Raw genomic sequence first — 1067005 nt, forward strand, 5'->3', positions numbered from 1 at the left:
TAACAGTACCTAGTCCCAGAAATCTAAAATTTGAATTATTCAAGTGACCTGCATTCCCTGACCTGCACCAATAAACAGCTACTAAACGCTCGAAAGTAGTAGTAAAGATAGTATAGAGTTAGATCAATAAAAGTCTGCAGCGATTTTAATAGCATAACGCAGTGCAAGTGTTATTTTAAACGTCAAACTTCTATAAAATCATGACGTATAAATGAACTTGCACTGCATGTGCTATCAAAATGGTTGCAGACTTTTCTTGGTCTAACTCTAGTAACTGTCAGTATTCATTGCACTCATTATTCTATACCAATTTTCGAGGCTAGCTCTCCATCTAATACGAGATCTCGATCGCGGGCGTGTCGAACGGACGTAGCGTTTACGCCACACGCCACACGCCGAACGCCACACGCCACGCCGCCACGCCATCTTGATAGCATTGACACTTGTAGATGGTTGTGGAATTTAATTAGATCTGACGTTAATAAATGGACAGATTTGATCTGTCGGACAGATAATTAATTTTGGTGCGTAATGTTGGTATAGTTAGTAATAATCTAAGTACAGTCAGCATCTATATGAGCGTATGAAACAACGCGCCAAAAGTCTGGCATCCTTGAATACTTCTCCAAATACTTAGGGCCACTTGCGCCATTCACTAACCCGGGGTTAACGGGTTAAACCTGGAGTTACCATGGTTACCAGTACAATTTGACACTGAGTTGACGGTTAAACCGCTTAACCCCGGGTTAGTGGGATGGTGCAAGTGGGCCTTAGAGGTATATATCTAGACAGTTTATGGTCAAAGTTACCTAGCCTCCTGAGTTCTATTTTAATTCAAAATTCCATTTGGACTCAGGAGACTCAGGGACTCAGGAGGCTAGAATAGTTTTATTTTTCTACATATATTATCAATATCTGGAAGACCGAGTTTTGCTCGGAAAACATATAATAACTCAAAAAATGCGCGTTTTCCCAGAGATAAGACCTAGCTAGATCGATTTCCGTCCCTGCTAGGCTTCAAAGTGGCGCTTTTCTTGCCTGCTAGGAGGGATTAAAGTAACATTTTTCTGTTCTAGGACGTTGCGTTGAGGATCTCGGAAACGGCTCTAACGATTTCGATGAAATTTGCTATATGGGTGTTTTCGGGGGCGATAAATTGATTTAGCTAGATCTTATAATCATAATCATAATCATTTATTTATTTCTTGAATGCGGTACAATAAAGATGTAAAATACAATTTCTGAACAGCACATCCTGCCTGAATAGGCATAGAAATATTGAATATTACCTAAAACTATGACTAGATTCTTATGACCTACCATGCAGCATGCAAAAATAATACAGTCACGATATTTAAATACTACATTATACTATAAAATATGCGGCATATAGTCTAAATATTCTTTCAATGAGTAAAAATCTCTCTGGGAAATCTCTAGTTATCTCTGGGAAAACGCGCATTTTTGAGTTTTTTTTATGTTTAGAGCCGTTTCCGAGATCCTTGTTCGATAATGTTTTTTTTTTGACATGACGCACGAAGATTTATGCAAATATTTTTATATGTGTATATAGTGGGTATTAGTGGCTACTCATGCATATTTTTTTTGTAGGTGTACCTCCGCGAATAGTATAAAAAATAATGAGAAGAAAAATAAAATGTTTTTTTTTTATAATGAAGTATAAGGACATGATGCAGGTTAAACATATTCATTTTTTAGTCTATTTTATTGTTGACAAATATAATTTTGTTTGGTTAATCTAACTTGAACGGTTTACAAAATATGACGCTTTCAATGATACACTGATGATTTTACATTATCCTGAATAACTCGAAAACAAAAGACGATCGAGGACTGATATTAAGCATAGAGAGTTCTTAGGACCTGCCAGTACACCGCCTGAAAGAATGGCCAAATCCGTCGTTGGGGGCACTTCTTGTTCGCTTAGCCTGCTAGACCCTTTATATAAGTATGCCTTAAAATAATAATAATACTTCATTATACATATTATTACGTGTACCCATTAAACAAAGCCTTAATTTGTGCTTAATATATAATCCGATGCAGATTAACGTAGTTTACATCAATTTAATCCCGATAATTAATATTAGTAATCTACGTATTTAAATACTTTGAAGCCACAACATACCTAAAATCGATTTCACGATAACAACAAGTGGCGAATTTTTTTTAAATACTACCGGAGGTAGTGATTAAAATCTACACGAGTTGCGAATTATCTATTCGCACGTGTATCGTTCTTATTTATATCACACTTAAAGGTGAGTGAGAGATGAGATGCCTATTTTATGAGTGACACGACTCAAGGTGTTACCAAAATAAAATGAAGCTTTTATCAAATAACCAAAGCAGAAGCCTCAAAGCGATATCAAAATAAAATCGGTCCATAAATCAAAAAATCAAAATCAAAATATACTTTATTCATGTAGGCCTAGCAACAAGCTCTTATGAATCGTAATTAATCTTAATCTAATTATCAGAGCAATTTATTGATGTTAATATTATTCCATAATAAAATTGGATTATTATACATGTCAAATTTAACACTAAGAATTTCACAAAAGGATCGTCAAACATTAAAAAAAAAATTGTATAAAAAAAATACTAGTCTAGAATTTCTAGAATAAAATCTAAATGTCAAAAAAAGCATAAGTAACAAACAAGTAGATACAAACAAACAAGTACATAAAAAATATATCTACCTACCATGGGCCTTATTCGACATGTACATACAGTCATCAGCAATAGTATCTTACACAACTAGGGCCGCAAAAATATGTGTGACACCTTGTTATTTGGAGCGCAATAAGAGCGCGTCATATATTTTTGCGGCCCTAGTTGTCTAAGATACTATTGCTGATGACTGTACAACTGTCGAATTTCGCGTCAACTTCAATTCAGTAGTTGAAGTTCATCAAGTGCGGATAGTTCATTCGGTACAACCAATAATTTAACAAAAAACAACTTTGTTTTATTATAACTTAGGTTTGTAATGGTTTGGTTTGGTTGTCACCTAACTGTGGATTGCTAATGTCAAATTTTGACAAGTAATGATTCGATTCAACGGAAGTTCAACATGCGACGTCAAAAGTGGCATGTCGAATAAGGCCCTAGAGTATATTATGTCACTCCTTACAATGCTATAATCCCCTAGAACGAGTCTAACGTAATAGGATTTATTGGAGAAAAAATAACACGTGTTTTTTATATTAAATATTAAGAAAGCTTTTGATCCTAACATGGAAATGTTTGAAATGGAAAAGATTGGCACAAACTGACTGCTCTTTAAATAATATTAGTGACTGCCGATAGTCATCAATAAAATAAAAAAAATAATGTAGTAAATATCAGAAACGGCCAAGCCACATATTTTGACTAAGGTGTAGAGTTTGTGAAGTTAGGGCTTGTAGAGTTAGAAGCTTGGCTCTACAAGAGATCTGATAACTTTTTGACTAAGCGAGCCTTATGGTGTCGTCTTGGCGTTTACATGAAAATGTTTTTGGTGGTTTTTAATTTCGCGCCTTTTTCTACTGACAAATTTGTTTGACCGGCTATATCTTTTAGGATCTTAACACATTGAGTATTGAGATAGTTGAGAACGCTCTAGGCGGGTTCTCTGTTCATAGTCGCTTCCCTCTACGAAGCGGGAAAATGGTGGGATGGGAAAAACTGTCATTTTTGTTTGAACAAACGTCACATTTGACACTGACATATCTAATCCATATCTTATCTAGCTGAAATATTTGACGAATCTTAAAGTTCGAATCAACTCATGCTCTAGCATGGTCAGGTAGGGTGAGAGGGAGAGAACTGAGTGAGAGGTAATTCAGGTTCTATTAGAAGCGTCAGCAGGAGTTGTTTGCCTTTGTGCTAATTCACCGATCGCCGAGGGTTCCGCAGCTTATTCAGATGAAGATGGTTTAAAAAGGAAAGGTAAGTAATAATACTATTTAATACCTAAATTGAAAACCACTGACATAACTTACGATCATAGACTAGAAATCCTCTAGACCGAGTTTAGAGCAATTACTTCATGCAACCGATGATGCCAAAATGCGGGGGTGCGCGGGACGAGGTGAGCGAACTCCCTTGCCGTGATTGGTCCGTTCAAAGTTGGTCCGTTCAAAGACACGGACGTCACACAAGGACACTTTCGACTCGAACATGGAGTAAAATTACCGTATGCGTGGCAGAGGGGGTAGCGCGACTATGCTCAGTCTGGAGGATGTTTTGTCTGTGCTTACGATAAACACAAAAGGCCTGCAGCGGTATCATGGTCACCTGTCACCTGTCATATCATGCGTCACTTTCGCGCTTACATACCTGTTAGAACGTGACAGGCGTGATGACAAATGATAAAGAGACGGCTGTCTTAGCCCTGATCTGGTCTAGATTAGATGATTTTCTTTATTTTTTGTATACCACGTCGGTGGCAAACAAGCATACGGCTCGCCTGATGGTAAGCAGTCACCGTAGCCGATGGACGCCTGCGACACCAGAGGTGGTAGGTACATGCGCGTTGCCGACCTTTTAATAACCTGTAGGTAACACTTCTTTTTTGAAGACCCCCAACCCCATACTGTAGACCCTTGGAAAAACCTCGGACGGGAGTTCACTGTGAAAATTTCAACTGCCTAGCTGTCAAGGTTCATGAGGTACAGCCTGGTGGCAGACAGACGGACAGATCGGAACCCTCAAAACTACAATTTTGCGTTATAATCCTCTTAATGCTGTCTAAAGGGGCCCACTGATTTAGTTTCCACCAGGACCAGTTCGCCGGACGATATCAGCCTGTCAGTTAAACGCATAATTTGACAGCTCCGAACAACTGACAGGCCGATAACGACACGGTCCGGCGAACTGTAAGGCTAAATGGGCGATTTTTTATCATCTGACATCATGCCTGTCAGTTTCTAACAAATAAGTAAGTGCGAAAGTGACACATGACATGACAAATGATAAAAAATGCGACCATGTTACCGCCGCTGGTAATCTGTGGGCCCCTTATGGCTCCTCTACACGATGGGCCAGCGCCGGCCACTCCAAGGGACGCAGCCATTGCGGTAGAATGAGATAACAATATCACTTGCTCCCTCTAACTGTGTCCCTTGGAGTGGCTGGCGTTGGCCCATCGTGTAGAGGAGCCATTAAAAGTGAACTAGCGTCCCATATACTCTATAGCCGACCCAGCGCGCTGAGGCGCGAGACGATAGCGAAAAACCCGTGAACTGCTGCGTCAGCCGCTGATAAACGAAAACAATTCAAAAGGATTTATTTCCTGGCCTAATTACGCTGTAAAATTGTGGCCAGGTTTGCGGAACTTTGTGTTTTTTACGGACCTTAATTAATATCAAAGCTCGGGAAGAATAGATTGCCACAGAGCAGCAACGTCATTTGTAGGGTTCCGTACCCAAAGGGTAAAAACTGTATAGTCGCACCAATAAAAGTCTGCAGCGGATTTGATAGCCCACGCAGCGTAAGTGTTATTTATACGTCATAATTTCATGGAAGTTTGACGCTTAAAATGACACTTGCACTGCGTGGGCTATCAAAATCGCTACAGACTTTTTACGGTCTGACTGTATAGTCAGCGTCATATCAGTAGGTAGCATCCAAAGTATTAAATAGTTCGGTTCACCATGTAATGTATGGCGTACCGAACTATTTGAATACTTTGGATGCTACTTACTATATGACGCTGACTGTACGTCTGTCTATCACCAGGCTGTATCTCATGAACCGTGATAGCTAGACAGTTAAAATTTTCACAGATGATGTATTTCTGTTGCCGCTATAACAACGGCAGCGGTGGGCGAGTCCGATTCGCACTTGTCCGGTTTTTGCGTCTAAAAACTCAACAATCATCATCATCTCTTAATATAAAAACAGCGATATAATTTTGCATTTAGCGTCACGCTACTTATCTCTCCGATACATTTCAGATTGCGTTATTGCCTCACTCTGTTATTGCCCAATCATAATCCTTATTTCAAAGGCATAAGGTTCATGTTTATTCATTTTAGAGTGTTGCTGTTAAAGCATAATGTTTTAAGAGTCTCACGAACCTAGTCGTCGCCATACAATCCACGTTACGGCATGGCCACGACATGGCACTGGTTTCGGCTAAGGTGAAAACTATAGGTGGGAGCGAAAGGTCGGATCGCTGTGTCTCGCTCCAACCTATGGTTGTCGCCATAGCCGAAGCCAGTCGCGCTATGTTGTGGGGAGGCCAAAACGACATTATCTATGTCTGATACAGTCAAAGAATTTAATTTCCGTACCATTTCGTACCTTGTCACAGTGATAATAGTCCCTATGTGGTACAGTGATAATGAGGTGCCTAGCGACTTTCATATTGATTGTCACTGTGACAAGGTACGAAATGCTACGGAAATTAAATTCTTTGACTACTAGAAATTGTATATACCGGGTGTGGCCTGTAACATGAGCAAATAATTAAAACATATATTTTACTCCGCAAACGGTGACACTTTTGTTCAACAACTTTTAAAAATTATGTAATATTTAGTCTCCCTATTTTTCATACAAAATTAATATTATTTTCAATGGACGCCATCGCCATGCCATATCATTGTGATTGACGTTGTTGTCACGCCTTAAACATAACAAAATTTGCAATACATTGCGTCTTAGAATAAACATTAAAGTGTATTATAAATCAAACCACAAGTTATTTTTAAAAGTCGCTGAACAAATGTTGGTCAGTATGAGGAGTACAGCCTACAGTTTAATTTTTTGCTCATATTACAGGCCATACACGGTATATTAATATATGTTGTAAAATGTTCATCTTTCATTGTTCAAGTATATTGGCGGCGAATTCGTGTGACTCTTAAGTACAATTTTTATTTTACGCTCGTCTTTATAGAGGGCGCGCTATATAAAACGTGACCTCGCAATAAATATCGATAAAATACTGAAAAATATGAATAGTATTCTAGATTTTATCGCTCTTACTATGTCCGCTGTTCGTTGTTTGTCACTTCGCGAGGAAAGTTGCTTGTAAAAATGGTGATACAATAAAAGTTGGGTTTGGGAGGATAGGTAATAATGTCGTTTTACCGGTGTAAGGTGTAAAATGTAACTACAATACTGCCGTATTCGAACTTCAAGATATTCACAAGTGACGACACGTACTAGATCCATTCTAGATACGTTATAGTTTAGATATCAACTAGTTCTCTTTTGCAGCGCAATTCGGGCAACCAATGCCACTTTTACGTTAGATAGAGTAAGATATCTATTAGATGTGAATTGGATCTCTAAGTCATATCCTGTGGAAATCGTTCAAGAGTATCTCCAGAATCGCGCAAATGTCAAATTTGACAGGTTAGATCTTAAACATATCGTTATCGTATCTTGGTGATGTCTAAAAGATATCTAATAGATGTCTATTTCAAAATCCGAATCGGGCCCATATGCTTGGGGCCGTATGCTTGTCCCCCGATGTAGTACTTGTATAAAAAAATATTTCCACGAATCCGAAACTTAAGCATGTTTCAGCGAAAATGAAGCTATAAATTCCAAATTTAATTTACTTTCCCCGAATCAGTGACGTAATCCAGGCAAAGCCGTGGGCAGTTTTTGTTGTCCCATTATGTCCGCTGGACAGATTTCCCCCGGGCCTAGGTTTACGAGACGGGGTGATTCGGGGAAGGTCGTGTTGTCGGCTTATCTGTGGAAATGGAAATTTAAAAGAAATAATGGGAAGAATAATAGAGCGTAGGTGCTGGTACTAGTGCTCGACATGCTAATGCCCAATAGATGACAGCCTGCTGTCACCTCTACTGACAATGACTTTTTAAGATGACATGTAGGTACTGGATTGCGGTGCAATCAATCAATTAATCAAAGCATTTATTTTCAGGCTACTAAGGCCCATAGATACATACCTTACAAACTAACATATACAATAATAAAAATCTTAAATACTAAAAAATCATTTTCGTGACGCAGTTTTCTGTTGCGGAGTCACTTGCTCTGGTGTAGGATTCGGTAGATTCCCACGGAACCGCCGAAATATCACACCCTTCGGCCAGAAGTCCGTGCTCGCGATGGCTTCCAGCAGCGGCCGCGGCACGCGCACCACAAACGAGCTGAAGTGCACGTAATGACGCGATCGCAGCTGGAACACTTTCAACTCGTAACGGGTCTTCTTGCGAAGATATTCCACCACATCGTCAGCCATCAATGTCAGTTAGCAATGGTCCAAGGATGTGGGTTCGAGTCCCACGTTGGCTAGAGTTGATCATCGTTGATTTTTTCATTGTGATTGACATCTTTATTTACAATTTTTAGATACTATAAACTGTTAACATGATAGTAAATTCTATTCTAGGCTTCCGCACTATTACAAACAAATGTTAAGACTTAATTCTACAATGTATATATATATACATGTAATGACAAACGTTCAGTTTGTTCGCGGCACTTAAATTTATCGCGCGAATTAATTCTTAATGAGTTCCTCTCGCGTTGCGCTGACTAAGCCTACGGAGCGTTTCCATTGACACACGTCTCCACGACACTCTAGGAACACAACACTATAAGTACAAAGTGATGTGTTCCTGCCAGTGAGTTAGTGTTAGAACTCTCTACTGTCGGTTTATAAACGCATAGCATAAGGGCTCATTTAGACGGTACGAGAACTCGCATGCGACTTTCATTACATTGTGTTATTTGATCGGTCAGCTGAGTTGATGCAACCTCAATGGTTCGCAATGTAACTAAAATTGCATGCGAGTTCGAGTGCCGTCTAAATGAGCCCTTATTCTTACCTACCTCTCAATCTGTAGATTCTAAACGCCGAAGCAAGACACAATGGCAGCCGGGTTACATATGATTACTCATAGAACGTAGAGCCTAGAGAGCGGGCCTAGCGACATCTAGTTCAAAAGGTTTAAAACAGGAACTTCTCTCTGATCTTAACTCACAATCTGTCAATGTGTCGTGTGACAATGGACAACTGTCACTTGTCTTATCGCTCCAGTCTCTCGAGATACTAAACGGCACGATCACAACAACACAACTTACATTACGTCTCAACTCATAATGTTGTCATTATTACAATTGTGGGGTAGTTTGAAGTTTGACGTCAGTGGTGGCGGTTTGCATCGCTTTTTAATTGGAACTGACAAACATGATATTAACCCATTGTAGATCTGTTACTATTATTGTTATGATTGTTATTAGAGTCAGACCAAAAATAGTATGCAGCGGATTTGATAGCCCACGCAGTGAAATTGTTATTTTAAACGTCAAACTTCTATGAAATTATGACGTATAAATGCCACTTGCACTGCGTGGGCTATCAAATCCGCTGCAGACTATTTTTGGTCTGACTCTACTGTGTGATGCGTTTAATATCCATGTCGTAGTCAGATCGTATAATCCGCCATATTACATTACGGCTAGCCGTTTTCAAAAACAGGGGCGTTTTGAAATGCGGCGGTTCGACGATTAGCCGGATTGTCACTGCGATACGTTCTTCAATAAGGCGGCCCACGTTTAGCCACATCGTACATTGTAGAGTGACCAGTTCTTTCGGTCGCCTACGTAACCGGAGTTTGACAATGTTTGCAATTTAATTTATTTCTACCATGGTTCCACCGCACTACATGTGTTTCTTTTCCAAAACATTTCCTTCACAACTTAAATAGACGGAGCCCCGCAAGCGGGGCTCCTATTTCTGGGCGGTTTGCCATTCGGGCATCTGAAGTTACCTAACGAACCTAACCTAATTACCTACCTACGCTTTTTTCCCCAAAGTGTAATGTTTTCACGGACGTCTCACTTATTCAATAGGTAGGTAGGTTAGGTTCGTTAGGTAGCTTCAGATGCCCGAAGGGCAAACCGCTCAGAAATAGGAGCCCCGCGTTCGCGGGGCTCCGTCTAGTTAAGTTGCGAAGGAAATTTTTTTTTGAAAAGAAACAGTCCGACAAACTCCAGATTTGATGGACACCCCAGCGTTTGTCAGGCAGCGCCACGAGTGTTAAAAATGGGAACTAAAAACTGTCAAAGCGGCGGCTAATGACTCGCTGTATTACATTACGGCTAGCCGTGTTGAAGAACGTATGGCGCCGAATACATTCCGGCGGATTCTCATTCAGCCGCATTCAATACGGCTAATCGTTAAACCGCCGCATTTCAAAACGCCCCTGTTTTTGAAAACGACTAGCCGTAATGTAATACGGCGGATTATACGATCCGACTGCGACATCCATACCGGCCGAGTTGGGATGTATGTGCATCTGCTCCGCAGCATCGCAAAAGTACGCAGCGGTAGTGAATTAGACAATAAATATTTTTTTTGCACGCTTGAACGGTCTGTAGCCGTCATTCTTTGGTTGTCTGTCGTGAACTGAAGCGGTATCATGGTTGTCATGTCGAATTTGAATTTATAATGTCCATCGTTCCAAATATGTAAGTTAATCTGCCAGTCAGTCTAGTAATTACCGAATTTCCACATTTAATAATGTAGATATCACTATGTATTTTCACATGTCAAGCCAGTAAATACTATTAAGCACAATCTCCCCAAACTTGTAAAACCGCGTTAGAACTAAGCTAACTCCAGTTCATAACTCCCTCCGCGAATCTAACAGCACACGAATGTCTGAATGATGCATGCCTGTCGTGGCGGTGACGATAATTAGCCGCACTATGAATAGCAAACAAGATGGAGGTGTGCTGTAAGTTACAAGCGACTTCGATTTTTAACGAAAGGTTTACATGACATGACATAAATTTATTAATTTTCCCTATATAAAGATTGTCTGGAAGGGATCGTTTTAGTGATATGACCGCCGTTTGAGCCTCTTCTTGAGTTTTTGTATTCATTGTATCGTTTTCTGTATTGAGATGTGCATTGTGCAATATGTATAAAGTATTTGCACGCGAGAGGTATTTTATAGTGTCTAAAGTCTATGCGCACGAAATGTCTGAATCTAACGGCACACGAATGTCGGAATTATGCGTGCTTACCGTGGCAGTGACGATAATTAGCCGCACTATGACTAGTAAATAAGATGGAAGTTTGGCTGCAAGTTATAAATGAGAAATGTTGGGAGGCGGCGGAGTGGACGCACGTTACCGGCGCTTTTTCGCTCCGTGCATGACTGTCAGTGTCAGGCCAAGTCGAACGTGCACAGACATCAAACCGATATTAGAATGATATTGGAATCATATCAAGCTCTGGTGGCCTAGCGGTAAGAGCGTGCGACTTGCAATCTGGAGGTCGCGGGTTCAAACTCCGGCTCGTACCAAAGAGTTTTTCGGAACTTATGTATGTACGAAATATCATTTGATATTTACCAGTCGCTTTTCGGTGAAGGAAAAAATCGTGAGGAAACCGGACTAATCCCAATAAGACCTAGTGTGGAGTGTAGACTGTAACTTTTCGTGATGAGGGGTTCGTTGGGTGAAGCGTAGAAACTCGCCGCTGGAACGCGCTGGCCGTCGTGCTGTCTCGAAGTCCGCTATACCTCCATTTACCGGAATATGTGTTGTGTGAAATAAAAACACATATGTCTGAGTTTATTTACTGGAGAGTGTTCAGGCAAGTGATAGAGTTAAGCTCTCTGAGTTCTCTGAATATGCTACAAATGGCGCGGGTTTATATAGGAATGGCCGGGCGATTTGTATCTCTGAACTAGTGGGCATTATATGCAGAGTGAGTTTTATTTACTTATTTCTGTCAATCTCGTTAATTATAAGCACGTATGAAAGGAGCACGAATCCTAGACTTATAAATAGGTACAATATTAAGCACGTATGAAAGGAGCATGAATCCTAGACTTATAACTAGATATAAAACATTCCACGCAATTCATTTGACATAATATGTGAGCACAAAGTAAAACATGATATAAAAAAGTAAAAATAGTAACCTAAACGTAAAGACTAATCTAACACATGCATGACCCTAATAGCTATTTACGACAGTCTCCCCCACGTGTGCTAACACCGTCTTCATGCTCGGAGTAAATGGGGATGAGTCTGGAAACTGGGCGGCGGACGTCACCTGCGCGTGTGCGAACAATGGCCACTCTCACATGACCATCTGGGCCAGGAAATAGCTGGGCGATTACGCCTCTGGGCCACGTTCCTCGTGGCATGGAGCTATCCGCAATAATGACTACGTCACCTTCATGCAGTCTCTTCACGTTTTGATGAGCACCGGGCCTGGGGAGGAGGCTGGGTCGGTATTCCCGCTGCCAGCGCCTCCAAAATTGGTCGGCTAGCGTTTGCGCTGTTCTCCACGAGGAGAGCGACATAGTTGCGTCTGTGAAGACACCCAGTGGCGACATAGCACTTGATCGACCGATTAGAAAGTGGTTCGGCGTCAAGGCTTCAATGTCTAAATCTGGATTCACTGGTGTCAGCGGTCTGGAATTGACTATGTGCTCTGATTCTAGCAGTAAAGTATGTAGAACCTCTTCGTGGGGTGCTCTTTCTTTCAGTACTACTTTTAATGCCGTTTTAACGCTGCCTACGAGCCGTTCCCAGGCACCGCCAGCGGAGGGGTTGCCGGGTGGAATTTTTTTCCATTTTATGGCTCGCTCAGTCAAGAAGGGCTTGAGACTGTCGGGCAGCGTGTTTTTGGCCTCTGCCAGTTCTCTTTCAGCGCCGCAGAAGTTGGTGGCGTTGTCTGAATAGAGAACTGTAGGCGTGCCGCGTCGCGCTATCATTCGGCGTAGCGACAGTATCATGGAGGATGCCGAAAGTGAGGCGGCAAGCTCCAGATGTACAGCGCGAGTCGTGAGGCATGTGTATAGTACACCCCACCTTTTCTCGCGGCGGCGGCCTATAGTTATGTGCATGGGGCCAAACAGGTCTACGGCTGCAGCGGTAAACGGCGGCTGATTCGCTTTTAGCCTTTCTGGCGGCAAGTCACCTATGGGTACTTTGATTGGCATTCCCCTATAGGTTCTGCACCATTGGCATTTATTCGTTATGTAGCGAATGCTACCGCGCAGCCCGATAATGTAGTACCTTTGTTTCAACTCGTTGATGACGGTCGCGTGGTTGCCGTGATTGTAGAGTGCATGAAAATGCTGTATCAACAACTTGACGAAATCTTCTTTTGCGTGTAAAACAGGCATGTGCGTGTTTTTATCAATTCTGGCATTCAGCACGATGATTCCGTTTTTGTCAAGTTGTACAGCGATTTTGTATAGCGGAGATTTCTTCAGGAGTGGCCGCCCAGTTTCCAGAAGCTTCATTTCTTCCGGAAATGCAGCATGTTGACTCCTTCGGATTAGCAACATCTCGGCTAAATCTACATGCCCCTTGTTAATCTCTGTATCTGTTTTCTTAGCGAACAATGCGGCTTTGAAAACCTCGGCGGCAACTAGAATACTAGCGGTGGCGCGAACTAATCGCACGAATTTCGAGAACCTACAGACCTCCGGCAGGTACTCAAACCTATTCTCCGCAACGCCTACCGAACATACAAGTTTATTGACGCGTTCCTCGCCCGTATCGGCGACGGGCGTAGGCACTTTTTCGATCGGCCAATGCTCCCTAGATTTACGTATAAAATCGGGCCCTACGAACCATCGGTGGTTCACTCCAAATTGCGCAGGTATTCCGCGGGTCGCGTCGTCCGCCACGTTAGCCGCACTAGGCACCCAGCGCCAGTTGGCGGGGGTGGTAGTGTTCTCGATTTCTGCTAACCTATGTGCTACGAACGTTTTATACCTACGTGGGTCCGCACGTATCCACGTGAGCGCCGTTTTAGAGTCAGACCAAAAAAACCTTTCCTTTATTACGTAATCTGACTCCTTGACGATGGTTTCCGCTAATCTAGTAGCTAGTACGCAGCTCTGTAATTCCATTCTCGGAATGCTAACTACCCGGAGAGGCGAAACGCGGGCCTTAGCGGCCACTAACGCGGAGGTTCTAGTCCCCTCGGGGTTGACGCTAACTAAATACACGGCCGCGGCATATATTTTTTCGCTCGCGTCGCAAAAAACATGCATATATGCCTCCCTATTAAATGCGGGCACGTGTCGCGGAATTTCCAAGTCTCGTAATTGTTGTACGTTATCAATGAACGATCGCCACGCGGGTGCGAGTGAGACGGGTATAGGCGAGTCCCAATCAATTCCTGTCCTCCATATCTCTTGCATTAACGCCTTACCTAAGACGGATATGGGGCTCACATAACCGATTGGATCAAATATCGACATCGCGCTACTTGTTACCTGTCGTTTCGTTGGTAATTTCTGACCGTTAAGTACGTCTTCGGGCGTATTACGAAAGTTTACGTTAAAACCTAAGGTGTCACGTTTGTGATTCCATTTCAAACCTAAGGTACGCTCGCTCTCGTTCGCGCCTAACAGCGACGTTTCCTGATTGCTATTAACTACGTCAGCAATTACCGCAGGATGGTTCGATGCGAACCCGCGAAGTTCGAATGACGCGCGCATATTTAGCTCGTAAACTTCGTTTACTACGCGTCTCGCGTCCTCTTCAGACGTATCGAGGGCGATCAACATGTCGTCCATGTACGTATTCTTTATCGTTTTTTCCGCTGCGATCGGAAATTCTTTACTATGCGATTTTGCGTTTTCGTTTTTGACGTATAGCGCGGTTGTCGGCGACGCTGCCGAACCAAATATAAGCCGCTTCATCCTATATTCTTGCGGTTGGGAGGTACGGTCCTCTCCCCTCCAAACGAAACGTAACGCATCGCGGTCTTGCTCAATTATTTCGATCTGTAAAAACATCTCTTTGACGTCCGCTATTACCGCGATTTTACCCTCGCGGAAACGCACTAACACGCCGAAAAGTGATTCTAACAGGTCGGGGCCAGCCAACAGCGCGCTATTGAGCGAACGTCCGTAAGCTGTGGCGGCCGCGTCCCAAACTAATCGCATTTTCCCGCGTTGCGGGTGGAAAGTTGGGAAGTGGGCTAGATACCACGTCCGGGGTGCCTCGGGGGGCGGTCGCGAGTCCATTTTCTCCGCGTAACCTTTGTCGAGCAAGTTGTTCATATGCTTCGCATATTCGGCCTTAAGTTTCGCATCGCGGTCTAGCTTTCGTTCTAGACTGTACAGCCGTTTCAATGCTTGCTCTCGGTTATCGGGGAGTTTCTCGTCATCTGACCGCCAAAGTAAGCCCGAGCGATACCTTTGCTCCCCCGGTATCTTTTCGCAGGTGGCTTCTAACAAATCTAGCGCACGTTGGTCGGGATCGGCCCGAGGTAATTTTTGCGAAACGCCTAATGACTCTATATCAAAATGTCGTTTCATCAATTGTAAGGCCTCGTCATCCGCGGTATTAGGCCTTGCGTGCCCAACAAATTGTACCGCGGCGCGACGCGTACGGTCTGGTCCATGCAAAACCCATCCTAGCCTGGTTAAACTCGCGACTGGGAGGTTGGGCGGACCGTCTATAATTTGCCGACTAATGATGAGATGCCAGTTATCTTGGCCTATCACGATAGTAGGTACTGCGGGGGGGTAACTTAATTCGTCCGCGATTTTAGATAAATGATCGCATTTATCTACCAAGTCTCGCGGTACGCCCTGCGCTCCTAAACCTATATCGCAAACCGTGTAAGTCTCCATCAATTCCATATGTCGGCTACAAAAACCCCGTATTGCGACTCGTAACGCATACGAATCTGGGTCCCGTACTACACCGCCTATGCCTTCTATCTCTAATGTTTCACCGCGCACACGAGGTGCGATTCTATCCGCAGTTTCATGTAACATCAACGTCATTGCCGTGCCCTCATCGAGTAGCGCGAGGGTTTGGACGGTACCTAACGGTCCCGATACCTCTACTGGCATGATTTTGAGATACGTCTGCGGCAGTTTAACATTGAGTACTGCTTTGCGTGCTGCCGGCGCACTATTACCGTTCGCGGACCCGGCCGCGCTTAAACCGTGTAATAGCCTATTATGCCCGGCTTCGCACTGATTCATGCCACACGCGACATATTTACATCCAAAAAATTTACGGTGATTCGCGCCTAGACACCTAAAGCACAATTTAGCTCCCTTTGCCAAGTCCCAGCGCTCAGATACAGTCGCGGCTAGAAATTTCGAACACTCCTTAACTTCGTGTTCTTTGCCGTTGTTGCATATGGCGCACGCTTCGCGCGAGAAAGAGACAGACGATATCTGTCGCTTGGGCTTAGCTCCGGTGGACGCTGGCTTTTTCTTTAAATTGCCATCGCGGTGCTTTACTTGAGCTACGGTCGATTTATTAGAACGCGATCTATTTCCCGTATCACGTGTGTATGACTCGTGGTAATCTGATTCCGATTCCGAACTATAGTCGCGAAGGGACGCGGGGGCGCGGGGGCCAGCGAGAGCGCGGCTCGATCGACTGGGCTCACGCACAGAGGAAACCGCATTTCGTTCATTTCGCGAACTATCATACGTATCACGGTAGAACGCGGGGTCGCGAGACCTAGAGAGAGCTTGGCTCGATCTTTCGGGTTCGCGCGCAGAGGAAACCGCGTTCACTGCATTCCGTGATCGGTTGGACGGCTTAAGTCGGTTTATGCGCTTGGCCGCAGTGCTAATTTCGTTTAGAAACTCTGAAATCGCAACTAACCCGGGTGATTCTACGTTAGACTGCCTGTATTTGGCCCATTCATAGCGCACTATCAGATTCAATTTATCCACGATTTTATTCACGAGCTCAGGCGCGTGCAAGTATTTCTCTTGACGCAAGGATCTAATGGTGGCGACGGCATTCGCTACATGCGCGGCGAATGAGGTTATATTCGAATTGTCTTCGGATAAACGCGGCATGCGTTTAACGTTATGAATTTCCGTAAGAACAATCTCCTCAGGGTCGCCGAACTGCCGCTCCAACGCTTCCATTATCTCGTACGGATCCTGAACCGTGTACATTATTGATTTTACGGCCGTCCGAGCTTCGCCCTTAAGTGCGCGCCTAATCCGACTGACGTTATTGACGGCACTAAACATGGGCGACGTATCTTCGAACTCTGCCCTAAATGATATCCATTCGGAGATATCTCCGCCGAATGCAGGTAATTCCGGCGGTTTATGGTACATTGGCGCGTAGGTACCGTGCGGTACCTCTAAAGTGCGCGGGGTTGGTTTGCTAGTACGTTCGACGGCTGCCCGCGGCGGCGGTGGCGCGGTCTGTTTCGGCGGCGGGATTTTAACGTTTTCCTGTGCGATCTCGTGCTGTAACCTCGCTTGTCGTTCTACCCAACTTCTAGTACGTTCTTCGACGGTCGCGTCACTGCTGCCGTCAGACTGCGCCTTCAGTTGCGCAACCTGCAGCCGTAAATTTGCAGTGTCGGACTCTGTCTTAGCAACGACCAGACGGGCTTTATGAACCTCGAGCTCGGCCATTAGCACGGCCAATTGTTTATCGCGTTCCCTAACCGATTTGCGACTTTTATGTGAATCGCGATTAGACGGCGCCCGCGACGGCGACGGCGGCGCATCGGCGTCTTTATTCACTAGCGTACCTGACCTACTACGATTTACTACCGTGGCATCTAACGTTTCCGAGTGTACCGACTCGTTTCCACCGGTAGTATTCGGGTTGCCACTGGTGCCCTTGCTCCACGTATTTGTCTCGCCGGACGTAGTCTTACCGGACGAGGGGGTAGGGGTGTCCATGCTGGCTGCGGGCGCAGGCGGGCCCTTGGTGCGTGGTCGTAGGCTCCTTGCTTCCTTTTCGGACATCTTTCTGGCTGGAACCACTTCACTTCACTTAACACACGCGGGGGTCCCTAACTTGACCTGCCTATATCTATGACTGACCGTTACTGAGCGTAACGTCAGGCCCTAAGCGTAGCGTGGATCCCTCGTGGCACTGAATCTCCCGCAATGGCAAAGTGCAATGCCTAGAACGTTCGAAAGCAGTGTGTGGGTATCAACCATGTGACACATGCAACGAAAGTTGCCAGGACACGTGAGCGGAGGACGACCTACACGCTGCACGGTCCGACCGGCAAGCCGGTAAATGGGTACGGAAAGGTATTGGGGTTGGGTCTGAGCCGAAGCGAACCTCTAGGCCCAGCGCGTTCTTTATTCAGTCTTGCCGTCTGAGTCAAGCAATGTCGCTTAAAACTCAGCGCGTACTTGTTTCTTTTTTGCCGTCTGAGTTAAGCAATGTCGCTTGAAACTCAGCGCGTACGTGTTTCTTTCTTGATTCTGAATTAAGCTATGTCGCTTGAAACTCAGCGCGTACGTTTTTCTATCTTCATCCGGCTTCAAAAGGACCAAACTGTGGAGTGTAGACTGTAACTTTTCGTGATGAGGGGTTCGTTGGGTGAAGCGTAGAAACTCGCCGCTGGAACGCGCTGGCCGTCGTGCTGTCTCGAAGTCCGCTATACCTCCATTTACCGGAATATGTGTTGTGTGAAATAAAAACACATATGTCTGAGTTTATTTACTGGAGAGTGTTCAGGCAAGTGATAGAGTTAAGCTCTCTGAGTTCTCTGAATATGCTACAAATGGCGCGGGTTTATATAGGAATGGCCGGGCGATTTGTATCTCTGAACTAGTGGGCATTATATGCAGAGTGAGTTTTATTTATTTCTGTCAATCTCGTTAATTATAAGCACGTATGAAAGGAGCACGAATCCTAGACTTATAAATAGGTACAATATTAAGCACGTATGAAAGGAGCATGAATCCTAGACTTATAACTAGATAGAGTCTGGCTAGCCAAAAATTGTTGACAGATATTTCGTTGTTGTATCACCAATTGTCTATGATTTGAAAAAAAGCTAAAAGTCAGTTGTCGATTTATGTCATTCATTCAAATTGTTTGCGGTTTTTATGGGGTTTATTTTAAATAATATTAATAATTTCTATGCTGAGTGAGGTTCACAAACTATTATTTAAGCTCGTAAATAATTACGACAATGTGCGAAGTCGACGTGTAGCGTTGTATAATGAAAAAGTGCAATGTTTACAACTTCTAACCAAATGTAAACAAAATACGAGGTTGGTGCTCTATAAATATTTTGATACTTTAAGTACTAGTTCTAACATTTGCCGATTACTTTGATTAAGTACGTGAATTTATTAATGCCTGAATCTCATAAATAGGACAAGTGTATAAAGAAACGGATAAATTAAAAGTTCTGAAAAATATCTATAAAATCTAAATATTGGAACGTAAACATGTGTGTTTGTCGTTGACTGTACTTTAAATAGTGGTAGAAATTATGTGAGCTGACTTTGAGTGCACTTAAACGTTTATTTAGCTTATTTCCTTAGGTACCTTATTTGTGCACAGAATATCAAAGATATTGTCTAGTATCAAAACTATAATTCCTACTACACAAAGTGTGACCAGCCCAAGATTTTTTGAATTTCCCGCCAATAATTTAGGTAAAATTTCAGTAGCCAGACTCTATAAAACATTCCACGCAATTCATTTGACATAATATGTGAGCACAAAGTAAAACATGATATAAAAAAGTAAAAATAGTAACCTAAACGTAAAGACTAATCTAACACATGCATGACCCTAATAGCTATTTACGACACCTAGTTTACCCTCTGGGTTGGAAGGTCAGATGGCAGTCGCTTTCGTTAAAACTAGTGCCTACGTCAAATCATGGGATTAGTTGTCAAGCGGACCCCAGGCTATCATGAGCCGTGGCGAAATGCCGGGATAACGCGAGGAAGAAGAAGATTGGAATCATATCAATTAACTGTCAGCGCGTTCATTTTGCTCAGACTTGTCCACACATTATATGATTCCAATATCATTACTTATATCGGTTTAATGTCAGAAGCGATATCATGGTCGAATTTTTATCACCTGTCATGCCATGCGTCACTTTCACGCCTACATTTATCTTTATCTTTATCTTTATTTTATATCATCGCGTTGTCGTCGCTTATTTTCCCCACCAAGCTCAGTACGCTTTATATAGTTTTGTGTAGCATGGTTACATTTTACCGCCCTTTAATACTCATATTTATCAAATTATCACCCACATTGTAGTTACGAATCCATTGACACCTCACATCCAATCAGGTTCTTGTATCCACACCTCTATTCTCTTGTCCCTTGAACCAAGCTTCATTAAAAATGATGATGTTTACCGCGGCCCCTCGCGAGATGTCGCCACCGTTAATATGGAAATTGAACCATCTCTTTTAGATTGAATCAAACTTTCTGCTTTACAATATGCGTAGAAATTGTAGAATGTGGCTAATTTAAAACTAATAATGATGATTTTTTTCGCTGTAAACTTATTGAGACATAGTCATCTTTAAAAAATACTAGCTAGAATACATGGCTTTTACCCAGGAGGCTCTGGTTCGATTCCCGGTACATACATTATTATACTTTGAGTGCAAAAATAACCTATTATAAATTATTTCATACAAACCAAATTTTAGCAAAATTCTGCTCTTACTGATTTATTAAAATTACACTTAGGCCCACTTGCACCATTCCACTAACCCGGGGTTAAGCGGTTAAACTATTAACCTAGTGTCAAATTGTATGGCTAACCATGGCAACTCCTGGTCTAACCGGTTAACCCCGGGTTAGTGGAATGGTGCATGTGGGCCTTACGGTATTATATTACTCAGGGGTTAACCGTGCATGACACAAGTATTAAACAATAGCAAAACGTTATAAATTATTCTCACATACGTGGGGCCCGATTCGGATTTTGAAATAGACATCTATTAGATATCTTTTAGACATCACCAAGATATGATAACGATATGTTTAAGATCTAACCTGTCAAATTTGACATTTGCGCGATTCTGGAGATACTCTTGAACAATATCCACAGGATATGACTTAGAATCCAATTCAGACCTAATAGATATCTTAATCTATCTAACGTAAAAGTGACATTGGTTGCCCGAATTGCGGTGCAAAAGAGAACTAGTTGATATCTAAACTATAACGTATCTATAGTTCGTTTTTTTAGCATTAGAAATAAGGTAAACATTCTTGATGTGTCTTTTAATTGAAAAACACATTTTAAAAATATGTTACGGCCAATATGTAACAATTATGAATCTAATACAATCATTTATATTCTTCTGCCTTCATAAGTAATAAGTAGTTACTGATTTTTAAAAAGCGCTTTTCAATTAAAAGATATGTCAAGATCGCTTACCTTCTTTCAAGTTCTTTCTAATGCTAAAAAAAACGAACAATAGAATGGATCTAGTACGTGTCGTCTCTTGTGAATATCTTGAAGTTCGGATACGGCAGGTCTCAACTAATAAAACTGCAATATGTTTGTATAAATCCTAGGGGCGGTGAGGTGAGGGCAAACTTGCAATAACTTGAGTGATTCAACCCCGATGCTGTGATGGCAAAAGACTGCAACTGAGTTTTTAAGTAAAATGAAATATTTTTTATGCAAATTCAGCATTGCGATACAATGAGGAAATGCCGCCAGCATCAGCATCCTTTGCACGATGCTTTAAGGGCCTATCTTATATTTAAACTAGTTATTAATTCAGTTTAGTATTTGTATTGTATTGCCAGACACAGGATCGGAAACAGATCTGCGGAGAAATTGGAGGCTTTTGCCCAGCGGTGAGACACGTAAGTCCAAATAATAATAATACTCATTTGTATTGTAGTACATGTGTATATTTGATTATGTAAATAAATGTGTTTTTCTCAAAACGAAGTTTTATATATTGCTTGGTGGAATGTGGACACCACAGCCTATAGAATAGGCGATATATCATTTTAAAAGTCCATCGGCGTTATAATTTTTTCTTAGTATTCACTTTGTTGACAGGTAGTTTTTCTTGCAGGCAACATACCGACCTAAGTTTTCGGGAGCTTTGGTAGCCATAGGGAATACAAACCAACAAATATCTGTAAGACAACACTACGTAAGTAGCAGTGTTATTATTAATGTTGTTCCGTTGTAAGAGGTGTTCCAGATTCCGTCGAGAAGACATTTCGTTGGTAATTAAATATGTCACTCACTAGTCACTTGTCCAGGCGTGCACGCTTAACAAACCTAATGCCTTGCACATACATTAAGTATATAAACTTTACTTTTATACCTGTGGATATACAGGGTGGCTAAAATTAACTGCATTCCCGTTGCCAGGGAGATTTTGGGATTATACTGAGCAACTATACTGTGGGACCAACCCCGAAATCGTGAAAAAAAAGACGCTGTTTTATACATATTGCTGGTCCATTTTCTATGGGAGGGTAAATGTTGCTGACTATGCTTCTATTATGTATTTAGTTACTTTGAAACCCATTACTTGTGTTAATAAATAACACATAACTCTAAACTCGTTTTTCACAAAATGTTCGTTTTATAGTTACAGTCTTATGCCTTCTGGCAGGCAACTCATCTCCTAGCTACTTTATGAATGAGTAAAATATGTTTTGCTATGATGAATTTGTTTGATGTCCCCATCTCAGTTGGGTTTAGATTTTAGATAGACTTCTGATGAAACTAACTCAATTTTAATATTTATAGTGCTTCAATTTAATTTTATTAATTTGTGCGGTATATTTCAGAGCCTTTGACAGCAGTATTTTTATATTATGTTTTCAATTTTAGTTTTACGTGATTTAGAACTAATTATGTAGTTGATGGAATCTATTAGAGCTTTTATTGACGATATAATATTAAATTATTGGATATTAAGATAAATAAAAGATAAATAAATAGAAGAAATTTATTATTTATAATTATTGATTATTACATAAATAAAAGTAAATAAATAGAAGAGCGTACCTTAACCGCCACTATATGATGTCGCTGTACAGTCAGCAGCAGAAGTTGCTAAGCGGGCGAGTTGTTCAAAATAATCTTGACGCCACTTTATTGTTAAGAGAATAAGAGCGTGTCAAGGTAATTTTGATCACCTCGCCCGCTTAGCAACTTCTGCTGCTGACTGTACATGTTGTATTGACTTGTGAAAGAGCCTTTTAAGGGCCACTTGCACCATCCCACTACCTCAGGGTTAACCGGTTAAACCTGGAGTTACCATGGTTACCAGTACAAACCGGTTAACCACGGGTTAGTGGGATGGTGCAAGGGGCGCTAAGCCTATTCACATTTTTTTTTGTATAATTTTAAGTGAATAATTTAATAATCTAACGGTCATTTATTTTTACAAGTGGATAATAAGTACAACATTAATCTCGGAAACGTTCGTATTTGTCATGCCAACTTCTATCAACCTCAGTATTTTTCGTATCGAGACTGACTGCAATAATAGCAAGACACGTTCGTACGTTTCCGTGAAAATACGAAGGAATAATAATGCACTACTACATCTGTAGTGAAGATGGCCGACAGGGTTGAAAAGTGCTCGAATAGAGACCAAGGACTAGCAAGCGCAGCGTAGGACGTCCACCCACAAGATGGACAGACGACCTTGTTAAGGCCGCCGGAAGACGCTGGATGCGGGTCGCTTCCAACCGGCACGTATGGAGATCCAAGGGGGTGGCCTATGTTCAGCAGTGGACGTCGTATGGCTGAGATGATGATGATGATGATGATGACGACATCTGTACATAAGTATAAACAGCATGCCACACATAACATCTCGTCTTCAGCTAAGCCAGATCGCGTGTAACAATCCATTAATAATGCGGCTCATTTTACCCAACTTTGTTTGCGTATGAATATTAAAAGGTCACAGGGTCTCCTCTCATGGCATTACTAAATAACCAACTAGTTTGGTGACCAGTAACACCTCTAGTTGAATCTTCTTTATACAGGCGGGCGATTTTTGAAATTCGAGCGCTCGATTTCGTCACCTGAAAATCGGTGGAAACAACGAAATGTTAATTTTTGAAATACGAGCGATAGAATTGGGAATCGAGTGGTATTGACCACTCGTTTTCAATTCTATTAGTAGAATTTAAATGCCGGGTACTGGAGATATTATTGAACGAAATACACGAAATCGAGTGGTCGAATTTCAAAAATCGGCCCCCTGTATGTAAACTTAATAAAACCATTTACTCAACCCCGTTAATAAATAGGTCACACTGAGCAACTTTTACTATGGCACCATCCCCGAAATCGCGAAAAAGAAATTGATTCTCCCATAGAAAATTTTAAGCAAAATATATGAAACAACCAAATTTTTTTTCGCAATTTCGGGGTTGGTGCCCTAATAAAAGTTGCTCAGTATGATCTACACATTAACGGGTTTGAGTAAATGGTTTTAGTAAGTTTACATACTGTATGTTTAAAATACAAAAACAGTTTCTATTAGATCTAGTAAATAAGATGACAAGATGCTTAAGAAAAAGCAACTTTTTCTCACTGAGCGCAGTGAGCAAAATGAAGAATTTTTGAAAAATGCCGTTCGTTTTACGCAGCTTTGTTTGCGTATGAATATTAAATGGCGGAGGGACAGATCACATCATCTCGTGGCGTTACTAAATATCCAAATAGGTGGCAAATGTCATTTCTAGATAAATCTCCTTTATATTGACTTATCTTTTTAAAAATGACAAGATGATTTTTCTTAATGAGCGCAGTGAGCAAAGTGACATTTTGTTTTCTCACAGCTACATACATACACTTGCTTGCTGCTGAGGTAAAATAGTTGCTACTAAATTTAATTTTCAGCATTTGAAAAAACGTAATTAATGGACGTGACCCCTAATCTCGTGAGAAACCGCCTCATTTCTCTTTAATTACTTTTCTATCGGTCCGATGATTGATTGCGAAGAGTTTGATACTTCAATTGTTTATTTTTGACAAGTGCTTGACGCATTCAATCGGCGTTATACTGGAGTCAGTTACGGATCGCTGCCATATATGACCCAACATTTTTTTATTAAGCTATGAGCTTCATCACATATGATCTCTGAGTAATTCTAAGCATTTCTAGCCTCGGAGGCGATAAGAAGCGTGCGTCTAGTCGAGGAGGGCGGAGTACAAAGATGGCCGCCACCCGTCATCATTAAAAAAAATCTGTTCTGGTCTTGGTGGCTACTAGGGCAAGTTTGGTATCATTTTCGTATAAACCAAAGACGTGGAATTCATTGCTGATATTTGTTTTTTTCAGTTTCATAGTAATTTTGCAAGAAAAACGTAAAAAGATAAAAATTTGGGATGGAGGTTTTTGCTTTGAGAGCTAATAACTTTTGTATAGTGGCCAAAAGTATCATACAAAAAATATTATAATAAAGCGCAATTCATGCAGCTTCTAAACATATACATGTTTAGTAATATCCTACTGCAAAAAGATGGTGAAAAAATTATTAAATGACCGCAGCGCGGGTAGTTGGACTCTCGCTAGGCGGCGTTTATCTTACAAAATGGTCGAGTACGAGTATCTATATCTACGTAGGTAACTATGCTTACTTTGCTAGATTTTATGATGACGAATAAAATGCTTTCTGTATATTTAATGTCCGCAGTTGCCAGTACACAGACATAATTCTGGTACAGGTATCCTCTTTAGACATGGGGATACCTCCCATGTCTAAAGAGGAGGGCGGCTCGCTTAACAAATAAGATCATGTACAACTGCAATTTCAGGTTGGGTTAGGTTAGGTTCGTTAGTTACCTTTTATCCCTCAGAGCAGAAAATAGAAGCCCCGCGACGCGGGGCTTCGTTGGTTTGTCACCAAGTCATACTTGCATAACCTATATTAGTATGACAAATATACATAGCTGTTATGATTTCTAAATGTAAGCTCTCCGCATAATAGTTATTTGTTTTACAAGGGGGCACAGTTGTTGTTTAACCGCTCGTGTTAATACTGATACCCGACCAAGCGAAAGATTTCAAAATTGAACCACGAGCGTAGTGAGTGGTTCGAAAAACGGAATCTTGAGCGTTGTAAGGGTTTCAAAGAACGAGGGTTAAACAAAATTTGCCGCCGAGTGAAACACAGAATTTTTCACCACACCAACCTGAAGCAAATATTAAATGTAAAATATCAAACAAAATCAAATCCAAATGAATGTTATGTGCAGGTTGAAGTTATTTATTAAAAACAACAAGTAAGTACCTATAAAATTACTTAAAGTGAGTTATAGCATGAAAATTATCGTGAAAATAAATATTTTGCCTCTTCCTAAGTAGTACAATTTCTCTCATAAATAGTGTTTTAATATTATCAGCCAAAATAAGAGCGCTATTTTATTAGAATAATTTCATTATAATAGTTATTTCTCGGACCCAATTTTGGACCCGGGTATATCCTTAAACTACGTTCAAAAGAGAGGTATGGGCACTGTGAATGTCATCTCGCTTTGTGTGGTAGGGCATAGCACAGCGGATGTCATTCCAGATCTATCCGAGCAGAGCCCAACTGGGGAAGTACGTACTTACCTCCACCTTACAGAAAACACCGGTCAAATAACACTAGGCCCCACTCAAATCGTTGCAAGTGCATTAAAATTAAAGTGCATAAAATTATGTCTGTATGATGAATTATGTTTGGATGAAAGTATTTTAATCGTCATCATAAAATCTAGCAAAGTAAGCATACCTACGTAGATACTCGTACTCGATCATTTTGTAAGATAAACGACGGTCCGCAAGATAAACGAAAGTCCAACTACCCGCGCTGCGGTCATTTAATAATTTTTTCACCATCTTTTTGCAGTAGGATACTACCCAACGTGTATATGTTTAGAATCTGCATGAATTACGCTTTATTATAGTATTTTTTATATGATATTTTTGGCCCCTATACAAAAGTTAGTAGCTCTCAAAGCAAAAACCTCCATCCTAAATTTTCATCTTTTTACGTTTTTCTTGTAAAATTACTATGAAGCTGAAAAAAACAAATATCAGCAATGAATTCTACGTCTCCGGTTTATACGAAAATGATACCAAATTGCCCTAGTAGCCACCAGGACCAGAACAGATTTTTTTGAATGATGACGGGTGGCGGCCATCTTTGTACCCTCCCTCCCCTTATTGCCTCCCAGGCTTGAAATGCTTAGAATTACTCAAAGATCATATGTGATGAAGCTCATAGCTTAATAAATATTTTTTGGGTCAACTTCATAACTGACTCCGCTATTAGGTAGAATTTCAATTTTATTTATTTATTTTATTTTATTAAGGTTCACCAACAATTGTTGACATCGAAACATTTAAAACGTACAAGCTATACATGAAGGGAGTGATGTCACAATCACTTACAGGTAAACACCGCATTCAAAACATATATAAGTAAACAACTAAAGAAATATCTAAATTAAACTTATTTTCTAATTATTTATGTTTAAGGAAATATTTTCGGACAGATGTTATAAATTTATTTAGTGGGTCATAGTGCATATCCGCCTTGTCACAGCAACCATTAGCAATTTTACATAACCTGCATATTGGAGAGTTAGTGCCTAAAACTGATCTTCTAAGCGGGGCGTAAAGAGGGGTGATAGCATTACGGGGGAAACGAGACGGAGCACGAAAGTTCAGCAATGTCAGTAGTTGTGGACAATCTATTTTGTGGTTCACTAACTTGTACAAAAAAGTTGCATCCAAGAGCGCCCGTCGGTCTTCTAGGGAATCCATCTTGAAATATTGCAGTTTCCTTTGATAGGATATTGATCTTTTAGCCATAACACGTGCCTGAAAAGCTAAGTGACGAGTGAACCTTTTTTGAATAGGGTTTTCAATAGGGTATTTTACTTAACTATAGTCAATAGGGAATATTACGCAAAACTCTAAGTAGGGGGCGCTACGACCACTATCCATCACAATCTGGGGGTCTACCCAAAACAATAAAATCAAAATTTCGATGTGTAACTTCTCTATCACTCTTGTATATTCGAGTGATAGAAAGGCAGTTACCTAACTAAATTTTGACTTTGAAGAAACACCGCCTTGATGCATCAATGTCATATTTTATTGTTTGTTACAACTTGTCAACAGTTTAAGGCACAGTATGTATAAGTTACTCTATGGTTTACTAGCTAGCTTTGTGCTGCACTCTGTCGACAGAACATTGCAGTAATATCCCCTGTACCAGCGGTTCTCAATCTTTTTCTTTGACGGAACCCTTTTGGAAAGCGAAATACTTGATGTAACTCTACAATAAAACAATAGTTTTTAGAAGTGTTTTTTTTATCGCTCACAAGTAGGTATCGGCGGTGACCGGCATAGTAAAAGTTTTCGAGGCGACTAAAGCATGGTGTTCTAAATTCTTGCGGAACCCCTGCAGGGGAGTCGCGGAACCCTAGGGTTCCGCGAAACATACTTAGAGTATGGCTGCCCTATACAAAATAATTGCCTATTTTCGCGGCTACGTTCGTGTTTGTCATGCTACTTCAGTTGACCTCAGTACTTATTGTACCTACCGAGACTGACTGAAATGGCAAGACACGTTCGTACGTTTTCGTCAATATACGAAGGAAAATAATTTTCTGTACTAAGTACCGACTTGGTATTTTTAGTATTTATCCCTTTATCCTTCAACTTCTCTCTTCTAACTCTTCTTCTTCTTCTTTTTTTTTTTTTTACTTTACAAGCTTCAATTGGTTAATTTATGTATTATCCCCTTCTAACATATAACCATAGATTGTACTCCTCAAACGGTAACACTTTTGTTCAACAACTATTAAAAATTATGAAGTATTTAGACTATTTTTCATACAAAATAAATATTATATTCAATGGACGCCATCGCCACGCCATATCATTAATTGTGATTGACGTTGCTTGTCACGCCTTAAACATAACAAAATTCGCAATACATTGCGTCTTAGAATAAACTTTAAAGTGTATTAAAAATCAAACCACAAGTTATTTTTAAAAGTCGCTGAACAAATGTTGGTCAGTATGAGGAGTACCGCCTACAGTTAAATGTTTTGTTCATATTACAGGCCACACCCGGTATAAGTCAAAATGACAGGTTAAGACAAACGGTTAATAGCTAATTGAGACTTGTAGTACGTTTATGAATAACGCCATTATTATGTACATAATAGTACTTACTTATCTTTGATGTTACTAATCTCGAGCTTCAATTACTAGACTAGCAAAATACGTTATATCCTAAAGCCTTAAGGGAATACTTTAAAATAAATACAGTTACAAACTTAAGCGACAGTAGTAGACAAAGAGCTGGCCCTGGAAAATGGTACACGATAATTAAGAAACGAAACTAAAATAGGTAGTTAGTTTAACTGTATTAGTAGATCCTGGCGTCTGGCAACTGATTGTCAGTGGAAGTCAGTGTGAAAGGCCTGCGAAACGTTTCAGGTTGATAACATAATAATAATACCAAAGTACGTAGGTAAGTAGGTGCTAACGAAGAAGTGTCATTGTAGAGTGTTATATAGGTACAGGATGATTTCGGGGTCGTGGAGCAAGAGAGCCAGACATCATACAGAATCCAAAGATGAGCCTAATGATGTTGTTAATTATTGTTTATCACCAATAATGATGATTATTTTCCAGATGACAAGTAGGAAAAAAACATTTTTGCATACAATTTGGTGACACTACTCAATGTGACGTCTTGTCGCTTTCCATACAGGCGTATGTCAAAAGTCATAGGGTGACCATAATTACTTAGTATAACATTAATTTTAATTGAAAAATAAGAATAATTAAAGTAATTATCTTTTAACCAAATACTACCATATGATAATGTGGATCATTTACAGACGGCTCGATTCTGAAAATGTATTAGATCTCTACTAGACCTCAACAAGTTACGATATGGATAATTTAAAGATATTTGTAAGAGAGATATGTCAAATTTGACGTTTCCGCGATTCTGGAGGTCCTCTTGAACGATTTCGACAAGTTATAACTTAGATATCCAAGTCACATTTAGTCGATATCTAATGTAAATCTAGTTGATCTCTATATCGTTTCTAGATCTTGTGATTATCTCGTTTCCCGAATCCGCGTGAGAGTCAGAAAAAGTGGTTCTGGATCACGACCCAGAAATCACCCTGTATATAAAATTCTATGTAATAACCAGACATCGTACATTTTCCAGCATTTTTGGTGCAGCGGATTGGTGTTAACGGAATTGGTAGAAATAATTTCAACCCTAATGATTAATTAGCGTCAATTACGTTAATATTAACCTTAATTTACCATTTCAGTTGAAATTATCTATACCAATTCCGTTAACACTACTGCTGCACCAAAAATGCTGGAAAATGTACGATGTCTGGTAATAACTTAAAGGGTAATGTGATATGCAATAAAGTTAATATGAGTATGAGTCTCATTATCATACTACCTTTTTCGAGACTAGCTCTCCGTCTATACTAACAACGTATCTAAGATCTCGAAGACAATAAACGTTATCACTTCGACTTTGACTTTCACTTTGATATTCATGCCACGAAAATTGAGGCAATTTGAGATAGGTTTCAGATAAATACCAGTACCAGTGTTAACCGCTGAAAGTTTGTCTGGAAAAACAATTTTGATGATAGACAGGGTGACTTTAGTTACGTTATCTAAAATAAAATTATAAGTGCGGGAAAAACAAACCTATTACTTATAGTACATTAATGTTTAAACATTTTTATTTTTAGGGTTCCGTATCAAAAAGATAAAACGGAACTGTCCATTTGTGTGTCTGTCACATCTCTTAATAGAAAAACATTTTACAGTAAAAAAAGTTATGGAGGAAAATGTACAAAAAAGGAAACGCGTCCGACTCATATTTAATTGACCTTTAGTTCTTAGGATTAAAAAGTTATGCTTATAATTTGCATATTTTAAGTAAAATAATCAAAGATTCCAATTTGCCAAAACACTAAAGTTTAATAAATCGAAATGAAACATAATTCTCAATTTTAATCCTTTCCTAAGGAGAAAGTAGCTGGTATTAAGAATAAAGAGCCCATCAACGTGCACACTAGCGCCACAGCTAAATAATCGTGATTATTTCAATTTAACAAAAGATTCGTCACTGTATTGTCAATATTATACGTAATATTTTTCAATGTATCTTTTTAGGGTTCCGTACCCAAAGGGTAAATCGGGACCCTATTACTAAGACTTCGCTGTCCGTCCGTCTGTCTATCACCAGGCTGTATCTCACGAACCGTGATACCTAGACAGTTGAAATTTTGACAGATGATGTATTTCTGTTGCCGCTATAACAACAAATACTAAAAACAGAATAAAATAAAGGTTTAAAAGTGGGGCTCCCATACAGCAAACGTGATTTTTGACCAAAGTTAAGCAACGTTGGGCGTGGTCAGTACTTGGATGGGTGACCGTTTTCTTTTTGCATTTTTTCCGTTTTTTTTTGCTTTATGGTACGGAACCCTTCGTGCGCGAGTCCGACTCGCACTTGCCCGGTTTTTTTTGTAATGAAGAGAAAAATAAAGAGAGAAAAAAAAAGATATTGAAAAAAGGGGCCGCTACGAGCTGTATTGTGTATTGAAGTACCTTTTGAATACATCAAACTAGTTCTTATGTTGCTGGTTTCGTTGATCTAGGAACTCAAAACAAAAACGGCTGTTTTAACTTTGGACGCATAGATTGACGAATCCAGCAACATAAAAACTAGTCTGATGTATTCAAAAGGTATTTAAATACACAATACAGTACGTAGCGGCTCCCTTTTTTCAATATCTTTCGTTAAATTTAAATATAATAATAAATAAATATTATTGGATATTTTTTACACAAATTGACTAAGCCCCACGGTAAGCTCAAGAAAGCTTGTGTTGTGGGTGCTCAGAAAACTATATATATAATATATAATTACTTAAATACGTAGAAAACAACCATGACTCAGGAACAAATATATTCATGATACAAATAAATGCCCTTACCAGGATTCGAACCCGGGACCATCGGCTTCATAGGCAGGGTCACTACCCACTAGGCCAGACCGGTCGTCAAATTAGCGCCACTGCTAAATAATTACGATTATTTAGCAGTGGCGCTGGTGTGCACGTTGATGGGCTCTTTTTGATAACAATCCATTATCTATAGGTAGGTATATGTAGATAGATCAAGGGGCTTCTAAAATAATTTGAATAATGGATATTAAAATCAGTCTTAGTATTAAGAATTAGGGTAATTAATTAATAATAAGCGATAGCAATAAAGTTATTGTGAATATTCACTTTCATGCTAATATTTTGCATAATTTATGCTAGCAAAATATTTTGGCAACCGAATCTGAAGGGCACCTCATTCATATATTTACCTTCTATAAAACTCCATGTCTAGACTAGATTACAGAGGATCTATAAAACTTATATTATAGGATTAAGGATTTTGTGATTATGTGTGTACCTACATAATTGTAAGTTGTCCGATGTCGAGATGTTACTAATAGTTTGTTTTATTAGCATTATAGCATTAGAAAAAAGGTAAACAATCTTGACGTGTCTTTTATTGAAAAACACTTTCGAAAACTAAGTTACGGCACTTACGGCAAATATTTAACAATTATGAATCATATACGATTCTTTACATTCTTTTGCTTTCGCAAGGTTATAGTTAGGTACTGATTTTTAAAAAGCGTTGTTCAATTAAGGGGCCCACTGATTAATAGTTCGCCGGACGGTATGGGCCTGTCAGTTAGAACAAAATGTTGACAGTTCCGAACAACTGACAGGCCGATACCGTCCGGCGGACTGGTAATCAGTGGGCCCCTTTAAAAGACGCGTCAAGACCGCGTAGTTTCTTTCTAATGATAAAAACAAATTAACTCTATGTATCATTATCACACTGCTTATTTTGCTTCAAAACTAAGTAAGTAAATACACTTTATTGCACCACAAAGAAAAATACAATAACAGATTTACAGTGTAAATAATGGTAGCAACAGGCGGTCTTATCGCTGTAAGCGATCTCTTCCAGACAACCTTGGGGTAGCAGGATATAAAGAATAGAAAACTAATAACTAACTAATTTGTGTAGGATCGTTCCTTTTTTTTATTAACTAATTTCTCTACATATTATACAGTTACTTGCCCCAGAGTATACTTCCAAACTTGAAACAATACAACATTAAACCGGCGATATTACATACCGTTCCCAACTCCAGAACTGTAATAAAGCTATCTCAATTACATAAACCCGTGCAAAATACTTCAAATTCGCTATTCAAACAATCCCTGCTTCAGTGGACCGGTTGGTAAATGGGACAATCTCGGTAAGGCATAGGTGACAATGTGGCATTAGGCGGCACGAGTGTAGGGATGTGCTATTACCGGGAATTTCTTTTTTTTTATGAATAAGGGAGCAGTAAACGGCATTTAATCATCAAAAATGTAAAATTTTTAAAAAAATAAACAGAATAAGCAACAACAAAAACATGGCGCTAGTGCAGAGTGGAGGTAGACGGGTTAGGTAGGGCTGCACGCTGCACCGTCATTGAGACCGAAGAAATGTTGGATGGGTTTGAATTTGTGCCGTGTCCCACGGAGGGTCAATTTCAACAGTACTAGTTTTTTGTGTCATTCCGGTGTAATTCTTTATTTACGTTTCTTCGATGTTTCTTTTAATGTCAATCGACACCTCAGACTGTTCTTTGATAAGCCTCTTACAGAGCACTTGATATCTTAAGCCTTTTGAGAATAATCGGAGATCAAAAAAATTGACTCGCACGTGAATGATAAGTATACACAGGAATGATATAACACTCCACCTGAATGACATTTTTCCACCGGAATGAAAAAAATGACTCGCACGTGAATGATAAGTATGCAAAGGAATGATATAACACTCCACCTGAATGACATTTTTCTCAACGGAATGAAAAAAATAAACACAGGAATGATATCTATACACTAAAATGAGAAAAATGCTAAGAACTGCCTAAATCAGCCAAGTTCAATAATTAACCGAAAATATATTTCGAATGCCCATGTTCAATCTATATCGAGTATTTCTTTAAAAAGTGCCACTTTTACTAAATTATGGGCACAATTTATGGTACTTCTACTCGAGATTAATTAAATATAAGTCTTTTACAGTGGCATTCAGTAATCTTTTTTGTTTTTTTACCCCTGCTTTGGTCCCAGTATCCTTTTTTCCTGGGCAGATAGTTGAGTTTTCATCATCTTCATAAAATTTCAGAACTATGGTTTGAATTTTTTTATGCTTGTGATCTGTATTACTCTTGATAGGTGAACACGAATCATTTTTTTTTTATTATGAATGGGCTTACTCATGGCCACAGACTAGCCGAGGCGTAGACGTGGCCTACGATGGAGCGAGCTCGCCCAGAAGGTGCCTGTTCACTCTTGATTTGAAGGTTGCCGGGTTATAAGAACACGGAAATATAGACGCCGGCAAGGAATTCCATTCCTTTCCATTCCATTCCATTCCATTTTTTGAACAAGGGGCATAGTTTTAGGAGAATGTTTTACTAATTGGCTTAGTCTTTTATACCTTTTTTTATACATTTCATTCTCTTTAGCAATTTTGGCCACCTTCTTCCTCAAATCAGTAACTTGCTTTGACTTCAATCTTTGATATTTTCTTAATTTAGCCTGGAAATCTCGTTTTGATTCTGAAGACGCTGTTGAGGCAGGACGGCTTGGATAAGGTTCAACTGAATGTATACTACTTATACTTGGCGTGCCACAAGGTGATCTTGGTGCGGAGTGCTGCAGACTGCTTGATCGCAGAAAAAACGTCGATTTTCAGACTCCACATCGGCGACAGAAACATTTAACCGCATTGATCGTAGAACCCGATCACTTGACATTGATGTATTGATTTGCAAGTCAGGCTGGGATCCGCTTAATGCTTGTTGATCAACTTCACGGTTGAAATGTCTTGTCTCTCCTCTTAGCTGTTGCGTTTCACCATTATCAGAGTTTTCCCTTTCAATTAAATTTTGTGGAGCTAATGGAACGTTATCGTTTGAGGGATCAATACGTTTTGCAGCGGCCTTTGCTTTTTTTCTCCTATAATAAGCTTTAGCATTAATTCTTTTTTTGTTTCGTAAAATTTGAAGACTGCGGGGGTCCAGGCCGCGTAGCCAAGATGCCAATCGCTAACGCTCCGTAGCGATCGAAACGCAACTGTCACTGTCACACTAATGGGGAAGAGTGATAGAGATACATAATGCTTTTCGTTGTCGAAGCGATAGCGATTGTAACCTTGGCTAGGGGGCCAGTTTACTTCTTGGAAGCAACCCTTCTCTTTTTCTTCTTGCATATCTCTCCCTTTCTTTCTGCCGGTATCGTTCACGTAATATAGGGTCATTTCTTATCTTTTCTTTACGTCCCCTTTCATACTCATTCTTTTTTGTTCTTTGCTCTTCATTCGTGATTTTTTTTATTCGTGGCATTCTAAAAGCAAATAAATCTCACATCAAAGTTGGTCGAAATCGCGATATTTCAACTACGGACTCTTAAAAAAATTATAATAAATAAATGAAGTAACATTTGAAAAAAAAGAATGGTACTATAAACATCACTGAAGTGTTTTTCGAAAAATAGTTTTGATTAATAATTACCTACTTTGAGTAATTTTGTCAAAATTTGCCAAAGACAGGTGTTTACCAGTTTACCGAGAAACACCCAATTGATGTTAATGCCTATTTTGTAACCACAAATTCAGGGGTCTAGCTTTACCCATCATAAAACGACATGAGGTTTATTGGCTTGTAGAAAAAGATGGTTGTTCGGTATTAAAACCTTATTTTATTGTTTTTCTACATTTTAAAAATGACATGCATCAAGAAGATGACTTTTCGTATTCGATTTGTACCATGAACACGTATTTTATATAAAAATAAAGAACCAGTGCGAAATATGTGTTTAATTCAATATATATAACCACCAAAAACATAAATGTAAAAAAGGAGAGCCAAGTTCAATACAAAAATTATGCTTGGCTGTGGGGCTCGCCGCAAAAAGAATGGAGATCTAAATGAGTGCCACTGCCAAGTTCTATGCAAAATCCAAATATGTATTTATAGGAACAAAATAACATTATAAACAAGTATTAAACTCTATTTCTTTGCTTTATTGGATACCTATAACAATTGCTGTTATTTAAAAAAATGTGAGATCTTAAAGTAGGTTAGATTTGACTTGGCCAGTTTTCATTATATCAATCATTTTATATATATTGTAATTCTGATAAAACCTGGCCAAGCCAAATCTAACCTACTTTAAGATCTCACATTTTTTTAAATAACAGCAATTGTTATAGGTATCCAATAAAGCAAAGAAATAGAGTTTAATACTTGTTTATAATGTTATTTTGTTCCTATAAATACATATTTGGATTTTGCATAGAACTTGGCAGTGGCACTCATTTAGATCTCCATTCTTTTTGCGGCGAGCCCCACAGCCAAGCATAATTTTTGTATTGAACTTGGCTCTCCTTTTTTACATTTATGTTTTTGGTGGGATATCAATACTTTTTGTAAAGAAAACTAGGCAGGTATTGAGATTTAATGTTTTTTCTTGTGTTTCCGCTGTATGGTTTTTACTTCTGTTCTTTGTATAATTATGTGGTACCGCGCGCCGCCGACGACACACCGTTGGCCGGTTGTTTAGAGCGTATTAAAAGTTTTTTGTATGGGGACACCACTTATTTTTTGACTAAACTTTATTTTAATATAGCAAATATAATAATACATATATTGGGGTAGTTTCAAATATCTGCTTGTAACGGTTCCAACGCTACAATAAAAAAATATTTTTTTGTATGGGGACCCCCCCCTATTTTTTAACTTTTTTTTATTTTTAGATTTTTTCCTACGCTTACACACAATAACCGAGCTGGATTCCAAATTTCATCCTTCTAGGTCATCTGGAAGTAGGTTAGGTTTAGGTACTTATACCAGTCCCAATAAAAAATGGTTTCTTTGTATGGGGACCCCCCCTATTTTAAAACTTTTTTTTGTTTTTAGATTTTTTCCTACGGTTACACACAATAACCGAGCTGGATTCCAAATTTCATCCTTCTAGGTCATCTGGAAGTAGGTTAGGTTTAGGTACTTATATGTCAGTCCCAATAAAAAGTGGTTTTTTTGTATGGGGACCCCCCCTATTTATTAACTTTATTTTATTTTTAGATTTTTTCCTACGGTTACACACAATAACCAAGCTGGATTCCAAATTTCATCCTTCTAGGTCATCTGGAAGTAGGTTAGGTTTAGGTACTTATACCAGTCCCAATAAAAAATGGTTTTTTGTATGGGGACCCCCCCTATTTTTAAACTTTTTTTTGTTTTTAGATTTTTTCCTACGGTTACACACAATAACCGAGCTGGGTTCCAAATTTCATCCTTCTAGGTTATCTGGAAGTAGGTTAGGTTTAGGTACTTATATGTCAGTCCCAATAAAAAGTGGTTTTTTTGTATGGGGACCCCCCCTATTTTTTAACTTTATTTTATTTTTAGATTTTTTCCTACGGTTACACACAATAACCAAGCTGGATTCCAAATTTCATCCTTCTAGGTCATCTGGAAGTAGGTTAGGTTTAGGTACTATAAGTCATAAGTCAGTCTTAAAATTTACGACTTTTTGACCTTCATACCTTTATAACCGTTTGAGCTAGCTTCATGAAATTTGGGCTTCTAGATATCCTTATGGATATAATTAAACACACGTAGTTTTATGTGTTTACGTCAAAGATGTTTTGAGTTATAGAAGGGTCAAAAGTGGCACCAAGTGGTTCGTGTAATATTACACTCGGCGCTGGCTAGCCGGTTCCTTTGCTTGAACTTGGCTTGACACGCTGCCGCGTGTCTAGATACATAATCCACTTCAATGGTACAGCCGGAATCTTATTTTGTCGGACTTGACGGGGGCATGGCAGTGCCCCCAAATAATACTTAAACACAAAAGTGAAGCTACTTTTGATATCATTCCGGTGTTATTTTCATTCTGGTGGGTATTAAAGCCATTTTACTACACCGAAATCACCGGAATGAAATTGGTGGAATGATAAACCGAGGTGAAATAAAATTATAAAAAAATAATTCGGCTTGGAGTCCGCGTTTGTGCTCCACACAGGTGCCCCTGCGGCAGTGAAGTCGACGAATTAGGACACCACGGGCTATCCTGCCAAAAAAGTGCTGGCCGCCTCTCAAGACACGCCGCACTGAATGACATAATCCGCCGGTCTCTTGCATCCGTCAATGTGCCAGCTCTACTGGAGCCAACTGGCATAGCGAGAGACGACGGCAAGAGACCGGACGGCATGTCCCTGGTTCCTTGGGGTTTGGGAAGGGTGCTAGTGTGGGACGCTACCTGCGTAGACACTCTGGCCCCTTCCCACCTGACGGGAACCAGTAACCAAGCAGGTGCGGCGGCTAAAGCGGCCGAAAAGCTAAAATCCCAGAAGTACAGGGGTCTCGGCCCCGAGTATATTTTTATGCCATTTGGGGTTGAGACCCTTGGCCCGTGGGGTCCTAATGCTGTACAGCTTTTTAAAGAGCTCACAAAAAGGCTTAAAGACTTCACTGGTGACCGAAGAGCTGGCAGCTTTCTCGCTCAACGTATTAGCTTAGCAATACAGCGAGGAAATGCTGCCAGCGTCCTCGGCACCATGCCAAAGGGGCCCAATTTCCTAGACATTTTTTAATTATATTTTATTTTATTTAGTTTTAGTTTTTAGTTTTAATTTAGGTTTATTTTATAGATAAGTTAGTTTATTTTTATTTTTAACGTTTGTATCTGCCTTATAAATAAATAAGTATATAAAAAATGTTAGTTGGGGGTACAGTTTTCAATTAATTATGAACATGTTCATCACATTTGTGATTGATTAGTTGTTGTCAATAGTTGAATGTAGGTACCGAAAGTCTTCCGTATATATATAAGTACGAGTAGCGTGATAAATAAAACTCCTAAAAAATAACTAAATCCCACATTCTTTAACTATAGCGACATTTAAACTCACAAGTACAAAATACACGATCTGTAATTATTTGAAAAATAACAAATATGAAACAAAAAACATATAGCAAACTCCGGAATGATATTTTTTTTGTCCCCGTAACATCGAAATGACATGACTCACGCGTGTAGCGGATCTATTCGGTATCACGTCGACGTCTTCTTGCGGTGAGAGCCGCGGCAAAACCAACTCTCAAAGTGCGCAGGAGGCGAGGGGGCATACGAAGTCAAACTTAGCCAATAAACGTCGATGAAATTTGTCCGCGGTAATAAGGATTATTTTGCCGGACAAATTTCTTTACGCATAAAAAAGGGGTTTTTTAAAGAGTTAGTAAGCAAGTAATATTTTAAAGGGTTCTTTATTGATATGGTATTATAATGAACTAAAAACTAATTTGATATCTTGTATAGTTTTAGAGTTATGCGGCATTAAACAAGAATAACTGGGTTCCGGACAACCCACCTGAATGAAAAATTGAGCCTTTATATTTTTTTTTCAATGATTAAATTATTTAATATTTTAATATTATTTATTGCCCAAGGTCGATAGCTAAGAGATGTTTCCAAAAAAAATAGTATATGACTATTTTGACTTTCTGCACCAGTGTTTTCAGTCTTGCCATCAAATTTTATTGCTTGGGATATTCACCCTACATTACTGGTGTCTCGTATTATTTTTTCTTTATCTAAGTAAATCAAGGAATATCCTTGATAATAAAACCTCGTTTTACCGTCGAAACATTGGACCATGCGGTAACGCGTAGGATAATGTTGAACGGTAGCTGGGTGTAGTTTAAATATCAAACATATTTTAATAAAACAGTCCCTGCTTCAGTGGACCAGTTGGTAAATGGGACAATCTCGGTAAGGCATAGGTGACAATGTGGCATTAGGCGGCACGAGTGTAGGGATGTGCTATTACCGGGAACTTCTTTATCTAAGTAGATATTCCTTGATAATAAAAACTAGTTTTACCGTAGGAAATTTGGACCATGCGGTAAGGCGTAGGATAATGTTGAACGGTAGCTGGGTGTAGTTTAAATATCAAACATATATATTAATAAAACAATCCCTGTTTCAGTGGACCAGTTGGTAAATGAGACAAATCTGGGTAAGGCATAGGTGACAATGTGGCATTGGGTGACGAGTGTAGGGATGTGCTGTTACCGGCAAAAACATTTTATTTTTTGAATTTTCTTACTTTTCCTTAATTTAAAAAGCTTAAACTCATTGAACCATCCCTATTTAATTAAAAATTGTATATTATATCTCCAAAAATAAATACTTACAGCCGTATTCATAAACAGTTAGAGCATTGATCATCAGTTGCTGATAACCGGATGTCACAAAACGTGATTCATAAACACTTTTTAGCGCTAAACAGTTGATCATCTCTTTATTAAATCCTCGGAAAGTTACGGAGCCGAGGACCCTTCTTTATCTGTTTATTATCTGCTATTTTACAAGATGGCGGTCACGAAACAGCTGATTTTGGCAAGAGTGACAAGAGCAAGAGCAAATAGTACGTTTTGGTTAAAATCCCAAATGTGAATGGAAAACAACTTTAATATGTGCAATTACGTATTACATACCTGGATATAGTGCGAAAATGGCGCGAAACCTAAATATCCCGCTTTTTATAAGTTGTTTATGTGATTTTGTGTATGGTGATTTTCGTTTAACCAAAATATCGAAGAAGGCAACAGAATTCTATGATCGCGTAGTCGGAAAAATGCATCATAAACGGAGCGAGTTCCTCCCTCACAGCTATTAGGCGTTTGGAGAAATAGGTAAACCGCCAGATTCACTTAAATCTATGCGGGCCAGCTTCATTGCTCGCCATACAATCGCATTTTCGAAACCAAGTTTGGCTTGGCAAGTAATATTAGAGCGTTCCATGTTCCTAATTAAAAATATTTGGAGGAGTCGCCATCGTCGGACACGGCGAGGACTTACTTATATTTGTGCGTAAACCCTTTAGTTATTCGTTATTACCACTTGCCAGAAACGTTGTTTTTAATTTAAGATCAGGGTGTTCGCATTTCGCAAACTTAAATTTAATTGCATTTCTTGCGCACATTATACCTACCTATATAATATTATAGACCCTGTAAGAGTACATCAATCTCGTTCATAGTTTGCAATTGAATAACTAACCATTATACCTAATGAGATTATAATATTTACCATAAGTTAACTTGTTTTATAGACATATTTAACCGACTGTGTTTAATAAAAAATATCACAGGTAAGTAGGCACTACTTAAAAGTATCAACTTATTTACAGGTAAAAGAAGTGTGCACTCTTGTCAGTCTGGTAAAGTGATGAAAAATCTGAAAAAGTCACGGGTATATGCAGTCATTGCATAGGCAGTTTGCTCAATATTGGCTTTGAGCATAACAATTTGGCCTCCAGGTAAAAATATTGCAAGCTGAACTTTATAGAATGAAAGTTTCATTTATGTCAACTAATTATTCAGTATGGTCATCCAGGTTGGATTCTATACCTACCTGTTCTTGACGCTAAGGTTTCCAGTGCTCCCAAAAATGCACTGTCAGCTATTTGTAACTCCGCTAGTTGCCTGTAGGCTGCAGTGCTTAATATCAGATGGGCAGCACTAAACTTGTCCTTGTCATTGTCTGGTATTCAAAAATACCTTTTAATTTTATTCTACATAAGAACCATTAATTACCAATATTATTTTTGAACTTCTTTGAACTAGGTACATAGCATGAACTTACCTATGAATATCTACTTTACTTTATATAAATTGTACACTTTCATCAGAACAATATTGCAAACACATGAATATCATAAATATGTGCAAAATAGGGTCCTACTTTCCTTTTTAGAACTCTCAAAATGATTTGCTATTATGGTATTTATATGAAAATTTATTTTCTAATAATAATCTGGTGCTTTATTTTATACATGGTATGGTGTGACATAATTTATTTTAAGTACAGGAAACATCCCTATTAGACTGCTAGATACATTTAAGATTTTATTGCATTGTAATTAGAAAAATGGAATTTTGAGTATTTCAATATGGGTACAGTCGCCTGCAATAATATGTTACTCTTCGAAGGCTGCAAAAATGTGCAATGCTCTTATGGGCCTTTGTTGTGTAACATATTATTGCAGGTGACTGTACATCATTAATAAAAATTGTACAAACCTTAACAAGTCAAAAAATATATTTAATTAGTAAAATAAAACACCAATTAAATTAGAACAATTTTATTACTTCAACCTAAATCAAGCTAGGTTTTCATTTTGATGTTTTTTTTCTTTTAGGTTTCTTGCTGATTTCCTGCTGGGACTTGCAGTGTACGGAGTCAGTTACATTTCTCTGACCAATATTCACAGCTGTTCACAGGCCACAGCTTTTCTTCCAAAGCCTGGAGTTATTCAACAATAACAGTGGCTAATGATGGTACTTTCAGGATCTGAAAAGATGCAATAATTTGAATAAAAGTATTTTTGTATTCAACAATTTTCTTTAATTTTTAGCTTATGATATAATGGATGTACTTAAGTTAGGGTCACATGATTCAATATAGTTATGGTAACTAAGTATCATTTTAAGCTATAGACAGAGATCAATATGACTTCATTTATTATTCATTACCTATTAGGTACTATAATATGATATCATTGTACATTGACCTTGCAAACTCTCTGGAATAGATGTCCAAACTGTCTGATGAGATATAGATTAGCCAACTTAATTATAACCAACTGTACGCAGAAAACATCTTATTTTTAATCAGCAGGTACACAGTATCTATACACACACCTGTACACTGGTATTTAAATACTGCCTAATTTGTGAACCATCCTTCCTGGTAGTAAGTAGGTTGGCTAGGTGATCGAGTATAATAACCATCGCATTGTTCCATGCATAAAATAAATACCATTACAAAATTATTACTAATGACACGATGACAAGAAGTAAACTCGCGACACAACGGCTTGTTACAATAAAACATCACTTGTACATATAATTATCATTTGGTTCCATTGTATGGTTAAGAAATATAATACCTATAATAGGTAGGTACCTATGCATAATTTTAAACAAATACACCAAGCTCCACAAAGCACGGATAAATTTACCAAATTTATAAGTGTTATAACCTTTAAATAATGTCAAAGCCGTCAATGCAAGTGTCAATCTTAACATGTTCAGATACTACATTTTATGTTACGTACCTATGTCTATAATATATTATAAATAGATGGTCATGCCCAAAATTTGAACTGTACCTAGAGTTATCATCAAAATCGCTGCAGACTTTTCTTTGTCTAACTCTAAACACTGCAGGTATGTAAGGTAAACAAGAAAGTATAGGACATTGTTCATACCTGATTTAGTGAGTCTGAATGGACTTCGTTTTGTTGACCCGTTGTGAATTTCTGCCGCAACCAGAATAAATTAGTGTGAACTCATGAACCATTATTCAATGGTTCTTCTTGCGGAGGCGAGTGGGGTCTGGTACGGTATCTGGCTTCGACTTCTTCTCTTCGCTAATTATGCACTTCTCGGTTAGTTTGAAAGAACCCCACTTCTTTCGACTCCATTCCACATAATATTGAAACTAAAAGCAATAAGATATAGGTATATCAACATTGCAGTGAACTCATATTATTACTTGTTGCTGTATAAGATACTTGTCTGTAAACGTAGTTACTCACCAAGTTTTATAAAATTTCCGGCCATGCAGCAATCTTTAATTATTTTTGTGGCACAGAAGCTATTTTAATAAGAGATAATTCCGAAAATTAGTCAAAATAGTAAATCAACTTCTTCATGATATTACGATTGGCCGCTAGTGCTGCTGTCAAACTTTTTTTTTAATTTAATGTTCAGCCATATTTTAGTCTATGATGCGCCAAGATGCCAACATAACGCGTCTAATCTGCTTATTAGTTAAGAAGCCCCTAATAAACGTTTATAAATCATGGTTCTTATCAACGGCTTATTAAGCCTAAACAGCGGATTAGCTAATAAGCTGATCATTCCTCATTTAAGGATTTTTTATGAATACGGCTGTTAGTCTTTATTAGGCGGGCCGTACATAAGCTTGTTTGCTACCTATGTGGTATAAAAAAAATCTTAGTCGTTGTTGCCACATATTATTACATGTAATTAATTTCTATGTCTTATGCCCGTGAACATTGGATTAAAATTTGAAGTCAAATTGTACGTACATACTAATTATTTATTTCTATTGAATTAATTGATAAAAATGATTCATAAATAAAAATACAGATTGAATTCTGAAATTACTAAATAATTATTAATTAAACTAAGTGTCTTAACAAATCGATAAAAAAAAAAACAATTATATAGAGCAATGAAACACTACACTATGCACGTTCGATGTAATCAACTTTCTTTTACCCCTTAACTACGTTTGTTATATTACTCAAATAGAAATAATTTTCCGAACGGAGAAATAAACGTAAAAACATTATACAATCCCCCGGAAATACAATCGGGGAAATTCCCAAGGCACATCACTGGCCGCGAGCCGAGAGTTGACCCGCCGTGACGTAATTTCTTCCCGCAACCCTTATTACTGAACACGATTTTCAAAAGGTTAAATCTATAATTAAAAGTCGTTATGCTTTCTGCGTTTGACATATTTTTTAAGTCTCGGAAATAACATCCGGTTAATATAAAAATTAAAAATTTACCTAGTACTTGAAAGGGATTTTCAGCGCGGGGCGGGCGGGGGACCTGCGCGGTGGATCCGGCAGTAAGCGCCTACCGCCCGTTCTGAGCGCACGTCGCGAGTGTGTCCCGCAGCCTACTCTCCCGTACAATACAGCCGTGCAAAGTGCAGTGATAGTGCGTTTTGGATGCCATGTGATAAAAACAAACAGTTCTAACTGTGTGACTAGGAGTTTGCGTGATTGGGAACCAATTAGGTTGGTATTATTAGGGCCCTGTTTGTAGGGTCGGTGACTGGTACCGGACCCGGGGCGCCGGAAGTGGCTCGAGATGTCACGTGAGATTAACACTTAAGTGTGCCTGTTTTATAGGTTTTCTGCGAGCTGCATATCTTTATGCGTTAAGGGTTTTGGAAAATTTGCGTGTGACGTTTTTAACCCCCTGAGACCCAGAAGCAATTGTTTCGTTTTTGAATTTGGAACCCGTAGTTCCACAATAAAAGTTCAAAATAGGTTTTGGAATATGTACAAAAATTGTACGCAGGGACTTAGGAGGTTAAGTAAAAGTTGCCTGCTTTGCTTCGAAATTTTATTTAAATTTTAAAGGTATATTGTGGTAAGTACCTATATATATGTGGTGATATAATGCATATGCCGATTTAAATTAGATGATGACAAGGTATTATATATTGTAACACTATATGTTAGGGTGGTTAAAAAAAAATTTTTTTTTATTTTCCGACGGGCCATCCCCTTATTTTGTTACACTTATTATGCTGATAAAATACATCAAGTTTCGTAATTTTATCTCAACTACAAGGGGGTGCTCAACCACTTTGAAAATTTTGTATGTTGTATGAAAACCAAAAAACAGAAGTATTTATTATTCAGATTTTTATTTAAGTACATATCTGTTTTCACATTATTTGCACATGTGATTTATAAGTTTTTAAGTAGAAAAACAGTTTTATTTCTATTTTTTATAATTTTTCGAAAAGTAAGATTTTTAGAATTTCACCTAAAAAATCATAAAAAATAGAAATAAAAATGGTTTTTCATCAAATAACTTTTAAATCACACTTTAAAATAATGTGAAAACTACTACTTACATAAAACTGAAAAAAATAATAACTTGTTTCTTTTGGATTTCATACAACTTTGAAAAATTTCAAAGTGTTTGAGCATCCCCTTGTAGTTGATATAAGATTACAAAACTTGGCATATTTAGTCAACAGAACACGTGTAATAAAATGAGAGGGTGCCGCTTTTTCTAGCTGGAGTTTGAATTTTTCCCATACAAACGTGAACCACCCTACTATATGTGGTAGTGATACAGTTTTTCATATACATAAGTATAAAAATTGTTGGAGCACAATTATCCCGTGGCGAGCAAATTAGGCACAGTTTACGGTAATTAAAAAAACCGGGCAAGTGCGAGTCGGACTCGCGCACGAAGGGTTCCGTACCATAATGCAAAAAAAACAAAAAAAAGCAAAAAAAAAAAACGGTCACCCATCCAAGTACTGACCACTCCCGACGTTGCTTAACTTTGGTCAAAAATCACGTTTGTTGTATGGGAGCCCCATTTAAATCTTTATTTTATTCTGTTTTTAGTATTTGTTGTTATAGCGGCAACAGAAATACATCATCTGTGAAAATTTAAACTGTCTAGCTATCACGGTTCGTGAGATACAGCCTGGTGACAGACAGACGGACGGACGGACGGACGGACAGCGAAGTCTTAGTAATAGGGTCCCGTTTTACCCTTTGGGTACGGAACCCTAAAAATGGAGGGTAGTCAATAAAATGCTATTGTCATAAAATCATTTAGGAATCGATCATTATATAACAATTATAATGCGGTACTTTTCAAAAGTTAAGTTGCATGAAAACGTCACATGTGTGAAACATTTTCAGGATATTGTTTATTATTTCAGGACTTATGTCACTATGTGATTTTGTCGTGACGTGATATACTGATATTTAAGTGTGTCGATACGTAATAATAAAATTGCTAGCGCTGGTGGCTTAGCGTTAAGAGCGTGCGACTTACAATCCGGAGGTCGCGGGTTCAAACCAGTGTAGTTTTCGGAACTTATGTACAAAATATCATTTGATATTTACCAGTTGCTTTTCGGTGCAGGAAAACATCGTGAGGAAACCGGACTAATCCCAATAAGGCCTAGTTTCCCTACTGGGTTGTAAGGTCAGATGGCTTTAATAAAAACTAGTGCCTACGCCAATTCTTAGGATTAGTTGTCAAGCGGACCCCAGGCTCCCATGAGCCGTGGCAAAATGCCGGGATAACGCGAGGAAGAAGTAGAAATTAACTAAGGTACGACAGAAAGGAATTCATATAGTTAATTATCAAATTTGTGTATGAAACTATGCAATATGCATCAACACTAAACTTGTCATTTATCCACGCCATGGTTTTATTATGTATATTTGCCTTAATTAACATTTATGCCAAAACTAAGATGAGTAGTGTACAATTATGGAATCATCGCATAATAATTGAATGTCATAATGTAATGTTACGCATAAATTTTTTCGCATATTTATTCTCCAGCTGAAACAGAAAGTATTTTCGAAAATATTTTGCATAGGTTGTGTAGAAAGAAGAAATGAAATGTTAATATTTCCAGCACAATAACAATTATGCGAAATGAGTTTTATACGTAACATTACATTAGGACAATCAATTATTATGCGACCCAATATGGACCCCTTCTTTTAAGAATTCGACGAATTCTTTTTAAGATTCGAAAAATAGATATTAATTTAATTGTAATGCGTTTTAACCTGGAAATTGCATTAGATCAGGCCTCGCGGGAGACCATGGTTTACCATATGGTGTCATACTTTAACTTACAGGCCGATTCAAACTTATACTGACATGAGAGTGATTTGTCTCTCGTATTTGGGCCCGATTCGGATTTTGAAATAGACATCTATTAGATATCTTTTAGACATCACCAAGATACGATAACGATATGTTTAAGATCTAACCTGTCAAATTTGATATTTGCGCGTTCCTGGAGATACTCTTGAGCGATTTCCACAGGATACGACTTACGGCTCGATTCTGAAAATGAATTAGATCTCTACTAGACCTTAACAAGTTATACGATATGGATAATTTAAAGATAGATATGTCAAATTTGACGTTTCCGCGATTCTGTAGGTCCTCTTGAACGATTTCGACAAGTTATGACTTAGATATCCAAGTCACATCTAGTCGATATCTAATGTAAATCTAGTTGATCTCTATATCGTCTCTAGATTTTGTGATTATCTCGTTTCCCGAATACGCGTGTGTGACATCCAATTCACATCTAATAGATATCTTACTCTATCTAACGTAAAAGTGACATTGGTTGCCCGAATTGCGCTGCAAAAGAGAACTAGTTGATAACTAAACTATAACGTATCTCGAATGGATTTAGTACGTGTCGTCTCTTGTGAATATCTTGAAGTTCGAATACGGCAGCTTGTCGCTACATGTTTTTTCGGGCGAGCCGCGCGATAACTAAAATTTTCACCAAACGAACATATTTCATGATTTCTTGGAACTTCTCTTGTCTCGACAAATTGCCGTATTCGAACTTCAAGATATTCACAAGAGACGACACGTACTAGATCCATTCTAGATACGTTATAGTTTAGATATCAACTAGTTCTCTTTTGCAGCGCAATTCGGGCAACCAATATCACTTTTAAGTTAGATAGAGTAAGATATAATCTTTATTTTTATAGCAACATTGTTATGACCGACGTTACAAATATAAGATTAAGATATATATTAGATGTGAATTGGATCTCTAAGGGCCCCCCCACATCTAGCGTCTTTCGAGCGTCGGCGTCTACAACTCTATGGCCGCTGCTCGACGCAACGTCGACGCAACTGCGCAGCGACGTCATTTTCCATAGAGCTGACCAGACGCCGACGCTGGAAAGACGCTAGATGTGGGGGGGGGGGGGCTTAAACATATCGTTTCCGTATCTTGGTGATGTGATGTCTAAAAGATATCTAATAGATGTCTATTTCAAAATTCAAATTGGGCCCTAAGTCATATCCTGTGGAAATCGTTCAAGAGTATCTCCAGAATCGCTCAAATGTCAAATTTGACAGGTTAGATCTTAAACATATCGTTATCGTATCTTGGTGATGTCTAAAAACTGTCTATTTCATAATCCGAATCGGGCCCAAATACAAATATTGTGTCAATATCGTTATCCCTAGTGTAAATTTCATTCGATAACGTGATGTCACGTACGCGTTTGTATGGGATTTTGAACAGCGCGCCCAGCGGGACGTTTTGGAAACACAAAATCCCATAACGCAAACGTGTAGATACTTACGCCACGTCACGCTATCGAATGAAATTTACTTACACTAGAGGTACTCAGCCGTATTCGAACAATGAGATACGTCAAATACTAGATATTGAAACGATATGGATTAGATATGTCAGTGTCAAACAAGTGTCAAAATTGACATTTCTTCAAACAAAAACGTCACTTTTGACACTGATATATCTATTCAATATCTAGTGTTTGACGTATCTCATTGTTCGAATACGGCTGACTGAATGATTTTTCGCTCGTATTTACCGGTACATAACAGAACAGAATAACAGAAAAAGTAAGGGCAAATCGCCTAGCGTGGTACGGGCATGTCATACGGAGGGATGAAAGTCATGTGACGAGAAAGGTTTTACGAATGAATGTGGAGGGAAGTACGAGGAAAGGAAATCCGAGGAAAAGGTGGATGGACTGTGTGAGAGATGATATGAAACGAACGCGAGTGAATGATGAGATCTGATGACGGTCGACAGAGAGGTGTGGAAGAGAAAGACATGCTGCGCCGACCCCAAGTGAATGAGAACAGGGCAAGAGAATGATGATTTACCGGTACATATTTTATTGCGGGCAAGCGCGATAACTAAATAACAATAATTCAATTATAATTCTGATATCAGTGTACGTTCGAATTGGCCTGTTAATACTGCTTGTAACGCATTTTACACTAGACAAACAAAGCTTTCATGATTTCTTGGAACTTGCCTCGTCTCAACAAACATGTATTGTGTTAACATCAAACAATACCAAGCTATAGATATTATAATATGTCTACCATTAATAAGCACAAAGATACAATAATACAATAACCTAAATGTGGAAAACATTAATATATAAATACCCATTTTCCTCAAGTACCTATATGAAAGAAGGTATATTATTATACCGTTATTAATTATTAACTACGAGTGTAATTAAATTGCTATCAACTTTTTTTATTTATGAGCTAAAAAAAGTAAGTAGGTAGTAACAGTTTAGTAACAGTTTAAACGTCCATAAGTTATAATTATAAATATCGGCGCGATTCGGGAAATGAATTAGAGATTCACTAGATATGAAATAGTAAAGATATGTGACGTTCCACAGCAAAGGGTACCTTATGGCGGTTGGCGCTTACGCTATTATTAACGCCGCTCCAATATTATTGCGGCTGCCATAAGGTATCTTTTGCCGTGGAACGTCACATATCTTTATTATTTTTATATCTAGTGAATCTCTAATTCATTTCCCGAATCGTGCCGTATATATGGATACATGTATATGAATTTCATATATATGTGCTTTCAACATAATATGTATACCTACAAATTACAGAATAAGTCGCAGGGGGTTCCAAAATACACTACATAACAACAGTTATGTATGTTTTGATATATTTGACATATGTGTCTCTTTTATTCAACTTTTTTTAGTGTGATATGTCATATAATTGATTTATTTGAAATAAAATCATATCAATACAGTACAAAACGTCAATAAAATTATATATATATAGCCTAGTTTTAGCTTCTTAACTGGGTTATCTATGTATTATTTATTAAGTATTCATATTATTGCCCATATCATCGTGTTTGAAAGAAAAATCAATATACCGAAGGCTGTCTTTACGTTGCACGTATTGCAATAAGACACGTCCTTTCTCCTTTGTATCATTTTTGATTAATGATATCAACAGCGCCTGCTTTCAGCTTTTATTTAACTTGCAATATTCGTATTAATGTAAATATTTTATTTGAGTAAGTAATTTTGCCAATATGTGGGGCATTATCTATGAAAAGGGACTTTATTATCGATGGCGCTTACGCCGCACAGCGTCGCGCGGCATCGTATTTCTAACAGATCATCGTTAATAATGGCGTAAGCGCCATCGACAATAAGGTCCCTTTTTATAGATAACGTCACATATGAACGAACAAGTACAGCAGCAGAAGTTGCTAAGCGGGCCAGGTGTTCAAAATGATCTTGACGCGACTGTATCGTTGAGAGAATAAGAGCGTGTCAAAGTAATTTTGAACACCTCGCCCGCTTAGCAACTTCTGCTGCTGACTGTACGAGCGAATAGCACGCGCGAATGATAGCTAAATGTCATAATTTATGTACTTATCAAATTTACGGTGTTTGAATTGGCCTCCTAATATAATGATCTAGATTGATCAGCGTTATAAACTTATATATTAAAAATAAAACTTATTGAGTGAATATTTAAATTTATAAAGATTATATAAACTTCATAGATTTAACAATATTTTTTTATAACACAACCGTATTAAATTTCAAAACTGTACCTCTCTTTAACAAAAACACTGTACATACACATACATATTGAATATACAGTGAAACCTGGTTAATTGGCACCTGGATAAATGGAAAACCTCAATAATTGCAACCAAAAGTCCGGTCCCGGTCCCTTGAGACCAAAAGGCCTCTATAATCGAAATTTTGGAACCTCTATAATTGCAATTTAGATTTTAGTGCTTTTCGTAATTTTGCCTCTGTAATTGACCACATCGCAACTAAGACCTCTATAATTGACACTGTGCTAAAAAAATCCCTTATTTTTGCTCTTGTTTTTACCTCTATTATTGAAACGAGTCTCACTTATTACCTCTGTAATTGAAATAATGTAGTTGTAGACAGCAGAAACAATATTTTAATAGCGATGATCATTATATTTATATCTCCATCCAGAATTAAATTTATAGACTAGAAACCCAGAACGTAAGCGTGTAAATCTCCTAGTGAGTATTATATTCTTTGGTGTAAATCTACTTTCAATGGTTATTTGCACCTCTATAAAAGAAATTTGTCAGAACGCAACCTCTGTTAATGAAAACCTCTATAATTGACACAACGATTTTTTGAACCTCGTTAATTGACACGACCTGCTTAAATGAAAAACCTGGTTAATTGACAAAAAATGGCCGGTCCCTTGAGATTGCAATTATCCAGGTTCCACTGTAATATAATAATAACTAACATTCTGTCACGTTCGCCTTAGGAATATGTAATAGAAGCTGAATTAAATTAATTACGCAACCAAGATGAGCAGATATGATTATAAACGTAATTTACTCAAACTATCACTACAATATACATCTTATTATCAGGAGAGTAAGGTCGAGATTCAAAGTGTCATTATTAATAAAGCTAAATAATTTTAAACACGCATGGTACGATTAGTTTAGCTTTCGTCACTATAATTATTAGAGGCAACCATGATTAATAAATATGATTAAGCGATATAAGGTATGTCTTCATGTGCCTACGTCATTAATAATTAAACCAACTGATACATTTCATAATTTAAAATATTGTATCGAGTGGCCTGGGCGTCCGTGACATCGCCAACAAAATGTATGGCCACGTTAGAAAGAGACCACCAGACAACGTCGGAAATTTAGCACTAGGACTTTCCATCCCCGGTAAAAGCGGCAGAGGTAAACCAAAAACAAGATGGAAGGACATAGTGCTAAAAGATACGATTGAGTGCAAAGTGTCCGAAAACGACGTCGAGGATAGAGCGAAGTGGAAGCAAATAACACGGAAAGCTGACCCCATCACTATGTGGGATATATAGCTCGGAAGAGACAGAGAGAGAGAGAGAGTATCGAGTGGAACAGAATGAGTTACTTTTATGCAAACGGGGAATTGTTTAGGTTACGTACTTAGGTTTTAACTTATTAATCACGTTAACATTTCTAACCGTTTTTGAGATACAGTTTCTTAAATAATTTATTTACAAATAAGATATACAATACAGTGGTATTACTAAAAGAAATTAATAACTAGCTAAAGTCTAAAATAGGCCCTTGGGGCATTGTACCAAGGATGCTGGCGGCATTTCCTCGCTGTATCGCAATGCTGATGCGTTGTGCGTGGTAGCCGATTTGTTAAACATTAGTGCAATAATCTGTATGTTATCTGTTCACTATCAAGTAGATCCGATGAATAACATTACATGTCATGTGTCAATTTAAAATGTACTTAACTTTGTAGGGTTGTCACTGATATATAACGATTTTGTTTTAGTTTTTAATCCAACTTTACGATTATAATAACATGATTGTAGATCTCTTAGATAACACTATCCTTTAAGCTCAGTCTCTAGAAATATTCCAACCTTTATAATATAAATCCGCATGTTAAGCGGTCTTCACGCATATACAATTCGAGTCCAGGAGCGCAGTATATAGTTTTATTTACAATGTTTAATTATTTAACGTGATGTTATTTACAAATTTTTACAGAGTTTTTGATCTAAAAATGTCAAGTCTTCTTCTTCCTCGCGCTATCCCGGCATTTTGCCAGCGCTCATGGGAGCCTGGGGTCTGCTTTACATAAGCACTAGTTTTTACGAAAGCGGCTGCCATCTGACATTCCAACCCAGAGAAAACTAGGCCTTATTGGGATTAGTCCGGTTCCCTCACGATGTTTTCCTTCACCGAAAAGCGACTGGCAAATATCGAATGATATTTCGTACATAAGTTCTGAAAAACTCATTGATATGAGCCGGGGTTTGAACCCGGCTCTTACCACTAGGCCATCAGCGCTTTTTTCTGCAAATGTCAAGTTCTGCGAATCTGAAAATGTCAAGGGTCTCTTTAAAATAAAGTTCTATATTCAATACCTCCAATTTCAGGAAATATTGGCAGCGGGAACTTAACGAATCGGATCGAGAATTTCCAAACATTTTCATAAAGTTAACGACAAGTTCCTGCCGCCTACAGAATAATTCAATTAGGGGCTTTGAGTGACAATGAGTGGAACTTTCCAGTTCACCTTTAAGATAGACAGATAAAACGATTTCGAGCGAATTATTTACAAGCTATTGCTTTTAAGAATGCGCTGAGAGGTATTTTTTTGATCCAGGAAGTGTTATAAAAAAGTTTGGATAATTTCTGATATCCAATATAAAGATCTTCTTAACATTTTAGCTTAGAGCCAAGTCAAGGAAGCATTATAATTTCTTTAGACTGTTCACTCACTACAGTACCATACATTTCATTCCATAGCGTGACATGACGTACGGGTTTGCCTTTAATCTCATTTTGTATGGGATTTTGTATTTCAAAAACGTCCCGATTGGCACGTTGTTCAATATCCCATACAAAAATAGACATAATGCAAACGTGAACGCACGTCACGCTATCGAATGATGGCTCCTCTACACGATGGGCCAACGCCTGTCACTCCAAGGGACGCATTTATGCGTTAGAGGGAGCAGCTGATATTGCTATCTCATTCTACCGCATGGCTGCGTCCCTTGGAGTGGCCGGCGTTGGCCCATCATGTAGAGGAGTCATGTACGCACCCCTATACGGCTACCATCAGTTTGGCATTGACATAAACGCTATTGTGAACTATGCATCTCGCTCGTACTGACAAATTAGTGCGAAAGAAAATAAATTACGTTCACGATAGCGTTTATGTCAATGCCAAACTGATGGTAGCCGTACAGGGGTGCGGTACTTACTACCATTAGTATTGAAGCATTTCACTTGACAACTGCGGGCGCAGCACGGTTCCATTTTTATCGACTATCACTATGCGCGTCCCTTTCGCACTGACATACTTGTTAGAACGTGACAGGCATGGTGACAAGGGATAAAAACGCGACCGTGCTACGCCGCCTGGTTTATTTATTTATTAGAAATTTAAAAATATTTTTCATCACACTTGCTCGGAAAAGATGTATTTACACGTAGGGCTTGCGGGCGGGAAATTGAAATTTTCGCCCTAGGGCGGAAAAAATCTTTTCCGAGCAAGTGTGATGAAAAACACTTATTTACACGTAGGGCTTGCGGGCGGGAAATTGAAATTTCCGCCCTAGGGCGGAAAAGTGTTTTATACAGAAGTTTGTTTTTATTAATTCTCCTTTTTTTCCTTACAAGTGTGATGAAAAACATTGTGTGTGCCACGGGCGGTAAAGAAATTCCGAACTCGTGAACATTTTAAGCCCTCGCTTCGCGTCGGACTTAAAATTGACACTCGTTCGTAATTTCTTATTTCCCGCCCTTAATACACAATGTACTATTTCATCACACTTGCTCGGAAAAGATGTATTTACACGTAGGGCTTGCGGGCGGGAAATTGAAATTTTCGCCCTAGGGCGGAAAAAATCTTTTCCGAGCAAGTGTGATGAAAAACACTTATTTACACGTAGGGCTTGCGGGCGGGAAATTGAAATTTCCGCCCTAGGGCGGAAAAGTGTTTTATACAGAAGTTTGTTTTTATTAATTCTCCTTTTTTTCCTTACAAGTGTGATGAAAAACATTGTGTGTGCCACGGGCGGTAAAGAAATTCCGAACTCGTGAACATTTTAAGCCCTCGCTTCGCGTCGGGCTTAAAATTGACACTCGTTCGTAATTTCTTATTTCCCGCCCTTAATACACAATGTACTATTACAGTCTATATGGTGCTACTTTCTCGGACTATAGTTCGTTTTTATTAGCATTAGAAATAAGGTAAACAATCTTGATGTGTCTTTTAATTGAAAAACACATTTTAAAAATAAGTTATGGCAAATATGTAACAATTATGAATCTACCTTCTTTCAAGTTCTTTCTAATGCTAAAAACGAACAGTGCGGGAAAGAGCACTTTCCGTGCGTATGTCGAAAGTTTAAAGGGCCATATGTAACCTACTGTAAAACGTTGTACGATACACGTGCGAATAGGTAATTCGCAACTCGTGTCGATGTAAGCACTCCCTTCGGTCGTGTTTTAATTTAACGCCACTCGTTTCGATTTTCCTCTTCTCCGCACATGTATCGTAAATAACTATTCCACAATTTTTCGACATTCCATTTCCAGACTATTACAAACACTACTAGAGCGGAAAATCGCATCAAAAGAACAAAAGTCAACTAAAAACCCGCGCAGTTAATTAATTCGTTCTAAAATCTCACAGACAAAACATCCTCCAGACTGAGCATAGTCGCGCTACCCCCTCTGCCACGCATACGGTAATTTTACTCCATGTTCGAGTCGAAAGTGTCTTTGTGTGACGTCCGTGTCTTTGAACGGACCAATCAAGGCACGGGACTTCGCTCACCTCGGCCCGCGCACCCCTGCATTTTTGGCATCATCGGTTGCATGAAATAATTGCTCTAAACTCGGTCTAGAGGATTCCTAGTCTATGTAAAATCTCTACAACTGTTCTGACAGGTGTCTAAATATACACCGGCCCGGTGGCTGACAGCTGACAGTGTCGAGTCAGTGACAAGTTGGAGTTAGTCGGTCAACCTGTTTGTAAATAATGAGTTATGAGGGGATTTCTGGTTCAGCTTCCAAATGGCGAAGTCGTCTCAAAAATATTTTTTCTACGGTTTAGACTCACTTGTTTTAAGTCACTCGCGCGACATGTTTCGGAGAGCCTAGGTCTCCTTTCTCAATCACTAACAGTAACAAGAGAGTCTAAACCGTAAAATTATTCAATGTTAGCATGTCTCACAACAGTTTAAATACGAATATTTTTTCTGTTTTGTTTATGGAGAAGGGACAACTTTTAGTGATGTTTCAGATAAGGTCAGTCATATGAACAATTTTTCGAAATCAAATATAGGCTGAGAGCTTCATCTATATAAGTACCTATAATCCCGTAACATTTATTTCAGAAAAGACAGTAAAAAGACAAATAAATAACTTATGAACTATGTAAATATATCTACGAATAAAACTAAATTAAAACTAACAACCCTAAATATATCTAAAATAAAACAAGGAATATAATAACTACTGGAAGAGTCTACTTAAGTATTTACTTATCCCTGCGCTACTTAAATAAATAAATAAATATTGGGGACATCTTACACAGATCGACCTAGACCCAAACTAAGCAAAGCTTGTACTATGGGTGCTAGGCGACGATATTCACATAGGTACTTATATAGATAAATACATACTTATATACATAGAAATCACCCATGACTCAGGAACAAATATTTGTGTTCATCACACAAATAAGTAAATGCCCTTACTGGGATTCGAGCCCAGGACCATCGGCTTCGCAGGCAGGGTAACTACCCACTAAGCCAGACCGGTCGTCAACTTATTTCGTAACTGGTTTCCATCAATACAGTTCGAACGTTTTCAAGAGCTATATTTAAATGGTATATACAAATTAACAAATTATGCTCGTTTAATAGAAGGATTAAGTCGAGTGGCCAGTAATTGAGCAACTAAACGACTCCAGACACATTTAGTAGCGTAATTAATCTCTCCACTAAAATCCTAATTAGTTTCGAACAGGCACTCGCGAGTGAAAATTGGTTTTGCTGAAACGTACCTGTTTATGATATGATTTCATGGAAGCTAGCAACATTTTGCATTTTTTTTAATTTGGCGCACGTATCACCATTCACTATTACCAAACTAGATGAAAAAAAAACCGGGCAAGTGCGAGTCGGACTCGCGCACGAAGGGTTCCGTACCATAATGCAAAAAAAAACAAAAAAAAACGGTCACCCATCCAAGTACTGACCACTCCCGACGTTGCTTAACTTTGGTCAAAAATCACGTTTGTTGTATGGGAGCCCCATTTAAATCTTTATTTTATTCTGTTTTTAGTATTTGTTGTTATAGCGGCAACAGAAATACACCATCTGTGAAAATTTCAACTGTCTAGCTATCACGGTTCGTGAGATAGAGCCTGGTGACAGACGGACGGACGGACGGATGGACGGACGGACGGACGGACGGACGGACGGACGGACGGACGGACGGACGGACAGCGAAGTCTTAGTAATAGGGTCCCGTTTTACCCTTTGGGTACGGAACCCTAATTATTGTATAAGACAACATCATTATGGTCTTATTCTATCCAACGCCAACGTTACATAGCAAATAGAATAGATAGTATAGAGGGCTATTGCCAAAGTGAATTTTGTAGTCACGGTACATTTACTGCCATCTATCGACACACGATTAAAACTTAAAATAAAATTGAAAATGTATAAATTAATCAAAATATGTTTACGGATAAATAGTTTTTAATTTTTATTGTTCCATACTGACCCATGTTCTTTCACTGATATGTGTTAAAATTGTTAAATATCAATCGGTGTCGTCAACGCCATCTAGCCGAGAATAGGCCAAAGGTATGGCGCCATCTATTCGAGAATGACTTTTTCTTGATTTCCGAGGCACGTTTTTAGGGTTCCGTACCCAAAGGGTAAAACGGGACCCTATTACTAAGACTTCGCTGTCCGTCCGTCCGTCCGTCCGTCTGTCCGTCTGTCACCAGGCTGTATCTCACGAACCGTGATAGCTAGACAGTTGAAATTTTCACAGATGATGTATTTCTGTTGCCGCTATAACAACAAATACTAAAAACAGAATAAAATAAAGATTTAAATGGGGCTCCCATACAACAAACGTGATTTTTGACCAAAGTTAAGCAACGTCGAGAGTGGTCAGTACTTGTGGGTGACCGTTTTTTTTTTTACTTTTTTTTGTTTTTTTTTGCATTATGGTACGGAACCCTTCGTGCGCGAGTCCAACTCGCACTTGCCCGGTTTTTTTCTTAGACTTTATTTATCTTATACGGAGTTATATATATCTCTGCTTATAGTCTGTATCTTTAGGTATTTAAATGAAAGTAAACAAATAATTTGTACATTTTCGGGTAGTTATAATGAAACGTTTATATGTAATGCAGGTTTTCCAGCGGCAAATTCTCGATTCCGAAATTGATTAAAAAAACTAAAACCTGTGAACCAAAACTTTTTTTTATAAAAAGAAGATGAATGTAAATTTTGTTTTTAAGTTACATTTTCTAAGGGCCCTCCCACATCTGGCGTCTTTCGAGCGTCGGCGTCTACAATTCTATGGCCGTCGTCGACGCAACGTCGACGCAGCGTCGACGCAACTGCGCAGGGACGTCATTTTCCATAGCGCTGGACCGACGCCGACAGACGCCGACGCTCGAAAGACGCCAGATGTGGGGGAGGCCTAAATGTCGACCTTAGGGCCCCCCCCACATCGTTGCGTTGACGTCGGCCATAGAATTGTAGACGCCGACGCTCGAAAGACGCCAGATGTGGGGGGGGGGGGCTTAGTTTGTCAATAAAACTTATACCTCTACTCAATAACATACTATTATTCTATTCTACTGCACAATGCTCTGCGTCAGCGATCATTTGCTCGCCATTTACTCGAGAGTAGGATGGAGGTTATGGCGCCATTGCTCGAAAAGATTGCACGATACCTTTGGCCTATAGTCGAGTAGATGGCGTTAATATTAATATTTAACAAGTTACACATATCAGTGAAAGAATAATGATCAAAGTCAAATGGCGTTCTAACAGTTTTAATCTTCTTTCGAAAGATGGCAGTGAATTAACAGTGGCTACATAATCTTTGACAATCCGCCTCTATACACTCTATTCTCTTTGGTATATATAATAGGGGAGACCGAGGTGAGTTGTGACAGAGAAGAGTTGTAACATCGTCGATTTTTTTGGAATCTATTAACTAGAAACTAGGTCGCAATAGCGCGCATTTGCTAGTTACGAGCTAACAAACGCACCTAGTTTCAACGATGTCACAACTCTCCTCTGTCACAACTCACCTCGGTCTCCCCTAAAGTCAATCGATTAAAGCCTTGTAAACTCGTAAACATCCATTTAAATTACACCCTTACAAACTAAACTTATTACAAACTCCAGCCTTACCACCGTTTATCTTCAAGCCGGGATCAATCAAACTATCCAAATATACCAAGTAGTTACTCGCGTGATTACACCCTTAATGGGACCCTGTTGTAAATGTAAACCTTAAGTTGAGGCAGTAGGGGGTATATTCCAATGGTTTTGTCCGGTTGAATGGTTGTGCGTAATAGCTGAAGAAGGTATGACAGAATGTATCTGGGTGTACAGTCGCGTCAAAGATATGTATACACTTTTTGCCTTATTACAAAGGAGTAAGGTGCAAAAGTGTAAACATATTTTTGACGTCGTCAGTTTACATACACCGTGGGTTTGAGTAACCCGACAGATTTTACCCACGCATTCCTGAGGTCATAAAGAGCAAAAAATGTTATATTACTTTTTGTCAAATTCGGCAAAAAGTTTTTTTTGTGTGTGTTTGTGTTTTTTGCACACGACAAAATATTTCTATTTACATCTTTCAATCCGGAGGTCGCGGGTTCAAATCCTGGCTATTACCGATGAGTATTTCGGAACTTATGTACGAAATATCATTTGATTTTTACCACTAGCTTTTCGGTGAAGGAAAACATCGTGAGGAAACCTGCATACATCTGCGAAGAAATCCAAAAACCCGCATTGGGCTAGCGTGGGGATTAAAGCCCAAGTTCTCTTGTGCTTGAGAGGAGGCCTGTGCCCAGCAGTGGGACGCATATGTGACGTTCCACGGCAAAAGGTACCTTATGGCGGCTGGCGCTTACGTCGCATAGCGCCGCAATAATATTGGAGCGGCGTTAATAACAGCGTAAGCGCCAACCGCCATAACCCAAGTAGCATTGCAAGCTGTATATAAGCTGTATTGAAGTTTATTTGTATACTATAAGCTGTACAGTTAGGCTGTACAAAGGCTGTATAAGCGCTTATACAGCCCTTATAAGTTAAAAAAGGGCCCAAATTATACAGCCTTTCGCGTTATTAGAGCTGTAGAGTAGCTGTATAAGCAAAACATAAGCTGCATAATAGCTGCATTACAGCTATATTTCGGTGTAACAGGAAACCTTAACACTACAGATAATCTATTATAAGTACGATATAAGAATATGAGTTTTAATTGAGTTTTTAAAAATGATTACAAGAGAATAATAATCATTTAGGAAACTAAAATGTCTTAATCTTGTTCATTCGTAATATAGTAATGGCGACAATAAAGTGTTATAGTGGATGGTAAAAGTAAATATTATAGAGGACTTAAGTGGAATATTATACTATTTGTAAGTGCCGATTATTATTTATTGTGAACCTATGTATCTTTTCTGGCAAAATATTCACGCGCCTGCAAAATAACAAAGAGAAACCATAAGGAAAATATCAAAAATCGGGAAAGTTAGTGTTTGTTTTTAAGGTTAGAATATCAAAAAGTTTTATAAATATTAATTCTAAGGCTAAAGTTAATTTATTTTAGCTGGTAATCATAACACGATGTTAGTCTGCTTAATATTTGCAAGTATTTCCTTAATTATATTTACAAATACTTTTTTGTTTCATTGTAAAATAGCGACAATTTTTAAACAGCTTACAGGATAGTTGGAGAGCATTATAATCTTAGTAGCTGTGCTGTGTAATAAATGGAGTGTCATTTACAGCTTTTGTAATTAAAACAGCTTTAGAATAGAAGACTTGTATTCATTTGGCTGTATTTCGGTTCTCCGTACATAAGTTATAAGTCTCTTTAGAGATCCGTATAACAAATAAAAAAACCCTTAGGTCCAAACGTATTTGGTCTATTCTTCGTTCCATTTCATAATTTTCTAAATTATTAATCTTGTTCATTACAATTTTTTATTTTCTTGATCGAAATATATACTTATACGAGTGTAAAATTACGCCGAAATAAGCGACTCTGTCAGTAATACAGAAAAAAACTGTACTATAGCTGCCATTTATTCGTTTAGTTTTATAATACCCTTACAGACAGAAGTTATACAACTACTATTCTTATAGGAGAGTAAAATTACGCCATAAGAAATAGCTTTAAAACGGGGTTGACAGATACATTTGTACAGCTACAAGTGCCAAGTGATACTACAATACAGCCTGTATACAGCTCTTACCATAAAATTAGCTTGTAGTGTTTCACAACACTTAAAGTTTTAAAACGGAGTTGACAGATACTTTTATACAGCTAAAAGTGCCAAGTGTTACTACAATACAGCCTGTATACAGCTTTTACGATAAAATTAGCTTGTAGTGTTTCACAACACTTAAAGTTTTAAAACGGAGTTGACAGATACTTTTATACAGCTAAAAGTGCCAAGTGTTACTACAATACAGCCTGTATACAGCTTTTACGATAGAATTAGCTTGTAGTGTTTCACAACACTTTTAGTTTTATAGTAGATTTTCTATATTCTGATAAAGCACCCCATGATTCCGCAGAATCCTTTATAATGATTTTATACAGCTTGAGCTGTATAATGTCGGTAAAATACCTTTTATACAGCTTAAATCTTTTCTGACACTCTTATACGTCTCTTAAATCACTCTAAGTTCTAAATTGGCTGGTATATTGATGTTGCCGACACTTCCATGCTACTTGGGAAGGTACCTTTCCAGTGGGACGTCACATATAGTCTCAATTATTATAATTATATTATATTATAAGTGCGCGTGTCACTAAACGTCTGTGATTCGAGTATCGTTTACCTAATCGGTGACAGTTCGGGTGATTTCCATAAGTACCCTGAGGGTCTACCGCGAACCACGTTCGCCGTGTTGCCTCCCTGTCACACTTGTAAATTCGTACGTAAGTGTGACGGGGAGGCAACACATCAAACGCGCTGGTTATATTTACGTCATTATGTTAGTTTTGTATTGTTGTGGTTATTAGCTTGTATTGTAGAAGCCATTACGTATTCGTCGATAAGGGAATGATTAATGTTTCTTGTGATCGTTATGCTTTTGTCCTTGTATTCAAACTTACATGAAAGTAATAATATAATTATGTTAATTAAGATGACGCATAAATACTTAATATTTTTATTGCTAATAAGGAAGAATCCATGCAATAGTGGATACACAGTATACAAATTTATAAAACACATCATAAATTCTACAATTAATAATAAAAGTCTAAAAATTAAAATAACATTAGTGTGATAATGGGCCTGATTCGGATTTTGAAATAGACATCTATTAGATATCTTTTAGACATCACCAAGATACGATAACGATATGTTTAAGATCTAAACTGTCAAATTTGACATATGCGTGATTCTGGAGATACTCTTGAACGATTTCCACAGGATAAGAGTTAGAGATCCAATTCACATCTATAGATATCTTATTCTATCTAACGTAAAAGTGACATTGATTGCCCGATTGCGCTGCATAAGAGACCTAGTTGATATCTTAACTATAACGTATCTAGAATGGATCTAGTACGTGCCGTCTCTTGTGAATATCTCGAAGTTCGAATACGGCGGAATGTCTCTTTTGAATGTAGAACAATTACATGTGACACATAATTTATCTCTTATAGTTGGAAAAGTATTCTAGGGTGGCATATTCTTTTGCTGCGTTTTTTAGGGTTCCGTACCTCAAAAGGAAAAAACGGAACCCTTATAAGATCACTCGTGCGTGTGTGTGTCTGTCCGTCTGTCGCAGCCAATTTTCTCGGAAAGTACTGGACCAATTAAGTTGAAATTTGGTACACATATGTAAATTAGTGACCCAAACATGGACATGTTTTTTTATATATTTAAAATACATAGGTTCAAAGTTACTTAAGAAAGCCCTTTATCTCTGAAACTACTGGTTCTAAAATATTGAAAAACATACACAAAATAGTCCTTTACCTATAGATGACAGGAAAACCTATTAGAAATGTGCAGTCAAGCGTGAGTCGGACTTATGTACGGAACCCTAGAAACGCGAGTCCGACTCGCACTTGGCCGGTTTTTATCCGCTACTATTGGTGCCTACTGTACACCAGCAGTAGGTCTGCATAATTTAGTTACGCGAGTGGAATTACGAGCTTTACGACCTACTGCGCTTTCTCCACTGCGCCACTGAAGTGAAATTGTTGTTAAACTTTTATTTTTACGACTACACAAAGCATTGATTCAATGAGTTCTTTGGTATTAAATATCTTAAGAACGGGTCACTCACGTATTTTAAGTCGAAAAACGCTCGACATGTTTCACTCCGTACCGAGGAGTGTCATCAGGAGCTTGCGTTTACGGTGACGGACCGATATTTAATATGTCTGTGTCTCACGGGGAGTTCTTTGGTCTTTTAAATAACTTCAGTTTTTTTAAACGTGGGCAACTTTAATTTCAATTTTGGTGGTTGCTTCAATATTAACCGAAACGTATTATAGGAAAAATGGTCTTGACAAACAGACGAAGAACTGTCTCTATAAGTTTCTATTCGATGTACTTACTGCCATACTAATAATTCTTAAAATAAAAGCATTTAATATTAGCGAAAACAAAATGAGAAACTACAGGGTGGCCAAATAAGAGGTATACACTTTATTTTTGAAATTTTATTCTATAAAACATAAAAAATATTAAGTATTCCTTGTTAAATATAATATGTAGGGCCAGCAATTACACATGGAAAATAATGTCAGACAAATGTTCACCTCTAGCAGCATGGCAGATGCGAACCCTTTTCATCACTTTTTCACACATTTCTGGCGTTATTTCAGCGACAGTGTTTAGAATATTTTGTTTTAATTGCTGAAGGTTCGTTGGCCTATTAGCATAGACACGTCCCTTTAGATAGCCCCACAGAAAAAAGTCAGGAGCTGTTAAATCAGGCGATCTTGGGGGCCAGTCAATGTCACCGTTTCACGAAATTAATCGACCGGGAAACGTTATTTTTAATGTTTCTATTGTGGCTCGTGGCACGTGACACGTGTCCCCGTCTTGTAAACGCTCCATAACAAATTTGCCGTATCTACACAAAGTAATTTTCATGCAACAACTGTCATATTTGCCGCCAAAACAAAATGGCGGCAAAAAAAAGTTGTATACCTCCAAGTTGGCCACCCTGTATTTTAACACGACAATTTGTCAAAGTAGTTTGAATACGAAATACGTCAAGTCAAAGTTCGTTGACCTTCATTTATAAATGAACATTTCACACCTGAACACAACACTTTCGCTAGTTCACAATAAATAAATCCAACTATTCTTATAACAATGTAAATTAAACGCTATTCTAACTGCGTTACGATTCATTTCACTTCGCATTAAATCAGCAATGGAATTCTCGTAGCGTGCGTAGAACTCCTTCGTATGATGGAGTCACGCTATATGGAACTCTATGTATAAAGTTATAAGGTGCTATTTATTACGTCAAGGCTTCGTAGCGTGCGCGTAGGGGCTCGTAGCACGGTCGTTGCTACGGCGTAGCAAAGCTACGGAGGTTATTGACGTGTCACAAGTCACATTGACTGTAACGGATCAATTCGAATAATGCTTATAAGATATCACAGGCGATACGATTTTTTGTGACCTGTAGAGGACAATTCAAACTTTCAATGTGACATCAAAATGATGTCCAGACAAGTTATAAGCAAAATTCACGCTCAACTTGAATTGGCCTTAAGGCCCAGTAAGTTCGTGTTCTTCTCTCACTCTCACTGAGCGTAAGCGTGAGTGAGATGGATGTGCGTGTTGGGGACCGCGATATCATGTTTTGGGATTATAACGTTTTGTGTATTTTGAATACTTTTTTTCTACCGAGAGATCTATATATATATTTGGTAACAGTAGGTATTGTGTTCTAAAAAAGCGCTACGAGTTTTCAAAAACTCCGTTCTCTGAGCCTACTGCACCTACAACTAAAGGATGACTCACGCTAGACCGGGCCAGGGCCGGAAGCTTCCGGCGCTTCGTTTTCTATGGAGAGCACCGCACGTGATCGCTCGGTCACTGATTACTGATGTCGGATACCTCGGCCCGGGCACGGCCCGGTCTAGCGGGAGTCATCCTTCACTGTTCCAAAAATCGAGATTAAAAAACAAACGGCGCCTCGCATGAGCTCAAAATAAAATACGGCACCGTATCCGAATCCGGCCATTGAATATGCAGAATTTGCGGACTTGGCCCATTTTTCACGGGCAGGAAATTAAATCTCTTCATTGTTTTAAGCGGAGGTTTATGCAAAGGTTTTTGGTAATTCTAATGATATTAAAATGCTGGGATTCATGCTAGATTTCATTTTCAGTTGTTATAAAAACCAGACAAGTGCGAGTCGGACTCGCGCACGAATGGTTCCGTACCATTACCGTAAACCGGGGATACTTTGATCAATTTTAGAGTTTGGCATCATTTTTTGACGATCCTAATATACTTAAAAATATGAAATAAAAATATAATAATCGGTTTTTTCTCTTCTTTCCGCCTGCCAAATAAAAAAATATTAGGACTTATAATTTTTTCAGAAAAAAATAAAAACCATGCGATCAAAGTTATATTGAGAATGGGGTTACTTTGAAACTACTTAGTTTTTTGCTGACAATCTAAAGTAGACCCGCTAAAAAGCACGTAAAAAATAAAAAAATAAAAATCGGTTAAGTACTTTTTAAGTTATTTATATTTTTAAGGTGTGGGGTTACTTTGATATCAAACGAAAAAAATTAAGCGCTTATTTACTATAAATAACGTAGGAATTTAACTTATCATCGCACTTAGCAACAGATTTTTGAATTGCAAGGTTTTCCGTTTCAGTAAATTTGGTCTGTTTTTTGATAGGTTTTGTTACCTTTATACCTACTTATTGTATAAAGTTCTATAAAAAATATTGTGTGCTTTCGATGCGGCACGAATAGATTTTGTGCCAATGTTTGCGAATGCATCATTAAGTTGTTCTTCTTGGTATTTTTGTAGTCTTGTTACCCGATATATTTTTTTGTAATCTATGGCATTATTTCTATAAAAAAACAATGCATATTTATTTATTGTAGAATTAATGCCCTGGTGGGCTGGTGGCCTTACGCACGTACCTATAATAAAACACCTAAAGCAAAGCCGCAGGATAAAATATAGCCAAATTCCACCCAGAAACTTAATGCCATACGACAACGGTATGGAAGAAACAGGTAAAAGAATATTTATAATCAGATAAGCAGTTCCAGAGATCAACTCCTAGATACAAATTTATAATTCTACAACCTCTAACTCTTCCACTGACTCAAACGATGCCTATTTATTACATTACTATTGAAAAAATACATAAAAAAATCGTAAGCTGCCAAAATAATTCTTTAATCTTTTGATCAATTTCACCACGTATAAATGATCAAAGACACCCCGACCCAGGGATTCCCCGGCTACGGGCGCATGTGGAGGTTGTCGAATTCAGGTATTTTTTTATAAACTCGCGAATTAACACTGATTAACGTAAGACACTATAAAATTACATGTATTAATTATTGACACAAATACAGTCAAAGTTTTTCAACCAATAAAATCAGGAAGAAAAGCGTACCCGCCATTAATTTTTTTTTTCTAGACGAAATAATAACATAACACTCGCATCCGCTTACTGCGCGGTGAAATAACTATCAGTGTTGCCAATAAAGAAAAAAATACTGCGAAATTTTTGTTCAACACGTTAAAACAAGGACTTTAGCAGCGGAGAGAAGTTGCTATCAAAGTCGACCCGCAAATCAAAGTAACCCCGGTTTACGGTACGCAAAAAACGGCAAAAACACGTTTGTTGTATGGGAGCCCCACTTAAATATTTATTTTATTGATTTTTGTATTAGTTTTTATAGAGGCAACAGAAATACTTCTTCTGTCAAAATTTCAACTGTCTAGCTATCACGGTTCATAAGATACAGCCTGGTGACAGACGGACAAACATTCGGACAAAGGAGTCTTTGTAATAGGTTCACGAAGTTGGGATTTTACTCTGTAAAATCCCAACTTCGTGAACTAAAAAAAACCAATATGTTAGTACATAACAGTGGCGGCGCGTCAAACATATCCATCGGCAAGCCGGAGCTAATTTGGCTTACATATTTTTTTTACAACTCTGCTCAAACGTCCAAAAACAGGCAAGCCGGTGGGAATCGACTTTTATGGACGCGCCGCCACTGGTACATAATAATGTACTTCGGTACTTTAAAATATTTTGCGTATAGGTAGTGCGCATTCGACTTCCCAGTCGTAACTAGGTATTACCGTTACCGTTAACGTTACTGGTAACGGTAACGGTATACCTAGTTGTTACCGTTACCGGTAACGGTAATATACATTCGCATTCGACTTCCCAGTCGCAACTAGGTATATATTTGGTTTTATGAGTATAGGCTATAGTCTAAGTTAATCAAAACGAGTTCATATCAATTCACGAAACAATCGGAATAAGTAAACATCGCAAACTGTAAATGTGAACATTCCCTGAAATTACACTTTTTCCGATGCACCTGCTCCCAAAACCTACATGAACGTTCATTAAACGCACGATACCCGGAAAAGTGTACATTTCTGGCCTGTCTGGTAAATGTTTCATTTCCCGCTTAGTCTTGAAACAATGTGAATAATAGGTACAGTGTGTTCGACAAGAGCGTGACCGGTGTACATGTATATTTTAAGGATGTGGCATAGAAAAAAAAGTACTGGCTGAATAGAATGTTCTTTTGCCTACAATGCTTCGTAAAAAATAATAAAAAACTGACAGTATCCCACCTAAACTTCAATAAAAAAAGAATGTCGCTTACGATTCACGTTAATGAGGCAGTAAGTTCTTCTGTACGTACCCGAAAGGGCCCAAAATGTCATGAAACCAAGCTGATTGCATATAAATAAATCGAAGGCGTTTGTAATTAAGTGAATGAAGCATTATATGGAGTATAAAAATGTTTACGACTTACCAGAACGCGGGAAATATTAAAAAAGACCTCCTCCATATAGGATTTAAAACGGGTCTTGCATATGTTTTCAAAAAATCAGAAGGCGTTTGAATGAAAATGGTTTAAAATATGGCAATACAAGTTTTACCGGTCACGCTCTTATCGTACATAGTGTAAGTACGTTTATGAAACTTGTGAAACAATCAAGGTGGAACAATTATTAACTTACGGGCAGTAAGTAGTGGTACAATTCCTCTACTCGATGATAGATGTCGACTGCGAAAATAATAGTCGTTTTGGTATGAAAACTGATATATGGAGTGAGCACTCTATTTTTACTATTTTGGTATCAAACATCAGTTTTGGAGTGAACACTCTATTATTGTAATACTATTTCTCTATACTTTAAGTCAGCGGTCGGCAACCTTTTAGCAGCCAAGGGCCACATATAGTTAACGAAGTTGACACGGGCCGCACTTTGGAAATATTTGTGACTTTGACGTTTGTCAATATTACGTACAAAATAGCCGCTTGTTACCGACCGCTGCTTTAAGTGATCGGCCAATATTAAAAATTACAATACATTTCTTTTATTATGATGAAGCACTCATAATTTAAGCGCCCCTAATCCTGGCCCCATAAAAGCGGTTAAAACCATAACAATTATCTGTTCAACCGCCACTAAATTACACAATACAATAAATCATACAATACATCCACGGGGACGTTAATTGCCGGCCGCTGTTCAGTAATACGCAAGATATCTTATATTGCACGAAATGAGGGCAATAGATTGAAACAGAAAATATGTTCTAAATTTAGAGCTTTTTGGGATGAAACAGAGTGGGAGGTCCCTAAAAAGGCGGTTATTCCGCGGTTTTTAGCAGCAAACTGCTAGATGAGTCCAATAAATGAAAATAAAAATATTTTTATAATATTAAGATTACAAATATTACAATTACTATAGGATTAACTTTGGTACCCGCACTAGGTACACATGTATCGCAGGGAAACGTTTTTGTTTAGAAAATAACAAGTTTATTTTATTGATTTATAATACGGGGCTCCTAAAATCTGTTCAGCACATGCTGGGGTCACGTCATCTCCTTTTTAGCGAACTACATTAAATCCGCTCAGTAAACTTTGCTGAGATCACACCTGCATTTCCGTGACTCTGTATCTTTAATTATATAAAAGTAAACAAAATCTACCCTCGAATGGCTCCTTAAGCCAGGTGAGGGTAGACGAAAACATTACATGATCAAATAACGTAGGTTAAAGTCAGGTCGTTCAGTGACAGATCCAGGCGGTTTTGTATTTGGTTAGTTTACCAATGAATGTTATAACTACCCGAAAATGTACAAATTGTTTGTTTACTTTTATTTAAATGCCTAAATTTACAGAATATACATACATTAATTTTACCTGACATCGGCTAAAAACTCTCGTATAACGTAATCCAGTCTTAACATCACAAAGCCAACATTTAATGAGAATAATTCACCAATCAGCAAGCCATAAAATATTTCGTGACTTTTATTCTAATTGTGACGGCTGTAAACTCGGGCCAGGATTTTACGGCAATAGTAAATCATAAGAGCGGTAAAGGAATTTTTACGGCTCGGGCACGACATTGCGAGACCGGCGGCGGCGGCGGCGGCAACCATGCTGTTCTGCCGCTGTTTGATGCCACTGTGCGTTCGCGTCCCTACTTTAAATAATGAAATCAGTACCCCTATAGTGTAAATTTTATTTGATAGCGTGGCATGACGTACGATTTGTATAGGATTTTGAGTTCCTAAAACGACCCGATTGGCGCGTCGTTCAAACCCATACAAAAATTTACATAACGCAAACGCGAACGCTCGTCACTCTATCAAATGAAATTCTGATTATGGGCCCGATTCGGATTTTGAAATAGACATCTATTAGACATCTTTTAGACATCACCAAGATACGATAACGATCACGCGTATTCGGGAAACGAGATAATCACAAGATCTAGAAACGATATAGAGATCAACTAAATTTACATTAGATATCGACTAGATGTGACTTGGATATCTAACTCATAACTTGTCGAAATCGTTCAAGAGGGCCTCCAGAATCGCGGAAACGTCAAATTTGACATATCTATCTTACATATATCTTTAAATTATCCATATCGTAACTTGTTGAGGTCTAGTAGAGATCTAATACATTTTCAGAATCGAGCCGGATATGTTTAAGATCTAAACTGTCAAATTTGACATTTGCGCGATTCTGGAGATACTCTTGAACGATTTCCACAGGATATAACACTTAGAAATCTAATTCACATCTAATAGATATCTTATACTGTCTAACGTAAAAGTGACATTGGTTGCCAGAATTGCGCTGCAAAAGAGAACTAGTTGATATCTAAACTATAACGTATCTAGAATGGATCTAGAATGTGTCGTCTCTTGTGAATATCTTGAAGTTCGAATATGGCAGTAAAACGTCCCGATCGGCGCGTTGTTCAAACCCATACAAAAATTGACATAACGCAAACGCGAACGCTCGTCACGCTATCGAATTAAATTCTGATTATGTACTTATGTACCTGATTGCAATTCCGGTTACTGTAGCAACCATTCATTGCCAGTGCTACAGGTTACGCTCATAGCGCGTAGCCACGGTTTCGCTGTATGAAGCGCTTAGTCGCTACTATCGCTGTACCCGATAGTCGGGTTCTTAGCGCTAAATGTGTTAACCGCCGGGCTCCTTTAAGGTGCTACCAAAAGTATTAGGAATATAAATCAACTTGAACAAATATCAAAGCGGCTTAAGATCTGAATCCGGAAAGGGTTTACGCGGTTCACTGGACCCGGGAAGTGGATTTGGTTTTCTTTCACTATTGTACGTGTTACATTTATTTATTATCTGGGATGTGAATATTATATTATGTATTAGCTTCTGTACACACTTCTGCGTAGAACCAGGGGTGCGAAACTCCTGACTTCGGCCAAATTCAGTTCCGCTCGGCTCAGCATTGCTCCGAGCAATTATTAGGGTTGACACAAATACGTTCCTTTGCGTCGACGACCACTAATAAGATAATGGCTTGAATTTCGACAACCCTAAATAGCCGAAAGGGATAGTGCCATATATTAGAAAGGAACAGCATGATTCGACCCTCAACCGCTCAAACTTCGGTCTTGTAGGAAGTTTCATTTCTGTACGGCAGTACTATTATTTATTCTGTGGTAGAACGTTGATCTCAGGAAAAATAACAAGTTTTTGTCAAAATGTAATTATTGGTACAAGCTTTTAAGCATTGTCCTTTTTCGAAAACACTCTGTTTTTACACGTGCGCTCTGATTTCCCTATACCACCCCGTCTGACCTCAATCTCACTTCAGTGAAACCTTAAAAAGAGGCCTCATAGTCTAGCCAGGATATTATTCTGCTTTCCCAGGCCTCCCTATTCAGGCACTGTTTTAAAAATTCAGACGCTATTTAACCTAGCGAACCTGACAAACGCCTGATTCGAACTTTAAGATACGTCGAAAATCTGCTACAGTTAGGATATGGATCGGATATTTCAGAGACAAAAGTGAAGTTTTTCTCGACATTCTAATGAAAATTATAAGTAAGTTTTTATTAAAAATTTGGTACAGATCTACTTAGAATCACAAGCTCTTTCGATCTTAGTATGAGAAAAAAAGTGTCCCATGATTTCGATGCTCGTTTTCCACCGATATCCTAAAAACAGACTGCCGTATTCGAACTTCAAGATATTCACAAGAGACGACACGTACTAGATCCATTCTAGATACGTTATAGTTTAGATATCAACTAGTTCTCTTTTGCAGTGCAATTCGGGCAATCAATGTCACTTTTACGTTAGATAGAGTAAGATATCTATTAGATATGAATTAGATCTCTAATGTGGAAATCGTTCAAGAGTATCTCCAGAATCGCGCAAATGTCAAATTTGACAGGTTAGACCTTAAACATATCGTTATCGTATCTTGGTGATGTCTAATAGAAGTCTATTTCATAATCCGAATCGGGCCCATAGACAGTTATTTAGATCTCTCTATTTTCTCATGAAATTGAAACCTCGTTTTTATAAACTGCAAAATTCACGGGCATGTTTGTAAAAGCAATATTCCTTTTAAAACTTCACAGCCCAAATTTAATTTACCTTTTTTATATTTTTCAGTTCAGTTTTCAGGCACTGTTTCAGCGCTCGTCCACTTTATTTTCCTTTCAGGATATAGAATAACAAGTTTTCTCTTGCCAACTTAAAAGAAGCTGGGAGGCTTATTCAAAAATATAATATTTTCTTGATTCTATATTGCAATTCAACGGAAAATAACAATTTGGTACAAGTTTGGCAAGAATGCCTTGTCAGTGGAGCCCTAGGCCTTAGAAGGAGGGAACCATTGTCTTTTTCTTGTGCTACTCGTAGTATTATAACCCCAATAAGAGAGATAAGTATATTTTTTTATTCTACTGTTACCAATAAAATTGGTTTTCAAACAAATATGTTTCAAATTTTCACATAAAAAATTTCAAAACTGGTTCTTTCTTACAAGAAACCTGTATAACTAGTTTCGCCATGTCTTTCTGTCGGTCTTTCTATCCTAGTCTTTTTAGTATGTGGTAGATATCAATTTAGCCGACATAGTCTTAAAATAATACCTAGTATCAGCGCAGTAACAGAATCGAAGATAATTTTAATATAAAATCTACATCATGCGCTCCATCTGTTATTTCAGCATCGAGGCAGGCCAATTCGAATTCACATTTCCATATCAAAATGATATAATTCTGATGATGATGAAAATGATGTCGTCTGGCTCACGAAATTACATATAAGAACAAGTATGAGTGAGATGCAAGCGCGTTTGATAACAAAATTACATCATTTTGCCATCGGAATGTATGTTCGATTTGGCCTCCCGGAACTCCGAATAAAGTATGAGTTCAGTAAGATCTGAAATTCAGATCCGTTCAGGGGTGCGTATAATTGACGAGGAGTCAAAAAGGGTGCACGGGAAAGTTATTAATTTTTTTGTCACGTTTAAGTTAAAGAATTGTGTAAGTTAAAGTAATATAAGCGCTGTTGGCCTAGCGGTAAGAGCGTGCGACTTGCAATCTGGAGGTCGCGGGTTCAAACCCCGGCTCGTACCAATGAGATTTTCGGAACTTATGTACGAAATATCATTTGATATTTACCAATCGCTTTTCGGTGAAGGAAATAATCGTGAGGAAACCGGACTAATCCCAATAAGGCCTAGTTTACCCTTCTGGGTTTGAAGGTCAGATGGCAGTCGCTTTCGTAAAAACTAGTGCCTATGTCAAATCATGGGATTCATTGTCAAGCGGACCCCAGGCTCTCATGAGCCGCGGCGAAATGCCGGGATAACGCGAGGAAGAAGAAAGTATATGTTAAAGTATTCTAAACGACTATTATTTAATCAAAGAGTTAGGATATCGGTGTTCGTTTTTTAAAAATCGATTGGGTCGTCATTGTTAAAGCGTTTGCTGTTACATCTGCGTTAAGCGCGCGTAGTACAGTCGCCATCAGATATATCGGAGCGGCCAAGGTGTTCACAATATCTAAACACGCACTTTAACGCCTTCAAAATAGAGGCGTGCTAAGATATTTGTGAGCACCTTGGCCGCTCCGATATATGTGATGGCGACTGTGCCTGTAGTAGCTAATTGTTTCTTTATTTCGTTCGATATCATAACAAACCGATTTCACTTTTGATTTCAAATTTAATTTTTGTGTGGTACCGTGAGCATTAATATCCTTGCTACTTGCGTTTAGATGATATTTATTGTATGAACTCGAATTAACAGGCGTGGCTCACTCCGCGATTTCGTCGCGTCGCTACAAGTATATGCGCCCACACCAATTTTAGTGTCTAGCCATATCAGTTGCCGCGCATCGCTACGGAACGGACGCTTGCACGCGCTTGCTATCTGTCGTAATAGACGCGTTTTGTCAGAGAGTGAACCTTCCTAGTACTATTATTACACGACAGCCAAAAAAGAAAGAGTGTATTGTTTTTAGCGTTCATGTTTGTATGTACAGTGAAACCTGGTTAAGTGGGACCTGGATAAGTGAGAAACCTCTATAGCTGGAACTCATGGTGCGGTCCCGACACTTTAGCACTGAATTACCTCTGTTACTGAGAAAAAACGAACCTCTATAACAGGAATTCGTTATTGTGATTTTATAGTCACATTTACCTCTATAACTGAGACAGAGAGTGTATTTTACCTCTTTTACTGAGACTATATTATTAAGATTACATTTTCCTAATTGTTTTTTGGAATTTTATAGGGAATTGACTTCTGTATCTGAGATAACGTCAATCTATGACCTCTCTAACTTGGACTTAATTGAACAATTTCCGTATTCTTACTAACTCTTAGTCAATCCACAAATTCCGCATTTGCCTAATTGTGTCTAAACAACTTCAAGTTTGATTTAGTTAATTTATGTAAGTAGTTAAAACTATCGAAACGAAAGCTGAAATTTTGATAAGTAACACGAAAAAATAAATTTTCATTTATTAAATTTCTAATACGCACTGAAGTCCATATCAAATTTAATTTAATTTTGAAATATCTATCTATCCTTTGGAGAATCATTCAAAATTAATTCAAAGAAATATTTAAACAGACTAAAAAAATATTTAGGGACAAGGATTATTTTACCTTATTTATTTTTAAAGATAATTACTAAATACCCTATTAACCACCTCTATAACTGAAATATACTCTATTCTCACCTCTATTCATGGAACCCTCTGTAAATGAGACAGAAATTTATTTGTACCTAGCTAACTGGGAGCCTGGGTAAGTGGAAAACCTCTTTAAGTGAGACAAATTTGCTCGCCCCTTGAGATCTCACTTATCCAGGTTTCACTGTATATATTTATTTATTTATTTATTCGGTGACATTAACCAATGTGTAAACAGGCATCATTATGAAGGTTAGTAAAGTTCCACTTATCCCACACTTAACCGTATTGACCTTACTTGTTTTTCTCAATAAAGTAACAATAAGTGTAGAAAAGTAATGTTTATTCCTTACCCACGCATTTCTAGAAGCAAACACATTCAGGAACAAGATACGTATACTGATAGTGATGGAAAGTGTATTGTCATTCTTATTTTTCGTAATTTGATATGTATTGACACTATTGACGGATTGGTGTCGAATATCGAATAGCAATATCGGTAAAGTGTGAAGGCATATATTGTTTGGACCTTTGTTGTCTATGTATACTTTATATTTTATTTTATTTTTTGTTTGTTTGGTATATATAATTGACGACCGGTCTGGCCTAGTGGGAAGTGACCCTGCCTATGAAGCCGATGGTCCCGGGTTCGAATCCTGGTAAGGGCATTTATTTGTATGATGATACAGATATTTGTTCCTGAGTCATGGTTGTTTTCTATGTATTTAAGTATTTATATATTACATATATCGTTGTCTGAGTACCCACAGGCCACAACACAAGCCTTCTTGAGCTTACCGTGAGGCTTAGTCAATTTGTGTAAAAATCGTATAATATCCCACTTCTGATAAGGAGGAGTAGATAAATTAATGGTAATCCATGAACGGCACAGCTGAAACGATAGAATTCATAAAATATTAATTGTAGGAATGCAGCGAGGTTGACTGCGACACTTTTCCAATTCAATCTGACTGACGGTTCCACTCAGGATGTCATCTCATTTCGGGCTGTCCTCAGAATCAGCCAGGAACCAATCCATTAAAGAAGCTGTTCGGGTCATTCATATAAAAGTCACTGTATCGCAGTCAAACACACTCAAGCATAGACTATTTCAATACTTGACATTCCATCAAACGCAGCCGTCATACATTCATTATGACGGTCTGCGACATATTTATATCGTATAATATTTATAATATTTTATCTAAAAAGCCAAATTACCCTTAAGTATTTTTTTCCAATAAATCTCGGAAAAGTTAAGATAGCTTTTGTAGGACTAAATAGTCTAAATACACTAAATGTGGCGTTGTATATGCAAGTAACTCAACAAAACAGGAATCAATTTTAATTTTCACTGATTAATTTTCTAAACCAAGCTTGTAGATGAGGGACTTAAATGTGTCTTTATTAAAAAAAACTTGCGAAATCGACTTGTTTAAAAAACATTTTACAATTCGTTAAAGTGTAAACTTTATCAACTGAACACAATAAATCGTCGGGCCTTTATTTATACAAAGTAAAATTAAAATGTAAAAAATGTGCCCAAAAACTGATCCCTGTGGGACTCCATTGCAGAAGTAGCTCCCGTCACTGGTATTCCAATATTCTACTGATAGTGCCTCCCCACCCCGTTTAATAAATATCATACACAATGCCAATGTGTCTGTATATCGGAAAAGTAGGCATTTTTCCCGGCATTTTCATGCGGAAATATATTATACATATTTGTCAATAAGGTTCATTTTTAAACGCACGTGACATTTGTAAATGCCTGTTATTATCCGTGGGGAGCCAAGCTATTTTCGTACCTAGCGCATTCGGATTATTTCCCGTTTCGTGGTATTCATTATGGCAAATAAACTATCTCAAGCGATATATTTCTTTTTTGTATATAGGCTGATATTTCAATTATGTACATAATTTATTGTTGTATGAATATTTACCATCTATCGGGCACGTTTCTTCATAGGCCTTTAACCTTTGTTAATAAATCATCCATTGAGTTTGTTGAATAAATTGGGCTTACATTTTTAATTGTATACAAAGCTCGGAGGCTCTTTATCTACACACGAGTGTTTACCATTTATATTTTACGTACCATTTTATATGAAATGTTTATATAATGCATTACATATTCCAGCATTTTTCAATTTTGTATCTCAATAATACTCTTAGATTCATATTTTACTCTCTTTCTCACTTTCTTTAGTGATTTACTGTATTGTTAAATTTATACAATAAACTTTTTCTTTTCTGTTTTTCTCTGGCTTCTGTCGTTCGGAGAGTTTTTGAGCAAATTGTAATTGCAATAACCATATTTCCTTAAATAAGGCGAAATCAATACCCCTTATATTTAACAGCTAATACAAATTTTATAATATAGGTAATCATAGCGGTAGTAGAAGACACCACACTTAATCCTTCATTAACCTTGATAGGAGATATCAATCCATTGTTCATATGAATTCCGTGTAAAGGCTTAGGTATCCGAAGCCTACTTGACACGAGGACAAGGGTATCTTAGTTACAAATTACTGCCTACGCCCTAATTTATCGATACCTTTGAATATATTGGCACATAGTACCAAAAGGTATATAAGGCTATACATAGTAACAACGGTATAAACCTGTGTGAATGTAGTTTTGATAAACTTTGTCCCGCAGTTCAGTGTCAAATATAAAGTCGTGGCCAAAATGATGAATGATACGGGCCAATTTCTACTTTGTTTTTATTTCTGTTGTGTGTTGTATGGCCAATTTCTACTTTGTTTTTATTTCTGTTGTGTGTTGTATTTTTCATATCAATATTTATACCAACAACAACAACAAGGAAATAAAAATTGGGTGTATTTTATTGACGTGTTCTTGTTGTGGATGGTGTCACTTATGGAAATGACAAAAAATGTTTCAACTTAATCTTTTGTATTGTTTTCGCGGGCATATTTATGTTCTCAGAATCTTATAATGAAGTAATAACATTATTTTGTTCTTACATTTTTCTCCCTTTAAAAACAATAACCATTCCTTCTAACAAGAAAATGAAACGTATTTCCGAAACAAGAACACTACAAAAAACAATCAACAAACCCAATTCCCATACTGGTACCAACGTAAAGTTCCAATTCCCTTACAAAACTGTTTTCCCTCATTAGGGGTAAATGGAATACCCGCTGTGTGCGGGAGGGGGCACCTGGGTAATAAAAAGCGGGGAAAAACTCGCTTTGTGTGGCCTCTATGAATACTATATGAGACCCCATGTGCGGGATGGATGTACACTTTACTTTGTGAGGTGAACAGATAGGGCTGGCAAAAGTTGGGATTTTCTGGATGTCAGAAAGTTAAATTGTTTGTGAGGTGGCAGCGAAAGAATTCAAGATGTCGAAGTTATTTGATGAAAATATGGAAAATATCCATTTTTATTGTACAAATTTGTTGTTTTTTAAGTGATTCTTGTTGTCTCCCTTAACCACTTTGATCATGAAACAGGAACTTGGTGTATTTAAGTAAGATTTAGATACTCCCTTCTGGTTTTTGGCTAGCGGTTGTCAAGTTATCAGCTGACTGTTTTCCACCGCGACATAGCTGGCCGAAGATATTAGTAAGTCACAATAGCATCTAAACTAGGACAAAATTTCATCGGGATGCGGTGACTAAATATATTTATCTACGTGTTTTGGTGGCTGCCGTTCCTGGACCCACCAACGGACTGGTAACTGACGTCCACGAGGGTTCATTACACGTCTCCCTTAATGACTTTATGAGTTGCGTATGAGCGTCCGGGATGCTATTAGTCACGGAAACCTGTTTCTGCCTTTTCTCTACATCACGCTTTCAAGAATACGACTACTACCATCATATGCGTGCTAGTAATTCTGTGAACAATTATGTGAAGTATTTTGCCCGTCTGAATTATTTGATAAAACGGTCACTAGCGGCTCGTTTCGGGAATATTTATTTGTACAACAAGAGATCAAAGTTTGATATTTCTTCGAGTGCTAATTTTGAGCCCCGTGCAAGCGAAATATTCTATAATCTAATTTAGAATCTTGAGCGTAGTAAGGGATTCAAAAGCGCACGAGATGTAAATAACTTTGATCTCGTGTAGTACACAAAATTTTTCACCCTAAGCAGTGAGAACATACCTAGAGGGAGAAAGATAATAGAACCCAAGTATATCGAACTTGTATTAGACCCCGCATGTTGAAATGACATTTGACTATAAAGGTCACTTGAATGACATTTTGTCTCACTCAGTGAGCAAAATGCGATTTTGCTCACTCATTTTGTCTCACTCAGTGAGCAAAATGCGATTTTGCTCACTGGGTAAGACAAAATGACTCAGTGAGCAAATTCGCATTTTGCTCACTGTTTTTAAGAGGCATAGTACCCTTGTTCGAGCTGCTGAGGTGAAAATGAATTAGAGATACACTAGATATGAAATAGTAAAGATATGTGACGTTCCACGGCAAAAGGTACCATTGCCCCGGCTGAATAGTTATTAGCGGCGTGAATAATAGCGTAAGCGCCAGCCGCCATAAGGTTTTGCTGTGGAACGTGACATATCTTTACTATTTCATATCTAGTGAATCTGTAATTCACTTCCCGAATCGCGCCGTAGATCTTTAGGAAAAGAAAACATAGGTCGCATATGAATCACTGTTCCTTTTTGCATATTTTTTATTTCAAACTTTATTTTCATATCATGTCATCTCATCTCCACCGCTGCTATTTTTGCCGCACTCTTCCTTACAATCATTATTAACTAGCACCATTAATAACGTGCTTTTGTTTTGCACAACCACGCAATTACCAACTTTATTAACAGCCCAATAAGGTCGCCATCACATTGTACATTAATTTTCATTGCGTTAAAATAGCGTTTCATTTTCAGCTTTATGGCTTTAGTATAAGGTCGGAAGTGGTTGAGTTTTTTCGAGTGTATTCCGGTGCTCTGTTTGCGGTTGCTTTAATGAGAACAATCAAAACTTGTGCTGCATCTCTCTGCAGCAACGCGGCGATTGGCTACATTGTGTGCATAAAACTGCTTCATCATTTGACGTTTAACATTCGCATTATTTCGCTAAAGAGACATTAAAACTTATGGTGGATGCAATGACCGTAATGCTCGGCGCTGTGCTCAGGCAAAGTGCTTTATTGTCCGAAATGTTGGATCATTACTTTTATATACATGTAATTTAGAAAACATTGCTATAACGTGGTTAAAAATCTTAAAGGGGAGAATTTTCGTTGGCGCTCCGTGGTCGCGTCTCTTGAGACTGAGAAGGGTTTTTTCAACCTTTTCGTCTCAGCGGCCATCTATTTTATGTGCTTTGTCTGGGGGACATTGACTAGCTGAGCTATGTCTATGACCTTGAAATTCGCTACTCTGTTTATCTTTATGTTTGTCACAGATACGAGCCCAACTAAGTATGTACTATAAATAGTATTTTGTGCGCCTAATACACAATTTATTATTATTACAGCTTTATTTCAGCGAATTTTATACAATTTAGGTGCAATGTAGTAATTTTGATAAATATAATTTTACTAATACCGATTTTGAATCAAATGAAGTACTCTAAAAGCGTGCTAGTTGCCTGTAGGTTTAAGGGACTACCTGTTAAAACATTATATCGAGAATGAAGCGATGAAATATAATAAATAATAGTACTAAGGTACAGAAGACTCACTCTCGAATAAAACGCGTCTGTCACGATCAGCACAGATATGGCCGCTAGTTGGCGACAGCGCCACGCGCGGCTTATGGCAAACCCCAAAATTGGGGTCGAGCGGATGTACTTTTAGCTACCTGTAGCAAAGCGACGAAATCGCGGAGTGAGCCACGCCTGGTATTACTTCATTATTTATTTATTTCACTAATCCCTATTGGGTAAAATCCTCCTTGAGTCCCTTCCATTGTTCTCTATTTGTAGCTAGTTTCATCCATATTTTTCCTGTTATTTCAACTAGGTACTTGAACTATGTCATCTGACCACCGGTTTTTGTACTTTCATCGTGATATCTTTTTCCTGGTGGTCCTGTACAGTCGCCATCAGATATATCGGAGCGGCCAAGGTGCTCACAAATATCTAAATACGCCTCTATTGTTGAGGCGTCAGAGTGCGCGTTCAGATATTTTTGAGCACCTTGGCCGCTCCGATATATCTGATGGCGACTGTACATTCATTCACAATAATTTATAGTTCACCTTTTGTCAGTATATCTTGTCACAACATGGCCAGCCCAGCTAATATATAATAAGGGTGTTTAAAAATCATGTTTTGTAAATACAGGTCCGAATTTTTTTAGCCATATTTATGTACCGTTGCGTTGTACATAAAAAAAATAAGGCAATCACAAAGTTAAAATACACCTCCTTATTAAATATAATAAACAAAGAAATCTCCTTAAAGATGTCACAGTCTATAAACCTAAAATCGGCTTTCTCTTTCAAGTGCCTGAAGCCTGAAGGCATTTCAGCGTAGTACTTCATTAGCCGACGACGTGACAACAGTACTTTATTTTTTACAGTACAAACAGAGTAGATTAATAAAGAGTAGTCTCCCATACAACCATTTCCAGTCGCCGTTACGACGCGGTGTAGACACATCTTGTGTCGACACCGTCTGTTTCGGTCACAATTCCAGTCGCAGAGTCGTCGCCGTGTCGACACAGTTACCAGAAATGGGGAAGGGTCGACACATGACACAAAGTGACATAAAGTGTGGTCGCCGTGTGCACACATTGTTTCGAGTTTGCGACTACTTTATGCCAATATCATTCCTTCATTCGTTCATTTTGTTCCTGTCAAATGGAAACTGTCAGATGGAAAAATAGTTAAATAAAAATAAGTGACATTAATACGCCATCTCTAAAACGGATTACAAGACGTAATTATATATTGTTTGCATTTATATTACAATAGGACTTAAATTATAATGGGGAATTAAACTGCTCGAGTGATTTGATAAACTAAGTGTAATATAATCAACGCGCCACCACATTGTTTTAGTTTAGCCGGAAATGAAATTGTTTACTTCTCAGTGCCTGTGTTCATAAATATATTATTTGATGCATTTTTAGTACTTCGATGCGTATACTATACTTAAATAACAGAAATAACGCTTTACATACTACGAAACTTGTTAATTATGATGTATAAATATGGTTTAAGGCTGAGAAATATTGCAGTCACAAAGTAGTCGCAAATGTTTCGACTTTGTGTCGACTCTGTGTAGACACATGACACGCGCTGTCAAAAGTAATAACAAAGTTACTGGATTTGCAAAATGGCTCCTTGTGTTCATTTGTTTTCAGATATTCTCAAAGTGTAAAAATGCCGTGGTCAGAGATGGGACTTAATAGATTAACTGTTTATTCGACTAATTAATGGAATAAAAAAGTTAATCCTCAAATTTTAATCGCGATTAGTTTAGTCGACCTAACATATATTGAAATTGAATTAATCTGAATATTAATCGAATAAATTATCGATTAAATCTCGGTTGGAAGTTGACAGGGGGCCATTTTTGTACGTAAAAATAATAGAAATGTCTTGCATGCAGATGGTAGCCAAACAGTTTGTCATAAAAGTCGAGATAGGTGTCGATTTATAGGTTTTAGGGAGTGCCGATTTCGAAAATGATGACCATTTTGGAATCCAAAATGGCGACCATGCACTGTGTCATAAAAGTCGTCATGGATGTCGTTTTATACGTTTTAGGGGGCCCCAATTTTGAAAATGATGACCATTTTGGAATCCAAAATGGCGGCCATGCACTATGTCATAAAAGTCGTCACGGGTGTCGTTTTATAGGTTTTGGGGGGCGCAGATTTAGAAAATGATGACCATTTTGGATTCCAAAATGGTGGCCATGCACTATGTCATAAAAGTCGTCATGGGTGTCGTTTTATAGGTTTTAGGGGGCGCAGATTTCGAAAACGATGACCATTTTGGATTCCAAGATGGCGGCCATGCACTATGTCATAAAAGTCGTCATGGATGTCGTTTTATAGGTTTTAGGGGGCCCCGCTTTCGAAAATGATGACCATTTTGGAATCCAGAATGGCGGCCATGCACTATGTCATAAAAGTCGTCATGGGTGTCGTTTTATAGGTTTTGGGGGGCGCAGATTTCGAAAATGATAACCATTTTTGATTCCAAAATGGCGGCCATGCACTATGTCATAAAAGTCGTCATGGATGTCGTTTTATGGGTTTTAGGGGGCCCCTATTTAGAAAATGATGACCATTTTGAAATCCAAAATGGTGGCTATGCACTATATCATAAAAGTTGTCATGGGTGTCGTTTTTTAGGTTTTGGGGGGCGCAGATTTAGAAAATGATGACCATTTTGGATTCCAAAATGGTGGCCATGCACTATGTCATAAAAGTCGTCATGGGTGTCGTTTTATAGGTTTTAGGGGGCGCAGATTTCGAAAACGATGACCATTTTGGATTCCAAGATGGCGGCCATGCACTATGTCATAAAAGTCGTCATGGATGTCGTTTTATAGGTTTTAGGGGGCCCCGATTTAGAAAATGATGACCATTTTGAAATCCAAAATGGCGGCCATGCACTATGTCATAAAAGTCGTCACGGGTGTCGTTTTATAGGTTTTGGGGGGCGCAGATTTAGAAAATGATGACCATTTTGGATTCCAAAATGGTGGCCATGCACTATGTCATAAAAGTCGTCATGGGTGTCGTTTTATAGGTTTTAGGGGGCGCAGATTTCGAAAACGATGACCATTTTGGATTCCAAGATGGCGGCCATGCACTATGTCATAAAAGTCGTCATGGATGTCGTTTTATAGGTTTTAGGGGGCCCCGCTTTCGAAAATGATGACCATTTTGGAATCCAGAATGGCGGCCATGCACTATGTCATAAAAGTCGTCATGGGTGTCGTTTTATAGGTTTTGGGGGGCGCAGATTTCGAAAATGATAACCATTTTTGATTCCAAAATGGCGGCCATGCACTATGTCATAAAAGTCGTCATGGATGTCGTTTTATGGGTTTTAGGGGGCCCCTATTTAGAAAATGATGACCATTTTGAAATCCAAAATGGCGGCTATGCACTATATCATAAAAGTTGTCATGGGTGTCGTTTTTTAGGTTTTGGGGGGCGCAGATTTAGAAAATGATGACCATTTTGGATTCCAAAATGGTGGCCATGCACTATGTCATAAAAGTCGTCATGGGTGTCGTTTTATAGGTTTTAGGGGGCGCAGATTTCGAAAACGATGACCATTTTGGATTCCAAGATGGCGGCCATGCACTATGTCATAAAAGTCGTCATGGATGTCGTTTTATAGGTTTTAGGGGGCCCCGCTTTCGAAAATGATGACCATTTAGGAAACCAGAATGGCGGCCATGCACTATGTCATAAAAGTCGTCATGGGTGTCGTTTTATAGGTTTTGGGGGGCGCAGATTTCGAAAATGATAACCATTTTTGATTCCAAAATGGCGGCCATGCACTATGTCATAAAAGTCGTCATGGATGTCGTTTTATGGGTTTTAGGGGGCCCCTATTTAGAAAATGATGACCATTTTGAAATCCAAAATGGCGGCTATGCACTATATCATAAAAGTTGTCATGGGTGTCGTTTTTTAGGTTTTGGGGGGCGCAGATTTAGAAAATGATGACCATTTTGGATTCCAAAATGGTGGCCATGCACTATGTCATAAAAGTCGTCATGGGTGTCGTTTTATAGGTTTTAGGGGGCGCAGATTTCGAAAACGATGACCATTTTGGATTCCAAGATGGCGGCCATGCACTATGTCATAAAAGTCGTCATGGATGTCGTTTTATAGGTTTTAGGGGGCCCGCTTTCGAAAATGATGACCATTTTATAATCCAGAATGGCGGCCATGCACTATGTCATAAAAGTCGTCATGGGTGTCGTTTTATAGGTTTTGGGGGGCGCAGATTTCGAAAATAATAACTATTTTGGAATCCAAGATGGCGGCCATGCACTATGTTAAAAGTCGACATGGATGTCGTTTTATTGGTCATGGTCATCATTTTCGAAATCTGCTCTTCCTAACACCTATAAATCAACATCTATGACGGCTTATATGACAAAGTGCACGGCAGACATCTTGGAATCCAAAATGGTCATCATTTTCGAATTCTGCACTCCCTAAAACCTATAAAACGATATCCATGACGACTTTTATGACAAAGTGCACGGCACACATCTTGGATTCCAAACTGGTCATCATTTTCGAAATCGGCACTTCCTAAAACCTATAAAACGATATTCATGACGACTTTTATGACAAAATACGTAGCCGCCATCTTGGATTATAAAATGATCATCGTTTTCGAATTCTGCACTCCCTAAAACCTATAAATCGACATCCGTGACGACGCAAGTTATCTTTATTTTCAGATCTAACAAATTGCTACAGAATACAAAGGACAAAAAAAGAAGCGAGGAGGTAATGAAACAATCAAAAATACAGATGATTCCTCGACGCAATTGTATGCTTCTTAAATTGTGTCCAGATTTTTTTGTCATAAAAGTTTTTATTTTTCACATATTACTCTCACAAGTTCCGTGGCATTTCGACCTTGTAATTTTTAAGTAAATGTTTTTGTTTATCTATGAGGATCTCACTAGAATAATATAATCAAGCTATGTTTATATTTGATGATTGAAATAGTAACGCAAAAATAAAAATTATATTTGTGTCTTTTATTCCTGCCGAAGACTTTTATTTTTCCTTTTCCTTCTACACAAGTTTGGCCAAGTAATAAGAATTTAGGGCTCTCAATTTTATTTTGACTTCTACAACAGTAAAGCTACGAGGCCATGTTTGGTATCATTTTCGTATAAATTCGCAGTACCAAATTTAGTTATGGTATCACATTGACACCATTCCAAATTAAAAACATATAAACTTATTAAAATACTTTCTTCTAAACTCCTCTTCACGCTTAAACTGCTGAACAGTTTTAATTTAAATTTAGTACACATATATTTTGAGTCCCGAGACAGGACATAAAAAGTTATCTCAAAAATCATCTTTTAAAGGTGTGAAATGAGGTGTAGGGGGGAATTCAGAATTGACTTCTTGAAGTTAATACTGTTTAAGTTTAGGTTTGAAGTCATGTTTTTTTTATAATTTTTAACTAAATCAAAGATGTAGACCATCCCAAATTTAATATAAATCGGTTTAGCGGTTATTGATTTCCCGTACAAATTTCCACGCCACTTTTCACACCTTCAAAAGATGATTTTGGTTATAAGATCTATCCTATGTCCTGTTCCGGGACGCAAACTATTTCTATACCAAATTTCAACGAAATCGGTTCAGCGGTTAAGCGTCAAGAGGAGTTTAAAAAAAACCGGCCAAGTGCGAGTCGGACTCGCGTATTAAGGGTTCCGTACATTAAGTCCGACTCGCGCTTGACTGCACATTTCTAATAGGTTTTCCTGTCATCTACCTATAGGTAAAGAACTATTTTGTGTATTCAGACGAATAGACATACAGACGCACGAGTGATCCTATAAGGATTCCGTTTTTTGCTTTTGAGGTACGGAACCCTAAAAAGATTTTTTTTAATTTTGTGGAATGGTGTCAATGTGATACCTTAAATGGATTCAGCAACCCAGATTTATGCGAAAACGATACCATACACGGCCTAGCACTTTCACTGATGTAGATATATCAAGATAAAATTGAGAGTCCTAAATAAACTTTCAAGAGGGGATATCTCAAAAACTATTCAACATATCGAAAAAATTGACTGAATAAACTTGTAACAAATTAAATTAACTTTCATTTTGTATAAGTGGCCATGTCGCTAAGATGCATAGTTTCCGAGATATAATCGAAAAACCGGAAAATGGGACCTTCAAAGCCCCCTCTCTTCCCCCCGCTCAAGGGCTACGGCCGGGGACTTTTGATATGTTCACCTCCTAACTTGTACTAACCAAGTTACAGAGTCAAAAATTGTGTTCCGAGCATTTCCCTCTACAACTTTTTGGAGCATTCGTTGGCTGACCTAAGTAGCTTATTGCATTTCTTTAAAAAAAAATCTGTAAAAGGTTGACGGTCGTTGGGTGTTTATATGGTTTTGGTCGATTATTATCATTTGCATCGCCCATGATGACTTACTAGAATTACTTACGAGCACACGAGACACTAATAGTAGTTTGACAAACCTTGGTTTTCAAGAGGTATTTTATATTGACATTTGCTGTCACAAATTTGCTGTCAGATTTAGTCGCAAACCGCACGCAAAGTGCACACAAATGTGTCGACACCTTGTTACGGAAAAGTGTACACACGGCGACGACACTTTGTTTCGAAACAATTCTAGACACATTGTGTGGACTCTGTTACGACACATCTGACATTTAGTTACCACTTTGATGATTCTGCGACTGGAATGGTTATATGGGCTATCTTCACACAAATACATAAGTATAAGCGTTACACGCTATGAGGGCACCGCTAGTCTGGATTAATCAGGATTAGCAAGAAAAGTTGTAGTTGCATCAGAAATTTAACCGTTCATGAATTCTTAATGTTTTCGGAGATAGGTTAATGCTTTAAATTCTCGCGTTTTTACTTATACTTAATTACACAAATCACCATATTTAATCAAATTATAAAACCATATTTTAATAAATTATACTATTATTAAAATTATCATATTTAATAAACCTTAAACTTTAACGGGTAGATGCATTTTTTTTTGTCTACGTCGAACATTTTTATTTAAACTAACGTCGGGTAGTTCATTGTTTTATTTATATTTCCGTTGACATTTTGCTGGGACGTCAATCTTTTCGTGAGCACAGCTGGTGCAACTCAGGTGAAACGTCGGAATTTAAGGTAAAAAACAATGAAATTTTATCGCGGTAGACCCGTTTATGTAATTAAATATACACTGAGAAAAAAATCATCACCAGGAATTAAAAAACAGTTCTGTACTGTAATAATTATGGACGTCTCACTATTTCTGTAAAGTTTATTTATTTCTACAAACAGCTCAGTAATCCTAAATATAATTTCAACAAACAGATAATAGAAATTGCAAGAACTAATAGAAATTACAAAAGTCAATTTGTTCCTATTAGTTAACTCTCCTTGTCCCCGAATTAAGTTTATTTTTGTAATTCTCAGTGTGTTTTTATTATACTTTTCTCTCAGTGTGGGATCCCATCTCGTCGCATAATAATTGATTGTCATAATGTAATGTTACGCATAAAACTCTTTTCGCATATTTTTTCTCCAGCTGAAACAGAAAGTATTTTCGAAAATATTTTGCATAGGTTGTGTAGAATAAGGTAGGTTAGGTTAGGGTTGTGTTATAATTTCTCAGAAATGTTAATATTTCCAGCACAGTAACAATTATGCGAAATGAGTTTTATGCGTAACATTACATTAGGACAATCAATTATTGTGCGACTCAATATGGACCCATTAAATATGATAGATTACTGTTTTCAGTGCTTATAACCTTGTTTCGAGTGTCTCCGTCGTTATAAAAAGCCTCTCATCATAATAGTCCTCGTGTAAGCTATTTAGTTTGGCATCTTTCATGTTTATATTTAGCTTCGAGATATTTTTCGTGGTTTTGAGTGGAAAGTTTGGGATTTATTCTCATTGATCTTTTGCGGTATTTGCGGCAGGTAAATTCGTTTAATGCCAGCTCCTGCTGAAGAACGAAGTTATTTTTCCTTTTTCCGTTTATAATATTTCAATAAACTGATAAATAATGAAAACTGTGAAGAAGAATTATCTTCTTAGAATTTTATTTATTGAAATCATTTATTGGTTAAAATTATTTATATCTTTTCAAACTACAAATGAAAATTTTGCATTACACTTACTGTACAAGTCTGGATAGAGTCGGAACAAAGTAATTCTGCATGGAATTAGCAATGACAAAGTGTATCAAGTCAATGTCATAATTAATGTTTTTGTAATGAAAATATGGCGTTTACAATGACACGTTCACGCTTTGTTCTTTTCAAATCAGGCAAAGTTAGCTTAGACTAACTCAATATTTTATCTTTTTGAAAACATCAATGAGAATTTTGAGTAGGTGGTGTAAGTACGTAGTTACAATGAAATTGAATTTCGGCTTCATGTCACTATAGGGGCACGGCACACTGAAGTTTGAACGAGACAACGCTATGCGCGTATTATAGTGACATCCCGCTCGCCGCAGTGTGCCATGCCCCATAGTAGACCTAATTATTGACAGTAAAACACTTCTATTTTTAATTGTGGCAAACCTTTTATCATGATTGCGAAAAAAACATCTAATCCTAAAATATTTACACAAAACTCGGAGAAACTGACTAAGACTCGTCACAAACCTATAAAGTTTTGTATTTGTTACAATCATTAACGAGTCAGGCCGCCCCATAACCACCCTATAGCGTGGAGCGACTTCAAAGGCATGCCGCATATTCCGATAGCACCAGAGCGCGGGCGCAGTGGATCGACGCCTTACTTAAAAGAATAGATTTTTTTTAATAGCCTATGTGTGTGTCCCGACTGCTGGGCAAAGGTCTCCCCTCTCCCTTTCCAATCCTCCCTGTGCTGAGCAAGATCCCGCTAATCCCGCTGGAACGCATCCAAGTCATCCCGCCATCTCTTTCTCGGTCTGCCATTTACCTACATCCGATTCCGAATATCGATCCGATTCGAAATATCTATTTTATGCCAAAAATGACTTACACCTTTTAGGAAAAGAGCTGATAGGTACTCTTCAAACGACTGGATCTATTTCTATATAACCTCTGCAATTATTTAAGTTGCTTTCACGTAAAGAAACCGCATCGAAATCCGTCCATCAGTTGGTGAGCTACGATGCTACAGACAGACAGAGGCGTCAAACATATATGAGGGGTCTTTTTGCGTCATGGGGTAAAAATATATTCGATTAGGTTTTTTTATGAATATAAACGCCTGCAGCTCCAAAGTTACTGACATGGTTAAAGTTTTTTTAAACTGTAACAGACCAGAGTACCGGACCGCGATCGTGGTTCGGTCAGCACATGTCTTTCTCGGTCTCATTTAAATTTATGATGAGATTCGAGCGTCAACCCTTTACAAACCTTGTAATTTTTGAAGAAAACCTCGGTAAGTTGATTTCACTGCTGAAGCCAAGAGCGAAGTTTTTCGGTAACTTTTTGTTGTGTTAACAAGGAGCCGTGTAATTTGGGAAGGATAATCCTGAGATTCCTAAGATCCTTGTATCCGACTACAAGTTTTGTTGTACTAATGGAAGACCTTCAGATCTTAACAACTTTCCCAGAGTACCTATAGTAACTTGAGCTTAATGAAGCTATATTACTTGAATTAATTTTGCGAAATTCAACGTAAAGCCTATCATATCGTCAGTTAAAAAAAAGTCATTTATTTTGCAAAACATACAATAATAGAAAAAAAACAAATAAAAGGAAAAAAATACACAATAAGCACATACTATTCCTAGAGTTCTGTTCCTAACGATTCAATGGCTGATCTAAATAATACCAATAAACTTATCGCTATTGGAATAATTTGTTTTCTTATATCATGAAATATATTTGAAGACAGTTAACGCGTTTTATCTTGAATGGCAAACTTATCTAGTCATCATAGAGATATTACTCAATTTTTTAAATTATTGCAAAATGTCGCCTTAATGAGATGGGCCTTAAAGATGAGACTCCAAAGACTTTAGGAGGCCTAATCAACATACTTGGGGTTATGGATGCAGGAATTAATTCGTGTATAACTTTTTAAAGTAGTTACCAAACCACAGAATAATAGTACATTACTACAGAGGCCGGGACAAAAGGGGTTGCCAGCCGAAGACATATAGACCCCAATTCCCGCCGAGGTATGTATAGTGCTTTTCTCAAACATGCAATGAAATAAATAAAATAAAAAATCCACAAAACCCAAGTTTTATTTATAGAAAAAACTAAAAGTAAACTACACCCAAAATATAACTAAACACGTACCTATATCTTTATCACGCGTATGTTTTACACGAGTCGTGTATTTTTACTACCCGTATATTTTTATGCATCTTTGATTTTTTCGCCTTGTATCCGTCTGACTGTCGTTTTCGTCACATAAGTTTACATAGTCTTTCATGTTGATATCATGTTTCACATACATCGTTGCTTTATGCATGGAGAAAATAAGTATAATTTCCACAGTGTTCACGATTTTGTAGTTACTTTCATTTCTTTAAAATATGCCACAAAACTGTTTCTAATAAACTGTAAGCCTGTTCTTAGATTCTAAAATAATAAAATTGCCATAAGCAACCATATAGATACTTCGTCTTTGACTTGGCGGCAGAAGAAGCAAGTTATTTAAAATCAATTCTGGTTACGCTGCCAATTCCAACTCCTACGATTACAATTAAAATTAATTACATTATTTTTTCGGGACTCATATTAAAGTAAAAAAATCAACAACGCACCATAAATCCAATAAAACAGAAATACAGAATGAAAATTTTTCAACTTTGCCTCCATAACAATTTAAAAAAATAACTACGCGTGTTTGAGTAGACCTTTTTACCGCTGTTTAGATGAAATATTTTAAATGTATTTATTTGTGTAGTTAAATTTATAATTTAAAATTACAGAATTTGGTTAATAATGTATTATTTATTAAGTTCATGTTGATTTTATACAAATAAAACTGCAAATTGTAGCAAACATTGTTTTTTGTTTTTTTTTTTATAGGCGTAGTGGCAGAGTGTCATTACGAACCATAAAGCAAATACTGCCTCTAGTTTTTTTTAATGGCTGAATGCCACGATGCTGTGTCACAAATATCTGTGAAATGGAAATTAAAAAAGAGGACTTTGCCGGCCTAGGCCTGCAAGATTTGTATGATATTCCATTAAATACCTCTTGTCCTAGCCGAACCTGAAACGTCATACTTCGCAGCCTATTATAAGGAACATAACATCAATATTTCATTGCATGTTTGAGAAAATAATATTACTAGACCAAACTATGAATTAAAAATAGGTACTAAGCTCCAAGCTCTAAAAAAGCGCTGGTGGCCTAGCGGTGAGAGCGTGCGACTTGCAATCTGGAGGTCGCGGGTTCAAACCCCGGCTCGTACCAATGAGTTTTTCGGAACTTATGTACGAAATATCATTTGATATTTACCAGTCGCTTTTCGGTGAAGGAAAACATCGTGAGGAAACCGGACTAATCCCAATAAGGCCTAGTTTACCCTCTGGGTTGGAAGGTCAGATGGCAGTCGCTTTCGTAAAAACTAGTGCCTACGTCAAATCATGGGATTAGTTGTCAAGCGGACCCCAGGCTCTCATGAGCCGTGGCGAAATGCCGGGATAACGCGAGGAAGAAGAAGAAGAAGAAGAAGCTCCAAATGTCCTACAAATGTGTTTTACCTATTTATTGACTAGTATCAAACATCCTTGCACCCAAAACCCGTACTTACTTCTTACTTACTTACTTGGTTGGCGCGATGACCCAAAATGAGTCTTGGCCTCCAACACAAGAGCACGCCACTTTGATCGTTCCAGAGCGGTATCCCGCCAGCTTTCGCCGACTCCGAGCTCACGGAGATCTGCCTCCACTCTATCTGCCCAACGGTATTTAGGACGACCAACAGGACGGCGTCCATTTGGTCGACCCAAGTAGGCCTTTTTGGCTGCCCGATCTTCACCCATCCTTTCAAGATGGCCAAGCCAGCGGAGACGGTGCGCTTTGGTCTCACCTATTATGTTCGGCTCGGCTATCAGATGTTCTATCTCGGCATTCTTTCGGATCGTCCAACTGCCATCGTCTCTTTTAACGGGTCCCAGAGTCCCCAAAACCCGTAGGTATTTTAATCAAATTCTTTTTACGAAACGCTTCTAAGCATTGGTTGAAGAGATATTACTGTTGGCAGCTGAAATGGTAGCCGTAATCATTTGATAACAAGAAATTATTGTCTAAATAGGCATCAAATTAACATCCACAGCTTTAGTTGATCCCTCATTCTCGGTAAGGGATCAGAATCATACTAGCCAGGGTTCGGTGTATAAATAGAAATGAGGCGAGAAGCAAATGGCGAGAGACGCCGCGGCAACAGACAATTTTATGCCGGCTATTTAGAGAATAATAACTATATTCGTTTGTCGTATAGCAACATGTTTTGTGAGATGATTTCATGGAAGCAAGTAAGACAAGACAGCAGATTGTGGCTTTAATTCTTGAATAAGTGCAACCAACTTGGTAACACTTGATAATGTAATGCTTGGTATTTACTCGTATCTATTACAATTTTTTTAACAAAATCAGAACGAATAGATTTTTGTTTATTTTAATTTAATATTTACTTTTTTATTTCTTTACTTCTTTATATTATGTGTAGGACACTCTCTATGGATTGGTTATATCTGTGGTAGTAAGATATTGACGCACCGTTAAATCCAAAAATGTACGATACAGATGTGCATAATTGTTTTCCATCGTATTTTCTCGGAAACGTTCGTATTTGTCATGCTACTTCAGTCAACCTCAGTACTTTTTGTACTGAGACTGACTGAAATAGAAAGACACGCATCTGTACGCATTTACCCGAGGGCAGCGAAAAAAACGCTCAGATTTTTAGGGTTCCGTACCCAAAGGGTAAAAACGGAAGGCAGTGTATAGTATACGCTTGTAAGGGCCTTATTAGATAAAAATTAATCAGCTATCATCTCCAAAATGGAGGTAACTAGAATACCGGTTTCTTTGAGAAAGTTACTTAATTTAGGTTCAGGAATGCACTCTTGAAATTAAGCGACTTTAAAAAAAACACGTGTTAATTTCGTATATAGACGGAATGCTACTGATAATGTACTTAGCATTTATCTACAAAGTAGCATTGTTAATGTGGTAATGGCCTTCTGTAATGTCGAGTGCTTCTCAAATTAGGCTGCTTCATATTCGACCGAGGTGATCCTTTAATCCCCCGCGTGCACTGACAGTTGTACGCTGCGCGCGGCGCCGGCGCAAGTGCTTTTATTTATAGATCATTAGGCCGGTTCACACGATGCGATTTACATTGATCGTTGGCACCCGCCTCAGCGCCATGTTTTACCCTTTGTTTACATTCCGACGGTTTTACTGGCGTATCAATGAACTGGTTTAATGTTTTGTTCTTGCACTGTAAATCTAAATAAGTGGGTTTATTTTTGGTTAAACGGCTCAATCGCATTAATGTCGGCGTTGACGACGTGCACATTATGTGTGCATAAACACGTGATGATGACAATCGGATGAGATGAAAGCACACGACTTTGACACATCCCTACTTATGAAGCTATTAAAATCCCTATTATAAATAAAATAAATAATTGAATATTATAGGGACATTCTTAGTGTGGACCTGTGTGGCTCACTCCGCGATTTCGTCGCTTTGCTACAGGTAGCTAAAACTACACCCAATTTTGAGGTTTGCCATAAGCCGCGCGTGGCGCTGTCGCCACCTAGCCGCCATATCTGTGCTGATCGTGACAGACGCGTTTTGTTAGAGAGTGAGTCTTCTGTAACTAGTCATCATCATCATCATCATCATCATCTCAGCCATAAGACGTCCACTGCTGAACATAGGCCTCCCCCTTTTTTGGGGGGTGAATGCCATAATCGCCACGCTTGGCAGGCGGGTTGGCGATCGCAGTCGAGTACACCGAATTTGAGGGACGCTGCTGCTGCTGTAACTAGTACCATTATTTATTCTGTGGTGTGGAGATAGTTTGAGGACATAAGATACCTAAGTAGTTTTCATCAATCATCATTATCGCGACAAAGTCGCGGACAGCAGCTGGAATTATTACACGATTTGAAGGTTAAACAGTAAGTATAAAGTTAAGTTTGGGGCCCATAATCTTGTCTTCGATTACCGTTATAGGTAATTAAACATGAATAAGTATTTAGACTAATTAGACCAGTCCTTTTTCAGTCGTATAATGATCGAACTGTGTAAATCTCACACCTGGGCAAATCTCCCGGATGCCCTTCATGACTAAGCGACACCTAAAAACGCCCTCTAAATACAAAATGTGTGAGACGTCTCCGTGTAATTATGTCTGCTGAATCACTTGGCATTCGAGATATTTCTTAATTGGTCTGGAGGGGAAACTTTTTACTGACTTGAGGATATACTTACCTAGGCATCTACAGATGAACTTTTTTATAATTATCATGTTAGTTTTTTTTAGCATTAGAAAGAACTTGCAAGAAGGTAAGCGATTTTGACATGTCTTTTAATTGAAAAACGCTTTTTAAAAATCAAAAACGATTACTTATGAAAGCAGAAGAATATAAATGATCGTATTAGATTCATAATTGTTACATATTTGCCGTAACTTATTTTTAAAATGTGTTCGTCAATTAAAAGACACATCAAGATTGTTTACCTAATTTCTAATGCTAAAAAAAACGAAGTATAGTAACGAAAAATAAAATCAATCAGTGTCAATTTTAATAATAATTTTAAGTTCGTCAGAATAACATCGGTACAGTGATGGCAATGACGGAATATATAGAGGTATATAGATGAACTGCACGTCAACTGCAACGTCTTCGGCGTGCAGTTCCCATACAAGTTGGAGTCGAGTCGGGTTGCAGTCCATATGTACCTACCGGTCCTTAATGAAAAACCACCCTAAATCACTACATCTTGTAAAACAAAGTCCCCCGCTGCGTCTGTCTGTTTGTATATTCGAGATATACCTACTCAAAAACTACTGAACGGATTTTCATGCGGTTTTACCTATCAATAAAGTGATTCTTGAGGAAGGTTTAGGTGTAGATATAATTTGATAACCCGTGCGAAGCCTGGGCGGTAGTATAAATATATGTAACGCAATTAAGAAGTTTCTTAAATGATTCAGCAGCTGCATTTAGTCGGGGGTGTCTCACATTTGTTAAGATCATGTGGTATTAACATTATACGTTATGTTTAGACCCGAGCTGTTACAGTTCTAGTCTTGTTTGTCATTGTCTGTCACGTGTGATAAAATAAATCACTGTAGCTCTACTATGAGTTCCGTGAATGACAGTGAGAAGTGAAGATAGTGAGAAAGTTAAGGAAAATGTATGGAGTAATTGTACAGTGCCTCTACCGGTCACGTAAAGAACTAAAAATTTCAATTTGTACCATGAGTTACAAACGTTTTTACGCAAGTTTTCCATACTTGCCTAACTTCACACCTAAAACGCTCTCTTTCTAATTATATAATGAAAACTGAGCCAGAATTATTCTGCGTAAATACTTTACGCGAGTAAACGTGACAGATGTTATGGAAAAATACGTGCGTTTCCAACGTGACATTTCTGTCAACTTGTAAACACAACAAATAGGTACGCAGATTTTTCACGAATATTAATGCAATTTTCAACGTAATATGTATAAATTTATAACAGTATGTGAACTTCAAGCAAAACTTTAAGGGATAAATCAATTAATAGTTCGATAAAAGGCTGATTTAGTACAAAGGTAATGAGTTATACTTGACATCATATTTTCCTATTTCTGCTGCTACATTTGCGAAAATCACATTGCTTACGAGCAGTTTTTGGTTTTAGGCAAGAAGCTGATTGAAAACAACATTTCCCTGAAAACCCGGATTGCATCATGCATGCATGCGTATGCATGTAGAAGTTACATTATGTATTAAGAATTAAGGCTCAATACAAGGAGCGGTACATAGACATGTTGCTGTTTTTGTTGCTGGTGCACATAACACATAGTAAGAATATTTACACAAGAATTGCTATGTATTTTATTAAGCATTATTATCTTAAATAAAATAAAACATACAAATGTTCTGTGAGTTTATTTATTTTTCTTTACTAAGTAAGTATTATTTTATTTTCCGTTGTTCAAATTATTGTGTTTGGTAGGTACTCGTTTTTCATGTCAACTTGGTAACAGGAAATATAAAACTTTCTTCAAAAACTTTTGCTGGTGGTTCAGAATCTGAAAATTTAAAACATATTTATTGCCAAAAACCCGCTGCGTGGGTTCATTTTGTATTGGAAATGGGGCGCTTGGCACTGAAATATACTCGAGATCATATAGGTACTATAAAATTAAGATCGCTATTAAGGTCATACGTAGGTCGTAGGGTCTGTGCGGAAAGAGAAGAGTTGTAGGTATAATGTATGGGCTCCCCTAAATTTCACGACTCTTCTCTTTCCGCACACTCTATTAGATAATGTTACTTAGCAGTAGGCGGTGCGGACTGAAGCGGAACATTATAATACATACCTATTTTAATATTTTAAGATTTCTTCTCATGTGTGTACTATTTTCATCAAACGTAATAAATATGTAGCCAAAAGTAGCCTGTATAATCGCGCCATTTACTTTGCTTCCTATTTTTTAACACGCAAAGTCATAATTTTAACTCGATTATTAATGATGTTTACGTAATTATCATATTTTGCAATTTTTGTCTTGAATACAATATATTTTAATTTATACATTGTTTACTAACATTGATGTGTTTATTATTTTCGTAACTATGGCAACGTCAAATCTTTAAAAAATTGTAGAATGAAGGTTGAGTCAGTAACAAAGTGACAAAATTGGTCTTAGAGCATTTAATAACTGGAGTGGCCATTGAGTGCTTACTGTTAGGATTTAGGATTAGGGTTCCAAGCAGGAAAGAAAAGCTTGTTTTAACACCATATAGGTAATGTTTATCTCAAGCAAAACTACATAGTAATGGCGTCTCATACGGGAAGAAAGAACACCTACATTTGTTTTATATTGACAACCGAATAAATCAAATATCATAGTCGTAGTAGTCTCGTAGGTATACTCTTTATTTTTTTGTTGACATTATTACTTACCCCTCTGCCGAAAAACACAATTGTGCAAACTTTTGTATGGACTGACATGGCTATTTGTACGTTACGTACAAATCATGTAGAAATAGTAATACATTTGACGTCCCCTCCCCCGCAAAAATCGGCAGACTGTTTTGTAAAGAAAATGACAGCGATGACATGTCCCTTCTAAATGCTCTTAGTGGATGGTAGAGGTAAGGAATACAATCTCCATGTAATTAATAATGAAAAAGTGTCCGTCAAAAACCTTAAGAGGGAAGTATACTACGTAATCGTCCATACAAAAAGAGAAAACGTTTTTCCACTTGTAAATACGAGTATCTTCCATTCTCCATGATTTTTAGTACGGTATTGATACAATGAAAAACTAGGTTTATGGGTTTTCTTTTTTTCGCTACTCTGGAGAGATTTAGAAAAATTATAATAGCTGACAGCGTGCCCACTTTTTGCAAATATTCTCCCATAAAGGAGTTTTCTCATAAAGTCATAAAGGATTCTCCTTACCTCTACCCTCCATATTCACGGCTACCATCAGTATATGTAACATTACTTTCTGTGCATCTCACTTGCACTAATTTGCGAGAGCGAGATGCATAGATAGTAAATTACGTAGACGTGAGAAAATGTGTCAATTTTGTTATTTAGTTCTATAGGTGAATCCTAGAGGCGCTGTATAAAACTCCGATATAACTCTTGCTCTGTTTTATAGTATACTTAGAAAGGGACAACATCGTTTGGAGTGGAGTGAAGTTAGGTACATAAGACCGTAAAGAAACGTTAAACGTGACACACGGCACGTTTATTCACTGAAAGTAAGTGAAAAATACTCTGCCAACAGATAGTAGAGGCACTGTTCTAAACTTCTGTAAGTACGTGACAATGTCTTTGAACTAAAATAATAATTTAAAGGCAGAACAATAGTTTTTTATTGTACAGTGCAAGTTTGGGCAAGATTGTTGTTTAACTTTTCATGCTAATATATCCAAAGCTACCGAAAGAACCCAAAATTTAACCACGAGCGCTTTGAGGTGGTTCGAAAAGTGGAATCTTGAGAAAACGTTGTTCACAAAATTTCCCGAGAGTAAGTATGATGAGAAATGCCAGTAGAAGAGATGAAAGACCAGTGAAAGGGCTAGCTGTCTGGAACATACCCACGGAAACATTTTTGCCCCAGCTGGAAAGGGGAATTAAATATTTTGTTATCATTCCTGTGCGGTCGCTTGCGCAAATACATGTACCTAAAGTGTCATTCTATGGACCTTGCTAACTATGTAAACAAACCGCCATATTGAAATTGTCTCTGAATGATGAATTTACTAGTAACTTTTGTTTAGGGGCTATTCATAAATTACGTCATTTCAAATTAGAGGGGGGGTCTGGACATCGGATGATGGTAGCATGACGTAGGAGGAAACGGGGTCATTTGAAGCATGTTTTTTGATGATTTTAGGGGGGGGGGGTCAAAAATCGTTAAAAATCGATGACGTAATTTATGAACAGCCCCTTACATCGTTAGCAAGTTCCATAGAAATGACACTTTACTCGCGAATGATAAAATTACATCATTTACCTAGACATCAAAACGTAAGTTTCATTTAACCTCCTGTGCATTGAATGCCCCTTTCTGAATGTGTCTTTCAGTTACACTTTCATGAATCATGATCATAACTTTTAAACTTTCCCTAATTTACAGACCACTAATTTCGCCTGGAACTAGTTTTTTCTCGTCTAATTTAATATGGACCTTTCTCGCCAGGCTGTGCATTTAAAATTTAAATTCAGCTAGATAAGGAGAAAATTAAGCTAACGCGCTTAATTTCTACATGAAACGAGAGACTCTGAGCATTGTGCTTTCGTTAAAAATAAAGAGTTTTACTTTAGACAATAGGGAGTAATATTGCAATTTTCTGTCCGTGGCAGCACTAGCACAAACCATAAACCACAGAGTACAGTCACCTGCAATAATATGTTACCCTTCGAAGGCCGCAAAAATATGTGACACGCTCTTATGGTTCTGCAAATAAGATCGTGTCAGATATTTTTTCGGCCTTGACTTCGTAGTGTAACATATTATTGCAGGAGACTGTACCAGTGCTATGCCTTAAACACTTTTATGTCAAGTTTTCACAGATTATATTACGAATAGGCAAATCAAGACGGTTTGTGCTATAATAGTATACCGGGTGTGGCCTGTAACACGAGCAAATAATTAAAACCTAGATTGTACTCCTCAAACGGTGACACTTATTGTTCAACAACTCTTAAAAATTATGAAGTATTTAGAGTCCCTATTTTTCATACAAAATAAATATTATCTTCAATGGACGCCATCGCCACGCCATATCATTATTTATTATTGTGATTTACGTTGCTTGTCACGCCTTAAACATAACAGAATTCGCAATACATTGCGTCTTAGATTAAACTTTAAAGTGTATTAAAAATCAAACCACAAGTTATTTTTAAAAGTCGCTGTACAAATTTGGTCAGTATGAGGAGTACAGCCTACAGTTTAATTTTTTGCTCATATTACAGGCCACACCCGGTATTATAGTGACGCCCCCTACGCAGAGTTTTGCGTAATATTCCCTATTTCATTCCAAACCTACTCGTATCTGTATACAGTATGTGTCTGACCATGGGGCTTTAATTCCAGGGCTTGATTTTACTCGCTAAACTGAGCTTCTTTTACTATGGGACCAACCCTAAAATCGGGGAAAAATTTTTGGCTTTTCCATAGAAAACGTCGACATCTGATTAGACAAAATGTATGAAAACGTAAAAAAAATATTCGGGGTTTTCGGGGTTGGTGCCATAATAAAAGTAGCTCAGTTTAGCGAGTAGAATCGAGCCCTGGATTTAAAGCCCGATGGTCAGTAACACCCTGTATAAAACAATCCTTTGTTACCATTCCGAAGCGAAATTTACTAAGTAATTTAATGTTAAACTGCGAAATGTAACTACACTGTCAGTTTGTTTTTTGCATGCCGAATATGTTAGTTTAAGCGAGGGCTGTAATTGGAGCTGGCTCCATTATTTGGGGATCGTTTTCAGCTCTTTTGTGTGAACTATTTGAATGATTAAAAAGGCATTGTTATTAAAATGTAGTTAGGGAAGTACCTAAGTTTTTAGGGTTCCGTACCCAAAGGGTAAAACGGGACCCTATTACTAAGACTTCGCTGTCCGTCCGTCCGTCCGTCCGTCCGTCCGTCCGTCCGTCCGTCCGTCCGTCCGTCCGTCCGTCCGTCCGTCCGTCCGTCTGTCTGTCACCAGGCTGTATCTCATGAACCGTGATAGCTAGACAGTTGAAATTTTCACAGATGATGTATTTCTGTTGCCGCTATAACAACAAATACTAAAAACAGAATAAAGTAAAGATTTAAGTGGGGCTCCCATACAACAAACGTGATTTATGACCAAAGTTAAGCAACGTCGGGCGTGGTCAGTACTTGGATGGGTGACCGTTTTTTTTTTGCATTATGGTACGGAACCCTACGTGCGCGAGTCCGACTCGCACTTGCCTGGTTTTTTTTCTCGCATGCGTCGGCGTCTAGTCAACTCTATGGCTGCTGCTCGACGCAACTTAGCGCAGCTAGGCAGCGACGCTATTTCCCATAGCACTGATTATGAGAAGTAGACGCTGACGCTCAAAAAACGCTGTGTGAGGTGACCCTTAATAATTGCGCACAACCCAAAATATCCGAAATCATTAAAGACCGGTCTTGCGGTAAGGAAAATACATTCCAAAACATCCTCATTTATACATTAAGAATATTAAAAGCTTAATTCTCATTATCTGCGATCCAATCCCTGTTTAACCTAAGCTCCTCCTTCTTCACAAAAGGAAGTAACTTCCTAATAGATCCTAGTCACTTACGACCTTTTTTATAAGCCAATTCTAACTGGGCGTAGTTAAAAATAGCTGTCTTTATTACTCCCTCGCGTTTAGCGTTTAATCACGCTATTTCTGTCTCCGTCACGCGGTGATTTATCGGCCTCGTTACACGCGCACGCGTCACTTTGAGACGCATGTCAAAAACAAAAGAGTAGCGGAACGTTTGTGCGATTTTGGACGCTGTGGGTTGGTGTTAAGGTTGAAAATTGAGTGGTTTTGCGTTTGTTGTAATATTAGGAACGGGACTAGATTAGTTCTGCAATTATGAAGCTGTTTTATGTAGAAATATGTACTAATAGGCAACTATTGGGTTCCAATTTCACGTTAGTTCAGCATATAACTAAATATTTATATACATAGAAAACATCCATAACTCAGGAACAAATATTTGTCATAAACACACAAATAAATGCCCTTACCAGGATTCGAACCCGGGACCTCCTGCTTCGTAGGCAGGGTCACTACCGACTAGACTAGGAAGCCGTTAAAATGATAAATATGATAAAATAAAATGTAAATTGAGCTCTAGCATTTAATTTCACTGCCGTGGTTCATATAAGTACAAATACGTATAGTTAATCATATAAGTATAATTATATTTTACTCGTAAACTAAACTCGTGGCCATGAGTAAGCCCATTCGTAATGAAAAAAATGACGTCCGCGTCACAGCTTCCTGAAAAACGAGGAAAGAATCTCAGAGCATATCTTAATTGTGTTTGGTACACTAAATCCTGGCCATTTCGGCGGACGGCCGCGTTTGATTGACTTTATATTAATCGCGGGGCTAGTACCTTGAGTGTTATTGTCATTTGGTTTGACTCTAACCCCCCCTTCCTTGTCCCCTTCACCATATCTTGCTCACAGCAATGCGTATAACGGAGATGCACAGCAACTAATATCAAAACGAAATCAATTCGTAAAGTCCCAAACCCGCTTCGGAGCTTTGCTCCATGAAACAATAAACAGATTCATGAAATGAATGCAGTTTAAGTGTAGCAATATGGCGGAGTTATGCCACGCAAAACGTTTCAAACTAGCTACAAGCTTTTTATTGCTTTTTTATTAGCGAAATGTTGTTTTAGCGAATACTACAATAACAGGAGTATGTACGGTCGAAAGTATAAATTAATGTCCCATTTCGTACCTTGTCACAGTGAGAATCAATATGAAAATCCTATTAGACCTCATTGATTGATTGTCACAAAATTTCCAACTGTACTTTTCGACGGTTAATAACAGGACTGGTTAGATTGAAGTTTGAACATAACACGTTCACTGCCAGTACGTAGCCGATATCACGTATTTTCCGTCTTGTAGCTAAAAAACCCTTTCAAAAATTTTCTTTAAAATTTGACCAATGGTTTTTACTGACGTACCTTCTTATCACTACACCTTATAAAACAAAGTCCCCGCGATGTCTGCCTGTTTGTGTGTATGTATATATGTACGTGATAAACTCGAAAAATCTAGGACGGATTTTCACGCGGTTTTCATCAATTGATAGAGTGATTCTTTAGGAAGATTTTGTGTAACTGCGAAGCCACCGGGGCGCTAGTTTATAATATTGCAAGTACAATACAATAGTATAATATGAACGTATGTAACCGAAAGTAATATCATGCATTTAATAAATTGCAGTAAGTAACTGCGCTTGCAGTTCATGCAGCTATAACTCTGCCTCAAGCCGCAGCACCGTTTGTCTGAAATATTCACTTTATTATACGAGATTATAACCCAGTGGGTGAAACTGTAGATTATATAGCTTATAACTGTAACTTGTAGTACTATTTTCTACTCCCGTACTTTTATTTGTCATTTAAAGGGTTGTGCACATACCTTTAAACCCCTATCTTATAGTTGTCAAGACAAGTCTTTAGTCTATTCCCGAAAAAAGTATTTATGCATACACGCAGTATCTTTTTGACACTTTAACGATACTTCGTGTAATTACCACTTAAAAAATATTGTATGAAATACATTGTTGCCAACCTAATTTTAATTGTCATCTATGACAGACGAGTGAACCATAGACATGTTTTTTTTTATTTAATTCCTTCTTTTCCCGCCCGTACCCTTCTTTGCTATTTCTTGAATGAAAAATATTCGTTAAATTTATAATTTTATTTCAAAGTAAGTGATTTTTCGTGGAAAAAGTATTGTATGCAACGTTGTTTAACTGAGTCAAAAAATACTCGTGGCGTCTTCATTAACAATTTTCGGTTTCGCCTCAAATTGTTACTCACGCCACTCGCCTTTTTTGACGTCTCTTAAACAACGGTTGCATAAAATACTAGAATGGCATAAAATGTTAAGAGAATTGGGGACATTTCATCGACGTCACTTTTGACACTGACATATCGGTATTGTATCGCTGTGAGCATTGTCAAGTGAAAGTCAAAAAACTTTATTCATGTTGGCCTAGCCACAAGCACTTACTGCCTTATTCGAACTTCAAGATATTCGTAAGAAACGACACGTACTAGATCCATTCTAGATACGTTATAGTTTAGATATCAACTAGTTCTCTTTTGCAGCGCAATTCGGGCTACCAATGTCACTTTTACGTTAGATAGAGTATCTGTTAGATGTGAATTAGAGCAATTTATTGATGTTAATATTATACAGATGAAATTTAGTACCTACAAGAATTTCCCAAAAAGATCGTCAAACATATTTAAAAAAAAAACACTAGTCTAGAATGTTTCTAGAATAAAATCTAAATGTCAAAAAACATATCATAATGAAGTACATACACTGAAATATCAATTTCCTCATCATTAATCAAATACAACGAATAAATAATTAATCATGACAAACCACAATTAATCCCACGTTGTTTTATCATTCATGAAATCTTGTGTGGTATACTTAGGGCACACTGAAAATTCCTGGAACTGGCCACTTGGTACAAAAAAGTCGTCTCATATCAGAATCCAGAAAGTTTCAGTATGGCCCACGGAATAAGCTTTAGAAATAAGTTTACGCTTTACATTGTTCGAATTGGGCCGTTTGTGGGCTCAATTCTGATTTTGAAATAGACATCTATTAGATATCTTTTAATCATCACCAAGATACGATAACGATATGTTTAAGATCTAACCTGTCAAATTTGACATTTGCGCGATTCTGGAGATACTCTTAAACGATTTCCACAGGATATGACTTAGAGATCTAATTCACATCTAATAGATATCTTACTCAATCTAACGTAAAAGTGACATTGATGGTTGCCCGAATTAAGCTGCAAAAGAGAACTACATAGTTGATATCTAAACTATAACGTATCTAGAATAGATCTAGTACGTGTCGTCTCTTGTGAATATCATGAAGTTCGAATACGGCAGTGTGTCTTGTCTTCTCACACAATGCTTTGTTGTGTGCGTACATAGTTATAGCGTTAACTGGAGACAAATTCCTAACTTCACTCCGCATAAGACCCGCAGTCATAACTCTGCCGCATGTCGCAACGCAGTATATTACTGTAATAGATTAGCTTTTTTGCGCAGAATTTGCTGAACTGAAATGATGTTTACATAAAACCGATTGGATTGTTTGCTATTTTGAGCATAACAACACAAGACTGAACGCTAAAGCTTTTGATTTACATGAATAATTATTTACGATACAAGTGCGGAAAAGAGGAAATTTGAAACGAGTGGCGATAAATTAAAACCGGAGGGAGTGTTTTAAAACGACACGGGTTGCGAATTACCTATTCGCACGTGTATCGTACAACGTTTTACAGTACATATGGCCCCTTAAACTTTTGACATACGCACGAAAAGTGCTATTTTATGGACCATATGTACTGTAAAATACTTTATGGTTGTGCTTCCAAATACTTTGGTTTTCTATAATCTTTTTTCTTGTACGAATGTTGTAGTTTTCTACTCGTATTGCAAATGAAATATGTACGTGAATAATGATACTTTATGTTGACAAGATAATAGCAGTATGTGGGAATTGCTACGCCACAAAATACGACGAAAGAATATTTAGTAAAAATACAATTTACCATTATTCCGCATGAAATATGGACGAGGAATAAGTAATGTAGCAATAATTAAGATTTTAATATGTATAACTTTAGTTGAATTTAATCTGTCGCAAGTCATATTTAATAACAAACTAGTTTAACGGGTGTTTTAGCGTAGGATTATAATATTAATTGTTTACTTTGAAGACAAAATTATTAATGCTAGACTTATATCTTATATCGACCGGGATATGAACCGTGATTACCTTTTGTATTGTTTCCGAGCTCCCGATATTTCGACGCAGTTCACGGTTCATATCCCGGTCGATATAAGTCTACTGAAACTAAGCGTGAATTATTCAAAACTGTTAAAATTAAGCGTCTCCGAAATTTGTCGTGCAAGGAACTAAAAATTAAGCAAATTTTTTCAATAAAGCACGCGGTTGTTTTATGACATAAACGCAGAGTTGGACGCATGCGATCAACAGAATGTAGGCAAATTCCTATTTTCCATTATAATAATAATTCAGCCTATGTACGTCCCACTGTTGGGCACAGGCTTCCTTTCATGCATGAGAGGGTTTGGGCTATAGTCCCCACGCTAGCTCATTGCGGATTGGGAGTCCCCATACACCTATTTTTAATTTCTTCGCAGGTGTATGCAGGTTTCCTCACCGAAAAGCTAGTGGTAAATATCAAATGATATACTGTCAACAATAATAATAATTTCAGCCTTTATATACAGTGTGGAAAGATAAGTCGGGCCCTGGAGGGAAACTACTTTAAATCCTTAAGCTGGCTCATTTTACTTAAAGGAGACATTCCTTTATTTTTAAAAAGAAACAAAACTGCATTTAAAGATTTTTCCTTTTTTCTTCAAATTGGCTTGTCCAAAAAAATCTTGAGTTCTAAATATAAGATTTTATGGATATTTTATACGACAGACGAGTGTAAGACCTGATGTTTCTTGGAGAAATGTTATTATTAACATGAACTGTATCGACTACAATAATAAAATTGCGAGTGTTTATTTTTTGGAAATTTTAGTCGGTTAGAATCCCGGGCGAGGCAAGCGAGTTTTAGAAAATCTTTGAATGCAGTTTTATTTCTTTAAAAAAAAAGGAATGTCTCCCTTAAAGGCTTGCTACACGGTCGCCGACAAGCCCCCAAACCGCGTGGCCTTGGCCGGTCCCGGACCGTGTAGACAGTTGTTACCAACAAAATTCGACCAAAACTGACCAAGGACAGACCAAGGTCAGACGGTTAGAAGGCTTGTCGGCGACCGTGTAGCAAGCCTTTATCGTAAAATGAGCCAGCTTGAGGATTTAAGGTAGTTTCCCTCCGGGGCCCGACTTATCTTTCCACACTGTATACGATCCACTGCTGGGCACAGGCCACCTCTCATGCGCGAGAGGGCTTGGGCTATAGTCCCCACGCTAGCTCAATACGTACCGTACCTACAACAGTACATAAGTTCCGAAAAACTCATTGGTACAGTCACCTGCGATAATATTCGAAGGCCGCAAAAATATGTGACACGCTCTTATGGCTCTAGAAATAAGATCGTGTCAGATATTTATGCGGCCTTCGTTGTGTATCATATTATTGCAGGTGACTGTACGAGCCAGGATTCGAACCCGACCTCCGGATTAAAAGTCGGATGTCATATCCACTCGGCTACCACCGTTTTACTTTTTTTCCATTAAAAAAAAACTTTATTTATAAAAAAAAAAAATTTTTTTTTAAAGCTTTATTTTTTTTAGATAATCTTATAACACTATAATGTTTAACACGGTAAACGCAGCAGATTATCATTTTTCATAAAGTCGGTAAACTCCCTTAGATGACACTTACCTATTTCGTATTCCTTGATGATCCCCACAACAATGAATAATCCCCGTCTTATTTGTAGATAACCCACGTATCCCGTAATCAGGGTGCCCATAAACCTATATTTTTATGGGTGCGCTTTATGATGGCTCTAGTGCTCGACTCAACAGTTGGCCTGGCTCGAGCTGGCTCGAGCTCGAGCTTTATTGGCGGTTAACGCTGGATTGAACCGGTTTACTCGGTTTATGGCCCGATACGGATGTTTATTAAAATCGGAGGCGTTCTGATCGGATTTGTGATGAAATGCATTGTTTTGGCTTTGAGGGATACATTATATATATGAAAGGTTGTAAGTTCGATCCGAAAGTTATACGCAGCCGCAATGAAGACAGTTCGTTTAACCAACATTTCATATTAGGAAGTTCTATTTGTCATGTCGTTAGACTGATTTGGATTTTATTTTTCGTTGGAAAGAGACTATTTATACTTCACAATTTTTGCCATTGTCACTACTCATTATAGGGTCTGATAATGGGATCCTAAAAAATCGAGGAATCTAACTAGGTAATAATAACTATTTTTTGCACTACTTATGGTTTTTCGTAAATAAGATGTATACTTGTATAGGTACCTAGGCAAGAATTCATTTTTAAACGTGAATTTATTTAGCTGTAAATCTTAACAAAAAATGCCAGTGACTCACAAAACAATTTCAAACCAAATACACTCTTTATTTTTCCTCACCCGAAACGAAATTCTGAACGTAACCTTATTGCCAGAAAAATGCCGTTAGAACCAAAACAAAGCAACGAAATAAACATTTCATACCCATATCACCTTTTAGCTTCAGACAATAGATTTCTTCTCCCCAAGTGTTATGTGTACGAGTACGCACTTCACGAGTGATACATATTACTTCCGTGCTATGTCAAAAAGGTGTACCTCTATATAAGTTTCATAGTACCATACGACCTTTTGGTATGTGTTATGATATTGGGTTACGTAATACCCTAAACGCGAATGTTTGCCTGGAGGCATTGATACATGAGGCAAGGGGTAAGCACATACACGTAGTATGTACCTATGTGTGTTGGCAGACTTGAGTGGCACTTGGCAGTGAGTGACTCCTTAGGCCGGTTCTGAATTTGACATTTGTTACGGATTTGATCTTATTTTGATACGATCTTGACAGTCACGCATGGTGTGAAATGAAGTGAAAGTCATGCGTCAGATGCGCGCCAGTCTCAAAAATCGGACAAGTGCGAGTCGGACTCGCCCACCGATGGTTCCGGACTTTATCGTATTTATTTACTGTTACAGCGACAACAGAAATATATCATCTGTGAAAATTTTAACTGTATAGCTATCACGGTTCATGAGATAAAGCCTGGCAACAGACGGACAGACGGATAGTAGAGTCTTAGTAATAGGGTCCCGTTTTTACCTTTGGGTACGGAACCGTTAAATGTAGGTACCTAATGTTATTTTTGATCTAACTCATGGATTACCTTTTTTGTTAAAAATAACAATGATCCATGATCCCGGGCACAGTCGTTTCGGTCACGAGGGAAAGGAAAAGCTGAGGGCCTACCGCGAACCACATTCGACATGTTGCCTCCCTGTTACACTTACGTACGAATTTACAAGTGTAACAGAGAGGCAACACGTCGAACATGGTTCGCGGTACCCTTGTTTGATTGCAGAACCAATAACCTCTGGGTTTAAGTGGTTTTTGAGAGGAACCACGTGAAAAACGAAGCAAAAGTTGGTGAACCAAGGTCCGCCATTCAAGTCAAGAAAGACATCCTTAAGGCTTTCCCCAAAAGTTTATGTAAATACATTTTTAAGTCCGAACAAATAATTAAGGATCCAATGATTTTCTTTGATAAGATATAGCCTGCTGAACTTCTTATAAAGTATTCATTGTTTGTTAGGCAGTTGTTCACGAAATCATATAAACGGGCCCCTAGCCCGTTTCTCAAAAGCTTGTAATTAGCTTGTAATACAAGCGGATGTCACTTTTTGACAGCTTTTGTTAGAAAGGGACTTCCACTTGTATTACAACTTATAAGCTTTTGAGAAACGGGTCCCAGTGCCCTGTTTATCAAAAGTACAAGCGTTAGGTAAAGGCACTGGGGTAATACAAGTGGAAGTCCCTTTCTAACAAAAGCTGTCAATAAATAAGGGACTGCCTTTTGTATTACAAGTTACAAGCTTTTCATAAACGGGGTACAGGTCGTATCGGTCCAGAATACAGCAGGCCACAGTTCATGTTACAGTTCCATATTTTAAATATTAATGATATAGATTTCAGGTATATTGTATTACCTATTTACCTACAGGTAATTAATAATTATATATACTTATCACAAAAACTGCGTCAACTTTTTTTCAAATCCCAAATTGCTTTTCAAGTCCCGACAAACTCCACAAACAAACCCCATTGACGACATTGTGCGAACATTTTGCTAAACCGAACCCCATTAATAAGGGACGCCGCTATACATTCCACATAAGCACGTCCCTGTCACCCTTGTAGGGCTTCATTGTCAGAAAGTTGGGGATTCATTGCGCGTTCGAGAGATCTTGACGAGTTTCGGCCGGAACCTTCAATATGGCGGAGGATATTGGGTTTTCAAAAACGGAGGCCGATTTGTTTTTTATTCATAAAGTTATGAGAAAAAGTTTAATTGTTCAGAAACGCTTAGACTAGGTTTATGTCCCGACATAGCTCTCATCTCATTTCAAGAATTACCGACATTTTTACAAGTAAACTTAGAAAAATCCGGCCAAGTGAGAGTGCCATTATTACGAAAAAAACGGTAAAAAAATCACGTTTGTTGTGCAATCACGGGAGCCCCACTTAAATATTTATTATATTCTGTTTTTAGTATTTCTTGTTATAGCGGCAATAGAAATACGTCATTTGGTAAATTTCAACTGCCTAGCTATCACCTAGGTTCATGAGATACATACAGCCTGGTGACAAACAGACAGACGGACAGACGGATAGACGGACAACGGAGTAGTAGTACAGGGTCCCGTTTTTATCCATTGGGTACGGAACTCTAATGAGTGTTAACGTAAACGCGGTGTTTTAATAATGTAAAGAATTCCAAGCTGATATTTCGTAGCTATCAAAATATTTATATCACTGGTATTCTACAGTAACTAAATATAGCTAATATTATCATTTCATTATTTTCATTTCAGAACAATGCGAATGATGAAATGACAATATTGAATACCTCCATCTTTGTGCCTTGTGATTTCAGCTTGAATGATGAAAGTATTCATGTTTACTTGCAGGCCGATTTTAAGAGCATTTCAGCAAGCACGTTTGTTGTATGGGAGCCTTACAACAAACGTGCTATTTTTGCCGTTTTTTGCTTAGTGGTGCGGAACCCATCGTGCGCTAGACCGACTCGCAATTGGCCGGTTTTTTATTAATTTAACAATAAGTCTGTCATTGTGGATATCCCACCGCCAACATATTTCGGCTGCTTGAACTTTTAAGTACAACTTGAGATAAAATTTCCGGCCAATTTTGTTTTCTCAAAGTTGCTAAGACAAATTGAATAAAATTGTATTGTTCTTCATAGTAAACTGGCAAATTGAATGCACGTGCCAAATTTCATGGTGGCTGGATGGAAGCGTTATGGAATTTGTTAGCATTAGCTTTTATTGACCAACCAATGAGTTTTTCGGAACTTATATGTATGAAATATCATTTGATATTTACTAGTCGCTTTACGGTGAAGGAAAACATCGTGAGGAAACCGGACTAATCCCAATAACGCCTAGTTTCCCCTCTGGGTTGGAAGGTCAGATGGCAGTCGCTTTCGTAAAAACTAGTGCCTTCGTCAAATCATGGGATTAGTTGTCAAGCGGACCCCAGGCTCCTATGTGAGCCGTGGCAAAATGCCGGGATAACGCCAAGAAGAAGAAGAGCTTTTATTGACCAAACGAAAGCGAAGGTCGCCGTTTCAGCTTGGGAAAGAAATATTTCATAAGTACAAACGTTATCTTCTACAGCCGGCATATTCTGGATAACTTTAATAGTTATTTACGATACAAGTGCGGAAATGAGGAAATTCTAATTACCTATTCAGACGTGTATCGTACAAAGTTTTACAGTACTTATGGCCTTTAAACTTTTGACATACGCACGAAAAGTGCTATTTTACACACTAGTGCGGGAAAATAGGACCGGCGGGCATATAATGTCAGTTTTGACACAGTCGGCGCGATACGGGAAATAAATAAGAGATCCACTAGATATGAAATAGTAAAGCTATGTGACGTTCCACGGAAAAAGGTACCTTATGGCGACTGGCGCTTACGCTATTATTAACGCCGCTCCAATATTCAGACGGGGCAGTGGTACCTTTTGCCGTGGAACGTCACGTATTTTTACTATTTCATATCTAGTGAATCTCTAAATTATTTTCCGAATCTCGCCGAATGCCTCATGGTACGGGTACTAATGATTGCCTACTCAATACATTGCAGTCCGCACTCAAATACTCCAACTCGCTCGAGCGATCCATTAGCAGGCAACGGAACCAACACGTCTATTCAAACAGTGTTGCTATGGCGGATAAACAACCTGTGTTGCCAGATGCAAGGGCATATTGAGTAGCGATGATTCCGGTCCAATACGAGAGACAGGCCAATTTGAACGTGCACTGATACCATAATGACGCTGATGTCTTTCTTTCAGTTATTGTGCATTTCGCTCGTACTCGTCCTTACATCTATTGGCGCGGGCGAGACGCACGACAGCTTAATAATATGATTCAAATATCATTCCGATGTCAGTGTACGTTCAAATTGGCCTGCTTGTCAACAGGCTACCATAATAGATACCTACCTATAATGGTTGCCTACTCAATACATTGCAGTCCGCATTCAAATACTCCAACTCGCTCGAGCGATCCATTAGCAAGCAACGGAACCAACACGTCTGTCCAAATAGTGTTGCTATGGCGGATAAACAACCTGTGTTGCCAGATGCAAGGGCATATTGAGTAGCGATGATTCCGGTCCAATACGAAAGACAGGCCGATTTGAACATGCACTGATACCATAATGACGCTGATGTCTTTCTTTCAGTTATTGTGCATTTCGCTCGTACTCGTCCTTACATCTATTGGCGCGGGCGAGACGCACGACAGCTTAATAATATGATTCAAATATCATTCCGATGTCAGTGTACGTTCAAATTGGCCTGCTTGTCAACAGGCTACCATAATAGATACCTACCTATAATGATTGCCTACTCAATACATTGCAGTCCACACTCAAATACTCCAACTCGCTCGAGAGATCCATTAGCAGGCAACGGAACCAACACGTCTGTCCAAACAGTGTGCAGTGTTGCTATGGCGGATAAACAACCTGTGTTGCCACTTGCCAGTTGCAAGGGTATATCGAGCAGCGATTCCGGTTTCTGGCAATCAGGACTAGAGATGCAACGGATAGTTGTTTGGCCGGATACCGTATGATGGTCAGGCCGATGGTCAGGCCGAATATCCGGTATCCGGCCGCCGAATATTCGGCCATCGGAACTATACCTACATTTTGGTTTTTCAGGTGCGTATATCTGCAGGTTTGACCTGTTTCCTAGTAAACGTTCGGGCGGACTCATTTCTAGGTTCGAAATGAGTGCGCGTGCAAGTCAGTAGAATGATTAAATTGGTTTAAAATAATAAACAAGTACGATTATGACAGTGTCTGTTTCTTAAATCCAATTTGTTTACTCCGAAATCAAGCAATGCTACTATCCGGTATCCGGTCGGATAGTAGGTCACTATCCGGTATCCGGCCGGATAGTAAAATAATGGCCGGATAGGCCGGATACCGGATAGTAACTGGATATCCGGTGCATCTCTAATCAGGACTACTTAACTAAAGAGTGTGAACGGTTAAGGAGTGGAATGAAATTCACCCTGCAAATCTATTCCCGCCCACTGTAAGTGAAATAGAGACATCAGTGACATCACTTATGTATGATGTTTAGCACATTGGATATATTTCGCACGTCGCTCCGATGTTTAAGTGACACAACGCTATGCGCGTATTATAGCGACATCCCGCTCGCATATCGGAACGACGGGCGTATCGTATCATGTGCTAAGCGCTTAATAAGCATGATCCAACCTAAACCGCATCGGCACTTACAATCAGGTGAGATTGTAGTCAAATGCTTACCTTTATCAAAAAAAAAATACCAAACCGGTGTAGTGTACCTAGTATGAGTTGCTTGAATCGCAAAAAACATGTATTAAAATACAAGTTTATCTTTAAAGAATATTGGTTGGTTAAAATATTGCTTAATAATAACCTAGTAATTATAATGAACATTCCCTTGATTATATAGTTAGTCTCTGTCCACTACAGCTGTTAAAGCGCTGAAACGTTCGCAAGACTGCTCCAAATCTCTTTGTACTGTGATTCCGGCTCTCGGTATTGCACCGAAATAAACTTTTAATTTTCTCTCTCAAAGCGAATCTGGATGCGCATTCCCATTGCTTAGCGAGACGAATGCTTAGGGTAACCAGTATTATTGGGTGTGACCTTGAGAGCCCCATAGTCTAATAAAACATGGTCTTCTCTTCCCAGAGTGACACAAGCCTATACGTCACAATAACATGACCGCTATATATAGCGCTATCGCATATTATCATATAGCGCTGTCGCATGATGACTTAGGCTTGTGTCAGTCAGGTGACCTAGAAAAGACGGGAAGAGAGTACCAGACGGAGTATATTATTATACCATGGCCCCACACTCAGGCTGGCCACACCCAGCGTCACCCGAGCGTCGGCGTCCAGTCAACTCTATAGCTGCTGCTCGACGCAGCGTTGGCGCAACTGCACAGCGACGCCATTTTCCATAGCGCTGACTAGACGCCGACGCTCAAAAGATGCTAGTGTGGGGTGGCCCTGAATTTTTTTAAGAAATTTAAATTTTCTCACTTAACTCCCTTTGCCTCGTGTGAGGTACTTGAATGCTCAGGGGAGCTGTCACTTTGATATTCATAAGGAGCCCTACGGGCTAATAATTTGTTATTCTAACAAATTATTAGCCCGTATTTGTTTCCGTGCTCTTATAACCCGGCAACCTTCAAATCAAGAGTGAACAGGCACCTTCTGGGCGAGCTCGCTCCATCGTAGGCCACGTCTACGCCTCGGCTAGTCTGTGGCCATGAGTAAACCCATGCATAATAAAAAAAAAAAAAAGTTTTATATTGAAAAATTATTATTAATTTATTTATTATATATGATTTTATACAGTTTACTCTAAAAAAAGCTGTTTATAAAGGCTGTATTATTCAAACTTCTGACGGTTCAAGGAGAATTTGGTGGTATACCAACTATTATAAAAGAAATATAAAACTTGTATAAGTACTAATGAAAAATGTTAAGTTTGTCTTCCTTTTGTTGTAAGCCAATATTCACACACTACACTATCCACTGGGTAAGAATATGCTACACCTAAGTAGGGTCCATTTTTGTACTTATTAGACCTTAAAGACCTTTGTAAAATACCATGGATGCATTGAACAAATGATTATGATTATTACACGGTCGAAAACTAGCAAGGTCACATTGGTCGGAAGCCTCGTTTCCGACCGTGATAGCCAGTTGACCGTCGACTCGCCAGCACTCGTTCGCGAATGGAATGTGGGCGTGGTTGGATCGCGGTCACAAAGGCGGCTAAAAGGCGGTTGTTTAACGGACTTTTGTTTGAATTCGGCTATTTCAAGAGTTCTGTTTTCAAAATTCTTAATACTTACATCCTGTGAAAAACGGTTATGACATCTGAAACGATATGTATATGAATCTATGGTAGGTGCCTGGTTGAATTAACTGTTTCAGTTTGTTAGAACTGTTAGAAGAACTATTCTACATAGCACGTTATATTATAGTGCTTAGTAAATGGCCTATTGAGGTATAAGGGTTTATAACTTCCAAAAAATACATGTTTGGATAATTGAAATGAATTGATATTAGAATTTAGTGTGACCCAGGTGACAACCTTAATAAAATTATAGTCTGTCAAAGGACTGTGTCATTTCAATCATAGACAGATAAAATCATAGGTACTATCTTTGTCTTACACTAGTACTAGCACCCAAAAGAAAAGGATGAGTATAGTTTTCCTGGCTCTTACTGACAAATTGGTTTGACCAACTATCCTCCTTGAATCGTATTCCTCATAGCTGAGGGTCGTGACCTCTATAAATTACTTTTCGAACGATTGCTTTCCACGTGTTTCGGTCTTCGGCAGTATGAATGGCCTCGTGAACTTTCTTGCCGGAGTTATCACTGATTTGATCAGTCCATCGCATAGGACTTCTTCCTCTTCGATATCCCTCTTTTTTTCCTGTCACCAGCATTTTCTCCAGAGTGTCGTGTCTTCTGGCTATGTGACCGAAGAAGTCAAAGATTCTGCGTAGACAGATCGTCGATAGTCTCAGGGTGATTCCCACTTCGCGTAGGATAGACACATTCGTACGGCGGGCTGTCCAAGGAACGCGTAACATTCTCCTCCAGCACCACATTTCGAATGCGTCAATCCGTACGCGGTCAGCTTTTTTGAGGGTCCAAGTTTCAGCCCCATAGAGGAAGATTGAGAACACCAGTGTCCTCACCAGCCCAACCTTTGTCTTCAGAGAGATTGCCCTGTCTGACCAGATCTTAGTCGGCCTTACCAACTATACCTACTACATTATTACGAGCGCGTTCAGAAACTCGATGATCAGTGTTACCCCACGAATCAAAGTAGGTACCGAATCCAAATCTTCTACATTCAAATTCCTGGTTTCTGAATGAACGCCCTAAATATATGCCCATTCAGTTTTCATTCTCTCGATTTAGTTTTTCTTTCGCTCGATTTATTTTATTTCCTAAACATTTATCAACAGTTTAGCGAATCAAACCAAACTAAAATTTATTGCAAAATGTCTATATTGGACCAATAGTCACGAAATGTTAGGTTTACGCACGAGTTAACTAAAATACCTATCAGACTTAATATTTTTTCGTCGCGAAAGAGCTGATATCGGTTTTTTCGGTGATAGCGGTCGAAAAGCCGAAGTGTCGAAAAATAACTGAGAATGATGGAAATTGATGATTCTAATCGGTGACATGGGTATTTTTGAATTTTATGACGATTAATTAAATGAAATTGTACGTTGAAAATTAGGATGAGAGCAAAACTTATATGAATAATTTGTTTTACTTTGCCGCCGTCTGTCGTTATAAAATCCGGGCACATCAAAGAGCTAGCGGGCGAAAATTTGCGCCTTCATTTTAAGCAGTCTCAAAGGTAATATTGCTTATTTATTAAACGTCACTTTGTGGTACATTCGCCATCAGATATATCGGAGCGGCCGAAGTGCTCAAAATATCTGAACACGCACTCTAACGCCTTGATAATAGAGGCGTGTTCAGATATTTGTGGGCACCTACGCCGTTCCGATATATCTGATGGCAACTGTACGTTGATTCCAATGAACCACTTTAGACCACTTTAGAATTCTTATTTACATTAACGTAAACTTTAATTAGGTAGTTGAATCGCGGAAATATATTGATCATCGTATTTTGAGACATTTTTTCAACCATAACACTTTACTTTTGACACTAACCGATCAGTAGTCATTAGCATATCGGAAACAGATCTAATAACTAAACTTCGAATACGCATGTTTTCAAATCCCGTTTTTCCTACTTTTTAAGTTAAGGAAGTCCCTGGAACGTTTTATTAGCCCCCTGAAATTCCAATATGGCGGACGCAACTCGCCCGGCACTAATTATTTCTGGTCCGCTTCTTATTTATTTTGGAACTCTAATTATGTGATGTTCGTAATTTAGCGGAATAAACTTGGAATTAAATGCTAAAATAATATTGATGTAATTGGTGATTAAATAAATAAAAATATAACCTATACAATGAAAAAAATATGATCTGTCGAGCACACATTAAAGTGATTTCATTAAGATTAACTGCTATACATACAATATAAACAAATGTACGTACGTAGGTAACGTAACGTACTAACAGTACCTAAACTTTACTGCTTGCTTCGATCGGCTCATATATGGAACTGTTTAAAGCATTAAAAGTTAATGCCATTTCAATTGTTTTAAACGATTTTTTTTCTCAGTGTAAGGACAATCTTATCATAGTAAGCTCAATAAGGCTTATAATAAATAAGAAATTCACATTGTTTTCTGTAAGGCATTGAACAGTACGATTTTCAGTTAAAAAATCATAAACTGATATATTTTAAGATTGTTTTGTTAACTGTATATGAAGTTAATTAAAAAGATCGGTTTAATCTCGTTTGGAACGATCATTAAAAATAATTGGATACATTGCATCATATTTTCTGATAACTAATTAATTTTATTTTACTCGAAAGCTACTCATTTTTTTATATGTTTTTGAACGAACATTATTTACATTTTAATGTTATTGAATTGAAAATGGGATATTTACATATATGTGCTATATTCACGGAGAAATATGTATACCTATGGAATTTAAGTGATAAATAGTATAAATACCCGTTTTCTATAGTAAATGTGAATTATAGCAAGCGTGGGTCACTCCACGATTTCTTCGCTTTGCTACAGGTAGCTAAAAGTACATCCGTTCCACCCCAATTTTGGGGAAAGCCATAAGCCGCGCGTGGCGTTGTCGCCACCTAGCGGCCATATCTGTGCTTATCGTAACAGACGCGTTTTGTTAGAGAGTGAGTCTTCTGTACCCAGTACTATTATTTATTCTGTGATTATACTATAGTTTTAGTTTTAATTTATTGATCTCTCACTACAATTTTCATAGTTAATGTCAAAAAATACAGAAGCAATTACTTATCTAATAGCGATCGTCGAATACAAAGTAAATAATTAAATTACAATAAACAGTAGTTATATACAATGGTATATACTCGTAAATATATCACAAAATATTATTCATGTCAAAATATTCAAATAGCAAATCATAAAATCACACAATGTCAAAGATAATAAATGATAATAATAAAAATAAAATAAACAATTTTAACATAGTACTACAGAGTCTCCCCTACTTTACCTATCAATAAATAATTTAAGTTATTACACAATGTCAAATTAAATCCAAAAAATAAACAGAAATTAGAGACATGTCAATTGAAAAATAAAAATTAATTGAAATAAGTATCTAAAAATATACTTGTAATAATGATATTATACTTGTACTAAAGATAATATAATATAATGTAACCCGTGTTGTTGCAGGTGCCGTGCCGTGTAGAGCTGCGAGCCAAGTGCGCGAGTGTTAGTGTAGTGGCCGGGCATGTGGAGGTGAAGCGATGCGCGAACGGTGCCGCGCCGCGGCGCTCGCGCTGCTGCTGCTGACGCACTTCTCTCCAGGTTAGTGTGGTTTATGGTAACATTCCATTTCTAACCGCAGCTGCACTACCGGTACTGAACGCGTCGCGTCGTCATTGTCAATTTCCATAGTAAAATTGACAGTAGTGCAGCTGTCGTTGGAAATGGAATGTTACCCTTAGTTATAACTAAAGACTGCCAAAAAATATGGTTGTCTAAAGTCGGTTTACGGACGATAATTTTGCGTGATAACGTCCTAAAAAAACGTGGCCGTAACGTTACCATGGAGATCCGTCCACAACGATACCATGGAGATCTGTCCACAACGTGACACTTTTTTGTGCATGCTACCGGTGTTCATCGATTGACGTTATCACGTCAAAAACCCTGTCAGTAGAAATCGCGCGAAATTGCGAAATTAAAATGTTTTACACTTTTTTTAATTCGCCCCTTTTTTCTACTGACGGAAATGGCTTGACAGACTATAGTTTTATTTATTTATTTATTTAATCTTTATTGCACATAAGGAAATACACTGTACAAAAGGCGAACTTAATGCCATAAGGCATTCTCTACCAGTCAACCTTTAGGCAAAGCAGATAAGTTGTAGGCGGTGCAAAAAGTAGGTAGTAGATGATACAATTAGGTACCTGTACGAACACAATACAATCATAATAAATACACTAATATAAACATACATAAATATAAATAATATTGATACAAATACATATACCTACTTACATATACATATACATACATACATACATATGAAATCAGATGAACTTACAAAACAGAAACATTCAAGATTTTCCAGTACTGCCAGCAAAGTGCTCACTTAAGGATTTTTTAAAAGCAAATCTGTTCGGACACTGTTTAATTTTGACAGGGAGACTATTCCAAAGGCGAGCTGCCTGAATTGAGAAGGAATCGGACATATAACCAGTTCGGTGAGATGGTATAGACAGAGAAAGATTGCCAGAAGAGCGAAGCTGACGGACACGAGAGACACCATAGTAGTGGAAGAAAGATTTTAGATATTCGGGGGACTGAGGGTCGTTAAGAACAGAAAAAAGGGTGCAGAGCATGCGAATTTTGCGACGAATACGAATAGGAAACCAGCCAAGTTTAGAGCGGAATGAGGAGACATGATCGTATTTACGGAGACAGAAAACAAAACGAATGCAATTATTCATTAAACGATCTAATTTATCCAGGAGCTCTTCATTTAAGTCCGGATAACACACATCACCATAGTCGATTATTGGCAGTATTAAAGTTTGTACGAGCAATATTTTTGTTTTAATTGGTAAAAAGTGTTTAAGCCTGTTGAGTGCATGAAGAGAACCAGTAACTTTACGGCTAATTTCGGCTACCTGTGTCCTCCAGCTCAGGGTACTATCCAGAAAGACACCCAAGTCTTTTACACTTTGGCTGTAGGGAATAGGCGTGCCATTAAAGTATACAGGAGGTGTAATATCGACTTTAAGGAGCTGTCGGGCGCCGCCTATGACAATGGCCTGACACTTGGAGGGGTTAACGAATAGACCGAACTTCTCAGACCAATGTTGGATGTGTCTGAGATCCAGATTTAGCTTATTAATGGTGGCAGTAAGGTCGGCAATGTTACACTGGTCATAGAGTTGCAGGTCGTCGGCGTAGAGATGGTACGAGCAGCGAAGGTCTGGAGTGATAAAATTGACAAATATAGAAAATAATAGGGGTGAAAGAATACCTCCTTGTGGTACACCTGTGGCTAAGTTACACCATTCCGACAAAATGCGGTCGACACGTACTGCTTGCTGACGTCCACACAGATATGCCGAGAACCATTTTAAGGCACACGGCGACACATTGAGGTGCTCAAGTAGGGCAAGGAGGATCTCATGGTCGACAGTGTTGAAAGCATTTGAGAAGTCAACGAGGACAAGTACTGTGACCATTTGATTCTCCATGCCCCGCCTGATGTCCTCTGTCACTTTGAGCAGTGCGGTACAGGTGCTATGTCCCGGTCGAAAACCAGACTGAAAGGGGCTCAGAAGTTTGTGTGAGAAAATAAACCTTGACAGCTGTTTATGAGCCACCGCTTCAGCGATTTTCGACAAAAAAGGGAGTATAGAAATAGGTCGGAACTGACTAACCAACGAAGGATTATTTGTTTTAGGCAGAGGTATGACAAATGCTTTGCGCCAAAGCGACGGAAATTCACCGTTAGAGAGAGAGAAGTTAATAATATCAGTCAGCATGGGAAGCACGCAGTCAAGGACAGACACTATCATATACCGACCGATGTCGTCGCAACCAACAGCTTTTGACTTAATGGACTTAATAATGGTCCTAACCTCCGATTGAGTAGTGGGTGAGAAAGAAAACGAGACAGTGTCAATTGAAGGTAGGGCCAAAGTTTTGATGTTTTTGTCATGATTTTTTAAATTATTATAACAAATAGTGAGCCACTCTACAGGTAATCAATACAATTTAATAATAGAATGAATAGTTCATGATCTATTATATTAATGTTAGAGCAATAAACTTCTTCTAAAATTAGATTTTTCTCCTACTCTTTAGTGACACTTAATTCATAATTTTGAAGGTATCACTAAAATAAACCTTAACAACTTGTATTCCACAAAATCACCCTCTGAAAGGGCGGAAGCGGTAATCCTCCTAAATCACATAGTATCACTAATGTCGCTATAAACGTAATGAAATAGAAGCCGGATAAAGGGGCTCGCGTGCATGTCATTTACTAAGTGCCATTTCAATCAGACGAAATTACACCATCACAGCCGGCGGACACGTTATATGATAATTCGTAAATTGTTTTATCCGAAAACTTTCTTGGCACTCCATCGAACCATCTTTATTGAAATTGAAAAACGCGGGGCGGGCCGGGGTGCATGAATAAATTCGATAAAATTTACTTAATCGTGAAAACTTGGGAACATTGGTGTTCGGGGCTCGACCAGCCGTGTTGTTATCAGTAGCGAAGGCGCGGAGGCAAATTTTTGGACAATCTAGTGTAAGGTGGCCTCGAGATCTGTCAAACACTCGTATTTAATCTTATATTCGTCGCACTGTTTGGCATAGACTACCATCATTTAATGGCTCCTCTACACGATGGGCCAACGCCGCCCACTCCAAGGGACGCAGCAATGCGGTAGAATGAGATAGCAATATCACTTGCTCCCTCTAACGCATAAATGCGTCCCTTGGAGTGGCCAGCGTTGGCCCATCATGTAGAGGAGCCATTACAAGTCATTACTATAGGTTATAACCGTATACGGTCCGTCGCTCAAGCTTTGCTTAATAACCTCTTAAAGCCCAATGTGCATTACAATGCCACTCCGTTGCAATCTAATTTAAACATGTATAACACTTTAAACTCTCGCTTTTTGTACATATATCTTTATCGCGTTTTGTATCCTCCCTCCCTGAGGCGAATGTTCGCTGTTTCTGCTGGCTATGGGAACATAGTTTCAGGACTTTACTGACCCAATATCCTTTGAAATTTGATGATATCGCGCTCAGATATTGAATATTACCCTCCCCCGTACAGTATTGCGAGGTGATTTGATTTAGTGACCTCTCGGACCTTTGCGGGTCGCATTTCTCACGTGTTATAAGCTTGTTACGAATACCCTTGAGCTCTGGGTTCCTTCACGGGGAGTTCACATGTGAAGTGACTTCTATTATGGAGGTAAAAATTTTACTACATCAATGTGAAGGTAATCGTTCGTTAAATATTTCGAATTATAGGGATTTTGGGCTACATAGAAAAGGGGATAGCATTTTGTTTTTTGTTAACAAGGATTTCACCTTATCGAGGTTGGACTTACCGAGGTTTCACTGTCTTTGAACTCACACTTTGTGTGTTTTCTGCCAAATAAAGGGTTAATAAAAATGTCATTTTGCTCCGATAGACATGTAATATTGAGTATTCCACTCCTAAAGTCATTTTAACTTAAATATAGTTCTATTTTTAATTAAGTACTTACTATATTATATATTTGCTTTGGACTACTTATGATCGCTTTCGGATCGATAGAAGCTCGCATGCCATAAATATTTAATTGATAGTAGCTTCGTTAAAATATGGACTAATTGAAACTGCGAATGTAATTAGAAATATGATAATTAATACGTAATTAAAAATTGCCGTTATAACGGCAATTTGGTTGATTTAATTTTGAAAAGCACATTTAAAGTTCATAATCGACTACTAGTATTCATTTCACTACCTGCCTAAAAAAAAAAACAAGTTGCACTCCGGGAGTGCCGACAGAAGTGAAAACTCAATGACTAGTCCAAAATGTCGATACATTATGACTAAAGTTCTTTGGTGAATAACATTGTCCGTGACACATGACGTCAGCGTTACGTTATGCGTTACGCGTTACGCTGTCTCGATTTTATCATTTTTCCCCACCTCAAAAAGTGCTCAGCGCCGCTAAAGAAGATTTTACTTCAAAAATTCAGCCTATACCTATATCAGATATACCTACGTCCCACTGCTGGACACAGGCCTCCTCTCATGCGCGAGTGGATTAATGCGGATTGAGGACTTCACACACACCTTTGAATTTCTTGGCAGATGTATGCAGGTTTCCTCACGAGGTTTTCCTTCACCGAAAAGCCTCTTAACACGTTCGCGGACGCGGATTGCATAGCATCCGTTTTTGTACTCCTCCTGGTGACGCGGCTGCTATTGCATCCGTTATTCTTTTTAAATTTCTTCGTTGAAATGCTTATCAATCCGCTTAACCACAGTATAATATTATTCATCAACTTTTCCTCTACCAGTCACCAGAGTCAAATAATGCGTACTGCCATATTACATAGTTTTATCGAAGTTAAAATTTATCCTGTGACGTCTCCAAATTGGCCCCCCTTTCTGTGACGCGGATGCTATAGCATTCGTCTTTGTATGGCAGCTCCCTTAGTAGCCCGGCAGGTGCGTCTGGGAGTGGACACATGTAATTTGGGTCAATTTCGTGCGCGATAGCGATTTTGACGTATTTTTATAAAATCGTAATTAATGTTTTTCTTACAATTTCTTTAAGTTTTTCATTGTGTTTTAATAAACAAACGTGTTTACTTGCTGTTAATTACACTACAGTAAAATTTTGATAACGATTAATGTGAAAAAGTGAGGCATGAATGTGTATACCTATTATTGAAATAATTACGTTACTAGTCATAGTTTTGGTCATATAATTGTGAATTATAGCCTGTTGGCGCTCGATGATCACCTCCCACAAGGTAAGCACCTTATGACACGCATTTGTGGTATCATTTTGTGTATATTTCATGCCTTGTATTTGGTGCAGATGCATCCGAAAAAGAATATAAAGTTGGGTGAATCATCGCTTGGCAGGAAAAGTGGTGGACGCTTTACGTCCAGAACTTAACGCGGCGGTGCGTTACAGGGAACTGAAAAAGTGTAATGCGGTACATATTGACACTTTTGAGAAGTAGTGTTGGCGTAAAATGCTGCGTATACCTTGGACAGCTAGAAGAACAAACCTCTCATTTTAAGAGAGCTCAACATTGCAACTCGGCTCTGTACAACATGCTATGAGACCCATGACTGGGCCTTTAGATTAGAGCCGGTCTCCAACGCATAACTTGTAGGTAGTATCACATAATTTGAGGTCGAATGAACAGCGAACGTGCTTGGCATGGGGCATGTATGAGATGGACTCAATATTACAATGATAAGCAAAGAGGGAACAAAACAGAAGAAGAAAATTGTTTGAAGAGGTCAGCAAATGAGTCTTTAGAGCAAAAATCGCGCCCTTAGGAAGTCAGAAGTCTCAGCCATCAAGTCCATCGAGCACGATGTATGAATGCTATAACATGCGATGTCATATAAAATCCCATCTTGACTACGTCATGTGACAGACATGCTTATGCATCCGAATTGTATAGCATTTGTTGTCACATATCGTATAAAAAATATACTTCATATTGACGCGGATTGCATAGCATTCGCCTTGCATAGCATTACGCGTCATATACAAACCTAAAAGATATATTTGTAGTGACAGGAATGCTATAACAGTCCCAATATTTCCATACAAAATTTAGGTGTCCAACTGGTGTGACTGAGCGTCCGCGAACGTGTTAAAGTTAATTTATTGTAATAGTAAAATACGGAACTTATATATGAACAGTTCAAACTTGCAAGTTCATAAACTTTGGTAATTATACTTGCATGGTTTTAGGGGAAAGTTTAACATCGTTCGTACACAATACGAGACCTCTGAATCGATTACGATAAAATACTTATTATATTATTAATAAAAACATACATGAATAATTAAGTAAATATAAAACATTAAATTAGCTTACAAATAATAATACAAACTATCTCTAAACTAAATAAACTTAAAATAAAAGCCTATAAATAAAAAACGTCCCCCAAGTCACTGCCGATAGGCAGTGTGCCCAGAAGGCTGGCCGCATTGCCACGTTGTATGGCAATACTTATGCGTTGAGCAAAATACTGGCCAGCCCTCTGGTCTCCTGCGGCATCTATAAGGCGCTCCGCTAAGGCCCTGTACATACGGCGCGCGCTTGGCCCCCACGGCCCCAGCGTTTCGACCCCAAACGCCTCAAAAATATAACTACTGCCAAGGGTGGCATATTTGCGGCGTTTGAGGTCTTCTGCCATGGACGCGGCATGACCAGCATCTCTGCTGGTGCCCGGAAGGTGGGACGGCGCGAGGGTGTCAACACATGTGGCATCCCAGACTAGAGGCCGTCCCATCTTCCAAGGCACCAACGTCATACCGTCGGGCCTCTTGCCATCGTCCCTAGCCAAACCGACGGGCTCGAGTATGGCCGGGACTTTGACGCTGACAAAGGCCCTTCGGATGACGTCGTTGATGCTGGCGTGTCTGGGTATGCGTCCGGCGCTTCTGCCGCAGGAAAGTCCATGATGTCCAAATTTGTCCACCATGGCACCACAACGGCAGTGATGGGGGACGTTTGTTACAGTCCCTATGCGCAAACAAGTCGCCAGTCTGAAGGTGGTGTTGTCCAATAGGGTCCCTATGGATGGAGAGGGTAGGGCTTGTAGCCACAGACCCGACTCCCACTCCGCAGTGGCAAGGAGACGAGCTCGCTCCGCCGTACTAGTTGACGTATCAACGAGATTATTCCGTACTAGACGGCAGAGCGGCTCGTCCCATTGCCTCTGCGAGCAAGGATTGGCAGGCGGGTCCGTGTTGCTGCAGGTTAGTGACCAAACATTCTTGGCCTCGGTGCAATGTGCTGCCTCTATGGCCCCTATACTTATTTGAATTATGAAATATGTTAACGACCAAAATTCAAAATATATAGTGCCCGTAACTGAAAATTATTAATAAAATATAAAGAAATAAATCGCCGTAATGCCAGCCAAGTCCGAATAAATTTACCAAATATTTTTCAATAAAAAAATCTTTTCGCATAGCGAAAACACACGATCGATATCCCTCATCCTAAAAATAGCAAAGCTTATTAGCATCCCACACAAAGGAGCTGTGGGTAATTATGACTTGCGATTTTCATCACAAAGGCATCGTAATAAGGTCCATTGTGCGGCCAGCCGACCATGTCAGCCGTCTTTTGTGGTATAATGGTATTATAAAAATATTATTCAACTACCCGTGTAACGTTCCCAAGGCCGTGTATTCTCAAAGACACGTCTAACTTTTAGGTAAACCGGTGAACCTTGACCTTGAGATCTATGACAACTATGCGTAACCCGAGCCTACTTTATACTGGACAGAAGTGATCGTGCTTAGTTCCTGAAGCTATTACTACATCCAAGGTCTCAGTAATAAAAAGGCGGTAGGTCACTGTTATGAGAGTAAATGAAGATCATTTCCTCCTAAAATCTGAATTTTATCATGCCTTAAATGGCTACGGTTGATTTCTTCGCTTAAGACTAAGTTGAGTTTCCCTTGATTATCAAAATATCTTAGGTACAAAGTTGTTTAATATCTAAAATCTTTCCTGTCCAAAAGTCCATTGCAGTATGTTTTTACATAAGCGAACCTTTTGAACAGAATGCGAATATTTTCTTGATAAATCATTTGTTTTACATAATTATTTCACAACAAACAATATTGTTTATCAAAGGAAAATTTCAACAATAATTATCTCTTCAACCCAATATAAAAAAATAATTAAAAAACCGAACGTTGAAAATATACCGCTCAATAACTTAAAACTGTCTACAAAAGTTATTAATTTGGGAACGTTTATTTTTGCTCATTACTCCCGTTGTTTGAGTTTAGACAAAAAGTATATATTATCAACTGCTTACCGAGCGCTAAATATAGTTGAAGCTAACTAGTAAAATAATATTCACATTTTAAATACTGTTTTCGCAGAATCAACTTTTTAATATACAACTCCAACAATTACCTATAGGCACGTTTAATCTTATGATTAGTGACTGACTGACTGTTCACAAAAATAGTGCTAATAACTGGTACCTTTTAGTACCGTTCGTTCGTTCGTCATTGTTCGTTACCTAATTTACTCCATGCTCTTTTATAACCTTAAACAAAATACGAAATGGTTTCTTAATTAAAAATAGTGAGTGTCTATTGTTGCGCCTGTGAACGGGTTCTACATGACAGGGCTGGCGTTCTACAATGACAATAAAGCTCTCCAAAGAGGCTCTACGTGTTAGATCTATATCTCCACGCAAGCCTATCAAAAGACGGGGATTTATAAGCCAGTGAGTGAAGTCTAAAATGGAGATACAGTAATTATATAAGTCAATTATCATATACAAATAAAAATGTCAATACCTATAATCGAATGACAATGTCACCACGTCCTTTATATTTTAAAATTTAACATTGACGTTAAATTTTATGTGACGTTGACGTTGAAAATTTAAATAATCATTTCTAAACGTCTTGAGGCCACTGTACACTGGCTTGCCCGAGCCCGTGGAATGGTCGTAAACGGAATAAAGACAAGTTCACCTACAAGTAATTATCGCGAGCGAAGTTCGAGTTGGCGGGACTTGGCTGGGAGCACTCCGTGCACACTTTTTGAGAAACTGAACAAAATTTTTAATTGAAGATTTATAAGTTGCCCGGCTGCGGTGAGGAGATGTTATATAAGGCAAGTACCAATAAAAAATGAAAAACCGACTACAAAAACATTAGTTATTTAGGTAGGTACGTTAATAGTGCAGAAAATAGGAAATTACCTATTCGCAAGTGCATCGACAGCGTTTTACAGTACCCTTTTAATTTTCGACGTTTACGTAATGTGCCTATTACTTATAGCACCGGTGTCGTAATGTATAGCGTTGAAAATTTTCGGAAAATCCCGTTTCTTTCGAGACGGTTCGTTCGGATTTTTACGGAAAAAAAACCATGAGATTCAATTTTTCCAAAAAGAAAAACAAAAAAAAACGATTTAAACAGGTTTCAATCGGTCATTTTTCTTAATACTGGTGACATTTGACATCGGATCGGTGTCAGTGTCAGTTCAGTTGTGTCATCACGCTTATCAGTCGGTTGGTTTTTTTCTTTAGAAATCCGAAAAAATGGAAAAAACCTAAATTTAATAAATTCCCGAAAAAATCATTTGATTTTTTCCAACATTTTCAACACTAGTAATGTAGCACTAAAAGTTCTGTAAACAATATTATATGCTCGAGCAAATTAGTCTTTGTATATGTATACAGGGTGAATTAAATTTACAGGTAAATTGGTAATACAAAACACTTGAATAGAAACTACAATAAAAAGTAAAAACCAAGCACTCGCACGTCCTTTCACAATATTCCTTTCACAATATTTTAATTAAACAAATAAAGTAACAGCTTAATGAAACAAATGAAGCAGCTTTAATTTACACGAAACCCCGCACAATGTTCAAACGGCAACACTCTTAACTGTCCATCGGTGGACCTTATGCCTCTTGTAATAAGGTTCACGAACTGTCAGTTAACAGTGGGCGAACTTAACTGTCCATCGGTGGACCTTATGCCTTTGGTAATAAGGTTTACGAACTGTCAGTTAACAATGTGGGCGAAGCAGTGCATCCGCAAACATTCTGACAAATTAAACAACCGACATCCTCAACTCATTTCAATCAAAAAACCACTTCGCTCCGCACTGGCTGGAGGATGTAGATTGCCTCTCACTAGATATGGCTTTGTCGAGTATGAAGGAAGTTTCTATTTTTTTTTATCGGGGATGACCACTTTTTTTTCTACAGCGACTTCCTTCTTGATAAGACTTACAGGCCAATAACAGGTAAACTGATATCAGAATGATGTCTAACTGGTGTCATTCGAATATCATTCCAATTTCAGTGTACGTTCGCATTGGCCTGCTGGACAGACTATTAAGTTACTGATGGACGCTTATGATTATAAACAATGCTTGGTAAATGATAATTCATCAGGCGATCATTGTGAGATTTTATTTAACTTGCAATGTTTGTAGAGATAAACAAGAATACAAAATTTAGGTAAACTGATCTTGAAAATGACATAAGTTAATCTACCAAACAAAAGTTTTTGAAGTAAAAACTTCTTTAGCGGCGCTGAGCACTTTTTGAGGTGGGGAAAAAATGATAAACTCGAGACAGCGTAACGCGTAACACGCTGACGTCATGTGTGACGGACAATGTTATTCACTAAAGAACTTTAGTCATAACGTATCATAAATAAATAAATAAATCGCTAACAAAATGAACTCGTACTGGTGAATAAAACGCAAAATATCATGACCAAATATATTTAGATGCAAGGTAACTTTACAATTTCTATTCGAATTTTAAACAATTAACGCTACAAATTTAAGCTCACTGGCCAGCAATTTCGGAACTAAAGTTTTTCAATAGAAAGGAGGATAGGTCAATTATACATACATAGTTCTGCAGACATTTTGGACTAGTCATTGAGTTTTCACTTCTATCGGCACTCCCGGAGTGCAACCCGTTGTTTTTTTTTAGGTAAAATACGTCTTATTCACAAGTCAATCATGCAACAAGCCTTTATAACATATCAAATGTGTCATACAATCAATTGATGGGTTTGATTTAATTTAAAGTTTATTTTCTTCTTCTTAGAGCTATTAAATAGGGGCTTACTAAAAAAAATACACAAGTGACCAGTGCGATATCTAGCAGTAACCAGTGATCTGCGAAATTAAACTTCAACTCCATACAGCAGCGGTCCCAGTTGGCGAACTATCCCGAACTTCGCCGAAGTGGGCAAAGTTGCGGGCCGAGCGGGAGTTGCCTGGATCGCTCACCTGCGCTCTGGGGACGTTTTTACTCGGTTTTGCGTTGTTAACCTTTTCGACGCCAACGACGGATATATACGAACCGCAGGTTCAAAGCCAACGACGGATTAATCCGTCATTGACCGCAGAGCAACTAGACGTACGTGCATATGCATAAAAATTAACTTCAGTTTTGACACTTCGGTGAAGTGGGACTACGATTTTGTACCACATGATTGTTATGCAATATGTAAATGAATTATAAATTTTTGGCGCTAGAAAGTCTTGAAACTAGTGCCTACACAAATTCTTGGGATTAGTTGTCAAGCGGACCCCAGGCTCTTGAGCCGTGGCAAAAATGCCGGGATAACGCGAAGAAGAGTGCTACAAAGTCTTGAAAGGCCACTTCGTTAAGAGGAAAGGGGACCCCATTATTTCCCAGTTTCCTCTAGTTCATATGAAGCCATACACGGCAGTTATAATATACAACTCTATTAAAGTTCAAAAAACAAATAATTTTATGAGCGTTTCTCTTATTTTTTGCCATTTTTATTTATTGTGACCTTTTATGCCACTTTTGTGTTATTTCTAGTCAGGATCACAATATACAAAAATGGAAAAAAAATAAAAGAAACGCTCTTATATGACATGCACTTTCGCCATACGTTCGGATTGGCGTGTGAGAGTCATTTCAAGCTTCAGCGAGCGAGGATTTTTCCCTCCAACCAATACACGGTGTAACATTAGAAAACCGAATAATTTTAACCACGCATTTCTGAGATCAAGAGAAGGAAAAAATGTAATATGAGTTTAGGTCAATTTCGCCAAAACAAAAGTTTTTTTTATTTGTGTTTTTAATTTTTTGGATGTATTTGTACATAAAAAATAAATGTTATTGGTAAACTTGTCACTTAAAACTGATTTTTAATTTTTTTTGTAAAACCTACTTTTTGCAAGGTGTTACTTGTCACTTTTTGACATCTATCAATAAGGATATTTTAGACTACGTCCCATAGCAACATTACCATCAAAAAGGCCATTTACACTATGTAACAATAAAAACTTGTTTTATTTTGAATTAATATTATCTCTGAAACTAAGCGAATTTCAAAAAAGTTTATATGACATTTTTGTCTTTAAATATGATCAAGAACACGCTGTTATTATTCGGTTTCCTCATGTTACACCGTGTATAAGCCCTTAAGGCCCTTAAGGGAGCGTCAGGCGCTGTCAAGAGTCCAGGTGCCGCTGACAGGGGGCAGTGGAGCTATATATTCAAACTTGTCAAACTGTCAAAGTAAGTTTGGGAATCTTTTATTGGTGGCCGATAAGTGAGAAAGCTGTCGCTTATTGACAGGGCGATAGACATTGTTTTTTTTTTCTTTTTCCTGTTGTGATAAATTATTACAGTATAAAAACTATCGGCTCGATTCGGAAAATGAATTAGAGACTCACTAGATATGAAATAGTAACGATATGTGACGTTCCACTGCAAAAGGTGCCTTATGGAGGTTGGTGCCGCGATTCGGAAAATGAATTAGGGATTAACTAGATATGAAATAGTGAAGATATGTGACGTTCCACGGAAAAAGCTACCTTATGCCGACCGGCGCTTACGTTGCATAGCGCTGCAATAATATTGGAGCAGCGTTAATAATAGCGTAAGCGCCAACCGCCATAAGGTACCTTTATCCGTGGGACGTCACATATCTTTACTATATCGTATCTAGTTAATCTCTAATTATTCATTTCCCGAATCGCGCCGTATGATACTTTATTTTTCAGTACATATTTAATAATAAATATCTTAACGTGGAGTATGTAGTTAGAAATACACAAACAAAAGTATACACAAAAAAATCAGTACCATTTTTGATGAAGTGGCAGTAGTGTTTGATTTTTTAAGCATTCCATATTCAATATTTTTAAATAATTTTTCGGTTTTAGCAAACTCTGAATTTAATTATGTTTTTATAAGTATGTATATTAAGTTCGAATGCACTAATAAATATATAAATTAGCAAATAAGGCTGATTATTCTTTACACTTATAATTAGGTACTTGTCCTTGTCAAGTAATCTATTAGATGTTTTATTATTTATTGTTAACCGTATCGATACACAATGGTCAATTTAAATATATGTATATACAAATAGCTTTTAGGTATTTAAGGTTTAACCATATACGGCCTAATCACTAGGTACCTCGAAAAAAGAAAAAAACAACCAAAATATACCAGTCACACCCGAGATATTTAACGATGTTACAGACAGACGGACAGAGTCGCATCACAAGTGTTGCTTTTGCCTTTTCGGTACGGAACCCTAAAAATAACCAAACTTGCGGTTTTTAGGGTTCCGTAGCCAAATGGCAAAAAACGAAACCCTTATAGATTCGTCATGTCTGTCTGTCTGTCCGTTCGTATGTAACAGCCACTTTTTTATCAAAGAAGCTAGACCATACACGTGTTTATCAACTCAAATAAAGATACTTTTAACACCTCACCTGTTTTAAATCTGCCCTACGCCTCTGACACGTCTAATTTTCGAGATCTGTTTCTTGTATCCGAAAATATCACAACACACCTAAAAAACGTGTCAAAACAGATGTACTAACAGCATTCTCAATGGACCCTTATGTTTATGGCATTAAGGTCTACTATTGGCCAGTTATCGGTGTTGACTAGAGATGGGCCGAAAATTCGGTAAGTTTTCCAATGTTCGTCTTCGGCCAAATTTTTCGGTTAAGTGCCAAATATTTGAATTTGAATTTTAAGTACCTTATCTGATCAAGTTACATATGTTTTCCCGTTGTTATATATTCAAACAAATGATGAGACATGTTGCATTCTTAGAATGTAAGTACTGACTATGACTGCATCGCAGCCATTATTGTGTTTTTAGTTTTAAGATATATTTTGTAATAATATGTATGCTAGTATTAAGGTATTTATCTATGGGCCAATAGTTGCCTGAGAATAAATGTTTTCATTCATTCATAATTGGAGTTTTGGAGTGTTAAAATTTTGTATGTGAGTCCTTTACCTTTTGTGAGTCCTTTACCTTTTGACCTGTTTGTTTCTAGGGAATTGCCTAGAAGCTATTTATTATTTAGCTGCTTCTGGATATGAACTTTTTTTAATGGTTTATTAGAATGTTACAGATAAACCGAATAATTTGGTCGAATATTTCGGTAAGACCTGAACAAAACATTCGGCCGAATATTGGTCCTCGGCTACATATTCGGCCCATCTCTAGCGTTGACGATACTAACAGCAGACCTCTTAAATGACTAGGTATTCTTAGACCTTATGTCGTCGCATTAAGGTTTCCTTTCAGTTATCTGTGAACGATGGTAGTAATAAATAACTACACATGTCTCTCTGACAGATGACTGTCGTGGACTAAGAATGATTAGGGTGGCAGATTCATAAAAAACAAGTCATTCTAATTGCAACATTAGTGTCTTAAATTTAAAGCTCAAATTGCAGTGTCGTGTTTTAGCGGACGGACTATTAATGAAATCGTGATTTGGCAAAAACTTGTGGGCGTCAAGTCAATGACTTCTGAGAAATGATTTGCTTTATGTAATTACGATATCTATTTATTTTTGACCGCCGGAAATAGTTTTGAGACCTGTCATTTTAACACATTTATTGTCAGAATGTGACGTTTTTGACACAAAATATATACAATTGACAAGTTATGCGATATGTAAATATACAGGGTGACTTCAAATTGGTAATACAAAATCAATGAAATTTCTATGTCATTTATTTATTTTTCTTCTTAGGCTAGGTCATTTATAACATGAATATAAAAGTAAAATACAAAAACACATAAAAAACAACAAAAAATAAGTATAAACACATTATGAAAAACCTAACCTAGGGTGCCGCCAGCAGCGGGGCAGGGCCCAAGCTGCCGGTGGTCAGGGCCGCAGAGAGAGGAACCGGCGGACTATCCGCGCCGTGTCCAAATTTCTATTATTGTTAGAATGAGTAGAGCCAATGGCAATTGTTGGATATTTTATAGTTGCTCTAATGAATAATATACTTGATCAAATAGGTAATAAATTAACTAACACTTAATTAATAATGTTGCTTCAAGGATCATCATCATCATTCATTTAAGAGTTAGACTCTTGTCGGTGGAGCGATTTCCATGTATGTCGGTCCTCTGCCTTCTCCTTGACAGCCTGATACGACACAAAATACAAGCTTCAAGGATAAATCACATTAATCATTATGATTTAGAAATGACATGCCAGCACTTGACTCGATATTTTAATTAATAATTAGCACTGGTACGTTTTTGCGTCCAAAAGACCAGTATACTTAATCGTAACCAGCACGCGTACCATGAGTCACTGACAGTCTGCCGTATGCTAACTTCAAGAAATTCACAAGAGACGACACGTACTAGATCTATTCTAGATACGATAGGTAGTTTAGATATCAACTAGTTCTCTTTTGAAGCGCAATTCGGGCAACCAATGTCACTTTTACGTTAGATAGAGTGAGATATCTATTAGATGTGAATTGGATCTCTAAGTCATATGTCATATCCTGTGGAAATCGTTCAAGAGTATCTCCAGAATCGCGCGAATGTCAGATTTGACAGGTTAGATCTTAAACATATCGTTATCGTATCTTGGTGATGTCTAAAATATATCTAATAGATGTCTATTTCAAAATCCGAATCGGGCCCAGTGTCAATGTCGAGCGAGATGCATTGAAAGATTTGAAAGTAAGTTACGTTCAGGCTGGCGTTTATGTTATTGCCAAACTGGTGGTATCCACCCACACAGTACAACGTACTGTATACGAGCCATGTTTCTAATTAGTACGGGATCCTGTAATTTTTACTGCTAATAGACGTGGAAACCTCTACTGCCCGGGGCTAATATCTGCCCTTTTGGCTCGAATAATAAACCGCTTGTAACTTGCGAAGTAAAGCTAATTTGATAGCTAAATATTGGTTTGGAGAGTTGTTGGCAATCAGCCTTTTATCGTCGGTATTGTATTAGCAAGCTGAAGTGGCAATGGGCGGGCCACATTGCACGCAGAGAAGATGGCCGATGGGGTCGAAAAGTGCTCGAGTGGAGACCACGGACTAGCAAGCGCAGCGTAGGATGTCCACCCACAAGATTGACAGACGACCTTGTTAAGGTCACCGGAGGATGTTGGATGCGGGTCGCTTTCAACCGGTACGAATGGAGGTTCAAGGGGGAGGCCTATGTTCAGCAGTGGACGTCTTATGGCTGAGATGATGATGATGATGATGAAGAACTTCCACCTACGCACCTACGCTACCTCAATGCAGTTCCTCTATGCAGAGAATTGCTATTCATCAAAAAGAGGTACGCCGAGCTCTGCAGAATCTTGACGTGAATAAGGCCAATGGACCAGACGGTATACCTGCACGTGTACTAAAGCAGTGAGCGCCTGAGTTGTCTTCTGTACTGACACGCCTGTACCGCCTCTCTCTCCAAACAAGTACGGTGCCGAAATCCTGGAAGCTTGCAAACGTGCAGCCAGTACCCAAGAAGGGTAGTCGTGCTGATCCCTGCAATTACCGACCAATCGCCATTACCTCCATGCTCTGTAAAGTCATGGAAAGGGTACTTAACGGCAAGCTGCTGGCATACCTCGAAGCAAATGATTTGCTCAGTGACCGTCAATATGGCTTTCGCCGAGGTCGGTCTACTGCGGATCTTTTAGCGTATGTCACGCACTGCTGCGGCGAGGCCATCGAGAGGAACGGTGAAGCGCTTGCTGTTTCACTGGACATCTCGAAGGCCTTTGACAGGGTTTGGCACGCAAGTCTCCTTAGCAAGCTTCCTGCATACGGCATCCCTGCTGACTTTTGTAGCTGGCTATCTGATTTCTTGAGTGAACGGTCGATCAGAGTAGTTATTGATGGCTGCTCTTCGGACCTCATGGCCATTGACGCCGGTGTTCCTCAGGGGTCTGTTCTCTCCGCAACCCTTTTCCTGCTCCACATTAACGACATGCTGCAACCCAGCATTGTAGGTTATGCAGATGACAGTACGGTTGTTGAGAGATATTTGGCTAGTGCAAGGGACAGCAGGGAGGATATACGTTCACAGAGAGAGGCCATGGTTGAGCGAATGAACTTGACCCTTAGTCTCGTTTCCCAGTGGGGTGATGACAATCTGGTCACGTTTAATGCCTCCAAAACGCAGACGTGTCTATTTTCCGCAAAACGGAGTCCATTCGACCTGACTCCTTCTTTCCGGGGTGCATCTGTACCTATTACCGACAGCCTGGAACTCCTCGGCATGGAGCTGAGTTCAGTCCTCAGCTTCGGCAGCTTCATTGAGTCTAAAGCACAAACTGCGGCCAGAAAGCTGGGCGTCCTAAATAAGGTGAAGCGATACTTCACACCTGGACAGCTTCTAATACTTTACAAAGCTCAAGTCCGGTCGTGTATGGAGTATTGCAGCCACCTATGGGATGGCTCAGCTAAATACCAACTCGCCGCTTTTGACTCAGTGGAGCGCAGAGCCAGGAGGAAGATTGGCGACAAGAAGCTAACGGCTAAGCTTCAGTCTTTGGCCCATCGGCGGAAAGTCGCCAGCCTGTCGGTATTCTACAGGTTGCACTTCGGGGAGTGTGCCCAAGAGCTACACGAGCTTATTCCACCGTCCCCATTCTACCATCGGACTTTTAGACGCACGGCCGGTTTCCATCCTTACTTGGTAGATATTCCACCAATTCGCACGAAGCGCTTTGCTTCTACTTTTCTTATGCGCACTGCCAAGGAATGGAATTCCTTGCCGGCGTCTATATTTCCGTGTTCTTATAACCCGGCAACCTTCAAATCAAGAGTGAACAGGCACCTTCTGGGCGAGCTCGTTCCATCGTAGGCCACGTCTACGCCTCGGCTAGTCTGTGGCCATGAGTAAGCCCATTCATAATAAAAAAAAAAAAGAAATCATAATTACCCCATTTCGGAAGAAAACGTTAATAACCACTACTTTTAAAGGTTAAAAAAAAAAATCTTAAAAAATAAAGATTGTGATAATAAGACCGATATCATATTATTTATTACCGTAAAGATCTTATCGTGTAGCTTTAAAACATTGAAATCGGTATAACTTCCTAGTTAAACCTCATTTTAAGCATAAAATCTAATAAAAATGGTTTAAATGGAATGATAGTAATCAAAATACAGGAACAAACGACAAATAGTCATGCCACAGTTACAATACGGTGATTATGTCCTTACAAGCTTTTACCACGCGACCGCGCCCCATCATTTATACCTTGTTTTGTCCTTTGGGGTGTTTTTTAGGGTGCCGTACTCAAAGGGTAAAAATGGGACCCTATTATTACTTAAAACTCCGCTGTCCGTCCGTCTGTTTTTCCGTCTATCTGTCACCAGGCTGTGGGCCCGATTCGGATTATGAAATAGACATCTATTAGACATCACCAAGATACGATAACGATATGTTTAAGATCTAACCTGTCAAATTTCGGCTCGATTCTAACTTCAAGATACGTCAATTGATAGATCTAGAAACGATATGGATTAGATATGTCAGTGTCAAACAAGTGTCAAAATTGACGTTTCTTCAAACAAAAACGTCACTTTTGACACTTGTTTGACACTGACATATCTAAACCATATCGTTTCAATATCTAGTATTTGACGTATCTCATTGTTCGAATACAGTTACAGTAAGTACAATACAGTGGAATTAAGTTACTAATGACGAGTGTTACGCTACGTCTTACGTAGGCGAACAACGCGCGAACGCGGCGCGGCGCGGCGCGGCGAAAGCGGCCGCCGCCGCGCCGCGCCGCGCCGCGCCGCCTGACATTCGCGTGCAAATCGCGCCGCACCGCGTTCGCAACGAGATCGCTTACGTAGGACACTTCTATGGGCATCAAAGGATTGATTTCGCCGCGCCGCGCCGCGCCGCGTTCGCGCGTTGTTCGCCTACGTAAGACGTAGCGTTATTGTTGCTGTTTTGTTTTGATTTTTGTACAATAAAGTGTTTTACAACTAATACTACTACTATTATGCTGAAGCGATCGAAATCAAAGTGATTTGTTAAGATTTAGTTAGTGGAAACCGTTTTCTCCCGAAACGGAAATGGGCCCGATTCGGATTTTGAAATAGACATCTATTAGACATCAATCACCAAGATACGATAACGATATGTTTAAGATCTAACCCGTCAAATTTGACATTTGCGCGATTCTGGAGATACTCTTGTACGATTTCAACAGGATATGACTTAGAGATCTAGTTCACATCACATCTAATAGATATCTTACTCTATCTAACGTAAAAGTGACATTGGTTGCCCGAATTGCGCTGCAAAGAGAATTACTTGATATCTAAACTATAACGTAGGTATCTAGAATGGACCTTGTGCATATCTTGAAGTTCGAATACGGCAGAATGTCATAAAAAAGTACCAATTGTCAGTAGCTAGGTATTCGTCCCTCTTAAGGAAAATTAAATTAACATTGTTATGTGTTAACGTTTTATGTGGTTATTTCGTAAACCCAACATTATGTAACGTCATAATTACGGTAATTATGGTTTCTAATTAGGGGACTAGTGCCATTTAAAATTAAGGAAACCGGTTTTTGCTAATTACCTCTTTTCAGCGAGAATTGAAAAGGTTCCCGACGCCTGAAAGCAAAAGTGGAACAAGTTAAGTCTAAATATGGGTCGGTCTTCGTGTAAATGTTCCTTGAGTTTACAGTTTATTCCCTACGTAGGTACTATTTTTAACACATATCATCATAAAAAAAAAAAAAAACATCTAAAAATATCTGACCAGTGCAGAGCCGGCAAATGCAACTAAACCGGCGGAGTCGTCCTCACGATACCCGAAGAGGGTGAAATAAGACTTTTTTCTAGTTATAATTCTCGGTTTTCAAGCTTCTGTTGTTTTGTTTGTATACCCGTACTTAATTGGAATAATTTTGGAGACTAACGACACCTTTGCTCTAACATTTTTTTGAGTTTTATGTTTATTTCGTTTTCTTGTACTGCGTTTAGTTTCTACATAGTTTTTGACAATGACAGCGGGTGTCGTGTAAATGTCAAATGCCATTGCTTTTTTTTTGGCACGTTCCAATACTCGCAATTGTGTTTTCTGTTTTTTTTAACTAAGTATTCATTTGCAATTCCTGTTTTCATTTTAGTTAGTTATTGTTTTAAATGTTGTTATAATATCTTGCTTTTTCTGTTGATCTGACATGTATATTTTTTAATCAACTCATCATCGAGTGTACTACGTTTGGTCGACCGGCGGGCTAAATAGGCCCGTATTACAAATTAGTTAGCTTTATAATATTTATACATTATTAGTCTTATATTTTTTTATATAGTTATATTTATGTCTATTGATGGATCGAATGACTCTTTTTATTCTGCTTGTGACTTATCTACTTCTTTCCATTCAACTGATGAGCCGATTGGGTCGAATACTCTCGGCTCTTTGGTAAAAAGTGAATTCCAGAGACAACGCAACCTTTTCAACATTTGCCATATCAATGCGCAAAGCATCTGTAGTCATTTTGCTGATTTTTTAGATACGTTTTCTTCATGCGATGTTCATGCTATCCTTGTTAGTGAAAGTTGGCTTAAGCCTGAAATCTCGTCTACTTCTTGCAGTCTCCCCGGGTTTATCTTGTTGCGTAATGACCGCACAGGCAAACGAGGTGGAGGTGTGGCAATTTATCTCCGTTCTGACATCCCATACAAAATTGTGAAAAGTTCCCCCTCTCTTTACTCTGGCTCTATGGAGTTTTTAGTTATAGAGGTAAAGTTACTCGGCGCCTGCATTATTCTTGGTGTGATTTACTGTCCACCAGCAGTTGATTATTTCTCCGTTTTTGATGACCTTCTGTCGGATGTGGGTTCCGAGTGCACACATCATATAATTATGGGCGATTTTAACACGGACTTACTGAGGGACAACTCTAGATCACTTCAACTAAGATCAATTGTCGAGGCTGCTGATTTTTCTTTAGTGCCTTTGCAGGCGACGCATCATAACATTGACTCGCCGGACTCGTGGCTGGACGTTATCCTGACGTCTTCTATGGATAACGTCGTCAAATCAGGCCAATTTTGTGCTCCTGGGTTCTCGCATCACGACCTTATTTATCTGACGTACAAGATTAAATCGCCCAAGCAAATTCCAATCGTGTTAAATTTGCGGAGCTTCGCCCGTCTTGATCCTGAGTCACTTAAACGAGACGCTGCTTCGGCTAACTGGGCTGCCACCTATGACGCATCGACAGTAGACGAAAAAGTAGCTAACTTTAATTCCGTTCTGTTAAATCTTTTCGATACTCATGCCCCGGTTCGTGGAGTAAGGCTGAAGCGGCCACCTGCCCCGTGGATTACGAAGGGTGTTCGAGCGGCAATGGCTAGGCGTGATAAAGCTTTTCGTTGTTACAAGCGGGATAGGTGTGATGCGAACTGGGATTTGTTCAAAGCTGCGAGAAACCGATGCAACCAAATGGTAAGAGCTGCGAAGCGCCGTTATATCCATGAAAATGTTATATCTTCCTCTCTTGCTGACACATGGAAATTCCTAAGGTCACTCGGTATAGGTAAATCTAATGGTGATGTGGACACTACCTCTTTCACTCTAGATCAATTAAATTGTCATTTTGCCAAAACTACTCCCCTTACCTCACTAGTAAAATTTAAAACTGTATGCCTTATTGCCTCTCTCTCTTCTCCTGATATCGACCCATTTACCTTTAGTCCTGTCACTCTTGAAGAGATCCGCAAAATTATTCTGTCAATTAAATCTAAGGCTGTAGGGCATGACAATGTGAGTCGAGTCATGGTCATCCACATTCTTGATGAAATACTGCCGGTACTTTCGCACATCATTAATACATCCTTATGTACTGGGGTTTTTCCTTCTTGTTGGCGTAAGGCCTTTGTTATTCCTCTTCCTAAAGTTAATAACCCCAGTTCTCTCAATCATTTTCGGCCGATCTCTATTCTTCCATTTCTATCCAAAATTCTCGAGGCTGCGGCCCATAAACAAATTTCACAATTCATACACCGGAACAATCTTCTGTCACCACTTCAGTCTGGTTTCCGATCCGGTCACAGCACCACCACTGCTCTTCTTAAAGTTACCGAGGATATTCGGCTTGGGATGGAAGCATCCAAGGTCACGGTGCTGGTGCTTATAGACTTCTCGAACGCCTTCAATGTGGTTGACCATGACCTACTCCTAGCTACTCTGACTCACTTGCGGGTATCTGTAGAGGCGACAAAGTGGTTCTCCTCATATTTATCCGATCGTGTCCAGGCAGTCCGTGCTAGCCGCTCACTATCTGATTGGTGTGCACTGAACACCGGTGTTCCTCAAGGTGGTATTCTTTCGCCCTTTTTGTTTTCCGTATTTATTAATTTGATTACCACCAATATTCGTAGCTCTTACCATTTGTATGCGGACGACCTACAGCTGTATGCTCAAGCTGATGTGAATGATATCAATTCTGCCATTTCTTTGCTAAACGCTGATCTAGAACACATCGCTGAATGGTCTGGCAGTTTTGGTATTAGTGTTAATCCATCCAAGTGTCAAGCCGTAATTCTGGGGAGCCAGCGCCAAATCTCAAAGCTTAGTACAGTCGCTATCGCACCAATCCTGTTTGATGAGTCTGTCATTCCCGTGTGCACTAAGGCTAAGAATTTAGGATTAATTCTTGATTCTACCCTTTCCTGGAGCAGCCAGGTAGCTGATGTGAGTCGTAAGGTCTCAGGCACACTAAGGACTTTGTATAAATTTAAGAATTTTCTCCCAGTAAGTACAAAGAAGATGTTGGTGCAGGCGTTAATTTTGCCAATTATTGATTATGGCGATGTGTGTACAACGAATGCCACTCAAGAGTCCCTTAATAAACTTGAACGTCTCCTCAACAACGGCATACGATTTATCTTTGGCCTGCGTAAATACGATCGTGTTTCCTATTACCGTCGCCAGCTCAATTGGCTCTCCATCCGTCGCCGTAGATCGCTTCGAATACTTTGTACTCTATTTTCAATCTTGTTTGAGCCTTCTGCTCCTGGATACCTAAAGAATAAGTTCCTGTTTGATACTCCTCGTCCCGGCTGTGAGCTGCGTACATCTCGTGTTCTCAAACTCTCAATTCCTGCTCACCGCACTGGGTTTACGACTAACTCCTTTGCTGTCCAGGCGAGTCGTCTCTGGAATTCACTCCCTCTCAATATTAGACAAGCCCCGAGCAAGTTAGCTTTCAAGCGGTTGCTACATAAGTATCTGCTGAAACAAGAGTTCGAGTAGTGTCCATCATTATATATTATGAGTATGTATGAAATATGTAGTAGTATATTAATTATATATATTCTAGTATATTTATTTGTGTATTCTATATGTAGTTTATCAGAATTATTAGTTGTTCGTTGTTCAGTTGTTTTCCAATGTTCTAATAAATGCCTCTGTTCTCCTTGCACCATTTTTACATGTCTCTGTTTGGCCCGATGGTTGACTGGTAGAGAATGCCATTAGGCATTAAGTTCGCCATTTGTACATTATTTTTATGTTTTGTGCAATAAAGTTTAAATAAATAAATAAATAAATAAATAAAAATAGTTTAAATACCTAAATTAAGTAAATTAGCCTAAATTATGTGAAGAGAGGAGCCTATTTCTGCCAACAAACTGTATCATTAGGTATCATGTAAAACTATGCTGTTCCGTGAATAAATGTTTATTTTTTTATCATTATCATCATCATACCAGCCAGAGGACGTCCATTCTCAGGATTCGTTGCCAAGCGGACCCCAGGCTCCCGTGAGCCGTGGCAAAATGCTGAGCTCTGCTCACAACATGTTTTTCCCTTCGCACCGACCACTCATTACCGTGTCCTATTTTCGAACCTTTTATGAATGCTCAGTGGGTTCGGTAGAGGCATAGACTAGGAATCCTCTAGACCGAGTTTAGAGCAATTATTTCATGCAACATTGGGTGCGCGGGACGAGGTGAGCGAAGTCCCGTGCCGTGATTGGTCCGTTCAAAGACACGGACGTCACACAAAGACACTTTCGACTCGAACATGGAGTAAAATTACCGTATGCGTGGCAGAGGGGGTAGCGCGACTAGGCTCAGTCTGGAGGATGTTTTGTCTGAGGGTAGAGGGAACAATATAATCGATATCGACGCAGTCAAAGACAAATACAACCCTTCGTGTTACGGAAGTTTTTGAGTTTAATTGCGGGCTTTGTAACCAATAACTTTTCTATTTTAATTAGGTTTGTAATTTATTAGTTTAAAATTTGTTTCTTAACTTGGTCAATTAAAAACGAATAACCGTAGTTGTTTTTAATTGTCGAAGTTACGAAACATCGTATTAAGATAAGTTGTAGGTTATAAAAGGTAAGGTAGGACGAACATAGTTTATTTTGCTCGGGGCAAGAGAGACAGAACAATGTGTCGATACAAGTGTTTGTCTTGTCCCAGTCTTACCCCACCCACCAGGTACTGCGTACATTATTAAACACAAGTATATTTTCGGAGTTATGAAGGTAAGTATCTCTAAGTAATTGTAATACAATAGTTTGAATTGTTACTTTTATTCTATAAAATTGTTGATGTATTGTTATTTTATTATTTTTACTTGTATGTAAATTCAATGTTGACGTGTAAAGTGGCCCTTGCGGCCTATTTGCTGAATAAATGTTGATGTTGATGTAAAACGTTAAAACCCGCGGAATGGTCAAGTTACGCGTAACACTGCAAATTTTTTGTTACCTTCTAATTTAGGTTTCACGTCCCCTCTTAACGAGTGTAACCTTGGCTACGTCCTCTGAATGAAATTTTAATCAAAATTTGTTTTTTGCCTATACTATAGTGCAAGGGGCTGGGTTCGGTAATAACCGAGACATAATACTGAAGCCGTAATGTCCCTTAGAAGGTTTCAGTTAAACGACACATGGAGACTTGTGTTTCTATGCCAGATTTCCTTTGAAAAGTGATATTTGATCTCAATATGTTACTTTAATTATAAAAAGCTCGAAATGCTAATTCAAAACCCATTTATGTAAAGGTGGCCAAAAATTAACTACATTCCCGTTGCCAAGGTGGTTTTGGGATTATACTAAACAACTTTTACAATGGAATCAACCCCGAAAACGCGAAAAAAAAATTGGGTGTTTCATACATTTTGGCTGGGCCATTTTCTATGGGAGGGTAAATTTGTTTTTCGCGATTGGTCCCATTATAAAAGTTGCTCAGTATAATCCCAAAACCTCCCTGGCAACGGGAATGCAGTTATATTTTAGCCACCGTGTATAGTATATACCCATATACGCATTAAGTTTTAATCTGGCTTTTTAATAATAAGTTTTGCATATCTCCCTACATATTTTTAACCGACTTCCAAATCCCAAAGGAGGAGGTTATCAATTCGGTTGTATGTTTTTTTTTTTTTTTTTTAAATGTTTATTACTCCATATCTCCGTCATTACTGGACCGATTTTGAAAATTCTTTTTTTGATTGAATGTATATGCATACAGATTGGTCCCGTTTTTGTCAAAACCCAGTTCTGATGATGGGATCCATGAGGAATCGAGGGAACTCCTCAAATCTTAAAGGCATATATATAGTGATTTTTAGGTTTTTATCAACAAATCAAGCATATACATGCAAAATAGTGACATATGATGAAGTGGAACTGCTGATGATGATCAGAACGGAACTCTTCAACGACGCATAGTTCACGTTTGGCGATTTGTCCTCTTCGTTATGTTTGTTAAGCAAGTTTAGTTTTTAAGCCACATTTCTGTCAAGCTCGAGTTCTGATGATGGGATCCATAAGGAATCGAGGGAACTCCTCAAATCTTAAAGGCATACGTATAGAATTTTTTGTATTTTCATCATAAAATCAAGCATTTACATTAAAAACTGTCGCATTTGATGAAGTGGAACTGCTGATGATGATCAGAACAGAACTCTTCAACGACGCATAGTTCACGTTTGGCGATTTGTTCTCTTCGTTATGTTTGTTAAGCAAATTTAGTTTTTAAGCCACATTTCTGTCAAGCTCGAGTTCTGATGATGGGATCCATGAGAAATCGAGGGAACTCCTCAAATTTTAAAGGCATGCGTATAGAGATTTTTGTATTTTCATCAGAAAATCAAGCATTTTCATTAAAAACTGTCGCATTTGATGAAGTGGAACTGCTGATGATGATCAGAACAGAACTCTTCAACGACGCATAGTACATGTTTGGTGATTTCGAATTTCGGTTTTGACTTGGACTGGGACCCGGACTCGGACCCGGACTCGGATCCGGACTCGGACCCGGACTCGGACCCGGACTCGGACCCGGACTCGGACCGGGACTCGGACCCGGACTCTGACTCAGAGACCCGGACCTTGACCCGGAAAACCACTATGATACCTAAACTAAATAAACCACTATGATTACCTACCATAAAATGTGGGTATGATGATGCCAAACCCCTCCCGCTCAAACTCCCGTACACCGCACCGCATGCGCCGTTAAGTGGGTTAGGTTAGGTTTGAACTGCGATCCTCACAGAACCGAACAAAAGTGGGTTAGGTTTGGTTAGAACTGCGAGTCTTACAGAAACGAAATGCTACTAGAAAAGTGGGTTTGATTAGGTTCGAACTGCGATCCTCACAGAACCGAACTGCTATCAGAGATGTGGGTTAGGTTAGGCTAGAACTACGACCCTTACGGAAACGAAATGCTACTAGAAAGTACTCGTTTTACCTCCTTTTCTACATAGTGCACCATCTACCATAATCTTTCACCGGGCCCCATAGAAGTCGGTTTTTTTTTCTTAAAAATTATATTTTATAATAACGGAGTGAGCACAAACAGTTATCTGTTTTCTAAGATGATAACCAAGCAAGCGAAAGATTTCAAAATTAATGTGTTTTTGCATTCGCTATGGTTATTTTTTTTAGATTCTTTCACTTGCTCGGGTATCAATTTTAGCACGAGAGATAAAACAACACTTTGCCCTATGGCTTATCCTAAAACAAATAACTATTGAATCATACACTGATAACTGACGCATGTCCCATTTCACCCTTTTTCGTTTGACTTGTTATATATGCCACAAATACACGTATAACATGAACTCCCCCCGGCCTCGTTTACACGACCGTCGTTGCTTAAAAATTCCTAATTAACGAAGAAAGTTGAGCAAAACCCTGTAAAAAGGGATGGATTAGGCTTTTTGGTGAAAGGAACGCAAAGCAAGCCGATTGTGTTTTAACAAATTGATATGAGTTCGATCTTGTTTTGATATGACCTAGAGTTATAGTGTGCCGCTTCACCAATCAGCGGGAGCCAGTAACGCTCATTGGTACTCATTAAATGCAATCAAAAGTATTGATGTGCCGCCGCTATGTTTCCAATAATGCGAAATTTTTAATTCGAATAAATTCGGATACCTCTCTTATTTATGAATGGGCATTGATTTTTTTCATTTCTAAAATGATAGTTTCCTTATTTCCTGTGATATTTTGAGTGTCATCGTTCGAGGAGTACAATCTATGTTTAACTTAAGTTATTTGCTCGTGTTACAGGCCCCATTCGGTAAAATGCGCGTGAGATGATGATACGACTCAAAACCGAATCAAAATAAGATTGAACCCGTATCAAATTGTTAAAGTAGAATTGACCTCCGAGACGTCTATACGTAATAACTGCCTTTAGAATTCATTTCTGAAGCGGTAGCCCTGAGGAGACTCATTTCAGAGCGGCTTACAAGCCGCAGGAAAAATTTGAAAGTAATCTAAGGTCTGAAAACCGACGCTAGGCTGTCTAACCAATGCATTTTTTTACCTTTATTTTTAATTTTCTGTGTTTGATCTAATTATAAAGGTTCCGACACACAGGCGCATTTTACGGGCGGGACGTGAGCGTTTTATACGTAAAAGCGGCGCGCCCCGCTCACGCCCCACCCGGAAAACGCGCCTGTGTGACGAAGCCTAATGGTAACATTCCATTTCTAACCGCAGCTGCACTACCGGTACTGAACGAGTCGCTGTCATTATCAATTTCCATAGTAAAATGAATAGTAGTGCAGCTGCGGTCAGAAATGGAATGTTACCATTAGGCATTATTTATAAGGTTTGTTTGTATGCAAAAGTTAATTTAAGATCTATTATTAGATTTAAATGTTCAATTTGAAAAGTTACTCTTCACGGGATTAAGCCTTTGTGGGTAGTTAAGATCACATCGTATAATAAATAATATAACAGTCTGTATAACCCGTTGTTGATTTCCCACCGCTAAAAACTAATTAAAAATGCTTCAAGTCAAAAATATTCCCTGGCTAACCCTTTTAACTATGCCCTAGGGTAATAAGTTGAGACCTTTATATGAATAACCTTAGACTCCAGAGTTGTATATAATTTTTGTATTATTTTGATATATAAAACAGTACCTAATACAGTAAATTTAAAATTGAGGCTGATATTTAAATGTACCTGTTTTTAATTTTATATATTTCGTACATTATTTTGTTGGTAACAAAATACGAAGTTAATTTAGTGTGTTATTTGAATAAAAACATCTCTAAATGTATTTAATTTTATACTCACTATAAAACATTCAGTGTACGAGTATTATATATGCAAAATTAGAAATACGATACGAGCAATTAGCAGAGGTTACCTGCTGCATGCCGGGGACTAGCAGCTAAAAACGGTAAACTAAATTTATTTTAATTAAATCTGTATTCATCATCATCATCATCATCTCAGCCATAAGACGTCCACTGCTGAACATAGGCCTCCCCCTTTTTTGGGGGGTGAATGCCATAATCGCCACGCTTGGCAGGCGGGTTGGCGATCGCAGTCGAGTACACCGAATTTGAGGGACGCTGCTGCCCGTCCACCGGTGGTCTTGGACGAGGTTTAAGGACATACCCGGGTCCAGAAATCTGTATTAGCTGAGCAATATTCCCATTTCTAATACATACTTCAGTGGACTCACACTACGACTTTACGCCATATATGTACAGGTAGGTATCGACAAGAGCAAAATTTGGTCATTTTGAAGGATGCTAATCTGTAGACTATAGGAATTTGAGCAAAGTTTTGCATCTGACTACGAAGATAGCGGCTCTGGTTTATAATTGATAATAAATAAAGAATCTGTGCCGTTAGGAATTTGTGGAATTAGGATTCTGTAGAAATGAGAAACTGTGGAATTAAGAATGTGTAGAATTGGGAACCTGTATAATTGGAATCCGCAGATTAGAGAATCTGTAGAATTGGGAATCTGTTTAGTTGATTATCTGTTAAATTGGGAATCCGTAGATAAGAGAATCTGGAGAATTAGGAATCTATAGACATGGGTGCAACTTCAACTGTCGTGCCTTTTTTTTGATATGGATTCTCTGAGCTGGGCAGTTTATACCTCTTTTTACAGTAATAAGGTAAATGTGCTGGTGCTCGACGCGGTCCCAGTACATGTCATCTTGAAACTTGAGTCATTGTCAATAGAGGTGACAGCAAGGTGTTATCTATTGGGCGTTAGCATGTCGAGCACTAATACGTTTACCTTACTACTCTAAAGGCCAACTTCAATATCAAATCACGAGACTCAAGAACACCAGACGAATGCCGTTGAAGACTTATAGTGCTAAATCCAACTGTAATCTAAGCTAGACTTCAAAACTTTAATCTAAATAAAGCGTCGGTCTCACCCATCCGCGTATTCCAAGGTTTCTCAAACTTGTCAACCCCGTTATTCATGTTTCAGTTCTTTGAAAAACACTCTTAGGGTAACATTCCATTTTTGACCGCAGCTGCACTAGTGTAGGAATGCGTCGGTGTTATTGTCAATTTCCATAGTAAAATGAATGGTAGTGCTACTGTCGTTGGAAATGGACTGTCACCCTTACTTAACTTACCATCGTTGTACCTTATGCTTTTGCTGTAAGGATTAGAGTAGTAGTTAGATATCTAATAAGTTTGAGTAAGTACTAACATAGTCTTAAACAAGTTCCTGCATGTACACGTTCGACTAACCTTTTTGTTATGGATTTTTGTGGTCCGAAATAAATGATTTTTTTTTTTTTTTTTTTATTTATTACGTATTGTCAGTTAATAGGTTAAACGACGGTAGTTACAGTCAACTATAAAAATATGGGTGTAGCCAACTTATTCAAAAATATGTCCCATAGTTCTTAATTCACTGACATAAGAGCTATGCGGGACATATTTATGAGATAATTTGTGCACACATATTTTTACAGTTGACTGTATCATATAAAATTTTCCATACAACTGCGGTCTTTTTTGTCAAACCAATTTATTAAAATTAGAACTCATTTTATTCACGTACAAGCCAAGTGACAATCATTAAAAAAAACTCTGATTGAATGATCACGTTACTTTTTTTACATTTTTTTTCACAATTCGATTAGTAATAGGGATGTTTCTTCTACTTAAAATAAATTATTTCACACCGTGCACGGAATAAAGCACCAGATAATAATTAGAAAAACATAGACATCAGTTATTTTTAAGCACTATTTCTATTTAATAAATCGGATTGAAATATAAAAAGTAGGTGAGTTGACTGTGACGTCACTACATTCGTTTTCATATAAATTCCATATTAGCAAATTGTTTTGACAGTTCTAAAAAAGAAGCTGATTTGACTAGTAGGAATGTAGCCTATTGTCATAATATTGGCTACGGCCCTTGGTCATACTACTTTGTTGTGTTATCTCTGTCGAATCCGAGTATCCCAGTTTGAGAAACTGTGGTATTTTCCAATCCCTGATAAGAACACCAACAGAACTCATCTTATTTTCCACTGTCAAAGGGTTTTGCCTGATTGTATCAAAACTTTTGAAGCCGGGCGCGATATCACTCAGTAATAAAATTGGACTGATGCTTACGTATCTATTATTAGTTTGACTTTCTGATTATATAGAGATAGAGTGACACCAAGAAAAGTCTGCAACTATTTTAATAGCACAGGCAGTGCATGTGTTATTTTAAACGTCAAGCTTCTATGAAGTCATGACGTAAAATAACACTTGCACTGCGTGTGCCATCAAAATCGTTGCAGACTTTTCTTGGTCTAACTCTAGACTACAACAGACACAGACAACTAGAAACAGTTGTTATACGACGAGGACGAAGACGAGCTAATTTGCTTATGCAGTTGGATCTAATTAACTTTTTGACTATCGGCATGATTCCAACTTTAAGATTCGACAAAAATGTGCTGATGATATTACGATATGGATCAGATATGTCAGTGTCAAAAGTAACCGTTTCGTTTGAAGGTACTGGTTAGTCTCTAGTTGACCATAACAACTTCTTACGAACCGCCTCAGTTAAATGGCAGACTTATACCTATATATTAAAAAATAGAAATTTAAAAAATCACTCAATGAAACAGACAAGCCTGAATTTTATACAATATGTCAAAACCCATCGCTAGAAAACCTGCTTTCAAATAAAAAAAACCGCACCCAAATCGGTTTACCCGTTTAGAAGCTACGATGCCACAGACAGACACACACATATAGATCAAACATCCACCCCTCTTTTTACGTAGGGGGTTCAAAACCTCATGATATCTGCCAGAAACAGTTAAACAAATTAGCACTAACACAACTCATTTACCACTGAAATTGTAGCAACTTACAAAGTTGAACTTTAACCTTTGACAAAAAGCCTTAACACCCCTCGCCTGGCTCGAAAGTAATTTGGCTACAATTTTAATCGCCTGACAATAAAACGGCATTAATTGCCGCTAAGTTCAGGGCTCTGAGGGAGGGCGGAGGGGAGGCCCCTTGCTTCAGCCACAGTTTGAGAGTAAGAAAATATGCAATTATTCTTTTTGGGCTTATTTACACAACTCGAGGGCGCCTGAAAATTTAAGAGAATATTACCTTTTAGCAGGCGTGTCTACTCCGCGATTTCGTCGCTTTGCTACAGGTAGCTAAAAGTACATCCGTTCCGCCCCAATTTTGGGGAAAGCCATAAGCCGCGCGTGGCGCTGTTGCCACCTAGCGGCCATATCTGTGCTGATCGTAACAGACGCATTTTGTTAGAGAGTGAGTCTTCTGTACCTAATACTATTATTTATTCTGTGCTTTTAGGTCAGTTCGAACGTAGGTATACTGCATGACATCTAAATATTGTCATATAGCTCTCGTGCATTTCGCTCGTAGGTGTCCGTATCTACAAGTATTGTCGCAAGCGAGACTCACGATAAATGACATACTGCCGTATTCGAACTTCAAGATATTCACAAGAGACGACACGTACTAGATCCATTCTAGATACGTTATAGTGTAGATATCAACTAGTTCTCTTTTGCAGAGCAATTCGGGCAACCAATGTCACTTTTACGTTAGATAGAATAAGATATATTCTATTAGATGTGAATTGGATCTCTAAGTCATATCCTGTGGAAATCGTTCAAGAGTATCTCCAGAATCGCGCAAATGTCAAATTTGACAGGTTAATAGATCTTAATCCCATAGCGTGAAAACAAACTCGAGGAGGGAAGACCGCATCAAGGTGAAATTCAAAAATGACAACTTTTTTTTAAACGTCCGGTGCACACGTGCTGATTGTCGCAGCGCCGATAGCGGAATGATGGGAGGGGCGGAACAAAATGGCGAAGAAAACTATGTTGCCATCAGTGAAAAATATCGCTTCGTTTGCGGAAAATTCTATGCATCCCATCTTAGGTCACATCCGGTCTTAGGCGACCCTACCTTAATTCAGATATCTTTTTGATGTTAGTGTACCTACGTTCAAATTGGCCTGTTTGTTTTAAAGTAGTACCTACCTCGCTTATCCGGACGGGAATTAAATCGGCTGTTGACAGATTACAGACCTAGCTGTACCTAGTAGTAGTAGGTAGTAATCACTTAATTGTACACAAAACATACAAATAGAAGTATAAAAGCGTACTTTTATTATATTATTCCTAGGATAAGTTAAAGGATCTCTTCTAGGTAACCTTCGAGTAGATGAGTGGAAAAATCTAATCAGACAGGCAAACTTACGGGATGTAAAATAATATTTGAAAAAACTGACTAACATACCAGGTAAATTTTATGCAACCTACCCTAAGACCTCACTTCGCTCCGTCGATATAAGTATTTGTTAAATATCAAATAGGCGTTTATTTCAAATTAAAAATGGACAAAAGGCAACAGAGATTAATCTAATTGAACAAATGTAATTCCATAAATCACTTCTCCCACGCAAGTTTCCACGGCAAAGGTAAATTATATTCGTACATAATGCTCTCATTCATACCTAAAATTAAGTTACTATTATATAAGGACCTTGGAAATCTTGTCTATGGAAATTACTCCCACATTGGACGCCCACGAAATATGAATAACAGCCAAAATTTCGCCTAAAGAGGAAAGGGGACTACCGCATATCCATACAAACGTAGTCCCCAATTTCCTCTCTGGATATTGACATTACGGAAAATATTGTTGCATAATTGGATGTATATTATTCATAGCTATGCCTCTACGTTTACCTGAAGTCTTGATTATGGCCAAAGTTAGGAGCAAGAAACAGATTTAATACTTTTTTCCCTGCCCTTATCTCACGTTATTTTATACTTTTGAAATGGTCCTAACTCTTACAATAATTAAAATTCGAAAAAAATCAAACGTAGCGGCATAGCTGTGTCTGATATACAACAAATGGTGTCAAAATATTTTCGATAATGTTAATATCCAGAGAGCAAAATGAAGACTACGTTTGTATGAAAAGGCGATTTCTCGCGGGTCCTCAACTTTCGTCTTAAGTATTGTGCTTGCTTTGTATAAGTACGAGTATATGCGAGCAACTGTCGAGACGACCAATTTATATCCGTTCCTCTCTTGAACATAGTTGTGACGAACAACACATTTTAGTGAAGCTTGCGCTTGGCTTGGTCTCCTGGTTCTAGTTGCCTAATGGTAACATTCCATTTCTAACCGCAGCTGCACTACCGGTACTGAACGCGTCGCTGTCATCGTCAATTTCCATAGTAAAATGAACAGTAATGCAGCTGTCGTTGGAAATGGACTGTCACCTTAAGCGGGCCTAACGGGCAATAATTCGAGCCAATCGCGCGGTCCAAGGCCACAACGCGATTGGTTGATGAGTTCGCATCACGCGCGCGATTGGTCGCAACTACTTGCGTTAGACTGCACGATTGGCTCGAATTCATAAGTGACACCGCTGAATTAGCACCATTCTTAGTGCCCATAAGGCCTGTCCTTAGATACCTATAATATATGTCAAAGCCAACAACGCAGTTTTTCTGTTGCACAATTCTCTCTCTGTGAAACAATGTTCACTTTTTAATTGCCGTCGTAAAGTGGGTTAATCAGGCTCGCCGTCAACTTCTTGGTTAAATTCTTGATAACAACGAAATTTCTCTTGTCAGTTTTGTTTTTTTAATTATATTTAAATGCGTTTTCAGTGCTGGTTTAAGGATAAGGAGGGTAAACCATTTTAAGTGGGTTTTGATGTTGTAGTTAAGTTTGAGTAGACGTAAATTGTTTGAGGAGCTCGTAAAAAATGCTCTAGAAGAGTAAATAATTGACAGACGAAAATTGTTTGTAACTTAATGGTTCTATAAACACGGAAACCAAACTATAGGTACCTCTCGCGCTCGCGTAGCAATGTACAAAATGCAGAAATTGCAGAAATGTTCTCGGAAATTTCAGAGAAATTACATGAAAGAAACTTAGAAAGTTCTGTGTGAGAATGTTCCCATGAGAATTTTAACGTTTTGTGTAATATATAATATTACACGCCACATAACAGTAAAGCGGGCAGGCGAAATATTTAAAATGGCATGTGTCTACGTCGGTCTTGACACGATTAGATTGTTTATTAAATTTAAGTTCCAGAGAATATTCTTCATAGAAGTTTCGCAACTTAAGAAACTTCTCCTCGGTGCATTGCTACTCTTGCGTCAAAATGACGGTCCCTATGACAGTTCCTTGAAGTATATTTTAATCTTAATCTCTACCTAAACAAATTGAAATATATACTTAAGGTATGTTTTGGAATAATGTCAGTGCACGTTGAATTGGTCTGTTCATTTATTAGGCATTAAACTCCAAGAATTTGGAGATTCTAAAGTGTCTAAAAACGTAAATAATTAAAAATAATCACGGCTCTTAGCATCCATGCAAGGACCGGAAAACCCCTCTTTAAGCTTAATCCTATCAATTCGGTAACCCAATCGATTCGGTTACCTTATCATTCGGTAACCCTATCATACTGTTACCTGATTGTAATGGTAAGCTTATTGAAACGGTAACCCTAACCTTTAACCGAGTTAATCTCAAAACCCTATCGCGATAGGGTTTTTGTTAAGGGTTTTTAACAGGTTTTCATTCAGTTATGGTAACCTTTATTATCGGTTGCTTACTGGTTTGCTACATTTAAAGTAGTTTTAGTGATGTGCCGTCAGAACTAAAAAAATACTAAAAAATTAGTTTATTTTATTTATTGATTTTATTGACTTTATTTATTTAATTTATTTATTTTATTTTGTTTATTTTCTTTATTTTTTTTATTTAATTATTTTATTTTTTTATTAATTTTATTAATTTCATAATTTCAATTTAATAATTTATTTTATTTATATAATTAATCGCTGAATGTATTTTTCTTTCCACAGCCAATAATTAATATTATTTATTTAATCTAATTATTTAACTTATTTAATTTATTCACTTTATTTATTTTAATTATTTTAATGTATTTTTCTTTCCACAGCCAATTATTATTATATAACACTTTAAACTCTCGCGTTTTGTACACATATTCAATTACACAAACGGGTCTACCGCGATATAATTTCATTGTTTTTACCTTTAATTCCGACGTTTCAGCTGAGTTGCATCAGCTGTGGTCACGGAAAGACTGACGTCCCAACAAATGTCAACGGAGATATTAATAAAACAACACTAAACTACCCGAAATTAGTTTATAAAAATGTTCGGGGTAGACAAAGAAATTGCAGCTACCCGTTAAAGTTTAATGTTTATTGTCCACGGCACGACACACAACACTCAATTATTATTATTATTTAATTAATCTAATTTATTTAACTTATTTAATTTATTCACTTTATTTATTTCAACAATTTTATTTATAATATATGTAATAATATTTATAATAAGAACACACCACACAGCCCACAGGTAGGTATAAAGATAAACAAAGGAACGGCAAAAAAACTTGTTTGTGCTGGAGGCTTCATAGACCGCCCATGCCAACCTCGGTTATTCAATAATAAGTTGAATTTAAGTGTGCGTAAAGATTACAATCGTTTGAACTGGTCAAAAACCTCATAATGAGGTAACTGAATAGACTGGGTTTTTATTTCGGTTACCGGTAACAGAGGTTAACTCGATCTGATACGGTTACCGAATCAAAGTGTTACCTTATTAAACGGTTACCGTTATGGTAGGGGTTTTTATAAACACCTCTAAAATAACCCTATGAAAAACCCCGGTTAAGGTAACCGGTTCCTGTCCCTGCATCCATGTTTTGTTGAACGGAATTTAAGGCGCTTTCAGACGGTGTCAGTGAAAAGACTAATTAATGTATTTTTCGTTTGTTTATTTTTACGGAAACGGAAGAGTCTTTTCTTTTCAAATTAATCTATTTGCTTTGAAGCGTGAACGTAACTTACTTTCTATGCATCTCGCTCGTACTGACATATTGGTGCGAGCGAGATGTATAGATAGTAAATTACGCAGAGTAGACGTTAAGGTATAATAATGTCAGTTTTGACACAGAATAAATAATAGTACTAGGTACAGAAGACTCACTCTCTAACAAAACGCGTCTGTCACGATCAGCACAGATATGGCCGCTAGGTGGCGACAGCGCCACGCGCGGCTTATGGCAAACCCCAAAATTGGGGTCGAACGGATGTACTTTTAGCTACCTGTAGCAAAGCGACGAAATCGCGGAGTGAGCCACGCCTGGTTTTGACACTGACTCGTATCTATTAAATTCACAGGTAATGTTTCATGAAGTTATTTCGCGTTAAACTCGTTCATACTTTGAAAGCGACACGCACACATTAAATTTAACATCGTAAACCTTATTTGAATGCATTAAGGTCTATTATTATCTACACTGTAACCGACATTTTTGGCGGTCAAAGTGTGAAAATTGTATTGTTTTGGTTACAATGAATGTTTATTTCGCGTTGTATTGTATTAGTGACCCAGGTTGACCCACGCGGGTGCGATTAATCTAATTAACGAGGTTTTTCCGTTTGTTTTTGTGCACGGAAACGGGAGACAAGTCAGACAAGCTCGTCGTCCGGTGTCGGGCCGGTTTATTAATCAAATCCTTGCGTATCCGGTTTTGTTTGGGTTTTGCTTTGGTTGCGGGTTGCGGGATTGCTCATGGAATGGAATACCTTCTACCCTAGCCTCCTGGGCCACTTGCACCGTCGCACTAACCCGGGGTTAACCGGTTAAGCCTAGAGTTACAATGGTTACCAGTACAATTTGACACTGGGTTAATGGTTTAACCGGTTAACCACGGGTTAGTGGGCTGGTGCAAGTGGCGCTTCGTCGGTAATATTAATTTAGCCTATGAAGCAGGGTTTGAATCCTGGTATTGGCATTTATTTGTGTGTTTATCACAAATTTAATATTTGTTCCTGAGGTATGGATATTTTCTAAGCACATATGTAAGAATTTTTCGGAGTAGGCATCAAAGAGGCTGGTGGATGTGACTGGGGACCGTAGGGCTGGCAGCTTCCTAACATTAGTATTGCAATTCAGCGGAGTAATGCTGCCAGCGTCTAAGGCGCCTTGCTGAGGGGTGAATTTTTATTTTAGTTTAGGTTTAAGGGTGCTTTATTATTATTAATTTAGGATACTATAATTTAGTTTGCTTTTAGTTTATAAGTTTTGATACAATATTTTTATATATTTATTTGTTCCTTAATGTTTCAGCCAAATAAAATGATTCAGAATTGATATATAACTATATATTTTATATACCGTCGTAACACAAGCCTTACTGAGTGTGGGCTGTGGGACTAGGTTTATCTGTGTAAGATTGTCCTATAATTATATTAATTATTAGCAATGCTACAGTTTAACTCTTGAGTTGTAAACAATAATTAGCTACATACACAAAACACTACACATATCCCATTGTAAAGTGTAACTAACTACCAAACAGTGCGACGGAACTATTCCTACACATTCACTCATTACAGGTGGCAAAATTGGCAAAGTTGCGCTTTTGGACAGCCTGCCGGTTTTACTACAGTCGCAGTTAACTCAAAGTTGCACCATGTTTGAACAGGGGTATTCGGAGTGATATTGTGGTATATTGAACTCTATTTTTTAGGTAATAAGGATGATAGTTGGTAATTAGAGCCACTTAAAGTAAAGTGAGTTGGTACGTAATAGGATTTTCGCTGCAGGTAAATTTAATTTTGAATACATAGCTCCCAATATTATCTTGCTTGTGTGTTACTTGCTTGTGTGTTAACTTTTTACACCTTTGCTGCGTCTTTTAATGGTAGTGTGGTAGGGGACCACAGTGAAAGTGTTAATAAGCTATAAGTCTGTATAATGAGGCCTGAGGTCAGCTTGTCAAATAATCCCAAGAATTGGCGTAGGCACTAGTTTTTACGAAAGCGACTGCTATCTGACCTTCCAACCCAGAGGGTAAACTAGGCCTTATTGGGGTTAGTCCGGTTTCCTTCACCGAAAAGCGACTGGTAAATATCAAATGATATTTCGTACATAAGTTCCGAGAAACTCACTGGTACGAGCCGGAGTGTGAACCCACGACCTAAAAGCTAAACGAAGATATTGATCTAAAACAAACAAACAAACCTCCCTCATTGGGCACGTGCCATCGCGATCATGGACACGAACACTTGTGTCCGAGCGTCTCTTATAAACCGGTGAAGGCCTCAATCGACCGGTTTATTTCTTTTTATCCGGTAGTTTCGCTTAGCTTTGTCCCACTTGAAGCCAGCCGAGGTGGGAGCCAGAATTTCATCTCAGCCATAAGACGTCCACTGCTGAACATAGGCTTCCCCCTTAGGGGGGGTGAATGCCATAATCGCCACGCTTGGCAGGCGGGTTGGCGATCGCAGTCGAGTACACCGAATTTGAGGGACGCTGCTGCCCGTCCACCGGTGGTCTTGGACGTGGTTTAAGGACATACCCGGGTCCTGGACGTAGTTTAAGGACATACCCGGGTCCATAGCCAGAATTTATGAAGTAATAAATTACAAAATGGGGATGTTTAATTTTGAATGGACAAGTTGTACAGATTTACTGGATGGAGAATATTTTATTTTTAAGGTTTTCTAGCAACAAAAACAACGGCCTCCTAGCCTAGTATACCCTGCCTACGAAGCAGGAGGTCCCGGGTTCGAATCCTGGTAAGGGCATTTATTTGTGTGTTCATCACAAATATTTGTTCCTGAGTTATGGATGTTTTCTATGTATATGAGTAGGTATTATATATATGTACCTATTTATATCCTATCACAACATAAGCCTTATTGAGCTTATTGTGGGACTAGGTCGATCTGTGTAAAATTGTCCTATAATATTTATAATAATATTTATAAATAAAAGCGTAACATAGATTGTAAGTATGGGGGCGGCCAGGTTCGTGACTCTTAAGGGGCCCACTGATTAACAGTCCACCGGACGGTATCGGCCTGTCAGTTAGAACAAAATGTTGACAGTTCCGAACAACTGACAGGCCGATACCGTCCGGCGGACTGTTAATCAGTGGGCCCCTTTAATTACAGTTCAAAGCTGCAAGATAAGTATGATTTGCGAAATAACCTTAAAATCCCTGAGCAAAAATATTTCCATGATGGAGGCCTATTGTGACGACCACTTAAGGCCTTCGCCTATGTAGAATTACGTAACAGATTACGCGATCCTCATAACGTTCTTTATAGATCGCATCCGATAGACTTCGCACTAAGAATCTTTTATGTGACATACCTACGCCACGAAATAGCGTATAAATTATACATGAACAGGATTTTCCTTAGTTGCAACTCGCATGTTAAACCCTGTAGTTTTTAAAACGTTAAATATAAGTATAGCTCTTTTTAGTGTATTACCTGGGTAGGTATTTATCGGTAGACCATGTCGGTCGCAACGGTCATTTTCATCCATCCACCATCCATCAAGAAAAGTTTATCACCGGTGTTACACCATAAATCGTCTGCAACAGACGTTAAGGCAAATGATGAGTGGACGCTTATATTGGTAAAGAGAGTGTTCACTGACTACACTTGCACTGCACTTCCTACCTTTTGTAATGAAACACTTTCTTGACAACTTAATACTCATTTATTCCGAAACCAAATTGACTATATACGGGGCGGTGGAAAAATCTTAATAGCGCGAAGTAGCCGACAGAACAGCGACATCTACCGTGAAATAGGGCAACTATACATACATTTAACAAGAGCTTCAAAATAGCATGGACACAAAGTTACCATGCACGGCCTCCATAACGGCCTCCGAGCCTAATTGGTAGTGATCCTGCCTACGAAGCAGGAGGTCAGGGTTCGAATCCTGGTAAGGGAATTTATAAGGGATGTTTTCTATGTATATAAGTATTTATATATATACAGGTTGTTTGGTACATCGTTTGCCAAATTAAAACGGCAGATAGGTTGAGTCATTTGCTATCTACTAATGCCTAGAAAAATAAAATAGGCCTTGTTTTTTTTACTACTATGCAAGTAAAAAATTGAAATTTACGAAAAACTGGCATAGAAGTGAAATTAAAAATTTCTAGGCCTGAGAAGATAGCAAATGACTCAACCTATCTGCCGTTTTAATTTGGCAGACGATGTACCAAACACCCTGTATATATGTGTATATTATATATATCGTCGTTTAGTACCAACAACACAAGCCTTATTGAGCTTACTGTGGGACTATCCTCGTGCCGCCCAATGTACATTAGGATGTACACTTAGTTTCGGTGGAATGTCAACCTTAATTACAAACGAAGTAGGTAGCATTTCATTTGTCTCGTAATATTTCCGAACAAATGAAATTCAACCTAATTGAAAATACAACAAGATTCAAACTTCCTTGGCTATAATTTTGTATGGTGGGCGGCACGAGGCTATAGGTCGATCTGTTGCGGTGTATACGCCATCTAGTGTGTTTGCGAGCCCGTTCTCCCCTTTAGGGCGTTACGTCGGATGTCCCCTAATGGCGCGACGTTATCAACGGAAAGTGATAACTCAATTACCCGTACATCAATCATGGCGTCGCTAATGCGGTCAAAGGATACGTGCCCGGATTTTGGGGTTGCCTTAGATTTTCTTATAAATACTTAGTCATACAAGATAAAATAGAAAAAACCGGGCAAGTGCGAGTCGGACTCGCGCACGAATGGTTCCGTACCATTACGTAAATAAACAAAATAATCGGCCAAGAGCATGTCGGGTCATGCTCAGTATAGGTTTCATAGTTACCATTCAGTTAAAATAGGCCAAACAGGGCTATTAGTAAGTATCATAAAGGAGTACCTTTGCAGCGCTTTGTACATTACATCTTTTTACTAAGAAGAGAAGATATTTGCAATAACTCATAAACGACTAGACCGATCATGTTCACTATAGTTTTCATTGAAAGTATTTATTAAGCTTTTATTTCACAATATTTTCATATTTTTTTGGACCCATGGTTCAAAAGCTAGAGGGGGGAGCTTTCTAGCACTAACGATCATGAAGCAAAGCCTCGGACAGACAGACAGACCTGGCGAAACTATAAGGGTTTTTAGGTGACTACGAAACCCTAAAAACGGAAAAAAAATCACGTTTGTTGTATGGGAGTTGGGAGCTCCATTTATTTATATATTTTATTCTATTTTTAGTATTTGCTATAGCCGCAACAGAAATACATCATCTGTGAATATTTCAACTAGCTATCACGGTGCATGAGACAGACAGACGGACAGAAATGAGACTTAACGCTTCGCGTACGTCACGTCACGTTATCAAATGAAATTTACATTTCATTACAGTTTCTGTTGTATCATCCCGGCAACCCTCAAATCAAGAGTGAACAGGCACCTTCTGGGCGAGCTCGCTACATCGTAGGCCACGTCTACGCCTCGGCTAGTCTGTGGCCATGAGTAAGCCCATTCATAAAAAAAAATCATTTATATTATCTTACTGATTGTGTCTAAAGGAAAAGGTTTGCTATGAATTATTATATTGATATTTAAACTATACTCTTCTTCCTCGCGTTATCCCGGCATTTTGCCACGGCTCATGAGAGCCTGGGGTCCACTTGACAACTAATCCCATGATTTGACGTAGGCACTAGTTTTTACGAAAGCGACTGCCATCTGACCTTCCAACCCAGAGGGGAAACTAGGCCTTATTGGGATTAGTCCGGTTTCCTCACGATGTTTTCCTTCACCGGAAAGCGACTGGCAAATATCAAATAATATTTCGTACATTAAGTTCCGAAAAACTCATTGGTACGAGCCAGGGTTTGAACCCGCGACCTCCGGATTGAAAGTCGCACGCTCTTACCGCTAGGCCACCAGCACTCTTATATTTAAACTATACATTAACATAAAAATACTCTTTTATTTCAGGTACTGTTACACAGATATGGCAACCAATTAAGAAACAAAGCTTGATTCCTAAAAAACACCAAAACGTAAGTTAGCAGAAGTGGAAAATATTATTTATTTATTTATTTAAACTTTATTGCACAAACATAAAAATAATGTACAAATGGCGAACTTAATGCCTAATGGCATTCTCTACCAGTCAACCATCGGGCCAAACAGATACGGGATATTATCCAGTAAATAGATAAAGTTTACCCCCTTATTTATAAAACTTTAAGTACGGGCTTGATTTAGTTAAATTATGTTTTATCCCTTTCTTACAAATACATAAGTCAAACTGACAGATAAGGACAAACGATTATTAAACGTCAAACTTCTATGAAATGATGACGTATAAATGACACTACCACTGCGTGCTCTATCAAAATCGTTGCAGTCATCTCTTAGTGTAACTCTATTTTCCTGGGCCGACTTTTATTTTGCTGTCGCCTTGTTATTTGATAATAAGAAAAAGCGGCCAAGTGCGAGTCGGACTCGCCCATGAAGGGTTCCGTAGCAGCAAGTAACAATAAAATTGCGGTTTACGATTTGTGTACGTACCTATTAAAAAAAACTACTTATCTCTCTATATACTAGATCTAGATCTCGTTCAAACCAATTTTCGGTGGAAGTTTGCATAGTAATGTACATCATATATTTTTTTTAGTTTTATCATTCTCTTATTTTTTACCCACACACATTTTACCACTGTTTAGAAAAAAAATATATTACAAACCTCAATATCATTTTTGAAGACCTATCCACAGATACCCCACACGTATGGGTCTGAAGAAATAAAAAATTTTGAGGGTCAGTTCTAAGTATAAAATTTATCGTTTTTTTTCTATTTTTGTGTAAAAATCTTAATGCGGTTCACAGAATACATCTACTTATAAAGTTTCAACAGTATAGTTCTTATAGTTTCGGAAAAAAGTGGCTGTGACATACACGGACAGACAGACAGACGGACAGACATGACGAATCTATAAGGGTTCCGTTTTTTGCCATTTGGCTACGGAACCCTAAAAATTGGTAATATTAAGAGCATCTTTAGTTTAGTGTTCTTATTATGAATGAATGAATGAATGAACGTTTATTCACAAGAACATATGGTACAGTACAGTGGATGTTATAAATTTACAATGTTGACCCTTAATATGTTCTGCCATAAGGCATGTGAAAATTGTTTTTCCATGACATGACGAAGCCATGTATGTGAACATTAACTGCATGCATGCAATATCTTAAGTACTAAGTATATTATGCTAATGTAACCCTTAATATCTAGATAGTAAATGTTGAAAGTCATGCGTATTATTATTACATTAAATGTCAAATTACAATTGTCGAATGTCAAAGGTTCTATATAGGTATAAAATTATATGGGTATAATTACTAAAACTTATAATTAAAATATTCGTCAAGCGTGTAGAAACATGCGTTACATAATATGTTTTTGAATTTATTTTTAAACTCTGCTTCTGGAAGTATCTTAATAGATGCGGGAATATTATTGAAAATTCTTATACACATATAATATGTACTTTTTTGCCTTATTTTTAACTTGCATGGAGGTAGCGTCATTTGATATTGCCTGAGTGATCTATTCGTCAAGTTGTTAAACGATGGAAAAAGTTCTAAATTTTGTTTTACAAATACCGCTGCCTCATATATATACAGACATGGGAGTGTTAGCAGTTTAAGCTCAGTAAAAATAGATCGGCATGGATCTCTTTGTTTTTTGCCATATATCGTTCGTATGCATTTTTTTTGAGCTATAAATGCTCGATCTACTTCCACTGAGTTCCCCCATAGGAGGACACCGTATCTTAATACGGACTCGATATAGGCATGGTATGTTATGAGGGCCGTTTTTTGCGAAACGGTTTCTTTAAGTCGCCATAGTACAAAAATAAATTTGTTGACTTTTTTACATACATTATCCACATGTTTTTTCCAATTACAATGCGTATCTAGTGTGATGCCTAGGAAAATAGACTCCTCAACTTTTTCTATTTCAACATTGTCGTGTAAAATTTTTATTTGCTGTGGCTGTGCCTTGTATGACCTAAACTGTATAAATTTCGTTTTGTTGAGATTAATTGATAGGTTATTTTCTTTAAGCCAAGTATTTACATCACTTAACGCTTTATTTACATTATGCTCGTATGTGTTTATATCGGTACCCTTGACGATTATTGTGGTATCATCAGCAAATAAAATAGAGGTATGTTGCGTTGATTCAGGTAAGTCGTTGATGTAAATAACAAATAGTAACGGGCCTAAGATACTGCCTTGTGGCACTCCGTATTCATTTATTTTGTACTTGGACTTGTGTGATTTTAGTTTATTTTTTTGTATTCTGTCGATTTGAGTGCACTGCTTTCTCTCAGATAGGTAACTTCTGATCCAGGAGTATGCTGGCCCTCGAATTCCATAACGTTCTAGTTTATTTAGTAGCCGGCGGTGACAAACGGTGTCAAAAGCTTTTGACATATCTAATAGTAGCACTCCTACTGGGATTCCCTTGTCTATGCAATCTGTGATTATATTATTTAAATTAAAACATGCCAGAGCCGTGGATTTTCTTTTCCGGAAGCCATTTTGTTCATCTCTTAAGATATTAAATTTGTCTAGAAAACTTTCTATTCTATTGTACATTGCTCTTTCGTATATTTTGGCTATAACCGGAATCAGAGCGATTGGACGATAATTCCCTAGTTCCGATTTGTCACCTTTTTTAAATATTGGTTTAACTACCGACTTTTTTAGTATCGTGGGGAAAATGCCTTTTTCGAACGATATGTTTATCAGGTACGATAAGGGGAATGATAGTATAAATGAGATACTTTTTATAATTTTAGTCGGTATTTCGTCAAATCCGGTAGAGGGGGTGTTACGAAGGGAGCATATTATTTTATATATTTCACACGGGTCGGTTGGAGATAAAAATATACTATGTTGTTGAGTATTAAATGTCAAAGCATTAGCTTTAGAAGTTGTAGATTTTTGATTGATATTAATAAAGTAGTCGTTAAATTCTTCAGCAATTTCTTGCGGAGAATGTATTTGTGTCCCTTGCCTGTCTGTAACGTTAAGAATTTCTTTTTTGCATTGCTGACTCTGACTACCCTTGATGACATTCCACGCAGCTTTGCATTTGTTAGATGAATTTGTTATAAATTTGGTGTTATGTATCTTCTGGGAATAAGAAATGCATTTCTTAAGTATTCTAGTATAATTATGTAATTGTTGTTTATTAAGGTCTTTCTTTTGATTACTTCTTTGATACTTAAGGAAAAGTTTTCTCTTCGTTGCACAACAGCGTTTGAGTGATTTTGAGATCCACTTAGCCTTTTTAGTTTTGTTAGTTATTTTTATTTTTATTACGGGAAAGCAAAGATTATGGAATAGAACAAGTAAGTTGTGAAATTTTGTAAAAGCTTCATCTGGACATTCCTCATCGTAAATTTCTGAAAATGGGAGTTGCGTCATATAGTTTTTAAACAAGAGAATATTTTCTTCGCAATAATCTCTTTTTGCAACATACCATTCTCGTACATAGGTACGTTTTTATATAGGTGGGGAATGTAATGATTTGAGCGGTGTCATGGTCTGATAAGCCCAATGGTAGTGTTGCACCTTTCGCGGTTTTTAAGTTACTTATTATATGATCTATACAGTTGTTTTTACGAGTAGGGTCGTTTATGTGGCTATACATATTATAATTTTCAAGTATACTACAATAATATTTGGTCGTTCTATTTACATTTAATGTATTGATATTAAAATCACCGCATATGATTATCTTTTTTCTAGTTTTAGACCGTAAAAAGTTTAGTAATTTATTTAGTTGTTCAAAAAATGTGTCAATATTTGAATCAGGAGTTCTATATATACATACTACTATTAGATTACAGTTAAATATTTCGATACCACAGCATTCAAAGTCTCGTTGCAATGAGAATGTGTGTATGATATAAAAATGTTATTAAATAAAATATCAGCTCCAAAATAAATAAAATGTAAAGAGCACCTTTTATGCGGCTTAAACATGAAATCTGATTTGGTACACAAAAAGTAATTGTCGTTGAGTTACAATTTTTTCTTACGTTTTCGTAAATCAAGGGAAATTTTTTTAGGACACACGATGAAATGGCGCCTATATTGTACATAATAGGAAACTCTAGCTCTTCACAGTCAAGTAGAAATCAATGCACACAAAAATAGATGGAACCCTACTTAAAAGAAGCCTTTCTACTTACATATCCCACCCTACCAAAAGGTATTCGTGAGGCTTCCACGCTGTGTGGGATAAACCACAGATATCATCACTAGATTAATTATACCGGGTGTGGCCTGTAATATGAGCAAAAAAAAATAACTGTAGGCTGTACTCCTCATACTGACCAATATTTGTTCAGCGACTTTAAAAAATAACTTGTAGTTTGATTTTTAATACACTTTAAAGGTTATTCAAAGCTGAAATGTATTGCGAATTTTGTTATGTTCAAGGCTTGTCAAGCAGCGTCAATCACAATGAAATGGCGTGGCGATGGCGTCCATTGAAGATAATATTTATTTTGTATGAAAAATAGGGAGTCTAAATACATCATAATTTTTAAAAGTTGTTGAACACAAGTGTCACCGTTTGAGGAGTACAATCTATGTTTTAATTATTTGCTCGTGTTACAGGCCACACCCGGTATAAAGTGTCCAGACCACAAACATACCCCCTAATACAAATACTTAATAAACATACTTTCTTACCAGCAAAACAATAACAAATTCTATTTTTTAAATGAATTGTACAAATTCTTATGAGAATACCTACAGAATCTTTAAACAGAAGGTGATTTTGTTATGTCTCACTGTAACTGTCAATTATTACCCACTTTAATAATAAAACTTTGGGGGCCCAACTCCAAAAAAGCAATAAAATTATATCACATACAATTCGGCGACTCATAGGTATAATCAGTTCAGGGTTGGCTTCAAAGTAAAAGTTGTTCAGTATGACCTACCTACATATGTATAGTGACAGTCTCCAATTTTAAAAATACGAGATCCACAGAAGGAAGTCTATGTAAATACGCAAATGTCAAAGCAATGCTTCTCCTCAAAGGATCCAATATGTACATAATGTAAAGGACAATACAATATACATTAAGATATTGAAATCGTAGCGTTTGATATAAGATATCGGTTGCTTTGATGTGTTTCCATGGAGAAGTTTTAATTTGATTATGTTTAGAAAATATCTGACGGTTTTGGAATTTATAATATACCTAAACTACCCAATTCTCTTTTATGTACACAAAAATTAACACATATCAGTGAAAGAATAAGGATCAAAGTCGAATGGCGTTCTAACAGTTTTAAGACGAAACAGGAGCTGAGTTTTAAATATTTTAGGTAAATATACCCGTCACGCTAACGGAAGCGGCACCTAAAACTAATGCGATAAGGACAAGGCGAAAAATCCTGCGTAAAAATCTCCTAATTCGAGGTTTCGTACTCGACTGTTTCCTCCTCCAAAACTTAACCAATCGTAACCAAATTTGGAAATATAAATGATTATGAAATTATCTGTGTCGGACCGTTTTGTTTTATTGGCTAATTGATATCAGTTTTGAATACTACGCTTCTCATTGCGGCATAGTCAATGAGGCCATTTTGGCCATATTTGAAGGGCTCTAGCACCATAAAAAACAAAAATATCAAAAAAAGCAAAACGGTTCGACACAGATATTGACAATATTAATCTGTGTTGAAAAAATCATTGCTCTAGCATCAAAACCCACGGAGGAAACAGTCGAATACGTTTGTATGGAGAAATGACCACTCCTGTTGGCTCTTAATCTTCTGTCGAAAGATGGCAGTTAATACAGTACATTTACTGCCATCTTTCGGCTACATAATTTACCATGACAGTACAACTCTATACGTAGGTAGGTAGGGGAACACCCAAATATTCCGAAATACGTTTTTCCGACTTTCATAACCTCGATTTTCATAATCCCGATTTTTTACATGACCGAAATATCGAAATTACGACTTTGAAAACCACGAAAGAACAAAATCACGACTTTGTTATTTCCGAAAACTTAAAATCCGATTTTCATATGGACGAAAGCTTAAAATTCCGATTTAGAAAAAATCCGAAAATATTTTTCTCGAATTTGTCTATTCCGAAAAATCATTGACCGATCGGAAATAAAGTAATTCGGTATTCAGAAATTCGATCTTTTGTGAATTCGGAATAATGAAATTCGTGATTTTCAAAATAAGATTTAAACGCACTTTTTTAAGTCTCACTAACCAAAATCCGAATCGGAGCACCCCACATCCACGTCGTCTTGTCTGTCCTACACCTAGAGTGTATGTAAAAAGATAGAGGCGCGGAGGGGAAGCACGCCCGCTGTAGCAAAGCGCAGAGCAGCCGAAGCGGCTGAGGCGAGCATTAGTGCCTGCGCTTTGCTACGCAAGGGCCAAGAGGCTGCTATGCCCGCAGCGCCGGAGCAGTTGCGGAGCAACTGTTGCCAGAAAAGTGGCTCAGGTTAGGTTAGAACTACAACCCGACGAAATCAAACTGTTGCCAGAAAAGTGGGTTAGGTTAGGTTAGAACTGCGACCTCACGAAAACAAACTGTTGCCAGAAAAGTGGGTTAGGTTAAGTTAAAACTGCATCCCCCAAGAAAACGAACTGTAGTCTGTAAAGTGGGTTAGATTAGGTTAGAACTGCAACCCCCAAGAAAACGAACTGTTGCCAGAAAAGAGGGTTAGGTTAGGTTAGAACTGCGACCTTTACAGAAACCAACTGCTACTGGAAAATTGGGTTAGGTTAGGTTAGAACTGCGACCTTTACAGAAACCAACTGCTAATAGAAAAGTGGGTTAGGTTAGGTTAGAACTGCGACCTTTACAGAAACCAACTGCTACTAGAAAAATGGGTAAGTTTAGAACTGCGACCTTTACAGAAACCAACTGCTACTGGCAAAGTGGGTTAGGTTAGGTTAGAACTGCGACCTTTACAGAAACCAACCGTTGCTAGAAAAGTGGGTTCGGTTAGGTTAGAACTGCGACCTTCACAGAAACCAACTGCTACTAGAAAAATGGGTAAGTTCAGAACTGCGACCTTTACAGAAACCAACTGCTACTGGAAAAGTGGGTTAGGTTAGGTTAGAACTGCGACCTTTACAGAAACCAACTGTTGCTAGAAAAGTGGGTTAGGTTAGGTTAGAACTGCGACCTTCACAGAAACCAACTGCTACTAGAAAAATCGGTTAGGTTAGGTTAAAACTGCGACCTTTACAGAAACCAACTGCTCCTGGAAAAGTGGGTTAAGTTAGGTTAGAACTGCGACCTTTACAGGAACCAACCGTTGCTAGGAAAGTGGGTTAGGTTAGGTTAGAATTGTGACCTTCACAGAAACCAACTGCTACTAGAAAAGTGGGTTAGGTTAGGTTAGAACTGCGACCTTCACGGAAGCCAACTGCTACTGGAAAAATGTGTTAGGTTAGGTTAGAACTGTGACCTTTACAGAAACCAGGTGCTACTAGAAAAATGGGTTGGGTTATGTTAGAACTGCGACCTTTACAGAAACTAACCGCTACTAGAAAAGCGGGTTAGGTTAGAACTGTAACCCCCCACAGAAAAGTGTTTTTAGAAACAGAACTAACTACATACACAATTATGTAGAAACATACATAATACATAATTATGTTGAAAAATTGTGTTTGTGAGTAACTCTTATAATACATATTATGTAAAATAGGAAATTTTAAAAGGCATTTCTGCTTACTTTAACGACGTAGGTATCATTATTTATTATGAACAAATTCGGAATTTCGTTATTCGGAATTTAAAAAATCGGAATCACGTCAAATTGGAATTCAAAATTTCGGAATAATGACAATTCGGAATTCGTGATTTCAACAATCGTAAATGTTAAATTCGGTATTTTTTACGATCGGAATTGTAATATTCGGAATTATGTGGTTCGGAATTTTAAAAAATCGGCGGTTTTGCTATTCGGAAATATAAAACTTCGTGATTTTCATCGTTCGGTAATTACGACATTCGGAATTATGATGGATCGAGCATTTAAAAATCGGAATAATAAAATTCGATATTCTAAAATTCGGCATAAAATATTTCGGAATCGTGTAGTGTACCCAGGTAGGTAGGTGTAGGTTTAGTTGAGTTAGTTATAACAGAGATGATTAGTGTAAAAGAAAATAGAGTGTAGACTCTATTTTCTTTTACACTAATCATCTCTGTTATAACTAACTCAACTAAACCTATATACATACACATACATCACTGGCTCAGTGACCCAAAGAGGATCTTGGCCTCTGACACAAGAGAGCGCCATTCTGCCCTATATTCTGCGCCACTTCACGCCAGTTGGGTATTCCGAGGGCGGACAGGTCTTTTTGGGCTTCGTCACTCCAGCGGTATCTGGGACGCCCCAACTAAACCTACTAAACCTAGACCGATTTAATATTAAAGTATCCAAACCAATATACCCAATATAAATCCAAGTAAATAAACCTACATAAACACAAATATTGATTGTATGACCGCAGCAATAACCAATTTTGCGACCTTAGCCAAAACCACGCGGTCACTCGGTCATTAAGGTTAAATTTCTGTTCTGTAATAATAGCTATAGTTAGCTACATAGGCTATAGATACATTACCAAAGAACAGGTAAAATGTAGATTGGAAGATACGATTCAAAGTAGGATTCGTCATCTTCTTCTTCGTCGCGTTATCCCGGCATTTCGCCACGGCTCATGAGAGCCTGGGGTCCGCATGACAACTAATCCCATGATGTGACGTAGGCACTAGTCTTTACGAAAGCGACTGCCATCTGACCTTCAAACCCAGAGGGTAAACTAGGCCTTATTGGGATTAGTCCGGTTTCCTCACGATGTTTTCCTTCACCGAAAAGCGACTGGTAAATATCAAATGATATTTCGTACATAAGTTCCGAAAAACTCATTGTATTGGTACGAGCCGGGGTTTGAACCCGCGACCTCCAGATTGCAAGTCGCACGCTCTCACCGCTAGGCCACCAGCGCTTCAAAGTAGGATTCGTCATGCTTGTTGAAAAGAGCGTTCAATAAGCGAGAGCTGTACAGCGGGCGAGGTGTTCAAAATGATCTTGACTCTTTATTGGAATAAGTTCCGAGGTGGAGCTCGGAATCTGAGGAACGCGGCAGTCAAGGCTATCAGCACTGTTGCTTTGTAGGCATCCACTGTTTAAGGGAACCTCGACACAAAATAAGATGAAAATGTACGGCTATTTGCTTTGAAATTCCGCGACACTCCATCCGGCGATAAGTCATCACACTTATAACAAATAACCATTATGTACATATTTTTGACTCGGTTGGGCAGCGTTTGGGAAGCTACGGCACATGTTTTTGTCCAATATTCCGCTGTGTCTCAAGACGAAAGTCTTCGACCAGTATGTGTTGCCAGTGATGACATATGGTACTGAAACGTGGCCGCTTACTGTGTGCCTCATAAGAAGGCTCAAAGTCACCCAAAGGGCAATGGAGAGGACTTGGAGTCTCTCTGCGTGATCGCATCAGAAATGAGGCCATCCGCAGCAGAACCAAAGTAACCGATGTAGCCCTCCGAATCGCTAAACTTAAGTGGCAGTGGGCGGGGCACATTGCCCGTAGAACCGATGGCCGTTGGGGCGGAAAGGTTCTCGAGTGGCGACCACGTACCGGAAGGCGCAGCGTGGGTAGACCCCCCCACAAGGTAGACTGATGACCTGGTGAAGGTCGCGGGAGTCCGCTGGATGCGGGTGGCGCAAGACCGGTCATTGTGGCACTCTTTGGGGGAGGCCTATGTCCAGCAATGGATGTCCTCTGGCTGATATGATGATGATGATGATGATGACATGTTTTTGACGCGTGAATTTTTTACACTAAAAACCGTAAAAACCGATACTATTTTAACATTTTTAAGCACATTTGGAGCTTACTAGGTACATATTTTTAATTCATAGTTTGGTAATATTGGGCATCTTTCCACTTCGACAGTCCTTATAATTCACCGGTTACTGGTACCCATTTCTAGATTACATTGAATGTATTGCAATACTATTGTTCAACAAAGCTAATTGTCTGGACCGTGTCGGAGCCAGACTAACCTAATTTAATTTTATCTCACGCTATTATAGTCCTAATTGCTAAAAGTTTATAAACTACAATAGCGTACAGATTTCAGTGTGGTTGTAAAGAGTTTTACTGCTGGCACTTGTATTGCGAACAGTTTAAACCGTCAGTTGGGATTAAATGCACTTTTAAAGTGTTATTGAAAATTCGTCTGCATTTAAGGGTTACTTTATATGGAATTGTTTTAGTTTATCTTTTATTATTGGATATCTAATAACAAAATTTTCATAGTTAAAATAATGATTTCACATTTTTATTAATATTATACCAAACCTCAAAAATAATTTAAAAATAAAGAAAAATATTTAGTCATGAAATCGTGAGTTTTCAAAATTTCATTTTCATATGATCTTTTTCTGCTCGCTTATTCAGTTTAGTGATGGGGAAAACTAAAATTTGAATTTTGATTCGAAAAAAATACCGCTCAATGAGATATAACCATAATCAAATTCTTGTTGTTTATAAAACTTGATTTAAAAATTTACCTACAATCTTGGTACTAAATAGTTAGGTACCTATCTATTTATAAAGAACTAAAAGACAACAGTATCTAAATACATTACCAATCACTAGATCAAATTAATCCTAGTTAAGTCGAATGGGATGTGAATTCGACTCAAAATCGAATAACAAAAGCACAGCTCGAGACTCAATAATTGATTGCTCTTCGCTATATCACTAAGGCCATAAATAACTTGCGACAAAAAGGCGCCTAGTGTGCGATTCTAAGCGTCCACTGTGAGTGTAAGTATGCACATATGGATTCGACAGATATAAACGGCCTAGGAAGTAAACTGTTTTTTTCACAGGGTTTTTTGGTTACGGAAATTATAATAGGGTATCACGGAGACCAAATGGAGACCACGGACTAGCAAGCGCAGCGTAGGACGTCCACCCACACGATGGACAGACGACCTTGTTAAGGTCGCCGGAAGACGCTGGATGCGGGTGGCTTCCAACTGGCACGCATGGAGGTCCAAGGGCCTTCTCCTTGGACCTCCATGCGTGCCCCCTATGTTCAGCAGTGGACGTCTAATGGCTGAGATGATGATGATGATGATGATCAAGATAGACCCATAACAGAAAAGTTTTGATCAGAAATATCTACATATTTGAGTGATTGATAATCTAAAACAGTACTTAATCGTTTTTCTCTGGAACCGTGCAATTAATATAATATCTTATGTTATTTTAATCAGGTTAAAACAAATGTTTGCAATAGCGATAAAAAATATATTTCGTAGGCTAGTCGACTAAACAATCAATATTTCCTTTCTAGACCCTGGTGTATTAAATCATACCAAAGAAAAAGGAAAAATAAGAAAATCGGGACGTTTCTTTGCTCTCTTATTCTATCAATATATTTATAGTACCTACCTAAATAAAATATTCTCGTTTAGGAAAAATAAGGCCAATATCTATATGATAATGTGATTGTAGTAGGTAATTAGGAAGTATTACTGGGTAATCTGGGTATAAATTATTCATACGTATTCGATATGTGGACTTCTTCGTACTTTTTGCCTTACATATATATATATGATAGTTTTCTTTTCTAGTAATTTTTGTTGGAATTTCATTACATAAAGTGCTCAAGGGCATTTTTATTTATACCGGGTGTGGCCTGTAATATGAGCAAAAAATTAAACCGTAGGCTGTACTCCTCACACTGACCAACATTTGTTCAGCGACTTGTAAAAATAACGTGTGGTTTGATTTTTAATACACTTTAAAGTTTATTCTAAGACGCAATGTATTGCGAATTCTGTTATGTTTAAGGCGTGACAAGCAACGTCAATCATAATGATATGAAGTGGCGATGGCGTCCATTGAAGATAATATTTATATTGTATGAAAAAGAGGGAGTCTAAATACTTCATAATTTTTAAAAGTTGTTGAACATAAGTGTCACCGTTTGAGGAGTACAATCTATGTTTTAATTATTTGCTCGTGTTACAGGCCACACCCGGTATAGGTTTGCATTTGCATTGTTATTAAAAATTAAGTATAATCCGAACAAAAAATAGTGTTTCGAACCGAAGTTGCGGCCAAAAAATCATGTTTGTCGTGTAGTTTCGGTTTCAGAAAAAAACGGCCGAACCATTCGGCCGGGCCGAAACTTACGAAATGGTACATCGTAATATGAAACTAAACTATGTGACAAAGACCAAAAGTGGGGGAACAAGTAGGATAACAATAATATTATCAATATACCGATACAGAAATTAATTGGTTTATTGGAAAACATAATTCCCCTAATGAGGGTCCACTGAACGATCGATGCAGTCTTGATATATGTATAAAAGCGGTTTAATGAAAATTTTTTACGATTTTAATAAGTCTACAAAAGTTTCGGTTCCGGCCGAAACTAGAGCCAAAGCCGATCCTTCGGTTTCGGTTTCGGCAAATTAACATGTTACGGTAAGACACTAACAAAAAATCACTTTCGATGTTGTTTATAGCATCGTTGTTGACAAATTGACGAACGTATACTTTAAAAATCTCGAGAAATTGATAATTGGGTCAAAACAACATTCATCATCATCATTTCAGCCTATATACGTCCCACTGCTGAGCACAGGCCTCCTCTCATGCGCGAGAGGGCTTGGGCTATAGTCCCCACGCTAGCCCAATGCGGATTGGGGACTTCACATACACCTTTGAATTTCTTCGCAGATAGATCACAGTGTTTCGTCTAGAACAAGCTAGGTGGACAAAATTATTTTTTTGTGTTTTTGGGTAGTATTATGGTTAGTATTGCTTAATTAAATATAATTTACTAAAAATTTTAAAATACCATGAAAAAAAGTAAAAAAATTAAAATAAAATATATATTTAAATTAATTATATATTTTTTTGCAAATAAATTATTAACACAATAATAAACAAAATTTTACAGTTCATTAGATACATTATTTTCATAGTATTTACTTTAAAATATACAAAAAAATAAAAATGTAATATAGAAAATTAATTAAAACTTAACTTATTATTAATAATTAATCTGTTAATTATTAATAACTTATAATCTGTTCTAACTCATGTATTATATCAGAATAATAATTGTTTTCCTTGTTTTGCGTAAGTTTTTTAAAGTTCTTCTGAAGGAAATAACACGCTTGTACCTTTTGCATTGGGCAAATAATCATATGATGAATATTTATGATAATCAGCCTTCATTGACCACATTTTAGTCTGCTTGTAAGTTTGTATTTGTCGATTTTGACTCAATATAATATGCTAATGCCTCATTAACACTTAGCTGCCTAGAATTCATTGAAGTACCTACTGCTGTCGTAAGAACAAGACTACGTTGGCTTATGTGGACTTTCTCTAATATTTTTTAACATTTTTGCCGTGTTTTATTTGCTGCCGATCACGAATCAATCGGGATTTCGGCAGCAGTTAAAAAATAGGTACGTAATTGTACCAGATCTTTAACTCAGCGTTTTTTCCGTTTTAAAAGGGGAACTTTTGAAGTTTAATTTGGGTCTTCCTGCAGGATTAACATTTTCAGACGACGTTGATGCACTTGGTCTAGTTATGTACACTCGTAATTCTATATTTTGGCCATCCATACCACTTTTAAACTTTTTCACAAATTGCTTCTTTAAATCTTGACGCACTATTCCACTTGGTATTCAGTTTTGATGAATAACTGGTTAAAATATTTTTTAACCGTCTCTCAGACTCTTCTTTGAAATCTCGTAACTCATATTTTACCAATATAAACTGATAAAGGTGGAAATTTTCGTCGTTTTTCCCCTTATTTGTCCATTCTTCAAAAACCCCTTCCTTAAAATAGAGAGAACGTGTTCTGCAAAAAAATGAAAAAAAAAATGTTCTGCAAATTTCTGCAAAATGAAATATACACCATCATAAAATAGAATTATGCAAGTAAATAATATCAAAAATCTAGACCGGTGTCAAGCGGTGTCAAGTATTTGCTAGTCTATCAAAGTTCTAAAATGAAGAAAATCTCACCACGGGTTTAAGTGCATATTTATTGCTCTATACGAGCATTATTACAACTGATATGAACATATTTTTATGAAAAATATAAAGTGCTTACCTTCAGTTATAAGATCTATCACCAAACCTTTTCATAAAATAACGTTTTACTTGTAAGAGATGTCGTTGAACGCATCACAAAATTGCAACTGATTAAATTGTGCAATTGCACTTACCTCATTAGCTGACTTCTGCACTCTATGGCTCATAAAATTAGAAAGTTAGACATAATCTATTAATGGGTTTGGGGGTTTCAACATGTTGTTTATCATATCTAATGACTCATTAGAGATAATTTGATAACGACTTTTGTCCACCTAGCTTGTTCTAGACGAAACACTGTGAGATGTATGCAGGTTTCCTCACGATGTTTTCCTTCACCGAAAAGCTAGTGGTAAATATCAGACGATATTTCGTACATAAGTTCCGAAAAACTCATTGGTACGAGCCAGGATTTGAACCCGCGACCTCCGGATTGAAAGTCAGACGTCATATCCACTCGGCCACCACTGCTTACACCACTGCTTAAAACAACATTGCTTACCAACATTTTGATCTGTAACTTCAAAGGTGTTAGTGTAATGTAGATGTTATATAAGTACAGGGCGTTTTGTGAACAACTAGCCATATTTTGCGAGGTGATTAGCTAGGTCATACTGAACAACTTTTTCTATGGGACCAACTCCGAAATCACAAAAAATTTTTTGGCCGTTTCATACATTTTGGTCGAGTGGATGTCGACGTTTTCTATGAGAAGGACAATTTTTTTTTGGATTTGGAGGTGGTCCCATAGAAAAAGCTGTTCAGTATCACCTACCTAATCACCTTGCACAATATGGCTAGGTAGTTGTTGAAAAAACGCCCTGTGTTTATGAGGTCAAAATATGTAATCACAACCGTGACCCCTAAAAGCTTTTTGCCCATCTCAATACAAATTAATTTTATTCCCTTATGAGATTGGAAAACAATTCTAATTAACTTTCGTGTTTCGCAATTTTCTCTTTGATGATTCTTGGAAAATAGTTATTATGCAATCCTATATAGGCATCGTCTAAGTAATGAACGTTTTTCTGACGTTTTTAAGTTTACTGTATTAATATTTGACTTTAATATTTTTACTTGTGACACTTACTAGGTACTAAAAAGTAATTTTCATTATTTAGACAACATTTATTTGGATGTCGCGACAGGAATATAATGAATTATTAATTTTGCAATTGCATAATATCATTTTTTATTTAGAACTAGGTGCTAATGTTTCTGATATCTATTGAACTGGATTTACACATGTAAAATTAACATAATATATATAAGAAGGGACGGTATAAATAAGTATCCCTATCTAATTTTAACAAATAGCTTTTTACGTGTTAGCGTAATTCAAACTTGCAAGAAAAAACAAATTTTCAATTATTTAGGTACATTTTGTGAGATATTTTAGCAGTTTGGCCTTACCATACTTATTTGCAAATCATGTATGAATATTTCATTCTAAATAACGGTAACTTAGCGAATCTCTTCAAATCCACCGAAATTAGTTTAAAAACTAAACCAATTTCCGTGGCAAACTGCTCAAATACATAGTACATTCCTCGAAGGTAGCCCCCAACTATCCGGAGCTCGAACTAGCGGCATAACTCGGCCAATTAATGCCTCCAATGAAATTCAACGCCGAGTTAGTCGAAAGCATATTCGAACTTTAAAAATTCTAATCGTAATCGTAATTTTTACTCGTTATAATTTGATATTTTCTCTATAATGATAAACATATAATAAACAATTGCCGTCACCCATTGATCCTGGCAACTCCTCTAGGAGTTGCAAGTGTATTGCCGGCCTAGAGAGTACGCTCTTTTCTAAGAGATTTGAAGGTCGTATCCCTCGGGAAATACCCTGGGCAACACTTCATTCTACAATTCCATTCACCCATTGATCCTGCAAGTCCAGAGGGGTTGCAAGTGTATTGCCGGCCTAGAGAGTACGCTCTTTTCTAAGAGATTTGAAGGTCGTATCGCTCGGGAAATACCCTGGGCAACACTTTATTCTACAATTACTCAGTGCCTCATAGTAGGTAGCAATTGTTTAGTAAGACCACAGTCACCTTTCAGGGGCACATTATATACAGCAAGGTGAGTTTCATCCCTTCACCATACATACATACTGGTTCTGGGACCTGTAGACCTGGCGACTTGATACGCATGACATAATAAACCGCCGTGTCGCCGAAATAACTTTTTAGCTTGTAAAATTTTACTATTGTATGTATGTTAGTTTGTAAGGTATGTATCTATAGGCCTTAGTTGCCTGATAATAAATGATATTTGTTTTTTTTTGATAATGTCCTTCTTTTGAAGGCTTCTGCAAGCGCATGGCCTCGTGCAGTTTTAAGTATTACAGCATAGCTTGCCCTGTCGATCCTCTAGAATTGTGTCAATTCTTGTTTTTTTGATAGAATTTTTTGCCCTGGATACCAGCCCTTTAAGCCAACTCTCACAGAAAGTGGGACAAAGCTATGATGGCGCCATCTATGTAAACCTTTGACAGCTGTCAACCACATTGCAGAGGTGTAAATTTGAGCATACCATCTAGCGGGGGAGGGCCCTGAGGTCTCGTGCCTTAAACTTTTCCCGTCGTTATAACTCTCTCCAGGCTATCCGGCGAGTGACGTGATAGGTATACGGAGTATGAGAGTATTTTAGTCCTGGCATATATTAACAATAGGCGTTTTATGCGTAGCTCTTCAACTATTGACTGATTAGTTCGTATTGCTATCCAAGGTATCCGTAAAAGGCGCCAACACCAAGTCTCAAATGCTTGATAAGGTGGTGGTACTGGTGCTTGACGCGGTCCCAGTACATGTCATCTTGAAACTTAAGTCATTGTCATTAGAGATGAGACAGAGACAGCAGGGTGTCATCTATTGGGCATTAGCATGTTGAGCAATAGTACCACCACCTTACGCTTGCTCAAGTTAGTCCATGTCTCGGAATTTTTATATAAATTATACAAGTGCGATCAAGACGCAAATAGTAGCAACGGATTGAGTTCAGGTTTTCAAAGATCGAATAGGCCTCCCGGCCTCGTATTGTTGCCATTGATTTACTGACCTTAGATATCGGTAACTTGTTCAAACACTTTGGAATTCTATTGATACACTTGGAGGGATTTGAAATGTATTGGTATCGGAGTATTCCTAGCTCCTAGTTTATTGACAGTTCTGTTGAATGGATGTTAAATATAGTAATATTTAGTTTATAGTTACCCAATTAAATACTAGATGCCGCGGTTGAATGTGAGTTTCAAGTTTTTTTATACTTACTGTGGTTAACAACTATTCCTATTTAAAGTCTGTCGCCTAGAAACAGGAAACTCCGCCAACATTTGGTGTCGTACAAAGGAAAATGGGTTTTGTCAACAAAGTATCTGTTCTTATACAAATAAATAGAAATTTGGCGCAAGAATGAGGGCACATATAACTAACGGCTTTGCAAACAAACGCCAGAGTAGGTGCAATAGTATATAAGTAATACAGTAATATATCTTTAAGTAGAAATACTTACACATGATGTGCTACGCAATGAGCTAGCGACGATATGAGCTAAAAGGGCACATCTAACGTACGGTGAAGAAAAATATAAATTTTGTTATCTGCCTTTCTATCGCTCGAATATTCAACAGTGAAAAGGAGACAAAAAACGAGATTTCGAATGTCGACTTTCTCGGTAAAGCATGACACTGGTTTACTCCAGACTACAGTTTTTACCTTTTTATTGGTATTCATTTAAACAAGATGTAAAAACTATCTTGCGCCAAACACACAGGCTGCTGCACGCAAAACGCAAACACACGAGATGTATCGTTTAAGAAGACGAGATTGTATTTTGATGGAATATAGACGAGGAAAGCGAATGTTATTCCTTAGCAGCTCGCATTAGAAATATGATGAGACAAATCTGTTGACGCACTTGACGAGATTTGTTTCTAAAAGTTAAGGTGGATGTCTAGGGATGGGATGCCGATTATCAGCCAAAAGATGGCGTCACTGTGCACGAATTGTGGATTTTCACTATTTCTCCCAAAATACAAAGTTTCATAAGATGTGTTGATATGTGCGAAAACTATAAAAAATACTACATCCAAATCGAGACATGTTCAACTCAACATTGTCTCATTTCGTTATTACCGGAATCCAACTGCAAAAAATTGCAATTTCTTGCATTCACGCACACTTACGTACTTAAAGTCACCTTAAAGTCAGTGTCAAATGTCAGCAGATTCGTAATGTTACAGTAAAGTAACCTAGAGGGCGCAGCGGATGAAATGTTTATTGTTGAAAAAAGATTGGAAATTAAATAATAAATTCTTGTTTGAGCAACGATTAAGAATTACAAGGCTTTCAGAAGCAACTAATGTTTTCGACCAGCAACTGTCATGTGCTCGTGGCACCCGTAGCCTCTATTTTGAAAAAAATCAGATTGTAGCTAAGATACATGGTTCAAACCCCGACAATGCCAGTTTTTTTATTATTTTATAATTTTAGCATTCTCTTTTGAATTATTTTAAGCGTATGTTATTCTTCGAAACTAAACTTACGTGAGTAAAATATTTTCAGTATTTTAATTATTTTTTAATAATATTATGGGAAGATTTATAAAAGTATTTTTATTTTCCGGTTTTCAAAGGATATAAATAATGATTAAAATAATTAAAAAAAAGTCATGCATGAGGCTAATTAGGATCGCAGAATAGGTACATAAGAAGTCAACTATCGACGAAGTATAGCTGGTCAAGCAGATCTTGTCAGTAGAAAAAGGCGGCAAATTTGAAAAATGTAGGCGCGAAGGGATATCGTTCATAGAACATTTGGATTTCGCGCCTTTTTAGGGTTCCGTACCCAAAGGGTAAAACGTGACCCTATTAGTAAGACTTCGCTGTCCGTCCGTCCGTCTGTCACCAGTTGAAATTTTCACAGATGATGTATTTCTGTTGCCGCTATAACAACAAATACTAAAAACAGAATAAAATAAAGATTTAAATGGGGCTCCCATACAACAAACGTGATTTTTGACCAAAGTTAAGCAACGTCGGGAGTGGTCAGTACTTGGATGGGTGACCGTTTTTTTTTTGCATTATGGTACGGAACCCTTCGTGCGCGAGTCCGACTCGCACTTGCCCGGTTTTTTTACTGACAAGATTTGCTTGACCAGGTATAAAATAAAAGTTTCCAAAATTTTATTGAAATGATATACCTACATGAAATAATCAAATACAACACATTTACTTAAAATAACTTTTAAAATAAGGCATATAAAATTACCAAAAAGATGAAATAAAATAAATAAATAAATACAAAAAAAATTAGTCTTCGTTCGTGGTTTGAACCCTGTCATGCTGTTCAACTTGTTAGACTTATACTCAATAGCTAAAAGCCACTAGACCATTTGACCATAGAAGACCCGGGCGAAAAATGCCTTCTTATTTAAGTAACCCATTACTGTCAAAAATATCAAGTTTGAATTGATTTGAAATATAATTTTTCATTGTCAACTTATTGACATCCAAACGTTGCGAGCATGTTGTACTTTAAATCATTTGGCAACGTCGCACGGGGAATTCTTCTGAAAATGTATGTCCTTTTATATTTTGATATTTATGAATATATGAGGATTCTTCTACTTATGTTGCAAATTGATTAAATTATCGAGAGAAAAATGCTAATGCAAAGAAAACAAGAAATATCCGTTTCATTTCTCATGCTATTGATTCGGTTAAATTGTGTTCTAATGTATGGGGAAGACAAACTAATTATAGCCAGCCTTTTATGAATGTAGTATGATACCATAGGGTATGGTGCTTTACGCACACTAGCGTCCCTTCCCCTCCCCCTGACGCAACCCCCCCTTTTTGCATGAAATATGTCCCGGTTCACAGTTTTTTACATTTTTTGAGGAAAGAATATATTTTAGGAAAAAAGTGTCAATGAAAGAAATAATCCTTAACCCTTATCTTGGCATCGTAACACCCGTGATACATGGAACTTAAAAAAATCTAGCAGGTTCACTTTATTACCTAACACAATAATTCTGCCATCAATATGTCGAGCTACCCTCCTTACTCATAGAAAAAAATAATTGACATGAGTGTCATTGTAAATTAATTAGTAATAATCAACATGGCGCCGCGGAAACAATAGATTTCGGTTGGTACTGGAAGTTTTGCATTTATTTCTTATGTTAGTATATATTTTTCCATAATCTACATTTTGATATCTTTACTGTCTCTTAGTGCATACATATTTACAATGCCTTCGAATTTAAAAACATTTAATACACAGAACCTTACATGAAACTGATATGTATTATATTTGATACACTGCCAAGAACTCAGAAATGTACACATCGAAAGGATTGTATTACATTTAATACATTGCCAAGTTATCGTCAAAATATTTTTACATGGTTTTTTTATCTTTTTATTTTTGTGGGGTTACAAAACATGCTTCAATTATTTAATATTAGTTGTCGTATTATTTAGTTATTAAACTTTGATTTTTTTTTGTACTAGATGTTATTTAACTATATATTCGTACGCTGTAGCATTATTGCTACGCCGTAGCCCGTAGCACGGAAAAATATGTGTATGGCAAAAAATGGCCCCAAAGTAAAAAAAATGTATTTTTTTTTACTTTTAATTATTTGTTTACTTTTCATATTTTGCTCAACTTTTTGCTGACGACTTTTTTGAAACTTTACGGGATCTAATTTTCCGCCCATGTGATCAGGTATTCGTAGATATAATTGATTTTTACAGGTTTAATAGACATCTGATGCTTTTGATTGCGTTTAATTAGCAGTAAATGCTAATTTCTGTTGCATTACATGTTTTATTTTTATTTAAATCTTCATTTTTCTTCTAAAATGTAGGTAACTATTTTGTCGAGTTATTGGCATTGTATCAAATATGATACATTTGATTTTCCGAAACTGGAAAATCCTGGATTTTTTTTCTTATTTTTTAATAGTCTAGTATGCTCAATAGGTGACAAAAAACTAAAAAAATGTTTATATTTAAGATATTTTGAGCCTTGCCAAGATAAGGGTTAATAAATTCTTAATAAAAAAGGTCATATTGATTTTTTTACATGATGCACATTCATGTATTAGCTTGTTAAAATTCGAAATAACATAGTTTTTACTTAGGATTCGAAACTCATTTATTATACACGGTGTAACACGAGGAAACCGAATAATTTTGACAGCGTATTCCTGATCATATTTAGAGACAAAAATGTCCTATAAACTTTTTTGAAATGCGGCTAGTTTCAGAGTTAATACCAATTTAAGAAAATAAAACAAGTTTTTATTGTTACATAGTTCAAAACGCCTTTTTGATGGCGATGTTGTTACTATGGGATTTAGTCTAAATATCCTTATTGATATGTCAAAAAGTGACAATTAAGTAACACGTTGCAAAAACTATGTTTTACGAAAAAAAGTAAAAATCCATGTTAACTGACAAGTTTACCAATAACATTTACTTTTTATGTACATACATATATATTCAAAAAATTAAAAAATGGCGGCCAAGTGCGAGTCGGACTCGCGTTCCAAGGATTCCGTATATTACACAATTTTTAACAATGTATTTTTTATTTTATTTATTTATTTATTTAGATTTTTAATTCAGGGAACAAGGCCCATATTACAAATACCTTACAGACTAACATATATATGTATTTTATAAACTTAAAACTAAACATTATTTATGCGAAACGTGAGTGAAATCTTTAAAAAATCCGTAGGAGTCGGATCAAAAACTGTAATTAAGTCCGACTCACGCTTGACTGTACATTTCTAATAGGTTTTCCTGTCATCTATAGGTATAGACCTATTTTATGTATTTTTTCAAAATTTTAAACCTAGTAGTTTCGGAGATAAAGGGGGAGGGGGGAATAGTCATTTTTTGCCTATTTTCTTGAATAACTTCTAAACTGTTTATTCGAAAATTATAAAAAATATATATTTGAGATCCTTACAATAAGCTCTTTCATTTGATATGTAACATGATATAGTTTGAAAATTTATATTTTTTAATTTTTTCATTTACCCCCCAAAAGTGGCCCCCATGTTTAAAATTCATTTGTTTACAAACTTACATATGTGTACCAGATTTCAACTTGATTGGTCCAGTAGCTCCGGAGAAAATCGGCTGTGACAGACGGACAGACAGACAGACGCACGAGTGATCCTATAAGGGTTCCGTTTTTTCCTTTTGAGGTACGGAACCCTAAAAACAATAAAAAAAATTGTTTTCGGCGAAATTGACCTAAACTCATACAAACATTTTTTCCTTCTTTTAATTTGACCTCAGAAATAAAATCTTTCGCATTTCTTGAGGACACCTTGTATAATAAGTGTTATAAAATGAATATAACCTTTTTTACTAAGAATTTAATAAGGAACTATTTCTTTCATTGACACTTTTATCCTAAAATGTATACATGAGGTCAAAAAAAAGGAAAAGATGTAATATGTGTTTAGGTCAATTTCGCCAAAAAAAAAATTTTTGTTTGGTTTTTTTTTTAATTTTATGAATGAATTTGTATATAAAAATTAAATGCTATTGGTAAACTTGTCACTTAAAATGGTTTTTTTTCGTAAAACTTAGTTTTTGCAAAGTGTTACTTGTCACTTTTTGACATATCAATAAGGATATTTAAACTAAATCCCATAGTAGCATCATCGCCATCAAAAAGGCGTTTTGAACTATGTAACAATAGAAACTTGTTTTTTTTATTGGTATTAACTCTGAAACTAGGCGAATTTCAAAAAAGTTTATAGGACATTTTTGTCTCTAAATGTGATCAGGAATACGCTGTTAAAATTATTCGGTTTCCTCATGTTACACCGTGTATAATAAATGAGTTTCGAACCCTAAGTAAAAACTATGTTATTTCGAATTTTGACAAGCTAATACATGAATTAGGTGCATCATATAAAAAAAATGAATATGACCTTTTTTATTAAGAATTTATTAAGGATTATTTCTTTCATTGACACTTTTTTCCTAAAATGTATACTTTCCTCAAAAAATGTAAAAAACTGTGAACCGGGACATATTTCATGCAAAAAGGGTGGGTTGCGTCAGGGGGAGGGAAAGGGAAGCTAGTGTGCGTAAAGCACCATACCCTAAGGTATCATACTACATTCATAAAAGGCTGGCTATAATTAGTTTTTCAAAAAGCACAATTTGACCGAATATATGAAAGAGGGTCATTGTTGTTGTAAAAGGTGTGCAGGAAATGATACGTTTCTGCACTAGAGCAGTTTAGGTTCCAATTCCAAGTACGATTTTATTATTCTTTTTACAATAAGCAATTGAAATTTGGGTATAAATGGATTTGTTATACAATTTCCATTCTGATATTTGACTCCCCATTCCATAAATTACTTTTGGCCAAATTGTTAATTGAAAATACCTACTCTCAAAAATACCTACTCTCAAAAATACCTACTATAAAAATGTATTTAAAAAAACTTAAAAAGCACATGCATTTTACTTTCCTCGTATGCGAAATGAAAAGTAGAGTGTTTTAACTCGGGTGAAAGGCAGCATTTTTGAAGAAAAACCAGGCAAGTGCGAGTCGGACTCGCGCACGAAGGGTTCCGTACCATAATGCAAAAAAAAAAAACAAAAAAAAAGCAAAAAAAAACGGTCACCCATCCAAGTACTGACCACTCCCGACGTTGCTTAACTTTGGTCAAAAATCACGTTTGTTGTATGGGAGCCCCATTTAAATCTTTATTTTATTCTGTTTTTAGTATTTGTTGTTATAGCGGCAACAGAAATACATCATCTGTGAAAATTTCAACTGTTCGTGAGATACAGCCTGGTGACAGACAGACGGACAGACGGACGGACAGCGAAGTCTTAGTAATAGGGTCCCGTTTTACCCTTTGGGTACGGAACCCTAAAAATATCATCTACTAATGTTATTGTTATGCACAAGCAGAAGATATTATAGAATCTTGTTTATTTACAAGAAGATGACATTTTTCTCCACATACCTATATATTTTTGAGAAAAATATAGCGAGGTATTTTAGTTTAAAAATCATTGTTACAATAAATATAGGCTATTCCAGAGAACATTTATATTTCTACCGAAACGAAAGCAGAATTCACAAGGGTTTTCGGTGGACGACCGGTAACGCGAATGATTGTTTGGACTGACCTTTCTATAAATATATAAATATGTTTTATTGTGTAATAATCATAATAATTATTAAGTTATATTAAATCTGGGAATGAAATTATATCAGAAAGGAGATTCTTAAATGAGTAGGTATACTCGTAACATGCTTTGTGCATTAAATATACCTCCCTCTATTGAGTGAAAATAAAACAAAATACACAGGTAATCTGTGTTGCAGTTTTAAAGTGCCATCTGTTACACCTTTGACAAATTAAAAATGATTACTTGTCAAATGAAGTCGCCATGTTAAGAATTACACCGATACTATAAGCATCACTCACACAAACAAGCAATGAGGCAAAATTTTACCAATATTCAAAGGCTTTTTTCTTAATAATTTTAATCAAAATCTAGTATTTTTTACGTTAAGCGAAGACAGAAATATATATACTACCCAAACATTACATATACAAGTGAAGAAACCCTATATAATAGGAGCTAGGGTGCCAAGAAAGTTGTATGAAAATCGAGCAAGGAGAACCACCTTAAAAGATGATTTACTCTGTCATTGTCTATTTACTCTGCAGACACGCTTGGGAATGAGGCGCAATTACAGATCCGTTTATTTTAGTAATTAAACAATCTAAGGCCTTAGGCATATTGGAGAATAGATTAGTCTAGATATTCCAGAACATGTTTCATTATTCTAAACTTTTGGGTCAGTCCGGGATAGGCAGTAACAATTTACATTTGGACGTTTGTGAAAATGCCTTATAGTTGGTAATTTCGGTGGCCTAGTTAATTCAGTCCTTTATCTCATCCAGTCCCTTATCAATCCGGTAACGCCGCATACAGTCACTCTGGCAGTCATCGGCTAGCCGAGTTTCTTACTGGAGTTTTCTCGGCTAGGCTAGAATTAGCGAACCAGCGAGAAAATTCCTAAGATAAGCTCGGTTCCCTCACCACACCCAGATTAGATTGAGTCGTTCAACTGATTTCGCTGAAGCGCAAATTTAGTAAAATGAATAATAATTACAATAAAAGTGTTGCACCTGACTCCAGTGACCTCCGCTGTCGGTTCCGGCTGAACAAAACTACAATCATGGCGGCATTTTACAAAGTTTTTATTGTTCGAAACTGGTGCTCAACGGATGCGAACTTTATAGCTCATTGTCCGTGGGGACCTTACACTGATGCCTTATTCGTTTACATTTTATTACGACGAACAGAGGCTCATTTCTCGAACGGTATAACATTAATAACATTAGTCCAGGAACTGTCAAGTAAGCCATACGTTACCATGGCAACACACTAATAATATTAGACTAATATGGTTCGAGAAATGGGCCCCCTGACATCTAAATCAAGACTAATGGTAGCAGTTGTGATTTCGGTGGTCTCATACATGACCATCACGCGTATTCGGGAAACGAGATAATCACAAGATCTAGAAACGATATAGAGATCAACTAGATTTACATTAGATATCGACTAGATTTGACTGGGATATCTAAGTTATAAATTGTCGAAATCCTTCAAGTGGACCTCCAGAATCGCGGAAACGTCAAATTTGACATATCTATCTTACAAATATCTTTAAATTATCCATATCGTAACTTGTTGAGGTCTAGTAGAGATCTAATTCATTTTCGGAATCGAGCCGCATGATTAGATTTCTAAAAGTGAAAGGCTTTAGGCTTTTGTCTTCAGTTTAGACTTATTATAATTCACTTACCTATACCTAAATGTCAGGAACTACCACCGATTAACCCTAGCTAAACTTTAATGGCCTAAAAATATAAATATACAATAAATACAAGATAATAATAATGATCAGAGTGAGAAAAATTTAACAGTTAAGTACGTATTATGTGTATCGGATACCAATTTTATTTTATTTTTAATTCGTATGGTTACATTGGTTACTCTACTAGGTTTGAGTACCTATAGGTAAGTTTAACACTTTAAACTCTCGCGTTTTGTACACATATTTAATTACACAAACGGGTCTACCGCGATATAATTTCATTGTTTTCATCAAACCCCCTAAAATGGAATTCAAAAATTAATTATATTTGCATAACTGATATCATTGTTATTACGTTTGCACTTTCATCCAAGAAATATATGTATTATAGATAGAGATATGGCTGCATATGGTCATTAATTATTTTAAATAGTCAGTTAAAATCTAAGGAACGTAAGGACATTGTATCCATGTCTGTTGAACGGACTATAGAACTAAGTGCAGTAGAATTGGAGCAATTTATTGTTGTCTGTGTGTATAGGCCGCCATTAAGTAATTTTGAAATATTTGAAAGAACAATGGAATCTGTCCTACTTAAACTATCACCTTCTAGTAAGAAATTACTTATATGCGGCGACTTTAATATAAATATTTTGGAACATTCAACAATGTCTTGTAGATTGTTGAATCTTTTCAAATCGTTTAATCTCAACCACATGTTTATGGAGCCTACTAGAGTGACTGCTACTAGTGCCACCTGTATAGATAATATTTTCAGTGATATTTTTCCTATTACTAAAAAAGTTATCAGCAATTTAGAATCAGACCACTTAGGCCAATTAATGGTATTTGAGGCCTTAAGGAAAAATACATTGAGAAAACAAATTACTTTTGTACCAGTAACCTCGGACCGCGTGGAAAGAATGAAGCAAAGTCTAGTTCAGGCGCTACCCTTTTTGTCTTCCGATATGAGTCCTAATAGTATGTATAATTCATTCTTTCACACTTTTATGGAACATTATAACGCGATATTTACTTCAAAATCGGTCGTAGTTAGTGGTGCTTCTGTTTTTAGTGAGTGGGCTACTGCGGACTTACATCAACGGAGACGTGAACTGTATGCTTTGTATGAGGAACGGCGGTTTAATACGAGTGATGAATTTAAAGAACATGTCAAGGAATATTCGAAGAAGTTTAAAATAGATTGTCATATAGCTAAGCGGAATTATCTAAGTCAGAAAATTAAAAATAGTCCGGACATTATTAAAGCAACTTGGAAAGTTATTAATGTGGAGACTGGTCGCTCGAAACACACAATGAAAGAACTGAAACTAAATATTGATAACAAAATTATAGATTCCAATTTAGAAGTAGCTACTGAATTTGAAAAATTTTTCACCGAGGTACCAGTATCCACAACTAAGGATTTAAATTCATCACCCTCATCTGCTGTTAGATTATTAAAAGATAACGCTCCAGAGTGTTGTAGAGACCTTCATTTTGAACATGTTTGTACCTCAGATGTAATAAAGGCGTTTAAATCAATTAATGTCAAAAAAACGAATGACCTCTGGGGAGTCTCTGTCCATGCTGTCAAATCCTTAGTAGAAATTGTAGCGCCTGACTTGGTAGTTATATTTAACAACAGTGTCGATTGCGGCGAGTTTCCTGATTTAATGAAACATAGTAAAATAACTCCTTTGTTTAAATCTGGTAGCAGCTCTGACCCCACTAACTTTAGACCGATATCTGTGCTACCAACATTCAGCAAGATTTTTGAAAAATTAGTTCTTTCACAATTAGTACGACATTTTAACGGCAATAATTTAATGCATAATAAGCAGTTTGGTTTCACACGGGGTCGCTCAACAACCGATGCTGGTGTTGAGCTAATTAAGCATATTTTCGATGCCTGGGAGGAGTCACGAGATGCTTTAGGTGTCTTCTGTGATTTGTCTAAGGCGTTCGACTGCGTTTGTCATGAAACATTGATCAGGAAACTACACTATTATGGAGTTAGAGGATCGGCACTGAATTTACTTAAGTCCTACTTAAATGGTAGAATACAAAGGGTCGATGTGAGTGGACAGCGATCACCGGGGTCATTGGTCTCTATGGGTGTACCACAGGGGTCAATATTGGGGCCTTTCCTGTTCCTTATCTACATAAATGACTTGCCATTCCTTGTAAAGACCCACCATGACATAGTATTGTTTGCAGACGACACCTCACTTATTTTCAAAGTCAAACGATAGCAACAAGCGTACAATGATGTAAACGATGCTATTTCAAAGGTAGTAAATTGGTTCAATATTAATAATTTATTGTTAAATGAGAAAAAGACTAAATGTATTCAGTTTGTCACTAGTAGTAACGTAAGGCATGTGCAAACAAGTGTCATTGTGAAGGATGAGGAATTGGAATTAGTTGATAGTACAGTTTTTCTTGGTATAACTTTAGATTCTAAACTTCAGTGGGGTCCCCATATTGCTACTCTTTCGAGTAGACTGAGTTCTGCAGCTTTTGCAGTGAGCAAAATCCGTCAGTTAACTGATGTGAAAACAGCTCGATTAGTATATTTTAGTTACTTCCATAGCATTATGGCATATGGTATTTTACTGTGGGGCGGTGCTTCAGAGATAAATACCATTTTTGTTCTGCAGAAGCGGGCTATTCGAGCAATATATAAATTGAACCATAGAGACTCACTTAGAGATAAATTCAAGGAAATTGACATAATGACAGTGCACTGTCAATATATTTATGAGAATATTCTGTATGTACATAAAAATATTGTTAATTTTAGGAAAAATTGTGACATTCATAATATTAATACTAGAAATAAACATAAGCTCGCAGTGCCCTTCACACGGCTCCATAAAATTAAAAAATCATTCATGGGTAATTGTGTAAGATTTTATAATAAACTTCCAAACCATATTACTGAATTATCAATTAATAAATTTAAAAATTATGTAAAGCGTAAACTTATTTCTAAAGCTTATTATACCACACAAGACTACATGAGTGATAAAACAACGTGGGATTAATGGTGACTCGAAATAGATAATTCAATGTATGTACTTCTTTGTTAAGTTTTATTGACATTTGTTATTGACATTTAGATTTTATTCTAGAAACATTCTAGACTAGTATTTTTTATACAATTTTTTTTTATGTTTGACGATCTTTTTGTGAAATTCTTAGTATTAAATTTGATCTGTATAATAATCCAATATTACTATGGAATAATATTAACTTCAATAAATTGCTCTGATAATTAGCTTAAGATAATATATTATTATGTAAAACGTTCATAAGTGCTTGTTACTAGGCCTACATGAATAAAGTATTTTTGACTTTGACTTGACATACAGATGTTCATTTCCTTCAAATGTACCACTATCTACCCCATATTGTTCACAATTTGCATGCCATCTCCGGCAGTGTAACCGTACCTGAATCGTTGTTATTGATGAGTACGCAGGTGGCCTTATATGTTCTACAACATTGTATTGCCAACAATATCCATTGCCTGCGCCGTTTGTATTGATCGTGATTTATGTTTAGTTTGAATGTATTTTGAAGATTTAAGTTTAATGCCTTTGAATAGAAATAGTTTATTCGTGGCATAAAAAATAGGTAACAGACAAAAGAATATGCTTTAGTAATGCTGTAAAAATTGATGCTCAATTTGAAGCAGCGTATATTATATGGTGCTAGTTACTTTACCGCCCTTAGTGCGGGGTTGAGGACAATCTGCCTATGTCAAAAATTTTAAGGGCCATATGCACTGTAAAACGTTTCAAAATACACGTGCGAATTTCCCACTTTTCGCTCTTGTATCGTAATATACTATTGTCAACGTATTGATTAATATGGCAATAGCACTCATGAATACCAACACGAAACCAAGGTCCATATTGTATCTCAATATTGTTTAACTATTCTAACTATTACCAGTAATATTGCCCAAGTGAAGTCGGATTGCGGGTAAACCGTTTAGTTATGAATTGTTTAACTATTTCTGGACGGCATTGTTGTTCACGGTACGATTATTTGGCACAATTAGATCTGACGAACGATCGGCTGGCTCTGAATACATTGAAACAGTTGCTTGTCAAATCCAGCTTTAATTAGTTCAGTAGACACTATACATAGACATAGGCACGACCTAGAAAGGCAGATTATCATGGACCAATTAGAGGGCAAGCGAGCGCGAGGAAAAGCACCCACGAGATGGTCTGAGGTTGTGAAGAGGGTGGTTGCAACATGCAGTGCGTGACCCATATGGCCTATGATCGCACACTGTGGAGACGTAGCATACATGGTCGCGATCCTCAGCAATGAGGGACCGAGGAAGAAGAGATACATAGACATGGGATTTATTATAAGCAATTTAAGGAGCATTTTCTGTACGTGTAGTCCGATAAGAAATGGTAGAAAATTATTGAGGGCGCCACTTACTACGTAACTGTCACATTTTTGACGTAAAATGCTTAAACATGGCAATAATTTAGTATGGATTTTTTTTAGTTCCATTTTATTTAACTTATACTATTTTATGTGACACGATACCTGCAGTTAGGCAAAGCTAACTCTGCAGCTATCGATTAAATTCGTTTTTGGAAATCTTTTGGTGACAACACCACAGAAAAAAGAATTAAACAGTCTTTATACTTGTGAATCATTCTACCATTAACCGATTGTGTAAATCAGTCATAAAAATGCGGAACACAAAGATGACGTTCATAAGATTAGTATGCCTATACCTATTAGGTGTGGTCAATGCATGGCATGTATGTGGAAATCCAAGCAATTTAGACTATTTAGTTTAAATGCCCGTAACATTGCATGCTCGCAATATGATGCGAAGGGCGTATCTATGCAGGGAACCGAAATAGTTCTGCATTCGCATCTGGTTTGCATTGGTCTTTATAACATTAATCATCATCATCATCTCAGCCATAAGACGTCCACTGCTGACATAGGCCTCCCCCTTGGACCTCCATACGTACCGGTTGGAAGCGACCCGCATCCAGCGTCTTCCGGCGGCCCTATGTGCCTTAACAAGGTCGTCTGTCCATCTTGTGGGTGGACGTTTTACGCTGCGCTTTCTAGTCCGTGGTCTCCACTCGAGCACTTTTCGACCACATCGGCCATCTTCTCATAACATTAATGACCGACCACAACTAGAGCGTTTACGAAAAGTCGTGTTTTATTCAAGAAACATGCAAGAAAGCTTACGGCCTGGCCTGGAATGTGGCTTTCGTCTCAGAGGCTATTCTGTCCGCCCAACGCCATACATCCATCTCTAACGGCCTGGCCACGACATTGCGCGACTGGCTTCGGTTATGGCGAAAACCATAGGTGGGAACGAAAGGTGCGATCGCTCAGCTGTGTCTCGCTCCGACCTATGATTGTCGCCTTAGCCGAAGCCAGTCGCGCAATGTCTTCGCCAGGCCGTTTGAGATGGATGTATGGCGTTGGGCGGACAGAATATCCTCAGAGCCGAAAGCCGCATTACAGGCTTCTAGGTAACTAAGAGGCCCAAGAGCGGCTCCTTATCCAGGCATAGGTAGTAGAATTAATCGACCACATACTCGCCAATAGAGTTTCATCCCTAGCAATCCGATTTAAGGTTCATATTAGATTGTACTTTCGGGAAATGTGACTTCTTTCCAAATATATTATCAAAGCTGGATTAATTGCAATATATTTGCATTTTTTGGGAAAACCTTGTATACTGGTTCGGCCTGAAAAATAGTTAAGAGTAGTGTCCACAATCGTGGCGTCCTTCAGTCATGTCGATATGACAAAGAATAAGTTTTTGGCAAAAAATTCATTTTTGGTACAAGCTTTTATCGCTGACTGTACTTTTCTTACGACAGACAACTAATACTCATCAAGACTATTCTAAAAACCCCTAACACAATTAGGTTGCGTTGTTTCATCACTGAGTTCCTATGACCACCTCCTATCTCCATCATCAGATCAGATCGATGGTACCATAATATTGCATTGTCATCCGATTTATACATGCATGCAAAATTTCAGCTGAATCGGAAACCGGGAAGTGGATCAAATTTAACTTGCAAGATTTGATTCCAGACAGATAGACAGACAGCCAGACAGACAACGGTCAGGTGAAACTAAATAAAAGCTTGTAAAAAGAAGAGTGTCTTAGGTTTTGTCGTACAATTTACTGCCGTAATCGAGTGTGTTCTATTAACGTTTTTTAAGGGACCCACTGATTAACAGTCCGCCGGACGGTATCGGCCTGTCAGTTAGAACAAAATTTTGACAGTTCCGAACAACTGACAGGCCGATACCGTCCGGCGGACTGTTAATCAGTGGGCCCCTTTAAGCACCAGTGCGGGCACTCTTTTACACTTTTGGTCGCTCTACCTTTTGCTATGGCAATCAGACATTCACTTGACCACAAATGCCTAATTTTGTGCTTGAATCTAGAACAAGCCTAATTCTAACCCCGAAGTGCAGATTTGGTCGCTCGAGGGCTCCTAATTCGGAATCTTAGACATTCCGAGGCGTTACTTAGTCGCAAGTGCAGGCAACTATGCCGATGCCGCAAATAGTACAGCCTGTTTAGTTTGGTATAACTGCACGTTTTGGTATTCGAATGTCAATGTCAATATTTCGTCATCATCATCTCAGCCTATATACGTCCCACTGCTGGGCACAGGCCTCCTCTCGAGCACGAGAGGGCTTGGGCTATAGTCCCCACGCTAGCCCAATGCGGATTGGGGACTTCACATACACCTTTGAATTTCTTCGCAGATGCATGCAGGTTTCCTCACGATGTTTTCCTTCACCGAAAAGCGACTGGTAAATATGAAACGATATTTCGTACATAAGTTCCGAAAAACTCATTGGTACGAGCCGGGGTTTGAACCCGCGACCGGATTGCAAGTCGCACGCTCTTACCGCTAGGCCACCAACGCTCTTTTTTTGCAGCGCGAATTTACCATTGAAATAATTATCTTGAACATTTAATTGTTGTAATTAAATGCATGTTCAATTGGTCCATTTCTTTTTACGAGAGAATCTGCATTTATTTCTGCAGGATAAACTGAAAATAATGGTCATTGAAGTGTGTGTTGTTATGATTATTATGATTATGATTGTACATATCGTCAGTGCGAATAAAAAAATCGCTATGTGTTTTTTTACGATTTTTTGATTTGAATTCTTATTTAAATTTCCCGTCGACCCATATAAATATTTTTGTTATATCTTTATTCGTTTGGAAAATAAAAATTCCGCTATGTGAACACAGAACAACATTTGTCCAAAAAACTAACAGAACAGAAACAAAATATTAAATGCCTTGTTTTCCGTCGAGGGTGATGGCGATAATGTTGTACATGGCGATTTATTGTAGAATGGATTACCCGACATAGACCCTAAAATTCGCTATGTATAATCTATTCATCTCTCGTACTATGTTACTTTGGCAACAAATTGCTATGTGTACAAACTTCACACATGACGATTTTAATGAACCAAATTTATGTCGCTATGTAACAAAATTTGGTTAAAATAATAATATTGTAAAAAATTACATATAAATCTGTTTATTTTCTTCATGAGTATCATGTAAAAAATCATTGATCTATCAGAAAAAAAATACAGGCGCAACAAATATATTACAAACAGGAAAATAAACAGTTATTTTTGTCTCCTGAAAAGTAGCATAAAAATACATAGCGATTTTTTTATTCGCACCGACGATATGTAGTTCGTAGTTATGTCGATATGTAGTTTATAAAGTAAGGTAACTACTGAAAATAAGCGTCACGTATTTCCGTGTCATATAATGCTGAGTGGGAAGGATTTTTTTATTCGCACCGACGATATGTAGTTCGTAGTTATGTCGATATGTAGTTTATAAAGTAAGGTAACTACTGAAAATAAGCGTCACGTATTTCCGTGTCATATAATGCTGAGTGGGAAGGATAACGTAAAATGTTTTGGATTTTGTCATGGCGTGTGGCGTTCAATGGATGTATTTTCTAAGTGGAAGATCTTTTTAAACTCCTTCCTTAGGGCCTACCGCAAACACTGAAGTTCGCAAATGGCGTACATCGTTCTCTGTCAATCTAATTACGCCTTTTAATATCAGTAAAAGAGAATGATGCCCGCACATTGCGAACTTTGGTGTTCGCAATAAGCCCTCTGTTGCGTTATCCAATTGTTTCTGTGCTTTAAAACGCTCGCGTTTAATCCCAGACGCGTAGTCTGCCATCTCCGACAATGTTTAGAGAAGTCGGAATGTGAAGCCGCAGGCAGGATATTAAACCCTCGGATTTATGACCCAGTAATTAACGCTCAACCTGGAACGGATATTGCGCGGTTTGGCCTAATCTCGACGCCAACTTTGATTTCACTATCTTGTAAGTTGAATGTTGAGCCGCGGAAGTAGAAGACAGATATTGTACAGTCAACAGTAAAAATATGGGTGCACAAATCATTTCAAAAATATGTCCCATAACTCTTATGTCAGTGAATTAAGAACTATGGGACATATTTTTGAGTAAGTTGTCTACACCCATATTTTTACCGTTGACTGTACAGATGTACCTCTAGTGCATAATTGTTTTCCTTCGTTTTTTCTCGGAAACCTTTACCTCAGTAGTTTTTGTACCGAGACTGACTAGAATAGCAAGACACGTTCGCAAGTTTCCGTGAAAATACGATGGAAAATAATCTGCCGCGCTTAGCATAAGAGTAACTCATTTTGAAATCTCTTTCGATGGGGTTGGCAATGTTGGTTTACATACAGGGTTTCCCAGAAATTGGATTTTTTTTTGTATTTTTATGATAACTGTTATGACTTGGTCTATCATCCGTTTACGGCTTGACGTCGAATTCTGGGACACCCTGTAGATGGCGCTATCATAGCCTGCTCCTTTTTTATGACATGAGATTTGGCTTAAAGGGCTGGCATCCAGAGCATAAAATTTCTTTTTTGCCGTTTTTTGCGTAATAGTAGGGAACCCTCCGTGCGCGAGTCTGACTTGCACTTGGCCGGTTTTTACTATGTCATTCTTTTAATTATACATATTAACCTTACATTAAATTTCAAGTCACAAATGATTTCATTGTGGCCTTAATATTCTCGAATAATATATTTAATTAGTAACCCACATGGACTTATTATCCGATCCGGGCATAAATAATTAATTGTTTGTGTTTAATTTGCGTTTAACATCTGACACGCAAATATTTCCAAATTATTCAGAAATAAACAGCTTCAGCCATGTTTGTTTTAATACTAACAACTACCGGCGAGTCCGGGTGAAACTTTTTTTACTCAAAAGCTTCCATACAAACTTTTATACGTCTCTGGGAATAATTGTGATTTACCTTTTGGACGCCAATGACCGATATATCACCACCGTAGGTTCAACGCCAAAGACCGATTAATCGGTCACAAATCACAGAACAACACAGACCTACGTGCATATGCATAAAGTTCAATTTCAGTTTTGACACTTCGGTGACGTGGCGTCCGAGTGACAGATTTTGTGTATGACACGGCGTCGAAAAGGTTAGGAAAATAATATGTTACACAAAGGATCCTACCACAAACCACGTTCGACGGGTTGCCTCCTTGTCACACTTAGCTACGAATTTACAAGTGCGACAGAGAGGCAACTCGTCGAACGTGGTTCGCGGCAGGCCCTCAGGTCCTATTGTAAAGGCCAGCTTAGCTACACTTATTTCGCAGCCACACTTACCCCTATTGACCTTACCACATTCTGGCCTTGTTTTTCAACGCTTCAATATTTATTATTTAACAAAAAGCGATTGAGCCCCACTTAGTAATCCAAAAATAGTAAAGTTACCAATTTTACCTGAGTGCGTAGCCAACATGCCAAACGTTTAGGCTCTGTAGCGAACGAAACGCAACTGTCACTGTCGCCCATATGGAACAGAGAGAGACAAAGCGTTTCGCTGTCGTAGCGCAAGCGATTGTCACCTTGGCTAGGCACTCTGGGCGTGCAACATCCAATAATTAACGCTCCATAGCGAATGAAACGCAATTTTCACTGTCGCACTAGTGTGGAACAGTGATTGTCAGTTGGCTTCGCTAGGCTCAGCCAGGCGTAGCCAACGTGCAACACTAGTGTGGAATAACTTTTTGGCAAAAATTTCATTTTTGGTACAAGCTTTTGTCGCTGACTGTACTTTTCTTACGACAGACAACTTATACTCATCGAGACAATTCTAAAAACCTCTAACACAATTAGGTTGCGTTGTTTCATCACAGAGTTCCTATGGCCACCTCGATCCTGTCTCCATAATCAGATCAGCTCGATGGTACCATAATATTGAATTGTCCGATTTATACATGCATGCAAAATTTCAGCTCAATCGGAAACCGGGAAGTGGATCAAATTTAACTTGCAAGATAAAGATTTGATTACAGACAGACAGACAACGATCAGGTGAAAGTAAATAAAAGCTTGTAAAAAAGAGGTTACGAGCGATAACCATAACGCTTGGCACGTTGGCTAGGCACCCTGAACAGTTTACGCCTACATTTTTTATCGACACCGCTACTAAATTAGAGTGCTCCACTGTTCTATTTCCGTCGCCATTTCTGCTTTCACAGTGAACGGTAAAGCTGTCAACAATACTAATGCGGTGCAATCATCCATATGCCGTTTTTGACAGAATAGGGATGTGCAGAATAGAATCAGGCGTTACTTTGCGGAAATCCATATTAATTAAAACCAAAATATTACTTTGCTATACCGCGTAAAAGATAACGTGCTAGTCAATCAATGCTCACCCGTTATACTTATTTGCGTATTTTTTACATGCAATTAATGCACACAACATTAATTGCATTAACTACCTAACTGATTGACTAGCACGTTATCTTTTACGCGGAATAGCAGAGTAATATTTTGGTTTTAATTAATAGGGATGTGCCACTGAGTGGATCGGATACCTACCGGTATTTTTTGTATGGCCGGAATTTTTGGTTGTAGTTATATAACGAAAACGGTATTTTTTTTGTTCTTTGTTAACTATTTCATTTCTAACTGGGAAATCTAATGATACGAAGTCGTTGCCTAAACACACAACTGTGTCCTACATTTCAAGTATAAAATAATTCGAAATATATGATTATTTCAACGTTTTTGCAAAAAACCGGTTCCGATCGGAAGCGAGACTTAGCAAGTCTATTTTAATATTTATTTCAAGCGCAATTAATTTCGTTGTAGTTATCATTTCTTATCTTGTTCCTGGGTCAGGTTCTCAGGTTTTTTGTTGTTTTCAACAGAAATGATTAAATTAATTTTTCAGATGCTTAAACTTAAATTGGGAGATAATATCTATATTACTGCCCTTAATATACATATACTATTACATAATTTTTATTACTATGTGTCATATCATTGTCAGCAAAATTAACTTCAAAAGGTCTTCAATTATCAAATTTGGTCTTTAATAATGTTTTATTATTCTAAATTATAAATTGAAAAAGTAAATAAGCCCATGCGCAGGGCCGAATTTGGACGCCCCAGTTCGGCAAAATTATAATATCGATTTATTGTATACATATAGGTTATCTGTAATTGTATAATGACGTATAAAATGTAAAGAAGAATAAATAATTGAATTGAATTGAATTCCCGAAAACAGAAATATTCCCATGGTGCAACACTAGTCCTGCCACACTCCACATAATACCCTCTACATAGACTAGGAATCCTCTAGACCGAGTTTAGAGCAATTATTCCATGCAACCGATGATGCCAAAAATGCGGGGGTGCGCGGGACGAGGTGAGCGAAGTCCCGTGCTGTGATTGGTCCGTTCAAAGACACGGACGTCACACTAAGATACTTTCGACTCGAACATGGAGTATAATTACCGTATGCGTGGCAGAGGGGGTAGCGCGACTATGCTCAGTCTGGAGGATGTTTTGTCTGTGTACCCTCTATGATGGCTGAACCAGTGATATATTTGTACAGTAAAGTGAGTCTAGTTATTTTCAATAGAAGTCGGCTTTTCGACAGATGAAATGTGACGTTCCACGGCAAAAGGTACCTTATGGCGGCTGGCGCTTACGTCGCATAGCGCTGCAATAATATTGGAGCGGTGTTAATAATAGCGTAAGCGCCAACCGCCATAAGGTACCTTTTCCCGTGGGACGTCACAAATTTCAATATGGCATGAATCTGGTATAACTTGTTAAGTATTCATGTTTTAATGGAATTTATATTGAGACTGTCAATCACTTTAATTTGTATAAACTATTAAGTTTAAAGGTTTAAACTAAAAAGTACAAATAGATACAATTGTGATTTTACAACTATGTATAAAGACAGTTAAGCTACGAAAAGTCTGCAGCGATTTTGATAGCCCTAGCAGTGCCAGTGTTATTTATACGTCATAATTTCATAGAAGTTTGACGTTTAAAATTGCACTGCGTGGGCTATCAAATCCGCTGCAGACTTTTCTTGGTCTGACTCTATATATATCTATATAGTGTAGTAAATTGTTAACCGAGAGATGCAAGGCACTCATTTCAGTCCAGATAGTTTGAGACTGAAAATGATGCCTTTCACTCGAGTTAAACAATCCTCGTTTCGAATACGAGGAAATTAATATACATGGGTATTAAAACAAAGACTAAAGTACAAATTTTTATACAGGGTGTCCCAGAATTCAACGTCAAGCCGTAAACGGATGATAGACCAAGTCATAACTGTTATCATAAAAATACAAAAAAAAAATCCAACTCATGTTCTTTAAAAATTATGGTCACTTTAAAAATTCACTAAAAAATCCACACCCTGTAATGGTTCTTTAACTCTTGTTACTACAAATTCCATAAATTATTCTAATTTTTTTATTATTGTGTAATCTTGAATAATTACAGGGTGTGGATTTTTTAGTGAATTTTTAGTGGCCATAATTTTTAAAGAATATGAGTTGGATTTTTTTTTGTATTTTTATGATAACTGTTATGAGTGGTTTATCATCCGTTTACGGCTTGACGTCGAATTCTGGGACACCCTGTAGTATACCGAAGGACGTATCCATATGAAAATATTTATATTTTTAAGAAATGTTATTAATAATCTGAAAGAACAAAAGTTGGCAATGTATATATGTATAAGAAAGTAAGATACTTATTCCTCTATAGGATGACTCACGTTGGACCGGGCCGTGTCCGGGCCGGAGCTTCCAGGGCATCATTTTCTATAGAAAGCATCACGTGATCGCCCTCCTGTCATAGAAAAGTAAGCGGCGGAAGCTCCGGCCCGGACACGGCCCGGTCTAACGTGAGTCATCCTTAAAGGCCGAGCCACACCGGCTTGCGTGTGCGTGACGTGCGCGTGTGCGTGCGCTAAAATGTTGGAGCCGCACACGCACTCGTCATGCAAGCGGTGCGCCATCTCTCATAAGGATCTGTATACTACAACTCCGCACGCGCACGTGCACGTCACGCACACGCAGCCTGTGTGCACAGGCCTTAATACGGATGGTAAGTCGGGCGTGGGCGCGTGATCACGTAAATAGATAACAGAAAGACAGATACACCAACTTAAGACACATACAAATAGCCTTATTTTTCACCAAAACACCCCCTTAATCACTTAACTTCCTTCATTCACTTTAAGTTTTTACACGATTATCAACGGAAACTAATCTTCGTAATAAATAGTGGCCTAAAACAACAAACTAAACTAACTATTGTTAAGGATAGTTAGTTTTAGTGGTGAAACTAACAAAGAACAACATTTACGGACGTCCAGTGATTTTGAGGAAGCGGTTAGTTTATTATACCAAATAAAAGTTAGTAGAGTAAATAAATAACTACAGTGTAGTGCCTAATTATTTTCCATTATTTTTTCACGGAAACGTACGAACGTGTCTTGGCTATTTCACGGCGCGATTCGGGAAGTGAATTAGAGATTAACTAGATACGATATAGTAAAGATATGTTACCGCGGTTGGCGCTTACGCTATTATTAACGCTGCTCCAATATTATTGCTGCGCTATGCGACGTAAGCGCCAGCCGCCATAAGGTACCTTTTTCATTGGAACGTCACATATCTTCATTTATCATATCTAGTGAATCTATAATTAATTTCCCGAATCGCGGCACCAGACGCCATAAGGTACCTTTTGCAGTGGAACGTCACATATCTTTACTATTTCATATCTAGTGAGTCTCTAATTCATTTCCCGAATCGGGCCGTTAGTCAGTCTCGGTACAAAAAGTACTGAAGTTGACTGAAGGTAGCATGACAAATACGAACGTTTCCGAAAAAATACGAAGGAAATGAATTACCTGTGCACTATGAGTACATCTGTCTTTTAGGAGGATCCGAATTTAGGAAGAGTTTTTTGCAAAATTGGTATCACCCCTTTTATGATGATAAATTTACATCAAAAATACATTAATATAATTATTAAAAAATAAATACAAAATTAATACCTTAAAACCTAAAGGGACCAAAATTAATACTACTAAATATAAAATACCTACACACACTTATACATTTTAATACATTGAGATACGTTAAATAATTGTAACTATACTCGTATACCTATTTGGTATTTTTTATACAAAGTTAGTACACATCCCGCGATGAAGAGGAGATAATTTCTGGGAAAGTGACTCTAAATGTGTCAAAATTGTCTTCTGAAGAAATGTCAGTATTGACAGCTGACAGATCACATCTATAACAAATTCATAACCTGTATTGCAATAATTTAGTGTAGCCCTCAAATCTAAGACAATTATACCTAAACCACGATAAAGAAGGAATTCTGAACATAATATTATGCCTTTATTAATAAATACATAAAATTACTTTCAATTGATAAAAACAAAATTACTTATTTTAGTACAATGACGTTTAAAAACCACAAAAAATACATCAAATTCCAATACAGTAAAATATTTACAATAAATTGTACAGTAAACAATGCACTACGCTGTTCTTCCGATTAAAGTAAACGTCGTGAGTCAACAAAAACTACACCACTGTTCTGTATTTACTGTGCCAAGTTCAGAATTGTTGTTCCAAATGCGTAAAAGTGTGGACGAGTCAAACCTCCAGTTCAGAATAATTCATCTGGTATGCCGAGCTAAGGAAGCCCCATCGTTTTTTTGACGATTTTTATTGTGTTTATGATTTTTATTTTTTGACGATTTTATTTTTTGACGATTTTGATAAAATTTGGTAGGTTTAAAGAGCTTCTCATTCTGGCCGGAATAAACATGAAATCTAAATTTGGGACAAAAATGTATGAAAATTTCGTGCGCGCATTCTCGCACGCACCTGCGCTGTAGCTTGATATTACTTAGCTTCTTTGAAATGTTAGGTATGTTTGTGTGTAAGGGTGCTTACTGGGCATTGCGACCTAAATAAGCACATGCACACTATGGGGAAACGTGACATGGTGCGGTGCAAACTCTGTATGGAGGCAGAGGAGACGCCCTTGCATAGTGTGCCCTTGCCTAATGCATACTCGTGCCCTAATCCTGGGCTGACACATATTGCGCCCGGAGGAGGTAAAGTCTCTCGAGACCAAAAGGATCCTGCAGCTTTGAAGTTGCAGGTTTGGATCGAGAGTTGTAGTAGTGGCGATCAGAATAGATCAGGAATGGTCGCAGTGTGATACATAGGCTTTGGAGCCTTATATAGCCCCTAAAAAGATGAAGAAGAAGTTGATGTGTAAAAGCCTGTGACAAGCCTGTGACTGTGTGTTATCGCTCCCGCCGTCGCAAGTCGCTCGATGTCGTTGCCGACCCGTAAGGTGTTCTTGTGCGATGTCGGCATTTATGAAAACATCAGTCGTCCGTCGGTCCACTGTTACTTTTTACACTGCCTTAGTGCACTGAAAGCTGATGGTAGTTGGTAAGGCCGAAGGGGAACGAGGACGCGGTCGGTCGCCTACCCAATGGTCAGACTTGATAAAAACCATCTCCGGCTTGCCAATACCTGAAGCTATTAAGATCGCCGAGGACAGGAACACTTGGAAAAGCATGGTACATCGCGCAGGAAACTCTTCAAACTAGACACGACCGTCAGCAATGAAGACGCCGACTATTAAGAAGAAGAAGTGCACTGAATATTCGACTCACCTGTAAGCTAAGCTATAAGAACACAGTGCTCTGCTCAGAAGTTGGCAAGACAAACACCCGATGGCCACTGTTTACTTCGGGGAACTTCCGCTTCAAGATGGCGCCCAGATTATTTTTACTTAACGTAAACAAAGGGGCTTAAACCGCTTCACTGCCGGATTCGAACTTTAAGATACGTCAACTAATAGATCTGGAAACGATATGGATTAGATATGTCACTGTCAAATGTGACGTTTCTTCAAACAAAAACATCACTTTTGACACTGACACATCTAATCCATATCGTTTCGAGATCTATTAATTGACGTATCTTAAAGTTCGAATAGGGCACTTAGTGCACTGAATATTCGACTCGCCTGTAAGCTAAGTTATAAGAACACAGTGCTCTGCTCAGAAGTTGGCAAGACAAACACCCGATGGCCACTGTTTACTTCGGAGAACTTCCGCTTCAAGATGGCGCCCAGAGGGCCTACCGCGAACCACGTTCGACGTGTTGCCTCTCTGTTCCACTTGTAAATTTGTACGCAAGTGTGACAGGGAGGCAACACGTCGAACGCGGTAGACCCCCAGATTATTTTTACTTGACGTAAACAAAGGGGCTTGAACCGCTCCAGTTTATTACATTTTGACCTTGTGATTTTGTTTGTAATAGAAAGGATGACTGATGGACCGATTTTTCAAGCTTAAGATAAATTATCTTGGTTTCTTTTTGTTTGACATAATAAAAGAATAAGAGACTTGAAATGGCATGAATTATAACACGGTTTTGAATTCATATTGGAATTATATCCTACTAAGGCCCAAGGTCCTACCTATAGTACCTCTTCAGTTCGACGACATTTTAATCCTATTCATTTGGAACAGAGTCACTTTTGCTTTGTTTCGTTCAATTTTCCAACAACGCAAAATCAACTCTATTTCCTACAATATAAATGGGTTCAAATTTCAGTGGCAGGATTTTGTATGTACTGAGTGAGAAGGGCGATTCACCCCGGAAGATGACAGTCCATTTCCAACGACAGCAGCACTACTGTTGCGACGTTTCTGTCATTCATTTTATGGAAATAGACATCAATAACATCGACGTGTCGGAGCAGTGGGGCAGCTGCGGTCAGAAATGGAATGTTACCTTAAGATATCGCTTTGGTTCCTCCCTTCCGACGTGTCTGTCCGTGACTGTAAATTTAGTAAAATATTTCATCGATGAAAAATAAACTCATGATACAATGACGTGAAATTTTCTCATCCACCCTTACCCTTTTGATACGCTGGGGTTAATAACGCTCATAAAACGTATATGATCGATCAGCACGCCACACGCCCCGCGCCATACGCCACACGCCAAACGCCACACGCAAGCTGCGAGCCCTAATTACGCATCACCCAATAATGAACCAGTCTGGTATTGACGGGTATCATCAAATGTAAATTGATGTATTATGTTAGGTTATTGTTGATGGACATAACTGGAATGTAGATATTGAAACTGATAATTACTTTTCGCCACACCAGCTCGTAAAGGCTCTCTTTGTTCTTTAAAATATGTTGATAAAATTGCATGTCGCTTTTTAGCTTAGAGGATATAACCAATGGAGACGCCATGTCAAAAATTTTCGGTACAAAATAGTCTGCCGTTTTTTGCGGGGGAGGGGCACATCAAATGTATAGGTACGTCATGTCAGATAAACGTCAGTCCATACATATGGTTGACATGTGGTTGACCATTGGCCGCCTATTTTCGACATAGGGGAACGCCTGTTAATGGCGGCTCCATTATTAATTACTCCGAGCTTTTTAGCAATTCTGGCAGCTAGAGTAGGGGTTACCAAACTTTTTTACCTGATGGCCATATTGCGCCTCAGAAGCTTTCGGGCGCCACTGTCGGCGCCGGGGGGAAGGGAGGGGGGGTTTGTACTGGGTTTGGAGACCTCTGAGCTAGAGGATAAAAATAAGATTCCAGGAAATTGATAACCTCCCCGTTCCTCTCGAAAACTCTGTAGTTACCCTGTAAAAATATATTCCATAGAATTCACGTTCTAATGTTACAAGAAACAATAATAATTACATACGTACTAATGTGACTCACATAAACAAAATGTTTACAGAAAGCGACAGTCGACACTGTATCAACAAGAAACATTTAACACAATGAAAACGGGTCACATTTAAGGAAATTCGTGAACTAAATAGCCCGTTTCAATTGATCTAAAGTGTATCGTGTTAATTACATGATAGAAATAACGCATGTCTCGGTAATTAGCATTTTAATTAAAACGGTGCTAACGAAGGCGGCAATTATAACAAAACACGTGTAGTTGTACTAACTAATTTAGTTTTTAATTGACTAGTAGATAACGCTGTAGTAGAGGACGCTGGTTCGATTTCAGCCTGGGGCACTGGAGGCCTTGGTCACTTTTTCTTAGTATATGACATTTATTTCAGTTTATGACTAGTAGATATAGTGAAATAAATACGTTTATAGGTTACCTAGGTATATTGTTTGTATAGGTTAGTTTAACACTGACAATAAGCTCGTATATCGCGTATAGGTCGATACAGTAACTATTCTGTACTGTTGTTGAAGGTAATATAAGCTAGGTACATATATCTAACATAACAATAATAGATATGTTAGACACAGTATATTCAAATATTGTAGCTTCTTGTTTACAAAGATATATTGATATCGATATCACAATCAAACCTCGAGTCACTCGGTTGGATAGTCCATTTAGCTGTGGAAGTTACACCGTAGGTGTAGCAATATAATTATCAGAGAGCGCAACTTTGGTGCCGATGACAGACGTATGACGTGAAGCTAAATACAGAGTGTTGTTATCTAGATTATAGATACTTAAACAAATAACAACTTATTAGCCTCTTTAGTTTACTGATATTGAAACTTGAGTTGAGAGTTTTTATACGGCTTGGCCACGTATAAAAACATAACTGTCTTTGTCATGTTAAAAATAAGATTGTTGGAAATGAGAACCAATTACTGTTTACTTATTTTTTTATTAGTAAAATATAACCGAAATATTATTGTTTGAAGTCGCTATGGAGTCTTTGCAGCCGTATTTGCAGAAATTTCATTTTCTGATTGTAAAATATAAAAAAATGTGACCAAAATTTAACAGCAAAAGCAAGCAATATTGAAAAACATTTGAAAACAACAAAGCATATTGAATGAGAAGGAGATCGTTTCGTATCGTTTTTTAATGTTTACATTATTTTTTGTGTAAATTACCAAGCATTTTTATAAATAAACAATTATATAGTATATATTATCATTATTAAGAATCATTGAGGTGTTACAACGTTGTTTTAAAAAAAACATCCTATATGCGACTTAACGTCATAATGACGTCATCGGCACCAAAGTTGCGCTCTCTGATAATTATTTTGAGTAGGTACCTATCGAAAAACGGGTGTCATTCTGAATCCCTAACAACGTTTGTCCTAAAGTCACTTGCCCTAACTGGTTTGTCCTAATGGGCACATGCCCTAACGATCAATTGTCATAACGATTATCTTCCATAATGTAAGGTTCTGAAAAATGGTTAGGTTTTAGAACTTGCTGCCACAAAAGTGGGTTAGGTTAGGGTTGGCCAACTGCGTCCCTCGCAAAAAAGAAAATATGCTTAATAACATTAGGATAAGTAATTAAGTAATCAATATTTAGTGAAACCAAAATTAGGGTTTTTAGTGTTAGGACAACTGATCATTATGACAAACAATATTAGGGAATGCAAAGATAGGTGAAAAGACTTTAGGGATTCAGATATACCTATTACCTAGATGTCCTAGATCCTCGAAAAACCACACAACCATAGTTCATTCCTTCAAGGATGAGGAAGAATTTTGCAATGAGATTAAGTAACTCAAAAAAATTACGCTTAAAGTTGACAGTTACAATTCTAAAATTAAAGGATTTTAGTTTCTAGAACTAGTTTCTAATTCTTCCTCACTCCCATATAACTTGTTGTACCTATACCTGTCAAATACGTAGTTATATTTTAATATTGTTACTCCTAGTTTAATGACAGTATAACATTTACGATGTTACTCCAATCAAGTCTTGTATTCATCATGCGTGTCTGATTCGCTCGCTCCGATACCCCATTCTCCTGTCGACGTTGCAACATAGCAACAACCATTAATGTCAATAGATTGAAATATACATGTTTATTCGTTATTCTATTTAAAAACGTCAGTAAAACCTAAAAATCCCGTTGAATTTTGACCACCAAGAGATTTGTGAGAAAGAGAAAAAATAATAGAGGTATTTTTAGGGTTCCGTACCCAAAGGGTAAAACGGGACCCTATTACTAAGACTTCGCTGTCCATCCGTCCGTCCGTCTGTCCGTCTGTCTGTCACCAGGCTGTATCTCACGAACCGTGATAGCTAGACAGTTGAAATTTTCACAGATGATTTATTTCTGTTGCCGCTATAACAACAAATACTAAAAACAGAATAAAATAAAGATTTAACTGGGGCTCCCATACAGCAAACGTGATTTTTGACCAAAGTTAAGCAACGTCGGGCGTGGTCAGTACTTGGATGGGTGACCGTTTTCTTTTTGCATTTTTTTCCGTTTTTTTAAGTTTTATAAACAAGGGAGTCCTTATCTTTTACAAGATATCCGTACGAGTACTTCTTTAATATAGTCTGGCAAACCAGTGTTGTCAGTGAACAAAGTATACGAGTAATACATATAACCCCAAAAAGACTTGGAGTTTTAATAATAGCATAATAAATAGACAGTAAGTCTAATTCGTTCTGCCTATCATATGCTGCTCCACTTAAATCGAATCTAACTATAGGTACTAGTATTATTATGATGGAATGGAAACCGGTAGCTAAAAGGCTTTTTTCTAATCAAACCGGTCTGAAACCCCAGCTCGGGCCAATAAGTTTCTCTGGCGTTATTAAGAAATATCATCTGATATTTCCAGTTGATCCCGAAGGAAATCTGCATACCTACAGATGTAGGATGAATACTTTATTTATAGAAATATAAAGATGTAGGTACATCAAGACGCCTATCTCTATTGTGTTTTATTTACTCATCATAATTTTACCCGTTTTGTAATCTATACTTTATTCCTGACATTGTTCGGTATACTTTCCTTTACCGGACAATATGTTCAGTTAATTAAGATCATCCATCAGCCCAAGGGTCTCTGATGGTCGATTGATTAAGTCGGCGTTGTCATTTTTTGCAGTGATTGATCCTGTCCAAGATTCGGGGTTTATAAGAAAGGCTTTATTAATTTGTTTTTGGACAGCCAGAAAAAAGAAGTAAAGTAATCTTACTTGAGTGTGTTCATTCATTCACTCACAAATACCTACAAGGTTCTTACAAACATGTTGTGTTGGTACACACAACACACCCTACAACCAAGGCGCTATTAGTGCTTGTGTTTGAGTCTTGTACAGAGTTGACTTTTGAATGAAGGCATGATACTGATGATGGCGTATTTTGATGCAGAAAATATAAATAAATCCAAAATACTTGACTCCATTTCCGCTTAGTTTCCTTGCTGTACAGTAATAGAAATACGAGGATGATATCAAAAAGGTTGCAGGCCCACTCTGGCGGCTGTGGCTGGTGGTCCGAGAACTCCGAGAAGCAACAAATCGGGCTGATGGGAGGAGATTTGGAGAGGCGTATGCCCAATAGTGGTGTGAAGCGGTGGTGGCTGATTGGATATGATGTCAGACTTTCAATCCGGAGGTCGCGGGTTTAAATTCTTGGCTCGTACCAATGAGTTTTTCGCAACTTATGAACGGATTATTTGATGGAAAACGGATTCGGTGAAGGAAAACATCGTGAGGAAACCTGCATAAATCTGCGAAGAAATTCGAAAGGTGTATGTGAAGTCCCCAATCCGCATAGAGCTAGCGTGGGGACAATAGCCCATGCCCTCTCGCACATGAGAGTAGGCCTATGCCCAGCAGTGGGACGTATATAGGCTGGATTATTATTATATTATTATGCCCAACAGTGGGCGCTCACTCGCTAGGGACGAAGAGGAGAATAGAAACTTGCTGAACTAGATATGACCTAGAACGAAGAGTTTAATTTCATAAACATAGAACTGAGAATCACTGATCTTGATAACGAGTACCGTTCAAAATTCATATAAATGTAAAATTATTCAATTAAATTTGATTCAGCAAGTTGCAATAGCTTTCCGAAGTGCTTCCGTTGGATCGCGAAGCGTTGAGAGCGGAAATTTGTCTTAGTACACAGACAAAACATCCTCTAGACTGAGCATAGTCGCGCTACCCCCTCTGCCACGCATACGGTAATTTTACTCCATGTTCGAGTCGAAAGTGTCTTTGTGTGACGTCCGTGTCTTTTTGAACGGACCAATCACAGCACGGGACTTCGCTCACCTCGTCCCGCGCACCCCCGCATTTTTGGCATCATCGGTTGCATGAAATGATTGCTCTAAACTCGGTCTAGAGGATTCCTAGTCTAAATCTTAGTACTAACTCTGTTATTATTACTATTACGTCGTTCAAGAAATACCCGGTCTGGATTAGCTTCTTGAAGAATATATTTTGCTCGTGAGGATTTTACATACTGACTTTTTTCAAGGATAAATGTTTGATATTTTTATTTTTCAATATACTCCCCCCCCTATGTTCATTCACTTAAGGCAAGGTATGCCCGAGGAAAATTTTCAGATTCTCAAGGATAATAAATACTCTGCGTGGTGAACATATAGGCAGACAACGTGCGGTCATATCGCTAAGGTGCCATCTTATCCAGACAATCTTATGCGTTTATATTTTATGCGTCTTGAATCCATCTTTTACTCTGTACGCTTCTCATTGTACAGTCAAGGAATTTAAATTCCGACCCATTTCGTACTTTGTCACAGTGACAACCGTATGAGGTCTCTAGCGGCTTTCATATTGATTGTCACTGTGACAAAGTACGAAATAGGTCGGAATTTAAATTCCTTGACTGTACCTATAAGTATAAAGTATACATATTTTTATTTAAAACAACAGATCCAGCGTGATTTGTATGTTAGCGCTAACGCCGAATTGTCTGCAGTGGTGCCGCGGCCTGGATACAGGGACGCAATTTCGATCGCTTGCCGAGGGCCTACTGCGAAAATCAAAAAATCGTTATCTGCCTCGGTATCAATATCAAAAAATAACGATTTTTTGATTTTATGCCCCGGTATCACTCCTGCTGAATATTGCGGAGTCCTGCATATTAGAGCGATACAGAGTGTATAGTATAACAAAATGTAGATTTTAAATTTTTGTGGTACCCTCACATACATAATCCAGTATAAAAGCATAGATATGCTAAAGTGCGACCTCTATAAAACGCCATTTAAGTATAGTACGGTCTCAAGAGTCTACACTGTACTTTAAAATAAAAATATTACCTATGTATGTTTGCCAACACAAATGGAATTGGAAAGAGTGATTCTTCTGCGAGTGGGGCGAAGAAGAATAAGCCACTGAGTACATCATTCGGCGATGTCCTCTTCGTGGCTATCCTGACTGACAATCTGAATGCCCTGACACCTGACTGCCTAATTATGCATGCCATACAATTAAAAAAAATATTGTTTACCTTAGATCTCAAGGTCACACAACCCCAAGACAGACCAAAAAAGCAAGCTTGATGTCGTGAAAGCAGATATGAGCGTGAATGGGCTCACACGAGACGACGCCCAGGATCGAGCACAGGAAGGAAAGCAAGTAGGAAAGCGGACCCTGGCAAAGGCCGGGATAACGCTACAGTCCGTTTTTTTTAGCATTAGAAAGAACTTCGCAGAAGTAGGTAAGCTTGTGGTTCCTAAGTAATCCGGCACTTTTAGCGGTAATAATTTGAAGTAAATTAGGTATTTGTATTGACCATGCTACATTAGATAATTCAATAATTATTAACAATTAAAGAGCCTGATAAAAACTGTGTGTTCTTTCTAATGTTCAAAAAAACTAACTATATGTAGAAGAAAATCTCAAGGTCACACAACACTGGTTCACATAGTGATGAGAATATTCCCGCCCTCTGATTGGTCAGACCGCGGGCGGCCAGAATCCATCATCGGATTATTGACTGGCGGTTGACCGCGACAATTGTCTAGCAACAGTTCGCGAAATTAGTTTTTGCCAAAAATATTTATTTCTAAAACATTCTGTCTGTGGCATTTTGAAAAAAAGTTAGCTTTTTCAGCTAAATAATGTTGCATTTGAAAGTTGAAGTAGATGGTTTGGTAATACGCCTGCAAAAGTGTATGCAGGTTACCTTGCATGTGCAATATGTGCATGCGTGTTGCATTCATTCATTCATTTCATTTATTTTATTCACTAACAATATACATTGTATTACATACGTGTTATGAGCTTCTGCAGCTCGCTGATCAACAAGGAGAACAGAAGAAATATACAGGGTGTTACTGACCATCGGGCTTTAAATCCAGGGCTCGATTCTACTCGCTAAACTGAGCTACTTTTATTATGGCACCAACCCCGAAGTCCCGAAAAAAAATTTTACGTTTTTATACATTTTGTCCGATCAGATGTCGACGTTTTCTATGAAAAAGCCAAAAAAATTTCCCCGATTTTAGGGTTCGTTCCATAGTAAAAGTAGCCCAGTTTAGCGAGTAAAATCAAGCCCTGGAATTAAAGCCCCATGGTCGTCATACTGTATAAATTGGGGAATAATAATTAAATTAGTAACCCTAAGGATATTCAGAGTCAAAACAGTCAAAAAGGTCAGTGCACACTGGTTATTTGTGCGTAAACGAGCACGTGCGCTAAAATGTTGGAGCCATGCATGAACACGTCACGTGCCGTCTCTCATAAGGATTCGTATATCAAAACGCGCACGTGCACGTCTACGCACACACATAAGTAGTGCCTTAAAGGCTTTTGTGAAGTAGTGTAATATAACTAACATTACAGCTAACGTTACATTTTACCGTGATTTGCTTTAACGCCCGATTCGAACTTTAAGATAAGTCAATTAACAGATCCAGAAACAATAAGGATTAGATGTGTCAGTGTCAAAAGTGACGTTTTTGTTTGAAGAAACGTCACATTTAACACTGACATATCTAATCCATATCGTTTCTTGGTCTATTAATTGACGTATCTTAAAGCTCGAATCGGGCCGATAAAATTTGTAGGTAATATTGTAAAACAAAGCATATAAAGTTGATAACAGATCTTAGTTTCTCAAGTTAGGCCCATATAAGTTTGCGAATGGAAGACGTTAGTCCCTTATGATGTTGGAAACAAAAGGTCATGACGTAGTAACGTATCGGAGGTAGTTACGACCTTTTTGTGTAAAATATTTTACATAGTGATGTGTTGTGTGTTACTTCCCGGAAATATTCTGTATTTTATCTCTTCTTTGGTGTCAGAATTGTGGGCCTATTTTATTTATATTTGTAGTTTGGCAAGCCATTTCCTTCAGTAGAAAGAGGCGGGAAATTAAAAAAAAGTAAGTGCGAAGGGAAATTTTGGAAAATTTTGAATTTCGCGCCTTTTTCAAATGACAAAGTGGATTTGCCACAATATAGTGTATGGGTAATAAGCTAATGATCAGGAGAGTATTCAAAATATACTTTTAGAAAACTCCTAGCGTCAGTCCATGAAAAGTCTGCAGCGGATTTGATAGTCCACGCAGTACAAGTGTTATTTTAAACGTGAAACTTCTATGAAATTATGACGTATAAATGACACTTGCACTGCGTGGGCTATCAAATCCGATGCAGACTTTTCTTGGTCCGACTCTAAATATTGAAAATACAAAGGATAGGGAAGAATATCATAACTTTCTCATCTCCCTTTCTAAGATGGAAATAATTCTCAACACGTCTCCCGGAACATTCCCAATATTCCCATTCCCAGCCTTAGGAACATCCCTATAATATAAGTATTCCTAAGATTACAGTCGCGCGTGTACACTAAAGTGCAGGCGCTTCGCAATTTCCGCACTCGTTCAACCCCCGGAAGCAAAAAGACGTATGTGCACACGTGCACTATAAAATCTGTATGTAGATTGTAGATACGACCTTACCTTACATAACTTTAACATTGATACGCAAAAGGGCGTATGTGCACACGTGCACTATAAAGTCTGTATGTAGATACGACCTTATACTTATATACCAACTTTAACATTGATACGCAAAAGGGCGTATGTGACAAAGAAAGTCGTATGGAGATTGGACTTATTTTGCACGGTAGTTTTGGAGTTTAGTAATGGTGGCTTAATAGGAATATATTGACTGTTAAGCTCTTTTAGATTAGTGTTTATGGAAAAACACATGTTAGGCTGATGTGTTTACGGCTGCAATCACAGGCTGAGGGGAAATGACAATTTATGACGTTACTTCCACGCCTTAACTTGAAGCAGTGGCTAGATTTTCAATGTTTGAGTGAGAACTATTTGCCATTAGTTGATGTTGTGTTGACATCAAACCATAGAAGCGGAGCGTGACTCTTGCGACCTAAACGCGTAAGCGCCATGAATTTTATGGCACTTACAGCGTTTTGGTCGCGTGGTACAGGTTGTGATTGCGACATTGTTTGGTATGGCTTCACTACACGGAGGCTGAAAAATAACTGCATTCCCGTTGCTAGGGAAGTTTTGGGATTATACTGAGCAACTTTTACTATGGGAACAACCCCGAAATCGCGAAAAAAAAAATTTCTCTTCCATAGAAAATGGACCAGCCAATAGGTATGAAACTAAGATCAAAGTTGTAACAAGTTGTTAAATGTTAAATCTAAATTAGGCTCATGGGCACACAGTTAACAATTTTAGGTATATTTAATATTTCCCGTTACAACTAAAAAAATGCACATGAGTGAAAAAAAAATGGGTAGTATCATTAATTGTATTTCCTTTTCTATATTGTTGTTTTGTTTTCCAAATAAGCCTTACATTCGAAATACGTGTTTAAATACAGAATAAATAATCGGTATTTACAGACAACTTACTTACTTAATTACTTCGCTGGCTCAGCGGCCCGAAGTAGATCTTGGCTTCCGACACTAGATTGCGCCATTCGTTCCTTTCCTGTGCGATCTGACGCCATTCAGCCGCTTGCATGCCACACAGGTCTTTCTGGACCTCACCGATCTATCTGTACCTATTACATACAAACATTCATTACTTATCATTCATTCATTATCCATTCATTCATTGTATTTACAGACAAACTACTAATAAAGTCGCATAACAACCGCTTGTGCCGCCACGCCCTTAAATTATGCCCTCAAACGAAATAAGTTACTGTTAACCTTTAATTTGACCCCCTTTATTTGAGGGTCTTGTTTAAACAGGTTTACGTATAATGGGTTTTATCTACGTATGTAAAAGTTGGTTTAGGGATGATTCTTGTTATACTGACGCGACGCGTCGCCACGCTCTGTGCTAAGTCATAGAGAAATATAGTAAAGTTTGCATAGAGTGCTTCAGTCCCAGTTTTTGATACCAAAACGACTATTATTTTTAAGCTCTTTCTGTCCAGTCGACGGCGCCGAGTTCGCTAAGGTCTTTTTAGGGTTCCGTGCCTACCTCAAAAGGAAAAAAACGCAACCCTTATAGGATCGCTCGTGCGTCTGTCTGTCTGTCCGACCATTCCCCTCCCCCCTCTTTATCTCTGAAACTACTGGGCCTAAAATCTTGAAAAAAATACACAAAATAGTATCTACTTTACCTATAGATGACAGGAATACATGTGCAGTCAAGTGCGAGTCGGACTTATGTACGGAACCCTTGGAACGCGAGTCCGACTCGCACTTGACCGGTTTTTGCACTTCGTCTCTCCAGAGGTACCTACAGCATCCAGCGTAATTACATACCAGAATGACTATGGGCCCGATTCGGATTTTGAAATAGACATCTATTAGATATCTTTTAGACATCACCAATAAGATACGATAACGATATGTTCAAGATCTAACCTGTCAAATTAGACATTTGCGCGATTCTGGAGATATTCTTGAACGACTTCCACAGAATATAAACTTAGAGATCCAATTCACATCTACGAGTAGATGATAATAGATATTTATCTTACTCTATCTAACGTAAAAGTGACAATTGGTTGCCCGAATTGCGCTGCAAAAGAGAACTAGTTGATATCTAATCTATAACGTATCTAGAATGGATCTAGTACGTGTCGTCTCTTGTGAATATCTTGAAGTTCGAATACGACAGTATAAGTAGTCGAGGACCGCACGGAGTAAAAGTGATCCTTACCCTGCATACATTTACCTTGCATATTTTACTACCATATATTTTCCTTCCCATTTATTTAACAGTGTAGAAGCTCTAGAATCCTTTGTTTTAAAAGGGATTTTAGAGTGGCACTTTAAGTTTATGTAAGATAGAAAACGGATACATTTTAACTTTTATCCAGACGAACAAACTCTTATGTACAGTCGGGTTACTACCACCACAGTCTATACGTCAAAGTTTCCAAAGTTATAATAAAAATTCCCCGGGAATTAAAGGAAACGTTCTTTTTGGAAATGGGATTCGATTAACTATACAAGGATCATTCTCTGAGAATATGCCTGTAGTCGCGTCTAATTGCCACGAAATTTTGTATGGGTTGCGGCAATCAGACCGCAGATATATATGTTTTTAGAATAACTCCACATACTATTAATGTGTTTATATGTTTCATGTGGAAATTTTGCAATTTCGTATATCAGTAAGCAATATACTGCCCTGTTAAGCCTAATACACAAGAGAAAATTCATTGCTACTTATACTTTAGTTTCGCTTACTTACTGAGAATTCAATTTTCAATTTTTTTTGAGATTGCGCTATTCGGCTTAGGACGGCAATATACGCGTATTAAAGCGCTCTGATCCTTATCGTCTCTATCCTTACTAAAGACTCGCGGTGCGATTCTGGAAATGAGTTAGAGATTAACTAGATACGATATAGTAAAGATATGTGACGTCCCTCGGGTAAAGGTACCTCATGGCGGATGGCGCTTACGCTATTATAAACGCCGCTCCAATATTATTGCGGCGCTATGCGACCTAAGCGCCAGCTGCCATAAGGTACCTTTTTCCGTGCAACGTCACATATCTTCACTATTTCATATCTAGTTAATCTCTACATCATTTCCCGAATCGCGGCGCCAGCCACCACAGGGTACCTTTTGCAGTGGAACGTTACATACTTATGTTTACTGTTTCATATCTAGTGAGTCTCTAATCCATTTCCCGAATCGAGCCGTCGATCAGTCCCCTGTCACCGCGCTATTACTACGCTAGTTTACTCGCTATCGGAAGATTATGCTAATCGCCGTGTATGTAAAACCGATTAAAGCGTAAATATACTGCACATAGTAGACATGATATATAGATGCGCTGAAGCGTTTACGTAACTTTGATGTCACCATACCAGGGATGTTGCGGATGCAGATTTTTTGACATCTGCGGATACGGATGCGGATATTTAAAGGCTCACATTCGCGGATGCGGATGTCAAGAATAGGTACCTACTTAAAAAACGTCAAATGTTACAATTTAGAATTTTTATCAAAAAAAAGGAATCGTTTAGTATTCGAGCAAGAATATACTTTAGGTGCGTTACATTTAATAAACAGTAACTTGGCTGATCTTTCTGGATCTAGACGATTTCGTTATAGGTAAGGTTACGAAATTACCTAGCACTTACGCCGCCGCTAAGACGTTCCTGTACCGACTTGCTCGACATCCGCATCTGCATTGCAATTGCAATGCGTAAGCTCCACGGTTGCGGATGCGGATGCAAATATTGGCTGTATCCCTGCACCATACAACCCTTATTATATATGCTGGCGCTTTTATACTTTCATTCGAACGTGCACTGACATCAAACCGATTTTAGAATATAAGTACTAGCGACCCGTCCCGGCTTCGCACGTGTTACATAAAAAAAAAACCTTAAAAATTATATACTTAAACCTTTCTCAAGAATCACTCTATTGACAGGTGAACACCGCATGAATCACGGCGGGCGACTTTGTTTTATAAAATCTAGTGATATGTAACCTTCATGCTTGCCAAATCCCTGTTTGTTTACCACTACCCTGATAAAAACAACTGACCGTAACATTACGCCAGTGAGTTCAAGACTTTTTGTTCACAACGCCGACTTTTTGTCCACAACGCCGAGTGCACGAGTGCTCCGCGCCGTCTAACGATGATTGATTGACGCGGTGTCGTTTGGCCGAGTGAAATTTCAAAAAATGTCGGGCTACTTCTTTGTGTTAGCATTGATGCCTTTGTTCTGAGTTTTTATGAACTTTGAGTTTTATTGTACAACGTGACACATTTTTTAAGCTGCAATTGTATTCATTCAGTTTCTATTACATTCGTGTTGGGTAGATTAAAACATATCACGCGAGGTGTTTTCGGCTACTTTTTGACCCCATGACCCCTCTCCCTTGGTAATATTTGGTGAGGTTTTTGGCTACTCACGTGTATATTTTAGATTTTTTTTCATTCGTCCTAATTTTAATATAAGTAGTACCTCGTATAAAACAATACAACTAAATACATTTTTTTGGGCTCATAAAAACCTTATGTTGCTGTGAGAATACCTATCCTATCAATTTCGACTCATATCTTTGATTTCAATATTAAACACTTAATCGTCAAAATAATAGTATTTAATGCAGATTTTGCCTATTTAATTAAGAAGGTTATCATGTGGTTTTTCCCGAGGGTCTACAGTATGGGGTTCTTCAAAAAAGGAGTGTGCAGGTTTTTAAAAGGTCGGCAACGCGCATGTAACACCTCTGTAGTTGCAGGCGTCCATAGGCTACGATGACTGCTTACCATCAGGCGAGCCGTATGCTTGTTTGCCACCGATGTGGTATAAAAATATTTTTAAAACTAAAATAAGTTATTTCCGGTGTTCCTATAATATGTACTTATTACAAACTATCTGTTACAGTGACAAGTGACGTCGCCGGCGGCGCGGCGATCAACTCTCTCCCAGGCGGCGCCGCCGCGCGCCTCGCGCCGTCCTTTGACGCCGCCACGCCGAGAAACGTCACAGCACTAGTGGGCAAGTCGGCGTACCTGAGCTGCCGCGTGCGCAACCTTGGGAATAGAACGGTAAGTTGAAAGTTTATTCAGAGGAACAGTCAACAATGTTTAATATTTTATATTTTCTATAACATCTACCTATACACTACTGTAGTGTAGATGTACCAGGGCCTCGTGAGGTACGGTCAGCCAAGAAAGAGTGGTCTACCAATTTTCGACTCTATCAATCAGATGATAGAGTCGACAAGTGGTAAACCACTTTCTTGGCTGACTGTACGAAAAGGTGTCATTCATCAATCCGCCGGGCAGCGACCGGGGCCGGGGAGCGTACGAGTATGAAGGTACCGCGGCTGCTTGCGTATCTTAGCTGTAGGTAATCATAAAAAAAGACGACAAAAACGACATTCAAAATACATAATTATTTTCCAAAAAACATATTCTCCTTGCCGCTAATAAAGATTGATAGTTCCTGTTTTCCGTTTGAAAAAAATCCCTTTATCTTAAGTCGGACAAAAATTATTTTTATCCCAAGCCATAGACAAGACGCAGTTCCCCGCTTCCTTTCGTAGCAAGCTGCAGAAGGAAGATCGCAATTATCTCGAACAATTAGACGGCGCCGGCCGCAACGGAAACGCAACGGAGACGCAGCGTGGGCCGGCCATTAAAAGTAGGTCCAACTTAGGGGGATTTTCGCTTAGATTTTCTGTCATTGTTATAGGCTGTCGTTTTTTGGCAAATATTTATGTTGATATTGCACGGAAGTCCTTATGAAGTGATTATTTTTTCATTAACAACGGAAAAATAAACAAACAATAAAACTTACTGAACCTTAATAAATAGGTACCTACTATCTAAATAAGAGTGACATTCCATTTCCAACTGCAGCTGCAATACTGTTCATTTTACTATGGAAACGCGTCGCTGTCATTGTCAATTTCCATAGAAAATGAACAGTATTGCAGCTGCAGTTGGAAATGGAATGTCACTTTAAGCTGCACGACGTTAACAAGCAATCTTTTTATCCAAAAACTTTTAGTTGTAATAAATGCCTTATACTAGTGCACTAGGGTACTAATTACAACAACATTTTAGTAATTAGTACGATTGTGAACTAGGGCACAGAATAAATAATAGTACTAGGTACAGAAGACTCGCTCCCTAACAAAACGCGTCTGTTACGGTCAGCACAGATATGGCCGCTAGGTGGCGACAGCGCCACGCGCGGCTTATGGCAAACCCCAAAATTGGGGCCGAACTAGGGTTTGCACGACGGATCCGAAATGTATGGGAAGATCCGCGGATCCGGATCCAGATCTGGATATGTTCATACATTTCGGATCCGGATTGCAAACCCTAGGCCGGACGGATGTACTTTTAGCTACCTGTAGCAAAGCGACGAAATCGCGGAGTGAGCCACGCCTGACTAGGGTTAGTAACGTATATGCCCGAACCCTTGGAAAACCTTGTTCTACCATGTGCATCAATCACCATCAAGGACTCTTTGATAAGTTTAAACTCGGTTATTTCATGAATTATTATCTTATACCTACCTAACGAGCAAATCTTGTATATTTATTTACATATATATTTCGGGGATCTCAGAAACGGTTCATATGACGATTTCGATGAGATTTGCTATATCCCCCATATATCATTTTTGGGGGCAAAAAATCGATCGAGCTAGGTCTTATCTCTGGGGAAACGCGCATTCTTGAGTTTTTATATGTTTTCCGAGGAAAGCTCGGGTCTACCAGATATTAATGATAATTCGGCAACATTTGTTGCGAAAATAAACCTTAAAAGTAAAGTTTTAAAACACCCCTTTATTTTTTTAAAGAATAACAATTTACACTAATTGTATTTAATATGAAATACAAAAATAATTTTCAAAAGAAGTACTAAAGTCCGTTGCGAATGAATGAAATAATTTCGTATTGATGATTAATGACGAAATCGAATCCAATATTCAAAACGATTTAAGCAGAACATACGGAGCTACGTCTTGTCGTTGATCGCAGCGCGTTTGGAGTTTTGTGGCGATGACAAGTCGTTAATAGTCGGTTGTATCTTCCTTGAAAGCTAATGTAACCTTATGTACCTGCACCATAGAGGAATATACCTGCACGAAATTTAGTTAAGTTCTCAATAGAGTTGAGCAAAGTTGAATTGAGTTGTATTAGACAGAAAATGAACAATTCGACAAAAGGACATAAAAATATGGTACTGATAAAAAACTACATGACCTCAAAAAAACAAAATGTTGTGTTCTTTTCGCTTCCAAAAAGGAGAAAAATAATGGTAAATAACATATTGGGATTATGGCGGCGAAACAGCTGTGTTGTCATAAAACGCGCTACGAAATACGACGCAAAATGTCGCCGTATTTTACTCCCCTAAAGGTAAACAGATTTTAAAACTCATTTCGATGACGTAAACAAATAGTGCAATAATATTTCATATTAATTAAATACTCAAAATACGATTGTCGGCAGATCGGAAAAGCTCTGTTTACGACGCACTCTGAAATGATCTGTTATTTTTTAAATATTTTGTACTGAAAAAACGATTAATCTCCGTAATTTTAAAGTGTAATATTATATTGTTTAACCTCTTAAATGCCAGAATCGTTAGTTTCGTTTTTGAATTTGGAACCTTTTTTTTTTTTTTATTATGCATGGGTTTACTCATGGCCACAGACTAGCCGAGGCGTAGACGTGGCCTACGATGGAGCGAGCTCGCCCAGAAGGTGCCTGTTCACTCTGTTCGTGTAACCTTCACTAATAAGTATTGAATATAATCAAAGTTAAAATTATGTTTAGGAATAAAGCCGATAAAGACCTCTGGGACTCGGGAGGTTAAAGTGTTTACACGTCACGGTCGTTCAGCTGCGTAAAGGATGACTCACGCTTAGGGTTGCCATATGGAAGTATTAAATGTCCTGATAAAAATCCGGACATCACCCTAATAATCCGGACATTTCTTGTAACAGAGATTTGACTGCTCTCTGCGGTGTACCTACTGTATCGTGGATCTACCTTTCCCTTCCCGCGCCGCATCGCATTCGTTACGCAGTATATAACGTAAACATTTTTTTTATAAGGCCATTCCTAAAAATTCGGACACTTGCGAAATCCGGCCGCAATCCGGACAAAAGGTCAAAAATCCTGACATGTCCGGACAAATCCGGGAGTATGGCAACCCTACTCACGCTAGACCGGGCCGGGGCGAGCCGGCGCTTCCAGCGCTTCGTTTTCTATGGAACCACGTGATGACCGATCAGCCGTCATAGAATGATATGTCGGACGCCTCGGCCCGTCATTTAACTCCGGGGTGGAACCTAGTTTCCTCGAACGTAGAACCTAGTTTGTTGGTAGCTGATTTGTCTTCGTGTCAAACCCTCCCCTCCTCCCTCCCTCCTCCCCTCTTTTTTGCGCTCGAAAAACCGGGCTTTGGCTATGAGAATACCCTCACGTCCAACGCGGAAATTATCTTATATGCATCGTGATTCGTGAACCATTGTGGTGGGAGACGCTCTGCTTTGTGAACGCTTTTTAAATGGGTTTCTTTCTATTGAATTTGCTGGCGTTATTTTTTATGTTAGCGTGGAAGAATTTCGCTTTTCAGTTTAAATGTGAATTATTTTTAAACTGAAAAGCGAAAACCTTTTTGATAAACCCTTTCTTTTGAATTTGTAAATTTTGTATAAAAATTACACTGACTTACTGAACTTACTATTAGTCAGGCAATGTTGTCAAATTCCTTCTTTTTCGGAGTTATACTCATAATTTCAAAGATGCTATACATAATTATGTCATATTTTAGTCCCAATCTTTTTATACATTTACGTATACCTACACAGTCTAGCTTACTTGACCCCTAAAACTATTATTATAACTTTAATTTGAGTGTGTGATATGGTAACTGTCAAACGGTTCAACCGATTGGGTGCAAATTCTTTAAAAATATTGTCTGTTTAGATGGTCCTTAGCTATTTTTGATGAAAAAAAAGTCCTTTTCAGGGCATTAACGAGCATTTTACGAATTTTATTTTATTTATTTTTATATATTTTTTAACGTTTGTGCGTTGCTCCGTACAAACGTGAATTTCCAAAAGACTTACAGATTTTTTTCCCGTCCCAATGGATGTGAAAAATGGTTAATAAAATAATTATGTGTAATCCTTGTCAATAAACCATTTTATTTTGATAATTATTTTGAATAATCAACGAAATAACGTTGAAAAAAATTAGGTAATATGAGAAATACAACGCGTTTCTACAGGACAGAGATAGAATGCCTCTTCAGCCCCCAGTCAATACTGAAGTTAAAGTCAAAGTTTTTTTTTTATTCTACAAGACCCAAACCGCAGGTCCGACGCATTCATCCAGATTTTTACAATTTTAAACGCTAAATTACGTGACAATTAGCCGCCGGCTGTGACTGACGGCCGCCCGTAAAAAACGCACTGATTCGACAAAATCCGAAGCACTGGCCCCGGCAGATTACAAATGGCGTCATTTTGATAAGGCCGTGTATATTTTTACACTTTTTAATCCACTAGGTATAATATGGTGAAAATATATCGGTTGATTTTTATCTGTGGGAGTATCTATAATAAATAAATAAAAAAGCCTTTATTATTTCTTGCATGAAAAAAAAAAACAAAATAAAATCAAACAATAGTGTATAGGTTATTTAGTTAATTAGTAACTTATTATATAACATTTTGGAAACATCTTAATTTCTAATATGTTAGTAATTTAGTATTAAGGGAGTATCTATGTAATACCTATTATAATGAATTACTGCCAACTAAATTGCAGATTCAGTCAGCCGCATAGGTAAACTTTATGAAACTATATTCTAGGAAACAGAATATACACACATCCTCCTCGGTACGTAGCTTAGTTGGCAGACCATGGACTAGTGATCCAGAGCCGCGGGTTCCAGTCTCGCCCGGTAGTGATTTTTTCAACTTTTAATTTATTTCGAAGCTTAATACTAAGTATGTATACTCGTATTCAGCCAAATAATGCGTTATATTCGGCAAAATGGCCAAAAAAGGCCGATTACCGAATAATTGCCTACAATTTGTGTCATCTGCATGAAATATTTGGTCACTAACAGTGTAATGGCGAAAAACAGACCTACATTAGATGGAAACCTCCCAAAAGTAAGATAAAATATACTTAAGTAATTCTAATTCCAGGCAACTAATTTTGACTTATAATGTTTTTCTTGCTTCGTATTGCATGCCACATAAGGACAACTTTTATTTTAAGACCTGCGATTGTATCACTAAACATATTTCATTTCACTTCTGCGCTCCACTCACTATCAGTATAATGTCATTATTTTGACATTTCTTCAAAAATATTAAAAATGTTTAATAACTTCATTATCGTCCATCATTATTTCTGTCATTTCTGATTTCATCATTCTAATCAATTCACTGTCAGTATAATGTCATTACTAGTATCATTACTTTGACGTAACTCCAATACTGACAGAAATTATTAAAATAAACTTCATTACTTGCCGTCATTCCTTCATGACACTCCCTACACTATCACTAAAAACGTCATTCCGTCAAAGTAATATCAGTATTGATGATAGTGTCGGGGCCCTATTCAAAAAGCACGGCCTAAAGTACAAGTACGAGTACAAGTTGTACATGTCCAGGATATACATAAACCATCTGCCCAGCACAATGAAATATTTCTCTCTCCTCCTCAACATCTTACTTCACAATAAAATCTGGACTGCGCCATTTGTCCAAAAGGATGCTTTCAATTCAGAAACGTGACATTCATACTCGTAACCTAATATTTTAATGGTGCCTGAGGGGTGTCTGCGACTTGCCGAAATCGCATTAAAACTGCAAATTTGTGCGCCCTAATGCTCCCTACGAATTGGAGCGAAGCACTTTATTTTATTCGCACTTGTTTATGTTAATGTTTATGAATATGCATAGTGGTTGTTTACTGTTTATAGGGTTTATTGGCAGTGTAATTGTAATGTCGTTCAGGAAGGTACCTGTGGCTAAGTTAAACAAAATGAGCGCTAAAAGTGGTGGCTATATCTACTAAATACTAAGTTATTTCAAAATAGTAGGCATATTATTATGTTATCGTCGGTTCCTCTCTCTGCAGCCCTGACCACCGGTAGCTTGGGCCTTGCCCCGCTGCTGGCGGCACCCTAGGTTAGGTTTTTTATAATGTGTTTATATTGTTTTGTAAGTGTTTTTATATTTTACTTTTATATTCATATTATAAAAACCCTAGCCTAAGAAAAATGATGAATAAAATAATAATAAGAAATGTTTCGTCTTAGCCTAGGCCGTCAATGACATGTGAACTGGGACTGCCTTTCATTTACTGTCCAAGGTGTAGGTATGCTATTTTTCTGTTCGACAGACCCCGAAAGCGACAACTTCGTTCAGGTCATCGGGTCGAAAATTGAAAATTGAAGCTTTGAAGAACATATTTTTTTGGCATGTTGTACGCTAATACATAATTATATTATCTTATATCGCGTGTAATTAATTTAAAATACATCGAACATTTTATAACGTTTATCGGGAGATAAATCTATTTTATTATCTCATGAAATTCTAACACATTCGATGTGTGATTGTACATTGAGGCCAATTTTGTTTCACCAATGATAGCGAATGAATGAATGATTGAATGAATTAATGAATGAATGATATATTATGAATTTTATATTATTTTGACACAATTCAAAGTCCCGACTATCGACTCAATGTATCGAAATAAGAAGAACTGTACCGCTGTAATTGTATTTTCGGACCGATACGGCCTTCAAACCTTCAAGAAAAGAGCGTCCTCCCATCTCAAAGCTCGGCAACGTACTTGCAAACCCTCTGATATTTCAGGTAGCTGTTGACGGTAATTGCTTACCGTCAAGTCAGTGATTAAATTATTCCAGGAACAATTTCGGGCTCTATACAAATATTTGCAATGACAGAAATCCAATATCTCATCAACAATAGCACCTTAAGAGGAAAGGGGACGGCCGTTTCTCCATACAAACGTAGTCCCCATTTTCCTCTCTGGATATTGACATTATGGAAAATATTTTTACATAATTTTGATGTATATTAACCATAGCTATGTTGTAAAATAGGACCGAAAAACAGATTTCATAATATATAAACTGTTATAATTATCAATATGTAATTCGAAAAAATCTAACGTAGGATAGTTTTTATGCCGGAAATCATCCCTAAAGAGAGTGAAAAGGGGGGTTGAATTGAGAGTGTTAATAAATTGCCTGATAATTGATGTACGCAATTAAGTTCATCAAATTCAATGATTGTTATTACACTTTATCCACATGCGCTATACTTTAGCTAATATACTTTAGCTACTGTTACTGTTTCCACGCAGACAAAGTCGCGGGCAAAAGCTAGTAAGTTAATATCCAGAGAGGAAAATGAGGACTATGTTTGTGTGAACAGGCGATTTCACGCGGGTCCTCCACTTTCCCCTTAATCTGCTTATCTGGAGCTTAAATCAATCAAGGTCCTTTAATAACCGTTAATTACGAGCGACGGGAGTTTCACTCGCAACGAGTCTTGTTTTACGACTTTGTTTGTGAAGGGGGGTGGGGAATGTTTGGGGGGAGGAAAAACGCCCGTTTTTCTTATTTTTTTTGTTTGTGATAATAATGTTTTAATTCATTCAATAAAGTTTTCTCTCTGCACCAATTGTATGCATCTCTGGCTATTAGAGATAGAGAATGCCATTAACCCACACCGTTGTTTGTTTATATATCTTGTGCAATAAAGTTTAAATAAAGGAAATTAATGCCAAGTAATTAAGAAGCTTAATGAAAATTATGTATTTTAAAAATTTATACTATATCGGCACACGTTTCGATGTACCAACTTCTTGTAGAAGATACGGCTATCGCAAACTTTTTCGTTCATATTACAGTCCAGAGCAAAAACGCGGATGTTTTGGTACCTACATTTCAACACAGATGCACATTAGTCACATTAATATTCACTGTATCTTTTACAACGAAACCGATCGTTACGGGTTAAGAGCATGGGCTGTTATTTCTGGACTCCATGGTATGACGTCAAAGGAAACGTGAATTGTTTGGTGTTTCCGCTATAATCAGTTAAGTTTTAATGCAGTTTCTAAAACAATAGGTGTTTGGATGAAATTGGGAATGTTTAAAATCTTCGACAGCCTTCAATTTTGTTAAAGAAATAATTGATTAAATAATTAGGTATGTACGGAATACTAGGCGTGGCTCACTCCGCGATTTCGTCGAGGCGACAAGTACATGGGGCCCACACCAATTTTGGTGTCTAGCAGTAGTAGTTGGCGTGCACCGCTACGGAACGGACGCCATCTTGAGGTGATATCTGTCGTAATAGACGCGTTAGAGAGTGAACCTTCTGTACCCTGTACTATTTTTTATTCTGTGGTAATACACAAACAAAATATTAAATTGCGAGTGACAGCTACATCAAACGTTTGGTCTTTTCCTAATTTAAATCCCCCGTGGCGTTTGTTTCAAGAGTTTTGTATCAAGTTTGACAAGGCGAAGATATTTCTGTTACCGTTTTAAGCCATCTCGGAGGTCAGGAGTTTCTTTGATTACCTACTTGAGCCCTATTCAGATTCAAGAATTTTTGTCTTAATAACAAAACTTCCGTTAGACACAGACATATTAAATATATTAATAACGGGTCACTCGCGTATTTTAAGTCGAAAAACGCTCGACATGTTTCACTCCGTATCGAGGAGTGTCATCAGGAGCTTGCGTTGACGGTGACGGAACGGCGCAGACTGTTATGTCTTGGTGATGGCACGCAACGCATGCATCTGTACATGTATTAGCCCGATTCGCACTGGTAAATGATGAAAAAATCACACCATTTAGACATCAGTTTTATGTCAGTTTGAGTTGGCCGCCAGTTTATAACCTTATTATTATTTGTATGTCTTTTCCATATCTCGGGACCATGGGGTCCCTGACCTTTGGGAGGCGTACGTGGGGCCGAAGCCAACAGCGCAGAGGCCCTTTAAGACACTTTAATCTAAAAGCAAGGGATACACATGGCGGATACCATCCCCGAACGCACAATGTGATACATCCGGAGATGGTCCCCGCCAGGTGCAATAGGGGTCTGGAATAGGGGTCCGCGGTGTCGCCTGGGCCTCTGGAATAGGGGTCCGCGGTGTCGCCACTCACCGTCAGCTCGCCACAAGCTGCCCCCGCGGGGTTATTATTATTATTATTCAGAGCTCAGTGTGTCCCACTGCTGGGCAAAGGCCTCCTTCCTCTTCTTCCGCTAATTTCTGTTTAATGCTATATCTGGCCAGCCTCTCAAGAAGGAGTCCAATCCATCCCGCCATCACCGACGAGGCCTGCCGGCTCCCCGGTTAGGCTCCTGGGGCCCCCACTCTGTGGTTAACTTGGCCCACAAGTCGTTCGGCATTCGGCAGACGTGACCTGCCCAGTCTCATTTTAACTTTCCGAGCTATGTATTATTCGAGTCTTAGAGCGCAGCGCGGTATTTCATATCAAGGGATCGAGTCAAAACCTTAACATATTTTTAATCTGAATCGGATTTCTTGCCCTGGAGCTATCATTAATATGTACGCGTTCCCTCTGATCTAAAATTTATGGTTAACAAGTCGATCTTCAGCGGTAACCATGAATTGAGCGCACATAAATATTTAAGTGAAACTTTGAACGTTTCGCTTTGAATACTTGACCATATTTATTTGAAATTCCAAGTCACCAATACAATGTTAAATATTCTGTAAGCATTAAGGAAGCTTCTGAAAGCATTGGACCCGGGTATGTCCTTAAACTACGTCCAAGGCCACCGGTGGACGTGCAGCAGCGTACCTCAAATTCGGTGTACTCGACTGCGATCGCCAACCCGCCTGCCAAGCGTGGCGATTATGGCATTCACCCCCCATAAAAGGGGGAGGCCTATGTTCAGCAGTGGATGTCTTATGGCTGAGATGATGATGATGATGAAGCATTAAGGACGAATCACGCTCTTAGAGCATTTAGTGTCTGGAGACGTCTAGGCTGTCATTTTCTATACAAAACAGTCTGCCGAGTTTTTGCGTGGGAGTATAGAGGGGCATGTCAATGTCAAGTACATGATTCGTACGTAACGTCCTCATAACGATACATTGGCGCCCAACGATGCAGAGGGGTAAGTGTTGCATACTCTTTGGAGTATTATCATCATATCATTCTTATTTCAAGTTATCAAAATTCGAAATTATTAAAAAGAAAAGGAAATTGTCGCATAGTGTTATTTTTGGGTTTCGATTGGGCAGTCATATAAAAACGTGTTTTTCTCATCCATTGTTGTAAATATAATCATAATTAAATACATAATTCACCAGGTAAAATCTCACTTTTATTCCACTCATACAGTCCACCTTTCCCATCTTTTTCAGTAAGCTTTTAAAGGCGACCCCTGTTACTAAATGCTCTAAGCTCACGCTAGACCGGGCCGGAGCTTCCGGCGCTTCATTCATCAGCACGAGGTCTAGCGTGAGTCATCCTTTAGCTGAATTTTATAATAAAAAAGCTCGGTCATCCCCTAATGAGTTGGATGGACGTGGGTAATTAGGTCTAACCGCCAAACTCAATCAATTAATGTATTTAAAATGGTTCCCCTGTCGATAGGTTTTAGAATTTTACAGACCGATTTTACGAGATTTTTTACTTTTTTAGGGTTCCGTACCCAAAGGGTATAACGGGACCCTATTACTAAGACTTCGCTGTCCGTCCGTCCGTCCGTCCGTCCGTCCGTCTGTCACCAGGCTGTATCTCACGAACCGTGATAGCTAGACAGTTGAAATTTTCACAGATGATGTATTTCTGTTGCCGCTATAACAACAAATACTAAAAACAGAATAAAATAAAGATTTAAATGGGGCTCCCATACAACAAACGTGATTTTTGACCAAAGTTAAGCAACGTCGGTAGTGGTCAGTACTTGGATGGGTGACCGTTTTTTTTTTGCTTTTTTTTGTTTTTTTTTGCATTATGGTACGGAACCCTTCGTGCACGAGTCGGACTCGCACTTGCCCGGTTTTTTTTAGTCGAGTAAACAATGATTGATGAGATGTTAAGGTTTGAATAAAAATAAAATAAATATTATATTTTTTCACTTAATCAGATTAATGTGAGTAAACAAACCAAGAGACATATTTTGATACTGACAGTGACAGGTAAAGTTGACGAAATATATTTCAGTCAAAAATGTATAATAGTCAAATGGGAATGCATTGTTAAATACTTATAGAATGTTAAATATATTAAGCTCGCTATTATATTATATTTAATACAGGGTGTTACTGACCATGGGGCTTTAAATCCAGGGCTCGATGCTAGTCGCTAAACTGAGCTACTTTTATTATGGCACCAACCCCGAAATCCCGAAATTTTTTTTGACTTTTTCATACATTTCGGCTGATCAGATGACGTTTTCTATGGAAAAGCCAAAAATTTTTCCTCGATTATAGAGTTGGTCCCATAGTAAAAGTAGCTCAGCTTAGCGAATAAAATCAAGCCCTGGAATTAAAGCCCCATGGTCAGACACATACTGTATATCAGTGTTTCTCGGAAGATCCGTTATTAAAAAGTATCTTTGTAATGGTAGATGACGTACAACGAAAACTCTGCACAAAGACGGTAAATCAAAGCAATACGTTTGTTACTCCCAGACAAACTGCACTAAGTTTTAATGAAAAAGTCAACAAACATAAATTATACCACTTATTGGAATACATTACTTTAATGCATAATGTGGCTCTTAACTTCCATTTTGTTTGTTTGTCATCAGTCTGTTAAAGACTTTCAGAAAGCCGTTAGAAGTTTTAAAAGGATTCCTTGAAAGAGAAACTAAGATCGTAAATCTGGAAACCCATTTTCTTTGATAGGTTAGATACAAAGGTTGTTTTTACCGCTACAGTTAATAATTGTGATTTAAATCGAAAGTATGAGACAAATTAAGGTTGACACGTCCTTTCCTTCTTCCTGGCGTTATCCCGGCATTTTGCCACGGCTCATGGGAGCCTGGGGTCCGCTTGACAACTAATCCCATGATTTGACGTAGGCACTAGTTTTTACGAAAGCGACTGCCATCTGACCTTCCAACCCAGAGGGGAAACTAGGCCTTATTGGGCTTAGTCCGGTTTCCTCACGATGTTTTCCTTCACCGAAAAGTGACTGGCAAATATCAAATGTTATTTCGTACATAAGTTCCGAAAAACTCATTGCGACCTCCGGATTGAAAGTCGCACGCTCTTACCGCTAGGCCACCAGCGCTTGGTTTAAAATTAAGGTTGACACGTGTTTATACATAAAAAGAAACTAAAAAGGCACATTTAAGTATATTTATGAAATATTAAAGTAGGTAGGTACTATAGCGTGGGACCATAGCTTCAGGCGAGATTAAAGTTCAACAACGAAAACTTGGGAATTAGTGTTTTGTCCGGTAAAGTCAACGAGTTCAGGAATTCGAACTAATGTAAACGGAACTAGATTATAGAGTAGAACTAAACTGTACCGGTACATTTAAAGGAACAAGTTTTAATCACTGTGCTTTTACTAAGAGTTCAACCTTGATAACTCTTGTTTATACCGTTTTAGTTTGACGGCTAACTTTTTAAGTGAGTTTTTAGTGATGTCCTTGTTCATAATTTTATTTTTGATGACATCATTTAACTGCCGCCTGTAGGTAGGTACTATTGCATGATTTCCTTTATAATCAATAACATTATTATGATTTGGTCAAACTAGTCAGTATTTAATCATGTTTCGGCATGTTTGACCGAGCCTTAGCGTAGGTCTTCTTTTCAGCTTAGATAAAAATGTTTTCGTATGCTCGGATGTTCTCTTTGGGTCGCAATTCTAAACCGATTGAAGCAGAGTTAATTTTCTGAGCCAAATTTCGCGATTTCGCGGTTGGTCCCATAGTAAAAGTTGCTCAGTGTAATCCCAAAACCTCTCTGGCAACAGGAATGCAGTTATTTTTAGCCACAGTGTATATAAAATAAGACCATCACACATAAAACTACGATTACATAGTAGCTTCCTGGGTGCGGCTTTCAAAGGCGAGATGAGAGTTTCGCAGTTCCCGACAAAGAAGCGGCCGAAGTACCTACCCTCAAAGGACCGACTGCCGTATTCGAACTTCAAGATATTCACAAGAGACGACACGTTCTAGATCCATTCTAGATACGTTATAGTCTCGATATCAACTAGTTCTCTTTTGCAGCGCAATTCGGGCAACCAATGTCACTTTTACGTTAGATAGAGTAAGATATCTATTAGGTGTGAATTAGATCTCTAAGTCATATCCTGTGGAAATCGTTCAAGAGTGTCTCCAGAATCGCGCAAATGTCAGATTTGACAGGTTAGATCTTAAACATATCGTTATCGTATCTAGGTGATGTCTAATTAGATGTCTATTTCATAATCCGAATCGGGCCCCGAGGCAAGGTCGACGAACTAAAGATAAAAGGGTTTAGGCTTCTTGTTACTTTTGACGTCTATCGGCGCGATTTGGAAAATGAATTAGAGATTAACTAGATACGATATAGTAAAGATATGTGACGTCCCACGGGTAAAGGTACCTTATGGCGGTTGGCGCATACGTTATTATTAACGCCGCTCCAATATTATTGCGGCGCTATGCGACGTAAGCACCAGCCGCCATAAGGTACCTTTTGCCGTGGAACGTCACATATCTTAACTATTTCATATCTAGTGAATCTCTAATTCATTTCCCGAATCGCGGCGCCAGCCACCATAAGGTACCTTTTGCCGTGGAATGTCACATATCTTTACTATATCGTATCTAGTTAATCTCTACATCATTTCCCGAACCGAGCCGTATTTTATTTAAAACTAGCGACCAGCCCCGGCTTCGAACAGGTAAACCTTTACAAATTATACACCTGAACTTTCCTCAAGATTCACTCTATTGTTAGGTGAAAACGGCATGAAAATCCGTTCAGGAGTTTTTGACTTTATCGCGAACAGACAGACAGACGTGGCGGGGGACTTTGAATTTTCTCCGCTGTCTCTTAGAACGATAGTCTTATAGCCTTAACGGTACAAAGGTCTTATAATTTTACTGTAGATACAAGTTATTGAATTAATTTTCACTATCTCGGAACATTAAATATAATTCGCCGAAACATAAAGCGAAATGCGTTCAAGAGTCCGAAGGGCAGGGCTTTGAACTGGAAAGGACCGTTATATTTTATGAATGCAGTTTAACCTCGAGAAATATAGGATTTCACCCGAAAATAGGTGTTTCTTATGCAAATGGATTAGAAGCATGGGCTGAAAAGAGGAGGGTAGAACTGTGCACGGCTATCTGATTCCTAAAAATGTTTTATCTTGATCGATAATAAACTTTCGTGAGACATATTTTAAATTGTTTATACTACAACGGTTTCACTCTGTAACATGTCAGCGGCTTCCTTCCATGTTAACATTATATGTGAACACAGTATTGTTCTATTTTTAAGTCGGTTAAATTTCAATATTGTGTCCCACGGTAATATTTCTTCTCATATCTCAAGTAAGCCATTTCGTCTGAAATTCTAGATATAGTTTTCAAGAGCCTAGTGATTAATAGTAAACCAAAATATTAAGATATTAAGATAAGATAAAATAATTTGAACTTTATTTCAATGTCATAAAGCTTTTGTAGTATAAAATTCTGTTAAAAAATCAGTTTGGTTTCTTAAGTTTCAAGTGTTTAAACTCCGATTACAGACGTCATCGTAAAATTGAATGAATAATGTTTGTTGTGGATAAAATATTCTATGCAAATTTGAACCATATTATAAAGAATTAACAAAAGGGCGGGGCTCGACAATATGTGCTCATATAAAAAACAAAGGTGGTTAGAATAAAAAAAACTGTAGTGTCAATCCTATAGGCGTAAAGAAATAGTTTAAACCACACCCAAAAGTAGGTCAATTTGGACCTTATTTTAATTAGGAAATAAGGTGTAATTAGTGAAAGGATTGTACGAAATTATGAAATTCAGTATTGGTTATGGAAAATACCAATCAAGAGCAAGGAAGTGGGATTTCGGGATTAAGGTAGGGATCCAGAAATAGCCTTACGGGAGGATTCTTCGTCGCCTTCCGCGGACCGTCGGACGTGTTTCTCTAGTTTAGGGAGCTAGGTCTATCTAGGTTACCTATATTGTGTCCTAGTCTGGACTTTGCTAGTTTCTCATGATGCTGGTAGAGTTTGGATTGGAGCATAATATAGTGTAATTTGTTGTGGGGTTTTACTTGAATAATTTTAGAGAAGTACATTTAAATTGTGTTAATTTTAGTGGGTTTAATTATTTTTGTGTTGTTTATTGATTTATGGTTCAGACAAGTGCTAGTATTTAATATTGTACTAGTAAAGTTTAAATTATAAATCAATAGACTTATTAATATTGTAAAGTTAATTTTGTTCATAGAGTTTTCTTAATTATTTATTGATTTGTGCTCAGACAAGCGCTAGTGTGTTACAATATACTAAGTGAAGTCTAAGTTATAAATCAATAGAGTCTTAAAGATTGTAAAGTCTTGAGTTGTTTCCAGTGAAAATTAATTAGTTTGTGTTTTAATTGTGTTTAATATGTGTATGTTTTGGCCTGGTTTATTTTAGTGATATTAAGCACTGAAGTGAACTTGGTTGGAATACTCTATATATTAATTTTAATTTAGTTTAGTGAGTTATTTCGTTCATACTTATGGGGTAGAGAGAACTAGTTCCGATCCAACATAGTGTTGGGGGGGTTAGTAAGTTGTGCAGGTAACCTAACGGTGGCAACTACAGCGCAGATTACTAACTTGCGGTGTTTTGGATAAAAACCAGGTGGGGGCCTGGCAGTTCCTGCTTTTATTAAGACAGGTTCACCCCCTAGGATCTGGAAGATTTGGGTTGTCATCTAGACTTCTCAAAGAAGCCAGGTTCTAGTCCAATTATCCCGTATCTATATACTTATATATTCACTTTTATATTACCCCTTTCCGGCCTTATTTCTACTGTCCCAATCCACTGTGTGGAAATATGGCTAGCACACGAGGAATAGGGTCTAGACTAAATCGAGTTTCCTCACTCGTCTTAGTTAGCTATAGCATAGAAATTACTCATTGCACATCGAGTAATTGCGCGAGTAAATTAAATGTGCATCCCGGGATGCTAGTTTGCAAACATTTCGGTAGAATAGTTGGATAGTATAGCTGTTAGGGCTAGGTTTTTATTTGTTGGGACTAGGGTTTTGTAGGATTGATCTAGATTTATAGTTTTAATATATCAAAGCCATTAGATATTTACAGAAGGTAGCTAGGTTCCCTTTCGAAACATTTATGGCTATTTTATTGCATTTGTTGTTCATTATTATGGGTTTATGGGTTAAATTCAGTTTAGAGTTACCTAGGATGTAGTTTGGGGTTAGGGATTGTTAGGACTTTATTACATATACTTATTTATGACTTATTGACAAACTTGACTTACTTATGACATGACTGTATGTATTTGGTCCTTTGCAACGCTACTGGTAGAAATATATTGTGGGAAAAACTAAAGTTAATAACCACAATATAACGTAGTATTGTAGAATCAATTTGCTTACAAAGAAATATTTGTTTTGCCTGTCCCTTAGCAGTTTGTATGACGATTACATTCTGTTTTCTGCAGATTATCTGTGATTCTCACACTTGACCTTAAAAATACGGGGTCATATATTATTGAAATTATATCAATGAGTGATTTATCCAGGCTTGATCGAGGCAGATGCAAGATCCGTGGTTTATTTTGGTCCGAAAGTGTGATTTAAAATGACTACAATTATAGTTTGGTTAATATTACTTCATTGATTACTAAAATGTATTACAAAATTACAGTGTTCTGGAGAATTAGAGTGGATCAAATACTGCTGCTCTACTACCAGTATTTTGTTATGTTAAATTGTCCCTTTGAATGTCCTCTCATTGTTGACGAAAAATGTCACAAAATAATGATATGGTCGAATGATGGTGATGGCCTGTCATTATTAAAAGATGTCCCTTCTGGACCACAATATAGTTCCTTCAGAACTGGGGCGGGGATTCTGTCCTGCAACTGGATGATGATCACGGGTGTCGCGGAGGCGGGGCGACATCTATACCCCAAAAACAAAATATTGTGACATTTATTAGTATTTGTACTGTGACCAATTGACTATTACATTTGACGGACTTTACTTACTTTGACAAACTTCACTGACAATTTGACTATGACATACTACAGACTTATTTGACATATTTACTATTGATTTATTGATTACATTTTATTACAGACTTAATTTAATTAAGTCTGACTTTACTATAACTTGCAATGATCTTTCTTAGAATTATGACATATTTTACTCTGACGTATTTCACGGTTTAATAATTATTTAACATTATTGGTATTTATAGGCATATTATTTATAACTCTTTTCTATTATGCGAAAAGGATTTTGGTTACTATTAACGGTTACGACGAAGGGTTCTACATAAACACTAACGATCATTTGGCCAATCTACTGATCCAATTCAAGATATTAACTTATTTAATTAGAATTTATTTGGACTATTTACATTACTTTATAATAACTAATACAGGTAATTACGGTTTACGGTATTTTAAAGGTAATTAGATTTTTAGATTTTCTTATTGGATTTTCTTATTGTCGCGGTTGGTCCCATAGTAAAAGTTGCTCAGTGTAATCCCAAAACCTCTCTGGCAACAGGAATGCAGTTATTTTTAGCCACAGTGTATATAAAATAAGACCATCACACATAAAACTACGATTACATAGTAGCTTCCTGGGTGCGGCTTTCAAAGGCGAGATGAGAGTTTCGCAGTTCCCGACAAAGAAGCGGCCGAAGTACCTACCCTCAAAGGACCGACTGCCGTATTCGAACTTCAAGATATTCACAAGAGACGACACGTTCTAGATCCATTCTAGATACGTTATAGTCTCGATATCAACTAGTTCTCTTTTGCAGCGCAATTCGGGCAACCAATGTCACTTTTACGTTAGATAGAGTAAGATATCTATTAGGTGTGAATTAGATCTCTAAGTCATATCCTGTGGAAATCGTTCAAGAGTGTCTCCAGAATCGCGCAAATGTCAAATTTGACAGGTTAGATCTTAAACATATCGTTATCGTATCTAGGTGATGTCTAATTAGATGTCTATTTCATAATCCGAATCGGGCCCCGAGGCAAGGTCGACGAACTAAAGATAAAAGGGTTTAGGCTTCTTGTTACTTTTGACGTCTATCGGCGCGATTTGGAAAATGAATTAGAGATTAACTAGATACGATATAGTAAAGATATGTGACGTCCCACGGGTAAAGGTACCTTATGGCGGTTGGCGCATACGTTATTATTAACGCCGCTCCAATATTATTGCGGCGCTATGCGACGTAAGCACCAGCCGCCATAAGGTACCTTTTGCCGTGGAACGTCACATATCTTAACTATTTCATATCTAGTGAATCTCTAATTCATTTCCCGAATCGCGGCGCCAGCCACCATAAGGTACCTTTTGCCGTGGAATGTCACATATCTTTACTATATCGTATCTAGTTAATCTCTACATCATTTCCCGAACCGAGCCGTATTTTATTTAAAACTAGCGACCAGCCCCGGCTTCGAACAGGTAAACCTTTACAAATTATACACCTGAACTTTCCTCAAGATTCACTCTATTGTTAGGTGAAAACGGCATGAAAATCCGTTCAGGAGTTTTTGACTTTATCGCGAACAGACAGACAGACGTGGCGGGGGACTTTGAATTTTCTCCGCTGTCTCTTAGAACGATAGTCTTATAGCCTTAACGGTACAAAGGTCTTATAATTTTACTGTAGATACAAGTTATTGAATTAATTTTCACTATCTCGGAACATTAAATATAATTCGCCGAAACATAAAGCGAAATGCGTTCAAGAGTCCGAAGGGCAGGGCTTTGAACTGGAAAGGACCGTTATATTTTATGAATGCAGTTTAACCTCGAGAAATATAGGATTTCACCCGAAAATAGGTGTTTCTTATGCAAATGGATTAGAAGCATGGGCTGAAAAGAGGAGGGTAGAACTGTGCACGGCTATCTGATTCCTAAAAATGTTTTATCTTGATCGATAATAAACTTTCGTGAGACATATTTTAAATTGTTTATACTACAACGGTTTCACTCTGTAACATGTCAGCGGCTTCCTTCCATGTTAACATTATATGTGAACACAGTATTGTTCTATTTTTAAGTCGGTTAAATTTCAATATTGTGTCCCACGGTAATATTTCTTCTCATATCTCAAGTAAGCCATTCCGTCTGAAATTCTAGATATAGTTTTCAAGAGCCTAGTGATTAATAGTAAACCAAAATATTAAGATATTAAGATAAGATAAAATAATTTGAACTTTATTTCAATGTCATAAAGCTTTTGTAGTATAAAATTCTGTTAAAAAATCAGTTTGGTTTCTTAAGTTTCAAGTGTTTAAACTCCGATTACAGACGTCATCGTAAAATTGAATGAATAATGTTTGTTGTGGATAAAATATTCTATGCAAATTTGAACCATATTATAAAGAATTAACAAAAGGGCGGGGCTCGACAATATGTGCTCATATAAAAAACAAAGGTGGTTAGAATAAAAAAAACTGTAGTGTCAATCCTATAGGCGTAAAGAAATAGTTTAAACCACACCCAAAAGTAGGTCAATTTGGACCTTATTTTAATTAGGAAATAAGGTGTAATTAGTGAAAGGATTGTACGAAATTATGAAATTCAGTATTGGTTATGGAAAATACCAATCAAGAGCAAGGAAGTGGGATTTCGGGATTAAGGTAGGGATCCAGAAATAGCCTTACGGGAGGATTCTTCGTCGCCTTCCGCGGACCGTCGGACGTGTTTCTCTAGTTTAGGGAGCTAGGTCTATCTAGGTTACCTATATTGTGTCCTAGTCTGGACTTTGCTAGTTTCTCATGATGCTGGTAGAGTTTGGATTGGAGCATAATATAGTGTAATTTGTTGTGGGGTTTTACTTGAATAATTTTAGAGAAGTACATTTAAATTGTGTTAATTTTAGTGGGTTTAATTATTTTTGTGTTGTTTATTGATTTATGGTTCAGACAAGTGCTAGTATTTAATATTGTACTAGTAAAGTTTAAATTATAAATCAATAGACTTATTAATATTGTAAAGTTAATTTTGTTCATAGAGTTTTCTTAATTATTTATTGATTTGTGCTCAGACAAGCGCTAGTGTGTTACAATATACTAAGTGAAGTCTAAGTTATAAATCAATAGAGTCTTAAAGATTGTAAAGTCTTGAGTTGTTTCCAGTGAAAATTAATTAGTTTGTGTTTTAATTGTGTTTAATATGTGTATGTTTTGGCCTGGTTTATTTTAGTGATATTAAGCACTGAAGTGAACTTGGTTGGAATACTCTATATATTAATTTTAATTTAGTTTAGTGAGTTATTTCGTTCATACTTATGGGGTAGAGAGAACTAGTTCCGATCCAACATAGTGTTGGGGGGGTTAGTAAGTTGTGCAGGTAACCTAACGGTGGCAACTACAGCGCAGATTACTAACTTGCGGTGTTTTGGATAAAAACCAGGTGGGGGCCTGGCAGTTCCTGCTTTTATTAAGACAGGTTCACCCCCTAGGATCTGGAAGATTTGGGTTGTCATCTAGACTTCTCAAAGAAGCCAGGTTCTAGTCCAATTATCCCGTATCTATATACTTATATATTCACTTTTATATTACCCCTTTCCGGCCTTATTTCTACTGTCCCAATCCACTGTGTGGAAATATGGCTAGCACACGAGGAATAGGGTCTAGACTAAATCGAGTTTCCTCACTCGTCTTAGTTAGCTATAGCATAGAAATTACTCATTGCACATCGAGTAATTGCGCGAGTAAATTAAATGTGCATCCCGGGATGCTAGTTTGCAAACATTTCGGTAGAATAGTTGGATAGTATAGCTGTTAGGGCTAGGTTTTTATTTGTTGGGACTAGGGTTTTGTAGGATTGATCTAGATTTATAGTTTTAATATATCAAAGCCATTAGATATTTACAGAAGGTAGCTAGGTTCCCTTTCGAAACATTTATGGCTATTTTATTGCATTTGTTGTTCATTATTATGGGTTTATGGGTTAAATTCAGTTTAGAGTTACCTAGGATGTAGTTTGGGGTTAGGGATTGTTAGGACTTTATTACATATACTTATTTATGACTTATTGACAAACTTGACTTACTTATGACATGACTGTATATATTTGGTCCTTTGCAACGCTACTGGTAGAAATATATTGTGGGAAAAACTAAAGTTAATAACCACAATATAACGTAGTATTGTAGAATCAATTTGCTTACAAAGAAATATTTGTTTTGCCTGTCCCTTAGCAGTTTGTATGACGATTACATTCTGTTTTCTGCAGATTATCTGTGATTCTCACACTTGACCTTAAAAATACGGGGTCATATATTATTGAAATTATATCAATGAGTGATTTATCCAGGCTTGATCGAGGCAGATGCAAGATCCGTGGTTTATTTTGGTCCGAAAGTGTGATTTAAAATGACTACAATTATAGTTTGGTTAATATTACTTCATTGATTACTAAAATGTATTACAAAATTACAGTGTTCTGGAGAATTAGAGTGGATCAAATACTGCTGCTCTACTACCAGTATTTTGTTATGTTAAATTGTCCCTTTGAATGTCCTCTCATTGTTGACGAAAAATGTCACAAAATAATGATATGGTCGAATGATGGTGATGGCCTGTCATTATTAAAAGATGTCCCTTCTGGACCACAATATAGTTCCTTCAGAACTGGGGCGGGGATTCTGTCCTGCAACTGGATGATGATCACGGGTGTCGCGGAGGCGGGGCGACATCTATACCCCAAAAACAAAATATTGTGACATTTATTAGTATTTGTACTGTGACCAATTGACTATTACATTTGACGGACTTTACTTACTTTGACAAACTTCACTGACAATTTGACTATGACATACTACAGACTTATTTGACATATTTACTATTGATTTATTGATTACATTTTATTACAGACTTAATTTAATTAAGTCTGACTTTACTATAACTTGCAATGATCTTTCTTAGAATTATGACATATTTTACTCTGACGTATTTCACGGTTTAATAATTATTTAACATTATTGGTATTTATAGGCATATTATTTATAACTCTTTTCTATTATGCGAAAAGGATTTTGGTTACTATTAACGGTTACGACGAAGGGTTCTACATAAACACTAACGATCATTTGGCCAATCTACTGATCCAATTCAAGATATTAACTTATTTAATTAGAATTTATTTGGACTATTTACATTACTTTATAATAACTAATACAGGTAATTACGGTTTACGGTATTTTAAAGGTAATTAGATTTTTAGATTTTCTTATTGGAAATTTTAGTATTTTAGGCAGGTCTAGGTCTAGCTGAGTAGGGGTAAGTAGGGTTAGTTGAGGAGAGAGGGGGGAGAATGTCACAACTCACTTGAATTTTTAGTCGCTATTGGCGACATGTTTCGGGGCCGTCGGGGATCCTTCCTCAGGCTCGAGTGCTCGCGGCGACAGCAACTCGTGCATACGGCGACCCCCCGATCCCCCACCGACGGGCCCGAAACATGTCGCCAATAGCGACTAAAAATTCAAGTGAGTGAAACCGTTGTCGTATAAACATTTGTTTTATCTTGACTTAGAAATTGGGTTACCAAGTCAGTCTTAACAAGAACAGCCAGGAAACGCCTAAATTAAAAGCGAATTCCACTCACGCATCCACACTTAGGGGAGAGTCGGGTAATCACTCGCCCACCCTAAAAGGCTTTATCCTTATCTCCCCCCACGTACAAAATATTAGTATCCAATAAAACTCCCTGTGATATAAATTAGCCGAACCAACTTCTAATAATATATGTTCGCGATGTAGCATAATTTGTGCGGCGCCGCTGCGCGGATTTGATTTATATTCGACGGTTCTTACGTCACAGTGGAAGTAGCCTTGTTGACGCAGTTAAGACGAAACGGGAGCCGAGCTAAAAGTCAATTTTGAGATTTCAAGCTGAATATACCCGTCGCTCTGACGGGGCGTAACCGCGGCGTGAGAGACTGTATTTGTATGTGTAATACACGCACACAGACGCGTGCGGTGCGCCCGTACTCGCGCTGGCGCGCACCTCACTGATTGCAATTTGCATTGCCACTTTTTGTTACTGCTACTACTAAGTAGGGTAATTCGCCAGTAACTGGCCACTTTTAATAACTGGCCGCCCTAAACTAAAAATGAATCCTATTCACCTATAAACAGAATTCATTTTAGTATAAGGTTTCAATAACTTGCCACTTTATACTAAAATTAATTCTATTTATAGGTGAATATAATTCATTTTTGGTTTGGGGTGGCCACTGACGAATTACCCTATTGCGATTGAACTTTTTTACTTACCCGGCTTACGTTTACGGAACTCGATACCGAATAGGGTAATTCGCCAGTAACTGGCCGCCCTAAACTAAAAATGAATTCTATTCACCTCTATACAAAATTCATTTTAGTAAGTATAAGGTTTCAATAACTGGCCACCTTATACTAAAACGAATTATATTTATAGGTGAATAGAATTCATTTTTGGTTTGGCGTGGCCAGTTACTAATAGTGGCCTGTTACTGGCGAATTACCCTATTTATGTACTTAGTGGTTAATACTAGTATCAAGTAAGTTTTTTTTTTCAATAATGCTCAGAAACGAAGTATAGACATGACAAATATAAATATTAACGTCTTTGTAAGGCAGGATTGGACATTCTATAGAGTAAGAGTAAGTGTATGAAACAACCAATTCAGCTAGGACTAGGGAATGCTATCTAGATCTCGCAATTTCGAGATCTCGCTTGATCTCGCACGTATTTTCGAAATTTAACCTAGTTGACAGGAAATCTCGATATATGCAATCTCGGTCGAGATCTCTATTAATATATTTGAGATCTCGAACAAGACTGAAAGTGAAATACTTTGTTTTAAGTAATATATGACCTTAGATTCATGTTGTTCAGGCAGTGCTATTATGTGTCCGGCTTTAGCTCTATTATTGTTACGCAGTTTCTAAGTAAAGGTAAATAGTGGTTTAATATCGATAGCATTTCATGGAAGTAAAGTAAAAATTAAAATTGATTTAATGTTAAATATTTAATTTGTTGTTGTTATTTTCAAAATATAACATGAGGTACCTTAAATAAGTAGTATGTCGGCGGCATATCGTAAAATCGTAATCCTTGGCGTATCATGAAACGCCACCATTTCCTGATCTAATATTAACCCAGGCATATCACGATCTTCCTTATGAAAGAGACGGCAGATCCATCAGAGCAATGCATTCTTTGATATTCCTAGCTTCATAGCGGGCGCATTGTAAAATAATTGATCGAGAAATCATATACATATTTTCAATGATTTTGTAAATGACTACAGTTATGACTACGGACACTACGGTTATTAGAAACCAATTATCCACTCAACCGTCCGGCCCACGAGACTGTTTTCCTGTCAACCGTCCGGGGTTTTTTAGCGACGCACACCCCGCGCAGCGCATTCACAATTTTCTACAAAAATTATAACTACACTGCCACCTAAATTTTTTTAGATCTAACTATTTAGTTAGGCTACGTTGTCGCATCAAGAGAATTAGTAAATAATGCTGAAACATTCCGTGGCTCTGAAATCAAATCTTTCTTCCACCCCTTTGGATAGTAAGGTTCCCGCGGACGGTTAAGAGCATATTTTTTTCGGATACTATGCTATCGTTGGACGGTCAAGTGGTTATAGTATGTTTAATATTCTTTCTAATGGTATGCATCACCAATTGATCAGTAAAATAGAACCCGAGAATTAATGATCAGTTGAGGTCGGTCGCCCGCCATTTACGTGACAGAACAAAATTCATCATTACTTTGTTATATGTATAATATCATACATCAATAAAACTTATGTTTTTGGAAAGCTAATGAAATTTTTCGTATATTTTATAATAACAATAATTGCGGTAAAGTTATAATTTATTGAGTTAGACGCATGTTTTGTCAGTACTTATGCCATCCATGCACGGTAAAAAATCATATATTTTAAATATTTTGTAAATGACTACAGTCATGACTACGGTTATTATAAAACAATAATTGCACGTTTAATACTCTTTCAAACGACATCTCACACGAACCGATCGGTCCCATAGGACTAAAGACGTGAACAAATATCAATTCTGGTCGGCCGCCCACTTTTTCCTTCCTTTTTTTCGACACGTCCCCCCCCTCCATAAAATAAAAACCGGTTTATTCATATTCTGGAGACCACGAGGAAAACGTCCATACCAGTTTTAGGTATTTAGAAGAGATGTCGACGAAAATCGTGAAGGAGACGACTTTTGTTTAATTTGCCTATAGACTATAGGAATATCAGAATATCACACCTTGAGGTTTGCGCAAAATGGCTGGTGTTCGCTAGGCAGATCATGAAATGTCGGCGTTTCATTATATTCCTAGGAATATCTCGATACGCCCGATTTTACGATGTCTATATGTATGGAATTCTTAGAGATTTTTGATTAAAATAACACATTTTTAGTTACTTTGTCAAATTCGATCTCGTCGAGATATTAATCTCGATCCCGAAAATCTGACTGTCGAGATCTCGAAACACCCAATCTCGATTCGGATTTTTCGTGCGAGATCTCGAATCGCCAATTTTGGTGCGAGATTGCATTCCCTAGCTATTAGGACCTTAAATTGCTCGACAATTACGGAGCGTGACTGTACCTAAAAATTTTGTAAACCCATAACCATGCAATAAAATATTTTTGATTTTGATTTATAATTTGAAATATTAGAATCAAAAAGTTCAAAATAGATTGTACCTATGTAACTACAAAAATGTGTTCCCTCTCAACGCAAAACCCCTTGTGTCTTAGGAGGATCTAGATATTTTCACACAAGACGGTTTATCGATAACTTCTTACATCACTAGGTTATCGACATTAAATGTCGACTATTGCCCATCACTTTTCTGGCTGTGTACGTATTTAGAAACTTGACTCCGCCCCTAAAATTAGTGCGATAGGGACAACTGCAGCTGAGGCGAAAAATCCTGCGTAAAAATGACAAAAATCGAGGTTTCGTACTCCTCTTTTTCCTCCTCCAAAACTTAACCAATCGTAACCAAATTTGGAAATCTAAATGATTATGAAATTATCTGTGTCGGACCGTTTTGCTTTTTTGGCTAATTGATATCAGTTTTGAATACCACGCCTCTCATTGCAGCATAGTCAATTAGGCCATTTTGGCCATTTTTGAAGGGCTCTAGCGCCTTAAAAAACAAAAATATCAAAAAAAGCAAAACGGTCCGACACAGATATTGACAATATTAATCTGTGTTGAAAAAATCATTGCTCTAGGTTCAAAAACCAGGGAGGAAAACGAGGACTACGTTTGTATGGAGAAATGACCACTCCTGTTGGCTCTTAAGTGACTGGGTCAAAAACTTTTTGGTCTGTGTTAAGGTCTTTCCTGTGAATATCATAAAATAATATCAAAAATGCAATGAAATATTTGCAAAATGTTCCTTCTTTCTGTACTATTTATATACCAAGTTGTTTACATGCTAGACATATTCGTAGGTAAAATAAAATTAACAAAAGAAACATATTTCATTAAAACCCACAATAAATTTAGATATAATAATGAAATGATAAGTTGTTTAAATACTAAACATATTCGTAGGTAAAATAAACTTAACAAAAGAAACATATTTCATTAAAATCCACAAAATATTGAGATAAAATAAAATGTCAGAAAAATATACAATAAAATTCATAATAAGACTTATGATGTTTTCTTTCTCCGAAGAACTAATAGATAAAATGTCAAGTAATATATTCCGTGTAAAAATATTGAAAGTCAATGTGACTAATTCCGTTATAGGGTCTATTCCGTCGACTAGGGTTTTTCTCGAACAAGGAATAAAATGGAAAATTTCATAGTCAAAACAGCGATTGGTTTTATTTTCATCTATCAAAAGCAAATGGTTTTTTTTCTACGATTGAAAATCAAAGAAAATATACGCTCATGGACGGAATAGGCCCTATGACAGAATTAGCCACATTGACCTATGTATTTTACACGAGCTTGAATTTGTGCCAAAGTTCTGTGATAAATAAATAAATAAATAAATAAATAAAAGCAGCTACATATTTGCGGCGTTTGGTGTCGAAACTTTGGGGCCGTGGGGGCCAAGTGCGCGTCGACTGTACAAAGACTTGTCGGCGCGCTTAATAGAGGCTTCTGGTGACCAGAGGGCTGGCCACTATTTCGCCCAGCGTATTAGCATCGCTATACAGCGGGGAAATACGGCCAGCCTTCTGGGCACCTTGCCCGTTGACGGCGACCTGGGGCAAATTTTTTATCTTTAGTTTTGTAAGTTTTATTATGTTTGTTTATTCCTTTCTTTGTTTTTATCAATAAATAAATAAATATTATAGGACATTTTTACACAAATTGACTAAGCCCCACGGTAAGCTCAAGAAAGCTTGTGTTGTGGGTACTCAGACAACGATATATATAATATATAAATACATAGAAAACAACCATGACTCAGGAACAAATATCTGTATCAAAATACAAATAAATGCCCTTACCAGGATTCGAGCCCGGGACCATCGGCTTCATAGGCAGGGTCACTACCCACTAGGCCAGACCGGTCGTCAAAGTTGATGTGGACTAACAGTCAAGATACTGTTTCAACGTATAGTACTGTGTCAGCGCTTACTCCATGAATACGACTCACGAAGTTAATTTTGGATTAGGTTAGGAAGTACGTTTGTTACTTCAAACATTTTTCAAATTACATTGCTAATGTATGCGAGTTTCGAATTCCGACATACATAATTATTTTACTTTTCAATAGGCTTTAGGTTTCGTATAGAAAAACATTTTTGTCAAACACATCTTTTTCCTGGAAACTTTTACGCATTGAGTATAAAAATAACAACCTTCAATTACTCGAAAAATTTTGTTCCTTGCAGCAATTATTTACTTGCTTTTTGTAAGGTTACGGTTACTTACGGTTCCGTATTTAATTAAGTTAACTCATAGTATTCTAATGTTTTTTGTAGCTTATCATATTAACAGAAAGGGTTTTAAGCAATATAGTATCCCATATTTCCTTCAAAGTTCATTTGTCTTCGAGATACTCGTATTTGGCCAAAAGAGTGGTTTTCTGGCCATATCTTTTGTGGTAATGAGATTAAAATTAAAATATTTGACCAATTCTTAGAGATGTCAAAGACTAACCCAAATATGTATATCTCGTATACCTATGTAAAATCTGTCACAGTAATCGAGATACAAAAAAAAGTGTTTTATAGAACAAAGTTTAAAAAAAATCATAAACAATAAGTATTCATTTCTTTCAAAACTCGACAGAGGTAAATGGAGATAAAATATTGAAGAAGTCCAAAAGTAGGAGATGCGATTCAAAACTTGTCAGAAATCGATGGAAACCTAGGGTAGGTAAGGTACATCATATCTGTACCATAACATTTAATACACACATTTATTATTGTTTTTTGACCCTGAATTCCCGAGAGTGCTATAAACAACAATACATTAACAAGAGAAAATCATAAATATGATAGCAATAAACCTTAATGTATTCAAATTCCTTGAAATGAAATCTACCAAAACTCCGGAGCCTAATTTACCCTCCAACTTAATGCTATCCTTATTTTAATTAATTCGCGGCAACTTCAATAACAGTATTGTGAAACTTTAAGCTTCTTATTTACTTATTTACCTATTTAGTCTGGTTTTGTTATTATTTGTATGAACTTTTGAATTATAATTTTGTGTCAGAAACCGAAGAATGAAAGTGGAGCAAAATAAAATACCTTTGTTTTTCGAGATGTTCGAAATTTTTGTATTCATGCAGGTCGTGATTTCCAGTTTTTGAACGCAATGAGGGTTTATGATACGTGTGTAGATGAAACAATATATGGATGACTCAAACGTTTGTTCATGTAGATATAAGATAATAGACGGGTCTATATTGGGTCACATAATAATTGAATGTCCCAATCTACACACAACCTTAACAACCTATGCAAAATATTTTCGAAAATACTCTTTGTTTCAGCTGGAGAAAAATAATGCGAAAAGAATTATATGCGTAACATTACATTAGGACAATCAATTATTATGCCACAAGATCGGCACCCATAATGGACACCCGTTATATGACAAAATAAACAAAAAAGACTGAATTTTTGCAGCAGAAATGGCCGATATTTCCGGAGGCATGCCACTGACGTCACAACGGGAAGTAACGTAACACCGGACCTTTGTTTCATTTGTAACGGTCATTGGAAGCGTGTGGACCGATTCGGGGGCTTCCGCGTAGTCTTATTTACTGGAGGGAATTTATGAGGAAAATATTTCAGTGAAGCAAAATATGGATGCTACATGAGAATGGAAAAGGTTAACGTCTAGTAGGAATAGTTATTGAGCGTTCCGTGTTTAAAAGCAATGCATTGTTGATTATGAACTTGTCAAAAGTTGAAGGAAGACTTTTAAAAGAAGTGTTACTAAACGTTCTGTATCATTAAAGAAATAGTGCTTTGTTGATTATCAACTTTTTAATATCCCTAAGGTCCAGCCATAAAAAAAAATGAATCCACAACTTTTCAGTGAAGATTAAAAGGACAGTGGAGGAAATAAAGTTAATTGGGATTTGGAACGTAACGAAACAAATACAACTCCATTCCGATTGATTAATGATTAAAATTTTATTGAACTTTATAAGTAGGATCGTGAACCTAGCGTGGTTATGTTAGTTATGAAGTTAGATAGAAAAACATTGGGCAGGTTCAGACATTTTCTAATTACTCGACAAAAAATATGGATGACCATTGTTAATGAGAAAAAAAAAGTGCCGATACCAGCATTAAGTGAACCTTTTAGAGACTATTTTTAGATTACAATTCATAAAAATATTTATATACCTACCATCTGCAGAAGATTTCCAAAAAAAATGGCAGTAGTATTGGGCGCAACCCGCCATATGCTATTCAACACGCGTCCGCATATAACGAGCACAAGTGAAAGCCTCAGCCCTCGCACATTCAATCTGCGACAATTTGCAGACCTGTTTCTTCAGACATGATACACAACTGTTAAGCACTCACGTTCGTTATGTTGGGGTCTTGGGGACGTTACAAGAAAAATTGCTTGTATTGTGTAGTTACTTGTGAAAAACATGCATCATGAACAACAGGAAAGAACTCGCACATTAAATCTGCAGTCACTGTACATTGTTTGACATGATACACAAGTGTTTAGTGAACACGTTTGACTATACCGGTTTATTAGGGAGGATACTATAGGATAAAATGCTTATATTGTGTATATTTAGCCCTCACACATTCTGTGTCTGCATCTGCAAGCCAGCTAATTGAGAAATATAAAGAATTCAACTCTCCGCTGTACTTGGCATTTGTCGACTACCAGAAAGCATTTGACTCTATCTCCCATGAATCAATTAAAACGGCACTAGAATATCACAATATAGAGGAAAAATATATAAAGTTAGTAACTAATATTTATGACAACTGTAGAAGTCGAGTAAAGCTGGATAAATTAGGACCATATTTTCAAATAGGGAGAGGCGTCCGCCAAGGAGATCCACTGTCTCCAAAAATATTTATTGCAGTTCTCGAACTTATATTGCACAACATTGGATGGAAAAACAAAGGTATCAAAATAGGCCCTAAGTATTTAAGCCACTTAAGATTTGCTGACGATATCGTATTATTTTCCAATAACGCAGAAGAACTTTCAAATATGCTACAGTGCCTCCATCAGAGTAGCGAATCAGTGGGATTGGAAATTAACTTTGAAAAAACAAAGCTGATGACTAACTACAAGGAAAAAAAAGATAGAATTAAAAGGAAGAAAAATTTAATATGTAAAGGAATACATATACTTGGGCAAACTAATATCATTCTTGGATACAGACACAGCAGAAATAGAGAGACGCATAACATCGAGTTGGAAACGCTACTGGTCACTAAAACATCTGTTCAAATCAAAAATGCCAATACCACTTAAAAAGAAACTTATGGACTCGTGCATTCTACCAACATTGACATACGCCTGTCAGACGTGGAGCTTAACGAAAAAAAACGCCCAAAAAATTTCGGTTTGTCAAAGGGCGATGGAAAGAAGCCTACTCAATGTCAAGATTAAAGACAAGATTAAAAATAAGAACATTCGAGAAAAAACGAAAGTAATTGATGCATTACAATACGTCAAGAAAATGAAGTGGAGATGGGCAGGACACATTGCACGCTACGACAGCTCAAGGTGGGCGAAACGAGTGACAGAGTGGAAAGGACCAGGGAGTGGAAACAGGCATGCGGGACACCCGCTCAAGCGCTGGGTGGACGACATCAAGAAAATTGCCGGCATAGGGTGGCAACAAGTGGCCCAAGACCGAGACAGGTGGCAAAAGCTGGAGGAGGCCTTTACCCAAGAGGGGATCCCAAAATAAATAACATTTAGGCAACTTTATTTAAAACATGTCAATGAGAGATCATAAATAAAAGGCTTTTTATTTTTTATTTTATTTTATTTTTATATCTGCAAGTACGTATCTATAAAAGACAACATCCAATCATATCCATCGAATACCTTCTTTAAGGCTACTGTCGCTTCCTTTTCCTTTACAAAATTCAATAAAATCATCAACATTTTACTAGAATCATCATGCCTTTGTTCCATTCACTTGGGGTCGGAACAGCATGTCTTTTTCTTCCATACCTCTCTGTCGCCCGTCATCTCATCATTCACTTTCGTTCTTTCATATCATCTCTTGCACAGTTCATCCACTTTTTCTTCGGTTTTCCTTTCCTCGTACCCCCCTTCACATTCATTCGTAATACCTTTCTCGTCATCAGGTTTTACCAGAATATAAAGACCATACTAATTGATAAATAGTTATCCAGACTACGAAGAAATCAAAAAGGATATTTTCGTATTTCTGTACAAAGCTTTCTATTGTCTATCAATGGCAATTAGATGTAGACGCAGCCGATCGTCTTTCACGAGCTAATAAATCACTCGACTGAATACCAGCATTGCATTGACCAATCTTAAACCTTATAGCTTTAAGATAAGACATAATATCGATTGTGTTTCCATTTGTAACTGAACTAGCTAATGAATTATTTGACAAGTCTTCGGTCATTCGAAGTGATTGCTTAGTTGGTGACTAGTTAGTAATAATTGGCGTTCGTGACGGAGATTGTGGGCCCGATTCGGATTTTGAAATAGACATCTATTAGATATCTTTTCGACATCACCAAGATACGATAACGATATTGTGCGGGTTGCGGGTTGGCGGTGATGTTAAAACGTCCGGAGAGTAGTAGCAAAAGGGGTTTATTGTATTACAATGTTCAATGTTAGAGTTCAAAATGTTAAATAATGTTAAGTCTAAAATGTTATAATGTTAGTAAAAATAGTGAATGTTAATGTTTCGAATGCACCCGGTCGCGATGGTCCCGATTTGAAAAAGGGTCCAATTGCACCGAACAGATATGTTTAAGATCTAACCTGTCAAATTTGACATTTGCGCGATTCTGTAGATACTCTTGAACGATTTCCTCAGGATATGACTTAGAGATCCAATTCACATCTAATAGATATCTTACGCTATCTAACGTAAAAGTGACATTGGTTGCCCGAATTGCGCTGCAAAAGAGAACTTGTTGATATCTAAACTATAACGTATCTACAATGGATCTAGTACGAGTCGTCTCTTGTGAATATCTTGAAGTTCGAATACGGCAGTGTTACTCGTAAAGCCGGCAAATTCGGCATGTTTGTGGCTAGTGGAGTTTGACAAATGGGAGATAAGTTTTGTAGTGTGTGAATGTGGTGAAAGTTTGGTAGCTTTGTGAGTAGTTAGTAATTAGTAGGTATAAATGGAACATTACGGTATAAATGGAACATTACAAAGTATTTGAGCATTGATAGGTGAGAAGTAAAGCGTCCGGATTCCAATTTAGAGGTATTGATTCTAAAACCGGCGGCAAATTTTATATTTACCACTACATTGGCGTAGAAAAATATTTTTTAATACAGTTGCTCAAAAAGTGCTACTTTACGTAGCTGTTTAGCGTGCGGAAAGTTGGTTATCTCGAACTAGTGCTTTTTACTTTTCCAATTTTTTTAAATTAAACATGTTCCAATTCACCACTACTTATTGATGAGTGTTAATATTAGTTTCCTTTAAACGTCGTAATCAGCATAAAAACCTACCGTTAATGTAAGAATACAAAAAATATTACATATTTCATATTTAATTACTTACCTATTCATCATTATAACACGTTTATTTTTTAATATTCAATATTGAAAATTCCGTTCTTAATAAGTTGACTGAATGGAACGGAATAGCTGCCAAACGCCCATAGATATAATATACTTAAAGACGACGTCTAACCGAGCTGTCACTGTTACCACTTTTGTTTAGTGTATGATTAACAATGTTTTTCTTATTTTTTCGCAACTGTATTAAAAAACGTCGTTCGATACACGTGCGGAAATGTCATTCTTCACTCGTCCCGAGTCTTGCCACTCGCCTGCGGCTCGTGGCAAGATATCTCGGTACTCGTGAAGTAATGACATACCTTCCGCACTAGCATCGAAATGTACTATTAAAACCGCCGACTAAAGCTAATAAGGCATAGTTTCATATATGTGGGAATATTACATGAAAGTTGAATTTGTAAAAAATTGTTTCAAGTTTTGGGACGAGATGCTAATCGGATCTCGACCACTTTTAATGATCCCAAACTCGTGCCACTATCGCAGAAGAGAGATTAGATCAATTACAGTCATGCATTTTACATAGTTCACATGAAGAAACATCTAGAAGGATCTAGAAAGATCCTAAACCTCTAAAACTCCAAAGACTCAATATTATACTTAACTTTATCTTTCCTTATGCTCGATCATTAATACCTATCTTGGAAATATAATACAGAGACGTCAAAAGCAGTTAAAAATGTTTTCAAAAAGAAGATGAAGCAACGGTGTTGTTTGGAGAACACCTCAAGGAAAGTTCAAGGTCACTCTCCCCTTAAGCTGGAAACAAATTATCGGACGCGGCTGACGGACGCGGCTCACAGCCGCGACTTATAGATATCTAGATAATGAATATACACTGAACTGTGCAAACTATCGGAGGTAAGCCGTGGACGTAACCTTGTGCTGACCTTGAGCCTTCGGACATCCGACAGAAATCTGGCGCGCTGGATGTTCCTGTCAGCCGAAAACGTCCGCGGACGGTATGCAGTAGTATGCACGGGGTGCGGGACGCGTCACTGCGCCAGAAGGACGCGGACTACGCGAGAGCTTGGACTTGCGTACGGTAAAAATGGAGGAAAGAACTATCGAGTGTGTTCGCAACAAGGAATTACTGTATAATCTCAAATTAATCGACATGTTTCTTCGTCTACAGTTCTTTGTGGACTAAGCGTTGTTGCGCGTCCGCAAGCCACGTCCCGAACACTGTGCACACTTTTATGTCGCCCCCGTCAGCCGCGTCCGTCAGCCGCGTCCGATAATTTGTTTCCAGCTTTAGTCGTAAATCTGTCCGTGTGTTGATAGGGACGGCCTATCGCGGCCCTGCTACCTAACTCACTTACAAACACATCTCAAATTACTACAGACAGATTGTAGTAGAGAAAAGTAATAGAGAGCATAGTACCCGTACTATAAGTAACTGACAATGTCCCAGAATAAATAATAGTACTAGGTACAGACGACTCACTCTCTAACAAAACGCGTCTGTTACGATCAGGACAGATATGGCCGCTAGGTGGCGACAGCGCCACGCGCGGCTTATGGCAAACCCCAAAATTGGGGTCGAACGGATGTACTTTTAGCTACCTGTAGCAAAGCGACGAAATCGCGGAGTGAGACACGCCTGACAATGTCAAACGAAACTGATGTATACGCTAATGTCTACGTAATTTACTTTCTATACATCTCGCTCGCACTTATATGCGAGTACGAGCGAGATGCATAGAAAAGTTACGTTCTCCATAGCGTTTATGTGAGTGCCAAACTGATGGTAGCCACATAGATTTCTTATTATAGTCGTTCTAAATGGAAGCATACGGTACTCTGTGTTGAAAGAACGCAACCTAATTGTGTTTGGGGTCTTTAGAATTTTTTTTCGATGAGTATTAGTTGTCTGTGGGATGAAAAGTATAGTCAGCAATAAAAGCTTGTATTTTTGACAAAAACTCATTTTTACATCAAAATACGACAATCCGGAGGTCACGGTTTCAAACCCCGGCTCGTACCAATGACTTTTTCGGAACTTATGTACGAAATATCATTTGATATTTACCAGTTGCTTTTCGGTGAAGGAATACATCGTGAGGAAGCCGGACTATGGGTACTTATTCTACGGCTAATCGAACAAATAAATGTTCAGTCCATCTCCATTCAGTATAAGAAAAGAAAAAACTAATCCTCGAGCGCGGATAAATCAACGCGGATAAAGATGACAGATTTATCGGCAGACTCGTTCGTGCCCACAATAGTGGGAGTCACTTATTGGATACTTTCGCCACAGTGTAAAAAGTAACAGTGGACCGACCTTTGATGTTTGCGTAAATACCGACTGAAGTGTTCGGGCTAATCCTCGAGCAGCCCGCCTGGCAGGGTCGCCATGAAGTGTTCGGCGTTCAGGGTTTATAATGATAACACAAGAGTCGAGTAAATACTGAATATATTGGTAGAAAGCGCTGGCCTTATATACTAAGGTTTTAACAGGTTTAATCGAGTGGAAGTTATGGCAATGGTCATTAACCATTGTATAGTAAATTACAGTAAGTCAAGGTTTATGGCATCGTTAACTTAATGTTCTATAAAGTAGTAAAATACATATATGGGAGATAGGCATCAAGTATCAGCTGTATCAGCTGATAGCAGCTGTGTATGATCTGACTACACTACAGCTTTCCCGGTTTTTTTTTTGAAGACAAAAAATATATAACAAGTATTATTTTTTGGCTTAAGTGAACTTATATCTATGGTATACATATTGGTTCTTAAAATTATGAATATAATAAAAATCTTACTGCTATCTGGATATACAATTTGCTTACATGCCTATTTCTAAGATTACATGTTCCTTATATGGTTATGAAATACATTGTTGCATTAACATGTGTTTACTTTTATTGAAACTGTTAACTAATATGATATTTATTTGTTAGGCATTATTTATTAATTCTCTGTGTCATGGAGATAGTGGTTCCTTATATGGATGGTGGTATGCGATGGGATGTTAGGTTTTCTGTTACATTATTTATCTTATAGCTAAAAGTGCGGTTTTGACATTTAGTATGTTTCTTACTTATAATTATTCTATGTAACATTAGATATACTACTGTAAACAATGCGTTGCTTGCTTTCTTATGTTCTAATAAGGAAGATGGAGGTCCTTTTTTTTGGATTCTGTCGGCTTGGTAAGTTTAATGGTGATCGGTTTTAAATTGCATTTGTAAAATAAGTAATGTGGATTGTTTGATTATCAGATTAGTTCCGTCGCTTGCTTCGCGGATTTGTGTCGGTCGATCGTGGAACTTATTGTAATTACGTTTGAACTTGACTTGTGTGTTTGTGTGTGTGTTTCTTGTGTCTGGTGTGCCGAAAAGGTGAGTTCTAATAGTAATAGTGCTTTGTTCTGTTTTGGTGTACAATGTTTTCTTTTCCTGATACTAATATTTTTAAATTTTGACCTTAGTCTTGAAATACTGTGTAGGGTTAATACTGGGTCCATCTTTTTCCTTTTTTTTATTAATATTAAGTTTCCTACGTTATTGTTACATGAATTATTTTTTTTCATATTTTTGGTTTTTAAGTTGTTTTGACATAATTACATTATGTCTAGCGTCCTCCTGGGACTTTTGTAATCTATACTTAAGTTCTAGGGAATAAGAGTTAAAATTATAAATTGGGTCTATCTGTTATGAATAATTACGGTTCAGTGTAAACTGATATTTTTAGATGCCGAAAAGTGTAATGATTTAAAAAATTGATTTATAATTTTGATAATATGTCATTGACAATGTAAGGGTTGCATTATTTTTGTGCTGCATGGCTGGTTTTTTTTTTTACAATATGTTCTTACTTAATGCTAATAGTTGTACCCTGATTTTGAATAACAGTATATGGCTCTTTTATACATTGGGTAATAATAACTATGTGGTTAAAAGGATTTTTCTACATTGGTGACGCAAAACTCGTATTGTAGTATAATGTAATACTCTAAACTTTTAAATTAAGTGGTATTCTTTTGAGTGAAATAAGTTTTGTATTATTTTATTTATTTTATATATATGTTTTTTTTTATTATTATTACATTGACCTATTGTGGGTATGGTAAATAGGTTGTTAGGTATCTTTGCGAATTTTCTTCGACATGCAAACTGGTCATTAATTTATTATTATATTATGGACACAATACAACGTGTATTGTATTTACATGTAAGGTATTTTTTTTGTGATTGAATTGGTTTTTTTTTTCATTAATTTAACTTATTTTTAATTAAGTATGTATTTTTATTTTTATTTAATTGATTTGTTTATTATTATCGCTATAATTGTAGGTATTTTTTTAATGTTCGTTTTACGTTTATTATTTTTTTATTTAATTAATGTTCTTTGTTTTAATTTTATTTTATTCATAAATATATTTATTATTTTGTAAGCAGGCAGGCAGTTGTGACAACTGACATTGCCTGTATCCAGTAATCATTAATAGTTATCGTTGACAAGTAGATGTATTGATGTGTTTGTCTGATTTATTTTTAAATTGGTTCGCATTTTGTGCTGAAACCACATCTTCGGGCATACTTAGTACATAATTTATTGTATTATTTATTTATTTTCTTCTCTGTTTTGATTGATAGTTGTTTTTTTTTTTAGTATAAGGCTATATTTGATTTTTATATGTATATATATTCATATATACTTTTTTTACAGGCTGTTTTTTTTAACACATGTTTATATTTATAAACATACTATGTGTCCAAGGACCTCCATGCAAGGTAACTCGACCCTATCATGATGTCTCAAGGATTCAGTGCTTGTAAAAGAAAAATATTATTCTGATGTGTTATAATGTGTATTATTTTCCCTGGGGTTTTTCATTTATTTCAATTTAATTTTTCATCAGAATTATTGCTCGTGATTTGTGGAAAATTATTTATTATTGTAATAATTCATCGCCAATGAGCCATTTTGCAATGTCTGCATTGTGTAATAATTGATCGCCAATGAGCCATTTTGTAATGTCTGCATTGTGACCTAATAATTGTAAGCTGACTTTGTGATACTTGTCACCTGTCTTTTAAAAAGTACACAGCGCTCAAAGCTCAAAGCTTTTAATAGTTAGCGCTCTCGGTCGGCCGACCTTTTTTTTTACATAAAACATATTTATTAAGGATACAAAAATCAACATGCAATTGTTTGCATGGACATTATTTATTATAGCGCGCTAATACATATTACGCGTTAATATGTATTGCCAGACAGTTGTTTTCACACATCGGAACAGCAAAAAAACTTTTCCGTGTGCCCAAGGAGTCTCCACGATTGATGCTCGATCGAATCATGGTCAGGTTTCAAGGGTTATTGCCTGGTTGTATCCTGGTGTACCTTGCTTACATTATTTAATTCCACGAGCTACCCCATTTTGAAAGGAAATCGTCATTTTGAAAACTTAAAGCATATAAGAGTCACAATAAATTTTAGTTGATCAGGCTAATGGTTGCAACACTTATGTGATTTAGCTCCCTCAATGTGATATTTATATTTTTCCTTTCTCTTTTTTTTTTGTCTTTCATTATATTTAGTGTATAGCTTTTCGTATAGTACCTATATTATGCCTTGATTTTCATATTATGTGTTGCGATTATTTTTTAGTTTAAAACTCTAATAATGCGTTAAGTGTATGAATTGTTTATGGTTATTTATTTTTCTTCTTTCTATGTAGGTAGGTACTCGAAATTTGAGATGACATAGCATATGTCGCATGTTCATCCGTGGTGCATCCCATTAATCATATCATATGTTTAAGTTGATTAGTAGCTAGTGTTGATATGTTTGTGTTACTTTGTATGTTTTGTTGTTATTGGTAATTTGTTGGATGTGAATATTGATTTTCTTAATTAAATTTTTGTATTTTCCCTTATATTTGGTTATTATGAGAGTGGGGACTGGCTGATGGCATGTTCTTATTTTTATGCAATCTCTAATTAGTTGAGTAATAGATCCGTGGACTGAATATTATTGATATATAAATGTAAGTTAACGTATGTTAATGTAAGATTGTTATTTATTTACTTTAGATTTAAAAACAAAATATTTATTCTGATTGACTACATGTCATAGAAATAAGTTATACCGTTATTTAAAAAAAATTGAAATCAAATTTGCAAATTGAACAGATAATAATAAAAAAAATATAGAGTTTATAATTCGCATTAAAGGTATTAAAGTCGTATATGTAAGTTGAAATTATTTGATCTAAAATAATAATAATATTCTGTGTAAGTAATGTTTTCATGTATAAAATAATAATGTGTTTTGTAATTGTAATAAAGTGTTGACATGTAAAATACTTTTAATTTACCAATAAAAGTTTGATTGATTGATTGTAATAGCGAAATGATTTGATTGGGGTTTTTTTTTTTGCTTTTCTTTTGGAAAACATGAAATTAATTTGTAACTGGTTAAGAGGGCCTTTGCAAAAATATATTAAATATGTTACGTATTGAAAACCAAATGGTGTGAAAGCTAAGTTTTTGAACGTTAAATTGGATAATAATTTGTAAAGATAATAAGTGATGCCGTTTTATGTGTGGAATAATAGATTCTAGTGTTTGTCAGTTAGTCCAAGTTAATGTTGGGTTAGTGTGATAGTGGTTTTGTCTTTACGTTGGGAAATGGGTTTGTTATGTTTTAATCGATGCTAAATAATATTATTGTTGAGGTGTTTTTTTTTTTTATTGTGGTGTTTTAGATACCTATATGAAGATATATATGTTAAGTTAATTGTAAAGATGGAAATAATGGAATGCACCCCCGTCTCAGTTATTAAAAATTGCTGATTGTATAAAGCTGTTTGAGTTAACCATGCGACGCCTTATATGTGTTTTGTTTGTTTTAATTTTGTTTATGTGTTTTAAAATTTAACGAATGATGCCTCGGTTAAATTTATTGATGGTTATTAGAAAATGTTTTTGTGTTATTAATTGTTTTATCTTTGCAAGTTTTTGGTATTTAATTTTATCTATATGTATGTTTTATTTTAATAAGTTGTTGATATTTAATTTTATCTAGATGTATGTTTTATTACTTGTTTTATTTTAATAATTATTATTTATCGTCAACTGGTGAATATATATATTTTTTTAACATATATTCATGTCTTGTTTTTCGTCATCAAGTAGTAATCGCAAACTAATTCTAAATTTTATTAATAGATAAATAGATAGTAGAAATTGAAATATCGCTCGCAGATGGATCTGCATGTTTAAAGAATAGATTATACATAATTATGATTATAGATCTATCTTTACATAGATAGATAGATTATGAATTTGATTAATATTATCCTTAATGATAATTTTAACTGATAATTTTAATAAGACGAGAAAAAAAAATCCTTAAGTAGTTGGTGTGCTTGCTTACTTGTTAGGTTTGCGTTTGGCTGCGGTATACGTGACGGCTTCGGTATTGTCTCCTGGAAGTGTGGGCTCTGCCATGTCCATGAGGTGGCTGGTGATCCGGCCGAGTTGGTAGTTGGGGTCGACGGTGAATACCTGGTGTTTTTGTGGCCCACTGGACTGTTCTTGTTGTGGCTTTCTGTCCCGTGGTATCCACCGTTATTATTATTGTTATCATAGCCCCTGAGCCGCTGTGAGCTTGGCTAGTGCTTGCGCTGTTGGACGCTTTGTTCGGAGCAATGATGACTTTTCCTTTTTGGCTGCTCATGACCTTCTGGACGTAATCTTCTCCCTTGACGAGCTGAACGTACGCGCACCGGTCGAACCAACGCGCGTGCTGCTCCCATGGGACGTCGTCCTCCTCCCAATCCTTGAGTCCTCCGTCGCAGTAGAAGCACTTGGTCTTGTCGCTCTGGCCGGTGTAGTAGAAGCCGGCCTCGGCGAGCTCCTCGGGTTTCTGCTTCATGCTCTTGGGCCAGTCTTTGAAGGTGCGGAGCCGGGCGGCCTTGTTGTTGTAGCGCGGGTGCGGTTGGGGTTTGGGGAGCACACTGGCGCCGGTGGCGGGCGGCGCGCACATGCCGCACTCGTCCTGGCCTGTAGTCATCTGGTGTTTGCTGTTGGGCACAGGCGGTATTGGTAGAGGCGGCGGGTCTGGTTGGCTGGCTGGGCTACGGGGCGGCGTTTAAACTGGGGCTGCCTCGAGCAGCCCGACTGGCAGGGTCGCCATGAAGTGTTCGGGCTAATCCTCGAGCAGCCCGCCTGGCAGGGTCGCCATGAAGTGTTCGGCGTTCAGGGTTTATAATGATAACACAAGAGTCGAGTAAATACTGAATATATTGGTAGAAAGCGCTGGCCTTATATACTAAGGTTTTAACAGGTTTAATCGAGTGGAAGTTATGGCAATGGTCATTAACCATTGTATAGTAAATTACAGTAAGTCAAGGTTTATGGCATCGTTAACTTAATGTTCTATAAAGTAGTAAAATACATATATGGGAGATAGGCATCAAGTATCAGCTGTATCAGCTGATAGCAGCTGTGTATGATCTGACTACACTACACCGCACGAGAACACAGTAACAGACTTACACAACTGCCCAAAAATTACAAACATTTCAAATAAGACTCGCCCTGTAAGTAGTACCGAGCTACTAACAATGGCAATGTATGCAGCTCGGGTGCGCCCGAACACTATTTGGAATATTGGTGTCAAATAGGTAGGTTTCAGATGAAATTGTTCAGTTTTTCTAGAAAATTCTGACATATAGGCCACAAATACACCTAAATCTGCTGCTGTCGACGTGCAAAGGGATTATCGCTGTAACTCGTTTGCGTAGTCGTATTTCAAAGGGACTTTACAAAAAGCCGGGCTATCCAAATCACTGCCTTCTTCCATTTTATCTTTGTAAATACTAAATAGGACGTCCAATTTGGCTAGCTTAAATTACCGTCCAGTTCTATTTATAAATGGATACGCCAGGACATCTACTTACCTACTGAGATATACTATAGTTCGTTTTTTTTAGCATTAGAAAGAACTTGCAAGAAGGTAAGCGATCTTGACATATCTTTTAATTGAAAAACGCTTTATAAAAATATAAAACTATTACTTATGAAAGCAGAAGAATATAAATAATCGTATTAGATCCATAATTGTTACATATTTGCCGTAACTTATTTTTAAAATGAGTTTTTCAATTAAAAGACACATCAAGATTGTTTACCTAATTTCTAATGCTAAAAAAAACAAAGTATAGTCAGTTGTCAAATTTTATGGCATGGGTGGTATCTTCTTCTTGGTCGCACCCATCATGACTGATTATATTAAATATCTTAAGAAAGGGTCACTCACGTATTTTAAGTCGAAAAACGCACCATCATCATCACTGATCATCACTGACTGATGATCACTGGTGATCATGACTGATCATCAGTTGATCATCAGTGGTTGGTGGGTTTTTTTCGGGCACATACATACTCGCCATCGATTCCGGTCCATCGCTTTCCTCACCACCTCGTAGAATTTCTGAGATGGTTCCTCGTCTTTGAGTTGGTCAGTCCATCGTGCTGGTGAACGGCCCCGTGACCTTTTGCCATCAGTATTGTCAGTATAGAGAAGGGAGGTACCTACGCTAGTTAATTAGACAGCTGTTTCGGTACCTGTGTCCTTTTACGTTTAAAGACGTCGCGGCTGCCATCTGAATATCTACGCCGAGTCCTTGAATACTTCGGACATATAGTAAGGAAAGACGGGGGCAACCTCGAAAAGCTTGTTGTGACCGTCAAAGTGGATGGGAAAAGGCCTGGACGTGGACGCAGTCCAATACGTTGGTCTGACCAGTCTGCACCGCTCTTGACTCCAAAAGAAGTCAAGAGTGGTGAAGATCTGGTCACATGGCTCTCCACACCGCCAAAGACACATCGACATTTTCGAAAGTGGTTGACAGCAACATGCAGTGCGTAACCCATATGGCTTATGACCGCACACTACTACGGAGACGTAGTACGCATGATCTCTCGATCCTCAGCAATGAGGGATCGGGGAAGAAGAGAATGTGGGAGCACCATTACCACAAACCTGTAAAAACAGTCTCAAAAACTTATCTCAGCCACATTCTTAGCAAAAATCCCAATGTTTTAAAAACTCTTGCCAAGTACGGAAATTGAATTATAACCGCGAAAACAAGAGAAGCGAAGCCCCTATATTTTTAATCTAAAACAACATGAGATAACGAGGCACATTCGTTTTTTACAATTTGATATGGTTTTGATTATTTTGATATGACCTTGGCGTGAGCACCAATCAACGTTAGCGGCTCACGCTTTGTGCTAACGAATGCAATCAGGATTTGTGTCAATATATATTAACCCATATAATGGATGATGTGGTACCAATAATGAGACGTGTAGGTACCACAAATAATATAAAATAAATATTTAACATGAATTTAAACACTGGCAACAATTAACCATAAATACCAGTCATAGTGCTGCTAGTGCTAAACTATGCCGATTCATTCATTTCTGTTTGTTGTTTAATAAATGTCGCCATATTTTCTATGATTAATTGCGGTCTACCTACTTCATTAAACAGCCAAAATTATAAAAAGCGAGAAGGAAATTTTAATTTTAATGCGCGAAGCGGTACAAATTTACAGGTATCTGTGAAATGTCAAATACCCAAATTTTCTCGGAAAGTACGAAGGTTTGATATTAAGCGGTAGCCGCGGGCGTCAGTTGACGTCTTTGACGGTCGAAGCGGTTAGCACCACTCAGGGTCGTATAGAAATAAGATGAAAACCATATTAAATTGTTAGGCAGAATCGGCCTGCGGGATGTGTGGGATAAATCATGCCCGTGTTTATCTTGAGTCTGTGAAGTCTTTTATGAAACATGTTGTCGAAAAAAAGCGGCTTATGTGGCGTGAGCCTATAGAGTGTTGTATGGTATTACATTTAAATAGGGATTTTTTTGTAGTTACCTATAAAATTTGGTTCAGGTTGCTTTCACCGCGTATCAGCTGTGTATAATGAGTATAATGACGTCTTTAGCTACAGACGTATTCTGATTGTAATAGTAGGTTATGATTCGATCTGAATTTGTTATGGATATGATCTATACTAGTTTTCTGGTTGAAAAAATTTCACATTTGACATGTTCAGGGTATCCAGTTATTAACATAGGATATCGCCGAATAATCTGAAGTTCAATATCTCGCTATTTATCACTTAAAATCTTTATATTTTACATTTATATAATAAAATACACAGCACTAAAAGCAAAAAAAGTTTAACTTCTCCATCCACTAAATTTGATGACATCCCAATTGTAAATGTCGTATAACAGAAAGTGATTGGTCCACTAAACCTACGAGCACCCATAAAGCATACCTGGACCGCTGGAAACGACCAGTTACAGGTTTATCACGCACTTAAACGACAAGCGGCTATATCTAGCAGTCTTGGGCGATAATTCAAAGATAGTGTTGAGACCAATCGATTTTGAAGAGACACGGGGCGATGTGTCGACAAATAACGCGGTGGAGTGTGACAATTTTTTGTCTACTCCAGCACTCTTTTTTTTAGGAAAAATATTGTATACAATAGTGATATAATCAAGGTTTTCAATCTCGTACCACACGTCTCGTACTTGACTAAAAAGCTCTCCTATATTCATACCATAGACCCGAATCGGATTAGTAACTTCACAAGTACTTCCTTTACTTGGTCAGTTTTGATTCAATTTGCAGCAATACGCTGCGGCTAGTTATACAAAATACTGAAGAATATAACCAGGCATTATGCCTAGCGTTTGTGGACTACGAGATGACTATCGATTCGATTGAGACTAGGGCCACCCTGCAGTCTCTTCGGCGGTGCCAAATAATAACAGGCCTTTATCATCTGTGTCAGATGTTTTAAGCAGCATCCTGGTTACGACACTTGCGTTCGTGGCTGTAAAGCCCTATACGAGAGAGGAGCCCTCGGCAGAAACTGGCCGAAGACCGACCCGTGTGGCGTCGTGCTATTCACGATGGTCAATCCAAGCACGACGAAGCCTGGTTTTCCTCATTAAAAGAAAACGCATGAGGCGCCACGAGCAGGCCTCCAACCCCCGCCCACCTGGGGGAGCATACACCTGCCGCGTGTGTGGTGCCAAATAGACTATCAAAAAGACAGTCAATCTTGAATTTTGTGATTTTAACATTCTTGGACTGTTGGGGAGACTATCTTAGTCTAAGGTATATGTAATCTTATCTTGCTCTAAGATGACATTTGAAACATACGAGTATCTAAGTAAATCTTGTTTCAAAAATTTCTTTCTTTCTGTACGATCAGTGATTAATGCCAAATATTCCAAAAACGTAAGAGCTAAGATTTGATTTTATGATCATCAAGTATGAAACCCCTCAACCATCGGTCCGCATCTTTGCCCCGTGTGTCCTATCAGGGGGGCATTCCCACCCCCCTCACCCCCCGGGAGGCTGGACACGGTCCAACGTGCCTTACATTGACCATCTCTCGACTGTCTAATATCAACACCGTACAAATTATATTTCGCAGTTTGCTCTGTCAATTCCAACTGCGTTCGCGTCAATGAACTTTTATTAAGATACCGTTCGGAGTTTGAGAATTAATTTCGTTTCAGATTCATGTTTTGGCTGTTATGGTTTATTAATTTTGTAAAGGGTCTGATCTGAAAGGGTAAATAAATTATCTCGTTATTTAGTAATGAACTATACAGCTCAATCAAGCTAATTCTCAAATTGTTTGTCGAATATAAATTGAATAACAAGACGGGATTAAAATAAAGTTATACCTACGCTATTCAGCCATATTGATTCTGTATTTCATTTCACATATATATAAACAAATGAAAATGTTGATCGATATGTATTATTACTGCCTTCAGTGACCGTAAGATTTTAATTGACTTTTTTTAAAGTGTAGATACATACGAGTGTTTTCTTATTTTTCAGCCCGGTACGGTAGGTAACCTTACGCTTTTGCACATTCGAGCAGCCGTTGTTGTCAGGCTCAAAAGTGGACTATTTCATTATTAGTCTGCCTCGTTTGCACTCGTGATGGCTTCCCTTTTTCAGACTTCAATAGTCTTAAGTGTCATTCTAGATCTGTGGATTTAACAAAACCTATTTTATTTCCCACTAAAATGCATCACCTGTTGATCGAGCCTTCAACACACACGGAACAACTACTTTAGCGGTGTAACGAGCGTAATTTTGTTTACAACAGCTAACGATAGGTACCCATTACAGTCGGGAGTTTTAATTGGTATACTTCCTTGAAACTAACTTTTACGGTGTTAGTGTTTTTAACGTCCAGTATCCGATTTCATGGATAAGACTCGGCTAGTGCTTCGGATATCAAATTTTAATTTCAATTTAGTTTATTACAACGGATTAAAACTTTTATGCTGTAGAAAGAGTTTTCTGATAACCTTACGGGAGGTGTTCATCGTACTTATCTACTAACATAAAAGGAAAAACTGTTTTTGCACGTTCTCTGTCGAATAAATTAGAAAAATAGTACATTAAGTACCTACTATAAAAACCAGGACATAGGATCTTGCCGGCTGAGTGCGATATAAAGAGCCGATCGAAAGAGCGAGAAACATTTCATGAACACACGGCCTGTGTGCTATAAAAAAATCGTGAAAGTATAATTTAAAAACCAATTATACACTAAAATTTCAATAACAAATAGGCCTAGACTAGCAAATTTTTAAGAAAATTCATTGCATTAGCACTTTATCTTTCTTATTTAGTGATCTGTTTTTTACTTGATTCACACCTAATAAACACGAATACAGTTTTTCCTACTTCTATTTCTATTTAACATTTAACCGCAGCTCCACTTCACCAAACCACTTCCCATTTCTTTAATAAACTCCATATACCACGTCCTGCCACCGGCCAGCCGTGCCGTCTCGAGCGGTGGTAGATTCTCTATTGATACTTTTGATAGTAACGGAGATATAAGGCGACGGGGCATATAATTCATCGCAACATAAGGTCGTTAAGATATATAGCTGTTTGGAAGAGAACATTGGAAACGATATTTTTATTTGATATTAATGTGGGTTGGGCATTGGCGTTTTGCTGGGGTGTACGAATTTGGAAAACTATTATCTAACTATAGTTAGTTTTTTTAGCATTAGAAATAAGGTAAATCTTGATGTGTCTTTTAGTTGAGAAACACATTTTAAAAATAAGTTACGGCAAATTATGTAACAATTATGAATCTAATACGATCATTTTTATTCTTCTGCTAAGTATAAGTAATAGTTATTGATTTTTAAAAAGCGTTTTTCAATTCAAAGACATGTCAAGATCGCTTACCTTCTTCCAAGTTCTTTCTAATGCTAAAAAAACAAACTATACAAGTATACATATAACTGATTTTGTGGATTAGATTACATTTTTACTTGATGTATGTTAGAACATATTGATAATTTTGTATTCAAAGTAGGGATTAATTACAATATATAAATTAAAATATTTACATAGGTTCTTAATAAATTTTCAACGAACCCTAATGTTATTTGGGGCAATAGTAGGGATTGAATAACAATTTTTTCAATACATATGTGGTTTTCTCAGGAATGAAAATATCTGTCTTATTATATTTTCGTTAGTCATAATTTGGTTTATTATCGTAAATAATGAATCTCAAGCAGTTTTATCTCTTACGACACCGACGTCTTTTGAGGGGTCAGTCGTCGTACTAAATGTATGGGAGGGTTTGAAGGTAATTTTATTTAAAAAAAGTTATTAATGTAATTTTACTCATTGGGTAACGCACTTTCGATATCAATTTGAAGTTTTCTGATATCTGTTATATTTACGGAATTATCGCCTGGCTACACTTAAGACGATACAGGAGCTGAGTTTTAAATATTTTAGGTAAATATACCCGTCTCGCTAACGGAAGCGGTTCCTAAAACTAGTGCGATAAGGACAAGGCGAAAAACCCCGCGTAAAAATCTCAAAAATCGAGGTTTCGTACTCCTCTGTTTCCTCCTCCAAAACTTAACCAATCGTAACCAAATTTGGAAATCTAAATGATTATGAAATTATGTGTGTCGGGCCGTTTTGCTTTTTTGACTAATTGATATCAGTTTTGAATACCACGCCTCTTATTGCGGCATAGTCAATTATGCCATTTTGGCCATTTTTGAAGGGCTCTAGCGCCTTAAAAAACAAAAATATCAAAAAAAGCAAAACGGTCCGACACAGATATTAACAATATTAATCTGTGTTGAAAAAATCATTGCTCTAGCTTCAAAAACCACGGAGGAAAACGAGGAGTACGTTTGTATGGAGGAATGACCACTCCTGTTGGCTCTTAACGATTACACCCTGTATATATCTTTAACTGTATATTGTATATTTTCCAAATATCTGTCGTTAATTATTTTTTAAGTTAACGCAACCCAACAAACAATTAAGCGACACTTAGCACTTATTTTATCACCTAAAGACATAGAACGGCTGTAGAATAGCTACATATTCTAAGCTTACAGGCTCTGGTGACAACAAGGTCTTTAAGAGGTCCATGTATAGCTTTAAGATCCACAGTAGCCGTTTTGGCCGCTATAATGCATCTTAAGCCGCTAGTGTTATAGCTCAAAGTGAATTCTACCACCTTAATATCTATATGAGTAATAAGCAGCTGCAATTTTCACTTAAGGTTCTAAACAGGCGATAAAAAGTCTTTTATAGCTCCGTGTCTCATAATCGCTACTTAACTCTCTTGTATCACTTACAGTCGAAAAGAGAAGTTATGAGTCACCATTATCGATCATGTAGTCGCAGACGAGCGTTAGAAAAGAAAAGAAAAGAAAAGAAAAGAAAAGAAAAGAAAAGAAAAGAAAAGAAAAGAAAAGAAAAGAAAAGAAAAGAAAAGAAAAGAAAAGAAAAGAAAAGAAAAGAAAAGAAAAGAAAAGAAAAGAAAAGAAAAGAAAAGAAAAGAAAAGAAAAGAAAAGAAAAGAAAAGAAAAGAAAAGAAAAGAAAAGAAAAGAAAAGAAAAGAAAAGAAAAGAAAAGAAAAGAAAAGAAAAGAAAAGAAAATATTTATTAGTAACATCGTTACAAGTCGGTTTGTAAATTTGCATTTAACACATTCAACACCAAGAACCCGACTGTCGGGTACACTGTTCGTAGCGACTACGCGCTACATACGGCGAAACCGTGGCTACGCGCTACGAGCGTAACCCGTAGCACTTAGTGGTAATGAATGTGTTAAAGCATTATAGTTATAACTAATATATTATTCTAAGTATTAGTGTATAAATAACATCAGCATTAATGTAGATACTCGTATTACAAATTGTACATATATTTTATACATTTATTTATTATTTACTAATTCATTTACATCATAAAATTGCGCCTGCAGGAGCCATTTTTTAAGTTTGCTTTTAAATGCATGTGAGGAAGGTGCATCCCTGATACTTTCCGGTAGCTTACTGTATATTAGAGGGCCGAGGACGTAGACTGATCGTTTGGATTTCGCGAGCTTGTGGGGCACGGGGGCAAGCTGGCCCGCGTTTTTATTGCTACGCAGACTATATTTTGTGTTAGCTGATTTAGTTGCAAACTCTTTGCTATTATTGTGCGTACTAGCGAGACGCTTCAGCGCGTAGCACGTTATTCAATACCTTAGTACATCTTATACTGTTATTAGAGTCTTACTTAGAACCTAAGCCTATAGCGCCATGTTAAGATGACCGATGAATCAATAAGCAAAACAAAAACTATTAATTAGAACGTAAATACTTCATAAAAATCGATACTTTTACTCAATATCGCCCTAATGTTAGTATTGTTATATTTAAAACCGGACTTCACGTATTTTGAGTAATTTTTCGAAAATTAAATACGGTGGACCACAAATAAAAAAATATTATATTCAGAGAAATATGCAAAGGATCAGAGGTCCATTAAAATTTTGTTAATAAGACATATAGTTTTTGACAGTGTAATTAATTTCGCCATCATAAATCCGCAGATAACTCCTGCATCAGTGAACTAAAATAATTATTTGCTTTTAATTATCCGCCATTACATTTCTCTTCAAGCTGTCACAGAGTAAGCTTACGAATAATAATACAAAATGGAAACATCTACAACCAAAGCAGATAGGGCTAAGGAAACAATGTGCAATTACCTTCTTGAGTGTTACAAATATTGACTTTAAATGCTAATATACCGTCTAAAGCTGAAAGTATCATCTATATGGCCCTACACTACTACTCAAATAGTTAGTATTCGCTTATTTGGCACCCTTTTAAATCCTAAGTATTTAATCAACGCTATTACAACACTACTTTAGCGCTCTTCTACTACAACAGTTTGTAGTCACCTATATGCAACCCATCTAGCTCCTAAAGAATTAATTAACACTATTGTAGCTCCACTATACCGCTCTTATGTCTCTTTTTTTATCCGCTAACCCTACTCTAGCACTGTTATAAATCTTATGGTGATAAAATTTGTGCCCAATCCGGGGTTAAAACGGGGTTATAGCCGGCTATAACTCCTATTTTTAGAGCACCAACAACACCTAAAGAGTAAATAGGCGCTTATATAAATCTCTTCTAACCCTTAAATTTAGCGCCTAATGTTAGTTGGGAAATATCCTTTCATGATATAGGTACATTTTAAATCATATAATTAAGTTTTAATGATTGTTAATTACAAAATTTTCCTCGTTTAGAGCTGAAAAGACAAATATAAATACCTATTTTACCGTCGTAGCTAACATGCATGTACGATGTAATTAAATTAAAATTAATTAATATTGGAAACAACTAATTAACTCATTAAAACATCAAATTCTCAGTGAAATTAACTGGGTAGGTACTTAACGGTTCAAACATGAAATGTATAATGATTTTCAATGCCTCCCGGCTCGATTCGATCAATGCTTATAAGATATCACAACAATACGATACAGATCTGTGTCAAAAATATAATTTTTTGAACGAAAAACCTATCTTTAGACCCTGACAGATAGAATCATTAATAATTATCTTTCTATACTGTAATTTATCTATTAGTGTGTCTCGAGGATACTAATATTTTTCCCTTTTTTTTGGCAAAACATTTTATTTGGCTGTTTTCTTAAAACTGAGCTATTTGGTACGAGTAAGTATCATAAGGGAGTACCACAAGTAGCATAAGGAGTACCTTCGCAGCGCTTTGTACGTCTTTTTACTAAGAAGAGAAGACTTTTTGCAATAACTCAAAATCGATTTGATGTCAAGCATACGTTCGAATTGGCCTCTGCATATAAAGCACGTATATATTACGTGGCAGGGTAAAAGACGTCGTATAGCTCGTTGCCTCTCGTTTAATGGCCGCTACCGTTCGGAATTTCCCGGACACCCTTTGACCTGAATACTGCCTCTAATTGTGCCTCGTTCTGGGGCAACATTCCTATAGCTGTAGTACGGACTTGTACAGGCAATTCGAAGTATAATGTCATCTACTAAGATTGTTTAAAAAATTAGTTTTTTCTTCTTTAAAATAATAAACACCTGTATGACCAGCTAAATTAAGATTTCCTCACATATCTCGTCACACATACTAGTACATATGCATGTCATTTATACTTAGTAATAAGTTTTTATTAAAATATTTGTTTAGATATAGGAAACTATAAGTCTATTACTAGAAGAATGTTACTCTATATACTTATCTGTTTTATAAGACTGTTTGTTTCTTAATAAATTAAAAAAAAAATATCAATAACATACATACATTACTGGCTCAGTGACCCAATAAGGATCTTGGCCTGGGACACAAGAGAGCGCCACTCCGCCCTATTCTGCGCCACTTCACGCCAATAAAAGATTAAGAGATTTTGTATGTGGGCGACTAAGTGACAGATACAATGTATGAGGGCGGCTAAGTTTGTGTGACTATTAAAATCTCACTTTAATCTTTTATGGGCGTGAAGTGGCGCAGATCGGGCAGAGTGGCCGCTCTCTTTTGTCAAAGGTCAAGATCCTTTTTAGGTCACTGAGCTAGTGATGTATGTATGTAATCTTTTATTAATATGTTATTGATATTCGCATCTCTTCTCACCAACCAAGAACCAATGCTAATGGTAAATTCTTCTCATCTCCGCCCACCACCTTAAAGTGACATTCCATTTCCAACTGCAGCTGCAATACTGTTAATTTTACTATGGAAATGCGTCGCTGTCATTGTCAATTTCCATAGTAAAATGAACAGTATTGCAGCTGCAGTTGGAAATGGAATGTCACTCTTAGTCGAAAAGCAGCTTTATTCGTAGTGAGACAGTTCTATTTTGAAGTATTTTTTTAACAAGCAGAAACGTCTGCGAGCGATGCTATTAAGATTAGAATAAATTAAACAGTGGAATAAATACTGCCTTGGATGAAACTTGAACTGACGACATCTGGATCGATACTCCTACGCCCTGCCAACTGAGCCATCAAGACCTCATCGATAGCCAGCGAATCTTTCCACCATATGGGTCTAGGGGAATATAGCGACATCTACTGTAAGTGCGTTACACTTCTTAAACGGCTACCGGAGTTCAAAGTTCCAAGTCATATGGGTTTATTTTGCCTTTATGCGTTTTTTATCACGGGTCTCTTGGTTACTCTACACTGGATCGCCCCACACTTTGACTCGCTCTCTCCCAGGAATAGAATACACAGCCTGTACTCTTATTGTCTTTTTTAACGAAACCTTTAAAGCTCTCTCAATGCCTTTTTGAGACCCCTCCCTCTACAGCCCAAACACCGAGATAATGTGTTTCCTTTTGTCTATTGTGCTCCGTGATACCTATAAATCGCTTCCTTAAAAAAAGCGCCATTGTTGTTTTCTCGCGATTTTTGCAAGAAATTTTGCTTTTCGATAATTTTTAAAAGGTTTCGTCGTTTAGAGTAATTAACGGAGTTGATGGAGCGCGCTTTTAGAAAGGTGGAATGTTTTATTTTTATTGCAAGAAATTTGTTTTTTTTTTCTGTTTACGTTTTAAGCGCAAATGTTATTGAACGCTTTTAAACGTGTTGGAGTTTAAAAGCGTTTAAGTGTTTTCCTTATCTTCGTTCTAAAAAAAAAACTTTTTAAATTTTGAAATAAAATATTTAAAGAAACAGACAAAAATTATTGCTTCAAGCCGTTCCAATAACATTAAAATTCAATATTTAAACATTTCATAATTTCTACGATCTTTGCAAAAAAATTATACCAAATTGTAAGTTCAGTTAGATCTTTATAAAATAGGTACCTAGATCAAACATTCCATAAAAAACTTTTTTTTAATAATGAATTGAAATGAATGAACGAATGATTAATTTCGACAAATTAGTCGGTTTAAGCAATAGTTAAAATTTATCACGATAGGTAATCATCATTGTACGCAATATCGAGGTCAGAAGCTCGTACGGAATAAGTGTTTCGAATTCGAAATTTAGTGCAGGAAAAATGTTGCGTCAAATTGGGCATTCGCCAATCTGTTTAGTTTTTAATACTATAGTCAACTCATTAATTCTCATGTTTTCGTATCTATGTCGTTTTGGAAAAATACATAAAAAACAAGTGAAGAAAAATTGCTGTCAAAGACCTGGATGCGGCCGATTCTTGTCTTGTGAAAAGAAAATTATTATTTGTTATAGAATAATATGCGGCAAGACCTGCATCACGGTAGGGGGCGAGTGTAGGTTGTATATTTTGTGTTTTGCCATCCCTCACAAGAAAAGACGCATTGAACCTTAGCAAATCGAGTAGGTCCAAATCCAAGCCAAGGCGGCCCGAAGGTTTATTCTCCAACATCTTTGGAGCTTGTCAAAGTTTCCCCCCTAATATCGATAGCGTGTTCGAAATATCACTTATTGTTTCGCAGTTAACCGAAATATCCGCCTAATTCCTTGATACGTTTCTGAGGGCCCTGGCAATTGTTTGTCTGAACAAAACTGAAGGGAAACTTGGAAGAACTTGAGAAATATGTCAAATAACAACAAATAATTAATAGAATAAGGCGTTACTTTGAGGACATCCACATTAAAAAAAGGGTTATCCGCAGATGGTCTAGAACGCAAAATGACTTAGTGTGTTGTTTTGTCTAAATCGCAATTAGACCCCAAACATATATCATCGCAAACGGTCTAGAACGCAAAATGCCCACTTTTTATATCACCACATATATTATGTAAGTATTTTGTTAATCCATGATATAAATAACGTAAAGGCAAGCACGTTACTACAATTAGTGCTAACCCGTTATAAGTACATTATTACTTACGTATTATTTTGCATGCAATTAATGTGAAAAATAAACGCTATTAAATATACCTAACCAACGACCCCAACATATTTTTTTATTTTTTATTTTAGCCAATCAAATCTTTTTTTAGTGGGTAATTGTATATTTTTTTAATGTTGAAAGCTGCGGGCGGGGTATACTTAAAGAGTAGGGAAAACTCTCAGTAAAATATGTCAGTCATATGGACCGTTTTTCAAAGTAAAAAATGTACTTAACTGCTTCGTCAATGTACCATCACGCTCCTCAATTGTTGAGCCATTCACTTCAGGGTCCTAGGTAAATTGGTTATTAAATACTTCCGCTGTGGATTATCCATTTTAGCTAGAACTCTAAATGGCATAACAATAACGGAGCGTGACTGTACATTCCGTTGCTGATTTTAGTAGAATTTTAAAAACAGATTGAATTTAAATTAAATGCTCCAGGAGCAATGAAATAGACAGTAGACACTTTATATGGAAATTTTGACGTAAAATGACCCCTTTCATTACTGGAAGCCCTTTGTTCTATTTTACAGAATATTTTATTGCATATTGATTCCAGAAACTCGGATTATTCAGGATATTTAAACCCTTTAGGTATAGGATTACGTTCAAAGCCATAACAAAATAAGGGATTTTAAAATAATTTAGCTTTTGCGAGCGATTCCGTCTGTGTGGAAAATTAATTAGGGTAATTTATTTTTTATTCAATCTGTTTTTGATGTAATTTAATGTAGGTAATGTATTAAAATAGTAATATCTTTAGGTACTTATACTGTATCGTTTAGTTCAGAAATCACAGTTGTACATATTATTCTGAGTTAGTAAAAATAAGTCATAGGTAAATCATATACCTATAAGCGAGCAATTCTTGTTTATTTATATATGTATATGTTTTGGCGATGTCGGAAACGGCTCTAACGATTTCGATGACATTTGCTATATGGGGGTTTTCGGGGCCGAAAATTGTCATCTCTGGAAAAACGCGCATTTTTGAGTTATTATATGTTTTCCCAGATATTATATTTTAATTACTATACATAACAAAAACAAAAGCATAACGGAAGTAGTGTGTTTATGCCGCTCCGAGACCAAAACTTTTCCGCCAGAGGGCGACAGTATGTATGCGCAAGGTAGTGACAATTTAGTTCACCCTACTCCCCGCTAGATGGCGCCACTGTGTATGCGCAACGTTAGTTCCAAAGGTCGCCGCTAGATGGCGCCACTGGTTAGTTCACCCTACTCCCCGCTAGAGGCGCCACTGTCTATGCGCAACGTTAGTTCCGAAAATATCCGCCAGCCCCGCCGGAGGGCGACAGTATGTATGCGCCGCTGGTTAGTTCACTCTACTCCCCGCTAGAGGCGCCACTGTGTATGCGTAACGTTAGTTCCAAAAATCCCCACCAGCCCTGCCTGGGGGCGACAGTATGTATGCGCAAGGTTAGTTCTAAAAATCCCCACCAGCCCTGCCTGGGGGCGACAGTATGTATGCGCAACGTTAGTTCCAAAAATCCCCGCCAGCCCTGCCTGGGGGCGACAGTATGTATGCGCAAGGTTAGTTCTAAAAATCCCCACCAGCCCTGCCTGGGGGCGACAGTATGTATGCGCAACGTTAGTTCTAAAATTCTCCCGCCAGAGGGCGACAGTATGTATGCGCAACGTTAGTTCCAAAAATCCTCACCAGCCCTGCCTGGGGGCGACAGTATGTATGCACAACGTTAGTTCCAAAAATCCCCGCCAGCCCTGCCTGAGGGCGACAGTATGTATGCGTAACGTTAGTTCCAAAATTATCCGCCAGCCCTGCCTGGGGGCGACAGTATGTATGCGCAACGTTAGTTCTAAAAATCCCCACCAGCCCCGCCTGGGGGCGACAGTATGTATGCGCAACGTTAGTTCCTAAAATCCCCACCAGCCCTGCCTGGGGGCGACAGTATGTATGCGCAACGTTCGTTCCTAAAATTTCCGCCAGCCCCGCTGGAGGGCGACAGTATGTATGCGCAAGGTTAGTTCTAAAAAGCCCCCGCCAGAGGGCGACAGTATGTATGCGCAACGTTAGTTCCAAAAATCCCCACCAGCCCTGCCTGAGGGCGACAGTATGTATGCGCAACGTTAGTTCTAAAATTCTCCTGCCAGAGGGCGACAGTATGTATGCGCAACGTTAGTTTCAAAACCATCCGCTATGAAATGAATAGATGTCTCCACTTTGTATGTGAGTTGTTGAATCGCTTAAATGAATAGATATCCCTAGTGGCGCCTTCGTCGGTGGACACCGCTAGTTAGTTCCAAAAATCCCCGCCAGGCCCGCCAGAGGGCGACAGTATGTATGCACAACGTTAGTTCCAAAAATCCCCGCTAGCCCCGCCTGAGGGCGACAGTATGTATGCGCAACGTTAGTTCTAAACTTTCCCCGCCAGAGGGCGACTGTATGTATGCGCAACGTTAGTTCTAAAACCATCCGCTATTATATGTATAGATGAGCAGCCGTCTGAGTATTTCTAAAAAAGTCCGCAGAGTCAGAGGGGGTTCATGGTAAGTTAATTAATCTTGGTCAAGCAAATCTAGTCAGTAGAAAAAGGCGGCAAATTTGAAAAATCGTGGGCTACCAACACTACGTTTGAATAGTTCGAAAATCGTGTGTCATTTATATCTTATCTGTGGAACTGTTTTGTTTACATTTCATCGCTGTTCGATGTACATTCCTGCCTTTTGTTCGTTTCCTAGGGTTACCATACTTTAGTTTGCTTTACATTGCTTCTGACATATCCGGCTTGACAGACTATCGATTCGCTTAACAATATAGATGTCGCTAGTGGCGCCTCGTCAGTGGACACCGCTAGTTAGTTCCAAAAACATCCGCTATGAAATTGCAAAAAGGCCCATCATGTTTGTTTTAAAATATGAGACATATATCGGCGTTTTTTGTTAATACCACGTCAGTGGCAAACAAGCAGACGACCCCGCCTGGCAGTAAGCAGTCACCGTAGCCTATGAACGCCTGCGAATTCTATAGTTTACACGGATGCACTTTTATTTGCGGTTGGTTTTGTCGCTTGTGCTTATCAAATATATGGAGTTTGTAGTTTACCAACCGTAAAGGGGTTTTTCTTTTATTATACCACATTGGTGGCAAATAAGCATACAGTCCGTCTGATGGTAAGTTGTTACCGTAGCCTTTGGACGCCTGCAACTCCAGGGTGGATACAAGCGCGCTGCCGACTGCCCAAAGATTCAATAACTTTGTTTTAAAATATGAGGCTTATATCGGCGTTTTTTTTAATACCACGTCAGTGGCAAACAAGCAGACGACCTCGCCTGACAGTAAGCAGTCACCGTAGCCCATGGACGCCTGCGAATTCAATAGTTTACACGGATGCACTTTTATTTGCGGTTGGTTTTGTCGCTTGTGCTTATCAAATGTATGGAGTTTGTAGTTTACCAACCGTAAAGGGGTTTTTCTTTTATTATACCACATTGGTGGCAAATAAGCATACAGTCCGTCTGATGGTAAGTTGTTACCGTAGCCTTTGGACGCCTGCAACTCCAGAGTGGATACAAGCGCGCTGCCGACTGCCCAAAGATTCAATAACTTTGTTTTAAAATATGAGGCTTATATCGGCGTTTTTTTTTTAATACCACGTCAGTGGCAAACAAGCAGACGACCTCGCCTGACAGTAAGCAGTCACCGTAGCCCATGGACGCCTGCGAATTCTATTGTTACCACGGATGCATTTTTATTTGCGGTTGGTTTTGTCGCTTGTGCTTATCAAATGTATGGAGTTTGTAGTTTACCGACCGCAAAAAGATCCAGATTTCTTTTTATATACTACGTCGGTGGCAAACAAGCATCCGGCTCACCTGATGGTAAGCAGCCACCGTAGCCTTTGGACGCTTGCAAGTTCAGACTTTTGAAACCTATACATCATCATCATCATCATTATTATCATTAGACCCTCAGGAAAACCTCGACAGGGGACACCTCCGGCCCCCCTGCTCATGTAGTATTTAGGGTTTCTAGCACACTTATTTACGGTTGATTTTGTCTCTTTTGGTTATCAAATGTAGTTTGTAGTTTGCAGACTGCAAAAAGGCCCAGTTTTTTTTTTTTTTTTAATAATACGTCGGTGGCAAACAAGCATCCGGCTCACATGATGGTAAGCAGTCAACGTAGCCTATGGATGCCTGCAACTTTAGAGTTGTTACATGCGCGTTGCCGACTGCAAAAAGGTTCAAAAGTTTTTTTCTTTTTTTATATACCACGTCGGTGGCAAACAAGCACACGGCCCGTCTGGTAGTGAGCAGTCACCGTAGCCTATGGACGCCTGCAATTTCGAGATGTTACATGCGCGTTGCCGATCGTTGAGATGTAGACCGTGACGTTTGAAAACAAAAAGTCGTATGTGACTGTAAACTTCCATTCACCGTAGAATTTGACAGATAGAGAGAGTTTGAATTAAGTATTGTAACCTTAGTCAGATAATGAAGCTTATTTGAAAGATTATTAACTCTAAGTACTAGAAATAAAGTAGATTTTACTAATGCTGTAATTCTGTAATGCGACATGGTCATGAAACTCATGCGATGTTGGGGGTATACTCTTCAATCTTTTCAATCGGAATGGTCAGAGGTCAGAGTTCAGAGGTCAGAAAGTCCGTGAGGGACAGAACATACGCAAAGTGAAGAAATTGAAAACACGTTTTAATATACCTGACAACATATCAAGCATAACCTACGTAACTTGGTCGGGTTATTTGTTACCTAACATAAACCATACTAAATTCACTGTGGGGAATTAAAAAAAAATGTGAGTGTGTGACAAGGACAAACAATAATAACGCTTTCTCTGCTACTCCTACTGAAAGATTACATAAGACTATCTCGTTTGGTCATTTCCCCCTCCCAGTCCCTCCCCCCACCAGTTCCAATTATAATATCATAAATGAGATCACAATACCTGCAACCTGTAACTGACGCATACGCTTTCTAAAATTAATTAAAAAATCAGAAAATAACAATGGAGTACGTCATTGAACTCGTTGCGAGGCTGTGGTTTAGTAACAAGGGGTTAGGGTACAATTATAAATGTGGAGATAGCGACGAAACAAATAATGCATTCATCTCATCAATCGAGGCGCTGGCACCTGACGTGGACATTTACAAGTGGGAGGCGGCCCGGATCGATCTCAAGAAGCTGATCAAAGAACTTCTGGAGGAGAGGAGCATCCTTCAGTTACACTCGGGATACCATGCGGAGGGGCTTTTGCTGGAGGTGCTAAGAAAACACAACATTAGATCATTCCTCTCCGTGCCTCTTAAACAGAAAACTTTAATCTGGAAAGACGCGGGGGTGTGGTTCGTAGAGGTGACCAACCCGAAAATCATCAAGAGAACTTATGTGTTTTTTGACTTCGAATAAGTGTACGTCTGTGTATGTCTGAAATAAAAAAATGTTTAAAAGTGAATGACTATTTATTTATTTACCAATCATTTAGGTATTTTATAATGTTCCCAATGCGAGTACAAAAAAAAATGCAAAAGCTGGTTTTTCAAAATTCGTTGTTAAGGGGCTCCTTGGCGCTAATGACATTCGATCTGAATCCTTTAGTTTTCTAATGTTTTTAAAGTGAGAACTTCTTTAGCGGCGTTGGGCACTTTCTGAGACAGCGATCACGTGATCGTAACGTTTAGATGGCCACTCAAATAGATGGCAATTAAATCAATAAAGAAAAACTCAATGACATTACATGAAAAAGGTTCTAATCTTGTACGGGTTGAAATACGAGGATCTCACAGTTACATTCAAACTTTATATCACTCAAATATAATTCAATAAAGCTACATCTTGATGAAATCGCTAATAAAAGTGAACTCTAGTAATGGTGAATAAAACTCAAAATATCATGATCAAATATATTTAGATGCGAGATCTGCAAGGTAACTTTACAATTTCTATTCGAATTTTAAAGAATTAACTGTATAAATTTGAATTTTAAACAAGCTCACTGACCAGCAATTTCGGACTAAAGTTTTTCAATAGAAAGGAGGATACATAGTGCTGCAGACATTTTGGCCTAGTCATTGAGTTTTCACTTCTGTCGGCACTCCCGGAGTGCAATCCGTTGTTTTTTTGTAGCTATAATAGCAACGACTTTTAGCAATATAGTATGCCATATTTACTTCAAAGTTCATTGTCTTCGAGATATTCGACATCAAGTTGAACAATTTTAGGCCAACAACCTGGTTTTCAGGCCATAGCTTTTGTGTTAATTATTTTAAAATTTACATCTCTGACCAGTTTTTAGAGTCGTCAAAGACAAACCCAAATATGCAGATTTCGTACATGTAAGATCCTTCACAGCAATCCAGCTACGAAAAAAGTGTTATTTTTAGACAATATTTAAAAAAATCATAAAAAAATAAGTATTCATTAGTTTCAAAATCCGGTAGACAAGAATGGAGATTAAAGATTGAAGAATCGGTAGCCATTTGTCTTATAATTCTATCTGAAGTGTAAATGTAGAAGTAACGGCTCAAACCTTGTCAAATATCGATGAAAACCGCGGGGAGCCCCTTAAGGTGAGGTTGTGTAGAGCAATGTTTCAGAGTTACTAAGCGTGTGTCATCATCGTCGTTAAAAATATATCAAGTTCGATTTCAAACAAAAACAAGACCTAACCTAATCAAAGCAAGTGCTATACCATCTACATATTATGCATAGTAGGTTCTGCCATCTTGTGGGTCCCATTGGAAGTATAAACGTCACATTTACGTCTCGCGCCAAAAATCAGATGGCTCCTATGCTGTATAGTTCATGCATGCTCCCTATTGTCAGTTCAGTACGGTGGCGCTTAAGCAATGTCAATGTGAAAACAAATCCGTTTAAAATTACAAGGAGGGATTTCATATCATCGCTAAGTAGGCGAAAGTGTGTCTGTCTGTCTGTTTGTCTGTTACCTCTTCACGCTTAAGCCGCTGAACCGATTTAGTTGAAATTTGGTATAGAGATAGTTCGAGTCCTGGGGAAAATCAGGGATATCATTCCTGAAGAGAGTGCAAAGGCGGGTGGAATTGAAAGGGTTAATGGCATTGCCTAATAATTGAAGTAAGCAATGAGCATATTGAATGATTGCTATTAGCATTATCCAGGCGCTATACCTACTTTAGCTGCTGTCACTAATTCCACGCAGAAGAAGTCGCGGGCAAAAGCTAGTATTTCAATATTTTCGCTAGGATTTTTTGATTGTTTAGTACAAAAATCAACTTTACTTAAATGTAATAAGGTTGACATCTGTTGCGGGGTAGCAGAACTTCTGTGATTGTAGCTCAACTATGCGGCGCTAGATGGGCTACTCGTATCTTCAAAAATAAAAATCGTAGATGCAATTTCGACATAATTTCCTTTACTGTAAAGTTCAAATTATTGTAATGGGCTAGGGCTCATAGGATAATCTCTTTCGAAATAAGAAAATATGGTCAATCATCCTTTAGATAGCGTTGCGTTTGTAGTAGTGTGCATGTTGACGACATAGGTTTCCAGACCGCAGGGAAGCATCATATATTTGTTAATGCCTGGAAGATTGAGGCCTGTCTGCCCATGCTGATGCTAGCTCTGAGCTTATTGAATTGCCTTTCTTGGAACTCTTCAACGTACTTTCGGTCATTGGTTCATTTGTCTTAGAGTTTGGTAAAATGACATTCGGTGTATATGTTCAGTGGGCATGCTAAGGGTTATATTTGCAAAAACCCAGGTGTTGAGTTTGGTTAATGCTTGAGAGCTCCATGTGCATTTGGCCTGTTTAGTGTCCATATTATGCAGACGCACTGCTTGCCACCATTTGAATATTGTCTTTAGAGCTCTTTGCATTAGGTTGGATATCGTGTGGAAGAAGAAGTTTTGGGTAGAAACGATGTTAGACTAATAATGGACTGACGGATATAGGCTGTCAGTAGTCCTTTTTCCCTGCTTTTGCTATGAAGTTTACCTTGACCCGAGTCCAATTATCTGGTACGATTCACCACGCGAAACTTGCTCTGAATATTATGGCCAGATGCAGATTGCTGTAAAAGCGCCGCTGATTTAAATCAAAAAGTTTGGTCTAAAGATGTTTCTTGCTATATTCCAGTCGATATTGCGTGCCACTGTGGATTCGAGGATTCCTATGGGCGCAAAGCTGTATTTATTACTGGTTGAGTATGAACCGGGGAAGTGGGTGTCTCTGACCAAGTTCCTCTTCCGTGTTCATAAATGTGCCATCTAGTGTTTAAGGAGACCGAGATAGTTGGTTGGTGTCTTGGAGAGTATTATGTAAGTTCATGCTCCTTTATGAGTTTGGGCAATATCAGGAGGCACCCCGTACGATTGCCCTGTCTAGACGGAACCTTCTCCATTATCTTATTTTTGCCTCCCATATTTGTTTATTATATTCAGTCAATGGTCTATGATACGCGTAGTACCATACCCATTCTGTTAACAATTAAAACAGATCAATTCCAAAACCTGTTCTGTTGTGATCTGTTCTGTTCTGTTGTGATCTGTTCTGTTCTATCTTGTTCTGTTCTGTTCTATCTTGTTCTGTTCTGTTCTATCTTTTTCTGTTCTAACCTGTTCTGTTGAGAGCTGTTCTGTTGTGATCTGTTCTGTTCTAACCTGATCTGTTATGATCTGTTCTGTTGCCGCGCGCACCCGAGTTGCATACATTGCCATTGTTAGTAGCTCGGTACCACTTACAGGGCTAGCGGGTCTTATTTGAAATGTTCTTTGTCTTATGGGCAGTTGTGTTAAAGTCTGTCACAACCCTACTGTGTTCTTATGCGGTGTCTGCATTAACGCATATATCAAGGGCGTCGGTTCACTGTTACTTTTTATACTGTGGTTCCGTCTAGACAGGGCAATCGTACGGGGTGCCTCCTGATATTGCCCAAACTCATAAAGGAGCATGAACTTACATAATACTCTCCAAGACACCAACCAACTATCTCTGTCTCCTTAAACACTAGATGGCACATTTATGAACACGGAAGAGGAACTTGGTCAGAGACACCCACTTCCCCGGTTCATACTCAACCAGTAATAAATACAGCTTTGCGCCCATAGGAATCCTCGAATCCACAGTGGCACGCAATATCGACTGGAATATAGCAAGAAACATCTTTAGACCAAACTTTTTGATTTAAATCAGCGGCGCTTTTACAGCAATCTGCATCTGGCCATAATATTCAGAGCAAGTTTCGCGTGGTGAATCGTACCAGATAATTGGACTCGGGTCAAGGTAAACTTCATAGCAAAAGCAGGGAAAAAGGACTACTGACAGCCTATATCCGTCAGTCCATTATTAGTCTAACATCGTTTCTACCCAAAACTTCTTCTTCCACACGATATCCAACCTAATGCAAAGAGCTCTAAAGACAATATTCAAATGGTGGCAAGCAGTGCGTCTGCATAATATGGACACTAAACAGGCCAAATGCACATGGAGCTCTCAAGCATTAACCAAACTCAACACCTGGGTTTTTGCAAATATAACCCTTAGCATGCCCACTGAACATATACACCGAATGTCATTTTACCAAACTCTAAGACAAATGAACCAATGACCGAAAGTACGTTGAAGAGTTCCAAGAAAGGCAATTCAATAAGCTCAGAGCTAGCATCAGCATGGGCAGACAGGCCTCAATCTTCCAGGCATTAACAAATATATGATGCTTCCCTGCGGTCTGGAAACCTATGTCGTCAACATGCACACTACTACAAACGCAACGCTATCTAAAGGATGATTGACCATATTTTCTTATTTCGAAAGAGATTATCCTATGAGCCCTAGCCCATTACAATAATTTGAACTTTACAGTAAAGGAAATTATGTCGAAATTGCATCTACGATTTTTATTTTTGAAGATACGAGTAGCCCATCTAGCGTCGCATAGTTGAGCTACAATCACAGAAGTTCTGCTACCCCGCAACAGATGTCAACCTTATTACATTTAAGTAAAGTTGATTTTTGTACTAAACAATCAAAAAATCCTAGCGAAAATATTGAAATACTAGCTTTTGCCCGCGACTTCTTCTGCGTGGAATTAGTGACAGCAGCTAAAGTAGGTATAGCGCCTGGATAATGCTAATAGCAATCATTCAATATGCTCATTGCTTACTTCAATTATTAGGCAATGCCATTAACCCTTTCAATTCCACCCGCCTTTGCACTCTCTTCAGGAATGATATCCCTGATTTTCCCCAGGACTCGAACTATCTCTATACCAAATTTCAACTAAATCGGTTCAGCGGCTTAAGCGTGAAGAGGTAACAGACAAACAGACAGACAGACACACTTTCGCCTACTTAGCGATGATATGAAATCCCTCCTTGTAATTTTAAACGGATTTGTTTTCACATTGACATTGCTTAAGCGCCACCGTACTGAACTGACAATAGGGAGCATGCATGAACTATACAGCATAGGAGCCATCTGATTTTTGGCGCGAGACGTAAATGTGACGTTTATACTTCCAATGGGACCCACAAGATGGCAGAACCTACTATGCATAATATGTAGATGGTATAGCACTTGCTTTGATTAGGTTAGGTCTTGTTTTTGTTTGAAATCGAACTTGATATATTTTTAACGACGATGATGACACACGCTTAGTAACTCTGAAACATTGCTCTACACAACCTCACCTTAAGGGGCTCCCCGCGGTTTTCATCGATATTTGACAAGGTTTGAGCCGTTACTTCTACATTTACACTTCAGATAGAATTATAAGACAAATGGCTACCGATTCTTCAATCTTTAATCTCCATTCTTGTCTACCGGATTTTGAAACTAATGAATACTTATTTTTTTATGATTTTTTTAAATATTGTCTAAAAATAACACTTTTTTCGTAGCTGGATTGCTGTGAAGGATCTTACATGTACGAAATCTGCATATTTGGGTTTGTCTTTGACGACTCTAAAAACTGGTCAGAGATGTAAATTTTAAAATAATTAACACAAAAGCTATGGCCTGAAAACCAGGTTGTTGGCCTAAAATTGTTCAACTTGATGTCGAATATCTCGAAGACAATGAACTTTGAAGTAAATATGGCATACTATATTGCTAAAAGTCGTTGCTATTATAGCTACAAAAAAACAACGGATTGCACTCCGGGAGTGCCGACAGAAGTGAAAACTCAATGACTAGGCCAAAATGTCTGCAGCACTATGTATCCTCCTTTCTATTGAAAAACTTTAGTCCGAAATTGCTGGTCAGTGAGCTTGTTTAAAATTCAAATTTATACAGTTAATTCTTTAAAATTCGAATAGAAATTGTAAAGTTACCTTGCAGATCTCGCATCTAAATATATTTGATCATGATATTTTGAGTTTTATTCACCATTACTAGAGTTCACTTTTATTAGCGATTTCATCAAGATGTAGCTTTATTGAATTATATTTGAGTGATATAAAGTTTGAATGTAACTGTGAGATCCTCGTATTTCAACCCGTACAAGATTAGAACCTTTTTCATGTAATGTCATTGAGTTTTTCTTTATTGATTTAATTGCCATCTATTTGAGTGGCCATCTAAACGTTACGATCACGTGATCGCTGTCTCAGAAAGTGCCCAACGCCGCTAAAGAAGTTCTCACTTTAAAAACATTAGAAAACTAAAGGATTCAGATCGAATGTCATTAGCGCCAAGGAGCCCCTTAACAACGAATTTTGAAAAACCAGCTTTTGCATTTTTTTTGTACTCGCATTGGGAACATTATAAAATACCTAAATGATTGGTAAATAAATAAATAGTCATTCACTTTTAAACATTTTTTTATTTCAGACATACACAGACGTACACTTATTCGAAGTCAAAAAACACATAAGTTCTCTTGATGATTTTCGGGTTGGTCACCTCTACGAACCACACCCCCGCGTCTTTCCAGATTAAAGTTTTCTGTTTAAGAGGCACGGAGAGGAATGATCTAATGTTGTGTTTTCTTAGCACCTCCAGCAAAAGCCCCTCCGCATGGTATCCCGAGTGTAACTGAAGGATGCTCCTCTCCTCCAGAAGTTCTTTGATCAGCTTCTTGAGATCGATCCGGGCCGCCTCCCACTTGTAAATGTCCACGTCAGGTGCCAGCGCCTCGATTGATGAGATGAATGCATTATTTGTTTCGTCGCTATCTCCACATTTATAATTGTACCCTAACCCCTTGTTACTAAACCACAGCCTCGCAACGAGTTCAATGACGTACTCCATTGTTATTTTCTGATTTTTTAATTAATTTTAGAAAGCGTATGCGTCAGTTACAGGTTGCAGGTATTGTGATCTCATTTATGATATTATAATTGGAATAGAATAGAATAGAATAGAATAAAACTTTATTTTATATAATTTAAGTTACAGAATTATGGCCCGCCAAGTGCAAGCAGTATTATTTTACATATATGTCTTAGGTATCAAAAAGATCTAATGTAAAGTAAATGGGGCTCAGTTCAGACATGAACTGGCTCACGCGAAAGCTATGTATACATTTAAATGACAGGGATACGAGGTGGGGCCATTCGCTTGGAGAGTGGTTTTCCTCTTTCGTGTCTACACACATAGTCAATTTCACCAGTACGCAGACCAGGCAACATAGGATTATGGTGGTTCGGCTTATCATATCTGTCCCCGGGTTGCGTAAGACCCGGAATTTGCTGATCCTTTAACTTACGGAGCATGTCTTCATGGAGGTCTCTAGCCCGTATGTACCATGGGTCTTCATCAAGCATCTCCCAAATGATTTGTGAACTCGTGTTACGCGGAAAATTAGCAGCTGTTTTCAATGCCATGCGGTATTGTCTCTCTAATTCAGTCAACCTAGATTTACTCACCCTAGGATAGAGTTGAACTATGCCATAATCTATTATTGGTAACAGAGTCGCTTTTATTACTTTTATTTTTGTCTCCAGCGAGACCTTACTATACCATCCTATAATTGGCGCCAGCATACCGCGAACCTGTTTAACCTTTTTAACTGTATTTTTTACATGTTCTTTCATGACTAATCTTTGGTCAAGGTGTACTCCAAGATATTTAATACTCGATTTGATTGGCAAGTTCTCATGTTGGAGGCGTATGGCCCGACTGTATTTTCGTTTGTTAGTAAACATGGCGCAGTCCGTTTTACTGACGTTGCACTTCAAACCCCATTCTTTATAATAGTTGATCACCGTTTTGGCAGCCCATGCTGCACGTCGCGATGCAGTATCTGGACGACAAGCTTCATTGAGAATACATAAATCATCAGCATACTGTGATAACGTTAAGCCAGCTATGTTATTCTTGGGTATATCGCTCACATATAGATTAAATAAGATTGGTCCCAGAATGGAGCCTTGTGGAACCCCATGCGGAACTGGTATTGTTCTTCCGTATAACGTGCGAAGTTTACCACGCACTTCTCGGCCTGAAAGGTAATTCTCAATTAATTTTATTACATTATTTGCCATTCCAGCCTCAAACAGTTTCTTACTTAGTCCCGCGTGATTAATCGAATCAAACGCTTTACTAAGATCAGTCGAAACCATGGCTATGCTGTTTCCCTGAGCCAGAGCGTCGGTAATGACTTTGCCAGTTCGTAAGATTTGGGTACCCGTTCCTTTATTTTTTGTGAAACCATGTTGATATTCTGGAACGAGTTCTAATCGATTAACTTCAGACAGAATTCGCCTGTACATGATCCTCTCGCAAAGTTTACCCATGATACTTAGTAACGTAATCGGACGATACGAAGCAGCCTCGGTATGGGACTTGCCCGGTTTATGCAGAAAAATACAGTCACCTAGCTTCCATCTCTTTGGATAATAGCCCGTGTGTAAAGTATAGTTTATAATGCATGCCAAGCCGTTATGGTACGCTGGACCAGCAAGTTTCAATGCATCTGCCCTTAATTGATCAGGACCTGGCGCTTTCTTGTTTTTGAAGAGGCGAAGAGCTCGTACTACCTCCTCCACGTCAGTACGCGGTAGTGGTTGGTATGGTGTAAATATTTCAGAGTTTTTGTGATCATTATCTATATTCGCTTCCTTAACAACTGCTGTATCGACCAACGTGTTAACTGTATCTTCTTCTGTCAACATTCCTGGCAGGTCAGGAAGACGCTGTGGCTTAGCTTTGAGTGAACGTTGAATTTTCCACATTTTAGAGAAGTTATCAACGGGGCTTTCAATGACGGTATTCCATTGAAGCTCTCGATATTCTTGTAGTGCTCTTTTCAGAATGTTTTTAGCAGTATTGTATATACGACGCAAAATATGTCCTGGCGGTGCATTTTTTGCTTTTAGTTTACTGCGGTTGCGATGTAGTATCATATACTGGATGTTCATCGGTAGTTCTTCTTTCCGGTTTGTTTCTCGCAGAGGTGCCATTTCATCTAATGCCCCAGTCAGTATTTCTTCCATTTTATTGACATATGAGTCAGCTTCAGCATCAGTACTTGGTTCTGGAAGCGGCAGATTAGCTTCAATAATGCTTTGAAATTTGATTCGGGACTCTTTAGATTCAGTAATATTCCGCATGGTTCGTCTAAGTTGGATATGTTCGTACGTTTCTATGTCTACCTCTAATTGCCATGGATAATGATCCGATGAGATAGAATCAAGCTGTTTAGTTCGATAAGTTAATTCCATAGCCTCCTGTGTAACAAGTGCAACATCGAGTATTCCGTCTCCTCGGTGACATGGACGCGATGGTAAGTTGGTATGGACTAACTTTGCTTCTCTATTGTTAATGGCATGCCGTACTAAGTTGCCAGCCCCCTGTGTTTGAGTATGTCCAAGTTCCTGCATCCTTAAATTCAAATCTCCAACATTAATTGAAGTAGTGTTATCTTCCAGTAATGCTTCCCAATCTGGTCGGATTTGATTAAAGCGTAGATGTGGATTATACAGACCACGTATAATTATACCGCCATTTAATGTTTCCAACCTAATGGCCACACCCTCTATACACCTGTCTACGTCTTCCACTCCTGGGATTACTGTAGTAAGATTCCAGCGAAGACCTTGTTTTATATACATAGCCGTAACAAGATGAGCTGCCCTGGCATCATAGATCTTATTGAAACCCAGTATATTATATTTGCTTTTAGTGAAGTCAATTTTACACTCATTTAATATTATAATATCCGGTTTATGTTTTAGCGCCAACTGTTTAAGTTCAATATGTTTGTTTCGAAGGCCTTGAATATTACAGTGCACAATTCTCAAGCACTGTTTTCTTTTTCGAAGCACGTTGGGCAACTTATCCATTAATGAGTTCCAACACAAAATCAAGAATCGTTTCTGCGGGATATCCCTTTGCTTGTAAACTCTTCATGAGATCTTTAGCCTTGGAGAGTAAATCAGATGAAGTATTGACTTTACTTTCTTCCTTTTCGCCAGATTTACTCATGGTATCAGGGTTGTTTGTTATTCCTGCTGTGACTGCTACGTAACTAGCGCCATTCTTTATAACCTTAGAATTGTTTACATAATCACGTTTACGTGGTTGCTGTTTCGTCTGTTGGATATTTTTAGCGAATGCCTGACGCCTGTCCTTTTGTTTTTGGACTTCTAGCTGAAACAATGGGCATTTTGCTTGTCTAGCTGTATGCCCGATTTCGTGACAGTTATAGCAAACATGCCAAACTTCTCCATTTTCTTGTTGTTCTATAGACTCTGGTTGTTGAGGTCTACGGCAGTGAGATTGTACATGGCCAAATTGCCAGCACCTTTTGCACTGAGTTACCGCTGTATCTCGAACTTTATATTTTTCTAATGTTGCCCGTTGACATAAGATATACTTTATGTCTCGGGCCACCCTCATGTCAGTCTCCCCGGGAAAAATGAGGATTAAAGTCGAATTTTTCATAACAATTACTCTTTCTAATTTAAGGCCGTATCTTGTAAGAATATCTGCTTTGATCTCATCCTCTGTATAGCCATCTGCATGGATGCCCTTGGCTACAAGTTTCTTTGCTGGGCGGCGATCGTCCTTGCAGCCGTGCGAGTAATAATTATATTTAATTGGGTTTTCCTGCAGCTTAGAGTCTATCGCCTGATATGCTTCTCTGTTTTTCGGAAAATACGTAATTTTCTTACTCCTTGGGTCTGCTCGTATTTCACAGTTGGTACTTCGAGCCATTTCATTCGCTGACTTCCACTCATTCTTGTCAGTGATCCAGTCCTCATATTCACACACAAAGGGAGGGTAACGTTTCGTGCTTTTTTCCTTATCAGTAGTCTGAACAGGCTCAGTCATTTTCGGTGGAGCTGCGGTAGGCACATTGTTACTCCACGGATCATCTTTAGGTAGGTTAGTTACAGGACTAGCCAGAGGTAACATACAAGGTTTTCGAACACGGCGTCGCTTGACCGCTCCATTATCACTCAAGACTGAGATAGTATCGTCTAATTCATAATCGTGTTCATCTTCCGTCAACGGCAGTATAGAGAAAGGGTTACTCGTTTCTAAATTAGCCTTCGGTATAGTGCTCAATCCAGTATTTTTATAAGTCTTTGATTGCGTTTTGTTTTTGTGCGCAATCCTATTGCTAGGCAGTATAGCATCCTTTGTTGCCATATTGGTTTCCATGGTTACCGTCTTAGTAATACCTCTAGAATCATTATATTTTTTCAGATTTTCTTCAGATAATTTCTGTTTTGCATTTTTAACTCTAGCTGATGATGTCCATGGTCCCTCGACTAGATTTTTCGTCATAGGTTTTATGCTGTCGCATCTGAATTCGACGCGGCTCAGTTTTTTACAATAGGTACATGTTATTCTCTCGCGAATAATGAATTCATTTTGTGGAATTACTTGCACAAATAGTGGTCCTGAGCACTCACACAGAGGACCCTTGCCTTGTTTAAGTTTATTTATATTGGTTAGGTAGTGTACATACCTAGTTTTCAATACTACGGAGCCGTCCGAGGTTCTTTCCAATTCGCTATGAATAAATATTTTCACAGCACTAACTTGTCCACATACACATTTGTGGTTTTTACACATAGATTGATCGCCAATCCAGTCATAAAAGTTTGATTCTTCAGATGAATTATCACAATAGTAGCACTGCACTACGTCTTGTCCATTTTTGGCACTTATTGGGGCACTGTTTGCCTCAATTCTTTTCATAGGTGGCTTATCGCCCGCTTTACAATCCTTATCGACCTCCATCTTACACTTTTAACAAAAATCTCGCACAGAACCGCAACAATACGCGGCACACGCGATGCACATAGACCTGGCGCTGCCTCACGCAGCCCCGCACGCAGCGGGGCATCAATTGAGTAGCAGCCTCGTATACGCACGTGCGTTCGCCTCGACTGTCAGTGCGCGACTTATAATTGGAACTGGTGGGGGGAGGGACTGGGAGGGGGAAATGACCAAACGAGATAGTCTTATGTAATCTTTCAGTAGGAGTAGCAGAGAAAGCGTTATTATTGTTTGTCCTTGTCACACACTCACATTTTTTTTTAATTCCCCACAGTGAATTTAGTATGGTTTATGTTAGGTAACAAATAACCCGACCAAGTTACGTAGGTTATGCTTGATATGTTGTCAGGTATATTAAAACGTGTTTTCAATTTCTTCACTTTGCGTATGTTCTGTCCCTCACGGACTTTCTGACCTCTGAACTCTGACCTCTGACCATTCCGATTGAAAAGATTGAAGAGTATACCCCCAACATCGCATGAGTTTCATGACCATGTCGCATTACAGAATTACAGCATTAGTAAAATCTACTTTATTTCTAGTACTTAGAGTTAATAATCTTTCAAATAAGCTTCATTATCTGACTAAGGTTACAATACTTAATTCAAACTCTCTCTATCTGTCAAATTCTACGGTGAATGGAAGTTTACAGTCACATACGACTTTTTGTTTTCAAACGTCACGGTCTACATCTCAACGATCGGCAACGCGCATGTAACATCTCGAAATTGCAGGCGTCCATAGGCTACGGTGACTGCTCACTACCAGACGGGCCGTGTGCTTGTTTGCCACCGACGTGGTATATAAAAAAAGAAAAAAACTTATTGAACCTTTTTGCAGTCGGCAACGCGCATGTAACAACTCTAAAGTTGCAGGCATCCATAGGCTACGTTGACTGCTTACCATCATGTGAGCCGGATGCTTGTTTGCCACCGACGTATTATTAAAAAAAAAAAAAAAAACTGGGCCTTTTTGCAGTCTGCAAACTACAAACTACATTTGATAACCAAAAGAGACAAAATCAACCGTAAATAAGTGTGCTAGAAACCCTAAATACTACATGAGCAGGGGGGCCGGAGGTGTCCCCTGTCGAGGTTTTCCTGAGGGTCTAATGATAATAATGATGATGATGATGATGTATAGGTTTCAAAAGTCTGAACTTGCAAGCGTCCAAAGGCTACGGTGGCTGCTTACCATCAGGTGAGCCGGATGCTTGTTTGCCACCGACGTAGTATATAAAAAGAAATCTGGATCTTTTTGCGGTCGGTAAACTACAAACTCCATACATTTGATAAGCACAAGCGACAAAACCAACCGCAAATAAAAATGCATCCGTGGTAACAATAGAATTCGCAGGCGTCCATGGGCTACGGTGACTGCTTACTGTCAGGCGAGGTCGTCTGCTTGTTTGCCACTGACGTGGTATTAAAAAAAAACGCCGATATAAGCCTCATATTTTAAAACAAAGTTATTGAATCTTTGGGCAGTCGGCAGCGCGCTTGTATCCACCCTGGAGTTGCAGGCGTCCAAAGGCTACGGTAACAACTTACCATCAGACGGACTGTATGCTTATTTGCCACCAATGTGGTATAATAAAAGAAAAACCCCTTTACGGTTGGTAAACTACAAACTCCATACATTTGATAAGCACAAGCGACAAAACCAACCGCAAATAAAAGTGCATCCGTGTAAACTATTGAATTCGCAGGCGTCCATGGGCTACGGTGACTGCTTACTGTCAGGCGAGGTCGTCTGCTTGTTTGCCACTGACGTGGTATTAAAAAAAACGCCGATATAAGCCTCATATTTTAAAACAAAGTTATTGAATCTTTGGGCAGTCGGCAGCGCGCTTGTATCCACCCTGGAGTTGCAGGCGTCCAAAGGCTACGGTAACAACTTACCATCAGACGGACTGTATGCTTATTTGCCACCAATGTGGTATAATAAAAGAAAAACCCCTTTACGGTTGGTAAACTACAAACTCCATACATTTGATAAGCACACGCGACAAAACCAACCGCAAATAAAAGTGCATCCGTGTAAACTATAGAATTCGCAGGCGTTCATAGGCTACGGTGACTGCTTACTGCCAGGCGGGGTCGTCTGCTTGTTTGCCACTGACGTGGTATTAACAAAAAACGCCGATATATGTCTCATATTTTAAAACAAACATGATGGGCCTTTTTGCAATTTCATAGCGGATGTTTTTGGAACTAACTAGCGGTGTCCACTGACGAGGCGCCACTAGCGACATCTATATTGTTAAGCGAATCGATAGTCTGTCAAGCCGGATATGTCAGAAGCAATGTAAAGCAAACTAAAGTATGGTAACCCTAGGAAACGAACAAAAGGCAGGAATGTACATCGAACAGCGATGAAATGTAAACAAAACAGTTCCACAGATAAGATATAAATGACACACGATTTTCGAACTATTCAAACGTAGTGTTGGTAGCCCACGATTTTTCAAATTTGCCGCCTTTTTCTACTGACTAGATTTGCTTGACCAAGATTAATTAACTTACCATGAACCCCCTCTGACTCTGCGGACTTTTTTAGAAATACTCAGACGGCTGCTCATCTATACATATAATAGCGGATGGTTTTAGAACTAACGTTGCGCATACATACAGTCGCCCTCTGGCGGGGAAAGTTTAGAACTAACGTTGCGCATACATACTGTCGCCCTCAGGCGGGGCTAGCGGGGATTTTTGGAACTAACGTTGTGCATACATACTGTCGCCCTCTGGCGGGCCTGGCGGGGATTTTTGGAACTAACTAGCGGTGTCCACCGACGAAGGCGCCACTAGGGATATCTATTCATTTAAGCGATTCAACAACTCACATACAAAGTGGAGACATCTATTCATTTCATAGCGGATGGTTTTGAAACTAACGTTGCGCATACATACTGTCGCCCTCTGGCAGGAGAATTTTAGAACTAACGTTGCGCATACATACTGTCGCCCTCAGGCAGGGCTGGTGGGGATTTTTGGAACTAACGTTGCGCATACATACTGTCGCCCTCTGGCGGGGGCTTTTTAGAACTAACCTTGCGCATACATACTGTCGCCCTCCAGCGGGGCTGGCGGAAATTTTAGGAACTAACGTTGCGCATACATACTGTCGCCCCCAGGCAGGGCTGGTGGGGATTTTAGGAACTAACGTTGCGCATACATACTGTCGCCCCCAGGCGGGGCTGGTGGGGATTTTTAGAACTAACGTTGCGCATACATACTGTCGCCCCCAGGCAGGGCTGGCGGATAATTTTGGAACTAACGTTACGCATACATACTGTCGCCCTCAGGCAGGGCTGGCGGGGATTTTTGGAACTAACGTTGTGCATACATACTGTCGCCCCCAGGCAGGGCTGGTGGGGATTTTTAGAACTAACCTTGCGCATACATACTGTCGCCCCCAGGCAGGGCTGGCGGGGATTTTTGGAACTAACGTTGCGCATACATACTGTCGCCCCCAGGCAGGGCTGGTGGGGATTTTTAGAACTAACCTTGCGCATACATACTGTCGCCCCCAGGCAGGGCTGGTGGGGATTTTTGGAACTAACGTTACGCATACACAGTGGCGCCTCTAGCGGGGAGTAGGGTGAACTAACCAGTGGCGCCATCTAGCGGCGACCTTTGGAACTAACGTTGCGCATACACAGTGGCGCCATCTAGCGGGGAGTAGGGTGAACTAAATTGTCACTACCTTGCGCATACATACTGTCGCCCTCTGGCGGAAAAGTTTTGGTCTCGGAGCGGCATAAACACACTACTAACGGAGATGTTCGAAATGTCCCGCTTCACAACTCTCTCAATAATGATAAGGAACTTGAAGTGTAATTGGAAAATATTGTACGAGCGATAACGAGGGTCGTTAGTGACGTACATGTTACGAGTGTTCGTATATGAATATTGGAGTCATATAAACATATGAGTACATATATACATTTATTAAATTTGTCTACAAAGTAAATTCTGAACGTCACACTTATTGACGCGATATCACAAGTAAGAGTGACATTCCATTTCCAACTGCAGCTGCAATACTGTTCATTTTACTATGGAAACGCGTCGCTGTCATTGTCAATTTCCATAGAAAATGAACAGTATTGCAGCTGCAGTTGGAAATGGAATGTCACTTTAAAGACTGCATACGCCATGCCCCTCGTTAAATTTAAATAAATAATAAAATTGCACTCTGTAATTAAAAGATAAGGAAATCAAGGAGGCGGCCCTGGATAGAGCTACGAGTATGTGTGAGTCAAATGGAGAGAGCTATAATCAGACCGTAAAAAGCCTGCAGCGATTTTGATAGCCAACGCAGTGCAAGTGTCATTTTAAACGTCAAAGTTCTATGAAATTTTGACGTATACTTAACACTTACACTGCGTGGGCTATTAAATCCGCTGCAGACTTTGTTTGGTGCGACTCTACACCGACAAGAGTCTAACTCTTAAATTTACTACGACGAATTAAAGGATAAATTAAAGTTTTTTTTAATCGTGTCAAAACTTACGCCTCGCTTCATTTTGTGGTTGTACCTATTAAAAATACTAGCTGTATGTATTTTAACATGCTTAATTATTAGAGTAAAAAACGAGTTTATTTCTTAAATTTTTTAACTGAGTAGTTTCGGAGATAAAGGGGGGGAATGGTCGGACAGACAGACGAGTGATCCTATAAGGGTTCTGTAAAAAAGTACGACAACTAAATATAATGTTTCAAATATGATTATCATGTCAGTGTATGTACGTTCGAATATACGGTATGTATATTCAATTACACAAACGGGTCTACCGCGATATAATTTCATTGTTTTTACCTTTAATTCCGACGTTTCAGCTGAGTTGCACCAGCTGTGGTCACGGAAAGACTGACGTCCCAACAAATGTCAACGGAGATATTAATAAAACAACACTAAACTACCCGAAATTAGTTTATAAAAATGTTCGGGGTAGACAAAGAAATTGCAGCTACCCGTTAAAGTTTAATGTTTATTGTCCACGGCACGACACGTAACACTCACAGTATCCGTACACTAGTCCGAAGATATATCTGCTGGTTTCAAATATAATATGTGTACAAAACGCGAGAGTTTAAAGTGTTATATACGGTATGTAGTCAAATTCGATTGGTAAGATTTCACAGAAACTGATGCCCCAATAGATCCTGTACCGACAGCGCCCGCTCGTTAGCGCTTGCCGATTGATCCGGTTACTAATTGCAAGCACTCTTGACCTGGGTTCTGTCTAATAAATCCCGAGATCTTCGAATGTATTGGTGAGGTTTGATGTGTATTTGTATGCGGTGGCCCGACACGCTTTACTAAGGAAATCGATTGAAAATTGATTCAACTTGCAAACGTCACTTATTTGTTGTTGTAGATGTCGGCGGCCGATCGTAAGATCAGGCAGATCGTAATGTTCCTGTGTAATGTTTTAACGATTGTCATATTAATCCAATATATAAGTAGGATAGGTTCGTTAGGTTGCTTCAGATGCCTGAAGGGCAAATTGACCAGAAATAGGAGCCCCGCGTAGCGGGGCTCCGTCGACGCAGGGAACGTGCCAAAGATTTTCACGTTTCATGATATGCCTAGGAATTTCACGATATGCCTGATTTTACGATAGGCCGCCGGCATAGACACGTTTTTAGTTTTTGGACAAATAATAAATTGGCGTACCAGATCCCATAGACAATATGCCAATCGCCAACGCTAGGTAGCGAACAAAACGCAACTGTCACTGTCGCACTAATTTGGAAGAGTGATAGAGACACAAAGCGATTCGATGGCGAAGCGCGAGCGATCGTTACCTTGGCTAGGCCGCCTGGGCCGCCTAGCAGCTAGCTAGCGGGAGAATATTATTTTTATATATATTTAAAAAAAGTTTTCATTTAAAGAATATCAGTCTGATTTACTCAGCGCAATAATTTTGATAGCTATAATCAGACAGTTGACATTTTCACAGATGATGTATAATTTCTGCATTAACAGCAAATATTTTTACCCCCTTATTCATAAACGTTTACTAAAGTTGACAAGCCGATAATAATCGTTAGTCCCTTTCCGACGTATTGGTATGATGGAAAGGGACAAACGATGCTTGTTAACTTTAGCAAACGTTTATGAATAAGGGGGTTAGTATTTGTAGTACGGATCCCTCAGTGGCCGAGTCCGACTCGCACTTGTTTTGTTAAAGCTTACAACAAACTAAAAATTCAAAAACATAATGTCAGCGGTCCCGAGCACGCACATCCATCTCGCTCACGCTTACGCTCAGTGAGAGTGAGAGAACACGAACCTACGGGACCTTAAAGCAAATTCTTTCTCGTTAATTAAAGATAAATCTCACCAATAAACCTTCCAAATAAACAGCCTCAAAATGCAAATGAGGGATGAAGATACCTGGGGGACTCAACAAGTCCATATAATGGTGGATTCAGCGCAAGTCACGTAGGACTGGGATACCAGGATACCACCTATAATCAAAGTAAGGATGGAGTTAAAGGGTGAGCGAGTAGCGGAATACTGAAATACGGCTCGATTCGGAAAATGACTTAGATTTCTACTAGACTTTAACAAGTTACGATATGCATAATTTAAAGATATTTGTAAGATAGATATGTCAAATTTGACGTGTCCGCGATTCTGGAGGTCCTCTTGAACGATTTCGACAAGTTATGACTTAGGTATCCAAGTCACATCTAGTCGATATCTACTGTAGATCTAGTTGATCTCTAAATCGTCTCTATATCTTGTGATTATCTCGAAATCCGTAGACGAACTAAAGTCACCGACATAGCCCACCGGATTAGCAAGCTGAAGTGGCAATGGGCAGGCAACATTGCGCGCAGAGAAGATGGCCGATGGGGTCGAAAAGTGCTCGAGTGGAGACCACGGACTAGCAAGCGCAGCGTAGGACGTCCACCCACAAGATGGACGGACGACCTTGTTAAGGCCGCCGGAAGACGCTGGACGCGGGTCGCTTCCAACCGGTACGAATGGAGGTCCAAGGGGATTTAGGAGGTATATCAAATTTCATCGAAATCGTTAAAACCGTTTCCTAGATCCCCAAAATATAATTATATAAATATAAATTAAATAAATGTATATACATTGCTCGATATTATATAGCATGAAGATACTAAAACAGTCACTTTTGGCACTGACAGACCAATCCAATACCAAATCCATACCTATCGTACTCAAAAATATCTGAACACGCGCTCTAAACGCCTTGAAAATAGCGTGTTCAGATATTTGTGATCACCTTGGCCGCTCTGATATATCTGATGGTGACTGTTCGTCGAGTACGAGTTCAGTTTTCAAATCCGCCCGTCCATCAAAGGCGTGTCCTTACCCAACGCAGGCCACGTTATAAATGGGCCGCCTATCACGCCATCTAACAGGTCCATTTGAAAACTCCTGGACGGTCCAACAAAAGAATGGTTCTTATCTCCAAAGCTAATGCAGGAATGTTTGTGAAATTAAAACCATTTGAATTTAAGGGTCAAAGTGGCCGAGTAAGGGTTAAATGAAGGGTTTTTAGGAATGCGTAGGTCGAACAGGGTTCCCTTATAAATATAAACAGTTTCGTTGTGTCTGCTTAGACTCTGTAATTAAAGAAGCTTATCATAAAGTTATACCCTATTCATAAAACTTTACGGGCCTGATTTAGTTAAATTATGTTTTATCCCTTTCTTACAAATACATAAGTCAAAATGACAGACAAAGACAAACGATTATTAGCTAATTGAGGTTTGTAGCGTGTTTATGAATAAGGGGGATAGACTGTAAAGGCTAATACAGTTGGACTGCAACCGTCTCCAATGGACTCAAACGCAACGTCAGCGTGCAGTTTCCATACAAGTTGAAGTCGAGTTGCAGTCCCAGTCGTCTCTACCGTCCCTAATTGCCACACTATTTGGCATATAATTTACATTTTCATGGCCCAAGGATTTTTGCTTGCATCCTATATAATGCATTTAAGGATGACTCACGCTGGAACGGCCCGGGCCTTGGTCTTGTGGACATTACTTAATATACTTATAAGTATATATTTTTTTCAGGTAAGCAAAGAAGTTCTCTTCAAATGCAAAACTCTGCAAACATGCAGGCGCTTCAAATGTAAGTATTCGTTTATTTTTAGGATTAGACAGCCAAGCGGATCCGTGGCAAACAGCAGGGGGGATGATTATTTTAAAGGAACCCACTGATTAACAGTCCGCCGGACGGTATCGGCCTGTCAGTTAGAACAAAATTTTGACAGTTTCGAACAACTGACAGGTCGATACCGTCCGGCGGACTGTTAATCAGTGGGCCCCTTAAGGCTAGTTCATTCAAACAGATGGTCCTTCCAACTAAACTTTAACGATAGGGTAACGGTGTCATTATTTTGTCAGTGAACCGCCTTTTTCTAAAGCCCTTGGCCGGAAAACATCACGTCCCTAGTAATTGGGGACCCTGTAAAGAGCCCTTTAAAGGGCCACCCTACAGACATGTATCTAAATAGGCCACGCAAATGTTTCTATTTTGTCCCTGCTTTTCGCCAATGAGCTTTATCTATAGAATTTAGGCATATAATATTTGTAAATATATGTGTTTTTTTATTTGACCTATTTTATATGTTAAAAAGCTAACTTAAGTATTTTTGTTATATTTATTATTTGTCATTTATTTGACTACGGCGTGGAGTAAAAAAATTGCAAATCATAAAAAAATATTGTTCATAATAATATTCACATAAAAGTCGTAAAATAATATTAATATGCAGGTACTATTATTTTAGCAACGGTTCGCATCATTTACGTCAGCAAAGCTCTACAAGGTGCCCACTCAAAACACGGTAAAAGATCTCTTCAACACCATTCAATGTAGGTACTTTGGTAGGTATAAGACAGTGTTTCTTAACCTGTGGTCCGCGAGTATCTGTACGGGGGTCCGCCGCAGTCTCACCTATTCTTACCGGTCTGAAGTATATTGCTGATTTTTTTATTAAGGGGTCCTTGGACTTGTGCTTTATTTCCTAGGGGTCCGTGGATACAAAAAGGTTAAGAACCGCTGACCTAACGCTGCATAAGCACATTAAGGTACTAAACCATCGCTCTGTCGCTTTTTGTGAAGTACAGATAATACATTCGCAGTACATGAGGAGTCTATTTAAATAGGTATATGTCTGTAAACCACCTCTACCGCGCCGGCGCGTTAATTCATCCCCATTAGCGCTGAAAGGGTGGATCACAATACTAAACAAGTATGAGTATAGAATGGGAAAAAAAGGGACTCATATTATGTATTCACAGCGCAAAACTTTTTTCTTAAATATAAATTCATTGGGTAATCAAATCAAATATTATTTATTTTTTGGACAACGAATGCCTATAGAGTTGGACCAAGATAAGTCTGCAAGGATTTGGATAGCACACGCAGTGCGAGTGTTATTTTAAACAAACTTCTCTGAAATTATGACGTATATATAAATAACACTTGCACTGCGTGTGCTATCCAAATCGTTGTAGGCTTATCTTGGTATAACTCTAGATACATGTAACTACATGTATGTACAAGTTATACCTTAGAGAGACTAACATACATCACAATCATGTCGGCGACATGAGTGACATCGCCAGGACAACGCCTCCCTGTCACACTTATGTACGAATTTACAAGTACGACAGAGAGGCAACACGTCGAACGTGGTTGGCGGCAGGCCCTCAGCTAGTGCCGCAACAGTAATATACAGTTGCAGTTGCCATCGGAATGTCACCTTTACGCAGTTCACATTTGATGCGTATCAGTACAACGCTCCGTTGTGCGAGCGGGACATTGCTATAAACGTGCATAACGCTGTCTCGCTTACACTACTGCTATTTGGTAACTACGTAACAGTCAACAAAAATAAGCTTCAGAAAACCGCGAAACACAATAAAAAATAACCCACACAGAACCAAAAAGCCATAAAAGTCAAATAAATTGTAGGTGCATATTCAATAGAGGCGTCCCAGTTACAAACAAATAGCGAATGTATTTACTGCGTAACACAGTCGTATTTCACTTGCAGTTGAACACAGTGCAGTGCGGTTAGTGATGTGGGGGTCGGGAATGAACAGCTAGAGATAGAAACATTCTGAGAATGTAACCTATGCTGGCCGATGGGGTCGAAAAGTGATCGAGGGGAGACCACGGACTAGCAAGCGCAGCGTAGGTCGTCCACCCACAAGATGGACAGACGACCTTGTTAAGGCCGCCGGAAGACGCTGGATGCGGGTCGCTTCCAACCGGTACGAATGGAGGGTCCAAGAGGCCTATGTTCAGCAGTGGACGTCTTATGGCTGAAATGATGATGATGATGACGATGAACCTATGCTAACTGGAATATTCTTGTTAAATAGAGGACAATTTGAACGTATATTTTGACATCAAAATTATGTCATTTAGTTATCATTCACGCGTGTATTTCTCTCGTACTTTCGGTATATTATAGACGTGAGTGGCGTATGGGTGAATTGGAACGAAATGAATGAATTACCTACGTCATCAGAAACTTAAATTGAATATATTTGAATTTTTCAGTAATATACATCTATTTTTATTTTAAATTAACCTAGCAAAAATAAACTATTTCTATATTTTTTTTATTGTAATGCTTTTCGGTATTTATTCTCAAAAATAACAAACGCAAAAAGAGCTCTAAGACAATAAGACCTTTCTTATTGTCTTTTTGGTTTTGTTGTTTTGGCAATAAGGCAATATGAACATAAAGATTTTGGACTCAATACAAAATCAAATATGATTGCCTTTTATATCATTACTGTCCGAAACGACGTCATGACGTAGCTTAGGAAATATTCTCAGAAATACTTACTACGCGACTTAAATACGCGATTAAGTCCCGTTGTGCAGTTTGATAATGTTTCATAATCGTGAAAGTTTAAATCAGTGATTCTCAGAAATGTTCCCGGGACGGGAATATTCACAGCACATTACTAGACGCAATGCAGCGTAATATTTCGCTGCACGCGGCCCGCGCCCGTTACGTTACAAATGTGTTTCGTTACGGATAAAATATTTACAACGATTCCGTTGAAAGATTTCGTGTATTTACGAAACTCCGTGTTTACTCGTACTTGTTATGTTGTGATTTATTGTTTTTCCTTTCCTTCAAATGGATTTTGAATAAAAGTAACGGATGAGTGAATCTCTGCGGATATTTGTATATGATACTGGCTGAACTGGCCTTACTGGCTGAAGTGGGTTTATTTGTTTTAATTTTGTTGTAAGTGTCACATTTATAATGAGTGTTTATTGTGTTTACGTAGAATTATGTACTCAGAATGCGTGAGGGATAATATCATTCGAAGAGGCACAGTTGCTAGGTAATTTAAATTATGTTGTCGCTTCCGGGAAAAAGCTATTAAGATACTTTTTCGTCATAATTTATTCCTATGACAGAGATATTATTCGGAATGGGTGTAATACAAAGCTTCGGTGAATTATCGTAACGAATAATTTTCCTCATAATTCCAGGGTTGGAATAAAACTTCGTTTTCACGGCAAAGCAAAAATTAATTATAATATATTATGTAGGTAAGCTTTAAGTAGTTGGATTACCCAACTCAGTTCTATTCTTTACTAAATACGAATACCTACTTATCCTCAAAAATGCCTGCCTCGTACAGATAAACTATGAAAATAACTATTGCCTGCGATATTTCCAGACCTTTACGATCTTTGAGCCTTCAAGAAAAGCGTGTAATCCCATCTTAAAGCAGGCAACGAACTTACACCCCATTTGGTATTGCGGGTGTCCAAGTCCATGAGCGACGGTAAATGTTTACCATCAGGCTATTCATCTTCTCATTTGCCTCCTTTATTTTTTTTACTAGCTTAAGTATCCCACTGCTCGGCAAAGGCTTCTCCCCTTAATATTCTTCTTCCTCGCGTTATCCCGGCATTTTGCCACGGCTCACAGGAGCCTGGGGTCCGCTTGACAACTAATCCCATCATTTGACGTCAAGCACTAGTTTTTGCAAAAGCGACTACCTTCTGACCTTCCAACCCAGAGGGATTATTCCGGTTTTCTCACGATAAAAAGCGACTGGCAAATAACAAATGATGTTTCCTACATAAGTTTCGAAAAACTCATTGGTACGAGCCGGGATTTGAACTCGCGGCCTCTGGATTAAAAGTCGCACGCTCTTACCGCTAGGCCACCAGCGCTAAAAAAATACCATAACAATTTAAAATGTATTTAGACTAAAACTTCTCAACTGAATTGCTGAAAGCAATTTCTACGGGCCCAAATTTGAACTCTTTTAATTTCATTAAAAATCCAAGCTCACTGACCTACTTCTGACTCCGATAAATATTACCTAAACCCAATTAACGAACTCCGTTGAGCTGTAAAATTAAAGCAACCCTCTTCACCTTTTGCGTAAAACAATTAATAATCATCATAATGAAGAATTTTTCTTTGTTGTCCTTGTTTTGTTTGTTTGTTTGGCTTTTCCAAAATCAAGCATAATGACATTTTGTTCTGCGCCCGAACCCCTTGTATAAATTTCATTCGATATCGTGACGCCTAGTCCAGGGATCCTCTAGACCGAGTTTAGAGCAATTATTTCATGCAAGCGATGATGCCAAAATGCGGAGGTGCGCGGGACGAGGTGAGCGAAGTCCCGTGCCGTGATTGGTCCGTTCAAAGACACGGACGTCACACAAAGACACTTTCGACTCGAACATGGAGTAAAATTACCGTATGCGTGGCAGAAGGGGGTAGCGCGACTATGTGACTACGTGACGTAAGCATTTGCGTTAGTCATTTAATCTTGAAAAATTTTAGGTCTCTTGTTGGCTAGAAGATGAATGTGTTCACCCTTTAGCCCCAAGTAATTGCTTACCATCAGGTGTTTTGTCTGCTCTTTTTCCTCCTATATCATCAAATTTCAGTTCATCATCATCATCATCTCAGCCATAAGACGTCCACTGCTGAACATAGGCCTCCCCCTTGGATCTCCATACGTGCCGGTTGGAAGCGACCCGCATCCAGCGTCTTCCGGCGACCCTAACAAGGTCGTCTGTTCATCTTGTGGGTGGACGTCATCTTCTCTGCGTGCAATGTGGCCTGCCCACTGCCACTTCAGCTTGCTATAATTAGTTTGTAATATTTAAAACATGCTACACAGCTTGTTTTGTATCTCATGCTAGATTTAATAAAGCCATAATGTGCAATTGTATTACCCATGATAATGTACGATATCTGTTTAGTGTACCTAATAAAGTAAAATACAATAAAAGAAACAGAAGGGACTGAGAAAATGTTTACATATTATAAACAATATCTTGAATTAAGATCTGAGAGTTAGTTACACGTGAACTCTCCTACGAGGCTGGCATCGTCACCACGAGTGTACGAAAGCCTCTATAAAAATTAAGAATAAAAAAAAAAGAAACAATCCCTGCCAATCCAACCTTCCGCCCTGAGAACAAACTAGGCTTTAGAAGAATTCGAGGTCCCGACTCACGTTTTTTTCTCTACTAATAAAGATACCTTAGGTACCTATACTAATAAAGTATCTATCCTAAGGTAAAAACTTATCTTATCCTCTCCGTAACTTCCCGAATTAATGGCTCCACCAAGACGTGGGCTTACTTTTAATTAAACCAGATAGTTTTTTACCGATCGATCCTCAACTTCCTCGCTTTTTGCACAGCGTCCATTTTAATTATGATTTCGTCCAACTTTTGGATTTTATGGAATCTTGAAGTTGGTTAGTTAATATTTACAGTACAGGGGTTTGCTTTGCAGCAAGAATAAAGTAAAGTTCATGGTATAATAATAAACTCCGCCTAGTACAGTCACCTGCAATAATATGTTACACAACAAAGGGCGCAAAAATATCAGATACGATCTTATTTGTAGAGCCATAAGAGCGTGTCACATATTTTTGCGGCCTTCAATGAGTAACATATTATTGCAGGTGACTGTACTGTCTTCCCGTCTTTTCTAGGTCACCTGACTGACACAAGCCTACGTCATCATGCGACAGCGCTATATGATAATATGCGATAGCGCTATATATAGCGGCCATGTTATTGTGACGTAGGCTTGTGTCACTCTGGGAAGAGAAGACCATGTCTTATTAGACTATGGTAAAGTTACTAAGAAATTGTGGGACATGCTTATTCCTAAAGTAACTGTACATTTACAAACAATATATATACAGTGGTATAACTAAACGAAATTAATAACTAGCTTAAATCTAAAATAGGCCCCTGAGGCATTGTACTGTACATTTTATGATGTAGGTACAGCGAGTTTTTGGGCCTCTACTTACTAAGAACATATTTCATAGTAGATAGCAAGTATAGCCTATATATATTATACATTGATATATTTTACCAAAATAAATTAAAGTTTATTTTTCCATATAAAAAATCCTGATAAAACAATGTTTAGTATTCCTTACGGGAAGCATGTAATGTAGTATTGCCGTTTCTACAAATTTTGAAATAGTTAAATATTTTCTCTTCTTATTTCAGCTTTATTACTTTACATTACGGTTAACTTTCAAAAACGTTTCCTACTACTCCAATTTACCACAGATGACGTAAATTTAGACAGACCACAGATTAAAATAGATCGAAACAGACGGGCCACATCAACCGGACAGGAAACCGCAGGTGCTAAGATGCTCTTACCAGTATAAACATTAAGCAACGGGCCCGTTCTTGCCCTGCCCTCATAATAGCGGTATCTCAAATATCAAATAATTAGAAAATTGACATTTAAGATAAATAATTCAAAATACATAACGCCAGCTGATGTTTAATGATTACTTATTGAATGATACATCTTAATTATCTGTGACGCGGTGGGCAAAGTTATGTTAAAGGGCAAAGTTTTGTAGGTACTTTTACGGTAGGTAAATTATCATATTTCGCATGTCATTGATATCTTAAATCGGCAACAAGTGACAACTTTGCATTTTTTTGGACACCACTCCAGGACACTTAGCATACGCTAAGCCTATTTTAAAAAAGATCTTAAAAACACTTGAGTTTTGCACTATTCACAATTTCTATTACGTCCTTGTCAGTTAATAAATAAGTTTTTGGCAAAATATTCATTTTTGGTACAAGCTTTTATCGCCGACTGTACTTTTCTTACGACAGACAACTAATACTCATCGAGACATTTCGAAAAACCCCTAACACAATTAGGTTACGTTGTTTCATCACTGTGTTCCTATGGCCACCTCCTGTCTCCATCATCAGATCAGCTCGATGGTACCATAATATATTGTCATCCGATTTATACATGCATGCATAATTTCAGCTTAATCGGAAAACGGGAAGTGGTTCAAATTTAACTTGCAAGATTTGATTACACACAGACAACGACAGACAACGGTCAGGTGAAACTAAATAAAAGCTTGTAAAAACAGTAAAAGATTTGCCTGCACACATTATTTCCAAGACGCGCACAAAGTGAATTTTACATTTTTATCCTTCATTGTTCACAACTTAATAAATATCCCGAGCCCGACGTTTTCTTTTTATAATAAAAACTGTGACGTCACAAATTTGCAGCTTGTTTCCGTTGCTAGACGAGATTTTCTCATTTCCCTCTAAGTTTTCTAGACGGCCGATTCTGATTTTAAAAATTTGCTACTTTTCATCTGGTTTTGATACGACCAAGTGAGCACCAAACAGCGTTAGCGGCTCTCGCTGATTGGTGCTGACGAAATTCAATCAGAAATCGTTTCACAAAGTATTTCTATCGCACTTATAGGTTTTGTCATTAACTACGTCAGTGACAAAATACGGCCTACGGTAGTAAGCATTGTCCGACGTCCGTAGCCTGCAACTCCAGAGGAGCAACGACACACGCGTTGCCGACCCTGACAATCCGCACCCTCGTTGAGCTCTGGCTACTTTACTCACCGGTAGGAACACAACACTATGAGTACGGTCTAATGTGTTATTTGGCTGCGGTTTTCTGTAAGGTGGAGGTAAGTACTTCCCCAGTTGGGCTCTGGGCTATAACCGCGAAAATCGAAGTTCGCAAATTGCGAGCATTTTTCTCTGTCACTCTAATTACGCCTTCATTGGAGTAAAAGAGAAAGATCCCCACAATTTGCGAATTTCGGTTTTCGCGGTAGCCCCATTGCTCTAGATTTTGTAATGACATCTGCTGCTATGCTGTGCCCTACCACACAAAGCGAGATGACATTCACAGTGCCCATACATCTGTTTTGGACGTAGTTTAAGGACATACCCGGATTCAAAACTTATTAGTGCGCGTGAGATGCTATATAGTGATAACACAACGCAGGGTAACAAAATAAGATCTTACCTTTGGAAATGGGCGTTACGACAGAAGCCTACCGCTGGTTCCATATTATTATCCTGAGTTGGGTGCATTTTGAGATGTTTTGTTTCTAAGCTTTTATTCTCTGTACATGTACAGTCGCCATCAGGTATATCGGAGCGGTCGAGGTGCTTAAAAATATCTCAACACGCACTTAACGCCTTTACAAAAAAAGCGTGTTCAGATATTTGTGAGCACCAAGGCCGCTCCAATATATCTGATGGCGACTGTACATGTTTTGTGGCTGTAACGGATAAATGGCTTTTATCTCACCTTAATTAGATGAAAACCACAAAATTGTTTAAATAGAATCGGCCTCTAAGTAAATAAATCTATTTCAGTTCAGGCTGGAGTAGCGATGTTCGTTTTTTAAGCCATTTTGTCTAGAATAGTGAACTAAGCATTATGGAAATGTGGGACCGGTGGATGAAAAATGAGGGTGCTTTGGGGTGATTCTGGTATTACACTGCTTTCAAAATAAGTTGCTTTAAGTCAATTTGTCAATCGTAAAATCAATAGTATCTTCTTGGCTTTATTCGAATAGATTTCATTTAACTAAGGTATTCATATGTTTTTGTGTCTTTAAGTAATAAATCCGTAAGATTAAACCATTTGAGAAGAACTTATGAACTTTAAATAGATATCGAATGATATTTGTAGTAGGTACCTAATTTGATTTTTCAATAATCAAGCGTATTGTATATGTCGATTGGCTTTATCTCAAAAACAAAGTATGCCACTGAGGGATTTAATATCTGTAAAACGCTTTATTGTCTAGCTGCCTACAGATGAATACTTGTCGAGATAAGTGCATTTATCATTTCTTAAAATAAAGATGAAGCATGCATCCAGACACATAGTGTAGATAGTGTAGCTACTAAAGGGGCCCACTGATTAACCGTCCGCCGGACAGTATCGGCCTGTCAGTTCGAATAAAATTTTGACAGTTCCGAACAACTAACAGGCCGATGCCGTCCGGCGGACAGTTAATCAGTAGGCCCCTTAAGTGGATGCCAGAAGAAGGGCGCGGGCAGGGCAGGCACAGACGGAGATGGCGGGACGACCTAATAGACACCTTTTTAAACAACTAGCTAATGTCGGGAGTCGTGGAAGACAAGGGGAGAGTATTTTGCTCAGCAGTGGGACAACATAAAAAGCTGGCAAAAAATAAATATAAAAAATGGATGGAAGGCCTTTTTATAAAAAAAAACTGTATGAAATAAAACTGGATTTGGAAAACATCTCTAGATTTAGATGTTTTGGAAAAAAAATATTGACGTTCAAATTTCAATTTTATTGAAAGATCGCATATTTTGGAATTAGCCCAAGTCCTCTTTGATAAATTAGGTGACGTGCGAGGTACAGTAATTTTAGCGGTGCATTTTAAGGTAGCTATCAAATTACCTCCGTGAGTTGAGTAGACATGAATTATGTACCTGGATAGAATATTTGATGTGAGCAATAAGTAAAGGAAATAAATTTATTTTGGTTTTTGGCTCTAGAATAGCGTAACGGGGGTGGCTTTTTCATAACCAAGCGAAATAATATTGTTGTCGTATAAACCAAGCGCTCGGCCAGTCATACCTAACTCCAATAACTTAAAAAAATGGATAACCATTTGCATGCAAAATTTCTCCAAGAAACATTAGGTCTTATCCTTGCCTATCGTGCAAAAATATCTATAAAATCGAATACTTGTTTTTTTTTTATATAAGTCGGTTCGATTCCCGGGTGCATCAACTCAATTTTTAATAATCTTTGAATGCAATTGTTTCTTTAAAATAATAAAAGTATGTTTCCTTTAAGCTAACTTAAGGTTTTAAGATATATAGGTAGGTACTTTTCCTCCTGTGCCCATTATTTTTTTCCACACTGTATAGAACTTGTAGAAAACGACAAGTATTCAAATTCCGAACGGCCGTTCGACACTCATGTAAACAAGCAACCGATCGTTAACCCCACCGAAGGCTTTAAGGGCCCGACACATTATGTAAATGTGGTCCCAATGACATTCGCACAACGGCACGTTTCCCGTAGATAATTTTGTGGGTCACGGGGCGGGATATTAGGAGTAGCCGGATTCTAACTTTTAAAAATGCCTTTGAATTGTTTGAATAATGCCTATGATATGAATATAATTTTGTTGTCAGTGTATAGTCGTTCGATTCCTAACTGGCCCCAAACGTCGTCCTTTGTATATTCTTAAGTAAAATGGTACGTCCTACTACCTTCATTGCATGGTCACTTTAACTGGTTATTGAACTACATCTACTATGAAAATTGCAATAGGACTGAAAATGAACGAATGGAAAAATAATTTGCCATTTCTCGTTTGGTCCCTCTACCACAGAATAAATATTACAGAGTGCCGGCGAGTCGTACGCTACAGAACCAGTCTAAAATGTGCGCACCTACATTTATTTTTTTTTGATCGTTGGACTAGCCCGCGCTATGCCAATTAGAATTTATACGATCCTTTTTTGCTGATAATGGCACGTGCGGTTTTACTTAACAATAGACAAAGGATTAGTCGTTCTGGGCCAGTTATGAATCGAACGAGTATACATTCGAATTGGCCTGTTCCTTTCGGTTAACATCACATATGGCAATTAGCTTTCAGGCCCCGTAGACAAAACTCTCCGTAGCGAACGAAACGCAACGGTCACTGTCTCACTAATATGGAAGAGTGATAGAGAGACACAAAGCGATTCGATGGCGAAGCGCGAGCGATCGTCACCTTGGCTAGGCCGCCAGAACAGCAGACGAGGAAATATAGGGCAATGCCTGTATATGAGGGTAATGAAAGGGTAATTCAGGCCGATAATTCGCAACGGGCACTAAGGTTAATGGCCGTTGGGCTTGTACTTGGCGAGTTCCCGTAATAGACCGTGTGACCCTTTTTCGATGACTTCTAAAGGCTGATTGAGGTTGTGTTGTTCGAATAATTCTCTTTATTTTTGGAAAGAGATATTACCCTAGATATTAGCCTTGATGTTCATTCTTTAGGTACAGTCGCTATCAGATTTATTGGAGCAGCCAAGGCGCTCACAAATACCTGAACACGCCTTTATGGCGTTAGAGTGCGTGTTCAGATATTTTTGTCAACCACCATAACATAACAAACCTTATCCGAGGGTTGACTGGTAGAGAATGCCTCATAGCATTAATCACGCCTTTTGTACGATTGTATTTTCTTTTATGCAATATTAAACAAATAAATAAACCTTCATTTTCCTTTTAAATAAATTATATCTAAATCCCACAGATTCCAATTCCTTGATGTAATCAACGACTTTAATTCCGGCCAAACAAGATACAGCATTGTAACCCTTCGTATTTTTGGCTAACTTTTAATTGGTTTGTCTCAAATGTATTGAATAACACACGGAAAATGGATTAAGGTTTAATTAGATTGAGATTAGAAATGCCATTCTGATTTTACAATTTGTTAAGGGTTTGATAAAAAACAATATAGCACCTTTACCATTTTTTTTAGCATTGCTTTATTCTAAACTAAAAATATGGTCAAGCGCGAGCGGTATACCCACATATTTATCTCTATAACTTATTAGTTTTGTCTACCTACATGTATTATTGTGATATACCGGATGTGGCCTGTAACATGAGCAAATAATTAAAACATGGTTTGTACTCCTCAAACGGTGAAACCTTTTTTCAACAACTTTAAAAAATTGTGAAGTATTTAGACTCCCTATTTTTCATACAACATAAATATTATCTTCAATGGACGCCATCGCCACGCCATATCATTGTGATTTGACTTTGCTTGTCACGCCTTAAACATAACAAATTTCGCAATACATTGCGTCTTAGAATAAACTTTAAAGTGTACCTATTAAAATCAAACCACAAGTTATTTTTTAAAGTCGCTGAACAAATGTTGGTCAGTATGAGGTGTACTGCCTACAGTTTAATTTTTTGCTCATAGTACAGACCACACCCGGTATATACTACACTGTGCTATGGCTTCATCTCACTCGTCCTTCGGCCCATCAGCCGATATATCGAAAACGTCTGTAGAGTCCTTAAGTTGTTCATTATAACAGAATACCGATCTAGGGTAAAAACACAAACAAAGCAAACAATGGCGACGAGATGAAGGGCGAACTTATCTTTTTTGTTCTATTTGGACGTTGATTGAAGTACAATCTCATTATTAATAACTACGAATAAATATCTAGGTAAATACCAAGAAAAGAAGCAAGCTAAGGAATAAACAACATTTGTACTTTTTTTCTTGCAAAAGTTAATTAACAAAATATTCATTTTTTTGTTTATTGAATCTCTTGAATGAACGAAACTCTCTTTGAAAATAAAAAATATATTATTAAGTTTGCTATTGCGCGAAATTCAGAAAGTGATCCTATGTGTAAATATTTGTAGAACAAGCTTATGTATTCCTAATATTCATCATACAATTTTTGATTACTACATAGTTAGGTCAGGCAACGAATGCTCAAAGAAGTTGTAGAGGGATATGCTTGGAACACAATTTTCGACTCCGTAATTTTGCTTGAGCTTGTCAGAAACTATGCATCTTAGCGACATGGCCACTTATACAAAATGAAAGTTTATTTAATTTGTTACAAGTTTTATTTAGTCAAGTTTTTAGATATCTTGAATCGTTTTTGAGACTCTTGAAAGTTTATTTAGGGCTCTCAAATTTAATTTTGATATCTACATCAGTGAAGCTGCTAGGCCGTATTTGGTATCGTATTCGTATAAATTGGGGATGCTGAATTCATTCATGTTATCACACTGACACATTCCGAAATAAAAACTAAATTGTGAAAAATATTTTTTTAAACTCCGTTTAGTTTCAGTTTGTCATGCGACATCCAACTGCTAATTGGTTACATTGTATGAAATGTATTGTATGAATATTACATTGTATGAATAACACACTCAATGCGGATTAAGCTTTAATTCAGTCTATATTAGAGAGAAAAATACAAACAAAGCTAACAAAAGCGGGACCGGCGTGCTTATCTTCTTTGTTCAATTGTCGGCGCTAAATTGTAAGAGAAAACAGCACTTTTAGTTCTAAAATAAACGCCAAAGTTTGTTATCTTAGCATAGTGTGTTTGAAAAGAATGTAAGGAAAAACTACCGACGTTACTTCGTTGTTCGTACAATACAGATTAGACACTAATAATGAACTGTATCTGTATTTCCGAACCGATACGACCTTCAACAAAAAAAGCGTACTCCCATTTTAAAGGAAACGCACGCACTTGCAACCCCTCTGACTGTCTAGTCTAGTTCTCGAGCGCGACTCCATACATCAAGCGCGACTTCAAGTATGGACTCGCGCGCGAGAACGTAACTTATGCTAGACCGCCTGGTGTTACAAGTGTCCATAGGCGATGATATTTGCTTAGCGATAGACGATTTGTCTCCTTGTTTGCCTCGTAGGTCATAAGAAAACACACTGCTTATCTAAACTGTCTATAAAATACTCTTTTCATTACTAGTTAAAAGCATAACTTTTTATTACACGTACCCTATTGAAATGTAACGTGAAAAGTTAAGTAGTAAAACTAAGTTTTTAAAGTCCCTAATAATGTTTAACTTACCAGATATCTGCGAGAACTCCTAAGTTTTATAACAAGTATTAAAGGTAATGTTTTCAATTTGAAAGTTACTCAGAATATTACGTATAGTTTAACATGTGAATAAATATACTACCCATTTGTGCTTTACTTTAGCGATGAAGTTTCTTGTTTTAAAACAATGTTGTTTTGTATAATGGGGTATTTTCACATGACAGTAAATATTGAATGAGTAGCTAAATTAAAGTATACAATATATATACAGTGGTACAACTAAACGAAATGAATAACTAGCTTAAATCTAAAATAGGCCCCTGAGGCATTGTACCAAGGATGCTGGCGGCATTTCCCCGCTGTATCGCAATACTGATACGTTGTGCGAGGTAGCCGCCAGCTATTCGGTCACCAGTTACGTCAACCAGACGCTATGTTTAGTTAGTTCCACTTTTACCTGGCAGTAGGTATGTTATGTTGTGGTCACTTATCGTACGTGACATGACATACAATATATATGAGGCTTCAAGAAAAGAGCGTACTGTCATCTTTTATAATGGCAACGTACTTGTAACCCTTTTGGTGTTGCAAGTTTAGTGTCCATGAGCATAATTGCTCAGGCGGTTTATCTGCTTGAAAACGCGCTGTTTATCTAAATGAATGGGCTGTGCTCTTTCCCGTTGACAGATTGAGGGCCATCAAGCCCCAACTTTTATTAAGGCTTCGTCTGTGCTAACGAAAGTAGTTACTAAATAAAACTACACCTTTAGTTTTATTAGCAAGTTTTTGTGTTAATCTACATTTTGGGTTACAACGTGATTAGGTTTTTACATGTGCCTAAATAGTTTGACTGGTTATATGTGCAGTGTGTGGGAAGTTATCTAATTAATCTTACGAAAAACATTTTCATGTAAAATGTTGCCAAGACGAAACCGTATGGCTCGCCTGTCGAAAAGTTTTCAGATCTCTTGTAGACACGCGTATTCGGGAAACGAGATAATCACGAGATCTAGAAACGATATAGAGATCAACTAGATTTACATTAGATATCGACTAGATGTGACTTGGATATCTAAGTCATAACTTGTCGAAATCGTTCAAGAGGACCTCCAGAATCGCGGAAACGTCAAATTTGACATATCTATCTTGTCGAAATCGTTAAAGAGGACCTCCAGAACCGCGGAAACGTCAAATTTGACATATCTATCTTACAAATATCTTTAAATTATCCATATCGTAACTTGCTGAGGTCTAGTAGAGATCTAATACATTTTCCGAATCGAGCCGAGAGCCAAGCTTCTATCACTAGAAGCACTAACTTCACAAACTCTACACCTTAGTCAAAATGTGTGGCTTGGCCGTTTCATTACTACTGAAACTATTGTCATAGAGAAATATAGTAAGACAAGAGTGCTCACTCCATACATCAGTTTTGGTACCAAAAATATTAGTATTTTCATAGTCGACATCTAGCATCGAGTAGCGGAATTATCAGTACTGCTACTTGACAATAGATGTAGCGGCGACCGAAATTACTATGAATTACTTATGCTTAACAATTTTCAGCTAATATTACAAACGGATTAGCCGGAACTCTATTTTCAACTCCTGCTTCTAATATTAGTTGTAAATTGTTGTTCAATACAATTTTCGTCGAGAGACATCTAGTATCGAGTAGCGGTACTGATAATTCCGCTACTCGATGCTAGATGTCGACTATGAAAATACTAATATTTATGGTACCAAAACTGATGTATGAAGTGAGCACTCTTGTCTTACTATATTTCTCTATGCTATTGTATAATAATAAATAAACAATAGTGAATAAATTTAGAAATAATTTAAGTCGTGCTGTCGTTCTACGTTAAGCTAACTATAATACTTTATATCTTCTTCTTCCTGGCGTTATCCCGGCATTTTGCCACGGCTCATGGGAGCCTGGGGTCCGCTTGACAACTAATCCCATGATTTGACGTAGGCACTAGTTTTTACGAAAGCGACTGCCATCTGACCTTCCAACCCAGAGGGGAAACTAGGCCTTGTTGGGATTAGTCCGGTTTCCTCACGATGTTTTCCTTCACCGAAAAGCGACTGGCAAATATCAAATGATATTTCGTACATAAGTTCCGAAAAACTCATTGGTACGAGCCGGGGTTTGAACCCGCGACCTCCGGATTGAAAGTCGCACGCTCTTACCGCTAGGCCACCAGCGCTTACTTAACTATAATACTTTATATATTGTGTAGGTATTCTTCTAAAAGCATAATCCATTTTACAGTGCTATAAATAGCCCTTATCTGTGCGAAGTTAATTAAAATGCTACAGCTGTGAAGGCTAAAGGGTGTAAATAAATGGCCCGAAGTGAATACCAAGTCGGCGACATCCGTCAAAGTCCATTGCCGATGATACTACGGTTCAAGTATTCACACCAGTAAGTATTATAACTGGAAGAAATAACATATAAAACTTATTTAAACTTTCACGATTATTACATATTATTAAATTTACAAAATTGCAAAACGTTCAAGCTGAAAAACAAGACGTAGTAGTAGTAAACAAGTCAAATAACAGCAATTGTTATAGGTATCCAATAAAGCAAAGAAATAGAGTTTAATACTTGTTTATAATGTTATTTTGTTCCTATAAATACATATTTGGATTTTGCATAGAACTTGGCACTCATTTAGATCTCCATTCTTTTTGCGGCGAACCCCACAGCATAATTTTTGTATTGAACTTGGCTCTCCTTTTTTACATTTATGTTTTTGATGGGATATCAATACTTTTTGTAAAGAAAACTAGGCAGGTATTGAGATTTAATGTTTTTTCTTGTGTTTCCGCTGCATGTTTTTTACTTCTGTTCTTTGTATTAATTATGTGGTGCCAAACAACCGGCCAACGACACACCGTTGGCCGGTTGTTTAGCGCATATTACAGGTTTTTTGTATGGGGACTATTTTTTAACGTTTTTTATTTTTAGATTTTTTCCTACGCTTACACACAATTACCGAGCTGGATTCCAAATTTCATCCTTCTAGGTCATCTGGAAGTAGGTTAGGTTTAGGTACTATATGTCAGTCACAATAAAGAAGAAATTTGTATGGGGATCCCCCCTATTTTTTTTTTTTTGTTTTTAGATTTTTTCCTACTCTTGCACACAATAACCGAGCTGGATTCCAAATTTCATCCTTCTAGGTCATCTGGAAGTAGGTTAGGTTTAGGTACTTATATGTCAGTCACAATAAAAAATGTTTTTTTTTGTATGGGGACCCCCCCTATTTTATAACTTTTTTTTATTTTTAGATTTTTTCCTACGCTTTCACACAATAACTGAGCTGGATTCCAAATTTCATCCTTCTAGGTCATCTGGAAGTAGGTTAGGTTTAGGTACTTATATGTCAGTCACAATAAACAATGGTTTTTTTGTATGGGGACCCCCCTTATTTTATAACTTTTTTTTATTTTTAGATTTTTTCCTACGCTTTGACACAATAACTAAGCTGGATTCCAAATTTCATCCTTCTAGGTCATCTGGAAGTAGGTTAGGTTTAGGTACTATAAGTCTGTCAGTCAGTCTTAAAATTTACGACTTTTTGACCTTCATATCTTTATAACCGTTTGAGCTAACTTCATGAAATTTGGGCTTCTAGATGTCCTTATGGATATAATTAAACACACGTAGTTTTATGTGTTTACGTTAAAGATGTTTTGAGTTATAGAAGGGTCAAAAGTGGCACCAAGTGGTTCGTGTAATATTACACTTGGCGCTGGCTAGCCAGTTCCTTTGCTTGAACTTGGCTTGACACGCTGCCGCGTGTCTAGATACTGTTTATATCTTTACTGGAAAGCTACGCGATGAAAATTGTTAATAAATATGAGAGGCCATTTTTTTATCGAATTTACTCCAATATATTTTGGATGCGTACCTTGGAAGACATTTATTTCAAGGTGGGATGATATTTTACTTTCAGTCGAGACAAATGGACCAACAGCAAAATATTTATTGAAAGAACTTCCGTTGCCGGGCGTCAGACCGTCAACATCTCCTGAATATGTCTCGTAGAGAGACGAAACACGTGTCGAGTATTGTTCTTTTGGTGGTGGTTTGTTATATTTGCGTATTTATTTTTGCGGTGGGAGGGTGGGAACATTAATTGAAAAAAATAAGCAAATAAGTATAACGGGTTGAATAGCACATTATCTTTTCGCGGGTGAGCAAAGTAATATTTTGGTTTTAATTAGCACCCATAGTACAAGCTTTGCTTAGTTTGGGGCTAGGTTGATCTGTGTAAGATGTTACCTATTATTTTTTATTTATTATGGATAAACTAACGCCTGATTCTATTCATTATTTGATGACCTGTATAAATAACAAATAACTTTGGTAAAAGACCAAACTCCCGACCTGCTTTCAAGAAAAATACCCGCTCCAAAGCCGAGACTTCCCCAAACCTACATTTGCATCTCGGCCGCGCGAAGTTTGCCCGAAAGAGTCCGTATCAGAAGTATAAAGTTCCACTGTCAGATGCATGCAAACATTTGGAAAGCAAACTTGACTGTAAGTTGTCTTGCTGGACCAGGGTTTATTGCGATTGCTGGACTAGCTGACGAGTCAAATGACCAAGGTAACTACAGTGTAACTATGGAACTTGCTAACTATGTAAACAAACCGCCATATTGAAATTGTCACTGAATGATGATTTCAATATGGCGGTTTGTTTATGTACCTATGTATGTACATAGTCAGCAAAGTTCCTTAGAATGACACTTTAGTAAATATACGTATCGGCACTACTATGAAAAAAAACTCGTATTTAGTCAATCAAAAGAAAAAATGTGGTATCTATTTATGGAATGCATACAAAATTACTTTCACCTTTGAGTAGTAGTGTGAGATACGAGGTTTTTTCGAAGTATGCCGATATGATAATTTTCGTGATTAAAATTGGATGACATTCAGGGTTAGGACAGGATTACTAAAACAAGGCTCGCATATAGTTATACCACATTATAATCGTAAGGCGAGAATATAATTGTGATTTTCGGAAAAATACGTAGGATGTCCTCCTGGAGCTGGCTCCGACCTCCATGTAGTAAAATTGCACAGTACAAAAGAATGCACAACACAATTATGATTTATCATAGCTGTAAAAGTACATACTCATTACATGTGTTTATGAAAGAATTCCATTCATAAAATGGGTATGCTTTTATGCAATGCATATCGCCGTATATACTCCACTTCAGCAGAACACCACATAGCTACATCACCTTACTCGGTGTAGTAATCCGCAAGCCAGAATTAGCCGGCTCAGCGGTGGAACACAGATTTTAAATCTAATCTTCTAATTATAAGGGTCTCGAAAAGGTTAACGGGAGTAATTATAAATTAGTCTTTTCATTATAAAGGTAAAGCGATTCGCCCTTCGATATGCGATGTAGTATATTTTTCCTCGTGTTACAATAATCGTATATTCAAATTTGGAAACTCTCTGTAAATGGCGATTGAGTGCGATCTCCAAATGCGATAGATTTTGGAAACCCGTAGTACCATGATTCACTGACAGTGTCAAAACTGACATATACGCTAACGTCTATGTAATTTACTTTCTATACATCTCGCACTAATTTGCGAGTACGAGCGAGTTGCATAGAAAGTAAGTTACGTTCTCGATAGCGTTTAAATATGTCAGTGTTTAAATAGTATTACACAGCGTACTACGTAGACGAACAACACGAACGCGAAACGAAGCAATGCGGCGCGGGGTGAATCAATCCTTTGATACCTATAGAAGTGTCCTACGTGGGCGTCGACTGGGCGATCTCGTTGCGAACGCGAACGCCTTGGGCCCGCCGCGCCGCGCCGCGTCGCGTTCGGGAGTTGTTCGCTTACGTAAGAAGCAGCGTTAGCCACAGAGGTCATAAAACATTGGTTTACTCAAGTATTCGAACGGCCGCGTGTGAATGGGAGTGAACGGTCAGGTATTCTGGGCAAAGTGAACTAAGAAGTTATGCTGAACTGAGGGAAGTGATTGACTTATTGAGTTAGAGAGTGTAGTGCTTTGGCAACTATTGGTAAAACAATTGGAGAAAATATTTGCAAGCATAGAAACCTAAGATCGTATTCTAAGGGGAAAAATGTAATGACATGTAGGGTGCTTCTATGTGTATAGGGATAAAAATGTTGTTGTTAAATGTTGTTACTGGTAATCGCACTAAGTTTTTTAAAAGATAATCATTGAGAGTATTTTCATGAACAAAAAAAATATCATTGCTTTCTTGTAATCTTTGAATCTTCACTTATCATATTTTTTTCTAACCTAGCGATCATAACATAAAATATGCTTTGCTTACTTTACTATCGAGCAATAATACTAGTATTTATCGATAATTTTATTTATCGATATAGAAACCCCCTAATTCTGTTAATAAATTGTGCTCTCTAGAATCCGATGTAGGTTTCAGAAAAATATTTATAGTTATGCCAGTGCAGCTTAATTTGGAACACATATTATTAAGGTTGCTAAAACCTATTATTTAGTAATTGCTAGTATTTATATTTACATATACTTGTTCGAATTCTAAAAACGGCGCTCTCTCACAACTATTATCAAAGCGATGCAACACTCAATAAAGTATATTTACCTCCTTTCAACAAAACAATACGACATCAGTAACAGAACATAGATTGATACCGAGAGGCCGATTCTGTTATTACATTTTGTTATGGGTTTCAACTTGTTTTGATAGGACCTTAAAATGCGTTACACCAATCAACGCGAGCCACTAAGCTACGCATTCAGACTGCAAGGTCCTAAGTATCAAAATAAGATCAAAACCTTATCAAATTATTAAGATTACAATCGGCCTCCGAACGTTGTGTCTCCAGAGTGCAATGCCATCAATACGGTAAAATATTGCCATTGTGTTTCCTCCGGTCCCCGCGCTATTGAGGACGGGGGAAACAATTCATTGCCGTGTACCGATAGATAATGCGAAATATAAATGGGTTCTTTGATAGATCTGTCTCTATTTGATATGTTTCCAATATACAACGTGTAGGGTAGCCTGGGGACGGTTGAAACAGTTATGTTTGATGGCCTGTAACTATTTCGTCTTTACAGTTAGAGAGATATGCGGCTGCCTTATTTAATTAACTTTGTTTGAAAACCCTTGCTATGAAAAAACGATAAAAACCAGGCAAGTGCGAGTCGGACTCGCGCACGAAGGGTTCCGTACCATAATGCAAAAAAAAAACCAAAAAAAAGCAAAAAAAAAACGGTCACCCATCCAAGTACTGACAACTCCCGACGTTGCTTAACTTTGGTCAAAAATCACGTTTGTTGTATGGGAGCCCCATTTAAATCTTTATTTTATTCTGTTTTTAGTATTTGTTGTTATAGCGGCAACAGAAATACATCATCTGTGAAAATTTCAACTGTCTAGCTATCACGGTTCGTGAGATACACCCTGGTGACAGGCGGACGGACGGCCAGCGAAGTCTTAGTAATAGGGTCCCGTTTTACCCTTTGGGTACGGAACCCTAAAAACGATAAATGATAGGGAATCAAAGATAAATGGGAGGGAGGGAGTGGTTCAATTGAGGGGGTCGTGTGATAATTGAAACACTATGTAGGGACGTTTACAACACCATATAATAATTTCGGCAAAACGAATGAAATTTTATTATTGCTAATCTATTTTTAACAATTGTATATCACGAGATCAAATAACTAACAGAAAAATTGTTAATTTCTTCATATTTAATATTTCAGCACTTAAAAAGAGAAAATTACATTTCTCACCATTCGCCCGTTCAAAACCGCCACACGTGCGGAATCACCCATTTTCCAGTCCTGGTCCGACAATCATTTTCCTGGCCGCCATATCTTTAGTATTCCGTTTCGCAAATTAATATTGACATTGTGCGCTGCAAAATGATTGCGACCGGGAATTTTAATAACAATCTCGTAAACAACGAAATATTTGCCTTGTAATTTTTCATTGGAAATTAAGTTTAGCAGCCGAGTCAAAATTATTTTCGTTGTCTTATTTTTCGTCCCCGAAAAATGTAACGGGAGTGTAGCTTTTTGTACGTAATGTTATTTAGATTTTGAATTTTCTCATGTAAAATATAATTTACACCTACTGCCGTATTCGAACTTCAAGATATTCACAAGAGACGACACGTAGTAGATCCATTATAGATACGTTATAGTTTAGATATCAACTAGTTCTCTTTTGCAGCGCAATTCGGGCAACCATTGTCACTTTTACGTTAGATAGAGTAAGATATCTATTAGATGTGAATTGGATCTCTAAGTCATATCCTGCGGAAATCGTTCAAGACTAGCTCCAGAATCGCGCAAATGACAAATTTGACAGGTTAAATCTTAAACATATCGTTATCGTATCTTGGTGATGTCTAAAAGATATCTAATAGATGTCTATTTCAAAATCCGAATCGGGCCCCTGAGAAAAACATGCGATAGCACTCGATTTTTTTAAGTATTTGATAGAAGAAGTAAACGCAAGCGTGAGAGAGTGGTCAAAAACAAGTCAACGAAAATAATTTTGACCCAGCCGTGGAGTTTTGGAATTTTGTAGCAGAATAACTTCTGCCCGTGACTTCCTCTGCGTGGGATGACAATGATAATAAAAATGATCCTATGTTCTTACTCAGGCCTTAAACTACCTTCATACGAAATTTCATTTAAATCGGTCCCGCGGTTTAAGCGTAGCATAATAGACAGACAGAGAGAAAGTTACATTTTCATTTATGATATTAATATACACCGTGTTTTTATTGAATTCCGATAACTTAGGGGTATGGTTATGTACGTTGAAGATTGATTGAGCGTGAAGAGAGCATACCTGGGCCGCCCAGCAGCATCGGACGCCCGAGGGTATCGCTGGTGCAACATGGTGGAGGCGGATCTGGGTGAACTTCGAGTCAGCAATTGGCGAGAGGTCGCACAGGACCGAGAAAAGTGGCGCTATCTTGATTCGGAGGCCAACACGCGTATTCGGGAAACGAGATAATCACAAGATCTAGAAACGATATAGAGATCAACTAGATTTACATTAGATATCGACTAGATGTGACTTGGATATCTAAGTCATAACTTGTCGAAATCGTTCAAGAGGACCTCCAGAATCGCGGAAACGTCAAATTTGACATATCTATCTTACAAATATCTTTAAATTATCCATATCGTAACTTGCTGATGTATAGTAGAGATCTAATACATTTTCAGAATCGAGCCGCAAGTCTTATTTCGGGTTGCTAGGCCAATGGAATCAACATTTATAGGAGCACTATCGGCGCGGCTGGTTGACTCCACAGGGGACCCCAGGGCTAGTGCGTACCTCTCTCAACGTATTTCCCTTGCGATACAGAGAGGTAACGCCGCCAGTGTCATGGGGTCCATGCCGCATGCCGCCTGTTGGACGGGATGTTCTTTTTATAGTTTGGTTTTTTGTAGGTAAGTATATTTTATAGTTTGTATTTTTATTTTATTTCTAGTTTTAACTTTAGTTTTAATATTGTATCCGTTATATGTTTTTTCTTCACCAACAAATGTTATGTCAAGTAAGTAGTAAGTAAGACTGAATTGACCTTTGGGACAACGCTGAATGTGATGAACAAACACACGAATTTATCCGTAAATAAATGGACAGTACAGTACAGTACAACTATTCTAAGTTTGTGCCTAGTTCTAACAACATGAAAGACTTAGACTCCAAATGAACATCCTACTTAAAGAAAATCCCTAATTCAGAGTCATTAAGGATTTCAGAGCTGTGCATTCGCTTCCGTGGCAAAGTGCATAATAAATCACAGAGAATCGCTGCAGCTAGTCCACTGCGACGGCTAGTGATGTGATACTCCTAGGAAATAGGTACTCACGGCAGGAATATTTACAGACACGTGCCAAGTAATTCTCAGCTGTTTGGCTATCCGTATGTTAATGTCTCATATTTCAAATACATATGTGTGCATAAAAATATGAGTTTTTGAAAAAGGTTATGTTATGTCTAAATGTATATTATTACCTAAATAAAAAAATATGCCCTGAAATTAATTTAGCTATAATTTTTTTTTAATCCAAGTTATCTGTGTACCTATATCAGAATTATTTATTTTATCATTATTTTCGTATTCAATGTAGTGTTCTTCGCTAAACATATGGGTTTTATTTTTAGCGTTCATGTTATTAAATTAATTACCATTTAATATTTTATTTTTGCTAAATTTTTAAGCTCAAAGATCTTTTATTTTTCAATTAAGGTATAAAATGTTGATGAATGAAGATAAAAGTATCAATGTCACATAATTATCACCGGTTCGTAAATATTAAGGTTTTCGTCCTGGAATCATTTCAACACAAAGAATCTCAACTTTTTTAAAGAACAGCGCTCCAAGCTGGACATTTTGGAAACTAAAGATCCCATACAAAAAGACACAAAGCAAACGCGTACGTCACGTCGCGCTAACGAATTAAATTAACACTAGGGATACAGCACAAAAATCTCAAATTTTCCCGACGAGCAGAATATCCTAAACAGGCGATAATCCAGGCACATCACTAGACCTACTAAGTCGTCATTACAGATCTGGTGCACTTACTGCTTGTTGCCTGTTCTGTTGCATTAAGCATTCGATCACTTAATGAATGTTTGCCATTGAGTGCTGAAACGTTTACCTTTCGAACTAGATGGCGCCATCATAGCTTGCCGCTTCCTCTAGTTTTGTGCTAGTATAGGCTTAAAGTGCTGACATGGCAAAAAAAACAATAATTTGACACAACTAATAGGAATTGACAGGGGATGCTATGATGTGAGAAGACACCATTGTGAGAAGTTTGATTTGCAAATTTCTATTAAAGTTTGATGTATTTCATATTCCAAAACATGACCATCATCAACATGTACGGTCAAGTTCACAAACATCTATACAAACCAACGTTCCAAAAATATATTTACACGGCCTTATTGTCAATCTTTGTGGCATGTAAATATATTTATTGAACGTATTAAGCTTTACGAACGTAAACTACGTAATGTCTTTTCGTCCGACATAAGGTTTACTCGGGTAATTCCGAAAAGAGACTTTTATTATGATGAAATTTAGGGTGATTTTCATCTGAATTTCGGAATTATCCGACATTCGGTATTACCCGAATACACCTTACTTCAGTGCCTCAAGACGAAAGTCTTTAATCAATGTGTGTTACCAGTGATGACTTACGGCTCCGAAACGTGGTCTTTCACTATCGGCCTCATCTCAAAACTCAAAGTCGATCAATGAGCTATGGAGAGGGCTATGCTCGGAGTTTCTCTACGTAATCGAATCCGTAGACGAACTAAAGTCACCGACATAGCCCACCAGATTAGCAAGCTGAAGTGGCAATGGGTAGGCCACATTGCACGCAGAGAAGATGGCCGATGGGGTCGAAAAGTGCTCGAGTGGAGACCACGGACTAGCATGCGCAGCGTAGGACGTCCACCCACAAGATGGACAGACGACTTTGTTAAGGTCGCTGGAAGACGCTGGATGCGGGTCGCTTCCAACCGGCACGTATGGAGGTCCAAGGGGGAGGCCTATGTTCAGTAGTGGACGTCTTATGGCTGAGATGATGATGATGATGAACTGAAATTTGATGATATAGGAGGCAAACGAGCAGACGAAACACCTGATGGTAAGCAATTACTTGGGGCTAGAGGGTGAACACATTCATTTTCTAGCCAACGAGAGACCTAAAATTTTTCAAGATTAAATGACACTCGCAAAATCTTACGTCACGTCACGCCACAGAAAAAACATCCACCAGACTGAGCATAGTCACGCTACCCCCTCTGCCACGCATACGGTAATTTTACTCCATGTTCGAGTCGAAAGTGTCTTTGTGTGACGTCCGTGTCTTTCCACCAATCACGGCACGGGACTTCGCTCACCTCGTCCAGCGCACCCCCGCATTTTGGCATCATCGCTTGCATGAAATAATTGCTCTAAACTCGGTCTAGAGGATCCCTGGACTATGCGTCACGATATCGAATGAAATTTATACAAGGGATTCAGGCGGAAAACTCGACCCGACTGTTTATGAACTCGACCCCATTTAGTTGCTCAATGAACAGATCTAAGTTTTTTCAAATCTGCACATGTCTGACTGTATATACAAGTGTTTAAATAAATAAAACACGAACAAAACTTACCTTTAATGTTCAACACTTTACTACACATTGAAAATGCGGATTAAATACTATCAGTAAGAATAAAAATTATTTATTTTCAAGTAGCGAATAATTTCTTTTTTTTTAAGTAGGCACTTTACTATTTAGAAATTGTAAACTGAAATAGATATCATATCATACATTAAGAAAAATTTACCATGTCCACCAATGATATTCCTTCGTTACTTTTAAATTTTCATAATTTCACTGTCAGCTTAAAGTCACTTACCGATGGTAATCGGGTCGTAAAAGGAGTATAAGTAAATAATAGTAAAGCAAATTTAAGTGTGGTATTTAATGCATGTAAATTTTTTTTTAATTGGCCATTAACTGTTATTTAAACATGTAAAAGGTTATACTCTAGTCTGTACAGACAGCTCTGTTGTAGTCGCATTGTTGCTCTCATTCAAAAAGCAATTAAGTTCAGCACATTTCTGAGAAACATTCAAATCCCTAGCGTTTCTGCATCCACACCGAAATTTTCCATATTTGGTGCAATCCCCATTCCTTTTATTTCTAGAAACTGTTTTATTTTTCGGTGAATTCGCTTTTTTTAAATTGTATCGGCCACTGTACACGAGCATTTCTCGATTCAAATATGGCGAAGCTAATAGTTCTTGCATTCTTTTAGTGTTCTTTGTTTCGTACGCTTTGTTCCTGAACCATTGATAAGGTGCGTTACTAATGTGATAAGGAAAAGTAGTAGCTAGTGTATGAGAAGCTTTTTTCTTATCTTTATTGAGTTGATTTGCATTGCTCACGCTGAATTTACTTTTTTTATTAGTATTTCCGAAATTCGATGGAATATTTTTAGCAGTTGAATCTGCTCTAATCGATTTATGGGGTAGACCTGATTCGCCTAATTTATGAGATAGTGAACCAATAACCTCGCCCAATTTATGACGTAGTGATCCAATAGGCTCGTTCTTTTTTTGTGCTCCCTTCACATTTTGCACAGGGTATATCTGAAAAGGCGGAAAAGTGTTCCGTTTTAGTGGATTTGATTCAGGATATTTAACGCCTTTCGAGTAGTCATAACCAGCTGGTAGTCTCAACTTTACCAACGACACTTGTGTTGTAGATTTTTTTGCATTATCTTTGAGGACCGGTACTTTCCAAGGATGAAACGATTGCCATGTGTGCAGGCTTTGCGATCTCGTTCCGGTCTCCTGGAATCGATGGGGCTTCTTCGTCCAATCTTGAATTGTTCCATAGTTATGACTCTTTACCATCTTCATTCTTTCCACACATAATACTAAGAGAAGTAATAAATATATAAAGTCAGTTCTGGTTTTCATAACTGACATCCGATATCCACTGATGGCTAACAGCTTCTGAATGGAGTCCAATTAGGTTTAAGCAATGTGTGATTCATTTCGTGTATATTTAAGATTAACAATGGCCGCCATCGAATACATATAGGGTGTTTCGAAAGTGCAATTATTATTTAAGTAAGAAGAACAAATGTCGTTTCTTAAGATTATTCCTGCGTTCAAATGGCACAGCTCATTAATAATGACTTTAATGAAACAATGTGACGAATTAATAATTTAGCTTTGCTTTTTCTTTGCTTTCTCCAAAATCGTAAGCAGAGCATGCCATGATTATGTTCGACCCGTTCAGCTACCTACTTTATTTATTTATTTAATCATTAAATGACGTCATTTTGATATCAAAATGTAAGAGTTACCTACTTGTGACGAAATATTAGACCTCAACGTAGAGAAGATTTTGTGGAATTTTACCCTAGTGAGGTAAAAACAGGGTTATAAGTTTATATCTGATGATTTCTACCAACCAGACTAAAGCCATTAATATCTTTGACATGTATCGTTTCACAATATTTTCTGAAAGTGGAAAATCTGAACACTGAATTTTCAAAGCATCCTGTATACACCGGCAATGACGGTTGTTCCATGTAAGTTGATAAACTCTCGACTGGCCTCTTACGAGCGTGGGAACCGTTTATTTGTTTTATTACTAATAATATGTCAGATATTTTGAGAAACATATTATGTCATTATCAAAAATGTCATTATGAGAGAACAGAAATGAGGAACAAGAAGAACTTGACGCTAAGTGTAAGGCCTGAGTGGACGCTCGGAGCGGAGCGTACGGCGGGGCGTGCAGCGTGGCGTCGGGCTCACAAGTGATTTAAGCAGCGTGCATTAAGGCCGCTGTACGTTTGCATTTGTTTAACATGCACGCCGCACGCCCCGCCCCGCTGCACGCCCAACTCGAGCGTCCACTCAGGCCTTACACTAATGCAGGGTAGAGGTAGACGGGTTGGCTAGGGCCGTACCGTCATTGAAACCGAAAGACTTATCAAGGCATTCATATTATTATTTCATTTGACGTTTCCTGTGGCAATGCAGTATGTAGTTTTATTATTGTTGCTGAATTGTGATGAGGCAACCTTAAATCATCAACAACTTAAAAAGTTCACAAATAAAAACCAAATTCCTTTAAAACTTTAACCTCAAGGCATTTGTCTTCGTAAAACAGATTTCTTTGCCACGTTTAAATCGCAATTAACGCCCGCAGTTAATTAATAATGGATCTGAAACACTTCACGGCCATTGCGGTCTTCCGCGTTTATCTTCATCTCGCTCGCTCTTGTATTATTAAAACGAGGACTTAGATACTAGTTAATTCGCGGTAAAATTCTAATAGTGTTCGTTTGAATTCATAAAGTCCAAGCGTGCACTTCAAATAATGTCAAATCAGAATCAAATGAAGTTGCGATTTATAAATGTCGAATGTGGCTCTAGAGGCGACCTAGTCTTGGGCGAGTCTACCAATATTCACGAGTTGAGAGGTAATCTTATTAGTTTGATGATTACATTAATTAGTATAATTACTCTTCAAACTATTAGTAAAAGTTTTGTAATTAGTCTTAAAACGGGTTATTAATGTTATTATAATTAAGTTTCAGCACGAGTGGCTACTGAACAGCTATCCAGACTTTTTAAGCGCTGGCATAAAAGAAAAACTCAAGTTATTAAGCTTCGCTACCGAAAATATATAAAACTGCCAAGAAAATGCGAAGTTAATATTGTCCCGACAACACAACAATATTATTAAGCTAGGTACTACCTATTGCGGAAGAGTACTTCGGCGTTCCTGGGACCTCGCCGTATAGCAGCGAGGCGGCAACAGAGGGGTTTTAGTGGGTAAACCTGGGGTCTCATTAGCCCACAACAGGGAGTCCCACATAACCATCCCGGCCCGTCCCCGCGCCGGGGTGGTATGCGTAAAGCATTTCAGAAATAGGTCTCAATCAATAACCACTTAGGCATAGAAAATAGGTACTTAATATAGGACGCGAACTCACTGGACTGTTTTATGGGCGGGTTGCAACACGCACGATCACAAAACGAGTTAACGTTACTTATGATGATGATGATGCTCTCCTGACCGATTTCGGCCACAGCGACTATGTGCTCTGGAGTACACATTTTAACTCGTGTTACTAGAGTGTAGCTCTTCAATAAAGCAAAATTTGACAGCTCCGAACAACTGACAGGCTATTATAGTCCGGTGAGCCGGTAATCTGTGGGCCCATTAAGGTGGCCAGTTCTTAAAACCTTATACTAAAATAGTTTTTGGCAAAAATTTCATTTATGGTACAAGTTTTTATCGCTAACTGTACTTTTCTTTCCACATGCAACAAATACTCATCGAGACAATTCTAAAAACCCCAAATACAATTAGGTTTCGTTGTTTCATCACAGAGTTCCTATGGCCACCTCCGGTCTCCATCATCAGATCAGCTCGATGACACCATAATATTGCATTGTCACCCGACTTACGTATGTATGCAAAATTTCAGCTCAATCGGAAACCGGGAAGTGGATCAAATTTAACTTGCAAGATTTGATTACAGACAGACAGACAGACAACGGTCAGGTGAAACTAAATAAAAGCTTGTGAATGACTTCTGTTTATCGTGAATAGAAGTCATTAGGGTTCCGTACCCAAAGGGTAAAACGGGACCCTATTACTAAGACTTCGCTGTCCGTCCGTCCGTCCGTCCGTCCGTCCGTCCGTCCGTCCGTCCGTCCGTCCGTCCGTCTGTCACCAGGCTGTATCTCACGAACCGTGATAGCTAGACAGTTGAGATTTTCACAGATGATGTATTTCTGTTGCCGCTATAACAACAAATACTAAAAACAGAATAAAATAAAGATTTAAATGGGGCTCCCATACAACAAACGTGATTTTTGACCAAAGTTAAGCAACGTCGGGAGGGGTCAGTACTTGGATGGGTGACCGTTTTTTTTTTGCTTTTTTTTTGTTTTTTTTTTTTGCATTATGGTACGGAACCCTTCTTGCGCGAGTCCTTGCCCGGTTTTTTTTAGTGTAAGGTGGCCAGTTATTAACCGGTAGCCAGTAATTGACGATTAACCCTATCCCTATATCTACTGAGAAAAGAAAAAGGCCATTACGTTGGTATGCCCGAACAATCAACTAGCTCTTTCGATTGAACAAATGGAAATACTACCCGGAATGGATCGGTGGAGTGCGGTCAAGGGCTCATTATCACATCCAGCTGAGTTGCTCATATTTAGAACGGCTGTTTATATAGCTTTATGTACCTACCTTATACTATAATAACATTTGGAACAATAGAAATTAATAAAAATAATTTGGTCAAGCCCGAGATAGCTCGAGGCATTTAGTGTTCCGTACGGCTACCATCAGTTTGGCATTGACATAAACGATATCGTGAACGTAATTTACTTCCTATAGGTATATCTCTTTCGCACTAATATGTCAGTACGAGCGAGATGCATAGAAAGTAAATTACGTTCACGCCCACGGTAGCGTTTATGTCAATGCCAAACTGATGGTAGCCGTACCGCTCGCATCGTTACATTTTACAGAGGTTGTTTGCCTGTTTTTAGGATACCGTATTCAAACACACACAAAGAATAATAGTACAAAGTGTCTAAGTGCGAAGGCCGAAGGCCGAGCTTTAGCAAAATGTCATCGCTTTAGCACAGAGCAATAGTACAAGTGTCTAAATGCGAAAGCCGAAGGCCGAGCTCCGCTTAGGGCCGAAGGCCCGAAGCATCCAGGATGTTAGTACTTAAACACAGAACAATAGTATAAGTATCTAAATGCGAAGGCCGAAGCCCGAGCTCCGCATAGGGCCGAAGGCCCGAAGCGTCCAGGCTGTCAGTTCTGTGTTTAACCACTGACATCTTGCAGGCTTCGGGCCTCCGGCCTTCGCATTTAGACACTTGTTACAAGTGACTTGTATTAATTCCCTGTGTTTAGAACTGACCTCCTGGATGCTTCGGGCTTTCGGCCCAATGCGACTTCAGCCTTTGGATCTTGCGACTTAGACACTTGTACTTAAAAATACTTGGAAAAGTTACGGAAGGCGCGCGTCTGTCGGACGCTTCGGATCTTCGAATCGCTCCTTCGGCCTTTGCATTTAGTTAGATTCTTGTACTATTGCTTTGTGTGTGAATACCGAAGTCGAGCATCTCACGAATGCTTGATGTATTATAATAATTTAGAGTAAGGCCAAGCGCGCACCACGATTTTTTGTCCTGCGATAATTTTGTCGCAGAAATGCAACGTATGTGTTTATATGTTAGTGCGCGCATATGCGACAAAAAAATCGCTGCGATTTTAAAATTGTGATTTGTCACATTTTTCCGCGATTGTTCGCGACGCGATTGTCGCAAAGTGAATTGCAGCATGCGGAGTTGTATGGCCCCGCGCGCACTATGATAATAAAATCGCACCCCGGCCGGACCTCAGTCGGCATTTCGCTCTCCAAACCCCAACATCTCGGCACCTGCATATCGGCAATGGAGTCTCAAAATGAGACGCTAGATGTTGACCATTTAATTATGGAAATAGACGGGGATCACCTTTGTGTTATAAATGCTCAAAGTCATACAGCAATCGCATATTAAAGACACGTTTCATGACAAGCGACTGGTACGAAATCCATGTTGAGAATGAACAAATCGTCGAGTTTTTCATCGCAGTGCGCGCAGTGAATTTTCTGCGATATATTACAGCGCGATTCTAAAATCGCAAAAATTAAAAACGTGGTGCGCGCTTGGCCTATAATACCTTACATGTATACTCCTTCAATTTGAATTTAGAACTCATTACCTTAAATGTATACTCCTTCAATTTGAATTTAGAACTCATTATTTTTTATGCCATATATATAGACTTTAATATTATTTAGAACTGCTAAAAAACAAGATCGGCTTACTTAAAATATTTCGTCAATTTTACCTTTGTTTCTAAAAACTGTGATATTTAACTGTCATATACTATTAATGTCTTCCAAAATTATTTTCTCGTAACAGGACTGAGGGGCTACCGCGAAAACCGAAATTCGCAATTTGCGGGGATCTTTCTCTTTTACTCCAATGAAGGCGTAGGTAATTAGAGTGACAGAGAAAAATGCTCGCAATTTGCGAACTTCTATTTTCGCGGTTATAGCCCTGAATCTTGTTGCTCACCGATCCGTTCAAAAATATACATAAATACTGAATATAATTAATAGATATTATAATTATACAATTAATACAGAAATGTAATGGTACATAATGAAAAGGAATATTGTGTATATTGTTTCGACGAATCAGATACTCTCAATAAAATCTATACATGAGGCCAAAGCTGTTCATTTTATTATCTCTTTGTATGTGTCCTATTGTGGAAAAAAAACACAACGACAGTCAAGAACGGAATTCTTAATTTGAATTTTTCAGATTTTTGAGATGCCTAGTCCATTGGTTGGAAAGCCCGTTCGAAATTGGAACTTATTTGCAATATAATAAGGTCGTATTTTGTAGATGTCTCTCATACTTATAGTAGGCTATTGAGATAAAATTAAATATCCCACAAAAATAAGCAAGCAGGATTAAACTTTGTGTCAAAGACATAAGTCATAAATTTCAATGCCAAAGTTTTAACTAAGGATGTTTCTCGCTAAATATGAATTGACCAGTGTAAGCATCAGTTAGCTAGCCCTAAGCAACCAAAGGTCAAGCTGCAGTTGAAAAACTAATAAAGATAAAGTTAAGCTGATAATTTTCCCGCCGTCTCCATGCTTCTTTAAGTTGGGTATTGACTGGTCAGTTGCTTGTTAGCTATAGTTTTCGCGAAAACCGCCAGGACAGAGGTGAAAATTTTTGTATGAAAACTTGCAACTTTAAATGCATTTTTTGACGAAACTATTGCAGTCTAAAATGAAGTCAAAATCAGTCCATCGACTCAATTTTTTGCAAGCTTTCTAATGGTACCCCACACGATTCTTACAAATGAAAAAAGTTTCAGCCTACCCCTCTCAACCCCCTAAATTTCCCCCTTTAATAAGAAATAAGCAGTTTTGACTTATTTACAATATGAGTGGTGGTAATTGCTATAACTGTTCCAAATTTTAGGTATCTATGTCAAACGGTCTCTGAGAAAAACGTATTTAACTGATTTGCAAGACCGAAGTGATCCCATAAGTGTTCCGTAAACAAAGTTTTGTACGGAACACTAAAAATACTATAAATTAACTTAGAATTAAAAATACTTTTACTTGTCTTATAGTTCTTTTTTTAGCATTAGAAAAAAGGTAAACAATCTTAACGTGTCTTTTAATTGAAAACACTGATTGAAAATAAGTCACGGCAAATATGAATCTAAAACGATCATTTATATTCTTCTGCTTTCATAAGTAATAGTTATTGATTTTTTAAAAGCGTTTTTCAATTTAAGGACCTGTCATGATTCTTTCTAATGCTAAAAACAACGAACTAAGGTGGGTACTAGACAGGGCCAACCTATTTCTATATTCAATAGAATCAAGTATTTTTCAAAATCAAGTATTTTATTCGTGATAAACTTAAACTAAAATTACACACGCAGTCAAAACTAAAATACTTCCAATGCTAAAGTGGTTAATTATATTATGAAAAAGGAAGTATCATTCAGTCAGATTCTATGATGCCTCATCAACATAACTTGTAAATACTTATTTAAAATCACATTTTTTTAAGAAAGAATAAACTCATAAACAAAAACCGGGCAAGTGCGAGTCGGACTCGCGCACGAAGGGTTCCGTACCATAATGCAAAAAAAAACAAAAAAAAAGCAAAAAAAAACGGTCTCCCATCCAAGTACTGACCCCTCCCGACGTTGCTTAACTTTGGTCAAAAATCACGTTTGTTGTATGGGAGCCCCATTTAAATCTTTATTTTATTCTGTTTTTAGTATTTGTTGTTATAGCGGCAACAGAAATACATCATCTGTGAAAATTTCAACTGTCTAGCTATCACGGTTCGTGAGATACAGCCTGGTGACAGACGGACGGACGGACGGACAGCGAAGTCTTAGTAATAGGGTCCCGTTTTACCCTTTGGGTATGGAACCCTAAAAAAGGTAAGTAAGTTTACTATGATTAATGTTTATCTCAGCAACTCAATCCTCAGGGCTTAATCTTCAAACCTTACATAATCCAAATAAATGAAAACTGAGAGCAATATTCGTGTTTTTCCATAGCCATCACAGCTCCCATAGCAATCAACAGAATTAACTTTTACGTCCTTTAAAATCAGAAAGTATTAACAGTAAAAAACCGGGCAAGTGCGAGTCGGACTCGCGCACGAAGGGTTCCGTACCATAATGCAAAAAAAAAGCAAACAAAAAACGGTCACCCATCCAAGTACTGACCACTCCCGACGTTGCTTAACTTCGGTCAAAAATCACGTTTGTTGTATGGGAGCCCCACTTAAATCTTTATTTTATTCTGTTTTTAGTATTTGTTGTTATAGCGGCGACAGAAATACATCATCTGTGAAAATTTCAACTGTCTAGCTATCACGGTTCGTGAGATACAGCCTGGTGACAGACGGACGGACGGACGGACGGACAGCAGAGTCTTAGTAATAGGGTCCCGTTTTACCCTTTGGGTACGGAACCCTAAAAACCGAAAAGTTTTACGACGACAGCGCGTGTTTTATTGGTCTACACCAGTGGTTCTCAAAGTGTGGAACGCGGACAGCGGTCGTGTGTGATTGTAAGGGCTCATTAGACGATGGGTGAACTCGCATGCGAGTTTCATTACATTGCGGGTTTTGATCGGTCGGTTGAATTGGACGTAACCAACAGTCCGCAATCTACCTAAAATCGCATGCGAGTTCGCGTGCCGTCTAAATCAGTCTTAAAGGAGTTCCCGACAAGCAAGAATGAGAAGCTTGACATAATATATTCTGAAATACAGAGTGTTGTTTTAAAGCATTGGTAGCCTAGCGGTAAGGACGTGCGACTTTCGATCCTGAGTTTTCAGGTTTAAACCCCATTTCTCAACAATAAGTTTTTCGGAACGTGTGTTCTGCCTGTATGTAGGACCAATCCCCCCCCCTCTCCCCTATATCTCCGAAACAACTTGTTCAAACATTTTGAAAAAATACACAGCATATAGTTCTTTACCTATAGATGACAGGAAAACCTATTAGAAATGTGCAGTCAAGTGTGAGTCGGACTTAATGTACGGAACCCTTGGAACGCGAGTCCGACTCGCACTTGACCGGTTTTTTACCAATGGTTCACAGTAGTCTGAGAAATGGATTAGTGGTACGCGGGGTAAAAAGTTTGAGAAGCCCTGGTCTACAGGAAGGCAAATGTAATCTGGCGTAATGAAATCGAACCCCGTCGCTGATTAAAATGTTAATGCCGGCGGGTAACCCGCATTTACCAGTATTACAAGTATTGAGAAAGTAATTACTTTAGAGAAAATGATTCGTGTTATATTTGTTAGGTAAACAAGGCTGGGTATGTAGGTATAGGTATTCCTGTAGGTACCCTTAGTGTAAATTTCTTTTGATAGCATGACGTGACGTACGCGTTTGCGTTAAGCTTCTGTTTGTATGGGATTTTGAGTTTCCAAAACGTCCCGCTTGGCGCGCTGTTCAAAATCCCATACAAAAAATTAACTAAGTACTAACCGTCATGCTATCTAATGAAATTTACTCTAGGGGTTCTGAGCAAATTGTCCAGGCAGCTTAGTAGCGAATCAAAAAACACGCCATAAGTATTTGTCACACTGGATAGCTTTTCCAAACAGAGATAAATCTCTGCACTTTTTCAAAAGTACCGTCTAACTGTTATATAATTTTCTTCAATGGTACTTAATTACTTCTGATCCGCTACTTTTGATGTTGTCTGGCCCAACCCTGAAATCACCAAAAAAATTGTCGGTTAAACCGTTAACTCATTGTCAATTTGCACTAGTCCCCATTGTAACTCCAGGTTTAACCGGTTAACCCCGGGTTAGTGGGATGGTGCAAGTGGCGCTTAGAGTCAATCTAAGCTAACTTTGCACCGTTTGTATTAAAACAAAGTGAGAGTGTGTCATTATTTCATAGAAATTTTGGTCATCGCCACACTGTCATTGCCAATGGTATGCAGAATTTTCTTGGTCCGACTTCATTAACTTTGCAATACACAGCAAAATTTTATGTCAAACTGTAATTTGGAATTTGTGATAATATAATCATACGTCTTGCTTAGCTTGTTATATTTAACATCTAATTATTGTGGGGGTCTTAACCTCTAGCCGCACATACGTCGAACCTTGCCAAGCAAAATGAAATTTTATTTTGTCAACACAAAGTTCAAATTAGCATGGAACGGGAGACCTTTTTATAGATATCTGGGCTACTAGAGGTTAAAACCCATTTCCCCAACTAATAATAAAACGTCTGCCGCAAGCTCTTTGTGTGAACAATAAAATTTCTCTAAGCAATTATTCGTGGTCTAAACCCCGAGTTTTACAGTAAGTGGCATAATAACAAGAGTATACAGCAGTGTGTGCTCAACGGTTATGGGTTAGGATAAGCGTTCGCTAAACTCAATCCCTTGCTAGAAAATACCAGCACATTTTGCGAGGCCGAAGCACTTTGGCAATGTAGTTATGATTGGTATATTTTCCGCCTTGACTACGTGATTGATATAAAATGCAACGGAATTACAACCCAGCATGAGTGTTCTGAGCAGAAATGCGGCTAAAAATAATAATACAAAAAAAATAACTGAAATACTTACCTTAATGTTGGGTAAATGTTTCAGCTTTACAATAGCTTCAGCTTTCATGCTAATACTTAATGTTTAAATAACATCAAACATTGCAAAATCAGTTTATTCACAGGTATAGTTATAGTTTGAAAATCTCATGCTCTATTAAAAAAGATCAACGTTTATTATAGGTATTTGAAAGAGTAAAACCCATGCCATGGCATCGCAACTTATGTAAATAATAGCTTAATTTGCAATTATTCATAAAAGGATTCTTAAAAAAGTTTATCTAGGCCTAGCCCAGCCAACATCACTCGAACCATTAGCTACTTATCTCTAATATTTACATAAAATTTATTACTTTGAAAGTTTTTTTTTGCGAACGTGAATAATCTATATCTAAAGTTCCCTTTGTTATTTTCATAAAATATTGGAGGAAACTTTTTTACAAACAACCCAACGCCAAGATAGGTTTTAAAGGGTCTGGCTGCAATCCTATAGTGAAACTGCCCCTGGCTGAAGTGTAGTGTTTGAGTATTAACCTCCTCTGCAGTATTTTATTTTCTTTGATCCTTTATCAACTCAATGATATCCTTAAAAAGGGAGATAACAATTTTCCATCTATTTCTTTTAGGCATTCGACAAATACTGAATAGGCATTTTTTTATTTCTGTATCCAGAATTAGATATCTTAACATAAATCGTTATTCTTAATAAGTAGCAACGGATTGCTGATTTCCTAGTTTTAACTTATTTTTTATGGGGCTTTCGTAAGATGATAATAATTCCTATTTTATTGCAGGAAGGTACATGTGTTATATCATTTTTGAATTTGCATAACATGCTCAACAGCTTGACGTTATTTGCTCATTACTTTTCTAGTAATTTTTTTTCACGACAGGTGGTCAAAGTCGAAATTAATGTTTCGCCGTGAAAACCAGTACTTTTTTGGATTTTGCATTGTTCATCGATAAAACACCTATTCTGTTACCTTAATTAAATATTCATGATGCCGCACATTGGTTCAAGAGCGGAATAAAGTCCAAATTTTACAGGTCAGCTTTAGTCATTCGTATGTCTTAAATCTAAAAGTAGAATACTTGTGTAGGTCTATCGTGAAAGGATTTTAATTTTGGTGTATTATGTATTAGTAAATTAATAGACCAAAGTACACGATGCTGTACATATGCCAATGTTCCCTTAAAAAACTTGTTTATTGCAGGGCATATATTTCTGAAATCAGCGCTAAAGTATACAAAATATTTATTTTAGTTACAGGAGCATATATTAAGCTATTTATATGTTATATAATATTATTGACTTTGTGGCTTAATTTGAGTATGGCTTGGGCGAAAACGACATAGTCATTATTTTGCCAATTTTCATTATTCAAAAGAGTATTACTTTCTTCCGCCAGCGTCCGCTCCATCGAAAAATAGCATAAATGATAGCTTAAGTATCTGAGATAGTTACTAAATTGATTCCAACTGCCGGGGCCTGCAAACATTTGAATAATGACCATATAACTAATGAGCGTACTTAATGTAAGGAAACACCTTAATGAGGTTAACACCTTAATGGGGGTGATTAATAACTAAATATCTTGATTTTGGGTATAAAATGCATACATTATTTTCTTCTTCTTCAGTTACAATTATCGATTCGAGAAAATAACACTGTTTTTTGCGTTATTGTACCTACTTAGTAGTTATGGAAAGTTTCAGCATTTCAAATGCAGAGTTAGTTGAAATTGCTATTTCAAGTGACCGAGATGTGCATTAAGTGTATTGAAAGCTCATGGAATGTATTCTACACATAGCCTACAACAAGTCATTTTGTAAATGGAGTACAAATGCAGTCACACGGCCACAAAAAGAAGCAGAAAAGAATAGAATTCAAAAAGATTTGTACGAAAGATTGGGTTTGAAAGTTGACTTCGTCAAGCAAGGTATGGGGTCATCTAATGATGGTAATACCTCCAGGAGATTTTTCAGTAACCCAAGTTTAGTTGCAGAGATTACAGGGGTAGAAAGAACTGATTCACCGGTTTTAAGTAATATTACAGGCAATTAACTCTGGTGCCACAATAGATGCTGAAAAGTTTGGAGATTACTGCAATAAAACAGCTGAAATATTCGTTGGCTTGTACGAATGGTACTATATGCCAAATACAGTACACAAAATACTGACCCATGGAAGTAAAATAATATCCGCTGCTGCTCTACCGATTGGAATGTTAACCGAAGAAGCCCAGGAAGCGCGGAATAAGGATTATCGTCGGTACAGATTGTACCATTCGAGGAAATGCTTAAGGGAATCTGCGAACGAAGATATCATAGACTTGCTTTTGACATCTTCTGACCTTTTTATTTACAGCTTAAGAGCAAATAATAATTATAAGAAAACAGGACGAGAGCACGACGAAATACAACAATTTATTGTAGAAAATTATTAATTTAAAGCCTTTTTTATTTATTTATACTAGTAATTATTTTTATTATATACTCAATTTATTGCAATTTAATTCTGTAAGCCATTTTTGAATTATTATAATTTTGTATTTTTAGTATATTTTTGATGATTTTAATATAAATTTCTAATAAACAAAACAAAAATGTATTTATATTATTTATTTTACCTATTTCTATCGATAAAACCACATTACACACGTTTTATAATCCCACCTATTCTTAAAAACAATTAATTCCGCGCGCCCATACAACCCGAACCACTGTGATGCCGTACATATTAAATAATTTCGAGATCTTTCCGAGTGCACACTGGCACTAACAATGTTAAAAACGGTCAAAATTCATGAAAAACCTTAATTTGGCCATAATTCCAAAACCGTGCCACTTTTACTGTGGTCATGTTAAGTTGGTTTGGATCCTCTTGGCCTGGTCTATCTCCAGTGTCACTGTGACGTGTCACTTATGGGACAACCTGTATTTCTAACCAATAATGGTGTACACGTGATCATTCTTAGGGTTTCTTTTTTTGGAATCTTTGAAATATTTCTAAACTTGTTTAAGATTTACTGTCCAATTATTTTTCAGTTCAAAAGAATAGTACCTACCTACATATTTTTACATGTGACAGTACTTCGACCTAACTCAACGTTCGGAGAAAAAATCCCCCGTTTTTGTCACCATTCCCAGTCTCGTGCGATTAATTAAATGAAAAAAATGGACGGAATAAGACGTAGTTAAGGGCAAGATTAATGTTAACGGGGGATTATTAATCGTGGGACGTTTGCTGTATCGCCAGACTACTCGTGAGGCCTTTATTTTCGTGTTGCCATGCCATTAATACGTGTAATTGTGGTAGTTATGTGAGAGTGTGTATATTAGGCGTGTATTTTCACGGAAACTTACGAACGTGTCTTGCTATTTCAGTGAGTTTCGGTACAAAAAGTGCTGAGCTTGACTAAAGCAGCATGACAATACGAACGTTTTCGAGAAAATACGATGGAAAACAATTATGCACTACATTTGTACGTAACTGATAACCCCATTTTTTTCATTTCAATACATTAGCGTTCTGCTTTTGAATCAACGAGACCCATTATTGGAATATAGCAGATGTATTTAATAAATAATAAAGACCGGCTACACGCTGAGGGTGTTCCAACTTCGATCGCGCCACTACGTGCACTTCAACTCTTTTGTGGTGCGCGTGCCGCGACCGCTGCAGGGGACCATCGAGTGCGCCGACTTCTGGCCGAAAGGTGTCGTGTTTCGGAGGTTCCGGGGCAAACTGCCGAATCTGACACAAGAGCAGCCGACACAACGGAGCCACGCCGTTTTGTCGTCTAAATAGTGTTTAGTTTTAAGTTTATAAAATACATATGTATGTTAGTCTGTAAGGTATTTGTAATATGGGCCTTGTTGCCTGAATTAAATATCTAAATAAAATAAATAAATAAATAATAAATAAATAATAAATAAATAATAAATAAATAATAAATAAATAATAAATAAATAATAAATAAATAATAAATAAATAAATAAATAATAAATAAATAATAAATAAATAATAAATAAATAATAAATAAATAATAAATAAATAATAAATAAATAATAAATAAATAATAAATAAATAATAAATAAATAATAAATAAATAATAAATAAATAATAAATAAATAATAAATAAATAATAAATAAATAAATAATAAATAAATAATAAATAAATAATAAATAAATAATAAATAAATAATAAATAAATAATAAATAAATAATAAATAAATAATAAATAAATAATAAATAAATAATAAATAAATAAATAATAAATAAATAATAAATAAATAATAAATAAATAATAAATAAATAATAAATAAATAATAAATAAATAATAAATAAATAATAAATAAATAATAAATAAATAATAAATAAATAATAAATAAATAATAAATAAATAATAAATAAATAATAAATAAATAATAAATAAATAATAAATAAATAATAAATAAATAATAAATAAATAAATAATAAATAAATAATAAATAAATAATAAATAAATAATAAATAAATAATAAATAAATAATAAATAAATAATAAATAAATAAATAATAAATAAATAATCGAAGGTTAGCTGGAAGAGATCCCTTATAGGGATAAGTTCGCCTTTGTACTTCCATTACTGTAATTTATTTTTGTAAACCTGTGTTGTGTACAATAAAGTGATTACTACTACTACTACTACTAAATAATAAATAAATAATAAATAAATAAATATTATAGGACATTCTTACACATATTAACTAAGTCCCACAGTAAGCTCAAGAAGGCTTGTGTTGTTGGTACTCAGACAACGATATATGTATATAATATACAAATACTTAAATACATAGAAGTGCTGGTGGCCTAGCGGTAAGAGCGTGCGACTTTCAATCCGGAGGTCGCGGGTTCAAATCCAGGCTCGTACCAATGAGTTTTTCGAAACTTATGTACGAAATATCATTTGATATTTGCCAGTCGCTTTTCGGTGAAGGAAAACATCGTGAGGAAACCGGACTAATCCTAATAAGGCCTAGTTTCCCCTCTGGGTTGGAAGGTCAGATGACAGTCGCTTTCGTAAAAACTAGTGCCTAAGTCAAATCATGGGATTAGTTGTCAAGCGGACCCCAGGCTCCCATGAGCCGTGGCAAAATGCCGGGATAACGCCAGGAAGAAGACTTAAATACATAGAAAACACCCATGACTCAGGAACAAATATCTGTATCATCATAAAAATAAATGCCCTTACTGGGATTTGAACCCAGGACCATCGGCTTCGCAGGCAGGGTCACTACCCACTAGGCCAGACCGGTCGTCAATCAAGTCGGTTGGTATTTGCAGAGATAAGTATATATAACTCCGTATAAGATAAATAAAGTCTAAGAAAAAAACGTGCCTCGGACGGCCAAGGAAAAGTCGTTGTCGAATAGATGGCGCCATTACCTTTTTACTATTCTCGGCTAGATGGCGTTAACGACACCGTTTGGTATTTGACAATTTTAACACATATCAGTGAAAGAACATGGGTCAGTAGGGAACAATAAAAATTAAGAATCATTTATCCGTAAACATATTTTGATTATTTTATACATTTTCAATTTTATTTTAAGTTTTAATCGTGTGTCGATAGATGGCAGTAAATGTACCGTGACTACAAAATTGACAATGACAGGACCCCTCTATACTATCTATTCTTTTTGGTATTTGTCTATCAAATTTGTATGTTTTTAATCCGCACAACCTTTCGGGTCAAACAATGTTAAAAATAGCTGCTAGCATTTGCAATCCAAGCACTTTTAGTTTGCATGAGTAAATCGTGCTGACCGATTCTGATTGTTAAATTGGAGTTCATCCAAAACTGAGAATTTATCATAATTACATCGGATCCGGAGCTCAGTTCAGAAAGTTTTGCATTTATTCTGCCATCTTTTAGACATAAAGAGATTATGCAGCAAAATAAAATATGCTACCATTTAGTGTTACATTAAAATTCTCTTGGAATAAAATGCCGTTTTATTTCTTGTGAGGATTTTTTAATTCAGCTTTATCTTGTATTTTACGCTTACAACTTTAAGCCGAGGGATTATCTTTCTTACTTCTTAAGCTTTTATTAGTGTCATTTTTATTAGGTTACACTGAGCAATAATATTTTTAACCAATAAATTTACTTATTCCATATCTACAAACGCCTATGAAAACAGACGTGACTATTTCCATACATTATTTATGTTACTATGGGTAGTTTTTAGGGTTCCGTACCCAAAGGGTAAAACGGGACCCTATTACTAAGCCTTCGCTGTCCGTCCGTCCGTCTGTCACCAGGCTGTATCTCACGAACCGTGATAGCTAGACAGTTGAAATTTTCACAGATGATGTATTTCTGTTGCCGCTATAACAACAAATATTAAAAACAGAATAAAATAAAGATTTAAATGGGGCTCCCATACAACAAACGTGATTTTTGACCAAAGTTAAGCAACGTCGGGAGGGGTCAGTACTTGGATGGGTGACCGTTTTCTTTTTGCTTTTTTGTTTTTTTTTTGCATTATGGTACCTACGGAACTTTCCTTCGTGCGCGAGTCCGACTCGCACTTGCCCGGTTTTTTTTATCAAATATTGTCATAAACCAAAATAAAAAAATAGGAGCGTCATAGCGTATCTACTTGAATAACACAAATAATAAAATGTATCCATAGAAAGTGATTTAATTTGTTTTTAAAACGATTGTCATGTCATGTTCGTTGCCCCCTCCCCTCCTCTGGATAAGTCTGTGGGAGACCCTTTCCTCAATTTTTCGCCTCTTCTAAAAATGCGCGGATTTTGGGGAAACAGGTGTTACCATGACCAATTGCCATATCAGACCAAAATGCACGAAACCCAAATCACTCGGAACCCACGCTTTCTTCAGCTCGAAACGTTTCAATCGAAAATTTACCTACTTATCGATACCGCGGGGTCTCGGTTTGGCACGGCCCTATTAGAGATACTTGTTCTGAATTTGATGACCAACGCTAAAATTAAATAAGTACCGTAAAATGGGGCGAGTAGGGAATAAGAGGGCAGTTCTGTTGGGTTATGAATGGGGTGAGGAGGGATGGTACCCTCAACTGGCTTAAGGACCTACCTCTCTAGTCTGTCAATTGAATTTGCAAGACAAAAGAGAAGCAGATAACGATTTTAAAATTTTGAATTTAAGCGGTAGGCCGTCAGATACGGGTACCTTACTTTCTTACCATTCGTTTGCCTCCTATAGTACCTCATCATCATCATCATCTCAGCCATAATAAGACGTCCACTGCTGAACATAGGCCTCCCCCTTGGACCTCCATTCGTACCGGTTGGAACTGATCCGCATCCAGCGTCTTCCGGCGGCCTTAACAAGGTCGTCCGTCTATCTTGTGGGTGGACGTCCTACGCTGCGCTTGCTAGTCCGTGGTCTCCACTCGAGCACTTTTCGACCCCATCGGCCATCTTCTCTGCGCGCTTCCTATAGTACCTACCTATCATAAAAAAATATCAGCTATCAAAACTACGACTACCATATTTTGCCCCCGATTTTGCGTCTTTTATTGCAGGAACGCTCAATAGTTTATGACGTATCATGAAATTTTATGTAAAAACTTTTAAATTTTTATTATTTTGAAATATAAGTTTTACGACAGGAGAGCTTTAAAAATGCATACGCTAGAAATTTATTATTGCACAGCAATATGCGATATTAGTTTGCACAACGAAGGCAAATATTGGATAGCTCACGCTTTCGTGAATAATTAGTATAAAGTTTTAATTTGAAAAAAAAACCGGTTCATGCATGATTTTCAATAAGCTTTTGGCAAAAATTTCATTTTTAGTACAAGCTTTTATCGCTGACTGTATTTTTCTTTCCACAGGCAATTAATACTCATCGAGGCAATTCTAAAAACCCCAAACACAATTAGGTTTCGTTGTTTTATCACAGAGTTCCTATGGCCACCTCTGGGCTCCTTCATCAGATCAGCTCGATGACACCATAATATTGCATTGTCACCCGACTTACGTATGTATGCAAAATTTCAGCTCAATCGGAAACCGGGAAGTGGATCAAATTTTACTTGCAAGATTTAATTACAGACAACGGTCAGGTGAAACTAAATAAAAGCTTGTAAACGCGGCGGCTTCAGATGGACGCTATTTGAAATGGTGGGTAAATACTAACAGGTTGAGTTGAGAAAAATAGGACACTAAATTATGAAAAAAGAAATATATACAGATGTAGTGCTTAATTTTTCCCATCGTCTTTTCTCGGAAACGTTCATATTTGTCATGCTACTTCAGTCAACCTCAGTACTGTTTGTACCTACCGAGACTAGTCAGTCGAAATAGCAAGACACGCTCGTACGTTTCCGTGAAAATACTTTGGAAAATAATTATTCACTACGTCATCTGTACACTGGCATTCAAAAGTACATGAAGATGTTTCAACCGTAATATTAAGGCATTGACTATACGGTCGACATCCATCCATGCACTTTTGAACGCCACTGTACATATAGGTAAATACCGAACTTCACAGACCATTTCCATAACAAAACCAGCTGCAAGTTTAAATCGCTTGCAATGTTAAATGCAGATTGCAACATATAACTAAACAAGTACACAGTCGATGCTACCAACAACACATTACCAGAACCAGTACAAGGGTAGCCTTAGTATCTATAACGGCTATATGTGATCGGGGACCAAGATAAACTGGTTTATTTTAAAGCGATGGGAATTTTGGGCAGGTACATTGTTGACAGTTTTATTGGGTAACGTACAATTTTATAGAATCTGTTCTGGATTTCAGAATGCGCCGTTTGTGTGTTTGTTGAAATAGGTTGCTGAGTTGCTGTTTAGTTTGGGTTAAAGATAGCGTTTTTAAAGTAAATTTACATGTTTTGAAGAAAGTTTTTCCCGACAACGCTATACTGCATATTGCCACTAGGAAACCGTTTCGATTCTAACAAACCCTATTTTTTTCTTGTAGTAACTCTTGGCGTTGGGTACAATTTGTATGTACCAAATTATTATGAAACCCCTACTTTCTATAAAAACTTTTTTATAAAAACAGCGAGTCGCCGAGTCACCCGCCCGGGACGTGATGACTGTGGACACTCTTCACCAGTGGTCTCCAAGCCGCTCTATCTAATGTGCCTTTTGTCTCTGACTTTATATGTAGATGGCGCCATGAAGACAGTAAGAAACAGTGGAGAATGTCGTTTTGATGTTGAGTTCATCGAGAATACCTTATTGAATTTCTACTCAACCATATTCATATACATAAACTGCTAAAATCATAACTCTTTCTTATCGCTTTAGAAATGATATACTCGTATGTACATATATGATAGGCTGACTTCTACAGTTATTGGTACTACATAGTAATTGGCCACCCTTAACAATAAAGCTTCAGTTGGCTTGTTTATCTGATCTGTTAGGAGTGGCCAATTATTTGCTACAGTAGTAGCCAATATGTTACTTCTCCCTTTGAATGGAAACGAGTTCATAAAGGATTAATTTTAACCAGTTTTAAATAAATATGAAATAATTCTTCTCATGTTGTCAAAGTACAAAGTTTTTAGACCAAAAGCGGATAAAAGAAAAATAATAACAGCTTAACTAAATATTTCTAACCATGTCGCTTCTAAAGCAGAACAAACAATGAATTTAAAAAAGCACTTTCTACCGCTGTTATTTATTTGCTATGTCACGTAAAGCGATCTAAACCGCAATCTAGGTTACTGTTTTAAAATAACACAATGTACAGTAAAATGAAAATAACTGAGTTTTCACAATAACGTTCCTTAAAGGATGACTTAGGTACGCTAGACCGGGCCGGGCCCGAGCCGAGGAGTTCGACATGTCATTATCTGTGACGGCTGGTCGGTACTCCCGTGATGCTTTCCGTAGAAAAAGAATAGTGCATGTATGTATGAAGCCCTCCTAGCTTAGTCCTCCAGATGAATTGTATTAATTGTGACAGTCATATTTTTTTTAGAATATTCATTAGGTAACAACTTCAGTCAACCTCAGTATTTTTGTACCGAAACTGAAATAACAAGACACGTTACGAACGTTTCCTTGAAAATACGATAAAAAATAATGATGTACTACATCTGTACAATGTATTTAATCACATACCCAACTATTTATTGCTGACTTTACATATATACGATAGATGGCGTGACTACTGCCCGTGCAAGTCATCACATAACCGCGTTTCATACCGTATCGCGATGTTGCGATTTTTCATTCAATTACAAAAGAATTTACGACCCCGCGTTCAGCTATTAAGTTTAAAACATGGCTCTAACATGCCAGAGTGTGGTTGTTTTTAATGTGACCATGTTGTGTTGTGGTTATTTTTATAAATCGAGGGAAATAAGATTTTAATTTTATGGTTGCGGCTTTATGTTATTATAAACTTAAGAGTCCATCAACGTGCACACTTTCGGTGTGCGGATTTTCATGCGATTTTCACCTATCAATAGAGTGATTCTTGAGGAATGTGTAAGTGTATAATGTCCCCATGCGAAGCCGGAAGGGGTTACTAGTTATATTTAAATCACTCAGTAGTTTATATAACGGTACATATACTTATACATAAAGTAAAGATTTCTTACCGATGCTCGATGCTCAAAAAGGTGAATATTAAACTGAGAGAGATTTAAAAGCATATTGAAAATTTCAATCATTCCATATCCACTGTTCGATTTTTTTTTTGTATTTTATCTATTTTTAACCTACAAATAAAGCGGCCAAAGGATATCACGATTACACGCTCTAAAACAATTTTGTTTTTAACGTTCTCTACATAAAAAACAAGCATTTTTTCAGCAAATTTTTGTGTAGGTATATAACTAATTTTATTCTAACAAAAACCGTATTAAATCCCAACACGTTTTTACCAACTCGCTACTAAAGTTATAAGCCGAGGTTTCCGTAAAAACTGCCTACGCCTGACAAGTTTTAATCTTGCCTCCCAGAGTATAGGTCTCTAAAAGGTCTCCTGTTCCATTCTAATTTGAACTTTGTGTTGACAAAATAAAATTTCATTTTGCTTGACAAAGTTTGACGTATGGGCGGCTAGAGGTTAATCTTGCCTCCAGCAACTACAATCTGAAATACTTCGGACTTCCGTGTTACGGAATCTTCCTCGGGTCAATGAACTTGAGTGTCTTTTTACTTTTAGGGTAAAGTTGGGTAGGGTGAGCAAAGTGTAGGCATGATTATGCTCAGTTATCTCACAGAAACACGCATCTGCGTAGGTACGAATACAGTCAGCAGCAGAAGTTGGTGAGCCGACGAGGTGTTCAAAATGATCTTCACGCGACTTTGTTGTTAAGAGAATAAGAGCGTTCAAGGTAATTTTGAACACCTCGCCCGCTTAGCAACTTCTGCTATACTGCTACTATGTCTACTCAAAATTGTTTCTGCCCAAATCCTTTTTATATGGGCAACTCTGTCTGCTACCTTTTCTTGATTAACCGCAATTTAATCTGCGTGTAATGATGATGATTATTCATTTTCGCCTTCCTCGGGTCTCAGACTATCTCCATACCAAATATCACCTAAATCGGTTTAGCGGTGTCAGCGTGAATAGCCACAGACTGGCAGAGTTACTTACTCGGTAAGCTCAGTACACATTTATATTATTAGTAGGGATTTAAATAACTTAATTATGTCCGTCATTCTTTCTGTCATTCGTAATTCCATCATTCCAATCATTAGGTACACTGTAAAAGTGCGAATAGTGTCATTACATTCACGGTACTTCAATACTGATGCAAGATATTATTTACTTACCGTCATTACTTTATTCAAATTACTGTCACTAATAATGACATTTCTTAATAGTAATGTAATTATTCGTAATAATGTCGTCAATTTCGACATATTTATACTCCAAAATATAGCTGATTGGTATTCAATGCATGATAAATGACATATTATATACCTACCTGACTTGTAGGTATATCAATGCCCTAGTTACACACCTGACTGAAACACAAACCTAAGCAACCTGGCGGCACCAGACACATTTGTTACAATTTTTATTTGCTGCAAAACAACGACTAAAATATACTTTACCTGGTTTAAATAAAGTTGATATTCCAATGGCATTTGATGATAGGTTTGGAGAACCGGTGATAGCTTTATTTGTAGTTTTTCGAGAAATTCTATTTATTTCTAGAATGCTATTCAAAGAAAACTCGCTGTCGGGCGCCTTAGATCGTTAAACGGTCTCATTTTAACAACCTCGTATATTGTTGATATTATACAGTTTAAAGTTGAACTTTATGTTGTTAGACGTTAGGTTGATGTTTAAGCAAACTGTTAGAGAAAGATAGAAGTTTGAGAAATTAGTACAAATGTTCTGCCTTTGTGCGTGCTGGTATTGTGAATAATAATTTATTGTGTTCTTGCTTTTGGTAGAAATGTTCAAATGCTTTCGAGAAGCTTTTCTAACGATGAAGTAATTAACATTAGTAGGTTTATACTTACTTAAATATTATTTTTATCCTTAATTTTTTAATGATAGCTCAAGGTGGAATCATCCCTTTTGTACGGTACTTGTAGCCACCAGACATAATTCAAATTATTTTTGTAATGTGATAAACTTAGATGGCCTTGGACGCGTTGTTTGTTTGTAATAAAACGTTACATTGAATAATAAAATTAAAACTATAAAAAAAAATTAAAATCTAACACATTTGGTTGAAGTAATGTCACTTTGACACTGACAGCATATCCGTGACAAATCCATATCCAGTTAACAATCATTATATCATTAAAACAATCCCAGCACCTCGTGAGCTTCAATAACCAAATTATTACTTATTCCATTAATTAGCTCAGTAATTATATTACCGGCAACCGCAGTGTGCGAGTTCCAGCGATTTGATTAAAAACACGTTGAGTTACGGGCCGTTAATGTAAGGCGCCGTCTTACCTACAGTGACATTAAATTGATAAAATTAAGTTAACGTTGTGGAAATTTTATTTAATTTCATTTTATTGGATTTCGTTGTATTTCGTTTCGTTTCATTTCATTGAGTTTCATTGCATTTCATTCCATTTCATTGCATTTCATTCCATTTAATTGCATTTCATTCCATTTCATTGCATTTCATTGCATTTCATTGCATTTCATTGCATTTCATTCCATTTCATTGAATTTCATTCCATTTCATTGAATTTCATTCCATTTCATTGAATTTCATTGAATTTCATTCCATTTCATTGAATTTCATTCCATTTCATTGAATTTCATTCCATTTCATTCCATTTCATTCCATTTCATTCCATTTCATTCCATTTCATTCCATTTCATTCCATTTCATTCCATTTCATTCCATTTCATTCCATTTCATTCCATTTCATTCCATTTCATTCCATTTCATTCCATTTCATTCCATTTCATTCCATCAGGGGAGAGCGGGGTTAAACGTGCCGGAGGTAAGTTGATCCGATGGGAATAGGAACGTAAGTAAACCATGGAGCGATTCGTATGATGTTTGTCACGAAAAGTCAGACTACTATGCGGTTGCAGGAGCCGTTTTCGTTGCTTCCATTATAGTAGAATAGTAGTTATGGAAAATAAATCAAAAACGAGGGCACAACGAACCCCACGGATAATCACATTTTTGCTTTGGATTTTTTTTACTATCTGTACACAACAAATTATCATATATTTCGACGAACTGCAAAATACTCTTTTAGCGTGTGTGAACTGAGATTTAAATATTTGACGAATAAGTTATAAATTTTAGCAACGGAACAACCCGCCCCATAGCGGGGTTAGTTGTTCCGTTCCGACCTATCTCATAAAATAAATTCTGGTAAAAAAACTGTTTAACGATGCACAAAATAATATCGCTACTCAGAAACGTAAATAATTATTATTTAATATAGCGCAACCCACATACCTTATTCACCCTGTTTTCATAGATCAAATTTGTATTTTATGAAAATCGGCACGTTTAACCCCGCTCTCCCCTATATTAATTACAGTCATAATAATGTGACTAATTTTCTTCTTCTTCCTCGCATTACGCCTGCACTTTTACCACGGCTCATGGGAGCCTTTGGTCCGTTTGGAAACTAATCCCTTGACTTGGCGTAGGCACTTTTACGAAAGCGCCTGCCATCTGACCTTCCACCCAGAGGATAAACTAGGCCTTATTGGGATTATTCCGGTTTCCTTACGATGTTTTCCTTTACCGAAAAGCGACTGGCAAGTAGCAAAGATATTTCGCACATAAGTTCCGAAAAACTCATTGATACGAGCCGGGGTTTGAACCCCCGACCTCCGGATTGAAAGTAGCACGCTCCCGCCAGGCCACGAGTGCATAAAAATATAACTTATTATCTTTTTCTTCCTCGCGTTATCCCGGCATTTTCCCACGGCTCGTGGGAGCCTAGTGTCCGCTTGAAAACTAAAAGAATATGACTATTATAAGAAAACAAAATTTGACAAAGGTTTACTAAGTTCTATGAATAAGGGGCGTTAGTATTTAATTTCGCGTCTAAGTTTTTAAATTTTAACCGCTACTCGCTCGCGGAAAGGCGTGCGCTTAAACAGTCTCTGACCTAGGTGAACTACTGCGGTCTATGATAAAGGACGCACCATAAAATTTGAACTAAATATAGCCGTTAATTACCAAGTTTTGTGTGGAATAATAAAACCATTGGTGCGAAATAGACTCAAGTCAACAAATCTATCCCTTTGATAGCTCTAAATTGTAGTAACTGTTGTGTTGTTGTATGTTGTGTTGTGTTCTGTTGTGTTGTGTTTGTAGTAAATTGTTGTAATTGTGTTATGTTGCTGTACTGTATTGTTGTAATTGTGTGTTGTTGTTGTTTGTTGTTGTTGTGTAATTGTAGTCATCTGTCAAGTCGCCCGTTGCGCGTTTTATCAATAGGGACGTAGTCGGTGCTGCAATTTAAGATTTTTAAAGAAAACTACCGAGGGTTCCGTACTTTTTAGTATTTGTTGTTATAGCGGCAACAGATATACATCATGTGTGAAAATTTCAAATGTCTTAGCTATCACGGTTCATGAAATACAACCTAGTGACAGACAGACAGAGGGACAGACAGACGGACAGCGGAATCAATAGGGACCCATTTTTAGCCTTTGGGTACGGAACCCTAAAAACCGAGACATCTTACTAACCTTAGCACAAAATGTATATGTACGAGCCCCGATGCATATGTTTTCGTCAGGTGACCCAATTTTTTGAGGTTCTCTCGTTTGTTCAAAAATAATGTTTTTGTTTAAAAATTACTACTATTTAATGCTTATACTAACGTTATTTAATTTTATATGGTAATACTCTGCAATAACTAAATCCAAATACAAGAAATACCGTTTGTACTGAAAGAAAAAAAAATGATTTTTTATTTTTTTTTGACGGTTAGGATTACAACATATGTGAAAAGGGCTATTACCAGGGAAAGCAATAGGGCTCTGCCAATGTACTGAAAATTTTGTTTCGAGACCATGCATGCAGCAGTGCTGTAAGAGAGGACAATATGATTTGGACAACGTTTTTGAAAACTCCTTTTTTTCAGCAATAAAAGTCTCATGCAATTTTATTATACGATCAAAATAAACTACATTAAACATTGCTATTATGGTTCCCATTACTGGGTCATTATATGTTCATGTGTAAAAATTATTAAAATAAACAAAATTGTTGCGCGGAACTAGACGAAATCATTTGCATCGGGGCTCGTAGGTACTTAGGTAGGGTACCTGTACTTACCTACATAAATTTGAAAATAACAAACTGTCACAAATCGCTATGTATACTTTTATATATAATGTACCCAAATTTATCCGCTTAATCCCATTTCCGATACGTTATCCTTTACAAATGAGACCTAGGTCTCGCACTAATAGCCTAGCCTAAGCCCTAAAGGCGCAGTTAGCACGTCAAGCGCTCGTTAGCGTCATCCATCATTCAGATGTTATCGTGTTATAATTATAAACCCTTGAGATTCGTAACTTAATTTTTGTATGTGGGTTAAGTGCTGTTAAAACACCAGTTTTTAATGAATAGGTATATTTAAGTAATTTACCATTTTGACCGCCATGTGTGTATTATTGTCAATAATAATATTGCATAATGGTAACATTCCATTTCTGACCGCAGCTGCACTACTGTCAATTTCCATAGTAGTACTGTACTGTCAATTTCCAATGAACAGTAGTGCAGCTGTCGTTAGAAATGGACTATCACCTTAAGCATAAAATAACTGACCAGCAAAATTGACCAGCAAAAACAAAAGATAGTGAAAAGGGCATATTTTTTATCACTGGTAGGGTTTCTGGTTTCTCGGCCTTTTTGATTTCTCGAGGCACGGGAATTCTCGACCAGGATTTCTCGAGTTTCTCGAGTATCTCGAGAAATTTTGAAAATTGTAAAAAACACCATGTTATTTTCATTTTTTTGCTTTTTTACACGCGAATCGTAGGTGAGATCAATAATCAAACGTATAGTAAATTTTTAGTCACCATAAATTGCTCTTTTCAATAATCACAAATTCAACAACAAACAAAAACTATACTACTATAGGTGCAGGCGTGCGCGACGGCGATGTGATATGCGGCGATAATATAGTGTATATCTTTATCTTGACGTGTATATCTTAATAAAAACTTGATGTGACAAACTTACAGAAGTTTTACTACGTAATATTAATACTTACTGAACTTAACAATGAAGCTGCTACAGTTGAGATATTTTGGCAATAGGAATATATCGGGATGATTTAATTTATCAATAGTAATTTAGTTTTGAGGTTTTTGTTAATACATCCTAGGTCCTATAGGCAAATTTTGCATTAGAAAGAAGATACGAGATCTTGACGTCCTAATAAAAAGTTATGTATTTAAAAACATTTTTGAAAAATAAATCACGGCAAATATGTAACAATTAACAAATCATATACGATATTTTATATTATTTTGCTTTCATAAGTAATAGTAAAAAAATATTTAATAGCGTTTTTCAGTAAAAACACACGCCATGAATGTCACAATAGTTCAAAAGTTTCAAAACATGAAAATCGATTGAAGCCAGAACGCTAGGGGACGGATTAAGGCAGTTTTTTATTTGGTTGGTTAACTACCTAATAAATGGTTTAAGCACCTGAAAATGTAAAAAAAAACATTGTTTACATTAATTTAACTATCTAAAGAAATACACTATATATAGGTACACACCACGTGTTATACGCGTTTTTAACCGACTTCCAAATCCCAAAGGAGGAGGTTATCAATTCGGTTGTATGTTTTTTAACCGACTTCCAAATCCCAAAGGAGGAGGTTATCAATTCGGTTGTATGTTTTTTTTTATTTTATTTTTTGTTTTTTTTATTTTTTATGTTTGTTACTCCATATCTCCGTCATTACTGGACCGATTTTGAAAATTCTTTTTTTGATAGAATGTATATGCATACAGATTGGTCCCGTTTTTATCAAAACCCAGTTCTGATAATGGGATCCATGAGAAATCGAGGGAACTCCTCAAATCTTAAAGGCATACATATAGTGATTTTTGGGTTTTGATCAACAAATCAAGCATATACATCCAAAAAAGTGACATTTGATGAAGTGGAACTGCTGATGATGATCAGAACGGAACTCTTCAACGACGCATAGTTCATGGTTGGCGATTTGTCCTCTTCGTTATGTTTGTTAAGCAAGTTAAGTTTCTAAGCCAAATTTTTGTCAAGCTCGAGTTCTGATGATGGGATCCATGAGGAATCAAGAGAACTCCTCAAATCTTAAAGGCATGCGTATAGAGATTTTTGTATTTACATTAGAAAATCTAGCATTTTCATTATAAACTGTCGCATTTGATGAAGTGGAACTGCTGATGATGATCAGAACAGAACTCTTCAACGACGCATACAGGTTTGGCGATTTTTCCTCTTCGTTATGTTTGCTAAGCAAGTTTAGTTTTTAAGCCACATTTCTGTCAAGCTCGAGTTCTGATGATGGGATCCATAAGGAATCAAGGGAACTCCTCAAATTTTAAAGGCATACATATAGAATTTTCTGTATTTTCATCATAAAATCAAGCCTTTACATTAAAAACTGTCGCATTTGATGAAGTGGAACTGCTGATGATGATCAGAACAGAACTCTTCAACGACGCATAGTACACGTTTGGTGTCGGACCCGGACTCGGACCCGGACCCGGACTCGAACCGGGACTCGGACCCGGACTCGGACTCAGAGACCCGGACCTTGACCCGGATGATTACCTACCATAAAATGTAGGTATAAAGTATGATGATGCCAAACCCCTCCCGCTCAAACCCCCGTACACCGCACCGCATGCGCCGTTAAGTGGGTTAGGTTAGGTTTGAACTGCGATCCTTACAGAACCGAACAAACGTGGGTTAGGTTTGGTTAGAACCGCGAGCCTTACAGAAACGAAATGCTACTAGAAAAGTGGGTTTGATTAGGTTCGAACTGCGATCCTCACAGAACCGAACTGCTATCAGAGAAGTGGGATAGGTTAGGCTAGAACTACGACCCTTACGGAAACGAAATGCTACTAGAAAGTACTGGTTTTATCTCCTTTTCTACATAGTGCACCATCTACCATAATCTTTCACCGGGCCCCATAGAATAGGGTGGAGTGAAAGTAACCAAAAATTTCTTTTTTCTTTTTTTTAAATTTCCTGTATCATTAATCGATGATCCTAAGTAAAACCTCTGTCCATACCAAAAATCAGACATCTAGGACTTAATCTTCAGGTGGCGCACCTTGAAGGTAGTTTACAAAAATCTTTAATTTTTACGCTTAAGTGGCTCCCACTATTCGAAGTCGATTCACGATTTAACTTTATAAACGCGGTGTTTTTAATTGTATCGAAGTGTCATCTCGTATATGAATCGGTTTTATTCGAAGTAAATACAATTAATTGCTTGTGGCGAAGAAGTGAAAATTAAAAGTAAAGTGTTACAAAATGCCAAAAACTCGAAAAGATTTGAGGTGTCCTGTGTTTGGCGATCCACAAAAATTAAGTGGTAATATGTTGCCGACGTCACAAAACAGATAAGTACAGAAGTCAATCACATGTATGTACTTTACTTTTCATACCTACGCTCGGCGGTCGCTCTAGGGTTGCGATTGTTGCGAACTATGACTTATGCACAAAAAACTATCGTGGTAGTGGCACTCGCATCTATCGTATCGTATCTCGTATCTAGTTGTTTCATTTATTGTTGAGGATGAAACGGGAAGTATGGAAATATAAATTAATAATAACATTAATTACTCAAATAGGTATTTTAATTTTAATGTCATTGTTATATTACCAATTTGCCACAGAAAATATCTTACGATGATTTCGAGATTGGCGAAATGCACGATTATTATATTTTAAAGTGTAATAAATTCGCATTCTCATGTACAATGTAATAAATTCGCATTCGCATTCTCTCTGAAACAACTGGTAGCTTAAAAAACGACAATTCACCGTTTAATGTTGAATTTAAACAACCGTCCACTGTACAGTTATAATAACTTTTTGTTAGGTTTCTCCATTATTGCACAAAAAATTTCACAGACGCGTGTCTCAAGCGGATGGCACTCGCGCTCGCAGTGGTCCCAACTGGTCCGAGATATCGTGTCCGTGAGCAGTGTCTATGTGTGCGTTGCTCGAGCGCGCTTTGTATGTAGATTGATTTCTGTACCTGTCTGTTTTGTGCCGACGTATAGTGATGTGATTAAATATTACTTATGGCACAGAAACTATCTACTCGAGTTTAATAATGGAAAAGATCCTTCAGTCAAAGATATTTGTGAAATAATTGCTACCGATATCGAAAATATATGGGCTAAAGCATCTATCCCTACAATTAGTCATCAACAAGTTGTCGCAAGATTGATTGTGTATTACAACAAGTATAAAGGTGTAAAAAAACTGCGTAATGACTCCAAAAAACAAACCTTTTATGAAGATTCTCTGAAAAGTTATTTGATATCGCAACATGTAAGTGTATATCCAGAGAAGTATGCAAATGTGTAACTAAAGTGCCTGTTGCTGAAGAATTATTCTTGTAAGACCAACGAACTGATCGCAAAATGTATATAGGGACTGTTGACAAGGTGATGACCCAATCTATCCAGCGAGGCGAAATTAGGAAGCGAAAGTATGACCAGTTTGTGCAAAAATCCATGTGTGCTCCTAGTACTTCTTCATCTGCTTCAAATATAATTTAGACGTCTGACAGTTCTTCGAAGCAAAATACGTCGAGAACGAAAAAAAGTACCTTCGGTTTATAACTTTATTTGCGTTCTCTTTGCTGATTACATTTAAATCAACCAATGCAGCGTTCACAATAAATGCCGCAGATTGATCGGAAATTCTTGTTCTATCGCACGCTGAAGCTAGATTTTGCAGCTTACCTCTCATCTGCTGAGTTTCACATGGGTATTGTTTAGAGGTTTCTTTTTCTGTTGACATGATAATATCATCTTCATCAGATTCTGTTTCTGTAGAAGAATTGTCAGACGTCCAAATTATATTTGAAACAGATGAAGAAATACTAGGAGCACACATGGATTTTTCCACAAACTGGTCATACTTTCGCTTCCTAATTTCGCCTCGCTGGATAGATTGGGTCATCACCTTGTCAACAGTCCCTATATACATTTTGCGATCAGTTCGTTGGTCTTGCAAGAATAATTCTTCAGCAACAGGCACTTTAGTTACACATTTGCATAGGTACTTCTCTGGATATACATTTACATGTTGCGATATCAAATAACTTTTCAGAGAATCTTCATAAACGGTTTGCTTTTTGGAGTCATTACGCAGTTTTTTTACACCTTTATACTTGTTGTAATACACAATCAATCTTGCGACAACTTGTTGATGACTAATTGTAGAGATAGATGCTTTAGCCCATATATTTTCGATATCGGTAGCAATTATTTCAGAAATATATTTGACTGAAGGATCTTTTCCATTATTAAACTCGAGTAGATAGTTTCTGTGCCATAAGTAATATTTAATCACATCACTATTACGTCGGCAACATATTATCACTTAATTTTTGTGGATCGCCAAACACAGGACACCTCAAATCTTTTCGAGTTTTTGGCATTTTGTAACACTTTACTTTCAATTTTCACTTCTTCGCCACAAGCAATTAATTGTATTTACTTCGAATAAAACCGATTCATATACGAGATGACACTTCGATACAATTAAAAACACCGCGTTTATAAAGTTAAATCGTGATTCGACTTCGAATAGTGGGAGCCACTTAAGCGTAAAAATTAAAGTTTTTTGTAAACTACCTTCAAGGTGCGCCACCTGAAGATTAAGTCCTAGACGTCTAATTTTTGGTATGAACAGAGGTTTTAAGGATCATCGATTAATGATACAGGAAATTTGAAAAAAAGAAAAAAAAAATTTTGGCCACTTTCACTCCACCCTACCATAGAAGTCTGTTTTTTTTTTCTTAAAAATTATTTTTATTTTTATTTTTTTTATTTTTTTTATTTTTTATGTTTGTTACTCCATATCTCCGTCATTACTGGACCGATTTTGAAAATTCTTTTTTTGATTGAATGTATATGCATACAGATTGGTCCCGTTTTTGTCAAAACCCAGTTCTGATGATGGGATCCATGAGGAATCGAGGGAACTCCTCAAATCTTAAAGGCATAAATATAGTGATTTTTGGGTTTTTATCAACAAATCAAGCATATACATCCAAAAAAGTGACATATGATGAAGTGGAACTGCTGATGATGATCAGAACGGAACTCTTCAACGACGCATAGTTCACGTTTGGCGATTTGTCCTCTTCGTTATGTTTGTTAAGCAAGTTAAATTTTAAGCCACATTTTTGTCAAGCTCGAGTTCTGATGATGGGATCCATGAGGAATCGAGGGAACTCTTCAAATCTTAAAGGCATGCGTATAGAGATTTTTGTATTTACATCAGAAAATCAAGCATTTTCATTAAAAACTCTCGCATTTGATGAAGTGGAACTGCTGATGATGATCAGAACGGAACTCTTCAACGACGCATAGTTCACGTTTGGCGATTTGTCCTCTTCGTTATGTTTGTTAAGCAAGTTTAGTTTTTAAGCCACATTTCTGTCAAGCTCGAGTTCTGATGATGGGATCCATAAGGAATCGAGGGAACTCCTCAAATCTTAAAGGCATACGTATAGAATTTTTTGTATTTTCATCATAAAATCAAGCATTTACATTAAAAACTGTCGCATTTGATGAAGTGGAACTGCTGATGATGATCAGAAGAGAACTCTTCAACGACGCATAGTTCACGTTTGGCGATTTGTCCTCTTCGTTATGTTTGTTAAGCAAGTTTAGTTTTTAAGCCACATTTCTGTCAAGCTCGAGTTCTGATGATGGGATCCATGAGAAATCGAGGGAACTCCTCAAATTTTAAAGGCATGCGTATAGAGATTTTTGTATTTTCATCAGAAAATCAAGCATTTTCATTAAAAACTGTCGCATTTGATGAAGTGGAACTGCTGATGATGATCAGAACGGAACTCTTCAACGACGCATAGTTCACGTTTGGCAATTTGTCCTCTTCGTTATGTTTGTTAAGCAAGTTTAGTTTTTAAGCCACATTTCTGTCAAGCTCGAGTTCTGATGTTAGGATCCATAAGGAATCGAGGGAACTCCTCAAATCTTAAAGGCATACGTATAGAATTTTTTGTATTTTCATCATAAAATCAAGCATTTACATTAAAAACTGTCGCATTTGATGAAGTGGAACTGCTGATGATGATCAGAACAGAACTCTTCAACGACGCATAGTACATGTTTGGTGATTTCGAATTTCGGTTTTGACTTGGACTGGGACCCGGACTCATACCCGGATCCGGTTCGGACCCGGACTCTGACTCGGACTCGGACCCGGACTCGGATCCGGACTCGGACCCGGACTCGGACCCGGACTCGGACCCGGACTCGGACCCGGACTCGGATCCGGACTCGGACCGGGACTCGGACCCGGACTCTGACTCAGAGACCCGGACCTTGACCCGGAAAACCACTATGATACCTAAACTAAATAAACCACTATGATTACCTACCATAAAATGTGGGTATGATGATGCCAAACCCCTCCCGCTCAAACTCCCGTACACCGCACCGCATGCGCCGTTAAGTGGGTTAGGTTAGGTTTGAACTGCGATCCTCACAGAACCGAACAAAAGTGGGTTAGGTTTGGTTAGAACTGCGAGTCTTACAGAAACGAAATGCTACTAGAAAAGTGGGTTTGATTAGGTTCGAACTGCGATCCTCACAGAACCGAACTGCTATCAGAGAAGTGGGTTAGGTTAGGCTAGAACTACGACCCTTACGGAAACGAAATGCTACTAGAAAGTACTCGTTTTACCTCCTTTTCTACATAGTGGCCGGGCCCCATAGAAGTCGGTTTTTTTTTCTTAAAAATTATCTTTTTACTTATCACAAGAGGTTTATTTCTCGAGTTCTCGAGGCATAGAGATTTTTTTTTCCCGTCTCGACTTAGGACAAATTTCTCGAGATTTCCCGCCTCGAGAATTCTCGAGCAGAAACCCTAATCACTGGCCAGTGCGCGCGGTGGCTACGCCGTGCTAATGTTACCATGTATACGAATTCAATAAGAAAAACGCCTAACATAACAGGTTACCCATGTTAGTTGTCCCAATTTTGAAGACAATTTTCTAATAAAGTTCCTTTTCCTTTCCAGGTAAGCATTCCTCGAGTGAGTAAGGTCGGGTAAGGTTGGGTCTACACGTGTGCGGGAAAGGCTGGGTCAACACCTGCGTCGGTAAAGCTGGGCTACACCTGCGTCAGTAATCGCTGATTTATAAGTAAGAATTGTATTAATCTCTGCATGTATATGAAACCTTTTTATAATCATATTTTTTTATATTGGTGGTATTTGTCTACTTTACAGCTTCATTAATGGCAGTGACCGTCTCTTGCTATCACGTGGTGTTTTTTATGAGTTTGAAGGCAAACAAGCAGGTGAATCGCCTGATGGTGAACAATTACCGTCGCTCAGGGAACACCACAGGGATTGCAAGTGCGTTGCAGGCGTTTAATATGCGAGCACGACCTTTTTCTTAACGGCGGGTGACAGTTCATTCCACAGTGCAGCTGTGCGAGGAAGAAAGTTTCTGGCAAAACGCACAGTTGAGGACTGTCAACCATCTAAGGGCCACTCTACATTAGCGTCTTTTGAGCGTCAGCGTCTAGTCAGCGCTATAGAAAATGGCGTCGCTACGCAGTTGCGCCAACATTGCGTCAAGCAGCAGCCATAGAGATGACTAGCATCGAAGTGATGAAGATTGAAATGTTGTCGCATAGAGCGATGGGAGAAAAAAGCGGCAGGCATTAATCTGAACAATTTTTCGGAGCACTTCCCTTTAATAAATAAATAAATATTATAGGACATTTTTACACAAATTGACTAAGCCCCACGGTAAGCTCAAGAAGGCTTGTGTTGTGAGTACCCAGACAACGATATAAATAATATGTATATAAATACTTAAATACCTAGAAAACAACCATGACTCAGGAACAAATATCTGTATCATAATACAAATAAATGCCCTTACCAGGATTCGAACCCGGGACCATCGGCTTCATAGGCAGGGTCACTAGGTACCCACTAGGCCAGACCGGTCCCTTTAAAATGTGACATTTGTTTTATCACGTGGATGAAACCTATTATACTGTATCTGTATATGACATAATTTTATCCTTACCTTAACACGAAAGGTCACAGAGAAGTGTTAGGTTCTCGTGTAGGCGACTAATGGTCGCTCATTTGCGTAGGAGGCCTATGAACACACACTTATACGCTTAGGCCTGGCAGTATTTTGTTACTGTGTACTTAACGTGTTTTCTTAGACCTTGTTATGGTAATGAGTAGGTAATTACTTACGCCTTCCTTTTAGGACTTTAAAATTGGTGCTGCTAGTAAGAATAAAAATAATATTAAATCTTTATTTTATCATGTAATAATGCCACCTAATAGTGTTTTACATTATTTTGTGTTATGTTAATCGACAACAGTATTTGTAATAGGTATACAGTTACTTACTACGGTGACGCAACGACCCAAAGTGAGTCCTGGCGTCCTGGTCTGATAATAATATACAGTCATATAATAATTTATACCGGGTGTGGCCTGTAACATGAGCAAATAATTAAAACATAGATTGTACTCCTCAAACGGTGACACTTTTGTTCAACAACTCTAAAAAAAAATGATGTATTGATATAATGAGGACGCCCTATTTTTCATACAAAATAAATATTATCTTCAATGGACGCCATCGCCACGCCATATCATTGTGATTGACGTTGCTTGTCACGACTTAAACATAACAAAATTCGCAATACATTGCGTCTTAGTATAAACTTTAAAGTGTATTAAAAATTAAACCACAAGTTATTTTTAATAGTCACTGGACAAATGTTGGTCAGTATGAGGGGTACAGCCTACAGTTTAATTTTTTGCTTGTATTACAGGCCACACCCGGTACATATAGCTACATAAAATACATCCATAACTCAAGAATAAACGTTTGTTATAAACACAACCAAATGCCTTCACCAGGATTCGAATTCAGAACCAATGTGTCAATAATTTGTTTAAATTGGAAAATTTCAGTTCCATAAAATATTTAGTGGAATGTTAATGGACTTACATCTAACAATTTATTTTAGTTTTGTTGTTAAAAATAAAAACGAGGTTTTGACACGACTTTGACGTTAAGACCTAAATAATATAAAAACTGCAAAAGCAGAATCGGGCTTCGAGTATATAAACTTTCCTACGATGTTAGAATTCTAGTTTGATTTATCGCAGAATCACTTTTCTGTGATACATTTTGTTAGAATTATAGTTTGATTTATAGCAAAAACTTACCGACTGAAATAATATTGATAAATTGGTAAAATTAAATATTGAATCCAAATGAAAAGGTAACCTAGTCGGCCGCAAACAGTCGAAGGAGCTATTAATAATATATTTTTTGTTCTAGCGTTTTCTGTTCACGAGTTTCTGCCTTTCCATTAAATGGGTAATATTTCAAAGTGGTTCTATATTAAATTAGCACTATGAAAGGTCGGTCGGTATAATATAATTATGGTTAAACTAGCGCCCCGGTTTCGCACGGTTAACAAAAAACTTTAACAAATTATACACTTTAACCTCCCTCAAGTGCGATACGATACAAGTGCGGAAAAGAGGAAATTCGAAACGTGGCGATAAATTAAAACACGACCGAAGGCAGTGTTTTTAATCGACACGAGTTGCGAATTATCCATTCGCACGTGTACGTGTATAGTACGTTTTACAGTACAAATGGCCCTTTAAACTTTTGACATCCCCCTCACGTATGTGCTGTAAAAGCATGTATTGAATGGCCATTTTATAATAATTTCCAACTTTTTTTAATCTCTTTTTTGTAGCTTTCCAGTTTTTTTATTAATTTAACATTTAATTTATTTTGTATGACTGTGGGCCCGATTCGGATTATGAAATAGACATCTATTAGACATCACCAAGATACGATAACGATATGTTTAAGATCTAACCTGTCAAATTTTACATTTGCGCGATTCTGGAGATACTCTTGAACGATTTCCACAGGATATGACTTAGAGATCTAATTCACATCTAATAGATATCTTACTCTATCTAACGTAAAAGTGACATTGGTTGTCCGAATTGCGCTGCAAAAGAGAACTAGTTGATATCTAAACTATAACGTATCTAGAATGGATCTAGTTCGTGTCGTCTCTTGTGAATATCTTGAAGTTCGAATACGGCAGTGTATATACCAGCAGTCGCCAACAGGCGGCCCGCGAGCCTTCTTGGCTATTTTCTATGTAAACAATATTGACAAACATCTGATAGTCACAAATATAGTATAGTAGTCATAAAGCTATAAAGTGCGGCCCGCGACAACTTCGTTCACTTCTAATGTGGCCCTTGGCTGCTAAAAGGTTGCCGACCGCTGGTATATACCATTAAGTTTTCTTTGAACGATATTAGAAATATCAGACTTGAATATTTAAAAACAGTTCAATATAATCTGTGAGTTCCTGTAATTGGCTTCCTGTTTTAATATTGTTGTCTATTGTACGTTTTAAAGCTGTTGGTTGTCCTAACATAAATATATTAATAATATTTAGGTTCACCTCGAGGTTAAGAAAACCGTATATTTTCTCCTGCCATCGCCAACCCTATTTCATACGTCAAAGTACACCCTGTCAGCTTTAAGACGGCTGCAGGTTAAATTGACTACCCCGTGATTTGCATTTTTTGCAACCTTACCAAACAATGTGGATTCTTATGTCTGAGCCGTAAGAGTCAATTTCGTGTGATAATTTTTTGAATTTACTCATTTTGTGTTCTTTACCTTTTGTCAGAGTAAGATATTATTTGAAGGGAATTGATGTTTCGTTTTGATATCTGTAAGATTGTCTGTTGGATCGTGAACATCAAGAGAGACCAATTCTGATTTAACGATTAGTTATGGTTTAGGTCTTGTTTTAATATGACATTGATTATCGTTTTGGTAATCACCAATCGCGTCTTCACACACGATTTTGATATCATATCGCCAGCACCATTCAGCGCGAGTGATAGAAAAGACCTTATCAAAACAAGATTAAAACCGTAACAAATAGGTGAATGAGAATCGTCCTTCAGGATAAGGTGCATTGGGATAAGTTCGAAGACGGGGTAATTTTAGAAAATGGCAAATAACTATATAACCAGAAGCACTTCAAACTTTAGCGAGACTTACCCTACTGCAATGCTAACTAAGGCATCTTGCGTAGTGTTATTACAGTAGAAAGTGCTTCTACTTTATTAAATTATTCCGCTTTCGAATGCCTCCTTTACACTATCGGCGATGATCGTTGATAGTATCATAGGCAAGATCATCATACAAGCATCTACATGATCGCCTGTACAACACAACCACCTGGCGATTCCCTTTGATGCGTGCCCAAAAAACAACAATTCACGAGCCGCAGGCGATCATAAATACGAGTAGACATAGAAGGTAGCATCCTATATAAGTGGTATACGCGTGCCTCCGTGAGGGACAAAACATACGCAATGCGACAATATTAAAAAGACGTTTTATCATTTTTCCTGACAATATACCAAAAACAATCTACGTACAATTAGGTCGGGTTATTTGTTGCCCACCATAAATCATACTAAATTTATGGTGGGGAACAAACAAAAAGTGAGACTGTGACAAAGACAAGCAATAATACCTACGGCTTTCTCTGCTACTCCTACTGAAAGTTCCATAAGTGCATCTCGTTCGGTCGTTTGGCCCCTCCCCCGTTTCATCTCTATATTATTGTACCTCTATGTAAATAAACGATGACTGGTGGGGACTGCCGAGTATGCCATGTACAGTCGCCATCAGATATATCGGAGCTGTCGAGGTGCTCAAAAATATCCGAACACGCACTCTAAGGCCTTGACAATAGAGGCGTGTTCAAATATTTGTGAGCGCCTTGGCCGCTCCGATATATCTGATGGTGACTGTATAATGGCCGCCAGTCATAGTCTATCATCGCTGACAGTGTAGAAAAGCCATATGAAATTTTGTTTGCCATCTTTCTCCCTGACTACCGTAGCAAAAAGGACGATAAAACATTTCCGTGCAGACAAAAAACGTTCCGAACATGCGATGTGTTCACAACGAATCTTTTAGAAATGCGAATCGACCGGAATAATGCAGCGATTTGGAACGAAATAAATTGCACAATACGTCACCTATTATGCAGAAAACTTTTGGATAAATGTCTTATTTTTAAAAACTACCTTATCCTCAAACATTTAAGGTTTAAATTTGAATGTTGATCAGTAAGTAGATCGCTAGGGATTTAATATTTATTCTTGAATGTGTATTATAATGAAAATATCAAGAGAGTCACCTAATTTATCGGTTGTGAATTTGTTCAACTCAATTTCACTTACACCTAAAATGTTCATTATATTTCTTACCTTGATTTAATATGGCAACGTCGCCATTTTTTTTCGAATTGTCTTGTTCAAAAGTGCCTGATACAAATTGGTATTCTATTTCTTTGGGTCCAATCTTACACAGATCGATCTAGCCCATATGTATGCTAAGCCTGTACAATGGGTACTAGGCGATGAATATTCGATGCGCGTCGAGATAGTATCAGAATGTACCGACAAAATGATTTAAAACTCAAACTGTTACTCTATAAGCAAATTTCCGGTAGAACTGAGTAGATTGAATACTTAAATATCGATTCCCTATAGTGTATACAACATTATTTGCGGTATTTGACGTCTGTCACTCACAACAGCAATACTACGTAAAATGTCTTGCACATCGAAATCATAAAGAAAAACAACTGCACTGCAAACGTTTACGTTCTACGTCTTTTTTTTTTTAATTTTAGGGTTGACCGGTCACCATCGTTATGAATCGGTAGTAGTCAAAGTAAATCGATATGAATTTTTCATTTTTCTTTTAATAAAAGTAAGGAAAAGGTGGATAATTAACTGTAAATATGGATATATTTATCGTCACCTAACAGACAACAAATTTGACACAGAAATAACATAAATAAACTAAAATAGATCTCAGTTAGTTTAGATTTTGACGATGGGTGCGACCTACTCGGTCGGTGTATTAAATGCATTTACCTTGCGGGAAAACCATATAATTCTAGCTTTATTTAAATCTCAAATAAAAATTCATTATACGTCACAATTCGATACCTCAGTCTACGTGCCATCCAATCGTAATCGCTTGCTGTGACAATCGATTTGGGTTAGTTACATCTCTATATACGTCAGTAACAATGTGTCAAATAACGCAAATAATGTTGCATACAGTATAGCGACCTTTACTCGAGTTTGGTATAAAAACATAATTTACTTTAATAAAACTGATATTAATGTAAGATAAACTATTACCGTGGCCTCGTTGAAACTCAATAACGGATTTACGGAAACCGCCATCTTGAAAGGGTCAATTTTCTTCAAAGAATCTGTTATTTTATAAAAAGATTTCCCATTTCACGGAAGAAAATGTTTGTGGAAGCTTAAGGCTCCTCTTCACGTTGGGCCAACGCCAACGCCAACGAGGGACGCAGCCATGTGGTAGGATGAGATAGCAATATCACTTGCTCCCTCTAACGCATAAATGCGTCCCTCGTTGGCGTTGGTGTTGGCCCAACGTGAAGAGGAGCCTTTAGATTAAGTAGAATATAGTGGCCTGTGATAAAGTGAATAATAAATCAAGTAATCCTCAAAACAGTATGTATAGTTAATATTCGATTATGTACAAAAATATAATAAGCTTAGCTAAAACTTTAATATTGAATTATAAACGTTAAATAAACGGCTGTTTTATTTTATTGGTTTATTATTTTTCGTTACAATTAGAATATACACTGGTATCTAACAGTGTATATTCTATATATCTATATAGTTACTTTTTCTGTACAATACCTATATAGGTACTACATGACATTGTATGCTGTAGCATATATTTAATACCATTAGGATTTCATAACTCAGAGTAAAATAACAACTATTTTTGTCCCTAATTAAGATTTCATATTTATTCAGACTAGAATAAGGAGCTCTTAAAAATTACCTGATTTGATCTAAATCTGATGAAAAAAAACTACAACATAACAAAAATAGGCCCAAATGAAATGTATTTTAACACTATTTTATTGCTTATAATTCGTTTATTCTCAAAACTTACGCCATCACTAAATAGCTATTAATCTCGCATGCAAACAAAATTCTTACCCAACATACCCGCAGCCTTCCAAGAACTTCACAATAAACTATACCGTTTTTCCAATTTACACCTACAGCCCGATTCAGCTGTAATACTTGTTATAGTTTTGAGCTTGTTTTGATACCTCGAAGATAGCTCTCGCTGATTGGTGAATGCGAAATGAAGGGAAAGTCCTGCGGGGCTTACGTCACTCCAAGTGGTGTTGTTTTTGTGATTAATTTTTTTTATATTTTAAAAGTCATCTACCTACTTGTTGATAATTGTGTCGTTTTCAAAATTTACTCATAGTCGATTGTCAATAAGTAGTAATTGTAATGTATATTAGAAATCGTCCTTATTGGCAAACGACAAAGTGCATTTTGTCTGCTAAAATTACAAATTATTAAAAAAGTGCGGCTCGCTTCAAAATCTATTTCTGTGTGGTCCTTGGCTGCTAAAAAGTTGCCGACCGCTGACCAAGACGAGCGTCAAGGTCGTATCAAAACCAGTTTGTTAATTAAAATTGCCACACAGATGTATATAACTACATTAGTTACTGAATTAATCGCTAGATGTCGCAACTAGCAAACGGTGTGTCTTCCTGAAACAATGGAGTCAAATCGAACCACAAATAAAGTGACAGTGATACAGTGAAGTGTACTCGTAATACTCGTAGTACTAAAGTAACAGTGCTTAGTGACATTAAAGCGAACCTTAAAGTGCAGTGCTTAAGTGCGGATTTACAACAGCCAGGTGCGAACACAGTTCAAAACCGTGACAATTTTGTTATAGTATGAATTATCTCAGATGATTTTTTCGAGTTCGGGTGCTAATCCGTTAAACAAAAGCCTTTGTTACTTTTAAGAGCGGTCTACAGCCACGTGCCAAAGCAACCATGTCGTTTAAAAAGCAACTATCGTGATAGTATTAAGGTTCAAATTCATATGACAGCTTGTTCAGAGAACAATTAGTGAGGTCTTGTTTTTTAAGATAACAAAACCGTCTTATCTCCGAATGGGCTGATTCAAGAATTTGAACCATATAATTAGAATGGTAAATTTGCTTTTTAAATGGTTTTGTTCCCGTTGCTTACATCGGGGCTATTAGCAGTAAGCATTGTAACCACTGCATAAAGGAAACAATATCTTTTGTTTAAAAGATTAGGGTCCGAGTCCGAAAAATTCACCTGAGATTATTCATACTATAAATCCGAACCGGTCTCCTAGCGTGTGTAAATAAAAGGTGTCGACATCGCATGCGATGCATCGCTTGTTGCGTGCCCCGGCATGCGCCGCATGCATGCATGCTAAGATAACGGTTATTCGAAACGGAAGCGAGCATGAAATGTGGTTTAACTGCATGGTTTCATGCTTAATTATTTGTCTGTGCTGTTTATTAGGCCGAGGTTATATGGGTGGATAGAATGGTTCTGTCGGGCGGTCTGTGGTGGAGTGTAATTAATTAAAGAAAGCTTGCGGTTACGTTTACGTCTACAGCTTATAATATTATCCTTGTCTTATTATTTCGGGAGCCCTTACGGATATATTTTAAAGCCACCGGGATTTGTGTAATCGCCCATTCAAGAGCCGCCTTTTGCCTAGAAAAGAGCTTTTTCGGTGTCGGATTATGCATCATGGGCAGCTCTTTGAATTCCATCGCTTCTAGATAGCCAGTTCCAAAGTCCTTCATTCTCTGTCAGGCAAAGGCGTGACATTCACACATTAGGTGTACTACTGTATCTTCCTCTTCGCCTTACATTGTAAGTGAAAGAATATTTTCACCACACCAGCCCGGAAAGTCTTACTTTGCACTTCAAAAACTAATAGCAAAGTTGCATTTTATTCACATGTGAGGCAAAGTAATCAAATGCAAATTTTGAGTTGTTTTCTTAAGTTTGCTGGTAGAATTGACTTTTAAATGATGATTTTGGATGATAAATATTTAATAACGTTCATTTGGATTTCATTTGCTTTGATTTTGTTTGATATTTTACATTTAATATTTGCTTCGGGTTGGTGTAGTGAAAAATTTTGTGTTTCACTCGGGGGCAAATTTTGTTTAACCTTCGTGCTTTGAAACCCTCGCAACGCTCAAGATTACATTTTTGAACACTCGCTACGTGGTTCAATTTAGGAATCTTTCGCTTGCTCGGATATCAATATTAGCACGAGCGTTTAAACAACAACTTTGCCCCCTTGTAAAACAAATAACTATTGTCATAGGGCCTGAATATTAAAATTATGAGATTTATGAGTATGAGACACTCAGCTTAAGAATAAATTGCCGAGGGAGGGAAGTTTTTAAAGGGTCTGCAACAAAGATTAACACCTCTGGATGTGCAGGCGTCTTTAGGCTATGGTGACTGCTTACCACCGGGCGGGCCGTATGCTTGTTTGCCACTGACGTGGTATTAAAAAATAATTGTCGAGGAGTTCATACATTTCGCACAGTGTTAATGCTATACGGTGTAGAACTGGATGATTTAAATGCAAATACTGTCATTTTAAAAAATCTACCAATTTCACTCATAAAACTAAACTCTTGATAGTACTTTGCACGATTTGCAAATTTGGCACAGTTTGGCTAACACTACTTAAATAATTCATGCATTATCAATATCAAGTGATAAACTGTAAATGTAAGCAATTTTAGAATGCATTCAATAAAATCCAAATGCAGCAAAACTTTGACAGCCCCGAGCTCGTATTTCGAAAACTCCCTAAAACCGCTGGCTCCAATATGAGTCAGTTTACCCTGCAAAAGTATGACCCGGGCATACGACAGAGTTAAAACCACGTGCCCGAAACCTGATGACCTGTATCAAACTGCCAACTAAATTTATTCAAAAGTCAACCCTCGTGCTTACATATTAAAGTGTAAAGTTGAGTACGTTAACCTTGTTTCGTGAGTTCCAAGTTCCATAAGCTGATCTGAACTTTACTGTGACAGCTTTAGAGTTTATATTTGAATGTTCAGCTCGTTTGAGTGACATAGTGGAATGTGGCAAGCTCTGCAGTTGAGCCCGCTGCCAAACTATTGGCCAACATTTCTGGTGACATTTTTGCAGGGAACTTTGTAGTTACGGAATTTTGACGAGGTGAAATTCTATGTGGATAGCAGTAGCCCTAGTTAATAATGTAGAAGCAAAATACCTTCGTCAGATTTGGGAATATGGATTGCATAATGTAAAATTATATTTGATGAAATGAACATCCGTAGGTTCTAAATAAAGTAAAGTTGTTGTCACTTTCATAAAACGAACGGGGGGAAGCGAAGTGTACACACTATCTATTTGCTAATGCTCTAAGATAAGTATATATTTAGTTAGAGGATGGGTAAGAGGAAGTTTGAAAGTAGCTCCAGTAACGGAGAAAATGAGGAATACTAGATTAGCATGGTATATGGGCATGTAATGAGGAGAGATGAATGCCATATAGGCAAAAGAATGTTAGGGATGAATGTTGATGGACGGAGAGCGTATGGTAGACCCAAAAAATGCTTGATCAAAACGCATAAAAATTCAATATAAAACCAACAATTTTGCGTTAGTCCCCTTTTAAACAAACGTGGACGAAGTTACGGACAAAGGCTAGTATAAACACAACTAGGTAAGCAATGTTCACGAGCGGGATTACTCACTGCCTACCCTAACCATGTTATGCTAGGGCTTCAAGGGTGGTAATGCGGCATTACACTTCCGTCCAATGGAGCAGGTAATTCCCTGATTACATAGCAGTGTAGACGTGCTCAAGATGAAGATAGATTTAGGTAGGTAACTCGTCTCGCCCTCAATTATACAGTGTGTTTTCTGTAACAGGAGCAATAAATTAAACTGTAGGCTGTACTCCTCAAACTGACCAACATTTGTTCAGCAACTAATTGTTGCTCCTGTTACAGGAAGCACCCTGTATAGGCTTACATATGGGAATCATGATATCTAGAGAGAGAGAGAGAAGAAGGAGGTTGAAAGGAGGTATAGAAATATAATGAAAAGTTCAGGAACGGGATGAGAATTAAGGAATGTAAATCGGTTATTAATTGTATGAAAAAACCGGTTATTAACCGGTTACATCGAAATTTAATACTAATGAAAACCTGTTGAGATTCTCTAATGAGAATTATTGTACCTCTCGCGTCGAATGATGGTAACTTGACAGTTGTCACGTAAAATATTTGTATTACGTACAAATGTAAACGTACGAAAAGTACGTTTATCGATTACTTTTTAAATTAAACCCAACCAAAAGACACTTAAATAATTATAGGGATCATTATTAAATGCAAGAAGTATTAAAATTATGCTTAGTTAAATGACACTTGCGGTAACATTCCAACATACTGAAATCGATATCCAGAAAACGCTTTTTACATCTGCGTACAGATTTTTATTGACGTTTTCAACTTCTCAACATACAATGGTTGAATAGAACCAACGTAATACTACTTAAAAATCAAGACCAACTGATATTTGGGTCAATTTTTGAAGAGGGTGTTTTTTCGACATTTGTATGGCAATATTTTATTTTTGAATAATCTGATTTATAATCATCGTTTTAGGAAGGGTTCTTAACAACAAAAAATATACTGTAGGAGGCATCTCTGTACTTTTTATAGTTAGCTAGATATGGACGTTTAAAGATCGACATTTGTATGACACTATTTAGCCATTTGTAAGGCGCTTTTGACATTTATACGGCATTTTTTCTACATTATATGGCAGTATCAACATGTATATGCCACTATTTATTATTTTTGTTGCATTTATAAGACCCTGACGACATATGTATAACACCTTCTCGACATCTGTATGGCACTATGTCGACATTTGTATGCCACAATCGACATTTATACGGTCAAAATAGCCGTATAAATGTCGCCATACAAATGTCGCGACATGTCGCCAATAATATTTTTTAGCGATATTTCCTACACAATACAACAGATTCACTTATTTATTTTACTATATATTTTAACACTATATTTGCAACTATTATTATAAAAGAAACATTTTTATTGCAACTATGTACCAACGTATTCAGAGTCCATACAAATGTCGTTGTAGTCGTACCAAAATATATCGAAAGAGATTTTTATCTGTTTTTAAATAAATTAAACTGTTTCCGGGTTTACATTTGATGTCAATCGATGCCCAACTAACCGCACTATTGCGTTGTAAATTTAATCTAACCGTTATTCAATAGACAAAGAAGATTAAAGGGGGTATATTTAAGTCATAACAAAACAGGTGCCGCGCGGGACAGCGATAAAAAGGCTTCCCTTGTTTTATTAAATAACGCATTAATTTATCAATATGATTAAATCAATTCTTTAGAAAATGCTCTTTATAGAAATACAAAGTTGTTTATAATACGTTGCTTACATCCAAAGTTATGATTTTTTTTATTGCGCGGTGCCGCCACTGGGACACGCGAAAAACGGCAAATTTCGCCATTTTTGGAACTTCAAATGCGATTTTGTCAGGACCAAATAATATTTTGGCACAGTTGTGCACGATTTTTAAAGCTTATAATACACTGAATGAAAATATATACATACCCAGTCTTTTAGTCCTATGGACTTCGAGTTTTAGCCGTGGGACAGCAAAAAATGCCTATTTGAAAATTGACCCATTTACGAGTATATACCCTAAGCTTCTTATCGAATTTATTTTCCGATTATTTTGGAGGTTGACTTAAATCACCGTATTTCTTTTGATTCCTAACCAGATTATGTTCCCAACATTACAGAAGAAATCAACTGTAAACAGCATTGTTCATTTCTTTTGTCCCAAACATAATTGCGAACAATTTTTATTTAGTTCCGCCTCCGTAGGAACGCGGAAAATCGTAAATCACCGTTTACCGCAATGCCAACGAAACGGTCTATGTGGGTCATAATGTTTTTTTTTCTCAGAATATGTACTGGGGCTGTAGCTAAGATGACAATTTCTTGCCATGATGCCCCAAGCTCCCATGAGCCGTGGCAAAAGCCAGGCAACGCCAATTAAAATTTATGAGTATGACCATGCCTACATGACTGTATGCTTACCGCAATGCCACACGATGCCAATGTCTACACGAAATGTGGGACACAAAAGTCATAATAGTTTTTCCAGGACAATTCCTGGGACCATAGCTAAGATGATATTTTTTTTACTGGCAAATGTCATGATGCCAAGCAGACCAGGCTCCCATAACCCGTGGCAAACGCCGGGAAAAACGGTTAGGAAGCCGATGTGAAACCGGAATTATAAAGTAAAAATTTTATCGGGATAACAAATGCGTACAAAAAGTAATTTCCATATACATAGAATTAGAATCTTGTGCAAACGCTTAACGAAACTGGTTTACCCAATATACCGGTAGATGGTGCTGTTACGACCGCAGAAATCCTACATCTCTCAAACGTTTGTTTATTATAGTATCAAACTTATTTTTGTATTTATGAGGATCTAGATTGAATAAACATACGTCTGTATACAATTAAAATCTGTGTTTGTTTCTACTCATACGAGAACGTATTGCAAAACTGTACGTGATCCTTCGAAACCGATTGGCGTGTACGAATATGTCTACACGAATAAAAGACACGGGGTCACAATAGTTTTTAGAACATTTACTGGTCTGATCGAAAACATCGTATATGTTGACGCTATATAATTTAAAAATTTGTTCACAAATGTGGTTTTGGATACATTATTTAACATAATAAACTGATTTAAAAAACCGGGCAAGTGCGAGTCGGACTCGCGCACGAAGGGTTCCGTACCATAATGCAAAAAAAAAAAACGGTCACCCATCCAAGTACTGACCACTCCCGACGTTGCTTAACTTTGGTCAAAAATCACGTTTGTTGTATGGGAGCCCCATTTAAATCTTTATTTTATTCTGTTTTTAGTATTTGTTGTTAGCGGCAACAGAAATACATCATCTGTGAAAATTTCAACTAGCTAGCTATCACGGTTCGTGAGATACAGCCTGGTGACAGACGGACGGACGGACGGACGGACAGCGAAGTCTTAGTAATAGGGTCCCGTTTTACCCTTTGGGTACGGAACCCTAAAAAGCGTACCCATACATAGATTCAAGAATTTAAGTCACTTGTGTTTGGAGGATTGGCCTTAGTTGTGGTTGACTTCTTTATACTTAGGGAAACTTGAAAACTGTCGCGAATCACGAAAGATGCAGTGAGTACGCACAGTTAGGTGGTTGAAGTAACATTCGTTTTCAGGTAGCTGTCAATCTACCTACGTTTTACGATGTTTGTATAAAGTTCCAGGCGATAAAAAGATTTGCTATAAAGTTTTAAGGGGTTTTTGTCATGCACCAACTTTTCTATTGTGATTGAGTTTACTGTCTAACTCAGAAGTTTGAAAGTGTTATTCCAAATTATATACCAATGATTATTTTACTTTATTCAAACACAGCAGGTTCGCTACGCTGGATTACTACGCTTACTGCCTGAGTCACAGAATAAATAATAGTACTAGGTACAGAAGACTCACTCTCTAACAAAACGCGTCTGTTACGATCAGCACAGATATGGCCGCTAGGAGGCGACAACAGCGCCACCCGCGGCTTATGGCAAAACCCAAAATTGGGGTCGAACGGATGTACTTTTAGCTACCTATAGCAAAGCGACGAAATCGTGGAGTGAGCCACGCCTGCCTGGGTTGATTAACGCACGTCTCGAATCATCTCCTTAACAATCCTCATTGACAAGTTTTCACAGACAATAAAATATGACATTGATGCATCAAGGCGTTTTGACAACAAGGGCCTAGCGGGAAACGCGAAAATCGAAATTAAGGTACCCGCCTCTTTATCGCCCGAATATGCAAGAGTGATAGTAAGAGAGGTTAGATAACGAAATTTCGATTTTCTTGTTTCAAGACAAGAAATAATAGTAGTGGCGCCCCCTACGCAGAGTTTTACGTAATATTTCCTATTGGGCTCGTGGAAAATTCGTAAGGGACGTTTTTGGGACAAAAAAATGTGGTTGGACTAACGTGAAGATTAGTGGAAACATGAAAATCGGTTTGAGCCTTTCCAACTAGTTGGAACATGTCGTGAAGGTGAACGGCCGTGTTATGTTCGGGCACGGCTACTAATCAGCCGAGCTTAGCAATTACAGCTTGTTAACTTAGATTTATATCATAAGTTCTAAGGAAGCCATTCTGCTTTAACAATTCGATAGGTATGGTTTTCATCTTTTTTTTTGGTATAATTCATACCTACTATCATGATCGTGAGCGGTTGCGCACTTGCTTACTGTGGTCCACAATTGCAATATGAACAGGGTTGCCATATGAAAAAAAAATGCCCGACCAAAGTCCTGATATCAACATAAAAATTCTGTCATTTTCTGGACGGTAGTTTTGCCAAAATTTTCGCCATCTATCTTTTACAGTAGGTACGTATAATGTATATGTAACATAATTATATTTACTAAAGTACTTAACATATAGAAGTACCTTACAAAGGTCGCTAGCTTGAATGTCAAAGTAATTTAAGGGTGACGTGTGGCGGTTAGACTAAAATAAAGTTGGTATTTTTAGGTGTCTGGGCTTAAGACACGTCTTTTAATCGTGTTACTGCATTTTGAGACTAATTTTTTGAAGAATAAGACGTAAAATTGTATACATGCTTGCCTGTATAAAATACCTTACGTACTTATATGGGCTGTGCTTACTTGCGTATTAGCGTTTACATATAATTTAAAAGTATTAAAGTTATATGTTTAAGTTATTTAAAAAATCTTTAAAATATTTTTTTTCTATGTTCAGCCACATCTTGAAAAGTACCAAAATATATGTTGGGAATCGTAGAAGAATGATAGCAAAATTACATCATTTTAACATCAAAAGTTTGAATTGGCGTCCATACTATTACCAAATATAGTTGTTACCAATTTACCAAAAGACCTCGAATACTTTCGAATGGAATCCTGGATTACTTAATTACCAAGTTCAACATCGGGAAATAGATTGGACAAAGGCAAATCCACTTAGCAATAGTGAAAGAGCGAAAACGCGTAGTGGATTAAGGTGTTACAAAATGCGAGGAGGAATTTGAAATTCTAGATGCTAAATGTCATTTTCTATACGAGTAAATTATATTTGAAACTAGGAAGAAAAAAAGGCTGGTTCAGACTTTAGTAAAAGAGGCGAAAAATATTAAAATATTATAAAATACAAACGACCCGCTCAGGCATCGCACGGGTTACACAAAATCTTAAAAATTATACATAATCACTTTATTGACATGTGAAAACCGCACGAAAATCCGTTCAGTAGTTTTAGAGTTTATTGCGAACATATTATATGATGCGGCGGGGGACTTCGTTTTATAAGATGTAGTGATTATAGTCCATAGCACAGCTCGTTTGTCCACAGGAATCATGCCCCACGTCAAGGGGGCACAGGAAATGAGCCCGAACCAAGTGCAGAGCAAACCGAGTTACCTGCACTCGCGTCCGTACATTGCGGCAAGCGTCTTGATGAAACCCTGGTCTCCGGTTTAAAAGAGAGTAACTTACAAGATGGTTCGACTGACTTAGGCTTGTTTGCTGAGAGAGTTGAGAGCTCCATGTTAAAAGGGAGTAAGTCACTGGATTGTCAAGTTGATTTAGGCCCTTTTGGTGACTGCTGAGAGTGCTGAGACTTGTTTAGCTTTGTAAGGGCTCAACTGTTTGTTGACTCGGACTGTTTATTCCTGAAAGAGTAAAAGGGAAATAACTGATTGGAGCGTCTATAGAGTTAGGCTATTTCGTGGAAGGAATTGTCTTAGGTGCCACGTAAGATACGTATACACCTTTGAGGTAAGGGGTTTATATCAAGATGTATCTAAAGCCGACCACTGACTAACAGTCCGCCGGACTATATCGGCCGGTCAATTGTTTGGAACTGTCAAATTTTTGTTCTAACTGACAGGCCGATATCGTCCGGCGGTTAGTCAGTGGCTGGCTTAAATGTAATTGAAGGATAGAACAAATAAAGCATGTAGCATTATTTTTATAGCCTTTTATTATCTAACATAGGTTATAACTAAACCTTTCAGTGATAAGAGATCCCTGGAAAAAGAAATGCCAAGAACCACAAAATGTTTGGTAGTAAAATGGAAACGTCTCTAACGATTTCTATGGAATTTGCTATATGGTGGTTTTCAGGGGTCAAAAATCGATCTAGCTAGGTCATCTCTGGGAAAACTTGGCCGGTTTTTTATACTTGCTGCTTGTTTTAAGCAGGCCACTGACGAGCCTTCCAAATGGATGCCGTTACAATGGATTCATCCAAATGGAAGGCATCCTAATATTAAACATTGTACGTTTTTGACATTCACGGACCGATTGTGGATTGCAGCCACGCTATTTGGACTGTTGGAAGGCTCGTCAGTGGCCGCCTTTATATAAATTGGTAAGTGCTCCATAAAAAATTACCAGCTCTTGAAAAACCGGAAATTTACTTGAGTTGGACGCTTGACATTTCCTAAACCTAGTTGCCTATAAATCAGTTTAACTATAAAAAATACCTCACAATAAAAAAAGTGGCCTTTTATGAGTTTTATGACCGAAAGCTTGGCTGTTAAAAATGTTTTGCCTTCACACGATATTTTGTGAGGGTTTTTCTTTTTATACGCGCTATATTTTAGCCACCAAATGAAAAGGGGGATGTTGTAAATTAAAAGGAATGTTTATGGTCAAACAAATCGGTGACGGAAGAATAACGTCCCAGTGCTCAGTGTCCCATTTTTTATACTGGTCTGTGATTTTTGAAATAAAATTTTATTGTATCACAAAGCTTGGGAAGTAACGTTACCTATTTTTACCTACATATTTTTGTATTGTAAAATATACAAATTTTTGTATTGTAAAATATACTTACATATTTTTGAATTGTAGAATATAAAAACAAAACGATTTACTCAAATAATATATGCCTCGATTTAATTTGTTACCTATCCATTTTAGGTGTTATTGTATCTTATAATATAAAAAATATTGTGTGCAACGGTACATACAAGAATTGACTAAATATATCTTAAAAACCTTGGTTTTGTTTTTACAAAACTCAACATCTCTTTTTGTACCTGCGGCCCATTTTAAGCACCTTTTATTGATAATACTTATAACACTTTAAACTCTTGCGTTTTGTTTGTACACATATTTAATTACACAAATCTACCGCAATATATCTTCATTCATTTTACATTTTTTTATTTAATTTTTTTTAATGATGAAAGTATATCGCGGTCATAGACTCGGAATCTTCTAGACCGAGTTTAAAGCAATTATTTCATGCAACCGATGATGCCAAAAATGTGGGGGTGCGCGGGATGAGGTGAGCGAAGTCCCGTGCCGTGATTGGTCCGTTCAAAGACACGGACGTCACACAAAGACACTTTCGACTCGAACATGGAGTAAAATTACCGTATGCGTGGCAGAGGGGGTTGCGCGACTATGATCAGTCTGGAGGATGTTTTGTCTGTGATAGCGATAGACCCGTTTGTGTAATTAAACATTTTTTTTTATTTTTATGTACCTGTTGCAGAAAATACTATTAGTTGCCGAAAGTCGCTTGACGGGGCTCGAACTTGTGGGCTGGAATATATCACTCTATCACTCTTGCAAATATACGAGAGAGGGAGAGAGGGAGGGAGGGAGGGAGAGATGCAGATAAACAAATTTCGATTATCGTTTTTCGCGGCACGGCCTCTTGTATACCCCAAGGACCGTTCAGACCAATGGTTCCCTTAATGTAATCTGCCCGTGCCAAAAACTTTTTAACAAGCATCTCTGGACTTATTAAATGTTAAGGTCAATTGGTTACGACAATACAATTAGAAAGTTTGGCTAAAATAATAACTTACGGCCCAATTCGAACTTTAAGATACGTCAGTTAATAGATCTAGAAAAGATATGGATTAGAAGTGTCAGTGTAGTAGTGTCAATATCATTGTATTGTAAAATAAAGTAGGTAGTAAAAGTTTCGTTTATTATTTCAAATATTTATGACATTGGCTTGCAATAAGCCTTTAACAAGATGAAATAAATAAAATTCCATTCCCTTGCGGGCGCAAATTGACCGCGCGAATCGAAACTGAATCGAATGAATTGAACCCCATTTCATTTGATAAAATAAAAGAACATCAGTTCAATTATGTAACTCTATAAAAGCATGCCACAACCGGTGTCTGATTTATTTTTCAACCAATCACAGCGCTTGGCTTTCATAGAGTGTAAAATTTTACACCCCCTGTCTTTTGTTTTATCAGTCCGCTCCGAATCATTCATTCTCGGTTAAAACCATTCATTCATTTTTAAGTTTAAGTTTTTATGGATTCATGAAAATTCCCTAGATGCCAGGAGAGGGGATGAAATATTCAATGTTCGTGGAAAAATGGTTGAAAATAATATTTTATGATAGGATTAGCTTATCCAATACCGTAAAAATATGATGTTACTTCCTAAGCCGTCATGAAAGCATCATGCTTAAATAATTCACAAGAAATATTCCTTTAAATAGAATTAAACAATGGATTCATATCATCCCTTTTTTACGTCTTAGGGCAAAACAAATGAAATAAGTAGGGTAAACTGGTCTATTATTGACTCTTTACAGTACCGCCATTAGCGCATTTTTTTTTTTGTAGAAAAGGAACCATTGCTGCCTTATAATAATACTTAATCATATACATTGGGGCCGATAATAATAGACTTAACCCTAAAATGATATTTCAACCTATATTCTTTTAAACTCAATCTACTTATATTCTATTCTATAAGTAAAATACTTTGACTTTGGCAAACGTTTATTTAACCTTTACTTATCAGATTGTAATGCCTCACTTTAAATCTTACGCAGTAACATTAAAGCAGAATAACACGTATTACCATAATCGTAGCACTTAAGATTTAATCTACGTACATGGTCTCGAATAAAACTTCTTTAAGTATTTAGTCATATATTTATCGCAAAAAAGGCTTGGCAAAGGGAAAGGTGAAACTAAATTAAAACGTTGTAAAATGGCGAACGAAGTGCTGTGAAGGTATGCCCTTTTGCTTATTATGTGCAGTCCGTTGCAGAGATAACTGACCCCCTGCATAGATTTGTTTTACAGGTGCTCAACTACGAGTTATCTGCAGTGACTGGTTGGTACGATAGTCACGTTGTATACCTACTATTGAATCTATTCTTTGTATACCGAGTGTGGCCTGTAACACGAGCAAATAATTAAAACATAGATTGTACTCCTCAAACGGTGACACTTTTGTACAACAACCTTTAAAAATTATTATCTTCAATGGACGCCATCGCCACGCCATATCATTGTGATTGACGTTGCTTGTCACGCCTTAAACATAACAAAATTCGCAATTCATTGTGTCTTAGAATAAACTTTAAAGTCAGCCAGTCTTCTCCGAGACCACGGGGACAACGCAGTCCTCGAAACGTCGGAGGTAAATCTTAAAACTTAAGTCCCGTTGTGTAGTTTCATAAACTTTAAAGTGTATTAAAAATCAAACCACAAGTTATTTTTAAAAGTCGCTGAACTAATGTTGGTCAGTATGAGGAGTACAGCCTACAGTTTAATTTTTTGCTCATATTACAGGCCACACCCGGTATTTCTCTTCCAACCGAAATATTAAGTAAAAAAATCTTGTTAAACGCCGCAATGCGAAATCATATACGCTTCTGTCCTCCCCTGGGTATGTATCCAGCCAGAGAATGTTCTCTGCCAAGGCAATTGTGAAAAAACGTCCATTCCTTACAAAGTTAGCTCTTAAAATGTCATTTAAGTTAAAACTTCGAAGTAAAGAAGTATGACGCAGAAAGGGGTGGACAAAAAACATAACTCTATTGCTACAATTTGCATAAGTAAGAAAAGTTCCTTTCAGCGGGCTAACGTTCTACTTAAAGTAAATAAAGTAGTTTTAGAAACCTGACTAGGGGCCCGATTCGGATTTTGAAATAGATATGTATTAGATCACCAAGATACGATAACGATATGTTTAAGATCTAACCTGTCAAATTTGACATTTGCGCGAGATACTCTTGAACGATTTCCACAGGATATGACTTAGAGATCCAATTCACATCTAATAGATATCTTACTCTATCTAACGTAAAAGTGACATTGTTTGCCCGAATTGCGCTGCAAAAGAGAACTAGGTGATATCTAAACTATAACGTATCTAGAATTAATCTAGTACGTGTCGTCTCTTGTGAATATCTTGATGTTCGAATACGGCAGTAGAGGGTCTTTAAAGTAACATCGTAACTTGGGAAAGTAACAGGGCTTAAGTTTTCTGTTCAGTCTATGAGTTTTTTTCTCTTTAAGCCCCGCCGGGAAAAGAGTAGGTAAGAATCGCAAATATTTTCACCATATATTAGCCTTAGGGACGCCCCAGCGACATATACCGTATGTCTGTTATTATTGAGTGCGTACGGTTGGATCCAGTGGTCGTGGGTTCAAGTCCCACTCTAGACAGTCATTTTTTCCACTTTTAATTTGTTTCTAAGCTTAATAGCATCGTTCGCAGACGTTTCTGCTTGAGACAAAATTCAATCTAAGTAAGTATATTTATATTGGTGGATAAAATTTTGATTTGCATTAAATATTAAAACTTTTAGCAAATTATTAATTTAATTCACTCAAACAATATGAAGCATGACCCGACCACAAGTTTGGGTAACGTGTTCCAGCATCACATTAAGCAATTTTGCTCCCGAGAAATTTGCATGATACCAAAACTTATGCGTCTTACGTGTTTCAAAACCTAACTGAAAATTAGTAGCGATCAAGCAAAATCTGCATTGCAAAGTACTAGCGTACATGTTGACACGTTTTTGAAGGCAATCTAGAATTTCTAATGATAGAAGCTAAGCAATTTTAAATTTTATAAGCACCTGAGACTGAATTTTGTTGCAAATAATATTGACATGTCGCCCATATTAATTGATAGAGTTAGACCAAGTCAAGTCTGCGACGATAGCTCAATGCTGGTCGTAACATGCGTCTCTTGAACATCATTATCCTAGAGATCACATAAAACAGTGTATGTAACTGTCCATAATCGGGCATTAAAACACTCGTGTGCTATTATGAAACTTACTGCGTTCGTTTTATAAACCCATACTCGTATTAATATCGTTCATTATGTAGCAGTCACAACTACTAGTGTACCTACTTTCTATTTCTACTCATATTTTTGACTCACTTTTTTTAAATATGAAACTCTTTACAAACTTAATTTAATTTTGACTAAATCAGGTTAAGTTTCATGCTATGTCATACAATTTATCACACTTAATCCGTTGAAATCATCATTAATTATTGACTAAGATGTTCATGAGTCACTAATTCGCTCATTAATCTAAACTAAACAATTACAATTAGTAGTTATGCGAGCGTTAAGGACCTGTTGAAATGGAGAGGCGAGTTACTTGCACAGTAACTTGACAGACGAGTTGTCAATTTGATCATCTAGGTAAACTATGGAATGAACTATTATTTAATTTGTACAACGGGACTTACCTAATCCCGTATTTAACTTTTAACCCTTATCTTGGCATCGTAACACCCGTGATACATGGAACTTAAAAAAATCTAGCAGGTTCACTTTATTACCTAACACAATAATTCTGCCATCAATATGTCGAGCTACCCTCCTTACTTATAGAAAAAAATAATTGACACGAGTGTCATTGTAAATTAATTAGTAATAATCAACATGGCGCCGCGGAAACAATAGATTTCGGTTCGTACTGGAAGTTTTGCATTTATTTCTTATGTTAGTATATATTTTTCCATTATCTACATATTGATATCTTAACTGTCTCTTAGTGCATACATATTTACAATACCTTCGAATTTAAAAACATTTAATACACAGAACTTTACATGAAACTGTTATGTATTATATTTGATACACTGCCAAGAACTCAGAAATGTACATATCGAAAGGATTGTATTACATTTAATACATTGCCAAGTCATCATCAAAATATTTTTACATGATTTTTTAATTTTTGTGGGGTTACAAAACATGCTTCAATTATTTAATATTAGTTGTCGTATTATTTAGTTATTATACTTAGATTTTTTAAGTACTAGATGTTATTTAACTATATATTCGTAGGCTGTAGCATTATTGCTACGCCGTAGCCCGTAGCACGGAAAAATATGTGTATGGCAAAAAATGGCCCAAAAGTAAAAAAAAATGTATTTTTTTTAATTTTAATTATTTGTTTACTTTTCATATTTTACTCAACTTTTTGCTGACGACTTTTTTGAAACTTTACGGGATCTAATTTTCCGCCCATGTGATCAGGTATTCGTAGATATAATTTATTTTTACAGGTTTAATAGTCATCTGATGCTTTAGATTGCGTTTAATTAGCCGTAAATGCTAATTTCTGTTGCATTACATGTTTTATTTTTATTAAAATCTTCATTTTTCTTCTAAAAAGTAGGTAACTATTTTGTCGAGTTATTGGCATTGTATCAAATATGATACATATGATTTTCCGAAACTGGAAAATCCTGGATTTTTTTTCTTATTTTTTAATAGTCTAGTATGCTCAATAGGTGACAAAAAACTAAAAAAATGTTTATATTTAAGATATTTTGAGCCTTGCCAAGATAAGGGTTAAGATTTACCTCCGTCGTTTCGAGGACGGCGTTGTCTCCGTGGTCTCGGAGAGGACTCGTCGGTCGGAGGTAAATCTACGCGATTAAGGGCCCGATTCGGATTTTGAAATAGACATCTATTAGACATCACCAAAGATGCTTCGAATGACCCCGTTTCCTCATACGTCATGCTACCATCATCCGATGTCCAGACCCCCCCCCCCTTATTTGAAATGACGTAATTTATGAATAGCACCTAAGCCACAATAGATATTGTCTGGATCTGGAATATGAAAACTAATACTGAGAAAATTATACAGTGTGGTATAAATCTACGGGGCAATATTGAAACACCAGCAATATTTGCAGGGCCTGTATAGATTTGTATTCAGCACGCGTGTATCAATATGCAAAGTTTCGTATACCAAGTTAGGTTCTTTAGATGAATAATAAGATGCACATACTGGGTGAGTAACAAGGGAGAGATGGCAAAGTTTGTACACAGTTTACGAGTATCTCATTAGACGTACCCAAATAGACACCGCATTTTGTAGTACTAGACTTTGCCGAGTCTTTATTCTTGCTGAAGTTGTTAGATTGTGTGTTGCCAGTGCCATTTGCGTGATTGAGAAACAAACACCCAAATATATAGACTTCAAAATAATCAAACTTTAAAATCTGAGTGTCATGAATATTTAAATTATACTAGGTATAGGTAGGTAGGTATAACCAGAAGTTTCCATATTAAAGGAAAAGAGGAAAAAATTACCACCTCCATCTTCTATGGAAATGGTATCGCTCGCAGACGTTCCTGTATAACAAAAAAGCACCCTTTCGTTTCATTTACTCGCGCACAAGACATAAACGTGGGCAAATGACACAAGTAGTCACGATACACAATTAGCATGGGAGTGCTAAAGTCCGTCAAATATTTTTTCTGACGTAACTCAGCACGGAATCGGCGGCGTCAAACTATGATTGTGCTATGAACGTCATATTTTCATAGGAATATAACGTTTAAGGGGACGCTTTCACATTCTGTCGCTTGTCAAGATGGCGCAGCAGCTAAGAGTAAGTAAGCGTTGGCTCTTTTGTTGTATCTCCCGTCTATGTGTAAGTGATCTGGGAAGATGTTATACTGCGTGAGCTGTTAAAAAGTTTCCGGAGTTTACAAGGATATCGGCCATCGAGAAAGTTCGCTGTGTTGAGAATAAACAGGGATTCATGATTTCATTAAGACGAAAGTGGAGCACCCGTGCGAAATCACCTTTTCATACAAACGTAGTCCTCATTTTCCTCTCTAAGATAAGATAAAGATTAAAAATAGTTTATTCAATTAGGCATATTACAATGCGCCTATGGACGTCAAATAAAGCTATGCTCTGAAGTTTAACATTATTAGAAATATTTTGACACAGTTAGATGCATAATATTAACCACAGCTATGCTTTTTAATTATTAGACGTTAGATTTTTAATTATTATAAGAGTTAGGAGCATTTCAAAATTTGTATGAAATCTGTTAATGAAAAAAAAATTGTATGAAAAAGTTTTTCGCTCCTAATTTATACAATAATCAAAAAATCTAAAACAGTCAAACATAGGGGCGTAGCTATGATTAATATATTAAATCATGTAAAAAGGTTTTTATAATGTCAAAGTCCAGAGACGAAAATGGGGACTACGTTTGTATGGAGTAGCGACGGTCCTCTTTCCTCTTAACTCCTAACGGTCCTCTTTCCTCTTAAAACCTAAGGCCAACCAAGAGTGAAAGAGATGGCATTATGACATGACTATTGAGCCACTATGTAGCAAACGTCAGTTGTGTTCACCTGAGTGACGTCATCAGTTCTGTCGAATTCGCGCCAAAAATTATGAACGTTTCAACCGCTCAAATTTTTTCAATATTTTAGGGGAATGCTTATAAAAGCATTTACATTTTTTCACAAAAAATATAAATGCTTTTATCGATAAATAATGATTTAAAAAAAGTCATGCATGAGGCTAATTTCACTCGTCCTATACAAATTCCGTTTCATACTTTTAAAAAGCCGGCAAACTTTACAAAAACATGAATAGGTCCGCTTTCACATAATTACATTCCGTAAGTTCGGGCCCAAAGCTCAAAGGATCGAGGTGCCGAGCTTACGAAAACTTCAGGAGCTTTCAGAAGGTTGTTTTTGAAACTGACGCATAATCACGGATGAGATACTTGCGAAGGGAATTTGGACGTGTTTTGGGTTAATTTATGCATGGGATGTACGTTGCTTATCTTGTTGCTAAAGAGTCAGAGTTTTTAACCCTTACATGAGTTTACTTCCAGGCAAATTCGTATTTACATTGGCATTAGGAATTTGGCTTATACGGCGCGATTCGGGAAATTATTTAGAGATTCACTGGATATGAAATAGTAAAGATGTGTGACGTTCCGACGTTGACGAATAAAAAATAAGTAAAATCCTAACGTCCCGTCCTCATTACAATCTCCAATAAGACCACGAATACCACGACGTAAGAAACTAGGGAATGCGGAACCGGTACTATTCCGAGAACCGGGATTGATGGCATTTTATTATATATATGCCGATGATAAAAAAAACTGATAAATTCTTTACATTTCATATGTGGACGAAAAAACTTTGATATTTTGCAGTCACTTAAACACAACGCAAATTAAGAGACATTTTAACGGTACTCAACCACAGGGGTATTAAGTCCTTAAACGTACACCCACATGTAAGAAAGGGCAGGTTTTTGTCCATTACAGGGTACGCAATTATTCGGGCACAAAAACAGGGGGCGGGGCGGATCGGATGATTTATCTACCGAGTAAAATTAGGCTGAAAAAGGGATTCAGACGTTCAGATTCTCATATTAATGATGGCAGTTTTGCGTCATCGTCTCATTAGTGTTTCTAGTTTTGTTTTTATAATCTTTTTTTGTTTACTAATGCTGTCAAAATTGTGCAAATACCATGCTTTCGAATAATCTACCTAAGTTATTATTTATCATAACTACCTAATTATTAAGTTGATTTAAAATTATAATTGAAATTTATATTCACCCTACCTATGATTTAGTAAACATGTTTCAAAATCAGCCATAAAAAAACTCAATTATAAGCAAAGCGATGTCAATTGACGTACCTACACCTACTTTCCTTTAATAAAAATAGGGTGTCCATGTATCCATTGTTTATTGATTTTAACGATATAATTAACTGTAAGTAATTAGATGGAGAAGTGAATTGCATGAGATCTCGAGTATTTAATTATATTTATGTTGGTAATAACATTTTTCAACTACTGATCACCGATTAAATTTCATCGTGTATATTATATTATATGACTTTACTCTACGAGTATGTATATGTGTGAGTGAGACGTAGTTCACAATATATAATCATAGATAGGTCTTTAGTCCTTAAAATGTTTTTTTATCGTCTCAGATAAAGACACATCGCCTGTTTATTAAAACACGTCAAGCAATAAACGTAAACCGTAATTACCCCGCACATGTGAACGTAAAGAACGACGTTATAATACGTCAGCCACATAAATTCACAAAACGGTATAAAAGGGAATAAAAACGGGAAAAATTCCCGCGCCCTCGTAAAACCCCTATATGTACTTGCTTTCATGGCCGCGTGCTTATATTATGCTTTTCGCTATTATTTTTTTACACAGAACCAAATGTGAGGGACTTGGACAAATATTTCGCTCCAGTTTATGGTGGAAAAAGGCTTTGGCTTTGTGCACTTAACCGAATTGCTCTTTACTCATAACTCCTTCCATGAATTTTTAACTTCCTACTTTATCAACCTAGGGAACAAATCTAAATATTTTAATTCCGAATTTTCGACATCGGTCCTCTTCAATTCCGGTATTGAAATATTGTAAAATTCGGTGGCGAATTCCGGTAACATTTTTTTAAACCAAAATATTACTTTGCAGTGCTAATCCGCGAAAAGATAACGTGCTAGTCAATCAGTGCTAACCCGTTATACTTACTTGCGTATTTTTTACACACAATACAATTTTTATAATTTCCATTGTAGGTAGGTCGATTGTGGGTAGTATAATAATGATTGTAGTGTTTCAACTTGAAGTAAAACAAATTAAAATATTTTCTGAAAGTAATTTAATTTGTTCTAATATTAGGTACTTCTAATAGTATATGATTGTCAACTTGCCTATAGGCCCAGTATAATAATATGTGGGAAAAGCAAGGATAGTCTGTTGTTTCTATCGTCCAGATTGTAATTGCCACATGTCCCTGCTGTTTAATTGCTACCAATTATCTGGAATAATTACATAGCCTCTGGTTCTGGCAAGCGTAGCAATAGCATCCACCTAACTGAACTGTCTAAGTGGCAAACGTAGGCATATAAGACAGAATATACTGTCTTGGAGGGCATTTACATGTTTCTCGTCTTGAACATACATTATAGTTATCGTAACAAGAAGGAGATATAATTATGCAAACGTTATATTTGATATCGCTCATAAAAGAGCGACTGACACTTTATTAACTTAGTACTTTGCAATAACGTCTGTAATAAAAGTAATACCTAAGTTTCTAAAAAAATAAAAATTTGGAAAGTACAAGTTTTTATCGCTGACTATACTCTTCTTTCCACAGACAACTACTACTTATTGAGAATACAATTAGTTTGTGTTGTTTTATCACAGAGTTCCCATGGGCACCTCCTGCCTCCATCATCACCATCAGATAAGCTCCATGTCATCATAATATTGCATTGTCATCCGATTTACCTGCATATTATGTACGCAAAATATTACCTCAATCATTCAGATCCCGGGAAATGGGTCAAATTTAGCTTCCAAGATTTGACCCACACCAACTAATGTTATCCTTCCATATTGTGTTATTCGCGAACACGAACAAACTTGTTTTGTTTTCCCCAGTCGACCACAAATGCGTGTCAAAAATAGGGTAAAATACCGTCGATAACACGGGAGCTATTTGTCAGAACTGGCACCACGGCGATTGTCTAAGTTTCCAGTTATTGATAGCTCTACGCGTAACGGAGCTTATGGAGACAGCTTAGGGGAAGATAGGGAAAGGTGTTCAGATGAAATATAAACCTTCAACCCTTTACGAAGAATCTCCACACGTACAAACGTAGTCTTCATTTTATACAAAATTTGAAGCATTTTAACCATACTCTTCTCTTTTCGCATAGATTCAAAGAGTTAGAAGTTATAAACAGTTAAAACAAATTTTTGGAAGCTTCACCCACTATCCTCTTAAGCTCCAAGAACTATTAAAAGCGACGTACGGGCAAAAAATGGGCACACGGGAATATTATGTACCAATAAGAGAGAGATAGAGTCTGTTCGGAGGAAAGAGAAGAGTCGAGGAATATATGGGACATTCCATGACTCTTTTCTTTCCGCACAGACTATATGACTTATGAATGAAAATAGTTTAAGTTTAATGGTAACATTCCATTTCTGACTGCAGCTGCACTACTAGTACTGAACGTGTCGCTGTTACTGACAATTTCCATAGTAAAATGAACAGTAATGCAGCTGTCGTTGGAAATGGACTGTCACCTTAAAAGTTCCATTAAAAAACATATAGAACTATGAATCAATGATTACCTCGTACTAAATTAACTGAAGTGAATAAAATGTTTTATACATTTAGAGATGGAACACGATCGCATACTCAAAACCGGCGAAAACGCTTAGTGACAAAAACGAATAACCAATAAGCGATCATACGAAATAAAAGTGCCATAACGTCTGTTCACGACGCACATACGAGTATATACGTACGTGTTCAGACAAAAAGCCGTATGCCAATACGATATTGTGTATAAATGTGACCTTTTGGCCTATTTGAGCAGTATAGAGCATACAATAACGATCCTGGAGTGTTCCAATCGCTTAACGGGTGGAGTGATATGATTTAGCTTTGGATTTGGAGAGTCAATACAAGAAGTATAATTCCGTACACGGCGGGAAGAAGATGATAACTAGCGGAAAAAAAATAGAAGAAATTTGAACCTTGTGTAATTTTTTTTAAGTTAATTTCTTCATTAGAATATCTCTAGTTATCAACTTATTCCCGCCGTGTACGGAATTATTCTGTTGGAGGTATGTGTTATGTAAAAATGCAATAGTACCTACTATCGTCCATAATTATTTTTTTACTGGCAATCTTAAACTTTATTATAAACACATAAACATAACTATAGCCAGTTCAGAGTGTTGCTGTAGTTGCACTAGTTAGTGTCCGATCCGTTCAGTTTCCGTACGTTTCGGCCAAAAATTGCCGTAATTTTCGGGTAAGTACCTAGGATGGTACTAGAGGTCACATGGTAATGGTTCGTCAGAATACCCTACTCGCTTGTGCCGAATAACAGATGAATAAACGGCCTGAAGTGTACTCGGGTAATAAAAAACGTCAAACGCTCGGTAAAAATAATACAAAATGGGACTTCGAATGTTTCACTGACGGGACCAAGTTATGGTCGTCGAGGTATAAAAAAACCGGACAAGTGCGAGTCGGACTCGCGCACGTAGGGTTCCGTACCACAATGAAAAAAAAACGGAAAAAAAATGCAAAAAGAAACGGTCACCCATCCAAGTACTGACCACGCCCGACGTTGCTTAACTTTGGTCAAAAATCACGTTTGTTGTATGGGAGCCCCATTTAAATCTTTATTTTATTCTGTTTTTAGTATTTGTTGTTATAGCGGCAACAGAAATACATCATCTGTGGAAATTTCAACTGTCTAGCTATCACGGTTCGTGAGATACAGCCTGGTGACAGACAGACGGACGGACGGACGGACGGACGGACGGACGGACGGACGGACGGACGGACGGACTGCGAAGTCTTAGGAATAGGGTCCCGTTTTACCTTTTCGGTACGGAACCCTAAAAACCGGACAAGTGCGAGTCGGACTAGCCCACCGAGGGTTCCGTACTTCTTAGTATTTGTTGTTATAGCGGCAACAGAAATACATCATCTGTGAAAATTTCAACCGTCTAGCTATCACGGTTCGTGAGATACCGCCTGGTGACAGACGGACGCACGGACGGACGGACAGCGGAGTCTTAGTAATAGGGTCCAGTTTTACCCTTTGGGTACGGAACCCTAAAAAGTAATGAAGTCTAGCGGCTAGATGTTTTATATGGAATATAAAATAATATGGTTATTTTAGTAGGTATGCATTATCGGAACGTCCTTTTAGACCTTTTTTGCAGATCACCCGCAACACCGGAAGTGCTGTAAGTTGATTGTCGTCGTTTAAGATGGGTGGTACGCTCTTTTCATGAAGGTTGTATCGGTCGGGAAATACCACAGGCGACCGTTCATTAATGTTTACGATATGAAACACTTAACAATATGAAATATATATATAGGGGTTTCTATTGTTTCCCAAATAGTTTTAAGTCATGATGTATTGTTTGTCTGAATTTTCGTTAGTCATAATTGGTTTTTCTCAGAAATGCGTAACTTTTAAGGATTGCCATAAAACAAACCTAATCCTAAGCTAATTTAAACCTATCTACAGAATAACCTTATGAAAATCCTGATGAAAAAGTAACGGTTTCAGTTTTATGACTAACGATAATATGACAAACAATACATTATGACTTAAAACTTTATGGGAAACAAAGGGACCCCATATATATACACACTTACACAGTGCCATACTATGTCACTAACAAGTCGCTGCGCTGCTTTACGAGTCAAGTTTTCAACATAAAATATTTAAAATACTATGAATGTGATATTCTCAAGCAAACGGTACCACATTGTGGCTCTGACAGGGTATTAGTATAAAGATACAAACAAATTTCGTCATTATGTTAAGCGACTATGTCGTAACTTTTGCTTGAGAATGTCACAAATATTGAAATAACTATCGCAAATCTTCGGTTTTCATAACCTTCACACTGACAAAATAGCCTTTCAATTACGAAAGCTAGTAAGTGTTACTGCTATAACGATTACTTTCCAGCAAAAACATGTAAGGTTTACTCGGGTAATTCCGAATGTCGAAAACTGTCGGATAATTCCGAAATGAGACTTTTATTATGATGGAATTAAGGGTGATTTTCATCTGAATTTCGGAATTATCCGACATTCGGTATTACCCGAATACACCTTAACTTCGTATAAGATGAAGAAAGTCTAAGAAAAAAACGTGCCTCGGAAATCAAGAAAAAGTCATTCTCGGATAGATGGCGCACACACCTTTGGCCTATGGTCGGCTAGATGGCGTCATGACACCGTTTCATATTTAACAATTTTAACACATAGATATCAGTGAATGAACATGGGTCAAAATGATAAAAACTAATAAAATAATTTATCCATATATATTAATTTTTTTTAATAATTTTATACGTGTTTATTTTGAGTTATAATCGTGTGTCGATAGATGGCAGTAAATTTACAATGACTACAACATTTACTATGACAGGACCCCTCTATACTATCTATTATTTTTGCTTTCCAGTAATATTTGTACCCACACACCATTAACTAGTATAGCTTAACACACCCGCCCTTCACTCATGCCTTAATCGCGCGTTATTTTTATTATTTCCAAGAGCGATGGTTATGAGTGCATAAACCGGGGAAGCGGTAACGAGCGGGAGCGATAAGCGTATGCCGGGGCCTCGGGTCCAGAGTGGCCATTTACAAAAACCCAACTAGCGCTTCGCTTTAACAAACCAGTGTAAGCTTCGCCTACTGTTCTACGGTCTAAAGGTCAGGCTTAAGCTGGTGACGCGCTTGGAAACGAGTAGAAGAGCTTTGTGAATGGATAAACGGGGGTGAAGACTTCGGGAGGGGTTCATGCATTGTCGTGCCAGCATTCTGTAACTCACACTCAAAAGAGTAACGTAATAAGTTTATATGACTTTTTTAAGACACTAGTACATTTTTCTTTGGATTCCTGCAGTGAGGTTTCGTTGGAATCTTTAATGAACGTGTGCTCGGTGATGTGGTTTTTCACGTCATTATGGTATTGCTTAGGACTTATAGTTTTTTAATTGGGTTGAATATCGAGCTATTGAAGTATACTTTTTACCTACATATATAGAGCATTGATTTTTTTTGTACCTTCGCTTTTACCCTTCTTTTTAATAACGCGATAATGATAGACATTATTAACCCATTCAATGGCAAATGAGGAATAATATAACTAATTCAATGGCAAATATGTGAATTTATGAATGTCCGTCTCTGTTCGTCATAAAATCAAGCTGATATTTTCTATGAAGCATAATTTTTTTTTCGTGATTTTTGAGTCAGTCCCGTTTTAGAAGTTGTTCAGTGTGACCCTACATCTACAACTTAGGTACCTAATTATTGTAATACCCATCAGATTATAGTTAGACATACCAAATCGCCGTGTAAGTATTTGATTAACCAGGACTAACCACTTTCAAGGCGCTTCCAATAATGGTGTGTAAAGCCAATGAAGATACATCAGATGGGGCACATTAACCGACTAATGACCAGTGACGTGACGGATTAAACCCTGGAGACGGACCAGTGAAAATGGGACCTCACGATCCTCTAACATGTAGGCGTAAACGCTAAACACAACATACTCAGGCCTTCATCTACAATCTGCTGTGTCACGCCAAAATCCGTTAACTCGAGTTACATGAGTTACGGATAACCAGTCTAAATCTTCTTAAAAACCATTAAAGATATATCTTCTAACGGAAAATTTTGAAAATCTTCATTATTTACTGAGAAAAGCGTATGACCAATAACTCATGTAACTTCATTTTTTGGCGATGGCGTCAGGCACAACTCAGCTAACTTGATTTGCATGACTGACACAACCAAAATATCACCATCGTTTCTTAAGTTGCCGGAGTTACGCATGACTGGCCGAGCGCTTGGTTTATACGACAACAATATTGGTCAAGTAATACATGTCACGTTTGATCACGCGTATGTCATGTAACTTGACTTACATGACTTCGTGTGACCACTATAGTATGGAAGAGTTGATCATGCGGAACCATTTAATTCGAATAAAATGAAAACTATTATACTAAAATAAATATAACAATTATGCGAAAAAAAATTAAAGGGCCTATTCTGTGACCATATTTTCTACATGTAGAATAGAAAATATAAAAAAAATTACGATGAACCGTCAACGATAACAGCAGAATCTTTAAAACTTTAAACGTAAAATATCTAGAAACTCAACTTTTAATGTTACCTACTTACATGAGATGCGCGTAACACGGCAGCAATAGGGTTGGCAACTGTCAAAGGTTATATTATCACTGGTGCGTCTGTCTGTCTGTCCGACCGTTCCCCCCATTTATCTCTGAAACTACTGCATCTAATATTTTGAAAAAAAAATCACAATTTAGTGCTTTACCTATAGGGGACTTAATTATGTACGGAACCCTTGGAACGCGAGTCCGACTCGCACTTGACCGGTGTTTTGTTAGTACTTTACGACTATGACTTATAAAATATAGTTAGTATACAACGTCATAAAAAAATAATTAATTAATTGAAATAAAAAATATACATTTTACCTGTCTCTAGTTTGGTTCTGTGAGATTTAGCTTTAAAGGACAATCAGACCATAAAACAACAAAAAAAGAATTTGATGCTTTTGCAAAAAGTCTTCTCTTCTTAGTAAAAAGAGGTAAAAAGCGCTGTGAAGGTAGATAGATAGATAATCCGTCGGTACTCCCTTATGCTTGTAAAATGTACAGTTAACTACAGAGAAAAGTGACCTAAGCATAGAAGTTTGTATGAAAAGGTGCTAAGCAAATAATATTGCTGACTGTACAAGATACTTATCAATACCGTTTACCCTATTCTGTTAGAATGGTAACTACGGAACGCTACACTGAGCATGGCCCAACACGCTCTTGGTCGATTTAATGTTTCGGTAACTAGTTATAATATAAACCATTAGTTACGAGTCCCGAACAGATTAGTGAAAGAGAAACTACGATGTTTGCAGTTAATATTCATACAGCTTTGAATTATTTAGTGTTCGGTAACTTTCTCAACTTTACTGAAGGGATCAGGGGTGGTTATGAAAGTGATTTGAATAGTGTGGTCAACCGTGGTGGTAACAGGTAGTTCGGTATGTATCATCATTTGCTTGCCCTTGACCCATTCATTTGGGGTCGGTAGCATATTTTTTTCTTCCATACCTCTCTCTGCCGTATTCGAACTTCAAGATATTCAAAAGAGACGACACGTACTAGATCCATTCTAGATACGTTATAGTTTCGATATCAACTAGCTCTCTTTTGCAGCGTAATTCGGGCAACCAATGTCACTTTTACGTTAGATAGAGTAAGATATATATTAGATGTGAAGTGGATCTCTAAGTCATATCCTGTGGAAATCGTTCAAGAGTATCTTCAGAATCGCGCAAATGTCAAATTTGACAGGTTAGATCTTAAACAAATCGTTATCGTACCTTGGTGATGTCTAAAAGATATCTAATAGATGTCTATTTCAAAATCCGAATCGGGCCCTTAGTGTTCGTGCGGTAACTTTCTCAACTTTACTGAAGGGATCAGGGGTGGTTAAGAAAGTGATTTGAATAGTGTGGTCAACCGCGGTGGTAACAGGTTGTTCGGTATTTATCATCATTCGCTTGCCCTTGACCCATTCACTTGGGGCAGGCGTGGCTCACTCCGCGATTTCGTCGCTTTGCTACAGGTTTCGTCGCTTAGCTACAAGTACATCCGTTCCACACCAATTTTGGTGGCTAGCCATGCCGCGCATGGCGCTGTCGCCACCTAGCGGCCATATCTGTCCTGATTGTAACAGACGCGTTTTGTTAGAGAGTGAGTCTTCTGTACCTAGTACTATTATTTATTGGGTTCGGCGCAGCATAACTTTAACTTCCATACCTCTCTGTCGCCCGTCATCTCATCATTCACTTGCGTTCGTTTCATATCATCTCTCATACAATCCATCTTCTCCTCGGTTTTCCTTTCCCACCAGCTTCTTGTAAAACAGGCACCAATGAAGTTGCGGAAATCTGCCCGTGCTACAATACAATACATATATGTATGGATGGACTGTGTGAGAGATGATATGAAACGAATGTAAGTGAATGATGAAATGACGGGCGACAGAGCGGTGAGGAAGAGGAAGATATGTTGCGCCGACCGCAAGTGAATGGGACAAGGGCAAGAGAATAATGCTACAATACAATACAATACAATGCTCACTCATTTAACCCGAAAGTCATGTTTTCATGAATTGCGCTTAACAAACATTGAGTAAAATCTTCAACTTGTCAAAGGCGCAAGTTCAAATGAATAATTGTATCAAAAAATTCACTCTGAATGCACCATAACAAGTCACCAGAGATCGGTAGATAATAAAAACTCTTAATTGATACAGATAATCACGAACCTCACCACTGTTGCAGATGACACATGAAAATTCTTGGGATTCAACATCATCTTCCTCGCAGTATCCCGGCTTTTGCTAATGCTTATGGGAGCTTGGGGTCCGCTTGGCAACTAATCCCAAGAATTGGTGTAGGCACTAGTTTTTACGAAAGCGACTGCCACCTGACCTTCCAACACAGAGGGTAAACTAGGCCTTGTGGGATTAGTCTGGTTTTCTCACGATGTTTTCCTTCAACAAAAAGCGATTGGAAAATATGAAATGGTATTTCGTACATAAGTTTCAAAAAACTCATTGGTACGAGCCGGGGTTTGAACCCGCGACCTCCGGATTGAAAGTCGCAGGCTCTTACCGCTAGGCCACCAGCGTCACCCATGATCACCTCTAACACAATTAGGGTTGCAGTGCGTTACCGGCCTTTAAAATTGGAATGAGCTCTATTTTTGAAAGGCCTGATCGGTCTGGAAATACTGTGGCCTAGTTGATTCCACAATTTCCACAGTTTAACTGCGTGGGGCAGGAAGTTCTATCAGAAACGCGTAGTTGAGGACTACTAACCGTAACCGTCTAAGTGGTGATACAAATTTTTATTTGTGCAATTTTTATTATGCGCTTTAGCGCATAGCTCGCAAATAAATTGCTATGTGCCATTAGAGGTGTCATATTCAACAGTGTCGATTAACAGTCTTTACTACACTCGTCTCTAGAGGCGCTAAACTCACTTTGGCCTCGCAAATTGTGTTTATTCGCGCACCCGAGAACCGAGCTTCGCAGACCATGAGGCCAAGTCTGTTTCAACTATTGATATGATTTTTATTTCGTTTTGATACGACTTCAGGTGACATTCGGTTTCTAAGCGCAGCTGCACTTACTGTTGCAGCTGTTATTGGAAGAAACATCAAATCTCATGTAGATTTCTCAATAAATAGCCTTTATGCTATATCCTGCAGGACCCTATTACTAAAAGACTCCACTGTCCGTCTGTCCGTCGCCAGGCTGTATCTCATAAACCGTGATAGCTAGACAGTTGAAATTTTCACAGGTGATATATTTCTGTTGCCACTATATTAACAAATACTAAAAAGTACGGAACCCTCGGTGAGAGAGTCCGAATCGCACTTGGCCGGTTTTTTATCCATTTTCCCGGCAAGATAAAGTCGAATAAATACCTAACTACACCTAAGACAAAAATTATCACTTGTGATTCTCTCTCACCACAAACTTTATATAACTTCACAAGCACAAGTAAAGCCTTAGAGACAATATATCTAGATATTCTAGATCCAGGCCAGGTCAGTTATCTCCTAAGAGACCTAGACTTGCTTCTTTGTTACCTTACCTTACCTTGCAGAGGAAGTACTGCGGGGTCCACTACCTTTATTTCCTACACTATTATAAGAAAAACTTGTTAATAAGTATTAAACATTCATCATCATAAAATTTACCCGAGTTGCCGAGAGACTGGCCATGTTATTTATAACAGAGTATAGAGAAAATAACAGTAATTTATGTTAGGAACATTTGATAGCCCACGCAGTGCATGTGTTATTTTAAACGTCAACATTCTGAGGAATTATGAAGTACAAATGACACTTGCACTGCGTGGGCTCAAAATCGCTGCAGACTTTTCTTGGTCTAACTCTAAGTATATTATGATGTTGTTATGCCGGGCTGTACCGTCACGCACCGTGATTGTTGATCCATTTAGGGTCTAGCTAAATTGGTTGTTCAATATTGAGTCTATAAAATGTCCAGTTCAGATAGAACCCTAAATGGCTCAACAATCACGGTGCGTGACTGTACAAACCTCTCGCCGAGAGTCTCGGCTAAAAAAAAAATAACCCAATAGGAGAAGGCCGCAATGAGATGGGAACGAGCGAGCGCGACGGGAACATTAAGTATTTAGATGGACTACTGTATATAACATTCTACTCTTTTTAATTTCGATAGTTTTTCAACTTCTCTTGACAGCTGGAGCTGATTGCGAGTTTATTTTATTAGTTTTCGAACGATACTCACGTAGTAATGATACAACTTGATCAACTGATCAGGGAATATTACTTAAAACTTTGATAGGTATTCCGAAAAACAAATTTACAGCTAGGTTGACTTGGCGAATTTGAGTGGTAGACCGGTATACAGCATATTTTTAAAAGCAATAAATTTCCAGTATTTATTTAGAACCAAAACAAACCCAAAATACCGGTTTTTATAAAAATTCTACTCGTTAGTCTAAAAATAATCTAGAATATTGACAAAATCAATACGGGACATGTGAGCGACAGCAAAATGTACAGTGTACACGCGAGCTTTGCAAATCAAACAAACGGCAGCAAAACGCGCCGCGGGCAAACATGTGTAGCCGACCGTACTATAGCAAAAATGATATAGAAGAACCTTATGACTTTAAAATAAGGTTTAGAATTGTGTAACAGTTTGAAGGATGGTACGGGCCGCGTTGACTCGTATCTATGACGAGTTTTCTGTTATCGACGCAAAATGTTTTTTGATGCAAGCCTTTAGGAATAACTGTAAGCACAAAATTACAGGACGTCGAAAATCGCCTGAATCGCTTCGGGAAAACGATGGTACGGCCGTGCGTCTTTGTTTTGCTCGACTTGGCGGGGGCACTGCCGTGCCCCCAGATTTTTCTATCATGTTCTTAAGATTCCAAACTATAAAGTGTTTAAAATTGATCGATTAATTTGTTTTTTTTTACGAATAAGAACATGTGTATTTACATTTTATTACCTTCCCATGAGGTCTTAGCTGAGCTGTTTTCCTAGAACAGAAAAGTGTTACTTGAGGAAAGGATGAAAAGTGGCACTATGATCCCTCCTAGCAAACAAGAAAAAAGCCCTTTTTCAAATAAATATTAACATTCACAATGAAATATCTACACTTTGATTATTTTACCGATATTCCAAATTCACATTATAATGTTGAGAAACGGGCGTATCCTAATTTATATTAAGGATATGAATTCGATCTGGATTAGATATGAATCGGTTCTGTCTGTAATGTTTTGTAATAAAACCATTTGTTTCTTGCATACTGAGTTTTTATTATATTCATTTTAAAATAACTTTTACACATGTGCGATCAAACAACATCTAACTATCAGTGAATCCAATATGGCTAACCCTATTGTTACCCAGTTCATTCTTCTTCAACAGCGTCTGTACTTAACAAATGCCGCTCACTGTCACTGTTACTACCATATGCATTGGTTCATTATAAACAGTCTGTAGTTGCGTTCTGTTACAAGCATACATTACACTGTCAGTGTCAAAATTGACGTTTTTGGTTGAAGAAATGTCACTTTTGACACTGACAGACTGATCCACATCTTATCCATATCGAATTCATATCCTATGATTCAAGTTAGAATACGCCTGATAAACAAAATTAATATTTGCCCCAAGGACGTAAACAATTACTCAGAAACATCAAAATATTTTGTTATTTTGTTAATTATATTCCGTTTCATAAGAATGGACAGCTAACATAATAGATGTTTCGAAGTACGCTCGTAAATTAGAATTTAGACTAGAAACGCTGTTGTCATTTTAAACGTCAAACTTGTATGAAATTATGACGTATACATAACACTTACACTGCGTGGGCTATCAAATCTTAAGACTTGTAATGGTGCGACTATATCAATGTACCTAATACTTGTATTTTCTATTTTTTATGCTATAAAATGGCAAACGAGCAGACAAATCTCCTGATGGTAAGCACTGCAGTTACCGTAGCCCACCCGCAACATCAGAGTACGCTCTTTACTTGAAGATTTGAAAGTGCGACCTTCTAATCTTAATAGTAACATTCCATTTCTAACCGCAGCTGCACTACGGGTACTGAACGCGTCGCTGTCATTGTCAATTTCCATAGTAAAATGAACAGTAATGCAGCTGTCGTTGGAAATGGACTGTCACCTTAACGCGCGTAACGGTTCGGTAATACCACAGGTGACAGATCTAGATATTCTAATTTCAAATTTTAAGACATGAGATAGACGTTTGTTCTGACAAGTCCGCACTCTTCTGCAGAAACGCCAGAGAATTCTGCACTGTTGCCAACTCGGATTTTGAAAAAATGCTAGACTTTTATGACTAGATTATGCCAAAATTATGCCAAAGTTTTTTGAAATATGCTAAAAAAAAATGCTAAAATGTCAACTTGAAATTAGATACTTAAACACATACATTTTTCAAATTTGCCGCCTTTTTCTACTGACAAGATCTGCTTTACCAATTTTATATAATCCGTCGACGTCCATCCGTCCACAAAAGTAAAAATTCATATGAAAATATGAACCACATAAGGCGATGGCGCATATTGTTGCTGCCAATTTGGTGCAAACTTGGCTTAGACTAAATTATGCTAAAAAATATGCCAGATGCTAAATGGAAAATTTTGGTGCCAAAGCAAGTGAAAATATGCCAGATCTGGCATCAATTATGCCATGTTGGCAACACTGGAATTCTGTCAGTAATATTTTGGTAGTTAAGTTGGTAGCCAAGTACTAGATTGAAAAAAAAATCCAAATAAGTATAAATCCTGCAAGCAAAGTCGGTGAGGCGACTAAAAATATTATAGGTACGAAAGCATTTTCATCAAAGGTAAAGCAGGTCACTGGATGCCGTTACAATGGATTCATCCAAATGGACGGCATCCTAATATTAAACATTGTACGTTTTTGACATTCACGGACCGATTTTGGATTGCAGCCACGCCATTTGGACTGTTGGAAGGCTCGTCCGTGGACACCTTAAAACGCGGACACGCACCGCTCACACTTCACGCTCGCTCGGTCAATAAAGAATAGGATATAATATAAATGACATGAAGCAAATATTCTCATAATTAACGTAACACTCATGTTACATTGTTATTAATTCAATATGGAAGACGTTGGAAGCTTGTTTGTTAATGTATTATATTACTAATGCAATTAGGGAAGCTTAGGGCATAATTGAATTCTGTTCACATCAATTGTATGGAATTTAATATGTGTGGAGGTGAAAGGTAGCTAATTATTGTGTATATTGATGACTATGTTAAAGCCAAAACAACAGGTACTTAATCAATCAATCAATCATTTATTTATTTCTTAGCACGGCTCGGGTTGCGTAATAAATAAGACTTATTATCATAAGAGCGTAAGCCGTCCGTTTATATTCAATTACACAAACGGGTCTACCGCGATATAATTTCATTGTTTTTACCTTTAATTCCGACGTTATATCGCGATGAAACGACGAAACTATATCGATGACGATGAAATTATATCGCGGTAGACCCGTTTGTGTAATTGAATATGTGTACAAAACGCGAGAGTTTAAAGTGTTAAACCGTCCGTTTGTTATGTATGAAATAGAGATGGGCCGAATATTCGGTAATTATTCGGCATATTCGGCATATTTTTAAATGTTCGTATTCGGCCGAATAGTTCGGTTCGAACTGCCGAATATTTACCGAATAAACATATTTTTAAGGGCGTCCGCTAGCTGGCACGGGTGCACATGCAGAGACGGTTCCGTTTCTTTTCATATTTTCATATACATTCCCGGACGGTCCAGAGGGGAGGGTCCAAAACACGTACGGAGTGCAGATCGCAAACTTATTTTCAGCGTTTTCCAAAGTGGAAGTCGGACTCGCGCACGAAGGGTTCCGTACCATTACGCAAAAAATCACGTTTGTTGTATGGGAGCCCCACTTGAATATTTATTTTATTCTGTTTTTAGTATTTGTTGTTATAGCGGCAATAGAGATGCATCATCTGTGAAAATTTCAACCGTCTAGCTATCACGGTTCATGAGACAGACAGACAGACGGACAGTGAAATCTTAGTAGAGTCTTTCGATAAAAGACCACTTTTCACTTTTCGTCACTATTTGAAGCTGACTGTGCCGCGGCATTCACATTCAAATCCACACGCATTAAAACCTAGGAGCCTGCAAGCGTAAGTAACAAATGTCTACACCGAGTCAAAAGAAATGAGCCCGGCTGGCTACATTGTGAATTGTGTGCTGGATGTTACACAGCGGTGGAGCATGGAGTAAAACAGAATGTTTATTGGGAAATAAACGCTGGAAAATAAACTAGCAATTACAATAACATAAATGGAAATATGAAAAACACGATTTACTACATTGCGTGTCGTGTTTTCAATAATAATAAGTAATGTTGCATGATATCTTGAAATTAGTGGCACATCTTCACTGTTCTCAAGTGTACTAGAGTTCCATTCACATTCAAATTCACACGCATTAAAACCTAGAAGCCTGCAAGCGTAAGTAACAAATGTCTACACCGAGTCAAAAGAAATGAGCGCGGCTGGCTACATTGTGAATTGTGTGCTCGCCGCTACACAGCGGTGGAGTACAGAGTAAAACAGAATGTTTATTGGGAGAAATAAACGCTGGAAAATAAACTAGCCATTTAAATAACTTCAATGGAAAAATGGAAATATGAAAAACGTGATTTACTACATTGTATGTCGTGTTTTCAATAATAATAAGTAATGTTGCATGATATCTTGAAATCTGTGGCACATTTTCACTGTTCGCAAGTGTATTAGAGTTCCATTCACATTCAAGTTCAAACGCATTAAAAGCTAGAAGCCTGCAAGCGTAAGTAACAAATGTCTACACCGAGTCAAAAGAAACGAGCGCGGCTGGCTACATTGTGAATTGTGTGCTCGCTGCTACACAGCGGTGGAGCACAGAGTAAAACAAAATTTGTATTGGGAGAAATAAACGCTGGAAAATAAACTAGCCATTTAAATAACTTCAATTACTACATTGTGTGTCGTGTTTTCAATAATAATAAGTAATGTTGCATGATATCTTGAAATCGGTGGCACATTTACACTGTTCTGTGTGTATGATACTTAAGATATATTAAAAGACCAATTTGTTCTTACAATTTTACGCTGACTGTACTGAATTCACATTCAAATTCACACGCATTGAAACCTAGAAGCTTGCAAGCGTAAGTAACAAATGTCTACACCGAGTCAAAAGAAATGAGCGCGGCTGGCTACATTGTGAATTGTGTGCTCGCCGCTACACAGCGGTGGAGTACAGAGTAAAACAGAATGTTTATTGGGAGAAATAAACGCTGGAAAATAAACTAGCCATTTAAATAACTTCAATGGAAAAATGGAAATATGAAAAACGTGATTTACTACATTGTATGTCGTGTTTTCAATAATAATAAGTAATGTTGCATGATATCTTGAAATCTGTGGCACATTTTCACTGTTCGCAAGTGTATTAGAGTTCCATTCACATTCAAGTTCAAACGCATTAAAACCTAGAAGCCTGCAAGCGTAAGTAACAAATGTCTACACCGAGTCAAAAGAAACGAGCGCGGCTGGCTACATTGTGAATTGTGTGCTCGCTGCTACACAGCGGTGGAGCACAGAGTAAAACAAAATTTGTATTGGGAGAAATAAACGCTGGAAAATAAACTATCAATTTCAATAACATAAATGCTAATATGAAAAACACAATTTACTACATTGTGTGTCGTGTTTTCAATAATAATAAGTAATGTTGCATGATATCTTGAAATCGGTGGCACATTTTCACTCCTCTCAAGTGTAGAGTTCCGTTCACATTCAAGTTCAAATGCATTTAAACCTAGAAGCTTGCAAGCGTAAGTAACAAATGTCTACACCGAGTCAAAAGAAATGAGCGCGGCTACATTGTGAATTGTGTGCTCGCTGCTACACAACGGTAGCGCAGAGTAAAACAGAATGTTTAGTGGGAGGAATAAACGCTGGAAAATAAACTAGCCATTTAAATAACTTCAATGGAAATATGTAAAACGTGATTTACTACATTGTGTGTCGTGTTTTCAATAATAATAAGTAATGTTGCATGATATCTTGAAATCGGTGGCACATTTTTACTGTTCGCAAGTGTATTAGAGTTCCATTCACATTCAAGTTCAAACGCATTAAAACCTAGAAGCTTGCAAGCGTAAGTAACAAATGTCTACACCGAGTCAAAAGAAATGAGCGCGGCTGGCTACATTGTGAATTGTGTGCTCGCCGCTACACAACGGTAGCGCAGAGTAAAACAGAATGTAGTGGGAGGAAAAAACGCTGGAAAATAAACTAGCCATTTAAATAACTTCAATGGAAAAATGGAAATATGTAAAACGTGATTTACTACATTGTGTGTCGTGTTTTCAATAATAATAAGTAATGTTGCATGATATCTTGAAATCGGTGGCACATTTTTACTGTTCGCAAGTGTATTAGAGTTCCATTCACATTCAAATTCACACGCATTAAAACCTAGAAGCTTGCAAGCGTAAGTAACACATGTCTACACCGAGTCAAAAGAAACGAGCGCGGCTGGCTACATTGTGAATTGTGTGCTCGCCGCTACACAGCGGTGGAGCACAGAGTAAAACAGAATGTTTATTGGGAGGAATAAACGCTGGAAAATAAAGTAGAAATTTGAATAACTTAACCCTTAAATTGGCAAAGAATGTGGAAGGTCGACTGATGATAGGAATTTTTATTAACGTTAATCTCACTAATACTGATACGAAACAGTTGCTTATAATTTACAAAATGCGCAGTGTTAGTCCTGCTCACGTCTCCTGAATCAGCCTGTATAAGTAAGTGTAAGTGTGTAATGTTTTATTTTTATATTGGTGAGCAATAAAGAATATTTTTACTACATTTAGGCGATGTGTGCTCAATGATACACGGTAAAAATAGCTAGAACAGAATATAATAGACTTGTTACAGGTAGAAATAAACGCCTGAATACGAGCAATTTTAGTACTTTCAGACAAAATGAAAGATGCGAATAACTACAACTACATTGTGAATTGATCATGTGCCGGAGCACAGAATACGACAAATTGTACACACCGGATGCGCATTCGCGCGCTGATTTCGCTCGGACTTCTCTGTATAAGTATTACGGCTCGGCCACGACACTGAGCGACTTGCGTCGGCGGCAGCGACAGCCATAGGTTCCCGGAACAAAAGGTCCGATCGCTGTGTCTACGTCCAATCTATGGTTATCGGTGCTGCCGTCGCAAGTCGCTCAATGTCGTGGCTGAGCCGTTAGAGCGGGAGAAACGCCCGCGCGAATGACATCTAACTGAATCATATCAGTTTCCGATATGTTTCATATAGGTTTCATATAGGTCAGTGTCATATAAGTTTGAAGTCAGTGCACGTTCGGAATGTCCTGTTAATCCCTTGAGACCACGACATGGATTCATAAATACGGAAAACAAAATTCCATCAACAAATTCTTAATGCTGGTAATTACTCGGTATGGTAATGACAGGGGCCGGGAATGACCGACCTGGGAATCGGAGTAATGACTTTGCCAACTTTTTTGACACATTTGGTAATTAGTTTGTAATCTTGTTGGCGGTTGTTGGTTAAATTATGAGTGGGATTTGGATACGTGGAAATAATATCACGTCACGGTCACGTCATATCAGAGGCACGCACACCTACCTAGATAAAATTATAATGGCGAAAATGACTACCCTTTAAAATCATATTTTTTTGTCATGCACAATTTTTAGGACTTTAAGGCGATGAGGCTAGAATCGTGTATTTTTTTAATCTTCAGCTTCAAGACTTTAAATCAGTATAATTATGGTTTTAATTTTAACAGACAGATGGACGTACGGTCCCTCCGTACCAAAGTGATACTATAAGGGTTCAGTTTTCTTTTCCTTTTGAGTTACGGAGCCCTAAAAACAAAGTTTATTTAAATTAAATTTGTTCGACTGCACTTAATTAGAAAGTCGTTTTCGTGTTTATAGTTAGCATTACCTCTCCACCGCATTCAAATCCCCATGACTTAAACAGTCTGAGCCAACAGACCCTAATTAATTCAAGATGCTGTAGCTTTAAATCGTCTATAAGATGTGCCAGGTAAGACTTAGATTCTAGGTAACACAGTAGGTAGGTAGGTAGTAGGTAGGTAGGTAGGTAGGGGTAGGTAGGTAGGACATTGGACTAGAAATGTAAAAACTTAGACTGTAAGGTGTTACAATTAATCATTGAAATCATTTTACCCATATTTTTTCTAAAATAAGTATTTATATAATACAATGTATACAAAACACAACAGCCTTATTTATTTAGCTTACTTTGGGACCAGATCAGTTTGTGTAAGATTGTCCAGCAGGTCTATTATGGATATCCACGCTTTATCCACGTGACAAAATATCTGTCACCTTTTAACAGAGCGCGATTGAAAGTGACGGACACCGTTTTATCACGCTGTCACGTAGACAAGAACGACCATCATATCCGTATTGTTATAATAGTACTTAATATCTGAATTCTAATTCTGTAACATTTAACTCGAAAGCTTCATGATACCCAACTTAAGTATATTTCCAGCAAAATATAGCACTTTAAACTTCTACAACGCCTGAAATGCTTCTATCCCAAGCCTGAACCTTCGACCCAAATTAATCAATGCTGTAACATTAAGGCTTCCGCGGGTAAGTGTCGCATTGAGTGTCGCCACTCGGCCCTCGTACATCTTTATTACGGCGCTGAGAATCGCACGCTGCATGCTAAGCAGGCACCATCCACTGGCAATACTGGGCATAGACTAAATCCGAACTCGGGCGAACCAGTCTAAAATGACCTTTACATTCGTAGCAACTCTTCTTCTCAGTCGTTATCATCATTCATCATTTTAGCCACCAGTCGCCCACTGCTGAGCATAGGCCTCTCTTCGTGTACGCCACTTATCCCGGTTCTGTGCTTGTCTCATCCATCCCACGATTTTTTGAATGTCATCCACCCAACGAGCCAACGGACGCCAGGCGCTTCTTTCATCCGAAAGCGGCCACCAATCCGTCAACATCTTGGATCTACCTGCCATCACTCTGCCTGGCATGTCCACCCAATCCCATTTCAGCTTGGTAATGATGTCACGCACGTCTCTCGCGATATGGCGTCGGATCACAACATTCCTCACTCGGTCTTGAAGTTTACTTTAGTTTAGCCAGTCGTTATACTCTTTGCAGTGTCGTGGTCAACTGCTAATATCAGGTACAAATGTTGCTAGCCGTATAATTTCTTGCCAAATTTCGCGGTTGGAGGTGATTCTGCAAATTCTTTCAAGGGTCTTTCTATTGGTTGTTGTAACTAGTTGTGCGGGAATTCTTCTTATATTGGCTTTGAAATTGTCGGTGGTAGTGATTGGAATTGTACAGGCTTGACGTGCCAAAGGACAGCAGGCTCGATGCGGTCAGCGGTTATTGGTTAATGTGAAAATGGGAACGAATACTAAAGTAATAACAGCGGGTTTTAGCGGCGAAAAATAAGGAATGTTATGAGGTAACGTCTCTCTATGGTGGCAAAGCTCTCAAATATCTATATCTATTTTATATTTCGCGGCAGCAATGTATTAGGCAGTAATAGGCAAAAGAATGTTAGGGATGAATGTTGATGGTCGGAGAGCGGATGGTAGAAAAAACGATGGATGGATTGTGTGAAAGAAGATATGAGAAAGGAGTGTGTGCTGAGGTGACGAAAGATAAAGGAGAATGGAAGAGAAAAACATGTTGTGCCGAACCCGAGAAGAAAATGTATTCGGCGGTAAACCGTAATATCCTGCTGCAATACTGCAGCAGTAACGCTGGTATAGATTGGAATTCGAACGGTACCTTTAATCTTTAATAAATCTACTTAAAACTTACACTTATTTTTTCTGTGAATACCACGGAAGTTTTTTCATCAGAAAAGTTTTTCGTCCAAAAAACTGTACATCAGACCTGCTGTAGGTACCTTTACCACTTGCTCCCACTATTAGGTGAGGTAAAAGCACCAATGAAGTCGCCGGGAATTGGGAGAAGGAATGGATAGTGTTTTGTCACGTAATGAATGAACATCTCATTCAGTGACCGAATGAAAATGGGTCAATATTAACAGGATTTACACAAACAGCTAGAGAAATGGAAATTTGATTTTGGTTGGTGTATTTAGTTATATCTACAGGAATATCTGATCCACAGTACTGTGCTGGCTTGGTCACCTGGAGAGGATGGGGGAGGATCGTGCTGTGAGAAGAGCGTATGTGGGGCAAACGTCCGGGTGGAAAACGTCCGTCTGGGCGTCCCAGATACCGCTGGAGTGACGAAGCCCAAAAAGACCTGTCCGCCCTCGGAATACCCAACTGGCGTGGCGTGAAGTGGCGCAGAATAGGGCAGAATGGCGCTCTCTTGTGTCAGAGGCCAAGATCCTCTTTGGGTCACTGAGCCAGTGATGTATGTATGTATGTATTTAGTTATGTCTGCAGAATACATATATCATTTATGCTCGGTTAAAACGATTCTGTGGTCAAGGAATGATCCAGCAAGGAACATATTTAAAAAAAAAAATCCATTATGGGCATAAAAAATTGCTTTCGTTTTTTAAATTTATTGTATTCATATTATGTATGTAAATGCGTTTCTAAATGACAATTTTATTCATCCAGCTAAATCTCCAATTTCCAATGCAAAATCTGCTGTCTATTAAATACATTTTACATTTTTTGTGCCGGTCGATTGAATTTTCATATCTGCATATTCGTCTGTCATTTGTTCGAAGCTCTTGCATATGCAGCGGGCTATCGCATGCATAAGAGACTTTATGGCTGCTATTTGTAGTTTTTTTCTCTTTGCGATTAGACTAGCTAGTTCGAAAGTAAATGCAATTGGAGCCCTATTAAGATATTAATAATTTGTTTTCGATACAAATGCGAAAAATAGCTAATTCGGCACTCGTTGCGTATTTACTATATTTCGCACTTGTAGCGTTAATAATTATTATGGTGTTGATATTGATATGATCCACCGGTCGCTTGTGTGTATTGGCGAGCGAAATGCATTGCGAGTCGTGTCATAAATATAACTGTCATAAGGCATATTGTAACCCAAAGTGTGAGTACTTTATGGGGTCGATTATAAAAATAAAAATGTAGTTGATAGTGAAGATGCCTGGTTAAGTGTCCCACTGCTGGGCAAAGGCCTCCCCTCGCTTCCTCCACTCAACCCTGTCTTTGAAAATAACTTGTTTTCTTTTGTTTCAGGTAAGTGTCGATGTCGTCTTTCAGAGGCCAAATTATAATAACAATCAATGGTATTCACAATATGGCATATTCCCTGACAATTCAGCCGAGACCATTACAGGTTAGTTTAGTAATAGCATTAATACACTTACATCGACTTGCACCATCCCACTAACCCGGGGTTAAGCGGTTAAACCGTTAACCCATTGTCAAATTGTATTGGTAACCGTGGTATGTTCAGGTTTAACCGCTAAACCCCGGGTTAGTGAATGGCAAGGGGCAAGTGGGCCTTAGGAATATTTACATGCATATTGTACATATTTATTTATATGAGGTTAGAGTGTCCCCCTGCTGGGCAAAGGCCTCCCTCCTCCCTTTCCACGTATCCCGGTCTTGACCCGTCTCCCACCAGTTCCTGTAAAGACGTCGAGGTCATCTCGCCAACGCCGTCGAAGTTTTGTTACAAGCATATAAATGTGAAATTACTTTAAGAAGTTGTTGCCAAGAAACTTAAAACAGACTTCTCAGAAAAGTCAAATACATGACATCATTCGCAAATCATCAATAAGATTTAAAAATCTGAATTTATTCTACCGCAATATATGGTCGAATGGTATGGAAGTGGAACTAGGTATAATAGCCGCAAAAACACGAATAAAATCAGGATAACGATTGGGAAGTTGGGGACCGTGAAGAAATATGAAAAGTTGGAGACAATATGGCGTCGATGATGACAGCTAACGAGCATATTGTGGGTGCGAGGAGGCGGGAAGAGTTCCGTATGTTTGATAAAAACCGAACAAGTGCGAGTCAGTCTCGCCCACCGAGGGTTCCGTACTTTTTAGTATTTGTTGTTATAGCGGCAACAGAAATACATCATATGTATGTGAAAATTTCAACTGTCTAGATCTCACGGTTCATGAGATACAGCCTGGTGACAGTGGAGTCTTAGTAATAGGGTCCCGTTTTTACCCTTTGGGTACGGAACCCTAAATATGATAAATAATCTGCCCGATTCGAACTTTCAGATTGTACGTCAATAGATCTAGAAACGATATGGATTAGATGTGTCAGTGTCAAAAGTGACGTTTTTTTTCGAAGAAACGTCACATTTGACACTGACATATCTAATCCGTATCGTTTCTAGATCAATTAATTGAAGTAACTCAAAGTTCGAATCGGGCCGATAGTCTGACAAGCGAAGGCCATATAGTGAACACTTTGAAAAAAAAAACTCGTCTCTTGTTCTGACAATCAAAAGAAAAATTTAGTATCTAACTTTGTATCCTGGGATGCATAATGCTAGTCAATGAAAATTGCATGGAATGACTTCCAAACGTAGCACCAGCAAAAACTGCTTACACACTGCGATGTTTTGGCGGAACCCCGAATCTCGGTGGATGTCCGCTTGAACAAGAGTAATATTCCTAAAGTCTACCGACCACAACGCCTCGGCTAATATTATTGTGACCCCTAGGTCCGTAACTGAGGGCCTACTTCGAACCACGTTTAACATACCACCTCTTCGTCGCACTTGTAAATTCGTACGTAAGTGTGGCAGAGAGGCAACGCGTCGAACGTGGTTCGCGGTAGGCCCTCTGGGCCGATTTTATTTAGTTTATGTTTTTTTTCTCGTCAGATAAAATTTGATGAATACGTGTAGATAGATTGAATCCCTATTCTGTATTATATAAGTATATCGTCCGCAGAATTTATACCGCATGTCGTAAAAATATTATGGATTTTCCGTAACTACGAAAATATACACGCATTTTTCTTCGTATTTTCTCGGAAATGATCGTATTAGTTATGGCACTTAAAATAATATTATTGTTAAGTAATAGGACTAAGTACATAGCCGTATTTTAAAACAAATAAGGTCATTATACTTGGTTATTCTGTACTTAAAACTAAATTAAAGGTCTCTCTACACTGGTTATCTTGAGTGAGGTATAGGAATACCCAATTGTGCCTAATGAAGATGAATCTCGTTTCTCGACGTTACATTTTTTCCCCTAATACAGACTGGGAATTTTCGGGTACGCTCAGGAATAGGTACCTACTTAGAAAATTCCTCGTGAGAATAATTTGAAAAGTTCTGAATGGAACACTCGATTAATTCCGTTTTAGGGAAGGAAATTAAAAAGTTGATCTTTTTTTATCCACGTGGATGGCAAACAAACACACGGGCCGCGTGGTAAACGGTCTACGTAGCTTTAAGACGATTGGAGCTCTAGGGCAGTGGTTCTTAACCTGGGGATAATTACCCCCGTGGGGGTAAAACTGGTATTTTACGGGGGTAATAAGCTAACTTAATATAAAAATACAACAAATGTACACGTTTTATTTTTTATTACCATTGGGAGCAGGGGTAAAATCAGGCTCCCTAGTTAGTCATAGGGGTGACCGGACTGAAAAAGTTAGGAACCACTGCTCTAGGGGTATTCCATGCGCGTTGTCGACCTTTGCGCGACAATACATGCTCTTGCACGCAACCATTGTGACAGGATAAACGCCATTCGGACTGTATACTTGTTAGCCTCTTTTAGTATAAAATATGTATGTTGAAAAAAAATACAATCAAATAAACTTACATACGTCTTTTATTTTGTTACTTACGTTATCCAGCGTGCAGCGTCATACGGCCGTATTCGAAATAACGTCACTTTTGACACTAACTGTTCGGCATCGTATCGCTGCGCTGTGACATCATCGTGTCATGTGAACATTGTTCAAATACGGCCGAAAGAGGGCAAATTAAACTCAATCATAATAAAATAGTTGAACTGAAATTTCCAATAACCACCGAATATTGTAGAATAAAGGCAAATAGAAAATAATAACGCGCTGAAAAGTACAGATATTAAAAAGATCGACTTCTAAAACTCAACAAGAATTTACATTAACCGTCGAATATTTCGTTTAGAACATATTTCGTACAACTTTGTTATATTGAACGAAGTAATTTTATTCTTAGATTATTTCGGCTTACTTGTAAGTATGAATAATTTAGGGCTTGTAATTATGTATTTAGTTTAATTTATGCTTTTAACTAACTCGACTGACATTGAGTTATTTTAACTTTGATGTTGGTGAGTGATTATTTTATACGGTATTCATTAATGTAATATGTATGTATTACAAATTTACGTAAGTATGTGATGTTTGAGTATCTATTTTTTATTATTTTTATGTGCCTACCTATTTCAAATTATTATTGTAGTAGTTTCTACAGTATTTTTGAAATAGTATACCCATTGCCCATGTAACTAGGGGATAAATAATACATAATACTAATAATTGTTACTTTTATTTGATCAAAACATGAATACAATGGAATTTAGGTAGAGTCAGGCAGAAAAAAGTCTGCAGCGGATTTGATAGCCCACGCAGGGCAAGTCTTATTTTAAACGTCAAACTTCTGTCACTGCGTGGGCTATCAAATCCGCTGCAGACTTTTCTTGGTCCGACTCTACAACCTCTAAGTCATGCTTCTTGCAGACGTATTCGTACTTCAGTTATTCGATCTGTTTCCGATATGATACGGATATGTCAGTGTCAAAAGTGACGTTTTTGGTTGAAGCACTGTCAGTTTTGACCGTGATACATCAGTATCATATCAGCAGCAGATTAAATACCGAAAATTCACATACGCCTTTTGATACCTTTATTTTACTGCTTCCTATAGCTTAATCGGCGTTGTCCTTGCCTAAAAACCAGGAGGTTACGGGTTTGAATCTTGTTTTAGGCATTTACGTTCATCACAATTTTTTTGTTTACGTTTATCAAAATTGGATGATTTCTGTTAAAAGTATTTATAAATAGGTATATACCGTCGTCTAGTACTCACAACATAAGCCTTAGTGAGCTTACTGCGGGCATATTAGGTCGATCATTTCCACACAAAATGATAAGATGAATAGGATAAAATGCTAGGATATCGGTAGCTGGGATACTGATAGTATCGTAGAATATAAGTAGGACCGTTTCATTGAAGTGATTTCTCGCTCCAATTATTTTATTAAACACTTATTTCTGTACTTTGATATCAAAAGAATCAAAAGGAAGGAAAACATTAGATATGAATGGAATATATAAAGGAGCATGTAAAATATTAGTACCTAAAGATAGATATTCGCTATGTGCTTGATATCAGAGTGATATTAGAATCATGATACTAAGTATTTAGTTATACTGCGTGTCGTCCGCACATGTACTATATCTGAATGGGACCAGTTAGATGTCATTCGCTATCATTAATTAATTAATTAATTCATTTATTCATTCATTCATTCATTCGGATATCATTCTTATGACAGTGTGCGTTCCAATTGGCCTGAATGTTTATAAATATATAGGTAATGTCAGCTACTGTCAGCTACCTACGCTACGCTTGTAATGCTACGTCGCGATAGCATTATTTTTTCCCGCTTCGTAGCTAAAAAGTTTCGTAGACGACATCAGAGTGATATTAGAATCATGGTACTAGTATTTAGTTATACTGCGTGTCGTCCGCACATGTACTTACTATAACTGAATGGGACCAGTTAGATGTCATTCGCTATAATTAATTAATTAATTCATTATTTATTCATTCATTCATTCATTCATTCATTCGGATGTCATTCTTATGCCAGTGTGCGTTCCAATTGGGCTGAATGTTTATATATAGGTAACGTCAGCTGCTGTCAGCTACGCTACGCTCGTAATGCTACGTCGCGATAGCATTATTTTTTCCCGCTTCGTAGCTAAAAAGTTTCGTTGACGCGTAACGAATAAGTTTAGTGGAGTCAATCCGAATGTACATTTTTTAAATCTAAATTATGTTAATTTGCTCGTACATTTTGCGCGTACGTGTTTGTATAGATACATGCGTGTTTATATATTTGTGTACAACTTGGGCGCTCCGATATTTCTACTGGAGACTATATACAGTACATACACTTACATACCACGGGTGAGATGCACAGAAACAAAATGGAATCTTTTTAATATAAAAATGTAGGCTCGAATTGGCGTCTTTGTCGTAATTAGCGGTGAATGATTTCAGCAAAGATTTTAATGATAATCCACATTTTACATACTTAAACTGTTTTCACAAAAGACCAGTTTTTCTATAATTATATTCTATTACAAAATCTATTTTTTCCACTAAAAAAATACTCCGGATTATTGCCTCGTAAAGTGACTCGTAGCAAAACAAATGTTTGACCACTACTGACCTTGACCCCTGTAGGTCGAACAACAAACAGCAAAAAACCGAAATTACAAAACTTCCTGACTCCCAATTTGTCACAGATGTCGAAACGGCACGTCTAATTTGACTGCATTATACCCAAAAAGGCTGAAGTCTCTGTGGGTCCAAAAATACTTCTGTCGTTCTCTTGAAGTGTAGGGACGATTGCACGGCGATAGGACCTTCGGGACGCGTAGACAGACAAACTTAGCTGTAGTCAGGCGTGGCTCACTCCGCGATTTCGTCGCTTTGCTACAGGTAGCTAAAAGTACATCCGTTCCGCCCCAATTTTGGGGTTTACCATAAGCCGCGTGTGGCGCTGTCGCCACCTAGCGGCCATATCTGTGCTGATCTAAACAGACGCGTTTTGTTAGAGAGTGTGTCTTCTGTACCTAGTACTATTATTTATTCTGTGCTGTAGTGGTGTGTAATACTGGATAAAAGTTTATTAGAGGAATGTTGCAAAGCTAATAAACGGCGAGATCCATCGATCGAGGCGTCATCCATCGGTGTTTGACATCACTACGATAACCGACAATGTCACATTACTAGAGGTGGTCGTCCATCTTAGATTGGTTCTCCGCGAGAGCGTGCTCGCATATTATTTTCAGATCTATACTCTCATATTTGTGATTCCCTAATAAATATTGTTAAAAGTGGTGCCCTGGTGTTTTTACTCCTTACACTAAGCAAGGCTGTGCATCGCGGTTCAAGGCGGAAACGCAGAGGTTGTCCATCGCGGTTCAACGTGGAAACGCAGCCAGCGTTATGGGCACCTTTGCGTCGGGAGCGATGCGGGGTGGCATTGGTGGGGTGGGTTGTGTATGGAAAAGCCCCTAAGTTTGCAATGTATTCGCCATGTTATTTTAACGCGTGACAAAACAGGCGCTATATGCTACAACAGCGGCTCAGTAGCGTGACGCTCAAATGGTTTTATGATGTAAAAAACGCTCCACACATTTAGGGCTGTCGCCTCACATGATTTCGTATAACGGTGATTCCATAGTTATAATATAGAAGTAGGTTTTCTCTTTACCCGTTACAAAATAATTGTAACATCAGTTTTTGTATTTTTTCTAAAGCAGACTTTTTTGGTGGCGTTGTGGAATATCTTATAATCTGATCTGTGAAAGGGTTAAGAAGAGCACGTGCCCACTAGCGCCACTGCTAAATAATCGTGTTTATTAAAATTTAACGAAAGATATTTAAAAAAAGGGGGCCGCTAAATACTGTATTTTGTATTTAAGTACCTTTTGATTACATCAAACTATATGTTTCTGGATTTAATTTTCTACGCCTCTGATATTTTCGTGCCTCTGTTTATTAGTTCGATGACATGATTTCTTTCCTGCGTTTTGTATTAAACTGGACACAATAAATTTAAATATAGTTGCAATTATGGTAGTTCGTTCTTTGTAATTCAAATGTGGTATTCGTACTCGCATGTCGAGAAGCGATTGTAACACAGAAAAGTCTGCATATGTAATGCCATTATCTGAAAATCCAGTGACTTTACTTTTTTACTACAACTATGGCGCTTCTTATGAAATGTGCCGAGGGCATGCGATGTTCCGTGCGCATATCCTATCTGGCCGTGTGCTATGTTGGATTGGTTTATTAAAAAACTTTGCTTTTTTGGATGCGGGATATTTGGATTTCAAAATACCACCTCAGAGGGTACCACTTATTGTATTATTGTCCTTACAAATGGGTCGATTATCTTAAAGAAAATATACGGTTTTTTTTCTATTTTGACCCTTGACACACCCGCTAGGCGGGTTAACTGTTCGTTCAGATGTAGTGCATATTTATTTTACATCGTATTTTCATGGAAACGCACGAACGTGTCTTGCTTACAGTCAATCTCGGACAAAATGTACTGAGGTTAACTGAAGTAGCATAACAAATACGAACGTTTCCGAGAAAATACCATGGAAAACAATTATGCACTATCTGTAGGCGCTGTTCCCTATATACGCTGCCCGTTTCCAACTTAGAGATACGTCAATGAATAGATCTAGAAACGATATGGATTAGATATGTAAGTGTCAAATATGACGTTTCTTTAAACAAAAACGTCAAAAACATAGTTACATAGTTAATCCATATCGTATCTAGACGTAATATTTGACGTATCTTAAAGTTCGTATCGGTCAGTTTGTCTTCAAAAAAATTACATCTATTTCAGTTTAGAATTGATATATTAGAGTTATGACTACTTAAAAACATAAATCAAACAATATATAGAGTCGGACCAAAAATAGCCCACGCAGTGCAAAAGTGTCATTTATACGTCATAATTTCATAGAAGTTTGCCTTTTAAAATAACACTCTCTGCGGGGGCTATCAAATCCGCTGCAGACTATTATTGGTCTGACTCTAATTAATTTATTCCCTAGTTGAACTCCTGAAGTGATTTGCCTGTTAACTTGCTCAAGCAGAAATAGGATAAACAAATTAAAAACTAAATTTGTTAGAGTTCTTTTTTGTCCCTGTTTAAACAACTGTCACTTCAAATCTCTGAAATGACAAAATACTCGAAAGTGTGAAAGATTTCAACGGATTTTTCGTCTCTTTGAATGTGCCGATATTTCTCGAAGTAGGAAAGTGCCTCGGCAATCTATTTGCGGAATAACGTTTGGAAATTTGAATTTGTCATCGCGATGACAAATTTTAAAATGCATCTTCTATGTAAAATCCTAGAAATGAGATTATTTAAATAAATAATACTAACCTGGTGGCGTATTCTGATTACTAAGACTCCATCACTGTCCGTCTGTCTGTCTGTCTGTCTGTCACCAGGCTGTATCTCAAGAACTGTGATAGCTAGCTTGTTGCAACAGTTGAAATTTTCCCAGGTGATGTATTTCAGTTGCCGCTATAACTTATACTTACTAAAAAGCACGGAACCCTCGGTGGGCGAGTCCGACTGGCACTTTGTCCCGTGTTAGCTCAAGCACATACCTAAACAAATCCTCATTTTCTTAATTATGCCATTACCGTAAATGCCGTGCTAGGTTCCTAATTACTTTACGTAATAATAAAGCGCTTAATTACATTTATTCACGTCCCCATACAAATCGTAATCGTAGCGAGAAATCGTTAATGTCGTAAAGCACTCGCAGTTAAATGAATCCGTATGTGACGTGTTTCATTAAACGCGGTAGTGTTGTTGCTTATGACTGGTTTTGACGGGTTATTGCGTGCGTATTTATGTTTTATACTGATTATAGAGACGTACGTAGTTAAACTAGTTATACGGTATGATATTTAAAACTTTCGCGTTTTGAACAGATAATTTTATAATCTCACATTTATAGACGGGTCTATCGCGAATTTATTTTATTACCTTCATTTACCGACGTTTCGACACAGGTTTCACTGGTCGTGGTCGCGGCTAACTGATGTCCCAGCAAAATGTCAAAACGTCAGATTGTGCAATAAAATAAATTCACGATAGACCCGTCTATAAATGTGAGTTATAGTATGTAGTTACACGGTGTTTTCAAAAATATCTTTGTTGTGCACCATAGAGTTAAAAATATCTACACAGAAAACGGAATACAAGCTTAAGACTAGGTGACAACAGGCGGCCTTATCGCTAAAAAGCGATCTCTTCCAACCTTTGGGTAGCAGGAAAGTAAGAAGGAGGGTTTGTTAGACGTTACTAAGTTTTATGAACAAGGGATAAATAACATTAATAATAAGTTTTGTTTTCAATTTCTCACATCTGCTTCGTTTATTTTTATGAAAAAAATGGCTGATACCGAAAATAATCGCAAATTGCTCTAGGATTAGATATAGTCTAGTCAACTGAGGAGGCTTTTGTTATGTTTATGTGGAATCAGAATACCGAGGAAAAATATCAGACAACCCGCCCAAGGGCGTGAACTCATATATTTTTGACCGAAACCGCGTGCCAATAAATGAACTCCGGGTATTGCGAACTGGATTGCCAGCGCAATAAAAGCTGAAGACTTTAAAAATTCAATACATCTGGCAACATTTCCAAAGTTAATTAATGTATTTGTTTACCACGGTCCCCTTAGGGCCCTAGTAATGAAAACGTCCATACCCGCGGGCCGGGTCTTTGTGAAGCCGGCCGAATGTTAATTAGTAACAGAACTCGCCATTCACGCCAGATAATCTTTTCAAATCGGGCGACTTCAAAAATACGAGAATGTTTCCAGCCTGTTTGTTTTTGGGTTCATAATTTAGGTCGAGCGAAACATTTGTGACGTTCCACGGCAAAGGGTACCTTAGGGCGGCTGGCGCTTACGTCGCATAGCGCCGCAATAATATTGGAGTGGCGTTAATAATAGCGCAAGCGCCAACCGCCATAAGGTACCTTTACTCGTGGGACGTCACATTTGTTTGTGTTTCTGGCCTTACTACCTACTTAACTGCTTAAAACATTTTTCATAAAATAAACTTAGGGACTGCTTAGGCAAAGGCTTTTTTTTTACATAAACCTTAATTAGAGAGTGTCACCTGAAAAGCGTTTTTAACGCTGTTACCTTAGTTATGAATAGAAAATATAATTTTGTTTGTCTTGTTAGTCTCGTGAAATTGCAGATTTGGATCTTGAATAAAATTGTAGCTTTACCACAGAATAAATAATAGTACTAGGTACAGAAGACTCACACTCTAACAAAACGCGTCTGTCACGATCAGCACAGATATGGCCGCTAGGTGGCGACAGCGCCACGCGCGGCTTATGGCAAACCCCAAAATTGGGGTCGAACGGATGTACTTTTAGCTACCTGTAGCAAAGCGACGAAATCGCGGAGTGAGCCACGCTTGGCTTTACAGGTATAAAATTTTTACACGTTTTAATCAAATGTTCATTTCCTTTAAAATACGTAATGAATCATTAAGTAGATTGACTATCGAGCTATCCTAATGGCTATCAGTTACAGGTAAAAAAAACCGGACAAGTGCGAGTCGGACTCGCCCACCGAGGGTTCCGTACTTTTTAGTATTTGTTGTTATAGCGGCAACAGAAATACATCATCAACTACTAGATAGTTGATGATCTATCGCGGTTCATGAGATACAGCCCGGTGACAGACAGATGGACGGACAGACAGACAGCGGAGTCTTAGTAATAGAGGGTCCCGTTTTTTATTACCCTTTGGGTACGGAACCTTAAAAATTAAGTCAATCGAATGTAAACCACTGTTATCAAAACGACACAAATTCAAAACATACATTTATTTTAAAAGAAAGAAAGTGCCGACCCTTCAAATACTAGACATATATTCACCTCACACCCGAGATTAAAAATTCACTTCCTTCCACGGTCACATAGACACACATAAAATAGAATCCTCATGTATCCTCGACTTTACGGTCCGTGCAACTAATTGAATATGTTATGTGCTTGGGGCCCTAGGGCCCGGTTTTATTACTGACGGCCAGACGGAATTAGGAGATACATATTGTCAGTACTTTATTATAAAGTATGTAAGGTGGATTGTATTTTTTAATGCAAACATACCTTTCTTGGCTAAACATTATATTTTAGAATATTTATAAGAGATTATAGGGTTCCGTACCCAGAAGGTGAAAACGGGACCCTATTATTAAGACTCCGCTGTCTGTCTGTCCGTTTGTCTATCACCAGGCTCTATCTCATGAACCGTGATAGCTAGACAGTTGAAATTTTCACGCCTAAAATACAGGGAATCCTAGTTCAGATACATGTAAACCATCACTATTTTTAAGTTTTTTTTTTAAACAAGTTATGTAATTATATTAACTCACATTATAGACGGGTCTAACGCGAATTATATTAGGTGCGTTAGACCCGTCTATAATGTGAGTTAATATGTATTCAAAACGCGAAAGTTTAAAATATTATATTATATAATTATGTTTATTATGTTTATGTTATCACATAAATGTTTAACTTACCTCTCACCACAAATCAAATCCAATACCATTTCTCTAATTTTATCAACAGTTATGTAGCAGACAAAAAGTAAACGCCACAAATCACCGTCAAGATTTACCAAACATTTACCAGACGAGATTTACCAGAGCCGGTAAACAGGCCAGACGCTACGACATGACACGAACGCTGATTGATGGTCACCACGCTGGCTTATTTATAATGGGCGCGACGATACTAGTAGTATGCTTAACGAGCACATGTGCCTGACCTGACGACTTACATGATTGACAAGCTTTCCCGAAGTGTCAATTTTGTGACCTTACGGCGCGATTCGGGAAATGAATGAACTATATTGACTATTTTTTCATTTATCATATTTTTGTAGTCTTAGCGATAGCAGGAACGTCGGTATTAAATTAAATTAAAATAGTTTACTTATAGGTACTCAGAAATAAATAGGCTTACTGAGTACTTAAGTAATATCATGACATGATCACTAAAAATAGCAATACTATCTTAATAGTACTTACAAAGCGGTACCTTTATTCCCAAAAAAATAAAATAAGCCTATTTGAAAGTCACATCAGCTACGTCAAATTGCCAACGAAATCTGCAGACATTGAAATTAAACATTTCGTACTTAATTACTCGCCAACGTCAGCGTAAAACAAACCTTAACACGGACGTGATAACGCTCATATTTGCAAAAATAAAATATGTAAAAATCCCATATATTTAATATTACCGAAGTAAAATTGCTTCATCTCGTTTCCACACGTTTTCCTATAATAATTTGCCTCCGAGAAAGCACGTATTGAAAGTTTGCGCATTTTCGCGGAAAAATTCGGAGAAATAGGGATTCTTTTTTAGGGGGGTTTAGAATTGCATATTCGAAACCACTGAGTAAAAATGTGTAAAATGTTTTGGTCATAATATACCTTTAGTACAAGTATAAGTATTTACTTATTTGGACTAAATTAAGTAATGAAATTTCATCTAATTTTATTAACAGATATACTTACTGTAGAGATACAGTTAGTCAAAGGACTGTCTCATTTCAAACAAAGATAGTAAGAAACATACTATCTTTGTCTTAGATTAGTACTAGTACTCAAAAGAAAAGGATGAGTATAGTTTTTTTGTTCTTATTTACTCACAAATTTGGTTTTGTTTATATATTATAATTATCTCTATTTGGAAAATTGTTTTAGGGGAGCTGATACTTTTGGTGCGTTGTTTCATACGACACTATTGCTTCCGACGGTACTATCTTACATGTGTACGGGTACAGTTCGCAAATAAACTCCCAGTGCTGTCGAAACACGACAGATGAGCCCAGACCCCCATTAGAACTAAAACAAGCACCCAGTTCTGTTCTAGTTGCTAGTTTCGGACCAACATTCATGTTCTGCGACGTCCGGAGTTCTAGATTTTACTTTATTTACCTACTATTGATTTAGTCTAAGAACAGTAACGCAAAATGGGCCTATTTTGCTCAAAAATTAAAATTACAATTGTGATAAGTCTGTTGATATATGTATATGCCGGTTTAAAGTAAACCGTCACTACTAACACGTTATTACACTTAAAATGAGGGAGTGATATAGTTTAAATAGTTTTCTAAACAAAAGAAATGGTTAAATTTGTTTTCAAAACAAAAAAAAAATATTTTGTCCTCCGATTGCTCACACAAACATACAAATACACAAATGCACAGCAAAGATTCAGTGGAGTATATTATAAATTAATATTGGTACAACTATATTTACCTACTTATCACCTTATCAGATGCCACAATAGCTATTTTAAGAAATCATATTAAGTACATAAATCAAACTTCATTTTCATTTATGATTGATAACAAAATATTTTGCAGCTTAACAACAATGGAGTGGTGAATTTCAACATGACAGTGAATATCTCACAAAATCACAAAGCAAAAGTGTTTATTCAAGAAGTCGGACGATAAATTTTGAATAACTGAACTATTATTATAGTGTAGACTAGCTACAAGCTAACACGGCATTTAAATTTAAAGAATATATATATTGATTTGATATTGGGGGCGTTTTTCGCCGTAGTTTTTGTCAGATTTTGATAAAATTTGGTGGATATTAGTTCCATATTATGTATAATGTAATAAGCACAATTTCACCGTACGTTTAAAAAACTCTCTTGAGTTACGAAATGTATGCTTTTCCTTAACACAACAGATATAATATAATATTTTTGGAAGACATTGAGGGTTAGCAAGGTTCGCATTTACTATGAACAGATTGAGGAATTTTCAAACTTATCAAATTTCAACCAAAATAAAAAACTATTCGATTTTTTTGACAAAATTAAAATATCGCTTGTACAAGCAATATTCTATTTCTATCATGAACGTCTCTTCTTAGCTCGAGTGCGACGCATAGATAGAAATATATAAATATCAAATCAACAATACATATTTTAAATCCGAATGCCTCCTAGACTAAAGCTAGAACCTTGATCTATTGATATTGTGATGCTTTGTTCGGATAAAATGGAAATAGAAAGCTTATTTAGGTGAACTATTTTCACTGTGTTGTGTGATAAACCACCACATAAATACACAATACAATACAATAGTTGTAATATATAGGTACCTACCTTTTTACTTTTCTCCTTGCACCAATTTTTTTATTATGTCTCTATTTGACGCGATAATAGGCTGGTAGAGAATACCGAGGGTCTCAGGGATCTTAAACCATTCTAAGTTTAAAAAACGGAGAAGAAAAGTATTGTTTTAATATAATAAAAAATATAAGTACCTTTTTATTTATGAACACATAGCTAAAATTTGAGATCAGGAAAATCAAAGCAATGGATGAAACAAAAATTCTTATTATGTAACTAACATTTAACTTTGCATTTAAATTTGTTAAGGTAAGTTTATACCTTAACTATGCATGCATTATAACAGTGTTCAAGTTTAATAATATTGTGTAAGCTGACCCAAACTCGCCTGCCATAATTTGAGAGGCTTTTGCACAGGATTTGCCCTAAGTAAAGGATTTAAGTAATACCCTTTGCATATTTTGTAACGTGTGCATATATTAAGATCCCGGAAGGCATGTTCTGTTATTATGATTTGATACGATTTTCACCTCGTTTTGATACGACCATGACTCGGGTTATTAGACATCATGCGCACCAATAAGAGCGAGCGAGATGCGTTATGAGCTTATGAGACTCACTTCAGAATGATGTCAAAACTGATGTGTATCGTGCGTCTCGCCCGCGCTAATACATGTACGGAGTACGAGCGAAATGCACGATAAATGAATGAAATCAGTTAGATTCTGTGTACGTTCGAATTGGCCTGTAGGTAATCGTGTAGTATGTAGTACGATACAGAAGGGTATTAGAGAGTACTCCCTCCAGGCCTCCCTTTGGGACCGGAGTCCAAGAGAATTGGCTAGAAGTTATAGTACTTACTTAGTAACTGACATTCAGAACTCCGTAAACGCGATATACGAAATGCTAACGCCATCTGTTAGATTGACGTTGACAGCGACAAGCGGACGCCACTGTCGTATCGAAACAAGATGAACACTATATCAATTTAAATAAATAGAATAGGCATCTGGGTTTCTTTGCCCAAGGGCAATATTTGAAGAGTTTATCTACTCCATTTTCAGTAGTGCCGGGCGAATTTAATTTTAAAACCGTGCATAAAATAATATTTACCTGACTGTTTTATGAGCTAGATTGTTATTTTAATGGTCGCAGCACATTTTGAGTGTATATCATGAGAATGTCTACTTATTTTGATACTAAATTTCATCTTACTTGTTGAAAGTATGAAAGAAAAGGAGTTATTGATGATTTTTTTTTAAATTTTAGCGATAACTATGACCTTCTGTAACAGATGTTTTTTGTAGTTTATTTTATCCTTCAATATTTTAACATCTTAGGTTATTTATAATATTTATTTTTATTATTGTGGCCAAATTTCATTATTATGACAAATGCTAATAAGAGCTGAAAACTTATTTCATGTAACTCGTAAACAATTTAGGTTATTATTTAAACATTCAACTTATTTTTTGTTTTGTTTTAATAAGTTATTTGTTATTTAATAAGTTATTTTGTATTACTAGAGTTAGACCAAGAAAAGTCTGCAGCGATTTTAATAACACACGCAGTTAAATTGTTATTTTAAACGTTAACTTCTATAAAATTATGACGTATAAATAATAGGTACTTGCACTGCACTGCATTTACCCGGGTACTTATCGTCCCTAGTTTGTAAATTTCTATAATATTACTTTTTATATTTGTTATACATATAAATAATTAATTGTGTTTAACCCTGTTACTGTTTGTTTAGCTGCCAAAATGTCTACGAGCGTTAGAGTTAACTGAATCTTATCTGATTTGGCACAAAATGCATCGACTGAGTGTTTTGTTGCTAACTGTTAAGCATTTGCTGACAACTCCTTGTTGTAAATTGAGGGTGTGTGCTTACGTTGTCATTTAGGGCCACCCCACATTTGGCGTCTTTCGAGCGTCGGCGTCTACAATTCTATGGCCACTGCTCGACGCATCGTCGACACAACGTCGACGCAACTGCGCAGCGACGTCATTTTCCATCCCAAGTAGCATTGCAAGCTGTATATAAGCTGTATTGAAGTTTATTTGTATACTATAAGCTGTACAGTTAGGCTGTACAAAGGCTGTATAAGCGCTTATACAGCCCTTATAAGTTAAAAAAGGGCCCAAATTATACAGCCTTTCGCGTTATTAGAGCTGTAGAGTGGCTGTATAAGCAATACATAAGCTGCATAATAGCTGCATTACAGCTATATTTTGTGTAACAGGAAACCTTAACACTACAGATAATCCTTATAAGTACGATATAAGAATATGAGTTTTAAATGAGTTTTTAAAAATGATTACAAGAGAATAATAATCATTTAGGAAACTAAAATGTCTTAATCTTGTTCATTCGTAATATAGTAATGGTGACAATAAAGTGTTATAGTGGATGGTAAAAGTAAAAGTAAATATTATAGAGGACTTAAGTGGAATATTATACTATTTGTAAGTGCCGATTATTATTTATTGTGAACCTATGTATCTTTTCTGGCAAAATATTCACGCGCCTGCAAAATAACAAAGAGAAACCATAAGGAAAATATCAAAAATCGGGAAAGTTAGTGTTTGTTTTTAAGGTTAGAATATCAAAAAGTTTTATAAATATTAATTCTAAGGCTAAAGTTAATTTATTTTAGCTGGTAATCATAACACGATGTTAGTCTGCTTAATATTTGCAAGTATTTCCTTAATTATATTTACAAATACTTTTTTGTTTCATTGTAAAATGGCGACAATTTTTAAACAGCTTACAGGATAGTTGGAGAGCATTATAATCTTAGTAGCTGTGCTGTGTAATAAATGGAGTGTCATTTACAGCTTTTGTAATTAAAACAGCTTTAGAATAGAAGATTTGTATTCATTTGGCTGTATTTCGGTTCTCCGTACATAAGTTATAAGTCTCTTTAGAGATCCGCATAACAAATAAAAAAAACCCTTAGGTCCAAATGTATTCGGTCTATTCTTCGTTCCATTTCATAATTTTCTAAATTATTAATCTTGTTCATTACAATTTTTTATTTTCGTGGTCGAAATATATACTTATACGAGTGTAAAATTACGCCGAAATAAGCGACTCTGTCAGTAATACAGAAAAAAGCTGTACTATAGCTGCCATTTATTCGTTTAGTTTTATAATACCCTTACAGACAGAAGTTATACAACTACTATTCTTATAGGAGAGTAAAATTACGCCATAAGAAATAGCTTTAAAACGGGGTTGACAGATACATTTGTACAGCTACAAGTGCCAAGTGATACTACAATACAGCCTGTATACAGCTCTTACCATAAAATTAGCTTGTAGTGTTTCACAACACTTAAAGTTTTAAAACGGAGTTGACAGATACTTTTATACAGCTAAAAGTGCCAAGTGTTACTACAATACAGCCTGTATACAGCTTTTACGATAGAATTAGCTTGTAGTGTTTCACAACACTTTTAGTTTTATAGTAGATTTTCTATATTCTGATAAAGCACCCCATGATTCCGCAGAATCCTTTATAATGCTTTTATACAGCTTGAGCTGTATAATGTTGGTAAAATACCTTTTATACAGCTTAAATCTTTTCTGACACTCTTATACGTCTCTTAAATCACTCTAAGTTCTAAATTGGCTGGTATATTGATGTTGCCGACACTTCCATGCTACTTGGGATAGCGCTGACCAGACACCGACGCTCGAGGGACGCTAGATGTGGGGTGGCCCTTATGTGTTTTAGTTAAAGGAATAGTAGACAAAAACGTTGCTTAACAAATGTAGTATTCTCCTATTCCTTCACTCGACACTTTGCTAAGATTCAGCCAACAAAATCAGTAAAAAAAAACAACGGGTTGCACTCCGGGCGTGCCGACAGAAGTGAAAACTCAATGACTAGTCCTAAATGTCTGGGCTATAACAGCGAAAATCAAAGTTCCCAAATTGCGGGCATCTTTCTCTGTCACTCTAATTACGCCTTCATCGGAGTAAAAGAGAAAGATCCCCGCAATTTGCGAATTTCGGTTTTCGCGGTAGCCCCTTTTCAGCACTGTATAATTGACCCACCCTCCTTTCTATTGAAAAACTTTAGTTCCGAAATTGCTGGTCAGTGAGCTTGTTTAAAATTCGATATTCAAATTTGTAGCGTTAATTGTTTAAAATTCGAATAGAAATTGTAAAGTTACCTTGCAGACCTTGCATCTAAATACATTTGGTCATGATATTTTGAGTTTTATTCACCAGTACAAGAGTTCACTTTTATTAGCGATTTCATCAAGATGTAGCTTTATTGAATTATATTTGAGTGATATAAAGTTGGAATGTAACTGTGAGATCCTCGTATTTCAACCCGTACAAGATTAGAACCTTTTTCATGTAATGTCATTGAGTTTTTCTATATTGATTTAAATGCCATCTAAATGAGTGGCCATCTAAACGTTACGGTCACGTGATCGCTGTCTCGAGTTTATTATTTTTTCCCCACCTCAGAAAGTGCCCAGCGCCGCCAAAGAATTTTTCACTTCAAAAATATAACAGTACAAAACGATATTATTTTATGTCAGAGCAACACTTGGCTAAGAAAGGGAGTGTCGGGTAACTCCGCAGAGCCTGGCTCTTATGTAAATGCGGGTTGAGAGCCTGGCTTTGGACGTCAAGGTCAACGGACCCTTAACGTGTTCGTGTTACTTATGTATGTGCACAGATAAGGTTTTCGTGGACTGAGTTTTTGCACGGGTTTTTGTATTTTTCGTGTTAAAGTTTTGATTGTGGTTAGAGATGGCTGGAAGATGGTGACATTGATTCAAGTCCCCAGCAAGCTTGGCCGAATTTCACCTTCCCATACAAAGGGAGTTTCATTCTCATTTTAAAACTACGTGTTGGATTGTAATGGAATTTTGCACATATAGGAACAATAACGTGAGGTATATAGACCTGTAATTAGTTTATACCGGGTGTGGCCTGTAACATGAGCAAATAATTAAAACATAGATTGTACTCCTCAAGCGGTGACACTTTTGTTAACAACTTTTAAAACTTATGAAGTATTTAGACTCCCTATTTTTCATACAAAATAAATATTATCTTCAATGGACGCCATAGCCACGCCATATCATTGTGATTGACGTTGCTTGTCAAGTCTTAAACATATCAAAATTCGCATTGATACATTGCGGTTTTGAATAACCTTTAAAGTGTATTAAGAATCAAAGTACAAGTTATTTTCAAAAGTCGCTGAACAAATGTTGATCAGTATGAGGAGTACAACCTACAGTTAAATTTTTTGCTCATATTACAGGCCACACCCGGTATATCTCCAGTTCATAAAACAAACGAAATACAGCAAAAATAAGTTTTAAGCTTCGAATAAAAAGTGGAAAAACAACAACAAGATTTATATGAAAATTTAAATAGGCTGTATTTTTCTAACTATGGTATCTGAAGCTACATAAACGAAATACAAGACTAGATGTACCTTTTCTATTATAAGTATAAAGTTACAGAGCAATCCAGTTATTCGTTTTAAGCTGAGAGACTCTTTTTGAAGGACATTTGTTTTTGTTGCGGGACAAAGATACGATAAAACATTTATAATACTTAATACTTATAGCTGAAATTTCAATATATACGCATAATATTTTATCTGTATACGACTCGATAAACGTGATCATTTCAGACCCACTCAATAACTCGGCCCGAACGGAATACTAAAAAAAAGTCAAAGCAATCCGAATTGTTAAAACATCGACAATTCGCTTATCATCCCCATCTCCCTTTGATCATTCACCAGAAAAAGCAGCGACATCGTTCGTTTTTAGGGTTCCGTACCCAAAGGGTAAAACGGGACCCTATTACTAAGACTTCGCTGTCCGTCCGTCCGTCCGTCCGTCCGTCTGTCACCAGGCTGTATCTCACGAACCGTGATAGCTAGACACTTGAAATTTTCACAGATGATGTATTTCTGTTGCCGCTATAACAACAAATACTAAAAACAGAATAAAATAAAGATTTAAATGGGGCTCCCATACAACAAACGTGATTTTTGACCAAAGTTAAGCAACGTCGGGAGTGGTCAGTACTTGGATGGGTGACCGTTTTTTTTTGCTTTTTTTTTGTTTTTTTTTTTGCATTATGGTACGGAACCCTTCGTGCGCGAGTCCGACTCGCACTTGCCCGGTTTTTTATCTACCTCTCTCATTTATTTTCCCGCATCCCATTTCCCCAGCAACCCTCTCAACAGCGAGCAAAGGTCGCGGACAAAACGCGAAAACTTGCAAAAATTAAACGCAGAACATTTGACACGTGACCGCGCATACCTAAAATGTGGCAAACAATGAAACGGAAATATTTCATTTTTATTTCGCTGCTGCTGTTTTTGCGGAAGTTAAATTCTTTTTGTAACTGGTGACGGTTGATTATTATCATATTGATTCTGATTATTGACAGTCCATTTTTTGCAGCTCCCTTTTATATACGACTAAGGACTAAGTAGACCCTTGCTAATTACAGTTAAGGGCTTTTCACTTAGTATTCGGGCTTGATGTTTGATAATCGTAACTGAGGCAGTAAGTGCGACTTGCGGCCCGATTCGAACTTTAAGATACGTCAATCAATAGATCTAGAAACGATATGGATTAGATATGTCAGTGTCAAATGTGACGTTTCTTCTAACAAAAACGCCACTGACACATCTAATCCATATCGTTTCTAGATTCATTAATTGACGTGTCTTAAAGTCCGAATCAGGCAGTTGGAGTTTAAAATGTTTGTTCTCGTTCTTATTTTGTTTACCCACTAGAAAGTTTGTCCATACTTCACGTAGCCTACTACTAAATTATTACTTGTGCCCCAAAATTTCTCAGACGAAACACTTGACGCCCCGACTTTAAAGGAACAAAATCTACAAGAAAGCGTTTAAACGTTAGAAACGTTGAAAGCAAACTCAAGGGGCTATGGACAATATTTTAACAGTGAGGAAACTGCTTAAAACTTGCAAATGGACGAAGTTCAAGCCCTCGGGCGAGAGGCCAGTGAGGCTGAGGAGCGGAGCCTTGTTGACAATAATGTTATTAAGAAAGTGGCTGATGGGATACTTTGTTTTGTTGACCTAGCTTCCCACGGCGTGGATGAGTTTAATGAAACGGGCACAGTTAAACACTTTTCTAAACATTTTGTCCTTAATCAGAGTACTTTCAAAAATGTTACGAGTTTTATTCTTTATAAATTGATTATAGAATCTGTGTTACCCTATGTACATAGATGATATAGATTTTCTAGATTATTTGTTACCTTAAGGAATTAAGTACTTCGGTGACTTTGTGTTAAGTATGGTACTTTTAAAATTATTAATGGTGTTTTTACTGTCACATATTTTTTTTTTTTTTTACTTTACTCTTAATAAAGTTTCAACTTCAATTATTTACCTAAGTACATCCATTAATAGGTTTTATTCATTTTGAAGTTCCTATCGTCGCAGCCCTTGTATAAATTTCATCATGACTATTGTGCTCGATTTTTAAATGTTGAAATGAAAGTTTTTTTCTTAATTTTTGATAGATCTCAATGAAATTTACCAGCGCAACGACGCTATGTTTCGTTTATTCATGTTGTGGATTTGCCCCGAATTCATTTTTGATAATATTCTTTACTTCATACTTTTACTGTACAGAGCCAAGACCTCATAAAATGTTTATCCCCCGGAGCTTATTCAAGATATTTATTAAAATCCAATAGCAGTAACTCTCTACAGTAATCTGTTTAATATTGCAAGAGCCGAGTGTCGCCATTGGCCAAGCTTTATAGCATCGCCGTAGCACGTGACTTACGTGACTATCGACTAAAACTGGAACGTGCTTCTTTTGTCTCCTTTCCTCGTGAGAGGATGGACAAAGAGAGAAAAACAGAGGATTTCGCAGTTGAGATTGCACGTTGTCTGCGGTTCATTTGTTAGTGCGGACTAAACTGGAGATGTATTACTGCCAAGAATCGAATTGTCAACGTGATTTGGTTCTGTATATTTTTGTTCTTAGTACCATTGTTTCAATGTACGGCATTACAATACAATACAATCCAATACAATAAAGAGTTATTGCACACCTTACAAAGTTTGATTGGGAGAAGGAGAGAAGTATTTTTTTTTTCTAAAATTTTCAGCAGAAAGTACCTATGATGAGAATATTGAAGAACCCAAGGTCTACTTTCTAGCAATATTTTTTTTTATGAACTAGGGGGCAAAAGAGCAGACGGATCACCTGATGGTAAGCGATTACCGCTGCCCATGGACACCCGCCACACCAGAAGGGTTGCAAGCGCGTTGCCGGCCTTTAAGATGGGAGTACGCTCTTTTCTTGAAGGTTTAATATAATCCTAAAGAAGAACACAGGCTCTGTTTAGCCTCAGTTTAGCCAACAAAGTCGTTCACAAATCGATACCTGTGCAAGTAAGATTATCTCCTTGATCATTGACCCTTGCAGAATCTTCAAAGACGCCATCTAGTAAGCGAGACACGAACGAATCTCACAACTCGTTCGGTGTAAATTTGCTGTTACTATGCAAATTAATGTTTTGACCAACGTCACCCAGCGCCCCTGGTGGCTACTTGAGCTCTGTGCAGTGCAGAAAGGATTGTAGGTACAAAGCAGTATACTATGAGAAACAGTAGGATAACGTTACACAATATTCGAGGGGCGGAATAGTCTAGGTCTAGTACCTACGTCAATTCTCGGGATGAGTTGTCAAGCGGACCCCAGACACCCATGGGCCGTCGCAAAATGCCGGGATAACGCGAGGAAGAAGAATAATCGAAGGACGGAATAGTCATAGCAAATCTTAAAGTGTTGCTGGTGTCCATGGACGACGGTAATTGCTTACCATCAGGCGATTTGTCTGCTCGTTGGCCACCTATGTCATAAAAAAGAACAAACCATTGATTGTTATTGGTACGTGGGTACTTGGATTACCCGCGATTCCTACGAAAATGGTTGAATGGTTTGGAACGTTATCCAAGGGGTTCATCGTCACAAACATCATAGTCATCAATTAAAAATAATTAATAATACTTATACTATTAATCAACAAAAAAATGTTTTTAAGTACAATTAAAAAAGGTTCAGGGGTCAAAGGTATTCGAAGTAAAACATTTGTTTTAAATTAATTAAATTTTCACAGCATCTATATTTTGAAAATTTAATTAGTTTCCAAAACGTATTATAGTTTTAAATTGCCTTCTAGATTAAAATGATTAAACTAGCTTTCATAAGCTTCTTGAAATTATTAAGAATATTAAATTCATCCACCTAAAGATTATGCAGATATTGTTATACAAGCTTCGTCAGGACTAGACCACTAAATTCAAATTCCAATCTGGACCTAACTACCTACAAACTAGTTGGCCAACTAGTCGGTTCGACGGCTGATTGCGTCGGCTAACACGATATCCTGTACCTTATTTATAGAAAACTATGGCTTTGTAGACCAGTTCTGTTTTATCAGTAACAAAGCGAACCATATTTTTATGTAGTTTAGTTTACAATTTAATAAAACATTTTAATACAGTACCTACATCAGGGTGCTACATTACGACACCATAGCTATAAATTCTATAATAAGCACATTACGTAACTACGCCAAAATATTCAATTCTGTTGACAGCTTAAGTTCAAAAAGCAAATATTTTTTATTAAATACAAGCAGTAACTAAGTAGCAAACCCTTGTCTACACAATGTCAACGTCCGATATCAACGTTATAAGTCATGTGTCATATCTGTTTATTACACGGTCGGGGATTGGTCGCGTGACGGGTAGATCTAATCGGGAATGTCAAATAAATTGGGGTTTTATTGGTCGCTATACGCCCGTTCCGTGATGCATAAAAACAAAACAAAAACAAAAACCACTTGCCCAGTTAAATCGGAAATCATGTATTTATCCTGTTTATTTACATGGTTCATAAGTGAGGTTACGTTCTTGGTCGCAGCGAAAGTTTGACTAGTTATCTCGACCAATTGTCGATGCGCGGGTTTTCCAGACTACCTACACATCCTTCCAACTATCAGAAGTTTTATTTAAGCAGAATAGCAACCCCTGTTTATACAAAATGTCAACGTCCGATATCATTGTTACAAGTGAGGTGTCATATCTGTTTATTACCTACAGGGTCAGGGATTGGTCGCGTGACGGGTAGATCTAATCGCGAATGTCAAATAAATTGAGGTTTTATTGGTCGCTATACGCCCGACGCCCGTTCCGCACGAACGCAGTCAAGTTGAACTGGAATGGTATTCTTTTACCGCTTTATTCATAAAACTTTACTAATTAGTTTGTTTTTTCCCTTTTTAAAGACATAAATCAAAATTACACAAATAGGCCTGATGACAAATTTTGAAATCCCTATTATTGTCGGTACACTTGTATTGATTCCGAAAAACACAATATTTCAGCTATACTCATAAGATTTAACATAAATAATTGTATTTTATTATAGCTAGTTCAAACCTCGTGCGAAATCGCCTCGCACGCCATTTGTGACGTCATCAATTAGTTGGTGGTAGGGTGGTAGACATTGTTTACATACTTACAGTTCGTCGCTGTGCCTACAAAAGTCGCCATGTGTTTTTAACCTACTTTACAGGAGACACAAAAAACTGTTTATTTCGATAACTATTGAATATATTCAAATCATAATTTTTATGATAAAAGTATTTGCACTTTAACATATATTACGGAATTACCTGAAATGATATTTTAGTTTCAATAGTGTGTGAGTGTTAGGCCCTATCTTCGTGTGTCGCAGCGGGGGTGCGCAGGGGAGGGGAGAGAGTGGACTGTAGAATTCTCATAGGTAGCAGAGGATGGAATGAAACACGCAGCTGGCTTATTCAGATGCAGGAGGGTCGAGGTTGGAGAGGTTCCTTTTTCTTCTTTTGGTTGTTTCCTGGTCGGCTGCTGGCTCTAGACTGACGCGGAGCGGGGCGATGTACCGGCTTTTATAACCACCTATTTTATGCGCCTCGTCCCCCGCTCCCCGCGGGGCGCGCATGCGCGGATCGTGAGAGATTGGCGCATGCGCGCAGGTTACCTATCTACCTATCTCTTTCTAATTGGGGAACCTCTCTTTCCTCGGCCCTCTGGCACTTATTTATTTATTTTATAAATACATTTTATTAAACTTACAAGTCTTATAAGCTATCCTACCTAATCTATTCTTATTAGGCCCTAGCCTATCTTAGTAAACTTATTGGAAAGGCGCAAAGTGTGTGTCGTCCTCGGCGACCCACACTTTGCCCCCCTCGTTAAGCAGAGCTACGTAATGAAAAGACAATAGGGTAATATTTTATTATTCACAAATTAGGATCTTAATCTAAATTATCTCTTAATGAATTTACTTATCTAGAATTTACTATAAGGGCTTTGTATAAGAGGCTATACGGCTATTATCCGTACATGTACCCTACCTTATTCTTGCAGGGTCAACTCGGGTATGACTCCTTACAGTTACGAAGGTCGCTCTCATTAGCCAAATTTATATTGGCAATCTTTAGGAATAAAATCGACAGTATAAAACTTGTCGAAGTCTGCGTGCGCCTGTTCGTACCTAACCAATACACCCGCGCGCGCCGGCACCCGCTGCTGGCGGGGGGCTCCGCGCGCACGCAGGCGCACGCGCAGGCGCCGGTCGCGCGCGCGCACGCGCTGCTCAACTCCCTGCTCGAGGCACAGCCGCAGTGCGATTTATTTGTGAGTGCGATGGGGCGAGTGACGATGGAATGCAAGAGGATGTTAGAAAGAGAGATGCCTAAGAGTACCATACCATAATTAATACATGTGTCTGAGCTGTATATTGTATTGTTATAAATAATGTTAAAAGTGCTTTATCTTGTTAATGTGTTCCAATTTGTGCCGCTTTGGCATTAGCTGTAAGGTGCAATTTGTTATTTGAAATAATAAATAAATAAATAAATAAATAAATAAATAAATCTAATTACATTTGATGACTGGGACGCGCGTCGTGTACATTTCTCCCGCCGTCGCTTCGCGAACCTACTGGTAGCACGACGATCTTCTTGGTCGGCCTCCTCAGCACGTGTCCCTTGCTCGTAGAGACGTCCACGACTCGAACCACGCCATCCTTGCCTGGGTACGTCTGCGTCACTATCCCACGCGGCCATGTGTTGCGGGGGAGGTTGGAGTCGCAGATGATCACGACGTCTCCGACGGCCGGGGCGACTCCTTCGTCGTAGGGCTCCCGCCGGTGTTGGAGTAGCGGCGCGTACTCGCGGACCCAGCGCTGCCAGAAGGTGTCGGCGAGCTGCTGGGCGCGCTTCCAGTGTTGTCGCGCGTTGGTGTCGCTCTCCTCGAAGGTGCCGGGTGCAGGTGAGTAGCAGTCCGGCCCTAACAGGATCATGTTCGGGGTCAGGGCCGGCGGGTCCTCTGGGTTCACGGCCACGTAGGTCAGCGGTCTTGAGTTGACGGTCGCTTCCGCCTCCGCCAGTAGGGTCTGTAGGGTCTCGTCGCTCGGGTACTTCTCGTGCAGCGTTGCCTTCATCGCTTCCTTGACGGTGCGCACCATACGTTCCCACACGCCCGCCATGAATGGGGCGGCGGGGGGGAGAAAGCGCCAGTTGATGCGGCGTGCGTGGGCGGCGTCTCTCATCGCTTCCGCCAGCTCTCGGTGGGCACCTCTGAAGGCGGTGCCGTTGTCGCTCCACAGCTCTGTAGGGCACCCGCGCCGAGCAATAAAGCGGCGCAGTGCGTTGATGGCGGAGTCGGTGCTAAGCGAGACGACCATCTCCAGGTGTACGGCCCTCGACGTCATACAGGTGAACAGCGCGACGTACCTCTTCTCTCTATGGCGGCCCACTGTGACTTCTTGCGGCCCGTAGTAGTCTAGGCCTGTGTAGGTGAAGGGCCTAACGTGGTGTGCTAGGCGCGCCGCTGGCAGGTCACCCGTAGATGGCGCCGCGGGCTTCGCACGACGCAGTCGACACCGTGGGCACTGGGCGATCACTTGTTTCACTGTCGGCCTTATCTTCACTATGTGCACGCGCTGTCGTAGATCGTTGACCACTATTTCGGTGCCGCCGTGATGTAACTGTTCGTGGACGTGTGAAACATATAACTTTGTATAGTGGTGTTTCCCGTGTAGCACTATAGGTCGCACTGTCTCTTCTTGTAAGTCGCCGGCCGCTATTCTGCCCCGTAGACGTATAATGTTGTCTTCGTCCATATATACGCTCAGCTTGGCTAGTCGGTCGTCCTTGTCTGGCGCGCGGCCGCTCGCTATGCGCCCTCTCTCTTTCTCGTAGCTATCTTCTTGTGAGGCGCGTATTAACAGCTTCTCGGCGGCACTTAGGTATTTGGCTTCTAACACTAAGTACTTCTTCTCCTCTGGCGGCGGTGTGGCGGCGATCTTGGCTGGCACGCGTGTGTGAGTGGCGCGCTTATTCCAGGCTCCGTCTTGTGACTCGTTTGCGCGCGTTCGTTTGCGCCTGGCCGCCGCGACAAGTTGTGTCGCGGGCCGGGCGGGTTCACGGGGTCGAGGGCGCACGAGGTCGATGAACTGTAGCACGCGCGCGGTCGCTCGTAGTAGTCGCGTCCACTTGGAGAAGCGCTCGAACTTAGGTATAGCCGCGTGCTTATCTAGGGGCACGGCAGCTGTCGCGGCGCACGTCTCCTTTTCTTCACCGGTCACGGGAACTTCGACTTTATTCTCACGGGGCCAAGTCGATTCTTCATTGTACAGGAACGACGGGCCTACGAACCATCTGTGGCTCGTATCGAAGTCAGCTGGGGTGGCGCGGGTCGCGTCGTCGGCTACGTTGTGTGCTGTCGGTACCCATCTCCACTCGTTTTTCTTAGTGTGATCTTCTATCTCGGCGAGTCTGTGGGCCACGAACGTCTTGAATGTGCGAGGCTCGGCGCGTATCCATGCTAGCGCCGTGCGAGAGTCGCTCCAGTATGTTTTTGAAGCGATCTCGAAGTCGTGCTCTTCTATCACTGTTCTTGCTAGCCGTACGCCTAGGACGGCCGCTTGTAGCTCCAGTCTAGGTATGGAGATAGGCTTCCTCGGTGTGACGCGGCTCTTGGCGGCGGCTAGGGCTATTTTCACTGACCCGTCGGCCCTCGTCATCCTCCAGTATACGGCGGCCGCATATGCTTCTTCACTAGCGTCGACGAAGGTGTGCAGGTCGCGTACGGTGGCAGGCGTCGCGTCGTAGCATCTAGGTATTTTTAGGGTACCTAGATCTCGCAGTTGTTGTAGCCACTCGCTCCAGCGCTCGCGCAGCTCTTCTGGTATAGCTTCGTCCCAGCCTGTGTTGTGTTGCCACGTGTCTTGCATTATTCGTTTGGCCGGCGTCGTGATAGGTGAAATTAGGCCGAGCGGGTCGAATATTGACATGATGATGCTTAGGGCTTCTCTCTTCGTCGGTGACCGGAGGTCATTGATCACTTCGGGCTGAGCTCTTCTTGTGTTGAGGCGAAACCGGATGCTATCTTCGTTCGTGTCCCACAGCAGGCCGAGTGTTTTTTCTATCTCGCTCCCGCCGATAGGGACTGTGTTTCCCTCTCGCTCTTCGCTGCCGACGACGTCTCTTATTGCTTCATATTCGTTTGTAGCCCACCCACGCAGTTGAAACTTGGCTTGTTTGTGCACATGATCGACGTCTCTTGCTACTTGTCTCGCCTCTTCTATTGTGTTGAAGCTCTGGAGATAGTCGTCCATGTAGTGGTTGCGCTCTATCGCTCGCGCAGCCTCCGGATACTGTGTTGCGTGTTCTCGTGCGTTTCTATTTTTGATGTATAGAGCGGTGCACGGCGATGACGACGCGCCGAATATAACTGAAGTCATGCGGTATTCTTCTGGCTCCCCCTCGCGGCGGTCGCCCCTCCACAGGAAGCGGAGCGCGTCCCGGTCCTCTTCGCGTATTTTGATCTGCATAAACATCTCTTTCAGATCAGCTGAGACTGCGATGCCGTGTTGACGAAACTTCATAATGACGCCGGGCAGCGATTGCAGAAAGTCTGGGCCCGTATGTAGCATGTCGTTGAGGCTGCGGCCGTGTGAGGTGGCCGCAGCATCATGGACCAGTCTTATCTTCGGCTTCTCTGGGTTGCAGACGGCGAAGTGAGGTAGGTACCACGTCCTTCCGCTAGGTGGCGTGGTCGCGCGCTCGGCGTAGCTTGAGGTAAGTAGGTTGTTGACGCGCTCGTTGTATTGTTGTTTCAGGTTGGCGTCTCGATCCAGCTTCCTCTCGAGCGTGTGTAGCCGCTTCAGTGCGTCGTTGCGATTGTTAGGTATTGTTTCTTCTTGATTGCGCCACAGTAGCCCCGTTTCGAACCTGCCGTCGGGTAAGCGGCGGCTCTTCTCTTCTAATATGCGGAGCGCTTGTTGCTCGGGATCGCTGCTCGGTCGCCTCGGCTCGATCGCTAGGGACTCGAGAGCGAAATATTTCTTCATTGTTTCTTCTATGTCTTCAGTTGACTTGGCCCGCGTGAGGTGCGCACAGCAGTACGCGATCGGCTCCGCTCTAGTGGTGCGACAGCCGTGGAGTACCCATCCTAGTAGGGTTCTTGAAGCGACGAGTTGATCGCGCCGTCCTCTTCTTATTTCTCGCGACACGATTAGCTCCCAGTTGTCTTGACCGATGAGTATTTGTGGGGTTGCGCCGCGGTAAGTTAACTTGTGCTTGAGTCCTCTGAGATGTGTGCAGCCTTCTATCTCGCTCACACCTATGGATTGTGTGGTGAAGCCCAGACTGCCGACGGTATGCGCGTTTGATATGCGCTGCTCCTGCCCGCCGTACTTGTTGCGTATGTAAACCTCGACCCTCCTGCTCTGATTGTGTTCCATCTCTTTTCCTCCTACTCCCTGCACCCACATTGGTTCGGTGGGGCCGTCGAGCCCGAGTGTGTCCGCCAGCGCTGAGTCGATAATTGTCACGGTGCTGCCTTCGTCGAGTAGAGCGAATGTGTCTGCTTCCGCCCGCGGGCCGCGTAGTGTGACTGGTACTATCTTCAGGTAGGCGCGTCTCGTTCGTGCTGTCGCGCAGGCGATCTGGTTCACTGCCGAGGCCACGACTTCTTCAGGTTTGTGTGGTGGGGGTGGCTCGGCAGCGGCTGCAGCGGCGGCCGCGGGTGACGACTTCTCGTGGTGTAGTAGGCGATGATGTCTCATGGGGCAGCCTTGCTGGCCGCAAGGCTTCGCTCGGCAGGCGAAGCGTCGATGTTTGCTGACGAGGCACCGGTAGCAGATATTGTTTTTCTTGGCCACCTCCCAGCGCTCGTTCGTGTCGATCTTCATAAATTGCGGGCACGACGGCAGTTGATGCGTAGCGTGTTCACATAGTGGGCACGCTGGCTTCTCTTCTTTTGGCTTCTTATTTGTCTCGACCGCGGCGGCGTACGTTCGCTCGGGCTTCTTTCTTGCGCTTCTTACTTCTTTATTCTCCGTCGTATTCTCAGGCGGAGCGTAAGGTGTGCACTTGTCGGCTTCATTGTTCAAAAAGTCGGCAACTTTCTTGAGCTCGGGCGTCTCTTCTCTCGTAGCTGCGTAGTCGTACCATTTGTTGCGAATTATCGGCGATAATTTGTCGACTATCGACCGCAGTAGCTCCGGGTTGTAGAGGTACTGCGGTTTCTTCAATATTTCGATAGTCGTCACAGTGTTCGCGATCCGGCTGGCGAATATGCACAGATCGCGCGGGTTGTCGGTGAGGCGCGGCAGTCCCTTAATCTTCTCCAGTTCGTTGATGAGTAGAGCGTCTGGTCTTCCGTATCTTCTTTCTAGTGCTCGGATGACGTCCTCGGGATGTGGCTGGCTGATTAGGAGGGCGCTGACGGCCTCCGCGGCGACACCTTTCAGACTTCTTCTTATACGGGCGACGTTTTCACTTGCAGAGAAACTGGGCGCGGACTCGTTGTACGCGGCCTTAAATTGTAGCCACTCGGTGCACAGGCCACTAAAGGTCGGCAAGTCGGGTATGTACTTCTTGTAGGACTTGCTGGCTTGAATGGCTTCTGTGAGGGCGGCGGTTAGCGACGACACGTCCATCGCACGAGTGTCTTCGTATGTATCCGGCCGCGCGCGTCGTCTAGTAGTGCGCGCGGCGGGCTCTTGCGTTTCTTCTATATGGACGGCCTCTTCTATCTCTGTCGCTTGTTGTGGTCGGCGATTGAACCAGTCGGCGATGCGCTGCGGCGCGAGGTCCTCTTCCTCTTCTTCAGACTCCTCTCTTGATGACACCAGTTCTATTCTTTCTTGACGTATTCTTGCTAGTTTGGCTTCTGCTTGTACACGCTTCACCTCTAGCTCGGCCGACCTCTCCTTGGCCTCCAACTCCGCGAGGAGTCTCTTGCTGGAGGCCTTAGATCGGTGTGACCGAGCGGGCTTCGCTGGTTGTCTCGGTGGTGGCATCAATTGGGTGGGGTTGCGTTCGACGATCGTGTTGGCTAGGCTGGCCGCAGGCGTTGCTTTGATGCCCGACGTGTCGGCGGGGTGGACGGCGTTGCTCGGCCCGGGTTGATTTTCTGGTCTGGGACGCGTCTTCCTGATGGCGCCCGTACCCGACGATGCAACTGTGTCCAGCGTCTCCGCTGAGCCCAACGTAGCGCCGGTGCCCGACGTAGTGCCGGTGCCCGACGTAGTGCCGGTGCCCGACGTAGTGCCGGTGCCCGACGTAGTGCCGGTGCCCGACGTGGTGCCGGTGCCTGACGTGGTGTCGGTGGCGCCGGTGCCCGATGTCGTGCCTGTAGCGCCGGTGCCCGATGTCGTGCCTGTTTCCCCGGAGCCCGGAGATTTTTCTGACGATTCTTCATCTTCTTTGCTGTGGTTGTTTCTTGTTTTCGCCATCTTGCTGTCTTCTTGCTTCAGAGATCCGGCTTCGACGAGGACCAAACAATGTGAGTGTTAGGCCCTATCTTCGTGTGTCGCAGCGGGGGTGCGCAGGGGAGGGGAGAGAGTGGACTGTAGAATTCTCATAGGTAGCAGAGGATGGAATGAAACACGCAGCTGGCTTATTCAGATGCAGGAGGGTCGAGGTTGGAGAGGTTCCTTTTTCTTCTTTTGGTTGTTTCCTGGTCGGCTGCTGGCTCTAGACTGACGCGGAGCGGGGCGATGTACCGGCTTTTATAACCACCTATTTTATGCGCCTCGTCCCCCGCTCCCCGCGGGGCGCGCATGCGCGGATCGTGAGAGATTGGCGCATGCGCGCAGGTTACCTATCTACCTATCTCTTTCTAATTGGGGAACCTCTCTTTCCTCGGCCCTCTGGCACTTATTTATTTATTTTATAAATACATTTTATTAAACTTACAAGTCTTATAAGCTATCCTACCTAATCTATTCTTATTAGGCCCTAGCCTATCTTAGTAAACTTATTGGAAAGGCGCAAAGTGTGTGTCGTCCTCGGCGACCCACACTTTGCCCCCCTCGTTAAGCAGAGCTACGTAATGAAAAGACAATAGGGTAATATTTTATTATTCACAAATTAGGATCTTAATCTAAATTATCTCTTAATGAATTTACTTATCTAATTACATTTGATGACTGGGACGCGCGTCGTGTACAAGTGTGAAAAAATTTTTTTTTTATAAATATGTTACATAGCGATTTTTGTTTTAGTCGTAAAAACCGCTAAGTGTCTTAACCAGTTCATAGGTAGATTTAAATAAAATGATGTGGTGTTCAATAAAACAGAAAAAAAAACTTTTAAGTCGATATAATGGAAATTTAATTATGATTGAATAGTCTACGTACTTTTTCATTATAACTAGATATTACTACATATTAATATTTCCTTGTTTGTAGGCAACACAAGGGTCACTGCGGTATTTGCGTGGCTTGTAAATTGAAATTTTGTTGTCTTCTAATATTTCTTTAAACTTCTTTCTCCCAACACAGCATACGAAAAAATAATTCAATCGACTCTTTTACATATATCCTGGTACTTATTATTTTCCTTTGAAAAGACATGAATAATTAATAATGTATTTGTCTGATGTTTACTGCTTTTTTTTTCATTTATTATCTAAGTTTGTGTTACAATATTAAACACGACACGATATTGCCTAGCTGAGTTGAAAAGAAACCATTTGTATTTAAGATATTGTATTTAAGACCCTGCCTGTGAAGGCGATGGCCCTGGGTTCGAATCGGGTCCATATTGGGTCGCATAATAATTGATTGTCCTAATGTAATGTTACGCATAAAACTCATTTCGCATTATTGTTAGGTATTGTGCTGGAAATATTAACATTTCTGAAAAATAATAACACAAACCATTTGCAATGCAAAATATTCTCGAAAATACTTTCTGTTTCAGTTGGAGAAAAAATTTGCGAAAAGAGATTTATGCGTAACATTACATTATGACAATCAATTATTATGCGATGAGACCTTAATAGGACCCCGTTCGAATCCCAGTAAGGGCATTTATTTGTGTGATGACACAAATAATATTTGTTTCTGAGTCATGGCTTGGTCATGGTTGTATGTAAATATTTATATATTATATATATCGTTGTCTGAGTACTCACAACACAAGCCTTCTTGAGCTTACTGTTGGACTTAGTCAATCTGTGTAAGAATGTCCTATAAAATAACATGTTTTTTTTTTCTTTAAGTAATGCATAAATGCACTACATGTTCATGTTATAAACAGAGCTCGGATAGGGTGAGCTATTTGCCTTATAATTTGACATGTCTTATGTCATATATAAGGCAAATAGCTCACCCTATCCGAGCTCTGGTTATAAAGTAGATTGCGCTAACTTTTTTTTTTATCAGAGATAAATCAAAATTACATAATTTTTTGATCCAAAAGCATCGGTAAACCAGAACGGTTTGTCTCGATACTCCATTCCGCAGTACTTAAATAAGTAAATATACAATAGGCAAAACATATTTCTATTTTTTATGTAATTTTTCATTCACTTGTTACCTTTATAACTGCCAACAACTTGTAACGAAAACTCACAAAACTCAATTATTTGTACACACACGTAATAACATACGGTAGACTGGATACTGGATTGTTATAAGAAAATTCCGCCATGTGTCGTAACAGACACGGTCTGGGAACATAGCATCGACTCCAACTTGTACAAAAATTATCGCTATGTGCGAGGAACTACATATCGGGCGCAAGCGCATCTAATCATTTTTCAATAAACTAGTAGAAAATATCGCTATGTGTCAAGAATGACATAGCGAGCGCACGTCTGTAATTGCTGTTGAAGTAAGCTAATGTAGTTATGTGATTTATTCCAGTTAGCGATTATAGGAAGAGCATTCATTGTATGGGCATCACATACCTACATTTGTTAAATCCTTAAATAGTGAAATAAGCTCAACGCTGTTTTTGGAGCATATGCGTATGGAAATAAGGTTCAAAATGGCATTAAAACCTAAAAATCGACAAAAATCACATAGCGACTTTTGTAGGCACAGCGACGAGTTACGAATTTCCCTTAAATCTGAATGATATTGTTAATTCACAATAACTCATTTTACACAAAAACTCTCAATGCTGCAAGTTGCAATTTAAGATGAATTATTTAGATACATGTAAATTTTGAGTGAAAATCAGCAAGCGCCGGTTTTACTTTTTGATTTTTCATTTTTTCTAGTTACGACAGCCAACATGGCAATGATAGTTCCATTCAGCCAAATAATTAAAAAAGTTTGTAGGTGAAATATCGAATTATTTAGCATTTTATTTATTTAATAACAAATAGATATCTACTTTATATCTTGTAATAGTATTTTTTGGACGTAATAAATGTTTAGTGGCGAAATAACATTTTTTTTGCACCTTCTAACTCTTTGGTGAGGACGTATGGATTTCGGTCAATGAGGTTGTCTATGTTGCTCTAAGAAATATGTTATGGATTGATGACGTCACTGCTTAGAACTTCTGATTGGCGTTTCAGTAATAATGGCCGATTGGAGAATTTTGCACTTTTATTTTATTGAATATCTTAATAATCCTTCAGTTTATACTGAGATTGGGCCTTTTATTAGAATCATATTAACATATATGTTTCTTCGAAACCATTATTTCCATGATTCTTTGTTACTTTGCAACAGACCTAGGCCTAGGTTAGCAATAAAACTGAAATTAAGACATATTATTTTCGTCTCTTTTTTTCTAGAATCAATCCTTTAATCTAGTACCTAAGGTTTTGCTTGAAGTCCGTCCTTGTAAATATACCTATATATATAGTTTCCGTGTGATTTTATTTAATGGCATTGCCTAGTTTATTTTATGTTTTTATCTTAATATAAGTACAAGGGTGCTAAGCTAATAGTTTTCCTGACTGTACATATTTACGTATTTTATTTTATCCCAGAAAAGCATTCTTCATGTCATTGTTCGTAACTCGTAACAAACAAAATTCTCAGCTTCTCACCCCAAAACTCGAACCTTTTCCCTGAAACATCGCAAAACAAAACTCTTCCGTCGACTTTTATTGCGGCACTCGAAAACTTTGCTTTCGTCTTACTCGTTTGCCCCAAGCGTGACGGAGACGGCTATAACGACTTCCGTATCGAATTGGAAGCAAAAGCCATGAAGCGGTTTTATCCTGTTTCTTCAAAAGACGATTTATTTTCTCTATCTGACGGGGAGGCGTAGGATGTTTAAACTTTATTGTGCGCGAGAAATAACAAATTGTGTAACCAGCCATGGTATCACGGTCACATTTTTATCACTTGTCATGTCATGCGTCACTTTCGCACTTACATACTTGTTAGAACGTGACTCGAAAACGAAACGGAGACCTTCGCTTACGCTCGGTCAATAAGTTTGTCAATTTATTAACATAATGATTTATTTTATGGATGTTATTTCTAATTGTGTAGGTAATATTATATATATTTATATTAATATTTTTTCATTTTCATTTTCATTTCATTTTAGATAGAGTTAAGGCAAAAATATGTTGCATTGCAAATAAAAATAATAAATGAAAATCTTAATTAATTCAGTGTCATGCTTAGCTAACATATTATCTTTAAATCAAGACTCGTATAGTACTCGTGTATTTATTAAATATAAATAAAATTAATTTGTGTCGTCAATTTAATTCCTATAAATAAATAATTAAACAAAAGTACATTCTAGAAATAAATTACAATCCGCTCGCACAAATATATCTTCACAAAGCACATAATTAAGTGCTTAATACTAGATGAGACTGTCTGGAGGACCTATTAATAAGTATAGAACTGTTGCCCTTTAAACTAATTTGGGAAAACCCTTCTGCCCGGGTAGATAATTAAATTTATATAAATTTAAACTGGCCTTAAAATGGAGTATCCAACATTGTAAAGGAATCATTAACTCACATTTATAGACGGGTCTAAAGGCTCCTCTTCACGTTGGGCCAACGCCAACGCCAACGAGGGACGCATTTATGCGTTAGAGGGAGCAAGTGATATTGCTATCTCATTCTACCGCATGGCTGCCTCCCTCGTTGGCGTTGGCGTTGGCCCAACGTGAAGAGGAGCCTTAATGTGATGTCTATCCCAAACTTTTCCATACACTTTTCGTCGGGTAGTTCCACAAATCTCTATTTTGACATTTCCTGGAACATCAGTCAGCCGCGACCACGACCAGTGAAACCTGTGTCGAAACGTCGGTAAATCAAGGTAATAATTGAATAAAATTCGCGTTAGACCCGTCTATAAAGGTGACTTAATATGTGTTCAAAACGCGAAAGTTTAAATTATATTGTAAAGGAGTCTTTACCATGTGAAATTATTCAATTCCACTTTTGACCATAATAAGCATAAATTTGACCATGATCTTGCGAGATGGTAAGCGAAAATGACATTGGCAGAAATGAGTGCCTTTCATTCCTTAGTTAACAATCTACTATTGTAATATTAAATCAGTTTCAAAGAAGTGTAAGATAGCCCGTTTATTTCATACAATTTATCTCTCTCTCTGGTCGGTCCCTCATGTCTGAGGATCGCGGTCAGTATCAGGGTTGCATCTGGAGCGGATGATCTGTCTCCACCGGTTTCTGTCCAACGCGTCTTTGACGACCGTGAAGAAAGCATAGGATGACGAGTCTTCAACTTGATCGGTCCATCTTATTGCTACAATTTAAATGGACTTAATAATCCAATATAATATATTTTATTATATTTCTGGTCTGACCTGTAGTCTGTATCTTTAGGTAAGTATTTAAATAAAAGTAAACAAAATCAACCCTCAAATGACTCCTTAAGCCAGTTGAGGTTAGATAGAGGGTAGACGGTAAGGCGTTCAGTGACAGATGACGAGTAAACTACCCGAAAATGTACAACTTATTTGTTTACTTTTATTTAAATACCTAAAGATACAGAGTATAAAGACTAACTGCCGTATTCGAACTTCAAGATATTCTCAAGAGACGACACGTACTAGATCCATTCTACCTATAGATACGTTTTAGTTTAAATATCAACTAGTTCTCTTTTGCAGCGCGATTCGGGCAACCAATGTCACTTTTACGTTAGATAGAGTAAGATATCTATTAGATGTGAATTGGATCTCTAAGTCATATCCTGTGGAAATCGTTCAAGAGTATCTCCAGAATCGCGCAAATGTCAAATTTGACAGGTTAGATCTTAAACATATTGTTATCGTATCTTGGTGATGTCTGAAAGATATCTAATAGACGTCTATTTCAAAATCTGAGTCGGGCCCTAAAATAGTAAATTCAAACGGTGTTGTACTATATTAATTGCCGCCTGACGGCTCCAATAAGCCCACTAATGGGCGTGTTGTTTCACTGTCTGTCTTATTTGAACTGCGGCCATTACTGTAAAGTGTTTGTCGAGTGATTTGAGCGTGGAGTGTAAACATCGTAATGTCTGATGACACATTTTCATGAATAGACATGTACGGTAATGACAGTAGGCATCATACCTTCCTTCCTGGCCGGTTTCGACCACGGCGACTGTATAGTACTGATTACTGAAAGCGACGTTCGTGGGCTCACAGGTGGCTGACATAACCGATTTTAGCAGTAAATGTACGGTCACATTCACTGCATGTCAGCACCCCTCCGACAAAATTGTAATTGATGACCGCAGGTGGTCGGGCCTTTAACTCGTCGCGCTTCGCGTCGAGTTCCACTCGCCTCTGCTCTTCGAAGGCTTGCACTTTGGTACTCACTGTATGCCTCCACTTTGACCGGCGTACCTACAGCAACCTATATACTGCTATAATAGGGTCGTCATCATCATCATCATCTCAGCCATAAGACGTCCACTGCTGAACATAGGCCTCCCCCTTGGACCTCCATTCGTACCGGTTGGAAGCGACCCGCATCCAGCGTCCTCTGGCGACCTTAACTAGGTCGTCTGTCCATCTTGTGGGTGGACGTCCTACGCTGCGCTTGCTAGACCGTGGTCTCCACTCGAGCACTTTTTGACCCCATCGGCCATCTTCTCTGCTCTATAATAGGGTAATAATAGTAATTAATAGTAGAATAGGGTATTTGACTACTAGTCAAATCAGTTTCTATTTCGAATTGTTGAAACGCTTTTGCTACTATGGGATTTATATGAAACACTAGCATGTGACGTCACAATCAAACTAAATACATACTCTTTATTTTTTTACACAGGTTTTAAAATAGAAATTGTGTCTAAAAATAACTGCTGTCCACGTTTCTCTATTAATCTTCTGGTTGCTTTATTTCATACATGGTCTAAAATAATTTATTTTCAATACAGTTTAATACCCTATACAGCATATTAAACTCATAACTACCTCCATATTTATGTGAGCTACATAAGTACAGTCGCAATCAGTATATCGGAGCGGCCATGGTGTTCACAATATCTGAACGCGCACTCTATCGGCTTGACAATTATAGAGGCGTGTTCAGATATTTGTGAGCGCCTTGCCCGCTCCGATATATCTGATGGCAACGTACAGCATACTGAGAACCGCGTCGCGTGAACCACGTTTATGTCGCGCATTGGAGTCGCCTAACGCTGCGACTTACGTAAGCGAACAACTCGCGAAAGCGAATCGGCGCGGCGCGGCGCGGCGGGCCCAAGGCGTTCGCATTCACAACGAGATATGGCCCACGTAAGACACTTCTATAGGTATCAAAGGATTAATTCACCCCGCGCCGCATCGCTTCGCGTTCGCGTGTTGTTCGCCTACGTAGTACGCTGCGTAAGGAACCCTAAAAATAAAAAAATACAACCAGGTATATGAAATAAAATTGCGGTATTGTCGACTGAATCACTCTTGATTGTGGCAGCCGTTGCGCTGTGGACAAATACGGGTTTTATCTATTCAATATTTTTACCATCTATTGACACTTTTAGGCGATACTAAAAATATTTACGCTATTGTACTCAATTCGTGTCAACTTTTACTATGACAACGCAGCTGAAAATTTAAATACATCCAAGACCAACACACTCTAGCTGAAATAAATTTATATTGTTGAAACTGTTGAAAGGGGTAGTACCTTGGCCGACTTTCTCTGATCAGATCGGGGAAATTCTGAAGATAGGCCAGGTCGAGAGCACCCCAAACCGGCGAGCGTGTTATGAAAGTGAAGGAAGCGAAAGAGGTATGTCAGGATCGTAGCAAGTGGAAATCCGTGGTCTCCGCCGAGACGCCTACCTACCCCTTCGGGAATAAATAGGCGTGATTATATGTATGTTTGTATCTATACAAGTTTTATATGTTGTTTTTTGCTTTACAGATGTAGTAACGTAGATGGAAACGTTCGTATTTGTCATGCTACTTCAGTCAACCTCAGTACTTTTTGTACCGAGACTGACTGAAATAGCAAGACACGTTCGTGTTTGTACGTTTCCGTGAAAACACGAAGGAAAATAATTTTGCACTACATCTGTAGCTTCCAGGTATCATCCTTCACAAAGGATTTGTTCCACAAGTTCCACTATGCCACTTAGATGACTAACAACCCTACAACCCATTAGTATTGCGTCGGGCGTTAAAAATGAAGATGTAAACCTTGTTAGAAAAAGTGCGGAAACGTGACTACACTGGTTTGTTACTTATAATTATAACAGAAATTTTATTCTTATTTACGCTAGATTCTCATTTACGCTAATGATGTAATTAAATTAACCCAAAATGTTTATTATTCGCGGCTCGAATTCAATGGCGCGTAGTCATGTGTGAGCAACAAGAATAATTTTAATTATATATTTGGGGATGGGGATGTAGCTATATTTTGATAGCAGTTTGAATACTTGGGTATATTTAAGTATATACCTATTTGTGTAATAACTGAAAAAAATCGTAGTCATCACACAAATATTTTAGTCACAACTTTAAATCAGCATGAGCAGCTTTGAAGACAAGAAATAATAGATTTAATATAAATAATCTATTTAGTATTCAAAGCTATTGCATGAAAATAATTTGAAATTAATAATAAAATTAGTATAGTTAGGTACTTACTATAAATCATAAACAAACAAGCCTCAAAGTACATTTGCGATATTTATTTGTCTATTAATATTCGTCTAAAATAAACAAATGTTTCCCACAGATGGCACTGACCAATCGATCGACAAGTGTGGCTAGTTAAAAACGTCTAAAACTATTTTCAATTGTGATTTTCATTTGTTTCTTCGCCGACAACCCACCGACGACACCGACCAATCGACCGACAAGTGTGGCTGCGTTTTAATTGATTCTGAAGAGTCGAATACTTGAAAATAATTAGTTTTGAGTTAAAATCAGCCAAGTTAGGCGCAGAATCGAGGGCGCACGTGTTCAGGTTTTAATTGGAACTGAGACGATAGCGGGGATATTTTAATTATTAGTATCAAATCTGTTATGATATCGTTAGTTGTAGGTACAGTCAGCATTCAAATAGCGGATCAGACTAAGCGTCAAAAGTATATATTGTAGTGTAATTATTCTATATAGAGAGATAAAGTTGGTCTAACAGATCTTGTCAGTAGAAAAAGGCGGCAAATTTGAAAAATGTTAGCGCGAAGCGATATCGTCTCATAGAAAATTTGAATTTCGCGCCTTTTTCTACTGACAAAATTTGCTTGACCATCTATAGTTATATTGTATATCTTTTTTGTAAGCTGTTTGTTATTGTGGACAAACAGTTTACTTAAAAGAGATGCAAAATAATATATTGTGTCTTTGTTGTTGCCGCCCCTGTGTCCGCCGGTCGCTATAATAATCCTTGAAGAGATCCATTTTCAACAGTGGTCATTTTTCTGCTCATGAGTTTTTCTGCCATGGATCTTAAAAAGTATGCAAAGGGTGCACTTACACAAAATCATTCTAATGCAGTCACCTTATCCAAAAAAAACCGGACAAGTGCGAGGCGGACTCGCCCACCGAGGGCTCCGTACTTTATAGTATTTGTTGTTATATGGGCAAACAGAAATACATCATCTGTGAAAATTTCAACTGTCTAGCTATCATGATTCATGAAATACAGCCTGGTGATAGACAGACAGACGGACTCACGAACAAACGGACAGACGGACAGCGGAGTCTTAAGTAGTAAGGGTCCCGTTTTTACCCTTTGGGTACAGAACCCAAAAACGAATCTCAAAAGATAAAGAACTAGCTAACTAGTTGCCCTTTACGTCGCTTTTGCACCCCCGGAGACGCCATCCAAACTTATCGTAATCAAGTCTTACGGGTCGCCACAGACAATGCCGCAATCCCAGACCAGGGTCATCGGGGACTTGGTAACGGACAAAGCGACTCAATCGCCCGCTCTATTGAGATAACGTCTGGGACGTTACTTCGTGATATATTCATGTGTCTTAGGCTTGAATATGAAACAGTGTATACCTTACTGTTGCAGGTAGAGTTAGAGCAAGAAAAGTGTGCAACGATTTTGATAGCACACGCAGTGCAAGTTCAAGAAAACTTCTTTGAAATAACGTGACGGATTAAATAAAGTACTGTGTACTTAGGCTATCTCAACCGTCTTATCAAAAAACGACAAGACATGTCTACATACGTAACATCGCTAAATTTAATGGAGAGGTTTAAGTTTATAATAAAATAGCAATGAAACTTTATTTTATTGTTTACCAAATTAAGTGATTTTTTCTAATATGCTCAGTTATAGTATAAAGAATGACTCACATTAAACCAGGCCGACCGGGCCGTGTCCGGGCCGGAGCTTCCGGCGCTTACTTTTCTATGATAGATGTCAGGTGATCACGTGATGCTTTCCATAGAAAACGAAGCTCCGGAAGCTCCGTCCCGGACACGGCCCAGTCTAGCGTGAGTCATCCTTTAGTTAAATTTCATGAGAAGATCTGATAAACGCTTTTAATAATGATTCAGTGAAGTCCATTAACAATGAATGTTGAATACTGGCTAAGCAACCTGCTCTGCTTAAACCACTAGCATTAAGTATTAAATCTATCTATAATACAGCTTGCTACTTGTATTGTATTCGCTACAAGCAGCATCTAATTCCAAATGAAACAGGCTCTCGACTCCATCCGGCGGAAGCAGATCTCGTTTAGCATTTCAATGGCGGCTGTCTGCGTCTGTGACGGCAACCAGGTCAGTCGAGACTAGGCTCTGTACAATGATGTTTTCTATAACCGAGCATGAGCATGCTTCCGTTTGGTTACATTTAAGTGACTATTGTGACTGTAGAGTGTAGATTTTATTCATGAAAAAGGGCAATAGTAGCGTTGGAATATCTTATAGACTGAGCTTATAGACGAAGCTCTGTAGTACATTTTGACTTGAAAAAACAGTCCACATGACGACTGACTATTTATTATCTGACACGCATCATTGACAGTTATCCCTTCTTCATACAAATAATACGCTACCAAGACAAAATTTCTCGTGATAAAAAAGTTGTTTTTGGTCGGCAAAAGTTTTGATTAGCTAATAACAAATCGAATATCTGGCACGGCATTACAAAATTTGACGTTGACAAGCCGTAATACAGGTTAGTTGTTGACCTTTAGTTAGATTTTCATAGTTATTATACTTCGTTGGGAAATAGTTTTCAATTGGTGCCTTGACCAGGATAATACATTTTTTTTTATCTAAATTTTTACAAATTCGTAGTTACAGTTACATAAGCGTGTTCACATCGTACACCGCAATATGGCAAGGCATTTTTTATGATATAGGCAAACGAGCAGACGGATCACCTGATGGTAAGCGATTACCATCAGGAAAAATATTAATATTTATTTTCTTAATTAATTAGTAAACTATTAAAGATAAGTCCCATAGTTGTAGTACGGGACTATAGTTGCCATATGGGACGTCAAAGTTCATATAAAGTACTTAATTTTGCGTCAACATGTCATATTATATAAAACATAACGTAAAGAAATATTAATTCTCGCCTCCTAAACATACACATCGGTCTTCCTCAAAGCCAATCCCTTATAAACCGAGCACATGTGCGGACCCGTAGCCGTAATAAACATAGAACTGTTAATAAAGCATCTTTCAACATGGAACTCATCCCCTCGTAAACATATGCTTACCCTAGCATTTATGGGGAAACAGAGGTGTAAAAGCTATCCCGATCATACTAAATTTAAGAATTTTTGGTGACGGTAACCGGTAATATTAAGAGGATAGTGGACGACCGATCTAGTAGTAATTACAAGTAATAAAAAAGTATGTTTCCAGAGAGGAAATGGGGATTATATTCGTTTGCTTTAATAGGCGGTTTTGCGAGGTCGTCCCCTTTTAAAAACTACCCGTTCCATTTTAAGTATAAAAAGCAACGTTATTATTAGTTTTCCGTTTTTTTCGTTAGTAAAACTGTTTTGCATAAAGTTAATCAAATAAACTGTTTCAATATTTGAGTTATTTTTGGACCAGAAGTTGCAAGATTTACCTACTTATATGTGCTTACAAACAAGGTAGAGATATACAAACTGAGAACAAGGAAAAGAAAAGCCATAACATGCACTCAGGTGATAAATATTTTAAGCCGAAGTACCTTTCCCCGGCCGTAAATAAACGGCACATAAAAAACCGCCTTCGAAAACGTGTAAAACACATAAAACATCCAAAATACTTTCACACTTCCATAAAAACGCCCGCATCGAGTAAAAATACCATAAAGTAAATACTCGAGTACGAACTATGCGAGTACCTGCTGTGTTTGCTTTCAATTTCACTGAATAAACAGATATCTAGTTAAGTGGCAGCGCCGACGTGGCGTCGACTGACAAAGAGCAGGAGAATTTTATAAACAACCTTATGCAAATAATGTCGGGGCACCTACCCTTAAACATACTTAAAATCAAACTCAAAACAACGTAACTCGCATTTCTTCGCAATCTAAATTAGATCCTACTTCTAAGTAGTCAAGATTGATTTTCGTTTGTGTCGGTTTTCAAAGGTATTTGGCTGGAGAAGATAGAGTGTTTACATGTCGGTAGCGATGTTTGTTTTTTTTGTATAATTTCCGGATCAGTGGGCGGGGTAATAATCGTAATAAAGCAAGGCAGTTGAGCCAATCAGTAAATATTAGGTGGAATGAATCTTCAACGTAAACAAGGTAAGCTTTATCATTTATTTTGTCGAGGTAAGGGAATTGAATAATTTGTTTCCTCTTGAACAACCCTGCAAGCAGAATATTGTTACCATTGCCTACACTTGTTAACTGACAGTTCGTATACCTTATTACAAAAGGCATAAGGTCCCCCGATGGATAGTTAAGTGTTGCTGTTTGTACGGTATCGTCTTGGGTCGTCCCATTCGTTTTTCGCCAAGTTCTTAAATTAGTCCTATTCTGCTTTCGTCACTCATTCTACATTCGTCACAATCATCGATGACTTTCAATGTAGAATGAGTGGCGAAAGCAAAATAGGACTAATTTAAGAACTTGACGAAAAACGAATGGGACGACCCAAGATGATACCGTTCGTACTACAATAAAACTGCCTGTGAATTTTCTTATTATTGCGGTTGAATGAAAAAGTAATAAATACGACGTAATTTTTTGCGATGTGATTTTTGGCGAAAGGATTTTTTGCCACCTTCTCTCCTAATAAAGAAAATTATAAAGTTTAATTTAAAATCAAAGTTCGCTTACAAAAAGGCAAAGCTTATTAAATAAACTACGAACTAGGTTCAGTAAAATCCATATCTGTTAAAACTGTTAATTGCTTAATTTTTCCCTGCAATAGAAATTTCCTGTTTCAGGTGAATTAAGGATTAAAAAAAAGACTTATAGCTTCTTCATGTCGACTTGTAACTTCGACCTTAGTTAGTTTATAATAGGGTTGATTTTTTCTTGATAATAGGTATGGTAATAAGCACGTTTTAATCGTCATTCCTGAGGTTATCGTGTAATTATCAGTTCAGCGGCAGATAATTGCACCGGCCGGCAATTTGAAACCATAAAACGAATTTATGACTCTGGTGCGTTAAGGACACAGAATTTAATGTTTACAAGTTTTCCCTTATTTTTGTACAATATTTTACCAGTGAGCTTTGAAAATGGAAAAATCGTTTTAGATTCGCCAAACACAGTATTCACTTTGACGGAAGAAATACAGCAGTTTTATATCCGAAAATTGAAATAGTTTTTAAAAGCAAAGCAAAGTTGTTTTGTATTTAGGTTTTACTTTTACAGAATTCCGGATCGTAGTTTGGAATGTCGAATAGTTAGTAAAAAACTAGTTCCTGCGCCAATTTTTTGATAAAAAAAATACAGTCATGCATTATACACGTACAATAAACTACAAGTACCATCGCCCACGCTGTTATTCTTTACTGTCCATTGGTGAACCTTATATCTTTTGTAATTAGGTCCACCGATGGACAGTAAAGAGTTTTGCTGTTTATACACACGAATATCTTTACTAGGTACCTTTACGTTTCAATAAAAATAACAATTTCAGCTAAAATATCTTAAATATTTCTAAACCCTAATAGGTACTTCGCAATAATCTGGACCACTATAATTCAGGAACGAATTCCATCGCATACTTGTATATTCGTCCTTGGGTCCGATACTCGTTTATGTATGGAGGATGACCGAGCCATGGCATTTGCAATTAATATGGGGTACCACAGAAACGAGGAAAGGATCCTTTTTTCGCGTTTCCGCCCTTTCCGGGGCGCAAAATCCGGAACAGTGCGTTCATCCCGGTCAGACCATTTTGTGTAGGACATAAGTTGTGATAATTTCATGTGCATAATTTGTCTTTGTTGTTTAAATAGTACGGTTTTTATTGCTTATAAGCTACATTTAGACTAGCAATTATTGGTTTGGAAAAGTATAATTTATACTGGAGAAATAAAGGAACATATTGCACATTGCAGGATTTATTCAATCTGAACGGGGAATTCACAATGATGGTCATCATTATCACCATAATTATCATTATCAGGTGATTATTAAGACTCTCCACAATGACATATCGAAAGCTACCTTCATTTAACGTTTCCAGTTATTGAAGAAACCGTTGGTCCACCTACTTTCAGGTCTTATTGCAGTTCGCAGTCGCTAATCAAGAACCTTTCTGTTTTCTCATGAATGTCTTAATATTGTGTGTATAATTGTCTAGAAAACTACCCTTTTCAAAGATAGGATCAAATGTCATGACCCTTCATTAAGAAAGACAGTCACGATCGCGGACCATCGTCAAAACTTGCATTCGTAATTTTATTGTCTCTAAAGAGCCTAGCTAATGCGAACAGATCCAAATTCTGATTAGCCCTATTTCAATGGAACAGAGTTTAATTTCGCGTGAGTTTTTTTCAGCCCGTTTCACTAACGATTTTATTATTGTAATTCGAATTTCGTTTCGCCAGTCACACCGCTAACGGTCGAGCTAAACGTTCAAGTCACTCGTCCGTGTAATCACCCCTTGACTCGACGCGCAGATTCGATTTTTAAACGATTCCTTCTTTTTTTGTAACGGTCATTGCGGGACTAGTACGGTTCGAGTAATTTTATTGGGAGGATAATACCTCCGGCAAACGATATTGACAGCAAATTGCTATGATGTTAATAGCCTGCCTGGCCTGTGGACTTTCAATTCAAGGTATGAACATACCTACCTTTAGATTTGCAACCAGCATACCTTTAGATTTGCAGTTGTTTAGTAGCAACAGAGATCTTGGGTGACCATATACTGAATGAATGAATGAATACTTATTAAGTATGTACTATTCGCCTTTGAAATAAGATCTATGAATTGCCAGTTAACTGTTAAAGTTGATGATGGTCGAGTTTGACTAAAATAAGTCTGCAAAGTTTATACGTCATAATTTCATAGAAGTTTGACGTTTGAAATAACTACTTGCACTGCGTGTGCTATCAAAATCGTTGCAGAGTTATATTGGTCTAACGGTACCACAGTTGCTTTCTAATTTATAATAATTTTCTAATAATTCCTTCAATTAAGATTGAACTCTTTTTCTATTTCCTAATCGTAGGTATGTAAAGACGTCAACAAATCATACTTAAATTATATTCACATTGCTTTTACAAAATATAAACTAAGTTTGATTATGTAAATAATCATGTACATTTGTAGAGAGATAGAAATAATACATGTGTGACCTATCTCTTGATACGAAGATCCAGTGACATAGGTACATTTACCCTCCCAAGAGCTTTCACCTTAAGATCAAACCCGGCCTTTGCTACATAAAAGATAACATTACCTAACACTTGCACGAAAAACAAGGGAAAGTCTGTAATCCAGGGCGACATAATCCAGGAGCTCTTAGTCTACCCACTCAGAATGCCTCCTGGTACCCTGTTCGAGGCAATTTGTTTTGAAAACTTCTGCGAGGCAGGAGTTTGGCTTCTATAGGAGAATTGTTAAAACAGTATGCTATAATAGGGAGGGTAAGGGAAGCTATGGGACAAAAGAAAGTCTTATAGGAACAATAAACTGAGAAACCGGAAGACTTTAAAAACTAAATGAAATGATAATACATACTTACTAAAAACCAAAGCAATGCATATGTATTGTTAACTTAAAAGATAATTTATTACACCATTATAAAAAAAAAATTACTCCTTACATAATTGATAGATCTCTACGAAGTAACATTTTGTTTATTGCTTAGGGCCGGTACAGATGGACTGCAACCCGACTGCTACTTGTATGGGAACTGCACGCCGACGTTGCAGTTGGCGTGCAGTCGGCGTGCAGTTCCCATTGGAATTCGCATTGTAGTGCATCTGTATCGGCCCTTATGCGGTCTTCAAGAATTATTAGTCAAATAAATACGCACTATAACACTTTATAAACTCTCCCGTTTTGTACACATATTTAATTACACAAACGGGACATCAGTCTTAACGTGACCTCAGCTGGTGCAACTCAGCTGAAACGTCTGAATTGAAGGTAAAAACAATGGAGTTGAAAAAAAATCGTTTAAAACAATTGAAATCGCATTCACGTTTAATGCTTTAAACAATTCCATATGAGCCTAATATCGAACCAAGCAGTAAAGTTTACTGTTTGTACCTTACGTACGAACGAACGAACGTAGGCATTAGTTGATATTGTAATAGCAGTTAATCTTAATGAAATCAATTTATTGTGTGCTCGATACATTTTTTTTTTCTCAGTGTAATTAAATATAAATACGCACTGTTTCTTAGCCGTTTACTATGGCAAAAAGGCGCCGTAGCTAGCGGCTTACGATATTACTTTAGCAATTAGGTACGTGGAACAGTTCGAATGGGGGTTACCGGTGAAGTCGGGGCATGCTTATTGGTTTTCTTGCTCATGCGTCATAATACTCCGGATGTGGAATATACTTGCCGTGGTTGTACATTGTGCAACATGGGGGGTAAGTGAGATTTTGTAAACGAGGTCTATAATTCCCGACAGCCGCAGGCCGGAGTGAATTAAAGACTAGAGCTTACAATATCCTTACCCTCAGAGTTACACACAATGTTTTTCATCACACTTGCGAAGAACAAACTAAATTTTAAGCGAAATAATTCTTAAATCCGGTGACATTTCAGACATTTATCCGCCATATTGTCATTTTTTGGTAGGTTAGGCATCGCAGGTACAGATTTCCGGCTTTCAGCCACGATTATAGATCTCGCTTACAACCCCCCCCCCCCCCCCCACCCATATTGCACAATGTACTATGACTACATAGAAACTATCCCAAACATATATCAGAACCAAGTAAGTTTCATTTATTTATTTATTGTTGCATACCATGGTCTTTACTTTACAGATGGAATTTTAAATTAAATTGAACAGCATGGATCCTGAATGGGGTATGGCAAGTTAACCTTAATAGCTAAATACTTAAAGTTACCTTACAAAACAAACGGCGCGATTCGGGACATGAATTAGAGATGCACTAGATATGATATAGTAAAGATATGTGACGCAAAAGGTACCATTGCCCCGGCTGAATATTGGAGAGGCGTTAATAATAGTGTAAGCGCCAGCTGCCATAAGGTACCTTTTGCCGTGGAACGTCACATATCTTTACTATTTCATATCTAATGCATCTCTAATTCATTTCCCGAATCACGCCGATATTATGACTGTATTGCTTAAGTTTAGTTCTAACATGAATATCTATTCAGTGCATCCTTTCATTGAACTCACACGTGTGTAATGTGACACACACACGCGTATAATCTCGCAGGTATCGAATTAGGGATCCGTTCGATCGTTCTAATTAACATTTAACCGTTGTCGGCCCGCCCACGGCGCTAGAGATAGGCTAGGAGCTAGTCTCGGAAAAACGGACCGAAAACCTACCCAAGTACTTATAAATAATAAATAAATAAATATCATAGGACATTCTTACACAGATTGACCAAGCCCCACAGTAAGCTCAAGAAGGCTTGTGTTGTGGGTACTCAGACAACGATATATATAACATATAAATACTTAAATACATATAGAAAACAACCATGACTCCGGAACAAATATCTGTGTCATCACACAAATAAATGCCCACTGGGATTCGAACCCAGGACCATCGGCTTCACAGGCAGGGGTAACTACCCACTAGGCCAGACCGGTCGTCTAAGTATAGTCCAAAAGTAACTCGAATATCGTCTTACAGGTATAAATAATCACTTCACTTTGACTGTGGGAGTGTGTAGGAAAGTATATGTCGTATGTTCTATTATAGCGTCGTAATTTCTAAGCCTCAGTTACAGTTGGTTTTGATCGATTGTAAAACCCCTTCACTGACCTATTTCTTAGAATGTAATGTAGAATTTTTCATGACGCCTAAATCTATGTAAATAAATGGCTTTATAAACATATTAAAAAAAAGATAATAAACTAAAAGTGGGCTGTTCTTAAAATTGCTTACGTTTCTTCGGGGCTAGCTCCTAGGCTACGAACGAGTTAACAGAGATATTTACGTGACATTCCACAAGGGATTTAAAGCGTTGCTGGAACCGTGTTTATCGTCTGTTACTTAGAAACTAGCACGTTTTCACTGCGACATTGTCACAATATATCTCTGCTTTGAAGCTTCCAGGAAATCACTAGTACATTGTGACAAACACACAAGTATAATACATTTAAAAGCAATAATAGCGAAGGACTTTCGGCTCGATTCGGGAAATGAATTAGAGATGCACTAGATACGAAATAGTAAAGATATGTGACGTTCCACGGCAAAAGATACCTTATGGCGGCTGGCGCCGCGATTCGGGAAATGAATTAGAGATTCACTGGAACGTCACCTTTTTACTATTTCATAAAATAGTAAACATGTGTCGTTCCACGACAAAAGGTACCTTACGGCGGCTGGCGCTTACGTCGCGTAGCGCCGCAATGACATTAGAGCGACGTTAATAATAGCGTAAGCGTCAACCGCCACAAGGTTCCTTTACCGTAGGACGTCACATATCTTTACTAACTATATCGTATCTAGTTAATCTCTAATTCATTTCCCGAATCGCGCCGTTATGTATAATTTCAGACAGTGTGCCCTGGATTCATTGCTTTTGTAAATCAGTAGATAGGTACACCTTATAAAACAAACTATTCCGTATTCGAACATCAAGATATTCACAAGAGACGACACGTAATACTAGATACGTTATAGTTTAGATATCAACTAGATCCCTTTTGCAGCGCAATTCGGGCAACCAATGTCACTTTTACTTTAGATAGAGTAAGATATCTATTAGATGTGAATTAGATCTCTAAGTCATATCCTTTCGAAATCGTTCAGGAGTATCTCCAGAATCGCGCAAATGTCAATTGACAGGTTAGATCTTAAACATATCGTTATCTTATCTTGGTGATGTCTAAAAGATATCTAATAGATGTCTATTTCAAAAAGTTTGTGCGCTGTGTGGTAAAAACTACTGAACGGATTTTCATGCAGTATTTTACCAGTCAATAGAGTGATTCTTGAGGAAGGTTTAGGTATGTAATTTGTTAAGGTTTTATGTAACTCGTGCGAAGCCGGGGCGTGTCACTAGTAGCCTAGAAGTTGTACTGTGGTGCTGAGTCGAGCGACTTTCAGGTCGTGTATTTTTTTATAATTCCCATTTTTTTTTTAAGTTTCTAATGAATTGTGATAAATTGCTCATTTTCTGCCCATTTAACTAAATTTAGTTATAAAAATAAAGATAGTTTATTATTACCACCGACCGGACCGAACCATCAACCGACGTAGGACGTAGGACCGGGATCAGTGGCGAGCAGTCGTGTTGGAGGCAAGACACACTTTGGGTAGCTGCGCCAGAGGAGTAAGTAAGTAGGCATATTACAATGCGCTTGAACGTCAAATAAAGCTATACCGGCTCCAACCCTACACCTCTGCCTCGAGAAGATTTGTCCTCCCTCAATTGGAGGAGGGTATCTCAATATGGAATCGGCAACAAACTCGGTGGGACACATCTTTTCAAAATATTACATCTTATAATTAACATGCATTACGAGTAAATAAGAAAAAATACAATTTAAATTACTATAGAATTCATGTAATCACATATAAAGTTCAATAACCCTATTGTTTTCCCAATTTAGGCTTATACATAGGTAAGTACAAGTTTAGTTTTAGAAATTGGAACCTTGTTAAAATTATCTTTTGAAATAAGACCTTTATAAGGGCGTCTAGGACTCAAGAGGCTTAATACAAAACGCTCTAGCCCAATTCCAATGTTACCAAGTAACATTGTATTTTCCCTTACGTTACCTGTCGGAACTATCAGGTAATTTCGTTACGCCGGCTCCTATAAGTCTATATCAGCACTTAACGTCAGGACCAATCCACTTACTTATCCCAAATCCGTGGCGTTTGCCAGAAACGTATCGCTAAGGGATAGCTAATCGTACCTATATACTGTGGGAAGATTATTAAGAACAATTAGTTCCTAATGTATGTAATGTATGTTTGTGTAGGTATACGTTCTCAATCTATTACCTCCTAATCAAATATGGGGCATTATCTATGAACAGGGACCTTATTGTCGATGGCGCATACGCCGCACTGCGTCGCGCGGCATTGTATTTATATCGGAGCATTCGTTAATAATGGCGTAAGCGCCATCGACAATAAGGTCCCTTTTCATAGATAATGTTACATATACGTGCTCAGCAGAGGAATTTGTAAAGGACGCCGTTGTCGGACACGACATGGAGGACTATATAATATATATGTTTTTATTTTATTTTACTTTATTAGGTACACTAAACAGACATCGTACAATATCATGCGTAATACATTTGCACATTATGGCTTAAATCTAGCACGAGATCCAAAACAAGTGTACACAGCATGTTTTACAATTGAGCGGAAATATTACAAACTAATTAACACCATATTATAGCTACAGTGAAAAATATCAGAGAGGAAATAACTATCTAAACATTACAATATAACGAGTAACGAACTTTACATTATACTCGTATTATAAAGACTATTAAACATCACAAATTAAACAAACTTAGAGGATTAAAGGGGCTCACTGATTAACAGTCCGCCGGACGGTCAGTTGTTCGGAACTGTCATAATTTTGTTCAAAGACCCCCCCCCCCCCCCACATCTGGCGTCTTTCGAGCGTCGGCGTCTACAATTCTATGGAACGTCGACGCAGCGTCAACGCAACTGCGCAGCGACGTCATTTTCCATGGCGCTGACCAGACGCCGACAGACACCGACGCTCGAAAGACGCTAGATGTGGGGGTCCCTAACTGACAGGCCGATACCGTCCGGCGGACTGTTAATCAGTGGGCCCCTTTAGGCAGATGTCATCAGTTAAGTGGGAATAGAGGACGCCAGCCAAGCACTTCCTAAACCTAGCGATGTGAGGGTCAAAAATATCAATATCAGTGCCCCTACCGCGATGATCACCGGCTATTAAATCGTTATATTTTCGGCACATTCTTGTGATTGGATTATAGAATGAAGTGTTGTTTTTGTACGCTCTAGGTGTACGTAAACACGTGTGTATGTAAACACTTCATTGTACAGTCGCCATCAGATATATCGGAGCGGCCAAGGTGCTCCAAATATCTGAACACGCACTCTAACGCCTTGACAATACGGGCGTGTTCAGATATTTGTGAGCGCCTCGGCCACTCCGATATATCTGATGACGACTGTACATCAGACATTGAACAAAAACGTTAGAGTTAGACCAAGAAAAGTCTGCAGCGATTTCGATAGCCCACGCAATACAAGTGCTATTCATAAGTCATAATTTCTTCGAAGTTTGACGTTTAAAATAACACTTGCACTGCGTGGGCAATCAAAATCTCTACACTTCTCTTAGTCTAACTCTAGCCACAGATTATATAATAGTTCTTACGAACAGATACTTATCTCTCAAACAAAACGCAAATACCTACCGTTTTGATACCTACACAATAATACAATGGAGTGACCTTCAACGCGCCGCTCCCCGCACCGCGCGCACCGGCTCAACGCTAGGGTTGCTGACGCTTAGAAATGATAAATAAATACCTACTTAAACAGCGGAGAAAATAAAAGGAGAGCTAAATCTTAAATTATACCTAATATTCCGATTATGCTTTAGTGTTTGCGAAATAGTCATTTTAGAAGGTCATATGTCCCTGCAGTAACCGCAGTGTTTACGCCGTTTTATAAACCGCGCAATAATCCCAGCAAGAATTAGTTTTAAAACTTCGTGTAATTTAAAACCAGATAGAGATTAATGTTACACAATAAAGAAAAATAATAGAAACCCCATGAATACAGGTAATTAATTATAAGTTAACCAGAGCAAAAATGAGTAGGCACTTTCCGGTGTAAAGTTAACTTACTGTCGCTAAAATAAACATTTACCAAAATAAATTAAAAATTTGCTACCTATTTCAAATAGATTAAACATTACATGTTTAATTAAAGAAATTCAATAGTAGGTAGGTACCTACTACGTAGCTTGTAACTATCGTAAAAACTGACAGTGCGGCGCGCGGAGACGTGCGTACGTGAGCGCGTGTGGCAACCAACTGGCTTGCTTTTCTACCGTGAACGGGAGCAGATTCGTAGGTATTAATCCGAGCTCGCGCGGAAAGTTCCATAGGCCTGCTCTAGCTCCTTAATCATTTGGATTTTAAACGATTTTTTACAGACAATTATTCATTATTTTCTTTATTTAATGTTACTTTCCATTATTACACAAGCGAATGTAAAGCGAGGTTGAGTATTGCAATACCCAAAGCGTAGTGACCGCGTGATGGATTAGAATGATTACATAGGTATAACGTTCCCAGTTCGGTTCGTTTCATTTAACTGTGTACTTAAACAACCAATATATGGGATGAGTGTTCTACATAACGGCCAAGGAGGTTTGGATGCCTCAAATGTTGGATCAAATGTTGGAATAGAAGACCCGCCCTTTATGTAAAAATAAATCTTTATTGCAGACCAAAAGTTTAAGTTTAAGTATTGGCACAGAATAAATAACGAAACTAGGTACAAAAGGTACAAAATCACTCTCTAACAAAACGCGTCTATTACGACAAATATGACCGCAAGGTGGCGCAAGCGCGAGCAGGCGCCCGGTTCCGTAGCGGTGCGCGGCAACTACAGTACTATCGGTATCGCTAGACACCAAAATTGGTGTGGGCGGCAAGTACTTGTAGCGACGCGATGAAATCGCGGAGTGAGTCACGCCTGGTATTGGCCTAGGATCGGAAAGCCCACGGCCCTACCCGTAGTAGGTACTATTTACTTTAATGTAGTTGAAACCGTTTTTAATTGGGAAAAAGCTTCATTTATTTTGTTTTGTTCGATTTCAAAACGAAAGAAATTCAACCATTTTTCTTTTGGATTCAAATTCTACTGGCAATTTTTGTATGGTGGGCCTTAATAGGGCACATTAAAAAATAACACTAAAAATACAAAAGTTCCAGTCGCCTGATTTTGATGTTTAAATACTTACTGAAATTAGACTAAATGCGTTCGAAAGATTTTATATAAAAGAAGTATTTTTTTAAACATTATTGACAAGCGAATCTGGCCAAACTAATAGTATTTTTTTAGTTATAGCCCTGGTATTGGTGTCAAACGTTTGTGCATTGGCTCAACAGATAGCCATAGCTCATTTGTACCGGCTTTTATAGCCGACGCACCTCTTACACGTAATCTTTATGTGCGTATAAAACGCAACACTAAATGCGCGTCTTAAATAAATTGAGTACATTCCTCCGAAAACGGTAGCCATTAAGTTAAAAACGAGCTATGCCTACAAGATGTCCTACTTCAAAAAGGACGGTATTATGTACATTCTCAGCGGCGATAAGGACGCTTCTGTTATAAAGCTGCTATAGGCTGAACGACCAAAATGTTATGGTGGAAAATGCGAAATGTTCCAATGAATTAATGGTATCATTTAGGCGCTCTGTTTGTGTGCAGGTTTGACAAAAACGGAAATGATAATGCTTTAGGTACGTTTCCAGGTGAATTATTAGCTGTATTTTGTTCTGAGTTGTTTAATCTAGCTGAATAAAATGTTGAAGAGGGTTTTGTGTAATAATTGCCATCGATGTGGGTTTCGAAAAAAAGATAGGAACCAGTTTTGTTCACACAGAAAAATATGATATATCAGCGATTGATATAATGTTATATTACGCAACTAATTTTGACGATACCAAATTTTTTGGGGCATTAATTGTATTAGATACCTAGTGAAATAGGTAATAGAACATATTCAAAAGAAGATTTTAGTTTTAAGCACTAGACTATAAAAATAGATTTCATACAGCCTTTTTGGGTCTAAGAACTACAATAGGTATACAGACTGATGGCTACTTTACTTATTCAGATACCTAAAGTGGAAGTTCATAATAAGAAGTAAATCTTATTATAGAACATGTGATAGCCTACTATATAATTCTAGACGTTCTATATTTAACCTTCCATGAGACAAAGAAGTTAACGTAGGACGTTACCACATAACCTATAACCTTTTCTGAAGCAAATATTGGTAGGTACCTTACAAAGGTATATTTGCTTCAGAAAATACACTAATACTGAAAGAGTGATCCTTAATTATGTAACAAAGCGAATACTCAATCATGTAAAGCCTGCAAACGTGACTGAAAAGAACTTTTAAGACTAGGTACCATATCAGCTATTGACATACACTGTTCAAACAACCCTGGGTTTTAATTAAAATCAGACTAGACACACAATCCATGATTAAAACTTAAAAGTTACACAAAACAGACGCGTACTTTCACACACGTAACAGTCGCTATCAGATATATCGGAGCGGCCAAGGCGCTCACAAATATCTGAACACATCTCTATTGTCAAGGCGTTAGAGTGCGTGTTCATATATTTTTATATATCTGACGGCGACTGTGCCTTTAAAGTCGGAGCCGTATTTGACTTTTTAGGTTCTTATGATTGTGGGGTGCAGTGTAAATAGGGGGAGGAGGAGGTAAGAAGTTTGTGCACTTGTTAATCCTTAGTGAATACATAGGTATGGGGACAAAGATAAACATAAGCTTAATGATTTAAAACCCCTATTATTTATACAGATTATTCTGATTACGGGGCATCTGCTATTATATTGAATTTGTAAGCATTTTTATTCAACATTGAAATTATTGAAGGTCTCCGTTTCATCTTGGGCCAAAATGTTTTCCTATGTGGATTGACCCAATTCGCAATTTTCAACCCACTTTTGTGAAATTTTCTCGATTCAGTTATTAGTTTTCTTTTTTCAAAATGGCGGAGTGATTGGTACATTTCATCCATTTTAAGCCGACCACTGACTAACAGGCCGCCGGACGATAACGGCCTGTCAGTTAGAACAAAAATTTGACAGCTCCAAACAACTGTACGGCCGATATCGTCCGGCGGACTGTTAGTCAGTGGTCGGCTTTAAGCTATGATCGCGAGCATAAAATTAAGTCAGTTCATTTAAAAAATAATTGGCCAAGCACGAAGTCAAGACTACGGTGTTCAGAGCACCGTACGACACATCCCTACATCCCACATAAGTACATTTTATTGACTAGGAAATAAGAAGGTAATGTCTGGGAGCTCTGGGACCTTGGAGTTTGGACTTTTATTAAAGTCCTCTGGGCTAGTATAGGTAATGTAGAAGTTACAAAGCTTCTACCTTAGATATATTTTTAGAGATTAAAGATTTTATTTACCACCTTGTCGGGTTGATTGTATATCCATACCAAATTACAGCTTTCTAACACTAACAATCAACCTCATCTTGGAGGTGAAAAGAGGAAAAATTGTAAGTCCCATTTCGGCCAACCGAAATCAAGAACGTTTATACAATATAGGCCTAATACCGTTTATCTAAAACGTTTGGTGAAGGCACATTTATAGTAGAAACAAATTATTATGAATTTCTCTGTAATTTGTACAAACCATTTCGTAAACTGACATTCCGCTAAACTGTTGTTTTTACATCTTACTAGCATCCATAACATATTGAAGTATGATATTCTTCCACTTGTCTGAACATTTTCATTATTATTGATTCTTTTTTTGTGAGAATGGCTTTTTCTGCCACGGCACTTTTACAATTATTGATTCTTTCAAACACCAAAATAGTCATAAAATAGTTGACAATTTAATATACGTGAGTTGACAGGCAACTTCGAGCATGAAAAACTAAATCCGTCAAAAATACTGGGTATAAATACAACCTCATAATCTTTGATATAGTCGCAATTGTTGTATTTTAAACTTGTAGACTGGGCAGGCACGACTCAAAAAGGAATAATATTACAATTAAGTCTGTGATTCGGCATTTCTCGGTTTTTGACGTTAGGCTTGTTTCTGACTCAAAATATAATTAACGTAAAGTATTAATCAATTTGCTCATGTTTCATATAAGTCACAGAAATAAGTACCTAATAATACATGTCTAAGTTTTAGTACAAGTAAGGTAACTGCGTCAGGTTGCCGTACAGTACCTGTTTCCGTCCACTTGGCGGAGTTGCTACAAAGAATTGCGTATAATTTGAATATAAACCTAACTTACCGGACAATTTTGGACTTATTGTACATCAGTTTTTAAAAGCAAAAATATTTTAGTAGAACTGGAATTCATGAGTACCAAATCTAAACTGACATTTTTGTCACTCAAACAAGTTTGATCAAGATCGGCTTACTTTATATTTCGTCAACTTTACCTTTGTTTCCAAAAACTGTGAATTGTGAATTTTAGTTCTTTTTTCGTAACAGAACAGTATCTAGTTGCTGCTCTCACCGATCGGTTCAAAAATATACATACTTTATACAATTAATACATAAATGTAATGGTACTTAATGAAAAGGAATAGGTACTGTTTCGACGAATCAAATACTCTCAGTAAAATCTATAGGTAGATGACGCCATAGCTGTTAATAAATATTGAATGACTTTATTATCTCTATTCGCTTTACTAACTCTATGTGCTCTAATGTGAAAAAAAAAACACAACGACAGTGAAGAACGGAATTCTTAATTTAAATTTGAACTGATAAACTCCAATAATAAATATGATTCTTACTGAGCACACTGCGATAGTCCATTGGTTGGAAAGCCCGTTCGAAATTTAAACTTATTTGCTTTATAATAAGGTTGCATTTTGCAGATCTTTTACTCTCTCATACTTATAGTAGGCTATTCAGAAAAAAAATGAAATATCTCACAAAAGTAAGTAAGTAGAATTAAACTTTGTATCAAAGACATAAGTCATAAATTTCAATGTCAAAGTTTTAAGTAAGGATCTTTCTTACTAAAATTACTTCTTAATATGAATGACCAGTGTAAGCATCAGTTAGCTAGCCCTAAGCAACCAAAGATCAGGCTGCAGTTTAAAAACTAATAAAGTTAGAGTTAACCTGATAATTTTCCCGCCGTCTCCATACTCGTTTTAGTTGGATATTGACTGGTCAGCTGCCTGTTAGCTATAGTTTTCCCGAAAATCGCCAGGACAGAGGTGAAATTTTTTGTATGAAAACTTGCAACTTTAAATGCATTTTTTATCGAAACTATTGCATTCTAAAATGAAGTCAAAATCAGTCCATCGACTCAATTTTTTGCAAGCTTTCTAATGGTACCTCACACGATTCTTACAATTGAAAATAAAATTCAGCCTACCCCTCTTAACCCCTAAATTTCCCCCTAAAATCAGAAATAAGCAGTTTCGACTTATTCACAGTGTTAGTGATGGTACCTGCCATAACTATTCCAAATTTCAGGTACCTACATCAAACGGTCTTTGAGAAAAACGCATTTAACCGATTGTCAAGACCGAAGTGATCCCATAAGAGCACCGTGAACAAAGTTTTGTACGGTGCTCTAAAAATATGTTTTAATGGAATGAAATACTTACAATAACTATATAGAAAATGCAGTTACTTTCTTACATAGTCTTCTAAACTATGTAGAATCCCCCATACTGTCATTTAAAAAAACGTCTAGGTGAAAGATGCAGACCTATGAATCATTCAACAATGTTATTTATGTCCAAAACGTGTCCAAAACTTATTAGCAAAATACACAGAAATCAGATTTGAGTTAGTACACCGTTACTAATAATTTATTGCATTGATGCACTAATTCATACATAATTAAATTAGTTATGTTAATCCCCTTGCCATTCTCATCTAATTGTTCAACATTTTATCTGATAACTGATTCTAATTATCAATATGATTGACATGAGTATTATTTATACTAAGCTTCATAGTTAAGCACATACTTAATACATAAGATTATGTTGAAATTAATTTCACAAACTTTCTACTTCTATGGATAGGTAAAGTAATCTGGAACTGTAAATCTGGAAATATTGTTTCCATTTAGTTTCATTTCACTCCACTAAAGAAAGGACTCTTAGCAAGAGGAATTTTGTACATGGACCCGCATCTTCCTATCTCTATTGCAAGTGCGTAATTATATTTCTCTCTCGCCCATAATGCCGGCGGTCAATGACACTGTGCGAGCCAGACAGCAGTATAATTATGCACGTGCGATAGAGATAGGAGATCAGGCGAGTCAATGTACGATGTTCCACGTGCTAAACGGCCTTTCTCCATCCTCAAGCCTGCTTAGTATAAATATTAAAACTTAATGATTATTTTTTAATTACAGGTAAGTAAAGGCCTGCCCTTACCAGAAAATCGAAGAAGCCACCCGAATGGAATAGGTATCTAAGCCTTTTTAAGCATTTAGGTATGTAAACACTCAAAGAATCTTATATAAAACGACAAAACAGTTTCGTTACTAAGATACTGAGCCCCCATCTTAAATTCCGGCAACGCACTTACAATCCCTCTGGTATTGAAGGTGTCCATGGCTGACGGTAAGTGCATGCCACCAGGTGTTTCTACTACTCTATATAAACCGGATAAGTTAACTAATGAAACGAAGTAATAATAGTTATAGGCCGCCCGTATTGAAAGCGAGGACCTACACTATAATAATAGTTAAATAAAAACCGGATAAGTGCGAGTCGGACTCACCTACCGAGGGTTCCGTACTTTTTAGTATTTGTTGCTATCACGGTTCGTGAGATACAGGCTGGTGACAGACAGACGGACAGTGCAGTCTTTGGGTACGGAACTCTAAAAGAGATATTCACGACAACCACCCACTATAAAACTATTATATTTTTTTCCTTTGCACGGAACCACTAGTATCTCCCCAGCCGGCGTATTATGGGTGGCTTTATTCATCTTTGTCATGTGATAAAATAACTGTCACTGTTTAACACCGTGGGATAGAAAGTGACGGACACCGTTTTATCACGCTGTCATACGTAGACAAGAACGACCATCATAAATATTCGTACAGCTCACACCAGTGCGGATATGATGGTCGTTCTTGTCTACGTGACAGCGTGATAAAACGGTGTCCGTCACTTTCTATCCCATGGTGTTAAAAAGTGACAGTTGTACTATCACGTGGATAAAGATGGATAAAGCTATCCATAATACGCCGGCAGGCATAGTTTTAACGATCATGTTTTTTCCGGCCGTCATCAGAAGTGGAAACTCCATTGAGAATTTAATTTTGTGCTCTCCCCTTGAAGGAATTCCTAAGCGGACTCGTAATAATTCAACAACAAGTTTCCATCGTTCCGTGCGAGTGGCTTTGGAAGCGGCCAGTTACTGGCGCAAGTACTAAATAGGTATAGTGAACTCTGACCAGTACCTTGTCTACCTCGACAGCGTGACAAAACGTTACGTTACGTTACGTTCTTTCCTGTGGACATAAACAAAGTTAAGGGCTATAAAGATTAATTTTCTTATTGAACCCTTATCCACGTAAAAAGGTCCTCCTTTTATTTACAGAACTATGATAAAATCATTACTTACATGCCCACAAGCTGTTAACTATTGCCCACAGGAGAGAAAACTAGCGTGTTCGCGCGAACTGTACATTTTTCTCCCCTTTTTACGTGGGTTAGGGTTAAATAAGAAAATTAATCTTTATAGCCCTTAACTTTGTGTATGTCCACAGGAAAGAACGTAACACAGTGATCTGTTTGACCCAAAAAGTGATGGATATTTTGTCACATGGATAAAGCCATCCATAGCCTGCACTACCCCTAGTGTAAATTTCATTCGATAGCGTGACGTGACGTACGCGTTTGAAATTAGTGTCATTTTGTACGGGATTTTGAGTTTCCAGAACGCCTCGCTTGGCGCGCTGTTTAAAATCCATACAAAATAGACATAAGGCAATCGCGTAGGTCACGTAACGCTATCGAATGAAATTTACACTAGGTTCTGGTAAATATAAATCTTGTGTACAGTCAGCAGCAGAAGTTGCTAAGCGGGCCAGGTGTTCGAAATGATCTTGAAGCAACTTTATTGTTAAGAGAATAAGAGCGTTTCAAGGTAATTTTGAACACCTCGCCTGCTTAGCAACTTCTGCTGCTGACTGTACAACATGCCTGACGGATTAACAAATGTTTCTCAGGGAGAGTAAACAAACAATGTCACCTTGGCTTTGCTTTCTAAACATATTATTATTTAAATAAAAAAATGACGATTTTCTTTAACGATAAAGGCAGCGAACGAAGAGACAAAACAGATGGGTTCAAAGTGCGTTGCCGGCTTTTAAGTTGGGAGTACAATCTTCTCTTCAAGGCCGTGGTCGTCCGGAAATACCGCAGGCAGTTTGACCTAGTTTGAGCTAACGATATACACATTTTTGGAAACTTTCTTCCATTATTAACTGCTCCGAAACTCCTCGTAGTCCAGAAACCTTCATGAAATTCATTGTCTGTGATGGTTCATTATACTAATAAGATTAACATACAAAAACCAAAAAAAAATTACGAAATTGACTTTGTCTTATTTTTGGCTTCTTTTAGTATCAGGAATACATGGTGTCCGTCGAATCCCTTGTGAACACCTTGTATATTAATGTATCCCTACAACTAATCCAACATATTATTATACCTACGTATTCAGGTATTATAGAAAAACATTATTCAATGTATACCTAAATAAGCTATGTGAACTATTTCATAAAATAACTAATGATTGCTATAATTATTGGAATACATAATAGTTGCATTGTAAAGTATTTCATTAATTTAATGCAAGCAATAATGTATTCACAAATATAATTATTTCAATTTATTACGAATATCGAGTGCAGTAAATATATTTTGAAATGTAAATACATTTGGGAATAAAGATCGGTAAATACTCGGTTGTTAGCAGTTAAAACAGATCAAGTTTGCATCAGAATAATTTATTTAAATGGGCGACATTCAGTCTTTACAATCTGGTTTCGATATAATATGAATTTTTATTTTATTATTGAAGTCTTTTCGAACGTAAAAGGCTTGTTGTAAAACAATTTAATTACATCAGTCATGAAATTAGTTTCGCGAAAAAAACATACATAGTTTTCCGTTTTCAATGGTTTTGAATCAAAGAAAACCCATAAAAAGGTGAATTTTCGGTACCTCTTTAAGACTAACAAAAACCTATAAGAGCCTCTCCATAAGACGAAAACTCGTTAACATTAACTTTTCGGTGTTTTCCTCGAGTTTCGTGCGGTCGAGGTTCCGCTACGTGATTGGTGTCCTCAGGTGCCCTCAACGTGCGCGGGAGTTCACCTCGAAGATCGTCTACGTCAGCCATCTTTGGGCGCACGAGCGCCGAACTAACTAGGAGTCGACGTGGTCCATGGTCGTGGACCATGTCCAAAATCGGCCGGAAGGATCATCGTCATCACCATAGTTCTGAGCTCAGCTCAATAAATCTATACTAGGATGTGAAAGAGCAATCACTCCTGTTAAGGGGCTCACAGACCAGTTCGCCGGACGATATCAGCCTGTCAGTTTTCCGGAACTGTCACCTTTTGCGTTTAACTGACAGGCTGATATCGTCCGGCGAACTAGTAGTCTGTGGACCCCTTTAGAGGTAGAATTTAAAGTACAGGTCAATACCAAACGCAGCACAGACCATAACTTTACTCGAAACCAATAAGTTGTTTTCCAGTTCCAAAGAGTTGTTCGTCTGCCGTCCAAATTGCGATTTGTATCGGCGCAATAAATTACCGTTTCTTCCGCTAACGAACAATTAATTTTGAGTTCTATACCAGTTTGCTTACGACGCATTTTGGCTTAAACAAGCCGGGTTACGAATAGGTTCATTTGCAAAATCCAACTTAGTAATTGAGCCGGTTGGAGGTACAGTCGACGTCAAAGATATGTTCACACTTTTTGCCTTATTACAAAGGAGTAGGGTGCTAAAGTGTAAACATATTTTTGACGCGTGTTGTACGAGGAAATCGTGTTGAAATTGCACTTGAGTTTCAGCAGTGAATTTCGAAGGTATTTTTAACTTTGAGTTTTAAAATTGCTGGAGTAGCTTGATGAGTCCGCTGGAACAATGTTGAGGAACTTGGAACACAAGCAAAACTATTTTAAATGTGAGCTGTAATCGGTATTACAGCTGATTTTCGTTATTATACACCAACGACTAAAAACTATCATCTTATTAATAAGACCGCCCGACCGGTCTGGCCTAGTTGACGACCGGTCTGGCCTAGTGGGTAGTGACCCTGCCTGCTAAGCCGATGGTCCTGGGTTCGAATCCCAGTAAGGGCATTTATTTGTGTGATGAACACTAATATTTGTTCCTGTGTCATGGGTGTTTTCTATGCATATAAGTTTGTATTTATCTATATAAGTATGTGTGTACCCATAGTATAAGCTTTGCTTAGTTTGGGGCTAGCTTGATCTGTGTAAGATGTCCCCAATATTTATTTTATTTATTTAGATGGGGGCTTAGAAGTAGCGGTGCTGATAATTCCGCTACTCGATGCTAAATGTCGACTACGAAAATAATAGTCGTTTTGGTACTAGAACTGATGTATGGAGTGAGCTATGTATTTTTTTCTAGCATACTGGTAAAATTAAGTAGGTATGTAGGTAATAGGCGATTTCACTGTCCATTTCATCGATAAATTGAGTGGCTGATGTTGCCGCATTGCTGACGTCTTTTTTTCTTTTTTTTTCAGACATTTTACGAGTACATATACATATCACTCGGGCCAAATGAGTTTGAAAGGGGCCCGATTCGGATTTTGAAATAGACATCTATTAGATATCTTTTAGACATCACCAAGATACGATAACGATATGTTTAAGATCTAACGTCAAATTTGACACTTGCGCGATTCTGGAGATACTCTTGAACGATGTCCTCAAGATATGACGTAGAGATCCAATTCACATCTAATAGATATCTTGCGCTATCTAACGTAAAAGTGACATTGGTTGCCCGAATTGTGCTGCAAAGGATAACTAGTTGATATCTAAACTATGACGTATCTAGAATGGATCTAGTACGTGTCGTATCTTATGAATATCTTGAAGTTCGAATACGGCAGAAGGTTATCACCGCAATAGATTCAACTATAACCGTAGATTTGACTGTTCATTCGCAATCTGCGATACGGCACAATCATCAGCCGTAAAATCCCGGCGTAGATGTTAAAGTCCTATAAGCGGCCAAATATTCCATAATGGCGGGCATAGATTAAGGCTCATAGACACCGCATTACGATTATATAGCATAACATATGATAAGGACATTCGCGAACGCGATTACACTTCTTATAATTCAAAAGTTATATGACCCAAGCCGAAACAATAATAAATTGCACCCTTGTTTTATCCCAAGAGCCAAGAGGCCTATAAAATGGATTAACCTTCAATTCTATTTTGTACCTTTATTTTGACAAATCATAATTATAAATAAATAAATAAAATTTTATTATTTATTTATTAATTATTTATTTTAATCTTTATTGCACAATATAACAAATAAAGTACAAATGGCGGACTTAATGCCTAAAGGCATTCTCTATTATATATTTTTTAATGTTTTTTTTTTATATTGTCTTCTTATATTGAGGTGTGCAATAAAGAGTATTTGTATTGTATTGTATTGTATTTTAGGACAATTTTACACAGATCAGGCTAGTCTATAGTAAGCTCAATATATAAGGCTTGTAATTATATTTAGCAAAAGTGTGGGCGGTTAGAGATTTAATTACAATTGAATATAGGTATATTTATTCGTTGAACCTAACTTTCGTTGATATTTTTATATACTCAGTCAAGGGTGAGTATCGATCCTGTGATTTTAGTAGGTATTTGAACTTTTTGTCGTCATCGTGTTTCTTTGGTTGTCTATCGTGAATTGTTCGGTTATGACGGACGTTCTTGTCTACGTGACAGTATGATAAAATGGTGTCTGTCACTTACAATCCCGCGGTGTTAAAAAGTGAAGGATATTTTAACACGTGTTCACGTGGATGAAGAAATCCATAACACACCTGCTGAAGTCACTTATGTTCTGTATAGTCATGTCGAATTAGAATTTAAAATGTCGGTCAATGTCAGGTCACCACAGAGGATAGAAACCACGGCAGTAATTAATTAATTAAAATTTATGAAGATCACAATTGCGTTAATAGGGTGCGTTCTATCTAGTGCTCAAGTAATCTGCGACGGCGGATGATGGCGTACGCGCACGCACTCGGAACGTCACAATTACATGCGCAGGTAATTTAATTTGTGGACGGTTTATGGCGCGGAAAGATATTCCGGGAAACGAGACACTAATGCGAGGGGCGAGTTCGAGTGCGGGAAGTAGGTGAGTTTTAAAACGAAGGTCGTAAATTCGCACGGTTCGAAGGACCAAGTTTGTCAAAGAAGATCGAAGATATTTTTGTACTTGAATACAAGGAATACGTTATGTATGATGTTTTATATACGCCTGTTCTAGTGAGAAGTAGGAAGGTTTTAAAATGAAGTAAGCAGGTATGTCATAATTTAGCTTAGGTATCCGGTTCGACGGACCGAGTTGGAGCAAGCTCGAAGATTTTTTTTTATTTGGATATTTTTGTGTTTGAAAACAAAGTAGGTATATATCTTGCCAGTTTATAATTGTAACTTAGTATCGCACGTTTACCCAGTATCACAGCTACCTTGAAACAGAGACGATTACGCTGGTTGGGGCACGTGCACAGGATGAAGCCCTCTCGTTTGCCACGTAAGACTCTCCTGAGCGAAATAGCGCACGCTAAACGACCGGTTGGGCGACCAATGCTTCGTTTTAAGGATAGCGCAAAGCGAGACATGTTGTCCTTCCGGATCGTTCCCTCCAACTGGGAAAGGGAGGCTGAAGATCGCGACCATTGGAAGAAAACCCTGGGTGAAGGGGTAGTTGCACACGATGAAGCGTGGTTTAGCCTTCTTCACACTAGGCGAGAACTGAGACACCAGCGCGCCGCCCTCCCACCTTCGTCACCGGGCACGGCATTCTCCTGCCAGCTATGCGGTCGCGGCTGCCGCTCTCGCATTGGACTTAATAGTCATTTACGGAAGTGCCGCACTCTTAATATAGACGCTGCTTAAACCATCATCTTATTGATGTGACAGGCCATTGATGATGATAATTGTAATGTAGTTGTCTGTGTTTTTTTTGTCCCTTTGAACGCCACGCCTGTTGTTACGATAGTGAACTTTGTTGGAATGCACGAAGGTTCATATTTGGCTGTAGCCGCGCCTATCAGTTGACGTCTTTGAAAATCAGAGGAATGTAATACGACTCTCTTATGTAATAAGGATTAGATGAGTTTTGAAACGAGGAGGTAAGGTACCTGTGTCGTAATTTTGTCTATACGGTTCGAAAGACTAAATTGAGAAATGGTGTTTTAAACGTCCAAGATAATTTTAATTATTGTATTTGAAAGAGGAAGTGGAAAATATGTAGTGAATTTACACAACTGTTCATAAAAAAAATTACGGAACTGTTTTTATAGGTACTTCCTTCAGAAACGCCAATAAAACTACTATACGACCAGATAATAAATAAATGGAATACTCTTTTTTGCACACCTTTAGAAGAGAAACGGTTTCAGAACACAATACTATAGATTGAGGCAGACATCAGCCTTTTCCCTTAAATGTGACCTCTTCCGGACAACCTTCAGACCTGAAAGATTTTATGGGTAGTTATTTCAAGATGTATAATATGAATTTTACATAGAGATATAGATGATATATTCATATAGTATGTGCACAAAAGTACACTGACATCATATATCAATATTACAGAAAAAAACAATGACGCTACGATTTTCAAAAGCAATTTTAAGTTAAAAAGGAAAGTATATTGTATAGTTATCAGACATAAGACTCCTTTTGATGGCTTCTGCTGTGACCCCCATTGATGAGCTATTCTTAAGGTAATGAAGGGGCTCAAACCATAGATTGATTTATTATACCGATGACTTTTACATTCTTAACAAGTTTAGGGTGAAACTCATGGTGGCAGTCAATTTTTGCGGTGAAATCTTAGGGAAAACTCATCTAATATCACTACTTACATGATTGCTATGTTAGTTTTCATTCTTAGGTTATGATTTTTAAAATATGAATTTTAAAAGTAAAATATAAAAACACTTAGGTACAAAACAATACAAAAATATATAAACACTACAAAAAATATTATAAAAAATCTAACCTAGAGTGCCAGCAGCGGGGCAGGGCCCAAGCTGTCGGTGGTCAGGGCCGCAGAGAGAGGAACCGAAGGATTATCCGCGCTGTGTCCAAGACTACCGCCTTCTGCATCTGACCCTTGAGCCAGCCACCTAGCGGGAGTCTCTCGAAGTTTGGGTCGAGACTCTTCGCTACCTAGGTATATCTAATCCATCTGAGCTGATTTTTGTTATAAATAAGAGTTCAATCGATTTGTCTTTATAGCACAAATAAAGAATAGTCTACAGTTTCGTTTTTACAGCTGCCAAGCGCCTGGAGTAAACTAACATTGTTGCTGCTCTCAAAATTGTATACCTTTTTTGGACCCAGCTCTTGGCCTATTACATGTTACATTAATATCCTAGCAAACGTCCGAACCCGTCTTTCCTTTTTCTTCAGTCTAGCCTAATTTTCAAACTTGAAAACATTTAAATTTGAACTCTAATCCCCAGAACGAAGACTGTTTTAGCTCAAACACCTTTTCAGCTCAAAAATGAAGCAGGCGAAATTACAGACTAAAATAAACCGACTTTAAGTAAACTTATATTGCCATGTTCTCTGTTTGAAAAGAGAATAGCCTAATAAAAATGGCCATTAACTTTAATTGAAAATGTACTCGTATTATTACTTACGCAAAAAATGGTGAGATTTCTGTGAAACTGTTTTCGTGAAATAGGGAAATAATTTTATGGTTTTGGCAGGCGCGTTTTGCTCCACTGATTTATTATACCTATGTAAGAAATATCATTGCTATTTACTAGTCGCTTTTTGCTGAAGGAAAATATCGTGAGGAAAATGGACTAATCCCAATAAGGCCTAGTTTCCCCTCTGGATTGCAAGATCAGATGACAGTCGCTTTCGTAAAAACTAGTGCCTACGTCAATTCTTGGGATTAATTGTCAAGCAGACCCCAGGCTCCCATGAGTAGTAGCAAAATGCCGGGATAACGTGAGGGAGGTAACGACATTGTTACATTATGATGAAAGGTATTGAATGCCTGTCAATAGGTCACTATCCTTACCTAAAGTGTCCTTCCATGGAACTTGCTAACTATGTAAACAAACTGCCATATTGAAATTGTCAAAGAATTATGAATTCATTAGTGACTTTTGTTTACATAGTTAGCAAGTTACATAGAATGACATTTTAGTGATATAGTCTGTGACAGAGCGATAATAATTCATTACTCTCATCGCTATGCATTAACTCGATATCAATACCGTACGTTTTAATATACAGGTTGACCCAAAAATACGTTGATATATTTTTTTTGTAATAATTTTCTTACCCACAAATCTTTAAACTGTTATTAAAAATTAAAAATTACAATCATAGAACTTCTCTCTATTCTCTTTGATTCATTATATGTATTTCATTATTCTTCGGTATTTTTATGACAAATAAAACAGTGCTTATTGATATAAGTAATAATGTATTACTACATATGTTGGAGAACCTATTGTTACGAACTGTACCGGGATGAAGAAGGACTTGGTTTGGAAAGAAGATGGGACAACCATATAAGGGAACCAGACTTGTTGCTCTCTGAAGTGCAAGATGCCATCAACAGATTGAAGCATAAGGCTGTGGGCCCTGATGGCGTATCAGCAGCAATGTTACAGCACCTGGGCTACGAGGGAACGAAGGTCATCCATCAAATATGCAATAAGATTTGGAGGACTGGCCAGTGGCCAGATGACTGGACACAGTCCGCTGTTGTACCTCTGCATAAGAAGGGTTCTACAAGGAAATGCGAAAATTACCGAACTTTGTCTCTCATGTCGCATGCAAGCAAGATACTCCTTCGCATTATAAACGCTAGGCTTTCTTCCTTCGTTGATCACCAGATACCGAGCGAACAATCCGGTTTTGTGGCTGGTAAGGGAACTCGCGAGCAAATCCTGAACGTCCGACTTCTCATTGAGAAATGTCGTGAGTTTAACAAGCCGCTGGTATTATGCTTCATTGATTACGCTAAGGCGTTTGACTGCGTCCAGTGGAGTACGATGTTAGATGTGATGATCGAGATGGGCGTGCCTGAACACCTTACTTTTTTGGTGCAGAATTTGTACCTCGATGGTTCGAGCTTCGTGAAACTGGAAAATGAAAAGTCAAATAATTTCCATACAGAACGAGGCGTTCGTCAAGGCTGCATTCTGTCGCCGAAACTTTTTAATTTGTACGGCGAACATATTATGAGGAAGTCATTGGACGGCTGGAAAGGCGGTATCGTAGTGGGTGGACAGAGGGTCAGCAATCTGAGATACGCAGACGATACGACGATAGTGGCATCTAGCGAAGAGGAGATGGCAACTCTTCTGAAGAAAATTGAGGTTGAGAGTAGTAGGCTTGGTCTTAAGATTAACCATTCCAAAACGAAAGTAATGGTGGTAGACCGAGCCAATCTACTTCCCATCACCGATGCACTCAGTAAATATGAAAAAGTGAGTGAGTTTGTGTATCTCGGGTCGCTGATAACCTGTGACGGTGGCTGTACTGGCGAAATACGCCGCAGATCTGGCATGGCAAAAAGTGCAATGGCGAACCTCGACAAGATATGGAGGAACAGAAGTATTCGTCGTTCAACCAAGGTGCGCTTGACCCGATCTCTGGTATTCTCGATCTTCGTTTACGGTGCCGAGACATGGAGCTTGAAAAGTCGCGACAGGGCAAAAATTGACGCTTTTGAGATGTGGTGTTGGCGAAGGCTCCTACGCATACCCTAGACGGCTATGAGAACCAACAAGTCTATCCTAGAGGAGCTGAAGATCACCACACGGCTCTCTACAAAATGTCAAGAACGCGCACTCAGCTTCTTTGGTCATATCATGCGGTCTAAAAAGCACGACCTAGAAAGGCAAATTATCTTGGGCCAAATAGAGGGCAAGCGAGCGCGAGGAAAAGCACCCACGAGATGGTCTGATGTTGTGAAGAGAGTGGTTGGCGGCAACATGCAGTGCGTGACCCATATGGCTTATGATCGCACACTGTGGAGACGTAGCATACATGGTCGCGATCCTCAGCAATGAGGGACCGAGGAAGAAGAAGAATAATGTATTAAGATTGAAACTGTAATCAAAAAATGTTTGTTGCGTAAAAATATCAGGATGGAAACAAAAATGAATAACTTATAACAGAAAATACAACTTATCTCTGACACACTAAACTAATTATGAAATAGCTTAGGAAATTTGTCACGGCACAATTGCGAATGCGCTGACTCAGCATGAGCTGCATTGCTGCCGCAGCGCGGGTGTGACATAAAACCACAGACAAAACATCCTCTAGACTGAGCATAGGCGCGCTACCCCCTCTGCCACGCATACGGTAATTTTACTCCATGTTCGAGTCGAAAGTGACTTTGTGTGACGTCCGTGTCTTTGAACGGACCAATCACGGCACGGGACTTCGCTCACCTCGCCCCGCGCACCCCCGCATTTTTAGCATCATCAGTTGCATGAAATGTGACGTTCCACGGCAAAAGGTACCTTATGGCGGCTGGCGCTTATGTCGCATAGCACCGCAATAATATTGGAGCGGCGTTAATAATAGCGTAAGCGCCAACCGCCATAAGGTACCTTTACCCGTGGGACGTCACAAATAATTGCTCTAAACTCGGTCTAGAGGATTCCTAGTCTATGCAGAAAACAAACAGCAACAAAAATAAAGAAATATGAGTTCAAGAGCGTTATACGAAATATGATTAAAAATTATGCAATATGTGATTAGAACTTATGAAATAACAAAATATATATCCGTGTTTTTAATCAAAGTTAAAAATGGGAGCTTTAAGTGCTTGCCTGCTGTTTATACTTACGTTTAAAAGAGTTAATATTTGACATTAATTTTAACCACGTAACTGAAACAAACTTCGAAATATTCTTCTTAATACATAAACACTCAAAATTATTAATAATATGCTGCAGTAAAAAAAAAAACTATTTTTGGGCCATCCTTTAGTTGAAACTGTGATTTGAATACGAATTAAATTTTATATTATTATCTGTTTAAAATGGTGATCATGTAATAGCATAATTACATACGCGTATAGAACAGGGAGAGTAATATTATCAAGTAAAGATTATCTAGCTATTTTTGGCTTAATATGTGACCCTGTTAAAAAGAGGGCAAATAAAAGTACTTACTCTACTCATTTTGTTTTCAATAGATTGGATCAAAGACGATATAATTTGTCTACTTTGCTTCATAATTCGAATTTGAATAAAAATTTTGGAAAATTATCATATTGCGGTTCGTAATCGTATGCCGCCAGCGTATTATGGATAGCTGCAAAAGCAAAGCAAATTAGGCACATTTATTTTTACGGTACATAACAACTGATACTTTTATTACAAAAAAAATTTGTTTTTTTTTTAAGTTGCTATGATACCACCAAAAAAAATATGAATACTTAACGCGAATAATTCAAGTAACAACCTAAAAAAATAAAAATTTTTTACCCAAAAGATTTTCACAAAATACTTAGGAACCAGATTACAGAATAGCTTTATATAACGTCCACATAATTTCACCGAGCTAACAAAAATGAGGCCATTTTTGCTCAGAAAATTCGCAACTGAGCTAATGATGTTGATTTTCATATTTCCCCGCAGTCTGTGATAAAATATAAAAATCAGCATATAATTTCCTCCCCATTTCCCCCCATTTCCCCAGGATGATCATTAGGGTGGGCTCGTTTCCATTGTTACGTTCCGTATTGCGAGCGTTGATCGAGTACGATATTGAACTGGAGCCAGTGGTAAATCTCTCAATCGGCGACTAAACAGTTGGGTATCTACTACCACAGAATAAATAATAGTACTAGGTACAGAAAACTCACTCTCTAACAAAACGCGTCTCTCACGATCAGCACAGATATGGCCACTAGGTGGCGACAGCGCCACGCGCGGCTTATGGCAAACCCCAAAATTGAGGTCGAACGGATGTACTTTTAGCTACCTGTAGCAAAGCGAAGAAATCGCGGAGTGAGCCACGCCTGCTACTACTATATTGGAAACTCGAAACATCGATAAGGCGAAATCCTCGTTATCACGAAATATAACGTTATTATATTTCCCTTCAAAACCCAAAACCTTCATAGTATCTGGTAAAATTGAATTTGGTGTTTACAATTCGACAAAAAAACTTTTTTGCCTAATTTTGGTAACATTTTTTGTCTATTTTTATTTTTTTATATTCGGCTCCAAAGTACCGATTTTTCGCTTCGAGGTAAAAATCGTGGATGTTTCTTTTCCTAACGTTCTTAACCCTTATATACCCAGAAATACTTCTGGTCTGAACTGCTTAAGGTTACAAGCTCTCTCTGCTAATAATTTGAATGAGAAAGAGCGAATTTTATTAATTGGTTTAAAAACGGCCTCAATGTGCATATAATCATTATATGGGTTAAAGACAAATCATGACCTTATTCTATATACCGGGTGTGGCCTGTAATACGAGCAAAAAATTAAACTGTAGGCCGTACTCCTCATACTGACGAACATTTGTTAAGAAATTTTTAAAAATAACTTGTGGCTTGATTTTTAATACACTTTAAAGTTTCTAAGACGCAATTTATTGCGAATTTTGTTATGTTTAAGGCATGACAAGCAACGTCAATCACAATGATATGGTGTGGCGATGGTGTCCATTGAAGATAATATTTATTTTGTATGAAAAATAGGGAGTCTAAATACTTCATAATTTTTTAAAGTTGTTGAACAAAAGTGTCACCGTTTGAGGAGTACAATATATGTTTTAATTATTTGCTCAAGTTATAGGCCACACCCGGTATAGCCCAGGTGTCATTCTTCGCATATCAATCCAACTTCTGTAATTGCAAGTACTTTAAATAATCTTCCATTTGTACCGCGGTTCGGAAATTGGATTACTCGAGGGAGTATATCGAATCCTACCGACCGCGCCAGTATTATAATATATAGCCACTCACATGCTTGATATTTTTCAGTGACCTCTATTATTTAAAAAAAATTAAGGGTGACAGCTGGTAGCTACAGTTACCAAAAGCATGTGACTGGCTATGGTTAACGGAGATATGGGTGGTTTATTTAAAATATGAATCATTTCGCGGGCTGTTCCGTACAAACGCGTATTATTTCGTGTGCAAGAATTTTTGTGGCGATTAAATTCGATGATTTTTGAAAACATACCTGCAAATCATCAGAGAAATTATCTTTATATGGGATAACGGAAGACAATTTCATAGAATGATCCATATACAAGTACTAATCTCTTTATTTATAATTAAAATCTCTTTCTAGGCTGTATATGTACGATGGAGTCCGAAATAAAACGCTCTTTCACTTTTTTGATTTATTAAGGTATATTAGGTACAATTAAAATAAGATAATACAAATTAGACTTCTACATATACAGGGTGATTTCTGGGTCGTGATCTTTTTTTTTTTTTAATTTATTTACACAAAAGGTACATGCTCATAAACAAAATTTACAATATCGCCAAACTGTAACCAGTTTGTTGGCGAATGAAGCGCTCACTTAACTAATCGAATCATGCACCTAAACAAAACAATTAGTAACTTAAACAATAGGTAATCCTTATTATAATATAAAAAACTAACATGCATAGATGCCTAACAAGTCTTCACATTGTTTCAAAGTTTAATTTTCTAAAAGGTATGTTTTTAATCTCTTTTGGAGGATCGGCTTACTTAACCTAGGTTTACCTCTTAACCACCCTATTTCGTTAAACAGCCTAGGCACTAAATATTTATTTAACCTTTTCCCATAATAATTAACCGCCGCAGGCTGTATTAACTTCCCTTCGCGTACCCTCCTCGTGTTGTATTTATTAAATGCTGGCCGTTTATACTCATCTAAGTAATAGTTTTCTAAAGCAATCAGGTATTTAATTTTTTTTTGTACAGGTCTAGAACCTAGAATCTAGAACCACTCTTTCTGACTCTGTAAATGATCCACATTATCATATGGTAGTATTTGATTAAAAGATAATTACTTTAATTATTCTTATTTTTCAAGTAAAATTAATGTTATACTAAGTAATTATAGTCACCCTATGACTTTTGACATACGCTGTATGGAAAGCGACAAGACGTCACATTGAGTAGGGTCACCAAATTGTATGCAAAAATGTTTTTTTCTACTTGTCATCTGGAAAATAATCATCATTATTGATGATAAACAATAATTAACAACATCATTAGGCTCATCTTTGGATTCTGTATGATGTCTGGCTCTCTTGCTCCACGACCCCGAAATCACCCTGTATAGGTAATACTAGCGACCCGCAAATATAGCAAAGTTTCTCTTGGTCTGCACACAGGTATGTACTACCCATGCGTCGCATAAGGTTAAAGCTGCCTCAGTAATTGGAAATGCTTCAAATAATTCCTACCATTCATGCGCTTGCAAGTCACCCCAGCTCGCTCCCTTTCATGTGATTCATACTGAACGCGAGTCAACATACTACTCAAATATTGGCTTTGGATTTGTTTATCGCATTTAAAAGAAATTGGGCAGGAAAAGATTTCGCGATCTAAATATAGCAAATAACAGATCCGTCGAAACAAATTAACCCTTTACCTACGGGTGTCAACCAGAGTTGCCAGTAAGGCAACACCGCTGCAGTACGGGTGTCAACTATAGTTGATCGAAGTAATGGTCGTGTTCAACATTTTTTTTAAACAAAACGAGACCTTGTGGCTTGGTAATAGCGGTCACATTATGCACTGTGATTAGTATAGATACAAAGAAAAAAATATCATAATATTTCGGTAGATGGCTCTGACATAAACATAATTTTAAAATTACCGCTTTTTTGCTGGCAACTGGAGTTGACACCCGTACTGCAGATGTGCTAATAATTGAATTCAATATGGCGGACAATAGTGTTGTTTTCACATTTCATTGACTTGTTGTCGATATGAGAGTACGGCGGGGGAGTGTTTGGAGTGTTATTTTTAGTGTTTTTTACCGTTTTTGGTTCAAATATTGGAATTTAACATTTTATGAAATCATTATTAGGTACTATTGTACCTAATAATAATTTCACCACAATCATAACTTGTTAAATTTCAGTTTTACATTTACTAGGTTATCGATATATCGACAAATGTGTCGATAGATGCACATCACTATTTTCCATTAGTGGCAAATTGTTTTAGTGCAACGTTTTTTGTGATTGATATTTATGCATAATTTTCATAATTATCATTATTTAAGTGTTTATTTGTGTTAAGTATATTATAAACTAATGTTCTTAAACGTAAACTTGTGAAATCCGCGAGTAGTAACTTAAAAATCTTCAATTTCTTAGTGACTGGTATATTGCTTGATAGCAGAAAAAATTGTGAATGTTATTACTCCAAGTGGTTATTTATTGATTAAACACATTATACTTATTGTGTGTGTGAAGTTTCAAGTGTGTAGCTGTAATACTTCATAAGTTACAAGTAAGTAAATTTATGCCTAACCGCTGACTCTCGCCAAAACATGCCCGTATTGGGCGGTGACGGAGCGATTTAATAGCCCGTAGGTAAAGGGTTAAAATGTCAAAAGTCACTATGAAGCTTAAATACAGACGCGATAATTTAATTTAGAACGTAGTACAGTATTGCTATATTGCGCTTATAAATTCCGACACTGTCCAATTTTTTCAAACCGAAATGAAACCCTGAATACACTACATAAGGTTTTGTTTCCTCTGACAGATCAAATAGTGGAATTTACAAGCGCGATGACGATACATCTCTCTTCCGCCATTTCATTCAAAACATGCCTTAAGGGCAGCCATAATAATAAGATAAATAAGGCGGTAATTTTGGACACGGCGCGTATAGTACGTCGGTTCCTCACTCTGCGGCCCTGACCACCGGCAGCTTGGGCCCTGGCCCGTTGCCGGCGGCACCCTAGGTTAGGTTTTTTATAATGGGTTTATATGTATTTTTTATTGTTTTGTAAGTGTTTTTATATTTTACTTTTATATTCATATTATAAATGACCTAGCCTAAGAAGAAAGATAAATAAAGAAGATAAATAAATTATTTGTTTATTTGATTGACAGTATGTTATCTCAAAATGAAACTAAACTGAGCATATCCAAATTGCTGTAGGTATATTTAGGAAACGGTAAGAAGACATTTAAAGTAGAAATATAATTATGTTGAGCATAGCCCGATTTTCCGGGAGCCCAAACGTACTACTGCTACTTGCTATTGATTAATTAAATATCGGCTAAAGTAAATTCAGTAATAAATCCAGATCTAGAGGCCGTAAGTTCAAGTCTCACCCAAGGCAGTAATTTTTCTACTTTTAAATTTATTCTAAGCTTAATACTTAGCATCGTACGTAGACATTTCCGCTTGTTAAAAACTAATCGACTAATGTGTTTTCGATATCGACTACAGGCAATTTCTAAATCATAATTTTAATAGTTTAGTCATTATTGATTTTGACCCGTGAATAATTAGTTCTTGGAGTTTTTTTTCGTAGGTCCCTCGGGGGGGTCACTGGGAGTGTAAATCCAAAAAGTAGACTGAATCAGGCTCCTGCGTATATTCGAAAAATGGTTTTTCTTGAATAACTCGGCCATTTTTGATTTTACTGTTTTACTGTAAAAACCGTGAGGACAAAAATTGTAGGAAATTTGACTCTCTACAAGTTTCGTCCTCACAATTTTTCTTCTAGGATCGATATTTTGGAAATTATTTTTATTGTGATTATTTTGTGACTTGACATTCTAAAATAAACATATTGTTTTGGAAATTAAATTTGAAAAAAGCGACAAAAACAAAATGTGATTCTCTACAAGTTTACAAGCTTACGCAGGAACCTGATTCAGTCTACTTTTTGAATTTACACTCCCAGTGACCCCCCCCCCCCCCCCCTGAGGGACCTACGAAAAAAGGATCCAAGAACTAATTATTCACGGGTAGGGTCGGTTTTTTTGGATATAATGACTGAACTATAAATGTTACTCATTCTTGGAGTAAATAATAGTACCTAATAAATAGTGTTAGCTCCGTTATTATCTATATATAAAGCTAATTGATTTATTCGTTATTTAAAATATCTAAAAGTTATTATTTTTTAGTACCTTAATAATTTTATCTATCGCTGAAATATTGTTATTTTGTAAAATTACTCTTATTATAAATGTGCTCATTTTATTAAGAAATTTTAACGAGGCACTTAAAACCACATGATTGAAAACCAATTTCGTTAATATTGTTTACGCTTCAGTATAAGAGTTGTTTTCGTTCAAATCTCCTCCTACGCATGCAATTAATTTGGTTTAACATTGTCCTCGTCTAATATTGGTTTTCAATGAACTCGTTAAACAATTAATTCCACATAACAAATCAGTATAATTAGTTTTTTAGGGTTGCGTACCTAAAGGGTAAATACGGGACCCTATTACTAAGACTCCACTGTCCGTCTGTCTTTCTGTTACCACCCTAGTGTATTTATCTCATGAAATTTTCACAGAAGATGTATCTCTGTTGCCGCTATAATAACAAATACTAAAAACAGAATAAAATAAATATTTAACTGGGGCTCCCATACAACATACATACGTGATTATTTGCTGTTTTTTGCTCGATATTACGGAATGGCACGGAACCCTTCGTGCGCGAGTCCGACTCGCACATGGATGGTTTTTCTGTTTGCGTTTCGTTTCTCAATAGCGCCCGTGGTTAGTTCTGTTGACGTAGCTCTTATTAAATCGTACCAATGTTTATCTAAAGAGCTTAAATATACTAGTTTCATTCTAAATTCGTTCTAAAGCCTGTATAAATAAGGTGCTTATTAAAAAGACTGTAAAGCGCTTTGGGAACTCATTTGTGCTCCAAATTTCTTTGTTTTCGCAGCACCGATCTGTTGGCTCATGATTTTTCAATCATTAATCTCGAGAAGACTCTTTGTTTTCATAACTGGAATCTGAAGTTTATAATGAAGATATTGTTTACATTATGACTACACTTAACCCGCGACTTCTTTCATAATAGCCGTCGTTTCTAAGTGGGTCTCTACAACGTTAGAAGAATTAAGATATAATTTGAACACGTAATTTTTCCTCAGTCACACGTCGACCACGAACGTCGTAAAGGGTTCGAAACGTCGGAATGTATGAAATTAATTATATGCGATATAATCCGTCAACATAGTTTTATTTCCTGAGTATCTATCTTGATAACCGAAGAAAATATTAATATAGATAATTTCAAGGTTACTTAAGGCGAAAGGGGACGACTTCACGTGAACGCGCCTCCATACAAAGTACAAACTAAGTCTGCATTTTCCTCTCTGGATATTATGAATACAGATTTTTTTACAGTGTAGGGGAGACCGAGGTGAGTTGTAACAGAGGAAAATTGTGACATTGTTGATTTTTTGGAACTCGTAACTGTTAGCTAGCTCGCAACAGTGTGCGTTTGTTGGCTCGTAACTTGAACTAAGAAACGCGCATTATTGCAACCTAGTTTTTAGTTAAAAGATTCAAAAAAAATCGATGATGTCACAATTCTCCTCTGACACAACTCACCTCGGTCTTCCCTGCTCCTTTGGACATGTTTTAATTTATCGATTATCGCCACTCGTTGCTAATTTCCTACTTTTCGCATTTGTATCGTAATGTACTATTACATAATGTCAGTATCCAGTGGAAAATGACGGTCGCCCTATCCTCTAAATTAAGCTGCGTACATTTGCGTCTAGGTACAGTCACCTGCAATAGTATGTTACACAACGAAGGCCGCAAAAATATCTGACACGATCTTTTTTGTAGAGCCATAAGAGTGCGTCACATATTTTTGCGGCTTTCGAAGAGTAACATATTATTGTAGGTAAATGTACTTATATATATTTCTGAATCATGCCTGACATTTGAATGGTTTGCCAATGTGCTCTCATACCTAAGTATAATACCTATACTCGCAAATTTGTCGACACTCAAAACCATCGCATTTCAATACAGAATCGATAGGATACGTGCTTTGTTTAAGAATGTACTTATTTGAGACAAAGGTTCGGGTATCAACCGTCGATAATATATGCATTGGAAACTCGATAATTTTCAAGGTCTGAGCCCTTGAGAGTCACACACACATAACCGCAACAATACAATTAATGTTACACTCTCATTTACAACGACATTTTTCTGACGTCATAGCTTTTATAATGCCCCCCCCCCCCCACATCTAGCGTCTTTCGAGCGTCGGCGTCTGGTCAGCGCTATGGAAAATTACGTCGCTGCGCAGTTGCGTCGACGTTGCGTCGACGTTCGGCCATAGAGTTGTAGACGCCGACGCTCGAATGCCCTAAGGGAGGTGGGAGGTAGAATCAGGGAGAGAACCTCTGATGCTCGCGCGGGTTCGTACCTGGCGCAAAGGCTGGCCATCGCTATCCAACGTGGTAACGCGGCAAGTATCATGGGCACCTTTGCACCCGGTACAGCCCGCGGAGGTCTTTTAGATTAAAATATTTTAATATTTAGATATATTTAAGTTACTTTTGTATGATTATTTATATACCATTAACCTTTTGTATAATAAATAAATATATATGCATCATCAAACGATATTCTGAAATAACATCATTACACCTTTTAAAACAAAGTTCCCCACCGAGTCGTCTCTGTATGTTTGTTTTTATGCTCGCGATAAACTCAAAAACTACTGAACGGATTTTCATGCGGTTTTATATCAAAAGAGTAATTCTTGAGGACGGCTTAATAGCTCAATAGTGGGACCGGATTTTTGCACGAAAAGTTTTGATAATTCTAAAGTTGAAAAAGTGATACTTATCTGATATAGGACATATTTTTAAGCATATATGCTATATATGATGAAAAGTTAGAACGAGCGTTAGATATAAATTAGGTATTTATATATTTTTAGTAATGATTTTTTAATATTGAATTAAAGTGCAATGTTTAAGCTCCATTGTTTATAATATGTATGACGCTTTATAATGTAAAATTATTAGAAATTTTTTTAACGTGCTTCTTTGTCAAACTACAATTAGCTTATTATTTTGTCGATATTGAATTAAAGTTTAATAAATCCACAACAACATATCTAAATTTATAAGTTAATAGGCAAGCTAAAAAGCTAGAAGAATAAGATATATGCTTTAGAATTAATATGCGTTTTTTGTCCTATAAGATCTAATATTGAATTAGAGTCTGTAAAAATAAGTCTATTACTATAAAATAATATATGCAGCGTATATATGGAAAGTAAGAAATTTCTGTGTGTAGCTTGCATTGTAATAGTAAAATCTAGTTAAAAAGGCGCGAAATTCATAGATACGCCGCGCTGGTCAGTCCGTCGCCGGCGCGGCGCTCGAGAGCCTATCATAGCCTACCTATACCTCGCCCCTCGCCCCACCTCCCGCTCAGTAACACTGTCTGTCTTTTCTTATCATTCATTTGTTTGTTTACCGTGCACATATATAAATTATATGCGGACATTACGTGAAATTCAAATATCTTATTAAGTAAAAATACCTACAGCTGGTCAATCGGATCTTGTCAGTAGAAAGAGGCGGCAAATTTAAAAATGTAGGCGCGAAGGGATATCGTTCCATAGAAAATTTGAATTTCGCGCCTTTTTTTAGTGACAAGATTTGCTTGACCAGCTATATTTCATTATCTTGACTAATATTGTAATAAAAATGTACAAGATATTCACAACTATTTTCTCCTATAAAATAAAATAAAATAAAATAAAATAATCTTTTTAGCGATAAGACCGCCTGTTGTTTAACCTCTTCTTCCTGTATTATTTGTATTGTTTTCTGTAATGAGGTATGCAATAAAGAGTATTTGTATTGTATTGTATTGTATTGTATAATCTTTATTGCAACTTTGAGTTGTTACATAACATTGGTTTCTGGCTCTCAAAGTAGGTTTCCCTGTGTCTCAAGAGCCAGTTCCTTCCCAATTACAAGCGTAGGTAATGTTACAATGTTAGACATTTTATATGACATATTAACAATATTAAAATTAATTTTAAAGAAAGATGAAACTGTGATGTGTGTGTACGCGCGCGTGTGTGAGTATTCTGTGTCTGATTTTTAGAATATGTGTGTGTTTCTGTGTGTTTACGCGCGTGTGTGTCTGGTTATTTTAGAATGTATGTACTAGAACACGCATCGTAATAGCTCTTCTGCTTCAGTATAACTTAATGATTTTAACCAAATCTTAATTTTGTTTTTTAATTGAAAATTACTAATGTTGTTTATATTAAGGGTTTTGTGTGCTTTGTTATATAAGTATGGCGCCAAAAATGAAAAATGCCTTTTAGACCATGCACTATTACAGCGAGGTACGGGGTAGTGAGCTATGCGTTTGTTGCCAAATGTGATTGTAGGGGCTATTAGTCTGTGGTATCTGCGTAATGTTTGATAAATGATAAAACTATACATAGTTTGTCAAAGGACTGTCTCATTTCAAACATAGACAGGGAGAATCATCATACTATCTTTGACTTACACTAGTACTAGCACCCAAAAGAAAAGGATGAATATAGTTTTTTGTTTTTATTTACTGACAAATTGGTTTGACCAACTATACCTATTTCTGGTTCCTATTGTCATGTCCTGTCCTATTCAACGTCAATATCATAATATGTATATTATAAACCAACTGCTCAATATTACACGGTATACATCCTGAATATACAATAAGGTAAGTGGCCTCACTTACCTTATTGTATATTCCGTGTGGGCCGTATATGCCTATACGGCCCACACGGAATACGTATGCCTCACCTTAAATTAAAATGGTTTTTTTTTAATAAACAGGACATGAAGTATGAAAAACTCACTCAAATAGGTTTCTCATTTATTTAAGTTTCTTCATTATACCAAAATAGTTATAAAAATATTACGATACTCTTGGAAAATATACCTTTTATAAAAGTCCTATTATGGGCCTTATTGAACACTACCAGAGTATTACTTAATCCCGCAAAAAATAATCATTTTGACAGTAGGTAATAACAGATTTTATTGTTTTTAACTTAAGAGTTATACATATACAAATAACAATATTTGATACTTCATAACAGGAGGATTTATTTATAATAAGTGAAAATAATTATTTTGGGTCTTAATAACTAAAGATATAAAAATTGTCTATTTTACGCGAAAATAGTAGGTAACTAAACATAAATCTTTATTAGTTACAGTAGTCTCATCCTTTAACATCTGGGGGCACGGCAGTGCCCCCGCCAAGACGAGAAAAGCGCAAGGGCACTATCTACCTTTTCTCGAAGCGCTTTGTCGTTTTTTGGAACCCTCATAACTTGGGGTTGGATTATACCAGATAAACAAAGTTCTCGGACTTATTAAGCATATCAATTGCATAGCTCTTATACTTTAGATTTTATTCATATCTAAAAACTTCGATTTCGTCACTGACTCACTCACTTGATGATCATCAATACCGGGTACTTCCTGAAGTCCTCTAAGAAGCTGAAATTTGGTATGTAAGATAGTTTTAGTACACAAACAACAAATAAATTCAAAAAAATTTTATCCCTAAGGGGATGAAGATGGGGTTTAATTTTGTATGGGAAATCAATAATCACTGAACCGATTTAGTTGAAATTTGGTATGTAGATAGGTATTGTTATGGGGAAGGATATAGAATAGATTTCAACCTCAAAGTTTACCCTTACGGGGTGAAGGCAGATTTCAACCCCAAAGTTTACCCTTACGGGGTGAAGGGTTTATATGGGGAATCAGTAAGAAGTACATTGTGTAACAGATGCCCCCAGATACTTATTTCAGGATTTTTAACCCTTTAAATTAGGGGATGGAAGATTGTCATAAACAACTTACAAAAAGAAGTGAAATCCCATCAAAAACATTTTGATGTAAAATGTTGCCCAAACGAAACCATAAAGGCTTATTTACACGATACAAGATTCTTGTACAAGAATCGGCAATAATTGTATTCAAGTTTTGCCGTGCAATAATTGAATTCAAGAATTGAATCAAAATGTTTATACATGAACAATAACCAAAATCTTGAATGCAATTATTGTATAGAATTCTTGATGGGCAATATTCTTGACCGTATTTTGTTTACACCAAAGACATTTATTGAACGGCAATAATTGCATGCAAGTCTTGACAAGTCTAAACTTCAAATTGAATCAAGTATGATGTATTGAAGCCATATTGAAGCAAGAATTGAACCGATTTGCATTGGCAGATTTTCATTCAATATTGAATGGGTGGTAAAACTGATAAAATGAGCAAAAATTATTTTAAATTAGGTAGTTCGGAGATAATTAAATTCATAGAAATTTATAGAAGTCATCAATGTTTGTGGGACACAGAGGTTAAAAATTATAAAAACCGTGAGGCTCGAGAAGTTGCCCTTGTAGATTTTGCTATAGAATTTGGGGTAGAAGGTTTTGGTCCCAAAGAAATAATGAAGAAACTTAAGAGCATAAGAACGCAATATCTAGCTGAAAATAAGAAAGTGAAGGATTCAATGGGAACTGGATCTAGCAGTGCTGACGTTTTTCTCGTAACACAGTTGCTACTATAGCAGCGACAAGGAACACACCTTCGCGTACGGAATCCATGTCGAAAATAAAATATGGATTGGCAATTCTTGTATTCAATTAACTGCACTAGGCTTCGTTTACACGTATGCCAGTATTGAATTCAAGTTGCTACTTGAATACAAGAATGTCACGTATGTTTAGATAGTGCAAGTTTTTTGTTGCCTCAATTTTATTGTATTGAATTTTCAAGAATCTTGTATCGTGTAAATGGGCCTTAAGGCTCGCACTGTCAAAAAGTTATCAGATCTCTTGCTAAGCTTCTAACTCTACAAGCCCTCTAACTTTACTAGCTCTACACCAAAAGTGAGTGGCTTGGCCGTTTCGTTTCTATAAGAACTATTGTATGTAAGTATAATACAAAAACCGCCCAAATGCGAGTCGCACTCGCGTTCCAAGGGTTCTGTACATTACACAATTTTTAACAATATATTTTTTTTAGAGAAAAGTGAGTAAAATGTCTTTAAAAAACCCCGTAGGGATCGGAAAACTAGGTACTTAAGTCCGACTCACGCTTGACTGCACATTTCTAATAGGTTTTCCTGTCATCTATAGGAAAAGAGCTATAATGTGTATTTTTTTCATAATTTTAGACCCAGTAGATTCGGAGATAAGGGGGGGGGGGGGGGCGGAATGGTCATTTTTTGCGTATTTTCTTAAATAACTTCTAAACTATTTATTTTAAAATTATGAATAAATATATCTGACATTCTTACAATGAGCCCCTTCATTTGATATATATATATATTTTTTTGAATTTATATTATTTACTTTACATGTATGTCCTTGGGCTATAGACTTACATGTGTATACCAAATTTCAACTTATTGGTGCAGTAGTTGCGGAGCAAATAGGCTGTGACAGACGGACAGCCAGACACACGAGTGATCCTATAAGGGTTCAGTATTTTTCCTTTTGAGGTACGGAACCCTAAAAATAATGAATTTAATAAATTTTTCACCTTATGCCCATGTGGCGGTAGCGAAACAGTCAAGCCACATGTTTTGACTAAGGTGTAGAGTTAGTGAAGTTAGGGCTTGTAGAGTTTGAAGCTTGGCTCGACAAGAGATCTGACAACTTTTTGACAGTGCTAGTCTTATGGTTTCGTCTTAGCAACAAAATTTACATGAAAATGTGTTTGGTGGGATATTTTTTTACAGTATAAATATTTATTCGTAACAGTAAGTATTATCTTTTAACATAATTTTTACAGTACATCTGGTGCTACATTACGACACCGGTGCTATAATAAGCACGTTAAAACACTCCCTTTGACCGTGTTTTAAAATTCGTCACTTGTTGCAAAATATCTATTTTTCGCAATTCTATCGTAAAAGAAAAGAAAACTAACGAAGAGGTTTTACGCATACTGAAAGTTTTGCGTAACTTTTGAATAAAACCATTTATAACCATAATAATACATTTATTGCTTCTCAAAATGTTTCCCTTTACATTCTATGCACATATATTCACTCGCTCGGACCATTTTTGGAAGCATGAGGCCCAATCACTTGACTGCAATTTTTCGACGTGGTGATGAAACGTAGTAACTGCCTTATCCGGGATCTTAAATGTCAAACTCCAAATTAAATCCTTAATTTTGGGAAATAGATAGAAGTCACAGGGTGCAATGTCTGGATTATAATCCGTATAAGAGACATTTTCCACGTTTTCGTAATTAAAAAATGTTTTTGCCTTTATTGCGGTATCGGTGGACGCATTATTATGACGCAGGAGGATGCGGCTTCTCGGTCGTCTCTCGCGGTCTTTTTCAATGACTGCGAGCACACAAATGGTAGTGTACTGCTCAGTATTTAACGTTCTTTTATTATTTAAAAGTACGGTACAAAAATGTCGCGTTTAAAAAAAACAGACGATCAAAATGTTTGGCAACGCTTTTGGCTTGTTGAACTTGTATGGGCCTCCTGTCACCTTCGAAAGACCCATTGACTGGACTAATGCCTTTTTTCCGGATCGTAGCAGTAAATCCAGGTTTCATCTCCTGTAACGATGTTATATACAGCATTTGAACTTCCTTGCATATACTTACGCAGCATTTCTCGGCACCAGTCAAAAAGTACCTGTTTTTGGACTGAAGTTAATTCGTGAGGAATCCAAAGACAACAAGGCTTCCTGACTTTTAAATATTCTTGTAAAATCTTTTGTATTTGTCTGAACCTATCCCTAATTGTCCTCAAATTCCGTCATAGGTGATTCGTGGGTTTTCTTCAATGAGTCGTCTCACAGTAGCCACGTTTCCTTGAATGATCGCCGTGGACGGTCGACCATCACGAAAATCATTACCTAGAATAATACTGTCTCTACTAAATTCACCATACCAACGCCTCACGATGCTCAGATGTGGTGCTTCAATCCCAAAAGCATTTTGAGGGCAAGTACTACACTCTTGCGGAGTAAGCGAACTTTTAAAATCATAACAAAATCATAGCTCTAAAAATATTTTCGCGTTAAAGCCACGTTCAACGCACTGACTTACTTTGACAAGCCATTAAAAACAAAAGACGATCGATTTGTCGCCAACATTTGTCACATTCCATAATCAAAAGCCTGTATTTTTTTTAAATATACAATTCATAATTTAAATGTTTACCAGTGGCCAATAGTGCAAAACATTCAGTGTGGCCTATGTAGTAGGAGAGAGGGGGAGTTTGTTAAGAACTATAGACAATAGAAGAGGAAGGATGCTTGGGCACCTGATACGACACGACGAATTTATCAAAAATATCATAGAAGGGAAAGTTGAAGCAAACAGGAAGAGGGGAAGACCAAGGAGAGCGTACATGGATCAAATAAAGGAAAAGATCAACGTCGTGTCGTATCGGGCTGTCAAAGAGAAGGCGGAGGACCGCCAAACATGGAAATTCCACCGACCTATGTATTAACAAAAAAAAGTCACTTGTAATTAGTTACTGCCTTTAAAAAGTATAAGTGCCTCAATGTTATTAGACTTTTTGATTCTTTAAAACGTCTTTAGGTCAATAAAGCAAGTGAAAAAATATTAGAGTTAGACCAAGAAAAGTCTGCAGCAATTTTGACAGCCCACACAGTGCAAGTGTTATTTATAAGTCATAATTTCATAGAAGTTTCTTCAAATCGACCTTATTAATAAGAGATTAAAAATATTGAAAATTATCTTAAAATATTTCAATCTAATATTTCATCTCATACGTTCAATAAGGCCCGGGACTAGACCTTTTTACCTGCACTGACAGTGGGCCTTCTTAGCAACAAGTACAAATTCAGAATAATTGGGAATAATAGGGAGCAACTGCTATTTTTGAATGCTGGGCCTTGTTACCCGCCGGGCCTCATATGCCTGCACCTCACCTACCTTATTTATTTGTTTTACAAGGGGAAAAGTTGTTGATTAACCGCTCGTGCTAATATTGATACCCAAACAAGCGAAACAATTTTTTTTATTAAATAGGAGGCAAACGAGCAGACGGATCACCTGGTGGTTAGCGATTACCGCCGCCCATGGACACCCGCAACACCAGAAGGGTTGCAAGCACGTTGCCGACCTTTAAGATGGGGGTCTTTGAAGGTTTGAAGGTCGTATCGGACAGTTCATTCCACAGTTTGGCTGTGCGAGGCAGGAAGCACATTCACAAATTCAAACATTCTAAAATTGAACCACGAGCGGAGCGAGTGGTTCGTAAAGTTGAACCTTGAGCGTAGTGAAGGTTTCAAGGGACGAAGGTTAAATAAAATTTTCACCACATCAGCTCGTAAAGGCCCTCTTGATTGTTCGAAACGGATAAGAAAAGTGGCATTTAATTTGATGCAAATTTTGAGTTGTTACCGTAGGTAAATTGGATCAGTTGGTTGGTAATATTGACTTTAAAATGATAAATATTGAATAACGTTAGTTTGAAATTGATTTTATGATAAAGTAAATATTATCGGAGATGATCGCTCTTATAAAATGTATGTCGCTAGTCATTTATAACCTAAAAGCGCCAAATTAAGCAAAATTATATTGAAATGACACCTGTGTATTGAATTTGAAGAATACTTTAACAAGGGTAGTTATCTGTATGACAATGCACCTAAAATAATTTTCAAATGTATCTATTATTTCTATACTTAACACGATAACGAATTCTACGTAAACGAAACCGCGGGCAATCCCTAGTACATATAGAAATAAATAAGGGAAGGTAAGTTTCCATTAGTGTACTGTGTAAAATAACTATTTACCATTGATAATAATTTTATAAACGCTTTGCGTATTTTTAAGGGCACCGCGCTAACCGCTAGCCCGCGACCGTCGATCGCTGCCTCCTGCCACGGCGCACAGCGCGGCGCGCGCAAACGCCGCGCGTTTGAAATGTAACTTAATATAAGCTCGGAATGCATACTTACGTATCAGTATTTAGTGTCGCCGTGATTTTATATTTCTAATCTTTTGTGTGAGAAGTAAGATCTTTATTATGACCGTGTAATATTAACTCTACAAACTTTAATTCAATATTGGCTATACTGCTTAACGAGAAATCAATATCTAGACAAGCACATTGTCTACATTTCTAACTTTTTACATGTATACTAAGTTGATAGATAATATCGTAATTTTGCAATATCAGCTACTCTAATTCTGTATTTACATAATAATTCCTGTTTTTACGTTCACCAGAAAGCAGCTGTTCCAGATTTCTAAAAACCGAATATTGTGAATAAATTAAAGTGTTATTGAATATGTTAAAGTTTTTTGTAACTTTAATTTTATATTTACATAGTTATTTAGCAAAAATTGAAAATTTAAATATGGCCGAACGCTCCACCTAAAATTTTCTAACTTTTTACATGAATGTTATTTAACATGCTTACAATAACATATCAAAAAAGAAAAAACTTTAATGTTATCAAAACCCATTTTTGTTCCACCGCTGGTCTATTAAGTGTATAAATTAACATGTGCGAAGCCCGAGCGGGCCGCTAGTAAGTACAGTCAGCAGCAGAAGTAGCTAAGCGGGCGAGGTGTTCAAAATGATCTTGACGCGCCTTTATTATTATGAGAATAAGAGCGTGTCCAGGTAATTTTGAACACCTGGCCCGCTTAGCAACTTCTGCTGCTGACTGTACTATAACTGTTCATGTGAAGTGTCATGTAATTTAAGTTTGTCATCAAAATGAGAGCGTAATAATCTGTCAAAGCTTAGCCCAGTTTTACAAAATGCATGCGCTACTAGGCAAAGTTCATAAAGTTAATCAAAGGAGATTCCTCTCCTCCCGCCACTATCATCAGTGGCAAATGTGGCAATGTACACAACAAAATAAAGTTTTTGAAACCCTTATTTTCCAATATTTTCCTCTTTTGCTCTAAATAATTGCATACCTTACACCAGCATTTCTTTTAGTCGCTTCTAACCTTTAATCTTGACGCGATACGTGAAACATTATAGAAGTCCCCTTACTCGTTACAAAATAATTTATTGCTATAATTGTAACTAAAACCTCAATTAACCGGCCACAGGAGATAATGAGACCTGCTTAACAGCAATAGGTCAAAAACCAAACGCAACCCCAACGCAAATCCAACCACAGCACCAGTAATCGGATGTCGCAAAGCCCTATTTCACTTACGTCTCAACTCTGAAGACTCTTAATCCGCGATAACCATCGCCGCTTTGATTCACGGGAAGATAATGCTGTTGATGAGAAACCAGCAATGGAAAGTGTGTAAACGTTTGCTGTCGCTTCGTACAGCGGCTGCGCGGAGCGTGAATCGATAGGGCTTCACGACCCGGTCCAGGCGTCTCATTCCAACAACCCACAAAGTCAACTCATAGCCAAACCAGCGTAAAGTTACTATTCAAGTACTCATAGTTATAAAAGACTCGCAGGTCAGGTTAGATTGGTCGGATATTGTGGCGCATTGGTGCAAGCTGTTTTAATGACGCCCTGCATACATGCAGCAGCCTAGCTCCCTTGTAACCTATATCGGTGATGAATTAACGTCGTCGTTGTAAATTTTAGAAGCTGTCATGTTCCGAGGAACATGGAAGCTTCGATTTGAGTAGCTGTATGAATGGAGTAGGTATCAGTTGTGTTTTGCCCCCATTCCAGGCCCCGATTGTAATGGGTTTTCATTTAGATTGATGGTGGATATTTACATATTAACACGGACGTGGACGTTTTGATTGAGGTCCTGTGTTTTAATGAAAACGGGTTAGAGGGTGTTGATATGTTTATTGTATGGTGAAATACTGTAAATGGATTGGTGTAATAGAAAAAAATATACCTATTTTAGGTATCTGATGTTTTTTGTTATAGCTGTCCATGAGAGACGGTATTTGCTTACCATCGGACAATTAGTCTGCTTGTTTGCCTTATTATATATCATAAAAAGATATGCGTGGTTTGATGCTCTTCGGTACCCCTAGCCTTAGGACACTTGCAATACTCAGGCATGAGTTATTGCTCATCGTGCACTATTGTGCATCTTAGGGGCCCGATTCGGATTTTGAAATAGATATCTATTAGATATCTTTTAGACATCACCAAGATACGATAACGATATATTTAGATCTAACCTGTCAAATTTGACATTTGCGCGATTCTGGAGATACTCTTGAACGATTTCCACAGGATATGACTTAGAGATCCAATTCACATCTAATAGATATCTTACTCTATCTAACGTAAAAGTGACATTGGTTGCCCGAATTGCGCTGCAAAAGAGAACTAGTTGAAACTATTACATATCTAGAATGGGTCTAGTACGTGTCGTCTCTTGTGAATATCTTGAAGTTTGAATACGACAGTTACTGGTCAGTTAGACATCCCAAATGTAGTTTAAGTTGATGGTTTATTTACTTATCTATATCGGTTTCCGATTTATTTAGTTATCGATTTTCCATTCTTCCGATAAGTTCAAAAATCCAATCTGAATCTACTCAATATCTGGAAAATAGAAGTCTGATAGACTTTTCTGTATATTGATAACAATTCATGAGGATCCCAGAAACTAAAATAACATCAAGGCAAATTCAGCTTTATAATTTTGATATGGTTTTAATATTATTCTGAAACTACTGGATTGCTATGGCCAAAGAAATGGAAAATACTCCACCCCGATAAGATACCCTTGATTGAAGACCGACTCTTAGATTGAAGAAAGAGATAGAGAAAGAGAGAGAGAGAGAGAGAGAGAGAGAGAGAAGCGTTCACAGACGTCTAGCAGTAGTTAATGCCATGTTCATAATACCACACCCAAGTTGCAAGTTACCCCCTAGGGCGCTGGAAAGGCTTAAACTAGCCAAGCTTTGCCAACCATTTTCTGATAACATATCTTATAATACCTACGTTAACTGTAAATATCAATAAAAATAAATAAAAAAAAACTCATTAATTAGATCATAAGTATTATAATATGAATATAAAACTAAAATTAACTCCAATTAAAATAACTAAAGCTAAATAATTTAAATATCTATCAAAATGTTGAGGCCTTGGTAGGGTGCCCATCACGCAGGCAGCGTTCCTGCGCTGGATTGCGATGGCCAATCTTTGCGAGAACCTGCCTGTGCGAGGGGCACCAGTCAAAATAAATGATTTGTATTTGTAAAAAGATAGATACCATATCAAATTGTGAAAACAGAATTGAACTCTCGGGTGTTTCGAGGTTTCGCCAAGATTGAATTCACAGGAATCCAAAGGTGGGCTGAATAATTTACCCTTTACTTGTTTTTCCTAGCTGTATCAACCGTGACCCTTATTACATAAGCAATAGAGTTCACTGAAAAACAAGTGAGCGGTTACTTGCCCGAAACGTGTGTGGACGAAACACGTTGCTGGAAATCATGTATAATTGATTTCAATTTTGACGTAACGTAACCTAACCTAGAATACGTAACTCACGCGTAGCCTAAACTTTAGGCCCCAAAGTTACATATCTCAACATGTAGGTAAAAAAGAATGTGTTGTATGAGGAAATTAAAAGACTGGCCCAAGAAAGTAAAGATTGGCGATTACTCCCCCCGACAAATGATGATGATGTAACGTATGGAAATTGTAACCACAGCTATGCCCCTTAATAATAATAATCGCTCCGTGCGAGCGGCCGTTTTCGGGGACCCATATTGTGAGTTGGCGAGTCACCACCTGCCTATTTTTCGTGTTTTTATAACATATGATCAAGGCAGGTGCCATAGTTTCTTCCATAGTCAGTTACCAGTCCATTAGCATCTCAACCCAATAGCCCAGTTCTTTTTGTTCCTTTTTCTTGCAATAGTCCTACACTAACCGGGGCTTGTCCTTGGGTGCACTACTATAGCGCAAACAGGGGTAATCGTCGGTTAGTGTCACATCACACTTAGAGTAAATTGTCAATTTACAAGGGGCCTCTACGTGTTGGCTTCGGCCCCACGCACGCCTACCAAACGTCCGGGACCCCATGGTCCCGAGATTATGTAAATGACACACATAATAATAATAATAAAGCCTCTTTATTTCCATAATGAAGTACTTAATTAACATGCATAACATAATTATTAAATTTATACATTGATTATTAAATTGTCGTCTAACCATGATTAATTAACTTAATACAAATTGTAGTTCCATGTAGAAATCAAGTTTCATTCTCTATATATAAATTACATTATTCTATCACTAATTATGTTAAAGCTGTTATTAAAAATCTAAATTTATAAATATATTAACACATTAAATTATTAAAATTATTAATTGCAAATTTTTCAATATGGACCCCTCAACGGGTAAAGGCCTCCTCCATTTTGCTCCACGCCTGTCTATCCTGTGCTTTTGTGATCCAGTCTTTGCCGGCTTTTCTTATAATTTCGTCAATCCATTTTTCTCTCGGTTTACCTCTTTTTCTTTTGTTTGCTGGGCCTTGCCAAGTAGTTATTCTCTGTGTCCATTTTTCTTTGTCCATGCGCGCTATATGGCCGGCCCATTTCCATTTAAGTTTTTTAGAGTGTTCCAAAGCATCTATTATTTTTGTGATATTTCTTATTTCAGTGTTTCTTTTTCTGTCTTTTAATCTTATATTAAGTACACTCCGTTCCATTGCTTTCTGACTTACTTGAATTTTATTTTTTATTTTTTTATTATATATCCAGGTTTGGGAGCCGTATGTTAGGCAGGGTAGTAAACAAGAGTCGATAACTTTTTTCTTGAGCTTCATAGGGAGCTTTGATTTTAGGGTTTCTTTATTGCTCCAAAATTTATTCCATGTAATGTTAACCCTTCTTTTGACCTCGTCTTCGATTCTTGTTGCGGAGAATGACACCTGTTGGCCTAAGTAAACATAGCTTTGAACGTATTCTAGTGTATTGTTGTTAACACTTATTGGTATTTTATGGTGGTTCGTCATTACTTGGGTCTTGGTAGTATTTAATTCTAAGCCGATCTCACTGCTTACTTCATTTAGGCCATTAATCATTTCTTCTAATTGAGATGCTGTTTCAGAAAAAAGTATGATGTCATCCGCAAAACGGAGATTACTGAGAAGTTTCCCATTTATATTTATTCCTTTTCTGTCCCAGTTCAGAGTTTTCATCACGCTTTGGAGGACTGCTATAAAGATTCTTGGTGATAGGGGGTCACCCTGTCTAACGCCTCTACGTATATTTATTTCAGAACCTTGTCTCTCTAATTTAACACGACTTTTGCTTTTGTAATAGATGTCTTTTATAAGATCTATGGTTTCCGATGGTACTTCACACTCATTTAGAGCCTTCCACATACTATTATGTGATATAGAGTCAAAGGCCTTGGCGTAATCAATAAATGCCAGGTAGAGTGGCATTTTGCGCTCTATATATTTCTCTATTATCAAATTTAGATTGTGAATGTGGTCTGTTGTGGAAAAGTTTTTCCTGAAACCAGCTTGTTCTGGAGGCTGAAATTTCTCTGTAAACATATGCCCCTTACTTTGGTTTAATTTTTAGGATTCCGTGTCCAAAGGGTAAAAACGGGACCCGATTACTAAGAATTTATTAAAAGGTGGAATATAAGTGATAAAAGATAGTGCTGTAAACGTTTATACAACTCGATTATACCTAGTACAAATTGCTAAATAGTCGAGTTAACCGCTATTACACGATGTATTGGTGTTTCAACAACCGTAACTCGGCTGTTATACGATTACAGGCTGAATAAATCAATTCTTATACCACTATTTTGCTATTTGGGTAGACAGTTGAAATTTTCACAGATAATGTATTTCTGTTGCCGCTATAACAAAAAATAAAATAAATATTTACGTGGGGCTTCCACACCTACAACTTTTTTAACCCTTTTTGCGTAATGGTGTACGGAACCCCTCGTGAGTGAGTCCGACTCGCACTTGTTACGTTTTTTTTTAGTTTATTATATGAGTCACGAATCATAATCAAAATAAATAAAAAACCGGGCAAGTGCGAGTCGGACTCGCGCACGAAGGGTTCCGTACCATAATGCAAAAATAAAAAAACAAAAAAAGCAAAAAAAAAACGGTCACCCATCCAAGTACTGACCACTCCCGACGTTGCTTAACTTTGGTCAAAAATCACGTTTGTTGTATGGGAGCCCCATTTAAATCTTTATTTTATTCTGTTTTTAGTATTTGTTGTTATAGCGGCAACAGAAATACATCATCTGTGAAAATTTCAACTGTCTAGCTATCACGGTTCGTGAGATACAGCCTGGTGACAGACGGACGGACGGACGGACGGACAGCGAAGTCTTAGTAATAGGGTCCCGTTTTACCCTTTGGGTACGGAACCCTAAAAAGCTTAGACGAACTCTATAAAACTGCGAGTGACACTATGAACGATAAAAGTGTCTGCAGTAATCCAGCTGTCGTTTTACGACAGTTTCTATTCCATCATAATCGAGTGTCGCCAATATGTGACATAAAATACGACTTGGCAATTTGTTTTGATACTCCAAACAGCCAATCGAATGAAGTCACGTGGCGGTGACAGCATTTTATTACTGCATTCATTGTTCCAATGAATTGTAACTTTTTGAATTCCGATATCAGTCGCACGGGATGTAAAATTTAATACACTTTGAAGTCGATTCTAAATCAACAATTTGTAATGGTTTGGAACGGATTTTGATACGACTTTGATGATCTTTTTGGTGATTGGTGTGCATATCACTTTCATCCACATCTCATCCATACCTATTTCTTAAGCCAGTTTGAGAAGAACATATTGTTGGTAGATCATACCCCTAGTTCCTTTCTGCAACCCGGGAACACGCATACCTTTTTTTTAATAGGATTGAAATAGTACAAATGATATGAATATGATTTACAAATAACTACGATATTAGGGAAACTTTTTACGTAAAATATACACTTATACTGACACTTACTCTTAAAATGTTGTAGACATCCTTTTCAAGAAGGTTTTGTTGTCGGATCACCATTGTTATCCAAATATTACGAGATAGAAAGTACTTGTAATATTACATCAGAATAAAGTGCGAAAAGGTCATGATCCCATCCAAAGATAAGATAAGACTAATATGTATAACATGTACGAGTATGATGACCTACGAAAGAGCTAAAAGTACGGGGTATTCTTGAAAGAACAGTGTTTAATTTAAACTCTCAGCCAAATTTTGCGAGACGAATATAATGTACCTAGGTCATATTGAGCAACGTTTACTTGGATCAATCCCCCAATCGCGAAAAAAAATTTGTCTTTCCCATACAAAACATCAACATCTCATCAGGCAAACTGTGGAACACATAATGTTTTTCGCTATTTTGATATTAGTATTTGATCTGTAAGCTGTAGACCTCACGACCCCCATGACTCCATTTTGTACAATATTCAAAAAGTAAATCAACAGAAAAATTCAACGTAATTATCGAACCTGCCGGCCTAGCCAAGGTTACAATCGCTATCGCTTCGACAACGACAAACATTATGTCTCTCTATCACTCTTCCATATTAGTGCGACAGTGACAGTTGCGTTTCGATCGCTACGGAGCGTAAGCGATCGACATCTTGGCTACGCGGCCTGCTCACAAAATTTCATGGGAATCGGAGAGGAAAAAATCCGGACATTCTAAAGCATTTCAAGCATTTTGGGTTCAAAAATGTACCCTATATATGCTTGTCATCGTTTCTAAAATGCAAGAAATCTTTAACCAAGTCTGCGCTTTTAATTTAAAAGCAGCAAAGCGAGACATAAAGACGAAAGTATAAATCAAGCAAGTTGTAAAGTCGCTGCACTCAATGAAGTCGACGTGCAGGAGGTTAAGTTGGGGCACTTACGGTGACTATTACGTGCTTGTGAATCTTGTGGAATGCAAGAGCATTGGCGAGTCTGGTTTAATAATGAACCAGTTTAACTTTAAGTTGGCGGCAGTTGGAGGATCTGAAAGAGTGTCGAAATAGAACAACTAATAGCCGAGCCAAATATGTTATGTGAGACTAAAGCACATCCTCTCCATTGGGTTGGCCACTTCAAATGGATGGGTGAAGATTGGGCAGTCAAAAGGGCTTACTTGGGTCGACCAACTGGTCGTCCTGTTGATCATCCTAAATATCGTTGGGTGGATAGAGTGGAGGCAGATCTCTGTGAGCTTGGCATCGGTGAAAGCTGGCGTGATACAGCTCTGGACCGAGCAAAGTGGCGTGCTCTTGTGTTGGACCAAGACTTATTTTGGGTCATAGCGCCAACCAAGTAACTTTTAGCTAAGCAGCCAGTTTGGGTAAACAGCATGTATTAGTTTTGCCGTTCGCCGTTTAGGTTTAGCTGAAATCCTTTTCTTAGCCCATGTCTAAAAACTCCATCGGCACTTGCCGTCAGGTGAGTTTATGGTATAATAAAACAGAAATTGAATCGTGTTGCCTAGATTCTTCAAATACTTTAAATAGTGACCCGAGACGCATATAGATTTTAAGATTAAAAGTTAGAGCTATTCATATTCTGAATATTGCTGATGATAAAGCAAACATATTCCGCATATATCGTAAACCGCTTGCTACAAAAATTATGTTATTATAGCAAATTAAACTGGTTTGAGTCCTCAACTCGCCCACTAACGAAAGAACAGAATGGGGAAACTGGGGAAACTTGTGCTGATTACTGCGGACGTCTCATCGCGGGAGTTCGACCTGTACGGTGCCAGACGAGTAAATACTCGCGGTACGTTCATTTGCAAAACTAGTTTTATTAGTTAGAATCACAGACGAAGAAATATCTACTTACAATCGTTAGTGCAAAATATATTTGCCGTGACAGACGTACAGACAGACAGACGGACAGACAGACAGACGGACAGACGGACAGATGGACAGACGGTCAGGCGGACAGACGGATAGTGGAGTCTTAGTCCCGTTTTTACCCTTTGGGTACGGAACCCTAAAAATTATATTATTGGAGACCAAATTAAACTGGTTCGAGTCCTCAACTCGCCCACTAACGAAAGAACAGAATGGGGAAACTGGGGAAACTTGTGCTGATTACTGCGGACGTCTCATCGCGGGAGTTCGACCTGTACGGTGCCAGACGAGTAAATACTCGCGGTACGTTCATTTGCAAAACTAGTTTTATTAGTTAGAATCACAGACGAAGAAATATCTACTTACAATCGTTAGTGCAAAATATATTTGCCGTGACAGACGTACAGACAGACAGACGGACAGACAGACAGACGGACAGACGGACAGATGGACAGACGGTCAGGCGGACAGACGGATAGTGGAGTCTTAGTCCCGTTTTTACCCTTTGGGTACGGAACCCTAAAAATTATATTATTGGAGACCAAATTAAACTGGTTCGAGTCCTCAACTCGCCCGCTAACGAAAGAACAGAATGGGGAAACTGGGGAAACTTGTGCTGATTACTGCGGACGTCTCATCGCGGGAGTTCGACCTGCACGGTGCCAGACGAGTAAATACTCGCGGTACGTTCATTTGCGAAACTAGTTTTATTAGTGAGAATCACAGACGAAGAAATATCTACTAAGAATCGTTAGTGCAAAATATATTTGCCGTGACAGACGTACAGACAATGGACAGACGGTCAGGCGGACAGACGGATAGTGGAGTCTTAGTCCCGTTTTTACCCTTTGGGTACGGAACCCTAAAAAATATATTATTGGAGACCAAATTAAATTGGTTCGAGTCCTCAACTCGCTCGCTAACGAAAGAACAGAATGGGGAAACTGGGGTAACTTGTGCTGATTACTGCGGACGTCTCATCGCGGGAGTTCGACCTGCACGGTGCCAGACGAGTAAATACTCGCGGTACGTTCATTTGCGAAACTAGTTTTATTAGTTAGAAACACAGACGAAGAAATATCTACTAAGAATCGTTAGTGCAATATATATTTGCCGTGACAACTGAATTAGAAAGGTAGTCGTACTAATATCAGGGGCCTAAGATGAAAATTTTTGATAGTGTACGGCAATCCAAACTTAAATAATGTTAGGTTATTGTTACGTGACTTTTAGTAAACTCTATTGTAAAAACTGATTTTGTGTTTGTAAAGCAATTTATTATGTAAAAAAAGCCTTTCATGATTTCTAACGGATAGGATTATATTTAAAAAGATATACCAAAAAATATAGTCAACCGATTTATTTAATTAGTTTCTTAAAATTATATTATTTTCTTGTTTTTATATATGATATAAATAGCCATGAATTAAGATAATCATAGGTATTATCTACATATTTTTAACGAAGAATTCAGTATACCTCAGGTTGCAAAGTGGAATAAAATAGGAAAAATATTTCAATATTAAAACGGAATAAATTCTATTTAAAATTATTTTAATGGCACACTTTGTAAAAGGTCAAGGTCAAGGGACCATCCTTAAGTGCAACCATTTTAACATAAAAGGCCATTTTAACGTTTAACACAAAAATAACACAATCCAAATGCAAAGTCCTTCAGAAAACACTCCTGTAACCATACTGCCGCGTTACTCCCGGATAATTGCACCCGCGTCCCATGCCCCGGGTAATAAAGTTATCCTGTCCTAACACAATATTTTATGTGCACCCTACGTTTTATTACTGTTCCAGTCACGTAAAAATCACACCCAAACTTTATGGCGTTCCCACCCATATATTCATAATACCATCGCCCATACTGTTAACTGTACATCGGTGAACCTTATGCCTTTTGTAATAAGGTCCACTGATGTTCAGTTAAGAGTGTTGCTGTTTTTACATTCTGTGTCAAATTTGAGCCCTTGGCTTTTTTATTTAAAGTTTGCACTTCTTTTTTTGAGAAATTTTATGTTACTTCTACGCAGAATCACGAGCTCTTTTGGCCCTTATAGGACATGTGTTCCAAGATTTTTACTTTTATCCCGTTACCGTTTCATCATTATTAAATTGAAATCAAGGCGGTTTTTTAACAAGCCTACCGGGAAACGCGAAAATCTAAATTTTGTTATCTGTCTCCTTACCGCTCTAATATGCAAGAGTGATAGGGAGGTAAGATAACGAAATTTCGATTATCTTGTTTCACGGTAGACCCTCAAATTGTGGTGGATAGTGCTAGTGGCGCCCCCTACGCAGAATTTTGCGGGATATTCCCTATTATTTTTTTCCATATTTTGTACACGTATTGACATGGCATATTATTTCAGTATTATGGTGTATATATATTATTAATAAAATAATATTAACTTAATATGTGGCTGTCTAAAAGTTCTAAAACACATCTATTTTAAACATCATAATTTAATCCGTTTCCCTCTAAATAACAAGAGTTGAAAAGTCATTTGTTAACTCTTGCTGAAAGTTATTTAAACGCTCGTCCAACTTAAAACTAGCAGCTTTAACTGTTCTGTATTTAAACTAAGAGCTAGCCTCGAAAAGCTACCGGAAAAAAAGTATTTTACGAGTACTGTCGTGAGTCTCTCAACTGTTGTCCAAAATTAATTCAAATTAGAGATGCCACGAATATTCGGCAACTATTCGGTATTCGGCCTATTCGGCCACTTTGCCGAATATTCGGTGTTCGGCCGAATGTTGCTTACTATTCGGCCGAATACCGAATATCTGTTGCACCTACCTAAAAACTAAAATTACACAAAACAATCAAAAACTAGGTATATTTAATATTGAAAATGTATTCTTGGAAAATAGTTAAATACGAAGGCACGTTTTTGAGCATTTATTGATTACAAAATATTTTATTTTTATCATGAGTCTGATTTGATTGACTCTAACTATAAACATTCATTAATTCTGTTCAACTTAAAAATATATCTTAGCAAACGTTATGCTTTGTTGGCGAACAGTTGTCATACTAATTGTGGCTCAAAATGTTCGCATGTCATGCCGAATATTCGGTGACCGAATATTCGGTATTCGGCCGAGAGAGGGGCTGAATATTCAGTATTCGGCCAAATTCACTATTCGGGGCATCTCTAATTCAAATATCGTTGACAGGTCATAATAGTCACAATTTTTATTTTAATATTGTAGCTCTACGGTAAAATTAATTTATAAATTAAAACAATACACACAAAACCAAAAAGATCGTTGATATTGACACTTAGTTTAATATTCAAAATCGTGAGTTGTTGTAGAACAGGCCTATAATAAGGTGGTTATGGTAAGTGTAAGATTTACATTTAGATTCATTCATTTCTCAGTAAGTATTACATGTTTTTATTACAATCGAATATAAAGATGAATACATAGTTATCAAGATCGTCAAAATATCCACATGATTAATTAAATTATTTATAGAATTAGCAGATAATATAATATAATTGAACAGTGCATGCCTTAAACATTATTAATTTTCAATTTACAGATATAATTACTTAAACAGTTAAAATTACATGTTTGCGATGGAGTCGGTAATTATAATTTTGTGAGCAACTAAACTAACTAATTTCTATAGCTATAAAATTTCCCATGTAATCCTTATTTCTAAATCCGATTGTTGGTGCAAGCAAGTCGTGCGTCAAGGTCGTATCAAAATCAGATCAAACCAAACCAAATTGTTAAATCCCAATCAGCTCTAAGTCTAGCTCTCCGACTATGAAAAGACGACAATAATTAAACTAACTGAAATAACCGTACGACGGGTCTCGCTGAAAGTTCATTTAACTTTGCAGTTTTTATTCAAGTTAAAAGAAGCTCCTTTTCAGTTCAAAGTTTAAATAGTTATGAAAATAATGAGATGCGTTTGAGTACTACTCCGGAGTTATAAGACTATAAATAAGTAAATATTTATTTATTTATTGGAAAACCAACAGCACATGAAACGTATTAACAATACCTATGTATAAAAATTGGAGGCCAATTATAGGTTCTCACAGACAGAAATTGCATAGAAGATAGCTTCGCTAAGTATATATAAGAATATGATTTCATTGAATACGAATTTCGGTTAGTGCTTGAAAATGGAGAAAGCTTTCGAAACATGTCGCGCGAATGACTGAAAATTACGTGAGTTAAATCGTAAAATTAGATTAAAGTACATATTTATGATACAATCTTACAAAAACCGACCTAGTCCAACAGTAAGCTCAATGAGGCTTAATTTGCGGATACTAGACCGACAGCACAGTTGTTCTTATTTTTACAGAATACTGTCAAAATAAGAACAGCTGTGCTAGCTTACATTTTTATTCAGTTAGGTAAGTTAACGTATTAGATAATGAATTCTGACGCAGGATCAATCGTCCCCCGTCTCCCCTAGCATACTTGACCTTCAAACTTATTTAAGGCGCTGTACCCCGACACTTAGTCAGATTGGATTGGAATTAGATTTGGATTAGATTAGGACAAACATTACTCGTAATTTAGCGATTCACTCCTTGTTTGTGTCGACGTCAAGTGTACTTATAGGGAACAAGGACGATTTAGTACAGTCAGCAGCAGAAGTTGCTAAGGCGGCGAGGTGCTCAAAATTACCTTGACACGCTCTTATTTTCTTAATAATAAAGTCGCGTCAAGATCATTTTGAACACCTCGCCCGCTTAGCAACTTCTGCTGCTGACTGATACACTAATTACTTATTTTAATTAATAATCTTATTGAATTTCTTGCTTTTTGAGCGATAACTCTAGGAAAATTCTAGTTTATTTATAAAGAAATAGATAACTGCCACATCACACATAACAACAGTAAATGACATTCAAAAACTAATTTACTTGTATTCCATTGAAATTTCCAACACACAGGCAACCGAACAGCTTTGAAAGAACTTTCTTCTAAAAGGGCCCACAGATAACCAGTTCGCCGGACGATATCATCCTGTCAGTTAATCGCAATAAGTAACAGTTCCGAACAACTGACAGGCTGACTGGCGGCGACGTTCGGGGCGGGGCGCGGTTCATCCGGCGAACATGGTAATCTGTGGCACATCTGTGGGCTCCTTAATGATCGTTAACAGCTGATACCTTATTAAAATGATATTCATTTTATATCTCGTAAGAAACTGGGTTGAGTGGAGGAAAGGAGGGGAGGCCTTTGCCCAGCAGAGAGACACTAAACTAGGCTAAAAAAAACTTTGAAGTATAAATCCCAGACGTATCTAAGAAGCATTCTCCATAATACCTATCGTCCACTGAATCTCACAAAGCCAACTTAACAGGATTCTTATACCGTAAGCGAAATCTCGTCTAAATATCTTGGGACCTATATAGCCCGTACTAAAGGGAAAGTCCCAATAATGGCCACTATCGTAAAAACTTACACGGCACTATTCTGCTTTATTTAACTACTCATTTATTAGAGTCGCTTAATCATCAGATCTACAGACAGATTAAGTCGAGGTTCTAATTTAGGTAACATTTAGTAATGTTATAATTTTAATTACACAAACGGGTCTACCGTGATATAATTTCATTGTTTTTACCTTACGTTCCGACGTTTCGGCTGAGTTGTGTGGTGCTGCGGACAATAAACAGTATACTTTAACGGGTAGCTGCAAATTCTTTGTCTACCCCGAACATTTTTTTATAAACTAATTATGGGTAGTTTCAATCAAATCAATCAATCATTTAAGAGTTAGACTCTTGTCGGTGGAGCGATTTCCATGTATGTCGGTCCTCTGCCTTCTCCTTGACAGCCTGATACGACACGACGTTGAGCTTTTCCTTTACTTGATCTATGTACGTTCTCCTTGGTCTCCCCCTCCGTCTTGTTGCCTCAACTTTCCCTTCAATGATATTTTTGATAAATTCGTCGTGTCGTAGCAGGTGACCAAGCATCTTTCCTCTTCTGTTTTCTATGGTTCTCAACAAACTCCTCTTCTCTCCTACCATGCGTAAAACCTCTTCGTTTGTTTTCTTCTCCGTCCAGCTGATCTTTGCCAATCGACGCCAGCACCACATCTCAAAAGCCTCCAGCCTTTCCCTATGGGTAGTTTAGTGATTTTTTATTTATATCTCCGTTGACATTTGCTGAGACATCTTTCCGTGACCGCAGCTGATGCAACTCACCTGAAACGTCGGAATTTAAGGTAAAAAGAATGAAATTATATCGCGGTAGACCCGTTTGTAAAATTAAATATGTGTACAAAACGCGAGAGTTTCAAGTGTTATAATTTTGAACAGGTTTTTGGTGATTTTCGGTCTTGGTGATTAGCGATTCATTTCAGCGATCTTAAAGATCGTATCAAAGTAATATCAAAACCGGAACAAGTTGTCAAATCTTTATAGGGTTCCTATATTTAGATAAAGGCTGGAAAAGTATGAAACGAAACAAAAAGTCTGACGCTCGAAATTGGTAAAGATTCGTATTGTTAAAAATACAAATCGGAACGGATCGCTGGATGTTTAGAGAAGTTTTCCATTTGGCTCGAGTTTTAATTAGAGAACGTAGTGAAATATCGAAAGAATGGAGACATGAGGATTGTTGAGATTAAAAGCGCTTTAATTTGAGTTTCTATAGTGGCATTGAATGTTTTGTTTAGTTACTAATTAGGATAACCTATGATAATTGAGTCATATAGCTATGTCAGCAAATCCACTTTTTTTTGGAGTATAATTTGCTGACGTTCGGCCCGATTTGAACTTACGTCAAATATTACGACGAATATACGTCAAATATTAAGTCTAGATACGATATGGATTAGATATGTCAGAGTCAAACAGACGTTTATTATTAAAACAAAAACGTTACTTTTAACATATCTAATCCATATTATTTGACATATCTTAAAGTTCGAATCAGGCAGTATTTTTCTATATTTATGCATCAATTGCATGAATTGATGTAAGTAGGTGTATTCTTTTAAAATGTGTGTCTAAAGTGATATTCGGATGGCAAATGCCGCTGCATTACTGTCGCGGCATTACTCTGCGACGGTGACTGTTACTGTTTCTATCTCTTTATCCTAATTAGAAATAGACATCGTCTGAGCTAAGTATTTTGTGAAGAGATAAAAGTTATTTATAATTAATGATAATCACAAATATCTACAAACATGTACCTATACTTATTATACAGACAAAGCAGAGAAACAATATTTAGTGCGATCACGAAATGGACCCAACTCAGCATAATGAAACCAGCGCTGGTCTTCCGTAATGTCCATTCGAGGCCATATGATGATAACCCTTTACGGACGCTAAAAGAGTTATGTTTCAAATTTTCATCTCGTATTAGCAGCAAAAGAGCTCGTGATTCTCAGTGGAAATAAAACTAAAAAATTTCAATTCTAAAAAAGCAAACGATCGCGTTTTTCCTCATTTCTGCCAAACACCTCCCCAGCTACCTATTGTCTCTCTCCTCACTTGACCTACATTACCAAATCCTAACCGCAATGACATTAACAAACAGCCATTGCTATTCCGACCGAGTTTACTTTGTTACTGGGACGTGAATGCATAGTATCCGGCGATGTCAGTTGGATAAACCAAATGGAAATGGTTTAAGTATGAAACCTTAGCCCTGAGTCAGACCTGATGATGTTTTAATTTTGAATTCTGATTAAGTACGGTAGATAATATTTTACCGAACAAAAAAAGTACATAGTTTACTATATTTTTTGCGGCATGACTGTAAATTTTACCGAAAGAAAAGCACAAAATCGACCATTTTCTGTCAATTTTAATTTGACAATAATAACTAAAACATCAAAGGAAAACTTTTTGAGTCATCCACATTTTTTGCATTTGGCAATCGTTCCTTTTAAAAACTATACGGTAATAACATTTAATGGTTCTTGTATGTCCCACAGTACTCCTATCTACCCACAAAAAAATACAGAAATACAGAGTTATTTAAATATGTTTTGCGTAGATAACAACTCGAGAATAAGAGAAACAATGGTAGCAATTATTACAATACAAACCAATCTCAATCCTCCCCTAACTATTCCAATGCAAATTCTAACATTCCATTCGAAGTTAGAACAGACAATCCTTTCTGACGGAGTAAGCCCGGATATATCGAAACTCCAAAAGCGCCATGGGAAACAGTTAGTGTACTCCCTAATCCTGCTCAATTCTGGAATATTCTCCCACACCACATACAGACGAGACCATATCAATCCAGTATAAGCATTATCTCTTGACTGAGGACGGTTACTTCAATTGGGGGTCAAGTTTATGCTGGTCTAACACCTCAGTAAGACTTCAGGTTTTGCTAATAGAGTTTCCCTTTTCCCAAAGCTATCTCGAGCCCGTCTTCACCGTATATCGAGCCGGACAGGTCGACAGGCATCATTAGCATGCCCCTATCCGTCTCGGTCGGACGGTTGTGCGTCAGCTTTATCGCTCCCCAAGGTCCGTGTGTAGACAGCCTTACATAGTGTGAGAAAAAAACAGTGTTATAGGAATATGGCTTTAGGCGTTTGACGGTTAAAAATTGGTTTATGTTGTTAAAAAAAAAACAGATTTTGAGACGGTTTGATTGTTCTCTAATCAGCTGAGCCTGATCCGTGTGAATTTTTCCTTCCATATAAAATTTGTAATATCGCTTGCAGACGTCACGGTTTATGACTTACTAGTATATATCCTAATGGATGCAGCCCCTCGTCATGCACTATTACCTCCCCACGTAAAACCCATAAAAACAAGGAAAACAAAGAACTACAAAAGCGGAACAATTTGCTCTCTGACTTGCGGGTTTCCTGCAACCTTACGGATATGAAAATCTATTGATTTTCAATTTGAGGCGTGCATGTTTTTGAGGTACTCCTTGTATTTTTTGGCGATGTTTTTGTAGCGTTACTCTGTTGACTTGCAATATCCGGTGTTTACTTCAAAGATATGTCGACGGCAAAAATGTGTTATCAATTTTACTCCGTACTCCTTCGTAATAAGACACTTTTGTACACTTTATTCGACATTAACTGTTGACTGTTGTTAACAAGATTAACTGAACTTTTGCATTGAATTTTTGGAGCCCCGATGTAACTAACTTCAAAGTCATTTTGTATATTGTTTTAACTCTCATCATCATTTTTCGTATCTGAAACAATTTATTATCTGTGAATTATTTATTGTTTCATCTAAGACATTATTATTATTATTTTGACCGATGTTTAAAGTTAATCACAACTCTTTAAAGCTTTAAGAATGTATATGGATCGTGTATGTATGGATGTTACTATCGTATTTTCATTAATTCCTATATTTTAAATAAGAAAAATGTCCGAACGATTCATCTCTATAATATCAGTATTTAAATAAAAACGTAAGTCCACTTAAGAACCTAGTTGAATATTAGCATAAGTAGTACTTTGTAGTTATTACAGATGCAAAGCGAAATTGATTCGGTTCCGTCTCTCACAGTCGGAAAGGCATTCAATATTTAAGAATTTGTTAAATGGTCGTTACGGGTATTTCTTGAAGGGCCTTTAATTCAGTCCTTCTTAGTCGAAAGTGACCCTGCTTGCAAAGCAAGAGGCCCTGGGTACGAATCTTGGTAAGGGCATTCCGTAGACTAGTAGGTACCAGTAGTAGCCATAACACAAGACTTATTGAGCATTATTTGGGGGTAGCTGGAGTTTTGTACGGCACCGAAATACTAATTTAGCTTCCTCGTGCGACATGCGTACTACAGATATGGACTGAGAGTGATATCTTGTAAACTCAAATCGTCTTCAGATTTCAAAAGTTCAAATGCAGCTTCAGATTGGCTGAAGATACCGGAACTTGTATTCAATAGCACTTATCGAAGATTTATCAAAGGAATTGGAGTTGCTAATAGGTTATTGTACATTATTTTAACTTTCCTTTAGGCATTCAATAACGATATTTTTGGCAATGAGGATGTTGAATGAGATAACTTAGATAAAAGAATATTTCACATTTTCATTTTTACTTCAGAGTTTGAGACAGCTGTAATGGTCTAAGTGACAGTAGACTTTATTCCGTTTTAATCATATATCAAAAGGTAAAAGTTAATTCCATAAAAAAAGTCTATAAGCTCATAAAATTGAAATTATAGATGGTCTTAGCAACAGTTAGATAGATTACATCGTAGCTCCAATAATGTTTCATATTCCTGAACCGTACATTGAATGGTCATTCAATCATTATAAAACATCAACGAATAGGAAACAAAGGAAATAAATATTGCAAACATCGATAACAAAACGTTCATTGAAACCTTTAACGTCAAATTAACCATTAACAACCCGTATGAAATAATAAATGCAACAAAAGGATAAATTAACAATCTGTTTGATGTTATCGCGAAACAAAGGGTTCGTATTCTGTGCATAATTGAGCTGGTGTCCGAATGTCCACATGGTTGATGTGCGGGTTAGATAATGGGCTTAAACGAGTTTAACTGACACTAACGGCTTGTATTAACACACGCGGTTCGCTGTAGCCACTAAGCGCTGGTTTTTAGAATTGCATGTTAATTTGTTTAATTTTGAAAATAGGACTCAGTTTTAAAATTATCTCCGATGTTTTGAGGACGGTCTCGTAGGACCATTTAGTCATTATTTTTAAATCGTGATAGTTTAAGTCAGCATTAAAATTGCAATTTTTAATGATGATGAAGTTTAAGTTAAAACGTAGGGCGTTAATTAAAGTTTGTAAATTCTCTCCATGGAGAACCCATCCCATGATCTCATCATGGCAATTTCTGCAGTCGTATTTAGGACTTGATTCAGTTTGTTAATGTTGTGTGGAAGTAGCGCTTAATCGGCTTTAGTTTAATATACCTAATCACCTAAATATCATAGTAAGTTATTAATATAGCTAATTTGATTTAATTGTGACATTACAAAATTTTGAAGATAAGACATTTTGGGAATGTGGTAAATTTAAAAAAGAAATGTCATTTTGGGATTCAAGTATTTTGACATTCAGGTCTTTTAAGATCTAGTGACATTGGAAACCAAAGCCTTAATGTTGTGGATTTGGATCCCACGTTGGGCGCCATTTTTATGCGTTGCAATTAAATTAAAATTTTACATAACCATATAATTCCGATCTTTACAATCCATTATTATGAATAGATATTCTTTTGCTACAAATACGAACGTCGTACATAACATTCGTTCACTGTCCATTAAGTAAATCCGCCGCGCTGAATGTTCACCGAGTTAGCTAAACCCACGGCGTGTTCATTCGATTTGCACGTTTAGAACATTAGATCACTGCGGCTGTTCTGCTGTCAAGGATCAACACGTGGTAAACCACTATTCACACAATAATAATGAAACTATTTAACCCTTCAGGTGCAAGTCATATTTATAAATTATTTGTTTAAATTAGAACTTAAATAGCTGTCAATATTATAACTGCCATATCTGTAAATATGATTTGTTTCTCTCTTTAAATTTGAATTATAGTATAGGCTATAGTATGCTATAGCCTATACTATAATTCAAATCTATTATATACTATAATTCAAGGCTATTAATACTATTATTTTTATTCTAAGACATTAGGGACACAAAATTCAGACACCAATTATTGATCTAGGTCATGTAACATGTTGGAACGTGCCGGACACGCTGTTAGTCACGTGTGACAAGGCGGACGCTGCTGACAAATGCCGCACACACCATAGAACAAGTAATGTTACTAAAATACAATACGAGTAGGTAATTCAAGACAAGGGTGTAGTAGAACAGTCAGATACCAGGTGTTGATCTAGGTTATGTAACATGTTGGAACATGCCGGACACGATGTTAATCACGTGTGGTGAGGCGGACGCCGCTGACAAATGCCACACATAAACCACAGAACAAGTAATGTTACTAAAATACTGAAGATTTATTTATTTATTTATAAATATCAAAGCCGTGACGAGTGGCGAAAGACAGGGGAGACCTTTGCCCAGCAGTGGAACACAATATAGATTATTAAATAACTGATTCGCAAGACCGAAATGATCCCATAAGTGTTCCGCGAACAAAGTTTTGCGCGGAACACTAATAATTTTCAGGGGTCATCTTACACAGATCAACCTAGCCCCAAACTATGGGTGCCAGGCGACGATATACACACTTATATAGATAAATACATACTTATATACATAGAAAACACCCATGACTCAGGAACAAATATTTATGTTCATCACACAAATAAATGCCCTTACCGGGATTCGAACCCACTTCACAGGCAGGGGCACTACCCACTAGGCCAGACCTAACCTATTTAGATAAGAGTTTTATGCGTAACATTACATTAGGACAATCAATTATTATGCGACGAGAAAGACCGCTACTTACCATCTTCATATCACATTCTCAATATTCCAATACCACCTTTAGAAATCAAACGCCAACTACCATTGTATAACATTCTCATAGCTCAAAGCGAAGTCCAACTAATTCATATTGCTGGTAAAACAATTCCATTGACGGCGGAGAACAGTTACTTATTAAACTTTGACTCTTGTTGAGACGATCGGATCATATCGTTTAACAATAACGACTTTGGTTCCCTATTGTTGGGTCCGGAATGTTTCTGGGCAGAGAGTATATTAATGAACCTTCGTACAGATGTGTATAGTCACTGTTGCAGGCACTACTTGGATACATTTTTGAATTTGTGTCATTTTCCTGATCATTTTTTTTTTTGAGCATGATCGCTAAGCTTTAAGAAACATATTTGGAATTGAATTTGAATTCTTAAGATACCCATTTTCAAGTAAATATTTGGAACGCAAGATATTTCAATAACTCGAACCAGGAAAATGACGCCATAGTCAGAAAAATGACGTTACCTTAATAATGGTTGATAGGGTCTGTGCGGAAAGAGAAGAGTCGTGAATCGTAGGGGAGCCCATACATTTCACGACTCTTCTCTTTCCGCACAGACCCTACCTACGAGTATAAACAAAACAACTCATTTCTTATACTTACCTAACGGTACATTATGTATACATAAAGCCAAAATGAAAAAATAAATTGGTACTTATGCTGGATTTTTTTTTTATTATGAATGGGCTTACTCATGGCCATTGGCCACAGACTAGCCGAGGCCTAGACGTGGCCTACGATGGAGCGAGCTCGCCCAGAAGGTGCCTGTTCACTCTTGATTTGAAGGTTGGTTATATTGTTATATGCTCATATAAAACCATATAAATTTCCTGCAAGCTTACCAATTTCAATAGCTCTATTATGATGTGAAGTATAATGTGAGTATTATGATAGTGGTATCATAATACTAATTATTGATGGTAACAATTGTTATATCATTGCAGCTTGTATGTATGTAATGTTTACTTTATTGTGTTAATTTTGTACAAATAATAGGCTGACAAGTACCATTTTTTTCATTTATGTAATACTTATTTATGATGATGATCTATTAATTCAACTTGAAATCATAAAACACGATTTAAATTATTTACACCTTAGGTACATACATAGTTATAAGGATAATATTTATGTAACATGTTAATTTATTTAAGGTACTTAATGAAATAAACTATTTTTTTTTAAATATTTTATATTCGAATAGATATTAGGCTATGTTTATTTGATTACATGTGTACCTACGTATAGAATCAAAATACGTTGAAAGTAAATAAAAGTACGGCAACTTTTTGAAATAAACCTTAACCAAGAAGCCACCAAAGTGTAAAGTAACATAATAACGATTTCCCTGCTTTAAAACACATAAGCTACGTTATTCGAATCCCAAATTATCTACAAAGTCATAAAACTCGACCCCATGAATCACGGAACGGAAACAATATAGCGAAAAGCTAAAACGATATCTTAAGTATCCATATCGAGCTGAGATTATCTCGAAAGGGTCAAAAATCCCTCGAAAAGCCATTAAAAAGTTAAAGCTAAACGACACTTTGAGATTTAGCATTCATCGGGCGCTTCGATAAAATCTAACAGTTCTACCGGGCCGATTCTTTTTTTACAATTTGATATTGTTTTCATTGTATTTTGATATGACTTTGAGTCAGCGTATGCCGCTGCACCAATCAGCATGGACCACTTAAGCTAAGTGGTCCTCACGAAATACAGTGGCCTATTTTATAAAGCTACAAGTTACAATTTACAAGCGGAAGTCTCGTTCTAAAACATAGGGTTAGAAAGAGACTTCCGCTTGTAAATTGTAACTTGTAGCTTTATAAAATGGGCCACAGGAGTCCTTTGACATATCACTTGCCATTACCGGCGCAGGTATACCCCATTTCATATACCCTGGCGGGATTACACTTGAAACGGTTTCCATAGTAAAATGAACAGTATTGCAGCTGCAGTTGGAAATGGAATGTCACTTTAATAGTAGTGACAGTAAAAGATACTCGTCATACTTTTTTGGTGGCGCGGCGTCGTGTCTTACAATATATCTTTCCCGTCCTGATCCTTGCTGTAATACCACCACACCCTGACTTTGAAGAGCAGAGCTCGTAAAGCAATTGTAAAACAATAGATCAACATTAAGGGGCAGTTGCACCAACCACATTTGACAGACTGATCAACGGCAGCCGGCGCGCCCTGGTGCTTTAACTACTATGAAACTTTCCATACATAAAAATTTAGCGAACTCTTTAACGATACCATCATTTTGGTGCAACCAACCCTAAGTATGGTTTTCTTTGTATAGTTTCAAGTGGAATCACGCCATGGTTTATGAAATAGGATTCCCGACGATACCAATCAAGATCGTAACAACATAGCATGGAATCCTCATCAAATTCTTAAAACGCAATCGACTCCAGTTCCAAATTACCAGAGGAAGGTTGTCAATGAGACAAAAGACGGTATGTCCGAGCACAAAAGCGGGATATTACGGTAAAAACGTCGATAGTGCCTGGATAACATCAATTACTCCAGCTCGCTCTTTTGTTCTCGACTGTACATACTGAAGTTAAAGGCTTTATTTAACTGCTTACTGCTATATTTCAACGTCTGGTCTTAATGAAATCGCTGTCATCCTTTTCCGATGTGGAGTGCGGGTTTATTTCTGTTTTTGATCATTAATTACTCTGAAATAGTCTGGAGCAGACGTAACTATTCGGAAAGTTTCAATTGGTTTGACTCAGTTTTCAGTATAAGTAAACTATTACATACAAAACGGCTCGGTTCTGCGCGGATTCACACCAGAGTGCCTAGCCAAGATGCCAGTCGTTTGCACCGTATCGAACGAAAAGGTAATATCTCTATCACTCTTCCATATCAGTTTGACAGAGTCATCTGTGCTGTACTCAGCTGTGATTGGCATCTTGGCTAGGAACCCAGCTTTCACTAACGCCGAGCTTATGGAAATCTACCTTTACTTTATCCATGCAAATATCCTTTATGCAAATCTACCATTACTGGTAGAGAATGCCTTAAGGCATTAAGTCCACCTTTTGTAGTATAAGGTTTTTCTTTTGTGCAATAAAGATTAAATAAATCCCTCGATATTAAGGAGGTCATCCGGAGGTCTACAGGGTGGCGTCCGGTCGGCGTCCAGTCATTGGCTAAACCCCGATCATTGATTATTCATACGCTCATGTACTGCTAAACAAATATAACGATCAGCAGCACGTCCGCATATAATGGGTTCAATAAACAACATACGCAACAAATACGCTGCAAACTGTGTTTTTAACGGACTAACCGTGGAGCAAACATTTGTAAATTTATTAGTTACCTGTAATTTTATCTCGTTTATTGCTACACTTTTACATTGCAATATGAACCCAGTCTAACTTTAAATTGGGTTCATATTTCAACGCGCCTCAACAGACTAATACGAGCTTGATATGGATTTTGCTTACCAGTTCTCGTGAGAAAAATGTGTATTTCGTTTTTGAAATGTAAAGCTTATCTCCATTAACAGCGCTTCTAGTAGTACACAACTGAGAATGGCCATTTTGTTTATGTGTTAATGGATTTTGGAAATGGATAATAATGTTTCTGACTGAGATATTAGTATACATATGTTGTGTTCTAATTTTTACATTGTAACCAACAACATATTAAGTAAGTACCTAATGTTAGATCAACATAGAACATAAACCACAAAACATGGAAACAGCTAAAGTTAACTGTTTTTACATTATATTAGTCTGTTTTCTGTTTAAGGATTTCTGCTGCGTCCTTTACATGGGAATCATAGCAATAAAACTAAATAATATATAGCCATCATCATCATCATCATGGTGACTTTTTTGTAATCCAATCATGGATGTAGGCCTCTTCTTCTTCCACTCCTGTCGATCTTGTGCCCGGCTCATCCAGCCCCGAACTCCGTGTTGTCGCATGTCATCCACTCAGCGCTCTCTTCGGTGTCTGCTCTGGGCCTCCATTCACGGCCTCGTCTTGTCCAGCAACTCTTGTCCATTCTTCCAATGAACAACTGATATGACAATATAAATAAATAGTAGATAGTATTTAGTTTAATTTTAAGTTATTTTTATTTATTGTTTTTTGACTTGTTTTTGTACCATATATATGAATAAAATTTAATAGTAGATAACCGAATTTGACAATCCGATCTGACCACAATATACGAGTGCAACCAAATCTTACGATGTATTCCATCGTCAAATTGGTATGTGTAGGTACGTGTGCTAAAATACCTTTAATTTTAAAGCAGCACTAGAGTCTCATGTTATTAATATTTCAGGTCTCGCACAGAAACTTACTTTAGGCTTTAGGTAGTAAATAATAACCATTTGCTTTCTCGTGTCAAATTTGTTGGTCCCCTGCGTACGATTGTCCCACGTTTTAACGCGACCTTTTGCGCTTAGCCCGGCTTGGGATTTGTGCAGATGCTGGAATCTTTATGCGTTAGGTCTTAAAATATGTATTTCTAAAAACGTACAGGTATGCAACCGTGATTTTGCCGAAAAGTTTACTATTTTGTGTTTTATACTGTTTTTCTGTAGCAATCGAAAGAGGCAGAGGTAAAGTTTGCAACGATTTTGACAACACATGCAGTGCAAGTGTTATTTGAAACGTCAATGTTCTATGAAATTATGACATGTAAATAACTCGGTCTGACTCTAAAGGAGCCCACTGATTACCAGTCCGCCGGACGATATCGGCCTGTCAGTTGTTCGGAGCTGTCAAATTTTACGTTTAACTGACAGGCCAATATCGTCCGGCGAACTGTTCATCTGTGGGCCCCTTAGGAGCTTAGGAATAATAATTGTCGGCCTGATTCAAACTTTAAGATACGTCAAAAATTTGGTACGATATGTCAGTGTTAAGAGTAACTTTTTTGTTAAAAGAAATTTTTGACGTTGGTATCTTAAAGTTCGAATCAGGCCGTGTGTATGCATTCTACTTATGAAAACGTACTGAATTGTTGAAAACATTTTTTTTGTACATAAAAACAGATAGCAGGAAGAAATAAGGGTAAATTATAAGATTTGGGTACCTACTTCGTTGACTTATTTAGAAAACCTCATTATTCCTCAGCAAAAACTATTTTAATAATCAAGAGCAAGTGGTAGTTCCCAAATTAGGGCAACTATAAGAAGGTATTGATACAATGCCTCGCCAATCTGCCTGTGACCAGGCGTGGCTCACTCCGCGATTTCGTCGCTTTACTACAGGTAGCTAAAAGTACATCTGTTCGACCCCAATTTTGGGGTTTGCCATAAGTCGCGCGTGGCGCTGTCGCCACCTAGCGGCCATATCTGTGTTGATCGTGACAGACGCGTTTTGTTAGAGAGTGAGTCTTTTGTACCTAGTACTATTATTTATTCTGTGATGTGACCACAAACATAATGTCACGTGTGAAACATCAGGCCAAATACTAGTAGGAAAAAGTAAGTGCAAGCAATTTTATTCTTGACACACGTTTTATAGAAACAAAATTTAAGATTATTTTACGTGTCTATGACACAAGAGCAATCCAGAAATGTCTTTTTACAATTTCCCAGCGATATCTATGTAAATCTTTCTCACTCGACCTGGCAATGGCCCTTCAGAAAGGATGTCGACTGTCGTAAGCACCTTCTGAGGGCACAATCCACTTACTTCTTGTCATTTTTTGCCAAATTAAAAGATCATAGCGCCCTTGTTCGTATTGTTCCCGGGAGCCCTTTCATGTTATGTTTAAAAAACCAACTTTTTTATATTCACGTATCCAAAGTTTATGTTGATTAATGTTCGAGAATAAATTACATTCTTAACTTATATTCTCTTCTTCTCCGTCGAATTACTCTTGACAGAGCAGTCGTGGTCACGTTGAACGACGAACGATTCTACGCCAGTTCTCCCTGGCAGATGCTTCTCTGGCACATGTGTTAAGTGGGGTGTTGGTAAGGGCTTTTATCTGATCCGTAACTTATATTACTCATTTAATAAATAATTTACAAAGATTTATAATTCATAAATACAAAAACAAATACATTTCACCATATTGATAAGTTCTTAACTATCTAAAATTCACCTCATAAAATAAATTGCAATTCAATAAAAACTAAATTACAACACAAATAATCCCCCAAGTCGGATCCCTGTGGAAGGGTGCCCATAATGCTGGCTACATTCCCCCGCTGAATGGAATAAATAATTTGATCAAAATATTTAAATACATTTTATCCAAATATTCAATCTCTATAATAAGTTAACTGCAATTAAACTAATTGCATTCCGAGCAGCTCCTTAAATCAACGTAGTTCGGACACCTTGCGAATAGACTGGAATTTCAGTGAAGCTCCCCTCTTGAAATGGTGGCATTGGGTGGTATTTCAATTGCATGCACTTGGTTACAAGCATCAGTGTAAGTGTTCAAGACGTAAACAGTTAACCTATCATAACTAGCCTAAGTCCCACTGCTGGGCACAGGCCTCCTAATGTGTCCACATATACATGTTGGCTTGAGCTATAATTAATTTATCTAACATTAATTAATTAAATTATAATTATTTGTGTGGTTATAGTCCCCACGCTTACCCTATGTACCTACCGGATAGGGGATCTCACTTACATATTACCTTTGAATTTCTTCGCAAATGTGCTCAGAGAGAAAAATAAAAATCGAAATTTCTTTAGCTGCCTCCTCTAAAATGATCTTTTTTTTTGCGGTTAGCCTTCAAGTTTTCTGGCTCCTTTTTTTAGGGTTCCGTACCCAAAGGGTAAAACGGGACCCTATTACTAAGACTTCGCTGTCCGTCCGTCCGTCCGTCCGTCCGTCTGTCACCAGGCTGTATCTCACGAACCGTGATAGCTAGACAGATGAAATTTTCACAGATGATGTATTTCTGTTGCCGCTATAACAACAAATACTAAAAACAGAATAAAATAAAGATTTAAGTGGGGCTCCCATACAGCAAACGTGATTTTTGACCAAAGTTAAGCAACGTCGGGCGTGGTCAGTACTTGGATGGGTGACCGTTTTCTTTTTGCATTTTTTCCGTTGTATTTTTTTGCTTTATGGTACGGAACCCTTCGTGCGCGAGTCCGACTCGGACTTGCCCGGTTTTTTACGATCATCATCATATTCGTCATGTCATCCTCCATCGCTTTTTGTCACGGCTCATGGGAGCCTAGGCTCCGCTATTATTTGAAGCACCTACCTAATACTTTCTCTATCGTAGTGTTATATACGTTCCGGGTTTTTTGTAATTGTCGCTTTCTTCAAGTTCCCCTAAAGGTACTTACTAGGTCTGCATAAGACTTTAAGTGCAACAGAGAAGTTCGCACAGTGAGAGTAACGTCCTAAACTAATATCGGTCTGATTCGCCAGGTGTTTGCTTTGCCTCTGTATGGGAGACTGGAGTCTCGACTAACGTGCTATGCGAGGCGATGTGGACAGTTACTGGCGATTAGAGATGGGCCAAATATGGACTTGACCGTATAGAAATATTCGGCCGAATATTCGGTTCAGATCATACCGAACCGAATATTCGGTTGGGCTAAAACTGCCTAAAATGCTGAAAACAAGTTCATGCAGATCCGTGATCTGCACTCCGCACGCGTTTTTCCCCACCCCATCTTGACCGGCCGCGAAAGTTTATGAAAAGAAACGGAACCGTCTCATGCCTGACCGCGAAGTGCACCCGCGCCAGCTAGCGGACACCCAAAGTATTTGTTTATTCGGTACATAAACGGCAGTTCGAGCCGGCCGGCCGAATACGAACATTGAAAAATATGCCGAATATGCCGAATACCAAATAATTACCGAATATTCGGCCCATCTCTACTGGCGATGTAGATTATCTTTGTTATTTTGGTTCATGTTTGCTTAAGGAAGAGACGCTTGAATGATCTTAGGGTGTCGGCCAAACATGGATCGAGCCGGTTGGATGATCTAAAGTAGCATACGTGTTGTATGGCCTGAAATGTCAACTGCAACTTAGTAATGGTGAATTGGTCCCGTTTAAGTTACGTGTTGCATTAAGTCTGTTTTCATTAATATACATCAAACAGGTAGGTTTCCACGCAATATTTTCCTTCGTCACCACCACCACCACCATTACTACCACCACTACCATTTGACGACCAGTCTGGCCTAAAGGGTAGTGACCCTGCCTATGAAGCCGATGGTCCCGGGTTCGAATCCTGGTAAGGGCATTTATTTGTATGATGATACAGATATTTGTTCCCGATTCGTGGTTGTTTTCTATATATGTAAGTATTTATATTTATATTATATACAGGGTGGAAAGATAAGTCGGGCCCTGGAGAGAAACTACCTTAAATCCTTAAGCTAGCTCATTTTACTTAAAGGAGACATTCCTTTATTTTTAAAAAGAAACAAAACTGCATTCAAAGTATTTTGCTTTTTTTCTTCAATTTGGCTTGTCTAATAAAATCTTGAGTACTAAATATTCGATTTTATGGATATTTTGTACAACAGATGAGTGTAAGACCTAATGTTTCTTGGAGAAATGTTATCATTAACATTAAATGTATCGACTAGTAGAATAAAATTGCGAGTTTTTATTTTTTTGGAATTTTTAGTCGGTTCGAGTCCCGGGCGAGGCAAGCGAGTTTTAGAAAATCTTTGAATGCAGTTTTGTTTCTTTTTAAAAATAAAGGAATGTCTCCTTTAAGTAAAATGAGCCAGCTTAAGGATTTAAGGTAGTTTCCCTCCAGGGCCCGACTTATCTTTCCACACTGTATATCGTTGTCTGGGTACCCACAACATAAGCCTTCTTGAGCTTACCGTGGGGCTATATGTGTAAAAATGTCCTATAATATTTATTTATTTATTTATTTTTTATCACCGAAAAGCAACGTAAATGTCGATATTTCGTACCTATACTCTGGCAAACCCGCTTTGTCAATAAAAAAGGGAAATTTAATTATGTTTGGAAGGACAACCTTTTTCTACTTCATAAATGGCTTGCCAAACTTTATCTATAAATTCATTCGTACTATTTTATCTCAAAATATCTTATTCTAGTTCAGTCACCAAAATACCATTTATTTAAACCACATTTGCGGTGGGCGGATAAATGACAGCTGTCAGACAGGTGAACATAATCTGTCATGGCGGCATTTACCTAGTCTAAACCGCAGTGACAAATACTATTTGTTATGTACGTGAATAGATTTTTCATTTATTCAAGCATTTAGTAAGATAAAAAAAAGATAAGATAAAAGATTTTTATTCGTGACGATCACAAAACATGTACGAACATGTACAGACCACAACAGCAAGAACAGAAAAGAACAATAAGTGTGCATCACGAAATGGACCCAACTCAGCATAATGCTAGCTATGAAGCCAGCGCTGGTCTTCCGTAGGGGCCCCATTCGGTGATGCCACGACAGATAACACAAAAAGATACATATTTAAAACATTGCAAAAGATACACAGAAAAAATAATTAAGAAAACAGAAAATACAAAATACAAGAAAACTAATTAAGAAAAGAAACAAAACAATATGAAAAGAAAAGCATAAACATAGACAAAAAATTATAGTTGACGTAAAATTATGAACGCGACCATACCATGCGTCAACGCTTGCCTGCAGCTGCTAGCGCCAGCGGCGACTTGCATAAGAGTGACATTCCATTTCCAACTGCAGCTGCAATACTGTTCATTTTACTATGGAAACGCGTCGCTGTCATTGTCAATTTCCATAGTAAAATGAACAGTATTGCAGCTGCAGTTGGAAATGGAATGTCACTTTAACCCACGCATAACCTCAAACCTGCGTAGTCAGTGTTATATGAATTTTTGTAAGAGCTATCGGATTATTCCCAGCTAGGGCCCATTTCTTTAACGATATTAGACTATTTAATAAGTACTTAATTATTACTTATTCCACGAACTGTAAAATCGTATAGGTTGTCATAACAACAAACTAATGATATTAGACGAACGATAGTTCGAGAAATGGGCCCTGTTGGCACCAACAGGGGTGTGAAACTCCTGACTTTGGTCAAACTCGGCTCCGCTCGGCTCAGCATTGCTCCGAGCAATTATTAGGGTTGGCACCACTTGACTTCCTTTTGCGTGCACGACCACAGATAAGATAATCACTTGATTTTTGACAACCCTAAATAGCCGAAAGGGATAGTGCCATATATTAGAAAGAGACAGCATGATTCGACCCTGAACCGCTGTCAAACTTCGTTTTTGTAGAAAGTTTCCTGTCTGTACGGTAGTACTATTAATTATTCTGTGGCACCAAGTTGTAACCAATAGTAAAAGCTGTGATTTTTTATTATGAGACCAACAGCACTTCGAAACAAATCCGGGACATAATTAAAAAGTTGTTCACTCGTACATTGCGGTTTTCGTTGTGGTGTGATTTTATTTGTACAATTAATTTGTTTACGAACTAACTAACAAGATGTTGATAAACATTACTGCTATTTGCATATCCAGAGCACACGCAATTTCCTCTGTACAGAAATGTCGTCACAAACTTGCTTAAAAATAACAGAGCAAATATGGAAGCGTCACAAACCCACAACAACAATATTCCGAGTTTCCTAGACTTTGTGCTCTGATGGTCCTTTATGAACGTTGTTTTCTAGAAACTTCCAGGCTGTGTGCGTATTCTTTCAGATCATAACGCATGTGGCATCTGTGTGAGCATAGTAGAAGGATCGTAGACAGTAAACTGTCTCGGAATTTAGAAAGTCACTCTTGACGTTGAAATCACGGACCCAACGACTGATTGGCCATGTATGTTTCTATGATCAGCCGCGAAAGCCTAATTAAACATGTACGCCTCTTATACCGATTTCTATATTTTTTATACAAACCGCATCCTTTGGCTCCTAGTGGTTTTGAGGTCGACTATTACCTATACATTATCAAAATAAGTTATGCAATGTTACTATAGCTGGTCAAGCAAATCTTGTCAGTAGGTAAAAAAGGCGCGAAATTCAAATTTTCTATGGGGCGATATCCCTTCGCGCCTACATTTTTTAAATTTGCTGCCTTTTTCTACTGACAAGATCTGGTTGACCAAGTATACCTAATGGAAGCTATTTATAAATGCTTGTCGAGTCTAAGAACTTGAGAAAGGATCAAAATTTAACAGAGATTTGCTAAGTTTCAGGAATAACGGGGTAATTCATTCTTCCAAGAATATCCTTATTTCAGGTTCAATAACGTTGAGAAAAGTCCGAATGCGAGTTTTAATAAATACAAATTGATGTCAAAAAACTAGCTCAAGCTGTGCCCTTGTACCTAATTCCTCACTTGTTTATACGATTTCCAAACTTTATTCAATCTTTTATACCTGGGTTGTGAGAGCAGAGAATAATGTAAAAAGATGACTGAGAAAGACCAGAATAATTATCAAAAACCGACGAGAGGTTGAAGATATACTACTTTATAAAAAACTACTCTGTCACAACACATGCCGTCTGTGTACCTATAAGTGTTCCATTTCAGCGTAGTGTGCGCCAGGGAGCACTTTAGACACAGATGTGTGCGTGATTGCGCGAACCTTAGAGAATTAAAAGTTACAACTCTGTTTATTTTACTGATATGTTTACTCGGAATATCGCAGACTGTGAAATATTTAAATGTAGTTTCTTGAGATATTACTCAATAGAACTCTTGCTACCCCGAGTATTTATGGTTAAAAATTTTATAACCCCAAAATAGTGGTAAATGTTTTTCCTCCAAAATTTAATTTGAGTAACTATGTACTGAATTATAGTACCCTTTGTTACATATTATTGCACCGCAATATTAGATATCACAGGAACCCTAGCATTACGGAAGGTAAAGTTAGTGTTAATACTTTTGAGGTTAGAAAAATAGGTACTGATCTTAAAATAATCGGGGTAGAGAAGTCTGAATGAAATCTGTCGTTAAATCTAAAGATATGTTGTAATATTGCCGATTCCGTGACGTGTAAATAGTGTTATCAACTACCTGCCTTTTTACTTACTTTTACTTTTTAAAACCAAAAACTGTGAGTTTATGTTTGTGGTATAAACGTGTGACGTAGGTACTCTTAACTTATAATTTGAATATCTTTCAATGATTCTTTGTAATTAAAAAAAAAAAACATTCCAAATATCATTTTCTTGTTTTCTTCAACGTGTTTGTTGGAATTAGTATAAGGCTTCTAAATTGAAACTATCAAAAAGTTAAAAAGAACGCGTTTCCAATTTGTTATTTTATTCAAACCTTTTACCCATTACCTCGAATACCCAAAGCTGATTCCCTCACCTGATTGCCCAATGACGCGCTTTCCGGGACCAAAATAAGATTTCACTTTAAATTCCGCTAGAAAATCCTAGCGGAAGCAGTTATAGAGTTGACCCAAAATTTTTTTATTAAGCTATGAGCTTCATCACATATGTTCCTTGAGTAATTCTAATCATTTCAAGCCTGGGAGGCAATAAGAAATGTGTGTCTACTCGGATTTGTAATGGATTCAAACTTTCAACCCCTTTTTAACCCTGTTAGGGGATGAATTTTACAAAACGCTGAAATTACTTTTCCTGTCTTTTAATAATATCCCCAAATACAAAGATTCAAGTCCCGCGTTCGAAAAATTTTTTGATATCCATACAAACTTTCAACCCCCTTTTCACCACCTTAGGGGATGAATTTTCAAAAACGCTGAAATTAGTTTTCTTGTATTTTAATAATATATCGTTTTACGAAGTTTCAAATTCCTAGCTTAAAATAAAACTTGAACCCCATACAAACTTTCATCCCCTTTTTAACCCCCTTAGGGGTTGAATTTCTCAAAATCGCTTCTTATCTCTTGTACACTTTATAAATGTAATCTAGTGTGCAAATTTCAACTTTCTATCTTTTGTAGTTTCGGCTCCGCGTAGCAAAAATCTCCAACCAAATTTTTCACCTTTTTACGTTTTTCTTGTAAAATTACTATGAAACTAAAAAAAACAAATATCAGCAATGAATTCTACGTCTTTGGTTTATACGAAAATGATACCAAACTTGCCCTAGTACCCACCAGGATCAGAATAGATTTTTTTTAAAGATGACGGGTGGCGGCCGTCTTTGTACCCCACCCTCCCCCCCACCCCAGGCTAGAAATGCTTAGAATTACTCAAATATCAGATGTGATGAAGCTCATAGCTTAATAAAAATTTTTTGGGTCATGTATGGCAGCGTTACATAACTGATTCCAGTATCCTAGGTGCGAAATCAGGGATTCACTTTGTACCGTGTTTGGAAAGGGGGGAGGGGGGAGTGCAGTGATGCGTGCGGTGGCCGCGCCTTAACCGCTTAAGGGGCGTTCTATATTTCAAATAGTTTCTAGGATCGCCCGCCGCGAGAGATTTTCCGGGGTTTGGGTTTTAGAAGTCTGATTTGGAGGAGCATTTTTGCATTTGAATTTGTTTATATTGTGTATCCAGTGGCGGATTTGCAGTCTTTCCCCAGGCCCTGTAGCCGACTCTTTCTCAGCACCCGTCAATTTGACTACATTTTGAATTATTTCTTGTTATCGTCAGCGAATTCGCCACTGTGTGTATCTCACTTTGTGCAGCTTTAGGCCCAGAAGGTTCGTGTTCTTCTCTCACTCTCACTGAGCGTAAGCGTGAGGAGATGGATGTGCGTACTTGACATCATGTAGGATGACAGTAAAATCAGTTATCTTAATAGTTCACATAGGTAATCATTGAAAAAGTTAGAAACTGATCTATTTAAGTGGTCTGCGTCCACACTAGAATCATCTGGCAACGATCAACCATAGGCCGCACAATCGCCGGGATCTTAATAGCGCCCGCATCCCGCCTTTGTGTGGACGATGAGACTCCAACACACCTGCCCGCAAGCTGTAGGTAAGTAATAGACTACCTATAGTCAGTGGCTATGTCAAACAATGGGCTACATGCGTGAATATCTTTCATTATTATAATGATGATGTAAAGATGTTTAAAGTTTAAAACCTGGAATTTCCATCCATTTATTTTAGCCTTTTCGCGCAGCCATGCATCCTTTGAGTATTAAAATTATACTGCTATGGTATACAAATACAACTGAAAATCTGTAGTATTCAAATCCCTCACCCACATGGCTGAAAACATTCTTGGACAGTCAAAGGATGAATCATCAACTCAATCTAAGCCGACTATTTTGTCGTTGAGATCTAAAACCACGGCCCGAGAAAGCGAAATCTACTATTGGAAAGACACAAACTGTCTTGAATAAAATCAGCAAATCAAAAACCAAAATAAGTGAGTGCACTGCATTGAATACACTAGTGTATAATTATTATTACAGCAATTACTAAATCATGGAAATGGAAACATATTTATTTTCTTAAACATTGCATAAATTAGTTAAATTACTTTATCATCAGTAGCAGTGAGTATAATGGTAACATTCCATTTCTAACCGCAGCTGCACTCCTAGTACTGAACGCGTCGCTGTTATTGTCAATATCCATAGTAAAATGAACAGTAATACAGCTGTCGTTGGAAATGGACTGTCACCTTAAGATGAGAGGTAAAGATCAGCGTCCAGCAACAGTGTATATATTTTTTGAGTAGGTAGATAATTACAGTATCGATCAAGATTGCACGAGACTGCACGAATAGTATTTAAATCACCTGCTCTCCGTATGGGTGAATGAAATTCCTGGTTGTCAGGCGGCTTATTCCGCAAACGAGGGTCTAGTTTTTGGATAAACCAGTGTAAGAAGGTTTCAGACTGCATTATTGTAGTTGTAAGTAGTGTGTCACCGACATAGCCCACCGGATTAGCAAGCTGAAGTGGCAATGGGCAGGCCACATTGCACGCAGAGAAGATGGCCGATGGGGTCGAAAAGTGCTCGAGTGGAGACCACGGACTAGCAAGCGCAGCGTAGGACGTCCACCCACAAGACGGACAGACGACCTTGTTAAGGTTGCCGGAAGACGCTGGATGCGGGTCGCTTCCAACCGGCACGTATGGAGCTCCAGGGGGGAGGCCTATGTTCAGCAGTAGACGTCTTATGGCTGTGATGATGATGATGATGATGAACTAGTGTGTTGTTACATGCCCTATCTTCTAAATACGTTTCCAAGCTAAATGATACATTGAAACCCCAACCCCATAGAAACGCCACACTTCTGTATGCCGTGCCGAGAATCCCACTGGAAAATACCTGAAAATACCGGCGATTTATTAAGAAAATGTCCCGACGTGTGCCGACACGCCTGCTTGGAAGATTTGAAACTCGAGTTTTGGGTTAACTTAGTTGGCAGGGTTCTCGCGGATGTTTCTGCTTTCTGCTTAGTGGAGCGACGCGAGATTTCGAATGGAAACACGAAACGAGTAAGCATTTTTAGTTTTGAGTGGCATTAAGATTTTAAAGTTGAGTTCACGTTGATATATGGACGAGTACAAACTATTCTTTTAAGCAAGCAAATTCAGGTGCCGTTAAGAGAAAAAAATCGTACGGTAGATAAGTAAATCTTATATAAAATATACGATGTGAAAGATGAGTTAATAAATACTACCAAATAATAGTTATTTACGATACAAGTGCGGAAAGTAGGAAATTCGACAACGAGCGGTTATAAATTAAAACACGTCCGAAGGGAGTGTTTTATATCGACACGAGTTAGCCAAGTAATATAGTATATTAATAGTTAAATAAAATTTAAACTTTCGATTTGTGAAACAAATCAATGTCAGATGTTGGATATAGTTTCAATAAGAAGAAATAAAAAAGTTTGCAAGTGGATGATAAAAGAGCTGACGCATTTAATTAATAACGTTTAGCTCAAGAAGGAGTCACAATATTTGTTATTATGATTTAGAAACTTTAGAAATTGCTTCATCGATATTTAGAAATTGATAACTTAAATAACAAGACTTAAAAACTATTGTTACCTACTTTGACTAGATATGTTATCTTCGTAGTTCCTTTTTTTTGTTTTATGCTTTAGATGTACATACAAGTAAATTTCCACTAACCCGTATAAGTGACAATGTGGTTCAGTGAAGGGGACGGACTGAAAATCAGCGCTGCGCAGGCAATTTCTAATGAAATGACTGACGCGGCGTATGCTGAGCCCGTTCCTTTTGCCGCACAAATTCTTTGGTAAATCTTATTATATTATGTAACCAGTGTGCTTTTTGTGTTGCAATAAATGGTTTCTTATTCTTATTCTTATATCGAAAACACTTGAGTCGATATTTAATTAATCTCTAATGACTCCTCTACTGGGCCAGCGCCGGCCACTCCAAGGGACGCAACCATGCGGTAGAATGAGATAGCAATATCACTTATTCCCTCTAACGCATAAAAGCGTCCCTTGGAGTGGCCGGCGTTGGCCCATCGTGTAGAGGAGCCATTACACTGGTGAATTTTGGCCTCGTCAACCGAGGTATATGGATATTGGATATGATATAGAATTCAGTGTTCATATTATTGTGTAACACTGTTTTTAGGGTTCCGTATCCAAAGGGTAAAAAACGGGACCCTATTACTAAGACTCCGCTGTCCGTCTGTCCGTCTGACTGTCCGTCTGACTGTCCGTCTGTCTGTCACCAGGCTGTATCTCATGAACCGTGATAGCTAGACAAAATTTTCACATATTATGTATTTATATTGCCGCTATAACAACAAACTAGATTTTGCCCTGTGCGCGGGGCCCGAGGGCCCCGCGGTACGCGTGTTGTTTGCTGTTGTTGATGTGTTGTTGTTGGTAATGTTGTTGTTGCTGTTGTAATTGTGTAGTAGTTTGTTTTCCAAAGGGAAAATTAAATGAATTTCTACTTTTGCTAAGACGAAAAGATCCGCGTGAGAGCACTTCATTCCCGCAGCTCGGCCTTCGGCCTCGCGTGCTTGGGAAATCGAAAGGGACGCTCCGGGCCTTCGGCCCTACGCGGAGCTCGGCCTTCGGCCTTCGCTGGGTTTCGAAGCTCAGCGTCGGGCCTTCGGCCCGCCGCTTCGCTTATTAAAACACTTGGAGGGTTGGTTTTGCTTTGGGGCGTAAGCGGGAAGTTGGAGCTTAAACACGACCCAATAGTAAAAGTGTCTTGACAAGCTCACGTCGGGCCTACGGCCTTCGGCCTTCGGCCCGCCGTTTCGCTTGTCTAAGACACTTTTCCTATTGGGTCGTGTTTAAGCTCCAACTTCCCCCTCTCGTGTGACGCTTCGGGCCTTCGGCCCTACGCGGAGCTCGGCCTTCGGCCTTCGCGAGCCTCGACGCTCCGCCGTCGGGCCTTCGGCCCGCCGGCTTCGCTTATCAAGACAGTTGACTTTGTAGAACGCTTGCAGGAACTGCATTCACGCAGCTCGGCCTTCGGCCTCGCGTTTTGGGAGTCGGGGTGGAGGCTCCGGGCCTTCGGCCCTCCGCCGGGGTCGGCCTTGGGCCTCCCGGCCTGAAGCTCGCCCTTCGGGCTCGCTTAACACACTTTTTGTATAGGATTTTGCTTTGTTCGTCATTCCCGCAGCTCGGCCTTCGGCCTCGCCCAAAATTACTGTGGGTGGGGCACGCTTGGACATTCGGGGTCAAGCTCCGGGCCTGACGGCCCTCCGCGAGGTCGGCCTTCGGCCTCCCAGCCTGAAGCTCGCCCTTCGGGCTCGCTTAACCTACTTAGAAATTTGAATTTGGCCCGTATCCGCCGCCATTTTGGATTTTTCCAAAAAAATTTTTTCACATGGTAATCTTGGCCCCGCAAGCTTGCCGCGTGCCAAATCTCAGCGCGCTCAGACCAACTTGAAAAAATTAAAAAAAAAAGTCAACCATTTTGAAAATTTTTAAATGCAGTTTGTTTTGTCTCGGGGCCCTCTATGACATTTGGTCGAGCACCCCCGACCCATCTCGCACCGTTTAAAAGTTTCCATACAAAATTAAAATGCTCATTATTTCCGCCATCTTGGATTTTTTCCAAAAATTTTTTTATTCGTAGGTATCTAAAGGCCTCTATCTCTCGCCATGCCAAATCTCAGCGCGCTCGGACGAACTTGAAAAAATTAAAAAAAAAAAGTCGGCCATTTTGAATTTTTTTTAATGCAGTTTGTTTTGCCTCGAGGCCCTCTATGACATTTGGTCGAGCACCCCCCACCTATCTCGCACCGTTTAAAAGTTGCCATACAAAACAAAAGTGGCCAGTTTTCCAACAATTAGAGCATTTTTCCAAAAATTTTTTTTTCGTAGGAATCTAGGAGCCTATGAGATTCTGTGACCAAAATTTCAGCGCGCTAGGACAAACTTGAAAAAATTAAAAAAAAAAAGTCGGCCATTTTGAAAAAAAAATGGTGGCTTCATAAACTGCCAGGGTCCCTCTATGACATTTGGTCGAGCACCCCCCACCTACCTCCCACCGTTTGGCCGGGCCGTCGTACATTTTTCTGACCGGAAGCGGTAGACCAAAAGTCGGATTTTTCTGGAGGTCACCAGACCGCCCTCTATACGACCGTACCAAACTCAAATACCCCACGAACCTCCTTCTGGGAGAACAATCATGTCAATTAATCATCGGGTTGCGGCTTTATATAATATAGACTAGATTTTGCCCTGTGCGCGGGGCCCGAGGGCCCCGCGGTACGCGTGTTGTTTCCGTTTCTGTGAGGGTCGCAGTTCTAACCTAACCTAACCCACTTTTTTGGTAGCAGTCCGTTTCTAGTAGGGTCGCAGTTCTAACCTAACCTAACCCACTTTTTTGGTAGCCGTCCGTTTCTGTGGGGGTCGCAGTTCTAACCTAACCTAACCCACATTGTTGGTAGCAGTCCATTCCTGCTGTTGTTATTGTTGTGTAGTAGTTTTTTTTTTCCAAAGGGAGAAATAAATAAAGTTGTACTTTTGCTAGAAAGAAAAGATCCGCGTGCGAGCACTTCATTCCTGCAGCTCGGCCTTCGGCCTCGCGTGCTTGGGAAATCGAAAGGGACGCTCCGGGCCTTCGGCCCTACGCGGAGCTCGGCCTTCGGCCTTCGCTGGGTTTCGAAGCTCAGCGTCGGGCCTTCGGCCCGCCGCTTCGCTTATTAAAACACTTTGAGGGTTGGTTTTGCTTTGGGGCGTAAGCGGGAAGTTGGAGCTTAAACACGACCCAATAGTAAAAGTGTCTTGACAAGCTCAAGACACTTTTCCTATTGGGTCGTGTTTAAGCTCCAACTTCCCCCTCTCGTGTGACGCTTCGGGCCTTCGGCCCTACGCGGAGCTCGGCCTTCGGCCTTCGCGAGCCTCGACGCTCCGCCGTCGGGCCTTCGGCCCGCCGGCTTCGCTTATCAAGACAGTTGACTTTGTAGAACGCTTGCAGGAACTGCATTCACGCAGCTCGGCCTTCGGCCTCGCATTTTGGGAGTCGGGGTGGAGGCTCCGGGCCTTCGGCCCTCCGCCGGGGTCGGCCTTCGGCCTCCCGGCCTGAAGCTCGCCCTTCGGGCTCGCTTAACACACTTTTTGTATAGGATTTTGCTTTGTTTGTCATTCCCGCAGCTCGGCCTTCGGCCTCGCCCAAAATTACTGGGGGTGGGGCACGCTTGGACATTTGGGGTAAAGCTCCGGGCCTGACGGCCCTCCGCCGGGTCGGCCTTCGGCCTCCCAGCCTGAAGCTCGCCCTTCGGGCTCGCTTAACCTACTTGGAAATTTGAATTTGGCCCGTGTCCGCCGCCATTTTGGATTTTTCCAAATTTTTTTTTTCACATGGTAGTCTTGGGCCCCCAAGCTCGCCGCATGCCAAATTTCAGCGCGCTCGGACCAACTTGAAAAAATTAAAAAAAAAAAGTCGGCCATTTTGAAAAAATTTAAATGCAGTTTGTTTTGTCTCGGGGCCCTCTATGACATTTGGTCGAGCACCCCCCACCCATCTCGCACCGTTTAAAAGTTTCCATACAAAATTAAAATGCCCATTATTTCCGCCATCTTGGACTTTTTCCAAAAATTTTTTTATTCGTAGGTATCTAGAGGCCTCTTTCTCTCGCCATGCCAAATCTCAGCGCGCTCGGACCAACTTGAAAAAATGAAAAAAAAAAAGTCGGCCATTTTGAATTTTTTTTAATGCAGTTTGTTTTGTCTCGGGGCCTTCTATGACATTTGGTCGAGCACCCCCCACCTATCTAGCACCGTTCAAAAGTTGCCATACAAAATAAAAGTGGCCAGTTTTCCAACAATTAAAGCATTTTTCCAAAAATTTTTTTTTCGTAGGAATCTAGAGGACTCCGAGATTCCGTGACCAAAATTTCAGCGCGCTAGGACAAACTTGAAAAAAATTAAAAAAAAAAGTCGGCCATTTTGAAAAAAAAATGGCGGCTTCAAAAACTGCCAGGGTCCCTCTATGACATTTGGTCGAGCACCCCCCACCTACCTCCCACCGTTTGGCCGGGCCGTCGTACATTTTTCTGACCGGAAGCGGTAGACCAAAAGTCGGATTTTTCTGGAGGTCACCAGACCGCCCTCTATACGACCGTACCAAACTCGAATACCCCACGAACCTCCTTCTGGGAGAACAATCATGTCAATCAATCAGTCGGGTTGCGGCTTTAAATAATAGTAACTAGATTTTGCCCTGTGCGCGGGGCCCGAGGGCCCCGCGGTACGCGTGTTGTTTGCTGTTGTTGATGTGTTGTTGTTGGTAATGTTGTTGTTGCTGTTGTAATTGTGTAGTAGTTTGTTTTCCAAAGGGAAAATTAAATGAATTTCTACTTTTGCTAAGACGAAAAGATCCGCGTGAGAGCACTTCATTCCCGCAGCTCGGCCTTCGGCCTCGCGTGCTTGGGAAATCGAAAGGGACGCTCCGGGCCTTCGGCCCTACGCGGAGCTCGGCCTTCGGCCTTCGCTGGGTTTCGAAGCTCAGCGTCGGGCCTTCGGCCCGCCGCTTCGCTTATTAAAACACTTGGAGGGTTGGTTTTGCTTTGGGGCGTAAGCGGGAAGTTGGAGCTTAAACACGACCCAATAGTAAAAGTGTCTTGACAAGCTCACGTCGGGCCTACGGCCTTCGGCCTTCGGCCCGCCGTTTCGCTTGTCTAAGACACTTTTCCTATTGGGTCGTGTTTAAGCTCCAACTTCCCCCTCTCGTGTGACGCTTCGGGCCTTCGGCCCTACGCGGAGCTCGGCCTTCGGCCTTCGCGAGCCTCGACGCTCCGCCGTCGGGCCTTCGGCCCGCCGGCTTCGCTTATCAAGACAGTTGACTTTGTAGAACGCTTGCAGGAACTGCATTCACGCAGCTCGGCCTTCGGCCTCGCGTTTTGGGAGTCGGGGTGGAGGCTCCGGGCCTTCGGCCCTCCGCCGGGGTCGGCCTTGGGCCTCCCGGCCTGAAGCTCGCCCTTCGGGCTCGCTTAACACACTTTTTGTATAGGATTTTGCTTTGTTCGTCATTCCCGCAGCTCGGCCTTCGGCCTCGCCCAAAATTACTGTGGGTGGGGCACGCTTGGACATTCGGGGTCAAGCTCCGGGCCTGACGGCCCTCCGCGAGGTCGGCCTTCGGCCTCCCAGCCTGAAGCTCGCCCTTCGGGCTCGCTTAACCTACTTAGAAATTTGAATTTGGCCCGTATCCGCCGCCATTTTGGATTTTTCCAAAAAAATTTTTTCACATGGTAATCTTGGCCCCGCAAGCTTGCCGCGTGCCAAATCTCAGCGCGCTCAGACCAACTTGAAAAAATTAAAAAAAAAAGTCAACCATTTTGAAAATTTTTAAATGCAGTTTGTTTTGTCTCGGGGCCCTCTATGACATTTGGTCGAGCACCCCCGACCCATCTCGCACCGTTTAAAAGTTTCCATACAAAATTAAAATGCTCATTATTTCCGCCATCTTGGATTTTTTCCAAAAATTTTTTTATTCGTAGGTATCTAAAGGCCTCTATCTCTCGCCATGCCAAATCTCAGCGCGCTCGGACGAACTTGAAAAAATTAAAAAAAAAAAGTCGGCCATTTTGAATTTTTTTTAATGCAGTTTGTTTTGCCTCGAGGCCCTCTATGACATTTGGTCGAGCACCCCCCACCTATCTCGCACCGTTTAAAAGTTGCCATACAAAACAAAAGTGGCCAGTTTTCCAACAATTAGAGCATTTTTCCAAAAATTTTTTTTTCGTAGGAATCTAGGAGCCTATGAGATTCTGTGACCAAAATTTCAGCGCGCTAGGACAAACTTGAAAAAATTAAAAAAAAAAAGTCGGCCATTTTGAAAAAAAAATGGTGGCTTCATAAACTGCCAGGGTCCCTCTATGACATTTGGTCGAGCACCCCCCACCTACCTCCCACCGTTTGGCCGGGCCGTCGTACATTTTTCTGACCGGAAGCGGTAGACCAAAAGTCGGATTTTTCTGGAGGTCACCAGACCGCCCTCTATACGACCGTACCAAACTCAAATACCCCACGAACCTCCTTCTGGGAGAACAATCATGTCAATTAATCATCGGGTTGCGGCTTTATATAATATAGATACTAAAAAAATAGAATAAAATAAATATTTAAGTGGGGCTACCATACGGAACGGTGGGGGTAGGTACGGAACGCTTCGTGCGCGAGTCCGACTCATACTTGGCCGGTTTTTTATTATGTATTTTAGAATTTTACCTCACATTTTTTCCTTAAGCATTATTAATTTACACCGAGAATATTTTGAATATTACATTTGGCAACATAAATCATTGTTTCGCATTCGTCAAATTTAGGAACTCCAAACTCCGAAGGAATCTCGCTTCCGAATGAACTTAATAATCTAAATTAATGGAATAACACCCTGTTTGTTTTAGATGTCGTCAATTCCATGCTGAATTCTTTGTAAAATAATAAATTAGTGAAATCAAAAATAATTTCTCATAAATAATTTCTGATTTCAAATAAAGATTAAAAAATAAAACAAGGTGTAACAAAAATTGCGGGGATTCATTTAAGAGCATATTTGGTATCGTGATTGATTAGAAACCGGCCAAGTGCGAGTCGGACTCGCGTTCCGTGGGTTCCGTACATTAAGACCGACTCACGCTTGATTGCACATTTCTAATAGGTTTTCCAGTCATATATAGAATTATATATAAAGAATTATTTTGTTTATTTTTTTTTTAATTTTAGACCCAGTAGTTTCGGAGATAGAGATTCAGAGATTTTTTAGCTATTTTTTCTTAAATAACTTCCAATCTATTTATTTTAAAATTATAAAAAATTTTTGTAGTTCCCAAAATGAGCTGATCATTTGATATATAACACGATATACTTAGTTTCAAAAACCACCAAAATGGACTCGCCGGAAGACCAGCGCCGACTCTCGGGTCAGCATTATGCTAAGGCGAGCCCATTTCGTGGTAAACAATTTGTAATTATGTTTGTATTGTCTTTCATGTTACTTCTGTATGTACACTAAGTTTATCACGAAAATAAATGATTTATGATTTATAAAAACTTTATTTTTTAACTTTCTCATTTACCCCAAAAGTGGCCCAATAAGCATTTGGTCCTGGCATATCGTTGGCAATCGACGTTTTATGCGTAGTTATTTTCGTTCAGCGTCTGTCGATATACAATAAAATTTGTCATTTTGGCTAGGCCAAATGAATTGTTTCACAAATAGGTTGATTACCCGTTTCTGACCCAATTCCCTGCCAGCCTGCGATAATGTTAATTTCTATAATTCCTTCTGTCCTTGTTAAGCCCTGTCGCCCGGAATTTTGAGTAATTTCTGCAAGTTTACAGGGCCACGTGAAATTTTGCGTTAAAATTACTAATTTCGAGACAAGTTCACAAACAAATAGGTCAAATCAATCTACATGATTTTGTATTTTGTTCCAGAATTAGGTATTTAAGTAAGAATTAAACTTTTACATTATTAGCTTGAAATAAGTAAATATATTTGGCGCTGGCGTAAATAAAGATATTTATATCCTGGAAACATAAGAGTTATGGTTAGATTTATAAATACATTTGTTACTTTTACGGTAATAACTAAAATAACAATAAATAATTTAAAAAATAGCGTTCTAGAATCGCGTATAAGAAAATGTAAAAGTTCTATAAAATTGTGTAAGTTAGTTTAGTATTTATTAGTAGTATGTTTCACAATAGCATTGCATTTAGTAGGTAAAAATTTAATTACGAGTATTTTATTTAATTATTTATTTTGATATGTTTATCAATTTTTCCTTTAAGTACACATTCACTGCCACGCGAGCGACGCGCTACGAGCGTAGCCGATAACACGGGAAAACCCATATGTACCGAAAAACGCCTACGAACAGAAAATCGCCTAGCGGGTCGCCGGCAGTGAACGTGTTAATTGATAAAAAAGACGTTAAAAAAACCTTGAATTCATAAATCATTTGTTAAACGCTGGCCTGAAAACTGAGCGCGTTGTCTCCAAAACGGTGTCATCAATTATCATAATTGCATTGAAAGATTGGCCAATTACTTTCCTGGCCTAATTTAGCTGTTAGCGATCCAATAATTTATTTGCCTATGACTTTACCTATAACTACGTTGGCGTGGAAGCAATATCTGTCACAGAATGAATTATTTCCAAGTTGTTTGGTTTGCTAACTACCAGTACCTGTCATAATTTATGTGTTTGTTGTTTGATGCCCATTTTGGGTACTAAGTTACATCAAATCAGCCAAAATATCAACTACTGGATAAAACTTTTGTGACGGTTGAAAAGTGACTCTTTTGGTTGAAGGAATATCACTTTCGACACGGACAGATCTGTACCATATTGAAAACAGATCGAATGACTAAAACTCGAATTGGCTTATTACATTTCGTGCGCAAGTCTTGGGATTAGTTGTCAACGGACCCCAGACTCCCATGATCCGTGGCAAAATGCCGGAATAACGCGAAGAAGAAGACGATTCGGGTGCAAATGTATTAGGTTACAATGTGGCACGATTTTGTTTTTAGATATAAAAGTACCAATTCGACTTCCACATATATAAGGCAAGTATTTTTTTAAGAGATGTTGATATAACATTCTTACTTGGTTGGCGCGGTGACCCAAAATGAATCTTGGCCTCCAACACAAGAGCACGCCACTTTGATCGGTCGAGAGCGGTATCCCACCAGCTTTCGCCGACGCCGAGCTCACGGAGATCTGCCTCCAGTCTATCTGCCCAACGGTATTTAGGACGACCAACAGGACGGCGCCCAGTTGGTCGACCAAAGTAGGCCCTTTTGGCTGCCCGATCTTCACCCATCCTTTCGAGATGGCCAAGCCATCGGAAACGATGCGCTTTGGTCTCACCTATTATATAACATACAAGCAAATATTTTCCGCACTTATTTTCCTTTTTCGCCAGTAGCATTCCTTCTATTTAATATTCCTCGGTGTCCATTTCCTAGTAAATTTAAATATAAATGAGGCAGTGCATAATTCATGGGTGTGGAGATTTTGCGGCGCACTCGTACAATTTGCCGGAGAGTAATCTTGTTTCCGCGGCCAGCAAACAACTCGTTTGCGGCCGCTCGCATTTTCTTGCTTCAGTTTTTAAAGCTAAATACTGGAAAGTGCTTTGTTTTAGTAATTACGCTCATTTTGTCTGGTATGTTGCATTAAATGGTATGTCAGTTGCATGTTAGTTTAATTAAGAAGATGGCTGCCTTTAGCTTAACCAAAGAGAATAGAGTTCGAGGCGGATTGTCAAAGTAAATTATGTAGCCACTGTAAATATACTGCCATCTTTCGACAGAAGATTAACATTGTTAGAACGCCAGTTGACTTTGATCCTTATTCTTTAACTTATAAATAATACTTGCACTGTGTGGGCTATCAAAATCACTGCAGACTTTTCTTGGTCTAACTCTAACTAGAACCTTCACTACAATTGTGTTGAAACTTTCGGTGAATGCAGAGAATGCCGGCTCACTGACTGGCCTCAAATTGGGTCTTTGAGCCGCGTGAGTGATGTAAGCATTTATTTCAACTGTCAGCCCGTTCCCCGGGCTATGAAACTGAACTGAACTGAAAGTTACTTGACGGATACATATTAACGTTGAGACACTAGGTAACGTTTCTGGCGGTCTAGAATTTATGAAATGGTATCCTTATCTTCTCAAAAGAATGTTTACATTCAAGAGAAACGAAATAGCCTACATTGTTCATAATATCTGCACAAGTGGTACCGTTTTCATAACGACTTTCTATTTATTATAAAAAGCCATGTACGCAAAAAAGCATTATTTTAATATACTAAACATAAATCCTGTAAAAAGTCTGGTTCGTACTTTGAAAACAAGTGGGGTATACCTAATAGTAAAATGTATGTAGGTACTTCAAAATTTCAAGTAAAGAGTGCACCTAATACTCTTATAGGCCGAACAACGATCTTGCAATCCATATGTTATGGTGTTGCAGGTGTCCATGGGTGGCGATTATTGCTTACCATCAGGCGATTCGTCTACCTGTTTACCCCCATAAAGAAAATCTTACTCTGACTTTAATTTAGTCAACACAAAGATTAGGATAACACATTACGGATTGAACCGATTTTCAAATGTAAAAATAATCGGGTTTTGAAATTTTCTTTCTTCGCAACGTTCCTGCAAGATTCTCCCCCAAACCGAAAACTCCCTATTTCCGTAAGTGTGTCGGGTCGTTAAATATAACCTAGATAAAAGCATGGTCCGTTTTGCGGCCGTAAATATTAGATAAGTGGCCGACATCGACCGCCATCAGCCATCACTTATGCAGTGGCCAGGTGCAGTGCTACCCATTATGGAGGTTCTTTTCTCGGTTTTTGTCATTGGAAGGCACAAAGTTGGTAAAAAACTTGAGTTGGAATGAAAAAAATTGCATGGCCATTTTATAAATGAATTCTATTCATAATGTGTTCATGCAATTTTGAAGCTCGTTGAAGGTAACTATATACATGCTATTCAGGGTCAGTCCAAAAAATTTTGATCACTCTGTTAACCATGTCATAAATCAACAATAACATTTTTCTATTAGTTGACAAAGTCGTAAAAACTAAGTTGAGGTATTCACCCTAATTTACCTATTCAATCATCATCATCATCATAATAAACACCTATGAGCTTAGAATAAATTTCAAGTGAAAAAATTACCGTCTTGGGTGAGATTCACGGCCACTGGATCGATACTCCAGCACTCTGCCATCTGATCCACCCAGACCGCATCCATAGCCAGCAAATCTTTCTACCAAATTATGGGTCAAGGGGACCCTAAACAACACCACCACCACAACACCTATGAGCACTGTAAAACGAAACCACGTAGCATTTTACATACAAATTTTAACCAACCTCATTACCTTACATTGTCATACATCTACAGTTTCCAGCGTAGAATTCTAATATTGTTGGAAAAATAAATCTTAGAAGACATAATGCGCGCTGTTTGCTGGCTCCAGGAAATCGAGTTATCTCTGTTTGTGAGACAACCAACCGACAAACACAGGGGTTGTTAAACTTTTGTTTTCTAAGAGTTCACGAGTAGGTAATTTCATTTGTAGAGGACATGCCAATTTTGAAATAAAACATGTACAGCAAGCTGTAAAATTGCATGGACATATTGCACATATTATGAATGCATTTTTTTAAATGGCCAATGCACACATAGATACAATGAGCATCAATAGTGGCGGATGAAACGACGCGCCAAAAGTATCTGCTACCCTGAAATACTTTTCCAACGTGTCATTTTATGAACTTGCTAACCATGTACCTAAACAAAAGTCACTAGAAAATTCTTGATTCAGACACAATTTTAATATGGCGGTTTGTTTAGTTTCGATTAGTTAGCAAGTTCCATATAATGACACTTTAGAGATAAATCACATCAACGCGAACTGCGTTCGGAAGTATTATTTTACAGTCTAAATGTTTTACCTTCAGACACATTATATCTTTTTGTGGAGCTGTTGACAGCTAAATACTTTTGCTAAGCAATTAAAAACAAACCTTAAGTCAAATCCATGAATCTTATATTCCATAAAATGTAAAATATCGAAATGCCGCTACAGATCCTTTTTTCTTCATTTCAGGTAAGAGAGTCAGCAGTATTTTGGATTTTTCGAGGACATACGGGTAAGGAATAAGGATTAAAATCTGATGGCAGATATAACGTAATATATTGAGTAATGGGAATCCTTTTGTGCGATGATTGGACATTTAAGCTGCAAGATTAGATTGATTGGTATCTAGTATATTGACTGTCGTGGGTTGGGACATAGGTTGGGTGTTTGATGATTAGTGAATACTTAGTTTGGTTGTTGCTTGTATTGAAGTTTGGTAATACGTATTTATTAAGACATCAGTGTTTATTTGTAAGAAGGTGTAAAAGTATTATCACGGCACTGTTATTTGGCTGATTCAATACAAGTATAGATGGACTATCAAGATAAGTCGGATTGTGTTTTTTTCTCTTCAAATAAGCAAAATTTTTACGACTTTATTTTTAACTATAAGTAATATTATAAACAACTACAGACAAGTACAGAAAAATAATGGTATATTATCCTACTAGGCCTGATGAATGCTAAAGTGATTTTGATATGAAAAAGTGCCTTTATGTTAACGTTCCAGGTACATTCCATGACTCATTGTCATTACTTTTGTATTCATATTTTTTGCAAAACGAGATCTTTTTTATATATCTTGTTACATTCCCACATAAATTCGGGTAAAATAACATCACAGGGTAAAATAAAATAGTACAACCATTAGCCGGTACGTGACGTGGTGTACAATAAATTGATATTGACGTCCGTAATGGGAGCTTAGCCGATGTGACAGACGGAGGCATTTGTCATGCCTGTCACATGCGGAACGGGAACTATTTTACATGTATTTGAACATTATTGCCAAATAAATGTAGATTACGATGCAAAGCTGAAAACTATTGTTTTGTTTGATAAAAATATTATAGAACCAATATAGAGCCTTGTGGCACTCCAAATTACAAAATTGTGTACTGATAATGTAAAAATACGAAGATCACATTTTTAACACATTCACAATTTCAGATACTTTCACAAATACCGTATACACAGCCAATATCAAAATATACCGATATTCACATTTCAATACTTTCCATATTCTCTTTCTAAAGCTTTTTAAGATCACAACATTATTGAAGACTAAAAAATACTACAGTTTACTTACCAGTACCTATACTATTTATGTTTGTATTGTAGGTATGTTGTCATGCGATTAAATAAAAATAAAAGTAAAATGGAATATTTTAGTCAAAGTTAATAACTATTCAATCAATCATGTTTCAAATCAACAGAATTACTTCCTAGCTTCCTACACGCCTGCGTGGAATAACCCTCTAAAATATATATGTGATAAAAAAAACAGCTAAAATACCAGGCCCACAATGATATGAAATTCAATAAAATCTCATCGCGTATTAAAACCTCAATCCCTCTGTACGGCTCCCTCAAGACCCCGTTTATTACTCGACCGATTTCGATCGCAATTTGTATTTACGTTTTATTGCCAAATTTATCCATTCCGTTGAATGTGAAATATTCTTTTATTAGAAGAGATTTCGCATTATTGAATGTGGTATTCTGATTGCGTACGATCTGATAAATATTCTCAAATACTGTCAATCATAATGTCAATTTTATTGCATGCGTGTCTAATAACTGTTATCCTTTTTTTCACCTTCAAGTTGGTTAATGAGAGTTAGAATAAAATATGAAAGAAAAATGTATGTGTTCAAGAAAAATATTTAGATAAATCATTTATTTGACAGCTGCAAAAACACACAATATAAATTTACAAACACCATAACACAAGAGAAAAAACTATAACACTAACAAAGAAAATTTTACACTAAGCTGCTTAGTGTATAATAGAAGAGCTTTCCCGGAATTCTGTATACCATATATTTGTTAATATGAGTTTCTGTTCCCCGTCCAATGTATTTTTTTTTATTTCTACGAACCGTGGTATATTGATAACGAATGTAACAACATCGCTTTGTTCACAAATTGTGCACAGTTCTAAATACATATATTTGGCTTTGAATGATACGAACCTTTTAATAGAATCATATCCTTTGTTCTCTTATTTCATTTTCATTAAATTCTGTAATGTTAATGTCCATTGCCCATGTCCCGAATATATTTAGAGTTAGATCAATTAAGAGTTTTATTTTATTTTATAAGTAAGTTTCTTTTATTTTAGTATTAATTTTAATTTGTTTGTAGTTTTAGTTTATTTTAATTCATAAGTGAAACTAGTTTATTTTAATTTCATTAAGTTATTTTATATTCAATAAGTTACACATAGATAGTTTCTTTGAAATAAAAGTACCTAGTGGTTATATTTGACATACCGATTTGTTATTTATTGTGATGTCAAAAATTATACGGGGTGTGGCCTGTAATACGTTTGTAAATCCCATACGGTTAATAAATTAAACCAGAGTAACAGTGCAATAAGTGACGTTTAAAGTTTTTAAACGTCAAACTTCTATGAAATTATGACGTATAAATAACATTTGCACTGCGTGGTCTACACTGAGAGAAAAGGATAACAAAAACACACTTAAAATTACAAAAATAAACTTAATCCGGGGACAAGGAGAGTCAACTAATAGGAACAAATTGACTTTTGCAATTTCTATTAGTTCTTGCAATTTCTATTATCTGTTTGTTGAAATTAGATTTAGGATTACTGAACTGTTTGTAGAAATAAATAAACTTTACAAAAATAGTGAAACGTCTATAATTATTACTAAACTTCGTTTTTTCCCCCAGTACAGAACTGTTTTTTAATTCCTGGTTTAGTTTACTAATGATTTTTCTCTCAGTGTATCAAAAGGTGGTTCGTCAAAAAAAATTTACTCGTCTATAAACAAAAAGTAAGTCATAATGAAACTGATACGTATTATACATTCTTTTGCCACTGTAAGACTTCATTAATTTAAAAAGGTCGTATGCGGCAAATCATCTAGTATGTAGATACGTCGTTCTATGGTTAGTTTGTATTGATATAGTGCAACACTCGACCCACTTCCCTCACGTTATCTCGTCCGCTAGGGTTGCCTCTGTTATTATGCGTCGCTCGGCCTACTTTTGTTGGCAACCCTGTTAATTGAATGCTGATATTCACAGTTTAGGTGAAGGGTTCTGCATGATTAAATTTTAAAACATGATTATAGTAGATTGTTAACCAAAGAATAAAAGGTATTCAAATCAGTCAATTAGATTTGCGCTCAAACTCACTTAAAACAATACTTAATGTTTTCTATAGTCTCTCTTTACTTGAACATCCAATTTAGTCATTACCAATAAGTTACCAATAGATGAAAAAAATAAGTCTTTCTGAACCAAATTATTATTATTTCTATAAGTATTATTTCAAAAGGTATCTTTCGAATTTCGATTTAGGGAAATTTGGTGTATCCAAACAGCCGCTACCGGCCGCTATGAAGCTAAAAAGTGATCTTTTTTTTTTCATCTCTAGTCTTCCTCTTTCACACTCATAAAATTCGGGATGGCTTCCTTTTTACAAGCTTTTATTTACTTTCACTTTGACCGTTGTCTGTAATCAAATCTTGCAAGTTTTTGATCCACTTCCCAGTTTCCGATTGAGCTGAAATTTTGCATGCATATATAAAATCAGATGACAATGCAATATTTTGGTACCATCGAGCTGGTCTGATGATGGAGACAGGAGGTGGCCATAGGAACTCTGTGATGAAACAACGCAACCTAATTGTGTTAGGGGTTTTTAGAATTGTCTCGATGACTTCGATGAGTATTAGTTATTTGTCGTAAGAAAAGTACAGTCAGCGATAAAAGATTGTACCAAAAATGTTTTTTTTTTCAAAAACTTAAAACTTCAATTAGGTTTAAGAATTAATTATGTGTGATTAGATCTGTGGAGTATATAATGAAGACGTGCAGTTGTCAAGAAAACTGTCAAACGCATACAATTCTACAGACTCATTAATTGTATCGTGTGAAAGATGGATAGGCCTGGAGTGTGGGACAAATCGGTCACTTATATGGCAGATACGTAGCCCTTGTTTTTACCCTTTGGATAAGGCAAAGATAAATGGTGTCGTCGGGGGCCTGTCGCGCATCGCCGCGTTCGGTCTTCAAGACTATTATTTAGATGAGATTGGAGAAAGTGGTATTTTATAATATGTAAGTAAAAAACGGACAAGTGCGAGTCGGACTCGCCCACTCGTTCCGTGCTTTTTTAGGGTTCCGTAGCCAAATGGCAAAAAACGGAACCCTTATAGATTCGTCATGTCTGTCTGTCTGTCGATCCGTATGTCACAGCCACTTCTTTTTTTTTTTTTTTTTTATTATGCATGGGTTTACTCATGGCCACAGACTAGCCGAGGCGTAGACGTGGCCTACGATGGAGCGAGCTCGCCCAGAAGGTGCCTGTTCACTCTTGATTTGAAGGTTGCCGGGTTATAAGAGCACGGAAATATAGACGCCGGCAAGGAATTCCATTCCTTGCCGGCGTCTCCCCCCTCCCCCCCTATAACTTCTAAAATAAGACAATGATAAAACTAAAAAAATATATGATGTACATTACCATGCAAACTTCCACCGAAAATTGGTTTGAACGAGATCTAGTAAGTAGTTTTTTTTAATACGTCATAAATCGCAAACCGGAATTTTATTATGTTACTTGCTGCTACGGAACCCTTCATGGGCGAGTCCGACTCGACTTAGCCTCTTTTAGTATTTGTTGCTATAGCGGCAACAGAAATAGGTACATCATTTGTCTAGCTATCACGGTTCATGAGATACTCGTATAGCCTGGTGACAGACAGACAGACGGACGGACAGACAGACAGGCAGACGGACCCGTTACAGATATACAGACAGACAGACAGACAGACGGTCGGACAGACAGATGGACAGACAGCGGAGTCTTAGTAATAGGGTTCCATTTTTACCCTTTGTGTACGGAAGCCTAAAAATTACGTCATGACATGTGAAAATTCTTTCCTGTGTCCTGTTAGTAGAGCTAACAGAATACAGACTTCCAATATCGGATGATTAATCAGGTTTTGAAATCCGATATTGGCCCTCAATACAGACAGAATAAATATTTAATAGTACTAGGTACAGAAGACTCACTCTCTAACAAAACGCATCTGTTACGATCAGGACAGATAAGGCCGCTAGGTGGCGACAGCGCCACGCGCGGCTTATGGCAAACCCCAAAATTGGGGTCGAATGGATGTACTTTTAGGTACCTGTAGCAAAGCAATGAAATCGCGGAGTGAGACACGCCTGGCTGAAATAATATGAGTCCCTAGGTTCGAATTCATAATAATTAATATAGAGGTCACTTGAGCGTTGCCAGGCTGCATTTTTTTTTTCAATTCATTCAAAAACTTTACTTGACTTACGGAAAGGACCTACGGCGCGATTCGGGAAATGGATTAGACATTCACTAGATATTAAATAGTAACGATATGTGACGTTCCAAGAAAAAAGGTACCCTATGACTGTCGTGACGGGACTTACGTGCTTAAACGCTATTATTAAAGCCGCTCCAATATTATTGCGGCCATAAGGTACCTTATTCCGCGGAACGTCACATATCGTTACTATTTCATATCTAGTGAATGTCTAATTCATTTCCCGAATCGCGGCGCTAGAGTCGGACCAAGCTAACTCTGCACTGAAGAAAGTGAGGGAGAATGTCATTATAAGCGTTATGTTTTCAAAAAAATTGGCATAATGATGACATTGCCACACTTTGTCTTTGCAAACGCCACGCAAAGTTTGATACGATTTTAGTATTTAATTTTTATGATTTCGCACCCAAAGGGTAAAAACGGTACCCTATTATAAGACTCCTGAGACTGTCTGTCTGTCTGTCACCACGCTGTATCTCATGAACCGTGATAGCTAGCTAAAATGTTCACAGATGACATATTTCTGTTGCCACTTTATCAACAAATACTAAAAAGTACAGAACTCTCGGTGGGCGAGTCCGACTCGCACTTGTCCGGTTTTTTATTTCTCAGAGTATGTCATTCATGTTCCCCGACTTCCTACTTCATAATTTATTCACAATCGCTTTTTTTCCACGACATAAGCCCAAGAGCAGGACAGCATTATGGGGTTTATGCTGATTGCGACAGGGACAACAGTCGCTCTGTATGTTAATGTCGGCATTTGTTGGGACAGCTCGCCAATTTATTCAGAGCCGACTTTGAAAAGGATATTAATGCGATACTTTAATTTATTTGGGCCTGTGCCCAGCAGTGGGACGCATATGTATTGGCTAAATCTTTTGTATATTCCTTTATTCATCATTTTTCTTAGGCTAGGTTTTTATAATATGTATATAAAAGTAAAATATAAAAACACTTACAAAACAATGAAAAATACATATAAACACATTATAAAAAACCTAACCTAGGGTTCCGCCGGCAGCGGGGCAGGGCCCAAGCTGCCGGCGGTCAGGGCCGCAGAGTGAGGATAATAATAATATATTATTATTATTATTCTTTAATTTAAATGGAAGAAATTAACTAGTACGGTCGACGTCAAAGATATGTTTACATTACTCCTTTATAATAAGGGCTTGTGCACAAATCACGCGAGGTTCGATAGGGCCGTCACGAAAAAATAGATCACGTTGGGCGTGTATTTTTCTACAGTGAACGAAACTAAGAAAAAAAAACCTACCACATGAGAAGATACTTTTTTTCGGTTTCATTAAACATAAATCTTCACTTTGCACTTCAAAATAGCGGGTCTATTCAACGAAAATACAAAAATAAACAAGTTTTTCTATATACTATACTATTTATCTTAAAATTAGGTCGAAAGAAAAAAAAAAAATACACGTGAAGTTGTGTGGGGCGAGGGGATGGCCAAAAACCTCACCAAATATCATCAAGGGGCGGGGGGGGGGGGGGGGTCAAAAAGTAGCCGAAAACACCTCGCGTGATTTGTGCACAACCCCTAAGGCGAAAAGTGTAAACATATTTTTAACGTTGACTGTACAGTCCGAAAATAAATTGTAGAAAATTATTGAGGGCGCCACTTCCTACGTAACTGTCACATTTTTGACGTAAAGTGCTTAAACATGGCAACAATTTACTTAGTATGGAATATGGTGTTTGACTGTATCTAAAATAAATTATTTTACACTACATGCATGAAATAGAGCACCAGAAGATTAATAGAGAAACGTAGACAGCAGTTATTTTTAGGCACCATTTTTTTTTAACTATAAAGAGTTGGTAATTTGATTGTGACGTCACATGCTAGTGCTTCATATAAATTCCATATTAGCAAAATCGTTTTGACAGTTCGAAAAAAGAAACTGATTTGACTAGTAGTCAAATGCCCTATTTTTTTAGTTCCATTTTCTACTATACTCTGTATCTTTAGGTATTTAAATAAATGTAAACAAACAATTTATACATTTTCGGGTAGTTATAATATTCATTGGTTAACCGACCAAATACAAAACCGGCTGGATCAGTCACTGCATGACCTGACTTTAACCTACATTATTTGATCATGTAATGTTTTCATCTATACCCTCAACTGGCTTAAGGTGCCATTTGAGGGTTGCTTTTGCTTACTTTTATTTAAATACCTAAAGATACAGACTATATATATATGCGCTTATAACGCTCTTGTGTCTAGTGTATCGGTATACATCAGGGACAAAAGCGTTATAAGCGAATATATTTAACACATACATACGCTCCGTTAATCCCGACGACGCGACGGTAATGAAAAATGCGGCAAAGGCCTTTTGGATAAAGCCGACAGAGACTGATAATACCATCGGGCGTACAAAATAGTAGTTTATGTGACGGCTGCATTATGAAAGGCATTAAAATACGAGACGAAACGAGTATAAAATAAGCTGAAAGCAAGTATCATATGAATGTAATGGGTAATAAGTTTTTCGCATTATATTTTCGGTGCAAGCTTTTATCGCTGACTGTACTTTTCTTTCCACGGGCAACTAATACTCATCGAGATAATTCTAACAACCCGAAACACAATTAGGTACTTTGCGTTGTTTTATCGCAGAGTTACCATGGCTACCTCCTGTCTCCATCATCAGACCAGCTGCATGTGATCATAATATTGCATTGTTATCGGAATGCAAAATTTCAGCTCAGTTGAAAATCGGGAAGTGGGTCAAATTTAGCTTCAAAGATTTGACTGAATGACACTAACAAATATTATTCCTTGGGCCAAATTCGACATGTGCAACTGTCAGATTTCGCATCCACGTCAAATCAACAGATGATTTTATTCCATGCCATCAACGGTGGATAATATCATTTGGTAGAGCCAAAAATCAAACTCTAAACTAAGGGTGGTTCGGTTTGGTTTGCTTGTCACACTGACTGTGGATTGTTAATGTCAAATTTTGACATTGTACGTATTCGAGAACTTATGATTTTTTCCTCATCAACGGGCTTCGAGCAACACGGAAGGGAGGCGGCATTCGCACTATTTCCCCTCTGCCGAGGTACAAGATTAGCGCGTCAATCTAATCTAGCGCGGGTAATAAAACTAGTTGCACTTGGATTTTTCACTAGATCGAGTCCAGACACGCGCGTGAACACTGCTGCACAAAAATGCCTGTTTGCTCGGTTTTTTGCTATAAAAAGAGGTCGGGGACATCAAATTTACAAAAAGAAAGTGTTACATTTCACATGTAATATTTTTTTTTACATATCATACGTTTAATTACATTTAAATACAATTATTATATTTTAGTCTCAAGTAATTGTTGGATTTATCGATTTTGCTCGCTCAGTACAAATTGCGGATCGGTCGAGCGACAAATCCGACTTCTCATCTCTCAGAATACAATGACATACTTCAACGAAAATGTGTTAGTGTGCGTGTTGTGACACTAGTCACTCGTTCGTACACAAAAAGAGAACGAGGTTTGCAAGATTTGTCTTTGACGTGTGTCATTTTCTGTGTATTTGTGTTGTCATTACAGAGAGCCTACCGCGAACCACGTTTGACGTGTTGCCTCCCTGTCACACTTACGTATGAATTTACAAGTGCCATAGAGAGGCAACACTTCGAAAGTGGTTCGCGGTAGGGCCTCTGATTGGATTTTGTATGTAAGTGTGTGAGAAGTGCGACTGTGTGCACCTTCCCCCCGCGAAAAATGGCAGAAAGATTTGTACGGTGAGATATCGCTTGGGCCCCTCCCTTCCGACGTGTCGGAAGCCGGTGTTGCTCGAAGTCAACGGGAGATCAACACGATACGTCAAACGTCGCTTGTCGAATAGGGGTCCTTATTCCTTGTCGCAACCTCATGGCTGAGGGACGTGACGATTGTGGACATTCTTCACCAGTGATCTCCAAGCCGCTCTGTCCCGGGCCCAGTGCATGCTAGCCTGCAATGTGACCTTTGTGAATAGAATCAGGCGTTACTTTGCGGAAAGCCATATTAATTAAAACCAAAAATATTACTTTGCTAATCCGCGAAAAGATAATGTGCTAGTCAATCAGTGCTAACCCGTTATACTTACTCGTTTATTTTTTACATGCAATTATTGTTCCCACCCTCCCACCGCAAAAATAAATACACAAATAAATATAACAAACCACCACCAAAAGAACAATACTCGACACGTGTTTCGCCTCTCTAGTTACGAGGCATCCTCAGGAGATGTTGACGGTCTGACGCCCGGCAAAGGAATCAAGCACTGAATGACTAGCACGTTATCTTTTAGCGGATTAGCAAAGTAATACCTATTTTTGGTTTTAATGTGACCTTTGTCTCTGACGCTATTCTGTGCGCCCAACGTGTGGCCATACATCCCTATAATATTAATATTACTTATGTACCTACATGTACATACTATGTTATGGTATATGTTGTCGGTAGTTGGGATTTGTACCACCTACCCTCAGGCAGTCTGTAATTATAGATTAAACTGTTAACGTGAGTTCCGTGTTTCAATATCGATTCCTAGCCTAAATACTACAATTTGGCGACGATTTAGTAATTCACGCGTGTGTTTAGTGTTTAGTGGACATAGGTAAAAGAAATCTAGCGATAAGAAGCAAATATGGCGAGTCACGGAAACATGTTTGGTGGCAGTCTCACTTTCGACCATCGAACGCAGGAATGGACGATATTTAAAAGTCGTTTGGGCCAGTTTTGCACGGCTAACGATATAACCGAGGATTCGGATAAAGCTGGAACCAAACGAAAGGCAATCCTGTTGACAGCGTTGGCGGAAGACACATACCGTGTTGCAAGGAGTTTGTTGTTCCCGACGGAGCTTGATAGTGTCGAGTATAAGACGCTTATAAAGCATTTTGACACTCATTTCGAATCAAAGAAAAGTTCTTTTGCAGAGCGTTATAAGTTTTATAAGGCGGAACAGCGCACCGGGGAAGATTTAGCCGAATGGGCAACACGAGTGCGTAATTTAGCAGAGCATTGTGGGTTTAAAACGGAACTCGATACGATGCTTCGGGATCGGTTCGTCCTCGGATTGGAGGATGTTAAGGAGAAGGAGAAGTTATTCGCTCAGAACTTGGAGACCTTGACGTTCAACAAGGCGCTGGAACTGGCGCAAAGCGTCCGCTGTGCGCGCCAGGCGCTGCGCGCCGCCGGGCCCGCGCCCGCGCCCGCCGCGCCGGCGCCGGCGCCCGTGTACGCCGTGCGGACCGGCGGGACCGGCAGCGGAGCGACGCGACCTGCGGGGATGGTGGACTCTCGTTGTGAAGTGTGTGGTTATAAAAGTCATTCGAAAGATCAGTGTCGTTTTATAAATTTCACGTGCACTAAATGTAAGGTCAAAGGTCATTTGAAGCGTATGTGTACGACGGGTAAGGCGAAATACAGGAGCAACCATTTCCTGACTGCGGATGACGACGACACCATCACAGGTAGTTTCGATCTTTTTAATATAAAATGCACTAATGAGAAACCTATGCTCGAAACGGTGTCTTTAGCGGGTGAAAACATTTTATGTGAGATAGATACCGGTAGTGCCATTTCAATTCTTCCGTACTCATTGTACATGAATGTTTTCGCTAAGTACGAGTTACAGCCGTCCATAGAGGTTTTTAATTGCTATAATGAAAGTAAGCTTATTCCAAAAGGTTGCGTTACACTGCCGGTGACTTACGAAGGTCGCACTAAACAGATTAAAATGTTTGTCACGGTAAACAAATCCAAGAAACCCGTGTTGTTAGGGCGAAATTTCATATGTGCGTTTGACTTGCAACTAAGTAGTGCTTACTGTAATAATGTACAAAATATAGATTTGGGAGATCAATTTAAAAACAAATATGCCAAATTATTTACAGATGAATTAGGAGAATTTAACAAATATAAAATAACCTTAAAAATTAAGCCGGACAGTACATTGAAATTTTTTAAACCGCGTCCGGTACCGTTAGCTCTAAAACCAAAGGTGGAGGCAGAGTTACAGCGACAAGTCGAGTTAGGTATACTGGAAAAAATTGATCATTCCGACATAGCCACTCCTATCGTTCCCGTGTTGCGACCTGATGGCAACATACGCATTTGTGGTGATTTTTCGGTCACACTTAATAAAGTTTTGTACTTAGATAATTATCCATTGCCGAGAATAGAGGATTTGTTTGCGCGGTTACACGGGGGAGTGGAGTTCTCTAAACTGGACTTATCGCGCGCATACTCTCAATTGGTTCTGGACGAGTCGAAACGTTTAACGTGTATAAACACACATAAAGGATTATTTTGTTACAATAGGTTAGTTTTTGGTTTGTCAAATGCTCCGTTTATATTTCAACGCACGATGGAACAATTATTATCGGGAATAGAGGGAACGTGTATTTTTCTTGACGATATTTTAATCACTGGCCCTGACCGAGAAACGCATTTACAACGTTTAGAACAAGTTCTGAGTAGATTACAGGAAGCAGGGTTGCGCCTAAAACAGGACAAGTGCGAACTATTTAAAGATTCCGTGGAATATTTAGGGTTCCGTATCGATAAAAATGGTTTGCATAAATCGGAGAAAAAAGTGGAAGCCATTCTTAACTGTGAGTGTCCTAAGAACGTAAGCGAACTCAAGTCTTTTTTGGGCATGATTGGATTTTATAGATGTTTTGTTCCAAACACGTCCAGTATACTTGACCCCTTACACTTATTACTAAAAAAAGGCGAAAAGTGGAATTGGGGCCAAGAGCAACAGGACGCTTTTAACAAAATCAAGTGCGAATTAGCGTCAGATCGTGTGCTGGCGCACTACGACCCCGACCTGCCTACCGTGGTGACCGCAGACGCGGGCCCGCGCGGCCTGGCCGGCGTGCTAGCGCAGCGTCAGCGCGACGGCACCGAGCGTGTAGTGGCGTACGCTTCGCGTTCGCTTTCTAAAGCAGAACGTAATTATGCTCAGGTTCAGAAAGAGGCCGCAGCTCTCGTTTTTTCAATCAAGAAATTTCACCATTATTTATATGGTCGATCGGTTCCATTTACCTTGCGCACGGATCATAAACCGCTTTTGTCAATTTTTGGAAGCAAAAAGGGCGTACCGGAACTAGCGGCAAACCGTTTGCAGCGGTATGCGTTGTTCTTATCTGCCTATAACTTTAATATAGAATATGTTAAAGGAGAACAAAATGTAGCCGATTTTTTGTCCCGTTCAGTCAGTTGTGCCCAGGATAACCTAGAACCCCAAAACGAACATGATAAAGCAATGTACATCAATTTTATATCGGACTCGATTTTAATGCCGCTTAGTGTTGTTGACATTCAAAAAGAAACCGCGAACGATGCCGTTCTGAATAAGGTAAAATATTACGTAATTAACGGTTGGCCGGCTAAGATGCCTTATGTTGATTTAAAACCATATTTCGCTTGTCGTTTAGAGCTGTCATTGGAAAATGGTTGTATTTTAAGAGGCCATAAGGTCGTAATTCCCTCGGTATACAGAGAGCAATTACTGTCAGAATTGCATAGCTCCCATTTCGGAATCTTAAAAACTAAAGCGGAAGCCCGAGCGCGAATGTGGTGGCCACATATAGATAGGGATATTGAGGACAAAATAGGTACATGTAGTATTTGTTTAGCATTACGCAGTGATCCTCCCCGCGCGCCGCTAGCACCGTGGCCCTACCCGGCCCGTCCTTGGGAGCGCGTGCATTTGGATTTGTTTTCGTGGCAAGCGAAACAGTTTTTAGTTGCAGTTGACGCTCACTCAAAATGGGTGGAATGTTTTTTGTTAACGGTTACAAATACTAGCGCCATTATAGATAAATTATGCGAAATTTTTAGTAGGTACGGTTTAGTGCGAACCATAGTTACCGACAACGCGAGTAATTTTTGTTCGAGTCAATTTGAAGAATATTGCAACATAAACGGCATGCAACATGTTACTATCGCGCCTTACCACCCAGCATCAAATGGTCAGGCAGAAAATACAGTAAAAACTGTAAAACGGGCCGTTAAAATAATAATGCAGCAAAATAATAACCAGCAAGAAATAACGCGGAAACTTAACAAATTTTTATTCGACTACAGAAACTCGGTGCATTGCACGACCGGTTACGCGCCCGCCCAACTGATGCTGGGTCGTATGCTGCGCTGCCGGCTCGACCTGCTGCGCAAGCCGCCGCCCGCAGCCAGCGCCGGCGCCGCCGCCGACACCGCGGTGTCGTCCTCATCCGCTGCGCCTAATCCGCTGACTAATGTGTGCGCGAAACAGATCTTACACAGTAAACATTATGGTGGAATACGTAAATGTAATTTTAATATAAATGATACCGTATTAGTGAAACACATATTTTCAAACGGAAATAAACATGAGTGGAGAAAAGGGATTATTATTAAGGAACTGGGGTCAAGAATATATGAGGTATTTGTGCCGGACTTAAACATAACAATAAAAAAACACATCGATCAGCTGTTGACATACAAAGGGGCTCCGCTTGCAATTGACGTGGACGACTTGAGCCTATACGGAGACGAAGGTGACGGTGACTCCGAGCTCGAAGGACTCAATGAAAACGATTCATTCTGTTCACTCCCAGATGATGGCCAACCTGCATCACCACAGACCCCTGCAGTAATGGAAGGAAGTGCTCAGTTTGACAATGAGGTCATGGATGGCCGCCCTGAGGGCCAGTTGTCCCGGGCAGAAGGGGGCGAGGAGCCCGGCGCCTTGCCCGCGGGAAGCGCCACGAGCGGACCGGTACCCGTTCCACCCGAGCCGGCTGGTGGACGAAGTGTGCGATCCACTAGAAATAGGAACGCTATTTATAAGACTTAGTTATTTTGTTTTTCTGTAACTTGTTATTTTTGTAACTATTGGTGGAGGGATTATGGTATATGTTGTCGGTAGTTGGGATTTGTACCACCTACCCTCAGGCAGTCTGTAATTATAGATTAAACTGTTAACGTGAGCTCCGTGTTTCAATATCGATTCCTAGCCTAAATACTACATATGTATAGGCCAAGTAATAAAATGAGAACTCCGCACCAAAGATAGAAATTCTGTATTTATTTTGTAACAGAACCAGGAAGTATTAAAACTGAATCCCGAAGCAGTGTTAAGTAATTAATTTATATTCCATCCCTTGCGGACTGGGAGATAACACCAACCTCTAACAGAACCTCATATACTACACCACTTCACTTCCAAATATCAACCTTATACTTAAACCTACAGAGTTGCTTCTCGAAGGAGATGTTTATTGAGATAGGTGGTTTTGTAAATATCTGTAGGGATTCAGAAGCCTGAGACGTAGGGCTGATAAAAATCGGGTCGCAACCGCTGCGCGCTGTTCGTCGATCGATAAGACGCTGACAACCCTGGCTGTGTCAAGATGTTGTGATTAAAGTTGTATCCTTTGGAGTCTAAATAAATTAGAATGGAAAGTTGGGTGCTGGCTGTCATTTTACTGGATAATTTAATGAAAGTTCATTTCGAAACTTACTTGGGAATTTAGATTTATTTCAACTGGAGAATGAACATCAATTTAGGTAGCTAACCTTATTTAGGCAAAGAATGCCTTGTGGGTTTTGTTATTTTCTGTTATACTTTGAGTTATGTGCTTAATTTGTATGTCATGTTCTTTTTCATATTAGTGAGCAATACAGAATATTTGTGTTGTATTGTACTTTCTTGTTTTACACGTCTTAGGCAGTCTCCTAGTGACATCTTCTTTAATAGTGGTCCCACATTGGCTGTTATAAAATGTTATATAACATTGTATGACTGGGACAACATAATAAAACACTGTCAATACTCATCATCAATATCACGTTGTTCCTGTCACACGATGTTCAATAACTTTATAGTTGTAACACCATAATAGAGTAAATTTCGTTAGATCAATTGGTGATGTGCTGACTCAATGTTTCAGAAGCCACCTACCTACCTATTTACCTACATATTTCAGTCTCGCAAAATGTGGTGATTATTTTCATTGACAACGCATAACCACGCTGTTTTAGCCAATTTCCGAAGTAAGCTTATGATTATTGAACTTATGTAGGCACTCATATATCCACGTCATCAATACATTTGACGGATAACAATTTAGACGTCATTAGATTTGCCTCATTTGTGAAAGTTTTATTGATAAGATGGACATCAAAACTGTTTGCAAAGCCTGACTGCAAAGGGGTCTTTAATTTGACTTGTTCAGTACGTATATAATCAACTGAAAATCCCAGAGACAGCAGGCTCATGATGACGCTATAAGACCCGCCTGTATAGCGGTCAACATGTTGTCCAGGATATGTTGTATATAAATCAGCAAAATCCCTTTTTTGCGCCGACGCTCGGTCGCGACGCGCCAGGGAATTAATCTCGTTGTCGCAAAAACGACGGACATTCCCATTTATGCGAGAGAATAGGTGAGTTGATTTCTCGTGAATACGGTTACGGGTTTTAATTCTTGGCCCATTTAGTGACGTGACTTTGTAACAATTCAGTCGCAAAAAGGTCGCGATACAGTCGCAACTGTATGTATCATCATTGGCCACAGCATCTTTGCAGATGATAGTTGCAGCGACTAAAGAGGTATTTTGAGGAAGTCGCTTACATCGACTGCGATGACTGTACAAACCATTGGCCGATCGGCATTATTTTCTTGCCGCATCGATCACAGATGTGTCTCGACTCCTGGGGTGGTCCAGCAGCTCTGCTAATTCGTTTTGTTCGCGACTGTATGAATACTACTAGTGACCTGAACTATCAAGACAGGCTGCTTTTCCACAAGCCACAGCAAGCCCAACGCAAGGTTAACAAACACCTTTGAATTTCTTTGTACATCTTTGAATATCGGGCGTACTTGTAAGGCGCCTCCCGATGTTTTTCTACACCAAATAGCGTGTGTTGTTTGATCGTACTTGTCCGTATATGTATTATCGTTGGTTGGCGCTATTCTAAAGCCGGCCACCACACGGCAACCTTCACATAGGATAGGGTGTCGTACGAGGCGACTAAGTCCACAAACGAAGTAAGAAGCTATTTCGTCACAGGGGAGATGGTCCTCTTAGCATTGTTTTGCAATCCATCTAGGAGAAGGATACTCCAAAATAAAACCCGGAATGGAGTTTCCGTAAGGCGCGAGTAGGGTCCAACCTGAAATATGCGGCAGATTCCTGCAGCTGACCTGTCTCCACACGTATTGGCTCGCCTTTCCTGTGGCATAAGACAGTGAAGCCGAGAGGGAAATGCAGGTGCTGGGCATCCCTGCGTTTCCTTAATTCCGTCTCAGGCGGTGTAATGTATGTTACACCATAAATCGTCTGCAATAGACGTAAAGGCCAATGATGATGATGATGTATTATCGTTAACGAGACGTACGGGTAAATGATACATTATTACATCTTTTTGATGTCGAAATGTAGGTAAGTTTGTATTGGCCAAACTCATTGTTGACGAACTCCGCGCTCCGTTTTGGAAACCGTACGGCTTTGCAATGATTATATTAGGCATTTTCCTGTATGTAAATAAAATCACCCGTCTTTTAGCAAGCAGTAATAGATTATAATGTGTACTGATTCTTCTGTCTGCAATTTAATTCTATGTCTGTGGCACGGGTAAAATTCTCTTCACTACTTAGCAGACTTACAGAGCATTTAATAACTGGAGAGGCCATTAAGAGCTTACCCCTCTGCCGAAAAACTTGCACAATTGTGTAAACTTTTGTATGAACTGACATGCCTATTTGTACGTTACGTAACCATGTAGAAATAGCAATACATTTGACGTCCCCTCCACCGCAGAAATCGGCAGACTGTTTCGTAAAAAAAATGACAACGATGACATCTCCTTTCTAAATGCTCTAAGCTTCACTAAGTCCCAAATTTTAAAGAATAAGACTTGAATAAAATCCCACGTTCTCTCGCTTATCGCCATCGCTTGCAGCAGCGCCACTAAATTTCAAGCGTTTTTTTACAAAAGCTCGATAAGATCTCACCTCAAGCATTGTTCTCTAACATTCTCCTCCGTTCTGTGACGTCAACAAAAAAGCTTTCCGGACCATCCACTACTCGACCGTAACTAGAAAACTACCACTTATCTAACACCCACTCTCATTCAAATATCAACTTTATACTTATTGAAACACGGTCGTTTTCGCTTAGTGCTCTCTAGGAGATACAACAGATTATAAAGGAGAAGATTACCCGTTCGATATTCGCGAACACTTTCGCTCCGCTGATGTGAAGAAGGGTTACCGGCCGAGTGTATTCACTGGAAAATGTATGTTGGATAAGTTTCTTTGTAGCGGAGTTGACAGTTCAATGGTCATATTTATAACTTAATCGGATTTATTACAATTTTTTTCGGATGAAAGAGATTTGTATTGTGCTCGAAATGTTGCGGGTCGCGAATTTTATGAGATATCTGCGTCTCTATCTACGTCTAGATCTATTGACGTGCAGGGGTCATCAAAATATGTATGCTAAGTATCATAATAGTTTTGTTAACAAGTGCAAGTCGGACTCGCGCACGAAGGGTTCCGTACCATAATAAAAAAAAACCGAAAAAAAAAGCAAAAAAGAAACGGTCACCCGTCCAAGTACTGACCACGCCCGACGTTGCTTAACTTTGGTCAAAAATCACGTTTGTTGTATGGGAGCCCCATTTAAATCTTTATTTTATTCTGTTTTTAGTATTTGTTGTTATAGCGGCAACAGAAATACATCATCTGTGAAAATTTGAAGTGTCTAGCTATCACGGTTCGTGAGATACAGCCTGGTGACAGACAGACGGACGGACGGACGGACGGACGTACGGACGGACAGCGAAGTCTTAGTAATAGGGTCCCGTTTTACCTTTTGGGTACGGAACCCTAAAAATGTGGGTAGGTGTGGCTGCGAGGTAAATGTAATTGGCCTTTATTCGGGCCATGCAATTTACACATTAAGAGCCAACAGGAGTGGTAATTTTTCCATACAAACGTACTCGACTGTTTCCTCCGTGGGTTTTGATGCTAGATCAATGATTTTTTTCAACACAGATTAATATTGTCAATATCTATGTCGGACCGTTTTGCTTTTTTTGATATTTTTGTTTTTCAAGGTGCTAGAGCCCTTCAAAAGTGGCCAAGATGGCCTCATTGACTATGCCGCAATGAGAGGCGTAATATTATTCAAAACTGATATCAATTAGCCAAAAAAGCAAAACGGTCCGACACAGATAATTTCATAATCATTTAAATTTCCAAATTTGGTTACGATTGGTTAAGTTTTGGAGGAAGAAACAGTCGAGTACGAAACCTTGATTTAGTGTTTAGCGCGCGGTTATACATTTGCCACTAATAAACGCAAGTAATCAATATGTAAGCAGGCCCCAATTGGAAGGACAAAGACACTTATCCCACAACCACAATTTAACTTTACACCACCACATAGGTACTATCGTCGCGTCATCGCAACGCATGTAATAAAACATTCAACAGCGTCAACGCGACGCAACGAAACGCTCCGTCCCTCTCTTAAAGCTCCTCTACACGATGGGCCAACGTCGGCCACTCCAAGGGGCGCATTTATGCGTTAGAAGGAGCAAGTGATATTGCTATCTCACTCTACCGCATGGCTGCGTCCCTTGGAGTGGCCGGCGTTGGCCCATCGTGTAGAGGAGCCATTACAATCTTGTCACTACCTTTGAGGATTACTTCAAAACGGAAAACAAAAATTACTCAGAACTGTTTGATAAAAGCCATAAATTTTAAATCTCGCAAATATATTCACCCTCAACCTAATTTAAACTTTTTTGCGCAGTCATACAGTTCATAATCGCTTTGAATGTAAATAAGTTTCAAGCTTCCTACGCAATCTCACAGTTTAGATTCAACTCTAATTTTATTTTATGCTTTATTGCTATAATGTTAAAGTCTAATTTCGTACTGTGATAAAATCTAGACAAACTTGACAAAAATGCACAGATGTAAATGTTTTCTAAGTGCACTTTACACTACTATTAAACTAAAACATCTCGCTTGTCGCTTTTTAGGGTTCCGTAAAAACGGGACCCTATTACTAAGACACCTCTGTCTGTCTGTCTGTCTATCCGTCTGTCCGTCTGTCTGTCACCAGACTGTATCTCATGAACCGTGATAGCTAGGCTGTTGAAATTTTCACAGATGATGTATTTCTGTTGCCGCTATAACAACAAATACTAAAAACAGAATAGAATAAATATTTAAGTGGGGCTCCCATACAACGAACGTGATTTTTTTGCCCTTGTGTGCATAATGCTACGGAACCCTTCGCGCGCGTGTCCGACTCGTACTTGGCCGGTTTTTTAATGGCCTTAAGATGTGCAGGCGTTAGTTTAAAGTGCATACTTAATGTGTTTTATATCTGTCGTGCTTTGTTGCGGCTTATTTACCTAAGTGTTGTTGTGTTGCGCTTTTTATTGTGTAGGTACTTTTAAATGTTATATACTCGTTGCTAAATCGAAATAAAGAAAAAAGGCGATTTTATGTACAGCAATTGATGTGCCATCTCACATATAACTCCATATAACACAACTGGGGTGTGCACGTGCGTATCAACGCAGCGGGCTAAAATTCCGCGTTGTGTACTTAATATCTCAGGGATTGGTTCGGTAAATAGGTGAAATCAGCAGCGAAACTTTTAATCTAACGATTTACATTACATAATTTTGGACTACCCATATTTTCTAAAACAAAAGACGACTGATTCAGAAAACTGCAACTAAATTAAATTAAAGGACACTTTTGAGATATTGAAATCAAACACGAAAAGAGCTAAACCAAACTTTATGAATGAACTGTCGCCCATAGTATTACGGTTAGTATTACCTTCCAAGCAAGAGCGTACTCCCATAAGAAAAGTCTGCAGCGATTTTAATAGCCCACGCAGTGCAACTGTTATTTTAAACGTCAAACTTCTACGAAATTATGACGTATAAATAACAATTTGCACTGCGTGGCTATCAAAATCGCTGCAGACTTCTTGATCTAACTCTACACGTAAGAATCTGTTTCGTTTTTTAATGCCACAAAAAGTCTCCCAAACGTTTATCCAATAAAGATGATTAAAAAAACGAATTCCTGAAGGACGCCGCTCCTGTTTTTTTGCGAAAGAGCTATCGGTGCAATTTCGCCGCGCCCCGCGGGACCGATCCGACGTCACTGTGTACCGGTATTTATCTGCCTATTATTTATCATGGGATCTTTTATTGTTTATATTTTGTTTTTCTATGATATGATGATAAAAACCGGCCGAGGCGACTCGGACTCACACACGAAGGGTTCCGGCATCATTACAGGTTTTTCCGTCTATTGCAGACAATTTATGCATTGCTGTTTAGACAACGGGTTTGGTGACTGTGGAGGCCGATGCGTGAGCGGCACGACCTCTCACATTTTTGGCAGAGAAAGCACATGCCACCTGGGGTTCCAGTCCCGGTTTGCTTTCTGCGACACCTTCTGCTATCTAAAGCATTAAACCAGGCTTGGTCGCATAGCCTTCTCTCCTACACAACACGCTTACCATTACTATTATGCAAAAACGGCAATAAAATCACGTTTGGTGTATGGGAGCCCCACTTAAATATTTATTATATTCTGTTTTTAGTATTGGTTGATAGAGCGGCAACAGAAATATATCATCTGTGAAAATTTCAACTATCTAGTCTATCACGTTTCATGAGATACAGCCTGGTGACAGACAGACAGACGAACGGACAGCGGAGTTTTAATAATAGGGTCCCGTTTTTACCTTTTGGGTACGGAACTCTAAAAACGTGAAACTGTGTAATCTTTAAAGACCTATAGTTCGTTTTTTTTAGCATTAGAAAGAACTTGAAAGAAGGTAAGCGATCTTGACATGTCTTTTAATTGAAAAACGCTTTTTAAAAATCAGTTACTGTTACTTATGAAAGCAGAAGAATATAAATGATCGTATTAGATTCATAATTGTTACATATTTGCCGTAACTTATTTTAAAAATGTGTTTTTCAATTAAAAGACGCATTAAGATTGTTTACCTAATTTCTAATGCTAAAAAATACGAACTATAAGTCAATACGGGTGTGGCTGGCTTACATTTTGAGGTAAACGCAAGAAGATGACAATCGTTTATAATGTAAGTATGGATATAGACACGTGACTTTTCGTAATATTTATCATCAAAAATGTCGGATCGGGATACACTTTTGCTTTGCGTTTTTCATATATCGATGTACGGTTATAATCTTAACTACGTCCTCTGGTCTTCGATTAGGTACAGAATTCAAACTAAGCCTTATTAAAATCAGTATTTCCCGTGAAAAGTACACAATATAGTCATTAAACTTAAATGCGAGTCGTTTCCACTTTACAAAAATTATCCTCCGTTTGCTGAGCGCCATCAATTTGAAAATCTCACGTAGACAAAATTTCCCCCGTAATTTCAGAAGTCAAATTAAACTTTCCTGCGCAGTCATACGGTTCATAATCAAACAGTTTAAAACTGAAAATGAATTTCAAGCGCTCGTTAAACGGTGGAGCCGAACTATTGTGTAGCAAATTAACTTTTTGATCCCTCCCCGATGGGAGCGTAGTTGTTTCGCTTCCGTACTGATAAAAGGGATTGAAAAACAGCTATAATTAATTAAACAATTGAATATACATAGGTACATACATACATACATATAATCACGCCTATTTCCCGGAGGGGTAGGCAGAGACCACGGATTTCCACTTGCTACGATCCTGACATACCTTTTCGCTTCCTTCACTTTCATAACATTCCTGATACACGCTCGCCGGTTTAGGGTGCTCTTGGCCTGGTCTTTCTTCGAAATAATGAATAATCTATGAATATGATTATTGAATATATGTGACATGTAGTTGATTCAGAGTAAAATTTACTGTTTAATGTAAATTTTCGCATCAAGGTTTTCAGTTAATAAGTAAATACTTTAATTTTGGGTCATCTGTTCACAATGATTTCCTGTATAAATTGCCTGAAGCGCGAAAGTAGCGCGTAATCATACAATGAGGTTTTTTTTAACTTACGTAAGAATTATCATTCGCTTTTCGATAGGTAAGTACATACATTTTTTGGGAAACCAGATTATTTAGGTACAATAGGGTATATCCATTTTGCTTTTGGGGGAGTGCTGGTGGTCTAGCGGTAAGAGCGTGCGACTTTCAATCCGGAGGTCGCGTGTTCAAACCCTGGCTCGTGAGTTTTTCGGAACTTATGTACGAAATATTATTTGATATTTGCCAGTCGCTTTTCGGTGAAGGAAAACATCGTGAGGAAACCGGACTAATCCCAATAAGGCCTATAATTTCCCCTCTGGGTTGGAAGGTCAGATGGCAGTCGCTTTCTTAAAAACTAGTGCCTACGTCAAATCATGGGATTAGTTGTCGAGCGGACCCCAGGTTTTCATGAGCCGTGGCAAAATGCCGGGTAACGCGAGGAAGAAGAGAGGGTTTCCCTTTTGAATTGGAAAATTAGATGCCGATTGCTTAAGTAATTATTGCGCTAATTCTTGGTAAGACGTTGCCAAAGCGATCAACAATCCTCTGTATACTACTACTCTGTGATGTTACTGTCCATGTGTCTTATAAACTGTGTGTTATACCCTATACCCCTAATAAAACGGTTAGTCCAAGTTTTGATTAAAGCTCCCATCCCTATTGACCGGACGATAGAACTAGCAAACTGTAGAATTACGTAGAATCATGTAGAATTGTGTAGAATTCAGTGTCAACGCGCTAATGCCTGTTGGTAACAAGTTGAGTTAAGGACGGAGATAAATTCTGCGGTGACCGCACGGCGCTAGGGTTGTCACTGATGAGAAAAAATATATTATATTTATAAAAGTTGAACTTTACAATACAATACAAATAATTTTTTTTGCTCACCATTATCAAAAGAAACATGACATACGAATTAAGCATATAGATTAAACTATGGCAGACAACAGGCGGTTTTGTCACTAAAGAGCGAGCTCTTCTCGCCTCCTAAGGCCCAGCCATACAAATGAAATATCCAGAATTTGCCACTGAAATTTGAACTTTTAGTGCAGGGAATAGAGTTGATCTTGGTTTTATTTGAAAATTGAACGAAACAAAACAAATGCGACTCTGTTCCAATTGATTATTATTTAAATTTCATCAAACTGAATAAGTACTATAGGCAGGACCTTGGGCCTTTAGGAGGCTAGACAACCTACTACTACCTATTTACTTCTAATTTACTTGGCGTACAATCAACGGTAAAAATATGGGTGTACAAATCATTTCAAAAATATGTCCCGTAACTCTTATGTCTGTGAATTAAGAACTATGGGACATATTTTTGAGTAAGTTGTCTACACCCATATTTTTACCGTTGACTGTACATACTCAAGTTACATTTACAACTTTTGTGTTGTCAATTTCCAAATAATTGATACTGTGAAAAATCCAATATTTTTAATTCATTATTAAGTAAGTCAGGTCGATACAAGTGAATAATTAGGCCCTATTACACATTGATTCATTCATACATTTCGTCAGGTGACAAGCAAAACTCACTAATTACTAACAAATTAAGCTAAAATCAATCTTATTTGCGTACTATTATGGTTCACTATGTCTTGTCTATGTCTATGACCTTGTGGTAGGTAGTAATTAGTGAGTTTTGCATGACCTGACGATTTGCTAATTACCGAACGCCACTTCTGTGTACCCACAATACAAGCCTTATTGAGCTTACTGTGGGTCTAGATCGATTTGTATAAGATCACATAACATTTATTATTATTATTTAATTTATTTTACTTTCGCTTTTCGGTGGTAATGCTAATAACTTTTACTCTCAACCTCCCACGCATGGACAACCCTACGCCCACTTTTCGCGGTGTTGTGCGATCTTACCGAACTTTATTATCCCCCTCCCTTCCCCTCCCCCCACAAGGGCTTATGTAAATCCCCCCAGTGTGTACACAACGTTATTTTAATGCTGAGCTTGGTGGCGGCCGGAACTGCCTATCTATTACATGCATACTTGATACAAGTTTAAGCGGTTTTTTAAACTTTGTGACCTTGGATTTGAACCTAGGGGTCCAGGGTTCGAGTACCGATAGGGCTATTAACGTGTGAAAATAATAAGAGTACACTTTGGTTAGTTATCGGCTAGGTTTTGAGACCAAAAGAGGGGGCTGACGCAAAATTGTAAATATTTGTACATAAAAGACGACACACGCGAGACCGGGCCGTGTCCGGGCCCGAGCTTCCGGTGCTTACTTTTCTATGGCATGACAGGCGATCACGTGATGCTTTCCATAGAAAACGATGCGCCGGAAGCTCCGGGTCGGACACGGCCCGGTCTAACGTGAGTCATTTAAAAAATAAGACACGGCAAATTATGTAACAATTATGAATCATACACGATTATTTACGTTCTTTTGCTTTTATAAGTAATAGTTAGTTACTGTTTTTTTCAAAAGCGTTTTTCAATTAAAAGTAACGTCAATCTGCCGTATTCGAACTTCAAGATATTCACAAGAGACGACACATACTAGATCCATTCTAGATACGTTATAGTTTAGATATCAACTAGTTCTCTTTTGTAGCGCAATTCGGGCAACCAATGTCACTTTTACGTTAGATAGAGTAAGATATCTATTAGATGTAAATTGAATCTCTAAGTCATATCCTGTGGAAATCGTTCAAGAATATCTCCAGAATCGCGCAAATGTCAAATTTGACAGGTTAGATCTTAAACATACCGTTATCGTATCTTGGTGATGTCTACAAGATGTCTAATAGATGTCTACATCAAAATCCGAATCGGGCCCTGAGTTACGGCTAATTATGTAACAATTAGGAATCATATAGGATTATTTACGTTCTTTTGCTTTCATAAGTAATTACTGATTTTTTAATTTCAATTAAAAGATACGTCAATATCGCGTAGTCTTTTACTAATGCTAAAAAAAACCGGGCAAGTGCGAGCCGGACTCGCGCACGAAGGGTTCCGTACCATAAAGCAAAAAAAAAACAAAAAAATGCAAAAAGAAAACGGTCACCCATCCAAATACTGACCACGCCCGACGTTGCTTAACTTTGGTCAAATATCACGTTTGCTGTATGGGAGCCCCACTTAAATCTTTATTTTATTCTGTTTTTAGTATTTGTTGTTATAGCGGCAACAGAAATACATCATTTGTGAAAATTTCAACTGTCTAGCTATCACGGTTCGCGAGATACAGCCTGGTGACAGACAGACGGACGGACGGACGGACGGATAGCGAAGTCTTAGTAATAGGGTCACGTTTTACCCTTTGGGTACGGAACCCTAAAAACGAACTAGGTATATCGTGGTGCAAGCAAAAGTCACTAACTAACAAAACTAACACCATTGAAATTATTCGACAATAAACCGTGTTACAAGTGTAATAAAGTGCATTGTCACTTTAACTTTTTGATAGTACTTAGTGACTTTTGCTTGTCACCCGACGATATAGCGTTGCTCATACTATTTTTCGCTAACCCGAACTCGCTCCTTGCAACCGCATCAACTAGCAGTGTTTCCAACTTGGCATAAATGATTCCAGATCTGGCACATTTTCACTCGCTTTGGCACCAAAATTTTCCATTTAGCATCTGGCATATTTTTTAGCATAATTCAGTCTAAGCCAACTTGGCAGCAACAATATGCGCCATCGCCTTATGTGGTTCATATTTTCATATGAATTTTGACTTTTGTGGACGGATGGACGTCAACGGACTATATAAAGTTAGTCAAGCAGATCTTGTCAGTAGAAAAAGGCGGTTAATTTGAAAAAAGTATGTGTTTTGAGTGTCTAATTTCAAGTGATATTTTAGCATAGGTGTTTCAAAAATCTTTGGCATAATTTTGGCATAATCTGGACATTAGTCTAGCATTTTTTCAAAATCCGAGTTGGCAACACTGTCAACTAGCGGACGCCCTTAGGTGACAGGCGGTTTGGTACAACTGACCCTTAATCTTTTACACTCACAAATATTTAAGCGGGCCCTCTAAAGAGTCACGTGTGCGGTGTGCGGTCACAAAGGGTCCATGCATTATGTAGGCCAATAACGTTAAGTGGGTTCCGAAACGCTGCGGGTCTAGAGTGTCCTAGGTATAATTATATACTTGTAATTTAATAGCAGGGCTTATGTACAGTTCTAAAATAGTCACTTTAATGTGTCTTGTTAAGTACCTACTTAATAATTGTTACCGTAAAACGGGGTGAGTAGGTTTCGCGGGGAGACTTGGGTTATGAATGGGGAGAGAAGGTTTGAGAGGGGGGTGAGAAGGGATTTTAAGGCTACTGCTACAAAAATAATGTATTCTAATTTAAAATGGGGCTATATAATAGTAATACGCATAATAAAAAAAAATCGATCCAACAATCTTCCAAAAACACCTTTGTATGAAAAACCCTCTCACCCCAAATACGAGGCACTACGGGGTGAGGTGGGTTTTCCTCTTTATCGTCAAAGTTATGAAATAGAACTACCCAAAATAAAATACAAACTAAAGTACAAACGTCCTAACCACTTATTATATACATCATTCAGTTTTCACATGTAAAAATAAAATTGTATCGAGGTTTGAAAGTCAAATTTCACCCAACTCACCCCATTTTACGATATAATGTTTATAATACGTTATAATAATATCACTAGCACTACATAATATTATAAAACAAAGTTCCCTGCCGCGTCTATCTGTTTGTGTGTATGTACGTTCGCGATAAATTAAAAAAATACTGAACGGATTTTCATGCGGGTTTCACCTATCAATAGAGTGAAGGAAGGTTTATGTGTATACTTTGTTAAAATTTCAAGTCACCCGTGCGAAGCTGGGGCGGGTCGCTAGTAATATATAGGTACTTACCTAAGTGTAGGTACTGCCGACCAAACTGCTATAGGTATATGATTTTTAACGCATCCAAAATGATGTACATACACATCAATAGCAGAGTTTCAAACATGTTTACATTTTTACAATCTATTCACATGAGATATTTATGACATAGAAACACAGGTAAGTTACGTTTTATATAGGTACGTATGTAAGTAAGTAGGTAAAAATAAACTCTTTGTTGCACGAAATATAAAAGAAATCTGAAGAAAGTTAGGCTATAAAATTATTTATATTTCTTACATTAAAAAGGTTATTTTCGAAATACAGTCCCGCCATCTTGCTTAAGCAAATTATATTTATTCCGAGCAAAACTCACCAACATTCTAATACAGTCTTCATTACGACAATTTTCATAATCCTCTTCAACTCCGCCAAAGCAATATAAACTCTATACGTAACACTTAAAGTTGATATTTTTTCGTCGCAGACAATCATATTTCAACACATTGCTGTACCCTTGGTTAAAAAAGACTTAAGTGTTTATAGAAATTGTGGGAGTTAAGACCTTTTGTGAACCGCGTAGTTCGTGATGCCAGATACTCAGCAACTAAATAAAAATGGTGGACAATGTGCCGTAATTATGTACACTTTGAATATAACGTCTGCGTAATGGAATGTTGTCTGTGAAGGCTGTGCGTATCTGTGAAAAGTAAAATAGAAATTAAGATCACAAGATTCACAAGTGAAAAGAGAGGCTCTCTGGCTCTCTACACCAATTTTTTTTAATTGATACATAACATATTTAAGCATTAAGTGAAATAATAAACTCAGACTAAATTTACACATAAAATCAACACTTTAACTTACTTTTAAAACCCCCAATTGGATGGTGTTTAGAGATGAATCATCCCACATCCATTTTGGAATAAAATGTCAACTTTATGCGTCAATTTTTTGAGTTGACATCTTATTGAAAAATTAATGTGGGTTGACACATTATTGCTTAACAGCATCCAATTATTAAATTAACACCAACAGCTACAACATTGAGTAGAATAATACACACACAACGGCGCCGGCATGTTTCTTCTGCATTCCATTTCTTTCTACCTTTAATTATAAATTATTTTCACAAAGCAGGTGTTCATTAATATACAGCATTATATAAATAATTATACCATGTTTATTTCAACCGTAACTGAACCAGAATTATTCACCGAAAATGTTCCATTTTAATACTTGTGGAATAATAACTATAATAACTTTGTTAATTACTGCTAAGGTACATTTTGTTTTACATCCATGAACAGAACAAAGGAATTGTTGCTTAATCTGAGCTACGATTTGGATAACTTTCTAAAACTATAATGAGTCTACGGGGTAGATTCTAATTTAACGATTCGTTACGAATTTGAACAGGTTTTGATAAGACCTTGACGAGCGTCTTGGTGATGGCGCGCATCTGATGGCTCCTGTACACGATGGACCAACGCCGGCCACTCCAAGGGACGCATTTATGCGTTAGAGGGAGCAAGTGATATTTCTATCTCATTCTACCGCAAGGCTGCGTCCCTTGGACTGGCCGGCGTTGGCCCATCGTGTAGAGGAGCCATGACGCACGATTACACTTCATTTCGCATACATCAATCAGGAGGCTACTTTAATATTACGTTCTCGTTCTAGCCTTCTCACTCGCGCCAATACAGCGTAAGTACGAGTGAAGTGTCATAAGTGAATGATAATTGATAACTGAATGATATCATTTATGCATCATTTTGATGACAAGTGTACGTTCTTTAAGGTCATATCAAAATAAGGTCAAAACCGTAACAATTTCTTAAGTCAGAATAGGGCTCTAGATTCTAGGCATTAAACAAAAGCCGCGTTTCACAAGTTTGACTTTGTAACAACCCAGAGATGATAATTACATAATTTTTACCCAGTATAATTACATTAATTACATTTCTTATTAGTGCCAAAGAAATTAAGCCCTGCTCTTAAAGATAAAATAATTTTTCATTTAAATTCTATATTTTTTGTGCCTGTAGGTATAGGATTAGTTTCACACGTACATATCAACCTAATGTACATAAGTACCCTTAAATTATAATTATGTCGTTATAATGTAATACCTATATGGTTTGCACATTGATGATACGTATTCCGTATACCTACGCATATCCTATATGTGTAATTATTCTTCAGGTACTGGTTTGGTGGCTATACTAGAAAACGTGAAGACGGACTGCCCGATTCGAACATTAAGATACGTCAATTAATAGGTTTTGAAACGATATGGGTTAGATGTGTCACTGTCAAAAGTGACGTTTTTGTTTGAAGAAGCGTCACATTTGCCACTGCCATATTTATTTAATCCATATCGTTTCTAGATTTATTATTGACGTATCTAAAAGTTCGAATTGGGCCGTAAGTCTGTTTTAATAATTTGATATGATAAACCATATCAAACAAGTATCAAGTTTTATTATGGTCGTGGCCGAAACTATCAGTAAGTTTTTAACCGAACCGATTTTTACGCCGAAACCGAAACTTCGATCGGACACTCCTAATGGACCACCCTCTCTATCGGATCGGAGTCACCTATGATATTATAAGTAGGTACATGTCTAGCACGATTAAGGTTACCAGATACAAATTCGGGATTTCCTGACAAAATTCCTGATTTGCAAATATTTTTCCTGACACTCATATCAGCAACGGTTGGAGGGGGGAGTGGGAGGGTTAGGACCAGCCGTAAGCGATACACTGTTTATGTATTGCTTGATACATTGTTTATTATTAATTTAATTTGGTTTGGATTTATGTAAGCAAATTCGAGTAATGTACCTTTTTAGGTACATAATAGAAAAGTTTGCTAATTCACTAAAATTCCTGACATTTTAGTATTCCGGCCGCATTCCTGACAAACGGCCAAAATTCCTGACATATCAGGAAAATTTCTGACATATTCTGGTAACCCTAAGCACGATGCACAAGCATCATAACATATTCATGAGCTGCAGTGGGTCAGGTATATCCGACGCGACGTCCTTGGGGTTATATCCAGCCATCTTGCTCGTAAACTATTTTTAAATTCAGCCTTTTATTAATGCCTAAGGTCAGCTTTAAAAAGCTTTAACATGCATCGTTAAGGTTGATAAAAGTTTAATGGCTGTGCGGTGGGTTATTTTAAATACAAAATACCGACAATTTTTTATATCTAAAGTACTTTTTATGTGTTTAAAAAGATTTGTATTTTATAAATTTAAATAATACACGCACTACTAGGTTAAGATATTATTTACTTTGCTTTTGCCCGCGACTTCGTCTGCGTGGAATTAGTAAGAGCAGCTAGAGCAAGTATAGCGCCTGGATAAAGTGTAATAGTAATCATTCAATTTGAGCATAAGCTTAATTTCTTACGTCAATTATCAGGCATTAACTCTCACGATTCCCCCCCCCCTTCACTCTCTTAAAAAACTAGACTAAAAAGGGTCTTCCGACATAAAAAACTATCCTAAGTCCTGCCCTGGGACTCAGCTCTCTTATTGGCGGCAAACAAGTATAAATCCAGCCATTGAATACCATAATTAGTCACAAATCCAGACTTACAGCATCTAGCCAAAATTAGACTATGGTCGTCTCTCAGTTAGATATGCACGTTGACTTTGCTAATAGCCCCTTAAAATTACTCAATATGGTCACCTCAAGCACATACCAAGTACACTGTAATCCCCTCACACTAGATCTCACAGGTCCTACACCGTAGCATACTCAAGTCCCACTGTAGATCAAGTGCCTTTGATTATGCTGTCTTTGATACGGTATGCCCAATCTACTGTGAAGTGTGGAGGCCTGCGGTTTTGAGATTGGTATTGGCTAATCCAGTGTATGAAGCTATAGGTACGTATTTCGCGCTCTTCAACATAACACTAACGTTAGTGCTGCCGTTTCATTTGCGTAAATATATTTTACAGTGCATTAATGGTGCTACTTTACCGTCCTAGGGCGGGATTAAGGTCAACACGTGCCTATGTCAAAAATTTAAACGTGCACACGTACGAAAAGGTACCGAATTCGCGACTCGTGTCGATTTAATAGCAATTTATTGCCGCTCGTTGCGAATTTCCTAGGTACTCTTCGCACTTGTATCGTAATGTTCCATTTCAACACACTTGCTCGTAACGTGGAACTTACTCGTATTGAACCTTTAGGGTTTTTATCGACTTTTTTATTGCGCACAATATCGCCTCATGTGTACACTGTAGGACACTGTATTACAATCACAGTGTACTATTAAGGGATCCACTGATTACCAGTTCGCCGGACGATAACAGCTTGTGAGTTAAACGCAAAATTTGACAGCTCCGAACGGAAATTGCCATTGAAAACTACATTGTTTTCAGAACGTCAACTTTTGCAAACCTTTACCAACTTGACACAAAAACAACTGCATTACGCAAACAAAAATCAAACAAACACAAATGAAACTTTCAGCTGCACGAAACTTATGATACCGTGAAATAAAGTATTTTTGCATAAAAGGCTTTTGCTTCGCGCTCTTTCCATTTACTTTCACATATCCCGCTTCCGAATATGTATGATATTGAAAGCCTCTCGAAACTCGCCCGGCTTCGTAAGTTAGGTGTAGAATACACGGCCCGTTGCGTCGACTTACTGTGAAGCAGCGCTGTGGAAACTGTTTATGAACATATAATGTACACATCATAGGGCCCGATTTGGATTTTGAAATAGACATCTATTAGACATCTTTTATACATCACCAAGATACGATAACGATATGTTTAAGATTTAACCTGTCAAATTTGACATTTGCGCGATTCTGGAGATACTCTTGAACGATTTCCACAGGATGTAACTTAGAGATCTAATTCACATCTAATAGATATCTTACTCTATCCAACGTAAAAGTGACATTGATTGCCCGAATTGCGCTGCAAAAGAGAACTAGTTCATATCTAAACTATACGTATCTAGAATGGATCTAGTACGTGTCGTCTCTTGTGAATATCTTGAAGTTCGAATACGGCAGTTTCGTTGGTATTCCATCTGTTCAATATCTTTGTCCAACGTATATTTTGTCTCACATTTTACTTAATAAGAGAGAAAGATGCAATGACATTGGACAGGTGGAATACCAATCTTACAAAACGCGTTCAACGCGGCTGGCCAACTTTATTGTCACACGTGCAATAAAGTTTTAAGAGCAAGTTCGGCCTGACCAGCCATACCGGGTGTGGCCTGTAACATGAGCAAATAATTAAAACATAGATTGTACTCCTCAAATGGTGAAAATTTTTTCAACAACTTTTAAAAATTATGAAGTATTTAGACTTCCTATTTTCCATACAAAATAAATATTATCTTCAATGCAAGCCATCGCCACGCCATATCATTGTGATTTGACGTTGCTTGTCAGGCCTTAAGCATAACAAATTTCGCAATACATTGCGTCTTAGAATAAACTTTAAAGTGTATTAAAAATCAAACCACAAGTTATTTTTAAAAGTCACACAGTACAGTTTAATTTTTTGCTCATATTACAGGCCACACCCGGTATAAGGGCCCACGCTAAACAACGTCCATAATGTTTATTTAGGGTCGCCGTCATCGAAAACGATGAAGAGTACTATAATATATATGTAGATATATACTATGTGCAGGCTCTACGCTATATGATAGAGCTCCGTGTGTTCTTCGCCTTACAGCTTCGCGAAGCTTTTAAATACTGAAAGTTTCGATAGCTTCGCTGGAACTACTTTTGTAGTGAACGGAATTGATCCATTTATCTAGGAGTTGGTTCAGTAGATAAAGAAGTTGTGTTCGAATTGTTTTAACTATGACCTAAAAAGTGCAATGCCGACTTGCTGCTAAAGTTAACTTGCTGGCTTTAAAAGTAGGCATGATGCTGATTACATTTTATTAGTTTGGGCAAATGAGTCAAAAACTTTTTTTGTCAGTATTCGGTAAGTTTATGTGACTTTTCTGTGCACGTTTATTTTTTTACAGAACCCTTGTATATTAAAACCTACCTACATTACTTTTTTATGTGATAGTCAGCAAACGAGCTGCCTGATGGGAAGCGGTCGTCGTCGCCCATAGACATAAGCAACACCACAGGAGCCACTTAAGCGTTGCCGACCCTTAAAAACCCTAAGTACCCGCTTCTTGAAGATACCCATGTCGTATGATGATTCTTAAAGGTTGTATGATGCCTTAAAACACAAAAACGACTTCATGTCCATGACATCCACTGAATCATTTATTGCATTTTTCACATCAGCCATACCCTCGTCAGCTCTAATACCTCGCAATATGGCCGCCGAGGCGTCGCAGCGTAATAACTGCCTGGGGCCTACCGCGAAACACCAAATTCGAAATTCCATAATCTTTCTCTCTATCACTCTTGCATGTTTGAGCGACAGAGAGGTAGATAACGAAATTTCGATTTTCGTGTTGTGCGGTAGGCCCTCTGATGCCGTTATGTTGTCAGTGTCCTTCATAAATAATTGTTTTTGTCTACCAATCGTGTAACGGTGACGCGCTGACATGTGAGAGGAAAGTAATTCCTTGTTTTCCTCGGTAATAAAGTGTCGAAATGCGTGGAGGAAAACTAAATTTAGAAAGTTAAGTTTCCTGTTAACTTTCATTCCAAGTTTATTGAGTTGGATTCTACCACTGTGACTGTGCCAGTATTAGTAGCATGTTACGTAATTTTATAAATAATTAAAGCATGGAATGAGCATAAATATCCTTAGGCATGAAACGCCACATAGGTATCTTCTACCTTTGAACGAGCAATTCTTATTTATTTATATATATACACAGGGTGTTTGCTACACCGTTTGCCGAATTAAAACGGCAGATAGGTTGAGCCATTTGCTATCTTCCCAGGCCTAGAATTTTTTAATTTGGCGCACGTTTTTTTTCTGCTCTATGCCAGTTTTTCGTGAATTTCAAATTTTTACTTGCGCAGTAGTAAAAAAAACCATGGCGTTTTTTTTTTCTTGGCATTAGTAGATAGCAAATGACTCAAGCTATCTGCCGTTTTAATTTGGCAAACGATGTACCAAACAACCTGTATACTTCGGGATCTCGGAAACGACTCTAACGATTTCGATGAAATTTGCTATATGGGTGTTTTCGGGGGCTCTAAATCGATCTAGCTAGATCTTATCTCTGGGAAAACGCGCATTTTTGAGTTTTTTACGTTTTCCGAGCAAAGCTCGGTCTCCCAGATATTGTACCTACCTATCATACGTTTGAGCAGCATACAATACAATACAATACTCTTTATTGCACACCTCACATACACGTAGTTTACAATAAATGGACAATAACATAAACAAAGACAGTAGAGGTAACAACAGTCGGTCTTATCGCTTAAGAGCGATCTCTTCCAGACAACCAACAAGCATATGTTTCAATATTTACCTTTCTTTTGTTTATTAGTTATAAGATCTCATTGATTAATTTCAAAGTCAATAATCACTAAACAGCTTTTAAATACCTGTAGATACTTACTTGTTTTTAGCTCTCTTTATAAGTCTCATGTCCTCAACTAACTCGGAGAGTAAATACTCCTACATCATTACCGTCTGTTTGCGTCCCGTGTTGACTCGGCCTGCGGCTATTGTTCGTAATTCGAGGACTGAATCCGGTGGAGGTGTTGTGGATACTTTCATAATTAAGAAGATGTAGAGGTTGAGGAGCGTTAAATTATGGAAAGGAATGATAAGCCAGTCATATTGTTAGAGGCTTCATTCAGTTGTGTTAAAATAATAATAACTTGAAAAGTATAGTAACGGCACTAATCATGGAACATTAACTAGGTATAGAAACGCTTGTCACGCTATCGAATGAAATTTACACTAGGGGTTCAATGACTTACAAAAACAACTTAATAAGCATTTTTATTGGTCTCAATCTTTAAAAAAAAGCATTAACTTTTTAAAAAAAGTAAGTGTGTTTGTTATATGTGACCTAAAACCTACGACAACGACGTAAAACTAACAATAGGAGATAGTGCCTCGGCATGACAGAGGGCTTATGCCCTATCGCGGCCTATTGCGTCCCTTCGCCGTCGCGATATAAGTTGTGCTGCCTTTACTAAAACACAGTACTTGCTAGTCAAGTTGCAAGCGACCCTTTAACTATTTGACATTCCTTTCTATTCAATCGATTTTTAAAATAATATTAAATTAAATTAACTTTATTTAAGACCAACAAAGGATCAATTTCGTTAGTGACACATTTTAATCTTGCAACTAATGTTAGTAGGTAGGTACACACGCAAACTTAGAAGCGGCTCTTTTGCGCATAATGGAATGGATTTTGAACCGTATTCTACCGTAGTCTTATTATAGAGATGCGTTTATTGTTTATTTAAAAATGATTGTAAATATTTTGCCGCTACGGACTGAAGGGTTAACACTTTCGCATATTTCCTGTAGCCATCGCAAAGTTAAGAGACATAAAGCTAACTAAGTATAAACCGAAATAAATGTCATATACGACAAAAAAAAATAGGAAGTGTGTTTACTTGAAATAAACTAATTAAATCGTTTTAGCTAACTTTTGCGTCCCTTAGCAATCGCGATATGAGTTGTGCTGTCTGTACAAGAAGACAGTACTTGCTAATCAACTTGCAAGTAGCACCAATTCAAACACGGCTCCGCGCTATCTCCGCAGCCTCTATCGGACCCAATTGTGGCTCTTTTCGCTTTCATTTACAAAAATATCCATCAGACGATTACGGCGCCCCCTACCCTAATCTTTATTGCTGCTTTCAAGCCAAGATGATAAGTGAGAGCGAGCTATGTGACCTCAAACATCGTCTTTTAGGTTATTTTAGGTTTATTGGAGTTATGGTTACGGATAACGGGCTGTCTCCGGCTGTTGAGGAATTTGACGCCACGTTCGATATTCAATTTAACTTTGGGGACCTGGCGCCCACAGCATATAGGGACCGTGCGCGTTGAAGGGTCTACCATCTTGTGGCCTGAATCGGAAACATATGTGCACATGTACATTCTAAAGCAAGTGCAACCATCTACCGTTCTCGTCGGTACATTTTCCTGAGCATAATAGGTTCTGCCATCTTGTGGGCTACATCGGACGCATAAACGACACATTTACGCCTCGTGCCAAAAATCTGACGGCTCCTATGCTGCCCCCCATAGTTCATGCATGGGGCCTATTCAGAGAGCTGACGAAGCGCTTCGTGGAGGCGACGGGTAACAAGAGGACTGGCTCCTGTCTCGCGCAACGCATTGGCATTGCCGTTCAGCGCGGGAATGCCGCCAGCCTTCTTGGCACCCAGCCACAAGGCACCGAGCTGTAGCCAGTTTTTTATTTATAATTTTAGTTGTAGTTTTTAGGGTTCCGTATCCAAAGGGTAAAACGGGACCCTATTACTAAGACTTCGCTGTCCGTCCGTCCGTCCGTCCGTCCGTCCGTCTGTCACCAGGCTGTATCTCACGAACCGTGATAGCTAGACTGTTGAAATTTTCACAGATGATGTATTTCTGTTGCCGCTATAACAACAAATACTAAAAACAGAATAAAATTAAGATTTAAATGGGGCTCCCATACAACAAACGTGATTTTTGACCAAAGTTAAGCAACGTCGGGAGTGGTCAGTACTTGGATGGGTGACCGTTTTTTTTTACTTTTTTTTTTATTTATTTTTTTGCATTATGGTACGGAACCCTTGGTGCGCGAGTCCGACTCGCACTTGCCCGGTTTTTTTAGTTTTGAAAAAGATATTTACGTTTAGGCTTTATTTATTTTTGTTTATATTATATTTTAGGTCTTTTGTTTATATTATAGGCCTATGTCCAGCAATGGACGTCCTCTGGCTAATATAATGTATATGATATTACTAGTTATTGTTTCATGAAATAATAACGTAAATACCTACAGCTGGCATTTAACACAACACGACGACAATAATTAAGTTTAAAATCAAAGAGAACATGACAGAGCCCGTTGCGTAAGTAATACATCATTTATTATGTCGGTGACGAAGCCTGTAGCCGACTTATTTTTGTTGTTGACGAAGCCTTGTTGATCACAAACTCTGGATTGAATAGACCTGCTTTTTTCCATACCTGAATAAAATATTAATTTTCACCCTTAAAAGTTTAGCCTATTCAAAACAGCACAATCGGATTATTTCCAGTCAGTTATGTATATCGCAAAGCGAATCATGCGATGCCGCCCAAACAATGCGATTTTACTGTGTTTGGTGCAGAAAGGCAATATTTGGTGTTCCGAATATGGAATACATGAATGAAATGCGGAACAATAAGGCTTAAAGTATTTTGTAGCAATATTTTCAAACATAAAATCGATAAATAGTTCGATTTGTTTAACAGTCAAAAGGTTTTCTGTTCTAAAATTAATTAGTAACTAGAATCGGGCGTTTCTTGGCGGAAATATTACTTCGTTAAAATAAAAATATTGCTTTGCTAATTCGCGAAATAATAATTATAAAATTCTTTCCTGAATATTCAAGTGGAGTGTTATTAAAAATATAATGTAATTATTCAATTACACATTTTGGAATGAGGACAATTGTGGCGCCAACTGAAATTATCTTGTGGGGAAATAAATAAACATTCATTCAAAACACATTTGCATTAAGTTATGATATTAAAAATGAATGATGATGACCGGCGACAGAGAGGTACCTATGGAAGAAAAAGACATGCTGCGCCGACCCCAAGTGAATGGGACAAGGGCAAGCGAATGATGAATGATATTAAAAATAATGATTTATATTACGTTCATGAAATAAAACTATAAAAACGGATTATAATATTTAATTTTTAAGAGTAATTGTGATTGTCCTTTGAGTATAAACACAGTCCTAATATCATTAAGTTAGTATAACTATATAATTTGAGAATAATATTCATAATAAATTATTATTCCATTTGTGTTTACTTTCGATCTCCTTTTCAAACCCGTATTCTCAGTACTCCAGCTTTCATCTGTAAACTCATGAATATTTCAGAATACGATACAGTTAATAAATACAACTGGTATTTGAAATTGTATACTTACTTACGTATTACTTAGTTTACATTTGTTTTTGTATGACTGGCTAAGAATGGTTTATTCCCGTTGTTCCCACCGGGCACAGATGAGAAAAGGTGTCCTCGTACCTAGCTACCGTAGGAGAGATGAAGTGCGAATAGACTAGCGAACTCGGCACCGACGACTGGACAGACACGGCTTTGGACAGAGAAGCATGGCGGCTTTGGTATCAGAGGCGAAGATCCACTTCGGGTCGTTGCGCCACAGCAGTAATTAATTAAGTAAATATTCTGTTCTACTCTTCATTAGCACAACTCAGTAAACAACTATAAATTTTGCCTCTGCCTTCGCCAAAAAACGTACTGAAGCTCCTAGTATAATTTTAAGACCAAAATGAAAGCCCCTGGCGAGTTCGACGCTGCATGAAAAGCACAGACTCCATCCATTGCATTCATATTTGATACCCGCACCATCTCGACGCCAAATGAGCTCCATTGCTTTACAAAATCGTCATGAAATCCTTTACACATCAACCCGAAATGGACTCTGATGCTTCTATCTAGAGTCCATTTTGTAATGGAGCGTCTGTATCGAATGTAAAGGGAGTCTTGTTCTCGTATTTACATTGTGAATGGACAGCGCAGCTTATATTAATACATGCTAAATGCTGAGTTGAATATTGAAATGTTATCTGGTGTTATGAAATCTTTCGTATGATCTTCAGTGTTCAGCTTTTGAGTATCTTATTATACCTTTAAAGGCAATTCTTGTATATTTATTTATATATTTCGGGGATCTCTAACGGCTCTAACGATTTCAATGAAATTTGCTATTTATTAGGGTTTTTGGGGGCGAAAAATTGATCTAACGAGGTATTATCTCTGGGGAAACGTGCATTTTTGAGTTTTTAAATATGTTATCCGAGCAAAGCGAAGCGGTGGTGGCCGAGTGGATATGACGTCCGACTTTCAATCCGGAAGTCGCGGGTTCAAATCCTGGCTCGTACCAATTTAAAGGTGTATGTGCAGTCCCCAATCCTCATTGGGCTAGCGTGGGGACTATAGCCCAAGCCCTCTCACGCATGAGAGGAGGCCTGTGCCCAGCAGTGGGATGTATATAGGCTGCATTATTATATTATATATCCGAGCAAAGCTCGGTCTCCCAGATATTATTTGTTAAATAGGTAGTTATTTATCGTCAAAAGGGTGTGCATAAAGCGCGTATTATCTAATATATCTACTGTAATTAATCGATTTTAGCTGCCGTATTCGAACTTCAAGATATTCACAAGAGACGACACGTACTAGATCCATTCTAGATACGTTATAGTTTAGATATCAACTAGTTCTCTTTTGCAGCGCAATCCGGGCAACCAATGTCACTTTTACGTTAGATAGCGTAAAATATCTATTAGATGTGAATTGGATCTCTAAGTCATATCCTGAGGAAATCGTTCAAGAGTATCTCCAGAATCGCGCAAATGTCAAATTTGACAGGTTAGATCTTAAACATATCGTTATCGTATCTTGGTGATGTCTAAAAGATATCTAAAAGATGTCTATTTCAAAATCCGAATCGGGCCCTAGGTACCTAGCAGTGAATATCTGATTATGATATTTCGGAAGAAGAGCCTGTTTTCTCTGAACTCCTACATTAAGATATCCTCATAAGTCCCAGGAGCTTACAATCCCGGTTAACTTAAAACAACGAGATATGTAGCAAGAATAATCTTTATTCATATTACATTCATATTACATGTACTAGTTATGTATAGTTTTCTCATACACATTCGTAATTTGGTCTACCAAACAGCTACTGAATAAATATGTACCTTAACGTTACATGGTAAATAATTGTATGTGTACTTTGATCATGACGTTATGGGAACGGGAGAATTCGTTTGATTAGAAACATAATACTGCCTATATTATAATTGGCCTAATTACATAATAGGGGAGCCGGGGGCTTAATGTAACAGGGGTAAGTAATTACGCTTAATTTTGACGGGGAATTAAAAACATTTTAATTCTTTTTTTTGCTGAATGACTCGTATAACTCGAGGAATAACGTAAACATCGCCATTGCCCTGCTAGACATCGAAGCGAGTGGATGTGCATACGAGCTCTGTTTTGACCAGGTATTGATAAAAAATTACAGGTTAAGTTGTAACAACTCCCAGTTTTTCAAAAAGTGTCTGATGTAAAGGATGCGTAAACATTTAAAATTATTTTGTAATCGGAATCAGTGCTTAGATAAATACTTATAAACCCACATACTCAGAATGATAAAATTATACATATTTTACTTAATACAGGCCTTACTTTTAGTTCTTACTATTAGAAGTATTTGAACAAATTAAATAATTTTTCAGAAAATATTTTAATTTGTTTTTACCAACTAGAAACACTACTACCTATATAATTTATAAACTGAAATAAATGTCAAATACTAAGAAAACCTTGGCCTTGGCCTTTTACTAAGGCCTTGGTCACTTTTTCTCAGTATATGACATTTATTTCAGTTTATTAATACAGGCCTTTTTCCAAAAACTGTTACAACAAACCCTCTCCTCCCCTTTGCGGAGAAAATCACTTCAATGCCTCCGTAATTGTAACGAGAGATGATTACATTATGTACAGACGTAATTGCGTCTGATTTGGAACAATGTTATTAGATAGGTAAATGAAACGTGTGCTGTTATCATTAGATAATGTTCACAGTGATCAAAGGGTTCTCAAGAAGGCAAGAATGTTAACCGTACGAAACCAAATCAGACAGGCTAAGAACTCTGATTAGAGCTTCTGGGAAGTAGAGTTAGACCAAGAAAAGTCTGCAACGATTTTTATAGCATACGCGGTGCAAGTGTTATTCGTCATCATTTCATAGAAGATTGAAATGTAAAATAACACTTGCACTACCTCTAGTAAACAACCATATAAATAAAAATAAAGTTAATTGTCAAGCTGTTCAAGCATATTATCAATTATTAGTACACTACGATACGATATTTTTTCCAACAATTTCTATTCCGCAAATTTTGAAGCAATTGGTGACCCTGTTCTAGTTCTTTTTTCAAAATGCATCAGCATTAAAAAGAGGTAACCAAGATAAGTTATATGAGCCAAGTAAAGGAACATGTAGGGGCCGTGTCGTACCAGGACACTAAAGGGCTGGCTTCGAATCGTCCAAGGTTTCAAATTTATGAGCCCAAATCTTAAATTGAATGATGATGATATAAAAAGTGTTCCTCAAGGAACTGCTTTGGGGCCCATATTGTTTTTATATAAAATTTTTATAATTGAATATTCAAATGATTTATTTCTTATCTTTGTAAAGAAGGAAATGAAATTGGTAGTTTTTGCTGACGACACGAACGCAGTATCATCGAGCCCAATAACTAGGAATATACAGTGATTTTGCATAGTACCTAAACGAGACAATTTACCAGCGACTGCGTGGCATCAATCTGCCGCTCCGATCGACGAGCCACTGAACCGAAATAAAGTGATTGGCGAATCGCGCCGCGTCGCTGTGTCCGACGGACATTATACCGATACATGACAAATACGCATTATGTTTATGCATATGCGTTGCATTTTGAAGCTCATTTTAGTATTCAGAGGAATAAAACTATAGAAACCTTCGAGCAACACTGATGTGGTGGAAACAACGACGCCGCAAGACCAATGCAGTTGTAGTCATACATAACCCATTTTTTTTATTAAGCTATGAGCATCATCGTATATGTTCCTTGAATAATTTTCTAAGCATTTCTAGTCCGGGAAGCAATAAGAAATGTGCTAGTTGGGGAGGACGGGGTACAAACTTGGCCACCACCTATCATCTTTATAAAAAATCTACTCTCGTCCTGGTAGTTACTAGGGTAATCTCTACAAGGTCAGGACGCTTATCCTGTCTAATTTAACCAGTGCGTAATTTTACGCTCGCCACTCTTCAATTTTTTTAGACCATCTCAGCTTGTCAAGGTCGAGAAAGTATTATACTCCCAGAAAATAAACATGGCGGAGAAAATTAAAAACAAAGCCGACCTAAGTAAATTCCATGCAATGTACACTCACTTAAGTTGGGCGAGTAAATGATAAAAATAAACATTTTCCACCCATAAAGTATTCTTCATGATCTCAAGTTCATATTTACTTTAATTTATGCAGAGACTCGCCGCAAAGCGTTGTAAATAAAAACACAGACGTTCTTTAATTAAAAATTCTAAGGAATGGTGTAAACATTCTGATGCATGCAACAAAACGTCGCGCTAATAATCTTAACTTTATTTTTCTTCATCATGCTAAAAAGTCGTTCTTATAATTTCTCTGTGTATGTATAATCATAGGTACCATCGCCCACGCTGTTAACTGTGCATCGATGGACCTTAATTATGCCTTAAATGTATTTATTAATATAAATTACTAAAAGACATAAACAGGAATATAAAACTAAAACTAACTACAATTAAAATAACTAAAACTAAAAATTAAAAATACCTATCAAAATTTGGTGCCTTCGGGAGGGTGCTTGTATGTATAGGTATGCGCTGGGTCTTGAAAAGACAGTATTCGCATTGTATAGTAAGAAAAATATTCCAAAAAATAATTCAATGAATTGATATTCAACTAATGATTGTAAAAACAAAATATCAGTAGAAGCCGATCAAAGACTATAATTTTCAGCAAGCAATAATTTAAAATAAGGTGCAGCTAACAACATCGTAAAAGCACTTGAATTATCCTTTATTTTTGCTTTGGCACGTTTTATACTAAAACTTATAATACTGCCTAATATTCTCAACTTTATCGTCGGGGAATAAGGTACAAAATGTTTTAATATCTTTGATCTCTGTACAAACGCTTTAATGCCCCTTTTGAGGTTCTATTGCTATGCAAATCACTCAATTGAAACCAACGGCGGCGTTTTAGATCACCCCATTATTGTCTTTTTTTAACTCAAAACTAGTATAACATAACCCCCCGTGCCTTCATAACCAGCCCATAGCGTCTCAATCTTGGTCACAAGATTCCTTTAGAAAACCTTTGGATTTCATGGCAGAATTCCTCGCTACGGTTTTGTTGACCGAAAAACAACTGTGGTGCAGTAGCTTCAGACATTTATTATTATTATTATGAGCCTGTTGTGACCCACTGCTGGGCAAAGGCCTCCCCCCTCGCCTTCCACTCGTCCCGGTTATGAGCTATATCTGGCCAGTCTTTTAAAAAGGAGTCCAAGTTATCCCGCCATCGCCGACGAGATCTGCCGGATCCCCGGTTTGACTCGTGGGGCACCCACTCTGTGGTTAACTTGGCCCACAAGTCGTTCGGCATGCGGCAGACATGACCAGCCCAATCCCACTTTAGCTTGGCCGCTTTTCGAGCTACATCTATTATCTGAGTTTTAGAGCGCAGCGTGGTGTTCCGGATGCGATCCCTTAGTTTCACACCTAATGTGCTGCGCTCCATAGCTCTCTGGCAAACCCCGAGTTTGGACTTCTGAGCTTCCGTCAAAGACCAAGTCTGAGCACCGTAAGTGAGGATTGGAAGTATGCACATGTCCATGAGCCTACGTTTGAGTGACAGAGGTAGGTCTCCTTTCATGAGATGTTTCATGGACCAATAGCTCTTCCAGGCGTTCTCGGTCCGTCTATCGACCTCTTTTTCTTGTCGCGCCTGGAAAGAGACTATTTGGCCCAAATAAAGGTATTCATGGACATATGCAATGTGTTTTCCGTTTACCTCAATCTTACGTTTTGTGCTGTTGGACATGACTTTGGTCTTTGACATATTCATCTTCAGTCCAACCTCGAGGCTTGCGTTGCTAAGATCTTCTAGCATAAGATGTAGCTCGGATGCCGTTGAGGAAAAAAGGACTATATCATCGGCGAAGCGAAGGTTAGTTAACATTTTTTCGCGAAAAATTATGAAAAGTAATTTTAGAACTTTCTCTAGTTTCTCCGAGAAAGTTTATCTAGTAACTTTTTATCGATTTGAAACTTGATTAAGCAACTTTCGCTCGATAGAAAAAATCAAAAGCATACTCGTAGATCTAATCTAGTTAACGCCCGCCCCATTAAAAAATATTTATGGCTATTTATTATTTCTCCCATCGCGCTAAGTACGTTGTCTGATTTATAGGAAACTATTCCAATGCTTTGAAAAATGTGGGCCTCATCACCGTTGACCTCATACTTTAATAATTCTCCATTCTACCAGTATATTTCGTGTAAAATAAAAAAGCTTTTCATCGTCCCTTCACTTCGAGGCTTATACTAAGCCCTGTCCCTTGGCCCTTTGACGGCTTTACGCTGGGAATGTTTTGTGTTGTGAATATTTAAATACACTTGTGATGATATTAATAACTTTGGAACAAAGACTCTGGGGACGAAGGTAGAACGGTAATCAGCGCAATTAAAACCCTCGTATTTTGTTAATGTACTGCTTGGCTTGGGTGCTTCATTGTGATATTTGTGATTTATTGAAGGTATAGCTTTACTTTATTTGTGGTTTTAATGGCCTAATTAAGTGACTAATTTATAACTACAGCAGGCGCTGCGGCAGAGCTGGCAGCGTTGAAAGCGCATAAAATACTCCGACCTTGAGGCGAATTATTATTTTGTGCCACTCGCCTTCGAGGTAACAGGGTGTTGGGGGTCTCGCGCGGGTTCGTACCTGGTGCAAAGGCCGGCCATCGCTATCCAACGTGGCAATGCGGCAAGTATCATGGGCAACTTTGCACCCAGTACAGCCCGCGGAGGTCTTTTAGATAAAAATATTTTAATATTTAGATATATTTAAGTTACTTTTGTATGATTATTTATATACCATTAACCTTTTGTATAATTTCCAGAAAGAGATATAAATGAAAAATTTTGCTACATCATTTATGTGTGTGCAATTAGAATCACGTTTTGCCAACTAACACGCTTATAAGGAGAACTTGCATTGTGTTTTAAATCCTATAGTGACCATTTAAAATTGAATTTGTCTTGGCAAGTTTTGGTGGGATAAGCTGAAGAATAAATTCAAAAACAGGAGCAGATTTACAGGAGGTGCAAGCACGTACGTGCTCGCCCTTAAGGGGCCCACAGATTACCAGTTCATCGGACGATATCAGCCTGTCAGTTGTTCGAAACTGTCACCTTTTGCTTTTAATTGACAGGCTAATATCGTCCGGCGAACTGGTAATCAGTGGGTCCCTTTAGATATGGTCAAAGATGCCTAGTCGTTCAAGATTTCGTATATTCTAGAAATTGTGACGGCTACTGCCGTGACAGAGTAGCCTAGGGACCCAGGACGTTAGCCGCGTAGCTGAATGCGCCGTTTCGTGTCTGGCCTCCGCCAGGCGTGTCTCACTCCGCGATTTCGTCGCTTTGCTACAGGTAGCTAAAAGTGCATCCGTTCGGCCCCAATTTTGGGGTTTGCCATAAGCCGCGCGTGGCGCCGTCGCCACCTAGCGGCCATATCTGTGCTGATCGTAACAGACGCGTTTTGTTAGAGAGTGAGTCTTCTGTACTTATTACTATTATTTATTCTGTGCCTCCGCCACTAAAGGGCTTTTTCTTTACTATATGACATCAGTTTTACTTTATAGGGTAATTTTTTACGGTATTTTACGCAGGTAGTAGGTACATCGAATCGGGTTCAAATTGAGTTACAGTATTCTCTCAAACAAATGCTCATCGGAGCGCAGCGAGCGCTCCTCTAATATTTAAGAACGAATTTGAAACGATATGGAGATTGGAAATCCATATGGCGTGTAACCGGGAGGTCTGCGATGGTTTACCAAGCTACCACCTCAAGCTGGCCATACACTGAGAGAAAAGTACAACAAAAATACACTTAGAATTACAAATATAAACTTAATCCGGGGACAAGGAGAGTTAACTAATAGGAACAAATTGACTTTTGCAATTTCTATTAGTTCTTGCAATTTCTATTATCTGTTTGTTGAAATTATATTTGGGATTACTGAGCTGTTTGTAGAAATAAATAAACTTTACAGAAATAGTGAAACGTCCATAATTATTACTAAAAATTCATTTTTTCCCCCAGTACAGAACTGATTTTTAATTCCTGGTGATGATTTTTCTCTCAGTGTACACGTATAATATATGGTCACAAAATTTCACGAGAATCGGTTGAAAATTGTGACCTGTAGAGGAGAACATCCGGACATACAAAAGAAAAATGCCTGAGTCAAAACGTAGACCTTAGCTACGTTTCGGTCGACTATGAGTTCTCATAGTCCTAAACGGTCAGCTTAAACAAATTCAACTATACCTGTGCAGTTGGCAAATCTGCGCAGCAGACATAGGTACCTTAGTGAGTATGGCCAGCATTATTCCCTCCGCCGCGTGGTCCGACAATCTCGTCTGTCGGACGAGAGGGTCATAAAGTCGAACCAAGCTTTAAATGACATTTGTAATTACAAAGAGTTAGGATAAGATTATTGCGAACCCCGATTTTCAATTAATTGCAACACAAACGGGATTTAGTTATAATGATCTTCAAAAGAACAAGTATTATTAATATATGTTCTAACGATCCTGTCTTAATTTTAGACTGAACCAAAATCGTAAGCTATTGTTTCTCCAATATTTTATATGTATTTGGAAACATAAAAGAGAAACTACAACCTAAATCTTATAGCCTATGTAACATACATCAATCACTTCTTAGGCAACAGCTATCAACGCATTATGAGTGATTTTCTTCATTATATTAGGAAAGAATACTTTCTTATGCTCCTTAATGCCTCATCGTTTTCATCCCAAAAGAGATTAGAATCCGCTTGGTTTAGGCTAGATTTTTTTATAAATATTATGAGACAATTGGGTACTTTTCTCTACTTAAAATAAATTATTTCACACTGTGCATGAAATAAAACACCAGATAAATATTAGAAAAAGATATTTAGATGCAGTTATTTTTAACCACACAAATCGGATTGAAATAAAATAAAAAACCGGCAAGTCGGACTCGCGCACGAAAGGTTCCGTACCATTACGCAAAAAACGACAAAAAATCACGTTTGTTCTATGGGAGCCCTTACCCGCCTTTATCCTTGCCTTATGCCCTTTATCAGCGTTGATTCAACAGAAACACGCAGACCGCCAAAACTAGGTTTCCAACTGCCAAATAATACACAATAACGCAATACAGCCAGGAATTGTAAATGCTGTACCCGCGGGATGAAATTATCCTCCCACATGAAACTAAAAAGCTGTATCTCCATCCGAATTCCACGGCGATACGCCATTTTGAAAAAGAGCGACAGCTGTTCTACTCGTATTTATAGAAAGTCGATCGGCGGTGACTGATTGCTTGATTCAATGAATAAAAAGCCTTCAGAACTCAATTTAAAGGGGATTCAGTGCTTATTTTTTTGGTGAGTTGATAAAAACTTCAAATTTGAAGTCTCTTTCTAGGTTTGCTTTTTTATATAGAATAATGTATTTTATTTGAGCGTTAAAAGGTATCTAATCGTAATTATTCTTAACATTCATTCCAGAAATTTTGTTTTAGTATTAACTAGCGACCGGCCCCGGTTTCGTACTGGTTAACAAATTATACACCTAAACCTTCCAATGAAGTGTTTACATACTCTATCATAACTGAACTGTTCCAAACGGTTGGTGGGCCGATGGCGTGCGTTGCACCGGCAACCGTCACGGCACCGGCCCGGTCCCACGATTGATCGGTTCATTAAGATATCACCCCATTACCGATTGCTGCGGCTATTCACAACAACAACCGCTGAGTCAAAGCCAATCGTCGAGACAATCACCAAACCCGGCTGCAGTACTTAGTCACTTTTTCTTTATTATATGAAATCTATTTCCGTTTATGGTACGGACATGTTAAAAGACGCAGCAAAAGCGTGCTCATTGCTCGTACAAATTGCGTTAAATCTACCGGAACAATATTGAGTCAAATGCAGAAACCAGCGTCCTGGTGGTCTGAAATAGAACGAGACCTCAAGCAAGCCCCATTTCCAGAATAGCCCACCCAAGAAAAAAATTTTTTGTGGCAACTATGTAAGAAGACCCGATTCCAAATAATGGGAACTTGAATGAAGACAACTGTTTAGTGCAAAGCACACTCGCCCTAGGAATATCGTAAAGAAAATTGGTAATTTCGTGACTAAGTATAACATGCACGTAAGCGACAAGTATTGTATATATAGTTTAAAAAATCAGTGAAAGTGTCTCGTCGTAAAACAAGCAGATGAACAGCTTGATGATAAGCAATTAAGGCTGTGGAATGAGCTCCTTTCCGAGGTTTCCCCGAGGGTTGACTACAGTATGGGGTTCTTCAAAAAAAGATTGTACAGGTTGGCAACGCGCATGTAACACCTCTGGAGTTGCAGGCGTCCATAGGCTTACCATCAGGTGAGCTATATGCTTGTTGGCCACCGATGTGGTATAAAAAAAATACCCTGAACATCGGCAACACCAGAGTAGTTACAAGTGCGTTGCCAGCCTTTAAGCTCTTTTTTGCATGTTTGAAGATCGTATTGATCCGGAAATATCAGAAACGACAGTTCATGACATCTGCCATCATCATTTTTTTGCTAAATAAAAACGGTTGCTCCAAACTGAGATCAAAGATTTCCCGTTTCTCAAAAGCAAAAGCTGCCAAAAAGTGACATCCGCTTGTATTGCAGGTTACAAGCTTTTGAGAAACGGGTCTCCTAGGCTCTTCCAGAAGGTTTTCTAAGTTAAATATGCACTTATCTCATACTGTAAAATTTAAAGGCAAAGATAAACTGGTCTTTTCACAAAGTTTCATTGAACTTTATGAGCAGCTACCTGCGAGTTATGTATCAGGGTTTGCTCACGCGTATGTTAAAGACTAGCAGGTGACCTAGATCCAAGTCAAACGCAAGCCTGACCTTATCACGGCAAACATGCCATGGTTTATGCTTGGAGCTTATCGGTATATTAAGCAGTGCTGGTCATAGTTTATTTACAGCTTGATTAAGTGCCATAGTTTTATGGGTTTCTCTTGGTATATTTAATAATATTAAACTTTTTTAATACATTTATGCATATAAATAAATAAATAAATAAATAAATAAATAAATAAATATTGGGGACATCTTACACAGATCAACCTAGCCCCAAACTAAGCAAAGCTTGTACTATGGGTGCTAGGCGACGATATATATACTTATATAGATAAATACATACTTATATACATAGAAAACACCCATGACTCAGGAACAAATATTAGTGTTCATCACACAAATAAATGCCCTAATATGGCGGTCAGCATAATATAATCAGCGCGTGTCGATAACTTAGTATAGGTTGGAGCACACGCTGTAGTAGTTAAGATAATGTCTGTATAGCCGCAGATTAGACTTGTGATGTAAAGATAAGAGGATGTATCAAACGCCTAGGTATGATTGAATAAACCGGTCTAAGATTACCAGTCAACGGAGTCTTTTACTCACTCTACCCAGTCCCTCTAAAATGCACATTAAAGTTACTGACATTATAAATTCGGATTTTTAAGAGGCACACGGTGATATAATTATGCCAATTATTAAGTATGCTTTGACTCGCAGCATTTATATGACTGGCGCAGTCAGCATGATACTAAAAAACATTAAAACACGAATGTGAGTTTATAATAAGATCACACGAGTCTTTTAATGCCTAACTGTGTACAGTTACATGTACATTGATTTATCCAACAAGTTACTTTGTTTTTCAGAAATGTTTCTAAATTCATTATAAAATAAAATTTTATGTTATAATATTTTTTTCACAGACGTAATAACATCATTTGCACAGATAAGAAAACTGTTCAAACATAATAATTAATGTTAATGCCAGCCGTAATTTGCGGTTTTTGAATGCATCATAGGATTCATAGGGTTTGTTAACTACATGTGTGTACATAGATGAAGTATTTATTTATACGTTCCCACATAAACTTGTTCATACAAGATAAATCTTTGTGTACAGTTGTGATCCATAACCCTCCCAGCAACCTCACTCAAACATTTAAATCTTTTGTCCCCAGGTATCCTGGATCCGTCACCGGGATCTCCACATCCTGACCGTCGGCGGCTACACGTACACCTCCGACCAACGGTTCCAAGCTACCCACTCGCCGCAGACCGACGACTGGACGCTACACATCAAATGGGCTCAGCAACGCGACGCTGGCGTCTACGAGTGTCAGGTGTCGACGCAGCCTGTGCGGTCCTTCTTCGTGACGCTGCACGTTGTTGGTGAGTTTTGCACCTTATTTTGTAGAGCGTAAGGCTAGTTTTGGAAAGTTCAAAAACTGACATGTTGTACCAGGGTGCAGGGGTGCGTAACTCGTCGCCTCCGTTCGGCTCAGCATTACCTACTCCGAGCAAATATTATGGTTGACACAAATTGACGCCCCTTTGCATGCACGGCCCCAGATAAGGAAAAAACGTCACTTTTGACACTGACTTATCTAATCCATATCGTATCGAGACGTAATAGGTATTTGACATATCTTAAAGTCAAAATCGGCCAGTTTGACCGGCCTTTGACATGAAACCAACCGCCAATCCGTTAACTTTTTAGTCCACCCACGCTTGGCAACACGTAGCGCCTAACAAAGATATAATTAGCCTATATTTGCAAATCGGTTCAGCACGTTCCATTGTGCTCCGTGTAAAAACAAACAGACATTTGCTTGCAAATGCTCCCACAAAGTTAAACTAGCCTGCTAATGACCCAAAAACTGCAGAGGTATTATGATTTTAGAATTTGTTTAGGTTTTGATACTGTTTTGATACGATCGCGCTGTTAAAAAAGCGCTTGAACAGAGTCAGCGAAGTGTAATAGATACGTTAGTTATCGTGGTGATACATTAAGTGTCACTTTTTGTTTCATATAAAAATTATGACATTTATTTCAATTTTTAATTTATATGGTTAACGACATGTGAAGATAAAGATTTAAATCGATGTCAAACATGTGTCTTTATAAGGATAACTAATATAGCTAGCAATATATTATATTATGTACCTATACTACATGCAACTTGCAACCTCCAAAACGCTCGCTGATTGGTGCGCGCGTCTTTTGACATCGAGCTTAAACTGTTTAGTTAAACCTGGAGTTACCAGTACAATTTAACCCTGTTTTAACGGTTACCTCCAAGTTACTGCCGTATTCGAACTTCAAGATATTCACAAGAGACGACACGTACTAGATCCATTCTAGATACGTTATAGTTTAGATATAAACTAGTTCTCTTTTGCAACGCAATTTGGGCAACCAATGTCACTTTTACGTTAGATAGAGTAAGATATTCTATTAGATCTGAATTGGATCTCTAAGTCATATCCTGTGGAAATCGTTCAAGAGTATCTCGAGAATCGCGCAAATGTAATATTTGACAGGTTAGATCTTAAACATATCTTTATCGTATCTTGTGATGTCTAAACGATATCTAATAGATGTCTATTTCAAAATCCGAATCGGGCCCTTAGTGGCTAACCCTGGATTGGTGAAAGTGGCCCTAAGAGATAAACTGTGTTGTACAGTCGCCATCAGATATATCGGAGCGGCCAAGGTGCTCACAAATATCTGAACACGACTCTATTGTCAGGGCGCTAGAGTGCGTGTTCAGATATAAATAAATAAATAAATATTGGGGACATCTTACACAGATCAACCTAGCCCCAAACGAAGCAAAGCTTGTACTATGGGTGCTAGGCGGCGATATATACTTATATAGATAAATACATACTTATATACATAGAAAACACCCATGACTCAGGAACAAATATTAGTGTTCATCACACAAATAAATGCCCTTACTGGGATTCGAACCCAGGACCATCGGCTTAGCAGGCAGGGTCACTACCCACTAGGCCAGACCGGTCGTCATATTGCGGACACCTTGGCCGCTCCGATATATCTGATGGCGACTGTACCATAACAGTATCAAAAGCTTAACAAATTGTATCATCTGAATAACGCTTCCGCTGTCGCGCGCCAAATAATTTAAATGCATGAAATGTTCGCCACGCCGACAAAACGAATTCTATTGGCGATAATATTCGCGGCGACAATGCTTTTGTAACCTAATGGAAATAATGACGCCATATGTCGGTTACGGATATACGGATAATGGCAATATTGGTTATTTTCATGCAATTGGTTTAGGGATAAATGAGTAATGCAAATGAGCGAAATAGAGCAATTATTTCCCAAATATTTTTGAATATTTGTAGGTAGGTAACTAAACGTAACGGTTCTGATTTTGGTCACTGAGAAACCTATAATTAATACCTAATACAATATGTTTTTTTCTATTTAAATAATAATTTCTTGGTAAAATTGTTTGTATTTTATTTTTTACCAATAAAATATTATGCACCTAAAATATGTAGGTACCTCAATAATATGGAAACTGGATAAGATTATCACAGCTTTTAAGGTCGTATAGACACTTAGACGAATGGAAATCAAGGGGGGAGGCCTTTGCCCAGCAGTGGGACACCGTATAGGCTTATATAAATAAATAAATAAATAGACACTCAATAATAGAAAATATTTCTGTTTCAAAAGTAACTGTAGGTAAATTAGGTAAGTACTCTAGTTTAAATATTAACCTGTACTAATAGGTACAGTCGCCATCAGATATATCGCAGCGGACAAGGTGTTCACATTATCTGAACACGCGCTCTAACGCCTTGACAATAGAGGCGTGTTCAGATATTTGTGAGCGCCTTGGCCGCTCCGATATATCTGATGGCGACTGTACTAAAGGGTTTATTTTAGTTAGCGACATTAAATACGACAATACATTCATTCGGAACATCGCTACTAATGCCCAACGCAGCTGTTCCATTCAACACTGAACAGGGTTGCTAACTGTACAATTACACATTTAGCTGTGTAGCAAAAGAAACGGACAAGTGCGAGTCGGACTCGCCCACCGAGGTTTACGTACTTTCTAGTATTTGTTGTTATAGCGGCAACAGAAATACATCATCTGTGAAAATTTCAGCTGTCTAGCTGTCACGGCGGTTCATGAGATACAGCCTGGTGACAGACAGACGGACGGACGGACGGACAGACGGACAGACGGACAGCGGAGTCTTAGTAATAGGGTCCCGCTTTTACCCTTTGGGTACGGAGCCCTAAAATTATGCACGAACTAAAACGTGACCTTCTGTCTAAAAGGAAGGCTTAGTCAAGATGATATTCGTCGAAACCAAAATAAGTCGCGTGACTTTTCATAGCACCTGTCTAAAATAAGTTTTTGGCAAAAATTTCATTTTTGGTACAAGCTTTTATCGCTGACTTTAATTTTCTTACGACAGACAACTATATAATACTCATCGAGACAATTCTAAAACCCCCTAACACAATTAGGTTGCGTTGTTTCATCACAGAGTTCCTATGGTCACCTCCTGTCTCCATCATCAGATCAGTTCGATGGTACCATAATATTGCATTGTCATCCGATTTATACATGCATGCAAAATTTCAGCTCAATCGGAAACCGGGAAGTGGATCAAATTTAACTTGCAACATTTGATTACACACAGACAGACAGACAACGGTCAGGTGAAACTAAATAAAAGCTTGTAAAAAATAATTCATATCAAAGACAGTAGACTTGTCACACAAATATCCATTGAAAAATCGATTTCAGGACTGCTAATTTTGTCGGGCAACAGAATATTTAAATTTTTGTTTACTTAAATTGAAAATTCACTTAACTAAGCCTCTTTTAACTTAAAATGCAAAGGTTTACAAGAGTTCCATAAAATATTTCAATCACCTAGTTGAAAGAAAACCTCAAATTTAATAGAATGCTAAAACATTATAAGTAGCAATTAAAATTTTGTTTATTCTCATAGTTCACCGCACACCTAACCGCTGATGCCGCCGCCATTCGTTCATGGCATAGGCTTCGAGGGTATTGACCTGTCTCGATAGCTGTCTAGTAATTTAGCACAATACGTAACTAAAACCCTTTGATTCAAATATCGAATCATATTCTCTCAAATAGTATTACAGTGGTATCCAAATTAAGATACAGTATGTAAACAGGTGTTTGCGAGTGTGTCGTCTATTAAATAATTAAAGGGGCCCACTGATTAACAGTCCGCCGGACGGTATCGGCCTGTCAGTTGTTCGGAACTGTCAAAATTTTGTTCTAACTAACAGGCCGATACCGTCCGGCGGACTGTTAATAAGTGGGCCCCTTTACATTTTATTAATTACCTGATCTTCTATTTTTTTATTACAAGCTTTTTATTAAATTGCAATTACCTATCTATGTACAAATGTTTGCTTAAATGCTCTGCATATGTTAAAGGCCAATAATCTGACTGTATGCAACACAAGCAGGCCTATTCGGATATCGAGATAATCACAAGATCTTGAGACGATTTAGAGATCAACTAGATCTACATTAGATATCGACTAGACGTGACTTGGATATCTAAGTCATAACTTGTCGAAATCGTTCACCTCCAGACCTCCAGAATCGCGAAAACTTGACATATCTATCTTACAAATCTCTTTAAATTATCCGTATCGTAACTTGTTGAAGTCTAGTAATAATATTATTAATTTTCCGAATCGAGCCAATAGTGTCATTTAAGTCTTAGGCTTTGCGAACGTACAAAAACGCTTCAAGTATGATTGGTTATACTATATATTACATAACAGATTAAACAACCACTCGACACATTAAGCCCATCCTTCAATTCATGCTTCTATAAATAACGGGGCCATACATTTTTACGAGAACCGTAACATTTTAGCGAGTGACAGCCCTGGGGCGTTGTTACCGCCACCTAAATGCGCAAGCGAGTTACATTCTCAATTAAACCAGCAAATAAGTTATTGGCAAAAATTTCATTTTTGGTACAAGCTTTTATCGCTGACTGTACTTTTCTTACGACAGACAACTAATACTCATCGAGACAATTCTAAAAACCCCTAACACAATTAGGTTGCGTTGTTTCATCACAGAGTTCCTATGGCCACCTCCTGTCTCCGTCATCAGATCAGCTCGATGGTACCATAATATTGCATTGTCATCCGATTTATACATGCATACAAAATTTCAGCTCAATCGGAAACCGGAAAGTGGATCAAATTTAACTTGCAAGATTTGATTACTGACCGACAGACAGACACACAACGGTCAGGTGAAACTAAATAAAAGCTTGTAAAATAAGACCCCTTAATAATAAGATGGTAAAGGGGTCTTATTTTTATCTAGATTGATAGGGTTGATTATATCTAGATCTAGCTACAAAAATAATAATTCGACTAAAGGAGTATTTTTATTCAATAAAGCACTACAAAACACCTACTAAACGGTACCAGCGTTTGATTTCTATAAATATTTGCCGTTACACATAGTTCACTTTAGTTCTATAAGCTGTCGCTAGAAGCGCTGTACCCCCATTAAATAATTTACGCAGTCGCTAAGTAGCAAGTGCGGTTACTAATTTATTCACCTTATGGTTACCAGTCTATATTGGTTTACGAAGCATTTAGCTCTGTAAGTGATCGGAATACCCAGCTTGGGCGTATCGTACCACATTAGCAACCGGCGGAACAATATTTGCGTTTCATTCAAGGGGGAGGGGGGAGGGCACAGCCGATGCGGCACAGATACTATATCGGTGCTTACAATATTTCTGCGTATAATATTTATAATTACGTCACGTTCGCGGTGAATGTAAATGAGATGAAAATATTTTAATATCTATTGTTTTTGGATAATTACTGTAGATGGCATTTTAAAATGTGCGTAAGAAAAGTCAAATATTTTCAAATACAAGTGGAATATTCTTGAATTTACACAAACCTTAGTTTATGAGTAATAACTTACCACAGATATCAAATTTTGACTTTATTTAGGTACCTACATACTTTAATTTTATTGTAATAATTTCGTTCTTTATGGCATCGCCACATAAAATTTGGGTTATTATTGAGTTCTTGTTGTTATCTAGTATAAAATGCAAAAATTGACAGTAATAATTTTATACTGATTTTTTAAACATTACTCGTATGTATGACATTACCATACTAAAATGTACGACTAATGAGCCTTTTGTGCCTCGTCTAATGACAAAATTTGTCAAGGTTGTTGTGAATTATAATATTAAATATTCACTCTAACTCTAATTGCGCATATTCAAGTTACATTTAATGTAAGGCCTATTTGCATAAAACCTAACTCTTGAGACCTAAACATAAGTCACGTGTCGCAAAATTAATTGTTCAAGTTCAAGCTCTTTGAGACCGATTCAAATTAATCGATTTGTTATGGTTTTGATACTACTATGACATGACTTGGTGTGTATCTCAATGCACCAATAAGTGCAAGCAAAATGCCATTAAATACACGATTGATCAGCGTGAGCGAAGGTCCTATCATAAAAGACCCCAATACCCTGCCGAGGCCACTTCGAACGTACACAGTGGCGTAGCGCCCACGGCTATAGATTAATTCACGCTACGCCACTGAACGTGCATTAATATCTATTGATATCATTCGTCATTGTCACTTGAGTGTGCATTTAGCTCGTACTTGTTCGTACACGTACTGGTCCGGGCAAGACGCAAGGTTGAATGATAACAATATTACATAATTTCGATGTCAAAATGCAAGTAATTGGCCTATAACAAAGTATTAATTCAAAATCGTTCTAAATATCTTAATAAATCACGTGTCACCAAAATAATTGCCTAAAATAGTTTCAAACTCTTTGACTCTTCTTTCGGTCTAGCAGATAAGATGAATCGCGGCTTCAAAGTTGGCTGTTTACAACTCTAAAGTCACTTTGATCTTGTAATATGTAGCTGTAATTGTAACCGCATGCCAAGTTTCAATCTGACGCCAAGACAAAGGTATTGTAAGATTGCAGATGAACAATGTTAGATCAGGAACTTGAAGCATAATCTGTTTAGTTGTATAAGTTCAATAGTATCTTGCGTGCGTCACAGGGCTTCTTGTAACCCATCCGCTATTACGGGTACAGTCGACGTCAAAGATGTGTTTACAATTTTACTCCTTTCTCCTTTGTAATAAGGCGAAAAGTGTAAACATATCTTTGTCGTCGACTGTACATAGGTAGGTACTAGGTGAAAATCTATTTAACATAAGGTCAGATGGGGTAAGATAAATACTGGGGCAAGAGTAACACTTGTAGGAAACCCTCATACTGTTACTCTTTCCCCGAGTAAAATAAACTTTGTTTCTCATATCCCACATTACTACATATTTTACACGAATTTCAAATGATCCTAAAATAAAACTAAGTTTACGCTATAAACAAGAGGCGGCAATATTACATAGGTACTATTATTAATCGAAAACAACATCCTTAGTTCCAACTACATATTCATAATTACCTTAATGTCAACAACATAAACCATCAAAGCTCGGAAACAATTCGCAGTATCCAGTCCCAGCGCATACATCAAACTGTCACTGCCGGCGTGATTGGTTTCTCATGGCCATTTGGAGACGTCTGGCTCCTCGCCAGATCACCTCGGCGACCTCTAATCACCCCCTCCCCCTAATTACTCCCAAAACAATACCATATTCCCCCCCAAGAGCAAAGTTGCGCGTAAACATCTCCACCGACGCTGAGGTGAAAAGTATAGCCGGCGTACTAAGACAAGGAAAGTCAGAGATATGTTTACATGTTGAACCTAATTCCTTTGCAATAAGACGAGAAATGTAAATATATCTTTGACTTTCGAATAATACAGTGACATAGTACGTTTGGCTGTCGTGTTGAATCTCGCGAGCTTTGATAAATGTGAGCTAAAAATGTAGGTTGAAGTAATTTGCAACTTCGATACAAACTTATAATCGAAGTGCTTGGATTACTTACGCACGTGTCACGTGTCTGTTCGTTTTGTGGAAGTTTTAGACGTGTAAAATACGTATGCCATTTAGAATTTAAAGAAAGGTTATTTAAGTAAACTTAGTCTGTTTTGACTGACGCAACTTTCTTTGTAAACTTTAGTAAACAAGTGCTAATATGATTACACAGATTACATTTTGATGTATATTGTTAGTATAATTTACAAGAACCATTACTACGAATCAATTAGTATCGAAATTATACCCAAAATGGACCCGGTTACGCCTAGTCTAAACATCTGATAGTATTACTTAGTATACTCTCTTCGATGTTACAATTCTTTTGTGATTTAATTTACTAGCAGAAAGTAATACGATACAATACAAATACTCTACTATCGCTAAAAAGCGATCAGTAATCAGTGTTTTTTGAGAAACTAAATTCTTTTTGTTGGTTATCGTGTGTGTTTTCTTTCCACGCCTTGCCAGCCAAAATGACATTTGAGATTTATAATCGTCTCACTCTCAGTCTTAGAATCTAATGCCTTTAAATGAGCAATTCTTTTTTATTTATATATATATTTCGGAGATCTAGGAAACGGCTCTAAAGATTTCGATGAAATTTGCTATATGAAGATTTTCGGGGGCGATAAATCGATCTAGCTAGGTCTTATCTCTGGGAAACGCGCATTTTTGAGTTTTTATACGTTTTCCGAGCAAAGCTCGGTCTCCCAGATATTATATTTTGATTTGAATATTTTCTTTTGTTTTCTTTTTGTTTACACCATTTTTGTTTCTACAGATTGCGACGAAATCTACCAGCGGATGTTCTCTGACGCAGGTCTGTCCGTGTGTCGCTCCCCTTATACCCCTATTCATCACGCAACTAAGTGATTTGGCGATTTTGTTGCTAACGATTTTCTTATTACACTTTCTTAAGTAATTGTGTAATAGTTGCAATAATATCGCTAAATGATTAGAAAGTTGTTGAAGAAAGAGCTTTGTGTTAACTCTTTGATGGCCGAAACCGCCTGAATGAAACAGTTTTAATAAATATTTCGCTTGGACTCCCTTACTAATATTTAAATCCTATGTTGGAATATTTTAACACTGTTATAACTTTATGTTGTTTGTTTTGGTGTTGTTTGACGGCCTCCTAGCCTAGAATCAAATCCTGGTAATGACATTTATTTGTGTTTATCACGAATATATTTTGTTCCTGTCTTATGGACGTTTTCTATGTAAGTATGTATATGTATTTATATATAAATTATATATATCGTCGTCTAGTACCCAGAACACTAGTCTTAGAGCTTACCGTACCGTGGGACTAGGTCGATCTGTGTTAAATTGTCCTAGAATATAATGCGATATTCTGCAAAAAATAACAGCAGATGCACCAAACTTAACTTAAATGTATAAAACTTCCCTGAAATTGTAAAATAAATCCATACAACGGACAAAACCATTAAAAGATTTGTCGAAATGATCGCAGCAATAAATCTATCTTGTGGATATATCAGTTGAAAACAGGCGGCGCCCTGCGGTGCAAGCAGAAGCTGACAGCGATTGAAAACTAAAGAGACCAAAATAAATGATGAATCACACTAGATCTGGAACTGGATCTGGACCGAAGCGTTCAGCACTTCATTTTATATAGAAAGCATTATAATACAGTGGTAGCAAAAATTGAGAGTTTAGCTAGCACTGTATATCTTGTGTCAATTTTAATGTGTTGTGTTTACTTATGTGTAATTCTTGTAAGTTTATTGTTTATTGTTGTGTATTGCTATGGTACACGCATAGCAATACACAACAATAAACAATCTAAATCTAAATCACATGAAATAAATAATTTTGAATTTTGAATTTGAATTACGTGATCACCGATCACCCGTCAGAAAATGAAGTGTCGGATGCCAGGGACGCCAGAGGGGCTACCGCCAAAACCAAAAATTCGCAAATTGCGGGGATCTGTCTCTTTTACTCCAATGAAGGCGTAATTAGAGTGACAGAGAAAAATGCCCGCAATTTGCGAACTTCGATTTTCGCGGTTATAGCCCAAGGTCTGGAGCGGGACCGTTTCTAGCTTGAGATATTTATTTGTAAAGACAAATATAATTACAAAATACATTTGTAAATTGCTTAAAATTCGATGAACACCTACAGGTATGTAGGTTTTCAGAATTACAGAAGGATATATATGACTGTAAAATGAAACTAAATACATAATGTGGAAAAAATATATAGCTAATTAAGATTTTGATGCCTATTTTAAAATATTAAATTAATCACATAATGTAAGCTAAAATACTATGTGCCACCCTCGTAATATCGTCCTAACCGATTTTTTTCCAAAATAATATAAGTGACTTATATTTCAAGATCTCGTTATAAACTCATCTCATTTCATTAACTGAAAAAGATGTCATTTACTAAAAAAAGTGATGAAGCCCTCAAGTGGCCGAGGCCAGAATCGAACGGGCGTCTTCATCTTACGCGGCTAACGCCCTGTACCCGTACCATGTGTCACTGACAGTGTCAAAACTGACACATACGCTGACGTCTACGTAATTTACTTTCTATACATCTCGCTCGCACAAATATACGAGTAAGAGCGAGATGCATAGAAAGTAAGTTACGTTCTCGATAGCTTTAATGTCAAGTGCCAAAGCGGACCACACTGGACTTAACGCCGACCGGCCACCAATCTTATCACTTGCACCACAAATCGCCACGGCACGCACGCTGTTTTCGCGTGTAATGGAGACAAACAGCGCCCGGTTAGTCACGGTAAACAACAATTAACGGATAACGGTACGAGTGACGTAACGGATACCGGCACGGACACGGCCGGTTAATGGGCTACAGATTAACCCCGGTTATTTGACGATGTTATTAGAGTAAGGTCTGTGAGGGTTTTTTCTATGTGTCTCTGGCAGCCATTTTTAGGGTTCCGTACCCAAAGGGTAAAACGGGACCCTATTACTAAGACTTCGCTGTCCGTCCGTCCGTCCGTCCGTCCGTCCGTCCGTCTGTCACCAGGCTGTATCTCACGAACCGTGATAGCTAGACAGTTGAAATTTTCACAGATGATGTATTTCTGTTGCCGCTATAACAACAAATACTAAAAACAGAATAAAATAAAGATTTAAATGGGGCTCCCATACAACAAACGTGATTTTTGATCAAAGTTAAGCAACGTCGGGAGTGGTCAGTACTTGGATGGGTGACCGTTTTTTTTTTTTTGCTTTTTTATTCGTTTTTTTTTGCACTATGGTACGGAACCCTTCGTGCGCGAATCCGACTCGCACTTGCCCGGTTTTTACAACTTTTATTACTTATCTAACTTGCATTTTACAAGCTTTTATCTACCTTGCATTGTATGTAGGTACCTACCTACTTAACTATTTAACTATGTATAGGTACTGTGTTGTAGGAAATTGGCTATGCGGTGTTATTGGTATATTATTTATTGTAGGTAACAAAAATGTATTAATCCTTCAATGCTGTTATTTGTAAATTCCAGCCCAGAAATCTTATATTTTACTGCAATTTGTCCATAAGTAACTTCAAGAATACTGTCGGAAATTGATTTGTCAATATTATGCCTAAGTCAAACAAAATTGACATTTCCGTATAGTGCCAAAAAAATCGTTACTTTTAATAACTAAACTTCCGTGACAGACATATTAAAGAACGGGTCACTCACGTATTTTGGGGTAGAAATTGTGACCTTGAAATCTGTTTTCTTAACGTTACAAGCACTATCCATCCCCAAGTCCAAACCACCACCCCCTTAACCCCCTGACTTATATTGATAACCCGTTCTCGACTCGCGACGCCCAATCTCCGCTGAGTGATTCGCCAAACAACCCTTCCACTGCTGTTAGGGAAATATACCTATAGATATTTTACCTACATACCAATTTGAACGTGCACTGACATCAAACCGATATTAGAAAGATATTGAAATCATTGGTAGGTCCATTACACTCTGCAAAGAGTAAAACGACAAAGAAGAAAACAGGACAAGTGCGAGTCGGACTCGCCCACCGAAGGTTCCGTACTTTTTAGTATTTGTTGTTATAGCTGCAACAGAAATACATCATCTGTGAAAATTTCAACTATCTACTTAACGTACGGTTCATGAATCATGAGATACGGCCTGGTGACAGACAGACGGACAGTGGAGTCTTAGTAATAGGGTCAAGTTCCCTTTGAGTATGGAACCCTAATAAGAAAAACATTATTTAATCCCACACATACAATTTTAATATCCTTACATTAAAATACACTAGTTCTATGAATAAACGATTTCTCTATTTGATTCGGTTAAATTATGTTCTAATGTATGGGCAAGAAAAACTAATTATAGCCAGCATTCTATGAATGTAGTATGATACCTTTGGGTATGGTGCTTTACGCACACTAGCGTCCCTCCCCCTCCCCCTGACGCAACCCCCCCTTTTAGCATAAATATGTCCGGGTTGGGAGTTTTTTTTGTTTTTTGGAGAAAGTATAGTACAATATAGAAAAAAAGTGTCAATGAAAGAAATGTTCCCTATTAATTGTTTTTCAAAAAACACAATTTGACCGAATCAATTGTAGACATGTCGCGTAAATTCTGGGACGACTAAAAATATCAGACGACCCATGCCCTGTGACATTAATAATTTACATGAATTGATTTTGAAGTCGGTATACTTTTCCAGACATTTATTTTTGTAAGGCTCATACAGACAGTTATAGATAGACCGTAAAAAGTCTGCAGCGATTTTGATAGCCCACGCAGTGCAAGTGTCATTTTAAACGTCAAACTTCTATGAAATTTTGACGTATAAATAACACTTACACTGCGTGGGCTATCCAATCCGCTGCAGACTTTTATTGGTGCGACTATAAAATCTTATATTTATAGTAATACTAGCGACCCGCCATGGTTTCGCACGGGTGGCACAAAATTTTAACAAATGGAAATATCTCATGCAGTAATTGCATTGTTTCTCGTGCTGAAAACGCATTGTTTTTTCGTATACTACTACTAGTACTACTTGGTTGGCGCGGTGACCCAAAATGAGTCTTGGCCTCCAACACAAGAGCACGCCACTTTGATCGGTCCAGAGCGGTATCCCGCTAGCTTTCGCCGACGCCGAGCTCACGGAGATCTGCCTCCACTCTATCTGCCCAACGGTATTTTAAATACCGTTGGTTTTTTCGTATAACCCGCCATATTTACAAACCCTAAACATTCGGCTGTCAAATAGTGTTTTAGGGTTGCCAGCAATAAAATGCATTAATGGCGGGATATTCAAATCTTGCGTTCCTTTTTGGACACCCGTTTTATTTTCAGATTTATTGAGAAAACTGGTACAAACCTGCGCAACGGTCATATACTTAGAGTTAGATCAAAAAAGTCTGCAGCGATTTTGATAGCCCACGCAGTGCTAGTGTTATTTGTATGTTACATTTTCATAGAATTTTGACGTTTAAAATAACACTTGTACTGCGTGGGCTATCAAAATCGCTGCAGACTTTTCTTGGTCTAACTTTACCTCCCGTCGCAAATTTCGACCAGCGCGCGAATCTTTTGTTTCCTTCTTATTTCTAGGCTATACGCCCTCTTAACCCTCGATATTGCATATAAGTCCTGATGTCCCAGGTCAAAAAGACCAATTTCATCATGCCACTCATGCCACATACGACTTTTTAGATCTAACAGAAGAGTGTCACGGTCCACAGACCTTTCGGGATCCGTAATACATAAAAACAACAGTACCTTTCAATTGGATGGCCATTTATTTAGCCGTCCGGTTTCAAAAGGGTTATATCTCAAACGAGGTATTGTAAACAAGGATTTGTTGTGAATTGGTATTGAGCGTTAGCCAAAAAGACATGCTGCAGACCCCAAATGAATGGGATAAGGGCAAGCTAATGATGATGGTATTGAGCGTTAGGCACGTGTAACATTACGGGCTCTGTTATATTTAATGTACATCCAACAACGCATGGTATGCCTTACTGCCGTATTCGAACTTCAAGATATTCACAAGAGACGACACGTACTAGATCCATTCTAGATACGTTATAGTCTAGATATCAACTAGTTCTCTTTTGCAGCGCAATTCGGGCAACCAATGTCACTTTTACGTTAGATGGAGTAAGATATCTATTAGATGTGAATTGAAATCGTTCAAGAGTATCTCCAGAATCGCCCAAATGTCAAATTTGACAGGTTAGATCTTAAGCATATCATTATCGTATCTAGGTGATGTCTAATTGATGTCTATTTCAAAATCCGAATCAGGCCCATACTCTCTTCATTTTGATATCAGTTTTTGTAAGACACTGATTTAAACTTTCACGATTTTTACACATTAGTAAATTGTACAACGGGACTCAATCGTGTATTTAAGTTTTAAGACGTTTCGAGGACGGCGTTGTCCCCGTGGTCTCAGAGAGTGTTATACACAAACTTTATAACACTGAGAAAAAAATGTAGTTATATAGTGTTTTAAGAATAAAAAGTGAAGTTTTCCTGCAGTGATTGCCAGCCCTGCCTAAGTGGCTGGAAGATCGTAAACGTGATTGTTCCTTGGACACAGCTTAGCACTTAACCACTTTATGAGCAACGTGACACTTTTCTTGGGTAACTCGTGTCCATAACCCGGTTTCACCTTATACCTCAGGGCATTTCAAGTTGGTCAGTATAAGCTACTTATTCTAGATAATTCATAATTCATAATTTATTCATTGCTTTTATGGGTTTTACAAGATGTTAAAGTATTTACATGTTCCAGCATAAACCCCGTTGGGGCACAGCAATATACATAAAGACTTAAAAACTAATACTTAACTAATACTTAATACTTAATATAAATATGGTTCTAGACATAACAAAATCATCCTGTATGTAACAGTTTTGAATGATTCACGGTTACTTTCACTAGACTTATATCGAGCGCGGTCTACACAACTTTAACACGGGTCCATATTGGGTCGCATAATAATTGATTGTCCTAATGTAATGTCAAAACCCGCATTGCTGACGTAGGCGAGAAAACCGCTAGGCTCAAATGGGACTGGGCCGGTCACGTCTACCGCATGCATCCGGAGAGGTGGGCTAGCTTAGCCACCAAGTGGATGCCGGTAGAGGGACGTAGCCGCGGTAGGCCCAAACGGAGATGGCGAGATGACCTGGACAGCTTCCTGAACAACTGGCCGGAGGAAGCACCAAATCGGGAGTCGTGGAGATTAAGGGGAGAGGCCTTTGCCCAGCAGTGGGACACTCAAATAGGCTATTAAAAAAAAATAATGTTACGCATAAAACTCATTTCGCATAATTGTTATTGTGCTGGAAATGTTAACATTTCTAAAAAATTATAACACAAACCTAACCTAACCTACCCTATTCTACACAACCTATGCAAATATTTTCGAAAATACTTTCTGTTTCAGCTGAGATTTATGCGTAACATTACATTATGACAATCAATTATTATGCGATGAGATAGGATCCCCTTTAACACTAAGTGGGTGTCATCATCAGTTACCCCTGAACAAGATGCATGTAACTGCGTCGAAACGAAATATCGGGGGCTCGAAAACGATACAAAAGGTGACCACGGTTCATCCTGTATGTATTAGGGCCCCCCACATCTAGCGTCTTTCGAGCGTCGGCGTCTGTCGGCGTCTGGTCAGCGCTATGGAAAATGACGTCGCTGCGCAATTGCGTCGACGCTGCGTCGACGTTGCGTCGAGCAGCGGCCATAGAATTGTAGACGCCGACGCTCGAAAGACGCCAGATGTGGGGGGGGCCTTAATAGTCGAGTACGAGTAACTAAATAAGACAGAGAAACAAAATGAACACGTGAACCCTCAGGCTGCGCAATATCCGGGAGCTGTAGACACCACGCGTTCAAATTGCTTTAAATTGCACACGGGAGTTACCTGAACCTTGGTATCTACCAAGTATCAGTACATATCTTTGTACTTACTGAAGTTTACACAGACGCATTATGAACTGTTTACAAAGAGTGCGGGGTACACATTAGGTGCATTTTTACTTACAAAATTCTACGACTCAAGCAGCTAAACTGAGTTGTATTTTACACCGTTTTATACTATAACAGCCCTATAATTATATGCATATGTGTTAAAAACGTTTAAATTGTTCTTTGTCTGTTAGTATCTCCAATGAGATTAAATTCCAAGTTGGATGTTAGAGTTTTTTCATAAAATCTTCGAATGCATAGAACTGACTTCAATAGTCTACCTCGTGGTTCAAAATGGGGTGGGTAAATTGGCCTATATGACCAATCAGGACAAGCTATATTAAGTACCTACCCCTAGATAGCTTATTCTAAGTTCTAAAACTTTTACTATGATAGGCCAAATCTTGGTGTGAAAAAAGTTATCGCCGCAGAAAGTAGTGTGAGTTGAAACGTGACTGTATAGTTATCTTTCGATACTAAGTTTCTGTGATGCAGGTCATGAAGGTTTTATTATTGTCAATGATATTGTGTTACGATGTTTTAGTATTCATTCGTTTTCTTACGTTTTTTTTGTCTATTTTTTAGGGTTCCGTACCCAAAGGGTAAAACGGGACCCTATTACTAAGACTTCGCTGTCCGTCTGTCCGTCCGTCCGTCCGTCCGTCTGGCTCACGAACCGTGATAGCTAGACAGTTGAAATTTTCACAGATGATGTATTTCTGTTGCCGCTATAACAACAAATACTAAAAACAGAATAAAATAAAGATTTAAATGGGGCTCCCATACAACAAACGTGATTTTTGACCAAAGTTAAGCAACGTCGGGAGTGGTCAGTACTTGAATGGGTGACCGTTTTTATTTTGCTTTTTTTTTGTTTTTTTTTTTGCATTGTGGTACGGAACCCTTCGTGCGCGAGTCCGACTCGCACTTGCCCGGTTTTTTTAAACAGCGATTCGACAAGTCTCGCCATACAAACAATAGAGTATATATATACCTAAAAAAAACCTTTCCGATTGTATATCACTTACTGTTATTGGTTCATGGGCCAGTGTCCATACAAATCTGCCCACACTCCTTTAGTTATTATAGTTTATAATCCCTTTAGAATTCACACCCAGTATAATGCACTCGCTACGGGCCTCAGCGTAATTAACGTACTATCTGTGACGTCACTCACATAATCAATAGCGGTTATTACTCCCTCAGGTTAATAGCTCCTTATCGCCGTAATACCGAAGATTAGAATACGGGAATCAGCATAATTATAGATGGATAGGGGGCGGTAAATCATCAAAATATTAATATTAACGATGGGTTGACATCTATAATATTCCTTTACATCAAACCCTTCACTAAACACTATAAAATGCAATTATTTTATTGTTTTTTTATTAACATTTGTATAACACTACTTTATAAGAAACGTTATAACGCCGAAGAAACACGATTTGCTAAAAGAATAACAATGGCATAAACATGGCAGACTATAAAGTCTGCCATTTTAATTAAAAATATTCAAAAATTATATAGCAACAGTCATTGCAAATTAACACAAAAATTTAGTTGATATTTAAAAAAAATGATTAAAGTTTTTTCTTCCAACACCTTCTTGCACCTAAATGTCCTTCGGAACCATAAACAACTACAACGTCACCTAATTGTCTTGGAGCTGCTCCAAGCGGTATGAAAGACTGTCCATTATTGTAATGTTATGGCCGGCCTGTAAATTAGGGACGGCAATCGGCTGTTTATTCTCCGCTCGGCACCTTTGGAGATAATGGATGGGCCGAAAAAATGGAAGGTGAAATTTTTGTTGTTTAGGTGGTTGAGCTTAATTTTTTGTAAATTAATTTTGTTTTCATGATGGAACGTTATATTGAGAAATGATGTTGACATCTTTTAATTTTTAAGCGACTTAAAAAGGAGTAGGTTATCAATTAATTTTCTTCGTTTTTTTCTGGTATATTTTTTTTGGGTTTTTATGAATATTCCGTATTTCTCAAAGAAGGCTGAAACGATTTGTTTTTTTTTGTTTCAAGGGTTTTCAGTTGATATCATTGGCTTTCATTTCAAATCATCAATCGGACCAGATAAAGGAATCCTAGAAAAAATTTTCAACAAGTTACGAGATGATACTGCTGATTAGGGTGATGGGAGAAACTGTAAAATCGCTTGTTTATTTGAAAACATCCCCGAAAATTATTATCCTGGTCTGAATAACACCGTTAAACTCTGATTGTAAGAGATTCTGACAGGGATTTTGGAAACATTGTTGCAGTTACGAGTATTCGACAAAACTTGGTTAACTATCCGCAACCCAGTTACAACAAAAACACCAAACTTTGAAAATAAAAATATTGTTATCGAAGCAGGGAAGTAGGCCATTACTGACTTAGTATTAATTGAACGAGCGAGCGAAGCAAAGCCAACTTTTTACATTCAACATCGTGGCTAGAGGCATCTCTCGGCATTTAGAAGTAGGGTACATCGCCAATTACTAGCCACCCCCCAATTACTGGCCACTTAATTTGATTTCTATTTATAGGTGAACAAAGTTCATTTTAGTATATAAGGTACGAAAATCCAATTATTAGCCAGTTTTCAATTACTGGCCACCTATTCCAAAAATGAATTCTATTTACAGATAAATAAAACTCATTTTCAGTATAAGGAAAATGGCCAGTAACTGAAATTTATCCACAACCCACTCGTTCAATAACTGGCCGCCTCTTACAAAAATGAGTTCTATTCACCTATACACAGAATTCATTTTAGTATAGGTGGCCAGTAATTGAAAACTGGCTAATAATTGGCGATGTACCCTATTTTGATTTTTGATATTTTGTTTCACGATCAATTTAGGACCGATTAATTTTGTCCTAATTTAAATAAAATTAAGTAAAAGTGTTGATGAGGTTATCCTGTTTTTTGAGTTCTAACATCAGGATCGATCAAGGTGAAGCTAGGAGACCAAAAAGCGATTTGATGGAGGGTCTTGCTATACTGGTCAATGCTTTTGCAGGAACTTTCTTGCGAACGAGTTGCACGCTTAAGGTGATGGTGCTGATGCTCGACGCGGCCCCAGTACCTACATGTTATCTTAAAACTTAAGTCATTGTCAATAGAGGTGACAGCAGGGTGTCATTTATTGGACATTAGCATGTCGAGCACTAGTACCACCATCTTAATTTATGCGTGGCCTAGCGTAAGGTAACATAGGTAGGGTAGGTGGACCGTTGTCTGGTCAATGGTGGTGTGTACGGTAAAAATTAAGACGAGACATTAAACATCATTCTATAAATAATAATGGTAATATGCCCTTCTGGCAGCGTAGGCGGTGAAAGCTGAAACAGTAATAGAATAAAAAGTTTCGTGTTAAATGAGTTTGGACAGTGTTTCCAGGCTATATAAGTGTAATTGTTTACTTTGAAGAGTTCTTTAAAAGTTTATAGTTGTTTGGTAATACTATTTACCCATTTTTTGAATGCTGGTGTTATTCATCGCTCTACAAGCCTCAATCAACTATTAATCTGACTTTTGTATTTGTAAGAAAGGGATAAACTAATTGAAACTTTAAAAAACCGGGCAAGTGCGAGTCGGACTCGCGCACGAAGGGTTCCGTACCATAATGCAAAAAAAAAAAACAAAAAAAAGCAAAAAGAAAACGGTCACCCATCCACGTACTGACCCCTCCCGACGTTGCTTAACTTTGGTCAATAATCACGTTTGTTGTATGGGAGCCCCATTTAAATCTTTATTTTATTCTGTTTTTAGTATTTGTTGTTATAGCGGCAACAGAAATACATCATCTGTGAAAATTTCAACTGTCTAGCTATCACGGTTCGTGAGATACAGCCTGGTGACAGACGGACGGACGGACGGACGGACGGACAGCGAAGTCTTAGTAATAGGGTCCCGTTTTACCCTTTGGGTACGGAACCCTAAAAAATTATGAACATGATAGAACCGTGCGAGTTGGAGGATCAGCGTCCTTATAACGAATTTCTCTGTTTCTCTCATATAAAATAAAAAGAAAACAATCAAAATAAGAATGTTGAGCATCATATCTGCGTCACAGATATACCGAAACGATCGTCAGTCACACTTAGCCGTGTCATAAACGTATCAAGTTATCAAGCGTTTCTTTTGGAGATTTTTTGTGTGACGAATATTCAGGTGTTACTAGTGTAGGGTTGGTGGACAAAAATAGTGTTTATCCTAGCACTATTATTCTGAGTTTTCTTAGACACCTTCTGTGCATTTATCATTTTCATGTAGTGTCCATGCCTACAACTGTACTGTGTATTAAACACATGCCCTAAAATTCGTTGTCAAAAAAATCTTTAGGTATATTTTTAGTCACTCTTTTATAGGCCAAGAAATAAGAAGTTATAGAGGGAAATGCTAGGAACACAATTTTTGACTCCGTAACTTTGTTTGGACTAGTTAGGAGGTGAACATATCAAAAGTCCCCGGCCGTAGCCCCGGTGCTAGGGGGGAGAGGGGGGAAAGAAGGTCTCATTTTTCGGTTTTTCACTAATATCTTGGAAACTTTGCGTCTTAGCGACATGACTACTGAGACAAACCAAAAGCTGATAAAATTTGTTACAAGTTTTATTCAGTCAAGTTTTTCGATATCTTGAATAGTTTTTGAGATATCCGCTCTTGAAAGTTTATTTAGGGCTTTCAAATTTTATCTTGATATCTACATTAGTGAAGCTGCTAGGCCGTGTTTGGTATCATTTTCGTATAAATCGGGGGTGCTGAATTCATTTTTGGTATCACATTGACACCATTCCTTAGAAAAAACATATAAACTTTAAACAAATACCTTTTTTTTTAAATTCCTCTTCACGCTTAAACCGCTCAACCGATTTAATTGTAATTTGGTATACAGATATTTCGAGTCCCAAGATAGGACATAAGATACTTTTTATCTCAATAATCATCCTTTAAAGTTGTGAAATGGAGTATGGGGGGAAATCAACTTCGTCGACGAAACTGAATTCCCGAGGTAAATACTGCTTAAGGTAAAGTTTGAAGTCATGTTAGGTATCATTTTCATCTAAATAACAGATGTATAGCATCCTAAATTTCACCTAAACCGGTTCAGCGGTTATTGACTCCTCATACAAACTTCCACCCCACTTTTCACATCCTCAAAAGATGCTTTTGGTTTTAAAAACCATCCTATGTCCTGTGTCGAGACTGAAACTATTTCTATACAAAATTTCAACGAAATTGGTTCAGCGGTTTAAGCGTGAAGTGGGATTTTTTATAATATATTTTTTTTTAATTTTGGTTTTACTTCGGAATAGTGTCAATGTGATACCATAAATGAATTCAGCACCCCCGATTTATACGAAAATGATACCAAACATGGCCTAACAGCATCACTGATGTAGATATCAAGATAAAATTAAAATCCCTAAATAAACTTTCACGAGCGGGTATCTCAAAAACTTTTCAAGATATCGAAAAACTTGACTAGATAAAACTTGTAACTAATTTTATGAGCTTTCAGTTTGTCTTACTAGTCATGTCGCTAAGATGCAAAGTTTCCAAGATATCAATGAAAAACCGAAAAATTCGACCTTCTTACCCCCCTCTACCCCGCAGCACCGGGGCTACAGCCGGGGACTTTTGATATGTTCACCTCCTAACTAGTCTAAACAAAGTTACGGAGTCAAAAATTGTGTTCCTAGCATTTCCCTCTACAACGTTTTTTGAGCATTCATTTCCTGACCTATTAGGTATGTTCTTACAAAGTGTTCTAAAAACGTAATTGAAAATTAAAACAAATTTCAAATTCTCATTCCTTTGAATTGTCACAGAACTCGATTCGCTCCAACGGTGTCCGTTGAAACTCAGCTAGTACATCGTATTATCCCGCAATATCCATATCGTTAATTAATACGAGAACCACATCTCTCGAACTAGGTATACCTTTTTAACTAACTATTTTGACTCAGCGATCCAAAGAGAATCTTGGCCACCGAAACGAGAGCACCTATAAATAAATAAATAAATAAATAAATAAATAAATAAATATTATAGGACATTCTTACACAGATTGACTAAGTCCCACAGTAAGCTCAAGAAGGCTTGTGTTGTGGGTACTCAGACAACGATATATATAAGGCCTGATTCGAAACAAATTTGACAAATTCAGAGTGATTTTTCTTGGATATTTTCTAGCTTACTTTATATATACACTACGACATTATAATTATCAGAATCACAAAATTATTATACCAAAAATTTTTTTTTTTATCAATTCTAAGATGATCAAAAAAATCAAATAAACGCCGCCGTCTTTTTAATTAGGCGCCAAATTGCTGTCAAAAACTTGATAAGTATGGAAGAAACTTGCACATAACTAATTTCCAACATAACCTGTTACCTAATATTATACCAATACTGAAAGGTAATTTCATTGCATATCCATGAAACAATGAGGATCTAGACATATCTTCAAATATCTGGCGTATCAGGAATTTCGTCGATGTGGTGTCAGTTACCGGGCATTGGTTACTTTTCGACAGAGAAATCGACACCAACATCACTAAAAGAAACGGTTCGCAGCTTTAGTTTAATAATGCGGATTTCCAATATTACTTTGATAATATTTGGAGATGATCCACGATGTTTATGAGGCAATCAGCATGCTTAAGCCAGTACCCTCGAAATCGGACCAAAAAACTTGATTCAACAAAGTCCCACAGTATTGACCTATTGAACGGTATGGAGTGGAGTGTCCAAGGAATTAGTTCGTTAAAACAACAAAAACTATATGCAATATAATATTTCAAAATAAACATTGTTCTTGATAGGACTCAAACTAAGAAACTGTCAAAAAACACTGTCGGATGTATGATGGAGGGCATACAACAAAACTAACGACAGGAGCGGGAAGAAATGGAAAATGATGAATTTACTTATAAATAACAATTTTTAAACAAATTTTCAATAAATTATGGAAAAACAAATCTTGATTCAGCTAGCTTCAGTACCATTAACCCTTATCTTGGCATCGTAACACCCGTGATACACGGAACTTAAAAAAATCTAGCAGGTTCACTTTATTACCTAACAGAATAATTCTGCCATCAATATGTCGAGCTACTCTCCTTACTTATAGAAAAAAATAATTGACACGAGTGTCATTGTAAATTAATTAGTAATAATCAACATGGCGCCGCGGATACAATAGATTTCAGTTCGTACTGGAAGTTTTGCATTTATTTCTTATGTTAGTATATATTTTTCCATAATCTACATTTTGATATCTTTACTGTCTCTTAGTGCATACATATTTACAATGCCCTCGAATTTAAAAACATTTAATACACAGAACCTTACATGAAACTGTTATGTATTATATTTGATACACTGCCAAGAACTCAGAAATGTACATATCGAAAGGATTGTATTATATTTAATACATTGTCAAGTTATCGTCAAAATAGTTTTACATGATTATATATATTTTTTATATTTGTGGGGTTACAAAACATGCTTCAATTATTTAATATTAGTTTTCGTATTATTTAGTTATTAAACTTTGATTTTTTTAACTACTAGATGTTGTTTAACTATATATTCGTACGCTGTAGCATTATTGCTACGCCGTAGCCCGTAGCACGGAAAAATATGTGTATGGCAAAAAAATGGCCCCAAAGTAAAAAAATTGTATTTTTTTTTACTTATAATTATTTGTTTACGTATCATATTTTACTCAACTTTTTGCTGACGACTTTTTCGAAACTTCACGGGATCAAATTTTCCGCCCATGTGATCAGGTATTCGTAGATATAATTTATTTTTACAGGTTTAATAGTCATCTGATGCTTTAGATTGCGTTTAATTAGCAGTAAATGCTAATTTCTGTTGCATTACATGTTTTATTTTTATTAAAATCTTCATTTTTATTCGAAAAAGTAGGTAACTATTTTGTCGAGTTATTGGCATAGTATCAAATATGATACATATGATTTTCCGAAACTGGAAAATCCTGGATTTTTTTCCTTATTTTTTAATAGTCTAGTATGCTCAATAGGTGACAAAAAACTAAAAAAATGATTATATTTAAGATATTTTGAGCCTTGCCAAGATAAGGGTTAATAGGGTTTTCAATTTGGCAGATTGAATTCGAATCAGGCCTTAATATATAAATATGTACTTAAATACATAGAAAACAACCATGACTCAGGAACAAATATCTGTGTCATCACACAAATAAATGCCCTTACTGGGATTCGAACCCAGGACCATCGGCTTCACAGGCAGGCTCGCTACCTCGGCTCGCTACCCACTAGGCCAGACTGGTCGTCAACCTATACCTCTCGTACAACTTATTTATTTAATACCTTGAACCTAGATAACTCGACTTTCCCCGGCGGTAATACACGGCCGGTCTTTGCTGCTGGTCCGATACGGATTTATGAAAGTCAATACGGTGCCCGGTGGAACTTAGCTAGAGTACAGTCTACGTAAGAGATATGTTTACACTTTTGCACCTTACTCCTTTGTAATAAGGCGAAAAGTGTAAACATATCTTTGACGTCGACTGCACAGTGTATTATCCCGCAATAAACGTCGGCATATAAGTGGATCAGACGCGACAGATGTAGGTACTTCGAGACATCAATAAACCATATAAAGCATTGTATCCTGAGGGCTTACCGTGAACCACGTTGCGTGTTGCCTCTCTGTCGCACTTGTAAATGCGTACGTAAGTGTGACAGGGAGGCAACACGTCGAACGTGGTTAGCCCTAAAGCTCTATCATGCATAACACAGCATATATACAACTTGTTTAATTACACTTTACTTTGAATGTATAGATCTTAAACAGTTGAATTAGTTAATTAAATACCTAAATGAAACTAAGTGGTCTTACATTGACAAAAAAGATTGTTGTCTTATACCAGCGATAGGCAACCAGCGGCCCGCGAGCCTACCTGGCTATTTCGTATGTAATATTGAAAAATGACAATGTCTGATAAAGTCATAAATATTAACAAAGTGCGGCCCGCGTCCACTTCGTTAACTGCTATGTGGCCCTTGGCTGCTAAAATGTTTCCGACCGCTGCCTTATACCGAGAGCAGTCCGCATAGTTTCGACCGTATCATTTGTAGGAATGTCGAACATCATACTCAAAAATACGATATGTTTACATAAACTATGCCAAAACAGGTAACAAATCCCTCTTTATCAAAAGAAAATAATGCCAGAGTATCCCCAAACCATAAATATTCCATAACATCGCATTCCCGTCGACAAAATTCCAAAAATATCAATTACCGTCCGTTTTCACCGCACCGTACGCATTTCCTGAATTCCGGACAGGGATAAATATGTATCCCTCCGCTAAACTATTTACTTTTAACATTGTTTCAAGGGTCGCCATTGAATTACGAATGTCCACTAACGTTATTCGATTGGGCTAGTATCGAATAGTTTCGATGGCCGTTTATGTAGGCACTTAAAACTTGGGTAGCTGAAGTTATGTTATAGCAGAGAAGAGAGTAGTGTTTGTGAAGACTCGTTTGTGTTTTCGAATTCAGTTTATTTAGACTAGTCTTAAAGTTAAACGTTGAGAACTTGTACTCCTTTTTTTTTACTTCTCCTTTCTTCGGCTTTTATTCTTTTGAACATTTCAGATACTGTAGTGACCGGAGTTCTTTTTACATAAGGTTTCTAAACGCAGTTCTTTCTACAGAAGAATTTGTAAACGCGTTGGTTTCGTAGACACAACTAAGGTTCAGGTACCTACACTACATTAAGTCCTTCCACCTTTTTTCTATATGACGATATGGTGCGTTGTATTGTATATGTAAGTGTGAGTTCTTATACGAGTCGCACTTCAAAAAATTCCTAAAATGTAACACTGAGTATTTTTCAAGAGCGGCTTTTAGACAAAAAGGACTGAGACAAAAGTATTTTAAAGAATCTCGTGAAACTTTGTCGAATTCTTCTAATTAAGACTCGAGTTTTAAACAACACTACTTCAAGGAGTAGATACATTACAGAAAAGTTGCCAAGCTCTGAAGCCGTACAAAATTGAAAAGTTGTAAGTACATCAAAGGGTGGCTGTATCGAGATGAAACTCGTCAAAACGCTTTGTGCCAAAAACAAATGCGAGTCTCTCATAATTACATGTATGAATGTGATACAAATAGGAGTGCCTTTGAAGAATTATCACTCGACAGCCGAAGGCTAATACGAACCAAACTACAACACAATTACACAACACAATTACGAGCAGAAAAGGGAGGAACGCGCTTCCACTTTGATCAGCGGCGCGCGGCCGGGCGCTAACACTACCTTACTAAGTATAAAAGCCTTATCTCCATACGGGTTTTATAGTGACTTACGGCTTTTTAAAGCAGCAGCGTATTACGCCGTTGATGGCGTCGCATGTAAGAGCTGCGACCGCGAGCCTAATTTTGATGAATCTGCCCGCTTGCCGGCGCCAACTAACTTTTTACATCGGGCGGAAAAATGCGAAGTTTCGCGCGCGAACGACGTATTGTGATGTAAATAAGGCTGCATTCGGGTAATCGTGTGATATATCGCACGGAATGGCCCAACTTTGATGTGAACTTTAGTCCGGAATAAAAGTATCTGCCTTTATTGATATATGGCCGGCAAAAACGTTTATTACAAGCTATTATTCGAGTGAAATATTGCTTTATATCGCCATGTGCTCAAGCAAAGTAGAACTGGCTGTTTGTTAACATTTCTTCGACCGACTTTCATTGTAATAGTTTTTAACCTAATTAGTTGGACACTATGCATTTTCAGAGACATTTACTCTCACGAACGCTCTGACTGTTGAACGAAAACGCCGAGGATTTTGAGGGATGAAACTCGGTATTCATTAAGAAAGTTTAAAGTTTTTTTTACTAGTCCACGTACCATCGAACACACACTTAACTGCCAATTTTCTACCAGTTACCGGTATCAAACTCCGCAGATGCAAACAGGGGATTCTTTACTAAAGGGGTGTTGAGGTTTAAAAGTGTCCATATAAGAACACCTCCTAAGTGATACCCGCAAATAGTTTTTTTTATGTAATAGTCAGCAAACGAGCAGACGAGCCTCCTGATGGGAATCGCCCATGGACATAAGAAACACCACAGGAGCCACTTAAGCGTTGCCGACCCTTGAGAACCCTAAATACCCGCTTCTTGAAAAATCCCATGTCGTAGCGCAAAGGAAATACCTCAGGAGGCAAGTCATTCCACATTCTGCACGTTCTGGGAAGAAACGAGCGATATGCCCGCTTATTCTTGGTGTGCCATGTACCTATCTAAGAAGTGGGGGTTTTGTCAACAGTCTGATCATTCGCTAGGTACGCTTTTTGTCACAGAGATGGTAAAGAAAAAAGTTAAGCAAGTGTTAAGAAACCCAATTCTCGAGCGACTACGGCACAAAGATCACGTGTCTTAAGTATTTCAAGAAAGTTTGAACCGGTTAGTTCCGGTTTATCCCTGACACGCGCTTGGGTGGCATTCAAACTATAAAAATCTGTTCACGATTTGACATTACTCTTAGTCCATCTCACTGGCGCTTACAAATACTGGAGAGAGATGCACTGTTAGTATTAACTATCAAATCAATCCGTATCGGCGTGGCGTTCATTATGAGTTTTCAAAGGAATTTCGCGCGCTGTAGTTGTGGAATCAGCTTCCTGCCGAAATTTTCTTGAGGAACTTATGGGCATGGGGCTCTTCAAAAGACCAGACCAGATCGCACAAGGACAGACCGAGGGTTCCGTACTTTTTAGTATTTGTTATTATAGCGGCAACAGAAATACATATAATATCATCTGTGAAAATTTCAACTATCACGGTTCATGAGATACAGACAGACGGATAGACAGTGGAGTCTTAGTAATAGGGTCCCGTTTTTAGGGTTCCGTACCTCAAAAGGAAAAAACGGAACCCTTATAGGATCACTCGTGCGTCTGTCTGTCCGTCCGTCTGTCACAGCCAATTTGCTCCGAAACTACTGGACCAATTTAGTTGAAATTTGGTACATATATGTAAGTCTGTGACCCAAAGACGGATATGTAACGTCAACAAATGAATTTTAAACATAGGGGCTACTTTTGGGGGGTAAACCATAAAATTAAAAATCAAAGTTTTGGAAACTATGTCGTGTTACATATCAAACGAAAGAGCTCATTGTGAGAATCTCAAATATATTTTTTTTATAAATTTACGATAAACATTCTAGAAGTTATTCAAGAAAATAGACAAAAAATGACCATTCCCCCCCCTCTATCTCCGAAACTACTAAGTCTAAAACTCTGAAAAAAATACACAAAATAGTCCTTTTCCTAAAGATGACAGGAAAACCTATTAGAAATCTAGAGTCAAGCGTGAGTCGGATTTAAGAACAAAAATGCGGTTTAGGTTTTTTAGGGACACAGCCGCAATGGTTTAAGTGAAACGTGATAAAAAATGCGACTAAGCTGTATCTGGCACACAGCCGCAATGTTACTTGTAGTACTGATTGATTAGGTTACTAGGTATTGTCACGTGTTTTAAAAAGCACTATACATGGTGGCCAAAAAATAAACTAAGTGTATTTCCGTTGCCGACGTGCAACCCCGAAATCGCAAAGAAAAATTTGGCTGTTTCATACGTTTTGACTGGTCCGTTTTCTATGGGAGGATACATTTCTTTTCGCGATTTCGGGTCCCATAGTAAATGTTGCTCAGTAGGTAGGTATAATCCCAATACCTCCCTGGTTACGGGAATGTACTTATTTTTTGGCCACCCTGTAGGTATTATCTCTCTTCGGCCTTCGCTTTTAAAACACTTGCGGAAGTTGTAGGAAGCGCGACCCATTGGACGCTCCGAGTTTCAGCTCTACGCGGAGCTCGGTCTTCAGTCTTCGCATTTAGACACTTGTACTATTGTTCGGCATTTAATTTCCTATCTAGAAGCTACTTTGCATATTTGCAGAGATATAAGCCACCACGCCAGAAAACTTCATGTTACATGTGTTGAAAACTTGATTGACTCATTCGGGTTTTTCAAGGCGTTTCACTCACGTCACGTTACACGTACAAAAATTTTTTTTGAAAATTGTGTGATGTACGGAACCCTTGAAACGCGAGTCCGACTCGCACTTGACCAGTTTTTTACCCTTTGAGTACGGAAACCTAAAAAAGGAATTCACAGGTTCATAAATGGTCGACAAGCGCATGTCAAGAGTCGCCCTCTGGAGTTTGAGGGCGGCTTGTTTGCCACAATGTGGTACAAGAAAAATGACGAATCAAATCCAGATTTTTTTAAATTCGAATGCTCTGAATCTGCAACTGGCAGCACGCCCGGAAGTCTGAACACGTTTAAAACGCTATTCCTCACGGCGAGATAAGAAAAACGTCTTTGGATCGAAAAAAAGTGTGAATAACACTGTAATGCGGCTAGGGTTGTCAGTCAAGTAAAAGTTTGAAATGTTCTGACCAAATTACAATATTTTGTAAAATTTAATTTTTATATTAAAATTGCTTAGCTACATTTTTGCTACATAGGCTTATTTTAGACAGCTTAGACAAAAATTAAAAGCATTTCCTCGCTCAATTGAAGAAAAAAAAACACCTTAAATTAGTTATTTTCATTTTAAAATATGCCAAAAATAATGATAGCTAACGTTTAAGGGTTTCTTAAACTTTCTTATTCCAAAAACACGCCAGTTACTGGCAAATGTGTTAAATTTAGCAACTTTTGAAGTCAAATAGCAACTTTTTCCTACAATTTTATTAACTTTTTGCCTGTCGTCTTGCCACTGCGCTATTTATCCGCTATTTCGCGCTGCAGAGACGTTGCAAATATTATCATCTTAATAACATTCTGCAACGCTGCCGCCTTAGCCGGTATGCGACCTCCCTCCTTTAAAATACTCTCCATCAGCATTTCAAATATAGTTTAGCACAAGATTTAAGGTTGGTTTTTTGACTTTTTATAAAATAAAATCACTTTCATAACCGGGACTTGGTCCTTAACCCTTTAACCGCCACAGTCTGATATATAAGACATTACATATCCAGCTCATTTCGCCACAGTCTGATAAATAAGACAAAGATCTGATTTGGTTTTTACAGCACATTTATAACTCCCGTAACTATGCCAACCTTACTCTGCGTGGTACAATTACTGTCGGTGGCGACACGAGCACGCTCGATCAAAAATTGCTGGCGGTTAAAAGGTTAAGACTGGACAGCCGGTTCTCTGTAGTCAATATACATAGCAACATTCATATAGTCGCACCAATAAAAGTCTGCAGCGATTTTGATAGCCCACACAGTGCAAATGTCATTTTAAACGTCAAACTTCTATGAAATTATGACGTATAAATAACACTTACACTGCGTGGGCTATCAAATCCGCTGCAGACTTTTATTGGTGCGACTATATGAAATGTTGCTATGTATATTTCATGTCACTGCGACTATATAAATGTGGTATTGACTTGTGAAAGAGCGCTTGTGGCCTAGTTACAGTTTTTTTTTAAATTGAAGTTCTGAAGGTTTTGAATGTTATTATTTTTCTCTCGGGCTGAAATAACATTGGACATAGTCATATTTCAATACAGAATGCTTTGTAACAAAAAAATATATGACGCAGGACCCAGGATACGACGCAATCCCTCAAACAAATCGACCACATAAGTCTCAGCTACGGCCCCGCAATTTTGGCGATACTGAAAAATGGATACTCATACGTATCCACATGTTTACTTTGTGACTGGGAACGCTTGATTATGCTGTCATGTTTCACAGTATGAGTAGATACCTAACAAGCAGCTTACAGACCAATTCTTAGTTTTAGTCATATATCTCAAATTCAAAACTCGAATTGGCCAGTAGGTATTTTCCGTTAACCCGCTTAGGGTTACCAGATTACAAATTTGGGATTTCCTGACAAAATTCCTTATTTGCGAGTATTTTTCCTGACGCTCATGTCAGCGAGGGGTGGGGTCCCAGTTCGGGCTAGCCTTATGCGATATCTATATATGCTTGATAGGTACATTGTTTATATTAGTTTAATTTGGTTTGGATTTATGTAAGTAAATTTGAATAATGTAGGTACCTTTTTAGGCACATAACAGACAAGTTCGCTAATTCACTAAAATACCTGACATTTACGTATTCTGGCCACATCCCTGACAAACTTCCAAAATTCCTGACATCTGGTAACCCTACACTCGCTACAACGGCGCCAGCTATCGGACGCTCTTAAAAGTTTACCTTTACCCCAATGTAGCTTCCGTAAAACGCATTAGCCCTGCTTTTAGCGTCCTGTAAAGTACCTAAAGTGTACCGAAGGATGTAATGAACTGACGTGTTTGCGCGTTAGAGGCGCGCGGTGACCCGTGTTTGCAACTATGCATGTGCAACGCTATGCAGGCCAATTCGACGTGCACCTGACATCAAACCGATATTAGAATGATGTTAGAATCGTTTACGCGCCGTAGTAGTAGTTTTATCTCTCTCTATCACTCTTAATAGGATATAGGGCGTCGTTTAAGGGATAGGGGCTCTACCCTCGCTCTGGTTCTTTCCTTGTCCAACAAATATCACTGGCCATTCAGCGGGGTAATGCCGCCAGTATTTATGGCACATTTGATCCGGGAGACAATCAGAGTGGGGGGAAATATTTTGTTTGTTAAGTTAGTTTTACTCATTCTTAGGTTTACTTTAGTTTATAATTTGTATGTTTATTCTATCACTCTACCATATTAGAACGACAGGGACAGTTGCGTTTCGTTCGCTACGGGGCGATAGCGAAAAAAAATTGACACTTTTGAGATGTGGTGTTGGCGAAGACTCCTACCCATACCCTGGACGCCTATGAGAACCAATCCTAGTCGAGCTGAAAATCACCACACGGCCCACTACATTATGTCAAGAACGCGCACTCAGTTTTATTTGTCATATGTATCATACGGTCTAAAAATCATGACCTTGAAAGGCAGATTATTTAGGTCAAATGGATGGCAAGCGAGAAAAGCACCCACGAGATGGTCTGATGTTGTAAAGAGGGTGGTCGGCGCGGTGGCAACATGCAGTGCGTGACTCATATGGCTTATGACTGCACACTATCTGCCGTATTCGAACGTCAAGATATTCACAAGGGTGACACGTACTAGATCCATTCTAGATACGTTATAGTTTAGATATCAACTAGTTCTCTTTTGCAGCGCAATTCGGGCAACCAATGTCACTTTTACGTTAGATAGAGTAAGATATCAGATCTATTAGATGTGAATTGGATCTCTAAGTCATATCCTGTGGAAATCGTTCAAGAGTATCTCAAATATGTCAAATTTGACAGGTTAGATCTTAAACATAGCGTTATCGTATCTTGGTGATGTCTAAAAGATATCTAATAGATGTCTATTTCAAAATCCGAATCAGGCCCTATGTCGAGACGGTGCACACATGGGCGCGAACCTCAGCAATGGGGAACCGAGGAAGAAGAACAACACGTAACTAAGTCAAATTATCTCGCGAATTCCCTGTTTTTGCACACTCTGCGGCTGCAATTAGAGCAGGACCACGATTAATGTCTCGCTCGTTAGCCCGAAGCACAGACCATTTACCTGATACTCGTATACCAGTATATCAGCGTCAGTAATCATGTTAGTAAAACATGGTATTGGTACAACATTTGAATTTTCACCTGACCTGTCAATCTGGCTGACACTACGCAACACGCAGCATGATATCATCATCATCATCTCAGCCATAAGACGTCCACTGCTGAACATAGGCCTCCGCCCCCTTGGACCTCCATTCGTACCGGTTGGAAGCGACCCGCATCCAGCGTCTTCCGGCGGCCTTAACAAGGTCGTCCATCCATCTTGTGGGTAGACGTCCTACACTGCGCTTGCTAGTCCATGGTCTCCTCTCGAGCACTTTTCGACCCCATCGGCCATCTTCCTTGCGCGCAATGTGGCATGATATAGTTTATCTGATTTCAATTTCAATATATTTCATGTCAAAACCCAATCCCAAACTTAATGCTTCATATAGTGGAGTTTAAATGCAAAGCCCTGGAGATGATGTCTGGGTGTGTGTGGGATGACAAGGATGCCAATGTTCTTACTAAAGGGGATGCTGAAGACCGTGCGAAGTGGAGGAGGAAAAGTAGGAAAGCAAATCCCGGATCCCGAAGCAACTGTGGAGGATGCAACCGGAATAAACGCTAAGTTGAGAGAGAAGGGAGAGAGAGAGGAGTGTATGAAGATTAGTCTCTAGTTTGATGCCTCACTCCGGCCCATGACCCATGACTACTAAGGGCCCCCCCACATCTGGCGTCTTTCGAGCGTCGGCGTCTACAATTCTATGGCCGCTGCTCGACGTAACGTCGACGCAGCGTCGACGCAACTGCGCAGCGACGTCATTTTCCATAGCGCTGACCAGACGCCGACAGACGCCGACGCTCGAAAGACGCCAGATGTGGGCCCTAAGAGTACCACAGTCGTATCTTCACTAACCTTTTTACACTTCACGGTGACAAATAAGTCGGTCGGTTGCGTTACACTAGGTTTTATAATCTATATTATCCACCCAAACTTAATGCTTCATAGAGTGGAGTCTATGAGTGTTAGTCTATATTTCGATGCCTCCCGAGCGTGGCCGGATTAATGCAAACGAAACCGCGAATAACTCACTCTGGCCCACCGATGTTCGAGCGGGACAACGCTATGTACGTATTACAGCGACATCCCGCTCGCACATCGGAACGACGTTCGAATCGTATGTGTGCAAAGAGCTCTGAAGTCGTATCTTCACTAACCTTGTTACACTACAAAGTGACAAATTTTGGTTGGTTGCGTAACCATTATGTCTGAAGCAACAACATCGATTTTGACATTTGCGGCAGTAATGCAGTTAGTAGTATTGTCGCGCTGCTATACTGCTGCAGTCGCCGGAATTGCTGCAGTATTAAATTTGACATTTGTGGCAGTAAAGGTACCTATTGATTACCAGTCCGCCGGACGATATCGACCTCAAAAACGCAAAATTTGACAGCTCCAAACAACTGACAGGCTGCCGGGCTAGCATGTCGCGACAGTATCTCGCGGCGAGATAGACACGTCCCTCTTTTGTTTACACAGTAAAAGACGGGTAGTCTATGTCGCCGCGAGATACTGCCGCGCCAATCATGTGCTAGCCCGGCTGATATCGTCCGGTGAACTGATATTTAATCTGTGGGCCCCTTAATGCAGTCTGCATGTCTGCTCTGCTGAAAATCCGAGCAGCAATTTTGACATTCAACCGAATTTGACATTTGCGGCAGTAATGTAGTCGGCAGTATTGTCGCGCTGCAATGCTGCTGGTCCGGGTACTCTTAATCCGAACAGCACCGTAAGTAAGTCTATTTAATAAACAGCATAACCAATGTACATATACCTAACATACAGTATGTAACTGAACGAAAAGCAATTACTCATCAAACCCGTTCATGTTTAGGTCATACTGAGCAACTTTTACTATGGGACCAACCCCGCGAAAACACGGAAAAAAAATTGGATGTTTCATACATTTTGCTGGTCTAATGTTGAAATTTCCTATGGGAGAGTAAATTTTTTTTCGCAATTTCGGGGTTGCTCCCGTAGTAAAAGTTGCTTAGTATATGACCTACTTAAGCATTAACGGTTTAAGTAATTGTTTTTCGTTCAATTACACACTGTATACCTATCTCGTACTTATAGCTTATTTTATAGTTCGTTTTTTAGGGTTCCGTACCCAAAGGGTAAAACGGGACCCTATTACTAAGACTTCGCTGTCCGTCCGTCCGTCCGTCTGTCACCAGGCTGTATCTCACGAACCGTGATAGCTAGACAGTTGAAATTTTCACAGATGATGTATTTCTGTTGCCGCTATAACAACAAATACTAAAAACAGAATAAAATAAAGATTTAAATGGGGCTCCCATACAACAAACGTGATTTTTGACCAAAGTTAAGCAACGTCGGGAGTGGTCAGTACTTGGATAGGTGACCGTTTTTATTTTTGGTTTTTTTTTTGCATTATGGTACGGAACCCTTCGTGCGCGAGTCCGACTCGCACTTGCCCGGTTTTTTTTTAGCATTATAAAGAACTTGGAAGAAGGTAAGCGATTTTGGCATGTCTTTTAATTGAAAAACGCTTATTAAAAATCAGTAACTATCATTTATGAAAGCAGAAGAATATAAATGATCGTATTAGATTCATCATAATTGTTACATATTTGCCGTAACTTATTTTTAAAATGTGTTTTTCAATTAAAAGACACATCAAGATTGTTTACCTTATTTCTAATGCTAAAAAAAACGAACTATAAGTAGAACAAATTTTAATCTAATATTACACAGAATATCCCAAAAACTTTTTCAATTTCATAAAACTATTCAGAACCTATCTCAGTTATCTCACTTAAAAATATGGCTATGAAATATACCTAACTCCATCAAATATTAGGCCGCCACTCAAGCGATATGCAATATTGGTACATACACTAGTGTTTGCTTCTACCAACGATAGAGAACTATACCTAATATAACTAGACCTCTAAATCCTTGACAAATCGTAGTCAAAAGGAGTTAAAGTTATACTGGCCTATATGTTAGTAATAGTTTTGTGAAAAAAATTGCAAACTATCTATGCAGAGTGGGATCAATACTGGGATGAAAGGCTCCAATATATTTGAATGTATCAAGGTTCTATTGACACCTTCAGTTAAATTGATACTGGATTATTGTGGTGACATTGTGATATAGACTACCGGACAGTTTTTTTACATCTATTTTTTAAAGTATATATCCTCGCTTCCAATAAGGGCGGCCTACTACAACTCTGATTACAACACCGGCACTGCATTAATATGAAGCGTCAAGAGTACGACGATTATAGATTTAGATTCTATTTTTCAAAATGAAACTACCCGAGAACTGCAGAGCAAATTCATAAGATACTATAAAAATACCTGCTAGGATGGTGTTTAGCAAAAATGTGTAACCCATAATTCATTTTGCAATAAAATGTCAACTTTTAACGTAAATTTTTTGAGTTTACATCTTATTGCAAAATAAATGTGGGTTGACACATTTTTGCTAAACAGCATCCGAAGAGTTCTAGAGACTCGATGATAGGACCAACTGTGTATACATATATCCTTTCAAATAAAAAACCGGGCAAGTGCGAGTCGGACGCGCGCACGTAGGGTTCCGTACCATAATGCAAAAAAAAAAAAAAACAAAAAAAAAAGCAAAAAAAAACGGTCACACATCCAAGTACTGACCACGCCCGACGTTGCTTAACTTTGGTCAAAAATTACGTTTGTTGTATGGGAGCAAATTTAAGGGAGAAAATTTTAATCTTTATTTTATTCTGTTTTTAGTATTTGTTGCTATAGCGGCAACAGAAATACATCATCTGTGAAAATTTCAACTGTCAACTATCACGGTTCGTGAGATACAGCCTGGTGACAGACAGACGGACGGACGAACAGCGAAGTCTTAGTAATAGGGTCCCGTTTTACCCTTTGGGTACGGAACCCTAATAAAATGGTACATTACGATGAAAGTTCACGAAGAAGGGTACGAAATCGGGGAACATAATATAAAAAAGACCCCGATAAATTTTTGAGAACCTACATAACACTCCTCCTAAATTTTGAAGTCGGTTACAAACTTGTAAAACTTGTGACTATACATATTTCACTGTTTACTTCAATTTCAGCCGCTTACACGCTTTTGTTTATCTTAAATTACGCCCTCATGATTGGTTTCCTTCGTGTGAGGGGCCACGAAGAGCTGCCGTCGGGACGAGGATTTATAATCTCGTGGATAAGGGAGCTTTTCAATTATCTTGGACGGATATAATTCTCTCCATGGCGTGGCGGCTTAGCCGTTAAAGTTACTCTCCAAGATTGCTCAGTATATTGAATAAAGTGCTTTGAGAGTGAGAAATTAGGATCGTAACTTGCATTACGGGAGTCGTGGAAATTAAGGGGAGAGGCCTTTGCCCAGCAGTGGGACACTCAAATAGGCTAGGAAAAAAAAACATGTATTACACGTTAAGGCAATAGAATATTATTTCAGAATTCTCACTGTCCACTTCGACATGGTCTCAGAGAAAGACTGGCTAAAGTTGAAATCAACATCTTCTAGCCGCGCGAGTTTTTCGAACTACCTGCACTTAAGAGCCAACAGGAGTGGTCATTTCTCCATACAAACGTACTCCTCGTTTTCCTCCGTGGTTTTTGAAGCTAGAGCAATGATTTGTTCAACACAGATGTAATTGTCAATATCTGTATCGGACCGTTTTGCTTTTTTTGATATTTTTGTTTTTTAAGGCGCTAGAGCCCTTCATAAATGGCCAAAATGGCCTAATTGACTATGCCGCAATGAGAGGCGTGGCATTCAAAACTGATATCAATTAGCCAAAAAAGCAAAACGGTCCGACACAGATAATTTCATAATCATTTAGATTTCCAAATTTGGTTCCGATTGGTAAAGTTTTGGAGGAGGAAACAGAGGAGTACGAAACCTCGATTTTTGAGATTTTTACGCAGGATTTTTCGCCTCGTCCTTATCGCACTACTTTTAGGTGCCGCTTCCGTTAGCGAGACGGGTATATTTACCTAAAATATTTAAAACTCAGCTCCTGTTTCGTCTTAATCTTGTTTATCGACCTTTTGCGCACTAGCTATAACACGAACCGCAAAAGAGCAAATATTATGTAAATATTATCTGTACGACGAGCTTAATGAATAAATCTAGGCCACTGTGTCCGTGCGTATGCAGCCTACGTCAAGGGCCCTACAAACTTCACACGCAAAAAGATTGTAAGTCAGTGCCACAACCTACGTACATACGACCTTTTTAAGAATAGTACACTAGAGCCAAGCTCGATAACCTTGCGCTACATCCCGCATGCAAATCCAGAGTTCCATGCGAAGCTAAAAGGGCGTAAGTTACAAGAACGTTTGTGGAGATACGTCGTTTTTGTTTAGCGTTGCAGTGCGGGTCAGCGGGCAGTGTAGACTAGCTAAAGCGACGTATACTTTATCTCTGTCAGTGGGAATTTTAAATATTTGAATAGACACGAGAAATATTAGTGCAAAATATATTTAAAGTTAAGTTAGTTAGTCACGCGTTAAAAAGTATTTAGAACCATCTTGAAGATCCAACGGATTGTCCCATCATTCCCATCAATCCCATCCCATGTCACGGACAAGTGCAGCATCCGCTCGGGGTACCCCTTACCCCTTACTTAAAAAAACCATATACATAATTGTTATGTCCATACCGCAGGTGGCTTAGATCAGCCATGTTTTTTTTTTTATAATGGAGGGTATTTATTAGTAAACATTATTATGTAGGTATAATAATATTGTTTTTTGCAACATATTTTGCTGAATAAAATGGATAAAAAAAGTAAAACTATATAATGATGATTTAAGAAACTCACTCACGATCACAGTTAAAATAGACGGAACTTAAATAAAAGCACCGAAAATGCAACGCCATTTGGTACGAGATGAAACAAATCCTAGGAATTCGCAGCAGGTACGTTATTAAGCGTACGTGTCGCGCGAATGCAATTCCTGCCACCGGGCGGCGCCACTGTAGCCCAATGACATCTCGAGCTTTCGGGTTTGGATATACTTACAGCGGAATTCTGAATTAATAGCAAGTAAATTTCGTAAAAAGAGAGATTTATTGCTAAAGGGGAACTTTATCATTGGACTTCTATTGTATACTTAAACATAAATTATGTATGGCTCTTACCGAGATCCTAAGGGCCCACTAGCTGGTGCGGGTGCACTGCACAGGGCTACAACCGCGAAAGTCGAAATTGCGGGCATTTTTCTCTGTCACTCTTATTACGCCTTCATTGGAGTAAAAGAGAAAGATCCCCGCAATTTGCGAATTTCGGTTTTCGCGGTAGCCCCTCAAATCGGTTGCACGCACACGGGTGCCAACTGCCATTGTAGGTAAAATCCGTCGCACGAGTCTAGTCCAGGCCAGTTAGCGTTGCTCATACTATTTTTCGTTAACCCACTCCGTCCAACCGCGCCAGCTAGCCGACTCTCTAACTCAGAAACCACCCAGAGCGGCTACCGCGTAAACCGAAATTCGCAAATTGCGGGGATCTTTCTCTTTTACTCCAACGATGGCGTAAATAGAGTGACAGAGAATAATCCCCGCAATTTGCGAACTTCGATTTTCGCGGTTACAGCCCAGCTTTGCAAGCGAGCTCACAAACAAACACCACATTAAATGGTCGTTTAATTTAGCCTCCAGAATTCTTTAGACTTTGAAGAATTAAAGTTCTTTTTGCACTTAGTAAATATTCGACGCAAAAACATTACTATAAGTTAGTAATAATGTGCTAGAGGAAAAATTTAAATCTTTATTGCATTAATTAAAAACAGTAATGAATATGCCGAATATAACAATTTAAAACGCTTTATAATTATTCCAATTGAAATAGACCAGCGAATAGCTAAAACTTTTGTAATTAAATATGTTTCAGCATTCGGTTTTCCCGATAGCTTTTTTATATAAGCCTTCGAACTGTATTTTATCCGCGTAGAAGTTAAAAAGGTCAGTCCTAAAGTAATTCAGCACGAATAATTTTGTACATTGACCCACTATTTCCTATCTCTATTACACGCGCATACATTATGTAGCTATCCTGCCAATGCCGGCAGGCAATGCGAGTGGGACAGCGATATAATTATGCTCGTGCGATAAGATATCCAATGGCGGGTAAATATATACTAAATTCTTCGTAGGTACTTCGCATTTTTTTTTTACCTACTTACTATGTATGTCTATCTAGCGGTGGCAGAATATGCATATCACGTCTTTTCATTTCTCAGCAAATAAATGGTACATTTTAATAATAACTCATAAGAGCTCATTGGAGCAACAGAAGTGTTACGAGCTTTTTCATATGAGTTTCATGTCACGTCACGTGTGATGCACAGTGTTTAATGCTCACTATGTGACGTTATATTTTATCAGTCAAGTTCTTCACAGTCTTCACACAAAGCCAATCACTCACTCACTCACTCTTTTTAGTCTTTTTCTCCTATTTGAAACGAAAAAGTGTAAGATACGGTGTTTTTAAGAAAGTCCAAGTACTTTTTGTGTTGTTCAGAATCTTAAACGAATGCAAATCTGCAACATCTGCGTGCACTGAAAGCGATGTCCAAACACAAGTTTCTCTTAATTAAAGTGCGCGGTCACTCGTCGGCAACCCTTCCTTTCTGCGCTATTTTTAGCGCAGTGACAACCCTAGCGAGCTAGCTTGATGATACAGTACAAATAACTGCAGCACTAACACTTTAACTGTTTGATGTTTTTGTCCAAATATTTGATGTCTATCTGTTGGTTTTCGTCTATAGTCGTATTTATTTCACGCGTGCGGCACACGCGCATTATATATTCAATGTTATATGGTTTTGCCAACAAAAGGCTTAGGTAAATATTATACTTCTACACGTATGTGCAATAATTCTCTTTGATAGGTATGTTAACAACTTTTACCGAAAGTTCTCCGGCGACGAAATGACGGTTACACTTATCATAAGACTAGGGGGCTTCCCTCTCATTTGAACTCTATACATCTTAATTTGATTTCAAAATGTATCACTGTAAGACTGTAACTAGCAATACATGCTCTAATTCATATGTTGGGTCAATATCAAATCCTTAAATTTAAATTTCGAATGCAGTGCTCCACTTACTAATGGTACCTATTATTCGGTCCAGAAACGAGAAAAACTTAAGTTGTACTGCTAAACTATGTATTTCCTACTATGTCACCAACAAGCCCGAGACCCTGCGGCGCCGCAAATAAAGTAAAAATCCCTGCTCTTTGGAAATTCAATAACTTCCAACGGATCTAGCGACGCGCGGACTTTAAAATATGATAGATGATGTCGCGAGCTAGGTGAACGCGGTAGGGTTGGCATTCGTGGAGACTACCTTAATTTTAAGTTTAAAATCCGTAGAAAGGTTTATTTATTTATTATTTATTATTTTATAGCCAGGTATTCTGATGATCTTAAGAAAAAAAGTTTAGGAGATTTTTATTTAAAGCAATTAAATATGTATCACTACTTATATAATAAAACAAAGTTATGAATCCATGTAACAGCGAAACATGTCATAACCTCCAAGTAATTCAGACATTTATATTGATGACTAGACCTATAGACATTAAGCCTTTTCTCTTGCGCTTGGCATTGATTCAATTGTACTCACAGATCTTTTTTATTTTTACTTTTTGAGAGGCGTCGAAAACTACCCGTAATTTTGCTCCATTTTCTTTTCACGGTTATTCAGCGTAGATAATTTTACTGGAAGATAGAATTATAATAATGTAAGATGACAACCCTGAAGGAGGCGATTGATATATTGGCAAGCGATGTAAAATATGGTGTAACCGCTGCAAGCACTTGAGTTATTTCCTCGTTGCAACGGCTGCATAGAAAACATACCGTACCTTTATTTTAGCTAGAATTTTAATAGACATAAGTTTTAAACTTTACTGGCATGCAGAACTGCCGCTTTCTATATGTGTCAATGAAATGTTGGTAAATGTTTCATCTAAATAAAATAAAAGTAGTTAACTAGCATTTGAGGAATTGGTTTGTTTGAGCACGTTTGTACTTTAGTAATGGTGACTTTAAGTTTATCAATGCCTGTTTCTATGTATATCATTCTAAACTTATATATAAGTTAATAAACCTTAGCAGATCCTGAGCTTCAAAGTAGTATTTGAAGACGCAGCCAGAATTAACACTAAGACTAGAGAAGAACTGAATTAAGTAAACCTTGCTAAGACAAATTCCATTAATACTTGATTTATTTATGTTTTATATACCTAGGTATATTTCCCTAAGTACATAACACATGCTTTTTAGAGCTCTTTGTGACGCTTAGTAATTTATGTAAGAATGTCTTATAGTAAAAATTTGGTAAAATTTATATTTTTAAGAGATAATTTAAAAATATACGTACTTAAATATATTTAAAATGTTGAAATATCTTTGTGAAACTAAACGCACGTCATTACATTTCTAAGAACACCAATGGAACACGTAAAACTGCATTACCTGGCAACCCTGTAGTTGATTTATTGGCAGCCGACGTGGAGAGCTAAAACCGCCGAGCGCACTTGACTCACTTCCCTCGGAAACGGGGGGTGGAAGCGCTTTGTTCCATTTCTGTGCGTGCGCTCCAATGGGGATCTTGCTTGTTTGCTTCACTTGTCTTGTTGGCCCCACGTTGGGCGCCAGTTTTATTTTAGTTCACCCTTCGTACTTTTAACATTTGTATGTTTGGTCGCATGTTAAGATATTTGATTTTTTTGCATGCACTCCAATGAGAATCTTGCTTGTTTGCTTTACTTGTCTTGTTGGCTCCATGTTGAGCGTCAGTTTTATTTTAGTTCACTATTCGCACTTTTAACATTTGTGAGTTTGGTTGAATGTTTGTACGTGGGCTCTTATGAGTCCTTATCCTTATAGAATGGGCCTTATTCGCTCCAATGGAGATCTTGCTTGTTTGCTTCATATGTCTTGTTGGCCCCACGTTGGGTGCCAGTTTTATTTTAGTTCACTCCGTACTTTTGGTTACATGATAAAATGATGGGGCAATTTTTTATCTGTTTTATGACATAGGTGGCAAACGAGCAGATGAATCGCTTGATAGTAAGCTATTACCGTCGTTCATGGACTGCTGCAACACCAGACAGTATTTGCTTTCTCTTGTATGCCCTACGTAGGCTACCAGTTTTATTTTGGTTACCCTTTCCGACTTTTACAAATTTGTATAGTTGATGGTTTTTATGTTTGAATGTTTGTATGAGTGATTAATTGTTGCTCAATAAGGTAAATCTGTTGAAGATTTAAATTAAGTCTGTAGATTTTTTATCTCAAATTCTAAAAATAGAGGTAAAATTTATTTTATATCGAGATACTAAGCCGGAAGAAGGAAGGTGGAAGAGTTCAATGTCCTTTTCGCAGACAAAGACATCAAACAAATGAGTTTAACGGCAAAATTTTTAAATTGAAGTTAATCTTAATAAAAAAGTTATTTTTACGGCCCTACGTTTTGTGCCACTATAGTCTACTTAATCCTCTTGTCAAAGATGAAAATAAATATTTTTTAGTAATTCTGCTTAAAACAAAAGTCAATTAAAGCTTATGTACACCAATTTCTGAAACAAATTTATAATCCAAGAGGCATCTGATTTTGATAGGTCCCCGCCTCTGCTCTGCTGCTCTGCTATGACACCACTGACAATTAATTTGACATGAGTAGTTGAAAATTATAGTTATTTGGCATTAGGCTAATGAAGAGCGTCCGCAAGCACATTAGCATCCCGCCGGCTGTTTAGCATGCATTATTCGAGGGGTGTATGGAAATGGTTTAATGCTAATTTGGATCGACGTTATTAGAAAATACCTCTATAATATTACTATTGATTAGTACTAGTACGTAACTGTTCGATATTAGGGTAGGTAATTTTTTTAAGTGGAATGTGTTTTTATTTTGCGATTATCTCGCACGGTTATCTTCTCCTTATCAAATCCAATGTTTATTGTCTAAGCCGATGTGATAAAGACCATATATGACTTTGAATGACGTCACATCATAAACATCATTACATCGGCGTCACACCTGTAAGTGTATCCCTAGCTAACATAACAATAGCTAACATCGCGACTACATCTGTACTCTCATAAACAATGTAATAATAAATGTAACACAAGTAAATAAAATACTTGATCTACCCCTACAAGGTACTTACTCGATAGTTTTACGTTATCATATTTAAAATATGAAGTCCGAAAACCGACATTGTTTGATGCAGCAAAATATCTAGAAACGACGCAGTGTCATTGCACCAACCAATATACAGGCGGCGTCGTGTTTTTAGGTTCTAACTGGGGCTGTATGATATATCTCCAGTTAGACGACCTAAAAAACATGGGCAGCACACCCAACCATAAGAGGAAAATAACATTTTGCTGGGAGCCGTGAGCCTGTAAATAACTACGTGAAAATTTCCCGTACAAAGTGCTGCTTTTACCGGCATATAGTTTGTAGGGATGCGTAGGGTTTCAAAGATGCATCATTCATTACTACACTATGTGCATCCACTACTCGACAGAAGAGGTTTTAGGCTGCAGTTCCTCAGTATATCAGGATTTCATGTCTTTGATTTCATTTCCTGAGGCAGATGTATGCAATTTTTAATATGATATTCTCATTCGTAGCAAAGAGTAGATGAGAAGGAAACAACTTAGCTCCCGCTATCTTCTGACAACAGGCTGATGTATCTCATGAACTATATGTATAAAATATGATAAATTGCTGCAAAATCAATTAAATAATAATTATAGTGAGTACGTTAAAGGGTAAAAGGGACCAGATAAACATGCATACATACATACCGGTCAAAATCATAACCCTTTGCCATAGTCGGTTCAGTTATACAGGGCTAAAAAGTGTGATACGGAACCCTTCTCGTGCAAGTCCGACTCGCACTTCACCAGTTTTTATTTGTCGCAAGTACGTCACGGCTTTAACGGCGAAGCCGACCGCGTGGCGGTGACGCGTCGTAAAGGCAGCCATCTTGGCCGCCATTTTGCTAAATAAATATGGCGCCCGTTGGGAGATATCTTTTGGACATATTTTGCTTGTATCTTTATAAAGTTAGGTGCAACAAAGTTTATGGATTTTTACAAGATACTTATATAAAATTTCACAGGTTAGAGTAGAATTCTAACCTACGGTGCACAAAATTGGTCATTAACTGAGGCTCTAAAATCTAAACTCAAGGTTTGCCAGCGCGCGATGGAGCGTATTATATTAGGTGTTCGCAGAACTGATCGGATCAGAAACACCGAACTACGCTCCAGAACTAGAGTTGTAGATGCAGGCGTCAAGACCGCTAAGCTCAAGTTTGACTGGGCCGGACATGTCTGCCGCATGCACCCAGAAAGGTGGGCCAAAATGGTTACTGAGTGGGTGGGTGGGAGACGGTGCAGGCCGGAGTTTAGGCAGACCGAAAAGGAGATGGCGGGACGACTTGGACGCATTCTACCCCAAATGGTGGGAAAATGCCGATGACAGGGTCGAGTGGAGAAAACGAGGGGAGGCCTTTGCCCAGCAGTGGGACACCAAAGTAGGCTAGAGAAAAAAAAAAGAGTAGAATGATCTTTAACCCTTACGCCATAAATACTTGTATTCTAGAGAAGGTGCACAGTTAACCCATAAGGCAACGTACGCCAGCTAACTTTATTTTTGGGATTTCTTTGATTTATTAGTTATTAGATAACTTTTTATTTCAAATTAACTACTTGACTGTTTTATAGCATTTCTTTTCGGTAATTCTCTGGCAAAGTAGCAATTAAGATAGCACTTTAGTTTGATTGCTACTTTGCAAGAAAATTAAAGAAAATGAATCGCTTCATTATTACCTCAAATTCAGTTTTAAATGAAGCGAAGGTCAAAGCATAAAGAAAAATGTTGTTTTAGTGTGTTAGCGAACCCATGAGGGGCATTCGAACTTTGACTCTAATCTTGATCTGATTTTAATGTGATATTAGTCTTAGAGCATCTCGCTTGTATTTATATAATTATTGGTACTGGCGAAATGTACTGCAAGAAATAAGCAGTGAGTACAAATACAAAATACAAATACAATACATATACAAGCAAAACGCACTAGGTCTTGAGTAAAGGTTTTATTTTTGAACTGGATGCACGACAATGAATAGACCGACGCTACTGAGCGACTACCGCGAAAACCGAAATTCACAAATTGTGGGGATCTTTCTCTTTTACTTCAATGAAGGCGTAATTAGAGTGACAGAGAAAAATCCCCGCAATTCGCGAATTTCGGTTTTCGCGGTAGCCGCTCTGTGCGTGAAGCCATCTGACAGATCGGTCCGATGACAGCCGCGCTGTCGGTTAGGGTACGTTCAGAACCCCGCTAAGAGTACCTATGCACTTGAAACATGTTGCGGAGATGCAGAACCTTACCACTTATAACGAGGTCAGAGCGTGTCGTTGAGGATTGATCTCTCTGTCGCTCAAATGTGCAAGAGCGATAGAGAGGCAGATAATGATTTTCGATGTTGACAATAGGCCCTGGTGTGCTAGTATTTATTGTATGTGTTACATTACATTACATACATATACAACACAGAAGCGCCACAGTAAAACAAAATTTAAGTTCTTGAATGGCAAATATTTCCTATTCATAAAAACATACGACATACGACTGCGAAATACGTGTAAATGTTCATTCAGATTTTTAATATTTATATACATTACGAGTATAATTCGAAGTGAGTTAAAGTTATTTAAAGCCATTTAAGATACAGAAAGTTCCTGAATAAATATATTTTAAGCGTACTAGAACAAGTGTACAAACGACGAGATATAAATTCGAGCGGGCGACCCACAAACCCACATTCATAAAAATGTAGCAGTTTTGTAAAACTTTTCTGAATTTATGTTTCCAATGGCTTGTTTTGATATATAGGTTGGAACCGCGTTTCTGGTCAACCGCCACACGACCCACGCTATCGTGAAAAACATACAGGGTGTTCCAGAACTACCACGTCACAGTCACACCGGAGGTAGGTGAACTCAAGAGGAACCTAACCAGCCTAACATGATCCCAGTCAAAGTTTAAGTACAAAGGGGAAAATTAATTTTTTTTTCGGTAATAACTCTAAAACCGTGCAACTTTTACTGGGGTCATGTTAGGCTGGTTAGGTTCCTCTTGAGTTGACCTACATGACCTCCGTTGTCACTGTGACGTGGTAAATAAATAAATAAATAAATAAATATTATAGGACATTCTTACACAGATTGACTAAGTCCCACAGTAAGCTCAACAAGGCTTGTGTTGTGGGTACTCAGACAACGATATATATAATACACAAATACTTAAATACATAGAAAACACCCATGACTCAGGAACAAATATCTGTATCATTATACAAATAAATGCCCTTACTGGGATTCGAACCCAGGACCATCGGCTTCGCAGGCAGGGTCACTACCCACTAGGCCATTTTTAAATTGCACTTCTTCAAAATTTTATGGCGCCTAATACGACTGCACTTTGTGACACACAATGTAATTTTTTTATATTAAAGAAAAAAGGAAATTGTGTATTGTAATTACAATGTGTTTGTAAACCTATATTGGAGCATTTGGAGCCATTATATAACCACGTACATTAACAATGTAGGTACGACAGGTAAATAGACAGATAAACAATGATAATTTTACTGCATTCTTATCGCCAACGAACTATACTGTTACCATTTTTTTATGTAAAAATGAAAATTTAGAGTAGGTAGGTATCAGTGGCGGCGCGACCATAAAAGCCGATTCCTACCGGCTTGCCTGTTTTTGGACGTTTGAGCAGAGTTGTAAAGGAAATATGTAAGCCAAATTAGGCCCGGCTTGCCTATGGATATGTTTGACGCGCCGCCACTGGTGCCTACGTAGTAAAATCCAATCTGAAATCAGACTACCATATGTAAAAAAAAATTTACCGATAGTTTCATTTTGGCGTTAAACTGTATAATCTCGTAACATTCGCTTCTGCTTCGTTCTGTGATTCGATTTAGTTGGAAATTTTTCACACGCAAAAATTCCAATGAATATTATTAGTCAGTAAAAAAACATGCATTTTCGGTCCATTCATTTTGCATTCGGAACGGATTTTATAGGTAAACGAATGCGGAAAGTTTAATATTTTTGCATCAATACTTTTTCCGGGAAGAAGGTTGTGTATTTGTGTAAAACCTAGGCATCTAGGTACTTTATATAATAAACTTTTGTAGACCTTTTTATTCAGGTCTTTTTTTTTCAGATATCAAACTGCACGATTTTTTCTTAATTTTGCGTATGTATCTAGTCCAATCTTCAAAATAATATGCCAAAAAAAGTTATAGGCATTAATAAAGCAATTTAAAATGATTCGTTACTTAGCTCGTGTGTCGTAAATGTTCGTCTAACAGGTCGTGTGAGTGCGACACGTACGTAATATCCGATCGGCACAAAGGCTTCGACGTGGAGTGTCGACTAAATGCAATAATCCCAGCTAGTGCTGGGTGCAGTCGAGTCTGGAGATATAAACTGTGAGACTCGTTAAGCTACTGTAAAGGTAAAAACACAAGAGCACCATTTAAACCAATATTTATTAGGGAATCACAAAATATGAGAGTTTATGGTCTTGGATAATACGTGACGCCGTCGACGCTTAAAACCAATCTACAAGATGGACGACACCACTAGTGGTATGGCATTCCCGGTTACGGTAGTGAATGTGAAGACACCGATAAATAACGATTCCGCCTTTTACTACCAACTTTTAAAATAGAAAATTAAGTCGTTATTATTATCAATTAAAATCAAGTCTGCAAATGCAGGTAAACAACAAAACTTTAGACAAGTTTTTGCTTTATTTTAAATAAAATGATCAAGCATCGCTTGTCTGTTGTCGGTTAATTAACACATTCATTGCCACTAAGGGCTACGGGTTACGCTCGTAACGCGTAGCCACGGTTTCGCCGTACGTAGTGCGTAGTCGCTACGAACAGTGTACCCGACAGTTGGGTTCTTGGCCCTGAATGTGTTAACAAATTCGAGAATACGGCATGAGTAGACAACATACAACTCGTGTACTTATAGTGTCGACTAAACGCAATACCCAAACGCAAAACCCGACTAGTGTTGGCACACCACACTTCGTCATTCACTTGACGCTGATCAGTATCGTATCGCTGTGACATCTTATAAGCATTGTTCGGATACGGCCGTTTGTCACTGCCGACTGCCATAGAAACCCATAAAAATAGCTTTAAAATACACTAAGACTCTTTAGACTCATAGGACTCGATATTTTACCATCTCTAATCCGACCTGCTTCTACGGCACTGTCTGAGTCATTTAATACTGAACCAGGAGCAGAATCTTCTAGATCTCAAAAAATCTGTTACGAGGATTTAAGCCCGTGACCCCGGATTCAAAGTCGGACGTCACTTCAGGACTACTCGGAGATCAACGCTTAATGTTTATTATCTCTGCAATAAAATAGAATGCTTAATTTTTTTCTTCGACTTTTCAAATAATTTAGTAATTTTGTTAAATTTTGTAACGCGGCTCGTTTGCGTCAAATACGGTAGTTCTGATTGTTTGCAGACTTGTTTATGATGTAAACTCAATGAATAATCCAAGTTTGTGAACTCGAGCGCCGAACGCTATTCTGGTCTCGTATTGTAGCAAATTTAGTCTTCTTTAAAGTTCTTGAAAAGGAACTATTAAAAACTAGTCCTCTAGTGTTATAATTGCCCAAATCTTTAAAAAAAACGAAACTTTTGAGGTTTATTCGATTTTTGACAAAGTTGCGTTCGGCGCTCGAGGTCTCAAACTTCGATTATTCATTGGGCCAACATCATAAACAAGTCTACAAAAAATCAGAACTACCTAAAATTTGAACTACCGCAAACGCTAAATGTATAAAACTACTGTATTAATACACTCGCCAAAATACCAACTCGCCGCTTTGGACTCAGTGGAGCGCAGAGCCAGGAGGATGATTGGCGACAAGAAGCTAACGGCTAAGCTTCAGTCTTTGGCCCATCGGCGGAAAGTCGCCAGCCTGTCGGTATTCTACAGGTTGCACTTCGGGGAGTGTGCCCAAGAGCTACACGAGCTTATTCCACCGTCCCCATTCTACCATCGGACTTTTAGACGCACGGCCGGTTTCCATCCTTACTTGGTAGATATTCCACCAATTCGCACGAAGCGCTTTGCTTCTACTTTCCTTATGCGCACTGCCAAGGAATGGAATTCCTTGCCGGCGTCTATATTTCCGTGTTCTTATAACCCGGCAACCTTCAAATCAAGAGTGAACAGGCACCTTCTGGGCGAGCTCGCTCCATCGTAGGCCACGTCTACGCCTCGGCTAGTCTGTGGCCATGAGTAAGCCCATTCATAATAAAAAAAAAAAAAAACACTCACCATCCTAAGTACGTAAATCAGCCGGCGTATTATGGGTGGCTTTATCCATGTGATAATATAAATGTCACTTTTTAAGACCGATAGAAAGTGACGGACGCCGTTTTATCACGCTGTCTCGTAGACAAGAACAACCATCATATCCGTACAGACTTTCAGATCGCGATGTTCATTGTTGTGTTGTCAGTAGCGCCCTCGCTCAGCTGACATGTGAACTGACGTAATGCCTCGATACTGTCGTCGATAGTAGAGGAACAGGACGGCTGATGTGTTTGAGCGAGCATAGCTTTGCTGAGGCACTGTAGGAATAAATATAAATATTATAGGGACATTATTACACAAATTGACTAAGTCCCCGTTGGTAAGCTCAAGAAGGCCGTGTTGCGGGTACTCACACAACGCTATATATAATATACTAATAGTTAAATACATAGAAAACATCCATGACTCAGATATAAATATCTGTGCTCATCACACAATGTCCCTATAATATTTATTTATTTAAAGGTATTCGATTATATTTACCTGTGTGTTATATCGTCATCTAGTACCTATAACACAGGCCTTATTGAGCTTACTGTGGCACTATAGGTCAATTTGTGTAAGATCATCTTAAAATATTTATTTATTTCCTTTAATTATGCATTACTATATGCAACTTATTTGAACCGGATCCAATTATAAGAATATCCAGAAAAGCCAACAGAAATTAAATTAACCCTAAGTGTAATTCAACATTTCTTCATCCAACTCCCATTTTACAGGGAAATCTGTGCCGGGATTGCAACCCCACTAGGCAAGTCAACAATAAACATACAATGTTGTGTGATAAATGTGAGAACTCCGAGGTAAACAACGCCATGTCTTGTGAGACGAGTAAACACGAGAATTCACAAATAAAACTGAACAGGAACATGCCAGAAATGTAAACACTCGAGATTTTAATACTTGTGTCGCACCAAGAAGAGTCTGCAGCAGATTTGATAGCCCACGCAGTGTGTTTTTATACGTCATAATTTCATAGAAGTTTGACGTTTAAAATGACACTTGCACTGCGTGGGCTATCAAAATCGCTGCAGACTTTTCACGATCTGACTCTACAATATTTTTCGGTTTTATTCTGAGTAGATTATAAATAGTAGGTACAGACAGAGTTTTCACTGTGACGTTATGAATGACATGGAGGCCGATTCAGATGGTCTTGAAAATATTTTGATACGATCTTGAGCTCGCGCTGATCATATCAAAACCATAACAAATTGGTAAATCTGGTAAGATAAAGATAAGATAAAAAATAGTTTATTCAAGTAGGCATATTACAATGCGCTTATGAACGTCAAATAAACCTAAACCGGCTCCAACCGTACACCTCTGCCTCGAGAAGATTTAAATCCCCCCTCAATTGGAGGGGTATCCCAATATGGGACCGGCAACAAACTCGGCGGGACACATCTATTCAAAACATTATTATAATATCTTATTTGTAACATGCATTACGAGTAATTAAGAAAAATACAATGTAAATTACTATAGAATTCATGCAATTATACTCTTTTTTTTTTTTATTATTATTATGAATGGGCTTACTCATGGCCACAGACTAGCCGAGGCGTAGACGTGGCCTACGATGGAGCGAGCTCGCCCAGAAGGTGCCTGTTCACTCTTGATTTGAAGGTTGCCGGGTTATAAGAACACGGAAATATAGACGCCGGCAGGGAATTCCATTCCTTGGCAGTTCGCATAAGGAAAGTAGAAGCAAAGCGCTTCGTGCGAATTGGTGGAATATCTACCATGTAAGGATGGAAACCGGCCGTGCGTCTAAAAGTCCGATGGTAGAATGGGGACGGTGGTATAAGCTCGTGTAGCTCTTGGGCACACTCCCCGAAGTGCAGCCTGTAGAATACCGACAGGCTGGCGACTTTCCGCCGATGGGCCAAAGACTGAAGCTTAGCCGTTAGCTTCTTGTCGCCAATCATCCTCCTGGCTCTGCGCTCCACTGAGTCCAAAGCGGCGAGTTGGTATTTAGCTGAGCCATCCCACAGGTGGCTGCAATACTCCATACACGACCGGACTTGAGCTTTGTAAAGTGTTAGAAGCTGTCCAGGTGTGAAGTATCGCTTCACCTTATTTAGGACGCCCAGCTTTCTGGCCGCAGTTTGAGCTTTAGACTCAATGAAGCTGCCGAAGCTGAGGACTGAACTCAGCTCCATGCCGAGGAGTTCCAGACTGTCGGCAATAGGTACAGATGCACCCCGGAAAGAAGGAGTCAGGTCGAATGGACTCCGTTTTGCGGAAAATAGACACGTCTGCGTTTTGGAGGCATTGAACGTGACCAGATTGTCATCACCCCACTGGGAAACGAGACTAAGGGTCAAGTTCATTCGCTCAACCATGGCCTCTCTCTGTGAACGTATATCCTCCCTGCTGTCCCCTGCACTAGCCAAATATCTTTCAACAACCGTACTGTCATCTGCATAACCTACAATGCTGGGTTGCAGCATGTCGTTAATGTGGAGCAGGAAAAGGGTTGCGGAGAGAACAGACCCCTGAGGAACACCAGCGTCAATGGCCATGAGGTCCGAAGAGCAGCCATCAATAACTACTCTGATCGACCGTTCACTCAAGAAATCAGATAGCCAGCTACAAAAGTCAGCAGGGATGCCGTATGCAGGAAGCTTGCTAAGGAGACTTGCGTGCCAAACCCTGTCAAAGGCCTTCGAGATGTCCAGTGAAACAGCAAGCGCTTCACCGTTCCTCTCGATGGCCTCGCCGCAGCAGTGCGTGACATACGCTAAAAGATTCCCAGTAGACCGACCTCGGCGAAAGCCATACTGACGGTCACTGAGCAGATCATTTGCTTCGAGGTATGCCAGCAGCTTGCCGTTAAGTACCCTTTACCTTACTCAGTGAGTACATAACTTTATAGAATTTGATAAAAAAAATAAACATATATATGTACATGAAATCATACAAATACGTAGAGCTCTTTCAGAAAACATATCAAATTCTTACAAACGGAAATGAAAATAAAATCATTAAAAGAAATGAGAATACATAATAATATTATATGAATTTGAATAGGGAAATACTAAATTATGTACCGATTTGTAATTGATTAACTAGCATTCTTGGATTTTCTATATAATTTACAGCAAGTAGAAGTTAACTGGAATCAAATCGGTTCCATTTACATAATTTCAAAGAATTTCTGGCAATTATCTGGATTCAAGCCAGATAATTCCTTATAAGGCATATTACTATTATGTGACGTCACGATAATGCCATGGCTCATATTATGCCAATGATGGGATTATCCTATTCAATGGCTGCCTAGCCTCACGTATCGGAATTGACTAGATATCGTATGTGTATTATGGCTGATAATACCACTTATGGTCGGTACCTTAGATCCTTTGAACGCCAAAAGGAGATGTGCGTTATGCTTATATAAGTGTTGCCAGGTATAGTTGAATGCTTGAATTTGTGAATGATTTTGTACCTTGTCACAGTGACAATAGTATGAGTAGACGGTCTTACCTAATACTTAGACGGTCTTCATCATATAGACCTTAATTTACAAATTTCAAAAAATACAGGTTTCAAATTTGAAGCTCCTATGTTCAATGATTTGCGGGGTAATTCGAGTTTTAGTTGCGCAACCTGATTCCGATACGATACTGATCTGTCGTGAAAGTGACGTATTTGGTTGGAGAAATGTGAAATAACACTGAGGAATGAAATTCGAATCGGAATCAGATCGCACAACTAAAACTCGAATGGGCCCGTTTATTTGTATGTTGTCTATCAAAATATGTAGTGGTATAATAAACATAGATACACATACATACACATGTATAAATATAATACACATGTATACATATGTATAAATATAATAGGTATATATGGTACCATTGAGCTTCTTGGCTTAAGCCAGCATCACGCGCCGCTGGCGTAATAACTAATTATCTAATTTACCTCAAACCCAATTAAGGTACAATATGGCTCAGTGATCAGTAAACAATAACAGTTGAAGCTTTGTTGCTAATTGGAACTCTTTGTTAGTCTGTAATACCCGAATTTGTACAATAACATTTGCTAAATAATACAATGTCTATGATTTTCGATTGATAAATGCTTGTAAATATTTAATATTAAAGGACAAATCATCCCACAGTAAATTGGGTTTTCCGCCTCTTATCCTTATTAAAAGAAGTTAGGAAATAATTTACGTTTATAATATTTTCCTCATATTTTTTTGTTATAATATTATAAGAATGTTATGATGAGCCAAAAGTTCCCCATCCGGGTGTTCCAGCACGCTCGGCTAAAACACTTGATTGACTAACTTTTATTCTGAGATGTTCTATGAAATTACTTCAAAACTCGAAGTTTTCGCGTTGTGATTTTAGCTCCAACTCTTTCCTCTACCGGATCTGAACTCCATGAGTTTATACAGGCTGTGTTTCCAACCATATTGTACGAACTTAATTTGAGAAGTTAAGAGCGCCATCTATCTCACCCTTTTTATACTTTATCGAACCCTAGCTAGATGGCTTATCGATAGTCGATATTATACGCATCCAATCAGAGTACGTAGTTCCAGAGACACTCTATAGGTAGCGCTGTAATCAATAATAATTAATTTAGGCTAGCGAATTCTTATGTACCTAAGTACTTATTTCACTTTTCCCATATACTCCATAAGAAGCACACGTTGGTTGTCTCCCCAAAGACGCTCCAACCTTTGCCCACGTGCCAACGAAGTGGTTAGACAAGTCATATTGTGCCTACAACTTTTATTATGGGACCAAATCGAAATAAGCAAGAAAAAAAATAACTGTTTTATAAATGTATGCCCTTTAGATAGCCATGTTTACTGTGGAACATCTGTTTTTTTTTCGTAATTTCGGGCTTGGTCCCATTATTAAGGTTTCCTACATAATCTGCCTTATATACTCTCACATATGTGAATATCCACATCCTACCTTTAGATTTACGGAATAGCCAAAGCATATTTTATATCAACCGACATGTTACAATCTACATTCTAAGAGATGAAAGACAGCCGGTAATACAATTGTACAATCCTTTTCATTGACTGCAACAATAAATGAGGCCTTACAGTGCAGTTGTAACCCATTTTTGCCGCACAGACGCACGTGCCAAGAGAAATAAAAGTAAAACGCACGACCAACGCTTTTCATTTTTATTAGATCAGCGGGATGTACCGGCACGAGCGTGAAAAATGGGAATATCAAAACATTTCTCATGCGGTTTGTTATGCTTGATGATGCTTTGTGTTTTAATTTAGGCGCTGGCATTTGTCAAAATAACATTTCTCAATTCATATACTCACGCCAGGTCAAGAGCACCCTTAGGGTCTCCCCTGATATATCGACGCGCATTCGGCAAAAGCCGATAGGAAAAAGCTTTATGTCCACGCAATAAGAGCGAAAAAGCCGTCGACGCGTCGGCAGGCGCCTTCCGATGCGAGCCGAGCCGAACGACGACTTTTTCTAAAGCTTTTTTTTTAAAGCTTTTACCTATCGGCTTTTGCCGAATGCGCGTCGATATATCAGGGGAGACCCTTAACCGGCGAGCGTGTATGAGGAATGTTATGAAAGTGAAGGAAGCGAAAGACGTATGTCAGGATCGTAGCAAGGGATAATACTTCTAGGTATACCCAAATTAAGTATACCCATCTTACGGGTAATGTTAGAATATTGAGTAAACTTAGGCTTACCCAGGGATTTTAGTATTACTTGGTATTACCCCAGCCTTTTGGGTAAAGTCCGAATATGAAAAAAAAAAAATGTCGGCGTTTATCCGTACACACCTAGGTCTACTCAAGTTTTACGATAAAAAATGCAATTGTTGTTTAAATTCTAAAAACGCGTTAGAGTTAGACCAAGGTAAGTCTGCAACGAATTTGATAGCACAAGCAGTGCAAGTATTATTTTAAACGTCAAACTTCTATGAAATTATGACGTATAAATAACATTTGCACTCCGAGTGCCATCAAAATTGTTGCAGATTAATAATCTTGGTCTTACTCTGTTACGAACGCAACCTTTATTTGTATAATACAGTAACTAAACGCAGCCGTCGGGCTCGGCTAGTATTTGGAAGCTTTTTCTAAAGCACCAATAGGAGCGCTCCACATATTATGTATCGCGGTCAATTAGAGGCACCCAAATCTTAACCACCATTTTTGGACATTCAAATTATGCAAATCACTCTTTCATCAGCCTCCCCCTCCATACGATTACCACACCACTTTTACATTTAACCGTTTAGTCAAGGAACCCTTGTAAAACCAGTACCTATTGAAATTACATATAATAGTTTACTTCAAATCGAAGCTTTTTATTTGAGTCGTCGAGATCCTGACCTGCACGGCGGCTACAACTCTATGTTACTAATTTTAAATATTTTATATCTATTAAGATTGATTTATTTTACGGAGAATTTTTCACTTCCATTGTAACAGGAAAAAAACTCCTTCACTTACCTGCACATCTTCAAAATTCGCGTATGATGTTACCGATTTCGTGGAATACTCCTATTAGATAAAAATACGGTAAATTTAGTGTATCGTTCTTTGAAAATTGTTAACAATTTCCAATACGAAATGTACTTACAGCTTACAATCCAGTCCAGCAAGTCCACAATACACTAGGACGGGAATGTTTGACTTTCGCAAGGGTGCTAGTAAGTGCAGCTGCAGGAATGCAATTAGTCGTGCAGTTCGAGCGCGGTTGCGGAGAAATATCACTAGAATGCGAGTGCACAAAGTAACAATATTAAGGCCAAGAATGGAGGTTTTGTTGTTTCGTTGAGAAGTTAATTGTCTTTTGTACAATTTTTATCAAGAATTGAGTGGAAAGTATAGCCTGTCCGATTTCTGAAATCAAGTTCGCCACACATTTACTATGGAGTACTTGATCTTAGAAAAACGGACGGACTATACCTAGTGACAGAAATGTATCTAATAATTAAAAAAAAACTTAGGTTTTTCTTTTTATATTGCAAGAAGTCTCAGGTTTTAATATTCATTAATCGTTAATTTTAACAATATTATAGGTAACGTGCTGTTCATTTAAACAATTGACATTTACCTATTTTATAATAATATATCGTCAGGTAGCAACCAAAACTTATAAATTACCACATTATTAATTAACCATATTATCACTGGAATAAAGTTGATTTTTGTTTAATTATTTTTTAGTAATAATTAGTGAGTTTTGACTGTCATCTGACAATATATAGGAATTATATGACGCAACAGCAACACCGTGTAGAGCATACCAATCTGAACAATGATATATGTAAAAGGATTGTTCTGAAAATAATTATATTATTTAAACAAGTAAACATACAATAAAAATTAAAATCTTTAATACCTAAACGCAATGGGTGCATAATATCAAAGTCATTTAAATTCATAGTACCTGTGTGCGAAGCGAGTAAACGAGTGAAACTTTTAGAATATTTCCGATATAAAAGTCCCCGTGTTCAAAAGTTAGGACTAACAAGAATGGACGTGCGGAGTTAGTAATTAATTAATTCGCGGCCGGTCCCGCAATCTACCTTTACTCCCTAGAGCATGGTGACAAAACAACTTGTTTCATCTAACTTTAAACCCTAATATAATAGAGTAATAGTTCATTGTGCAACGTGGGGGGTAAGTGAGATTTTGTAAGCGACGTCTTTAATTAGCTTACAATATTCTTACACCGGAATTACACACAATGTTTTTCTTCACACTTTCCAAGAAAAAACTAAATTTTTAGCGAAATAATTCTTAAAAATACAGTGACATTTAAACATTCATCGGCCATATTATCATTGTTTTGATAGGTTTGGCATCGAAGGCATTATCAAACTGCACAACGGGATTTACCTCCGACGTTTCGAGGACGGCGTTGTCCCCGTGGTCTCGGAGAAGGCATTCAGTCATCACGATTAAAAATTGTGTAAAAATATTTTAAACATTTATTTTTGTTGTATCATTTTTTACCACTTTATCATGATTTGATTTGTCAAGTCGTGTATGTGCTTTCCCAATGCGCACTGCGCGCAATATCCCTCTTCGTTTTGCATATAATACCTACCCGCAAACCACGTAATACCTAGCTTATTTTACACCGTTCGCAGATAGATAAACTTCTTTCGCGTACATATTTTACAGAAACTGGGTCAGCCAGGTTGACCGCGGTTGTAAAAACTTTGCTTTTGCCGGTTAACGACTCGCATTATCTCTGATTGAGTTCGCGAACTTACTGAGAACTCCTTTTAAATCTCCGATCATCGGCTTTGACTCGACTTGCGGCCAGGCCCTGTAGACAACATGCCAATAAGTACATATTATTATTAGCTATCGCCCCGTAGCGAACGAAACGCAACTGTCACTGTCACACTAATATGGAAGAGCGATAGAGAAACACAAAGCGATTCGCTGGCGAAGCTCAAGCGATTGTCACCTTGGCTAGACCGCCAGATTCGAACTTTAAGATACGCGATCCATGTCATATCTTTAGCAAATTATTGACGTATCTTAAAGTTCGAATTCGGCCGTTGGGGTTTGAAATTTGACAGCAAGGTTAAATCTGCGGGGGAAGTGGAGTATTTAACTCGCAGATCACCTCGATTAGGTATCAGATTATAGAGAAAACACCTATTTAAATTGAATCTTTATTAAGCCTGTAATGTGACCCACGATTGGGTGAAGGCTTCGCCCAATTTCTGACCATTTGTTGTGAAATGAGTCCAGGTCGTCCCATCATCATCTATGGTTTGCCTTACCTTTTAAGGTTATGCCTTTTTTATCCGTCTATTTAATAAGCTTTGCTTTTTTTTAATAATTTATTTACATACAATTATAATTTATATTCAGTGGTACTACTAAACGAACTTAATAACTAATAGCTTAAATCTAAAATAGGCCCCTGAGGCATTGTACCAAGGATGCTGGCGGCATTTCCCTGCTATATCGCAATGCTGATACGTTGTGCGAGGTAGCCGCCAGCTCTTCGGTCACCAGTTACGTCAACCAGACGCTTCGCAATTTCAGCGAACAACTTATGCGCGTTGGGACCCCATGGACCTAGCTTTGCTTAGGTATATGTAGGTACTAAATTACAGTTTATTTGACCGGTCTGTCAGCACTGAAATTGGTCAACGAAATGCCATTTTATTATCTAGAATATAAAAAAAACCGCTTTGAATCTAAAAGCTATTTAAACGTTAAATTTATCGGCCTGTAGAAACATTATAGTATTTTATTTTCCATACTTTACAGGATTGATATTCTAAAAGCATTTTTATATCGGCGTTCAATCGCATTATGTTATATCACGCCATTTTGCCTTTAGGTAATCCACCATTTTGGCGTGACTACACTATCAAAGCATTTTACTGGCAAGCCGAGCTACAAAGTGCAGAGTACCGCCCGACGCGCGCCCGCATTTTAACTGGAAATTACTCTGTTTGCTCACATACTCTGTGTGCACTTACAATGTATGAGATTAAATGTTTGGCTACTTTCCTAGCGTGGCGGGAGGTGAATTCGGATTTTTAAAATATTTTATCGATTTTATAATTTGATGCTCACCTTGCTTGTACTCTATTAGTGCGAGAGAGATGGAATGAAGCTCCTATAAAATCAAGATCGCCTATTTATGATTCGGGTGTGCCTTTGAGCTGCAATAGTTGCAGTAATTCGCTGACTGCTGATAAATTATTTATTTTTATAGTCCATTACATGTCTTCGGCGGTATAGTCTGTCGATTTGTATCCGTCCTCGAGTAGCTAATCCTTTGTCTATTGTTATGTAAAACCGCACGTGCTTTTACCTATAAAAATTATTCTCTAATATAATAATAATAATCTACGGTAACCAAGTGCTGGCGAGTCGAACGAGTCTAAAATGTGTCATCTAGATGCGTAACAAAGGCGCGTTATCGGAGAGCGCACCACTGGTTTTTTGAGCGTTGGACTAGCCCGCGCTCAGGTGCCAATTAGGATAATTAAGACCTTTTGCAGGTATGTAGCACGTGCGGTTTTACTTAACAATAGACAAAGGATTAGCCGTCTGGGCCTGCTACAAATCGACAGACTATACACAAACTAACCGTATGCAAACACCTTTAGGCTGAGCGAGCCGCAAGATCAAACTGACGGACAAACATGGCGAAAGTATAGAAGTTTCTAGTTCATTACGGATACGAAACTGGCAAAATGTTAACTGAGGGTTGAAAAATACAGTGTATTAATACTTTTTTTTTATTTACATGCAATATATATACAGTGGTACAACTAAACGAAATTAATAACTAGCTTAAATCTAAAATAGGCCCCTGGGGCATTGTACCAAGGATGCTGGCGGCATTTCCCCGCTGTATCGCAATACTTTATATTAATACTTTATATTAAAGAATATTGAATGTCTATCAATAAACGTGCCATGAACGCGACATTTTGATGGAAGCCAATCCTAGCTAACATTGGCTATCTCGACATTCTCGACCAATAGTCGTGTTAGCTTAGCACACAAGCACACGTACCGCTTGGCCACGCTACTCTTGACCAAAAGGCCGTATCTCAATGGAGCTTCGTATGGCGATACGGCGTTTTGGGTTAAGGCGGTTCAGCTCATTATACAGAAGCTGTAGACTACCTGTCGTAGACTGTGCATAATGGTAACATTCCATTTCTGACCGCAACTGCACTACTGGTACTGAACGCGTCGGTGTTATTGTCAATTTCCACAGTAAAATGAACGGTAGTGCTGCTGTCGTTGAAAATGGACTGTCACCTTAATGCATTTACGAAGCAGTCAGCACACAGCGCTCTTGTAGCTGTTTATTGTTTATTTACAAAATATATAACCATTACAGTCAACCAACTAGCTTACATAGGACAAACCATAATATACTTAGGTATACATTTAGATAGATATAACCACAAAAAAATACAACTGTCATTTAAACTAAAATTAAATTAAATATAAATTACATCAAAAATTTATGCATTCGTTGTAAATCATTTTTAAATTAAAATAAATCCCTGCAAAAAGTACACACTATTATTATTTATTTATTATTTCTTATTACACTTATTATTTTCGCGCCATTCATTAACAGTGTTGATATCGTTCTGCAGTCTAGCACAATCTTCACTACAGCTCACTTGCAAGAATAAAATCTCGTTCTATTTTATTTATAAGTGCGGGTAGGGTTTGCAATCCGGATCCGAAATGTATGAAATTATCCGGATCTGGATCCGGATCCGCGGATCTTCCCATACATTTCGGATCCGTCGTGCAAACCCTAAGTGCGGGGTAAAGAGGTTCGGTGGGAATCGTATGTCTGTTTAACTAATATGTAGTATCAGCGAGTCTTATATTATACTCCATCTGTCGTAAATAGCTATTAGGGTCATGCATGTGTTAGATTAGTCTTTACGTTTAGGTTACTATTTTTACTTTTTTATATCATGTTTTACTTTGTGCTCACATATTATGTTCAATGAATTGCGTGGAATGTTTTATATCTAGTTATAAGTCTAGGATTCATGCTCCTTTCATACGTGCTTAATATTGTACCTATTTATAAGTCTAGGATTCGTGCTCCTTTCATACGTGCTTATAATTAACGAGATTGACAGAAATAAATAAAACTCACTCTGCATATAATGCCCACTAGTTCAGAGATACAAATCGCCCGGCCATTCCTATATAAACCCGCGCCATTTGTAGCATATTCAGAGAACTCAGAGAGCTTAACTCTATCACTTGCCTGAACACTCTCCAGTAAATAAACTCAGATATATGTGTTTTTATTTCACACAACACATATACCGGTAAATGGAGGTATAGCGGACTTCGAGACAGCACAGCGGCCAGCGCGTTCCAGCGGCGAGTTTCTACGCTTCACCCAACGAACCCCTTCACTAAAAGTTACAGTCTACACTCCACAGTTTGGTCCTTTTGAAGCCGGATGAAGATAGAAAAACGTACGCGCTGAGTTTCAAGCGACATAGCTTAATTCAGAATCAAGAAAGAAACACGTACGCGCTGAGTTTCAAGCGACATTGCTTAACTCAGACGGCAAAAAAGAAACAAGTACGCGCTGAGTTTTAAGCGACATTGCTTGACTCAGACGGCAAGACTGAATAAAGAACGCGCTGGGCCTAGAGGTTCGCTTCGGCTCAGACCCAACCCCAATACCTTTCCGTACCCATTTACCGGCTTGCCGGTCGGACCGTGCAGCGTGTAGGTCGTCCTCCGCTCACGTGTCCTGGCAACTTTCGTTGCATGTGTCACATGGTTGATACCCACACACTGCTTTCGAACGTTCTAGGCATTGCACTTTGCCATTGCGGGAGATTCAGTGCCACGAGGGATCCACGCTTCGCTTAGGGCCTGACGTTACGCTCAGTAACGGTCAGTCATAGATATAGGCAGGTCAAGTTAGGGACCCCCGCGTGTGTTAAGTGAAGTGAAGTGGTTCCAGCCAGAAAGATGTCCGAAAAGGAAGCAAGGAGCCTACGACCACGCACCAAGGGCCCGCCTGCGCCCGCAGCCAGCATGGACACCCCTACCCCCTCGTCCGGTAAGACTACGTCCGGCGAGACAAATACGTGGAGCAAGGGCACCAGTGGCAACCCGAATACTACCGGTGGAAACGAGTCGGTACACTCGGAAACGTTAGATGCCACGGTAGTAAATCGTAGTAGGTCAGGTACGCTAGTGAATAAAGACGCCGATGCGCCGCCGTCGCCGTCGCGGGCGCCGTCTAATCGCGATTCACATAAAAGTCGCAAATCGGTTAGGGAACGCGATAAACAATTGGCCGTGCTAATGGCCGAGCTCGAGGTTCATAAAGCCCGTCTGGTCGTTGCTAAGACAGAGTCCGACACTGCAAATTTACGGCTGCAGGTTGCGCAACTGAAGGCGCAGTCTGACGGCAGCAGTGACGCGACCGTCGAAGAACGTACTAGAAGTTGGGTAGAACGACAAGCGAGGTTACAGCACGAGATCGCACAGGAAAACGTTAAAATCCCGCCGCCGAAACAGACCGCGCCACCGCCGCCGCGGGCAGCCGTCGAACGTACTAGCAAACCAACCCCGCGCACTTTAGAGGTACCGCACGGTACCTACGCGCCAATGTACCATAAACCGCCGGAATTACCTGCATTCGGCGGAGATATCTCCGAATGGATATCATTTAGGGCAGAGTTCGAAGATACGTCGCCCATGTTTAGTGCCGTCAATAACGTCAGTCGGATTAGGCGCGCACTTAAGGGCGAAGCTCGGACGGCCGTAAAATCAATAATGTACACGGTTCAGGATCCGTACGAGATAATGGAAGCGTTGGAACGGCAGTTCGGCGACCCTGAGGAGATTGTTCTTACGGAAATTCATAACGTTAAACGCATGCCGCGTTTATCCGAAGACAATTCGAATATAACCTCATTCGCCGCGCATGTAGCGAATGCCGTCGCCACCATTAGATCCTTGCGTCAAGAGAAATACTTGCACGCGCCTGAACTCGTGAATAAAATCGTGGATAAATTGAATCTGATAGTGCGCTATGAATGGGCCAAATACAGGCAGTCTAACGTAGAATCACCCGGGTTAGTAGCAATTTCCGAGTTTCTAAACGAAATTAGCACTGCGGCCAAGCGCATAAACCGACTTAAGCCGTCCAACCGATCACGGAATGCAGTGAACGCGGTTTCCTCTGCGCGCGAACCCGAAAGATCGAGCCAAGCTCTCTCTAGATCTCGCGACCCCGCGTTCTACCGTGATACGTATGATAGTTCGCGAAATGAACGAAATGCGGTTTCCTCTGTGCGCGAGCCCAGTCGATCGAGCCGCGCTCTCGCTGGCCCCCGCGCCCCCGCGTCCCTTCGCGACTATAGTTCGGAATCGGAATCAGATTACCACGAGTCATACACACGTGATACGGGAAATAGATCGCGTTCTAATAAATCGACCGTAGCTCAAGTAAAGCACCGCGATGGCAATTTAAAGAAAAAGCCAGCGTCCACCGGAGCTAAGCCCAAGCGACAGATATCGTCTGTCTCTTTCTCGCGCGAAGCGTGCGCCATATGCAACAACGGCAAAGAACACGAAGTTAAGGAGTGTTCGAAATTTCTAGCCGCGACTGTATCTGAGCGCTGGGACTTGGCAAAGGGAGCTAAATTGTGCTTTAGGTGTCTAGGCGCGAATCACCGTAAATTTTTTGGATGTAAATATGTCGCGTGTGGCATGAATCAGTGCGAAGCCGGGCATAATAGGCTATTACACGGTTTAAGCGCGGCCGGGTCCGCGAACGGTAATAGTGCGCCGGCAGCACGTAAAGCAATACTCAATGTTAAACTGCCGCAGACGTATCTCAAAATCATGCCAGTAGAGGTATCGGGACCGTTAGGTACCGTCCAAACCCTCGCGCTACTCGATGAGGGCGCGGCAATGACGTTGATGTTACATGAAACTGCGGATAGAATCGCACCTCGTGTGCGCGGTGAAACATTAGAGATAGAAGGCATAGGCGGTGTAGTACGGGACCCAGATTCGTATGCGTTACGAGTCGCAATACGGGGTTTTTGTAGCCGACATATGGAATTAATGGAGACTTACACGGTTTGCGATATAGGTTTAGGAGCGCAGGGCGTACCGCGAGACTTGGTAGATAAATGCGATCATTTATCTAAAATCGCGGACGAATTAAGTTACCCCCCCGCAGTACCTACTATCGTGATAGGCCAAGATAACTGGCATCTCATCATTAGTCGGCAAATTATAGACGGTCCGCCCAACCTCCCAGTCGCGAGTTTAACCAGGCTAGGATGGGTTTTGCATGGACCAGACCGTACGCGTCGCGCCGCGGTACAATTTGTTGGGCACGCAAGGCCTAATACCGCGGATGACGAGGCCTTACAATTGATGAAACGGCATTTTGATATAGAGTCATTAGGCGTTTCGCAAAAATTACCTCGGGCCGATCCCGACCAACGTGCGCTAGATTTGTTAGAAGCCACCTGCGAAAAGATACCGGGGGAGCAAAGGTATCGCTCGGGCTTACTTTGGCGGTCAGATGACGAGAAACTCCCCGATAACCGAGAGCAAGCATTGAAACGGCTGTACAGTCTAGAACGAAAGCTAGACCGCGATGCGAAACTTAAGGCCGAATATGCGAAGCATATGAACAACTTGCTCGACAAAGGTTACGCGGAGAAAATGGACTCGCGACCGCCCCCCGAGGCACCCCGGACTTGGTATCTAGCCCACTTCCCAACTTTCCACCCGCAACGCGGGAAAATGCGATTAGTTTGGGACGCGGCCGCCACAGCTTACGGACGTTCGCTCAATAGCGCGCTGTTGGCTGGCCCCGACCTGTTAGAATCACTTTTCGGCGTGCTAGTGCGTTTCCGCGAGGGTAAAATCGCGGTAATAGCGGACGTCAAAGAGATGTTTTTACAGATCGAAATAATTGAGCAAGACCGCGATGCGTTACGTTTCGTTTGGAGGGGAGAGGACCGTACCTCCCAACCGCAAGAATATAGGATGAAGCGGCTAATATTTGGTTCGGCAGCGTCGCCGACAACCGCGCTATACGTCAAAAACGAAAACGCAAAATCGCATAGTAAAGAATTTCCGATCGCAGCGGAAAAAACGATAAAGAATACGTACATGGACGACATGTTGATCGCCCTCGATACGTCTGAAGAGGACGCGAGACGCGTAGTAAACGAAGTTTACGAGCTAAATATGCGCGCGTCATTCGAACTTCGCGGGTTCGCATCGAACCATCCTGCGGTAATTGCTGACGTAGTTAATAGCAATCAGGAAACGTCGCTGTTAGGCGCGAACGAGAGCGAGCGTACCTTAGGTTTGAAATGGAATCACAAACGTGACACCTTAGGTTTTAACGTAAACTTTCGTAATACGCCCGAAGACGTACTTAACGGTCAGAAATTACCTACGAAACGACAGGTAACAAGTAGCGCGATGTCGATATTTGATCCGATCGGTTATGTGAGCCCCATATCCGTCTTAGGTAAGGCGTTAATGCAAGAGATATGGAGGACAGGAATCGATTGGGACTCGCCTATACCCGTCTCACTCGCACCCGCGTGGCGATCGTTCATTGATAACGTACAACAATTACGAGACTTGGAAATTCCGCGACACGTGCCCGCATTTAATAGGGAGGCATATATGCATGTTTTTTGCGACGCGAGCGAAAAAATATATGCCGCGGCCGTGTATTTAGTTAGCGTCAACCCCGAGGGGACTAGAACCTCCGCGTTAGTGGCCGCTAAGGCCCGCGTTTCGCCTCTCCGGGTAGTTAGCATTCCGAGAATGGAATTACAGAGCTGCGTACTAGCTACTAGATTAGCGGAAACCATCGTCAAGGAGTCAGATTACGTAATAAAGGAAAGGTTTTTTTGGTCTGACTCTAAAACGGCGCTCACGTGGATACGTGCGGACCCACGTAGGTATAAAACGTTCGTAGCACATAGGTTAGCAGAAATCGAGAACACTACCACCCCCGCCAACTGGCGCTGGGTGCCTAGTGCGGCTAACGTGGCGGACGACGCGACCCGCGGAATACCTGCGCAATTTGGAGTGAACCACCGATGGTTCGTAGGGCCCGATTTTATACGTAAATCCAGTGAGCATTGGCCGATCGAAAAAGTGCCTACGCCCGTCGCCGATACGGGCGAGGAACGCGTCAATAAACTTGTATGTTCGGTAGGCGTTGCGGAGAATAGGTTTGAGTACCTGCCGGAGGTCTGTAGGTTCTCAAAATTCGTGCGATTAGTTCGCGCCACCGCTAGTATTCTAGTTGCCGCCGAGGTTTTCAAAGCCGCATTGTTCGCTAAGAAAACAGATACAGAGATTAACAAGGGGCATGTAGATTTAGCCGAGATGTTGCTAATCCGAAGGAGCCAACAGGCTGCATTTCCGGAAGAAATGAGGCTTCTGGAAGCTGGGCGGCCACTCCTGAAGAAATTTCCGCTATACAAAATCGCTGTACAACTTGACAAAAACGGAATCATCGTACTGAACACGAGAATCGATAAAAACACGCACATGCCTGTTTTACATGCGAAAGAAGATTTCGTCAAGTTGTTGATACAGCATTTTCATGCACTCTACAATCACGGCAACCACGCGACCGTCATCAACGAGTTGAAACAAAGGTACTACATTATCGGGCTGCGCGGTAGCATTCGCTACATAACGAATAAATGCCAATGGTGCAGAACCTATAGGGGAATGCCAATCAAAGTACCCATAGGTGACTTGCCGCCAGAAAGGCTAAAAGCGAATCAGCCGCCGTTTACCGCTGCAGCCGTAGACCTGTTTGGCCCCATGCAGATAACTATAGGCCGCCGCCGCGAGAAAAGGTGGGGTGTACTATACACATGCCTCACGACTCGCGCTGTACATCTGGAGCTTGCCGCCTCACTTTCGGCATCCTCCATGATACTGTCGCTACGCCGAATGATAGCGCGACGCGGCACGCCTACAGTTCTCTATTCAGACAACGCCACCAACTTCTGCGGCGCTGAAAGAGAACTGGCAGAGGCCAAAAACACGCTGCCCGACAGTCTCAAGCCCTTCTTGACTGAGCGAGCCATAAAATGGAAAAAAATTCCACCCGGCAACCCCTCCGCTGGCGGTGCCTGGGAACGGCTCGTAGGCAGCGTTAAAACGGCATTAAAAGTAGTACTGAAAGAAAGAGCACCCCACGAAGAGGTTCTACATACTTTACTGCTAGAATCAGAGCACATAGTCAATTCCAGACCGCTGACACCAGTGAATCCAGATTTAGACATCGAAGCCTTAACGCCGAACCACTTTTTAATCGGTCGATCAAGTGCTATGTCGCCACTGGGTGTCTTCACAGACGCAACTATGTCGCTCTCCTCGTGGAGAACAGCGCAAACGCTAGCCGACCAATTTTGGAGGCGCTGGCAGCGGGAATACCGACCCAGCCTCCTCCCCAGGCCCGGTGCTCATCAAAACGTGAAGAGACTGCATGAAGGTGACATAGTCATTATTGCGGATAGCTCCATGCCACGAGGAACGTGGCCCAGAGGCGTAATCGCCCAGCTATTTCCTGGCCCAGATGGTCATGTGAGAGTGGCCATTGTTCGCACACGCGCAGGTGACGTCCGCCGCCCAGTTTCCAGACTCATCCTCATTTACTCCGCGCATGAAGACGGTGTTAACACACGTGGGGGAGACTGTCGTAAATAGCTATTAGGGTCATGCATGTGTTAGATTAGTCTTTACGTTTAGGTTACTATTTTTACTTTTTTATATCATGTTTTACTTTGTGCTCACATATTATGTTCAATGAATTGCGTGGAATGTTTTATATCTAGTTATAAGTCTAGGATTCATGCTCCTTTCATACGTGCTTAATATTGTACCTATTTATAAGTCTAGGATTCGTGCTCCTTTCATACGTGCTTATAATTAACGAGATTGACAGAAATAAATAAAACTCACTCTGCATATAATGCCCACTAGTTCAGAGATACAAATCGCCCGGCCATTCCTATATAAACCCGCGCCATTTGTAGCATATTCAGAGAACTCAGAGAGCTTAACTCTATCACTTGCCTGAACACTCTCCAGTAAATAAACTCAGATATATGTGTTTTTATTTCACACAACACATATACCGGTAAATGGAGGTATAGCGGACTTCGAGACAGCACAGCGGCCAGCGCGTTCCAGCGGCGAGTTTCTACGCTTCACCCAACGAACCCCTTCACTAAAAGTTACAGTCTACACTCCACACCATCTACTAGGCAGTAATCTGTAACAGCGAACACTGAAGCTTCGCATTTGTGCGAGCTTGCTTTGAGCCGAAATAGTATGTCAGCCTCAGACCAAATTGCTACGAGAAATTATTTAGTAACAAGAGATGTGACCTACATTAGTTTTAGGACGCGGATCGCTGTTGCGTGGTTTAGACAGATTTTAGGTTCTGATTCTGACTTGTCTAAAGATGAAATTTCCAAAATAATTTTAATTTGTCTTCGCCACCTCTCCCAACTTCGCCTTATAATTTTTTTAAGAGCCCCATACTTAGCTGCACGGCAGCAAATTCGCCCATGAAAAAACTCTTCTTCGCCCATCAAAAAAAAAAGGCTATATTGGAAATAATAGCAGTAGTAGAGAATCTAAATTAGGGTCTCTACTGCTGCACCTATTTTAAATAATCCGAATAGGTATTCGGTAAATTTGGTATAGAGATCGTTTGAGTCCCGATGGATAGTTATTATCTTATAAGGGGCTGAAATGGGGAGTGGAAGTGTGTATGGAGAAATAATAAAAAGCAGATTGGAAAAAAATAAGCTACCCAATTAGGGTTTGCACGACGGATCCGAAATGTATGGGAAGATCCGCGGATCCGGATCCAGATCCGGATAATTTCATACATTTCGGATCCGGATTGCAAACCCTATACCCAATATAGTAATTTCACCCAGAGATATACGCGGGCAAAAGCTATAATTAAAGCCATTTTGATGTCCGTTGCGAGTGGCAAAAGAAAAACTTTTCACAGAAATTATGTTATTTTCTGTTGGAGATGTATATTCAACACGAGGAATGTTTGATAATCAAGATAATGTTTGATGATGAAATCCTGGATCCGAAAAACATTAAAAGTTTTTCCTATATACAATTTATTCGTTTATAATCCGTACAGACTGTCGGCCCTATTCGAACATTAAGACTAGACGTCAGCTAATAGATCTTGAAACGATATGGATTAGATATGTCAGTGTCAAATGTGACGTTTCTTCAAAGAAAAATGTCACTTTTGACACTGACACATCTAATCCATATCGTTTCGTTGTAGCTGACGTATCTTAAAGTTCGAATAGGGCAGTGTATCTGTACCCAAACCAAGTATGTGTTCCAATTTTCCCATTCACATTTCTGCTATAAATAACATACATTGTAACGGGAGTTTACAGCTAAATAAATTTAAGGATCCAACAACTCGGTTTTACTAACTTTATGAACAATAATGAAATTCCCAAGGTGAAAAGCCCTTATGGTTAGCGTATAAGTACCTGACCGTACCATCGCCCTGCACACTGTGAACTGTACATCGGTGGACCTTATGCCTTTTGTAATAAGGTCCACTGATGTAGGTACAGTTATCTCTCTATCGATCGAATAGGCCTTTCGATTTTGATTGTGCTAGTATCCCTATTAGCATGAAGAACTCTTAAGTACATTCGGACATTAGAGGCAGTTCTAACTTTACTATGCGGTAGAACTAAATCGTAAGATCACTTGTTCCATCTACACATAACTCTGCCTGTAGATTTGCCAAGATTGGCCCAACATAATTATGACTTTAACTTTCGCCAAAGAGCAAGATGCAAATTCCACATTAAACCTCTACAAGTTAAACTACAGTTACCGGGTCTAAAGTTAAAGAATGCGGGTCACTAGAGGTATTTGTAACAGCTCGAGTCAAAGGCGAAGTAACAAGGTAACTATGTAATTTGACGCATACTTTACAACATGATTAGAACTGCAACCGTAACAGTAAACAAAAAGGTAGGAGGAAATCTTCTTGCACGTGAGTCATGTGACGAGAAAGTTAATAGGAATTGATGTGCTGGGGAGAAAGAGAAGAGAAGAGAATTATACAAAGAAAAATGTGGAGGGAGTGTGTAAGACGTTATACAAAAATACAAAAGTTTTAACAAAACAAGTGAATGATTATATACACGCTACGAAGAGGCAGCTAGTGACGAAAAATGCTTAGGATCTCACTAATAATTGGTATAAAGGACAAGGTATGATGATAGCCTACATTGAAGGCCGCTCTGCTCGCTGTCTTTTCCAAATTAACTTTTGAAATTATTGTTCTGTTTCTGAGCGTCTAAAAACGTCGGTCAAATATCATGAAATCATCATGTAGAAACCTGCATACATCTGCAACGAAATTCACAAGTACCTAATGCTAAATATATAGGCTGGCGATGAATTTTGCATCTTCCCAAATCGGTATATTGCGGAATACTAAATAGTTTTTTGTTAATCGTTTATTCCGACAATACCCAAGCTCTTAAATAACGATGGGAAACCACAATAGCGGAATCGCACCCAACGAAATTGTTGCTTAATTTATTTGTGCCTTTATAATGGAGATTTATCGAACGAATTTAATTAAGTTGCGGCTGCACTTATCTGGCAGGACGGGATAATCCTTCCAATGGAAAAAGAGCGGTATAGTTACATGAGTTTTGTGCTGTTAATGCCTTTCTTAGTTTGGCCGGGTTATAATGTGGCGTCGACTCTATTAGGGAGAGGCCATGATGCATCGGCGAATTATGCCAAGCTCTGATGAAATCTCGCTGGTAGATTTATTGATGTTCATTGGAAAACCCTGTTCAATTCTGTTGAATCGAATCGAGTTCATCAGGCCTGTTTTTACCACCACAATTGTGCCACAAAGATGCCTTATGTACAGCATCAATAGCAGCGGATGAAACAAGGAGCCAAAACTGTCTGTCATCCTGGATAACATTTCCAAATAGGGGCAAATTTCTACAGCTCGCATTCAAAAGTATCTGTCACAATCTAATTGTTCTACATTATAGAGACATATCGGCACTACTTTGAAAAATACTGGTATCTTGTTCTGTCAATCAAAAGAAAAATGTGGTATCTACGTATGGGATGCATACAGAGTTACTGCTTTTCAACTTTGAGTATCAGGATGAGATACGATATTATAAATAAGTCACGATATCTCCTTTGGTTTAGTTATTAGAAAATCACAGATATTTGTAACGCGTAGTCTTATCTGCTACTTTTGATTCTGACTGTACAACGAGGTACAAAAACGCCTGGAGACATTTATATAGTAGCCACGCAACTTTGTGTCCGAGTTTACAATTAAAGTCAATAGTGGAGGAATCATTTGGCAAAAAATATCACTGATATTAAATCAATGTACAGTCAGCATCAGGATAGCGACGGCCAAAGTTGCAGCAACTAAGTAGAAGTAAAGATGTGTGCCGATATATTTGGCCACTTCTACCGTCACTAACGTCACGTTTGATGCTAACTTTACCATTGTCCACACAGATATGTTAATTCGTATACCTTATTTCAAATACCAAGGTCCACTGATCCACAGTTAAAAGTGTTATTTAGCACATTTTAAAGAAGATAATATATCTACCTAAAAATAATCTACACCGAGCGAACTGAGCTAAACGAGCGCCTAAGCGCCCGGGTCTTGACCGCACATTTAGTATTTCACCAGCTCATTTTTAGGCTAGGTTAAGTATGGCACTCAATTAAGTACATGCCACATTTGTATCCTAGGTTAAATGGGTTAGCTTAATCGCCTTAGTAAATCAGCCTAACCCTAATACAACAAACAGCGTTAAGCCTAGTGTCTGACCGACGGCAATAAACGAGCAGCAATACACTGACAAATAGATAATTAATTTATAAATATTATGACATATATTATTTTAATAATTTAATTTGTTTTTAATGTATAAAAGTATATGACTTTTCTTGATTAAAGTACTTACTTATAATTATTATTACAATGAGATGAAATTTACCGCACTATGTAAATATTGATGAACTGTTGACATGTAAAATATTACTTTTTATTACCAATAAACGCTATCTATCTATCTATCTATAATATGCGTTTTTTTTTATTGACCAGCTGAACAGTTGACCAGTTTTTATTTTATTTGGACGGTTTTGGACAAATTGTGAGTTTACTCAACGCCTGCATGATGACTGCTGTTGGCGCTCCATCCCTGATAGATATCAATAGGATACGCATTCATACATTTTTTGCGCGAGAGAGAAGCTAGTGATACAGCTAGTGGCTTTGTCTACTTGAGGTCAGACATGAGAATTTTCAGTTTTACGACGATAACTTTATATTGTCCTAACAAAAATCTGTGAAATTTTGTAAGGATCTTAGGTATTTAGGTATTCAAAACTATCCCTCCCAAAGTATTGACCAACAGAAAATTCTCAACCACAAGTTTGGCGTTGTTCCACTATGCATCTGAGTACTTTGACAAACCCGTAACTTCTAGAACCAAGTGAACCAACTCAAAAATCATTATCATATTTGGTCCATTGCAAGACCACTGTTAGACATAGACAGGATATCACAACAAGAAATTATGCGCTTCTTTAAATATTATTACAAAACCTAGGTGGAAGCCCCTCGCAGCCCCCTCCGATTTCTCTCAGACCGCTCCGGTCGCAACGCAAGAACCTTACCAAGAGCTCAGTTCAGATTGAACAATTGGTTTTGAACTGGTTTTGACACGACCTTGAAGATCACTCTGCTGATTCATCATCATCATCATTATATCAGCCAGAGGACGTCCACTGCTAGACATAGGCTTCCCCCAAACAGTGCCACAATGACCGGTCTTGCCCACCCGCATCCAGCAGACTACCGCGACCTTTACCAGGTCATCAGTCCACCTTGCTCTGCTGATTAGTGTTTGCGAAATGAAGTTAAAGTCGTGCGTGACATGCGCGCCATTCACGAAAATGTTCGTCATCTCAAGATTACATTTTTTGGCAATAGTATTGATGATTCAAAAAAAGCGCTAAGATATTTGTTAAAAAGTCTGCTGGCTGAACCAAATACACCTTAAGCGAGCAAGCCGGCAACCAGCAGATTAAACCAACCGCTAATGCTGCAATTAGGCCGCCGCAGCTAAGTGAGCCGGCTGCGCTGAGCCGGAACGGAGGCTTACAAACCTAAGTCTAGGCTTCAAGTCTTCATGTAAAATGTATGTCTTTCGGGTTACTTATAGGTAAGTACAGTCACCAGCAATAATATGTTATACAATGAAGGCCGCAAATTATGTGACGCACACTTATTGTACTACGAATAAGATCGTGTCAGATATTTTTGCGGCCTTCGTTGTGTCATATTATTGCTGGTGACTCAGAGCTGTAACCGAGCAATGAACGATTACAGCCCTCGGTATAGGTTCCAATACTTCCAATGCTACAGACAACCAAAATAGCCCATAAAACGGACTTCAGTAGACACATACAACTGCCTACAGGGAAATTATTATATTTCATTATCTTCAAACGCTTTAATCCCAGCTCAGGCCCATGAGGCCTTGGTGACTTTTTCTTTCATACATGACATTTCTTGAAGTCGCAAAAATTACTAAGGGCCCGATTCGTATTTTGAAATAGACATCTATTAGACATCTTTTAGACATCACCAAGATACGATAACGATATGTTTAAGATCTAACCTGTCAAATTTGACATTTGCGCGATTCTGGAGATATTCTTGAACGATTTCCACAAGATATGACTTAGAGATCCAATTCACATCTAATAGATATCTTACTCTATCTAACGTAAAAGTGACATTGGTTGCCCGAATTGCGCTGCAAAAGAGAACTAGTTGATATCTAAACTATAACGTATCTAGAATGGATCTAGTACGTGTCGTATCTTGTGAATATCTTGAAGTTCAAATACGGCAGTATAATGGTAATTTGCATCAGAAAGTTTTCTGTGACCTACATATTCACCCCGGTAAGGGTTGAAAGATCCCCATCGTTATGCACAAAAGGTGATAATAGTTAAGTACGGGAGACGTGTCAAAGAAAGTGCAATCCACGCTTCGTTAGGGTCAGCGCGCAACGGCGCTATTCAACACGTTTTAATGCCAGCTCGTCACATTATTGCTTGCATCAATACACTTTATTTATTTTTTATCATTCTTCTTACATTTTTATTATGTATACAGAGGTACTACAATACAAAGACTAAACTAAATTTATAACTAGATTAAATCTAAAATAGGCCCGTGAGGCATTATAACAAGAATGCTGCCGGCTTTTCCTCGTGGTATCGCAATGCTAATACGTTGTGCTCGGGTCAACCAGACGCTTCGCATTTCTACAAACAACTTAATGCGCGCTGGGACCCCATGGACCTAGAGTTTCAACTCCAAGTGGTACAAAATGAATCCTACTCTCTACCGAGGCTCTAAAATTTATTACATTTTTAAAATTTCGGTGCTTTGCGCCGCTTAGTTATGCTTAGAACTAAAAATGAACAAGTTATGTCATTAAAACATCTCGAATAGAGCCTCAGCCGCTAACGATACCTAGGCAATACTCACGCAACAGTGGACGTCCAACACTTCGAAAGTTCGCTGGAATTCAAACTTTATTCAAGCGAAATAAGACCGTGTTTGGAATGGCTGGATAAATAAGCCAGATATAAACATGGAGTAAAGACAACGCTTTCAACGTTTGATGCTGTGAAGTCTTGTTTTGTCAATAAGTAAGAGGATTTTAACTTATATGAAACTTGCATATTTACAGTTGTTATCTAACCTATATCTGTGGTATTATTTAATAGTGGAAATCGAGATAGGATAGCTGAAACTAAATGGAAAAGCAAGTGGATGAACACAGATCGTTTTTCAGATTAAGAGAGTAGATAAAAAAATAAACATAAGAAATGTGTAATAAAAAATCAATTTATATTCAACACACTTACATATTATACTTATGTAATATAATATGCCAGAAGTCTCCGCACTATAGGCTACACTATCACGGCCTGGCCACGACATTGCGCGACTGGCTTCGACTAAGGCGACAACCATAGATTGGAGCGAGACACAACGATCGGACCTTTCGTTCTCAAATATAATTTTCGCCTTAACCGTAGCCAGTCGCGCAATATCGTGGCCAGGCCGTCAAGGGAAATAGTCATGTGACTTTTCGTAGTATATCTTTCTTCCCGATACATGTTTTTCTTTTCGCTAAGCGTTCATCGATGTACAACAATTATTGTCATGTTGGCTACGTCCCCTGAATGTAAATATAGGTAAAGGTGTCAGCAAACCGACAAATGGAGTGAATGTAACAGCCCGTCACCGCAGACACGAGGTACCAGCTAGTTAGCTGCCTAATTTACTGGTTGCGGTTCGATTTGTTTGGACACCGCTGGTTGCGGGATTACAATTAACTAATAGTTACAGACAACAATGTACTTTAATCAATATAGGTACATGTCGGCGGCCGATCGTAAAGTTCCTGTGTAGTGTTTTGACGATAGTCACATTACGAGTAAAACCAATGTTCGTTAGGTTGATTCAAACTGTCCAGAAATAGGAGCCCCGCGGCCCGCGGAGCGGAGCTTCGTCGACTTAGGGAACGAGACAATGATTTTCCCATTTCCAGATTGCGAAGGAATTTCATGGCTTTGTGTTTACTTTTTTTATTTACTTCAAGATCATTAAACATTATTTAAAATTAAAGATACGCGAGTTACTTACGTTTCCTGGTTTGTCCTATTTAGTTATTTCACCTGTCATATCGACAGTCTGCAAAGTTAAATAAAGCCAACAGCCGGCGTGTGATGGATGGCTTTATCCATCTTTATCCACGTGATAAAATAACTGTCACTTTTTAACACCGTGGTATAGATAGTGACGACACCATTTCTCACTCAGTCACGTATACAAGAACGACCATCATATCCGTACTGCTCGTCATTGTGTGTTAAACGCTCATTTGTTTGTTACCTTCGTTAAATGCGAACTGTGCTTAATCTGCAGGATTTAAAACGCAATAATACACTTGTTTAATCCACCCATTAAGCTGCTACCACTTTATAATGGAATGGAGATGTATGGAGAATGTTTACGGGTCGTTAGTAGTAATGGCAGCTACAAAACGCAGGCGCAAGCAATGTGAGACTTTGCGGCTAAATTAAGATGCAGTGAATATGAGTATTTATTTTTATTTCTTTAAGAGCTTTCGCGAGATTGTTTGCGTAGTAGTTGTTAAATTAAATGTTGTATTAAAGTGCTACCTCTATTACATCCTATTAAGAGAAAATTTTCCGATTTCTAAGTAATTTATGTAATTTTCTAGGTTATACAAATTTCATCGATATCCATTAAGCGTTTGTGCTTGAAGGTGGAACAAACATTCAGACAAGTTATTACTTACAACTTTACTATAACTTTCACAAATAATTACTCTACGTACATACTACATACTATATTTTTTTTGAATTTTTAAAAATGAGCAATTGAAGAATTTTAAGATATACGGAAATTATTATTTCAAACACTTGATTTTATCAAAACTTCAATTCTTTTACTACAATCTGATGATGCCTATTTAGTATTTACTCGTGGTACAGTCACCATCAGATATATCCGACCGGCCAAGGTATTCACAATATCCGAATACGCACTCTAACGCCTTGACAATAGAGACGTGCTCAGATATTTGTGAGCACCTTGACCGCTCCGATATTTTTGATGGCGACTGCATAAAAAATATCTCGGAGCGTGACTCATTTCCTCAGAAACCATCAGTCCTCGCTTTACCAAGTTATGTCGTATAAAACAAGCAGATAGAACGCCGAGATTTAATTAGACAACGTCATTTAAGTCGCTTTTAACGCCGTCACCTCATCCATTCGAGATTCTTCAGCCAGTGTTGGTCGGAACTCGAGACTTCTGAGCTTATTTTGAAGAACTCGAGTCAGAATCACGAGACTCTACTTGAAACCTTATAAAAAAAACTCAGAAAGAAAACAAAATAAAACTTTTGACATAACTACCTGTACCTCTCCCTGTATCTCAAGACCTATAAGGTCAAACAGGTGCAAGCCAAATTGGACTCATATTTGATGCAAATTAAGTCTCCTTAAAATTTTTCGTAGTAACTTTTGCCGTAACCTTAGTCTATAATTGGAAAAACTAGCAAAAAAAAAAAAGCCTCGGTGGACTTTCAAGGTCAAAGACAAGGTGTACAAACTTACTAATTAGTCTAAGAAATTTATTACTTGTTCAATGTGGTAACTTTTGATGTCAAAACATCACCTTTGGCAATAAGTTACCACCAAACATGGCGCTGAATAGCGCCACCTAGTCCATCTGTTAAACTCGGGGTCAAATTTTCCTAGACATTTTCACCTATTCTACAAACAATAAGTATAACCTAAAATTGTTGATTCGAGTGTGAAGTGTGAGAACTCAAAAGGTTCGAGTTTTCTCCATCCCTATCTCAAGCCCGCCTCGGAACTTAAAACTTTATTAGCATTTCCTCCACTAACTAAGCTTTATTGTTCACTGCACTAATGGCTTACTTCGTCAATCCCCCCCACACATACGAATCCCCACCTTAACACTTTAGGAGAGAGTACATTTTGCATTAGTGACAATATTTCGCGCTTAAGCCAAAGTAAACCCTGCTCTATATAGTGGCGCTTAAAGTGTTGTATTGTAAGGGTTGTCTGCAATAATCTGCATTCTTAATACAAGTGTTGAAAGTCTGCATTAGTGATGGGCAGGAATATTCGGGAGTTGCCGGCGATATAGCAATATGGTAACATTCCATTTCTAACCGCAGCTGCACTACCGGTACTGAACGCGTCGCTGTCATTGTCAATTTCCATAGTAAAATGTAGTAGTACAGTAGTGCAGCTGTCGTTGGAAATGGACTGTCACCTATAGACAAAATCACAGGCAACTCTAAAAAATCTGAATTCATTTAAAAATTTCAATGAATGTCACTTATTTTTATTGAAATTCCCATCCACATACGATCGGTTTCTCAATGTTTTTTTCTTTACCTAGCCGTTCTTGGAGCGATTAACAAGCTATTAGAATTTAGAAGCATATAACATGTTTATCCAGGTTTAAATAAATGTATTTTTCAAAGGACGCACCCTGGCGCCAATTAGACATATTACTTAAGGATTTTTTCCGGAAACAAAAACATTTTTAGAATTTAAAAAAGATTTTTTATTTTGTAACGGTTTAGTTCCCGTGGGAACATTCCCGAGAACGAGCACGTAACTCGACACCACTAGTCTGCATCAGCAAAACTCGACGCGGCAAGAGTGTCGTTTTGTCTCCCTTAAATATTTAACAGCCGCGATAAATTCTAGCTTTGTAGTTTGAATTAAAATTTGATCTCCGGCTTGTGGACGCTTGAGCATTTTGCATATTTTAGAGAGTTGTCTACGTGAAATAGGTGAACTCGGAGGTCGATGCAATTCACGTAAATTTATTTTTTGTAATAATTTTATTGGGCATAATAACTTTAGGCATAATAATATACTGTTAGCATAAACTCATATACTACTATTATACTGTTCAAAATAAGGGCGTTCTGCGATATATATACCGGGTGTGGCCTGTAACATGAGCAAATAATTAAAACATAGATTGTACTCCTCAAACGGTGACACTTTTGTTCAACAACTTTTAAAAATTATGAAGTATTTAGACTCCCTATTTTTCATACAAAATAAATATTATCTTCAATGGACGCCATCGCCACGCCTCATTGTGATTGACGTTGCTTGTCAAGCCTTAAACATAACAAAATTCGCAATACATTGCGTCTTTGAATAACCTTTAAAGTGTATTAAAAATCAAAGTACAAGTTATTTTCAAAAGTCGCTGAACAAATGTTGATCAGTATGAGGAGTACAGCTTACAGTTAAATTTATGCTCATATTACAGGCCACACCCGGTATATCCTTCCTTTACTTGGGGTGAGTGTGCTCCTCCGAACTCCAAGTGTTTCGGCTACTCAACTTTACTTTACATAAAGTTTATAATTATCTACCCTCAAGCCTATCAAAGTCTGTCAAAGAGAAAGTTCGACTAACAGAATAGGTAGGTACATTCGCTGTCAGATATATCGGAGCGACCGAGGCGCTCATAAATATTAGAAGACGCTTCTATTGTCAAGGCGTTAAAGTGCGTGTTCAGATATTTTTGAGCTCCTTCGCCGCCGATATATCTCATGGCGACTGTACTTTACTTTTCGTAATCGAATCCTTACGTAAATCTGAATGTACTCGTAAATAGTTGCTCCAAATTGTACAGCAATGGTGAATCATCATCATCATATCTCAGCCATAAGACGTCCACTGCTGAACATAGGCCTCCCCCTTATGGGGGGTGAATGCCATAATCGCCACGCTTGGCAGGCGGGTTGGCGATCGCAGTCGAGTACACCGAATTTGAGGGACGCTGCTGCCCGTCCACCGGTGGTCTTGGACGTAGTTTAAGGACATACCCGGGTCCGGGTCAATGGTGAATACATTAAAGATATATTCACCATTTCTTGACGTAAAGGAAGGTTCGAAAAATATATAGACGGTTTAGGACATTTTTTTTCTGCTATCAGGATGGGAATATATTAATACCCCTTTTTGCGATTCTGCCCACAGATTACCACTTTTTGCGATTAACTAACAGGCTGATATCGTCCGGCGAATTGGTAATGTGTGGGCCCCGTTGTACCTTACCTCAAAATTTTCTTGAATTTGTTGAGAGTTATTCTCATGAGATTTTTTTTGTTACAGTGCCATCAGCGCGCATCCTGGGCGGGCCTGATCTTCACGTGGACATGGGATCCACCATCAACCTGACCTGCCTCATTCAGTTCAGCCCTGAGCCACCCGCCTACATCTTCTGGTACCACGAGGACGAGGTGAGTGCTCTATGCCAACTTGTCCTCTACGCCCTACGCTCTGGACTCTTCAAATCTTTTGATTTTGATGATTGAAGAGTCCACGGGAAACCGATGAGTTTTGTTTTACATATGCATCTAGTATATTTCCTTTTTTGCATGAGAAAATAGTCGATCACTAGGTACTGAACGTAGGAACGTATCTTGCTATTACAGTCAGTCTCGGTACAAAAAGTACTGAGGTTGCTTGAAGTACCATGAGTGGCCTGACAAATACGAACGTTCCCGGAAAATACGAAGGAAAAAACTATGCACTACATCTGTACTGTAGGAACAGATTTGTGTGATAGAGATAGTAGGTAAATGGTGGCTCAATGTACGAAATTTTTCATGCTTGGCGTCCTTACGGTTACGTAGCATACCATTTCTCAGAGCACAAGAAAACGCCAAAAAAGCATATGTGGAAAAGGCCAGCTAGTCCACGCGATATAAAAGCACACTAGTGTAAAAATCAAGTGGTCTCGAATGGTTCTACTTCATAGAGGTGCTCTCACTCGTTCTGCTGTTGATGCTGGCAGACTTCCAACTAGGCTGAGTCAGCATCTAAGATATGTTTATAGGTACATAATGGGATAACCACTTCTAAGTAAGAAAGTTGCAGTTTGGCGTTGAAAAGAAAGAAAATTCTGGTCGAAGAATATTTTGGCAATCTTAACTTTATTAGATACGTTTACCTATAGGAATTATTTTTTTCAAAAACTATTTTAAATGTACCACTTAGCTGAGGAATGACGCTCCGGGCACACTGCCTGCCTGCCAGCATGTACTAGCACAATCGAGATGACAAGTTAAAAAAAAATCAGCAACAAATAAGACATTTACATATAGTGGTATAGGTACTTGAATCTCAAAATATTTGTAAACATTCATATTTTTTTGCACTCGTCTTTCCTTAAATAATCTGTCGAATTTTCATAACTCGCATATCAAAAAACCTTGAACATTATTAATATTTTACCTGATTGACAGATTTTAGAACACTCTTTGTGTAGAATTCTAATCACTTCTCCCGACAAAGGCCTCGTTTCATAAAATTAGGCCTAATTGTTTTCCACGAGGGCCTTTCATTTCCATTAAGGAAGGAAGATAAGTTTCATTGTCTGGCCAAGGGTTCGTCAGACTTCAAACGCAACTTCAGACTGTCACTATTTTTATTACACTCGCGTTATTTCGGAAGGTTTTAGGGACTGAATTGAATTACCTAAATTCGCTGCTTGGAGTCTGATTTACGCTCAACTAGCGAATATTAACTAGTGTTGATAATGTGTAAGTATTCATAATTTATTTTTTTATTATTTGATTGATATTTATCGACCGATTGACACCATATACACGGCTAGAAACATATCAGAACGTATTTGTGGCCCTGAAAAGGGCCTTTTTGGTTGTTGCACAAACCGCACTCTCGCAAGCATGTCGGTCCCAATACGAACTATACCTTAACCCATTAAAATGTGTATTGGGAAGACAGTCCGCATAGGAGGAACGACGGATGCTTACTTGGAGCTGGTGTACTCGGTGACGGCCTTGGTGCCTTCACTGACGGCGTGCTTGGCGAGGTCACCGGGCAGCAAGAGCCTCACGGAGGTCTGTACCTCCCTGCTGGTGATGGTGGACCTCTTGTGGTAGTGAGCGAGGCGGGAGGCCTCGGCGGCGATGCGCTCGAAGATGTCGTTCACAAACGAGTTCATGATCAACATGGCCTTGCTGGAGATACCGATGTCGGGGTGGACCTGCTTGAGCACCTTGTAGATGTAGATGGCGTAGCTCTCCTTGCGCTTATGCTTCTTTTTCTTGGAGTCGGAAATGTTCTTCTGGGCCTTGCCAGATTTCTTGGCGGCCTTACCGCTGGTCCTCGGTGGCATTGTGATTTAATTAGACGCTTACAGTACGAGAATCGAACTGAAAATATAAATCGCATACTGTCTTTCGAATTTTGTAAAAGCGGAGAAGGGGAAATAGGATGTCAAAGATCGAGAGTCGCGCCTGCGGTATATCGACCAATAGCGTTCGAGCATGGTAAAAAGTACTTTCGCATTGGTAATATTAAATAAGAGTTAACATTATTATTTAATTAGTGAGACTGATACCTGACTTCACAGTCAAACTAAAAGTAGTTTTATGGAGCTTCATACAAAGTAATTCAAAAATGGTAACCGAATGGAAATAAAAACCTTGGGACACTTTTTTGCCCTATTAGGATAGAAAGAGCTCATGATTCTGAGAAAATTAACGATGTATATATATTTTTTAATGCCATCATCTCTCTATTGTCAGGGGTGTCAGGGCGTACGAGTGCGTGTTCAGATATTGTGAACACCTTAGCCGCTCCGATATATCTGATGGCGACTGCACAACTTTTAATGATAGCTAAAGGACAAACCAAACGAAAAGTTTACATAATTTACACACTGGCTTCAAGTCCGCTATATCGTTATATACACTTCGAAAAGGAATCATCTATCTGCATTTATCCTGGCATATATTACCAAAGTTGTTCATTCCGTGCTTGCCATTCCAATTCTTCCAAGAGTCGAAAGGACATCAAATATAATAGTGGTCTCCGATTTCATACATCTGTTCTAGATCTCAAGGTCATACTATACTGGATAGACTTACCGTTCCAATCATTACCGAGAAATAGAAGCAAGAACATCGAATATACGAGTGGTCTCCGATAACGAATAGTTTTCAAAGATGCCAAGGCCATATTATACTGGTTAGACTTAAACTGAAGCCAATGAAATACAAGGACAGGAGTTGGAGGTCGTTAAATAACTGGCGAGGCCATTAAGAGGCTTAAAGAGGTGATATTTTACGCGCAATCGAACTGTAACACCGAGATATGAATGAGATTCATATGACCGTGTTAAAATCGGGTTGGCAACTGTCAAAAGTTTGCATAGACGGCCATCATAGCTTACCTCTTTTTCTATGAGATTTGGCTTAAAGGTAGGTTTGGTTTGGGTAAGGTTTGCCAAAGCATAACTTTCCATTAAAAAATTTGACACAATTCTAGGGATTGACAGGGCAAGCTATGCTGGCGCCATCTGCTAAATACTTCGACCGGCCAACCCCATTGTTGAAATGTCACTGAATTAATTCTTAAACTAAGGCCTGAGTGGACGCTCAAAGCGGAGCGTTCGGCGGGGCGTGCAGCGTGGCGTCGGGCTCACAAGTGATTTGAGCAGCGTGCACTAAGGCCGCTCCTATACGTTTGCATTTGTTTAACATGCACGCCGCACGCCCTGCCCCGCTGCACGCTCAACTCGAGCGTCCACTCAGGCCTTACACTTAGAAAACCCAATAATATTATAGCTTCGGAACCCCTAGTATGAATTTCATTCGATAGCGTGATGAGACTGACGAGCGTTCTTGTTTGCGTTATGATTATTTTTGTATGGGGCTTTGAATAGCGCGCCAAGCGGGTCGTTTTGGAAACACAAAATCTCATACAAAATGACACTTAACGCAAACAACCATACAACGACCTAATTGTAAGCAGACAATCAGACGCTTGCCAAACAAGGGACATCATATGCGCGTAGGTAGCCGTTTCAAAAACCTCTACACTCCTATTTTGAAGAACCCTAATCAGATTATTGTCGTACACATGAAACTCTTGAAAGATTTAAATTGTTAATAAGAAACAATCTCGTTTAATTAGTCTTTGTTCCGAGGCGCGAATTTGGGGACGGCATCACGGATTTATAGCTGTCCCCCCCTGATAATGGGTCGATTAGTATTGCTGTCCCCCTCTAACGTGTAATGAGTCGATTAGTATTCAAGCGTGAGTCAGTTGTGGAACTAATAAAGCGTGCGTCGCGAACGTTCGCGGGGATTCAGAATTTATTCGCTGTCAAAGACTTGGAAATTATGTAGACTGGGAAACGTCATACTTTTCCTCAATGTTAACATTGTTAACAGATCAACTGGGTCCTGTAACACAGGGTTTCCTAGATCAGGACTCAGGGACGTGATTTACTGTATGTGTAATTTTATACAATAAACTTTTTTCATTTTTCATTTTCAACTTTGACCCTTTTTTTACCCTTAAAAAAACACGCCGTCTGATTGGATGAGGAAAACATCGTGAGGAATCCGGACTAATACTTGTATTTATTTAAAGAATAAAGAATAATCCCAATAAGGTCTAGTTTACCCTCTGGGGTGGAAGGTCAGATGGCAGTTGCTTTCGAGTGGTCCAAAAAGCTAGTGGCCTCAACCAATTCTTGGGATTAGTTGCCAAGCGGACTCCAGGCAATGAGCCGTGGCAAAAGCCGGGACAACGCGAGGAAGATGATGATGATGATGATACACAAATACTTTCGCATGATTTTTATTTAGATATATAGGTAATCTATAAAAATGCTGACGGAGTCTTTTTTCGGAGGTCCAGGTCTATTTGAGTTGCACTTAAAAGACTCAATAAAATAAGACCCGTAAGTTTTTTAGCGCTGTAAAATGAGACGAGTCCTTCTTTAGACTCAAACCTAACAATAAGATCAACCAGTTTCTTTATTTAGTCATGTTAATCATGTATGTACCATCAGCCGTAAAAGCACATGGTGACTTTGTCAATGAATTCGTTCATTATTCCTTCATGCATTAGGTACCTATAATTTTTTTGCGAGAATTAGTCGTATGCAAATAAGTGTCCGATTACTCCGTTTATATTTCCCCTTATGAGCATTATAAGAGATTATGGGATAGTGTGACGTATTCCACTTCTCTCATAAAATTCTTACGTAGCTATCACACCTGTCACTTCGACAATTGCCAGTCTTCATACCACTCGTCTTTAATTCCCGAAGTTCCGCGCTGCGGGCGCGACCCAATTTAGATTAATTAGCGGTGTGCCGTGTAAACAACGGGGGGTTGGGGGTTAGGGGTCGGGGGTAGGGGGTCCATCTACAAGTGATTAATATATTAGTATCGCCGGCAAATACACGAGACGATCATGCTGACATGACAACGGTCTTTCATCCCGTCCATGTTACATGAAGCAATTGCTTCCGTCGTGATTGGTATTATGTATTTGTATGCTTTGTTTACATGATTCTATTGTAAAGGTTCATATTATGATTGTATTTAGAGTATTGCAAGTCAATGAGAATCTGGGTTGCCATAAATCTACATAAGGGAATCCTAACTTCATCATTGGTTCCCATTTCGCCCGAGTAAAATTTACAATTAATAGTTTTACCAAGCAAAATAAACGCATTGAATTCACGATAAAAAAAAGCTGCGTAAAAATAGTTTAAGAGTAAAAAAATTAAATTCCTAAAATTACCTATCTTTGCCACTCGTCTTCAACATTGCCTAATAATTTCTTTAATCATGAAAATTATACTAAAGCTTATTTCAAAGCCAATTTAAAGTGAAAGTACGAGTCAATGATAGGTAGTTAAGCTGTACATACTAAAGATGAATTCAGGGTACCTATTTTTGCCAGCGACAGATAACTTTTTGACAGCCTATAGTTTGTTATTTTAGCATTCGAAAACACCACGCGATCTCGACGTGTCTTTTAATTGAAAAACGCTTTTTAAATATCAGTTATTATTACTCATGAAAGCAAAAGAATGTAAATGATCGTATATGATTCATAATTGTTACCTACATATTTGTCGTGACTTATTTTATTTTTCAGCAGTGTTTTTCAATAAAAAGACTCGTCATGATTGTTTACCTTTTCTAATGCTAAAAAAACGCACTGTAATGATCTGATCAACTGATGCTCTGGTTTAAGCACGACTCAAACTCAACACAAATTACTCGCGACAGAATGCAGACCTCGCTCAGTGCACGAACATCAATGAGATGTAGGTACAGTGAACACTTGTACAGTACACAAGGGATCCTGCAACATGAATGGTAATGACGTCACCGTTACTAGGGACCCATTCAGATCACTGTGAGATTGGAAGGTGGCATAATTATATGCACAATATGACCAGTGTGCCATGTGTGAATTGCAAGTGACGTATTGTAAGTAATAACTGATCTTATAGTAATGCTTGCACTAATTAGTAACATAATAAATATATCAAAGACACTAAAAGCAAGAACAAAATTTATAGCACGCTCAAGGACCTTTACTGTTCGGATACAGAGCCTTTTAGAGCCACTGAAGCTTATAGCCTTAAACTTTTGTTTCTTTTACTAATCGTCGTCACAATTTGTTTAATGTGTAAATCGTAAGACCGAAATCCACTGATCATTTGGCTTGAACATGGCTCAAATTACTCTCGATTGAATGCAGTGCCTCGCTCAGTGATTCAACATCAATGAGATACAGTACACAAGGGGTCCTGCAACAGGAATGGTAATGACGTCACCGTTACTGGGACCTAGTGGGACCCATTCAGATCACTGTGAGATTGATTGGAAAGCATGTGGCAAGTATATATTCATAAAACATGACCAGTGTGCCATGTGTGAATTGCAAGTAACGTTTTGTAATAACCTGCTGAAATAGTAATTGCTTACACTAATTTGTAACATAATAAATGTATCAAAGACAATAAAGACAAGAAGAAAATCGCTATCTCGCTAAATCTCGATTGCGCGCTCAAGTAGGTAACTACTGTTCAGAGATTTCAGAGACCATTTTTAAATTAAAATGTACCGGCCATTTAAAGCCACTGAAGCCTCTAATATAAGTAAACCTTTGTTCGGTACAAAAAGTACCTACTTAAAACTTCATCTAATCATACAAAGGTGTAAAAGATAAAAGCTTCATCACCTCAACTAGCAGCCACGAGCTTTTTATACTTTTTAATTGCTCTGAAAAACGCTAGTACCTATCTCTAGGATTTGTGTAATTAAGAGCTAAAGCTGCGAATAAGATAGTTTAGCAGAATCCTGTAATGGTACGTAGCACTGAAAGCCTCAACATGTGCTAGGTATACATGAACCTAGTGATTAATGCTTAGTACTAAATCACTCTCCTAATCATGTGTGCACACATACCTAGACTATTAGTACTTAACAGTAGAAAGAAGGTCAATTTAGAGTCTTATTTGGAAAATTTATACCTAATGTACCTACTTAACTTGGAAAACTTTAAGAAATAAATAATACTTAAAAAATAATAACTAAACTTTAATAATAGTTTGTATAAGTTTTGTTAATGGATAATATTTTGTTCATTAATAAATAAATACTTAGTAGACAGCGGCTTCTGCAACATATAAAAAAGCCGATTTTTTAAATATGTACAAATTCCTGTTCTAACCAAAAATATGTACTTATTCCTGCCTCGCACGGCTTGACTGTGGAATGAATTGTCGCATGCGGTATTTCTGGACTAATACAACGCTTTAAACTCTCGCATTTTTTACACATATTTAATTACACAAACGGGTCTAGCTGAAACGTCGGAATTTAAGGTAAAAACAATGAAATTATATCGCGGTAGACCCGTTTGTGTAATTAAATATTTGGACCAATACGACCTTCAAACGGGTCTCTATTGTTTCCCAAATAGTTTTTAGTCATAATGTATTGTTTGTCCGAATTTTCGTTAGTCATAATTGGTTTTTCTCAGAAACGCGTAACTTTTCAGGATTGCCATGAAACAAACCTAACCTAACCTAACCTATCTATAGAATAACCTTAGGAAAATCCTGAAAAGTTAACGGTTTCAGTTTTATGACTAACGATAATATGACAAACAATACATTATGACTTAAAACTTAATGGGAAACAAAGGGACCCCCCTTCAAACACCTTCATTGCAACAATTTCATATTTAATTTCGGATACTAAAAACTCACACAAAGGCAGTCACGCAGGTTTTTCAAGCTACAACATCCTACAAACTATTTATCACATCAATGCGAACTAAAGCTACCTAAATTAATAATAATAAATACTGAACTCGTGTAAACCTATCTTTACCTCGCGCTTGTCGCGGCACTACATAATATTACCTCCACTAGCACATACCGATGTAGCTGCTTGCATTGCAAATGACATATTATTTGTGGCCCTAGTATATAGCGCTGGTGGAGTTTTGTTTAACGAACGACGCACTTGGGGATGTTTAGCGCTCTCATTGTGAACGTGAAGCGTTTTAAAGGAAGTTGTTTTATCTTGATTAGCAAGTAGTTAACAATCGATCAAAGTACCTAAACTAGACTCTGACTATGCTAAGAATGCGCTAACTTGGCAGTGACAATCCATCCATGGGAACGCCAAGCTTGATGAAAACTTAATGGCTCCTCTACACGATGGGCCAGCGCCGGCCACTCCAAGGGACGCATTTATGCGTTAGAGGGAGCAAGTGATATTGCTATCTCATTCTACCGCATGGCTGCGTCCCTTGGAGTGGCCGGCGCTGGCCCATCGTGTAAACGAGCCATAACATGATTAGACTAAAACACTGAAATAGTTTTACAAATAATATATCTCTATTAGTGTGTGGCATATTACGTTTAGCACGTTGTTTATTAACTGGATAGTGTAATTTAGGGAAAATGATCAAATCCACAAAAATCTGTCAATTGAAATTGAACTTTCTGCCATAAAGAAAAGTAAGTCCTTTTCGACAAATTACTTCCAACTGTACCTACATTATAGAATTTCCGATGTGTAAATGTAATTATTATCGTTGTTAAGCAGGTGATATCGTACGACTCGTCCCGCGGCGGCGTCTCCGTGGTGACGGAGAAGGGGGCGGCCACCACCAGCTATCTCCTGGTCCAGGATGCAGCCCCGGCTGACTCAGGCCGGTACTCCTGCTCCCCTTCCAACGCTGAGGTCGCTTCAGTGCGTGTTCATGTGCTCAATGGTAAGTTTCTTGACTTAATACTCCACCTAGACTAATACCATAGGCATCCGTTCTAAGAAAGGTGCCACCAACTATCTGGTGCAGGATGCTGCTACAGCTGACCTGGGCAGTACTGCTGTTCACCTTCCAACGCTGAGGTCACTTCAGTGCGTGTTCATGTGCTCAATGGTTAGTCACTTGCTTTAAAACTCCCCCTAGACAAAAACCATAGGCATCCGTTCTAACTAAGAAAGGTGCCACCAAATATCTGGTTCAGGATGCAGCTGACCTGGGCAGTACTGCTGTTGGTGAACAGTGGTGGAAGGTGTTCCAATGTCTTTTCAGTAAGTTTTTTGACTTAATACTGCACCTACACTAATAGCATAGGCATCTCTTCTAACTAAGAAAGGTGCCACCAAATAGCAGAATGCAGCTACAGCTGACCTAGGCAGTACTCCTGCTCCCCTTCCAACGCTGAAGTCGCTTCAGTGCGTGTTCATGTGCTCAATGGTTAGTGACTTGCTTTAATACTCCACCTAGACTAAAACCATAGGCATCCGTTGTAACTAAGAAAGGTGCCAACTATCTGGTGCAGGATGCTGCTACAGCTGACCTGGGCAGTACTGCTGTTCACCTTTGAACGCTATGGGTGGTCTTTTTAGTAAGTTTCTTAACTTAATACTGCACCTACACTAATAGCATAGGCATCTCTTCTAACTAAGAAAGGAGTCACTAACTGTCTGGTGCAGGATGCAGTTCCAGATGACCTGGGTGGTACTCCTGCTCTTCTTCCAACGCTGAGGTCGCTTCAGTGCGTGTTCATGTGCTCAATGGTTAGTGACTTGCTTTAATACTCCACCTAGACTAAAACCATAGGCATCCGTTGTAACTAAGAAAGGTGCCACCAAATATCTGGTGCAGAATGCAGCTACAGCTGACCTGAGCGGTACTCCTGCTCTCCTTCTAATGCTGATGTTGCTTCAGTACACACGTACCAACATTTGCGTATATGCGTTCATGTACACACATGTGTTCAATGGTAAGTTGCTTGCTTTAATACAGCTATGCACTAATATTATGGGCATCGCTTCTGACTGATAATGATGGCACTAAGGTAAATATCTGATGGAGCTACGGTTTCCAGGCTCCTAATACTATGATTACTTTTGATATCAAACATTTTTGAGACTGCGAACGTACTCTTTGTCCCTTTTCTCTGTTATCTACCTACTATGTAGTTACCTACTCTCATCCTATGCTCGCTGTTACTCGAACTAAGTAAACAAAACTAACTGCCCCAATAAAGGTGGCCACTGACGAACCTTCCAACAGTCCAAATAGCGTGGCTACATTCCAAAATCGGTCCGTGAATGTCAAAAACGTACAATGTTTAGTATTAGGATGCCGTCCATTTGGATGAATCCATTGTAACGGCATCCATTTGGAAGGCTCGTCAGTGGCCTGCTTTACATAATTACGGCCATGGTACGAAATTGTCCATTATTAAGTTAATTTTATTAGACGACGAAAGCTCAACAACATTAATCACACAAAAAACAAAATCATAATTACGTTTTGTATATTATCAATTAATATTCCTGTTTTGTCTAGGCGAACGGCCAGCAGCCATGCAGACAGGCTCCGCCGGTCTCTCCAACAGCTCGCACTGCATCGCGGCGCTGCTGGCGCTGGCGGCGCTTCACGCGCGCTGGCTCCGCGCGCGTCTCGACAGCTGATCACCGCGCGGCTGAGCTCGGCCGTTGTAATATAAAACGTCATTGTAAAAAGCATAGGTTAGCGTCTGCTGAATTTTAGGTTAGGAATGGGATATGTCGTTTAAAACCTCATTTTTGCACGCGAGGGAAAGGTGGTATATGAAAGAGTGAGCCACAACCAGAAGTTTGTCGGGAAAGCATTATTTAGAGGAATTCTATGTCTGCAGACGGAAGGTTATAATGGCTGCTGGCAATGGCGGCGCTACATGAAGCGCCGCTTAGCCCAGCCGTAATATTTTAAAACGTTATTGTAAAAAGCATAAGATAGACTTTAGGTTAATGTCCCTGGAAGTTTAATAAAGATCTCGTTTCATCTGAAAATCTGTGTAAGTTTAACAACTTGAAATGGTAAAGGCAAATAACTTTGTCAAGAAAGCATTGTGAATGAAAATTTACGTCTGAAGATGATTTTAGGCTATGTTATTTGTTTTGTCTTCAAAAAGGTCATGGCTAATAAATGAGTCAAAGGTTATAAGTTGAATACAAGAGTTCGTTTAATTAGAATTAATTTAGCTTCTAAAATAATAATAAGTTTATGGTCTAAATTGTTAAGAGATCTGCACCAAATTATTTATAGAATCTAATAGTTGTTTCAATATTATTTTAGAATATTCTTTTATTTGTTTATAATCTTGCAAATTACCAATTTTTAAAAATATGTCTGCATTCTAATTCCTAAAGAGTGCCGTAATGATGCCTCACATACGCTTATTTGACAGCTCGATCGTCTCCCTCCACTCTCCTTCCTCTTCATGCGTCCGACCCTGCAGAGTCGTGTAGCTTTGAGTGATTACTGTTATGGCTCCTCTTCACGTTGGGCCAACGCCAACGCCAACAAGGGACGCATTTATGCGTTAGAGGGAGCAAATGATTTTGCTATCCCATTCTACCGCATGGCTGCGTCCCTCGTTGGCGTTGGCGTTGGCCCAACGTGAAGAGGAGCCTTTAAATACTTACTCCTGCGACGCGACGACCCTAAGTGGGTCTTAACCTCTGATACCAAAAACAGCCATGCTTCTCTGTATAATCGACGGTGACGAGTTCGCTAAGCTTTTTTGAACTTCGTCTCTTCAGCGGTACCTAGGATGATCTGTTAAATGCTAAACAAGATGAAAAATTAAAGAGAAAAAGAACATGTGTACATACATTGATCTCCTAGGTTTTCATATTAACTCAAGTTGATCACAAAAGTACTTTATGTAATGGAATGAAAAAGGATTTTCATCCACGGTAATTTTAAAATTACTCGTGTATCGCAGTCCCAGCAATTTTCCAATTAACTTTAGTTGCTGCAACTCTTCATAAGAGCTCATAAATCGAAGGATAAATTGAATCGATTCACAGACTGTAATTAAGTTTTTATGAGTGGTGTCCGACCTGTTTGCTAAAGGGGTTATTACGTTACTAAAAAAATATAATTATACACACTGTTTAATACCCTTAGCTGTAATTTGGATTTAAAAACAGATTTTTTACTGAATACTGCCATATTCGCTCTACCCGACAAAATTTCCGTCTTCACCACTTCGATGATTGGCTGTCTTCAAAATATGCGTTTCTCTAGGAACATTCTGCTTTGCACAGCTAAAATGTTGAATGAACAGTTCATTCTGTTCATAAGAAAAGAGCATATTACTATGTATTTAAAAACAAATCCTAAACGAGTAAAAATGCTGTACAGATCTCACAAGTTCAGGAAATTTGGTTTATGGTATTTGTTTACGATTTCGGAGTTTTTTTCATAGTAAATAACAGTTAGTAGGATCTAAGCCTCAGACAACAAAGACTTCATGATGCTTCTCTGTCCAAAGCCGTTTCTGTCCTGTCGACGGCGCCGAGTTCGCTAAGGTCTTTAATTGCATTTCGTTGCTCCAGCGGTACTTAGGATGTCCAGACGGTCTTCAATCATTTGGTATGCTACTTTTATACCACCACCATTACGACTACCATTTGAAAATTGAACATAAGATTACAAATCGAACTCACTTTGTGTAATTGAAAAACCATCTTCAAAATTTTAACTTGATTTTTCATCTCACATAATTGATTAACAAAGTTAATGCCACATACGTCACGGTTGTGAATACGTTAATAACTTAGATGGAATATATTGGGATCTGTAAGTCAAGGTGTGTATTCCCATTTCCAACCGAGCGTAAGCTAGTCGCACGCTCACCAGAACCTGCGTTTTAAGTCCCAGCTAGAATATCCTTTAGAATTTTACAGTACCATCGATCGTCGTCATTTTTCTACTTAGGTTTTTGAAAATATAGTCGTTTTGATACTAAGCCGATCATGAAGACCAGAAGGAACAGAAATTAATTTACTACCATGTCATTTCGCAGGCTTTCTGTATATTTGTGGTCGTTTTGCGATCTAGTTCTTATGCAGAACAGGTAATTTTGTTAATTCAGTAATTTTACCTAGTACCTTTTGGGGCGTGAGTCCGACTCGCACTTGGACGCTTTTTTTTAAAGCGGGAATGGTGTGTTGAAAATCATTTTTTTTTTTCATGGAGAAGGGATTTTAGTCATATAGTTGGTCAAGCAAATCTTGTCAGTAGAAAAAGGCGGCAAAGTTAAAAAATGTAGGCGCGGAGGGTTATCGTCCCATAGAAAATTTGAATTTCGCGCCTTTTTCTACTGACAAGATTTGCTTGACCAACTATATGTGTCAGGAAAGTGTCAGCCATATGGCCAGTTATTCAAAGTAAAAAATTTCTTGATGGCTTCGTCTATATTCCGTCGCTGGTGCAGAGTTACATTAAACGGTATCTAAATTGGCTCGCCTAAGCATGTCAACCGCCTGGAATGCGAATACCCAAGTTCATCCGCGAGTAATCAAATTCCCTCCGCGCTCCACGTGTTTAAAGTTTGTCTGCATTAACCGGGGCATGATTTGATTACATTTTCTGCGTCTCACACACCCTGTATCACCCGTCGCTCTAATTTACCGTAGACATTAATAGTTAATTCGTACACCGTTTACAGTTCAGTTATCTGGGTCACGTCACGCGTATGTTCACTGTTATTTGTCGCTCGTATTCCCGTAAGTTAAGAAGACTGCCACGTGCCTAAACTTCTTACTTACTGCTGTGGCGCAACGACCCGAAGTCGATCTTGGCCTCTGACATCAAAGACCGCCATGCTACTCATTCCAAAGCCGTTTCTGTCCAGTCTGCGACATCGAGTTCGCTAAGGTCTTTCTGCACTTCATCTCTCCAGCGGTACAGCGGTCTTCGGCCATTTGGTACTCCAGAGTACGCCCTCCAGACTGCGCGATCTTGCCCCATCCGGACTACGTGCCCAAGCGATCGGAGTCTGGCGGCTTTCGTTTCTTCAATGATGCCATGCCTAAACTACGGAACTGAAATGAAACGCCTCCTCTCCTCCACCTCTCCCTCCTCCCCTCTTCCTCCTAATAAGCTTCTTTACTTTCGTGATTAGAAGAGAATACCTGCTCTTTTTCTCAGAATTCTCATTACTTGACCCAGTAAACACACGACTTTTTGTTCTTTTTTTCTACAAACTTTGTGTCATTTAAGCTTTAATCTCTTTTTGCAGTATTTTTAAAGTTTACCATCTGAAAACACCCTATTACAGTATAGAATATTCATAAGTCTCAGATTATTATTATGACAGATTAAAAATAATGTTATACGAGTATATGAAATAAACACACACTAAGACTATATTTTCTTTTCACATCGCCTATTTGAAACATAAAATAAAAACAGCTCAATGATGCTTTTCACAAAGTACTCTTTAAGCCTGGTAAAATTAAATAGGCAATAACAAAATGGAATCCACCGATTCCAGTCTGTTAACTTAATTAGCCGAGTATTTTATTAATTGATTATGAAAGCTCTGTTGGGGCGTTGCCAAGAATTAAAAGCGGTGCGGGTCTCTGCTCTTTACTCCACTTGGCAGGGGGTCAGCTAAGTAAGTTATACGGTCACGGTATCTTTACTGTTTTGCTAAAAAGCTGGGTTTAATGGACAATGGGGAGGTTTGTTGGTTAAAAATTGGGCATTGCGAGTATATTTTGTTGCAGAGGGGTATCTATCGTTTCCCATAAAGTTTTAAGTCATAATGTATTGTTTGTCCGCATTTTCGTTAGTCATGTTTTTACAGACACGCGTAACTTTTCAGGATTGCCATAAAACAAACCTAACTTAGCTTATATATAAGACCTTAAGAAAGTCCTGAAAGTTATTTTTTTTTTTTATGAATGGGCTTACTCATGGCCACAGACTAGCCGAGGCGTAGACGTGGCCTACGATGGAGCGAGCTCGCCCAGAAGGTGCCTGTTCACTCTTGATTTGAAGGTTGCCGGGTTATAAGAACACGGAAATATAGACGCCGGCAAGGAATTCCATTCCTTGGCAGTGCGCATAAGGAAAGTAGAAGCAAAGCGCTTCGTGCGAATTGGTGGAATATCTACCAAGTAAGGATGGAAACCGGCCGTGCGTCTAAAAGTCCGATGGTAGAATGGGGACGGTGGAATAAGCTCGTGTAGCTCTTGGGCACACTCCCCGAAGTGCAACCTGTAGAATACCGACAGGCTGGCGACTTTCCGCCGATGGGCCAAAGACTGAAGCTTAGCCGTTAGCTTCTTGTCGCCAATCATCCTCCTGGCTCTGCGCTCCACTGAGTCCAAAGCGGCGAGTTGGTATTTAGCTGAGCCATCCCACAGGTGGCTGCAATACTCCATACACGACCGGACTTGAGCTTTGTAAAGTGTTAGAAGCTGTCCAGAAGTTAACGGTCTCAGAATTAGGACTAATGATAATATGACAAACAATACATTATGACTTAACACTTTATTGCACAATACAAGAGAGTACAAATGGCGGACTTACATACAATGTGCGGTAAAGAGAAATAGAGAGTTTAAGACTACGAGAGGTACGAAGGCCGCAACCGGGACGAGGTGTTACAAATTGAAATTGAACTTTATGTCAAACAAAGGGGGGTCGTTGCGGATCTGCTAAATGCGTTTCCTGTGTAAAGCTTGACAAGTTTATATTTGGCCAAGCAGGAAATGGAATCAAAGGAAATGTCAGTAGGTACCGATCATGTCAACGATTGATTGAGCATTGCTTATTGTAATGCTATGCTCAAAGATCGAGTCTTTTTCTCGTTGCTGATGTAAATGTTTATGACAATAATTTTTTTGGTAAAGTCGCTTATTATTATTGCTCATTTACTTTTCGGGCCATTCGACTATGGAACTCCCTCCCTGTCGAGTTAAGACGTTCTCAATCTATTACCTCCTTCAAATCAAACCTTAAGAAATACTACCTTTCCCTACCTTAGTTTTTCATTTTTATAATATTGACACTGTTGTTTCTTTATTTAATATATACTTTTTATGTATGTCTATGTATGTTTATGGTTATACGTATTTAAGTATGTTTATCTATAGTAATATTTTGTATTGTTAAGTTATATTCAATTCGACTTTTCATATTTTTTTCTTTGCGCCACCTACCGTATATTCTAATTCTTATGTCTCCGATACCCAAAGGTTGTCTGGAAGAGATCGCTCTTAAGCGATAAGACCGCCTGTTGTTACCTCTACTGTCTTTGTTTATGTTATTGTCCATTTATTGTAAACTACGTGTATGTGAGGTGTGCAATAAAGAGTATTGTATTGTATTGTATAAAATTATTGCGAAATCTTTTCATCTTGTTTACATCGGTGGCATTCGATGACTTTCAACGTCTGTTGTCAAAGAGTATAGTATGCTTAAACAAGCGAACAGATCAAAAAGACAGGGAAGCTCAACCTTTTGCTACACGAACGATCTCTATCAAATAAACAAATCGTACACGGCGGAAAGAAGTTGATAACTGGCGGGAAAAAAAATTAAGAAATTGGAACCTTATGTAATTCTATTTTAAGTTCAAATTTCTTCAATTCTATACTTCTTTCCGACGGCGTACCGCATTAGAATAAAGTTGGACGCTTTATTGGCACGGATCCTGGCGATAAAAGGAGTGCGGCGTATCTCCTGTCTCACTTACGCCTGATCTGTTCCTTATCCACTCTCTAGACAGCAATGTATCATCGGCCTTTCTAAATTGAATTAGCACTTGTTGGATGAATTGCTCGTTATGGATTGATATTTCTTTGCTCCCTGGAGAAAAGATTTTTGTTAATCGAATGTAAGCTTTCAAAATTGTTGATACAGTAAATTTATTTGTTAAAATTAAATTGTATAAGTATAGGAGTCAGGACGCATTATTTTGTTTTATTCTGAGACACAACATAGCGACATTATTGGAGCCGATTTTTATTATGTAATATATGATTTTTGCGTTAGATTTGGATAAAATTTGACTTGTTTGAAGGGGTCCTCATTCTCGGGGATAATACGTAGTCCCTTGTCACGAAAAAATATGCAAATTTACCGTTGATTTATGAAAATACCATTTTTTTTCATAACTCAATGGAAGTATTTTTTTAAGATATCCCTACGGTGAAATGGTATCTCATCAAATTTTATCGAAATGTGACGAAAAAATTGACTAAATAATTAAATGATTATTACGGAACAAAGACTTTTCCCGATATAAAATCGAATCGAACACACCGACCTGAACATCCATCATAAGGTGATATACTCGCATTATTGGCCAGTACAGCAAAACGCGGTGCGCGGGCAATAACTTTAACGACAATTTATTGTGTTTTGCGTACCTGGCGTACGAAGATATAAACTGCATGCAGCGTGCATAAAAAATATTTACATGGAATTTTCGGGGATCGCGATTTAACTTATTTAATGAATTAAGTTTTAAAAAACACATCTAGTTTACGCAATGCTTTTCTCTCCAATTATTAATAGCGGAATAAATTGCACTTTTTCTTTTAATTTTTTTCATCATGATTTTAATGCCGTAACAGCCATGTTTATATTGTAATTGATTGCTTGGTATACGGTAAACCATTTCAAGGTGGTATCTATCATTGTTTACCGTCATACAGCGATTTGTCACTCCCAAGTTGCGTTGGTGAAATAGGCACAGACTGTTTTGCCAATATGAAGCCTGATTTCTTTCGACTAAGTCTGGTAAGGAATAAATTTTATGTCCTAGATGTAAGTTATGTACTATATTATACTTGAGCACTAGCATAAGTACGCAAAAGTTCGAAGCTCGATTTTAGATACGAAATTTTATTTATTTATTTTTAATTTAAATATATATCTCACCCTCGGTGGTTGTAAATATGATGTTATACTACAACTGTTTTTAAAATTTAAAATTCTAACACTAGTTCTAATGTCGTTAGAGGTATGTATTTTTATTCTAGTACCAAAAGGTTGCCGACACATGTAGAAGGTCAAAAACACTGGGTTAATGTGAAAAAGCTTTAAAAGCAATGAAAAGAGACATTATGAAATCTGATTGTACAGTCGCCATTAGATATATCGGAGCGGCCAAGGTGCTCACAAATATCTGAACACATTGTCAAGGCGTTAGAGTGCATGTTCAGATACTTTTGAGCACCTCGGCCGCTCCAATATATGGCAATAAATGGAATCGTGCAACGTGTTATACATAGAGTAATTTGAATGACTCAAATCATTCGGTATTTTCTAAGGGGGTAATATAAGGTGCATCCACACCGTTACTTAACTTTTGTGGTGCCACACTGTAACATTAGGTAGCTTATAGTTTGTCAAAGGACTGTCTGATTTCAAACATAGACAGAGAGAATAATAATCTTTGTCTTACACTAATACTACCACCCAAAAGAAAAGGATGAGTATAGTTTTCCTGGTTCTTACTGACTGACAAATTGGTTTGACCAACTATACATAACATTAGGTAACTTACCTAACATTAGGTAACTTACCTAACATTAGGTAAACTTATCTAAATACTAATAGGTATTGCAGTGTTGCTCCACAGTTACTCCACAAAAATTAACTACGGTATGAATGCACTCATAATTGTAAAGACACTGAACATATTGTAAAAAGATTAAGTGTAAACTAACCATTATAACAATTTAATTATAAGGACTCTAAAAGCTAGTGATATTCATGTAACGGAAATTTTCCAAAAAGTTGGAAAAATTCTCGGAAATTTCAGAAAACAAAGGAAACTTTCATTGTGGAAATGGAAATTTTCGATTGCTATACACAAGTGTTTCCGAAATTTTTCCAAGTTGAAATGTCGCAATTTTGGAAACTTACCAACGGCACATTTACCGTAGCTAAATGTAGTAAGTAGGTACCTACTATTTTCTCATTAACTATGTAATGGTATATCCAAACCAAGCGGAACTTAATTTATTTATTTATTTTTCAACTTTTAAATTGGGTCTAGGGCATGGTTGCCATGGCAACAAGCAATTTTAGAAAAGACCCTAGGTCTTTTCTAAAATTGCTTGTTGAGAATTAAGACGCGTTGGTGTGGCCATACCTTAAACAAGAGAAAATCAAAATCACTAATGAATCCCACCAATCTAGTCTAAAGGGGCCCACAGATTACCAGTTCGCCGGACGATATTAGCTTGTCAGTTGTTAGGAACTGTCACCTTTTGTAACTGACAGCCTGATATCGTCCGGTGAACTGGTCATCTGTGGGCCTCTTTAGACACCATGACACTTGACAACGACTATAGTTACTCCTAGTGTAGATTTCATTCGATTGCCTGACGTCTCATTTTGTATGGGATTTTGAATAGCGCGACGTTTTTAAAACACAAAATTGGAAACGCTATCAAATGAAATTTTCCCTAGGGGTTCTGTTTACCTCAGTTGTATGTTTACGTCAGACGTCACTGAATGTAACAATATAAACAATAATTAGCGAATTTTATTTCCGTGTGTTTAATTGTTAATAGGCCCCGGTTTGCGACTCGTCACGTATAGTCGCACCAAGAAAAGTCTGCAGCGGATTTGATAGCCCGCGCAGTGTAAGTGTTATTTATACGTCATAATTTCATAGAAGTTTGACGTTTAAAATGTCACTTGCACTGCGTGCGCTATCAAAATCGCTGCAGACTTCACGGTCTGACTCTAGTTTCACTGCTCTAGCGTAATTCGTTGTGGGTGGTGGAGGATACTGGTTGAAAATATCACAATTTATAAAAGAAAAGACGACGAGACTGTTTAATATCGTCTAAATAAAAAAATATTTGTGTATTTAAGCTTCCCTTAGAATCTTGACACTATTAAAAGTCCTGCCGGCCTAGCCAAGGTTACAATCGCTATCGCTTCGACAACGAAAAGCATTATGTCTCTCTATCACTCTTCCATATTGTTGCGACAGTGACAGTTGCGTTTCGATCGCTACGGAGCGTTAGCGATTGGCATCTTGGCTACGCGGCCTGATTAGATGATGCGCCTGAGAAATCGTACATACCTAATACTTATTTAAAGTTACCAATATTTGCAGATAACATCGTCGGCTAAAGTCGTAAACATCGTATCTCCATTTCAAATACATAAAGTTACAGGAATACCTGAAGTTGAAAACCTCTTAACTCCTCTGAAAGAAAATACATGGTTTGCGACTTCTGACAACATCTTTCCGACAAAATTGTATTGATGTCAGTTGGGTATTTAATTCCCAACACTTAGCATATTTTTTTCTGTTTGTTCTTCAAAGATTTTGCGCATAGGTAACTCAACTCTTCCTAATACAGTATGTATCAGAACGAAAGGCAAAGAAAGAGACCCATTAATGTTTAGGTCATACTGAGCAACTTTTACAATGGGACCAACCCCGCAAACGCGGTAAAAAATTGACGCTCCCATAGGAAAATACCAGACCAGTAAAATGTACGAAACATCCACATTTTTTCCGCGTTTACAGGGTTGGTCCCATATTAAAAGTTGCTCAGAATGACCTAAACATTAATGGGTCTCTTTCTTTGCCTTTTGTTCTAATACATACCTATTGTACCTATAAGTAATATGGTGATTTTGAGCCAAAGTTTCCATAGCGTATAAACATAAAGGTAAAGCTAAGGTCGCTAGTTAAATGCCAAATATACGGGCACCAGGTGCATTCTTAGCTAAACTGGGTTATAATTTTAACATGCTTTCATATTACAAAGCGGAGTGCATGTAACCGCACAGAGGAATGACTTAGACTTTAGAGATAGGGCAGAGTGGAATTTCATTTCGCTATAATTTGAAGCCCTATCGTACATACATCTGGTTGCGTAGCCAACATGCCAATCGTTAACGCTTCGTAGCGTAGTCATCTCTCTATATCACTCTTCCATATTAGTGCGACAAGTGACAGTTTCGTTTCGTTCGCTACGGAGCGTTAACGATTGTCATGTTGGCTACACACCCTGAAAGACCGTGGCCAAATACTGTCGTGTATAAAGTTGTTTTTGCCGATAACTTGAAGATTTAGGCTACTAGAGTCCGTCTTGGTGAAAAAATGTGGACAGTGTAACGTCAGTTTCATGGAAATTTGACATTTTTGGTGGTACTTCCTCACCGCCAACAAAACTATTAGCCCCCATTCGCACGGCAGCTTTTTAAACGCGCGTTAAAAAAGCGCTTGAATGTGTCCGCACTCTAAATTCGATTTAACGACCAAGGCTTAAAGTCGAAAATCCAACAACGCTTGATAAAAAGCGTCACCGCTGTCATGTGAATACATACATGGTTATCCATTTATGTCATTCAAACGCTTTTTAACGCGCGTTGATAAAGCTGTCGTGCGAATGGGGGCTTATACTTAATAGATAATGCGCTAAGGCGTTTTTCTAAACGAGTCAAATGTTAACGAAAGCACACTTGGTGTGGAGTGGACGCTCCTTTAAATACCTGCTCCATATTAAAAGAAAACAATTACAGACTGTTATTCTGCGAGTGAATTTTGTAACGTTGTAGTCTGAAACGTGGAATAATTACGAACTTTACAAAACGAGCCCGCGTATTCTGATTATATTTCATTCACGTGTGAATCGAATTGGAAAACCACCCTAACTTGACTTCCAAATATGTAACAAGTATTAGGTTATAGTAGAGGCCTCTTATACTGGTTCATATGAGATCAGTACCCCTAGTGTAAACTTCATTCGATAGCGTGCGTTAAGTCGTGAAGATTTTGAGTTTCCAAAATGTCCCGCTAGGCGCTCTGTTCAAAATCCCATACAAAAATAGACATTCGCAAACGCGAACGCACGTCACGCTATCAAAAGTTATTTGTTTTACAAGGGGGCAAAGTTGTTGTTTAACCGCTCGTGCTAATATTGATACCCGAGCAAGCGAAAGATTCCAAAATTGAACCACGAACGTAGCGAGTAAATGGAATCTTGAGCGCTGGGAGGGTTTCAAAGCACGAGGGTTAAACAAAATTTGCCCCCGAGTGAAACCTAAAATTTTTCACCAACACCAACCCGAAGCAAATATTAAATGTAAAATATCAAACAAAATCAAACAAAGTCAAACCAAATCAAATCCAAATCAATGTTATTAAATATTTGTCATCCAAAATCATCATTTAAAAGTCAATTCTACCAGCAAACATAAGAAACTAACTCAAAATTTGCATTTAATTACTTTGTCTCACATGTGAATAAAATGCAACTTAGCTATCAGTTTTCGAAGTGCAAAGTAAGCCTTTCCGAGCTGGTGTGGTGAAAAAGAAATTTACATTAGGGGTTCAGTTCTTCAGAATCAGAATACACCTTTCTTCTTCCTCGCGTTGTCCCGGCATTTCGCCACAACTCATGGGAGCCTGGGGTCCGCTTGACAACTAATCCCAATTGGCATAGGCACAAGTTTTTACGAAAGCGACTGCCATCTGACCTTTCAACCCAGAGGGTAAACTAGGCCTTATTGGGATTAGTCCGGTTTCCTCACGATGTTTTCCTTTACCGAAAAGCGACAGGTAATTATCATACATATAAGTTCATAAGTTCCGAAAAACTCATTGGTACGAGCCGGGGTTTGAACCCGCGACCTCCTGATTGCAAGTCGCACGCTCTCCCCGCTAGGCCACCAGCGCTGCCATCAGAATACACCCAGTATTGTTAAATATCGCGATGTGGGTCGAGTGGTGCATTCACCAAAAATGCGCGGAATGAATTGCACTTCACTTTCGGCAGTCGATGTGTTTGCGCTCGGTGGCTGGGATTCGTTTCATTCCGGTTTATTTTCTTATTGCTGGTTGCAATTATTTGAAACGAGTGTTGTTTTTATGTATTTATGAATGCGTCCTATCGAGTCCTTATTTTTTCAAGCATGCCATGAAAGTATTTTTACATTTGTCATAACAGTAGGCAAACAGGAAGAAGGGAAGACCCAGGAAAGCGTACATGGATCAAATAAAGGAAAAGATCAACGTCGTGTCGTATCGGGCTGTCAAAGAGAAGGTAGAGGACCGCCACACATGGAAATTGCTCCACCGACAAAAGTCATACTCTTAAATATATGATGATTATGATAACAGTAGGCAAACATCGCATTTTTTAATTTCCTCACAGTTATAAAGAAAACGCTGAAGAATAACTTTAGAAATCGGAATAGAGCCTCAAAAATAACCTCACGTGTCCTATTGTGCTGTAAGCCCACCGTAAGCCAATTAACTGTACAGTCACCTGCAATAATATGTTACTCTTTGAAGGCCGCAAAAATATGTGACACGCTCTTGTTTGTAGAGCCTGAAGAATAACTTTAGAAATCGGAATAGAGCCTCAAAAATAACCTCACGTGTCCTATTGTGCTGTAAGCCCACCGTAAGCCAATTAACTGTACAGTCACCTGCAATAATATGTTATTTTTGCGGCCTTCGAAGAGTAACATATTATTGCAGGTGACTGTACAATAACAAAGTCAAATAACGTCATTACATTCGCATTCCGCGCAAAAAAATTGACATAGGTATACAATTTTATTTAGCTAATCAAAACTTTTAATGAACAATCACAACTTTTTTTAAAAGCAGTAAATTATGTATTGAGTAATATTTCAAGGGTCAATCAAAACGACCGTTAGTACAATTCAAAAGCGTATTTGGGAGTTTCGTCTATACTTAATATTATTCGTCCCTACTCAACATACTATCCTCGTAAGACCCAATGTGCATTACAAAGTACACTCTGTTTCAATCTAATTTGAACCTTCCAACAACGATATAAGATAGCATTTCTTTTGTTTCATTGTTTTCTAAAACAAACGAAAGTCACCCTTATCTACTATTCAACAAGGTTCAAGGAAACTTTGTATGGTAGGCCTTACGAGGCTATTTAGACGTCAGCCAGTATCCTTCAGTCACCATATATAGGTAAATAAATGATATATAATATAATTATAATTGTTGTGACGTTTTAAAACGTCAGCAAATAAATTATTATACATAGCCAAGTAAGTAATTGTAAATTACTACTTTAAATGAAAACACGTTTTGTATAGAATAACTTGTAAATATATAGAGTTTTACAATAAGACCGAGTTCCGTAGATCCGTGATCGCTGTATCATACGAGACTATCTATGTATAACATTCTAATATATGTATACATAGCAGAATAAGTTTGTTTTCAAAATAAAATATTTAATATTAAAGTAAATATGTGCTTTTGTTTAAGTCGGCGTTTTCCTAAGGTCCACCACACACTAGCGTCTCCCGAGCGCCGGCGTCTAGTCAACTCTATGGGCCCCCCACATCTAGCGTCTTTCGAGCGTCGGCGTCTGGTCAGCGCTATGGAAAATGACGTCGCTGCGCAGTTGCGTCGACGTTGCGTCGAGCAGTGGCCATAGAGTTGTAGACGCCGACGCTCGAAAGACGCTAGATGTGGGGGGGGGGGGGGCTATGGCTGCTGCTCGACGCAACGTTGGCGCAACTGCGCAGCGACGCCATTTTCCGTAGCGCTGACTAGACGACGACGCTCAAAAGACGCTAGTGTGGGGTGGCTCTTACCTCGCTTCAGATTTCCTTCCTCCAAGTTTCCTTTCCTGTATCAATTCTCTTCAAAAGATATTATAAAGGTGACGTTTGAATGTCAACTGCAGCTGTATCTGTCAATTTCCTTGATGTGTGACGTTCACCGCCGCAATACTGCTGCGATTATGACGTTCATGCCATCAAATTTTTGACAGTGACTTATTATCCTGTCAAGTTATGGGGGTCCACAAGGTCTATATGTAGAGATGGATCAAGAAAAGTCTGTAGCGGATTTGATAGCCCACGCAGTGCACGTGTTATTTTAAACGTCAAACTTCTATGAAATTATGACGTATAAATGACACTTGCACTGCGTGGGCTATCAAATCCGCTGCAGACTTTTATGGTCCGACTCTATATAATGTATAGCACTATCCCTTTCGGCTATTTAGGGTTGTCAAAATTCATCTAATTATCTTATCTGTGGCCGTGCATACAAAAAGACGTCAAGTGGTGCCAAACCTAATAATTGCTCGGAGCAATGCTGAGCCAAACGGAGCCGAGTTTGCCCGAAGGAAGGCGTTTCGCACCCCTGATTTAGGGTTGTCAAAATTCAAGCCATTATCTTATCTGTGGTCATGCACGCAAAAGGACGCCAAGTAATACTGAGGGCCTACCGCGAGTAGGGTTGCCATATGGAAGAATTAAATGTCCTGATAAAAATCCGGACATCACCCTAAAAATTCGGACATTTCTTGTAGCAGAGATTTGACGTAGCTTGAACGACGCCCCGGCGGCGCGCTGCTCTCTGTGGTGTACTGTATCGTGGATCTACTTTTCCCTTTCCCTTCGCCCGATCCCGTAGCCCCCTCCCCGGGCGCGCATTTTATTTTTATAAGGTCATTCCTAAAAATCCGGACACATGTCAAGTCCGGCCGCCATCCGGACAAAGGGTCAAAAATCCGGACATGTCTGGACAAATCCGGACGTATGGTAACCCTAACCGCGAGCCACGTACAAAGTGTTGCCTCTCTGTCGCACTTGTAAATTCGTAAGTAAGTGTGACAGGGAAGCAACACGTCGAACGTGGTTCCGTGGAGCCGAACGGAGCCGAGGTTGTCCGAAAGGAGTGTCTCCCACTGGTTTTAGTGCTAAATAAGGTAAGTAGGCCGTTGTAAGTGGGTCATGTCTCCCCACTGTCTCGGAAGAGTAATCTCGTCCATCAATCCCGTAAGTTCGGGTGCGATGCGATTTGACTATGATTGCGCTGGGTAGATTGGATGGCCATCATTTGCACTAATGTCACACCAACTTCCTACATAATAGAAGCTTGACAGCGATTCAGGGACGAATCATGCTATGCCTTTCTAATGTATGGCACTATCCCTTTCGGCTATTTAGGGCTGTCAAAATTCATCCTATTATCTTATCTGTGGCCGTGCACGCAAAAAGACGTCAAGTTGTGCCAACCCTAATAATTCCTCGGAGCAATGCTGAGCCGAACGGAGCCGAGGTTGTCCGAAAGGAGTGTCTCCCCACTGGTTTTAGTGCTAAATAAGGTAAGTAGGTCATGTCTCCCCACTGTCTCGGAAGAGTAATCTCGTCCATCAATCTCGTAAGTTCGGCCGCGATGCGATTTGACTGTGATTGCGCCGGGTAGATTGGATGGCCATCATTTGCACTAATGTGTCAATAAAGTTTATGAGATGGTTCGCTGACAGAGCTAATTGTAACGTTATGTATAGGCATAGACTAACGTTATGTATAAGCAGTGGTGGCCGAGTGGATATGACGTCTGACTTTCAATCCGGAGGTCGGGGTTTCAAATCCTGGCTCGTACTAATGAGTTTTTCGGAACTTATGTACGAAATATCATTTGATATTTACCACTAGCTTTTCGGTGAAGGAAAACATCGTGAGGAAACCTGCATACATCTGCGAAGAAATTCAAAGGTGAAGTCCCCAATCCGCAGTGGGCTAGCGTGGGGACTATATAGCCCAAGCCCTCTCGCGCATGAGAGGAGGCCTGTGCTCAGCAGTGGGACGTATAAAGGCTGACATGATGATGATGATGATAGACTAGGAATCCTCTAGACCAGCGGTCGGCAACCTTTTAGCAGCCAAGGGCCACATAGCAGTTAACGAAGTGGACGCGGGCCGCACTTTGTTAATATTTATGACTTTATCAGACATTGTCATTTGTCAATATTACATACAAAATAGCCAGAAAGGGGTTCGTGGGCCGCTGGTTGCCGACCGCTGCACTAGACCGAGTTTAGAGCAACTATTTCATGCAACCGATGATGCCAAAAATGCGGGGGTGCGCAGGACGAGGTGAGAAAAGTCCCGTGCCGTGATTGGTCCGTTCAAAGACACGCACGTCACACAAGGACACTTTCGACTCGAACATGGAGTAAAATTACCGTATGCGTGGCAGAGTGGGTAGCGCGACTATGCTCAGTCTGGAGGATGTTTTGTCTGTGGACTAAACTGAAAAACGTAATTCAAGACCAAAAAAGTAAGACAATATTGCCACTGCAATAATTTGTTTGTAAAATAGTAATTTCCTTTTTATAAAAAAACACGCTAAGATAATTTATTTATTGGTAATTTTACTACTACGATTTAGACGTGCGCGCCGGTCGAAAAAAATCGGGCGGCGGCGCGCCACGAAAAAATCCACGGCGGCGGCGTAACGCCGGCGGCGTGGGATTTTCAACTTTTCAATATACGTATAATGAGAAACCAAGATTAACTCTTAAATCAACACGGGAAAATCTCAATAAAACTGTGTTACATCGTTTTTTTTTGGGTTTATTGTAGAAATATCATGAAAAAAACATGTTGGACGTTGCCAGGATCGGTGTAATTAAAAGATACGCCGCGTAATGAAAAGACGTCCAGTATTTTGGACGTTGCCGAGTATAGACTACCTACTTTGTGTGCATAAAGGCTGATTTAGACGGCGCGCGAACTCGCATGCGATTTTAGTTACATTGCGGACTGTTGGTTACGTCAAATTCAACCAACCGATCAAAACCCGCAATGTAATGAAACTCGCATGCGAGTTCGCGCGCCGTCTAAATCAGCCTTAAGGTTGTTTTAGTCCAACTCATGTTTTTTTTTAATAAATATAGAATAATTGCATTTTCTAATTAGAAATACACTTACTGATAATGTCAACTTATATAATGAATTGAAGTAAAACCTATTATTTTTATATTTTTGGAATAACTTTGTAGCTTGTAGGTGGCAAAATTTTACCAGTCATTGACGTCATTTATTTGACATTAAATCAAATAGCGGGTTATCCTAGGAAGCAGTAACATCCAAGCAATGGTTTTTACAATAATGCATGCACTTTTATCAATATTTTCCTAATAAATTTCTCAAATGAAATCGGGTATGTCTCTTGATGAAAACAAATCCACACACAAACAGGAAACAAACACACACCACATACACAGGGAAAAAATCCATAAAAATATTTTTTTATCTATTTGGTTCATTACGTAATACGGCAAGTAATGATTTTTTCAAATGTTTTGAAACACTTAACATCCCTCTATTTAATTTGTTTACCAAAAACACTACCAGAAAATTTAATAATTTTACTCTTCGCATACTTGGCAACGTCTAACATATTGGACTTAGCAAAAGTGCCGTGTTGTCGATTACAACGGGCAAAATACTGGACATTACACTTTTTACACTTATTTTACCCATAAACAAAAACATTTTTATGTAAATCATATTGCCACGTAATAAACAGACCAGTGGCCTATTTTATAAAGCTACAAGTTACAATTTACAAGCGGAAGTCTCGTTCTAACACATAGGGTTAGAAAGAGACTTCGGCTTGTAAATTGTAACTTGTAGCTTTATAAAATGGGCCACAGTTAGTAACCTATTACACGTTTTATTTTAACGCTGCTTAATACTGTCATAAAAAAAATTAAGTATGGGTAAAATGTCAGTCTTTCGGATGCTTCTTTGCAAGTTCTGCGTTCTGTAGGACTTTGACAAAAAGATTATGTTCACAGTTCACACTGGTTCCCAATATTTTCTTATACATATACCCAATTACTCATACTTAAAAATAACATATCATTCAAGTAGTATTAGTAGTAGTAGTAGTTTCCTGGTAGTGTTAGTACGCTACCAGAGGAAAGTAACGCTATGCTTTAATATTTGGTGCAGAATTTTTTTTCTTGGGATGTCCATTATAGTGGACGTTATCGATTTAAGGGTTAAAATAAATCAAGCAATGAATTTAAAAAAAACGGAACAGTCGGAACGCTAAAGCTAGGCACGTCGCATGCGCTTTTTGTCCATTGATTTTAAATTTGTACTCTTGCGGGCTTTGTATCGGCGCGAATTTTAAACTACCGGCGGCGGCGGCGGCGCGCTGACTCCTTATGGCGGCGGCGCGCCGCGGCGGCGCGCACGTCTACTACGATTTAAAAAAGTACTTTTACTTACTTATTTTTACATAAATACAAGACGCGCTAGTAAAAAGTGGCAACATTGTCTTACTTTTTTTGGTCATGAATTACGATTTTCAGTATAGTACCCGTACCATGAGTCACTATAAACCGACGAATTATGACTGACACCCTAACGTCTACGTAATTTACTTTCTATCCATCTTGCTCGCACTAATACAAATGTCAGTACGAGCGAGATGCCTTGAAAGTAAGTTACGATCTCACATAGGTCGATTTGCGTAAAAAACTTCATTCATTTGAATTAATATATTTAAATAAACAACTGGTTAGGAAACGGAACCGACGAAGTATAAAAAATCTATTTAAATTCCACATGAATTGAATATCATTCCAACTAAATTGAACTCATCTGTCAAAAGATCTGAGAGATCAAAATCTCATGCTTAATCGAAGTGAACGAGCACCCTTTGAGGAAGCGAACAATCTCAAGACGTTTGCTTTCCGCGATCGTAATCCCTGCATTACCAATAACCAGATTACCACCACTAGATTCCATGTCACACGCACACACACACACGCACGCACGCACGCACGCACGCACGCACGCACGCTCGCACACACACACACACACACACGTGTGTGTGTACATGCCAAACATCAGATAAAAGATAAATAAAAGGTTGTATATAATAGGGTATTAGGCTGTATTTAAATAAGCACCAGAAGATTAATAGACAAACGTAGACAGAAGTAATTTTTACACACAATTTATATTTTAAAACCCGTGAGTATAAATCTGTAAAGGAGTAGGTAAGATCGTGACGTCACATGCTATTGCTAGTGTTTCATATAAATTCCATAGCAGCAAAATCGTTTTGACAGTTCGAAAAAAGAAACTGATTTGACTAGCAGTCAAATAGTTCAAATACCCTATTATAATGCGCCTCGGAACACGATTTTTTAAATGTAAAATTTGCTCTATTAGTACTATACATAGATATATGTTAGGTATTAGAATTACCATTTATAATTACATATTCTCTCAGAATTTCTTAAAATGAGAGTAATCATCGATTGTATTGTATGGCGGCAGCTGGGTGCATGTAACATTTGCATCATCTATTGGAAAAGTCTGTGTTAAATTAATTCCATCGGAGGGGTTATAATTCGCACCTGCTTTGGGGAGGGGAGGGGGGCACGCATGAGCGGGTTGAGAGCTTTATGCTAAACTCTTTCTAATCGCTCATGCATAATGAACGGCGTCGAATGCATAATCTGGTGTGTTAATGTGACATATGAGAAGCTTATAAACATTAACAGATTGCACGCTAAACAGAAAGGAGTGTTATATTAAACGTCAAACTTCTATGAAATTATGACGTAATAACAATGGCACTGCGTGTGCTGTCATAATCGTTGCAGACTTATATTGGTCTAACTCTAACATTCAGTGATATGTATGTGTCAGGGGTCTCTATTGTTTCCCAAATAGTTTTAAGTCATAATGTATTGTTTGTCCGAATTTTCGTTAGTCATAATTAGTTTTTCTCAAAAACGCGTAAATTTTCAGGATTGCCATAAAACAAACCTAACCTAACCTAACCCATCTATAGAATAACCTTACAAAAATCCTGAAAAGTTAACGGTTTCAGTTTTATGACTAACGATAATATGACAATCAATACATTATGACTTAAAACTTTATGGGAAACAAAGGGACCCCATGTGTCAGAAGAGTCAGTCAAATGGTCCATTTTCCGTGAGAGCTTCATACATAGAATATATTATATTCCGTCGTTGGAAATACTTCATAAAATGTATAGTGAAATTAAATACAAAATGCGTCCATGACTTTTATACGACACGGCACGGGTTATATTTACGTATCGTAAAAGTATAATAATTTGCCCTTTAACATAACTTTGCCCATCGCGTCACAGTTCAGTAAAAGCGAAATAACTTAAAAGTAGTTACATATACACTTCTTCTTCATTTTGCCACGACTCATGGGAGCCTGGGGTCCGCTTGACAACTCTAATCCCATGATTTGACGTAGGTACTAGTTTTTACGAAAGCGAATGCCATCTGACCTTTCAACCCAGAGGGGAAACTATTAGGCCTTATTGGGATTAATCCGGTTTCCTCACTACTAAATTACTTACTTAAAGTAGTTACTTTTAAGTTATTTCGCTTTTTCCGAACTGTGACGCGGTGGGCAAAGTTATGTTAAAGGGTAATGTTTTATACTTTTACGGTAAACCGACAGAGTTCACAAAGCCAGCAAGAAGCCATAACATAGCTACGGGGCTTATCTCCCAATATTTTTGTTGTAAAAATGAGTTTCCCGGCGCCGATATGTAGGCTTATTCGAAAATTGTGGCTTGCGAGCGAAATTATAACAAAAACGAATTGGATACGTGCTGGCTAGCTGGCTTAAAAACGTTTGGGAAAACTAGCGTCTTTCTGTAATACAAAAATTAACGTTTTGGGTATATTTTACTGATGGCCCGATTCGAACTTCAAGATAAGCGTCAATTAATAGATCTAGAAACGATATGGATTAGATATGTCAGTGTCAAAAGTGGTGTTTTTGTTTGAAGAAGCGTCACATTTGACGGTTCGTTTTTTATTACATAATAATTACTAAAATGTCATATTTGACTTTTTTTAAGTACCTAATCTTGACATCCGCATCCGCAGATGTAAGCTTTTAAATATCCGCATCCGCATCCGCGGCTGTCAAAACACAAGCAACATCCCTGGTAGAAATGATTTAAAATCAAATTTCTTGTAGTTTTTCAGAGATGTTAGAAATTTTAAGGACATTATTAAATCAGTCATTTCACTTATGCTTAGTGCGGCAGCTTTACTGGTCTGTGAATATGGATGTAATATTGGTATTGCTATAACATATCTGAGCAAGCCATGTCGTACGGTAACCACGTTATTGTTGAGATTAGGGCTGCGGAGAGGGGGGGAAAGGAAATAGGACATGAGTGTGACGTATGCTAGTCATTTGCAAGGGCGAGGGGTTCCTTCGATACTGAAACACACTGATACTGATACTGATAGTGGGGAGACACTCCTCTTTTCGGGCATTCTCGGCTCCGTTCGGCTCAGCATTGCTACGAACACTTAGCACAACTTAACGTCCCTTTGCGTGAACGACCAAAAATAAGATAATGACTTGAATTTTGACAACCCTAAATAGCCGAAAGGAATAGTGCCATACTTTAGAAAGGGACTGCATGATTCGTCTCTGAATAGAATTGAATCGTTGTCAAACTTCGGTTTTGTAGAAAGTATCATTTCTGTACGGTAGTACTATTATTTATTCAGTTAAGGAAAGGAAGAAGGGGCTTAGACTGTGTATTTTAAGCATAGTCACTATCAGATATATTGGAGCAGACAAGGTGCTTACAAAGACGTTGAAGTGCATGTTCAGATATTTTAGAGCACTACAGCCGCTCCGATATGAAGGTATATAAAGCTGTTGAGGACTACGATAAAGTTAATGTATCTATTTATTTATAAGATTATGTTTATGATCATATTTAATTTTATGTTCATCCTTATAATTCTTATAAAACAGAGCTTTGCTGACCCACGATGTCGGTCAGGCGTCGTGCAGTGCGACAGCGCCGCCCACTCTACGCTAATCGCAAAACTATGCTGGCTCCCTGCGGCGGCGTTACCGCGCATTTGTATTCAGAAATATAATAGTTTCCACTTATATGTATAAGTTATAATTATTATGTAGGTACGATAATGATGTTAAATTTTTATATGTATAATCGCTGGTGGCCTAGCGGTAAGAGCGTGCGACTTTCAATCAGGAGGTCGCGGGTTCAAATCCTGGCTCCTGCCAATGAGATAGATGATAGTTAAAACAGCGCGAGTTAAATCGAGAAACTCAAAGTCTAAACGTCAATATTGCACAAAGGACTAAACATTTGAAACCTACAAAGACCCAATAAATGCAGCGTCAAGCTATTAGGTAATTGCTAGCATTAGTCGTGCCGTATTGTGACGCAAATAGTGATGGGACGTTACAGGAAATTTTCTCCAGGCATATTATCAGGAAATAATTATCTAGGTCATATAACCGACTTTATTCCCACTCAGAGAAATGTAGGTTATTTTGTTTATGTAGATTATAATTAAATATAAATAGAATAATATTTAATTTGCACAAAACAAAACACATCGCTTGCAGTAGTAAATGGAGGCTGATTAGTTGAGAAGAATACTGTCTGAACTATTGACCTATTATTAATAACTCAATGGTCTGAACTGGTTTCGGCTGGATATCCTTGTTTGAGCCCTATGTCCCTAATGAGGGATCATCATCACCAAAATCATACCTATCCAAAGTTTAACTCCCAATGATAACATATAACGTTACTCGTACGTTACATAATACTCGAGTTCTCTAAAGGATTTAGGTTTTTCAAATTTCAGAGTATAATTTCATGTTAATCCTGTTAAACTTACTAAAAATAGTATGGCAATCACGTAAGTATCACGTTTTGTTCGAAGCTTTCAACGTTTCCCAGAAAGCCTGATAACAGATGCACGTCAAGTCGAGTAGATATTTATATTAATTAGGTTTCCTTGAAAAATATAAAAAATATTTCCAGGAACAGAGGAACATCATTCCCGCGACATCACTAATCTCAAGCTCCTAGAACTCTCGAGAGCGCACGGCAGCCGCGCGGCGCAATTGCCACGCGAATTCCATCAGGCGCTCCAATATTTTCTGGACCCAATAACTTCCGGGCAAATATATCCCCAGTTTAATCCTCAGAAGTTATTTGTAGCCGTATTGCCGATTGGCAATTGAGTTGTTATCGGCTCCGGCGTTTCTTCATGCCGGATTAAGGGAGTAGCAAACAATAAGCAGCTTGCGAAGGATTACAAATGGAATTTGATCATGAGTTAGGTACGTCTCAAGTTTACTTTATTATTTTACTCGCGTTGTGGGCTAAATAGAGATGATGTAAATATGAGTAACAGTATGTTAGTCCTAATTTATTTCGCCTGTGCAGTGCTAAGTGAACATCTTAATTAATGTAATGCCAGCTGCAAAGGAAAAAGTCGGTAATTAAATATTAAAAGTATGTAGCTAAAAAAATAAGTGCCTTTGCTTTATAGAGTTACATGGTACTTAAACTCGGAATTTATCGCTCTATTTGAAAAACCCTACAAAAATTGCTCACATTCAAACAAAGGATTTACAGTAAGTATACCTTCACGGCTATCACTGGTTGGAATTTGACATTAACTTCAGCTAATGCGTGAACTCGAACGCATTCCCTCTCTTTCGCACCCAACAGTGCGACCGAGATGGACTGCGATCGAGTTTGTGCAGTCGCTAACGTAAACGTCAAGTGTCAACTCGTGATACGGCTACACTTCTTACGTTTTAGTATGTTCCTCGTGCTTTACCGCAGAAGTCTATTTAAATGACAGACGGTTCCTTACAGCAATATCCCAACGAGGCAAGTTTGCGTGCTCGGCAACAAAGACAACAGAATAATAAAGATTGCCAATCTACTCACAACTAGCTTTTTTGTTAAGACAATCATTTCACAAAATAAGTTAAGTGCAAACTCAAATAGATGTACCTAGTTAAGAAAAGTGATCCAGCCTACCGGTGGCCGAGGATACACGATACTCGTCTTAACAGGATACAAGATAACTTTTTATGGTGTTGATAAATAATATAAAAGGGATAGTCCTGAAGATTCCTTCCCAAAATCCTTATTAAATTTCATAGATTTTTTTGTTAAGGCAATAAAAACTTATCGTCGAAAAAGAGATACTGATATGTCCAGTCGCCATTATATATATCAGAGTGGCCAAGGCGCTCACAAATACCTGAATACGCCTCTATTGTCAAGGTGTCAGAGTCGTGTTCAGTTCAGATATTTTTGAGCACCTCGGCCGCTAGTATATATCTGATGACGACTTTCCAACTACAAGTAGGTACCTATGGCATCCTTCCACATTAATAGCTGTCTTAATTATATACAGGTCTCTGGCAAACACTCGTTCCAACTCAACCGAGCGCGACCGCTCTTTGTCCTATGACAAAGACCCGCCTCGAGCCAGACTTGCAACTTGCAGCTTCAACTAATATAAATTACAACGTGCAGCAGTTACATGTGACGACAGTTAATATAAATTCAGAGACGAAGTGGATGGCGTCAATTAAGATGTTTGAAACCATGTAATAATAAAAAAACCGGGCAAGTGCGAGTCGGACTCGCGCACGAAGGGTTCCGTACCATAAAGCAAAAAAAAACGGAAAAAATGAAAAAAGAAAACGGTCACCCATCCAAGTACTGACCACGCCCGACGTTGCTTAACTTTGGTCAAAAATCACGTTTGCTGTATGGGAGCCCCACTTAAATCTTTATTTTATTCTGTTTTTAGTATTTGTTGTTATAGCGGCAACAGAAATACATCATCTGTGAAAATTTCAATTGTCTAGCTATCACGGTTCGTGAGATACAGCCTGGTGACAGACAGACGGACGGACAGCGAAGTCTTAGTAATAGGGTCCCGTTTTACCCTTTGGGTACGGAACCCTAAAAAAAGAGTTTTACTTACTGTAAAAGTATAAAACCTTGCACTTTAACATAACTTTGCCCACCGCGTTACAGTTCAGTAAAATCGAAATAACTTAAAAGCTGTTACAGATACACTTTCTGAAAAAAGTTTCCTTTTAAGTTTTGTCGCTTTTACTGAACTGTGACGCGGTGGGCAAAGTTATGTTAAAGGGCAAAGTTTTATACTTTTGTATATTTACTTATATATGTCGTTAACTATGTACAAATGTACTAGACAAATGTAGAAGAGCGGGGCTTCCTGTCACAGGTATCATACATACTTACTAGGAAGCCCAACCAAGAATGTGTTATGTTGTATACTATTGTACACAACATAACACATTATATATATATTTTATGCAACCATGAATGTGTTATGTTATGTTATGTTGTATACTATTGTATACAACATAACACATTCATGGTTGGTTTCGTTAAATATAACGAAATAAATGCTTTTTGATTTTGATTTATTTTTTTTACTTTTGATTTTCAATTGAGATAAAGATAAAAACCCGGGCGATAGCCATATCTTCCATCGCAAGTTTCACGCGGCGCGCCATATCTTTTGTTTCTTTCTAATGTCCTGGCCTTACCTCATGGCTCATGGCTCATGGCTGTGGCTTTTAACTCGTAAAAATTACCACTTTTTCAGTCCCCGGCGCCGCACGCTCGTCACGTCTGAAATACAATTTTTCACGCCCCGACACGAAAACGCTCTAAACAGTGGGGCGCCATTACCCCCCACCTCCCACCCAACTGCCCAAATTTTAGCTTCTTTGGCTATGCCACAGAATAATTAATAGTACGCTATGCCCACAAGAGCTCCAGTAATCATCAGAGTCGACCCCGCCACCAAAAAGGCGCTCCCATACAATCCAAGTTACGCTCTCATTTTAAAACGACATCAAACTTGGATTGAACATTAATGTTTTTTATTTAAATATATAAGCTTTTTGACGATGTGTTCGTGTTAGGTACTCTTAAAAGTTTAGTGCATAGAGAGATAGAGCCTAACCTACGTATTAAGCCCACACTAAGATGAGTCTTTTGAACGTCGGCGTCTAGTCAGCGCCATAGTCTAATAAAACATGGTCTTCTCTTCCCAGAGTGACACAAGCCTACGTAACAATAACATGGCCGCTATATATAGCGCTATCGCATATTATCATATAGGGCTATCGCATGATGACGTAGGCTTGTGTCAGTCACGTAACGGGAAGAGAGTACCAGGCGGAGTATATTAGTATACCATGGTCAGCGCTATGGAAAATGGTGTCGCTGCGCAGTGGCGCGAACGTTGCGTCGAGCAGCAGCCATAGAGTTGACTGGACGCCGACGCTCGGGAGACGCTAGTGTGGGGTGGCAGTGGCTCTAATATATATATGTCGGCGGCCGATCGTAAGATCAGGCAGATCGTAATGTTACTGTGTAATGTTTTGACGATAGCACAGAATAAATAATAGTACTACCGTACAGAAAGGAAGCTTCCTACAAAACCGAAGTTTGACAGCGGTTCAGGGTCGAATCATACTATTTCTAATATATGGCACTATCCCTTTCGGCTATTTAGGGTTGTCAAAATTTAAGTGATTATCTTATCTGTGGTCGTGCACGCAAAAGGAAGTCAAGTGGTGCCAACCCTAAAAATTGCTCGGAGCAATGCTGAGCCGAGCGGAGCCGAGTTAGGCCGAAGTCAGGAGCTTCGCACCCCTGACGATAGTCACATTAAACCAATATATGTATAGGTAGGATAGGTTCATTAGGTTGCTTCAGATGCCCGAAGGGCAAACTGCCCAGAAATAGGAGCCCCGCGTAGCGGGGCTCCGTCGACTCAGAGAACGGGTCAAAGATTTTCACGTTTCACGATATGCCTAGGAATTTCACGATATGCCTGATCTTACAATCGGCCGCCGACATATATACGAGTACGAAGTTAGCGCCTCAAGTAGCGACAGCGAACATATTAAGCCGATAGCGGAAGCAGTTATAAAGTTGACCCAAAAATTTTTTATTAAGCTATGAGCTTCATCACATATGTTCCTTGAGTAATTCTAAGCATTTCAAGCCTGGGAGGCAATAAGAAATGTGTGTCTACTCGGATTTGTAATGGATTCAAACTTTCAACCCCGTTTTAACCCTGTTAGGGGATGAATTTTACAAAACGCTGAAATTACTTTTCCTGTCTTTTAATAATATCCCCAAATACAAAGATTCAAGTCCCGCGTTCGAAAAATTTTTTGATATCCATACAAACTTTCAACCCCTTTTTCACCACCTTAGGGGATGAATTTTCAAAAACGCTGAAATTAGTTTCATTGTATTTTAATAATATATCGTTTTACGAAGTTTCAAATTCCTAGCTTAAAATAAAACTTGAACCCCATACAAACTTTCATCCCCTTTTTAACCCCCTTAGGGATTGAATTTCTCAAAATCGCTTCTTATCTCTTGTACACTTTATAAATGTAATCTAGTGTGCAAATTTTAACTTTCTATCTTTTGTAGTTTCCGCTCCGCGTAGCAAAAATCTCCAACCAAATTTTTCACCTTTTTACGTTTTTCTTGTAAAATTACTATGAAACTGAAAAAAACAAATATCAGCAATGAATTCTACGTCTTTGGTTTATACGAAAATGATACCAAACTTGCCCTAGTACCCACCAGGATCAGAATAGATTTTTTTTAAAGATGACGGGTGGCGGCCGTCTTTGTACCCCACCCTCCCCCCCACTTCAGGCTAGAAATGCTTAGAATTACTCAAATATCAGATGTGATGAAGCTCATAGCTTAATAAAAAATTTTTGGGTCATGTATGGCAGTGTTGCATAACTGATTCCAGTACGACCACTGACTAACAGGCCGCCGGACGATATCGGCCTGTCAGTTAGAACAAAAATTTGACAGTTCCGAACAATTGACCGGCCGATATCGTCCGGCGGACTGATAGTCAGTGGTCGGCTTTAAGCTTGTAACCTATTTTTAGAGCAGACTGCAGCCTAGCTATATTAAACCGCTACGAATATTAAATGAACACAGACTCCTATTTATTTGAGCCTCGCTAACATAAGCCCGGATTAGGAAACGACTTAGAGCTATAGTGTTTAGGTATTTAAATAAAAGTAAACAAAATCTACCCTAAAATGGCTCCTTAAGCCAGTTGAGGGTAGATCAAAACATTACACGATCAAATAATGTAGGTTAAAGTCAGGTCGTTCATTGACAGATCCAGGCGGTTTTGTATATGGTTGGTTAACCAATACATGTTGTAACTACCCGAAAATGTACAAATTATATGTTTACTTTTATTTCAATACCTAAAGATACAGAGTATAGACCCGGAAAACAACGACGGGCGGGATTATGAAGCGAATCTCTATAGACATTTTTGACTTCAAACAGGTAACCGTCAATATGTACTGGTCAGGGCTGCCAGATCGTATAATAGGCTACGAAATTCGTATAATGAAATTATTTTCGTATACATGTCGTATAGTTGGTCAATCGGTATAATTGGATACGAAAAAAACACCGATGTTAAACTACTGTCAATGCTTCAAAAAACAGTGTGCCAATACTGTTATACGATTTAATGGAACGGCAACTACTTAAATACACGTCAACGCGGGCTATAACCGCGAATATCCAAGTGCGCAAATTGCGGGCATCTTTCTCTGTCACTCTTATTACGCTGTCATTGGAGTAAAAGAGAAAGATCCCCGCAATTTGGGGGCTTACCGCAAAAACCGAAATCCACCAGTTATTAAAAAATCGATTTCAAATAATAGTTTTTTTTTGTACTCGTATAATGCAATCGAATTTCGTATAATTGCGGGCACAGGATCGCATAATCAAGATTTATGTACTGGCAGCCCTGGCTACTGGTATACACTTTTATCGCGGACTTTCTCTTCTTTGCATGTCTATCAAGTGCTTCTCGAGATCCTTCTAATGAGCCTAAACTCGATGTGTTTATGTTTACGCATTGAAGAGTTTCAAAAAAATAGTACTTAGGTACCCCTTTTCTAAAACTTTACGGGCCGGATTTTGTTAAATTATGTTTTATCCCTTTCTTACAAATACATAAGTCAAAATGACAGATAAGGACAAACGTTAATTAGCTAATTGAGGTTTCTAGCTTATAATGCACACGGGATTTAAACTTTTGTCTAGAGGGCGACTTTCCTTTTCAAACCTTTATAAGTGAACCTTCCTTGTTTAATTAATCCAAGTTACGTCCGATCCTGGGCTATAACCGCGAAAATCGAAGTTCGCAAATTGCGGGCATTTTTCTCTGTCACTCTAATTACGCCTTCAATGGAGTAAAAGAGAAAGATCCCCGCAATTTGCGAATTTCGGTTTTCGCGGTAGCCCCTCTGCGTCGAAATCCGCACTTCACGCAGCAAAGAACAATCCAATTTAATAAAACTTGTTATGCGGGCCGTATGACGCTCGCGTCACATCACGGCTGCGTCACGACTCACGATTCACGGCGTCACGTCTGTCAGTGACGTGACGCAAGGGTGGTATGCAAAGATTGCGTATTTACCGTATTTTTGCCAACAATTTTCAATAAACTGCAACATTTATCAAGCTTTGTTGTAAGGTAAGGTAAGGCACCGTGAGTTCAAGTCCCATTCCAAACGCAGTTTACTGAGCACTGAGCGGACGGGCGTGCGTGCAGGAATCGCAGGTATCATTGTTTTTTAATTGTTGTTTTTAGTTAATTTTAACAAAAAAGTAATCTGTTAGTTCGATTCGTGTACCTACATAGTTAAATAACTTTTATGCTAAAATAGTTTCAAAATTTAAAAGCGTTTTAGTCCTAAGTAGTTCGTGATTTTTTTTATATCGAGTGAAAGTACGCATAGTATGGTCAGATTTCAAATCGATATAGTTACCAGAGAAAGGCCTCAAGATTGCAATTCATATTTTTGGCAACCGTATATGTCTAAAATAGCGCTACGATTTCAACCTGCTGCACCTTAAATTCGCCGTTAATAATAGTTTTAGCTATGCGCCGATCTATTTCAATTTAAATAAATATGTGCGTTTTAAAGTGCTGCGTTCGGGCATATGCATTCTATTTTCCAATAAAAAATATTATTATACAAGCTTTTACATATTTAGTTTCACCTGACCGTTGTCTGTATCAGATCTTGCAAGTTAAATTTGATCCACTTCCCGTTTTCCGATTGAGCTGAAATTGCATACATGCGTAAGTCGGGTGACAATGCAATATTATGGTGTCATCGAGCTGATCTGATGATGGAGACCAGAGGTGATTAAACAACGAAAACTAATTGTGTTTGGGGTTTTCTCGATGTGTATTGATTGCCTGTGGAAAGAAAAGTACAGTCAGCGATAAAAGCTTGTACCAAAAATGAAATTTTTGCCAAAAACTTATTTCCTCTCCTTTAGCAAATCAGTAGTTTTTGAAAAAGTCTTAGTGAACATTAATTGGGTTCACCCACTGCACCTTAACTAATGAGTCCTAAAGGTGACCAATGGTCACTTAATGTTGTTGTAAGGCTCCATCAGGAAACTTTGAGGTCAACAATTATTACACAGCAAACGTAAAGGCAGTGTCCGGGCACGTCCGCGGATGCGCCGTGATTATTATATCATGAGGGTTCTAATTAGGTTCAAAACGACCCCCTGCCCACCCCGCACGTGCGTGCCAAGCCGGAACAAGGCACAGTAAGTCCGCTCCATTTATTTTAAGTAGAGGGAAGTACCCAATTAGCGCCGCCTAAGCAACGGCTACTGCCGGCAGTGTGACACTCCTGACTTCGGGCAAACTCGGCTCCGTTCGGCTCAGCATTGCTCTGAGAAATTATTAGGGTTGACACAACTTGGCGTTCTTTTGCGAGCACAACCACAGATAAGATAATGACTTAAATTTTGACAACCCTAAATAGCCATAGTGCCATAAATAAGAAAGGGATAGTACCTAAGATTCGTCCCTGAATCGCTGTCAAACTTCGGTTCTGTACGAAGTGTCCTTTCTGTGCGGTAGTACTATTATTTATTCTGTGCTGCCAGAGGTCATGAGTCACTTTATTATGTATAAGTAAATGGTACCTCTATCACAGAATAAATAATAGTACCTACTAGGTACACAAGACTCTCTAACAAAACGCGTCTGTCACGATCAGCACAGATATGGCGTTAGGTGGCGACAGCGCCACGCGCGGCTTATGGCAAACCCCAAAATTGAGGTCGAACGGATGTACTTTTAGCTACCTGTAGCAAAGCGACGAAATCGCGGAGTGAGCCACGCCTGCCTCTATCAACAAGGGACTCCATGTCTGTGGATGTGGATCTAGATCTACTGTCCTTACATGCTCTTTGTGAAGAATTAGCGCCGCCTCGACAACGGATACTGCCGATCAGAGGTTATGAGTCGCTTTATTATCCCGTAAAAATGCCAACTCCATCGATAAGAGGGTACCGAGCCGTTTTCGTACTTGTGACTCTGCAAATAAAGTGCATTTTTGAACGTAGGTATACAGGTCGGGCCCTGGAGGGAAACTACATACCTTAAATCCTTAAGCTGGCTCATTTTACTTAAAGGAGACATTCCTTTATTTTTGAAAAGAAACAAAACTACGCTCAAAGATTTTTCTTTTTTTCTTCAATTTCGCTTGTCTATAAATATTCTTGAGTACTAAATATTCGATTTTATGGATATTTTGTAAGACAGACGAGTGTAATTCCTAATGTTTCTTGGAGAAATATTATCATTAACATTAACTGTATCGATCGACTAGTAGAAAACAATAGCGAGTGTATATTTTTTGGAAGTTTTACTCGGTTCGATTCCCGGTCGAGACAAGCGAATTTTTAAAAATTTTTGAATGCAGTTTTGTTACTTTTTAAAAATAAAGGAATGTCTCCTTTAAGTAAAATGAGCCAACTTAAGGATTTAAGGTCCCAGGGCCCAACATATCTTTCCACATTGTACTTATAGAGGGTGCACGAACTCTACACGGCAGCACAGAAGCCTCCTAATCATTGGCGCGAAGTATTATGTCAAGTTTTCATTTTTAGATTAAAGCCACTAGATGGCAGACCCTACCATGCGAAATAGAGCCAGCGTGAAGTGTAGGGGGCAGCACCTGCTTAGAAGCGTGAATTGTTTTCGCTTTCGATTAAGGTCACGAGATGGCAGACCCTCCAACACGCACGTTCTGTTATTTTAGGTAATGACAGCAAGTTCTTTTTCACCACACCAGCTCGGAAAGGCTTACTTTGCACTTCAAAAACTAATAGCAAAGTTGCATTTTATTCACATGTGAGGCAAAGTAATCAAATGCAAATTTTGAGTTGTTTTCTTATGTTTGATGGTAGAATTGACTTTTAAATGATGATTTTGGATGATAAATATTTAATAACATTCATTTGGATTTGATTTGGTTTGATTTTGTTTGATATTTTACATTTAATATTTGCTTCGGGTTGGTGTGGTGAAAAACTTTGTGTTTCACTCGGGGGCAAATTTTGTTTAACCCTCGTGCTTTGAAACCCTCGCAACGCTCAAGATTCCATTTTTCAATTTTGGAATCTTTCGCTTGCTCCGGTATCAATATTAGCACGAGCGGTTAAACAACAACTTTGCCCCCTTGTAAAACAAATAACTATTTCCGTATCGATAGCAAGTTGAACCGCCGACTGCAAGATGGACCAAAAAGTTACTTCATTTTTTTAGCTAAATATCGTGCGCTTAATCACAGTCACTCAATCAATACTTACTATGTTTGCGATTAGTACTAAAACAACTTGGAATAAAATACTGTCTCCTGAACAACCGCGGCTCTTCAAGTCACCCAAAAAACACTTAGTTCTTAGACCACTGAAAACAACATTCGCGGCTCTTTAAGAATTACTATTAGAACTTAGTAATTTGCACTGCGGTCTGCGGTTGGCTCTGCTTTGAAAGTCTGAGCAGTCTAGGCTAGGAGATAAATATACGCAATAGTACAAAATATTCTATACATATATACTTATGGGCTAATCTGCCCAAACCTATAGTTCGTTTTTTTTAGCATTAGAAAGAATTTGCAAGAAGGTAAGCGATTTTGACATGTCTATTAATTGAAAAACGCTTTTTAAAAATCAAAAACGATTACTTATGAAAGCAGAAGAATATAAATGATCGTATTAGATTCATAATTGTTACATATTTGCCGTAACTTATTTTTAAAATGTGTTCGTCAATTAAAAGACACATCAAGATTGTTTACCTAATTTCTAATGCTAAAAAAAACGAAGTATAGTACCGTAAAATGGGGTGAGTTGACTGAAATTTGACTTTCAAACCTCGATAAAATTTTATTTTTACATGTGAAAACTGAATGGTGTATATAATAAGTGGTTCGGACGTTTGTATTTTAGTTTGTATTTTATTTTGGGTAGTTCCATTTCATAACTTTGACGATAAAGAGGAAAATCCACCTCACCCCGTAGTGCCTCGTATTTGGGGTGAGAGGGTTTTTCATACAAAGGTGATTTTGGATTTATTTTTTTATTATGCGTATTACTATAGCCCCATTTTAAATTGGAATACATTATTTTTGTAGCAGTAGCCTTAAAAACCCTTCTCACCCCCCTCTCAAACCTTCTCTCCCCATTCATAACCCACCTCTCCCCGCGAAACCTACTCACCCCGTTTTACGGTACCATAGGTAATTATGTGTAAGTAATTATTAGGAAATGGACAATGGATTATAGTCATTATTTTTGTGTTGTTTTATTTCGTAAAGTATTATGTCATCATGGTCGGTTTTAAAATTGCAAGTCAGCACGCCGGGCTATCAAGAGCAGCGTTATCAATTGTCACGATGATTCTCATCTTCGACTAAGTAAGTAGGTAGCTATTAATGTAAAAATTCGTGAGAAATGAACGGAAATACTTTTGTAGAGACCATGCAATTTATTTGTTAATTTTAAAATATGGAACCTTTCAATAAAACGGAGTATAGAAAACGAAATTAAATACGTCATATACCTCATTTTTTCATTACGATGTTTTCTAGATTGGTCCCACCAATTTAGAAAACCGGCCATGTGCGTGTCGGGCCACGCATAATGGAGGGTTCCGTACCTTCATGCAATACAAAAAGCCGTACAAGCAAAAGAGCGTATCTACGCGGCACTTACGTCGTTTTAATAATAAGACCAGTTAAAAAAAACTATTTAATACCTCCCCCATCATTTTCAAAATTACTTTCTTGGAAAGTAATATTTGTTAAGAAAGTAATAATTATATAGAAAATTTTAAAATTTTGCTAACCGCCCGCCCACCAATAGGTATATTGATAAATGATTTAGGTAAACCTACAGGCCGCAAAAATATGTAACGCGCTCTTATGGCTCTACAAATAAGATCGTGTCAGATATTTTGCGGCCTTCGTTATGTAACAAATTATTGCCAGTGTACATCCACAGAAAAAAAGTTTGAAAGCTTTAGTTTGATATGCAGTATATGCACTCGCAAATACCGCACGGCTGCAATCCAATAAGCTTCTGCCCTGCACAACGCGACGCGATTTCGAGGTGTTCCTGCAAATCCACTTTACGCTATACTCAGGAGCACCTTTTCTATAAATCAGGAGGAAAAGGTTCAAAAACATTTTTTTATGTAGTAGTTAGGTAGGTGTATTACAAAACTTTTAAAGATATCTTACTTAACCCTTTGAGTGACAAAGCCTTCAATGCGCGGCTACAGTCCAATATCAGCCTTCGTTCATTCGGATAAGGGGCACGATGACGCGCTGCACACGATAGGCATGGCGTGTAAAGGGGTTAAGCATGCCAAAGCACAACTTAAATACATATATTAGGTATTTACTTAAAATATAAAAAAATTTAAAGCACTATAAAATTGAACATTATTTACCTATTAAACTTTTTACATACTTAATGAACCGCACATAGGCCGTCAATAATCAATAACGCAGCCGCTAGCCATTCAGGCTGCAACGCGCACACCAATCCAAAACGTCGTATATCCATGTTGTTATGCTGTGACATACGACTGTTTGGTTTAGGGGTGGTGTAGCTTGTGAACAAAACACATCCGTTGTATCGGGTAAGATGGTATCCGCAGAGCCGCTCAGCGTAGGCGTATGCGTAAATCGGAACTAGGGCTGTGCACCGCTAGTCCCACAATAAATGAGTAGGAAATATTTTTGACAGTATACATATGGTCCTATTTTCCCGCACTAGTGCGTAAAATAGCACTTTTCGTGCGTATGTCAAAAGATTAAAGGGCCATATGTACTGTAAAACGTTGCGTGCGAATAAGTAATTCGCAACTCGTGTCGATTTAAAACATTCCCGTCTGTCGTGTTTTAATTTATCGCCATTCGTATCGAATTTCCTCTTTTCCGCACTTGTATCGGAAATAACTATTTTATCTCGTAGTCGCGTAGGTCGCGTCGTATTACCTTCTAGCATTGGACCCAAATGCTGAATGCATAAGGTTCCGTAAAATGCATTGTTTTCGCCCGTCACTAAGGCCCACCACACACTAGCGTCTCCCGAGCGTCGGTGTCTAGTCAACTCTATGGCTGCTGCTCGACGCAACGTTGGCGCCACTGCGCAGCGACGCCATTGTCCATAGCCCTGACTAGACGCAGACGCTCAAAAGACGCTAGTGTGGGGATGTGTGGGATCAATCTAACACATAGACACTGAGTACACGTAAACCACAGGGTATTTCTACAAAATGCCAATTTCTTTTTATTACCTACTACAAAATGCCCTTTTCTCGCCTCGCCCGTCCCTAGTAAGTAGACATAAAGCTAGGGTTGCCAACCGTACTATATTATACTATACTACTATATACTTTTCTTTACAGGCTCTCTGTACTATATACTTTTTGAAAAATATATAGTACGCTAAAATACTATATTTTCGATTAAACGTATATTACACTCATTTATTTATTTAATACAATTATGTTTACACGGCATTACAGTAAAATGTTTAGTGTTTCATCTAAAAGTACTATATTTTTTTGAAATGTACTATATTTTGGATGCCTTATTCTGGAAAATACTATATTCCACCAAATAAAAGTTGGCAACCCTACATAAAGCTGCCTGTAACTGGCCACCGAGTCGCGTCAGCCAGATCAGCCGGCTTGCGGCCAATGTCGACTCGGCGCGGCAAGCTGCTCGGAATCCATCGGTCCGCACGATCCGTTAGTCAGTCAGCTTTCAGCCGATTTAAGGATGACTTACGTTAGAAGGGCCGTGACCGGGCCGGAGTTTCCGGAGCTTCGTTTTCTATGAAAAGCACCATGTGATCACCGATCAACCGTCATAGAAAATGACGTTGAACGCCTCGGCCCGGGCACGGCCCGGACTAGCGTGAGTCATCCTTTATGCCGTACACTTATTGTAAAAAATTTTACGTGCTAAATGCTAGGCTTAAAAAATAGAGATTCTCTAACTAAATCTAAAGGCTCCCCTTCACGTTGGGCCAACGCCAACGCCAACGAGGGACGCAGCCATGCGGTAGAATGAGATAGCAATAATATCACTTGCTCCCTCTAACGCATAAATGCGTCCCTCGTTGGCGTTGGCGTTGGCCCAACGTGAAGAGGAGCCTTAATAAAACTAGTAAATACCTATAAATATCATAACATGGTGATGGTGATACAACTCTACAAGAAATATGCCTGTATCTACTATACCTGCATATTTTATGCCGATAAACAAGCATATCCTTAATATTGAATTGTGCTCCCATCCCATTTTTGAAATCTATAATTTGATAGGACACATTTTAACTGTATGTTCACATTGCGAAATTCCGAATCGCTTTCGGTCAATCCAATAGCTTAAATGTTGCGTTTACTAATTCCGCTAAATAGCATTATGAAATGACAACAATCGGGTCTCTTATTCCCTAAACATTGAACCTATTTCGCCCTATATCAAACATAACTTGATCCCGATTACAGTCAGAACTATGCGTATTCCCAGACCCGTGATATACTTACTGGTCTAGTAGCAGTGTTTTGATGGTGAATAAGATCATAACCATCGTTAACATGCTAATAGTTAGGGGCAGTTTGCGATAATTGTTCGGATTATATTTCATACAATCCTATTGTTTCGAGGGTTCCGAGTCGCCCAGGGGGCTTCTCTGATTCATGTGGATATTTATGGTATTATTTGACCCCAAAGCTATGGAATTTCGCGTCTACGCTCGGGCAGCTTAGCTTGCCAGCTCAGCATAGTATGCTTTTTATTTTGCCGTCATATGATGAATGTAAGTTTCTAACAAGTCTTCGAGCAACACCGGGAAGGGAGACGGTATTCGTACTATTTCCCCTCTGCCGAAGCATAGGTACAACTGTACCTATGGCGATGCGTGTAGCGACTCATCCGTTATAAGTCAGAATTATTATGTTGACACAACTGTGCAGCAGTTTTTACGAAGCGACTGAATACCAAAGATTTTTAGTATTCTAATATAATTCCCTTGGTTTCAGTGATGAGTGATGGTTCAGCGGTGTGTGGTTGGGTGATGCTCTACCCAACATATGTAGAACTCCATACCTAAAAGATGACAGACGAAAATGGTCCGAGTCCGGGCCGAGGCGTGTGACAGTTCGTTTTTAGGGTTCCGTACCCAAAGGGTAAAACGGGACCCTATTACTAAGACTTCGCTGTCCGTCCGTCCGTCCGTCCGTCCGTCTGTCACCAGGGTATATCTCACGAACCGCGATAGCTAGACAGTTGAAATTTTCATAGATGATGTATTTCTGTTGCCGCTATAACAACAAATACTAAAAACAGAATAAAATAAAGATTTAAGTGGGGCTCCCAATGCTCCCATACAGCAAACGTGATTTTTGACCAAAGTTAAGCAACGTCGGGCGTGGTCAGTACCTACTTGAATGGGTGACCGTTTTCTTTTTGCATTTTTTTCCGTTTTTTTTTTTTGCTTTATGGTACGGAACCCTTCGTGCGCGAGTCCGACTCGCACTTGCCCGGTTTTTATAGAAAGCATCACTGACCACCGATCACCCGTCATAAAAACCAAAGTGTCGGAAGCTTGTTTTGCTTCCTTTGTCTTTTTGTTCAACTTGTTTTTGAAAAGTTTATATTTGGTTATCTTTTGCCTACATAAAAAAGAACCTACTTAACGATTACAATGTATTTTCTCCAAGACCTTGGACCAATGAAAGCTCATATATATTTCAGAAGCAAAAACTATCAGTGATCGGCATGAAATTCGTATCCTGCGTACAATCGTGCACATTTGTCACAAGCGATGTGCATGCAACGCACACAATCCATTGTTTCTTCTGGCGGTCATTTTCGTTTATCTTTATGTATCGCGCGCAATGTACGTCGAAGTATTAATAAAATCGGTAGCAACCTCAAGTGACAGCTCGAGCGAAAAACAACCCTGGTTAACCAGTTTTAAGGTTAGTTTTTCTTTAAAAACACGAATGTCTCAAAGCGTAGATCGCTAGGCCCCTGCATTAGACGTACGTGATCAATCTCTCGCGAGTGAGAGCGTTTTTTCTTGCAATCGCTCGAGCGGACTGACATTTATTTCCTTTTCAAAGATTTCCGAGGGCCAAGAGTGACATTTCAACCGCTTAGCGAGTCTAAGCGCGGGCTGTGTCAACTCTATGGATCTAAAGGCCTGTCCAGACGAGACCAATTTTTGAATAATGATTACATTGTCCGGTACAATGTTCCATTATCAGGTGGTGCGGACGCAAACGCCATTTTGGATACGCCTTAAGGCCGCGAACTATACGCAAGGGGCTGTACATACATTCGAACAAATGTCGTTAGACCCTTAACGCATTCACTGCCAGGGGGCGTGGCCTAGAACAAACTTGTATGACGGTGAATGCACATATGCGTTGGTGGCAGTGAATATGTTAATGGGCCCGCCGATTATTAGTTCGCCGCAAGATGACAGCCTGTCAGTTGTTAGGAGCGGGCCAATATCGTCCGGCGGACTAATAATCAGTGAGCCCCTTTAATACTAATCGGCAAGCCGCGTGAACGCGACGACGCCGCAGTGTGTAATTTTGTATGGAATCGCCGAGAAAACGCGGCACAGAAACGCTAGTATGTATGTGTAAGAGCTCTAAAGGTCAAATAACACTGGCTCGTTTAACTAGCCCTCGCTTTCACAACCAATATAATCGCACGGCCGAGATTTGCGCTGGACCCTAGAGCGCCGCGATGATTTTATTATCGCCTTATGCCTCTATGTCCAATGTAATAAAGAACTCGAAATCATAAAATAAAATCCTGAATATAGACAAGAGCAAAAATTTACTCAACTACGGCATTAATACGAGTTAATAGGTTCCTTAGGTTTTTCTGCTTTCTATTTTTTTTTTGTACACAAAACATATTATTATAGTCCGGGAATAAGAAATTATAGAAAATTAGTAAGGGCGCCACTTCCTACTAAACTGTCACATTTTTGACGTAAAATGCTTAATCATGGCAAACATTTCCACCAGATTATCCGAGTAGTACGAAAAACAGGGATTACCGGGGCTCTGCGGTGCCGGTGACGGAACACGTATTGGATTCGGATTCGACTCACTATACGTTTCGATGAGGTAACCGTGCTGGCGAAAGCAAAGTTTGTGATTCAACGAAAAGTACGGGAGACTATCGAAATTATGGTATCATTCCATTTCTAACCGCAGCTGCACTCCCGGTACTCAACGCGTCGCTGTCATTGTCAATTTTCATACTAAAATGAACAGTATTGCAGCTGTCGTTGAAAATGGACTGTCACCTTTAGTCGTCATCGTGGTTGGTCAGTGCCTCCAAGCTGGAAAACTGTTTTGGGTACTACGTCGGTGGACAGTGTGGACGAACCATTAGCGAATGACGTAGTGAGTGTTGTGTGCAACTCATCATTTGACAATAATGCCGTAAACGAGGGTAGTTTCTCGCCACCGGCGCCCGCGCCGCGGCCCGCAGTCTGCGCCGCGTGGGTCCGTCACCGCGAACGCAAGCTCTTGATGACACTCCTCGGTATGGGGTGAAACATGTCGAGCGTTTTTCGTTTCGACTTATAATAATACGTGAGTAACCCGTTCTGAATAATGGTTGCCCACAAAAAGTGCGAGATTAGGTACGAAAAATTAAAGGTAAATTGGTTTGTTTTCATTATTTGTCTTTTCTATACAATATATCTCAATATCATTAATAAAAAATATGACGCACTATACTTACTACGTGTCATGCTGATATGCGGAACCTTTAAAAAGGAAAAAAAGTAACAAGTTATATATCGATAAAAAGTTAATGATAATGTCTAATGAGTGATAATACTGATAATGAGTTATGTGGAGATTGTTTGCAACAACAGGAAAACATTGCGACACTGTATCATTACATTCATTACAGATAAAGAGAAAAGACTAACCTACTACAGCCTACTTTACATTATACAATAATAGCTTTTGCCCGCGACTTCGTCTGCGTGGAATTAGTGACAGCAGCTAAAGTAGGTAATAGCGCCTGGATAACGCTAATAGCAATCATTCAGTTCGCGCATTGCTTACTTCAAAGGCAATTCATTAACTCTTTCAACACCACTCACCTTTGCACTCTCTTCAGGGATGATTTCCGACATGAAAACTATCCTATATGTCCTTCCCCGGAACTCAAACTATCTCTATACCAAATTTCAACTAAATCCGTTCAGCAGCATAAGCGTGAAGAGGTAACAGACAAACAGGCAGACACACTTTCGCCTTTATAATATTATAGTATGGATTGTAGATGAAATGTTATTTCCAAGGTAAAACTGCCAATCATAATCATGGATCATGATTTTTTTTATATAAATTACTATGAATTATGTGTACCTATAGTATAGTTTACAATTATTGAGTTAGTATTAAAACTAGTTTTTCTTGAATATCTCAAGGCCGGAAGGAACGTTTGAACAACTTGATTTAACTTTGAATATCATATAATAGAATTGATTACCAAACTAATTGACTTATAGATATATCAATATAATTCAGGTAAATTGTTGCTCGAACCTATTTGAGTGTTTTTAACCGATTTTTCAGCCAAAACTTTCCTTTCTGGCAGCATTTTCGTTGACCCTTCAATAACTACCTAATTTTATATGACAATAGTTTCCACTACGTCACGCATATTATGTTTATACAAAAACGTGACGTAATAGAACAATAGTTATTTGTTTTACAAGGGGGCAAAGTTGTTGTTTAACCGCTCGTGCTAATATTGATACCCGAGCAAGCGAAAGATTCCAAAATTGAACCACGAGCGTAGCGAGTAGTTCGAAAAAAGGAATCTTGAGCGTTGCGAGGGTTTCAAAGCACGAGGGTTAAACAAAATTTGCCCCCGAGTGAAACACAAAATTTTTCACCACACCAACCCGAAGCAAATATTAAATGTAAAATATCAAACAAAATCAAACCAAATCAAATCCAAATTAATGTTATTAAATATTTATCATCCAAAATCATCATTTAAAAGGCAATTCTACCAGCAAACATAAGAAAACAACTCAAAATTTGCATTTGATTACTTTGCCTCACATGTGGATAAAATCCAACTTTGCTATTCGTTTTTGAAGTGCAAAGTAATTCTTTCCGAGGTGGTGTGGTGAAAATATATTTGCTCCAGTCACAATCCGCATGGAATTTAATTTTAAAATCATGGAAGCTTAAGCTTGTATAACTCTCGGGTTATGTTGAGCATGGCGTCCAAAGAGTAAAGTGCTGGAGTCAAGGCATGAAGGCAGGACTACGATGAATGGCTGCTTGCCGTCGTGTTTTCGAGACGCGATTACACCTTGCGTCTTCTTTAATCCCCTACATTACTCATGCAAAATGCAGCAGCCCTGACCACAGTATGCAGTATTTTATTTAACATCTGGCCTATGCAAAATAAACATTACGTAAGTGACCGAACAAATTCATTACAGAACTCAAACTCAGTAAATTGTGAATAATCTTATTGTTTCATTGAAATCATCTATTAGGTTGCTTCTTACATCCTCAAATATGTTGCTTTTTAAGTTATCAAGTATATCTTTCCAATCCTATTCCTAATAAAGTGACCCAAATATTGTATGGAAATAGTTACCACTACGTCACGTCTAAAAATAAATTTGCACTTTGAAATACGATGTAACGAAACAAACAAAAAATATCTGATATAGGATAAACTCAGAAAATCAAGATCTGCGTGAAATATTTTTTGAAAATCATATTTCACAGTGCTGATTACCCTTTGAAACCGTAGCTACATTACGTGGCTTGAATTATATTTGGTGCTGATTTTATTCTAGCCATAATTATTGTAGCGATATATGTGTATATAATTGACGTTATACACATTGTCAACCGGAAGGTTAGGTTGGCTATGTTCACGTCTTTACTTGTAAGACCCCTCTTCACTTTGGTTTTCATATGGGTCACTTTTAAAAGCTTTACTTGACTTCCTGTTTCACCTATATACTGTGTCCAGACTAACTGCAGCGACTAATTAACGCCTAACGACGCCCCGATGAAAATGCAACAATGCTTCATAATGGCCCGTCGCCGCCTAGTTGTAGACTTATTAGTATACTTGCCAAAAACTGTGCTGGGGCACGGCGAGGCCGAGATAACTTACCATTATTTGTGAAAATTACCGCTGAAGAAATGGAGCTTGATTCTACTCAATAAAGCGACAGGTAACATGGGTACCACTAATATCACATGGTAGAAATCATTAACGTTATGACCTGTGTAGCGTTTTAGGTATACCTATGAAGAACCGGACATCCCCTTTCGTCTTAAAGCGCGGTTGTTATGCGATAAATGCAGCGCTGAACGCATGCGTCTGTATCATGATATAATAATATACTCCGCCTGGTACTCTCTTCCCGTCTTTTCTAGGTCACCTGACTGACACAAGCCTACGTCATCATGTGACAGCGCTATATGATAATATATAGCGGCCATGTTATTGTGACGTATAGGCTTGTGTCACTCTGCGAAGAGAAGACCATGTTTTATTAGACTATGGTCTGTATATATTTAATAAGCTATTTCATAGGTAATTCTCCGGATTAGATAAATAGTTCTTTAGTCATTTTCTTTTTTTCGGATAAAAATATAATATGTGCATTTATATTTTATACATATTATACTTGTATTGTTTGCATTTGCCGACTCAAACTATCGTAACGGGGTTCGACATCTGTCCGATATCAGCTGTCGTATAATTAATGCATCCCAAAAGGCAGCAGCGCCTGTCATGGACAAATGGACATGGACCATCGTTGACACAGTTATTTGACCTTATTAAAACGAATTAAAATCTACTAAAGTCTTGTTAAAAGCGTATTAGTAAAATTTTCGCCAATCTGATTAAGTTGCCTGATCGAATCAGGAGGTGCGGACGCAAACGGCATTTTGGCTCGTTGACTCGATTGCCCGATCAAATTAGGAGGTGCGGCCACAAAAATGCCAATTTTCTAAGCTAGTATCTATGGAATGCAAGGATCTGTACGTGCGTTTGTTTATGGTTCTAAAATTGGTGATTAAATTGTGTACGTGTGGACGCTAGATGAGATTGGCGCCAATTATTTTCATGATCGAATCGACCGATTTGATCAGGCCTTTCTGGATACCACTTATTGTATTGCTATAATTACCTACTGACTCAGCGTAGTGCTCAAAACATGAACGATTTCTTGACTTTAAATTCTGGCAAGATATTATTACCTTTGTATTAATATATTAGTTATTAAACTTAATAGAACAGCCATTCTCAAAGTGTGTTCCGTTAAGTAGAAAATATTTTTATTTCTAAGATCATCTCCATTAATTTGAAGCACCCTAAAAAGCGCTAAAGTATGATAATTAATAATACCTATTCATATCTTCTTAGTTCTTTTAGTTTAATTAATTATGCCCGCAATTTGCGAATTTCGGTGTTCGCCCACTGGCAATTAAGTGGCCACCTTGAGTTTCGACTTGAAGTACTTACCTATTGCACATTATCTTGAATGACGACAAAATCACATTGGTACAATCCTACCTATATATATATATTTTTTTGTATTCTCATAGCTTGCAGAGGAAGAGTTGAACACTGTAACTGTGTACCTAAGATCATCATCATCATCATCTCAGCTATAAGACGTCCACTGCTGAACATAGGCCTCCCCCCTTGGACATCCATTCCTACCGGTTGGAAGCGACCCGCATCCAGCGTCTTCCGGCGGCCTTAACAAGGTCGTCCGTCCATCTTGTGGATGGGTGGACCTGGTACCTAAGATAATAACAATACATATTTAAAAAAATATGGGACAATCTTACACAAGTTGACCTAATCCCACAGTATGCTCAATGAGACTTGAGTGACGAGGACATGCGCGCGCGTTATGCGTATATTCTAGATACTTAAAGCCTGACCAGGAATATATGCTCACGCGCCATGTTGCGAAATTCCACTGGAACAAATTTTTTCATACTAAACTGAGCTGTCACCATACATACATGAGAATAACAGCGCCCTCTTGACAATGATCATATATAATTATTAGGTCATGCTTTAAATACATTGAAAACATCCATAAGTCAAGAACAAATATATGTGATAAACACACAAATAAACGCTCTTATCAGTAGAAGCCACCAACTAGGCTAGAAGGCCATGAGATCCGTATATTGGGACTTGGGAAAGATGGGACTTGAAAATGTATGATTTTACAGAAACAACTTGTATATATATACCTAACCTTTTTTATCGCAAATAAATGATTATGATTATTGATTACCAGATAAGGGGTCATCCATTAATTACATCACACATTTAGGAGGAGGGAGGGGGTCAAGAAAATGTGACATATTGTGACATGGGGGAGGGGGGAGACACAAACTTTGTGACGTCACTTTAACTTCATCAGTAACCGAAAATTTATTTAAATTATTTTATTCGCTGTTCATTTAAATAACAAGTTTTTAAACCGATAATCGTTTTTATTCGTTTAATTTTCTTTCCTAAGCAGTTTTGGGTTATAAAATTACTAATATTTATACCATCAAAAATATTTTGATAAAATATTAATAATACTTAGGTACTTACTTAATTCATTTTGGCGATTTCGTAGAAAAAATGTGACGTCACACTAGGGGGGGGGGGGGGTTTGCCAAATGTGACCAAGTGTGACAAGGAGGGGGGGAGGGGTCAAAAAAACTAAAAATTCGTGTCACGTAATTAATGGATGACCCCTAATGGCTCCTCTTCACGTTGGGCCAACGCCAACGTGGGACGCATTTATGCGTTAGAGGGAGCAAGTGACATTGCTATCTCATTCTACCGCATGGCTGCGTCCCTCGTTGGCGTTGGCGTTGGCCCAACGTGAAGAGGAGCCATAAGACGTCCAAGAGCTTGTCACCGTTCCAATAGATGTCGCATCTTCAAACATAACGGTGCTGTGAATAGGTGAAATTATTAGCATGCCGAGCACTAGAATGTTTACATTACATTTTAAAAGGTTCGACCAAAATTCCTGATTCCTGAGACAACCCTGGTTTCCCAAAAAAACAAGGAAGGCGATCTAAACTCTTGCTTACAATTCTTGATGATTTTAGATTCCTTGTTGGAATATTAAGTACAATTTTATATGATAATTACCGTTTCCATTACGACACACATGTACAAATGCTCTTACTAAACGTGACGTAATGGACAAGACAATTTTGGAACACTTAGTTTTTTTTGTATATATTCTGATATTCTCACGTCAGGAGGCCTAGCCAAGATGACAATCGTTAATAAAAATATCGTAATAGTTACGTCACTTTACGTCACTCAAGATAAGATAATTTCGTCATCTTAGCTAGGCCCCCTGAAAGCCTACCGCGAACCACGTTCGACGTTGTTGCCTATGTCACACTTACGTACAAATTCACAAGTGCGACAGAGAGGGACTTGATTACCCTACGTTATGGCGCTGTAAGCGATTTTAATATAGAGTTGGACCAAGGATAGTCTGCAGCGGATTTGATAGCCCACGCAGTGCAAGTGTCATTTATGCGTCATAATTTCATAGAAGATTGACGTTTAAAATAACACGTGCACTATCAAACCCGCTACAGACTTTTCATGGACTTACTCTAACAGATATTATGATGTATGCACAATTAAGCGATATTACGCCACACGTCGACCGCAGAAGCGTCTAGAATTACTTGATTACGGTCAATGTCATAACTCCCATCGCTCGTTGTAAACGCTTTGGCGCACTATCAATGCTTCAAGTGTCACATACGCGTTGCCGTCCCATTTATGGCAATTTTATAAAATTTTCGGTGCGGTGCAGCGGAGGGGTGTTAACGGAATTGGTATAAACAATTTCAACCCTATATAATGATTAATAAATAAGCTTTACTTACGTTAATATTAATAGCGGAAGCAGTTATAAAGTTGACCCAAAAAAAATTTATTAAGCTATGAGCTTCATCACATATGTTCCTTGAGTAATTCTAAGCATTTCAAGCCTGGGAGGCAATAAGAAATGTGTGTCTACTCGGATTTGTAATGGATTCAAGCTTTCAACCCCTTTTTACCCTGTTAGGGGATGAATTTTACAAAACGCTGAAATTACTTTTCCTGTCTTTTAATAATATCCCCAAATACAAAGATTCAAGTCCCGCGTTTGAAAAATTTTTTGATATCCATACAAAGTTTCAACCCCTTTTTCACCACCTTAGGGGATGAATTTTCAAAAACGCTGAAATTAGTTTTCTTGTATTTTAATAATATATCGTTTTACGAAGTTTCAAATTCCTAGCTTAAAATAAAACTTGAACCCCATACAAACTTTCATCCCCTTTTTAACCCCCTTAGGGGTTGAATTTCTCAAAATCGCTTCTTATCTCTTGTACACTTTATAAATGTAATCTAGTGTGCAAATTTCAACTTTCTATCTTTTGTAGTTTCGGCTCCGCGTAGCAAAAATCTCCAACCAAATTTTTCACCTTTTTACGTTTTTCTTGTAAAATTACTATGAAACTGAAAAAACAAATACCAGCAATGAATTCTACGTCTTTGGTTTATACGAAAATGATACCAAACTTTCCCTAGTGCCCACCAGGATAAGAATAGATTTTTTTTAAAGATGACGGGTGGCGGCCGTCTTTGTTAGACCGGGCCGTGTCCGGGCCGGAGCTTCCGGCGCATCGTTTTCTATAGAAAGCATCACGTGATCGCCTGTCATATCATAGAAAAGTAAACTCCAGAAGCTCCGACCCGGACACGGCCCGGTCTAACGTGAGTCATCCTTTATCCGTGTCGAATATGCATACCAAACCATGGATTTATGGATTGCAAACCAGAATCCCCACAGGATTGATAGTCTGCGTCAAAGGTTTTCGCTCAAGATGGGCGTCACGTAGCGACGGCACGGGCTCTTATTGCACCTATTGATTTATGAATACCTTCTTTGACTAATATATGTTGAATGTTGATATGAATGTACAGTCTACTGCAATAATATGTTACTCTTCGAAAGCTGCAAAAACATGTGACACGCTCTTATGGTTAACAAATAAGATCGTGTCAGATATTTTTGCTGCCTTCGTTGTTCAACATATTATTGCAGGTGACTGTACTATGTCAATAACTGATTCTGACGACTAGATTATTGAACGATTGCAGATGAGATTACCTATCGTTGGTAAAAGCAAAGGGCATTAACCTAACAATAATATGGTTATATATGTTGAGACACGCACTTCTCTGAATACACACAACTAAATTCGTATGGGAGATTTTTATTCACAGTAATGGCCAAATCAAAACCATTTTGTGTATTTGTTGGATTACTTTAAATCACGTATTTATTTTCTAGAAAGAACCATAAAAGTTCAGAAGACAACATTTAAATACGAATTCTTGACAGATAAGTGATAGTGATAACTCGAAGCCGATTAGATAACTAATGAGGTCGCTATCTACTGCAGTAACGTCCAAAACGATTTAAAAATATTTATTAAAATACAAAAGTCAACATTAGATTTCACTCTTAACGCTAAGCAGTCAATCACACTTCACTAATTGAAAAAGTATTGCCAAACCACTGTTGCTAAGATCCCCAGAAAGATAGGCAGCTTCCAAGCGGCCAGAAAACCTTCTTCTTTAACTACAGTGACGCTACTGATTTGCGGTCGTTTTTTCTCTGCCGTTTTTTCCTCATCGACCAGCTCACCGATCCTGTATTTCTTCATTAATTCCTTAGCGTCTAAACTGTGTCCGATATCGTCGAAATCCTCCGTCGCGTCTTTACCAACAACGTTGACGAGGACCTCATGACCGCCGGGATGCTCGTCGAGGAACGCTTTGACATCGTAAACGTGGTTGTGAATGATGATGACAGTGTTGTCCTTTTTGTTGTATGAGGAAACCTCGGCGCGCGTGAAGCGTTTCGTGTCGGACATGGTGCGAGTTTCTGACTCGGCGCACTGGGCAAGACTGGCTGCGGCGCGGGCGCCGGCAGAGACAAACACGAATCTTGTGTCAATTACTTGCGTGAGCGCTGACGAACCGATTTTATGACAGAACCAGTGTTACGTGACCTCGACATACGTATTAACTATACGTGTAATCGAAGAGCATACTTATACTTGTTGACTTAAGATATAAGACAGAGTTCTTGGTAAGCCATTGGAATAATCTTCGGTCCGCCTCGCCCCGCGTTATGATAACTAATTTTTGCTACGTCATCATGGCTCATGAGAATCGTGTTTATGCAAAACAACACTAAACACCAGCAATTTTGTGCTGAGACTATGATGACAACGTCGATTTATTAAACTCGTTCAAAGTTAGAGGTTATTTATGTAAGGATATACGACTAATATTTGATGATATTTATTTTGTTACCTAGTTAAAGAACTTTAATGACGCATTTATAAAAGCTATTAAGTAAAGTGTTAATTTACGTGATGATAAGTAATCTCTCCACAACAGTGATCGAACTGTGATTTTGCTCCCTATTGCCTAATGCCTAGCAGCGAAGTATGTTTGTTTATATTCTGAATGATGTTCGCTTAATTATTTCAACTTATTTTTACGTAAGTATGTATAATCTAATTCCATCATCGTTTTTCCAGTCTTGATACGGCACAGATCAACGATAAGTATGTAAGTAAAAATGTGATTAAAATGTAACTATATATTAAGCTATAAAATTAAGCACCTAAATCAAAGATCAGCACTGTTTGTTTTAAGCTGGGCACATTATTTCTACGTTTAATATTTGTGGTTGTCATTTTAGTCTACGGAATAAAAAAACAGTTGCTCAGAATCGAAATAAGTTTACTAAAAACCAGTTATTAAGCCAGAAAGTTTGCGAGGCCACTGCTCAGATCAGCTGTGCGGCCTTGGTTCAGTCGATAGCTAAAAATGTAAGTACCTAGTTCATTATTTACCTCATTTATTTGATGTTATGTTAAACATGCAGGTCATTTCTAAAGCCTGCCACATGAATATTTAGTAAATTTTGCTATTGGATCAACCCCGAAGTTTCAAAATGTATATTTAAATTTCACTGTTTCCTTTAAAAACTTGTTAAGTACCTATGATCTATAGATTCATCTCGCAGAGTCGTTTATCTATAAGGTGCATACTGCATACATCTACAACGCAATTAACTCTAGATACACGTCTCCTTAAACGTTAAAAATTATATGTAATTAGCACATTACCGTAATTACATGACTAAAACATGTATATTTTTGTCTCTCTACAACATCATCTGATAAAAAGATTCACCTGTAATATACCTACCTATTTATTTTTCTAAATATAAGTAAATCGTGAATATCGTGATCTTTCGATAACGACAGTTAAACTAACGTTAGTCATTCTGACATAAAAATAAAGATATAGGTAACCGTTTTAAGCAGAAGTACATAAATATTTAGAGTTATTGTGGTAAACCTTAAAACCCTTTTTAATGCGCGCGGCGTGATGTGCCTTTACATTCCCTCATATATTAACTCATTATTGAAAAACTAAGAAAACAAAACAAGTTATTTTTCTAGATAACATTCAGCGCAACTCGTTTTGTTTTCTTTAGGGTCTTTCTCCTATACTTAACTTACTTTTAAAAAGTGACACATTACTTTAGTCTCATTAGCAAATGAATCATTACAATAATGGATGATTTCTACCGAAAAAATTAATTTCCACTACGTCACCAACAAGAAAGTTGAAATGTGACGTAATGGAACGGGCAAATCTGGGGCATAAAAAAAATGTGGGATCGAAAAAGCTAAAGATTCTGAGTGGGTTAAACCTAATATTAACTGTTAGTGCTCCACTTTTTCCAGACTAGGCAATTCAATTCAATTCAATTCATTTCAAATAATTTATTTCGGAAGCATATATGTCCATAGTTGTTAGTAACAAAAAATAACTTAGAGCTTAGAGCAATTAAAGTCCAGATTTTTGTGCAAACGGTTTTTTAAATGAATGATGGGTTGATGAATTTGCACGCTTGCATGCAAGCTAGATGATCTGTAACATCTATGACATCCCCATAATGTATCAATGCAAATAAATAATTCCTGATTTTTAATTAAATTGATAGGAATGTTATTATTGGTAAATTTATTTCAAATATTAATATAAATATCGCCATGAACATCGAATGTCATCGTATTGATACCATAGCAAGAGACTCACATACATAAATACATATGTGAATCTCTTGCTACGCAATAGCCAATTCGCAGACTATTGGCCTTCGGAGGTGACAATGCCACGGTCAAACTTGTTATAATATTGCCTCATCTGTCCATAATGTCCATATTGACTACCTACTGAGTGACAATTATTTTGTTTTCATCACACCAACTGGTAAAAGGCTCTCTTGATTGTTCAAAAACCGATGGCAAAGTTGCATTTTATTCACATGTGAGGCAAAGTAATCAAATGCAAATTTTCAGTTATTTTCTTATGTTTGCTGGTTGAATTTAGTTTTAAATTATGATAAATATTTAATAATACATTCATTTGGATTGGATTTGGTTTGTTTTTGTGTTATACCTTACAGTTAATATTTTCTGGTTGACGTGGTGAAAAAAAATGTGTTTCACTCGGGGGCAAATTTTGTTTAATTCTCGTGCCTCGAAACCCTCGCAACGCTCAAGATTCCATTTTTCGAAACACTCGCTACGCTCGTGGTTCAATTTTGGAATCTTTCGCTTGCTCGGGTATAAATATTAGCACGAGCGGTTAAACAACTTTGCCCCCTTGTATGTAAAACAAAATAACTATTACAAAACGGTCAAACTTCTTCATTGAATTTTCACTTGTTGGGCATAGATTTTTCACGATATAATTTTTACCTATAGGATATTTTACCACAAACCTAGAATGACAGATCTAGAGTGCAAAAGGGAAGCCATCACGTATGTGCAAAAAGGCAGACTACAAATGAAATTAACGTCTCTGCTTGAAAATAATTCGTTGTTGTTTCTATAATAACACTGATTGTAATTTAGATGGTTGTTGGTTGTTTGGGTCTGGTTGGTTTGCCGGTAGGTGGTTGGTTGTCTTGTTGTTTGGTTAGCTATCAGTCGTCAGTGTTTATATATTTTTTATTAGATTAGACCCTGTTGTATGTGGTTTTCATGCAGGCCAAACTTACACTCTGTTGGGTCAAAGTAACCCGGCTTTACATACTTGTATAACACCTATTTTATTATAAGGAAACGTTCCAGAGTCAGGCTAAGCTAACGCTACGTCTTACGTAGGCGAACAACGCGCGAACGCGGCGCGGCGCGGCGCGGCGAAATCAATCCTTTGATGCCCATAGAAGTGTCCTACGTAAGCGATCTCGTTGCGAACGCGGTGCGGCGCGATTTGCACGCGAATGTCAGGCGGCGCGGCGCGGCGCGGCGCGGCGGCGGCCGCTTTCGCCGCGCCGCGCCGCGCCGCGTTCGCGCGTTGTTCGCCTACGTAAGACGTAGCGTAACTCTACATCGTATTTGACAGCACAGAATGTGCAAGTGTTATTTTAAATGTCATAATTTCATAGAAGTTTGATATTTACGATAACACTTCCACACTCTGTGTTATCAAGCGGACTAGCTTTACTAGCTTAGCATGACTATTCCATCTCGATTTTTGACGATACCTTGTCATTAATAATAACAATTTCAAGGCTACCACAATCATAGCGCGTGGCATGATTCGCGTGAATTTACATTGTTCTCTGATAAACATACTTGTAAGTACCTACCTACTTAGGGCTTGTGCACAAATCACGCGAGGTTCGATAGAGGGGCGGAGGGGGCGAAAAACTCACGACATATTTTTCTACAGTGAACGAAACTAAGAAAAAATACCTACCACATGAGTACTATTTACAATTTTAAGATAAATAGTATTGTATTTACTATATACAATAAGTACTATTTATCTTAAATTAAGGTCGAATGAAAAAAAGCAGAAAAATACACATGTGGTTATTTTTTGGATTTTTTTTGTAAATAGTGGGGGGGGGGTCAAAAATAGCCGAAAAACCTCGTGTGATTTGTGCACAACCCCTTACTTATATATTAATTATGTAGGTATATAATTATGTGTACTTATTATTTGTGTATAATGTGTACACAAAGGACAAGTCGTGACGACGTGCAAGTCACTAAACATCTTTAATGTGGCGGATAACACCGATTTAGACGTTATTCGTGCTTGCTATGGAATATACTTCCATTTAGGTTTATGGTTAACGTATTATCTACAGACCGACTCACATATTATTACGCAACTGGCCGTTGGGATGTGTAGTTAGCAACATGTAAACATTGTATTCCGGCCGTATTCGAACAATGCTTATAAGATGTCACAGCGATGCGATACCGATCTGTCAGTGTCACAAGTGACGTTTTTTGTTGAAGAAATGTCACTTTTCATACTCACAGACCGATATCGTATCATTAAGACATTTAAGTGGGCCCACAGATTACCAGTTCGCCGGACGATATCAGCCTGTCAGTTAAACGCAAAAAGTGACAGTTCCGAACAGCTGACAGGCTGATATCGTCCGGCAAACTGGTAATCTGTGGGCCCCTTTAGTCCCCACGTTAGCTTAATGCGGCTTGGGGACTCATTTTTCTACTTTAAATTCTTCGCACACACTTTTCCCTTATCACACTGTTCCTAATTCTATCTTGCAATCTCACACCACACACACTTCTCAACGCTCTCATTTCCACTGCATTCACTTGGCTCTGATGCCTCTTCTGCCATACCCAACTTTGGATGTAGATGTAGTGACAAAAATTGAGAAAGGTATGTTGAGATGGTTTGGACATGTGGAAAGAATGACTGAAAGAAGGCTGACAAAGAGAGTGTATGAAGGAGAAGTGGAAGTGGGAGTTGGAAGGGGTAGACCTCGGCGGACTTTATCTGATCAGATCGGGGAAATCCTGAAGAAAGGCCAGGTCAAGAGCACCCTAAACCGGCGAGCGTGTATGAGGAATGTTATGAATGTGAAGGAAGCGAAAGAGGTATGTCAGGATCGTAGCAAGTGGAAATCCGTGGTCTCTGCCTACCCCTCCGGGAAATAGGCGTGATTATATGTATGTATGTATGTATGTGTAAATTCTTCGCAATTGTTTGCAGCTTTCTTCACTATATTTTCCTGAGCCTATGATCTATTGATAAATATCAAATTATATTTCGTTTCTGAGTTCCAAGAAACTTAGGTACCTATTGTTCGAACCCATGACATAATTTAGTGTAGCCCAAACTCTATTTCAATTTCAATTTCAATTCTTTATTGATAAAATATAATTTTACATGTTTTTTTTTTTATTATGAATGGGCTTACTCATGGCCACAGACTAGCCGAGGCGTAGACGTGGCCTACGATGGAGCGAGCTCGCCCAGAAGGTGCCTGTTCACTCTTGATTTGAAGGTTGCCGGGTTATAAGAACACGGAAATATAGACGCCGGCAAGGAATTCCATTCCTTGGCAGGTTACTCTATAGTAAAACACCCGTATGATGGAGGTGACACCAGTAATGGGATGCATACCATAAGGCGCCATTCATTTATTACGTAAGACGATTTTCGCCAGTTTTTGACCCACTCCCTCCCCTATGTAAGAAAAAATAAGAATAGGCCAACCCCCTCCCCCTGTTTAATATTTATTACGTAAGAATGTAAAGTAATTTTTATTTTTTGTTACTACCAATATCCAGTGAGACATATTAAATAATACAGGCTGGCCACGGTTATAAATGTGATAACATGAAAACTACTTTTCGACGCATGATAGATAGACGAACGCTTTATTTTATTTATAATGTCAATAATAAGTAATCACTTCGATAACTGCGTCCGACCCACGACGCCTGCTGGTGCTGATAATGAAATTAGCAAAATCTCATAAATATTATTATAATCTAATTAAATTCCAAGTAAAATCAACGAAATTTCGATACTGTAATCAAAAACAAGTAATCAGCTGTCAATAACGTGACGGGGAAAGTTCAAAACGAGAGCATTACAACATTATCTTTAATAAAATAGTATACAAAACCTTGAAAATCCTTATACTAAGCAGTCCAATAGTTACGTAAGGTATAGATACACGAGCGAAGCAACCAGCGCGGCTAACAACGGTACACGCCAAGTGCTGAACAATCCTGATCCTCCATCATGCTTCACATCATCCCATTTGACGCTTCTCTTCGTCTTCTCAACTCTCTCTGACTCCACGATTTCACCGACGAGATATTTCTTCATAATGTCTCTAGCGTCTACGCTATGGCCGATATCGTCGAAGTCTTCTGAGGCGTCTGTGCCTCCGACGCCTACTAGGACCTCATGGCCGCCTGGATGTTCGTCTAAGAACGGAGTAACGTTGTACACTTTGTTGTGGATGACGAAGAGGGTGACTTCGGGCTTGTTTTGTGCCTCTACTTCCGCGCGCGTGTATTGTTTTGGGTCGGACATGGCGCGGGCTCGACGGGCGACGGACTACTGGCGATGCACGCGCGTATATCTGCAATGACCCCGGTTGCCGTGACTTTGGATACACTTGAGGTTATATGATAGCGTCAGTTAAGAGGGAGCATCGAGCGTGTTTTGTTCGTGCAAAAATTGCGTATTTGTGAAGTCAAAACTTCTTTAGTGGCGCTTTGCACTTTTTTACCAATTCGTACGCTACCAATGTTTTGCTCCAAGCTAGGGAGTACTCCCGGTACTGGTTTTCTATACAAATACAGTACCGGAACCGGGAATTCCCGGTTCTCGCCATACAAACTCAGTACCGGGAGCACTCCCTACTCCAAGCGTAGGTATTTTATTCTTAGTAAACTTACGACCATACTACCTAACCTAAACTTACCTACCTTACCTTACTTACGGCCTAAAGCTAATCTTGGAGGCACTTAGAATGTATAAGCTCAAGATGACATAGTCTATATTAGTAGCACTCATTTTCACAAATAGACCAGGCTCTAAACTGCTTAATTTTGTTTCGTTAAGAGTCACACGAATGAAATGAGCACCGATGATTATTCCTGAGTTAAGGATGCTTCGTTTGTATGTATTATAACTACTTATCTATTAATTATCGGGACAGCTAATGGGTATAGGAACCCACAAGCCCACAACATAAGCCTTAATTAGCTTACTGTAGGTTGGGAGACGAGTTCGATTTGTGTACCTATGTCACACAAATTTTATTATTTTTAATATGTTTAAATCATTTTGTTTAAAAATGGTAAGCTAACGTTCCCTCTTAACATCATAACATTGTTTTATAATATATTTAGCTTCCAAAGATTTTATTCAGTCTCATGTAAACATTTCCATTCTATTGTTATTGGCAAATATATATTGAAGTTAGCTATCTAATTATGCAAAATCATGCGTGTCGGAGTAAACACAATGGTATGTTAATATGTTGGTAATTATAATATAATATAATATAACAAGATATCGTATTAATCAGAAGATAAGGACGCGTGAATGACAGCTGTTTAATGGAGAATGTTAGACCTATTCGAACATCCTGACATCAAAACGATATCTGAATAACGTCAGTTACTTATCATTAGCGCTTGCGTTAATACATGTACGGAGATGTCCAAGCAAAATAAGCTACTGGTGTCTCATTTCATGCATGGTCTAAAATAATTTATTTTCAATACCAAATACCAGCCTACTCTATTGTAGGTAGTCGCTTTATCTAAAAGAGCCTAATATTAAACGGCATTGGAATTAAATACTTACTGATCGTACTCATTGCTCTAAGCAAGTGACAGGCGCGGCGTTAGCAGCGCTCAGTCAAATCCAGCCAAAGCATGTCGGGCCATGCGCAGAGTAGGATTTGTCACAATAGGCTGCCTTGAAGCCTTAAGTCCTTAGTACCTTCGTAGCGCTTTGTAAGTATTGTTACTAAGAAGGGAAGACTTTTTGTCATAGGTAACTCAGAAACTCTATGCTGCTGAGACATGGACACTAAGGGCATCCGAAGAACAGAAGGTGAATGCCCTAGAGATGTGGTGCTGGAGACGAATGCTGGGTATATCATGGACTGAATTCCGGACCAACGCATCAATTCTTGAGGAGCTTGGCATTAAAGACCGGTTGCTTTCTACGGTCAAAACTCGGATCCTCAACTTCTTTGGACACGTGTCTCGGCGAGATGGAACGTCCATAGAACGCCTAGTTGTACAGGGAAGAGTGGGAGGTGACAGGGCTAGAGAAAGATCGCCAATGAGATGGACCGACCAAATCAAAGCCAGTGTGTCGGCCACAGTAAGCGAATGCTCACGGAAAGCAGCCTCACGGGAGGAATGGCGACGTGTCGTTAAACAAGTCGCCCAAAAGTCTACATAATGCCCACGACCACTCTGTCAAGAGTGTAACGAAGAAGAAGAACTCAGAAACGGCTTAACCGATCATGTTCGCTAGAGGTAGGTATTCATATTTTTTGGTTCCACAGTTCAGTAAAGTAAAAAAATGTTTACGGACATCAATGAACACACACCCAGCACACCCTGTATTCCATTATATATATTACAAATAAATATAGCAATATTAGCAATCCTTAAAAATATGGCAGCAGTATCGAACTTCTATTGTATCTTTTAAGTAGGTATAGAATAATAATATATCGTGGCTTAAAATCATGAACAGTGGCACAACTCGAATTGCTATAGCATTTAATATTCTATCTATTACTGCTAAGATTTAAAATCGAATGGCATTTCATTGTAAGTTGTGCCACTGTGAAGCAACATGATAAACAACGAATTATACGTATGTCGTATAGAATAAGAGGTAAATATTGTACAAGACACATCTCTTATAAATATTCATCAATATTACGTCAATGCAACGACCAAATTAGCATCTGTTTTCTTTTCTCCAACCGGCTAACTTGTAAAGGGAGAAATTCCAACTTCTATTTACTGTTATATTAGACTATCAAGCGAATTTTACACTCTCAACCCATTTTTTTAAGTTCGCCTACATAGGCACATACATACATACATACATACATACATACATACATACATACATACATACATACATACATACGTACATACGTAACTACACGTCTACTGGCTAATTCTGTATCATTTGTGTCGTAGGTACCTATGTATTCTGTAAGAGGAGTTCAGTAGAGATGGCAAATAATGTAAACAAATAATATATATGACAGATTTATCATTTTCACTTATAACCCAATGAGGCCCACTGATTACCATTTTGCCGGACGATATCAGCCTGGCAGTTGTTCGGAACTGTCACCTTTTGCGTTTAACTGACAGTCCGATATCGTCGGGCGAACTGGTAATCTGTGGGCCTCTTAACATTTTTACGAAGGCTATTTTCACAGAAATTGATATCAATAAAAGAAGTGAAAAAAAAGAAGTGTAAGTTTAAGTGTATAAAAACTGTTTAGGGCCACTTTCACCATCTCACTAATCCTGGGTTAACCAGTTAAACCTGAAGTTACCATGGTTACCAGTACAATTTGACACTGGTTTAGCGATTTAACCGCTTAACCCCGGGTTAGTAGGATACTGCAAGTGGGCCTTAAAAGATCATGTTTCTCCTAAAAGGTTGCTAGATTACGAGGTACGAGTAATGAAGGTAAATTTGATTGTTTACATGTGGTTTACATTAATATTGCCATTTTTATTGAACTCAATTTTACAATAAATACTCGTAGCAATACAGAATTAGTTCAGCGTCATGGCACAAATCAGCCGAGGCACACCTCGCCTTAAACTGCCTTACTAAGGTCAGAGGCCGGTAGGCCACGGTAGTGACGCAACCCATATATTTAATTGTCACAGCCAATCCAGATGCGGCGCGCGTGCGCCACTTAGCACGTACGAATATGAAATTATATATAGTTGCTACACTTAGGTACTTACATACTTGAAATTTAAATGGTCGGACTATTTATACACATAAATAAATAAATAAATAAATAAATACACGGTGGCCAAAAAATAAAATTCCCGTGGCCAGGGAGGTTTTAGAATTATACTGAGCAACTTTTACTATGGGACCAACCCCAAAATATACGAGTAAGTAGGTCTATGTTGGCAAGGCGCAAAATCGGTGGAGGGGGAACTGGCGCTGATTGTCACAAACGCTTATCTTATGGAATGTTGCAAATTAATGCTAGCGGTAGAAAAACCCACAAAAGGAAGGCAGCGTCAGTCGGGCACTTAGTGAAGAAATGTTTTGACTTAGGCATTGTTTTGGAATCAAAGAAATATGTTTAAAAGATTTTTTTTATTATATAATATTGGTTTTTTTATATAGGTAATACGGAAGTAAACACGTATAATATAACAATCATATATTTTTATTATATGATACAAATCCAATATAAACAATCAACCGATAAAATTTAATACAATAAACTTAGGAACCGTTAAACATAAGAATGACAATGTTACATTTTTAACTAATTGAGCACTATTACATTATAATTTAATTATATAACTTCCTACTTCGTAAAATAAGTAAATTAAAAAACATGTAAAATGAAAATAATGTGTTTTTAACGGTGTGTATACGCCATTAAGAAACTCATCGTCATCATTAAACTGATTTACCGCACCGTCACCGCAAAGTCAAATGTCAAATGCAGTATTTTTCCCACATTACAATAAATATCGTCAAAAACTCTGGCTTTGCACGGCTACCACAGTGGGAAATTGACAAATAAGTCAAAGTCAATTGTAAACTGGTGGTACGGCTACTGGGGATTAAAGAACGTTTCTTAACGGTGACAATATCTATTTACATTGACAATTCCCCGTCCGTTGCTGGTCCAAGAAGTAAATATGGACGCTCGGTACCGTCGTTACTTATCGCCCCAGAAATGAACAGAAATTCGGCGTTTTGACATAATTATAAAATAAACTTAAAGTCCGCCGATCAGTTAAGATTGTGGGCGATGGTACAAGTATAATAATCACAGACCAATCCCTAAAAGTGGAGGCGGTTTTCTGTGATAATAATATAGTCCCTCAAAACTACAAAGTATTTACATTAGTATTAACTACAAACTTTAAGTACTTTATGTCTTCATACCTAAACCAATTATCTAACAGCATTACGGTTAAAATGAAGTGCACCAACATCTTTCTTCTAATTCAGTGCCCGTACCATGAGTCACTGACAGTGTCAATACTAACATATACGCTAACGTCTACGTACGTAATTTACTTTCTATACATCACGCTCGCACTAATATGCGACTACGCGCGAGATGGATAGAAAGTAATTTACGTTCTCGATAGCGTTAATATGTGCCAAACTGGTGGTAGCCACACAGGGGGCAAAAAAGATATATGTATATTCGCTAAACAGAAGTTTGGCCAAAGCGCTTTATTTTAATCGTTTTGCTGTATTGTTACTATCTTAAATTATATCACAACATCACACTATACTTGCACAGCACAAAAGTAAAGCTTCGCACGACAGTCTCTAGCCAAAGAGGTAGAGATATAAAAGCGCAGACACGATCGCCAGACCAATAGGAGGAAGTGCAACTCCTACAAGCGCTCCGAACGAAAGAGGCTCCCTTGTGGTATCCAGCTGCTTCTCCCGTGGCTCTACAGGCAATTTTTCTTCATCCACAACCTCTCCCATGACGTACTGCTCACGCCATGTGTAAGCATCGTCACTGTGTCCCACATCGCGGAAGCATTTAGTTGCATCAGTTCCTGCGTTGTCTAACAAGACTTCTACACCGCCTGGATGGTCTTCAAGAAAACCGGTTACATCGTAAACGATGTTGTCAATGATGATAGCTGCATCGCCGCGATGGTTGCGAGCTTCGATCTCTTTCCTTGTAAAACGACGTGTAGACATGGTTTTAAGTTTTAAACACAGACACAAGTTGTGTATGCAGCGCGCGATTAGTAACTGACTGTGACTATACCGGTGCCCGAACGCGATCGGCGCGCGTCATAAGCACGCAAACCGGACAATTTGGTTAACTAATGTGATATCGAATTAAATCAGTCAGAATCCAAGGGTTACACAATCAGGAAATGTAGGCATGATTGGATAAAAAGTTAAAATGTTTTAGGTTTCATGGTAACAATAAGCCGAGCAAAATGTTGATTTCCGTGTTTACCAGCAAATTACGAGTGTACCTACTTACGCTTGTCTGAGTTGCTGAGATGAATGTCACACATTACTTCGCAATGTCGTACCTATTATCGAAAGTTTGTCAATAATAATCATTTTTCTGGACATAAAAAGGTTCCTAAATATACATATTGTTTTATTTTATAAAAACGTACCTACGTAGTTGCTATCAATGACCTAGTAAAAAAATAATTGATTCATTCAACAATTAATAAAACCGCAAGGATATCAAAATAGGTAGGTCCTTTATTATATTTATATACGCAAAGCAAACCAGTTGTGGAACTTGCTCACCTTTAAAACGAGTAGATGGGGTATTTACCTATAAACAGTCATTAGCCAACAGATATGCAAGGAGGTGTGGTAAGAAAACACTAGATAGCAAAGCAATGTGTGGTGAATCACTCTAGTGCATAACTGCATAAATTATTTATCCTATAAAATGTGTTGAATCTATAAAATAAATCATCATTCGCTTGCCCTTATCCCATTCATTTGGGGTCGGCGCAGCATGTCTTTTTCTTCCATACCTCTTTCTCGCCGGTCATCTCATTTACTTGCGTTCGTTTCATATCATCTCTCACATAGTCCATCCACCTTTTTCTCGGTTTTCCTCTTCCGTTACTTCCCTCCACATTCATTCGTAATACCTTTTCCACATTTACCCGCAATGTAGACTTGTATATTAGAGTATTTAGTATATTATTAGGTAAAGCTAAGCTGTAGACGTAGTGAAGTTGGCCGCATGCATTACACAATAGACGCGTATCGAGCTGAGACTCCATTTAATACATACATAACTTAAGCAGTTTTCCAACTGCGAATTAATGCAAGTACGTAACGTACGGTGTATTAGAGGCCGGCAAACTTTTGAGAAAAAGATCCAAACGCAGTAGAAATCACCAGTTTCACGAATGTCAAAGAGCCGTCAATGGTGTTTTCAGTGGTAAAAGAGTTCGGAAGATGTAATTTTTTTTAGTTGCGCGAAGCGCCGCAATCGTGCCCCCAAAGAGCCGCATGCGGCTAGCGAGCCGCAATTTGCCGACCCCTGCGGCCTAACATAAGTATCCCCTTTTCTTTACAATTAGTATGGCAACGTGGGTATTTAAGTTGGGGCACGGACACCAACCGTACATATGAAAGAAAAGAATCGTTCATTTCAGTTCAGTAATCCATATCGATGTTCACATTATATTATGCATATATTTCAACTATGTTATTTATATTATATAGAAACGAAATGGAAATGGAAACCCCACAACTTAAAACGGGTGGACCTATGAATTCTCCCATTAAGGATGACTGGGCCGTGTTCGGGCTGGAGATGGAGTTGATGCTTTCCATAGAAAACTATGCACCGGAAGCTCCGGCTCGAACACGGCCCGGTCTAACGTGAGTCATCCTTTATACTGCACTAGAGCTAGGTATACGAAGGTACTATATACTTAGTATTTTATATACAACTTTATAAATAGCGTGAAATAAAAGACCAACGCCTGCTTTTCATATTCATGTGTGAACACTGAGCTCGGCGCTCGCAGCCTCCAGCGTGATGATACAGTATATTAATGATATTACGTTTCGTATGTTAATTCGAGCGACTCGCTTCATTAATATTACAGGCTACGTACTGATGTTTTATATGCGTAATACGACGGGGAATCAAGGGAATATTCTGAGAAAATATTGATTTAACTGCGGTGTTTTTAAAACGGATGTGAAGCAACCATACAGTTGTATACACAAACAGTGAAATTTTTCGGTTTACTGGAAAATTTTTTTGGTAATTTGTTACATACTCATTTTCCGGTTCGTAGCATTTAACTTTATTGTTCTTAGGTTTTTTTATCATTTGGCTACAGAAAAAATCATGTTGCTGAAATTTTCGGCCCAAAATGGCCCTAGCACCAACACATGTCACATGAATGAAGGTAAGTAGGTATGGGTTAATTAGTGGGACTAGTAGGTTTCTTTGTAGTAGGTTTATTGCGACAACAATATTATACTATGTTGCGGTTACTTAATCAATTTGATACAACACTAGTAATATTACTTATATAAGACATATATTACAAATAAGGCAAAATGGAAAACAATTATACACTACATCTGTACTGTACTTAGTTGCTGGGCCCATTGGACACTGGCAACCGAATTTCTACAGGTTGGCCAAATAATCCCAAAACCTCCCAGGCAACGGGAATCCACTTATTTTTTGGCCACCCTGTAGGTAGGGGAGACCGAGGTAAGTTGTGACAGAGGAGAGTTGTGACATCATCGATTTTTTGGAATCTATTAACTAAAAACTAGGTCGCAATAATGCGCGTTTGTTAGTAACTACAAGTTACGAGCTAACAAACGCACATTGTTGCGAGCTAGCTAACAGTTATTAGATTACAAAAAATCGACAATGTCACAACTCTCCTCTGTCACCACTCAGCTCGGTCTCCCTTAAGTATATCATTGATCGCACAATGTCCGGCGACGCCGACACCACGGCGCTTCCAAGCAATTACGCCTAGATTTACACGCCGCCCGTAATTTAATAACGACCATTAGCCAATCCGGGGATGAAATTATGCAAACAAGTTGTTGTTTATTTGTTTACGGGGGAGTTACGTAAGATGGCGACGTTCGCCGGATAAGTTTAAATAGAGCCCGGGGCGACAAAAAACGGAATAAGTTAAGAGGGGGCTAACGGAAAATTGTAGTTTTTTTATAATGCATGACATTTGTAATGACAACGTGTGGGAGTGCCATCATCAATGTCAAATTTCTATAAAAATATGAATATAATGACACTGCTTCACTAGTTCTATTCAAGCTGGTGCAAAGTTAGCATATAATATGGACTTTATTAAATTTTTACACGTTTCAATCAAGGGCAAGTGCCAAGAAAAAAATGACACGGAAACTAGACTGAATAAAAAATAATCACGAAAACATGTCTAATATTTATCAATTTTCAGATTTATTTATATCGTTACCCTGCATACCATTATAGATATACATATATATGTAGTGCATAAAAAAATATTTGCCATCGTATTTTCACGGAAACTTACGAACGTGTCTTACTATTTCAGTCACTCTCGGTACAAAAAATACTGAGATTGACTGAAGTAGCATGACAAATACGAACGTTTCCGAGAAAATATGAAGTCACAAGTTTCGCGACGCGACATATCTTGTGTCCCCTTCAGATTACCTGGCTTTATGCCCCCTCTTAAGAATACCTACATAAGTGCAAGTGGAAAGCGCATTGTCACCTGCAGGAGTTGCCTGAACAAGTTAAGAAAATCTGTCTAGTACTTTTGCTGATAGGAATCAGTTTTATTTTCAACAAACAGACTCAAGAATAAATCAAATTATTTTATTAAATATTTTTGGATAAATACATAATTTTTGGATAAAGAAGAAGACCGAGACGTGCATATATTGATCAGGCCAAAAAGAAAATGAACGTAGCGACGTATCAGGAGTTCAAAACAGTGGCAGAGAGAAGAACGGAATGGCCGATTACTCCACCGACAAGAGCTAGGCTCTTAAGAATAATGATGATGATGATGATGACTTTGGATTTTTGTTTCCAGTAGTCACAATAGCCGGTTACATAGTGGTCAGGGCGTTAGCCGCGTAAGGCAACGCGCTCGCCAACGAGGTTTTATAAAACAAAAGACGATTTTTTTTAAATCACTCTAATACATATTAAATACATAATTATAAGGTTAATCAAGATGTTAATGTACTACAATAATTTCATCAAAATAGTAACGGTTAACCAGAAACTAAGGTCAAGGTACAAAGTGTCGCGTTCGTCCCCGCTCTCCCCTATATGACATTAATGTTTACTTTGTTTACTCAGGTATACCTAATATACCTACTAACTATTGTATTTATTGCTACGTAATTCATGTTTATCTCACTTATGAAATAGACCTTGTGGCCTACTTGCAGATTTTTTTCTTTGAATGCGATTATTTTTATTCAGCAATTTTATTCGTTTAATCCGTTCTACTTTAAGCAGCAGTGGCAGCTGTGTAAAGACAAAGGCCCCAAAATTTACACCGTATTTCACCACACACGAGCGTGTTGAAAGGCAATGGATCATCCCCAAACGTGTAGCTACTATGATATTTGAGGTAATAAGTTCCGTAGAGTTGGGAACGCGAGCCGTTCGCGATCTCTGCCTGGATTATAATCGCTTTACTAGCAAAGGCGAGCTTGTGGCTGAGATGAACAAGTATTTCCTAACCTAACCCAACAATAGTTCAAAAGTTCTCAACTAAGGCCCAGGTGGTCGGGCTGCTAACCTATCACTAGTATCACTACGTTGACGAAGTCCTGACATGCCCTCGGTTTGGACGAGCACTGCAGACGAAGATTGGATACTGCAGCACATGAGGCTGACATGAGGGCGCACGAGCGAGCGGACCAGCTCAGTTCCCGTCCTATATAATGCAGTCGCTGTAGTCGAAATAGGTCAGGAGAAGAGAGACATCATGAAAAATAATAATAAAACCGGGCAAGTGCGAGTCGGACGCGCGCACGAAGGGTTCCGTACCAAAAAGCAAAAAAAACGGTCACCCATCCAAGTACTGACCACTCCCGACGTTGCTTAACTTTGGTCAAAAATCACGTTTGTTGTATGGGAGCCCCATTTAAATCTTTATTTTATTCTGTTTTTAGTATTTGTTGTTATAGCGGCAACAGAAATACATCATCTGTGAAAATTTCAAGTTCTCGGTAAGCCTTGCCAACAAGCACCAGCCCTGTTTTACGAGGGATCAGAGGATTCAGAGGGCCTACCGCGAACCACGTTCGTCACTTACGTACGAATTTACAAGTGCGACAGAGAGGCAACACGTCGAACGTGGTTCGCGGTAGGCCCTCAGTCCCTTCCGGATTTCGTCTCAATGGAGATCAATTATGATTTGGGTCGTTTATCGTGAGGGTGCCGGTAACTTTATATGAGATATTATATAATGTTAAGGATTTTAACAGTAACATTTTGTCTTAATACCCGGTAAAGCGGTAACTAGGTCAAAGATGTTCATCTTCTAGCCGGTAAACTCGCGCTAAATAAAATTTGGTTTTTATATTAAAAACATATGTATAGGTAGACGTACACAATTAATGAATAGACCATTCGCTTTTCGGTGAAGGACAACATAGTGAGGAAACCGATAATGCCTAGTTTACCCTCTACGTTGGAAGGTCAGATTGGCAGTCACTTTCGTTACAACTAGTGCCTACGCCAATTCTTGGGATTAGTTGTCAAGCGGATCCTAGGCTTTCATGAGCCGTGGCAAAAATGCCGTGATAACGCCAGGATAAGATGTGTTTTTTAACCGACTTCCAAATCCCAAAGGAGGAGGTTATCAATTCGGTTGTATGTTTTTTATTATTATTTCTTTTTATTTTTTATTTTTTTTATGTTTGTTACTCCATATCTCCGTCATTACTGGACCGATTTTGAAAATTATTTTTTTGATTGTATGTATATGTGTCGTAGTCAGATCGTATAATCCGCCGTATTACATTACGGCTAGCCGTTTTCAAAAACAGGGGCGTTTTGAAATGCGGCGGTACGACGATTAGCCGGATTGTCACTGCGATACGTTCTTCAATAAGGCGGCCCACGTTTAGCCGCATCGTACATTGTAGAGTGACCAGTTCTTTCGGTCGCCTACGTAACCGGAGTTTGACAATGTTTGCAATTTAATTTATTTCTACCATGGTCCCACCGCACTACATGTGTTTCTTTTCCAAAACATTTCCTTCACAACTTAAATAGACGGAGACCCGCAAGCGGGGCTCCTATTTCTGGGCGGTTTGCCCTTCGGGCATCTGAAGTTACCTAACGAACCTAACCTAATTACCTACCTACGCTTTTTTCCCCAAAGTGTAATGTTTTCACGGACGTCTCACTTAATCAATAGGTAGGTAGGTTAGGTTCGTTAGGTAGCTTCAGATGCCCGAAGGGCAAACCGCTCAGAAATAGGAGCCCCGCGAAGCGGGGCTCCGTCTAGTTAAGTTGCGAAGGAATTTTTTTTTTGAAAAGATACAGTCCGACAAACTCAATTTGATGGACACCCCAGCGTTTGTCAGGCAGCGCCACGAGTGTTAAAAATGGGAACTAAAAACTGTCAAAGCGGCGGCTAATGACTCGCTGTATTACATTACGGCTAGCCGTGTTGAAGAACGTATGGCGCCGAATACATTCCGGCGGATTCTCATTCAGCCGCATTCAATACGGCTAATCGTTAAACCGCCGCATTTCAAAACGCCCCTGTTTTTGAAAACGGCTAGCCGTAATGTAATACGGCGGATTATACGATCCGACTGCGACATATGCATACAGATTGGTCCCGTTTTTGTCAAAATCCAGTTCTGATGATGGGATCCATGAGGAATCGACGGAACTCCTCAAATCTTAAAGGCATACATATGGTGATTTTTGTGTTTTTATCAACAAATCAAGCATATACATTCAAAAACATGACATTTAATGAAGTGGAACTGCTGATGATGATCAGAACGGAACTCTTCAACGACGCATAGTTCACCTTTGGCGATTTGTCCCCTTCGTTATGTTTGTTAAGCAAGTTAAGTTTTTAAGCCACAATTTTATCAAGCTTGAGTTCTGATGATGGGATCCATGAGAAATCGAGGGAACTCCTCAAATTTTAAAGGCATGCGTATAGAGATTTTTGTATTTTCATCAGAAAATCAAGCATTTTCATTAAAAACTGTCGCATTTGATGAAGTGGAACTGCTGATGATGATCAGAACGGAACTCTTCAACGACGCATAGTTCACTTTTGGCGATTTGTCCTCTTCGTTATGTTTGTTAAGCAAGTTTAGTTTTTAAGCCACATTTCTGTCAAGCTCGAGTTCTGATGATGGGATCCATAAGGAATCGAGGGAACTCCTCAAATCTTAAAGGCATACGTATATAATTTTTTGTATTTTCATCATAAAATCAAGCAGTTACATTAAAAACTGTCGCATTTGACGAAGTGGAACTGCTGATGATGATCAGAACAGAACTCTTCAACGACGCATAGTACATGTTTGGTGATTTCGAATTTCGATTTTGACTTGGACTGGGACCCGGACTCATACCCGGATCCGGTTCGGACCCGGACTCGGACTCGGACTCGGACCCGGACTCGGACCCGGACTCGGACCCGGACTCGGACCCGGACTCGGACTCGGACCCGGACCCGGACCCGGACTTGGACCGGGACTCGGACCCGGACTCTGACTCAGAGACCCGGACCTTGACCCGGAAAACCACTATGATACCTAAACTAAATAAACCACTATGATTACCTACCATAAAATGTGGGTATGATGATGCCAACCCCTCCCGCTCAAACTCCCGTACACCGCACCGCATGCGCCGTTAAGTGGGTTAGGTTAGGTTTGAACTGCGATCCTCACAGAACCGAACAAAAGTGGGTTAGGTTCGGTTAGAACTGCGAGTCTTACAGAAACGAAATGCTACTAGAAAAGTGGGTTTGATTAGGTTCGAACTGCGATCCTCACAGAACCGAACTGCTATCAGAGAAATGGGTTAGGTTAGGCTAGATAACTACGACCCTTACGGAAACGAAATGCTACTAGAAAGTAGGTACTGGTTTTACCTCCTTTTCTACATAGTGCACCATCTACCATAATCTTTCACCGGGCCCCATAGAAGTCGGTTTTTTTTTCTTAAAAATTATTTTATATTAAACTGATCGGCGATTGGCTCTAGTCACACCTGATGGAAAGTGAAGACAGAGCTTAAGATGGAGCTCTCCGGTTCAGCAATAGCCTATTCACTCTAGCTTTAAAGAGACCGAGGTCATAGTGTGTATAGTAGCCGTGTAGTGTGTAGTGTATTACCGTAAAGTCGGGTTACTTTAGCCCTAGAGGGTAACTCTGGCCATTGAGATTTACTCGGTCCAGGTTGCACTATAATTATTGCACTATAATTTTGAAAATATGCCATGAGGTTGGTTTTAGCTAACCTTTGACGATTTTATGTTTTTTGATAGACCCTTTTAAACGAGGTTTTCATGTGGGTCAAATTTACCCTCCATTGGGTCAAAGTAGCACCTACACGGCTCAAGTTACACTAGCTGTAAGTATCGTTTAGTGAATAGGCAGTCTGCAGCGGACGCACCGAGCCGTTGTTGCTTTAATTCAATCTCAGATGCAGCTGAAGGCGTTCGTTAGCGACTGAATTAAGACATTTAAATTGCAGTTTTTAGCGCGCGTCTACTGCGTGGTATGGTGGTGTAATGCTAGGTTTATTATAAACTTGATTTTTAGGGTTCCGTAGACAACTATAATAGGAACACTTATAGTTTCGCCATGTCCGTCTGTCTTTCTGTCCGAGGCTTTGCTCCGTTTTCAGTAGTGGGAAACTGCAATTTGATAATCATTCGTGCCGACAAAGTAGGTAACTACTTAAAATATTAATCCAGAAAAAAAAATTTAGGGTAGTTCCCCTACACGTAAAGTGGGGATAACATTTTCTTTCGCTTCAACCCCATGGTGTGGGAGGCGTTGGATAGGTATTTCAAAACATACCATGCAAAAACCATTTTGTGATACAGTGATTTTTTTTTATAATCGATGCGATAGAAAAAAATAAATGCGCAGGTACCCATTTAGTAACTTAGGTAAATTGTGAAATCGTTTTGATATGGATAGGTATGCCTTTTTGCTTTACGTAACGACGGTTTCCAGTAAAATAAGGAAAGAAAACGTAGGTAATACGACTGTAGACTAGGTTACACCGTATCACTATGCAGAACGCGTGCCCACGGCACTTCGCGGCTTAGTGCCATCCCATCCCGGGCTGTTCTCGACCCTTACTGAGCCTTTCGTCTCGGGTTAACTTATCACATAGGACCTTGGCTCTGGACAGATACTGAAATTCTATGTAGGAGGTTACTTCTCAGAACTACGGTTAGGTAGATATTCTTTGGGACATGAATGATCAAAATCTTCTAAAAATGTTTTCTCAAATAATTCAGAATAAATATTAGATAGTCTTCTTAATATAAATTAATATAATTAATATTAATATAATAAATTTAGACAGCCCAACCAAAATCACCATAATATATAGTTCGTTTTTTTAGCATTAGAAAGAACTCCACAGAAGCAAGCGTGCAGTTTTTATCAGGTTCTTTAATTGTTAGTAATTATTGAATTATCTAATGTAGCATGGTCAATACATATAATTTACTTCAAATGATTACCGCTAAAAGTGCCGGATTTGGAACCACAAGCTTACTTCTGCGAAGTTCTTTCTAATGCTAAAAAAACGGACTGTAGTTGCGCATAATGAGGCTCGAAATAGGACTCAACAAAGGTTAGAAGACTTGAAACTTTAGTAGAATCGAGTTCTTCAAGTCCTGGGTCCTCTATAATCAGTTGACGGGCCATATCATACCTACAGCCTGTAGGTAATAAATACTAACTGAGGTTTCATACAATACAACAATACAATTGGCTGTTATTCATGACTTATTTATTAGTTTTCTTTTGTTACTTTATCACTGTTTTTAAATGTGACTAGTCAGGTTATCGGGGTTTCCGACAAAAGCCTCCACTAAAGCTTCCCAGTCTTCTCTGTTTCGAGCGGTGCTTATCCACTTTGGTGGGAACTCGTCTTACCATCTCGTTTTTGGGTGACCCTGACCTTTCTTGCTCTAAATATATAGGGAACCAATTAGTCAAATCATCATCATCTCCTCCTAGCCGTTTTCGGTTACAGCGACTGCTATGCTACAGCTGAGAGCGTCGCTAGTGCGTTTAATCTTTGCAGCAAATGTGCGACCACATTCGCTGCAAGTCAGCACCGGCCCTCCGACGTAATTATACGTGATGGCCACAGGTGGTCTGGCCTTTAGCTCGTCACGCTTAACGTCGAGCTCTGTGCGCCGCCTGGCTTCAAATTCACGCACCTGCGTCTAATAGTCAAATAGTCATATATTGAGTCAATTGTTATGTGGCCATATCATACAGGAACATTTTAAATAGGAACGGAATTTTCATACTAACATTAAAGACCATTGAAGTTCAAGTTATGTAAGGAACGAGTTGAAAGAGGTGTGAATAAGATGGCTCTGAGTGCGAGCTCATAAGTTACCCGCGTAGTCGTGATAACGCAGAGGTTGAAGGCACTTCTTCAAATTATGCGGTGAACGGAGATTAGGAAGGGTTGCAAGACTTCAAGGGTTTTCTTACATCATACAAATCTCAGTGACTAATATTTCTGACATAGCTAGTGTCAGAAATATTAGTCACTTAGATTTGTATGATAATGGATGACATTAAAACTTGAATAGCCTAGAGTATGTTGGTAAAGTGATGTTTTGGTAGGTAAAACTTAAAGCTTTATTTTCAGACTAATATGAAGCGTTTCGGAATTCGGAAGCTAGGTAAAGTCATACAACTCGGACCCTATATTTTTGTCTATTGTTCTAATACAATGTTCTCATTTAGTTAACAGTACCTATATTACGATACAAGTGTGAAATTCGCAACGAGTAGCGATAAATAATTGAAATACGACCGAAGGAATCGACCGACCGAGGGTCCGTTCAGGACCCCTATTCGACAAGTGACGTTTAACGTATCGTGATGATCTCCCGTTGATGTGGGAAAAATAATAAGTTCTCGAATACGGGCAATGTCAAAATTTGACATTGAGGGTGACAAGCAAACCAAACCGAACCACCCTTAGTTTAGAGTTGAGTTTTGGTTGTACCAAATGATATTATCCAACGTTGATGGAATCAACACTCAGTATGCAATAAAATCAACTGTTGATTTGACGTGGATGCGAAATTTGACAGTTGTACATGTCGAATTTGGCCCCAGTCGTGTTTCAATTTATCGCCACTCGTTGCGAATTTCATACTTTTCACACTTGTATCGTAATGTACAACTCTTTCCTAAATCATATTGATATTAATATCACAAAATTATACCAACCAAGTCAGATTTGTGTTTCGATGCAGATGGTCGAAGATCGAGAGGCCTGGAGAGCAGTGGTAGGAAGAATAACCCATAGGAGACACGTCCCTCTGACATGAGGTCACGACCATGAAGAAGTCAGTTTTAACATTTTTCCAAAATTGTATCTAAGTAAGTAGTCTCCCTACCGTAAAATGGGGTGAGTTGGGTGAAATTTGACTTTAAAACCTCGATAAAATTTTATTTTTACATGTGAAAATTGAATGGTGTACCTATATAATAAGTGGTTCGGACGTTTGTATTTTAGTTTGTATTTTATTTTGGGTAGTTCCATTTTATAACTTTGACGATAAAGAGGAAAACCCACCTCACCCCGTAGTGCCTCGTATTTGGGGTGAGAGGGTTTTTCATACAAAGGTGATTTTGGAAGATTGTTGAATCGATTTTTTTTTTATTATGCGTATTACTATAGCCCCATTTTAAATTGGAATACATTATTTTTGTAGCAGTAGCCTTGAAACCCCTTCTCACCCCCCTCTCAAACCTTCTCTCCCCATTCATAACCCAACTCTCCCCGCGAAACCTACTCACCCCGTTTTACGGTACTTACACATTACACACGCACCCGTAGTTATACGAGTAATGTTAGCGACATATTCTGAATAGGTGATTCATACCTACGTCGCTAACTTGGCATCAAAAATGTCGCAATTCTCACATATTATCACTGAACCACATCATACCAAATTCTCTATACAAGCCGTCATGAACTTATGATCCCGCTGCGCACTGGAAGAGTAATACTAATGGCAGCGAAAATTGCGGGGGCAGCCGAGATTTCCCGTGGGCACGGCGCGATTTCGGCTGACATCTGATGCCTCAGACAAATCGCGATGCTTAGGGCAGGTTGGAGCTTCATGCTTTTCAATGAAAGTGGAAGTCTTTATTCTTAAAATATTGCAATGCACTTATCATCATCATTAACTTAAGAGTTATTCTCTTGTCGGTGGAGTATCTTCCAGCTTTCCCTATCTTGTGCCAGCTCTTTGGGCCCGATTTGGATTATAAAATAGACATCTATTAGACATCTTTTAGACATCACCAAGATACGATAACGATATGTTTAAGATCTAACCTGTCAAATTTGACATTTGCGCGATTCTGGAGAAACTCTTGAACGATTTCCACAGGATATGACTTAGAGATCTAATTCACATCTAATAGATATCTTACTCTATCTAACGTAAAAGTGACATTGGTTGCCCGAATTGCGCTGCAAAAGAGAACTAGCTGATATCTATAGTCCGTTTTTTTAGCATTAGAAAGAACTTCGCAGAAGTAAGCTTGTGGTTACAAATCCGGCACTTTTAGCGGTAATAATTTGAAGTAAATTATATGTATTGACCATGCTACATTAGATAATTCAATAATTATTAACAAATTACGACCCTGATAAAAACTGCACGCTTGCTTCTGTGGAGTTCTTTCTAATGCTAAAAAAAACGAACTATAAACTATAACGTATCTAGAATGGATCTAGTACCTACGTGTCGTCTCTTGTGAATATATTGAAGTTCGAATAAGGCAGATTGTCCACGTTTCACTTCCATAAAGGACACTCCACTATAATGCACTTATGAATGCCAAAAACTACCACCGTTTTAACCCTACTCACATCACCGAGGAGATGCAAGGACTCGGCAGAACTCGTACCAATTAGCTCAGAACGCACCTACCTAATACTCCTATTAATTTCAATACACACACCTGCCCCGTGTATACCGCCAGCCATAGAATAACATCTCAACGTTTACATATTCCTTCTTCCTTCTTCCTCGCGTTAGCCCGGCATTTTGCCACGGCTCATGGGAGCCTGGGGTCCGCTTGACAACTAATCCCATGATTTGACGTAGGCACTAATTTTTACGAAAGCGACTCTGCCATCTGACCTTTCAACCCTGAGGGTACACTAGGCCTTGTTGGGATTAGTCCGGTTTCCTCACGATGTTTTCCTTCACCGAAAAGCAACTGGTAAATATCAAATGATATTTCGTACATAAGTTCCGCAAAACTCATTGGTACGCGCCGGGGTTTGAACCCGCCGCGACCTCCGGATTGAAAGTTGCACGCTCTTACCGCTAGGCCTCCAGCGCTTCCACATAACAACGTTTACATATTGTTGTCACGAAAGATGCACACAATCCCTGCAACCGCTAATTGATGGGACGGATACCAAATTAACGCCTTCCGCTGAATTCATTACGCGTGATTAATGTTCCTCCCTTCATCCCACTCTCCCCCCCTTCTCAAAGTTTGCTGTTTCGAAATATTTCCCAATAATAAATGGGAGGTGCAAACTGCTTTTGCGAAGTCTTGGGGAGAAAATTAACATGCTGCTGCAACTTTTAACTTTAGCTTTTAGTTACAATACAAGTATTGTACTTTGTAAATACATAAATTAAGTTTCTGTTGAAATTATACGCGGAATCTACAACACTTATGAGACCTTATGAGCATTTATGTACCTACATACATAGTTTTATTTAAAATAAGAAAAACTTTGCGTTATCTTTCGTGCGATTCTCTAAGTTTATACATATATTTTTTCTCTTGTTTTCATAAGCACATGAGTTCGTCTAAGTTAACTCTGCACCAACTTTAACAGAACAAAGTGTGGGCCATTGCGGCTAAGGCTAGCTGGGAACAATGTCACACTGTACGCAGCGTATGGTGTAAAGCGAAGACAGCCTTAATGCCTGTGCACACCGGCTGCGTATGCGTGAAGTGCACGTGCGCGAGCGGCGTTGTGGTATACAGGGGCCAAATTCGACATGTACAACTGTCAGATTTCGCATCCACGTCAAATCAACAGTTGATTTTATTTCATGCTGAGTGTTGATTCCATCAACGGTGGATAACATCATTTGGTACAGCCAAAACTTAACTCTAAACTAAGGGTGGTTCGGTTTGGTTTGCTTGTCACCCTAACTGTGGATTGTTAATGTCAAATTTTGACATTGTACGTATTCGAGAACTTATGATTTTTCCCACATCACCGGGAGATCAACACGATACGTCAAACGTCGCTTGTCGAATAGGGGTCCAGATCCATATGAGAGACGGCACACCGCTTGCGGGACGTGTGCGTGTGCGGCTCCAACATTTTAGCGCGCGCGCACGTGCACGTCATGCACACGTTTTGCACGTCATGCACGTGTGCACAGGATTTTAATGCCACAGAGTACAATGTCACGCTGTAAGCAGTGTATGCTGTAAAGCGAAGACAGCCTTAATGCGGAGTCTATGTGTAGCAGTCTGGTTGCGGTAACGGTCAGTCGGCCGCTTATAACAAATCGCGTTGTAAATGAGCGCCGTAACTCAGGGTATTGATGGAAGACGCAGGGTACAGGCGATAGCGGGTGAGGATATGGCTAAGGCTAGCTGCCACAGAGTACAATGTCACGCTGTAAGCAGTGTATGCTGTAAAGCGAAGACAGCCTTAAAGCGGAGTCTATGTGTCTGGTTGCGGTAACGGTCAGTCGGCCGCTTATAACAAATCGCGTGTAAATGAGCGCCGTAACTCAGGGTATTGATGGAAGATATAGGGTACAGGCGGTAGCGGGTGAGGCTATGGCTAAGGCTAGCTGGCACAGAGTACAATGTCACGCTGTATGGTGTAAAGCGAAGACAGCTTTAAAGCGGAGTTATGTGTAGCAGTCTGGTTGCGGTAACGGTCAGTCGGACGCTTATAACAAATCGCGTTGTAAATGAGCGCCGTAACTCAGGCTATTGATGGGAGATGCAGGGTACAGGCGGTAGCGGGTGAAATTATGGTGTGTATATTATATTATAATAAATATTTTTCATTTCATTAAGCCGTTAAGCCCCATTTAGACGGTTCAAAAACTTACAAGCGAATTTTGTTACATTGCGTTATTTAGGCGATCGACTGGTGAATTCATTATACTCTGTACCTATATAGAAATGTGTGGAATATTGCAGGCATGTTTTTAAACCGCCTAAATGGGCTTAATGCTAGCTTTGAATAGGCCAGGCAAAATTGCCTCTTCTGCACCCAAAACTTAAAGATACGTGAGCCTATTCTGGTGCGTTCTAGTAGCCCAAAACCGGCCGGATGTAATTTTCAGGTGAGAGTGGACCTCGAGACGTGACGTCAACAGTAGTGGCTAAGAGGTCAGACAGAGCAAATATCGTTTGCACCAATTGCACCCAAACCTTAGCAGGGATGAGACACGCTTCAGCTTATATGTCGCCGAAGCTTTTAACTTGGATCAACGCCGGCAGCTTATGGCTCGGAAGAAGCACTGTATGTTGACAGAGCAGATCGTTTGCTGCCAAACCTTAGCGGACACAGGGCACGCCCTATGGGAAGTCATGGCCAGACCATAGATTTTGATTTTCATAAAATGCCATTTTAGGCTTGATAACTTCATGTTATCGTAAGATTAAATTTGACTTTTTCATGATGCGGCCAACAGATGATTTCATGAAATAATTGCCACATCATGAAATGATCAATCTCATCTCACCCAAATCATTTTCATGTGAAATGTTGCTAAGACGAAACCGGCTCTCAAACCGGTTATCAGGATCTCTTGTAGAGCCAAGCTTCTCTTACACGCCCTAACTTCACATTCACAAGCTCTACACTTGAGTCAAAATATGTGACGGCCAATTTTTTACCGGTTTGCATTCCCGATAACACGCGCCCTGAGAATCTACCGTGAACCACGTTAGACGTGCCTCTCTGTCGTACTTGTAAATTCATAGGTAAGTGTGACAGCGAGGCAACACGTTGAACGTGGATCGAGGTAGGCCCTCAGAGTGCATATTAGGGATCGCAAAGCAGAGAACCCAACTCATCTCTATCTCTATTCAAAGTTTATGATTATGACTCATAACGCTGCATGAAACATAAGATTACAGGAGCCCTGGAATAATAAATATGGCGGAGTCCCCGAGCAACTGAATTTCCAGGATTGCTTGAAAGACTGTTCGTGTCGAGAGTTGCAAATTGTTGTTACCCCAATTGAGTATGCAGTAACGAATTAAAGGACAATCCTACCCGAAGTCGAGGGCTTGAAGGCTTAATATTCTGACTGAAGCCTTTAACTCTGCATAAAAGAGTGTATAGGTACTTCTACTTATATAGGGACCGTGCGCGTTGGACGATCTGCCATCTAATGGCCTAAATTGGAAACATATATATGCACATGTATGTACGAGTACATTGCCAAAGCAACTGCTACCATCTACCGTTCTCGTAGGTACGTTTCCTTGTGCATAGTAGGTTCTGCCATCTTGTGGGCTAAATCAGAAGCATAAACGTCACATTTACGCCACGCGCCAAAAATTTGACGGCTGATGCTGCCCCCTATAGTTCATGCACGCCCCCTATACTCATTTTGTATTGAAATCTCGGAGTAATTAACAATGGAGCCGCCATTAACAGGCGTTCCCCTCTGTCGAAAATAGGCGGCCAATGGTCAACCATATGTATGGACTGACGTTTATCTGACATGACGTACCTATACATTTAATGTGCCCCTCCCCCGCAAAAAACGGCAGACTATTTTGTACCGAAAATTTTAGACATGGCGTCTCCGTTGTTAATTACTCCGAGATTGAAATGCGTATTTTGTATTGTGGAAGCTAGATGAGATTGAGAATCAAATTGCCAATTTAACATCTGATCTTAGCAATTTAACTGTGTCTCGCCCACTTGGTGATTTGCAATATTCATAATCATTTACAGCAAGGACGTCTAAATCTCTGTTCTTTGTTTCCAGAAGAGGATCTGCATTACGGCGAACAATGAGCGTTTCACCCGCGTTTTGAATCAAAACAATGAAACGCGCGAAAACGTGAGACTTTTGTTCCTGACAGAAAAGCAGGGTCTTGGAAATGCAGCTGTTTAGTTGGTTAGGGCAGTAATCCATCTGTTCAATATCTCAAACCAATCTCGTTGCGTCTCTCTTTCTTATTAAGCAAAATGTGAGACAAAATACACATTGGACAGGTAATACTACCCTTACGAATAACAACTAAATGGTTGAACCTTTGATATTCACAGTATCTCTATCTATTCTTACTTATAACAGTTATAACATTATAAATGAGAAAGCAACTTGGTTACCCTGTTACCTCCTCATGCTTAAACCGCTGAACGGATTAAAGGATGACTCACGTTAGACCGGAAGCTCCGGCCCGGACACGGCCCGGTCAAACGTGAGTCATCCTTTATACTTCGTTTTTTTTAGCATTAGAAATTAGGTAAACAATCTTGATGTGTCTTTTAATTGAAAAACACATTTTAAAAATATGTTACGGCAAATATGTAACAATTATGAATCTAATACGATCATTTATATTCTTCTGCTTTCATAAGTAATAGTTATTGATTTTTAAAAAGCGTTTTTCAATTAAAAGACATGCCAAGATCGCTTACCTTCTTTCAAGTTCTTTCTAATGCTAAAAAAACGAACTTTAGATGAAATTTGGTATGAAGATATCCCAGGAAAGAGTATAGGATAGTTATTGTCACGGAAATCAACATTTCACGAAGACACGGGCAGAAACTATTACCTACAGGTGTATATTCACAAAAACCAAAAAAAAATCGGAGGACAAGACGAAAAATTATGTACTTATACGCAAACGTTTGGAGAGGTCTTTACATAACTTCTAGTAACAAATTTAATAGGTAAGTACCTAATAGTTTCATAACTTAGACACTAAAAGCAGCCTAACAACTAGAGGGTCTACCGCGAACAACGAAGTTCGGAAATTGCGGGCACTTTTGTTTGTCACTCTAATTACCTACGCCTTAATTGGAGTCAAAGAGAAAGATTATGAAAGATGCCCACAATTTGCGAACTTCTGTGTTCGCGGTAGGCCTTCAGTAGCGACATTTCCGCGCGCTAACAAGTCATCGCGACTTTAATCGAGTTTTTGTATCGGCTCGGAATACATTTACATTTTTGCGGAACTGCGATTTGCAATTTGCTAACTTTTTGTACGATCCGCCGGGCTGGAGCAGCGCAGTAGGTATGCTAATACCTACAAGATTTTAACTTACAGTGTTACTGTGGGTTATATTTGAAGCAAGATTTGAACCAGTTCCCGGTGTGTTTAGGGTTTAGGCTATAATTCATTTATGGTAAAGCCTGACCAATAATATTATAATTATTTATGATCAAGAGCGCTGTTATTCTCATGTATACCTAAGGTTCAGTTTAGTATGAAAAAATCTAGTATCAGTAAAATTCTGCAACATGGCGCGTGATCATATAAACCTTCACTGCTGCACAAATTTGGACTGATTGCACTCCTTAAATATCTACATAAAAAAATATTTCGCAAGTAGAAAATTAAAAATGAATTGTATTATTTTGCTAATCCGTCAAGTGGACGGAAACTGGAACTGGACGGTAAACTTACGCAATTAGGTACCCAATATACGTAGTAAGTAATTAACTTAGTTACTGGATAGGTACACTGATTCTGTGACGAAACCAAAATATCCCACAAATGAAACCGACCTGGATAAACAACGATACAAATTGTGCTTTTGAATAATTCACGCGGAAATCCGACGGCGCACCGAGGCAATGCCAAACATTAAGCGAGACATTCGGAGAATGTAGCTAAGTATTCTAGTCTAGATTATACAAGCTAGACGTTGTAAGGACGGAGTGGATTGAAATTGAGAAGTAAGGTCGAGTTCACAAACATTTTTACCAGCCACATACCATACGACATACGTAAACATAATATATGTGATATGTGTACAATTGTGTACCTAAATAGGCTAAATATAATTTTGGAACGTTAACTTGTCGAGTGATGTTTGTTACCTAAGGTCGCCTCCATAAACTCGCGAACTAAATTGACATGAGTTTGACAAATAAAATGATACCAGGAATAGCAAAGAAAAAATAGTCACGGGTATATGTCGATAAAATGATATCGATAAGTAAAATATTGCACTTACTACCCATGTCATAATTATAAAGGGGTCACAAACGATTTCGATTAATATGAATGTGACGAGAAAAGTGGTTAATTCGATTGTAAGATTGTGTCGTTACCAATCAAATCAGGAGGTGCGGATGAGAAACTGACAAATTTCAGTGTCATGTTAGTGCGCAAAAACTTGCCGTTCTTTATTTCAAGAGCTCGGTTGTCGCCATAAATCTAAAATTGGTGATTTAATTTTATACATGTGGCCGGTAGATGAGATTGATCCATAATTATTTATACTTGGTTAAGCAGATCTTGTCAGTAAAAAAGGCGGCAAATTTGAAAAATGAAGGCGCGATGGGATATCATCTCAAAGTAAATTTGAATTTCGCGCCTTTGTCTACTGACAATATTTGCTTGATCTTGACCTAATTGTCAACTTAAACGTCCAGTTTAGGGACTGGTCTTCACAATCGAAGCCATAGGGATACCGAGGCGATTTAATTTTTGCGTCCACACCACTCGAATTAAATGAGAAATTAATCACATTATACGAAATATTTCCCCGTCTGGGCCGGCCTTTTTTGTGTTTTGAGCCAAAATCACTTTTTCTATGTTATCACCTACAACTTAATTGTTACTCTAGCTGTAAGTTTTCGTAACAAATAAAACAAAATAAATATAATAAAATATTTATTTAATTACAATATGTTTATTCAATATCCTTGTCTCTATTAGGTACTATAAAATTGCACAAATTTGGAAATACCGACATTCTCTAATTCAAACTTTTTTGAAAATATCGATATGAACAACACTGGCCAAACTGTGGTATCATTTGTGCACATTGACCTGTCAATTTAGTTCGCGAGTTTCTGGAGGCAACTGTAATTAATTTCCTTTGCACCACGCTATGATCTTATCTTAGTGCACACGGCGACGATACTTTTTATCGAATGCACGACAAATACGTATATAATAAAATCCAACAAGTTCAATTACAGGCGTCATATGAAAAAAAAACACAATTTATTTACTTTCTAGTTCTACCCGAAATTCAATGGTTTAAAAACAAAATTATAGTGTATAAGTAGGCCCCGTGCATGAACTATAGGGGGCAGCATAGGAGCCGTCAGATTTTTGGCGCGTGGCGTAAATGTGTCGTTTATGCTTCCGATGTAGCCCACAAGATGTCAGAACCTATTATGCACAAGCACAGAATAAATAATAGTACTAGGTACAGAAGACTCACTCTCTAACAAAACGCGTCTGTCACGATCAGCACAGATATGGCCGCAAGGTGGCGACAGCGCCACGCGCGGCTTATGGCAAACCCCAAAATTGGAGTCGAACGGATGTACTTTTAGCTACCTGTAGCAAAGCGACGAAATCGCGGAGTGAGCCACGCCTGGCACAAGGAAGCGTACCGACGAGAACGGTAGTAGATGATAGCACTTGCTTTGAAGCCCCCTCCAGACTATGCGCGTGAATCGCGGGCGAAGCCGCGAACGCGAGTGTGGAGTCCAGAACGCAGACCTGCGAAATCGACTCCACACTCGCGTTCGCGGCTTCGCCCGCGATTCACGCGCATAGTCTGGAGGGGGCTTGACAATGTACATGTGCACATGCATATATATGTTTCCGATTCAGGCCACAAGATGGCAGACCCTCTAACGCGCACGGTCCCTACACGCATTCTGCGATCATAATTTGTAAAACATTCGCAAATAAAGATCCAAAATGGGTAGTAATAAGATATAGATGGTCAAGAAAATTTCGTCATTACAAAAAGGCGCCAAATTCAAATGTTCTATGAGATGATATATAGTGGGTCAAGCAGATCTTGTCAGTAGAAAAAGGCGGCAAATTTGAAAAATGTAGGCGCTAAGGGATATCTTCTCATATAAAATTTGAATTTCGCGCCTTTTTCTACTGACAAGATCTGCTTGACCAAGTATATTATCCTTTCGTGCCTACTTTTTTCATACATATTTTGTACACTTTCAGTGGCCTATTTTATAAAGCTACAAGTTACAATTTACAAGCGGAAGTCTCGTTCTAACACATAGGGTTAGAAAGAGACTTCCGCTTGTAAATTGTAACTTTTAGCTTTATAAAATAGGCCACTGGTTTTTCTTTACTCCCAAAGGAGCGTTCGGATTTTTTATAATCAGGGTAATATCCGAAAGTTACCCAAACAACGCTTGCAAACTGTCATCAGTGTCACTTTCAACTGACATCATACTGACATTGACGTTTCATACAAAACTACAAAACACTGCGGACGCTTTTTATAGCATAACTCGCGTATTATACATAAAATATTTATTTGCTGAAGTTTTAAGAGCGCCTTTTCGATTGTTAGCTATTTGCTTAAATATTGCAATGGCAAACGCTTCAAATTAAGGAAAATCTATAGTTTTTGGACGTGGCCCCCGGTAAAGACACATTCTGGGATTGCGACATCTATAATAATAATAACTAATAAGTAACCTAGCTTATGTGTTACAGCGTATATCGGGAATCATCTCAAAATGAACCAAATAAACTGGCTGCTGTAAAGCTTTAAGTTTCAAGGAGTGTTATTTCTGTATTTTTAGGTTAAGGAGTTTTGTTCCCATCATGAAGTTGGTAAGTTTATTTTTGAGTTTCTCTGTCTCTGATAACTCCACTCTCTACTTCTAATCTAATCTAAAGAAGATATTATTTCTCTCATAGCAATTTATTTTAAATAGCTAAATTATGACACTGATTTTAAAATTCATTTTTAGGGTTCCATACCCAAAGGGTAAAACGGGACCCTATTACTAAGATTCCGCTCTCCGTCCGTCCGTCTGTTACCAGGCAGTTGAATTTTTCACATATATTTCTGTTGACGCTATTACAACAAATACTAAAATGTACGGAACCCGGAAATAATGCAATTTACTGTCTGAAATAAAGGATTATTACATTATTACATTACGGAACCCTCGGTGGGCGCGTCCGACTCGCACTTGTCCAGTGTTTCTTTTTGATATTCTACTATATAATTTTTTTTTTTCACTCGGAAGCAAAACTGGTTTGAGCCTTGTATCTTAAAACCTTTCCAAAACAAATAACTATTGTTAGCGATAAAAATGTAAGAATTACTAATAATTAATAAAATAAAATAATTTGTTCGTTTTTACAGTACTGTCTAAGCAGTGATGCAGCGAAGCCATGCTTCGTCCTATCATTCAAGGAGCTACTCATTATGCTGGACTGCGGACTGTCGGCACATTCTGTGCTGAACTTCTTGCCGCTGCCTCCAGTACCCTCAGCGAGGCTTGCCAGTCTGCCTTCGTACACTCCACCGCATATTACTGATCCACTTCTAGAAGGGGTGAGTTACTTTGAAATAAATGTTAATTTTAGAGTCAACAGAACCGGCCGCCAAAAAAATATTCCATACAATAGAAGTTACACTCTTATTTTAAAACATCATGGTTATGGCATGGCAGATGACTGAGCAGAACGGGAAACACATAGGACGGGAAATCCTTGGAAGTAAATGGCGTTGGATCAGACATATGCTACGTAGGCCGGACAGCCATCTTGCCAAGCATGGTCTCGGCTGGCAGTAGACAGTCGGAGAGGCCTCATACTACACGTAGGTGATCAGTTGGAAGGAGGCTGGCTCAACTGGACTCGGCTGGAAAGAGCTGAAAGTAGCCACTATAAAGATCGTGACAAATGGAGGATTCTTCTGCTAGCCCCTAATGTCCCTAATGAGGGATAACAGGGACGCATCATCATCATCATGGTTAAATTACGTTAAATTTGTCTGGTACTTGGTTTTTTGTTAAAAATTGTTATACAAAGAAATTATAGACATAAATACTTGAATGAGAGTGTAATTTTGATGAGTAGAAAATTGTGTGATATATGTATTGAAACATTGATAAAAATATTTCACCTCACGTCTCACAGTCTCTCTCAACGCGTCACAAAGAGATACACAAACTTATTCAAACTCAATTTAACGAACATTCTCATCTTTTTCTAGGAGCTAAAAGAATGCTGCGGCCGCGTGTTCGTAGATTCAGCTCCAGAGTGGGCCCCACCGCTGGACAAAGTGGTTGATTTCGCACAGCTGGATGTGCTGCTAGTGTCAAACTATACCTGCATGCTGGCGCTGCCGTTCATTGTGGATACACCCGGGTTTAAAGGGCAGGTGCTGGCTACGGAGCCTACTTTGCAGATTGGGAGGTAATGGCCTTACAACTTGGCTTAGGTTTATGACATCACAAAAACTTCCGCAGGTTCCTAAATAGGAGGCAGATGTTGCTGATGTTGGGACCAAGTCTAGTTTTTATTTCATTTTACTCACAGATCATAATATAAACCCGCACACAACACAATCTTGAATCTCATAGTCAGGTTAAGGCAGCTACATAAAGATAGTTTATATTATAAGGTTGTGAATGAAACCTATAGTCTTTAGGTATTTAAATAAAAGTAAATAAAATCTACCCTCAAACGGCTCCTTAAGCCAGTTGAGGATAGATGAAAACATTACATGATCAAATAATGTAGGAGTCAGGGCGTTCAGTGACAGATCCAGGCGGTTTTGTATTTGGTTGGTTAACCAATAAATGTTATGTACCCAAAAATGTACAAAATATTTGTTTACTTTTATTTTAATACTTAAAGATACAGAGATAGATGGCTACCACGAACATCGACTTTTAAACAATGTCTGTCTCCATTTCTGTTGCTCAGTTACTCGTAGATTAGTGTAGCGCTGTAATAACGTTAACACAAATAGATGCAAACGCCTTTCCATGTCGCAAATTTAGATACCTAAGTTCTAATTGTTGCTGTTTCTCATCAGATTCTATCTCGAAGAGCTCTCCGAATGGCTGTCAAACTGCAGCTCCGGCGCCGCAGCGAAGCGCTGGAAGGAACTCCTTCACGTTCTACCACCACCACTGGCCCACGCTTCCAGACCTCGAGCTTGGCGTCGCCTGTACTCCGCAGAGGCGCTACAACGGGCTTTGGCAAGAGTACGGGTCGTGGGATATGATGAACGTGTGGATATTTATGGCGCTCTCGATGCCACACCAGGTAGGAACGGCTTTAAGCTCTTCATGTTAGAGCGAGACAGACTATGCTACTGTTTCTTCTCGTTAGAATCACTGGATGGAACTCCTTCACGTTCTACCACCACCACTGGCCCACGCTTCCAGACCTCGAGCTTGGCGTCGCCTGTACTCCGCAGAGGCGCTACAACGGGCTTTGGCAATAGTACGGGTCGTGGGATATGATGAACGTGTGGATATTTATGGCGCTCTGGATGCCACACCAGGTAGGAATGGCTTTAAGCTGTTTATGTTAAAGCGAAACGGACTATGCTACTGTTTCTGCTCGTTACAATCACTGGATGGATCTCCTTCACGTTCTACCACCACCACTGGCCCACGCTTCCAGACCTCGAGCTTGGCGTCGCCTGTACTCCGCAGAGGCGCTACAACGGGCTTTGGCAAGAGTACGGGTCGTGGGATATGATGAACGTGTGGATATTTATGGCGCTCTGGATGCCACACCAGGTAGGAATGGCTTTAAGCTCTTTATGTTAGAGCGAGACAGACTATGCTACTGTTTCTTCTCGTTAGAATCACAGGATGGATCTCCTTCACGTTCTACCACCACCACTGGCCCACGCTTCCAGACCTCGAGCTTGGCGTCGCCTGTACTCCGCAGAGGCGCTACAACGGGCTTTGGCAAGAGTACGGGTCGTGGGATATGATGAACGTGTGGATATTTATGGCGCTCTGGATGCCACACCAGGTAGGAATGGCTTTAAGCTGTTTATGTTAAAGCGAAACGGACTATGCTACTGTTTCTGCTCGTTACAATCACTAGATGGATCTCCTTCACGTTCTACCACCACCACTGGCCCACGCTTCTAGACCTCGAGCTTGGCGTCGCCTGTACTCCGCAGAGGCGCTACAACGGGCTTTGGCAAGAGTACGGGTCGTGGGATATGATGAACGTGTGGATATTTATGGCTCTCTGGATGCCACACCAGGTAGGAATGGCTTTAAGTTCTTTATGTTAAAGCGAGACAGACTATGCTACTGTTTCTTCTCGGTAGAATCACTGGATGGATCTCCTTCACGTTCTACCACCACCACCGGCCCACGCTTCCAGACTTCGAGCTTGGCGTCGCCTGTACTCCGCAGAGGCGCTACAACGGGCTTTGGCAAGAGTACGGGTTTATGTTAGAGCGAGACAGACTATGCTACTGTTTCTGCTCGTTAGAATCACTGGATGGAACTTCTTCACGTTCTACCACCACCACTGGCCCACGCTTCCAGACCTCGAGCTTGGCGTCACCTGTACTCCGCAGAGGCGCTATAACGGGCGTTGGCAAGAGTGCGGGTCGTGGGATATGATGAACGTGTGGATATTTATGGCGCTCTGGATGCCACACCAGGTAGGAATGGCTTTAAGCTCTTTATGTTAGAGCGAGACAGACTATGCTACTGTTTCTGCTCGTTAGAATCACTGGATGGAACTCCTTCACGTTCTATCACCACCACTGGCCCACGCTTCCAGACCTCGAGCTTGGCGTCGCCTGTACTCCGCAGAGGCGCTACAACGGGCGTTGGCAAGAGTACGGGTCGTGGGATATGATGAACGTGTGGATATTTATGGCGCTCTGGATGCCACACCAGGTAGGAATGGCTTTAAGCTCTTTATGTTAAAGCGAAACGGACTATGCTACTTTTTCTGCTCGTTACAATCACTGGATGGATCTCCTTCACGTTCTACCAACACCACTGGCCCACGCTTCCAGACCTCGAGCTTGGCGTCGCCTGTACTCCGCAGAGGCGTTACAACGGGCTTTGGCAAGAGTGCGGGTCGTGGGATATGATGAACGTGTGGATATTTATGGCGCTCTGGATGCCACACCAGGTAGGAATGGCTTTAAGCTCTTCATGTTAGAGCGAGACTATGCTACTGTTTCTTCTCGTTAGAATCACTGGATGGAACTCCTTCACGTTCTACCACCACCACTGGCCCACGCTTCCAGACCTCGAGCTTGGCGTCGCCTGTACTCCGCAGAGGCGCTACAACGGGCGTTGGCAAGAGTGCGGGTCGTAGGATATGATGAACGTGTGGATATTTATGGCGCTCTGGATGCCACACCAGGTAGGAATGGCTATAAGCTCTTTCTCTTAAATCGAGACAGAATATGCTACTATTTCTTCTCGTTAGAATCACTGGATGGAACTCCTCCACGTTCTACCACCACCACTGGGCCCACGCTCCCAGACCTCGAGCTTGGCGTCGCCTGTACTCCGCAGAGGCGCTACAACGGGGTTTGGCAAGAGTACGGGTCGTGGGATATGATGAACGTGTGGATATTTATGGCGCTCTGGATGCCACACCAGGTAGGAATGGCTTTAAGCTCTTCCTCTTAAATCGAGACAGAATATACTACTGTTTCTTCTCGTTAGAATCACTGGATGGAACCAGTGGCGTAACTAGGGGGGGGTTGGACCGGGCACGTGCCCCGGGCGCCGTCCAAGGGGGGGCGCCAAAATGGGCAAGACTAGGTACTCTCCTCCCCGCCTTGCCAAAAGGCAGCAGGGATATTTTTTTCAATCGTATTTACCACCACTGTGAAGTGTGAAATGCGGATGGTAATCTGGTCCACAGCTCAAAAGAGAAAGCCGATCTTTTAGGTAAGTACTCTTTTTTTCTCGAACTCGACCTTGAAAGACGACGGTAGCGCCAGTGCGAATACTCTATGCCAGAAACTATCAAGCAGAGGGATATTCGGCGGGAGTTGCTATGCTTTCATTTTTAAGGCGAGCGGGCCGAGTGCTTCAGCTAGAGTTGTGTCCCGTGTTAGCGCGTCTTTTGCGTCAGGGGTCTCCTGTCGGGAAGTTACCATCTTATGGACTGTCCAAGAGACTACCTATGCAAATGGATCGCTAGCCCTTTGTCCGGCAGGCGCATATGAGCCGTAGTAGACGGAACCTGCTCCAATAGCTGCTGCTGCATATCTGTCGGACGACAGTAGGTACTGGGGATTCCTATACAGGGTGGCTAAAAATAACTACATTCCCGTTGCTAAGGAGGTTTTGCTATTATACTCAGCAACTTTTACTACGGGACCAACCCCGCAAAACGCGAAAAAAAAGTTTACCTTATAAAGAAAATGGACCAGCCAAAATGTATGAAACAGCCAAATTTTTTTTTCCTGACTTATCGGTTGGGCCCATAGTAAAAGTTGCTCATTATAATCCCAAACCCTCCCTGGCAACGGGAATGTAGTTATTTTTTAGCTACCCTCTATACAGGTTGTTCTCTACCGCTCGTAGGTAAAGTACAATGAGCTGTTGTCTGAAAAATTGTTTGACCTTCTGCCTAACTAGGCAGCTGCCAACGGTTACAGCTTGCCATCACTGCACCGCTCGCCGTAGGCAGAGTGTTTATCCTCACACCCTAGAATCTAAATGGTCGCGCTCTGTGTGGTTTAAGAGAAATTCCCTTCACAGCGGGCGGCAGGAAATTCGTCGAGAAAAAGGAGCTCATTCCATAATAAGTTGAATAAGTTCCCTTTTCTCGGCAGGCTACAGGCTATGGTGACCTCCAAAAAAGAAGTGTATAAGTTTTAAAATGGTCGGCAACGCGCATGTAATATAACACCCCTAGAGTGTAGACGTGCAGGGGACAGCAGGGAGGATATACGTTCACAGAGAGAGGCTATGGTTGAGCGAATGAACTTGACCCTTAGTCTCGTTTCCCAGTGGGGTGATGACAATCTGGTCACGTTCAATGCCTCCAAAACGCAGACGTGTCTATTTTCCGCAAAACGGAGTCCATTCGACCTGACTCCTTCTTTCCGGGGTGCATCTGTACCTATTACCGACAGCCTGGAACTTCTCGGCATGGAGCTGAGTTCAGTCCTCAGCTTCGGCAGCTTCATTGAGTCTAAAGCACAAACTGCGGCCAGAAAGCAGGGCGTCCTAAATAAGGTGAAGCGATACTTCACACCTGGACAGCTTCTAACACTTTACAAAGCTCAAGTCCGGTCGTGTATGGAGTATTGCAGCCACCTGTGGGATGGCTCAGCTAAATACCAACTCGCCGCTTTGGACTCAGTGGAGCGCAGAGCCAGGAGGATGATTGGCGACAAGAAGCTAACGGCTAAGCTTCAGTATTTGGCCCATCGGCGGAAAGTCGCCAGCCTGTCGGTATTCTACAGGTTGCACTTCGGGGAGTGTGCCCAAGAGCTACACGAGCTTATTCCACCGTCCCCATTCTACCATCGGACTTTTAGACGCACGGCCGGTTTCCATCCTTACTTGGTAGATATTCCACCAATTCGCACGAAGCGCTTTGCTTCTACTTTCCTTATGCGCACTGCCAAGGAATGGAATTCCTTGCCGGCGTCTATATTTCCGTGTTCTTATAACCCGGCAACCTTCAAATCAAGAGTGAACAGGCACCTTCTGGGCGAGCTCGCTCCATCGTAGGCCACGTCTACGCCTCGGCTAGTCTGTGGCCATGAGTAAGCCCATTCATAATAAAAAAAAAAATCGTCCATATGATGCGGTGACTGCTTACCATCAGGTGGGTCGTAAGCTTTTTAGCCATCGATGTAATAAAAACACATACTTATTATGTATTTGTCCAAGTTAAAAGTAAACTTTAATAAGTAACAAAGTGACCCTTTCGTTAGTTAATTTAGTTTGGGGGGGGGGGCAAATTTGGTGCCTGCCCCGGGCGCCATATCCTCTAGCTACGCCTCTGGATGGAACTCCTCCACGTTCTACCACCACCACTGGCCCACGCTTCCAGACCTCGAGCTTGGCGTCGCCTGTACTCCGCAGAGGCGCTACAACGGGCTTTGGCAAGAGTACGGGTCGTAGGATATGATGAACGTGTGGATATTTATGGCGCTCTGGATGCCACACCAGGTATGATTTTAGACCAGTGTTGGTTTAATTAAAAGATTTAATGCCCTTAGCTTTGCCTTTTTTTGGCGTAATCAATCAGATTCAATCGATTGGTGAGATTATAACGGGCTTGGCAAGTTGTTGATCATGCCGACAGCGGTCGGCAACCTGCGGCCCGCGGGCCGCATGCGGCTCGTGAAACTGTCACTTGCGGCCCGCGAGCCTCCCTGGCTATTTTGTATGTAATATTGACAAACGTCGATGTCTGATAAAGTCATAAATATTAACAAAGTGCGGCCCGCGTCAACTTCGGTAACTACTATTTGGCTCTTGACTGCTAAAAGGTTGCCGACCGCTGCTCTACGGGTCGATTTTTATGGCACTTTGGATGACACACCATGTAGGAATGACTTATATTAACACTATTTTTGACGTTTCCAAACATTGAATTTTCCGACACAGCTTACCGTTTACAGCAGTGAAATTTCCGGGCCATTCATCATAACATATCCTTATAAATAATTCCTTCCGTAAATTAATTCCCTTTTTTCAGTGTCATCTGGCTTCTGTCTCGGCTCAGCCAACTGGGTACTACGCTCAGCGCACGAAAAAGTAGCATACGTGAGCGGCTCATCTACTCTGACTACGCACCCTCGACCGATCAACCAGGCCGCATTACGTGGGGCAGATCTGCTCCTACTGGCCGCACTCACACAGACTCCCGCGCATAACCCGGACAACATGCTTGGTAAGAACTCTCTTACAAAATGGTTATGAGTGCTCATCTAGTATCAACTCCCTAGCGAAATGGCATGAGGGTGAGCGGTTCATCTACTCTGACAACGCACCCTCGACCGATCAATTAGGCCGCATTACGTGGGGCAGATCTACTTATGTTGGCTGCACTCACACAGACCGGCTTGGTAACTAACTCACTTACTATGATAGAAAAATTGGTGTAAGAGTGGTATCAACTTCCTTACAAAATGGCATAGGTAATCGGCTCATCTACTCTGACAACGCTCGCCCGATCAACCAAATATAGTTAAAAAAAAGCCTACATACATTCTGACTAATATTTTTCCTCGACAGGAGACTTATGCGTCCACTGCGCTACAACCCTCCGCGGCGGCGGTGGCGTACTATTACCTGTCTACCCTTCAGGCGTCCTCTACGATCTGCTGGAATGTCTGGGAGCTCATCTAGAGGCGGCAGGCTTGGCGCATGTGCCTCTGTACGTGCTCAGTGAGGTGGCCGACGCGTCGCTGGCTTACTCCAATATACTGGCGGAGTGGGTCAGCCAGGCCAAGCAGGCTAAGGTAATGAGGGAAACATTGTGTATAACATTCTACTACCTGTCTACCCTTGCGTTCTCTATGACCTGCTGGAATGTCTGGGAGCACATCTAGAGGCGGCAGGCTTGGCGCATGTACCTCTGTACGTGCTCAGTGAGGTGGCGGACGCGTCGCTGGCTTACTCCAATATACTGGCCGAGTGGGTCAGCCAGGCCAAGCAGGCTAAGGTAATGAGGGAAACATTGTGCATAGCATTCTACTACCTGTCTACTCTTGCGTTCTCTATGATCTGCTGAAATGTCTGGGAGCTCATCTCGAGGCGGCAGGCTTGGCGCATGTGCCTCTGTACGTGCTCAGTGAGGTGGCGGACGCGTCGCTGGCTTACTCCAATATACTGGCCGAGTGGGTCAGCCAGGCCAAGCAGGCTAAGGTAATGAGGGAAACATTGTGCATAGCATTCTACTACCTGTCTACTCTTGCGTTCTCTATGATCTGCTGAAATGTCTGGGAGCTCCTCTCGAGGCGGCAGGCTTGGCGCATGTGCCACTGTACGTGCTCAGTGAGGTCGCGGACGCGTCGCTGGCTTACTCCAATATACTGGCCGAGTGGGTCAGCCAGGCCAAGCAGGCTAAGGTAATTATTCTCCGTCTACCCTTCAGGGCTTTTCTATGACCTGCTGGAATGTCTGGGAGCTCATCTAGAGGCGGCAGGCTTGGCGCATGTGCCTCTGTACGTGCTCAGTGAGGTCACCGACGCGTCGCTGCCTTACTCCAATATACTGGCCGAGTGGGTCAGCCAGGCCAAGCAGGCTAAGGTAATGAAGGAAACATTGTGTATAGCATTCTACTACTACCAATCTACTCTTCAAGCGTCCTCTATGCTACTCAGTACCAAACCAGACCAAACCGGTTGCACCGAACTGTCTGTTACCGTTAGTGCTAAACTTTATTGTATGGGAAGTTTCATTCTCTGCTGTGTGACTTGATCAGTCTGTTAACTGTGGTTGGTGCAACTGGCCCTTAAACTGTCATTTATACCTACCTACTGTAACCACCGCCACATTCCCATATGTTACGTTCCACGGCAAAAGGTTACCTACCTTATGGCAGCTGGCGCTTACGTCGCCTACGATACTTAAGATACCTTTACCGTGGGACGTCACTTATACCTTTGTTACAGGTATATTTGCCCGAAGAACCGTTTCCTCACGCGGCCCTCGCCCGCGGAGGCCGCCTCCGACACGCTCGGAGGCTCCACGACGACGCCTTCAGCCGGGACTTCCGGCAGCCGTGCGTCGTGTTCGCCGGACACCCGAGTCTGAGATTCGGCGCTGCTGTACATCTTGTGGAGCTGTGGGCGCAGAACCCTATGCACGCTGTTATATTTACAGGTACATAGGTACTTTATTAGATACAAACTCTAAGATTATGTAGCCTGGGTCGCTCCGTGACGTGGCTCTTAGTAGACTTCCGGAGTCCCGATATGGCCGCCGTGCTTTTCTACTGCTTATGAATTAGATTTGGATATCACTGGCAGTCATTTAATCGACAAATAAAAGTGCAGTTGTGAAGGTTGCCGCAGACGCTCTGTATATGTATGCAATTCGCGCGCTCCGAACGTCAATCTTCACCCGAGCTTCTAGTATGATGTGAGGCGCCCTTTTTATTAGAGCGGACTTCGCCCGACCTTACGATATGAAGGCGCCGCAGACTCCCTGTATGTGAGAGAGCACACAGCGCGCTCCGAATGTCGACCTTATGGTATGAAGGGCGCAGACAGCGCTCTGTATGTGTGTGAGAACAGGCGAAAAGATTTTAAGGCCATTGATATACAGTGAGTAAATCTAATACGGGCGAATCTCTTAACGGTGGTTAGTATAGGACAAAGTAAAGCTAATTAGATAACATTTACTTAAAGTTGCAACAATAATTTTGTCCATACAAAATAATTCAGCCCGCAATGTAATGCAAACACACGTTAAACGCTCGTTGACAGTTACTTTCAAAAACTCCTATTGCGTATGTAATGTCATTAACTGTCATGAGTGGGTAAACAATAAATAAGTATGATGTTTTTTATCGGACGAAATTACTACCTAGTTTAAAATCAAATTACATGAAAAAATCTTATTAAAGCAATCATTTATTTTAATAACGACCCATTGAAATTACAACTGAAATGTACTGAAGTTGCTGAAATACTTACCTAAAGAAAACCAACTAAAAAACACAATTTACAACATTACAAATTCTGAGAAACCTGAGTTTAGTTTTGCCCCCTCCACCCTTCCAGTTACGGGCAATCCTTCGCGAGCTCGCTGTATCGCGTTTACAAATTACAATTACTCGAGCGTTTCTTGGTACAATCCGATGAGGGAATCGCTCTCTGTACACAGCTAGCGCTCGATGACCATTTTGTAGTGTTTCACCGTAAATTAAAATCATGTCCATTAATTCAGGAGCAGTAAAAGTTGTTAAACGAGGCATTTTTGTAACATACGATTACTTTTGAATCGAACGACTGACATTGTCAAATCAGAGTTGAAATAAAATAAGAAACTTGCAATTCCACCAAAGAGTTTGCCACGTTTTCACACAATGTACCAACCAAGTTGTGTGGTGTATAGACGGTTTAGTTAATTCTCGAAATAATTTTGGTAATAACTGTACAACTATTAGGCGGGCCGTATGCTTATTTTCCGCCATCCTGGTATAAAAAAAAACAGGCAAATTAAATACGAAATGAATACACAATAATCACTTATCATCATCATCATCATCATCTCAGCCATAAGACGTCCACTGCTGAACATAGGCCTCCCCCTTGGACCTCCATACGTGCCGGTTGGAAGCGACCCGCATCCAGCGTCTTCCGGCGACCTTAACAAGATCGTCTGTCCATCTTGTGGGTGGACGTCCTACGCTGCGCTTGCTAGTCCGTGGTCTCCACTCGAGCACTTTTCGACCCCATCGGCCATCTTCTCTGCGTGCAATGTGGCCTGCCCATTGCCACTTCAGCTTGCTAATCCGGTGGGCTATGTCGGTGACTTTAGTTCGTCTACGGATCTCCTCATTTCTGATTCGGTCACGTAGAGAAACTCCGAGCATAGCCCTCTCCATAGCTCGTTGAGCGACTTTGAGTTTTGAGATGAGGCCGATAGTGAAAGACCACGTTTCGGAGCCGTAAGTCATCACTGGTAACACACATTGATTAAAGACTTTCGTCTTGAGGCACTGAGGTATGTCGGACGAAAAGACATTACGTAGTTTCCCGAACGCTGCCCAACCGAGTTGGATTCGGCGGTTGACCTCTTTCTCGAAGTTGGACCTACCCAATTGGACTACTTGTCCTAGGTAGATGTACGAGTCAACAACTTCGAGTACCGAGTTCCCAACAGAGACTGGGATGGGCACAACATTGGCATTTGACATAAGTTTCGTCTTGTCCATGTTCATTTTCAAGCCCACCCGTTGTGAAACTCGGTTGAGGTCATCGAGCATCATGCTGAGTTCCTCCATCGACTTTGCCATGACTACGATATCGTCGGCAAACCGAAGGTGAGTGATGTATTCGCCGTTGATGTTGATGCCAAGTCCTTCCCATTCCAGGAGCTTGAAGGCGTCTTCCATTACGGCAGTAAACAGTTTCGAAGAGATAACGTCTCCCTGCCTTACGCCTCTTCGCAATGGAATCGCCCTCGTGCTCTGCTCCTGTACTCGGACCGACATGGTGGCGTTACTATACAAACACTTCAACACTTCGATGTACCGATAGTCAATATGGCATCGCTGAAGAGACTCAAGCACCGCCCATGTTTCCACCGAATCGAAGGCTTTCTCATAGTCCACAAACACTAAGCATAATGGCAAGTTATACTCTTCGGTCTTCTGTATAACTTGCCGCAGCGTATGGATGTGGTCTATGGTACTATAGCCTTTTCGGAAACCGGCTTGTTCGGGAGGCTGGAAGTCATCAAGTCTGTGTTCGAGACGGTTCGTGATGACCCTTGAAAACAGCTTATAGACATGGCTCAGAAGCGTGATGGGTCTGTAGTTCTTCAATAGGTTGTTATCACCTTTTTTGAAGAACAGCACCACCTCGCCTCTATTCCATGTTTCAGGCGTTATGCCCTCGGACAAGACGGAATTAAAGAGCTTCTGGAGGACTTTAAGTACCGGTGTTCCACCCGCTCTCAGAAGCTCTGAAGTGATTCCGTCTTTGCCCGGCGCCTTGTTGTTCTTAAGCTGCTTCAGGGCCATCCTAATCTCGTACAGACTGATGTCCGGGATCACTTATGAGATACTGATATTAGATGAATTTTCAAAAAGGGTATGCTATCAAAGGTGCTTGTCTATTGCTCGGATTAGATATAATCACGTCAAGTGCTGTCATCGTGACTGATTAAAATGAAGTCAGTTTCTTGTTGATAAATTGATAAACATGATAAATAAATAAGATTTAATATCTTTTAACACGCGTAGTAGTACTTTTATCTACCAAAATAACTACAAAACATTAAAAGCAGTGTAATGCTAACATGTATTGTGAATGTTCCTCCAGATAGGTAAGTTTGTAAATGCTATTGTTGTATTGCTAATGAACATTTGACATTTCGGTACAGCAACCATGTTTACAGTACATTGCTGCTGAGAAATTTAAAAAAAATTAATTATGGGGTCGTAATGAACTGCAACTCAAAAAAACCTTTTACTTCATGATTACACTAATGAATACTATGTCCGATTTAATTTATCGCCCGTATTAGATTTACTCACTGTATAGATAAACTGTATGTCCACAGAGCCTGATTTCCCGTACTTAGAAGCGCTGGCACCGTTCCAACCTCTCGCCATGAAGGCGTTCCACTGTCCCATCGACACGTCCCTCAACTACAGCCAGGCTAACAAACTGGTCCGAGAGCTGCGGCCTCGAGAGCTGGCGTTACCGGAGCAGTACGCCGCCCCTACTGCGGGGCCTGCCAGGTATGTTCATATACACTTGCTATGACGTTCCACTCTCGACACGTCAACTACAGCCAGGCCAACAAACTGGTCCGAGAGCTGCGGCCTCGAGAGCTGGCGTTACCGGAGCAGTACGCCGCCCCTACTGCGGGACCCGCTAGGTATGTTCATATACACTCGCTATGACGTTCCACTCTCGACACGTCAACTACAGCCAGGCCAACAAACTGGTCCGAGAGCTGCGGCCTCGAGAGCTGGCGTTACCGGAGCAGTACGCCGCCCCTACTGCGGGACCCGCTAGGTATGTTCATACACACTCGCTATGACGTTCCACTATCGACTCGTCAACTACAGCCAGGCCAACAAACTGGTCCGAGAGCTGCGGCCTCGAGAGCTGGCGTTACCGGAGCAGTACGCCGCCCCTACTGCGGGACCCGCTAGCTATGTTCATACACACTCGCTATGAAGTTCCACTATCGACGCGTCAACTACAGGCAGGCTAACAAACTGATTCGAGAGCTGCGGCCTCGAGAACTGGCGTTGCCGGAGCAGTACGCCGCCCCTACTGCGGGACCCGCTAGGTATTCTTACGCGTCTCTGTTTTGGCTTAGGCAAAAAATACTTTCGTATTTATGTAGGTACGCTGTCTGTAGTCAACTGCAGAGAGGTGACCCCTGCTGTATAGAAGTTTCTTTATGAAGGTAGGACAGGCTGTTCTCTTTTAAGGGTTTTCAATAGATTCTCGAGAAGTTTTCTTCAGTGAAATAAGATCTTCTCTAAGTCATTCGCGGGAGTTTTTAGGGTTCCGTACCCAAAGGGTAAAACGGGACCCTATTACTAAGACTTCGCTGTCCGTCCGTCCGTCCGTCCGTCTGTCACCAGGCTGTATCTCACGAACCGTGATAGCTAGACAGTTGAAATTTTCACAGATGATGTATTTCTGTTGCCGCTATAACAACAAATACTAAAAACAGAATAAAATAAAGATTTGAATGGGGCCCCCATACAACAAACGTGATTTTTGACCAAAGTTAAGCAACGTCGGGAGGGGTCAGTACTTGGATGGGTGACCGTTTTTTTTGCTTTTTTTTTTGTTTTTTTTTTTTTGCATTATGGTACGGAACCCTTCGTGCGCGAGTCCGACTCGCACTTGCCCGGTTTTTGATTATATTCGCATGTTTCAGACCGCACATCAGCGCCGACGTGCCCACCGTGGTGCTCCGGCGCGGCGGCGCGCGGGCCGTGGGGCTGCGCCGGCGCGCCGCGCGCGGCATCCTCGCCGGCGCGTTGGCGCAGGCCTTGCAGCCGAGGCAACTACGCCCGGGGCTTAGGGCTGCGCCTTTACAAGCTCTACTGGCGCTAAGGGATTCGAGATTGGAGTTGCAGCCGGTTGAGCCGATACCGAGACTGCCTGGGGACGCAGCGCCGGAACCAGCAAGATTGGAGTGGGGAGATTTAGGTAAGCATTTTTGCAGATAGGAATTTGGTGGAATGTGTATACTTTTTGACATACTCTCGCCATAACCTACGCAGTAGGGAGACCTTACAAACTTTCGGCATTTCTCGTCACGCCGCCTGAAGCATCCTCGCCGGGGCACTGGCCTACACCTTACAACCGAGGCAACTGCGTCCGGGATTTAAGGCCCATTTACATGGTGCGAGTTTCTCGCACGTTTTGGGGCGAGAAATCGTATGACATTATCGTATGCAATAATCGTCAGGCGATTATCGAATAAAAATGTTTACACTCATGCGAGAAATAAAAACTCGCCTACGATTATGTCATGCGATACTCGAATGGCGATTATCGCCAGGCGAAATAGTTTACACGGGGAGCTGCGTTCTAGGGAGATATTTGCATACTATTTCTCGACTCGTCTAAACTGGTTCTCGTATGACATTTTTTCACGTACGTGCGAGTATCGCACGAATCGGTGCGGACCGATTTTCGTACGAGTTTTACCTGTCAACTTACGTGATTAGTTACTAATCTTTTCAGTATATTGTCAATATTCTTAGTAAATATTTCTTGTTTTCCTCATTATTTTTAATTTTAATATATTTTAAGTAGCATTTACGAGTAGTTTAATATTGGCTCTTGGCTGAAGTAACGTGACGTTGCTTTTACGAAAAAATAAGTTGCCGGGAACGACAACATATAAGTATACCTACAAGGTGTTTCTGTGATACCTGATATATCTGACTATACTCTGAGGGGTGAATACATAGTTATGTAGGTCATACAAAAGAACTTTTACCTACTCCATAGTAGGTAGGTAGTTTGTCATAAATTTCGAAGAGTTATAATACGTCAATGTTTTCTATGGAACAAGCAGATTTGTTTTTCGCGATTTCGAGCTCCACACTCCACAGTAAAAGCTGTTCAGTATGACCTACATAATTCACCCCTCAGAGTACCTATGGTCAAACATCACAAAATACACTGTATGAAAAGAAAAATATTGTGCGTTTTGGCTATTAATAAAACATTTTAAATGTCCCAAAAAACGCATAAAATTGGGACACCAACAAATATGAACTCGAAAATCTCGAAATGCGATTCTCGCATTAAAATTTTGTTTACACGGAGACATCCAATCAGCAAAGGCGAGGCGATTATCGCTCCTTCTAGTACGATATCGTATGTTTAGTTTACATGATACTATATTTTTTCTCGTGCTACGATAATCGTGCGTTCGAGGCGAGAAAATCGCACCATGTAAATGGGCCTTTAAGGCGGCGCCTTCAAAAGGCTAAGCCGTTTTGTTTGACCAAAATGTCTTCTTCTTCTTCATTTGCCATGTCCTAACGGACGTTGGCGACCACCTTTGCCATCTCTCTCCTGCTCTTAGCCATTCTTGCCAGTGTGGCTGTGTTATCCATATTCGTCCACTTTTTTATGTTGTCAAGCCAGGTGACCTTCCTTTTTCCCCTTTCTCTTTTGTCATCAATTTTTCCTGTCAATATAGTTTTATATAGGCTTTATACAGGGTGTTTGGTACATCGTTTGCCAAATTTAAACGGCAGATAGTTTAAGTCATTTGCTATCTTCTCATGCCTAGAAAAACAAAATTAGTCATGGTTTTTTTACTACTACTCAAGTAAAAATTTGAAATTTACTAAAAACTGTCATAGAAGCGAAAAAAAACTTTTTTCACCAAATTAAAAATTTCTAGGCCTGAGAAGATAGCAAATGACTCAACCTATCTGCCGTTTTAATTTGGCAAACGATGTACCAAACACCCTGTATAGTTAGAGCTTATAAAGTTAGGACTTACAGAGTAAAAAGTCTCGGTACCTGTCTACGGGATCTGATAACTTTTTAGGGTAAAAGTTTTATGCGCCTAGTCTTGGCAACACTTTATATGAAATGTTTTCGGTGGGATTCCTATATATATAATTATATACATATATATATATATAGTCAAGCCATTTTCGTCAAACAAAAAAAAACGGCAAATTTAATCAATGTAGACGTGAAGGGTAATCGTGTGATAGAAAATTTGATTTCGCGCTTTTTGCTACGGACAAACTTGTATGACCGGCTATGTTTTTCCAGACGTGGAGCGTCTGGTCCGCGAGCTGGCGCGCGAGGGGCTGGGCGAGGCGCGCGTGGAGCCGGCGGCGGGCGGCGGGCGCGCCGTGCACCTGGCGCGCCACGACACGCTGGTGGTCGCCGAGCGCGGCAGCACGCACGTCTTCTGCGAGGCGCGCGCGCGCCCGCACGTCCGGCTCAAGCTCAGGAAGGCGCTCGCGGCCTGTTTGAATCACTTGTAATGCTATAAACATACTAACATATGCCGCGCCGAGATACGATTGTAGAGCGAGCTCGCACACATGTGTTCTGCGAGGCAACAGCGAGATTCGATCGCCAGACGAAACTGTAACCTTTTAACAGCTCCCACGCAATTACCCAATTTACCCATGTCTTGTAACGTCACATGTGAAGTGAAATTTGCATAAGGGTGGTATTTCGCCTATCCAATTTCTTTGTTCGATGTGCTTGGCGTCTCACTCTCTCATTAAGCAAAACGTGAGACGCAAATACACATCGGACCGAGATATTGGACAGATGGAATACCATCCTAAAGCGTTCGCTGCCTTTTTGAATCGTCTATAAATCATTGTACAGTCGCCATCAGATATATCGGAGCGACCAAAGTGTTCATAATATCTGAACACGCACTCAAACACCCTGACAATAGAGACGTGTTCAGATATTTGTGAGCACCTTGGCCGCTCCGATATATCTGATGGCGACTATACCACTGAAGAATTATGACGAATTCTACATTGTTTTTATAAGTTCATCGATAAAATAACTTTCCTTTGACAAAGTTTGAGTGGATATTGTAATTGATAAGGTAATATTGAGCAGAATAAAATTTAAGTTGAAATAAAATAAATCTCGTTTTAAATAACTATAGACATCTCACTTAGAACGATTGAAACAAGAAATGAAACAAACAACTGCGTTAATATTGCATTTATACCATAAATAAATATTTTAACACTTATACATTACGTAATAAGTAATAATAAAACCAACTAAAATAGTGTTGTGATAATAAAACGGCCGCGCGAGCTGGCAACAGCGCAAATAAGTCCGTACCATCATCTATAGCTGTTAACTGAACTGAATTAGTAAAAAAATTAATATTTAGTAAAGTAAAAAAAAATAAAAACCAGTTGCCGTGGCAGCTTTCCATAGACTCTCTCTTTGTAACGTAAAAATTGTAATACGAAAATATTTCGGGTGAACTCTTTAACATTTTTAAGCTAAAACTTAGGTAAAAATTTTGGTTTGGATTTATATGTACGTGTTTGTATTACATTTTAATACGTATTTGAAATACTGTTTTTTTGTATGATGACTGTAATTTTTAAATTAATAAATCGACACTTTCGGTAAAAGCTAGTATACATATAAACCTTTTTACCATTTTAATACAAGTGGGTACTTTCCTCTACTTAAAATAAATTATTTGACACTGTGCACGAAATAAAGGACCAGATAATTATTAGAAAAATATAGATAGCAGTTATTTTTAAACACAATTTCTATTTAATTAATCTGATTGAAATATGTGACGTTCCACGGCAAAAGGTGCCTTATGGAGGTTGGCGCTTACGTCGCATAGTGCGGCAATAATATTGGAGCGGCGTTTATAATAGCGTAAGCGCCAACCGCCATAAGGTACCTTTACCCGTGGGACGTCACATATAAGAAGTAGGCGAGTTGACCGTGACGTCACTACATACGTTTTCATATAAATTCCATATTAGCAAACTGTTTTCATAGTTCTAAATAAGACGCTGATTTGACTAGTAGGAAAGCAGCCAATTACGCGGCCAATATAGCCATACTATATTTGCGAAAGTGATGCAACATATCACAGCGAAGTTTGCTGCGGGCATTACACTCATATAAATTTATTGCGGGTTATTCCCATCGCACTCTGTTGCATAAAGTAAGAGGGGGACAGAATCAGCTCGCGCGGCGCGTTTTCGACAATATACACCTACAGAATTACCGCCTACGGTGCCGCCATAGCGGCCGCTCATATATCATATCACCAGGGGTCGGACAAAAAGTGCGGATGACGTAAAAATGACGTAATCTTGCACACAGGATGATGTTTGAGTTTGTATTTAAACTTCCGTGGCACGTATTCGATTGCCACAATATTCGAGTAAAGATGACATTTTAGAGCGTTTTCTTATACCTACATTAGTAAATATAAATTTTAGCTAAATATAATCGTGAAGATGCAATAGCTAAACAATAACGAAGTCAATTTATTGTTCATCTGATTGACAATGTGTCAGTCAAAAACGTACTTACTCATTTCAAGTGGCGATATCGTTCAATAAAGAGGTTGATAAATGATAAGTGATAATTGTTTATGAAAATCAAAAATACTATTTGAAATCATCCTATAAGTGGTTTGACGTCATCCGCACTTTTTGTCCGACCCCTGCATATCACCCTTGCTTTTGACTAATATAGCTCTCGCAATATAGAGGAGAATGACACGAAATAATGAATGGGTTACACACGGATATAGAGTGAGACCACAATAAGTCTGCAACGATTTTGATAGCACACGCAGTGCAAGTGTTATTTTAAACATCAATCTTCTATGAAATTATGACGTATAAATAATAAACACCTCACCACACGCCTACATTGGATTGCATGTTTCCAAGATTGCATTGGAAAAATGCAATCTTTGTATTTCAAAGATTGCATTTTTTTATGATATAGGAGGCAAACGAGCAGACGGATCACCGAATGGTAAGCGATTACCGCCGCCCATGGACACCCGCAACACCGGAAGAGTTGTACGTGCGTTGCTGGCCTTTAAGATGGGAGTACGCATATACTCGAGAGTGACCGCGTGGCGTGGAAGTTATGGGATCGCCACCAAAGCTCAAGACGGCAGTCTTGACTTTTTCTTTGACTCAGTTTACAAAATTTATGAATTTAAATTACGTTGATAGTTTCATATCAAGATGTGTAGTCGTGTGTGTGGCCCCTCTCTATAGTGCGATAGCTATATAAATTTTAACCAAAAGGTACCAATATTCACTAAAAAATACACTACTAGCACAAAGCAAAAAAATATATATATTGAAAAGTGGTACCTTTTGAACAAGTACAGAGAGTATTTGCACATAAGGCGTTCGTCCCTCTCGCATTTACATACTCGCTAGAAAGAGACGCAGTCGACGAAGCGACATCACACGGGTAACATTAGAATAAAATTCCAACCGGAGAGATGAAAGTTGAACCAAAAATACTGTGATTTATGGTGTTGGTAAACAAAAAAATAAAACATTTTTAATACTCTATAACGAAATAGTAATTCAGACAACACAATTTTACGTACAATCTGACTAGATTGGCAACCGAACTCCGCGGATGGAAAATGAGATTGTTAAGACCCTGTATTTTTGCGCCTTGCTAAACTATTTTTGACTAAGTTGTGATTGTGACCTCCTTTTTGATAGAGTTAGATCAAGAAAAGTCTGCAGCGATTTTGATAGCCCACGCAGTGCAAATGTTATTTTAAACTAACTTCTATGAAATTATATCGTATAAATAACACTTTCACTGCGTGGGCTATAAAAATCTCTGCAGACTTTTCTTGGTCTAACTCCATGTATTGTGACCTGTATGTTGATATAAATATTATATTTTTGATTCAACTTTCTAGCCTAGTGCTTATCTGACCGGCATCACAATGGACATCGTAATTACAGTGCTCCAAATTCTTAACTACACAATTTACTTTTTTGTGAACAGTTTTTTAAAGGCGTATAGTCTGGGTCTATAGAAATTGCTAAAGATGTCATTGAATTAGTTAAGTATTTTCACTAAATCTTTATCGTTAACCTTTTGACCGCCAAATACGTCAAATAGGTCGCATTGCCTCGGGCGAGGCACGTCTCCACCGCCCGAAATGATCCGCGCGGCAAATTTCTCGCGAGGCGGCTCGTTCTGTGTGGATCTGCCTGATGTCGCGCGCGGTTATAGCCCAATGTCAACCTTCGTGCATTGGAACAAGGTTCATAATGACGCGCCGCACACGTAGCGTTCAAATAATCCGGTATGCATAATAACTTACATTGTTTTTTTAGGTGAATTTGTGAGGTATGCCTGAAGTGTGCATTTGAGAGTATTTGTAAATTATTGTACAGTCGCCATCAGATATATCGGAGCGGCCGAGGTGCTCAAAAATATCTGAACACGCACCCTAACGCCTTGACAATAGGGGCGTGTTCGGATATTTGTGAGCACCTTGGCTGCTCCGATATATCTGATGGCGACTGTATGTACATCTTCAGCCATTTTCATTTACCCCGACTACCTGACAGTTTAGTCTGTTACTAACATACAATTTTGATTTTTGATATGGATATTTTGTCTTATACTAAGCTCTGTCTCGGCGTTTCAAGGTTACTCGTACAGTCGTACAATATACAGGGTCATTTTTGGACCCTTAGCCATATTGTGCGAGGTGATTCGGTAGGCCATACTGAACAACTTTTTCTATGGGACCAACTCCGAAATCACAAAAATTTTTTTGGCCGTTTCATAGATTTTGGTCGAGTAGATGTCGACGTTTTCTATGGGAAGGCCAAATATTTTTTTGGGCTTTCGGGATTGGTCCCATAGAAAAAGTTGTTCAGTATGACCTACCTAATCACCTCGCACAATATGGCTAACGGTCCAAAAATTACCCTGTGTTACATTTAAAGCCCTATTCGACCGGATTTTCAAATTTAAGTACTGTTGGCTAGATTATGCCTTTAAAGAATTTTGACAATAGATTTAGCAGATACACACGAATCATCAACAACTATATACATTTAAAATGTAGGATGATAAAATGTGATAAGTAAATATGAGGGGCCTAACCTAAAATTCGGCAGTAAGAGAACATGTAAACGGCCCGATCAAATTGGATTCGTACGATTGCAAATTTAAGTAGGATAATACATTAGTTAAATAAAATACCAAACGAGGTAAAACATCACACGACGAACCGCGTTCGCGGTATTTATACACAACTCTATAGACACTGTCTCTCTTGAACTGTAGTGTACAAGAAGAGATAGATAGAAGGACGAGTGGGTTTAGATGTCGAGTCTCAAATCGTGAAATAGGGAATAGGGAAAATTGACCAGCCGAAATTTAGAGCATGCACCCGAGAAAATATCAATAAGCTATGTAAAAAAATATCGTCAACAAAACTATTCAAGTATAAAAATATTTACTAAAATTTGGTCGAAATATACAAATTCAAAGTCGAAAAATAATTGACGCACCTATTTCAACATTTAGTACCTTATTCATTTGTGATAAGGTTCAGAATGTCTACACTTTGTACGACTAATTCAGATCGTATTTTCTCGGGTTAAAATTGGGTAGTATGTATGCGCTCTAGTAGTCATGCTGCCGACGCCTTCATACAATGATGCCTCCATAGTCTAATGACTTAAGAATATAGGCAAACAAATTGCCTCGGGAGGCAACGGTGAGCACGTAGTGCGTGTGTAACTGCAGGTCAAGTCCAGGTCTACGCGTTAAGGTCGATATCGGCAAACAAGCCTCGGGAGGCGACAGTGAGCGCGTAGTGCGCGTGTAACTATTGCAGGTCAAGTCCAGGTCTACGCGTTAAGGTCGATATCGGCAAACAAGCCTCGGCAGGTGATAGTGAGCGCGTGTAACTATTGCAGGTCAAGTCTAGGTCTACGCGTTAAGCTCGATATCGGCAAACAAGCCTCGGGAGGCGACAGTGAGCACGTAGAGCGCGTGTAACTATTGCAGGTCAAGTCCAGGTCTACGCGTTACGGTCGATGTCAGCAAACAAGCCTCGGGAGGCGACAGTGAGCGCGTAGAGCGCGTGTAACTATTGCAGGTCAAGTCCAGGTCTACGCGTTAAGATCGATATCGGCAAACAAGTCTCGGGAGGCGATAGTGAGCCTGTAATGCGCATGTAACTATTGCAGGTCAAATCCAGGTCTACGCGTTAAGGTCTATATCGGCGAACAGATCGCCTCGCGAGGCGACAGTGAGCGCGTAGTGCGCATGTAACTGCTGTAGTAGTTCACGCTCGTCCAGAGGTTCCAGGGCTTCGACGCGGGCGCGCTCTTCTTCGCTTAGCGAGCGCCATACCTGTAATGATGCATTTTGTTAAATCAACAGTAAAGTCTATTGTAGTAACAATTATGATTTGTCTATAACTTTTTGTGACAGTTGTTAATGTTTGAAGTGTCTCAGTTTAGTTCTATGTTTCTTGCGAAATAAAAGTTCTTGTGTTTTTCATGGAGTATTAAATAATTACCCATCCACAAAAGTACAAATATAACATCTATTTTTTTATTCGGTAGACTAAAATGAAATTTCATAATATGAACATAAAATGTCATTTCATACTATGAAAAGTCATTTTAGTCTATCAAATAAAAATAAATACTTTAGTAATAATTATACCGACCAATCATTGTTCATTAGCTACTACACTACAATAAATAATCCTACCTAAATAGTGTTTTTATATTATTTCGGGTTCTAAAATAGCAGTTCCACTTTCACTTTAGTATATCCAGGATATACGAGTAAAAATTGGTTACCCAGTTCGATCTTAAAATATTGTAAACAATAGGAAAAAATATTTATGGAATAAATTATCTGCGCGACCAAGCTGCCAGGTTCCGTATCAATCGTGAACGAATCTTATCACTAGGTCACAAGGTCCACTATTGAGTGTATTAGAGCGTTTTTTTTTTTTGCCATTTTATATATTGTGACCTTTTTTGCCACTTTTGTGATATTTCTAGTTAGGATCGCGAGCCCTTTTTGTTTTCATTCTTATAGGAGAAAAAAATGTCCTATAATTTCCATACATTTTTCCAACTTTCCTTTTTCTTATCGCCATACACAGTGTATGCTGCCCTGCTTATCACAAACGCAATAATCACATTGAAATACTCATGCAATTGTTTATCTTGTTCTCCTTTAGTAAGGCCTTTTTCTGAACGATATCTTTCATGCAAGTACTGCACCCGTGATAATCAGGGCAGTATGGGGAAACGGTAACACAATAGGAAAAAACTCTGGGACACTTTTTTATCCCATTAGGATCTAAAGAGCTCGCGATTCTAAGTAGAAATAACACAAAAGTGGCAAAAAATAAAAGAAACGCTCGTTAGTGGTACAGTCACCACATGGGAATGTTGAGCCACTTGGCAATGGACGCAATTTAGTCGTGTAATATAATGGGTTCGGTATTTTTCGTTAGTAGGCACGATCGCGATATGACCGATGTTACCCGATGATATCTTGGTTGCTTTGTTGCGTCAACATTTCACTATGTCAAAACTAGTTGACGTAATAAAAATTCCTTCGTCTACGAAAAGGATTAGCCAACGGCCATTAAATTTTGAAGTTACTCGTTTGAATCAGACGCTAGATGTCGTTGTTCCTAGCGGAAACTGGATAACGAGAGTTCTTCATGAATTCGTCTAAAACCGTTTAGTAATCTACTAGTATTTTTTTCAAATTGGATGCCATGATTTAACTGACATTAATAGGCGAGATCTTTTTTCAAGTCGAGATATTTATATAAATATCCATGTTATCAGGCAATTTCAGCTGTCATTGATAACGATGGGTCATATACAAGTTATTAGTTTTTAGATATCTCTTTGCTTTAATACGAATAAACAGATTTTGGTCTATTTGTTATGTTTTTTACATTTTAAATAGTAGAGTTAAACGTAAATATTTTTTAAATAATAATAAATATTTTGCAGAGATCTTTACGAGACAGTAATGAGGGTATTAGACAACATTACAAAGAAATGTTTTAAATTCCAATAAAAAGAACACAATAAAATATTCGTAAAATAATGAACTTCTGCTTATTTATAATTATATTTTTCATTCACTTTCCTTTTGACAGCTGTTATCTACATGAGTTTCAGTTTATGAATTATATGGAAATGGCTGCCGTTAAAAGGAAAGTGAACGAAAATTTCTACATAGCAGCTTAGCAGTCAAATAGACGTTTCTAGGACTAAAGCGGATGTTGTAATGTAACCATAGTAACGTCAGCTTCCGGAAAAATCGCTATCAATCATTGGTTAAATATTTTTGTTATTACGTAACCATAGTAACGCCACCTTCCGAAGAAAACACGGGCGGTCATTGGCTAACCGTATTTGGTTTTACGTAACTGTAGCAACGACCGCCCCATTGGTCAGCAGAGTTCGGCCGAAGTCGCGATACGAGACTGGTAAGAGTTCGGACCCCGACTTGGATTATTCGACCAAGTTGCGAACAGTGGTAAGTGGCTCAACATTCCCGTGTGGTGACTGTACGTACGGTGTCCATGTCCCAGCCCTTGTTGCGGCCCCGGCGCGTCCCTGTGCCGCGCGCCCACCTCGCCGCACCCGAGGTTCCGTATCACACGTGAAGGAATCTTATCACCACGTCATAAGGTCCACTATAGAGTGTGTCAGTGGTACGTACTGTGTCCATGTCCCATCCTTTAGCGGCGTCGTAGCCGGCGGCCAGCAGGCGGCCCGCCGCGGCGCCCGGCGCGTCCATGTGCCGCGCGCCCACCTCGCCGCAGCCGCGCGCCACCAGGTTGCGGATCATTACTTCCCCGAACTGCAAATACAAGTCACCGTCAACCGGGGTGAGTAGGGACAAATAGAATGTGTTTTACCTGACAATTTTTTTAAAAATGCCCACACAAATTGTATCATAGAGCTTGTGCACGGATCACGCGAGGTTCGATACCCCGGAGGGGATCACGAAAATATCACAACAGATCTCGTTTTTATAAGGAGACCTAACGTGTAATTTTCTACAGTGAACGAAACTAAGAAAAAATACCTACCACATGAGTAGTAAGTATATGTATATATTTTTAAGATAAATAGTATTATATTTACTATATGTATACAATACTATTTATCTTAAAATTAGGTTGAATTAAAAAATACACGTAAGGTTAGGGGTCATCCATTAATTACGTCACACCAATTTCTAAGTTTTTTGACCCCTCCCCCCCTTGTCACACTTGGTCACATTTGGCAAACCCCTCCCCCCTTAGTGTGACGTCATATTTTTTCTACGAAATCGCCAAATCGAATTAAGTAAGTACCTAAGTATTTTATTTATTTATATGAGCCTAGAGTGTCCCACTGCTGGGCAAAGGCCTCCCTCCTCCCTTTCCACGCATCCCGGTTTTGACCCGTCTCCCACCAGTTCCTATCAAAGGAAGTGCCTGGAAGAGCTATTGGTCCATGAAGGAGCAGATGAAGGGAGATTTCCCTATATCTTTAAAAAGAAGGCTCATGGACATGTGCATTCTTCCCATCCTGACCTACGGAGCTCAGACTTGGTCTTTGACAAAAGCTCAGAAATCCAACCTTAAGGTTTGTCAGCGCGCCATGGAGCGTAGTATTCTCGGCGTGAAGTTGACCGATCGCATCAAAAATACTGTATTACGCTCCAAAACTCAAATAGCCGACGTAGCTGAAACAGCCGCCAAGCTGAAGTGGGACTGGGCGGGACACGTTTGCCGTATGCCGGATGACTTGTGGGCAAAAACAGCAACCAATTGGGTTCCACATCAAACCCGGGGTCGCGGCAAACCTCGACGGCGTTGGCGAGATGACCTTGACGCCTTTGACCTAAGTATTATTAATATTTTATCAAAATATTTTTGACGATATAAATATTAGTAATTTTATAACCCAAAACTGCTTAGGAAAGAAAATTAAACGATTAAAAACTATTTTCGTTTTAAAAACTTGTTATTTAAATGTACAGCGAACTAAATAATTTAAATAAATTTTCGGTTACTGATGAAGTTAAAGTGACGTCACAAAGTTTGTGTCTCCCCCCTCCCCCATGTCACAATATGTCACATTTTCTTGACCCCCTCCCTCCCCCTAAACGTGTGACGTAATTAATGGATGACCCCTTATGTGGGGGAGGGGGGTAACCAAAGACCTCACCAAATATCACCAAGGGGGAGGAGGTTAAAATAGCCGAAAACACCTCGCGTGTAATAACAACACCTCATCTGTAGCCGCGAGCATCATCAGTTGACGTCTTTGGCGGTTATTATCATCACCAGCCTACTCTCGTCCACTGCTGGACATAGGCCTCTCCTATTGCACTCCATTAAGCACGATTTGCGGCAACTCTGATCCAGCACTTGCCAGCCGCCTTGCGAAAGTCATCGCTCCATCTAGTCTGAGGGGCGTAGGACGCTACGTTTGCCGATGCGCGGTCTCCAATCGAGAACTCGTCTACCCCAACGGTTAACGGTTCTACAGCTAATATGACCAGCCCACTGCCACTTCGGCTAGCTAAACCGGCTAATTGCTATGACGGTCAAAGAGATAAAATTTCTTAAACATTATTCTTGATAACTTGCCTTGTCATCGAGGTTACACTGTTCATACACCACGAGCACCTGCTTTGGGAACTGCTGCGCCAGAAGTCGGAGTAATCTGTAGACAAGAATAAGTCAGATCAGAAGCGGTAACATGGTCACCTGTCATGCCATTCGTCACGTTCGCACTTACATATTTGTTAGAAAGTGACGGACTTGGAGACACATGATAAAGAGCCGTCTTAGCCATACAGGACCACTTTAAGGTTAGTGTAACTTATGGCAAACAACAGTGGTCACGCATCGATAATATTTGTAGGGAATCCGGAGAAACTGGTAGGAAATGAGTTCTTTTGACACTTCACCCCATAACCCGGTATTACGTCTTTTTGCCAAAAAAATTCTCAAATGTCTGATTTTGCCAATTTTTTTTCAAATTCTCAACACAATATATTATATTTGGTAGGATAATTGTAAGAATCGTGTCGGCAATATGAGCATACGTTGCGTTGGCGTTACGATACCTGTTAGCTGCGTCCTCCCTGAGATACACCAGCACGCATTCAGCTAGCACTAGTGTCGGCGCGTCAGGTCGCGCGCCGGCGGCGGTGAGGGCGCGCAGCACGCCGGGCTCGTCGCGCAGGTCCACGCCGCACAGGTGGTAGCCATCGGCATGCAAGTCGGCGCCGCCGGCGCGGATGGCTACTTCGCCGTCTATGGAAGATATAAATATTAGGTCCTTACATATGAAATTGGCGTTTCATATGGCAGAAATGAAAACGATTTTTTTTTATGAAACTATTTTTTTATTTAGTCAAAGTATGTACCATGGCTATCTATGCACTTTTGCCATCTCGAAGGTAGTTCATTGATTCCTTTACTAAAAAAAGTGTGTGAGCGAGAATCAATAAAATCTTTGAAGGCCGTTTGGACAGCCTCGTGAGAATTGAATTTTTTTCCTTGCATGAAGTTGTCCAAATTCCGAAAAAAATGGTAATCAGTTGGAGCAAGGTCCGGGGAGTATGGTGGGTGTCGAAGACATTCCAGTCGCAGCTCCCTTAGTTTTGCGGCCGTCAAACGTGCCGTATGTGGTCGAGCATTGTCCTGAAGCAGCAGTGGGCTAGATCGATTGACCAGTCTGGGTTGTTTAATGGCTAGCTTTTCCATCATCGTTTGCAATTGTTGACAATACACATCAGCCGTGATTGTTTGCCCAGATCTTAAGAAACTGTAATGGATGACACCGGCACTAGTCCACCAGACACTTACCAGTACCTTTTTCTGAGTCAACTTTCGTTTCGGGCAGAATTTGGCTGGTTCACCTGGGTTCAGCCATTGTGAAGAACGTTTCCGGTTATCGTACAGGATCCATTTTTCATCACAAGTAACGATACGATTCAAAATGCCTTCATTATTGTGCCGGTTGAGAAGTGAAACGCAACACTCGACGCGTGTTTCTTTGTTTGCGTCGCTCAATTCATGCGGTACCCATTTTTCAAGTTTTTTCACTTTTCCAATTTGTTTCAAGTGAATCAAAATGGTTTTATCACTCACACCGAAGCCTGCCGCTAACTCTGACGTGGTTTGCGATGGATCTGCTTCCACAATTGCTTTTAATTCTTCGTTATCAACTTCTGTCTCCGGCCGTCCACGGGGCTTGTTCTGTAGGTCAAAATTTCCAGAACGGAAACGTTGGAACCAATAACGTACCGTATTTTCTTTTGCAGTAGCTTCCCCATACGCATTGTTAATCCTACGAGCCGTTTCTGCAGCACTAGTGCCGAGGTGAAACTCATATTCGTAAATATAGCGATATTTTAAGTTCTCCATATTGTGAACAGAACGATGTGAAAGAAAAACAAATGACGCGATAACAAATAAATTTCGTAATTCGAACACAGAAATACATGGTCTTAAATTTGAAATAAATTTGAATTTGGAATTCCTAGCCGAACGCCACATATTTTGAACCAAAGTTGCCAGTTCGCCAAACGCCAATTTCATATGTAAGGACCTAATATAAACATTGTTGGTGGCAAACATTGTTGGTTGCAAACATTGTTGGTTAGTGGTAAGGTTACACATAAAAAACTACATTAACACTATTGAATAAATATGTGGTCTCCAAAAAACTTTTAACAAAAACCGGGCAAGTGCGAGTCGGACTCGCGCACGAAGAGTTCCGTACCATAATGCAAAAAAAAAAAAACAAAAAAAAGCAAAAAAAACGGTCACCCATCCAAGTACTGACCCCTCCCGACTCCCGACGTTGCTTAACTTTGGTCAAAAATCACGTTTGTTGTATGGGAGCCCCATTTAAATCTTTATTTTATTCTGTTTTTAGTATTTGTTGTTATAGCGGCAACAGAAATACATCATCTGTGAAAATTTCAACTGTCTAGCTATCACGGTTCGTGAGATACAGCCTGGTGACAGACGGACGGACGGACGGACGGACGGACGGACAGCGAAGTCTTAGTAATAGGGTCCCGTTTTACCCTTTGGGTACGGAACCCTAAAAAAGAACCAACTGTACAAAACAAAATGCCATTATCAAATGATAGAAAACAAATTCTAAATCAGCCTAACCATCTTTCACATTTAAAACTTTCACTTTGTACTTCTTTTTCTTAAGGAAAAAATGCTTCTTCTTCTTCCTCGCGTTATCCCGGCATTTCGCCACGGCTCATGAGCCTGGGGTCCGCTTGACAACTAATCCCATGATTTGACGTAGGCACTTGCTTTTACGAAAGCGACTGAAATCTGACCTTCCAACCCAGAGGGTAAACTAGGCCTTATTGGGATTAGTCCGGTTTCCTCACGATGTTTTCCTTCACCGGAAAGCGACTGGTAAATATCAAATGATATTTCGTACGTAAGTTCCGAAAAACTCATTGGTACGAGCCGGGGTTTGAACCCGCGACCTCCAGATTGCAAGTCGCGCGCTCTCACCGCTAGGCCACCAGTGCTTCTGTGCTAGGCCACCAGTGCTTCTGTTCTTAAGGAAAAAATGCTATTTAACAAAAATTCCCATCTCAAAAGCCGGCAACGCATTTACAACCTCTCTGGTGTTGCAGGCGTGGTGGTAATTGGCTAACATCAGGCATATCATTTTATTTATTTATTTATTTAAGCCTTTATTTTTCCTTAAATAGTTTTTCGTAGTAAAGGTTTCTAATATTTTGTTGTAATTTTTACTATATTAAAGACCCCTGTCGGGTATAGGCCTCCTCCATATCTTTCCACCTTTCTCTGTCTTTAGCCTTGATTAGCCAATTTTCTCCGGCTGTGGCTATGATGTCCCTGGACCATCTTGTTATGGGTCTTCCCGCCTTCCTTTTGCCAGGGGGTCCTGGCCACTTTGTGACTTTGTTGGTCCATCTGTCATCTGTCAATCTTACTATGTGGCCGGCCCATCTCCATTACTGTTTCTGCGCAAACTCGAGTGCATCTATGATGTTTGTTTTGGATTGGATGTTCTTGCTGTTAACCTTGTCCTTTAGTTTTATGCTGAGAATGCTCCTTTCCATTGCTCTCTGGCATGTTCTTATCTTTAATTTGTTCTTGTTTGTGTGCACCCAAGTTTGAGAACCGTATGTAAGGCATGGTAAGATGCATGTGTCCATTACTGTTTTCTTATGTTTGAGACTGTAGTTTCCTTTTAAAAGCTCTTTAAAGCTCCAATACTTCCTCCAGCTGATATGGATATCATTAAAAAAAAGAAATACTTCACCTACCTTCATTAGTGATTTTCTCAAGCAGCTGCTTATTCCGCTTTATAATCTGGCACTTCTTGGCGGTGACCGTGGGAAAGTCCAGCTCGATGAAGTTACCAACTGCCTGTGTGACGTCACGGAGTCTCCAGAATAGTGTGTCGAAGCCACAGCCAAGGTTCAGCACTTGGCACTTGCTGTCACATCGCTGTAAGTAACAGATACATGTAAATATTATGTGCAGTTAAATTATGTAAGATGAGAAGAGTGGCCCAAGACAAACCTCAATGGAAAGAGCTAGAGGAGGCCTTTGCCAAGTGCAACACTGAGCTTAGAGACATACTCTAACTCAGAACAAAAGGGCTAAATAGATAGATAGATAGAAATTATGTAGAAAAATGGGGTTGGCAACCGTTAAAGGTTTGCATAGATGGCGCCATCATAGCTTTCCCCTGTCTCAAGTTTTTTTCTATGAGATTTGGCTTAAAGGGCTGGCATCCAGGGCATAAAATTCCATATAAAAAAAAACAGAATTTACACAATTCTAGGGATTGACAGGGCAAGCTATGCTAGCACCATCTGTAAAATACTTTGGGAACAAATTACTTTTTATGGACCAGAACTTCAGTCATATCTGGAAAATCAAGCAAATTCTCAGTGAAAAGAATCTAACTTTTTTCTGTCAATTAAGTGTTAAGTAGTTATCATGTTTATTTGAAAATTTTAGGAAATGCTGTTATAGCAAACATTATGTTTTATGGAATGTATTCTAACTATGTATGGTTGGATAATACAAATGACATTGAGTAGAGAAAGAGAAGGGAAGCCTTTGCCAAGAAGCGAGATGCTAAATTATGTTGTTATAAATACAAGCAACCCAACCATGCTTTTCCGTTCAAAGCATCGAATATATCTGTGTCTGTCCTTGCATCCTTGCCAAGATTGCACAAAGGTGTAATTAGGACAATATGAAGTCATCAAAGTATCAAAAATGAGGAACAAAGTCAAAAATTAAGAACATAATAAACAACTCATTTAAATAATATTAATAAAATTATAATAAAATGATATCCATTTCCTATTTGGAAAGTAACAGCAACACTAATTATCTGTTAATGAAGTACAATTATTAAATACATGTTCATGACATATCAAAGGCCATTCTTATTAGCAAGGCACTGACAATTTACAGAATATTACATTATACACATACATAGATAAGGATAAGTATGTCTGATAAGAATCCAAAACATGTCTTGCTTTTCAAGGGAACATATACATCATATGTAAGCTAAGCAGGAGCTGTACTTGAGCAGCATTACCTCAAGAAACTGATGGATGAACATCTCTACAGCGCGCACCCGTGCATAGTATCCACGGTGGATCTCCGGCGCCCTGCGCTCGGCGCGAGGGCGCGAGAACAGGCGCACATAAGGGTCGCTCCAGTACCCCAGCTCTACAGCACCCCGCTTGCACTCCGTCGCGTCCGAATTCGTCGCCGCCACCGCCTCGTCTTCCTCAGACCACGACACCAGCTTATTCATGGCGCTACCATCCCCCGCCGCATCCCAGCGCGCCAGCTCGGCGCTCTACAGCTGCCGGCACCCGCCGACTTGGACGGCTAGTCTTCTTGCGCTGTAAGGAAGCCTCAAAAGCTTCGGCAGAGCGTTTTCAAAGTGAGTAAATTAGCGAAACAATCTGACAGCTAAATCACCAGAATGACAGAACACCCTTTCCACAGATAGGGTAAAAGGCTGCGTGCTGCTTTGTCTGATTTAGAAATGCTGATAATTACTGTGATGTTGGCCAATCTGAAAAGAGGATAAGATTTGTCCCATTTAATATTCTTCTACTTCATTTTTTAAAATATGTTATCACTTTGTGTGTCTCTTTCTAACAAATTGTTAGAAATAGAGACAAATCTAGATTACAAGATACAAGACCAAGGCCTGTTCACTTCCTAAGAAAGTTATGTCCCCAAATAATTGCGCATGTGTGCGCCTGAAGCTTCTATGTGTGCGTTGGCCTCCGAGAAAAAGTTGCGAGTAATAAAAATAAAAACATTTTTCTACAGCAACATTGCTCCCAACTCTGATTTAAATTATCACGAATTGTATATATTATTAATCATAAAACGGGACTTAAAACGCTTAAAACTTAATTATACGCGATTAAGTTTTAAAATTGAATATTTGCTTCCAACTGTCTTTATCAATGTCCATAAAATATATGGAGGGTAGGTACGTTTACCCACCATAATACAAAAATATATTTGTCAATGACTTTGTCCAACTGCTGTGGTTAAAGTTCATAACGAAAATTTTATTTATTAAATCTTTAAATAATAAATACAATGTAGCGGTATTACCACTTAAGACTGTAAGTCTGTACCTACATGGATTACAGCAATGCACATAGAAAATGTGCTAAATGTGGGGCAACGGCTGTTGAAGCAGCCAGAGTGTAATTTACAGCTTTAGTGGGTTCAAAAGGAACCGAGTCATAACGCATCTGGAAAGCGTATTAATTAACCGTGAAGAAATGTAGAAATACAAGTTGGAAATCTGTGTAAAATGCCGTGTGTAAAGTGTAGTGTATCTGTGTGTAAAGTGTAATAGGTAGGCATGCCTAATGTTATTTGTATTATACTGAAAACTTTGTGAATGCGCTTTATTAATGTCTATTTTTTTATTAAGTTGCCAGTTGCCAGTTTTCAGTGTATATTTCTATATGTAAAACATTTTTAAATAATAATTAATACAATGTTATAAACACAAACATGCCTTTTATTTAAATCAATTGATAATACCACAAACAAGGGTTTATTTGCATCTTTCATATATTTCGTGATATGAAGACAACAAATATGTTTATCAACAGAATTACTACATGTATACCTACCAATACCCGCCAGGCTAAACCGGTTGTCAACTTTAGTGTTTGGTACACAACGAAGGCGCTATTAGTATAAACGTATAAACGTTTGGGGACATTTTTTTGTATGGAGTTAGCGTTCTTCTCCTAGTGAGTATTATATTCTTTGTACAAGACACAGTCAAATGTGGAATCGACCATTTATATCGACTTTTTTCAGTCTTTTTATTTCTACTTACAAAGTTGGCTTGCAATGCAACAAAAAATTGTAATTGCTTCAAGTTCAAAGAATATAATACTCACTAGGAGAAGAACGGTAACTCCATACAAAAAAATGTCCCCAACCGTTTATACGTTTATACTACTGGCGCCCTCGATGTGTACCAATGGAACTAAAGTTGACAACCGGTTTAGCCTGGCGGGTATTGGTATTATAGGTACCTATATAGTAATTATGTTGATAAACATATTTGTTATCTTCATATCACGAAATATATGAAAGATGCAAATATTACCCCTTGTTTGTGGTATTATCTATTGATTTAAATAAAAGGCATATTTATGTTTATAACATTGTATTATGTTTTACATATAGAAATATACACTGAAAATTAAACCCTGACAACTTAATAAAAATAGACATTAATAAAGCGCATTCACAAAGTTTTCAGTATTATACAAATAACATTAGGCATGCCTACCTATTACACTTTACACACAGATACACTACACTTTACACACGGCATTTTACACAGATTTCTAACTTGTATTCATTCATACATTTCTTCACGGTTAATTAATACGCTTTCCAGATGCGTTATGACTCGGTTCCTTCTGAACCCACTAAAGCTGTATAAATTTCACTCTGGCTGCTTCAACAGCCGTTGCTCCGCATTTAGCACATTTTCTATGTGCATAGCTGTAATCTATGTAGGTACAGACTTACAGTCTTAAGTGGTTGTACCGCTACGTTGTATTTATTATTTAAAGATTTAATAAATAAAATTTTCGTTATGAACAGTCAGCAGCAGATATACCTGAGCGGACAAGGTGTCCAAGAAAAAATATACACTTCAATCGTCACAAAAATAAGGACATCTAAGATGTCATTTTCACGTAGGCTTTCAGTTCGTCACAAATACCTTAACTTCTGAGTTTTTCTTTAACACATACACCCTTATTTAATCACAATGACAATAACGGTTAAAAAGTCAGTGGTAACTAAGCAATCAAATTCAAGCTGCTGTCATTAATACCTACACGCACTGCCAATCACGTACGTCAGCAGCCAGGGTGCCACCAGTTGCTAAGCAGTTGTTATTTCAATGGTAACTAAGCATCAACATTTTATCTGTTTAACTTTAAAATAAATACTGTAGCACTACGAATTGACACCTCCTTTCTTAAAGAAGTATTTTATCGTTAAGTGTCAAACTTATACAATAAATAAGTAGGTTCTACTAGAATGATCGGTTTTTTTATTTTAACTGTCATATGCGGCTGTTCTTCCAAACCGTTGATCATATTATATACCTATGTTAATATATTTATTTAGCCCACTTATTGTAGTAAAATATACTATACAGGGTGGCCCATTTAGATCGGCCAGTATGGGAAAATCTGATACTATAAGATATCTGACATGTAAAATTCTGTGACTTTTACCAATAAAATTCTGATTCTGATTCTGATACACCGATCTCTTCTTAGGAATCATGTCATCGATTTTAGTAACACGAAAAACTGCATTCATACATTAAAAAAAATGTGTATTCAGCTCGGGAATCGAACCCCGAACGTTTTGAAAAATAAAACTAAGACTATTTCTACATTTAGATATCGATTGTGTAGGTCTTAAGCAATAAATGTTACTATGAAACATGATGTCTTAAATTAATAAAATGCATTGTTTTCATATCCTTTAATTTAATTTAGTCAGTTTTTGAAGAGACCAGCATTTTTAGAGTTCCGTACCCAAAGGGTAAAACGGGACCCTATTACAAAGACTCTGCTGTCCGTCCGTCTGTCCATCCATCCGTCCGTTCGTCCGTCTGTCACCAGGCTGTATCTCAGGAACCGTGATAGCTAGACAGTTGAAATTTTCACAAATGATGTATTTCTGTTGCCGCTATTATAAGTAACAAGAAATACTAAAAACAGAATAAAATAAAGATTTAAGTAAGGGGCTCCCATACAACAAACGTGATTTTTGAGTAGTAAATATCAAATGGCATTCCGCACAGGAGTAATCTAAGTAACGCCCACTGCGGGTTCAAGCGGGTTCAAAAGGGTTAATAATAGAAATGAAACCCAAAAAAAAAAAAAAAAGCTGTAATATCTCTAGGTGCGTACGACTGAGATTTGAACCCGCGGTCTCTGCTTTGAAAAGCAAACGCCTGTTACTGAGACCACGACGTGCCTTGACAATTGGCTCTAAATTCGGCTTCAGTTAGCTTTTGCTATGTGTCATTCGTCTTGACGATTATGTTAAAAGAAATAGTTTGCAGTAAGTTGACCGAGAGGCTCCTGTCAAATGGTTGAAGGGCAAAACGTGAGATAGATGTATGTGATGACAAGACTGTACTGCTTTCGATGATTGTCAAAACGCTTTACCTGAAATTAGCATGGCTATCTTTTATTCAATATTCGACCATACTTGTATGCTTTAAAGTCTATTTTTCCATATTGTTCAGATATATTTGACACGTTGACCGCTTAGATACCATTGGTTTTATGACAGCTAAGGTATCAATGACTTGTTGTAAGTGTAGAAATTAATGAATAGCGACTGTTAACATATTTGTGACACGTTGAGCGCTCACAAGTAAATACTACCATGACAGTCAACAACTTTTTGACAGTTTAAACGTTTACCTCTCTTTGAGCACCTGGAGTGTATAGCGACTTCTGCTGCTGACTGAACTTTAACCACAGCAGTTGGACAGAGTCATTGACAAATATATTTTTTTATTATGGTGGGTAGACGTACCTACCCTCCATATATTTTATGAATATTGATAAAGACAGTTGGAAGCAAATATTCATTATAAAACTTAATCGCGTGTAATTAAGTTTTAAGCGTTTTAAGTCCCGTTTTATGATTAATTATGTATAAAATTCGTGATAATTTAAATCAGAGTTGGGAGCAATGTTGCTGTACAGCTTGGCAAAAAAGAGTAGAAATTAAAAAGTGGCAACACTGTAGTGTCGTCCCTTTTTCTTATATAAATTGGTTTGAAAGGGACGACACTACAGTGTTGCCACTTTTTAATTTCTACTCTTTTTTGCCAAGCTGTAGAAAAATGTTTTTATTTTTATTACTCGCAACTTTTTCTCGGAGGCCAACGCACACATGCTCAATTATTTGGGGACATAACTTTCTTAGGAAGTGAACCTTGTTCAAGTTACCTTTATTTTGTTTGAATCGGAACCCCTTGTTTGCTATGGAACCCCCATGTCAATGTGCGTAGGCTTTGCTTCATTTTTTTTATGATCGCTCATGCAAGGCTCATGCCGTCAATGACAAGTAGGTACATCATCTTCAAATTTTTAGCCAATATATCTAGATTTTTTCGTGGGGTTCAACATCGCGTGTAAAATTTGAGATCGAACTGGCTTGGCGCCAAATAAATATTTATAAGTGCTCACAAAAATCAGGTTACTGAGGAAAATAGAGCCACTGCTTAATCAAGAACTCCAGGTTATAAGCCGTATACAAATATACGAATGATACGATGTAATTAACGGTTGGTGAGAGTAATTATGGTCGACTACGATCTGTCTCACATTGCAAGAAAAAGTACGCTCCACACAAGATTTGTTTTCATTATAACGCACAAAATAACACATTATTTGTATATTTGTTCAACTCGGCTAATAATAATAATTAAAACATTAATTTGTTAAGAATATTGTTGTTTTTAAATTAAATTTATTCTTGTCAGGTATGGCGAGCACCTGTGAGCTGCCTCGCAGTGAAAATATCCCCGTAGACTCGGATGTGCCCACAAACGCAGGAGACACCTCGAACACCAGCGACACCAGCACCAGTGATACAAGTTCGGGTACCACACTGACTGCGGCTCAGCGGGCTCGTATAGAGCGACAGCGGCAGAAGGCACGCGCCCTGCACGACGCGCGACTTATTAAACTTCATCCTGCGTTAGTAATCACATAAGCTGTGTTCCTATGCTGCGTAGTAAAATGGCTTATTAACCAATAATTCTGACTACAGCCATGTGTAAAAAAACATGGGTGCACAAATCATCTCAAAAATATGTCCCATAACTCTTATGTCACCGAATTAAGAACTATGGGACCCAAATTTTTACACTTGACTGTACAAATATGTGGAATGTTTCCAAATGATGAAGTTGTAATGTAAATTAAAATTTTGTTTCCCCGCAGCGTAAAAGAAGCAGTATCCTCTTCAGTAGCCGGCACCCGCGCCCGCGACACAGGCGGCGGCTTCCTTCTAGAGGAAGATGAGCCCGAGACCAAGATCAAGAAGGTCCAAGCACCAGCTCCAGTGGTCCATGAGAGTGAGCAGCCACACTGCTTGGAGTGTGACAAACCGTTCCCCATGTCGTACCTGTTTGACACGTTCGACTACAGTGTGTGTGATGAGTGCAAGTAAGATCCCAATTTTAATAAATCAGGTCTTATAAGCCAGTTAGGCAATATAGGTATTCTGTTTTCCCATTAACCTTTTGGCACAAAAGAGGTTGGTAATGAGTCTAAGAGGATTTTGGAGGAAAAAATACAAAATAAGTTCAAATATCCAAAGTCCAATATTTAACCCTTAAATTGGCATTGTGCATCACAGTGTACGTTAGTTAGTAAAAATTCCTGTCGTAAACATATCTAATTTCCTAAGCTTTTATTAACAGAAACTACTTAATAATGATGTTATCAATAGTAATTAAATATGTGATATGGCATAAAATTAAAATTAACGTCGCTATCAAAAAATCTGTTCGAAGCGGCGACGCTCGCCAGTACCTCTAATAAGTTTTATTAAATTTTAACAACTTTTCTGTAGGCAAGTTATAATTATTATGTTTTGTGTTTCATAAGAAAATGGTAAAGTATATGAATAATTGGTCATTTTGTGTGCATAAGGCATAATAATAAAGATAATCACTGATAAATTGGAATGTACACCACGGTTACCGTTGACAAGTTTGTAAAGATGTACTTACATTCAACTACGGTAACCACCGTGTACGTTGCCAACCTATCTGTACTTAACTTTTGTTTTGAATCTATCGATTTTACGTGTCCTTGTTTATTTAAAATATTTTTAAGCAGAATGGTTTCCTTTCTTTGTCTGTAGTATTTAACACTATGTAGATCGCATAAGATTTTAGCTTTAATTCACGTAAAAAATGTATGTTCTGATTATGAATCAGATTCCGATGAGGAACCAACGCGCATTCAAACAATACTATTCTGACGATATCCCTGATCCACCTTCTATAAATTCTTCTTTGGAGCGATTAAATTTGCTAGACAGCTTGTCGGACGAGGATGAGGTCGATAAATATAATCAAGCACGATTTAATTCCGAAAGCACGTTGATTCTCTTTCGAGCGTATTAGAGTTCTACACTCTCCATCTACAGTTATTTATGATGCTTTGCCTACACTACACTTGAACACTCATCGCCATTAACTACATACTAGGGCAACAAGAGGTTCATATAAACACGTGAAATGTACCAGCCTGAAAAAAAAAACAGAATTAGATACAGCTGTAGGTTACTTTTAGAACTTCCGGTTTGAGCTATTCGAAGGACATTGTAAAGCGACGAAGATTGGTAACCGATGAAATGAAAGTTGAGAAACTGTGCCATAAGAAAAAAAATACAAAAGGCTCTGAAATAGCGTCCTAGAGTTACAGACAGTCTTTGGTTTAACAACATGGGGCATTTTCCTGAGAGTGGACCGTAAAATGTACACTACTACAGGGATAGACAAAATTTTATAGCGTCAAATGCCATATGCTCCTTTGTTTAATTGTCGGAGAAACAAAAAAACTAAATTGCTATTAACAATTTCACACAAAATTATGTTTTTTCATAATAATTTACGTTAATTTTTATATAATATTTTACTGGCTTCTTGGCAGCGGTAACCAGCGTGTACATAGAACAATGTTACTTTTCTTGATATAAAATTGGCAACGTGCATGGTGATGTACATAGATTTTCTGAAAAACCGATAATACTGGATTTTTTCAAACATTTTTCTGTAGACCCCCAGACGGTATTAAATAAAGGTATGCTACTATATTACTTGTTTTTACAAATTTTTACTCTTGCCAATTTAAGGGTTAAAGAAAAAGTCTTATTCTAATCCTGTACTTATCATCATCATCATCATCATTGCAGCCTATATATGTCCCACTGCTGAGCACAGGCCTCCTCTCGAGCGCGAGAGGGCTTGGGCCTGTACTTATAATTATTATTAATTTGGACGCTTGAACTTATTTTGTATTATTTCCTCCTAAATCCTTTTCAGGACGCTTGAAATTAATACTAAGTTACCATAATTATTATGGTAGTTTAATTTTAAACAAGGGCCAGGTGGGGTAAATATATCAATCAAAATATACTTTATTCATGTAGGCCTAGCAACAAGCTCTTATGAATCGTAATTAATCTTAATCTAATTATCAGAGCAATTTATTGAGGTTAATATTATTCCATAATAAAATTGGATTATTATACATGTCAAATTTAACACTAAGAATTTCACAAAAGGATCGTCAAACATTTAAAAAAAAATTGTATAAAAAAATACTAGTCTAGAATTTCTAGAATAAAATCTAAATGTCAAAAAAAAGCATAAGTAACAAACAAGTAGATAATATTACATCGGAATATCCATTTCCTCATCAATAATCAAATATACCTAATAAATAAATAATCATTTCGAATAACAATTAATCCCACGTTGCATTATCATTCATGTAGTCCTGTGTGGTATAATAAGCTTTGGAAATAAGTTTACGCTTTACATAATTCTTAAATTTATTAATAGATAATTCAGTAATATGGTTTGGAAGTTTATTATAAAATCTTACACAATTACCCATGAATGATTTTTTAATTTTATGGAGCCGAGTGAAGGGCACTGCGAACTTATGTTTATTTCTAGTATTAATATTATGGATTTCACAATTTTTCCTAAAATTTACAATATTTTTATGTACATACAGAATATTCTCATAAATGTATTGACAGTGCACTGTCATTATGTCAATTTCCTTAAATTTATCTCTAAGTGAGTCTCTATGGTTCATTTTGTATATTGCTCGAATAGCCCTCTTCTGCAGAACAAAAATGGTATTTATCTCTGAAGCACCGCCCCACAGTAAAATACCATATGCCATAATGCTATGGAAGTAACTAAAATATACTAATCGAGCTGTTTTCACATCAGTTAACTGACGGATTTTGCTCACTGCAAAAGCTGCAGAGCTCAGTCTATTCGAAAGAGTAGCAATATGGGGACCCCACTGGAGTTTAGAATCTAAAGTTATACCAAGAAAAACTGTACTATCAACTAATTCCAATTCCTCATCCTTCACAATGACACTTGCTTGCACATGCCTTACGTTACTAGAGTCTGTGCGGAAAGAGAAGAGTCGTGGCAGAAACGGGAACTAACATTTTAAATTTTATATGGCAATCAATCCTTTGACACCTGTCTTGTAAAAAGTAAACAAACTTCTGTCAATGTATATTTTTATTAACAAAAACCGCAAGTTTTATGTATAAAATATTTTCAAAACACGATAAAACCGTACATAAAACCACAAGGAAAATTATATTTAACATTGTTCGGTTTTGTCAGCGGGAAGAAAACGGCTAAAAGCCGACTATCGACTTACAAAAAGTCGCGGAACGTGTTTCCGCTATTCGCGGGTATTGATGTTGTATTTAATATTAAATAATTACCTATTTAATAAGCCCCCTAAGTAACTTGTCTCTGGTACATAATCGGTAAGTATATTCATTCAAAATATATTAATTTTCATAAATATGCAGGTCATTCATGATCTTTAAAATAACTGACAAATAGTCTTGATACTTGCCATTTTATGCATATTTATATGTAATTTATTTTTCAGGATTGTGTAAAAGTACCTACGGTATCTCGAATAAAAGACCGCTAAGTAGGTGATATGCAAGAATTCGTAATCTACGTGCCGGATTCAAGCACATCCAGTTCAGATGAAGATAGTTCTATGAGTATCCCTGTAATAATCCCTGGTTGTTTTGAAGGTGTGCCCTTATTTTACCGCCAAATTTTTTGCAGAATTTTTTATACAGAAAATCATTAATAGAATAATCGAATCACACATTTTTGTTACAATTAATTCTGTTTCTTCGATTATTCATTTCAAAGAAACATATTTTGTAACTTTTGCAGAAAATCTGCAGAAAAATTTACGGCAAAATAAAGGTAAACCTGTTTTGAAGCTAGCTCAAACATAAGTGACATTGAATATTTTAATTCAGACTTCGATTACAAAGAATAAAACTTTTTCTAATAAAATATTTCTTTATTTGTAAGTTCGTTTACTAGGTTCTGAATAAAACTTTTTCTAATAAAATATAAAAATTTTACCTTCCAATAAAATTATTATTATGTTTCCTATCCACATCGGATATCTTCATTGAGAGAGTAACGCGATCGTTGACCAATGATGCCGCTAGCGTCTATGTAGTCGCTCCGCCCCACGCCGTGACGTAGTTCCGCTTCCACTTCCTGCGAACCGTTGCTCGCTTCCCGCCACTCGCCACCGCCATGTCATTGTTGAGGAGAAGTACCGTCGGCATAAAAGTAGCCTAGTAGCCTGCCAGGAAGGCATTACTCAGATATCCGATGTGGATAGGAAACATAATAATAATTTTATTGGAAGGTAAAATTTTTATATTATGTGTTCCGTACTCCACATCGGATATCTTCATTGAGACCTGTTTATTATCTCCTGGTGGCGAGTTAGCGGGCGCGCAAGCGGTAGGGCTACACCTACTGTCATAGAACTCAGAGAACGAATAAATATGTATACACCATATTGCAACCCATGAAATCACAGTGACTCGTTATAATGTGAATTACAGGAAATTGAGAATTGAAATTGTAATCTCAGGTTCGAATCTGACGTTAAACTGGTTTAAGAGAATTCTCATTCGAAATCGCATCCGATCCGCAGAATCTCGGCGAGTCATGTTCCCAATTAACATAAGCGAAAATATCGCTAAGTGAATAGCTTTCCAGCCAATTTAGTTATTAAGTACATCGTGGATCAAAAGCAATCGTAGGCGAGGCCGGCTTGGATGAGACTGTGGCTGAAAGAAATAAGCGAAGTGTCCCCTAACATTTTGTGTAATTCTCGCAAGGTGACGTACCCAGACTACCTACTTATACTGGGTCTATACTTTATTCCGGAGCTTCTAAGAGTCCAGTCGGTAAGACACGTTATCTGGTTTAGAGCCGAATTTCGGACACAAAATAATAGCGTTAAAGTTATCTATATAATTGCCCGGGCTACAGTGTAGTAGAGTAAGGTCATTGACCCTGCGGCCTGATGCTAACAGCAAAAGTGCGGCAGCTATTCTATCGTACTTCTTCTAACGTACCTAACGTTGTAGGGCTATTTAAATTAGGGCAAGTAGATGTCTCGCGTCCCAAGCTGGTGCTTTGGGAGGCGCTGGTCTCGCTATTAATGGCGTTGGAAGAAGGCATAGTGTCCGATAGTGGTTCATACACAGCACTTGTGAGAGGCTTATGAACGAGTATCGTTCTGAAAGCTAACATGGATAATAGAAATAGACGTCTGAGATAGCTCGCTACTTCACTGGATAGAGGTACCTGGCAGTTGATCTTATTTTTGATGCACCATAAAGACCGTTTCTACATTGTGGCCGTACATGCAGCCTAGACAAGGGGACGATCTAGGGGCTCCCGTTACTGTTTTCTATACAAACACAGTACCGGAATCGGGAATATCCGGTTCTTCCATATTAGTGAGACAGTGACAGTTGCGTTTCGTTCGCTACGTAGCGTTAGACCTTGGCATGTTATATGCATGCGCCAGTCACGCCAGTAGCGGACGTCACTCCTGATCCCGCCAGCTCGGTGTTGGAGCGTCCTATCTGACAGGAGCTACGCCTCATTCTTAAGGTCGTTGACTCGTAAGGGAGGGCGGTCTGACGTTGTGTTCACTAGGACCGCCAGTAAATTGCAAGCTTACCACAGCTGCTTTAAGACTCCTTATCACGCCGTCGCAGTACACAGACTAGGCTGGGAGGTGGAGACATCCATGCCAAGTCTCACAGGCAGCTGTCAAAGGTCGTGGTAGCAGTTCAATGAGTCTGTTAAGAAATACCGTGGCACAGTGCGAGGGCTCTCGAAAGCGGAGGCCGGCCAACAAGGCGCCTGTCAGGTGAAGACAGTCTCGGCGGCTGCTGGGCGCAGCTGCCACTCGGGCGCGCAGTGACTTCTTGATAAACCGTTGCCCTCGGGGGTTGTACCGACCTGGCAATTAGCAAGCAACCAGCGCGACCTGTAGACGATCTGCTGGCATCAGCAGTTTTTGCGACAGCCGTAGTAACGGAAGGGATGTAGTGTCGCCGTCGTTTTATGTATACTGTACCGGTGCGGTTGTATGTTTACACTTCTGTCGTCAGCGCTGCAGATGCGGCCCGTTAACGGTTACTCTTCGCTGAAAGGGCCTTACCTCGTACATTGTCTACCAATATTGGAGATTGTAACGGACTGCTTGCATAAGATGAGGAAGAAAGTGGTGCGAGGCTTTCGGCAGCTCCGTGTTGCTGGGGACTGCGAAGGCTTCACCTTCCTCCATGAACTAAAGTTTGCGAATTTGAGACTGAACAGAAGGCATTGAGTCTCATTTCTGCGAGAAACTCTGCAGCAAGGCAGGCCTGTATGTCGCGAAAAAGAAAACTTTCAATCGGTGTGTTGTGCCGCGTGTCCCACGTGATGTCTAGGAGCGTGATGGTCTAATTCGCTTTATCCGAAGAGACACCCTATATCGAGTTAGTATAGGGCATCGAGTTAGTAGCATGCTTTTAAGGAAATCGAACTGATGAAATCAAGTCTAAAATCGATTTTGGCGCTTTGCGTAACAAAACTGTTTCGATAAAGTCGAATACAGACAGATGGAAACTGCTGGAGTCCTCCTGGCCCCTTTCTCTTAGCACCGGAAACTCAAGCTTGTTCAGGCGCATCGGGTTTATTTGTCCCATTTTGTTTATTATGGCTTTTCGCACGAGTTCGTCTTTGTAAGACGGAACTTAAGCTGGAGAGCGCGAGCAAGTAGAGATAATTATGTGAAGTCTGCAGACCTTTTCGATGCCTTTCACCTCGGTTTCGAGCGGTCGCACAGGGCCTTGTCGCTAGCTGTTCTCCGGTTGGACCACTCCATGGCCTCGAGAAGTCGTAGGAGCTTCGAAGCGACACAGCGAAGTCGATCAGCACCTTTATGAAGCCCGGGAACACGAGGTATTTTCCTCTGAGTATCGACATATCTTACCGCTTTCAACTCCGGGCAGTCGAGCCGCGCTAGGACGGGGCTCTTTACGACCTTGTCTGCCGTCGCCGGAGGATTCTTTAACCGAAACCAAGAGCTTAGCGGTCTGTTCGTGCTGTACCATACCATACCTATACCTGCACCATAGCTATAGGCGCCTGCGTACCTCAATGGAACCATGTGGACAGGACAAAACTGATACTGTGGCGCCCAGCGAGCAAGGGACGACATCGTCGTAGTTGCAGCATCGGTGGACAGCATCGGCGTGATTGTGGCAACCGCCGCCGCTCGGGAGGCGCCGGTGCGTGAAGCTAGGGGCGCCATCGTGGCGGCCGGCTCGGGGGGGGGGGGCACCGGTGCCTGAGGCCGGGCGGCTCATGGCGGCCGCCACTGGTTCGGGAAGCGCTGGTGCGTGAGGCGAGGACCCATAGTGGCGGCCCGCTCTAGAGGCGTTGTCGCGTGAGGCGGGTGGCTCCATCGTGGCGGGGAGGCGCCGGTGCGTGCGGCGAGAGGCGCCATCGTGGCGGCCAGCTCGGGAGGCACCGGTGCATGAGGCGGTCGCCGTCTGGCTGGCTGGTCTGGGAGGCACTGGTGTGAGGCGAGAGGCGCCATCGTGGCGGCCAGCTCGAGAGGCACCAGTGCGCAGGTGGTGGTGCCATCGTGGCGGGCGGTATCATCGTGGCGGGCAGCGCCATTGTGGCAGCCGCCGCCGCCGCGTCGATGCGTAATGCGAGAGGCGCCATCGTGGCGGCCAGCTCGGGGGGCAGGCGGTGTCATCGAGCGGGCGGCGCCATCATGGCGGCCACCGTCGCCAGGCTCAGGTGCGAGAGGCGCCGTCGTGGCGGCCAGCTCGACAGGCGCCGGTGCGCGTGACGGACGTTACCGGCACGGGAGGCGCCGATGGCTAGGCTCGTAGTTGCACGCATCATCACGGCGACGCTGTTGCCCTCGGCGGTGCCATCGTGGTGGCCACCACCGGCGCGTAGGTCACCAGCGACGTCATGACGGCCGGCAACCAACGCGGCGATCGTCGCTGTATTCGTAGCCTTTCCACTGCTTACACGTAACTTACCTTCCTTCCGCTCGAGCAGTCGGGACGCAGAAGCGGTCCGCCTTCACCTTGGCGCGATCCACCCGCGATGCGCCCGCAGCTGCAGGAGCGGGCGTGTGACGCGCAGAGCCACGCGGATCTCTCGGAGTCCCGCTGGATTGGAAGCGTCCGCACCGCAACTGCAGCAATAGGAGCGGGCGTGTAACGTCTCGTGGAGTCCCGCGGACTGGAGGCGTCCGCACCGTGACTGCAGCAACAGGAGCGGGCGTGTGACGTTTCTCGGAGTCCCGCGGACTGGAGGCGTCCGCACAGCGACTGCAGCAGCAGGAGCGGGCGTGTGACGTCTCTCGGAGTCCCGCGGACTGGAGGCGTCCGCACCGCGACTGGAGGCGTCCGCACCGCGACTGCAGCAACAGGAGCGGGCGTGTGACGTCTCTCGGAGTCCCGCGGACTGGAGGCGTCCGCACCGCGACTGGAGGCGTCCGCACCGCGACTGCAGCAACAGGAGCGGGCGTGTGACGTCTCTCGGAGTCCCGCGGACTGGAGGCGTCCGCACCGCGACTGCAGTAACAGGAGCGGGCGTGTGACGTCTCTCGGAGTCCCGCGGACTGGAGGCGTCCGCACCGCGACTGGAGGCGTCCGCACCGCGACTGCAGCAACAGGAGCGGGCGTGTGACGTCTCTCGGAGTCCCGCGGACTGGAGGCGTCCGCACCGCGACTGCAGCAACAGGAGCGGGCGTGTGACGTCTCTCCGAGTCCTGCGGACTGGAGGCGTCCACCGTGGCCCGCAGCGTCGCGGTGTCTCGGAGTCACCTTGGACGACAGCAGAAGGCGCGGCGCGCGCGGGCGGGGGCGGGCGCCGGGGGACGGGGCGCCCCGGTCGCGCCGCAACTAACAACACGAGGTACTCCCAGGCTACTGCCTGAGAACCCTCCGCGAGTGTCGAAGTAACTTCTGAACGCCAATAAAATTAGAATATCTTAAACTGGCTCACCGGATGGTTCGAGACAATCCAAACCTCCTTATCGGCGAAGCGCGGCACCCGACAGCGGCGCGCGCAGGCCGTCCGCCGCCGCGCCGCCCCCGCCGCCGCAGGCACGATGACCGCGCGTTCCCTCTCCGATGCGGAGCGACTTGTTACCGCTTGTTAACAAAAACCACTGACGCACTTCCTACTTCGATCTCGAAAATGCGAGTTAACGGTAACGATTTTAGCAGCATGGAATGTGAAAATTAATTTAGCGAGAAAAAAGTGGGTAGAATCGAAAAGCACCGTTCGATGACTTCGATCGCGAGACCGCCAAAAGACTAATAGTGGCGATCTCTGCCATATCTCACTATTTAATCGACCGAGCTTTGGATCGGAAATGTTAAAGCACCATGCTGCAAAAATATACGCAAAAAATATTTGCGGACCATCGGTCAAGACGGTCGACGAAACAATGTCATGGCGGTGGCGAGTGGCGGGAAGCGAGCAACGGTTCGCAGGAAGTGGAAGCGGAACTACGTCACGGCGTGGGGCGGAGCGACTACATAGACGCTAGCGGCATCATTGGTCAACGATCGCGTTACTCTCTCAATGAAGATATCCGATGTGGAGTACGGAACACATAATATTTCTTTATTTGTAGGTTCTGTTAGTTACGAAATTATATTTCATATTTAGCAGTGACTTTTCGGCGAAGTAAAATATCGTGAGATGAGAGAACCGGACATATCCCAATAAGGCCTACCTACTTATGCACAATTTTTATTCATATTCATATTTATTATTAATAATGTACACATACATTACAAGTCAAGTTTACAATGGGTGAAATATATCCCAGATAAAATTACAGTTCTATTGCCCAATTTGTACCCGATCTACCCGGTTTTAATAACTGTTGGACTGCACAGATTAGGCAGTACATAAATGAGACTCGTATCTTGTTAAACAGTTGTATTGGGCAGATTCTTAACTAGTTTTAGCAGTTTTGTCAATCGCAGTCACTTTAGTATCTGAGATATAAAAACAAGTGTGTTTTAAAAAGAAAACTGGTGCCTGCGCTTAATCAGAGGATTGAGTTGACGAGCCGACACCACCACCAGGCTCCGTTTAGTAAGCCGTGGTAAAAAATCGGAACAAAAGGGATTCAAGTATCATAACCTTTAGTGTCGTACTATAATCACGTGACCAGTGTTGTCAGCATAGCAAAAACCATAAAATAGCACTGGCGCGCCCTCAAATCCCACGACTCTTCTCTTTCCGCACAGACTCTACTAGTGACAAACTTAATACATTTAGTTTTTTTCTCATTTAACATTAAATTATTAACATTGAACCAATTTACTACTTTTGAAATAGCATTGTTTACATCATTGTAAGCTTGTTGCTGTCGTTTGACTTTGAAAATAAGTGAGGTGTCGTCTGCAAACAATACTATATCATGGTGGGTCTTAACAAGGAATGGCAAGTCATTTATGTAGATAAGGAACAGGAAAGGCCCCAATATTGACCCCTGTGGTACACCCATAGAGACCAATGACCCAGGTGATCGCTGTCCATTCACATCGACCCTTTGTATTCTACCATTTAAGTAGGACTTAAGTAAATTCAGTGCCGATCCTCTAACGCCGTAATAATGAAGTTTCCTGATTAATGTTTCATGACAAACACAGTCGAAGGCCTTAGATAAATCACAGAAGACACCTAAAGCATCTCGTGACTCCTCCCAGGCATCGAAAATATGCTTAATTAGCTCAACACCAGCATCGGTTGTTGAGCGACCCCGTGTAAAACCAAACTGCTTATTATGCATCAAATTATTAACGTTAAAATGTCGTACTAATTGAGAAAGAACTAATTTTTCAAAAATCTTGCTAAATGTTGGTAGCACAGATATCGGTCTAAAGTTAGTGGGGTCAGAGCTGCTACCAGATTTAAATAAAGGAATTACTTTACTATGTTTCATTAGATCAGGAAACTCGCCGCAATCAACACTGTTGTTAAATATAACTACCAAGTCAGGCGCTACAATTTCTACTAAGGATTTGACAGCATGGACAGAGACTCCCCAGAGGTCACTAGTTTTTTTGACATTAATTGATTTAAACGCCTTTATTACATCTGAGGTACAAACATGTTCAAAATGAAGGTCTCCACAACACTCTGGAGCGTTATCTTTTAATAATGTAACAGCAGATGAGGGTGATGAATTTAATCCTTAGTTGTAGATACTGGTACCTCGGTGAAAAATTTTTCAAATTCTGTAGCTACTTCTAAATTAGAATCTATAATTTTGTTATCAATGTTTAGTTTAAGTTCTTTAATTGTGTGTTTCGAACGACCAGTCTCCACATTTATTACTTTCCAGGTTGCTTTAATAATGTCTGAACTACTTTTTATTTTCTGACTTAGATAATTTCGCTTAGCTAAATGACAATCTACTTTAAACTTCTTCGAATACGCCTTCACATGTTCTTTAAATTCATCACTATGATTAAACCGCCGTTCCTCATATAAGGCATACAGTTCACGTCTTCTTTGATGTAAGTCCGCAGTAGCCCACTCACTAAAAACTGATGCACCACTAACTACGACCGATTTTGAGGTGAAGTATAAGACATGGGTAACCATTTATTTATTTATTTTAAACTTTATTGCACATACAAAAAGTACAACAGGCGGACTTAATGCCGGTATAGGCATTCTCTACCAGTCAACCATAGGGCGAAACAGAAAAGCGTCCATGTGGGTGCAGTGAGAAATAAACAGAAAAAAAAACGTAACTTTTGAGCCATTTTTTTAAACCATTCCATTTAAAAAGTAGTCTACACAACAGGGCTTTCATGAAAGCAGGAAAGAAATAGAGTAAGTTGTTGATTGTTAAAAACTTTGTCTCATTTTTACCCCATCTGACCCAACTTGTCACAATGTTTTATTTTATTTCCTAAGTTTTGACCGAAAATTGCTTTGGGACTGTATGTATGTCCATAGATGGCGAAACTACTCTTTACCTTTCACAGGAATGATGAGACCCACTCGCTGATAACCCGCACGGAGGCCAAGACGGAGTTCCTGTTGAAAGACTGCGACCTCGACAAGCGGCCACCGCCGCTGCGCTGTATAAGACGTCGCAACCCACACAAGGCTCACTACAGCGACATGCGGCTCTATCTGCGGGCTCAGGTACAGGACCTTAAGACCTTAACCCTTTACCAGGCATCAAAAACCGGGCAAGTGCGAGTCGGACTCGCGCACGAAGGGTTTCGTACCATAATGCAAAAAAAGGAAAAAAGAACGGTCTCCCATCCAAGTGCTGACCCCGCCCGACGTTGCTTAACTTCGGTCATAAATCACGTTGTATTGTATGGGAGCCTCACTAAAATCTTTATTTTATTCTGTTTTTAGTATTTGTTGTTATAGCGGCAACAGAGATACATCATCTGTGAAAATCAACGGTTCGTGAGATACAGCCTGGTGACAGACGGACGGACAACAGCGTCTTAGTAATAGGGTCCCGTTTTACCCTTTGGGTACGGAACCCTAAAAATGACAATCGAATGTCAGTCTTATACTTATCGAAAATAGACCACATATATTTGAAGTGCCGTATGTGGGAAATATATATCCTATAGCCTGGTAAAGGGTAAATTTACCACATTTCTAATTTTTAAGTTCAGTATCAAGGGGCTGACGCAAATTCCTTGAAAAAGGGGTAAAGGTTGCCCATGGAGGCGCACAGTTGAAAAGGTACTTCAATAGTACTCCATTGCCACTGGATTGCCTCATTTTCAGACAGTTGGCGAATTTTATTTTTCCTCCCTCCCTTAAGGATCTGCACAACTACCGATGCACTGCCCTCATCTGTTCTCTACTTCCTTTATGGTCGTTTTCTTGTCTTGACTAATTTTTTTAATGTTTCTTTTTTTCTAGGTGGAGGCACGCGCGCTAGAAGTCTGGGGCAGCGAGGAAGCCCTAGAGGCCGAACACGAAGCGCGCGAAAAACGCCGCGAAAAAGCCCAAGAGACCAGCACAAAGCGAAAACTGCGCGAACTTCGCATGGCGGCCCGTTCGTCGCTCTTCGAAGGGAGGAAGGCCATACATGGTCATACGCATGAGTGGGGGGAAGAGACGTATGACGAGGACAGCGATAGTTATAGTAGAGTGTGTAAGACGTGCGGACATACTGAGACTTATGAGAAGATGTAGGTTTTAATAGTTGTCATAGTGTCTTATTTAAAGCTGTCTTGGGTGACTTTAACATTAAATGCAGTTCTGATCGTTATATGTATACGTACATCACTGTCTCGCTCACACACCAGAATTGAAACCTATGACTTAATAAAGTTCAAAACCATGTGGGAAATATGTTCCCTCTGCCTTATAAAGGCTCACAACTTAAATTAATAAGTCGAATTTCAAGATGCAAAACAAGACATTAACAGTGATGATTTTGTATTAATTTTAAATGAAAAATTTGTACAAACACTGCCATTGTTGTAATAGTAATAATCATTTAAGAATTTAATTTAATGAAAAATGCCTAATTTACCACAGTTACCTGTATAGATATAAATCATGATTTGTCTACTTACCTTAAATGTTTCTACCTCGTATTTATAAGCATTAAGTATAATTAATTCGAATCTTGTATTACTTTTTAATTTTTACATAAATTTTCAAGTTGTCCAGTCACCAAGCGAAATGCAACCTTAAGCAGAAGCATTACAGTCGCTATTAGATTTTACTCGCTGCACGCTGGTGGGATATTTAGTAGTCTATTAGTAAGCACAAATGTGACGCCCCGTGGGTAAAGGTACCTTATGTCGATTGGCGCTTACGCTATTATTAACGCCGCTCCAATATTATTGCGGCGCTATGTGACGTAAGCGCCAGCCGCCATAAGGTACCTTTTACGTGGAACGTCACAAATGGGCAACTTTTGATTGATGTTTTTTTGAGATTGGCTGTTTGGATCTAAACGAAATAAATAAATGTTTATATTGGTGGTTCATAGTTTCTTTTTTTATTAACGATATTAATGAGCTTCACATTTTTTCTGACAAATAAATATTTAACGTAATTTAATTAGGATTTAGAGCGCTGGTGGCCTAGCGGTAAGAGCGTGCGACTTGCAATCTGGAGGTCGCGGGTTCAAACCCCGGCTCGTACCAATGAGTTTTCCGGAACTTATGTACGAAATATCATTTGATATTTACCAGTCGCTTTTCGGTGAAGGAAAACATCGTGAGGAAACCTGCCTACATCTGCGAAGAAATTCAAAAGGTGTACGTGAAGTCCCCAATCCGCATTGGGCTAGCGTGGGGAGTATAGCCCAAGCCCTCTCGCGCTCGAGAGGAGGCCTGTGCTCAGCAGTGGGACGTATATAGGCTGAGATGAATTAGGATTTTGAATATAGATTGTATTATCAAGACGTCATTTACACCTTACACCATTCTGTTTAGATTAAAATTCGTACCTCGCACACTTTTTACTTTTGCCTAAAAATATCACCATGATACAAACGTATGTGATACACCTTCAGCTGTAGGTACTTTGTGACCCACCATTATAGCCAAAGAAAAACAGTATACATCTATAAAGCAGATTGGTGAAACTTTAACTCGTTCTAATAAAGTTTTGCATTTATCAAGATAACGCTGTGAAGTCTCTTGACGTAAAGCAATACCTTTCCATGTTTCTATTAGTGTCCGACCGAAACATGTTTTTTTGCCGAAACCGAAACCGAATGTTCGGCTTTGGCTCTAGTTTCGGCCGAAACCGAAACCGAAACTTTTGTAGACTTGTTAAAATTGTTGAAAAAATGTCATAAAACCTCTTTTATACACATATTATGGGGCTGTCAACACCCAATATCCTTGAAATTGATGTTACCTAAGCAGTTTTTTAAGAAAATTACTAGAGTTAGACCAAGATAATTCTGCAACGATTTTGATAACACACACAGTGCAAGTGTTATTCTAAACGTCAAAACTTCTATGAAATTATGACGTATAAATAACATTTGCACTAGTTGCACTGCGTATGCTATCAAAATCATTGCAGAATTTTCTTGGTCTAACTCTATTCATTCACCAGTCAAGTTAACATATAGATACAGGGTCATCCAAAAAACCAACCAAAAACGCGAACGCGAAAGTTTTTGTTGACAATATCGCAAGGCCGGGTACCAATCTTCACCTGGGCCTAAAAGTCCGAAGTGCCCCAGTGAGGCAAACTTTCATGTGAAGTCAAAGCCGTGCTTCAGGCTTCAGGATAAGTAGTTGAGCACAGACTCCAACCAATGTCCATTGTATTAAAAAGCGAGACCGCAGGCCGAGCACGGCGCAGCAAGGCCAAAGGCTAAGCTGAAGTAGAGGACATGTGGAATTAACACAAACCAATAGTAAATCACTCATTCGTTCCGAAACAATTAGACAGTGTGCGCGTTATAGTTATTGACAGCCTCTTAAGACTGCGTCGACCGTCCAGTGGCGCCCTCATTAGTGGAATTGTGTTTTATAATAAACCAATTAATTTCTGTACCTATACATGAATCAGTATAATATGTAGGTATTAATATTGTTGTCCTACTTATTTTTTTCGTAAGTTTCGGCCCGGCCGAAAGGTTCGGCCGTTTTTTGGCCGAAACCGAAACTACAGCCGAAACATGATCTTTTGGCCGAAACTGGCCGAAACCGAAACCGAACCTTCGGTCGGACACTAGTTTCTATGTATTAATTGAATTGAGTGTGACGAATTTGCTGATAATAAGTGCGAGTAGGAAAATCGAACACTTTCAAGCTTACTTAGATTTAGACTCTATTAAGTCTCGTTTTAGTTAAACCTTTACCAGGCTGCCAATCGAATGTCAGTCTTATTCATCGAAAATAGAACACATGTTTGTAGTGTTCTATTTTCGATGTGGGAAATATATATCCCATAGCCTGGCAAAAGGTTAATAATATAAGTAAAATGTTGCATGTAATTTTTAAATAAAAAACCTCATTAAAAAAGATTGTATAATTTATTCTAGCCGGGAGCTGGGGGCTTGGCTCGAGTCATGTACATTGTACGAGAACAAAATACGAGTGAAGTTTGTCTAGACGGTAACAAATATTTTTTTACAAATCTTAAGAATTAAATAAGTGTTTTAAAACTAAATGCTGAGAAATGCAGTGTTAGATGGCCTTTAGGTCTTCGGGGAGCTCGTTCTTGGGGTGCTTATTCTCGAAGTGCTGCTTGTAGGTTTTTGGGTCTGGCATCTGAGCCTGTAAATGAAATGTAAAATTTAAAAAAAATGACAATCGAAATTCATATTATCTTCAACGTCAACTGGGAAAGACGTATTGTGATGGTAAAGGCCAGCGGAAGGGAGCGCGAAGGACAATAAATTTATCAGTGTATTTATTTTCCTATTTCAATTACAATAAGGCAGTGGTTCCGAAAGAGGTGACTGGGTTCCGACCCACCTAACAAAATCTGCCAAATTCGGGACCCACCTCTTGGCCGTCTTAAAAAGGGAGCATAAAATATTAACGCTCAGATTTCCTAGTAGTTTCAGAGCCCACTCAATATTCGCTAGCGACCCATAGTTTTGGAAAGGCTGGAATAGGGTATATATTTTAATGCTCCAAAGTTCTGGATTTTTAGACATTAATGTCATTGATAGCCTTAAGTAAATAACATTCAATAACATAACAACTGCCAGAATAATAAATATTCGGAAATGGCCATTACAAACAGTCTGAACAAATATTCTGAGCTCACTTGTTTATATTTCATTATAGCATAATGATGTTAAAGACACTATATTCCATGGCAATAAAAATAATAATACTTGTGTAAACTTTCGCCTTTTGCCAGCGTTCGCTAACATCTGGGTGGATGAATTTTGGTCACTCATAACATAAATAATTTTGTATTTGGATTGCCATGATCATGTCTTCTGGGTTACTTTTTAATAGGGGCTGAGCACCCATATGATTTAATTCTCACTAGGTTACCTAGTTTTTCAGACATTTGAGCCATTTTCTTTATTGCCCATGGAGAAATGGAAAGCCAAGTTATCTCCGCATTGTTTAAGAATATTTTTTTTAAATCTCTTTAAAACACTGGATTTATTAATTTTAACTAAAGCATACTACCATCTAAGTATTTTAGTAGACGGATTAACAAATAAATCCCATTAACCCATTTTATTAGATCCACAAAATAAAGTTAATCACATTTGAGATAATAGATAATTATCATAATTACCAGAGGTTGATGAATTACTAAGTAGTCTTTATTACAAGATAACAGTAGGCATTAAAAGATATACAAGATAATGACTTGAGAATATTATTAATGTTTGTAAATAAATTTTATAGGCTATGGCACATTCTTTGTGCTTTTATCTTCTTTCACATATTACAATACTAAAGAATAACTTCTAGATTATAACTAGGTAGGTACTATAAGTTAGTTATTCACTAATACTAGTTCTAGTATTTGTCAAGAGACGGACAACAGACCTCAAGATAAATTGTATAAGATAATATGATTTTATTTTTAATTTATTACTGCATTAAAGGATATCGCACCATGCACAACTGTTACACATACTCAATCTCCTGCTAAATGTCAAAGATAGACAGCTTGCAGGATTGAAATAGAATTTAAAAAAAAAGATTGACAGACTAATCATTTATTATTAAGTAAAAAATACCCCTAGCTGCTCAATCAATATTCAATAGCAGGTCTATACTACACAAAGTGAGCATACACACAATGCAATTTCCTTACGCACAAAACAGCCAGTGTAGACATGCCTCTACCGAGGCAGCGCGCGCGAGGCACATCCTACACTGACTGTTTTGTGCGCGAGAAAATTGCCTCGCGCGTATGCTCGCTCTGTGTGGACCCAGCTAGTATAATGGATATTATAACAAAACAAATGCAATTTTAATTAGTCTGAAAAAAAAATTGAAATTACAATGGAATACCTTTTTTAAGCAGCAGGGCAGCTATACTTCGTTTTTTTTAGCATTAGAAATTAGGTAAACAATCTTGATGTGTCTTTTAATTGAAAAACACATTTTAAAAATAAGTTACGGCAAATATGTAACAATTATGAATCTAATACGATCATTTATATTCTTCTGCTTTCATAAGTAATAGTTTTGGATTTTTAAAAAGCGTTTTTCAATAAAAAGACATGTCAAGATCGCTTACCTTCTTGCAAGTTCTTTCTAATGCTAAAAAAAACGAACTATAGTGAATAAACTGCTGGTGAGAGTTCATCTGTACAACCTTGTCAGCCTTAGAAAAGTAGTGAAAGTTACCTTGCATAGCACACAGACGTGTACGAGAGCCTTTTGCGCGGCCTTCTTCTGGTCGGTGGCGCTGTGCCCCTGCTGCTTCTTGAGCTTAGATTGCTTCTCCGCCGCCTTCGCCTGCGACTGGATCTTCTGCTGTCCGCGAGCCATCTGCAACCAAACAAATAGCAGCATTGGTCAGACCATTGTCACTTCGACTCTGTGCTTAAGACAAACATTACGAACAAATAAAACTAACGTATAACACGATCACGGACAAATTCTCATTGTTGTGCATCTAATGCCACGTAACTGCATTTTACAAGATATGGTTAAAACGTGGTTTACCTTTGAGGGAAAGCTGTGTCCGGTGGTAATGAACTCGGAACTGTTAACTAGGCGCTTTGCACCAGTTTAAAACCCTTATTTATTTAAGAGCGTAGTCTCGCCAGACGCTTAGCTCGTGAATGTGATAGAATCGGGGCAGAAAAATAATACTGGAGAAAGGAATCTCGGAGATTACCTACAAATCACATCACAAAATTTAGACAATGGTAGATGACAGCATCGCCAGGCGACGAATAAGTTCCGCTTACGTTTAAAACCGCCCGTAAAAACAAACAAATGTATTTCAAATAAATTGAACTCAAATAGTCATCAAATAGTGATGCGAAATTACGTTTGAGTGCTGTAAACAAAAAAAAATTAAAAAAAAACGCCTCAAAGCTGTCAAAACTCAGAAGGGTTAATGTTTGTGCAAAAGTTTTATGAAGTTTTCTCTACAAATACCACGGTAAATTAAGGTTTTAGCTTTTTTAGGGAAACTATTTATCTATTGTAATAAGTTCCCCCGTTTCGAATTAACCATATTTAACGAAATAACAAGATAACAACTGTGATTCTACTTTTAGGTTAAGTTTGTATCGTACGGATGCTCTGTGCGAGGCGGGTATGGAGCGCTGGCTCGCTCCGCCGGGGCCTGGCGAGCGGTGAAGACAGTCCCCTAAAGCGGTTACTTGACGGCGCTGCGACGTACGGAGAGCCAGCTGCGCAGGGCGAGGGCGAGTTGCGATGGGCCACACAACCTTATGCGCGCCGCGGTCCAGAGGCGCCGGTACGACGGGTGGAGCCCGCGGATACTACGGTGCTTCTGTTCCCGGGACAAGGCTCGCAGCGCGTTGGCATGGGCCACAAGTTAGCGCACTTGCCTGCTGCAAGAGACCTTTACGAACTGGCTTCTAAAATACTGAAGTGCGTACCATCCCCTCAACACTGGCAATGTATTTTAAAGCATAATATGTTATGTTAACCCTTTTACTAGACTTTTATGACCTGACTTACAATGTGCCTGCAAATTTAAGTAATACTTATAAACTTAAAATCCCAAAGATATTTACTAAATAGAGCCTGTGTCTGTGACATTTTAGTCTACTTACTACTAGGAGAGTGTAAGAGTTGTATCATGCACAATGGAAGTGTAATTATTGTTAGTACATTACATGTGGTCTGTGTGGCATAATAAACTACAAATAAAATTATAAGTAGAACTCCTTTTCTATTCTAACTTAACTTATTGGAAAGGGAGTTCCGCTTGTAATATTATATATAATAATAATATAGCCTTTATTCGTTTATAATTAGTTGTAGTTTATTATGCAACACGGCCATGGTCTTACTTTCCCATACTAGCGCGGCAAAGAGCATTTTTCGTGTGTATGTCAAAAGTTTAAAGAGCCATATGTACTGTAAAACGTTGTACAATACATGTGTAAATAGGTAATTCGCAACTCGTGTTGATTTAAAACACTCCCTTCGGTTGTGTTATAATATATCACCGTTCGTTTCAATTTCCTCTTTTCCGCACTTGTATTGTAAATAACTAATAATAACTATTATATATACAATTATTACTTGAATGAAGCTATTCTAACTATAAAAATAAATGTCTTTAGACAATTTTTTTGCTCTATTAGACATCTTTCTTTTTTACAGATGGGATGTCTGGCGCGTGTGCACTGAAGGCCCAGCGGACGAGCTAAACGCGCGCTGCCAGCCCGCCATCATGGTGACATCGCTGGCAGCACTGGAGGCGCTGCGCGACACGCGGCCGGCGGCGCTGGAGCGCGCGCGCGCCGCGGCGGGGTTCTCGCTCGGGGAGCTCACGGCGCTCGTGTGGGCCGGGGCGCTGCCGCTCGAGCGTGCACTGCGGCTGGCCGAGATACGGCAGACCGCTATGGCGGCGGCCGCGAAGGAACGTCCCCAGGTATGTTAAAGATTAACCCCCTTATTCATAAACGTTTACTAAAGTTGACAAGCCGATAATAATCGTTTGTCCCTTTCCAACGTACTGGTATGATTTATCCGTGCTTTTTTACCAAGCACGGATAAAAGACGCTTTTATACCGCGTCTACCGTAACTCTAAATTATCATTTTCCTGTTTCTATTTTTGACTTATAATCTATTGGTCTTGCCCACAAGGTGGACTGATGACCTGGTAAAGGTCGCAGGAGTCCACTGGATGCGGGTGGCGCAAGACCGGTCATTGTGGTACAGTCACCTGCAATAATATGTTACTCTTCGAAGGCCGCAAAAATATGTGACACGCTCTTATTTGTAGAGCCATAAGAGCGTGTCAGATATTTTTGCGGCCTTCGAAGAGTAACATATTATTGCAGGTGACTGTACTCTTTGGGGGAGGCCTATTGGTCTTAGAGTGAAAATATTTGCTGTCCATGGATGAAATCCTGATAGCTCAGACGGCAGAGTACTGGGATGGTGATCCAGTGGTCGTGAGTTCAAGTCTCACCAAAGAGTAAATTTTTCCACTTAAATTTTATTCTAAGCTTATTTGCTGATGACTGTGGTATAAACCAAATATAATGACTTCATATTGGCTGATGACATATTGTTACAATTTTTGTGTATTAATGTATACATAAGAAATTCTTTACTTACTAGAAAAACTCAATTGCTCAAGGGTTAACTGGAAGAGATCCCTGAAAGGGATAAGTTCGCCTTTGTACTAATGATGTGTGTTCTTTCATGTTTTATGTTTCTTTTTGTACAATAAAGTATTTTACTAGTACTACTAAAAACTATACTGCAAAACGTAATTCAAGACCAAAAAAAGTAAGACAATGTTGCCACTGCAATAATTTGTTTGTAAAATTGTAAATTCCTTTTGATAAATAATCACGCTAAGATAATTTATTCATTAGTAATTTTACTCCTACTATTAAAAAATGTACTTTTATTTACTTATTTGGACATAAATACAAGACGCGCTAGTAAAAAAGTGGCAACATTTCTTACGTTTTTTGGTCTTGAACTACGTTTTGCAGTTTATAATCGTGTCAAATTTGTCCGCAGGCTTTGCTAACAGTATGGCTGGCCGCCGACGCTAACCTGCCCCACGCGATGCTCCGCGCTAGAGAGCATGCTGAGACACAGGGCCTGTCCGACCCTGTGTGTCAGGTTGCCAACTATTTATACCCACACTGCAAGGTAATTCCTATAAGAATAACTTAATAAACTACAACCATATTCGAAAAAAAAGTAAAACTCCATTTTAACAACCATATTATATTGCAACATAGCCTAGGAATCCTCTAGACCGAGTTTAGAGCAATTATTTCATGCAACCGATGATGCCAAAAATGCGGGAGTGCGCGGGACGAGGTGAGCGAAGTCCCGTGCCGTGATTGGTCCGTTCAAAGACACGGATGTCACACAAAGACACTTTCGACTAAACATGGAGTAAAATTACCGTATGCGTGGCAGAGGGGGTAGCGCGACTATGCTCAGTCTGGAGGATGTTTTGTCTGTGTATTGCAATAAGGATTACAATGGTTAGTTCACTGTGTCTATGGTTCCTACAAAACTCTGGGAATAAAGACTGAAAAGTCTGTACCTACCACATTATCTTTCTCGCGCTACCCCCGGCATTTTGCCATGGCTCATGGGAGCCTGGGGTCTGCTTAACAACTAATCCTAAGAATTGGCGTAGGCACAAGTTATTATGAAAGCGACTGCCATCTGACCTTCCAACCCAGAGAGGAAACTATAGGCCTTATGTGGATTAGTCCGGTTTCCTCAAAATGGTTGTACCTACCTATTTAAAATAATTAACTCAATACTGTTAATTACTTTAGTTCCACAGTTGTAAAATAGACTTTTTTTATTGTGGTGTAGCATTATCAATTTTATCATAGCTACAAAGATTTCTTATAATTTTAAGTTCTGTTCATCGACCACAACCAATAGACTCATGAACGCTACCGAACCTATGAAATATCTCGTACAACTTTTTGTGAATGACTACTGTCTCTGACGGTCTAGTATAGTCAGAGAGAATAGATAGTATAGAGGACTATTGCCAAAGTAAATTTTGTAGTCACGGTACATTTACTGCCATCTATCGACACACGATTAAAACTTAAAATAAAATTGAAAATGTATTAAATTAATCAAAATATGTTTACGGATAAATGATTTTCAATTTTTATTGTTCCATACTGACCCATGTTCTTTCACTGATATGTGTTAAAATTGTTGTTGGTGTCGTCAACGCCATCTAGCCGAGAATAGGCCAAAGGTGTGTGCGCCATCTATTCGAGAATGACTTTTTCTTAATTTCCGAGGCACATTTTTTTCTTAGACTTTATTTATCTTATACGGAGTTATATTATATATATCTCTGATATAGTGTAAGTTTCACATATGTGTCCTAAATAATTATTCAACTTTTTTTATATTATTTATTTTGTCTTATAACAAGGTAGTCGGCGGCGACGAAGAAGCTCTAAAATTCCTCGAAAAACGCGGCTCAGAATTCGGCATACGGCGCTCAGCGCGCGTCGCTGGTGCAGCCGGCGCCTTCCATACTCCTCTGATGGCGCCCGTCACTAATGTGTTGAAAGAGGCGCTAATGTCTTGTGAGGCGGAGGCGCCTAGAGTTAAAGTGGTGTCAGCTGTGGATGCCAAAGCTTATAGCGACGCGAGAGCGGTGAGTTTCATTTATGTTATTGGTTAAATGTAACAGTAGGTATACAATACTCCTTTTATGACGCTTATTACTAATGTACTAAAAGAACCATTGAAATAGTGCGAGGCTGAAGCGCCTAGACCTTTTGGACGCTAATGACCGACATATCCGCACCGCAGGTCCAACGCCAAAGACAGATTAATCGGTCACAGACCACAGAGCAACATAGACCTACGTGCATGTGAATAAAGTTCAATTTCAGTTTTGACACTTCGGGGACGTGGCGTCCGAGGGACAGTTTTTGTGTTTGAGGTTTGACACGGCGTCGAAAAGGCTCTTATTCTCTTAACGATAAAGTCGCGTCAAGATCATTTTGAACACCTGACCCCGTGACCCGCTTAGCAACTTCTGCTGCTGTACCTACGTATACAATAGTCCTCTGATGGCGCTCATTACTAATGTATTCAGATGTATTGTAATCTAGTGGGTATTTATTTATTTTGTCCTCAGGTTCGAAAAACGCTAGCGAAACACGCAGCGTCCCCGCAGCGTTGGGAACAAACGCTACACGCGCTGTACGCCCGGCCGCAAGGCGAGCGCTTCCCGCTCACCGTGGCGCTCGGGCCCGGCACGGCGCTCCGGGCCACGCTCAAACAAGTCAACGCTAAGGCGTGGGACTCCTCCATACAGATCGATGTGTAGACTGACTTATGCTCTAGTTTCCTAGGATAGCGGAGCCGTCATATGGCGGCCGTCTCCATACTAAATAATACGGCTAAATATGGATGTCGGAGTATTTGTATGACGATACCGCTATCCTAGGAAAACCGATCTTTATGCTCTAGTTTCCTAGGATAGCGGTGCCGTCATATAGCGGGCGTCTCCATACTAAACAATAATACGGCTAAATATGGATGTCGTAGTATTTCTATCCTAGGAAAACCTATTTTTATTAGTAGCTACATTAGTAAGGTGTAAATATAGATGTAAGATATACTGTTACATTTTGAAATAAAATGTGTTAAATCAAGAAAGTAGTTCTCATCAAGCTAGATTGCTTTTCTTGCTGTTTTAGGTACTATGCTTAGATTATTAATATACGTATTATCTATTTCATTTAGTGACAGAAAAAATTTTAACAGGCCGGTTGACATAAATGGTAATTTAATTAACTATCCAACTATCCTGTTTTTTTCTGTCGATCAGAAGGCCTAGCCACAGAATAAATAATAGTACTATTGAAAGAAAGGACACTTTACAAAACCGAAGCTTGACAGCGATTCAGGGACGAAACATGCTATCCCTTTCTAATCTATGACAAATCTTTCAGGTTGTCAAAATTAAATACAGTCATTATATGTTTTCAGACAAACAAATTAATATAGTTTTCAAACCTGTGTGACGTGATACGTCTAGGTGTACTGTTTAAAATTCACCACTCTCCCCCCCCCTCCACCTGACGCTCGACCCCCCCCCCCACCTTGAAATGTGTCCCCGTTGGTAGTTTTTTGGCATTCTCACGAAAACTATAATAGATATCAAAAAAGTGTCAAGGACAGAATTAATCCTCATTAAATTTAGAACAAAAATGGTCATATGTGTTTTATTATAAGTTGGACGGTATTCAAGCTATAAGTACTTGTATAACCTTAAAATAACAAAATAACCATACTAGTATGACGAAATGCAGAATATCTTCAAAACGGCTAGACCGATTTTAATAAAATATACCTAAAAAATCACCGCAGTGAAGCCAGCTACCAAACAAAAGAAACTACATCAAAATCGGTTCATCCGTTTCGGCGTTACGAAGTCACAGGTAAACACAGAAATACAAATTTTTTTCAACTGCACCCAATAATTTTGTAAACCGATTAATTTTGATCAATTATTTTAATGGGATCATGTCCCTTGAAGTTTTACCTTTACGAAAAGTTAAAAAACATGGAAAACGGCCCAGTATTTTTCAAATTATCGGCATTTTCCCGATTTGTGAGTGGTTTCGTGTTATCACGCGCACGAGTTGCCCTTGACCCCTATAAAACGGGGGGTAGGGGAGGGGTTGTTATCAGTCACTTATCAGAAGTTGACCGGTACACATATCCGCATATTTTCCCGTAAAGAAGACCTGTGAAAAATGGAAACCACTGAAGCTGAAGACGTTTCATAGACCTAAATAATTTTCTAATGAAATCTTGAGGAATAGCGTCCCACTCCTCCAGCAAGGCTCCCTTCAGCTCCTCAACATTGGCCGGGGCAGGATTCCGCTTCCGAATCCTCCTTTTCAGGTAGTCCCACACGTTTTCAATGGGGTTAAGGTCCGGGCTCATCACTGTCCAGTCCATGGTGTCGATGCCCACTTCGAGAAGGTAGGCTGTGGTGGCCCTAGCGGTATGACATTATCCTGCATTAGGATGAACCCCTCATCAAAAATGCCAGCATAAGGAACAACATGTTCCTCCAGGATGTCAGTAATGTATTTTGCAGCGGTCAATCCACCGCCACGGCCCCCGCCAGGCACGAAAACCAGCTCTGTTCGCGCGTCGTAGGAAACGTCGTCCCAGAACATTACGGATCCACCGCCATAGGCGACCCTTTCGGAGAAGCAACATTGGGCGAACCGTTCTTCTGGCCTTCTGTAGACTCTTCCTCTTCGGTCACATCCATTCAAGCATATTCTGCACACGTCCGAGAAGAGAACTGGGGTCCATTGCTCAATGGTCCAGTCCATATGATTTTCTGCAAACTCTCTTCGGGCTGTACGGTGTCGCGCCAGCAATCTGGGCCCCGTTGCAGGCCTCCTGGGTGTCAAGTTCGCTTTCTTAAGTCTTCTTCTTATTGTCCACTCACTGGCAGCCACTCCTCGTATCTCACGCAGACGCTGCTGGATGGCAACGCTTGTCAGGTGTCGATCTCGGAGAGATGTTGTGACAATGAAGCGGTCGTCCCACTCTGATGTACACTTTTTGCGGCCGCTTCTTGGTCTTGAAGTAAAGGATCCAGTCCGTTGGAACCTCTGGTAAACTCTGCAAACTGTAGATTGACTTAAATTCAGCGTGGCAGCTACTGAACGTTGGCTACGCCCCTCTTGCAGGAGCTGAGCTGGACGACTTGGCGGACTTCAGCTTCAGTGGTTTCCATTTTTCACAGGTCTTCTTTACGGGAAAATATGCGGATATGTGTACCGGTCAACTTCTGATAAGTGACTGATAACAACCCCTCCCCTACCCCCCGTTTTATAGGGGTCAAGGGCAACTCGTGCGCGTGATAACACGAAACCACTCACAAATCGGGAAAATGCCGATAATTTGAAAAATACTGGGCCGTTTTCCATGTTTTTTAACTTTTCGTAAAGCTAAAACTTCAAGGGACATAATCCCATTAAAATAATTGATCAAAATTAATCGGTTTACAAAATTATTGGGTGCAGTTGAAAAAAAATTGTATTTCTGTGTTTACCTGTGACTTCGTAACGCCGAAACGGATGAACCGATTTTGATGTAGTTTCTTTTGTTTGATAGCTGGCTTCACTGCGGTGATTTTTTAGGAATATTTTATTAAAATCGGTCTAGCCGTTTTGAAGATATTCTGCATTTCGTCATATAGTATGGTTATTTTGTTATTTTAAGGTTATACAAGTACTTATAGCTTGAATACCGTCCAACTTATAATACAACACATAAGACCATTTTTGTTCTAAATTTAATGAGGATTAATTCTGTCCTTGACACTTTTTTGATATCTATTATAGTTTTCGTGAGAATGCCAAAAAACTACCAACGGGGACACATTTCAAGGTGGGGGGGGGGGGGGGTCGAGCGTCAGGTGGAGGGGGGGGAGAGTGGTGAATTTTAAACAGTACACCTAGATGTATCACGTCACACAGGTTTGAAAACTATATTAATTTGTTTCATTTTCCCATACATTGATTACATAGAATAACTCAATTATTATCTGTGATCGTGCACGCAAAAGGACGTCAAGTAGTGCCAACCCTAATATGCTGATGAGCCGAGCGGAGCCGAGTTTGCCCTAGGTCAGGAGTGTCTCCCCACTGGCCTAGCCAAGCTAACAACAGTCGATATACCCAAGAAGACACATTTTTGAAAGGTGTAAAATAAAACAACAAATTATACTTAAAAATAAATATAACTGTCGAAAATTATACTATACAATATACATTCACATTTACATGATTGGGTCATTCGGCAGAGTTGAAAACATCCATACCCAAAAAGGGTAGGTCGTCCGAATGTTTTGTGCAATCAAAAAGATTAAATACAGTCGAACACATGATTTTATTAGGCTAACTTATACTAATAGGACGTTCAAAGGTCGCTTAGGGGTTTTTAAGATCTTGACACTGTTTTCTTAGTTTTTATTAAGGCTGTAGGAGATTATGTCTGAAGACTGATTTTGTGTTATTTGCTTAGAGAATATCCTCTAATGTTATTTGAGTTTAATCTTGTATAGTCAAGTGCATAAGAGTATTGATTTTATAATTATGCATAAGAGAGATGCATGTTTCATAAGTTGAGTATCAATGTTGTTTCATATTGTCTTTTAATAGTTTTCTTTGGCAAGGTCTATCATTGTAGTTATTGGCTCAGTCTTGGCACAGACATATAAGCCGACCCGAATACTCTCTATTTGGCTGTCCCGTCAACTCTTTAAACGCCACATATCGTGTGCGGCGCGTCATCTGTAACCTTGTCCGAATGTACGGTCACACGGGATTGTTATGCCATTTAGGGTTCTTGCTAAGTTGGAAATTCTATAGCGTAAGTATTGAACAACTATTTTAGGAGCATTCCACGGGCTGTCCCGTACAAACGCATTTTATTTCCTGTGTTGCGACTTTTTTTCGGCATTTAAATCAGGCGATTATTTTTCTGTGTGTTTTATTAACTATTTGTCATAGAAATGAATAATGAATAATGATTTATTGGTAAATAGTTATTTACAAGAGAAGAAAACTCTTATACCTGCAAATCTTCGGAAAATTCACTTTTGTACGGGACAAACGGTAGACAATTACATGGAATGTTCCTTTAGCTAGGACCCTAAGCACCACTTGCACCATCCTACTAAACCGGAGTTAACCGGTTAAAATATTGACCCAGTGTCAAATTCACTGGTAACCAAGGTAACTCCAGGTTTATCCGGTTAACCCCGGGTTAGTGAATGGTGCAAATGGCCCTAAAGGGCGCAACAATCGCGGTGCGTGATGGTGCGAAGGTTGATATTGGGTTGTAGCCACGCGCGTTGACGTCTTTAGCGGCCAAAGTCAATTACTCACACACTCGACTGACAAACCAATGATTTCTACGGACGTCCCTTTTAGGTCTACAAGTTAAGAGGGTTAATGCTGGGCTGGCCGGAGTTCTCGGCGACGGCGCGTCCTAATGCGCCGAGCCTCGCGTACTGCTGTAGTGACGGGGCGTCCCTCGCCGCGGCCAGCAGCCCGGGCACTCTGCCTATAAATCATTTTAAAAAAATACGTTATTTATTAAAACAAAAACATTAAGGTGCCGGGGGACAATTTCGACTGCGGGTTTCAACTAATCGAAATATCTTCCATGTTTTACTATTAACTAGAGTCACACACAATACATACATCTTTTTCCCTATGTGCTATCACCTCAAACCTCAACTAGCCGCAGTTTGCATCAAACGATGGGCGCAACTGCCGGCTAGTAGTTGAGGTTGGTCCACAATTAGGACCACTACTTGAGTATTTTAAAAATATTTATAATTATTAACCTTTGGGATGTTTTTGGGTTATTACTCCCAGTGAGTATTATATTCTTTGGTTATTATAGTATAATAAAATAGCGTAGAATACAACTCTATTGTGCTGCTTTATTCGTAGCATTTTACAAATAAAATTGTACATATGTGTGGTGACCTCGTGCTCTATGTAAACGCTTCGAAATGCGGTGTCTTTGTAGTCTGTGATGGTAGGTAAACATTATAGGAAGAGGAATATAGACATAGACTAGGAATCCTCTAGAGTCTAGACGGAGCTTAGAGCTCTATGCAAAAAAGCATAGAGAAAAATACAGGGGTGCGGGGGACGAGGGGTGAGCGAGTCCCGTGCCGTGATTGGTCCGTTCAAAGACACGGGCGGCACACAAAGACACTTGGCTCGAAAATGGAGTAGAACTACCGTATATTTGTGGCAGAGGGGGTTGCGCTACTATACTCAGTCTGGAGGATGTCTGTGAATATAGATGTATTATTAGATGGTATGTACCTAAGGCGTCATGTGCCCAGGCCTCGGCGAGCTTGATCTCGTGTGCGGCGGACGGCAGCCCGAGCTTGGCGGCGCGCGACGCGCGGGACAGCACCACGGCCGTCGTGTACACGTCGATCGCGGCCGACGCTAGGCGGTTGAGGACGAACTGTGGACAAGGAATATAGGAAATATTTAAAATTTCTGGTGGAATTGTAGATATGTCCTATTCCAAATCGAGTTTGGCATGTCTTCATCGTAAAACTGAATTTGTGATAGCATATTGCGATTTACCGACAATAGAATTTAACTTCCAAGACTCAATAGTAATCAATTACAAAAGAAACGAAAAGAAATCCAAATACAGCTTATACGAACTGACAGCAATGATAGACCACCGATTTAAACTTTCACAATTTGTACTCATTTTTATTTACTAAACGGCGGATTTAAAGCTTAATTTTACGCGATTAAGTCCCGTTTTAGTATATAATAAGTATAATAACAATGACAGACATTAAGAAATCGCTAATAACAATAATTAATTAATTTTACAACATGTAACTGGTCGGAGTCGGCCGTACGCAACTAATTTGCCCCTAAAAGACTGATGTTAGCAGTTATGAGTGTACACCGAAGACTAAACATTATGGAGTGACAGTTCTGTCTTAAGGCTTGGCCAAACAGCCGGCTCGACGCAGCGCCGCGTCCGCGCCGCGTGATGCCGACGCGATCCTGTTCAAAGAGGGCGCGCGCGGATCGCGCCGGCCTCACGCTCTCAACACGCCCTCATCGCGCGCGCCAACGCGGCGCGGCCGCATGTTAGCATGTGCCGCGGTCGCGCGGCGCGGGCGCGGCGCTGCGTCGCGCCGGCTGTTTGGCCAGGCCTTTAGGACAGCCCCTACCCTTAGTATAAAAGCATCGACGAGTATTATCAACGGCTTTTACCTGTTCATCAACAACCTTCCTCCCGTACTTGACCAACGTAGACTCAATGGTCTGCCCGTACGCATCCACACACTTGGCCAACTCCCTAGAAGCCGGGCGCAGTTGATCCGCCACCAGAGGGCTGATGTCGGCGGTGGAGGTGAGGCCGACGACGCGGCCGGCGCGCTTGCCGGCCTCGCTGAAGATGAGGCCGAGGTGCGCGGTGGGGTTCTTGAAGGCGCGCTGGAGCTCTTGCAGGTGGGAGCCGGCGAATTGGATGCCTGCAGACAGAAACACAAGGGATTAATTCACCTATTAAACAACAATTTTAGGGAAAGATAGATACTCGCCCACCGAGGGTTCCGTTCTTTTTAGTATTTATTGTTACTCGTATAGCAGCATCTGTGAAAATTTCAACCGTCTAGCTATCACGGTTCATGAGATACAGCCTGGTGACAGACAGACAGACCGACAGTGGAGTCTTAGTAATTAGTAATAGAGTCCCGTTTTAACCCTAAAAATAGTGACTAAGACCAAATCAGTTTTTTCACCTGGGCGCCACAATGTCACACACAAACACATATGTCTCTTCTTTCTTGCATGGGAAGTAATAAACTGGGATAAAAAGAAACTCGCTCATCCGGCTGTCTATATGTTTAAAGTTAGAATAATCTCTATGTTCTTTTCTAGACCTTATACCATGGAAATAAGGGCTATCATTATTCAATACCTGTCAAAGCCAAGAAGAGACGCAAGATATCGTTGGTGCCCTCGAAGATACTGGAGGATCCTCAGGTCACGGAGCACTCGCTCCAACCCAGTGCCCTTCATGAAGCCCATACTGCCGAGGATTTTTTCTTTTCTAGACCTTATACCATGGAAATAAGGGCTATCATTAGTCAATACCTGTCAAAGCCACGAAGAGACGCAAGATGTCGTTGGTGCCCTCGAAGATACTGGAGGATCCTCAGGTCACGGAGCACTCGCTCCGACCCAGTGTCCTTCATGAAGCCCATACCGCCGAGGATTTGTTCTGTTCTAAACCTTATACCAACGAGATAAGGTCTATCATTAGACAATACCTGTCAAAGCCACGAAGAGACGCAAGATGTCGTTGGTGCCCTCAAAGATACGGAAGATCCTCAGCTCACGGAGCACTCGCTCCAACCCAGTGCCCTTCATGAAGCCCATACCGCCGAGGATTTGTTCTTTTCTAGACCTTATACCATGGAAATAAGGGCTATCATTATTCAATCCCTGTCAAAGCCAAGAAGAGACGCAAGATATCGTTGGTGCCCTCGAAGATACTGGAGGATCCTCAGGTCACGGAGCATTCGCTTCAATCCAGTGCCCTTCATGAAGCCCATAACACCGAGGATTTGTTCTTATCTAGACCTTATACCATGGATATAAGGCCTATCATTAGACAATACCTGTCAAAGCCTAGAAGAGACGCAAGATATCGCTGGTGCCCTCGAAGATACTGGAGGATCCTCAGGTCACGGAGCACTCGCTCCGACCCAGTGTCCTTCATGAAGCCCATACCGCCGAGGATTTGTTCTTATCTAGACCTTATACCATGGATATAAGGCCTATCATTAGACAATACCTGTCAAAGCCAAGAAGAGACGCAAGATATCGTTGGTGCCCTCGAAGATACTGGAGGATCCTCAGGTCACGGAGCACTCGCTCCGACCCAGTGCCCTTCATGAAGCCCATACGCCGAGGATTTGTTCTGTTCTAAACCTTATACCAACGAGATAAGGCCTATCATTAGACAATACCTGTCAAAGCCACGAAGAGACGCAAGATATCGTTGGTGCCTTCAAAGATACGGAAGATCCTCAGGTCACGGAGCACTCGCTCCAACCCAGTGCCCTTCATGAAGCCCATAACACCGAGGATTTGTTCTTATCTAGACCTTATACCATGGAAATAAGGGCTATCATTAGTCAATACCTGTCAAAGCCACGAAGAGACGCAAGATGTCGTTGGTGCCCTCAAAGATACGGAAGATCCTCAGGTCACGGAGCACCCGCTCCAACCCAGTGCCCTTCATGAAGCCCATACCGCCGAGGATTTGGATGGCTTCGTCTACCACCGTCCACGCTGAGTCTGATGCGAACACCTAGAGACAGATATTGGAATTGGAACAAAAATTATTACATACATCGAGTCCATGTAACTTGCCCTAGCCCTGCCCAAATCGCAAGGGGCCCACAGATTACCAGTTCGCCGGACGATATCAGCCTGTCAGTTGTTCGGAGCTGTCAAATTTAGCTTTTAACTGACATGCCAATATCGTCCGGTGGTCGATAATCAGTGGGCCCCTTTATAAAGCTTAGATTCCGGACAGCGGGACGTGTCAAATAGATGCTATTATTAATAAAAAGTAACTATGAAATGGCTACCTGTTAGAGAAATTTGACACAAACACATAAACAATTATTAAAAATCATTTTCGTTTTCTACAAGCACGATAATGATGTGTACTCGTACAGCCTGGCAAAAAAGAGTAGAAATTAAAAAGTGGCAACACTGTAGTGTCGTCCCATCCTCTTATATATATATTGATTCGAAAGGGACGACACTACAGTGTTGCCACTTTTTAATTTCTACTCTTTCTTGCCAGGCTGTAATAACATAACAGAGTATTTGTGTCAGGCGAATGCTTCGTGGATATACCTTGCTGATGGCAGCCTCAAGATGGTAGTCCTTAGCGCCGGTGTCCATGTTACCGGACACCATGTACGCGAGCGACTCCGTCACGTATTGCAGCATCGCCATACGAGCCAGCTTTTCCTGCAATTAAACATTCATGGTCACAACATGCCACTTTGAAATCATGAAGGGATAAATGACCTTGAGGGTTGAACATATACTCTAAGACTCTGAGAAAAATATCTGGCACGATCTTATTTGTAGAGCCATAAGCCACAAGAAGTCACATATTATTGCGGCCATCGAAGAGTAACATATTATTGCAGGTGACTGTACGCTGATAAACTGACAAAACATACCTGAATAGCACTAAACTCCATGAGTTTTTTTTTGCGACGGTAAACTTTGTGTCAGTTAAAGCTGCTCCCATACCAACAAGTACGGTGTTGTAAGTGACATACCTGGATGGTACCGAACTCGATAAGCTTCTTGCCGAACTGCACGCGCGTGGCGGCGTGTTCAGCAGCCTTCTTGATGACCGCGCGCTGCGTGCCGGCTACAGCGGCGCCCATACCGAAGCGACCATAACATAATGGTGTTATAGAGCGGTTACACCGTTGTATGTGACATACCTGGATGGTACCGAACTCGATAAGCTTCTTGCCGAACTGCACGCGCGTGGCGGCGTGTTCAGCAGCCTGCTTAATGGCGGCGCGCTGTGTGCCGGCTAAAGCGGCGCCCATACCGAAGCGACCGTAACATAATGGTGTTTTTCTCAAAAATGGACGGCAAAGTCGACTTTGCCGTCTAAAAAATAAGTCGCGAAGCGCGTGGTTTATGGTCAGTCAAAAATTAAAAAGTTAAAAACATTGCAGGTTCGATTTTGGGACTGCAATGTTGCATACAAATTCCATTATTTGTTGAGTTCCAAACTTTTTAAAAGTTGAAATGGCCATATCAATTGAAGGCACAGGCCCATTAAACAGCCAAACAGATTAGTACTGCGACTATTTACTTGTCTCAAATAGGTTGGCATATTTTCGGCAGAAAAATACACTTCTATTTTTTTTTATAAAAAAAAAAGGCGGGAAGAGCTTTTTTCTGTGAAAATATATACGTAACAACGTTGCTTTTGTAAAATATTTCTATGATATTTATATTTCATGCACCATTTTTGAGAAAAGCACTATATATGACTCGGCTGGAAGGCTACTTGCTGGCTTCGGATTCAATTAAACGGACTCCCAAGGTCGTCCGTTTAAAACGAATCCTCAGCCTGCAAGTAGCTACTTCCGAGCCTCGACAATAATGTACTAATAGAGCGGTTACACCGTTGTATAAGCTACATACCTGGATGGTACCGAACTCGATAAGCTTCTTGCCGAACTGCACGCGCGTGGCGGCGTGTTCAGCAGCCTGCTTGATGGCCGCGCGCTGCGTGCCGGCTAAAGCGGCGCCCATACCGAAGCGGCCGTTGTTCAGGATATTCATCGCAACCTGATAATACAATACACGTGGGATTTAATCATTTTATATAAAACGAACCAGATTCTAGTATTTTTTTCGTGGAGTCATTAACCCATTAATGTAATGTAAGGTCAACATTTTCAAGCCTTTTTGTGGTAATTATATTAAGCTTAGCATGATGATATCATCATCATCTATATGCTGTGCAATGCTTAAGGCAGCATATAGATGATGCTATCAGCAGCATATGCATGCAGCGATAGAGCTGTTTGCGCTCAAATCCGCTTAAACGTAAGTCTTAACTGTAAATACAAATATAATATTTGGTACCTATAGCATAGATTTTGTATGTGGATATAGATATAGGTTTGTTTTCTAAATCCGGTTCGAAATCAATTCTATTAAAGTCAGACCGAGATAAGTCTGTAACGTTCTGATAGCACACGCAGTGCAAGTGTTATTTTAAACGTCAAACTTCTATGAAATTATGACGTATAAATAACACTTGCACTGCGTGTGCTATCAAAATCGCTGCAGGCTTTTTAACTCTAACATTTTTGCCTTTGGCCTGGGCCCAGCAAGCAGTGGGACACTCAAATAGGCTAAGAAAAAAAACAACGGGTCGCACTCCGGGAGTGCCGACAGAAGTGAAAACTCAATGACTAGTCCAAAATGTCTGCAGCACTATGTATAATTGACCCATCCTCCTTTCTATTGAAAAACTTTAGTTCCGCAGCTTAAATTTGTAACCTTAATTGTTTAAAATTCGAATAGAAATTGTAAAGTTACCTTGCAGACCTCGGATCTAAATATATTTGATCAAGATATTTTGAGTTTTATTCACCAGTACTAGAGTTCACTTTTATTACCAACTAGCTGTTGCCCGCGACTTCGTCCGCGTGGAATCTTATCTTCAACATTTTACATCTTCAGTACCTATAATTCTCATATCCAAGCAATGTTGAAATTACTTTCCTTTTTTAGCAAGTTTTAAGTCAAGTGGATTTTGATGTTGGTTGCTGAAATTACTTTTCTTGTATTCTAATAATAGGTACATATGCCCTTATACAAAGATTCAAGTTCTGCACTCTCAAAAAAACCGATCTCCATACAAACTTTCAACCCTCTTCTCACCACCTTAGGGGATGAATTTTGAAAAATGCTTAAATTCGTTTTCATGTTTTTAATTTAATACCTTTTTTTTGCAAAAAGTTCAAGTTCTTAGCTTATAATTAAGTTTACACTCCAAGACGAATATTCATCCCCTTTTTAACACCCTTTGGGCTTGTATTTCCAAAAACGTTGCAATTTTTTTTAGTGATCGGCTAGTCGGCTACTATGCCTTTCTAAGAAGTTTCAAAGCATGTGTAATGGAATCAAACTTTGAACCCCATTTTAACCCTATTAGGGGATGAATTTTACAACACGCTGAAATTACTTTTATTGTCTTCTAATAATATCCCCAAATACAAAGATTCAAGACCCGGGCTCGAAAAAATGTTTGATATCCATACAAACTTTCAACCCCTTTTTCACCACCTTACGGGATGAATTTTCAAAAACGCTGAAATTAGTTTTCTTGTATTTTAATAAAATGTCTTTTTACGAAGTTTCAAATTCCTAGATTATAAGAAAACTTTAACCCCATACAAACTTTCATCCCCTTTTTAACCCTGTTAGGGGATGAATTTTTCAAAACGCTGAAATTACTTTTATTGCTTAAAATAAAATTTGCACCCGAAGACGAACTTTCATCCCCTTTTTAACCCCCTTAGGGGTAGAATTTCCAAAAATGTTACAGTTACTTTTTTTGTAATCGGCTATTATCCCTTTCTAAGAAGTTTCAAAGCATTTGTAATGGATTCAAAATTTCAACCCCTTTTAACCCTGTTCGGGGATGAATTTTACAAATCGCTGAAATTACTTTTCCTGTCTTCTAATAATATCCCCAAATACAAAGATTCAAGTCCCGCGTTCGAAAAAATATTTGATATCCATACAAACTTTCAACCCCCTTTTCACCACCTTAGGGGATGAAATTTAAAAAACGCTGAAATTAGTTTTCTTGTATTTTAATAATATATCTTTTTACGAAGTTTCAAATTCCTAGCTTAAAATAAAACTTGAGCCCCATACAAACTTTCATCCCCTTTTTAACCCCCTTAGGGGTTGAATTTCTCAAAATCGCTTCTCTCTCGAACACTTTATAAATGTAATCTGGTGTGAAAATTTCAACTTTCTATCTTTTGTAGTTTCGGCTCTGCGTTGATGAATCAGTCAGTCAGGACACTTGCATTTATATATATAGATTTTATCAAGATCTAGCTTTATTGAATTATATTCGAGTGATATAAAGTTAGAATGTAACTGTGAGATCCTCGTATTTCAGCCCGTACAAGATTAGAACATGAGTTTTATTGCTTAATATAAAGTCCAGTTTTAAATAATTGACCTGATTATGATACGTTATGACTAAAGTTCTTAGGTGAATAACACTGTCCGTCACACATGACGTCAGCGCGTTACGCTGTCTCGAGTTTATAATTTTTTTCCCACCTCAAAAAGTGCTCAGCGCCGCGCCGCTAAAGAAGTTTTCACTTCAAAAAACTCTAACACTTGCACTGTATGTGCTATCAAAATCGTTGCAGACTAACCTCGGTCTAACTCTTAGGGGCTTGGTAAAGCATCCGTTAAGGCAAATGTAATATAATAAATAATATAGAGTCTGTGCGGAAAGAGAAGAGTCGTGAAATCTATGGGATCCAATACATTCTACGACTCTTCTAAAAAGAAGAGTCGTATATACGTATACACGTAATACGACTACGAATACGATACGATACGAATGTATGTATATACGTAGTTAGAACTACGTATATTATCTAAATTTAATCTTCAGACACCCTTATCATCTTCGTATCCGGAAGTATGTCTACAATGCGGTAATGAATGTATTATCGCTGTATGATACAACGTACCAATAAGTCAACAACTGCGATTACACAATCATACCTACTGTTGTGTAATCTAAATTACTATAAACTTAGCCAATCAAATAAAACAAATCTTGATAAATTTATGGCAGCTTGAATTTTACGTAAAAAAAATATAGTTTTTTTTTAAGATTAATAAGAACTATGTATCAACACAGCTTTGACAATAAATAAATCTTATCTTATCTAGTATCTTATAATTATCATCATGTAGGACGTAGCAGGATCAGCATAATCTAATCTTCGTACGTAAATCTCTATTTATATTAAAAATGTCAAAGTAACTCCACAGCCTGGAAAAAAAGAGTAGAAATTAAAAAGTGGCAACACTGTAGTGTCGTCCCTTTTAAATAAATATATATAAGAGAATGGGACGACACTACAGCGTTGCCACTTTTTAATTTCTACTCTTTTTTGCCAGGCTGTACCCGTCTGTTACCTTTTCAAACTTAAATCGCTGAAACGATTTCGATTGAGTTCACATAATAGAAATCGTCCCTTAAAGACAGTGGAAATTATTATGGTAGTACAAATTCTTCGCAAAAATGCTTCTCTATGTTTATGCTACGACAAGTACGGCAATTATGACTAATATAATTAGGGCAATTAATTATCTAACGACTTTTTATTAGTTAATAAGTGCTGCGGCTGTTGTAATCTAGAAATTTCGGGAATTTTAAGCTTATTCATTCGATTGGTATGTAAGTAAATATTTCACAAACTATTGTCAAATAAACATTTAGCCTGAAGCTTTTTAGGGTTCCGTAGCCAAATGGCAAAAAACGGAACCCTTATGGATTCGTCATGTCTGTCCGTCTGTCTGTCTGTCCGTGTATGTCACAGCCACTTTTTTCCGAAACTATAAGACCTATACTGTTGAAACTTGGTAAGTAGATGTATTCTGTGAACCGCATTAAGATTTTTACACAAAAATAGAAAAAAAACGATAAATTTTGGGGGTCCCCCATACTTAGAACTGAAACTCGAAATTTTTTTTTTCATCAAACCCATACGTGTGGGTTATCTACGGATAAAAAGGTCTTCAAAAATGATATTGAGGTTTCTAATATCATTATTTTCTAAACTGAATAGTTTGCGCGAGAGACACTTCCAAAGTAGTAAAATGTGTGTCCCCCCCCCCAGTAACTTCTAAAATAAGATGCCCAGTTGAGTTGAGTTTTCCTACCCAAGACGCTTCAAGTAGCTGTATGGTGACATGTCAATAGAATGTAAACTAACCTTGAACCCGTTGCCGACGCCTCCCAACACATTTTCATTGGGAATGGGAACGTCTTCGTAGTACACCTCCGTGGTGTTGGAGCACTTGATGCCCATCTTGTTTTCCTACCCAAGACGCTTCAAGTAGCTGTATGGTGACATGTCAATAGAATGTAAACTGACCTTGAATCCGTTGCCGACGCCTCCCAACACGTTTTCATTGGGAATGGGAACGTCCTCGTAGTACACCTCAGTGGTGTTGGAGCACTTGATGCCCATCTTGTTTTCCTACCCAAGACGCTTCAAGTAGCTGTATGGTGACATGTCAATAGAATGTAAACTGACCTTGAATCCGTTGCCGACGCCTCCCAACACGTTTTCATTGGAAATGGGAACGTCCTCGTAGTACACCTCAGTGGTGTTGGAGCACTTGATGCCCATCTTGTTTTCCGGAGGGCCGGATGACACGCCGCCGAAGGAGCGCTCCACGATGAACGCTGTCACCTGCCATAGTCAAATGTAGATATTAGGATTTATACATTGAGATATCCCCTAGCCACCCAGCCGGGCTAGCACATGATTAGCGCGACAGTATCTCGCCAGCGAGAGAGACTACCCCGTCCCTTTTTAATTAATACAATTAGAAAAGGGTCCACAGTTTTTCAATATTTATTTTGACAAATCAAAATTACATTTGTCTCGGCAAGTTTTGACGTGTGAGCGGAAGAATATAAACTGAAAGAAATAAAAGACATAAATGCAGTCCAATATCTAATTAAAACACAAAAAAAAAATTAAATAATTTGATCTGCTCCCTAAAGTGAATTCCCTCGAATTTAAATACAGTAGGTAAATCCCTTTGCCGACTTTATTCATACATGAGCTTCGAAAAAGTTTGTGATTACTTGCAAAAAATCAATTTTATCGAGTGGTCCCTTATCAGCTTTGCTTATCACTTATCAGTTATCACGGTAAGATTAAAAACTTGAACTTCAACGCTATAATAAGAGATAGCTATTAGGAGCCAAACCAAAAAAGTAATTCATTTGATTTATTAATCCGATGCCCACCCGATACCCCATTAATTTTCCCCCATTAATCTTTATCATTATCATTAAAGACCTCACGAGCGACGCTATCGACTACTTACGGAATACTAAATTTAAGCTATGATATGCATGTTAATATTTAAAAACACAGTGTATAATGCCATACGATAAATAAATAATCATTTCGGAACACTTTGCGTGGTAAATAGAAATATATAAAAATATCTGACCTAGAAAGAAACGCTTTTAACTAATAATAGACGTTGACATTGAACAATTCATATATCGAATTCAAAAAACACGTATTTGTACTATGGACTTCGGAGTCGGTGCCAATTCTCGATCCGGACATAATAGATAAAATTATTATTGTATCTACGTCAGTTTCGCTGTGTTTGTATTTGAACAGTAGTTTTAAAATAAGATAACATATCGATCGTTTTTTTGTTAAAAAAAAGTATAGTTTGTGAGACTTCTATATCTGGAAATATTCTTTTATTTTACTTGCTTTGATTTCTACCAATGATACTCGTAAGGGTACCATTATTTTTTCGGTAAAGGATTTGTGACACTACTAAGTATAGTCAGCAGCAGAAACTAAGCGGGCGATTCAAAATGACTTTGACGCGACTTTATTGTTAAGAGTATAAGAGCGCGACCAGGCAATTTTGAACACCTCGCAACTTGAGCAACTTCTGCTGCTAACTGTAGAATGGTTTGAACTTTTTCACTGTTATGATTTAGTAGAGGGTATTTCAAATGAAAATTTTAGGATTTGTAAGCTGCATTTAACCTCCTGAGACTATTATAAATGTACAATACAATATCATCATGTTCATTCGTGCAATCTAATAGTATGAACCTTTCATGAACCAAATAAAGTAGCATTTCTTTTGTTTCATTGCTTTTTAACACAAACAAAATTCGTTCTAATTTACTTATTGAATAAGGTTCAAATAAAAAATTCGACACTTCATATGGTGGGTCATACGAGGATAATAGTTGCCTTGTCGACGGTCTTCCCGTCCTTCTGGACAGGTGTCTGCGCGAACACGGTCATGACCTCGGCGACTCCACCGTTGCTGATCCAGATCTTGGAGCCATTCAGCTTCCAGCCAATGGGCTGCTCGCGTCCTGTATACATGTCATGTTACAGCTCACACTAGTCCTTACCTTGTCGACGGTCTTCCCGTCCTTCTGGACAGGTGTCTGCGCGAACACGGTCATGACCTCGGCGACTCCACCGTTGCTGATCCAGATCTTGGAACCATTCAGCTTCCAACCATCGGGCTGCTCGCGTCCTGTTTACATGTCATGTTACAGCTCACACCAGTCCTTACCTTGTCGACGGTCCATCTTTCTGAACCGGTGTCTGCGCGAACACGGTCATGACCTCCGCAACCCCACCTTTGCTGATCCAGATCTTGGAGCCGTTCAGCATCCAACCATCGGGCTGCTCGCGTCCTGTTTACATGTCATGTTACTGCTCACACTAGTCCTTACCTTGTCGACGGTCTTCCCGTCTTTCTGGACAGGTGTCTGCGCGAACACGGTCATGACCTCGGCGACTACACCGTTGCTGATCCAGATCTTGGAGCCGTGCAACTTCCAGCCAATGGGCTGCTCGCGTCCTGTTTACACGTCACGTTACAGCTCACACTAGTGCTTACCTTGTCGACGGTCTTCCCGTCCTTCTGAACAGGTGTCTGCGCGAACACGGTCATGACCTCGGCGACTCCACCATTGCTGATCCAGATCTTTGAGCCATTCAGCATCCAACCATCGGGCTGCTCGCGTCCTGTTTACATGTCATGTTACAGCTCACACTAGTGCTTACCTTGTCGACGGTCTTCCCGTCTTTCTGGACAGGTGTCTGCGCGAACACGGTCATGACCTCGGCGACTACACCGTTGCTGATCCAGATCTTGGAGCCGTGCAACTTCCAGCCAATGGGCTGCTCGCGTCCTGTTTACACGTCACGTTACAGCTCACACTAGTGCTTACCTTGTCGACGGTCTTCCCGTCCTTCTGAACAGGTGTCTGCGCGAACACGGTCATGACCTCGGCAACCCCACCATTGCTGATCCAGATCTTTGAGCCATTCAGCTTCCATGAGCCGTCGGGTTGCTGGACTGCACGCGTCCTGTTTACATATTACAATTTATACTAATGTGATTTAGCAGAGACATATTTTAGGATAAATCTCGTCTTCTTTTTGGGTAAGAACGACTCGCGAACATACCAACAACCCAATTCATAATATGCAGAAGAATTCCTAGTATACCAAGTTCAAGAGCAGGGGAATCATAGGATTTATATATAGGAACTATGGGCGCGTGGTACGGTCAATCAGATGATAGAGTCGAAAGTGGTAGACCACTTTCTTGGCTGACTATGCAGAGAGAGTATTATGAATAGACCACAAGCGAGATTGGATCATTAAATGGTTTTTTACTATATTAAACCTTAACTTTTTTAATCCCACCCCAATATCAGATTATTTTAGAAACAGCAGATTGCTAACTTACTTGATGGAACCAGCATCAGACCCTGAAGACGGCTCAGTGAGGCAGAACGCAGCATACTCCCCACCAGTTACCCTGGGGAGGTACTTCTGCTTCTGTTCTGGAGTACCGAACAACAGAATACCCTTGAAGCCGATGGACTGGTGAGCTCCGAGGGTGATGCCAACACCCAAGTCGTGAGCGCCGACGATCTAGGTAAAATAGACGACGGCCATTATCATCTACCTAGATATTATGGTCGTTATCATCTACATCCACCTAGATATTATTCTAAACCTAGGTTGATGTGTAAATGCGTGGGCCTATATGCTGAATAAAATTCACAGTGGGCGTAAAAGTGTCTATATGTGTGTGTGTGCGTGTGCAGCACGAACCCGCACTGACAGGGTCGCCATGTAAGGTGTGGCGTCAGTTGATACAACAAATAAACGGCGAAAACTTTCCAACAAAACTTTGAGTACTTTAATGTTATGGTTAGTTTAATATACCCGTAGACACTTACCTCAACAAGACGCGCGTACTGTGTATTGCTAAGACCGAGACCGCCAAGCTCACAAGGCACCTGCAGACCGAAGGCACCGAGGTCCCAAAGACCGGCAAGCGTGTTTGGCTCGATCTTCGCGTCATTGTCGTTCTTCGCGGGGTCGTTGACCTGTGCACCGATAAAGTTCATGCCATTATCAGATATATTTTAATGTCGTATGATAATTTCATTTCATTTTATTTGAAACATATTTACATAACATTACAGTCGTAGCTAATGCGTCATAAAATATAAATTAACAGCTTAAAACTACACAACACAATAATAACAGTTGACGGCCTAGCAGCCATCATCCCACAAAATCTCAGGCATTCACTTCTCACAGTAAGTTCTCATAATAAATATTGTAAGTTTCAGTGCCACTTTTAACTATTACTTTTTTAAGTTTCATAAATAAAATAAATAATCAGAACAGGTTGATCCTTTTCTTAGCAACATATGTTACAAGATACATAATTTCACACCATCTTTTTGTATTTTTTTTCGTGTAGCACTTTTTTGCTCTATCAGCAAGTGAGAACTCAAGAGAGAGTTGAACTCAAGCTTTTTGGATTTGTCAGGAAAAGGGTTAAGCAAAGTTTATTTTAAAAAGATAGACATTAAAGGATTCTTTAGGAAAAATTATTAGAGCATGTCCCACGCAATCTTACTATATTAGGGTTCCGTACCCAAAGGGTAAAACGGGACCCTATTACTAAGACTCTGCTGTCCGTCCGTCCGTCTGTCACCAGGCTGTATCACACGAACCGTGATAGCTAAACAGTTGAAATTTTCACAGATGATATTTATATTTCTGTTGCTGCTATAACAACAAATACTAAAAACAGAATAAAATAAAGATTTAAGTGGGGCACTTGCCCGGTTTTTTTATATAGAAAAACTCTTAAATTATTCTTTATAAGTACTATAACGTGGCAAATAATCATAGGGTCCAACGAAATGTAGTTAACATAGAATATGAAATCGTGTAAAAAAACGCTTGTAACCTGTAAGCACATTTTTTTTGCAAAAAATTAAATTGAATCATACACCGAAAAAAAAGTTCACAAACTTACCTCTTGGAAGAACTTCTCAACTGGTGGCACAAGTTCAGCCAACACCTGTCTCTGGTCCTCAGCCAGCGGCTCAGGGTACGGGAACACTGTGGAGGTCTCTAGGGCTCCTCGGAACAGATTCAATGTGAATGAGTCGCTTGAGCGTGGTCCGGGACGCTCCTTCTGAGCTGCCTTTGTTGCCTCTGTGCGGCGTCCACCATCATTACTAGAGCAAATAAAGCAAATAATTTTTGTTGATATAAACTTATTACAAGGGACAGAAGCTCAAGGCATTGACCTGAGTGGCTGTACAATCACTGACTCAACTGAGTTGTGTTGAGTTGTTAGTGGTTGTAGATGGTCCTGGGTTTGAATCCCAGTAAGGGCATTTATTTGTGTGATGAATACAGATATTTGTTCCTGAGTCATGGGTGTTTTCTATGTATATAAGATCTCTATGTAGATCATACAAGCTTTGCTTAGTTAGGGGCTAGGTTGATCTGTAGATGTCCCCTAATATTTATTTATTTATACATTGCCACAATTTGTCATTGCTAAAGCCTTGCAGAGTTAGCTTAGTCTGGTTCTTGTAGAACCAGACTAAGTTGTCCAGAAGTGTCCAGTTGAAGCTTTCTTAACTCGTGGAGCGCCCTACTGTCACACGTGTGCTGGTAACTAGTATAGGAGTTCCATACTACGGTAATTCTGGGGCGCTCCACGGATTAAGGACTATTTTGCAAGGGAGGATATTGTCTCAAAATTTATTGTTTTAATGTTTATTTGGGCACAAACGGTACAATAATACTTAACTAATTATTGCTTTGGTTTAGTAATATAAGTAGTAACTATTTATTAATCTGTGGTAATATCCAGGTAATACAAACAGCAACACTTACTGTCCATAAGTGGACCTTATGCCTTTTGTAATAAGGTTTACAAACTGTCAGTTTACTGAGTGAGTTATGGTACAAACACTAGCATAGTATTCTTTCAATGTTATATGAATTAAAAGCTTTGACACACATAGTTGGATTCATTCAAAGGTTAAGTGACCGCATTTGTAGTGAATGAAATGATAAACATTCACAATGGCATCAATCATTTGGAAAATACTACCTATGAATGATTTTTCCATTTGAAATATCATAGAAGAATAACATTGAAAATAACTATATGCATTCATTATTATTACGTTTCTTGGAATTAATTATAATTAGAGGTTAATTAATAATATGTTTGCATGCCAACAATTAAAATTTTAAAACAAGTGAAAGTATAAAACCAAATTGTGTACGTAATATACGTAACATACTGGCTGGCAATTGCAAAGGGCAATCGAGACAAATTCCAGAGTTACGGGATCTATTTGCGGCTGTATACGGATGCCAGCAGTGGTAATGGCATTGAATGGCCCTATAATAAGGTCGAGGTCCAAAGTCCAAGGTTGGTCTCCGTAGGGATCGAGGACGTGGTACTCACTTGTAACGCGGGGTAGGACGAGCATATGCTGGTGAAGCCGCCACACAGCGGCCAGCAGAACTCAACAGCTTGGCACCCTTCATCTTCAGTCACTGAACACGGATAATGATATCGAAGATTACGTTTGCTTGCAACCACTCCTTACAGTTATATTCGGATGATTCAGAAATATATGTTCATCGTTCACTTAACTACAATTAATTGATTATTCTGACTACAATGAGATTTTAACCTACAGAACTAAACGATAAATCATAACAAATAAAAAGTCTAAAAAGAACTTTGCTCTCCACCCACAACTTTTCTACTTGAAGCACTAGCACAGACTAGAGTAGAGTAGAGAATTTTGTTCTGTGATTTATCTCCTTATCACCAAAACGTGCCGTGACGTACCCGGACACTACTTGTGGCATGAATAATGTCAAGTTTACACGTAGAAAGTAGTTGTATTCTAAGAAATTTGGTAACTTGAATAAATTGATTGCTTATTTCATAAAAATATCACTAATACTCAGCTTTATTTTCATACGAAAAGTATTTTTTTATATATAAATTGTTCTTAATTTTTACGGACGAGTTTTTAAATATGGCTCGAACATGATCTATGAAGTATTCTATTTTTTGACAGTTTTGACGCTTCATCGCACATGACAGTGACAGTTTGACAGTTCCGCAGTGTTTCGTATCACTGGGTGCAGTGATATGAGTGATTCACTCGAACTTATCAGTATTTAGAATAGTTATTCACATGAATAACTAACGTTGTGTTGTTTTTTATTTTGTATTTTTGTTTTTAAAGTTGTGTTTACCGGCAGGATGTTGGGAATGTTTATGTACATGCTAGAAGCGCGGAAGGAGTTGCTGGTGGGCCTGTCATTATCTGTATTGTACATAACCTATTATCTAGTGGAAGTAGTCAAGGTAAAATCCATTATCTTAATAGTGTTAAGCCCTCGCCTTACAAAGCGTCCCGCTGGTATCGATTGAACGTTAACACTTGAAGTATAGGTACTTTCTTATTAGTTTCATATTGCAATAAAAGTTCACAAGTACTTTTAAAGTACTGTTACATTTTCAGTGGTTAGCGCTCCATTGCCACCCACGCTTTCCAGTGCAGGGCATATATTATTCAGTTATCGGAACATACTATAGATATTAGTAATAAAAAAGGAAAAGATTGTTCTTGAACATTCTAGACTGAAAATTGTATATAGCATTTTTTAGAACTAAATTCGCCTTTTCCTTGCCTTTAGCATACTGAGAAAACTCCAAATTAGGAAGTAACAAGGAAAAAGTATTAATGTTTCCTAAATTTTTTTGTATTTGGTACTACATACATTTTATTTTAGTGTGACATATTTTAAGGCAAATTAAATCAAATAAGATTTAAAACCATATCTCTGTACTAGCCTTATGCGGATTAGAGACTTATTTATTATTAAAACACAATAAAGTATAAAAATACAATTACTAATTATCATGATTATAGGAAAAACGTGATTAATAATAGCACATACATTCCACCAGGACAATTTATTCATTTACCCACTTATTCATAAATGCTCTACAAAACTCAATTAGCTAATCATTTGTCCTTATTTGTCATTTTGACTTATGTATTTCTAAGAAAGAGATAAAGCATAACTAAATCAGGCCCGTAAAGTTTTATGAATAAGGAAGTTAATTCTTATTTTCTCATAATGTTTCTGTTGAGAAATGAATGTATACTATACCTATATTTTATTACCAACAAACCTACAGCATTGACTTAATCTCTAATAATAGCCAATGACATGTGTCAGTGTTTGTACAGCTGATTGGTATGAATGAGTTGTATGAATGAGGAAATTGAAGTTTTTCCTGTAACACTGTGTAACACTGTGTTTTGGGCGAGCTCGCTCCATCGTAGGCCACGTCTATGCCTCGGCTAGTCTGTGGCCATGAGTAAGCCCATTCATAATAAAAAAAAAAACAAAAAAAAAAAACAAGTTGTACGTAAATGTGTAATAGATAATAAGATATATGTAATATCTGGGAGACCGAACTTTGCTCGGAGATAACACCTAGCTAGATTGATTTTTCGCTCCCAAAAACCTCCATATAGCAAATTTGATCAAATTGTTCGAGCCATTTACTAGATCCCTGAAATATATATATAGGTATTATTGGTAGTACGTATATATGGCTCGTTTAAATGTATAAGATATGATTTTTTTAATACCAAGTATCACATAATCCATTTCAATACTTAAATTAAAATTAAAATCTTATTTCCAAATTTTAATGCAATCATTAAGCAATACTAGTGCAGCCAGTAAAAAAAGACACAGTTAAGATTAAAAAATTGATGGACACATATTTTTTGCAGAGGCCATTACTAGTATGTGGCCCGGGAGCTCTACGGTCCCTTCTCGAGCGAGATGTGCCGCTACTACAAACACCGTACTGGCCGACCCCTTGGTGCGTGGAGGCGCGCTTGCAGACTGTCCTCGGGTCCATACTGCGTTCCTTGTTACTGCCACACGCGCGTTACCGGCGTGAGGTATGTGTAAATATAACATATACATTACATGTTAAAGTTATTTTTTTAAACAGATTTATTTATTTATTTTTAATAAATAAACCCGTTTAAATAATATTTCATTTTAAATGACAATTGCAATTTTTACACTATCAGCTTTTTTTGTGTTTGAAATTTACTTGTTTACTGACAAAGTTGAGATGACAGAGTACCTATACTTTTATTATCCGTGACAGCGGTGAACCTGTGTTCTATCTGCCCATTTGTTCCAGGTCTTACGGCTAGCAGACGGCGGGCAGGTAGCCCTAGACTGGCTAGAAAACTCAGCGGGTCCGGGGGCGCCAGTATTACTCGTACTGCCGGGTCTAACGGGCGGCTCGCAGGCGGACTATGTGCGCGCGCTGTGCGCCGCCGCGAGACAGCTCGGTGCGCAGGCCGTCGTGTTCCATTATAGGGGACTTGGAGGGATCAAACTCACGGTAAGTCACACCACAACTTACAACACAATACTACACAACTTTCGGTATCTACTACTACAATATCTACTCAGTTTTCCCCGGCGGCATCCGAAAGGTCCGATAATCCGATCTATAGAAATGGCCCTTTACGAAAGCTGCATTAGGTAGTCCTTGCAGGACTACACAACTGCAGGGATAATGAAATTGTAGGTGTAACTAGCGTTCAGGAACAGTACTACCGTGTACCTATAACATCTAATGGTGCACTCAAATCTGATGAATGCGCAGTTAGCATGCCATTCGCGAACCGTTGTTCTCGTGAACATCGACCCTTTCTCAAGATCTGGACGCATCTCTACAAACTCGTAAACATACATAAAGCTATACGTGGGCCATACTGCCATACTGAACATTTGTGGATTCTGATATATGAGACGACTTATTTTTTTTAAAGTGGCCAGTCCAGGAATTTTCAGTATGCCCTAGGTACCAATGGTTTTTTTTCAGACGCCGCGCCTCTACTGCGCCGTGAGCCACGAAGACTTGGCCGAGGTCGTGGAAGCCGTGTCCGAACGGGCCGGTGATGCACCAGTATTAGCAGTCGGCGTGTCCTTGGGTGGACTTATACTGGGACAGTACTTGGCCGCGGCGGGCGACCAAGCTAGAGTACACGCAGCCTTGGTTGTGTCTTCACCGCTTGATGTTGAGCGAGGTCAGTCCCTTGTATGTAAAAGCCGTGTCCGAATGGAGACGCGCCAGTATTAGCCGTCGGCGTGTCCTTAGGTAGACTTATACTGGGACAGTACCTGGCCGCAGCTGGCGATCAAGCTAGAGTACACGCAGCCTTGGTTGTGTCTTCACCGCTTGATGTTGAGCGAGGTCAGTCCCTTGTATGTAAAAGCCGTGTCCGAATGGAGACGCGCCAGTATTAGCCGTCGGCGTGTCCTTAGGTAGACTTATACTGGGACAGTACCTGGCCGCAGCTGGCGATCAAGCTAGAGTACACGCAGCCTTGGTTGTGTCTTCACCGCTTGATGTTGAGCGAGGTCAGTCCCTTGTATGTAAAAGCCGTGTCCGAATGGAGACGCGCCAGTATTAGCCGTCGGCGTGTCCTTAGGTAGACTTATACTGGGACAGTACCTGGCCGCAGCGGGCGATCAAGCTAGAGTACACGCGGCGTTGGTTGTGTCTTCACCGCTTGACGTTGAGCGAGGTTAGTGACTTATATGTAGAAGCCGTGTCCGAGCGGTGACGCACCAGTATTAGCCGTCGGCGTGTCCTTGAAAGGACTTATTAATAGGACAGTTCACAGTACTTGGCCGCGGCTGGTGAACAGGCGAGAATACACATGGCACTAGTTGTGTCTTCACCGCTTGATGTTGAGCGAAGTTAGTCACTTGTATGGAGAAACCGTGTCCGAGCGGTGACGCGCCAGTCTTAGCTGTTGGCGTGTCCTTGGAAGGACTAATACTAGGCCAGTACTTGGCCGCAGCGGAAGATAAGGGTGCACGCAGGTAAGTTCTTTGATACGAGCAGTACCTATAGCGAGGTAATGCATATAATGAATTTAAATTATTCGATAAATTTGGAAAGAATGAGCTCATAAATAAATGTTTAAGTATGTAAGTATAACGTACGTGTGTTTTGACGTGACGTAATGTCTTTTAGTGACCCCTACATTGTGAAATAAGTATAATCAAGGACACCGGTATCCATGCGGAAAATTGAATAGGTATGTCAACACGATTGTATCTATTATCAAGCGTATAAAAACGCTTGTTTAATGTCGCTTTGTGTGCGATGTTACTATGTGCTTCGGATTTTAAAATACCTATGTACTTAATACAGAGTGGAAATAAATCTCTAGGCGGGAAACTTAACCGTTAAATTAGGAAGCCGTTTTCGTCTTCTATAAAACATTCTTTCATCATCATGATCATCATCTCAGCCATAAGACGTCCACTGCTGAACATAGGGCTCCCCCTTTTGGGGGGTGAATGCCATAATCGCCACGCTTGGCAGGCGGGTTGGCGATCGCAGTCGAGTACCTACACCGAATTTGAGGGACGCTGCTGCCCGTCCACCGGTGGTCTTGGACGTGGTTTAAGGACATACCCGGGTCCTGATGGACGCAGTTTAAAGACATACCCGGGTCCAAAAAAAAAAAATTCTTTAGCACAAATAAATTTAATTGAAAACTTTTACTACCTAAGGCTTGTTTCCTAGATACCTTTAATTGAAGGGTACCTATTGATCTTATTGAAAACAAAATGACACTGACTGGAGAATGCAATCCCTCGCTAATTTCATTCAATTTGCAATACATTGCGGCATTTGGTCGATCGATCAAATTCGTTGCACCTACATAGCAATTATCTCAAACCGCATGCATTTTTTTGCAACGTCTGTGCACGTGTGTGCGTCTGTATCTGTGTGAGCCTTAACACATTCACTGCCAGCGACCCAGGCGGGTTCTCTCAACTTAGGCGCTTTTCGGTACATACGAATTTTCCCGTGTTATCGGCTACGCTCGTAGCGCGTAGCTCGCGCTGGCACTGAATGTGTTAACACAATAAAATTTTATAACCCCCCCAGCGGCCATAGTTCTTTCCAACCTGTAGAGTCAAGCTTGGTCGTGATTGCCAATGATGAAACTGGAGGTAGTGTATTGACGCTATTGTTAAGCTCTTTAACGATAGGTACTTACGATACGTCTAGATTACGATGTGTCTCAAATATCTATCACCTTCACATGACTTCACATCTCACAGAAAACTTTTCTTGACAGGCTCAGAATGCATGGAGCGCGGCCTGAACGCCCTCCTATCCCGGCACATGGCCCGCAACCTGCGCCGCACCGTTTGCTCCCACGCCCTAGTAACCGCCGGCTCCGACGAGCACGCCCGGGTGGAGAACGCCACATCGGTCCGGGCGTTCGACGCGGCGTTCACGACCCGCCATTTTGGATTCGGGAGCGTCGAGGCGTACTATCGCGCGGCCACGCTCACGGATAAATTAGGAGCTGTTAGGGTGCCGCTGCTGTGTTTATGCGCTGCTGATGATCCTTTTCAGGTATGGTACCCTGCATACTTACATCATATCTTTCATTTTTTTTATAAGGCCCACTTGCACTATTCCACTGACCCGGTGTTAACCGGTTAAGCTCTGAGTTGCCATGGTTTCCAAAATTTGACACTAGGTTAACGGTTTAACCGCTTAACCCCGGGTTAGTGGGATGGTGCAAGTGGCCTCAAGCGGGTGGTCAATGCCCCGCGCTTATATGTGACTTTAAAGTTACCATATTTGACTTAGGGGTGTGAACCTATCCTAGGTTTAGAATAGGAACCCTTTTTTTTATGGAGGGACTCCAATACTTCTAAGTCTCTTAGTGGCCATAATGTTTTGTGGTAACTGAATTGTCAATGTCAACTTTTGATAAGCCAGCGTATTATGGATGGGTTTATCCATGTTTATCCACGTGATAAAATAACTTTTTAACACCGTGAGATAGAAAGTGACGGATACCGTTTTATCATGCTGTCACGTAGACAAAGAGCGACCATCATATCCGTACAGGTGGCGTATTATGGATAGATTTATCCATCTTTATCCACGTGATAAAATAACTGTCACTGTTTAACACCGTGGGTTAGAAAGTGACGGACACCGTTTTATCACTCTGTCACGTAGACAAGAACGACCATCATATCCGTACAGAACTTCAAATTCAAGACACAAATTTCTCTCAATAACTCTTTGCAAAGTTAAATTTGGATATTGACAATGGTTGCTACAATATATTTTTTGCCACGTTCGTGGCAAATAAGCATACATTTCATCTTATTGTAAGCGGTTACCTTAACCTGTTAATAATACAGTTTACAAAGTGTTGAAATATAGTTAGTCGAAACATTTTTTTTTATTCCAGCCGCTCGAAGTCCTCCCGCTAGCCGAAGTCGCCGCGTCCAAGTCCGTAGCCCTAGCGGTGCCCGCGCGCGGGGGCCACATCGGGTTCCTGGAGGGCTGGTGGCCGGCGCGGCAGGACCAGTACATGGCGCGCGTCGCCGTGCAGTACTTCTCCGCTTTACTCCGCAACCCCGACTTGCTCCACACTCCCCCTAAGGTACAAACGCAGACTGAAAAGATTGAAACAGGCAAGCAGGAAGAGCTGGAGGGAAAGGTAACCTGCTGACTGTAGAGGTATTTTGACAGTATTAAGTACAAAGGGCGCTTCGGTTTTTTAGGCGTGGAACGGTTTTCTAAAATATATTTACTGTATCTTGTAATATTCAGATCTCAGAATATCCAATATTTTACAAATAGGTACATCGAAAGCTGTTCTAAAATGTCCGAATGCTGCACAAATTTTAAAACTGAAACATACCAAATAAGTTTGAGGATAATAAACTAAATATTTATGTAGTCATAGGTCCCGATCAAATCTTTAAACTCTAAACTAGAATGCTTTAATATTAATAATAGTTCTAGAGCAGAAAATATTTCAGTAAACCGCTCCCTCGTGCCTTATAGCCGGGCCACGACATTACGCCAAGCGGGAGCGATGAGCGATATTCTCCGCTCGTCGCTGTCGCTGATGCCGTGGCCCGGCCTTACGCTTCGTCCGACGAGCTACGCTCTGAAGTGCCTTCGCTCGACATGTGATATTTTTTGCCGCGGCGGGATCACCCGGCTTGTAGCGTCCCTCGGAAACGCTTCGTAGTTACAGTTGCAACGAGAGTTGAACACAGCGCGTCATGTATTATAACATGTATAATGTTAGACCAAGAAAAGTCTGCAGTGATTTTGATAGCCACCGCAGTGCAAGTGGTATTTATAACGTCATAATTTCATAGAAGTTTGACATTTAAAATAGCACTTGCACTGCGTGGGCTATCTATAAAGTTATCGATATTTAATTTAACTAGGCATCATTCTAAGTAATATTTTAAGTAGGCGTCTTTTGCTTTGCCTGAAGATCAGTTTGTAATTATAATTAGATATACATGTAAAATTTAAGGACATATGCCACAAAAAATAAATGCTGTCATAGCTAAATTATCATAAATCACAATATCATCAATAGCAAACATACCTAAGTATACAAAGTCAAGATCTAGTGAAAAAGTTCAATATACTATCAATTCTGTAGTCTATACATTTTTTTTTGTATTTTTGTTCCCAATCCATTTCCATCAACTCTCGTTGCGACACTTATAAAAATATCAATTGAATATTATACTAATTAATTAATATATACAACGACCGTGTTGTGAGCTAAAGTTTTAAAACCGGTGCTAAATTTAGTGGCTTACTAGACTGACGAAACGTCAATATCAGCACGCATTAGATTCCTTCAAATCTTTAAATTTTCTGAAGTACCACATAGTTATTTATTATTAACCAAAGGGTTATTGATTGTAATAGAGATAAAATCTAAGTGGTCGTTCAGACGGGACAATTTTTAGTACAATTTACTTAAGTTGACAATTTAATGGTGTGGTGTGGACGCAAGAATGAAATTGGCTCGCCGATTCCATTTGATTTGATTGTAATGGCTCCTCTACACGATGGGCCAGCGCCGGCCGCTCCAAGGTACGCAGCCATGCGTTAGAGGGAGCAAGTGATCCTGCTATCTCATTCTACCGCATGGCTGCGTCCCTTGGAGTGGCCGGCGCTGGCCCATCGTGTAGAGGAGCCATTAGATTGTGAAATTTGTAAACGATCAAATCAGGAGATGCCAATTTTCAACGCTGTACGCGTTTAGAGGCGTTTTTTATAATTTCGAGCGCTGGACTCATCATAAATCTAAAATGGTGGATTAAATTTTGTACGTGTACGCTATATGAGATTGACGCCAATTTAATTTTGACCAAATCATCAATTTGTCTTTACCGTCTGGACTGGCCTTAATATAAAAACGTGCCCTCTAGATTGACAGCCGTTCTGCGCCATATGTTTTTGGTCACTGACTTGTCAAACGTCAACTTTTGACAATCAGAGTTACCGCATAATATACGGAGCTGTATAGCGCCATCTATCTGTCAAAATCAAGGCACACATTTATTTTAGAGTTTACACAGTCAATGTATCTTTGTTATGAATTGTGTGGCCTGTTAAATATTTGTGCAACACCCATACACAGGACGCTGTTGTAGGCTGTGGTCTGACCGGCGGAGAGAAAGCGAGTAGCGTAAAGAAACGCGTGTGTGTAGACTGGACTAGAGTTGTGCCGTTCTCGAGAACGTTGTTCGTTTGTATTGGGAAAGTTCGCTCGAGAATATTTCCCATAGTCAACGGAGACCGTTCTCGAAAACAGCACAACTCTAGACTGGACTGATAGAAGTTGTAAATAAACGTTTATTATTCTGTGATATCGCAGTTTTAAAAACAAATTGTTTCTATTTATTTTTGATATCTGTTATTTATTTTTATAAAAATATATATTTTTATTATATATGCTTAGCATTTTTGGACTTTATGTGAGTCCAGATTCAGAATATAGAACCCGTGTTGACCGTAAAAATAATGATTTTATAGAAATGCTAGAAAAACTCGCTGATCGTCTACTGTCGGACAAGTGCCACATGATTTTGGAAATTCAAAGACCGAAAGGTTACGCATTCAAGTCCCGTTCAGGCTATGAGTACGCAGGTTTTTTTTTTAAATGCTAAATGCTTATATACCTACATTTAATAAAAAGTGTGTAAGAAATAATATCGATGAGGTTGATTGTACCTTTTTAATTTTAGTAGGTCTGTGTATGGGGTTAAGATATGGAAAAGCAAAAAAGCTAAGATTGTCAATTTATGCATTTCGTATATTTTAACATTAGTTCCTAAAATCACCTGACAAGCTTATATTTACAAATTTAATGTTCAATTATTATATATTTATAAATATATAACGGGTGATGTTATTGTTGTGTTACATGGATCAAATGAATTTATAATTGTTATTGTTAGGCCGAGGACTGGACGCAAGCGGTGAGCGGCAAATCAAGGCCGTTCATACATTTGGTTGGCCGCTTGCGTCCAGTCCACAGCCTTATTAGCGGAGCGATCAAACGACGAGATTAAAGTTGTTTTTGCAATTGAAACAGTTATATTTGGAGTAGTGTAAGGTTAAGTTTTTATTGTATTTACATTATTAAAATTATACATTAACATCACAATAAAGTTAGGGAGGCTTATTAATAATGATATAGCGCTCGAGTGTGCGGGTTTGCGCCGATACGGATACACCTTGTATAATCGTAGATTATATAAAAGTTCCTTACAAAGAGCTCTTAAGGCTCACCATACAAAATGTTCGTATTTTTAATTTGAACCTTGTTGTACAGTAAATTGGGATGAATTTAGATGATAAGACAAAAGAAATGCTACTTATTGAAATGCAGTGTACATTGCATTGCACATTGGATGTTACTAGGTTATTGACATATTTTTACATTGTTTTTACAAATTGATGAAGTCTCTAAGTATTAGGCCACATTCCCACGGGCGCTTTTACAACGCGCGTTAAAAAAGCGTATGGATGACACAAATGGATACATGTGCATTTATTCACACGACAGTGGTGGCGCTTTTAATCAAGAGTTGTTGGATTTTCAGCTTTAAGCGTTGGTCGTTAAATCGAATTTAGAGTGCGGACAGATTCAAGCGGTATTTTAACGCGCGTTGAAAAAGCTCTCGTGCGAATGGGGTCTTAAGATAAGTAATCGTATTTCATTTATTTATTTTGTATAAAAAAAGTAATGGTTCCGCTTAGTCATCATAAATTCGAATACATGTTACAAAATTATTCATCATTTCTACAAGCAAAAAAATTGCAAACTCTTTTTTTGTGTACATTATATCCACGCGAACCCGCCTCACCCGAGCGTCGCACATATCTGCGTTTGTATCGTTTTTTACAAATATACGCATACAACACGAATTCGAGCGTTTTATTATCTCGCCTTAGTTGAGTCACAGAATAAATAATAGTACTAGATACAGAAGACTAATCTAACAAACGTCTGTTACGATCAGGACAGATATGGCCGCTAGGTGGCGACAGCGCCACGCGCGGCTTATGGCTAGCCACGAAAATTGGTGTGAAACGGATGTACGTTTAGCTACCTGTAGCAAAGCGACGAAATGCCGAGTGAGCCAAGCCTGGTTGAGCATACATATATCTAACAATAAGTACACAAACTGATTTGCGTTAACTTCTGTATGGCTACCACCAGTTTAACACTGACAAATACGCTAGCGCGAGCGTTACTTTCTATGCATCTCGCTCGTACTCGCATATTAATGCGAGCGAGATGTATGGGGTCATCCATTAATTACATCACACGAATTTCTAGGTTTTTAGACCCCCCCCCCCCCCCCTCCTTGTGACACTTGGTTGGTGGATACCGAATATTCGGCCTATGTTTAGGACAAACGTCCGGTATCCGGCCAAACAACTATCTGTTGCATCTCTAATAACAACTGAGTATTTGCCACATACAGCTAGGTCTCGTAGCTCAGTAGAGGCACAGAATACATAATAGTACTAAGTACAGAAGACTCACTCTCTAACAAAACGCGTCTGTTACGATCAGCACAGATATGGCCGCTAGGTGGCGACAGCGCCACGCACCGCTTATGGCAAACCCCAAAATTGGGGCCGAACGGATGTACTTTTAGCCACCTGTAGCAAAGCGACGAAATCGCGGAGTGACACACGCCTGGTAGAAGCAATATCTTTGTCTTGAGAGTTTCTATAAGTCCCCATCTAAGTTCAAGTCGTGCCCCAACGCGCGACAGAAAGCAACCACCAGTTGTTCTGCGTGTAACCTCCGAGCAGCGTCGTCGTCACCTAAAACAATTAATATAATAATTTAAAAAGTTTATTGTGGTGTCAAATGATAAATGTGGTGTGATGGCTCATTAAATGTAGAGTCCTGAAAGTGGATGGAAAAATGGGTCTCCCCAGATATATCGACGCGCATTCGGTAAAAGCCGGTAGGAAAAAGATTTGTCTGCGCAATAGAAACGTCGGTCGGCTCGTCTCACATCGACCGGCGCCTGCCGACTCGTCGATGGCTTTTTCGCTTTGCCGAATGCGCGTCGATATATCTGGGGAGACCCTAACTGTTCAAAAGTGTAAGTGTTTATTCCTGATCTTGCTATGCCTATGACCGTTGACAACACTCAGAACATTTGAAAGGAATGAATGTGAAAGGCATGTCAAAAAGTCACCTTCAGCGCGTCTTGCGGGCAGCATGGCTAGCGCGTCAGCAAACTGTTCAGCGCGTTCCACTGCGCCCGCCTCGTCCGCACCCATCCACGAACCCCACGACGAGGAGTCTGACGATGAGTCATCTGTAAATTGTTTGTTATAAGGTATTGAGAATAAATTATCTATAGATCGTGATCAGCCACAGATTACAAACACATCTAAATAGATAAACCTTATTTACAGTACATATGGTCCTATTTTCCCGCACTAGTGCTTAAAACAGCACTTTTCGTGCGATGTCAAAAGTTTAAAGGGCCATATGTACTGTAAAACGTTGTACGATACACGTTTGAATAGGTAATTCGCAACTCGTGTCGATTTAAAAAAACTCCCTTCGGTCGTGTTTTAATTTATCGACACTCGTTTCGAATTTCCTCTTTTTCCGCACTTGTATCGTAAATAACTATTTCCGTTTTAAGTCACGTATTTTTATCACTAGCAACTTAGAGGTTGGGTCTCCATTTTGAAGCACTATACAACAGCTCAGCACTGTTGATGGAGAAATGGAGATCTAGGCTCTCCGAAACTTAATCTTACCGTTCAAGTCAGGTGCCGGTGCTCTGACGGCGCCAGCGCGGCGCATCCCCGGCCACGCGTGCGCATGGAGCGCCTCACGCAAACGCGCTACTCCTATCGCCTCAGGGAAATCCTCATCTTGTTCGACAGGTGGCGCTAGTAGTGGCACTAGTTCGTAGTGAGAACTTCGCGCCCATGTCGCTAGGGCGGGTGGTTCGTGGTCTATTCGTGCGGCGACGAGGCGGACGGCGTTGCGCGACGCTCGTGCGGCTGCCGCGCGACGCACGCAAGCGGTGTCGTCTGAACACTGATGAAAAAATATTTTCTTGTTAGAAAGTTGTTTTTCTTAATGAGAAAATTTGTGGAAGCAATCCCTTAAGTTTGGTTGCAATTTATAGTGTTAGATGAAGTGCGTGCTACAAAATTTTAAGTTTAAAATCCATAGCAAACTTTATACAATGACTTTGCTTTGTTTTATCTAAATAGGTCAAACCATTTGGAGACATCTGTAATAAGAACAAAACTGTGTCTGGGTAAATACATTATTAAAATAAGTAGAATAGTCTTATCTTTAGAACTGTGGTAGTTGTATAAATTAGGGTAATTTAAAAAATGTCATGGCCTGGTTGGCCTTCAATTTAATTCACAACTTGTAAAAACAAATATCATTGTTGTCACATGAAACTAGAGAGACCATGAAAGGTGCTAATGCCCAGAAACAAGAGTATTACAATCAAGTTTTATACAAATCCTTATTTCAATAACTACAGGATCTACAGTGATGAATCTAAACTAGATCTTTATAATATTTTTTAATGTATTATTATTATTTTTGCTTATATGTAAATTCAATGCTGAAGTGTAAAAGTGGCCTTGTGGCCTATTTGCTGAATTAATGTTGAAGTTTGAATTTCAAAACCGAAAAGTCAATCCTTTGACATTCAGAGCTTTTTCAATTATTTGTAGCAGCATATTAAACTTTAGTGTTCACCCCCCAAAGGGGGAGGCCTATGTTCAGCAGTGGACGTCTTATAGCTGAGATGATGATGATGATGATTAAACTTTAGGCCGGAAACTTACTAAGTACTATTTTCATACAAAGGAAAACAGGTGTTTGGTAATACTACTACTTTATTACTGTTTGATCTCATTATGGGGGTGACATCGTCACTGTGACAAAACTTTTAAAAATAAAAAATATATACAGATTAAAAAAATAAAAAAGGTACAGTCTATGTCAAAGATATGTTTACATTCTTTGCCTCACTGCAAAGGAGTAAGGTGCAAAAGTGTAAATATATTTTGGACATCAACTGTACATACAGGTGAAGTAAGCTGTTATACCAAACTGTTAGCTGCAAAATAAATAAATTAATCAACTAACCTCATCCTCAGTAAGGTATATAATATGTGCCTGCACATCATCCCCAGGATCTGGTTCACAACTGTCGGCCAGGGCCCGCAAACGCACTGATGCACTGTAGTATTTGTTAGTAAGGTGCCATACGGGCGCCGAATCCTGTTCCTCGTCGCTGTCGTGTGACACGCCGTTGCATTGAGGCTCGGTGCCATCATGCATCAACTCTGAAAAATAGTCGAAAATTTATCTGCTTTTGGTGGACCCAAAAACTAAGATATTGTAAAAAAAAATTGGGGCCGGTGTCTGGGGAGTTTGGTTTTGCAACACGGGACCTACCATTAAGTATTTTCTTTTGGTTACCTGATATTATAGACCAGCGGTGGAACAAAAATGGGTTTTGATAACATTAAAGTTTTTTCTTTTTTGATATGTTATTGTAAGCATGTTAAATAACATTCATGTAAAAAGTTAGAAAATTTTAGGTGGAGCGTTCGGCCATATTTAAATTTTTAATTTTTGCTAAATAACTATGTAAATATAAAATTAAAGTTACAAAAAACTTTAACATATTCAATAACACTTTAATTTATTCACACTATTCGGTTTTTAGAAATCTGGAACAGCTGCTTTCTGGTGAACGTAAAAACAGGAATTATTATGAAAATACAGAATTAGAGTAGCTGATATTGCAAAATTACGATATTATCTATCAACTTAGTATACATGTAAAAAGTTAGAAATGTAGACAATGTGCTTGTCTAGATATTGATTTCTCGTTAAGCAGTATAGCCAATATTGAATTAAAGTTTGTAGAGTTAATATTACACGGTCATAATAAAGATCTTACTTCTCACACAAAAGATTAGAAATATAAAATCACGGCGACACTAAATACTGATACGTAAGTATGCATTCCGAGCTTATATTAAGTTACATTTCAAACGCGCGGCGTTTGCGCGCGCCGCGCTGTGCGCCGTGGCAGGAGGCAGCGATCGACGGTCGCGGGCTAGCGGTTAGCGCGGTGCCCTTAAAAATACGCAAAGCGTTTATAAAATTATTATCAATGGTAAATAGTTATTTTACACAGTACACTAATGGAAACTTACCTTCCCTTATTTATTTCTATATATACTAGGGATTGCCCGCGGTTTCGTTTACGTAGAATTCGTTATCGTGTTAAGTACAGAAATAATAGATACATATGAAAATTATTTTAGGTGCATTGTCATACAGATAACTACCCTTGTTAAAGTATTCTTCAAATTCAATACACAGGTGTCATTTCAATATAATTTTGCGTAATTTGGCGCTTTTAGGTTATAAATGTACTTTGTGGTTATAATTACGTATCAAATCAAGAGTGAACAGGCACCTTCTGGGCGAGCTCGCTCCATCGTAGGCCACGTCTACGCCTCGGCTAGTCTGTGGCCATGAGTAAGCCCATTCATAATAATAATAAAAAAAAAAAAATGACTAGCGACATATATTTTTTAAGAGCGATCATCTCCGATAATATTTACTTTATCATAAAATCAATTTCAAACTGACGTTATTCAATATTTATCATTTTAAAGTCAATATTACCAACCAACTGATCCAATTTACCTACGGTAACAACTCAAAATTTGCATCCAATTAAATGCCACTTTTCTTATCCGTTACGAACAATCAAGAGGGCCTTTACGAGCTGATGTGGTGAAAATTTTATTTAACCTTCGTCCCTTGAAACCTTCACTACGCTCAAGGTTCAACTTTACGAACCACTAACTACGCTCGTGGTTCAATTTTAGAATGTTTGAATTTGTGAATGCCTCGAACAGCCAAACTGTGGAATGAACTGTCCGATACGACCTTCAAACCTTCAAAGACCCCCATCTTAAAGGTCGGCAACGCGCTTGCAACCCTTCTGGTGTTGCGGGTGTCCATGGGCGGCGGTAATCGCTAACCACCAGATGATCCGTCTGCTCGTTTGCCTCCTATTTAATAAAAAAAAATGTTTCGCTTGTTTGGGTATCAATATTAGCACGAGCGGTTAATCAACAACTTTTCCCCTTGTAAAACAAATAAATAAGGTAGACGAGGTGCAGGCATATGAGGCCCGGCGGGTAACAAGGCCCAGCATTCAAAAATAGCAGTTGCTCCCTATTATTCCCAATTATTCTGAATTTGTACTTGTTGCTAAGAAGGCCCACTGTCAGTGCAGGTAAAAAGGTCTAGTCCCGGGCCTTATTGAACGTATGAGATGAAATATTAGATTAAAATATTTTAAGATAATTTTCAATATTTTTAATCTCTTAATTCTCTTATTAATAAGGTCGATTTGAAGAAACTTCTATGAAATTATGACTTATAAATAACACTTGCACTGCGTGGGCTGTCAAAATTGCTGCAGACTTTTCTTGGTCTAACTCTAATAATTTTTCACTTGCTTTATTGACCTAAAGACGTTTTAAAGAATCAAAAAGTCTAATAACATTGAGGCACTTATACTTTTTAAAGGCAGTAACTAATTACAAGTGACTTTTTTTTGTTAATACATAGGTAGATATTTACGATCATCATCATATATTTAAGAGTATGACTCTTGTCGGTGGAGCAAATTCCATGTTTGGCGGTCCTCCGCCTTCTCTTTGACAGCCCGATACGACACGACTTTGATCTTTTCCTTTATTTGATCCATGTACGCTCTCCTTGGTCTTCCCCTCTTCCTGTTTGCTTCAACTTTCCCTTCTATGATATTTTTGATAAATTCGTCGTGTCGTATCAGGTGCCCAAGCATCCTTCCTCTTCTATTGTCTATAGTTCTTAACAAACTCCTCCTCTCTCCTACTACGTAGGCCACACTGAATGTTTTGCACTACTGGCCACTGGTAAACATTTAAATTATGAATTGTATATTTAAAAAAAATACAGGCTTTTGATTATGGAATGTGACAAATGTTGGCGACAAATCTATCGTCTTTTGTTTTTAATGGCTTGTCAAAGTAAGTCAGTGCGTTGAACGTGGCTTTAACGCGAAAATATTTTTAGAGCTATGATTTTGTTATGATTTTAAAAGTTCGCTTACTCCGCAAGAGTGTAGTGCTTGCCTTCAAAATGCTTTTGGGATTGAAGCACCACATCTGAGCATCGTGAGGCGTTGGTATGGTGAATTTAGTAGAGACAGTATTATTCTAGATAATGATTTTCGTGAAGGTCGACCGTCCACGGCGATCATTCAAGGAAACGTGGCTACTGTGAGACGACTCATTGAAGAAAACCCACGAATCACCTATGACGAAATTTGAGGACAATTAGGGATAGGTATGAGACAAATACAAAAGATTTTACAAGAATATTTAAAAGTCGGGAAGCCTTGTTGTCTTTGGATTCCTCACGAATTAACTTCAGTCCAAAAACAGGTACTTTTTGACTGGTGCCGAGAAATGCTGCGTAAGTACAAGCAAGAAAGTTCAAATGCTGTATATAACATCGTTAGAGGAGATGAAATCTGGATTTACTGCTACGATCCGGAAAAAAGGCATTAGTCCAGTCAATGGGTCTTTCGAAGGTGACAGGAGGCCCATAGAAGTTCAACAAGCCAAAAGCGTTGCCAAACATTTTGATCGTCTGTTTTTTTTAAACGCGACTTTTTTGTACCGTACTTTTAAATAATAAAAGAACGTTAAATACTGAGTAGTACACTACCATTTGTGTGCCCGCAGTCATTGAAAAAGACCGCGAGAGACGACCGAGAAGCCGCATCCTCCTGCGTCATAATAATGCGTCCACCAATACCGCAATAAAGGCAAAAACATTTTTTAATTACGAAAACGTGGAAAATGTCTCTTATACGGATTATAATCCAGACATTGCACCCTGTGACTTCTATCTATTTCCCAAAATTAAGGATTTAATTTGGGGTTTGACATTTAAGACCCCGGATAAGGCAGTTACTACGTTTCATCACCACGTCGAAAACATGCAGTCAAGTGATTGGGCCTCATGCTTCCAAAAATGGTCTGAGCGAGAGAATATGTGCATAGAATGTAAAGGGAAACATTTTGAGAAGCAATAAATGTATTATTATGGTTATAAATGATTTTATTCAAAAGTTACGCAAAACTTTCAGTGCGGCCCTCGTATGCGTAAAACCTCTGCGTTAGTTTTCTTTTCTTTTACGATAGAATTGCGAAAAATAGATATTTTGCAACGAGTGACGAATTTTAAAACACGGTCAAAGGGAGTGTTTTAACGTGCTTATTATAGCACCGGTCGTAATGTAGCACCAGATGTACTGTAAAAATTATGTTAAAAGATAATACTTACTGTTACGAATAAATATTTTTACTGTAAAAAAATATCCCACCAAACACATTTTCATGTAAATTTTGTTGCTAAGACGAAACCATAAGACTCGCACTGTCAAAAAGTTGTCAGATCTCTTGTCGAGCCAAGCTTCAAACTCTACAAGCCCTAACTTCACTAACTCTACACCTTAGTCAAAATATGTGGCTTGGCTGTTTCGCTACCGCCACATGGGCATAAGGTGAAAAATTTATTAAATTCATTATTTTTAGGGTTCCGTACCTCAAAAGGAAAAATACTGAACCCTTATAGGATCACTCGTGTGTCTGGCTGTCCGTCTGTCACAGCCTATTTGCTCCGCAACTACTGCACCAATAAGTTGAAATTTGGTATACACATGTAAGTCTCTAGCCCAAGGACATACACGTAAAGTAAATAATAGAAATTCAAATAAAGGGGTCACTTTTGAGATGAATGATAAATAGAAGAAAAAAAAACTATATCTTGTTATAATTAATATAATTTTTTATCTTTAGTTTTGTAAGTTTTATTATGTTTGTTTATTCCTTTCTTTGTTTTTATCAATAAATAATTCTTACATATAAGAGAATTAGAATATGAATTAATATAAGAGAATTTTGTTAGAATTTTAATTAGTATAAGATAGATATGTATATTGTCATGTTATTTTCTCGAACTCCCCATCGGCATACAAACCTCCTCAAGGTTTTGCCCACGATGGGTCTTGTAATAATAATGTACTTTATTTAGCTTATTGTTCAATAAATTAAAATATATATATATATGTCGGAGCGTGACTCCAGAAGGACGTATTGCAGCGTTACAGTTCATAGTTAAAGACGCCTGTATAAAGTCGATTAGCAATGTTTGGCTACGTATTACTGGGTTGTAACGAAATTCATAATGTTGCGTAGAGAGTAACGCCATCTATTGGCGTGTTGTTGAACTAAAATGACAGGTAGAAGGCTTTGGAACGTCAAGAGGGTTCTCTTGGGTGAAGGTAGGCACGAGTTGGTAGTTTTGTCGTTATGTTGTTGGACCGGTCGAGCAGGTGTGCCTGCTTGACTTAAAAGGCGGGAGCGGTGAGGCTCCGTGATCAGACTTGATCGGACCGCGCTAGAGATCGGACGTTAGCCAACCTCGTGCCTAATTCGCCACGTTCTTGAAGGCTTATACCTGAAGGATTATTCTGAAAGCTTATAGAATCCAACGTTCTTTAACCATTTAGCTAAGTGTTTTATTCCAAGTGTTATTTTGATTTCTTACGTGTGATTAGAAGCTTACCTTTGTAAAATGAAGAGAAGAAGTGTTGTTTTGAAAAGATGTGTCCCGCCGAGTTTGTTGCCGGTCCCATATTGGGATACCCTTCTCCAATTGAGAAGGAATTAAATCTTCTCGGGTCAGAGGTGTACGGTTGGAGCCGGCCTAGCTTGATTTGAATAAAGACTTGAACGATTTTATGCGATCCTTTTATTTGAGTGCAATCCAAATACATCCCAATAGCGACTAGATATTTTAGTAGGCACTAGTATGGTTAACAAGTCCGAAAGATTATTTCATGCACTGGTAGCATACTGAGTTAGCTGTGAAGTAATACATTGAGATACTACGCCCACCCGCCATCCTGTGTAAACACCCCTGCTGACTCCGTCATCAGAAGTGGGATGCCGAGTCTCATGTATTGCTAACAGAGCCACGTGGGAGTGCGGTGTATTTACGGTGTGTTTTTGGTGACCTACATCGAGACACGTGGTAATGGTAAGCTCACGTGTCTAACCTTAATTGAAAGGTGAGTGCAGTTCATTATGTTATTTGATGTGAATTATTGTGAAATTGTGAATTATGATTGAGACAGTCGAACAGAGCAGTCGTGACGTGACGTTATCTCTGGTATCGCCACGTTTCTTTATAATTGTTTTTTTATAATCCATTTAAATCAAAGTGATCTTGAGTTATTTTGTTGTGAAATCCATATTCTTAATTAAAACCAACTATCGGCTATCACGACGTGATATTATTTCATCGGTCACTTGTGAATCTACCCTCAAAAATGGATTTTTAATGAAAATAGAAATGAACTGGTAGAAAATGTTCTATTAAGAATTATGACATCCTTTGTATCGTTTTGTAATTAATAAGCTGCGACAAGTAATTGCCCGTAATACCGTGATAGATAACAAATCGTGCATACTTAGAAAACATGAGCTACGCATGTGAAAATTAATGTTACAGTGTGCTGCAACCTGAGCAGAGACAACTTACAGATGCCATCACGCCTGTAACACAGAAGCAGCTGTGCAGAATCTTCTGTGATGGAGATTTGGAAATAAAAGGACAGGTTTCGTTCTGATTGTTTATTAGTGATTTTTATTTTGAGTGTAATGGCGAAGCATAACAGTCGAACGTAACTAATTAGCTGTCACTTTTCGTATTGGCCCTTTTACCTTTTTACTCATTTTAGGAACACGTGTTTGTTCATGGAGTAAAATAAAACACACTCATTGAAGTTTAAATCATATTCTGAGTTTTTTTAAAGTCCTGTATTCATTGGTAACATGTCTTTTGTGTCCGCTACTAGGGCATTTCACAAATCTTGGAGTATAACCTGCATACATGATAAACCTGATACCGTACAAATGATGATTTCAGTAAGAGCCAGCTACGATAAACCACATCGTGCATCTCGCCATCTGCCACAGTAACGGCAACTGCAAGGCGGAAAGCATCAGCCTTCGTGCTTGGGTTGGTCTTCACCACCACAACCTTTGATTTAGACACCTGAACAATCTGGTGAGCAGTTCACATTTTGTTGGGGTTATTTTGAGTTGTTTTACTTCTGTTTAGAATTCTTGAGCGAGTTTTTGTTTAAAGCTAAAGTAGAAAGCGAAAGTAAGATGAGCCGTTGGTGCGGCGCTATTTGATGTTGATTTAAGATAATTTTGTGACAATGGATGTTGAAATTTAATGTGTATGGTATAGTTGGTATACCATTTGAATAGAGATTAAATGCGATCGTTTGGAGTTATGAGTTTCAATACACATTGTCACAAGGTCTCAAGTGCGCACGGTCAGAATAACCGAGCGAAGGTATTGTCTATTGTAGTTGTAATGATTAAAATGTGTTATCGTGCAATTCATAATGTTCAGTTACAGTCAGTCAGATTACACTTACCAAGCGTAGACGTAGGCGTAAAACACCGGAAGTAGATTTTTATGTTCTTTTCCGTTGCTGTGCGGCCACACGTGGTGGCGTGCGTTTGGTCTGTGTCATCGGCTGGTGTTGCTAAGTGTAGCATTGCTAGATGATCGGATGGCGGTCCGGTCGTGCATTCATGATGATGGTGGTCATTGTGAGTGTAGCATTGCTAGACGATCGGATGGTGGTCCGGTCGTGCATTCATGATGATGGTGGTCATTGTGAGTGTAGCATTGCTAGACGATCGGATGGTGGTCCGGTCATGCATTCATGATGATGGTGGTCATTGTGAGTGTAGCATTGCGAGATGATCGGATGGTGGTCCGGTCGTGCATTCATGATGATGGTGGTCATTGTGAGTGTAGCATTGCTAGACGATCGGATGGTGGTCCGGTCGTGCATTCATGATGATGGTGGTCTTTGTGAGTGAAGCATTGCTAGATGATCGGATGGTGGTCCGGTCATGCATTCATGATGATGGTGGTCATTGCGAGTGTAGTATTGCGAGATGACCGGATGGTGGTCCGAACATGAGTTCATGATGATGGTGGTCATTGTGAGCTTTATAGACTTAACGAGTGTAATTTAGACACAGTACATTTGTACCATTGCTGTTGCCATCATTAGATCTAGATTGATTGAAAGACTGTCTTTGGTGACCCTGTTTTTGTTTTATCTACCCCGACCGTATAATTGGTCAGGTTAGCCGAGCAATAAGAATCAAATGTGATCATTGATTTTATTCGATGATGAATGAGACCCAAATTGTTGGTCAGGAGTGACCGAGCGATATGATACTGTGCTGTGTATCTTGTTTCAGAAGCAAATGCATACACCCACACACGAGGACGTGTGTACCGCAGGACGGCCGTGTCGGAGCGTGACTCCAGAAGGACGTATTGCAGCGTTACAGTTCATAGTTAAAGACGCCTGTATAAAGTCGATTAGCAATGTTTGGCTACGTATTACTGGGTTGTAACGAAATTCATAATGTTGCGTAGAGAGTAACGCCATCTATTGGCGTGTTGTTGAACTAAAATGACAGGTAGAAGGCTTTGGAACGTCAAGAGGGTTCTCTTGGGTGAAGGTAGGCACGAGTTGGTAGTTTTGTCGTTATGTTGTTGGACCGGTCGAGCAGGTGTGCCTGCTTGACTTAAAAGGCGGGAGCGGTGAGGCTCCGTGATCAGACTTGATCGGACCGCGCTAGAGATCGGACGTTAGCCAACCTCGTGCCTAATTCGCCACGTTCTTGAAGGCTTATACCTGAAGGATTATTCTGAAAGCTTATAGAATCCAACGTTCTTTAACCATTTAGCTAAGTGTTTTATTCCAAGTGTTATTTTGATTTCTTACGTGTGATTAGAAGCTTACCTTTGTAAAATGAAGAGAAGAAGTGTTGTTTTGAAAAGATGTGTCCCGCCGAGTTTGTTGCCGGTCCCATATTGGGATACCCTTCTCCAATTGAGAAGGAATTAAATCTTCTCGGGTCAGAGGTGTACGGTTGGAGCCGGCCTAGCTTGATTTGAATAAAGACTTGAACGATTTTATGCGATCCTTTTATTTGAGTGCAATCCAAATACATCCCAATAGCGACTAGATATTTTAGTAGGCACTAGTATGGTTAACAAGTCCGAAAGATTATTTCATGCACTGGTAGCATACTGAGTTAGCTGTGAAGTAATACATTGAGATACTACGCCCACCCGCCATCCTGTGTACAAACCCATGCTGCCCGTGGTGCCTCCGTCATATATATATATATATATATATATATATATATATATATATATATATATATATATATATCAAACGAAGGGGCTCATTGTAAGAATCTCAGATATATTTTTTCATAATTTTAAAATAAATAGTTTAGAAGTTATTTAAGAAAATACGCAAAAAATGACCATTCCCCCTCCCCCCTTATCTCCGAAACTACTGGGTCTAAAATTATGAAAAAAATACACATATTAGCTCTCTTCCTATAGATGACAGGAAAACCTATTAGAAATGTGCAGTCAAGCGTGAGTCGGACTTAAGTACCTAGTTTTCCGATACCTACGGGTTTTTTAAAGACTACTCACTTTTCTCTTAAAAAAATATATTGTTAAAAATTGTGTAATGTACAGAACCCTTGGAACGCGAGTGCGACTCGCATTTGGGCGGTTTTTGTATTATACTTACATACAATAGTTCTTGTAGAAACGAAACGGCCAAGCCACTCACTTTTGGTGTAGAGCTAGTAAAGTTAGAGGGCTTGTAGAGTTAGAAGCTTAGCAAGAGATCTGATAACTTTTTGACAGTGCGAGCCTTATGGTTTCGTTTGGGCAACATTTTACATCAAAATGTTTTTGATGGGATTTCACTTCTTTTTGTAAGTTGTTTATGACAATCTTCCATCCCCTAATTTAAAGGGTTGGGGGTGATTTAATATTAAAAATCCTGAAATAAGTATCTGGGGGCATCTGTTACACAATGTACTTCTTACTGATTCCCCATATAAACCCTTCACCCCGTAAGGGTAAACTTTGGGGTTGAAATCTGCCTTCACCCCGTAAGGGTAAACTTTGAGGTTGAAATCTATTCTATATCCTTCCCCATAACAATACCTATCTACATACCAAATTTCAACTAAATCGGTTCAGTGATTATTGATTTCCCATACAAAATTAAACCCCATCTTCATCCCCTTAGGGATAAATTTTTTTTGAATTTATTTGTTGTTTGTGTACTAAAACTATCTTACATACCAAATTTCAGCTTCTTAGAGGACTTCAGGAAGTACCCGGTATTGATGATCATCAAGTGAGTGAGTCAGTGACGAAATCGAAGTTTTTAGATATGAATAAAATCTAAAGTATAAGAGCTATGCAATTGATATGCTTAATAAGTCCGAGAACTTTGTTTATCTGGTATAATCCAACCCCAAGTTATGAGGGTTCCAAAAAACGACAAAGCGCTTCGAGAAAAGGTAGATAGTGCCCTTGCGCTTTTCTCGTCTTGGCGGGGGCACTGCCGTGCCCCCAGATGTTAAAGGATGAGACTACTGTAACTAATAAAGATTTATGTTTAGTTACCTACTATTTTCGCGTAAAATAGACAATTTTTATATCTTTAGTTATTAAGACCCAAAATAATTATTTTCACTTATTATAAATAAATCCTCCTGTTATGAAGTATCAAATATTGTTATTTGTATATGTATAAGTCTTAAGTTAAAAACAATAAAATCTGTTATTACCTACTGTCAAAATGATTATTTTTTGCGGGATTAAGTAATGCACTGGTAGTGTTCAATAAGGCCCATAATAGGACTTTTATAAAAGGTATATTTTCCAAGAGTATCGTAATATTTTTATAACTATTTTGGTATAATGAAGAAACTTAAATAAATGAGAAACCTATTTGAGTGAGTTTTTCATACTTCATATCCTGTTTATTAAAAAAAAACATTTTAATTTAAGGTGGGCTGTATATAGGCATATACGGCCCACACGGAATATACAATAAGGTAAGTGAGGCCACTTACCTTATTGTATATTCAGGATGTATACCGTGTAATATTGATCAGTTGGTTTATAATATACATATTATGATATTGACGTTGAATAGGACAGGACATGACAATAGGAACCAGAAATAGGTATAGTTGGTCAAACCAATTTGTCAGTAAATAAAAACAAAAAACTATATTCATCCTTTTCTTTTGGGTGCTAGTACTAGTGTAAGTCAAAGATAGTATGATGATTCTCCCTGTCTATGTTTGAAATGAGACAGTCCTTTGACAAACTATGTATAGTAAAAAATAGTTGTGAATATCTTGTACATTTTTATTACAATATTAGTCAAGATAATTAAATATAGCTGGTCAAGCAAATCTTGTCACTAAAAAAAGGCGCGAAATTCAAATTTTCTATGGAACGATATCCCTTCGCACCTACATTTTTCAAATTTGCCGCCTCTTTCTACTGACAAGATCTGATTGACCAGCTGTAGGTATTTTTACTTAATAAGATATTTTAATTTCACGTAATGTCCGCATCTAATTTATATATGTGCACGGTAAACAAACAAATGAATGATAAGAAAAGACAGACAGTGTTACTGAGCGGGAGGTGGGGCGAGGGGCGAGGTATAGGTAGGCTATTATAGGCTCTCGAGCGCCGCGCCGGCGACTGACGGACCAGCGCGGCGTATGTATGAATTTCGCGCCTTTTTAACTAGATTTTACTATTACAATGCAAGCTACACACAGAAATTTCTTACTTTCCATAATATGGCTGCGTATATTATTTTATAGTAATAGACTTATTTTTACAGACTCTAATTCAATATTAGATCTTATAGGACAAAAAACGTATATTAATTCTAAAGCATATATCTTATTCTTCTAGCTTTTTAGCTTGCCTATTAACTTATAAATTTAGATATGTTGTTGTGGATTTATTAAACTTTAATTCAATATCGACAAAATAATAAGCTAATTGTAGTTTGACAAAGAAGCACGTTAAAAAAATTTCTAATAATTTTACATTATAAAGCGTCATACATATTATAAACAATGGAACTTAAACATTGCACTTTAATTCAATATTAAAAAATCATTACTAAAAATATATAAATACCTAATTTATATCTAACGCTCGTTCTAACTTTTCATCATATATAGCATATATGCTTAAAAATATGTCCTATATCAGATAAGTATCACTTTTTCAACTTTAGAATTATCAAAACTTTTAGTGCAAAAATCCGGTCCCACTATTGAGCTATTATTGCTGATGCAGAAGCAATATCAGCAGCACTGACTAATATTACAGGCAAATTATCATCTCCAGGCATGATTTGATGATGATGTAGATATTCAGGCGACGACGATTTTTTAAAGTCGATCCCACTGCGTTTCCTATAGGTGATGGTTGTCTACGTTATATTATTCTATTTGATTTTGCACCGGTAAATAAATTAAAGAGAAATTATATAGTTTAAGATTTAAGAAATATCTAAAACGACAACAATGTCCAATTGTCCATGTCAATTGACATTAAACAAACGTTCAAAAATTTGAACAATTATTCCTAGGGGTTCCATACCATAGGGTGTCCAACCAAGTGTCACAGAGGAAAAATTACCGGTTTTCTATGTTGACATCACTACTTGTATTCAACACTGAACGCATCCAGTTCTATATTGCACGTGTTCTTTATGGTAAAAGTCTATAGTCTACACTACAATAAGAAAATTGAAGTATCTGTATCGCTTTTGTAGTCGCGTTTTCAGCAATATCATGGTTAAAATGCTGTTATAATTAGTTAATTCTAAAGACGTGCCTCATTAATCGTCGAAAACACGTGCAGTGGAAAGACAATTAGATATTTTATACAATTATATGATTACTTGCTTTCATTTGACAAATTGCGCTAGACCGCATATTTAAAATGGCAGCTTTACCACGTAGAATAATCAAAGAGACACAGCGATTGATGCAGGAGCCCGTGCCCGGAATCAGTGCGGTGCCCAGCGACACGAACGCTCGCTACTTCCACGTAATCGTCACGGGTCCAGAGGACTCTCCATTTGAAGGTGGACTGTTTAAATTAGAATTATTCCTGCCGGAGGACTACCCCATGTCGGCGCCTAAGGTTAGGTTTATAACGAAAATATATCACCCTAACATAGATCGGCTAGGTCGTATATGCTTGGATATACTCAAGGATAAATGGTCGCCGGCGCTGCAGATTCGTACGGTGCTGCTGTCGATCCAGGCGCTGCTGTCGGCGCCGAACCCCGACGACCCGCTGGCCAACGACGTCGCCGAGCTGTGGAAGGTGAACGAGAGCGAGGCCATTCGGAACGCCAAGGAGTGGACGCGGAGATACGCCATGGACAACTGAGCTCGCGCGCCGCAGTGCCTCCCACTCGCGAGCCGGGTGGACGAAACTAACAAATATATCATGTTTTAAGAGTGCAAGTTATGTTAAACACCCTAGACCGAGTAACTTGTGAAGAGACAATTGTGGAAATTTTATTATTAGTGGGAGGGCCGCGCTCGGTGCGGGCCGCCCCAGGTTATCCTCTCGCATTTCTATGTAGCCTCGCCCTTGTTTGTCATGAGCGGAGCTCTGGTCGCCCCGTTCACACGTAGCTTCGTAACGATACTAGGTACGCATATTTTTTTACCGTCATCAATGAAAATATCAAAAAAAATGTACTTGGAGACTTAAATGTATATATTTCATGGTTATCAAATTTGGTTAATTTTATACAAAGAATAGTGTGTATCGTCACAAAGTTGAATGTCTTTGTAAGTGTCTTGTCTACGGCCACAAGTGCAACCCGCAATATGCTTGATACATTATATTTGTGTTAGCTGATACTACTGGATCTCTAGAGATACTGATATTTCATTTACTTCCCGCTGGAAGAATTTTAAGCATTATTTTCACTGATACAGCTCATCAACATGATTTCACTATGGATTTTTTGTGTACTATTATTATATCTTGTATAAAAGTTATCATTAAATTGTATTTATGTAATTAATTTGGCTTTGTGAGCAAACTTCAGAATACATAATATACAAAATTGATTAATATTTTATTTATATTCATTCCTTTCACCTCATATGTTTCTATGTATATATGTATGTATGCCTGTATTATAATAACACATTATCTGGCCTAACTTCTTAGGAAGAAAACTGAACCTAAGGCAGTAATTAGTCTTGACAGTATTTAACCCTTTAACCGCCAGAGTCTGATATATAAGACATTATATATCCAGCTCATTTCGCCACAGTCTGATAAATAAGACAAAGATCTGATTTGGTTTTTACAGCACATTTATAACTCCCGTAACTATGCCAACCTTACTCTGCGTGGTACAATTACTGTCGGGGGCGACACGAGCATGCTGGATCAAAAATTGCTGGCGGTTAAAAGGTTAAAGTAATGTAAGTAAAAGTATCCATATGCCTTGAATTAGTTTTAGTAAAAAAGGACTGTATTTTAAGTAAATTATTTTTTTTTGTTGAATAGCAGTCCAGGACAGGCTAGTGGTAAAAAGAACAAACAAGTTTTCTTTCATTTATTTTTTGTAACATGGATTAATTTGATATGTGTGGGAAGCAAAGTGTTGGTTAAGTAAGTATAATAAATATAGACCATAATTTATTGAAGGATTCATTTATTTTGTAGACAGTACCTACTTCCTTATTTGTTGTCAGTATCGCAAAGTTCCCGATTGGCTAGGCTACTTGAATTTAAATCCGTAATGTGGGTTAGGATCTAGGCTCTCAGTCCTCACCGGGCAGCGAGTTTGTATCATAGCTTAGTCATTAAACAATTTAACACATTGCCACTAAGTGCTACGGGTTACGCTCGTAGCGCGTAGCCAAGTCTTTGCCGTATGTAGCGCATCGTCGCTACGAACAGTGTAGGAACCCGACAGTCGGGTTCTTGGCCCTGAATGTGTTAAATGTGCCAGACATTTTTTTGGTTGTCAAATGCGCCTAATAAGCCTACTTTCTTTCATGATGTATCGATATTTTTTTCATCTATACTTCCAACTACGTCTTACTTGTGTTACAGTATTTTAACTGAGGTCAACTCTTTGACCTCTCCTATTAATGGTGGACTTACTACATATACTGATACTTAGATTCGTCGAAGTACTTTTCTACCTACTTTTAATGGTTACGTGTTACGTTCAACCAAAGAAAAGAACGAAATTCTCAATAGAATCCTTTTTATAGCGTTAAATGGCTGCTGTGTGGGAGCAGTTACGCAGGTGGAGTCCTATTCGACTCGTCAAATGCTAGGGAGTGACATGACCATGACTAACCAATTTGGAGACTGTAGATACTTAGGCAAGGTAGAAGCTAGTTTGACTTTCCTTTTCTACTGAAATGTAGGAAAAGTTAGACTTATATCGACCCGATTATGAACCGTGACTACCTTTTCGAACTTTTTCTTGATATTTTTTTTGTATTTTTTTATTTTTGGTCGATTAGTGAAACTAACCGTGAATCATTCAAAACTGTTGTTTTACGAAAAGTTTTCAACTGTTGGCATAGGCATGCCACGGGGAATCGAGCTCTATAGTTACCTACCTGTCACTGATACCTGTAGGCAGTCAAAAAGTTGTTACGTCTTATTATTGTCCTTGCGACAAACTTCTAGGTGCCTAGCCAAGATGCCAATCGTTTACGCTCGGTAGCGAACGAAACTGATGTTTCTGTCGCACTAATATTATGGAAGAGTCATAGAGAGATTACCATTTTGATCGCTACGGCGCAAACGATTAGCATCTTGGCTAGGCATCTATTTTGTTTGTTTATCGCCAACCTTGCCAATCTGACCTGATAGCATTTGATCTCTGATTCCTAATCTCAATGCAATGACCGATATTGATAGTGACGTCATCACAAAGGACGCGCCAAAATAGGTGCTATTTACGACGTGCGACGTAGGCAAACGAGCACACGCGCTTTTACCCCGGCCACACACGACGACTGGTATGGGAAGTATGCAGGAGGGCCTACCGCGAACCATGTTAAACGTGTTGCCTCCCTATCACATTTACAAGTGCGACAGAGAGGCAACACGTCGAAGTTGGTTCGTGGTACGCTCTCTGCCTACTTCCCTCGCTACTATGTGGTATACGTATTTCAGTATGCAGCCTCTAGTTTCGTGTTTGGTGAGCCCTGTTTTAGCCTATTTAACAGAGAACCTGTAGATCGTCTCTTTTCTTCTATCTATCTTATATTCACTACCCATGTCTTATTACACCGCCCTAAGTTACTATCCAATTTCTTTGTCCAATACATTGACATAGGTAAGTACATAGGTAAGGACTGGCTTTACGGGCAATAATAATGAGGCATGACGGGGGCCAGTACAGCGGTGTAATGTGTATTGCGTCTCTAATTTTGCTTTTATGAGGGAATATAATAGGTAAGACGCACTGACATTGGACAGGTGGAATACCACCCTTAGGGTAAGGGTCCCTGAAAAATGGGTATTGTAATAATTTTTTAATTGTATTCCTACGCATCTACCCACTGAGCCGCTTCTATACGGCTGCCAATAAAGCTTCCAGTCTGGAATCCAGACAAGGTGACCTTGCTTTTATAAACGGTTCAACCAAGTTGCGTAATTCGCTCTGAAAAGTGCTCCCCACTCACCTTTGAAACTAAGCACATGTAGGTACCTAATTTTCGATAGATTGCGGATTCGATAGGCCCCGTGCATGTTAAGCGCCCTCCAGACTATGCGCGTGAATCGCGGGCGAAGCCGCGAACGCGAGTGTGGAGTCTAGTTCGCTGATATGCGAAATCGACTCCAGACTCGCGTTCGCGGCTTCGCGCCGCGATTCGCGCACGAGTGTGGAGGAGGCTTAAGAATTTTGGCGAGGCGTAAATGTGTCGTTTATGCTTCCGATGTAGCCCACAAGATGGCAGAACCGACTATGCAAAAGGAAACGTACCGACGAGAACGGTAGATGGTAGCACTTGCTATGGCAATGTACATGTACACATATGTTTCCGATTCAGGCCACAAGATGGCAGACTTGTTGGATTTCCACTTAAGTACCTAATTAATTTACCTTTTTTATATACTTACCTATGTATTAGATTAGATCGTATTAAGGTTCCAGGCGCGTTTTCCGGGTTAGGTGGGGCGTGAGCGTTTTATATGTAAAAGCGGCGCGCCCCGCTCATGCGCCGCCCGCAAAATGCGCCTGTGTGACGGAGCCTTTAGATACCTTATACCTACCCAATCATTGTAAAAAGTTTTTAAGTAAGGTACAGTCACCTGGCTCACCTGCAATAAAATGTTACACAAGGAAGGCCGCAAAAATATCTGACAGGATCCTATTTGTAGAGACAATAAGAGCATGTCACATATTTTTGCGGCCTTCGAAGAGTAACATAATATTGCATTGCAGGTAATAATATTGTCACCTACTCATAAATAAACTAGGTACCTACGTTTCATTAGGTCCATTTGCAGTTAATAATAATGACAAATTGATCCGTTTTCCTTATTTAATAGAGGAAAAAAGGCAAAGGGTCAATTTTAGCACCAATTACGGTTGAAATGTTATAGGCAATTGCCTACATACCGTTATTATTAGAGAACAGAGCCATAGCTCGTGTGTATCGATGTGCAGGTTATTATAATTATTTTTTATTTATTTATTTATGGGGAGACCGAGGCAAGTTGAACCAGGGGTACCTAATTTGAAATAATGACAATTTTGAGAAATGGTAACTAACTAACAACTAAGATTCAACCAAAGTGACCACGGGTAGAGTCGGACCAAAAAAAGTCTGCAGCGGATTTGATAGCCCACGCAGTGCAAATGTCATTTATACATCATAATTTCATAGAAGTTTGACATTTAAAATAACACTTTCACTGCGTGGGCTATCTAATCCGCTGCAGACTATTCTTGGTCAGACTATAACAACTTGGTGGCAACTAGTGGGAATAACCTAACATCGCAAAATAAAACAACAACGACCAGTTTGTTCAGTTTATTCTTAACTTTAATGCAGACTAGAATAATACTCTTAGAAATGAAAACAACAATAGTTATTTCACATGTTACAGTGTACCTACCATACCAGCTCCCACGATAAAAGCTATACTTATTATCTGTCTCAATGTAAATAAATTTTATTCACAACAGCTAGCAATATAAAATTACATCAGACTATGATATAATATTAACTTGAACATCGATAATGTTTTGAATGGTGTTGCCAGCGTCAGAAATTATATTAAAATCTGGGGTAATTTAAATTTACAACAGGGAACTTGGGAGTGAGAGAAATGGCGATACAAAAGGCTTAAAAGACGCCGGCAGAGAGATAAAATTAACGTGTTTGGAGATAGTATAGATAAGGTTAAAATATTCCATAGGGGTAATACAAGCAAGATGTTAAGGTTCTAATGGTCTTATAATGACGATTAAGTCAATTTAGTAAATATTTATACATAAATAAATATTAGAACGCGTCCTCAGAGCGCTAAGCCTAGCTAAGAACATAGGACATACATTATATTATAGGTTACATAGTAATGCTATAGCGACACTATAAAATTTACAAAATATGATATATCTTTTGAGATGCTACACGAAATAATGCTTTCATCCATTACTATATCCACTATTCCACTAATCAATTCATTTTTTAAATATAATCACTGTAGAATGGTCTTAACACATCGATAGACGTTTAAAAGATGTCTTGTCTTAAAATTTGTTTTTTCATGGATTCAAACCACATACTACAAAATTTACAACAGTTTCTAATTCCAAAGAAAATTTTAATGTAATCACATTTTGATCAATATATGACTTTCAAAATCTATAATTTATTTTCTCAAAATACTGGAGCGTTCTCTCTATTCAAATGAAATAAAATAGAAATATATATTTTTCTATAAAATTAACGAAATTAATGAAGTTATTGATTACTGTCGATGATCAATAAGTCATGGAATGATGAGGTGAAAATGTAAAAAAAAATATTACAAAATAATGGCAGAGATTATTAATATATTATTTAATACCAAACTAAGGAGAAATATTCGACAAGTATGGCAACACAAAAAGTCTCTGATTAAAAATGGCGTAAATATTATTTTTTAACTTTACTTGACAACTAATATGTACGATAATATACTTAATGTATACATTTCCGGCGTTTATTTGAAAAATATTACAAACTAAGCAGATATGAATGGGGTATGTGATATTCAATCTATAGGTACATTTAATGGAGTATTAATTCGTGTCATGAAAAGGTTCCAGCGTAGATTCAAGTCAAATACCTAATCATCATCATCAAAGACCTAATAAAATAATAAGGAATTAGGTATTTAAGTGGTGATCATTTGATCAACATTGTCAGTCTCATATAAACAAAAAAAAACATTTTACTAATATTAATAACGTGGATTTTATAAGGGTTTTAGAGTTACACCAAGAAAAGTCTGCAGCAATTTTGATAGCCCATGCAGGGCAAGTGTTATTTATACGTCATAATTTCATAGAAGTTTGACGTTTAATTAAAATGACACTTGCACTGCGTGGGCTATCAAAATCGCTGCAGACTTTTCTTGGACTAACTCTATTGACAATGCCTTGAATAATACTTGAACCTTTTCACGACACCGGTATAAATACACATTGTCATGACAATCAAAGAACTGACACTTGCATTTACTTAAACGAAAATTATTTAACACGTCAGAGTTATAAATGAAAATTTATTGAACAAATCCCAATCTTATCCCAAATATGCTGGCAATTTTTTTTTAACTTTTTAACCGCCTCATAGTAAGTCGCAATCTGAAGGTTTATCTCGAAAAAAAAAATTACAATTAGACACCACAGCTATTTAAAAAATTATAATGGTAAAATTAAACTAAGAGTTACAACACTATAAACACTATAATATCTATAATCGGTTATCAGTGAGAGGTATGTATCTTTGTCAGTTTCAAGTATCTTAAGCATTAGGGATTTCCAAGTTCTAATCGGAGAGCTAAAGGCTACAAGAGTGTCAAAAGTCAAATAAATTGTGATGAATCTACTAAATGACATTGTACATCTAAACAGTCTAAACACAAAGGAAAGGTAGCAAGGAGTGAGTTGCGTACATTTAAATCTTCTTTCCCCTGCCCTTATCCCACGTCATGTGGGGTCGGCACAACATGTTTTTCTCTTCCATTCTCCTGTCTTTCGTGTCCTCAGCACTCACTCCTTTCTTTCTCATATCCTCTTTCACACAATCCATCCATCGTTTTTTGGGTCTACCATACGCTCTCCGTCCATCAACATTCATCCCTAACATTCTTTTGCCTATATGGCATTCATCCCTCCTCATTACATGCCCATACCACGACAACCTAGCACTCCTCATTTTCTCCGTTACTGGAGCTACTTTCAAACTTCCTCGTATATACTCATTCTTAATCAGATCCTTTCTCGTCACTCCACACATCCATCTCAGCATTCTCATTTCCGCTGCATGCACTCTTCTTTCATCCGCTACTTTCGTCGCCCAGCATTCTGATCCATACATTACAACAGGTCTCACGATCGTTTTGTATATTTTCCCCTTAAGTTTAAGGGGCATTCGTGGATCGCAAGTTGTTCCAGAGACCTGTCGCCATTTCATCCATCCCGCATTTATTCTATTTTTCACGTCTCGGTCGATATTTCCGTCACCTTGGATCAATGACCCAAGGTACCGGAAGTCAGAGCAGACTGGTAGGGATACACCGTTTAAGGCAATATGGGAAAAACTATAGTCGAAAATTTGACAGTTGAGTTAGATGGCTCCAATAAACGATTCCGTACCGTCAAGCGGTAGGTACAGTTTTTAATTAAATTATTACCACAATTTTGCGACTACTATATCTTGCACTTGGCTTTTGTATTTCTTTGTCCTATAGTTACTTATATTAAAGTGATACTTATAGTAAAAATTCCCGTTTCAGTAAACGCAAGTGTTATTAGAGAGATACACAACTTATCCTAAGTACCTTATTCAGCCACATAAGCATTTATAAAGCGTCCCGCTCTGTCGTCACGTTTCCACGCGGGATTTCGAGTATTTTGAGGCTAAGCTAGTTGTTGGGCCCTGTCACCGTCACTTGTTTATTATAGAAAATAGAGCATAGTAAATCGTATGTGCGTTCTTTTTCGACATGCGTCTTGACCGCCAAATACGTCGAGTGACGCGCGCGGCTATAGCCCAATATCAACCTTCGTGCACTGACTTGTCACCGTGACACCTTGGTTCACGATGACGCGCCGCACACGATAGGCGGCGTTCAAAGGGTAAAATTGTATTTTTTTAGTTCATTTACTAAATTATTCTTAGTCGTTCTTGAGATTCGTAAACACAACATGACACAACACTGTATACCTAATTACAAAAGTTACTGTCGTACCATTTTTAAAATACCTACACACAAATTTCTATTAGGTACAGATTCATTTTTTTCTCCTGTCGTACGGAATATTAACAACACACACGTAATTATATCAAACCAATTACCTAGTTTTTTATATGGGGAAAGCAACAGTAAAAGAAAGAAAAGTAACATCTTCGTTTTTACCATCATTTCTTATTCATTTTTATAGCTGGTCAAACAATTATTGACACTGACAAGATCTGCTTGACCAGCTATATATATTAGAGGGTCATCACCATATACATTATCTGAATATGGACCCAGATTGTCTATGGTTACGGAATCAGAAGCCCACTTTGCCAGTAGAAAAAGGCACGAAATCTAAATTTTCTACGGAATGATAACCCTTGGCGCCTACATTTTTTAAATTTGCCGCTTTTTTCTACTGACGGAAATGGCTTTACAGACTATATGGACTTCCACAGATTGGAAAATATTGCCACAGACAATCTGCCATCCAGCTGTCGACCGTATAGAATATTAAATCTGTAAACGCCCTTACATTTTTTATCTGTGTTAAAGAACATTTTTTATCTGTGTTACAGAACATTTTTTATCTGTGTTAAAGAACATTTTTTATCTGTGTTAAAGAATATTTTTTATCTGTGTGATTGAACATTTATATTTTTTATCTGTGTTAAAGTGTCATGACAGGGCCAACATGAATCGGCGTGTAATATCGTAAGCAGGCACTTGTGTCGCGCGGCGGCGCTTATATGAACACGGGGTTTTCCTGGCCCGTCAGCAGCCGGAACATGGACGTCGGCATCGTTTTCATTAGAATCTGAAATAAAAAAAATTGGAGTTCGAAAAACAATATTAACAAGCTCTGTAGGGCTAATATGGTCGGCTCTATATCATTTGTCACCATGCCTGTCACGTTCTAACAAATATGTAAGTGCGAAAGTGACGCATGGAATGACAGGTGATAAAATGCGACTATGATACCGCTACTGAAGAAATTGCAAAACTCTTGAATTTGTATGAAGTTGATAAGGGATTTGCAGCTTAACTGACATTAGGTATCTGAATAAAGTTGTAAATCTACTCAGATTGGAAACGATAAGTATTTGTGTACTGTTAAAATCAGAATAAGCTAACTCTGCACTGACTTTGCACTAGCAAAGTGTCGAAGTCTTATCATAATATTTTTCTCTTAAATCTTCGGAAAATAAATACCCATAATCTGTGGCGTGCATTGTAACTAAATGATAATAAGGCACCTTTTATATGCCTATCAGCAAAGTTTCCGACCAAGGTGATCGCTGGTTTACCGCGAAATCGCATTGCAACCCGACCAAGGACCTTGGACCGTCGGGGCGGAAGCTTGATTGGTAATCAATCGGACGTAGTTTAGCGTAAAAGATCCATCCTCTAAAATTTGTCATTTAAATGAATGACTTTTCCGTTTGACAGAAAGTTCAAATTTTACTAACAGATTTTTGTGGGTTGGATCTTTTACCCTAACCCTAAACTGTCATGCAATTGGCTAAAATAAAATGTGGTACCTCGCCCACAGATGTCGCCAGCAGATTAACGATCCGCTCGTGCGGGACGGCGACCACGCTCTGCGAGTTGATCTCGATGATGCGGTGCCCCACACGCACGCCGCCGCGCTCGGCGATGCCGCCGCGGAGCAGGCTGCATATCTGTACGACATTACATTATAGTGTAGTCTGTGTAGTAAAGACAGCAAAGTAACACAATTTTACAAAATTAACTCATTGATGAGGAAATCGAACTCCAAATACAGATAAAAATGCGATGAGACCGATAAACATGGAGGTATACTCCCGCTACTACGCTCAAACGCTTTTGCAAAAACTTTTAGTTTATTCAATACTTGACCGAGAATTTCCTAATGAAGTCTTATCATCATCATCAAACTGGAAGATTGATAACACATTTATTACATTAAAATATTTGATACAATTTTAAACGTATTTAAAAAACAGTTGTGCGGTAGAAAGAACAGAAATCTAATCTTCAAAGATGTGTATTCCACAGCCGTCTTCAGATTCAAATCTTTCTATCCTTCCTTTCTACCTTTCTTTCTTTCTTTTTATCTTCTCGTTCCTCTAATTCTTAGAGAAACCGCTCTGATGATTGATATTTGTATTTTGACTTTGATCCAGTTGATTATTTGTGAGTATGGTTTGGACCATTTTTCATGGAGCTTAAGCTCAAACCGGAAACATCAAGGATATAAAATTATTGATACGGATTTCAATAGTTTTATTTCATGAGTAACTATCGCGGTAACCGAAGACAATATCAATATCTCCACAACAATGAAAGGTCGGCCTCATCCCACAATTCCGTAGAATTTTAATTAAATCGTTGGTCCACGGTGTTGAAGGTCTTGGTACATACTCGTACGGTCTCAGGTCCCAAATGCCACTTCAATCTCTTGCTGACCTTTTCATTTCAAATTCGATCTCACAGAGCTAAGCTCCGAGTATAGCACCGCTCCATTGGCCTCCACCTTGGTACGTGATCAACAAGAGCGTCGCCAGCCGATGTGCTAAAGTGGGTCGATAGCCTATAGAAGGGGGAGGATCATAGGTACATGTACGAATTGTACGAGTTACAATTTTTAGGGTTCCGTACCCAAAGGGTAAAACGGGACCCTATTACTAAGACTTCGCTGTCCGTCCGTCCGTCCGTCCGTCCGTCTGTCACCAGGCTGTATCTCACGAACCGTGATAGCTAGACAGTTGAAATTTTCACAGATGATGTATTTCTGTTGCCGCTATAACAACAAATACTAAAAACAGAATAAAATAAAGATTTAAATGGGGCTCCCATACAACAAACGTGATTTTTGACCAAAGTTAAGCAACGTCGGGAGGGGTCAGTACTTGGATGGGTGACCGTTTTCTTTTTGCTTTTTTTTGTTTTTTTTTTTGCATTATGGTACGGAACCCTTCGTGCGCGAGTCCGACTCGCACTTGCCCGGTTTTTTTGTATCTTGGAGGAAGTCGATAAAGGACTTGAGACTCGGAAGATAGGTTCATGTAAGGACATTTGCAAAGTGAAAACTCACCACACCATTCTGCACGCTGAACCCGAGCTGATATTTGGTGTCGGGCCGTTTGATCTTGACCTCGACCACGGGCGCGCACGGCACCACTGTCAGCTTCACCACCGTTTGGTTCTTAGAGTTCTTGATGTACGTCTGACACGTGGACAGCGGTAGTCCGACTAGGCTCACGCCGTTTATTGCGATTATTTGATCACCTGCAAATTTGAACGGGATTTAAGGATGTAATGTAAGAGCGGATCAAAATAGAGTCCGGATATAAGGCCTGATTCGAATTCAATCTGCCAAATTGAAAACCCTATTAATGGTACTGAAGCTAGCTGAATCAAGATTTGTTTTTCCATAATTTATTGAAAATTTGTTTAAGAATTGTTATTTATAAGTAAATTCATCATTTTCCATTTCTTCCCGCTCCTGTCGTTAGTTTTGTTGTATGCCCTCCATCATACATCCGACAGTGTTTTTTGACAGTTTCTTAGTTTGAGTCCTATCAAGAACAATGTTTATTTTGAAATATTATATTGCATATAGTTTTTGTTGTTTTAACGAACTAATTCCTTGGACACTCCACTCCATACCGTTCAATAGGTCAATACTGTGGGACTTTGTTGAATCAAGTTTTTTGGTCCGATTTCGAGGGTACTGGCTTAAGCATGCTGATTGCCTCATAAACATCGTGGATCATCTCCAAATATTATCAAAGTAATATTGGAAATCCGCATTATTAAACTAAAGCTGCGAACCGTTTCTTTTAGTGATGTTGGTGTCGATTTCTCTGTCGAAAAGTAACCAATGCCCGGTAACTGACACCACATCGACGAAATTCCTGATACGCCAGATATTTGAAGATATGTCTAGATCCTCATTGTTTCATGGATATTGCAATGAAATTACCTTTCAGTATTGGTATAATATTAGGTAACAGGTTATGTTGAAAATTAGTTATGTGCAAGTTTCTTCCATACTTATCAAGTTTTTGACAGCAATTTGGCGCCTAATTAAAAAGACGGCGGCGTTTATTTGATTTTTTTGATCATCTTAGAATTGATAAAAAAAAAAATTTTTTGGTATAATAATTTTGTGATTCTGATAATTATAATGTCGTAGTGTATATGTCGTAGTCAGATCGTATAATCCGCCGTATTACATTACGGCTAGCCGTTTTCAAAAACAGGGGCGTTTTGAAATGCGGCGGTTCGACGATTAGCCGGATTGTCACTGCGATACGTTCTTCAATAAGGCGGCCCACGTTTAGTCGCATCGTACATTGTCGAGTGACCAGTTCTTTCGGTCGCCTACGTAACCGGAGTTTGACAATGTTTGCAATTTAATTTATTTCTACCATGGTCCCACCGCACTACATGTGTTTCTTTTCCAAAACATTTCCTTCACAACTTAAATAGACGGAGCCCCGCAAGCGGGGCTCCTATTTCTGGGCGGTTTGCCCTTCGGGCATCTGAAGTTACCTAACGAACCTAACCTAATTACCTACCTACGCTTTTTTCCCCAAAATGTAACGTTTTCACGGACGTCTCACTTAATCAATAGGTAGGTAGGTTAGGTTCGTTAGGTAGCTTCAGATGCCCGAAGGGCAAACCGCCCAGAAATAGGAGCCCCGCGAAGCGGGGCTCCGTCTAGTTAAGTTGCGAAGGAAATTTTTTTTGAAAAGAAACAGTCCGACAAACTCCAGATTTGATGGACACCCCAGCGTTTGTCAGGCAGCGCCACGAGTGTTAAAAATGGGAACTAAAAACTGTCAAAGCGGCGGCTAATGACTCGCTGTATTACATTACGGCTAGCCGTGTTGAAGAACGTATGGCGCCGAATACATTCCGGCGGATTCTCATTCAGCCGCATTCAATACGGCTAATCGTTAAACCGCCGCATTTCAAAACGCCCCTGTTTTTGAAAACGGCTAGCCGTAATGTAATACGGCGGATTATACGATCCGACTGCGACATATATATAAAGTAAGCTAGAAAATATCCAAGAAAAATCACTCTGAATTTGTCAAATTTGTTTCGAATCAGGCCTTATTTTCCAAGGAGGTCAAGATTCTGAATTGAGATTTACGAATAGGCTCAAAAGTTACAAAAATTGGTATGGTCAATAATTCAGAAAAGATATGAAGGTTAAGTTTTACAAAACTCAGAAACATTTCACTTCTAGAAAAGTGTTTGCTGCTGATTATTTTCGGATGGTTACAAGAGAAGATACATAGGGTCTACCTAGGTAGGGTGTACCCGGCTATTTCTACCGAGCCCCTGTTATGCATGTAAAAAGTACATCTTGGATCATGTACAGTCAGCCAAGAAAGTGGTGTACCACTTTTGGACCCTATCATCTGATTGATAGAGTCGAAAAGTGGTAGACCACTTTCTTGGCTGACTGTACCTAGTTGGGTTTATTTACTTCTCCTGGGTAGTCCATGCACCAAAAAAGCTGCACTTTTTTCTACATTTTGTAAGAAGTAGAAGTAGTTTTGTAAGTAAGTAGGTCTCATCTACCCAACAAGACACCTTCTATGAGTTCTATGAATAAACATTAAGCTACTCCTGAACTTACCTATATTGAGCTGCCCACACCTCGCGGCCGCGCCCGCTGGTGCCAAATTAGCGATCACCACCGTCGGCAGCATGGATCCCCACCCCGACTCCACCACCACCACCCCCAGAATCTCCCCCTTCGTCTTCGGCACCACCACCTCTTTCTGCAGCTCCTTCTTGGCGAACATCTGTAATTCATCTCCGAAGATCTCCTGGCTGTTCAGGACCTCCTGATAGTCCATCTCTTTGACGAAGCTGTGGTCCTCGATCCCGTTCGCTTTTAGGAACTCCATGTACGCCACTTGGAAGGCTTGGCCGATGGATTGTGCTATGAATTGCGCCTGAAATACGAAAGGAAAATTTATAGTTGGTCAAACAATTTGTCAGTCAGTAAGAACCAGGAAAACTATATATACTCATCCTTTTCTTTTGGGTGCTAGTGTAAGACAAATATGATTCTCTCTATGATTGAAATGAGACCGTCCTTTGACAAACTATAACTTGTCAGTAACACCCTTGAGAATTTAAATTTTTTTGATTACCTAGTTTAATTTAAAACAAAAATCGATGCTTAAGCTTAGGTAATTATTTCTCTATGGGCTTTTAATTTGACGCTTTATAGTCACTTTTTAGTACTGTTCATCCAACTTCAAATACCTACAGAAATGGCAAAATCAGAGGTTGCTTTTAGCAATCTTTGTGAGTAAATCTGCATATGAGTGGGGTGGTTAGGTTTGCGTTTTGAGTTCCACCGTAGAATTAAAACTACTGAGCCATCAATATACCAAAAATGGTTCGGTTGAAGTATTTAATTTTTTTATACATATTTGTATCTGCTAGTGCAAACTAGAAACTGTCTAAATGTATACTATAATGAAATAGCACAAAGCCTTAAACTCCTGGGTGTTAGACTACTTACAGAAGGACTAAATTTTCACATTGAGCTCGTCAGCAATGAGTATGGTCTTAAAATCAACAGAAGTAAGACGAAGTTGATGTTTATTGACCGCCCTGGTAAAGCGCAGAGAACATACGAGTTGCACGATCTGGAGGTGGTTCACAAGTTTGTGTACCTGGGATCTCAAATAAGTGACGATGGGGAATGCGGCTCAGAGGTAGTTAGAAGAGCACAGATGGCCAAAGCTGCGGTGAAAAGACTCTAGAAAATATGGGATAACAGAAGCATAAACCGCAAAACAAAGATCAGACTAATGCGGACCCTTGTTTTCTCGATCTTCTTATACGCGTCCGAAACCTGGACCATCAAAACCGAAACCCGTCACAGGATAGATGCGTTCGAGATGTGGTGCTGGCGGAGAATGCTCCGGATCTCATGGACTGAACGCCGTACAAATGCATCAATTCTCGACGAACTTAACATTACAACGAGGCTCTCCACTGTTTGCTCCCAACGTGTACTTGGCCATCTGAGCAGGGCAGGGCCAGATAGCCTAGAAAAGCTCCTTATTACTGGCCGTATGGCAAGGAAGCGTAGGGGTGGACGTATGGCCACGCGTTGGGCGGACAGAATAACGTCAGAGACAAACGCCACATTGCAGGCTAGCATGCACTGGGCCCAAGACAGAGTGGCTTGGAGAGCGCTGATGAAAAGTGTCCACATTCGTCACGTCCCTCAGCCATGAGGATACGACAAGGAAGAAGAAATTTTCACATATTAAAAAAAACTTACCTCCTCACTCTCAAAAACGTGGCATATCATCTTCGGCGTCCTATTCAATTTCGGTTGGTCAGAATCCGTCTCGTGCGGCACAAATCTTCTCCTCGCCATGAGAACCACAAGGTCCCCTATATCAGCGATGTAGGAAATGGTCCGGAGGGCGTGGTCCATCATGATTTCTTTCAGTTCTGTGTTCAGGACCATGATTTTCTCCGTAGATATGAAGAGATCTACTTCTGTGCTTGGCTGGTTTTCACCTTCGGGGGCCTGAAAAAATGTTCGTTTTAAACTTTGGTTTCATGTGCCTAAATTACTTGCAAGTTGAGCTATTGTCGTCTCGTGTCACTAAAACAATATTATCATACTGGTTTTATACCTATTCATATAGGTAGTCATTCTTATACGTGTACATTATAACTGTAGATGCTTGTTAAATTTGAGGTTTTTATAATATTTTTTTAATTAATGTTAAAAAATTAGACGGTGCTGGATTTTACAAACAATTTTATCGATATAAATGTGTTGTTCCTTTTGACCTCCGCTCGTACAATTATGAACCGTCATGTGTTCTAATAAGGTGCAATTTTAATATTTTGTCTTAAATCATAAAGTTGTGGTGGTCAAAAGGTTAAAATGTACTTAGTAAATATAATTTACACTTAAAGAAGAAATGTGTTTAGTTATATTCCAGTTTCAATAGTGTAATAGACATTGCAGTGGTGAAAATTGCATTTATGTGTTGTTATGTTGTTAATGTTGATTTATGAAACGAAAAATAGTTCATACGAGCAGAGCTTAGTTTTGACACAGATTACAGATTACAAATGCTGACATGGTCGCGTGTGAAAGGTACCTTATTTGTCGTTGGCATTACTAATTAAATTAGACAACCATTTCCGTTACTAAAAAGGCGCAAATAAAAAAAAAGTGTGAAGTTTTTTAAGGTTAAATGTTCTAAACACATATAACTTGCGTATTATATATAGATGGTCAAGCAAATCTTGTCAGTAGAAAAAGGCGCGAAATTCAAATTTTCTATGAGACGATATCCCTTTGCGCCTACATTTTTGAAATTTGCCGCCTTTGAGAAGCCGCCTTGACAAGATCTGCTTGACCAAGTATATATATTTTTTAATTTTGCGCCTTTTTCTACTGACGGAAAAGTTTGATCTTTTACTTTTTTAAATGATATAAGTTTTTTTTTTTACAGTAGGATAAGGGCAATGACACACGACCATGCGAGGATGTGTTCAATTTAGAATTTAGAACTTACCAATGCCTGATGTACCCCGTGGAAGGCGAAGGGAAAACAACTGTTATTAGTACATTATTCGTGCATGCTATGTTGTAATGAAATATGATTGAAACCAAATTCTACATTGAAGTTACGAATTACAAAAAAGAATGGAGATGGTGGAATATACTTTTGAACAGATTTAACACTATCAATACCTACTTAGCTATAATTATGTTGGTACCATATTTAAATATGATATTTTTATGAAAAATTTATTTTTATTTATATAATCCCTTCTTTAGTAAATGTTGATAGTGCATTATACCATTAACTGCAATGAATTCAAATTTTTGGGGAATAAAAAACCCAATAAAATTTTGAAAGCAAGCAAAGCGTCATGAATATTCTGGTATTGATTTAATTATTAATACCTATCAACATATTTAAATTTTAATAAATCTCTTTTTAGTTTCTTTCAGTTTCTTTCATGAATAAAAACCAAACTCGTTCTAAACTTTTGGGGTTTCATATCTATGAGCGTAAGCACTGTAAGGTGTCGTTTCTCTCATACGTATCCTATCAAAAACGTAACACGTAAAACATTTGCAAGTCTAACTAAACTAAAAGTTGAGGCGCCCTAAATGGCTTCAAGAAAGGGATGGCGTTGCTGTGTTTTTGTTTATTTTTGCTCGACCAGGCATATCATGCAGATCATTTTAATGTCTTTTGCCTAGTGTCCATCCCTCAGTCTCATTTTTCAAAACAAATTTCTTAAAAAAAAAAGAACTAAACAATCCCTTACAGAAAATATCCGAAGTATAGCAAATATCGTCAGAAACATAAAGCTTCAGCCGTAACCAATAAAAAAACCATACCATAGACAACCTTACAGTGCTACCACCCGCACCTTAATCTTATTGACGGCCTCCTCCACCATGTTTTTCTTGAGGCGTTTCCGTCGCCGCTTGTCCTCCTCCACCTCGACCGAGCCCAGGAAGGTGAGCCGGAACACGGCGGCCGGCGCCGCGTACACGCCAGAGTACGGGCCCTCGCAGCCCCACTGTGGACGGCTAGCCTCCTCAGACGCTCGCTCTCACATACAACGCCAAGCTTTGCTTTTTTTTTAATTTAGCTGCTAAACTCCAGAGTCATTTATATTTTTTTAAGGCTACAAAACACGATTTGAAAGTGTACTTTTACTAGAACGCGGGGCTTACACATCAGTGCTATAACCGCGAAAATCGAAGTTCGCAAATTGCGGGCATTTTTCTCTGTCACTCTAATTACGCCTTCATTGGAGTAAAAGAGAAAGATCCCCGCAATTTGCGAATTTCGGTTTTGGCGGTAGCCCCTCAGGATAAGCTGACCAGAGATTGACCCTTAGTCTTTCGTGACGAAACGTAACGACATGAAGATGAAACTCTCCGGTTCAATTTTGGTACTTCAGTGAAAGCTAGAAGTAATTTAATTGTATCCTTTTTGGTGCTCATAAATGCATCATGTGCGAATTAAATAATTCTAGTCTAAACTGTTTTTAAGTGCCTAATAAATTAAAGTTTTAATTTGAATTACTTATGTCGATCATAAGTAGTGAATCTGAAAAATCTACTGCAAAGATTTTGTAAGATTTATTCATTATTTTTCAATCTTATCAAACTGCAACCTATCCGAAATATGCGAATAGTTACTTTAAAAATGTTACCGTAAATGGAAAGCCAAACAAAGTTATAGTTTTTGTGTAAAAGTTCCCTGAAGCATATTTATGTTTCATTGGCATATTATGCCATATTAAGCCCTCAACTTTTTCCACACATCAGTAAAACCACACATATCCCGCAACTGCGCAAAAGCAAGCAAAACAACTCGAAAACACTCAACAATGATGTGAGAAGCGAGCGTCCCTGTTAGTATGAAAGCGTCCTAACGGAAATCAACCTTAATTAATCAGACAAAGGGTTCGATTTTGTGCGAAGGCGTTGAAGCTTGTCCGCGAGTGCATTCCGTTCGACGTGATTGGCCACCTGAGCCGGTGTGAATCGGGTAACATCGTGCGTAGAATGAAACGTGCGAGAAGCGGACGCGTGAAGTTTGCGGCTACCATGAGCATGTCACTGACGTGACATATTCGCTAACGTCCGCGTAACTTACTTTATATACATCTCGCTCGCACTAATATGCCACTACGAGCGAAATGCATAGAAAGTGAGTTATGTACACGCTAGCGAATATGTCAGTGACCAGCGGGCGCAGCACGGTTCCATTTTTATCGACTATCACTATGCGCGTCCCTTTCGCACTAACATACTTGTTAGAACGTGACAGGCATGGTGATAAGGGATAAAAATGCGACCGTGCTACGCCGCCTGCTCGTGGTAAGGCTATTACTTGAGTATGAGCCGGGAGTAGAGTTTTAATAGCGTTAAAGACGTTAAAGTCAATGAATGAAAATATTAATGCCCCACAAATAAGTGTCTTAATAACAGACAAATGCCCAGACTGTAGAATTTTGTGACATGATTTTGGCATTGACTTTAACAGCTTATTTTAATACTCTTTACACTGGTATAAGCTAAGCGGGAATGATTCATTCAAACGCTAACCGTAATGAGTGAAGTAAAATTACACAAACGTACACAATTAAATCTCTATGAGTGTTGCATTGAGCGTTAAGAGGAGTGTTGGTCAAATAATATTGTAGCTAAGTAGGTACTTGGTTTGATCCAATATAATCTTTTCATTTTTTTTGTACGTTTTTAAGCCATATTAATGTGGCAAACTGCAATGCGATTGATAGTTTTAACTAAACTAACTAAAAATAATTATTACTCTCATATTCCCAATAAATTCCCTCCTTTTCTGTGAGTTCAAAGAAAAACAATCATACATTACTCCCACCAATGACATTTGTTTTTTCATGCCAATTAATTATAGTTAATATTTGACGTTATGATTAAAATAGAAGCAAAAAATAAAATAGGTGTTTGAGCTATGAATACGATTGTTTGCTATTTTTTTCAATTGATGCTTTGTTTCTTCTCACACGCTCTTTAGAACAGGATAAAAGACTTCCAAAATTCCAGAATAACAGTCAATGTGCATAAATAACAAATTCTTGGTATTTAATAAGTGTTAGCGTGTTCTTTGCCAATATGTATAGATTGTGAGCATGCGAAAAGGTAGCATAGCATCTTACCTTCACCAATAATGTGCAAAAAAGGGGAAAAGCAGAGCGACAAGCGATAAGCGACAAAAATCCAGAGGAGGTTAGCCGGCCATGACTATAGTCTTCCTGGGTCGGGTCGAGGGGTGAGGAGTACACTGAAAAAAATACTCTAGTGCCATGTCAATAAGAGCGAAAACAGTTGGCAGTCTTTAAACGGTTACGGTCTTTATCCGCGCACCTCTATGTTAGGTACTAAGGTAAGGACAACCCACTAGCATTCTCAAAACACTTAACCTAATGAGCATGAAATTACGTAAGGTCTTATATACAAAATGGCCATGATTATAGACAGGTAGCCGTGCGAAGGTAAGTGCCCATAGCATAGGTAGTGTTCGAAGTTTAAAAAGGAAGAGTGTATGTGTTTTTTTCTTTTTAGATAGTGTTGTGTCTGAGTATTTTAGTAGTCCTAATCATAGACAAGAGGAGACAAGTTTTAGTAGCCAGTGAGTTGTTTTTTGTTCGGTGCAAAATGATATAGGCACAGTGAGAGACAGAAGAAGTAATTCCATGCTCTTTCCAATGCAAGTCTACTAAAATAATATTTTACATTTATACCGATTCACACTGGCAAATGTGGTTATTGCCACGAATATTAAAAGTTTATAATGAGAATGCAAATTAGTTAAAGAAAATAGTAAAGATATTAGTATGTTGTGCAACCTGTCTAATAAATTCGAAACGGAAATTAGTACAAGTTTTATAATTTTATTTTATAGTAAATTACAGCTTAATTTTTCCAGTAACTGAGCATAGTTATATTTTAAAAAGTTTCTTTACTTCTGGAAAAACTAAACGCATCTGTCAAACTCCATTTGACATTTATCTTTAGTCTATGGTTATCAATATGGCGTGCATTTCCCTCCAAAACTCTTTTTATTGAGGTTAGGACATGGAATGGTCAAACAGTGTTACCTTGATTCTGGAGACCGCCTCTTCGGCTTGGAGCATCCTGGTGGCTTTCGTCGGCTGACCTTCGCAGGCCAGTTGGGTTGATCCGAGGTAACGTGCTCGGAATAATACGCCTTCGATGAGAACTGAACGCATATCTGTAAAAGCAGAAAAAACGTTTGTTAAATTATTTGTTGTAATGTTATAATATTATTTCACGAAAAAATTGTATTTAGATTAAACAATCACATAAGTAGCGTGACTACTTATATTTTTAAGTTTTTCGAGAATACCACAGTTTATGGATTAAAAAGAAAGTTATACAACTAAAAATTAGGGTAAGTACCTATTATAATTTTTTACGTAACAAAATAATTTGTAAACTCACCGACAGAAGTCCAAATGCAGCAGAAAATTTAGTTTTAGTTAGTAATGCATTAAAGTTAGATATGTTATATATTTGATCAATTAAAAATCCGTATTATTGCGAATATGTATCAACTCACCTTCTTTGTTTTTGCTTTTCTTTTTTCCATCTTTATCCTGAAAACAAAATAGACAATTGGGTACTTATCAATTTTATGTTACTCTCGATATGAATGTCGTAACATCTACTCTTCTCGATGGAAAGATTGGCTCCGTCACCGCAGTTGAAGGACCAAGGGTCACATTCATTAAAGTGCTGCGCTGCGTTTAATTAACGAAGTTACTAGTTACAATAAATAACGGCAAATTATTACACACCCACGTTATCGGCTCGTAAGTCGTATCACATTTTAGTTCCAACGGTACGGAATACGCGTTATTATGGAGTTATTATATACTTGGAGTCCCTTTGTGTGCATGACCACAGATAAGGAAATGACTTGAATTTTGACAACCCTAAATAGCCAAAAGGGATAGTGCTATAAGTTAATAGAAAGGGATATCATGATTTGACCCTGAATCGCTGTCAAACTTCGGTTTTGTAGGAAGTATCCTTTCTGTACGGTAGTACATTACATACATACTATTACTTACTCTGTCGTATCACTTACCTTCCCATTATGATGCGTTTCATCCTGATCGTCGTGTGGAGGAGACCGCGCGCCGCCTGACACGCTGCCCGCTGGCATCACTGTACGTGACTTCGGTTTGCGCCATCCCTGGAAGCAAACCAATTATGGTTGAGTTATGGGGGTTGGTGAGCTGCGAATGCCTCTCGGTCACGTCACGTACGTACGGTCGCTATTAAGGCTTGGCCACACACAGAGCGCGACGCAGCGCCGCGTCCGCGCCGCGTCCACGCCGCGCGACCGCGGCACATGCTAACAGGTTACCGACGTCAAACAGACTGCGTCCCGCCGGTATCACGCCCCGCTTCTGTCGCGCCCCGCGCCGCGCGGCCCCTTGCGTCCGCGCGGCGCGTGCGCAGCGCTGCGCCGAGCGAACGCGGCGGCCCGCCGCGTCGCGCAAGGTCACATCAGTAGGATCGGACGTTAGGCAGCGAGCGGTGCGCCGCGTTCCCGCGCGGCCGCGCCGCGTTCACGCGCGCCTTGAGGGCGTGTTGAGAGCGTGAGGCCGGCGCGATCGGCGCGCGCCCTGTTTGACCAGGCTTCGCGTCGGCATCACGCGGCGCGGACGCGGCGCTGCGTCGCGCTCTGTGTGTGGCCAAGCCTTTACATACGCACTCTAAAACGATGACAATAGAGGCGTGTTCAGGTATTTGTGAGCGCCTTAGCCGCTCCGATAGATCTGATGGCGACTGTACACCTCGTATTCGCTACATCTGGACGCACTTTAGCAGATTTACTTCTGCAAAATATCCATATGTTTAGTCAAGGGGCATCTTTTTTTGTTGTGTTGTGCTATTGTGTTACATATTTTTTAATGTTATTGACAATAATATTTTTTATGTTAGTTTGTTTTCATGTTGTGTGATCATCTTTTATAGTAAGTTTCCAAAAATGAACTTTAAATACATAAACTAAATCGTCTTGTAAATAAAGCAACTTAAGAAAAGTTTCTTAACTTGTTTAGGCAATGATACATACTGTTATCTTATCAGCAAACGGTTGTTACATTAATTAGTAGGCAAATGCCATCATCACTCAGCACGTCATGTACCTTAGGTATTTATTTACATATTTTCTAATCTTAACCTATAGGTACCATCGCCCTCACTGTTAACTGTACATCGGTGTACTGTTAGGAGTGCTGTTTGTACTCCGATTTGTTTACAAAATTTAGCAAGAACTTATTAATATTTGAACAAATGTATACCTGCAAAATGCAATCAGCCTCTGAATACCACTCTATTATTAAATATTATTAATCTTAACTTATTCCAAGGCAATTAAAATACAATCAATGCACTAGACTACATACATTATTCACATAACGAAAAATACAGTAGAAAGTGACACCCAATGTATAACAAACCTTCTTTGTACGACAATTCGTCGTATCCTGTATTATTTCCTCATTGGACTCTGTATCATTCTTTGAAACGATTATTTCATCAGAATTTGAGTCACTTATTTCTCCATTCACATTACATTTTTCCTCTAAATCCTTATCACAACATTCAATATTTTCTAATTGGCCATTACTTTGTTTATTTTCTAAAAGTTCACTAGTGTCTTTGGCTAATTCATTATTATTTGTATTATTAATCTCACTTTCTCTATAAACAACCTCGCAGTTTTCCTTGCACTCTGTCTCACATTGATCCATATCCTTTGACACTAAACAAGGTTCTTTTTCCGCGACACTTTTAACTACATTGTTATTAGTTTCGTTATCGCTATAAACCTCTTTACGGTCCGACGCGCACTGGCCACTTTCTAAGCAAGGTTCTTTTTCGTCGTCGATCATGGTGAGAATTAAAAAGTTAAAGGTGTTTTATTGATTAAGCGTTACATCGATTCGTTATCACTATCAGTGGTCAGCGAGATATCTAAGCACGCACACATGCGCACGACACACATGGTGCGTTGGCACTGGCCGCACTGTTATGATGTGTAAACATATGGTGGGCAAAGATAAAACAACAGACTGGTTACAAAAGTGTCGCTGGCGATGGCGTAAGAAAACGATTATATTGGACTAGGCGGTCTAAGCGCAACCAGTATATTATAATTATCAAAGTAGGTACAGCGAGCTGCAAAAGTGCATCGTCACTTTTATAAACGAATAATAAAATCCTTTACTATGGTGTTATTTTTATTGGAATTGACTATAGTTTGTATCATAATTAAATATACCTAGTATTTGTTTTAATGTTTAATCTAAATAAAATTAATATGTATATACGGCCTATATGTAAATACGTATATCTATTTATTTTTATGTTTTATTCTTCGGATAGGTTACAAAGTACCTACCTACATATTTAGTCCTGTCCTTATCTTATAAATTTTAGTCATTAATGATACCGGTCTACTAGCTATAGTTTGGCACCAGTTCAATTAATTTATCCGACCTAAACATATGAAAAATAAGATAAACAAATCTTAAAAATAAAATAAATATAAGAAAACAAAGAAGTGTCACATAATATTTCGTTTCGCCGTGTTCTCTCCGAGTAAAACGCCGAGTAGGCACAAACGGCCACTCCCACGCATCTCAGACACCGCAATATTGTAGCAAGGTCGCTCGATCTAAATCATGCGCGTGACCTCACTGCGCGCAGTAGTCTCATTATTAAGACTAACTGCCCGATCCGAACTTTAAGATACGTCAATTGATAGATCCAGAAACGATTTGGATTCGATATGGCAGTGTCAAATGTGACGTTTCTTCAAACAAAAACGTCACTTTTGATACGGACGCATCTAATACACATTATCGTTTCTAGATCTACTCGTATTAATTGAAGTAGGTATCTTAAAGTTCGAATCGGACGGTAATGTATTGTACAGTCGCCACCGGATACATCGGGGCGGCCAAGGTGCTCACAGATATCTGAACACGACTCTATTGTCATAGCGCTAGAGTGCGTGTTCAGATATTTTTGGGCACCTCGGCCGCTCCGATATATCTGATGGCGGCTGTAGTAGACGAGTAAACCTTATTGCAAGGAATTAAGGTCTATTGTGGTCTGAATAATTGAATATGGCCGATTGTGTTTAAGACTTCACTAAGTCACTTGAGATTAGTTGAGATACGTAAAAAATTGCGTAAATGCTTGGTTTATATTACCACAGTTAACCTTTTTTGGACAGGAATGTATGACCAATTAAGTATAATTATTCGCACATGGCAGTAGCATGATTAAATGAGACTATTGATTCAACAACATAATTCATCAAACGTAATCCTTAATACAATGGAACAAGGCCTATCACTGAACAATTCTGCATTGGCGGATTAAAAATAAAAAAGTCGTATCTTTAAATATGTTTCGTAACGTTATACGACCTTTCGGTTTTAAACCGACTACAGTGCATTCCGTTCCACGTTTGCTACCAATATACGACCTTTTAGAACTACGCCGAAAAAGACGGTTTGTAATATATGCAAATACATTCAAATACGGCTGCGCTAGAGTGGTTGGCCTAATGGAAGTTTCTCATGCATTAAGAAGATTGAACGCTGACGTACTTCTTTCTGTTTCCGGTCCAAATCTCGAAAGTAGTTTGTGGGCAGACCATGAAGTCAGATCGGAATTATCTATTTATTAGTTTATTTGGGTCATGACCCTCGCTCCGGGTCATTCCTTATGCAAAGTGCAATGGTTATCCATCACGGTTTAATGGCTCCTCTACACGATGGGCCAACGCCGGCCACTCCAAGGGACGCATTTATGCGTTAGAGGGAGCAAGTGATATTGCTATCTCATTCTACCGCATGGCTGCGTCTCTTGTAGTGGCCGGCGTTGGCCCATCGAGTAGAGGAGCCATAACGTTGCAACGCAGCGAGCGTGATGGGCTCCTAGATGCATCAGGAGAGCCGCGGGGTGAATTTTGTGAATAGTTTTTGTGTTTGTTATAGTAGGAGATCCCACATATATGGTATTTGCACCAATCTGTCTGACGGATGAAACTATGAAAATATGAAAGAAAATATGTTCCAGAACATAAATAAATAGGGTTGCCTAAAGAAATATGGTTAAGGCTATTATTAATAAATTTTTGAAAAAAAAAATTTTTTTTCGCTTTCACCGATTTGTCTGACGAACGAAATAAGTTTCAATGGAAAGTATATTTTCCCGGTCACTATTATGTCGTTGCCATGTTTAAAGAGGTGATTTTATATCGATAATTGCACTCATCTGTCTGACGCTTGAATTATACATCAAACATAATTTTATTAATTTTTTGTAATTTTATTGCAAATACAATGGTATAGGGTTGCCTGCGAGAATCCGGTCACAAATAAGGGTTGCCAGGCTTTTAATTAAAATAAGAAGGGAAGACTTTTAGCGATAACTCATAAACGGCTTAACTGATCAAGTTTGTTTTAATTTTATTTGATTGAGTTATTTAAGCACTATTTTCATGATTTTTTCATATTTGACAGATGGTTCAAAATTGAGAAGGAAAAACCTTGTTTTTTTCTTTATAAACGATTATTTCCGAAATAATTCACTTTATCAAGAAATGTTGTTTAAAGACCCCTATTTATTCCTTTTGTTTGAAGTTCGAATCGGGCCGTGAATCTGTATCATGGCGTCGACAATAAACTCCCGTAGGTAGAATAGGGACACTACACGGCTGACCTATACGTATGTCACTGATATAGTTTCGTCTTACCTTATCATCGAAGAATCCCTGGTCGTCCGTCCTCTGCTGCCCTAATAGCCTATCGGTCTCCAGATCCGTGTCCGCTTCATCTATAACAATATAATTTAATGTAGCTTGTTAACAACAAAAAACTAACATAACTCAGTATAATAAACAAACGATAATAAGACATGTAAAGAGTAGACAGTAAACGCGTCATAATAACCGCATATATTTTTTTTTTTAATTTATTGAGAAAACCAAACAGTCATATAAACATATCAAAAATACAATGCAAGATGTACTGCAACAAAAGATACAATAAAAAAAAAAACTGGTCAAGTGCGAGTTCGGACTCGCGTTTCAAGGGTTCCGTACATCACACAATTTTCAAACTTTTTTTTTGTAAGTATATGAAACGTGACGTGAGTGAAACGTCTTGAATAACCCGAATGGCTCAATCAAAAACCAGATGTAACATGAAGTTTTCTGGCGTGGCGGCTTATATCTCTGCAACTATGCAAAGTAAAAAGATAAAGATGAAAAGATAAAAAATAGTTTATTCAAGTAGGCATATTACAATGCGCTTATGGACATCAAATAAACCTTTACCGGCTCCAACCGTACACCTCTGCCCCGAGAAGATTAAGGGTCGGTTGCACCAAACTGTTCGTATCGTTAAAGAGTTCGCTAAATTTTTATGTATGGAAAGTTTCATAGTAAAGCGCCGGGGCGCGCCGGCTGATGTTGATCAGTCTGTCAAATGTGGTGTGAAGATTAAATGCCGAACAGTAGTACAAAGTACAAGTGTCCAAATGCGAAGACTGAAGACCGAGCTCCGCCTAGGAGCTATAGCTCAGAGCGTCCGACGGGTCGAAGAGAGATAATACCTACAGGATGGCCAAAAAATAAGCACATTCCCGTAGCCGGGGCGGTTTTAGGATTATACTGAGCTTTACAACTTTTACTATGGGACCAACCCCGAAATAGCGAAAAAAAAAAGTGTATCCTCCCATAGAAAACAGACCAGCCAAAATGTATGAAACAGCCAAATTTTTCCTCGCGATTTCGGAGTTGCACGTTGGCAACGGGAATACACTTAGTTAATTTTTTGGCCACCGTGTATAGTGCTTTATTTAAAACACGTAACAATAGTAGCCTAATCAATCAGTACTACAAGTACCAATGCGGCTGTGTGCCAGATACAGCCTATAGTCGCATTTCTTGTCGTCATTCCGACTCACGCTTGAAGCTAAAAGCACGCTTCTTCGGGACGCTTCGGGCTTTCGGCCTTATGCGGATATCGGCCTAGGACCTTTGCAATAGCTGTCTACATCACGTTTCACTTAAACCATTGCGGCTGTGTCCCTAAAAAACCTAAACCGCATTTTTGTTCTTAAATTCGACTCACGCTTGACTGTAGATTTCTAATAGGTTTTCCTGTCATCTTTAGGACTATTTTGTGTATTTTTTTCCGAATTTTAGACCCTGTAGTTTCGGAGATAGAGGGGGGGGAATGGTAATTTTTTGTCTATTTTCTTGAATAACTTCTAAACTTTTTATCATAAATTTATAAAAAATATATATTTGAGATTCTCACAATGAGCTCTTTCGTTTGATATGTAACACGATATAGTTTGCAAAACTAGGTTTTTAAATTTTATCTTTAACCCCCTAAAAGTAGCCCTTATGTTTAAAATTCATTTGTTGACGTTACATATCCGTCTTTGGGTCACAGACTTACATATGTGTACCAAATTTCAACCTAATTGGTCCAGTAGTTTCGGAGCAAATTGGCTGTGACAGACGGACGGACAGACAGACGCACGAGTGATCCTATAAGGGTTCCGTTTTTTCCTTTTGAGGTACGGAACCCTAAAAAGACCTGGAGGTTCATAAATTATAAATTATGTTAACTGTTATATATTTATTTGACATTTAAAATTGGCGCTTAGCAATAGTCGAGCGCGAAGTGCACTGTGCGTGCGCAATTGTATTCTACCCGTCCCTCTATTTATTACAAGTGCAATAATTACCCACTATTGCGTGTGTGAATTTTGTTATTGTGACATTTGTAAATAATGTAAATAATTTAAGTATAAATTCAATGCTCACGGGCGCAATTGCATGGCATGTATGTATATAAATAGTTTTTAAGTCTCATTAAGTGAAATGTTAATTTCTTTTGAGAATAATAAATATCTTTAACCCGCAAAAAGTAGAAGAGTATTATTATTACCTTCATCTCCACTCGCAGGTTTGATTTCCACGGAGTCTGTGCTCTGCGCTGATGAGGGCCTTTTCCTACTACGAAACAAATTGTATTAATTTCAAGTCACATACAAAACATCCTCCAGACTGAGCATAGTCGCGCTACCCCCTCTGCCACGCATACGGTAATTTTACTCCATGTTCGAGTCGAAAGTGTCTTTGTGTGACGTCTGTGTCTTTGAACGGACCAATGACGGCACGGGACTTCACTCACCTCGTCCCGCGCACCCCCGCATTTTTGGCATCATCGGTTGCATGAAATAATTGCTCTAAACTAGGTCTGGAGGATTCCTAGTCTAGTGTTTCAAGCTAAATGTACCACTTTCTCGCTTGCCATAAGGACGTTTTGGCTTGTTATTCGTATAAAGATACAAACAAATTTCGTCCTTATGGTAAGCGAGAAAGTGGTGTCTTTTCCTTGAAATGGACATAATTATTATTAATATCATGTTAATGAGTTTATTTATAACATTTAAGTTGTATACAAACATTATTAGCATATTTAAGAATCACCATCAAGTTAAAATAGTAGAAATTCGTAAGAATGTAAACGAGTTTGATATGTTTATTTTAAGCCGGTCTACCTTCATTGACTAATTCGAAGGCGAGTTCGTGTTATTATTACCTACAGCATATTTGATTACCAAAATAATAAAATAAATACTGTTTGACATCTAATTAGCGTTGTTTTTTAATCAAATTCAAAAAATCATAATTGGAAAATATATTCTGCAAGTAGGCGTCAAGAGCCTTGTATAAGAGCCCTCAATACAATATGTAGTTATCAATTGTTAGAGTTAGACCGTAAAAAGTCTGCAGCGAATTTGATAGCCCACGCAGTGCAAGTGTCATTTTAAACGTCAAAAATCTATGAAATTATGACGTATAAATAACACTTACACTGCGTGGGCTATCAAATCCGCTGCAGACTTTTATTGGTGCGACTATAATTTATAATGTAATTTCATATTATGAGAATAAATATCTAAATCTATGTTTCATATTAAATGTTAGTAAATGTATACCTGTTGGGATAATCGTCGTGCGCTACATGGGGTGCGTGTGGCGCATGCGCGGCGTGCGGCGCGTGCGGCGGGTGCGGCGCGCGCTCGGGCTCGTCGGCGGCGGCGGGCCGGTGCGGCGCCGGCGCGGGCGGCGGCGGAGAGACTTCACTGCACGCTGAAAAACGGACCACAATTAGGGTAACATTCCATTTCTGACCGCAGCTGCTATACTGCAAAACGTAATTCAAGACCAAAAAAAGTAAGAAAATGTTGCCACTTTTTACTAGCGCGTCTTGTATTTATGTAAAAATAAGTAAATAAACGTACTTTTTTAAATCGTAAGAGCAAAATCACTAATAAATAAATTATCTTAGCGTGATTATTTATCAAAAGGAATTTACTATTTCACAAACAAATTATTGCAGTGGCAATATTGTCTTACTTTTTTTGGTCTTGAATTACGTTTTGCGGTTTAGTACGAACGCGTCGGTGTTATTGTCAATTTCCATAGTACCTAAAATGAATGGTAGTGCTGTGTCGTTGGAAATGGACTGTCACCTTTAGAATCGCTGCTATAGTTCGTTTTTTTACCATTAGAAAAAGACTATACGCAATCTTGACGTGTCTTTTAACTGAAAAACACTTTTTTTTTAAATCAGTAACTATTACTTATGAAAGCAAAATAATATAAATAACCGTATATGATTCATAATTATTGCATATTTACCGTGACTTATTTTTCAAAAGTGTTTTTCAATAAAAAGACACGTCAAGATTGTTTACCTTTATTCTATACTAAAAAAACGAACTATTGACCTAATACATTTATTTGAAAGCGGTCTCGCATCGAATATCATTCTACAACTCATGATATAAGCTAATGCCTTTAAGAGGCCAGGGTGCGGCAGCGATTTAGCAGAAATATCTCTTCGTCAGTATGTATACCTATTACATACGAATAACTTACAAAGAACACTGAACTCCGATGGAATTCTTTATAAAATGCATAATCAAATCTCAACGACGCTATCGATCCAACTGCTTAAATCCAAAATGGCGCATGCCAAGTGCTAGTGATGGGGCATGCTCTGAAAATAGTGTTATGTTTGTGAATCGTCTTTTCAGTAGCAACTAACACTACCTAAAGGATCCAGCGAGTGTAGGTCGGCGTCAGAAAGCACGTGAGCCTCTGCGCTGGTTCCGTTCTCCACAATCTCCTCGATTATAACCGAAGAGTGCGCCTGCGAAATAAATATAAGTTAATTACAGTAATATAAGTAAATAAATAATTTCTAAAACTGGGGTACTTCTTCGGTAATTTTAAAGGTTTCGCTAAAAGACAGCATAAGCGTTAGATAATAAGGGGCTGGGGACTTACAGTGCGACATAAAGTAGTAGAAAATAAATGAGGGCGCCACTTTCTTCGCAACTGTTACATTATTGACGTAAAATGTTTAAACATGGCAACAATTTTGTATGGAAATTGTTTAGTTATATTTTATTTTATTTCTACCTTTCATGTCGCTCCTATTAATAATCGTATAATGCATGTTTTATGCCTCACGGGCGAAGTGTAACATTTCAAAAGCATCTCTACTATTTCGTTTAAGGTGCCAGAGAGTAATAAGCTGTTCTCTACTCTTACTATTAGTCATCATCATCATCATCATCTTAGCCATAAGACGTCCACTGCTGAACATAGGCCTCCCCCTTGGATCTCCATACGTGCCGGTTGGAAGCGACCCGCATCCAGCGTCTTCCGGCGACCTTAACAAGGTCGTCTTTTACTACTAGTATAAGGAGCAAATTACAAGTATAATACCTGTTGTAAGGTCGGCAGTTGGTTATTATTGTCATTGTCAGAGGCGTGGCCGGAGGACAGTCCGTCCTCCACGATGGGCAGGTGCGTCACCACCACGCGACTTGCGTCCATTTGAACTGGAAGCAAATTAACATGTTAGTACTGTAAAGGTTTACAGCCTTTTTTAATCTGTGACTGGTTAGTTACAATATTTTAATTTAGAATATCAGCCCGCTGTCAAATAGAACGCGGTGCGGAATTGGCATATATATATATAAAGTAATATTCAGTATTTCCATGCCCACAGCGTCCTCCCATTTAGGCCGTCCCCTTTACATGGTGGAGGTGCGACAAAAATTATAAACTTCGGTTTGAGGTTTTGATTAATAATTATAAGCTTTTATAGAAGTTTTCTTTCAATAGTTATCTACAACTCATCAAGGTGAGTCTAACAACCTCAAATTCAAAGAGGTTGCGTTATTTGATCGTCTAGTTTCTGAAAAGTCCGTATCTAGGATGTGGGAATCCCTGTAAGGTTCAGGATTTAAGGAGTAACAGCGAAACACGACCGTACCAAAACCAGATCGATGAATGAACTACCCTCCACCTATTTTAACAAATAACTTAAAACTATCCATACATTACATAGGTACAGTTTCTATGACTACTTTAGATATCCATTATTAGATCAGGACGATGTCATTATAATATTGCATGGTCATCGCTCTTTCCACGCCGAGCCGACCCGTTGTGCCACCGCGCCATCTCGATAGAGCGAGAGAACAAAACCCTCGTCATCTCCGGACAGAGAGAGCAAGTGCGACCAGGGTTCGCGAGCGCAGCTCTTTTAGAGTCACCAGGCCACCACATCGACTACGTTGTCGCACATGCAACTTACCTTTCATCTCGCTCAGCTCGTTCTCCATGATGATGAGCGAGAGATCGCTACCCTCGTCGCTTGTTTCAGGGGACAGGGCGAGGGGGGCGCGGGTGCGGGGCGGCGGCGCGGCGGGGGACGCGGAGCCGCTCCACGCGGACCCCACCCGGAGCGCCGCCACGTTGGGCTCGCCGTAGCACTCGCGTTGTTGCTGTGAAAAGAAAGGAAGATGTATACCTATGTATTTAACTTTTTATATGTTAAAAAGGACTAAGGGTGACAGTGAATTTCCAACGACAGCTGCACTACTGTGGAAATTGACAATAACACCGACGCGTTCAGTATCAGTAGTGCAGCTGCGTTCAGTAATGGAATGTTACCATAAAAGGAGTTTAGAGCTGTCAAATCGCTTCAGAGAGTTTGAGGAGTAACCTCTTTGATTGAATGTATAAAAATATGTATTTGTAAGTTTCCAAGTGATAATGATAATTCGTTTGTTAGTCTTGAGGATTAACCGTGTCAGTGTGCTGCCTTCTACCATGTTTTCCAACTGCAAAGTGACTTCTTTTTGCCTTTCGCACACGTTATGTGGGGTCGGCACAATATGTTTTTCTCTTTCATTCGCCTCTATCTTTCGTCACCTCAGCACTCACTCCTTTTAAAGATAAAGATTTTTCATATATTATCCTCTTTCACACAATCCATCCATCGCTTTTTGGGTCTACCATCCGCTCCCCGTCTATCAACATTCTTCCCTAACATTCTTTTGCCTACTGACTGTCATCCTTCCTCATTACATGCCCATACCACGCTAACCTACCACCTAGAAAAGTGTCTATACATTTTTTGGCTATGTTGTTTATTTACCTGTAATCCTAAGAAGTTGGTGTGGTTGTGCGCCGTGTGTGGCGAGTCCAGCGTGTCTGTGTGCGGCCACTCCGCGTCGCTCCCTTCAACTCCGTTCTCCGACGGACAGTCTTGCGTTTGACGGCGGAGCTCGTAATCTAACTCCTGGGAATGACAATGGTCTCTGTTTAGATACTGGGATCTAGAAGCATGGATTCGAATCAATGGGGTTGGCAACTCTGTCAAAGGTTTGCATTGTTGGCGCCATCATAGCTTGCCCCTTTCTCGACCTTAGTTCTATGAGATTTAGTTTATAGGATTTTACTACCTGGATGCCAGCATCCAGGGCGTAAAATCCCCAAAATAAAAAGAATTTCTAGGGACTAACAGGGCAACCTATCAGTAAAATACTTCGACCGGACAACCCCAATAGCAGTAGCCAATCAATATGCCGGTTAACTGAAAATTGAAGAGGCAATGAATGGTTCGCCAATTTCCAAACAGGTATTCCAGGGGTCGGTTTACAATTGTTCGAAAATTCTTAATCGCAGTATTCGTAGATACCAACGTAATATTTTGTTTCCGTCCAGCTCATAGGAAATGAATGAGAGGGAGTATGATACTAACCTGAAAATTAACAATCTCATCGTTGGTGTTGAGCTGCGTATGGCCAGCCACCGCGGGACACCTGAAGAACTCTTCGAGAACCTTCCTCGTCTCAGAGAACTCGTACAGGTAGTCGAATGCTGCTGACCCTGACGGCGGCGTCACGTCTCTGCTCTCTGTCACTATCCGCTGGAAGAATTGAGAACGGAGTTTAAGCTGGGTCAATGGGTTGTCAGACTTCACCTGTTTAATATTTCTTTGACGTTAAAATTACATTGTTTTTATAAAACACTATGGGTGAAAAAGGGTGTGTTTTGTATAAGTTTTGTAAAAGATAATTCTTCTCTATTCCATCATCTGAATATAAGATTTATCAAAGTTGCAATGCATGTCAAGACCTCTATTGCTCAATTCCGTGCCCAAAATGCTCTGTGCTTCTTAGAGAAAAGCAGGCTTTTAAACATCATTCATAAAAAAGTGTAAATTTCGGTGTGTACAAAACTAAGTGCTGGATTTAAAGTCAACCAACCTGCGGAAATCCAGGCCTCGGCGACCTGACAGTCTGTTTCTGACTGCCAATGCCATATCTCCGCGGCGACCCCTCATATTCAGCTATAGGCAGCTCCCCAATCACCCTTGTAACTCTCCCCTTATCCTCATCCTCTGACATCCAAACTCCAGAAGGGCTTGCATCACTCCTTTCCTCTCCAGGACTCGACTCACTCTCACTTAACTCACTTTTATTGTTCATCACATCACTGTCACCGTTTTTCATATTGTCTAAAGTCCTTTTTACACTCAGATCGATCTCGTGATCACTAGCATCCGGGTCCATCCGAAGACCTAGGGACACAGAATTCAATATCACTGAAAATAAATGAGAGAAAAAAACGATTGTGAATCATTGGGTTAAAAAACAAAGGGGAGAAAATTAGTAAATTAATGTTACTGTTGAAGTAAAAGGAAAGGAAGACTAGAAACTAGAAGTTACAAACATGAATGCATCTAAGGATAAGGACGATGATACGATTAGATGAATTTAGTCTAAAGATATTTTAGCCATTTCAAATAACTATTTATTGGGAACGAGCACTAATAACCCAAACACAGAAACTTTTATCAAATTTTATGTTGCCAAATAGGATACCGAATTTAAACATTCGTATGAACTAATTGAGCATTAATATATGATAAACATTTCTGTATCTGAGCGCAAGAAAACAACCGAACCATTAGGATCGAGTATACTTTGAGAATGCAGATAATACTAATTCTTTTATTATTTATTTAATACTGGCAGTCAATTAGTTGCTAATTAAGTAGTTGTTGTTACGAAAGTGTTACCGGACGATATTTTTAAGCATCGTCACATTCAAACACAATATAATTAGCTAATTAAGAAGTAAGTCAACAATATTTAAAAAAAATGACAAATGAAAATTAACTAGAGTTCCTTTAAGGTTCTAACTCTGCAGCGACATGGATAGAACAAAGTGAGGGCGTGTCATATTTTCGTAGAAATTTGACATTAATGATGACTGACATTGCGAATGGCTTGCAGAGTTAGGTTGATCCGACTCTAAATACCAAATGTTAACTGTTATTGTTTCAGTATAGACGATGATTTATTGACAACATTAAAAGTAAACACGTTTCATTCAACCCCATTCTCAAAGCAACTCAGTATTCAAAAGAATTCCATAATCACCTTTCCAGTCCTCGTTATCGTCAAAAACGACGACCTCTCCGTCCGCTACGACCGCTATGGGGCTACTCTTAGTGCTCACGTCATTCGTTTTATGGGGGTCCAGAATTGGTGAACTGTTTTTAGGAATCCCCATCGTCTCCTCTATGATGGGCTCCCGGTCCCCATTTGTGTAAGTCGGTGACGTGTGGCGTGATATCATTTTTTTAGGCTCATTGTTTAGCCTTTGCAAGGATATCTGCAAATAATAGTTTTAAGGCTAGTGTAAGCTTGACCCTAGTGTATTTTAAAGTTGTGTTTAGGGACACGTTTTTATTTGTCAGTTATGTCAAAGAAGTCAGTGATAACTTGATAAGTGTTTTGCACAGTCAATACTGTTCACTAGATATTGCAATTGAGGCATACATTTATTTTGTCTAGGATTAAAGCCTGACAACAGTTTATTTAACCCTGAGATAGTGTAGCTGCAAACAGCTTACTTATGATGGCAGTTATGGCAATAATGTGCGTACGTCATGTATAGTCGGGGTAGTGGGCATTGGCTTCATGTTGATACTCGTATAATGTCAGAAACATTGCTTACAGAGAATTCGGTTTTTTCAATTTACCTATTCGTCAAAATCGGATTCTAAATATTCACATATTTATATATTCTTCGTTTTCTGACTCTGATGAAGTCTGATTTTCATCAGATATTGTGCCGCTTTCAGGAACACCAACCTCGATTATAAAACGTTCAGTCTCCAATTCGATTATAGGACCTTTATATTCCTATAATCGTCTTCATTTTTTTTAACATGGTCACAGCAATTGCTCTAATTTTCTTGAGTTACTTCCTATACGATACGATAACCAGTTCAATACAACCGCACTATAAAACGTCAATACCGGTCATGTCAACAACTAATTTTAAAACATTATTTATTGGAATGCTATGTAATCCTTCGTCTTTTTTAAGCTGTAAGTATATGATTGCATTCAATACAATTTTTTTCGCATCTTTGGAATATTTTTTTGGTATTTTTGTAATAAAATCGTTTATATTTGAATATATTCGTAGATATTTTCTATTTGTTTACATCGATGACATTCGATGACATCCAACGTTCGTTGTCAAAGAGTACTTGTTGCCAGTAAAATAAATTAGTACCATTGAAAATCCGCAAAATGGCGAGGGTCAAATAAACTGTTGTCAGGCTTTACCTAATGTTTTTGATTTTGGTTCATATCACTTTATCTTTACGGTAAACACTACACTAGCGTCAAGCTTAAATCGTAGAACATAATAAATAGCAAACCATCAGCCCAATGGTAAAATGTTAACAACAATAACGAAACAGGCGAATCTTGGAATTTAACAATAACTAACACTTTTCTGGCCATTGAGTTATTGTTACTACAGAGAAGCCATACCAAATAATGAAATTAGGATTGTTCATTTTTTTTCAAATGTTCTATTTCGAAAACCATTTCGAGATATAAGGTTTTTAAACAGTTTCCGACATTTGCTGCTATATAATAATTGAGGATTGAAGATATTTCAACAAATATCCTTATGACCTTAGTTTGACCTTCTCCTGGGCTGAATGTAAAGTCATTGCATAATAAAAGTTGTCGAACCATAGTAAATAAATCCGTCACTCACGTATTGTCAAAGTTATCATTGTCATCGATTGTCATAACAAAATTTTTCAGTTAAACCGCTGCGCTTGTTTGTTACAATTTGATTTATAATTAATACCTAAACAGTAGATTTCATTGCTTAATAATATATCAAAAACCTTGTTCCTATGTGTGGGAATGATTCACAAAAATAATAGTTCGAATCCACGAAGACCTACGACGTGAAAGATGGTGCCGTGAATTAAACTTGGAATACCTACCTACTTCACGTGTTACACACAGTATTGCTGTGAGAATTACGTCGATGTAAGTATAAAATTAATATTAATTTACTACAATTAAGTATTTAAAAGCTCACTTTATTGGTAGGGTCGTGGTATCTATTTATTTTCTGTGGTAATGTAGCCAGAGTATCTAAAGGCAAACCGTTAAACAGAGATGGTGCCTACTAGAAAGAAGGAATATACAAGAATATATAGCCATACTCAAAATTCAGCCTGAAACTGCTTTAAAAAGATATAATTTCTAATTTCCAGGTACATGTTGCAGTTCAAGCTGCTGATATCATGGTGGACAAGACTTAATAAAGAGTTGTGAATAATAAAACATGTTTTTGTTTACCTACTTTTTTATTCATTTGGGAAATATGTTATATATGTTTCCAAAAAAAATAGTAACTTTACATTAAATGTATGTTTATGATGTTCTGCACGAGCATCTGACAATGATGGCTTCTTGTTGACCATCCAGAAGAGAAGTGTATGGTTTGTTATTTACTCTGTTCCCAGGCATTATTTACGGTCGTAAAGTATTACGACGATTAATAATTAATATGACGTTCGTTTCAATACAAAATGCTCAACTTTGTTCTGGGCCCAAGTGCAGTTACATATGTCACAGCTGTATCTAAATAGGAATCACGATGACCTGAAATAATAGGATATAATTAGTAAAATTGGCATGTTCCTAATATAGTAGTATAAGTATGTAGTACAATATCCAAACAATGGTGACAAGCCGGTAGAAAGCACCCACTGGGTGCTAAGCTACCTTTAGCAATGGACGCTTGTAACGATTTTATGAATCCAATCTTCTTACAAATCGAATCAGTTAAAATATATATGATGTAGGTAACTTACATTTGTATTTATGCTCCCTTGATTTCAGCCAAGTTATGGTTGGAGTTGGATGCTATATGGATACATACTCCAATAAAACTAAGTTATATTATATAACTTAGGCAGATTTCTGGAATCAGCTTTCTCAAATTTATAGCGTAGGTATTTTGAAATTAATGATTCAAAATAAACGAGTTTTCCATTCCAGACGATTGTTATTTATAGAAACACGTGACACTGACATTGTCGACAGGTGACATTACAATCAATTGACAATGACAACTATTTTTTTAATGCTTGTTGTTGCTTGTGCATTATCCTAATCAGCCGACGACATGTAATTTACGAGAAGTCGTATCTCATATTTTCAATAAATTATAAATATTCAACCGAGCCACGAATTACTTAATCATTCAAATTGGTATCTTAAATTAACCTATATTTTCAGAAAATAAAATAAAAATGGGGGTCTAAAAAAAATGAACAATCCTAATTGTCGCAATCGCAACCTGTGCCACGTGACCAAAGCGTCGTAAGCGTCGTAAAACTCATGGCGCTTACGCGTTTAGGTCGCGAGACACACGCATGGCTTCTATGGTTTGTTGTCAAAGCAACATCAACTCTTGGCGCAAAATACTGATTCTCTGTGCCGGTTCTATACTTAGTACCTAATAATAGTTAAATATTTCTGGCAGACAACTCTGAAAATTTTTGTACGGGCCATAAAATTGAAGGTCCCAGATTCACCGTTAAATTGGAAAAATTTTGGGACAGGCAACGTGCAAAATGGGCTGATGACGATGAAACAAGACTACTCAAAATGCTGGGAAAGTTCTATTTAAACATTCTCTAAATTACTTTATTTCCTGGCAGATTACATTTGGTAAAAAAACCTAGTATTTAGAAAGTTGTCTTCAGAACATTGGTTTGTTGGCGATACGACTGTAAAATGATTGAAAACCTTGTCACTATTTGTGGACCAAAGGAATCTGATAGGAAATATATATCAATTGTTTTGAAATTATAATTACACTAAAAGTATATTCTTAATTCAAGTGAGTACCTATTTTATTTCACTAGTTAGATCGTCAATTTATATGTTTTTCATTCATAAATAGAAATAGAAAACTAGTAGCGGTAATTTTCTCAGCAGACGATATAACAAGCATAGGTAAACAAGATTATTTAACTGGCGCAGTCTGGTAGGATACAGTGACATAACTATACCAACAAAAGCCTGCAGTACCATCGCATGAAGGCAATGGGGGGGCCCAATCGGGTAAAGGATAACTCACGCTAGACCGGGCCGGGACCGGGCCAGAGCATAACGCGCTTCGTTTTCTATGGAAAACACCACGTGATCACCGATCAGCCGTCATAGAAAATTATATGTGGGGCGCCGCAGCCCGGGCTCGGCCCAGTCTAGCGTGTCATCCTTATGGGGCCAGTGAATATTTTGGCCGCTTGATCATACCAGTTACGCCACTTGTAAGATAGGATAATACTCGTATATATTTAGTCTTATATTTACCTCGTTACTAAGATTGTCCGAGTAGTCGAGTGTGTCCTTGGCCAGAGAGCGCACCTTGTTCCGAAGGTTATGTTTGTGTGTGTTGCTGTGCCTTAGTTTCCGAACCGCTTTGGTTCGACTCTGCGAGTAGAGCTCTCGGCCGCCTGCTATTTCTATGATCCTGGTAACAAAGGAAATTTATGTGTGGCGTTATCTATGAAAAAAAAAATTTTTTTTTTAATGAGCCTTATTGTCGATGGCGCCTACGCCCCATTAATGCCCCATTTCAGCTATGGAACACACGGTTATTTCATCACGGTTTTAATGTTTCACAAAGAAAAATACCTAAATGAATTTGCATTAATATCAAATATAATTATACAAGTTTTCGTCATGGCCTCCCAAGCGGCTTCCCTTTATCTTGCATAATATCGATTGTCCGAAATACACTTCGCATAGCAGGTTTCGCAGAAACATTTTTAACCGAATGATACTTTTGCATACCTAATTGTATAATTAGCATAACTGTCATGTCGCATAACATTCATTTGGCAGAATTTTGAATAGCAGAATACTACTATCGTCGATTTTACATACGCAGAATTGTATGTAGCATAAATTACATTCCACCGAATTTCTTATGGCATATTGCTCATATTGTAGACTTGAATTTCGCAGAATGTTATGCAGCAGAATAAAAGTTCTGCCGAAATTGTTACCGCATAATACTCATGTCGCTGACTGAACCTACACAAAAGGAATTGCTGCCAGAACTACAGGTTAAGTTAGGTTAGAACTGCGACCCCTACATAAAAGGAATTGCTGCCAGAACTATAGGTTAGGTTACAATTGCGACCCCTACACAAAAGAAATTGTTGCCAGAACTGTAGGTTAGGTTAGGTTAGAACTGCGACCCCTACTCAAAAGAGGGTGCGTAACGGTCCATATAACAACTTTTGATATATTTTTAGTCGATATAACGATTGAGGGACATAATGCACTTTTGCTATAACAATATATGGTATATTCTTAAAGAGTCTAACTATCGTCAAGTATAATGAACTTGTAATATAACAACTTCTAATCTAACATTAACAGCGTATATAATTAAGTTCGATATAACGCTCAGTTGGCATAATGTAGTACTGGTATAATTTGTAATATTTACTACTATTATAACAACCTACGTATTCGAATTTAAGGCAGGTCTCAGTTAGGTACGACGACGAGCGAAGCGAGGAGGAGTGTTAGGTAGAACTGCGACCCTACAGCGCGCGAGCCGAGCGAGCGAAGCGAGCGTGCCGCGGTAGCGGCCGGCGAAGCGCCAGAACCGACTTTTTTTATTATAACCTCAACTTATTATTATACATTTGAATACATTATACCATAAATACTTATAACAAATATTCATAATATCCAGTAAACGTTATATCGAATAGCTTTTATATCGATTAAACATTATATCCCATGAAAATAGTTATATTTCGGCGAGAAACTAACTATCCATCAAAATATTATTCTCATCAACAGTATGCCAATGAATTATTCTGCCTAAGGAAATTGTGCGAAAAGACAGTATGCCAAGTACATATTATGCGACGCAATTTTCGGCAAAACAATTATTCGATTATAGTATTATTCTTCAAATTGAGATTATGCCATTGCATTATTCTGCTTTACAAAATTGTGCGAAACAACAGTATGCCATGAAACTTATGCAAAAAGTAATTCTGCGAAATGATGATTCTGCCAAGGGTTGCTATGCGAAAGTAAAATATGACAATAAATTTTATGCAACATATTAGTAATCCACTTAGTTATGTTACTTGCATGCAGTTGTTTTGTAACAATAATGTTACAAAGATACAAAATAGTACCGTAAAATGGGGTGAGTTGGGTGAAATTTGACTTTCAAACCTCGATAAAATTTTATTTTTACATGTAAAAACTGAATGGTGTATATAATAAGTGGTTCGGACGTTTGTATTTTATTTTGGGTAGTTCCATTTCATAACTTTGACGATAAAGAGGAAAACTCACCTCACCCCGTAGTGCCTCGTATTTGGGGTGAGAGGGTTTTTCATACAAAGGTGATTTTGGAAGATTGTTGGATCGATTTTTTTTCTATTATGCGTATTACTATAGCCCCATTTTAAATTGAAATACATAATTTTTGTAGCAGTAGCTTTAAAATCCCTTCTCACCCCCCTCTCAAACCTTCTCTCGCCATTCATAACCCAACTCTCCCCGCGAAACCTACTCACCCCGTTTTACGGTATGTACGAACGAACAGATATCTGGTTATGCAGTGGATGTTATCTCAATTAGCGTTGAGAAAACATCCACTGCAAAATTATCTGTTTCATATAATTATTTTGTCTGTGCAAGAGGTGCAACGCGTAGCCTACTTTGTTTTGCAATTTTGGGGTCGGTCCAACAGAGTTGTTTGGTTACGTAGAATAGTGGTCTCCTGGCAGAAAATTACTTAAGACCTTGTGGCTTTCACTAGCGCGTTCCAGGGTTAGCCAACTAACTCGGAGTCAGTGGTGAGTTTGCCCTAAGGCCCAGCAGATCCGGGCCTAGGGCGGCCAAAAATTAGGGGCAACAAATTGTGACAAAAAATTCGCTGATGATAACAAGAAATAAATCAAAATGGGACCTAGCTACTCGTAGATACATTTTTCGGCCCGAAAACCCCCATATAGCATAGCCGTTTCCGAGATCCCCGAAATATTTTGGAAAGTGCCCTACTTATATTTATTTACATGTACACAATACGTATTTAACTCTCGCGCGGCATGCACTTATTACATACATATTTAGTTCCATAAGACGCTAGGAACAGTAAGATAGTAGAAACTACTAGCACTGGCATCCATTAACTTGAAAGTAACGCAAACACTACGGAGACAGTGCCTAAATTATTCTAGGTTTCAGTTAGCGGAATAGCAATTCGTACATTTGTAATATGCAACGAATTTCCATCGAAGAGGTCGCCAGCTTTTGGGCACGGTGCCATGCCGTGGCAAGTTAAAGCGATACCTTCCGCTCTGAAATACTCCATTCAGTCGAACTATTTCTTGAACGATTATTTCGGTTCCTACTTGTCCCCACGGGGATAAATAAATGGGAATTGAGGAATAATACCTTATCACAAGATCTTCGCTACTAGTTTGTGTTAAGTCCGATTAAATACAAGATGAGATGGCATTTCAAGTTGTACAGAATGGGTACCTAAGAATTACTACTAGAAACCTGAAAGCGGATTGTTCTTTATCAATAATTAAAAATCGAGTTGATTTTACTATCTTTGCTGAGGGAAATTGTCAGTGTATTTCGTAATTTGCTTACATATGAATACACATACGCTACAGCATCATTGCCATCATTGGTCTAGGGCGATTATAAGAATGTTGTTGAATTTTTCAACAACATCAGCAACATGGACAAAGACTTAGAAAATTAGTAAACTGCTGTAAAGAGAATGTGATAATAGATAATGTTTGACGACGCTACGGACTAAAAGGGTTTGCTTCTAGTTTATTATCCTTTAGATATTCTGTTTCAGTCAAAACAAGGGAGCTTTGAGACGACAGTGCTTCACATAAGATATTCCAACTGTGCAAAGTTACAAACTCTGAGTAGTTTGAATGCGTTTTGCTCTCGGATGATAATGCAGATGGGACTTGCGTCTCTTTTATTAGAGATTTTAAGCAGAGCGGAGCAGAAAGATTCTTAAGTATGTGAACGAACAAGAACATGTATGCGGCGTGAAAAATGCATGTATGCGGTGTGTAAATTGTATCGTATAAATACAGAGTAGTTTAATAAATAATGATATGTCCATTAGTGTTCCAGTAAACTGCCTTAAAGTGATAAATAATAGTTGGTTTTTAACTGATTTGTATGTTCGTCCGTATAATTAATTCGAGTTACAATTAATAAGATAAATCTCATTCAAGCGTTAATTTCTCATTGACTATTTTAGTTTTTGCACTTGCACGGGTAAAACTGTTTTTATTTTTATTTTTAATCACTTTTAAGGCAGTTCACTGAAACACTAATCGGCTTAAGTATAATTATTTATTAAAGTACAATATATACAGCGTGTTTGGTACATCGTTTGCCAAATTAAAACGGCAGATAGGTTGAGTCATTTGCTATCTTCTCAGGCCTAGAAATGTTTAATTTGGTGCAAAAAAAATTCTTCCCTTCTATGACAGTTTTTCGTACTTAAATTACAAATTTTTACTTTCGTAGTTGTAAAAAAAACCATGGCCAATTTTGTTTTTCTAGGCATGAGAACATAGCAAATGACTCAAGCTATCTGCGGTTTTAATTTGGCAAACGATGTACCAAACACTCTGTATATACAACAGTATATACAGGGTGATCAATCCAAATGGGTCAGTATGGAGAAGTCAGAAACTATAAGAGATAGCGAAATCTGTTCTTAGGAACCATGGCTTCGATTTTAGATTTAATAATAATGGCATTCAATTTTTATTTAAATCTATCATACATAACCGGGCTTCGAACCTGGTCAATATTCTTGTTGTTTGTTTGTATGACAACTTTTAAACGATGCGTGATAGGTGGGGGGTGCTCGACCAAATATCATAGAGGGCCCCGAGACAAAACAAACTACATTAAAAAAAAATCAAAATGGCCGACTTTTTTTAAATTTTTTCAAGTTGGTCCGAGCGCGCTGAGATTTGGCATGCGGCGAGCCTGGGGGCCCAAGATTACCATGTCAAAAAAAACATTTGGAAAAATCCAAAATGGCGGCGGACACGGGCAAAGTCAAATTTCCAAGTAGGTTAACCGAGCCCGAAGGGCGAGTTTCAGGCCGGGAGGCTGAAGACCGACCCTGGCGGAGGGCCGAAGGCCCGGAGCCTCCACCCCGACTCCCAAAACGCGACTCCCAATAGGAAAAGTTGGGTCGTGTTTAAGCTCCAACTTCCCCCTTTCGTGTGACGCTTCGGGCCTTCGGCCCTACGCGGAGCTGGGCCTTCGTTTGCTCGGCCTCGGCCTCGCGTTTTGGGAGTCGGGGTGGAGGCTCCGGGCCTTCGGCCCTCCGCCGGGGTCGGCCTTCGGCCTCCCGGCCTGAAGTTCGCCCTTCGGGCTCGCTTAACCTACTTGGAAATTTGACTTTGCCCGTGTCCGCCGCCATTTTGGATTTTTCCAAAATTTTTTTTTGACATGGTAATCTTGGGCCCCCAGGCTCGCCACATGCCAAATCTCAGCGCGCTCGGACCAACTTGAAAAAATTAAAAAAAATCGGCCCTTTTTGATTTTTTTTAATGTAGTTTGTTTTGTCTCGGGGCCCTCTATGATATTTGGTCGAGCACCCCCCCACCTATCACGCATCGTTTAAAAGTTGCCATACAAACAAACAACAAGAATATTGACCAGGATCGAATCCCGGTTATGTATGATAGATTTAAAAAAAAATTGAATTCCATTATTATTAAATCTAAAATCGAAGCCATGGTTCCTAAGAACAGATTTCGCTATCTCTATAGTTTCCGACTTCTCCATACTGACCCATTTGGATTGATCACCCTGTATACTGTTTTTATTAGTTGTTGAATTTTAGTGGTAACTACTGGGAAAAAATTCCCAGTAGTTACCACTGGTAATTGGTGGTAACTAGTGCGAATAACCCGAATAATGCAATAACTATATATTATATGAGATTGATACATAGTTACTGCGTATTTTATTAGGACGGCAGCTTTGTGTAGTAAATTTTTTATGGCAGAATTGCTTGTAGGGAGTTGGCTACCTTTTAGAGTGTTTTCCATAATAGTCTATTTTATAATAAATTATATATTTTGTTAGAGCCAGCCATGACTGAGCAAATACTAAATAAGATTAATGAATGATACACATGAGTTGCGTTCTCGCGCGCGACTCCATACTTGAAGTCGCGCCAGATGTATGGAGTCGCGCGCGAGAACGCAACTCAGACCACCTACCCCATTGCGATTTTGTAGTCGTTTCGCAGTTGAAATCAAGGCTCTGAACCGGTTTTTTCTTCATACAAAAAATACCGGTATTATTACGTTCTTTTTCGTTCTTTGGTTTTATTATTTCATTTTTGACAATCTAATAATAAGAAGTTGTTACCTAAATACATGATTCAGTCCTACGTAAAGAGCATAAAATAATTAAAAATATTGGGGCTATTTTGGGTTTTACAAAAAACCGGTTCCGAGCCCTGATTGAAATGCAGTCGAGCTATTATATCTTTTCGTTTTTAGATTTGAACATATTTAATCTAATATGCTACTATATATCCCAAAAACCATTTTGTATTTCATGACCCATGTTCCGTGGGAAAAGTTGTTCAGTTTTGTGAGTACCTACTGTACTGTCACTAGGTTTCGGGTTAAGTATACAGGGTTTTTGTAACACCTTGAATATATATTCGCACACATATATATATATATGTATAAAGCATCATAATATGCGCGCCACCTAAACCTAATTAGATTTTTTTTCTACCTGTGGTAGGTTCAATTGTTTAAGAATAAACTTTTTGTCGTATGAATCGTTTTTTAATGTTCTTTTTACAGTACTTGCTATGCCGAACCAACTTGTTTTCTTAGTTAGGCTATAATTAACCTCTATTTTATTTGACTGAAAGTTATGTGTACCTACGCATGCAGAAGATATTTTTGTTTAGTGTCGTGTCTACTTCCTATCTGTGTGAATTTGACTAATGTGTGTAAATTTATCAAAATATTCAAGGAACTTATGTAATTATATTGTATTAACCTAGAATCAATTTAGTATATTTAACAAACCTGTTTTGCAGTGTCTTCTACTAATTTTGTTGCGAACACTAAATGTTTTGTATTGTACCTAGTATTAACAACCTAGACATAATAGTATTGTCAATACAACAGTTTTGCTGTATCAAGTTTGCATTTGTGTTGCATATTATGTACCTGCTCCCCTAGTCTGTTAGGTTTTATGTCCGACGTAAAGCATTAGTCCTCTCCACTCGCATATTTGCCAGAAAGGGACGAATGCTTTATGTCAGACATACAATTTAGCGTACTAGGCTCCACAGATAAAAAAGGCCTTGAATCAACCTTTCGAAGTAAAGGTTGGCTCAACACGAGCTACAGTGTTGAATCAACTTCCGCTAAAAACAAGTTGTAGTCCTAACAACTAAAGCGAAAGTTGATTCAACATTGTAGCTCGTGTTGAGCCAACCTCTACTTCGAAAGGTTGATTCAACAGTATTTTATCAGATAGATGCAACACAAACGCACTTATTGATACTACAGAACTGTTTTGTTGAAAATACTATTTTATCTCGGTTGATACTACAAAACATTTTGAGTATTCCCAATAAAATTAGTATATGTTGACACAACAAAACTGCTTTGTTGAAAATACTATTGATTCTAGGTTAATACAACACCAAGACACTTATTGCCTCAACAAAACTACACTGTTAATTTTATAATTTAATTGAGGTTAATTTAACAAAACATACATGTAGATCTAACTATTACAAGATAAGTTGGTTCAACATTGCAGGACTGTTAACCCTACCCTTTTTTTTTAAGTACATTTAACCTTTAAAGCGGGTAATATCAACATCAATACATTTGATTGAATCAACACAACGAGTTTGTTAAAATTACCATTTAATCGAAGTCAACCCAACCTATGCTTTAAAGGTTAATTCAACATTAAGATTAGGTATTTTTAACACTAACGCACTCATTGACATAACAAAACAGTTTTGTTGAAAATACTATTTTATCTAGGTTGATACTACAAAAAATTTTGAGTATTCCCAATAAAATTAGTATATGTTGACACAACAAAACTGCTTTGTTGAAAATACTATTGATTCTAGGTTAATACAACACCAAGACACTTATTGCCTCAACAAAAATACACTGTTAGTTTTATTATTTAATCGAGGTTAATTCAACAAAACATACATGTAGACCTAACTATTACAGCCAAAGTTGTTTCAACAGTGCAGGACTGTTAACCCTACCTCTTTTTGAAAGTACATTTAACCTATAAATCAGGTAAATTCAACACCAAAACATTGATTGAATCAACACCACGATTTTGTTGGCTGTATTTAAAATATATTGGGTTGAGCCAACAATATAGTAAGAGTTGATCCAATATAGTAACTCGGTTAACACAACCTTGAGTAAAAGGGTTAATCTAACATTAAAAACACGTAGATTTTACTGACATGGTTTGTTATTTTTACAGGTTTGCACCAAGTGCAAACTAGTAAAACTAACCATTGAAAGTAAATAGATTCAACACAAACATACTTGTATTTTTAACATTTCAAGTACGTTAAACCAAACCTTGTTAGAGAGTTAATTTTACTGTCATGGTTTGTTGTTTTTACAGGTTTGCACCAAGTGCAAACTAGTAAAACTAACCATTGAAAGTAAGTAGGTTCAACACAAACATACTTGTGTTTTTAACATTTCAAGTGCGTTAAACCAAACCTTGTTAGAGAGTTAATTTTACTGTCATGGTTTGTTGTTTTACAGGTTTGCACCAAGTGCAAACTAGTAAAACTAACAAAAATGTAAAGGTTAAGTAATGAATTAATAGTTTGCTAGACGGTTAAATTAACCATTGTGCTACTTGTAAAAACAACTAAAAATCGAAGGGTTGGTGCTATATCAACCCCTTGTTAGAGGGTTAATTTTACCATTATATTGAAATGTTGAATCAACAAATATGCAATAAGTTGAAGTTACCGTAACTGATCAACAATACAGTTTTTGTTGATTCAACAAAACTCAAGGGTATGTAGGTGCTATATTAACCCATAAATTTTGTTGAAATATGGTAAAACCAACTAAAAAATTCTTTCAGTGTAAGACCGATTAAAGGGCATTTCTCAGGAGGGCCGTTTTTACGTGTCCGGGGCAGTAATTGATTGAATTTACTGTTCAATAAATCTGAATTAATTTAGGCATGATCTTCAGCTTATATTCTGTCTGGAACACTATCAAATTATTTATTTATTATTTATATAATACAAGAAAAATAAATCCAAATGCCAAAAATGATGTTCGGTGGGCGTGTCCCGCACCCAGATTTTATGAAACAAAAAATTATTACTCAAGATGGGGCATTAGATCGGAGTTATTATGGGTATTCACGCATAGGGTATTAGTTAGCTTATCATATTCTTTATATCACAATAATGTGTTTGCTCAACACATTGAATAAAACCAAATTTACGATGTGTCCCGGGCTAGTGACTGATATCGGTGTAATTTACAAAACATGTCAGTACTCCTTCAAAGTTGTAGACCAGGAACTCAGTGTCTCAAACATAGTATACTTTAGTTGTGCCTTAACCGTTGAATAAAGTAGAGGTACAGTCACAGTACAATAAAGTGATTTTTTAAACGTTTCTCCGTCCTTCGCTGGGTTTGGTCCTATGTTTTTTTGAGATCGGTGGTGCAATTTACTCCGAAAGTTTTAGTGCAATTATCGTTATGTGAGTGATTAAGAAGTCATCGAAAGTACGTAAATCCACCATTATTACATCTCCTCTGTATCGTTCATGCTATTTCTGTAATCTCTAAAAAGTGATTAATTTTGATATCGCTGGTGTTGATTTCCCTGGTTTCGGTGGATTTTTTGACCACCGATATCAAAAAAGTGATCACTGAATTCAAATCCTGCTTTGTAAACTACTTTGTTGTACTAATTTATCATGTCTAAAAAGTGAAAGATACGTTGTACAAACGTAAAATTATGTTCGTAAGTAAATTATGTCATAGTAGGTACACAAAATCACTAGTTCACTATGAGTAGTTTTTTAAACCAGACGTATAGACCCAATGTTTCTTTCTCTGTCTTGATATTCTTTTCCAACCAATTAAGTAAATTATGTTCGTCGTCCTCTGTATCACCGGAGGTCCTACACCTCGATACCTTTAAACATGTCAGCCATGTTAAATAAATGTAGTCAATTAGATCCCACTTCTTTTAAAATAACTTGTGTATGTAAAGTACTATGCAAGGTGAACCCAAGGGACAGGATGTACAGAACAAGGGATTAAAAATAAAATAGCATTCTAATGTCGAGATCGCTTCAAAGGCACTGAGCGTACCTACTGATCGATATTTCTAAAGGATAGCCATAGACACAAATTGAACACAGCAAATGTTTTAACAGTCCTCAATGTCTTATGTCTTTGTCAACAACTTTGTTACAATTTAGCTCAAGTGTTTGAGGGTGCTGGAGATCATAATTAATTGGTAATTGGATCTTCAAGCATTACTCGACTACTTCAAATATTATAGTTTTAAATTGACGGAGTTCACGCTTTTAAACTCTTTTATTAAAAAAATACTTGTTTTCCGTATTGCATCACATTGCTTTATAAGTACATTAAATATTTAATGAGCATTGAACACCACTCAAGAGTGTATTGTTTATCGGGTGCAGGTAGGGTTTGCACGACGGATCCGAAATGTATGGGAAGATCCGCGGATCCGGATCCAGATCCGGATAATTTCATACATTTCGGATCCGGATTGCAAACCCTAGGTGCAGGTAACATAAGTTTTTTTTAGATGCGTGTGCGGTCGGATTGCGTGAAACAAACATCTTCTCCTTCATGGATATAATAATGCAATGAATAAATGATTATACCTAATATGCGAATTTGTGGTCGACAATGTCGACATGTCTGATACTCGTTTCAGGGCCACACATCACCCTATTATATGAGGCCAGTCATATAGTGTGGGATATCTTCTAGAGATGTTGATTTACAAGCCATAATTTGGTTATTTTAAAATCTTGAGTCTATATCTATTAAATTTATGTAAGCTTTCGAGATCATTAGCCTTGTTACATCGCTTATCAACAAATAGGATTGAAAAATATGATTAAAATAATTATATAATTGATATATAAAACCTAAATGTGATTTTGGTGTAAGCATTATTGAATTCGGTGACGCAAATTGATTTCAGTGCCTGCACATGATTTCGGTGTTTTTTAAATCTCAAATATCTTGAAAACTATAAGGTTCTAATGGAGGCCTCCACTACCAATATTTTTTATATTAAGGGTAGATTTTAGGAAATAAACTTGCATATTATATAAGTTAAAAAAAAAATTTGGCACCGAAGTCAGGCACCGAATGTCATCTCTGAGAATCGCCCTAAACACAAGATGAGATGGCATTTCAAGTTGTACAGAATGGGTACCTAAGAATTACTACTAGAAACCTGAAAGCGGATTGTTCTTTATCAATAATTAAAAATCGAGTTGATTTTACTATCTTTGCTAAGGGAAATTGTCAGTGTATTTCGTAATTTGCTTACATATGAACACACATACGCTAAACTGCATCATTGCCATCATTGGTCTAGGGCGATTATAAGAATGTTTGTAGAATTTTTCTAGAATGTTTGTAGAATTTATTAGAAAGTCTCGTACTTGTAGTTATACATAGCAGCATGGACAAAGACTTAGAAAATTAGTAAACTGCTATAAAGAGAATGTGATAATAATGCTGGACGAAGCAACAGTCTAAAGGTTTGCTTCTAGTTTATTATCCTTTAGATATTCTGTTTCAGTCAAAACAAGGGAGCTTTAAGACGACAGTGCTTCACATAAGATATTCCAACTGTGCAAAGTTACAAACTTTGAGTAGTTTGAATGCGTTTTGCTCTCGGATGATAATGCAGATGGGACTTGCGTCTCTTTTATTAAAGATTTTAAGCAGAGCGGAGCAGAAAGATTCTTGAGTATGTGTATGCGGCGTGAAAAAGGCTATTGTGGATCAACGATGAAGAAACCATTGGAGCGGGTAAACGTACTTTCAAAATACGTAGTGATCATTTTGACAGTACGATCACGGCACGGGAACAGGCCGGGCTCGGGAAGTATGCCGTGCCGGTATTGAGTAGCTTGCATCCGTCGCGAGTTGGGGATCCGGTGATGACACACAGAGTCAGTTATCAGCTTGCACGTGTCTGACCGCGATTGTTCTAGCATAAGTTATCAATAATGCAGAATCGATTCAGGTGGGATGGCCTCTGACCAGCAATGGATATGTGCATTCCGGCTTCTGTGGTTCACAGTTGTGGTAAGACATAAGTGTCTCCTTAGGGTCTGTTAAGAGTGTTGCTGTTTAGTATGACATACCTAGTCTCTGAGTTTGTAGGCGATTCCCCTGGAGTTGTGTATGATGAGTTGGCTCTTTCACTCTTCATAATGATACGTAGTAGATATATGTAAATACCGATGCCGGTTTCGGTTGGATCCGAACTAAGAGATGATTCGGTGACGATACGGGAACCTAGCTGTCGGCTCGGTGAGTACTCGGCATGTGTTAGACCCGGTACGTAGCGAAAGTCTGCTTGGGATAGTTTCTGTCCAGCAGAAAACATTGGGCTTGTATTTACCTAGAGTCTCTAAGTTTGTAGGCGCTCCCCTTGGAGTTGAGTATGACCAGTTGGCTCTCGCGCTCTTCGTCCGAGGAAACGTTGTTGATGCTGTGCTCCCGGCCCTCCAGACCGGAGTTCAACCTGCAATGGTTAGTTAGTTAGTTAGGTTATGAATAAAGCAGTTATTAGGAGAATTAGTTTGATCAGTAGCTGTATTATTTCCAGGGAAATATTATGATAGTAGTGGTATGAAAAAGCATTTAAATGGGTAATAGTAATCTTAAATTAACCCCCTACCTATTGTGGCGGTGTATCCCGGACCTGCATTTGGGGAATAGCCGCGTGACGTCGGAGCCCGGCGTGGATTCCTCCTTCGCCCATTTACATGTCATGGGTCCTCCCTTCGCCCATCTACCTGTCGTGGCGGTGCATCCTCGGCCGGCACTTGGGGAACAGCCGCGTGACGTCGGAGCCCGGAGTGGAGTCCCCCGCGTCCCGCGCCGCGCTCATGTCCCCCTACCTTTGCATGCTTCTACCTGTCGTGGCGGTGCATGCTCGGCCGGCACTTGGGGAACAGCGGCGTGACGTCGGAGCCCGGCGTGGAGTCCCCCGCGTCACGCGCCGCGCTCATGTCCCCCTACCTTTGCATGCTTCTACCTGTCGTGGCGTTGCATGCTCGGCCGGCACTGAGGAAACAGCGGCGTGACGTCGGAGCCCGGCGTGGAGTCCCCCGCGTCCCGCGCCGCGCTCATGTCCCCCTACCTTTGCATGCTTCTACCTGTCGTGGCGGTGCATGCTCGGCCGGCACTTGGGGAACAGCGGCGTGACGTCGGAGCCCGGCGTGGAGTCCCCCGCGTCCCGCGCCGCGCTCATGTCTCCCTACCTTTGCATGCTCCTACCTGTCGTGGCGGTGCATCCTCGGCCGGCACTTGGGGAACAGCGGCGTGACGTCGGAGCCCGGCGTGGAGTCCCCCGCGTCCCGCGCCGCGCTCATGTCTCCCTACCTTTGCATGCTCCTACCTGTCGTGGCGGTGCATCCTCGGCCGGCACTTGGGGAACAGCCGCGTGACGTCGGAGCCCGGCGTGGAGTCCCCCGCGTCCCGCGCCGCGCTCATGTCGCCGCCAGCCTCACGCCTGCACCCGCGTTGGCTCTGCAACAACAAGACGATCTCTTAATTTTGTTAGCACCATTTCCTCTTAAGCCACGGCGGTGTACCCATCCCAATTTCCCAAATTATAAATTATTTGCAATCATTAGACGAATTCTAAAAGTGAGCAATACGTGCTTCCATATCATATAATACAAGTCCTCGTCATTACTTTATGACGTCTATTTCAGTTTATAATTTATATAGGTATACCTAGAGTTAGACCAAGAAAAGTTTGCAACGATTTTGATAACACACGCAGTGCAAAAGTGTTATTTTAAACGTCAAACTTCTATGAAATTATGACGTATAAATAACATTTGCACTGCGCCTGCTATCAAAATCGTTGCAGACTTTCCTTGGTCTAACTCTAGTCATTAGGTATGTACTAATATTTATATAAATAAAATATTAATTTGTTCTGTAGATGTCCTCAGTATTATCACTAAAACTACAACAATTCCAAAACTGTTTAATATTAATGCCGCTCTATGTATTATGACTCCTCTACACGATGGGCCAACGCCGGCCACTCCAAGGGACGCAGCCATGCGGTAGAATGAGATAGCAATATCACTTGCTCCCTCCAACGCATAAATGTGTCCCTTGGAGTGGCCGGCGTTGGCCCATCGTATAGAGGAGCCATTAGAAATATGGCATGCAACATAAGTCGTCAGCCTCATAGAAAAACGCTGATACACTCCAGCCGGTTCCGTGCCGTGACGTGTACGCCGCTGCCAAACGATGCGGTCGATACGTGCTATAAGGCCACGAAAACTGACATTATGCTCCAATTGAATTTATTTCTTCATTAAAGGCCGAACTGGGGGAATCAATTCCTAATTTAAATTGCGTAATAAGTCGCTATGGATTAGAAATGTCACTTAACCGTAGCAAGCAACATAAAGACGTCAGCCTCATAGAAAAACGCTGATAAACTCCAGCCGGTTCCGTACCATGACGTGTACGAAGCTGCCAACTGCCAAACTACGCGGTCGATACGTGCTATTCGCTATGTGCACGACTGGTGCTGCCCTCATTTTGTCGGAATTTCTACGTTAAATCTTATGGAGTAAAATTAGTTCAAGCGGCTGCCGCTAGTACTAATGTCGGACATTCCATAAGGTTACCCGTGTTTGTGACGATCAGCGCCACCGACTTCGCACGTTCCCAATAAGGCCACGAAAACGTTACCCCGGCACTTCGCCACGGCTCATGAGAGCCTGGGGTCCGCTTGACGAAAACTGACATTATGCTCAAATTAAATTACCTAATTTCTTCATCAAAGGCCGAGCTGGAGGAATCAGTTCCAAAGTTAAATTGTGTAATAAGTCGCTATGGATTAGAAAAGTGTCACTTATGTTGATGAAGGCAGCGCACGACTGTTCATTGCGGGGAGTCTTTGGTTAGTAAGTAGAAGGTAACATACTTGGCGTAGTTGCCACAAAGAATTGTGTATTATTTAATATATGCCTCTACATTCAAGAATTGCGTATGATTTGAATATATATCTATACATTCAAATTATACACAATTCTTTGCCAAGTGAACGGGAACAGGCACTGGACGGTGAACTGACGCAATTACCCGCGCTATGAGGTGCTAAAAGACATGCAGTGCATATTTCGTCAAGGAAGCGGAGTGCGTGTGCAATCCAGAATGAAAATTAAGCTTCCAAAATGCCAACTTGCATATAATAGCAATCAATTTCCGATGCTCATTTTTTATTTTGTCTGGTAACACATACACATTTCACATGGAATAGTGCAAAGACTTTAAAAACGCGTATCTAATGGACCAACAGCTAAGGCTGGCACGCGGCTAGAGCTTTCCTAATGCACGATTTATTCGAGGCAGTTTTATCGCCAAGATATGAAAGCGTTCCATGTTACATAAATCTATTGTCTACATATTATTACGGGGATACTGTGTATACATTCTTGCTTAGGGTATATTCGGCTTTGGAACTAATACTTACCTAAAGTTTAAAAATGTCAGCTCGATTATGGATATTTTTTTCCTATGACACTTGACATCATTCCGATTTTGGTCGCACTTTTGATATATGACAGACAATCTTGTAGATAGGTAGTAGGTCTGTGTCTGTGCGTAGAACTTGACATCATAATATAGCGTGACTCAAAGTTACATCTTTACAGTTCATGAAAATAACCCTCATCAGACAGACTCAAAGAAGCAAAAATTTACCAAAAAACAAAAGCAACATAGACACTAATCACATTAACGTTCCGAAATTCCATTTTTTAAACGTAACCAAATAAATTAACATTCTTTTCATAGGCCTAACCTTTTAACATAATTTATTACTGGCCAAACATTTTCTCCGAGACTCTGATATTTAATTAAAAAGGAAAAACGCCGTTGCGCTTTTGTTTCTGTTCGGAATAATGTAATTTTCCATTTAGTGAGAAGGGGTCTATTCTGTAAATGGCGTCATAATTACTGCGAGAGCTGTCGACTATTCTTATGGAATATTTTAAATAACTAGGGTTGTCAGTTAGCATTTAATGTGAAAGTTAAAATTTGTGAAATAATAGTAGGACATTGCCGACAATATTGCAGAGGACGGGAAACGGCAATTCGTGGATGAGCGATTTTTTTCGGGCGAAGTGAAACTTTTTATGAAAAACGAGACGTGGTTACCAAAACAATTTGACACTGGGTAAACGCTTTAACCGCTTAACCCCGCGTTAGTGGGATGGTGCAGGTGGCGCTTAATCGTAGAATATTTTATTAATTTTTTGACAAATTGCCAGTAAGAAGGAGCCTCTGTGATATCCCGGGTCACGCATACATTTTAGCGCAGACTTTTCTGAGATCCATTTTGACGAATGTGACAGCCCTGCTCACTACGTCTATGACGAACCAAAGGCTTGAAGCCGTCGCGCCAATTAGCACGCATTAATTGAAATTAGATCTTGTTACGTTGAACTTAAGTATCCATTTCGAATGCTCGCAGTATGAAAGGAGGTGATAATGAAATTCGCGAGTGACGAAGACTGTTTGATTAAATTTCGGACCAGGAATCAGTTTTAATGGCTTGGAATCTGGGACACGGGGAATTTCCAGTAAATTAAATGTAATCTAGTAAATGTAAAGTAAATCCTATTTTAGTTACTTTGGGTAATAAATAATACCTGCGACTTGCAATCCGGTCGCGGCTTCAAATCCCGGCTCGTACCAATGAGTTTTTCGGAACTTATGTACGAAATACCTATCATTTGATATTTACCAGTCGCTTTTCGGTGAAGGAAAATATCGCGAGGAAACAGGACTAATCCCAATAAGGCCTAGTTTCCCCTCTGGGTTGGAAGGACAGATGGCAGTCGCTTTCGTAAAAACTAGTGCTTACGGCAATTCATGGGATTAGTAGTAGTCCACCTCGCCGTGTCCGATGACGGCGACTCCTTCAAATGTTTTTAATTAGGAACATGCACAGACAAAACATCCTCTAGACTGAGCATAGTCGCGCTACCCCCTCTGCCACGCATACGGTAATTTTACTCCATGTTCGAGTCGAAAGTGTCTTTGTGTGACGTCCGTGACTTTGAACGGACCAATCACGGCACGGGATTTCGCTCACCTCGTCCCGCGCACCCCCGCATTTTTGGTATCATCGGTTGCATGAAATAATTGTTCTAAACTCGGTCTATGGGAACATGGAACGCTCTGATATGCTTGCGAAGCCAATCTTTGGAAATTCGATTACATGGTGTGCAATTTAGCTGGCCGGCTGAGTTGTAGGTGTAGGTTTACGAGGGCTTCGTTATGGGATTAGTTGCCAAGCGGACCCCATCAGGCTCCCATGAGCCGTGGCGAAATGCCGGGATAACGTGAGGAAGATGATGGGTAATAATTAATAAATAATACGTTAGTAGTCTAGTCGGAAGATGGCCGTTGAGGTCGAAAAGTGCTCGAGTGGAGACCACGGACTAGCAAGCGCAGCGTAGGACGTCCACCCACAAGATGGACAGACGACCTTGTTAAGGCCGCCGGAAGACGCTGGATGCGGGTTGCTCCCAACCGGTACGAATGGAGGTCCAAGGGGGAGGCCTATGTTCAGCAGTGGACGTCTTATGGCTGAGATGATGATGATGATGAGTCTAACGGGAAGGCGTGAGGTTCTTTAACTGGATGTGGGTCCAACATGAACCTACTGGGCCCAGGGGCGTATTTAATACCCTAAGGCTATTTAGGCCATGGCCCGGGGCGCCTATGGCGGATTCCATTTTGTTTTTCTTCCTTGACTTTTGGGGAGGCAAACTTATTGGCCAGGGGCGCCAAAATTACATCCCTGACTGGGCCTTAAATCTGAATCACAATCAGGCTCCTGTTAATGACAAGCATCGTAATTTGCTAGTGACGTATCAGCTCATTAGAAGCCGCTAGGGGTAATGAGATACGACACATTCGCTAATTGCTGCAGCTGCACTATGCAGGGTTAGATGGATTTAGCAAAACTATGTTAGTTTTGTTGGATTAGGGTCGTTTACGAGTACATCAAGGGGGAGGCCTATGTGCAGCCAGTCTAGCAGTGGACGTCTTATGGCTGAGATGATGATGATGATGACATTAAAGGCCCTAGCACACCGGCCGCGTGCACAAGCCTTAGGAGTACGCGAGTAAGTTGTTGTTCCCCAGTTTTTCAACTACCCCCTTGTGTTGTGTTGTATGTTACCTGTTTGTGTTGAACGGCATGCGTTTCAATTTGTAGTTGTTAATTATTGATTAATTTTGACGCTAAAACTTACAATTGGTTCTGTAATTTGCCTGTAGGACTGTCATCTACGTATTAGTTTTCCATGTATGTACTGAATATATATGTAGACATATACTAAATAAAAATAACTTAAGTTCGAATCTCCATCTCGAAACCCCCGTCCCTTTATGTAACTATTTAGTTACAACCCGTTGATGGCGTTTCGCATCATTAGCGCGTTCCGGCGGCGTCGACGTCGGCTCGTCGGCTATTCAAACAGTACGGCTACCACCAGGGGCATATTTCTCGAACGATATTAGTCTAATGGACCACGCGGGTATGTCCTTAAACTACGTCCAAAACCATGCACCGGTGGACGGGCAGCAGCGTCCCTGAAATTCGGTGTACTCGACTGCGATCGCCAACCCGCCTGCCAAGCGTGGCGATTATGGCATTCACCCCCCATCCGGCACGTATGGAGGTCCAAGGGGGAAGCCTATGTTCAGCAGTGGACGTCTTACGGTTGAGATGATGATGATGATTAGTCTATTATTAGTGTGTTGACATGGCAACCCATACGATTTGACAGTTCGTAAACTAATAATATCAATGTAATACCGTTCGAGAAATAGGCCCCAGTTTGACACTGACATACGCTAGCGCGTGCGTAACTTATTTTATATGTATCTCTCTAGTATTCGCATATACTTACCAGCAAGCGAGATGTAAAGAAAGTAAGTTACGTGGACGTTATCGAATATGTCAGTTTGACACGGCTGATGCAGCCGTGGTAAGGGGTTGTGCACAAATCACGCGAGGTATTGGTGATATTTGGTGAGGTTTTTGGCAACCCCCCCTCCCCCTCCCCCCACACAACCTCACGTGTATTTTTTTACAAATTTTTCATTGGACTAATTTTAAGATAAATAGTATTGTATACATATAGAAAATCTTGTTTATTTTTCTATTTTCGTTAAATAGACTCACTATTTTGAAGTGCAGAGTGAAGATTTATGTTTAACGTAATCGAGAAATAGTATCTAATCATGTGGTAGGTTTTCTTTCTTAGTTTCGTTCACTGTAGAAAAATACACGTGAGGTTTCCTTATACCCCCCCTCCCCCAACGTGATCTATCGTGATTTTTTCCTGACCCCTCTCCCCCTATCGAACCTCGCGTGATTTGTGCAAAACCCCTAACTGGTAGGGCTACGAATAGGTACCTAGATGTTTGAAAACATTTAGTCGATAAAATGTAGGTTATTCTTACTTTGACAGACGGCGGCGCCGGCGTTGAAGGCGCGCTAATGATGCAATACAACATCAGATATCTTCAATATCTTCATAACTAAGTAGCTGCATGGAAATACCGGGTGTGGCCTGTAGTATGAGCAAAAAATTTAACTGTAGGCTGTACTCCTCATACTGATCAACATTTGTTCAACGACTTTTGAAAATAACTTGTACTTTGATTTTTAATACACTTTAAAGTTTATTCTAAGACGCAATGTATTGCGAATTTTGTTTTGTTTAAGGCGTGACAAGCAACGTCAATCACAATGATATGGCGTGGCGATGGCGTCCATTAATTGAAGATAATATTTATTTTGTATGAAAAATAGGGAGTCTAAATACTTCATAATTTTTAAAAGTTGTTGAACAAAAGTGTCACAGTTTGAGGAGTACAAATAGTACAATCTATGTTTTAATTATTTGCTCATGTTACAGGCCACACCCGGTATATGACTCGCTATAGCCAAAAAGAATAGATAGTATAGAGGGGTCCTGTCAAAGTAAATTTTGTAGTCACGGTACATTTACTGCCATCTATCGACACACGATTAAAACTTAAAATAAAATTGAAAATGTATAAATGAATTAAAATATGTTTACGGATATATGATTATTAATTTTTATTGTTCCACAATGACCCATGTTCTTTCACTGATACGTGTTAAAATTGTTAAATATCAAACAGTGTCGCCAACGCCATCTAAACGACAATAGGCCAAAGGTATATGGCGCCATCTGTTCGACAGTGACTTTTGCTTGACATCCGAGGCACGTTTTTTTCTTAGACTTTATTTATCTTATACGGAGTTATATATATCTCTGCTATAGCTTACCCGCACTAATTTACAAGCTTTTATTTGACTTGTCTTGTTAGACAGTTAAGTTATGTTTGCTTGGGTTTTGGAAGTTAATTTAAAACCACTTCGTTACATTCGACAGGGCTCAAAAGCACGTATTTTCTCGAATTTGAAATTCTCTTTCTTCTCCATCTTCTTCCTCGCGTTATCCCCCGGCATTTTGCCACGGCTCATGGGAGCCTGGGGTCCACTTGGCAACTAATCCCATGATTTGACGAAGGCACTAGAAGCCACAGCCATCTGACCATCCAACCCAGAGGGGGAACTAGTCCTTATTGGGATTAGTCCGGTTTCCTCACGATGTTCTCTTTCATAGAAAAGCAACTGGTAAATATCCAATGATATTCGTACATAAGTTCCGAAAAACTCATTGGTACGAGCCGGGGTTTGAATTCGCGACTTCCAGGTTGAAAGTCGCACGCTCTTACCGCAAGGCCACCAGCGCTTCTCTTTCTTCTCCCATATAACACATACGACATAATGTAATTTTTGTCATGAGATGAAGCCATCAGACTTTTATAGCTCGAATTTTCTTCTGCTATAAGACAGCCCAAACCCAAGTCCTTTTACTTTTATGCAACTATTTACCTAGTTACATATAACCCTTTGATGTCGTTTTGCATCATTAGCGCGTTCCGCCGGCGCCAGCTAGTCAGTTATTCAAACTGAGTAGCGTAAGGACGAATATAGACGTTTGAAAATATTCAGGCGATGAAATGTAGGTTATATATTGAAAGACGAAGTTGAAGACGCGCTAATGATATGAATATGACACAACATCACATAGGTTTATTACTCAGATAGTTACTTTGTATAAAAAAACCGGGCAAGTGCGAGTCGGACTCGCGCACGAAGGGTTCCGTACCATAATGCAAACAAAAACAAAAAAAAGCAAAAAAAAAACGGTCTCCCATCCAAGTACTGACCACTCCCGACTTTGCTTCACTTTGGTCAAAAATCACGTTTGTTGTATGGGAGCCCCATTTAAATCTTTATTTTATTCTGTTTTTAGTATTTGTTGTTATAGCGGCAACAGAAATACATCATCTGTGAAAATTTCAACTGTCTAGCTATCACGGTTCGTGAGATACAGCCTGGTGACAGACGGACGGACGGACGGACAGCGAAGTCTTAGTAATAGGGTCCCGTTTTACCCTTTGGGTACGGAACCCTAAAAAGGCTCTAATATCAGATTACTTTTTTTTTTAATTTATTTACTCAATAAAAAATACACAGCAATATATTACACATATTTTTTCGCCAAACTGCATGACAGTTTGTTGGCGAACGGTAGCACTCAACAATCTTCTTTAACCTACTGTGTAATGTGTAAGTAGGTACTATCGGCAATACACTTACCTGACCAATCGTTAGGCTTTATCTCAATGCAATAAGGTTCAAAAAAGAACCAAATAAAAACATATGTAAGGAGATGTTTTGCATGTCAAACATACCAAAATAATAATGTGAAAGAGCCCTCTTCCACTATTGACAGCTACGAGGATAGGATCTATTCGATATAACTGAAATGTTAATTAAATATAAAGTGCCATATTATTATTTAAAATACCACCATTGAAGACCACAAATATTGTTTTATTAAATAACAATACATCTCATCAATCATCGTTCGTTTTTTTTATGGTTCTTTTTTTAACAGGACTGGTGCATAAGATCAGGTACAGGTACACGTAAGTACCAGATACAGATAGGTAGGTATACATAATATGCACATGTACAGTCAACGGTAAAAATATGGGTGTACAAATCATTTCAAAAATATGTCCCATAACTCTGATGTCAGTGAATTAAGAACTATGGGACATATTTTTGAGTAAGTTGTCTACACCCATATTTTTACCGTTGACTGTACCAAAAGGTAAAGTTAAATTAGTAAGCGACTACTTAGTCAGTGCCCATAAGATTAAATTAATAAAAGAGTATATCGAAGAACGTGCAAATTTGTTTCTGTGCCAAATTTTAACTTTTTTTTCTGTGCCAAGTTTTCCCTACTAATGTTTGCACACCACCCTACTTTCCGTAACCCTTAGCTAATTGCCAGGCAAGTTCATATTTAAATGTCAAAAATGGAAAGGTCGAGCGTCGTTTTTTTAATAGAAATAAGTTCAAACAAAGCCGTATAAATATTGGATGAAAGAACTTTTGATTTAGTTTTCTTCAACGTTAACTGATGACGAATGATGTTATTTGTGTCGATATTTACATTCTGGACGGTTTTTTTTATCGTCAGAATGGAAAAACAAAATAAAAATAAGCCCATAAAGCAGCGTCGGCAACCTTTTAGCAGCCAAGGGCCACATAGTAGTTAACGAAGATGACGCGGGCCGCACTTTGGTAATATTTGTGACTTTAGCAGACATTATCGTTCGTCAGTATTACATATAAAATAGCCAGGCCTCCCTGGCTCGCGGGCCGCAAGCGAGAGGTCGGCGGGCCGCGGGTTGCCGACCGCTGCCATAAAGGATGACGCTAGACCTGGCAGCGCCCGGGCCAAGGCGTCCGACATGTCATTTTCTATGACGGCTGATCGGTGATCCCGTCGTGCTTTCCATAGAAAACAAAGCGCCGCGCCGGAAGCTCCGGCCCGGCCCCGGCCCGGTCTACCGTGAGTCAACCTTGAATCACTAGTGACTAGAGTAACCAGTTTTTGAATTTCTAAATTAACATTTAAATTTGAGTTTGACTCATACATTTACCTACATATTAATACTAACACAAGAAAATAAAGTTGCTTTCAAGAACTGGCACGGAAATCACGGGAAAAGGATACAATTACGATAAACTTGAACAAAGTTAACAAAGTTTATGTATGTACCTACTTGTACATACTACATGTATGTAATTACTGGAGTTTATTCAAACGTGTACGTGCGTTAATGAATACGTTCATATAATGATGCCAAGTTTGACAAGTATTAAGTTTCAAAGAGACGAGTAGGTATAAATTATACGTACAATCAGCAGCGGAAGTTGCTAAGCGGGCGAGGTGTTCAAAATTACCTTGACGCGCTCTTATACTCTTCACAATAAATTCTCGTCAAGATCATTTTGAACACCTCGCCCGCTTAGTTACTATTGTTTCTGGCCGTACGTAGATTTCATATCTGTTGTGAACAAAACGATATAGACGAGGACTTCTTAAGGTGCAGTAAGTCCGTGTTCTTCTCTCATTCTCACTGAGCGTAAGCGTGAGCGAGATAGAAGTGCGTGCCCGGGCGCGCGGATATCATATTAGTAAATTTTTGTGTATTTTAAAAATAAAAATAGTTAATCACTGAGTTTCCTCAAGCATAATATTGCTCATTTTTAGAAACAATTTTCATATTTTCCATTTTTATTTCAGTTTATAATTTTCATAATATGTCGAGAAAACGGTAAAGGAGCCAACATACAATACATTTTTCTTGTAACAAAAAAGGTTTGGAATTCTGGGGACTTAGTCGAACTTAAGTCTCCATATATTCTTATGTCATTTATATATTACCTTTTGTGTAAATATTCAATTTATTGAAGTGAAAACTTCTTTAGCGGCGCTGTGCACTCTTTGTGATGGAGAAAAAATGTTAAACTTGCGACAGGTCACGTGACCGTAAGATTCGTGAGACGGACACGTGACCTGATCGAAAAACTTACAATGTCATTGAGTTTTCACTTCTGCCGGCACTCCCGGAGTGCAATCCGTTGTTTTTTTATTTACGTACCTTTTTTCAACATTCCTTCTGCGTTACACCTGAAACAAAATAAAAAAAGTGCATTTAATAATGTGATTCTGGTATATAGAACTTCTATAACTGATTAAGTGGTTTAATGTATTGTAAAATCATGATTCAAATTGATGAAGTCACAAGAGAAAATCCTCAAGATTGCTAATTAAATTTTTAGCAGGTGTGTGATCTAAAAAATATGGTTGTCTGTAAAGTCGGTTTACGGACGATAATTTTGCGTGATAACGTCATAAGAAAACGTGGCCGTAACGTTACCATGGAGATCCGTCCACAACGTTACCATGGAGATCTGTCCACAACGTGACACTTTTTCGTGCATGCTACTGTCTTCATCGATTCATAAGACGTTATCACGTCAAAAGTGCGGTACGGCTTTTCAAAAACTCCGTTCTCTGAACCTACGGCACCTTAACAAGGATAAGGAAATATGTCACTCAAATGAAAATAAAAGCGTGTCACATATTCCGTTTGTGTTTGAAATTCTTTCATATTATGTTTGAAGATTTGGACGGATCTTACACTCCACTAAACGTTGAATTTGTGATCATAAATATTGTATACACGCAGTATTGTGCAAACCTGGGGCCCGATTCGGATTATGAAATAGACTATTAGACATTACCAAGATACGATAACGATATGTTTAAGATCTAACCTGTCAAATTTGGCATTTGCGCGATTCTGGAGATACTCTTGAACGATTTCCACAGGATATGACTAAGAGATCTAATTTAAATCTAATAGATATCTTACTCTATCTAACGTAAAAGTGACATTGGTTGTCCGAATTGCGCTGCAAAAGAGGACTAGTTGATATCTAAACTATAACGTATCTAGAATGGATCTAGTACGTGTCGTCTCTTGTGAATATCTTGAAGTTCGAATACGGCAGCTGTTGTATTGGGTGTTAGGGTGGTTATACAACGACAAATTGTAACGATTAGACTCTGTGCAGAAAGAGATGAGTCGTGGTATGTAATGGCTCCTCTACACGATGGGCCAACGCCGGCCACTCCAAGGGACGCAGCCATGCGGTAGAATGAGATATCAATATCACTTGCTCCCTCTAACGCATAAATGCGTCCCTTATAGTGGCCAGCGTTGGCCCATCGTGTAGAGGTGTCATAAGGAAGGGAGAGCCCATACATTCTGAATGATAAAAAGATCACTCAAGGAAAAACAACCAATAATCTTTCACTTTATACAATTTAGGTGTTCGCGGGATTGTCGGGACTTGTTTCTTAATAAAATTTGAGATAAAGGGTGGTAATGAGGCCTCAACTTCGCCTGAGGGGTGGAATGAATAAATAAAAAGTATATTTTGGCATGGGGTTGCTTGGCGTATGATTTTATGAAGGTAATGTTATATTTTGCCGCAGCATTTTATTTTGTAGCCCATTTAGCCCACCGGGAATGAATTTCACAATATCTATAATCTGTATCTTTAGGTATTTAAATAAAAGTAAACACACAATTCGTACATTTTCAGGTAGTTAATATTATAACATTTATTGGTTAACCAACCAAATACAAAACCACCTGGAACCGTCCCTGAACGACCTGACTTTAACCTACATTATTTGATCGTATAATGTTTTCATCTACCCTCAACTGGCTTAAGGAGCTATTTGAGGGTAGATTTTGTTTACTTTTATTTAAATATCTAAAGATACAGAGTATAGTCAATACTGTGGGCGCAGCATGGTTCACTTGTCACTATGCCCGTCACTTTCGCACTTACATACTTGTCAGAACGTGACAGGCATAGTGACAGGCGATAAAAATGTAACCATGCTGCCACCGCTGGTTTTGTTGAGGCGTGTATTCGCTAAGCGAAAAGAAAAGCCTTCACAAAGCAAACATATGCGCGTTAATAAGGGAAAAACACTTATCTGCTTTCAACTGTTAAACCCTTTAAATGAAGCAGTTAACGGAGATCGCTCAATGTTCATTACTATGCGGGAGAACAGCCCTTTTTGTACAAGATTAAGCGCTCGTTTTGTCACGTCAGGCGTGGCTCACTCCGCGATTTCGCCGCTTTGCTACAGGTAGCTAAAAGTACATCCGTTCGACCCCAATTTTGGGGTTTGCCGTAAGCCGCGCGTGGCGCTGTCGCCACCTAGCGGCCATATCTGTGCTGATCGTACCAGACGCGTTTTGTTAGAGAGTGAGTCTTCTGTACCTAGTACTATTATTTATTCTGTGGTCACGTGACGAATGTCAGATTCCCCATGTTCTTCGGATAAATAGCAGTAGGGGAGACCGAGGAGAATAACACACACACAGACAGAGGTGACAGAGGTAAGTTGATACAGCGGTAATTTGGCGGTATCTATAATGATTGTCTTGAGGGTAGAACGGATATTGGGTATCAGAGGACGATGGGGAGCCGCTGAGCACCGTTTTTCCCAGCTCGATAACAGTTATAAATGTCTCAAAATTAACGTTGTTTCAAATTACCTCTGTTTTAACTCACCTCGGACTCCCCTAGGTTCTTTGAACTTACATATAACTGAAAACTAAGAATGTTAATTGATATAAAGTACTTTTACTTGACATGAATATTTTCGCCACCGCCATCGACAAACATGCTGCTATTTTACAGCTATACTGGTATTCGTTTCAATGTCCTTTATAACAAGAATAAAAACAAGTTTATATGGTATTGTGTATACACAAAAGAAAAGTAAATAATTAACAGCAAAGGTTCATAACAGAACCCAGTTCAGACATTTTCAGACGCTGTTTTTATAGCGGTATTTGCTTAGCCAGCTGTCCAATCGGTGGCAGGGAGTAGCGAACGTCATTTTCTTCTCGAAAGAAACGCACGTGCGGATCATTGGTTTCAAACCTGGGAGTAATTACCTTCTCGGTGGCACAGTTACCTAAAATCTGTCATAATCATCATCATATGTTTGCCCTTTTTCCATCACTTGGGGTCGCGAAGCATGTCTTTTTCCTCCATACCACTCTGTAATTCGTAATCTCACCGTTCACCTACTTTCTTTCCATATTATCTCGCCTAATCATCATCATATGTTTGCCCTTTTTCCATCACTTGGGGTCGCGAAGCATGTCTTTTTCCTCCATACCACTCTGTAATTCGTAATCTCATCGTTCACCTACTTTCTTTCCATATTATCTCGTCTTTGTGTTACTTTCCTCTTACACCTTCTACATTGTTGTAAATTGGGGGTACCTAATATCAGTTTCTCTGTCGATTTTGGCGTGGGCTACAAGCCTTGTATAAGTTAATGGTGTTGGTGGGCCGCTAAAGTGTAAACCCGACTGTTTGTGTAACTAGAGTAACGACGCTGTGCTCTCTGTGTGTTTGTGTGTGATGTTTGTTCATGTCTGTTGCCGCGCGGGGACGATTGTGTGGGTAATGAAAATTCGGGACCCCACCATTAAAACGGTTTATGATGTAATTACCTTTGTTTTTACTGCGGTTTCACCTAACAAGTCCATCAGGACCATCTTAAAGTGAAAAGGGTTACCTATTGTATTTTATTAATATACACATAATTGGAACCAATTTTTAGGTAGGTAGAACACATTAAAACATTTTATGACGTAATTACCTGGTTTTACAGTTTGAGTTTTGCCTTATACCTAGGTTATGGTTAGTTAGATTAATGAAGTTTATTATCATATGATACCTATAGGTACAATTCATTTGGAAAATAGGTCGTCTGATAAAGCTCAATGTATGTGAACGACAGCATTTGCTTATAAAAACCACCCATACATGTAGAAAACACCCATCATGAGTCAGGAACAAATCTGTGCTCATCAGTCATCACACAAATATATGCCCTTACCAGGATTTGAATCCGGTACCATCGGCTTTATAGGCAGGGTTACTACCCACTAGGCTAGACACGTCGTCAAAATGCTGAAACATAATGATCCTTTGCGTCACCACGACACACCTTCTAAGTTTTATTATTCCAAGTAGATTCGTCGCCATCAGATATATCGGAGCCTCCGAGGTGTTCACAAATACCTGAACACCTATTTTTAAGCGTTATAGTGCGTGTCCAGATATTTGTGAGCACTTCGGCCGCTTCGATATATCTGAAGGCGACTGAGGTACATTCCGCGCACAATTTGCTAACTTCGCCCAAACGAGGGCAATTTATATTTACGGCCTGTTAATTTTAAAATTCGCACGCAATTTACGTACGCACGGGATACCCGTGATGGTATCCGTTGGCTTTCGTTAAAGTGGTTGTGATGGTGAGATTTGAAATTAGAATATGTTCAAGAGGATCTTTCTCTTTTACTCCAATGAAGGAAGTACAGTCAGCAATAAAAGTGTGATGTCACAAAACAATTTTATGACACAAAATTTTAGGTAGGTAGATGAAGCATATTACTATAATAATAGTATTTTTTATGTGACTGCCACATAATTAAAGGCATTAAGTACGATTGTTAATCACAAAGACATTTTAAAGACTTTTTTCGGAAGAAACTTTTTCAGCATAAGGCATGCTTTGTTTTTGCTTTACTAACATAAAAAGTTACCTACACCATAAACTCAAAATTCCAGCTAAAACTCCAAAGGACGTTTTAGTCCACGGACACACAAGTGGGTCACTGAGCCTTTTTGAATTTCGAACAATAGGGGAATAAACAAAGAAATGTCAGTCAAATGTTTTGGGTCAAAGCGCAGCGACATCTAGTAGGAGTCTGCTTGCAACTTGCTCTGTTTTAAGGGTGTACATTTATCTAACGTATTTAAGCTAAAAGTCTCTGCGAAGTTTATTGTGTTTTTTGCTAAAAAAATCTTTAAACAAATAACAATAAATAACCAGTGGCTCTGTGAACTGTATACCTCGCGAGCATAGCTTAAAACTGAATAAATGTATATCCGCCGCTCCGCCATTTTGAAAATTTTACATTATGTGAATCGACAATAAGATTCTATTTGATTACAACATACCTACTTACGTAAGTAATCATTTTTTAGTACATAAGGACCTAGAGTTAAACCAAGAAAAGTCTGCTTTACGTCATAATTTCATATAAGTTCTTGCACTATGTGGGCTAAGAAAATCGCTGCAGACTATTCTTGGTCTATCTCTGAGAGTTTGGAACGAAATTGCTCTACAGATAGCAACACCGCGAATTTAGGCTTTCATATCGCGCGAATGAACCCGCAGTTTGTTTGCGAGCAAACAGTTCGTATTGAGTCGTAGCCACTGTACTCATTACCGGAAAATGGTGGCTCCGTGCCAACGTGGCTAATTTATTAAGCTGCGTTAAAGCACGTTAAAGTACAGTCTTTAGGGCTGGTTGTAAGTTACAACACGCCGCCATACAATCGATGTTACATTCTCATTTTAACCTCTTAAGTCACTGCGTACAATTTTTGTACATATTCCAAAATCTATTTTGAACTTTTATTGTTAGTACTTAACTAAGGGTTCCAATTTCAAAATCAAAACAATTGCTTCTGGTTCTCAGGAGGTTAAAACGACATACATTCTGAAATTTCTGAAAAAACACATTTCTCGCTTGCCTGCGTGCGACTGAAGGCATCTTGTACAATTTGTCACCAGGTAAGCGCTTCAATTTTGCATGGAACGCCTGTAACTTATATTTAGTTGTCTATCATTGACAGCGTCAAAATCTTAGAGGATATAACCAAACGGAGTAGCCATTAACAGGCGTTCCCCTCTGTCGAAAATAGGTGGCCATTTGGCCAATGGTCATACACATTGTATTTTTACGTTACGTATACATTTGACGTGCCCCTCCCTCGCAAAAATCGGCAGACTGTTTTACCAAAAATTACAGTTAAGGTGTTAGGTTATATCTTCTAAGGTCAAAATAGACTCAACGTATGCTGAACTGTCATTGTCGCCTTTACGTCGGTAAAGCCGAGCATTCCAGCTCCATAAAGGAGTTTAACGACGTCATAACTATAAAGCTCGGTAACAACGAGGTATAAGCCTCGTGCAACTTTGCCCAAATATTGGAACGGGGCTTATTATTCCCGACGTCTACTTCCATTCGCCTCAGATAAACCAGTACAGGCAGGCGTGGCTCACTCCGCGATTTCGTCGCTTTGCTACAGGTAGCTAAAAGTCCATCCGTTCGACCCCAATTTTGGGTTTGCCATAAGCCGCGCGTGGCGTTGTCGCCTCCTAGCGGCCATATCTGTCCTGATCGTGACAGACGCGTTTTGTTAGAGAGTGAGTCTTCTGTACCTAGAACTATTATTTATTCTGTGGTACAGGTAGTATAAAGTATAAAAGATGACTCGTGCTAGAACGATCAGGAGCCGGGTCAAGGCGTTCGACACTTCAGTTTACTTTATTATTTTTTATACTAACGGCGGTGACAAATATGCATACGGCCCGCCTGATGGTAAGCAGTCTCCGCCTATGGACGCCAGCATATCAAGAGGTGATGTTACATGCGCGTTGCTGACCCTAACCTAACACTCCGCACCCTCGTTAAGCTGCTGGTAACTTATAAAGAGTCCGTTTTGGCCATTTAGTTTTGACTTATCATAAAGAGTAGACTTGTTACAATTACAGATGTAGTGAGTGCATAATTGTTTTCCATCGCATTTTCTCGTAAACGTTCGTACCTATTTGTCATTTTACTTCAGTCAACCTCAATGCATTTTGTACCGAGACTGACTAACATAGCAAGACACGTTCGTACGTTTCCTTGAAAATACGATGGAAATAATTATGCACTACTCGTATGTACATCTGTGTAAAATTGCTTATAGGTGTCGCGCTGAAAACCCCTGCTAATGAACTTCCTTAATTATGACGTTACCAATGTTTGAACGAGCGCGCTGGCTAGCGCACACAGTGCACTGCACAATGCACACAATGCACGGAATGCACACAGGGTTTGTAGTGCAGCGGTGGAAGTAAATATGTGCAAACTTAAACTTGCTTTTGTCATGCGAAATATGGTTCTTGCAAGGTCAGAAGGTATGTACAAGATGAAATTTGATGTATGTATCTGTGTACTCCCCGATCATGATTACGTGTGTGTGCCTGTGTCATCCCTGCACCCCTGGAGTTGGAGGTGTTCATAAGTTCCAGTGTCCATAAGTGACCGCTTACCATCATGAGGGCCGTATGCTTGTTTGGTATAAAAAAAATGGCGTCCAGAAACATAAATATTGTGTCACCGAAACCAGACTTTTTGCCAGAACCGACACATGATTTTTATGTCGAAACCTGCCATAACCGAAACTTTAATTCGATTGGACACTAGAAGTAATATAAATACATGAACAGCTTCTGTGACTTCTGTAGGTGAAAAAACAGCTTTTACCTCCAAAATCTGCGCATAAAAGCCTAAATTTTATATTTATAAGCTCAAGTGATCTCAAATGGGACTCAATCAACATCCGGCTTAACAAATTCCCGATAGTATCTAACAAGAAAGGGCAAGCAAAGGTCGAAGTACCTGTGTGCTATTACAATGACTTACCGAACACGGGTGAATTCTTAGAACAATGGGCTACAAGATAAAGATATTTATAATGTTCAATAAACAAACACATAAAAGAACAAGAAATTAATGCAAAAATGTGAAATCTCTTTGTATCATTTTTGGACAGATATTTGAGTTTTTAAACGTAAATTTTCAACATATTTTTTTATTACCCAAATTAGCAATGTACAAATTGCAGAACATTCCCAAAAAGCGGAAACGTTCTCGAGAATGTTCTCAGAACATTCCTGCAACATGGAACTTATTGTTTAAACAAGAGAATATACTTGAAATAAAGTTTAAATAGGCATAACTTAAAACTAAATGTTATTATGCATATATTATTGTCTATTACAGTTAGCTATTTTGTTGATGTGATAAATTTACCAATAAGTTGCTTAAATTCTCACTTTATATCAGAGAACATTTCGACTTTCGACAAATTTTTCCAAAAATTTTTTTTAGGTTCATTAGAATCTAGAGGTCTCTATCTCCCGCCATGTCAAATCTCAGCGCGCTCGGACTAACTTGAAAAAATTTTAAAAAAAAGTCGGCCATTTTGTTTTTTTTTTTAATGCAGTTTGTTTTGTCTCGGGGCCCTCTATGACATTTGGTCGAGCACCCCCCACCTATCACGCACCGTTTAAAAGTTGCCATACAAAATAAAAGTGGCCAGTTTTCCCGCAATTGTAGCATTTTTCCAAAAAATAATTTTTCATAGGTTTCTAGGGGACCCTGAGATTCCGTGACCAAAATTTCAGCGCGCTAGGACAAAATTAAAAAGTTTTAATAAAAAGTCGGCCATATTGAAAAAAAATGGCGGCGTCAAAAACTGCCAGGGTCCCTCTATGACATTTGGTCGAGCACCCCCCACCTAAGTCTGACCGTTTGGCCGGGCCGTCATACATTTTTCTGACCGGAAGCGGACGACCAAAAGTCGGAATTTTCTGGGGGTAAAGACTACACCTAAACTATCGTGAATATTCATGGTATAAACTACGATAAATAAATAAATTCTCGTTCTCGAGAACATTCTCAGAAGTTACCGAGAATTTCTCATGTGGAAAGTTTCGCAACTTTGGAAAGTTCTCGTGCGTGCATTGCTAACCCAAATGCGAAATTTATTACTGCGAAAAACTTAATATTTTCAAGAATTGCAGTATTCTTTATGCCCTGCCATCTATCTGATCTATGTTTATACAATAAAGTTTCAATTAAAAGCAGAATTCTAACGATAGTATAGAAAAATCTTACTGTAAATAAATGACTTTGTTTTTTACCTCCAAAACACTCCTTATTAATTGAAAAGCGCCCACACTTGCGCCCTTATGAATAATTATACCATTAACGAAGCCGATCTGATTGTTTTCGTCGGTAGTATCATAGCCAATAACTGGTAAAATCAGTGGTATTCGCCCAACGCCCAATTGTCCCAATTGTTCGTTAATTCTCAGCTCACGACTGCTTCTACGAGGGGGCTAGCGTAAAATTGTAGTTTACCTATACCTATATTGAATTTTCACACATTACTGATAATTCCGTTACTCGATGCAAGATATCGACTACGAAAATAATAGTCGTTTTGGTACCAAAACTAATGTGTGGAGTGAGCACTCTATGGTAGAAGATACTTCCCTATTGTTTGCCACCATTATGGTAACATTCCATTTCTGACTGCAGCTGCACTACTGGTACTAAACGCGTCGCTGTCATTGTCATTTTCCATAGTAAAATGAACAGTAATGCAGCTGTCGTTGGAAATGGACTGTCACCTTTATTGTGGCATGAAAAAAGCTCAGCAATAAGATAAATATCACTAGAATTAGAATATTACCTATCAAGAATCATACTTAAGTTATAGGCAGGCACTTATATTTTTAGAAACCTCTTTTATTTTTAAAAGCCCATATCACATAAAGAATCAATGACAGCAGGAAATATAGGAAATGTTTTATATTCTGCTGAAACTGTTTTCTCAATAGATATTTTTTCTTGTTTGTGTTTCCTTATTTACTATTTGAAGTCTGAAGCTCCGTGTTAGGCCAGCCAATCGTATTTATTTACGATGTTATAAACAAGAATTATAAAAGTCTCCATGTATCTGTCTTATTCATCGTCTATCGGGAGTAAAAAATAGCATTTCACTTTATATACCTACTATCGTCCACAATGTTAATAACAATTCGTAAACCTTGTAGTAAAACAGAAAGTACATCGATAGTTAGTTAACCTGTCATAATTATGTGTGTGGTGGTGAAAATCTTGGATTCAAACCTATGCGCTGTATAAAGCAGAAAAAATGCATCAAGTTAGCTAAAAATTTTAGCTATTCTTATGTGTAGTTCATTATCACGCCTGACTATGTGATATTACATTGTAAAAAATACTATTAACAAAACCTCTTATTTATCGTCGTAAACGGTTATTACGTCGTAAACGGAGACTCCACCCGAATCCTTCAAAAACAGAGGTTACCGCTTTCCATCTAACGAACAGCCTGGCAAATAGGGAGGTGGATGTTACTTTCTGCGGTCAAAAAATCCGCCACAATCCTAATCCAAAATATCTAGGGGTCACGTTGGATCGGTCACTAACATATAGGGCACACATGGAAAATCTAGCCCAAAAGGTAAAGACCCGGGTGAACCTTATAAACAAACTGGCCGGAACTTCGTGGGGTGCTCGAGCTGACGTGCTGCGAACATCTTCTATGGCTCTTGTGTATTCTCCAGCGGAATACTGCGCACCAGTGTGGTATAAAAGCGCGCACACCAGAAAGGTGGACGTTCAGCTGAACCGAGTGATGCGAACGATATCTGGCAGTTTGCTTCCTACTCCCACCAGGTGGCTCCCCGTGTTATCACACATTGCCCCTCCGGACATCAGGAGAACTCAGGCTGCTGCGCGGGAGTGGGACAAAGCAACTACGCATGGTTTACCGATTAGAGAGACGCTAAACCATCTACCACAGGCGCGCCTGCTATCTCGCAAACCTATTTGGTCTGATAACCAGGTACAGGGCCAAGAGCCATTCAATGTATATGCGGAGTGGAGAAAGCAGTGGCAAGCGCAGGACGGTGACTCCAATATAGACCCCACTGAATTGCCGACTGGCTTCAAAGACCACCGCAAGATCTGGGTTACTATAAACCGCATCCGCACGGGAGTAGGACGATGTAACCAGAATCTTCACAGATGGGGAATCTCGTCGACACCAGCCTGTGATTGTGGGGAGCCAACTCAAACAATCCCTCACATCATAGGAGAATGTCCTATAAGGCGATTTACCGGAAGCATGCAGGACTTGTTAGCACTCACACCGGATGCAAGGGATTGGCTACTCAATTTAGATATTAAATTGTAAATATTTTCTTTCTGTATACTTATAAAAATTGTAAATTAAATGTGTATTCAGGAATAAAGCCATACGACATAATAATAATGTCGCTGCCGTATACAATGACTACCCCATAATAGCGCGCCGTACAGCGATATTCTTTACACGAAAGCAGGATCACTTCCATCGTGAACGTAATGAAAACGTCCAATATCAGTAAGTGCAGAATCACGATCTAAAAGACGATTCACTAACCCAGGAATCTAAGTATAGATTTTTTGTATCAACGTGTTTTAATTTCTTCTTCAGTTCAGTCTAATCTACGACTATAGACATCGAGTAGAGACTTAGTTCTTCGCACGCGTCAGTTTTCTCTTAGGAAATGGTGTCTAAATACAGGGTCATTTTTGTACCGGTACTTAGGTAGGTCATACTGAACAACTTTGTCTATGGGACCAACCCCGAAATTTCAAAAATGAAATTTGGCCTTTCCATAGAAAACGTCGACATCCACTCGACCAAAATGTATGAAATGGCCAAAAAAATTTTTGTGATTTCGGAATTGGTCCCATAGAAAAAGTTCTTCAGTATGGCCTACCAAATCACCTCGCACAATATGGCTAACGGTCCAAAAATTACCCTATAGTTCTTAAAAATCAAATCATAATACATATTGTAAATCTGAGGTCCGTTGCTATAAAATGCTTTGTGAACAAGAAATCGGTGCTCAGTGAAGATTAAATGTTTAAAAGTGATTCCAAGACATCGTTGAATCAGGATTATTAGATCAGTCGAGGATTATCGAGAATATTTAGCGATTCGATAGAATTAAGTGAAATTCTGTCGGTAAGGTATTTGCCTGACAGATTAAATTAGCTACTGAGCTACCATTCCATGATCAACATAACTAGGTACAGTCAGCAATAAACATAATTTATTTAAAAACTTATTAACAAGTAGATAAAGTTGTCCAATACACGCCTGCAGTACAGGCTGGCGGTGTATGGCCACTAAACGGGCGTATGATCGTATCATTGTCGCATAAATGGCCATCGCATAAGCGGCCGGCGCACTATGGTTCGCGTAGAACAAGCTAGCTGGACAAAAGTCACTTTCACATTCCTTGGAAATTCTTATCAATACTGATAAACAAGACCCTGACGATAATGAGTCCACGTCAAATTATTGACATAATTATTTAATAAGGGAGTAATTAAGGTGAGTATAGAATGCATAGTGATATTTTTGCAGTAATCATTTGCAAAAGTGCGTTTGGATTGTCATCTTACTGTGTGTGTATTAGAAACCTTGTGAATAATTTAAGTGTTGAATATGGAGCATAAAGGTAAGGGCTATCTACTGATATTATTATTTTAGTAAAACTATTATCTATTATATTTTAAATCGGGTCATGTTTGCCAGGAGTAGTAGTTTTTTCCCTCTTTTTGAACTTCATTGGACAGTCTATTACATGTACCCGCGTGTACCCGGGCCAATTTTTACATATATTGTAGAAAATTTTATCTACTTTCATATAAATGTAGTTTGACATTGCACACGAGAGTACAACATTATTTTTTTTATTTTTTTCTAGATGCCGTGTATGAAGTGTCAAGGAAGGACTTTTTTGAAGAATGGCTAAAACACTCAAAGTTAACCAGAAATTAAGATTTGTTTCGCATTGTTTTATAAAGACATGACTTCAGTGGGGTTGCCGAAGAATCTATCAGAAATATAAAAATGAAAATTGAAAATTTCAGATATTATTGATGAAAAATGGAAACACGCAGGAAAAAAACCAGAACGGTTTAAAAATAAGCACATAGAGTGGTTACAAGGTACAGATTTATCTTTTGGAGTGTCAATAATACCTTGCTCCCCATCACGGTCATCAGATTGCACTGAAAAACCTGGTCAACCTAAGACAGATTTTTCAGATTCGAGCCTTAAAACTAAGCGTCGGCGTGTTGATGACTTGATCCAGACCCGAAATACCGACGAGTTAGTCTATGCCGCAGAATTATCAGTGCGTTTATCTGGCAAAAGAAACACCGCAAATGCTATAAAACATTTTAGTGAACCTTCGAGTAGTAAAGAAATAAATAGTTCAAGTGAGCCAAGTGTAAATAGTCACGTATTGCTACGAATAGAGATTTACTTAATATGTTGTTGATAACCTCTGACCCTGTTATTAACAGTTTAAGAGATGTACCGCGAAAAAAAGTTGGAAAGTTACCTTCTGAGGTTTTAGATTTACTAATATCCTCTAGTATATAGCGGTATCTAGTAGTAGCGGGATAAGTAATATAAGTTTAGATACTAACCATAATATTAATGTCAATAATTCTCACGATTATTCCCCAAATGATTCATCTGATGATAGTGATGACGACTAACAATATTATTTGTATATTTAAGTAAAAAAAAATTAGAAAAATGCAGATAATAATATTTTTTGTATACATTTTTTATTTATTTTTCCAATAAATATATTTTTAGATGTATGTTTTCCATGTAAAGGAACATTAAATAGGTTGAGTATATTTAATAAGTTTTTTTGTAAATTTTTGAATACGTTTTTCCCAAAAAAATATTTTTTTTTCAATTAAAACCCTTAAATATAAAAAATAAAATAAAAAATAAATATAATAATACATAAGATATATATACCAACCGAGATAAGTAATAAAATAATTTTGTCCAGCTAGCTTGTTCTACACGAACCACTGTGCGGCGGGCATAGTTTGACTACCTACTGTTGTTGTTTTATGCAATTTCGGTGTGGCTTAATACATGAACTTTAGCGGTTTTCATCATTACTATACCTTATAAAACAAAGGCCCCCGCCGCGTCCGTTTGTTTGTGTGTTTGTATGTTCGCGATAAACTTAAAATCTACTGAACGGATTTTCATGCGGTTTATACCTTTAAATAGAATGATTCTTGAGGAAGGCTGGAGAAAGGTGTATAATTTGTTAAGTTTTTGTGTAAATTAGTTGAACTGCCTTGTGCGAAGCTGGGGTGGGTCGCTAGTATTTAAATAAAGGTATATTTGACTCATACAACATTGACCGTTTGAAAGGCAATATTTATTTGGGTCTCTAATGGAAAATCTTACTATAACTTATCCCTTACAGTCTTACCTTACTTACTTTAAAACATTACAAGGCTCAATTATTTAATTTATGTTTTACTAGACGGGCCCGCAGCTCCGCTCGCGTCAATGAAATAAAGAATTTGTCCTGTTTATTTAAATACCGACATTATTATGTATTCAACTCTGCCAGGGTTTATATAACTGTGATAGGGATTTCTTATTTAATTGTAGCCGTTATTTGGATAACTTAATTCGCAAATTTCTGAAAAAAATATGTGATTTGATAAAAGGGAAAATTTTATTTTTTCATCTACCTAGGTATTTATTTAAAACTTGTTTCAACATAAAATTATTATTTATTTTTATAAGCCTAGTTGCAAAAACGTTCATTAGATTAATTTCCGCCTTAAGAAGAATATGGACGACCACCGTCCATAAATCGCCTTTTCATACAAACGTAGGTAATCCCCATTTCCCTTTCTGGATATTAACATTACTTACTACGACTACGGTGACGCAACGACCCAAAGTGAATCTTGGCCTCCGACACCAGATCACACCATTCACACCATGTTTCTCGGTCTTGCGATAGCTCTCGCCAGTCGGCATGGCGGAGATTGAGCAGGTCTTGAGCAACTACGTCGTTTCAGCGGTACCTAGGACGTCCATCTTAGTTTCCATCAAGATTTCTAGAACCAGTCTTCCTCGCGTTATCCCAGCATTTTGCCACGGCTCATGGGAGCCTGGGGTCCGCTTGAAAACTAAGCCCAAAAATTGACGTAGGCACTAGTTTTTACGAAAGCGACTGCCATCTGACTTTCCAACCCAGAGGGAAATCCAGGCCTTATTGGGTATAGCCCGGTTTCCTCACGATGTTTTCCTTCACCGAAAAGCAACTGGTAAATATCAAACGATATTTCGTACATAAGTTCCGAAAAACTCATTGGTACGAGCCGGGGTTTGAACCCGAAACCTCCGGATTGGTGGTGATTTCCAGAACCAGTAGGACCAGTATTCTTATGTACGATTCTGGTAATACTGTGCCATAGTCGGGTTATCTAACATGAAACAGTAGTTGGCAATATGCCCGGGCAATAAACCGCGGCCCGCATCCCGGTCAAGAGGCTCAAGGGCCGTTCGCTGAACGGTACACCGTGGGCCGCAATAACCCGACAAACTTTAATTAGAGCTCTTAATTACCAAAGAGACTTTAATTACGTATTCCTGATACTACTTAAGCAGTATACCGGGTGTGGCCTGTAATACGAGCAAAAAATTTAACTGTAGGCTGTACTCCTCATACTGATCAATATTAGTTCAGCAATTTTTAAAAATAACTTGTGGTTTGGTTATTAATACACTTTAATGTTTAGTCTAAGACGCAATGTATTGCGAATTTTGTTGTTTCAGGCATGACAAGCAACGTCAATCACAAATGATATGGCATTGCGACGTCGTCGATTGAAGATAATATTTATTTTGTATGAAAAATAGGAAGTCTTAATACTTCATAATTTTAAAAAGTTGTTGAACAAAAGTGTCACCGTTTGAGGAGTACAATCTATGTTTTAATTATTTGCTCGTGTTACAGGCCACACCCGGTACAGTAGGCAATAGGTACATATTCTGTATAGGGTTTAAAGTTACGTAGTAAAATCATTTCCTTTCCCATCAGATATCAAGAAACCCCATAACAGCCCCATGTCCACTGTCATTCGAAATAAAACATTTACCTACCTACGTCCCCCAACAGAGGGTGTATGAGTCATGGCCTCCCCGCGATTTGATAATTATTCTTAATAATCCTTGACAGGGGGCATTATACGACCCTTGGACTGAATTCGAGAGATGTAGAGTTACTGGATGAAATATCTCCGCCTCTGTAGAAAGTTAGAAAGGCGTCTGTACTCAGCATTAGAGATTCGCTAAACGCTTCACTGAATTGAAAACATTTTTTTTCCCGACTCCCTCCGAATTCTTCCGAACCGCTCCAAAATCTATTCGCATCGTCTCACTCACTCATCACAGTCATCACGCTCGGCCGGCTCATTAGAATCATGTGAAAGAGCGCGCAAGGAACACTGTGATAGATGAGCGACTGAGCGAGTTAAATCATCAATGAGTTGAAGAGTGAGCGAGTTCAATCAAAATAAATAGTTAATTTAAATCACTCACACGAGAACGACACGACATGTCTACTCCGTATGATGAGTCACCGAGGCGCTATTTTCAGCATTGGGGACCTCAAGATGATAAACATGCTATATTATATTGATGTAAATCAAACAATCGGAAAACCTGATATATCATTCAACATTATCAAATAAACTCTCAACAGTCGGCAAATCAACAGAGTTAATGCCAACTCCCGAAATTAATTGATCGCCAACAGACAATTTGTACGATGTCACATCTAGTTTCGTGAATCGGTGGTGAGTAGGGTTGCCAACATATTCGAAAATTCCTTACAAAATCATTTTAATTTATTATTATATGATTTTAATTTTGAATACCTACAATTTTGAAATTTTAAAGTTTTCATGGTTTGTTTTGTAAGAGTTAGACTAAGAAAAGCCTGCAACGATTTTGATGGCATACGCAGTGCAAGTGTTATTTTATACGTCATAATAGTTTCATAGAAGTTTGACGTTTAATATAACACTTACACTGAAAGTACCAAAATACCTGAAGCGTCCATAGAATAGAAATGGAAATAAAAATATTTATTAACAAAAAACTAAAATAATATGCATTCTTACAGAAAAATGGTATCTAACTTATGTTTCTTATCTAATTACTTAACAAATAACCCTACGTGCGACAACCCTAACGTGAACCATGATTGTGTGCAAGCGTGCGTGAATACATGAATACGTTTGTGTACATGTGTTGTGGTGTGTTGATTGTGTGCGTGACAGGACGGATTTCCTAATCAATTATTGGCGGGTCCGGGTGACATTTATTTTAGAGTGTGTTGCGGTTCGTTTTGTAAGGTTTCTGACTTGACTTGGAATTCTCTCTCTCTCTTCCTTGTCGGTCCCTCATAATGATGTGCCGATGAGAACGTCCTCGTTTCTGAGAATTCCTTTCCGAAGAAGTTTCCGGAAAATTTCCAACTTTCTCGAGAAAGTTCTCTTATTAGCATAAATAAGTTATGAACAATCTTATTTTTTTATTTGTTTATTTATTTATATTTATTTATTTATTTTATATTGGATTCCATGGTATTTGTTCTCTCTCCTACACTAAGCGATTAAACAAAATAGTTCATCGCTTTTGCGACGAAAGTTTTAAAAACTCTCAGAGAACATTTCCGAGAAATTTCCGAGAACGTTTCCTATAGATTTCTCTGTTCTTGGGAAAATTTCGAGAACGGCACATCGCTAAGTCCCTCATTACTGAGGATATATTGAGGCACGTGGATTGTATTGTGATGTATTAATTGCTTTTTGGTGTTATGATTGAGAATTTCACGTGTTTTGCCTTCCGTATTGATTATTTGACGGCCAAGGTTGTTGGGATTATACGAGTTAGTTTTCAAGGTCGTCCTACCTACTTTTATTAGCCCCAAACAACAAGAGTTAAACCTAGAAAAGTCTGCAGAGATTTTGACAACAAACGCTGTGCAGGTGCTAATTTAAACGTCAAACTTCTATAGCAGGATACTCATTAGCGAGCCGTAACTGTAACCGTTGCATGTATTGACTAAAATTATGACGTATAAATAACACAGGCACTGCATGTGCTGTCAAAATCTCTGCAGACTTTTATTGGTTTAACTCTAAGCTAGTTGATATTAAACTTTCGTGAGACATATTTTAAATTGTTTATACGACAACGGTTTCACTCACTTCAAGTGAGTGAAACCGTAAAAACAACTCTAAGCTAGTTATTGAAATAGTTGGAATAAGCTAAGAATAGCACAATCGAACTAGGAGTAAGCTCGAAATCTCTAGAACAGTCCGGTAAGGGTGTGGTATTTCGGCGGTTCCGTGGGAATCAGATGAATCCTGCACCAGAACAGGTGAAGCAGCAAAAAACTGCTGTGTCGCCTAAATATTTTTAGATTCTAATGTTATAATTATTATATGTATGTAAGTCTGCAAGGTATATAATATATCTATGGGCCGCTGTTGCCTAAAAATTTTTTGACGTTTGATGATTAAAGTCTTGACACCGGTAGCATGAACGAAAAAGTGTCACGCTGTGGGCAGATCACCATGGTAACATTGGTAACGTTACGTTATGTAATGGTATTGTTTTCTTATGACGTTATCACGCAAAATTATCGTCCGTAAACCGACTTTACAGACAACCATTTTTTTTAAAGAGACTTTCCGGCTGGAGCACTGTAGTTGGGACTGTCATTTCCTGCTCTATACCAACACTTTAGTCCCTCGAAAATTGCTGGAATCTTTTCCTTTCTTCGGTTACCTATCCGCAATTTGACCGACTTCCCTACATCCGGACCTTTACTACAGTATATGACAAGGACAGTAATCTATGTTTAAATATTTAAAATTCACGTCCGATTTATCATATCATCGCCTATTCTATTTGCTTCCGATCCAGCAGCGAGTGTCACTCGAACCAGTATAATAAGTACGAGGTGCGAAGGAGATGCACTGCGAGTGCATCGAATATGTTCATATATACCTTTTAAAGTAATGTATTTTTATTCCAGATAATAAAATTATCTTTCGATTGACAAATACTACTACAATTTGCCGACCGGTTTGGTTTAGTTAGTGACCCTGCCTATGAAGCCGATGGTCACGGGTTCATATCCTGAAGTGCATTTATTTGTGTGATGAGCACGGATATACGTGAGCTCTGCCCATGTAGAAGGTAGGTATCGTCCCTAGTTTTTTGCACGCGACGCTAGCGTACGAAAATACAGTAAATATCTTCGATTACTCGAATACCAAAGCTGGAGCACAGAGGGTTCGCGCGAAGAAAAAAGCCTTTAACTCAGCTGCCAAGTCCTGCAAACGGGTGCTTCGAAAGGCTCGATTCGACCACGTCAGTCGAATAGGGGCCAAACTCGCCTCCTACCCTCCTGGTAGCAAGCGGTTCTGGTCCCTGTCGAAAGCGGTCGAATCCAACTTGTGCAGACCCACATTGCCACCTCTGCAGAAACCTGATGGGACACTGGCCCACTCCGCGACAGAGAAAGCTAACTTGTTTGCTTCTCTGTTTGCGAGCAATTCACGTCTAGATGCAGGCTCAAAACTTCCACCTACGCTACCTCATTGCAGAGAATTGCTATACATCAAAAAGAGGTACGCCGAGCTCTGCTGAATCTTGACGTGAATAAGGCCAATGGACCAGACGGTATACCTGCACGTGTACTAAAGCAGTGTGCGCCTGAGTTGTCTCCTGTACTGACACGCCTGTACCGCCTCTCTCTCCAAACAAGAACGGTGCCGAAATCCTGGAAGCTTGCAAACGTGCAGCCAGTACCCAAGAAGGGTAGTCGTGCTGATCCCTGCAATTACCGACCAATCGCCATTACCTCCATGCTCTGTAAAGTCATGGAAAGGGTACTTAACGGCAAACTGCTGGCATACCTCGAAGCAAATGATCTGCTCAGTGACCGTCAATATGGCTTTCGCCGAGGTCGGTCTACTGGGGATCTTTTAGCGTATGTCACGCACTGCTGCGGCGAGGCCATCGAGAGGAACGGTGAAGCGCTTGCTGTTTCACTGGACATCTCGAAGGCCTTTGACAGGGTTTGGCACGCAAGTCTCCTTAGCAAGCTTCCTGCTTACGGCATCCCTGCTGATTTTTGTAGCTGGCTATCTGATTTCTTGAGTGAACGGTCGATCAGAGTAGTTATTGATGGCTGCTCTTCGGACCTCATGGCCATTGACGCCGGTGTTCCTCAGGGGTCTGTTCTCTCCGCAACCCTTTTCCTGCTCCACATTAACGACATGCTGCAACCCAGCATTGTAGGTTATGCAGATGACAGTACGGTTGTTGAGAGATATTTGGCTAGTGCAAGGGACAGCAGGGAGGGTATACGTTCACAGAGAGAGGCCATGGTTGAGCGAATGAACTTGACCCTTAGTCTCGTTTCCCAGTGGGGTGATGACAATCTGGTCACGTTCAATGCCTCCAAAACGCAGGCGTGTCTATTTTCCGCTAAACGGAGTCCATTCGACCTGACTCCTTCTTTCCGGGGTGCATCTGTACCTATTACCGACAGCCTGGAACTCCTCGGCATGGAGCTGAGTTCAGTCCTCGGCTTCGGGAGCTTCATTGAGTCTAAAGCACAAACTGCGGCCAGAAAGCTGGGCGTCCTAAATAAGGTGAGGCGATACTTCACACCTGGACAGCTTCTAACACTTTACAAAGCTCAAGTCCGGTCGTGTATGGAGTATTGCAGCCACCTGTGGGATGGCTCAGCTAAATACCAACTCGCCGCTTTGGACTCAGTGGAGCGCAGAGCCAGGAGGATGATTGGCGACAAGAAGCTAACGGCTAAGCTTCAGACTTTGGCCCATCGGCGGAAAGTCGCCAGCCTGTCGGTATTCTACAGGTTGCACTTCGGGGAGTGTGCCCAAGAGCTACACGAGCTCATTCCACCGTCCCCATTCTACCATCGGACTTTTAGACGCACGGCCGGTTTCCATCCTTACTTGGTAGATATTCCGCCAATTCGCACTAAGCGCTTTGCTTCTACTTTCCTTATGCGCACTGCCAAGGAATGGAATTCCTTGCCGGCGTCTATATTTCCGTGCTCTTATAACCCGGCAACCTTCAAATCAAGAGTGAACAGGCACCTTCTGGGCGAGCTCGCTCCATCGTAGGCCACGTCTACGCCTCGGCTAGTCTGTGGCCATGAGTAAACCCATGCATAGTAAAAAAAAAAAAAAAAGATTGGAGATGGACTACTCCATTTCAATCTACTCTGCATATCCTACTAACTGCGGACAATATTTTTTATAGATAGACTTAGCTTTTAGTGTGAGTGACACGGACACCTACACAGCTAATGCCATCTTTCACATGGCATTTGTATAGTGAATTGATTACTTAAAGTGCTGTTAATATGTAGGAAATTTATTTGAACTTGGCCTAAATAAACACCACCATTTACGGCTTCTGCCCGAGTAGTAGAATTATTTCCGTGGTCCCAAGTTCTTCCACAGGGCTCCATCATTTCCATATCGATAGATAGACGAAAATCTACATCAGTACAGCGGTTTAAGCGTGAAGAGGTAACAGACAGACGTGACTTTAGTAAGTATACATTTATAATATTACTAACGACCACACAGTATAAACCTTCCTCAAGGATCACTCTATTGGTAGATGAAAACCGCAGAAAATCCATTCAGTAGTTTTTGAGTTTATCGCGAACATACAAACACACAAACAGACAAACGCGGCGGGGGACTTTGTTTTATAACTTTATAAGGATTGTAATTAGGGATGTATGGTGCATCAATGTATATAAGATAATTTCAAGGGTCATTTAATATGAACAAATTAATATAATAGGTACCTAATATTATTATTATTCCACCATAATTTTAAATGAATCAGTTCTGATGCATTTCCGATAATAATGGCGTGTAATAAATGTAATAACAATTATATTCTGAGCTGAGTACATCATCAATTAAATTTAAGTTACATTAAATCATAATTTTGTTATTAATTTTAATTAAGCGTCTATATGTTTTCGATTCTAATAGTTAAAATCATTCAAGCTTACAGTCCTGTGAAGACAGGAGGCAGCTATCTGTTAGGGAGAAAGTGACATAGGTATGTACAGTCACCTACAATAATATGTTACACAACCAAGGTCGCCAAAATATCTGACACGATTTTATTTGTAGAGCCATAAGAGCGTGTCATATATTTTTGCGGCCTTCGAAGAGTAACATAATTATTGTTGCAGGTGACTGTATGCCACTTTTTACAGATATTATTTAATACTTACTTATTATACTTGAATCACGTTCCTGTTAAAATGTGGATATATATTACTTTATTGTTCATATCAAATATCATGTCATTATGTATAGAAAGTATTTTTTTTTAATGCGTAACTTCAATTGTATTTTCTTCCTTGCGTTATCCTGGCATTTTGCCCACTTGACAACTAATCCCATGATTTGACGAAGGAAACGGAAAGTTTTACAAAAGCGACTGCTATATATCTGACCTTCCAACCCAGAGGGAAAACTAGGCCTTATTGGGATTAGTTCGGTTTCCTCGCGATGTTTACCTTCTCCGAAAAGCGACTGGTAAATATGTCATTTCTTACATAAGTTCCGAAAAACTCATTGGTACGAGCCGGGGTTTGACCCCGAGACCTCCGCTATGGATTAAAAGTCGCACGCTCTTGCCGCCAGGCCACCAGCGCTTCGAGTATCTTCTTGGTTGGTTGTTTTTATTTCATTTCTGCTCCTCACACCACTAGGTACGTAATTTAGGTAAATAAAACAATAAGCAGTGTCCACTGTATAGTTTATTATGCATTTAAGAGGGGGTATAGCCAGGAAATTAGAAAGGAACAAAAGATATGGCACCGTACGACAAACTTGCGATGAATGAATTGGAGAGCGCGCGGGTAACGTTTTACCTCAATAACTCTGAAAGTGTACTTTTGTTTAGAATTTTGCTTGTCAAATCCAACTCAAAAACACTAGCCCATTTTCTTCAAAGGCACTATTTCAAATCGACCGTCCCAGCACCCAAACGTATAAGTTTTACTAAACATCCAAATCTTTGAAGCCATCATACCGTACTGCCGTCCCATCGTCCCAGGAAACGCCTTTTCCATATTCTCAATGTCTATATCTTTTATATAATAATGTCCTTTCATGACCTTGCACCCTTTTAAATGGAAACCGAAAACTGAGACTAGCGCTTTAGAAATAGCGCTATTGCAAGTTACATTTTTGACCACCATAATCCATTTGACTCCTGCCGGTGTCTCTTTCCCAAATTTAAAAAGTGCTTGTTTATCTTTTGCTGGTATATCGTTTTCTAGTGTCATGTTTATGCTCATGAGATTATATCCTTCGCTGTCTTTATAGAGTTTTAAGTCAAGATCGTAAGGAAGCGGTTTTATGAATGGCAAATCTGGATTTTTGCAATTTTCAACGTGGATGAGATTCATTTTGTACTGTTTAGCGCAACTGTAATGGAGTAAAAAAGTTAATATTATTAAACACTTCATGATGGTAGGATGGAATAAGCAATAATGACAACAGCTGCAGAGCACAAAATTTCAATGGGCATTTAATGATAAAATTGCTTGGAAGCCTAGGTATTACAGGATATTAAAGTATAATCAGAAAATTCATCGGCAATTTAAAATGAATTAGTACTAATGAATACTGCATTGTATGCAAAATTTTAAACAGAAGTATATTTTCAGAGATATTGAGGTAAAATGTGAAAACCTGCGCGTTGGCCATATCCTCCGTCGCAAGTTTCATGCAGTGGTGTTTTTTGTTCCTTTCTAATTTCGTGGCTTTACGCCTTAAGAACTCATCATCATTCGCTTGCCCTTGTCCCATTGACTTGGGGTCGGCGCAGCATGTCTTTTTCTTCCATAACTCTCTCGCCCGTCATCTCATCATTCACTTACGTTCGTTTCATGTGATCTCTCACACAGTCCATCCACCTTTTCCTCGTACCTCCCTCCACATTCATTCGTAATATATTTCTCGTCACATGCGAGCGACTTAATAACAATAACTCACTAATTATTCAGGCGTTTATTTCAGGCGTTAACTCACTAATTTATTATTATATTCTGGGTCTAGGAGTATTATTATACGCTCATAATACCACGTGTATTGTATTTATATTTTACATGTAAGGTTTTTTATGTAATTATAATTGTTCATTTTAATTAAATTAAATATATTTTCTAATCACGCCAATCATCACGTCATGTGCCTACCCACAGTACAGTCGCCATCAGACATATCGGAGCGGCCAAGGTGCTCACAAATATCTGAGCACGCCTCTATTGTCAAGGCGTTAGAGTGCGTGTTCAGATATTGTGAACACCTTGGTCGCTCCGATATATCTGATGGCGACTGTACATTTCATCCCTCCGCAATCTCCGCATCACATGCCCGTACCACGCTAGGCGATACGCCCTTACTTTTTCTGTTATGGGTCCTACTTTCAGGCAGTTGCGCCAGAACTAAAGGCTCCTCTTCACGTTGGGCCAACACCAACGCCAACGAGGGACGCATTTATGCGTTAGAGGGAGCAAGTGATATTGCTATCTCATCCTACCGCATGGCTGCGTCCCTCGTTGGCGTTGGCGTTGGCCCAACGTGAAGAGGAGCCTTAACAGATGTTAAAATGTCAAACAATAAGGGCCCTACTTTATAAACCTACTTGTTTTAAACCGGCGACATTGATACGATTGCCGATCAATGAAGAATGGCCCCTTGACCAGTGTTCATTAGCGTTTTTTATTAATTGAGATTTACAGAGGTATACGATACAATACAAATATTATTTAATCCACACCTCAAGAGAAGAAAAGTATACAGAAAAAGTATTAGTGAGTAAATTCTTCTCTTCTTTTTTGTAACTGAAGAGGCGCTGTATGTAGAAGGTTTTTACAATAAATGACTTTCTTCTTCTTCCTAAAAATAGTAACACAAGTAGTAGTATTTAAAAAAAGAATTATGTAACATACATACTCCTATTATCATGGTTCTATTCCAGGGGGCTTAGCCAAGATGACCATCCTTACATCGACAAACGCCAAATTTAATTATACTTAACGATTATTTGATAACTTGTGACCAAACATGACACAGCTGTCTGTATGCCATAGACTAGGAATCCTCTAGACCGAGTTTAGAGCCAACCGATGATGCCAAAAATGCGGGGGTGCGCGGGACGAGGTGAGCAAAGTGCGGTGCCGTGATTGGTCCGTTCAAAGACACGGACGTCACACAAAGACACTTTCGACTCGAACATGGAGTAAAATTACCGTATGCGTGGCAGAGGTGGTAGCGCGACTATGCTAAATAAGTCTGGAGGATGTTTTGTCTGTGCTGTACGCCTTTTGCGGTAGCGTCAAGCGTGTGACGTCACGAGCCGCCGCCGACGTCCCGGCAGGCGGTCGAATGCACCCTCGTGTTAATGAAGCCCCAGTTATTAACGACTTGCTCGTTGAAGGGGTTAAAGTGGGGTACGAGAGCTGTCCTACTTGCTACTACTATACCAAAGATGTATTTAACTTCGTTTAAGATAAATGGTCTAAGGAAATAACGTGTCTCGAAAAAGTCAGTCTCTAATAGATATCGCCACACCTTTGGCCATACTCGGCTAGATGGCTTTGGCAAAAAAACAAAAACGATTAAAAAAAAATTTTGTTTTTCGATTTTGATGAAATTTGCAATATGGGGCTGGGGGTTTTCGGGGGCGATAAATCGTTCTAGCTAGGTCTTATATCTGGGAAAACGCAGATTTTTGAGTTGTTATATTTTTTCCGAGCAAAGCTCGGTCTCCCAGATATTAAGTCTAGTATAACGTATACGACCACTCTGACAAGAGTGTGACGACAAAGAAAGAAAATAACGTATGCGGTAGTGTGACGTCACCTGCGGCGGCCGCCTGCCGGGTCGAATGCACGCCCGCGTAAATAAGCCCAGTTATTACCGATTTGAGGCTTATTCTGACTATATTAACAGGTTATGAATTTGATATGGTATTGTTATCGATATGATCTGTTAGCTAACTAGATAGTGAAATGGTGGAAGAAAGGTAACTGTTCAAATTGATAACCGGTTATTGCAAGCTGAATAAGCCTCTTGTTCGCTGAAGTGTTTAAAGTGGGGTGCGCGTATTGTCCTACTTGCTTATACGGGGTAAATTATCTGATTTGCATGTTGATGTTTCTAATAAAATAATTATGTTTGGACCGGGTTCCATAATGTTTTGTATAGATATGATTTGTACTAGGGGAGACCGAGAAAAGTTGAAACAGAGGTAAGTTGAAACAACGTCATTTTTGAGACATCTATAACTGATATCGTAGTGGAAAAAACGATGTTTAGCCGTGTCCTACCACCTGCTGGACCCTCAACATGCGTCCTTGCCTCAAGACGGTTATAAATACCGCAAAATTGACGTTGTTTTAGCTTACCTCTATTTTAACGCGGCTCGGTTTCCCTACTATACTTAATTTAAAAAAAAATATTGACCGTAGGTAGGTACACAAGCTGGCTATAAACCAGCATTTTGTAGGTGGCATTTCACACATGATTGTAAGATATGAAAATATTTAGATAATAAAATATTTTTGGCATTATATTTTAAAGACCAATTTTCGCGCCACTCCTAACGCTGAACATACATCACTCTTTGGCTTATTTTATTTTGTCACGGCGGCGGCGGCATGATTATTGCACATATCTACTACTACTAAATTACAGCTTTCTAGTGTAAACCCATTTTTAAGCTAAAACGCGAAGGACCATACGAAAGTCATAAAATTTCCCTGTTTGCATAATTACCAATGCTTATAATTTTTTTCATAAAATAATAATATTTTCTTGCAAAACAAATTAATAACGCAAACTTTAAAAACCCCGAGCCTAATCGAATAGCGTGTTCAGTTGTTACCAACGAAACCACAATAAGCTGAAGAATTATAAACCTTATTCAAATGAAATAGGGTTGATTCAATATGTAGTTCTGCTGCGTTGTTAGAGGATCGATATTAGTCAGCTGGTGGTATATTACTATCGCTGTAGCTAAGTCGAGCGATTAGGCTAACCAGGGGGCCAAGAAAATAATCCTTGATAGAAAACGACATCGAATCTTAAATAATGTATGGGAACGTCACATTAAAAATACATTTTTACATTTTTAGTGTTCCGCATGATTTGTTAGCCGTTGGTCTGGCTCGCATTTGGTCCAGGTCGCTGTTTGTCCAATAAGCGTTTGGTCCAATACGCAATTTGCCCTAAAATCCGGACCAACAGCGAATTGACTTAGTAGCAGTTGGTCCCAATCGGAGTTCGCCATATATGCATTTTGACATACTCGCTGCTCGCCTTAAAAGCAGTTTGTCCTATACGCAGTTAACCCTTTTTTCGCCTGTCTTTGACCAATTCGATGTTATATAACGTAATATTATCGACATCGTCAAACAGTCAACAATGTATTTTAGGTACTTAAATAAGTATGAGAGTGTTATAGACAAACAATAATAAATGTGTCATTTTCATTTATCATATTTTGTCGTAATTAGTACCTAATTTAAAGACTTTAAATGATAGGTTTACGGAGATTGGTTAGGCAATAAACTACGATAAGTGTGAGTTGTTCATTTCGGACGCCATTCCCTCCGACATTAACCTCATCATGCCAAATATTTCGATTTTGTCGCGCGAAAGTCGCGATACCCTTACGTTTTTAGGAGCCCCAATTCTAGAAGAATCGATTCCGCTGTCTATAGACGGTAAGATTGAACAATTTTATAAGTGGTAGGACTTGTTATACGAGATTAACCCGCACATGGCGATCTACATTCTGCGGCTTTGCCTGTTTTCACCGAGATTTTTGTATATTCTCCGCTGTGCTCCAGTATGGAAATTCCCGTTGATAACATCAAACGTACATAATATTCTGAGAGAAACGGTTAGTAAGATCCTGAACGTTAGCTTTACACTTACATCGTCGAGTTGGACTCAGGCTACCCTCCCCATTAAATTTGGTGGACTCGGTATCCGTTTGACGGGTGATCTAGCTCTCCCGGTGTTTTTGTCGTCCGCCTACAGCACGTTCACCCTCGTTGGTGGTATTCTTCGAATTCCTAACACCGCTAACGTGTCTGGTGTCGTGCCTGGCAGATACGGAATCAGCTTGGGGGGTAGACCATTCCGTCGATCAGGTACCGGGGGGAAAAATGAGTGGCGTGGGACGTTTCAAATGTCAAAAGAATCACCAGTTTCTCTTTTAGAATTCCCCGAACCACCATGAACGAGCCAGGCTCATATGATAGCGGTGTCAGAAAAGGAGTTATTGGTTGCATGCGCTCCTTTCTCGAAACCTGGGCTCCGCTGGGCTCTGAGGATTGCGGTTTGCCTTCGCCTGGGTTTGCGAATCTTCGAGTCCGACACTTGCAGCCATTACGCTCAGCCGGTGGACACTCTGGGGCGGCATGCTACCCTTAATGATTTAATCCGCCGCGCCCTCAGCACTGCTTCTCTTCCCGCGACGTTGGAGCCATCAGTTCTTTCTTAATGTCGGAGGGAATGGCGTCCGAAATGAACAACTTACACTTATCGTAGTTGATTGCCAAACCAATCTCCGTAAACCTATCATTTAAAGTCTTTAAATTAGGTACTAATTACGACAAAATATGATAAATGAAAATGACACATTTATTGTTGTCTGTCTATAATAGAGATGCACCGGATATCCGGTTACTATCCGGTATCCGGCCTATCCGGCCATTATTTTACTATCCGGCCGGAAACCGTTTAGTGACCTACTATCCGGCCGGATACCGGATAGTAACATTGCTTGATTTCAATCGCTGTTGGTCCGGATTTTAGGGCAAATTGCGTATTGGACCAAACGCTTATTGGACAAACAGCGACCTGGACCAAATGCGAGCCAGACCAACGGCTAACAAATCTTCCGCATGAAACTTTGTTCGCGGAACACTTATGGGATCACTTCGATCTTGCAAACCACGCGTTTTTCTCAGAGACCGTTTGACGTAGATATCTAAAATTTGCAACAGTTATTGCAATTACCACCACTAATATTGCTAACCGGTTTCTTGCGTCTTCCATTTTCGAAAACTTTTAGCTGTGGCGGCGAACAATTATTTCATGACACCACAGGCGTGCCTTACGCCATAGAATATGATGGCACGCCTGTCGTGTCATACGCCACACGTAAAAACATTGATGACACGCAGATATCAAAATCGCTGCAGACTTTTCTTGGTCTAACTCTAGCGCCACAGGAAGTAAGAAGTAAGTAAGGTTGATCAGATGTGAACAAAACGTTGCGTGATTATTTTCATACATTAACATTTTTCAATTATTATTAATTTTAAATAAAGTAAAAATCTAAATAAATCGCCACTGTGGCTTTTGAATCTTGCCAGAAGCGGTGAAATTACCAGTTCATCCTCATGTGACCTTAAACACGATTCCGGGAAACCTCGGAAAATAGCAACCTGTTAACAACACGACACGACACAAATTACCCGTCTTCAATTACAAGATGGCGGAGTTACTTGACGACATCTGTGACTGTATAGAGTGGGAATCCTTTTATTACTGGGTTACGCGTGCGAGAATGATATATTTTGCCCCCTTGTGCTTCAATTTGGGTTACCACCCATTCGTTAAGTTCATGCCATCCGTTTGTACTGTAAAGGTCACAAATATATGTATTACCAGGACTTGGCCATAAATTATGAGGGGTTATTTCTTTTTTCTTTAATAATAAAGTCGTTTTTCTACAATATGTAATGTGTAAGTATCTTTTTCAGAATCTCTAGTGTAAATTTCATTCAATAGCGTGGCGAGCGTTCGCGTTTGCGTTACCTAGTAGTTCATACTTTAGCAACACTTATGCCCAGTGTTGGCAAAAAATCAATTCGAATTGACGATTGCCGATTGAGGATTAACCGATCAATCCGAATTGACGATTGACGAAACTAATTCTAAATCTACTGATTGAGGATTGACGATTACTAATCGTTAATTCGAATTGATCGGTCAATCCTCAATCCTCAATCGTCAATTCGGATTGACGATTACTTTGTATGTACCTACCTAATGTCCTTTTTATTTAGGCCATTTTTCGAAACTAGCCAAATACCTTCAAAAGCGGTGTCTGAGTTTACCAAAGGTTCCGAAACATGTTTCCGACGGCAATATGAAGGGCGTCCTTTTTGGAACATTTTCGGGACTTTCCTTAAAATTAACCAATAGCGTTCAAAATCGATATCTGAGGTGCCCAAAGGTTTCGAAACTTGTTTCCGAGGGAAATATTGAGAGATGCGCAATATTGAGGGACATTTCTAGAAATTACCCGATTGCGTTTAAAATCGATATCTGAGGTAACCAGAGGTTTCTAAACATCTTTTCAACTGCAATATTGAAAGGTGTCCTGTTTTGGGACATTTTAGTGACATTCTTTGAAAGTGACTGCTTGCATTCAAAATCGATATCTGAGGTGCAAAACATGGTTGCAACGGCAATATTTAGATTCTACACCTTAGCCGCGTACCTACTTACTTTGCTACCTGCATTACGCCACCCTGCTGATAACAAGATGCGTTCTAAAAACGTACGAGTGCGAAAGAGATAGCATGATTCTAATCCTTTTATTGTTCTAGTGGTGTCCAGTTTGAGTCCAGTAGAGATAAGACATTCGGTCTTTAACCCTTGTTGTTTGTTGGTGTGTGACTGTGTGTGTTTGTTTTAAATTGGACTGTGGATTTTCTTTTGGCGTCGGCTTGTTATACGGACTTTTGGATTTACTTCTGGACTGTTTCATACGATTAACTTGGCGTGACTTTGAGGATTGGACATCGCAGTTGTTCTTACGGTAAGTAACATTTACCAACTATTATTTGTCGTAAAGGTTAACATTGAATTTCTATAGGTACATTTTTTTATTCTAGAACAATGTTATGTGGGTTTAAAAATTTCACTTTGTTATTTTCGTGTGCAAGATTAATGGATAAAAAATAATTATGAGAATACATCTGTAAGATAACTTCTATACGATATTATAATTATGTCTAAATCAATTAAAAAATATCATATTTCGGGCTCCCTTCGATTTCATTTGATGCTTGTTATGTTTTTATGACAGATTGTTATTGTGAGATAAATGAATAAATAATATCCATAATAGCAAGTAAAGTTCAATATATAAAGCCTTGCCAGTATTACAGTGAATACCGGGGGATATCCCGATACTTACTGTAATACTCGCAAGGCATTCAATAAAAATAAATCATTCTTTTGGGCAACCTTTGGGCACCTCAGATATAAATTTTGAACGCAATCGGTTGGTTTCAAGAAATGTCCCAAAATGTCCCAAAACAGGGCATCTCGGAATATTACCGTCGGAAACATGATTCGGAACCTTAGCGTAGGTAAAAAGTCATTTCTCAGTATTGCCGTCAGAAACATGTTTCGAAACCTTTGGGGACCTCAGATATCGATTTTGAACGCAATAAGTTAATTTTAAGAAATGTCCCATAAATGTCCAAAAAAAAGGAAACTACGTCTGTATTGCCGTCGGAAACATGTTACCTACCATGTGAACCTTTGGAAATCTCAGATATCGTTTTAAAGTGCCAACGAATAATTTAAAAAAATGTCCCGAAATGGAAGGGACATCTTTCGGGACCTATGGTCGACATCGATTACGAATATGAACGTAATCGGCCAATTTCGAAAAATGTCCCAAAATGGGACATCAGTCAATACTGACATCAGGAACATGTTTTCGAACCTCTGGGAACCTCAGATATCGACTTTAAGTCCAGTAAGTAAGTCCCAAAAAAGGACACCTTTGAAAAGTAATCGTAGGGACTATGGTTAATCTAGATTGAGAATTGATTTAATCCGAATTGAGGATTGATGCGTTAATTCCGATTGATTCAATCGGATTGACGCGTCAATCTGAATTGAATCAATTCGAATTGATCAATTCGGATTGACGCGTCAATTCGATTGATCAATCCGGATTGATTTAGTTCAGATTGATGCCAACACTGATGCCGCTGCAACGCTTACATGGCATCTTGCGTACTGTTGCTACAGTAGAAAGTGTTCTAGTTTATAGTTCGTTTTTTTAGCATTAGAAAGAACTTCGCAGAAGTAAGCTTGTGGTTCCAAATCCGGCACTTTTAGCGGTAATCATTTGAAGTAAATTATATGTATTGACCATGCTACATTAGATAATTCAATAATTATTAACAATTAAAGAGCCTGATAAAAACTGCACGCTTGCTTCTGTGGAGTTCTTTCTAATGCTAAAAAAAACGAACTATAGTAGATATTTGCCAGTTTCGGAATTACCCCGCCTTCGCATTTATCCCAATGCGCCCTATGTCTACTTTTGTATGGGATTTTGAACAGCGCGCCAAGCGGGACGTTTTAAAAACTCAAAATCCGCAAACGCGTACGTCACGTCACGATATCGATTGAAATTTACTCTATCGGGGTACAGTACGCTTACGGCCCGATTCGAACTTCACTATACTTCAGTAAATAGAGCTAGAAACGATATGCATTACAGTTCGTTTTTTTAGCATTAGAAAGAAGTTGCAAGAAGGTAAGCGATCTTGACATGTCTTTTAATTGAAAAACGCTTTTTAAAAATCAATAACTATTACTTATGAAAGCAGAAGAATATAAATGATCGTATTAGATTCATAAATGTTACATATTTGTCGTAACTTATTTTTAAAATGTGTTTTTCAATTAAAAGACACATCAAGATTGTTTACCTTATTTCTATTGCTAAAAAAAACGAACTATAGATATGTCACTGTCAAATGTGATGTTTCCTTAAACAAAAACGTCACTTTTGACTCTGACACATCTAATCCATATAGTTTCTAGATCTATTAATTGACGTATCTTAAAGTTCGAATCTGGCAGTTAAATAGGTACTATAACTTTGTAGCCTACGCTTACTAGTCATAAGACTTTGTTTACCTATTACCTATTTGTACTCAACAAAGTTGACGATAATTTTAACTTATGAAAGAAAGAAAAAAAATCCTAGGCACAGAAGAAATAATAGTACAGTCGCCATCAGATATATCGGAGCGGCCAAGGTGTTGACAACATCTGAACACGCACTCTAACGCCTTGACAATAGAGGCGTGTTCAGATATTTGTGAGCACCTTGGCTGCTCCGATGTATCTGATGGCGGCTGTACTACCGTACAGAAAGGACACTAAAGCCGAAGTTTGACAGCGGTTCAGGGTCGAATCATGCTATCCCTTTCTAATATATGGCACTATCTCTTTCAGCTAATTATTTAGGGTTGTCAAAATTCAAGTGATTATCTTATCTGTGGTCGTGCACGCAAAAGGAAGTCAAGTGGTGCCAACCCTAATAATTGCTCGGAGCAATGCTGAGCCGAACGGAGCCGAGTTCGACCGAAGTCAGGAGTGTCTCCCCACTGTCCTACGGGTGGGTTTCAAACTCGTGGCACCAAGATACCGGTACCGGCACACTGCTCTACCAACTAAGATTTTCCATTTTTGGTTGACTATACATTTAATACATTACTGCTTTCAAAGTGTGTCTCGGCATAGAACAGGAATAGGCTTGTACCTGAAACAAAAACGAAAATGTTAAGATGAGTTTAAAAAAACCAGGATTTAGGTGTAGGTATTTAGCATATATAATATTTTACCCACAATCTTGACTAATTTTATAACTGGACAACATATACACCGTGAAATTTTAGTGGTTGTTTTCCCGCAACGAAATGATTCTGCTATCGATATACAGTCGATGTGTAATCTTTTTTTTAAATAATGTTAAGAAATGCCAGATTTATAAATGTATCGAACGAAACTCGAAAGTGACCTAACACCAGTAGTAGCACTGCAGTAGTACCTACCTAATTCTTTTGAGTGAATGAAACAAAATAACCTAAAAAGTAGTTCCATTTATTTTTCCTTCACACATTTTAGGTGCAGTTAGTTTGCAGATCCTTAAAAGTAAACATAACAAGTTAAGATCAAGCTTTTAATGATCAAAAACTTAAACAAACACTGAAACTTCCCGATACCGCAATAATTGTTCGAACTGCAATCCGCCACGTTCAATACACAATCACCTCTGCCCTGTGCATGTGCTGGCGTTTGAAACTGCCCGTGGTTAAGCAGCCGCTGTGTTGCGGCGACAATTGTTCGTCCGTGTGGAACTTGGGGGTTTAAAATCCCCCGAAGGCGCAGCGACTGTAAATGGTCCGGTTCCGCGTACAGTCGCCGGGCGGCGTGGGAGTCGTAGTTAGCCCTAGCGTACAGCTGCACCATCGCGACGTACTCTAAATTAGAATATTCGTAATGTCGATCCATTTTACTAGAAATAGCCGTGATGACATTGACAGGATCTGTTATCACATTAGTTTAATAAGCGAAGAGGATGTAATTATTCGATTTACCAAAGTTGACACAACGTAATGGCAATCATCAAACTAATAAAAAGGTTTTATTTCAACTGTTAATCGTGAAGGAACAGTCTAAGTAAATTTTAATTTCAGTTGTCAAACAGTAAAGCACTCTAGCCTGTTACACAGTTTAAAAAAGTAACATGTGCTTGTTTATTTGTTTATCTGTTTACAAAATCGGGAACTGTCGTCGACTTGCAGTTTTAGTGTGTTACTATTGTTTTTCGCTTGTTCGAGTTTAGGTTATTTTTTTGTAATTTTTTTTTGGAAAACAGTTTATTTATAAGTTTGTCTATCATAATTCGAAAGTACTACCGATAGCAAATCGCCCTGCCGCGGGAAAACAACCACTAAAATTTCACGGTGTATGTAAAAAATACTTTCAAACCGTTTACATTGTAAGGTTCAAAACATGTGTATTCATATAGCGTGACGTGGCATACGCCTTTGCGGATTTTGAGTTTTTAAAACGTCCCGCTTGGCGCGCTGTTCAAAATCCCATACAAAAATAGACATAGGGCGCATTGGGGTAAATGCGAAGGCGGGGTAATTCCGAAACTGGCAAATATCTACTAAACTAGAACACTTTCTACTGTTAGATGCCATGTAAGTGTTGCTAAAGTATGAACTGCCAGCCTAGCCAAGGTGACAATCGCTATCGCTTCGACAACGTAACGCTTTGTGTATCTCTATCACTCTTTCATATTAGTGTGACAGTGACAGTTGCGTTTCGATCGCTACGAAGCGTAAGCGATTGGCATGTTGGCTACGCGGCCTGTTTCTAGTTTAGTAGATATTTGCCAGTTTCGGAATTATCCCGCCTTCGTATTTACCCCAATGCACCCTAACGCAAACGACGAGCGTTTGCATCGTCAAGCTGTCATATTTTACACTAGGGGTTCCGTATAATCCACATTATTTTGGGTCACATTTCATCTTTTCTACATCAAATGAACAGGGAAGTTGAGTTATTACTGCTTACAAAACTTACATAAAACCAAAAAACTCGACCGCAAGTTAATCTCACTTTGAAATGAACACGCTTTATCAAAGGAGATGAGATTCGTAATGCCCAGATGTGAAAATAAAATTAAATGACTCCGTAGAGAAATGGACCGGATTATGGCGTTGTCTTTTTCTTTTAACGTGGCTTTGAGAAGGATGGAGAGCTTAGGTTACGGAATATTGTTATTAAAGGAGAAATGTGTGTCTTAGGGAAATATTAAAAAATATGAAATGTATAATCGCGCTTGTCTGAGACCGTTTTTCCTATTTTCACTAAATACTTGAAAAAAAAACTAATTTCGTCGGAATGGGGTTGGCAACTGTCAAAGGTTTGCATAGATGGCGCCATCATAGCTTCCCCACCTTTTCTATGAGATTTGGCTTAAAGGCCTGACATCCAGGGTATTAAAAAAACAAAAATTTTAGGGATTGACAGGATGACAAGGCAAGCTATGATGGCACCATCTGCTAAAAACTTCGACCGGCCAACCCCATTGGCACACTATCGTGTCGGCCCGATTTTAACAATGCGTAAAAGAAGTCACAGCGGTACGATATCGATTTGTCAATGTCAAAAGAGACATTTTTTGGTTTAAGAAATGTTACTTTAGGGCCACAGGGCACACTGCGTCCGAAGAAGAAGTTTGACGTTAAAAATAACACTTGTACTTCGTGGGCTATCAAAATCGCTGAAGATTTTTGTTGGTCTAACTTTACAATACGCGCATAGCGTTATCTCGCTCAAACTTCGGAGGACGCAGTGTGCCATGCCCCTTAGACTGACCGATCGTACCGCTGTGACTTCTTATAAGCATTGTTCGAATCAGGCCGCGTCCATATTGGGTCGCATAATAATTGGTTTTCCTAATGTAATGTTACGCATATTAACATTATATTATATTATATATTAACATTTCTGAAAAATTATAACACAAACCTAACCTAACCTACCCTATTCTACACAACCTATGCAAAATATTTTCGAAAATACTTTCTGTTTCAGCTGGAGAAAAAATATGCGAAAAGAGATTTATGCGTAACATTACATTATGACAATCAATTATTATGCGATGAGATAGGTGATGTGTTTTATCTTCTTCTTCCTCGCGTTATCCCGGCATTTTGCCATGGCTCATGGGAGCCTGGGGTCCGCTTGACAACTAAACCCATGATTTGACGTAGACACTAGTTTTTACGAAAGCGACTGCCATCTGACCTTCCAACCCAAAGGGAAACTAGGCCTTACTGGGATTAGTCCGGTTTCCTCACGATGTTTTCCTTCACCGAAAAGCGACTGGCAAATATCAAATGATATTTCGTACATAAGTTTCGAAAAACTCATTGGTACGAGCTGGGGTTTGAACCCGCGACCTCCAGATTGCAAGTCACACGCTCTTACCGCTAGGCCACCAGCGCTTTATAAAACTATGTTTTATAAAGGAATAAATGAATGAATGAATGAATAGGATCCCAATCAGACCGCGTCCCGACTCCAATATGAAGGCCAGCTACACTTATCCCGACCCACACTTACCCGTATTGATCTTACTATTTTATATATTTTCTATCGCGATAGATAGTTTCTGTGTATAATCCTTCCAAAGCAGCTTACGTATGATTCCATTCGCTTTGCGGTTGCTACACTTACGTATCATAAACCTTTCAGTGAAGGGTTAACCCGATTCAGGCCGCGGGCGGTTAGTTGCGGGATTGGAAATGATTTGCTTCCGCTCTAGTTTACCAAGTTTTGTACTAGTTACACGCGGTTTTCGTATAATAATCGATAAGCGGGTAAAATGGTGGTGACTTGGCGAGAAAGTGTCGGTACTCGGTACAAACAGCTTGCATAAAGGAGCCCACTGATTAACAGTCCGGCCTGTCAGTTGTTCGGAACTGTCAAAATTTTGTTCTAACTGACAGGCCTATACCGTCCGGCGGACTGTTAATCAGCGGGCCCCTTAAGGCAATCATGTGCGTGTGTCATGTATTTGTAGTCAAATAAAATGTCAGTATCGGTCATGTCAACGACTAATGGTAACATTCCATTTCTAACCGCAGCTGCACTACCGGTACTGAATGCGTCGCTGTCATGCTCAATTTCCATAGTAAAATGAACAGTAATGCAGCTGTCGTTGGAAATGGACTGTCACCTTAAGATGATTTTCCACCAGAGACGTGCAAGGATGTGAAGATGTGTTTGTTAAGAACCAATAGCAAATTGCCAACTAGAGCTACGCTATGCTAGAATAGGTAAGGTAGGTAGATAAAATGATTATATTGGTAAACACATCCCTCGCTACGCATCCTCACAGTACATCTTTGTCAGCCTAGCATTAGTTGCGTTCTGGCGCGCAACTCCATACATCTAGCGCGACTTCAAGGCTTGTCCAAGTGGTTCAAGTCATCTAGTGGACTCGCCCGCCAGAACGCAACTTATGCTAGAGCGTGATGCGCTAAATGGACTCGCCGGAAGACCAGCGCCGACTCTCGGGTCAGCATTATGCTGAGGCGAGCCCATTTCGTGGTAAACAATTTTGTAATTATGTTTGTATTAAGCCTTTCATGTTACTTATGTATGTACACTAAGTTTATCACGAAAAATAAATGATTTATGATTTATGGTGGAAACGCAGCCTAATATCAAAATATTGTTTATTGGAATGCTACGCAATCTACCTATGTTCCTTCTTTGTTGTAATGATTGTAACCTACAAGTATTCAACCCAACGTCTGATAATACATACAAGTTTCCAATAGAAACTTGAAAACCATCCATTGTCTTAACTAAATCCCCAATATCTATAGCAAGTTTATTAATATCTATTGAGCGAGGCTGAGGGCCCTCGGCGAGTCAAGGGCCCTCCACTGGTTTGTTCTTTCTATAATAGGAGGGGGGAACTGTGTTGTTAAAAGGTCTGCCCTAAAAAGAGTGTTCAGAAATGTATAAATATAGTAAGAGTCAAATATGTATGGTCGTTGTTGATAAACGACTTAGAAATCTAAATATTATTCGTTTTGCCTTATTCGTCATATTGAAAGCCACGTATACCAACCAATAGCATTTGTTGTGATCCAGCAGAGCTCAGAAAAAATGTTGATTACAACATTCACAACCAATGTTGTGAATGTTGTAATCAACATTTTTTGCCTTTGCCTGTTATAGGTAACACTTTAAACTCTCGCGTTTTGTACACATATTTAATTACACAGACGGGTCTACCGCGATATAACCCCGCGGGTCTTTCCGTGATCACAACTGGTGCAACTCAGCTGAAACGCCGGAATTTAAGATAAAAACAATGAAATTATATCGCGGTAGACCCGTTGGTGTAATTAAATATGTGAAACAATGCTATTGGTTGATTCCCGTGCGTCTCTCATCTTCTCGGTGGAAAGGCAGCCTGAGAATACTGTCTTTGGCTGTTTCAACATCATCAGTAGGCGATGGGAATATACTGCTACATACAAACAGCAACACGAAAACTACTAACTGTACAGTCACCTAATATAATACACAACTAAGGCCGCAAAAATATGTGACACGCTGTTATCGCTCTACAAATAAGATCGTGTCAGATATTTTTGCGGCCTTCGTTGTGTAATATATTATTGCAGGTGACTGTACATCGGTAGATCTTATTACAAAAGGCATAAGGTTCACCTATGTACCACAGTGTGGGCGATGTACGGGGCTGGGTTGTTACAAGTCGTTCGTTATGTCCTCAGTACGCCGTAAATTCCATGTTTTATGACTGTACCTTAATGCTGTCACATATGGAGCGTGATTTGAAAATGGAATGGAATAACATCATATGGGCCCTTCGATTCGGATTTTGAAATAGACATCTATTAGATATCTTTTAGACATCACCAAGATACGATAACGATATGTATAAGATCTAACCTGTCAAATTTGACTTTTACGCGATTCTGGAGATACTCTTGAACGATTTCCTCAGGATATGTCTTAGAGATCCAATTCACATCTAATAGATATCTTACGCTATCTAACGTAAAAGTGACATTGGTTGCCCGAATTGCGCTGCAAAAGAGAACTGGTTGACATCTAAACTATAACGTATCTAGAATGGATCTAGTAAGTGTCGTCTCTTGTGAATATCTTGAAGTTCGAATACGGCAGTCTATTTGGTAGTTTAGTCACGTTCGCAGTATGAATTGAAGTGCGTATTAAATACTAGTAAATCACATATCAACGTTCTTAATGTACGAAGTTGTGACTTTAATTTGAATTCTTTGAACGTTCTTAATACACCTAAGTACTCCAAAGCAAAGTGTAACGCTACGTCTTACGTAGGCGAACAACGCGCGAACGCGGCGCGGCGCGGCGCGGCGAAATCAATCCTTTGATGCCCATAGAAGTGTCCTACGTAAGCGATCTCGTTGCGAACGCGGTGCGGCGCGATTTGCACGCGAATGTCAGGCGGCGCGGCGCGGCGGCGGCCGCTTTCGCCGCGCCGCGCCGCGCCGCGTTCGCGCGTTGTTCGCCTACGTAAGACGTAGCGTAAGTGGTTCCTTATGCAGAGGTTGTCCATCGCGGTTCAACGTGGCAACGCGGCGAGCGTGATGGGCTCCTTTGCATCTGGAGGGACTCGGAACGAATTTTGTGAATAGTGTTAGTTTAGGTTAAGAAATTAGTGATTTTTGGATTTGCATTGAATTGTATTGTATTGTATTGTAATCTTTGACATCGTTTAGTAAATTGTTAACTAGATTTTAAGGTTGACATTGAATGTACCTACCAATAATGTTTATGAATAAATGAATGATTAATATCCTAAGTACTTACTAAGTTTTAACTCTGGTTGTACTAAAATTGTCTCATAAGAACGCTCAGTTACCTACTTAATAAAGTGTACCCATTGACCCAATAAAGTGAGCTGCAGGCTTATTATGGATGGCTTTATCCTTGTGACAAAACCTCCGTCACTTTTTAACACCGCGGGATTGAAAGTGACGGACGCCGTTTTATCACGCTGTCACGTAGACAAAGAACGACTATCATATATCCGTACTGGTCAGCCTAGTAATGAATTTGACCTAGAAATGAAGTCCGTTGTGAAGGCCGGAAATAATACCTTTATTTTCTGTAAACAAACAATCTGCAAAACACAAGGGGTGGATTTTCGAAAACAAAATCTAATATGTGCATCTCCTCTAGGGATTTAACACAAAATCTAAATCTAAATAGTTTTATAGGCACACGCGTGCCAAATATTAACAAAATTGTTTCAGTAAGCAGGTACCTACCTAATAGACAGGCGGCGCGATTCGGGAAATGAATTAGAGATTCACTAGATATGAAATAGTAAAGATATGTGACGTTCCACGGCAAAAGGTACCTTATGGCGGCTGGCAATTACACTATTATTAACGCCGGCGCCGCTCCATATTAGGCCGGGGCATTGGTACCTTTTGCCGTGGAACGTCACATATTTTTACTATTTCATATCTAGTGAATCTCTAATTCATTTCCCGAATCACGCCGAGAGTATATTTCACTTTTACAATATAAGATATAAGGATATATGTGAAACGCCAAAGTATAGTCCAAGCCACATCTATAATGCACCGCACTCATGTCTCCCCTAGTTTATCCAGCGGGGAATCGAACTGAGAACTCCTATTAGCACCACCCTCCCCTAATACGGGCTGTTTATTTTTGTGGGGGAAGTAATGAAATTTCGGGCCATTTTATAGAAGAGTGCCGAGTAATAAACGTGACGTGTATGTGGACAAAAGAGCAATGAAAATGAGATACTTTGTAAGGATTGTAACCTGACCAGTTTTTATTGGTTTTTAGTGAATAAGTACCTACTTATTTACTTAAAATGAATAAAAACTGGTCTCGTTTTTGTTGGTTTTAATTGAATACTCATTCACATTTTTTTAATGGGACTATTTTACACAGATCGACCTAGTCCCACAGTAAGCTCAATAAGGCTTGTGTTGTGGGTACTATATATATATATATATATATATATATATAATATACACATATATGATGGATGATCACCCGTCTTCAGTTAGTATTTAAGATTATTGTTATTGTATAACACAACTTTATGTTAACGTTTTAGGATAATAAGAATATTGTTTGCATTCCACAGTGCCTTAGTGTCTCACTGTAATACTGTGTAATATGTTTGAAATAAAAAATAAAATAAAAATAATATATACAAATACTAAAATACATAGAAAACATCACTCTCTTACCAGGACGAACCTGGGACCTCCTGCTTCATGGGCAGGGTCACCGACTAGGCTAGTAGGCCGTTAAAACATTACAGTTTGATTAACTACTAACCTAATCGAACTGTAATAGTAGTAATTGTGACGGTGTGAATTTGATTTGAACACACATTAAGGTAGACCTAGAGTAAAATCCGAAGAGAGCAGATATCTCTTAGATGAATATATCACTTGGCAAGTGCTTGGCAGCCGCTATTACGTTTGATGGACGCGATTTATCAGAAGACCATTTGGTGGATCCATAAATGTAGACTTTCAATCACTTCCAGCTTTTTTGGCCCTACGACTATTAACCTCGAAGCCCTACAGGTGGCAAATGTGTGCGTTTTTTCTACCATAGAATGAAAAAAGAAACAGTGCGTATATACTGCGCTAATGTTCTACTGTTTTGCATGAAACATATTCGTTATACATAGTTCGTAAGAGAGACACCGTACCAATGTATAATGATGAATAATAATGATGAATCCACCTCTTTAATATGACTTCTTGCTGAACGCTTTTGTGGCAAAAAAAATCGTCTGTAAAGTCGGTTTACGGACGATAATTTTGCGTGATAACGTCATAAGAAAACAATACCATTACATTACGTAACGTTACCATGGAGATTTGTCCACAACGTGACACTTTTTCCTGCATGCTACCGGTGCTCATCAATTTATAAGACGGTATCACGTCAAAAAATACTGTGGATCCAAAGCCATGGTAATTTGCAAGGATTTTTAATTGCTATTATTCCCCTCTTGATAATTAGCTCAGCAACAAATAAGCCAATTAATCCAATTATTATGGCGTTCCCAAAAAACTCCCCTACAGGGTGTAGCGTTACCATGAATCATAACCGCAATGTGAAATTTGATATGCCGGCTAACACTGACTACCTACAGCCATATTTTTTTATTACTCGAAGTATAACGATCGCTGTTGTCAATTGTGCGAAGCGTAATTTAATCGGCAGCATTACTGCAGCAATTTTGCAGCGCGGCATTACTGGCGACTGAATGTATTGTTTACAATCCATTCAAACCTGCAATAAGGAGACGTTTCTATCAAAATTTGTGTTGAAATTTCAGATGGAAACGTCCTTATTGCACTTAAAGCATAAGGACTTCTCTAATGGAAAGCCACAAATTTTCTATCATTCTAGTTAGTTTTAAAATTAAGGGTGATCCTACCGGCTGCGCCATGTAATGTTTAGTAATCAAACCACTTGTAGCAGACACTGAGTTTTACATGAATTTTAAAATAACTTTTACAAATGTGCCTTCAAACAACATCTATCTATCAGCAAAAAGAATAGATAGTATAGAGGGGTCCTGTCATTGTTAATTTTGTAGTCACGGTACATTTACTGCCATCTATCGACACACGATTAAAACTTAAAATAAAATTGAAAATGTATAAAATAATCAAAATATGTTTACGGATAAATGATTCTTAATTTTTATTGTCCCTACTGACCCATGTTCTTTCACTGATATGTGTTAAAATTATTAAATACCAAACGGTGTCGTTAACGCCATCTAGCCGAGAATAGGCCAAAGGTAATGGCGCCATCTATTCGAGAATGACTTTTCCTTGGCCGTCCGAGGCACGTTTTTTTCTTAGACTTTATTTATCTTATACGGAGTTATATATATCTCTGCTATCAGTAAATCAAATATGGCTAACCTCAAAGTTCATTCTTCTTCAACAGCGTCTGTACTTAACAAATGCTCGCTGTCACTGTTATTTCCATATGCATTGGGTCATTATAAACTGTCTGTAGTTGCGTTTTGTTACAAGCATACATTACAGTTACCGTTCGGATTCAAACAACATCGGCATTACTGCACCAAGTGCAGTGCGACATTACTGTCTTGCTGCCGCAAATGTCAAAATCGATTGCCACGCGGATATCGTTCTGTGATGGAAAGCCACATTTTGACCCGCTGTATGTACTCCTAACTTTACCAAAAAGGGCGTTCTTTATCAATGAATTTAAATGATTGACCATGAAAATAAACAATCAGTCACAAATAAACTAAATAAAGCCAATATATTAAAAATAATTCCAAACCCTTTTATACAATCCCCATAAACATTTGAATAGCGCGATGTAGAAATCGCCACTTACGGTACAGCGCCATCTCGCGTGATATTTGGTTAACTTCTTTCTATAAAAGGTACTTTACGCAAGTACGGACGCCAACACCCGCTGTTATATTCACTACTGCTGATGCCGACTGTACTTACTTCACGAGTACCTACACTTTAGAAGATTGCTTAATAATAATTCTAAATGGCGGAAACTTAATCTTATAAATGGTACCGTTTTCCTCAGAAATAAAACCGAACAACGGAATAAAAACGGGAAAACTGTGTTTACTTTCAGACATTTATAACCTGAAGTGCCTTAATAAAAATTACCTCCCTTTTTAAGTGCTTTATGGTAGGGTTGATTCGCAGGATTGTGCATTGTTTAATTGTCTTGAGTTTTGGGTAACAAGTGCTAGTAATAGTCCCATAACATTTTCTATGCATACAACTTAGAGATTATATTCTCTGTGGCTATTCATAAAACACGAGTTGACTTTAAAATAAGTTAAAAATAACTTTTGAAAACAAATAAAAATATTTTATCAAATATTTTAATTTGTGTTTTTTTAAGTAGTGAAACTACTATACATAGGTATATATATTATAAACAGAAATATACATATGTCATATTTGTACTAAAGAAAAAAGGATGAAGGATGCCTAGTATTTCTAGCCCAAAACAAAGAAAAACTGTAAGACTTTATATGTAATACCAACAAAACTCCTTTTGAAACCCCATTGAACGTACTTCGCAGTTATATGGTTTTCTTCGGTTTCAAATATTTGCGGCCCTGCGGGAAACTTGGAAGAGAAAATGGGAGAACGTAATGAATTGATTTACGATGGAAGTGGATGCGGACGGGGACTTTTCTATTTATGTGGCTTGGACATGAGATTGGAAAGTCGGCGTTGTATTGAAAGAAAACTTGTATGTCAATACTTTGAGAAGTTAATAAGAATAACTTCTACTCGGTCTGTTTTCTTTTTATAACAATTTTTAGCAACGAAAACTAGTACCACACATAGCTATATGGTATTTGAATGTTTATGTCAAATTTTATGTTCAAGAAACACTGTATTCTATTCACGCGAACATGCATACATAAATACATACATACTGACGCACAGGGAACTTTGTTTTAGAAGGTGTAGTGATAAGCAACGAGGTTTCATCATAATTTAAACACAAACTTTGTTGTTAATTTGTTAAAAGTTTAAGTTCTTTAGTTATCATGTCCGATATCAGCTAATACAATTATATTCACTTGATGAAAAGTTTAATTCAAAAGAAAGAATTAATGCAAAAATAAAATGACAGAACTATGGGGCACTTTACAGCAGCTGTCATTCTCAAGCGCATCCGACATCCGATATCGGATTGGACAATATAAAAACTAACTTCTCTATAGCTCAAAATGGGCTATTTTGTATGAATCTTAGTGCATTTAATAACTAGAGTCGCCTTTAAGAACTTGGCAGAGGGGTGCCGAAAAACTTGCACAATTGTGCAAACTTTTGTATGGACTGACATGGCTATTTGTACGTTACGTACAAATCATGTAGAAAGAGCAATATATTTGACGTGGTCCCCGCACGCAAAAATCGGCAGAATATTTCGTTAAGAAAATGACAGCGATGACATCTCCAGTTAAGAAGATGCTCTAAGGTATGAATGTAGTAGATTTAATTCAATGATAACAAATCGAACCGTGTATTTCCTAATGACTAATTTGATGACTCCTTTTTTATACAGTAACGTATTTTTTGGTCTGCCCTCACAAATCTCAATCAACATCAGACGACTAAAAACCTAAGCCTGCCATATTTTTTCCCTTAAGCTTTCACACGTTTAAAAAAGAGCTCAAAAGAGCCAAAAAGAGCTATAAGAGCCGGCTAACGAAACACTCGATTGACGGCCGCTGAAAACCTTGGCGTTTATTTTTAGCCCCGATTGTTTTGGTCAACAGCATTGGACTTTGAGCTCTTTGTGTTGACGTGAGACTTAATTTTTGATCGACGCGGATTTTAAGATTCGATTTTTGAACTGTTTCGTATAGCCTGAGGCAACGGTCGCTTTGGATTCTCAAAGCCTATATAGAGTCAGACCAAGAATAGTCTGCAGCGGATTTGATAGCCCACGCAGTGAAAGTATTATTTTGAACGTCAAGCTTCTATGAAATTATGACGTATAAATGACACTTGTACTGCGTGGGCTATCAAATCCGCTGCAGAATTTTTTTGGTCCGACTCTAATTACATAGCGTCGTGAAAATTCATCTAATGTTTTATTTATTTTCAACACACTTGCTCGTAACGTGGAACATATTGAAAAGCTTTTAGGCTTATCTTCTTCTTCCTCGCGTTATCCCGGCATTTTGCCACGGCTCATGGGAGCCTGGGGTCCGCTTGACATCTAATCCCATCATTTGACGAAGGCACTATATAGTTTTTACGAAAGCGACTGCCATCTGACCTTCCAACCCAGAGGGGAAACTAGGTCTTATTGGAATTAGTCCGGTTTCCTCACGATGTTTCCCTTCACCGAAAAGCGACTGGCAAATAGGTATCAAATGATATTTCGTACATAAGTTCCGAAAAACTCATTGGTATGAGCCGGGGTTTGAACCCTCGACCTCCGGATCCGGAGCTTTTAGGCTTATAATCCGAAATATTACGCACGCGTGCTTTTTCATTATATTATTGCACTGATTAGGTAATTATAATTACTTATTAGGTAATACGACTGAATTTTAAGAAGTTAACCGATTGCTAATAATATGTATGGAAACGGAGCCTTCTTTTTTTTATCGCAAAAAACTTACAGGGTAATTTACATAATTTATATTCTGCTATTGGCGGAAATTGAGTCTTGAATTGGTCGGGTAGATTTTACAACAACGACTGTATATTATGATTATTACATAATTATACTACTTTAGCCTGTTTATTTAGACATCAATCATTCATCTCTCCCACACTTAAATTGTCAAAAAGAGACAGATTACCTAAAGAAATAGAACCTAATAACGGCCCAGACACGTCCCAGTCAATCAACGGCCGTTAAGAGCCCGTCCGGAATCCCGGAAAATATCCGGCATCCCGGAAAATATCCGCATCCCGTCAATTAGTCCCGGTGTCGATATTTACGGAAATCGGAGCGCTAAACGGGTTAATCGATCTTCTGACGGATTCATATATATGGTTAGATGAAGATAAGATACAGAAAAAGATATACCTACCGAAAAAGGGGTGTGGGTAAAATTATAGATAGACTTGCGATAGGTTTAGAAATAATACAAATAAAAAAGTTAGACAGGAGGCACTTTTCGTTTTTCTTTCGTAGCGGTTATTTCCGAATATATTCAGTTTATTAAAAAATTGACATTTATAAACCCTTACTCATTTTGAAAGACGTGTCCAACGACACCTCACACCATAGGGTTAAAAAAATGTTATCCCTACTTCACATAGTTCACATGTAGGGGTACCCCCCTCAAAAAAAATATCACAGAGGGTCAGGTAAGGACCTTCAATATGTACTATGTTTTGTCACAATGTAACCCAGAAAACGGTTAGGAATTTGCTTATTTAAACAACGCGTGGCTCCAGTACTACAAAACTTCGAAAGACAACCTAATAACGTTTGCAAGTACAATAAAAGAATATTACAATGTTACATTCTTTATAAGTAATTTGTCTTTACCAAAAACTAGTTAGTCATTCGATAATGTGTCTTATTCCTTTGACATACGGTGTTTTACTACCTGCAGAAACAAAGGCAAAAAAGAAAAGGATATCTCAACGAGATACATCGCCCGTATAATGCCGTTCTTATATAAGGAACCCGAAAAAAGCATGTTATGTAATATACATTTGTTAAAACTAAGTAAAAAAAAGCCGGACAAGTGCGATTCGGACTCGCCCACCGAGGGTTCCATACTTTTTTTTAGTAATTGTTGTTATAGCGGCAACAGAAATACGTCATCTATCACGGTTCGTGAGATACAGCCTGGTGACAGACGGACAGACAGCGGAGTCTTAATAATGGGGTCCCTTTGGGTACGGAACCCTAACAAAGTAGGATTTCATAAATTGAGTATTTATTTATTAACGAAACATGAATATAACTATCTATACTGATAAACTCATATCATAAGTCTATATGATAGGTAACATTTTTCTAAAACAACACAAAGAAGAAATGTATTCAGTGAAAGTTGAAAGACCAATCTTAGCTCTAATTAAAAAACCGGTCAAGTGCGAGTCGGACTCGTGTTCCAAGGGTTCCGTACATAAGGCCGACTCACGCTTGTCTGCACATTTCTAATAGGTTTTCCTACAAGCCTATTATGGATCGCTTTATCCACATTTATCCACGTGATAAAACAACTGTCACTTTTTAACTCTGCGGGATAGAAAGAGACGGACACCGTTTTATCACGCTGTCACGTAGACAAATACGACCATCATATCCGTACTGTCATCTATAGCTAAAGTACTATTTTGTGTATTTTTTTCAAATTTTTAGGCCCAGTAGTTTCAGAGATAAAGGGGGGGGGGGGAATGGTCGGATAGACAGACAGACGCACGAGTGATCCTATAAGGGTTCCGTTTTTTCCTTTTGAGGTACGGAACCCTAAAAAGGAAATAGATCGCACATAAATAGAACTCTAAGGGCCACTTGCACCATTCACTAACGCGGGGTTAACCGATTAAACCTGGAGTTACCATGGTTACCAGTACAATTTGACAGTGATAGTGGGATGGCGCAAGTGGCACAGTGGCGCTTAGCAACAACGAATAACCATATAGTACTTAAATGATCACATGTGTAACACCCCTAATCTGAAGCCGTACATCTGTCACTACGTAAAAAAGACTTAAACAAGTGCTCACATACAAAGAGTTAAGAAAGTATATTAGGTAACAAACATCTGTAAAACAGCTATAAAATAAATGTCAAAATTCAAATATGGAACATCAACTTTGTAGATAGATTTCTCCTAGATTCAGACCAAGATAAGTCTGCAACGATCTTGATAGCACAGGCAGTGCAAGTGTTATTTCAAATGTCAAACTTCTATTAAATTATGACGTACAAATAACACTTGCACTGCGTGTGCTATCAAAATCGTCGCAGACTTATCTCGGTCTAACTTTACTTATATTTTACACAAACGTTAAAACACTAATATGAAATGTACGTCAAAATTAAAATATGATACGTCAATGTGTACAGACATATATTACTTCTACATAGACCACGCTGCCTTTACGTACCTTTTGTCACACACTTACATTTTTCGACACGTCATTACATTTTACACTTGGACGTCACAAGACTACACTACACTACACCACACGTCACTGCGGGCGCGTAGCGCTACGCGTAGCTACGTGCGTAGCGGGCGGCGCGCGGAGGGCGACTGCGGCGAGGCGCGGCCGCTACGCGCATGCGCTACGCCCTGCGTAAGGATGGATTCGTAGCGTGTCAAATGTTTTTCGGTTTTCAATCGGGAAAATAAAAGCTTTCTGTCAATGCAGAACCCTATGAAATAGGGTTGGCTGGGCGAAGTATTTTACAGATGGCGCCAGCATCTTAGGTTTTCCAGTCAATCCCTTGAATTATTTAAAATTGTTGTTCTTTTTTGTCATTTTATGGCCTGGGTGAAGAACTAGAAACTGGCGCCATCTATGAAAACCTTTGACAAAAAGATCTAGGGCTGTGGTATTTGATTGTTATATAAATACTTTCATAGAAATTGCATTAATCGCAAAAATTATGTTGTAAGTGTAAATTGGCATTAAATATAAAGTTTTATCAAGAGATCGGAACAAAAACTTTAAATAAGTATAATTCCGTACGTTACCAACAGGCTTCCATACCCCAAATTATAACACCAACTTATTTCCCGAAACCCCACAAAGCAAACTTAATAATGCGGCTCGCAAATAGCTGTTTATACTAATTTGGATTTTACGGCCCTGTTTATACGACAGTTGTAAAGTGTTCTGTAATTTCGCCGGCCGCAATAAGGCTTTGGTTGCGCACTATTTCCGTTTCTTACCGAGCGTTAGTCCAAAGCTCATGCTTACCAGTTTAAAGAGTGACCTTTAGATTGTATAACAAGTAAAGAAAAAGAAGTGTAGTGTGTGTGTATGTGTGTTGTGTGTGTGTGTGGTGTGTGTGTGTGTGTGTGTGTGTGTGTGTGTGTGTGTGTGTGTGTGTGTGTGTGTGTGTGTGTTGTGTGTGTGTGTGTGTGTGTGTGTAGAAGAAGAAGTGTAGAGAAATATAAGTAAAGAAAGTGGAAACTCTATACATCTTCTTTTCTTACCAAAACCCGTGTTATTACGTCGTCGACATCTAACGTCAAGTAGTTGAACTATCTTGAGTCCAGATGTCACAAGTGTCACTACTGACGGAAAATATACTATTAAAACAATTTACAACTAATATTCTGCCCTGCTAAGCCGAGTGTCGCTATCTCAAAAGAAAATAAAAAATAAAAAAAATAAAAAAATAAAGCGTTTATTCACAAGCTTACTTACATTTAGATACAATACATTCTTCTGCCAAACCACATAGCGGTTTGTTGGCAGACGAGGCTCCTATTATAATTAGCTTAATATGCAAGTACTAGGTAGTTTATTTATATGTAACTTAAACTTATCTACTTAACCCTTTACCGCATGCGTAGCCCAATATGGCATTTACAATTTAGAAAACTATTGATAGCTATTAAGGTTCATTTTTAAACAAATACTTTTTATTTATGGTATGAAGTTAAGGGGTCAACTCTATGGTCTGAGCGTACAATATAAAAAACTTAGTGTATGGTTTACATAGGTTGCACTTGATCTTTTATCTTATTTAATAGAAAACTACTTAATTTCTTTTTAAATGTTTGTTTTGTCATCCTTGTGGTCTTTAAATCCGACGGTAGTTCGTTATAGATCTTAGGGACTAAATATTTCCTACATCTCTGGCCATAATAATTCGTAAAACTAGGTACCAGCAATTTATTACTATCTCTGTTTCTTATTAACCTTCGATTGACAATAGGTATTTTAAACTCATCATTACACATTTGATCTAAGGCTAAAAATAACGTGACTTTTTCATGAACTGTTAAAATTTTACATTCTGAAAAGAGCTGTTCATATGAAGTACTTTTACATTTTGTTTTAGTTTTTTTGTCAACCATTAATTTCATGAATCTAATCTGTAGTGCCTTTATTTTGTCTAGATACGTTTTAAATGTACGACCGTAGCTTAACAGCCCATACGACAATAGCGAATCCACTAGGGCATAGTAGACTGCATACATAGTAGCCCTATTCAAAACGAACTTCAGATGGTGGAATTTTGCAAGTACTGCCCTTAATTTATTGCATAAGCCATTTACATGTGGCTGCCACGAGAACTTATAATCTATAAGCAAGCCCAAGTACTTGTATTGTTCCACCACCTGGAGCTCGACACAGCCGCACGCGTCCCCTGCCGGCCGCGCACTGTGGAGGCAGTCGAAACTGTGCCCCACAATGCGCGGCGGCCTGTACCTACCTCTAGTGTAAGGCGACCGTATTCACATACATTTATTTTTAGCAATGTTAATAATAATGCCATTATCATGTGACCATTTAATTATGTTAGTTAGATCTTCCTGTATTCTGTTTTCTATTAGGTCTAGGTCTTTATCCGCATATATTAGGCAGGTGTCATCTGCATACATGTAAACACTACAGTTTTTGACAACATTACACATACTGTTAACATGAACTATGTACCCAACGGGCCCGGTTACCGAGCCGGTCGGCACGCCGCAGGAGACGTGCGCGGGCGCGCCGCACTCGCCTCCCACGGCCGTGCGCAGGGTTCGACCCTCGAGGTATGCACGGAGCCACCCATGGAGTGGTCCCGTGATTCCACACTCTTCCATTGCCTGAAGCAGCTGGTTGTGGCCCAAGGTATCAAAAGCTTTTTTGAAATCAATAAAGACCACAACCACCTGCTTCCGCTGGTCCAGAGCCTCGTTGACCTCGTCAGTAAACCGTGCCAGCGCGGTCGCCGTACTGCGCCCTCGACGGAACCCATGTTGCGAGTGAGTGATTATATTATTATTTTCTAAAAAACTACTAATTTGTGCCGTCACGTATTTTTCTACTATTTTATTAATGACTGATAAAATGGCAATAGGGCGATAATTTGTATAATCAGTATACGATCCTTGCTTAAATATAGGCCTTATTATTGCTGTTTTTAATAGCTCTGGGTACATAGTTTTTGTTACACACAGATTAATAAATCTTGCCAACACCGGACTAATTTTTTCACTTACATATTTTACATCTCGGACCCTGATCTGATCTAATCCAGGCGACTTTTTTTCACTTAAATTATTGATAATTTTCTTTATATCATTAGATTGCGCCTTGACAAACCTTAGTGATACTTGACTATTATTTGTGTAATTTGACCTATCTAAGAACTTGAAATCACAGTTATGCCTTATGTCTAATATTTCCTTAGTGAAAGTTTCCGAGAATTTCCGAGAATGCATTGCTAATTTATACTTTAATTTCTATAACTGAGAATTCTATTTTCAAAATCATTTGTTTTTGAAATAGCGCTGTTCGGCTTAGGAGGGCAGTATTATAAGCTGAAGGAGTTGAAAATAGACTACCGGTTAATCCGGTTATAATGTTAGCTGAAAATTGTTGAGCATAAGGGTAACATTCCATTTCTAACCGCAGCTGCACTACCGGTACTGAACGCGTCGCTGTCATTGTCAATTTCCATAGTAAAATTGACAGTAGTGCAGCTGTCGATGGAAATGGAATGTTACCCTTTGAGTTTTCGTTCGTCGCGACATCTATTGTCAACTATCAGTACTGATAAATTCCGTAAATTCCGCTACGTGACGCTTGATGTCGACCACGAAATAACTCGTGTTTTGGTAAGAAAACTGATGTTAATTAGGGTTCCGTACCCAAAGGGTAAAACGGGACCCTATTACTAAGACTTCGCTGTCCGTCCGTCTGTCACCAGGCTGTATCTCACGAACCGTGATAGCTAGACAGTTGAAATTTTCGCAGATGATGTAATATTTCTGTTGCCGCTATAACAACAAATACTAAAAACAGAATAAAATAAAGATTTAAATGGGGCTCCCATACAACAAACGTGATTTTTGACCAAAGTTAAGCTACGTCGGGAGTGGTCAGTACTTGGATGGGTGACCGTTTCTTTTTTTGCTTTTTTTTTTTGCATTATGGTACGGAACCCTTCGTGCGCGAGTCCGACTCGCACTTGCCCGGTTTTTTTAACAAGCAGAAACGTCTGCGAACGCTTTGACCCTTGACCCATAATATGGTGGAAAGATTTGCTGGCTATGGATGAGGTCTTGGTGGCTCAGATGGCAGAGCGCTGGAGTATCGATCCAGCCCGTGAGTATTAGTCTCACCCAAGACAGTAATTTTTCCACTTTTTATTCTAAGCTTAAGAAAACTGATCTATGGAGTTACCACTCGTTATTTACTTATATTTCTCTATGGTATGAACTCACTTAATGCTGGTTTATGTAAGCGTTCGTATCGCCAGCGCTTCAAGCGTTTCAAACACAACAACTGCGTTGTAACAAAGGGTAGCAAAAACATAAAACTCGAATGCACATAATGCATTTTTCCACTGAATGTGTGCAGTCGCCTAGAAAATGGAACCCTTGAACAGTTGAAATGCACTTTGAGCTCGGTGTTGAGATAGCATTTTCGAAGTCTGGAATTTAACATTTTGCTAAGCTTTTCTATGGCCTGCCGCTAAAGGATATTTGACCTTTTACAATCTACTAGACTACAAAAGTACTAATACTGTGTGGCCTTATATACAGGGTGTCATGTACCTACCGGATTTTGAAAAGATTCTAGACTAATGTCTAGATTATGCCAAAATTATGCCAATTTTTTTTTAATATGCTAAATAATGCTAAAATGTCACTTGAAAATACACACTTAAAGTAATGTGGTGTCAAAAAAACATCGTACTTTTTCAATACAAAAAGGCGCAAAATTCGAATTTTCTATGGGAACCCTTCGCGCCTACATTTTTTTAAATTTGCTGCTTTTTTCTACTGACAAGATTTGCCTGACCAACTATAGTTGCCATGGCTTAGACTAAATTATGCTTAAAAATTATGCCAGATGCTAAATAGAAAATTTTGGTGCCAAAGCGAGCGAAAATATGCCAGATCTGGCATCATTTATGCCAAGTTGGCAACACTGCCTACCGTTTTATACTTGTAACACCTTACTTTATTATTATGAACATGACTACAATGAAACAAAGAAGAATAAAGAACTATGTAAGCGCCATCGACAATAAGGTCCCTTTTCATAGATAATACCCCAAATGGTCGCGCACAGTGCGGGTTTAAGAGGAATTTCCCGAATTTATTGACAACAAACATTATTGTACTTACAAGAAATTACAAGTAGCTATGGGGTATTTGACTACTAGTCAAATCAGTCTCTTTTTCGAACAGCCAAAACGATTTTGCTACTATGGAAACTATATGAAACACTAGAATTTGACGTCACATTCAAATTACCTACTCTTTATAGTTTAATACAGGTTTTAAAATATAAATTATGTTTAAAAATAAATGCTGTCTATGTTTGTCTACTAATCATCTGGTGCTTTATTTCATGCATGGTGTAAAATAGTAAAATTTATTTTAAACACAGTCAAAGCAGCTTATGTTTGTCCTACTTATCTCGGACTCTGTTTTATAATAAATAATAAACTCAGACTAACTTCATTGTAAACAAAAACAAAACGCCGCTAGCGGCATCTGCGAGGGAAATGTTTTTCGAAATCATTTTACATTTTAAAACAGAAATAGAGACATAAAGAAAAAAATACCTTCGCAAGCTCGCTTCTCGCTAATACTTTAATTGGATTTTGTACTTTAAAATTATATGCGCAAGATTGATATTATTCAATTTAGTTTCAACTGGAAGATTTAAAAGGTCATATGCGCCATGGATTTTCTTGTATTATACGTCAATTGTTTAGACTGTTAAGTTAAGGTTGTTGCACACTTATTCAGAGAAAAATGAAGTTCGTAGCGCAAGCGGCTCAGCTATGTCGAATTCTAAGTGTGATCTAAGTGCAATCCTTATTATTAATTGAAATGTTGTTTAGACCTACTTAGTTAATATTTAATGTATGTAGCATTTTCACAATTGGAAGACAGCCTTTTGTATAGTCTGTCGATTTGTAGCTGGCCCCGAACTGCTAAATTGCTAATCCTTTGTCTATTGTTAAGTAAACCCGCACGTGCTACTTACCTGCAAAAAAGGGTCTTAGTTATTCTAATTGGCACCTGAGCGCGGGCTAGTCCAACGCTCAAAAAACCAGTGTAGCGCTCTTCGATAACGCGCCTTTGTTAGACACATTTTAGACTGGTTCGACTCGCACTCAGTAACCGTAGAGTATTACACGACCCTTTTTTTACAGGTGCGGTTTTACTTAACAATAGACAAAGTATTAGCGGTTATAGCCAGAAGTTGTATGAAATGAACGGTTACCTATTTCGCGTGCGTTTTGTTTTCTCAGCTCTCGTCTTCTAGTCTAGGGGGTCGAACCGCATGTGAGCGTCATCCTTTATAAAGGTTGTACGAAGCATAGGCTAGGAATCCTCTAGGCCGAGTTTAGAGCAATTATTTCATGCAACCGATGATGCCAAAAATGCGGGGGTGCGCGGGACGAAGCGAGCGAAGTCCCGTGCCGTGATGGTCCGTTCAAAGACACGGACGTCACACAAAGACACTTTCGACTCGAACATGGAGTAAAATTACCGTATGCGTGGCAGAGGGGGTAGCGCGACTATTATGCTCAGTCTGGAGGATGTTTTGTCTGTGGTACGAAGGTATGTTTTAGTTTCAGTTTAATCCCTCGAGGGCGTCTGTTACCGCTAGATACCGTTAATACCGCGGTATTGCTTTATAATCTTTTTATGAAGAGAAGTACTCATTTAAATACTCGGCACGGTATTGAAATGTTCCGAGGAATATTCGTTGTGGAAAATATACCGAGCGATTATTAACGCAGCTTAGAATAAATATAATTTCTTAATATGTTAAGTACAGTCGTCATCAGATATATCGGAGCGGCCAAGGTGTTCACAATATCTGAGCACGCACTTTAACGCCTTGACAATAGAGACGTGTTCAGATATTTGTGATCGCCTTGACCGCGACTAGCGACTCGCCCCGGCTTCTTTTTTTTTTTTATTATGAATGGCTTCGCACGGGTTATCAAATTATACACCTATGTAAACCTTCCTCAAGAATCACTCTATTGATAGGTGAAAACCTTATGAAAATCCGTTCAGTAGTTTTTGAGTTTATCGCGAGCAAACACACAAACAGACAGACGCGGCGGGGGACGTTGTTTTATAAGGTGTAGTGTACCTACCTATACTACATGCTCTTGTCCTAATTTCTCACAATAATAGCATTGTAGTAACTCACAAACAGATTTTTAATTAAGAAGCTATCTTGTTCCTATTATTCTCGTTCTTGTTTTTATCACGGATACAATGGTATAAAACAACTGTTGCCCGGCTCTTGCAAAATAACAAATAATTAAACAGTCTAGATTAGGGTTACCAGGTAAGATTCCAAAAACTCGGGACTCAAGATTAAAATTCGGGACAAATAATAATTTATTGCATTTCCTTGAAATCAATACATTATTTTACAACTTTTTTTTTTAACAACAAAAATTTATTACATTAAAACAATCATAAGTACATAGGCAAAGGGTTAGGTAATACATATGTGGGTAGGGTAGAAAAGTGGTTTTATTTTACAACTTGACAATTCCCCTAAATACATACATACTGTACCTTGTATGTATCTATTTGCCTATTTGAGGGTTTGATTGCCCAGAAAAGAAATTAATATACAAATAAAGGTTACCCTGAGGCTGATTTTGATTTAACAAATCGATAAGGTTTTGATTTTGTTTTGATACGACTTTGGCGTTCGTTTTGGTGATTGGTGCGCATCACACGCACGATTTTCATTGCATTACTCGTAACGTGCAGTCCATGCAATGTGAGTGATATTCAAAGCCGTGTAAAAACAAGATCATACAATACACGTGACATTTTTTTATTAGATTCGAACTTTTTTTTGCGAAACTTTACTAAAACTAGAAAAATCTGAAGTAGTGGCTAAAAATAGAGATGTCCTGAAAATTTTGGGACGTCTGGTCACCCTAGTCTAGATGCACAACAGCTGCGAAAATGCATATTTCATGGCCTCCGCTTTAACCAGGATTACCAACTCGACGGTTTGGTTACAAGCTTTGCTGTAAAAATTATATGGAGTTCTGTGGCTCCATGATATTGTTTAAAACGTTATACAATAATATCTAAGTAGGTATACACATTAAAATCTACAGCGGATTTGATAGCCCACCCAGTGCAAGTGTCATTTATACGTCATAATTTCATAGAAGTTTGACGTTTAAAATAACACTTTCACTGCGTGGGCTATCAAATCCGCTGCAGACTATCCTTGATCTGACTCTAGAATTATACTGGAATAACATCAGTTAGCTCTCATTCGCGCGGGCATCTCGCTCGCACTTGTGAGAACAAGTCTGAGCGAAATAAACGCGCGAATTACAGCTAACACCGTCTGCTAAAGCCGACCACTGACTGACTACTAACTAACAAAAATTTTACAGTTCCGAACAACTGACCGGCCGATACCTTCCGGCGAACTGTTAATCAGTGGGCGCCTTAAGACCTTTTAGTTATGTGGTCGGTAAGCATATTTGGTTCCACGCACGCGTGCAGCGAGGAGCTCGCAAATATCGCGAATACTTTGCGAACTATTCGAATTCTTCACATATAACTTCGAACTTCGCACAATTCTTTCGGAGGAGGGCGTTAAGAGGAAAAGGAACGATCGATTCTCCATTCAAACGTAATCCTCATTTTCCTTCCTGGATGTTGACATTATTGAAAATATTTTTACACAATTTGATGTATTTTAACCATAGCTATGCCCGACCGTTTAATTTTTTTTAGATATATACGTTATAATAAGAGTTAGGAGCTTTTAAAATTGTGTATGAAACCTGTTTTTCGCTCCTAACTTAAAGTAATTAAAAAAATCAGACGTCCCGACCGTCACCATGATGGACAAGATAAGAAACGTGTATATCCGGGGAAGTTTCAAGGCCAATAACAAAAATAGCTGACGGAAAAACGTCTGAGGTGGTACCACGTGGTACGGTCATGTACAGAGGCGTCCAGTGGACTACATGATTAAGGTAGCGCTCGATATTGCAACGACAAAGCGAGGATGTCGTAGACCACCTGCCACTGCTGTAAAATATACGGAGCTCTTTAGAAGACCTGTAGGAAGCCTGTAGCAAAGATATATATAACACTCTATTATCCTCTCTGCCCTTTCTGCCCTGGCTTCGTAAGTAAATATCACTTCCAATTTTCCAAAGTTTACAGCCGGAAGACCTGTATCAGACCCCAGATTTTAAATAAGTTACAGAAACATCTTCCAGACCACAGCTCGCCACGTTACGCTTCTTTAATCTAAAATATAAACGGTCTAGGAATATCGATATGCTTTCAATACTTATAAATTGGAATGACCTAACTCCATTTTAGTTAACAATCGATTACACGCCTAAATGCTGTAAGAATAAGCTCTAAAACGGTGTAAACATTTACGGGGATTTTAGACATTTTTAGTTTTTAGTTACGAAAGTTTCGCTACGGCCACTTAAAAGTTCGCCGACGCGGTGTACTGGTATTTTGTCGGTGTACAGTCAGCATAGTAGTAATATCAGACTAATGTTGATGCTGACTGTAGTATCAGTATCAGACCATGCGTCAAAAGCATTCACCATTCTCTAATGCCGGGGCCACACTAACGGGAAACGCCGTTGATTATCGCGACAATGGACGTTTTTAATTTTTAATGCCACACATTGGGATTTTTGCGATAGGTAATCAACCGGCCTGATTCGAACTTTAAGATACTTCAAAATTAAATAAAACGCACCTATATTCTTGCTCAACTACTAAACGTTTCGTACTTTTAGATAAAATATGCTAAAATTTAATATTTGACGTTTTTTAAGTACCAAATCTTGACATCCGTATCCGCATCCGCATCCGCGGATGTGAGGCTTTAAATACCGCATCCGCATCCGCGGATGTCAAAAAATCTGCATCCGCAACATCCCTGGTTCGAATAAGCCGCTATTAGGGCAGGCCCCGTAGACAACATGCCAATCGCTAACGCTCCGTAGGTACTGAACGAAACGCAACTGTCACTGTCGCACTAATATCGAAGATTGATAGAGAGACACAAAGCGATTCGATGGCGAAGCGCAAGCGATAGTCGCCTTGGCTAGGCCCCCAGCTCAGTTTAGTGTGGTGTGCGGATTGAAGGTTACGTGTGAATCGATGGGGCGGCGCCGGGCGGCCGTCGACCTGCCCGCTGCACTTACGGAACGGAAGCGGCTGTATTTGATACCGGGAACCTGGTTCGGATTTAACGTTTTGTTACAGTTTTGACTACTGATTCGATTTTGATGATCGCTCACACTGATTGGCGCATGCGAAATGAAGTGGAAGTCGCTTTCGAAATGCGTGCCAATTACCAAGACTATAATCAAGGTCATATCAACACACTTCAGCGCGAAAACTGGAATCGTCCTCCGGTCTAATCGCTTTCAATCCTTATATTTATTATTATTAGGTATTCATATTAGGTACATTCATCGCAGTGCGTCTCGCAATTTTATATCTAATCTCTAGTAGGTAATTTAAGTAGGTACCTATTATATTAGGTTTTTTTTTCAAATTATGCCTACAAGTCAGTTTAAAAGGCTATAAAAACTTGATGAATGCCCATGACCTGTAATTTTTTTCATTCGTTCATTCAGTTCCGGCATAGACATACCAATACGGTAACCTTACCAGTTACCAACACTTCGCATGCGGCCTGATTGGAACTTTAAGATACATCTTCTATCTTAAAGGGGCTCCCCCACGCCAATGACCTTCGATCTGAATCCCTTAGTTTTCTAATGTTTTTTGTAGCTTATCATATTAACAGCAACGGCTTTAAGCAATATAGTATCCCATATTTACTTTAAAGTTCATTGTCTTCGAGATATTTGGCATCAAAGTTGAACAATTTAGGCTACAGACTGGTTTTCTGGCCATAACTTTTGTGTTAATTAGTTTAAAATTAAAACCTTGGACACGATTTTCGAAACTTCATACACGAACCCAAATATGTACATTTCGTACATGTAAGATCCTTCACTGCAAACTAGATACGAAAAAAGTGTTTTTTTAGACAATGTTTAAAAAAATCATAAAAAAATAAGTATTAATTTTTTTCAAAATCCGGTGGACAAAACCGGAGATAAAAGATTGAAGAACCGATAACCGTTTGTCTTATAATTCTATCTGTAGTGCAATAAAAGAAGATACGATTCAAAACTTGTATAAAATCGATGAAAACCTCGGGTCGCCCCTTAAAGTATCTTAAAGTTCGAATCAGGCCGATGTTTTCAATCCACTCGGAACCTTCTTTGGTCGAGTATCCAAACCAGGCTGAAAGCGCGTTCCAATATGGAGCTGCATACATTATACTCGCTCCACTGATTCGACGCTTCGTCGCGACGTATCGTCTAGTCTATTTTTAACACTGTACTTGTCACTGTATATCATTTGATATTTACCAGTTGCTTTTCAGTGGAGGAAAACATCGTGAGGAACCGACTAATCCCAATGCCTAGTTTCTCCTCCGGGTTGGAAGGTCAGATGGCAGTCGCTTTCGTAAAAACTAGTGCCTTCGTCAATTCTTGGGATTAATTGTCAAGCTGACCCCAGGCTCCCATGAGCCGTGGCAAAATGCCGGGATAACGCGAGGAAGAAGAATACTTGTGTCACTGTATAATGACAACCTGTGGCCCGATTTAACTTAAAGATACGTCAAATATTACGTGTCAAAAGTAATGTTTTTGTTTGACGAAACGTCTCTTTTGACTGACATATCTAATCCATATCGTATCTTTTAGTATTTGACGTATCTTAAAGTTCGAATCGGGCAGATAGGCCCAGTATGTTCGTGTTTTTGTTTCACTCTCATTGAGCGTAAGCGAGATGGAAGTGCGTGCCGGCAGGGCGGATATCGTTTTTTAATTTTAATTTTTTGTACCCGTAAGTAAAAAAAGTAATCGATTCTTTCCCTCAAACCGATATATTGCCGATTTTTAAAAGCAATTTTCATATTTTTAGTATTTGTGCATAATTTTCTTCAGATTTGTGTGCAAGTGCATTTTAGACCTGTGATCGTAGTTTTTTTCTATCGACTGGAGCTCGTTCGCCTCCTAGATCATAAAAAATCGACTTTCCGCAGTAGGTCTGCAGTGAACCGGCAGTTATTTTTAATATAGTTAGCTCATCTCATCGTTAGCTTATATTGTACCTACCCCCGGTGATAGGAAACCGTTTAGTTTACATACTCCTCTCCCCTTTTACACGCGTTCGTTATCGCACCTCGGCAAACACCAATACTAATTTCAATAAAATGCCACACTCATTTCAAGCACCAAACGTCGTAAGCGCCCTGATTTTAAACCAAAGACACTTCCTTTTTACCCTAAGACGGTTGGAAATACAGTCGATAATTCGACATGGATAAGTAAAATTGAATCTTATGCAAATCACTCTAAATACAAATTCCTTTGAGCTCTTATCTGAGCCGACCACGTATAAAGGTAACGCACGAGTTAATGAAAAGGTTGGTTTATCAATGACGACACACTTGTCATTTTAAACTTTACTTCTTCAGGATAAGGTTTATTTTAGGTTGTACAAGTGCGTGTATGGCTTAGCAAGACATGATGAATCCTCGGTGTGGTCGACGGTGACAAATTACTTGGAAATAAACTGTCCTCCACACGTTTATTCCTACCACTATATACATACTAAAAAAAAATCTTTATACTTCTATTTGAGTTTTGTTATTGTAAAAAAATATTACCTCTTCAAGTAAGGTAGTAGAAACATTTTTACTTATTGACCTTTTTCGGTGGTTGATTAATAATAGATGACACAAAAACCTACAACTTTCTGTATAAAAATAACGAAAAAGGAATCAAATTGGTATAACATGACTAACATATTTCACCCTAACGCAGACAATATGAACTATGACGTCACTCTACTACCCATTCATTCGTTGACTCATTGAACGTTTTGAGGATCTGACTTTTATCGATTTCTTGATTATTTATTTATTTTGAAACATTAGGTACTATACACAAAACAGATTAGATACAAATTTTAAAATGCTCTTAACTCTTATAATAATAAAAAAACCGAAAAATATAAAACGTAGCTCTGGTTGACTTGATATAGGTCAAAGAATATAATACTCACTAGGAGAAGAACGGTAACTCCATACAAAAAAATGTCCCCAACCGTTTATACGTTTATACTACTGGCGCCCTCGATGTGTACCAATGGAACTAAAGTTAACAACCGGTTTAGCCTGGCGGGTATTGGTATTATAGGTATATAGTAATTATGTTGATAAACATATTTTGTTATCTTCATAATTATCACGAAATATATGAAAGATGCAAATATTACCCCTTGTTTGTGGTATTATCTATTGATTTAAATAAAAGGCATATGTATTTATGTTTATAACATTGTATTATGTTTTACATAGAAATATACACTGAAAATTAAACCCTGACAACTTAATAAAAATAGACATTAATAAAGCGCATTCACAAAGTTTTCAGTATTATACAAATAACATTAGGCATACCTACCTATTACACTTTAACACAGATACACTACACTTTACACACGGCATTTTACACAGATTTCTAACTTGTATTCATACATTTCTTCACGGTTAATTAATACGCTTTCCAGATGCGTTATGACTCGGTTCCTTCTGAACCCACTAAAGCTGTATAAATTTCACTCTGGCTGCTTCAACAGCCATTGCTCCGCATTTAGCACATTTTCTATGTGCATTGCTGTAATCTATGTAGGTACAGACTTACAGCCTTAAGTGGTTGTACCGCTACGTTGTATTTATTATTTAAAGATTTAATAAATAAAATGTTCGTTATGAACTTTAACCACAGCAGTTGGACAGAGTCATTGACAAATATATTTTTTTATTATGGTGGATGATTATGCAATAAAACTTTGATTTTATGAAAAGACGCATTGTATTATTACTTTTCACACGCATTTGTACCGTGAATCGACACAATAACTAATTTTCAGTTTTATTGTAAAGGAAAGCGAACTAGCTTGAGCGGCCATTTTTGCAAGAGCGAAAAGCACAGATAAAATATCTTTGTCATAGATCTAGGCCGAGCTGTTTGAGGTTTCAAATTAAACTATTTCCACTATGAATGGCAAATTACTCATAAATCTTATAATAATACATATAACGCTCAAACAAAGCAAATATTCATTATAAAACTTAATCGCGTGTAATTAAGTTTTAAGCATTTTAAGTCCCGTTTTATGATTAATTATGTATAAAATTCGTGATAATTTAAATCAGAGTTGGGAGCAATGTTGCTGTAGAAAAATGTTTTTATTTTTATTACTCGCAACTTTTTCTCGGAGGCCAACGCACACATAGAAGCTTCAGGCGCACACATGCGCAATTATTTGGGGACATAACTTTCTTAGGAAGTGAACAGGCCTTGATATAGGTACAGCAAATTGCTCAGTAAAATGGCATTTATTTCGCAAACTATGAAATGCTGGATAAAGCTAACAGGGCCTCATTATTTATACATAATTCACGTCTTTATTTCCACCTGAACGAACCCTGCGTATAATTATTTACAAACATTTCGCTACAGAATAACGAGTTAATATCATACGGGAACTGCAAATATTCCGAGGATCATTTCATTACAACGACAAAGTTATCCGAACAACGCAGGGTGGCGCTGTCGTATATGAAAACAACGGAATTTGGTATGAAGAAACATTAGTTCCTTTTTTCGCCGCACCAACAAGATGGTAGAATAAGGACAAAGTTATTCGAAAACCGAGCGGTGGCGCTGTCAGATATGAAACGTAGGAATTTCGTATGGACAAATTTAGTTCCCTTTTTCGCCGCAGGAACAGGATAGCTGGTTGCAGATTCAGGGTCAATGAACCAGACGCGGGGGAAAGTCTCGAAACGGACATAAATTACAATCATACACGTTCGCGAACAACGCGCCTTCTTGGAATTAAATGTTGCCAGTTTTAAATAAATAAAGTCACGTCTTGTTAGGATTAAAATCATATTTACAATGATGATTTATTGCTGAAAATTTTAAATAAAAGCTATTATTTCCAAGAGATCAAATGTAATTTTAGTCAATATCTTATTTTGGTCTTGTCTTAATCGTACATACAAAATATTTAGACCTAGTGCATTCCTGGGTGCCTAGCCAAGATGACAATCGCTTGCGCTACGACAACGAAACGCTTTGTGTCTCTATCACTCTTCCATGTTAGTGCGACAGTGACAGTAGCGTTTCGTTCGCTACGCAGCGTAAACGATTGGCATGTTGGCTACGCACCCTGGTCTTACCCACACCACATATATGTATTAGGCTTTAAAACAATTATCAAATGGATTACAATAGAAAATAAAAACACTCACCTTTAGTTAGCGCTGGAGTTTTTTACTTAAAACATCAGGATCGTCACAATCTGAAACAAGGACAAAATTTTATTATTTTATTTTTAAATGATTTTAAACTTAACTAAACAGGAGCGGCTCACAAAATACAGTTACATTCATATTCCCTATAGTTTTCGAGAAAAATGTCTGTGACATACGGACAAACATGACGAAACTATATGCGTTCCGTTTTTAACATTTTAGCTTGGGAACCTTAATAAACTGTGAATAGTAACACAAAAATAAATATTTAAAGGAAGTAAATGACTAGAATTAAAATTAAGTCGACCCTCCTGTCCTGTATTTAAAAAGTTGCACCCTTCCATAGATTCAAAACTAGACGCAAGCCTAATTCAGTAAAGCTTGCAATGCATGCTCCCCACAATTCTGCCAACAACGCGGGCGGAATTTAAAATACGAATGTCAAGGGGATCCAGCGGTTCTACTTTGTAATTTCAAATTTAGAAAGAATTTCCGATGTCTTCAACAGACACGTCCTGAGTTTTAAGGCCTCTGGGTTACCTACTTAGTTTTGCATGAAATATTTTTAAATATTGACAAAAATGTATGTTAAAAGTGGTTTACACGTTGTTTTAGAGACTTTCTAAATATTTAAAACAAAATAATCGTTTACTTTATTATAACAAAGGTTACTACTCAGTCTTCATGCAGTATACGAGTAGAACATTAAAGTACCTGCCTACTTAGTTATTTCGTCGTAATAATAAATAATGTAATTTTCGCTACAACTATAATTTTACCTGATTATACAGGACTCTCAGGGTCTTGCTGAGTTCGTCCCATACAACTTTGCAGTGCTAAAGTGTGGAAGTGTCACTTTAAACGTCATATTTACATTAAAGACGTTTATGGTTACACTTCAGACCTGGTAAGGCCATAAATCAGTGTGCTATAAAATTACTTATTTAGAGTCAGACCAAGAAAGTCTGCAACAACTTTGATAGCATACGCAGTGCAAGTGTTATTTTGACTTGCCCATGACTTGGACTGCCCCATGACAAAGCACTGGGTAGAAATCATCACTGGCCAGACAAAGTGATGATTTTTACCCAGTGTCGCTAATAATGTGTAATTTGTATTGTATGTTGTTTGTTATTTGTAAATGTTTGTAGCGTACTTAGTTTGTAAATGTATTTAATTTAATTTAATTTAATTTAATTATTTTTTGTGAATGTAATATACGGGTCCTGGTAACCTGAAATAAATGATTTTTATTTTATTTTATTTATTTATTTTATTTGAACGTCATAATTATATCGTGTCGTGTGCTATCAAAATCGTTGCAGACTTATCTTGGTCTAACTCAAGCTGCAAGTTCTTGAAGTAAACCTCACGCCATAAATTCTCCGCAGCGGTTAAACTAAGGCTAGCACTGTAGTGCCCTACATTTTACGAGCGCCTAGTGCTCGGGGGCTACTGCGGTTTTGTTAGGTTGGCTTTTTGTGGCCCAGGTTCAGGGATATTGGACCTAGTCCTGGTTTAGCTGTTTTCACGTGGCCTGATGGTATGTAGATAGCTTTGGAAAGCGCAGTGTGATGGGTAACATGATCTGATTGTATATATTAACCAATTTAACCATAGTTATGCCTCTACGTTTGACTATTCTCGATTTTTTGATTACTGTAAAAATTTTGTGCGAAAAAACAGATCACATACAACTTTTAAATGCTCCTTACTCTGATTAAAAATTCGAAAAAATCAAACGTGGTAAATATACAACCAATTGTGTCAAAATATTTTCAATAATATAACTTAAATCATTTTTTATTTCATGTATTAAATTACAAAGAAATCTATTATTTTCAATAATGTTAATATCCAGAGAGGAAAATAAGGACTATTTACGTTTGTATGAATATAGGCGATTTCGCGCAGACACTCCATTTTCGTCTTAATAAGCATAAAATATTCTCAGGAGATTTCGCCATTTTGAAGTTCATCCGGAAAATTACCTTTGAACACTGGTTTGGACATATTCATAGATCAATCTGTCAAATTACGAGTACGTCACATGTCACTGTCAAGAGTTTATTGCGAATTTTTGCCGGCAATTGTTACCGAACATTCTCCTCACGTGTGAAAGTCAACACATTGGCAAATTCACCCTGTGCAAAATTGCAGACAATAAGTAAAAGCCAGAATAAAAAAAAAAGGAAAAGAATCATGCATGACAGCTGTAAGCGGAATGAAACGCTGAGCCAAGTGAAATTGAGTCTCAACAAACTATAATTTGATTGTGGGTTAAACCTTTTTAGATCTTTCAAAGGTTAAGGAAAAGCTATTGTGAGGAAAACTGGTTTTATTTATCGTTTAATCTTGGAGAGTGTTATTGGTGAAATGTTATTCGGTAGTTTGTACTTAACTGGGATAATATTTTAGCGAATTTGATTCCAACTTGTAGTTTCTCCGAAGGGGGAGTTTTTGGGTAAAGGTGAAGTGAAAGCAAAGGCAATAATAGGGTATTTTCCTACTAGTCAAATCAGTTACTTGGAATTTATAATGAAATATTACATCGTGACGTCACGGTCAATTCACCAACTTTTTATGTTTCTATCCGATTTATTAAATAGAACTTGTGTTTAAAAATAACTCCTATCTTTGTTTTTCTAATAATTATCTGGTGCTTTATTTCATGTATGGTGTAAAATAATTTATTTTTACAGTATAATACCCTATAATAGGGTATTTGACTACTAGTCAAATCAGTTTCTTTTTTCGAACTGTCAAAACAATTTTGCTACTATGGAATTTATATGAAAACTCTAGCATTACGTTACGTCACAATAAAATTACCTACTCTATATAGTTTTAGAAATAGAGTCTAAAAATAACTGTTCTGTCTACGTTTCTCTATTAATCTTATGGTGGTTTATGGTTGTTGATGCATCGTGCAAAATAATTTATTTGAAATACAGTCAAATACCCTATTAATTATAACTAATTAATCTAATTATTATAATAACTACGTTTTGTTTTTGTAAAATTATTCTAGTTTAATTGTTTAATGATATTACTCGTATGTAAAAGATGTACCGTAACATCGGGGTACTTTGTCCCAAAATCAAAATTATATTTAAAAAAAAAAAAAAATCAAGATACTTTTTACTTCTCGTTTGAGCACTTCAATTTTAATCGCATTATGACGCTTTTATAGTCATAGGTATTTAATTGTGGGTATAATCAACTCATGCACATACGTAAAACTTAATAAATCAACCTCTAAATATTTTTTAATTTTTCGCAAAGTTTGAGCCAAAGTTGCGCTTTCAAGCGGGTTTCTTTGGCCATCGATTTTTCATTGCGTACAACGTAACGGTTTGCAATAAAAGCGCAAAGAAAGCTGTTTAAATGTATTACACAATACACATGTATATCAAATAAGGACATAGTAGTAAGATTCATTTGTTTTTATTACACTAAAAAAGCAAACTAATCAACACAAAGTAATAAATCTATTAAACATGGTTTTTTTTAATAAAAACTTTGCCAAAACAATCAGAAAAACCTTTTAAACATATCGATCATAATCATTAGAAATAGTTAACGTGTATAACTATAATTATCATATGAAAAATTAGTTTTCCTATAGAATTATTTAACTAGTTAGGCACCTAGTTAACAGTCGACTGTAACTAATCAGTCTTAAAAATTGATAATCATTTTATAAGATATTAAACTTATGCGGCAGATGTTCTTTATCTTTGTTTTCATTAATTCCATTACAATCTAGAGAATCTGTCTTTGAAACCTGAGCCTGTGGTTCATCCAGTGCTCCAGCACAGGACGAACCACTGGCTGCTGTTCCTGGGATCGCGATTTATAACCTGCGTCAATAGTAAATTGTCTTCTTAGTTAGCAGATTGATCTCGTGCCGTTATGAGAGCTTCAGTAGATGAAGCGAGACTATATCTGCGTCGCTGTTCTCTCTGAAGGAAATGTTTTCCCATGGGTCAAAGAAACCCGAAAACGATAGCCAAAGAATACTTTGATTTTCAATAACATATACTTCTCACAATAATGTCTTAAATTCTATGATTTATATCACATTAGGATCCTAGATACATATCTGTTACGATTAATAACAATCAAACACTTAAACTTATTTGCTTTCTTTGTTTCGAGAAAAAGTTTGCACATTATAGAATCGCGTAGTTTATAGGTAACAACTTGTGACCGAAATTATGGACTGACCAATCAGCGTTGTTAACGTGAAACTGTTTCTACCCACCGCCCCATACGGTCATCTATCGATGAATAGCGCGAAATACATCGATAGGTCCTGACGTTCAGCGTGACGGGAAGTTCAATCTTTTTTTCGTTTTGGGACAAAGTAACCCCCATGGGCTAAAGTACCCCGATGTTACGGTACTTAAAGTGTTAGTAAGTAAAATGTTCGTATACAAATTTGGACAACGTATTTTCGGGCCAAACTGTACTTAGGTTCCTATCTACTTATTTTTTTAATGTAAAGTTACAGACTCATTAGCAAGCTAGACGGATCCATAAACAACTTACGAGGTGACTGAGACACCCTTAAGAAATAACTCAACAAGTTTTCTGAGAAAATTTTCAGAACGCCAGTAATTCTGTAAAGTTCTACTCGTAATATATTATCTATGAAAGCAATTGTGTTCGGTACCAGTAAATTGATGTCTGTGAAAGCTTGTAAATGCTACATTGAGTAAATATTAAATGAAATTTGATACAAACAAGACTGAAAGCCTTTGCTGATTGTGTGATACGAAACTATGAAATTTGTAAATGCTTCATTGGATAAATAAATATTATATAAAAATGGACAGAAATAGAACTAAAAAGCTGATTTTGTCCAAAAGCCTAAATTTCGCAAGATCTAACATTTTTATAAAGGTCTATGTTTTCCAATATAAGTAGCCAAAAATATTGGGATGAATCATGTCAATCGTGTAGAACTAAATATAAAATATTTTTCTAAGTTTTGTAGGTACCAGTGCTTATTTTTGTTTCTTAGCAATAAAAAAACTATCAACGATAACGCAAAGCTTAACGATGGCGCACGATAAACTCACTGGGTTATCCATAAAAATCTCTTTGAAATACCTATAACATTAACCTTTCCATATATTTAAACCAAAGGGTTGCCCAATACCCACCCTACCCCTTGTCGTTGACCTCCGCAAATGGTACATTACTCGGGTAAGTTTTATTCCCTCGGATCACGTGGCGACATTCCCTCGCGTGCTAATTAAGAAAGACGTATCTTACAGGCTTTTCCTTCTACTTACGGTTTTTTTCGAGCGATCTGTCTTAGTCGATAAATTGTATTGCAGCCATAAATCTAGGCAGCCAATACCGGAGTTCCGGGCCTAATGCCTTTAATGAAAGTTTCCAGAAGTTGTAGTTCTTTGGATTAAAGTGATGGCGCGTTGGGGAGCTTAACTATAGATTAATGTTGGGTTTTTAATTATTCTGGAGCTTGATTGGAACTATTTTTAAAGAAACTACTTGTTTATACCTTTTTTTCTGAGTGGTTTTAGGGAAAACGTTTTACCAGCTGTAGTTCAGCGGAAAAGAAACTTCAATCCATTAGGTTTTGTTGTCTATTTGTCCGTTCTGATGAAGTCGTAATAACTGAGATAGGTTTGCCAATGGAGTTACCCCGGAATTTTTAGCGATTTCAAAATCAGACAGGTATTTACAGGTATTGGTTCTCTACTTATGTACCTATTCGTTCTTAGGTTTGAAATAAAATAACTGCTCAACTCTCTCCTTATTGTGTTTTAAAATCTCTGTAGTAAGAAATGAGTGGATTTTTACCACATTTGTATATAAGGCCGCCTTCAATATAACTACCCCACAAATATATATACGAAAGTCACGTTCCTCTCGTATTATAGAAAAAAATGTTATGTGACCAACTGTAGGAGCATATTAGTCTGTAACAAAGTTAACTAGATAGTTACATATTTATAGAAGAAAATATTTAACGTACCGAAAAACACTCTATCTGAACTATCAGAGCCATCCAACCAAACTATAACATTCGAATTCAGAACTGAAACGACACGACATTAAAATTTCGAAATCATGATCCAGTTGATTGCCTTCGTTTGGGAACGTCAGTCCGCCTGATTACTTCAAAACTTACAAAGGAATTCGAAACATGTGTTTTGTTGCATAGGGCACAGATTGCGTTGATAAAGTTTTGGGGTTGCATTTTCGTTATTGTTTGGGCTATAAAATAATTGTCGCGAAAGAACGTCAAAGGGAGTCCGCTGCGTTTAGTCCCCCATTTGATTTCAACAGCCGGATCACTAGCGATGATTTTGCTTGTCACGCTTCCCAAATATGGCTCCCGCTAAAACTAAATTTAATATACTCTGCAAAGTCAGCTCTGTCAGTAGCGAAACGGCAAATTAGAAAAATGTAGGCGTGATCTTAAACAAATTTTTAATTTCGGGCCTTTTTCTACCTGACAACGTTGGTTTGCCAGAGTAAATATAGTAAACATTGTCGTTCTTGTAATACGGTGACAAGTAGTCATATAATGTGTCTTAATCCTGCATCTACATTGAGTATATTACGATATTAAATAAATACGGGACTATAGGTAATAAAATGTACATTTGACTTTTTAGGGTTCCGTACCCAAAGGGTAAAACGGGACCCTATTACTAAGACTTCGCTGTCCGTCCGTCCGTCTGTCCGTCTGTCTGTCACCAGGCTGTATCTCACGAACCGTGATAGCTAGACAGTTGAAATTTTCACAGATGATGTATTTTTGTTGCCGCTATAACAACAAATACTAAAAACAGAATAAAATAAAGATTTAAGTGGGGTCCCATACAGCAAACGTGATTTTTGACCAAAGATAAGCAACGTCGGGCGTGGTCAGTTCAGTACTTGGATGGGTGACCGTTTTCTTTTTGCATTTTTTTCCGTTTTTTTTTTTGCTTTATGGTACGGAACCCTTCGTGCGCGAGTCCGACTCGCACTTGCCCGGTTTTTTTGTACGTATTGACTTGTTTTCTAACTTTACAAAACAGTAGATACTAACTAAACCAACTCGTTATATTTTATTTGGCACCCAACGTGGGGCATTTTAAAACTTAATAGAAAGTAGTAAAAATATACGAAGCAAACAAAAAAACGACATTGGTAGTTCATATTTGCCTAGCTCTCGTGAAGAAATAGTTGGTAGCTAATTTGCCAGATATATGCAAATTCCGACAAGCATAAGCGAAACTATCCCAGAACCGTGGTAAGAAGCTAGTCTAATATTCCAATTCCTAGCGTTTGCCGAGGAATCTAGATTTTACCAGGCAATTCCTAGCAGCGGTGCCAAATGGGTCCGCAGACTGTCGAAAGTCTGCTACTGACAGATACGGCGCAGACAAAATATAGGTTACGACCCGCGTCACGGTATTGCCAGTAACAGAACTCGGGTTTATGTTTGTTGCTGGCAGTTGGACGGGTCGTTGAGTTTAAAAAATCACCTTGTTTCGTTTGGACATTTTTATGTTATCTATGGTTATATTGATGTTTGAGATATCAAAAATGTTGATGGATAGCTTCAGAGTTTTTGAAAACGCGTAAATCCAACGACTGAAATGTCCATCACGCTAAAAAAACAGCGATATAAAACTTTAAACTGAAATAACATTTATTTCATACACTAAATATAAAGTAATAAAATGCCGTAATTTGATTTGTTTCCAAAGGACGATTTTGAAATCAAGAAAACTATCCGAACTATATCGTATCTAGACTAGACCTAATATTTGACGTACATAAAAGTTCGAATCAGGCCCATAAATATTTGTAAGAAACGATATCTCTTCTCTTTTTATTATTAACCCTGCTATGTTTACTACAAAAGTTACAAAGCGGAACAAAAGGCCTAGAAATAGATTAGTTCGTGACCCATCTTCGAAAATTCATTTTACTTGGAACCCCTTGGGCACCGTTACCCATATACTTGTACAATACATAAGTATTTGTGTTCTTAACGTATTGTGTTTCTATTCGTCCCTATACAAGCTATGGAAATACATAGTATACAATCGTGGCTGTATGTCCATCTATCTAATACCTTTAAACGAGCAATACTTGTTTATTTATGTATTTATTTCCGGGATCTTAGAAACGGCTCTAACGATTTCGATGAAGTTTGCTATATGGGGGTTTTCGGGGGTGATAAATCGATTTAGAGTATTTTTGAGTTTATATATGTTTTGTCTCTCAGATGTTGTCCATTATGGTCTTTGTCTTACGTATCTGACATTAAAATGTATAAAACGAGCGGGTCATTGTTTACATTTCTTTTCAGTCCTTACGGTTTGGCATTTTTTGGTCGAAACTGAACCTTCGGCTAAACATGATTTTTATGTCCACCGAAACCTAAACTTCGGTCGGACACAAATATAATGTAGTCATAACTGAACTTTTTAGGTTGGGACTAATCTGACGAAAGAAACATTTGCTAATTTATCAGATATCGAGATATTAGTTTCGGAATTGGTGAGGATGAAAATTAATACAGTTAGCGAGTATGGAAGTGTTGAAAAAACACCTTGCATATTCTAGAATAGATACTGATTGCGAAAAACGAGAATTTTCAGACGAATAAAAAGTGAATTTCGGCAATCACTGCCGCTTATTGAAAACCGCATACTTCACAAAGGTTATAGCTTGTCTGAACATGTCGTGATTGACTGTAGTGACTGTATTGTGCAGACGCACCGCCTGCACCGATATTGAGCCAAGCTGCGAGTATAATTGATGGCGCATTTGCATATTATCGCATCTGAATTAAACTAATAGCTGTCAGCGCAGATACCAGACTGTTGGCGAAGTGTGGCATACAGTCGTACAAGCGAGTTATTGGTGTAATGACCGCTCGTCGTTCATGGAAATTATTAATGTCAAGTTGATAATTTGCACGCCAGCATGCAGACTGAATATGCATACACAGATTTCACTTTAACAACCCCATTATTCATAAAACTTTACAAGCTTCAATCAGTTAATTTATCTTTTATCCCTTTGTTATAAATACATAAATGAGGAATTAAAACCAAAATATTACTTTGCTAATCCGCGTAAAAAGATAACGTGCTAGTCAATCAGTGCTAACCCGTTATACTTACTTGCGTATTTTTTGCATGCAATTAATTTTCCCACCCTCCCACCGCAAAAATAAATACGCAAATAAATATAACAAACCACCACCAAAAGAATAATACTCGACACGTGTTTCGCCTCTCTACGAGGCATCCTCAGGAGCTGTTGACGGTCTGACGTCCGGCAACGGAACGGACGGGTTAGCACTGATTGACTAGCACGTTATCTTTTTACGCGGATTAGCAAAGTAATATTTTGGTTTTAATTAATATGGATTTCCGCAAAGTAACGCCTGATTCTATTCACTATTAAATGAGGAATGTCTTTTCAAAATGACTTATTTTTGTATGGTGTTGATAAATTTAATAGGTAAGGCCTTTTGTAAAGACTCTCAAATCGTCTCACGTCTCAAGGGGGCGCTTATATAAGTTTTGAAAATTACCCTGTTACCTTAAGCATTAGTATATATAGTCGCACCAATAAAAGTCTGCAGCGGATTTGATAGTCTAAGCAGTGGAAGTGTTATTTATACGTCATAATTTCACAGAAGTTTGACGTTTAAAATGACACTTGCACTGCGTGGGCTATCAAAATCGCGGCAGACTTTTTACTGTCTAACTCAAAATACTAATACTACGGTAACTGCACTTGTAATCACGGATTGGCTTCATTAGGGCTGCGGCTCGCGGCGGTTGCGGTTTGTTGCTCTATGTACCTACTACGTCTGTCTAACGTTTGCGAAGGTGCCCTTGGGGAGCTGGAATTCAGGGCAAGGCTTTAAAGAGATTTATACTAACAAAATAGTGTAGCTTATATAAATAGCTCATATAAATGATAGCAATTGTGCTACGTTGGTCATTACACACGAGGCGATATTATGCGCACGAGCTGTAAGCGAGCGCGCAATAAGAAAGCTTGTGTATCATTACCAATACACACGCGTTTCATACGACGTTCTTCAGTTCAGTCAGTTTCAAGTTGTCATTTATGGCCTGTGCACACCGGCTGCGTGTGCGTGACGTGCACGTGCGCGTGCAGCGTTGTAGTATACAGATTCTTATGAGAGACGGCACACCACTTGCGTGACGTGTGCGTGTGCGGCTCCAACATTTTAGCGCACGCATACGCGCACGTCACGCACACGCAAGCCGGTGTGGCTCGGCCTTTAATGTCATAGCAATTGTATTTCCAGGTAAAAAAAGATTTTTTACCACACAAGCTCGGAAAGGCTCTCTTCGTACTTCAAAAACTGATAAGAAAGTTGCATTTTATCCATATGTGTTGCAAAGGAATATGACGCAAATTTTGAGTTGTTGATTTGATATAGACTGATCTTTCGCTTGCTCGGATATCAATATTAGCACGAGGAATTAAACAACAACTTTGCCCCAGTGTAAATTAAATAAGTATTGAATTTACTGCATTTTGTGACACGACTTGCTTTGCTGGTCAGGTGCTGGGCAGACTCTACTAGTTCCCAAATCACGTCATCTTGATGTGTAGGTTTCATTTATGCTAACTGCGAAAAGTTTGGCGTACAAAATAAATGAATCGTGTACAGTTTGGAAGTTTAACGTTCTTAACGACATGTGCTATTAGCACAACTGTGGTGTCACGTAAATATTTTACAACATTTTGCACACGGCTGGCACAAAATTGCCAAAAAGATTTTTTGCGCTTCCATAATGACTCGTTTACTTAAGTTTTGATTTTGCAAGCAAACGTGGGTGTATCCATATTTCTAATCGAATCAAATTCTTACTCGTATTATGGGTGTTACTGTGATAAGTACATTTAGAGTTTTTAAAATCATGTTTTTCAAAAATTATTGTACTTACGTACAGCTGTACACTTGTAGCACTAGAACAACATACTATTCGTAAGAGTCATAATTGCGTTATTATTAGATATTAAACCTCATTATCAAATGTAGGTCAGTACCAATATTCGTAATCATATCAAAAGTACAAGTTTTCAAATCAAGAGCTTTCTGTCCCCAATCAAAAGCGTTCTAATATCTCTCCAAATAGCCCAGGGCGGGTTGAAATTAAACTCTAATGCCTGGAGTGTCATTTCTACAGCCAACCGAGCACTGAAGCGGCATTCGAACATTACACATTGAAACTACATACTATTAAAACGAGGATTTCTACAATATTTATACACATATCATCTTCTCGGAGTAAATGACGTGCTACGTACGCCTTTTAATTGTAGTCACACACCATGGCGATCTACTACCTTCCAGATTCACTTGTTTTTCCGCTTACCACTTGTTTTCGCCTGCTATATTCGGGTTAAATACCTCATGTTTAATGTAAAATGTCAATAAAAGGTTGACATCGTACTACAAACTGAAATGAACTAAATCTTATTTTGAAATCACTTACAGCACATCTTGTCTTGTGATTTGAAAAAATAGTAGAGATCAATTTATAAATTTCGAATGGAGCTCCCGACGCTTGCACGGCTCAAGTCTCACAGCGAGGCGACAATGGCCTGAAATCCGACGCCTCCCAATAGGTTTCAGAGTAATCCGCAAACCGACAATCCGGAGCAGATTGAAAAATATCTTCGAACACGCTTTTAAGATGTGGTCCCACGTTGGGCGCCATGTCAACATTATTTTCCATTTACACATATAGTGTCATCGACTCGCACGTTGTTTATTCTTTTACAAACATATAAAGGTTGTATTTTGTACTGTACTAATACTGACAGGCTAGCATGACTGCTGTCTCAGCAGTAGTTAGTATTGATAATGAGCAAAAAAATATAACAGCAGAATAAAATACTGAAATCCGTTTACTTAAGCATTTATTCTTTTACTACCTACACATGGTCTCCCAGGGCCGTTAATATGTAAAAATATAATAAGACACTCTAATTACTTTAAAATGTCTCAATTGTCCCACGTTTGGGCGCCAATCTTAGATTCTAATTAATTTTTATTACCGTTTTTAGGAATTATAATTTTACGATTAGAAATGGAGAAGAGTCGCCGAGTTCCGTATAATTTGCGAGCATCATTATTTTTAATCAATGTCATTAATAGGCGTAATTTCTATTCCAATTTTAAATTCAAATTTTCAATTTTGGAATTTAAATTCGAGGCGCAGTTGGCAGTTTTAAAAGTGAAAGGAAAATGGTTCGTTTTACAAAATGGCGGTTAAACCATAGCGAGTGGATTACTGGGGTAAAATCCAAACCAAGTGTTGAACATGGCGTTTTTGCATATGTTTATGTAAATTGGACTTGCGTTTTGTAATCGGCTTACTGTGGATGTAAAATTCCTGTATTTATTAATATTATTCATTATTAAAAACATCTGTTATACGAAGAATTTTGCCAAAATTCTTGACTTTTTTTAAGTAGAGAAGGTAAAAATATAAACCTTGAAGGAAATACATTATTACGCTAATATTTCACAATAAACGGCAACTCTTTTGTTTTTAAACCCTTTTATCACACTTAATGAAAGCTATAAAGGCGAGCTTAAGTACACATTTAATTAATTTTACAGTTAATACACTGGAGCAAAGACAAAAGCTTGGGAGCTAACATATTTCCAAGCACAAAAGGCATCCGAGGATGCTTTTTGCAGAAAACATGTTTTTAGTTCTTTAATTATAATGCTGTTAATAGTCCAGTCATTATATCCAAAAAAACCGACCCTATCCGTGAATAATCAGTTCTTGGATTTTTTTTCGTAGGTCGCTCAGGGGGGTCACTGGGAGTGTAAATTCAAAAAGTAGACTGAATCAGGCTCCTGTGTATATTCATAAAACGGTTTTTCTTGAATAGCTCGGCCATTTTTGATTTTACATTAAAACCGTGAGGACAAAAAATGTAGGAAATTTGATTCTCTACAAGTTTGGTCCTCACAATTTTTCTTCTAGGATCGATATTTTGGAAATTAAATTTGAAAAAAGCGACAAATTCAAAATATTTTCATCATCTCGTTTATTTTCAACTTTACGGCATAACCGAAGAAAACTAAACAACCTGTTTATTGCTGTTCACTATGTCTAGCAGCCATTTATGGTCTCAAAGGACCACTTCAACACTTGATGTTGGCATGTAGTGGCGCTAGGGGTAATGTCTTCGATTTCGGCAATATTTGCACATCGCGTGAGGGAATATGTTCATTTGCGTTGTAAGCTTTTATACGAGTAGTTATGGCATGTGTCTGCAGTTAAATAAGCACACGGTAAGGTGTTTTTTGAGAGAGAACCTACCCATAAGGTAAATTTTCTGTAAAATCGTTCTCATGGTGATTACGACGAATTTATACCTACATAATGATTACCGAGGCTTCAATATCTACCAAGGAGATCCGATGAAAAATCCTTTCTTTCCAAAATGTATTACAGCACAGAGAAAAAAAACAAATTCGATCTTGATACAACACTAAAGTATAGTAGTGGACCCTATAATGGGCGTGGAACCAGTAATGGGACAAAAAAACATAATTCCTCTAAAATAAGTATCTAAAAGTAGTTTATAAACACTGGCTGTATATTATCATAAATAAGAGACCTAGAGCTGTTTCAGTTTGAAGTTTTATTAAATTTGGTTGTTTTTTAAGAAATTGGCGTCAACCTAAAAGTTGTCGTCACTGAAAAAAAATACCACTACGAATTCTTAACAACTTCGCTAAGAGAGGTGAGTTAATTTATTAAATTTTAATTAATTAATACTTGATGAAAACTAGAATGTGTTTTGTTAATTGCATTTACCATGAGATAAGGTATACAACACACTATGTTGTGACTCCACAGATGTAAAAAAATAGTGGTATTTGGCCCAATCCCATTATAGGAGCTGTAAAACTGCGTACCTCCTATGATGGGACAAATGACAGAATGATGCTTGCTATGCCATAATTTCTTGTTTAAACAATACAGAAATAAAATGTAGTTAAGAAATATGTCAATCAGGAGGTATTCTCGGACTTCGGATAAATTAATATCGTTTTTCCAAACTTTTATTTAACTTGCCCTGTTAGTTAGTGTGGGTCCAATCTTGGTAGCTGAATTTGAGCCACTTTTCGATTTCCGATTCAGTTGAAATTTTGTGTAAGTACGTAATTAAGTATGCAAATCGGATGATAATGCAATATTATGATAACATGGACCTGATCTGATGATGGAGACAGGAGGTGGCCATGGGAACTTTATCGCATTAAACCCTAACTAATTGTGTTAGGGTATATTAGAATTGTCTCGATGGATCTAATACAATAATAATTGGCTGTGGAAAGAAAAATACATTCATCGATAAAAGCTTATACCAAAAATTGTTTTATTTTGCCATAATTTATTCCCCATTTCAATATTTTATACTGATAGAGCAATGTCCATTATAGGGGGCCCATTACTGGATCCACGTCCGTTACTGGGGGCCCATTACTGGAACTTTGGTATCCATGACTGGAGAAAAAAAGCATAGTTTTAATTAAATAAATAATAATAAATAAATAAATAACGGATAGGACTTTCATCTTTTAACACGCTTAGTGGTAGACCATTTACATGTATAAGGGAAATCTCATAAATACTCCAAATTTCCTCTTAAATGTCCCATGACTGGTGCTGTTACTATACTCAATATTAAATTTTATCCAGTTACTCATGAAACTGCTCTGATCCGTATATCATATTTGCACTCAATTTCCCAGCCTAAGCTTTCCTAACACCAAGGGGTTCTGTGCTATAGAAAACTATACTTGCATATTTCTTCTATACGATATATTATAAGTATCGTTGCATGAGTTGCATCCAACCCCCTGCAGTGCCCCGTGCGGTCGTATGCCCCGCAATAACCGGTGATTAAACACTGAGCCACTTTCATTATGCAGTAGGATGCTCTTACTCCACTAATAGGGGCTATAATAAGTTTTCAAAGCTGTTTTCGCAGTTATCGGGAATTATGGCTTCATTTTCAAGCTAGTGGTTTGAGTTTATAATGGGTATGGAGATAATTTCAAGACGGCTTAGAAAAGTTGTTTATTTGTTAATATTTTGTTTTAGTTTCTTATGAGATTTAGTAGATAAACGATTTTCAAAATTTCCCCTCTTTCGAAGTTAAGTCAAAATAATATATGGTTCTATCTGATAGACAATGTAACTTGGCTTACCTGTAGCTTCTTCAGGTAAGAAAAATAAATAGAAGTGGAAATCAGTTCCTAAGTCGTTATCCTAGCTGTTACTACTACTACTATTACCACTAAGAACTGAATTATCGACTCCTTTCTTTTTAAAACGTAGTAAACATTTGAATGCGTGAAAGAGCTCTTAACACATCATTTTAAACGACACCCCCTTTGAATATTTCATCAAATGCCTTATACTCCTATAAAGGTCTCGGCCAATCAATCACAATATACGGCAGCCCGTCGGACCCCCATAACATTTCCATACCGCCGTATTTCACAGGCAGTCAATAAAGCAGCAGTACATTCGTCTTGCCGGTCGGCAACGAATCTATAGGGGACATAAACTACCAAGCGAGGGAAGTGTACCTACACTGTAGGGTTAACATTAGCAATTTATAACTAACCTTTTTGAACCAAAATATCAAATCAATCTAGACACTTGCCTCCTTATTGTAGCGTTTTATAAAGGATCTCACAAATTTCCGTTTCTCGTGAAAATCAAGATTTGTCATAGTAGGTACGTTTGGCTGACCGCTGCGCGTTCTGTTCCTTGTATCTTGAAAACCGCTGATCACATGAAAAAATGTTTGAAACATGACTTGTCGCAAATTTTATGCTTTATAATTCTTACTGAAATTTAGGTAAACCACATTGGAGCTATACATAGAAACCATGATTTTCGCGAAAAAGTTTTTATAACATTTGACCTTCAATCACTTTCGACGCGCACACGTGATTTTTTTAGAGCACCATAATGAAGATGTCGAGTTTCCATCTTATCTCTCATTCCGATAAAACCCTTAATTTTTTTGGCCCTAAATGTTAAATTGACTCCAATTTACAAAAACAAACCACTGATTTAACTTAAAATTATTCCGACCGTTATCCAGTCAAATGAACAAAACTCCAGGGGGTAATCGAAGAAATCGATAAACATTCTGTATGCTTCTCTATCACTCTTCCATATTTGAGAAATCCTGAACGCTAGCAACCCTAAAAGCTAGTAAAGGTATTGAACTCCAATGCGTCTTTGTTTGGAGTAAATCGCGAGATCAAAGCGCCTATGGGCTGTGAAAACGGGCCGCTGTTCAATTACCTGACATATTGGAGTTAAGACGGGCCAAGGACGTTGGAAAGGCATTTGTTTAAGCCATCGTAATAATATTGATATCCCAGCACACGAAAGATTCCAAAATTGAAGCCAACATGAGGAAACAAATCAAAATTTTCATCAGATACTAATTTTCACACATATTGACAAGCTATCTTGTACATAACTTAAGTATTGATTGACATGCTTGACATGTGAGTAAGGCAAGAATGGTGGTTATCGCACCTAATCATCAGTTTGTCATAGTGGGGAATGAGTTTGAAAAGTACGCTGGAAACACGCTTCCATTCGATCCTATCGGATTTCGATCTTTTATACTTACTTATAAAGAATTGGGTCAAATACACTAAAAACACTCATGAGATAAGTAAAACTTGTTAAAAATGTAAATTTGTCGTTCTTCCTACACTATTCATATTTTGTCTCTCCTGTCAAAGAAAAGTATTTAAACGCGAATATATTCAGTTGTATACTGAATATATTCTACTAGGTACTAGTATATATACTAGTAGGTACGTTATGTAGAATATATAAAGTACCTACTAGCGCCATATACTCGTATTTTCGATGTTAGAAACAGATGAGCGTTCCATACTATTTCATAAGCGCAGTACCACAATCAAAGTAAAAAAAAAAAAAACTTTAATAGTTTTTAAAGTTTCACTCTCAATTCTCATCTGATTGACTATCGGATATCGGATCGGAGCCTAAGAAAATACACTAAATAAATGTGAAAAACTAAATAATTTAAAGTAAATTTCGTAATAAAGTAATATTCGTTTATAATCAAGGTATTTTATTTATTTAATCTTTATTGTACAAAATAAAACAGAATTGCACAAAAGGCGGACTTAATGCTACTAGCTATAACCAACTCTCTGGACTAATCAAGGTATAATCGTCAGGTTACAACAAATATAAACAAATACCAATATTCTACTACTCAAACAGTAATAATGAGCTGCCAAAACAAACATTCGCGAGTAAACAAACATTTTTCGTCACAGGCCAAAGCCAGATTCACAAACGTACAAATATCTTCATTATACATGAAAGTTTATCAACTCGCATAAATGCTGATATCCCTAATTTGAATTCGTATTTTAAGTGTAGTCACAGGTGTAGTCTGAGTATCTCGTTATTGTCGTCATTAAGAGTGGCAACACTTCGTGTATGGCAACACAGTTTCGTGTGTGGTAATACTGGCGGGAAAAGTTAGCGTCGGCTCAGCGTCGCTTGTGATATTGCTGACAGTAAGTAATACTGACTGATGCGTGGGACAAAGTATCGGTGACCGGCCGTTCGTATATCAAAATACAACCAAGTAAAACTGTCTATCGATGATAGCGAGTGAAAACGCTTACTGTGATATTCAGAAGTAGAAAGGGTAAATTAATGTTTGATCATGTGTTATCAAACATTAAATGAATGTAGACCTAATTGAATAGGTACTTACTTTCTACAAAGTGATGAATTTTTATGTATCTTAATAACAATTTTATTTGAAATGCTATATTGAGTTATTTATAGGTATTATTAGTTATGATTCCGGTCGAAAAAAAATGTTGTGTTTGAAATGAGCAGAATGCAATCTCACTACGTTCTACACTACAAACATTTCATTTCTTATCCAAAGTAGATTCTCGCTATAATGAAATATCGGAACACAACTGGTGTAAAAATCCAATCTCCATTTCGCGTCGGCAGTAACTTGCTAATTGTATGCAACTTGTAACACGGTTCGGCTCGGCGCATACTAATTCAATAAGTCCAGTTACGTCAGAAGCGAGCACAAGTTTTACTAAATACTCAGCGAATATTTAACTCTTTAGATGAAAGACGTGCCAAATGTCTTTGGTACTTAGCATTGGATGTTACTTGTCAAGGTGGAGTTTACGAGTCTTGTTGAGATTTTGTAAGGATTATTATTTACGAAGTTACTGTTAAACAAACAAATATTAGACGAAAAATTTAAATGCCGTGCGTCGCGAATTCTTGTCAAAGCCAAAAACCTGACAAAGCAGACTTTAGAAACATGGTAAATTTTTACACGTCCGGTTGATGCATTTTAACTATCTTTCGTTCGGTAAGTGCCTGCAGTTTCATTAATGAACGATTCTAACATAATATGGGTTATTTCTTTGTTGATCTAATAATTCTTATAAACAGTTTACGCTTGTTCGTAATATTATCTAAATATCTCCCAGATAAATCTGATATCAGCACCTTTGATGTCACGAAATTTATTCGAGAAACTACAGTTCACTGAGAGATGTTTGTGTTCAAACAATCCCTACGTAATCCAGTGTCGTGAATTTACATATCAGCACGCTAAAGCTGTTTACATTTCATTACTTCTCCGTGAAAATCTTCAATGTTATCGCGAGTTCGTCTGTGAATCGTCGCATCTCAGCAAATGAATTGATGTCGCGTAAGCCTCGCGCTTTATGAAAAGTTTAGTGTTGCCAGTGGGAAATTCAATTTTGAAATTATAGATGGTCAAGCAAATTTTGTCAGTAGAAAAAGGAGCGAAATTAAAATTTTATAAGGGATGATATCCCGTCACGCCTACATTTTTCAAATTTGCCGCCTTTTTTTACTGACAAGATCTGCTTGACCAAGTATAGTTAATGATGATTTAAAATGTAACAATTTGCATTGGTATACAACGAATGATACGAGATCGTTAAGTATAGCCTGGCAAACCCAACTGGTCAGTAAATAAGAAGAAAAAACTATAGATCAGCCATTCTCAAAGTGTGTTCCGCGTCCGCGGAACCCTAGGGTTCCGCAAAGCCTCTGTTGGGGTTCCGCGAAAATACTTGTAATAATAAGAAAAAAACCAGCACTTTTATAGGTATATCTGGTCGACAGTGACGAACGAAAATTTTTAATTTGGGGTTCCGTTAAATAGTTCGCTTTCCAAAAGGGTTCCGTCACCAAAAAAGTTTGAGAACCGCTGCTATAGATACTCATATTACTACCCTACTCTTAGTTCTACCTATGCACATGACACAGTCATGATGTCACACTGTATGAAGCGGCAATTCTTCTCCAATTTAACTTTACAAATTTCCAAAACCGTGTTGCCTGAGCCTTCGCAAAGTCCAGAGATTTCGAGGGGTTTTGCATTTTCCCATCTAGTAACACCGTCGGTATCGCGCGCGGCCAGGGGGCCGATTTTTGAATTTCGATCGTTCGATTTCGTCACTCGAAAATCGATGGAAAACGGCGAAATGCTAATTTTTGAGATACGAGCGATAAAAATTTGGAATCTAGTGGTATTGAACACTCGATTTCAATTCTATTCGTAGAATTTAAATGCCTAGTACTGGAGATATTAATTAACGAAATACACGAAATCGAATGATCGAATTTCAAAAATCGGCCCCCAGATGTGCGATCCGATTTAGCGACACGCTTGAGCAGACGCGTCGCCAAACAAAAACTGCCAATACGCGTTTGAGCTTATGCCGGATCTACACTTGATGTCTCTCGGATTGTCTGTGGAGGATTTTTTAGACATGTATTTTGAATAAATTGTATCATTTTATTTTTTGTATTATATTCATACATGACATTAGGAAATAAATATAGAAAAAATATCCCCGCATTCACTCACAACAGCACGATAAAAAAAAGGCGGAAGCATTGGAACCGAAATCGATATCGACTGTTCGCAATGTCGACACAGCATGGCATGGTACTTTGTCACAGTAACGCGCAAAATGTTACAGCCTGTTGAATATGCCAATATTGTCAATTCAAAATATGAAAAGGTCCTAAAGCGCCAAGGAATTTTAAAACCGACCGTGCGTTTCAGAAGTAGAAGGACTTAAATGCTTAAATGAAAACAGATAATTTTCTCGTTTTTCCATTGAATAAATAAGTAGGTACTACTGACGAACCGGTTTAATGTCAAGTGAAACATAATTAGACCACGATTGCAAATGAATACCGTTATTTAAATTAGGTACTTGATTATTGTTGTGTTGTGTTCCCTTCACCGCTCGAGTTCGAACATTCGAAGGTAACTTAGTATGTAAGTAAAGAATTATTAAGTTGAATAAGAAGAATACAAGGCGTCCATAGAACTAGATCCCTACTTGCCTCTATGCAAGTTTCGAAGTTTTTAAGAACCCCAAAAAATCGCAATCTTAAACAACAATTTTAACAAACATTTTAACCTTAAATTAAACGGCACATACAGTGCAACATTACCTTTGACTGTTCAATTAATTTCGCGTGCACTAATCAGCTTGAACGATCTTCAAGGTCTTATCAGAATAAGATATAAACCGTAACAAGTTGTTAAATCAGAATTAGGTCCAAAACTAATTATTCTCGCGTAAGTAAGCGCTCAATTGTTGGTGTTGCCACCATGAACTAACATCCATTATCCAGCGGCCTATGGCAAGCCCGGTGCGTCTGGATTATTCACACCAAGGCCTTTGTATTTTGGTAACAATGACTAGCTCTAGGCTAGGCTATCGATTGATAATGAAAATTTAATTGGTTTCTTTTAACGACTGTTTGTGACATCTTTTTATTGTTGTATCAGCGATCAACATGCATAACCTATTTATAAGAAAGATTAATATGGGTACAATTAGGTACAATTCAATATCATAACTTTAATATAAAATAATATTGAATAGAATCAGGCGTTACTTTGCGGAAATCCATATTAATTCAATCTAAAATATTACTTTGCTAATCCGCGAAATGATAACGTGCTAGTCAATCAGTGCTAACCCGTTATGCTTACTTGCGTATTTTTACATGCAATTAATATTCCCACCCTCCCACCGCACAACAATAACACGTACGTTACTATCAAAATAATAAATCTTAAAATGTTGTGTAAGCTAAATAAATCTTAGTAGAGTTTAATTTTTCGATTGACTTCGGCACCTTGGTAGGTAACTCAACTTTATGCCACAAGATCGTAATGCAATGACAAATAATGCATAGTTTATATTGCCGTTAATTTAATTACGGCGTTACAAAGTTAAATTGTTAACAAACAAGTATACAAAAACCTACAAAACAATTAAAATCTACCTTAAATCTAGTGGCTAGACGCAAACTTTAGAGCCAACTTGAAGCAAACCCTCGTGAAAGTTTGTAAAACAGCGGTCAATAGCAGAATAAAGAGCACTCCAAACACTCATAGTTGGCTACAACCTGAATTATGCTCTAATAACTGGAGCATATGCCGTAAATTAGCTCGCTGCGGCAATGGAAGGGTAGATAAGTAGGCAGAAAAGCGGACATCGCCCCGTAGGTAACTAGATTACTTCCCACTATTAGCTCGGGAAATGTTTCCCTTTTCGCTAAAGATGTTTGGGAGGGTTATTTTGATGACGTAATAAAACTACGTACCTAGCTATTAAGCTTAGATGGCAGTCACTTTAGTCAGAACTAATTAACATACATTAAAGATACATTCATGTATGAATTTCTTAACCTTTTTTACACATTTGCCATGATGATGGTATCCTGTTATCCCTCATCAGGGACATAGGGCTCTCAGAAGGGATGTCCATTTTCCGCGGTCCAGCGTGGCCTCCTCCAGCTCCGGCCAGCCGAGGCCAACTGGTGCAGCCTCCTTTTCCACTGTGCGCCTCCAGGTGCAATAGCATTTGGCATGTTATAACAAAAAACATAAAAGGCACTTTTTCTTCAATGCCATTTTTTGCTCCTTTTTTTAACTACACAGTCAATTCAGACAATTATGCACTAGGAATGATTTTTGGAAGTTCGACATCTAAGAAGTAAAAATGGAGTTGAAAATAGGTATTTAACAACATCGATAAGTCTAGTAAATCCAAATAACATTCGATGCAATTGTTCAAACACCTATTTAAATAGAACTAGGTATATATGGCAATGGGAATCCTCTGCCTCTCGCCGAAATCCCTTTACGTTCGAACCATTGAAACTTTGAAAACCAATATTGACGCAGTCTGGCCCTCTGATTCGTCTAGACGAGACATTTGCACTTTAAACACAGGAGAAAGCATAAAGCAAAAACACAAGCAATATTTTATTTAACACGTTCACGATTTTCATATAGGGTATCAATCGATCAGATTTGTTTCTGACTGTCTATCGCATCGTAGCTCTCTCAGTTTCTTTGCGGTGGTTCTTATAAATAGCTAAGTTTGATAGAAATCGATCCAGTTGCTTATTTACTCAATTATACAAAAATAATACTTTTAGAGAACTTAATTGACTTATTTACTGATAAAAAATTATAATATGCACTAGGCTAAGGACGCCCCTATTCTTCATATACAATGTAAATTGTGACTGAATAAATGAAATGAAATGAAATTAAATTTAACAATGTTAATTTAGAAATTCCACACAGACCGCTGTAAAAACAAAATTTCTTCAAATATAATTTCTCAAAACAAAACGCAATTTACAACAACACTTGTACCGTTGATGACTCCGCGAAACAATAGAACGGAAGAGATTGAAAAGCGAATAAATATCGCACAAAACAAAAATTGGACACGAAAATTAGATTCAAAGGGAGTCAAAGGGCGATACCGCGAGCGTTCGCGGCTGATAAAATGAAGTTTGATCCCATTTTTATTAAACGCCAGAGGGCTTAGCGCAAAAAACGATCGCAATTTCTTTATCCGTCTCTCTATCGCTCGTATATGCAAGAGCGATAGAGAAGCGAAATTTCGATATTCGTTTTTCGCGGTAGGCCCTCAGATACGGAATAGAATCGAATGACCTTTATTGGGTCGCTCGTACCATCGCCCACATTGTTATCTGTCAGTTCGACCTTATTACAAAAGGCATAAGGTCCACCGATGGACAGTTAAGAGTGTTGCTGTATGTTTGTACTACACTTGGAATGTTGTTTAAAAACATTCGCGAATACGCTGGCGACAGCCAATTAAATTAAGAGGAAAGACGTGAGTGCTTGTTCCGTAGAAACACGATTTTGTGGCTCCGTTCTCTTATTTTCTTTTCTAATATTGAACTTACCTATATCCGACTCTCGAAGGAGGGTTACGTATTTAGAGTAAGTAAGTATATGTTTACAGATGCATAATTGTTTTCCATCGTATTTTCCCGGAATCGTTCGTTCGCATTTGTCATGCTACTTCAGTCAACTTCAGTACCTACTTTTTGTACCGAGAATGACGGAAATAGCAAGACACGTTCGTACGTTTCCGTGAAAATACGATGGAAAATAATTATGCACTCCAACTGTATATTATATTTGTATCCCTAATTATTTAGGCCTATACCGATTGAAGGATTACAGTGTAATTGTATAAGTTGTCATTAGATTTGTTTCGGTTGTGGGAGTGACACAGCCTATTTTAAAATTGTATGCAAAGTTTATCCTCTGTGGGATTTTTTATCATATTTGTTTAATTCTCTTCTCTATTTGTTTCGTTCTATGTATCGACGAACGTTCTACTACTAGCACTACTCTAGATTGGAAGCAGAGGGCCCCCCACGAAAATCTAAATTTCGATATCCACCTCTATCTCTTGCGCATTTGTGGCAGATAAAGAAATTTCGATTTCCGATTGCGCGGTAGACTTTCAGGCATAACATGTCGCCTAATAGCACCTGATTTCAGACCCGCCAGCTTAATAATGACATATTTTGAAATAGCGATAGACTCAGATTTATTAGATTTATTTCAATTCCCTTCGATTTAGTGCGGAAAGTATCGGCATACCTCTCAAGATACATTAGTGACACTTGCGAGTCAATCATACGGAATAAATAGATTTCTCCTACTCGGCAGCCACGGATCTAATTCTAGATTTCCAGGTAAATCGAATCTTCAGCTCAAAAGCGAAACCTAGGATTTATTGCGTTGAGATTTCACACTCGACGGAAGTATAAAGCTGCGCGATGAAAGAAAAATATTTAATATTTCTTAGGTACCTTCCAAAATTTAAATTAGGTAAGGTTTCTAAAGAATAGCGTTTAGAAAATAAATCTGATTTATATATTTTCATTTTTAGTCATTTAACTTTACAAATCAGCTGCCTTCAACCAATCCCTAGCTGACCATAGTAACCACCATACCACACCACCATACTATACATACCATACCATACTTCTTATCAACCGCCTCAGCTAAGGAAAAGGTCTATACTTTTCATATACCAATTATTAACAGAGTGTTTAGTTGAAAGCCAGCAAAACGAAAAAAGAATCTGCTTTCCCTATCCATATTTACCGGCTAAAAACTTTAACGTAATTAGACTATACAAAATACTCTGAAATTCACACTCTTCTTAAAACTCTTTAAAAAAGTGTTTGCCCGTTCATCCGTAAGACCTAACAATGGGCCAGAATTCCCAACGGTTTTAAGCCTGAAAAACTGTTAAAAATGCTAAAATCCTCAACGTAATGAAAGAACTATTTGGTAAACTCCGGAAACACGGCTCGCGCAAAATAAACCCACTTGTAATTTAAATTCCCGGTTGCATTTTAGTGCCTTTGAAACTCGGGTGGGTGCCCTTAAAGTAACTGTTTTACGTTAGTTAGGTACGTTTAATGGTAATGTTGAATAAACATAAGTTAATTATATTGTATTGTATCGATTCGTTTAACTGATTAGAACAAGTCACGACTGATTGTGTTGTGGTTTTATATATATTTTATCGATACTTCTGTAGCCTAGCCTTACCACGACTTCCTTTTGCAGTAATAAGCGAGTAGGAAAGAGATTTTGTATAATATGCCAGCAAATATGTCAGTGTGAAACTGGCGGCAGCCGTACTGCTTTTGCCAATATTACAGTTTAGAATGTCATATGATGTTACAGTTTAGAATTTCTCTGATGTAAGTGAATTATAATTATTTCGGAGAAATAAATTCTTAAACCATAATCTACAATGAATCCCGTATATCATTTAAAAACCACTCACTGTAATAGAATCCCTTTTCGGAATTATCCGCTACTTTTTTAGTGTTTTTTTTTCATTTTGAAATTACCCTAACCGAATACACCTTATACATACCATTCTGTGAGAAAGGTAACAAATCCCGCAATTTCCTATGCAGCTGGGGCAGGTCATCGGCCCCAATGCCTATCTCTCTCCGTTTGTTCTATATTCAGGACGCCTTTGCCTTGACGTACTACCGCAGATGACTACCCGCTAGACGGGCCAAAGACAACCTACTAAACGGATCATAAATTATCTACTAAGCGAATCATAAACAACTCGCGAGCAGCACGCATTGGCGGTTCCGTTCCGTACCTACTGATGTGGGAAAAACTTTTTATCTGCACCCCATCAATTTTATACTTCTTTACTATATTGTAACAACGATGATTTTCTTAAGCACAGGGTGTAGTGTAATAACCACCACTAAATTAGCACTTTCCACGAAAAATATAAAATTCGCAACGAGTGGTGATAAATAAAACAGGACCGAAGTTAAATCGACACGAGTTGTGAATTACCTATTCGCAAGTGTATTGTACAACGTTTTATAGTATGTATGTATATGTGTATTTTCGACATTCAGGGGGCTATCCATAAATTACGTCATCTATTTTTGACCCCCCCCCAAATCATATAATGAAAGTACAAAATATGGAATGTTCATAAATGCAGTGCGGACCCTACAGTGGGGTAGTCTATGAGTCCTAAGCTTAGGACTATAAATCACAAGCGGACACGAGCAAGGTAGTCCGGAGACAAAAGTGCCCTCGGCTGATAAATGGCGTGTGGATAAACTGGAATATTACAGGCGGCTTTAACCGCCGGCAGAAAGGAGCTTCCCAATATGTCAAGAGAGTACAGTACCCCAAGTGTAAAGGACCAAGGACCATACCCTTATTAAGCCTGGATCCAACGCCAAAAGAAATGAGAGTAAGGTTATTAGATAGGTATTTCTATGTACTTGATTTTTTTCTATGGGCACCAAGCGGAATTCCATTGCAGAACTGAGATATTGGTATTTTAGCCAAAATGTCGTCACCCTTATTACCTAGGCAATTCTCAATTCAAGTTCTGCAATGGAATTCCACTTGGTGCCCATAGAACGAAATGAACTACGGAAAAATACCTATCTAATGACCTAACTCTCAACTCCGTTGGTTTTGGGACCATTTTGACGCATGTTCTATTCGATAGCGTGACGGACGTACGCGTTTTCGTTAAGTCTCATTTTGTATGGGATTTAGAGTTTTCAAAACGTCCCGCTTGCCGCGCTGTTCATAATCCCATACAAAATGAGACTTGATGCAAACGCGTTTGTCACGTACCGCTATCGAATGAAATTTACACTAGGGTTCCTGAGGTGTAAGTTGCGGAAAGCATCAAAAAAGTTGGAAAAACTTTCCAAGGAAATTTCATGGAAGTTTAATAGGAATTCTAGGATAATTTCTTTTTCGGACGGGGATCATTTCGACCCCTATACAAAAATACGAGATCGTAGTTTCCGAATGTAGAAATTTTCCGAGACCATTTCACTGCGATGTATGTATATTCCGTCGCTGAATAAGACCGAATTGCACAGCGACTATTGTACTTCCAATACCAACATTATACCACAACCAACCAACTAACATTATACTTCCAAAATACGAATGTTTTTCGTTAGTCGCAGCCCCTAAATCAGATAACGCGACACGCAGCTTAATAATTACAATGCCTTTTTGGTATAATTAAACGATCGATAAATTCGAGTAATTTCTTCACGGTTCACGGGTTACTTTGTCATATCTATAAAGTACGTGATTGAATCGTATTGTTAAGGATCGTGAAGTGTAATTATGCTTTTGGGCTTTTAAGGGCCGTTAAGTACTTCCTTTTGTGTGAATGGAGTTTTTTTATTAGAATCATTATGTTAAATTGTAGATAATTTGAAAGTATGGACTATTCTCAAGCAAAGACTACGAGAAGAACAAATTTTGAATTTATAATATGTAAATCCAAGGTAAAATCTAATACCTAACTAGCAATTCTTCTTTATTTATATATATTATATATTTTGGGGATCTCGGAAACGGCTCTCATGATTTCGACAAAGTTTTCTATATGGAGGTTTTCGGGGGCCATAAATCGTTCTAGCTAGGTCTTATCTCTGGGAAAAGGTGCATTTTTAGATTTTAAAAAGTTTTCCGTGCAAAGCTCGGTCTCCCAGATATTTGTATATGAAGTCAATAACAAAGGAGTTCCATGTCATTAGGTACGGTAGCTTCACAGTCTTAAAAAAAGAAGTTGTTACTAAGTCAAGAAGTTTGTTCAGCATTGTTCGTTAAATAAGTACACGAGTTGACGAGAACAACAGACTTTGTAAGTAGGAAGTGAGCCGAGTTAAGTGCTAGTTAACTTAATAATTACTTGCTGAACATTTATCACGATCAATAAGTTTATTGTGTACTTTTTGACAGTCATTCTCGAGTTTATAGCCCCTGCTTATGATTGACGTTTCACCCAGGGCTGATTTATACAGGCTGATTTCTGGGTCGTGATCCAGAACCACTTTTTCTGACTCTGTAAATGATCCACATTATCATATGGTACTATTTGATTAAAAAATAATTACTTTAATTATTCTTGTTTTTCAAGTAAAATTAATGTTATACTAAGTAATTATGGTCACCCTATAACTTTTGACATACGCTATACGCGCTGACATATGCGTATGGAAAGCGACAAGACGTCACATTGAGTAGGGTCACCAAATTGTATTCAAAAATGTTTTTTCCTACTTGTCATTTTTCCTAATTGTATTGAAAATAATCATCATTATTGGTGATAAACAATAATTAACAACATCATTACCATCATTAACAGATGAGCCATCTTTGGGTTCTGTATGATGTCTGGCTCTCTTGCTCCACGACCCCGAAATCATCCTGTCTAGACGGCGCGCGAACTCGCATGCGGTTTTAGTTACATTGCGGACTGTTGGTTACGTCTAATTCAACCGACCGATCAAAAACCGCAATGTAATGAAACTCGCATGCGAGTTCTCGTTCTCGCAGTGTCTAAATGAGCCCTTGTAAGAGTAGTAATTACCTAAAGCAGGGGTAGTTTTGGAACGAAGTTCCTTATCGGACGGTACGGACTTGGCTGATGGGGGCTAGCGGCTAGGCGAAAAAAAGTGTACTTAAGATTTTTCCGTCACGAAAATCCGTCACGACTCTTTCTTAACTTCGTACCAACCGAGTGTTCCACGACACTTCACGTTCTATTAACCTCACACGTTATGCTACTTCTGCTACTGACTAACATATAATTAGAAATATCTATGATACTCTAAGTGTTGTATGTACTATCCTCATTGTAGTAGACATTTTAATTAAAAAATAATACCTCAGAGATTCGATAAGACTAGACTTTGATTACTTTGACCAATCTAAAAAAAGTTCCGACGAAAATAGAATATAAGGCCGATTCGGTTTTAGAAATTTGGTTTGGTTTTCAGTTCATTTTGATACGAGCATGAGTAGTGTCAGCAGGCATCTCACGCGCCGCGCACTAATAGGTACAGTCAGCAACAATAGTAACGGAACAAACTACACGTCAAAAGTAACTGTTTAATAGCTTAACATGTGAGATAAGTCAGGTCAATTCGAACGTGCACATCAAACCGATATCAGAATGATATCCAAGTTGCTATCTTTACATATAAACACTACGATGCGTTTAGACAACGAGGTGTGAACGAATCCCGCGCGATGCGTAGCAACAAGCTTGCCCATCTCCTCGTCACTCCCGCACACAAACTGCGCAAATGAGAAAAGTCGGTATACATCTCGGGCCCGTCTGTGTATAACAGACTACCTAACGAAATAAAAAGAGATGCAACTTCTGCGGTGGTCTTCAAAGCTAGATTACGCAAGTGGCTTCTTAGTCATATATTTTATTCTGTAAACGAGTTCTACGAACTCCCTACTATATAACTTTCTAGTCAGTATTTTAATGTTTTACTGTAATATTTAACCCTTTGACCGCCGTTGGCATGTATACAAGACAACGATAGAACGATACACTGGCGCCGCTGTCTTGTATACAAGACACAAACTCAACCGCTCGGTAAATGTGAAAAAACATCAATTGTAGTATTTTTTTACACTCGTGTTATGTTTTAGGTCTTTGATTTTTAAAATAATTGCATTTAAAGCAGATAAATAAATCCATTATTTTATAATAAGGCAATCAAAAAAATTGCTCCAGTTTGCAACGTTTTTCATGTTCCTCGTCGCCGTTGTCTTGTATACAAGACAGCTAGGGATGGGAATGTTAACTCGATATGAGAATATTAGAGATGCAACGGATAGTTGTTTGGCCGGATACTGGATATTCGGCCTGACCATTGGCCGAATATCCGGTATCCGGCCGCCGAATATCGGCCAGCAGAACTGCACCTACATTTCGGTTTTTCAGGTGCGCATTCTGCAGTTTTGACCTGTTTCTAAGTGTACGTTCGCGCGGACCCATTTCTAGGTTCGAAATGAGTGCGCGTGCAAGTCAGTTGAATCTCTAAATTGTTTTAAAATAATAAACAAGTACGATTATGACCTTGACTGTTTCTTAAATCCAATTTGTTTACTCCGAAATCAAGCAATGGTACTATCCGGTATTCGGCCGGATAGTAGGGCACTATCCGGTATCCGGCCGGATATTAAAATACTGGCCGGATAGGGCGGATACTGCATAGTAACCGAATATCCGGTGCATCTCTAGAGAATATTCAAAATAAATATCAAGTGACCAATCTGGTTTTATTTAAGCATTTGAACACCTGTTAAATGCCAATTGGTGATAACTAGTAACTAGAATACGTTAAACGAGAGAGAGACAGGCATAACTATAGCTAGAGTTCAGGGAACTTGTTCAGCTGTCCATAGTAGAGTCAGACAAGTAAATCTGTCCTTGTGGTCTATTTGCAGAACAAATGATTCATTTTGAGATGATAGTGTAGTGGGGATTGATACCCTGCAGTGACCGCTTCGCACAAGAATGGTACCTACAGGCGGACGCTCGGACTAGTCAGTGTCGCCTAACTATGAGAATGTTATGTATTTGAAATTGACGAAAAATTATTATGGTAGGGACGGTGTAATACGGGAACTGACAAGCTCTTCCAAGGAACATGTCGAATGTGAAACATGCATTCCCGAACATTTCTGATCCCCACCCTTTTCCAATATTATTGTTCTTCACTCATTGACAATTCAACCCACGTGTCATTTTCCCCAATGCAGTTCCGGTACATTTATATTATCGACACACGATGCGCGGCTCTAACCATACGCTTATAAAGTTTACGTACCGACAAGCGCTTACGCCGTTGACCTAGAGACTATTATTACTTAATCCGCGCGGAAACGGTCCTTGTCGGTCTGCACTGGGGGCAGTCCATGCGCGCCGTTGTCATGTATACAAGACTTCTCGTAGAGCCTAGTGCGGTGATATTACGTCATGAATCGATATTGTTTAGTGGTTGTTTTTAATGATAAAGACCTTTATTTTTAACATTATCGTGTGTAAAAAATATGTTATTTTTTGGCATTCTCGAAATAAATTAAAGTTGGTTAAGAACAAAGCCAAATTGAGAATGTTTTACCATAAATTGTAAATATCGATATCACATTTTGCAATCCCTAAACTTTTTATTAGTTGTTTACTTAGAATTTACTCTGGCGTGTGAGTGAGCGTCTTTGCGGACTAGGTCCGGCGGCCAAAAGGTTAAATCAAATAATGATCCAATTCAATTTAATTTATCTAATTTTAAATTCGATATAGACTGTACCTGACATGTAACTTGGCGTTATTAATAAAGTATTTGTATTTGTATTTGTATTGGAATATAAGATGAAAACCACATCAAATTCTTGAAACCTAATCAGCCTCCGGAATGAATTAACAGTATTCCCTGAGCGTTTAACCCGGGGTAATCTGCTGATTGCTGGATCGCCTGACGGAATGTAGGTATTGTTTGAGCTTATTTGTTTGTGGACTATAATGTTACATTTATTAGCTTTTGTTTATTTATAAAACAAGATGAAAACTATATCGACAGAATCTAGGATAGAACTCTCAGTAATTCCCTCAGCGTTTAATCGTTACTTAAAGTAATCTGCTGATTGCTGGATTGCCTGACGGGATGAGTTCGGCTCAACAAGTGTTGTTGGAGCTTATTGTTTGTGGACTATAATGTTACATTTATTAGCTTCTGTTTATTCATCTTCGCTCAGCGCAAGATTGATAGCTGTCAATTAAATATCCATCTCCAAGGAATCTAACAATATTATATGCAGGTATATGTACAACTAATAGTAGTACCTATTTAAAATTGTACCTACAGCTATTAGTAAGTGCCTACCGAGAGTACAAACTGTATTGAAAAAATAGGTCTATAAATATACTTCCAAGCTTCTTAAATCATAAAGTACGAAGAGTCGCTGGAGCAAGTTAATTATTTATTTAATCTAGCGCGATTGAAATAAAATAAGATTTTTAAAGTAGGCACCTATTTATTAAATTAATGACGGAAATTTAAGTTACGTTTTTCAAAGTTAATTAGAAATACAAAATACATTGCATAAACAGGTAAGAGAAGTTGAGGTTTTCAAAAGTATTGGGATTCTTCTGTTTTCACAGGATATCATCACCGTGGGTACTCAGGGATATCAGGGCAGGGATTTGATGGATGAAAAGGAGAGGTCTGAAACAACATTATTACATTATGAATTATGAATCATAATAGCTGCACTTTGTAAACTTTAATATTGAATAACTTACAGTGTCGTGCTTCGGTGAAGAGTTGAGTTTTAATCTGTAACAAAAGAAGTTTTCGTTAATTTTTTTAGATGTTTAAATACGATATGAGTTTATCATGTAATAAAATGTTTACACTATTAATATTAAATGTGTGGAAGCGCAGTTTTTGAAAAGACCAGCTTTACGTAACCTAGACATCCTTAGACAAATGAGATCGGAGATGTACTTATAATTTATATGGGTCAATTTGAACATTCTACTCGGCCTCGCGGTACAATGCAACTGAAAAAACACCCCCGATAACTCCCTGGCGTACGGTGAGCGACAAAGTTATTATCACCCTTATTTGCTAGTAATAGGCATTATGTTGTTACTGAGTGGCATATTGTACTCGGAGTTTTCAAAGGGACGGATGTGTCCCTAACATAAAGATAACAGTTGGCCTCTCCGGCCGATGTTTTTGTATATAAAATGTTTCACAATGTTTTTGTGACGAAATATTATTTCAGAGTTAAATAAATACAATGGATGAAATAAGTTCGATGATTTATTTATGAGAATATTTCATGGACAAAATATTTTAGTCAGCAGGATATCATTACATTTATATTTATACCTATCTAAAAACACAGCTTAAGTATACCCTGTATAGGTACCTATTTTTAAAAGTAACATTTAAAAAACATGCAGTAGGTAGAGTACAATGGGATTATTCTAAAAACATTTTTATTGGCAATATGTTACATTTTTTTGCTATTATGTTTGTTACGGTTAACACATTTTATTGAACCTCGTTATTGGAATTTTGAGAAAATAAGACAAATGGGTTACATCAAACGTTTTATCTACTATATAATATGACTTGATATATTTCGTGCAGACGCAATTTATGATAAACCCAATATTTTATCTCGGTCTGTAAAACGTAGCAGCTGCGGCATTTATTACACGAAATAAAGCCTTTCAATGTGTACTTTCGTATTTATTTTCGATCCGTCATAGTTGAATGAATCGAGGCGGTCAGTGTCCACTAGCCTCCGTAAATACGGGTACCAAATACTCTTTTTGAACGTATTGGGTCATTCATTATTACTTAGTCAGCGTTAAAAGTATCTGATCAGATTACGCGTCAAAAGTATCTACTACCATTCTCTAAAAGCTTCATAAAAAGAAATATATCTTTATATGTAGCATTAGACTGTGTAATAATTAACCGCAAACTATAGAGATTTATCTCCATTTGGAAAATTATTCGAGGGTCCACAAATTTAGTAGGTATTCATTTTTACATTCTTTCAATAAATAACCTAAAAGTTATATGTTCGGAACCGCTCCTGACGCGAGCTCAAGATCATTTTGCCGACCAAGGCCGGCTTTGTACAAAAATTCATTGCCGGCACTAAGGGCGCGCAGGGCAACACGACGTTTCGCAGCACAATAATACGAACTTTATGACGATTTTTCCACGCATGTTTGACATAAATAAACTAATACTATAGCACCTCCCGTAATTTTATCATTCAACAACTTTCCAAGCCTGAAATTGACAGCTTTTATCACGCGCGCGTCACTGTATAGCCAGATTAATCTAGATAACATTGTTTATCTGTAGTACCGTTAAATGTCGGGTGACACTCGAGTGCCATGTCGATGTCGACAGCTATTGTTCCATATTTGGAGTGCTGATATAAGGTAACAATTTATGAGGCTGTAATTGAACCGTCTGTAATATTGGAGCCATGTTAGGAAAAGGATGCTAGTTTAATTGTTTGGGTGAGAGTTAAATACATGTACTAAATAAATAGACAGGAATAAAAAGCAAAGAGCATGTCGGTTCAGACTCAGGATTTGTTAGCTGTACGTCCAATACGCAGTTCGTCCAAATGATGTTTAAATTGGCACTTCATCCAACACGTATTTGGTCTAATGACCATATACGACCCAACCCAATGAAGTCTACGTGGACCATTTTATTTGAAGTTTGTACACTTCGCTTATTTTTCGGATTTTTTGTGTTATTTCTACTTAGAACCAGAACCACAAGTTATATTATAATAAGTGTCTTTTCTTTAAAGGTCTGTTTAAAGTCTCACACACAGTCATCAAAAATCTTACCTACTAGGAAACGCGCAAAAATGAAACGCCCGCCCGTATTCTGTAACTAAATATATGTATACGATCTTCTCATTTATTGCGCGTTTCGCGTAGGTAATACAATAAAGTATGGTACCTAAAATAAAACTTCCGACAAGTCTCTATCGCCATGTCCAGACACTTCGCCAGTTAAACTGCCATTCGATAAAGGCCCCTCCATAAGTCCCCTAATAGACTCCGACCCAAATTCCGAACCAATAAGTACATCTGAAGGGCCCTAACTTTTAATGCATGGTTTCTCTTCGTAAGTTTTCAGCGTTTGGATTATTGGAAAGGTATTTCGGTATAAAGATCGGTACAGCTGGGCCTTTGACGATTGATAATGTAGTAAAAACCTTTCAGAAAAAGTTACGGCGATAATATTCGCTTGACCAGGTAGAATGTTTTCGATTCGATTTACCTTTATAGATTTAATATTTTTAATTTAATCTCGCTAGTTCGAAAAATGGTAAATATTTACTAAGCTAGAAGCATTTTCTTTTGTAGCAACAGTAGGTAAGCAAGATATACCTTAGTACCTAAATATTGCAGTAATGTTTAGTATTGCTAAAGTATTAAGCCCTCCGGCTCCGTATTGTACTCGTACCTATTACCTATAGATATTTGTGACGTTCCACGGGAAAAGGTACCTTATGAGGGTTTCTAGTTTCGGAGTTATGAAATGTTTTGTAAAGAGGTGAAAAAATGCTCAATTTTTTTTTATTGTGTGATCTAAAACCTTAATGCGTAACGTTTGTTTACCTGTTTTTATTTTTGTTATAAGTTAGTTATAAGCCTAGTAATGTCGTCTCAGAGTTTAGTAAAAAGGTACCTTATGGAAAAAAGGTTGAAAATTACCAAAAAAACTAGTCAATACGGGAAAAGAAGTTTGGTAGAGAACTGTATTAGCATTCTGCAAAACTAATTTGATAATTTCAGTTCTGGTTAGGGCGCCTAGCAAATATTATAACCGTACATCGGCCGACATTACAAATCCAAGTAGCCTGGTATTATACCAAAGATACTCTCGTCAAGTCTTTCTTAACTAGAATAATCTTCATTTGGTTTGGTCGCATGTAATAAATCAGCCATTGGTTTGCTGAAAAATGCCAATACCCGACGCATTACCTTATGGAATATCTAAGGTCATTGAACCTCAATGCCGCTTGTCTTCAATGGCAACTAAAATATATTATTGATAAGAAATAGACGATTTATACCATCTTTACCCCAAAATATTATTAGTTTATCCTAACTGTTCCATCATCATCATGCCTCATCATGTAACTTAACCACAAGGTACCTTTTCATTACATACAAATTATTGGTCTTTTTTAAGATTATTATGACGAAGAACTAATTAAATTTGTGGCAGTTTAATGTAAATTAATATTTTCTATTCATAAAAGATAAACTTCAATGTGATTGATGTTTTGTAGTGATGTATTATTAGATTTATTTCCATAAGGTACCTTTTCGTAAATGTATGGAGCAAATACTGTTATTGTTATGTAAGTTTAAAGTGGCATAAGGGGTTAAATATAGTATTTAGTTGGGGTTTTAGGATTTATTTCATTTGAATGACAGAATTTCTTTCATATGTCCTCAGAAAAATTGATTGTGTGTCTCATTAAAAGTAAAAATAATCAATTTTCTGATTTTATATGAAAAACTCAGAAAATACATTTTCACCTCTAAATCGGTATTGTTTTTTGCTTAAACTGTCTCTCAGTGTCGTTTTCTAATAAATAAAATTTAAATCTTGAGAGCTCATTGCAATCAATCGTGAAAATGAAATAAAACTTTATTTTCAAGAGACTGGTTAGTATACACATAAATCAGTCGATATCAAAGGTTTCTATTTGCATTACAGAACAAGTCGCAACATTTTTTAAATCTCAGATATATAAGGTATTATTATTTGTAGTCAACTATGTAACTTACTTCAGGAACATAGTTTTTTAGGCGGCTAAACTTAAAACTTCTCTATCGTAAAGTTGCTCATTTCACAACATTATTTTCAAAAAATCATATCTCTGTAACTACGCAACTTAGGAGGTTGATCTTTTGTGTTATCGATAGCTTATTTATTGTAGATTACTGGGGTATGCATAACTCCATACCCGCCATAAGGTACCTTTGACCGTGGGACGTCACATTTGTCTTTTTCAAAATTACCCTTTGCATAGAGCCGCTGTTATCCTAAATCTTTTCCTTTATTAAAAAAGGTAAAAAAAAAAACTGTTTTAACCCTTTGACCGCCGTTGTCCGGTATAGAAGACAACGATAGAACGATACGCTGGCGCCGTCGTCTTGTATACAAGACACAAATTCAACCACTGAGTTAATGGGAAAATAATAACAATTGCAATTTCATTTACACTCGTGTTCATATTTAAGGTCTTTGTTTTTTCATTTATTTGCTTTTTAAGCCGCTATATAAATCCCTTCTTTTATAATAAGGCATTTAAAAAAATTGCTCCAATTTTCAACATTTTTCATGTTCCTCGTCGCCGTTGTCTTGTATAAAAGACAGCTAGGGATGGGAATGTTAACTCGATATGGGAATTTTTAAAGTAAATATAAAGTCAGAAATATGTTTTTATCTAAATATTTGAACACTTGTTAATCGCCAATTTTTTTCAACGAGTAGTAGGTATAACTACTTACGAGTACTAGAATACGTAGAACGAGAGTCAGATAGGCATAACTATATTTAAAGTTCAGGCAGCTTCTTTAGTTCTATAAACTAGAGTCAGACAAGTAAATTTGCCCTTGTAGATTGTGGACTATTTAATTGCAGAAGAGATAAATAAAAAAAATAATTGATGTTCTTTTATAGCTTAGTGGGAAGGGATACACCGCAGCGACCGCTTCGCACAAGAGTGGTACAGGGACATACCTGTTTATCAGACTTTAGTTTTTTGTTATAACATTGAAGTTAATGTGTAATTTTTTTATAACAAGTCGTTGAACGTTTTTTTGATAAGAGTTTACCTATATTAATGTAAACCAAACTGAAATTTAATTATAGATTCTAATTCCGGAATAATATCTTCACTCATTAAAAATTCAACCCACGTGTAATTTTCACTAAAACAGTTCCGGTATATTGACTTTATCGACACATGATGCGCAGCTTTAACGTTACGCCAATAAAGTTTACGTACCGACAAGCGCTTACGCCGTTGACCTAGAGACTATTATTACTTGATCCGCGCGGAAACAGTCCTTGTCGATCTGCACTGCGGGCAGTCCATGCGCGCCGTTGTCTTGTATAAAAGACTTCTCGTACAGCCTAGTGCGGCGATATCACGTCTTGAATCGACATTGTTTAGTGGTTGTTTTTTATGTTAAATCCCTATATTTTAAACATTTTCGGGTGTAAAACATATGTTTAATTTTGGCAATTTGGAATTAAATTAAAACAGGATAAGAACAAAGCTAAATTAAAAAGATTTTTACCATAAATTGTAAATATCGATATCACTATTTGCAATCCCTAAACTTTTTATTAGTTGTTTACTTAAAATTTGCTCTGGCGTGTGAGTGAGCGTCTTTGCGGACTAGGTCCGGCGGCCAAAAGGTTAAACCTGTGTGTGCAAAGCTTCAAAGGTGGAATTTCCGTGCAAATTATAATGCGTGCGTTGCGTCTAATGCAAAACATCCACGTCCCCTATTTATTTAATGATCATTAATTCTGAGAGCTGCATCAGGCAGCCATTACTCTCGTGAGGACTCAAAGGATAGAAGCGCAGTAAAACTCTCTTCAGGTTTTTATATGTATTTATATATCTAAGGGCAAGTTCATTCTCACTACGCGAGCCCGTGTCATCACGTTCCAAAACCGACGGGCAATTTCACCAATATCACACACATACCTATTGATACTTGACACTGACAATTTTCTGTGCATTTCTGTAGCTCTACTATCAGTTGGCAGAGTATTTTTCACTTACACTCGGTGAATAAACGTGCCGTGAGTCACGTTTTACGTTTCTTTACGGTCTTATGTACCTAACTTCACTCCACTCCAAACGATGCTGTCCCTTTCTAAGTATACTAAAAAACAGAGCAAGAGTTATATCGGAGTTTTATACAGCGCCTCTATGATTCACCTAAAGAACTAAATAACAAAATTGACACATTTTCTCACGTCTACGTAATTTACTATCTATGCATCTCGCTCTCGCATATTAGAGCAAGTGAGATGCACACAAGATAATGTTACATATACTGATGGTAGCCGTGAATATGGAGGGTAGAGCTAAGGAGAATCCTTTATGACTAGGGCTTGCAATATCGGATGGTCTCCAATTCCGGAACTGATTTTCGATATTGGATTCGAATTCCGGAATTCCGGAACTGGTTCCGGAATTAGGGGTTATTGTATTTTACTTAATTTTTTTTGTAAAATCCAACAAAAAATGTGAATATCTGATACTTTACGTTTATTAAAGTTAATATTGTTTAAGAGAAATTTAATTTGAAGTACTACAGATAATTTCATCTCTTTTTTACCACCTTATTAAAATGGTTACTTTTATTCAATTCAATTCAATTCTATGATACGCGGTATTTATTCGGGGAAAATTTAGTTGCTAGCAATATATAGCATTCATTCAATGGATAATTTTATAAAATAGTTAAATATAACAGCTCTATAATCAGCCTACTCTTCGTAACATAGTACGTAGTGGTGTTGTTTAAGAAGTTGAAGGTCGAAATTTGGCTTTTTCCTTCCTAGATCCTAATTATGATTCAGAATATCATATATTATATGCTTCTACAGGATCCGAAATCGTTGATAGAGAAAACCTTCTATCTAAATCGAAGATTCGCTCATGTAGGATTGAGACTATTCTGACTATTCTAAGCAAGTAAATCACTTTGCTTTTTTTTTATGAGCCCATATTGTCCCACTGCTTTATCAAACCGAAAAGTAAAATATACCCATACTATAGGTCACTGAATGACTAAGAGGCACTTATTAACAACAAAAAACATCAGTATAGTGTAGTTTCTTAACCTGAAAAAAGTACTAAAATCCAATTCCGGAATTTTCGATATTCAGTTGTATCAATTTCGGAATTGTAATATCGGAAAATTTGTCCGAGATTCCGGAATTTCGAGATTCCGGAATTCCGGAATGCAAGCCCTATTTATGACTTTATGAGAAAACTCTTTTATGGGAGAATATTTGCAAAAACTGGGCACGCTGTCAGCTATTATAATTTTTCTAAATCTCTCCAGAGTAGCGAAAAAAAGAAAACCCATAAACCTAGTAAGTAAGTAAGTAAGTAATCATTTATTGTCAGATTATGCAATGTCAGTATACAGATGTTACAATATTATTTGATTAGAGAGTGTCACAATCAACCGGTTTACGGTATACAAGTTACCAATACCTAGTTTTTCATTGTATCAATACCGTACTAAAAATCATGGAGAATGGAAGATACTCGTATTTACAAGTGGAAAAACGTTTTCTCTTTTTGTATGGACGATTACGTAGTATACTTCCCTCTTAAGGTTTTTGACGGACACTTTTTCATTATTAATTACATGGAGATTGTATTCCTTACCTCTACCATCCACTAAGAGCACTTAGAAGGGAGATGTCATCGCTGTCATTTTCTTTACGAAACAGTCTGCCGATCTTTGCGGGGGAGGGGACGTCAAATGTATTGCTATTTCTACATGATTTGTACGTAACGTACAAATAGCCATGTCAGTCCATACAAAAGTTTGCACAATTGTGCAAGTTTTTCGGCAGAGGGGTAAGTAATAATGTCAACAAAAAAATAAAGAGTATACCTTCGAGACTACTACGACTATGATATTTGATTTATTCGGTTGTCAATATAAAACAAATGTAGGTGTTCTTTCTTCCCGTATGAGACGCCATTACTATGTAGTCTTGCTTGAGATTAATAAACATTACCAATATGGTGTTAAAACAAGCTTTTCTTTCCTGCTTGGAACCCTAATCCTAAATCCTAACAGTAAGCACTCAATGGCCACTCCAGTTATTAAATGCTCTAAGACCAATTTTGTCACTTTGTTACTGACTCAACCTTCATTCTACAATTTTTTAAAGATTTGACGTTGCCATAGTTACGAAAATAATAAACACATCAATGTTAGTAAACAATGTATAAATTAAAATATATTGTATTCAAGACAAAAATTGCAAAATATGATAATTACGTAAACATCATTAATAATCGAGTTAAAATTATGACTTTGCGTGTTAAAAAATAGGAAGCAAAGTATACGGCGCGATTATACAGCCTACTTTTGGCTACATATTTATTACCTATGACGAAAATAGTACACACATGAGAAGAAATCTTAAAATATTAAAATAGGTATGTATTATAATCAATCAAGCGTGGCGATTATGGCATTCACCCCCCAAAAAAGGGGGAGGCCTATGTTCAGCAGTGGACGTCTTATGGCTGAGATGATGATGATGTATTATAATGGTCCGCTTCAGTCCGCATCATGACAGCGGCCGTCTCCTACTGCTAAGTAACATTATCTAATAGAGTGTGCGGAAAGAGAAGAGTCGTGAAATTTAGGGGAGCCCATACATTATACCTACGACTCTTCTCTTTCCGCACAGACCCTACGTATAACCGTAATAGCGATCTTAATTTTATAGTACCTATATGATCTCGAGTATATTTCAGTGCCAAGCGCCCCATTTCCAATACAAAATGAACCCACGCAGCGGGTTTTTGGCAATAAATGTGTTTAAATCTTATTTAAATTTTCAGATTCTGAAGTTTTTGAACCAGCAAAAGTTTTTGAAGAAAGTTTTATATTTCCTGTTACCAAGTTGACATGAAAAACGATTACCTAGGTACCAAACACAATAATTTGAACAACGGAAAATAAAATAATACTTACTTAGTACTTAAAGAAAAATAAATAAACTCACAGAACATTTGTATGTTTTATTTTATTTAAGATAATAATGCTTAATAAAATACGTAGCAATTCTTGTGTAAATATTATAATAGGTCTTGCGGTATGTTCTTACTACACATGTGTTATGTGCACCCAGCAACAAAAACAGCAACATGTCTATGTACCGCTCCTTGTATTGAGCCTTAATTCTTAATACATATGTAACTTCTACATGCATATGCATGCATACATGATGCAATCCGGGTTTTCATGGAAATGTTGTTTTCAATCAGCTTCTTGCCTAAAACCAAAAATTGCTCGTAAGCAATGTGATTTTCGCAAATGTAGCAGTAGTAATAGGAAAATATGATGTCAAGTATAACTCATTACCTTTGTACTAAATCAGCCTTTTATCGAACTATTAATTGATTTATCCCTTAAAGTTTTGCTTGAAGTTCACATACTGTTATAAATGTATACATATTACGTTGAAAATTGCATTAATATTCGTGAAAAATCTGCGTATTTGTTGTGTTTACAAGTTGACAGAAATGTCTAGCAGAAGTTCTAAGGTCCTGTTTTCTAAGGGGACCTTGCATTTTGGAGACAAAGCAAACCGCTTGGAACAGGTGTTTCTGGGGGTGATCTGAGCCGATTAAGCCCGGTTGCCAAGAGGTTCCACCCAGCAGGTGGGCAGGGGAGGGGGGGCAAATGTGGCTCCGGCGCGCCTCACTCTAAGCTATATATCTGCATACATCTAGCAACTATATCAAGTTTGGTGTCTTTTTCGTGTAAATCGAGGATGAAGAATTCATTTCTGTGACTAAATTTTCACTCTTCCATACAAAAAAAATCGAGAAATTAAAAATTCCAAAAAAATTTTTTCACTTCTTTTTTCGAAAATCTTCTACAAAATTAAAACTATGAGGATTTGCTCTAGAAAAAAAATACCTGTGAATAGCCCAGTTATCCTACTATATAGAATAGTAAACTTGTTAAACATTTTTTTTTCATAACTCTGATAAAAAAAATGTTTTGTGTCGCGCGGCGTACCTGCATTGTAAGAGCGGTATGCAGCGTTTAGGATTTTTAAGTATGTTTCGATGGTTTCTGATAAGTTGTTATTCTTCTGGTTGTAGAAAATTACTTCTGGACGTGATATATATACAAATATAAATTAAACGTATAAATATAGATGTTGGGAAAACTTTCGCCAATAGAGTTATTATAAATGTGATAAAATTAACAAAGCAGATGTTTGATTAAAATGCGGGTTAAAATACGAGTAAGATATATATTGTTCGCAATTGCCACTACATGCCCATGGGTCCGCGCATTTTAGTTTTTTCTTAACGCAGTTGCACCTCCCTGCCCATTTTGTTTTGCAGCGGCAACGAATAAGCTCTAAACAAGCAGCAGCCGCCGCAGGTAGGCTTGTACATATGGGCTCCCAATAACCATTTTGTTTGGACCAGCTCCAGTCAGCAGGACATGGAAGCTGTTGCTGAGGGGCTATAATCTGTCCCCAAACATAGCCTCCTTGGTAAACTGCACGGAGAAATATGTTTACGTGGGTAGGGGATCTTCCATTGGAGGCAGATTCTCTAACTGAAGATTATTTTTTGGAAAAAGTACTTTTCGGCACTCTTTTGCACTCGTACTTGTACCTGATGTACTCGTAAAATCAGTAACAAAATACTATGCATTTTGTTAAAATAACGTCTAGGGGCCAATTCACACCTCGTAATTCAAATCTGTCCATACTTACTATTGTAAGACTCTTACTTGCCATACAAGACAATAACAATTTTTATCAATATTGGCAATGCCTGCTCAATATTGCCTTGTTTGCCGTATTTAAACCCCTCCGTTACGGCAGGATATGCGCTCCAAGCTTGAAATACGCTTTTTTCCCTGTCCATACAAAAAAGAAACAGTGTCGCAACCTGAAAAGGTGTGGAATAATGACAAGACTTCTGACCTTTCTGGTCCTGTAAAATAAATTATATATCTATGCGTTACAAATAAAATCATATATTTAAAGAAAGTTTGCAGCACTTGACCAATTGCCCTGGTGAGCTGTCTCGTATACTGCGGTGACATATTTATTTTATTTACAATTAATGGAGGATTGGCACAGGAAAGAATCACCTGTTCCTCTCGTGCCATGCTATTGCATTTTCTTAAGCTAACGTTTGTAGTTCTTCCATTAATTGTAAATAAAATAAATAAATATGTCACCGCAATAAGAGACAGGTCAACTGGGCTAATGGTCACGTGCTGCAAACTTTCTTTAAATATATGATTTTATTTGTAACTCATAGATATATGATTTATTTTACAGGACCAGAAAGGATAGTAGTCTTGCCTTTCTTCCACGCCTTTTCAGGTTACAACACAGTTTCTTTTGTGTGTGGAAAGGGAAAAAAAGCGTATTTCAAGCTTAAAGCGCATATCCTGCTGTAACGGAGGGCCTTCTTCTTCGTTACACTCTTGATAGAGTGGTCGTGGCCATTATGAAAACTTTTGAGCGACTCATTTAACGACACGTCGCCATTCCTCCCGTAGAGCTGCTTTCCGTAAGCATTCGCTTACTGTGACCGACACACTGATTTGGTTTGGTCAGTACATCTCATTAGAGATCTTCCCCTAGCCCTGTCACCTCCTACTCTTTCTTGCACAACTAGACGTTCTGTAGAGTTTCCGTCTCGACGAGACACGTGTCGAAAGAAGTTGAGTACCGAGTTTTGCCCGTAGAAAGCAACCGCTCTTTAATGCCAAGCTCCTCAATAATTGATGCTCAGTCCATGATATGCCCAGCATTCGTCTCCAGCACCACATCTCTAGTGCATTCACTTTCTGTTTTTCGGATGCCCTTAGTGTCCATGTGAGACATACAGCATACAGAAAAGTGGGAAATATGAGGGATCTGACAATCCTGGTTTTAGTGGACCTTGTAATGTTCCGGAGGGATTTAAATACGGTAAACAAAACAACATTGAGCAGCCAATTTTGGAAAAAAATGTTATTGTCTTGTATGACAAGTAAGAGTCTTACAATATTAAATCTGAACAGATTTGAATTACGATATGTGATTTGGTCCTTAGACATTATTTTGATACTATGCATTGTGTTACAGTGTTCGGATCAGGTACAAGTACAAGTGTAAAAGAGTGCCGAAAAGTACTTTTTACAAAAAATAATCTTCAGTTAGAGAATCTGCCTCCAATGGAAGATGCGCTACCTACGTAAACATATTCTCCGTGCAGTTTACCAAGGAGGCTATGTTTGGGGACAGATTATAGCCCCTCAGCAACAGCTTCCATGTCCTGCTGACTGGAGCTGGTCCAAACAAAATGGTTATTCGGAGCCCATATGTACAAGCCTACCTGCGGCGGCTGCTGCTTGTTTAGAGCTTATTCGTTGCCGCTGCAAAACAAAATGCGCAGGGAGGTGCAACTGCGTTAAGAAAAAACTAAAATGCACGGACCCATGGGCATATAGTGGCAATTGCGAACAATATATATCTTACTCGTATTTTAACCCGCATTTTAATCAAACATCTGCTTTGTTAATTTTATCACATTTATAATAACTCTATTGGCGAAAGTTTTCCCAACATCTATATTTATACGTTTAATTTATATTTGTATATATATCACGTCCAGAAGTAATTTTCTACAACCAGAAGAATAACAACTTATCAGAAACCATCGAAACATACTTAAAAATCCTAAACGCTGCATACCGCTCTTACGATGCAGGTACGCCGCGCGACACAAAACATTTTTTTTATCAGAGTTATGAAAAAAAAATGTTTAACAAGTTTACTATTCTATATAGTAGGATAACTGGGCTATTCACAGGTATTTTTTTTCTAGAGCAAATCCTCATAGTTTTAATTTTGTAGAGGATTTTCGAAAAAAAAAGTGAAAAGATTTTTTTGGAATTTTTAATTTCTCGATTTTTTTGTATGGAAGAGTGAAAATTTAGTCACAGAAATGAATTTTTCATCCTCGAATTACACGAAAAAGACACCAAACTTGATATAGTTGCTAGATGTATGCAGATATATAGCTTAGAGTGAGGCGCGCCGGAGCCACTTTTGCCCCCCCTCCCCTGCCCACCTGCTGGGTGGAACCTCTTGGCAACCGGGCTTAATCGGCTCAGATCATCCCCAGGAACACCTGTTCCAAGCGGTTTGCTTTGTCTCCAAAATGCAAGGTGGTGGACCTTAGAACCCCAGCTAGTCACGTTGGAAACGCACGTATTTTTAACCGACTTCCAAATCTCAAAGAAGGAGGTTATCAATTCGGTTGTATGTTTTTTTTTATTTTTTTTTATGTTTGTTACTCCATATCTCCGTCATTACTAGATCGATTTTGAAAATTCTTTTTTTGATTGAATGTATATGCATACAGATTGGTCCCGTTTTTGTCAAAACCCAGTTCTGATGATGGGATCCATGAGGAATCGAGGGAACTCCTCAAATCTTAAAGGCATACATATAGAGATTTTTGGGTTTTTATCAACAAATCAAGCATATACACCCAAAAAAGTGACATTTGATGAAGTGGAACTGCTGATGATGATCAGAACGGAACTCTTTAACGACGCATAGTTCACGGTTGGCGATTTGTCCTCTTCGTTATGTTTGTTAAGCAAGTTAAGTTTTTAAGCCACATTTTTGTGAAGCTCGAGTTCTGATGATGGGATCCATGAGGAATCAAGGGAACTCCTCAAATCTTAAAGGCATGCGTATAGAGATTTTTGTATTTACATCAGAAAATCAAGCATTTTCATTAAAAACTGTTGCATTTGATGAAGTGGAACTGCTGATGATGATCAGAACAGAACTCTTCAACGACGCATAGTTCACGGTTGGCGATTTGTCCTCGTCGTTATGTTTGTTAAGCAAGTTAAGTTTTTAAGCCACATTTTTGTCAAGCTCGAGTTCTGATGATGGGATCCATGAGGAATCAAGGGAACTCCTCAAATCTTAAAGGCATGCGTATAGAGATTTTTGTATTTACATAAAAAAATCAAGCATTTTCATTAAAAACTGTTGCATTTGATGAAGTGGAACTGCTGATGATGATCAGAACAGAACTCTTAAACGACGCATAGTTCACGTTTGGCGATTTTTCCTTTTCGTTATGTTCGTTAAGCAAGTTAAGTTTTTAAGCCACATTTTTGTCAAGCTCGAGTTCTGATGATGGGATCCATAAGGAATCGAGGGAACTCCTCAAATATTAAAGGCATACGTATAGATTTTTTTGTATTTTCATCATAAAATCAAGCATTTACATTAAAAACTGTCGCATTTGATGAAGTGGAACTGCTGATGATGACCAGAACAGAACTCTTCAATGACGCATGGTACACGTTTGGTGATTACGAATTTCGATTTTGACTTGGACTGGGACCCGGACTCGAACTCATACCCGGATCCGGTTCGGACCCGGATCCGGTTCGGACCCGGACTCGGATTCGGACCAGGACTCGGATCCGGACTCGGACCCGGTCTCGGACCCGGACACGGACCCGGACTCGGACCCGGACTCGGACCCGGACTCGGACCCGGACTCGGACCCGGACTCGGACCCGGACCTTGACCCAGAAAACCACTATGATACCTTAACTAAATAAACAACTATGATTACCTATCATAAAATTAATGTAGGTATAAAGTACGATGATGCCAATCTTACTAGCCCCTCCCGCTTAAACCCCCGTACACCGCACGGCATGCGCCATTAAGTGGGTTAGGTTAGGTTTGAACTGCGATCCTCACAGAACCGAACAAGGATTAGATTAGGTTAGAACTGCGAGCCTTACAGAAACGAAATGCTACTTGAAAAGTGGGTTTGATTAGGTTCGAACTGCGATCCGCACAGAACCGAACTGCTATCTGAGGAGTGGGTTAGGTTAGGCTACAACTACAACCCTCATGGCTCCTCTTCACGATGCGCCAACGCCGGCCACTCCAAGGGACGCATTTATGCATTAGAAGGAGCAAGTGATATTGCTATCTCATTCTACCGCATGGCTGCGTCCCTTGGAGTGGCCCATCCTGTAGAGGAGCCATTACAGAAGCGAAATGCTAGTAGAAAAGTGGGTGGTTTTACGTCCTTTTCTACGTAGTGTACCATCTACAATAATCTTTCACCGGCCCCCATGGAAGTCGGTTTTTTTTTCTTAAAAATTATTCCATAACATCTGTCACGTTTACTCGCGTAAAGTATTTACGCAGAATAATTCTGGCTCAGTTTTCATTATATAATAAGAAAGAGAGCGTTTTAGGTGTGAAGTTAGGCAAGTATGGAAAACTCGCGTAAAAACGTTTGTAACTCATGGTACAAATTGAAATTTTTAGTTCTTTACGTGACCGGTAGAGGCACTGTACAATTACTCCATACATTTTCCTTAACTTTCTCACTATCTTCACTTCTCACTGTCATTCACGGAACTCATAGTAGAGCTACTGGATCGATAAGGAAAAACACCGTGATTTGTACGAAAAGATATCACTTGGGCTCCTTCCTTTCGACTTGTCGGAAGCCGGTGTTGCTAAAGGGTGCAATTAAAAAAATATTGACAAAAAATAGAAATGGGCATGACTACATTTTTAAAATTAACTTTTTCTCAGACAAAATTGGGTTCCTACTTTTTCGTTCGAGGATATGTAACACCCGCGCTCAGTAAGCGTTTGTAATGTCACGAGGGCACTGTCGCCATAAACACCCACGACGCACTAACTCTCACTTCACAACGTCCGAAGTATTGCTTCAAACAGTGAACATCAATACGACAGGTACGAACATCTTGACCTTTAGTAACATGCGACGTTTTATGTTTATGGCTCATATAAAGTACTAAGTATATAGTGTTATGTTTACCTTATCGGACCTGCTGGTGTTTTTATTAATTAGAACAAAATTGCAATCAACCTCCCCGCAACACCTGATTTCACCCGACGCTACAACACTCATCTCCTATTCTATATAGGTCGTGGCCAATGATGAATGGTCAAGGATTATTCCTTGAAAAGTAAAAGAAAAAGTTTCCAATACGTTTCGTGGATAAAATTTACTTTCATGCTTCTCCGTTTATACGTTCTTGTACCATACAGATGTTTTTCTTTTCACTGGAAGCGTTCTCTGTGGATTTGTGAAGGGTCACACAACTTAAAAGGCCGTTTGACAAGCCCATTGCCAAAGCGCACCAAACATCGAAAACAAATTCGCACGAGTTATGAATAATTTTCCGGCCACGGGATTTTAAACTCGTTTTTCACGTGCTCGACCACAAAGTGAGGGGCCTAGTCCTACTACTCGACTAGTGAAGCGCCCGTTTCCGGGAATACCCTGATTCGTGGGAATTTTGAACAAGAAGTGAGTGTTGGTGAACAAATACACCGGCCACGGGAGGATTCGGAAAAAAATAGAATGATTTTTTCAATGGAATTCCGTACCTAAACGTCGTGGACATTTAATCCTGGGACGGGGAGTATCGCAGCTTTTCGCTAAGTCTCTAGTCACTTATTACCTATTTCTAATTTTGGCGTTTTGTGAAAGACTTGTAAGTAAAAAATATTACAAAAAAATATTAGTCTACATATTTTTGGGCCACTCTGTACTTACACTCTAAAAAATGAAGACCAACTAAGAGCAGTTTCTTCTTAGTTGACGTTAAGTTAATTACAACAATTACGATCTTATATAAATCAATGAAAGCTGATTACTTAAAACAATAAGTGTATCTGTGATTGAACTAATAAAGTAGGTATTGATTAATCCTAACAATTGTATACCTTGCATCTATTATTAACTTGTTGACATAATTATGTAACGTAGGTTGATTCAATAAATATCAAGCTTAGTTGATCTTACTAGGGTCAATTAGTTACCATAATTCTTTTTCATGTATATATTGAACAAGATCTTAGTTGGCTCAGTTACATAGCAATAGTAAGATCAATCAGAATTACCTTATTTGAAATGTCGAAGTCCTTGTTAGGCTCGTATGGAATCAAGATGCTTGATTACGACTATCAAAATATTGATAGGGCCAACCAAATTTTTTTTAGAGTGTAGGGCATACTGAAAATTCCTGGACTGGTCACTTAGAAAAAAGAAGTCGTCTCATATATCAGAAACTTTCAGTATGGCCCAGCACGTATTAAACTGGGAGAAGGGGTCGTCCAGAAATCATGTGATCATATTTGGCCTATTTTTGACTCTCACTTCTTTCACTCATATAGATATTGTCTTTCATTGGCATCCACGGTTTAGTACCTACCATTATTAAAGCTACTGACTCTGCGATAATAATTCAACCTCATAATCGGCCAACGTACCAATTACGGTGCTCTGTATAATCGGTATCCCTTTAACGGCCAATACCGGTACCGGTTATATCCGAACAAACCCTCAAAGGCGGTATGTCGCTTGTTTGCGATGCGATTATGCAGGTGATAGCAACGTGGATGAATCCTAATAGATCCCGTATACGTTACTTGTCACAAGCACGCATTGTCAAGTTTTTCTGTCACGACCGAAATTATGCCGTCGCCCACTCTGTCAACTGTCGTTGGAACAGATAATAGTTATATGTTTAACCGCTTGTGCTAATATTGATACCCGAGCAAGCGAAAAAATTCAAAATTGAACCACGAGCGTAGCGAGTGGTTTGAAAGATGGAATCTTGAGCGTTGCGAGGGTTTCAAAGCACGAAGGTTAAACAAAATTTGCCCCCGAGTGAAACACAACATTTTTCACCACACCAACCCAAAGCAAATATTAAATGTAAAATATCAAACCTAATCAAATCCAAATGAATGTTATTAAATATTTATCAGCCAAAATCTTAATTTAAAAGTCAATTCTACTAGCAAACATAAGAAAACAACTCAAAATTTGCATTTGATTACTTTGCCTCACATGTGAATAAAATGCAACTTTTCTATCAAATATCAAATATCAAATATCAACATCAAATATCAAATATCAACATTTATTCAGCAAATAGGCCACAAGGGCACTTTTACACGTCAACATTGAATTTACATAAAAGCAAAAATAATAACATCAACAATTTTATAAAATAAAACTAACAATTCAATCTAACGTATTACAATTACTAAGAGATGTATATGGTCTCTTAATGTCGAATTACATACAAAATACAGATAAAAAAACACACACAAAAAAATCTATAATATTTAGAGGTGTAAATGTCTCTAGGTGTCAGAACTATAAGATTATATAGTTTATCAAGTTATCCTTAGAGATGTATAGGGTCTCCAAGAGTCAATATCCTGTATAATTAATACATTCATTAAGAGAAAAGAAACATACGAGAACAGAATGAGGCGTCTCACTGTAATTAATTAATAAAATTAAGTTACTAAGTATGTATAATAGCTCGTGTTAGCTTAAACAGACCAGTCTCCACAAACAGCACCCGTTCACGAGTATGACGCGTATCTCAGCCATCGTCTCCCTCAACCTTCATTCGGGAAAGTGGCGACCCGATCAACGACGCCACCGTAAGCAAAGACTTTTAAGCGAGCATGACATGTTCAAGCTACCGGCCTATATTAATATTAAATAGTAATAACATGTAGCTGTAAGACACTGCATTTTGTGCTCATATGTTACATAAAAAGACAGTATAGCTTCACATAATTACTAGCCTAAGTTGACTTAGAGATGTAAAGGTCTCTAAGTGTCAGAAACATTAAAAATATTGGTATGTACAATCAAAAATAAAAATCAAATAAATAAATATGTACTTAGAGATGTATAAGGTCTCCAAGTGTCAAAAACTAAAATTACATTAAACAATATAATCAAGCGAGAACATCATTGTCTCATGTGTTTTTGAAGTGCCTTTCCGAGCTGGTGTGGTGAAAAGAAATTTAATCTATGCGTTTTGATAGACGCATGCCATCTGGTCTGGAGGGACCAGGAGTGATGATAGACTATCTAGTGGTAGGAATACCATCTAAGGCTACCTTACCACTGAGGCAGAGATGAGCCGACTCATGCGACTCATTTTCGCACGTACGTGAAAATCAACCAGTAATGTAATATAATCCAACGGAGCGAAGAAGGGAAGTGGATTACCAATGCAATTGGTTGTTTCCCGCACGATTCCTCTCATCTACTCCTCAGTGGAAAGGCATTCTTAAACCACCAACGAATGGCAACTCTGCCTTGTGGTGGAGCGCCGCAGGGTCGCTATCAGGATATAGTGGGACCGTAGCTGGCCAGGCACAGACACAGACAGTGTACCTGTAATCTCTGTACATTTTTACTTTTCGATATGCATTTGCCAATATACGATTTTTATCTTGGCTATGGCCCAGATATACAAAAAGCAACAGAGTAGCCATCAGTACATACATGTTATATCTCGTTGCAAAAATGTTCACAAATGGTCTGTTACACTGAGAGAAAAATCATCACCAAGAATTAAAAAACAGTTCTGTACTGGGGGAAAAAATGAAGTTTTAGTAATAATTATGGACGTTTCACTATTTCTGTAAAGTTTATTTATTTCCACAAACAGCTCAGTAATCCCAAATATAATTTCAACAAACAGATAATAGAAATTGCAAGAACTAATAGAAATTGCAAAAGTCAATTTGCTTGTCCCCGGATTAAGTTTATTTTTGTAATTCTAAGTGTGTTTTTGTTGTACTTTTCTCTCAGTGTAACTCTCTAACTAAAGGATGAGTCACGCGGAACGCAGGCAAAGGATTCTGACTCTTCGTTTTCTGTGATGGGTAATCAGTAATCACGCGTGAATGCTTTCGGACTGTTGTAGCGTGAGTCATCCTTTACGATATATACGTACTATCTAGTGTGGGGTGATCTACGCAGGGAGCTTAACTTCATCATTTCCTAGTTGGTATGCATGGAAACGGGTTATTGAATAGAGGCATAATATGTGGGAATAAAAGGGGGTAGGAAGGTTCCAAAATGAGTTTGCATTGCCTCGGGCTAGTTTTACGTTTTTAGTAACTTGGAATATTCGTAGTAGTATTCGTGTTTTAAGACTGCACTATTTTGTTTATATGCTAATTTATATGTACTCTACTAAAAAAGATTTTATTTATTTCACATTTCTCTTCTCAAAATTTTACCTATGTATACTATTTAACTTAGCAAAAAAAACGCGTGTCAGATCGTAGGTACTGTCTGTACAGTTACGGCAATTTTTAGGGTTCCGTACCCAAAGGGTAAAACGGGACCCTATTACTAAGACTTCGCTGTCCGTCCGTCCGTCCGTTCGTCTGTCACCAGGCTGTATCTCACGAACCGTGATAGCTAGACAGTTGAAATTTTCACAGATGATGTATTTCTGTTGCCGCTATAACAACAAATACTAAAAACAGAATAAAATAAAGATTTAAATGGTGCTCCCATACAACAAACGTGATTTTTGACCAAAGTTAAGCAACGTCGGGAGTGGTCAGTACTTGGATGGGTGACCGTTTTTTTTTTGCATTATGGTACGGAACCCTTCGTGCGCGAGTCCGACACGCACTTGCCCGGTTTTTTTCTTGATCTAAGAGTAGACCGTAGAAAGAAACACAGCACTTCACGTACCAACTAATCAAGTTAGCCAACTTGCAGAATCCGACTCGCGCCTAACTCGATCCAACGTGGAACTGCGTTATTACTATCGCTTATCGTGAAACAGGTGAGTCGAAAAAAGAGCGCAGAAGTCATTCGGCTCAGCTCGCATAGGCAGACGCCTCTTTCGCTCTTGTTAGGCAGACATAAGTTTATTCTATCGGCTTTTTCCGATTTCGCGTCGACATAGGGCAATTATTGTGCACTACAATGAATGTTACTGTCCGGCAGTCCGAGCTTTTACGGTCCGATATGGCACGCCATTAAATGTATATAGTAGCTTGTGCACTAGACGTAATTTTACCGTCCGACATTTTACTTTTCCCCATTCCGGACAGTTTTTTCCGGTCCGAGATGACAGCTATGAAAATCGTGTTAATGCCTGAGCACTGCGTCTGAAATTAGTATTAATCGTTACTTGGCCGGGCGGAGACAGGCTAGGGGTTACCTCTCTTTTAGTAAAAAGACGGACAAGTCCACAAGCGAATCATCCGTTTTTTCATCCCACTGCGCCGCACCTGCGAGTAAAAAGACGGACAAGTGCACAAGCCAACCATCCGTTTTTTTCATGCCATATCGGACCGTAAAAACTCGGACTGCCGGACAGTAAAATTCATTGTAGTGCACAGTCGCCCATATGTAGGGAGACCCTAAGACACCGGTTCACCCGAGCGCGTGGACTCGCCTGCAAACTGTATAATATGTAAGCTCCATGAACCTCCCGGTGCACTTTCAGTCAACAATGCGCTTTAATTTCCGAACTTAACCGGAACACTTCACCTGCGCAACTTGCGCGTGAAACGTAGTTAGTTTTCCAACTGCAAATTATATGAACCATTTAGCGACAAACTTCAGGCCGGTGACAAAACTGGGAACTTATTTGAGTTAGCTTATTAAGCAGTATCATAGAGTAAAAAATACATAGATTGCTCGCTCCATGCATCAGTTTTGGTACTAAAAAAACTACTATTTTCATAGTCGACATCTAGCATCGAGTAGCGGAATTATCAGTACTGCTACTTGACAATAGATGTAGTCTGATGTATGGAGTGAGCACTCTTGTCTTACTATTGATCTCTATGGCAGTGTTTATAATATTCTTAGTAATCAACCCAATTTTGTTACTGGTAAGTTCGCCTTTAAAGCTAAAAGATAAAAAAGATAAAAAATTGTTTATTCAAGTAGGCATATTACAATGCGCTTATGAACGTCAAATAAACCTTTACCGGCTCCAACCGTACACCTCTTGTACTTCTTACTAATTGTATGTTATTTTTAATATGTCTTTTTGTACAATAAAGAGTTTACTACTACTATTACTACTACTACTGAGTGAAATAAAATGTACAAGCCGGTTAAGAGTCATACGAACCGAAAGTATTGATTCTGTATCCGATTCACGGTCAATACCGGCGACACGTCACGCATCCATATTGGCGCTTAGTTACATAATTGCATTTTAATTTTACACGACACACGGTGGAATACACGGACAAACAGGATTACAATACACATACAGAACAGGAGTTTGAGGTTCTGGCAGGATCTATGATTTACCTATTCAATAAAAGAGTCCTGTGACTGTCAATATAAAGTCTAATAAAAATAATTCACAATGTCTGTGTACTATTCCTTTTGGAAAGGGACGATTTTTATATTATAGTAAAAAAAATCCGCCAGATTTGGAATTTGGCTGGTTTGAAAAGCTTTTAATTCTAGGTGGACAAAATAATGTAGTTACCTAATATTATATTTTGTTGAGACGAATATACCATACGTTTTCGTAAGTCAGTGAAAAACTTTTTAGGACATACAGTCAAATTGCGCTATTAAGTATGTACAGAATAGGTATTCTATCTACCAAGTTTTATCGAAAACTTACGATAAAATTGACAACAAAATAAAACTCGGTCCAAATATAATTATAATTACGTCAGAAATTATCGTCACTTTTGTTAAACCTAGATTCCTATATAATCCTATCTAATCTAAGGCGATTTACTTGACAATCCGTGCGTGCCAGATGCTCTGATTACATTAGGTTGGTCAATTAGCCACTGACAACAGTTATTAACCTAACCTACTGTGATGAGATCTATAATTGCTTCCACGGAGACAATGTTCGTAATATGTAATAACGTAAGTAGCGTTAGAGGATACGGAAAAATTGGGTCAGGTTGTCAAATCAGTAGTCAAGAGTACAATAGCGCTATGTAACGAAAAAGGTTCTTTAACAGTCTAAATAAGGCTTATGTCTAGCTAGGCCACAACCTTGTCATATCATGATGAACATGACCTAACTCAGCAGTCATTCCTGACATAATCGACACAATGTGTCACGTACCGTGGTCTCGAGTGCTTTAATCATGCCGAGGATTGCCACTTAGTATTCAGCCCGTTACAGCGAGCATTTATTTTGATCGCGTGACGACATCTTATGTTTTGCGTGTGGAAGACTTAACGCGGTTATCACACTGATGCGGGTCCGCAAGCCAGAAGTGTGAGCAAAACAGTGCTATGCGTGTATATAGCGATGTACTGCTCACACGCCGGAGCGTTTAAATTATGTTATATACCTTAATCTCTAACCTGTCTCACCTGACTTAGCATTTACGATAGGAAACCTAAGGTACTACCCATCGTATATGCTATATGGCTATCAGGACGCCTTTGACGTTGGATCTAGGTCGAGCTAAGCTATTGAGCACAGGTTTCTCGGTTACTTTGAGTAGCTCTCATTTGACTAAAATAAAATCTTTTCCGAAGCTATTAAGGCTTCGAAAGTTCTAGATCTTTGGCTCTAGTTTTATTGGCACTAAAATAAATCT

The 1067005-nt window shown here is 38.6% G+C and overlaps 13 protein-coding genes and 4 long non-coding RNA genes across 17 annotated transcripts; 7 read left to right on the plus strand and 10 right to left on the minus strand.

Moving 5' to 3' along the window:
- The first annotated feature begins 40103 nt into the window (after positions 1 to 40103).
- Positions 40104 to 42192, plus strand: LOC134680492 (uncharacterized). The gene is made up of 3 exons (XR_010100454.1): positions 40104 to 40602; positions 41100 to 41228; positions 42111 to 42192. It is a non-coding gene; the product is annotated as an uncharacterized LOC134680492 (long non-coding RNA).
- LOC134680491 (uncharacterized) lies at positions 41993 to 43868 on the minus strand. Its single transcript, XR_010100453.1, has 3 exons — positions 43512 to 43868; positions 43182 to 43414; positions 41993 to 42262 (listed from the first exon to the last, which is right to left on the minus strand). It is a non-coding gene; the product is annotated as an uncharacterized LOC134680491 (long non-coding RNA).
- A 625-nt stretch (positions 43869 to 44493) lies between these two features.
- On the plus strand, positions 44494 to 690113 carry LOC134679858 (zwei Ig domain protein zig-8-like). The gene is made up of 7 exons (XM_063538769.1): positions 44494 to 44750; positions 118937 to 119071; positions 219227 to 219390; positions 598240 to 598450; positions 678589 to 678716; positions 687381 to 687552; positions 689143 to 690113. Exons 2-7 carry the CDS (start codon positions 119011 to 119013, stop codon positions 689265 to 689267), a joined length of 861 nt encoding a protein of 286 aa, XP_063394839.1. The 5' UTR covers positions 44494 to 44750; positions 118937 to 119010; the 3' UTR covers positions 689268 to 690113.
- Positions 278354 to 307593, minus strand: LOC134679871 (uncharacterized). The gene is made up of 3 exons (XR_010100404.1): positions 307500 to 307593; positions 307198 to 307343; positions 278354 to 278409 (listed from the first exon to the last, which is right to left on the minus strand). It is a non-coding gene; the product is annotated as an uncharacterized LOC134679871 (long non-coding RNA).
- LOC134679872 (uncharacterized) lies at positions 397382 to 553842 on the minus strand. Its single transcript, XR_010100405.1, has 2 exons — positions 553787 to 553842; positions 397382 to 397484 (listed from the first exon to the last, which is right to left on the minus strand). It is a non-coding gene; the product is annotated as an uncharacterized LOC134679872 (long non-coding RNA).
- Positions 690114 to 737262: 47149 nt separating the features above from the next.
- LOC134679830 (cytochrome b5-like) lies at positions 737263 to 737775 on the minus strand. Its single transcript, XM_063538730.1, has one exon. It carries the CDS (start codon positions 737721 to 737723, stop codon positions 737340 to 737342), a length of 384 nt encoding a protein of 127 aa, XP_063394800.1. The 5' UTR covers positions 737724 to 737775; the 3' UTR covers positions 737263 to 737339.
- Positions 737776 to 743809: 6034 nt separating this feature from the next.
- On the minus strand, positions 743810 to 744328 carry LOC134680493 (cytochrome b5-like). The gene has a single exon (XM_063539620.1). The coding sequence runs from the start codon at positions 744259 to 744261 to the stop codon at positions 743878 to 743880; it is 384 nt and encodes a 127-aa protein (XP_063395690.1). The 5' UTR covers positions 744262 to 744328; the 3' UTR covers positions 743810 to 743877.
- A 26851-nt stretch (positions 744329 to 771179) lies between these two features.
- On the plus strand, positions 771180 to 789512 carry LOC134679868 (integrator complex subunit 9). The gene is made up of 10 exons (XM_063538780.1): positions 771180 to 771543; positions 772085 to 772276; positions 772940 to 773142; positions 773768 to 774000; positions 779404 to 779598; positions 779943 to 780169; positions 781325 to 781535; positions 784947 to 785127; positions 786291 to 786565; positions 788666 to 789512. Exons 1-10 carry the CDS (start codon positions 771535 to 771537, stop codon positions 788881 to 788883), a joined length of 1944 nt encoding a protein of 647 aa, XP_063394850.1. The 5' UTR covers positions 771180 to 771534; the 3' UTR covers positions 788884 to 789512.
- A 4827-nt stretch (positions 789513 to 794339) lies between these two features.
- On the minus strand, positions 794340 to 804470 carry LOC134679870 (leucine carboxyl methyltransferase 1). Its single transcript, XM_063538783.1, has 6 exons — positions 804067 to 804470; positions 802769 to 802952; positions 799556 to 799745; positions 799074 to 799149; positions 797150 to 797290; positions 794340 to 794791 (listed from the first exon to the last, which is right to left on the minus strand). The coding sequence occupies exons 1-6, from the start codon at positions 804286 to 804288 to the stop codon at positions 794639 to 794641; spliced, it is 966 nt and encodes a 321-aa protein (XP_063394853.1). The 5' UTR covers positions 804289 to 804470; the 3' UTR covers positions 794340 to 794638.
- Positions 804471 to 809562: 5092 nt separating this feature from the next.
- LOC134679855 (DNA repair protein complementing XP-A cells homolog) lies at positions 809563 to 823450 on the plus strand. The gene is made up of 4 exons (XM_063538767.1): positions 809563 to 809779; positions 810026 to 810250; positions 822243 to 822405; positions 823153 to 823450. Exons 1-4 carry the CDS (start codon positions 809565 to 809567, stop codon positions 823426 to 823428), a joined length of 879 nt encoding a protein of 292 aa, XP_063394837.1. The 5' UTR covers positions 809563 to 809564; the 3' UTR covers positions 823429 to 823450.
- A 2777-nt stretch (positions 823451 to 826227) lies between these two features.
- LOC134679863 (zinc finger protein 706-like) lies at positions 826228 to 829077 on the minus strand. The gene is made up of 3 exons (XM_063538776.1): positions 828867 to 829077; positions 828546 to 828689; positions 826228 to 826490 (listed from the first exon to the last, which is right to left on the minus strand). The coding sequence occupies exons 2-3, from the start codon at positions 828687 to 828689 to the stop codon at positions 826401 to 826403; spliced, it is 234 nt and encodes a 77-aa protein (XP_063394846.1). The 5' UTR covers positions 828867 to 829077; the 3' UTR covers positions 826228 to 826400.
- Positions 829078 to 829239: 162 nt separating this feature from the next.
- On the plus strand, positions 829240 to 834540 carry LOC134679852 (probable malonyl-CoA-acyl carrier protein transacylase, mitochondrial). The gene is made up of 7 exons (XM_063538764.1): positions 829240 to 829311; positions 829430 to 829769; positions 830511 to 830781; positions 831889 to 832023; positions 833297 to 833524; positions 834014 to 834221; positions 834463 to 834540. The coding sequence occupies exons 2-6, from the start codon at positions 829450 to 829452 to the stop codon at positions 834203 to 834205; spliced, it is 1146 nt and encodes a 381-aa protein (XP_063394834.1). The 5' UTR covers positions 829240 to 829311; positions 829430 to 829449; the 3' UTR covers positions 834206 to 834221; positions 834463 to 834540.
- A 3087-nt stretch (positions 834541 to 837627) lies between these two features.
- LOC134679869 (very long-chain specific acyl-CoA dehydrogenase, mitochondrial) lies at positions 837628 to 855979 on the minus strand. Its single transcript, XM_063538781.1, has 12 exons — positions 855636 to 855979; positions 854178 to 854382; positions 853081 to 853230; positions 852582 to 852769; positions 852058 to 852196; positions 849350 to 849508; positions 844677 to 844823; positions 843351 to 843467; positions 842625 to 842793; positions 840687 to 840946; positions 839760 to 839907; positions 837628 to 838980 (listed from the first exon to the last, which is right to left on the minus strand). Exons 1-12 carry the CDS (start codon positions 855716 to 855718, stop codon positions 838850 to 838852), a joined length of 1896 nt encoding a protein of 631 aa, XP_063394851.1. The 5' UTR covers positions 855719 to 855979; the 3' UTR covers positions 837628 to 838849.
- A 317-nt stretch (positions 855980 to 856296) lies between these two features.
- Positions 856297 to 864160, plus strand: LOC134679831 (phospholipase ABHD3). Its single transcript, XM_063538731.1, has 7 exons — positions 856297 to 856556; positions 858004 to 858177; positions 858429 to 858635; positions 859122 to 859230; positions 859732 to 859827; positions 861403 to 861686; positions 862543 to 864160. Exons 1-7 carry the CDS (start codon positions 856452 to 856454, stop codon positions 862804 to 862806), a joined length of 1239 nt encoding a protein of 412 aa, XP_063394801.1. The 5' UTR covers positions 856297 to 856451; the 3' UTR covers positions 862807 to 864160.
- Positions 864161 to 864315: 155 nt separating this feature from the next.
- On the minus strand, positions 864316 to 870000 carry LOC134679832 (alpha- and gamma-adaptin-binding protein p34-like). Its single transcript, XM_063538732.1, has 4 exons — positions 869785 to 870000; positions 868422 to 868707; positions 867845 to 867967; positions 864316 to 867461 (listed from the first exon to the last, which is right to left on the minus strand). The coding sequence occupies exons 1-4, from the start codon at positions 869977 to 869979 to the stop codon at positions 867364 to 867366; spliced, it is 702 nt and encodes a 233-aa protein (XP_063394802.1). The 5' UTR covers positions 869980 to 870000; the 3' UTR covers positions 864316 to 867363.
- A 12479-nt stretch (positions 870001 to 882479) lies between these two features.
- On the plus strand, positions 882480 to 883848 carry LOC134679833 (ubiquitin-conjugating enzyme E2 N). The gene has a single exon (XM_063538733.1). It carries the CDS (start codon positions 882700 to 882702, stop codon positions 883153 to 883155), a length of 456 nt encoding a protein of 151 aa, XP_063394803.1. The 5' UTR covers positions 882480 to 882699; the 3' UTR covers positions 883156 to 883848.
- A 6408-nt stretch (positions 883849 to 890256) lies between these two features.
- LOC134680427 (uncharacterized) lies at positions 890257 to 935878 on the minus strand. Its single transcript, XM_063539558.1, has 23 exons — positions 935784 to 935878; positions 935387 to 935509; positions 922961 to 923120; positions 918692 to 918926; positions 917513 to 917850; positions 917005 to 917172; positions 916399 to 916542; positions 915553 to 915742; positions 914676 to 914791; positions 913995 to 914094; positions 912875 to 913028; positions 911818 to 911894; positions 909609 to 909688; positions 906295 to 906744; positions 904911 to 905018; positions 904380 to 904416; positions 903898 to 904031; positions 900664 to 900822; positions 898538 to 898792; positions 896867 to 897188; positions 894305 to 894498; positions 892767 to 892907; positions 890257 to 892042 (listed from the first exon to the last, which is right to left on the minus strand). Exons 1-23 carry the CDS (start codon positions 935876 to 935878, stop codon positions 891971 to 891973), a joined length of 3852 nt encoding a protein of 1283 aa, XP_063395628.1. The 3' UTR covers positions 890257 to 891970.
- Between the last annotated feature and the right edge of the window lie 131127 nt (positions 935879 to 1067005).

Source organism: Cydia fagiglandana, chromosome 3 (assembly GCF_963556715.1).
Source record: "Cydia fagiglandana chromosome 3, ilCydFagi1.1, whole genome shotgun sequence".
NCBI classification, from domain to species: domain Eukaryota; kingdom Metazoa; phylum Arthropoda; class Insecta; order Lepidoptera; family Tortricidae; genus Cydia; species Cydia fagiglandana.

Coding starts and splice junctions, on each gene's coding strand:
- LOC134679832 (XM_063538732.1), bottom strand. CDS start 869,979: ATGCATGATGGCACCGAGCCTCAATGCAACGGCGTGTCACACGACAGC. Junction 867,968..868,421: donor ACCGGCACCTGACTTGAACG/GTAAGATTAAGT, acceptor AACAATTTACAG/ATGACTCATCGTCAGACTCC. Junction 867,462..867,844: donor GCCCGCAAGACGCGCTGAAG/GTGACTTTTTGA, acceptor TAATTGTTTTAG/GTGACGACGACGCTGCTCGG.
- LOC134679868 (XM_063538780.1), top strand. Junction 774,001..779,403: donor CGCTCTCGATGCCACACCAG/GTAGGAACGGCT, acceptor CCCTTTTTTCAG/TGTCATCTGGCTTCTGTCTC. Junction 785,128..786,290: donor CCTACTGCGGGGCCTGCCAG/GTATGTTCATAT, acceptor CGCATGTTTCAG/ACCGCACATCAGCGCCGACG.
- LOC134679830 (XM_063538730.1), bottom strand. CDS start 737,723: ATGTCCGACACGAAACGCTTCACGCGCGCCGAGGTTTCCTCATACAAC.
- LOC134679863 (XM_063538776.1), bottom strand. CDS start 828,689: ATGGCTCGCGGACAGCAGAAGATCCAGTCGCAGGCGAAGGCGGCGGAG. Junction 826,491..828,545: donor ACGTCTGTGTGCTATGCAAG/GTAACTTTCACT, acceptor TTTCATTTACAG/GCTCAGATGCCAGACCCAAA.
- LOC134679869 (XM_063538781.1), bottom strand. CDS start 855,718: ATGAAGGGTGCCAAGCTGTTGAGTTCTGCTGGCCGCTGTGTGGCGGCT. Junction 854,383..855,635: donor CGTCCTACCCCGCGTTACAA/GTGAGTACCACG, acceptor TATTTGCTCTAG/TAATGATGGTGGACGCCGCA. Junction 843,468..844,676: donor TCGAGTTCGGTACCATCCAG/GTATGTAGCTTA, acceptor GTTTAATTGCAG/GAAAAGCTGGCTCGTATGGC.
- LOC134679831 (XM_063538731.1), top strand. CDS start 856,452: ATGTTGGGAATGTTTATGTACATGCTAGAAGCGCGGAAGGAGTTGCTG. Junction 858,636..859,121: donor TTGGAGGGATCAAACTCACG/GTAAGTCACACC, acceptor GTTTTTTTTCAG/ACGCCGCGCCTCTACTGCGC. Junction 861,687..862,542: donor CTGCTGATGATCCTTTTCAG/GTATGGTACCCT, acceptor TTTTTATTCCAG/CCGCTCGAAGTCCTCCCGCT.
- LOC134679833 (XM_063538733.1), top strand. CDS start 882,700: ATGGCAGCTTTACCACGTAGAATAATCAAAGAGACACAGCGATTGATG.
- LOC134679858 (XM_063538769.1), top strand. CDS start 119,011: ATGCGCGAACGGTGCCGCGCCGCGGCGCTCGCGCTGCTGCTGCTGACG. Junction 119,072..219,226: donor GCTGACGCACTTCTCTCCAG/GTTAGTGTGGTT, acceptor TATCTGTTACAG/TGACAAGTGACGTCGCCGGC. Junction 219,391..598,239: donor GCAACCTTGGGAATAGAACG/GTAAGTTGAAAG, acceptor TTTTGTCCCCAG/GTATCCTGGATCCGTCACCG.
- LOC134680427 (XM_063539558.1), bottom strand. CDS start 935,878: ATGAGCGCGGCGCGGGACGCGGGGGACTCCACTCCGGGCTCCGACGTC. Junction 935,510..935,783: donor AGGATGCACCGCCACGACAG/GTAGATGGGCGA, acceptor TAACCATTGCAG/GTTGAACTCCGGTCTGGAGG. Junction 894,499..896,866: donor GTGTGGGCAGCTCAATATAG/GTAAGTTCAGGA, acceptor TCAAATTTGCAG/GTGATCAAATAATCGCAATA.
- LOC134679855 (XM_063538767.1), top strand. CDS start 809,565: ATGGCGAGCACCTGTGAGCTGCCTCGCAGTGAAAATATCCCCGTAGAC. Junction 810,251..822,242: donor AGTGTGTGTGATGAGTGCAA/GTAAGATCCCAA, acceptor TACCTTTCACAG/GAATGATGAGACCCACTCGC. Junction 822,406..823,152: donor GGCTCTATCTGCGGGCTCAG/GTACAGGACCTT, acceptor CTTTTTTTCTAG/GTGGAGGCACGCGCGCTAGA.
- LOC134680493 (XM_063539620.1), bottom strand. CDS start 744,261: ATGTCCGACCCAAAACAATACACGCGCGCGGAAGTAGAGGCACAAAAC.
- LOC134679852 (XM_063538764.1), top strand. CDS start 829,450: ATGCTCTGTGCGAGGCGGGTATGGAGCGCTGGCTCGCTCCGCCGGGGC. Junction 829,770..830,510: donor CTGGCTTCTAAAATACTGAA/GTGCGTACCATC, acceptor TCTTTTTTACAG/ATGGGATGTCTGGCGCGTGT. Junction 832,024..833,296: donor ATTTATACCCACACTGCAAG/GTAATTCCTATA, acceptor TCTTATAACAAG/GTAGTCGGCGGCGACGAAGA.
- LOC134679870 (XM_063538783.1), bottom strand. CDS start 804,288: ATGAATAAGCTGGTGTCGTGGTCTGAGGAAGACGAGGCGGTGGCGGCG. Junction 802,953..804,066: donor TCATCCATCAGTTTCTTGAG/GTAATGCTGCTC, acceptor TGTTACTTACAG/CGATGTGACAGCAAGTGCCA. Junction 799,746..802,768: donor TGAGAAAATCACTAATGAAG/GTAGGTGAAGTA, acceptor TATCTTCCATAG/ACGGCGAAGTAGCCATCCGC.